Raw genomic sequence first — 1047555 nt, forward strand, 5'->3', positions numbered from 1 at the left:
GATCCTTGACCTGTCAAAATGAGAAAAACCCCATAAAAATCGTCCAATTTTCGAACGACCATAATTCTTATAATAGTGAATATATTTGAATGAAACTTTTCTCTGAAGTAGAGCCCATGGGTACCTACAAAAAAGTATTAGACAACTTTTCTGTAGGGCGTCAAACAAAAATACTAAAAATGAAAAAGGAATTTTTAAGAAAAATCCACAGGGGTGCCTAAATTTTTTGGTGAAAAAAAAATTTCAAATCGTTCTGGAAAAATTATTTTCGGTTGCGGGGGTCAATTACAATCATTTTTGGTCATTAGACATACCCTCGAAATTCTAACCACTTTCGAGAAAAAAAATTCAGTACAGTCGGAACTTTAAACATTAATAACTGTTTAACGAAGCCTTCATCAACAAATTTGTATTCTTGATTTTCGCCTTATTTTGGCCTCTAGAATCCCCCATTAAAATTTTTCCCAGGGGTGGCCGGACACCCTGTATACCACCATAGTTATTTTAAATCCCTCCCTTATACACAAACTGGAGAATACTAAATAATAATTAATAAAACAATATTAATTTTAATGTAAAAATTATTCAACAAAGAATTAAAGTTGAATATTTTTTTGATTTTATAACATAAAAGTCAATACATTTACTTTTATTTCAAGGGAAATTTAAAGTCCAATCATAGTCATCAAAAACATATTATTTCTTAAATAATGTTAATTATGCTAATTGTGATAATAAATTTGACACTCTTAGAAACCCGAAAACATTATTCTACTATGACATTTGTTACCCATATTTTTAAATTTAATCCAACGGAAACCCTTCAATATCTCGATTCGAACATAAATGGACTTACGCCACTTTCAAAATAAACGGCTCATATACTTAACCACGGTGGACGATTTTCATTGTAAGCCACTGTACGTTCCTCTGCGAATTTAATTCCCGGGTAATTTCGAACAAGTCTTCTATAAATTACCATTTTTTTTAGAATAATAGATAACGAGTAAGACCAACGTATGTATAACAATTCCTAGCGTTGGAAAGTGCAATCGGATACTTCGATCGACTTCTCACCACAAAAGTTTAGTCGAGTTCAATAACTGCACTGACCATATCATATTCTTCAGGTCCCTCTTTGTTTCCTTTTGCAATAGAACTCTTTACGCGCATTGAGACCAGCGCTTAGGGTCGTTATATTACGGAATAATGCAATTTCTGCTTATTGACCTGCGGTTCGACGTAATGGCACGTTGCTCGTGTACCTGTTTACGGTCTTTCTTTTTCGTTTTATATTCTATTTTTATCGACTCTTCTGTTTCGACTGATGGGAAACATCCACGCGCCGTAACCGAGAGCCGCTATCATACTTCACAGCGGGCACAATACTCACCGACAACATTTTTTCTTCCACAGATCGGCGGAAGATGTTCTCCGATGCGACCCAAATACTTGGAACTCTGAGTCATCGATTTAAAGGACTCTGCTCCAGTCCGCAAGTGTCCAATTTATGTGACTTTTTGCTCGTTCTAACAGCATTTTATGATTTTTTTGACGAAATCAATGGTTTCTCGACAGCTATACCAGCGGTTCTTAGTCGCCATTTCGCCGTGATCCGAGACGGTATCGTAACGAGGCAAGGACAAAAGGAACACGTGCCTTGGACGTCATATTGAGGATGCCGACTGGACCCTTAGAACAAAAAAAAAGAAAATATTTCGACACTTCACCATATACACAATTCCCAAAGGTAGTCCCAATGTCTTGAAAGTATTGGCAATTTTTGTCACGCTCGTATGTCGTGAAAGTATTGAAAGTTCTTGGCACTTTTGTCCGCCGTGAAAGTCTTAAATCTCTTAAAAGTCTCTCGAGTGCCTTAAAAGTTTAAAAAAAATGTAGACTCTGTCGATCACCTTTGAAGTCCGGGTAATTTTAAACGTCTTAACAATTTTTGACACGCTCGAATCTCTTTAAAATGTTGCAAGTATTGAAAGTTCTCAACGCCTGCGACTGTCGTGAAAGTCTCAAATGTCTCAAAAGCATTGAAAATCGCACGAGTCGGGAATATCGACTGCCGATTGCCGATGATCACGAACCATTGTCACGCATATTAGACAATATACGCTGGATGGAAAAAAAAGCGTCATGCATCTTACCGTGCGATGCGCTTGCTGCGCAATGGAGACTGACTCATCCGCGCGTTTCATGGCGAACTATGCGCGTGTACAGCGTACGCTGTACGCACCGTCGAACAAAGGGTGCACGTGAACCCTTCGACGTGGAAGACACTTTCAGTGGCGATTGAAATGCTATCGAAGTCACCTTTCGATAATTGTGAAAAGGCACAATGGACTCTGTAACGGATTCTTCCTGCTGCTTCATTGCATTCAAAATTATTGTATTTTTGGTTTATTATAAAGGGCCCATAACCTGTTGTAATTTTTGGTTTATGTATACCTCCAGGTTCATTTTTCAAGAAGGTAATGTCTCGCGTATTCCATAGTTTATTTGGATCATATGGATCAACCACTCCGTAAGCTTTTGAATTTGTATAGTCTGGGCCAAAATATAGTGAGGTCGTAAACTAAACTCTTGAGGGTTGGGACCGACTCCTGCTGTGGCATTTAGGGCCGTACATGACATATTGTTTGAGGGTGCCTTTCTGAATGTTTTTCTGTGTCTATAACTGCACTACCTTTTTTCATTTTCTAGATGCATATATTATAAGCAGGTAAATTAAGATATTAAAGACTTGAGTAAGACCTTTACCTGTTACGATACCTCTAAAAATGGCTTTTTAAAAATAGCGACACTAGATAAAATATTTCTTCGTACGGCCCTGACTATGGTCTAAGGCCCTTAGCTACTTGTATTTCTGTCAATTCACTTGTTTCGGGAGCTGAAACGTGTAAACTTTGACACCCACTCGAGTTTACGACCTCGCTATATTGTGGACCGGATATACAATATCCAACAAATATTCCTTCTTTTGATTTGGAATCAAACTTGGTATACAGGGTGGGGCAGTAACTATTAGCACCTCAGATATCTTGGAAACTATAAGTTTCACAGAAATGTTTGCTAAAGTAAATTGCACAGTACGAAGGGCGCTATTGGGTGGCGATAATAGTTTTTTTGCAGGTGGAGGTACTTCGGACATTTGAAGGTCACATCCATTTTTTTAAATGGATCGGTATGTTTTTGCTTCCGTATCACGATAGAGGATCTTAAAACGAGTTCAACGACCTATTACACAAGGTCATTGAAGGTCATAGAAAGTAGAGAAAGGCGATAATAGTTACGGTTTTGGTAGTAAATGAAACATACATATTGTCAACAGTAGAGGAATGCGTAATGCTTACCGTTTACTTCACTGAGAATAAACACTGCTTGAAAGACACTTTAATAGTTTGCAGAGTAAGATAAACATCATAAGATTAGTATCGATAAATCGGTCAATCCGGCACGATGTATCCGTTTGAAGAGCAGGTTGCTATGCTTCTTATTTATGGCGAATGCCAACAAAATTCTGTAAGGGCGAAAAACTTGTATGCTGAACGATATCCACATCGGTCTCAGCCTTCGCGTAAAACATTTAAAAATGTGTATGATAAACTTAGGCAAACCGGTAGTTTAAGTGTTCGTAAAAGTGAACGCCAGAAACGAGTAATTAACGAAGAAATGGAAATCGGTGTGCTCGCTAGTGTGTCTAGAAATTCTCATATTAGTTCGCGACAAATTGAACGCGAATCTGGCATTAGTAGGAGGAGCGTACTTCGCAGTTTGCACCGTCACAAATTTCATCCGTATCACGTTAGTCTTCACCAAGAATTGCATGGGAACGACCTCATGAATCGCGTTGAGTTTTGTCGATGGGCTATACGTCAGATTCAAAACAATGAGCTTTTTTTTAATACCGTCTTACTTACTGATGAAGCAACATTCACAAATCACGGGAATGTTAATTTGCATAACATGCATTTATGGGCAGCGGAAAATCCACATTGGCTGCGACAGGTTGAACATCAAAAACAATGGTCTGTGAATGTATGGTGCGGTATCATAGGTGATCAAATTATTGGACCTTATTTTATCAATGGAAATTTGAATGGCAACGTCTATGCTAATTTTATTAAGGATACATTGGGTCTTTTGCTAGAAGAGTTACCTTTATTTACACGATAAACCATGTGGTATCAACATGATGGATGCCCAGCACATTATTCATCGATTGCGCAAAGGGAACTCGATGAAAAATTTCGAAATCGTTGGATTGGACGCGGCGGTCCAATATCGTGGCCAGCTCGTTCATCAGACATAACACCTTTAGATTTCTTTCTGTGGGGAACACTGAAAGAGAAAGTGTACAAAGAAGTACCAACTACGTCTCACGATATGCAACAGCGAATTATTGCAGCCTGTGCATCAATAAGTTCTGACGCTGTAAGACTTGCAAGTCAATCAATCGTAAAAAGAATCCAACGGTGCATTGACAGTGATGGTCATCATTTCGAACACCTACTATAAACATGTTTCATTTACTACCAAAACCGTAAGTATTATCGCCTTTCTCTACTTTCTATGACCTTCAATGACCTTGTGTAATAGGTCGTTGAACTCGTTTTAAGATCCTCTATCGTGATACGGAAGCAAAAACATACCGATCCATTTAAAAAAATGGATGTGACCTTCAAATGTCCGAAGTACCTCCACCTGCAAAAAAACTATTATCGCCACCCAATAGCGCCCTTCGTACTGTGCAATTTACTTTAGCAAACATTTCTGTGAAACTTATAGTTTCCAAGATATCTGAGGCGCTAATAGTTACTGCCCCACCATGTATACGACTCTGTTTGGGTATGTGCGTGAATACTCTACACTCAAATTGTTATAGGACTAACCCAGGATAAGCAGCAGGCCAACAAAAGTCAATAGGATGAATAACAAAAATTTATTGTCGTCTGACTCGATTGAACAAATTATAGTTTTAAGCGAAGCACGATAGGAGAGCCAGAGGATCGTCTTGTCGATACGACATCTCAGACCAGAATGAATCCCGGACGCGTACTGCCGCGGAACCGTCTTAATCCTCCCTACCTCAATGTTGTAGGGCTCGTCTCGCGGCTTCGCTCAGCCTAACGGCCTCGGCTCGACCTGATCGGTCTACCGTGTTCGTGGACCTTGATTTTGGGAAGACGCTCACGTTTTCCCCCTTTGGTCTACCGGGCCTAGAATGCCGCTTACGACAACCTTACCCGTGGGCTTGGGAAAGAATCCCGACGATGCGGGGTTTCTATCCAATTCGCGAATCCGCGAGACGCCTCCAATCTCGTTTCTGACGGACAAATTAACCCCAAAGGCCTCTCGCTCTTCTCTCGCGCTTCCTTGTACATTCTTCTTTACTTTATTTGTCATCACATTACACACCAGCGTTTACAACCTAATACATTTACCATATTATATATTAGAGAGGCTTTTAAATAGCTGTAGGAACTGAACGATAAACGATTGAAGAAACTGAAACGGAGAAACTTATTTAAATAATATAATAATATAATAACTGATATAAATTGATACAAAAACGAAAAAACATTTCTAACTCTTTCCTCATTAATATAAATAACACGCCACTATTAGCCGCCATACATTATATATTATTGGGTTCTTAACACAAATACTGTTAAATGGGACAAATCTACCTTTTTTTGTGCCCAAACCTCAAATAGTGTTTTTCCTCTCGCAGCCCTTCAAAGCGATCGGTTTTTCAAATACACGGCTGCCCTGATGGCTTCTTCCCAAACACGTTGCTCCAATTTTGCATCTTCCAGCATACAACGTGCTTTTTCAACCAACGCACAGTGGTCCCAAATCTCGAAAAGTTGGCCAAAATATGAAGGAGTTCTTCAATTTAGCTAAAAATATGTAGGTAGGGGGTTTCGAGGTCGCTGATTATAAATCAAAAGTCATAATTAGAAAAAACAAAATGGTGACTCCAATATAGCTCACATATATGCGAAAGAAATTTAGGAATCACCTGAAATTTGATACATAGTGGTTTCTGAGATTGCTGATTACGAATTAAAAGTCATAATTAGAAAAAAACAAAATGGTGACTCCAATATAGCTCACATACAGGGTGTTCGGCCACCTCTGGGAAAAATTTTAATGGGAGATTCTAGAGGCCAAAATAAGACGAAAATCAAGAATACCAATTTGTTGATGGAGGCTTCGTTAAAAAGTTATTAACAATTAAATTCCAAAATTTCAAATCGTTCTGGAAAAATTATTTTCGGTTGCAGGGGTCAATTACAATCATTTTTGGTGAATAGACATACCCCCGAAATCTTGCACATTTTCGAGAAAAAATTTCAATACGGACGGAACTTTAAACGTTAATAACTTTTTAACAAAGCCTCCATCAACAAATTGGTATTCTTGATTTTCGTCTTATTTTTGCCTCTAAAATTCCGTATTAAAATTTTTCCCAGGGGTGGCCGAACACCCTGTATATGCGAAAGAAAAAATTTAATGGGAGATTCCAGAGGCCAAAATAAAACGAAAATGAAGAATACTAATTTGTTTATGGAGGCTTCGTTGAAAAGTTATTAACGTTTAAAGTACCGTCTGTACTGAATTTTTTTCTAGAAAGTGGGTAGGATTTCAAAGATATATGTATTCAACAAAAATGATGGTAATTGAGCCCCGCAACCAAAAATAATTTTTTCAGAATGATTTGAAATTTTTTAATTTAATTTTTTAATAACTTTTTAATTAAGCCTCAGTCAAGAAATTGATACGCTTGATTTTTGTCTTATTTTGGCCTCTCAAATCTCCCATTAAAATGTTTCTTAGGGGTGGCCGAACACCCTGTATACGTAAAAAATCAAAATAAAAACGAAAGTTAATACCGCACAGATGTTTCACGTCTGTCATAAAGTAAGGCAGGTATAAGGCATAATTTAAAACTTGCAGCAGAGCCTTCGTATTTTTTGATTCTTAGTGCTTTTACACGACAAATGCAAAAAAATGTTTTAGTTAGGAATTCTCAAATTTTATTAATTGTTTTCGAAATAAATAATGGTTCATCTAATTAGTTTAATGCAGATTTATAGTCAATAATGAACTGGATCAACTGGTTCATTTAAAAATATACAATTTTTAATAATAAAAAATTATTTATGCATTAGTTTCAAGAAGATTTATTAAATCTAATAATAAGTCCACTTAAAATTATACATTATTTATTTTAAAAAATTTGTTGTATCTGCCACAGTTTCCAAGAAAAACCGCGTGATTTAGTAACGCGGCCACTCTGCATTATAAAATAGGGTTGTACGATCAGTCGAGCAAAAACGGGCAGCTAATTTTTGCAAATTCTATAAGATCAAAGTATCAATTACAAGCCTGAAGAGGAATTGTCCGTGATATTGTGAAATATGCAAATTTTTGCTTACTTGTTTGTGATGTATGCATGAAATTTTATATTCTATTTTCAGTAATAAATGTACCGGTTTACGAACTTACTGGATAACAACTTTTATTATGTTAGTACTCAGAAATGTTCTACTTACTTCCAGGAACAGCATCCATTTTGCAGAATTGAAATTGAAGCCTTCTAAAAAAACTTGTGCACTTTTCACTTTACGGTATGTACTGACGGTTACGTTCCCGACAAACGACTGACTAACGAAACCAAAGTTTGGATCGCAATTGTCATCCAGGTATAAAAATATGACTCATTTCATTTTCACTACCCTAAGGAGACATCATTAAACTGACGATTCCAAGAGGTCAAACCTCCATAGTGAAAAATTATTTTTTGGGGTTTTGACCACGATTTTGCGCTTTGGGACCACTTTGTGCAACGTTCAGTTTGTTCTTTCACCTACCCCATTTTGTTCGAGTCAATATGGGATCGTTGTTTGATGACGGATCCCTTGGTTACTAAAAAATGAATGTAATTTGACATTAACGAATTCTCTCGCATTATCGCTCCTCACGATTTTTATTTTCGTTCCTTTTCCATTTTCAATCCATGCTTTGAAGATTTTAAATGCGGCCGTTACCTCATTTTTAGTTTTTAAAAAATACACGAAGGTCATACTGGAAAAATCATCTACGAGTACAAAGAAATATTTCGCTCCTGACTAGCTTGCGTGTTTCATGGGTCCGCACACGTCAGCGTGAAGACGTTCGAGCATTGTAGTTGCTCTTTCTCGCTCTGTGTGTTTAAAAGGGGTTCGCGTCTGTTTTCCTTTCAAATAGGTGGTACATGAAACTCGATCAAAATGATTAAAATTAACTCCCGAGGATAAGCCCTTTCGTGAAGCTGCGTCTCCACTGACAAGGAAGGTTTTTCAGGTGTCCGCCTCCAATTGCTTTGAATTTTGGATATGTTTTAAAGGACCGAAAAATAAGATATACGTATTTTTTTATATCGTCCCGTTTTCATATTTAGGGGGTGAAACGACCCCCTAAAGTTTCAGCTACAATAGGCTATCTCAAGAACTATCATAGATAGAAGAAAACTTCTTAAGGAAAAGTTTCATGATTTTTTATGCACATATAAATTCTGGTCATCAATTTTGTAAAAAATAATTTATTTATAACAAAAAATTTGTTTATAACATTATTTTAAAAGATATCACAATTTACATAATAACAAAAAAGAACACAATTTCTTTTCTGAATCCATTGATATATCACATAGTATGTTTGCCTCTTACAATTTTGCGTATTTCAATATTTTATGTGTACATACCAAATATGACGTACGGTCGATGTCTTTCTTGGGACGATATTTTTTTGCAAACAACATATATGATCAACTACACGTTATTTCTTTCTTTCTCACACTACAATCTATACATATGTATATCATATGACCAGGGAAGTTCTGTCGGCCAAGCATGAGATATATCATTTTACTCTAAATGGGTATTAACGCTATAAAATAGTATCAGTGAATGCATAAAGAAGTGGTTCTTTTTCGCACTAAACAAGCAGTAAACAATTAATCATATATGTATATATAATTCTTTAAACTATCATTCATGCACTCTGCACTTTTTTATCGTCATTACATCGTGTGGAACGTCATTTTATATTTTTGTACGCTGAACAATAGCAGTGTATCAAATTATGAGTTATTTTCTGCGAAGCTCTGCTCTATACAGGGTGTTCGGCCACTCCTGGGAAAAATTTTAATGGGAGATTCTAGAGGTCAAAATAAGACGAAAATCAAGAATACTAATTTGTTGATGGAGGCTTCATTAAATAGTTATTAACGTTTAACCTTCTCGAATTTTTTTCTCGAAAGTAGGTAGGATTTCGACAGTATGTCTAATGACCAAAAATGATTCTAATTGACCCCTGCAACCGAAAATAATTTTTCCAGAACGATTTGAAATTTTTTTTTTCGCCGAAAAATTTAGGCACCTGTCGATTTTTCTTAAAAATTAGTTTTTCATTTTTGATAATTTTATTCGACGCCCTACAAAAAAGTTGTGTAATACTTTTTTGTAGGTACCCATGAGCTCTACTTCAGAAAAAAGTTTCATTGAAATATATTTACTATTATAGGAGTTATGGTTGTTTGAAAATTGGACCATTTTTATGGGGTTTTTCTCATTTTGGGGGGTCAAGGAACAACTTTTCGAATATTTTTAGAATTTTTACATATTGTACACTAAAATACGCGTCGTTTGCTTTTTTAAACATTAAAATTGCCCAATCCGTTCAAAAGTTATGACGTTTTAAAGATTCGTATGAAAATTCAGGCAGACATTTCTGGCCAAAAATTATATTTTTGGTAAATAATTTTGTTCTCGAAAATGCGTAGGATTTCGGGGGTATGTATAATGACCAAAAATGATTGTAATTGCCCACTGTAACTAAATATAATTTTTTAAGTATGATTTGAAATTTTTTAATTTCGTCTAAAAATTTCAGTACCTACTCGAATTTTTTTCTCGAAAGTGGGTAGAATTTCAGGGGTATGTCTATCGACCAAAAATGATTGTAATTCAGCCCTGCAACCGAGAATAATTTTTCCAGAACGATTTGAAATTTTTGAATTTAATTGTTAATAACTTTTTAACGAAGCCTCCATCAACAAATTGGTATTCTTGATTTTCGCCTTATTTTGGCCTCTAGAACCCCCCGTTAAAATTTTTCCCAGGGGTGGCCGAACACCCTGTATACCTCGACGATTGGTTAGTTGTAAAGTCAAATACGAGCGTTCAACGTGATCACAGCATTCATTTTGTAATACAGTGATTAACAATGATTATCAATTCGATGAATGTGATTGATTTGCTATTAGCAACATTTCAAACAATGTATTTAATGGATACTCCTGTAACAAGAGAGGAAGTACAACTCAAGGAAACCATTCAAAAAATGTTGCTCGATAGCATGTTTGAATTTAATGAAATTGAAGTTTCTGAAGAATGGTCATTGGACTTTTTGGATCAATTTAAAGAATGTGAGGTTAAGGCTGTTGACGAAGATGATGCAGACGAAAATTGGTCTGAGGCGACATATACTGGAGTTTGTGCACAAATGAAATATGCACTCTGTGATGAAACACCGATAGTTAGATGTTCTTGGTGTAAAAAAGCATTTTGTTTAAAACATTTTTTTCATGAATATCACTTCTGCGACAAATTTGAATATTAAGTGAATCATTTTATAAACTTCATACATTATGTAAAAAATTCAGGTGATAAATTTATACTATGTATACATACATTTGAAATATAATTGCACCAATGATGTTAGTAGTACCGGAAATTAATTTATATTAATTATATTCCTTACCATATGTATGTATCGCATATTAATATGTAAATACTAAAGTAATTTTTTTTAATATTGTAAGTCATAAATAACTTTACTAGTGCCTAGTATACATAGTAAACACCAGATATTATAATGAACATTAACCATACATTATATCTGGTATGACCGCCACCCGATTTGTGTGCGCAACACATATACAGGGTGTTCGGCCACCCCTGCGAAAAATTTTAATGGGAGATTCTAGAGGTCAAAATAGGACAAAAATAAAAAATACTAATTTGTTGATGGAGGCTTCGTTAAAAAGTTATTAACATTTAAAGTTTCGCCAGTACTGAATTTTTTTCTCGAAAATGCGCAAGATTTCGGGGGTATGTCTATTCACCAAAAATTATTGTAATTGACCCCCACAACCGAACATAATTTTTCCAGAACTATTTGAAATTTTCCTTTTTCGTCGAAAAATTTAGGCACATTCTCGAATTTTTTTCTTGAAAATGCGTAGGAATTTGGGGATATGTGTATTCAGCAAAAATGATTGTAATTGCCCCCTGTAACCAAAAATAATTTTTTCAAAATGATTTGAAATTTTTTAATTTCATCGAAAAATTTCAGCACATATTCGAATTTTTTTCTCGAAAGTAGGTAGGATTTCGGAGGTATGTGAATTCACCAAAAATGATTGTAATTGGTACCCGCAACCGAAAATAATTTTTTCAGAATGATTTAAAATTTTTTAATTTAATTTTTTAATAACTTACTAACTTACTAACGAAGCCTCAGTCAAGAAATTGATATTCTTGATTTTCGTCTTTTTTGGTCTCTAGAATCCCCCATTAAAATTTTTCCCAGAGGTGGCCGAACATCCTGTATAATATTGAAATACCTAAAATTGTAAGAGGCAAACATACTATGTGATACATCAATGGATTCAGAAAAAAAATTGTGTTCTTTTTTGTTATTATATAAATTGTGATATCTTTTAAAATAATGTTATAAACAAATTTTTTGTTATAAATAAATTATTCTTTACAAAAGTGATGACCAGAATTTACATGTGCATAAAAAACCATGAAACTTTTCCTTAAGAAGTTTTCTTCTATCTATGATAGTTTTTGAGATAGCCTATTGTAACTGAAACTTTAGGGGGTCGTTTCACCCCCTAAATATGAAAACGGGCCGATATAAAAAAATACGTATATCTTATTTTTCGGCCCTTTAAAACATATACAAAATTCAAAACAATCGGAGGCGGACACTTGAAAAACCTTCCTTGTGAGTCTTTTGCCGTTCGGCACGGCCGATCGGCATTGCCGAAAATTGCGTCTCCACTGCGTCGGCATTTGTCATCTAGCCAGGCCGCTCGGCACCCTAAGTACTTCTCGGCAAAGCCAAACACTCTAAAGACCTGCATCGTCTCGGATAGCATGGTTTGAAAAGCCGAACGGCATGCCGACGAGTCGATCGGCACGATGTCGGTAACCATCAAAAAAGATCGTGCCAAGACCGGCAATTAACTTTTGTTGCTTCTGTATTCCCAAAAACCAAACAAAAAAAATGCAGAGTGCATCAGTCAAGTAGTCTGTTGAGTCCTCAACGTACAGAGATTCATGTCAATTTCGTTCCAAAACCATCATCGAGATACAAAGATACAATTTTATTACAAAAATTATGGTGATCTTAATTCTTTATTGAATGAAAAGATTTTTCCCAATTTTTTCGTTTACCATTTGTTGTCACATAATTACCGAGTAACTTTTATTGGAAAATTTCTTGTCAGTTTATCGAGAATGCTTGAAAAAATCGAATTAATCACTGGAGTACATAGAATATAGGGTTAAAGAATAAGAAATTAACGCTTATTTGAATTTTTTCATTAAATATATTTTTTAAATCAATTATATATTATATTATGCCTACATCTGAATCAGAGTCAGTATTCGTATCTAATTGAAGACGCGATTCATCTATTATTATACAGGGTGAGACATATGAACTAGTCCCCATGATTTTCAGTATGAACCCATGAAGTTAATCAGTATCTAACTGACAAGAAATTGCAGTTGCTTAAATTCAAAAACAAATTAATTTCTGACCTGACCAAATTAAGCCCTGATCATAGTCTAAGGACCTTAGCTACTCGTATTACTGTCAATTCCTTGTTTCGGAAGCTGAAACATATAAACATTGACACCTATTCGAGTTTTTAACCTCGCTATATCGTAGCACGGACTATATGTACAGGGTGTTCGGCTAACCTTGGGAAAAATTTTAACGGGAGATTCTAGAGGCCAAAATAAGACGAAAATCAAGAATATCAATTTCTTGACTGAAGCTTCGTTAAAAAGTTATTAAAAAATTAAATTAAAACATTTCAAATCGTTCTAAGAAAATTATTTTCGGTTGCAGGAGTCGATTACAATCATTTTTGGTCATTACACATACCCTCGAAATCCTACGCATATTCAAGAAAAAAAATTCCTTACCGAAAATCTAATGTGAAGCCAGAAATGCTTCCCTGTAATTTCATGCGTATCTTTAAAACGTCATAACTCCTGAACGGATTGGACGATTTTAATTTTTCAAAATGCAAACTATGCGTATTTTAATGAAGAATGTGTGAAAATTCCAAAAATATTCGAAAAGTTATTCCTTAATTCCGCAAAATGAGAAAAACCCCGTAAAAATGGTCCAGTTTTCAAATGTTCATAACTCCTACAATAGTGAATATATTTCATTGAAATTTTTTTCTGAAGTAGAGCCCATGGATATCTACAAAAAAAAGTATTAGACAACTTTTCTGTAGGGAGTCAAACAAAATTATTAAAAATCAGAACGAATTTTTAAGAAAAATCAACAAGGATAGGTGCCTAAACTTTTCGGCGAAATTGAAAAGTTTCAAATTGTTCTGAAAAAATTATTTTCGGTTGCAGGGGATAATTACAATCATTTTTGGTGAATAGACATACCCTCGAAATCTTGCGCATTTTCGAGAAAAAAATTCAGTACGGGCGAAACTTGAAATGTTAATAACTTTTTAACAAAACCTCCATCAACAAATTGGTATTCTTGATTTTCGTCTCATTTTTACCTCTAGAATCTCCCATTAAAATTTCATTCAGAGGTGGCCGAACATCCTGTATATGGGAGTTCGGGACTAAACTAATAACTCTTAAACTGTTCAATTTTCGACCTAAAACCTCTAATACTTTTTTTAAAAGGATACAAAGATGCATCGGTTTATGGAAAAAAACAAACAATTCAATTTTACTAAAAAAATCAAGGTGATTTTAATTTTTTATTGAATAAAAATATTGTTATAATGAGAAAAATCAACATCGTTTACGAAAGAGATTTTGCGTTTCACTATTAATCGAATGAAAAAGAAATAGTTTTATCACGTAGCCGTGCATAGCAGTGGAGACGCAGCTTAAGAGATCCATCGACCTATCATTGAGGTGACCTAATCTTCTATGCCAGAGTTGATGGCTTTGCATGTTTCCCTTAGTAACTAAGGCAGTTTCCGATTTTTCATCTAATTTGTATAAACCATTTATATTCGAACCAGAAACTATTGGCTGGCCCGAAATTTTGCAATTACTTTTGTGATAAAGTCTACATTTCACATCATCGAACGTAGTTATGAATCCTTTTTTTGCAAGTGTGCTTGCAGACAATAGGTTCATATTTAAATTCGGCACATAAAGTACGTTGGAAATAGTCTTAGGTGCGCACTCATCTTTAACGTTGATGTTTACATAACCGACTTCAATGGCTGCCAACTTTGTGTTGTCGGCGATCGTAATAAAGTTTTTATCGCAATCCTTAAATCCTTTAATCAGTTCTTTATTCTATGTCATATGCTTAGTGGCTCCTGAATCTATAAGCCAATCTTTGCTGTCCATTTTAGGTGAAATTAGACTCGATTCATTGGATTTTGAATGTTTAGAAAATTTTAGATTATGCACTTTAGTTTCTGGTTTAATCGTTCTGCACTGGGTAATAACATGACCGATTTTATTACAACCGAAATAGCGAACTTGTCTTTCTTGAAATTTAGTACTTACAAGGGGAGGTCATGACCTGTTAACCTGGGATTTGAACGAAATTTGGCCAAGTTGTAGGGGCTGGTGTCCAAACGCAATCTGTAAAATACTAGACGTTTATGGCCAGCCATTTGTTTAAAAAATGGCTTTAAAGTGTAAAATTTCGGAGTCGTCGGATCGACGTTTTTTTTTTTTTAAGTTGTAGGTTTCGACGAGGGGAACACAAAAATCCAATACATTTTTGCCGTACCATCAATAGTTTAAATAAAAATTTGAATTTTGTACTGTGTAGTTTGAACGTGCTTTCAACAGTCATAACAGCCGTAGAGTTATCGTCGAGGAATTCGACCCATAAAACTGGGGTTCAGTCCTCGGAATTTAGAGCATTTCGTTTTTTTCTTTTTTTTGCTTATTCTTGAATTGTTATTTATTTTTAATTTTAATTTTTAATATTATGAAAAAAGTTGGCTGTTACAAATAAATAAAATACTGTTATGGTTATAAATGTTTATTTTCACACATATTTACAGACATATTCTCACACATATTTACATCTCACGTAAAAATAAATACAAAAATTAGATAATTATTTCATACGAGTTTCACAACGCATTGTATGATTTTTATCGTAAAAACAAGAAAAACAAAATGGTTTCATACACCAAGCGCATGTTATAAATGCTTGTTCTGTACAGCATTTTTTATTTTTTAGGTCTTAACCCAGACCTAAAAAATACCCCTACAACTCGGCCAAATTTCGTTCAAATCCCAGGTTGACAGGTCATGACCTCCTCTTGTTAGTGATCTTTGATTTGTCCTTGAAGCGAACGCCACCTCATTTAAATTATCATGAACATGTCCTTTTATTTCTTCTTGTAGAAGTTTGTTTTTTATGAGGTCACTAGTAATCTTTACCCCTGAGCTGTCTAGGGCCATGACCATAGGTTTACATTCAGGCGGAAGACCAGCTAGTATAATGACCGCTAAAAGCTTATCATCTTTTGGACTCCCTATATCAGAAAGTTTTTGAGAGAGAGACAATGCTTCGGACACATGTGCGTTCATACTTTTAAATTCAGTAAAGTCGATTTTTAGCAACGATTCCATTCAATTTAAAATTCTTGGTAATCCTTTATCTTAATATACTGAACATAATTTTAGTCAAGCATCACGAGCAGTAAGACAATCTTTAAGGTGCACGTGGCAATGTGATTTTACATTCAGGCATAAACATACTAATGCTCTTTAATTTTTCTTTTGATCGAGTGTATTAGTCTCCATACTATTCACGCAGTCCCATAAATCTAATCCCATAAGGATCATTTGCATGATAAATTTCCACGAACTAAAGTTGGAAGAACCGTCTAATTTTGGCTCGATGTTAGGAATGTTTCCAAATATTAAGGTAGATTCTTGCGAAGAAGCTGTATTTCCTTGTCCCGTCGCCATGTTTGAATGTCACAGCAATGAAATAAAATTCGAAATAACCGTTTGAGTAGTACGGAAAATTTTTTTTTTAAGTCGACCAAAGATTAAAATAATTGGGTTAATGACGGAATTAAATGCCAGATGTTTGTGAGTGGAATTTTTATGGAAATGTTGCGAACTTACAGAATGTGTTGCAGCACGAGATCGCCTGCCGGGGTTCTCGTTTAATAGAGAGAGAACCACTTTCACTATTCCTTTTATTAAAAAAGGATATATACTTTATTAATTTACTTCAGTTTGAGCTTCTGGGCCCATAACCTGTTGTATTTTTGGTTTATTATAAAGGAATTTATTTAACACAGTTTAGACTATACACAAAGAGTCGCTGTTGTGTTTACAACTCGGCTGACGAGACGAAAGTAAAGTGAAAAACAGTACAGAGTCGGAAATCGGAATCTTGGAAATAATTCAGAGGTCACGTGACACATTACATAGAGTTTACATTCATTACTAAGAGATGTCACGATTAGTGTGATTTACAACAAAAATTAAATATTTCTTTTAAAGAGCAATACCTTCGAGTCGTACGGATAATAGCTTGCAACGTTTAAACTGGAATGGTTTCCGCTCCATGAGAATGTCGTAGAAATTGTAACTCATCTCTTTCGTGAATAGATTTCCCACGGAAATAACGTAGTTATCCCTTTCAACTGTAATGACTAATGGAAAGTATTTCACTGAAATATATTACTCGGTTATCAAGGACAATCGCGCGGTTTGTGGTTTTATCAAGTTCTTTCGAGAACCGCAGTTTCTCGTGACCGTATTCCTCAGGAAGTGGCATAGACTCCCTTGCAACCACCCGTAATCTTCTAAAGCAGAGAGTGAAAAAGTCTGACTATGTTTCAAATCATGGGCTTATTTTAATTATGGCGTCATCCTTGTAAAAAGATAATCCAACAAACTTCTAGGAAATTGTTAATACAAAATAAGTTTGCATTTATATGGTATAGTTTCTAACGATCTGCAGCAGTGACTCTTAACCTTGGGTCCCATAGATTTGTTGTTACAAGAAATAACTGCTATGTTGGATTCCAGCAGAATTGACAACACTTTATTTTTTTAAGAAACTCGTACAACTTGTATTAGGTCGACTAAGTACTAGACTCTTTCAGACGATTCTTCAATATGGCAAGCTTTTATATACTATTGTTGTAGATAGGTAGAGGTAGGGACGATGGTCAAGAGGCAGTGTGACTCAGGAAGGGTGCGAGGTTCAGGATAAGTAAGGATTAGAAATCGTGATTAGGATGTTTGGATGAGTAATGTTTGTGATATGACTGAGTGGTGTTTGTATGATCGTGTTGGTCATCCAATAGCTAGTACTAACAAGGAACCTTCGCGAACGGTCCAGCTTCGATTTTGATGAAACTTCGTACACTTATAAAGCAGCCAAAAATAATCGACACGTGTTTTTTTTAGCTGCGGTAACTCGAGTTTAAGGGGTGAAACCACCCCTTGAAGTTTTAGTTCGAAATGGCTATCTCGAAAACGGAAAGACATACGAAAAAATTGTTAATGGGCGACGTTAATGGTTTCTTATGTATGATAACATGGTGTTAAAAAATTTAACAAAATACAATTTGTTTATAACAAAAAAAAATTTATTATCTTAATTTTTCATTTTATTGAAATTTTCATAATGACAAAAAATGACGAGCATTTTATTTCAAATCCCTTGGTATGTAATATTTTAAAATTGCCTCGTACAGTTTTACAGATTTTGATGATTTATATCTTGCGCGCGCATCCACTATGATAGCAGCCATTCTAACTTTGATTTTAATGAAGCATTGTAGGCTTGCACTAAATTAAACAGTAACAAGTAACAAGTAACAATAACAGTAACAAGTTTCTTAGCAACAATGAAAAGATTAATTGTATTTATTGCCCACCTATGACATCGTGGCAAAGTATAAATACATACAGTTTATATAGCAATTATTCTATGTAGTTCCGACAATAGTGGTACTCGTCGAAAAAATATTTGAAACATAAAGATTAAATATGGCCTCTTGGTTCATTTTCAACAGAATAGCAGTACTCAACAGGATTCTGGAATGCATTTGGTTTTTCATCTATACAGGGTGTTTAGCCACACATTCTCGAATTTTTTTCTCGAAAGTGGGTAGGATTTCAAGGGCATGTCTAATGACCAAAAATGATTGTAATTGAGCCCCGCAATCAAAAATAATATTTTCAGAACGATTTGAAATTTTTTTTTCGCCGAAAAATTTCAACAGCTATCGATTTTTCTTAAAAATTCTTTTTTCATTTTTAATAATTTTGTTTGAGACCTTACAGAAAAGTTGTCTAATACCTTTTTCTAGATGACCATGGGCACTGTTTCAGAAAAAAATTTCAATGAGATGCCTTTACTATTGTAAAAGTTATGGCCATTTGAAGTTTGGACCAGTTTTAGGGGGTTTTTCTCACTTTATGGTGTCAAGGAATAACTTTTTCAATATTGTTACAATTTCTATATATTCTCAACTAAAATACGCATTGTTTGCACTTTGAAGAATTAAAATCCTCCAATCCGTTCAGGAGTTATGACATTTTAAAATTCGCATGAAATTTCAGGCAAGCATTTATGGCCTTACATTAGATTTTCAGTAAAGAATTTTTTTCTCGAAAGTGGGTAGGATTTCAGGGGTATGTGTACCCACCAAAAATGATTGTAATTGAGCCCCGTAACCAAAAATAATTTTTTCAGAATGATTTGAAATTTTTTAATTTAATTTTATTAACTTTTTAACGAAGCCTCCATCAACAAATTAGTATTCTTGATGTCCGTCTTATTTTGGCCTCTAAAATCTCCCATTAAAATTTTTCCCAAGGGTGGCTGAATACCCTATATAGATGAAAAACCAAATGCATTCCAGAATCCTGTTGAGTACTACTATTTTGTTAAAAATGGACCAAGATGCCATATTTGTGATGACGTGGCAATAATTAAATGCGCATGGTGTAAGAAATCTTTATGTTTCAAACGTTTTTTCGACGAGTACCACTATTATCGAAACTACATAGAGTAATTGCTATACACACTGTATGTATTTATAATTTGTCATAGGTGGGTAATAAAAACAATTAATCTTTTCATTGCTGTTAAGGAACGTGTTACTGTAATTGTTACTTGTTATTTTTTACTGTATAATTTAGCGCAAGCCTACAATGCTTCATTAAAATCAAAGTTAGAACGGCTGCTACCATAGTGGATGTGCGCGCAAGATGTAAATCATCAAAATCTGCAAAACTGTAGGAGGCAATTTTAAAATATTACATACCAATGGATTTGGAATAAAATGCTCGTCATTTTTTGTCATTATGAAAATTTCAATAGAATGACAAATTAAGTTAATAAATTTTTTTTTATTATAAACAAATTGTATTTTGTTAAATTTTTTAACACCATGTTATCATACATAAGAAACCATTAACCTCACCCATTAATAATTTTTTCGTATGTCTCTCCGTTTTCGAGATAGCCGTTTCGAGCCAAAACTTCAAGGGGTGGTTTCACCCCTTAAACTCGAGTTACCGCAGCTAAAAAAAAACACGTGTCGATTATTTTTGGCTGCTTTATAAGTGTACGAAGTTTCATCAAAATCGAAGCCAGACCGTTCGCGAAGGTTTCAAGTCAAATACGACCTATCTTTCATACTACTATCCTAGCATACGAAACTATTGTCTCTCTTAAAAAACTTATAAGGTTGTTTTCTAAGCAAAAGTATAGAAGTCGTGGGTGAGCTCGTCCAGTCCCCTTCTTCTACCATTCTTAATCTTTCATACTACAAGGTATATCTCGGTCTTTCTAGAATTAAAAGACGCGTTATAGGAACGTCAAAATGACACTATGCATGCACGAAGAATTCCGCTTCGTCGCTGCAAATAATAAGAGTCGACGTCTCGCCAATTCCTTATTTCACCGTGCTACGTCTGGAATCTGAAAGCGCGAGTCGTTATTATTCAAGCAGCATTTATATTTATGTCCAATAAAGTAGCAAGCAAAGAAACAGTTTGAGTCCACCAACTTAATACGGTCGGTTGATTTATTCTATCCTGGTGGCGATCTTCCATAAAGCTCCCGGAGACGCAGGGCTACTGGGTCAGGAAGTCATACTACATCATGTTGTACCAGGCCATATAAGCGGCTGCGTCTCAGAGACCCAGAACGTTGGTTCACGATGTGCTCTCGTGTCCCGGCGATTCAGCAGGAAAGGTACACGTTAAAGCTGAGACTGTGATTTACAGCGGCACGTCGTACATTCCTGCGCAAAATTTTCATTCTTTTTCTTTCCTCGACGTTGCTGGCGTAGAACCAACAATAGTAATACGAGTCAACAAGTAGAATAGGTATTTATGCAGACTGTTTGCGTGGTAGTGTTGACCGTTTCTCCAAGCGATTTCCTTCATCTTTGAACACGTTAACGTTCACGTCCGTTTTCTGTAACCCTTCCTATGGAAATAAATAAAGCTAGGATCGATAGAAAAAAAAAATTTTTTTATTGATTTACAATGGTTCTTGGAACAAAATACAGTACCAAAAATAAGATGATTTTTATGAAAAGAACTTTTTAAATAATCTCCCAAAACAGGATCAACGCTTTTAACATTTAAAGTGTATCGATGAAATATTTATATGGTATCTTTTAGACGAGACACCTTGTGTTTGCTTGTAGGACGGTCTCAGCGATCAACTAATTAAATTAAAGTAAAGTATGTGCATGAACGCTGCATATTGGCGCAACGGAAACGATGTAAATGCATTCTGATAGGCGGAGACACAGATTCTTCCTGGAATGCGGTCAGGTTAGAACCGAATGTGGGAGAGTCGTGCCACAGAAAAAGATGGCACGAGCGAGACAGAGATCGTAATGGGAATGTCGACATTTGCAACTGAGATATCGTCTCACTGCGACCGAATTAGGCTGTTTCAGCTACTGAGAAATCGATGCGAAAAATATGCTTGTTATTGGAACCTTTTAAAATTAAAATTAAAATTACGGTAGTGCGTGTAGATATTCTGATTGTGTAAACAAACATAATCGTGTTTTCGCATCGAGCGTTATTATGTTTCACGCTTGGGTAAAATAACAAGTTAAAATCACGAACAATGTGGAAAGATTCCAGAACCCGTATAGGAATTTTTCTTTGGTGGCGCGATGGGAAACAGGTGCACGCGTCAGGTATATTTTTTACATTATCGTTAGGTATAGACAGGTTTCCGCGCGATTACCTACCAAAGGGTGCAATCATCCGTTGGTCGATGCAAAAGAAGTCGCTTGACCGTCTGGAAAATACGTGATTACGTAATGGTTACCAAGTTGTCCGCATACGTTCCGAAGGCGCTTCTGGTGTTTCGTACGACGAAATAAATAAAACGTGGAAGTTCCCGTGCGTGGACCTTAACGGCATAAATAGTACTTTTCCTGGCTCGCGGGTACGACGTGCAACATTCTACAGGTTATAACAAATGAGCAATATTAACATTTATATTGTGCGCCAGGGGCTTACTTCTACACTGTAAGCGTGACTCACAAGTGCCTATCGCGAAGGTTTTATAGTCGTGGCCGTACCATAATCTGTACACCCCCCTCGGGAACAGTGTGCACGATACTGTGTGTCGAAGTATATCATTAAAGTGCAAAATCACAGACACCGCGAAAAGTAGTTCGCGCCTTCCTCGCTGGGAAATGTGCTGCGAATCGGTAAATACCCGGAAAGTGTCTTTGCGTGTTTCACAACGAAATCCTGTAGTTTACACGTTAAACAAACTTAATAGACGGTAAATCAGACGTTGATATTCATTGCCGCGTATACAGGGTGTTCGGCCACCCCTGGGAAAAATTTTAATAGAAGTTTCTAGAGGCCAAAACAAGACGAAAATCAAGAATATCAATTTCTTGACTGAGGCTTCATTAAAAAGTTATTAAAAAATTTCAAATCATTCTGAAAAAAATTATTTTTCGTTGCGGGGCTCAATTACAATCATTTTTGGTGAATACACATACCCTTGAAATCCTACGTACTTTTGAGAAAAAAATTCAAGTAGGTGCTGGAACTTTTCGGTGAAATTAAAATACTTCAAATCGTTCTGGAAAAAATATTTTTGGTTGCGGGGCTCAATTACAATCATTTTTGGTGAATACACATACCCCTGAAATCCTACGCACTTTTGAGAAAAAAATTCGAGTAGGTGCTAGGATTTTTCGGTGAAATTAAAATACTTCAAATCGTTCTGGAAAAAATATTTTCAGTTTCAAGGGTTAATTACAATCATTTTTGGTCATTACACATACACTCGAAATCCTACCCACTTTCGAGAAAAAAATTTAAAAAGATATGAAATTTTTCGACAAAATTAAAAAATTTCAAATCGTTTTGGAAAAATTATTTTCGGTTGCCGGTGTCAATTACAATAATTTTTTTATGAATACACATACCTCGAAATCCTACGCACTTTCGAGAAAAAAAAAATCTAATGCAAGGCCAGAAATGCTTCCCTAAAAATTCATGCAAATTTAAAAATATCATAACTCCTGAATGGATAGAAGGATTTTAATGTTTCAAACGGCAAATAACGTGTATTTTAGTAAAGAATATGTAGAAATTCTAACAATATTGAAAAAGTTGTTCCTTGACAACGTAAAATGAGAAAAACGTAAAATTGGCTCTTTCAAATGGCCATAACTCCTAGAATAATAAAGGTATATCATTGAAATTTTTTTCTAAAGCAGAACCCATGGGTATCTACAAAAAAGTATTAGACAACTTTTCTGTAGAACGTCAAGCAAATTTATTAAAAATGAAAATCAAATTTGTAAGAAAAATTGACAAGGTGCCTAAATAAAAAAAAAAAATTCAAATCGTTCTAGAAAAATTATTTTCGATTGTACCGGCCAATTACAATCATTTTTGGTCATTAGACATACCCTCGAAATCCTACCCACTTTCGAGAAAAAAATTCGAGTAGGTGGACAAATTTCTCGACAAAATTAAAATATTTCAAATCGTTCTGGAAAAATTATTTTACGGTTGCGGGGGTCAATTATAATAATTTTTGGTGAATAGACCTACCTCTGAAATCCTACTTACTTTGGAGAAAAAAATTCAGTACGGGTGAAACTTTAATCATTAAAAACTTTTTAACGATACCTCCCATCAACAAATTAGTATTCTTGATTTTCGTCTTATTTTGGCCTTTAGAATCTCCCATTAAAATGTTTCCCATTGGTGGCCGAACACCCTGTATACTTCGTTATTTCGTGTTTCAACGTTTTTAACACGCGTTAATCTTTTCACAGTTTAACCGTTTACGATAACTCGTGCCAAAAATCATCTATACTTTCTAATTTCGTTTGTAAAGTGTAATGGATAGATGTGATTGAATTCATAAGAACGAGGTTAGTTGCTTTCTTTCAGAAGAAAATATCTGCTGCAGTTATTTGGCCATAGAGAACAAAGCTGTTGAGTGATAGTGATCTCTGTTTACTAGCCTCGACCTTTCGGTCGCTGTTCTCGGTCCTCGGGAGAAAACGTCTTAAGCCACAAACGTAAACATAGAATCATTTTACGTGCAGGTTATATTCTGAAATTATTACGTGTTACAACGGAAGAAGGGAATGGAAACAACAAGAACAATTGTTACGATCTTTTAAGTTTTTAAATCGTTTATTCATTTTTCGTCTTTTTCTTCGTTGTATTATGTACAAATTTCAGTATGTATCGTAGTTTTTGGTATTTTTCTATCAATTCTTAAACTTAGGGAACGTTCCTAGTAAACGGACCATTCACCGATCGGGTTAAGTTATACGTCATTCGATACGTCTAATTCAGTACATTATTAATATGCATTTCATTACTTGCGGAAATTCGTTATTTTTGTTTAAACTTGCCGGAAAGTTGCAGTAAAAACGTAAGATTAAGTATATTTTGACAGGTTCACAGATAGAAACAAATGACTGTCGATATTGCGTTTATGGTGTAAATTATAAATGCCAAATAGTCAAATGCTAATTTGTTAAACATGTATGCATAAAAGTCATTTTTGTATGCACATATTATGCAGGAGTAGGTCAAGTAGACAGTATGTGCAGCAAGAGTACAAAATATTGCCCCCCCCCCCCCCGGTTCTTAACCTAACCCAGACCTAACTTAGCTACGTATGTCTTAAAATTATTTGAAACTTGTTGATATTACATTGATAAAAGTAATATTATCAAATGTTTAATAATAAAAATGTTCAATCTTCTATAATGATACATGCATACAATATATTTTATTAAAGATTATATTCCGTATATTAAAACGTTCTATACAAATATTTATGTATATAGGGTATTCGGCCACCCCTGGAAAAAATTTTAAAGGGAAAAAATTTTAAAGGGAGATTATAGAAGCCAAGATAAAACGAAAATCAAGAATATCAATTTGTTGATGGATGCTTCGTTAAAAAGTTATTAACGTTCAAAGTTCTGCCCGTTCTGAATTTTTTCCTCGAAAACGCACAGGATTTCGGGGGTATGTCTATTCACCAAAAATTATTATAATTGATCCCTATAACCGAAAATAATTTTTCCAAAACGATTTGAAATTTTTTTTTCAACGAAGACACCTACCCTTGTCGATTTTTCTTGAAAATTACTTTTTCATTTTTAGTATTTTTGTTTGACGCCCTACAGAAAAGTTGTCTAATACTTTTTTGTAGGTATCCATGGGCTCTATTTCAGAGAAAAGTTTCATTCAAATATATTCACTATTATAAGAATTATGGTCGTTCGAAAATTGGACGATTTTTATGGGGTTTTTCTCATTTTGACAGGTCAAGGATCAACTTTTCGAATATTTTTGCGATTTGTACATATTCTCCATCAAAGTACGCGTAGTTTGCTTTTTTAAACATTAAAGTCATCCAATCCGTTCAGAAGTTATGACGTTTTAAAGATTCGCATGAAAATTCGGGCAGACATTTCTGGCCAGAAATTGTATTTTCGGTAAGGAATTTTTTTCTCGAAAGTGAGTAGGATTTCGAGGGTATGTCTAATGACCAAGAATGATTGTAATTCACTCCCGCAATCAAAAATAATTTTTCCAGAACGATTTGAAATTTTTTTTTGTCAGTCACCTAATTAGATTTTCGATAAGGAATTTTTTTCTTGAAAGTGCGTAGAATTTCGAGGGTATGTGTAATGACCAAAAATTATTGTACTTGACCTCCGCAACCGAAAATAATTTTTTTAGAACGATTTGGAAAATTTTTGTTTCGTCGAAAAATTTCAGCACCTACTCGATTTTTTTTTTCGAAAGTGGGTAGGATTTCGGGGGTATGTGTATTCACCAAAAATGATTCTAATTGACCCTCGCAACCGGAAATAATTTTTTTAGAACGATTTGAAAAATTTTTTTTTCGCCGAAATATTTCAGCGCCTATTCAATTTTTTTTCTCGAAAGTGGATAGGATTTCGGAGATATGAGTATTCACCAAAAATGATTGCAATTGACTCCCGCAATTGAAAATAAGTTTTCCAGAAGGATTTGAAATTTTTTAATTTAATTGTTAATAATTTTTTAACAAAGCCTCAGTCAAGAAATTGATATTCTTGATTTTCGTCTTATTTTGGCCTCTAGAATCCTTCATTAAAATTTTTCCCACGGGTGGCCGAACACCCTCTATATGTTAACATACAATTATGAGCAATGTCATATTATTATATAACTAAAATTAAATAAAAATACTGTTTCGCAATGGTCTTATTTTATAGGACAAATAATGGTCAATTGGCTGTATGAAGCTATCAAAATATACTTAACCTTACTTTTTTGTTGCAACTTTCCGACAAGTTTAAACAAAAATAACGAATTTCCGCAAATAATGAAATGCATATTAATAATGTACTGAATTAGACGAATCGAATGACATATAACTCACCCCGATCGGTGAACGGTCCGTTTGCTAGGAATATATCAAATTTAGCGAATAAAGATTAATCTAATTCGACTAGTTTGTTCTCCATGATTAAGTAATTATGAGCTTGCAAAAAAGACCAGTTCGAGTTTGTTGCAAATAGGTTAAAAATGCCTGGTTTTCATAGGAGATCGCGAAGGGTTGCTCGTTCAACGATGTTCAAAGAGAAGGGGAGAGGGAAGGGGAAGCCTAGTGGGAGATTCGCGAGTGCCACCGGCTCAGTATCGTTCGACCAGTGGTCAAGTGTGTTTCGCTGATCGTAGAGTCGAATGTGCGTTCAGTCACCGATTACTCAAACATCAAAACATCGTGCGAACTATATTAACACGTGTAACGAGCGAACATCGCTCAAGGACAAAGTGTAAAAACGTAAACGCGATAACTCTGCAACGACCGTTTCGTCGATCATCCTTTTTCCACGGTTCTTACGCGATGTGCGTGGTTTCTCGGCGTTCCGATATTCGATGCAAACGTGAACAGTGAAACATCGTGCCCGCATGATCGTGTCAACCATACTTTCGAGCGTGACGGGTTTCCATCGGCGATACTCCAATGACGCCGGGCGGAGTGCCGAGCTTACGGTGAGTAGACGCGGTTTTTTTTAAATTCCTCGCATCGACGTTCGTCGCCTGGCACAGCAAATCGCGCGGCCAACTTCACGACGCAGCGTGTTGACAGGTGGTTCGTCTCGAACGCTACGCTCCGTGAATTTTCATTCTCGCGTATTTCCATAAGCTTGGGAATCGTATCGAGGATGATGCACACGCTACGCATCGATACGAAGCTCTAAGCACGATACGATCGTTCGATCGCTCGACGAAAACGTTTTATCCGTCGATTATATATTTGTGCGGTTTACGAAATTTTACAAAAACGACGCGAGCGTTGAGCAGAGGTCACGCTACACGTGGCGCGGGAGGGAGCCAGATCATCGTGTTAGCCTTTTATTAACACGTTTACTGCACTGGCATTTTTTGTGGACTCTGATGTTTGACGACACGAGTCGGTTGCACTGTCTGCACCGAACTTTCGTATTTAATGGTACGAGGCAAATGGAAACGTTGACTTTTCGGTTACACTCCGGTAAAGTTCGGTGAAAATAAAAGAAAAATTACCAGGGTATCTTAGCATGTAACGAAGTTTAATGAAGTGTGACGCGCACGGAACGAAATACGATGCGAAGCATATATTGCAGTGAACGTGTTAAAAGAGAAACAGATTCGAAATATATGTGGTACAGATCTAATCCGGTCTGAACTCGAATCACGTAGAATTTTTAAAGTTGAATATCGTTAATTTTATAAACCCGCTTGGTACAAGTGACATTAGGAAAATAACAGGTATTTGAATTATCGAGAACGGCATTGAATTATCGAATACTTCTGTTTGCCATGTTATAATTTAAACCTGGACAAGGGAAATTTTATAACTGTACAGACTTCGTTCTCAGACGTTGTGAGATAACATTAAAAAAAAAAATCAAAACCACCGTAATAATTGGTCGTGAGATTAGAAATTTTAGTCGAAATTAGATGGAACTGTTCGGTACGCGAGTTTCGCACGTCAATGATATATATTTCGAGCGTGGACGGTCCATTGTCGTCGACAGTGACAATAGGGAACAAAGTAAACGGACTCGTTCACCGGGACCGTTATTCATTGTTATGCGCCGTGACGTGGACCACGGGTGTGTTTAGCCTCGTTAAGAACAATTAAAAGTAACCAACGGACCGAGTATTGCTTAATTGCCGCCCGCGAACATTCTCTTTAAGAATAGCAAGACTTCCATTTACGAGAATCAAAAGTTCACATGCAGATGAGTGTCCAATAAAAAAAAAGATACGTATAATTACACTCTGGCATAAAACATTACAAATTCAGCTTTTTGTATGCATATACAGGGTGGTCGGCCAACTTTGGGAAAAATTTTAGTGGGAGATTCTAGAGGCCAACATAAGACAAAAATCAAGAATATTAATTTGTTGATGGAGGCTTCGTTAAAAAGTTATCAACAATTAAATTCAAAAATTTCAAATCGTTCTGGAAAAATTTGTTTCGGCTGCAAGGGTTAATTACAATCATTTTTGGTGAATACATATACCCCCGAAATCCTACCCACTTTCGAAAAAAAAATCGAGTAGGTGCTGAAATTTATCGACGAAACAAAAATTTTCCAAATCGTTCTAAAAAAATAATTTCGGTTGCGGAGGTCAAGTACAATAATTTTTGGTCATTACACATACCCTCGAAATTCTACGCACTTTCAAGAAAAAAATTCCTTACCGAAAATCTAATTAGGTGACTGACAAAAAAAAATTTCAAATCGTTCTGGAAAAATTATTTCCGATTGTGGGAGTGAATTACAATAATTCTTGGTCATTAGACATACCCTCGAAATCCTACTCACTTTCGAGAAAAAAATTCCTTATCGAAAATCTAATTAGGTGACTGACAAAAAAAAATTTCAAATCGTTCTGGAAACATTATTTTTGATTGCGGGAGTGAATTACAATCATTCTTGGTCATTAGACATACCCTCGAAATCCTACCCACTTTCGAGAAAAAAATTCGAGGTGTGAAATTTTTCGGCGAAAAAAAAGACTTTCGAATCGTCTTGGAAAAATTATTTTTAGTTGCACGGGTCAATAGCAAGAATTTTTGGGCAACAGACATACCCCCGAAATCCTATTCAGTTTCGAGAAAAAAATTCTTTACCGAAAATACAATTTCTGGCCAGAAATGTCTGCCCGAATTTTCATGCGAATCTTTAAAACGTCATAACTTCTGAACGGATTGGACGATTTTAATGTTTAAAAAAGTAAACTACGCGTACTTTGATGGAGAATATGTAAAAATCACAAAAATATTCGAAAAGTTGGTCCTTGACCCCGCAAAATGAGAAAAACCCCATAAAAATGGTCCAATTTTCAAACAGCCATAACTTCTACAATTGTGAATATATTTCAATGAAACTTTTTTCTGCAGTAGAGCTCATGGGTACCTACAAAAAAGTATTAGACAACTTTTCTGTAGGGCATCAAATAAAAATACTAAAAATGAAAAAGGAATTTTCAAGAAAAATCGACAAGGGTAGGTGCCTAAATTTTTCGTTGAAAAAAAAAATTTTTATTTAATTCTGAAAAAATTATTTTCGGTTACTAGGGTCAATTACAATCATTTTTCGTGAATAGACATACCCCTGAAATCTTGCGCATTTTTGAGAAAAAAATTCAGTACGGGTGGAACTTTAAAGTTAATAACTTTTTAACGAAGCCTCCATCAACAAATTGCAATTCTTGATTTTCGTCTTATTTTGGCCTCTAGAATCCCCCATTAAAATTTTTCCCATGGGTCTCTGAACACTCTGTATTTTCAGTAATGATTTTCTTTTTTCGAAAATGGTTAGGATTTCAGGGGTATGTCTATTGACCAAAAGTGATTGTAAATTGAAATTGTAATTGAATTTTAGAAACGTGACCGGTGAATCGCCGTCATCATCAATTCTACACCCGGTTATTAACCGGCTATGGGATCGGTTAGGATCATCGTACACGCCGCATCGATTGGGCCGATTAAACGCGTTCGTTCGTATTAGGTGATAGATCTCGATACTGTTTGCGAGTCCCGAGACTGCTTTTACAGTCACTTACGTTGAAAATCGTACATGTTGTATCATAAGAAGTACTGACTCGGTATAGTTATGAGATAAGGAATTTGGTCGAGAATGAATTCGTAATCTATAGCTTAATGCTTGGTCATTTCTCATACGAAGAATAAAGAATTACATATTATTCTTTATTGATGAAAAAAAACAATAACAACATTATGCGTCAAATCATTGTCACATTTAAAATCGAATATAAATATACATATACAGCATACTTACCGGATGTTCGGTCACCTCTGGGAAATATTTTAACTGAAGATTCTAGAAGCCAAAATAAGACAAAAATCAAGAATACCAATTTGTTGACGGAGGCTTTGTTAAAAAATTAGTAACGTTTAAAGTTTCGCTCGTACTGAATTTTTTTCTAGAAAGTGGATAGGATTTCGGGGGAGGTCTATTGACCAAAAATGATTGTAATTGACCCGTGCAATCGTAAATAATTTTTTTAGAACGATTTGAAATTTCTTTTTTTCGACGAAAAATTTCAATATCCCCCTGTCGATTTTACTTAATAATTTGTTTTTCATTTCTAATAAATTTGGTTGACGCTGTAGGAAAATGTTGTCTAATACTTTTTTGTAGGTACTCATAGACTCCGCTTCACAAAAAAATTTCAATGAGATACCTTTACTCTGGTAGGTGTTATGGCCGTTTAAAAATTTGACCAATTTTGGGGGGTTTTTCTCATTTTACGATGTCAAAGAACAACTTTTTCAATATTGTTAGAATTTCTACATATTCTCCACTAAAATACGCGTTGTTTGCATTTTGAAAAATTAAAATCCTGCAATCCGTTCCGGAGTTATGACATTTTAAAGATTCACATGAAATTTCGGAGAAGCATATCTGGCCAGGAATTATATTTTCGGTAAAGAATTTTTTTCCCGAAAATGCGTAGGATTTCGAGGCATGTGTGATAACCAAAAATGATTGTAATTGATCCTTGCAACCGAAAAGAATTTTTTCAGAATGATTTGAAATGTTTTAATTTAATTTTGCAATAACTTTTTAACGAAACCTCAGTCAAGAAATTGACATTCTTGTTTTTCGTCTTATTTTGGCCTCTAGAGTCTGCCATTAAAATTTTTCCCAGGAGTGGCGAAACACCCTGTATGTATTTTCAAACTGCCCTTGTTGATATACAGGGGGTTCGGTCACCCTTGGGAAAAATTTTAGTGGGAGATTCTAGAGGCCAATATAAGACGAAAATCAAGAATATCAATTTGTTGATTGAGGCTCCGCTAAAAAGTTATTAATATAAATTAAAAAATTTTAAATTGTTTTAAACAGATTGTTTTCGATTGCAGGGGTCAATTACAATAATTTTTGGTGAATAAACATATCCTCGAAATCCTAACCATTTTCGAAAAAAAAAATCATTACTGAAAATATATTGTTTGACCATAACTGTCTGTTACCCTGAAAACTAAAAAGTTTCAGATCATTCTGAAAAAATTATTTTCGGTTGTGGGAGTCAATTTCAATCATTTTTGATGACTACGCATACTCCCAAAATCCTTCGTACTTTCAAGAAAAAAATTCTTTACCGAAAATATACTGTGTGGAAATGTTTTTATAATTTTTTAACGAAGTCTCAATCAACAAATTAGTATCCTTGATTTTCGTCTTATTTTGGCCTCTAGAATCTCCTATTAAAATGTTTCCCAGGGGATGACTGAACACTCTGTATATGAATGAAATGAAATGAACCCTCCCTAATCTATCTATTTTTATTTAAAGAAATACAATTATTGACAAGATATAGAGGGGAAAAATGATAGCACACTTAACGAAAAATTTTAAGGGGTAAGACCACTGTAAAAACCTGAAATAAAGTGTTTTCTTGCAATTTTTTGTTTTGGATGGATGGAAAAGTAAGTGTTAGAAAAGAAAAATATTTATTCAAAAATAGTGTAAATTGACGACGCTGGAGCCATCCTCGCGAAGCGTGTTTTGAATTTAAGGCGCTCCGCGGCACGCAGTGTAACTGTCTGTGTATCTGGAAAAAACAAAAAATTTTCTCAATCTACATGAATATAGCTACAGAAATACGTAGGGGATTTTTGAAACATTAATTTTTGTGTGATTGGCGAACATTTGAAGTAGAAAGTTCAATTTTGTACAAAAAATGGGGCAATCATTTGTCAATAATGTTAAAATTAACTTATCGAAGATCCCCTACGTATTTCTCTATACTCATGTAAATTAAGAGAAAATTTTTGGTTTTTTATCCTTCCACACTCTTGGGAGGACTTCTGTTGAATTCGATGGGTCTTCAGTGACCCAGAACAATTTTGATACGAAAATTGTCCGAAGCAATATTTTACGACTGTGGACTAATGCTTCAATTGAGCCCATTTTCCACGCATCAAATACATTACGAATTGATTGCGACAATTAACAGTCTCGTTAGGGTCTCTGCAGTTTCCTTTGTCGGACGCCATTTTGCGAGTAAATACTCCGCCCTTCGGTTCAGTTTTGCTATTCTGTGTAAGCAACGGGTTCGCCTAATGACGCGCGAACTGGATTTTAGCCGGATTTTCGAAAAATTTGTAACTTTCCCACGGAACTGGCAGAAATTCTTCTTTTATTCTTCTTTTATTCTCGCCGCGGTACTTCTTTACCGTTTCTCTCCCGCGAGGATTCAGACGATTCTGTAACGAGGACGTGTTATGCAAATTCGCGGATATTGTAGCCGCCACCACAGAATGCAACAATTCGAAACTTCTATCGACAAAAGAAAAGAAAGACAACCAGTCTTGTCGTTTTACTACAAAAATTGCGTTTGCTGGCAATGTTTCTTTTTAAAGAATAACCAACGGCTTTGTGTGAACAGATACAGTCACTCACATTGAAAATCGTACAGGTTGTATCGTAAGAAGTACTGACTCGGTATAATTATGGGATAAGGATCTTGATCGAGAATAAATTAGTAATCTATAGCTTAATGCTTGGTCATTTCTTATACGAAGAGTAAAGAATTAAATATTATTCTTTATTGATGAAAAGAAACAATAATAACATTATACGTTAAATCATCGTCACATTCAAAATCGTACTCCGTAATAATTTCGCGTTTGTGTGAACCAATGCCACACAATGTTCTGCACTTCATTTGTTTCTCTATTCATTGGCTTCAGTCGAATATTATTCTATGTATAAGTTCAAGACGGTTCTTCGACTAACAAGGAACCTTCGCGAACGGTCCAGCTTCGATTTTGATGAAACTTCGTACACTTATAAAGCAGCCAAAAATAATCGACACGTGTTTTTTTTAGCTGCGGTAACTCGAGTTTAAGGGGTGAAACCACCCCTTGAAGTTTTGGCTTGAGACGGCTATCTCGAAAACGAAAAAACATACGAAAAAATTGTTAATGGGCGAGGTTAGTGGTTTCTTATGTACAATAACAAGGTGTTCAAAAATTTAACAAAATACAATTTGTTTATAACAAAAAAAAATTTATTAACATAATTTTTCATTCTATTGAAATTTTCATAATGACAAAAAATGACGAGCATTTTATTCCAAATCCATTGGTATGTAATATTTTAAAATTGCCTCCTACAGTTTTGCTGATTTTGATGATTTACATCTTGCGCGCACGTTCACTATGGTAGCAGCCGTTCTAACTTTGATTTTAATGAAGCATTGTAGGCTTGCACTAAATTATACAGTAACAAGTAACAAGTAACAATAACAGTAACAAGTTTCTTAACAGCAATGAAAAGATTAATTGTATTTATTGCCCACCTATGACATCGTGGCAAAGGTGGAGCGATTTATAAATTATAAATACATACAGTGTGTGTAGCAATTACTCTATGTAGTTTCGATAAAAGTGGTACTCGTCGAAAAAATGTTTGAAACATAAAGATTTCTTACACCATGCGCATTTAATTATTGCACGTCACTACAAATATGGCATCTTGGTTCATTTTTAACAAAATAGCAGTACTCAACAGGATTCTGGAATGCATTTAGTTTTTCATCTATACAGGGTATTCGGTCACCCCTGGGAAAAATTTTAATGGGTGATTCTGGAAGCCAAAATAATAAGGACATCAAGAATACTAATTTGTTGATGGAGGCTTTGTTAAAAAGTTAACAAAATTAAATTAAAAAATTTCAAATCATTCTGAAAAAATTATTTTTCTGTTGCGGGGCTCAATTACAATCATTTTTGGTGGATACACATACCCCTGAAATCCTACCCACTTTCGAGAAAAAAATTCGAGTAGGTACTGAAATTTTTAGATGAAATTAAAAAATTTCAAATCATACTAAAAAAATTATATGTAGTTACAGGGGTCAATTACAAGCATTTTTGGTGAATAGACATACCCCGAAATCCTACGCACTTTCAAGAAAAAAATTAAGATATTGCTAAAATGTTAAATAAAAGTGCTTGTACTATACAATATACAGAGTGTTCGACCACCCCTGGGAAAAATTTTAATGGGAGATTCTAGAAGCCAAAATAACACGAAAATCAAGAATATCAATTTCTTGACTGAAACTTCGTTAAAAAGTTATTAACAAAATTAAATTAAAAAATTTCTAATCATTCTGAAAAAATTATTTTTGGTTGCGGAGATCAATTACAATCATTCTTGGTGAATATACATAACCCCAAAATCCTACTCACTTTCGAGAAAAAAATTCAGGTAGGTGCTTTTTTTTCGGCGGAATTACAAAATTTCAGATCGTTTTGAAAAAATTATTCTTGGCTGCATGGGTCAATTACAATTACTTTAGGTGAATATATATACCCCTGAAATCCTACCCACTTTCGAGAAAAAAATTCAAGTGCAGTTACCAAAAAGAGTATCCATACACCGCAATACATTCAGTTTAAACAATAATAACTCTGATTATAGAAGGCTACTTAGCTATGAAAGGCACATATGCAGTTGGGAAATTAATTCAGCTTTCAGATAGTATGAATTTGATTATGATTTAAATAAAAATACAACAGACAAATCTCAAATACCGAATGAAGTAAGAAAATCAGCGAGAAAAAAGTATTCATACGTGATATCTATTGGCGAAATATACCAATAAAACTCAAAATGTTGGGAGAATCTCGTCTTTCTTATATTTCTGTTTCTTTTGTTTCATAGCATTTCGTCAATTGTTAGCGTGGTTTGTTAAAGAATCATAGTTTGTATCATAATGAGTGCTAAAAATAAGGAAACTACAATAGAGGAAATAAAAATTGTAATTGAATTATGGAAAAGTGGGAAATCACTTCACGAGATTGGTGAAATGGTAAAAAGAAGTTACGCTAATGTACAATATAAATAAGTACAAAAGTACAGGATTAATTGAAAATATGCGTCGTTCCAGGAGACCGAATGAGTTAACTGAAAGGGATGAAAGATTTATTACAAAGAAAATAAAAGAAAATCCATTTTAAAGTGCACCTAAAATCGCATTAGAATTAGAAGCAAGAACTGGTAACAAGTACAAAAACGATATCAAACAAACTTAAAGAATCAGGGTATTTCGCACGAGTAGCGATGGAAAAACCTTACGTCAATAAGGTGAATAGAGAAAAAAGACTTAATTTCGCAAAAATTTACATAAATAAATCGTTAGATTTTTGGAAGCAAGTTATTTTCTCAGAAGAGAGCAAGTTTAATACTTGGGGTTCAGATGGACGAAAATTAGTGTACAGAAAAAAGGGAGAATCTTTAAGGCCCAAAAATATTAGACCTACAGTCAAACATAGTGGAAGTAGCCTTATGGTATGAGGCTGTATGGCCGCAAATGGCCTGGGAAACTGCATCTCATTGATGGAATAGTAGATCAATATAAATATTTAGATATTTTAAAATCAAATTCGAAAGACAGCGCACGGAAATTAGGTCTTTCTGATCATTATTATTTTCAGCAAGATAACGCTCCTATCCACAAGACTCATTTAATTAGAGAATGGCTTTTATACAATACGCCTCACGTTCTGGAAACTCCTCCGCAATCACCGGATATAAATCCAATTGAGCATATATGGTAAGAATTGAAACATCCTTTGCAAAAATATAAAATTACAAATAAAAATGATTTAAAAAATGCTTTGCAAGAGGAATGGCAAAAAATGGAGGGAAATGTAACAAGTAATTTAATTTAATCTATGCCCAGACGATTACAAGCGATTATTGATAATAATGGATATCCTACAAAATATTAATTACTATAAATATGACTGATTTACAAACAAACAACATTCTGTATGAATACTTTTTTCTCGCTAATTTTCTTACTTTATTCGGCGTTTGAGATTTGTCTGTTGTATTTTAATTAAGTTACAATAAAATTCATACTATCTGAAAGCTGAGTTAATTCCCTAACTGTATATGTGCCTTTCATAGTTAATTAGCCTTCTATAATCAAAGTTTTTATTGTTTAAACTGAACGTGTTGCGGTGTATGGACACTTTCTTCGGTAACTGTAGGCGCCTAAATTTTTTAACGAAAAAAAAATTTTTCAAATTGTCAGATTGCTCTTAGATTGGGATATGAATACATGATACTACCACTAACACATGCACAGAATAATAATAGTTATATTTGTCGGAGAAACAGATTCATTGGCCATTTCTCTAGGGCGACTTGTACATATTAGATCCTCTCGGGCGACCAAGCCTCTGTCTCGTCACTCTATGCATTTCTTGTTTTTCTTAACTCTTTTAACTAAATAAACTAATAACTGTTAACTATAACACAAACACTTTAACAACACGAAAGAATGTACAACGACAACCGATGAGTCCTTTGCAGGGATTCTTTTTCTAATTTTTCCCGCACGTCCTTTCAGTCTGGAAACCCTTTTAATTCTGTTCGTTTCTTTTTCGAATTCTTTTTTCAAAAGTTCCGGTAACCAGACAACCAATTCGACTACCTTCAAAGGCCACATCCAAACGTCAACGCCAACCAGACGCACGTTTGCGTTTCCGGTGACATTCTTTGCATCGATTACATTTAAATATCGATTAGAGCCAACATAACTTTATTTACACAACGTGAAATAACATTCAATTTGAGAACAAAAACTTTCTAATGGATTCCGACATATTTACAGGTATAATCGTATAATAACACAAGAACATAAGACCCCGCGTGAACGCGATTTCGCATGGACGCGACTCTACTCGCACATCGGACACGATGCAAGACAAACGACAATCGACACGCTGCGTTATGTCGTTGTCTTAACTATGCCGTCATCGATATGTACCTATTCACTGCCACAAATCATTCTAAAAAAATTATTTTTGTTTACGAGACTCAATTACAATCATTTTTTATGAATAGACACACTCTTGAAATCTTACGCATTTTGGAGAAAAAAATTCGAGAAGGTGCCTAAATTTTTCGGCGAAAAAAAATTTTTTCAAATCGTTCTGGAAAAATTATTGGTAATTATTGAGATTAGGTTCCTCCTCACCGATTTTGATGAAATTTAAATATGTTGTAGAACTCAGCATTTTGAACAACTTTTTCCTATACATATAATTGCCGCTCGGCCTTAGTTTTCGAGATATTTTTGAAAAAATGTCGGAACTAATTGTTGGAGGACAACGAATCTAAATGAATGAATGTTTTGTGTGTGTGTGATGAAGGAACGCGGAGTGACGTCAAAATTTATCGATCTGTGATATTGCGTTTTTGTTTTCTCATTTCCAGTTCGTTTCATTTGTACCATACACAAATTACGTGTTTATTAAACTTTATATATTACTGCTTATGTTATAATCCACTGTTGTTATATTATTAGTAAATAAAGTTCAATACTAATACATTAAATTCTGTCTGTTCGTGTCCATCCGTGTTACCTCTTACGTATTGGTATGCGATCGCCGTTTTTCTACTGTTTTGCAGGCAGCAGCACATCGACGGACACCGATACATATACACATACAGGGTGTTCGGCCACCCCTGGGAAAAATTTTAATGGGGGATTGTAGAGGCCAAAATAAGACGAAAATCAAGAATAGCAATTTGTTGATGGAGGCTTCGTTAAAAAGTTATTAACTTTAAAGTTCCACCCGTACTGAATTTTTTTCTCAAAAATGCGCAAGATTACGGGGGTATGTCTATTCACAAAAAATGATTGTAATTGACCCTAGTAACCGAAAATAATTTTTTCAGAATTAAATAAAAATTTTTTTTTTCAACGAAAAATTTAGGCACCTACCCTTGTCGATTTTTCTTGAAAATTCCTTTTTCATTTTTAGTATTTTTATTTGACGCCCTACAGAAAAGTTGTCTAATACTTTTTTGTAGGTACCCATGAGCTCTACTTCAGAAAAAAGTTTCATTGAAATATATTTACAATTGTGGGAGTTATGGCTGTTTGAAAATTGGACCATTTTTATGGGGTTTTTCTCATTTTTCGAGGTCAAGGATCAACTTTCAGAATATTTTTGCGATTTGTACATATTCTCCATCAAAATACGCGTAGTTTGCTTTTTTAAACATTAAAATCGTCCAATCCGTTCAGAAGTTATGACGTTTTAAAGATTCGCATGAAAATTCGGGCAGACATTTCTGGCCAGAAATTGTATTTTCGGTAAAGAATTTTTTTCTCGAAACTGAATAGGATTTCGGGGGTATGTCTGTTGCCCAAAAATTCTTGCTATTGACCCCTGCAACTAAAAATAATTTTTCCAAAACGATTCGAAAGTCTTTTTTTTCGCCGAGAAATTTCAGCACCTATCCGATTTTTTTTCTCGAAAGTGGATAGGATATCGAAGACATGTGTATTCACCAAAAATGATTGTAATTGACCCTCGCAACCGAAAATAATTTTTCCAGAACGATTTGAAATTTTTTAATTTAATTATTAATAACTTTTTAACGAAGCCTCCATGAACAAATTGGTATTCTTGATTTTCGTCTTATTTTGGCCTCTAGAATTCTCTATTAAAATTTTTCCCAGGGGTGGCCAAACACCCTGTATATAACCGGTGGGCTTAAAAATAAAATTTAACTAATTTTAGTGATTTTAAATCTAAGTTTATGTCTGATCGCCTAACAGCGACCAGAATATTATCTTAGACTCTAATTTAACCTAATTCATTGATTATGAATATTATATTAGATTAGGTTAGGTTAGACTATATTTCATTTCCGGCTGCCGTGAGGCAGCCGGCACACGCGTGTCAAAATAAAAAATCGTAAAATTAAAATTGTAGTAGTAGCAGCAGTTTTTCGAAAATATCTCGAAAACTAAGGCCGAGCGGCGGTTATACATATGTATAGGAGAATGATGTTCAAAATGTTGAGTTCTACAACATATCTAAATTTCATCAAATTTAGTTACAGGGGTATTATTTAGTTACAGGGGTAAATTACAAGTATTTTTGGTCATTACACATACCCCTGAAATCTTGCACATTTTCGAGAAAAAAATCCGAGAATGTGTGAAATTTTTCGACGGAGAAAAAAAATTCCAAATTGTTTTTGGAAAAATTATTTGTGGTTGCGGGGGTCAATTACAATCATTTTTGGTGAATAGACATACCTCTGAAATCTTGTGCATTTTTGAGAAAAAAATTCAGTACGGGCGAAACTTTAAACGTTACTAATTTTTTAACAAAGCCTCCGTCAACAAATTGGTATTCTTGATTTTTGTCTTATTTTGGCTTCTAGAATCCTGAATTAAAATTTTTCCCAGAGGTGACCGAACACCCTGTAAATATGCTGTATATGTATGTATATTTATATACGATTTTGAATATGACTATTGGATATAGGTGGTGGAATAAAAAAAAACAATTATAGAAGGAATAACTTTTAACTTAGCTTTTATTTGAAACACTAGGAAGGCACGTCTTAACGCTTTGAAAGGAACATACAGAATGAATAGGTCAGTGACAAAAAATTCGTCCCGTACCCTGAGACCCAATAGGTCCTATACTTTGTCTAAACAAGCTAAGCTAGGGACACAGTTGCACCCTCTTGACTTGTATTTCGAGATGCTAAACGCAACATGCGCGTCAATGGTTTTTGTCTCATAAAGAAAACTTTCTCTTTTAGAAGAGGAAAACCAACAGTGACGATGATTTGACGCATAATGTTGTTATTGTTTTTTTTCATCAATAAAGAATAATGTGTAATTCTTTATTCTTCGTATGAGAAATGACCAAGCATTAAGCTATAGATTACTAATTTATTCTCGACCAAATTCTTTATCCCATAACTATACCGAGTCAGTACTTCTTACGATACAACGTGTACGATTTTCAATGTAAGTGACTGTAAAGGCAGCCTCGGGACTCACAAACAGTATCGAGATCTATCACCTAATACGAACGAACGCGTTTAATCGGGCCCAATCGATGCGGCGTGTACGATGATCCTAACCGATCCCATAGCCGGTTAATAACCGGGTGTAGAATTGGCGATGACGGCGATTAACCGGTCACGTTTCTAAAAAAAAGTAAACTTCTCATCTCTAAATGGTATTTCCTGATAAATCGGCACTGCAGACTCGCTCCAAGGGCGGGGGAGGGCATGGGTTATCTCGTTCACAATATGATGTTCGCGAAATACTTGGATGTATACATATATTCACAGCACTCTAGTTGAACCGGAAAAACTGCTGCTCGAATTATGGTTACACGGCCGAACAAGTCACGTTTTTCAAGCAAAATACATCCATCGTATTACGATATTATCGTGGACTCATTTAGACTTTGGTATAAGCTTTCCTGAGATCATCAAAAATTGATGGAAAAAAAATGATATTTATCATGGTCGTTTAAAAAATCGTATTTCACTCCTATGGTATGCAAGGTATTTCCATTTTCCTGCATTAAAAATTTTTCAAATCGTCCAATCGAGAAGTTAATCATCATAATTTCCTTTGCCTGGGTGGAAGGCTATTTTATCGTTTCGTAAATAATTTTCTTTGTTCTGTTTGTTCCCAGGCGCCTTACCAGTGTCTGGTAAATATATCATAACCCGGATACCTAGTATCGAAAATTCTTGAGAATCGTGGCGCACGATGGTTTGTATTAACCGGTCACGATTCTTAATCTTACCTTAGCCTCTTTAGCAGGAAAGTAAGCTGCTCTTGGGGCACACATTCGTGAGCAAAACGCGACTATTGCAACCGTTAAACACTCGAAGAGCAACTTTGTAGTCGGAGGAAGCAATGGAATCGCGAACGTATCTTCCAGATTTGATCTTGCCCAACGTTGTAATAAAGTAAGCTTACTTTTTCGAAGCTTTGATAGCAATTTGCTGAAGATAATTATGCAAATCACCATGTAAAACGTATATTTATGTATAGAGTACTGCTTGCAAGTGTATAATGAGTGCCAAGTTTCATACACGTTAGTCTTTAACGAAATTTTATTCCAAGAGCTAATGCAGAAGTAGATAGAGGTGGACTGAATTTCATTAGAGGAACAGGAACTGTCTCATAAGACCTGGAGATGATGCAAAAGTTGGTAGGATTTATCTAAATTTAATTTGGAGAACAGAAGTTGATAGAAGCTGATAGAAGATGGTAGAGTTTGGTTCAAGGAACAAGGACTGACTTAGATGTTGATAGATGTTATTTGAATTTCATAGAATATCATGTATGTCGTTTTAGAAGTTGATAGAAGTCTGAATTTGACTCAAGGAACAGCAATTGATTTTCAAGTTATTTTTTGCCATAAAGTAAAGATTACCTTGTTACATTTCATACAATTAATACCACCGACCAGAAAAGATGTTGAGGAATTCGTATCCAGGAGTACAAATGCGCATAGCATAGCGAAGTTGCGCTTCTCTCCTGTTCCCTGAATTTGCACCGTAAACCAGGTGCATATCAGTCATTTCAGTCCACGTGTAACGATGCATTGTGAAAATTCTTGTTCAAATACTGCGGTGCGCCGAACCATACCTAACAACGCCTAACAAGTAATGGGTGAAGTTTTGTCCACCGTGCTCAGTGAACATTAGTAATTCAATAGAAAATTTTTATCGTTTTCCTCAGTAACGCTACAGCGTGCTTTCTGCCAGTTTACATAACCATGCGCTGTGAAATATAAATATTGGAAGCAATCAGGAAGGAACATAAATAGGAATCTTTGTAAAATAATATATTATTGTATATTACAGTCCAAGGATTTAAAAATTATTATAATTTTTTATGAGCTTGTATGTTAAGAATAACTGAAATCGATAAGGTACACTCCGGGACAAAAAGATAGCATACCTTACATTTTCCCATATTTTGTGTTAAAAACTGATTAAGATAGATATTTTCTTTTACTGATAACTCAGAGCATGTCTGTGTATACAATTTACGAAATATCGTCCACAACATACACTTCGATAGGATTCTAACACAACAAATGTAAATATTACTGTTCGCAAGCGGGATAAAATGATAGCACATGTAGTAAATCTACGCTTTTCAGTTACACTGAAGCTCGCGAATTGCGAACATCAACCTCGGAACATAGTTAATAAAGTGATATTATTTCGTGTTGTATATTTGTTCAAAAGAGGCGAAATATTATCAAAAATGGGTCGTGGAAAGAGATTGAACGCGTGTAAAATGGACACTATAATAAAATTGAAAGAAGAACAATAGTCAGTGACAAAAATAGCAAAAATTATGAATAGAAGTCGAAAAGTAATAATGAATATCTTGAAAAATCCGGAAAACTATGGTAAAAAGAAGAGTTCTGGACTTCCGCAAAGTCTAAATGCCCGGGAACGACGTGCAATACTAAGAGCAGCATCAAATTCTAAGATGACTGCAAGACAAATTGCTCAAAGTGTTGGTGTAGACACTAATATAAAGCATGTGAGACGTGTTTTACAAAAATGCAAATACATAACACGAAGAAAATTGAAGAAAAAGTCTTGATTAACTGTGCAACATAAGATGAATCGATTACACTTAGCGGAAAAGAATATTCGTATGCGAAAGAAATGGCGAAGAATAATATTTACAGATGAAAAGAGGTTCAACTTAGATGGACCTGATGGTCTGGGTTACTATTTTCATGATATGCAAAAAGAGGAATAGTTTTTGAGTCGTCGGCAAATGGGAGGTGGTGATGTGATTATTTGGTGCGGTATCGGGTACTATGGTAAAATGGAAATCATAATAAGAAAAATGAATAGCAAAATGTATTGGGAAATGATTAAGGAACAAATAAACACGTACACCACCAGAAGTGCTGGAGAGAAGATTATTTTTTAACAGGATAATATCGCAGTACACCACTGCAAAAGTAGTAAAAGAGTACTTTCCTCGAGAAAAAATTCACGTTTTGGATTGGCTAGCAAGGTCACCCGACCTTAACATTATTGAAAATTGTTGGGGAAATCTTGCCCGAGCTGTATATGAAAATGACAGACAATTTGGAAATATTACCGAATTACAAAAACGTATTCAAGATGAGTGGAAGCAATTAAAGCAAAAAACTATTAAAAAACTCTATAAATCTTTGTCAAAGAGAATGATGGCTATTATTAAATGTAAAGGAGAAGCCACAAGATATTAAGCAATACATATCATTCGTTGATTTATTGTTACACATAATTTTAAGTTAAATGTGCTATCATTTTGTCCCACTATATTTCCTTAAAAGTTCTTTTTTTTTAAATAAAATTATATAGACTGGTGAAATTCAATTCAATTTCATTTGTGTATGTTTATAGAGGTATTTTGCAAGAATGTATAAAAACAAAACCTTGGTTGTAATGTTAAATAAATAAAAATTACGTTAATTTTAAAGTGTGCTATCTTTTTGTCCCGGAGTGTAGTACGCGATCTACGTACGAAATAAACAGACGCGTGACATCTATTGTCCAAATATATTTACCATGTAAGTTTGTATGTGTGTATATAAATATGTATCGCGTCGTGAGGAATTCTCTCGAAGTAAAGCGTGAGCCGTTGTAACAGTAACAAAGTAATTTGCTTGTCGTCTAAAATAATAAAAACTAAATATAAACTTAACATTGTAAAATGAACGGCATTAATAACTTCTACAAATACGATAACCCAAAAATAACATCGGAAACCTTGTACCAAAATAATAAAATTCAGGTTCGGGTCAAAATGGACCCAAAATGACCGGGTAGTTGATTCACAACTTCCGGCTTAAATATACGCAAATTAATGGTGTATATACGGGTAAAAGCACGGACTTAAATACCGAGCCGAAAGCACGCTCTGAGTGGCCACTCGACGGTGCTTTTTTTCTTTACCCCCTAGGCTTAGCTACGTGCTCTTTTACCCTCATTGTGTAGACAAGAAGTCGAGGGCACGTCGTGCTCGCGAACGCACACGAGCAGAGCCAACTCCGCTCGCCTACGCTGGCGTTCACGGTTATGCTTTATTTATGAGCGCAACCGATGCCCGTGCTCGCTTCCGAGTGCGGACAAAAGGTAAGAAATATGCCCCACGTGGAAAGTGGAATTCCGATCGCCATCCGTGGCGGGCACGCGTCGCGTTAAAGGGGACTCAAATCGGCCAGCGGCTAACAGTGCAGCTGTGCACGTTTCCCTCCCATTCACTTAGCGCTAGAGATGTTTCCCAACTCGAAACCTTTTCCATCTTTAACCCTTTCGCTTCGAAGAACGCACAGTGACGGGCATTTACTTACAAACGTACGAATAATTACATTCTCATTGTCTCTGTTACCTCCAGTATCGCTGTTGGAAATTCCAACATTTTATTAGCGGACACATCATTTAGTTTAATATTAGTTTAAATTACTTGATTGGCAAGTACCTTATGGTACAAAGCGAATTGACGTACTATTAAGCCGTTAAGCACGCCGTACTTTGGGACCACGGACACCCACCCCTGTACCACCCTCAGTGGATGGGATTTCGAATGTCTGAGGACTGGCCCACGAGGGATGGGCAGGGATTTGATTGGCTAAACAGAATCTCCACTTATTTTGAAATAGGTATATAATCGCGGGACATAACATTGACCAGGTTAGAACCGGACTCAAAATAGCACCAAGTTACGGCTAGATTACGCATAGTCGCAAGAACATTGAAACGTTAACTGTTAACACACATGTATATATTTGTAAATAAATTCAGAGTATTGGTAATTAGATATTAGACTTATCTCTTACAAAACTTACTAATCCACGAATCATGTGGGAGCCTACAATCGCTTATACAACTTTGTTGTTTCAGGTAGTGGATAACGTTTCACTTAAACCCAAGACGTTATTGCGATCACGTAGGAACACTGTTAAAGTTCACGTTTAAATTTTTTAGTCACCCGTCATACGCTCGATACAGATAAACGAAAAAAAATGGATAACCCCTGTAACACCAACGACGCAAATGGATTAAAACAGAGCAATTTGATCTTGTCATGAGAGATTGTTTACGTTTTTAACGTGTTACATGTAATACAATATACAACGTTACAAGACCGGAGATCAAGAAAACATAAAATTGAAGGGTGCGTACTTTGGTCGTTTGAAAATAAGAGAGGAAAAAATATGTTGCCGTAGATGGGAGGGAAATAGTTTACAGTTGCCAGGCGGAATCGCTTCGTTCGAATATTTGTTTTCCCTCGCGTATAGCCAAATTGACGGGCAAGCGTTGTACACGGACGAGTCGCGATACAATTAATATTTGTAACGGGGCACGTACACGCGCGTAACGTGCATTGCAAAACGGTTGTTAAATTGCACGGTAGATTGTTGAAACATTATTACATACTTAACAGGGTAGCATGTTAACAATAGGTTTTTTGCAAAAGTGCAGGCGGTGGCGTTCCTTGTTTCCTGCTCGCCTGGTGGCATTAATTTATTGGCTCGTTTTAAAGCATAGCGCCGCGCTTACAGCAACGATCCGCAAAAATCCTTTTTGCAATGAGCACACAATGGCGGCGAAAGTATCGAGTTCAGGGACACGCGCCCGCCGGTGCACCGTTTCTCTCCCTCTTTTTCTTTTCCATGGGGTACGAAGATGGTCGTCTCTGCTCGAGCGTCGAGCATACCGGGCCGCGAATTAAGTAACAAAAGCGCAAACAAATGATTATAAATTGTATCGCGACCCCGTTCGTCTCGTTCGAGGAACTGTTATTGTTACTCTTGCTTCTATTGCAAGAGAGAGAGGACGGATTGCTTAACACACCGGCGGTGAATCACGTCTGGCGATTATGATACTTCAATTCGTAATTGGTAATCGAGTCGGTGGATATAATAAATTAACGGACACGCCACTTCGATAGTGTTTTAATCGAAGCTGATAGTTAACAAACCAAAATAATATTTGTATAAATGTATTAGTTATTATAGAAACGTAGGTTATTAATGTGGTTTAAGTATCCGATCAATGGGATTTTGTATAAGTTTAACTTCTTTTTAGGATAGATAGAGAAAATGTTTATTTAATTTTTCTTATGTGAAATTGAGGTCTTTGTAAAATATGTACGATTTTATTATCCGAACAATTATGTTTCATTCTGTCGAATGTACAATTCTATCTTTTAAATTGTTGCTTTCTATCGCGTTCTGCTGTCTTAGTTTACCAAACGTTAAACTAATTATTTCTTTTAATTGCTTGTCGTTTATAATCCCCTCGGAATACACGCTTCATTTATTGTGGTTCCATAAAGAAAAGTCGAGCGGAGTTAGGCCAGGTAAGCCTGGCGGTTAAGCTACTATTCTACCGCGACCAATCGAACCTGATAGGCTCTGACTATTCCTAACGAGAAAATTAAGATAGTAGAACTGATACAAGTTAGGGTAGTTGAACTATTAGACCATCCCATTAGATCCATGCCATTCTCAGACTGACGAGTTACGATACGTCAGTTAATAGGAGAAAAATTGATCTGTTCAAAGAATGTCTGATACTTAAAAAATTCCAACGTTAACAATTATACAGGGTGTCCCGTAACTGGTGGTACAAGCAAATAAGGGTGGTGATTCTATGTGAAAAATTGAATCGAAAATGTAGAATAAAATTTTTTCATGTGACTATTTTCGAAAAAAATAAGTTTGAAAATTTGTCGAGTACGCGTGCACTTGGACCAGCTTCATCTCGACGGATTTCATTGTAGATTACCTCCATTCCTCTTCGTAAACGTTGTCGTAAACAGAATTCGTCTGATTTATAAACTGTTGGAAGTGATGTCCACGTTGTTGCAAACATAACTGTGCTCTCCTTATTAAATTGCATCGTACGTTTTCTGTGTTGTTGTGCAATTTTAATTTTTCAAACGCTATAATAATTTTTTGTTTTAATTGTTCAACACTCGTCATGTCATCACTGTACATAATCGACTTAACATGACCTCACAAATAAAAATTTAAAGGTAATAGGTCCAGAGATCCTGGCGGCCACGACTTTTCAAACTTATTTTTTTCGAAAATAAAGAATCATGTGAAAAAGTTTTATTCTATATTTTCGATTCAATTGTTCACGTAGAATCATACCCTACTCGCTTGTACCACCAGTTATGGAACACCCTATATAATATATGTATATTTGGGACAGAAATTTTTTAAAGCTATCAGAATTAGTACTTGTGAAACTTTAAAGATTATTGATTAGAAACAGAGTGATATTTCATCAGAAAGATGATAGATATAGGCCGAGAAATAATAATTAAGTCACATATTTAAAGTCGTTTTTCTCGAAATCAAGTCCCGGTCAGAAAAAATGTTGTTCTACATTTTCGATGCGTATTTCCATGCAGAATCGTTGTTGGCTACCACTAGTTTCGTGAAACCAAGTTATGTAGTAAATAGATAAGTAGAATAACTATTTACAAACACCTTAAATTTATTAACAAAAAATATACATATACATAGATAACAATGGTTCGTAAAGTTCATGAAGTCTACTCTGTTTAAACTTGCATTCTCTTGTATACTCTGGTAATTCTTCGCTTATAACTGATGTAACTTATAACTTGTAGCTGACAAGTTCTATTCTATTGTAATTAACTGTTCTCTGCTCTATTGTAACTTTAACTTGTAACTTGTAACTTTGTGATCTATGTATCTGTAAGTGTTCTGACTGTAACAGAGTTCGTCCGGTTCAGTGGTGACTATACAGGGTGTTCAGCCACCCCAGGAAAAAATTTTAATGGGAAATTCTAGAGGCCAAAATAAAACAGAAATCAAAAATATCAATTGTTGATTGAGGCTTCGTTAAAAAGTTATTAACGTTTTTAACATTTAAAACATCATAACTCCTGAACGAATTGGACGATTTTAATGTTTCAAAATACAATCGACGCGTATTTTGGCGAAGAATATGTAGAAATATCAAAATATTCTTTACCGAAAATCTAATCTGAGGCCAGAAATGCTTCCCTGGAAACTTTAAAATGTCAAAACTCCTGAACGGATTGAACGATTTTAATGTTTAAAAGGGCAAACAACGCGTATTTTAGCGGAGAATATGTAGAAATACCAAAACTATTCGAAAAGTTGATCCTTGACCCCGCAAAATGAGAAAAACCCCATGAAAATTGTCCAATTTTCAAACAGCCATAGCTCTTCCAATAGTGAATACATTTTAATGAAACTTTTTTCTGAAGTAGAGCTCATGAGTACCTACAAAAAAGTATTAGACAACTTTTCTGTAGGGCGTCAAACAAAATTACTAAAAATGAAAAAGGAATTTTTAAGAAAAATCGACAGGGGGTAGGTGCCTAAATTTTTCGACGAAAAAAAAAAATTTCAAATCGTTCTAAAAAAATTATTTTTAGTTGCGGGGATCAATTACAATCATTTTTGGTGAATAGACATACCTCCAAAATCCTAAGCATTTTCGAAAAAAAAATTCAGGAATGTGGAGAAATTTTTTGACGAAAAAAAGAATTTTATATCGTTCTAAAAAAATTATTTTTAGTTGTGGGGATCAATTACAATAATTTTTGGTGAATAGACATACCTCCAAACTCCTAAGCATTTTCGAAAAAAAAATCAGGAATAAGGACAAATTTTTCGACGAAAAAAAAAATTTCATATCGTTCTAAAAAAATTATTTTTAGTTGCGGGGATTAATTACAATCATTTTTGGTGAATACACATACCCCCGAAATCCTTCATACTTTCGAGAAAAAAATTCTTTACCGAAAATATACTCTGTGGCCGGAAATGTTTCTATAAATTTTGAACGAAGCCTGAATTAACAAATTAGTATCCTTGATTTTCGTCTTATTTTGGCTTCTAGAATCTCCCATTAAAATTTTTCCCAGGGGTGGCCGAACACCCTGTATACGGAGTTAAAAAATCAGAGAAGATTCTATTAACAACTCCGAAGTTTGCCCATCCCTCGTGGGCCAGTCCTCCCGAGACTCCAAATCCCACCCACTGAGGATTGTATGGGCGTAAATGGGCCCAAATTACGGTGAAACTAATTAAGTATGCTGAATTGCTTTAGGGTACAGAAATTCCTGTTATCAAAGAAGGTACATTTGCCAGATGACCAAATTAAATAATTTAGGTGATATTGAAAATAAATAACGCGTCCTATAATATAAAATGTTTGGAATTCCAAACAATCGTTCCATCGAATCGCTCTGCGTACAAACATTCTAAACAGCGAAGACGCAATGTCCCGTGACCGTGTGTCGCGTTTTGTTTATCAATTCAGGCATCAGGAGCGTTTGTCAATGAATTCTGTTCCCCGAATCGTTGATAAGCTCCTCGCTCCAATACGTGGGTGGCCGCACACGTGGTGGTGGCACGTGGTGTGGAACGGCGCGTAACTTTTAACCGGGCGAACGGTGCGCCGTGACGAGCTCAACCCTCACGTGTCTCGTCACGCACGCGTGTCTCGCGACGCAGTCACGTGGTGTTAGCCGCGGCTGACACACGCTGCGTACCTATATGCACGCCTTTGTGTCTCTTATGCTCGCCTGGTAGACGAGCGATCAAGACGTTTGCGCAAATCGCGAGCCGCGACCACGACCACGCGCTTATTCTTACGTACGCGGAGGACCGTTCGCGTTCCATTCGCGCGCCTGTCTTCTTCATCAGCCCGCCAATAACGACTTCTGCGCGTAATGCAATGCAAGGATACAGTCCGTCGCAAAAAGATGTACAACCTTCGTTACAGTCACTCACATTGAAAATCGTACAGGTTGTATCGTAAGAAGTACTGACTCGGTATAATTATGCGATAAGGAATTTGGTCGAGAATAAATTAGTAGTCTATAGCTTAATGCTTGGTCATTTCTTATACGAAGAATAAGGAATTAAACATTATTCTTTATTGATGAAAAAAGCCATAACAACATTATGCGTCAAATCATCGTCACATTCAAAATCGTACATAAAAATATACAGCATATTTATACAGTAAACTACACGTCAAATATGAAAAATTAGTTGGTTACTTAGTAGGATAACCATTATCATCTTATAACTGCCTGCAATCGTTGTGGCATAGATCGAACTAACTTTTCTAGAAAACTTGATTCAATATTTTCCCACGCTGCTCGTATTGCTGCTTTTAACCCATTTGCATCATAATGAAATATGAGAAAATGGCCTTTATCACCAATTTTTTTTTTTATTATATTTAAGTACAAACATGACTACAAGTAAAAAAAAATTCATATTTCACTACAAATAAATTACAAATACGGGCTTTACGTCCATATACATGTATATTACTGATAATGGCGGAAATGTTGATTAGTTATTTTGGGCAGTATGATAGTATTTGAAATATTGAATGCATAAAGCCACTTCACAATTTTCACACTGATAAATTGTTTCTCTTCTTTTCTTTTGAGCTAAACAAACGACGCAACGTTTTTGAGCTTTTCTTGACGATGTTGATGGTATCACCGTGGGAAAATGGTTGGAAAATGAATATAGTTATCTATATTTTCTAATCTAACGTAAACATTCGGTTCGGCCACTGATCATCGCGGCACCTTGATCCTTTCATACCAGTGGTACGGTTTAATTATTTTATTGTTCAATCGCACTTAGCTGGTAAGATCTCAAAGGTGCCTGATATTTTAGCCTCCGGTTTATGACAGGCTGAACCAAACTATTTCTTATAATTTTAAATACATGGACCTGTAAGACGAATAATAATTACCAACAAAATTGAGCGTATGCATATGGCTCCGGTGATAGTGACCAAGAAAGTTGAGCGTATACAGGGTGTTCGGCCACCCCTGGGAAAAATTTTAATGGGCGATTCTAGAGGCCAAAATAAGATGAAAATCAAGAATACCAATTTGTTGATGAAGGCTTCGTTAAAAAGTTATTAACGTTTAAAGTTCCGACCGTACGGAATTTTTTTCTCGAAAATGCGCAAGATTTTGGGGGTATGTCTCTTCACCAAAAATGATTGTAATTGACCCCCGCAACCGTAAATAATGTTTTTAGAATTAATTAAAAATTTTTTTTTTTCGTCAAAAAATTTAAGCACCTGGTTGATTTTTCTTAAAAATTACTTTTTCATTTTTAGTAATTTTGTTTGACGCCCCACAAAAAAGTTGACTAATACTTTTCTGTAGGTACCTATGAGCTCTACTTCAGAAAAAAGTTTCATTAAAATATATTTACAATTGTAGGAGTTATGGCTGTTTGAAAATTGGACCATTTTTATGGGGTTTTTCTCATTTTGCGGGGTCGAGGACCAACTTTTCGAGTATTTTTGCGATTTGTACATATTTTTTACCAAAATACGCGTTGTTTGCTTTTTTAAACATTAAAATCGTCCAATCCGTTCAGAAGTTATGACGTTTTAAAGATTCGCATAAAAATTCAGGCAGACATTTCTGGCCAGAAATGATATTTTCGGTAAGGAATTTTTTTCTCGAAACTGAGTAGGATTTCGGGGGTATGTCTGTTGATCAAAAATGCTTGCAATTGACCCCTGCAACTAAAAGTAATTTTTCCAAGACGATTCGAAAGTCTTTTTTTTTACCCAAAACTTTCAGCACTTACTCGAATTTTTTTCTCGAAAGTGGATAGGATTTCGGGGGTACGTGTAATAACCAAATATGATTGTAATTAACCCCTGCAACCGAAAATAATTTTTCCAAAACGATTTGAATTTTTTTAATTTAATTGTTAATAACTTTTTAACGAAGCCTCAGTCAAGAAATTGATATTCTTGATTTTCGTCTTATTTTAGCCTCTAGATGCAAATGGGTTAACCAGTTAGCTGTGATTGACGAGTATACTCGTCATGGAGAAGTGGCAGGATTTTGTGTCATGACGAGTATACTCGTCATGCGTAAAAAATAGTGACCATTGGCTATTTAAATTGTAATTTTTGTGAAAAATAAAACTTATTTTCCAATTTCAAGATGTTTAGAATATTTTGTGGCCAGGCCGGAATAAAACAAATAAATAAAAAATATGAATAATTTGAGATGAACTCATGCGTCTCCGTATGCACCGGCTGAAGCAGTTTATCAGTTCGCATAACGAATTTATTTATGTGTGATGATAGCGTTTTTTAGATGTTGGTGTAAAAGCGGCAAAAGCAAAAGTCGGAAAACTGATTTATGATAGGGTTCCTTCAGGGATGGTCCGCCACGGGACAAATGCGTGACGCTGACTAGGCGCTGAGCCCATTGATGGCCGATTAATTTTTCTTGCGTTTTTTGTTTAATATGTATGTAATATATGTTTATGTTAACGAAATAAGTAAATATTAGTAATAAAATTGACAATTTTATAAAATAAACCCATCTTTTTGATCCAATATTTTAAGAGCGACAGTTACTCTGTGATTGACGAGTATACTCGTCATTGCTCGATTTTCGCGACACATATAGGTGCGCGCTCTCAAAAGGGGGCGCCACAGCTAACTGGTTAATTGATTTTTACTTGATTTTTCACGCTTACTCACTTGCAATTTTAATTCACGCCAAACATGCTCAAAGATATTTAAATCAGGTAATTGAGTCGGTGTGTGAATAACTTTAGGGCAGTTGTACAACAGCCATTCTTGAGCGATCCTTGATGCATGTTTCGGGTCATTATCGTCGTAAAACATGAATAAGTCTGACAATCCTAATTTATGTGCACTATCTTTCAAATGAGTTTTCAAAATATTTAAATAACACCACTTATCCATATTTCCGTCAATGAATTCCAAATTCCCAACTCCTACGTTATAACGATGCCCTTTCCGTGTTTAACAATTCTACTTTTGATTCGGTTTCCGCCAAATTTTTATTTTACCATCATTTTCAAAAGTGTTAATTTTTTTTCATCCGTAAAGATGACGTTTTTCAAAAAACTATAGTCTTTATTTATATAACGTTTAGCGAACACTAATCTTTGTCTTCTACTCTTGGCAGTTACAAACAGCTTTGATTGGGCTATACGACCATTGTACATATTGATTTCTTCTTAAAATTCGTTTAACATTTTCTACACTCACGGATTTTCCTAGATATTGTTTAATGCCAATCGCAATAACCGGAGCACTTAATTTGGGATGCTTTTTTACCTTTCTAAGTACCCAAAGTTCATCAGCCTTGGTTTTTTTTTCATCGGATTAATTTTTATTCTATTTCTGAAACGATTTTCTTCTTTATAGCGTTTTATTATACAGAGTGTTCGGCCACCCCTGGGAAAAATTTTAATGGGAGATTCTGGAGGCCAAATTAGACAAAAATCAAGGATACTAATTTGTTGATGAAGGCTTCGTTAAAAAGTTATTAATGTTTAAAGTTTCGCTTGTACTGAATTTTTTTTCTCGAAAGTGCATAGGATTTCTGGGGTAGGTCTATTCACCAAAAATTATTGTAATTGACACCGGCAACCGAAAATAATTTTTCCAGAACGATTTGAAACTTTTTAATTTTGTCGAACACACCTCGAATTTTTTTCTTGAAAGTGGGTAGGATTTCGAGGGTATGTCTAATGATCAAAAATGATTGTAACTGACCCCCGCGACAGAAAATAATTTTTCCTAAACGATTTGAAATTTTTTTTTTCGTCGAATTTAGGCACCTATGTACCTCTTATCGATTTTTCTTAAAAATTTGTTTTTCATTTTTAAAAATTTTGTTTGTAGCCCTACAGAAAAGTTGTCTAATACTCTTTTGTAGGTACCCATGGGCTCCGTTTCAAAAAAAAATTTCAATGAGATACCTTCACTATTGTAGGAGTTATGGCCGTTTCGAAGTTTGACCAATTTTAAGGGTTTTTCTCACTTTACGGTGTCAAGGTACAATTTTTCGAATAGGTTTGGTATTTCTACATATTCTTCGCCAAATTACGCGTCGATTGCAGTTTCAAACATTAAAATCCTTCAATCTGTTCAAGAGTTATGGTGTTTTAAAGATGCGCATGAAATTTCGGGTAAACATTTCTGGCCACATATTATATTTTCGATAAAGAATTATTTTCTCGAAAGTACGTAGGATTTCAGGATATGTCTAGTCACCAAAAATGCTTGTAATTGACCCATGCAGCCAAAAATAATTTTTTTGGTATGATTTGAAATTTTTTAGTTCCGTCCAAAAATATCAGTACCTACTCGAATTTTTTTCTTGAAAGTGGTTAGGATTTCAGGGGTATGTATAATGATCAAAAATAATTGTAATTGAGCCCCGCAAACAAAAATAATTTTTTCAAAATGATTTGAAATTTTTAATTTAATTTTGTTAATAACTTTTTAATGAAGACTCTGTCAAGAAATTGATATTCTTGATTTTCGTCTCATTTTGGCCTCTAGAATCTCCCATTAAAATTTTTCCCTGGGATGGTCGAATACCCTGTATATTGTATAGTAGAAGCACTTCTATTTAACATTTTAGCAATGTCTCTATATGATTTATTATTTTTAAAATGATAAATCTCAAGTTCATGTTCTGCCACCATCGTTTGCCTCATATTTCATATTATTATTTAGTCGAAAAACCGTCTTGAACTTGTACAATGACATTCGACTGCAGCCAATGAATAGAGAAACAAATGAAAAGCAAAACATTGTGTGGCATTTGTTCGAACAAACGCAAAATTATTACGCAGTAGGATTTTGAATGTGACGATGATTTGACGCATAATGTTGTTATTGCTTTTTTCATCAATAAAGAATAATGTTTAATTTTTTATTCTTCGTATGAGAAATAACCAAACATTAAGCTGTAGATTACGAATTTATTCTCGACCAAATTTCTTATCCCATAATTATACCGAGTCAGTATTTCTTACGATACAACCTGTACGATTTTCAATGCGAGTTACTGTAATCCCATAAGTATTCGTATATTTTCATTGCTTATGGAAGAAAGTTAAAATCAAACGATGTATATAAGATTTTGCAATAAACTTTTTACTATAAATGAATACATGTATAAAGGTTATTTATACCAAATTATAACAAAATTGATTAACTAATAACAAAAATATATTGATTTTACTCTACATAGTACGTAATAACAGTCCACAAAAGTATTCGTACCATTCTTAGCAAAGTCCATTTTCTTTTGTTTCGAATATCATTATACATCGAAAATAATTTCCACAGTTCACAGTTAGTTTAGTGAGTGCCAACAAATTAATCTAGTTCGATATTGTGTCAAAATAACATCAGTAATAAGAAATGAGTCGAAAATAGTCCGGGGCTACTATAGAAGAGCGTAAAATAATTTTTAAATTACATTAAGAGGGCACAAATTATGTTGTGATAGCATAAACAATGGGCAGAAGTAACTCGACTATCCAATTCATCATTAAACGGATACAATCAAGTGATAGTTTGTTAAATAACGAACGTACTGAAAGACCAAAGATTTTAACAGTTTGAGAAAGAAAAACTATAATTCGTGAAGTGCAACGAAATCCTCAACTTAGCCTAAGTTAGCTACAATGTGTAACGACATGTTCAATCAGAAAGTTTCTGTTGAAACTTGTCGAACACCGAGAAAGAGAAGCCCTTCATTAGTAAAATTAACAGAAGTTAGAGATTAACATTTGCGAAGGCGTACAGAAGTCAAAGTAATACCTTTTAGAAAAAAGTTATTTTCTCAGATGAGTCGAAATTTAATATTGTTGTATGTGACGAAAGGGGAAAAGTTTAGAAAAAGCTTAATAAAGAACTAGAATTAAAAAATCTACAGCCAACTGTAAAGCACGGCGGAAGCTCCATGATGGTTTGAGGCTGCATGCCAGCATCCGGAGTGAGAAATCTTGTCTTTATCGATAGAATTATGGATAAAATAAATTATAAAAATATACTCAAAAAAGCAAGACTACTATTTGCAACATGACAACGACCCGAAGCATACTGCTCAGATTGTTCGTGAATGGATACTTTACCACGACCCTCATTTTGTACGTACATCTCCTCAGAATCCAGATACAAATCCTATAGAAAATTCATGGGCGGAAGTAGATAAAAAACTACGCAAGCATGAAATTTCCAATAAACAAATGCTAAAAGAAAAAATTGTGGAAGTTTGGAATAGTATTGAAACAAATATCACTTTAAAGCTGGTAGAAAGTATGTCAAATCGATTAAACGATGTAATAAGGCACAAAGGTGGACCCACGAAATACTTGAAAATTAATCAAAAGTAAAAAAGTTACCATAATATGCGATTTTTTGACAAAATCTACATTGGGACGAATACTTTGTGGACTGTTATTATGTACTACGCAGAGTAAAACCAATATATTTTTGTTATTAGTTAATCAGTTTTATTATAATTTGGTATAGATAAACTTTATACATGTGTTCATTTATAATAAAAAATTTATTGCAAAACTTTAAATGCATCTTTTGATTTCAACAAATTTCTCTTACAAGTAACGGGGGTACGAATACTTACGAGACTGACTGTAGATTTCACTTTCAGGAGTTAAATTTTCATCTTCGTGTGTGTTTACTAAAGGAATATTTTATAGTTAGAGAGATAGCGGTATTATGAGAATTATGAATGAATATATTATAATTGGAAAGGACCAGTAATTGTATTATGCATTTAATTGCAGAATTTCTGTAAACAGTGACAATATCTCTGTCCGGTTTAATATCATAAGTTTAAAAATCGTGTGTGCATACACTTGTTTGTCATCGATGAAAAATTGAACGTCATTAGCTCAGCCAATGTTCGCGCAAGATCATGGTATATTTTATGTTCATCGAGCTATAAAGTTTATGGATGACTGATAATTTCGATGCTTCAGTAACTGCGCTTTAAATTTCCCATAAACCAGAGAAATCTTCCGTGATTCTACGGTCGAACGAACCGCATATTAAAAATGAAAGTACGAGCTCTAAATTTTCCACGCTTGTACACGTGTCTTGTTTCGTAATTAAAACCCCAATCTTCGATTGGAGTTTTCACGGAAACAATTCGAACCGATATTTCCGTAATTCGAGAAAGCTGCAATCGAAGATGCGATGGTGGATCTATTAGAAGTTGATTTATTAAATAAAATACTCAGATTCAGCTTTCCAATAATCGTTATACTTTATTTTCTACGCTTGGAAAGAGACACCCTTTACATTATGACTTTTCCAAGAGAACTGAACTGCAATCGAACAGAACAACTGAAAGCTAACAAACTGTGGTGTTGGAGACTAATACTTCCTTGTATTTATGCGAGGTCTTATTGCATCTTTATACAGCGTGTTCGGCTACCCCTGGGAAAAATTTTAATGGGAGATTATGGAGGCCAAAATAACACGAAAATTAAGAATATTAATTTCTTGACTGAGACTTCGTTAAAAAGTTATTACCAATAAAATTCAAAAATTTCAAATCGTTCTGGAAAAATTATATTTAGTTACAGGGGCAAATTACAAGTATTTTTGGTCATTACACATACCCCTGAAATCTTGCCCATTTCCGAGAAAAGAATTCGAGAAGGTGTGAAATTTTTCGACGGAAAAAAAAATTTCAAATCGTTTTGAAAAAATTATTTTCGTTTGCGGGGGTCAATTACAATCATTTTTGGTGAATGGACATACCCCGAAATCCTACGCACTTTCGAGAAAAAAATTCTTTACCGAAAATATAATTCCTGGCCAGAAATGCATCCCTGAAAATGTGAATCTTTAAAATGTCATAACACCTGAACGGATTGGAGGATTTTAATTTTTAGAAATGCAAACAACGCGTATTTTAATGGAGAATATTTAGAAATTCTAACAATATTGAAAAAGTTGTTCCTTCACACCGTAAAGTGAGAAAAACCCCCTAAAATTGGTCAAATTTTTAAACGGCCATAACACCTACAAGAGTAAAGGTATCTCATTGAAATTTTTTTCTGAAGCGAAGCCCAAGGGTACCTACAAAAAAGTATTAAACAACATTTCCCTACAACGTCAACTAAATTTATTAGAAATGAAAATCAAATTTTTAAGAAAAATCAACAAGGGGATATTAAAATTTTTCGTCGGAAAAAAGAAATTTCACATCGTTCTAAAAAAATTATTTTCGGTTTCGGGGGTCAAGTACAATAATTTTTGGTCATTACACATACCCCCGAAATTCTACGCACTTTCGAGAAAAAAATTCCTTACCGAAAATATAATTAGGTAACTAACAAAAAAAAATTTCAAATTGTTCTGGAAAATTTATTTTCGGTTACGAGGGTGAATTACAATCATTCTTGGTCATTACAGATACCCTCGAAATCCTACCCACTTTCGAGAAAAAAAATCGAGAATGTGTGAAATTTTTCGACGGAACAAAGAAATTTCAAATTATTTTGGAAAAATTATTTTCGGTTGCAGGAGTCAATTACAATCATTTTTGGTGAATAGACATACACCCGAAATCCTACTTACTTTCGAGAAAAAAATTCAGTACGGGCGGAACTTTAAACGTTAATAACTTTTTAACGAAGCCTCCATCAACAAATTGGTATTCTTGATTTTCGTCTTATTTTGGCCTTTAGAATCCCTTATTAAAATTTTTCCCAGGGATGGCCGAACACCCTGTATAAACAGGAAACCGAATCTTACGAGGGAATATACACAGCAAGATATAGCATCTCTCTTCATCAGAATAAGAGATCAGTAAATGAGATTAATTTTTGTGCTTGGTTTTTAGTTGAAAACCTAACAGGATCAACAGAAAGATATTTTTTATTAATTTTCTAACGATAAAATATTGGTTGATTTTTTAAATGTTAAATATTTGTAATTTTTAGCTGTCGCCGAATGGACAAATTGTATCTGTTCGAATCCTGCTGTGACCCACTGCGTATGAAATTGCGAACGGTTCGAGATTTATGGTTCTGTTCCCAGTCTTAAGCATTCAGGGCAAGTCGTACGAATTCAATGGCTCGTGCAGTCCGTTAACTCGAGATTCTTACATATTTGAATGGTATCGCGGAGCGTGCGAACGAAAAACGATGGCCAATAAGGCAGTACCAAAATGGAGGCTCGTGGTCTGGTGGTTTATTGTTACATTTATTGAAATTCTAATTCTGCCGGGAAAGCAAAGAGCTCTAGCGTAACAGTTTACGATGAAAGCAATGACTGAAACGTATGTATTACATTTTAAAAGATTTACGTAAGAAAACGTACCGTGAAATATATTCTGTCTGGGTTCGTTCGTTTATCGCCTGATCAAAGTTCGCCTTGTCGAAGTCGGTCAGAATATTAAATGAAATTCAAGCTTAAGAAAGTACGAACAATCGAACAACGACAAACATCCCAGATACTCGATCAGTGTGTAAAATATTCTAATAGTGTTTGAATGCAAAAAAAGATATAGTTCCAAACCTAATCGAGCGTTGGCACGAACGTAGTCGCTGTTGAAGGTCGTAACTATTTCATCGAATTGCAGAGGCGTCATAATGTTCGTTTGTGAGGCAAGAACGTTGCCCTTGAACTAGATACGTATTTCAATATGTTAGTGAATCATCGATCGTAAACGTACTGTAGTATTTAGGTGCTCGTGTTACCCAACGTCGCAATTTTAGTGAAAAAAAAACAAACACTCATAATTTACACATAGTTCATAAAAGAAACTTAGTCACTTATATAGAACACAGGTGTCAAAATATCTTACCAAATTAATTATTTTGTATTAGAATCGTAATTTAAAAATCCACGTACAGTACAATAAAGAAGTTGGTGCGAAAAGGTTAACTAGAGAAATATAGCAATTTCATGCATTCCATATGATTAATACTTCGAACGTTTATTGCCAGCATCGACGCGCAGCTTTCGTCACACATTTTTCTTCGGAGTCATCAACGTTATCGTCCTCCCATACGTTACATTACTCTCTCCTAGAATTGCATTAAGTTATGCGGTGAGCAATTCGAATAATTTTTCAGCGCACGTAATATCTCTTAATCGGTTCTTTTAAAGGAAACCTGTACGCTTATTATTACCAACGTTCTTGACATAATTGCACCGTCAGCAGAATGTAGCTATATGAGAGAACTAATTGCCCTCGCTTTCTAACACGAATACGTTTTACTTTTCTTTTCCTCAGGCACGTGAACGCGTTCGCTAGGTTCTACTAATTCTTATCCGTAATTAACATTTAAACAGCGAGCGTGCACGCATCCTTCTGTCCTGAAACATTAATGAGCTCAGAGGGTATGAAAATAATCGTTCTTCTGACTTGTCCTGAAACGTAAAACTGGCGTTGTTACACGCTCAAATATTTTACTTAACGAGAAACGTGTCGGAATCGTTCTACATATATATGAATGAAATTGCAATTGCGGGGAAGAATGATTTGCAGTATTTGCACGGTGGAATATTCATAATCATTCTGAGCTATGGAAACTTAATTGTAACGCTTCTGATCCGTAATTTTAATATGACTTTATTGTATAAATAATAGAGTATTATATTAACACTAGATTTATTAGTGTTGATTATATGTATACCTATTTTTCTGGAACTGAGCCAATTTGACTCATACAACAAAATTGAAGTTTTTTGTAAAAAAGAAACAGTTTTAAATCAATTTAAATGAATTCATTATTAAAAATTTCATTGAAAAAAATTTTTTACATACAGGGTATTCGGCCACCTCTGGGAAAAATTTTAATAGAGGATTCTAGAGGCCAAAATAAGACGAAAATCAAAAATACCAATTTGTTGATGGAGGCTTCGTTAAAAAGTTATTAACAATTAAATTCAAAAATTTCAAATCGTTCTGGAAAAATTATTTTCGGTTGTGGGGGTCAATTACAATCATTTTTGATGAATACACATACTTCCGAAATCCTACCCACTTTCGAGAAAAAAATTCGAGTAAGTGCTGAAAGTTTAGGGTGAAAAAAAGGACTTTCAAATCGTCTTGGAAAAATTATTTTTAGTTGCAAGGGTCAATTGCAAGCATTTTTGGTCAACAGATATACCCCCGAAATCCTTCTCAGTTTCGAGAAAAAAATTCCTTACCGAAAATGTAATTTCTGGCCAGAAATGTCTGCTCGAATTTTCATACGAATCTTTAAAACGTCATAACTTCTGAACGAATTGGACGATTTTAATGTTCAAAAAAGTAAACTACGCGTATTTTGGTGGAGAACATGTACAAATCGCAAAAATATTCGAAAAGTTGGTCCTTGACACCGTAAAATGAGAAAAACCCAATAAAAATGGTCCAATTTTCAAACAGCCATAACTCCTACAATAGTGAATATATTTCACTGAAACTTTTTTCTGAAGTAGAGCTCATGGATACCTACAAAAAAGTATTAGACAACTTTTCTGTACAGCGTCAAACAAAATTATTAAAAATAAAAAACGAATTTTTAAGGAAAATCGACAGGGGGGTGCCTAAATTTTTCGACGAAAAAAAAAATTTTTAATTAATTCTAAAAAAATTATTTTCGATTACGGGGGTCAATTACAAGCATTTTTGGTGAATAGACATATCCCCGAAATCCAACCCACTTTCTAAAAAAAAATTCGAGAATGTGTGAAATTTTTCGACGGAAAAAAAAAATTTCAAATCGTTTTGGAAAAATTATTTTCGGTTGCAGGGGTCAATTACAATCATTTTCGGTGAATAGACGTACCCCCAAAATCCTGCGCATTTTCGAGAAAAAAAATTCAGTACGGTCGGAATTTTAAACGTTAATAACTGTTTAACGAAGCCTTCATCAACAAATTGGTATTCTTTATTTTCGTCTTATTTTGGTCTCCAGAATCTCCCATTAAAATTTTTCCCAGGGGTGGCCGAACACCCTGTATAAACTCCGTTTTTGAAATACTTTTTCCCCAAACATTTTTATTACATTTAGCACAAAGACTTTTACATTTATTTCTCTTGCATGATGCTTGAACTTGATAATTCTTCCGTGCGTAATTTGAAATACCTTTTACAAATAAATATCGAAATTACCTTGGTGGACAAAATTTTTGTAGCAAAAAGTTGATTTTATGAAATTATATTATTTCGCTAAAAATGCTCTGTTCACACGCGATGTATAAAACGGAATAATGAAAAAGGTGGGTAAATAAGACACTTTTTGACCCCAGCTAACTAATAAATTGACAAGATTGAACACGAATGTTTACGCGTAATTGGTGTTAAAATTCTGATTCTTTATGTAGGCCAGAAACTTCATTTGCAAAGCAATTAACTGTTAAATCATTTTATGAGTCAAATTGGCTCACAACCGTAAAAATAGATATACCACATTCGACAATACGAAATTAGGGGATAAGTCGAGGAAAGGAATTCATATTTATGTATAATTCATTACGGAATTAAAAACCAACATATATTCTTAAAAAATAATATTCAAGTTTTTTACATATATAGCAACAAAATTCGAAATTAGTCAAATTGGCTCAGTCCGTAAATCTAGTGTTAATTATAAATACGATTATAACAATTTCAAAGTATAAACTAGTTTTTCCACGCTCAGATAGTTTTAAAGAAAACTGATATTATACGGTTCATAACATAATTAATACTCTATAATTTTATGCAATCAAGTGTATAAAATAATTATACAAGAAAGTCGCTGCTTTTTATTCTTCAGCAATATATTGCGAGGACGTTGATAACAGTTGCCTTTAAATAATACCAGTTGAAGGTTGTACGTGTAATTGTTATTATTGTAGCGCGAATAATTGTATTTAACTTGCAACAGAAACGTGTATGGAGTAGGCTTTTCGCGGTCAGGTTGTTGTTTTGAAACACGTTGCGCCGCCTCCATCGCTGGCCGCGGCGCATCGTGCTCGTCCAAGCGACGCGTGCGGAACGACTTGAAGAGATCAGGAAGGGTGCATCCAAAGGACGTCAAGCTGCACGTCGATGTCTGGCGCAGACGTAATGCTACGCGTGTATCCGGAGAACAGAATGCACGTGGCACGTGCGCTAAGTATCGCGACTTTCGCGGCATGCGCCGCGGACCGTGGTCCGAAGCGGAAGAAACAACACGTGCCTTATATGGCCACTTCGCGTGAAAACATACTTCGGTCTAACGTTTCGAATTTTTATCAATTTTCAACACCCAGTCACGTAGACATAGCTAGCTCGAACTAATATACCGATATTTTGAAAGATACAGAAATACACTCCCGTCCATAAGTCACCGGACACTTACTCGTTTTCAGCAAAAAAATGATTAAAACACAGATACAACTCTCTAGCTTGATTTTATTGTTAATCTTGTAATATTTAGGTATTTTACGATAATTTCGGTACGTAAAAATAGAAATAAATATTAGTTATTTAAATAAACGTTTAAAAAAGGAACTGCATACGTAAACACTTATTTCGTTAGGTTTCCATGTTGAGATATATTGTTCGCTTTGGACATTCAAACCATCAGAGGACTATGTATATTTAGAACATTATAAAGGGTTTATAAACACTGTAAGAGGAGTTCTAGACTAAACAGAGATAAGCATGGAGCTGCGAAGGCGAAATCGCTGTTTCTTCTTCATTTCAAGTTTGACAGTGCAAGTGATCAGTATGAGCAGTTTTAGAAAAGAATTATCCGTTCAAAAGCGTTCGAGTATTATTACTTTTGCTAAAGAAGGCTATTCTGTGCGGGAAATTGCGATAAAAACTAAAATTCCGAAATCAACAGTGCATGATACAGTGAAAAAGTTAATAGATACTAATACTATTGAATATAAAAAACGAACTGGACAGCCCAGAAAATCAACAGAAAATGAAGACCGCTACATATAAACGTTAAGTAAACGAAACAGGAGGATGAAATTATTGAGGATCTATCGTTGTGACAGATTTATCTCAATCGCTTACATGCAGAAAGAAAAAAATAATTTGTTGAAAACGGTATGAGAAGGTATAAGACATGGAGGCGACAAAATACTTGGAAAACTTTCTTCGAGGTCAGGGTTGTCGCACTACTAACTACAAACGGAGAAAAAACCTGGCTATACAGGGTGTTCGGCCACCCCTGGGAAAAATCAAGAATATCAATTTTTTGATGGATGCTTCGTTAAAAAGTTATTAACAATTAAATTCAAAATTTCAAATCGTTCTGGAAAAAGTATTTTCGGGTGTGGGGGTTAATTACAAACATTTTTGGTGAATAGACGTATCCCAAAATCCTACGCACTTTCGAGAAAAAAATTCCTTACCGAAAATCTAATTAGGTGCCTGAATTTTTCAACAAGAAAAAAAAATTTCAAATCATACTAAAAAAATTATATTTAGTTACAGGGGCAAATTACAAGTATTTTTGGTCATTACTCATACCCCTGAAATCTTGCCCATTTTCGAGAAAAAAATTCGAGAAGGTGTGAAATTTTTCAACGGAGAAAAAAAATTCCAAATCGTTTTGGAAAAATTATTTTTGGTTGCGTGGGTTAATTACAAACATTTTTGGTGAATAGACGTATCCCAAAATCCTACGCACTTTCGAGAAAAAAATTCCTTACCGAAAATCTAATTAGATGCCTGAATTTTTCAACAAGAAAAAAAAATTTCAAATCATACTAAAAAAATTATATTTAGTTACAGGGGCAAATTACAAGTATTTTTGGTCATTACTCATACCCCTGAAATCTTGCCCATTTTCGAGAAAAAAATTCGAGAAGGTGTGAAATTTTTCGACGGAGAAAAAAAATTCCAAATCGTTTTGGAAAAATTATTTTTGGTTGCGTGGGTCAATTACAATCATTTTTGGTCATTATACATACCCTCAAAATTCCACGTACTTTCGAGAAAAAAATTCCTTACCGAAAATCTAATTAGATGCCTGAATTTTTCAACAAGAAAAAAAAATTTCAAATCATACTAAAAAAATTATATTTAGTTACAGGGGCAAATTACAAGTATTTTTGGTCATTACTCATACCCCTGAAATCTTGCCCATTTTCGAGAAAAAAATTCGAGAAGGTGTGAAATTTTTCGACGGAGAAAAAAAATTCCAAATCGTTTTGGAAAAATTATTTTTGGTTGCGTGGGTCAATTACAATCATTTTTGGTCATTATACATACCCTCAAAATTCCACGTACTTTCGAGAAAAAAATTCCTTACCGAAAATCTAATTAGATGCCTGAATTTTTCAACAAGAAAAAAAAATTTCAAATCATACTAAAAAAATTATATTTAGTTACAGGGGCAAATTACAAGTATTTTTGGTCATTACTCATACCCCTGAAATCTTGCCCATTTTTGAGAAAAAAATTCGAGAAGGTGTGAAATTTTTCGACGGAGAAAAAAAATTCCAAATCGTTTTGGAAAAATTATTTTTGGTTGCGTGGGTCAATTACAATCATTTTTGGTCATTATACATACCCTCAAAATTCCACGTACTTTCGAGAAAAAAATTCCTTACTGAAAATCTAATTAAATGCCTGAATTTTTCGACAAGAAAAAAAAATTTCAAATCGTTCTGGAAAAATTATTTTCGGTTGCAGGAGTCAATTACTATCATTTTTTGTGAATAGACATACCCCCAAAATCCTACCCACTTTCTAAAAAAAAATTCGAGAATGTGTGAAATTTTTCGACGGAGAAAGAAAATTCCAAATCGTTTTGGAAAAATTATTTTTGGTTGCGTGGGTCAATTACAATCATTTTTGGTGAATAGACATACCCCTGAAATCTTGCGCATTTTCGAGAAAAAAATTCAATACGGCAAAACTTTAAATGTTAATAACTTTTTAACGAAGTCTCCATCAAGAAATTGGTTTTCTTGATTTTCGTCTTATTTTGGCCTCTAGAATCCCCCATTAAAATTTTTCCCAGGGGTAGCCGAACACCCTGTATAAGCGTCGCCAAATGGTCGGCAAACCTATGGGTTTTAGGACCTGACCTGGACCGACGTCGAGCAGAGAAAAATCGCGATTTGGAGATACAAAATATATTTATTCTCAACAGAAATCAACAAAAATTGCGGCAGAAGTTAACAAAGATCGAGAGGATCCAATTGGTACAACAGTTAAGCGACGACTTCTGCAAGCAGGGCTTCGCGGATGTGTTGCAGTTAAAAAACCGTTATTAAATACTCAAAATAAGAAAAAAAAACTGCAGTGGGTAAAATTATATAAAGATTACACTGCTGAAGATTGGGAAAAGGTGTTGTGGACCGATGAGTCGAAATTTGAGGTTTTGGTACAAAACGACGAATCCATGTGCGTAAGAAACAAACTGAAAAATTAATTCCCGATTGTATTGTATCAACCGTTAAGCATGGGGGTCAGTCTGTGATGGTATGGGATTGTTTTGGGACAAATCAAACTGGTGATTTAGTGCAAATCGAGGGAATTTTAAAGAAAGAACAGAATTTGCAAATTTTACATGACCATGCAGTGCCGTCTGGTAAACGCTTAATAGGACGAAACTTTATATTTATGCAGGACAATGATCCCAAACACACCGCAAAAATTTGTACAAATTATTTAAAAGACCTAGAAAATAATTATGAATTGAAAATTATGGTATGGCTTCCGCAATCACCCGATCTTAATTCAATAAAGAAATTATGGGAAGAAATAGACAGAAACGTACGCAAAGTGTGTCCAAAATCAAAAAAGCATTTATGGGAACTATTACAAAAAAGTTGGGCAATAATAAATTCAGAAAAATTAAAAAAGTTACTCGACAGGATGCCGTGACTAGTCCAAGCAGTGATAGTCGTACGCGGCGGATATATTGACGAAAAGAAAATATAAGATATTTAACATTTCTCCACTACTTCTTTATCGTAAAATAACTTAACATTACAAAATCAACAATAAAATCAAGCCAGAGAATTGTATCCATGTGTTATTAATTATTTTGCTGAAAACGAGTAAGTGTCCGGTGACTTATGGACGGGAGTGTATGTAAAAACATATAGGCTAACTGAATATAAATGTACAATACAATTGTGTAGTAACTAGAAATAATCACTGTTGGTAGTCAACTATATCTATGGCTGTGTTACGCGATGGAAATGTGCCATTTGGAAATTATACGAACTCGAGTGACAACAGCTCTGAACAAAGGTGCCAATATTTCCGATAGATTTCAATTTATTAACGAACGATTGGATAACAGAATCCGACGTATCGTTTGCAACGATTGAATTTAGAGACACAAAGGCCCGAAGGTCTGCTTTTTATAGTACTGAAAGGTCTTCTATTTTTATAGTTTTAGAAGCATTATCCGAATGTCCACGATCTCCTTGAACTTAACCCTCAATTAATATGGCGAGATATTTTGACATACCAATGTATTTATTTTATTTATAATTACTCTCTATTATTTTGTGCAATCAGGCACATAAAATAGAACCAGTTAGCTGCTTTTTATTTTTCATTAGTATCATACAACTATCAGATAAACCGAAAAAGAGTCAAACGTTAAAATTGTTCGACGAGAGTTGTTTTAAAAAAGTACATAAATATCGTTTGTGATCTTGAAATAAGTCTCGATCAGTCGTCGGAATATCCACCGTTGGGTATAATTGCCGGCTCGAAATTCAAGATAAGTACAATTCAATCCGTTGACGATGGAAATATTGCATCCGATTAAGATAGCACGGGATTAAAGTTAAAGTTGCGTCGGAATTAAAATTAAACGACCTATTACGCGGATAACGCGATATTAACTAAATCTCCTATTGCGTTCGGAGTAATGAAGAAAACGGGCGCGTGATTGTAAAATGCATTAAATTTATGATACTTTCGGTAAAAGTTGCCGAGGTAACGAGCGTTTCTGGTGCGGTTTCTTTTGTACGTAGTTCGTAACGCCATCGTTTCTTTGGTAATTGCTTTCCTGGTAAAAAAAAAAAATTTCTATGTATCCCCCGGTCGAGAAGTAAATGTAATGGAACGATTCCATCGGGCTAATTATATCTAAAAGTCGACGGGCAGAGTGAAGTAATTTTACATTCTTTGTGAAAGCGAGTCACCGCGTAGTCGGCGATAATGTTGTTTTGTCTTTGTCTACCTGTCCCCTTGCGAACCGGGCAATTATTAATAATTACGGCTATAATATAATTTCTTCGCTGTGACGTTTCACGGTATTACGGATCGATGATCCCGAACGATCGAAACTTGCGTTACTTCTAACGATCGACGATACTTGTAAGTGTCGTTCTTGAACGCTAAACAAGGGTGCCCCAATGTTTGCATAGCCTTTTCTCTTACGCTATTCAAAATGGTTTTAAAACACATTTTACATAAACGAGACAATATATATTAGAACTGTAGGGTTATGGGTTGTATAATTAAAATACTTCAATATTTAATCGTATGAATATATTATTATAAGCTTGAAGATCCGATTTGTAAACTGTACGATTCACCCGTTGAAGGAAGGCGAGTGTGAAAAGCAGTTCGCCTTGGCAATGAACTGTTATCCTTGTATAATAGACACCATGAGTTCGTTGAACCCATGGTCAAATAAATGAAAATATATACAAAGAACAGTTCTTTCAGCAGGTATATTTATGTACGAAATTGCGTACAGTGCCAATATTTGGGACGACTGCATAATGTACGCAAAGCATGTGGGAGAAATTGCTTAATTAATATCCTGGTCGCAGCTCGAAGGAAAGATGATACGCACGGACTGTCCCTAACAGAGCATTACCGCGGTATGCACATTCCATTATGCACTTTTTCACGCTCGTATACGCGGTCTTTGTATCACTTTGTTGCAGCGTAATAAATTCCGCGCGGCGATGGCGCCGCCTTTCAAACGAGACGCCTCGCGATAATGAGCCTTAATAGAATTTAAACGTACGGGGCGAATCGTTTCGTGTCGCGCTAGGACGAAATTCCAACCGGTGAAGGAATTGATAGCGGTGTCGTGAAAAGTATAGTCGATACGTAAACCTAGATGCACAGTGGAAGCCTTCATTAACCGAACTAATATGTGCCGATAAGGCAGTTTCCGGATAATGGAAACGTTCGATCTTCCGACGTTGATCGTTAATGCGGCTCGGATGAAGCAACGAGTACGTCGATTTCGGACTGTAATACACTCCGGGACAAAGAGATAGCACACTATAAAATTAATGTAATTTTTATTTATTTAACATTACAACCAAGGTTTTGTTTTTATACATTCTTGCAAAATACCTCTATAAACATACACAAATTAAATTGAATTGAATTTTACCAGTCTATATAATTTTATTTAAAAAAAAAGAACTTTTAAGGAAATATAGTGGGACAAAATGATAGCACATTTAACTTAAAATTATGTGTAACAATAAATCAACGAATGATATTTAATGCTTAATATCTTGTGGCTCCTCCTTTACATTTAATAACAGCCATCATTCTCTTTGACAAAGATTTATAGAGTTTTTTAATAGTTTTTTGCTTTATTTGCTCCCACTCATCTTGAATACGTTTCTGTAATTCGGTAATATTTCCAAATTGTCTGTCATTTTCATATACAGCTCGGGCAAGATTTCCCCAACAATTTTCAATAATGTTAAGGTCGGGTGACCTTGCTAGCCAATCCAAAACGTGAATTTTTTCTCGAGGAAAGTACTCTTTTACTACTTTTGCAGTGTGTACTGCGATATTATCCTGTTAAAAAATAATCTTCTCTCCAGCACTTCTGGTGGTGTACGTGTTTATTTGTTCCTTAATCATTTCCCAATACACTTTGCTATTCATTTTTCTTGTTATGATTTCCATTTTACCATAGTACCCGATACCGCACCAAATAATCACATCACCACCTCCCATTTGCCGACGACTCAAAAACTGTTCCTCTTTTTGCATATCATGAAAATAGTAACCCAGACCATCAGGTCCATCTAAGTTGAACCTCTTTTCATCTGTAAATATTATTCTTCGCCATTTCTTTCGCATACGAATATTCTTTTCCGCAAAGTGTAATCGATTCATCTTATGTTGCACAGTTAATCAAGACTTTTTCTTCAATTTTCTTCGTGTTATGTATTTGCATTTTTGTAAAACACGTCTCACATTCTTTATATTAGTGTCTACGCCAACACTTTAAGCAATTTGCCTTGCAGTCATCTTAGAATTTGATGCTGCTTTTAGTATTGCACGTCGTTCCCGGGCATTTAGACTTTGCGGAAGTCCAGAACTCTTCTTTTTACCATAGTTTTCCGGATTTTTCAAGAAATTCATTATTACTTTTCGACTTCTATTCATAATTTTTGCTATTTTTGTCACTGACTATTGTTCTTCTTTCAATTTTATTATAGTGTCCATTTCACACGCGTTCGATCTCTTTCCACGACCCATTTTTGATAATATTTCGCCTCTTTTGAACAAATATACAACACGAAATAATATCACGGACTTTATTAACTATGTTCCGAGGTTGATGTTCGCAATTTGCGAGCTTCAGTGTAACTGGAAAGCGTAGATTTACTACATGTGCTATCATTTTGTCCCGCTTGCGAACAGTAATATTTACATTTGTTGTGTTAGAATCCTATCGAAGTATATGTTGTGGACGATATTTCGTAAATTGTATACACAGACATGCTCTGAATTATCAGTAAAAGAAAATATCTATTTTAATCAGTTTTTAACACAAAATATGGGAAAATGTAAGGTATGCTATCTTTTTGTCCCAGAGTATATGATATTGTGGTGGAACGAGTTTCTTGAAAATGCTGGCGTATATGGTACGTGTGTTGAACGATTTCAAAAATAAGACCCTTTTGTTAACAACTTTGTGATAAACAACGAGCAATGGCTAACATATTTTGAAAGTTAATTAGGAAAGTGTCCTCCGCAACGTACGTCAAGGTCACGGTAATTGGAGTTTCCTTTATACGGTATAATTACCAAAACTTTGTTGTCAATAACATTGTAACAAACAACGAGTGACGTCCAAAACCTTTTGAAGGTTAATTAGGAAAATGTCCTCTATAATATGAAGGTCACAATCATTGGAGCTACTTCCCCTATACTGCATGACTACCCAATGGTTTTATAATTTATAAATATCCTAAGATTTTGAACTCGATGGTAAAATCATTCTTAAATTAGAATCCATCAATTTTTAGATCCAAATCTTTAAAAATATTTCTATAATGATCTAAGGATACTTTAATCTTTTGAGAGACAGTGTATCTATAGTACTGTTTGCACTTAATAATAATAATATATATGTATACACGTCGCTCACAGACATCCAGGGCCGTTCCTGACGGGGGTGCAAAAATGTTGAATATTTTCAGAATATCGAATACTGCATATCAAATTCTTACCTTCGTAATATTATATTAACAAGGGCGATGTTATTTTTGCACCTGGGCGACCAATAACGCAGGAACGTCCCTGGTGACATCATAATTACCAAGTGGGCGGACGACGTCCACGTAAAGATACAGTACGACCGTGCTCGGTTCTAGTCCAAATAGGCGGTCATTTTCCTTTGTTTGCGTCGCGATTCTATCTGTTTGAGGCTCGAATTAAGGAGCCCCGACGCAAAGTTACGTTTCGCGGGAATCGGCGAGACTCTAAACCGTCGCTGTACGGTTCGTTATTAGTCCACGCTCGTGGTGTTCGCGTCCACGTCTATTTGACTCGGCGCATCGCAGCCCCGGGTAATTTTTACGCGATGTTAACGCAACAATTGTAGCCGAGCCTATCGTGCACGTTCGATCTAATGGACAGCCGCAGGGGCCATCCACGGAGACGGTCCGTAGAACTCGAGTTCTCCTCTCGTTCCGTCAGTTCTGTTCCTTCCCTTCCACGGCGTGATGTTTGTCCATTGTCTTGCTCGTTCGCAACAATGGCGATACGTTGCAGTACGCGGGCGATGAAAAAGGCCCTACCTGTTATCGTAACTCTTGAATTTAATGGCCGCTACTTTGATTCGTAACCGGCGACAACATTTGCGTCCTTCGAGCGATACCTCGTTTCCGTTATCTTTGCTTTATGTTCGCGATGGCCTTTTGCGCCGCTACCGTTTCGATTTTTTATTTCGTCGTTGATGTTATTTTTGTACGGTCTTCGAATAGATAATTTGGTCCAACAAGAGAAGGTCACGAACTGTACGCTTTCGATTTTAATGTCCTTTTGCAGAACGATAGTAGAGAGGTCCCTGTTGGTATATATAAAATATTAAATGTAGATATTCGATACTTTTTAAGATATAGATAATTAAAATGGAACAATTATAAGTTTGCTTTATAGAGGCCCATCGACTATTCATAGGATGATTGTATAAGTTAATATTATTAATTCAGATCATGAGTTTTTGTGTATATTATGAAATAGTTTTCGAATCGATAATTTGGTCCAACAAGAGGTCACGAACTGTACGACTTCGATTTTAATGTCCTTTTGCAGAACGATAGTAGAGAGGTCCCTGTTGGTATATATAAAATATTAAATGTAGATATTCGATACTTTTTAAGATATAGATAATTAAAATGGAACAATTATAAGTTTGCTTTGTAGAGACCCATCGACTATACGCAGGATGTCTCGTATAATTTAATATTATTAATTCAGATCATGAGTTTTTGTGTATACTATGCGATAGTTTTCGAATCGATAATTTGGTTCAACAGGAAAAAGTCACGAACTGTACACCTTTGATTTCAATGTCCTTTTGTAGAACGATAGTAGAGAGGTCCCTGTTGGTGTATATAAAATATTAAGTGTAGATACTCGATACATTTTAAGATATAAATAATTAAAATGGAACAATTTAGCTGTGTAGAATCCCATCGACTATACGCAGGATGTCTCGTATAATTTAATATTAATTAAGTTTATGAGTTTTTGTATATATTATGTGATAGATTTATTTGCAATCTACATTTATTTTAAAAAATTTTTGTCGTGTTATATAAGGGGCAAATAAGAAAGGTGGTCCAAAGGCTTCAAGTACTAGTCCTCTTTATTATACTCTGAGAGCAAACAAGTAGGGTCTGGAGATTGATTGCCAGCCTAGCGACTTATCGTGGACTAACAGTACCTCCGATATAATCTCGATTCGAACGATCTGTCGATTAAAAAGCGCGGACAAACTGTTAAAGGATTCTTCGAAGGACGCGCGATAGCATCGATAAGAAGAGGGAATGGAATGTTTCGCTTATACCGAGACTAGACGTGTGAGCATACGTGTCGAATCTATAATAGACTCGAGCGATGTGGCTCGAGGGCTACCCTGCGCCCTTTTTACTCGTTCGTCGTCCCTTGCGATCCGCGGTTTCGCGCTTCTTGCGTCCCACGATCCAGTGCTATATCGAGTTTTCATCTCCCCGAGCATTATTGAAATTCTATTACCATGCGTGCTTCCTGTTTTCTTGCACGATCAATTATTCCCTGCTTGCGTAACTCAACGAAAACTGCAACGATCTACGAGCATCGCATTTTTCCGTTACCGGCCTTTGATCTTCGAAACGAATTTCTGTACGTAGCCAACCGATAGTAGCGCACGGTTAATAGGTTCATTACGTGGTTAAAATTGTGAGGTCGGCCATGTTGTTCGGGAAAACATGGATACACGCTCTCCGGTCGTAAGTTACGACCATGCATGCTATGAAAATGAAGCAATTCGGCGGCAAAATGTGTAGGGTAACTGTAATCGATCGGGGGATAATAAAACATCCCCATAGAAATTGATCGAAACGATTACCGGTTGATCTTTTCACAATTTCATTCCCACGTTCGGTTGAAATAAATAGAAGCAATTCTATTTAGAAAGATATTCTAACTAGGGGACCTTACAGTCGTGAACACTGCTTTTGAAAGGATAGCAGATGCAAGCCATAATATATGCCTAGTATCAAAAAACCCTAATAAGGTTCTTTAAAATGGGTCTTCGTTTTCGAAAATTTCAAATCGTCCTGGAAAAATTATTTTTAGCTAAGGGGATCAATTACAATCATTTTTGGTGAATAGACATACCTACAAAATCCTACGCATTTTCGAGAAAAAAATTCGAATGGGTGCTAGAATTTTTCGGTGAAATTAAAATATTTCAAATTGTTCTGGAAAAAATATTTTCAGTTGCAAGGGTCAATTACAAACATTTTTGGTCATCAGACATACCCTCGAATTCCAACGCATTTTCGAGAAAAAAATTCGAGTATGAACGGAAATTTTTGGGCGAAAAAAAGAAATTTCAAATAGTTCTGGAAAAATTAGTTTTGGTTGCGGAGGTCAATTATAATAATTTTTGGTCAATAGACATACCCTCGAAACCCTACACACTTTCAAGAAAAAAATTTTTGACTGAAAATATAATACAGGGTGTTCAGCCAACCCTGGGAAAAATTTTAATGGGGGATTCTAGAGGCCAAAATAAGATGAAAATCAAGAATACCAATTTGTCGATGGAGGCTTCGTTAAAAAGTTATTAACGTTTAAAGTTCCGCCCGTACTGAATTTTTTTCTTGAAAATGCGCAAGATTTTGGAGATATGTCTATTTACGAAAACTGATTGTAATTGACCTCCGCAACCGAAAATAATTTTTTTAGAACGATTTGAAATTGTTTTTTTCCTTCGAAAAATGTAACACCTTGTCGAATTTTTTTCTAAAAAGTGGGTAGGATTTCGGGGGTATGTCTCTTCATCAAAAACGATTGCAATTGACCCCCGCAACCGAAAATAATGTTTTTAGAATGATTTGAAATTTTTTTTTTTTCGTCGAAAAATTTAGGCACCTAATTAGATTTTCGGTAAGGAATTTTTTTCTCGAAATTGGGTAGGATTTCGGAAGTATGTGTAATGACAAAAAATGATTGCAATTGGCCCCCGCAATCGAAAATAATTTTTCTGGAACGATTTGTAAAATTCTTTTTTTGCCGAAAAATTGCAGCACCTACGCGATTTTTTTTTTTGAAAGTGGATAGGATTTCGAGGGTATGTGTATTCACCAAAAATGATTATAATTGACCCCCGTAACTGAAAATAATTTTTCCAGAACGATTTGAAATTTTTGAATTTAATTGTTAATAACTTTTTAACGAAACCTCCATCAACAAATTGGTATTCTTGATTTTCGTCTTATTTTAGCCTCTAGAATCCCCCATTAAAATTTTTCCCAGGGGTGGTCGAACACCCTGTATATGGTCACAAAAATTACCCTGAAATTTCATGCGAATATTTAAAACGTCATAACTTCTGAACGGATTGATGGATTTTAATGTTTCAAAATGCAAACGACGCGTACTTTAGTGGAGAATATGTAGAAATTCAAAAAATATTCGAAAAGTTGTTCCTTGACTGCGTAAAGTGAGAAAAACCACGTAAAAATGGTCCAATTTTCAAACCGTCATCACTCCTGTAATAGTGAATATATTTCAATGAAACCTTTTTCTGAAGTACGGCTCATGGGTACCTACGAAAAAGTATTAAACAACTTTTTTGTAGAGCGTCAAACAAATTTATTAGAAATAAAAACTAAATTTTTAAGAAAAATCGACAGGGGATAGGCGGCTGAAATTTTTCAGCGAAAAAAACAATTTCAAATCGTTCTAAAAAAATTATTTTCGGTTGCGGAGGTCAATTACAATCAGTTTTCGTAAATAGACATATCTCCAAAATCTTGCGCATTTTCAAGAAAAAAATTCAGTACGGGCGGAACTTTAAACGTTAATAACTTTTTAACGAAACCTCCATCAACAAATTGGTATTCTTGATTTTCGTCTTATTTTAGCCTCTAGAATCCCCCATTAAAATTTTTCCCAGGGGTGGTCGAACACCCTGTATATGGTCACAAAAATTACCCTGAAATTTCATGCGAATATTTAAAACGTCATAACTTCTGAACGGATTGATGGATTTTAATGTTTCAAAATGCAAACGACGCGTACTTTAGTGGAGAATATGTAGAAATTCAAAAAATATTCGAAAAGTTGTTCCTTGACTGCGTAAAGTGAGAAAAACCACGTAAAAATGGTCCAATTTTCAAACCGTCATCACTCCTGTAATAGTGAATATATTTCAATGAAACCTTTTTCTGAAGTACGGCTCATGGGTACCTACGAAAAAGTATTAAACAACTTTTTTGTAGAGCGTCAAACAAATTTATTAGAAATAAAAACTAAATTTTTAAGAAAAATCGACAGGGGATAGGCGGCTGAAATTTTTCAGCGAAAAAAACAATTTCAAATCGTTCTAAAAAAATTATTTTCGGTTGCGGAGGTCAATTACAATCAGTTTTCGTAAATAGACATATCTCCAAAATCTTGCGCATTTTCAAGAAAAAAATTCAGTACGGGCGGAACTTTAAACGTTAATAACTTTTTAACGAAACCTCCATCAACAAATTGGTATTCTTGATTTTCGTCTTATTTTAGCCTCTAGAATCCCCCATTAAAATTTTTCCCAGGGGTGGTCGAACACCCTGTATATGGTCACAAAAATTACCCTGAAATTTCATGCGAATATTTAAAACGTCATAACTTCTGAACGGATTGATGGATTTTAATGTTTCAAAATGCAAACGACGCGTACTTTAGTGGAGAATATGTAGAAATTCAAAAAATATTCGAAAAGTTGTTCCTTGACTGCGTAAAGTGAGAAAAACCACGTAAAAATGGTCCAATTTTCAAACCGTCATCACTCCTGTAATAGTGAATATATTTCAATGAAACCTTTTTCTGAAGTACGGCTCATGGGTACCTACGAAAAAGTATTAAACAACTTTTTTGTAGAGCGTCAAACAAATTTATTAGAAATAAAAACTAAATTTTTAAGAAAAATCGACAGGGGATAGGCGGCTGAAATTTTTCAGCGAAAAAAACAATTTCAAATCGTTCTAAAAAAATTATTTTTAGCTGAGGGGATCAATTACAATCATTTTTGGTGAATAGACATACCTAAAAAATCCTACGCATTTTCGAGAAAAAAATTCGAATGGGTGCTAGAATTTTTCGGTGAAATTAAAATATTTCAAATTGTTCTGGAAAAAATATTTTCAGTTGCAAGGGTCAATTAAAAACATTTTTGGTCAACAGACATACCCTCGAATTCCTACGCATTTTCGAGAAAAAAATTCGAGTATGAACTGAAATGTTTTGGCGAAAGAAAGAAATTTCAAATAGTTCTGGAAAAATTATTTTTGGTTGCGGAGGTCAATTTTAATCATTTTTGGTCAATAGACATACCCTCGAAACCCTACACACTTTTGAGAAAAAAATTTTTGATTGAAAATATAATATATGGTCACAAAAATTACCCTGAAATTTCATGCGAATATTTAAAACGTCATAACTTCTCAACGGATTGAAGGATTTTAATGTTTCAAAATGCAAACGACGCGTACTTTAGTGGAGAATATGTAGAAATTCCAAAAATATTCGAAAAGTTGTTCCTTGACTCCGTAAAGTGAGAAAAACCACGTAAAAATGGTCCAATTTTCAAACCGTCATCACTCCTGTAATAGTGAATATATTTCAATGAAACCTTTTTCTGAAGTACGGCTCATGGGTACCTACGAAAAAGTATTAAACAACTTTTTTGTAGAGCGTCAAACAAATTTATTAGAAATAAAAACTAAATTTTTAAGAAAAATCGACAGGGGATAGGCGGCTGAAATTTTTCAGCGAAAAAAACAATTTCAAATCGTTCTAAAAAAATTATTTTTAGCTGAGGGGATCAATTACAATCATTTTTGGTGAATAGACATACCTAAAAAATCCTACGCATTTTCCAGAAAAAAATTCAAATAGGTGGACAAATTTTTCGACAAAATTAAAAAATTTTAAATGGTTCTGGAAAAATTATTTTCGGTTGCAGGGGTCAATTACAAATTTTTTTCGGTAACTAGATAAACCTCCGAAATCCTACGTAGTTTCGTGAAAAAAATTCGAGTAGGCTTCGGACTTAATCAAATCTCGTTCTGAAAAATAAAAGTAATTCTTTTATGTCGTGCATACCAAACTTCAAATCAAAATATCTCGGAAATGAGGGCCCATTTTTAAGAACCCTATTAGAATTTTTTGATACTAGGTAAATACTAAAACTTGCACCTGTTATCTTTTTAAAAGCAATTTCCACGACTGCAAGGTCCACTTTTGAGTAGTTCTGCTGGCAGCACTTAAGGTTTTCTTTAAGCAAGAGCCAAGCGTTAATTCCGCGGTGCCAGGGATCTCGTCTTCCCGTCTTCTCGCGTATTCGTTCCGCGGATCCGACGTGAAACAGCTTTCCACCAACGTGTACGTGTTATTACGATTACATTACCGCCGGCCACGACACGCTTCCTGGTTCCTTCTGACATAAAGGTAAAGCTTACGTAAGCGCGCCGGTTATGCCTATCTTAAATTCCTAGGTCGTTGTTGGCGCTGTACGTGTTCCAGTCGTTGATGTCGAGCCATCGGGGCCAGCTCTCGCGACCCAAAGCAGTCTCGCGAACGGATTTCGGGTTGCTCGAGAAATCTCCATTCGATCGGGTAAGATTTCCAACGAGATCGCCTCCATGATTTCTAATTCGATCCTTTCTATGCCGGGGAAATCCGACCGGTAAAAAATCCCATCCATATTTCTCTTTTCTTACGTCTCCATCGGATCGTTTCGCGAGTGTTTTTCTTTCCGTAAATTGTTTTCGAGGAAAGTATGCACGGGGAATATTAATCATCCCGAGTTGCTTCTTGCGTGACTTCTTCTTACCCGTTGAATTAATACGTTCACCGTGGTGGCTTCTTTTCGTGGAGTCTCATAGTTAATGGCACCGTGATTACTCCCGGTATTTAACTGTCCTATCTGGTGATACGGAAACAATAAGAGCAAGAATGTTCAGTCTATAAACTGGAGTAGAACTTCCAGTGTACAGGGTGATCCACGTAACTGAATCGACTTAATTTTTTCTGGTACCAATGGTCCATTAAAAATGCGTTTTGTTTAGTGCGATATGATTTGGGGAGTAGACTATATTTTTATTTCAACGCGGTTTTCGTTTAAATAGGAAAAAATACAAATAGTAAATATTCTAATTTAGTGTACTCCCCCTAAACCATGTTATATTAGACAAGAAACATTTTAAATAGCCTATTAGTAACAGAATAAATTAATCTGATCAAGTTACATGGTTCACCCTTATTCTTTTCAACATTCAAACATTATTTCTTAATAGTAAAATTTAGTAGGAATAATAATGATATCGTAATGAAGGTGTTTAATATCTTCCTAAAAGAAAATCAATTGTTATTATATTGTAATTATAATAATTACGAAAGTCAAGGGATTTTTTCACTTTTGTTTGTGACTTTATAATAAATATTTCTATAAAACTTCCCATCAGTTGATTTTCAGTATGCAAAAAGGGGTTTGTTTCCCCCATTTTTCAGTGTTAGAATATTATTTATTCCAGCTTCGATATTCGTCCCATCCGTTCGAGCTTCGAATGAGAAGGTAATCGCACGAGTATTAAAGCCTGATTTGCATTAAAGGTATTTTAAGTGGATCGTACCGACACGGAATTGATCTATTTGATAGCGAATACGTGACTGTATGAACTCCTCGCATCGAACAGCAATAATACCAACGTGATCTTAAAGCGAGAGGGCTGCTCTTCGTGATCGAGATAAATCGTTGATACGCCATGATGAAAGTGCGTTCTTAAAAATCGCGGTTATCTCTAGATTAGCGATAGTGGGAGATGGGAAAAACTTTGTTCGAACAATAGACAACCAAAACGAATAAATAATAATATTGTCAGTGAGTAGACGTTTTAGTTTTATCCGAACGAGTCTGCGACTCATTGTGAAACTTTGCAGACAATGAAACATTTCTTCTTCGATCGGCACTTTCGCTCGATAATGAAACAATAATAAAACTAAGATTTGCATTTCTTATCTCGAGCAAGAAAATTGTATATTCTGGAGTGGTCAAGAAATTCAGTTTTATTTGCGACTCATCGTGAAACTTTACGTAGAATAAAACGTTTCCTCTTCGATTCGCTGCTTTCACGCATTAGTGGTAAGCAAAAATTTACGTTGATTTGCAAAAAAGTTCACGTCTCGCGCGAGCATTAACTCAATTCTAGAGCAGAAGCCGAAACTAACTGTCGCTCCATATTCGTTCGTTGCGAAAACTGGGGCCCCACCTATATTTTTATGCCCGATCGTATGCTTCATTACTCGCATTCCGCTCTGATTCTTCCTCATTATCATATTGTCGCAATTCCATCAGCCATCCGTGATGATTTAACTTCAAATCATCGACGAATCGCGTCTTAGAACATATTTGATAAATGCACGAAGCAATTTTCAGTGTCGCGCGTTTCACATAATATTTGGGTCGATGGTAAATTAATAGTCGTTGCACGAGGCAAATTATCTTCAATTTTCATTACTTTCCCTAGCAATGGTGCCGTCGTGGTATCGTTATATTATTATCTTTTGAAAATTAGGTCAATATCATCAAGAATCAATTATTAAGAATAATGGACGAATTTTTAAAATACAGGGTATTCGGCCACTCCTGTGAAAAATTTTAATAGGAGATTCTAGAGGCCAAAATAAGACGAAAATCAAGAATACCAATTTGTTGATGGAGGCTTCGTTAAAAAGTTATTAACAAAATTAAATTAAAAAATTTCAAATCATTCTGAAAAAATTATTTTTGGTTGCGGGGTTCAATTACAATCATTTTTTATCATTACACATACCTCTGAAATCCTAACCACTTTCAAGAAAAAAATTCGTGTAGGTATTGACATTTTTAGACGGAATTAAAAAATTTCAAATCATACCAAAAAAATTATTCTTGGCTGCATGAGTCAATTACAAGCATTTTTGGTGATTAGACATATCCTGAAATCCTACGTACTTTCGAGAAAATAATTCTTTATCGAAAATATAACTTCCGCCCGTACTGAATTTTTTTTTCGAAAATTGCGCAAGATTTCAGGGGTATATCTATTCACCAAAAATGCTTATAATTGACCCCTGTAACTACATACCATTTTTTTAGTATGATTTGAAATTTTTTAATTTCATCTAAAAATTTCAGTACCTACTCGAATTTTTTTCTCGAAAGTGGGTAGGATTTCAGGGATATGTGTACACACCAAAAATGATTGAAATTGACCCCCACAACCGAAAATAATTTTTCCAAAACTATTTGAAATTTTTTTTTTCCGTCGAAAAATTTCCCCCCTCAAATTTTTTTCTAGAAAGTGGGTAGGATTTCGGGGGTATGTCTATTCACCAAAAATGATTCTAATTGACCCCCACAACCGATAATAATTTTTCCAAAACGATTTGAAATTTTCTTTTTTCGTCGAAAAATTCAGGCACCTAATTAGATTTTCGGTAAGGAATTTTTTTCTCGAAAATGCGTAGGATTTCGAGGATATGTGTAATGACCAAAAACGATTGTAATTAGACCCCGCAACCGAAAATAATTTTTTTAGAACGATTTGAAAAATTTTTTGTTGTCGAAAAATTTCAACACCTACCCGATTTTTTTTCTCGAAAGTGGATAGGATTCGGTGGTATGTGTATTCACCAAAAATGGTTGTAATTGACCCCTACAACCAAAAATAATTTTTCTAGTACGATTTGAAATTTTTGAATTTAATTGTTAATAACTTTTTAACGATGCCTCCATCAACAAATTGGTATTCTTGATTTTCGTCTTATTGTAGCCTTTAGAATCCCTCATTAAAATTTTTCCCAGGGATGACTGAACACCCTGTATAAAAAGTACATTAGAAATAAGTTTTCAATATTTTTCTGCTTATTTATTTATGTGAATTAACACTTATCTTTACTGCTGATATCATATCGGATGGTCTTATGAATAAAAGAAAATAAGATAATATGTTACTCAAAGATTGAAGTATTATGCTTGGAACTCCAAACAATGAAACTTTCTTCTCTTGTTATCTTGATTGTCACATTATTGACTTTTTAATGAATAATATTGTTGGGGCACGACGAATGTCTTAGCAGAAACAGCGCTATTTCCTTACAAGGAAAGTCTGCGTGTCTCGTCGTTCCAATTAGCACGAAGTAGGTGATTTTTAATGAACAAGTTCACGGCTTGAAATTCTTTGAGTAAAACTGTTTTAGTTTCACTTTTTTTTCCACTTATTCAAGGATTGCGTTAGGTAAGGGATTGAGCAACTGGAAATTATTTGCTGGATTGTTTCTGATCACAAATCAGTAATAATTGACAGATTTTGAAACAACGTACTCGGTAATGCATGTTTTAGATGTATTCAATTAAAATATTGCACGTTTTAATTTCTTTTCTCTTTGTTACAAAATATCCACTAATATATTCCTAAAACTCAATTACGAAATAATGAATTTGTTTGTTAAATGCTTATTTACATACTTCAACGTTCTCGACTAATTAGATTACGTTTGCAAATTATTTGCAAATAATATGCTTCAAATTAGTATATCGAGTAAGTTGTGTTAGAGATTTAATCTGTTATGAAATTAAACGAACGAAAATGGTCGATTATACGGGTATTAAATTCTTTGGATTTTTCAGTTTATTCAAATTGTATTCCATAAATTATATTTCGTACAAACATGTGGGGGTTTTCAAACGAGCTATACTCATGTTAAATATGCCTTTTCTTAAATTCCACTTTTTCTAACATATATTTACTTCCAAATTATAGACAGGAGGTTACATAAATACTGGATAGAAAGGCAAATAGAATTTATAGTAGGCAGTTTTTAATAGATAGTTACAAACTGTGTAACCGTTTTCATGCGTACAATTATATTCTATTGAGCAATTCGTATTTATAAGCATCGACTTTTCACGTTCCCTTATATGCATACACGTTCTTTTACGAAATAAAAAAAATAATGGATAATTTTGATTTATCAGTTATTCACAGATTACATTATCTAAATAACATTCGCCCAATGCAGATTTCAATTAGTCCAGAGCAAGAACTTTCGCTTTGTTTGTCATTTATTTCCTGCCTATAAATATAAATATGCGTATCGACTATAAAATTGTCTGGTCGAAGCTGGATAAAAACGAAAGAGGATTATGAAATACTTCAGCAATTTCGCGTATCAGTGTCGCGCGGAATGGTATTCCACGTTAGAAACGCTATCGCGGATATTTGTTAACTTGTTACCAGGAAATTTCACAGTTAATCCCCTTATTTCTCGATCAAACGACAGTGTCAAGTAGCGGTACACACGGCATTGGGAATGTATGTTTAACCCAGATCGTTCTCCAGCACGACATTGTGTTAGGCGTTCTCGATAAGATCGCTCTCGGTAATGATGGATGTTGCTCGGCCGATCCCGGCGCCTTTTAAAATAAGGAGGAGCAATCGGTACAAGGATGTGAAACTTAAACGTTCCGGTTCGTACCTTTTTTCTCGTCCAGAAACGGAATTCTTTACTCGCGACTCCACCGAATTAACTAAAGCGAAGAAAGCGTAACAAACGCGGATAATTATTAATCGCACCGGGAAAAGTTGACGGCTTAACGGCGTTGCAAAACTGATCGAAAAGAAATAAATAAAAGAACCGACAAACTCGTAGGATAATAAATTGCAACCGTATCGCTTATTTTTTGCACGCGTTTATAGGTTACATTCCTCTTTAAGAGGCAGGTTGCTAATTTCAGACCACAAAATCGATATTCCGTCTTTGCAACACGTTATTTCTGTATTTGATTAAAAATTTCATGAAATTAATATACAGTTACACCTACTCGTATTCGTATACTATAATTTAGATAAAGATTTAAATTAGAAGTAATACTTGTCAGTAGTCGCAGTGCATTTGAAAGCGTTGGTTCTCGTACGATCACCGAAGTACAGCTGCATTGGGCGCGGTCAACTTTGGGATGGGTGACCGCTTGGAAGAAAAAAAACACATGTTATTGATATTGTATAATGTTTATACATCATTACACCTATTTATGAATCCTGTAAGTGGGAATTACTTGTGAATTAATATTAAAGGAAACTCTATTTTAAATAGAAATAACACATTGTTAATAAAAAAAAAGTTTCCTCCCATTTATAAGTGAATCATCATATAGTAGTGTACGAATAGAAGTTAAGTAGTAACCTTTGAAACAACTGGATTAATTCTCAAGAATTATTAACACATTCCGTGCCAGGACCAATTTTCGTTGTCGAGTGCAACACAGTGGTGTTTCACTTATGATATTTATAGGACCGTAATTAAGTTAGGGTAGCAATTTTCCGCGTTAAATCTATGACGATTTTCTCATCAATTACCGTCATGAATTTTTCACTTAGTTGCTATTTCCATGGTTCAATGGGTATAGAACTAGTTTTTCGAAATATGAGGGATCGTAAAAGAGGTTTCTCGCGATAACGAGAAAGTGCGGCGTTATTTTCTGCGTAGTTAAATTACTTTCTACATTCCAGCTATCAATGTTTAATTGCTTCTTTCTGTTCGGCAATTTTCGCGATTACACGTTACTACTTGTTAAAAATCTATTAAATGGTTAATTGAAACCAGGAACTTTATCGAAAAGCAAAGTGTCTCGATATTTGTCGCGTGAAAAACTCTATTAAATGGTTAATTGAAACTGGGAGCTTTATCGATAATCAAAGTGTTTCGATCGACAGTATCGTCCCGATAGACCTCAATCGTTTAACAGATAATAGTAATGTGTAGAGCTATGCGATCGAGCAAAAATAACGTAAAATTCTTTGTTGTGATAAATGTATTCCGAGAACCAAGTCGATTCTAGATTCTTGGGTAATTATCGTCGATATGGTAAGAATTGTGTATGGTCGATTTACTTGAATGGGAAAGATACCTTTCATTGGTCTTATCAGAATTCGAAATCGATGAGCTTAACGTGGATAATTTGGTAGGAACGAAACAAAATGTAATTCCACCGGACAAGATAAATGTGTATCGTTTCCAACTAAAGCAATCGGCGGGAAACCAGCGAGAAAAAGGAAGATAAGATAGCTGGTAGCCACTACTATTGAGATTACAACATTGTCGACATTTCTGAAATCGTGTTTCGTTCGAACGTACACATATCAACGAAAAATTTTATCGAAAGATACGATTAGAGCGATGCAAATAAAAACATTATAACAATTTTAACAAGGCAGAGGCAATTAAAGTCCTCGCTGTTCCTTTTAACAGGCAAACCAATCCCTAATCTTCTGTATCTTACACGGTGTCCCTTTTCAATCTCTTGATACTTATTATTAATTATTGAAACAATCATTTTGAGTCCTCAGAGCAATTACAATTATTTATTTCATTTTATCTTTTCAACGTTAGAAGTAAAATTGGGGCATACGATTTCTGATGCCGTTCTGAAACAAAACAAATCTGACGAAGTAGGAATCGATAAATACTACGAGCGAATCAACACGTCCGAATTGGACTCATTTTTGTCACGTCGTAAAAAAAAATCGTGCTGTCTGCTGACACAGTGAAAGGCGATTTCTATCTGCGTCACGGTAATGATGGACGTGTTTCTTCTATCGCCATTTGTGACTGATTTAATTTTGAACGGTATTGTTCTGCATCAAATTAACTAATCAATTAAAAATCAACGTTACGTCCGGTGCAACATTATTTTTGTTTGCAGTTTTCAAAAATTTTCAAATGATGCTGTATATCGTGTACATCAAAATGACACAATATCAGGTTGTCTTTCGTAGTTATCGTTTCGTTTCACTTCAAAGTTCTATCACTCTCGGAAAGGCCTGTACAATCGTTGATGGCCTTGCATTTGACTTTAAACACTATTAACACTAGATTGCCTAAGGAAGTAATTTTGACTGCTTTTCAATTTCAATTAGAAAAATAATTATGTATATAATGATACAGTTTCTTAGAATTTTGTGACTTTTTATACAACATATAAATGCGTTTATTAATAATTGTAGTTGCCTCCCCCCTCCTTCATTTCCGATATATATATGTGTCGGAATCCATTAAAAAGTTTTTGTTTTGTTGTTCTCAAATTGAATATTACTTCACGTTGTGCAAATAAAGTTATATTGGCTCTAATCGATATTTAAATGTAATCGATGCAAAAAATGTCACCGGAAACGCAAACGTGCGTCTGGTTGGCGTTGACGTTTGGATGTGGCCTTTGAAGGTAGTCGAGTTGGTTGTCTGGTTACCAGAACGTTTGAAAAAAGAAGGATTCGAAAAAGAAACGAGCAGATTTAAAAAGGTTTCCAGACTGTAAAGACGTGCGGGAAAATTTAGATAAAGAATCCCTGCAAAGGACTCATCAGTTATCGTTGCACATTCTTTCGTGTTGTTTAAGTGTTTGTGTTTGTGTTATAGTTATCAATTATAAGTTTATTTAGTTAAAAGAGTTAAAAAAATAAGATATGCATAGAGCGACGAGACAAAGGCTTGGTCGCCCGAGAGGCCTAATGCAAGTCGCCCTAGAGAGATGGTCAACGATAATGTTTCTCCGACATATGTATATATGTGTTATACCTATATTGCCCAAAAGCAGTCATTTTGACTACTTGGGAAATTTTAAATAATCAAATGACTTTTATTATTGAATTGAGTAAATTTCTTATATGACCAGATCGGCTCTGGATTGGAATAACAGTTTATATTTTTTTTTGATTACCGTCACATGATAACATACAAGTTCATGATAAATTGTCGTTCACTGAAGGATCATTGGAGGATCAAGGAAGATCACTGACTGCTTGATGCCACAGCCCAGCATACTGTAACTATTATATATATATATATCAATTATGAAAATTGATAAAAGTAATAAAAAAATGTTACCGGACTCTATTCAATTTTATAACAAAACAAAATTTGGAGTTGATATGGCGGATCAAATGGCCAGAAAATATACAGTAAAATCTAGTTCTCGTAGATGGTCCCCCCCCCCCCCCAAACATTTTTCAATATTTTAGATTTGGCTGCTATAAATGCTTGGATCCTTTACAAAGAAACGACAGGAATACAAATACAACGAAAACAGTTCTTGTTTCAATTAGCAGAACAGCTTTCCACCGATTACAGAGTTGTAAGACAGAAAAATTCTTCAGAACATGAAGACCCACAAAGATCAACTGCAACATCATCAAATACAGCATATTCTAACAAACGAAAAATTTGTCAAGTATGACTTTGCCACAATAACAAAGCAAATAATATATGTGAAAAATGTCAAAAGTATGTTTGCGGAAGATGTACACATAAAAGATTTCCACTTTCATTTGCTTAAAATGTACAAACAATAATGCATAAATTATTTTTTTTTTCCAAATGAAGTAAATTTTTTTTATTTTTAATACTTACTAATAACTTGTTGTATGACTGTAAATAATATAAAAAATATTAAAAATTAATTTTAAATTAATTTCTTTACAATGCAGTCGTTTTGACTGCTTTTGGGCAATATAGGTATACAGGATGTTCGGCCACCCCTGAGAAAAATTTTAATGGGAGATTCTAGAGGCCAAAATAATACGAAAATCAAGAATACCAATTTGTTGATGGAGGCTTCGTTAAAAAGTTATTAACAATTAAATTCAAAAATTTCAAATCGTTTTGGAAAAATTATTTTCGGTTGCGGGGACCAATTACAATCATTTTTGATGAATACACATATCCCCGAAATCCTACCCTCCTTCGAGAAAAAAATTCGGGTAGGTGATGCTTGGCAAAAAAAAAATTTTTCAAATCGTTCGAAAAAAATTATTTCCGATTGCAAGGGCCGATTACAATAATTTTTTATGAATAGATATACCCCGGAAATCCTACCCAGTTTGGAGAAAAAAATTCGAGAAGGTGTGAAATATTTCAACAAAATTAAAAAATTTTAAATCGTTCTAAAAAAATTATTTTTGATTGCAGGGACCAATTATAATAATTTTTGGTCAATAGACATACCCTCGAAATCGTAACCATTTTCGAGAAAAAAATTCCTCACCGAAAATATAATTTCAGGCCAAAAATGCTTCCCGTAAATTTCATGCGAATCTTTAAAACACCATAACTTCTGAACGGATTGGACGATTTTAATGTTCAAAAAGCCAAACGTCGCGTATTTTAGTGAAGAATATATAATAATTATAAAAATATTGGAAAGGTTGTTCCTTGGCCTCGTTATGTTAGAAAAACCCCATAAAAATGGTCCAATTTTCAAACAGCCATAACTCCTACAATAGTGAATATATTTCAATGAAACTTTTTTCTGAAGTAGAGCTCATGGGTACCTACAAAAAAGTATTAAACAACTTTTCTGTAGGACGTCAAGCGAAATTATTAAAAATCAAACACGAATGTTTAAGGAAAATCGACAGGGGGTAGGTGCCTAAATTTTTCGGCGAAATTGAAAAGTTTCAAATCGTTCTGGAAAAATTATTTTCGGTTGCGGGGGTCAATTACAATACTTTTTGGTCAATAGACATACTCTCGAAATCCTACTCACTTTCGAGAAAAAAATTCGAATAGGTAGTGATATTTTCAGATGAAATTAAGAAATTCCAAATCATACTAAAAAAATTATATTCAATTACAGGGGTCAATTGCAAGCATTTTTGGTCAACAGACATAACCCCGATATCCTACTCAGTTTCGAGAAAAAAAATTCGAGAAGGTGTGAAATTTTTCGACGGAAAAAAAAAATTTCAAATCGTTTTGGAAAAATTATTTTCAGTTGTCAATTACAATCATTTTTGGTCAACAGACATACTCCTGAAATCTTACCCACTTTCGAGAAAAAAATTCAGTATTGGCGGAACTTTAAACGTTAATAACTTCTTAACGAAGCCTCAATCAACATATTGGTATTCTTGACTTTCGTCTTATTTTGGCCTCTAGAATCTCCCATTAAAATTTTTCCCGGGGGTGGCCGAACACCCTGTATACTAAGTTTCAGTCTTTCTAGTGTTAAAAAAGAAAATCGATATTCGTCGATGTTGCATTTTTCTGGGTCACATGATACAAACGATTTCCGTTTCGCGTGTGCATGCACAATCAGTCGCTGGACTCGAGTTCCCGTAAAGTACATCGATTGAAATAAGAAGTAATATTTATTCTATTGTAGTCTGTGCTCGATAAGAGCGCGTTGCCAGCTCCATTATAAGGCAGAAGTTAGCGTCCGTAAATTTCGAATATCGTGTAAACCGATCGAACAATGCCACGTACTGTATGACGCAAATTGTTATCTCGCCACTATATCGATTCTCTATTTTATTCCATTCCTGTCGTTAGCCATATGTCGCCCGCCGTGTCGCGCGGCATTGTCTCAAGAAGCGACCAAGGGTTTACAGTTTAACCAATTGGAAAACAATAATGATACAGTGGATAATAAAATTATTGTCTAGGTTCCAAAATTGCTTGACAGAATACAAATAAATTTTTCAGACAATAATTTCTTGCAAATTATTATTTTAATAGAATTGAAATGTGGAGAAATACTTTTTGAACAAAATTCCCAATGAATAAGATCGTAGTTACGTGGAACTATTTCTGACAAAAGTAAAATATATTTTCCAGCATTCGTCGTATAAGAGAAAAAAGAAGAAACCGGATACCAAACGCTCGCTGATGTCACGAACTGCTTTATTGTGTCCGATTGCGAAAAGTTGACGCACTCTGCTTGTCAAGGCGTATCTCTTAAAAGGTCGTGGAGTACGTAAAGACCCGCACAGAAGGTATCCTTTTGTCGTACACCTGCTTTTGTTTCCCGTGTGTGCGTGTGCAGACGCGAAACGACCGTACGTACCCGCATCGAGCGACTCCACCTACTTTTAAGTATTTGTACAGGGTGTTCAACCATGGACGGGCAAAATATATGCTTGCAAAGGAAACGTTAGCATTTAAATCGCATAAAAACTATAATGATATTTTGAATAACAGCCAAGGTAGATTACCTTACAAGCAACATCTCAAATCTACACCGATTTTAAAATTTTTTATTTTATTTTGCTGACGTGTAAATCGACATTCTGATCGTTAGACGAGAGTTAGGAAAATTTTAATATTGTATATGTTTACGAATGGAAAAACCAGACAGAATAATAAATGTATTAGCTCTTTATACCTGGTAGGCATATACAAATGGTTTCAGCGTTGTACACGTTCGTCGTTATCATTTCTTTTTTACTAGCAGTCGTGTAAGATTTCGGGGAAGCACCGACATACATATATCATCGCGATAATAATGTTGACACGACGAAGAACAGGCCAGTCTGCGCGACACCATGATTCGACACATAATGACGTAACGTGTAACGAAATAGTCGATTTCACCTAAAACCGGAAACATCGCGATTAACTGGTTCGCCCGGATTATTAACACCAAACGGTATTGCTCTCAAACGACGGCTAAAAATTGCTATGCTTAATTCATAATGCTTACATAATTTTCTGCGATATCGTGTCACTGACAGGCACAACGAAACTGATAATGCCTTTATCTTTTAATCGTAATTTTTGTAGTAATATGAGGCAATCGTCTAGGTAGGTCCATAAATTCATGAGCATTTTTCCAAGTATAATGAACAAAGTAAAACGACTGTTATTGTCTTCAAATGTCTTTTGTCGTTTTAAGTGAAATTTTTTAAATTTCATAGTTGTGCAAAGTTGTACTGATTTTGATGGAAAATATTATGAAATTCTTTGTCTTTTATGAATCATGATAGAATCATGAAATTGTTGTTTCAATATCCGTAGAGTATCGATGTGTCGCAAGCACTCCTCTACTCGTTTGTACACTGTTGTGGATGCATTAATGTGGATTAATTTCAATATTGGACACTAGCCATCTGTCGAAGTCATTGTCAATGATAAAATATACGCGAAATTGCGTTACAAATCAGCCTTGTCCCACAATCGTTTACAGTCGACTACAATCTTGCAATACTAAACATGAAAATAAATAACAGAGTTTAAGGGGTTAATAAGAATCCTTTTGTCAGCGTGGAATAATTATATTTAATAGTTTACCTCCTATCTTCTATTTATATTTACAATTTTAAGTTTAAACTGCCGGTCACCGGTGACCACCATGACATTCAACGCGTTAATCATATACAGGGTGTTTGGCCAAACCTGGGAAAAATTTTAATGAAGGATTCTAGAGGCCAAAATGAGTCGAAAATCAAGAATACCAATTTGTTGATGGAGGCTTCGTTAAAAAGTTAACAATTAAATTCAAAAGTTTCAAATCATTGTGAAAAAATTATTTTCAGTTGCGGGGGTCAATTACAATCATTTTTGATGGTTACACATACCTCCGAAATCCCATCCACTTTCGAGAAAAAAATTCGAGAATGTGAGAAATTTTTCGGCCAAAAAAAAATTTTTCAAATCGTTCTAAAAAAATTATTTTCAGTTGCGGGGGTCAATTACAATCATTTTTAGTGAACAGGCATACCCCCGAAATCCTACCCACTTCCGAGAAAAAAATTCGAGAAAGTGTGAAATTTTTCGACGGAAAAAAAAAATTTGAAATCGTTTTAAAAAAATTATTTTCAGTTGCGGGGGTCAATTACAATCATTTTTAGTGAATAGACATACCCCCGAAATCTTGCGCATTTTCGAGAAAAAAATTCAGTACGAGCGGAATTTTAAACGTTAACAACTTTTTGACGAAGCCTCGATCAACAAATTGGTATTCTTGATTTTCGTCTTATTTTGGCTTCTAGAATCCTCCATTAAAATTTTTCCCAGGTGTGACCGAACACCCTGTATAATAAATTACAAAAATACATACAAAATTTAACGTTGACCGTCCACAAAGAGATATATCAGACCCCATAAAATTGTATCTCGATCAGATAACATAAGAACCTGCTCCAAAGTCCTCAAAGTTTCACACATTATCCGATAATTCTTATTATCCGATAGAGCTGATACAGAAATTATCTTTTTACGCATTCGAACCATTCTAGGGGCTGGGGTTGAAACATTCTGAAACAAAAAAATAACTCATGCACACGTACACACGTTGCAACGTCAGACACATTCTTTAAAATGCAATAATACTGTTTCAAATAAGATCAAACGTTGCAGGAATATTTTTCTTTTAAATTAAATGGTTCGCGATGGGAGGCAAAATATTGTTTGAGACCATATTTCGAAACGTTATCTCGTCTCTTAATTTATCGTTTCGTTGCCTTGAATCTTGCCGAAATTCCTCGCTGGTGTTTGCTTCCGTTTACGAAGATTCAACCGCGATCGGCGCGTACCGTCGCGACGACTGGCGTCATAATTGTCGTCGCTGTTATCAATTGTCCTGCAGGTGACAGATAACGTGCAAGTTTCCCGACGCCGGTTAGTTCAGCGTTTCTTGCCGCGGCGCGAAGAACTTCTTTCCGCGATGGTGCGCCACGAACGATCAACAATAATATCGTCGATGTCGGTGGATCAATGAAACGTTGGAACAGTTTAATCCAGTTGCAGGTCTTATCGACGATCATGGATCGTTCAATTTCACGAAAAAACGAACTTCGAGGCGAACGGAAATCCGTGTTGCAATGCGTTCAAAGAGCCCAGAGATTTACATAACTCAGCCATGGAAAACCTTCCTTCGAGCCAATTAATTCCGTCCAATTAACACCGTGCAGCATCGATTATGGATTCGTCCCTCCTCTCGTATTCTTCCCACGAGTATCGTAAATATTTCTACAATATTAAATCTTACGAACCTTCTGGTGTTAAAAATTCCATTTCGAGAACAATTAACAGTTGTCAGAGGGTTGGTTCTCGGAATGTTGCTGAGAGCAATTATCGGATGCAGGAGTGACAGGCGCGTATGCAGGCTGATAACGTAATCGTCTGTGTGCGAGTACTCACGTTGGACGGGAAGCTACATTTGCAGCCATGAATCTGCGCTCACGTGTCGAAGTGGGATTATCTGCTAAGTCGTTGCTCGACACGACGAGATAGCGAGAGAAAAGTATCGAAAATTATCACACTGTGAGAAGAGATGCTCTATTGTGCTTTACATCATCGATGAGAATCGTAAATCCGCGAATCACGTTGCTCCGTCGAAGAAGAAAGCTGAGGAAACTCTGACGGCGTCTGTGTAGCCACTGAGAAAGTCATCGAGATTTCAGTAGAAAATAGTAGATCGAAGTGGATGGGGAATGAAAAGTCTCGCGGTACAGTGTTCTCGTATCGACGCGTTAAATGTGCATTTCAACCAGTTTATAAAGTTAAAAAGTGAGAAATAAAAATAAATAACTCTAAGAGGATTTATAGAATCGTCAGCCTTATCATTTATTGCAACAGTTTATTTCGACGGACACTTAATCCAGTGGAAACAATAACTACCAACTCAAGAATAACCTCATCTTCGAACACGTATCTATTTAATCTGTTCACTGTCGAACATTTCATTATAATAAATACCCAAGTGGCGAATAACGAGATAATCTTGAAAGCCCAAAGTATTCTCATAACGAAATATACAAATTTAGACCAGTGGAGCCGAAAGAATTCGTCAGCTCGTCGATGGAACGTTATTTTTGTTCGATCAGACGTCTCATTCAACGCAAACAATACCTAAGCGACCGCGATAGTACAAAAATTGCATCAACCACGAGGAATGCAAATCGTCGAGGATGAATCAACAAACAGGTATCTCACCGTCGACGAAATTTTTCAGCTCGTGGGTAGAAACGGAAAGACTCTCGCGAAAAGACTATCCGCGTGAGATAAAACTCGAGTGAATGTAAGTCGAGGTCTCCGCTGACGATCTTGGCTGGAACAAAAACAGAGAAAAAAGAATCGAGCGGTCTTCGCCGATAATCATTGGGAACAATGTCGTGCAGGAAGAAGATAGACTCGAAACTCTGGCTGGGCTACACCCAAGCGGTAAGAATCGATTGTATTCGTGCATCGTGATAACGGTTATCCCCCAGACTAACCGAGGGCCAGCGAACCGGGTTTCTAAGGTAACCGAGTTAATAAATCGATGAAACGTTATCGTGCAGGATTGAATTCAGTCCCGAGCCAGGGATATTCCCGTTGTGGGCTTTTTTACGCCCCGCGCGATGGAGTCACGATCAAGGACGAAGCAGTCTGATGCTTTATGCTCCTCGGTGACTTTGTTCGAAATGGAGTTGTCTGCAATGCGGATGAACCCTTCGAGACACGCTGGGGTCTTCCAATGGTGCGTTTGGACCAAATGTTCGTTTTGACCCACCCTCCCCTCCAGCTCCAGTAAAATTTTGCTAATTTAGAGAGCATTCGTTCGTGTTCGATTAGTGTAAACTGTCATGGCGGATGCCAGGGAATGCTCGAGGATTTGTATTTTTATTTAGATAAAAAGCTTTACTCTGAAATGAAATAAGTTGAATGTTTCAAAGAGTAAAACCATGAATTTTGTAATAATAGAAAAGTTAGTTCTGTGGAAAGTTTAAATTAGTTACAGAAAATATCCTTTCATACTTGCTGGCCTTTATCTTCCCCATACATGATCTTGTAAAATAACAAAAAATTTATTACTGACTCGGTAGTTGACCTATATATAGTTAGGTGATTCCCTACAGAATTTAAGGTGAAAGGTCAAAAGTTGGAATTTTGTAATCGAGATTCTTGCACAATGCGCTCTGGTAAAACATTTAATCGATCGATGCCCAACGAAGCGAACAATATTTTTTTATTTTCCAGAAAATGGAGCACTCTTATTGCGCTGGGTAAATAATGACCTGCGTTTTTTTGGCACGGAACACACGCGAAAACGGGGTTAAGTTTTTACTGGGTCTAGGTTGAAACAGTTTCCGTTCGACGATAAGGGAGACATGACATTCTTTAGTTTCTGCGGAGGAAACAATTTATAAAACATAACATTACTTTGCAAAACGAATTAAGTAGAAAGTCCAAGGATTATTTATGTTACTCCGTCCACAAAATATTCCATTTATACAGGGTGTTCGGCCACTCCTGGGAAAAATTTTAATGGGAGATTCTAGAGGCCAAAATAAGTCGAAAATCAAGAATACCAATTTGTTGATGGAGGTTTCGTTAAAAAGTTAACAATTAAATTCCAAAATTTTAAATCGTTCTGGAAAAATTATTTTTGGTTGCAGGGGTCGATTACAATCATTTTTGGTCAATAGACATACCTTCGAAATCCTATCCACTTTCGAGAAAAAAAATCGGGTAGGTGTTGAAATTTTTCAACAAAATTAAAAAATTTCAAATTGTTCTGGAAAAATTATTTTCGGTTGCAGGGGTCGATTACTATCATTTTTGGTCAATAGACATACCCTCGAAATCCTAACCATTTTCGAGAAAAAAATTCCTTACCAAAAATATAATTTCAGACCAGAAATATTACATCAAAATTTCATGCGTATCTTTAAAACGTCATAACTTTTCAACGGATTGAAGGATTTTAATGTTTCATAAGGCAAATAACACGTATTTTAGTGAAGACTATGTAGAAATTCTAACAATATTGAAAAAGTTATTCCTTGACACCGTAAAGAAACAAAAACTCCCTAAAAGTGGTCTAATTTTCAAACGGCCATAACTCATACAATAGTAAAGGTATCTCATTTAAATTTTTTCCTGAAGCAGAGGTCATGGGTATCTACAAAAAAGTATTAAACCACTTTTCTGTAGAATGTCAACCAAATTTATTAAAAATGAAAAACAAATTTTTAAGAAAAATCGCCGGTGCCTAAATCGGCGAAAAAAAAAATTTCAATTGGTTCTAGAAAAATTATTTTCGGTTGCGGGCGTCAATTACAATAATTTTTGGTGAATACTCATACCTCCGGAATCCTACCCACTTTCGAGAAAAAAAGTTGGGGACGGTGTGAAATTTTTCGACAAAATTAAAAAATTTCAAATCATTTTGGAAAAATTATTTTCGGTTGCGGGGATCAATTACAATCATTTTTGGTGAATAGGCATACCCCCGAAATTTTGCGCAATTTTTGAGAAAAAAATTCAATACGGGCGGAACTTTAAACGTTAATAACTTTTTAACGCAGCCTCCTTTAACAAATTGGTATTCTTGATTTTCATCTTATTTTGGCCTCTAGAATCCCCTATTAAAATTTTTCCCAAGGTTGGCCGAACACCCTGTATATTAACTACGTTTTATTACTTATTACATTGCATAAAAGAAATATATTAATTATAGATAGATTGTTTTTATAAAGATGTATAATACTTTCTGAGGTGTTAGAATATCTGAAGATTCCATTTAAGCGTTAAAATTTACCGATACCGTGTTGTAATAACGTTAGAAGATAAAACTTCCCGGAACGTACATATCTTACAAATACAAATGAACTAATTGTTCGATATTATATTTTCATCGCAGTTGTGAACGTCGTTTCCTCGGAGCAGAAGATTATTAAGGCACACAGTACGCGTTAACATTGCACGCTCTGATTACCGAATAACGTACTATTACCTATTAAATATGGAACGTCGTTGAATAGAAACGCTATATTTTATTGTAAAGAAAAAGTTAATAATACCCTGACTATATTTTATTATGAAATAAGTTAATAATAGATCCATTGAAGCTTCCTGCATATGTACATAAGTTCTCGAATCAGTGACCGTTAATCACAGGTGTGCAAAGTCCACGCACCAATTGATCCTTTTCATTAAATTTGTTTATTATAAAATATAGATATAAATGGGTTACAAAATTAAAAATTAAAGATATATTTATTAATAAAATATAGAAGCTTGCGGTACTGTTACTTGTATTACGTGATACGCGAGTGTCTCGATATTATCAAATACTTGTAGGTGCCAATGTCCACTTTATAGGACACGTGATAACTTAACAAATACAAAACGTATACTAGAACAGTGTTTACCAACTTCCTTTATGATTTTTTTATTACATCAGTGGCGAAGATTACGAATAGAGCAAGCTATCTATATCAAGATCGGTGTTATCAGTAGTTTCTAGTAATTATGGCGCGGTGTATTGCAGTACGAGGAAACGTAGAAAATGTAAAAAGTATTCGTCGTCCCGTATCGCTGGTTTCCGATTGACAATTAAGGCATGCGCGAATTAAAGGTGTATCTCGATGGTGGCTTCCGCAAAAACCGGGTACGCGTGTGTAAGAAGGTCTCGACGAAGTCGTTACGAAGCAATTGCACAACTACCGCGAACCAGGCGCCGACCGGTAGAATCTCGTTTTCTAGGACAATCGCCGTTCTCGCATAGCTGAGAACGATCTCGTTGAGACAAGATCAAGAACGACTGTCCGTGTCGATAACATTCCAACGATGCTGATATCTAGTGTCGTTGTGGAAACGGAGAACCATTGGCAGAAACGGTACCGTCTGTACACGCGATGTCTGATCGCAATCTCGTCGAACAGTACGATTCTTTTCACAACGTTAGCATCTAAAAATAAACAAAATAACAGATAACTGATAACATCCATGTATTCATATAAATTTTTATCTTTTCGTTGTGAAATATTTTATAAAAATCTTCTCGCTATTTTAGTATCGTTAAAATAGATTATTTCATTTTAACTACCTTCTCTGTTCTTCCAACTATAATAACGCTAACTATTTTCGAAAGTGGTTTCTTTAATTTATAACCCTATTGCAAAATCAGCCGTAGTAGTCGAAGAATTTTAAGCACGCTCGATCATTCAATCCTGGCACGCCGTGATACGGAAGACTGCACGTGTCAGCTGTTCGCCACTTTGACTCGTAAAGACGTGGGTGGAGACACGCGCAGGTTAGTTTCACGGTTTACCTGAAAAAGGACATGTTTTGTCCGCGTTTACATTACGTACGGTCTATCGGTGGCCCTACCTGGTCGCGAATAAGTCGCACACAGAAGAAGAGCACGCAACATTCGTGCACGTGTGCACGCGGAACAGGACTCTTTCTCTCTCTACCTGCTTTTCTTACTTTCTTCCTTCCCCCCCCCCCTCTCTCTGACTCCGTGATTCAGGGCTGCATTTAGAAATCGCGGCGCTCCGGGCTCCTCGTCAATTATTCACTAGATAAAAGTGAAACGAATTATTTGCAATTCGTCGCAATAATATCCATGATGTATGTATGTACATTTATTCCAAACCACTAAGTAATTTCCATTATTATTATTATTATTTTCTGTTACAATTTTTACCTACCTTTTATATAATTCTCGCTATATTTTTCAAAATATTAACTGTATACTCGTCGTAACGTTGTTGCAGATTGTACTTCGCGCGACTCATCTTGAAAATTTTTAATTCTTCGAGTGTGCTCTGATGGAAGATATTAATATACACTGCCAAGTCAATATTTGAACATCTTCGATAGCTGATAAAATGAGAAAATAACGTTGTTAATATTACTACCATTATTGCTTATTAATTTTATTTACACCGTGGGCAAATTGTTTTCCAAATCCGAGTCTGCTACAACCCTCTCCCTACCATTCTTTACTCCCTCTTGGGCCTAACTGTCCACTCGCTGACTGACCAGTTCGTAACCAAAGTTCGTCTCGCCTACGTTCGACTTCCGTTACGCGCTCCGTAGTTCTCCTTGCGCAACAATAACGAACGCACGTCGCGGTCGAAAGTTAATTGTAGCGTGAAAATGAATCAGAAGTGTTCACGCGGCTCGGAAAAATAATCGAAGTTGTTTTGGAAATTCGAAGTGCAATATGTCAGGTACGCGAAAACGTTCGGTCATTCGCGCTGGTCTTCGGAAAGCTTCGGTGACCTTCGGCAGGTCTCGGTTATTCTCGACGACGCTCGTAACCGGCATCCTCGAGGAGGCGACGCACGACAGATGCCTCGAGGACCAGTGACAGAATGTTACGTCGAAATCAGATAAAATTCAGTTGACTCGTGTGTGATTGTGCGGTGAAATTCGAAGATATATCATGCCGGTCACGCGTTTGGATTTTCTGGAGTGGATCGGATAAGTGTACTCCGCTCGGAGAACGAAAATTAAGGTAACGATACGAAATAATATAATAAGAACACGTAATTAATTTTTTAATGCTAGAGCTACCGTAGACAGTAGAAGTTTCTTTGGGTGATGTGTGACTTCTCCTTGGCTTTTACATCCTGAGCGCTTTAGTTTGGTAGAAAATGCGATCGAAAAGATAATATAAGATAAAGTTGCGCTAAAGGCATGCATAAAAAAAGAAAATTGAATTACGCGCTCTTGCAAACGATGATGTGCGAATGTATTTAATTGATATACTAATCGAGAGGTTACCGTACTGTATACTATTCTAATAAATATATAATAAGCTTTTTAATAAATATACGTATGAAAAAAATGTATATGTAACACGTGGCGTGGGTGCTGTACAAATTTTAACACGATCTGTTACGGTCGTTCGAAATGTTTTCACCGAAGTTCTGATTACAACCATTGTAAGATCGCCCATTGTTTATTTCAAACAGTAGCACACTAAATGGAGCAACGATTAATAGTTTCTAATTACACGATATCAATTTTGCGGCTGTGCCACGATTAACTTGAACTTCAAATTACCGTTACGTATGCGTATAAGTAATAAAGTTTATTAACACGAGCTATTTCTTATCGGTAAACAGAACAAGACGTAGCACAGTAATTATTACATCGTTTGTAATAAGGTAACCTGACGCAATCGATGAAGACTGTACGACAATGACACAATTCTACACTCGCGATCGCAAGAAATACGTGTACGAACTTGGAAATTTGACGATGCTCAATTTTTTCCATTCCCATAGAAAAATATATATCGCTTTAATAACCATTCCAATGTTTCTCAGATCTCATGTTCTCGCAGCCTCCTTGCATAAAGGAAAACTTTCGGTGAACCACCAAGAGCAAAATCAAATTAAAATAATGTATTTTAAGAATTTTTATTTGTTTCACACGTTTAATTTCTTCCTGTATTTAAGCTCAGTAAAGTTAACTAAAAAGTTACTTGTTGTAGGAGTGTTAAAAATTATGCCGTATTTCTTTGTTTCTTGGACCCCCAAGGGTCCACAGGCCACAGTTTGAGAATCACTGAGCCGTTCAATGCCTTTGGACTAATTTAACGTTTATATCACAGGACTTTAAAGAAACCGTCTCGTTCTACTTGCCGATTTCGATACGCGTACGTAAGGGGTCAGGAGAAATGTGGTTACGTACAGTTATTGCGCGTTTCATGCGATAATTATGGACCTCTATTTGCCATAATGACGGAGAAAGTGTGTTTCTGAGTTATATTGGCGAAGAGAATGCGACGTTGACGTCACTTGCGAACAAGCTTGCGCGATTTTACGCGGATGTTGAAAATCCGTCGCTCGAATCGGACGAGAGAAAAAATAACCGTTGGTAGGGGGAGGGCCAGACAGGGGCGAGTCTATCATAAAATTAATGAAGCTTCAGCTACGGGTCCCCACGCAGAAAGGATCCCCGATATCTCAGTCATTGATTTTTTAATTTAACTATTATTCAGAAGCATAGAAACGTGGTTCGTATAAATAATTTCCTAATTTTATTTAAAAGCTTAATATTAATCTTTCATAAAATATTTCTAGATCTAGATCCGCCACTGCAACCAAAGATGAACAAAATGTTAATGAAATATTAAGTAACCAATGGAACCAATGTGTAGCAATTTATGTGTGACATTTAATCGATGGGACAGTTAAATATTTATCTGTTCGTTGTGAAGTATTTCATTCTATAATTCAAATTCTAATTTTTATTTAATCAGTAATGTATAGGCAGTTGTTTATATTTTATTCGACATTCTTGTCTAGATAAGAATTTTGTTCGTTTCAGGGGAAACGAAGTGGTGTTAATGTTGATTCTCTTAACCTCTGCATCGGCTTTCGTAAAGAATTTGACGAACGCATGAAAACGTGAAGCGGGTAAATAACTGTACCGACGCGAGGTGTCTCGCTGCGCGCGGTGACGAGTCGATTCGTTTGACCTCCAATCGTGCACCTCGATGGACCAAAAAACCGTCGGTCAACAACGGAGAAAGTCGCAGCACACTTTTTCGTCACCTCCGTGAGCCACTTTATAACCTGAACTCGGTACGGATGTGGGTGTCGGATCCTCGAATACATACGCACGACTTTTCAAACCTTTGACATCGTAGAACGATCGTGTAGAAAAACAAAATAAAACTAATAAATCTTGCAAAAATCAATTTGAAGAGTACTCAAGTGGAATGAAAGTGTGGAAATAATTCATCGTGTTATTAATTATGTCCTCGTTTAATTTATCGTAGAACATCTTTAAAAACAATTAGTTACATTCTCATAAAACGATTTGTTTCTGCTTCTTCCAGAGGCGTGTAATTTGTCTGCGCTGACAGCTTGAGAAACTTTTGTTCTAATAACTTGGTAACCTTGTAATCGACTCTATGTGGGAGCTCCTTAAGAGTTACCTCTAGAATTCCATTATTAATGATCATGTTGGCAGGCTTTTTTCTGATACGTCCTTTTTTTCTGTGCATGAACCAACTCGTTTTTTCTTTATGGTATTTATAAATATTGTTATTTAACAAAATGTTTACAATATCAGAATTACGTTAGAATTTATAAATTTTAGCATATTTTATTAAATTGATTGGTCTAGAATACCATTATTAATGATCATGTTGGCAGGCTTTTTTTTGACACGTTTCTTTTTCTGTGCATGAACATTTTTTCTTTATAATATTTATAAATATTGTTATTTAACAAAATGTTTACAATATCAGAATTACGTTAGAATTTATAAATTTTAGCATATTTTATTAAATTGATTGGTCTAGAATACCATTATTAATGATCATGTTGGCAGACTTTTTTCTGATACGTTTTTTTTTTGTGCATGAACATTTTTTCTTTATGATATTTATAAATATTGTTATTTAACAAAATGTTTACAATATCAGAATTACGTTAGAATTTATAAATTTTAGCATATTTTATTAAATTGATTGGTCTAGAATACCATTATTAATGATCATGTTGGCAGACTTTTTTCTGATGCGTCCTTTTTTCCTGTACATGAACATTTTTTCTTTATGGTATTTATAAATATTGTTATTTAACAAAATGTTTACAATATCAGAATTACGTTAGAATTTATAAATTGTAGCATATTTTATTAAATTGATTGGTATAAACAATCATATATTCTTAATAATCAAGTATTATCATTCGTTGTTATTTCGTGTTAACCAAAGGCACATTTAATATAATTTAAATAACGTAATTATGTAATTAAATTGAAGTTGAATGTCATTTACCTAGATTTCTAATTAATTCTAAATAGCATGCTATGATTGATTGCGCGAAGCTCTAATGCTTGCTCATTTACAACCTCTGGCATTCAGGGCACGGACACGAGTCATCTGCACTTTCTAGACATTACACAAATACAATATTCCCGCGATCTTGGGGGATTCCTCGTGACGTCATGCAATATGAATTCGTCGAGTTCGGAAAAGTTCAGGTTTAAAGTAGCCACGAGACGGTTCGTGTCACGAGTACCGGAACCGGAAACGCGATCTTGAATCGTTAAGCCGTAATTGGATGCAATATTACGACTCTAAAGTTGCAGAACGATACGAATAAAATAAAACATAAACTTTCCAGTCTTTGTTACGAGCTTTAAAAACAAACGTGAAAGGGGGATCAAATGGCATAAATCCACATATAAATCTGCTTTAAACGAACAAGGAACGTGGAGAATCGACAACTGGAAAAATGTTGGCGACGTCCGTTCTGCGCCCGGAGCTCGAAAACATGGAATCAGTCTTGCGTAAGAAAAAAAAAAGAAAAAACGCAAACAACACGTGATACGTCTGTTGAAAATTACAGCGTGTTAGGAGGATTCAAGAAAAACGAACTATCATTAGAGGGAGGTTTGATTTATCGTGGCGCATCCGATAGATTAAAGGGTATATTAATTGCGGCAGAAGTTTGCGTAGACACTGTTCAGAGAAATATTGCTGCGGCAGAAGAGATACAGTGAGCGTCAATATAAAGCTAAAACTTGAAATTTTCAACTTTTCTTTGAAATAATTTAAAAGGCATAAAAGAAAACAAGAAAAAGCTGTATGATACTGAAAGCTTAATTTGTCTTCTATAAAAAACATACAGGGTGTTCGGCCAACCCTGGGAAAAACTTTAATGGCAGGTTCTAGAGGCCAAAATAATACGAAAATCAAGAATACTAATTTGTTAATGGAGGCTTCGTTAAAAAGTTATTAACGTCTAAAGTGCCACCCGTACTGAATTTTTTTCTCGAAAGTAAGTAGGATTTCGGGGGTATGTCTGTTCACCAAAAATGATTGTAACTGACCCCCGCAACGGAAAATAATTTTTCCAGAACGAATTGAAATTTTTTAATTTTGTCGAAAAATTTCACACCGTCTCCAACTTTTTTTCTAGAAAGTGGGTAGGATTTCGACGTTAGGTCTATTCACCAAAAATTATTGTAATTGACCCCCGCAACCGAAAATAATTTTTCTAGAACGATTTGAAATTTTTTTTTCGCCGAAAAATTTAGGCACCGGCGATTTTTCTTAAAAATTTGTTTTTCATTTTTAATAAATTTGGTTGACGCTCTACAGAAAAGTGGCCTAATACTTTTTTGTAGATACCCATGACCTCTGCTTCAGGAAAAAATTTTAATGAGATACCTTTACTATTATATGAGTTATGGCTGTTTGAAAATTAGACCGCTTTTAGGGAGTTTTTGTCTCTTTACGGTGTCAAGGAACATCTTCTTCAATATTGTTACAATTTCTACATATTCTTCACTAAAATACACGTTATTTGCCTTGTGAAACATTAAAATCCTTCAATCCGTTGAAAAGTCATGACGTTTTAAAGATACGCACGAAATTTTGGAGTAATATTTCTGGCCTGAAATTATATTTTTGGTAAGGAATTTTTTTTCTCGAAAATGGTTAGAATTTTGAGGGTATGTCTATTGACCAAAAATGATTGTAATCGACCCCTGCAGCCGAAAATAATTTTTCCAGAACAATTAGAAATTTTTTAATTTTGTCGAAAAATTTCACACATTCTTGAATTTTTTTTCTCGAAAGTAGATAGGATTTCGAGGGTATATCTAATAAACAAAAATGACTGTAATTAACACCCGCAACCGAAAATAATTTTTCCAGAACGAAATAAAATATTTTTTTATTCGCCGAAAAAAGGCACCTCCTTATACATAGATTTTTTTTTAAAATTCGTTTTTGATTTTTAGTAATTTTGTTTGACGCACTACAGAAAAGTTGTCTAATACTTTTTTGTAAGTACCTATGGGCTCTACTTTAAAAAAATGTTTCATTTAAATATATTCACTATTGCTATAATATTGGAGTTATGGCTATTTGAAAATTGGACCATTTTTATGTGGTTTTTCTCATTTTACGTTGTGACGGAACAACTTTTTCTATATTGTTAAAATTTCTACATATTCTCCACTAAAATACGCGTTGTTTGCATTTTGAAAAATTAAAATCCTACAATCCGTTCAAGAGTTATGACATTTTAAAGATTTACACGAAATTTTAGGGAAGCATTTTTGGCCTCACATTAGATTTTCAGTAAAAATTTTTTTTCTCAAAAGTGCGTAGGACATCGAGATATGTTTATTCACAAAAAATGCTTGTACTTGACTCCTGTAACTAAATATAATTTTTTTGGTATGATTTGAAATTTTTTAATTTCGTCTAAAAATTTCAGTACTTACTCGAATTTTTTCTCGAAAGTGGGTAGGATTTCAGGGGTATGTGTATTCACCAGAAATGATTGTAATCGACTCCTTCAACTAAAAATAATATTTCCAGGCCAATTTGAAATGTTTTAATTTAATTTTTTAATAACTTTGTAACGAAGCCTCAGTGAAGAAATTGATATTCTTGATTTTCGTCTTATTTTGGCCTCTAGAATCTCCCATTAAAAATTTTCCTAAAGGTGGCCGAACACCTTGTATACGAGGGTCGTTCAAGAGTTTTTCTTATTTTTCAGGGTCAAGAATCAACTTTTCCAATATTTTTGCGATTTCTACATATTCTCCGCCAAAATACGCGTTGTTTGTCCTTTTAAACATTGAAATCGTCCAATCTGTTCAGGAGTTTTGACATTTTAGTGATTCCGGGGAAGCATTTCTGGCCTCACATTAGATTTTCGGTAAAGAATATTTTTTCTCGATTGTGCGTAGGATTTCGGGATATGCCTATTTACCAAAAATGCTTGTAATTGACCCTTGTAACTAAATATAATTTTTTTAGTATGATGTGAAATTTTTTTAATTTCGTCTAAAAATTTCAGTATCTACTTGAATTTTTTTCTCGAAAGTGAGTAAGTTTTCAGGGATATGTGTATTCATCAAAAATGATTCTAATTAAGCACCACAACCAAAAATTATTTTTTCAGAACAATTTGAAATTTTTTAATTTAATTTTTTAATAACTTTTTAATGAAGCCTCAGTCAAGAAATTGATATTCTTGATTTTTGTCTTATTTTGGCCTCTCGAATCTCTCATTAAAATTTTTCCCAGGGGTGTCCGAACACACTGTATATTTTTTTTAGTAATAATTTAACAATAAGCAAACATATAATGCAAAGAACAAAAAAAGTCCCTTTTCCTTGAGTCAGTATAAAGTTAACACCCCTGCTTTTATGTACATAGTTATAACTATTGCAACAATTTCTGGTTATGTTGGCATCACTGTTCAGTAATATGATCTTGGGAAATCTCCGTGTTTTGTTTCCATGGCAAAACAACAGGAGATACTATTTGTGTAATCTCGACATTGGTAAACAAACAACTGTTGAAGATCGTCAAATAATAATCGAAATGCATATAAGTAGACAGTCCTTAACCCCTTAACGTTCATGTTCATAACGAGTCTGACTGCTTTGAAAAATGATATTTATTTAATCCAACGGTTTAAGGGATGATTATATTTGTTTTCCTTCAAATTATACGTTAGATACAACATTATAATTAACAAAAATTGCATTTTTAGAAACAAAGAAAGAAAACTGATCATTGTTGGTTAACCCGAAAAATATGAGCGTTAAGGGGTTAAGAGAAATTGCTAAAGTTGTGCAAAGAAGCCATGTGGCTGTGAAAAATGTCATTGACAAATATAATAATCGCAGATTATTAAGTAATATTGATCATAAACGGCGATCAAGAAAACTCAATGAGAGTGATATGAGGCAAATTTGCAGAAAAGTAAAAGAAAATCCTTTTTCGGGTGCTGTCAAAATAGCGGAAGAATTGAGTAATCTAAAGAAAGAAACGGTTAGTGCAAGTACAATCCATAGAACACTGAATACAGCAGGGTTATGTGGAAGAGTTCCGAGGAAGAAGTCAATGATTTCTGAGGTGAATCGAAAGAAACGGTTACAGTATGCTAAAGACCACCTCAAATATCATGAATCTTTCTGAAATGATGTTCTCTTCGCCGATGAGAGCAAATTCGAAATCTATCAAGACAGAAAACCGCCAAAATATATGGAGAAATAAAAATACTGCTTTGAAGGAACAGAACTTGGTCCATACAGTCAAGCATGGAGGGGGATCTGTGATACTCTGGGTGTATGCCTGCTTCCAGGGTTGGAAATCTCGTATTCATTGAAGAGACAATGAAAACGGAGGATTATGTTGAAATATTGCGGAGAAATTTGGAGCCTTCCGTTACGAAATTGAATTTATCAAGAACATGGACATTTCGAAGTGACAACGATCCGAAGCATACATCACGCATGGCAAAGGAGTGGCTCCTTTACAGAACACCAAAACAATTAAAACATACTTTGCAATTCCCAGACCTTAATCCTATAGATTTTCTATGGGATTATCTGGATCGAAAAATACGAAAAAGAAAGATAACGTCGAAAGAAACTCTCAAGAAAGTCATTTTAGAAGAATGAAATCAAATTCCAGCAAATTATACATCTTCGTTGGCCAAATCTATGAGAAATAGATTGACCGAAGTTGTAAAAAATAACGGATGTTTAACAAAATATTAATTTCACAAAAAAAAGGAAAAATTGTTATTGATACCTATAGATGTTAACTTTATATTGACTCAAGAAAAAGGGACTTTTTTTGTTCTTTGCATTATATGTTTGCTTATTGTTAAATTATTACTAAATAAATATGTTTTTTATTGAAGACAAATTGAGCTTTCAATATCATACACTTTTTTCCTGTTTTCTTTTATACCTTTTAAATTATCTCAAAGAGAAGTTGAAAATTTCAAGCGTTAACTTTATATTGACGCTCACTGTACGTAGCGACGCGATGTCGATGTCGAAAATCGAAGGATTTTAAGTTGTGGGTTTACTTTCCCTGGCGGCGAGGAATACACACCCGAGGAAACGTCTGGACTTTAGAGGAAGATCCGTTCATCGCAGCAGCCGTTGCCGTGTAATTAACAACGCTTATACAGCAGCGAAAATTTGCGACTTCCTGCGATCTGCCACTTCCATAAATTTACTGGAACCCCGCCTTATCGCGCTACTGGCAACGATGTTCTTGCAACGACTGTTCTATTCGAACGAAAACGACATCGCCTCGCCATTCTGTTATTACGTTCGACTTGCCTCTCTTATCTTCGAGTGCTACTTTTAAATTGAACAGGCAATTACTTTCGAATAAACGCTCCCCTTTATCAGCAGAGCATCGAAATCTTTACGCCGGGATACGTCCTACAAACTCTGCAACGATATACGGCACTGGTTCTCTTCTTACGATTACAAAAGACTGAGTTCTCGGAACAGACGTAACTCGATCGGGGACGTTGGAAGAGGATACGGAACGAATCGGCCCACAACTTTGTTTTTATATACCGAACCGACTTTAAAAATATTTGGTGTCGAGAGGAATCGTCTTTTGAAACGTTACGATTTCATTTGCACGCGTAAACTTTAATTTCTTGATCTTAATCGACTGTTATAAAATAAATAAAATAGCGACAGAATGCACGAGAGCGTTAACACAATGTTCGTAAAACGTCAGGAAGTGGGCTCGAATCCTCGTCGTAAATATACCCGGCACAGTTCCGTTACCTCGAAGTGTTTCCTTAATTGAAAAGACGCGTTTCTCCTTCTCGACGCGATCAGCATCTTGCGATTTAATTGCACGGCCCAGACTCGTCGATACGATTCCACCGCGAGAAACGTGGACAAATTATTTTCACCGTCGCCGGAAATGCCCGTTACGTTTCATCGACGGATCGGTTTTCCTCGACAAACTACGAGCAAAGTAATCACCACGAAACGATTACGCATAAATTGCTCTTTGGTTACGCGTCGTTTCTTCGTAGATATGGCTAAGTACCACTATGTACGCACGGTGTTCCTGAAATCACCGTTGCAAAATTTACCGGCGTATTCTGCACCAAAATGATGTATTCGCAAGTTTAGTATAGTATTTATTCAAATTTTGCGATCAATCAACGAGGGAGTACTACAAAGGTCGTTCAATAAGTCCATAGAAAAAGATAGAAAAACAAATTATTTTACATAGATTTTCTTTTATTTTTCAACATAATTTCCTTTTAGCTCTATGCACTTTTCCAAGCGTTTCTCCAACTATTTTAAGTCATCTAAAAAGTAAGATTTCGGAAGGTCCTCAAAATAAGCATCTGTTTGGGCGGTGACCTCCTCGTCGACGTGCACCGTTGTCCACCGAACCATTTTTTTAAGTTTGGAAATAAAAAAAAGTCACTGGCAGCCAAATCCGGTGAATACGATGGATGTTGTAATAATTCGAACTTTAATTCCATGATTTTGGCCATCGAAACTGTACAGGTGTGCATCCGTGCATTGTCTTTATGCAAGAGGAAGTTCCTTGCTTCAATCGACAATAAAAATGAAACTATGCGGTAGATATAAGTGAAACTTTGAGAGTTGTCTAGTGAGTCATGATGCCTACTAAAAACAAACCATTTTCGATGCTACGAGCGACAGGTCTTGGATTTTCTAAGGACTTATTGAACACGACCCTTGTATACAAGGTGTTCGGTCACCCCTGGGAACAATTTTAATGGGTGATTCTAGAGGCCAAAATAAGACGAAAATCAAAGTATCAATTTCTTGACTGAGGCTTCGTTAAAAAGTTATTAAAAAATTAAAAAAAAAAAATTTCAAATCGTTCTGAAAAAATAATTTTTGATTGCGGTGCTTAATTAGAATCATTTTTGGTGAATACATATACCCCTGAAATCTTACTCACTTTCGAGAAAATAATTCAAGTAGATACTGAAATTTTTAGACGAAATTAAAAAAATTTCAAATTATACTAAAAAAATTATATTTAGTTTCAGGGGTCAATTACAAGCATTTTTGGTGAATAGACATATCCCGAAATCCTACGCATAATCGAGAAAAAATATTCTTTACCGTAAATCTAATGTGAGGCCAGAAATGCTTCCCTGGAATCTTTAAAATGTTAAAACTCCTGAACGGATTGGACGATTTTAATGTTTAAAAGGGCAAACAACGCGTATTTTGGCAGAGAATATGTAGAAATCGCAAAAATATTGGAAAAGTTGATTCTTGACCCTGCAAAATGAGAAAAACTCTTGAATGACCCTCGTATACAAGATGTTCGGCCACCCTTAGGAAAATTTCTAATAGGAGATTCTAGAGGCCAAAATAAGACGAAAATCAAGAATATCAATTTCTTCACTGAGGCTTCGTTACAAAGTTATTAAAAAATTAAATTAAAACATTTCAAATTGTCCTGGAAATATTATTTTTAGTTGCAGGAGTCGATTACAATCATTTCTGGTGAATACACATACCCCAGAAATCCTACCCACTTTCGAGAAAAAATTCGAGCAAGTACTGAAATTTTTAGACAAAATTAAACAGTTTCAAATCATACTAAAAAAATTATATTTAGTTACAGGGGCCAAGTACAAGCATTTTTTGTGAATAAACATATCCCGATGTCCTACGCACTTTTGGGAAAAAAAAATTTTTACCGAAAATCTAATGTGAGGCCAGAAATGCTTCCCTAAAATTTCGTGTAAACCTTTAAAATGTCATAACTCTTGAACGGATTGTAGGATTTTAATTTTTCAAAATGAAAACAACGCGTATTTTAGTGGAGAATATGTAGAAATTCTAACAATATTGAAAAAGTTGTTCCTTCACACAGTAAAGTGAGAAAAACCACGTAAAAATGTTCCAATTTTCAAACGAACATAACTCTTACAATAGTAAAGATATCTCATTGAAATTATTTCCTGAAGCAAAGCCCATGGATACCTACAAAAAAGTATTAGACAACTTTTTTGTAAAGCATCAAACAAATTTATTAAAAATTAAAAATGAATTTTTAAGAAAAATCAACAAGTGTGTGCTTAAATTTTTCGACCAAATTAAAAAATTTCAAATCGTCCTGGAAAAAAAAAGATTTTCAGTTGCAAGGGTCAATTACAAGCACTTTTGGTCATTAGACATTGACTCGAAATTCTACCCACTTTTGAGAAAAAAAATTCTAGAAAGTGTGACATTTTTCGACAAAATTAAAAAATTTCAAATCGTTCTGGAAAAATTATTTTCAGTTGCGGGGGTCAATTACAATCATTTTTGGTCATTACACATACCCCCGAATTCCTACGCACTTTCAAGAAAAAAATTCTTTACCGAAAATATAATTCCTGGCCAGAAATGCTTCCCTGAAAATGTGAATCTTTAAAATGTCATAACACCTGAACGGATTGGAGGATTTTAATTTTTAGAAATGCAAACAACGCGTATTTTAGTGGAGAATATTTAGAAATTCTAACAATATTGAAAAAGTTGTTCCTTCACACCGTAAAGTGAGAAAAACCCTCTAAAATTGGTCAAATTTTTAAACGGCCATAACACCTACAAGAGTAAAGGTATCTCATTGAAATTTTTTTCTGAGGCGGAGCCCATGGGTACCTACAAAAAAGTATTAGATAACATTTCCCTATAGCGTCAACTAAATTTATTAGAAATGAAAATCAAATTTTTAAGAAAAATCGACAAGGGGATATTGAAATTTTTCGTCGGAAAAAAGAAATTTCACATCGTTCTAAAAAAATTATTTTCGGTTTCGGGGGTCAAGTACAATAATTTTTGGTCATTACACATACCCCCGAAATTCTACGCACTTTCGAGAAAAAAATTCCTTACCGAAAATATAATTAGGTGACTAACAAAAAAAAAATTTCAAATTGTTCTGGAAAAATTATTTTCGGTTACGGGGGTGAATTACAATGATTCTTGGTCATTGCAGATACCCTCGAAATCCTACCCACTTTTGAGAAAAAAAATTCTAGAAAGTGTGACATTTTTCAACAAAATTAAAAAATTTCAAATCGTTCTGGAAAAATTATTTTCAGTTGTAGGGGTCAATTACAATCATTTTTGGTCATTACACATACCCTCGAAATGCCACGCACTTTCAAGAAAAAAATTCCTTACCAAAAATCTAATTAGGTACCTTTTCGATGAAAAAGAAAAATTTCAAATCGTTCTGCAAAAATTATTTTCAGTTGCGAGGGTCAGTCACAATAATTTTTGGTGAATAGACATATCTCCGAAATCCTACCCACTTTCTAGAAAAAAATTCGAGGTGTGAAATTTTTCGACGGAAAAAAAAAATTTCAAATCGTTTTGGAAAAATTATTTTCTGTTGCGAGGGTCAATTACAATAATGTTTGGTGAATAGACTTAACGTCGAAATCCTACCCATTTTCGAGAAAAAAAGTTGGAGACGGTGTGAAATTTTTCGACAAAATTAAAAAATTTCAAATCATTCTGGGAAAATTATTTTCGGTTGCGGGAGTCAGTTACAATCATTTTTGGTGAACAGACATACCCCCGAAATCCTACTTACTTTCGAGAAAAAAATTCAGTACGGGTGGAACTTTAAACGTTAATAACTTTTTAACGAAGCCTCCATCAACAAATTGGTCATCTTGATTTTCGTCTTATTTTGGCCTGTAGAATCCTCCATTAAAATTTTTCCCAGGGGTGACCGAACACCCTGTATATACCAAAAACGAAAACTGTATAGAATTATACAATATAACAGATTCAAATTCGAGGCCGTGACATGGACTTTAAATATTATATTTGAAACACCGAGTATACCGACAACGATGCTGCTGTAATTTTTAATGGGTGTTACGAAGGGAAAGCGAACTGTTGGTGCGCAAATTAAGCTTGCGAGGGTCACGAAGACCCTTGCGCATCAGACGCCACTTTATTACCTGCAGAACATCATAAACTGGGATTCTTGGACAGCACGAACACCGTGTGTGCCCAGGCCTGACCAAGGGTCAGTTTTAACCATTAGTCGTCGCTGGTTGGTTTCCAAGAAACCCGGGATAATATTTGTAAGGCGTGCCTGTGATCGGACAAGAATCTCGTGAATGAGATTTTATTCAATTAAAAGTAGAATTATTCAGAGCTATAGAAAAATTCACGAGCCGAAACCAATAAACATACAAAACCGAGAACGTTGTAAAGAAACGAGAAATATCACTGTAAATTTTCAATACGAGAATATTATTCTATTTTACATGAAACACGAATATAGTAAAATTATTTAATAAGTCCTGTGTCGTTAATTTAAGTTGGTTTTAAATCGTATTTTACGAAGCAAAGGATTCGTAATAAGATTTCAGATGTTTTGTTTCGAACCCGAGATTGTATAATTATCGTTCGTTCGACGAGATCGTTTCGAAAGGATTAATTCGTAATAATAAATCCGACGGATTTGCACGAGTGACATTGATCCAGTTTGGCAGATTGATCGTGCACTGTCATCCATTGACGAAAAACACGTAACACAGAATGGACTTTAAGCTGAGAGTCGAATAATAAATGCCCTTCCTATTTCGACATACCCTCTCCTTTATTTTTTGTTGGCTGCACGGCTTCTGCTGCAGGTCAGGTCCTTCCGGTCTTCGTTCAGTCTACACCTGGACGAATTCCAGGGTTCCTCCGAAGTCAACCTTCAAGACTGAGCTTCCCGCGGAACAAAGCGAAGGTCTTCGCCTCTCGGCGCTCGCATTGTTCCTCCTTAGGTCGTACTATACTTACTGCGCCTGGGTGTTTGATTTTGGAAACTCTGGACCAGTGTTTCTCAAACTGTGGACCCCCGACGATCCACATTAAAATGTGAAACAAATAAAGCGTAGCAATATTTGATAATTCAATGATGTACTTGTTATTTTACAGCGTTTTTAATTGAACTAGAGTTACGTACAATTTTACAAGTATTAGAGCTCTTCCATTATAAACAATATTAAAACACATTTTATTATTCTTTCTCTCTCTCTCTCTGTAGTATGTCAATTTTTAGTATTCAAATCAGTACTTAGATTCATTTCGTCATGATAACACTTGCTAGAATAAAAATTCATTGCGATACGCTCGATCCCATCGCTACATTCATTGAATAACGTTGAACCGAGCATCCATACCACTAGCAGATGTAGTAAAAGATGGAAGATTTCCCAAGTCAATTTATTTACCCGTATAAATTAAATGCTTAAGGGGTTAGGTAACTCTAGCAGTATGGAAAACAAAGCAATTTTTTAAGCTACAATGTAGAAAAAGTAAGCAGTCAATTATCCTGAGACTTTGCACTGTATTTAGGTATAACAAATATTGAAAAAAACCCCTTGGCAATGTTTAAAAAATATTTATAATTAAGCCTACACAGCGCCATGTTCCCGAGCCACTTCATTTTTTGATGCCTAACAGGTGTGCAGGATTATGGTAAAATGATTGTTGTCTACAACAAAAACAGAAATATTCCATTAACTATGATAAAAGTCCTTAGCATTGACGATGAGACATTTCAATTTGTATAAAAATTAACAATATGGCAGATATTTGAAACCTAAAATCGAATTTTATCAAAAACCGAGTTTTTATTACTAATATTTTGCAGAATTATTAGACAATTTTTAAAAAAACGGATCGTCAATGCTTAATAAATATAATAGTAAAGATAACTGTAAATTTTCAAAGCAATTGATTAATTAGAACTGGAGTAATTCTGCACACCGTTTTGTAGAACATAGTTCCAAGGAAAATGCATTTAAAGTTTGATATACGCAGATACAGGGTGTTCGACCACCCCTGGGAAAAATTTTAATAGGGGATTCTAGAGGCTAAAATAAGACGAAAATCAAGAATACTAATTTGTTGATGGAGGCTTCGTTAAAAAGTTATTAACAATTAAATTCAAAAATTTCAAATCATTCTGGAAAAATTATTTTCAGTTACGGGGGTCAATTATAATCATTTTTGGTGAATACACATACCCTCGAAATCCTATCCACTTTCGAAAAAAAATCGCGTAGGTGCTGCAATTTTTCGGCAAAAAAAGAATTTTACAAATCGTTCTAGAAAAATTATTTTCGATTGCGGGGGCCAATTGCAATCATTTTTTGTCATTACACATACTCCCGAAATCCTACGCACTTTCGAGAAAAAAATTCCTTACCTAAAATCTAATTAGGTGCCTAAATTCGACAAAAAAAAAAATTTCAAATCATTCTGAAAAAATTATTTTTGGTTGCGGGGGTCAATTACAATCATTCTTGGCAAATAGACATACCCACAAAATCCTACCCACTTTCTAGAAAAAAATTCGAGAAAGTCTGAAATTTTTTGACGGAAAAAAAAAATTTCAAATCGTTCTAAAAAAATTATTTTCGGTTGCGGGGGTCAATTACACTAATTTTTGGTGAATAGACATACCTCCAAAATCTTGCGCATTTTCGAGAAAAAAATTCAGTACGGGCGGAACTTTAAACGTTAATAACTTTTTAACGAAGCCTCCATCGACAAATTGGTATTCTTGATTTTCGTCTTATTTTGGCCTCTAGAATCCCCCATTAAAATTTTTTCCAGGGTTGGCCGAACACCCTGTATAAGCAGATATACGTCATTGTTTGAGGCTCTAAATTTTCAGCAAAAACATTGTTCCGACACTGGCACCTTTCGCATAATGATTTCAAGGCTTCAAACTATTATTTAAGCCAAAAAACAAAATATCGAATTTTTCAAAATTTTGGAGTTACCTAACCCCTTAAGTATTCGAATATTCGTATGTTTCAGAAAAAAATTCTTTTTTCGAATCATTGCTAGTCGGTAAATTATCCACGCCATGCGCTGTCGGTAAACATACACTTGAGATCGATCGATCTATTTTCTTTATTTTCTTTTTTTAAGTATTTTGCAACATGCATTATCCAAACACAACAAATACAGTTTATTCAAGAGTGCTTTTGTAAACGCTATTAAAAAGTAGCGTTATCATCGTATCGAAAATCGTCGATCAAACTCAACGCTAGATTAGATTGCCTTGATCGCCTAACGCAGATGATAAATCTATTTTACCAAAGTCACCTGGTTTCTTCGATCACTCTTTCTATCAATGTTCTCTACGCAACATGTACAGTTAATTACGAATTAATCCCCGGTTATATGAAGTAATTTTCCACGATTAAATATTATTATTTTTCGAGCAAACGCTTAAGAATTAATTTCGATGGCTAGAAAAACAACTATTTTAACAACCAAGTTCCGTAGAAGTGTATTCGGAATATTCCATAACCGGTAAATTATTCTTCAGATGGAAACCGAGGTGCGGACACTCAAGCAAGAGCTGGTTCGCACCCAGGATGCCTTGAAGGCGGCCACGAAGAGATGCCGCGACCTGGTGAAGGAGCTGGACAATCGCACCACGGGTCACGAGTCCGAGAGGACGCTTCGGGATCAACAACTATCGCGGATCCTCCGCGCTCTGCTCGTCCTCGAAGCGCGGCTCAAGCAGGAGCAGAAATCGATCAGACAGCTGCTCTGCGAGAAGGACAACGTGATCAGGAACCAACAGCTGGAAATTGCAAGGCTCAGGCGTTACACGAAGAACTACATCAAATGCAAACGCGAGCAGACGCTTGGCAAGGCCTCGATGCACATCGAGACGGCGAACAACATCGAGGATTGCGATCTGCAAACGTCCAGCGTCGAAGTAAATAAATAAAATACCACCAGGAATTTTTATTAAATAATTTGTTTTCCTACTGACGCGTATTTTGTGATTTCAGTTGGCATCCAGGCAAGACAGCAGCATCAGCAAGGACATTCAGAATCTGAAGTGCGAGATAATTACGAAGCTGAGCCCGTCGGTAGTGTCCGTCGCGCTCGACGACCTGGACAGAGGCGTTAAAAAGACTCACAGCTTCGCTGGTAGCGATATCTCGAAAACGAGTTTAACGAGTAGCGAGAACACGGACGTGTCTATTATCACGACCACCACGGAGGGCAGTCCTTCGTTGCTCAGTACGGAGGGTTTCTGCGAAGGCGAGAGCACGGACGTGTCGCCCGGCTCGACGCTGAACAAATCCAGCAGATACACGCCGACGATGGTCACCGACAGCGAGAACGAGACGACGATGATCTACGACGACAACGACGACGAGGAGATCACGATCGTGGAGAACGGTTCCAAGCTGGCGAAAAAGAGGACGGGAATCGGTAGGTCGAAGACGCAAAAGGCTGGCAAAAACACGGAGGCGATCGAAGCGACGAACATCACGAGGACGGAGAGCAAGGACGACGGGATGGACTGTAATTTCGCCTCGGAGGACGAGGAGAAGGAGCAAGAACCTATTTACGTTAACGCTTGCAACGAGACGAATTCTAGGAACTTGGAGCATACGGAGAACGCGATCACCGAAGCGCCGAAAACTAACGAAGATTATGGTAACCATAACAACAGCAACGATGGCTGCGGTAACAGCAACGATAGCAGTGTGTAAGTATTGTTTTTATGCGTGACAAAAATTGAATTGCCGCGTAATAGTGCTTTATAATCAAAAAGAATTATTATTTCTTACATCGAGGACATTAAAGAGTGGTCAGAATTATCCTACCTCACTCAGATTGATGAAGAAATTTTTTTTATAACGTAATGCTATTTGTAAGATAAGTTAGTAGCGATGATTTCGATGTTTCGACAGTATTGCTTTGTCACGAGTTTAATAGACGCGATGACACTGAAATGCATTTCTCGGTTGTCGCACGTTCCATTTGTGCATACACGTTCACGTTATGGATCATTAACCACTGTCTACAGTTTTTAGACTCGGACAAGTGGTCGTTAAGTGTCTCTTTTGATGTTATTTGGATTATTTCAACCACTACCGTACGATAAACATGAATAAAACAGGTCGTTTAAACGCAGAACTGGACCACAGTAGGAAACTTTGGAAAGTAGTAATAAAAGAGAGAGAAAATTGGAGACCTAGAAAAACCAAGTAAAACGTTAATCTTTACATATGTAGAGAACACATAAGATACTAGACAAACAAAAAATATGAAAATCGTCTCCACGGTGCAAATAAAAATTAAACAAATACTGGTCTCTGCTAAAAATTCAAGCTTGCATTTATACAGTATGTGTAAAAAGATTACAGTTTAGAGAATAGTCTAGCAACAGATAATCTTTAAGAATAAAACGTTAAATTGAATTTAAGCAATTATATGCTCTTTCACAGGCCCCCAAAAATGGAAATGGAGGAACAAAACGTGGAAGAGACCAGCGGGAACTGGTACAGCGATCCGGACGAGGACAGAATCAACGACGATGTTTTCAGGCACAGCACCTATCGACCAAACAGCAATCACAACTCCGTTCTGGAATGCGTAAACCAGATCCTTCTGAGAGATATGGAGGAAGAGGAGAACATTCTATCCGTGTCTAGGAGGTTTAAACATAGAGGGAGAATCGTTCGCTTTCAATCGGCAAGGCTGTCCGACATCGAGTCGGTGGGCTCTGAAATGGAAAGAAAGAATTCCGAAGAAACTATCACGGAAAAGGAGGTATCTATCAACGAATTCAACGATGCCCCTGTCAGCAACTTCGAGCCCACTGCCACGGAGGACGAGTTTGGAATGAGTCTCGCTCAGTCTGTTCCCTCCAGCGTTGCAGCCAATATCACCAGTCACGAGTCGAGCCTCGAGGAGTCAGAGGAATCGAAAGCCATTCCGATAGTAATTATAGAGCCAAAGGTCGAAGCGAAGGAAACGAGGCACGCGACGTTCCCCTCGTCGCAGACAGCTCAAAAGTCGAATCCACCTCTGAAGATGGAAAGGATCGAGGAGAAGACCTGTTTACAAATGTCTGGGAAGGGATTGACCATAGCGAAGAACCTCGACTACGAGGACATAGAGTCGCTTCCCGAGATAATATCACCTCCACCGAAAACGCCCCCAGCGTTACCGCCTAAGCCACAATTCAAAAACAACACGTTGATCCTGAAAAAGATTCCTAGTCCTTCGTTCCTGATCGACGAGACGCGCAAGAAGCAGCCGTTGCTCGAGTCGAGTTCCACCGAGCACAGCAAGAAGATTTTCGGTTTCATATCCTCGCCGTTAAAGTCGGCTGGCATCAACGTGACATCAGCCAGAAGCTTGAACTTTGAAGAAACCATCAACAAAGTCACGGGAACGAACGAGGAGGGAAACTTTTGGAAGAACAGGTTCAACAATGTTCGTTCTTCGTTCCAAACGCGACAGAATCACGAATCCGGCGGCGAACAAGCGCGGAAGATGCCCAGGGTCACGAACATCGTTCGTCATTTCGAAGAGTTCAAGATCGGCGGTGAATCCGAGGAGCAGACGAAAGAAAGGAGCAAAACCAAGGAGAAGCATGTCCATCCGGAGTTCGATCAGGAGTTCGACATTAGACAGAACTTCGAGGAATTTAATCTGGACGAATGCAACCTGTCCGACGATCCTGACAGGCCCGAAGGCGACGGTTCGGAGAGACTTGGTAACCTCGGGGCCACGGTTAGCCAGAACGAGAAAACTGCCGCAACCAAAGACAATAATAATGTTCCTCTCGCTGCGACCAATTCGAGTAGTGGTTACGATCACTTCCTGGAAGCAACGGGTCTTAGCAATAAATCTATTCTAACGCCATCGAGGTTGCTGAGTAACCACAAGAGTATGCTGAAACCGAAGGACGTGAAGTATAAGAATAAAATTAAGGCGACCGCGGTATTGGAGAAGCATGGTGTCTCCGCGACCAACAACACCACTCATGTCAGACATTGGACTGGGCCGTTCGTCTGACGACTGGCCCAAGTTTTTCCAAGTAACCTGTTTCGACAAGAACCTGACGAGGGCGAGTGATAATTTTCGAGTACTATACGCGCGTCGAGAGTATGCACCTGGCAACGCTCGTGGGTTGCGTCACAGCAGGGATTTTAACCCTAACCCGGTTTGGTTCTGTTTTGTAGAGTAACCCATGGGCTAACCATGCCTCCATGCATTGGATCTTACTGCAGGTTATACTACTACAGTTAACTTGCTTTCACAGCGGGTTATAATACTATGGTCAATCTTCTAAAAAGTAGGTGTACTATTTAATTCTCATTGGTTATCCCCAGTAATTTATGACACTAATCAAATATTGCAACTACGCCACAGCAATCATATTGAAAACAGTCGAGCATCGATGGCCCAACTTCTAAGAGCGTCTGTACACTCTTAACTTGTTAGTAATTGTTAATTAGAAGTAAGCAAGAAAGTTCTCAAGTTTTTCCCACAAATTTCAAACAAAATGATGCAGCCATTAATAGGTGGTTAGAGTTTTCGATAAATACAGTTGGTTAACAGACAAACGCATTCTCTCGACACGCAAGGAGTAGCTGTTCTCGTGTACTTTTAAAGATCAGTGAAAAGAAAAACAAATAAGAATTAGTGACTGTGAATATTCAGACTGTGCTTCCAACACAGTTCATCGTTAAACACGTTTCAAGTGTAAAATATAATGGTGTAAATTATTATTAATAATCCTTTTTTAACGCAAGGCTTTTTCATTTTTTTGTTGTGCGAAAAAATGGAAAACCATAGGAATTAATTTATTTATAACAGCTTTTCAACGTAAAAAGTATTTCAATGTGTTGTATATATTTTAATAAAATATTTCATACATATTTATAGCGTGACTAATGAAAACAATAAATTAAATAATTTCGTAGCAACGTATGTTAAGCTTGGCTTATTCTGCTGAGATCGCGAGTACAGTTTGTTTACCGCGAAAATTTATACCTTTATCGTGGGAACATTTTTTTTCTGTTGTTTTCTATTATAGAAGACATTAAAATGACAAGTTACTAAAACTTATTTCATTATTAAAAATATGCGACAAATAGACAAATCTGAAAAAATACAAAATATGACGTTTCGTTTGCACATAATTTATCTGTAGTTTTATATTAACCCATAATTACATTCTTGTTATATAAATGTTTTCGTACCTTGTCACAGATATCTTGAAATTTGATAATAGAAATGTATATAAATTTTTACTTAATTTTATTTCATCTCAATGACGTCTGAAAAGCTCTATAGATGTAATTACGGGTTATAAAAATAGCAAAAGTTTCTGTAAGCTATCGAATACAGAATGAGGAATCGATAGACGAAAATTTCAGGATGAAAATGTGAATGTGGTTGTTTCCTTGTTGCAAATAAAATTATAGATGACTTTATTAAAAGAATCTTAAATCTGATTTAAGAAATAGGAGTACATCAGTACAATATTAAATATTCTGTAATGCTTTATAAACAACTAGAACATATGGTACAATTATATATAACTTCTACTACCTATAAAAATACAACGCAACTCTATAAAAATACAATGCTAATTGTCACTCGTATCAAAATCTAAATAGGACATGGGAGAAAGAAAAGTATATCGGAAAATGGACATTATGACACTCGAACATCTCATCGGTAAATGTTAAAAAGATTCCATTTTCGCGGGTTAGTAATCACTCGTTCAGGCACTCTATTACACTTGGCTAGTATTTTCGCTATATTATCAATACAATTGTATAGATATAGCTGTAGAATTGCATGAAGAATCACACAATTGGTTTGGCACAGTGGTTTCTCTTCACGTTTCTCTTTCCGCGCGGAAATCATAACAAAACTGAAAAGAAAAATATCATCATATTGATATGCTATGAACATTTAATTCCGAAATGTTAAAGAGCTTAAGCAAGTAAACAAGCAATATTTTGAATTAGAGTGTGGCACAGTTCAAACAGTTAATCAATGGGCGATCAACAAACCCCCCCTCTCCATAGATTTGTTTTCAATTGTGCATGGTCATATATTTCATTCAGTGACAAAAAAACTGTAAACAAAACCATGTGACTATGTGTGACAGAACCAAAACAACAAGGTATTATACTCCAAATAGATACAGACGCAACTGAATTTATACAAAGTTACTATTTATACATAATAATTACAGCTCTGCAGTGAAAAAGTCGATAAGAGAAAATATATGAAGTTATCAAACAAAGTAATACAAAGAACAGTATATTTATTGACCCATTTACGTCTGATCTAAGATACGGCGGAGCAACGAGCTTTTGTCGCAAATCACTTGGGTTTGTTTGCAAACGATATTGTTGTGTGCAACCTTATGTGGTCGTCATTAATTTCCACTGTCAATTTTACCGTAAATTTATATGCAGCAAGTCGGGGTAAACAACAATAAACTGAATTTGATCAGAGTTGAACAAAATACAAATTTGATTACATTTTCCACGATACGATGGCATATAATCGCACTTCAATTGCACTGTAATCATACGATACTACTTACCGTCTAATTGCGGTGTAATTATAATCGTAAATCTTCATAACGTGTAATGACTATCTAATTATCGTGTGATTACCGCGCGACTAGAATGCAATTAAAATCTAATTACATGCAATCATATCATAGGAAATTTAACCAGATTACATTTTCCCTAATTTTGTTTGAAAGCAGTCACTTTTCGTTATTTTTGATAGAAGTCTCAGTAAAACATTTTCAAGGGTTCGAAAGTTATTGATATATTTCGACTATCGCCAATAAGCACGTTCATTCCCCTTCCCTTGTCCTATCGCCTATAATTTCAGAGAATTGACAATGGGAATGAATAACACAAATGCTATAAATATGCCAAATTTAAAATAAATTGAGAAGAAGGAGAGGGGGTGATCGACATTGACTAAGATCTTTTTTTATCTTACCTCCTTATCCAGATCTTTCTGAGTCCAGACTTTCATCACAGGAAGTTTACTCTGAAAACAATGTTACCGTTAAAAATGAATAGAAACCAATATACAACGTTATTATTAAAATCGCTTACACTAGAGGAATCCGAGTGAACACTAAGACGCGGATGAAGGACGAATGGGACTCCATCCAAATCGGATGAACCTGGTAGTGTACCATAAATTGATGTGGATCCAACCGACGACGAAGGTGGTTGCGGGGCAGGTCTCGTGGGCCTGATTCTCGCACTGGGACTTAATATTTCGTAATCTCTGTCACTGGATTCGTCCAGTTCCTTTCCCGCATTTCCTCCAATTTGCGGATAAATTCCATTCGTTGGTTTTGGTGAAAACTTTGGTTTCGGTGGCCTTTCAGGAGGTATTTTGTGAGGTGTTCCATTCGATGGATTTGGAGATGCATTTTGAAATAAACTGCAAACCGAAATGTTCGATTTATTGGTTGGTAAATACGAATACGAATACATCTTTAATTACGTTCTAAGTAAAGTTAATACTTACTCTATATTAACATACGATTGCGAACTAGAATTCCCATTTGCAATATCCACAGTTTTGTAGCAAACGCAAACTCCGTTTATAACACTGAAAAATCCAAACTTTAAATATAAACGACAAATAAGTTTATACGATATTTTTACGTAAATTCATAAATCGTTACACATACCCGGCTGCGACAAAACCGTTTGGAGCCATTTTAGATGTATATACTTTGCGCAAAATTCCACTACATATAATAATATCCGTAACTGCTTTCAAGCATAATTCCTTATTTCTAATTTTATAGCACAATTGTTTCTTTCTCCATGCCTTCTGCACTAAAATTCATTATCGCAATGTACTAAACGAAAATGATTATCTAACAAACAGTATAGCGATCAGTCTTACGTATGCTCACTTGAATCTACAGTATAAGAAATCATGCTGTATCCTTCTGGAGGAGAATCTCGTTCGTTAATGACAGCCAGATCTTCGATCACGCAATGAGGTAACCCTTCAGTCTTTGAGAAACATATGTATCTGGCTTTTCTTTTAATAAATAGTCCAGTTTCTCTTCCTAAATCAGCATCCGTGTCTTGATCGTATGTTCTAGAGATCTACACAAATTATGAAGAATAATAAAAATAATTGCATAAAAAAACACCATAAATGCATATAATTTGTAATCATCTTACTCACCACTGTGAAATTTGGTGGACATTTATCTATGTCTTCAACAACACTTATGGCTGTGATTGGCCTATCATTAGGCAGCACAGATGATAATTGATGTACCAACATTTTATTGCAATTGGTCTTTTTAGACATTACTGCAATCCTATTACAAAAGTAGATTCATGCAATTAATAAATATATTTAACTAACATTTAACGATAGACAACTTAAAGTAGTAAGCTATATTTTTATCATTTTACAGATAAGATATTTGTCACCCAAGTAATTGTTACAGTAGATAAATCTCTTAACTGGAATTTCAAAACATGTTTTTGAGTCATACAAATTCATTTAACGAACAGAATTTAAAATCTAGGAAGAACTTCGCCGTCACCGAACGCGTGTTTTTAACAATATTCATCGCGCATTGAATCATCGAATCTGATTCAAGAAACGTGAATACTCGTTTCTCTGGTCTTCCCCTACTTAATCTCGATGACCCAATTTTCGATCGATACGAAAATTGATGATACACTGAAAATTAATCCTACTAATCGTCTTCAAAATATGACAAGAATAACTCAAACGAAATATATTGTTTAACCATACAGAAAAGTCTCGAACACGGTTAACGTTCGAAATGTTCGCGGTAAAGAAATATCGAATTGAACATTTTTTTTAACGAGCCGTAAACCCGCGTATACGTTAAATTTTGCTTACCTTTGTAAATATTACACGATACAAATCTATAAGTACTGCATATTTGCGTCTGTGTTTACCGTTACACTTCTAATTAGCAGTCAAACAATCCCGACAGAATAATACGTCGATTTTCAATCGAGTCGCGATCGACTCGTAATTTTTTCGCCATGCAATCCTATTCTTTCGAAGACTCATTAGAGTGAAGGTACTTTAATGCTTCTGAATAAACAGAGGGAAAGAGAAGAACTGACGAACGAAAAGAGAAAGGAGACAGAGGGACTAGAAGACAGAGAAAAGTAATATACAGAGGAAGAAGAAAATATGTACAAGGTGTCTCGCGTACAATGCAGTTACAAGCTGTTTATTAAACGTCGAGTAAAATGATTGGTAAATCACAATGTATTAAACTTACGTATCCCGTCGCGCTTAAAATGAGTTCTGTAACTTCAAATATGGAATCAAACCCAACAAATTGACGGATTCCATAAATGTAGCCTTTAAACGCGTAAAATAAATGAAGCATAATACTTTTCAATTGTTTAATAACGTTATTGACATTAGGAACACCACAAAATAATATGTATGTCATTGAACTACAGAACGAACTATGTAGGCATTCACCGCACACAGCAATAAATCGACTGAACGCCTATAGACGTTGATATCAATCGAACTGTTAATATTATACTTTTAATATATCTGTGAGTAAATCTTCCATGCATCAATACTGTAGTAACACTTATTTCATGTGTCCAATCTATTGATATAACAGTTTCAGATAAATAGTACTTGCTTTGGAAAGAGCTATTCTCAAATTTTTAAGTTCATGACATTCTTTTTGAAAGAAGAACAGAAATGCTATAATTATCCGCAAAGGTGAACCGAAACCAAGTATATTACATAACTGATTTCGGCAAGCTACAGTATATAGGAAAGTAATTTTATCACTACCTTTGATAGTTTCGAAGAAAACCGCTTGTAACACTTTTTATGCAAGACACCCTGTATATACGGATTATCAATTGATCACTACTATAAACACTTTAGTATTCACGTATTCCTAAACGATATTAGACACGAAACTAAAATAAGATGAGTATTTTTTCTTATAAACACTGCTATTCATGGAAATCGGGTTTCTTCTCTTGCTTCTTCGTTAAACGTTTAACTAAATTGATATCAATGACGTCACTTGTGTACATATACACACCACTACCCACAACCACAATGACTACCATCTTAACTGACTAGGGTAGTGTGTTCAATACACTAACCTCTGTATCCGTTCCTTTCACGCCGTAAAACCTTACGGCGCTTTTCTTAGTCGTTTCTATACGATTCACTTCTGCTGTTCGTTTGCTTGATTATACGCGTCCCGGTTATATTTATACCAAGTTAATCTGACGTTTTCCAGGCGATAAGAATGTGAACGAGAATCGTGCGCCACCCCTTCATCAGCATTCTTATTGCAAAGCGTGTTTATAAAAAATTTTTAACACAATTTGAACCTACAACGCCGTAACACTTTCCACAGCCGTGGCCATGACACTCGAGTTTGATCCTGAAACTATAAAAACAGCATGGCGTCTTATTTATTTTTCCACTATTTTTGTATGGAATCGATTTTAATTCACGTCATCTTTCAACTGTTACAAACATTTCTACGATTGAACAATCTTTATACACATGAAGTTGATACAGATAGGTATATTACGTTTCTTACTTTTCATTGTTAGAAAAAAGAAAATTGTAGATGGCACTGCGGTGTTTCAAACGCCTGGTGCGATGAGTATTGAGTACCTACTTGTTACGTGATCAATTGAATCTCGGCATCGAATGGCGACGGTTGATGGCGTGGGTTTGGTATAAAGACTTTTCTGTGAAGTAAGAATACATATTTTATACATTCGTCATTGCAGATCACAACAACGCTTTCACAGGTAACATACTAAACACCTTTTATAGATTACTATTAAGAAAAATCATTATCTTGGTTGATATACTGTTTGAATTTCAGTAATATTACGAATTTTATAACGACACGTGTTCTTAGTGTTTTTGCAGTTCAAAATTATAAAACCTTTTATAGTGTGAACTAAAGTTTCATTGCGTAAAAATTGAATTTGTATTATGTAATACAAATTTAGAATAATGTTATAAGTTCGTCATTCTTGTTGGTAAGAGACAAATTTGTTTGACTTGAAGCTAAAAATATTATGATTCATATTTTTTTCTTTTAAGGTTATATTTTCCTTAGATTCGAAGGTCGTAGCTATTTTTATTTCAACAAATAAAAATGGGTACATTTCGCTAAGTATGGCAAATTAAATATGGATAAGGTGCAATATATTATAATTCACAATAATTTTCAATATATTTTAAAGAAATGATACTATAATGTATAATTTCTTTGTTAAATATGGATATATTTTTAAGTATTGCAAAACGAAATATGGATATTTTTCTTATTAAATATGGATATGTTCCAGAGTATTGCAAACTTACATATAAGAGTATGAAATAAAGTATTGTAATTTTAAATATATGCAAATTACTAGGTATTGCAAAACCAAATATGGATATGTTAATGAGTATTTTAATGTAAAATTTATGTATGATTGATGATTTATATAAATCACTAGGTATTATAAGACGAAATATGGATATGTTAATCCCTTAACGCTTATGCCCGAGTTTGACTGCTTTGAAAAACGATATTTGTGTTTAATTTAACGGTTTAAGAGATAACAATACTTGTTTTCCATCAAATTATACATTAGATACAACATTGTAATTAACAAAAACCACATTTTAATATAGCTTAGAAACAAGTCCAATACAGAAAACTGATCATTCTTGGAAAAATATGATCGTTAAGGTGTTAACAAGTATTACAATTCAAAATTTATGTACATCACGAGGTATTGCAAGACGAAATATGGATATGTTAATGAATATTGTAATGTAAAATATATATAAATCACTAGGTATTGCAAAATGAAATATGGATATGACACAAATGTAATATACTTAAAACATTTAATACACTGCTTAATTCAATATGGATATATTCTTAAGTATTGCAAATATTTATGTATATGAATATTGGACAGAGTATTGCAATTTAAAATTTATCTAAATCACTAGGTATTGCAAAACGAAATATGGATATGTTAACGAGTATTGCAATTCAAAATTTATGTAAATCACGAGATATTGCAAAACGAAATATGGATATGACACAATGTAATATACTTGAAACATTTAGTAAACTACTTAATCGAATATGGATATGTTCCTGAGTATTGCAAATATTTATATATGGATATCAGACTGAGTATTGCAATTTAAAATTTATGTAAATCACTAGGTGTTGTAAACAAATATGGATATGTTAACAAGTATTGCTAGACGAAATATAGATATGACACAATGTAATATACTTGAAACATTTGGTAGACTACTTAATCGAATATGGATATGTTCCTGAGTATTGCAAATATTTATATATGGATATCAGACTGAGTATTGTAATTTAAAATTTATGTAAATCACTAGGTATTGCAAAACTAAATATGGATATAACATAATGTAATATACTTGGAACATTTGGTAGACTACTTAATCTAATATGGATATGTTCCTGAGTATTGCAAATATTTATATATGGATATCAGACTGAGTATTGCAATTTAAAATTTATGTAAATCACTAGGTGTTGTAGACAAATATGGATATGTTAACAAGTATTGCTAGACGAAATATAGATATGACACAATGTAATATACTTGAAACATTTGGTAGACTACTTAATCGAATATGGATATGTTCCTGAGTATTGCAAATATTTATATATGGATATCGGACTGAGTATTGCAACTTAAAAGTTATGTAAATCACTAGGTATTGCAAAACTAAATATGGATATAACATAATGTAATATACTTGGAACATTTGGTAGACTACTTAATCTAATATGGATATGTTCCTGAGTATTGCAAATATTTATATATGGATATCAGACTGAGTATTGTAATTTAAAATTTATGTAAATCACTAGGTGTTGTAAACAAATATGGATATGTTAACAAGTATTGCAAGACGAAATATGGATATGACACAATGTAATATACTTGAAACATTTGGTAGACTACTTAATCGAATATGGATATGTTCCTGAGTATTGCAAATATTTATATATGGATATCGGACTGAGTATTGCAACTTAAAAGTTATGTAAATCACTAGGTATTGCAAAACTAAATATGGATTTGTTCCTGAGTATTGCAAATATTTATATATGGATATCAGACTGAGTATTCAATTTAAAATTTATGTAAATCACTAGGTATTGTAAACAAATATGGATATGTTAACAAGTATTGCAAGACGAAATATGGATATGACACAATGTAATATACTTGAAACATTTGGTAGACTACTTAATTCAATATGGATATGTTCCTGACTATTGCAAATATTTATGTATATGAATATTGGACAGTGTATTGCAATTTAAAATTTATCTAAATCACTAGGTATTGCAAAACGAAGTATAAATATCTTAATAAGTATTTTAATATAAAATTTATATAAATCACTAGGTATTGTAAAACGAAATATGGATATGTTAACGAGTATTGCAATTTAAAATTTTTATAAATCACTAGGTGTTGCAAAAAAATATGGATATATTCTTCAGTATTATAAATATTTATATATCAATATGTTACTGAGTATTGCAATTTATAATGTAGGTAATTCACTAGGTATTGCAAAACGAAATATGAGTTTGGTACAAATTTAATACAGTTTAAACAATTGGTACGTGGTTTAATGTATTGTGGATATCTCTTTTATAAAGTATGGATATTTCCAATACAGTTTTTGGATGATTTTATAGGTTGCATACTGCGATGATTTTTTTCTTATTCCAGATAAAAGCTCTAAAAACATTCGGAGGTTATCCGTTCATTTTTTAAACTGAACGTTATTTTTTTTTATTTACCTCAGATTGAAAGGTTTAATTTTAGTATTCGAAATGATAACCTTGAACGGCGATATATTCGTTTTATAGCGGTTTGATATCGATTTTCAGATACTCAGATGATCGAAAGTAATTCTCTGTATCTGTAGACTTGTTGAATATTCGAAACTCGTAAAAACAAACAATATTTTCATTCATCTTCCCCAGATTTCCTAACGACGTTACGCATTTGTCAGTAATGTTACGCTGTAGCAGAATCCACGTTTATTTACTATCAAACAATGTAATGAAATAGAAGAAACCTTAACACTGATGACTTTCAGCCACACTACTTCAGTCCGAACGTAATTGCAATTAGGATAATCTATTTCTTAATACAATTACAGAGAATTATCAGAAACAACCTCAATTTCGTTTTTCTTTCAGGATCACATCAAGCATGGCAGTTTCCAGAGTTTGATATTTATTCTAGCATTTGCTTCTAAAGAGATTGAAAATTATTATGGAAGAAAGAAGTAGCAAAAAATCAATAAGGTGGAAGGAAGACCAATGGTGAAATTTCTCAAAGACGGAAGAAAGGAAATAGAAAGTTGAAGAGAGAAGGTATAAGGTATGGAACAGAGGAAGTAAGGAAATTGATGGCAGAAATGAATTCACAAATATATACTTTTGAATATTAATTTTTACTATAATTTTAATTATAAGTATAATTTATAACAATTACGTAACATTGTGTATGTATTATGTCTATATAAATAAAATAGTTTTTATGCATTACTAAGAACATAGAGTTACAAAAGAAATAAAGTAAATTGTTACCCCTATAAATTTAAACCTGTTTAACTCTAAGTGTGTAAATCAGAGTCATTTGTGTCCTGTACATGTTTTAGTAGGTAATAGTTTTGAAAAAAACTTGACGTTATTAAATGTTGATATTTCGGTTGGCTATAATTGCTAAATGCATCGCTTCTTAGACGGAAAGATTGTTCTAAAACCATTGATATTTTACGAGATTAGTATATTAATTCATGTATTACGAAATTCCATTAACACTAGATTTACGGGCATTGATCATACGTATATTTATTGATAACTTTCATACTGACGATTACCTTACAATACGATTTTTCTTTTAATTAAAATATGTGTTCATGCCATTACATCAACTAAATTCAACATAAGTTGTTGAAAAATAATATTTACACGTTCTGTAATTTTAAATATGAAATCTGACGTCCGTCAAACTGACGGCTTCCGGAAATCTAGTGTTAAACGATAAGTCTATTCCGTACTTTATGTATTGTATAATAGGTATACATGCGTAGTCGAGACTCAAAATCGTATGGTGGTTGATATACAAGGTGTTCGGTCACCGCTGGGAAAAATTTGAATGGGAGATTCTGGAGGTCAAAATAAGATGAAAATCAAGAATGCTAATTTGTTAATTGAGACTTTGTTAAAAAGTTATTAACGTTTAAAGTTCCACCTGTAGAACGGCAATTGCGAACGCTGCGTTCACGCGATAGTGGTTCTCACGCAGAAAACTGTAAGGCTGTCGATGAGTCAATAAGTAGTTTCTCATGCTAAGTGAGAACCACTATCGCATGCACGCAGCTGCACGGAACTTTAAACGTTAATAACTTTTTAACGAAGCCTCAATCAACAAATTGATATTTTTCATTAAAAGTTTTCCTAGGGGTGGCCGAACACCCTGTATACAAGTTGTATTTCAGCTGTAGGAAACCTGAAAAGTGAGATGGAAAGATTCGAATTTCCGAAGTTGTCTGAAGCGCAGAGGAGGTAGTGAAGGTTGAGCACTACTGGTTTACGCTGGTATACTCATACCTGGCTACTCCATAAAAATACCGTATCGTAGATTTGAGAAGTGGTCGGGTCGGGTTCGCTTCTATCGATGCATAATTCGGGTAGCGTCTAGTTTGTTGCTATGCACGTGTTTATTTATTTGTGATGTATTTCTACTAGCCATAGAGATTTTTATAGTTTTATTTCATGTGTATTTTAATCTTTGTTCAACGTAATTTTTCGTCGTAAAACCAAGGCAATTTTCTTTATATCAATTTAATAAGAAGTGTAAACGTATTCAAATTTTATATGTTTCTAACCTTCAAACCTTTCCTACGTATGTATATGTATAATTGAACCCTGCTGTATATCGTAGAAATGAAACGGAATACGTCGCGGCATTCACATTCTGATGAAAAATCGTCGTCATCGTGTAAAGAAGATTACAATGAGACTCCTCGCTCAAGAACCGAAGAAGAAAAATTACAACGTAGACGTGAATGGATGATTCAACAAGAACGACAACGAGAACACGATAGATTGAAAGAAAAAATGATTTTAGAGTATGAAATACGACGCGCCCGTAAAAAAGGTTTACCGCTGCCTAAACAAGGATTTTCATGTAATAGTCATAGGAAAAGTAGAAGCAAAACACCACCCAGTCTACATGGAAGAAGTTCTACATCTAGCACACCTAAAACTACTATACTTTCGGAAAAGTAAGTACATAGCATACATAAAAGCTTTGATTACTAACATTTAAATTAAATAGTCTAACTACACTCTGTATGAATAGTGTCTCTAAAAATTATAATTATGAGAATTGTACGATTGATCTGTTTACACTTTAGATTAGAATCATCAGATGGAACAACATCCTTATTTAAGGGACCCGAAGGCACGAAAATTAGTATAACAGAGCTACGCAAAATTAAAGTAGATATTCATAGAAACATTCCTGGAACATCATCGCCCAATGAACTTCAGCGGGACATAATCAATCCTGAAGATGTGGTGCTCAAAAGAAGAGCGGGTAATGTGTTGCTTTTTACTATAATCTTCTAACAGGTTTTAGTTATTCAGTACACAAGTACCATAGAAGGAAATAAACTCAACGTGGAAGATGATTGTTTCTGGGTTTGTCTACGAATCATGGTCAACACATTCAATGTTTGGAACATTGTTTTCTAATGTAAATATGATAAATTTGGCATTGTATGCATCACTTTCTCAAATTCGTTTAGTTTCCTTTTAATACTTACTTGAAATTTAGACAAAGAATATTCAATTTACACTTTGTCAAATGCAACACTTGAAGAATGGCAACTATGTTTATCAACTTCTACGGCCATGAAGATTATGGACTTCGACGTGATATTCTATTCTATATATGATAGTCGAGAATTCACTCGACTATGCACTTAATTTCTGAAGTTAATATTTGTTTTTGATTCATCCAGGATATAGAGTATTTGGAATACAACGTTGGATCGCTGTATCGATCGCATAATGTGCAATATGTAAGCACAACATTTTTTACTTTGAGTGTTTTAAAATTGCTAATGCTTAGTGTAATTTTTTGCTTGTTGCTTTAAGAGCTTTTTTTTTTAACGAGTGTGCACAAAGAATTATCTTTCTGCTACATTAATGAAGCAGATATAATATTTTTTAGTAAAAATGAATTCCTGGCAAAAAAATATATGTACTGTATGGTGGCTGGTCGGCCAACGGCTTACAGTACTTCTAAATTTTTATGTGGTCACATTTTGTGCATTCTCTTTACATCCTGGTGTGGGAATGCGTGCATGTTTAAATATGCTGATTCTTTTAAAGCTTTATTTATGAAAACAGGATCAACTAGAAGGTTGATTCAATCAAATATTCATGTGAAGATGTTTTAAACCTTAAGATTCTACACTGGAAGAGGCACAGTTCTACATTGTTTTGCAACTACATAGTAAAAGTACAAAATTAAATATTAAATCCTGAAATTCTCTAATGGAAGATTGCAGAAGTAAAACCAAGTTGTTATATTCCTTAAATTTATATGATAGATTTCATTTTATTACATTCAAATTTCATATAAATAAGTAGAGCTGAAAAAACTAGTGTTCTCTAAATGTTCAAATATAAATATTCGTATACTTGACGTAATTGGTTGACATGGTGTTTAAAAACTATATAGTACAGAAAAATTAAAAAAGGCTTATGGAATTTTGAATTAACAACTGGAAGATTTTCTTAAACATCTTGGAAGATACAAAGCACCTCTGAAGATTTCAGTATGGGATTATGAATCTACGAAAATAAATTAATTTAATTTAATTAAATTTTACTAAAGAACTTAGTTATTTTTTATTTAATTCACTTTATATACAGGGTGTTCAACCACCCCTAGGAAAAATTTTGAAGGGGGATTCTAGAGGCCAAAATAAGACGAAAATCAAGAATATTAATTTCTTGATTGAGGCTTCGTTAAAAAGGTATTAAAAAATTAAATCAAAAAATTTCAAATTATTCTGAAAAAATTGTATTCGGTCGCGGGGGTCAATTTTAATCATTTTTGGTGAATATACATACCTCCGAAATCCTACGCACTTTCGAGAAAAAAATTCGGATACGTGCTACAATTCTTAGACGAAATTAAAAAATTTCAAATCGTTCTAAAAAAATTATTTTTAGTTGCAGGGGTCAATTAATTTTACAATCATTTTTGGTGAATACACGTACCCCCTAAATCCTACGTACTTTCGAGAAAATAATTCGTGTAGGTGAACAAATTTTATTAATAATTTTTAATAATAATTTTGTTAATAACTTTTTAACGAAGTATCAATCAACAAATTGGTATTCTTGATTTTCGACTTATTTTGGTCTCCAGAATCTACCATTAAAATTTTTCCCAGGGGTGGCCGAACACCCTGTATAGCGTCGTTGACGATTATATTATTCAATATCTTTTTTGAATATGTTTAGTATGAAATATTTACGATTTTTAAGAAGAAATATATAAAGTATATGTTTTTCTTAGTTTAAAAAAGTAATTCTTATGGTTTGTATGAATTTCAATTTAAAAATGAATTATTATTTTACGAAGAATATTAAAAATGGAATGATCCTTATTTAAATAATTTCATCAAATGAAAAATAAGAAGTCTTGTATTTTAAAAATTTCATTTTCATCATAATATTTTATAGGTTATTTTTAATTATGGATATTATGAGAATTATGATAAACTAATATTGCATAAATGTTTTTAAAAAATTAATATTTCTCATAAGTCACTTGTAAAAATTGACAATGTAAAATAATGTTAATAGAAAAAAAATATGTCGTTTTACTTCTGTAACTGTTGTTAAAAGTCGATTTAGTCAGTAAATTCGTAATAAAATTATCTGGCTTAAAATTGTTCAAAATGAGCCAGTTAGCAACCTTAACATCTTCAAGGTCTGTCATATCTGCTAATATTGCTTAAATGCTTAATTCATGTACGTTCTACACATTGTCACCATGAATACATTTGCTTAACTATAGGAGAAGGATCCAAACCGATATTTGAAAGGGAAGAAATAAAAGGGACCACACTAGAAACAGAGGAAGTTGAGGAACACCGTACAGTTGTAACTGTAAACACTGAAACTTCGGGTATGTTCGTTATTTTCGTTACTTTTATTATGTATATACATCATTCTTATATTACTTTGCAAAAAATACTCTTTGTAGCACTACTAGTTTTAAGTCTTATTTATACAAGAAAATAATTTCAATTTTGCTATGATACAATTTTTTATTTTCAGAAAACAAGTCGAAAACATTCAACAGGCGTTCAGCGTCTTTAAGTCTTGAAAGAACCCGAAGTCATAGTCCTCGACGCACATCGTCTCGTCATTTCAGGTTTGTGCCTATATTGGCAGTTGTACTTTGCAAGAAAGCAAAATTCTTGCGATTAGTGATAAGTAACTGTTATTTAAACTTTTATTTATTTGTATACTAAAATTTTACAATTATAATATGGATATGATTATTAATATGTACAGTTGCTCACTAATTCGTCCAAATACTTTCGAACAAAGCGTTTAGTGGTTGTAAAAATGAAGTTACATTAAGATTAACAAAATATTTTTATTACAATAACATAATGGCTTTAGGATTATAGGTGTCCATTTGAAAAATTTTCATCAATCTATTAACAATATTTTTCGAACATTTTTCAAACATAATATATTTGATCCTAATATTAATATGTTACTACCGTTATAAAAGTATTTTAGAAAACATAATACAACTTCATTGTTTTAAACATTAAACGATTTGTTTGAAATCGTTTGAATATTTTAGTGAGTCGCTGCAGCTAATTTATGAACGAATAGCAAAAGTATCAATGGCAAAAAATGTTCATTATTCTGAAAAGAGCATATTGGTTCGTAAATTAGACTCTGTTTATCAAAAGTATGCTGAGTATTGCAATTGTGTTTATATGAAGAGTATGCATATTTGATCATTCTTAATTGATACGATCAAAGTTTATTGAAAAATGATATGTGGTAACACATTTTATTGTGATATCGTTAAATATAATTCGTAAGTATGTATGTTAATATATAAATGATGAAAAAAAAACACGGAAAGTGTTAAAATATGCGATTAGTATATAATGGATGCGCTTTGATATTGTATATGTTGAATGTTTTATAAATTCACAATATCTAATTTTTTAAATGGTATAAATACTTGTATGTAATTGTGCTTCCAGATAGTTGTTTTAGGCATGTTTTGTTTTATGTTATTACAGTTTGTTTTGTTCTAGCTTTACTAATGTTTCACAAGGATGTGGAGAAAAGCCAAACAGATGGGACACGGACACAATTTACAATGTACCCGATTGTGTGCACATGCTTGCTTATGCTAAACCAATGCTTCTGCTTTATCCTTTAGTATATCAATTTTTTTTCAAGGACAATGCAGAGATATACATATTTTTTCATACGTTAATTTGATTGGATTAATACAAAATTAATATTTTACAAATAATATGAATAGCTTTTGCTAATAATATTTGTTGCATTTGAAGTGTTAGAACTGAAAGATCATATGAGTGAATTTATTGCTATCACTTCAATAGTTTATAGTAAAAGCAAAAAAGAATTGCTGTAATATAAATATTTAAATTATTCCATTGATCAAATATTTCATTGGTATTTCGAGTTTTATTTTCGAGTCTATTACATTGCACTGGTAATATATCGTTAAGACAATGATTACTAACGATAATTAAAGGTAAGTAACTTCAACTATTCAAAATTAAATTAAACGAGAGTATCATGGTAACAAGAATAATATTTACTGTATTGCTAACTGATCAACATATTTGTTAATTCTTTGCATAATCCTTGTTAATTTTATCGAATTGCAAAAGTTGAACTGCTTTCTAATAAGTTTATAGCTCCTTTTTGCAATATGCACTGTTTTGGGAATCAGTCCATCTCCTTTTTCCTTGTTTCTAAATTTTCTTTAATTATAAATTTATAGTACATAATCTTTAATGTGTTGTTGATTGTGAATTTTATTAATGTTTAAATAAAACTATATATATTCAGTAAGAGAATATAAATATTTTTTCGATTGAATAATTAATGTAGTAATAGAAAGAGATATGTAAGTTTTCCTTATTTTTCCACATTAAAAATTTTCTTTCGAAACTCCTTTCGAATGTGGGACGCTTCTCAAGAGGTTGCGCTTATGATTTTAGGAAATGCCAGTACAGAAAATCATATTTTTGATCATAAATTTGTTTACATATCGAAACGATACAACAAAGAGGATAAAGAAATTTTACAATTATGTAATATGAACAATAAACGATTTCTTATATACATACAATATGGAAGAACGTAATTAAACAATTGTCATAAACTCCTTAACACTTTGCAGAAAATATGTATTGAAATTTAATCTACAATGACAATTAATTCTTGTCTTTTATATATCCTTTATTATAATTAATATGATTTTTATGAGTTACATAAAATCTGGATAAAATTTCATCCGAGATATCAATAAATAAATTGTCATGACATATGACTAAGAAAATGACATAACTTAATAAAGTTAATATGGATATTGACAAAAATTATTAATTTCACACGGAGTATTGCACTATATTTAAGTATAGGTTAAGCATAAACATAATAAATCGATTTTCTATATTTCAGTTGTTAATATGTACTCTAAAAAGTGCTTAGAGAATTTAATTCGTTGTTAATTTATTACTATCTTTTAGGCATGGAAACACGAAGCATGATGATAGAGGAAGTTATAGAAGCGATAGGTAAAAATCACTTGTGGTTTCTTATATTTATGTACTCTACATACTATTTCAATTTTATTATATCAAATAATTACATTATTGATTTAGGGAAAGGGATCATAGTAGGGATAAGAGTAGAGAGTATAAAGAAAAATATAGACAACGCTCTCAGTCGCATAACGTAGAAGAAGGTCGTTCACGAGAAAGAAGTCATCATCGTCGTGATCATTCGCGTTCGAGGGATAAAGATTTTCATCATAGGTATATTATGCATGTTCCAAATATCATCATTCGCAAAGTAAGGTTTGAAAATATATTGGAATAATGCATTATTTAGAGACGATCGATCTTATCGAGAATATCGAGATAGGTCTAGAGAACGATCTCGAGAAAGAAGAGACAGAGATAGGGATAGTGGTAGATCTGGCGAACGAAGGGTTCCTCCACCACACTATATCGAACAAATTCCTGTTCCTATTTATTATGGAGTAGGTATTTTATTTATTTACAAAATTTAATTATCCAGGGCATATAAAACTCATTTATTGTTCGTTCAGAATTTTGCTCCAAGACCTATAATGGTCGGTCCCTTGGTTCCAATTCGTGGGCAGGGCCCTCTTGGAGGTAACAGACATCCTTCTATGATGGGCCCTTTACGACCATTTGGACCACGATTTATTCCTGCAGATATGTATAGATTACGTCCACCCCCAAATCCTAGTAAGTATACATACATAAATTTGCAATGACATCGTGTTAATTGTCTATATTTTATACAGGATTTGGACCAATGTTTTAATCAACGTGTGATAAATATTAAATTAAAGATTAGTGATGATACTTTATTATAAGGTACATGGTCACACAGTACTTGGTATGCCAAATTCTAATCTATTCTAATTAATTTAATCTATGTACAGTGAGGTAAAAAATTTTATTGCGTATTGCGGTATTACGTATCGCACTCAATTTCGAATACATTTTATTAATGTATGAGACGTTTGACTGTTGTGTAATTTGTAATTGTACAACTGCCTTGTTAAATTATAAGAACCCCTTGTATAAACTGTATACATATATATCTAATTTTAAACATAAAATTGTAAGACAATGCGAGTCGATTCCCGTCGATATTATTTTTGCAAATTTTAATTACTATTTAATTCTATACATTTGTGCTGAGATATTAGTCTAATTAGGAAGGACTTGTGTTAAATTTGTTCATATATTTTAAAAGCATGACGATAATTATTGTATAATTTTAATTCATTTGTAACTTGTAGATCATTAAATACAAAAATATTTTTTAAAAATATCGCATATTTATTCGGTGTATTTACAACATTTATATTTAGAATTTGATACTTAATGAATCTGATTTAAATTTGACAATTGTTAATTTTATTCAATCGTTGTTCTAAAATTATAAACTTTTAAACCAACCAAATCAATCTAAACAAAAGTTTGTGTTCTGCCACTTGAAGATGCCGGAACAGGCTCATCACCCTATTAGTACGAATAATGACGGTTTATTTTCATTCTTCGCCGGTGTACCGTAAATTCTAAGAAATTCGAGGTACGTGAAAATCATAAATTCAGATCAGTTGAGTGGGAACCGTGGTAGCGAGAGGTCGGAAGCGTACCCGAGTCCGTGAATTATTATTTCAGTCTCGGTAATTTCATTTTCCATTCTTTCGTAACTTCTGATAAGAACGCGTACCTCGATAAATTAAAGGTACTTAACAGTCGTATTCATTAGCGCGGTAACAGTCGGTAAAATGTTGATGTTCCTCATTGCAAATAGTTTCACGAATGTCTGTGACAAATTTCCCACGTGATAGCGCGGTAAGTGTCAGTCGACCATCGGCCACCGGTACGTGCGTGTCGAAACGGTACGCGTCCTATTGCGAAAACGTTTGAAAATCGAGTGTCAACGAATCGTGAATTTTCAACCTAACAATAAGGACTACGAAACAGGTATGAATTTGTACTATTTATAGTAGCAATTACATTAGTCACATTTCGTAACAACGATCAGCTATCAGTGTTCTTTACAAATAGTTTGAAGTACATTTTATCGAACTTAATATATAATATAAAAATTGCATTAACACACTTATCGTTTCAATAAATTCTTGTATTATTTCTTTATAAAGCAAGCATGGAAATGTAATACTGATTGCATGAATTCGCTTTGTGTTAGGTACGGAATATAAATATATTATATCATGTGATCTTGTACTATGTTTCACGGGATTTCGTTAATAAATGCTTTAAAAATAATTTCTATGTATGTATGTGTATTTAAGTACTCGATGTAATATCAAATCAATATCTTAAAATTTATTTTACGATAATCGCGTACGATAAATTGTTTTAAATTCAACGGTTAGTTTCTCAATGGAAAAACGTCAAGTGATTCGTAAACATTTGTTCCTTTTTCAAATTTAGCCATTTTAACAATTGATAATCAATCATCGTTTAATGAAACAATCTTTTGTGTTCTTGTTGCAACGATTATCGCAAGTATCGTCTGCGATGCGTAATATCTATCAGTACCTGCATGTATCGGTGATCAGCGTAGATAATTGAAAGTGATAGTGTTTATTGGATTTTATTATTTAATCGATGCATTTATTCATTATTTGGGAATGTATCTTGTTTTAAAATACTTACGTCCTTTCTATTTCATTATCTATTGTATAAGGAGAAATTGGTTACAAGAATATTATAAGAAAAATCCTCATATTTTTTGTGTATTTTTGCTTTATCAAGCGTACTCAAAAGAAATAAGGTTAATACGAAAATGTCCATAATCAGACAATGGTTATTTTAAAGAAAAGTTGAGATTTAGTTCGAAAGATCAGACGTAAAATCTTCGTAACGTGTGCGCACAACAATTTCAAATTAACTAAATTCACGTTGTAAACTATTTCCATTATTAGTACATTATAAAATTAGAATATGATCGAATATAATAAAGTTCATCGACAAAGTCATGATGCACATCAAGTTATATGCATAGTTACGAAACAGATTGATGTAACTTTTGATTGATACTTTTGTTCTGCTTTATTCATGAGGCCATCGGTGGCATTGGTCACCTTAAAAAGAAAACAATTCTTTGCGTGCATGAAAGAACCTCGAGACTCGTGTTTGTAAACATGCGACGCAAATTCGCTGCCGCCTTCTGTTACTCTCTTCCTCTTGCTCCATCTTTATGCTCGTCCGTGCCTTGTTCTCGGTTCCACGAAATTCTGAAAAAAATCGTCGTGAATAGATTACAGAGAAGTCTGAAGTAGGGCTGTTCGTATTTATCCGCGTTGAAATATTTGGCGAATTTAATTCCAATATCACTCGTAATATGCGAATAGTGTAATGCAAACTATAATTCAAGTTCTTTTTACATTTATCGTTAATTTTTTAAACATTATTCTTATAAAAAAAAAATTACACAATATTTTAGTAAAGAAAAACCAATGTATCCACATTTTTCGATTGTAAGTAGTTTTAAATAATCACACGTAATTTTACTATGCAGTGTTTCTCAAACTTGATCTTTCTGCGTACCCTATAAAAAGTTTGGGTTAGTGGTTCTTGCATTTTTAGAAATTTGATATATTTCTTTTCGTTCCTAGCATTACGCCTAAAAATATTAACGATTTCGACTCAGTGCCCCGAAGTCATCTGGCGAACAATAATGTTCAAATATTTTAAATTTATTCGTAATACGTATAAAATTGAACCCCAATTCTAATCTGAAGCTGTCGCGAGGGAAATTGGCAATGGTTAGTGCGGTTATTAGATACATGTGCACTGTTTTAATGTCTTTATTGTAGCAGTAGCTGTGTTTTAACTTGTTCTATCGTAAATAGTCGACAGGGTGCAGTTTGTTCCGTTTCATGGACATCTTGTATTCGTTACACCATCGAAACGATTTACGTAACAACAAACTCGACCATGAAATTTCGAGATAATTTTGCATAATTTGTTACTTCTGCATTGTTGGCGAAAAATGCAAGTTCCGTTTTCACGAATAGGAACGGATTCTTTGTGTTCCGCAACTCCGTCGGAACGACGCCATTTTACTCGTTTCGTTCAATTGTCCGTCGCAAAATCCGTTGTATTTTAATTGTCGTATTATGTTTTTCCGCTAAAGAATTTATTAGCAGTCTGTATTAAGTTAAATTTATATTAGATTAAGAGGCCATCTATGGTAATATTGTATTCAAACGTATCGATACTGTAACGATATTGTTTAATTTAACAAAAAATATTAGAACATTTAACCCTCCATCGGCATAACCTATTTTCACTAACGCGGACAACGTAACCTTTTAAATCCAGGCCCGGTTTTTTATTGTTTTAGGCATTACAAAAATCTGCAAAAATTGCAAGACACTTATTGGAGTTTCTATTTTGATGCACAGGTTATACTTAATTTTCGCTTGGACTTAAACGACCGATTATGCCAACGGAGGGTTAATAATGCAAGCTTTCTATTTGTTCTCTGAAATGACCTCGTTTGATTATTCATAATGTACGTACATATATAAGAATATACAATACCACAATAAAGCATTCCCTTAAATATTTATGGACAGTGCTGTGTCATACACGTGATAGTTTATACAGTCTATCAGGTATAATGTTAAAAAATTTAACATGTTACTTTTTCGACTTATTAAATTATGAAATTTGTGACTATTGATACAGACAGATTTGGTACAAAAATTTAACGTTGGGGGGGGGGGGGGGGGTGTTTCACGGTTAAGTGAAATTTGAAGAACCCTGGTTTAAAAAATGTTTCTTTATTGTGGAACGGTAACAAACATTAGCACTTTTTTTTTTTAGGTGGTGAAAAAATTCGGTGCTGGAAATCGACTCGCCACACATTTTCGATACCATGGAGAGCTCTATGACGGAATTCGAGGAAAACGTATCGTTCGATATCGACGACCCGGATTTTGCCCCTTCAAATTCCCGCGCCATTGCTCACAATGTCCTTCGCAACGTACAATTTTCCGACATCGCGTTCAGCGTCAACAAACGTAAGTACATTCACTTTTGATTATGGTTCGCCGCGAGCAGCATCACGGCGACGAGGAGACAGACCACGGATAAAAAAGGAAGTCCCTTGTATTGCGAATTATGGGACCGTTAACGTCACATTTTTTTTTTTTTTTTTTGCATACCTTGGCGAGTATGGCAATTTATTGTAATGGATGGGAAATGTAGCCTGGCCCAGTTACTAGAATCATTTTATACAGGGTGTTGGGCCACCCCTGGGAAAATATTTAATGGGAGATTCTAGAGGCCAAAATAAAACGGAAATCAAGAATATCAATTTGTTGATTAAGGCTTCGTTGAAAAGTTATTTAAAAATTAAATTAAAAAATTTCAAATCATTCTGAAAAAATTAAAATTTTAATTTCAAATACTAGTATACTATTTTGGTTCGAATCCCAATTCTATGCATACTGAGTCTTATACATATAGCGTGAGAATTTTGAACCTTTTACTGGAATTGATTATTCGTGCAAATATAAATAAAAAAAATTGCAATTATTAATTTTAAATGCTAGTATACTATTTTGGTTCAAATCCCACAGTTTTATGCATACTGAGTCTTATATCGAGTGAGAATTTCGAATTTTATATTGGAATTTATTCTTTGTGCAAATATAAATAGAAAATATTGCAATTATTAATTTTAATTTTAAATATTAGTATACTGTTTCAATTCGAATCCTACAGGTCCATGAATACTGAATCTTATATCGAGTCACAATTTTGAACTTTATACTGAATTACAGGGTGTTCGGCCACTTTTGGGAAAAATTTTAATGGGAGATTCTAGAGTTTAGTATGCGAGTGTATACAGGGTGTTCAGCCACCCCTGGGAAAAATTTTAATGGGAGAATCTAGAGGCCAAAATAAGACGAAAATCAAGAATATCAAATTTTTGATTGAGGCTTCGTTAAAAAGTTATTAACAATTAAATTCAAAAATTGCAAATCGTTCTGGAAAAATTATTTTCGGGTGTGGGGGTTAATTACAATCATTTTTGGTGAACAGACGTACTCCCAAAATTCTACGCACTTTCAAGAAAAAAATTCGAATAGCTGCTGAAATTTTTGGTGAAAAAAAAAATTTCAAATAATTTAAAAAAAATTATTTTCGGTTGCGTGAGTCAATTACAATTATTTTTGGTAAATAGACATACCCTTGAAATCCTACGCATTTTCGAGAAAAAAATTCCTTACCGAAAATCTAATTAGGTGCCTAAATTTTTCGACGAAAAAAAAAAAATACAAATCGTTCTGGAAAAATTATTTTTGGTTGCGGGGGTCAATTACAATCATTTTTAGTAAATACACATACCCCTGAAATCCTACGCACTTTCGAGAAAGAAATTCTTTACTGAAAGAATAATTTCTTGCTAGAAATGGTTCCCCGCATGCGTATCTTTAAAACATCGTAATTCCTGAACGGATTGGACGATTTTAATGTTTAAAAAGGCAAACAACGCGTATTTTGGTGGAAAATATGTAGAAATCGCAAAAATATTGGAAAAGTTGATCCTTGACCCTGCAAAATGAGAAAAACCTAAAAAAAATGGTCCAACTTTCAAACGAACATAACTCCTACAATAGTGAATATATTTAAATGAAACTTTTTTCTGAAACAGAGCTCATGGGTACTTACAAAAAAGTATTAAACAACTTTTCTGTAGGGCGTCCAACAAAAGTACTAAAAATCAAAATCGAATTTCTAAGAAAAATCAACAGGGGGTAGGTGCCTTTTGGCGAAATTGAAAAATTTTAAATCATTCTGGAAAAATTATTTTCGATTACAAGGGGCAATTACAATCATTTTTTGTCAATAGACATATCCTCGAAATCCTAACCATTTTCGAGAAAAAAATTCGAGAAGGTGCCTAGTCGACGAAAAAGAAAAATTTCAAATCGTTCTGGAAAAATTATGTTCGGCTGCGGGGGTCAGTTACAATAATTTTTGGTGAATAGACCTACCCCCGAAATCCTACCCACTTTTTAGGAAAAAATTTAGAAAAAGAGACGAAAATCAAGAATACTAATTTGTTGATGGAGGCTTCGTTAAAAAGTTATTAACGTTTAAAGTTCCGCCCGCACAGAATTTTTTTCTCGAAAATGCGCAGGATTTCGGGAATATGTCTATTCACCAAAAATAATTATAATTGACCCCCGAAATCGAAAGTAATTGTTCCAGAACGATTTGAAATTTTTTAATTTTGTCGAAAAATTTCATACTTTCTAGAATTTTTTTTCTAGAAAGTGGGTAAGATTTCGAGAGTATGTCTATTAACCAAAAATAATTGTAATTGACCCCCAAAATCGAAAATAATTTTTCCAGAACGATTTGAAATTTTTTAATTTAATTGTTAATAACTTTTCAACGAAGCCTCCATCAACAAATTGGTATTCTTCATTTTCGTCTTATTTTGGCCTCTAGATTCTCGCATTAAAATTTTTTCCCAGGGGTGGCTGAACACCCTGTATACACTCGCATACTAAACTGCTATTTATGCGAGGGATCACGTGTCGAATGTTGGACGTCATTGTTACCATTTGTTAACATGTGTAGTTGTATTCCTACTCGCGCGAAGGTTTCCACAGAAATTTAATGCATTCGATGGTTCATTGGCATCATCGAATAACAAACATAAAGCGATTGAAGGGTCGTGACGCATTTACATCGCATTTCCGTTACGTTCTTTACTAAAATTGAGCATCTATGCATAATTCACAAGCTGCTGTATAAAGTTAATATCTCGTATCCGAACGAAATGCAAATGTTTACAGAAACCATCATTATTTTTGATCCAAGTCTTATTGCATAATAGAGATAAAAAAAATATTTTTCTTATAACAAGTATGCAAAATAAAAATGAATTAATACTAATAATAATGTAATATTACGATAACGAAATAAATAAAAGACGTCCAATTTGCTCTTAGTAGCGGAAGAAATAAAAAAAATCATCGAATTTCCCAGTTATTTACTACGGATCGTTACACACGCTAATTTTACAGCTGTTTTGGATATTCGTAATTCCAGACTATTACGCAACGTTACAACGAGACACAAAATCCATATCTAGATAAAAATTTCGGAACTGTGGTAAAGTTAATTTTGTGCATCGCCCGCCATTTATTAAATTTCCGAATGTGATCGTTATTGTACGTAGACTTTATTTTCGAGATTAAATATATCGACATCTGCGATTGGAATCGACACAGCTGTACTTTGGACGAGTAAAACGAGAATTGACTATGAATAATAAATGGAGGAAATATTGTGTTCATTAAGTTGTCAATGATGAACTTGTGTCACAGCTTTTCGTTTGTATGTTGAATATACACCGTTAAAATATGGAAAAATCACAAATGTGTGTACGCCGGGTCGGACAATTTCTTGAACTATACATACGGATATTCTATATCCCGAAAGCTTATCGTATCGTTAACTGCCAGCTGACATTTTATCACATACGAAACGATCGTGTTACGTTCCACAACTAAACATCTCTTTGGTGGCATTAACGTCACAGAATATCTTTTTGATCGATCTGTTGTTTTTTAGTTATTTTCTTTTGACACGACATCCTAAAAAGGTAAAGTAAATGTCAGCTAAGTAGATTTTGCAATTAAAATCTTCTTTATGTAAAATTGTTATATGGAGTGGTAAGGGGGCGGTTCAGTTAACGATTTAACAATTAAATATATCAAATGCGCCGTCCATTTATTTGAAGTACGTAATACAGCAGTGTCCTTCGAATTATTGCGCTGTTATTTTCATAATTTCTTGAAGAAGCTAGATAAAAATTTGTATATTAATGTATAAAAAGGAAAGTATGAAAAGGTTAATTTTTGTTAGTGCTTTTATCGAGGTAAAAATCCGAACTTCGAACGTGGAGTTCCTGTACTTGGAATGGAACCACCTGCAGGTACATAACGATGTTCGATTCTCGGAACACCTAACTTATCCATTGAAATTGTGACTTGATGCAAAGAAAACAAAGAAAAAAATTAATTATAACATCGTATAACATAATGTCCATTCATATTAACGCAATCGTTAATTCTATTTGCTGCCGACTGAACCATAACCTTGCATTAGGTGTTCAAATAAAAAAATGTATTGTAATTGTAATTTAGTGCCATATCGTGCTATCATTGTTACGTTCGTGGATACTTAAATACAGTTCGCTTAATGAATTCTTAAAAATGTAGTTTAGGCGAATAATTAACGTTTCGATAACCTTTGCATCATTTAAATTAATAAATTGAAATTTCCAAGATAGATTTTTGTACATTTTGTTGCACGAATGCTAAAAATTCGTGGATATATAAAACGATCGTTTCTATTGGATCTTTTTTCTACATTTTCCTCGTGACGAGTTGAGTTAGGTTAGGTCTTCTTAAAAATGTAATTTAGACGAATAATTAACGTTTCGATAAGCTTTGCGTCGTTTAAATTAATAAATTGAAATTTCAAAGGCAGATTTTTGTACATTTTGTTGCACGAATGCTAAAAATTCATAGATACATAAAACGATTGTTTCTATATTGGATCTTTTTTTTACATTTTCTTCGTGATGAGTTGAGTTAGGTTAGATCAGCCTTATTCGCTGAACTTTGTCCTTTCATCCTACTCGAGATAACTCTTTTATGTATAGTTTGCCTTTATCCGGTCAATAAAATTGTTAATTAAAAAGAATTAAAAAGAAAACAAATTGGATCAGTAAATTTGTTCGATCGATGATTTTATTTTAAGGGTTATTCTTCGTATAGCTACTCCAATTAAAATCCTTTGTCTACTAAAATCATTACTTTTTATTTACGAATAAATTTCGAGATTTATTTATTGTTTCTTTATTGGGAATAAAATTTGCCCAATTCTGTGCACGGTGCACGGTCGGTTATGCAGTGTACACGTAGAGCGCGTGCGTGCAACGCATCGTGTTGCTTGGCTTGACCTGTGTGGTTCTATTATTATACATTAGGACAACGTGCACAGTCCACGAGGCAGGAACTCGATCTACGGACAAAATTGGATCCACGTGGATATCAGCTTTCTTCCTGAGAAATCGGCCTCGAGTCGGTGTTCCGTTCTGCATAGTCGATCGCAAACGGTATTCTGCGTCTGGCGCGTGCGCTAATCGCTTAGATAATGGTTCTCCTTTGTTCAGCTGCGAATGTATCTTGTTGCATCGTGTGTCCAGTGACAGTGACCTGTTGCACGCCGATGCGACATTAATTTTTTTTCTACACTTACAGTCGTTCCTTTCTATGGTATCATGGCCGCGCTTTAAGGTCAATTCACACCAGAGACGTGCAAAATTCTTACATATAATTCATCCAACTAAAAGATGGACTCTAGCAATACGATCGTGAATTAATAACAAAATTTTTTAATAGAAACTGTCGTCGAGCTTTTGAGTTTGATGAATCTTCATGTTTCGATCTACGGTAAATTCCTGGACGTATGTAGCTGACCAATGAGATTCTTTCGCAAACCACGTTGTAGGGTTACTAGAGTTCATATTCTCGTTAGGTGGACAATAGATACAAATTTTAGGTAGTGAATAAAACATAAATAGATTTCAATGTGTCATTTGTTCGATAAAAATTATAGTCTGAATTATGAAATGAAATTACATGTCACATTGAAAGAAAACAAGCTTATTTAACTAAATGTTGTTATCGAAGAAGTGTTTGTACCTAAGTATTTAAAAATATTGCTGGTTTCCTTATAATTTATTTGTATTGATTCTTTCGTGGAGTTTAAGGGGGAACATAACCTTACAAAATTCGCGGTGAAGTCTTGCAACAGCGTTCTTCGTTACCTGTAGTCTTGTTCCCGCGTTTTCCGTTAGATGGGAGTAAAAGACGATTTATAAATGCCTCTCCAGTGTCATCATAAAACTCCACGGATATTCGTCTTATCGCAAATGGGAATAAACGGCGAAGAAAATTCTCAATTTGTACGTTTATCGTTATAATAATGTTTCTACGATTACTAATAATTTATAAATACACGTTCACTTACATACATGTATTTGCGAGTTTGCCTAACTAAAGACTAAATTATTTTGAAAATGCAGTACGATGCATTCTAACCTAAACGTTAGTACGAACAAAATAACAATTATTTAAAAATTTCTGTTCGGTTTGCCATTGCCACACGACGATTTAAACTCATTTCGGTTACTCTTTTATCTCGTGCTCCGTTAATGAGTAAATTGCCTAACGATCCAAAGCCCAAACGTTCATACCACGATACGATTCTTCGCGATTCGTATTTGTGTACGGATTAGCTTCACAGTAGACGGCAATAATTATGTTTTGATTAAGAACGTCGCGTCTTACAGCCTGGCGAACTTTAAACGGCTGGTTACGTTTGCACAATTCTTTTCACGACTTCAATGACTGACGAGATACGGAGAATTTTGTAAGAGTTTCAGTTATTATTGCCATTCTTTATCTGGCAGCGTGGTAGTCACGCGACGATTTATTTCGTTTACAACACACTCGCGCTTTCATTCTTACGATCGAGAAAACGTGGTGTGTATTTTCGATAACACTCTCTCGAACGCTATAATCGCAACGAAGATGGAATAAAGTAGCGTGGTTCGGTAGATTTCCGTATAATATAGAAAGACTGCGATAATCCTCGTATAACACGACGCGTTGCTCTTGCATTATACGGTGAATTGGCCTCGCATAACGTGGTCAATTATTTTCACATAACACGATAAACTGTCATTACACGATACAGAGAGATTGTTATCGTATAATACTGTGAACTGCCCTCGTATAACACAGTTCTAAAAAGGATTGGTCGAATTGTTCTTTTTATATAAAACGTTTCGTGTATCGTATTAACTTTGCTCGTTGCTAAGCGACCATCCCTTCCATTCGTCAAAAGAGTGCACTTAACGAGGTCTCCGGCAGTCATAAAAGTTGCATATATCGAGGTGCTAGTGTTCTTTCTCTTCTACTTGCTTTACATTTTATTATAGTTTCATTTCGTCGTTTTTCATGCTTTAACGTGTGGTTTTTTGTCAAACTCAGGTTAAATTTTTATAAATAAATACTAAAATACACGGCAGTTTCAGAACATTAAATTTTATGTTGCTCTTCGCTCGTTGCTAAGCGACCATCCCTTCCATTCGTCAAAAGAGTGCACTTAACGAGGTCTCCGGCAGTCATAGAAGTTGCATATATCGAGGTGCTAGTGTTCTTTCTCTTCTACATGCTTTAAATGTTATTGTATTTTCATTTCGTCGTTTTTCATGTTATTATCGTGTGGTTTTTTTCAAACTTAGGTTAAATTTTTATAAATAAATACTAAAATACACGGCAGTTTCCGAGTATTAAATTTTATGTTGTTCTTCGCTCGTTGCTAAGCGACCATCCCCTCCACTCGTCAACAGAGTGCACTTAACGAGGTCTCCGGCGGTCATAGAAGTTGCATATATCGAGGTGCTAGTGTTCTTTCTCTTCTACATGCTTTAAATTTTATTGTATTTTCATTTCGTCGTTTTTCATGTTATTATCGTGTGGTTTTTTTCAAACTTAGGTTAAATTTTTATAAATAAATACTAAAATACACGGCAGTTTCCGAGTATTAAATTTTATGTTGTTCTTCGCTCGTTGCTAAGCGACCATCCCTTCCACTCGTCAACAGAGTGCACTTAACGAGGTCTCCGGCGGTCATGGAAATTGCATACATCGAGGTGCTAGTGTTCTTTCTCTTCTACTTGCTTTACATTTTATTGTAGTTTCATTTCGTCGTTTTTCATGTTATTATCGTGTGATTTTTTTGCAAACTCAGGTTAAATTTTTATAAATAAATACTAGAATACACGGCAGTTTCAGAACGTTAAATTTTATATTACTTCGATTATTATGAACTTTTTTTTTTCGTACATTTAATGGATGAAATGCAATTAAACGTTGTGCTCTTTTCCAAGCAAGGTTTCTAAATTCGTCGATACGCTTTTACTTCTTGCACTATTAAATTTCGATCGTTTACCACTTACTTACACTTTTGACTTTCTTCTTCGGCACTCGATACGGACGTATGACGTCAATTAACATTAAAAATCTCAAGACTGTTAGTCACGTTATATCTACAATTCCTATTTCTTCTTGACGATGTTTATCTTGTTTTATTCATGAATGGTTGTGACGCAAAATATTGTTATTCGTAATTAATACAGCATCTATTCTTTGTAGTATTATGCGTTAACATACATAATAATGTGCCGATCAATAGAATTAGCTGTCTCCACGAACAAAGTGTTTATTGTTTATCATACGTTGCACGTGGCTTTTATAATTTCATACGTAACTCAATTTTTACCGTTGTTTTTTGTTGTTTTATATTAATATTTACTTTATAGTATATTTACAATATGAAGTTTACATGGAATAATATTTTGATCAAACATACACAGCGATAAGGACAAGATTTCCTCCCAAGTAATTCTTTACAATATTTCAAGATCATTCCTTTATCAATTTTTTTCTTTTGTTCATCCTCTACGTTCGATTACAGTAGAACCTCGATTACTGCAGGAAATCAGGGCTGAAAATTCCTGCATTAATCGAGGTAACTAATCCAACCTATTCCCTCTACTACCTTCAACATTACTTGATGCTCAACGACCATTCCATCCACTTGTCAACACCATACAATGAACGAGGCTCTCATAGAATGATCAAGGTTGCAATAATCGAGGTTCTACTCTACGAGATAAATGATACACCATCGTTCGTAAATCTCTGACCTCGTTCATCGTATTATATTTGCGTAAATTATCAAGCGACTGACTCATTGTTGAATCGTAGATACGGGTATACAAAATTTTTTTACTGATTTTTATCAACAACAATATCACTAACGATTTCAGTCAATATTTATTAACACAGAAATAAAAACATTGTAATTTCGAAAGCACGAATCAAACATACAGGGTGTTCGGCCACTCCGGGGAAAAATTTTAATGGAGGATTCTATAGGCCAAAATAAGACGAAAATCAAGAATACCAATTTGTTGATGGAGGCTTTGTTAAAAAGTTAACGTTTAAAGTTCCGACCGTACTAAATTTTTTTCTCGAAAATGCGCAGGATTTCGGGGATATGTCTATTCACCAAAAATAATTGTAATTGACCCCCACAACCGAAAATAATTTTTCCAAAACAATTTGGAGTTTTTTTTTCGTCGAAAAATTTAAGCACCTAATTAGATTTTCGGTAAGGAATTTTTTTCTCGAAAGGGCGTAGGATTTTGTGGGTATGTGTAATGACCAAAAATAATTGTAATTGACCCCTGCAACCGAAAATAGTTTTTCCAAAACGATTTGAAATTTTTTTTTTGTCGAGAAATTTAGGCACCTAATTAGATTTTCGGTAAGGAATTTTTTTCTCGAAAGTGCGTAGGATTTTGGGGGTATGTCTATTCACCAAAAATGATTATAATTGACCCCCGCAACCGACAATAATTTTTCCAGAACGATTTGGAGTTTTTTTTTCGTCGAAAAATTTAAGCACCTAATTAGATTTTCGGCAAGGAATTTTTGTCTCGAAAGTGCGTAGGAATTCGGGGGTATGTGTAATGACCAAAAATGATTATAATTGACCCCCGCAACCGAAAATAATTTTTCCAAAACGATTTGAAATTTTTTTTTCGTCGAAAAATTTAAACACCTAATTAGATTTTCGGCAAGGAATTTTTGTCTCGAAAGTGCGTAGGAATTCGGGGGTATGTGTAATGACCAAAAATGATTATAATTGACCCCCGCAACCGAAAATAATTTTTCCAAAACGATTTGAAATTTTTTTTTTGTCGAGAAATTTAGGCACCTAATTAGATTTTCGGTAAGGAATTTTTTTCTCGAAAGTGGATAGGATTTCGGAGGTATGTGTATTCATAAAAAATAATTGTAATTGACCCCCAAAACGGAAAATAATTTTTCTAAAACGATTTGAAATTTTTTTTTTTCGTCGAAAAATTTGGGCACCTAATTAGATTTTCGGTAAGGAATTTTTTTCTCGAAAGTGTATAGGAATTCGGGGGTATGTGTAATGACCAAAAATGATTGTAATTGACCCCCGAAACCGAAAATAATTTTTCTAAAACGATTTGAAATTTTTTTTTTCGTTGAAAAATTTAAGCACCTAATTGGATTTTCGGTAAGGAATTTTTTTCTCGAAAGTGCGTAGGATTTCGGGGGTATGTGTGATCACCAAAAATAATTGTTATTGACCCCCACAACCAAAAATAATTTTTCTAAAACGATTTGAAATTTTTTTTTTCGCCGAAAAATTTCACCACATACCTGATTTTTTTTTTTGAAAGTGGATAGGATTTCGGACGTATGTATATTCACCAAAAATGGTTGTAATTGACCCCCGCAACCGAAAATAATTTTTTCAGAACGTTTTGAAATTTTTTAATTTTGTCGAAAAATCTGTCCACCTTCCTGAATTTTTTTCTCGGAAGTGCGTAGGATTTCCTGGTTACATCTATTCACAAAAAATGCTTGAAATTGACCACCGCAATCGATTTCGTCTTATTTTGGCCTCTAGAATCGTCCATTAAAATTTTTCCCAGAGGTGGTCGAACACCCTGTATATTTTTAAAGTATCTTACGTTCCATTTGAACACTTTTTTCATATTTTTCTTTTCACTGTTTGCCATTTTGTTGTATCTTCTCACTCTTATCGAATCCACGAACGTTACAAGTGCCTTGGGGATCAATTTTCCAATTTTGTTATCAAATTTACGAGCCTCGCAGATAACTTGATACACTTTGCTTGATTTTTTAAGCGTAAATTCTTATGAAGCTAAAAAAAAAATTGCTACAAGAATATACTGCCTTGAACGTTATAAAAAAGTAGACGGTAAAATTTTCTTTGAATCAGTAACAATATACATTCTAATGTACATTTGAATCAGTTGAAATTTAATTTTCGTTCGAAATTTAAATATTGAGAACAATAGGAATTAAATTCGTAACGAAATTTTAAAATTCGATAGTAAACGAACGCGACGCGTTTCGTGCGAAAATTGTATGGTCTTTTCTCACAATAATTCAAGTTGATTTCATTGTGGTGACGCGTGAATATCTATGTAGTATTTACATATACGGTTTCTCATCAAATTTAGAGGACACATCTAGCATTCAATTTCGTCAATCCATTCTAGTTGTGGAACCCTCTCGATTAAATTGAAATTAGCACGCACACGTACGTGAGAATGGGTTATTTCCTTAAACGAAGGAAGTGAACAAGTACCTAACCTTCCCTCCATCAAGGGTCACAACCTGAATGGTGCTCCGCGTACGTAAAACGTATTCACGTGATCGACGCGTGCTACTTCTTGTGTGAACCGATTTAAGTGGATCTAGCCACTAGGATAGATCAGTAGGATCACTAGGATAGATCAGTGCGCGAACTTGAGACGCGTCATGACTTTTTTTTCCGAATCGAAAATGAAAAATTGCAATTTTTCTTTGTTTAGTCAATTAATATTCGATGAACGTTTCAGCTAATATGGAAGGTCGTCTTTAGTATACAGGGTATTGGGCCACACCTGGGAAAAATTTTAATGGGAGATTCTAGAGGTCAAAATAAGACGAAAATCAAGAATATCAATTTCTTGACTGAGGCTTCATTAAAAAGTTATTAAGAAATTAAATTAAAAAATTTCAAACCATTCTGAAAAAATTAAAATTTTAATTTGATATACTAGTATACTATTTTGGTTCGAATCCCAATTCTATGCATACTAAGTCTTATATCGAGTGCGAAATTTGAACCTTTTACTGGAATTGATTCTTCGTGTAAATATAAATAGAAAATATTGCAACTATTAATTTTAATTTTAAATATTAGTATATTGTTTCAATCCAAATCGTACGGTTCCATGCATACTGAATCTTATATCGAGTGAGAAATTTGAACCTTTTACTGGAATTGATTCTTCGTGTAAATATGAATAGAAAATATTGCAATCATTAATTTTAATTTTAAATATTAGTATATTGTTTCAATCCGAATCCTACAGTACCATGCATACTGAATTTTATATCGAGTCACAATTTTGAACCTTATACTAAATATTAATTTTTTAAAAACATGCAATATTAAATATTAAAAAACCGTATAAATTTCTTTCTTTTTTCTAAATACGAATAGTTTATCATAATTCTTATAATATCCATAATTAAAAATAACCTATAAAATATTATGATGAAAATTAAATTTTGAAAATACAAGACTTCTTACTTTCCATTTGATGAAATTATTTAAATAAGGATCATTCCATTTTTAATATTCTTCGTGAAATAATAATTCACTTTTGAATTGAAATTCATACAAACCATAAGAATTACTTTCTTAAATTAAGAAAAACATATACTTTATATATTTCTTCTTAAGAATCGTTAATATTTTATACTAAACATATTCAAAAAAAATATTGAATAATATAATCAATGACGCTATACAGGGTGTTCGGTCATCCCTAGGAAAAATTTTAATGGGGGATTCTAGAGGCCAAAATAAGACGAAAATCAAGAATAGCAATTTCTTGACTGAGGCCTCATTGAAAAGTTATTAAAAAATTAAATTAAAAAATTTCAAATCATTCTGAAAAAATTGTATTCGGTTGCGGGGGTTAATTTTAATCATTTTTGGTGAATACACATACTTCCGAAATCCTACGCACTTTCGAGAAAAAAATTCGAGTAGGTACTGAAATTTTCAGACGATATTAAAAAATTTCAAATCATACTAAAAAAATTATATTTCGTTACAGGGGTCAATTACAAGCATTTTTGGTGAATTGACATACCCAAAAAGCCTACATACTTTCGAGAAAAAAATTCTTTTCGGGAAAACTAATGCGAGATCAGAAATGCTTCCCTGTAATTTCATGCAAATCTTCAAAATGGCATAATTCCTGAACGGATTGGAGGATTTTAATTTTTCAAAATGTAGACAACGTGTATGTTAGTGGAGGATATGTAGAAATTCTAACAATATTGAAAAGATTGTTCCTTGACACCATAAAGTGAGAAAATCCCCATAAAAATGGTTCAATTTTCAAACGTCCATAACTCCTACAATAGTGAATATATTTAAATGAAACATTTTCTGAAGTAGAGCCCATGGATACCTACAAAAAAGTATCAGACAACTTTTCTGTAGAGCGTCAAACAAATTTATTAAAAATGAAAAACAAATTTTTAAGAGAAATCGCCATGGAGTAATTGCCTAAATTTTTCGGCGAAAAAAAAAATTTCAAATCGTTCTAAAAAAATTATTTTTAGTTGCAGGGATCGATTACAATCATTTTTGGTCAATAGACATACCCTCGAAATCCTAACCATTTTCGAGAAAAAAAATTCCTTACCAAAAATATAATTTCAGGCCAGAAATGTTACTCCAAAATTTCGTGCGTATCTTTAAAACGTTATAACTTTTCAATGGATTGAAGGATTTTAATGTTTCACAAGGCAAATAACGCGTATTTTAGTGGAGAATATGTAGAAATTCTAACAATATTGAAAAAGTTGTTCCTTGATACCGTAAAAAGGCATACACTCCGTAAAACTGGTTCAATTTTCAAACAGCCATAACTCCTGCAATAATAAAGGTATCTCATAAAAATTTTTTCCTGAAGCAGTGCCCATGGGTACCTACAAAAAAGTATTAGACAACTCTTCTGTAAAGCGTCAACCAAATTTATTAAAAATGAAAAACAAATTTTTAAGAAAAATCGACATGGAGTAGTTGCCTAAATTTTTCGGCGAAAAAAAAATTTCAAATCGTTCTAAAAAAATTATTTCTAGCTGAGGGGGTCAATTACAGTAATTTTTGGTGAATAGACCTACCCCCGAAATCCTACCCACTTTCTAGAAAAAAGTTCAGTACGGGCGGAACTTTAAACGTTAATAACTTCTTAACGAAGCCTCCATCAACAAATTAGTATTCTAGATTTTCGTCTTATTTTGGCCTCTGGAATCTCCCATTAAAATTTTTCCCAGGAGTGGCTGATCACCCTATGTTTTGTCTAAAATTGTATAAAAAACATACACGTTTAGTATATAAAAAACATTTGTATAATAAGATTTTTTCGTATTATAACAATGCAATTATTGCAATTTTTCTGTGTTTGGTCAATTAATATTCGATGAACGTTTCAGTTAACGTGGAAGGTCGTCTTTAGTATATAAAAGACATACACGTGTAGTAAATAAAAAACATTCGTATACTGAGAATGTTTCGTATTATACGATGGAAAAATAAACGTATGCGAAACGATTTATACGTAGCAGGGAATTAAGGAAGAACCTTCATTTTTATCTTTTGTACGCGAGCGTTTAAAATGGAACTCCGGTATACTTCTATGTACAGGGTTTAATAACACGCTAATAAATTACACATATATTTAGCCTCTAAGCGGCAGACGCTGTTATAAATAGACACGAGCCTCGGCTTAGTTACAGTTTGCCAAACTAATTATGTCTTACGATGGGCCCCTCTTCGCAAGTTCGTGAACTGTTTCTCGAAAGAACGCGTTTGCAATTTTCATTCCGTTGGCTGTTGTTACTATTTGTTACGACGTACTGTCCAAAAATTGACCGTAGTCATCTTTGTTTTCTTCTCTGTTTTAAGAGATTACACGACGGGCCCAAAACGAGCGGTGTATTTACGAATTTTTTTACAGGAAATTTGTTCGTTCGATCGAAATAACCTGTTTACCGCGCGTAAAGTATCTCTCGAACTTTTGAAAACAATTTTTTTTAAACGTCTATATCTATTTATAATGGAGAAAATGGCGTTATCCCGAAACCATGCTCGTTGCGTTGGTGTACGCGATAAATCAAAAACTGTTGAAACGCATTTAATAAAATTTGATATACATATTTTCAAAAACACTCTCTATCGGTTGATGTACGATTTTTATTTTTTAAGTTTATGAAATGCCGATAAAAAAATACTTATGGAAGATTTATTTTTTTTAAAAAAACCATAATTTCTACAATTTTTTGAAATTCAAAAAAATTCCTACAAACAGAGAATATTATTGAGAACATATATGCCAAGTTTCATTAAATTCGGTTCAATGGTTCTCAAGTTATCGCATACAAAAGTGTACTAGTACATGGTTTAGGATAACGCCATTTTCTTCGTTATAAATAAACGTAGACATTAAAAAAAATTGTTTTCAAACGTTTAAAAAGTGCTTCACGCATGGTAAATAGGTCACTCCGATCGAACTCACAGATTTTCGGTAAAAAATTCGTAAAAATATTCCTCGTTCTGGGCCCGTCAAGGTAACCCCTTAATGACGCAACCCAGTCAACTGGCCCTGTTTCTCTGCGTGAGAAATCGCCGACAAACTATTAGGAACGTCGACCATGACCCAGGTCGGGAACCATAAAAATATAATAGGAAGCTCGCGAAGGACAATCGATATTTACTGTCTATGTAAAAACATCTGTTTTCTGGCCAATCATCGCTACGCCATTATCGTTTAAATTCAGAGCCAAACAACCGTTGTCCGCGAACTTTGGTCGGCTACAAGGAAATTGGCGATGCGACACTAAATAGTTTCACAAGGCTGGAAAAAACGTAATGCGTTTGTTGGTCGACGCGTCGTTCCTGGCAAGTTTTCGTTTAGTAAAAAAAAAAAAAGAACGATCCAAGTACAAGGTGACATTTTTTATTGCTTCGTCGAAGACGAACTCACGTAGTTTCGCAGCGTATAAAGCATGGCGCGTGTAGCGTCGCGAACCAGGACAGCTCGTCGTCGTTCGTTCCTGCACGAACAAAAAATGATAAGCTAATCATTAATCTACTGTAAGAGGGAACACTATAGGCAAATAGAATCATCGTCCATACACGTGAAGATTGCTATCTGCACCAAAGTCTAACTTAAACAGTACTTAACATTGCATGTGTTGAAAGAGACGATCATGCTGACTAAGTTTAAACGAAACGACATCTCATTCCGTAATAAAAAAAAATATCACACACTATTCTTTGAATCGTTCTCGAAAGCAGGGGTTCCCAAACATTTAGTTTTTAATTTCTGCTAAAATAAAAAGCACAAGAAATTAATAACATTGGATAAAATAATTTTAAAAGTATTTCTCGCGGTCGTGTATTTAACACAGATTAAATCTTTTGGTTTGCTACGAAGAACAGTGAAGTTAACAGTGTTATTTAAGTACAGGAAACGAAGTAAATATTTTCTATTAGCGTACAAGCCTGAAGGAAGTTGATCTAATTTCTCTCAGCCAGTTGAAGATCGAAGTGAAAGGGTCCATTGAATTTAAATGTAAAGGATTCGAAAGCTGTGTGATTAAATCAGATCCGGAACAATGCATCGAAAATTTCACTTGGAAACAATTTATATTTCATTTTTCCATATTTTAATTAATTTTGTATAAATACGCCAATTGAAAGTATTTCTTTTTTTTTATTAAAAATCTTTTTTCTTTGTACTTATTGTCAGCCATTCATGGAATCGCTGTAGTTAAGAAAAGATATTTTTATTTTTTGAATTTATTCCTGGCCCTGAAAGAACATTTTTACGAGTCTCCTACGGACGGGTTCCCTCATTTTCATCAAAAGGAGAAACGTATCAATTGAACGTTCTCGCAAGTATGGATTAGCATCGTATACAATTGTTGACGTCAGAGATTGTTGCTGTTCGTAGTTCACTGAACTGGATTTCAGTGAACAGAATCGTCGATTTTATTAAGTCGCTGTTATCTGGTTGCTGTCGTCAGATAACGAAAATCAGAGTATAATTTTTGGATGTTCTCTATTCGAGCGTTCTCATTTTTTCGATTTTCGTGCACTCGTATTATTATTGTGATTTTCAAAGTTACGGGGACCCATTGGATTTCCAATTGGACGCGTTGTGCGATACACGGTTAATCTGTGGTATACGCAATGACTCTGCATAATTTCTCAAGGTAAAAGAGAAAGAAAAAACGACTCGAATTCCTGAAAAAATAGTGTGGCCTCGAAGGACACTGTCCCCGAGTGTCGTTCAACCTCGGAGGCGCTTTAACTCGCGTTTAGAATTCGATAACCCGGATATGACGTCAATGGTCCCGAGAAACGTGTGCTCAGCTACGCTATAGTAAGATTTTTTTGCGACGAGTCTGTTTTTTCTCACTTCCCAGAACTCAAATAAACGTTCTGAAAAATCTAGTAAATTTTCGATCGTCTTAACTTCTTATAAATATTATTATTTATTAACAGGAAAAACCTTTTGGTACAGAAGGAAGTAATACACAAGGAACAACAAAATAATAATTATGCAGAGAAAATATTATCGATTATAAAATTGCATAAAATAATGCACAATATGATAGTTTAAAATAACAAAACACAATCAACTTTAGTGGAGAAATTCATTCCTATAATTTATTTTTTAGTGATTAAAGAAACGGGATCCCACGAATTTAGACTAGTTACCTCGATAAAATGAATCTTCTTATCGAGGTATCTAGTCTAAATTCGTGGGATCCCGTTTCTTTAACCACTAAAAAATAAATTATAGAAATGAATTTCTCCGCGAAAGTTGATTATATTTTTTTATTTTACCTCGATAAAACGAATCTTCTTATCGAGGTTAAGACCGAGAGTGTCTGCAATTCCTATCTATAGTATTATTTTCACAAAAAAATGAATGACCACTGTTAAGTAATCAACACGAGAAAATAAATTGTTAATAATATGCTTAATTTATCGCAGAACGTGAACAACGATCGAAAACAAACAAGACATCTACATAGCCAGGCCAACATGTAGGTTAAATAAAAGCGTCTAGATAAATTATACAATTAATATATTACAGCAAATGATAATAGCGACGAGGTGTATACACCGTAAAATAAAATAAACAAAAAAAACATGTACACTGTCGGCTTAATAAAATATTAGTTCTGTCCAGACGTAAAGATTATTCCACAGAAGAAGCAACTTATTCTCGAATAAGTTATAGATTACTGGTTACGTCAGTCATGCTTTGCTACGCCTTTCTTATATTCCGACGTCGGATCTTCGGTTACAAAGGAGACGCAAGGTGCCACAAAAATACGTTTCGCCTTGAAGCCTAATTCTTTGCGTCGCGCAGTTCTGTAATTCTTTAATGTCCACGCTGATGGTGTATATACTGTTTGTGCACGACTTTATTCCCATCGTAAATTTTACCAGACTCTTCCTAACAAGCCTTTGTTTTCATTACGTAAGATAAACAGTAGATCGGTGTTTGTTTAAAATGCTTATTTCAGCTGTTGATTTTGCTCTTTGAGCCAGGAACCATAGTTCGGACGAAAGACGAATCGTTTCGGTGCCAAAATCTTTTGTCCACCAAAATTTATTTTAGCTTTTGTCCTCCTCGACTGAGGAAATCAACATAATATTTCTATGATTTCCTTTTTTTTGTACGCGGTAAAATTACGAAATAACGAGTCGTTTAGTTCGGGTAATTGACATTTATCGTTCGTTAATTCCAGTTGTGCAAAATTATTTCTTAATTGCAAAGTAATAAATTCAGAATGTGTCAGTGTAGCATTTTTATGATAAGTCGCGTATTATAAATGGATTCGCTTGAGCCGTTTCATTATAGCTTTTAATAGTGTCAACAAGAGTAGTTGTTAATCGACAACTGATCCGGTGGGGTATGCAAATAGTTACATTGAAATGTTTGTCAAATGGAATTCGCGGAGTTAGTTGCATCATTTAAAGAACCACTGTAACAATGCTCGAAACTGCGTAGCTTTATCCTGTATCATCGAGAGGAGTTTTAATTCGTTGATAATAAATCCGTCACGGACAATACACTACATTACTCTTTTCCGTAATGTGAGTTGATAAGATACAAGGAATTAAAGGGAAGCGTAGCGAAATAAAAAGAAACAAAAATAAATACTGAAAATAATCACGGGTTTCGCGAGAATAAAGTAAACCTCTTATTTTTTATGTTTCTTAATTTGTATTAACTTTGTATTAGCTTTTACGGCACTATATCATGATTAAACGCTCGAGTAAAAATATTACACTCATTAAGAATCGAACGATTACGTTCATAAAACTAATAATAATCGCGATCGTTAATTAATTTTTCAATTATCAATAAAATTAAACATTCTAATGGGACGGTAAAAAGATAATAGATTTATGAACCAATTTTAAACGTTCGTTTACTACCGGATCGTTCTACCTTTTCCGTTTTCCGTGAAACATACGTGCATCGTGTTACCGCGTATTTCTCTATTGTCATCAGTCCATCTTAAATTATTTTTTTCTTTTTTCCATCGAACACTTTTTTGCGTTAATTAACGTAATTACGGTTACGAGTGGTGAACCGGTTCGATGCAGTTTCGCGCTGATAGCGTTAGAAGAAATATTCCAACGGATTTCTCGAGCGGAGAATGATAAAATATGACATCACATGACTCCGCGTTGTTCGAATCGCGCTGCGCTTTTTGCAACACTTCGCGGCACGCTGTAACATAATTGTTGCAAACTAATGCTAGTATGTGCATACATACGAGTTCGAAATATTTCTGAGACACGACGATCGGCGTTCGACAACGTGGCGATACTTCGATCTAATTGGCCGCGAGTCGGACCAATTTTAATTAGAAATCGTGTAACTTTCGAGGGGAATCGTGAAAGGAGGACGAAACACGGCTCTTCCAACCGAATCGTGGAAACTCGTCGACGATGTCGCGAATCTTTCGCTCTGAGACGCGGCCGCGTGATCGCGACATGTTTGTAAAATAATCGGTCGGTTTGTCGCGTGATTTTTAAACGATCTTCTTTTTGCGCAGATTAGCCAACGCTATCCAAAGTTCTCGTTCATTAGAGAAGATAGAGGAAAACTTTATTTTAACCTTTCGATGGAAAATTTAATTGTTTTCAAGGTCTGTCTCGAAAATCAAAAACTTTAATATTCGTTCTGATTCGATCGCTGCTCGACTAACCGAAGTTCGCTGCTATTATATCACACTTTTATTAAATTAAGTCTGCCCCCCACTTTCGACACAATCTTCTCTTATTACGTAGCAGCTCCTTCCGAACTGTTCGTTGTATCGTTTAAGAGATCGTTAGATGTTTGTTTGGTTTATGTACTTTCGACTCGAACCAAATTGTTTAAAAAATATTTATATCGAAAGTTCGCGGTGAAATCTTTACCCCATAATTTATGGTAAGACCATAATTGACTGTAACTTAGCCGTCTCGTTGTAAGAGCCGGATGGATCGAACGATGTGACCACGGGGGCTATTGGAAGCAATTTATTTCAGTATACATATACGGCAACATTTAGCGTCAGATGGAGAAAGCCAATTCGCGTTTCCAACGCGTTTTCACGATCAAATGACGTCGAGAGTGCACTAGATGTCTTGATGTATTCGAATCGAACGCGGTGACCTGTTTTCACATCGCGTCGATACTTGTCTAATTATTGGAAACCGTTCGAATCCCGCGAAGATCAATCGTCTCGTACGAATAAACGAGCTCTTTTGTTGCGCTCGTTTGTGCGCCTGTTCCGTCGAGATCCTTGGAATATTTTTTAGGGTTCCTCGACTCTCGACTTCCATTTGACCCTATATGTTGCTAAGTATTTTTTATTCGCCCGTTAAATAGCACAAGACGTGCAAAATTTTTAGCTAAATACCAATTTTTAATCTCTTATCTAAATAAAATTCTATGTCTATATACAAATGTATATAGACAGCTTTTGCTGTCGAAGGAAGTATAAGCGAGATATACATTTTATAGTTGGCGTTTCCGATAACCTCCCTCCTCTTCGTTCCCTCGAAGCAAGAATTCTAATTTCATCTGAATCGATGCAAATTTTCATGCCAAATAAAAAAATAGGATTAAATTCGGTTTAAATAATTTATAAATTATTATTTAAATAATTTATTATTATTAAATAAATAAATTATTATTTAAATAATTTATAAATTAGTCCGGGCCACAATATAGCGAGGTCGTAAATTCGAGTAGGTGGCAAAATTTACACGTTTCAGCTCCTGAAACAAGTGACTTGACAAAAATACGAGTAGCTAAGGGCCTTAGACCATAGTCAGGGCCGTAAGAAGAAATGTTTTATCTAGTGTCGTCATTTTTAGAAAGCCATTTTTAGAGGTATCGTAACAGCTAAAAGTCTTACTCAAATCTTTAATATTTTAATTTATCTGCTTACAATATATGGATGTAGAAAATGAAAAAAGTAGTGCAGTTACGGACACAGAAAAACATTCAGAAAGGCACTCTCAAGCAAGATGTGTACGGCCCTAAGTTTCGCAGCAGTAGTCGGTCCCAACCCTCAAGAGTTTAATTTACGACCTCGGTATATTGTGGCCCGGACTAATTTATAAATTATTTAAATAATAATAATTTATAAATTATTTAAACCGAATTTAATCCTATTGTTTTATTTGGCATGAAAATTTGCATCGATTCAGATGAAATTAGATTTCTTACTTCTAGGGGCGTTACCGGAAATGCCAACTATAAAATGTATATCCCGCTTATATTTGCTTCGACAGCAATAGCAGTCATGATATAATTTGTTTGAAATTAAATTTAGAAACTTTTTTTGTTCTAAACATATTAATAAAAAAAAAAATTGTCGACAGAAACAACTTCAACGTTTATCCGTTGCTCGTTAACCCGTTGCTGTCGTCGATGCGAAAATGCAACATTAATTTTAGATTTTTTTTACAGTAGTTTGAACAATATTTTCTGCGGAACCAATCAAAGGTATACAGGGTGTTCGACCAACCTTGGGAAAAATTTTAATGGGCGATTCTAGAGGCAAAAATAAGACGAAAGTCAAGAATACCAATTTGTTGATCGAGACTTCGTTAAAAAGTTATTAACGTTTAAAGTTCCGTCTGTAGGACAGCTGTGTTCGCGCGATAGTGGTTCTCATTCATAAAACTGTAAAACTACCGATACATCAGTAAGTAGGGTTTCGACAAAATTAACAAATTTTAAATCGTTCTGAAAAAATTATTTTTGGTTGCGGAGATCAATTGCAATCATTTTTGGTGAATAGACAAACCCCCGAAATTCTACGCCCTTTCGAGAAAAAAATTCGAGTAGGTACTGAAATTTTTCGTCGAAATCAAACAATTTCAAATCGTATTAAAAAAATTATTTTCGGTTGCGGGGGTCAATTACAAGCATTTTTGGTAAATGGATGTAACCTCGAAATTTTATACACTTCTGAGAAAAAAATTCAAGAAGGTGGACAGATTTTTCGACAAAATTAAAAAATTTCATATCGTTCTGGAAAAATTATTACGATTGCAGGGGTTAATTTCAAGCATTTTTGGTAAATAGATGTAACCTCGAAATCCTACGCACTTCCGAGAAAAAAATTCAGGAAGGTGGACAGATTTTTCGACAAAATTAAAAAATTTCAAATTGTTTTGGAAAAATTATTTTCGGTTGCGGAAGTCAGTTACAATCATTTTTGGTGAATAGACACACCCCCGAAATCCTACGCACTTTCGAGAAAAAAATTCTTTTCCGAAAGTATAATGTGAGGTTAGAAATGTTGCCCTGAAATTTCAGGCGTATGTTTAAAACATCATAATTTCTGAACGGTCTGGAGGATTTTAAAGTTTCAAAATGCAAACAATGCGTATTAATGGGGGCTCTAGAGCCCCAGGAAAAAGTATTTCTCGTCTGTAGTTCTCACTCAGAAAACTGTAAGATTGTCGATACGTTGATGAGTAGAGTTTCTCATGCTGAGTGAGAACCACTGTCGCGCGAAAAATTCGCCTTGAAAATTCGAACGAGTCTATTATTTAACCGAACTATTCCCTTTAAAAATATTTCTAAGTTACGTAATCGTATACTATTTCTATGAAACCGCGACTAAGAGATTCTAAAATATTACTTTTCCTCGCTCCACGCTCGCAGTCGAATAAATTTTCTTCGATCCCATTCAAGCGTCGCAAAAAATAGAGAGAAGCTGTAACGTTTGAAAGCGCGTTATACTTTGCGGTGCGCCGCGCCAACAGAAGTTTATGCTCCCAATGCGAGAAGAGTAGTATTTTTTCTTTTCGAATAACACGCTTTCCTCGGTGAAGAAAACGTTCCAGACCGGCTCTGAGTAGAATCGCGGTCTTAATGCGTTCTGTCGCGCGCGATGAACTTATCTTTCGACTTGTCATTGATTCTGCGTCGCGTTGCATTCCATTTTTCCGAATTCTACGAGTTATCGACGATAAGAAAGGAATGTTTATCCGCTCGACAACATTCATAGAAAACGTGAATAGACGAATCATTTCTCTCTATATTATTTTATCTAATATTATATAAAAAATTCTCCGGCGAAAAGAAGTTATAACAAAGTTTGTTAAAGTTATGCGCACGACAAACTATTAATAATATTAATCACGCGATCGGTTATCGTGAAATATATATTATTTACATACGGCATTCGTACGATACATATTATATTGCGTGGTAATGTTCCGTACTCTGTGCCCGTGCATTTTTACAACGAAGCAGCCGAGAGGAAATTGCGACACAGTGAACAGTCATTTAATAAATCAAAGCGACGAGGGCAGTTTATATTGTCTGAAAGGTTCTCCAGGCTTCCATTTCATCGTAACAAATGGCACTTTAATATTAATTCAACTCTTATAAAAATTAATTTAACACTTTGGCTGCCACGTCACTCATGTATGGGTGACAAGAAATGTTAAATAAATTTGAATAGGACGAAGTTTAGCGAGGTTACGAAAATACGTACCGAAGGCAAATTTTAAATTATGCAGTTTACAATTAACTAAAATCGAAGTTTTAGTCTCGTAAAAAATTGCACAGTTTTGGTGTGACAGTTAACGTGTTAAAGAAACCAAAAGAAATTCGTTTCACTGGTTTGACAAATTTTCAGAAATTGTACATATAGATATTTAATAATTCGAGAAATATGTATGAGAACTACAGTGAGCGTCAATATAAAGTTAACACTTGAAATTTTCAACTTCTCGTTGAAATAATTTAAAAGGTATGAAAGAAAATAGGAAAAAGGTGTATGGTATTGAAAGCTTAATTTGTCTTCTATAGAAAATATATAGTTTCTTTAGTAATAATTTAATAATAAGCAAACATATAATGCAAAGAACAAAAAAAGTCCCTTTTCCTTGAGTCAGTATAAAGTTAACATCCCTGCTTTTATGTACATAGTTATAACTATTGCAACAATTTCTGGTTATGTTGGCATCACTGTTCAGTAATATGATCTTGGGAAATCTCCGTGTTTTGTTTCCATGGCAAAACAACAGAAGATACTATTTGTGTAATCTCGACATGGGTAAGCAAACAACTGTTGAAGAGCGACAAATAATAATCGAAATGCATATAAATAGACAGTCCTTAACCCCTTAACGTTCATGCCCGAGTCTGACTGCTTTGAAAAACGATATTTGTTTAATCCAACGGTTTAAGGGATGATAATATTTGTTTTCCTTCAAATTATACGTTAGATACAACATTGTAATTAACAAAAATTGCATTTTTAGAAACAAAGAAAGAAAACTGATTATTCTTGGTTAACCCGAAAAATATGAGCGTTAAGGGGTTAAGAGAAATTGCTAAAGTTGTGCAAAGAAGCCATGTGGCTGTGAAAAATATCATTGACAAATATAATAATCGCGGATTATTAAGTAATATTGATCATAAACGGCGATCAAGAAAACTCAATGAGAGTGATGTGAGGCTTTGCAGAAAAGTAAAAGAAAATCCTTTTTCGGGTGCTGTCAAAATAGCGGAAGAACTGAGTAATCTAAAGAAAGAAACGGTTAGTGCAAGTACAACCCATAGAACACTGAATAGAGCAGGGGTTATGTGGAAGAGTTCCGAGGAAGAAGTCAATGATTTCTGAGGTGAATCGAAAGAAACGGTTACAGTATGCTAAAGACCACCTCAAATATCATGAATCTTTCTGGAATGATGTTCTCTTCACCGATGAGAGCAAATTCGAAATTTATCAAGACAGAAAACCGCCGAAAGTATGGAGAAGTAAAAATAGTGCTTTGAGGGAGCAGAATTTAGTTCATACAGTTAAACATGAAGGGGGATCTGTGATGGTCTAGGGTGTATGACTGCTTTCAGGGTTGGAAATTTCGTGTTCATTGAAGATACAATGAAAAAGGAGGATTACGTTGAAATATTGCGGAGAAACTTGGAGCCTTCCGTTACGAAATTGAATTTATCAAGAACATGGACATTTCGAAGTGACAACGATCCGAAGTATATATCACGCATGGCAAAGAAATGGCTCCTTTACAGAACACCAAAACAATTAAAACATACTCTGCAATTCCCAGACCTTAATCCTATAGATTTTCTATGGGATTATCTGGATCGAAAAACACGAAAAAGAGAGGTAACGTCGAAAGAAACTCTCAAGGAAGTCATTTTACAAGAATGAAATCAAATTCTAGCTAATTATATATCTGTTGAGCCGTTGATAATCTCGCGGCAATAAGTACGCGGCCAAATGGCGACATCTATAATCAGTTGAAGATCGCGCGGGGATTCCCGTGGCTCTTGTTCGAATCGAGTCGAGTCGTTTGTTCGAGCCTCATGATCGGCATCGCAATTACTGTAATTTATTTATAATAAACTATGTACTACCTAAAGAATAATTAAAGTGGTTGGGCTTAACATTTAAATATTGTCTATATATATAGGGCGTTCGGCCACCCCTGGGAAAAATTTTAATGGGAGATTCTAGAAGCTAAAATAAAACGAAAATCAAGAATATTAATTTCTTGACTGAGGTTTCGTTAAAAAGTTATTAAAAAATTAAATTAAAAAATTTCAAATTATTCTGGAAAAATTATTTTCAGTTGCGGGGGTCAATTACAATCATTTTTGGTGAATACGTATACCCCTAAAATCCTACCCATTTTCGAGAAAAAAATTCGAGTAGGTATTGAAATTTTTAGACAAAATTAAAAAATTTCAAATCGTTCTGGAAAAATTATATTTAGCTACAGGGGTCAATTACAAGCATTTTTGATGAATAAACATACCCTAAAATCCTACTCACTTTCGAGAAAAAAATTCTTTACCGAAAATCTAATGTGAGATCAGAAATGCTTCCCTTTTCATGTGAATCTTTGAAACATCATAACTCCTGAACGCATTGGACGCTTTTAATGTTTCAAAATGCAGATAACGCGTATCTTGATGCAGAATATGTAAAAATTCCAAAAATATCCGAGACGTTGTTCCTTAACCCCGTAAAGTGAGAAAAACTCCATAAAAATGGTCCAATTTTCAAACGACCATAACTCCTACAGTAGTAGGTGTATCTCATTGAAATTTAGTCTGGAAATCGAGCTCATGGGTAGCTACAAAAGAGTATTAGACAAATTTTCTGTAGAACGCCAAACAAAATTACTAAAAATCAAAAACGAATTTTTAAGAAAAATCGACAAGAAAATAGGTGCCTATATTTTTCGATGAAAAAAGAAAATTTCAAATCGTTCTAGAAAAATTATTTCCAGTTGCAGGGGTCAATTATAATAATTTTTTATGAATAGACATACCCCCGAAATCCTGCACATTTTCAAGAAAAAAATTCAGTATGGGCGGAAGTTTAAACGTTAATAACTTTTTAACGAAGTCTCCATCAACAAATTAGTATTCTTGAATTTCGTCTTATTTTGGCTTTTAGAATCTCCCATTAAAATTTTCCCCATGTATGGCCGAACACTCTATATATTTATTCAATCAGTTCCTGTGCAAAAGGACCTGATATTTTTCAACATCTTCATTAGTCAAATCTATGAGAAATAAAATGACCGAAGTTATAAAAAATACCGGACGTTCAACAAAATATTAATTTCACAAAAAAAAAGGAAAAATTGTTATTTGATACCTATAGATGTGAACTTTATATTGTCTCAAGGAAAAGGGACCTTTTTTGTTCTTTGCATTATATGTTTGCTTATTGTTAAATTATTACTAAAAAAAATATATGTTTTTTATAGAAGAGAAATTGAACTTTCAATATCATACATCTTTTTCCTGTTTTCTTTCATACCTTTTAAATTATTTCAAAGAGAAGTTGTAAATTTCAAGTGTTAACTTTATATTGACGCTCACTGTAGATATCTAATAATTCGAGAAACATATATAAGAACTATGTAGACTTTGAAGCAAATAAGCGAGTAATGAAAAATCAAACTGCGGAATACTACGCTTGGTAATATTTAAATTTAACTAATCGACATTTTTTCGGAGCATGTCGCGGATACATTTTACGCAGATAAGGAACGTCCGAGGCATGATGAAATTTCACGGAGACTCCGAACCGCTTCATGTGCCACGATAGGGGGATATTTCAATGAAGATAGGTCAAACGACGGCGGCAGTCGAATGTGGAAACTTCCATCTGTCGGGGGAATCGATCATGCGGAGGGCTTAGACCTCCTAACCTTCTGGTATGCCTGACCTCACCATAAGGCGATTTTAGTCACGAGCGTGCTTCTGGGGCTTCCGACCCGTGTATCTAATTCCACTGTTTACTTCCGTTTTGCTTGTTGACATTGTGCCAGACGTTTGGTCTTTTTACGACTGCTCGTTCACCTCGAGAAAAAATCCAGATATATCCTTCGTATACTTCGCACGGTTTCCGCGCATGCGGATCTAACGTGTCGCGGAGATGAGAAAATTTAATTTGTAAACTTGTACGATTCAAGTTTGACGCTACAATGACTCGTTCTTAGAGTAGATAGTTTTACAATTTATCTTTAATTTCTCAATCGTTAAGTTCTGCGTTGCCATCTTTCTTAAATAGGTTATGTAACGACGATTCGAATGTAAGTTTTAAAATAAAAGTTCTCGCATAAGATTCTATGAGAATGGATAAATAGAAGTTCTTGAAAGTAAAGATTTTAGTTTAGATGATATTTATAAGAAATAAAAATAAATATTTTTGGTGTTTGAGCGACACCTGACGGTTCAGATTTCGGCCATAAGCGGTCGAATGAAGCATTCGAATTCTGTAGTCAGTCACAGATTAGTCGTCGATCGGCACGCATTATTATAAACCATATTATTCTTTGTTAAATGTACATATTCCAAGTCTTTAGAAAACTACAACACTGTTCTCGTATACTTTCTTATCTCTGAGGTTAATACCTCGCAGTTAGTCGACGCCATTGTACCGTCGCGCTGTTTTAGGTTATGGGCCACTTACGACGATCAATCATCTGGCAAATGAAAATAAAATCCATTTGTAAAGGAAACTAATTATTATCGTATCGAGTGGAATATATATTTGTGTGTTGGAAATATTTCGTAGAACAACGTGATTAAAAACAGTTAAAAAGTGCATCAAAGATATCGTAAATATTTTTGGTGAAATCGTTCGAACCTAATTTTTTCTAATTCGTAGAAAAGAATATTACGATATGATTATTTGAAGTGTTGTAATTTTAATAGCCAAAATTGCTAAATAAAAGTTTTAAGGCCATGCAGTCTGTGGCATAACGATTCTGCGCACTTACATTGCGTTTCTGTCGAAGGAGAAGGGGTACTAGCGTGAACTTCGCCATTTATTCCTCAGTTGATTTATAAGTAGGTTTGACGCACGTAGTATTTCGAGCACTGGTAAATTTACTTTAAAGTACAAAGGCTTGTGGTCGAATAACAAAAATTCAAGAATTTCCAGCCTTGCACAAGCAGAATTATGTATATTGTACATATGTTTCGGCTCAACGTTGGGAAGTTTCTTCAGTACTATGAAAGAAACTATTTGTAAGAAAAATTTTACAAACAAAATTACAAATTGCCAATATACAGAATACTTGTAAAGAAATTAACAATACAGACATTACATGTGATTAATAGAAGTTAATTAGAACAACTACATTTATGAAAAAAATTTATTATACAATATACGTCGATCTGAAAGATGCTTTGTCATATAATTTATGTATATTTATTACACGATGACAAGCAAATGATTAAGAAAGTAAAGATTATCACCGGTCAAAGTATGAATTTATCGTTCGATTAAATGCAGATAATTTGGTAGATAAAAATTATCGCTAATTCAAGTTGTTCATTACACAAAGTACGATTTTATTTGGTCGTTAAGCGCGATACGTATTTTAGTTTATCGTACTGTCAAGATGTAATGCGGTTAGATAAAAGAACGACATAATAAGGTATTGCAACGTGCCTGTAGTTATGTCATAGGACGCAAATCGAATTCCCGTACACGCGAGGTCGCAGGGAAATTCATTGGATTAAAAACTCAAGGTTAAATCGACATTCCTTGGTCGCATCATCGGGGAAGGTATGCCACGCATTTACTCGTGAATTCTGGAATGTTCTTTAACTTGATGAAAATAAGGTAATTCTATTTCAGCTCTTTTTTAGGGGCATTAAAATATCAAGAAGTAGCTTGCAAGACGATTAAAATTTAAACATAATGACATTGGAGATCGTAGATAAAATATATTAGGTCCAAATATTTGAAATTTAAAATAAAAATGTTAGGTCACCTTAAGGAGATATTGCTGTCTAGACTGTCAATTTCACGGCCCTTTTTGTGATTTTTTTTTTAATGATAGATAGGCTATTTTGTACTGAGACTTTGCAGATATATTTATTCATCTTATAAGCATGTACAATATTTTTTTCATGGAAAAATATTAAAAATCGTGGGAATTATAACTTCTTATTTAATGGCTCTTTTGGAAAAGGTGCTCCAATGGCTTTCAGGATTCCAGATAATTTGAAACAGAGCGAGTTCAAGTATCTTCATAAGGAAGGTTGTAGTTATAGCAGGAGCTAGGGAGAAGTCAAATTCCTGATAAATAAAGAAATGGCAACGCTTCAAGTTTCAAATTTCTATTTGTTAATTGTTCTTTTGTCGTTAGCGTATCAAGAAAAATAGTATAACTCAATATTTTTTCAAATCTCTAGTTCTAGCTATAGAAGGCGTGTCTGTTGAATATTTTCTTCAAATTTGAAGTCAATCGGTTTGCTAGATCTTGAAATATCATGTAAGCTAGTTTAAATGCGTTTTTTTAAACAAGAAGCTATAACTCTCGCAATTTTTAATATTTTTTGATGAAAAAAATACTATACATACCTGTAAGATAAATAAATATATCTGCAAAATATCATTGCAAAACAACCTAACTGTCGTTAAAAAAAAAATCACAAAAAAAGGCCGAAGAAATGACAGCCTAGACAGCAATACTCCCTTAACTCTTTGGGACACGCTGGAATTAAAAGTGTCCCACATGTAGGACATTTTTAGTCCCATCTCGAAATATTGCAATATCTACATGCGCATAGGTTTATATTTCGTCTTATTTACGTAAAGCAGTTGGTAATATCTTCAACAAATGTTACAAATGTATTCACTTGTGTTGGCAATATTTTAGATTTAGAATTTTAGAAGAAGGTTTATTGCGACAACTATTATTATCGTTTTTTTTATGTTCTTACATTATGTGATACCTTTATTAATAAAAATATGCCAATTTTGTTTAATTTAAAACGTAATACAATTTCTACGCAGCATGGGTCTATGTTATTATCTGAAATCCTGTGACGCAAAGAGTTAACTAACAAACGAAAGATTAAAATGCCAATTTTGAACTTCGTTTTTATTCCGATCGACTGGATCGATTTAAAGAAAAAATTAATTTGAAACTTTTCTGGTTTTAGAATATAAAAATGTCTATAAAAGTATAGAGAAAACGAACAACCAACTGACATTCAGGCATAGTGATTGTTTTCTCTTGACCTTTCTATTTTTATGTTCCGAGATCCAAAGAGGATCAAAAAATTATTGATCGAAATGTCGTTTTAGCGTATTAACAAATTATTCGGATTGGAAACTATCAATTTACATTTTTATTTAAATATTGAGTATTCTAAATTTGGACTCAACACAGTTTGCATCCGACGTAGAGGAATATAAGGTGTTCAGCAACCCCTGGGAAAAATTTTAATGGCAGATACTAATGGTTAAAATAAGACGAAAATCAAGAATACTAATTTGTTGATAGAGGCTTCGTTAAAAAGTTATTAACGTTTAAAGTCCCACGCATACTGAATTTTTTTCTAGAAAGTGGGTAGGATTTCCAGGGTAACTCTATTCACCAAAAATTATTGTAATTGATCCCCACAACCGAAAACAATTTTTGTAGAACGATTTGAAATTTTTTAATTTTGTCGAAAAATTTCACACCTTCTCGAATTTTTTTCTCGAAAGTGGGTAGAATTTCGAGTATATGTCTAATGACCAAAAATTATTGTAATTGACCCACGTAACAGAAAATAATTTTTCTAGAACGATTTGAAATTTTTTAATTTCGCCGAAAAATTTAGGCATCTACCCCTTTGTCGATTTTTCTTAAAAATTTGTTTCTCGTTCTACAGAAAAGTGGTCTAATACATTCTTTGTAGGTACCCATGGGCTCTACTTCAGAAAAAAATTTCAATGAAAAACCTTTACTATTGTAGGAGTTATGGCCGTTTGAAAATTGGACCAGTTTTAGTGGGTTTTTCTCACTTTACAGTCTCAAGGCACAACTATTTCAATATTGTTGGAATTTCTACATATTCTCCACTAAAATACGCGTTGTTTGCATTTTGAAACATTAAAAGCGTTCAATGCGTTCAGGAGTTATGATGTTTCAAAGATTCACATGATAAGGGAAGCATTTCTGACCTGATATTAGACTCTCGGTAAAGAATATTTTATCTCGAAAGTGCGTAGGATTTTAGGGTATGTCTATTCACCAAACATGCTTGTAATTAACCCCTGTAACTAAATATAATTTTTTTAGTATGACTTGAAATTTTTTAATTTTGTCTAAAAATTTCAATACTTATTCGAATTTTTTTCTTGAAAGTGGGTAGAATTTCGAGTGTATGTCTAATGATCAAAAATTATTGTAATTGACCTCCGCAACCGAAAGTAATTTTTCTAGAACGATTTGAAATTTTTTTTTTGCCGAAAAATTTAGGCACTACGCCCTTTGACCTCACATTAGATTTTCGGTAAAGAATTTTTTTCTCAAAAGTGTGTAGGATTTTAGGGTATGTCTATTCATCAAAAATGCTTGTAATTAACCCCTGTAACTAAATATAATTTTTTTAGTATGACTTAAAATTTTTTAATTTCGTCTAAAAATTTCAGTACCTATTCGAATTTTTTTCTCGAAAATGGGTAGGGTTTCAGGGATATGCGTATTCACTAAAAATGATTGTAATTGTGCCCCGCAACCAATAATAATTTTTTGAGAATAATTTGAAACTTTTTAATTTAATTGTTAATAACTTTTTAACGAAGCTTCAGTGAAGAATTTGATATTCTTGATTTTCGTCTTATTTTGGCCTCTAGAATCTCTCACTAAAATTTTCCCCAGGGGTGGCCGAACACCCTGTATATCTTTAATATTCTCCATTTGTTGACAAAGTTAATGCACGAACAGAGAAATAAACAATTTTACGATGAAATTAATTATTCTGTCGCAGCAAGACTTTAATTTTGCTGTCGCATGCATCGACGTATTTTTTAAAACGATAATGTCCTTGATCACGATCCTGATCTACGCGCGTGTCGTATCACATTCGAGCGACCAAGAAAGAACTTTGCTCGGCGTCTGCCGCGGGTCGTCCTCCTTTCGTAAACAAACGTAAAAAGTACATCGACATCGCGCGTCGCGCTTCTGCGACGTCTTCGTACTTATCATTGTCGCTTGTTAATTCAATAACCTTTAATCGAGTTAACCGAGTTCTGGCTGAACAGGAAAATCGTTTCAAGGTTCTGACTTATTGGCTCCATAGACAGACGGACTCGCGTAGCACCGGTGCACAGAAAATACGATAAACACGATGCAAATGCATCGATACCTTTTTTTTTTCACCATTTATACGGCCACTGTCTACGTCTCGCGCGTCACAAGCTTTAATTGCCACGCGCTCGAAAAAGGTAAAAGAATTCCACGATTTGTATGCATTTTGTTACGATTACGCAGCACTTTTATTTCATCTTCGTTTGCTTCTATTTTAACGTTGTCAAACGTTAATGATCCGAAGAAAATTTATTCAAGGCTTCCGGTACATGAATTACCAATCGTTTTAATTTGTGAAATGTTACGAAATAAATGCTTACATACGTTCTTTGATCGATCGACACGCAACGGAATTTGTCACCAAAAATAATTGAAACCGAGAAATTTCGAAATGTGGTAATGGAAACGCGAAAGATGAGTGGTGAAATTTTTACGTATGCTCGAATATAAATATTATGAGAAACAAATGTGCGTTTGGCAAGGTTGAAGAAAGGAAGTACAGTTACACAATATTATGCAATATCTCCTTTTTACACAATTTATACGACCGTATCACGCAGGTCTAGCGCTATAAATTCTTTCCTTTAACGGTTCTCAACTACGCTTTTTCTCCCGTCCTTTTCATTTAGACATAAACAAGTTACTGTAAAAACTAAACAGATATCGACTGAGACTGCACTTGGGCTCGAGGGAACTTCAGATTATATTTTCATAGGACGACGTTTGGAAAAAACAGTTTAGAGCAATGGTTCTTAAACTTTTTCCTACGAACCCTTTCTCAAAATGACGTTTTAAAATATTAAGTAAATCAATGTTTTTAAAATCAGTGCACCACTAAATAGAAATTTTTATTAGACAGAAAAGGATCGAGGTGTTTTGTGGCATCTTGTCTACACTTAGCAGCACTTTCTGTCAAGATCTTTGAAAGAAAATGAAAAAGGAAATTAATTTCTTGCAAATGCTAAACTAAAATACACGCTTAACGATTATTCGACGCTAGTTGGTCTAATAATGATACGTGTAGTTCCCTGAACTGCATCTGATGACATTCTGGCAACATCGTCAATCAATGCAACGACTTCTATTGTCCGCTGTAAAATATTCCATTACCTTTTTTCTGCGTCTGTTCGCGTCCGTGGATCGATCATATGATATTACATGTAACACACCTGTTCGATGAGAAATTACGCGTCACGAAACACGACGACGTAGAAGAGCTCCATGGTTGGCGGATGAAAGGTTGCACGGATGGAGTTTCTAGAAATTCGTTTCGACTTTTTTTTCCACGAACGACGTGTTTCGCCTCTGCCCGTCGGATCGAGTGTGGTTATTTAGTCTGCCGCTGTCAGATCTCTGTTCCGTTACCGTGCATTTTATAAACGATTCCTTTTCTTTTTATTATCGTTTCTCGAAGATATTAACGCCCGTCGCTGGACGAAACCGCTACTATAAAGTCTCGATCGTGTTTGTTTGGTTTGTCACGAAAATTAGATAAGTGTATCCTGTTTGTCGCGGTTTATTTTTGAACCTGCGTAACGAGACTCGCGTTACAAGTTCTCTTTCTCGATGCACAGGGTGGCTCGGTAACGCTCACCCCTGTGCTTGCAAACTGAAGCATCGTTGAAGAAATGTAAATTTTTAGTAGACAAAATTTTCTTATTAATCTTAATGATCATGGATATATATGATATTGGTAATTATTTACTTTTTCCTTTATGCATGTTACCGCCGCTCGCCCTTCGTTTTCGAGATATTCGCAAAAAATAGTTTTATGTCTGAATTAGTCTCGGGTTGAGTTGGAGATATAATATTAAACTTTATTCTTAATTGTTAGAAAATCGAAGTAAGCGAGTAGCTAAGACGGGCCACATGTTTTTTGTTAACGCACGACCCCTCTCAAGGAAAAGTTCCTTGAGAGCAGGGGTGTCATAAAGAAACAAACGGTCACCCTGGCGAAGGCATTCGCCTCAGGCTAGGAAGAAGACATTCTTGTAGCGACCATCGCGCAGTGGGCCGGATCAAAAATTTTAGTAACATTTTAGTATAACTTTTGAACCATTAAAGATATCAAAGTATGGCTTCCACAGAAAAATATTACAAAATTCTCCTATTTTAATAATGTACAGAATATTTTGTAATTACTTCTACTATGTCTAATTAATTTTATATTTATGTTTATTTAATTGGTCTCTACAATGTTTTAAATGTAATTGTTTCCAACAAATGTAGCGAAATGAACCAGAAGTGTATTCCTTATTTTATATATATTATTTTCTTAGACAATTTGTATTGAAAAATAAGAAGTGTATTCCTTATTTTAGATATATTATTTCCTTTGACAATTTATATTGAAAAACATTTAGTTTTTGGATTATATAGAAATATATAATTCAATATTATTCCAGATAATATTATTAAACACTGTAACAAAATGTTACAGTAAATAAATAGTTATACAGGGTGTTCCGCCACCCCTGAGAAAAATTTTAATCGGGGATTCTAGAGGCCAAAATAAGACGAAAATCATGAATACCAATTTATTGATGGAGGCTTCGTTAAAAAGTTATTAACAATTAAATTCAAAAATTTCAAATCGTTTTGGAAAAATTATTTTCGGTTGCGAGGGTCAATTACAATCATTTTTTATGAATACACATATCCCGGAAATCCTATCCTTCTTCGAGAAAAAAATTCGGGTAAGTGGTGAAATTTCTCGGCGAAAAAAAAATTTTTCAAATCGTTCTAAAAAAATTATTTCCGATTGCAAGGATCGATTATAATCATTTTTTATGAATAGATATACCCCGTAAATCCTACCCAGTTTGGAGAACAAAATTCGAGAAGGTGTGAAATTTTTCAACAAAATTAAAAAATTTTAAATCGTTCTAAAAAAATTATTTTTAATTGCAGGGACCAATTATAATAATTTTTGGTCAATAGACATACCCTCGAAATCCTAACCATTTTCGAGAAAAAAATTCCTTACCGAAAATATAATTTCAGGCCAAAAATGCTTCCCGTAAATTTCATGCGAATCTTTAAAACACCATAACTTCTGAACGGATTGGACGATTTTAATGTTCAAAAAGCCAAACGTCGCGTATTTTAGTGTAGAATATGTAGCAAGTATAAAAATATTCGAAAAGTTATTCCTTGACCCCGCAAAATGAGAAAAACCCCATAAAAATGGTCCAATCTTCAAACAGCCATAACTCCTATAATAGTGAATATATTTCAATGAAACTTTTTTCTGAAGTAGAGCCCATAGGTACCTACAAAAAAGTATTAGGCAACTTTTTTGTAAGGCGTCAAACAAAATTACTGAAAATGAAAAAGTAATTTTTAAGGAAAGTCGACAGGGGTTAGGTGCCCAAATTTTTTGACGAAAAAAAAAATTTCAAATCGTTTTGGAAAAATTATTTTCGGTTGCGGGGGTCAATTACAATTATTTTTGATGAATAGACATACCCCCGAAATCTTGCGCATTTTCGAGAAAACAATTTAGTACGAGCGGAACTTTAAATGATAATAACTTTTTAACGAAGGCTCCATCAACAGATTGGTATTCTTGATTTTCGTCTTATTTTGCCCTCTAGAATCCCCCATTAAAGTTTTTTCCAGGGGTGACCGAACACCGTGTATAGTAGAGGCTTATACTATCATTTTCATAAATGTACCATTTCCATACATATTTTTATAAATGCATAATTTTTTAAATTAACCCTACTTTAATACTTAACTTGAACTATTCCTATACATGTTTCTATAATCTGAACAGTTCTTTTGAAAAATTTATCATTATTCCGTAGAGTACCGATGATGAATACCGAACGCGCGTAAAATTACATGACACCAACAACTTTGAACATTAATAATTCAGAGAGATGGATGAAGGTGGTTACGATTTTTATACATTATCTAAAAGAAAGTATCCTGAAAACATTGAGATATGTTCGAATGTGGGACAATTTGGGACTCAAAAGATATTCCTTGCCAATTGTAAAAATATTGACACTTTTCTGTAGTACATTCAACGTTACATTCCTAGTACAATAAATAAAATAACTTAAGTCGTAATTAATATTTTTTAATAGACAATAATGCTGTTTATTGTAGAAAAGAAACGAAGAAAAAACATTAAATGAGATCGTCAAAATACCGTGAAAAAGAAAGTACATTTTTCGAGCGTCAAACGTACATTTGAAAACGTTAAACTTTAACAGTTCGATACAGCTGTAGTTTATAGTTAATTTCACCAATTCTTTAATTTTTAAGGTCAGTAGATATTTGAAAGGTAATACCAATTGATTAAAAATCGATATGTGAAAGTTCATTTTTTGGTAAAACGTCACTAAAATCTTCGATCCAGCCCACTGTGCATCGCCTTGAACGGACCAAATAGAGGAACGAGTTTTTATTTTGAAAACGCCCACATTATTTTCCTGACTCTTACATAATAATTATTATTATTATTGTAGGAGTGAAGGATATAGTAAATGATGATCAGTTCAGTTCAGTTTGAATCGCGTGTGAGAGTGGGGGGGGGGGGGGGGGGTTATGAGCGAGGTATGAGTTGCGTGGTTTTAAAACGAAGAAGTGATTACAGTTTTGTTATTACTAATGTTTGCGACGTGATAGCGAGCGATGTGTTTAATATATTTCTTCATTTTCCTCCAATCCATTACAAAAATCTTACATTATTATCGTTATTATTAACAGAAATTGGAGAAAAGTCTACCATTTGTAAGAAAAGAATGTTATTCCGGGCAGGAAAGCGGTCGGGCGTTTTAATAAAATCAAAACGAGGTGGATTTTTTAAAACTGTATTCTGCTTGCGACAAGAGCCAAATACAATTCTGTACCCTGACAGAGAACCAGGGTCGTGAGGACACCCTTGACAGTACGGCCCTCCTTTTTCCAAGTGTCCTGGCCGATCCTCCTTTAAGAGGGGGAGACGCGCCAAGGAGAAACACATAGCCCGCTCCGGGTATTTATTTATTTCTGCGTTTCTAACACATTATATCAAAAACTGCAAGTATTCTTGTATTAAAATTATGACGACCAACGACAAATAATATACAGGGTGTTCGGCCACCCCTGGGAAAAATTTTAGTGGGGGATTTTAGAGGCCAAAATAAGACGAAAATCAAGAATAGCAAATTGTTGATGGAGGCTCCGTTAAAAAGTTATTAACGTTTAAAGTTCCGCACGTACTGAATTTTTTTCTAGAAAATGCGGAGGATTTCGGGGGTATGTGTAATGACCAAAAATGATTGTAATTGACCTCCGGTAAGGTAAGACCTGGTAAGGTCTGCTAGATCTTGAAATATCATGTAAGCCAGTTTAAATGCGTTTTTTTAAATCAAAAAGCTATAACTCTCGCAATTTTTAATATTTTTGCATGAAAAAAATACTGTACATACCTATAAGACGAATAAATATATCTGCAAAATGTCACTACAAAACAACCTACCACTCGTTAAAAAAAAAATCACAAAAAAAAGGCCGAAGAAATGACAGCCTAGACAGCAATATTCCCTTAAATCAAGTTTTTAAACACGCGTGTTCGGCTACGTGTTCGGCCACCCCTGGGAAAAATTTTAATGGGGGATTCTAGAGGCCAAAATAAGACGGAAATCAAGAATATCAATTTTTTGATTGAGGCTTCGTTAAAAAGTTATTAACAATTAAATTCAAAAATTTCAAATCGTTCTGGAAAAATTATTTTGGGTTGCGGGAGTTAATTACAATCATTTTTGGTCATTACACATACCTTCGAAATCCTACCCATTTTCGAGAAAAAAAATCGAGAAAGTACTGAAATTTTTAGACGAAATTAAAAAGTTTCAAATCATACTAAAAAAATTATTTTCGGTTGAGGGGGTCAATTACAATTATTTTTGGTCATTACACATATCCCCGAAATCCTACGCACTTTCGAGAAAAAAATTCCTTACCGAAAATTTAATTCGGTGACTAAATTTTTCGACGAAAAAAAAAAATTTGAAATCGTTCTGGAAAAATTATTTTCGGTTGCGGGGGTCAATTACAATCATTTTTGGTGAATAGGCATACCCTCGAAATCTTGCGCATTTTCGAGAAAAAAATTCTATACGGGCAGAACTTTAAACGTTAATAACTTTTTAACGAAGCCTCCATCAACAAATTGGTATTCTTGATTTTCGTCTTATTTTGGCCTCTAGAATCCCCCATTAAAATTTTCCTCAGGGTTGGCCGAACACCCTGTATGTATAGAGAAAAAAATCTTCGTAATAGTGACCTTGAGAACATACTTCAAGGTCATCGAAATTAGTGAGGAATCACTAAAGTAAATAATTACCATGATATTTTATCAGGGATGTTAATAAATTAAATTTCGCGGATAGATTAAAAATTTTCCGTCATTAAATTCCATGCGTTGCAAGTAACAGTCACGAGTTCATACTTCCGAGTTTAATATATCTATTAACACAGATTACGTGTACGAGATTGTTGACACCCTAATCATTGTCGTTGCTCATCATGACAATTTCTTATCATAACATACATTTACCTATCGCGAGTTAAAATTCTCTCGGGCACATTAATTTCCATTTTTTATTTTCAGGTGCCTGCATAACATTGCCAAACCACGTTTCATTATATTATACGGGGTGTTCGGTCACAACTGGGAAACATTTTAATGGGAGATTCTAGAGGCCAAAATAGGACGAAAATCAAGAATATCAATTTCTTGAATGAGGCTTCGTTAAAAAATTATTAAAAAATTAAATTTAAAAATTTCAAATCATTCCAAAAAAATTATTTTTGATTGCAAGGGTCGATCACAATCATTTTTGGTCATTACAAATAACCCCGACATCTTACGCATTTTCGAGAAAAAAATTTCTTAGCGAAAATCTAATGTGAGGCCAGAAATGTTTCTGCGAATCTTTAAAATATCATAACTCCCGAACGGATTGGACGATTTTAATGTTTAAAAAGGCAAACAACGCGTACTTTAGTGGAAAATAAGTAGAAATTGCAAAAATATTGGAAAAGTTGATCCTTGACCCTGCAAAATGAGAAAAACCCCATAAAAATGGTCCAATTTTCAAATGACCATAACTCCTACAATAGTGAATATATTTAAATGAAACTTTTTTCTGAAACAGAGCTTATAGGTACCTATAAAAAAGTATTAAACAACTTTTCTGTAGGGCGTCCAACAAAAGTACTAAAAATCAAAATCGAATTTCTAAGAAAAATCGACAGGGGGTAGGTGCCTTTCGGCGAAATTGAAAAGTTTCAAATCATTCTGGAAAAATTATTTTTGGTTTGCGGGGGTCAATTACAATCATTTTTGTTGAATACATATACCTCCGAAATCTTACGCACTTTCGAGAAAAAAATTGAGAAAGGTGGACAAATTTTTCGACGGAAGTAAAAAATTTCAAATCATTCTGGAAAAATTATTTTTAGTTGCATGGGTAAAATATAATCATTTTTGGTCAGTAGACATATCCGCGAATTCCTAACCATTTTCGAGAAAAAAATTCTTTTCCGAGAATATATTGTGTGGCCAGAAATGTTGCCCTGAAATTTTATGCGTATGTTTAAAACATCATAACTTCTGAACGGAGTGGACGGTTTTAATGTTTCAAACGGCAAACTACGCGTATTTTGGTCAAGAATATGTAGGAATTCTAACAATATTGAAGAAGTTTTTCCTTGACCCCGGAAAGTTAGTAAAACCCTATAAAAATGGTCCAATTTTCAAACAGTCATAATTCCTGCAAAAGTGAATATATTTAAATGAAACTTTTTTCTGAAGTAGAGCTCATTGATACCTACAAAAAGGTATTGGAAAACATTTCTGTAGAGCGTCAACTCAATTTATTAAAAATGAGAAACTTATTTTTAAGAAACATCGACAGGGGGGGGGGGGGAGCTGTTGAAATTTTTCGACAAAATAAAAAAAATTTCAAACTGATGTGAAAAAATTATTTTCGGTTGCAGGGGCCAAGTCCAATAATTTTTGGTGAATAGACATACCCTCAAAATCCTACGCACTTTTGAGAAAAAAATTCAGTACGGGCGGGACTCTAAACGTTAATAATTTCTTAACGAAGCCTCAATTAACAAATTGGTATTCTTGAGTTTTGTCTTATTTTTGTCTCTAGAATCGCTCATGTAAATTTTTCCCAGGGGTGGCCAAATACCTTGTATACTAGAGTATTACATACAGTGTGTCACGAAAGTATTCGAACGTTCCGAAATAAAAAATTTGGAGCTTAAAAAATACGAATCATATTATGAATTACGAAATACTTTTATTTCTATAATAACATATAAGAATCACGATTACATATATTCAAGTGTCTTTGATAATATCAACACGACTAAATTCAAAATAGAGATTTTAAATAAATGTAGTGTTTTAATATTTTGTCAGAGCACCATGAGTACTTATCACAGCTTGTAAACGCCGTTGCACGTCATTCGAAAATCAGTAGATTTACTTTTTCCTAACAATAGTGCTATTTCGCAATAGCTCTTGCCTTCATTATGCCACTTAATTATCAGTTTGCTGTCAGTGATGCTTGTTTCGGATTCTTTTGGGCATATTATTACTAAAACATCTGCAATCTTATTAATACTTACAGTACTGAACACGGGAAGTGTGGAATACTAACTGGAGTCGTCAGTGTTTAGATTGTGTCATATTTAAAGTTTCTTTTGTTTTGCAAGATTCGTCGTTCGAATACTCTTGTGACGTTCATTTAGTCGATGTTACCAAGAAATATTTCATAACTACTGTTGATATTATTATCAAAGACACTTGAAATTTAATATACAGGGTGTTCGGCCACTCCTGGAAAAAATTTAGAAGGGAGATTCTAGAGGCCAAAGTAAGACGAAAATCAAGAATATCAATTTTTTGATTGAGGCTTCGTTAAAAAGTTATTAACAATTAAATTCAAAAATTTCAAATCGTTCTGGAAAAATTATTTTGGGTTGCGGGAGTTAATTACAATCATTTTTGGTCATTACACATACCTTCGAAATCCTACCCATTTTCGAGAAAAAAAATCGAGAAAGTACTGAAATTTTTAGACGAAATTAAAAAGTTTCAAATCATACTAAAAAAATTATTTTCGGTTGAGGGGGTCAATTACAATTATTTTTGGTCATTACACATACCCCCGAAATCTTACGCACTTTCGAGAAAAAAATTCCTTACCGAAAATCTAATTAGGTGACTAAATTTTTCGACGAAAAAAAAAAATTTCAAATCATTCTGGAAAAATTATTTTCGTTTGCGGGAGTCAATTACAATCGTTTTTGGTGAATAGACATACTCCCGAAATCTTGCACATTTTCGAGAAAAAAATTCAGTACTGGCGGAACTTTAAACGTTAATAACTTTTTAACGAAGCCTCCATCAACAAATTGGTATTCTTGATTTTCGTCTTATTTTGGCCTCTAGAATCCCTCATTAAAATTTTTCCCAAGGGTAGCCGTACACCCTGTATGTAATCATGATTCTTATGTTATTGTAGAAATAAAAGTATTACGTAATTCATAATATGACTCGTATTTTTTAAGCTTCAAACTTTTCAGTTCAGAGCGTTCGAATACTTTCGTGACTCACTAACTATTTTTTGTGCTTCCGTCTCTAACGAGATTTTTAAAGGAATATTCCGGTCGTTTCAAAATTCTGTCGGTCTTTCGTATTTTGTTTTCGTTTTATCTCTTTTAATGAATCTCCGCCTTCAGGTTCTCGGTTTGATGTGCTTCAACTCGCGATACTCCGCCGCAAAGTGCACCGCGTGCAAGTGCACTCGACCGGTGGAACATCGCGGAAAGCCTTCGCGAGATTTCAATGATTCTCGACGGTGAAATGCGTCTCACGTGTTTGTTACAAAATTAATGGCCGTGCCCTTGAGTCTGGATCCCCTTCTTTGTCGCTCCCTCCGGAAGGAGCCTCCGCAAAGGGAGTACTTGGAACATGGTGAACGGCCTTTGAGGCCCAGGGACACTTGCCACGAAGTAGAAACTAGTTTGCTGCTTCTCTACAAGTTGTTTCCTTATAGAAAAGTCCTCGTTGTTTTCGTCCAATTTCTGGCTCTTCGAGTCGGTACAACAATCTCTCCCACCATTCTATTTAGAACAAAGCGTTATTCGATTAATCGCGCAGACTGCAATAGATATCTATCGATTTTTGTTTCAATTAATTTAACGGTGAAACTTACACGAACTGGATGATTCATGGTCTTATCTACGATATTATAGTTTTGTCTTTAGTAATGACACAAAGGCGCCAAAACTTTGATTTATTCGCTATCGTTCTAAAAATACACGAACCAGACAATGAAAATGCAAATAAATGCGATACATTATCGTAATCGACGCAGAAAGTGCTTCAATAATGTATTAATACGTGTACTTCGATTCGATAGACGGTTTAAAAATAACCTCGGAACAAAATGACTAAAATTGCGTAATATATCTGGAACACGTTAACATTGGGTGGCACTCGTAAACTTTTCGATCTTTCGGTTTTCTTCTCGAGTCTTTATTTTAAACATTGTCGAGTTTATTGGTAGAAAAAGTAAATTTGTCAAAAAGTGAAGGTTTTGGACAGGGAGGGGAGATCCACTGAAAATATATTAGCTTAACGCCCACAGCTAAGTCGATGCTATAAAAAAAATATACACACGTATGTATACTTTCTTCGATAGTTTTCTGAGATCGAATCGATCGGTCGCCAACCTTTTTCGACCCTAGGTCAGATTTGATAAACAATCTCTTTGTTTTTTTTTTTTTGTAAAGTTCGCGGGTCAGTGATATTTTTTAACACGTTTGCAAAGTTAAAAATATTTGTACGAGCATGCACGTTGATGCAACAATTTAACGCAGTGTATATCAATTTTTCCTTTGTTTTGTTCAGATCATATAGGTATTATTGCAAATTTTTTACGAAATATTTCTTCGATACAAGATACAGAGATCTTGTATCAAATGTTTCTTTAATATACGAAATATAGATTTCCCGTGGGTTATCGCTTTCGTTCCTTTGATATTTGCCACTATGGTCTGTTGTCAAAGGAAAATACCGGTAAACAGTTCATGGGTCAGTTATTAGAGCATCACGGATCACTGCTCGATCCTCAGGTCATAGGTTGTCCACTACTGTTCTAAGGTCAGTTTTCTATGTTATCTGGTTGATTGATATAACAACCAAATTTGTCAAAAATTGGTCGAGATAAACAAACTGATTCTATTTAGAATTATTATAAAATTAGTGTTAAAGCAAACAACGTGATAAAATATCTTTTTAACGTTAATTTTAATTATATTCTACGCTGAATCCGATTCTCGGATAATCGTTTGATCCAAGCATAATGCAGAGTATCCCACTCGAACAAAGTACACTTTTTACAGCTTAGTTTCGTCAGCAATAAATTTTTCGCTCGAGCAGCTACAATTTAAATAAAACCGCGAATTAAGATACTACGAAATTTTCATGGAAACATCAATTATCCGGTTTCCGCGGAAACATAAAATGCACGCAGCAGTATCTTTCGTTGTGTTTACTGGTATCAACTCTGAGAAACGTATTTCAGCTCAGCCTTCAACAAACGAATCATCGAAAGATGTGTGAACTCTCTTTGTGTAATTTTTCGAAAGAATTAACAAAGAGAAGAGGATTGCTTAGAGGCAACAAAGCACATTCCAATTCTAATTATATATTAGAAAAAGAGAAATGTTAGTTAAAAATATCCCCTAGCGAGTTGTCCCGTCTGGTTCACTCATTTATTGCAAGCTTTTTGCACGGCAATAACGTTGACCGTGATCGCGAAAATATTCTTGATAATGTGCAGTTCGTGTACAGAGTGCATATAAATTTCATGGAACACGTAGTCACATGTTCATTCGATTTCCATTGCATTCGTTTCCCGCGAGCAAGAACAGGTTCTAATCTTTGGACCCTTTCCAAGAACCTCCTTCTTCCGTGTTCGTTTTCTTCTTTTCCTTTCGTCTCCTCTACTTTCGCAGACCGGGGTTATACCTAGCCTCTTTGTTCGTGCCACGGACGTACCCCTATTTATTTATTTACTTCTTGTTTCCTTCGTCGGGATGCTTCTGCTGTACACCGGGGCACTTCTAGTCCTTCCTCTTTCGATCGAGATCTCGCCGTGTCGGCCACGAATCGTCCATCCTGCGAGTACCTGTTTTCCCTTTCTTTTTCCCCATTTCCCCCCCCCCCCCCCCCTCCCAAGACGTATTTAGACTCGGTCGCGGATATATTTAGACGCATTTTTCAATTTAATAGTAACATTAAAGCGCGCGAACCAGTTTCTACCTCGTAATAGGCTCGGGCACGGTTTATTTAAAATTAAATAATAAATAACAATTTTCTTCGGTCGTTGATACGAACGCATTTTAATAAGCAATGGCTTAAGAAAAACTAATATTTTATTTTTTTATTTCGCCTAATTTACTAGTGAAATAGTTATTGAAGTCCAAGAATAAAATAATATAATCACGATACTGTATATTGGCGTTAAATTTTATCTGATATTAAATGTACTCTCAAAATTGAAAGAAATTTTCAAACTAAAGACAGAGGTTCGAATACAAACTAATTCTATTAAAAAAGAATGATAATATGTTATAGAAACAAGGAAACTTATCGTTAAGTTAAGAGGAAAGTATGTATTAAGGTCCAAGTCGATAACTAAATAGAATCGTATCAAACGTATGCATTCTTATCGCCACGTGGTTTGAATACAGTCTTGTCTTTTCCTTTTATTACAAACGGAAATAATACGTGTGACCTTTACACTCAATAAAAAATGGTCTTTGTTCTTACGACCACATTTATCACAATTTTACCAATTATAACTATCAAAAACAAGAATAAAAAATAACATTTACGATTCATACTATTTAACACGGATGACCCTTAAACGGATAAAAATTTATTCGATAGTCGGAGTTTCCAAGAAAATAATAATGACATTACGAAAGCGTAAGTCAATTTTATGGACGAAATCAGGAAGAAAAAATAAACCAAATTATCCGTTTTCCAAAGTCTCTACAATATTCATTGAAAATTTTCATAGCAACCCTTATACAGGGTGTTCGGCCACCCCTGGGAAAAATTTTAATGGGTGATTCTAGAGGCCAAAATAAGACAAAAATCAAGAATACCAATTTGTTGATGGAGACTTCGTTAAAAAGTTATTAACATTTAAAGTTCCGTCAGTACTGAATTTTTTTCTCGAAAATGCGCAGGATTTCGGGGGTATGTCTATTCACCAAAAATGATTGTAATTGACCCCCACAACCGAACATAATTTTTCCAGAACGATTTGAAATTTTTCTTTTTCGTCGAAAAATTTAGGCACATTTTCAAATTTTTTTCTTGAAAATGCGTAGGAATTTGGGGGTATGTGTATTCAACAAAAATGATTGTAATTGCCCCCTGCAACCAAAAATAATTTTTTCAAAATGATTTGAAATTTTTTAATTTCGTCGAAAAATTTCACCACCTATTCGAATTTTTTTCTCGAAAGTGGGTAGGATTTCGGGGGTATGTGAATTCACCAAAAATGATTGTAATTGGTACCCGCAACCGAAAATAATTTTTTCAGAATTATTTGAAATTTTTTAAATTAATTGTTTAATAACTTACTAACGAAGCCTCAGTCAAGAAATTGATATTCTTGATTTTCGTCTTATTTTGGTCTCTAGAATCCCCCATTAAAATTTGTCCCAGAGGTGGCCGAACACCCTGTATATTGTGCAAAAAATTGTACTCCTTTCTTTACATTTTTTAATATTGCATCTGAAAATAGTAAGCTTAAAGACATATTTCCTATAATTTAATTTGTTTTGGGAACAAGTTCCGTCGGTTCTGGTGTTCAGTTTTCCTCGTGTCATCGTTATTGAGAGAAGAACCAGAAGGTTAGCGATAACAAAGTTGTTGTGTTTGCGCGCTAACACGCTCGTCATTTTGCGTCATTCGCGTCGAGCATAGTGCTTTCGTCGGGACAGCTTTTCCTCTGTATCCGAAAATTTCACGAGCGCGGCGTACGAAGGATAAACACCGAATACTGACGGAAAGACGAAAAAGCACGTTCGCGCCTATAAATCTCATCTTTGTTTTCGGCCCCTCGTCTCGGTCCCGTCTTGCTTTTTTCTGTCTTCCATCGTTCTCCCGTGCAAATGTACTTCTGAGGTTGTTGGCTGCACCATGGAATGCAGACGGGGAGACTCACGAAACCACTATCCTCTTATATCCCGTCCTTCCTTTCTTCCCCCCTTCTCGGGATTTCCTTTTAGACCTTTTGCTCGTATATAACTCTCGTACCTTGCTCTATGACCATTTACGCGTGTATTCGTGCCCAGTTTTTGGCGATTCTCGAACGTCACAATAGGAAAATCCTTTTATCAGGTAAAAGATAAACTTTTTATTTGATACTCTTGAAATAAACATCAACATTTCACAATGTTCAGAACAAAATAAACGTTTTACTCAAACAACATGGAATTGTCTCGTTTCTAGATAGAGAAAGGTTTCTCCGGAATGAAAAATCTTCTTTTCCCCGGATAACTAAAATTCAGAGGGCGCTATTTCGGTTCACTTATCCGGAAACGATCGTATTTCTTGTACAATGTTAATCTCAATTCTAACAACGCGACTTCAGGTCTAGCACCAAGTTTATAAATAAATAAATGTATATAATATTAACATTAAACTTGGTATGTGACACAAAATTGCCATGATCAAACTGTATACATACTCTATCAACACTAAACGCGGTTTTTGGCGATTCTTGAAAGTCATAATAGTAACGCTCACGTAAAATCCTTTTATCGAGTAAAAGATAAACTTTTTATTTGATACTCTTGAAATAATCATCAACATCTCACAATGTTCAGAATAAAATAAACGTTTTACTCAAACAACATGGAATTGTCTCGTTTCTAGATAAAGAAAGGTTTCTCCGGAACGAAAAAGCTTCTTTCCCCGGATAACTGAAATTCTGAGGACGCTAATTCGGTTCACTTATCCGGAAACGATCGTATTTCTTGTACAATGTTAATCTCAATTCTAACAACGCGACTTCAAGTCTGGCACGGAGTTTATAAATAAATAAATGTATATAATATTAACATTAAACTTGATATGTGACACAAAATTGCCATAATCAAACTGTATACATACTCTATCAACACTAAACGCGGTTTTTGGCGATTCTTGAAAGTCATAATAGGAACGCTCACGGAAAATCCTTTTATCAAATAAAAGATAAACTTTTTATTTGATACTCTTGAAATAAACATCAACATTTCACAATGTTCAGAACAAAATAAACGTTTAACTCAAACAACATGGAATTGTCTCGTTTCTAGATAGAGAAAGGTTTCTCCGGAATGAAAAATCTTCTTTTCCCCGGATAACTAAAATTCAGAGGGCGCTATTTCGGTTCACTTATCCGGAAACGATCGTATTTCTTGTACAATGTTAATCTCAATTCTAACAACGCGACTTCAGGTCTGGCACCGAGTTTATAAATAAATAAATGTATATAATATTAACATTAAACTTGGTATGTGACACAAAATTGCCATGATCAAACTGTATACATACTCTATAAACACTAAACGCGGTTTTTGGCGATTCTTGAACGTCATAATAGTAACGCTCACGTAAAATCCTTTTATCGAGTAAAAGATAAACTTTTTATTTGATACTCTTGAAAGAAATATCAACATTTCACAATGTTCAGAACAAAATAAACGTTTAACTCAAACAACATGGAATTGTCTCGTTTCTAGATAGAGAAAGGTTTCTCCGGAATGAAAAATCTTCTTTTCCCCGGATAACTAAAATTCAGAGGGCGCTATTTCGGTTCACTTATCCGGAAACGATCGTATTTCTTGTACAATGTTAATCTCAATTCTAACAACGCGACTTCAGGTCTAGCACCAAGTTTATAAATAAATAAATGTATATAATATTAACATTAAACTTGGTATGTGACACAAAATTGCCGTGATCAAACTGTATACATACTCTATAAACACTAAACGCGGTTTTTGGCGATTCTTGAACGTCATAATAGGAACGCTCACGGAGAATCCTTTTATCAAATAAAAGATAAACTTTTTATTTGATACTCTTGAAATAAACATCAACATTTCACAATATTCAGAATAAAATAAACATTTAACTCAAACAACATGGAATTGTCTCGTTTCTAGATAAAGAAAGGTTTCTCCGGACCGAAAAAGTTTCTTCCCCGGATAACTGAAATTCTGAGAACGCTAATTCGGTTCACTTATCCGGAAACGATCGTATTTATTGTACAATGTTAATCCCAATTCTAGGAGCATGATTTCAGGTCTGGCACCGAGTTTATAAATAAATAAATGTATATAATATTAACATTAAACTTGGTATGTGACACAAAATTGCCATAATCAAACTGTATACATACTCTATAAACACTAAACGAACAAACGTTCGAAATTTTGAACAGGATAAAAACTTTAACAGCGTTCACGATTTTTCACCGCGACGTATTTCGCGTTTTCGAATATTTTTGAAAAAAGAGCGAAGAATTGGAATGTAGAACAGAATCGGAAACAATAGGGGAATTTTGCGTTCATCTGATGGCTGATAAGGGATTGATAGTGTTTCGCGTTGGTATCGTCTAAATCCCTTTCTTTTCGATATAATTTATTGATCCATTCCTCTGATAAGAGCTTTTTATCGATCTCGATCCGACTGTGGGCGGTATCGAGATACCGGTGACGCGTTGCAACGATAACGAGAGTGGAAATTTTTCGGTCGAATGGACGTTCCCGTTTCTTGCTAACGAAAATCTGTACTCTCTTTATCGTCGAAGTCGTGCGATCGTGCATCCGTCGACGACGTTTTGGATACGTCACAGAGAACCGTCGAGATCGTCAGCCTGTTTACGTATGCGAGAATCTTTATCGAACGAACGTCGGCTGCTTGTTCACAAGGCAAAGAACGGCTGCGTCGTAAAAGCCGACGTGCGTGTAAAAATTTATTTTTAGAAATAAAAGCACACCTTCGAATCACTAATATAACAAATGCATATTTCCTTATTCGTTTCGAGGCGTATGATATCGTTAAACAAAAATTCCTAAAAATACTCGTGTTTTGTCGCCATCGACATCACAGAATCTCTTAGTGGACTAACAGGCAAAATTCTAATTTCTAAAATTTAAATAAAAAGCTTAATAGTTTGTACAAATCGATTTTGAGTTATTTTGAATATACTTTACAATCTAATTTGTTTTAATAGATTCCTGAGAGAACGTATTATCGTGTCAGAAAAAGAATTTTGTATACATAGATCTTCTGTCTATGAAAAATAATTTGCTTGTACAGCCTAGATTGCTAAGTTTTTTATTCATCCATTATTGATATTTATGAAGTGTTTATTTTGATGTCCAGAAACAGTAAAAGTAGTCGCAAAAATCGAGTCGCGAGTACAACAGATATCATTTTTATCGCATAATTAAATATAATAAGAAGCGTTTCATAAAATTTTAATATCGTTTTACAGATGAATTTAGCACGCAAACATGATAAAAAAAAAACATTTGTAATTATTTGTCTGTTTCATAAAAATTACTGTAAATATTACAGTGAACTGAACTACTAAATAATGATAGAAAATTATTCCATATTTTCTTCGAGATATATCGTTACTACGAAAAGTGGAAGTTTTCACATTCATGGTTCTGGCATAAGGGGAACGATACGAAGTAATTTATTTCCCTTAATGCGTAGATTTGTTTTTATTTTTTTTTTTATTATTTCGATCAGTCGTTTTAACAATGACTTCTGCGAGTCATAACATTTATCGTTCACCATTAGTCATAACATAGGTATTTTACAACCAATTATTCGATTCGTTTTAAAATTGTTCTTTATTTGCATACATTGATCTTCGAAGATCCATCCAACAATTTTCTACTATTTTTAGATCCTGGGTATGCTATAGGTCACGACCGTAGAACTTTTTGTCACAGGTTTTTACTACTTTCATAGAATGAACATCTGCGTTATCTCGCCGGAGAATGAATTTCATCCGGACAATGCGTTCCGCATTCTCATTAATTTCTTCTGCCATTAAATCGCACGTGTGCTATCTTTTCGTCTGTGAATGTACACTATAGCGTGTACAGTTCCTTAAGTGTCGACGCGATTAAAACGTCAAAGGCACGTGCATAATCTCTAACCGTCAATTCATCACATTCTCGCGTTTCACGTTCGTCTGGCCACACACGTGCGTTGCGTTGCTTTGTGGCAAGGTGGGTGATCGCCACCCGGGACCTCCAATCGCGAATCACAACCACCTTGAGTTCTAAATATCTTTTTTCTTTCGACAAAAAACATACTTTTCGTCTACCTCGAGTTATTTAATGTTTAATAAATGTTAATACAAATTTGAATGTATACAAGGTGTTCGACCACCCCTGGGAAAAATTTTAATGGGAGATTCTAGAGGCCAAAATAAGACGAAAATCAAGAATACCAATTTGTTAATAGAGCCTTCGTTAAAAAGTTATTAAAAAAATAAATTAAAAAATTTCAAACCATTCTGAAAAAATTAAAATTTTAATTTGAAATATTAGTATATTATTTTGGTTCGAATCCCAATTCTATGCATACTGAGTCTTATACAGGGTGTTCGGCCACCACTGGGAAAAATTTTAATGGGGGATTCTAGAGGCCAAAATAAGACGAAAATCAAGAATACCAATTTGTTAATAGAGCCTTCGTTAAAAAGTTATTAAAAAAATAAATTAAAAAATTTCAATCCATTCTGAAAAAATTAAAATTTTAATTTGAAATACTAGTATATTACTTTGGTTCAAATCCCAATTCTATACATACTGAGTCTTATACAGGGTGTTTGGCCAGCCCTGGGAAAAATTTTAATGGGAGATTCTAGAGACCAAAATAAGACGAAAATCAAGAATACCAATTTGTTGATAGAGGCTTCGTTAAAAAGTTATTAAAAAATTAAATTAAAAAATTTCAAACCATTCTGAAAAAATTATAATTTTAATTTGAAATACTAGTATATTATTTTGGTTCGAATCCCAATTCTATGCATACTGAGTCTTATACAGGGTGTTCGACCACCCCTGGGAAAAATATTAATGGGAGATTCTAGAGGCGAAAATAAGACGAAAATCAAGAATACCAATTTGTTGATAGAGGCTTCGTTAAAAAGTTATTAACAATTAAATTCAAAACTTTCAAATCGTTCTGGAAAAATTATTTTCAGTTGCGAAGGTCAATTACAATCATTTTTGGTGAATAGACATACCCCCAAAATCCTACCCAGTTTCTAGAAAAAAAATCGAGAAGGAGTGAAATTTTTCAACGGAAAAAAAAAATTTGAAATCGTTTTGGAAAAATTATTTTCGGTTACGGGGGTCACTTACAATCATTTTTGGTGAATAGACATACCTCCGAAATCTTGCGCATTTTCGAGAAAAAAATTCAGTACGGACGGAACTTTAAACGTTAATAACTTTTTAACGAAGCCTTCATCAACAAATTGGTATTCTTGATTTTCGTCTTATTTTGACCTCTAGAATCTCCCATTAAAATTTTTCCCAGGGGTGGCCGAACACCCTGTATAGCGTGAGAATTTTGAACTTTTTACTGGAATTGATTCTTCGTGCAAATATAAATAAAAAATACTGCAATTATTAATTTTAATTTTAAATATTAGTATATTGTTTCAATCCGAATCCTACAGTTCCATGCATACTGAATCTTATATCGAGTGAGAAATTTGAACCTTTTACTGGAATTGATTCTTCGTGTAAATATGAATAGAAAATACTGCAATTATTAATTTTAGTTTTAAATATTAGTATATTGTTTCAATCCGAATCCTACAGTTCCATGCATACTGAATCTTATAGCGAGTCACAATTTTGAACCTCATACTAAATATTAATTTTTTAAAATCATTTCTGCAATATTAGATACTAAAGAACCGTATAAATTTCGTTCTTTTTTCTAAATACGAATAATTTATCATAATTCTTATAATATCCATAATTAAAAATAACCTTTAAAATATTATGATGAAAATTAAGTTTTGAAAATACAAGACTTCTTACTTTCCATTTGATGAAATTATTTAAATAAGGATCATTCCATTTTTAATATTCTTCGTGAAATAATAATTCACTTTTTAAATTGAAATTCATACAAACCATAAAAATTACTTTCTTAAATTAAGAAAAACATATACTTTATATATTTCTTCTTAAGAATCGTTAATATTTCATACTAAACATATTCAAAAAAAATATTGAATAATATAGTCAACGACGCTATTCAGGGTGTTCGGTCATCCCTGGGGAAAATTTTAATGGGAGATTCTAGAGACCAAAATAAGACGAAAATCAAGAATATCAATTTCTTGACTGAGGCCTCATTACAAAGTTATTAAAAAATTAAATTAAAAAATTTCAAATCATTCTGAAAAAATTAGTTTAGATTGCAGGGTTCAATTACAATCATTTTTTGTGAATACCCTATAATCCTACCCATTTTCGAGAAAAAAATTCGAGTACGTACTGAAATTTTTAAACGATATTAAAAAATTTCGAATTATACTAAAAAAATTATATATAGTTACAGGGGTCAATTACGAGCATTTTTGGTGAATTGATATACCCCAAAAGTCTACATACTTTCGAGAAAAAAATTCTTCACCGAAAATCTAATGTGAGATCAGAAATGCTTCCCTGAAATTTCATGCGAATCTTCAAAATGGCATAACTTCTGAACGGATTGGAGGATTTTAATGTTTCAAAATGTAGACGTGTATTTTAGTGGAGGATATGTAGAAATTCTAACAATATTGAAAAGATTGTTCCTTGACACCGTAAAATGAGAAATCCCCATAAAAATGGTACAGTTTTTAAACGACTATAACTCCTACAATAGTGAATATATTTAAATGAAACATTTTCTGAAGTAGGGCCCATGGGTACCTACAGAAAAGTATTAGACGACTTTTCTGTAAAGCGTCAACCAAATTTATTAAAAATGAAAAACAAATTTTTAAGAAAAGTCGACAAAGGTAGGTGCCTAAATTTTCCGGCAAAAAAAAAAATTTCAAATCGTTCTAAAAAAATTATTTTTAGCTGAGGGGGTCAATTACAATAATTTTTGGTGAACAGACGTACCCCCGAAATCCTATGCAGTTTCGAGAAAAAAATTAATTGCTGAAAATATAATGTCTGACCATAAGTGTCCGTTACCCTGGAAATTGAAAAATTTCAAATCGTTCTAGAAAAATTATTTTCGGTTGCGGGTGTCAATTACAATCATTTTTTATCATTACACATACCTCTGAAATCCTACCAATTTCCGACAAGGTGTGAAATTTTTCAGCGAAAAAAAAAATTTCAAATTGTTCTGGAAAAATTATTTTCAATTGCATATTTTCAATTACAATTTTTTTCTCGAAAATCCGCAGGATCATAATTGACCCCCGCAACCGAAAATAATTTTTACAAAACCATTTGAAATTTTTTTTTCGTCGAAAAATTTGTCCACATTCCTGAATTTTTTTCTCGAAAGTGCGTAGGATTTCGAGGGTATGTCTCTTCGCCAAAAATGATTGAAATTGACCCCTGCAACTGAAAATAATTTTTTTAGAACGATTTGAAATTTCTTTTTTTCGACGAAAAATTTCAGCAGCCCCCTTTGTTGATTTTTCTTAAAAATTCGGTTTTCATTTGTGATAAATTCGTTAGACGCTATACGGAAAAGTTGTCTAATACTTTTTTGCAGGTATCCATGAGCTCTACTTCAGAAAAAAATTTCATTGAAATATATTCACTATTCTAAGAGTTATGGTCATTTGAAAATTGGACCATTTTTATGGGGTTTTTCCCATTTTGCAGGGTCAAGGATCAATTTTTCGAATATTTTTGCGATTTCTACATATTCTCCGCCTAAAAACGTGTTGTTTGTCTTTCGAAACATTAAAATCCTCTAATCCGTTCAGAAGTTATGATATTTGAAACATTTGCCTGAAATTTCGAGGAAGTACTATATTTCTGTCCAGAAATTATATTCTCGGCAAGGAATTTTTTTCTCGAAAATGCGTAAGATTTCGAGGATATGTGTAATAACCAAAAATGATTGTAATCGACCCTTGCAACTGAAAATAATTTTTTTAGATCGATTTGAAATTTTTTAATTTAATTTTTTAATAACTTTTTTACGAAGCCTCAGTCAAGAAATTGATATTCTTGATTTTCGTTTTATTTTGGCCTCTAGAATCTCCCATTACAATTTTTCCCAGGGGTGGTCGAACACCCTGCATAATGTCAAATATGTGTAATTATTTTGAGTGTGTAAGAAAATCTTCCTTCTCAATTCCTTAAAATATTGAACTAAATAATAAAATTATTCTGGGTAAATATAATCGTTCGAGAAATTTTGAAGAACCTTTTTATTTACAATTATCTCGCAGTACAAAATCATTGTTCTGCAGGAAAATTATATATTTAATGGCATATAATTAATAATAAAAAATGGTTTTACAACTTAAACGAAGAGAGTAAAAGAGGCATTAACATTTGATTGCTAGCGTGTCTAATAGGCCTAGGCAGTAAGGAGAGGCTAGAATATGTTAATTGTCTGCTTATGGGATCAGCTGGTCACAACCAATTGAAAATGCTTTCCAAAGAAATGACTTAACTGCACGCGTAGGCAAGGCGACGCCAATAATTCTGACCAATGGGACTCGCATACTTTTCAGGCCTCGTCTTCCCATCCGTAATTTTGACGCTTGGAAAAATACAGTCACAAAATATCACCCTGTCCAGTCAAGCCCTCGACAATCGACGTGGTCGGGTCTAGAAGTGGGCCATTTTAATTAACGAAAACGTTTGAAATGTCTTGTAGTTAACGGTACTGTTGATCATTCTCTTTCAAAAATTTTAAAGGGGCAATAAAAGAAGTGTGAAATAATTTTTTAAGGAAATTCTATTAACCTTCGAATGGACGCAGTAGATTTACAATACAGTAAAAGTTTCTTTATACGAACCACCATTAATAAAAACTCGAATGCTCCGCCATTGAGACTATCATTAAGACTCCTCGTTAACATAATTGCAATATCGTAAATCAAGGAAATGGACTTTCCACAAACGTCCTTTACGAATTGGGAATTATGCGAACTTTATTTCTTGCCGTGGTAATTTGTAGGTAGGCAATTTTATAAACTATTTTGTTATTATTGTAATAAATTGCACGCATCGTGCAGGACGGTTTGCTATTTTCAATTATCTGGTTTGATAAATCTCTTTTGAGCGCAAACAGCTTAAGCATGGCCTCGGTTTCAAGTATGTCACCTTCAACGATGCAAAATTAGCCCTACTATGTACAGTAGCACAATTTTCGTTTAAATTTGTCACAATATTTAACGTACACTTGTTATTGTCGTGTTGGATCTATTTTTGTAAGCTGAAATTCATTCAGTATTATTATAAAGTATAATCTCGAATAGAAAATTATTTAAAAATTTACTACGAGATACAAAATTAAAGTTGTGGTTATAAGAGTGTTATTTGTCAATTTCCGATAGATTCTTCGCGTTATTCCGTTTGAGTTCCGCGACATGTATTTTGAAATTATAACACATTTAGAAATTCTATTATTATAACGTTAAGTTATTTCAAGCATTAATAGTATTACTATTTTGGTTCCCTTTGCAAATAATATAGGCAATCCATACAAGCAAAATAAAATAGAATATACAGGGTGTTCGACCACCCCTGGAAAAAATTTTAATGGGAGATTCTAGAGGCCAAAATAAGATGAAAATCGAGAATATCAATTTGTTGATTGAGACTTCGTTAAAAAGTTATTAAAAAATTTCAAATCATTCATGGAAAAATTATTTTCGGTTGCGGGGGTCAATTATAATCATTTTTTGTCAATACACATACCCTCGAAATCCTATGCACTTTTGAGAAAAAAATTCTTTACCGAGAATATAATTTCTGGACAGAAATGCTTCCTCTTTCAGGCAAATGTTTCAAATATCATAACTTCTGAACGGTTTGAAGGATTTTAATGTTTCAAAATGCAAACGACACGTATTTTGGTGAAGAATATGTAGAAATTCCAAAAATGTTCGAAAAGTTGTTCCTTGACACTGTAAAGTGAGAAAAACTCCCTAAAATTCGTCAAACTTTCAAACGGACATAACTTCTACAATAGTGAAAGTATCTCAATGAAATTTAGTATGGAAGTAGAGCTCATGGATACCTACAAAAAAGTACTAATCAAAATTTCCATAGGACGTCGAACAAATTTATGAAAAATGAGAAACGAATTTTTAAGAAAAATCAACAAGTGTACCTTTTTTCGGCGAAATTGAAAAGTTTCAAATCATTTTGGAAAAACTATTTTCGATTGTAGGGATCATTTATAATAATTTTTGGTTAATAGACATACCCTCGAAATCCTAATCATTTTCAAGAAAAAAATTCCTTACCGAAAATATAATTTCAGGCCAGAAATGTCACTCCCAAATTTCACGCGTATCTTTAAAACGTCATAACTTTTCAACGGATTGAAGGATTTTAATGTTTCAAAAAGCAAACAACGCGTATTTAGGTGAAGAATATGTAGAAATTGCAAAAATATTGAAAAAGTTGATCCTTGACCCAGCAAAATGAGAAAAACCCCATAAAAATCGTCCAATTTCCGAACGACCATAATTCTTATAATAGTGAATATATTTGAATGAAACTTTTTTCTGAAGTAGAGCTCATGGGCACCTATAAAGAAGTATTAGACAACTTTTCTGTAGGGCGTCAAATAAAATTACTAAAAATGAAAAACAAATTTTTAAGAAAAATCGACAGGTGGTAAGCTGTTGAAATTTTACGGCGAAAAAAAAAATTTCAAATCGTACTGGAAAAATTTTTTTCGGTTGCGGAGGTCAATTACAATAATTTTTGGTCATTAGACATACACTCGAAATTCTACCCACTTTCGAAAAAAAGATTCGAGTAGGTACTGAAATTTTTAGACGAAATTAAAAAAATTTCAAGTCATACTAAAAAAATTATATTTAGTTACAGGGGTTAATTACAAGCATTTTTGGTGAATAGACATACCCTAAAATCCTACGCACTTTCGAGAAAAATATTCTTTACCGAAAGTCTAATATCAGGTCAGAAATGCTTCCCTTATCATGTGAATCTTTGAAACATCATAACTCCTGAACGCATTGAACGCTTTTAATGTTTCAAAATGCAAACAACGCGTATTTTAATGGAGAATATGTAGAAATTCTAACAATATTGAAATAGTTGTTCCTTGAGACTGTAAAGTGAGAAAAACCCCTTAAAACTGGTCTAATTTTCAAACGGCCATAACTCCTACAATAGTAAAGGTTACTCATTGAAATTTTTTTCTGAAGTAGAGCCTATGGGTACCTATAAAGAAAGTATTAGACAACTTTTCTGTAGAACGTGAAACAAATTTATTAAAAATGCGAAACAAATTTTTAAGAAAAATCGACAAAGGGTAGGTGCCTAAATTTTTCGGCGAAAAAAAAAATTTCAAATCGTTCTGGAAAAATTATTTTCGATTGCGGAGGTCAATTACAATAATTTTTGGTGAATACACGTACCTCCAAAATCCTTTGCTCTTTCGAGAAAAAATTCAGGAAGGCGAACAAATTTTTCGACAAAATTAAAAAATTTCGAATCGTTCTAAAAAAATTATTTTCGGTTGCAGGGGTCAATTACAATCATTTTTGGTGACATACCCCCGTATTCCTCCCTACTTTCGAAAAAAAAATTCGAGAAGGTGTGAAATCTTTTAACAAAAAAAAAACTTTCAAATCATTCTGGAAAAATTATTTTAAGTTCCACGGGTAAAATATAATCATTTTTGGTCAACAAACATACCCCCGAAATCCTACGCACTTTCGAGAAAAAAATTCTTTACCGAAAATATACTGTGTGGCCGGAAATGTTTCTATAACTTTTTAACGAAACCTCAATCAACAAATTAATATCCTTGATTTTCGTCTTATTTTGGCCACTAGGATCTCCCATTAAAATTTTTCCCATGGGTGGCCGAACACCCTGTATAACACTGAAATTAAAAAATTGATCATGATCAAGAAAATTAAATTTGTATTTTTATATGATTAATGATATTTAATATGATAGGAATACAGTAAATGATGTTATGTAACGTCGATACAGAAAATTAATCTAAAATGAACACTGTTATGTATTATAAACGTAATTAAAAAATTGGCCATGGTCGATAGAATAAAATCTGGTAAAATTGTCGATTGTAAAATCTGGAATGCTCGTTGCAGAGTCGACGAACTCGCGGTCGAAAGTTCTTCCAATCGATTCCAGGCCCGTTTCGCGCATTAACCTCTAATAAACGATCGTTAGCCTTGCTCGTACGGCCGAGTACGAACATTCAGGGACGAATCCTTCACCTCCTGGGACCTTGATGAATCATAATCGGCGCACGAAGCCACCTGCGAAACGCCGCTTGAAAATAGAATTGCGTAAAACTGCTAATATTTTCAGAGATATCGCGTTTCGTATCAGGGACCAGCTGACTGTTGCGCGTTTTACGAGCTCTGTCGTCTGTTTGCCATGCTTTCGAAGGACACCGGCCTCCTTTAATTGCAATTGCTGGAAGACGATTTTTATCGCATTGTCAGCGAGGCGAACTAAAAAGGACGATTTAGATATCGTTGTGTACAAATGAAGACTGTTCGTTTCGCGTAAATGCAGTAATAATTCTTAAAATGAACCCCAGACACGATTCTGTCCTTCTCGGCCGGGGGGATCCCCCTTGGAGCCAGCGAAGCGTGAAAGACGATGTTCAAAAAACGATACGAGCTTGGGTTGCCTGTGACGATTTGTATAAAGAACAATGCTATCTTTTTTCATTCTCGCTAGTGTTCTTTTCCTCGGTTGTCGACTACGACCGTCTGCAAAAGATAAAGTCGTCTCGGAGACTCGACGATTTCGCTGTCTATAAATATCTGCTGGTGTCGAATTTCACCTCGGAATAATTCTATCCGATCCCCTTTTTAAACTGAGCATCGTCACTTGGGAAGATCGATATCGCGATGGAACTTATCATTAGCTCGTAAGCGCAGTATACCGCAAAATCGACGTCACACGATCGACGCACGATCGATTTTTGAATTTCATGGTGTGCCAGGCAAGGAGAGTAGGCGAACATTCACGAGGATGTCCGCCTCGCTTCCGTCATTAATGTCCCTTGCGTTACGGTACATCAACCGCCCCTGTCATTAACGTTGAGAAACGCGCGGTTTACGGTTGAACTTTTCTCGCCCCGAGTATCCTTCCTTCGTCGAGGTCGGCATCGCTTTATTTTCTTCTTCATTCACGAGCCGTACGCTTAATGAAATTTTATTTTTATGAAAGACACGCGCGCGGATCGAGCGAGAATAACGTGTATTTCATTTATAAAGTTTGACGTCGGTGTCCAGCGAAGCCAAGGAATCAGGAAGTGGCATTTTTGATAGCTGACCTGTCTGTTAGGAAAATAAATTTCATTGTTACAACGAGAAGAAGAAAATTATTCAACACCCGTGCGAAAAGTTGCTTCTTCGACTTTATATTGAGGAATGCAGTGTCGTCACCTATGAGACCTATCCAAATGGGACTTCCACGCGCGACGACTAGAACGTTCGCTGTACTCGATGATGTTACATGCTTCTTTCATTTTCTAAAAGTTACACTATAAGCATTAAAGTATTATTAAAGTAATAATAAGTCTATGAATACATTCGTGTTAACACGTTCACTGGCAGATCAAAACCGTATAATATTCTGCACAAGTAAAATTTTGATTTTAGACCATTGTAAGCTACATAACCTAAAATTTGTTTCAGTACTTATTTTCGTAACCTTATTAAAATTCACAAATTCTATTCAAATTCATTTCCCTCAACATCTTAATTAGAGAATTAATTTTTCTAGTATCATAATGGTAAACCTTGTCACCCATATATGGGTGACGTGGCAGTCAAACCATAACACTTTATTTGTTGTATCTTCAAATCTGGGCCTTGATACAGTTGTTCCACCTGTATCGTTGAACAAGCCGTCCGTGACTCGAGTATATTCAGGATACGGTTTATTAGGCGGAATAAATTAACGTTTACATGCTCTTTGATATAATCTTCGCGGTATTCCAAAGGAAGATTCCATTATGCGGTAATTCTGGGAAACGTTAATAAACGCGACGAATTAATATACCATCAAGATGCTGGAATTACGTTCTCATTTTTCATCGACTAGATATTCTAACGCCAAGAATTCCTTGCGACTGTTCTACAGCTATTTTCAGGCTCGAATTAAGGTTTCTGTAGCTCGGGGCTGAGGAACGATTAGAGGCACATTTGATAAGGAAATAGACATTATTAAGTAACATCAATTATATTTTCCGGGAACTTGTTGAATATTTTAGTTTCATTAAGAAAAATACTTGTTCTTTAACGACTTTTTTAAATGCAAGGTTCTAAATTATCGCTCAAGCATTTCTCCATTATTCTCGTTCCTAATCAGCTCCACGGGATTGGTAACAACATTAATGCAACACGAAAGCGTCGCCTTTGTTTCGATTGTAAATTAAGAAATCGCAAAAGTGGGTCAACATATATACGCCGTGTAAAGCCAATCAACCGAGATCAGAGCGTGGTAAAATTTTATTCGAATAACGAACGATCAGCTAATAAAAACGACGCAAATAATGATTCATTCATTTTTTTTTTATAAATTTTCAACGAATAAAAATATTTCTATCTGGATATGAATATTTCCCATGTCTCTCGATCGAGGTTACCGCGTTTGCATGCTGGAAGAAATTGACTGGAAACCTTCGCGAATTGCAATATCTCGCGAGCAAAACGACTTCCTCGTTGGTGGGATTAACCATCATCGCGGATCCTTTGACGTGACCGAGAGATTTCGTCGCGGCCACGGCGTTATTCTTCCGTCCTCAGGAAGTTCCACTCGTTAATATTCAACGCCCGATTTACGCGAATATCTTCCACCGGGTCTCGTTCCGTCTTTTTTTCTTTTGTTTCCAATCCACGCCATCGCATAAAAGCCCCCGTGTACGGCGTATACGCAGTAGAAATGTCGATCCGTCGCCATATTGTTTTTCTTGATAGAATCTAATATACATACGTATGTATGTTAAATGTGTTTTCCATATCACACTGTAAGTCAGGAATTCCCAATTTTTTTTTTTTTATTTGCGAACTTTAAAATTATCAAACGAAGGTCGAAGTTTATTACGTTCTCAATGTTACATGGTAATGTTGGTCGCTAAAATATACGGAAAAAATAGCCTCGTTAATCTTGAAACAGTACGCGAACTGTCATTTTTATTTTTATTTTTATTTTAAGCACAGTTCCGTGATCGTCGATCTCCTTTACAAATCATTATAATTTTAAAACGCGACAAAACATGATAAACACGAAACCTTGAATTTATCGGCATCATCCCTTGAAATTAACGATTAACAATCGCACGGCAAGGCATTCCGCCGCATTTTAATCGTTATCCTTGGCGCTCGATACGAATAAATCGATCTCGCGTCGTTCTTCGTTGTTTCCGTCGTGAGAGCGGAAGTGGGGGACGATTTAAAATTCCCAGTCCGGTTACCTCGAACGATTTTTGCGCGTTATCGTTCAAATTAATTCTAAATCAATGACGAGTGAAAGCTAACTCGAATCAGATTAACTTTTATCCGAAGCATATTCTGGTATCGTCAACAATATCAAAGACACTCGAGTGGACGTAATCTTGCTGGTATTATTTTAAAGGCTGAACCATGCACTTTCGCGTTCCCAAGTCGATTGAATAATACTTGGATAATTATTAAATAATTTCTACGGTTCGAAGAGGAAATTTGGCCGGTCCAGTTACGTTTTTAATCGATCGCTGGGAAACCTGTGCTCGATCGATTAACGTCACCGCGTCGGACGATTCGACTTCTTACGACTGGCTCGAACTGGTTTTAGTTAAGGACCGTACGGACGGGTCGGTTCGGTGTGTAATTCGGTCTCGCGAAGACACGTACGGCGTACGCGGTCGACAATTGTTTGTAATACTGTTTAGCGAAGCAACGATCGACGATATAGTACCTTTTACGGGTTCAGACCGCGAGCATGCTCTTGGCCGAAGATCGGATCGGATCGTAACTGCTCTGCGTATTTACGGGCACGATCGAACGATACCGCCGTGTTTCGTTCGTGATCAGAGTCTGAGCAGATAACCAGTCTACTGTGTGATTCGCGGCAAACAATGTTGGATCTCGATCCGCGGTGGCCCTTGGCCATCGAATTACGAACACGTGTGAGAAGTTCACTTCTCGCGACTGTGTCACGAAATACAGGGTGTTCGGCCACCCCTGGGAAAAATTTTAATGGGAGATTCTAGAGGCCAAAATAAGACGAAAATCAAGAATATTAATTTCTTGATTGAGACTTCATTACAAAGTTAAAAAAAATTAAATTAAAAAGTTTCAAATCAATTTGAAAAAATTATTTTTAGTTGCGGGGGTCAATTGCAATCATTTTTTATAAATACACATACCCCCGAAATCCTACCTACTTTTGAGAAAAAAATTCGGGCAGGGGCTGAAATTTTTCGGCAAAAAAAAAAAATTTTAAATTGTTTTGAAAAAATTATTTTTGGTTGCGGGGGTCATTTGCAATCATTTTTTATGAATACACATACCCTTGAAACCCTATTCACTTTCGAGAGAAAAATTCAAGTAGGTACTGAAATTTTTAGACGAAATTAAAAAATTTCAAATAATACTGAAACAATTATATTTAGTTACAGGGATCAAGTATAAGCAATTTTGGTAAACAAACATACCCCGAAATCCTACGCACTTTTAAGAAATAAAATTCTTTACCGAAAATCTAACGTGAGGCCAGAAATTTTCGTGCGAATCTTTAAAATGTCATAACTTTTGAACAGATTGGACGATTTTAATGTTTAAAAAGGCAAACAACGCATATTTTGGTAGAGAATGTGTAGAAATCGCAAAAATATTCGAAAAGTTGTTCCTTGACTCTGAAAAATGAAAAAAAACCACATAAAAATGGTCCAATTTTCAAACGACTATAACTCCTACAATAGTGAATATATTTCAGTGAAATTTTTTGCTGAAGGAGAGCTCATGGGTACCTACAAAAAAGTATTAAACAACTTTTCTGTAGGGCGTCCAACAAAAATACTAAAAATGAAGAACGAATTTAAAAAAAAAATCGACTGAGGGTAGGTGGCTAAATTTTTTGGCAAAAAAAAAAATTTCAAATCGTTCTGAAAAAATTATTCTCGGTTGCGGGGGTCAATTACAATCATTTTTGGTGAATAGGCTTACCCCCGAAATCCTATCCACTTTCGAGAGAAAAATTCAGAAAGGTGGGAAAATTATTCAACGAAATTAAAAACTTTCAAATTCTTTTGGGAAAATTATTTTTAGTTGCAGGGGTCAATTACAATCATTTTTGGTGAATAGACATACCTCCGAAATCCTACGCAATTGCGAGAAAAAAATTCAGGAAGGTGGACAAATTTTTCGACGAAATTAAAAAATTTCAAATCATTCTAGAAAAATTATTTTTAGTTACAGGGGTCAATTACAAGCTATTTTTGTGAACAAACATATCCCGAAATTGTACCCACTTTCGAGAAATAAAATTCTTTACCGAAAATCTAATGCGAGGCCAGAAATGCTTCCCTCAAATTTCATGCGAATCTTTAAAATGTCAAAAAGACAATCAACGCATATTTTGGTAGAGAATGTGTAGAAATCGCAAAAATATTGGAAAAGTTGTTCCTTGACCCTGAAAAATGAAAAAAAATTCCATAAAAATGGTCCAATTTTCAAACGACCATAACTCCTATAATAGTGAATATATTTCAATGAAACTTTTTTCTGAAGTAGAGTTAATGGATACCTACAAAAAAGTATTAATCATCTTTTCTGTACAGCGCCAACCAAATTTATTAAAAATCGAAAACGAATGTTTAAGAAAAATCAAAGCTCGGCGAATTAAAAAAATTTTGAATCGCTCTAAAAAAATTATTTCTAGATTCTGGGGTCAAATACAACCATTTTTGGTGAATACACATACCTCCGAAATCCTACGCATTTTCGAGAAGAAATTCAGTACGGGCGGAACTTTAAACGTTAATAACTTTTTAACGAAGCATTCATCAACAAATTGGTATTCTTGATTATCGTCCTATTTTGGCCTCTAGAATCTCTCATTACAATTTTTTTCCAGGGGCTGCCAAACATCCTGTATACGCTGGCCAACGAAAACATTCGAACTTTAAAATTTTATTCGCATAGTTTTCAACATCCCTAAACACCAGAAACGGTGATACAGCAATTTTATCAACGATCTTATTGCACAGGAATATCGCAATTGTAGCTCATTAAATAAATATTTGATAAACTACTGACGTAGCAAGAGAATTTTGATAAGAAAAGTTATAGTAACAATTTGGTGGGATTATACACTATTGTTATCTTAAACCTGGTCAAACGATAAACGTGGAAAGGTATAATAAAAAAAATGTACGAAAGACATGGTTTAAAGTGGTAAACTCGGACTTACTTCCACTGATAAATTAACGAACCTTGCACGAAAACGTAAATGATGCGTAATCGTCGCGTCAGAAGTCACGAGACTATCGCCATCCACGTGATGTTATCGTATGCTAATAGCAATTGTGAATAATTACATCACGTTATCTCACTATCACGAGTACGAAATTTATTTGCTCCTCATTGTGTGAATAGCGAGCACGTGATGACTGCGTAGGAGGGGCACCTACATAATTATGCGATCTGCTACGTTGCTTGTCCCCAAGTATTCCAACAAGTATTTGAATATCTATAAAATATAAATAAATCAAATTTTTATGCATTTGAAAATACTACAGATAATAAATATTCATAAAAAATAATTCGAATCTTTTAATATTCGATTGCAGACAGTCCAAGTATTTCAAACATTCAAATATTATATTAAAGCGTTTCGTAGAAGCGTTACCGCTGACGTCGACTATGAATTAAAACTCTTTAAGGCTATTATTTATTCTCTTCATTTTCATTCCAGATTTGATACTTTTCATAACCTCGTACAATGTTGTCATTTAACACTACATTGCCTAAGGAAGTCATTTTGACTGCTTTTCAATTTCAATTAGAAAAACAATTATGTATATAATGACACAGTTTCTTAGAATTTTGTGACTTTTTATACAACATATAAATGCGTTTATTAATAATTGTAGTTGCCTCCCCTCTCCTTTATTTCCGATATATATATGTGTCGGAATCCATTAAAAAGTTTTTGTTTTGTTGTTCTCAAATTGAATATTACTTCACGTTGTGTAAATAATATTGGCTCTAATCGATATTTAAATGTAATCGATACAAAAAATGTCACCGGAAACGCAAACGTGCGTCTGGTTGGCGTTGACGTTTGGATATGGCCTTTGAAGGTAGTCGAGTTGGTTGTCTGGTTACCAGAACGTTTGAAAAAAGGATTCGAAAAAGAAACGAGCAGATTTAAAAAGGTTTCCAGACTGTAAAGACGTGCGGGAAAATTTAGATAAAGAATCCCTGCAAAGGACTCATCAGTTATCGTTGCACATTCTTTCGTGTTGTTTAAGTGTTTGTGTTTGTGTTATAGTTATCAATTATAAGTTTATTTAGTTAAAAGAGTTAAAAAAATAAGATATGCATAGAGCGACGAGACAAAGGCTTGGTCGCCCGAGAGGCCTAATGCAAGTCGCCCTAGAGAGATGGTCAACGATAATGTTTCTCCGACATATGTATATATGTGTTATACCTATATTGCCCAAAAGCAGTCATTTTGACTACTTGGGAAATTTTAAATAATCAAATAACTTTTATTATTGAATTGAATAAATTTCTTATATGACCAGATCGGCTCTGGATTGGAATAACAGTTTATATTTTTTTTGATCACCGTCACATGATACATACAAGTTCATGATAAATTGTCGTTCACTGAAGGATCATTGGAGGATCAAGGAGGATCACTGACTGCTTGATGCCACAGCCCAGCATACTGTAACTATTATATATATATCAATTGTGAAAATTGATAAAAGTAATAAAAAAATGTTACCGGACTCCATTCAATTTTATAACAAAACAAAATTTGGAGTTGATATGGCGGATCAAATGGCCAGAAAATGTACAGTAAAATCTAGTTCTCGTAGATGACCCTCCAAATATTTTTCAATATTTTAGATTTGGCTGCTATAAATGCTTGGATCCTTTACAAAGAAACGACAGGAATACAAATACAACGAAAACAGTTCTTGTTTCAACTAGCAGAACAGCTTTCCACCGATTACAGAGTTGTAAGACAGAAAAATTCATCAGAACATGAAGACCCACAAAGATCAACTGCAACATCATCAAATACAGCATATTCTAACAAACGAAAAATTTGTCAAGTACGACTTTGCCACAATAACAAAACAAATAATATATGTGAAAAATGTCAAAAGTATGTTTGCGGAAGATGTACACATAAAAAGATTTCCACTTTCATTTGCTTAAAATGTACAAACAATAATGCATAAATTATTTTTTTTCCAAATGAAGTAAATTTTTTTTATTTTTAATACTTACTAATAACTTGTAGTATGACTGTAAATAATATAAAAAATATTAAAAATTAATTTTAAACAAATTTCTTCATACATTAGTTATTCTTTCACAATGCAGTCATTTTGACTGCTTTTGGCCAATATAGGTATATACTAAGTTTCAGTCTTCCTAGTGTTAAACAGAAAAACTAATGTGTTGACATTTTTTGATGCATTACGAACAGTTTCTTTTCGCATCGATTATGTCCCCGGCTCGAAGAAAAACTCTTTTATGGAGATTGACGTAATCGGAATACTTACAAATGCACTTATCCCGGCGTCCGTACGTCAGGAAACTGATTTTCATTTCATCTCCACCGTTGTAGGAGTTCATAGTTCTCGCTCAATTGTTCGTTCGAACAGTTATTCAATTCTCGGTGAATTATTATCCTTGACTGTTTTTAAAACCCTGAAACGATAGCAAATTACTTCCAAGTTTCCGACGCTTCCGCGTTCTAGCGATAATACGCGAATGGATTTGTAACGTTTGAAGTTTTGGCTATAAAAAAAGTCGTTTCGACAAATTCGATGTTCGAGTGCTTGTAAAATACGCGTCGAGAGCAATGGAAAATCAATTTTCTCGTATCGACGATCGGTCGTCCGTGATCGCTGTTCGGTGAACCGGAGCATCTCGATTCAAGTTATTATTAATTTGTTATAAAGATAGCGTCGCAGTTATGTCATCGTGACACGCTAATGTCGAACGAACCGCCTATAACTTCGACATCGGTTAACGCGATACGCTCGATAATACAATATTGTTCATAGAAAAAAAACTCGCGAAATAATCGCCGGTTTTCTCGTTACGCCAATCTAATATTGCACGCGATCCAGTTATATTTAGATCGCACTCGTTTTGATTCTGTAATGGAGGGACACTCATCTCGTCTATTCGTGAACTGTACTATTCGGGGAATGGTCGAAGTCTGAGTCAAACGACCCTAAATGCGAAACAGATTTATTTCTGCAAATGCACAGAATTTCGATTATTCTTGGTCTTTTAATAGATTATTCTGTGGCGCCTATTTGTGGCTACCGTCGACCCTTTTCGTCTATGTGGTCTTATTTACATTCGTCGCATTATCTAAGAACAAATAAAGTCCCCTTAAACGTCTCGCAAAATATACAGGGTGTTCGGCCAACCCTGGGAAAAATTTTAATGGGGAATTCTAGAGGCCAAAATAAGACGAAAATCAAGAATACCAATTTGTTCATTCAGGCTTCGTTAAAAAGTTATTAACGTTTAAAATTTCACCAGTACAGAATTTTTTTCTCAAAAATGCGCAGGATTTCGGGGGTATGTCTATTCACCAAAAATGATTGCAATTGGTCCCCGTAACCAAAAATAATTTCTCCAGAACGATTTGAAATTTTTTGTTTTCGTCGAAAAATTTAGGCGCCTAATTAGATATTCGGTAAGGAATTTTTTTCTCGAAAGTGCGTAGGATTTCAGGGGTATGTGTAATGACCAAAAATGATTGTAATTGACCCCCGCAACCGAAAATAATTTTTTCAGTACGATTTGAAATTTTTGAATTTAATTGTTAATAACTTTTTAACGAAGCCCCCATCTACAAATTTGTATTCTTGATTTTCGTCTTATTTTGGCCTCTAGAATCCCCCATGAAAATTTTTCCCAGGGGTGGCCGAACACCCTGTATTCTTCCTTCCATCCGTTGCTTGATATAAATTAAAATTTGAATTTTAGAATAATAAATCTGTTAAGCAATATTTATTTACAAATTAAGTAAAATTGAAATAAATGTTTGTTTTTTCTAATAAAAGAGACGGAGCACTTTTTTTGACTTTATTCGAACACTCAACTCTGAATTCTCGCGAGATAAGTTTAATAAAGAGTAGCAATAAAACAGGTGCTTCCCAATTAAATCGTTTCCCGAGGATATCTTTCAAGGAACGATTTATCAATATTTACGTAATTCTTGATTCTGTTGTTACACAGAGGATTATCAGTAGCTAGATAAATTGTATCGTGTACGGGAACTATAACGCACACGTTTTTGTTTTGCACGATACAATGACGCGTGTAATTCGCAACAAACGAGTCGAATGATTGAAAATAATACACGGCTGACGTCAATGGCGCGAACAGATTAAAAATCTCAAGTTTCGACGATCCCCCGTTTCGGTGAACGAACGTTATTGTTTAAACAATTCCCCCATTTCCAGAGATAACGAAAATGACGACAACGCGGCTAATCAACGGCAAATAAACTGTCCTTCCTCTTAAGATAACAAGGAAACGTGCTGTTCACGTTCGAAAATTACATTACACTTGAGGTAGCGATCGATAACGTTAAATTTTATTCGTAGTTTCGATCAAATATGAAAATACCAACGTTCGAGATTCAAGAATAATAATTTTACAATGACATTGTAATCTTATAATCTAACTGGCTTCCATGGTGGTCACTGGTGACCGACACTTTAAACCTACAACGCATTACAATATTATTTGTAATGGAAGATACTTGTAAAATTGTTAATAATCAGGAATGCTGTAAAATAGCAGACTTCTATGTTTTACGTTATATTTTTAACAAATGTTCAGTATATTGTACGAGTAATGAGAGTCGAGTTGAAAATAAAGTTATTTGATTAATTCGTTCGGGTAATGCATCTATTTTAAATCCTAACGATGGAATTATTCATGAATAAATGACGAATCAGTCGAACGACGAATAAAATGGAATGATTATCCGATCATCGACTTTGATAAACAAACCACGTGAAATATTGAAAGTAAAAACTGATACTACCGAAATTCAAATCTTACATGATTATCTTCTAACAATTATGTGCTGTTTACGATTATTTCATTATTATTTTACATTTTACGAACTTTTACTACAAAGAAATTTTTTGAAATATAAGTTGCATAACCTCTGTGGTAGCCATCTTCATTAAAATTTATATTCGATAATTTATTTATCGCACAGTTTTTTGTTCAATCCGATAAGTTATTTACCTTGGAAGAAAATCGACGTCAAAGTTGCCAGCAACCGAGACAAAATGGCCGACCATGACGTAAAGAAGTGGGGGAACGATTGCACACGTGACTCCGTGACGTAATTACTGTGTCAAATGACTTGACATACATATTTGTATGCCACTTATTTTAATACAGATATTTGAATAAATTTTATTACAAACAATTTAAACATTATTCAAATATTAATTCCAAGATATCTGATGGAGTTAATTGCTATTCAATGGTAACTAATCAAATATTATCGAATATTATCTTTTGTCTGCCCCATTAAAATTATTTTCATAGATAAGATGAAAACTAGAAGCAATATTATACAGAGATCAAGGTAATTCATAACAAACATTTTAAAGAAGATAAACAAATCAATATTCAACAGAATTTACAAGTAAATGTACCGATTTACAAGTGCTACATAAATCGATGGTAAATGTTTCCTAAGAAACTCTGTAAATATTCAATATTTAAGCATTCAAATAATATTCGAATACCTAATTATCCGGATTAATATTCGAATTTTATTCAACAAATATTTGAACCGTATTCTTACAAGAAATCCCAGCTTCGCTCGCGACGAGATAACGTTTGACCAGTGACCAGAGTAATTATGTCAATAATTATGTCATAGAGGCATAATTAATCGATGGAATGCGAGGGCGTAATTGTCGATGCGATCGTCGTTAACAGTTTCTCGGAAAGTTCGCTTTAGAACGCGTCACGTGCAAAAATTATTTTACCCGCAGAAATTCTGATCATCGATGCGAGTCAGCCTTTGAGCATAATTGCATCAACTTCTTTGTAAACAAGCTTCGATATCTGCCGTTAAGTCTAGTTGTACTTTACTCGTGTTTGGATAATGTTTATGTTATTCTTGGGATTTGCATATGCCAGTAACCTTAGCTATAGTGTGACGTAAGTATTTCTAGAACAATCATCTGTAATTGCGTTTTGAACAGTTTTTTCCTCATTGTCGAGACGACAAACAAGAAACAAACGTTGCGTCAAGCGATCAACGTTACGGTAACGTGGATAATCCTTTCTCTGCAAAGATACCTAACAAATGTACATAATAATTTTTATAATAATTTTGGCACGATTACGATTTCCGTGGCCCCTACTTTGATGGTTAAATTTGTGTTCTTGGGATTATTTTAAGAAAAAAATTGTATATGTTATAGGTACCAAATCGGCCTGGTTTAGCCGGTAAATTGGTTTTTTTGTTTTTTATAAATCTGCAAATATCTCGGTATCTATGCGAAATATGACAAAATATCAGGAGACCTATTTTGTAGGAAATAGAATTTCTTATAAAATACATTAAAATGATGTTTTGTGAAATAATAACAAATTATTTAAACAACATTATTATTTCACGAAAGCATTATAATATACTAACACAGATCTAACCCAATACCTCAATAATATTCATTACTAATTGAGTTTTAATACAGAGACATTTCTTGAGTCTCGTATAAGCAGTTGTGAACGGAGCCTCTACGTTCCCTCGACCATCATTTCGGGGAGGGGAAATAATAAATAAATGTACTCGGAAACTGCGCAGTTAATAAAAAAATGTCACACAACATAAATTGTTAGAAATTTTATATTCTACAAAAAAGGTCTCGTGATATTTTGCCATATTTCACATAGTTACCGAGATATTTGCAGATTTATAAAAAACAAAAAAATACTTTTCCGGCTAAACCACGCCCATTCGACACCTGTAACACAAGTAGACTTGGACACATTTTATTCGAAATAATGAATTATCAATTATTTTATTATTATGTACAAAATTATGGGGAGATTACGATTTCCGTGGCCCCAACTTTGGAGGTTATATTTGTGTTCTTGGGGTCATTCTAAGAAAAAAATATACAGGGTGTTCGGCCAACTCCGGGAAAAATTTTAATGGGAAATTCTACAGGCCAAAATAAGACAAAAATCAAGAATACCAATTTGTTGATGGAGGCTTCGTTAAAAAGTTATAGAAACATTTCCGGCCAGACAGTATATTTTTGGTAAAGAATTTTTTTCTCGAAAGTGCGTAGAATTTCAGGGATATGTTTATTCATCAAAAATGATTCCAATTAACCACTTCAACCGAAAATAATTTTTCCAGAACGATTGGAAATTTTTTGTTTTCGTCGATTTTACTAATTAGATTTTCGGTAAGGAATTCTTTTCTCGAAAGTACGTAGGATTTCGGGGGGATGTGTAATGACCAAAAATGATTGTAATTGACCCCCACAATCGAAAATAATTTTTTTAGAATGATTTGAAAAATTTTTTTTTCGCCGAAAAATTTCAGCACCTATCCGATTTTTTTTCTCGAAAGTGGATAGGATTTCGGAGGTATGTGTATTCACCAAAAATAATTGTAATTGACCCCCGCAACCGAAAATAATTTTTCCAGAACGATTTGAAATTTTTAAATTTAATTGTTAATAACTTTTTAACGAAGCCTCCATCAATAAATTGGTATTCTTGATTTTCGTCTTATTTTGGCCTCTAGAATCCCCCATTAAAATTTTTCCCAGGGTTGGCCAAACACCCTGTATATGTCGGAATCCATTAAAAAATTTTTGTTCTCAAATTGAATGTTACTTCACGTTGTGTAAATAAAGTTATGTTGGTTTAATCGATATTTAAATGTAATCGATGCAAAGAATGTCATCGGAAACGCAAACGTGCGTCTGGCGTTGACGTTTGGATGTAGCCTTTGAAGATAGTCGAGTTGGTTGTCTGGTTACCGGAACATTTGAAAAAAGAAATATTCGAAAGAGGAAAGAACAGAATTAAAAGGGTTTCCAGACTGAAAGGACGTGCGGGAAAAATTAGAAAAAGAATCCCTGCAGAGGACTCATCGGTTGACGTTGTACATTCTTTCGTGTTGTTAAAGTGTTTGTGTTATAGTTAACAGTTATTAGTTTATTTAGTTAAAAGAGTTAAGAAAAACAAGAAATGCATAGAGTGGCGAGACAGAGACTTGGTCGTCCGAGAGGACCTAATACAAGTCGTCCTAGAGAAATGGCTAATGAAATGGTTTCTCCGACATACACTCATACACGAAAGTATTCGAACGCTTACAATTCTAATATTCAACTAATGAAATATGTATGTTAAATTGAAGCATTTGATGTAATATGACACATATAGCAAGATTAGACAATAATTCAACGATTTGTACCGTGTTTACACTACATTTATTGTAAACACGTACCAGAAGCGGCTCACAAAAGTATTCGAACGGAACATTTAATAATTATTTAAATTGAATAATTGAAAGTTTTAATAGGAAGTTGGCCCACCTTTGGCTTTTATAACGGCCCTAAGTCGGTTTTCCATTGAGTGGACTAACTTAGAAGTAACATTTGAATCAATTGATTACCATATTTCAGTAATATTTCGTTTTAACGCTTCTTTCGAAGTAATAACTGTATTTCTCAATCTTCTTTCTACTTCATACCATAAATGCTCAATGGGGTTTAAATCTGGACTTTGCGGTGGATGTGGTAAAACGTGTGGAACGTTATACAATATCCATTCTTTAACTATTTTGGTGGTGTGCTTCGGATCATTGTCCGATTGAAACCAGTAATTACATGGTAAATTTAATTTTGATGCACTATCTTTTAAATTTTCCTGCAAAATTTTTAAGTACTTCGTTTTGTCCATTATTCCATCGATAAACACAAGATTTCCCACTCCACTGCGTGCCATGCAGCCCCAAACTAATACAGATCCACCGTTATGTTTAATAGTCGGCCGTAGATTTCGTGGTTCTAATTCTGTATTCTGTTTTCTCCAGACATTTTTACGTCCATCACTACCAAAAACGTTAAATTTACTCTCATCAGAGAATAACACAGTGTCCCAGAACGAATTATTTTTATAAATAAATTTTTCGGCGAATTGTAAACGTATAACTTTATTTTTCTTGCTAATAAATGGTTGTCTCCTTGGAACTCGTGCATGTAAACCGTTATTTCTTAATAATCGGCGACACAATTCTGGATGCACTTCTTTCTGAAACTGCGTAGCCACCACTGATGCCAATTGTGATCCAGAAGTGAAAGGATCTTGTTTGATTTTTCGAATAATTGTCCTTTCTTCTTTTTCAGTTAACTTTTTCGGACGCCCACAACGGGGCTTATTAGCAATGTTACCTTGCGTATTAAATTTCTTCACAATATAATGAATTGTAGATTTGCTTCTGTTCACAAGTTGTGCAATGTCACCATATGATTTGCCTTCCTTATGCCAATTTACTATTAATTCTCTGACAGACTTGCTTGTTTCCGATTTCTTGCGATTCATTTTGTTATATTATTAGTAATGAAGACTGTGGCAAAAATTTTGAATACTGTTTCGCTGGGACCCTCTGCTAGTGAACTGAGAAATATTTGTTTACATTCTATTATCGTTGGAAATGCTTAGTTGTTCAAAGTTCGAATACTTTTGTGAGCCGCTTCTGGTACGTGTTTACAATAAATGTAGTGTAAACACGGTACAAATCGTTGAATTATTGTCTAATCTTGCTATATGTGTCATATTACATCAAATGCTTCAATTTAACATACATATTTCATTAGTTGAATATTAGAATTGTAAGCGTTCGAATACTTTCGTGTATGAGTGTATATTTTTTTTCCAAGAATACAAATATAACCTTCAAAGTTGAAGCAACGAAAATCATAATCTCCCCATAATTTGGTACATAATAATAAAATAATTGATAATTCATTATTTCGAATAAAATGTGTCCAAGTCTACTTGTAGCTTTTTAAGGTTCTAATAGTAATGGTTTTTTTCGCTAGAGGGAGAATTCAACGTCTCTGTACACTGCCCTCCTTTGTGTATGCGCCATTAGTATTAACGTAGATGCAGTCGAGGAACTTCTGTGTGTTCCTGCTCGCTCAGCCGATCTCCAGTCGCGTCGGTTTACACGCGTAAAAGCGACACGTGTCGAAGTTGTAATACAAAATTGTTCGATTCCACGTGCTCACGATTTTCCCTTCGACCTTCCAGTGATTTAACCACCGAAATGCTCGTTGCAAATTGCTTCTACACGTGCGCCTGTTTCTTCAATCTAACCACCCACGTGCGACTGATTCATAACTGTGATCGTGTCTGCCTCTCTCTCTCTCTTTCTCTGCATACACTCACGGTGGAGAATCGAGGAAGCTGGCGAACTATGCGCAAGTAAATGTCATTGGGACCCCTGGGAGAGGTTCCTACACAATCGTCATCACACGTGGGCTTTTAATGCCCGTTACACGTCTTTGTATTCGTACACTCGCGTGATTGAAACGTTCCAAGAATATTATTTGAATATTTCCGTCTGATCCAAATAAAGCAACCGCGAACAATTTTCTCGGAAACCGACCGGAGAGACGTCGATTTCGTTCCATTTTTAAATCGTAATGATCCGAGGGATCTAATCTTTTCGTTTGATGGTGTTTAGAATAAAATTTAACGAATTACAATCGATTCTATTCCATATTGTTTTCTTTTTTAATCGCTGTCGTTTAAAAAAATTTAATTTCTACCCTGCTGCTGTTGGAAGTAATCATAATAATTTCCAAAAGATAAATACAATATTTATATTAATACTGGTTCTTTGGATATCGCTAATAATATGTTGAGTATTTATTGTATCATACAGAGCAGCTTAATAAGCTTAATAATAAGCTGTTCTGTGTAATTCAAACAATATATTCTGGTCTAATTATAGTAATATGAGACGGCTGATCTTACACACTCAGAATTAAACGTTAATAATCTATAATAAATATCATACTACTATAACTAGGGTCTATAAAAGACGTCGATGAGGTATTTTAGCTTCCACGATAAGATGACTAATATTTTGCATGCGTGTGCGTCCATATTTTTTTACGAAGATAATTCATTTAAACAAAATTACGAGGAACCTTCCGAAATGATCCGATGCATGCAGATTATCGATCATCTTCAAAGAATCATCGAGTTGAAACGATTAATCTGTTTATGTGACCCCGATGATCGTCTGATCGCTAGATGGAATGTTCAAATCCATCGCGCGTATCAGTATTAAACAAATGGTAAAAATAGATGATAGTATTTCTTCGACTCGCGTCGACTATTCTAGAACCAATTGGTACATAAATTGACTGTACTCGATAATAATGATATTCGAAGTTTACTCGTGGTATTCAAGCGATCATAAAGTATGTTAGGAAACGAATTTATAATCCGTGCCGCGTAATTGTATCGAGAGAAGTAATTTCATTAGTAACCAAAATGTTTTCTTGTCTATCGTAACGACGATAAGTGATTGTCTGTTATTATTGATTCTTCCTAGTTGACACGATTTGTATTACATGGAATTTGTATTAATATATACAGGGTGTTCGGCCACCCCTGGGAAAAATTTTAATGGGGGATTCTAGAGGCCAAAATAAGACGAAAATCAAGAATACCAATTTGTTGATGGAGGCATCGTTAAAAAATTATTAACCTTTAAAGTACCGCTCGTACTGAATTTTTTTCTCGAAAATGCGCAAGATTTCGGAAGTATGTCTATTCACCAAAAATGATTGTAATTGACCCCCGTAACCGAAAATAATTTTTCCAAAATGATTTGAAATTTTTTAATTTTGTTGAAATATTTCACACCGTCTCCAACTTTTTTTCTAGAAAGTGGGTAGGATTTCGAGGGTAGGTCTATTCACCAAAAATTATTGTAATTGACGCCTGCAACTGAAAATAATTTTTCTAGAACGATTTGAAATTTTCTTTTTTGCCCAAAAATTTAGACACCTACCTTTAGGCGATTTTTCATAAAAATTTGTTTTTCATTTTTAATAAATTTGGTTGACGCTCTACAGAAAAGTGGTCTAATACTTTTTTGTAGATACCCATGACCTCTGCTTCAGGAAAAAATTTAAATGAGATAGCTTTACTATTGTATGAGTTATGGCTGTTTGAAAATTAGACCACTTTTAGGGAATTTTTGTTTCTTTACGGTGTCAAGGAACAACTTTTTCAATATTGTTAGAATTTCTACATAGTCTTCACTAAAATACGCGTTATTTGCCTTGTGAAACATTAAAATCCTTCAATCCGTTGAAAAGTTATGACGTTTTAAAGATACGCATGAAATTTTGGAGTAATATTTCTGGTCTGAAATTATATTTTCGGTAAGGAATTTTTTTTCTCGAAAATGGTTACGATTTCGAGGGTATGTCTATTGACCAAAAATGATTGTAATTGGCCCCCGCAACCGAAAATAATGTTTCCAGAACGATTTGAAATTTCAGAATTTCGCCGAAAAATTTCAGCACCTACTCGAACTTTTTTCTCAAAAGTGGGTAGGATTTCGATGATATGACTCATGACCAAAAATGTTTGTAATTGACCCCGCAACCGAAAATAATTTTTCCAAAACGATTTGAAATTTTTTAATTTAATTGTTAATAACTTTTTAACGAAGGCTCAGTTAAGAAATTGATATTCTTGATTTTCGTCTTATTTTGGCCTCTATAATCTCCCATTAAAATTTTTTCCAGGAGTGGCCGAACACCCTGTATATTAAATTTCAAGTGTCTTTGATAATAATATCAACAGCAGTTATGAAATATTTCTTGGTAACATCGACTAAATGAACGTCACAAGAGTATTCGAACGACGAATCTTGCAAAACAAAAGAAACTTTAAATATGACACAATGTAAACACTGACGACTCCAGTTAGTATTCCACACTTCCCGTGTTCAGTACTGTAAGTATTAATAAGATTGCAGATGTTTTAGTAATAATATGCCTAAAAGAAGCCGAAACAAGCATCACTGACAGCAAACTGATAATTAAGTGGCATAATGAAGGCAAGAGCTATTGCGAAATAGCACTATTGTTAGGAAAAAGTTAATCTACTGATTTTCGAATGACGTGCAACGGCGTTTACAAGCTGTGATAAGTACTCATGGTGCTCTGACAAAATATTAAAACACAACATTTATTTAAAATCTCTATTTTGAATTTAGTCGTGTTGATATTATCAAAGACACTAGAATATATGTAATCGTGATTCTTATATGTTATTATAGAAATACAAGTATTTCGTAATTCATAATATGATTCGTATTTTTTAAGCTCCAAATTTTTTATTTCGGAACGTTCGAATACTTTCGTGACACACTGTATGTAACACTCTAGTATACAAGGTATTTGGCCACCCCTGGGAAAAATTTACATGAGCGATTCTAGAGACAAAAATAAGACAAAACTCAAGAATACCAATTTGTTGATTGAGGCTTCGTTAAGAAATTATTAACGTTTAGAGTCCCGCCCGTACTGAATTTTTTTCTCGAAAGTGCGTAGGATTTTGAGGGTATGTCTATTCACCAAAAATTATTGGACTAATTAGATTTTCGGTAAAGAATTTTTTTCTCGAAAGTGCGTTGGATTTTGGGGGTATGTGTAATGACCAAAAATTATTGTAATCGACCCTCGCAACCGAAAACAATTTTTTTAGAACGATTTGAAAAATTTCTTTTTTGCCGAAAAATTTCAACACCTACCCGATTTTTTTTCTCGTAAATGGATAGGATTTCGAAGGTATGTGTATTCACAAAAAATGATTGTAATTGATCCCCGCAACCGAAAATAATTTTTCCAGAACGATTTGAAATTTTTGAATTTAATTGTTAATAACTTTTTAACGAAGCCTCCATCGACAAATTGGTATTCTTGATTTTTGTCTTATTTTGACCTTTAGAATCTCCCATTAAAGTTTTTCCCAGGGGTGGCCGAACACCCTGTATTATCGCTTTAACTCTAAAAAAGTATTCGAACGGTCCCTATTTCGGACGACGCGAAATCGTCCAAGTGATATGACACCGGGCTCACACTGAGTACTCACGACGTCGGAACGAACTTTTAACCTTTTCTACCGTTGATCAGCATCCGCCGTCTCGACGCGTGGAATCTGTGTCGCCTGCGACTGACGTAGATGAAGACGAATCAAGAATTCTGAAAACATCAATGGAACATACCTCGTTCATCTTCAATCTGTTTCTAGATTTGCTTCACTGATCGGGAAAATGTATTTTGTACGAACAGAAACGGGGTCATAACTAAATTGAACCGAGTTTATACGAGAAGTCACAATTCTGTTTGAACAAACATCAAAATGACAAATATTCTGACCGCCTTGATTATACAGGGTGTTTGGCCACCCCTGGGAAAAATTTTAATAGGAGATTCTAGAGACCAAAATAAAACGAAAATCAAGAATATCAATTTATTGACTGAGGCTTCGTTAAAAAGTTATTAAACAATTAATTTAAAAAATTTCAAATCGTTTGAAAAAATTATTTTTGATTGCGGGGCTCAATTACAATCATTTTGTGTGAATACACACACACTTGAAACACTGTTCACTTTCGAGAGAAAAATTCAAGTAGGTACTGAAATTTTTAGACGAAATTAAAAAATTTCAAATCATACTTAAAAAATTATATTTTGTTACAGGGGTCAATTACAAGCAATTTTGGTGAACAAACATACCCCGAAATCCTGCGCACTTTCGAGAAATAAAATTCTTTACCGAAAATCTAACGTGAGGCCAGAAATGCTTCCCTGAAACATGCGAATCTTTAAAATGTCATAACTTTTGAACGGATTGGACGATTTTAATGTTTAAAAAGACAAACAACGCGTATTTTGGTAGAGAATATGTAGAAATCGCAAAAATATTAGAAAAGTTGATCCTTGACTCTGAAAAATGAGAAAACCCTCATAAAAATAGTCTAATTTTTAAACGACCATAACTCCTACAATAGTGAATATATTTAAATGTAACTTTTTGCTGAAGGAGAGCTCATGGGTACCTAGAAAAAAGTATTAAACAACTTTTCTGTAGGGTGCCCAACAAAAGTACTAAAAATGAAGAACGAATTTAAAAAAAAAAAATCGACTAGGGGTAAGTGTCTAAAAAAAAAAAATTTCGAATCGTTCTGAAAAAATTATTTTAGGTTGCGGGGGTCAATTACAATCATTTTTGGTGAATAGATTTACCCCCGAAATCCTATCCATTTTCGAGAGAAAAATTCAGAAAGGTGGAAAAATTATTCAACGAAATTAAAAACTTTCAAATTCTTTTGGGAAAATTATTTTTAGTTGCAGGGGTCAATTACAATCATTTTTGGTGAATAGACATACCTTCGAAATCCTACGCAGTTGCGATAAAAAAATTTAGGAAGGGGGACAAATTTTTCGACGAAATTAAAAAATTTCAAATCATTCTAGAAAAATTAGTTTTAGTTGCACGGGTAAAATATAATCATTTTTGGTCAATAGACATACCCTCGATATCCTAATCATTTTCGAGAAAAAAATTCTTTTCCGAAAATATAATGTGTGGCCAGAAATGTTGCCCTGAAATTTCATGTGTATGTTTAAGACGCCATAACTTCTGAACGGATTGGACGATTTTAATGTTTCAAACGGCAAACTACACGTATTTTGATCGAGAATATGTAGGAATTCTAATAATATTGAAGAAGTTGTTCCTTGACCCCGGAAAATTAAAAAAACTCTATAAAAATGGTCCAGGTTTCAAACAGCCATAACTCCTGCAAAAGTGAATATATTTAAATGAAACTTTTTTCTAAAGTAGAGCTCATAAATGCCTATAAAAAGATATTAGACAACTTTTCTGTAGAGCGTCAAACAAATTCATTAAAAATGAAAAACAAATTTTTAAGAAAAATCGACAAGAAGGTACTTAGGTGACTTTCGGCGAAATAAAAAAATTTCGAATCGTTCTAAAAAAGTTATTTCTTGGTTCTGAGGTCAAATACAACCATTTTTGGTGAATACACATACCCCCGAAATCCTACACATTTTCGAGAAAAAATTTCAGTAAGGACGGAACTTTAAACGTTAATAACTTTTTAACGAAGTGTCCATCAACAAATTGGTATTCTTGATTTTCGTCTTATTTTAGCCCCTAGAATCCTGTATAAAATACGATTCAAACAAGCGTACTATACTCTGTAACAAAATCAGTTTAACTAATTTAATTCGTGCACTTTAATTGGGTCAAGTAATAATATATCTATACAAAAAGAAAAATTCAAATAAAATATGGAAAATCATCAGTGAAAACCGTAAGTGAAGAATATTTAAAACTGCACGAATTTTTAGGATATCGCGAAAGAAAATCTCGTTCGTCTGTTTTGTGTTTAGAATTGTCATGAAGCTAGGAAAAATATGTTTTATATGAATGGAAACAAGGTCAACTAGCTGTAAATTGGATTTTAAACTTGGACGTGAATCTATAAAATGAAGCATATGAATACTGAATTGTGTTTCGGTGTAGTATTTCAGGAATAGTGAAGGAAAAAGCAAGTTTCCTTGTTTAATTTTGCATCGACAAAAATGGATCACGAACGTGTGGAAATTCATCAACATTCGAAACAATTCAGTTCGGTATTCATAGATTTAAATCTGTGAATTTGCTGTAACCATTTTGAAAAGAATATTTTTTTCTTGTAATTGTTTATAATCAAATACATAGAAAAATTTATAGTGTAAATAACACATTTGCATCTTTCCATCATAGTAGCTTTAATGTGATTAACACTTTGATGGCTGCATATTTTATGCAAACCATTCGCCTATGTCGATGATATAATTTTCACAAATATATGTAACTATACGAAGAGCAGAAATAATTTATTATTACTATGTTTGTCGGTTTAATTTAGCACACATTTCCCTGGTGGGTCATTTCACGTCTATTAATAATTTTTCTTACAGTATTGCGTGTATAATGTCAACCAAAATTAAAAGTTGACAAATTAGTCCATTGGAACAAAATATTTGTCTTCCATTGTCTTTTAATGACCTTAAACTATACGCTATTTGTGTTACAAACATTCATTAGAAAGATAAATTGTTCCATTTAGACAAAATTAATGGCCTGCGCGTGTCCTTGGTGCTTTCACCTGGAAAAAATTAGTAAGCAAGCGTGGACACGGTAGACATATTTTTATTGCCCTCCGCTCATTAAAATCGCCGCTGATTGAGAACACTTACCGACTCCATTGGGATTGTTCGCTGTTTGGTTCAATGCCTATCACGGATATGTCATCGATTGCGAATCAAGCCGAAGCAATTGACGTTTGTTATGCCTGCACACTTCCCGACTTCTGCATTTTTATATCTGTAGTTCGTAAACGTGCGAGGCACCACCATTATATCCGATCGCTTCGAGGTAACGCGTCATTCTGCGAAGGATGCGCGAACTATTCATAACCGGTTGGTCTGTTTAGGAAGCATATAAATAAATCGAACGGTTATTTTTAGAGATTTCATTTTCGCGACTCCGTACCACAATGTGCACACCGGTGTCACTAAACTCGAATTAAAATTAGCCCTTAACCTTTCGTCGATCCGTATCACTTTTTATATTTCGTTCCAGCAGGTTCACGAACTATCGAGTCATCTCCGTTCGATGGTGTATTCTACCGTGAAACGTGTATTTTTAGATTTTTTTTCGTATTTTTGATAAAAGCAGGAACATTCTCGATGCTCAACATTAAAGTAAACATCCTATGTAATACGTAAATTTGCTTAACAATGCTCGGTAACAAAAAAAAAAATAACTCCGTATCACGTGCGTAATAAATACTTCCGTTCTCCGAATCTTAAAACAGTATTATAAATTGAATGATTTATCAACAGGACAATGTTTGAGCATACTGTAGTATACCGAAACAGACTTACGAGGAAAGAAAATGTTTTGGTCGAAAAGTATTTTACATAAAAAAGTAGAGTAAAAAAAATTTCTCATACGTATTATTCAGATTCCTTTCGTTCTTAGAAATACACCGTGAATATTGTACCTGATATATTTCTGGAAATATTGTTTCTCGTCGGTTTGCGGAAATGCAGTTAAACGACGGAAAATCAATAGATAAACGTTATTACATCTGAGCTGAGAATCTCTGTCCACTCTAATCTGCAAAGGTGACTTGACGTATGTCCGCTTATGAATGTAACACGGAGGACGGTGACATTTCAGCGTTAAAGATAAGTCCACGCTTTTCTTTCTCTCCGCATAATTCGGTGGGGTGTGTGTATACGTGACAGTCGCCTTTCATTTCCTGGGGTTTTTACATCCCGTTGCGTGGGAGATGCTTCGGTATTCAGTTGCATGTCGCGTTCTACATTCATGGTGCCCAGCACAAAATGGAATTTGTGGGGCCCCATCCAAAGAAAATACGAATAATGAATATTTTTAAACTCAGTCTCGTTTAAAAAGCTTCAACTGACTTTTACGCGAACCTTCAACCGTACCCGAAAAATTATAAAATAGTTTAATACCACAATCGTTACATATTGATAACAGGATTAAATCAGACTTAAAAAATATAGATAATTGATATATGACTTCAATATGTATCTGAATCGATAACAAATAAAAGATAAATAACTATATTTCATACCGATTATATAAAAACTAGTATTTGATTTATAGAATGATAATACTTATATCTCATATCGAAGGAACAAAAACTTAGTCTGTCGCTGTACGTTTGTATTTATCCATTATGTCAATCAAAGTCACGCAGAGTTACGGAGAATCGATAAAAAGAACGGATTACAGTTTGCCATAGAGTCTATTTCTAACAATAAGTTTACAGAATTTTATGAAAATAAACGTTGCTCCCTTGGAGGGAAAGATAAGAATGATCAAATTTCATCCACCTCCTTGCGCCATAAACTCTCGGTCAGATGGGCGCATTTCTTAGCTCTGAGAATGTTTTTTTAAGGATGAAAGACGACCGTGTGCGAGGCAACACTTCAAATTCGACAGATTCCTTACTTCGATGAACGAGTCACGACGACCATAAATTTAAGGGCCTCCGTGGGACCGCCCTGAAGCCTTTGCCTGTTTTCTTTCAGATATACTTTCCTTGACCTGCCTTACACGCAGTCACACATTTTTCACAATCCCTTCCTACAGCTACGAATGACCAATCCCTCGCTAACCACACCCCAATTCTTCCTTTGCGACTTCAGTTTTACCACCCATTAAATCGTTAATTTTAAAAATTAGAAACGACCGTAAGATATTCACACATAACCGTTTGTTTTGTTTCAAATTACTTTAATATCGTTTCCCCTGTCATAACCATTCTCTTTGCCAAGCAACGTTCGGATTCGGTTCTAAATCTTCTGAAAATTAATCAAATATTTCTGTACCGTGCATTTCTACGTATTTGCATTAGGCGTTTCCTCTGAAGCACTTGAAAGTATCATACTGCAAAAAGTATAGAATTATTAGAATTATTATTAAATCGTTAATTTTTAGAATTAGAAACGACCGTGAGATACTCACACATAACCGTTTGTTTTGTTTCAAATTACTTTAATGTCGTTTCCCCTGTCATAACCATTCTCTTTGCCAAGCAACGTTCGGATTCGGTTCTAAATCTTCTGAAAATTAATCAAATATTTCTGTACCGTTCATTTCTACGTATTTACAGTAGGCGTTTTCTCTGAAGCACTTAAAAGCATCATACTGCAAGAAGTATAGAATTATTAGAATTATTATTAAATCGTTAATTTTTAGAATTAGAAACGACCGTGAGATATTCACACATGATCGTTTGTTTTGTTTCAAATTACTTTAATGTCGTTTCCCCTGTCATAACCATTCTCTTTGCCAAGCAACGTTCGGATTCGGTTCTAAATCTTCTGAAAATTAATCAAATATTTCTATACCGTTCATTTCTACGTATTTGCATTAAGCGTTTTCTCTGAAGCACTTGAAAGTATCATACTGCAAGAAGTATAAAATTATTAGAATTATTATTAAATCGTTAATTTTTAGAATTAGTAACGACCGTGAGATATTCACACATAACCGTTTGTTTTGTTTCAAATTACTTTAATGTCGTTTCCCCTGTCATAACCATTCTCTTTGCCAAGCAACGTTCGGATTCGGTTCTAAATCTTCTGAAAATTAATCAAATATTTCTGTACCGTTCATTTCTACGTATTTGCATTAGGCATTTTCTCTGAAGCACTTAAAAGCATCATACTGCAAAAAGTATAGAATTATTAGAATTATTATTAAATCGTTAATTTTTAGAATTAGAAACGACCGTAAGATATTCACACATAACCGTTTGTTTTGTTTCAAATTATTTTAATGTCGTTTCTCCTGTCATAGCCATTCTCTTTGAAAGTTAATCGTGCATTATTGTACCGATTCCTGTCCAAGGGACGCGGCCCGAATCCGAGTTTACGATGCCCGGGAGCGCGATTACCTTTTGTTTACTGGGGCGTTGCAGCTCGTTTCGGAGAAATGCAAAAATGAGTAAAATTTCGTGCGCCGTGGATGGATATTGGGAGTCTGGAATTTATCCGTGATAAGGACCGTTATCGCTCCAGCCACGCGTTATTTATTTATCAACATGTGCCTGTAACATGCGGCGCCACGCGCGGAGAATCCCTGCCCCTGTGTTCCTCGTACACGCACACAGAGATGCGCGATATACGCTCACGCACACGATTCCAGTCGGTTGCGCAGATGGGGTTTTCTGCCTCGACTTTCCTCTTCCCCCCACCCGTCCGCCCCCTCGCCCAGCGACCACTACCACGCTGCCCAACCCACACCGCGGTTATAAAAGGCCGGAGCGCTGCCGCGGTAAGCTTCAGTCAGACTCGAGACGTTGGTGGTGGTTTGTTCGACGTTTTCTCATTCGTATCGAAGATTCGAGCCAAAACTCCGTTATACTCTTGTCCGAGATTCGACGTCTTCGTACTTCCCGACGACTAAATCGAAGTTCGAAAACCAGTGAAAGACAGTGCGACTCTGTTGTGCTCCTACTGCCGTCCAGTTTTCGAGGATTACTGCGAAACGTAAGTTGCAAATATAACTTATAACCGTGCGCGCGTTGCAAGCATCGCTCCTCGACGCATTGTGTTCACGAAAAGTGTGCACGAATTCGTCGGATACGAACGATCAAAGGTAGCGAAAATAAAAGTGTTTCTCGATGCGATGCCTGCAACGAAGCCAGTGGATCCCTTGACGTTCTTCTTCGAACTCTGCATTGGAACGTCGCTTACCCATGCTTTCACCATGCCTTCCACTACGAGAAAGCATGGTTAGCTCGGGAGGGTTTTCTTTCGCATCGAACGCCGTTGGTAATGTTTCTTCGAATCGAGAGCTGGAAAGTCTGGATCTTGGGAACGTAGCAGGGTAGTTTTTACGTTTCGTAAAAGAACCTGTAATAGCAACGCATGCATAGAGAGCGAAGAAGCAAACGGAGCGTGGGAATCAATACTCTCGACCGTCGAGTCGCGTGACTAACTTCAGGTTGGTAACTTCGTACTGACGCCCAACGGTCGGGAGCCATCGACCGAGGTTTTGACCGTTTGCGTCGACGATCAAGAACCTTGTCGCCGTTGGAAGTGTTCTAGACGCGACGGTGTAGCAATAACGTTTATCGATAACGTTTCCCCGCTTTGGTTAGATATCCAATTAATGGGAAAAACTTTGACGCAGCTCTCGCGTTGTAAATTTTAGTAGCTGTCAGAAACGGGCAAGTTTTATCGGTCGTTGGTACGATTTGAGAGTTTGAAATAACCGTGGTATACGCTTCGATTTACAAACGGGCACACGGTGAGTGGTTTAAATTTACGAAGACGTCGATGCTCAACAAACGAGGTCATACCTCGACGATAATTACAACGTTTGTTTGTGTAAGGACTCGAAAACCCGTTACGCTAGTTGTACAACGTCGAATTCCAGAGACGGAATTTTAATTTCTCAATCTTATTAACGCTTCGCTGCATTCTTGGCCGTTTCGCTCATGCATGTCGGTTGCAAACATTTTCGTGTTGGTCGCATTAAACGCAACAACACACCAGGTGGATTGACCTCGCGTGTAGCGGTATTTTGTTTTAAGTGCTTCGTAAATATTTTACGATGGTAAATTCACGGCAATGCGACACTGCGGGCAACAGTTTTAAATTACGAGCTTTGCGCATGGTTGATATTTATTTTGATTGAACGCGGTCTTCATTCAAAATGTAAGAATAATAGGATTTAAACTTACAAATGCAGTAGGTTTATTAATATTTCAATTTCAAAGAAGAGTTTATCGATAGAAATTCAAAAATTGGTATTCACTTGTTGCTAATTTCTTACGAAGGTAGCAATTATAGCGCCAAACGTTTTTACGTGAAAGTTTCGATTCCTTTCGGAGTTGCAGCTTTAATGCTGTTGCCGTATTTAGTGTTACTTAAAAAGGAAACTGCTTTGCTGTCATACTCCGCGTTGCTTGGATATTATGCAATCGAAGGTCCTTGCAATGTCGTTGCTTCACGACGAATCAAACATTTCAATTACATAAGGTCACTCGACATACCGTACATTTTCCCATCACGTGAGGATCGTCAAAGTTTAACGCCGATGCCTGTAATGGTTGTTTTACTTGATCGTTGGTTCTCCATGTTAAATATTAAAATACTTGTGGCCGCTTTAAACTATTTTCTACGTTATTTTTATTCGCGGTATTTTAAGAAATATAATTTAGTAATCGCGACATTTTGAATATATTATGATAGAGTTATTAAAATTTGTACTATCGATACACAGAATCGAATACAGAGCATTGCGTAACCTTAAAAAAGCAAGAATGCACGATATCGAAGCAAGAATAGCAAGATTGCATTTGCAGCGTGTTTCGAAATATGGCGCAACCAGAATTAACCGCGAAAATAGAGGACACGCGTGTGCATCTTTGCGCGAATAGGAAAACGCACAACTCCCATCAAGGCGAAATAGGATTTTCCGTATTTCCGTCCACGTCCTGCAGTTGAGGCGACCTGATTCCGCTTTGGTTGTAGCCACGCATCCGCGTGGGAGTTTGTCAGAGTAGTTGGCGAGGTCGATCGATATCTCGAATTCACCCCCGCATCTCCAGAGAGACTGTCACGACCTCGAGGGTTGTTGGCCTCGTTTCAAGCCCCACGGGGAATCGGTAAAATATACGCTGCTGCTACCAGACGACGAGGGTGAAGAGTTCCTCGCGGGTCACGCATTTAGGTTAGCCCTGTACGCACTCGAGACGAGTGGAAAGTAGCGTCGCCACTATCCATCCATAAAATACACACCCGCTTCCAGTCTGTCGCGTACGAAATTTCTTCGGAAAAAATATTTCGATCGAAATATCAATCGTAGGATTATTAAAAAATTTGTATAAGCCAGTGCATCTCAAAAATGAAGAATCGTAAAAGAAAATTGTATTTTACGTATAGATTCATTTTTTTATTTCAATATATTTTTTTGATAGTGTACTTTCAAATATTTTACCTTTCTTTTTTCACTGAAAGAACATTTCCAGTTGTAATTCAGAGCTTTCACGTTATTGCACTCGAGCCTGGTAAAAGCTTTGAATAAAATCCATTAAAACGAGTGCACTCCATCGAATGTTGGAGTAGTTTTTTTTTTGTGAGCGAGATTTGTTTGGCTCGCGATCGCAAGAATTATCCTGTTCCCGATCGGATCGCAATTTTTACCGACAGTTACCACGAGTTACGATTCTTGTTTTATAATCCACTGCGGAACGTAATTTACGCGATTTAATACCGTTTTCATGGTTTTAAATATCTCGAGTTTAGTCATTTGTACCGTGACCCCAGATTATTTGCTTCGTGCTCACGTTCCACTTTCGAGCGCATGCACGCATCGCGTGGACTTAAAATACATTGGAATTGGAGATGGATACGAATTCAGATCGCTTAATATACGTACTCGTAGTCTTGTGCATAAAGGTTACGCATAAATACCGACTGTCTCAGCACATCGATATGAATTTTATTACAATGTATCTGAAATACATTATGGATTATTCGAATATTCTTTAAACATATCCACGTTCGAATGTTAAAAGACGTATCGTTATTATAATTGAATTAAAATATAAACGAACAAGGAATCACTTGCTTGGGGAGGGGGTGCTAAGAGTGCCCCGGAAGGCCTTTGTTAGCTTCATGGGTAGATTCGTCCCTGGTTAATTTTCTTTGTTTCGGGGTTCGGGGTCCAATGATCCTAGGACTCTCAGGCTCGACGAGATACAACCTCCCAGGGTTAAAGATGAAAAATATCGATTATTCACGGACGTAGGGGGCAGAGGGTCAAACGTACCAGACCGGATACGTCGGTATTAAAGGTTAAATAGAATCACCATATAGTTTCGCACTTGAGGAGGACGCGCCATGGCCCGAACATAGACTCTCCGACCTCAGACTACTTTGGTCCATACGCGCATACTATTCGCCACTGGCATACCCCTTTCTTAACGCTCTTCTATTCTCGTGCTGCGACAGAATAAAAATACGGGATCACGTGGACTCGCCTAACCGTCTCGGGATTCTTGCCAACGGTTTGCGAACCCGTTTTCCTTGTAAACTGACAGAACCGAAAGAGGCGAACGCATCTCGAAAGCTAATCTTGGTAGCTCGTCGCGCGACGGAAGCAAAAGGTGCAAAAGTCGTCGGATGCTCGCTCGTCAGTTCAACCCTTTCGCGCTGTAAGCAGACCATACTTTGCTAGTCGACCCCTACATATTGTTTTCTTAGATTCGAGACCTAACTCAGGCCATGAAAAATATTGACAATTTGTTAAATTACACGACTTTCATTCAAACTTGAAATTTTTATTAATACAATTTACTGGACAGGTAAAATATTAGCTACGTTTTATTAAAATCAAAGATCACTTAAGGTTTCTTTTAAAAATTTAAAATGAAATTCTCTGTCAGATCCCAAGAGCGTTATCAAAGGTATTCAAATTAAAAATTTTTATTAATACAATTTAATGGATGTGTGAAATATTAGCTATGTTTTATTAAAATCAAAGATCGCTTAATGTTTCTTTTAAAAATTTTAAATGAAATTCTTTGTCAGATCCTAAGAGCGGCATCAAAGTTATTCAAACTTTAAATTTTTATTAATACAATTTAATGCACGGGTAAAATATTAGCTGCGTTTGAATAAAATAAAAAATCGCTAAATTCAGTAATGTTTTGTCTAAGAATTTAGAATGAAATTTTCTGTCTGATCCCAAAGGTATTGAAACTTTAAATTTTTACTAATACAATTTAATGAATGTGTAAAATATTAGCTATGTTTTATTAAAATCAAAGATCGCTTAATGTTTCTTTTAAAAATTTAAAATGAAATTTTATGTCATATCCCAAGAGCGTCATCACAGATATTCAAACATTAAATTTTTATTAATATAATTTAATGGACGGGTAAAATATTAGCTGTGTTTTATCAAAATAAAAGATCGTTAAATTAAGTAATGTTCCCTTTAATAATTTAAAATGACATTTTCTGTCTGATCCCAAAGGTATTGAAACTTTAAATTTTTATTAATACAATTTAATGGACGGGTACAATATTAGCTATGTTTTATTAAAATCAAAGATCGCTTAAGGTTTCTTTTAAATATTTAAAATGAAGTTGTCAGATCCCAAGAGCGTCATCAATTTAATGAACGGGTATAATATTAGCTGTGTTTTATCAAAATAAAAGATCGTTAAATTAAGTAATGTTCCTTTTAATAATTTAAAATGAAATTTTCTGTCTAATCCCAAGAGCGTCATCAAAGGTATTCAAACTTTAAATTTTTATTAATACAGTTTAATGGACGTGTAAAATATTAGCTATGTTTGATTAAAATCAAAGATCGCTTAATGTTTCTTTTAAAAATTTAAAATGAAATTCTCTGTCAAATCCCAATAGCGTTATCAAAGTTATTCAAGCTCTAAATTTTTATTAATACAATTTAATGGAAGAGTATAATGTATTTTATCAAAATAAAAGATCCCTAAATTAAGTAATATTCCTTTTAATAATTTAAAATGAAATTTTCTATCTAATCCCAAGAGCGTCATCAAAGTTATTCAAACTCTAAATTTTTATTAATACAATTTAATGGACGTGTAAAATATTAGTTATATTTTATTAAAATCAAAGATCGCTTAAGGTTTCTTTTAAAAATTTAAAATGAAGTTGTCAGATCCCAAGAGCGTCATCAATTTAATGGACGGGTATAATATTAGCTGTGTTTTATTAAAATAAAAGATCGCTAAATTCAGTAATGTTTCTTTTAAGAGTTTAAAATGAAATTTTCTATCAGATCCCAAGAGCGTCATCAAAGTTATAGGTAATCTATCAACTACGTCATCGTCTTGTTTGACGTCATATTTATTTAGATCGCGTCATAATAAGGCTTCATTGAAAATTTCACCCACGATTGAGCTTTTTGCATGGAAATGCTTTGAACGAGGCGCACCAGGTATTGAAAATCCATTGACTGGCCGAGCCGAAGTAAATTTGATAAGATCGATACAATTTTCCGTTTTGTAGTTGAATTCAAGGTCGCGTCTCAGCGACCGAGACGAATTCTATTGGAAAAGCAGAGGTTTAATGATTATATTTTGTGGTTGTAACCGTTAAGGACAATGGTCTATAAAAAGCCTTCGGTTTAATCGATTCAGATACGTCTGTACATGAAAACTTAACGAACGTGGACTATAGAACAATATTCGTTTTATGCGCGGCGTTAAAAATAATCCGTGTATCTTTAGAATAGTCTATTTTTACGATTGTATTACTAATGCATGCTTTCAGAAGCAATGCAGAGACACGTGAGAAAATATATCCCTTATTCGTGTCCTCCTTGTTGGCGCTTCGTCGACTCTTGGTTATCCTCCCGCTCTAATTTCATCCAGAATCAACGACCACGTGGACACTGTTGTCGAAAAACATCGTCGAACGAAAGTAGCTAATTTTCCCTCCAATATTTCTAATTTGTTTGTACAACTGTCACGTGGATTACTGTCCGTGCTAAAATTACTTTATCGATTTTCCCGTGAATAATACAGTCATTTTCACGTGTATAATATTTATCCCGCGTTTCCCTGAAGCACTTAAAAGTATCATATTGGAGAAAAACACTTTTCGGTATTTTAAAAATTACCAAAAAAAAAATCAAATATTTCTGTACTGTCCATTTCTACGTATTTGTATTAGAACGAAAAATAGAAAATATCAGTGTGTTCGTAACCAATGTCATTACCAATGATCGTAATACTCGTAAATGGCGATGTTAGGTAATAATTCTGAGGTTCATCGTTCGACGAGCAAACGCACAGAAACGGTACCAGAGGAAATTAGGTCGTCGACGGCTAATGGGAATTGCATTTATTTTCGAGCCCGTGTGGTTGCGCTCGATTGCATTTAGTTGTGCAAATTGAGGCTGCACCTAATTTTTTCTTTTACCAATGAAATTGCAGCCCGTTACGTAAACGTTTCATCCTGCCTTTAGAATTACGTTTCATGGTGTTGCGCCGCTGACGAGATAATCTGGCGAATAAATATCCCGCTTTGTTCTCCGTTCGCTTTCTTTCTATTAGTGGGATCGAAACGAATAATAGCTCTTCATGAATAAAAATTCCAGAAATTATACTTTAAAATTGGAACCGTATATTTATTGTCGAACAAAAGATATTTTATTCTTCGTTCTGTGAAACGTGTATTATACAAGGTGTTCGGCCACCCCTGAGAAAAATTTTAATAGGGGATTTTAGAGGCCAAAATAAGATGAAAATCAAGAATATCAATTTGCTTATTCAGGCTTCGTTAAAAAGTTATTAACGTTTAAAGTTTCGCCAGTACTGAATTTTTTTCTCGAAAATGCGCAAGATTTCGGGGGTACGTCTATTCACCAAAAATGATTGCAATTGACCCCCGTAACCAAAAATAATTTTTCCAGAACGATTTGAAATTTTTTTTTTCATCATAAAATTTCACACATTTTCGAATTTTTTTCTAGAAAGTGGCTAGGAATTCGGGGGTATGTCTATTCACCAAAAATGATTGTAATTGACCCCCGAAATCAAAAATAATTTTTCCAGAACGATTTGAAATTTTTTTTTTCATCGTAAAATTTCACACATTTTCGAATTTTTTTCTAGAAAATGGCTAGGAATTCGGGGGTATGTCTATTCACCAAAAATAATTGTAATTGACCCCCGAAACCGAAAATAATTTTTCCAGAACAATTTGAAATTTTTTGTTTTCGTCGAAAAATTTAGGCGCCTAATTAGATTTTCGGTAAGGAATTTTTTTCTCGAAAGTGCGTAGGATTTCGGGGATATGTGTAATGACCAAAAATGATTGTAATTGACCCCCGTAACCAAAAATAATTTTTCCAGAACGATTTAATATTTTTGGTTTTCGTCGAATTTAGGCGCCTAATTAGATTTTCGGTAAGGAATTTTTTTCTCGAAAATGCCTAAGATTTCGAGGATATGTGTAATAACCAAAAATGATTGTAATTGGCTCTTGCAACTGAAAATAATTTTTTTAGATCGATTTGAAATTTTTTAATTTAATTGTTAATAACTTTTTAACGAGGGCTCAGTCAAGAAATTGATATTCTTGATTTTCGTCTTATTTTGGCCTCTAGAATCTGCCATTAAAATTTTTTCCAGGGGTGACCGAACACCCTGTATTTAAAAAGAATTCTTTATTTATATGTACGATCTATGGTGGCCTCTGTGCAAATTGAAAATCTCAAATCATAGTTATTCGTATTAGTAAATCGTTCGAATATTAAATTAATTTTAACACGTATTTTGTGTTTGTGAATGTGAATTATAACGGTAATTATAAAACATTCTATCGATTCAAGGTCGTGAGAGGATATCAAGGATTTTATCATTGACACATTGGCAATTTGTAACGGGGTTTCATTATCACGAAGTCACGCGAAAGCCTTGATGGTATTCTTAGAAAAGAAAAGCAAGGTGGGAAACTAGTACACGATATCAAGCACTGCCTTTGACAAAGAAATATAAAGAATACGAGAAATCTGAAGTTGCCTTATCTTATATTAATTACAGAAATGATTCACGCATTTGAACATGAAATATTAATCAGTCGCGGTTACGTATTTACAAAGAAGTTACATGCCAGGACGATGAACTAATAGTTTTTTCTTGGGTTTAAAAATAAACATTTTTGTAACTATATGATAACAAACAGCAATTTATGAAATGTTTAAATAATTCTATAATAGTGTCCACATATAAAAATTTAGTACAGTATTTAAACGGTTGGTTGTAACTTTTTCCCCCTAAAAAGTGGTCGTAAAAATAGCCCTGCAATTCCCTAGAAATGCTCGAGCGTGTAACTGTATCTCGTTCTTTCTCGCTTGCGCTCACCGTTCCTTACACTCGGTCCCGATATCTGCAAAGGCGAGCAAGCATGAGAGATAACAGAGATCAAATTTCACCTACATATCTCGACTGACAAGGAACATCACCCAATTCACAATCTCCGATTTTTATGAAATTTGATGCACAGATAAAGCATGGAAAAATATTAAACGCCGAGTTTTTTCCACCAGCTGATATTAATATTCGTGAGATGAGAACCAGCTAATCAAAAATTATTTCTCATGGTTTTACAATTTCCATAGATATCTAATTTCGTTTTTTGTTTAGCTTAAACTAATCCCAAAGTTTATATTTTAACTTTCAATCTTAAAGACGGTATTCGCCTCTTGTGCATGAATATCATTCGATAAAAAGAAACTATTAATCTCGTTTCGATGCGAATCTACATATTTCCCGTACCATTAACCATTCGCATTCGTGCTTATTTTTTGCTTTAAATCGACCTTCGTCTCGATGCAAACGATCTCCATCTTAATACATATAATTGCTATATCTTTTTGCTTTTAATGGAATTGCTTCTTGTATTTTTTGCTCCACTTCTTACCCTATCTTGTCACAAATGGAAAACGAACTATGTACGTTTCTATGTCATAAATTTTATCAAACTTGAAGATTGTCAATTGTACGATATTCCTTGTCGGTTCTTCGAGCCTTATACGTCACTTTCCCTCCAGTATCTATGATTATCTCATATTAAAGGTTACATTTACTTGTTTAAAAAAAAAAATCGTACAAAATCTTCCAATGATTCGTATTTACAAATACAAACTATAAGAACCACGATAGTTTGGTACTCGATCAATGAAGAAGCCTCTTCTCAGTGTCCTATCGGGATTACACAATCTGTTACGTTGAAGTGACTTCGATTCGTCAAAATAACAGATTCAGAGCGTGTCCTGCAATCGTGGCGCGGCTTTCTTTCGCGGAGAAAGTAACAGTGCTCGTTTCGTGCCAAGGTGAGATGCACGGTGAAACTTATTACGCGGATGTCCTTCGTAGTTCGCGCCATCGTGTGCCATATACATACTACGCGTGTCCATCGACTATGAGATATATCTCGTCGTCGGGGGGATTCCCAGCTCGGATCTTGTTTACCTGAAACTCTTTCTGGGATTCCTCGATTCCAATAATTGATTTTTCTCCTCTTTCTGTTTCAGTTGTAACTCACCAAAACAACATGTCCGTTACCACATCCGTGCAACCTGCCACCGAGAGCCTTTCTCGCCATGGGTAAGTCCTTCCTTCCTTGTTTACGAAATTTTAGTAAAAGAAATCAAAATAAAGCAACATCTACTGAAACTGATTAATATTAATATCACGATATTTAGTTTCATTTTTAGAATTTGCACACTATCGTTTTACGTATTGTTAAATCATATACAAGTAGCCCTCCTACAACACGGTTTCGCTATAACACTATAAGAAAATTGCGAAAACCTTTGTACAACATTGTACTTCTACAGCACTGGATAACATGAGATTTAAGATAATTTAGAAACTAAGAAACTAAATTATCTTAAAATAATGACGCGAAGAAATAATGAACTAGTGGCTTTACATGAAAAAATATAAACAAATTATAATTTATTAAATTAAGGTTGCGTTAAATTAAAATAATATTTTTTTGTTTTGTGTTATACATATATTTATATTTTTCATAAAAATTAAGTTGCTTATGTAGAATTAAAAAAAAATACATTTTAAAAAAATTTTCGAAACGTAACTCCCTTTTGTACTGGCTCTGGGCCTCATATAATACGGTTTCACACAGCACGGCATTTTTTAGGAACCTGTCTACCATGTTATAGGAGGGTTACCTGTTCTATTTTCACCTAAAAAGTATTTAAAACAAGAATTTAATCATACTATGTTCGACGAAGAAAATAATAAATACCACGCAAAGTTTATAGGACGCTGTTTCGTGTTTCATCACTTGGCACGAAATAAGAGAACCCGAAGTAATGAAACGTGCCATGTGGTAGTCCATCAAAATAGTTTGTTGCTCGTGAAAAGATTAGCCCCCGCCAGATCGTTTAATCTGATGAGAAACGAAGTCGATATCTTCATTGGTTTCTGAGAAAACAGCTCGCAATACTTTATTTGGACCGCATGATACATGAAACGCATAGCTACTATTTCGTTTTATCGATCTACTTCCGTCGTAGCCAATTTACTTGCGAGAACCATGAAAACGCCTGATGGCGATTCTCCCTCGCCAAAGAATCTATATAACGTTTGGAACAGTATATAGTTGAAGGTCTGTTCGAAGAATTATTCTTAGTACAGTATTATTCGTAGTAGTCGCGTCGCTTTTGCATAATGCCCGGGCACGTGGCGTGTGGCGCCTTTGCTCGTTACGCCACTGCGCCTGAGAAACCACGAAGGACGTCTTTAAAAGCGGAAGCAAGGATATCTCGTAACAGACGTCCGATTTAAACCAGCTATTGTTTTGCGTCTCATTTATAACTGCTTATAAAATCTCGCGTAGTAGAATTCGACTCGTCTCGTGTAACATATAAATAACAAAAAAAAAATATATTTTTGATAGATATTAAGGTCAAGTCGATTTGAAGAACAGATTTATTAATACTTGGGAGCGAACGGTATGTCTGTTTATGATGGCCGCTCTGAAAGTGTCGCCGCAAAGTCTAAACTTATTTAGAGATCGCGTTTCATCTGAAAATGATAGCATCGATTAAATGCGACATGGGTGGCGCGTGACCTTACGTCGCATTGCATGAACCTTGAGACGAGGGTGTGTTAAGGTCAAAGGGTAGGAGGGTTGCCTTTTTATCGAGAATATAAAATAGTTCATAAAGTTTAGTAAATTAATACGATTGTAATGTTATTAAAATAAGAATGTAAAAAGACTTCTTTCAACAAAATGTTCTCTTTACTTTTGAAAGTTGTGTGTTGACATCCACGCAATATGGCGCCCAGAGTCACGTGACCTTTGTCTCGTAATAGTCCTGCGCACACGTACCTGCGCATATAACTCTTCAGTACTTCAGAGCCCATCTTATAAATACGATATTCTAATTGTTTCGAACGGTACACGCGCTGACCTCGTTTATCGGTTCCATTTCTATTTTTCAAACGTCAGATATTTGTAAGAAGCATGTAACTGGTTTCGAAGGAAAGTTGTTCGTCATTGAGAGCGTGCGAAAGAATTCAAATATCTTTTCTCCTCACTTTTCCTATTTCGCGCAAGCCCGTACGGTCAGTCGATGATGATATTTTAAACTTGGCTGCTGGATTCTTCGAATCTGATTTAATCTCGACTTTCTAGTCCGCGATGGGCCTTTCCCTTCATTTGAGGTTATATTCGCTTTCCTTGAACCTTCTAAATCAATGCTGATACTTTCTCCATGACACGTTTCTATAATTTCATTTATTACCTACATCGTTTACAGTAATTCAATTGCTCAAATTTATCTGAATAACTATTTAATTACATAAGCAGAGAGCTTTATTCGTTATTTATTATTCTACTAAAATTCGATCCATCTTGGTTTTCACACGCGACGTCAACGAGTTTCACGTCGCTATCGCGTCGTTAACTTCGTCGCGGTTAATTAATAGTTAACGTAGACCGGAAATTCTCGAAATTACTGAGCGAGCTCTGGCGGGGAGCAGAGAAAGACAAAATGGTTTTATCCTTTAGCGTCCGTAGTCGCGTTATTTTCCATTTAATGATGCACGTGCTGCGTAAGTTAATTTCACGCTCAATACGGTACAAAGGGCACACGAACGTGCTTGCGTAACCCTAACTTCCTGGGGCACGAAAATTTCGAAAAGAAACGGAAGGAATGTGTTCCTCCAAAATGTATTTAAATTAACTTTTCAGTGTGTACATATGTATTACGATAATGCAGATTCAAACAATTCGTTTTGACTTTTGCTGTCAATATTTCTTATTTTTTTTTTTTTAAATGTAAATAATTTTCCTTTGTCAACTTTAAATGGACAGCAAAAAAGCTGTCGCGAGGTCACGTTGGACTTATGGCGCCACCAGACGTTCGATTGGTAAAGTGAAACGACGCGATATTCTACCAATTGGAAATCACCCTATGTCATTCCACCAATCGAAAGACTTCAACGCTCTATACAATCCTTTTCCTGTCTATTGTATCGATATCCAAGAAAATGTGATCATAACCTACATAAATCTATTCGTAGAGTTTGTGTAAAGGAATTCTGTGTTACTATCTGTTTATGGACAACATCTACACGTACACATTTAAATTTTACCCTCGACAGATATTTTTTATAGGATTAATTAAATGTATTCAGAAAAAATGAAATTAAGAATTATTCTTTATCCATTTCTTGAACCTGGAAATTAGGTTGAAACATTAAAATAACGTTTCCTAACCCCTAACCTAGACACAAATTGATCTTTGAAGTTCTCCGACAATTTCTTACCCAAGTGACATTTACATGTTTGAAAATCTGGGTTGTCTTTAAAATTCAAACTATTTTGTATATGTCAAAAAAGGGAAAAAGTTTAGTCGAATATTAACAAATAAAATTTATACCAACGTTCACTCGATTAAACGATTAAATTTATATTTACATCCAAGTATAATGCAGTGATATACACCGATTTTGTTAAAAGTTTCGTAGCTAAATCGAGAATCATGTTTCACGCGTCATCGCGGATAGTACGTACGAGATGACACGAAACTAACCTCAAAACTTCGTAATTATGCGATCTACGTTTCCATTGTATCGAAGTCTTTCATTTCTTCCCTTATATTGTATTTAAAACACAAATGGCAAAAATTTTTCTTTACGATCCTAATTATATTTTTCGATGACACTGCGTAATATTAAATTGCTTTCGAGGCTTTAAAGAAAAGAAAACAAACAGTGTCAAGATGCTTGATAAAATCTTTACTCTCGACGAAATTTCGTAATATTATCTAACATAATCTCGAATCTCATAAATCCATTATATTGGCATAATTACGCAACATTATGTAACATAACCTCAAATATAAAGCGACCAATTTCTGGCATAAGTTGGATAATCATGTATGTGCCAAACAAAGTTAAAAAATATTCTTCGTAAAAGGGTACTAATAATAGTGTACGTTTATGAGTGGCGCATACGTTCTTAATAGTGTAAAAAATATTGCAAAGATACACTGTGTCGCTAAAACGTATGGATTCACTACAATCTTACCGGTGTTTTTTAAATCAATCAAGTAGAGAAATTAATTGAGCGAAGAATATATTTAAAACGTTACATAAAAAATATAATCCTACATTTGTTAATCTCCGAAGACTCCTATCTCGCTTCCTCCAGAGTTAACACCCCGCTTGAGTTCAATGTTCAATATTTTGGACAAATTTTCCCCCATTCAATGAAAAAACCTTGAAAGCTACCGACGCGTTAAATATTCAAATCGTATACTTTTGAATTCGCAATCTGTAATTCCAAAGGTGAAAAAGGAATTGATGACGCGGTGAAAAATACATTACGATTAGAATCTTCGTTGACATTGTCTCGCCATTATCGTAAAACATCTGTAGAACAAATATCTTACAAATATCGTACAAAAAAAAAAAAAAAAAAAAAAAAAAAAAAACTTGCAAAAAGATTTTATTTATTTCTGTCATTATTAGAGAAAACTTTTGTATAAAACAATTTTTTTAATTTTGCGAACAAAAAAAACCACGAACGCGATTTCGTTGTTTTCAATTTTTATCTCATTTTGGGCTATAGAATCGCATCTTTAAATAACGATTAACGGCAAGACACCCTGTGCGAGAGAAAAAATTATTTCGTTTAAATTGATCCGAGATCTCTTAGGCGCCACTCGTTATTTTTTTTTTTCGTCGATGCCGTCAGCCTTTCCTAGATTTCTCGAATGTTTGCAGAGTATTAAAAAAGAGATACACTGCACATAAAAAAAAAGACACAGTTTAGCCTGGTTTGCGCTCACCGATTCCAAGATTTACGCGTCATCCTGACACATAAGCGCGAAACTTGTACGAGCAGCTTATTACGTGGTTGTTCACGTCGCAGTCACGTGAAAGGAACGTTTTTCTTCCTGATTTCCATATCTGCATATTTAACGCGCCTGCCACGTTAGTATCGCGTTCGTACTTCGTAGATCATCCTGCATTCTGTCCTCTCTGGTTCTCTATTCCGAAGAACAATCACGTGAAAATTGATGCCAGATCATGTCGTACGTACTCGACCAGCAATCGAAACACGATAAGACAGTGGAAGAATTCAGTTCGACTGATATCCTTGCTAGATTCCTATCAGTTGATACGTTAATGACCTCGTTTATCTGCTGGTTTTTCCTTTTTTTTATGGCAATCAGGTCGTTTATTGATAAACGCGAAATTTCACGCGTTGAGCCGCAAAAGAGATAAGTACAGCGATGAAAATAATTTAAACGAGGTAATTAAAATTCTAAAATCTTGCACCAGCGAATTTATACGAATTTTTACCCTTGTATAATAAAGACATTAAGTAAAAATGTCTAAAATGGTCTCTTTGTTTTCTTTTATCTGTACTAGATACATAAGCAAATGTAATGGTAAAACTTTTATGCCCCCCACTGTGATTTGTGTAAATATACACGATTATGTACTGGTGGAGCGGAATTTTTCCAAACATTCTAACGGTCGATGTAAAAACGCAAAAAACAATCTTACGCCGAATTCTTCCGGGTTTAACGGTCGAATGTAGCCAAGGTTGTTCCTCTCGATCAGATTCGACCTTCTAGAGAGTCTCGAATCAGCAGAAAATTTATCGTCGATATATTTGTAGTTATTCGATGAGTATTAGAAGGTTTTTGATAAGATTTTCTTTATAACTGATTATGGAGTATCTTCGCTGTTATCCTCTGGAATATTACCGAGACGATATCTTCTACTGTTGCTTATTTTTTAATTAAAAAAAAAAATATTCGTAATATGTGTTCCGCCACCCCTGGGAAAAATTTTAATGGCAGATTCTAGAGGCCAAAATAAGACGAAAATCAAGAATACCAATTTGTTGATGGAGGCTTCGTTAAAAAGTTATTAACATTTAAAGTTCCGCATGTACTGAATTTTTTTTCAAAAATGCGCAGGATTTCAAGGGTTTGTTTATTCACCAAAAACAATTGTAATTGACCCCGTAACCGATAATAATTTTTTTAAAACGATTTAAAATATTTTAATTTCGTCGAAAAATTTAGGCACCTACCCTGTCAATTTTTCTTAAAAATTCGTTTTTCATTTTTAATAAATTTGGTTGGCGCTGTACGGAGAAGTTGTTTAATACATTTTTGTAGGTATTCATGAACTCTACTTCCCCCCAAAATTTCAATGAAATATATTCACTCATATTCATAATTTTCGTTTCATTTCGTAATATTCATAATTTTTAGTACTTTTGTTGGACGCCCTACAAAAAAGTTGTTTAATACTTTTTTGTAGGTACCCATGAGCTCTATTTCAGAAAAAAGTTTCATTTAAATATATTCACTATTGTAGGAGTTATGATCGTTTGAAAATTGGTCCATTTTTATTGGGTTTTTCTCATTTTGCGGGATCAAGGAATAACTTTTCGAATATTTTTGGAATTTCCACATATTCTTCGTCAAAATACGCGTCGTTTCCATTTTGAAACATTAAAATCGTTCAATCCGTGCAGGAGTTACAATGTTTCAAAGATTCGCATGAAATTTTGGGGAACCATTTCAGGTCTCAGATTATATTTTCGGTAAGGAATTTATTTCTCGAATGTGGGTAGGATTTCGGGGGTATGTGTATTCACCAAAAATAATTGTAATTGACCCCCGCAACTAAAAATAATTTTTTCAGAATGATTTGAAATTTTTTAATTTAATTTTTTAATTACTTTTTAACGAAGGTACAGTCAAGAAATTGATATTCTTGATTTTCGTCTTATTTTGGCCTCTAGAATCTTCCATTCAAATTTTTCCCAGAAGTGACCGAACACCCTGTGTAAATTATTAGACACAATTTTCAGCGATTAAACGTTAAAGAAAAAAAGAATTCCAAAGCAAACGTTGATTCTTTATTACTTCTGTTCTATATCGTTGCTTTTAATTTTCCTCTTTTAATATGTAAACTCACCGATAATATTCGCCGACGTTCATTCTAATTCCTACTTGCCCAGACGCTACTTAACATATTTGCAGTTTAAAATAATTTTGCGATAGAAAATAGTATTATCCAAAACGTGCAGACATTGAGAATTTTCGTTCTAGGATTCTCGTTATTAGACTAATAAATTAATAAATATACCGTAAAATTTAATTTAAAGTTATGAAATTCTGTTTAACCTGTACAGGGTGTTCAGCCACCCCTGGGAAAAATTCTAATGGAGGATTTTAGAGGTCAAAATAAGACGAAAATCAAGAATACCAATTTGTTGATCGAGGCTTCGTTAAAAAGTTATTAACAATTAAATTCAGAGATTTAATTTAAAAAAAACATTCAGTACGGGCGGAACTTTAAACGTTAATAACTTTTTAACAGAGCCTCCATCAACAAATTGGTATTCTTGATTTTCGTCTTATTTTGGCCTCTAGAATCCCCTATTAAAATCTACATATTCTCCACTAAAATACGCATTGTTTGCATTTTGAAAAATTAAAATCCTACAATCCGTTCAAGAGTTATGACATTTTAAAGATTTGCACGAAATTTTAGAGAAGCATTTCTGGCCTCACATTAGATTTTCGGTAAAAATTTTTTTTTCTCAAAAGTGCGTAGGATTTCGAGATATGTTTATTCATCAAAAATGCTTGTAATTGACCCCTGTAACTAATATAATTTTTTTAGTATGATTTGAAACTTTTTAATTTTGTCTACAAATTTTAGTACCTACTCGAATTTTTTCAACGAAAGTGAGTAGGATTTCAGGGGTATGTGTATTCATCAAAAATTATTCTAATTAAGCACCGCAACCAAAAATTATTTTTTCAAAACGATTTGAAATTTTTTAATTTAATTTTTTAATAACTTTTTAACGAAGCTTCCATCAACAAATTGGTATTCTTGATTTTCATCTTATTTTGGCCTCTAGAATCCCTCACCATAATTTTTCCCAGGGATGGCCAAACACCCTGTATGTACAGAGAGTTATTGAAATTTGTTATAGTTTTATTATCTAAACGGAATTAATGAAGATTATAACATGAAATAGACCAAATTACTATTTTTGTTTTAAAATTTCTTGCGACAATGAATAAAGATACCTGATAAAATTAAAAGACATTTAATTAATGTTGAATTTTTTTGTTCGATTGCAGGAGCAACATCTCTCTGTCCTGTCATAGTTTGTGCGGAAGTGTCGACGATGGCCTCCAAGGATCCCATCCACAATACCAGGACACGATCCTTACAATCGAGGAACTTCGTGCTCAACTGAACTCTTGCTTCACGTGAGTGTCGCAATGTTCACGATTCCTTTCTCCTCCGTCTCTATCTCGCCAAGCCGCTGTTTCAGTCGAACTATAGTTGAGATGGTTAAAAAGGTTCGAGAAACTTCTACCGCGGAATTGAACCTAAATTCAGTGAAACGAGAGAAAGAAACACGCAAAAGTCCGAGAATTCTAAGCAGTTTGGCCGCATTTTATACAATCAAAAATTCCGTGAATATCACACGTTCACGTAAAAACTAGCAAACATATAATTTACAAAATTCAAATTCAAAAAATGATTTTCTGTGCTTTAAATTCGACTTCGTTTTTGACTGCTCGCATCTGAATCCCGCTATCAGTTAGGACAATTAAATTTAAATGATATTTAAAGTATAGAAAATGAATTCACTTGTTCTAACTGATAATCACAAAATAGTATTTAGATAGATCGTATTTAGACTAAGAAGAACCAGCAAGGTCGCAGAAAGGTCGCAGTAGATTTCGTGAATGGAGGGCGCGTAAATGATGTGTTTGGCCACCCTTGGGAAAAATTTTAATAAGGGATTCTAGCGGCCAAAATAGGACGAAAATCAAGAATACCAATTTGTTGATCGAGGTTTTGTTAAACAGTTATTAACGTTTAAAGTTCCGCCCGTATTGAATTTTTTTCTCGAAAATGCGCAGGATTTCGGGGGTACATCTATTCACCAAAAGTGATTACAATTGACACCTTCAACTAAAAATAATTTTTTTAGAACGATTTGAAACTTTTCAATTTTGTTGAAAAATTTGTCTACCTACTCGAATTTTTTTCTCGAAAGTGCGTAGGATTTCGGGGGTATGTCTGTTCACCAAAAATGATTGTAATTGAGCCTCGTAACCGAAAATAATTTTTCCAGGAAGATTTGAAATTATTTTTTTTCGTCGAAAAATTCAGTCACCTAATTAGATTTTCGATAAGGAATTTTTTCTCGAAAATGCGTAGGATTTCTGGGGTATGTGTAATGACCAAACATGATTGTAATTGATCCCCGCATCCAAATATAATTTTTCCAGAACGATTTGAAATTTTTTAATTTTATCGAAAAATTTGTCTACCTACTCGAATTTTTTTCTCGAAAGTGCGTAGGATTTCGGGGGTATGTCTGTTCACCAAAAATGACTGTAATTGAGCCTCGTAACCGAAAATAATTTTTCCAGGAAGATTTGAAATTATTTTTTTTCGTCGAAAAATTCAGTCACCTAATTAGATTTTCGATGAGGAATTTTTTCTCGAAAATGCGTAGGATTTCTGGGGTATGTGTAATGACCAAACATGATTGTAATTGATCCCCGCATCCAAATATAATTTTTCCAGAACGATTTGAAATTTTTTAATTTTATCGAAAAATTTGTCCACCTACTCGAATTTTTTTCTCGAAAGTGCGTAGGATTTCGGGGGTATGTCTGTTCACCAAAAATGACTGTAATTGAGCCTCGTAACCGAAAATAATTTTTCCAGGAAGATTTGAAATTATTTTTTTTCGTCGAAAAATTCAGTCACCTAATTAGATTTTCGATAAGGAATTTTTTCTCGAAAATGCGTAGGATTTCTGGGGTATGTGTAATGACCAAACATGATTGTAATTGATCCCCGCATCCAAATATAATTTTTCCAGAACGATTTGAAATTTTTTAATTTTATCGAAAAATTTGTCCATCTACACGAATTTTTTTCTCGAAAGTGCGTAGGATTTCGGGGGTATATGTAATGACCAAAAATGATTGTAATTGACCCCTCCAACTAAAAATAATTTTTTCAGAACGATTTGAAATTTTTGAATTTAATTATTAATAACTTTTTAACGAAGGTTCAGTCAAGAAATTTATATTCTTGATTTTCTTCTTATTTTGGCCTCTACAATCCCCCATTAAAATTTTCCCCAAGGGTGGTCGAACACCCTGTATTTGAACTTTATTACATTATGTATCGTGCAAAGCACATGGCCTCATGGTGTCAACGACAACAATGAAGCAAGATGACAAAAATCACCGCCTGGGGCTCTAGCATCGCGTAACACATTCTTGCATACAAGAAACGCGTAGCCCAATATCGATCTCACCGATCCAACAACATTGAACAAAATATCTTCGTCTTTTTTCAAAAAGAATTCTAAGTAGTATTGCAAAATATAAGACACCAATGTAATTTAACTAATCCTTAAATCATTACTAAAAATATACATAATATTTTCAACAAAACGAAGACTTTTGTATCATTTGGTATGCTATGGTTTTCAAATTGCACAAGTTCCTATGACAATTGGAATATGGACACATTTTTCTGGGGGGTTTTGAATGCCAAAGGAAACGAGAATACCTTTCGTCCAGCTTAATAAATTCGAAATGAAACTATGAAAATATTAAAAGACGATGTAGTTTCAGCACGTTGCTTATCTGTTACGTCAAGAACACACTCGTTAGCGTATTTTATAAAAGCTCGATAAAAGTAACAACTGATCCAACATATGCTATCAGAAACGATTAACCCGGCTGGCTCCCCCTTACATAATTTTTATAGGCCAATAATTATAGTCTCTGCTCTTAGGCTTCTAATCGTACAATCTTGTATAATTTCTATCGTCCCGTTCGACTAGCAACGTATATTTGTTTCGTATACAGAATGCGTCACGCGATCGAAACGAATTGGTTTTAACGTCTCGTCGAAGACAAAAAAAAAAGGTTATAAATAAGTAGAATAGTATAACAAGGTCTGTCGTCTTATTATCTCGCTTGTTTCATAAATATAATGACGCACTTGCAAAGTACAATTGCACTTGTCTTTTAAATGAAATCATTTATTCCTCGTCGAATGGATCGATTTTCCTTGACGATACTGCGTGTTCAAGTATAGGGACCAACACCTTTTAGTAATAGTTTATTAACGCGGAAAGACTAGAAGAATCGATTTATTTAAAGTAAAATATATGGTACTGTTAAAAAGAAAAATGCAGTTGTACTTTGGAGGTGCATCGTTGTTAACGAAAAAAAAATGAGGTCACCGAAAGATAAGTTTCGATATACAATTTTGATCTCCGCCATTATTTTTTATCTGCAACGAGACGAGAGATCCATCTAGCGGTGGGTTCAAGACCGGATAGAGTTGCTTCGAACCTGTGACGTCAGTTTCGAATCGTTTCGAACGTTAGTCGAATATAGACGGTCTTGATGTCTTGATTGGCCTTAACGATCTCGGACGATCTTGAATTCTTTATAGCTTTTCAAACTTTTAATAAGTCCCGAACGTTTTACTACGGTAAACTTTTAATTTGGCAGTATACAATTATTTAAAAAGAAACTATCGATCTCGTAATTTTTCGAATGACAAGTGCGTGACGCAGCCTGTACAATATTACTGATAATAACGATCCTGAGAACGATCTCGCGTGTTACACTGGGTTGAACTCGGCCCCGCAATTTGTCGAGTCAACAATAGAATCCGATATGATCCAGAACCGTGATGATTAAATTCGTTTTAGACGTCGACTACACATTAAGCGGAGAAATCCGGTTTAAACTCCGTTATTCCCAGAGTTCATTGTTTCAATAGAAACTAATTCTGCGTCATTCACGCGAGAAGATAGTTTGGAATCGTAACGTTTCTACGGCCAAGCGAAATCCGTGCTGTTCAGAGCAATTAGAGGGAATCGTTCGTTCGAAAGTGATCGTGAAATATTATTGTTTTGAGGTTATAATTGTCGACCACGAATATTTATTAATAGAGGAGTTATTTTCTGTGTGCTTTCTACAGCGCAACGGGAACAAAAAGAAAGAAATTGAATTATAAACGTTCTTGGCACACGTGTTCATACAACTGTAAATACACGGGGACACAACACGACGCGACTTAGCCGCTTCACTGCGCAATGTTTTCTGCGCACATGCACCACCACAATGGCCGATTACCAACTTCCTTTAGGTTATTGCAAACTGTACAATAAAAAATACTAAATCGTAACAGTTATGAAAATTCATAATTTAGTAGATTTAACAACGAAAGAAAAATTATTTTAGTTTTGTTCGTAAGTTGAACTCTATAATTCGAATAAAAAATACAAATTTAAATATTTAACAACAATAGTAGTTTATTTATTTAAATGGTAGAATATACATTATTATAGTTATATATTGAATTGCAATTTAAAAACTTTATTTTTAAATAATTTATATTTTCGTTCGACTATTGTGCACATCGAAGATGTTATTTTGTTCACATAGTGAAATAGAAACTTCATGGTATGATTATCGCGAGTTGTAAAATTGTCGTAATAGGAATCTAGCAATTGTTAATGAACTACACTTTCAATGTGTCTTTAAGAGAATGTATGGTGTTCACAAACTCGAATGAAGCAGCGGTGGTTGTAGTTGAACTTAAGACATTTCCGTAACCTATCGGCTTTATAATTACTTCCACATTCTGGCTTTATAATTATAGGAATAAGGGTATTCGAAGGCTATAGCTAACATGTAAAATGATATAAACAGTATATTAAATGCGATAAATGAATATTTTACTAATAAATATTTCAAATAGATACAAACTGCTCGTCGTAAATTACAGGATAAAGGGGCTCTTGTAAGATACAGTCCTAGTGCTAGAAGACCCAAACTTCCCGCGTTATTTGTAACCGTTAGAAAGAGAAGGGTATCGAGTTTTCTAACCAAAAACTTTTTTATATTTACAGATGTGGGGTTTCATGGAGCGAAGAACACGTATCTCTCGACTGCAGTGAATGTGGTGGTTATTCCCTTCAACGACCGTGCCCACTTTGTGACGGACGTTGCCACACCGCATGGAAACGTGACCTTACCATGGTAAATATCTATTTTTTGCGTTTCGATCGATCCGACGCTTTCCAAGTAGTGTTATCTCCGAGTACATGCATGGAAAAAACGAGCCAAACCGAGTCCTCGAATGTTTTAAATGGATCGAATAATGGACGCGTTCCTTTCTCGATTCTATAAGCTTTCGTTCGAATTTTGGATCTCTTACAGCTTTACTTCAAGCACAAAGAATTAGTTTTTTGGTGATATTATTTCTATAGAAATATAAACCTGAACGAACATTTAACGTATTTATTCGAAAAGCAAAAATCAGTTACAATTTTAAACCATGATATTCGACGTTACGTCGAAGAAGGCCAATAGTTTGCGCTTATCGATTTTACGAATGACATTTACAATATCCTCATATTACCGCGAAGGTCATCTTACTAACTGCCTTGTTCGTGATAAGGTCAAATGAAGTCGGTCGGGCGAAATAGTCGATAACGACTGAACTTAATGTCAGCTTGCAATAATAGAATTTTTATAATATCTGGTTAATCAATACACAGAGATAAGTACAATAAATAATCCTTTTACGAAAGTATAAAGAAGCGAATAAATAGAAAGTATCGAACCACAACCTATTTTTATAATTGTCTTTATTTTATGCGGTATATAAAATAAGTAGGCCATAATATTAATTAAAAATAAAATGTAGTTGCCGAGGTGTTAAAATACATTACCCTGTCAGTTAAGGGTTAATGCTCTAAAGTGGTACAAATATGGTCCAATTATCGATATAATGGATCGGGTTAGGTATATCTATTGATATGGCGGCCACCAAATTGAATACTGGCCATTTATCAAATAAATTAGACATATATTTATTATTTAAATCCATATTACTTGTTAAGTGCATCGATTAAGCTTTGCATTAAATCTACATATAGAGGGTGTTCGGCCACTCCTGGGAAAAATTTTGGTGAGGGATTCTAGAGGCCAAAATAAGACGAAAATCAAGAATATCAATTTCTTGACTGAGTCCTCGTTAAAAAGTTATTAACAATTAAATTAAAAAATTTCAAATCGTTCTGGAAAAATTATTTTCGGTTACGGGGGTCAATTACAATCATTTTTGGTCGTTACACATACCCCTGAAATCCTACCCACTTTCGAGAAAAAAATCGAGAAAATACCGAAATTTTTAGACAAAATTAAAAAATTTAAAATCATACTAAAAAAATTATTTTCGGTTGCGGGGGTTAATTACAATCATTTTTGGTGAATAGACATACCCCCGAAATCCTAGTCACTTTCTAGAAATAAATTTGAGAATGTGTGAAATTTTACGATGAAAAAAAAAATTTCAAATAGTTTTGGAAAAATTATTTTTGGTTACGGGGGTCAATTGCAATCATTTTTGGTGAATAGGCATACCCCAGAAATCCTGCGCATTTTCAAGAAAAAAATTCAGTACTGGTGAAACATTAAACGTTAATAACTTTTTAATGAAGCCTCCATCAACAAATTGGTATTCTTTATTTTCGTCTTATTTTGACCTCTAGAACCCCCCATTAAAATTTTTCCCAGGGGTGGCCGAACACCCTGTACATATTATTCTTGCGGCAGAACCGTCGCCGTTTCTGGGCCCCCTAAAATGAGGTTAATTCTAAAACAAATTTTAGGTTACGTTGTTTCAAAATTTCACAGGTTCGGTCTAGCAGCGAATTTGTTAACTCGAATAGTCTCTTTTGTCGTACTCTTGAATAAGTATATCTTGTGCGTGTAAATTAAAAGATTTTTTCGTTTTTTTGTTGCAGTCTCACGCCAGTGGTAAAGCAAGATGGATCGGCGAATGCGGGCTCAGTTGCGGTCCTTCCCTCGAGGAGTCGCTGGTGCCAGCGTTGGAAAAATTACGAGCCACCTCGTGAACGGTGCTCGACGGACAAATGCATAGAGAGACGTCGAGTACCGTCACTCAGCACAAGACTTAATCCATCACCATCCATATAGTGTCACCCCACCACCATCGTGCGAGTCGGAAACGTGTGAATGTGGATTCTGATTGCATAGCTGATACAACATTATGTTCCTGAGGAGGAGAGAAATGGATATGGACGAAAACCAACCCGCAATGAATTCGTTCTTCTACCGTGGCTCCCTCTTTCGACGATGCACCGCCGCGAACGCTCGATTGGTAGAATCTTTTTCAAGAGGCTGAGACGACCACCGCCGTGTTTTCATCGCGAACGCTGCTCTCCTTGGTTAGAGCATATCTTAGCCTACCGCGTGAATTACAATGGGTGTTGGCGATTGCTTCTTGGTATTCGTGGAACGTCGATACCGACGCGTTACAGTGTTCCCGCGCGTTGTAAATCTCGAGTTATATTTCGTTCGGAGCGTACAAATCTCTGGCAGAGCACATTTTACTCACGCGATCTGATTTCTATGTAGCGATTCTCGGAGAAAAGTATTCGGTACAATTGGCAAAAAAAAACTGATTTTGCATTTAAAATGTCCTGGTGTGGATAAATTTTTTTAGAACTGCATGCAGTTTTGGGAAAAAGAAAATTTTGTTGTAGTCACGTTTTTGTTGACGCTAGTTTAATGGTTATCCAGATAAAATCGTCTGAAACTTTCCTTCTTACAATCTTTTAATCCGAACGGTCTGGGTTACATTACAGGTGGCGCTGTAGCTTTTGTCGCCACGAATCGCTATGAAATTTTGACAAAAGTAACTGAGAAATACTTGCACGAAATGGTTGAGATGCAGAGCGTGAAAAGTAATATAGCTTCAGAAATATATGTCGTCGAGTTTTGTGGATCCGTGACACGGATCTCTTTCATGTTTAGCTTGTAATGAGAAATTACATTTTAGACCTTTTTTAGTTATATAAATTCGGTCTCGAGGAAGTGTAAAGTTTAACGTTCGAGTTTTAAGTAATATTTTACGCGATTAAAAAGAAAAGAAACGAGTCTGTTTCGTTAGGTAAATTTGATGCAAAATTGAAATTCGAAACAACTGTTCTCCCACTTGTACGAACATGGATTTCAAAAACAAGAATTCAAAATGGCGTATATAATTGTTGATACAATGTACATAACAATTGAATCAAAATTAGGAGCTAAATTTTTACTTTAAAATCCGAGAGAAATGTATCTTTCGAGAATATGTATCCAATGCAATCGAGTATTAGACTGATAATAGGTGAAATTTGTAAAAAAAAAAGAAAGAAAAAATGTTTTTCGTAGAGAAACAAGACGTACCGAGATTACGATGAAAAAGAAAACCATTTACCTAAAATATTCAAATTCAGTTGCAAATAAGAAACTTTGTACAAATGTATAAATCAAAATATACAAACGATGTGAAACATTCGTGAAAATTATTCGACAAGGTGCGTCTTTGTCTACGATTGCATTTCAAAAAGTTGGTGCTAAGTGCCAAGAGACACGAAATTAGCCTAAGAAGCAGAACTGGGGAATAATATCAATTAAAGTAGAAGCTAGTGAATGTAAAATTAAACTTCTTTTTACGAGTTATTAATAATACAATTGCGATAAAAAAAAAATTACGGTTTTTAATCGATCGTGTCGATTTTACTAATGTAAACACGATTTTAAATTCATCCTTAGAAATGAACTGAAGTGCACATGAAATCGCCGTGTACCGTCTTTTCCCGTCTAATGCGTTTCTGCTCAGTTCTAGCCAAAATCATTATTTACGGTAGCTTCCCGCGCAAGGAAAATTATTTTAAAAGCAAGCATTTATGTTGGTGCCAATAATTTCTCGAATTTGTACTACTTCCTTCTTAACGCGAGAATCAGACGTGTGCGCATTAATTTTCATAAACAATTGTACATTCGAGCACGATTCATTTGAACATATCTGTATTCTTTGGTCGTATAATGTTTCGTATGCAAGGACATGTTCATCAAATTCATGCTCATGTAAATTAAACTGTAACTTGTAACATTTTCTGAAGTATTAGCTCAGGCGACGAGCTTTAATTTAATGCTTTAGAAAATATCTTTGGTAGCAATTTTTATTTAATCCGTAAAATTCTTATTTATGACCAGAACATAAAAATTATGGGTTTAATAAATGATATTCGCCAGAAATTTAACGTGTTGTTTATAATAAAAATATTAATGAAATAATATATGCGTATATACAATTAACATACCCCCCTGTGTACACCATAGAAAGATTTTTACGCGCCTCGAAATATTTTGCAAAAAAAAATAATTTTCGTGAATAAAAGGTTATACGAATGTTCTTTTTATTGACAATCTTATGTACATTTTTATCATGCTGTTCCAGCATGTCCATTCGGTTTTAAATTGTTCCAAAGTACACGATTCCGTGCGTGTACTTCCGCTCTCAAGACTATTCACTTGCACATATTAGGCAATACATGGTAAATTATTCGTACACAATTTTAACAGGCAACGTAGAAACAGGTTTATTACCAGCGAAAGTACAAAAAGACGACACTGAATCCTGAAATAAGTACTGAAACTTCGAACTAGCGCAAACAGCTCTTATTCCATAATAATACAAAAGAAAAAAAAAACAGAAAGATAAATTTTATCGACACATTTAAATACTGAAAAGCTTTCAATACAAAATATTCAGTCTGGTTATTGCTTTTAAGGCTGTTTCCATATTGGCCTGTTAACGTTAAGTATTAAGCCGCAATGAAAGTGGCATACTCTTGCTGCACAACCTTTTAGGGAGTACTAGCTCGAAATTGATCGTACAAAACGCTTCTTCCGTTAAATAATTCTTAGTGGTTGCGCGTATTGATTTATAACGCTACTATATACGAAACAAATTACTCGACTGGAGAATCTAGAACAGAAATATTGAGTATAGAGGTAGAGAGAACGTTCCTCCTTAAAAGATCTGTGCGTGAAATGATTTGCTGCCTGAATCACGCTAGTATTTTACTATTAGTTTACATAAAGGTAGCATTGGTTCGCTAAGCAATCGAACAAACTCTTCGTTGAAGTAATGAAGATAATCTCAGCACCATTATCCTACAAGGACAACTAATCTTGCTCGCGATGCGTGCAAGTATTGACAAGAATTAAACTTTGGTGCACGACGTGATTCACGTGCGTAATAAATAAGTTGTTGGCGTCGTAGTGATAGATCGGTAACTTTTCCTCGTCGGTTATTCTTTTCTGTGCACAAAAGAAATAAAAAGTCGCACGAGTCGGCCAATTTTAATAAAACGTCGGATGAGCAAAGATTTTAACGGATGGCTAGTAAAAGCTAAAGTATACATATTTACTTCGAAAAAATCTAATAGGAACGAATCGCTGGTGGTACCGTCGCACACTCTGTTTTGTCTAGCGTATTATCTATCACTGGTCTGAAATCAATCTTTACCTGGAAAGTAATTTCAATTCGTCAAATCGCATCGAAATCGTAGAACTAGCATTATCACGTACAGTAGTTGCCTCACTTGAAGTCCGGCGGAAGAAATGCGGGAGAAGTAGAAGGGATACAGGTATTCCCACATGCAGGGTGTTCGGCCAACCCTGGGAAAAATTTTAATGGGGGATTCTAGAGGCCAAAATAAGACGAAAATCAAGAATACCAATTTGTTGATGGAGGCTTCGTTAAAAAGTTATTAAGAATTAAATTAAAAAATTTCAAATCGTTCTGGAAAAATTATTTTTGGTTGCAGGGGTCAATTATAAGCATTTTTGATGAATAGACATATTCCTGAAATCCTACTCACTTTCGAGAAAAAAAATCGGATAGGAGTTGAAATTTTTTGGCAGAAAAAAAAATTTTTCAAATCGTTCTAAAAAAATTATTTTCAGTTACAGAGGTTAATTACAAACATTTTCGGCCAATAGACATACCCCCGAAATCCTACGCACTTTCGAGAAAAAAATTCCTTACCGAAAATATAATTTCTGACCAGAAATGTCAGCCCAAAATTTCATGCGAATCTTTAAAACGTCGTAACTCCTGAACGGATTGGACGATTTTAATGTTTAAAAAAGCAAACAACGCGTATTTTAATGGAGAATATGTAGAAATTACAAAAATATTCGAAACGTTGCTCCTAAACCCCGTCAAGTGAGAAAAACTTCATAAAAATTGTCTAATTTTCAAACAGCCATAACTCCTACAATAGTAAATATATTTGAATGAAACTATTTTCTGAAATAGAGCCCATGGGTACCTACAAAAAAGTACTAGACAACTTTTCCATACGGTGTCAAACAAAATTATTAAAAATCGAAAACGAATATTTAAGAAAAGTCGACAGGGGGTAGTGCCTAAATTTTTCGGCGAAAAAAAAAAATTTTAAATTGTTCTAAAAAAATTAGTTTTAGCTAAGAGGGTCAATTACAATCATTTTTTATGAATAGACATACCCTCGAATTCCTAACCAGTTTCGAGAAAAAAATTGGAGTAAGTTGACAAATTTGTCGACAAAATTAAAAAATTTCAAATTGTTCTAGAAAAATTATTTTCCAAAATTCAGTACGGGCGGAACTTTAAACATTAATAACTTTGTAACGAAATTTCCATTAACAAATTAGTATTCTTGATTTTCGTCTTATTTTGGCCTCTAGAATCTCTCATTAATATTTTTCCCAGAGGTGGCCGAACACCCTGTATACATTGACCTCTCGCTCGCTATTCGTCGCGGCAGTTACACACACATGTGGACTGATTGAGAGCAAGGAAGCGAGATAGATAAATGGGCGGTCCAACTCCCTTTGCCCCTTGGCCGTCCCGCGAGACTTTAAGTCAGAGGACCACTGTACTATACAGAGATGACTTGTTGGCTAGGCACGCCGATTGGCGGTAGCGTAATAACGACGCCTGCTCTGACACGTATTGTCATTATTGGCTGAATCGCTCACAACCACAATTTCATCGCATGACAAAGAATGCGAACGAAACGTATAGGGACAGAGTAGGATAGGACAGGACTGAGAGGCATTGACGTAACCGTACGCTCAAAATACTAGCCACGAATAAAACAAAAATGTGTCTCTCGTAGTTATGGAGAGCCTACTACTATGCAGCGTGATGTCATATCGGGCCTCTCTAGTGGGATTAAGGCGGCACGAAGACCTTCTCTCCTTACCCTTGCCCCGTTTAGTTTGTAGGTGCCTAGTCAACAAGTCATCTCTGGATAGTAGTATGAATGGTATTACTTACGTCTCCTGTTCTGAGGTCAATCGTTGTCAGTGTGTGTTTTCGCCAGTGTTGGTCCATTGGCTTTGGTTGTTGGTTTTCTAAAGGTTTACTATAATCATACTCGTCGAGTCTATCTTTGAAATCTTCGCGTGCATGAGCCCCGCGACTTTCCTTCCTATTTGTAGCAGCAGTTATCGTTTGCATCGCGTTGATCATTAAATTTTGTAATTCGAGGGTTTCTATGAGGTCGGAGTTCCATATCAAAGACTTATCCGACACTTTAAGATCGTTCAATTTCTTGTAAAGGGCAGACATCTTTTTACATCCTAACAAAATTTTTAAACACTTTAGTGTAATGAAAATTTCCTCAAAATTTGCTTTCAAAGTTTTCTGATCAAAGTTTTACCATCTTCTAATGTTTCAGCCATTCTAAACACAGCCGCATGCGTTTGCATTGTTTTCTGCATGCTTAATCTCAAATCCGCGGTAGCGATACTACCGTTTGCATTTCTGACCCAATCCAAATTCGCCACACTTTCTTCCCCTGCATTCTGAGACATTAAGATGACACATTATGTTTGTAGTAATCTTATTCAATATAGTGCATACTTTCAAATTATGTAAAAATATACTTGTACCATTCTTCCACGAGAAGAAGGCACAGCGTGTTTTCATCCCCACTCCTGTTGCAGTCCGCTGACTCACAGGTATTGGTCGAAAACGGTGACGAAGATCGGTGACAGCCAATCAGCGGACTGCAGCAAGAGTGGGGATGTAAACACGCTGTACCTTCTTCTCGTGGAAGGACGATAGTTGAACCAACAAACATTTTATATAGTCTCATTAAAGTTAACAGGAATTATCGAACAATTAATAATACTTATAAGCTGTATACTTACAGGTCTAAGAGATCCAATATTTTCCCCAGGCTTATTTTCTGCTGCGATTGTCTTGGCACACGCACGCCCGAACACGACTAAATCTAACAATGAATTCGCACCAAGACGATTAGCACCGTGGACGGATGCACAGGCTGATTCTCCGCAAGCGTACAGTCCTGGCACAACTTTGTCCTTGTTGTTCTTTCTTGTTAGAACTTGTCCCTTGAAATTTGTCGGTATCCCCCCTACGCGTTTCAATTATGAGTAGCAGTGAATAGTTCGTTCGGTTATTTTCTTCGTACGAAGGTACTTTAATATTTAACGGTTAATTTTGTTTCCTTTCTCGTAATTTCAAAAGAAACGTACCCATGTTATAATGTACCGTAGGTATAACAGGTATCGGTTCCCTTGTCACGTCGACTCCAGCGAATATCATTGCAGTTTCTGAGATTCCAGGCAATCTTGTTGCCAATTGTTCGGGCGGTAAATGATGAAGTTGCAAATAAATATGATCCTTTTCAGGTCCAACACCTCTGAAGAAGAAAATAATTTGAAACCTCCGTCACTTTGCAATCGTTTGAAATAAAATTTCATAAAATGTCAGTTTTTGTTACAATGCAAATAAATTTTCCTTTTATCTAACTGATTATGTAAACAGACACTCTGGTAATATATTAACGACCTGTAACGTGCACGCGAGATTATACAAGGTGAGTTATCTAGCATTTGCACCTCGAATATCTTCGTTGTTTTTAAAGATACGTCAAATGGGGCTCACACGATGCCAAAAATATTTTTGTTTCTATGTCATTTTTTTTTTTTTTTAAAGAAATCAAGGTCACCTTCATTTTTTTTTAAATAGAATCACCCTTTTTGAAACACCTACAATGATAGTCCCTTTCATTAGGAATCAGTGACTATAATTATTCAAGGTCGCGGTCGGAGAAACTGATATAAATTTAAAATATGAAAGCAGAATACGTTTATCGCAAGTGAGACTTGTAGTAAACATACTAAGATCCTTCAATGTTACTGGATGTTTTCAAATGTCGTCTAGTCGATTACACTGCGATTGATTTACTATCAGTGTGTTTCCAAACGCGATTTCGCTATGTCTTATTCAATGATAGAAAGGTGCGATATGTTAACAGTTTACTGTGAATGTGCACAAAATGCAGTGCAGACCCGATTGCTTTATGAAGAAAGGTACCCTGAGCGAAGCTTCCTTCTAGACAGACTTTTATTAATATCTACAAGTTGTTTAGAAGTATCTTTAAAAACAACAAAGATATTTAAAGTGCAAATGTTAGATGACTCACCCTATATATGGTATCGACTCTGCCCCGTGTCTACAAAAAATTCCCACGAGCGATAAACCGGTGACTCGTCGATAATTTATTCAATTTATTCAGTCGATGACATCAAGAAGCAATGTCAAAAAACTTTACCCATGTATGGGCGACTGATGCTTAAAGAGCATGTTCAGACCACGAAATTTCTAGTGTTTATTCCACAGTTAACGATTCTAGTGCTTGCATCTCGAAAAACGAAGCCTCAGACGTTCAAGGCTTACCTGCCTTCCCGGATTTCAATGGTCATAGACCTAGATACTACATCCCTAGAGGCTAGATCCTTCGCGACCGGTGCATAACGTTCCATAAACCTTTCACCTTCGCTGTTCACGAGGTAGCCTCCTTCACCGCGGCTACCTTCGGTGATGAGACAACCAGCACCGTATATTCCTAAAATGATAAATATTGTAAATATGTAAATACGTACACCATGGTAACCAACGCGTTATGAAAAATATGTTTTCGTACCAGTCGGATGGAACTGTACAAATTCCAAGTCCTGATTATGTAAATTAGCTCTCGACACCATTGCTGTACCATCGCCGGTACACGTATGAGCGGATGTGCAGGAGAAATAGGCACGTCCATACCCTCCTGTTGCTAACACTGTATTTTTAGCATGAAAACGATGAAGCGTGCCGTCTTCTAGACAGAGAGCGATCACACCTCGACACTCTCCATCTTCCATGAGCAAATCCATAGCAAAGTATTCTACGAAATAATTACAGTCGTAGCTCAATGATTGACCATACAACGTGTGAAGCAGAGAATGACCCGTTCTGTCGGCTACACAGCAACATCTATGAGCTTGTCCACCTTTTCCAAACTTTAGCGATTGCCCACCGAAAGCACGTTGGTAAATTTTACCTGCAATAAAAAGAATAAATTGCTCTAGCGAAAGAATTAATTTTCGATGATTCTTATAATTATACAAGGTGTTCGACCACCCCTGGGAGAAATTTTAATGGGAGATTCTAGGAGCAAAATAAGACGAAAATCAAGAATACCAATTTGTTGATCGAGGCATCGTTAAAAAGTTATTAACGTTTAAAGTTCCGTCTGTAGAACAGCTGTGTTCGCGCGATAGTGGTTCTCATTCACAAAATTGTAAAACTGTCGATACGTCAGTAAGTAGAGTTTCTCATGTTGAATGAGAACCACTATCACGCGCACGCAGCTGTTCGCAGATTTCCGTTCTACAGGTGGAACTTTAAACGTTAATAACTTTTTAACAAAGCCTCAATCAACAAATTAGTATTCTTGATTTTAGTCTTATTTTGGCCTCTGGAATCTCCTATTAAAATTTTTTCCAGAAGTGGCCGAACACTCTGTATAAATATTGCTGTGAAAAAAGATTTGCAATCGTGTGAGCAACATTCACACTATTAGTAAATATACAACAATGTATAAGGTGCATGGCAACTGTAAGATACGATTTGTTATTTTCAAATATCAGTTTAAAACTTACAATAACTTATGTTTTTGATACTGCGGTAAATTTTTGCAGTAGCAATGTATAAAATGCCAGTATAGATATATTAAACGGTAAAAAGTGTGAATTTTAACTATGGATGATAATACATCGCAAGAGAAAAATTATGAGCAATCGAAATTTGTAAAAAATAAAGATCAGTCCAGGGAGAGGTAAAGGAGAAATATTAATTATCATTTTTACGAAATAAAATAAAACTAAATCAATTTATAAGCTCTTAAGTACATTTACACCGAAATTATTAATCTAGTAATAATAAGTAATGATAAACCATTACATTCACGTTTCTAGAAGTAACTCAAAATCACGTTCATCGTCGCAGCAAAATCGAAAGGCACATTCCCATTCCCGTTCTCGATCGCCAACCAGTACTAAAAGTTCTAAGAAATGGATAAATTCCAATGCTTTTATAAATTTCATTCAGGATTTCAGACAGGTTCGCGCACAAATGAAATACTCGTACGTTCCGCTATCAGCAAAAAAAAATCTAATGTTTACAGGATTTCACCAATATGAAAACTTCAAGAATATTTAAATTAGCTGGTGAAAGATGGAGACAAATGTCTCCTGAAGAAAAACAGCCATACATAAACGCAGCTAAGAGTGTTAGGAGCCAAAAACAAGACCAACAAAAGAATGATGACGTAAATAAATCTAACACAAGAACAGAACATAAAAAGAACGAAAACATAGACAATAAAAAAAATAAAAACACAGGGAAGCAGGCCAAAATTAGCAAAAAACCAAAGAAAAGTAGCAAGGTTAATTTTTCATTTATTCAAAACAATGATAACTTTGTACAATAAAAACTTTGTATCGATAAGCTATGTACAATGAGCATATCTTTAATACAGGAACAAAAACGAAATAACAAGAAGAAATACGCTACTGATTCAGACAGTGATACAGCTACTTCGGTTACTTCAGGTACAATAACAAGCGATAATATGTCAGACACAAGTTAATAAAGAAACAATTTGTTACATAAATGTATTAGGCCTTGTAATCAATTCATACTCTAAGTATTTTTTTATTTACGTAATTCTTCGTAAAAATCGCATTTCATTAGATGTTATAAAAATATAGTTCGATTCAAGACTGTTTGTAAAGAGAAAACAAAGTGGGCAGAAACATGCAATATTTTCTAGTACATCTTAAAAATTTTAATTCATAACAATATTACCATCTGTGGTACGACTGAAAGGCATGCCACAATTTTCCAATTCAATGACTGCCTTTGGGGCTTCACGAGTCATATAATGAATGGCATCTTGATCACCGAGCCAATCAGATCCCTTAACAGTGTCGTACATGTGCCATTGCCAGTTATCATCTTCCATATTACCCAATGCAGCATTAATTCCTCCTTGTGCAGCAACAGTATGGGATCTTGTTGGAAATAATTTAGTAATGACAGCAGTTTTGAATCCTTCCGCGACCAAGCCATAGGCTGCACGCAATCCTGCTCCCCCAGCCCCAACCACAACCGCATCATAAGTGTGATCTATCACTGGATATTGTTTAGAAACAGCATCAGAAACTTTTGCTGCCTTGCCATCTGGTGTATAATGTAGTTTTCGATTTGTCATAACCGGTGGTCCCAAGTTATTCTGAAATAACACGAAGAGATATTAAAAAAATTGTTAAGTTCTTGCTTATGCTTTGACAGGAATAAACATTAGGAAATAAAATGCTCAGTAAGTAGAAATAATTCGTGTTGAGTAGCTCTGAACATTTATTATTTTTCCACTTCAACAATGGCCTTCTTCAGAAATAATTTTAGAATTTCAACTTAAAATAATTCATGGACCTAACGGTAGAAACAATAATTACGTAATAATCAAAGATTACGAAATTAAACTTACAATTGTTTGAAACATATAGTAATTCCAGACAACAATACTTGTAATGATTGAATAACATACTTTGTAGGAAAATGAAATTAATCACTTGAAGTGATGTGTTGTAATTTAAAATCTATCCTTATATTAATAAAAACAATTTACGTAATATCGGGATTAACATAATACATATATATTGGTTGCTCTTACCTAAAAGGAAAAAAAAATTAATAAAGAAAATACGATTATCGTATCTGTGTGATTTTTTCATACAAATTGATCGAGTAGAAACTAATAAAATTATTAATGACCTTTCCAATTTAAATTTATCGGGGTGCTAAAGACTCTAGGGCCGAACCTGTATGCATGCTGTGCATGTATGATACACATATAACATTGTTAATACATTGCATTAATCATCTATTTATAAAACACAAAATAGGTTTAGAAACAAACTTGATATATGTAAGGCTAGTAGTCTTGTGCCATTATGAAACGCAATCGATTTAATGTATAATTCGTCCGACTACTAGATCTCAACATTCCGAAATTGTTCAATTCGAAAAATTGTCATTTTCGAAAGACACGCAACTTTTAACAAATATTTGTTTTCAAATATTTTTCGCGATAAAATCGTTAAAATAGTATTTCAATCAAACTTTAAACATTCGTAGAAATTATACGTAATTTTTTGCAATATTTTTCGATAACATCGATAATTAGCATATAATAACGATTCATGTAATTACAATAAAAATAATTAAAATTTAATAATATGCAAAATAATCCAATTAGTTGATCAAAATAAATTTCAGTAGAAAGAACAAGGTTAATTAAGTTTTGTATGGGGTTACTGAATAACAATAACAAGTACAAGCTAGCATTAATTAATTATTATTTACTAAACTTATTATTCATACATATGAAAGCTTCATTACACAGGAATAAGTAATTACGCGTACCACGAGGAAAATAAAGATTTCACGATAAAAGTATCATCTAACACAGCGTTTCTCAAACATGAACGTGTTTGGAGGATCGGAAACTCGCAAAAAAAAAGTATATTATTTATTTATGCATAATATTTTATTGATATTAAAGGAGTATTTTTATCTAGAGCACAAAATTAATCTTTACTTATAAATCTTTTGTGTACTTATTTTGTGTAAATTTATGTAAATTTGTGTACTTATTATACACAATATACATATATACACTTAAAAATCACAGATTTTATATAAATATAAATTTAACCATGAAATATGTTGAGTAAAAGACTTTGGTGAAATGAAACATGCGTTTCTAGCATCCTTGATGTATCTAGTTCTGTTGTGAAGGAAAAAAACTGACATAGTTTCATATTTAGTATGAGAAAAGCTATGACCAGGACTTTAGAAAAAGAAATTTAAAGCATTTATTTTACATGCGTGCTTAAATTTATGATACTTGATTCATTGATATTAAAAATTTTAAGAATATCAGCTTGAAAAAGATAGTTTCTATTAAAAGCTAAATATATCATAGAAACAATTATATAAACAAATTGATTTATGATCAGTTATTCAAAATGGAATCAATGATTTCCAATTCTGATTAACTTTCTTCAGCAGTTAAATGGATTCTCTGTCGAAAAAGATATATTATGGTGGAACATTTTTAGGAATTAGAAATTCAATTTGTGGAGTATTTTCTTGTTCAAAGAAAAACAATAACTGGAGAACATTTTCATTTAATTCAGAAACCTCTGATGCTGTAATGTTATCCTTCAATCAACAAGAGATAGCCTTGTTAAGTTATCTTGTGACACCACAGTGATACTGAAACTCAACGAGAATTTCTTCTGGCCAAATTTTGGTAAATGACAAGATCTGACAATCCAGAAATGATCAGTGAGGTCGTAGTAAAATTTGATGTTGTTTTGAACTACATACTTGTGTGTACAAATCATTTTCTTCGTTAGTTTTATTAATTAAATATAGAAATAAACTTACCATGGAACTAAACTTGTGACTACCAACTTCCAATATTACACTTAACATTCTGCATTTACTTTATGAGAAGCAGTCTTCCATTTTATTAATACTATTTCATAATAGACAAATTTATTACTATACAGTTGTAAATAAATTCCAAGAAGACTTATAAGAATTCGTTATTTTGATTTCATTAGATTTCTTATTTATTAAACAACATATACAACATTTTATACATATAATATTTATTAAATAACATATATAAAAAAAAAACAGTTTTGTGTTATATTTAAGAAGTAATAATTTATTTCTACTTTAGAGAGTCCGCCAAAAATTTTCGTTTACTAGAGGGAGAGGGGCGTGGGAAGGTGAAGTTTGAGAAACACTGACCTACTTCGCCATATGGAGACTAAACGAAACGATACATGGTCGATAGAATACTTTATGTTTCATATTTTCAGCAGTAATTTATCATTTTCTGTCATTCTGTTAGAAAAAGGAAAAAGTTTTCGCAACATAGATTAAGACATTTGATACATTGCGTGTATCGTAAGATACAGTTAGATGTTGAAAATACATTAACGGGAACGCGATTCAGAAATTATTTAATAAAATAATTCTATCGTGTATTCGCGTACTAATAGAGCAGGATTTAAACAAAATTGTTAAAACTGAACGTAGTGTGGTGAATAAATGCATAACAAACGAAAACGTAATTTCAAGAGTGTAATTTCCCGCTAATGCTAAGCTTCCCGTGTCGGCGGCCCATCCGCAATTATAATTAACCTCTTCGGCTTGCTATATATTGCAATGTACGTGGACTTTAAGATTATTTGTAAATATACAATAATAAATGTCACACGCAATTGATTTCTGTTTAAGCGTTTTCCATGATACTTATTGACATCCGTCAAGAAACATGAATAGTTTGGCACTATTGCAACGGGTTATGAGAGAGACGTTGCAGCTTCGAGCGTTTAAAATAATATCTTTATTGCAACACATGTTACGTTTTGTATAACAAAATTATACTTATTCGTTAGATAAGACTTTCACTTATAATCTGAAATACATTAACCTGTATTTAGATGAACAGTCAAACACTATTATGTATTGTAATTTTTACAAGTCATATATTTATTTTGTAGTTTTAATTGACTAGTATTTTTAGCATAATACATGTTTTAACTACATTTAGATTATGGACAATAGGAAATTTCCTCGTCCTGTAACATGATTCACCATTTATTTTATCGTACGCGATTAAATTTAAGATACATATTGGTTCGAGATATATGGACGTAATATTGCAATCGATTCAATCTTTAATATTTTTCTGAAAAGAACCCAGAAAAAAGAGATCAAAACTTTGAGGATAAAGCAAAATAATGGCAATTTCCAATGGAGTTTCCAATAAATTTTGTATATTCTTAACAAGTACCAAGGATACTCAGCAGAGCAACAAAATCATTTGCAGACCTATATTCAAATTTTCTAATATTTTAGTTGAATTATATTTATCGAACCACGTATAACGCGAGGCACGCGACAAATATTTTTCTTTTTATCTAAAGACTAGATTCAGAGCCGAAAAAGTTAAACTTCCAAAGTGTAATATGGTAATAGGTGTATCTATCGTGTTTTAATTCAATCATCTAGACTGTGATAAAACAAAACGTTTGTTTGCTCGGCGACGATAACGGAAATCACCGTTATTATTTTACAACGGAAAAGTGTGACTGTGTGTAAGCCGGCTACCGTACGGGGTGGCGCGTATGAAATGAGGGAAGTACGGTAAAAAAAGACACTCGACGTCAGAATCGTCTGCTAAACGTTCTTCCTTTGAACGCATCTAAGTTATCGTAGGTCCTCGTACACTATATTTTCGATACTGTTTCGTTTCTGTTTTCGTCAGTAGATCGTGATAGACGGCAGAATGCTCAGACACGAGGAAAATTTTCCGGGCGAATTCGATGCAGAGATTCCTCGGGAGTGTGTTTAGTAAACTTACGTAATTGATCGACGCCGAGTATTGCACGGCAAAGGTGCATCATTGTCGGAATAAAAATTATGTAACTTAATGAAAAACGGCTTACCAACGTTGTTGTACGGGTATTTCTCGCCAGTAAAGACGACAGCTTCAATAGACCGCTCATCTTGGCACAGTGTCACGGTCTCGAATCAAAATTTTTGTTTTTAACGGTGATTCGCGCACCTCTTTGTCGAATGCGCGATTCGGCTACACCGTTCAACTAACCCCAGTTTTTGTTAACTTCACTCCCGCACTTCTTGCACGGCGACGTGAAGTGTTCAAGTCGGTTGAGTACCGACTACTGGCGGAAGCTCTCAGATGAATACCAGTGCTGCCAATCGTATCGTCACGAGTTAACCTCACCTACGAGGTGCTCGTTGATTTTTCGTTTCGATCTTAACGACGATTTTTCCGTACTTTTCGGTTGTTTTGAGCCCGTGCAACACATTTTTGGGTCGACAGTAGTCACCCAGCGTTCGAAAATTCGATGTTAACGCGTTGAAAAATATATAACCGTAGGCGGGAAAATTGAACGATACCGCGAAAGAAGTAAATCCGAAAGCGGTTCTCATTTCACATTACGTGTTAATGGGGTGCTAACGGTATTTCGAATTTTGTGGTTGTTCTATTGCGCGATTTCCCAAGGGAAAGTATTCGCTACAGCTCGTATAATATGCTGCATACTATTCTCTGTATTTTAAGTGATGAATATTAGACTAGGAACTAGAGGTGGGACCGATTCAATGTCATTTTCATTAATATCGATACCTGCTTGGTGACTTTCCAAACATCGCGTTGAGGTAGCAAATAGATATTGAAATAAGTAGTCGTTGACATTGGTAAAATGTACTTGTTGATATTCCTTGTGTTATTGATATAATTCGTACACCAAGTACATTGAGATCACAACACGCAACGATGTGGCTGATGAAATATTACAATTAAACGTTATTAGAATAATCTCCAATTAATGTTTATGTAGATAATTAATATTCGTTATTCGTTGTGTTCGTGTGTATCAAAGAAAATTTTATTCGAACAATTAAATTAAAATTTTTTAATATAATTACTGCGTGTTTATTTGATACGAGTCATAAAAAACGACATTGTATATGGAAAGTATGTAAACGATACGATTTCCTGGTAGAATGCAGGAGTGGGAGAAAACGTGAGGGCAACCGCCTAAATAATAATGAGACAGCTACGAAGCGACAAGTAGAAATTTTTGTTATCGGTCAGTTGCCATTGGCCGCAACACCGTCGCTTGTTTTATTACCGATGAGAATTATAAACAGGTATTAAACTTGACGTAATTGATACTCATCGATACCAGTCACATGTCTCGTTCAGTCTTGAACCGTTTGTAAACACTCCTTCCATTGATACAAGAAAATCAATTTCTGACGTCAATGTGTCGATAGTATCTAAGTACGACTCGGTCCCATCGCTACTGGAAGCCCTCTAAATCTAACAATAAGTGATAAATCTGTACACGCTAATTGATATGTAAATACAACGAAAATGTAAATACATATTCGAACGGCGTTTCTAAATGTATTCGATATTTTTAGAAAGTCTATTTTGAAATTCGAATTCTATCGTTTATTATTAGATAAGACATCGGTTTTGCTTGCGTCGAGTTTCAAACGTCTGGATTACAACGCTTCGGGACACGAACCTCGGATTATACGACTGATTGTTTGCGTTTTATATTGCTCAACCTTCGGTGATGCAAAAAATTTTCTGTTTCACGAGGTTGTTAGTACAGATACGTAACGGTGTTAATTTTTCGTAGCCACGATGACTAGGGAAAAAAAAGAAACGATCAGATTCATCGTGCTTGTGGGGTTGACGGCACGTCGCGTATCTCATTTCCCTATTGGTCGATTCGCTGTAGGCTCGTCTCCTTTACATATATAGGTAATCCTTGTACCATATGGTGGGGCATTTTATATGCACACGCTGCTCGGCCAGATGCTACTAACACAATAGTAATTCAAGTATTGGTAGGCGTAGGAGTACTCTGCGAAACAGGTTTGCTCGTATCTACAGGGTGTCCTGTAATGTATCGTATCACAGGGAGAACGAATTATACAGGGTCAAACATTTTTGGTCAACCCTTATGAGATTTCAAAGCCAAGCGTGCGCATAGACCGCGCAGTTTCAGCATCGATTTTCTCAAAAACATTCTTTCCTACATTTTCAATGTATTTTTGCACATATTATCGCTTCGTTCTTGGTTGATCCTGCTCATCCTGTGTACAGGTTAATGATGTTTATAGCGTTTATAAAGTTCATCTCTAATCTTTGAGGTTATAAATATTCAGTTTAAAAATGAACATCATACATTGTACAAACATACAAATTATTGTTTAGGTGGTTGTTGATCCTGTTTATCCTGTGTACAGGTTTATCAAGTTTATAATGTTTATAAAGTTTATCCCTAATGTTTGAGGTTATAAATATTCAGTTTAAAAATGATCATCATACATCGTACAAACATACAAATTATTGTTTAGATGGTTGTTGATCCTGTTCATCCAGGTTTATGAAGTTTATAACGTTTATAAAGTTTATAAAGTTCATCCCTAATGTTTGAGGTTATAAATATTCAGTTTAAAAATGAACATCATACATCGTACAAACATACAAATTATCGTTTAGATGGTAGTGTTATGGAGATTTCAAGGTTAATGTTTTTTTTTTGTCATTGAGACATCTGTTTAGAATTTTGTTTATTTTGCAAATATACGTTTAGGACACCCTGTAGATGCGCACAGGTGGGAACCGGTGATTCGCACATCTATATAAATTACAATTATTACGTGCATTATAAACACATACTTTTTTAACTTCAAAAAAATGCAGTGCAAAGTGTCCAGCAAATCACAACGTCGTTTTTTTAAATCTGTTTATATTTCCTTTCGTACATTTCAACTGTTGATAACTCAATTTCACCATAAATCTGGTACTGATGCCTTTGTGGTCGCACGCCATCGCTGAAAATTTGTGCCAGTTTTTATGATATTAATTTCAGAACCGTCCATCGGGCACGTTAAAAAAATATACACCAAAATTTACTGAAAATAGATTTGCTGAATGCTTGGAACATTGTAAAAATAAAAAAAAAAAAAAAAGATAAATTGTATAGAATTCATTCACACCGATAAATGATATTCGGTGAGCAATAAAAAGAAAATACAAATAAATTGTTAGACATGGAAGAATATAATTCTACATATTAAGTATGGCATTTCGTCGTTCGAATATGCAAATAAGATAGCATGTGGGTCTGCGCCTCCGGTTGGAATTAATTAGTTGTATAATATGTCGCGTTAAAGGCGGCAAACGGAATGTATAGGGGACACGCGCGTCGTATGACAAAGTCTGGCCGCTTTTACAATTTCACGATAACGTGGCCTTCCACTGGTTTTAATTACGTTGGCGAATGCGTAACGTTGACTGCGTTTCGAAGCAAAAATTATACACCACGAATTCTATCTTGTCAATACATTCGAACCGTTGGCGGAACATGCTGAGCCTCAGCCTCGTCCAATGTAGAATCGATGACTGGTCGGTATGATATACTGATCTGCAAAACCATGAATTTCAGATGTTTTATGACGGTAGAAAAAACGTCGTAATTACGTAACATGCTCATAGAAGCATACACGGTAGAATGGAAGGAAAAAAAACGTTAGAAAATGGGTCACGCAACACTGACATTGCAATTTTCGCGTACAATTTGAAATAATGAGACGTTTAGTGTCTTTCATTGAAGGTCAAATTAAAGTGATGTCCAATCTTAATAGTAATAATTTTCCGCTTTGGATAACTTACTAATCCATCCTCTCGAGCCCATGTAAGCGTATGTTTGCGCCAGTGCTCGCTATATGGTCGTTTTGTTTGACCTTCGACCGGTTGGGCATAATTGTATTCGTCGCATCTTTCCTGTAAGTACGATTTCCTTGCAAATTGTCATTCCGCGTTCGAACGATCCCGAAACGCGATCATTATGCAAATATGTACCTTGTAGTCGTCACGAGCATGCGATCCACGGGATTCTTTTCTATTTTCCGCCGCGTAAACAATGTGCATACTAACCAGCATCATGTTCTGTAATTCTATGGCTTCCACGAGTTCTGTGTTCCAAATTAAGGACTGGTCTTGAACCTGTTTTACGAACATATTCCAGGTTCCATCATGCGGTACAAAATGGAAATAAAAACTTCATAGCGGGCATCGATCAAAACAATTAACGTATATTCAAATTGGGGAGATTGGAAGAGTAATAATGGGAAATTTCGATCAATTCACCTACACATATATCCGGTAAATCGCAGGTGTATAGCCGCGTCATCTCGCGGCATCCTCGTTGCAATATGTGACAGGTTCTGAACACCGAGCAATATCGGTGCATCGTTTGTTGCATCTCCTCCCGTAGCTCGGCGACGGGAACGCAGCCTTTCGCGTAACGCGTCGCATCGAAACGACAAATAGATTGATCGCTAAGAGCCTGTTTGTAAATACGTCGTGAAATAAAATAGACGCTCTCGAAGTGAAACGATCGAAAGTATTTCTGCTCTGAGTGAACTTCGAGGCGACTATGAAAAAATGTAAACAAAGCGTGTTTAGAGGTTAGCAGAAATGCCACCGATGCTTGGAAACCAGTTGCTCTCACGCGTTAAAAGGTACTATCCGTAGCATGAATATTTTGCGTCGTCGTCGTGGAATTAAACGTGATTTTATTTCATCGATACTTCGTTTCGTTCGAGTTTCAATTTTAACCTCGATATAGCAGCAATAAATCACAGAAAACACACGCGAAGGCTGTTTTTACTTTCACTGCTGAAAACGTATCGGCTACTCGAAGTTACGTGCGGTTTTATAGAGATATTAGCGTCTCTCTCTCGGAATTAAAACTACACAGAAAAACTTGAGTAAATATTTGAGAAACGTGCGAGAAGTTGACCAATGGTATGTATTCAGACATAAGCTTTCGATCAATTGGGCATGATTTATGGAAGGGAAAGGATTCGTGTGTTAATCCTGTGAAATCTGTTTCGTCTTACTCGATCATAAATTTTTTCATACATACTGCCTACAAAACTTATAGTTCGTAAAATGTTGACATTTGTCTCGCGTACGAATTTTTAGGCAGATACTATAGTTTATGTATTCTAACAGTAGTTATTCTTATCGCGTACTTGTCATAAAACTAATATATTTGTGTAAAAACCGTGTTTTCCGCTTGTACCATTGATAATAAGCTCCCTATGACATCGCGTAAATAAGTTAAAATATCATGAAAATTTTCAATTTCAATAACAGATAAGAAATAAAACCTTGCATAGCAGTCTATTCGTGACGTTATTCGACTGTATAATTAAGCTGTTATTTGATAATTGTGAAATATTTAATTATTTTGTCCATCTCTGTCTCGACGAATACGAGGTGACAGTCAATGCGTCAACGGGTCTCTTAGTGGGTAATCATGGGCAATTAAGACGACATTAGAGCATATCCTTACGGTTGATACATCCTCGTGACGCTCACCAGGTCTGGTCATGCAATCGATTTGATCGGCGATAGCTTTACCGAAGACGATCAGTTCCAGCAGACTGTTGGCGCCCAGTCGATTGGCGCCATGGACGGATGCGCACGCAGTTTCACCCGCCGCCCATAGTCCTTCGATCACATGGTCCTCCTCGTTCTCTCGTGTTATAACCTTGTCGAGAGAATTAGCGATCGGTGATTCACTCGTTGCACGTTATTACATACTTCAAGTAACATGTTCTCTCGTTATTTTTCTAAGGTTACAGGCCCACTTGTGTAACGCGCGACACGAAACGCAATTGACGCAACACGGTCCACCGATGCCACTGGGGCGTCATCTCTGAATCAAGCGTTAAGTATCGTTTACGCCCCCGGTGGCGGCATCTTTAAATCGGGAGTTAGAAGTTCATTCACACCCACGTGGGCGTTACAACTGACCGTTCCGAGTTGTTGATTACACACGTTATCGTACGATGAAGTACATCCTTTCTCTATTAAGATTCCAACGTTAGTAAAGAAAGTTTTATCTTGGTTATCTTGCTTCTATAGATACAGTAACACCCGCTTAACTGGTGTAGTTATCCTACCCAGTCGGAGGGTGGATTTTGAAGCCTCGTTTGGGGAAGGGGAAATATGAATATATTTTTTAAAAATATAACTTTTAGGGGAGATTCCTTCTCCGGATTCGCCCCTGCTAATGCTAGGACATTCGATCGACAATCCAATATGTGGAGCTGGTTTTACACAAGTGGGACTGCGGCCTTACAATTCACCTGTGCGCGCCAATTTGTAGTTATACCACCCATATTGTAGTGCACCGTTGGAATAACAGGAATCGGTTCTTTTTCCACGTCCACGCCAGCAAACACCCAAGCCAAATGCGAAATCCCAGGTAATTTTGTTCGTATTACCTCCTTTGGCAAATGATCCAGTTGCAAATACACGTGATCTTTCTTAGCACCGACGCCTCTAAAGCATTACGAACGAATGTTTTAATTAATTATCTTTTCGAAAGACAAAGTGAAACTGAAATTAAGTTCTCGGTACAATGTACGGTTTGTCGTCGTACGGATCCAGTATTAGAAAGAGCAGTAATTTACGCGTTTATGTCGTTTAACCTGTACAGTGATAACCGAAAGTTAGATTAACAAACGTAAGCCTGTTTTACGGGACATTCTGGGTATGTATGAGGCATAACTTTGTTAGAGTTTCTATCTCGTAGTTGTGTTTAGGTCATTTATTAATTTTCCATGGATATAGCATCACCTTCCCTCGAATATTTCCATGGTTATCGCTCTTGATACTATATCGCGAGACGCGAGGTCTTTCGCGTTGGGCGCGTATCGTTCCATAAAGAATTCCCCTTCAGAATTCATCAGTTTTCCACCTTCCCCTCGACTGCCTTCCGTTATCAGAATGCCGCTGCCGTATATTCCTAACGGAAAAGTCGGGACGTTAAACGCGGAAAGCATTTTCTACGCTAAACGTTGTTCTCTTTGCCGTGGAATACCGGTTGGATGAAACTGGACGAACTCCATATCTTGAAGTGGTAATCCTGCTCTAGATGCTATCGCCAAACCGTCGCCTGTGCATGCGTGCGCAGCCGTGCAGGACAAGTAACATCTTCCTGCTCCACCTGTTGCCAACATCTAGGAAAAACAGCGACTATGTAATATCACGCATTAAACGCCAGAAAATAACTGAATTAAAACAATTTATGAGACTGACAAATGCCATAGCTGTTTTATAGATACAGGGTGTTCGGCCACCCCTGGGAAAAATTTTAATGGGAGATTCTAGAGGCCAAAATAAGACGAAAATCAAAAATACCAATTTGTTGATAGACGTTTCGTTAAAAAGTTATTAATGTTTAAAGTTCCACCCGTAAAAAATTTTTTTTTCGAAAATGCGTAGGATTTCGGAGGTATGTGTATTCACCAAAATTTACTGTAATTGACCCCTGCAACTAAAAATAATTTTTTCAGAACGATACGAAATTTTTTTTCTTGTCGAAAAATTTAAGCATCTACCCACAGTCGATTTTTTTTTTAAATTCGTTCTTTATTTTTAGTACTTTTGTTGGACACCCTACAGAAAAGTTGTTTAATACTTTTTTGTAGGTACCCATGAGCTCTGCTTCAGGAAAAAGTTTCATTTAAATATATTCACTATTGTAGAAGTTATGGTCGTTTGAAAATTGGGCCATTTTTATGGGATTTTTCTCATTTTGCGGGGTCAAGGATCAACGTTTCGAATATTTTCGCGATTTATACATATTCTTCACTTAAATACGCGTTGTTTGCCTTTTGAAATATTAAAATCGCTTAAAATCAATCCGTTCAGAAGTTATGACGTTTTAAAGATACGCGTGACATTTTGGAGTGACATTTCTGGCCTGAAATTATATTTTCGGTAAAGAATTTTTTTCTCGAAAATGATTAAGATTTCGAGGGTATGTCTATTGACCAAAAATGTTTGTAATTAACCTCTGTAACTGAAAATAATTTTTTTAGAACGATTAGAAATTTTTTTTTCGCCAAAAATTTAGGCACCTACTCGAAACGCTGGACTTAACTCCGAAATGGTAAAAAGTTTCAAGAGTATTGAATCTTTTATATAAAAAATGAATGTTATTGATCCCTGCAACTAAAAATAATTTTTTTAGAACAATTTGAAATGTTTTAATTTCGCCGAAAAATTTCAGTAACCTATCCGAATTTTTTTCTCGAAAGTGCGTAGGATTTTGGGGTATGTTTGTTCACAAAAATTGCTTGTAATTGACTCCTGTAACTAAATATAATTTTTTTAGTATGATTTGAAATTTTTTAATTTCGTCTAAAAATTTCAGTATCTACTCGAATTTTTTTCTCGAAAGTGGGTAGGTTTTTAGGGGTATGTGTATTCACCAAAAATGATCGTAATTGGGGCCCACAATTAAAAATAATTTTTTCTGAATGATTTGAAATTTTTTAATTTAATTTTTTAATAACTTTTTAATGAAGCCGCATTCAAGAAATTGATATTCTTGATTTTCGTCTTACTTTGGCCTCTAGAATCTTGGATTAAAATTTTTCCCAAGGGTGGCCGAACACCCTGTATGTCGATTCTAGTAAATTTTTTAATTTACACGATTGCTTCGCCATATCGTTCGTGTAAATTTAAAAAAATTTTGTTACCGTGTGATGGGCTCTAAAGCGATGCAACAGCCCAGTTTCTAGTTCCCATGCTAAAACGCCCTTGCAGCACCGACCGTGCATAAGAAGATCAAGAGCAAAGTACTCGACGTAATAATGCACTTCGTAACGCAGGCTTTGTCCATATAAAGTGTGCAACATTGCGTGACCGGTTCTATCCGCGACGGCACAAGTTCTGTGAGCTTGACCGCCTTTTCCAAACTTCAGAGACTGACCACCGAACGCTCGCTGATAGATCTTTCCGTCGTCCGTGCGACTGAAGGGGCAACCTGAAAATTCGACGATCGCTCGTAAATTTTGTCGAATTTCTACGAAAATATAATTTTGCATTCGCGGATACTAGAAGATATTCGATACAAAAATAAAAATAATACCCGTAAGAATAACGAAAGTAGCCATTTTGTTTAGAGTGTATCTCTTATGTAGTACAAGACTTCTAAATATTTTTACAATATGTTGCGCATCGTAGGCCATAAAAGGATTTAGGGAAAGCATGGAAGCAAAATTATTATTTTAAATCCATTGAACAACCGCGAATATTTTATTTTATATTATATTTAAAGGTTTTACCATAATTTTCCAGCTCGTAGACTGCCTGCGGTGCCTCCCTCGTCATAAAGTGTATGGCGTCTTGGTCCCCTAGCCAGTCAGACCCTTTCACAGTATCGTACATGTGGTAGAGCCAGCTGTCCTCCTTTTCGATATCGATGGCGGCATTTATTCCACCTTGAGCGGCCACCGTGTGAGATCTTGTCGGAAATAATTTCGTGACTACTGCCACCCGGAATCCCTTACTTCCTATTTAATAATAGGAGAGTAGATTTAAGGGTAAAGACTATTTTAAATTGCAGATGATCGAATAAATTAATACATTAGGTAGCTATTAAATTTTTAACGACTGGAAATAATGAATTGGAGTTACCCAAACCGAACGCTGCTCTTAATCCCGCACCACCAGCGCCCACGATCACGACATCATAACAGTGATCTATCATGGGATAGTTCTGCAAGAAACAATTCCAGATTTTGATAATAGCTTTAGATTTGGCAATAGCAAGGGTGCTGAGAATTTATCGAAAATTGTTTACATTGTCACCGTTCTCGTTGCCACATTTCGCTTTTTCGCCTGGACTGACGTTTACGTGAATACCCCGCGAACCTTTTCTGCCCGAGCGTTGAGGTTGTGAGAGAAATAATTGCGACAGCGAGGCATTCAAATCCCTGCCCAGCGTGGGCAGACTTTGGTAATCGTTGTTCCTTGCGAGAATTCGTGGCAGCCGACTTAAAGTTCGTAACATTTCAAACTGTTTCTGAGAATTGTGTCCACCTCGGCAGCCATTACACACCAGAAACCTTGATTTATCATTCGTTCGTCGTTTGTTAAAAGAAGCTAGAAGCAAACACGCTATTTTCAAGGTGTAAAAACCTCGGACATTTTTTACAAGCATAAACATACTGGTATCCACTCGTAATTTATCCTCGATAACGGGTTTCGACGATCAGTAACAAATTGTATCAGCACATTTCCAATAAATATAATTATTTCGTTTATGCAAAGATTAGAATAAACGCAAAACGTGTTTGCTCGCCTAACCTGTAGATGGTTTCGTGTCGGGATGAAACTAAATCGACACAGGTACTTCGAATACATTTATTTCCTTGTTCATTTTTTAACACTTTATATATATCGATAACGCTTCGATTTCGAAGTAAAGTAAATACTCGTTAAATCGTTTCTAAAATGTACAATTTTATTCGAACAATAAAGTCATTGTTAAAATAAATAATGGTAACGCGCGTTGGACTTTGGATTAAAACTAAATTAACGCGATCAAAGAAACACTATATTTTATTGAGTAATGTTATCGAGTGTTAGTTTTTGCGAGTAATTTTTATTATATTACTAAATGTCATTCGAATTATGTCGTGTTTCGTTTTCATTTTAATCAGGAAAACGTAAGGACTATGTTAAAAAAAGAAATAAAAAAAGTTTTGTCAGTGCTTTAGTAATGTGGTTTATCCCATTTCCCAAACATTCAATTGTGAGGATATTCCCCTATACATATAGTACTTTACTGTAATCTGTTTCTTCTGTGTTCCCCTTGTGCTCACTTGTATAAAAAGCTTATATAAAATGGTTACACTAGGAGTTTCGTAAAAAAGAAGACAGACGTCTATATATTAAATTATTCGTTCACGGTAATAAATACAAAATTGAACAAAAGAATGTCGAACACCGCTGTATTGTTTGGAGACGAAGAGAAATAAATCTAAATTCCATTTCGGTTCCTTATTTCCAGCTTCAATTATTATTTTCTTCGGCTCCTAACACATCGAGCATAAAAAATGCAAACGTGATGTTCTGTAATGGTAACTATGCTTATTGTAAATTAAATGGAATTTATTTGGTATATATATCCGTCCATTATTTTCAGGTCAACGTCTACAGTATACAGGGTATTAAAAAGGGGTTTTACGATTTTAAGAGTATACGGTAGCCTTTAAAACGAACAAATGAACACATTACAACTCGTATTTTAAAATAGAACAAGTTTTACAGAATCAAACCAAAACCAACGCCGCAGGATCGGATTCTAATCTAATTAAATTTTCGAAATCCTTGCGCTGATACAGTGTAACGTAAATCCTACAAATCGACATTATCTCACAGAATAAATATAATCACACGGCTACAGATTATTTTCTTGACACTATCTTCTACAATTGACGTTCGTCCCATCTGTATGATCCCCTAATACTGAGAATTTTAATTCATCCGCTGTCGTTAGAACTCTCAATGACCGGAACAAGTGACTAGAGTAGTGGTATTAACTTTAGCTGCCCTAATAATCGTTTACGGATATTGAAAATAATTTTTCATTCAATTCCTTCGTGCTGACACCTCTCTATTCGTACTCTGAAGGACCTATATGTATTATGATTACTCGGATCGCATTCAACTTGCTTCGAATCGAACATTTTCAACGCTATTTCGCGCAAGACACTTTTTGGTCGAAACAAGTTAATATTATTTAGCGTATATATTAAGTGTAACTTCTCAACCGTGACCTAACAAAGTGTGTCATGGAATATTGCGTTTCAAAGTCGTCTACTTGAGTCACGAGAAGTTGTTCTTCAGAGGACGAGTCTTCTGATGCCGCACTCGCAACAGAATTTCGCCGTTTCCGGGAACTTGGAACCGCACTCGTGGCAAAACTTGGACATTTTGCATTTGGTGGTTGCCGTGACGCCGTCGTCGTGGCGTCGGTGGTGCCTCGACGAGTCTTCCTCAAGGCGTCCCGCCACGTCGTTAGTGCTGCGTCCGTGGTGCGAATATTTGCGATTTAAACTAGGAGAAACACATCGAACGGGATTTTAGGCATGCAGGGGGTTGCAGGGTGTTGGGGGAATATTATGGCGTAAGCGTGATTCACACGTCACACGGCTAGAATTTGACATAGGATAACTACGAGAATGTCGAAACTCGTCGAAGCAACAATTAGACTTGTCACGAGGAACAGGGTAAAGGTCCTGTGGCGTTCTCTGCTAGGTGTAGGAAGGGAGAAAGATCATAGGAAAGTGAGGGATATTGAGTAGTCGGTCGAGGAATATACATATGTATACAGGGTGATCCACGCAATTGTTTCAAGTCATAACTTCGTTATTATTGCATTTACGGGAGAAAGATAAATGGTTCGAAGAGCACTACATCTGTAGGCCTTTAAATTTTTTTTAGATGCGGCAGTGCATGTGCAATTAACAATTGCATCATTTCTTTAAATAGAAATGCATATTTTTTTTTACACAGATCGATTCTTCTGTTCATTCTACGTAAAAAATGATTAGGCTACCATGGCAAAAAAATTATTAGATCTCGAGATATTTTCAAAAAATGTCTTTATCGAAGAAGATGCTCAAATGCTTCTCCATTACATTCTAAACATTTATGATAACGTTTTTTTATTGTTTGTATAACTGCGTTTAAATTATCTGCAGTTATTGCTGCACATTCCAGTATGGTTCTTTCTTTCAGATTCTCTACAGAATCTATGGGATTTGAATAAATTCTATCTTTCAAATAACCCCACAGAAAAAAGTCAAGGGGACTTAAATTAGGTGAACGGGCTGGCCAACGTATTGATGTATTTGTTGCGATAACGTTATTGCAAAACTTATTTTTTAGAAACCGCATGGCCACTTGTGAGTTGTGTGCCGGTGCTCCATCTTGTTGAAAGTATTTACAATTTAGCCTGTCTCGGAGAGGAATGTCGTCGAGAAGAGATGACAATTAAAATTCCAAAAAGTGCCAATATTTTTCTCCGTTTAGGGCACCATCGATCAAGTATGGACCAATAATATTGGTATTTAAAATCCCACACCATACATTAATAGTGTACCTTATTTGGTGATGTATGTTCCTCCTAAGGAATGGATTTCTTCTTACCCATGTATGTTCATTATGACAATTAAAAATACCATTGTTGGTGAACGTACATTCATCCGTCCAGAAAATTTGCCGCGGGAAATCTTCGTTGATCTGAATTTGGTTTAAAACAAATTGACAAAATTGCATACGTCTTATTGAATCTCCAGCATGTAAGGCATGTCCAACACTAAATCGATACGGATGAAGCTTCTCTGATTTTAAAATTCGTTTCACACTACCGAGGCTTACATTGCATTCTCTCGATATTTCTCGTGTAGATGCTTGTGGTTTCCACTGTAAATAAGCGAGTATGTTCACTTTGTTGTTTTCATTTTCTACTACTGGTTTTTGAACTTCTCTTTTGGGTTTGGTAAATGCACCATAGCGTTGCAAATTGTTATTCAGTTTGAAAAACAATTGTCGCGATGGTTGTCGACGGTTTGGATATTTTTCCTGGTACAGTCTTGCGGCGGCATTCGTATTTTTGTCACACAACGCAAAAGTGTCGTACATATCTTGTTTCTCACTGTTAATAAAATAGATTTTCTTGTATTTAGTGAAATACAGTTACACTTTTCAAATTCTTAGTTTTCGTACTCGAGTTACGATACGTGAATTGCTCCTGAATGATGAAATGCTTACTCGTACAAATCAGTTTCTGTTATGATAACAATGTCGAAAGGTTGTTTACCTTTACAATATAGTCATGAAGTGTTTGAGTATCTTCTTCAATAAAGACATTTTTTGAAAATATCTCGAGATCTAATAATTTTTTTGCCATGATACCCTAATCATTTTTTACATAGAATGAACAGAAGAATCGATCTGTGTAAAAAAAAATATGCATTTCTATTTAAAGAAATGATGCAATTGTTAATTGCACATGCACTGCTGCATCTAAAAAAAATTTAAAGGCCTACAGATGTAGTGCTTTTCGAACTATTTATCTTTCTCTTTGGCATTTTTTCATAAATGCAATAATAACGTAGTTATGACTTGAAACAATTGCGTGGACCTGTATACATAGAAACGGAGGAGTCGGTCGAGCACTTGCGAGAGCGCGACCCCTCTGGTAGCGAGTACGGGCGGTGACGCCACAGTCCCAACGCTAGTTACAGTGCTGTGAATAATTACAAACTCGAACACTTTTTCTGCTCTTTTCTCTCCAATAATTCCAAGAAACATATGTTTATACTTGAATAATATAAGAAATACGTAAGTAGCTTTTTGTTTTCATTTGTATCTATATTACCTGCTCAATGTTATATAAACAAGATTTGTGAAATAGTGTAATCGAGTAGTATAACAGAAACACTGAAGTATTCTTGCAAGGGAAGTTTGTGACGAGGAGAAACTAACGGTTGACAATATCGTTAAACTTAAAGAATCATGTCAACCTCAAGAGTACATTCTTTTTACGATTGCGTAAGTACATGTTTGAAAAAGAATTACGGTGAGCAAGGTACGTATAAACAACGGTGCAAAGTGTAGAACCCAACGTCTCAAGTAGTTTCTCTTTGATAAAATTCCAAAACTGTCCTCGTCTCTCCATGTTTAGACTAAAAATCGTAATACGTGTGCATATTAACCTGCTGTACGCCGAGTCTCCACTGAGCTTGCTATGGTCCTGCCTCTTGTAGCTCTCCGGGGATGAGAGATCCTCGTCGCTGGCCTGATCGCCTCGTTGTCTGCCTCGTGCGGGACTAGTCACGGACAAGGAATCGTTCTTTAGGAGGGATTTCAAGGACGGAAAGGAACCATCGTTCTCGTCTTCGAACGAGGTCATCAACTCGTCGAAAACAGAGTTCGATCGTTTGATGTCCACGTCGGAGGACACTATAGAGCTGAGGCTGAGGTTGCTGCTCGAAAGGTTAACGTAATTATTATTTCTACTGTTTAAGATGGCGTTCGAGGACCTCTGACCGTCGTTGCATTTATGAGATTCCTTGGAATCCTGAGAACCGTTCGAGGTTTTCCTGTCGGTGGCCGCCATTTTAGGAGCGGAGGCAGCTCGAACGGAAAACGAACGATTTACCGTTGGTCGTATAACTTTAGGCGAGACTTTGTCGAGGATTTTGCGAGCTTTGTCCGTTCTGCTACCGCGACTAGCGTCCTCGACATCTCCGCCTAAAGCTTTTGATCTGTCGATGATCACTCGTCTACCCAGCTCCCTGACCGGTGATCTCTTTTCTACGTCCGATTTGGAGACGGATTCCTTGAAATCTTTGCTATCCTTCAGGAAAACCTCGCGAGACAGCGAATTGGTCTCGGTCGAGTCGCTGGAGAAATCGGTAGCGAGGTCATCGAATTCCGTGGGTGGTGCTATCAGGGACGATCGCTTCTCTGGTCGAGAAGGAGACGGTTGATAGGGATACTTCACGAAAGCGGAGGAGTGAGAGAGTGGAAACGAAGTTTTGCGGTTTTGCTCAATCGGCGGACTATCCGTCATGGATTGTTCGCTAGCGTCCGAGAGCAGGTCGTTCATCTGCTGCTCTGCCAGCAAGAAGGGATCGTAATCCTTACCGCTGAAAGCACGAAGAAGCTTTTAGTGTGACGACCCTGCGGAAGACGTTTCCTTTTGGAATAGTTTAACGCAAAGCTGGTGACAATTTAACCTAAATCCGTTAAAATCGATTTTATTAACTCTAGAAGGATTTCCAGGTCTTCGATCAACCACTTTTAAAAAACTACTAAAAAACACTTTTTAGATTATTTTACTATTTTTAATTACATATAATTTTCAATTATGACTATCTCATCAATGTGCAAATTATTACGTGGAGTTCGAAGATGGAAAAACACGGAATAAACAATATGTTACTGTGGCGCTGCTTCGCTGGTGGAGGAAGTGAGAAGGATATTGGGTAGTCAGTCGAGGAGTGGTCAGTCAAACGCTTGCGAGAGAGACAAGAGCGTAGCCCTCTGGCGGCGAGTACGGGAGATCGCGCCACATTAGTAACGAATTAGAATTTGCAGTTCTCAACCCACTGATGGAAAAAATTGTAAAAAGAAACGTCTTCGAAGTAATTGGTGCGATGTGTGGCCTACAATTTCATTTCATCTTGAGAATGTTGCTGATTAAATAGTTTTCGTAAAAGCTAATTGAAGAAGTGCTATGAATCGACGCTTTACTATCGCATTATGAATGATAGCGTGTATACATCAGGACTGTTCAATTCAAATTTAAGAAACATTTAATTTAAACGATAATTCGACTAGAACGATCGATTTAAATTAAATAATCGACCACTTGGTTCATTCAAACAATCAAACGCACGTGTATATTACGTTCAATCATGATTAAAAATGAGCGTTCGTCACGTTGGTCGTGAGCAAAGATGAACTACGACCGAAAACGTTTATGCAATGATCATCAGAGTTTTTATTTACTGGAACAAAATTCATCTCCAGTCACGAGCAACGAAACACGATGAGAAAGCCGATAAAACTTATGCCAACAGCGCCTTATGCCTTCAGCGTGACCTAACCTAACCGCAATTGTGTTCAGAATGTTCTCCAGGCTTCCATGCAAATTTAAAATAATCTTCACTTCCGAATCGTCTTTCTTCGTTAGTTTAATAATTTTTATAATTCGTTAAGTTGTTCGCAATCGGCTAATTCGAACCGTCAGCCATGTTTGGAACTAGGTGATGGTCAGAGTGTTTAAACGTGCTGTGACAAACGGAACGAGGCTGGTGAAAGAAAATTTGCCAGACAACTTTGTTCTTTCTTCATGCGTGGACGAGTTCGATCCGTCGGACGAAACTGTTTTCGCTACTCTAAAGTACGATCGATGAACTGCAACGATAAACTGGTGACGAGATAATGATGTGTACTCGCTAAATCGGATAAGCCTTTCAGCCTCAGGACAAACACTCAAAGCATGTTCTTCGACCAGTTTCCAAAGCAAACCTTTGTACGGAGTGACGGGTAAATTCGCGTGGGCGATACGCATGCGATGCAGAATACACCGACGAACGTGCCAAGATTAAATTTGCGGTTCGAGATGGCCTCTGTGGCCGTTTTCGACGTGGTTTCAAGAACAAACGATTCGTGTGAACAATTTTTGCGAAAAGGAAACCAGAAATCTGACTTGGCAATTCGTTCGACCGCCTAAAACTTACGTTCTACCGCTAAGTACAAGATTAAAATCCGGTCTTCTGCGCACGTAATTGCTCCATACGGGACGTAATGGCAGTGTCAAATTCCTACAATATCGTACGCGTGTTAGGAACTCTAACATGGAAGATCCGTGATGTTCTTCCCCTTCCCTGATTTTTATGAAATTTTTCAGAGGTCTCGGTAAAGTTTCATTAAAACAGGGGTACGGGAGTCGCTATACAGATGTTCCTTATATGTACAGTGCAGTCGATATCTTCAATGTGCAATTAATTAGACAAGATTGAATCCTGTTTGCTCCATTTTATAATTTACAAGCCTTTAATACCAACTCTACTTTCACTAAAATAAACATTGACGAGGAGACCCTACAGTCGTGATTATTTTTTAAACGATAGCTATTTTATTACTATACTTACTATTGCTTTTTGTATAAAAAATTGAAGGATTCTTCGTTTTAATATTTATGTCATATATGCATAATAAGTAAAATATATTTTTGCATTTCAAAATAATGAAAGAAAAAAAATAACTTGGCGGGGATTCGAACCCACAACCAAAAACGTCGTGGTTAAACGCTCTACCGACTTAACCATATCCTGCTCTTTAAAATAAATTTAAATAATTCTTTTTCTTTGTACGTACCAAACTTTAAATAGAAATACCTTGAAAACGAAAGTCCATTGTGAAGGGTGTTCGACCACTCCTGGGAAAAATTTTAACAGAGGATTCTAGAGGCCAAAATAAGACGAAACTCAAGAATACCAATTTCTTGACCGAGGTTTCATTAAAAAGTTATTAACGTTTAAAGTTCCGCCCGTACGGAATTTTTTTCTAGAAAATGGATAGTATTTCGGGGGTATGTCTATTCACCAAAAATGATTACAATTGACCCCCGCAAACAAAAATAATTTTTCCAGAACGATTTGAAATATTTTAATTTCGACGAAAAATTTGTCTACTTACCCGATTTTTTTTTTCAAAAGTGGATAGGATTTCGGAGGTATGTGTATTCACCAAAAATGATTGTTATTGACCCCCGCAACCGGAAATATTTTTTCCAGAACGATTTGAAATTTTTGAATTTAATTGTTAATAACTTTTTAACGAAGCCTCCATCATCAAATTGGTAATCTTGATTTTCGTCTTATTCTAGCCTCTAGAATTCCCCATTAAAATTCTGTATACTATAACTTACACTTGCTATCGTTTCAAAAGCAATGCCCACGACTGTATGGTCTCTATGTGAGCATGGTGTTTCTGAATTAAGTTTAAAAAAAAATTTTTAGGAATATTTTCTACTCCTAGTAAACATAAAATCATACGAATATGAAATACTTCCTTCCCAAATGTAATACATTTAAAATCTTTTCTCTACCTGCACTTTATCAAGGATGAGGCGCTAGGAACAGGAGGAAGGATACGAACTTTAGGATTTCTTTTAAGAAACCTGCTCGCCCCCTGATACGGTGGATCGAGATTAATCAATCGATTCTTCGAAGCTTTGGACGCCTTCTCCCAATACGTTTGAGTGTTAATTGTCTCCGCGTCTCCGTAATTTTTCTTCACCTCCACCGTGGTCCCTTTGATTTCAGGCAATAGTTTGAATCTGATGCTTCTGTTCCTCGTACCGAACTCCTCGATAGTCTCCACCTCAACAGATTCGACTTGTCGAATATCGGTCACTTCTACCGCGTCTATGGTGGAAAAACTATCGCTGCTATTCCTACTTTCGAGGATTCTACCTTCCATCTCCAACTCTTTCGATCGACGCGACTTTAGAGTCGATCGACTCGTGGACGAAGTCTTCAGCTTGACTCGAGACTCCGATAAAACTATCGATCGTAAATTTCGTACGTCGATCTTATCGTTCTCTTCTGCTGTTTTTAAGGCATTTGCCGCGTCTGTATTATCGCTGTCGTAGTCAAAATTATTGGACCTGTAATTCTTGTAAATCTCTTGCACTTCTTCTGTTTCGACAATTGATCTGGCATCTCGATCTCTGTCATTTTTTGTATCTAGCTTGCAATCCTTATCAGTTTCGTCCAAATGTTCTTTCTGTGACTCTTCGGAGTCAATTTTTCTCGAGGCAACTTGCATCTCTGAAGATTTTTCCATAATAGTCTGACACAATCTTGCATTTCTTTCCTCTACAAAATTATTACAAAGTTGATCTACTTGGATGCTTTCATCAGTATTCTGTTCACGCTTGAAATTTTTAAAAGAACATTTACATATATTCGTTTGACTGCCAATATCTTTTCTAAGCTGTTCTTGAACTCCACCTTGTTCCTCATTGTGCACTTCTGGAGACACGGTACTAGAGACATTATTATCTTGCTTGGGATACTTGCTCGGACATTTTGACGTGGCTTCCCCTTCGAAATTAGTCTTCTCTAATTCCTGAACCTCGTCGTGAATCTTAGAAGGATCTAAATCCTCGGATTCGACGCGGTACAACAATTCTGTCCCCCTTTCTACATCTACGTCCAATTTCCACTCGTCCACAGGACACGATTCTTCTTCGAAGTTTTCGTACCCTTTGGAATTACATTCTGCATCCGTTCTGCAACAGTTCTCCATATCATCGAACGGAGTACTGGATCTGTTTGGACGTAACACGTCTTTCATGAGCAACGGTTCAGCTTCCATCTCGATTAAATTTAACTCGATGTTACAGAACAGTGCAAGATCGTCGTTGTACTCTGGTTCCATAGTAGAACATCCAAGTTCATATTTGAAAGGCTCAGCCACGCTTTTCACCACATCAAGCTCCATCTCTTCCTTCAAGTTTTCAATATCTGTAGCTTCGATGACGTACGACGTCGATCGATCTACTTCTCGTTCAACTATTGCATCGTTTTTCTCGACTACCAAATCCTGGAATTCGTCAGGATATAGATCCGGTTCTTTTCCTTCACATAACGCAATACTTTCTTCCTTTGCATCGCCACTTTTGCTAGCTAGATCCCCCGAGAACTCAAGATCCTCACAGCGCAATACGCTTTCATCTCTCCTCTCAGACAGGCCATTCAGCTCGTTCGACACAGTTTCACTTTCTCCCAAAAGATCCATTCGAGAATTAACAGTTTCAAAATCTTTCAAAGCATAAGCTGGCGACCTCAATCGTTTCTTCTCCAGAATTTTGCTCCTGGTCGTCTTAAATCGTTCAGACTCCAGACACTCGTTTTTGATCTCAGAATATTCTGATTCCTCCTCGACCTCCTTCTTCAAGCTCCTACGAGCATTTCTGGAGTCCTCATTCTCCTCGAATTCCCTGGAACAAGCAGCGATGGAAGAATGCAACCGACTGACTCTTTCCAGGTCCCCCAAACAAAACTCCACTCGAGGACTGTGCCTTACCGGTGGCCATCTTCTGTGGCTCTCCAAGTGCATCTCTTCAGAACTGTCATACTTCTTGAACGAGTAGGTTCGATTCAATCTCGGAGTAACCAGTGGCCAGTTCATGGGACTTACATTCCTCGAGGTTTCACTCGTATCCTTGGGTACATCATCGGACACCAGATCCACAGCAACGTTCTCCAATTGCTCTTCGTTCACAGAATGCTTTTTCTGATTGTTCAGTCTGGAAAGTCGAGCTTTTGTTTTGTTGGAGGTTTGATCCTTCTCCTGACTGATCTTCTTCCAGGTGGTGAGCTCGTGACCCCTGTGTATGCTGCAGGGTTTCACTGTCACAGCCATGACATCCACATTAATAGAAACGTCGTTCAGCTTAGGTTTACCCTGGCTCCTGGCGGAGACGATGTTGGATTTCTGAGATCTGGCGGAGTGTTGATGCCTCGTTTCCTGCTTGGATCTACAGTTAAGAGTTTCGTGCTTCATCCGTGGTTGTATTTTGAGTTTCTGCGACTGGGAGTCGTCAAATTCTTCGAGAGTTTTATGCTTTAAAGGCGGAACAGGAAGGTGGGAGATTCTTTTAACAGGGGGCGCAGGTCGAAAGGCTAGCGGTCCGGACTCGTCTTCAGGTAGCCTGAGGATAAGGAAACAGGATCAAGGATGTACGTCTGACATCGGGAGAAGGTATTTACGTTTACATATCTATGGAGCATGGTACCCATACGAGCATTTTGTTTTTTGAGTATTTAGTAATTTGGAAACAACCTTGTCCCTTTTCGTTCTCCTCATGCACACTACTGACGTGTATTTAAACTACGTTCTACGTATTTTCCTAAAAGAATTACGCATCGGTCACGCCAACGTGTAATCAAAGAGGCGAACGAAGCTTACCTGTTCGTACGATCGATCGCTCGCGACTTCATCGGACCGATTGGGCTGGAGGCCTCTTTCGTTTGCCCGGATCGTCTGCTGCAATGAACATAAATTTTCAGTGAGTTTCAGAAACCATTGTCACGTCAACACATAATTACGAGTCCTTGAGTTGTTTTAAACTATATGAATTTTTTACTTCTTAGAGAATTATTGATCCTAGACGCTTGACCTATGAGAATTGTTCAGTTGCGTGCAGAATAAATTCTATTCTGCAATGTTGACATTTTAATATTTAAAGCCAAAGTGAAACAATGCTTTTTCATATGAAGAAGTCTATTGCTACATGCGTTGGTGTTTGTATTTGATGGTTGTATGCGATGGTATGGTACTATCTATACTCCAACTGATTAGAATCAATTGAAACTGATAACATTATACCGCCGTCACTGTTTAGAAACACCCAACCCAAGTAGAATTAATCAGTACTGGACAGACACGCTAATCGAACACCATCGCGTGCGTTAGACAATCACTGAGCAGTAATAAATCATCATCAAGACATTATAAATCGTTAGTGATAGGACCAATTTAGTGCCATACTGACTAACATCAATAAGTATCAATTCTAGAGTCGCTATTAAAATGATATTAATACTATTCTTTGCGTTTGGATGCAAATAACTGTTAATGAGAATTATGTTATTTGTAATATCATATTACCGAAGAAAGATGATCGAACTTGGAAAATAATTTTAAATAAAAATTTTAAAAGACACGTATTCCAATACGGAATTACAGTTAACTGACAAAATGTTGTTCCACCCGACAGGAAGACTCGGAAGGGAATTAAATTCTGGCACGAAGCCAGGAGACACGCGGCGCTATTCGACATAAGGAAGCAATCGTTCCACAATTATTGCTCTAAATTTAAGCGGCTTCTTCCCGCGATATTATTCACCGTCTATCGTGTATTTCGATATCCCGGTAGCCGAGGTTACAGCGTCGACTAAACGTATTAAATTACTGTCTCTCGGGTTGTCACGAGCTTGGTACCGAGCCTTTTGTCAAATAAGGTCGCAAACATCTTACAGAACTCTCTGTCAGGTTGTCACTAATATTGGAACTAACTCAGAATCTTCCTAATTCCCTGAAATACTTTCCAAAAATCTTCGTTCTCCAGTATTATGTAATTTTATTACTGCAATTACGGTAATCTCTGGACTCATTTTCGATGTCAGTTCTTATCATGTTTTCGTAGTCTTACGTGTTTCGAATAATATCAGATAACGTTAATGACAATTTCTTAATAATTTGTTTGCTTTGGTACAAGATAATGTGAACTGGAGCGATGTCAAACTTTTTTAGAAAATAAAGAGCTACGTTCGATACGACTCTTCTACTAACAAGGAACTTTCGCGAACGGTCCGGTTTCGATTTTTATGCAACTTCGTACACTTATAAAGCAGCCAAAAATAATCGACATATTTTTTTTTTAGCTGCAGTAACTCGAGCTTAAGGGGTGAAACCACCCCTTGAAGTTTTGGCTCGAAACGGCTATCTCGAAAACGGAAAAACATATGAAAAAATTATTAATGGGCAAGGTTAATGGTTTCTTATGTACGATAACATGGTGTTAAAAAATTTCACAAAATACAATTTGTTTATAACAAAAAAAAATTGATTAACTTAACACTTTAACGACGGGGCATTTTTATTAAAACTTTACTATAGGATGATTTTAATAACATAGAATTCCTTCAACATGTGTATACTAAAAATGTGATAAGTGTTTTTGTAATTAATATGGTTTATTAAAATTTTCAGAAGTTATACGCGGATAATAGAATTTTTTTCTTGTATTGTCGAAGGAGTTACTAGAAAAACACACATTTGTCGAAAAACGAGAATACTTATTTCCCGTCAGTAATGTGTTAATTTTTCATTTTATTGAAATTTTTATAATGACAAAAACTGACGAGCATTTTATTCCAAATCCATTGGTATGTAATATTTTAAAATTGCCTCTTATAGTTTTGCAAATTTGACGATTTACATCTTGCGCGCACATCCACTATGGTAGCAGCCATTCTAACTTTGATTTTAATGAAGCATTGTAGGCTTGCACTAAATTACACAGTAACAAGTAACAAGTAACAATAACAGTAACAAGTTTCTTAACAACAATGAAAAAATAAATTGTGTTTATTGCCCACCTATGACATCGTGGCAAAAGTGGAGCGATTTATAAATTATAAATACATACAGTGTGTATACCAGGAGATAAAGATACACTTATTATTCTCATGACGTACTTGCTTTAAAATACAAATTGAATAAATAAATATTGTAATTTCTACGGCTCGCCTATCATGAAGTTTGTGCACATTATCTAAATCTCCACTGTTGTGAAAGCATTCTGTGTAATTTGTATAATAAAAATACTTGTCAAATGAGATTAATATGTACATCTGTATCTGTGTTGTTATTAACATTCTTTAAAATCGAGATGGTTTTTGTAATGAACATGATAAAACGGGTATATTGAAATGGAGTTTGTACTTTTTGATAATGTGACATATCGTAAAGTTAATTAAATTGATTGCCCTTGTCGTGTGAAAATAATATTTGTTGGTAGATAAGTGAGAAAACTTGGATATATATATATATATATATATATATATATATATATATTGCAATTAGCTCTTTATAAGCGTGTAGAACATTGTTGGTCATCCATACAGCCGAGGTTCGATTATGGGCATTTAAACGTTGCACTTATCCAGCCAATCTTTTGTTGCACATATCCAGCTTTTACTCTATTCGGAAAGATGGTAAATATTAATAACTTTACTGTCTGCTGAGTTTGTTGAGTGGAACCAGGGACCCACACCAATTAATAGCGCAGAAGAAAATTTAAGGGATGTATTATTCGATTTAATTGTAAGAAGTGTCGAAGACACGGCATTCCTGGTTGAACATGAAACGTGTGTTGAAATGGACGGGACGCCTGTCGAACAAGGAATTCAGGATGCTGATTTGAACTGGTTGTGGGTAGATGAAGTGGAGGAAAATAGGACACTGAGTATTTCAAACATATACGAAGAAGATGTTGTATGTCATTCGAATAAGGAATACATCCCATTCGAATATAAAAGGAAAGCCGTGACGTACTGGAACAGCGGTAAGACGAAGCGATTAAAATCAGACACCGTACGTTCCAAATTCCGTCATGTAAAATCCGAAAGAATGCTTCGTAAATGGGCTTTACAAGATGAACAGGGTGGCACAAAAAAGGAAAAGATAAAACGTATTGCAGAGTATACATTTAATAAATTTATGGAAGCTCATCAGTTAAGAGTAATTGTCCATGAAGTAGATCTACGGCGATGGGCTTTACAGGCGAGAGATATAGAAAATTTACAAACATTTAAAGCCGGATATACTTGGCTACATACTTTTAAATAGACGTTTAGATTAGTGTCCAGAAAAATTACCAGATTTGTAACCACAAATATGGTAAATCGAGAAGACGATATTCATTTGCAATGCAGCGCATTCGTGAATGAAGTAAAATCATATATAGCCCGAAATGAACCATACAATGTTTACAATTTCGATCAAAGTGGTTTTAATTTAGAATTACATTCAGGACGCACTTTGGCTGAAGAAGGTATAAAAATCGTAGAAGGAGGTGTTCAATCAGCGTCATCCACCACTCATAATTACACTATCCAGCCAACAATTTCAGCTGATGGACAATTACTGTCACCATTATTTATTGTACTGAAAAAGAGTACAGGACATTTCGGACCGATTGTGGAACAACATTTATTTCGCTCTGACAATGTATATCTTGCAGCTTCAAAGTCAGGAAAATTAACTACGGATCATTTCAAGACCTGGTTAAGAGAGATTTACTTCGCAAATACTGGGTCCGCAACAGTTCTAATTCTTGATTCCTGGAGTGGTCACTGTAAGAAGACGGTGAACGAAGTTACTCCTGAGGGTAAAAATATAAAATTTTTTATAATACCAAAAGGTGGAACAAAGTATGTTCAACCACTGGATGTTTACGGTTTCCGCACTTGGAAAAATTTCGCCCGCCGATTTTTCGATATAGTTCTCGTTTTAAATCACGACATTAATCTCCACGCTAGGAATAATATAATTAAACATCAATCTCTGGTCCACAATTTTCATAGCCAAGGCTCCAAAATTTTATTAAATACTCCTGGGAAAAATTTTAATGGGGGATTCTAGAGGCTAAAATAAGACAAAAATAAAAAATACCAATTTGTTGATGGAGGCTTCGTTAAAAAGTTATTAACAATTGAAGTTCCGTCCGTACTGAATTTTTTTCTCGAAAATGCGCAAGATTTCGAGGGTATGTCTATTTACCAAAAGTGATTGTACTTGAACCCCGCAACCGAAAATAATTTTTCCAGAACGTTTTAAAATTTTTTTTTTCGTCGAAAAATTTAGGCACCTGATTAGATTTTCGGTAAAGAATTTTTTTTTTCGTCAGTTTTTGTTATTATACGAATTTCAATAAAATGGAAAATTAACACATTACTGACGGGAAACGAGTATTCTCGTTTTTCGACAAATGTGTGTTTTTCTAGTAACTCCTTCGACAATACAAGAAAAAAATTCTATTATCCGCGTATAACTTCTGAAAATTTTAATAAACCATATTAATTACAAAAACACTTATCACATTTTTAGTATACACATGTTGAAGGAATTCTATGTTATTAAAATCATCCTATAGTAAAGTTTTAATAAAAATGCCCCGTCGTTAAAGTGTTAAGTTAATCAATCTTTTTTTGTTATAAACAAATTGTATTTTGTGAAATTTTTTAACACCATGTTATCGTACATAAGAAACCATTAACCTCGCCCATTAATAATTTTTTCGTATGTCTTTCCGTTTTTGAGTTAGCCGTCTCGAGCTAAAACTTCAAGGGGTGGTTTCACCCCTTAAACTCGAGTTACTGCAGCTAAAAAAAAAATATGTCGATTATTTTTGGCTGCTTTATAAGTGTACGAAGTTTCATCAAAATCGAAGCCGGACCGTTCGCGAAGGTTCCTTGTAAGTTTAGGTGGCTATCTGCGAAATAAAACTGAAATAGTCAGTAAATATTGACACTCGTTGGCCAAACTATACATATAGGCGACAGTGCAATCACTTGACCTCATCCCTGCCACTCATGCTCTAGACATAACCTCAATCCTAATTGCTTATTATTTAATATTAAATCCTACACGAAACATTTATATAAAAAATATTTGACATTAATGACGATATCCATGATATAACGAGCAGTGATGGGATCTGAAGCTCTTCGAATCGGTTTGAATAAAAATATAACTCTTAACACTCCCAATTCTATCAAAATCTTCAAGGCTCAAGATATTCTAAGTATTCGAGACTTTTAAAACTCAAGATGTCCAAGAGTTATCAGTTAAAAACTTCGAACCGTTTCACAGCTGAGATTCCAACAGCCCCATCGCAAATGTCATGGCGGTCAACGCGTTAAACTCGTCGAGGCGTAAGTAACTCACACGACTGGCTTCTGTTTGTTCGGACTGTCGTTGCCTTTGACGCAGTTAGGGGCTGACACGGTCTCCTTGGCCTTGGCCAGGGTCGGTGACACCTTGTTGCCAGAATTGAGAGTGACCACCGATCCAGGTGAATATTTCTCGCGATTGGTCTGTCGACGGTTTTTCAAAGATGGCGCCCGATACCTCATCCGTGCTTCGAGACGTTCCTTGGCGATGTTCGTTGCAGGACTGAGCGTCACCCTCGTGACTCGTTCCTTGCACCAGGCCACATGTCTGTCGTAAGCTTTTATGCCGAAATGTCGGTTGCAGGTGGGACACACACCCTGTTCGTTCGCGCGCGTCGGCGCGCTCGATGGAGCATTCGGGCTGCTCTGCTTCTGCATCGTGGTATCCTCCTAAAAATGTATCGCAACGTTTATAATCGTTAATCGATACATCGACCTTTTAACCGAGCAAATGACAACAAAAAATTACACTTTCATTAAGTGTAAGTTTTAATGTTAAAATCATGGTACTCAAAAAGCATCAGTCATTATATTTGCTTTACAATTTGCTCGTCAGTGTTCCGACATTTTATTTAAGATGGTTCCGATACAATACGGATCGAATTAACCGTGTTATAGGAGGATCGACTCATGGACTCATCCTGTACAATAATATGGAAATTTTTAATGTCTGACTCTCAACATCAAGTCCAGTTGCGTGGGAGGTCTCGTTTATGAATTCTATATTTTAAGATGACTTAACAAGGACCAGGAGAAATAAATTCCGTGATATATGATCGTTGCAAAAAGTGAGATTGTAAATAAATTAATATCGTGATTTAAGATTTACGTTAATTACAGTAAATATATAAAGTGTTTAATCGCATCGATTATTTTAGTATATTAGAAGCTTAGCAATTTGGCAGAATTCGTTTCTCCAAAAATTAACACGAATCTGGCAGCAAATACAACCGAGATAAATAAAATAATACTGCGTGTCGCAAAGAAAATTCTTCTCACGCACGATTGCACTTGCATCATTCGCGATGCATCTGGGTTAATCTATGTCCCACCTGGAATTCTCACCTCGCGTCTGTTTATTTTCTTCTGCGCTCGGATTCTGTAAGCTTATATTTTCCAATTACCTAAATTACATGTTGTTTCATTATCTGACAAAATAATTATAGCTCTCATTAATCGGATTGCCAATCGAAAGTCAATTAGTTAATAATTATTCCCCCTGTCATTTGGTCCAGGAAATACTTTTAATCGAAACTATCAAATTAAGTCTAACACGATAAAGACTATTTCATGGGACGAAGTGATGGATTAGAAAAGTTCAAAATTGTGCGAACGAAACACATACAGACCAAGACGTAGTAAATTAACAATTATTTTTATTACACGCTGAAGAAGAAACTATGTATACAATGTTTCAAAAATATACAAGGTGTTCGGTCATCTCTGGGAAAAATTTTAATCGGAGATTCTAGAGACCAAAATAAGACGAAAATGAAGAATACCAATTTGTCGATTGAGGCTTCGTTAGAAAGTTGTTAACGTTTAAAGTTCCGCCTGTAGAACAGCAATTTACGAACAGCTGCGTGCGCGCAATAGGTTGAGGCTAGTGGTTCCCACTCATAGAGCTGTAAAGTTGTCGATACGAGTACATAGAGTTTCTCATGTTGAGTGAGAACCACTATCGCATGCACGGAGCTGTTCGCAGGTTGCCGTTCTACAGGCCGAATTTTAAACGTTAATTCTCGTCCTATTTTGGCCTCTAGAATCTCCCATTAAAATTTTTGCCAGCTGGCTAGCCAAACACCCTGTATAGTTCATATTACCTATAAAAAAAATGCTAAAACGTATACAGAGTGTTCGGCCACCCCTGGGAAAAATTTTAATGAGGGATTCTAGAGGCCAAAATAAGACAAAAATCAAGAATACCAATTTGTTGATAGAGGCTTCGTTAAAAAGTTATTAACAATTGAAGTTCCGTCCATACTGAATTTTTTTCTAGAAAGTGGGTATGATTTCGGGGATATGTCTATTCACTAAAGATGATTGTAATTGACCCCCGCAACCGAAAATAATTTTTCCAGAACGATTTGAAATTTTTCAATTTAATTGTTAATAACTTTTTAACGAAGCTTCCATCAACAAATTGGTATTTGTGGCGCTGCTTCGCTGCGACGGGGGGGCTGCTCGAGTGAATTCTGTAGGAGGACGGAAAAGGAAAGGAGGGGGCGCGTTTCGTCCGGGCCTGCTAGTGGACTCATCAGTAAGGCTTTCTAGCAGGCCCTGCCTCAGACGACGGGATATTGGGAAGTCGTTCGAGGAGTGTATATAGGAACTGAGGGGTCGGTCGAGCGCTTGCGAGAGCGCGACCCCTCTGGTGGCGAGCATGGGAGGTGACGCCACATATTCTTAATTTTCGTCTTATTTTGACCTCGAGAATCCCTCATTAAAATTTTTCCCAAGGGTGGCCGAACACCGTGTATAGATAGCGTCTTCCTCCGTATTTTTTAAGTAGAGCAATTCATTATTAAACTGTGGCGCAGAAAGTATTGGAACAGTATAAATACAAGAAACAAAATCTGTACGAGCGGCCTCAGGAATCCAATAAAAAATGTTTCGATCCAAATATTGTTACAGTCAATCTAACTACAGCATCTTCATCTCTAAACATCATTCTCATACACGAATGCTCAAGAACTTACGAGTTTGAAGCGTGCGGCGCGGATGGCACGCAGAAACTCATCGTGGGTCTGCTTCCACGACCTGGACCTGCACGATTTGTCGTCCTGTCGCCTCTTCTCCTGCCTTGGCAGAAACTCGGCCAACTCTGTGCCCTGGATCCTCTGTTTGGACGAGTCGAACGGCTTCCTCTTCCTACCAGTGGACCTTTCGCATATCCTGGTGTGCTTCTCCAGCGACTCCGGCTTAAATGTCCGCGCGCAGATCGCGCACGGCTGAAGAATCGGCGCCTTATCTGCGTCCATTTACCGAGAATTAATTCTGCTGTCGAGGTTGCGTCCTCCTAGCGCGGCAGGCGCGCAAGATGGCGTCCCGTCTGTCGTGCAGAGTGGAGTCAAAACGATTTCCGTGAACGTTTAAACACGGACGCATCGGTGAACCGATATCAACGCGTCTCGGAGAGAGATGAACTCCCTGATCCTGTTTTCTGAAGTCTAATCGGGGTATCCATGACTCTCTGTACGAGGGACACAAATAACAGTGAGCGTTTTGGTCAGACCCTGGCTGGGTCCGCGTCGAGAGATCTGCTTCGCGAAGATATAATCGTTCTGTGCTACCCCAGTAGGTAACTTTGCGATCAAAGAGTGCTAGTACCACTTTAGACCAAAGGTGGAGCGAGTTCAGAAATGCTGAGATGATAGGATCATAGTGGTAAAGATAGCTAGTAGCTTCAGACTAAGATTGATCAAATTCGGACTCCTTTTTGAGGTCATCGAGTACCACAATGTGGACAACAGAACAGAGTCATCGTAAGAATCTCAAAATCAAGGTTCACAGAAGCAAGTAACGAGGGTATCATCATGGTAGCAACATGAATCACAACACTAGTAACTTATTAATAAGCGTCCACCTTGATACCAATAAAACCAGTGGCACTATAAATTCCGAAGGTTAATCAAACTACGATTATCAGACTTGGTGAGATCATCGAGTACCACAGAGACGACAAACAGTCCCAAGGTTGAGAGCCACAGAGACAAACAACGGAATCACATCGAGATTTCTCGAGACGAGTACAGTATTCTACGAGATCGCGTTGATTGATCCAGAGGATCGTTCGTTCCGCGGGCGCGAATCACGGACACCTGCGTGTTTCTCTTATTAAACGACGAGGAGGATTAAGACGAGGTGTCGCCCCCGCGAGAGTGGCTCGCCTACAGAGGAGCAAGCTTCCTTTTTAGGAGTTTACGAGCTACCGAGTATTGTATCTGTTGCGCGCGTAGAAGAGATACCGCCATGCTTGCCCCAGTGTCGACGATTCCTTCCGTCCTCGGTTTTCCGTCGATGGCGCGACCATCATATAGTACAACGCCTTTTTCAATCGTCACCTTCGTACGTGGATTCGTAATTGCTATTTATTATTTGTCGACGAGTTTTTTTAACCCTGTTCCATATTAGATACGACTTTGGGTCCCACGTCTAGTTTGAATAACTAGGATGTCAAGTATATTTATACAGTAACGCTATTTTGTGTCTATATAGTCCTCTTAATGTTTGGACCTCGGAAAATTCAATGCAATAAAGTCTGTTTATACACAGAACGTTTGAAGTAAAAAGAGTATTAGCAATTGGACAGTCAGGGATAGGTCTCAGGGGATTCTAATTTGCTGTTTTATGGATCAGTAGATATTATGGTTGTTTAGAAAGTATACAGCGATATTACATCGAAAGCAATCGAGGAAAAAGAGAAGAATGAACTCGACCCACTTTTAGGTTAGGATTCGATGAATTGTTAGTAGAAAGAGATGGTTAGAGCACGGGTGGAAGATTCGAAGAAGATTCAAGTCACAATCTCACCTGATTCGGAATATCGCTCGACTTCGACTACTTTCTCCGATTCGACGAGTTGCACTTTCGGCGGACACCGATCGTAAAGGGATATCAAATCCGTCTCAGCGACGGTTCTCCTCGAGACGCAACACAACATCGAACGAACGGCATGGAGGCACACCGACTGAGCCGTGCCATAACCACGAAGCTGTTCTTGTACGCAACGTCCACGCTGTCTCTTTCTCCTCTTACAAAAGCGACTTATTTTAGGTGTCACCGCGAGAGCATCAGGAGACGCGGCTCCGTCCTTCGAGTAGCGATGGGATCGAGTTCGAGAATGCTTCTAGCGACTCGAGAACTTTCGAGCAACCCTCGACGACAGGCAACAAGTGGATACGATATTGGCACACTTCGTTAACGTTCTTAACACCAATTTATCTAATTATAAATTTCGTGGATATCTATCAGCTTGGATGGCTGCGTTTCCAATAGGTTTTTAGGTTATGCGAGCTACAGGCAATTTATTATCGCATTACTGTAGTCATTCGAACGGTACAAATACAGGGTGTTCGGCCACCCCTGGGAAAAATTTTAATGGAAGATTCTAGAGGCCAAAATAAGAGGAAAATCAAGAATACCAATTTGTTGATGGAGGCTTCGTTAAAAAGTTATTAACGTTTAAAGTTCCGCCCGTACTGAATTTTTTTCTCGAAAATGCGCAAGATTTCGGGGGTATATCTATTCACCAAAAATGATTGTTATTGACCCCTGCAACCGAAAACAATTTTTCCAAAACGATTTGAAACTTTTTTTTTCCGTCGAAAAATTTTACACCCTCTCGAATTTTTTTCTAGAAAGTGGGTAGGATTTCGGGGTTATGTCTGTTCACCAAAAATGATTGTAATTAACCCTCGCAACCGAAAATAATTTTTCCAGAACGTTTTGAAATTTTTTTTTTCGTCGAAAAAATTTAGGCACCTAATTAGATTTTCGGTGAGGAATTTTTTTCTTGAAAGTGCGTAGGATTTCGAGGTTATGTGTAATGACCAAAAATTATTGTAATCGACTCCTGCAAACGAAAATAATTTTTTTAGAACGATTGAACAAATTTTTTTTCACGTCGAAAAATTTTACACCCTCTCAATTTTTTTCTAGAAAGTGGGTAGGATTTCGGGGTTATGTCTGTTCACCAAAAATGATTGTAATTAACCCTCGCAACCGAAAATAATTTTTCTAGAATGTTTTGAAATTTTTTTTTTCGTCAAAAAAATTTAGGCACTTGATTAGATTTTCGGTAAGGAATTTTTTTCTTGAAAGTGCGTAGGATTTCGAGGTTATGTGTAATGACCAAAAATTATTGTAATCGACTCCTGCAACCGAAAATAATTTTTCCAAAACGATTTGAAACTTTTTTTTCACGTCGAAAAATTTTACACCCTCTCAATTTTTTTCTAGAAAGTGAGTAGGATTTCGGTGTTATGTCTGTTCACCAAAAATGATTATAACTGACCCCCGCAACCGAAAATAATTTTTCCAGAACGATTTTAAATTTTTGAATTTAATTGTTAATAACTTTTTAACGAAGCCTCCATCAACAAATTGGTATTCTTGATTTTCGACTTATTTTGGCCTGTAGAATCTCCCATTAAAATTTTTCCCCGGGGTGGCCGAACACCCTGTATATGAAATAATGTTCGAAGTTCATTCGTATTCGAGTACTAATTAAGTACAAATTAGAAGAAATGAACCACGATTGAAATTTTTAATGACTAATAATGGACATAAAAATCCACGATGATAAGAACGAACACACAAAATGATTTATTCGTTAGAGACTGAATCAATTCTACTTTATATTTTCGCAAAACGAAGAACTGTGCAACGTATCGATTGTAGCCAAGCTCACGTCCTTATTCCGTGAAATGAGTTCCGCTTCCGGCAGTGGTCACCGGTGGCCCACGCAACAGGGATCACGATTAAATTTAATGATTTAATAGCCTAGTATGCTTTATACTTAGTGAATTCGGTCGATACTTCGAAAATCACGCTAGACACTGTAAGTTTGATCAGATATGCATTCACACATTCAATTCTATGCAACTAATCGTAGATTTGAACCAAACAAATAAAAAATACGTCAGTGACAAAATTTTGTTTACGCACAGTGTATCGCGTTGACACTATGACACATTACGAAGTGGTAAAATTAATTTTCACGTCAGAAACTGATAGAATTACGAGTCTCTAAAAATATTTCAAATAAAATAAGGATTATCGAAACGTTAATTGTATTCAATTAATGCGTTTTTATTCTGCCACGTACATTAGCATCGACCAATCACATGTTCACTGTCACAAACACCATGGAGATATGCGATTGTTTTTCGTGGTACCGTGCCCATACATTACGTTCGATACTTGCGGGGAAAGTTCGCGTCGATAATCGATTCACCGATTAACGGTTCGATTTTATGCACGATAGAATGTATAACCTTACCTCGTATCAACTTTTTGGTATTTCTGACAAGAAACACTGATCAACGCGACGGAATATCGGTTATATTAGCTCGGACCCGTCACTAGTTCCTCTCTTTTCCACTTAAGCGTCCGAATACATTCGTACCCGCGTGGTTCTCGTACATATTATTAGAAGACAGTCCCAACCGCGAAACTGGAACCGGACGGAAGTACAACGCGAGAAAAACTTCAGGCGACGATCGCTAGGATCTCTCGACGCGTTATTTATGGCAGACAAGCTACCGGGATTTCGTAAATACTAGCAGAAGCAGTTTTCCATATGCAAACTTACCCTCAACCTGCGCCATGTCAGTTGTTAGGGGAAACAATGACTGTCATGGCAACCGGTGACAGGTTCCCCAACTGTTAGAATTCAGAAGTTCGATCAAAACCCACAGGAAATATCATTCTCGAGGAGATCGAAGGAACTGTTATTCCTCCTATTTCTACAGTTTAGTAATCTCAAGTGTAAAAATGATACTCGTTAAAGGAGAAATGAATGAAACTTGAATACAATTAAAAAATTTCAAATCGTTCTGAAAAAATTATTTTCGGTTGCGGGGATCAATTGCAATCATTTTTGGTGAATAGACATGCCCCCGAATTCCTACGCACTTTTGAGGAAAAAATTCAAGTAGATCCTGAAATTTCACGACGAAATTAAAATTTTTCAAATCGTTGTAAAAAAATTATTTTTGGTTACAGGGGTCAATTAAAATCATTTTTGTTGAATAGACATACCCCCGAAATCCTACGCACTTTAGAGAAAAATTGTTTACCGAAAATATGTGGCCAGTTTGTAGAAAAATAGTTCGTTACTTTTGATAATAGATGGCACATCTAGCTTGTGCGATCAAAATATTTTTGAATTGTTATTATTTTATCAAGACTGGTTGGGGGCGAAGCTTTCATAAATAACTTAAATTAATGAGTAATATATTTTTATATTATTTCGATCGCACATACTTCGAGGTGTCATTTAACCTCGAAAATAATGAACTATTTCTCGAGAAACTTAAACCACAGACGAGGGGTTTGGCATGTTAGAAGAATTGGAGTTAACGTTTTGTTTATTGCTAGGATACGTTTAACGGAAATTGTTTAAACATCGAATCAGAAAAATAAAAGCTTCTCGAGATACAAGTTGAGTCCTCCCGTATTTTTTAAGATTCGCTCGTATGAGGGAGCATAACGGCTAAAAAGTAGAAAAATGGCTGCCATCTAGCGTCGAAGACAGCAAACTATTTTACGACAAACTTGGACGTTTTCCCACCAGGTTTTTTACATTGTATTTTCGGGAAAAGAATTTTTTTCTCGAAAATGCGTAGGATTTCGAGGGTATGTGTATTCACCGAAAATGATTGTAATCGACCCCCGAAACTGAAAATAATTTTTTCAGAATGATTTGAAATTTTTTAATTTCGTCGGTAAAGTCCATCTACTCGAACTTTTTTTCTCGAAAGTTTGGTTGCCAGGCGGCAGAGGAGGTGAACCCCTACGTGGCGCTTTCCCAGGTGGTGGATAAGGGCAGCCGTTGGGATAGGATGTCGGGATAGGGTCATCAACCTGAGTAGGCTGGTGGCCACATCCTCACATAGCATCTCGGAAGTCGGAGGAAAAGCTGGTTTTGACCGGTTTAAATCCTTTATTTTTATATTTTTTTTTGTACGTTGGGAAATCGTCATCGTCGGGTAGTGTCCGACTCTTACCGGCTAAAACCCCACGGTGACCATCCTCAGACGTCTGGAGGGGGACCGGAAACTCTAGTGAGCCAACACAGAGTCCCCCGCCGCGCCGTTACCAGGCTCTCCTCCCACCGCATTTCCACTCAACCGCAGACGCCTGGTCACCAGAGAAGCCAGATTGAGCACCGGGTGCACTACTCGACTATGCCAGATCGCGCGTACATGTGCTCGTAGAGTTTCGGAAAGTCGACAAAAGCAAACTGATACATGCCCTCTTTCTCGATTCTCCGAAACTACCCGAAGTAATTTCGGACCGCCTCGTGGGAGTCGAGAGAGAAAGGCTCACATTTGCTTTCCCGCTCTTAAACAACTGAAATCCGACCTCCCGTCAACGGCATACGATTTAGAATCTCGAGTCGAAATTCTCGACTGCCAAGCATTTTTACTTTCCAACCTATGTATGTAGACGCAAATAAGCAAAGTACCCATAATGGACAAAAATTTTGTGAAATTTCTTTTACGGAAATACACTGTATGTATGAGCGTACATATGTATATTATTTCAGATATAACTACTGATATATCTGGCAACGTATAACCATTACTACTGGCTACTGTCAGCCTTTCCAAGCCCCTCCCAGCCTTTGCTGGCTTCTGCTAGCTTCTGCTGGCCTCTGCTGGCCTCTGCTAACCTCTGCCAGCATGTGCGGGTCTGTGCTACCTCTGCCAGCATGTGCGGGTCACTGCCTACCTCTGGCTGCCTCCGCTGGCCTCTATTGACCGCTGATACCACTCCTGATACTTCTGACAACGTATAACGATTACAACTGGCTACTGCCAGCCTCTCCCAGCCTCTGCTGGCCTCTGATGACCACTGCTTATATTTCTGACAACGTGTAACGATTACTACTGACTTTTGCCAGCCTCCGCTAGCTATTGCTGACCGCTGCTGACCACTCCTGATACTTCGCGCAACATATAACGATTACGACTGGCTACTGCTTGCCTCTACTGGTCTCTGCTTGCCACTGCTTGCTACTGCTGGGCTCCACTAGACTTTGCTGACCTCTGCTAACCACTGCTGGCCACTGCTGGCCACTGCTGACTACCCCTGATGCTTCCGACAATGTATAACGATTACTACTTGTTACTGCTTGTCCCTGCTGGTCTCTGCTTACCTCTGCATGCCTTTGCATGCCTCTGCTGGTCTCTGCTGGCCCCTGCTGACCACTGCTGACCTTTGCTGACAACTTCTGACATGATATATATGTATTAAAGCTTGTATAATTTAAATCTATGGTAATAAATGATATAATTTCAAAGAATTCTATGTGTTCTCATCATTTTTTACCTTTCTTTTCCTCTCCAAATCATTCCCTTAGTTATAAGATACGTGCCACCTCTTCGCAAGGCCGCCAACATTTTGGAAAAATTCCGGACATTTTGGAAATTCGGATTTGGTCTCGACCCACTTTTGAAGTAGGTCAAGGTCAAGGTCAAGGACATCTGAATTTTAGAAAAATTCCGGACGGTTTGGAAATCCAGATGTCCTTAACCCAATTTCGAAAGTGGGTCAAGGTCACCGGCATTTCAGAAAACGTTCTGGGCACTTTGAGAATTCCGATGTGGCCTTGATCCAGTTTCAAAAGTGAGTTAAGGTCACCAGCATTTTGGAAATGTTCTGGGCACTTTGGGATTGCAGTTTTAACTAGAAAAACGGTTTCTTATGTAGGGTGTGAACGATTGGTGGTGCGTATGGTCGGTGTCACCCCGCGACGGGATGGCACCAGTATGTTTGTGGATTCGAGTGTTAGAAACTTTCGTGAGGTATGAATGGATCATTGTTGCGCGCGTGCGGTCGGTGTCGTCTTGCGTCTGGACGGCGCCGGGATGTTTGGGAAATAGGGTGACTATGTTTGGAAAATGTCGAGTGGCTGAAAGAATGCGAGGAAGAGTGTTTAGAACTGAGCGACTGGACCGTGAGAATGGAACGATTAGTAAGGCGTGTACGTGACTGCGTGAATCTGGACTATGGATGCGAGGATTTTGGGTGTGAGTGAAAAGGGATGATTGCGTGAGGAAGATAGAGCGACTGAGGGTGAATCTTTATAAGTGCGTGAATGTTCGGCGGCGCGGCAGTTGATAGGCGACAGTGACTAGTCGAAAGTCACAGGCGAAATTACAGCGAATTAGCGACTTGTGTCTTTGTTATCAATTGTGTTGTTATTATTGTTATCTTTTGTTGGAAAATTCCGACACCCCCTTTCCTGCTCTGAATACGGCCCAGCAGCCGAGCCCCGAAGGGCTGTTTGGCGACGACAGGCCCTGGCCTACACGGCGCCAGACCCATCGTAAATTACGGGCGGACACTTGAGGACCTTTTCGCCAGCGTAGACGAGCATTTTCCCAGGCCAGGGAAATGCCTTCACTTCTTGCTGAACGTCTAACTGCGTTACATCGTGCGGAGCTCAGCGATAGCATAAGAAATATCTTTGTACTTTCTAAGCTTTTCTTACACTTTCCTATTATTTTTGTTAATAAACTGTTATTGTTCGTTAATCGAGTCCTCGTCTCATTTTTATTGTGAACGATCTCTCCCAGCCCACACACTCAATTCCTACACTTATAACTAAAGGAATGATTTAGAGAGGAAAAGAAAGGTAAAAATGATGAGGACACATAGAATTCTTTGAAATTATATCATTTATTGCCATAGATTTACGTTATACAAAGCTTTAATACATATACATCACGTCAGAAGTTGTCAACAAAGGTCAACAGTGGTCAGCAGGGGCCAGCAGAGACCAGCAGAGGCAAACAGAGACCAGCAGAGGCAAGCAGTAACAAGTAGTAATCGTTATACGTTGTCGGAAGCATCAGGGGTAGTCAGCAGTGGTCAGCAGTAGTTAACAGAGGCCAGCAAATCCAGTGGAGGCCAGCAGTGGCAAGCAGTGGCAAGCAGAGACCAGCAGAGGCAAGCAGTAACCAGTCGTAATCGTTATACATTGCACGAAGTATCAGGATTGCACGTTGTCACAAATATAAGCGGTGGGTAGTGGAGGCCAGCAGAGGCTGGGAGAGGCTAGCAGTAGCCAGTAGTAATCGTTATACCTTGTCAGAAGTATCAGGAGTGGTCATCATCAATGGTCAGCAGAGGCCTGTAGAAAAATTCAAAAGTACATGTTACTTTATGGTGGACTATACCGCTATCGACGACCAGAATGCCCAAACTTGTCGAGAAGTAGTTCGTTCCGTACAGCGGTAGATAACGTGCCAAATATAATAGATCGAATAATTGTTAGTTTCATTTAACTTTTTCATATGGTTGCTATGTACGTTATGAGAAGGAAAATGTGGACGAGGGCATGTGTCAGTTTGTCTTTGTCGATTCTTCGAAACTCTACGAGTTCACATACGCGTGATAATCTCTGGTTCCTGGAACCCACGATGCGCGGTGTGATAACACTGATTTCGAGTCGCAAATACATTTTTGCCGAGTTATTTTATAAATAAAGGATGTATTACAATTTAAAATAAAAAATAGAGGATTTCCGTTGTACGTATCAATGAGATACATTCTTAAGTATTTTAATAATCTTGAAATCTTTAAATAATTTTAATCAATTGATTACTCCAATGACATTAATCGATTGATGTCCAATGATGGACTGTACAGCTTTTATTCCATTAAAAAATAATAAAATTTCTGTAATTTCATTTTCTGTCTCACTTCCTCTTGTGTTCATTTTTAAATCTGTAATGGGATTCTAGAGCCCCAGAAAAATGGGCCGATAAAATACATTGGGTGAAAGGTCTACTCGTATACCTCGTCTGTGCTTAAACTATCTGCTCTAGATTACAGTGTAATCTTTGGTACAGCAGTGCACTCCTTTTTATTATAAAAATAAACATTAGACTAATTATAAGCTTATTAAATAGACCGATGTTTATAATCTCAGCTTAATATAATATTACACAAGAATGCACAAAAAAAAAGTAGAAATTACGAATATATGTTACTGTGTTTGACAAACTTGAGAATACTTGCAAAATACAAATAGCCAGAAATCGAACAAATTATCTCATTGTAAACATTCATTCTCAATGTTACATCTCTCTTAACTCATTATAAGTCAGTGTTCTATTTATAAGACACTGAGTATTTTATTTTTTTTCAACCCTTAAAATTGATTTAAATTAAATGAAAAATTTACCACATATATTTTAGGGTGTATTAAACTAAATTATAATTATTGTTGTATTATATTGCCAATATTTTTTTAATACAAAAATTATAAACATTGCATAAATTTTCTTACTTTGTCTCGAATAATATACTCAATCATAAAACTCCATATCGTCACTTTTTTATCTTCTAATATGTTATTCCTATTGAGGAATGATTATACAAAATTGTTATAAACTTTGTTTATGTATTTTTAGCAAAAACTCGTATTGGTTACAAGTTTTATGTAGCTGTCCTATAAATAGGACATTGGTACTTAGCGTTATCAAAATGTATGTACTACGTGTTGGAGGACAACGAATCTGAATAAATGAATGTTTGTGTGTGTGTAATGAAGGAATGCAGAGTAACGTCGAAATTATCGATCTGCGATATTGCGCTTTTGTTTCTCATTAACTATTTTGTTCATTCATTTCCAGTTCGTACCGTTTGTACCATAAAGAAATTTCGTGGCAATTAAAGTTTATATATTACTGCTTACGTTAAAATCCACTGTTATTATATTGTTAATAAATAAAGTTCAATACTATGTATGAAGGGAGATTAGGTTTCGATCAGTGGACGCATCGGTCGAATGATCCATGGTTCGACATTTTTCGAGCGGCTTCGCGAGGTGTCGTACAGTAAAAACAATCCCACTTTTACATTTTCTGTTGATCACTTCAAAACATTTGTTGGTATTCTTTTATTCTTTGAGATCTTGGTATAGATATTATAAAAAAATGTATGCCCAGAAATCAGTATTTGAAATTTAAAAAATTTATACATTTTACTGATAATGCATGTGTAAATAAAAATGACAGAGGATTTAAAGTAAGACCTCTTCTCAATATGATAAATAGTGAATTCAAAAAATATGGAATTTTCGAAAAAGAATTGTCAATTGATGAAATGATCGTGAGATATTTTGGACACAACTCATTGAAACAATTTATACGTGGAAAGCCTATTCGATTTGGCTACAAATTTTGGGCTCTTTGCGGAAGCAGCAGACACTGTTATAATTTTGACTTATATACTGGCAAAACAATCGCTAAAAATGAGCGTGAAGATTTGGACCTTAGGATCAAGAGTAGTATTTGATATGTTAAATTGTATTTCTGACCCTGCAAGGCATTGGATATTCTTTGATAATTTATTTATTAATAGAGATTTATTGATACACTTACAGAAATGTGGATATCGAGCAATGGGAACATTGAGAGAAAATAGATTATCAAAGTGTCTTATAAAAGATACAAAATCTCTTGGTAAAGAAGCTCGAGAATCATACAATTTTCGATTTGATATAAATGGGGAAATACTATTTATGAAATGGAATGACAATAAATGTGTAACTATTGCATCTAATTTTGATAATGTAGAACCTCTCACACAAGTCAGTAGATGGGATCGCAAGATAAAAGGAAAACGTTTAATTTCTCAACCACAAATGTTGAAAAATTATAATACTTATACTAATACTTATATGGGCCAATTTTCACAAGAATAATTGATATGGCAATAGTAAATTCATGGCTTCTTTACAATCGAGTCAATAAATCAAATATCAATTTATTAGAATTTTGTTGATCTGTAGCAGTTTCCTATCTAAAATTAACTTTAAATACAAGAACTACAGTAGGACATGTACATCAGCTTCTAAAGTATTCACGGACGTAAGATTTGACGGAAAAGGACATTTCATGGAAAAATGTAAAAAACAGAGGCGATGTCAAGGAGAGGATTGCAAAGCTAAACCACTAACATATTGTGGAAAGTGTACAGTAACATTATGTAAAAATTGTTTTATAGATTATCATAAGAAATAAATGTATTTTTATTAGTTTTAAATAAATATATCAGTTTATAATTGTTTTCAATACTTTCATATACATATACTATACACTTGCAATTCTAATAGCACTAAGTCCCAGCGTCCTATTCACAGGACAGGCCAAACTTCAAAAATGTGAGGATGGAAAAAATTTTTGAAAATATTTTCTTATTCAGGGAAGGTTACTAATACATCTGAATAAGTGAAATTTTGAAATTTGAAAAAAAAAATAATTTGGGCGGTAATGGGTTAAGGAACATAAAAAGTACCAAAATAAACTGAACATGAAACTAACATCCACATTAATGCAATGAAATAAAAACTAAATAAATAAATTGTCGAATACAGAAAGAGAAATCACGGTAGAACTCCATATATATTTTTGCATTAACAAATGCACCTCAAAGCATTAAAAGATGCAAAAAACGCGGGAAAGAGACAAATTTTGGTCGACAATAATAATATTTAAATATCGATCCCCCCAAACGTAGATCCATACAAAATGTTGTATTGAATGTGCGATATGTTATATATACCCCGCCTGTAATATTGTTTTACATAATGTTATCGCAAATCTCCATTTCCAATGATCAGTATATATGACAGTCATTCTGAGAATGCTTGAAAGTAATGCAATTTATTTATTAATCATTACAATTTAAAAAACAAACAATAGTACGAATAAAATACCATGGCAATGTTGACGAAGCAAAATATCTTTGCTTACTTTCAGGTATTGTATTTTCAAATTAATTACGTAAATATGTATATTTTATGTATAGTGAGAGGGTTAGATTATATAACCTATAACTATCTTAAACATATTGTATTTGCACAGAATGTAACTAATATACTTTATCTCTTTTGCACATGCATCAATATAATAGAATTAAAGATGCAATCCAATTAGATGTAGGTGTTAATATCTGTAAGGATTTATGAAGTTTAAAATTAGAATTTATTGAGAATCGCGGGACATTTTAAACCGTGTACCTTGTCCTTTGCATATAAATGTTGCAGGTGGGACGATATATTACAAGGACATTTTCTACTAATAGGATATTATCCGCGGAAACGAAATATGTAGACATTGAGGAACATAATGGGGTAAAAAATATATTAAACCTACAGTTATAAGCAATAAACTTTGTATTATATAAATTAAAGGAATATATGTATACCATGCATAAGTATACATAGTACATATATTCTTATTAATTTGTGTGTATACTTGCAATCAGGTAAGAACAATAATATTAAATGAACCTTCATCACGTAACTCTTTATCGCTGGCTATGCTGAAATCCATTATAACAAATATCAAGAAGGATGAAAATAATAAAGATCTGAGGTCCATTGTTCTCAGATCTGCTCCAGGAAATGTATTTTCAGCTGGACATAACTTAAAAGAATTGGTTTGTTTGTAGACTATTAAATAAAGTTTATTAAAACAGTGGTGGTCTGTTTAATATAAACAGGATTTAACATTCGTCTTAGAAGAATGATTGGCTTGCATCATTTAGACTGCTAACAATGGGAAGCTACACAAGGAAATCTTTGAAACATGCTCTGAGATGATGCAATTGATTAGTCAGAGTCCTGTTCCCGTGATTGCTGCTGTGGATGGTGTAGCTGCTGCAGCTGGTTGCCAGCTGGTTGCTGCCTGTGATATTGTTATTTGTACAGAAAGAAGTTCGTTTAGTACACCAGGGTAAATATTCTTTTAGAAAACATTATTTTATCAAATGTTTTGTTATCAAAAGATGCATATGTAGGTACTTTATTAATGCCATATTTCTTAGTATTCTTTAGATAATGATTATGTACAATTATTTTTTAGTGCCAATCATGGAATATTTTGTTCTACACCAGGTATTCCTTTGATTCGAAATGTACCTAGAAAAACAGCAATGTATATGCTCTTCACAGGTTTCAGTATTAGTGGAAAAGAAGCATATGAAGCGGGTCTTGTGAGTAAAGTAGTGCCAAATGATAAACTTGGTAAGTTATTGATAGACTTCCTTGCTGAATTATTATGTTCATAAATAAATTATTACTTTATACTGGATTTCACATTTAGAAGAAGAAATTAATAATGTCACAGCAGCCATAAATTCGAAAAGTCGGTCAGTTGTGCATATCGGAAAAACATTTTTATACGAACAAATGGATCTTGATATTTCAACTGCATATTTCTTGGGAACCGAAAAAATGGTTAACAATTTAAAAATGAAAGATGCTCAGGAGGGAATTAAAAGTTTTATCGAGAAACGGAAACCTGTTTGGCAGCATGACTATGCAAAAGATTGATGTCTATAATTTGTATACAAGTTGTCAAAATACAATTTTTATTCTATTTTTGTATTAAACAAATGAATCACTATTTTAAACAATGTTATTCATCATTATCGTTTATTTATTACCCATTATCTGTATACGAGAGCTTTAAATAATAAGAAATGTCGAGATTTATACGTAACGAAGTAGGCCTGAATTTGAGAGATCACATATTTCAGATAGAATGAAATTTTCGGCAGCAGATCTACTCATACCTTATCGTAGGAGAGTGAAATGTTCGTATTCATTAGCCTCTTATCGCGTGGCGAAGTTTAGTATATTGAAAACATGGTAAAATGCACGTACGCAATTATATTTTTTTTTTTTTTTTTTTTTATTAATACAATTATATTTTGCTCGTAAGTTTTTAAAAGGTTTGCAACCACGCGTATCAAAATCATCCATGTTCGATGAGAATGCAAAGAAGTCACATTATTTTACAATATCCCTTCTTTAAATAAAATTCAATACCCCTATTGCAAGAAGCCAACAGCCACTGAATTTGCGTTTGCCATCGAATGCGTAATTTGCTTGAATTTTGAATAACCTCTACATTTGAAAGTTTCGAACGTTAGACCATAATGCATAAAATGAAATTTGCATTCCATGACGGATCTGCTCCAGTTATACATATATACACATCATATCTAACAGCAAAGGAAACATGTGGAGCGTTGTTTTAAAAATGGGAGGCCCGACGAGATAAGAAAGTCGTGGTGGTCGACAGCGTCATCGATCTTGAAGGACGTTCGTATCTAGTGCTCATTATACAAAGATGATTTTTTTTCTTGCATTGCCTCCCATCGAATCTATCCCCCCACTTGTTCACCAGACAAGTTTATAAATTGAATCCAACATTACTACGTGATATTAGTACAACGTTACAACGTAACCTACAACGTTCATTTAGAGCACAAATCTTCTTGTAATATACAACGCTGCTAAAGATACAAAGTCTGTACTTTTTCAAATACTGTTGATGCCCGTTTTGAAGTACTTTCGTCGTGGCTGCATGAGGTTTGGTACAATCAAGCACCGAAATCGAAAACTGCGGAAGCTCGTGAGAAATCAGTTTCCTGGAACTAAAATAATCGGCGAAGGCAGATCGCAAAAGATAATCACCAAAAAGGAAATCGTCGAGCTGCTTTTCGAAATTTGTACTGGTCAGTTTTGTTTTGTTTTGTCTTTTTTCAAGTACGCGTTTCAATTACTATTTCTTCGAATATTGGTTCTAACGTACAGTATTAAGTATAGCGAACGATTTACATTTAATTCTTTTCTCCATTATAGACTGCAAAAGGATGGCAGCTATTCCGCAGAGTGCATTTGCAGCGTGTAAAGTTCACCGCAATCTTGAACGCAATTCTCTGATAACACGAATGGAGGAAAGAGAAAAACCTGGCAAAGAAACTATGTTCAACATGAGGCCCCCCCTGGAAGGTGTTTATCGTAATTACATCTAATGCGTTCTGTGTTCTAAGTACTACGTTTCTTTTCGATAGATGTCTCGGTTATCGATTCAATATAGGGCAAAGAATATGGCTTACGGATCAGCAGTGGTTCAAAGCTCATTAAACGAAAACAAAAATATTTAACGACTGTCTGATAAATGATATTAACACTTTTGTGACTGTACAGGGCGTTTTATGATACAAATAAAGTAGGAAGGAATGCAGTCACTAATAAGTAGAAAATATGGAATACGATTTTATTATACAAGCTTTTGTTCTCTAGAATCTGGTTCAATAGATTTCAGATTATCATATTATCGTGTTTGATCACGAACGCAATAAAAACAATCTCTGTAAAGTTTATCAACGTATAGTCGTAGCTTTAATAGTGATTGCTACTAACCTTAAATTTTGTGGTTGTACCATAGAACGCATCGAGTCAAAATTGATAAGTTTACGCATGTATTTTCGAACACGATTATTTTAATAACAATTATTTCAGACATGCATTAAATATTTCGTCAGAAAGTTATTAAGTTGATTTGAAAATTATGTTCTTAGGTTGGGAGCTTACACCGTTGAAGTACAACAGCAAATTGATGAATAGTATCTGGGGACTTTATAATCGTTATTCCGTGCACAATTTCAAGAAAAACACCGATGGCGACGAAGGGGTGTTTGGGACGTTCGTGGCGGTTTGGGGGGCCGTTTTTAACAGCCACGCCCACGCCGCGAACACGGTGACTGCAGCTGCAGTCGCCGAGAACAATTCATTCAACGCGATAAAAAATACAAATGGCATCTGATGGATTATTTTTTCTTTTCACTTAATAATATTTGCATACTTTCAGTTGACCAATGTCAATTGAAATTAATCAAGTAGAATATATATTTAATAATTAGAAGCTAGTTGGGGATTAAAACATTTGACGAAATGTATGAGAAACTATGCAACAGTTTGAAACTGTAAACAATTTTCCAATTGTATAGCACATTCGGTGCAAGACTTCTTTTAATTGTACTTGGATGCATTTAAACAATTTTCCTAGAAGTTTCCTAGAACCATCAGTCGCGTTGATTTGATACAATAACAATGAGAATGAAGGAAACCACGTGTGATCTACCGTAACTTAAAAAGACTGTCACAATATTCTTAACCAAACAGACTGTTAAAAATATCAAAGAAATATATATAAAAACTTTGTAAACTATTAATTATACATTTTGTTATTTTATGTTATTAAACAAGTTGCAACGTTACATTAAATTATACTCGTGTTGCAACTAAATAAACGTTGTTAAAAAATTATATATAGTTACGTTCGTTTCGTTTTTTATTCGTAAATTATTAATCAAATTGCAAATTTTATAATACGTTGATCCACTTCGTACTTTAGTTCCGAAAACTCTGCGAGGAAAGAGTCAAATCAGAAGTATCTCCTACGTAAAGTATGCTTTCGAACCGATCGAACCAGTTGTTAGTGTCACTCTGGATCGTTTTCTTTATTGTATAAGTTCTTGGTTTTCTACGGGGATGAAATTCTTCGATTTCGTTCGAACTATTAGAAACATTCATTTCCAAATCCACAGACACTGGCATGGAAGAAGATGACTCTAGTTCTTCTTCGGAAGTGAAATGCTCGTTCATATTGTCATCGCTTATAGACGACAGATTAGTACATTTTTGTATAGAAAATTCTTTTTCAAACGTCTCGCGATCAACTGTTTCAACAGCGTTCTTCATTTTCTTTGTCTTGCACGAGCATTCATAAAATTTTTTCTTCACGTACGGATAGTCTTCCACGTGACTGACTTTTCCACATACCGTGAACTCTCTGTCGCTCGGGTTCCTTATTATCTTCTTCGTAATCACGGCATTCTTTATCTTAGAGAAATAAAGATTTGAATGGTTCGGACGAAAATTGAAATTTCTACGTTTCCGTTTCAATTTCGACGAACCGGTTTGCGTGGACGTGTTCGTGAACTGTTTGTTTTCGTTCAGTAAACACACTTCTCTCGTTTGCGGGATACTTTTGAGGTTAGACTTTGGCGGAAGCGTGTACATGTTCGGGAATGCGGGAGCTTCCACGTAGGAATCTAATTCGCAACTTAACTCGGACCATCGTGGAATATTTTCCATATTTTCCAAGTATTTTGAAGCGATTGGACTTCGATCCTTAGACAGTCTTACAAATGGCTGACGAAATTTTTCGTTCGTCTGGTTGCACTCATCTTTCAAACACGTTATTTCGGCAGGAATGGGTAGCACGTCGTCCTTTTTGCCAATGCGAAAATTATACTTCAAGGATGACAGCAATGATGGATCTAGAATCTTACGTGGATAGCAAACCTAATAACAAAAAATCGTAATCAGTATTAATCGATAATACGTAGGGTGTTCTATATTTTAATTAGATTGAAAATTACTTACCTCGTGACTCTTTGTGGAACTTTGCCTGCCTTTCTGCAAATCTGCGCTTCTTATCTTTCTCATATACTTCTTCAATTTGTACAAAATGCTTGTTTTGCCATTTCCACTGCGTTCGCGTCGATCGTCGAACGAGAGATTTAGGTCATTAGCAAGATAATTATTTTTCAGAGCGCTGATCTCTGCTCGTAAATAATCCAAATTGATGGCAAGCTCTCTAATCTGATCGATTACTTGCTTCATTTTGCGTTGATCGCGACCACATGGTTGCATCGACATACTTAACCATAATTGAGATTATCGATGGTCCAAAAAACGAAATGCAATTTTTAACGAATATTCAATGACAGCATTTATATAACGCGTGATAATAAAATAAAAATAATTATTACTCCATGGTCGAGAGTTGGAAAGATATATTGAATTTCATACTGGAATGGACAGAGTCGACGACACAAATATTACCGTATAACCAAAGGCAGACTGAATTTTACGTATTACATATTGGACAGGATAAAAGAACAATTTACAATCGGAATTCAAATGTTTTGGAAGGCGATCGGAAATCATTTGTGCTCGTATTAAATATTATTTATTTGATTCGTCGTATGTCCTAGGTACATTAGTCGTCAGTCGGTGTCGCGTATCATAGCAGATTGGCTATCAACGTGTGAAGTTTGGTAATACAAAAGATTCATCCTTCCTAGCATGTACATCGACACGTAATACTATACTCGTATTTCATTTTTTATTTACAAATCATAACAGTGGCTTTTATTAAATTAATTATCATTTCTCGAGGGATATTGGCTCTCACCGTATCGGGCCCCTGCAAAAAGCTTCGTACTATCACAACGGCTAAACAATTAAGATGCAAAAATAACCGTAAAAATAGATAAAAATGAACAACATCGCGCGTATATCAATCGGGAATTGTTTTTCTTTTTTTTTTCTTCTTAATTCGTATATGGGTGTCGGAGAGAATTTTCGTTCCGTAAGTTCGTTGTTCTGATTGTAAATCGTGTTATATAAACTCGAGCTGTAAAATGGCATCGTTAATCGTACTTGAATAAATTACTCGTACAAAAAGGATTTGTTACGTTTGGGCACGATCGTCGCAACGAATCGTGGGACGTTCCTTTTTGAGTTTTACACAGGCATTTAACTGGAATGCTGTTGTCGATCGCATATCGTATCGTGTACTTCATCCCTAGCTAAATCGTAGACCGAACCGCGTACTTTTTGCTCTAGTAAGTTCACCTAGAATCGAGGTAATCGGGTTGCACATTACACATCGTCCGCGATGTCTCGTTTGAACGCGATACCTTCGAGCACGAGTCTTCGGACAAGAAGTCAGAGTCAGCGTCTGTCGTGGCCATTTTGACATTTACAAGGCCAGCTTTAGAACTGTCCCGCTCAAATTTCAATGACAATATTATGGAATGAACAGTTTATATTTATGGGAAACCTTGTGTACAATATTAATTGCAGGCGGCCACTAATTTAAAAAAGAAAAAAGAAAAATAGAAATTAATCTTCTCTTAAAAAAAAAAATATAATATTAATAATGAATATAAAAATATATGTTTCGTCACGTTACAAACAATGGTCGAAACAGTTAACTTCTTCTAAAAGTTCTAATTTGAATAAAATTTATAAGAAATAAAAATGTCAAAGACAGTTTAAAAGACAGTTCTTCCATAAGAGTATCACAGGAACAGATATTTTCTTGAAGAAAAAATATATTGATCATCTTATTAAGAAAAAGTAATTTTCAGAAGCGTTAACTATTAGTTTGTATTAAATATTGCAATATTTATTTTCAAAAGTGGGATATGAATTATTATCATAGATATTTCTTATCTTACAATTAATTTCCATTACATAATACATAACTTAAAATATAAATTCGGTTTATAATACTCACTATATTACTACAAATTTGTCGTTCGATAATTTATGACATATCAAGTCGAATTTCCCAGATATTGATTTCAATCTTTTAAATAATTAGTGGTCATTTACACGTAATATCATACACATGATTTCAGTAGATATAGAATTTCATAATGTTATCATTAAAATTAAAATTTGTGAAAGGGGAAAGTCCTGATTCCCTTGCTAGTCTCTTCTAAAATTTAAGGCAATACCGTCATCAAGGGTCACTCTGTGTAACTAAAAGTCAGATTGTAACAAATTGTGGTTTTCAATGTACTATTTCTATTAGATATACATAGGTTGTTCTAGTATTGACTGAATCAGTATTTGTGCTGCATCCTAGTGAATATTTTGTACAAGTTATTATATAGTAGTATTGCACATTTTAAGGACAGCTTTTGTCTAAAACAAGTAAATCTTCTAATTTAATAAAAAAATCAAAAATACTTTTGATTCGTGATACGATTGTAAAAGATTAATTGGAAAATTTATTGGTATAAACTAGTTCCGACCGATGGGGACAGATTGCGCCAAGAATTTCTTACGCTTATGCCTTACCGACTACGATAACAAAATTTTTTAATATAACAACAGTCAAAGATCTTGCTACGACTACAGGTTCGCAAGAAAAGAAATTAGGATTCGTTGTGAAATACATATATAGAAAAGTGGCATAATTCCACCCCAGATGACGGTATAAGAATTCACAACGCTATACCTCTCGAAAAGATAACAATCGATACACGTGTCCACGTTAACGTTCAACCGACAGCGATCCAACTGAACCTGGAGCGATTCCGTGACTGAAAAAAAACATCGTTGACTCTTCATTCTTACCTATAATACTGATAGCTCCGAACGAAAGCGAAAATTCTGAGTACGAATCGATAAAACCCCGCCGCTTCTTGTCGGAAAACCCTTTGTCGCCACCGCGTTACGAGCTAAACGAATCGTTCCATCGGAGGTTCGTCGCGCGCATCGACCAGCGCGCCATCTTTAATACTTAGCAACTACACGTAACCTAACTCGTCTAACGGTATAAATAAAACATAGAAGACGAAAAAATCTCAGAGAAAGAAGAAGTAAGAAGTATGTGACTGGATTGAATCTCTGGCTGCCGACTATCGAGCAACAGACTAGACGAACCGTTAAATCCCTTAGCGCTGGCCTATTCGTCTTGTTCGTTTCTCTTGGTCCCTCTTTCTCTTTCGTTATTTTTATTCTTTTTTTTTTCTGGCACAGCCTTGTTCCTCCTGCTCCGTGGGATCGTGCTGTCCCTCCTTTGGGGATCTTCCCTCGTCGCACGGACGAATGCAATTATCTCGTGGCTGTCGAGATTAAAAGGAGGGCGCAGACCCAAACGACGCGTCCAGGGTCACCCCGGATTCTCGACGTCACTCGTTTTACGTCGAGTGACGTCTCCCAGCTTTGTCCTGAGCTTGTTCCCGTGTCCCGGTCATCTGCTCGTTTCAGAACGACATTCCTCGAATACTCTCGGGCGTGGATGCGCACAGGTGTAGTGTGCTCTCCATGGACTAGCTCAGTTTAATCGGCCGTAGTACGGTCTGTCGGGGATTCGGGGAGGAATATTGGGTACGGGACGCCTATAACACAGACAGTGATTAAATACTCGGTGACGTCGATTGGGCGTCAAGGACGCGGCGATCTAGCGTATCGAACGAAATAAAGTAGCGATGAAACTCGTGAAACCCGCGATCGTTTCGCCCTTCGAATACGAATGTTTCTTTAACACGTTCGCTACCATATGACAAGTATTGTACAGAGATCGTAAATTACCAACGAATCTGATCAGCTGTACCATCTACAGTCATGGTTAATCGAATTGTCATTACTGGCTAAAAATAAGTCTATCACATCTACGAGTACATAGAATCGAAACATTTGGATACAGTTATGGGTATTCGACAACTTACGCTCTTTGCACAATACGTGGGATGAAATGATTATTACGAGAGACCATCACAAGGGGAACCTACAATACCTACGGAGATTTTCATATTTGTGAGGATGAATCTAGAGAATATTTTAATTATTACTATTTCCATTTATACGTTAAAAAACGGCGACAGTTATTTTTAAGAGAAATAGATACAAAAGTAGTCCCTAAAACATTATGTTGAATTCTTTGAAAAATCATAAGAGGTTTAGTTTGGTTATACAGGCTGTTCGACCACCCCTGGGAAAAATTTTAATGGGAGATTCTAGAGGCCAAAATAAGACGAAAATTAAGAATACTAATTTGTTGATGGAGGCTTCGTTAAAAAGTTATTAACGTTTAAAGTTCTGCCCGTACTGAATTTTTTTCTAGAAAATGGGTAGGATTTCCAGGGTAGGTCTATTCATCAAAAATTATTTTAATTGACCTCCGCAATTGAAAATAATTTTTTCAGAATGATTTGAAATTTTTTAATTTAATTTTTTAATAAATTTTTAATGAAGCCTCAGTCAAGAATTATTATTATTTAATTATTTAATTTTCCTCTAGAATATCCCATTAAACTTTTTACCAGGGGTGGCCGAACACCTTGTATACACTAATTTTCTTTCGTAAACACCTGTGATTTTTATTATTAAAACTACTTAGTCGAAATAAGGTCGTGTTTAGCCCAACTTTTATCAAAAACATCAGACCAGTCCAGTGATAATATTCTAAGTCGACTGAGCGAAGGTCGTTCGCGTTAAGTAAACATAAACAGTGGTGATTACGATTACGTCACTAGAATTCGTGGTAAAACTTTTTCTTGAAAGCAGGAATTACTGTGTGAACTACAGAGATCAGTGTCGCGTACATATAACGCACCTTTTAGAATGTTCAGAAACCCTAATTGAAATACAATTCAATTTGTTTATAGTCGAAAGCATGCACTACATTAAATAACAGTTCTGCTAATGTAGCGCGATCTGCAGCGGATGGTTTTCAATTCATTGGTGGTAGCGAACGTATTAAATAAAACTGCAATTAAAAACTTCATCTAATATGTAAATATACTAATATGTATATCATCCAATGTATGCATAAGAATGTAACTTAGGGCGCAACAGCGTATCTAAAGAATTGACCTTCGCCGATGTAAGGTCACTGAAGTTTAATTACGAAAAAAAATACGTACATATTATTAATTGAAATGTTGAGTCTGATGATATTTTATATTTTCGCGTCGAACGTATTCGGTGTATCTACTATCGTTTTAACTCATCGTTTTCAACACATGCGTCGGGTACCGTTCATGCAAATTAGCAAATTATCAAATGTTTGTGAAATTAAATGATTTTACGTCGCGATTTACCCCGTGTGACCTTGAACTTACGGGTCATCGACTCTTCATAAAAGCCACTATTAAAAGATAAGCAAGAAAATATGTCATTTTGTATGAAAACAAGTTGGTGACCCTGAAACTTTCACTCAGAGATAGAAATATATTTTTTTATCTCCGAAGATAAACTAATTAATTAGGTGACCTGAATAATGTCAGAAAAAGAAGGCTGCCCGACCATAATTGTCGCATTTCGTATTCGAAGGGCTAAATAAAAAAATGATTGTCAGACATCCAGTTAAATTTTTCCTCGATATTTAAAACAATTATGAGAATTCTATTTATTATAACTTGCACGAAGTGATTGATAAAAAGTAAACGAATTTAACCGGACGCCAGATATACTATTTACTATACTAGGTCATGGTGCGCTAATGAATTTGTATAAAATGGAATATCTTTCCGTTGCTGTAAAACTGATAATGAAAACATAGTAACATTGTCAAGTACGCGTTAGAACGTGAAGTACGAGCAAATTATCGTCTACAGCGCGAGACACAAATAATAATAGAAATGTTGCATGATAAATGTGTGATGTGAAGTACATAAATAGATATATTTATATAAACTTATATAAACAAATAAACAATACAATTAAAGCAACACGGATGGGATGATGATCTGCCAAGGAAAATCAACAGATTTGCACAACATGCTCAAGCAGTAGCGAAAACGCATGCAAAAATGATTGTACATATAAAAAAAAAAGACGCTCGAACTTCGCTTGTTAACCTTTTTATTCGCTGTTGAATTAATTTCTCTATTTATTTTGTAATCATTATTCTCGCGAATGCACGGAAAAATTGAATAAAAGTAAAAAAATCTTACCGAATTATCGTTAAAGACTGAAATTGTTTATACTCTAAATGTTTTCTTTAACACGAGCAGATAAAAGGTTAAACTCCCAAGCGAATCTGGCTTGAATTCCGCGAATCTCGAACGTTTTTTTTCAATGCACATAAATATAATGAGTTTTATTAGTATTACTTCACAAGTAAAATCCTGGATGCGTTAGGAGGAAATATTAAACGCCAGCAGTGAGGGGAGGGGTCAATCAAAGAAAAATCAAGAACGCGAATACGCATTTCAGCGTTCGGGGAAATCTTGATTTCCCGCGTTCTCGACGAGCGATAACAACCATTATCACACGCAAAACTTTTACAAAAATTAAGACGAATGGAATATATAAAAAAATAACGTGTTAATAATTAACGAGTAAATATATAATATCGACAATATACAAAAATGTTTCTCCAAATTGTATTTATTTATATAATATTATATTTTGACCTTAATTTTAGGTGTTTGTTTGGAACTTGACAAATTTAATAACTTGAGAATTATTTACACGTATATTGTAATGGTCACGGATAAATACATTTTGGAGAAACAATTGTCGATTGGCATCTAACAGAGCAAAAACTATTCCCTAACTTTCTGAAACAAAAGAAGAAAAAGAAGAAGAGAAAGAAGATGAAACAAAAGTATTTAGAGACAACGTATATAGATAAACAGAACCTATCCCACTAGTTTCAACGAACTCCCCAGCGGAAATGCGTTTCCGGTCATCCGGATATCTACAGACTTTCTCTCGATTTCTCATTCTTTTATATATAGATATATATATATATAGAAGTATATATATATATTTATAATCTATAACATGTTATTCCCTATATACACATTTATATTGCAGGAAAACAGTGTATGTATATCGCGCGCTGGTAACCGCGCGATTTACAACTTGTGTGAGTTCGCGTGAAGTGCACAATCCGAAAGAAATTCGCTAAGTAACCCCTTCAATGCGCCCCTTGCTCCGATACGGGCAATTTTTGTACAACAATACACGGTGGATGAATTAACCATTCGATCGGCGAAGAATTCAACGAACGCCTCCTCCGTTCTTCGTCGGACGTAGAAAAAAATTTCTATAAAAATCAGTGATAACGGGTATAAAAATTATCACGAAGACGCTACGCGCTATTAAAAACTATCCAGGAAGCTGCGTAATCTCGCGAGACTGTGGATTTTTCGTCGATGTTATTATATCCGTGTCCGTTTATCCAAGGGTTCTCCATTGATGTCGCATCGGGTTACTTAGTTCGCCCGCGACTGGCCACCGTCGTCGTTCCAACAACTCGCGAAAATAATCGTGGCGCTAGTCGCGGTTTCCGTCGAAAATCGACTTATTACATACTCGTCCCGTTTTCGTTCGCCTATTCGTCCCGCCGTCAAATCCTTTTTTGTCGACAATACGTGCATCGTTTCGTGTACATGAAGATCACGCTTATGCTTCGTGCTACACGGTGTGTGTAAAGCTTTGTTAACTAGAACTTCGCTATAGTTAAGGCTCTTAGATGGAAGCATGTATAATAATCCGTGGCGCGAAAGGATGCGTCACGGGTCACGTGGTTTCCCTTCGTCGGTCACGGTTTCGCGCTATTTTCTTTTCTCTTCCTCTCTTTATTGCGCAAACAAAGATCCGAAACGGAATCGATTACGAGAACGATCATTGAATGTATCGAGAGAAATGAAAAATTCGAATGTAATAAACGAGCAAACGATTCGCGTTTAAACGTATCCGGGGGGTTTCTTAGGAAAGTAAAGATTACACGCTAGGTTACAATTATCGAGTACTTAACCTCTTCGAGGATACTGGCACATATGTGTACGCTTCGTTTTCTAATTACTTTAAATACTGCAACATGGAAGTAACCACTAAAATTAGGAATTAATATTTTCGTACTTAACTAAACGTTACAGCATTGCTTGATTTTAAAACAAGTAAATGTTCATCGTAAATCTTAACAAGCAATGTATTATTGTAATTTTTAAATAGGAAAACAGAACTTCACTAACTGTAAAATAGTATCTAAACAACTTCCACAAAATTATACGTAAAATATGAATAAATGTTTCCCTAAACGATACTCTTGGGTACAGATTAAAATAGAGTTTTAGTACTTTTTGACACCGTTGGAGAATTAATAAGGTCACTATTGTTTTTCCCCCACGATAAATCACTAGGTACTAGATCACTAAGAAACACGAAATTTATAATCTATAAGTAATACTGTTGAATATACATGAAATTGTCCTTAACTAATTTATTTAAAAAAAAAACAACTATATTAATTATGAAGATGGCCGAAATTTTATAAAAAATTATTCAATAATAAAATGCTTGGTAGGACTAACGACGAATGCTCGTTCGCAATTAAATTGTCCAACAATATAACGCGGCAAGATTGGCAGATGTTATGGATAAATATCAGTTCGAATTTTCGCTAATTCTAAATAAAAAATAACACGTCCCTAAAGAGGTTAAGACGTTCAAATAAATCAGTCTGTCACAAACGCGCGCACATTCGCTTCTCTGTTCCACGGTTAAATGCTAGGTACGATAACAATATTATTCTAGTGTTCACACGGGGATTAATTACTATTTCCTTTGCATCCATCTGTTAGTAATTTCTAGTACTGTTAACGACGACATCGCTAAACATCGCCAACGCTAGTTTCATCGGATTAGTCCCGAAAGTCGAGAATTTATCCTCGAAGACCCTTTATTTTAGGCTCGATACACGCGAGGAGTATCGTTACAGATCGCACAATACACGAAGTACAAATAAACAATTATACGAAGGCTTTTTTCGAACGAAAGATCGGTTAATTGACGGTGCGAGCGTGAAGAAGCATCAACCGGAAATCGCGAAGGCTGTCGAAAGCATCGCGATTCGCCGCATCGTAGTTTCTTCACTTATCGTCTTTCGTTGTAACGTTTGTAACAAAGATTCCACCCAGCCAGTATCGTTTATGATAAAAATTTACGTTGATAAAATAATTTGTCTCTTGAAACAAACTAGAATGTTTAGTGCAAATCAGCCCTTGGTAAAGTATTGCCTGAGAAGTTGTCGCGAAGTTATCCCCACCACATATTAACGTCATCGAACGTTGATAACTGAATTAACGAGTCACTAAAGCAATGGCGCACAAATTTTAACAACACGATACGATAACATCCTTTAAAAATACGATTCTTATTCGAATATTTTGAATAATGTACTTTTTTCAATAAGTGTATCCGGCAGCATTTACATTTGTTAACGAGAATGGATCGGAAACAATAAAAATATAAATACTATCGTGCAATTAGTATGTTGCAACTTCATAGAGGCCAAATATTAAGCAGCTTATATCTAGGAAACAACGTCAGCCTCAAGAAGTCAATAGAAGATAACGAATCTTAATAAACGTTTCGCTATAAGTAAATTATATAAATTCAGGTGTATTATTTTAATTAGCCTGCAAAAATATTATTTTATTTGGTCCAGCAAGTTGTGCACCGCTGCACTAAAGTAAGAAAAATACCATTTTTATAATCTTTACTTTGTCACTATAAAACTGCTTCAATTTGATAGATAAAATTCATGCAATAAAAACGATCATATTTTAATTATTCAGACTTAGACTAATATTTAACAACCGAATATGAAATATATCTGACGAGACTAATTTCACAATGCCTGAGAAGTTGTCACAGCTCGGTCCCAAACCTACCACAACCTCTCGGACAATACTATATTTTTCTAAATGAAGACTTGCACAATTGCGGGAGGGTGGAACCCTCAGTATATCGGCGACGAACATCAAAGTATTTGGATACTCTAAATGATCATTTTCTGCGAACGTATCTACTTGATATGCCCAATTGTTGAAACGTTATATAGCTATCATATTTCTATCGTCTCGTTCGACGATCAACAAGAACGACGGTGTTTCAAAGAAACGATACTAAGAGTGTAACTCGAAAATAAAATGTCTCATAATCTACCGAACATGGATCGCGTTACACGCTACTGAAACGGGTAACGTTACCTTTTAATCCTATACAGTATATAATATAATAATGTCGTTAATTATAATAATCATATCGTAATCCTAATGTATCTCTGTAATTCCAACGTACGATCTACTTAATTCTGCCATTAAAGTGCACAAAATGATTAGTACGTGTGTATCTATACGTATTTGTATATCTATATACGCAGATATAGATAGTTCTGTACAGTAACATTACAATAATACCACTTGTGGCTCTGCTCGTGAGTCTTCCTTTAATATCTCTAACCTTCGTTTTGGTGTTTTCATCAAATGCAACACATACGCGATACATATCGTACAGAACAATTAGTACGTATCGATTCAACTGTTATCCAGCGAGTAATCTAAGTCACGAGCTGTGGGGGTGATCGATCAAGCGAGTTATATCGGAAAGGTACGTTCCTCGACCGGCATCGTGCAACAAACTATCAAACAACAAGCGAACATCGTACGGCCCTTGAAGTCCATGTATCTTACGTAAATTTATCATAAACAAATTCATGTTAAATCGAATAACACTATTGAGTCTCGTTAGGCCCTTTAAAATATCGAAGAGAATCATCTTAATTTCGAGAATCGCACGATCGCCTTCAAATGGAACAAAGGCAGTCTTTCGTGGTCCTTCCTATTCTTTACAATTTTTTCTCTCTCGTACGATCGATAAAACCGAACACGAAGGGCGCAGTGACACGAGAAAAGCGAGCCTGTCGTCGTCGATGCTCTCGTAAAAATCGTTATCTACCCAGGTAGACCTTCGACGTTCTGCTGTAACGAAAAATAATATTTTCTTTTCTGTAATTGCACTTCGATCACTACTCTCGATATTCCGCGCGTCACTGTGTAGAGCCATTCGAAGAATCGAACTCGCCACTAGACGTGGTATCGGTCAAACGACGATAAATACTCGTTTTCAAGCTCTCGATTGCCGACTATCAAACCGCGGAGACCATTCCACGGAAATATATTCATCCGCGAATGCACGGACATTTTCTCTAGGGAAACTTGCACGAGTGAAACGGAGCAACGTCAAATCACATAAACACGAACCCGTCTGTGGAATCTGTGGATATAACCACTTTAAGCATACGCGAATCAAATTGAAGAAAATAATGAAAAAATGAAACATATACTATTAAATATATTACATATTTTTTGGGTTTGAATATTCAGAAATATAATTATCTTTTATAGTTTTCGTAATAACATTTCATAATTTCATTATTTCTGTTTTACAGGAACCACGGGCAATATACGCCGTTCTTTGTGATTTTCGCGACGAAAGCTGGCGCGTTCTTTCGTTTATACGATTACTTTATTTGTACTTTTAAGTAGCACATATATAGAACAATATTCTTTCTAATTGCATTAAACTATTATATTATAAGCTTGACTTGTTTCAGTATGTTACACAATATTTCTAGCCATAATCCATATGGCAGTTTCGCCCGTAATATGAAAATAAGGTTATTTGAAACACTATCTCAAATAACGTATTACTTCATTTCGTGATTGTTTCGTTTCTGGAATACAATTACGTTATTCCATTTCGCAAAACAATTTTGATAGTTAATATTTGTGTTCAAGATAATGGAACAAGTAAACATCGATAGTTCGTACATAAATATTTAAACTGTACGTGTATATTCTTCTGAGATTATAATTCAGTGTAGAGAAATGTTCAGAATTAACTCTCACGTAGCTAAACGACAATTGTAACTTAATTTATTAAATTTAACGAATTTACGAATTTATTATCAGTACGAATTTTTTTTTTATAATTATAAATGCAACAGTTTCGCAATTTGACAACTAATATTATTTTTTCGAATAAATATCTGTAATTTTAATTTAATGTAGAATCGTTAAATTTATGCTTGAAATGACTCAAATTCCGCAGAAGGATTAACTGTATTATACAGGGTGTTCAGCCACTCCTGGGAAAAATTTTAATGGAAAATTCTAGAGGCCAAAATAAGACGAAAATCAAGAACACCAATTTGTTGATGGAGGCTTCGTTAAAAAGTTATTAACGCTTAAAGTTCCGCCCGTAATGAATTTTTTTCTAAAAAATGAGTAGGATTTCCAGGGTAGGTCTATTCACCAAAAATTATTTTAATTGACCTCCGCAATTGAAAATAATTTTTTCAGAACAATTTGAAATTTTTTTTTTCGCCGAAAAATTTCACATCTCGAAAGTGGGTAGGATTTCAGAAGTATGTGCAATGACCAAAAATGATTGTAATTGATACCCGCAACCGAAAATAATTTTTCCAGAACGATTTGAAATTTTTCAATTTTCAGGGTAACAGACAGTTATGGTCAGATATATTTTCAGCAATGAATTTTTTTCTCGAAACTGCATAGGATTTCGGGGGTACGTCTATTCACCAAAAATGATTGCAATTGGCCCCTGTAATTGAAAATAATTTTTCCAGAATGATTAGAAATTTTCTTTTTTTGGCGAAAAATTTCACACTTGAATTTTTTTCTCGAAAGTGGGTAGGAATTCGGGGATATATCTATTCATAAAAAATGCTTATAATTGAGCTCCGCAATTGAAAATAATTTTTTCAGAATGATTTGAAATTTTTTAATTGAATTTTTTAATAACTTTTTAACGAAGCCTCAGTCAAGAAATGGATATTCTTGATTTTCGTCTTATTTTGGCCTTTAGAATCTCCCATTAAAATTTTTCCCCGGGGTGACCGAACACCCTGTATAGGATATATTTACGCGTTGAGATTTATAAGAATTAATTACCGCAAAACCTTTTTGATTACGAGATATGTGTACTTTTGGGATTTTCTAACTTTTATACATCGATAACCACATAAAGACAAAAAAAAAAAAAAAAAAAAAAACAGTAACAAATTTAGTCTTTGCAAAAGATTTTATAGAATTTTAGTTTGTGTTTTCGAAAAATGGAAAGAATGTACAATAATTTTAGTTAATCCCACAGGCAGTTGTTAGAACAAATATCAAGTACTCCGTCCCCCTCAAAGTTCCCTTACAATAATATTATCCAAAATTATATCTATGTACATTTATATTTATATATCCATATATAAATATATATGTAAATTATATATAATTCAAAATATTCAGAATATTATACATTTATATATAATTATAAATTATATATAAATATTACGACATTATCGTACAGTCGAAGCGTTTCTGATCATCGAAGTACTACGCAAAATTCGAAGCACGTTGCTTCGCGAGACGTGTACGCGTCTAATTACAAGAACGTGGTACACATCGTTATATTTCTCCTTATATACACGTACAATGTAACTAAATTGCCAAGCACGGTCGAGGAGCCTAGGAAACAACAAGTTTCTCAGTAATACAATAAAAAGCTCTTGAACGCCCGACGCGTGATATACATCCATTATACATTGTTAACGATATACGATTACTGTTATATTAATTATTCTGATCCGGTATCAGTTAGTGTCAGTTTAGACCTATTCAGAGACAGAGTAGAGTAGAAGTAGAGAGAGTAGAGAGAGAGAGAGAAGAGAGTGTATGGATTCGCGACTCAGGATTTTCATGCAAAATCCTTGAAGCATTCTACGCTATATCACATCCTATGTCTGAGCACGTTGTTTTTCTTTTAGTAATTAATATTTCATAGGGATTAGCTATGTATGTATATATATGTATATCTTCGTACGGTATTTAATATTAACGGCTAAGATGGAACTAAATACGGTGAACATCTTAAGAGGTAGAGAAACAGTGACTGTATTTTACGATACTTAAAATTATTCGGTATTAACACAGTTTGTCGCCGATTCGAAGATCAATCAATACACGACGAAACGAACGTTCGACAATCTTTTCGACTTTTTCCCAACAGCATGACATTTTTTTTTTGTTTTTTATTTTTAATATTTTTAGTGTTTTTTTGTTTGTTTGTTTGTTTGCTTCTCCCTGCTCGTCGCGAGCGAGACAAAAAACAGAATTTGGAAACGAATCTTTACGCAATCGATGAATTCACCGTGACTAATTATAATACAAAAACGTTTCACATTCGCAACGGAATTCCGTCTAATCGAAACTACCTTTGATCACATTATAGGGTTCTGGTAGACTTTCCAGGATAGATTCACTGGATACAATTATATTGAAGATATATAACTCTGTCTTTACACATCTACGAGCTCTAACGCCCTCTGCTTTTCAGCATCGAGAGCGAAACAGAGTTAAAATTTATATATACTTTTCCTTTATACATTAGATTCGGAAATTTCTTGTACCCCTCTGTATTTCATTGTATAATTACACAATGCACGCCCGTTAACTCTGCTGTTCGTAAAAGTATATTTATTTCTTTTATTTTTTTTATTTTTTCTTTTAAATAGTTAATCTTTTCACGGAGGGGGGTTAGAATAATATACAAGGAATACCACGAAGCAAATTACACGTGTTACAAATATACAGAGATATTCCTTTAATCGTATTTTCTACATAGCATTATGCAACAATGCAACACACACGGTTCGCGTGCTCTTATTTCTGTATATATGTTATGTGCACGTTAATATTCGTAATGATATACACTCTTTGAAGGCATCAACGCTGTTAATTCAATTTCTCGGACCATGCAAGAGAGAGAGAGGGAGAGAGTGTGATAAAGAGAGCAAAGAAGAGAGAAACATAGCGGTTACGCGGAAAAAATTTGTTATTCAAAACTCTATCGAAAAAAAAAAAAAACAGTAAGGACATCGAATTAGTGTTCATTCTCAACCCTGAACAGTCTACCAATCTACTTGCGCAACTTAAATAAGAGTACCCATCGTAATGGTGGTTAAGGGTAAAAGACTCCGTTATAGAAAATTATGGACAGGAAGTCTATTTACTTGATCTTGAATGCATCCATCAGCTCGTTCACAGCGGCGTTAGCAGCGGCTTCCGTCGCGGCTTGCGTCATCCTCTGCTGTAGACCACCCCCACGACTAAACATACACCACGCACACTCGGATTTTACCATAAATCACACTTTTTTTTTTTTTGCAATGCCTTAATAGTATATTATACAATAATCCCCGCTTGTACGTCATAAAAATCCGCTAGTTTGCATACATTGAGGTTGTGTACCGCTATTCTTCACATACATCGACCTATTTTTTATTTTGAACCGAGGTTAAGACTCACATTTCAAGTTCGGCGTACGAGGAGTCTCGTATTACATCGACGATCGAAACTTTAAAGCGATATCACATAGCGTGTCGATGAGTCAACCGCTAATGGAAAATATTAACATTTATATTCTTTATTATATTTTCACGAGAATATTACCAACTGTTTGACGAGATTCTTCCGATAAAAACGACTCCAAACATAACCTTGTTTCGATTGTTTTTAATTATATGTAATCATCATTAATCATGTAATTAAAAATGAACCAAACGGGATTCATGTTTGAATTCACTTTCATCCGGGAAAGCCAGTCAATCTACTATTTTTATGAAAATATAGTGAGAAATGTACAAATCTGTATTTTAACGGTAATAATGGCGGGGCTGTAATTGTTGCTTTTAAGCGAGTGACATACAAACAGGGTTTACTGTACACCTCGATTGATATAAATTCGACCTATATTGTAATGTACAGTATGTCCAGTTCCAATATGCACACGCAACTGTTTCCCAAATGTTCGAAGTTTAAAAAAGGTTGATTCTGGAGAAGCGACGGAGATCATTAATTGCAAAGACTTCAATGTCGCCTGTACTTTTGCCTGTGATCAAATGAATGTCAGTAAAACGATCACACTAATAAATAAATTGTATTTACCACACAGTGTATACCACAAAATATTTGTATAATTTTAAACTAAAATTTAAGAATGAGGGCATTTATCAAACGAGATAAGTACTGTAAATAACCTCTTTCAGGATACTGGCGCATACGTGTACATTTAGAGTTCAACTTATTTTAAAGTACTGTAACATAAGAAGAATCCCTACAATTGTGAATAAATATACACAATTGAATTTTCAATGATACGACGCAATAACAGCGTCGTAAGATTGATATATAAATAAATATTAATTAGAATTTTAGTTTACTTTATAAAAAACAAATTACTGCTGATTACTGCTCACAATTAATAAATTCTGATGACCAATGTATTAATACGAATAGTTGCACAATTAGTTGTTTCTGCAATATAAAATTTTCTTTTCAATTGTAAACCCTCACCCATATTAAAACAGAAAACAACACATACTAATTGTTCGACTAAAAATTAACCATACAGAATTTGAACACCACAATCTTTTAATACAAAATAAACCACTACACGTTGAAGACTGTAACATTAATTAATATTAAACACATTCTTGACTATTTTCAATTTTCGACCGTCTGTCACAATTACCAGTTAGGCACAACTTAACAAAATTTGAATAACGTTGAGAAAATTTTTAACATTTCGAACTTTTCTAAATGAAATCAATTTATTTTTCAAGTGTATCATGTCGTGAAAATACCATGGTTCCATATAGAAAAATTGAAAGTGATATTGAAATCTCCACAAGTAATAATCTTGCAGAAAATTCAAGTTCAGTATTATATATTCCTATTTAAATCAAACAACTTATTTTGCACTTTCAATTATTTGAGAAATAATTGCGTGTGTATATTTAAACCGGACATACTCTACACTATAGACTGAACATCCTAAGTATGTATCGTCCTTGAACACGTGGATCGAAAAAACGGTAAACACGTACAACGCGGAATTGTCATGTTACGATTGAATGTTGTGAACTTCCTTTAAGAGAAAAAAAATGTTTAAATACAGGCACCGACATATCTGTCCCTAGTTAATGATTGACAAAAAGTTTCAAATTGATGTCAATACAGTTTAACGAATTAATAGTAGGAATAAAGCAACGGTATTAGAAGGTTTAAAAGCTTTCAGACGTAACATGTATTGCAAGACCATCGTGTATCGTATATTACATTCTCATACAATTCTTATGTTAAATATGCCTCATAAACACTTGTGATTGTATCTCATGAGCGGCTGTTTATAATTAAAATGTCATACTGTTAGTAAGCGAATGAATACGTCTATTCACTTGCAATAAGAACCCAAGACCATCTATTTTACAACGTTTTTAGTTGTATATACAGGCTTCATGTACAATTCCGTCGAACTAATTTACATTGAAAGAAATATATCACTCTACCTAGTTTAATTTGTTACGAATGAGCGCAATTTATATCTAGTGATTTTTCCACTAGTGCCGATTAATCATTATCATAGACAATTAGGATTTTAATTAGAGGTGTGCAAACGTTTATGTACGAAATCGTGTACGCTCCGTTAAGATGACTCTGAAAATGAGCATAAAAGTTTCGGAATCTTGTTAAAGGACAAAACACGATCGAAATTATGAGAAATGATTTCTTGGTCATTCTTACGAAATAATTGGACCTCTCGAAAATAAATGTAGGTCATTGGTACGGATCAGATGCGTAACAGATGAAGATATAACTTGCTCGTCAAAATCATTCAGAGCATATGTCGGTCACTAATTAATGTAAACGCTATACATTACACACCCCTAATTAACAGCGATCTCATAATCTGTAATATATGCAGACAGAACATGTAGCATTAGGAAATTGTATTTCGTGTAAAATGTACACTGACTAGATGCAATCGATATATGTATATATATATGTATTGATTAGTAGCGAATAGGCGAGTTAGTGCGAAGACTTATTGTCGGCGCCTGCAATAGAAAGTGAAGTTAGCACCAAAGCCCCAATCACACAAAGCTATATGGAGAAGCAACTGCAAATTTCCATTTGAATACTTTTAGCGAAGATTAAATCAAAAGGACCTTCACCTCGTTACAAAGACACAGGACTATCTTGACACAAACTGGCAGAACGTTGTTGTGCAAAAATTTCTTACGTGTAAAACTTGACAATTGAAAAATACTTGACGGTACAGAGTGCTTCGAACTTATGCATCTCTTTTAATGTTTTCTGTACTGAACTTCACAAGGTATATTTTTGTTAAATTATACGTGAGTGTGTTTTTGTTGTACTTACGATGGTATTAGAGGAGGAGGTAGGCCAGGCGTAGCACGCGACGGTGGTGGTCCACCGGGTCCAGGTCGGTTAGGAATGGCCGGTGCTGGCCGGGCACCTGTTGGAACCGGCGGTGGTGCTCGAGAACTAGAAAGAGGTGGTGGCTGTGTCACTCCACGTCTTGGCCCACCAGGTGATGGTGGTGATAACCTGTAACAAATTCGTTACAACATAAATAATAGCAACAGAGTTCACGTAATATATTAAAACACCAGACTTAAGACTGTAATAGGTTTTAAACTCATATAATATTGTTTTGAAATCATAATTGATGTACACTGATAATGAGAAGAAATGTTTTATTAAATAATATTGTAGTTTATACTTTTTGTAGTATACATATAACATTATTGCAAATAATATGTGGATACGTAATTCAAATATTTCTTTTGTTTCTTGATTACATTTTTTTAAATAAAGTTTTTGAGAATTGATGAAGGAAAAAGAGGCGGACTCAACTTACCGCTAATACAGTAAATAATGATTATAAGAAAGAAATTTGATTGATCCCTAAGTGCTCCTTATAACCAAGTTCAACTGTATTTTAATCGTGAATACTTTGTATTATATTCTAATAAATAAGTAAATAGACACGTACACGTAAGCATAAAGTAAATTTGCTAACGGAAAATTGCAGGAGGCTCATTTTAAAATAAAAATACAAAGCATACGACGTGTATATGCAGGTTTCAAAAAAAAAAAAAAAAAATTAAATTCTTCTTTCAATTGAGATAAGAAAAAAAAGAAAAAAAAAGGAAATAGGTAATTAGTAGAAACATAGTAGCTCTTACCCAAGACTGTTTCAACGGTGTTCAAGTGTATGTGGCAAAAGCAGGCAGTACAAGATTGAAAGATACCGAATTAGTTAAATGCATAAGCGACAATGAAAATAATAACATAATTGTTACCTTGGATTTTCGCCAGATGCCAACCAATCATTTTTCACCGGCGGCGGTACAGGAGTGGAAACTGTTGCCATCGAAACATCTCCAATAATACGAAGTGCCTCCTTGCATGCATGATACATACGCAACATCTCTTCTCGTTTTTGTGCTTCTTCGGGCGATTCCTCCATCATTGAAGCCTGTAACATACATCAAATAATTTATTTTTAAATTAAATAACACATGAATTCAAAGCTTATTTTAAATTTATATAAATTGTTACCTGATCACTGCTTGCATAGAGATGTGCTAACAACTCTCCGTTGATGAAGTCCTTTGCATTATTAATGATCAAATGCATAATTGACTTTGGAACCAGATCGCGAGTAGTTTTTGTAACAATCTTCATGTATGAATCTACTAAATTCCTAATGGTTTCCACTTGACGCTCCAATTGAGGATCCATTGATGACTGAGCCTCTGATCCACCCTATAAATGATTCACAAGTTTTACATATTAATGGTTACAACAATAAAAATTAAAATTGTATATTTACAGTTTGTTGTGATTCGTAAAAAATATTAAAAAAAAATACACTTGCAATAATTTAAGTGTTATTGATATTACGTTCAAGTAGAAATGCTGTGAGGAAAAAGAAAATATTTTTATAAACAGCACATTCGTATTTTAGTGGCATATTGTACTCGTAATTAAAAAGCAGAGTCGGGTGGAGGTGTCCTATATTTGTGTGAGTGTTGAGTATTTTGTATGTCTACAAGATCCTACAATCGTACAAACCTCGTATCCTTCCTTTAGTTGATTAGAGGCAAGAAGCATTCATTGCAATGCAAAAATTTAATTAATTCTTTACGAAATCAATAAATAGACACAAATTGTGCAATTCATATTTGTGTTACAATATGATACTATTAAAATAAATGAGAGTGACTTTGCAATACACACGAGTTGCTTCGTATTTTGTAATTTTTTATAACAGTTATTGTGCTTAGTAGAAAGCAAAAAAATTTGTTATATACTTTAGAATTAGCTTTTTTTTTATTATAAAGGGCCTAATCATGGAAATAAATTTAAAATATTACACAAAAATGTTTTCAACTATGATATTCTGTAAAAATATCACACCACCACACATTTAAAATCATACAAGCAAAAAATTTTGATTACATTTCTCGTTTTAACTCACCCGCTCCTTATCCTACAATAAATAAAAATAATCTTTTCTAATAAACATAATAAAAGGTATTACAATTTATAATAATCATTTCGAGCTTCTACGGATATAAATAAGTAAATAACTTATTCTTGAACGAAAAAGACGCAATACGTTTGTACATTTTAATTGAGTTCATTTGATCATTAAATATCCTTCAATGTTTACTGAAATACAATAGCTATTTGAATATACAGAGTGCGTCACGTAATGGGGACAATTGTGCCTTCTGTCTCATTAACACATAAATATTTTATTTAATATTATATACAAAAGTATACAGTACTGTGAACATACAAAAGAATGGAAGTTAACGCGTATTAGAAAAATGAATTAAAAAACATTTGTATCTAACAGCACTGAGTCATCATCACATCTCAGTCGTATGATGCATTCTGTATATGTCATACATTTATTTTTGTAATAATATTGAGGAATCTTACCTCTCCTTCTCCATTTGTTTGCTCCATTGATTTTTCAGGATATACACCAGCTCTGAGGAAAGAGGCCTTCCAGGAATCAACATCATCCTGTGTTTCACAACTCAATTCGAGTTGTTTGTAATCCTTATAAACATTTCTGCCCTCTGGATTAAACAAAGCGAACAAATGTCGCCGAGACATGAAGCCTTGTTCCAAATCGCGCAATTTCAATCCATCTAAAGGTAGCATGTACTTCTTTTCGCGTTCCTGAAGAAAAGAATAATAAATTGCGATTAGTATCGATATATTACTAGTCATAATAATAATATAATTTCATGTTTGCTAATTAAAAAAAATTTAATGTGTTTATTAGTTAAACAATCTAATTAACATTTTCGATCCTCAGGTTTTGGTTTTTTTTTTCAAATTTTATGGATGGTATATAGAATAATATCCAATATTACAGTAGAGTACCATAATTTAATTCAAAGGAAATCAAGAACTGTATTTTTTTAAATATTGTAGACGCGTTAATTTGATTGCTCGTGAAGACTAATAAACAAACTAAATATTAGTATTTACGTTATAATTAAAATTTTATAATTATAATTACTTCTTCGTCTTTGAACCATGAAATACTCTCTGATGTTAAGACAAACCAATAATCTCTGGAACCACCTTTCATTATACCAAGATTATGAATGCACATGTACCCTTTACGAATTACTTGATTGCCTAATGTGTGGCGCCCGGATTTAACAGCATTTTCTGAAGATTGTTGTGCACTGTAACACAAGGAATAATGTATAATGAAATGTCAAATAGAAGAAAATATTTTAATACCCATATACAAAAATTCATTATAACAACTTGCCACAAAAACTTGTTAGTTTATTGTATAAAAAGATCTAGCAGGGTAAAAACCTAGCAACTGTTCATTAACTTACACAAACGTTCACACAATTTCAAATTTAATTTGTCGCTAAATAAATTGTGAATTATATTAAATAATTAAAATTTTCAAAACATGTGCACTTACAATATAAAAATCATTAAAAATGAAACATGACAAAAGAATAACAATGTATACAGGATAATCACATGGGCAATATATATTTTTTTATTTATAATTGATCATAATAAAACTGACAGAATTTAAAAAAATGTAATTTTACCTTTTAAATTGTTTTAATTTATATATATGAAAACTATGACATACAGCCACACCAATTCCATGCATATACTCTTTCATACAGCATTAAATGTCACATTTGTATATTTCTGGATGTGCACATCATTTATAACATGAAAATACACACAATATCATTACTACTTAATCAACACTGCGGTAATTTAGGAAATCATAATGCATAAAAAACTGCATAAGCGCATGTTACATTCATTATGGAAGAAAGTCAGAAATGGTGAAAAATTTGATAGTGCTGTATGAAATATACAATTTGGAGCATTTACGAATGATTTAAGCAATGAATGGTTCATTTGGTAGTATATTTGTTTTGTGCAAATATATACAAAAAAATTAAAATAATTAAATTTTTCATAAATTATGACCATGTTCTACGCTATGTAAAATAAATATAAAAAATGTAGCCAAAGAAAAGTGAATGTCAATTTATACGTAATAGTGTGTAATGTTTGACAAGATTTCTGTTCATTTTCATTAATTATATTTCCATTTTTTTCGATATACGTTAATTATAATTGACAGTGTTTATAAAATTATTAATTGCTGATATACACACGTATAAACACAATTTTCACAATTGCACTATGTGAAAGGACTATCATTAATAAAACGTTAAACAATGAAGAATAGATTTTGATTTATTTTTTAAGGAAATCAAAATTTACTAAAACAATACCGTCTTATATTTTTTTGCTGTATGGAATATAAAAATGAATTGGAAATCACTATGTTATGGATTATATTTTTCGGTATAAAAAAAAGAAGAAAAAAAAAGGATAAAAACCGAATGCTAGGGAAAGTAAAAATAAAAAGTAAGCATTAAAAAAAAAAAAATGAAGAGCGTGAAAATGGAAAAGGAAGAAAAATGTAGTGTAAATCTTTGTTCCAATGTACTTTATAATTCTTACCTTGCATTATGGCTACTGGCTGCCGCGCTGCCGATATAATTAAATTATTTCTTTAATTGTGAAGTATTAAGAATTAATGAATGGAAACAAATGTCAGGAGATGTGTATATGCTATGTTATTGAAGGAAAGACATACATATGTTAAATTTCTATAACATATAATTTTAATGAGGGCAGTATTAATAACGTACATACATCCCAAGAGTTAATCATATTCAAGACTAATTAGCCGACAATTAGGGATACCTATTAATATTAAGTATGTCTTGCCTTTAATGATATAAAAGGTTGTGTTACAGCAGAAGTTATAATACTATGATATTTTGATTCAATTATTCTTAATTGTACAATAACATAAGACATAATATACAAATGTTTTCTTAGGATTCGCGCGATATGTTTCAAGAAATGAAAAGTCAAGGTAATATATATTACTATAGAGATGAAATGAAAATTAAATTAAACCTACAAAAAATGTTCACAATATCTCATTTCCATATTACTTTTTGCATTTCATTTAATAATTTAAATTTTGAAAATAAATCATGTTTTAAATACGTAAAATAGAAAAATGAACAAAAATTATGTTCGTTATATAGAAATAAAGAATTAAGATATAGAAGTATACTTATTGCAAAGAGGAAACATGTGAGATACAATTTAATATGACTATGTATATATATATACATACATATATATATATAGATAGACAGATATGACACAAAGTGTCATACAAATATACACGAAGTAGATAGAACAGCAGTAAATTCTACTATTGATTAATGATACAAAAAACGTGTACCTTAGCCTTGTAGGACAAAATGGACTAACAATATTTGCTAGTTTTAAAGCTTGCTATGTGAACTGACTTTAGCAAAGCATGCACATTTGAAATACACCGTATGAACCCGAATACTAGCATCATATCAACACAATTAAGCGTGTAGTATTACAAGTGATTTGAATTATAATGATTTTTTTCTCATAATTACGTTTATCATTGTTTGATTCAGGAAAATACGGTATAATCACATATTATATATGGATATATATTTATTATAAACTCAAATATATATCAACGTATATAATACAATTTGCATTAAAAAAAAGAAAAAAATTTAGCAAGCAGACTAATGTTACTAACTGTATATGTAATGTAATCTGTGATTTTTTTTTTAAGTATTATTTTCTTTTTGATTTTAGGAAATCTAAAGTAAGATTTCTCAACAGAAACCATGTTTTAAATAAATATTGTGTTTATATTAGTAAAGCATATTATCATCATGTGAGCTATACTATGTGTTGAATTTACATTTGTCATGCAATATATAATTCATTGCTGCAAGTCAGAGAATTTCTTTCAGAGATTTTAACATCTTATAGAGTAATCGACCAGAAGTAGAACACCAAATTATCTCAAATGTTGTTAAAGACACAAAACAATATTGGAAAAAAGTTACATGGCTTTTTAAACAAAAGTCACTTTTACTCAGATTCATCGAAATCATCAATATTTTCTCAAATGGAAAATTAAATCGGATAGAATTGAAAGAACGTTTTCCTTTCCAATCTTCAAGAACGAAAAGTATTTTAATTAGGCCTGGAACACCAAACTCTGAAGTTCAGTAGTCCCCAGTCTATTTTCTCATATTCACATCTTTCATACAGAGTAACATTTGAGTTCCTACATCTACTAGGAAAAAATGTTCATTGTACCAACATTTGGGATGATACTATACAAAAATCAAGAATACCAATTTGTTGATGGAGGCTTCGTTAAAAAGTTATTAACGTTTAAAGTTCCGCTTGTATTGAATTTTTTTCTCGAAAATGCGCAAGATTTCGGGGATATGTCTATTCACCAAAAATGATTGTAATTTCCCCTGCAACCGAAAATAATTTTTCCAAAACGATTCGAAATTTTTTTTTTCCGTCGAAAAAATTCGTACCTTCTCGATTTTTTTTCTCGAAAGTGGATAGGATTTCGGAGGAATGTGTATTCACCAAAAATGATTGTAATTGACCCCCGCAGCCGAAAATAATTTTTCCAGAACGATTTGAAATTTTTGAATTTAATTGTTAATAACTTTTTAACGAAGCCTCCATCAACAAATTGGTATTCTTGATTTTCGTCTTATTTTGGCCTCTAGAATCCCCTATTAAAATTTTTCCCAGGGATGGCCGAACACCCTGTATATTACGAAAAATTTTTGGTTCGAATTTGGCGATTTCTTTACAATTAACTCAGAAACGAAGAGATTATAATTTTTTAAATTTTATAAAGCGTTTAATATTTATAAAAATGTTTGATTGTTAAAATAAAGTGATGTTCGATAAGTATTATGACGCATTTGTCCCGGTGAATTTAATCTACGATTATATACTCGAATTGATATTAACGACCGTCTGTTTGAATATTTATTGTAATTAATTAATTATATACTTTCTATGTGTACGCGTTCATTAAGCATTAATCGAGCTAAAGAATTAATAGTGAAGTGTAGCTATATGTACGTTCTGTTTCTGGTGGACTCCCTTGCATAATCATACAATTTTGTATTACTTTTGTCTCACATTAAAAAGATCCGTATAAACGTAACTAGCGATCAATACTCATAAGAAATTTTATTGTTAGATATCATAAAAAAATAGTACCATTACTTTGAATACTTTAAAGATCAAAGACACATTTTTCAAACAAGGTTCCCAACATTGGTGGATACGAATACATTAAAAACTATAGCTGCAGTCATGAATGTAAAAGAACAACATATAGCGCTAAATGTGCGATCTTTAAAAATAAAATTTGTCTATCATATTGTTTACTCTCTTGATTTTGCTGAGTAACTACAAAAACATATAATTTAACATATAAATAACTTACTTGGCGAAACCAATGAAATCTTCGTGATTTGTATTCATATAAGCCAGTTCACAATCGACCAAAAGTACCAACTGTTCCTTGCACATCTGTTCTCGTTGCCTAATGTGAGTGGTTATGATACGTTCCGTTTCTTCTCTCAATCTAGGATAACGCGACATCTGCGACAGAAAATGGACAACTCTATTAAATATACACATCGTTTAAAATTTCACGGATAAGAAATAAATTTACTTACCCTGTCCGTACAAATGCGTACAACGTTACTGAGTTCCTGCACAACTAAGTCTACACATTTTAGACTAGGTTCTTTGAGTCTATTGATTTGTTTCTTGACTATTGCCTCAAAGGCCATGTCGGGAGTAAACAGACCAACCCTGATACCTATGACATTACATAGATGTTAATAATATTTTTAAACTAAAACGGGTATCGATGTATTTTTATATACGCGTACGTAAACAAGTTTTGTTTATTAAATTTTCCGATCAATGATCTGGGTCAACTTCAGTATGATATTGTAAAATATACTAATACTTTATTTTAGTATAATAAAAGTGTAAAAATAGTAGCAGTAATTTACCATGAATATTCCTAATGGCGAAAGCAATTTCTCTTCTCAATTCTTTTTCATCAAATTCCATTTTAACTATTTCAAATGGGAAACGTTCGTGGAATAATCTGTTTATTTTAGCGCCTCCGCTGAGTTCATTTGTATTGATTTGCGCAGATCCAGAACCTTCTATAGTCCTTTCAAAATCTGACTGGAGCTGCTGTATCATCCTTAAAAATAGTTTTCTTTCAATCAATGTGTAGACAAGCATTCAATAATAATATTAATTATATGGGCAGAGAGTCACAACATTTAACATTATGGAATTATAAATTCAATTATAATTCACTCGTATGTTAGAACTCCCTTCGTTAGTGAAAACAATTGTTAATTTCCACTCTTTAGTAGATTAAATAAAAATATACAGTGCATTAAAAATGTCATGCAAATGATACACACATTGTTAAAAAACAATGAGAAAAATATAATACCTACATATACATTTGAATTGATCTGAAAAATAAGAAAATTCTCTAAAATGTCAAGACCCTCCACCCATAATGTGCTTTAAAAGAAAACTATAAAAGGTAAGTTTAGTTGGTAAAAATTATATTTATAAATACATTACAAAATGCGAGACATAAAATTTGTTATATGTATATGCATTCGCTATTTGTAATTTTTTCCGTCTATAAGTGTAAAGTTTTATTAAAATTATATTAAATTAAACAATCAAAATATTAAAGAAATATTAAAAAAATTATAATTATAATAAAATTCATCACATGTAATAAATTACATTCATAGAAATACTTACTGTAACATAGCTTTTGTTTTTATGGCGGGATCATCGGGTCTAAAATGTTTGTATTGGTCTACATCCTTTTCCAATGTAAGCAACTGTTTTTGTAATCTGTCTCTTAATGCTGGTAAAGTATCCCTAATATGATTCGTCAATTGTTGGTTCAAAACTCTTTGTAAATACGGCGTTCCTAATCTGTCAGCTAGGTGCCGATAAGATGGATGGCTAATTGCATAAAACAATGTCATATATATTTTGTTAAATCATTCAAAAGGAATCATTGAGACTTGACCCCTTCAGAATTGAAAGACGAAATCAAAGTCCGTTTTTTATGCCGGGTTCACATTGGAGAGAACAGTTCGTGAACAGTTCACGAACAGTTATAATCCATACACACTTCAAGCTCGCGAATAATCCCTTTGAGATCTATCTGAAGGGAGGTAGGGATAGTAACCGGTAAATTGTCTTGCACACAAAACTGGAGAGTAACATTGCTGAAACACCTTCGTCCAAAAATATATCTGCACGCTAAGTTTTACGCAATTTTGAGGGGGCAAGCCTCGACATTCCCTTGCAAGTTAACAATTCTTCATTAATGATTTATACCTTAGGAAGAATTTTCTTTCGGCGGCTAAAGCATTTTTTATATCTTTTCGACCTTCTATATCTTTCTGACTTCTGTTGACGACACCGATATAACCTCGCCTCAGAGGTAGCAATTTATTTTCCAAAATATCTCTTGCATCGGTACCATCATCCATAAGATCCAATTTTGTAATAACGCCAATAGTACGCACACCTTAAACAGTTTATAATGTAAAAATATCTGTATGTTGTTGTCTCTCGAGAATCCCGAAAATTTCGAGAACCCGACACGTCCCGACCATCGAGTTCACGCGCGCTTCTAGTTATGTTAAATTTTAAATACGATTAATGATATACCTTCAGGATCAACTTCTTTAGCAAGTTTGAGAGCATCGCTATTTGCTAAATCAGTGTTTGCTGGAGTTACTGCCAATATAAGACAATTTTCTCTTTTGATGAATTGGAAAATCATGGCTTTGATTTGAGCTTCTATATCAGCTGGTTGATCTCCAATTGGTACTTTTGTGAGACCAGGCAAGTCAATCAATGTTAAATTCAGAACTGCCAATAAAAAACATCAATTAAGTATTTATTTATTATATATATTTATACAAAGTACAGTAATAAATATATTTACCATTAGGTGAATATACTCTCAAATTGATGGGTATGTTGGAAATACCCTTATTACTGCCTGTTACCCTGTCTGTTTCTGCTTCAATTTCCTTCCTTACTTCATCAAAATCCATAAACTTTTTACCTTTACAGTGTAAAAACTCAGCAGTTTCTATAATCAAGAAATAAAACATAAAATAATTTGTGAAATTCTTTTTCAAAATGCATTTTCAAATAATATAACGCTGACTAAATATTTTTAATAGTTTACATTATACAATGAAACTAGCAACGGGTTCAATTTCCTACTTATCAGAAGTTCATTGTCGCAGGAAGCATGATAATTTGGTAGATAATGCTTAAGAAGGCTTTATCAACATTATACGATAAACATTGCTTTCACAAAACATACAAAATCAAGAAAGTTTTGTATCGGATTAATACTTTTTAAAATAAAATATCACATATTCATGTTAAAATATATAAAAAGGATTTTATATAGTTTGACCTAGTTACAAACCTAGTTACAATGAAAAGTTTTATTTCCAATAAAATAGATCATTGGAAGCAATTCTAACTCTGATTTACTTCATACTCATACTTCAAATTTTATTTATCTGTTTATCTGTGATGACTCACCAGTTGTACTATTAATCAATTGTAAGATAAGTGGTCTTCTGGTTACAATGCCTGATCCTCTAGGTAAGAAATCCCTGAAAAAAAAATTATCATTGTTTTCATAATTATTATAATTTGAAAATATTAAGAGGATTGTTTTGTAGAATATGTTTCATGAATATAACAATATTTACAAAATATAAATTTAAAAATCATAATTGTTATCATAAAATAGTGCATTACTTTTATTTTAGTTACGAGTTTAATAACTATTTTTCACGTTCGTCTCAATTACAGAAATTAATTTATTAACATCGCCACTAACGTAGAGTAAGTTCGGAAAGGCCATGTTAATAGAAACCAACACTGTGCCGCCTACACCGAGAACAATTAAACCAATAATCGTTGGAAAAGTACACTTCGGACAATTCTGCGAAAAGTTATCGCAGTAACGAGAAAGAATAACCGTTTGACAGGTCGCAGTGTAGGCGGCCTCGCATCATAAATATATAGTTGATTTTTATGTCACGATCGATAGGGATTAAAATAGTTAACCTAAAGGGGCATAGAAAAGGGGGATAGTAAAAATTAAAATAGCCAATGACGGATATTAAAACTATAACGTGGCGTAGTTCGCCACGCCTTTGGTGAAACGTCTGAGTAATTCTCCTAGCGATCGCGAATAATTCTGGGAACGTGTTAGAAGATGGGGAAAAAAGACATCGAATTAATAGGAGATGGGATACTTACTTCCCAACAAAGTTCTCGAGAACAGAACTTTTTCCTGCGCTCTGACCACCTACCACGGCGATTTGTGGCAGATCAAGTTGCATGTGCACCCCAAGTTGTGTGAATGCATCTTGCAGCTTGTTCACGATCGGGATTAACTGTTCCATACCCACGTTTCCTGCCATTTTGTTCGAGGCTGTTTGCTCACTAACCCAAGAACACGATCGTTTTCGGTTTCACGGCTGTGTCCTGTGGGCGACACCGAGCTGCCACCACTTCCACGCACAACCGTTGAGGGTAGCTGCCAGAAGCGATCCTATCCGTTTTCGTGAAACACGCACTACCAAAATGGCCGATTTCGCGAAGGCACACGTCGGTCTACATCGAATTTCACCGCATTTTTCCAAAAACCGCGACGGCGGATCACAAATGGAAGATGTCAGCCGCTGGCCTACTGCGAGAAAGTCACACCATAAACCTCCGCGACCACTGCGTTCACATAAATGAGATCCAGCGTACGGACCAAGGCACGTAACGTTTCAATCGATAATCGAAGCGTGCGCATAGGTGCCTTCATTGTGACCCACTTTTCGTCGCGAGATAAAATCCATATCGTCCTCCTGCTGCTGACCTTTTTCCACTTCCCACTGTAATTTGCTATCAAAGGAAGCTGGAACTGTACCTTTTGTCGTTTCTCGATCCTGTCTCGATTAACTTCTTCTTGAGTGTTCTCATTGATTTTGAACATTACGCGGCAAATATTTTTACTGGCGCGGAACATTTGTAATCATTATGAAAGTAGGCGGTGACCAATGAGAATACTACTTTCTGGTTATTACATTTGTAAAAACGATTGCCCCATTGGTTCATACTCGATCGTACACGTTTATCAGAAGGAACGAACTTTTATAACATACCTAATTAGTATACGATTTTCTATTTCGTTATGTATTACCTATCTTATCGTAGTAATCTATCGAAGTAGGTAATACCAGTTAACGTAATTGGTCTTAGCTATGATGTATTCTTATTTCATAAGTAGGTGAAATACAAACATAAACTGCGTATACGTTGTCGAAAACATGAAATTATTTTTGTGAATGTATATTTGTCTGAACTATATATTTCATAAGAAACTATCCCACATTTGCTAATCAATACGACAAATGTGTAATATATACTTCTAGAATATTTAATTGGAATGCTAGCAATTTTAAACGCAACTGAGTGTGCGTAGTGTAACCGTCAAATATCTGTTTATACAAACTTTTTTTTTAAGTGCATACATAAAGATAAAATAAAAATTACTAGGATTCGGACAGTATTATTGGTCAATGTGTTTTGAACGCGTAAAAGTAATATTTTGCTTTCAAGTAGAAAAATGGCAATTGTAATGCATCTGTTTGTAAAAATATGGTGAAAAATTCTCCAAATTCCTTTATTATAAAATTTTCATTTATGTTATCACCGTATAGAATAAAAGCTGGGAGCCAATAAGATGAAAGGGTTATAGAGAATCGAAGTTGGTCGTTTATATTCTACTCTATAGTGGGTTGTGTTTGCGCCTTACATGATGAGAAAGATAATTCGTGCATCTCCGTTAAGTAATATGTTTTAAATCTTGTGCCTAAGATGAATAAAAATCGTAAGATCGATTTAAACTGATTCGACAGAATAATTGTTAAAAATATAAATCAACTATAAATTCAGTACACATATATGTAGTGATTGAGGGCGCGATCAGTATTTTCTTGCAATACGAGTCCAAAATGTCAGACATCGATAAATGGATAGAGATTGCAAAAGAGTGCAAGTACCTTCCTGAAAATGATCTTAAGGTAAATAATGTATATGCGATACATTATATGTTATCGTATCAATTATAATATATTCGATTGACACGTGTGATAAGATGTTAAACGTACATTTGTAGGTTACTTATACTCCTGTATTTCTTTTAATAATTAAGTTAATTTTGTTTAGAAACTTTGTGACATAGTATGTGACTTATTACTAGAAGAATCAAATATTCAACCAGTGTCCACTCCAGTAACCGTATGCGGAGATATTCACGGCCAGGTAAACTTCATATTTCTGTCCTAACCTCAACGTCGTATCGATATCTCTAACAGATAACGATATCTATTTCGATAGTATGAAACATTTTTATATAAATCGATTAATGCTTAATGTCATTCACTATGTTTCAGTTTTATGATCTAGAAGAATTATTTCGTAATGGAGGCAATGTGCCTGATACAAATTATATATTCATGGGTGATTTTGTAGATAGAGGGTATTACAGTTTAGAAACATTTACCCGCCTACTTACACTTAAAGCTAAATGGTCTGATAGAATAACATTGCTTCGAGGAAACCACGAATCCAGACAAATTACTCATGTTTATGGTTTTTATGGTTGGTATATTATATTTTTCTTACGGTTAATAAGTTAACGTATCTTAACGAACATTTCATATTTATTATTTTTGCATGCATAATAATTGTTTGTTATTTTTTCCCATGCAGATGAATGTCAAAACAAATATGGCAATGCTAATGCATGGAAGTACTGCTGTAGGGTATTTGACTTGCTCACAGTTGCTGCCGTTAGTATTCATAAATAATAAATGAATTTGACATATACATATATGCATGTATGTATTGTATAAATATAATTTTTTTTTTTAGTTAATCGATGAACAAGTACTTTGTGTACATGGTGGACTATCTCCACTTATTAGAACACTAGATCAAATTAGAACGATTGAAAGAAATCAAGAAATCCCACATAAAGGTACTATGATTGTTATTATCATAGATTGTTACACATGTTATGGTTTACCTATACCGGTGTATTTTATTTTTCATTTCACTTTCAGGTGCTTTTTGTGATTTGGTCTGGTCAGATCCAGAAGACGTCGAAACATGGACTGTTAGTCCGCGCGGGGCTGGTTGGTTATTCGGAAGTAACGTAACATGTACATTCATGGAAGTCAACGACCTTAAACTTATTTGTAGAGCTCATCAATTGGTTCACGAAGGTATATACCCTTTGTACATTATTTAGAAATTATTTGAATAATGTCTAACTTTACGGAAGAATAGATAAATAATTCTCATTTCCGTTTTATTTACAGGTTATAGATACATGTTTGATGATAAACTTGTAACAGTGTGGTCGGCTCCGAATTATTGTTATCGTTGCGGTAACGTAGCTAGTATTTTACAGTTCACAACTGTTGATCAAAGAAGCCCAGTGCTATTCCAAGCAGTGCCTGATTCTGAAAGAGTAATTCCACCTTTAACCACCACACCATATTTTTTGTGATCTAACTTAGTGGTCTATTTGTTTGGATGCAGAAAGGTGGTATCTGCGTTTAAGCTTTACGGAATTACATGACTGTTTCTTCATGTTAATGGACACAGGCTGGTACTATGACGGAGCATAAAATTTACAGAAGTATATCAGAGGATGATTAATTATCCGGAATTTTAGTTGAAAAAAATTTTTTTATGTTTTTATGAAAAAATGTATCACTTAGAAATCAGAATTATCGTGTGATTATCTGTTCAGGGAAAATGTTCTTACACATTTTTTAGGAAATATACCCATTTTTGTATGTTGGAGAATTAACTTTTATACATAGTGCGCCTGCCATTGCATCAGCCTGATTTCTCTAGTTTGAAAACTGTTTTACATTGAGACAAATGTAAACACTCTGTGGTCTAGACGCTTTTGCTGTCTATCGTGTACATTCTGCAGAGCATTCGTATCTCAGAGCAGTATTGTGAATGTATTGTTCTAAAGGCCGAAAGCTTTTAAGCAAGTTACGGAACGTAAACAACAAGTGCGGTTCATTAGTGTACGAATGAATATAAATGAAAACCATTTAAACATTTTGGCAAGTGCGAGTCTCTGAGCACAGTGAATGCTTAATTGATATTACGATCGTTGCGCGTAGAATTCAGGTTTATTAAAGCGTAAGCATATACAGAATGCGCCCGAATAACATGTATAAGTGAACGGGAAGTGATTCCTTATGAAAAAATAAGAAAAAATATAAATAACAATATTTTTTCGTTTTCGTCTTAATTTACGAAATTATAAATACACACTTACGGCTAAGATACGACTCACCTAGCGATGCATAATGTCTACCATATTTGTAAATAATGTTTACACGATATTTACAAGTTACTCCATTCCAGAAAGAAGAAAGAAAAATACATTTTATTAACTATTTCGTTTGTTATTAATTACAAAATTGTTAAAACTGATTGCCTTGCTCCCTTATGATTAATAATTTTTCTTCGATTTGACTCCACAAATAAAAATCAAGAATTGTAAGGTTCGACGATCTTAATCCAACATTGATCACTTTCATTCAACAAATTTTTTACACCTCGGTCGAAGTATGGCAGAGCGTGATCATGTTTGAAAATTATTCGTCGTCGAATATTATACGACTCGTCATCTAATAACGTTGACAATTCTTCGCGTAAATAATGTAAATAAGGGTTCTCCTGTTGAAGTATTCTAGTCAAGATATTAACGCTGAATCTTGAAAATGTATTTCGTGCGTTGCATGTGGATTTCTACTTGTCCATAAGTGCGTATTATGAATATTAAAATCACCATCTCTAATGAATTGTGCTTTGTCCGTCCACAAAATGTACGGCATAATTTCTGGGTTACTATCGTGTTGAATCATCAAATGAGAAAAAGCCACTTGTGGTATGACTTGGTCGTAAGCGTGTACAAACGGAGTAAATTAAATTTGTTTACCTGGAAAACTATGCCGGAAACAAAAAGTATTTTATATTTTATCATCTTTATTTTCATAAGGGATCACCCCCCGTCCGCTTGTGCATGTTATTCGAACGAACTCTGTATATTACTGTTAAGGTCTTCCTGAGTACGTAATTAATCTGTTTCTGGTTTAGATACTGTGTGTGCTGCGTGCAATTCTTTTTATACTAGATGTGCAATCAGTGTTCTTAGCAGCATAAATTCGGCCATTTTGCCGAGGTACAAATAGTATGTAGCAGTAGCCAAAGTTTTCCTGCCTAGGTAAGAGAATTCAGTAGAACAATTGTATTATATAATAGAATTTTTTTGTTATTATTTTACGCGCATGACAATTGTATATTTGATTCCCGTCTTCGTTCTTATCATAAGCATAATATCGTCGCTTAACAAAACGTTTTAAAACTATTCAAATTTCTTTCAGAGTAATCGGCCTTTTTCAGCCACGTTTCGCATTTGCGTGTACAGAGCAATAGGTTGAATATTATTATATATTCTGGGAAACTATGTACGGTTTCCGCATTATATGCCAAATTGCTGTTGTACTGAATAATTGTAATAACTAGATTGTCATAAGTTCATTAATGTAGGGAGCAATTTTTAAGAACCGAGACCTTTAGCAACGTGCCTCTAAATTAATAAGCGTTTGTGTAATATAATGATACGATATTGATACATAATTAATGGGAACGCATTGGCCATTGCGTATCGTAAGCCTGAATTCTGACCATCGATTTGTTAGCTCATGATATTCCTAACCGATCACAGACCCGACAAACATGGCATTCGCATTGGCATTGGCATTGGCACTGGCACTGGCTGTCAAGTTGAAACTACTCTATTTTGAATTTTGTGATATAGTTCAAGCGAGGCATGTGAAAATTGCGTCGACGTTTGTAACGATTTTCCATGTCGAGATCGTTTTAAAGATGTTTTGAAGACTTGTTATTTCAAGAAGTATAGCCAACTTTTGAACAGTGCCTTCAGAACTATAACACGACGGTCTATTAGAAGTAAATACTTTCTACTGACGGATAATCATAGACGAACTAGGACGGAAACATATAAATAACAGAGAGCTTAAACAAGGGGGCGTGTATAAGGAATTTTCTTCACTTTTTTATATTCCAGGAAATATCACTAATCAATCCCTTTTATCAGGTCTCGATATTATTATCGCGTAAGATATTTCGGCATCCAATTCGATTGCTTTACATGAATCCTTTTTACATTTTACAATATTATCGATACAAAAGAAGAAAAAAAATGACAAAAAAAAAAGATACGATTTATATATATACACATATAATATCCAGATTGTTACGATATGCAATTACACAATTTGACATTAATCACTGCTTTTATATTTACTTTATCAATATTGTATTAGATAGATCATTACACGATGCAAGACACGGAGTTTACGTTACAAACTCGACTTGTTGGTTTTGCAGCCTCTATACCGCAAAATGAAAGGCGATGCGTGAGAATGCCTGCGTAGTACAGACATCCTAGAAATCGTAAAAAAAGTATTAGCTTCTGTGTCTACTTAGGTATTCGCAGGAATCACCTTTTTAAATGCCTCTGTCTGTGATCGCTTTAATCTTATCGAAGTGTCCAAGCGCTTGCAAACGATTTAGATTGCGGTGTAAGCTCGTGGAAAATAAAGACAAATGACGTTAAACGATGAGACTAGTTTAGCTTAATCTACTGTGCAGGAGCTTGAACACTGCGCATAATTCTTAAAGATCTCACAGGTAGACAAACACTTTAACGAACATGTACCTTGAAAGTATAGACTTTGTTATGTTAATGTAGTGAAACGTCTGTAATAAAAATACGCAAAAATTGCAACTGTCATTATCAATAATATAATCCCGGCGTTATTATTGTGATAAATAAAGTACAATATACGTATACGTATATGAAGCGGTATTAATGGAAACAAGAAACACGTTTATGTAGGTATGGGTGTGGAATAATAAAGATTTCATAAAATCTGCTCATCTTTAATTAGTTTATTTACTTGTAATAATATTATTTTCATCGTATATATAATAATTCTATTTACTCCTTACTATTTATATATAATAATATAGTGTATTTATGTTCACTATGTATAATATATTATCTACATTTATAATCCCTATGAAAGGCATCTCCAAACAGACTTCAGATTTACTTTTTTTTTTTTAAAATATTTTATTTATTCATAAAAATACAGGGGGTTTACGCGCCACCTGTGAAATCTAGCCTGTTTTGCCCGGAACCGATAGCCTCCGATTAATGGTCGGATGAATAACATTATATACCTTACGATTCTTAATTCTTGCAACAACAACGAATTTATTGTTCCTCAACATTGTCTATGTACACGTCTTCATGCAAGCTAATCTGAAGATTTTACGTTCAGCTAAAGGTCTGTAGCGCGCCCGTTGTTCCGTTTCTCGTTGTATCGCATTTAATGCGTAATTATATTACTAACATCGTTCTCGCCACTGGGTAAAACGATTTAAGATAAAAAAAAAAAAAAAAAAAAACCAAACAAAATCAAACGATTTCGAGAGCTTCGATACAAAGAATGAAATGCAGCGAAAATGCAACGGATAAGCTCGATGAACGTCTACGAAATCGTTTTAGTAACGACGAGAAATAAATTAAAACTAGAACATAAATTTTTACAATAAACATATATATTCTCTTCTCCGCCGACTAGAGTATTTGGTTCAAGACACGTATCGATAAAGTAAAGGAAAAAAAATATATACGCAGCTTTCCCAGTCTGTATACTGCTCTTTCTTTCAATGATTCGATCAATGTCATTTAAATAAAAACGCTACATTAAAATAATTATATAAAATCATTGCTTCCTCGTTTCTGCTGAAAGTAAAAATTGCGATAAAATTGCATAATTTGCACGTATGTAAAACTTCGTAGTAAAAGTATCTAAGTACAACCTCGTTAAATGATTCTTCAGGGCAGAAAAAAAAACAAAGAAACAAAATTATAGAAAGAAAGAAAAAAATGTTATAAAACGTATAAAATATTACGAAATGCGCGAATCGAGTTCGAACGATTCCCAGTGGAATAATAATGACTCTACGCAAACGCTTCCTTGCTATGTGTTCGAAATCGCGGAAAATCTCAATGAATATCGAGCGCAGAAATTGTATAGATCGCTCGGTGAAGCTCAAATTTCGCGCGCGATCGTGACCGCCAACGAGAAATCGTATTTCGCGCGTAAAACTTCGATTAAAAAACTGTCGATGAATGCAGCATCCGGTTCCCGGCAGAGCGGCGATTCACACGGCGCCCAAATCTCAGTTATAAAAGGAATAGTCGAAGGTAAACGAGACGATAAAAATGTACTTCCTAAACGTAGGTAGAAATTGGTAACTTTGACTCACTCATTGAAAAAGTATTTTTTTTTTCTTGCCAATCCGGCATTCGTGCTTCCTTTTCAGCCCGTCGTTTTTGGGTTAACGTTTGCATCTCGCGCATCTTTCGCTATACCGTGACAAGCAACGCACTTCAGTGTTCACCGACTATTGGCTGGGACTACTTGAATCGTTTCATATTCGAATACGTTAGTGGCATCTGAACGCTACGAATTAATTTCGAGCAAGTAAGTATTCAAACATCATTATTCGAATATCACCATTTAAATATTACTTATCGAATCTCATTATTCAAACGCTACTTTTCGAATGCCATTGTTCAAACGAGTTCATATATTTTCGTTATTTATGCATGATGTATTTAAATATAACATCTTGTTATCAGATAATTCGAATCACGCAGACGGACGAGACGTTGCGGTGAGTGAAATCAATGATTCTTAAAAAGTAATCGATATATAAATACAGTGGTATATGTATAAAAGTATACAAATACACAATGTCGAGTATGATTGTTCGAAACTGTTTAGAGCCAATATAATTCGAATAATTAGTTTTCTTTATCAAAATACAAGTGTCGAATAATAACTTAACCCTCTATAAACCGAATCATTTTGATTTCTGGAAAAAATGATATAAGATGATATTGATAAACATCGATAATAAGATATAAATTCAGTTAAGAATTTTAATAAAAGTAACCTTTAAACTGTATCCACCCTAGCGTGAGAAATTGTAACTAATGTGTACTACTCATGGGGTTATAGAGAGTTAAACGAGAATCAAAGTTAAATATTAAAATGAAAAATATTCAAACAGTTAATCATTCAACCGACATTTAAATACTTAAGTGTTCGAATTATATTCGTCGAATATTTGAATCACCGAAGTGTTCAAACATTCGAATACAGTAAAATTCGACAAGAAGTCCCAGCTGTTAGATGGCGATTGCACGAAATCTCGGGAGGAGATTTCGTCGTTTTGACAAGAAATAAAACCATCGTACAAAAGGGAAATATAATTAAACGTCCCATTAACGCTTAACGGTTTCGATACCCTGATTCACCGTTCCAATATTCGCAAACAAAATTCTATCGAATGGTTCGTCCATTGCCTCGTATAAATCTTTTTGTATCGTCTGACGCTTTCTAATAATCGAAATCGAAAAACGATCGAGTGAAACAATACATATCCCTGTCATCCCTTTGCAAAAGCTCGAGTAATGCGTTTATGTATAAAATTTCGCTCGCTCCCGATCGTTCTCTTTGCGCGCCGCTAGCGACACTGCGGCGCCGCTTGACACTATATAAGAGCAGGTATAACACGGAATTATACAAAGAGACAGGACTAGTACTTTCAACATAGTTATTATTAAACCTTTCGTACAATATGTACAAAGTTAAACCCACAAACGAGAGGCATGTGTTTATTTTTTTAAATTTCTTATTTTTTTTTTTTCTTTATTTACTTTTGCTCAATAGACTCTCACTCGCACTTAAATATTAAAGGTTGGGCATGATATACTCGCGGTAGTATAATGCCCTAAGTCTTGCTGATCCAACGCGTAGCTCTCCCGTAAGCAGCTGCTGTACTCCCAGACATCGATGCACATTTCATTTTATACAATATACATATTTATATTTATATTTATATATACTTATATATATAATGTAATATAAAGACAGTCCAACTCGGTGCTTGTTTTTATTTCGTATTTTTTCTGTTTACTCCTTCAACGCGGTGTTCTTTGTTTCCTTCGTTCTTTCGCGACCGACGACACTGCCACTCGTATGTACAACACTAACAATAAATAGGACGCGACGAGAAAAAAGTTCTTCGCGGGAAGTACATAATGTTTACGAGCTAACGAGAATAAAAAGAAAGAGGGGAGAGAGGGCGGTGGGGGGGTCAAATTAATCGTGGATGCTGGGTCGTGGCGAGGTTTCGGAGATTAGTGGCGAGAGGAGGGAGGGGGCAATAGAATATTTACGAAGATAGAGGACAGAAGGAAGAGAGCAAAAAGGAACGAACGTATCGCCAACCAATATCATACGTTGCTTTCCCCTCTGTATTGCACTTACACGAACGGTAACTTCGAAAAGTAAATTTCTTTTTTTCGCGAATCACGAGAAATCATGACGGTAACGCAAAAAGGAAGAAGTGTTTTACGTTCAGGGAAACGCGTTGGCCAATGGTCACGGATCTCTTTAACTAATTCAGCGAGGTTTTCCTTTATCGTTTTCGCACGGCGTGGGAGTGGGTTTGGGGTAGGAGGGGAAACGCGACCTCATCGACCGTCACAATTGAACACAGAGACAAGTGTACGATGATGTCCGGAGAATACAGGAACCGTTACACCCAGTTCCTTAACCTCAAATAATATACATGTTTACCGTATGAAGTATCCCATCGTCAGTTAAGTCTTATAGTATGGACAAGTATCCCTAGGCTAGTAGGCCCAAGGTCTGTGAATAGTTCGTGTTGATTCTTCGTACGTGCCAGCGTCACCACGAGCCACGGCGAAAAATGCACAGTCGCGCGTCTCGATGAGAAAAGGCAACGGTTGCGTCAAGCGTGAGACGAGTCCCCCGCGGAGAATCGTTCCGGCGGGACGGTTTGAGCAGAAATTCGGTTGGTGACTGTCGCGCGGGGCCCTGAATCGTGAACGGGCCCGCGTACGACGCTCGAAATAGAAGTAAATAAATGCAAAACGACCGAAGACGCCCGGGGATGAATGCTTATCGTACGGAGAAACAAAGATCAGATCCAGAACGAACTAACCTCTCTTTCTGCCTACACGATCGCACGGAGAAAGAAAGATTAGACCTGGCGGGAAACACGAGTCGCGCAGGGCCAGACGTTTCAGTCGGTAAAGTCCAAATCCTACTTACTCCACCAAACAACCCTTGACCCGAACCTGATTTTTGTTTCTTCTTACCTCGTGGTAAAAAGGGATTGTTTTTTTCGCCGTGCTCGTGATCGCGCGCGCACAGGTGATTTAGCGCGTATTTACGATAACTTCTATGGAGGCAAGATGAAACAATCACGTTGCGATAGAACGTGCGCCGATTAATTATTACATGCGTATACAAGGAGCATTGCTTTCCAAGGACACGAACGACGTTTCGACTGGCGTCAGCCACTGGTTTTGCTTCCTTTCCTTCTCTAGCTTTTCACCCCATTTTGTAATTCGCGTATTCTTAAATAATTGAGCCAATCCGAAGAGCCTGGGTATTTCTGGGCCCCGAGGAAACCGAATATCACACGTGTCGATGACACACAGCACATATACGCGTACACAGGCTCGCGAAAGTATATGAATCCAACGTTCAATAATTCGAACAACCAAGTTTCATTGTGATTTTTTAAACATTTTTATCGCAGTAAGCGTTATGTTTTAACAATGTTCACGATACGTTTCTTGGAAATGTAGAATTGTAAAAAAATTGCGGCCAAAGATAATGGAAACATATACGGGATAATGAAAGTAGATCATATAGTGAGATGTGAAAACAGTAATAATTATTGGCTTAATAAAAATATTTTGAAAATCACAAGGCATCTTGGTCCTTTCAAGATTGAATCGTCAGGTTCACGCGTCCTCGTGTGTACGCGTACCTACATTAGCTACAGTGGGAAAAGTCTTGCACGTCTAAGAGAAAAATTCGTCGAATGTACGCTCCCCCGCGAAATAGAAATACCGAGCCTCTCGTTGTCCGTGCTTTCCGTTCGTTATACACGTTTTTCCATTCATCATTCTTTTTTTCCGTTCTAATACTATGAAAATTATCGCAGTCGTTTCAGCGAGGAATCATAAAAGAAAAACAGAACAGAATTTTTTAGTTTCCGTCTAACGATATTTCGAACCGATCCGATCCACGTATCGGCGTCGACGGAGCCGCCGAATTTATTAGAACCATTTGTAAAAGTACTCTGCGATTGAAAAATGCGTCGAGCGTCGAAAAATCATCGTTTAAAAATCCATTAAAAAATTTTTGTCGCAAAACATTCGCACAGTCGCCAAGTAAACGTTATCAAAAAGTCACCGAACGTCCACGAAAGCATTCCCTCGCAAGAAACATTCGAAGCAGTGTCCCGAGAGTCCGCGCGATCGTGTATAGACGGGAGCATGATCTATCCTGGTTCAGTGACGAAAGAAATTTATCATTACTGTCTCGCTGTTCGCGTTCCTTTTGCTCGAATACTTAAAAAAGCTAACCCGAATTCGACGAAATCTCACCCAAGCCCATCCGCGAGAAATCCAACGATCCCCGATTCGTTCGCGCGAAGCGAGACAGTCCAATGACGTCGCGAAGATGGAGCGCTCCAGCCAATAGGGCCCCGCGGTAAAGGTCCTGCCCACTCGAACCGATCTCCCGCGCTCCCGTCTCTACATACGCGCGTATCTCTGCTCTCGTAAGCTCTAGAAACGAGTCACGCGAACCGAGACGTGGATCTGACCGCTCGAAGGACAATAAAAGAGCAGCCGCGAACGAGGGCATCTTCGATCGGTGAATGAATCACGCGTAAAATGTAAATTAACGAAACGATGAATGTATATATTATACACGTAATATATGTATATATATATATGTATATATATCGTATAGTCTTCTGTGTTGCGCGCTTGGACCATGATTCGGAGCGTTGAATAACGACAAGGACGACGATAACAACGAGTACGATAACGAATCCGAGGTTCTTGATGATCGGTGTGTGTGCCTCTGTGTGTGTGTGTGTGTGTGTGTGTTTGCGTGTGCTGAATCCTGAACATTCCATACGAACGGTGAGCTTCATTTTCTTTTCGTACGAGGGTGGATACCGTTAACGCGTAACGTTGGTCCTTGCGTTTCTTTTCCGTTTCTGTTTTCGGCGTGTCGCGCGAACGTCATTGTTTCCCTCTTCCAAAAAAAAAAACAGAAAAAAAAGAAAAAAAAAGAAGAAGGTTTCTGTCAGAGTCCCCGTAACGACGTTTCCAATTGATATTCGAGCGGGTAGACGGCCAGTGGTTCTCCGTGTCTTCTCTTACTTAGAATGGTAACTGAAATATATCACACTTACGCTTCCAGTGCGTGATAACGACGATCGTTAGTCAGGGTTGGAATCACGTGGATACATCGACGAGAGAGGGGGGTCAAGTATGCAGGCATTTGGAGAATTATATTAGTCGAGGTGGTTTGTGTGTATGCGTTGCCCAGTTGTCCTCTGGACAGAGTTACGTTCAATGCGATTATTAAAGGTTTTCGTATGTATATACTCGATGCGTAGAGATACGCAGAGGCGCCTGCAGGGGTGGCGGTCGATGTTCACCGATCGATCGTTTTACGTTTTGTGCCATTGCTCGTGACCCGTCGTCGATCATCATTATCATCATCATCATCATTATCATCGTTATGATCACCATTATCGTATCAACATCGGTCGACTGATCTTTCGGTCGTTTTGGTAGTCTGCTATTTAGTTGATAGTGGTGGAGAATAGTGGTAATAGTAGCAGTAGTAGTAGTAGTAGTAGCAGCAGAAGTAGTAGTAGTAGTAATAGTAGTAGTAGTAGTAGTAGTAGGTGGTAGTAGATGGCCTACAGTGAGCGTACGTAACGAGAGTCTTATTATCGATCGGATTATGCAACGTGAACACACAATGACGTAGTTGCGCGGTACTGCGTACAGAAATATATTATTATAGTCTTTTAGTTTCGATAAAAAAGTTCAGTTCCCTCCTCGATTGATTTTCTCATTTCGAGGTGGCGCGCTTTCTCTCTATATTATTTCTCGCTCTCCCTCTCTTTCGCTCTCGCTCTCTCGAACTTTTATATTTTTTCATTAATTTTTTCTTCTTTTTATTATTTAAAGCATTCTCTCCACGTTCGTTTTCTCTCTTTCTCTCTCTCCCTCTCTTTCTCTCCCTTTCTTTCTTTCCCCTTTCTCTATATTTTCTCTTTTTCTCTATCACTATATCCGGTAGTTGCTCCTGTTCTCTTAGCATCTTTCGTTTCGTTCTCGTCTGTTTTCTTTTTTCTCGTTTTTTGTTTTCTCTATCACGCTTCTCAACGGTTCTCCGTTCCCTTCTCTACCCCTCTTCGTTTGTACAACGCAACGAACACACAGATTTATATTATTTATATGTGTATATATATATATATAAATACATATATACTTTGATATAATTATCATACATACGCAAACAAAGCCTTTCCCCATTTTTATTTTCGGAGCATCGGACTTACCCATCTCGTTTGCATTCGTTCGTTTATTCGGTTCTATTATTTCCGTTGTTGTATGTATATTTATGTATATATATATAAATATATATATATGTATATATTTATATATTTATATGTATAGTATGTATATAGGTATTCAGCTTCGTTTATCGTCAGTTGGTTTTTTTTATTTACTATCTTTGAATTGCTGAGTTCAATAGGAAAGGAACGTAGAACATTTTACTCTCGAGTAGAAGAGCTGCCGCTGATTGTACCTGGAATTCAGGAAGAAAACAGGATCGACTTAGGTCGTACGTTTCTCTGGTTCTGATTCGGTGTTTTATTTTTTTTTTTTTTTTTGGTTCGCGAAAAGTGTCTTTCTTTGTATTCTTACGCACGGTTATCGCGAGATTTTACTGCTCGAACCATCTTTTATTTTCTTTTATTCCCGATAAAAAAAATTTATAATTAATTACGCGTTCGATCGTTCTCGGGGAATTGTTTTTTTTTTGTATTCTCGAACTTACTTCCGGCAACCTGACGAGCAGATCGTGAAACCGACTCGGCTGTTGAGGCGCGCTGTGCTCGACGAAACTTCGCAGACAGCTCATGTACCGTTCTTGTATTTGTTCTAATTCCATTGTACCTCCACGTGCTAAGAGAAGACAGACGCAAGAGAAACAACTGTAAATAAAATTACGATAGTGCCCCTTATGAATCTTTTCGCTATTCTCGTTTCACAAGGGGTCGAATTTTTGGAGCTTCAAAGAATAGTTTATGAAATGAAAACACATAGTTGTTATTGCAATAACGATATATAAACTACTGAAACCAGGAAAGAAAGGGCTATCAATTTTAATAAACATAATCTGAACAAGTATAGTTTAAATACTATACTATATTAAATAAACTGTATTTGTTCAGATCATATTTATTATAATATTCACTTTATACATGACACTGACGATTATTCGAACAACAGTCGTGCAATTGTTTTTTCATTCTAGAAATGGTCGTTCGAGTAGTTAGAAACATTATAGTACGAATCTTTGTATACGTTCAGATCGAAACTTACATTTTGCATCTCCAATTGCAGCATTATCAAAAACAAAACGGTATACATTCCCTTATATTTTTAGTTTCTCGATAAAATACACGATGTATTATGGTTAGAAGTTTGTTCTTTTTTTAGAGCACGTTAAATAAAAATACTTACCTTGTGAGAGCATGGTGATTACTTTCAGACAGACATATTCTTCCATCCGTAGCCTCACCTTCCTGAACATTAGTGTGACGTACGTGATTTTTTCCACCATGAGCCCCACGTCCTGCCGCAATTGGTCCATGGTTATCGGCCGGCCCATCATGCTGGTTAGGCACGTTTGCAACGTATACATGTTGTTCGAAACCTGTCCACGAATGTATTTATTAAATACAGCCCTCAGAACGACTATCTAATCCTGAGAACGCATTACAAAATGTTTTGTTCAATCCTCCAACTCAGAATTACTAAATACTTATGGTTAGTGTGTCTTTGACAGTACAGTAATGATTCATAAAATGATCCCCACACACGTGATCCGTAAATTGAACATTTCAATTCCTCCCAATTGGAAGTTAGCGTTCCTCAATCTTTTTCGACACCTCAAAGTAGTGATTCGTAAAATGAACATCAGCTGTGATTCGTAAATTGAACATTTCTATCTCTCTTAATTGGAAGTTAGCGTTCCCCAATCTTTTTCGACACCTCAAGGTAGTGATTCTTAAAATGAACATCAGCTGTGATTCGTAAATTGAGCATTTCTATTCCTCCCAATTGGAAGTTAGCGTTCCCTAATCTTTTTCGACACCTCAAGGTAGTGATTCTTAAAATGAACATCAGCTGTGATTCGTAAATTGAGCATTTCTATTCCTCCCAATTGGAAGTTAGCGTTCCCCAATCTTTCTCGATACCTCAAGGTAGTGATTCTTAAAATGAACATCAGCTGTGATTCGTAAATTGAGCATTTCTATTCCTCCCAATTGGAAGTTAGCGTTCCCCAATCTTTTTCGACACCTCAAGGTAGTGATTCTTAAAATGAATATCAGCTGTGATTTGTAAATTGAACATATCTCCTTGAAGCCAAATCCTATTCTTATATCTATTTCTATATTTATCTATACTAAATTAAAAGCTGTTATTTTAGACAATCTTTGTGAAATTTGAAGAAGGCCCTTATGGGTCTTTGCTTATTAAACTAACGAACATATAATGTTCTACCGTATGTAAGATCCCCTCAATTGTAGAGGGTCGATGGTAACGAAATAACGAACTACTTCATGAAGACAATGTAATTACTTCTTGCATAAAATCCGCTCCCGTTCCGTCGGTACCGACATTGGTGAATTTGTGCTGACCATGCATCGCTTGATAGGCGGACGTGGTCAGCACCAGGAGTTCGTGCCACTTGTGGGTGAGCAACCTCGTGTGAACTTCGACCGGTAACTCAAGGTAAAACGGTAACCTTTTGGTCCACTGCACCAACTTGTACACTATGCTGTCTCCTATCTGACACAGCTTCTCACTTAAGTCTGATTTATGGTCCAGCAGCTCGTCCAAGTTCTGCAATGCGGACGAAATACATTCGTGAGTAAATCGATCGTGGTTATGCGACGATTAGAGCGATCGACGATCGTTTAATGGACGAGAAAGCGGTCTGTGAACGCTATGATCGTGAACCCACCCTCAACGTGGCGATATCTTGGAACTCGTCGCAGTCTATAAGGGTTTGGATCATGGCGAGGGTAGCGTCCAAAGGGAATGCCCGATCCCTCGAACTGCTCACTGCGTTGTCTAGCCTCTGCCTTAAGTGTACCACCTTGAACAGAAGAGAATTTCAAAATTAGTTTTAAAAATTAGTGTGGAAATGGATGGTATAGAATAGAGGTTGACAAACTTTTGGAGCAAAAAGAGCCAATGTTCTACGTTTGACTATTTATTATTCGTTTCTTTACATTAGTAGTTTGTGAATATCCTATTTTTTAGCTAACTAAAAGCTGGAACTAATTGAAATAGATTGTTTCTTACTATTGTTATTAGTGATTAGAAACATCGATACAAGTAGAAATAGAGAGTAATGGACAGACACAGTTAGCCATGTTCTCAATTGCTGGATGAATTTTCAAAATTGAGAAATTCTTTTTTGGTGCTCGATATTTCCTTTGATTTCTTGTTTACGAACAACTTGTTTACGAACAACTTGTTCCCTCAGATATGTTTAGAAAGTAATCAGTATATTAAATTATCTGTTCCATGAGTAGATTAAGTAGATGAGTAGAGATTGCGAGAACTTTTTATATAACACAATTGGTGTTTACAAAATTTTTTAATTTAACAGACGAAATAACGAAATAATAGGAAAAATGAAATAGCTTTTGTATTATATCGATTTGGATAAAACCTGTTAAAAGTTGAGGATATTATTTACTTATATAAAAGCGAATACAATTTCCTCCGTTTCCTCGTTTTCGAATGTTTAGAAAGTAACCTGTTATTATCGTATTAAATTATCTTTCCCACGAGTACGTATGAAAAGAATTTTTCATGCAACAGTATTGGGAGTTAAAATTGAAAGCTAAATTAAGTACAGTAGAGTTTCAATTATTCGCCATTCCAATATTAGTAATTGTATTAATACATTACCCATGGCTGTGTTTGTTCTCTTAAAAATGAAAAACGAATTTTTAAGAAAAATCGGCAGGGGTATGTGCCTAAATTTTTCAGCGAAAAACAAAATTTCGAATCGTTTTGAAAAAATTATTTTCAGTTGTGGGGGTTAATTGTAATCATTTTTGGTGAATACACATATCACCAAAATCCTACGTACTTTCGAGAAAAACATTCTTTACCGAAAATATAATTTCTGGTTAGAAATGTTTCCCCGAAATTTGATGCGTATCTTTAAAACATCATAACTCCTGAACGGATTGGACGATCTTAAGGTTTCAAAAGGCAAACTACACATATTTTGCTCAAGAATATGTAGAAATTCCAAAAATATTCAAAAAGTTGTTCCTTAACCCCGTAAAGTGATAAAAACCCCATAAAAATAGTCAAATTTTCAAACGACCATAACTCCTGCAATAGTGATATATTTTAATGAAACTTTTTTCTGAAGTAGAGCTGATGGATTCTCACAAAAAAGTATTAGATAACTTTTCTGTAGAATATCAAACAAAATTACTAAAAATGAAAAACGAATTTTTAAGAAAAATCGACAGGAGTATGTGCCTAAATTTTTTGGCGAAAAATAAAAATTTCAAATCGTCCTAAAAAAATTATTTTCAGATGCGGGGGTCAATTACAATCATTTTAGGTGAATAGACATATCCCCGAATTCCTACCCACTTTCGAGAAAAAAATTCGAGGAGTGAAATTTTTCGCCAAAAAAAAAAAAATTTTAATCATTCTAGAAAAATTATTTTTAATTGTGGGGATCAATTACAATCATTTTTGGTCAATACACATATCCCCGAAATTCTATTCACTTTCTAAAAAAAAATTCGAGAAGTTGTGAAATTTTTCGACGGAAAAAAAATTTTCAATTCGTTTTGGAAAAATTATTTTCGGTTGCGGGGGTCAATTACAATCATTTTTGGTGAATAGACATATCCCCGAAATCCTACGCAGTTTCGAGAAAAAAATTAATTACTGAAAATATAATGTCTGACCATAACTGTCTGTTAGCCTAAAAATTGAAAAGTTTCAAATCACTCTGAAAAAATTATTTTCGGTTGCGGGAGTCAATTCCAATCATTTTTGGTGAATAGGCATATCTCCGAAATCGTACTCACTTTCAAGAAAAAAATTTTTTACCGAAATTATAATGTGTATGCCGGATAATCGAAATTTTACTGTATTATACTTTTCATAATTGAACTGGAAACAAACAAGCCTAAAGACGATCTTCCACTGCCTACATTCAGTTAAACGCAATCGAAAATTGTCCATATTTATAAACATATAATTAAAAATAATTAGAATGAGCTCATGGTTGGTGTTATTTTCGTCGAAAAAAACCTCGCAAATCCACTGTAACTACGATATCTTTGGTTGTATAAACTTTAATCTATGCGAGTTCTTCTTTCGACGAGTAAAATTTGTTCACTAACTAAAAGGGAATTTTGTTTATCCATAGCCTATAAAAAATGGCGTATTGTAATGCGCTCCACTTCTATTAATTTTTAACCTCTATCGAAAGTATCACTTACGAGAAAAACGTTGCGATTTTAAAGCGCGTTCACCCCGTGCCTGTAATCTATTTTATAATTCACAATGCGTAACACGTCGTAATCGTAATCGCCAATTACGAACAACGAAAAAGCTTCCAATCGCGGAGGGTTAGAATCCTCGGCGTACGGTTCCGAGCACGTGCTTGTATCGCTCATTGGTCAATCCGTGTATACGATTTCACCTATCGCGTCTCTCTTCCGCGCGAAATTCGAAACAAAGGTGCTCAACCTTTCGAAACTTCCACTCGGCGATTTCGACTGGTCGACTCGAAGAAGAATCGACTGTGGTACCGCTTGCTTCCTACGTAAATCCGATCCGGCCTTTCACTGACCTTTCAGACCTCGATGTACTTCCTCGAGGTCGGTATTTGTAGACTACGCGAGAGGGAGAGCGGCCTCGACTGGCGATACCTTCGGCGAAAGCTGCGATCCTCGCCTCCGACGGATATACCCTTAAGTTTCGCGCACACCGGCGCAGATCTTACACCGTGGGACACGTTCCGTGGCTGAAGGCGATCGCGTCCGCGAAGGTGGAGAGAGACCGAAGGTGTCGGGAGGAGGAAGAGAAGGAGGCAGGGTGAGGTCACTGTCCCTTGTGCAGACTTTCACGAGTTACGAAACCGCCGGAGAACTGCTCGTCCTTGGCACCGGCTGTCGCTGATTTTCTATTGTCCCTACCCCTCTCCGAGCGTCGTCGTTCGTCGTCATCGTCGTCGCGTTTCGCTCGGACGCTTTGATGCGACGTCGATAACGACCGACGCCTTCGACGCAGTGACGATTCTTATCGGGGGGACCCTGGATTCTGGTCTCCGACTATCTCTTTATCGAGTTCTCTCGTTACTGGCCAACTCTAATTCGCTACGAGCGCCGTCTTTCGTTGCTTGTTTATTTTTTTCTTTCGCTCTGTGTGCGTGAGGCAACTATCGTCGGTTATTCTATTGAAATTAATATTTATCACACGGGTAAAAACCCATTAGTGCAAGGAGGAAAATATAATATTTTCACACATGAGGTGCTTATAGATGAATAATATACAGGGTGTTCGGCCGCCCTTGGGAAAAATTTTAATAAGGGATTCTAGAGGCTAAAATAAGACGAAAATCAAGAATACCAATTTGTCGATGGAGGCTTCGTTAAAAACTTATTAACAATTAAATTCAAAAATTTCAAATCGTTCTGGAAAAATTATTTTCGGTTACGGGGGTTAATTACAATCATTTTTAGTCAATACACATACCTCCGAAATTCTATTCACTTTCTAGAAAAAAATTGGAGAAGTTGTGAAATTTTTCGACGGAAAAAAATTTTCAATTCGTTTTGGAAAAATTATTTTCGGTTGCGGGGGTCAATTACAATCATTTTTGGTGAATAGACATATCCTCGAAATCTTGCGCATTTTCGAGAAAAAAATTCAATACTGGTGAAACTTTAAACGTTAATAACTTTTTAACGAAATCTCAATCAATAAATTGGTATTCTTGATTTTCGTCTTATTTTAGCTTTTAGAATCTCCCATTAAAATTTTTCCCAGATAGAGTCGAACACCCTGTATAGTATATAATGTAGAAACACACATATAGCAAAATTCATATTGTTCTTGATGTATGAGGATGCAACTATTCTCAGTTATTCTGATGAAATTAATATTTATTATATGGGTAAAAACCAGGACTGTGTAAAAATTGTAAATAGAATGTAAATATTTTTATTTTAATAGTATTACGAAATAAGTATTTCATTAAAATATAGAAAAATAATATTTCGCAGAACAGTGTTTAGAATAATGGTGATTGCAAATAAGAGGTTTTTGTTCCTTAATTTTTTAGAATACCATGTACTTTTATCGGTGGAAGTAAGACGTTCATTTTCTGTGTAAATAACTGGAAATGTTAAAATTTGTATGTCTTATTTTCTGTATTTGAATCCGAGTGTAAGTAGTAAATAATATTTTTTCATGATTTAAACAGTTAATGCAATAGTATTTACTTATGCAAATATTTCAACGTTTACTATTTTCTATCAACTATTTCAAAGGTTCCCAGTCCAGGAAAAAGACCCATTAGTGTACAAGAGAAAATATAATATTTTTACAGTTGAGGCGCTTGTAGATAAACAATGCACATAGAGCAAAATTGATATTGGGACTCGTAGTTTGATCATAAATTGTAAATTTTTGAACGAAGGAATTTTAATGGCAGAAAATTTAAGCCTTGTTGTATATTTATTAGCGTGCAAATCCTGTTAATATCGAAGATGAACGGCAATAGATATCGTTTGCGTGTCGTAACGATTGCTTGTCTAGAAGAATCAACATTACTGTAAAAAATACTGTGAAAAATGCATAGTTTGTGTTTGGTAAGTCCACTGTGACGCATCCAACCTGAGAAAGGTGATTTTCTAAATTCAAATATATTGGTTTTGATCTGGAAGACAAGCTCTGTTCTTCATCGTTAATAATTGTGAACAATTTAATGAAGGAAAATCCGCGAATTTCTAATGTTAATTAAATATTATTGAGTGTACTTTGCCTTGGACCATCTAGACTCTTGGCCTACAACTCTGTAGATCACAAATATCATTTACAACCCCCTAGCTCTACCACTATCAGAGGGTTTTTGGAAGAGGAACTCTCCTATAGTTGCAACACTCAGTATCATTGTACTTTGAGTGTAGTTTCGAAGCATTCGGCCTTTGACCTCCTAATCCTTAAATCACCAACATTATTTCTACCCCCTGGCAACACTATCAGGATTGTTGGACTTGAAATAACTAGTCCACTCCTCGTTATCCCAGTTATGAGAGGACCAGGTACTTAAAAGACTTGTCCAATCCAAGTATAACACTTCTAGAATATTTTCTCTTGGGTCTTCTCTTCTGACACAGTCTTTTTATCGAACAACCACCCCTGGGAACCCTTGAACGTTCTTCTACATTGTGCCCTGTAATCTTCAAATCCAAAGATCTGAAATATTTTATTTTCCCTTGCATATTACTTCTTTTTGTACTAAATGGTTCTTCCCTTGAATAAATAATAATAATATTTGCTTCCGTATTGCATTTTTTAAAAAATTGAACGAGCTCCTCGAGGATGTAAATAAAGTGCAAAGGAAATAAATTTGCGAGACCATGGGTCACGATCGACCCGGAACTTTCACGAATCTTTGTCCCAGGGGGAGGGGGGAGTGATTTTCGAAATTCACGATCATCTTTCAGCGCTGAACGAGCAATGATTCGCTCGGAGATGGAAAGTGACCTCCTTAATGGAGCCTCCGTCGACAATATTTATTCGGCGTGTTCGAGTCATCGATTTCACTTTTGGCAATGGCCTCTACCGAATGTTCCCGGTAATTCTTGTCATTGTTTGCATACCTCCTGCGTTCGTGTCGTTCGAATATTCTCGACGGCCATCATCGTCGTACTTACAATCCCCTCGAAACAGATTATGAGCATGTTTATTTAAATCAAAACGAATAAAACAACTTTCGATATGTTCAAAAAGGAATTTATAATAATATCGATTCAAAAACAATTTTTCTCAAATTTCACTACCGAAGAATCGAGCGTCTAAAAATTTTTAAAATACAGTTGCTTTGGTTCGAAGGGGGTATTTTTACGTGTTATTTCATTTTTCAAGTTTCTGATGACCGATTTCGTAGTCTACAATCGCAATTGCATCGTGGAGAATAATAGATTCGATTATCGTTCGATCGTGGACGAAGCTTATTCGCGCTAAGACGAGTTACCGTACGGAGGATTAATTTCCAGCGTCGAACGACTTATCGAGCCTCGCGTTACCGTTGTTTCGCCACCTAATAGGAAACACTTTCACGATGGAACAGATAATACTGTGTTTAGACGAGTACGAAAAGGCATGCGAGACGACGAACGACGACCGGCTCTCGAGAGCTCGTTGTATCTATCGGCTTTCGTAATGTGGGAAACCTTGAGGCTTGCGCAAGCAGGCTCGTAAGAAAGTGAAATTGCAACGGAGAGTTCATTCATTTCAGGATCGCTCGAAGACCGATCGAAGTCCGTCTAAATTGCCACGTTCCTTCGAATCACACAACTCTGTTTTCCAATTATTTTTCCATGTTCCTGGATCGTTGCATTGTTATCGAAAGGAAAAGTACTTTTCATTGAAAAGGAAAGTACTAGAAAAAACCTCTTATTTAACGTGAAATATAATTTAAAAAACGAATTGTACCAACTAAAATTTTTAGAATTTTCTTTAAGGAAGAGATTCTATTCTTGTCTTCAATCATTCATTAACAAAATTTTATTTTGATATGGAATATGTTCATTTCATTGATCAGTTACTAGAAAAAGCTTCTCATTTAACGTGAAATATAATTTAAAAAACGAATTGCACCAACTAAAATTTTCAAAATTTTCTTCAAGGAAGAAATTCTTTTTTTCAAACGTCTATTATTTATTATCTGACATCCAATACTAGATTTTCATACTCGTCACAGAGTAAACTTGGGTACTTTTGTGTTTTTTTCACGCAAGAATACGATTTTCGTTTTTGACAGCTAACGATCGACGCGAGATTGTTCGACGCGCTCTGTAACGGGGTCTTCGCGATCGCGGATCCAAACACGTCGATGATGTAACGCTGACTAACGCGATTCGATTTACGTATTTTACGAGTCAACGTACGAACGAAAGGTTACCGATGAAAATTTCACCTGACAGTTCCGACCACGCGGTTCGTGTGAAAAATCGAGCTGAACGATCCGATTGCTCCGCGTTGAATCCATCAATTTTTGTCCTGGATCATCAGGAATCTCAGCGAAATTTAAACGGCATATAGTTCGTGCAAAACTAGGCAGGGTTTAAGTCATTACTTTGCTAGTATCGAATTTGTTTAAAAAATACAGAGAATCGTCATTGCAACGAATATTTCAATAAGAATTTATTCGAATAAAATTTCAAAGAATCTTTGTCGAAATGTTTCAATAAAAATTTATTGTAATAAAACCCAATTCTGTTTATTCTCTGCCTTGGAAAAAATCGTTCCAATTTTCTTTTCTTTATCACGCGTTTCAGTACATACTTCGGAACAATTGTTGTCCTCGATCATCAGATGTTTCATTGAAATTTAAACAGAATATAGTTCGTGCAAAACTAGGCAGGGTTTAAGTCATCGTTTTGCTGGTGTCGAGTTTGTTTAAAAAATACAGAGAATCTTCATTGCAGCGAATATTTCAATAAGAATTTAATCGAATAATATTCCAAAATAAAATTTACTCGAAAAATAGCCAATTCTGTTTATTCTCTGCCTTGGAAAAATTCGTTCCAATTTTCTGTTCTTTTTCACGAGTTTCAGTACATATTTCGGAACGATTGTTGTCATCGATCATTAGATATTTCATTGAAATTTAAACAGAATATAGTTTATGCAAAACTAGGCAGAGTTTAAGTCATCGTTTTGCTAATATCGAATTTGTTTAAAAAATACAGAGAATCGTCATTGCAACGAATATTTTAATAAGAATTTATTCGAATAAAATTCCAAAGAATCTTTATCGAAATGTTTCAATAAAAATTTACTGTAATAATACCCAATTCTGTTTATTCTCTGCCTTGGAAGAATTCGTTCCAATTTTCTCTTCTTTTTCACGAGTTTCAGTACATATTTCGGAACGATTGTTGTCCTCGGTCATCAGATATTTCATTGTTAAACAGAATATAGTTCGTGCAAACCTAGGCAGGGTTTAAGTCATCACTTTGCTAGTATCGAATTTGTTTAAAAAATACAAAGAATTTTCATTGTTGAATCGTTTAATCCTTCATCTTGAAAAATGTATTCGAATAAAATTGAATTCCAAAGAATCTTCATTGAAAATTAAAAATTTACTCGATTCACGCCAAATTCTCTTTATTATTTGCTTTAGAAAAATTCGTTCTAATTTCCTTTTCTTTTTTGAGAGTTTCAGTAAATCTTTCAGAATAATTGTTGTCCTTGATTATCAGTGATTCCATTGAAATTTAAACAGAATATAGTTCGTGCAAAACTAGGCAGGGTTTAAGTCATCACTTTGCTAGTATCGAATTTGTTTAAAAAATACAGAGAATCTTCATTGCAGCGAATATTTCAATAAGAATTTAATCGAATAATATTCCAAAATAAAATTTACTCGAAAAATAGCCAATTCTGTTTATTCTCTGCCTTGGAAAAATTCGTTCCAATTTTCTGTTCTTTTTCACGAGTTTCAGTACATATTTCGGAACGATTGTTTTAAGAATTTATCGTAACGATTATTCGAATGAGAATTCGTTGGAATGACGCCCAACTCTGTGGCAACATAATCGTGTGTCAGCGATTTCACGGTTCGCGCATAACGCTTTATCGCCGCCGACTAATCGCGGCTGCAACGGGATAAAAGAAACCGAGAGCAGGAAAGATTTCACGCGAGCATGTGATCCGATCGCGTGCAGCTGCCTCGAAAGTGAAAGTGAAGATGCCTTCGGGACGTTCTCATCAAGCGCGGTGGATCCTCTCGTCGGGGGATCAACTTTTGTCGACCTGCATTCGATTTCTAACGAGCCGCGTTAAATAAATCACCGCGAGTCACTTGTACGCCGCGGACGTTGATCTATATGAGCTACCGAGATCGTCTCAACAAAAGGCTAATTAATGTTTCGCGCGTAGAATCAGCTGGTTAGATAATCGCCCGAACGGAGCTGATAGAGAAATCACGTGGAATCTCTTACAACGCGTCTCTATGAATTATCGCGCGGAAACATCGCGTGAAATCGAACAAGCGTTGCGTCATGGCACCGTGGAATACGAAAGAAATAGAAAAACGAAAATTACGATAATTGTTCGGTGTTTCGATCCTCCAGGAACACCAGCTTTAAAACATTCGCATGATTTTTTACCGAGGAATTAAACAAAATTAATTTGGATAGGATGCTTGAATTTTAATGCGAATACAAGTTCTGTAACAGAGTTTCGTTCTCGTGGATTTTTGAGAGATGTTATTTTTCTGCACTTCTTCTGTTCATGTTTGCATGCAGAGAAATAATAAACAAAATTATCGTTGTAGTATATATTATTGGGATGTCAAAGATAGTACTTGAATTTTTTCAGAATATTTAAAACACTTTAATAGGTTGGGAATCTTAATTGAAAATTCTTAAATATCAGTACTCAAAATATAAATCAAATGCAATGGGTTGTAGTCGATTAAAAAAATTTTATATTAAATTCTCTGCCACTATCGATTTTTCATTACTTTTTATTCTTATCTTTTTTAATAATTTACCGATCCTAAGGGATGAAATTAATCTTGTCATCTTTATAATAACTGTGTAAAATTTTCTTGACATTTTTAATTTGGTATGAAAGAAAACTTGTACTTTGAGTTGAGTCAGGTAGAAAATATACTAATTATGTCTTTTTTAGTAAAACTTCTAAAAAATTAGTTTAAACAAAGTGCCATTGAATAATCACGCATAAAGTAAGTATTGCTTTCGAAACAAAATTGAATACTGTGAATATTTATGAAAACTCTGCATTTAAAAATGTTGGTTCGAGAAACAGTTTGGAGGCTTCAGTTACGCTGAAACTCTTGCGAAAGTAGCCGGCGGCAGGCAGCAGTCTCTGCGTGAAACCTGCAGCCGTCAAAGTGTTAAGTGGTGTATTCTTTACTTAGCGATCCGTTTTATTATTCCATTTAGTCTTGTTTCGTATCAACCGAGTCTCGCTAACTTTCGTCTTTCAATATTCCTACACAATTCAGTAAACGCACCGAAGATTGCAAATTTCCAGAATATTTGTCCTATGGTATAGAAATGCAAAATTACTATTAACTCGTTTTATATGTACAATTTTTTCCCTCAAATAAATTCGACGAACTTTTGAATTCAAGGATGAACCTCGAGTTAACGACGAAACTGCATCGTGACGGTAGAGTTACGAGTCGAATTTACGTTTATAGTTCGGTGTCATGGAGGCGACTAATTAGACAGCAATTTTCTAACTTTATCTGCATGTTTATCAGATCCATAACCTTTACGAGTTTACAACTTCCACGACCACCTGTTGGAGGCGAGTATGTTTTATGCTTAACCAATTCGCGTTTCCAGCATTAATATTTTAAAATCTGTAATTTTATTTTTGGCTAGTTGCAATTTTATTATAGTATCGATTATTTTGTGTAACGTTACTCTTAATACGTTGACTGCCATGGTGGTCACTGGTGATCACGCGATCCATAATTGTTTACGATAAAACAACCCGAATTTTTGTAAAATTATATGATTGAATATTTCTATTCTTCACAGTTGAATTTGAAAATATATAGACATCTCTAAATACGGAAACCTGTCATGGCGACCAGCGTGTTAATCGATCAAGTCGTATTATACAAATCGAACAAACCTAAAATTCCGGGGTACACAGTTTGTATCCCAAATTAAAAATGATTTTCAAAACACCGTTTTCTTAAATTCTTACTTAAGTAGAAGTTTCAAACACAAAATAAATTTTATAATTTGTTGAATCTATTGATAGTGTTTCATGAGTTCAAAACTAAAATTCTGAGGTACACAGTTTGTGTGACAAATTAAAATTGATTTTCAAAATATTATTTTCTTAAATTGTTGTTTCAGTAGAAGTTCCAGATTTAGAGTGAATTTTGTAATTTATTACAATCACTGTTAGTGTTCCATGAGTTTAAAACTAAACTTCTAAGTTTGTGCCACAATTTAAAAATGATTTTCGAAACACTGTTTTCTTAAATTGCTGTTCCAGTAGAAGTTCCAGATTTAGAGTGAATTTTGTAATTTATTAGAATTACTGTTAGTGTTCTATGAGTTTAAAACTAAACTTCTGAGGTATACAGTTTGTGCTACAAATTAAAAATGATTTTCGAAACACCGTTTTCTTAAATTGCTACGTCAGTAGAAGCTCCAAACTCAGAATAAATTTCATAATTTGTTTGATCTATTGATAGTGTTCTAAAATTAAAATTCTGATGTATACAGTTGCATCACAACTTAAAAATGAATTCTGCTTCGAAAGAAGTAAACTCAGAATTTCCTAATCTATTGAAGCTACTATAGTTGTTTGAAGAGTTTAAAACTAAAATTCTGTGATATACAGTCGCGTGACAAATTGAAAACGATTTTCAAGATATCTTTTTCAGTTAAATTAAGAAGAATGGAATGTTGAGACTTACTTCGGAGGGGTTGGTGAGCGCCGTCTTCAGGATCGTCCCATTAACGAGGTGACCCGAATGCGCGGGGTGACTCGGATGACTGGGGGTAGGTTGTGAGTTGAGCGGGTCGCCCGACGAAATTTTGTGATGATGAAGGAAACCACCAGCCAGCTGAGCGTGTTGCTGTTGGCTGTGGTGCGCTGCCGCAGCCGCGGCCATGTGCTTGTCCAGCATCGTCGAGCCCATGGTGCCTTTACTTCCACCCAGGGATCCCGACCCGTTCACACCGCCAACGTTACCGCCGCCACCCATGCCACCCATATTCCCACTCACTCCGCTGGTTTTGTTACTCTTCTTGTGCTTTTTGTATTTTACCTGCAAAAAGAAATCATCGTCCATTAACCAAGGACTAAGAATTAAAATTCTTCTTTGGCTACCAATCGATGATAGTCGAAATCAATATTCTCAACCTGGACTCCATAGACCTCAAACTTCATCTTTTACAATACTTCGTCATTACGAAACCTTTTTATTCAACATTCTGAATTAAATGCAATAAAATGAAATATTTATACTCACCTTGTAAAGGTTATACACAGCACCAGAATTTCTCCCACCAGGCATTCGATCTTCTCGAACCGCCTGAAGGACCATACCCTGTTCAATGCACTTTTTGAAGCGACAGTACTGACACCTGTTCCTCTGGGCTTTCGTGATTTCGCAGCCGCCTTCCGCCACGCACGAGTACACCCGCCTGTTTTGTACAGTTCTCTTGAAGAACCCTTTACACCTGTGCACAAAACAATTCACTCTGTCACAAGCTCTCAAAACACACCAAATCCCACATCAAAATTTTATACAGAAATAAAACACTTCACTACTCTTGGAAATATCAATACAATATCGAACGATTCTTAAATATCAATCAAAGGTTTGAAAAGTTTAAAGTTGAATTAAAAATATTTTTGTGTGCCTCCAAAAAACATTCCAATGACCTTTTATTAATACTCGAGAGTCCCTCGATGTTTTCAAAGTTATAAAATTGGAATTATCTTTGGCTGCAGTTGACCTTTTTGCAAACTTTTCGCGACTCGCGTGGATCTATTCGCGAACCCGTGGCTTTTCAATCGGGACAGGAAGAAATTACGTCGTGTTCAGTTGTTACGTGCTTTTTTGTTCGAATCAACTTTCGAAGTTCCCTGTTCCTCGGGGGAATGCCCTGATACTTTAACCTAGAAACGGATTAAAGATTCATACGCGGCGAATTACGGTTATACCGAGGATGCATAGGGGAGCTCGTGGACTTTTCCAAAGTAATTTGCCGGCTTCGTCCGACGCGACAATAGACAGAGTAAACGAGCGAAAAGAAACCGAGTAACGATACCCTGTAGTAACTTTAGAGGCTAATCAACCGCCTTGCAGAATGTATTAGAATGGGAAGCACCTTGAATATGGCCTTCCCTTTATTTCGATTTTGATTCAAAACTGAAGCAACACTTGTCTAACACAAAAATTAAAGAAAGCAAATTTTCTATTCGACTTCAAATTATAAGTTTGATTGATAGCAAGTATATTAGCAGAAGAAGCTTCCTCGAGATAGACGATTATGATTATCAAAGCTAATCTAAGAAGTAAATAAGAAAACTCGTCACGAAATGGCAAAGGAAAAACTAGATAGAATATTATTTCTATAAGAGGAAACACTCGCCTTCGACTGGTCGTAAGTTTCACAGAAATAAGGAGACCAAAACTCGAAGGATTAAAATATTATTATCGTAGAAAGATATTTAAAATATTCATCGAGGGAAAGGTGCATAAACTTCGAAGCTTCGATTCCAGATTTCTATTCCTACCGAAGAAACCAAGTTTCGCAGGGTCGATGATTACGATCGTGAGCGTCTCATGGAATACACAAGCACAAGGAAATAAGAAAACGGGGAATCGTGTCACGAAAAGGCAATGGATGAAGAACTCGATGGGCGCAGACCATTGTTTACTACTACGGGAGACCGTCTATGTATATTCATAATTCAACAGTGACAAGGTATTGCCGAGGAAACACGAAACCCATTGCCAGTGTACTGCGTTCGATGCAGAGACGCACGTGCAAGCTGGGAACAGCCAAAGGTCAGAGTTCGCCTCGAGGCACCCTTAAGGTCGTGACTAGTGTAACCCTAAGTTTCCCTCCGTGGTTCCGTCTAATTATCTTTAATTAAATGGTTTGCTCCAATCTCCAGCGTTCGCGATTGCGTCGAAAACAAACGAGACGTTTGATGATGTGCTGGTTTGGTATTATATTTATGAATATCTGACTCGATTATTTGGCGTTTCTAGAAACTTAGGTTCGTGGAGATATACTTTCATATATATTGCAACGATATGGTCTCATTGGGACCACCCAAATAGTTTTATTAGTTTCAATACACTGGGAGGAAGACTACCTTAATCATCTAGTCAACTTACAGGTTTATCAGTTTTGGCGTTCGGTGATACGTTTGGTACCATTTTTACGAACATTTAATTTCATATCTGTCGTAACGTTGTGGTCTCACTAGGATCACCTAAATATTTTTACTAGTTTGAATACACTGGGAAGAAGACTGTCTTAGTCACCTAGTCAACTTACAGGTCTATCAGTTTCGAGATCTTCAATTTTGTTAATGAATACGACACAATAATCTCTTCATTCATCTACTAAATGCGTTAATTCGATAACTTACCCTTCGCACGTGATGATACCGTAGTGCAAACCGGTGGCCTTGTCCTCGCAAATCATACAAATCATGGGCGTCTCGTCCTCCTCGTGCTCCTGAGGCGGCATAGGTGGCGCTGGTGGCGCGACCGACATCGACTGCGACGTCGACTCCGATTTGACCCCCCCGTTCCTCACCCACGTTTGGCTGGAACCGGAAGCCGTCAGGTTGAGCGCCTGCATCTGCTGCGCGGCCGGCAGTTGCGTCAGGTCGCCGGCCCACAGCTTCTCCATGTTCAGTGGTGGGCCGGACAGGTAGGAAACCGACGACGGTTTGCCTCTGGACTCCTGTCCGAGGTTCAGGAGCAGCTGGGCAGCCGACTCTTCCGACGAGGAACAGGACGCTGCCGCAGCGGTGGTCGTCCATGACGCCGCCGGCGGTGGCACGGGATCCAAAGGCGGCGCGGACCATATCATCGTCCTCACGCCGCCGATTTCGCCCATGATCACCGTGGGTGGTGGTCTTGGGGGTGCTGGTGCCGGCCTCTGTGCCGGGGGTTTCATCGTTTCGTCTGGAAACAAATATTCCATCTGTTAGAATAGGTTCAGTCCTTGCAATTAAGTTGTAGTTAAGTATTTTCACGAGGAAACATGTTCACGATATTCTTGGCCTTTCTTTAATCTCCTATTTGTCGGAGATTGTGAGAAGAATCTCTTGGATATTGGTACCTTTGGGGAACTACTTGGACCAAAACGCTGGTTCGACACCTAGAATGCTTAGTATTGGGGGACAAAATGATGATGCAAACTAAACGGCACAAGTGGCAGAACCCTCAACTTAACCCACTCCACTAACCCAGACCTAACCCTCCATTTTTTAGGTTCTTGGTTATTATTGGGTAAGTTACCGACAGACCAAGTTCTTAAAGAAGCCAAGAACCAAGAACCTCAACAGTGGAGAGAATTAGGTGTCTTTTTGCCTCGTTTGTTTGTGTTAACATCTCCCAATAGCAGATGTCCTGTTAAGTGATGCTCGACGAGGACCAATAGTAGCTCTACAAACTAAACGACCCAAAGAGCAAAATCCTTCGCTTCTTGGATTCTTGGTCATCACATACCAAGTGCCTAAACAAGCCAGGAACCAAGAGAACCTCAACACTGAAGAGGATTTTAGGTGTCTTTCTGCCTCTTGCGACGTTTACCTTGTACCAACATCTCCCAGATGTTCAGTGAACTCATGTTCGACGCGGAAGAATACCAATATAACTCTACAGTTCACTTACACGATGACGCCGTCGTAGTGGCCCCGCTGCTCGCGGAGGTGGCCCCGTTACCGCCACTGCCAGGACTGCTGCTGAGGCTCGTGCTGCTGCTGGTGGACACGACAGAGACGTTCTGCCCGTAGTTCACGGCGCTGCTGATGACCCCGTTGATCAGCTTCTGGGTGGCGAAGCCTTGGACGCCGGCGTTCTGCGACCAAAACTGATGATGGGCGAGAAGGTGAGGGGGCACCGACGGCGCCCTGGGCCTGGGTGGCGTAGGCGGTGTCTGCGGCTGTTGTTGGACGCTGTGCGTGGTGCTCCCGCTGGGACTCATATTCTGGTTGGAATTGTATTGAGATGACGGGCTGCTCCGGTGACTGGGTTGACTGGAGGTCTCGGAACGTCCGCCACCGCCGCTGCTGCCGCCGCCTCCGCCGTCAAAAACCGAGTTGTCGGACTCCTCCTTGGTCTGGGCGGAGGACAGGTCGCCCTTGTCGGGGCTGTCGCTCCTGGAGGTCGCTTCCTGGGGCATTGGAGTCGTGGAGACCGCCTGGAGCGGCGAATAAGGCGACGATCTGGTTGGTGCCGGTGTACCGGAACGTTGCTGCTGATGCTGTTGATGCTGTTGTTGTTGTTGCTGCTGCTGCTGGTGGTGCTGCTGTTGCTGCTGCTGTTGGTGCTGCTGTTGTTGTTGCTGCTGCTGCTGCTGCTGTTGGTGATGCTGTTGCTGCTGCTCTTCGACGACTCTGAAGCCCACCATCGAAGTGGCGTCCGAGAAGACCGAATCGGGCGACGCACGGTCCGAGCAACCTGTGTCCCGTGCCTCCAAGCCACTCGCCGCGCCACTTCCTCGCAGAGGGTCTCTCCCTGGGCTCGGGATGCCTAGCAGATACTCGCTTTTGACTTTGACCACGGGGCAGCCCGGCGAGCCCGGCATGGTAGCCTCCGGCGACAGGGTCGAGGTGTCGGCCATGCTCTCCCCTGGAGCAGGAAAGTTTATGGGTGAAGGAGCGTCCGCCGGCTGGATCCCGAGCGGCGAGCCTGCTGATCCGAGGGATACCGGGGAGTCTGAGAAATAAGGCGTTGATCGTACGTTTATACTCGATGGAACATTCGGTTATGCGCTTAGCTTGACGCCACGATCGAGGATGAGCCACGATTTGTCCTGACGGGTGTTGTGTGAACATGATTTTGACTGCTGTCTGTTTGATGATAATGGCGATGGTGGACGATTTGCGAAACGATTTATAGCTTTTACGATTCCTAGGCGTACAGTGGAACGCTAGAGACGATCCTTGTCAGCGAGAGAAAGCTTAGACTCTTTCCCCGTGTTGTCCCCTTCCTTCGAGTACGAATTTTGCTGCTTCACAGAGCAGTCATAACTAAGCGACACGTATTCTTTTAGTTCCCAACTCTTAACCTGTGGAGTACTTATTTTTTAATAATATTATGGCGTCGATTTGCTGGTATAGGAATCATCAGGACTCGTAGTCGGTTGATTGCTTGCGAGAGAGTCAAGAGCGTAGCCCTCTGACGGCGATTGCGGGAGTATAGAAATGCCCCACGATACTACTCATCGATAAGGCGGTGTTTTCCAAGATTGGAGGCACATACCCTCGAAGGAATATTGTACTACAATTGTGGTAGCTTCCGAGGGGGTAGTAAAAGATTTTCTGAATCGATTTGACGACAGAAACGTCCGCCATTGCAAACACAATCTACAGGAACCGTTTCAGCGTCGAACTCACGAAGCATATAAATTATTGAACGGAAGATGCGCGCCTGTAAATAATTCCCAGCGATCTGAGGATGTTCTAATGGAGATGAACACGTTATTTACATTCCGTTTTGACACTCCGCGGCACAATACGTGGCGCATTGTTCGTTACCGTTCGCGGCCGGTTGGGCAACTCGTGTTTCATCGGGCATTAATAACAATTGTTGCGATTCGTGCACGATTACGTAAGTTACGTGGGACGAAATTCTTTTAAACTATATATTCGGTTCAACGATCGCGTAACCGTCTTGAACTCCGATGTTTCGCGTTAATGGGCTTGGTCCTCGGGGGTTTCAGGCGTTATGAAAATGTTATTAATCATTCGCCGGCACGCCGGTGGTCTATCACGATGATTAATAGTATTTATCGCGCCGCGCTGCCAATCCGCTGTTTTATAACGTTGACAGGCGAATTTCGAAATTCTTCCTATCCGTTCGAGGATCGAATCGCAGGCATAGTGCATCGATAAACCTTTATCTTTGCGCATTGTCTCTTTCGCCGGGCCTGTTATTACCGCCGTAACGTTTCAGGAACTGACTGATGGCGTACACGATGATTATAGTATCTGGGCCACGCTATAATTCCGAACGGAAATTGTTCTTTTCGTTATTCGCGTTATTATTGATTTTCTAAAAAACTAAAACCCAAGCTTGTTTCGGTAGATTAAATCCAAATCTAATAAAACGTGTCAAAACTGATTTATACGCTACAAATAAATTCAAGCAACTCTGAATGTAAAACGCAGATTTTCACGATAATCAGATTACTCCAATGGTCTACAAAATGGCGTTCAGTTCTAGATTGCGACAAGAGTCGTATTGTAAACTGATCCTCACCGTTTGCTTGTGTAGAGATTGGATGAAACTAAGCGGACCCAACGCGATGCAAAAATTAATCCCGGATGCTTCTCGACGAGTTTAAGTTTCCCAGCAGTTTTACCTGCGAAGGATGAAAGAGGGCTGCGACCACGTAACGCGCGTAGCGTTGCTTTAAGATCGTTCAGACACGGATTCCCTCCCGTTTCCACCATTTTATCGCGGCCCCGAGGGTGCTGGAAGCGTCTGAGATCGCACGTGTGCGGTGGATATTTTCGCAGCGAGCGCGAGAGCAATTTACGCGACCGACACGAAAGTGTAATACTCGCTCGGAGTGGCTGGGATCGTGGAAAGGATGTGGGACTATGACTGTTCGTGTAGGTCAAGGAAGGAATGCAGTTGACAAGGCCGAGTTGTGATTGTAGGTACCTAGGTTCCAGTTTCCAAGCTATTAATAGCACCGATCGCCGTGAATATCGGTTCCCGCGGATTATTTATCGCGTTTTGCACGATCGGCGGTCAAAATTTTGCGGGATGAAGGGAAATGGGGATTCACAATAATTATTCTCCCCTTTCAATAGATTCTATCTTGACTTATCAGGCCTCTGAATTAATTTATTTATCCCACTGAAAGACAGTTTCTCTTCTTCGTCTTTGAGGAGTCGAACTTCAAGATACTCTTCATCAAAGAAACTTCTAAAAGTGTTTACAAGGTTGAAACGTTAACTATTTCGTATCAAATATATCCAAAATTTGCTCCAATGGCCAATTTCTATATTTATTTAATGATTTCTGTGGTATACGTTGAGCAAAAAAGGATAGAATCGTTTTCTATTAACCCTTTGCACTCCAAGAGTCTTCATTAATATGAACAACTAGCAATATCAATTACAATTTCGTAATGTGACACAAAAATGTATAAATACCTATAATTTTAATTTTATTGTGTTTTCATAAATGAAATTAAACTATGATACGTATTATGTTTGTCGCCATAGCGATGCCTGTGGGGTGCAAAGTATTAAAATAAGACGAGGATATCATAACCAGTCACAGAATAGAACTACTAATACTCTCTCTTCTATTTCCTCCATTCTGCATCCTGGTATATTGTGTTTTTTTTGTCGGTCATTTGATTCCATGTTTCGATTTTCCGATCGCGTATAGAGTCGATTAATCGACAACGTCAGCGCCGAATGACGAATCACGATGCGCGATTAACGAGACGATCGCAACGACGATTAATAGGCCGATCAGGAAGATGATCGGTCGCGTCGAAGCGACGACTCACGGTCATGGATCTTCTGTGTTCCCAGCGTGTGGTAGCGAGTAATTACTACCGGTAAAACGAGGCGACATTGTCTTTTATCCTCAACAGGAAGTACCTCTTCAGTTTCTCTCGCGAATTTTCGAGTCATTCGTTTTAATTGTGTGGGGTCTTTCGAGTTCGATAAAATGGAGATGCAAGCATGAGATAAATAGAGAACAAGGTGGACGATGTCGTCTGTAAATAATAATTATCAGTCACTGTAACGATTCACGAAATAAATATTAAATTCGTTTATCTCGAAATTTGTTCAATGAAGACTATTTTGATGAATTTTGTACTAAGTCTATTCTTATTTATAATGTGCAAAATTTTTGTTGGGCGATTGTTTACCGAATAGCGAGGAGCGACAGTCCTTCGAATCGTAGCAGCAGTATCGCCGTTGGAATGTTACGCACGGACATACTGTCAGCTGCGAGCAAACGTAACGATGGAAGTCGAAATAGTTCTGATAAGACGGCATCGAGTAACAGTTATAGTGACACAGACACGGATAAGGCTGGAGGCTATTCAGTGGCACCCTTAAGTCCATATTCAACGAGCTCCAATTCTCCATCCAACGCAGGTTGCCCGAACACGCGACGAACATGCTGTTTTTCAAGTGAAAATTCATTCTTCCCTTGGATTGGAAATCATTGTCTTCCTGATCGATGAAAATATTCGTTTAACTCTAACAGGCACTTCTTCAGAAATCGTTGCACACGTTTATCTCTCAGTTTCTCGTTTTGATTTTTAAAAAAGCACTTAGAATTAGCGTTGTTAACGAGATTTGCAAAAATTTATCCGTTCGTAATTAAATCGAGCTCGAGAGTTCGTAAACGTTTCGATGATAGTAAGAATCGCGAAAATATTATTAAATTAAATGCATGTTTTATTTGTTTATTTGCGTAGCTTTTGTTGCAAATATTTTTATCGCCTATACGTTCTCTCGATGATGAGTCTTGATTTCTGATTTTTCTGAAAGTCTATTAAAAGTTTTTTCAGGCATTTATCACACGAGAGTTACAGTTAAGTAGTATGGCACATCACTGGTCAGACGTAGCATTTCGTTTCGTTATTTACGTTAGCACTCGATCGAAATTTGAAGAGCTTATTATCGAAGTTTGCCTATAATTTTGTCAAGTGAGATTTTAGACGCAATTGGAGGAAGTTTATATTGAAACAAGAACCATCGACAGAAAATAAATGAAATTTTCTTCGTATTTCTTTTTAAGAAAAATGATTCTATTTCATATATGAAGTGCTTGGCTCTGATTCAAGAACTGAATTATCGAACGGTCTATTCCGATCCAACGAGACGTAAATGTAAATGTAAACAAACGTGTGTACAATAAACGATATAAACCAACACATGAACGAAATATGTAATATAACCGATATATTTGTAATCGATAAATAGATGTTCAGAAACCAATATAACGTCTCTTATTTCACTTTAAATAAATACTCGAAATTTCTATAAATACATTGGATATTTCTGATCCAAAAAGAAGTATTTGCATTTGCAGCATTATGTACTATACGAATTTAAAAAAGTAATATATGGTGAACACATTTTAAATTTGATTTAAAATACGATTCTGATACGATTTTGATCTTTCCAAGCTTATACTAATAAAACATGAGTATAAATCTAGAACTAAATCCATTGTGTTTATAAAAAATAAACAGTTGTTCAAAATGGCGTCCTTAACAACACGTTTCAATTTTACGAAGATCGATGAGGGTGTCTAAACTTCGAGTTCCTTCGATCTGGACTGTTCGAAACCGTGGAAACTTTCAGGATGTTCTAATAATAGTATTTTCACCCCCATAATGGGGATCGAAGCATTGTAACACGTTAATTGGCAGACCAAACCCCTTCAATTGTCAACGAAAACCAAACTTTATCTTGAAACAATTGGCAACTAGCAAACCCACAATTTATCATAAAACTTATTTTTAATGTAAAATTCAAGACTTCTATTTAGATTTATTTTCCATCCATTCGATCATTCCATATTGTTTCGTTCGCCAGTGTCGCGCAGTGTTGAAAAACGGCAATTTAGACGCGAGAAAGTATATTTCACCTTAAAAGTGTATAAATACTTAAAACCAAGTTTATGAACGATTATTAACACTGTTAACATTAATTTTGCTTAATAATTTTTATGATATTTACTGTTAATTGAAAATTAAATTATTTAATTAAAGAAACAAATAAAATGTATTTATTATGAAAGTTTTATTGTTGCATAACATTTCGAATTATATAATGTATATAAATAATGAAGAAAATAATAAAAAATAGGAATAATAAGAATAAGATGCGCTAACTTTAAAGTTATATTATTAAAAAAGTAGCAAAAAGGAGCAGCTGATTTTCAGAGAAACCAAAGAAATGAACATAAACTATAAGCTTGTGTTGGAATTTTGACCAATACGTTCCAATTTGATAATTTTTATTCCAATTACCTGTATTTAAAATTATAATAAATTTTGATCAATTGTTTTTATTTCAAAATAAAGTGTGTACCTTCCTGTGCAAGATTCATACAGTACAAAATGAAATCATGGTAATATAATTATTTCTTAGAAGGAAAAATATGAACTCCAAAAACAGATTTCCAAGAAGAATAGAAATGTCGAGTTTATGAGTAAAATGTTTCAAATGAAGATCCTCAAGAATTTACAAACTTAACGAGACTTAAAGTAAAATGATCGAAGATGGTAAAAAATTGGACTTTTTCGCGTCTGAATCACCGTTTTTGAACACAGTGCGTCGCTCTGTTCCGTTCGACGCTGTCGTCACCGTGCAATTGCGTCGCAGCACGCTGCTTCGATGCATGACGTTGGCCGCGCGTGGCCTCGGAAAGAAAGATCAATGATTCTCGGGGGCAGCCGGCGAGCCTCGATCCCGGAACGCGTGTCCCTCGAAAAAAAAAACTCATTCATGCCCGCGTTGGTTCCGCGTGCGTCGCGCCGCGACGAGAAACTCCATCGATGACGCGACGCCGACGGAAATTGCGCTCGTCAGCGTCCCCGTGGGTCCTGTGTTGGCGTATCATCCGACAAAACAACGGTCCAGGTTCACCGTCGCCACCATCGATTCGGCTTCCCGCCAACGGCAGTCTCTGACCTTTGATCGCCAGTAGGTCGAGGGTCATTGGTATCGCTCGTGTTCGTAACCTCTGACCAAAAAATCGATGCAGCCATCGAGCACCCGATGGCTCGAAACCTTTGGCGATCCGTCGCAGCGATTCTCAAACACTCGACACGATGCACCACTGGATCTCGCGAACCACAGGTGGTCCAAAGTTTCTCTATTTGCTCGCTACGGTGCTACTTGGAGGAACTATCCTTAAGTCAAAATGGCTACTACAGTGGTTGTATACCCTTTAAGAATCTCTGCCATGTTGGACCGGTGGATCGATCGTTCGGGGGTGAGGGAAATTTCGTTGTTTCTGGTCTTTGCAAAACACCCGCGCACTCCCGGCGGTGATGCGAAGAAGAGAAGGGTTCAGAGATGTTTGCACGTTGTACGATCTCGCGCGAAAAGTATCGTGCTTAATGGGACACGTCTCGCCATGCTTGCACGAGTTCAGGCGAAGCCGAACTAAGCACGACGGGTGCACGTCCGGGAAACCGCGTGGGTTGGATACTCTACCCTGCACCGCTGCCAGCGACCGCCACCCCCTCTTCCAGGATCCGTTGCGTCCCCCCCTCGTCCTACGACGACGTCTGAACCACCCCCGCGGTAACCAATCCTACTTAAACGGTGACACGAAACCGAGCCCAAGACACCACGGGGGAGGAACGCATTAGGGTAGAATCGACAGACCTGTAGCACGTGGGACGATTTGCTATTTTGGATGAAAATTTTACTTTCAAAATTTGTCAAAATAAGTTACAATGAACACGATATTATTTATATAAAATTTAAATTCTGTGTGTTTGTGATTTATCTCCGACAAAAATCTTGTATCAAATTTTTTTATTTATACTACTATTACGGCGAGCGTACCTAATATGGTCTAGCTGTCGATTGAAATATAATTCAATTAGTGGTTATTTTTATTCTCATAGTGTAAGGTGTTTATATCCTCATGAGAAACGTTTAAAACGCGTTTCTTTCTAATTATAAGATTGTTGAGTTTGTTTTTATACTCTCAAAGTTATCACGTATAGAATTGTCAAATACGAGGGAGGTATCTAATAAGAGAATCATTTTGACTCTCACTATAAATAAAGCGTAGGAATTTTATATATTTTATTTGTTATTAATAAATTGTATTACTACATTATCCATGGTTGTGTTTGTTAAAAATCAAAAACGAATTTTTAAGAAAAATCGACAGTACGTGCAAAAATTTTTCGATGAAATTAAAAAGTTTCAAATCCTTTTGAAAAAATTATTTTTAGTTGGAGGGATCAATTACAATCGTTTTTGTTGAATAGACATATCCTCGAAATCCTACGCAATTTCAAGAAAAAAATTCATTACCGAAAATATAATGTCTGACCATGACTGAATGATTCCCCTGAAATTTCATGCGTTTGTTTAAAACATCGTAACTTCTGAACCAATTGGAGGATTTTAATGTTTCAAAATGCAAACAACAGGTATTTTAGTGTAGAATATGTAGAAATTCTAAGAATATTCGAAAAGTTGTTTCTTGGCCCCGTAAACTGAGAAAAATCCCATACAACTGGTCCAATTTTTAAATAGCCAGCACTCCTACAATAGCAAATATATTTCAATAAAACTTTTTTCTGAAGTAGAGCTCACAGGTACCTACAAAAAAGTATTAGGCAACTTTTCTGTAGGGCGTCAAACAAAATTATTAAAAATCAAAAACAAATTTTTAAGGAAAATCGAAGTTTCAAATCGTTCTGAAAAAATTATTTTCGGTTGCGGGGGTCAATTACAATTACTTTTGGCGAATAAACATACCTCCGAATTCCTACGCAGTTTCGAGAAAAAAAATTCGTTACTGAAAATATAATGTCTGACCATAACTGTTTGTTATCCTGAAAACTGAAAAGTTTCAAATTGTTCTGAAAAAATTATTTTCAGTTGCGGGGGTCAATTACAATTACTTTTGGGGAATAGATATACCCCCGAATTCCTACGCGGTTTCGAGAAAAAAATTCGTTACTGAAAATATAATGTCTGACCATAACTGTTTGTTATCCTGAAAACTGAAAAGTTTCAAATTGTTCTGAAAAAATTATTTTCAGTTGCGGGGGTCAATTACAATTACTTTTGGGGAATAGATATACCCCCGAATTCCTACGCGGTTTCGAGAAAAAAATTCGTTACTGAAAATATAATGTCTGACCATAACTGTTTGTTATCCTGAAAATTGAAAAGTTTCAAATTGTTCTGAAAAAATTATTTTCGGTTGCGGGGTCAAGTACAATCATTTTTGGCGAATACACATATCCCCGAATTTTTGCGCATTTTTGAGAAAAAAATTCTTTACTGAATATATAATGTGTCGCCAAAAATGTTTCCTCGATATTTTATGATTATTGGCCTATCATTGGCCAATAGGAAACTTAGTGGACAGGTACTAGAGTTGGGATGTCAGCACAGTCTAGCCTTCTTCCCACGTAAGCACAATACAATTGTACTTACAATCAAAGTGATTATTGGATACCGCCCTCATATGTGACTATTTTATACTGAAACATAAGAGGTCCCAATTGAATATTAATTTTATCTATTTCATAGACAATATTATCAATGAATTAGACACTACGTTCAAATTGTTTACTTTCAATAAATATCAGGAAAAAGAAATACCTTTGTGGCGAGGTTGTACGTTACACGCAGAAGAATAGATACGAGTTTATCGTAACCATTATGTAAATAAACCGTGATCTATTTTATTGCAAAAGACGTAGAACTAGATATAATTGGAGTAGATTCAAGAATTTTACTTGCGTAGATGCGCAGCGGTTAGACATAATAAATTCGCACGCGAGCATTCGGTTCTAAAAGCTGTGCTTGTATAATGACACGCTCTCGAGCGTTTATGGTTTTCAAAGCGGAACAGATGAAGTATGATTGATGTTATAAACGCGCCACGTATACGATGTACAGCGTAATATACGCAGGTTATGAAAATCGGGGCAATAAGGGTATCAAATATGGCATTATGGGCGGCAACTAATCATTATAGTTGCGCTGACCACTTTCATGACTCGTTCTGGGTATTCTGAATAAGAAAAGATTGCCCATATGCTGTGCGCTCCCGGCCAGACAATGATATACGATCCTTCTCAAAGACATGATTACGCCTGGGCTGTTGAAACCTCGATACGCATTGTTTCGCTTGTTTCAGAATTAATGATTCTTTTACATGAGGCTGGGCAATTAAAGATTTACGACCGTTCCGATTTTACGAACACCGTGATTCTCGATTTTTTCACCGGGAAAACATCGGTTTCACAGTATTACGGAAGTAAATATCTGTTAACAATATCGAATCGATAATTTCAAGGAAAATTTTAAACAGAATCCATTATAATCAACGTTGCTGCCCTTTCTATAAATTCATTCGATTCCTTTTTTTATTTTTACAGTGCACATCGATCGTAACGAATGCTGCGCACAATTTTAAATTAATATACAAGTAATCCTTCCGTAACACGGTTAATTGGTTTTGATTAAAATTGCATTGAAGGTTGTCCATTTAAATCCAATGTTTCATTTCGAAAAGCAAAACCAGGTAAAACGTACGATTAAAAAATTTTTTAATTTCTCAACATTTTTAATTTTTATATAACAACGAGGGAACAATGTTACATATTTATTAAATAACGTTAAAAAGAGCCGCGTTATGGGAGAATTACCTGTTACCTAAACACGATAATAACGTTTTCAAGCACGAATGTGGAGTTTGATATCAGAGGTTCGTTATATAAATTCGTATAAAGCTCAACAAAAATTTATCGAATAATGAGTAATGGCAGATGTGTACATCGAGGCAATGTTTGCAACGCGTTAACGGGGGGAACCGAATTTTGGTTAATAAAAGAGCAACAAAATGGAGCCTTACCGTCACTACTACATCGGGAGTCGACCTTTCTCCTTTTCAACTTGAGGTCTTGAAACAAGCTCATGTTGTCTAGCTCACACGGGCTGCTCGTAAGGGTCATAATTCCTGGAAAAAACAAAATGTTACGCAACGATTAGTTTCGTTCGACAGATCGTGATCGAAACGCGTTATTTCGCGACTTTCGCACCGGGGAACAAGAAAAACGAGTATTTGCTAATAAATAATTGAACATATTCCACGACATTCGCGAGATCCTGCGAATCAAACTCGCGATTGGTACGTCTCGTCGGCGTCTGCCACGAAAAGCATCTTCATTAATCACGGAACGTCCAGTCACGTTTCTCTTGCACTATAGTGCATCCGACGTACACACGAACGGTCGAGGGGAATTAAATTTTCAAACCTGGAATTCGCGAATAAAACAGAATCGATACAGGATTCATTCACACAGAGTTAATTTTTGTTTTATATTTTGCTTTATCAACGATCACGTTTCTACTAAAGCTGTGTATCTTTTACAGTTATCAAAATTGCAGGGTCTTTTTATAGTTCGTTTTTTATTTACGAGGATTCGGACGGAAGAAATCTCACAGAAGCAACGACTGAGACTTGGCGTCGCGACGAAGAATTGAAAACTAACGTTAAAAAATGTATTCAGAGCATGCCAAGAAAGATACGAGCCGCCATTCACGCCAATAGAGGTACTTGTAAATAGCGATAGTCCCAAAGTACTTGATCTCTGTTCTTTTCTGGTATACAACCAATACATCAAGTTTGTATCCAAATAATTTGTGACAAACTATTTATCTCTATATATATATATATATATATATATATATATATATAAATCTCTCTCTCTCTCTATATATGTATATATGTATATATATAATATAATATATAATAATATATATATATAATAATTGTAATTGACCACCTCAAGGATCGCAGACTATTTATTATTTATTTTAAAATTATCAAATCTTATTCAGATAACAATTTTAAAATAAATAATAAATAGTCTGTGATCCTTGAGTTGGTCAATTACAATTTCATGATAGAAATGAACGAAGAGTTATTTAAATAGCCGTTAAATGAAGTGTTTTTGTACGAATAAAAATTTGTAAGTCACTGGCGTAACCGGTAGATCTTTTTCGACGGAGGAGGTATTAGGATCTTAGGTTTGCAAGACGTTTCACGGATAGTGTTCTAAGTCATCATGCTCGGGCCGAGGATATCGGCTATCGCAAAGAGAACGGACTGAATGTGAAAGTACGTGTGTCGGACGCACGCGTTCGCGATTACGGCGAACGCATAGTTCACCATTAACCCCTCTTTAGCCAATAGCATACAATTGGATCGTTGCATGGCAGTATCTTTCAGCGGTGCAACGAATAGAACCATGCGATTCGATGCACATCACCGTGTCACGATCATGTGCAAGAGCTTCACGGAATCTTCCTGTTCCTCAGCCAATACTCCGCGATACAATCCAGTGAAACAATATTTCCCAAAATGGCTGGGCATGGTCCCCCAAAAAGGGGATAGGTTTGTGATCCAAACAAAAAAAGGTGTTTTGAAAATACGATTTATAAACTTAGTTTGAATCGTTCGAATCACGCATTTGGATGTTTAGGTGAAGTTGATTATTATTATTTAATTATAATATTGCGCTTCAACACTTTGACATCCATATATGGGGGACCTTTCACTTTGGGAACTAAAATAATTAATTCTCAAGCTAAAACTTTAAAGGAAATTTTGAATCGAATGAATTTTACGAAAACAAATACTAAGAAAACTTTTAATCAATATAGTTTACGATTGTTAAAAATCAAAGTGTTGGTCTACCAATCGACGTATTAACGATAAACTTTGCTCAAGAATAAAGCTTGCATCGAGTCTCGTGATAAGTTCTGAAATCACAATTAGTTCCCAATAGCCAGGGAAGAATGTTTCGATAAAACTAGGAATACAAGGACACGCTACGTTCGAATAACAGAAAGTGCTCGTACAAAGAAAGTTGTACCGTCGTAAAGAAGCGTCGTCCACAAGCTATTCTCATCCTTCGAATTTTACGAGTCGACGTTAGACGAGAGACAGAGAGTCGGGTCTGCGACGTTTGTTGCACCAGGTCAGTTTAATAATACTTGAGTCCACTCATCTGGGTGTTCTGATAATGATAAATCGCGTCTTATCGCGCGCTGGCGGCCTCGCCGTAATTAATAGCAAAGTAAGATAGAAGACAGGAACGGTTTAACGATCGTCGCGAGAGAAACGGTCTATGACACACCATGGGTCGTTTTAATAAACGCGATGTCGCGGATAATACGGGCCAATCGTCCGCGATCTCTCGAATGCAACTATATTTGCATGCTGCGGCAAGTTTGATTCTGCACTTGCTCGAAACACTGTTGCACAGGCTACTGGACGCATGATCGATGTACTTAATTCACCGAGTTGCATTTCGCTGGGTCGGCTAACGGTGTCAGGAAAAATGTCAGGAAAGTTTAGAAATGTTAAACTGCCCGGACCTTCTGCGTCCTCTTCGAGTTTGGTGGTAAATTTTTCCCAGGGCGACATTTTTTCGTCACCGGTTCGAGGTCAGAAAGTATAAAATCTGATAGATAATTAAAAACAACGATAAATTAAGTCACTTTATTTGCATTTTAATGACACAAAATATTCGAATACACGCCTAGTTCTATCTTGTTGCGTGTCAATTTGCTCAATGTAAAAAATTTCTTTGCAAACGTTAAAAGGTAAATATTTAATGTATCGTTTGCCTTAGTACAGTTATTTAAAACGAGTTTTAAAAGTTCGAGCACGATGTTAGCCTTCGGATCACCCTAGACGCGATTCGTTCTCAACTTTGCAAAATTCCAAATTTAAGGACTAGCATCTGCCACTAATCGATCGTGGACATTGGCTTGCGACCAAACCGAGTCTTTCTGCGCTCAAGTTTAAGTAAATATTTGCAAATCGTAAAATCGTGACGGAACTTTCTCTTCATCCACGGCTACCGATATTAAGTAATCTCTCTTCTGTTCCTGTTTCATCATGCCTCGCGTCGAATACTTATCACAGAGCTTAATAGTTTTCTTGCTAGATCGTATCTTATAGTTTCGTTTTAAAAATTCACAATTTTAAAACCATTTCTTTGCATACGAAGCCTCGATTTCTGTATAGAAATATTTCATATTTTATTTTATATATAAAGTTTCAATTTCCCTTTCAAAAAATTGCACACTTCATACAGAAAGTTTCTGTTTTAAAACTATTTCGAAATTATTTATTTTATAAAACAAGATCTTCTTTCTGCAAGCATTCCATATTTTATTATTTCGTTTTAACCAGAATTTCTATTTCTTTTTGCAGATACGGTTTGTAATTTTGCTTTATGCATAAAGTTTCTATTTCTCCAAGCAAATTTCGTATTTTGTTATTTTCTTCCGCGTACTAAGTATGATACTCGAGAAAGCACACAAATAAATGAGTCACGAGCAAACTGCCTGGATCAGACGCGAAGGTGCACCTAATCGCGTTCTGACTAGATAACGCTGTTGCTCGAGGGTGCAGCAACTTTGTGCGAGAAAAAATCAGGCCCACAGTTGGCTTTGCAAATCAAACACAAGTGTTGGATGAATTGCAGTCACAGTTTACATTCTTACCGTGAAAATATTTACGTAAACTATCCATCTCGTACACGGTTATTATTGGGGTTAGGACCATGCAACGAATGCTTCCGTAGTTGAGCGCGAATATTGAAATGTGGGGTCTATTGCTTCTTGTACTCGCTGCCAGAGGGACCGTTCCTCTCGCAAGCACTCGACCGACCTTTCGTTTGCATATATACGATCCTCGATCAACTCCCAATATCCTAGCGTCTAAGGCAGGGTCTGCTAGGATGCTATCTTTTCTTTTCCATCTAATTCGCAAGACCCCAAAAGAAACATTCAAATAAGTTTTGAGTGCACTATTGAACGCTGTTTCGACTACTAATTATTGATATATAATACATGATATTCGACTATTAATTGATTCGCGTTGTGAATGGCGCCTAAGCCGGCAACGGAGCCACGTGGGCGAGCGTGTGCGTCGGTAATCGCGCGCGACGCCAGATGGCGGTATATGTGCACCGTCACACGAACGGTGCGCATCCACGGCACACGGTTGCGCGCGCATACGCACACCCGTGCTCGCGAGGCGGCACTGACGCGAGTGTACGTGGTGCAGCGGGGTCCTTGCTCCCTGGCGTATGTGGGTCAGCAGTCTCACACACACCACCGTTCTTGCGTAACCAATGCATGCACACGACCGGGAGAGCTGCCGGCGTGCACATGCACACACCGAGACGGAAAGTGCAGCCAATGCACTAACCTACGGTCTCTTCTTGAGAGGCCGACTGCTCGGCGATCTCGTTGTGTGTACACGCGCGCGTGCTTGCGTGTCCACACGGCTCTGGTGCCGGGGCTCAAAGCCGCGCGCAAGCCCTGGCTATCTCGGCCAAGCTTTTTCGAGGTTCACCCCTCCGATACCCGGTTGGTATTTGCTTCATTAAACGCGACGCTGTTGCAAGGAGGAAGAGGAATCGCGGTGCTTCTAAATCCCTCCTTTTTCGACGGCGTTTCGTTCCTGTCTCCCCCTCCCCTTTTCCATGCTCGACCTACCCATCCCCACCCTTTGTTCCTCGCGTGGCTCCGTGTTTCTAATTGAACGTCGGACGTCGCTCGATAATTGTCAGGTTGTGTAACGCGTTATTACCACGTTTTAGGTGCGTTACGCGGCCAACGCCGTCTCTACGAGCGCGAGATTAACCGATGAATTTGTACAGCTGTCTAGCACCCGAGGAATTGATGTACAACTATTTGTACGCGGAACGAAACAGTTTCGGGATGCTGCGCGGTTTCGATGCGCGATGGACTACATTTACTTTCGTTCACGTTAAATTAATATCGCGACTCGTTCGGCGCCCATAGATGAATTATGAAAAAAAAATTAATTTAAGGGACGTACTGTTTTTATTATGGTACTGGTAGAGATCGAAGCGGAATCGATGGAACGAAATAAACGCGACGTATCGGATACACTTACATAACAAAATGAAAGGTTAGAGACTTTGTTTTATATAACAGGAAAGCAAAATGATCGTCGATCGGTATTGCTTTCGGCAGGTTACATCATTTTCGCATAAATATTTTCCCTTTCGTCGTACAAACAATGCAATTATTTTCGCCAGTCTATTTCCGTGCAGTATGATAATCATCGAATCAGGAAGCGCATTTGCGTAATTCGAGTCGCGAGCGAAATGCATTAATAACCGATTAATTATGTACAAATTCTAGGTATCTGAATTTTAGCCACGAATCGAAATTATTCGAAACGAGGAACACTTTTTAATCGCGAGTAGTCGTATTCGAATTTTAATTGAGAAGAAAGTATGCGTTATTAAAAAACTTGAATTACTTAGTTATTCGAAATTCTAGGTGTTTCTAATGATCAAAGTAGTTAATTATTGTTTGTTTCAAACACAGATGGAAGGATAGTCGAGATAGTTCCTTTTAATGCTTTCACGTTATCTTGCAGGGGAATCGTATTTAAAATTCTTATTCGATTAACATACGCGGTCAGATAAATATTTATTCGTTATGTAAACGACGAACCTATCCTGTTTACGTACACGTATATGCACGTAAAGTACATACTAATTGTAGATTTTCAAAATTAATTCTTCGGCCAATACAATGAATTAATTTTTAAGAATTATTTATTTCTTATTTGCTTCTGTAAGTATCAAGATATTTATCGATTTATTTTACACAGAAATGTAAAAGAAATAAAAATGCAAACAGGTAGAATTAAAATTCTGTAATAGAACTCCAACTTACATATTTCGATGGCTAGTTTAAAATCGCTTGGCAACGAGCTATTTGTTGAAGAGAAGTTGTATTTGGAAAGTGAAGTAACGGTGAAAGAAAACGTGTTACACGAGACATTATTCGCAGCAGCGTCGAATAGAAAACCTCGTAACGCCTGCGTGACATATTTCCGTCAAGTTGGTACCATCATCGCGAGTACCATTGAAACGGAACGCGTAATTTTATGTACCACGTAGATTTTACCGCTATAGGGGCCGACGATGGTGAAAGTGACTCTCCCACGCCATGACATCCTAGATCTACCGTTCCCCCACCGTAGTGTCTGGCTTCGATTCTCTGTTTCTTCTAGTCCTAGGGTGGTGGTGGGGGGTGATGCCCTCTTCCTTTTTCTATCCTCGAACAACCCTGCCACGCGATTGGATCTCGCGGCAAAGGAGGAAACGGATTCTTGACAATGGTAATGAGCAGCGGATAAAATAATGCCTCCGCGCAGCAACCAGGAAACTTCTGGGCGTAATTTAAAGCCGCAAGATCGAGGACTACGTGTGAAAAGACGGTTGCCAGCGTCAAAATTACGCGCCAAGGGGAAAGCGAATTAACGGAGATTAATCTGCGACGAGGTTTCGAATCGAAATCAACGCGGTCGAATCGTCCTCGCCATTATAGTCTGACTTTTTCGGCCTCTGCCGGAAGTCTCGAAAGAAAGTACCGTAGAAGCTTTACTCTTGATTCACACGGCGGTTCGGGCCTCTTGTAAATGTGGACCAGAGACTTCTGGATGTACAAACAATCGTAAAATCTTGCTTGTCATTTCGTAATTAAATTCTTGCGATGTTTTAAGAAATATTAAAATCAAGTCAGCAACGAGAATGGAAGAAGTTTTTTTTAGCGATAGCGGAAATAAGCAGACACGAGTGTGATGAATAGGTGAATTGAGTTAAACGAGATTCCTTCTGGTTCTGTGCAAGAACGAGATGTAAGCGGAAGAAAGTAGTAGGATTATATGTGTCAAGTTGATCTTTCTGAGAAGCGTAGGAAGGCGCGAAAGTGTTGTTGTAATTTAGTTAGCGAAGAAATAATCTTGGTTGATAACTGGTCTATGTTTCTATTCGTAAAAAGTCGAACAAGAAATATGTTTAGAACGTCGATATTTAATATGGTGTATTTATTTGTACCAAAGAAATTGAAACGATAGGTATTTGAAGAAATGTATTATGCAATGGAAATAAATGTTTATTCATTCTCATATAGAAAATTACGGCAAATTTTTAAAAATCTAGTCGAACATTAATTTTACAATATTTATTTTCACCACTTTGGTAGGTCTAGTGTTAAGTTTCTTTTGGTACAATTTTATTTTTAAAACACAGATGGATGCAAAGAACTGTGAATTGTTAGATAGTTTAATTCTTCGAGTATAATATAAATCGGCTTATATTTTGAGGTTTCTGAGCGATAAATCGAGCGTTAGATACGCCCGTATCGGACGCGCGAAACGTCGGGTAAGCTTCGCACGCTTTATCTCGGTTGGTACCGTTATTTGAAAAAGCGACTTATCGCTTATCTGAACGAGTCTTCGCGGATGTGTGACGGTCCCGTTTCTCGCGTCTCCACCTTCGAATCGACTTATCAACGGAAGCGACGAATTACTTGCTCCGCGACTGAATACTAATTTAAGGGCAAATTGCTCGTCAACGACCGACGCGTCCACGCGAGCCGGAGTTCGACAAAATGGAAGCCAATTAACGATTAACAATTACATAAAACGCAACAGTGAATCGTAGGTTAAATGTATTTGCAAGGGACGTTTGAAAAAGTAAAAATTATTAAAATAAATTCCATTTTCGTTTTACAATAATTTAATAACGCTCAAAAACTGATTTCTCTCGTACACGAATTTTTTTATTACAATTTTTCTATTTTAGTTTCATATTATTTTTAATTTTAAGGGACTAAAATTAAACCATGTTTGTTTAGCTACAATTCATTGGATTTTTTAATGTCTCTGCGTGACCTGGTTACGTTCGACTTGTATATTTCGCGGTTTGCATGGCAAACAGCCGCGGAACGGCGGTATTCAGTTTGCTCTTGCACTTTGTGTTACATCTTATCGAAGATGTTAATACATCCGAACTTGTAAATAGTTTATGTAATACGTCGTGATTTGTAGCCGGCCTCGAGCACTTCCTCGCGATCTGCAGCTTGAATTTCTCAATGTCTTTGTCTCTGGATTTTGCAATTTCCTCCGTTAACAATTATAATTATGCAAAAACCATAACAGATACGAATTATATGCATAGAAGGTGGCAAAAAGATGTTTTGTCAATTATAATCAATATTCGAAGTTCTTCCTCTAATAAACTGTCTATGTTCGACCGTCCAGGTGACGAAGAGATCTTTAATAAGGCAAATTTGTGATTTGCCAGGTGACGAATGCCTTTGATACGGCCCTGGGGGTCCCCTGTCGTCGTCAGAATTTCTCGCGACGACTCGAGTTCGCGTTCCTTCCTACGGTCGCAAAAACGAGGATTCTTAATCGCTGCGTTCACCGAACTTTCTTTTTCCGGGAGGGCGGGAGGGGAGGGGGCACGGAGAAAGACCGTAGCAGAGGAACATGAGAAACCTTCGCTTCCTCGAGTCGTATCGCGTTATCTCCACCAGCCTCGATCGTTGTACCGACAACACGGGGACATTATCTGGCCAGGAAAGTTCTCTCCGCGAGCAGCACTTATGGTTGACAATAGGTCGGCTGAAGACACCGACGAAATTTCGGTAATTATTCAGGAAAGGGAAAGTCTCGTCCATTTCGATGACTTCCGCCTTCGACGGTCAAAAAACTACGTAACTTTTTGAGGTTATGAAGGTCATTCGACTATTAGTAGGTCGATTTTCAGGTTAAAGCCCTCAAATTGTCTACTAAAATAGTCAAATTTGTTTTGGAACCTAGCACACCGACAATTTGTCATTGAACTTATTATTAAAATTTCGTTAAAATTCAAGAGTTCACATTCAAAAGTGAGCATTTTTTTGATAAAATCAGGACCAGGAACAGTAATTTCACTCAACCTGTCCATTTATTACGGAATTTGTATGAAACTTACACCAAAATATGCAGATTTCTTTGTTAGACATATTACACGTCCAAATTCCAAGATGGCGTCGCGTCCCTCTTATTGTAACCCTTTCGATTCTGATCCAACAAATATACTTGTAAAGAAGTCTACTAATCCTTCAAAACTACCAGTTCAAAAATCAAAAAATCATCCAAAAGTCCTTTGCAATAATCATTTATTACCAGATTTGCACCAAAAGATGCAGGTTTCCCTGTTACACATATTACACGTCTCAATTCCAAGATGGCATCGTTCCCTTTTGCTCTAACCTTTTCGATTCTGTCCAAACAAACGTACTTGCAAAGAAGTCTACTAATCCTCCTAAACTATCAGTTCAAACATCAAAAAATCATGCAAAAGTCCTTTGCAATAATCATTTATTACCAGATTTGCATGAAATTTGCACCAAACGATACAAATTTTCTTTTCACATTCCAAATACAAGATAGCGTAGCGTTCCTAGTGCTGTAACGTCTTCAATTTTTATCAATCGACGTATTTGCAAGTTATTTGTCGTACCGTGAACGTGTATACGAAGAAGTTGTTAGTGGCGTGAAATTAGCGATCGAGATAGAAATTTTGCTCCACCGGTGAACGATAACGCGCGCCATTAGCGTCGGTTACGAGGACGGAAGGAGCTGGTTTCCAGAGGGGTTGTCTTGCCCGGCGCTAGGGATCCGAGAAATTTCTCCAGCATTCAAGCACGACAATGGGGCAACCGTTATAAATATTCCCGGTTAATTCGTCTTACGTGTCGGCACGCGTCGACGGGAAGGAGGAAGAGAGAAGCGTCGCGGAGACAGGAATCGTGTCTTTCGGATGCTCGGGTAGTCGGGCAAACCAGTGAGAACGGCCAGTGAGAGTCGTTTGTAGCCTGGGTACGTTGAACCTCCGCAGTGAAAGTTTCTATTATACCACTGGCCTTACCTTACTTTTCCTACGGCAAGCTCTGCCATGTTGTGTCATAAGCCACGACGAGCTGGCGTGGAAACATCGAAATCCGTCCCGTCGACGCGTCGCATTTATTTACTGTTATTTACTGCATCCAGCCTAGGATTCATTTTTCGTCCCTGGGTTCGTTCTTCTTTTTTCGACGACTTTCACGCGTACGAACGTGTTTTGGAAACCCAGGAACTCGAAATGGTGGAAGGTTTACGGAATAATAATTATTGTTTGGTTTTAAATATTTTTTTAATACGATCGCTTACGATTTTAATTGAATGTTATTGGGGGAATAATGACACGTAAACCATGACTATTGGAGCTGCAGAATGAGAGTTTTGTAGAAAGCGTAGAGAAAAAAAAAGGTTACGATTTGGGAGGATACAGGAAGTAGTCCATGACCAATAGACTATTTACGAATCCTTGAAAGATTCGATTTCTAATTTTACAGAGCACGAATAAAAATGAAACCGAAAAAGTTACGAAAAATTCCCAGCGTTCCTCCTAACCTTAACTCTTTGCATTCCAAGCATGAGCAATACTAATTACAGAAATAAAAAAATAAATATATTTCCTAAATTCAATTTGTGTTAAATGAAGCTAGAGCTATGGTGCGTATTATATTTGTCGCTATAGTGGCGCTAAGTGGAGTGCAAAGGGTCAACCTTAACCCCGTCAAATTTCATTTTATTTACTTTCTTATATCCAAGCAACACTGTTCAAAAAAACGTTTTTTGCCAAGCAAATAAAACCACGGATACCTAAGATTTATTTACAGTGTCACGGTAAAAAATTTCTCATAAAAAGAAACATGAATTTTAATAAAATTGTGACTCATCGAGCTAATTCGTCCGCCATTTTTGGCGTTTAGTCCGAGTGCCGATTTCGTTGGATCAGCACATAGCTGCTTCCCCGATCGTTGCGACACGTTCGTTAAACGCGTGACGAAATCGCTGGTAACCCGTGGAAAACTCCTCGTTCGCGTTTTACGAAAAATTCCCGCGACTCGGATCGAGAAGTCGAAGTTCGTTGCGATACGCCGCGCGTCGAAGTTACCGATCGAGGCTCGAACTGTTGCAATCTGGAGCAAAAGTCCACGTTGTTGCGAAGCAACGAAGAACCCCGCGGTTTCCAGGTTTCTATCGTTTACGCAATCGATCGTGCGCGGATTTTCACGATCGCTTATAAGCTGGCGAGAAGTATCGTTTACCTTGTCGAATGCAGTTAACGATCCTCGAATCGTGGCAAACACGGTCTCACGCGAAACGATCGAATTTAACGGAGAATCGCGTTTGCTTATAGCTCTTTCATCGTCGCGTCATCGTGGGAGACGATATAAAATAAATATTTTTTCTTGGGTATCATTTTATTTGTCCTTTCTTCCTCGTCCTTTATTACAGTTTGGACTCTTCTTTATCTTCGAAATTTGTATTCGTACGAAAACACTCGAAACGAGTTATATCGACTTTGTATAAAATTGACATAAGTAATTTTCCGATATTTAGATATTCTAATATGTTATAATTACTTTTACAATAATGGAATTTTTTAAATTTTCATTATTTAGGGAATAGAAATTTTGCCCGAATTTATGAATTAATTGAAAATTGTATGGGCAGAAAATTAAAAAATATATACATGCAAAGTCAACGAATTGAAATAGAATTTTAATAGTATAGAACGAGTATTTCTATATCGACTTTGTATAATATTGACATAAGTAATTTTCTAATATTTAGACGTTCTAATATATTACAATTATTTATACAATAATTATGAAAACTTTTATAATTTAAGGAATAGAAATTTTGCCCGATTTTATGAATTAATTGAAAATTGTATGGGCACAAAAATGTTAAAAGATATATACATGCAAAGTCAACGAATTGAAATAGAATTTTAATAGTATAGAACGAGTATTTCTATATCGACTTTGTATAATATTGACATAAGTAATTTTCTAATATTTAGACGTTCTAATATATTACAATTATTTATACAATAATTATGAAAACTTTTATAATTTAAGGAATAGAAATTTTGCCCGATTTTATGAATTAATTGAAAATTGTATGGGCACAAAAATGTTAAAAGATATATACGTGCCAAGCCAACGAATTAAAATAGAATTTTAATAGTATAGAACGAGTATTTTTTTATCGACTTTGCGTAAAATTAACATAAGTAATTTTCTAATATTTAGATATTCTAATATGTTATAATTACTTTTACAATAATGGAATTTTTAAAATTTTTATTATTTAGGGAATAGAAGTTTTACTTGAATTTATGGATTCATTGAAAATTGTATTTGCACAAAATTAAAAAATATAAACGTGCTAACCCAACGAATTAAAATAGAATTTTAATATAATAGAACGAGTATTTCTATATCGACTTTGTGTAAAATTGACATAAGTAATTTTCTAATATTTAAATATTCTAATATGTTATAATTACTTTTACAATAATGAAATTTTTAAATTTTTATAATTTAAGGAATAGAAGTTTTGCCCGATTTTATGAATCAATTGAAAATTGTATGGGCACAAAAATGTTAAAAGATATATACGTGCTAAGCCAACGAATTGAAATAGAATTTTAATAGAATCGAACGAGTATTTTTATATTTGTGTAATATTGACATAAGTAATTTTTTAATATTTAGACATTTTAATATATTACAATTACTTAGGCAACAATTTTGAAAACTTTTATAATTTAAGAAATAGAAGTTTTGCTCGAATTTATGGATTCATTGAAAATTGTATGGGCACAAAAGTGTTAAAAAAATATATACCTAACGAATAAAAATAGAATTTCATATTTTTCGGAAGCATTTCGTGTGCAATTATTATTTATTATTTTTGTTCATTTTCCGTTTTCCGGGGAACGGCGTCGCTTTGGTGGTTCTTGTGCCATTCGAAAAGGAAGAAAAGAACGACTCTAGGAATATTTCGCGTCATCGTCGCACGCGGTCGCTTTGCCGAGCGGCAATTGTGATTTGCAATTAGCGAAGCGTGCAATTGTGAAATCGCGTCGCGGTGTTATTGACCCGGGAGGACGCTGACAAACTGACACCTCGTTGCACCTCGGAAATTCCAATTTCGCGAACTTCTCCCGAGACCCAGCAGTATCAGACGCGAGATTTCTGCTTAAACGGATCGCGAGAAAAAAGAAAGAAACACTTGGGGAAACTTCGCCGAGCAATAATTTAATCGTTGCGAATTTCTTTCGTCGATCGAGGGGGAAAAACGAGATAAAATATCGTAATGGCGAATCTGTGAGAATCACATTCTTGATTACATTATACAAATTTTCTTTTCTATTTCGTTTTATAAGTTTGTAAAAAGGATAGATCTTTAAGAAAAATGTTTGATGAATTGGCTATGAAATGTGCTTAATGTGGGGAAAGTTCTCGATTATTGAAATAAAAAATAATTGTTGTTTAAGTGTTTAAGAATTAAAATTGTTTAAGAATTAAATAATAAGTGTTTAAGAATTACTTTTAAAAATTTTTGTATTTCCCAGCGTTTAACCAGCTAATTGTTCCATTAAAGTAACTCAGGTTATTATAAATGTTCTCTGTACTATAATCTATCTTTTCGGTTTCGCCACGTTCCTCGAATGTTTCAAGTATTCCATAATTTCGCATCTATCATTCTGAACCACTTCATTATTCTATCGTAATTACCTCCTTCTAAAATTTTCTCTACACCACAATCTATCTTTCTTGTTTCGTCATATTCTGAATGTTTCCAGTGTTCCACAATTTCTTCAATACCTATGTTTTCCATATTTCAACATCTCTGTCTGTTCTACAATCTTTGTTAGAAAAGGACAGCACGTCCCAGTGCACATGTATTAATTTTAGCCCCTTAGCTACGAAATAAATTTCACATTAGTTCGCATTAATCTTCAGTCGTCCTCCCTATAATTCGCGTCCCACAGCCCTCGTTAGATTTTAAATAATCGCGCTATAAATTTTCCTTTTGTTTTGCTCTTTTTTTCCTTGCCTGTCACTCTTACTTAGTCGATTCCATCGCAATTACATATTTTAAAAATTTTCTCCGCACTTTCTGGTTCACGACATTCCTCAGTCGAATGATTCAGTGTTCCATAATTTCCCTTTATTATCCTCATCAATACCTACAATTTTCATCCATGTTCCTATACTTAGTATATACTATCCTCCATCTACTATCCTTTCACTGTTAGGAAAGAGTATATGTTTATTAATTTTAGTCAAGAAATGGATTTCACGTTAAAGTTTCCACTCTTCAAATCCACCCTTTTTCCCTCTTAAAAACATCAATGAAATCCACCTAAGATTACACAACTAAACCATTATAAACATGTACACTCTCCAATTACTTTTAGTCAATTGTTTACTCGATCCATCCTTTCTCTATTAAATATTTCAACGTTTCTAAAATTCCCTAGCATCGACTCTATCCTCATCAACAACTATCTCTCCACTATTGTAACTCCCCAAAGTTCACACTTCGTTGGTCCAGAACGTCTCGCGTCTCGCGTCTCACGTTTATCACGTTGGTATCGATCACTTAGTATGCTCGTTAGAAAATCTCCTACCTATGTGACGACCTTGCAGGACGCTCATCTTCGCGCACATGGTATCTGTCACTGGTCCAGAACGAAACCTCCGTAATATCCAAAATCCTACACGTGCACTGATCTAGAGGACGGATCCACGAATAGATCACCCATGGTCTACGATTGAACGCACGTCACTCGCGACGATGCCCGAAGGATCATCGTTTCGACGACCTGGACCCACGTGGGGGAACGCAAAATCACTAGGAATCAGGCCCAAAAGGTCGTCGCTAACGTCACTGAACGATCCATCGCTTAACGATTCACACTTCCGCGATCCACGGAACAGTTGTCGCGTCCAAAGCTTCTGGAAAGCTCCGGAAGAAGTCGAGGAACACACGCTCCGCGCGGAGGAGTCGAAGTGAACGCCACGCACAGCCCAAAGTTTTTGGGGCAGCCGTGCGGGCCACGCGATCCACCGAAGTCCGTGGATCCACGGGCGTCGCGTGGTGGTGGTGGCACCAGTGACCTCGATACCAACCGAGGCCCTCCAATCCCAACGCCCAATGCCAAAAACTCCGGCACGCGTGTACGCGGGAACTTTCACTCTCTCGTTGGCACTATGCGACAGCCTGAGGACCGGGGGAATCACGAGACACACGGGGATATTCCTTCGAATGCACCCGAACCGGGGGGATCCACTCGATCGAACGTGTCTCTTTCGGCGGCGACCCGTTCTCCAGAGTATGAAAAATTGCCTCTCGCTGGGAACTTTCACTCGAACTTCTCTCGAATCCCGACGATTAACGAGTTTTTGTTGGGGAGATTTCGACTACCACCTGGCTCAATGTTGCCTGCAGCATGCCGAGATCTTTGTTTTCCGTATTTACTCTGAAAAGGCCCAGGGTGAAGATCGTCGAATCTAGCCATGTTTTTTTATATTTTTTATTGGAATATTATCTTTTATGAAGGATGTAACAAACTAGTGTAGAATCAGTAAAAATGACTGATTATTTTCTTAAATATTTAAATGGTTTAATTTAATTGGCTTAATTTTGGTAGAACCTACATTTTCTATATTAAGTCTAGGAAGATCTAACTACCAGGTTCAAAACTGCTTGTCCAATCTACTCGTGTATTCTACTTTTCTTTTTAAAACAATCTTCAATATTAGATCTATCAAACTAGATTAGAATCAGTCAAAGTGATTTTGATTACTTTTTAAAATTTTTAAATGTTGGCTTAATTTTGGTAGAACCTCTATTTTCTATAAAGTCTAGGAAGATCTAGCTACCAGGTTCAAGACTGCTTGTCCAATCTAGTCGTGTATTCTACTTTTCTTTTTAAAATAATCTTCAATATTAGATCTATCAAACTAGACTAGAATCAGTCAAAGTGATTTTGATTACTTTTTAAAATTTTTAAATGTTGGCTTAATTTTGATAGAACCTCTATTTTCTATAAAGTCTAGGAAGATCTAGCTACCAGGTTCAAGACTGCTTGTCCAATCTAGTCGTGTATTCTACTTTTCTTTTTAAAACAATCTTCAATATTAGATCTATCAAACTAGATTAGAATCAGTCAAAGTGATTTTGATTACTTTTTAAAATTTTTAAATGTTGGCTTAATTTTGATAGAACCACCATTTTCTATATTAAGTCTAGGAAGATCTAGCTACCAGGTTCAAGACTGCTTGTCCAATCTAGTCGTGTATTCTACTTTTCTTTTTAAAACAATCTTCAATATTAGATCTATCAAACTAGATTAGAATCAGTCAAAGTGATTTTGATTACTTTTTAAAATTTTTAAATGTTGGCTTAATTTTGATAGAACCACCATTTTCTATATTAAGTCTAGGAAGATCTAGCTACCAGGTTCAAGACTGCTTGTCCAATCTAGTCGTGTATTCTACTTTTCTTTTTAAAACAATCTTCAATATTAGATCTATCAAACTAGATTAGAATCAGTCAAAGTGATTTTGATTACTTTTTAAAATTTTTAAATGTTGGCTTAATTTTGGTAGAACCTTCATTTTCTATATTAACTGTAAGAAGATCCAGTTACTAGGTTGACGACAGCTTGTTGAACTTATTCACATTTTCTATATTTTTTATTGCAAAACAATCTTTAATACTAGATCTATCAAACTAAACTAGAATCAAAGTGATTTTGATTACTTTTTAAAATGTTTAAATGTTGGCTTAATTTTGTTAGAACCTCCATTTTCTATATTAAGTCTAGAAAGATCCGACTAACAGATTTAAGACAGCTTGTTAAACCTACTCACGTTTTTTATATTTTTTTTTTTGGAAAACAATTGTCAATATTACATCTACCAAACTGGTCTAAAATAAGTAAACTTATAATCCTGTATTTTGTCCAATTTTTGGCGATATTCAATAGAATATATATGAATAGTTACATTTATAACTTTATACAATCAATCTTTCAAAATCTCTACAACATAACGAATTATTAATCTTTGTAAATCAGTAGATTCTTTCACCCATAAATAAATCAATAAAAATACGAACTATCATTAATATTGGAACTACTAACAGTTATGGCGTATTTATTTGTATCAAAGAAATTGAAACGATAGATACTTGAAGAAATCTATGATACAATTGAAATCAGTGTTTATTTATTCTCTCATAGAAAACTACGGTAAATTTTCAAAAATCCAGTCGAATAAATCTTTTACAATTTTTATTAGAAATTACGATCATTTTGACCACTTCTGTAGTTCAAGTGTTAAAAATGGTTGTTTTGTTCTTTCGTATGTATTCTATCTAGTACCGTTTTGAAGATCAACGAATATCGAATTTATACGAGCCAACCGACAAAATAACGAGTTCTCAAATTATTTATCCGCGTCTGCCGGCGCACGCTTTCACGATGTATCGTTTCCTTTTCTGTCAAAATGAACCGTGTCCCGTTTTTGGAAATGTTTTATGTTACTTTCGATTTCTCATGGAGCTCGTCCCACGCAGCGATCGGAACCCCGAAACAGCTCGTGTTCGGTCAAAACTTCTCTATCCATTAATACCCCCCTCTTGTTGTTCAAAAAATCTGTATTTCTTCCAGGTTGTACTTTCTCTGTTCCCGTCTCGATCCAGTCTCACGTGCAACGTATTCAGAATTCTCGTCCTCGCCTTTCTTTCTCCACCCTGGTTCTCAATGAATCTTCCACCTCTCTGTTTACCGTACAAAGTTCTATAGAGTCTTCACTGTGTCGAACGAAACATTTTGACGCGAAGGAAAATTGTTTCTCGATAATACTTTTCCTCCTCACGAGTGGAAAAATGAAAACGAATCGAGGGGTTCAATTTTGGGGGTTTATTTTATTATTAATCATTTCGATCGAGGGGAAAATTCCGTCAATATCATTTTTAGCGAATCTGAATTTTCAGGGATCACAATGATTGTGAAATGTACGGTCGATACCGACGCGGAAGAGGTTGTATAAATCGTCGATTAACCCCGGCCGCGTTGCATAAGCGCGTGCATGTTCGTATGCATAAAATGATGAAAAAAATCCGATGCCAAATAAGGAACGGGAGAAGGCGACGCGTCACCTTTCTTTCTCGTCGCGATTTCACTTTCGACGGTCGAATTATGCGCGATTTCCACCAGAGCTACAACAACACTCGCGGCAAATTCAAAGTGCAACCAAACTGACGATCGCATCTAAAACTCGGCCATTTTCCTCCAACGTAAAAGAATTTGACATCGTTTCATGGAATTGTCGATTTCACGAATTTTTTCTTTACGAGGAAGAACTAAAATATCTATTATTTTTATTTGGAGTCTCTCCGAAAAAGAAATAAAAAGCATCACTTTTTTCCCAAGTTTCACCCCAGAAAAAATATTCAACTCTTGACAACAAGAGATTTTCCCTACCAAGAAGTATACAGGGTACAAAAACAGTTAGAAAATGATAGATACGAACCTAATGGGCTTCTCATGTACGAAAAATATCTGAGACGAGATACAGCACGTCCACGAGAAGTTGATTAGTGAAAGGAATGTGGGTATGATTGGTTCCTCTCTCTAGTCTATAGAGTTCTATTGGTCGAAACCACGAGAGTGGGGATGGACGGAGCAAGCGAGACACTCCCCCCAGCCAACTTCTCGCGTACACACAGTAGTCAAACGCGTCTAGACTTGTGTTTAGACGCAACTAGATCATTTTGGGTACCTTTAAGCTTCGAATCCACCACGATGATGCCCAATTCTCGAACTGGAGTGAAAGAGCTCGGTGGCTTGGGTCGACGAGTCTCGCTCGAATCCGATAAGAGAGCGAGGAAAGTCGTTGGATGAAAGTTTCGTTTCGGCGATGGTCACTCGCGAGCATATATGCTGCAACCGGTCGATTTCGATCGAGGGGGGGAGGGGGGGCTTCTTCTTTACGCGCCTATTTATTTAACGAAAGTAAAAGTACCCAAAGAGGACCTTGCACGACGTCGAATCCTCCTTTTGCGTCTTCTTCTTTATCCCCCTCCGTCACAGCAGGTTTCGCTTCTCCGTCGCGCGAGGATACCGGTTTTTGGAACGAAACGATACCATCTTTACAGGAAGATCGAACCTGGTGAAAACCGCGTCCTTCGTGGAACAGGGTTAAGTTACGTCACGCGTGTCACGATATCGCCGATCCAGCAGAGCTGACATTTTGGCCCCCGGGGCGACTCTCGCTTTCAACTGACTATTTTTCTACCCGGATTCGTGCACAAGCCTCAACTTATCCGAGCGGTCTAGTCTCCCGATCGGTTCCGATTAGAGCTCGCCAGATTTCAACTTGCATTTAACGCGTTCACTGTCAGATCAACAACCGTGTAATATTCTGCAAGACTAAAATTTTGATTTTAGATACAGCGAACCTAAAATTTATTTCAGTACTTATTTTTGTAACTTTGCTAAAATTCACAAATCCTATTCTTTATTTCTCTCGATAACTCAACTTGAGAATTTTTAACTCGCTAGATTTCAACTTGCTTTTAACGCGTTCACTGTCAGATCAACAACCGTGTAATATTCTGCAAGACTAAAATTTTGATTTTAGATACTGCGAACCTAAAATTTATTTCAGTACTTATTTTTGTAACCTTGCTAAAATTCATAAATCCTATTCAAATTTATTTCTCTCGATAACTCAACTTGAGAATTTTTCTAATTCCACAGTGACAAATCCTGTTAGCCATTTTAGATTTTAAGGAGCTAAAAAAATATAATTCTCAAGATTAGATGTTAACAAAACTCAAAATAGGACTCTTGCATTTTAACGGAGCGTGTAAAAATAAATTCAATTTAATAGTTTTTCTAGTTCTACAGTGATAAATCCTGTTAGACATTTTAGATTTTAAGGAGCTAAAAAAATATAATTCTCAAGATTAGATGTTAACAAAACTCAAAATAGGACTCTTGCATTTTAACGGAGCGTGTAAAAATAAATTCAATTTGATAGTTTTTCTAGTTCTACAGTGATAAATCCTGTTAGACATTTTAGATTTTGAGGAGCTAAAAAAATATAATTCTCAAGATTAGATGTTAACAAAAATCAAAATAGGACTTTTGCATTTTAACGGAGCGTGTAAAAATAAATTCAACTTGAGAGTTTTTCTAGTTCCACAGTGATAAATCCTGTTAGCCATTTTAAATTTTGAGTAGCTAAAAAGACATAATTCTGAAGACTAAACATTAACAAAAATCTAGATAAGGCTCTTGAATTTTAAGAAACACGTAAAAATAAATTTTATGACAAATTGTGGCTAGTTTTCAATTATCTAAAAACAAAGTTGCAGTTTCGTGGTCAATTTGAGACGTTTGGTATCACAATTAACTACGAGACAGCTTTGTTTCACTTTCAAATATAACCATGTTTGAATAAGAATGCAATTGCAATTGATTACCATAGATAAAAAATCGACTATTAATAATATTTGCAGAAAAATATATCCAAGAATATAAAAACTTTTGTATTAATAGTGACACATCGATGCACGGTTATTGAGCTCATGTAATGCGAGACTCGTGCGTAGTTGACTCTCAGTTCGAGATAAAAATCGCTATCTGGCTCGTTTCGAAGCGAACTAGTTGTCTCAATTTTTTTCACTCGACGGAAAACAATTATTGTAACAAAAACGTCAATCGATCGCAACAATCTACTCTCAAAATCTCGATTTAGAACTTGGATGAAAAGAGAGCTCGAACGGCGTGAAAAATATTATTCGATCGGGTGTAAAGTGCAAGTGCAACTGGTTTTTTCGACTCGTATAATGCGACTGGCTCTATTAAACGTAACATTGTAGACATTGACCAATTTAATAGTAGGTACGTAACTAATCGATCCGAAAGTAGCGTTACTACTGGTTCTAAAATATGTGAAAAATGGGCGGACTGTTGGCACGGAACATACAAATTGGTTAATTAGAAAACGTTTTCACGCGGCGTTGCCTGTAACAGGTGGTCTTGTAAGTTGTAAACTCGCGAAACGCATATAATAGGTTCTATTAACGGGCGTATAAAGTTAGAAAATTGCTGTCTAATTGGATGCTTCCAATCACATTGGGCCATAAACGTAAATTTGAAGTCTCGTAAAACTACTGTTAGGGTACTACAGTTTCGTCGTTAATTCGAAACTTGTTCTGTCGCCTTAATCTTGGAACACGACGAATCCACGATGAAGTTCGATTTTGCGAATAGAATTCCAAATTATTTATTCAAATTCACAAAGTTAGTATAATAGAAAATTGCTCTGCTCTTCGGAATAATTTATTAAAAGACTATTTCCTGGATACGAGACTTTCCGTGAGTCAGAGATAGTCGACATTTTATTCGAATAATAGATAAACAAGAATAGTAATATATTTCTGATATTCCTCGGTTAAATTTCTATTCGTTCATGTGTGGAGAGAAAATAAAACAATTGGAAACATAACCGGTATATTTCGATTCTTTCGTTTTAACTAAGCAGAACAGTCGCTTTGAAGTGACTCATCCGGAACAACGTCATACATATCATCATAAAACTCCTACAGTTTTTATTATTTTCTATCAACAAAATTTGTGTGTATCCTCAACAGATGAATAAAACAACTAGTCAAACTCTTGTATCGAAAAGTCTCGTAGTTTTCTCGTAAAAGATTCACAAAGAGTGTCTATTTTTCCGTCTACTTCAGTAGGAGAAGTGACCACCCGGAACAGCGTCGTACATATCATCATCAAACTCCTACAATTTTTACTATTTTCTATCAAAAAAATTTGAGTGCGTTCTCAAAAGACGAACAAAAAAGTGAGAAAAATTCTCGTATCGAAAAGTCTCGTGGTTTTTTCGTAAAAAATTCACAAGAATGCCTATTTTTCCGTCTACTTTAGTAGAAGACCTTTTTAATGAGTAAACGAGTGGATGTTCGAAATTTGGATCTAGATGAGAATGTTGGTCCGGACGATTGGTTTGGGGTACGAAGTTTTCGGATGCAAATCGAGAGGCTCGCGAGGAAAAATCGCGACGATCGTTGGACGGACGGAAACGCGTTGGCAGCAGGATTTTCTCAGCTGCTTTTTCTAGGCAGCCTAGACGGCGTTCTTACGGCCGCGGCCGATGTGTTCGTACGCGATAGTGTGGGCAGTGCTGCAGTCGTTCGTACCAGCACGTTGTGAGCGGTCGGCCATGGCATACTTACTGATGTCAATCACACCGGCAGGCATGCACCGTACGTCTGTGTGTGTGCACACGTACGCCCCGACTGCGAACGTGCCACGGCACACACAGACGTCGAAGACGCATCGCTCGCCATCGAATCTCGCGTAGCCTTTTGCCCTTTAACCCGCGCAATTTCCTCGACCATTGATATCGGGTCACAGCTGCGCCGATGTAGATCCGAACTCGATGATCCTCGCGAGCTGGCCTGGGAATGCTGCCACTTCTTCTCCAATTTTTCTCCGCTCGAACTATTCCAATACCCCGTAAACAGTAGTCAATTTATATTCGTGGAATGTTTGAATAACCTAGGAAAGTGTTATGGAGTTCGTTTTCTGGTCGAATAATTCGATGGTACTCGAATGGTATTCGAATTATATTTATGGAGTATTTATTTCGTTCAAATACTCCGTAAACAGTAGTCGATTTATATTCATGGAATGGAAAAGTATTGTAGAATTCTTTTTCTGGTCGAATAATTCGATGGTACTCGAATGGTATTCGAATTATATTTGTGGAGTATTTATTTCGTTCAAATATTCCGTAAACAATAGTCGATTTGTATTCAAGAAATGAGAAAGTATTGTAGAATTCTTTTTCTGGTCGAATAATTGGATGGTATTCGAACGATATTCGAATTATATTCGTGGAGTATTTATTTCGTTCGAATACTCCGTACACAGTAGTCGATTTATATTCGCGGAATGTTTGAATAACCTAGGAAAGTGTTATAGAGTTCGTTTTCTGATCGAATAATCCGATGGTACTCGAATGGTATTCGAATTATATTTGTGGAGTATTTATTTCGTTCGAATACTCCGTACACAGTAGTCGATTTATATTCGTGAAATGCTCAGAACATTTGGAAAAGTATTGTAGAATTCTTTTTCTGATCGAATAATTCGGTGGTACTCGAATGATATTTAAATTATATTTATGGAAATGCTGTGACTTCTTATTGAATTGTTTTCTATTCGAATTATTCGAGTACTTTGGTGCTTTAAATATCCTTCGTTATATAATTTGAATACTACTTGGATATTCGAGTATTTGAATAATATTTAAATACTCAAGTATTCGAATAGCATTCAAATTAAATTTATTTGAATTATTCGAACACATTGTCGATTCAAATATTCTGCCAATGTTATTCAAATGCTACTTAAACAGTCAAGTATTTGAATAATACTTGAATACTCATGTGTTTGAATACTATTCAAATTAAATTCACGGAATATTAGACAGGTTTGGAAGTGATACAACTTCTAGTCGAATTTATAGTTATTCGAATTATTCGAGGACTTTGAGGATTGAAATATTCTGTGCCATGCAATTTGAATACTACTTGAACACACGAGTATTTAAATAATATATGAATACTCGAGTGTTCAAATAGTATCCAAATTATATTAGACTTCGCTAAAATAATTCGAATGCTATTCGAATATCATGGGAGTACTCAATTCGAATAATTCGTATGCCATTTTGACACTCAATTCGAATAGTTGGAATAATTTTCGGGTTATATTTGTGAAATATTCGAATGACCAAGGACGTTAGACCGTTCCAGTGCAGAAAAATTGGTAAAACGGCTCCACAGCCCTAGTTTCGCGTCCCGCGGTGCAAAAAAATCACGAAGCGCGGAGGCTTTAAGTGTCACGATCGATCGATACGGCATCGTCGCGGGTGTTGCTGGCATCAATCGGCGCTTTTTTCTTATCTGGCAGACTGAAAAGTGCAACCGCTGCCTGATACGATATCGTGGCGCATCCGTTCGTAACGTATTTGTCTAGCTCGTATTGTTTATAATTGAACGCGCTGCTCGTATCAGTTTTCTGATCTACTGATACGACCTAGCAGATGGTGTCGACGACGAGCTGCCAATCAGCAAATTTCTAATTTCTAAACGCCAGTTTGTAAACTTTTCTCAGATCGAACCATTTTGGGGAATTTTATTATATTTTGCAAATAGTATTTTAGAGTGCGTTTCTCGATGGCTTTGTTTTCAGCTTGAATATTCGCCGTTCAATCATGTTTTCTGACACTTATTGTTGACGCTATGATCGCCGCTGGTTGGTAGACCTATATATAAATAAGGCGGTGGATTTTGGTAAATAATTATTGGTAGTGCGTGATATTTTCACTATTAGATTTCTCAGACGAAGGCTGTGCCAAATAAAGTTTGCCACGTTGCGTCCATTAGCGTGGCGGATGAATTATTTCGCGCCAACTTTAGATCGAACTTGCAACAGTTTCGCGCCATCATTCAAAAACTATGAAGTCTTATTATGTTTTCCTAGTGATCGACAAATAAAATTCATTTTACATTCAACAATAAATAATTTTTTAACGATCTCATTCACGATAACAAAAATTATATAAAAAATACAGCAATTGTAACCAAAAAAATTGAAATGTTTTTTATAGTATTACCAATACTAATTGAGCTATTATAATGACTAGTTTACACGATCCTATATATATATTTTTAACATTTTTAGCATATTTAGAGCAACAGTTGGACCAAGATTATTTCAACAGAAAAATTTCTACCGAAATAAGCAACAACTCGCGTCGCACTTTCGCACATAAATTTCCATGTCAGTTTAGATTACCGCTATCGACGAAGTTGCATTCGTTTGCTTGGCAAAAATTCGTTATCTATCGAAGAATAATATTTCTTCGTGGATCGGTTGCGTCGGGTTCACAGAAATCTCACTCGACGCTGCTTTATCCGGCCACTCTCGTCGTTCTCATTCAGAAGCATCAAACAAGCCTCATTAAAGTCTCTCGTTAATCGTCGATCCGGAGTCCGTGATCTTGATGGAACTCTCTTTGATCGAAGACGATCCGTCCCTCTCGATCCGTGGCCTGTATCACGAGATGTTGGAACGACCGCTCCTAGCGAGCTATAACAAGTTTGAAGCTATAAGGCCAGCCAACGTCCATGAGAGTCGACCTCAGAGTAGTCGCGTATCATCGCGATCGTTCTGCGTACACTATTTCTGACGCTCGATTCAGCTACCAGCGAACCTCCATGTTTCTTTAATCGATCCGCAAAACCAAAATTTCCACCCGTTAAATTCTATCTCAGTTTAGTTTTTATTTATCGGTTCTATTCGCGGTGTCAGGAAACGAAAAAATATAATACGAGTAGAAGAAACGTTTTATGGAAGATGAAAGGGTCAAGCAGGGTCAAATAATATTCTACGACCCCATCTATAAGTATAGAATGAATTTGTGTATAAGAAGAATACGAGTTTTTCTTATTTTTCATTAAATCTTTAAGAATGTGTACTATGTTCGCTTACAAGCAATTTGTGATCTTGTGGTCGCTATATTTGTCATTTCAACAAATGTTTTATGTGATTTTAGACGAATTTCAAGTAGCAAAAAATGTACCAAACACTGATCTGGGAAGTTGGGAACTTTAAGAACGTATACCATGTTCGCTTACAAGCAACTTGTAACCTTGTAGTCACTATATTCGCTATTTCATTAAATTTCTCATGTGATTATAGACGACTTTCAAGTAGCAAAAGATGTACCAAACACTCATCTGAGAATTTGTAAATTAAAACATTCAAAACTTTCCATTAAGTCAGTCTTCAAGAACGTATACCATGTTCGGTTACAAGCAACTTGTGATCTCGTGGTCGCTATATTTGCTATTTCAACAAATGTCTTATGTGATTTTAGACGAATTTCAAGTTGCAAAAGATACACTAAACACTGATCTGGGAAGTTGGGAACTTTAAGAACGTATACCATGTTCGCTTACAAGCAACTTGTAACCTTATAGTCACTATATTCGCTATTTCAGTAAATTTTTCATGTGATTATAGACCAATTTCAAGTAGCAGAAGATATACCAAACCCTGATTCGAAAAGTTGGTGACCCAAATACTCAAAAGACTGTGTATAGACGTTATATTTACATTCGATAACCAATGCTTCGAGATCAAGAATATCAAACGCACAGTTGTATTTCAGAGACGCGATTAAATCGTTTTAGAGTTTCCAAGGACGAAGGTAGGAAATTCTGTGGAATCGTTTGTGGATGAGCTGGTTGGTTTAAAGAGATTTTGCGGTTGCGGCGACGTCTTCCTCTCGACGTTACCAGAAGCACGATTGACGGGATGAATTACGACGACACAAACATCGCCCCACCGTCGCGAATATCCTTGCGTCGGAATGATGTCATTTGACCCTGACACGTGCAGTCAGCGAGTACCGGTATTCGAATGCGAATACTCCATTCGTCGACGAGAGAAACGCTCTCGAAAGGTGTATGACACTGCTCTATCGCAACTAGCCGCGGTTCAATCGAAAAGACCTCGAACGAAACGCGCGAACGCCAACGGGAAACGAAGATAGCATACTTATTCCGTTTGCTCTTAAGTTTCATCGATATTTTTCAACCTTTTTTGGACATCAACGCCTCAAAAACTTCCAAGATAAACTATAATATAAATAAATAGAAAAAAGGACCCCTGTAACTTTTTTAATATTAACATTGAAATTAATTTTTCAACGCCAAAGTATTCCGTTGTGCCTCGAATTCGTATAAAAAAATTGTAGAATTTTTTAATTTACTAGGAAGAAAATATATTGGAAAAAGTGCTTCAAATTTGTATAATTTTTATAGTATTACTATTGGAAGAAAAGAAAATTTTGAGAACATGTAAGGTGAAAGTTTTGTAACCTGATCCCAAGTTAGTATCAAGGATTAAATGGGAACGGAAGGGTTTGTAAAAATAACGTTGCAAGCGAACGAAGTAGAGGCTTTAACGACAGATTTTAATGGTTCTCGAGATTTTTTCAAACGACTGGAACACCGCGATGTGAGTGTGTACATCGTTTGACGCAAATTAAGTCAATGACGACTTATTATCAGTTCATTAGCATCTTTTTAATACCCGTTTAACTAGAATTGCCAGCAAGTAGTTCATTACCATATAAATACACCGTGCCTTTCTCTTCAAATAAACGAAACACAATTACTTTAGAAATATGTTTAAAAAAAATTAGCTATAATAACCCTACTCAGTTTGGTAATATAAATTTCAGCTGATAAACGCACAACAAATAATTTAAAAATAAATTCGGCTCAACGTTCCCGCTTATCTATTAATTTTAAACTTCAAAAGTGGTTACTATCACTACTTATCTTTGACAAATATAATACAAAATAAAATTTGGCATGCAATTACTCTAATATTTATAATTTTGTATTTATCATTTTTTACTTTCAACCTTCCCCTTTTTTCTCTCATCTACATATGTACATAATGCTTACAAATTTGTTATCGAATGAATTTTGAGTTTAAAAAAAAAATTCTATTATCGAAACTCCCGAAGCGGACAGCTTCGAATCAATTTGTTTCGTATTCCGTAAACATTTCAGCCTCGATTTTTCTTGCGAAAGATGTTTCGATCGGATCCGTCTCCGACCTATGGTTTCGTTCCACCGACGGATTATATTATGAAGTCTTTTGCTTCTAATCCGTCGCAACTGTAACACAGCAAAGCTTGCACTCCTGTTGCATTCGTTAATGAGTCACAATAAGGTCGACCACTCGTTCAGTAATTTTTCTTCGACGCGCCAAAGCGACGTTACCCCGCTGGCAGCGTAGTACAAATACATTATTCACATTACGTTCTTTCATGGTTTATCAATTACGAGCGCCTGTCGTCTGTCGTAAAATTTATTTTACAGAAACACGAGCCGCGAAAGTCGCGATAAAGCCACTCATCGTCCAGGCATTGTTTCTTTCGAGCGAATCGCGCGAATGACGAAACTCGTTTTTCACGTCGTTCGAGATACCATAAATTTTCCAAAGTTATCAGTAATTTTAAAAAAAAGTGGGTGCAAACGTCACCATTCAGAATAGAAATTTTTCTACGAACGTCGATCGGTCATAACAGGACGATTCTTCTATTATAATTCAGAGGGTGATCGTAAACACGGTGAAAATAAATTATTAGGTGAAAGGTTCTTTGTGGGTGAGGTTAGGCTTGAAAGTAGCCTTCGACTCTGTTTACTTCGACCTTACGCAATAGGACAATCACTCTGGGCATGATATACAGGTTCATTATAGTTATAAGTGGTAGCAAGATTATAAAAAATAATTATCGAGTACATTCAACAAAAACAATTCATCAACGATTCTAAGATCTTGGATCTTCCTTTTTGCTTCGTTCTCGACGAAGGTCTACTTCGTCAATTTGTTTTTCAGCGAAGTAAATTTATTAAAAACGTTCACTCACTATCGACTTCCGGGTGATATATAGGTTTATTATAGTTACAAGTGGTAGCAAGACTATAAAATATAATTATCGAGCAAAGGGTACTTTCATCGAAAACAATTCACCAACGATTCTATGATCTTGGATCTTCCTTTTTGCTTCGTTCTCGTCAAAGGTCTACATCGTCAATTTTTTATTCAGCGAAATAAATTTATTAAAAACGTCCACTCACTATCGACTTCCGGGTGATATATAGGTTTATTATAGTTACAAGTGGTAGCAAGACTATAAAATATAATTATCGAGCAAAGGGTAGTTTCATCGAAAACAATTCACCAACGATTCTAAGATCTTGGATCTTCCTTTTTGCTTCGTTCTCGTCGAAGGTCTACATCGTCAATTTTTTATTCAGCGAAATAAATTTATTAAAGACGTCCACTCACTATCGACTTCCGGGTGCGATCGTTTCGCACGAGCTTTTTCCCCCAGTAGTGAAAACGTTACTAATACGTGGATGATATATTCTGTCTGCCATTCTGCTCGAACGTTATTCGCGCGACTGTCCAACGACGTTGAATCGCGTCAGATCGCGTTGTGAACATCATCGTAGATACGAGAGGCATGGCCAGAGCTCGTGGACGCAATGCCGCGATTACTGGCGGGTATATTTAGTTTGAGATTGGCATAGGTCGCGAGGAGTCTGCTAGCTGTTATCTGTTTTCTACTTGCGTGGCCTCCATAGGCCGAAGATCTAGTCTGTTATAACGACACACGACGCACGAGCACCTTGGATGACGTTTTCGGGATAAAGTTTCTCTCTCGCCCACCCTGAGACCACGGTCTTCGAGATCGGGCAAGGTCGACTCGCGATAGGGCTGCCAACCATACTCTTTCAAGGGGGAAATTTCGTCTAGAACAACGTTTCACAACGTGGGAGCAATATTTAATATTCTGGGAACTTATAGTCTCCTAGTAAAATTAAATACTACGATTTGGACAATTACAGTCACCCTGTCTTCTCATCGAAATCTTCGATTAAGATGCACGATACATTTTTGAGACGTGAATTTATTTAAATTATTAAGTCACCTTGCTCATCGATATAAAAAAATTATCTTTTATCCTAACAGACGTCTTTTCATCAAAATCTTTGATCAAGGTGCACGATAAATTTTTGAGATGTGAATTTATTTAAATTATTAAGTCACCTTGATCATCGATATAAAAAAATTATTTTTTATCCTAACAGACGTCTTTTCATCAAAATCTTTGATGGTCGTGAAGGTGCACGATAAATTTTTGAGACGTGAATTTATTTGAATTATTAATATTGGATTATATTGTCATTTTTTATAGGCGTGAAATCGTGGAACGATTTGAGTACGCGGAACGCTCGACTCGCGTGTAAAGCATGGTTCAGACACGTGCAATAAGCCAGTGCGACATGCTCGAAGCTTTTATGTAAAATATATTGCTTTTTATGAGACGACGAGCATCGAGAAGGCTGACGAACCGTCGAGCCGCGCACGTGAATGCTCGCACGCAAAGTTGAAACCATCGCAGTGTTTGTTATCACATGTGTCAAGCACAGTAACGTATCCGTGCTACGAACACATCGAAACGTGTATCTATGTCAGTCGAGTACATTTTCAAATCTCTCGAGTCTGCTTCGCGTTTAAACAAACTATTCGCTTTGTATTAAAAAATTCTTCGAAAACCCATCGTTTAAATTTATAAAAATTAATTTACTTTACTCGTATACAACGATTCATCGAACTAGAATAAAATTTGTATAAAGAAAGTTTTAGATTCACCGTTAGTTTTTCCCTGAGACACCAACTTGATCAAAAAGGCTCCTAAAGAATTAATTATTGAGGTTATTTTTTATTTTATACACAATAGTGTCAAGGGAATGAAATCACGAGATTAGAAATGGAGCTAAAAAAATTTCAGAATGAATAATAGCGTCGAAGAAATGTCTAAGATTAGCGTAAAAAATGCGCGCCGCCCATGTCTGACCATACTCGGGCTAATCTCCTTGGTCCTGAATTTCTCTCTACCGGAGAAAGAATATATTCACCACGCGTTCAGAAGTTATTCAGAGTTTAATAAATGTAATTTTAATAATCTCAATGTACCCGTACTTATTTATTTCTTATTAGTTTTTATTTAATTTGTCTTTGTTTATTTTTTATTAACGACGACACTGCATCATGGTGGTTTACGTTTCTTTTAAGTAGAATCTGTTTCTATACCTGGGATTATATCCATATTTTCTTCTCAACATTTCTGGCTTTTATCAACAATACATTTATTGATATTTAGCGTAGAAAGTTTATGTAAATATATATTGACACATATATACATGAATGAGCTTTTTCTGTAAAGAATAAATAGAATCTTTTATATAAATTCAGACACGTTTCATTAAGAAAGTATTAAACAATTTTTATTGGCTATTCAATTTACTAACAATTCTTGAATTATTAATCCAAACGAACTCACGCAACAAATTTCAACGTGCACCAATGAAAATTCGAGAAGTAAACGCATGTGATAACAGTAAATTTTCTTACGAAATACAATAACGTATAAATAATCTATAAATAATCAGAAATTGTAAAATATAAATCGAGGTAACAGTAAAAATTAGGTCCAATTTGGTCCCTGTAAAGTGTTTTTCTTAATTGTCTCTTATTTTTATATTTTATATTTATATTATGGCGATTCACTTGTCCACTGCGCATGCAGTTCGCGCATCTCGGAAAGGGCCTCGAACTCGAACTCTGACCCCAATATACAGGGTGTTGGGCCACTTCTGGGAAAAATTTCAATGCAAGATTCTAGAGGCCAAAATAAGACGAAAATCAAGAATACCAATTTGTTCATTCAGGCTTCGTTAAGAAGTTATTGACGTTTAAAGTTTCGCCCGTATTGAATTTTTTTCTCGAAAATGCGCAGGATTTCGGGGGTGTGTCTATTCACTAAAAATGATTGTAATTGACTCCCGAACCCGAAAATAAATTTTCCAAAACGATTTGAAAACATTTTTTTTACCGAATAATTTAGATACTTTTACAACTCTGTCGATTTTTCTTAAAAATTCGTTTTTCATTTTTAATAAATTTGTTTGGCGCTGTACAGAAATTTTGTCTAATACTTTTGTCTAGGTATCCATGAGATCTACTTCAGAAAAAAATTTCATTGAAATATATTCAGTATTGTAGGAGTTATGGCCCTTTGAAAATTGGACCATTTTTATGGGGGTTTTCACAATTTACGAGGTCAAGAAACAACTTTTTCATTATTGTTAGAATTTCTACATATTCTTCACTAAAATACGCGTAGTTTGCCGTTTGAAACATTACAATCCTTCAATCCGTTCAAAAGTTATGACGTTTTAAAGATACGCACGAAATTTTGAAGTGACATTTCTGATCCTCACATTAGATTTTCGGTAAGGAATTGTTTTCTCGAAAATGCGTAGGATTTCAGGAGTATGTGTAATGACCACAAATGATTGTAATCAACCCTTGCAATCGAAAATAATTTTTTTAGAACGATTTAAAAAGTTTTTTTCGCCGTAACGGCAACCTACCCGAATTTTATTCTCGAAAGTGGGTAGGATTTCGGGGGGTATGTGTATTCACCAAAAACGATTGTAATTGATCTCCGCATCCAAAAATAATTTTTTCAGAATGATTTGACTTTTTTTAATTTAATTTCTTAATAACTTTTTAACGAAGCCTCAGTCAAAAAATTGATATTCTTGATTTTCGTCTTATTTTGGCCTCTAGAATCTCCAATTGAAAATTTCTCCTAGGGGTGGCCGGACACCATGTATTGCATTTGTGCAAACATTTCGAATAATTTTCCTATAAATAGGAAAATCGTTACTTTATAGAAAATTATTCGTTTCATCGATTGTGTATACAGGGTGTTCGGCCACGCCTGGGAAAAATTTTAATAGAGGATTCTAGAGGCCAAAATAAGACGAAAATCAAGAATACCAATTTGTTGATGGAGGCTTCGTTAAAAAGTTATTAAAAAATTAAATTTAAAAATTTCAAATCGTTCTGGAAAAATTATTTTCGGTTGCGGGGGTCCATTACAATCATTTTTAGTGAATGCACATACCCCTGAAATCCTACCCACTTTCGAGAAAAAAATTCGTTTAAGTGCTGAAAGTTTTGGGTGAAAAAAAGACTTTCGAATCGTCTTGGAAAAATTATTTTTAGTTGCAGGGGTCAATTGCAAGCATTTTTGGTCAATAGACATACCCCCGAAATCCTACTCAATTTCGAGAAAAAAATTCCTTACCGAAAATATAATTTCTGGTCAGAAATGTCCGTCCGAATTTTCATGCGAATCTTTAAAACGTCATAACTTCTGAACGGATTGGACGATTTTAACGTTTAAAAAAGCAAACTACGCGTATTTTGATAGAGAATATGTACAAATCGCAAAAATATTCGAAAAGTTGATTTTTGACCCCGCAAAATGAGAAAACCCCCAAAAAAAAGGTCCAATTTTCAAACAGCCATAACTCCTACAATTGTGAATATATTTCAATGAAACTTTTCCCCGAAGTAGAGCTCATTGGTACCTAGAAAAAAGTATTAGACAACTTTTCTGTAGGACGTCAAACAAAATTACTAAAAATGAAAAAGGAATTTTTAAGAGAAATCGACAAGGGGTAGCTGCTGAAATTTTTCGGCGAAAAAAAAATTTCAAATCGTCCTGGAAAAATTATTTTTAGTTGTAGGGATCGATTACAATAATTTTTGGTGAATAGACATACACCCGAAATTCTACTCAATTTCAAGAAAAAAATTCCTTACCGAAAATATAATTTCTGGTCAGAAATGTCTGCCCGAATTTTCATGCGAATCTTTAAACCGTCATAACTTCTGAACGGATTGGACGATTTTAATGTTTAAAAAGCCAAACTATGCGTATTTTGGTGGAGAATATGTACAAATCGCAAAAATATTCGAAATGTTGGTTCTTGACCCCGCAAAATGAGAAAACCTCCATAAAAATGGTCCAATTTTGAAACAGCCATAACTCCTACAATTGTGAATATATTTCAATGAAACTTTTTTCTGAAGTAGAGCTCATGGGTACCTACAGAAAAGCATTATTATAAGACAACTTTTCTGTAGGACGTCAAACAAAATTACTAAAAATGAAAAACGAATTTTTAAGAAAAATCGAAAGGGGGTAGGGTGCCTAAATTTTTCGACGAAAAAAAAATGTTTAATTAATTCTAAAAAAATTATTTTCGGTTGCGAGGGTCAATTACAATCATTTTTGGTCAATTGACATACCCCCGAAATCTTGCGCATTTTCGAGAAAAAAATTCAGTACGAGCGGAACTTTAAACGTTAATAACTGTTTAACGAAGCCTTCATCAACAAATTAGTATTCTTGATTTTCGTCTTATTTTGGCCCCTAGAATCCATCATTTAAATTTTTCCCAGGGTTGGCCGAACACCCTGTATATTAAGAAGACACTTTCGCACGAATGCGATGCGGTACTTTCGAGTTCGTGGCCCTTTTCGAGTTGCGCTAGCTGCATGCGCGACGGACGAATTCTCGTTCCGCGCGCGCGTTCGTCGCGAACGGTTGCACACGTCTGGACATAGCCTAACGTGCATTCGTACGTTCGTTTGTGCCCGACCTATCTCAAGCTCCGTCATCGGGAGAGGGCGCGCGTCGAGTATCGAGGTTAGGCTAGGTTAGGGACGTCACCGACTACTGCGCTCATCCGCCAGAATAACTTTAAGCGGGGTTGCACAACTCTAGTTCCCGCGATGTGGCGCGTGCTCCTTACTTAGCGTGCCTTTAACGTGGCTAACGACGCTTTGCATAAATACACCGGCTCAGGAAAGTATTCCGACGCCACCGAAAACTGTGAACAATTAAAATATGCTCGTTACGCTACACTTTCGAAAATAATAACTATCGCAAAATATCCAGAAATATGTTCGACCAAAATTACACCTTTTCTCGTGTAATTTTCTTGGCAAAAAGACGAAGATAAATTTTTTAATTCGAACAAAGGCATTTGAATGACTTTAATAGACAATTTTCAATTCCATGATTTTTCCAGGCTCGATAGAGCTTTGAAAGTTTTTCTAATTTGTTGGAGAACATTCGTTTTCTCGGAATGTTGCTTTGATCGTAATTTATTATCCGGATTGCATAGTACTTTGCAGGGACGCGCGATACGTGGAAGTTCGTTTAATATTGGCATCAAAGGCGACATTTACGTAAACGAAGAGTCTGGCGTTACCAGTGGCGAGCGTCGTCATCGAGCAAAGCTAATCCAAGATGGAAACGTCATCAGCCGCTGTCTTCATCCGACAGGCCGACTTCTGATGCGTTTAAACGCAGCCAGGCTTTGTTAACTTCGGTACGCTATCGCGCAGATTATCAAGACAACCGAGCTCGGAAGTGGGGCAATTGGATTTCACGCAAACTGCTGAAGACACGAATGTCGATGTAGTTTCATTCTCAAGAACCGCGTGCGAGTAAATACTTGCGATACGGACGAATAAAATACTTGAACGTTTCAACTCTGGTCTTCAATCCCTTATTAACGCGTGGCCATTAGAAACAGAAATTCTTCCACTATTTAAAATGGAACTCATTCTTAAAGGGACATTTAGAAACGAGCAAAACTTTTTTTTAAATATACCACTTATGCAATTTCAATTTTATATTTAAAAGAATTGTTTTTCTTCTTATTTCTAAAATGGTTGTTCCTTAAATTTCCTAATAAATATACGTATGCATATTATTGGCTGTATCGAGTATATTGCTAACTCCGTTATCAGTTTTGTTTTCACGCGAGAGGTTCTTTCATATCGGCCACTCGATATTCTAGAAACAATTTCTACGCTCCCGATGGGCGCACAGAGAGCACAAAACGCGTAACGCCCGTAATTCCAACGCCAGCGTCATAAACGCTCTTGTTTACGCAACGCCGTCGCAGTCGGTCTTTGAAAAGTAATTTATCGAAGGGCATAGCGTTTCGCACTTGTATCCGTGACGCAATTCGCGCCGTTGGATCCTTACGTAATTATAGGAAAAGGTCTGAATTCGATTTTTCACGATCGTCTTAAAGAGGTCTTTCTCATTATTATATCAATTACTATTATACTGCATTTGTTCTAACATTCACTCTATTAAATGCATAATAAAAGAGTCTTTCCAAACTTTCCTTCGCTTTATACATTAAACAATTTTTTCAATCTGAAGAGGATTAAAATACTACTTTAACATTTGTTCAAAATTGTGTCGATCCACTATTTTGAATAACAATTAAAAATATGATATTCAACAAGTAAGGTTTTTATTCTAAAGAGACATAGTTTACCTCAAAGATAGAAATGTATAAAAATAATAAATATACAGGGTGTTCGGCCATACTTGGGAAAAATTGTAATGGGAGATTCTAGAGGCCAAAATAGGACGAAAATCAAGAATACTAATTTGTTGTTTGAGGCTTCGTTAAAAAATTATTCACAAAATTATTATTATAAATTACTAATAAAATTTGTCCACCTTTTCAAATATTTTTCTTGAAAATGCGCAAGATTTCGGGGATATGTCTATCCACTAAAAATGATTGTAATTAACCCCCGCAACCGAAAATAATTTTTCCAGAACGATTTGAAATTTTTTTTTTTGCCAAAACATTTAGGCACCTACCCCCTGTCGACTTTCCTTAAAAATTCGTTTTTGATTTTTAATAATTTTATTTGACGGCCTACAGAAAAGTTGTTTAATACTTTTTTGTAGATACCTATGAGCTCTACTTCAGATAAAAGTTTCAGTGAAATATATTTGCTATTGTAGGAATTATGGCTGTTTGAAAATTGGGCCATTTTTATGGGTTTTTCCTCATTTTGCGCAGTCAAGAAATAACTTTTCGAATATTTTTGGAATTGCCACATATTGTTCACCAAAATATGCGTTGTTTCCCTTTTCAAACGTTAAAATCGTCCAATCCGTTCAGGAGTTATGATGTTTTAAAGATTCACATGAAATCTCGGGGAACCATTTCAGGCTTCAGATTATATTTTCGGTAAGGAATTTTTTTTTCGAAAGTGAATAAGATTTCGGGGGTATGTCTGTAGACCAAAAATGATTCTAATTGACCCCTGCAACCAAAAATAATTTTTTTAGAATGATTTGATATTTTTCAATTTTGTCGAAAAATTTCACACCTTTTTGAATTTTTTTCTACAAAGTGGGTAGGATTTTGGTGGTTTGTTCATAGACCAAAAATGATTGTAATTGACCCCTGCAACCGAAAATAATTTTTCCAGGAAGATTTGAAATTTTTTAATTTAATTTTTTAATAACTTTTTAACGAAGCCTCAGTCAAGAAATTGATATTTATTTATTTTGGCCTGTAGTACCTCGCATTAAAATTTTTCCCAGGGGTGGTATTGGAAGTAATATATCAAATAGTCAGACTTGCCTAAAATTTTGATCTATATTTTAGAAAAAATACACCGTCCAGATATTTAAAAATAAAGCTATTCAAAAGCTTCGAAAACATGTATTTTAAATGTCTCTACATTAAAAGTGCACTTTGTTAACTCTAAATTGCTTTAAACAGCAATGGAAAATATAATATTATTATGCTCCCCCCACACAGCCTGATATTGGCCTTCGAACAAAAGTATGACATATTCAGAGTATCGGATAAAATCGATCGTTTCAATTTCGTCTACGTCTAGGGGAATCTTTCCCCCAGCATCCGTACTAAACGTTTAACTATTTCACCAACGCCTAACTATCGCACAAGACGACGTATCGCCTCGTCTCGCGTATTTATAGATTGCAGAGAAACCGTTCCGGCCCTATCGCGAACGAGCGATCGTGCAAATTGATCTATGATGATCCTGAGAATAGATAGCGGCCGATTAAACAGAAACAATAGTCTCACGGAACGTAAATGCTGACGCTGGCGAATTAAGAAAGTTGGACGGAACGGATTCGATTCTCTTTTAATTACGTATGCGATCGTCGAATGTTTGCCACTTTTGTCCGCCCCTCGATGCAAGACTCTCTTCTTTCTGTTATTTTTAAATTTTCAGAGCAATCGATTCTATATATTATCTCAGAATAAACAAATAAATTCTAGAATCTCCTTATTAAAATTTTTTTTCGATTACATATGTCGAAACAGTCAAGCCCAAATAGCATACTCATTCGTAACGTTTCAGATCTATAAACCCTCCTCAGAATATATAAAAAAATACTAAGCGACAAAATGGAGAAAATTATTCTATGAGTGTCTATATAATATATTTTTATACCCATTCCACAGCAGGAAATTTTAAAAAATGTTTTACGAAATTCTCTCTTGTCTCGTTCATTCTACCTATATTTACAATAATTGTGTTTTTTTTTTGAGATCCAAATCGTTGAAAATAAATATGTCACTCGAGATTAGCAACTATTTTTTAATACCCGATCGGATTATCGAACGAATCGTTTGTCGACGTAATTCAGTCGCAGATGTAATCGCCGACGCGGAGGAACGCTAATGGCTTTTCGATTACAAGATACGCGTGGATCTTCGTTAACGTTTCGGCCTTCGCCTCGAATTAATTAATTCATGTAAATAAACCCGTGATTCAGCGAGACGCGCACGAAAACATTCCGCCAAGCATTATTTTGCAACGCGTCGACGATCGTTATAAATTTTTATTTTCAACGAGGACGGTGGAATTATTTGAAAAATTATTTTCGTATCTTTCGCGCTTGCATCAGCGTTCGCTGCTCCGCGGATACCTGCCTTACGAGGTGCCACTTCCTGATCCATTAAGAATCGTCGGGAAGGGGGTTGTCCTTCACCGAGGTTTGTACAACAAATTCTCACAAAATTTCGACGAGGCGGAAGACAGGTATCTGTTGCCCGTCGAACGGCCTAGACCTTTCGACTTATTCGAAAACGTGTACGACAGATTTGCATCCATCGTCGATTATCGTCCCTTTCTTTCCGGTTTTTTTTTCGTTCACTTTGCGACTTTCGAGATGGACGAGCAAACGTGTTAGGTTTGGGCGTTATTGAAATAAAGAATTTAAAAAATTATCGTTAAAATATTATTTCATTTGGCTCGAGGTTGTTCGGAAATAATTAAAATTTCATTCTTTATTTTTATTCAAATCATCCAGAAGCTTTGCAAGCTCCAAGTTTATTTATCGTAGTCAAAATGATGGTTTGTTTAGTTATTATATCTGAACGAGTTACTCCGAATAAAAAATTATTTAAAAATGGGAGTCCCAATTTTTTCACTCTCTTAATTCTAATATAAATGGTAGCCATGTTTATACAATTAACAGCAGCCATCCATCTTTTTTTTGGAGGCTACTGCTTGACATCCTCTATAGTATTATGTTTATTTCATTTTAATTATACATGTTTACAGTTTAGACATTAATAAATCATGATGTCAAATTTGAATTTTGAAACACGTGTTCCTGAAAGTGATTCATTTTATTGTTCAACGAATCAGAACTCTGTCTCGGAAAGATTATCTAGGTTCCCAACTATAAGTTCGAAAAATAGAAATTTATGGAATATTCATTTACGAAATATTTTAGAAACTGTATTCATGTAAACTCACAATTTTCAATTAAAAATTTTAGTGATAGTGTTTTAGAGTATATAATAGTTTTAATAATACAATTCTATGGAAGATTCAATAAAATTTGTCGAACGCGTTAAATAAACAATAGCTCGACACGACCGCTACCAAAATTCCAAACGAATTATCATAATTAAATTTCCCAGCGATACAACCCGGAAACATCGCCGCGAGATCGACGAATGTCACGGGTCAATATCATTTTGAATTCTTTTTTTGTTCAGAACAAAATAACTCGTCCCTGACGTAGCTGATAAGTGGGAAGTATTGCAAGGATAGAGGTTCACGAGTAAAAGTCACGAAAAAAAGTTTCTACAATTATACTGCGCCACGCGCTCGGTTCTCTTTTTGCACAGTTTCGATTTAACAGGATTCAGAAATAGATCATCGGTTCTATTCTTTGAACTGATTTTTTGCTTCGATACACTTTTATTAATCGATTGTTTCGAAAGCATCTGTTACATGTCCATATTAAATATTTTTTATATAAGGAATCTTTTCAAAAATTCTTAGCATTTGGTCTATCTATACAGGGTGTTCGGCCACTCCTGGGAAAAATTTTAGTAGAGGATTCTAGAGGCTAAAATAAGACGAAAATCAAGAATACCAATTTCTTGATGGAGGTTTCGTTAAAAAGTTATTAAAAATTAAATTCAAAAATTTCAAATCGTTCTGGAAAAATTATTTTCGGTTGCGGGGGTCAATTACAATCATTTTTGGTGAAGACACATACTTCCGAAATCCTACCCACTTTCAAGAAAAAAATTCGTGTAAGTGCTGAAAGTTTTGGGTGAAAAAAAGACTTTCGAATCGCCTTGGAAAAATTATTTTTAGTTGCAGGGGTCAATTGCAAGCATTTTTGGTCAACAGACATACCCCCGAAATCTTACTCAGTTTCGAGAAAAAAATTCCTTACCGAAAATATAATTTCTGGCCAGAAATGTCTGCCCGAATTTTCATGCGAATATTTAAAACGTCATAACTTCTGAACGGATTGGACGATTTTAATGTTTAAAAAAGCAAACTATGCGTATTTTGATAGAGAATATGTACAAATCGCAAAAATATTCGAAAAGTTGGTTCTTGACCCCGCAAAATGAGAAAACCCCCATAAAAATGGTCCAATTTTGAAACAGCCATAACTCCTACAATTGTGAATATATTTCAATGAAACTTTTTTCTGAAGTAGAGCTCATGGGTACCTACAAAAAAGTATTAGACAACTTTTCTGTAGGGCGTCAAACAAAATTACTAAAAATGAAAAAGGAATTTTTAAGAAAAATCGACAAAGGGGGTAGGTGCCTAAATTTTTCGGCGAAAAAAAAAATTTTTAAATCATTCTGAAAAAATTATTTTCGGTTGCGGGAGTCAATTACAATCATTTTTGGTGAATAGACATACCTCCGAAATCCTATCCACTTTCTAGAAAAAAATTCGAGAAGGTGTGAAATTTTTCGACGGAAAAAAAAAATTTCAAATCGTTTTGGAAAAATTATTTTCGGTTGCGGGGGTCAATTACAATCATTTTTGGTGAATAGTCATACCCCCGAAATCTTGCGCATTTTCGAGAAAAAAATTCAGTACGAGCGGAACTTTAAACGTTAATAACTGTTTAACGAAGCCTTCATCAACAAATTGGTATTCTTGATTTTCGTCTTATTTTGGCCCCTAGAATCCATCATTTAAATTTTTCCCAGGGTTGGCCGAACATCCTGTATATGTATACATGCTAAACAATTTATGTTTGGCTTTTTATAAACATTCTTCTGCACGATTTAGTGGAGTCTTTATTATTAGAATTATTTTGTTTTTTTTAGAAATTTTGCAATGTTTTGAAATACTTATACAATTTCTAGATGCATTTCTATCGTTCAAATAGATTTGTTAAACTATTAAAAACCTATTTTTACACATATATATTGTACATAACCCATTTAGTTCATACTAAATTATCGAAAAGCATAAATAGTAAATGGCAACAAAACTAGTGATCATATTAAAGTACCGATATGCAAAGAGTAATTAATAAATAAAGAAAAGGGAAAGTTAGAATCTTTGTAATGAGATACAGTTTTCGAACAAATATTTAATACATTTTTCCATTGATCGACATCCACCTTGAAAGGGTGAAAATAGCCTCCAAAAATGGAGGATGCTGAAAACATATATTCTGTTTACAGAAATCAATTTTAAAAAATCTCACATGATCGAATTCTGTACTCAAAACACACATAATTAAAAAAAAAAATTCTTTCTATGCCATCTAGTCCCTGAGACACTACAAAACATATGTTTTCAGCTCCCATTGTTTTCTTTTCAAAGTAGATATCAATCGACAAATACATCAAATACAAATAAATTTATCAAAACCAATCTCTCCCATAAAAATTCCCTTGTCGGAGTCTGCAAAATATTTACAGACGAAAAATGATCACCCGAGAAGGGGTCAAAGTATTCTGAAACGCGTGGTCAATGTACGATAAATTTCATTGAAATTAGTAAAATCGATTCGGTAAATTAATTAAAATAAAATAAGATTCGCGTTTCAGAGGTACACAAAAATTCCCCGAACGCAGGATTTTCTTTTCGTTGCTCCGTGACCCCTTAACCGAGAAGGAAATTCAGGCTGTTCGTGACTTACATCTTTTTCCGCTTAAGACATCCAAAATACGAAAATCGGTTGCAGCTGCTAGGTCCTGCCGAAAATTCCGGCCGAATAAGTGGTCCGGACGGTATTAACAAGGTCACCGACGTGCCGACGATGTAGATTGTCGATCAGGTGTCAAGGGGAGGTTCGTCGTATTACGTCAGCGTTTATACACTGGCTCCGCGCGCGCGCGCACCTACACCCACATCTATCTATTTCTATAAATATATATATATATATACTCTCTGTATTATATATATACACACGTATACACGGGCACAGAGACACACAGATCACCGAACGTCACTCCTTAGCTAGCCCTAATCGAAAACTGTTGGTGCTCTCGGTGAACGCCGTGTCTCCGACGCCTCGTCCGTTTTCTCAAGCACTTGCACGTGCACTTGTTCCTCATTTGTTCGACCCTCTCCACAGTATTCGGGCCCCCGGTTACACTAGCAACGATAGAGATCGACGGATCCGTCGCGTAAGCCTATTCGAATTCGGATTCGCGTTCGTGTTCGTTACTTGGAGCATTCGCCGAGCAAGTATTGGTCTAGACGCGCGTACATCGATCTGGTTTTAAGTATCAAAACGAGCACGCTGCCCCGAACGACCACAGCCCCGAGACGTACGATCCGCGTGCAAGTGGTTTATCCTTTGTCCCAACAGAAAACAGTCTGCTCGTCCTCGTCTTTCCGGTTCCTCTTCGAGCGAGTAACGGTTACCCTCACCCATTTGTCTCCTCCTTGCCACCGGGGTAGTCCTTTTGTCCTAGCTCCTTCGCTATCTGGCGACTTCCCTCCGGGGTTACGATCTCCTCGCGACGCTTAAACGAAATTTTCGATCGCCTCCCTCCAGAAATTTCGTGCAAAATCTTTTCTCGATCCCGAGAAAAGTGTGTCCGTTACGCCATACGTGTATCGTGGTCGCCTATTCTTCGAAAATAGACCCGCGGTTTCCGGGGGGAGGGGGGTGGAGGAGGGGACCACACGAAAATTCCCCGGAGTTCGAAGTTCGTTGCACCTTCGCGCCCGTTGCTGCGTGTATTTACGACTTCGCCGCTGTTTCGTCCGACCGTGGAATACGAGAGCTGTGTGCGTCGTCGTCCGTGCTATCACCTCTTATCGCTGGACGCCGCGCTACCATTCATGCGTCGCTTCTCATGGGACGCCTGGCGACGCGCGTGTGCGTGCACCAAAATGGCAGCCGCACGCACCCGGCTTACGTAACTGCGCTTTTTCCGACCCAATCCCTTCCAATCCCTCCACGATCCCTGTATCACTATTCACAGTCAGGGTAACTTTCTTCAAAATTTATCATCGAAGGATAAACGTCCTCTTCAGCAGCCAGCCAGTCGCCAGATTTCACTGTGTTTCACTTCCTACTAGCGCGTTCACTGTCTTTGAGCTCCTTGCAGGATCTGTGAAGGATTTCAGACCCCACAGTGTTTCTCTTCGGCTGAAACTTAGCAGTCACTATATTTCACTGGGGGGGCTTCCAAAATTTGGCGAAGTACTCCGTTTATTTAAAATATTTTGGGGGATCGTTTCGATCGGGTGGCAGTCACTATATTTCACTGGTGGAGTTTTCAAAATTTCTGAACAATGATCCTATATTTATAATTCGGTGAAGTATTCTATTTATTTGATTCCAATTTTGCTTGCGATTTAAAATATTTCGAGAGATCGTTTCGATCGGGTGGCAGTCACTATATCACTATATTTCACTGTAGTGCTTTAAAAATTTCTGAACAATGATTCCAACGCACTTTTTGATAGATTTATAATAGGTTTTCTGAAGCGTTCAGTCTATTTCACTTTCAATTCTGCGTTCTAAAATATCTTGTATCGTTTCGATCGAGTCACTATATTTCAAACAATGATTCCAACGCATTTTTTAAAAGATCCCATGCTCGTTTGGCGAAGTCCGTTTATTTCACTTTCAATTTTGGGGTTTAAAATAATATCTTGGATCGTTTCGATCGTGTGGCAGTGTGGACGGTTTCCCGCGTGGAGCGGTTGACGTCGATCGGGGGCAGTCGCGATTCCAGATCGCCGGAATAATGCATGAAGAGCGGGCGGGTTGCACCAATTTTGGCTGACCCCTAGGCAGTGCGATTCCCCCGCCGGAACGGGTTATCGTAAAGGTCTCGCTGGGCGAGTGTTGGCAGTGTTCGTAGTGAAAACGAAGTCGATCGATCGCGGTCACGCCGGATCCTTTTTTCCGAGTCTTCAACGGTCGCGCCTTTCGGGCCTCGTCGATGGACGCATGCTCCGAAACGGGATGCACACCGGAGAGACTTCGGAATCGAGCAAACGAAAACAAAGGGGAGCAAAAATCAGTCGATGTGGCAGTGACGACGTTTCGCTAGAGAAGAATCCCGTTGATTGCACCGCGTCCCCAGACGGTTTGTAGCGTTTTCTACGGAGACGCCATAGAGACTAGCGGAATAGGAAGCGATCATCGGTGCGGAGCGTTTCGCGCGGAGACACGGGCGTGCGTGGAATCGAATAGAGAGAGAAAGGGACAGGACACGATGATGCTGAATATTCTCGATGGCACTTCCGGTTCGAGAGGCTATGCACTTTCTCCCGAACGGCGCGAATAACGATTTCCTACGCGAACACCGCGTCGATTTCTCGAGGCCTCGACTTCTCGATCGATCTTCTACCGAAATCGCCCGGTCGATTTACGATCGTGACGCGCGCGTGTCGTGTTGCGGTAGGTCGCGTCTCCGGTGTTTCTTTGGTTCGTGGGTTCCGGTCGCGGCACGTGGTACCACCGTCCACGCACGGAGGGTCGCGTTTTCGCGCGGTACACTTCCGGTTTGCGGCGTTACGAGGTCCGTAGCCGTCACCATCGCACGGTGGGCCGGCCACCGTCGGTACGTTCGCACACCCGTGGTTCCTTGTTCGCGCGTTCCACGTACGGGTTAGACGCGGCCGACACACGTACGCGTTCCTCGCGCGTGCACGTGTACACGACGACAAGTTGACGGACAGGAGGGCGCGCGCGCGCGCACACACGGTTCGACAACGATGCGTGGTTTCTCTCTCGTCGTACCGAGGTGTAAACCGAGTGTCGAGCTGAGTTTGCTTCGACAAAGTAGGGCGACGACTGGGACAGCGGCCACGGGCACCAGCGCTCACCGACGAGGAACCCGTGCGCCGTGCGGTGGAGGAACTGTGGAAGTGGAAGAGAGAACCCTCCTCGTAAAACGGCAGCGTTGGCTGTACTACGTTCTCCAGTAGGGGAACCTCTAACACCGCCTGCAACAAGCCTAGTCGATTGCTCGACGTTACGCACGCCGACTCGCGGACAACACACTGTGAACGTGTGCGCTTGGTCCCGGGACCCGGACGGCCCCAAAAACGCGCAGAGTGTTTGGGAAAAGGAAATACGCGGACGAAATGCGGCTGAAGGCAGTTCCTTTCGGGGAGGCGACTGAGTCGTTTGTATGGGGCAGCGATTTTATTAGGTTACGTCGCTGGGCGATGGATTGTTTGGAAGCGTTTGTTGTGTAATGGAATGGGGAATAAAAATTGGGTTGAGTAGGATTGACTAGAGTAAGTTGAAATGAGGCACTATTTTTCCAATGTTTAGGAGAAAAAACTATTTAGGCAAAATGACTAGGCGACAGATTCGAAACTGTTTGTATTCGTTTGGGTGTACTGAAATGGGAAATAAAAATTAGTTGCATCTGGTTTGAGAAATATAGGCCTTATTTAGTTCGAGTACGATAGACTAGGGTATGTTGAAATGAGACATTTTGTTTGTAAGCGTTTGTTGTGTAATGGAATGGGGAATAAAAATTGGGTTGAGTAGGATAGACTAGAGTAGGTTGAAATGAGGCACTATTTTTCCAATGTTTAGGAGAAAAAACTATTTAGGCAAAATGACTAGGCGACAGATTCGAAACTGTTTGTATTCGTTTGGGTGTACTGAAATGGGAAATAAAAATTAGTTGCATCTGGTTTGAGAAATATAGGGCTTATTTAGTTCGAGTACGATAGACTAGGGTATGTTGAAATGAGACATTTTGTTTGTAAGCGTTTGTTGTGTAATAGAATGGGGGAATAAAAATTGGGTTGAGTAGGATAGACTAGAGTAAGTTGAAATGAGGCACTATTTTTCCAATGTTTAGGAGAAAAAACTATTTGGGCAAAATGACTAGGCGACAGATTCGAAACTGTTTGTATTCGTTTGGGTGTACTGAAATGGGAAATAAAAATTAGTTGCATCTGGTTTGAGAAATATGGGGGTTATTTAGTTCGAGTACGATGGACCAAGGTATGTTGAAATTGAGACATTTTATTTGTATGCAATGTCCAAAAGAAAAAGATATGGGGACAAAATGTCTGGTCTACAAATTGGAAGCCGTTTGTATTCGTTTGTATGTTCTAAAACAGGGAATGAAAATTATTTGATCCTGGTTAGACAAATATAGGGCTTCTTTAATTCGAGTATAGCATAAAATGGCTGGTCGACAAATTGGAAACCATTTGTATTCGTTTGTGTGTTTACTAAACTAGGAAATGAAAGTTATTTGGTTTTGGTTTGAGAAGTATAGAACTTATTTACTTCGAATACGATAAGGTATGCTGAAATGAGATACTCTTTTTCACGCAATATCTAAAAGAAAAAAAACACAGACAAAATGACTGGTCTACAAATTAGAATCTGTTTGTATTCGTTTGCGTGTTCTAAAACAGGAAATGAAAATTATTTGATCCGGGTTAGACAAATATAGGGCTTCGAGTACAGCATAAAATGACTGCACGACAGATTTGAAAACGTTTGTATTCGTTTGGGTGTAATGAAATGGGAAATGAAAATTATTTGGCTGTGGTTTGAGAACTACAGGGCTTATTCTGTTTGAATACGGTGGACTAAACTAGGTTGAAACGAGACATTTTCTACTGCACTGTCCAAAAAAAAAAGAAACGTGGACAAAATGGTCTACAAATTGGAAACCGTTTGTATTCGTTTGTTTGTGTGTTCTAAAATAGGAAATAAAAGTTATTTGGCTCTGATTTGAAAAATATAGGATTCGTTTAATTCGAATACAATAGACTAAAATATGATAATATGAGACAATTTTGTTTGCAATATCTAAAAACGAACTCGGATAAAATGGCTGCTTTACAAATTGGAAACCGTTTGTATTCGTTTGTTTGTGTGCTCGAATATGAGAAATGAAAATTATTTGGCTCTAGTTTGAAAAATACAGGGCTCATTTACTTCGAGTATAGCATAAAATGGCTGGTCAACAGATTGGAAACCGTTTGTATTGGTTTGTTTGTGTGTTCTAAAATAGGAACCAAAAGTTATTTGGCTCAGATTTGAAAAATATAGGACTCGTTTAATTCGAATACAATAGACTAAAATATGTTAATATGAGACAATTTTGTTTGCAATATCTAAAAACAAACTCGGATAAAATGGCTGCTTTACAAATTGGAAACCGTTTGTATTCGTTTGTTTGTGTGCTCTAAAATGAGAAATGAAAATTATTTGGCTCTAGTTTGAAAAATACAGGGCTCATTTACTTCGAGTATAGTATAAAATGGCTGGTCAACAGATTGAAAGCCGTTTGTATCCGTTTGTGTGTATTAAAATAGAAAATAAAAATGATTTGACTCTGGTTTGGCAAATATGGGGCTTAATTCGAGTATGGTAGACTAAAGTATAAAATGCAGCTAAACAGAATTCTTTCGACGTAACTGAATTGATTGTACAAGTTGCAATTGTATTAAATAACGCTGGCCGACATATTGGACCGTTTGTAGTCGTTTGTGTGTATCGAAATAGAAAATAAAAATTATTTGACTCCGGGTTGAAAATATAAAGTTTCGAGTATAGTAAATTAAAGTATGTTAAAATGAGACACTCCTTTTTTTAAATTTGTTACGTGGAATTTTCATAATATTAAGACAAATGAAATTGTATGGATTCTATTATAAAATAAAAAATTTATCAAAATAATGTAGCTGAAAATACTATACATATGTGGATAAGTTTGAGTCTGCTTATTTAATCTGTATTTAGATTCCATAGTCTGCTAAAATTGTAGATCACATGAAAGACTGTCAGGTATAAAAAGTAAAAGATAAAAATCTCCCTATTTTAATATAGTAATTTTTATACAAATTAACGACGCTTTCGCGTTTTGTCCGTTTTTTTACACGCTCTGCGCCGATTTTTCGCGCTTCCAGTCTTTATGAATCGGTTTTCCAACTGATCTCGGTTACGGGGAGGATCCATGAGCAGAGCTTTTGCACTAGCTTAGGATCGACAAGAAATTTCTCGTCGACTTGCACTTTCTTTCGGTCGATTTCTATTCTGGACGTGAGTCGAATCCGATTGTTATCGATGTTAGTCGCTGATACGTGGATACTGGTGTCATAGGAGCAGTGGAAATTAATATCGCGGAACATAGAGGATGTTTAATCACAGTTGAACAATTTTTTAAGAGTTGATTGTATGTGCAAAACTAAAACGGAAATTAAAAATGACCGATTTGAATCTTTACGTCACAGTTATTAATTGAACAAATCGATAGGGGCGGAAGAAATTAAAATTCTTAATTTTATTTTTGTTAAAGGACAGAGGAAAGTAGTTTAATTTTGTTTAAAATGTATTCTAAGTATTTTTTTAAATGTTTACAAATAACGAATATATGTTTGAAAAACAAAAGACTATTATTATCCAAGAAATATAAAAAATCGATTATACTATATCTGTCCTACTGAAATGGTAAAACCTGTACCTACGATCCATTTATGTTTCATCGCTGTGATAAAAATTAAAAATGAAAAAAAAGAAAAAAAAAAGAAAAAAAGGAATATTTTGCAGACAGTTCATACGCAGAAATGTAAATTCCAGTCGTTTTCTTGACTTTAACGGTAGTAGCACCTGACTTGTTACGAAATTATTGGCTAGTACGGTGTTCGCGTTATGGAAATTAGTGGCTAAACTACTTTACTTATTTATTAATGTTAGGCACTGACAGTCGACGACGAAACCAACCGACGTTGGAATTTAACCCATTGGGTAACAAATTATTGTTTTTTCCTTTCGAAATTCGTATTTACTCTCTATACATCTATGCTCAGAGATACTTTATTGAGCGTGGGAGATAATTATTTCACGAAATGGTCGTAAAAATTGCAGTGCGCTTCGTTTGAGTCTGAATTTTGTATTTTAAATGAAATGATATTCAAAGAAATTTTTTATCTCTGTAAAAATGTTCTTTGCAGATGTTCTATAAATGGGGCACTCGCACTATACAGGGTGTTCGGCCACCCCTGGGAAAAATTTTAATGGGGGATTCTAGAGGCCAAAATGAGACGAAAATCAAGAATAATTTCAAATCGTTCTAAAAAAAATATTTTTGGTTGCGGGGGTCAATTACAATCATTTTTGGTGAATAGATATACTCCTGAAATCCTATCCACTTTTGAGAAAAAAAATCGGATCGGTGCTGAAATTTTTTAACGAAAAGAAAATTTTTCAAATCGTCCTAAAAAAAATATTTTCGGTTGTGGGGGTCAATTACAATCATTTTTGGTCATTACACATACCCACGAAATTCCACACACTTTCGAGAAAAAAATTCCTTACCGAAAATTAATTAGGCGCATAAATTTTTCAACGAAAAAAAAATTTCAAATCGTTCTGGAAAAATTATTTTCTGTTGCAGTGCTCAATTACAATCATTTTTGGTGAATAGACATACGTCGAAATCCTACCCACTTTTTAGAAAAAAATTCGAGAAGGTGTGAAATTTTTTGACAGAAAAAAAAAATTTCAAATCGTTTTGGAAAAATTATGTTCGGTTGCAGGGGTCAATTACAATCATTATTGGTGAATAGACATATCCCCGAAATCTTGCGCATTTTTGAGAAAAAAATTCAGTACTGGCGAAACTTTAAACATTAATAACTTTTTAACAAAGCCTCCATCAACAAAGTGGTACTCTTGATTTTCGTCTTATTTTGGCCTCTGAAACCCCCTATTAAAATTTTTCCCAGGAGTGGCCGAACTCCCTGTATATGTATATTTCTTTTAATAGTTAAAATATAATTTATTAATTGATTTACAACTTTTATCAGTTTTTAAATATTATTACAATTTTGTCAATGATTCTACCAACGTTGATATTGTGAATAATTTTTGTTTCGACCAAATATCCCTGTTACGTAAAAGCCATAATCGAAAAATGAACGATAAAATATTTACAAAGTTGAAAAGACAGCGATCAAGTAATCATAATTAATTACTAGTATACGGTCACACTTGTTTAAATGGATACGTACATTGTTCAGTCACACTCATAATTAATTACAATTACCTCATTTTCTTTTTACTTTGTAAATATATTTATACGATATTCCCATAGATATTATTGCTTCTTTATAAACAATAAATATAATTTCAATTTTTTTTTACGATAATTATTACCTGTAGATTTATTTTCAAATTGAAGAATACTAACATTTCCATTACTTTCCACTTTCCTTCTTCCCTTTCAGATTTATTTTCTTTTTTTATTGTTTCAAACGCAATATAATTGATCAAAAGAATCCCAACATTATCCGAGCTATGGACGGTTAAATGCTCGTTTCTAATTAATTTCTTCCCATTACGAAAATATTCCCAAAGAAAATAAAATATTTCATTTAAAATCTACTTCGTAACGTTTCTTTTACATCGACAATTCATCCACGGCTATTCGAAGGAAAAAAACATTATTAAGGAAATTTGCATCTAAATTAAGTCCGAAAGAATGAAGAAACGAAATACAGAATGGCTTGACGCATGGGATAGACTCGCAATTAAACGATGCACCGTGCTGCTCGCAAATGAGACCGTTGTTATGTAACGGAGTCACATTGTTGACAGTAAAGCATTTTATTGCAGCGACACGGAACACAGAAACGCGTGCAGGTTTCGATCCGCTCGCGAAATCCGCCACAATATAACGCCTGGCGTCGCTACGCGGGTGCATTTCGATCGAAACACGAATTTCGAGCATCGAAACCAACCCCAAACGACCCCACCATTGCAAAATAATCCCAACATTACACGTATCTCCTCAAATAGCACGATGGAACGTGTCGAAGACATTTAAATTTTCTCCAGAAATTCCGCGACGATATTATTAGCAAAATTAAACGTTACACGTTCCTATGATAGTCTAGACGGCATTAAAGACTCACGTATTTTAGTCTGTGGTTGCAACAGATACTTATTTTTAGAAACAAGATCGATCGATCGATCTTACTCAGGCGTGGTCGAATGTTAATAAAAAAACAGTCGATTATACGTCGCTGAAAACCTTTGAATTTAATTTATTTTGTCCACGGTGGAAAACGAAACGAGAAAAAGTCGTGATTTTACGCAAATAAATCCCTAAGGGTGGGTGTTTTCATAATTCTACGTTTCCTTCGAATTTTCGATATTTTTTGGCTTTAGGCGAGAATGCAAGGCCAACGGATCGTATTTTTAGAATCTTTGTTTACACGTTTGAAAAATTAGCATATTTGTGTATAGGGTGAATAACTGGGTCAGGCTGTAGCTCTAAGTAGAGATAGAAAACAATCATGGAGAACAATTTTCTATGGTTTAATGACCCCTATTATCCAATGGTACTCCTTTCCCAAGTGCATCGGTCCACTCGCCAAGTGCAATTGCACTTTTCTTTTAAATGGAACTGATTCCCCTTACGTAAGCCAGTGCAGGTACAAAAGGTATAGTTTCAAAAGTTTGTCAGGCTTCAAAATTTCCTTTCAGAACACCAGAATCTAAAAATTAAAAGAATTTTTCGAATCTCAATATTTTTTATTCCTCGATCGTTATTTAAAATCGATCAAAATTATTTTACATGCAATGAGTGGAAAAATAAAGCACTACAAAATTTTTTCCCAATACAAAATAATACAATCTACTTATTTACATAAATTAAATTATAATTTAGTACCTATAACTTAATTATGTAAATAAATATATTTGACTGTAATGAATATGTGCAAAAGAACTGGAAATAATATGAACCTTGTGTAGAGTATTTATAATATTTTGTCTCGAGTTGGCTATTCATTTGAGGGGGTAATTTTTCGCAATGTTTTCTTAGGGACATAAGTGGCGGACTGTCCAGAAAATCGAGGCGAAGTCGAACCAGGAAAACGCCTCTGGGGGAAGTGTATTTAGATTCAAAAGAGAAAGCAGCGAGGCATAAACAGCCTACGAGAAAGACTCGGGCTGTGTACGTGTTCTTGTTATTCTTTTACGGTCTAGGCCACGATGTTCGATAACCGAAAAACTTTCACCTTCCGAACCACGTTACACACTCGCGAGTCCATGACCAACGGTCGTGTGTTTTACCACAGCTGCGAGCAAGCTCGACCGACGATGGCTACGGGCTCTCTTGATCTTGATCTTTCAATCAGGACGTTACATAAAGACACGTCCGAAATATCTCGAACAAGAGGATCACGGTGCCTGAGATTTCGCGCCATTTTTCGGCCAACGGAATTCCCTCTTAAAAATACACTATTAAAAACTTAAAACTTCTTTGTACACAGTCGACTTTATTTCGTACCAATTATAACATGCAAAATAATCTCAATATTAAAATGAAATAAAAAATAGAATTAAAATAAATTTACTTGGGGGTCGAGTTTAAATAGATATTTATTTAAAGACTATAGGAGACATTTTAGTGAACGATTTAAACAGTTTGCATTAATTATTAGTTTTATATTTAAGTATCTTAATGCAACAGTCGTCATTGCGGGAAACGATAGGACGTCGAAGGAAATTCTTTTCCCGAGGATACCAATGGAACAGTATCGCGCCAGGAAGAATAGTCCTGCAAAAAAAAGGATCGCGAATGGGAGACCGTTCAGGTCGAAGGCCAACTAGAGTGCTCCTTGGAGCACCGTACGTCACAAGGATCCTCCGCGTCGTTGCCCTGACCTCAAAACTAGCTGACTCTCGCTATCGTCGCTACAATTACGATCTCGCTGTACTCCACTAGATAAACCTTTAGACAACACCCAGAGCAACCATACTCGACAATTTCCTCCGAAGATTCCAAAGAATTTACACTTTCGTAGTCATAACTGTCCAGGGACGTTTCTTAACTTTTAATAATTTAGTCATTTTTCCGGGTAAAAGATCAAAAATTTCTGTTTCTATTTTTCAAAAGTATATAATTTTATTAAAAAGGTTACCTTTTTGCCTGAAATCAGAATTAATTTAATAATATTCATACGACGGGAAATTGAATATTTTATTTTAGATAACAGTCGATCGTACAATTTTCATTATTTTTTTTCCCCCCAGTCTAGTTCTAGTTAGAATTTACTCTGGATAAGAATCTGTCCGAGCTCTAATTTCGTTTAAAGAGTCAGTGGATTTTAAAATATTAGTGGGTGAAATTTTAAACTTTTTCCTTCCGTTTTGTTCGTCGAGAATTGCCGCCAAAGTGGAAACCCACCCCTGTGCTAACAAATCTTCGCGCCTAGGGTTCATGAAACCCCGCAGTATTTTGTTTCGCGATACAGCACGCGTGTAACACGATCGTTAGTGATGGGATCGAGTTCAATATGTAGGGTAGACCGACGAAAGTAACACTATGACTTCGGAATACGATTTTGTAAGAACCATGTCACAGTCACGTAAAAGTTACTTGCGAAGCTAGCGTATCTTACGTTACAAAAATTAGGATATTACTTTATTTATTTATCGATGGTCACGTTTCTGAATCATCTTATTCTCACTCAGTGATAATCACATCGGATACGAACGATTCGTCGGCGATGTCTGATCGTGAATCGCCGTTGTCTCGAGGTCTCTCATTAACCATCGTGTAAACCCAGATGCGTGGATCGACGCGACGCTTCCTGTTCCGAACAATATCCCTGTCGATCGTCCCAGCGGTAAATGATTCACGTAAGCGATACGTCGCTACGACCCATTAACACTTTACCCACCGACAGCCTGTTCGTAGACTTTTTAACGCGTTCACTGGGGTGGATTTTCACGCGTACTTCAACCCTGCGATACCACACCTATGTATAATCTCGGTTAAAACTATAGTGTTTAAGTAAAAGCAGAGTTTTAACAGTTGAAAATTTTCTGAAACAAATTATACTCCTTATTAGTGTCTCAGTTCCACTGAAACACTGTTCTAGAACACTTTTTTGGCGAAGGAAAATGAGCCAGTACGTTTTATCGAGGCACAAACCCGACGTTATAACGAGGTACTACTGTAAAATATAGAAAGTCCTCTTTCTAAATACAAGTTTCTAGTGTATTTGCTATATAAGGTCACTAGTGAGATAGGGATGATTCAGAACGTTTTACCGAGGCACAAACTCGACGTTATAACAAGGTACTATTATATAAATACAGAAAGTCCTCTTTCTACAGACATATATTTATTTTATTTGTTATATATTAGATCACTATAGAGGTGAAGATGATTCCATATGTTTTATCGAGGGACAAATGCAACGTTAAAACGAGGTACTACCTGTATCAGTATAAAAACTCTTTCTAAAGGCAAATATCTATCTTATTTGCTATATATTAGATCACTATAAAGGTGGAGATGATTCCATATGTTTTATCGAGGGACAAATGCAACGTTATAACGAGGTACTACCTGTATCACTATAAAAACTCTTTCTAAAGGCAAATATGTATCTTACTTGCTATGTATTAGATCAGTATAGTGGTGGAGATGATTATATATACTATACCATACGTTTTATCGAGGGAGAAACGCGACGTTATAACGAGGAACAACTGTATTGATGTAGAAAAGACCTTCTTTTGAGTTCGAATTCGAACGTAACAATAATTAGGTCGCTAATGGATGCGTCAAGACCGCGTTATCATTGGCGTGACAGTGATTTCTGGTCGGAATATTTATGGGACAGGCGGTGGAACGGTTTCTGCTCGTAATCAGGCGCGGTTAATGACCTTTCCAGCGCGCAATTGTTCGTAACGAGCGGCTTTCGTCTCATCAGGGTCGGGGGACTTGTTCGTCATTTCAGCCTCGCATATTCGGGTCAACTATTGTTTGTCGCGGTATTAAGCGGCCGCTTACACCCGACGAACAATCTATTTCCGGTGACAGATAGTTTCGTTCGCCAGCAGTGTTCCATCGCGGTTCTTCTAGGAAGCACGAACGATGTCGTATCCTCGACCACTTCGTTTCGGGGAAGTGTGTCACTGGTCGTTCCACTATTGCCCCGTGCCGTTTCTGATGGTGGTGAAAGCAAAAAAATTACACGCTCCCCGGACCGTCTAACGAATTCTTTTTCACCGTCACGAGACCTTGGTTCCGCAGTTTACTCGACCATTCGATAGTTTTCACAACAAAAGACAAGAAACACGATCTGAAATTTTGTTATTTTAAAATAAATTGAAATCACTTTTACTTTTAAATAAATGAATTCTATTTGATTATTATTAAATGAATTATAGACACAAACATTCTCTTGTTAATAGACCCACCCAATTCCTATCGATTTGCGAGATAATCCGGAAATTGAAAATCGTTCGTTTACGGTCCTTTTTTACGATTTAACGATACGTACCTCCAGATAATGGATAAATATTTGATAAAATTACTCGTTCCCTCTTCAAACAAAATTTCCGAATGCTCTCGAAAGTGTACTTATGTGAGTCACTATAATTTCCTGTCCTTGGGTTTGTTAGAACAGCGATGCAAAAAGTTTTCGGTTTGCTCGAGCGAATTTTAAACGCCCTTCCACCGATTTGCTCTTCTTGTACGCCATCGCAAACACGCATCGAGTTTCGGTAAGAATTTGTTTCGCTTGAAGTTCAACCGTAGACTCCAAAGTTTCGCGGAAGATTTTCGATAAAACGATTCGCGACAGCCCAAGCATTTATTGAGCTTGTTTATCGTGTTTACTAGTTAGGAAGCATTTTCCAACAATTTTCCCTTAATTAACACACGTTCCTAAAATTGCGATACAGTAGTCCCTCGTTAAATGCTCATAAACTTCCTCGAAAATATCAAAAATGAAGTTCAAAAACCAGCAAGCAAAAATACACAAGAATATTGAACTCGTTTGGCCAATCGTTGGCGAATCTTCACTATTTTAAATTTAAAATAGTAAAACTACATGAGCCGTTTATTTTGAAAGTGGCGTAAGTCCATTTATGTTCGAATCGAGGTATTGAAGGGTTTGCGTTGGATTAAATTTAAAAATATGGGTAACAGACGACATAGTAGAATAATATGTTTGGGTTTCTAGGGGTGTTAAATTTATCATCTCAATTAGCATAATTAACATTATTTAAGAAGTAATATGTTTTTGATGGCTATGATTGGACTTACGCCACTTTCAAATCAATGAAATGACGTTTTCAATTCTTAAAAAGCACAAGTCCATGGGAAAAGTAAATTTCTCTTGAAATAAAAACAAATATATACACTTTTATGTTATAAAATTTAAAAAATATTTAATTTTTATTCTTTGTAAAATATCCTACTATTCTTTTTAATTTTTACATTAAAAGTAATATTGTTTTGTTAATTATTATTCAGCCTTCTCCAATTTGTGTATAAGGGAGGGATGTAAAATAAGTATGGTGTGCAGGTGGTATACAGGGTGTTCAGCCACCCCTGGGAAAAATTTTAATGGGAGATTCTAGAGGCCAAAATAAGACGAAAATCAAGGATACCAATTTGTTGATGGAGGCTTCGTTAAATAGTTATTAACGTTTAAAGTTCTGCTCGTACTGAATTTTTTTCTCGAAAATGCCCAAGATTTCGGAGGTATGTCTATTCGCCAAAAATGATTGTAATTGACCTCCGCAACCGAAAATAATTTTTCCAAAGCGATTTGAAATTTTTTTTTTCCGTCGAAAAATTTCACACCTTCCCGAATTTTTTTCTAGAAAGTGGATAGGATTTCGGGGGTATGTCTATTCACCAAAAATGATTGTAATTAACCTCCGCAACTGAAAATAATTTTTCCAAAACGATTTGAAATTTCTTTTTTTCGTCGAATAATTTAATTAGATCTTCGGTAAGGAATTTTTTTCTCGAAAGTGCGTAGGATTTCGAGGGTATGTGTAATGATCAAAAATGATTGTAATTAACCCCTGCAACCGAAAATAAGTTTTTTAGAACGATTTGAAATTTTTGAATTTAATTGTTAATAACTTTTTAACGAAGCCTCAACAAATTGGTATTCTTGAGTTTCGTCTTATTTTGGTCTCTAGAATCCCTCATTAAAATTTTTCCCAGGGGTGGCCGAACACCTTGTATAATGTAATAAATTCTTTAAGTCCTTGTTTTTTTGTATAGTGGTGCCAACTTGATATTATTAGTTTTTCGGTCTTCCTCGTTGCGGTAGTAAATCCAATGTTTTGAATGGTGCATCCTCATTTGTTATCATTTTGTAGAATAACTTATATGGATCGCTTCTCAAAAATCTCATCCAACATATTTTAAACCAATTTACTCTCTCACTAACAGTATTTTTAAGACTTTTAAAAGTCGTGTTTTCTAGAGGCTTAGTTGAAATGAACTCCTCACGTTTCATTGCGCATTGATAATACAACAGCTACTTTAATAACACTATGCAACAAAATAAAAGAGCTGGGATCTCATAAAATTTTATTGCATAATATTTTCCATATCCATTTGGAACAAGTTGTTTCAGAATGAATAGATCATGTAAAAATGTAACTATTAAGGTAGCTAACTCGATTTGTTTGGAAAATGGACTTACGCCACTTTCAAAATAAACGGCTCACATGTTTACTTTAATTTCTGAACGATTTTAGAGTCTACAGAGTAAACAAATATCGAACATTTCTCTCTAATTCGCTTACTCTCATAATTTCTCATTTTTTCCCACAATGTGATCAATTCAGTAGTACCTCCCTCGATGACGTTCGCATAGTGGGCCCTTAACGAGGGATCACCGTATTCCGGCTACTTTAGCCACGCTAAAATTACGTCTCGTTTATGCAATAATAAATAATAGATCGGAGGTTCTGCTTGCGAAAAGGCGTGCTCGATTTCGATTTATTTGTGAATGCACGCGGATCCCAGTCAGCTGACGCTGCGCGAAGGAGTACGACGCGGTACGGAGCCATGAAGTACCCGAGGCTCGAAAATCGTAAGGCATTGAAGAAGCTTGAATAAAGTTCCCCGGCGAAGGCGAACGCTTCCAAAAGGATAAACGGTGCAGCTCATCTGGATTACCGTTTCCCGTCCTGAGGCTCGAGGCTGCTTAACCGTTGAACGTCGCGAGGTACCGCAAGCCCCACTGACTCACAGAACTACTTTCCCTTCTTTCTCGACGCGGTATATACCTACACTGCCTCCGCCGTGAACAGAGAGCCCCGTTATCCCAGCCAGCTCGTCGAGAGTGAAACGTTTGTATACCGAACTACGGTGCCTTCCCACGGAACAACGCCACTGTTCAAACCACGTTAAAAAAAATACCTCTTCGCGTATAACCTTTCCCGTTTCATCCCCTTTGTCACTATTCTCGATTTCGACCAAACTGTTTTCAGGGGAAAGGATTCTTTCCCCGTTTGGACCGACTTTCTTCAAAGTTTCTTGAATGTATGTTTGACTGTTCATTCTCTCTACAGGGTGTTCGGCCATCCTTGGGAAAAATTTTAATGGGAAATTCTACAGGTCAAAATAAGACGAAAATCAAGAATATCAATTTGTTGTTTGATGCTTCGTTAAAAAGTTATTCACAAAATTATTGGTAAAAATTATTAATAAAATTTGTCTATATTCTCGAATTTTTTTCTCGAAAGTGGGTAGGATTTCTGAGATATGTCTATTCACTAAAAATTATTGTAATTGATCCCGGGACTGAAAATAATTTTTTTGGAATGATTTGAAATTTTTTTTTTCGTCGAAAAATTTAAGCACCAAGATTTTTCCTAAAAATTCGTTTTTCATGTGTGACTAATTTGGTTGACGCTGTATGGAAAAGTTGTCTAATACTTTTTTATAGGTATCCATGAGCTCTACTTTCATGCTAAATTTCAATAAGATACGTTCACTATTTCAGGAGTTATGGCAGATTGAAAATTGGACCAGTTTTATGGGGCTTTTCTCAGTTTACTGTAGTTTTCTCAGTTATTTTTTTACTTGTAGAATATAAATTTAAACCTACTTAAATTCAAAGATTGAAAATTATTAATGGTATTTATTATCTGTATTTTTCTGTTTAAAAATCAAATCCCACCCTTGGGAAAAATTGTAATGAGAGATTCTAAAGACCAAAATAAGACGAAAATCAAGAATATCAATTTGTTGATTGAGGCTTCGTTAAAAAGTTATTAACGTGTAAAGTTCCACCCGTACTGAATTTTTTTCTTAAAAATGCGCAGGATTTCGTGGGTATGGCTATTCACCAAAAATGATTGTAATTGACCCCCGCAACCGAAAATAATTTTTCCAAAACGATTTGAAATTTTTTTTTCGACGAAAAATTTAAGCACCTACCTCCTGTCGATTTTTCCTAAAAATTCGTTTTTCATGTGTAACTAATTTGGTTGACGCTGTACGGAAAAGTTGTTTAATACTTTTTCGTAGGTATCCATGAGCTCTACTTTCATGTTAAATTTCAATAAGATACGTTAACCATTGTAGGAGTTATGGCAGTTTGAAAATTGGACCAGTTTTATGGGAGGTTTCTCTGTTTATGGGGTCAAAGAACAACTTCTTTAATATCGTTAGAATTCCTACATATTCTTCACCAAAATACGCGTTGTTTGCCGTTCGAAACATTAAAAGCCTCAAATCCGTTCAGAAATTATGATGTTTTTAAGATTCGCATAAAATTTTCGGGGTACATTTTTGGCCATACATTATATTTTCGTTTAGGAATTTTTTTTTCGAAACTGCGTAGGATTTCAAGGGTATGTCTATTCACCAAAAATGATTGTAATTGGCCCCTGCAACCAAAAATAATTTTTTCAGAACGCTTTGAAACAAATGAAATTTCAGGGGAATCATTCATTCATGATCAGACATTATATTTTCGGTAACGAATTTTTTTCTCGAAACTGGATAGGATTACGGGGGTATATGTATTCACCAAAAATGATTGGAATTGACCCCCACAATCAAAAATAATTTTTTCAGAATGATTTGAAATTTTTTAATTTAATGTTGTTAATAATTTTGTAACGAAGTCTCAATCAAGAAATGTATATTCTTGATTTTCGTCTTATTTTGGCCTCTAGAATCTCCCATTAAAATTTTTCCCAGGGTTGGCCGAACACCCTGTATATGGAATACATATTTAATTATTAAAAGCTCATGTTGAAGCTGTTGTATTTTGTTCAACAATTGGTATATTAATAATACAGTTACGACAGTAGTAAACAAGTTGACAGAGTAGAGGTACAAAAAATAATTTTTGAAGTTAAACATCTACTTATATTGATATATGGACCATCAAAGTTTAGGTGAAGCATGAATTTTATTATTTTTTTTTAAATATAATAATTTTAATTGAAATAGAATTGTTCGAGTCGTGTGCATTTTTAAATTTTTCCACAACGGGCACGAAACTCTACATTATTCGGGGCATGAAACCAGAGTCTCTCTACTGTGAATTTTGTAGCGCAGTAAATAGAGCGTCAACATTTGTTGCACTGCCAATAAGCTAGCAAAGGACTCCCCGTAAAAAGGCCCAGCCATTTGTTCTTCAGCAGCTGCATTGCTTACTATGTCAAGGATAAATTGCTGCTTAAACAATGCACTATTATTGAAACTCTGGCCCTATTGTTTTTCCTGCAAGGTGTCCAGCGATGTAAAGCACCAGCAGGACATTCCACGCATAAAATTATGTTTAATATCGAATCTGTTTTATAAATTTGATCGGTATCTCTGCAATAATTTCTCGATTTTAAAAACGTCTTAAAAATGTCTATGTTCCGCAGAACTTAAAATAGTAAACCTCAAAGAAAGGGGAAATTTTATCTGTACCTTAATTTACGCATAAAATAAATAAACAAAAATTAATGAAACAGTAAAGATTGATGTGCTTTCTAAGATTTGGAATCGAGTTGTCCTCGGGGATCGGTCAACGGACACGAGTGGTTTTTCGTTCCTTATATAACGCGTGCACTCGTGAAACAGTTACGCAATGTCGGACGTGCAAAAGGATCATTATAACCCCGGCTATATGGCAGGAAAATGAAACTGTCGTGCGCGGCGAGGAGAAACTTGCAACCGATCGCTACCTGTACGCCGGCGTTACACGTTCTCGTAATCTTTCCTTCCTGTCTCCAAACTTAACTCTAGCGTAGACGTTTCGCAATGGCTATTTAAAGACCGCCGTAACAATGTGGCACCGCGAGTTTTCGAACCGATAGAATTCGCGGGCTATCGGAACTCGGTCGTCGCGCTTAAATTCGTTCGACGTGTGTCACGGTGCTTCTGCCATGTACAGGCTGAATAAAAAAAGAACGAACCGGTTTGCAATCCAAATATATCAAGTCCACCCGTATTTAATGAGAATTGAATTTATTTTTCGACTTCTGATGGAGTAAAAGTTCCTTCATTTTGATATGCAAATTTCATTGTATACTGGAGTTTTGGCACTGTGATATTTTCAGTATTGTTGTTCAGAAGAAGGTATATAAAATAATAAAAGGGGGGCTCCAGATGTCTAACCTCGAAATTAAATAACTAAATTTATGCGCCCTTTTGGTTTTTGTTTTTTTTTTTATATCTAGAGATTATTTTATTAGAAAATCATGAATTTGGAAAGGTGGCTTCTATATATTTGGAGTATCGACTTCTGTAAAATAAAAAGAAATAGTAGGCATAAGTTATTAACCAAGATTAAGTCAAATGTTTTAAATTTATATTCGTATAAGTCAAGAAATCCTTTAGAAAAAAAATAACTACAGCCATATACAAAGTGTTCGGCCACCCCTGGGAAAAATTTTAATGGGAGATTCTAGAAGCCAAAATAAGACGAAAATCAAGAATATAAATTTCTTGACTAAGGCTCCGTTAAAAAGTTATTAAAAAATTAAATTAAAAAATTTCAAATCATTATGAAAAAATTATTTTTGGTTGCGGGGGTCAATTGCAATCATTTTTGGTGAATACACATACCCCCGTAATCCTATCCAGTTTCGAGAAAAAAATTCGTCACCGAAAATATAATGTCTGATCATGAATGAATGATTCCCCTGAAATTTCATGTGTTTCAAATCGTTCTGAAAAAATTATTTTTGATTGCAGGGGCCAATTACAATCATTTTTGGTGAATAGACATACCTTTGAAATCCTACGCAGTTTCGAAAAAAAAATTCCTAAACGAAAATATAATGTATGGCCAGAAATGTACCCCCGAAATTGTATGCGAATCTTTAAAACATCATAATTTCTGAACGGATTTGAGGCTTTTAATGTTTCGAACGGCAAACAACACGTATTTTGGCGAAGAATATGTAGAAATTGTAAAAATATTGAAAAAGTTGTTCCTTGACCTCGTAAACTGAGAAAACCCCCATAAAACTGGTCCAATTTTCAAACTACCATAACTCTTAAAATAGTGAACGTATCTCATTGAAATTTAGCATGAAAGTAGAGCTCATGGATACCTACGAAAAAGTATTAAACAACTTTTCCGTACAGCGTCAACCAAATTAGTCACACATGAAAAACGAATTTTTAGGAAAAATCTTGGTGCTTAAATTTTTCGTCGAAAAAAAAATTTTAAATCATTCTAAAAAAATTATTTTTGGTTGCAGGGGTCAATTATAATCATTTTTGGTCAATAGACATACTCTCGAAATCCTATCCATATTCGAGAAAAAAATTCAGTACGGTTGGAACTTTAAACGTTAATAACTTTTTAACAAAGCCTCCATCAACAAATTGGTATTCTTGATTTTTGTCTTATTTTGGTCTCTAGAATCTCTCATTATAATTTTTCCCAGGGGTGAGATTCGATTTTTAAACAGAAAAATACAGATAATAAATACCATTAATAATTTTCAATCTTTGAATTTAAGTAGGTTTAAATTTATATTCTACAAGTAAAAAAATGTATAAAATAAAAATGAGTGCATATAAATACATGTATAACTACATCTGGGTAGGTCAAATTTTGGAGCGTCGATGCCATTCAATTTTTACACGGAAAAATACAAAAATAAGTACCATCAATAATTTTCAATCTTTGAATTTAAGTAGTTTTAAATTTATATTCTTACAAGTAAAAAAATACATCAAATAAAAGTGACTCTGTCTACATATACATATAACTACACCTGGGTAGGTGAAATTTTAGAGCATCGATGCTATCAAATTTTTAAACAAAAATCATCGCCAAGAAAATACATAATATGAACCAAACAGTGATTCTCAATCTTTGAATTTAAATAGTTTTAAAATTTATATTCCCATACAGAAACTACATAAAATACAAATGACTACACATTTGCACATGCAGGGGATAAATAAAATTTTCCTAAATATTTCTCTCCCGTAAAAAATAGAAAATATATTTTTCCAATGCACCGCAAAGAGAATGTAGATTCAGGAAGAAACATAAACATCGTGCAGTATTTTCCAGGCAACGTTAACAATTAGAACCGAGAAACAACGAATTCGGTTGACACGACTGTTCGTAATTTACAATGATCCGTGAACAAAAACGTGGGAAAGCTCTTATATAACGCGCCTTAATGAAACTAGAAACCGAGTTGGCTAGTCGCGAAATGACTCGTCGGCAACGCGCGCGAATAAAATCGGCTCCTCGCGAAAATGCTCGCGGCTTAATGCGCAATCGACGATTTACGCTACGACGTATCGTGCCGCGGAATAAACAATTGCGTTTGGGCCGGCCTATGGCGAGTCTGCATCCACCAAGATTCATCGACCGAGATTGCAGAAATCGATCCTATCTTTTGTTACGCTGGCATTGTTTTTCCGATTCGTAGGATCTGATACTCTTTTCGATGCGAATTGAACGAGTACACGCAAGACCTTTAAAATGTAGAACGTTATTTTTTACGCAACACCACTGTCTAAGAACATCGACGAACCACGACTTCCGTCTCGATCGCAACGATAAATACAAATGGCGTCGAACTTGTTTCGAATTTCGTATAATACGATCTGTGTACTTATGTTTTGATAATAGCTACGATGTTACTTTTAGAAGGTAAATTTAATATGCATATTTTGGGTGTTTAAAGTTTTAATAACGAGCGTTGAACATGTTTGAATAGGATTGAGTAGGTTCATCTTGACCGCTGCTTTTTATTTGAATAAGATTGAAGCAACAGCGTTTCAAATTTCGTATATACGATCTCTATACTTGAGTTTTAATAATAGTCATGATATTACTTTTAGAAGATACATTTAATATGCATATTTTGAGTGTTTAAAGTTTTAATAACGAGCGTTTGAACACGTTTGAATAGATTTGAGTATGTTGATCTGGATCGTCTTCTGTTGTTTGAATAAGATTGAAGCAACAGCGTTTCAAATTTGGAATACACGATTTCTATACTTGTGTCTTGATAATAGTCTCGATATTACTTTTAGAAGGTACATTTAATACGCATATTTTGAGTATTTAAAGTTTTAATAACGAGCGTTTGAAGACGTTTGAATAGCATTGAGTAGGTTCATCTTTACCGTTGCTTTTTATTTGAACAAGATTGAACAACAGCGTTTCAAATTTCGTATATACCATTTCTATACTTGAGTTTTGATAATAGTTATGATATTACTTTTTGAAGGTAAATTTAATATGCATATTTTGTGTGTTTAAAGTTTTAATAACGAGCGTTTGAAGACGTTTGAATAGATTTGAGTAGGTTTATCTGGATCGTCTTTTGTTGTTTGAATAAGATTGAAGCAACAGCGTTTCAAATTTCGTATATATGATCTCTATACTTGTGTCTTGATAATAGTCATGATATTATTTTTAGAAGTTAAATTTAATATACATATTTTGAGTATGTAAAATTTTAATAACGAGCGTTGAACACGTTTGAATAGGTTTAAGTATGTTGATCTGGATCGTCTTTTGTTGTTTGAATAAGATTGAAGCAACAGCATTTCAAATTTGGTATACACGATTTCTATACTTGTGTCTTGATAATAGTCTCGATATTACTTTTAGAAGGTACATTTAATACGCATATTTTGAGTATTTAAAGTTTTAATAACGAGCGTTTGAAGACGTTTGAATAGCATTGAGTAGGTTCATCTTGACCGTTGTTTTTTATTTGAATAAGATTGAACAACAGCGTTTCAAATTTCGTATATACCATCTCTATACTTGAGTTTTGATAATAGTTATGATATTACTTTTTGAAGGTAAATTTAATATGCGTATTTTGAGTGTTTAAAGTTTTAATAACAAGTGTTTGAACACGTTTGAGTAGGTTTGAGTAAGTTGGTTTTGATCGTCTTCAGTTATTCGAATTAGATCGGAGCAAGTGGAATGCAACTCCATTTTGATCAACTCTGAATAGTTCCAAAAAACTGTTTATAAAAATGACAGTTTTGTCAAACATCAACAAACATGACACTGACCGAAAAGTACACATTCCCACATAATACTGATTATTGGACCCATAAATTATTATTTTTGTTTTCGACGAATCTTTTCGCTGTTTTTTTCTATAAACTATGCACAACAAACATCACATAAATTACGACTTTCAATCAAACATAGACAAAATATAAATTTAAGGCATCAAAAAGCTCGTCATTACCAATAACTTGTAATCAAAGTTTGCAATAACTCGCGTAATTATTACCGAATTTGCACGAGACTAGAAACAAACGATGTAAATTTATTTTTTACATGCATTAAACATTATAATTACAAAACGGAGTGGCATTCCTCTCCGCTGGAAGGTCTTCCGGTGCAACCGCCAGCGTTGTCCTTGCTCTCCTTCGGAGGTTCAAAGACCCCGAACCCCCGGCGAGGAAAAATCGCTTTTAATTAAGACAATTATTCGTCTCGTTGTACACGATGGTCGAGCATCGGGATTCATCGTTTCGTCCCGTTTCCTGGTCGCTGGTTCCCGGTACACGTAGCCCATTACTCCTCGCGGCCGTGACTCGTTGCCAATCGTCGATACCGAATCAATTCGACTCACGGTGTGCACGACCCGCTCTCGCTCGTTTGTCCGTACACGTGTAAATCGTTAAGCCCCCGGTAATGGATCATCGCGGATCACGTAGATCCTTGTCGCGACTCGCCGTGGGAAACTGAGCATCGTCGATCGGAGAAACGCGAGATAAGCCCGATACTGGGCTGCGCCGTTGAGCCTCCTTAGATATCGAATCGCGGATGTCGTCGACTCTGCAAATCGAGGATAACCGTTCGCCGCGGCTGTTCCTATACATATTTGTGAAATAAATAGACGAGACCAACGTATGGGTCAGGGAATTGCCTCCCAGGTGGGAGGGAAACGTCCATGGTACTCTACGACACGAAGATTGGGTCGTAATAGCGACGTGGAAAATGGGGAACCTGTTTTTCTGTTCTGTGTTGACATTTTGCTAATTATTTATTTAATTTCATTCAAATTCTTCAAATGAATATTACGAGTCTCCATTTCACTGTGGATGAAAATGGAGAAGTAAACATTTTTAGAGTATTAAATTCGATGTTGTCTAGATTTATTTCCCTTAATATTTAATCTTGACTATTTTCTTAGCTCCTCAGAGAGATTGTCAAAGTGTCAACTCGTTAAATGTGATAAAATATGAACCAGATATAAAATATTCAGCAATTACAACAAAAATTCCACTAATAAATAATCATACTGCAAAGCTTGATTTTTGCAAACGTAAAAAGGTATCCAATTCGCCATATAATTGTTTTTTTTTATAGTCAATTTAAAATAAATATTGTCTAAATTTATTTTTTACATCTAATCTGGAGAATTAATTTTCCTAGCTCTTCAGTGAAAAGTGAATGTGATAGCTCGTTAAATATGACAAAACAGGAAGCATTCAGCATTCAACGTACAGACAAAATTCCATTAATAAATAAAGCTTGATTTTTGCAAACATAAAAAGGTTCCCAATTTGCCATAGAATATTTTTTCACAATCTCGTTAAAATTCTTTATTATCTAAATTTATTTCCTTCAACATCTAATCTAGAGAATTATTTTTCCTAGCTCCTCAGTGAAAAGTGAATGTGATAGCGTGTTAAATATGACAAAACAGGAACCAGATATAAAGTATTCAGTATCCAACATACAGACCAAATTTCATTAATAAATAAAGCTTGATTTTTGCAAACGTAAAAAGGTATCCAATTTGCCATAGAATTTTTTTTTTTACAGCCAATTTAAAATAAATATTGCCTAAATTTATTTTTTACAACTAATCTGGAGAATTAATTTTCCTAGCTCTTCAATGAAAAGTGAATGTGATAGCTCGTTAAATATGACAAAACAAGGAAGCATTCAGTATCCAACATACAGACAAAATTTCATTAATAAATAAAGCTTGATTTTTGCAAACATAAAAAGGTTTTTAATTTGCCATAGAATATTTTTTCACAATCTCGTTAAAATTCGATATTATCTAGATTTATTTTCTTCGACATCCAATCTAGAGAACTATGTAATTTTCTTAGCTCTTCAATGAAAAGTGAATATGATAACTTGTTAAATGTGAATCAGATGTAAAATATTCAGCAATTACAACGAAAATTCCACTAATAAATAATCATACTGCAAAGCTTGATTTTTGCAAACGTAAAAAGGTATCCAATTTGCCATAGAATTGTCTTTTTTTATAGTCAATTTAAAATAAATATTGTCTAAATTTATTTTTTGAAACATCTAATCTGGAGAAATATTTTTCCTAGCTCTTCAGTGAAAAGTGAATGTGATAGCTCGTTAAATATGACAAAACAGGAAGCATTCAGCATTCAACGTACAGACAAAATTCCATTAATAAATAAAGCTTGATTTTTGCAAACATAAAAAGGTTTTTAATTTGCCATAGAATATTTTTTCACAATCTCGTTAAAATTCGGTATTATCTAGATTTATTTTCTTCGACATCCAATCTAGAGAACTATGTAATTTTCTTAGCTCTTCAATGAAAAGTGAATATGATAACTTGTTAAATGTGAATCAGATGTAAAATATTCAGCAATTACAACGAAAATTCCACTAATAAATAATCATACTGCAAAGCTTGATTTTTGCAAACGTAAAAAGGTATCCAATTTGCCATAGAATTGTCTTTTTTTATAGTCAATTTAAAATAAATATTGTCTAAATTTATTTTTTGAAACATGTAATCTGGAGAAATATTTTTCCTAGCTCTTCAGTGAAAAGTGAATGTGATAGCTCGTTAAATATGACAAAACAGGAAGCATTCAGCATCCAACGTACAGACAAAATTTCATTAATAAATAAAGCTTGATTTTTGCAAACATAAAAAGGTTCTTAATTTACCATAGAATATTTTTTCACAATCTCGTTAAAATTCGTTATTATCTAGATTTATTTCCTTCAACATCTAATCTAGAGAATTATTTTTCCTAGCTCTTCAGTGAAAAGTGAATGTGATAGCTCGTTAAATATGACAAAACAGGAAGCATTCAGCATTCAACGTACAGACAAAATTCCATTAATAAATAAAGCTTGATTTTTGCAAACATAAAAAGGTTTTTAATTTGCCATAGAATATTTTTTCACAATCTCGTTAAAATTCGTTATTATCTAGATTTATTTCCTTCAACATCTAATCTAGAGAATTATTTTTCCTAGCTCCTCAGTGAAAAGTGAATGTGATAGCTCGTTAAATATGACAAAACAGGAAGCATTCAGCATCCAACGTACAGACAAAATTCCATTAATAAATAAAGCTTGATTTTTGCAAACATAAAAAGGTTCTCCATTTGCCATAGAATATTTTTTCACAATCTTGTTAAAATTCGATATTATCTAGATATATTGTCTTCGACATCCAATCTAGAGAATCATGTAATTTTCTTAGCTCCTCAATGAAAAGTGAATGTGACAAAAATTTCATTAACAAATAATCGTGCAGTGAGACTGGATTTTCGCAGACGTAAAAAGGTTCGCGTCAACAGTGAGGCAGTCGAGTGATCGTTAGGCGAATAAGCGTATGCGGGTATACGAAGGTGCACCGAGCAGTTTCACTGCCAGCCAGCAATAGCGTGGGTCGAACGTCGTTGCCATTGTACGTTGCGCAGAGAAACGGCCTGCTCGGGTTAGCCTAGACGCGTTTAGACCTAGCCTAGGAGAGTACGTGGACCGTATCGGAGCAAGAGAGATCGCGTTCCTCCGATACGGCTGCCAGTGGAGACCGACGCGTCCCAGTTACCAGCTTTCGAGGAAGCCCGCGCACGAACTTGCTCACTTAAAGGGGTATTCTCGTACGGGCAATCATTTTCCAGACGATCTTCGACAATTATCACGCTCGATGCAAGTCTAAAGAAAACACTACCTTCCTTAAAGTGTAAACAATCAGAAATTTAGTTTTCATCCTGCTTTGTCTCGCGCAATTCTCCATCGGACTAACACTGTTCCTCACTGTGTAAACAAACGATTGTTATTGATGGAGAAATTTATTTATTTTAAAAAATTAGGACACGGATTAATATCATTGCGCTGATAGAATTCAATATTAAATGCTGACAAATAATATTTACGAGTTTAAAATTGGCATCAACATGGCGAACTGAAACGTAAGACTACATATGTCTCAAAAATCCACAAAACTGATAGTAATAGAAGAGACCTCATATCGATTAAATTGTTGTTTACATCGAGAAAAAGACAGTAAATTTGAATTTCGTACGTTTTATATATCCGATAAAATTTACCATTAATTGCTAACAAATACTATTTACGAGTTCTCAAAATATGTCTCATATATCTCAGAAATCCACAAAACTAATAACAGAATTTCATCGTTCATTTTCATCGAGGAAAAGGAAACCTAACCCAGACCAACGCAGTAAATTTGAATTTCGCGCGTTTCACATTTCCGATAAAATTCACCATAAGTTGCTAACAAATAACATTTACGAGTTCTCAAAGTATGTCTCAAAAATCCACAAAACTAATAATAATAGAAGAGACCTTAAATCGATTAAATTGTTGTTTACATCGAGAAAAAGACAGTAAATTTGAATTTCGTGCGTTTTATATATCCGATAAAATTTACCATAAATTGCTAACAAATACTATTTACGAGTTCTCAAAGTATGTCTCATATATCTCAGAAATCCACAAAACTAATAACAGAATTTCATCGTTCATTTTCATCGAGGAAAAGGAAACCTAACCCAGACCAACACAGTAAATTTGAATTTCGCGAGTTTCACATTTCCGATAAAATTCACCATAAGTTGCTAACAAATAACGTTTATGAGTTCTCAAAGTATGTCTCATATACCTCAGAAATCCATAAAACTAATAATAACAAAAGAGACCTCAAATCTATTAATTGTTCGTTCCCATCAAGAAAAAGAAAACCGCCTAACACGGTGAATTTGAATTTCGCTTGTTTTATATTTCCCATAGAATTCAACATTCAAGAATAATCCACGAAACTAACCTTTCAACAAAAGGAATCTCGAATCGATGAAATTTTCGTCCCCGTCTAGAAAAAAGCCCTGACCAGCACCGTGAATTTGAATTTCGCTTGTTTTATATTTCCCATAAAATTCAATATTCAACAATAATTCACGAAACTAACCTAAAAACAGAAAGGACCCCGAATCGATGAAATTTTCATCCCCATCTAGAAAAAGAGCCCCGTGAATTTGAATTTCGCGCGTTTTACATTTCCGATAAAATTTACCATAAATTGCTAACAAGTAACGTTTACGAGTTCTCAAAGTATGTCTCATATACTTCAGAAATCCATAAAACTACTAATAACAAAAAAGACCTCAAATCTACTAATTGTTCGTTCCCATCAAGAAAAAGAAAACCGCCCAACACGGTGAATTTGAATTTCGCTTGTTTTATATTTCCCATAAAATTCAACATTCAACAATAATCCACGAAACTAACCTAACAACAAAAGGGACCTCGAATCGATGAAATTTTCGTCCTCGTCTACAAAAAATGCCCCGTGAATTTGAATTTCGCGCGTTTGGACACGCTTTCCTCGGACGCAAGAAGCGCGAATCGAAAGATGGCGTCGTTCGGGGCACCGCGCAGGCTGCACCGAACCCCGTCACGTTCCATTTAGGCGTGCTGCAGAAGCGGCCGGGCTCTCGAGAACCGTAGAAAGTGTTCCTTTGCTTATTATCGCGATAGCCTAGCCACTTCCTCGTCGGCCTGACCTTTCCCTCCGCTTCTCCCGTTCCCGAGACGCGAAAGGGAAGCCCGCCAGGCGCGATTGCATCTGCGATCGTTAAGCCCCGGCTCCTTAGCCTGGCACAATTCTCCGTTCCCTATCGCCCGGTGCACTCGGAATCGATGCACCGCTGGTCGTCGACGCGGCGCTCCAGACTCCGGGGCACCGACGATTCGAGAAAGTTGGGTCAATCTGTGTGCAAGGATCGTCCTTCAGCTTTGTTTGTCCGCGGGCGAACGTGTGTTGCGAAACACGGATGCGGGTTAACGGTACGGCTTCGTGCTTTTTCCTATCCGTGCTCGACCGTAACACGGTTAAGGGTACAATATTGCGAACAGCAATTAAACTTCCTACTCCGTCGCGTTGCAAAGTCGATATCGTTGTTACCGGTCCCGCTGGCAAGAGGTTTTTGATCGGTCACGATAACTGCGAACCTAACTCGATGCAATTATACGTGTTGCATTCAGAGAAACAGACTTTAACGATCCTCTACAGGGGATGGTGGAACACTATACATGCAGAAACGAAAGGAAATATACACGTAAACAAATTTAAATACAAAAATATATTTTGCTGTTTAACAAAACGAAACGTCCAATTGATCACTTAACTATTGAAATCCGGTTAAATATCGAGTTTCCTTCGAATTATCCGATATAAAAAAATACAGATGCCGGGTCAGAACTGACCCACGCCGTGGTTAGCTAACGGAAACTTTTATAGAATAATAAAATTTACCTCCGTTTTATATTACTTCTGAATAGAATATACTCGACTCTGTCCCCCAAGAAAACGATTTGGCAAATTTTAATAAAATTTTCCACTTGTTATTCGCGAATAAAATGGAGAGATGCGCGGCGGGAACGAGTTGGGATTCAAACGACGCGAAACGACGAGGTTGAACGACCTCTTTAAAACGGTGGTTCGGAGCGGTTGAACGACCTCGGGACGGCCGCGGCTTTATTTTTTAAACAATGGGGAAAGTCTTGCGAAAGCAACGGCGCCGGCTGTGACGCCTTGGCTCACGTGCGAACGCCGGGAGTCAAAGGGGGCAGAGAGTCCGACGGGCCCCGTTCGTCGCGGAGGGAATCCTTTCGTTTTCGCTTAGACGGGTCGCTTTCAAGTTACGTCCCCCCACCCCCCTTCTTCGCCAGTTACACCGAATATTTAAGCCTTTCACCGCGGTCACCGCGAAACTTAGCCTTAATGGCCGCCACACGGTCGCCTCGTTACGAAACGAGTCCTCGAACGTTTCGTACGGTGGAATTTGGCCGAGGGAAGGTCAAGGGCCAGGCGAGCCGTCAGCTTTCACCAGAAAACTCGATCGAGCAGATTCTGCGGACCAGGTCACACGAACAAATTTCTAATTAAACCGACGAAACTTCTTTTTGGACGTTTTCACAATTAACTAGGCAATTCTACAATTATTTCTGTCCCCAATGTCTATGGAAGAGATTTATTATACTATTAGGTTCGAGGTTTAATATACACCTATACAGTTTATTCAGAAAATTAATTTTTACTTACGTAACAACTATTATATATACTGTTATATAATCAATAGAGGGAGTCCGTTTTTAGACTAGAGTAGACCTAGGTTCATTCAGAAAATTCATTTTTACCTACGTAATAACTATTATTATATATACTATTATATAATATAATTGACAGAGGGAATTTGTTTTTAGAATAGAATGGATCTAGGAGATTTATCGATACTACTATGATCGAGATTTAAACTTTTTACCATGAATGTACACTTACACAACTTATACAGATAAATCAATTTTTACCTACATAATTATTATACAGTTTACTACTATATAATTGGTAGAGGGAATTTTTTTTAGAATAGAATGGATCTAGGAGATTTATCGATACTATTATGCTCGAGATTTAAACTTTTTACCATGAATGTACACTTACACAATTTATACAGATAATCAATTTTTACCTACATAATTATTATATAGTTTACTACTATACAATCGATAGAGGGAATTTGTTTTTAGAATAAAATGCATCTAAGAGATTTGTCGATTTTACTAGATTCGAGATTTAAACTGTTAATTAAATTTATTCAGAAAATTAAATTTTACATACATAATTATTATACAGGGTGTTCGGCCACTCCTGGGAAAAATTTTAATGGGGATTCTAGAAGTCAAAATAAGACGAAAATCAAGAATATCAATTTGTTGATGGAGGCCTTGTTCAAAAATTATTAACAATTAAATTCAACAATTTCAAATCGTTCTGGAAAAATTATTTTCGGTTGCGGGGGTCAATTACAATCATTTTTGGTCATTACACATACCCTCGAAATCTTATCCACTTTCAAGAAAAAAAATCGGGTAGGTGCCTAAATTTTTTCGACGAAAAAAAAAACTTTCAAATCGTTTTGGAAAAATTATTTTCGGTTGCGGGGGTCAATTACAATCATTTTTAGTGAATACATATTCCTTCGAATTCTTCACACTTTCGAGAAAAAAATTCAGGAAGGTGGACAAATTTTTCGATAAAATTAAAAAATTTCAAATCGTTCTGGAAAAATTATTTTCGGTTGCAGGGATCAATTACAATCATTTTTGGTGAATAGACATACTCCCGAAATCTTGCACATTTTCGAGAAAAAAATTCAGAACTGGCGGAACTTTAAATGTTAATAACTTTTTAACAAGGCCTCCATCAACAAATTGATATTCTTGATTTTCGTCTTATTTTGGCTTCTAGAATCCCCCATTAAAATTTTTCCCAGGGGTGGCCGAACACCCTGTATATACTATTATACAATCGGTAGAGGGAATTTTTTTTCAGACTAAATTGAGTCGACGATTCTATTCCAGCTTGAAATTTCATTCAAGGAACACTGTTTAATAAGAATAAATAAAAAAAATCGAAAACTACACCACAAGAGTGTAAAATAATTTTTAAATCGCAGGAAGGAAGGAAAAGTTTGATAATCTGTCGGTTTCGATAAAAATAAATCAAATAAGTAAAATGTCCAGAGATAAAAATCTCTGGATCGACGTTGCATCAAAATCTTAAAATTCATAGTGCAGAAAACATTTACGTAACGCCGAGGATTATGTGTTTTTCGATCATGCCACGTTGAGCAACTTTTACTTCGCATAAAAGATAGGGTTACGTGAACGAAGAAATTCTTCGATGTTGGCGATGTTTGTTTGAGCTTCTGCCTCTATTTTCACACTTTAAGAACTTTCTATTTGGCTGAATTTTTATAATTGTAATTCTGACATCCACGTAAAATGTTGATTTACAATCGACGAAGAATTTATATTGCTATTTGTAATTAGACTCTACGAAAATATCATCAGGATAGCTAAATTCTCTGCCTCTATCTTTTTCTTTTTATTCGATAATTTATTTCTATTTTCTACACAGTGCTATATTATTATTCTAGAGTCCTTTCCATACCTACTTCCTGGGTGACCAGCAGAGACAAAAACAGTCGTAATCGTTTTCTAAACACACTGCTTATTCGCTCGACGAACGCCCAAACATCACGCACGCCCAACTACGTGAGAAAGCGCATAGAACGTTTATCTGACATAAGTACATACTAGGTTCTGGTTATCGCTTTCAAAGTGAAAATACGCATTCTTGCGACTTTAGGCCATACACTAAGTTTGATCAATCGTAACCATGAATCTAGAACCTTCAAAAAGAAGAGATGGGGGCTAATAAAAATTGGGAAATTCCAGTCCTAGAAAATAGAAATATGGATATTAAATTTATCATAATGTCGCTTCCTCGAAATCTTTTAATTTAAGATCGAAGGACATTGCATCAACACGATTAACCCTTCGAGTTGGAAAATCACATCTCTCGGATGTACTTTGCATGAGTCAAAGATGTTAGGCACGTCTACAGCACGTGGGCAGTCTGTTACAATTAGGTTGCACGATTAATCGATACGCGTGCATTGTCAATTACAGATCTTGTTTGATCCAGTGAACTCCCACTCGAGTAAACTACATGTACACTGCTGCTTTGTGCTGTTTAGATTGCAAGGATTAGGAAACAATTGTCTTAAAAGGAAAGTAGAATTTAAAACGTGGTATTCGAATACTCAATCATGTGAGTAGCGTCTCAAATAATTCCCTGATTCATAATGTACTATACAAAGGTTACAAAAACCATTAAACTCCGTTTTATATCTCAACTTTCTACCTTGAATATTACATGATAATAATAGAAATTTAAATACCCTAAAAAGAAGTTCTTTTCAACATCTACATATATTATTTCTTAGGGGTTGAAAAGAAGTAAGAAGTAAGAAGTAAGTTATTAAATAAATTGAATATATTATAAACAGGTTAAAAGAAAATACAGTACTCATTCAGGTACCAAACTATACCTGATAAATACAACAAAAATTAATTTAATCTTTTCTAACGTCCTCGTGTATCGATATTTAGGGGTTGAATATAACTAAGAAGTAAGCTAATAAATAAATTCATTACATCATAAAGAGATGTCAGAAAAAAATACAGTGCACTCATATAGGTACCAATTGTGTTCCTGAAGAATCAAATGATAATTAATGTAATTTTATACCCGGTGAAAAAATGTCATCGCGAATGTTCTTAAAGTAGCACGCTGGTAGTTCAATGGATTAAAAAGAAGGTATTGGATCAATCTAAATGGAACACGGAGGAATTCCGTGGGAATTTTTACTCTCGATATACAATTCCAATTCGATTTTGCATTTTAATAAGGTCATGTCCTGTCTTAGTCAGGCTAACCGCCCCCTTCATTCACACTTATTGTCTCCGGGTCTCTGAATGAGAGTGGGCTGCACCGTGAATCCATGAGAAACGATTATTTCCACATTCGTGTTCGCACGATATCGCGACGGTTATACGTGTGCGAGCGGACCGGAGACGCGTGTACGTACAACCGCGAGCGCGTCGATTCCTACGTGCGAACTACGTTCGAGGGATCGATTGCGTAAATGTAGGAAGCGCCGATGCATTCACCTTTTGCGCGTGCAGCCTTGCTCGAACAGCGGTTCTCACTGTTTTCGAACGGTATTCCGCGGAAAAACTCGCGCTGCAACCGAAACTGGGTCTATTCTAACATTTTACAGCCCTTCAAACGCTACTAACGATCTGTAACCATTCGAGTATTCGAATATTTTGTAGGTACTCGAGCGGTACCAGTGGACTTTTAATATTTGAGTTATGTGTATAGCGGTATTTGAATATTACTGCTTAAATAATTCAGTATTTAGATACCACTGCTTGAATATTAAAGAACCTGAATATCACTATTTGAGTACTTGAGTATTCAACCATTGTTATTCGAATAAATCGGTATTTGAATACTATTACTCGAATAATACTACTTAAATAATTCAGGATTCAGATACCACTGTTTGAATATTGGAGAACCTGAATATCATGGTTCGAGTACTTGAGTATTCGACCATCATTATTCGAATACCACTACCTATTATTACTTAAATAATTCAGTATTTAGATACCACTGCCTGAATATTAGAGAACCCGAATATCACTATTTGAGTACTTGAGTATTCGACCATCGTTATTCGAATACCACTACATATTATTACTTAAATAATTCAGTATTTAGATATCATTGCTTGAATATTAGAGAACCCGAATATCACTATTCGTGTACTTGAGTATTCGACCATCGTTATTCGAATACCACTGCATATTACTACTTAAATAATTCAGTGTTTAGATACCACTGCTTGAATATTAGAGAACTTGAATATCACTATTCGAGTACTCGAGTATTCAAGCATTGTTATTCGAATAAATCGGTATTCAAGTACAACTGCATATTACAGCTTAAATAATTCAGTATCACTACTTGAAAATTGCAGTACTTTGGTATTTCTACTTAAATAATGTAGTATTCAAATATCGCTGCATGGATATTTCAGTACTCGATTGTTACTGCTTGAATATTTGAGTGTTCGAATACCGTCAATTGGAAATTTGAGTACTCTGATATCGCCACTTGAATAATTTAGTATTCAACTATCATTACTTGAATATTTATGTACCCAATTTTTACTGCTAGAATATTTATGTATTCGAATACCATTACTCGAATAGTCCGGTCTTTAAAAGTCGTCATTTGAATATTTGAGTATTCCAATACCATTACATGAGTGCTTGAGAATTCGATCATCACTGCTCCAATATTTTTCAGTATTTAATATCACTAAATTGAATACAAAAGTGTAAACAATCACAAGCCTGATACATGGTACAAGCATGAATGACATTTTCAACGGTATATAATTGCTGCAGAAATCAATACATCTCCACAAAATCGGTTTCGAAATTTTTTTAACGGTTTCGCGGCTTCCTCAAATGTTACCATACTGAAACACTGATACACGGGACCGGATCGCCCCGACTGGTTTCGCGAAGAAACTCGAAACGACGAAATGTTAGAACACGATACGACGCGGAAACGATCGAAATCGATTTTCGTAATCGCGACGCGATATCGTATGGTATTAATTCGTGAACCTGTTGGAGTAATCGCGGTCTCGATCGGCCGCGTTTTGACTTCAAAACGGATGGATAGAATTACCCGTCGACCGGTGTCCCTTTCGATGGAACACTATACAAAACGCGAGCGTGATCTCTAAACGAAAGAATAAAATAACCTTTTTAGGAAGAAATTCAATTAAATTTAATTAACGTTAAACTCTGCTCTGGGATCGCTAACTTTCTCCTCGCTTCGTTGTCGACGATCTATCGCTGCGAAGATAATAGTCGCCCACTATTTATGAGTCAACGTCGATGCTCCGGAGCTACGTCATCGCTGATTAAACAGAGAAACGTTCATGTTCGAGCGAAAGTAATCGTACAAACACTTTTCTACCGATCCGGGTCCATTTTGACTCGTGCAAACTGTTATTTCAGGGTCGTATTTCGATAAAAAAAGATAATAATAATACCTAGTGAGCTTATAGAGTGAATTAAAAATTCAGTCAAAATAAAAAAATTCGATTGGAAAAACAATGCAACTTTCTAGGGTTAAATAATAAAATTTGGACTGTGAGATTTCAAGTAATTGATTTAAATAAAAATTATTCGTGAAGAAGAGTGAAATTTTTAACCGCAGACAGTGGGGGAAGAATTTCGTTGCTTGAAAGCGGGGTAAAAATTGTAGCAAGTAATGGGGTATTATTGTACATCGATTATTAACGATTGGTAAATTAAAGAGCTTATGTAAATTTGTCAGACGACTAAATTTCTAGTCAGCTAACCTTTCTCCAAGCGTAACACCCTGTTACATCATCGGTTTCTAACGTTTTCTGGCTATTTTTTCGTTTCCGAACGACGCGTGGGCGTAGATTGGCATAAGAGGTTGATCGCGAGTGAAACTGATAAGACGTCACCGACTGGAAAGCTGCGCAGAGGAGAAAGGTGGCGAATGTTATGGACTTTGCTATTAGCATAATCGAATGATAATGAGGGTAAAATTTGATACACCTCGAACACGAACACGAACACGTTACTTCCGTCAGTTTATCGCGAAAGGTGAAACAGGTGGCGCGAGGATTTGTCGGTCAGGAAATCGAAAGTCGGAGTGCAAGGATTGCATTTTTTTAAGAAACGATCTACACCAGTGAAATTCATCGGGTATTTAAGTCCTTTCACGACTCGATCGCGGCGAGTTATTATTCCAACGGGTATTTAGAAAATTGGTTTCTGGAAACGCTTCGACAATTACGACAGAAAGGAACACGCGATTTTGTACGAATAAATAGCAAACAAAAACACCGTGCAACGATCTGTTCCGGACGATCGATCAACGGAACGATTTTTACTCGTTCGACTTGAAATTAAATATTTCTGAAGGACTATTTTAATATTTCAGCTATTAATTAATCGTTATAATTCGGAACGAAGAACACTAGATTACGATTTTTTAATTTATATGAAATTGCAATATTCAAACACTCGGAGATATTATTTTAATTTTCTGTTCATTCTGGTCGAAGACAGAAATTGGGAATGAAAAGATATCCAAAATTGCAAATAATTCTACTTAATAGACCAGTACACCTGTGATTTAATTACAATATTCTAAATTACCAAACGAATATAGACAGTTCTTAAAAAGTGCATTCTAAATAATAAATGTTAAAAATATATATTTTTCAAATCAGTATATCATCGAAATTCGAATGTTTCGAGTTTTATACGTTTCAGCCATTGATCCATCGTTATAATTCAGAAGGAGGAACACTTGATTACGATTTTTTAAATTATATAAAATCACAATATTCAAACACTCGGAGATATTAATCTAATTTTCTGTTTATTCTGGTCGAAGACAGAAACTAGAAAAGAAAAGATATCCAAAAATGCAAATAATTCTAGTTAACAGACCAGTACACCTGTGATTTAATTATAATATTCTAAATTACCAAACGAATATAGACAGTTCTAAAAAAATGCATTCTAAATAGTAAATATTAAAAATAAATATTTCTCAAATCAGTATATCATCGAAATTCGAGTGTTTCGAGTTTTATACGTTTCAGCCATTGATTAATCGTTATAATTTAGAAGGAGGAACACTAGATTACGATTTTTAAAATTATATAAAATCACAATATTCAAACACTCAGAGATATTATTCTAATTTTCTGTTCATTCTGGTCGAAGATAGAAATTGGGAAAGTAAAGATATCCAAAATTGCAAATAATACTAGTTAACAGATCAGTACACCTGTGATTTAATTACAATATTCTAAATTATCAAATCAACATACACAATTCTAAAAAAAGACTCTAAGTCGTAAACATCAAAAGTATACATTCCTCAAATCAGTATATTATCGAAACTCGAAATACATACAGTTCTTTTACAATTTTAAATGAATATCCACAGAGGATAAAAACTCACACAGATCTAAAACGTGACAAAAATCGATTCAATCGTTCCAAAATCAAAGTCTGCCTATATTTCACGGAGAGAGTTGAAACTCGAACTAATAACGCATTCAGGGTAACAATAATATTATTCCTCACCTCGATGCAAAAAGGTGAATCTTAAAATTCCGCGTGCCCCTTTCGTTCTACGCCACTGTCGATGTCCCCTCCCCCTTTGCAACCGTCTTCCTCCCACCACTCGGGACGTTCTCGGTATATCACAGAGGCAGGGTTTCGCTCGGTGAGGGGTACTTCAGTGACGTCACCGAGCTGACAGGGGTGGAAGTGGAACCGGCGAAGAGGGGGGAGGGGGAGCGACAGTTGTGTGTGAAGGGTGGTGGAGGATCGCTGGGAGGTCGGTAGGGGTTGTCGGGTAATGTTGGCGGATGGTGACGGGGTGAATGACCGACCTAGACTCGAAGTCAGGGGTGTGCAATGTATGAAACCATCCGTAATAGCAACCCTCCTTCAAAGCAATCTACAAGGGTAGGCTTTACACCCTCTTTATTCGTGTTTGTGTTCTTCTCGCTGCCTGTGCCTGTGTTCGTTATACGAGAAATGCTGGCGCATAACTCGCGAGGGTTGGAGTGCCTTAATGAACAGAAGAGTGTGCTAAAAACACATTTCTTCTTCCGTTATTTTTTTTTTCTTTTTTGGTTTTTAAACATATACGAGATGCATCATAGTTAAAATCTAAGATTTCAGTTTCTAGGGTCCGTTTGTGAATTTTATTCGCGAAACTTCGTGGGGAAGGTTTTAATATCAAACCCTCGAAGACGAGCTCTATTTTGATTTTCCATTTTTTTTTTTTTTTGGTTTTTAAATATATATATGGAGTGCATTATAGTTGAAATGTAAGATTTCAGTTTCTAGGGTACTTTCGTGAATTTTATTCGCGAAGCTTCGTGGGGAAGGGTTTTAATATCAACCCTTCGAAGACAAAGCTCTAGTTATGGGTTTTTAAAAATTTGATGCTTTATCGAGTTCCTTTGCGAAGTATTATTTACGTAATAATAATTATAATACGATTTTATTTTCTGTTTTCTCCAATAAAAGGGGTGAGATTGAACACAATTTTTCCAGTTTCAAAAATTTGACGTTCCAATCTAATATAATTCGGGTTACAGTGGATCTCGAGTCGATCCACATTCGTTCGAAAGGATTCCAGAGTGGTCGAAGAGTTACAATCGAGATGTTATCGTCCACCGGGCAATCTATCATTTTATTTGTTGTTGTCGTTTCAGATGTTATCGTTCCCTCGTATATTCGTCGATATCGACTCGTTTCTTCCGCGATTCGACGATAGTCCCATTACCAGACGCCTCTCGCGCCATTGTATCTGGATTTTCGGACTCGTCGATCGACCCGGTATTCCCTAAACATTCGCGAATCACGAATAATGAATTATTTGGTTCTCCATTCGAATTCGAGCGGATCGGTGGATCTCGAAATTCAACGAACCCCGTCGCGACTACGGTGCTCCGAGGTCAGAAGATCATCGATGCAGATCAGCCTCTGTGCACCGATGACTTCATGTCCCAGAAAGATAAAGGCCGTTCCTGGTCGGTAAACTAACGCGGGCGTCGAGTCCCGGGGTGAATCGAGTGCACGAATAGGGTAACGCGATCGATAGCTGACCAAAAATAGGATCTGCTAGCGGACTCGTGAAAGCTTTATTAGAAAACACTTTCTCGAAATCGCGTTTTCTCAGATACGACCAACGCGTTTGCTCGATGGACGGACTATACTCCGTATATTCCGTCGCGAATAATTAAAACCGAGTCGAGCAAATAGATCTGAAAGTTGCTTTCGAGTCGCCCCACGATCTGAATTAAAAATAATCCAACCCTTTCTGCATGGTCGTCTATTTCGAAGTAGGATCGTCAAACGTTTTCGATTATCGATGGTTTCCTTGTGCACAGCGGAGTTTCGATCGTTGTACGAAAAATAATTTTGTGGATGGGAAAGTGGGATCGAAAGATTTAAATATGAATTTTGTTTAATTTGGTCGAGTGTTTTCTTGCCGTTTAAAATTGTTGGGGGTGTAGATCGTGATGGAGGGTCAAACTTGAGCGTCGAAAGTCACTGATTGGTGGCCTACCCTAATTTCGTGGGGCTCGACACCTCACGCAATTTCTTTTATACAAATATATAGGTTAAAAAATAAAAAATTTTTAACAGGGAAAATTCTAGTGAGGGGATTCTTAAATAATATCTTCGACAATGTTATATTTATTTTGTTTTGAAGTAAATTACTCAAAAATGTTCAGTTTTCAATCGACAAAAGAAATTATCTCATACATTTATATACTTTTTTTTATTTTAGAAACAAGTAGATTGAAAAGTAACAAATTTTTAGCGAAGGGGGTTCAAAACATTCAACCAACGACGAAATTAAATTATTCTTGCGACGTTAACATTTATTTATTTGTTAGAAGACTTCAATATTGATTTCCAAGGGGTGCAGGAAAAGTCGAAAAGTAGTTTCAGAGAAAATGTCGTCCCCCCCGTCGCGGTAACGAATTCAATGTTTCCCCGTTTAGGGTTTAGATTGTTACATGCACGAGGGGTAGTTTTTCTCTAGGGTTAGGCGTTCTTTTCGGTAAAAAAATCGAACGTTCTCTATAAATCGATAGTTTGAAGTCTACAAGGATATAGGGACACAGTTCCCCCGTTTGACTTTTAACGAATTTGAAAAATTGTGAGAGTTACGAAGATTGCAGGAATAAAATAATAAAATTTACATTCGTGGTTAGTTATTTATCAGAAGCTTTCAAGGGTTGAAAAGATCGACTCCCAAGTGGTTCCAGCGATAATGTCACCCTCCATGGCAACCATGTAATGTTTTCTTAACCCTTAAGTGGACTCACAATTTCAACTGAATTATTTTACTTAATGTTGATTCTTATCAAATTGGTAAATAGGAATCAACTTCCCTTTAAAACATTTAAACAACATTGACCTAATGGAGGATTACATAAATTTTCAATTACGTTGATATATATCAAAAAATTAATAAATAATACACTTAGAGGTTAAACTATCAAAACTAGTAGCAAGTCACAACCAATCCTTATATACATTTTCATAGTACAAACATGCAAGATACAAACTAAAAATTTTTACTGTTGGCGAATCTATCTAATAATTGAATCGTCAAACCAATGATCTAGAGTTTGTGCTTACAATGCTATTAATTACTAATCAGAAGATTACAGAGAGGATGAAAACACCAACCCTCGAGAGATCCACGAAGAATCGAAAAATGGTTCCGAATAAAAATGTTTCCAAACGAAACCAACCTCTCTTGGGTATTAAATCGAGAGTCTCATTGAACAAACAATCTCCTGTACTAATTTTTTAACATATAGAAACAAATCAGATCAACAAAAGGAATATTTTCTTATTCGTGAAAACCAATTCTTATACACATTTTTGTTATACAAACCAACAATATTTACTGTTAAAAATTAATCAAATTGCAAGAGATCCACGAAGAATCAAAAAATGATTGCAATGAAAATATCCCCAAACGAAACTACTCCTTAGGTATCAAATCGAAAGTCTCATTGAAACAATCATCCCCTGTACTAATTTTTCAATCCAAAAATATAGAAACCAACGCAATCAGACCAACAAAAGAAATATTTTCTTACTTCTCAGAAGATTTCAACGACTGAAATGACCAACAGAGTCAAGGAAAAGTCAAAAAGTAGTGCCATCGAAAATGTCACCGCCCCCTCCCCCTGCGGTGACGAATTCACCGTTTCCTCGTTTCAGGTTCAGGTTGTTGCGTGCACGAGGGTTAGGCTCGTCGTTTTCTGTGGCGTTACTGCTACACCACGTGGTTCGTATTGATCCTGTTCGGTGGGCACGATGACGGAGAGAACCAGAGAGGGATGTTGAGGAAGGGTGGGGTATGGGGGCTGAGATGGAGGTCGACCAATGTGTTCCCTCTATCGAAGCTTCCCTTGCTCGGTCTCTCTTTTCTACCCTTCTCTCTCCCACATTCAACGCATGTCTCTCTCGTCGCAGAGGGTAGCAGCCTAGTGCCCCTGCCTCTCGGTCGTTCACCCTTCGTACACACTCGATTCCGATTCTCTATTCTCCTCTCGTTCGCGTCCCCTGTTCCCCGACCCCTTTCCCGCCACCGATACGACCAATCTGAGAACTTGTCCAGGACTGTACTTGACCCCGCGGGTACGCGTCGGGAATTAAGAAACAGGTAGAGCCAGGAAGAAGGTCCGAATCGGGAATCGCTGCATCATCCACGAATGGGGGAGAGGGTGCAACGTTTCTGAACGAACCTTCGCGCTGAAACACCTTAATTTCGATGAAATTTTGCTAGAGTCTGGGCATTATATTTTGTTGAAGATGTTTTTCACGTTTAGGGATGAAACCACACTTTTGTCTATTTTCTATTTACATGTGTATATAGTGATATCAGCACAGTTTTCTATTCTAAAATTCGATTTTGTTGTTTGGGAGTGTAAAAAATTTTTAAAATTCGATATTGTGATTATATTTACTTGACTTTTAGATAATTGTATTTTTGTATACATTGAGGCAAATGTTAATCAAAATTCGCTGATTTAATTTGGGAACTGTGTAGTACTTTGTTGAAGCTGTTTTCTATGTCCAAATGTAAAACCACCCCTTTATCTATTTTCTATTTATATAGGTACATATTTATACGAGCGCATTTTTCTATTCTAAAATTTAATTTTTTTTTTGGGAGTGTGAAACATTTTTAAAATTTGATATTGTGATTATATTTACTTAATTTTTAGATAATTTTGTTGAAGATGTTTTTCACGTTTAGGGATGAAATCACACCTTTGTCTATTTTCTATTTACATGTGTATATATTGATATCAGCACAGTTTTCTATTCTAAAATTTAATTTTGTTTTTGAGAGTGTGAAACATTTTTAAAATTTGATATTGTGATTATATTTACTTAATTTTTAGATAATTATATTTTTGTGTACATGGAGGCAAATGTTAATAAAAATTCGTTGGTCCAATTTTGGAACTATATAGTAGTTTGTTGAGGCTGTTTTCTATGTCTTTCATTTATTTTCTATTTATATATGTGCATATTTATACGAGCACATTTTTCCATTCTAAAATTCAATTTCGTTTTTGGGAAACGTTTTTAAAATTCAATGTTATAACCATATTTATTTTTTCTATTCTATTTTTAACAATGACTTATATATGATTGTATTTTTATTAAATTGTTATCTTTTTCATTTTGAAGACGATTCAAATTATGGAGATAGAAGGCTAATAAAAATCTGTTTGCGAGTAAGGTTTCCTCTTTGACTAAAAATTCAAATTTTTCTTCTCCCTTTCAAAAATTGCATGGCACCAATAACCGATACATACAAGCTAGCATACAGAGTTTCATGATTTTTTGATAAATCCTTCTTGAAATATAAAACAAAACAGAGACCAATATACCTATGTATAATTCATACACACATAAATCCATACATACAGAATGTTGTAACTGCTTCATGGAACCAAACTTTTAACGATATCAATGCACTATATACATATGCAGAATTTTTCATCCATTACTGGAGGATACTTCAGAAACCACAGTGTCAAATTTTTACCCCTAGCAATACTCCTCCATTAATTTCAACCCAAAAAATCAAATTAATTGCAATATATAAAAATAGTCATATCGAAAAATATTTCCTCCACCACTCTATTCCTTCCCAATCCTCCAACAAATTCCCAAACCACTGTGATAAAAACTATCATAATTTAATTACAACCCTTAAGTATTGTACATACTTTTACACCCAACAAAAAATCGTTTCCTCCTGGATTTTAACGATCATAGAAAATAATAAAAATACGATCGAAGCTGGTTGGTTCTACTTACAAAAATTTTGTCAATTGTGTCAAATTTCTACCCCTAACAATACTCCTCCATTAATTTTAACCCAAAAAATCAAATTAATTGCAATATATAAAAATAGTCATATCGAAAAATATTTCCATCGCCACTCTATTCCTTTTCAATCCTTCAAAAAGTTCCCAAACCACTGTGATAAAAACTATTATAATTTAATTACAACCCTTAAGTATTGTACATACTTTTACTCCCAACAAAAAATCATTTCCTCCTGGATTTTTACGCTCATAGAAAACAATAAAAATACGATCGAAGCTGGTTGGTTCTACTTACAAAAATTTCGACGATTTAACCGTAAGGTCATAGAAACGAGATCGCTCCGTAGTCGAAAGTATGATGTTGTAGCTTACCTGTAACAGAAAAAGAGAAATATCGTGAATCTTTCGGCTGACCTCGTTCCCGCGAAATAAAAAGCCGGCATCTCTCGTTTTGTTCCCGTTTCCATTACGACCTCGCCCTCCGAAAAAGGTTAAGGTCGTTAAAGAACCGTCAAGATGTTGCGACAGGTATACGCACGCGCGCGTGTCCTCGCTAAGTGCGTGCGTGCCGTAAAATAACATCGCTCAGGAAGCGGTTTTCTTCGACCTTGTTTTCTCGAGTTCGCGAGAGTATTGCGACGCGTAATGTGGCAACGTTTGTTATGGATGGCCCCACTGTCAATTTTGAGGGTGGGGGACGAAATATTTCACCATAAAACACTTGTCCTCAGGCCCCCTTCAATAATTTTCTTTGACAAAAACTGCACAATTTCTCACACTTAACTATTGATGTTTATACAAATATTTATAAAATCGTAGGCAGCTTTTATTAGTGTAAATTTTTATGCTCCTTTAAAATCCTTAAGATTTGCATTTTTATTTTCTTAATTCAGACATTATCGTTCATATTAACACTAATGATAATAAAGGGGAGCAGATATTTTACCATAAAACACTTGTTTTAAGGCCTCTTTCAATAATTTTCTTTGACAAAAACTGCACAATTTCTCACACTTAACTATTGACGTTTATACAAATATTTATAAAATCGTAGGCAGCTTTTATTAGTGTGAATTTTTGTGCTTCTTTAAAATCCTTAAGATTTGCATTTTTATTTTCTTAATTCAGACATTATCATTCATATTAACACTAATGATAATAAAGGGGAGCAGATATTTCATCATAAAACACTTGTTTTAAGGCCCCCTTCAATAATTTTCTTTGACAAAAACTGCACAATTTCTCATACTTAACTATTGACGTTTATAAAAATATTTATAAAATCGTAGGCAGCTTTCATTCAGTGTAAATTTTTGTGCTTCTTTAAAATCCTAAAGATTTGCACTTTTATTTTTTTAATTCAGACATTATCGTTCATATTAACACTATTGCTAATAAAGGGGAGCAGATATTTCACCATAAAACACTTGTTTTAAGGCCTCCTTCAATAATTTTCTTTGACAAAAAACCGCACAATTTCTCATACTTAACACTTTGACGGCCGCTGTCACGTATACGTGACTTGGCTAGCTAGCAGACGTTGGCCACTGCCACGTGTGCCTGATCTACTGTATCAGTCACCATTTCATCATACATTAAACTTATTACGTTTATTGAGGTTACATTTATAATTCCTTATAGTAATATTCCTAGCATCTCCGTGTATCTCACTTTGGTCTACAATATCAGTGGTAACGGACAACGGTCTTCGCGTGACATTTGCGGCCATTAAAGTGTTAACTATTGACGTTTATAGAAATATTTATTAAATCGAAGGCAGCTTTCATTCAGTGTAAATTTTTATGCTCTTTTAAAATCCTAAAGATTTGCACTTTTATTTTCTTAATTCAGACATTATCGTTCATATTAACACTATTGCTAATAAAGTATTATTTGTTGACTTTTCAAATTGTCTTTTGAGAAATTTCGAGCTCAGATAAACATTTGTGTTTGACTCGCGGTGAACTAATAATTTTTAGTAGATAAATAAATATGTATGATTTGATTTGGTAACGAGCGACTGACTTTCTCGTGTCCATCCGAGGAATTACGACGGAATAAAAAGCTAAGCCGTACCGTGCTACTTTTTGGCTTTCAAAGGTGTCGTAGCATTCAGTCACTCGTGGTATTTGCCCTATTTGGCTCCCCTCGACTATTTGTTACTTCCTAGATTGCAAGAAAAGCAGTTCGACTGCGATATCGGGGCATTCAAAAGGCTTCGACCGCTTCTTTTTACGCCATCTCGAAGGAGGTGTGCAAGAGATACTTCAAGAGCTTCCACGGACATAGTAAAACGTGTGTTCCTTCGCGACGGATGTCTTTTCGATCGCTGATAATAGAACTTCGACGTTCGTAAAGAAATATTTGTCAAGATCGATAGGATAATTCTCGATATGGAAGCACGTTTCGACTAAAAAAAAAATATTTCATAAGATACAAGGAGACACTGTGATTGAATAATAAAACAATCGATTCAATTTTTATTTCGAAAGAAAATTACGAGTCAAGTTTCTTCTTCGAATTTCTACTTCAATCTTATTGCCAAACTCGCAAATATTTTTTAAACATTGACTCTATATCTATACATATATAATATGCATATAGTTAATGATTAATATACTGTAAGAAACTGCCTTAAAAATAAATAAAAGTAGAGTTTAAATTAAAAAAATAATTAAATTCTTCGCAGTTTCTCTTCGACTAAAATTACTAACGAATATTGTAGTTCATTATCGTACTCGAATGCACTTGTTTGGTGCCTGATCAGTTGCAACGGTGCAAAATTAAAATTAAATCTAAGGGTCTAACAAGAAAGAAACTTATTTCCTTCCACGGTGCAATTACGGAGTATCTGCAGCTGATTATTTCCGTCGTGCTTCGTAGGTGTAAATGGTACCATCAGCCCCCTCCCTCCCCCGCCGCCTACTGCAACGAACTCGATAATTCCTCGTATCGATTAATCGGACGAAGCTGCTACCGAAACCAGATGTCAGTGAACCGACCCCAAAGTGCATCCTGATTCATAGCTTACGAAGGTGGAGGGCTTTGACCCCAGCGAGAGAACCGATCAAGGTCATTGACCTTCGAAGGGGATAACTTTTCGCTGCCTCTAAATCGACGGGACTGGCACAGATTGACCGTGGACTAGTTCGATTCACAGAAATCCTTACTATTTACAAAAACGCTAAATAAAATCTGAATGTATAGCATGAATCACGAAAGATAAGCCCTGGTCAGTTCAAACTTTTATTTTACGTATTTTAGTAGGGTAAAACCGACTCCACAGCGTTTATATGGTAGTTTCACACATGGTACTATATTCCTTTTAACCTGGACTGTTCTTTCTTTCAGAATTTTTAATTTATGAAGAGCTTCTGAGGAATTATTATAATATCTTCAACCCTGGTAAGTCTTAAAGTACTGTAACACCAAGAGGGATGATTAAACTTTAGTCTCACTCAAGTTTAGGCTTAATGGGTGAGTCTTATTATAATATTGAAGATCAGAAAGTTTGTTTTTGATAACCATAAAGTTGCAAGGATTCGAAATTATTTGAAATTCGTCGCAAGATAAAAATTTGAAATCGATGTAGATGCAAGTAGGAAAATTATCTATCGTCAAAATTAAATATCGTGCGAGTAATTAGAATACCTGGATGTCAAATTGCACTGTCTCGAATGTTCAAAGTTCTAACGAACGTAAGTGGTTTGGATTTGCTCTTGCAAAATGGCTCCTTCGCTCGTCACGATCGTGGATCAACTGTGCTCGCTCGAAGACGTTTCCAATTCTACCGCGGGCTCGGTGATGATTATTTGGGGGGTAAGTCGTACGTGATTGGCATTTCGATTTCCTGAAGGAAGAAGACCCACGTTTCTTCTAGGAAAACCCGTATTTCGAATGCCTCGGCTAATTATTACAACAGGGATGATCCCCGAAACCGACTGCCTTTATTGTCGATGCTTAACCTCTACGATCGTGTTTATCTAGGTGTCAACATCAACGTCGAAAATACCGTGCAAACCTAAATTGTTCCAGAGTTGGACAAATTATTATTCGAATTGCTAAATAGTAATTATTTTATTTCAGATCATTGAAAACATTTGTGTACATACTATAAAATATTTTATTTAATGCTTTACGTTGTTAAAAGAGTTGGGCAAAGTACTATTCTAATCAGTAAACAGTAATTATTTTATTTTAGATTACTGAAAACATTCGTGTCATAAAATAAAATATTTGTTTTCATTCTTTATGTTGTCAAAAGAATTGAAGAAAATTCTATTCCAATCAGAAAATAGTAATTATTTTATTTTAATTCACTGAAAATATTTGTGTCCTAGTATAAAATATTTTATTTATTTTTAAATTAATAACTCTTTTGAAAACATATTTATAAAATAAAGGGTACTTAATTTAATGCAATCGAAATTGTACTATGGAACCAAAAATTAAAATATTTTCCAGAAATTTTGCTACCCCTTTGAAATGTTATTTTATTTCAGTTGCAGAGAATTTATATATATATAATAAATATTTCTTATGTTTCTAACCCAGCACCAAATGGCGATGGTCATTTATTTATTCCAGCTCTAATAACCTGCACCAACTAGTCCACCCCTTTTTGTTCATTACTCCGATTGGGGCGGAAGAAGTCCACCGAAATGTGGACACCAATTTACTTTAGCGACTTTTTTCAGTCGACGTTCCAATTCCAACACTAAATTACTCTGTACTCTCTTCTTGCAACCAAATCCAAAGTCGCCAGAGATTTGAGCAACTTTTTATTCTAAATCGAACTCCAACTGTTCGAAAGGCGTACATATATAACAAATAAATTTTTCGTCAAAATGATATGGAATTAGGGGTTGTTCGCAGCAATCTCTCCATCGATCGTTAACGATCCACAGGTTACGAGATGTTCGTTAGTCGAAGTCGCATTTTCCCGCTGAAAAAAATTATTTTAATGATTCGATGAAGCGTCGTAGGTGCGCAATTAGGCCACGCCTAGCCTACTTTGCTCGAGTGCGTTCACATTTCCGGGGAGGGGGATGTTCTCGCCCCCCACGGTGACTGGTGGTACGCGCAGGCGCGACACGATGTGGCGATCCACGTGGCCGCCACGTGGTCGTCGAAGAAAAGCACCCTGCGTCGGAGGAGGGTGGCATTTGCTCCCGGAAAAAAGCTGGCTTCGAGGGGATGAGTATCGACCAAGGGCAAGGGCGAGGGCATGCGTATACCCCACGCACTGCCTTCCCAAAAGACCCCCCGAATATTTAAACCTACCCTTTACGAGTGGAATTTTAGGGATGGACACCACACATCGTAATACAGAGCTTCCCAAACTTTTTCTAAAACGACTTTTCTAACTCATATTTTAAAACGAAAGTAGAAAGAATCAATCTTAACACTAAAACTAAGAGATTCAAAATGATTTCTAATTTCTAACAAAAATTGTACAAAAATTTACTCGACTCGATTTTTGAAAATTTGCCATTGTCATTCTATAAGAGAATGAATAAACATTTATTTGCATTATAAATTTACTATACCCCACGCACTACCTTCTCAAAAGGCTTCCCGAATATTTAAACCTACCCTTTACGAGTGGAATTTTAGGGATGGACACCACACATCCTAACACAGAGCAAACTTTTTCCAAAACGACTTTTCTAACTCATATTTTAAAACGAAAGTAGAAAGAATCAATCTTAACACTAGAACTAAGAGATTCAAAATGATTTCTAATTTTTAACAAAAATTGTACAAAAATTTACTCGACTCGATTTCTGAAAATTTGCCATTGTCATTCTATAAGAGAATGAATAAACATTTATTTCCAGTACCATTGGTACAAATAAATTCACCATAATTTTCAGTTAATATTTAACTCAACCAAGAACCACCCTAATAAAATCAACATCTTAAGGATCTATAGTAGAATGAATCATTAAAATACAATTTTCCCCCCAACTTTGCATCGATTATCATCGACTATCATTGCGATACGATTGATAAGCAAGGGTTAAAAAAGTTACGCGATTCTTTACGAATCGAAAGTGCTTTGGAGGGGGGGGGGGGATGATCGACGACGATGAATTTTTCTTCAACACGTAAAAATGTCACGCGATCGTAGGAAACGGTAATCGCGGATGGCAGAGAAACCGGAAATTGCTGTCCTCTTTCCAACCTCATTTTCTGGGAGGGGTGGGGGGATGTTATTCGTGCGCGAGGCTTATGCGCACGTTAAATTGCCACGGCACGGTTTTGGACAGCCCTGACTATTCGTATCGAGCGGCAATGCCAAGGGCAAGGGCGCCCTTTCCCCCCTCCTTTCCAAGGCCCTCCACACCCCCGTTGCTCTTCCTCTTCCGTCGAACACACGCACGAGGGACACACGCACTCCCCGGACGCGTCGGACTTGTTTTTCTTTTTTTCACGTCGCGCGACCGACCGTGGAAATTCTCGATCGCCGATAGGGACGAAAAGAAGATTCACGATGGCGGATGGAAGAGCAGGTAATACGATTAACGACACCGAAACCCACGAATTTCGTCCTCGACCTTGAATTAATCGGTGCATAAACCGCGAGTTGAATTATTCACAACGATAATTTTGTTCTTAAATTTTATTCGTAAACAATGGGGGGAAATTTAATATTGCAAAGTTTTATAATATGTTCCATGAAATTTAAAGAGTTTGTATATTCGGTGTTTTTTTTTTAATTTGGACACTTAAAATAATATTTCTGTATACGTGGGAGGGATGGAAAAATGACTCATGTTTGTTAATTTTTTGTGAAGAACTGCGGGATGTTATTTATTTAACTCCTTTTTCGTCTATTATTGCTTATGTTGGAGTGTGAAAATAATTTTTATATCAATTTGTATCGATTCTCTATTTTTTAAGCATATCTATAGTGTATGCAGATGGTTAAAACTTATCTTTTTAAATTTTTTGTTTCATCCCCTTAAGTGAAAATCTCACCTTCAATTATGAGTCACAAATTATTGTCTGTGGAAATTCAAATTTGACGGACAATAAGCCCCGAAATATTTTAGGTATTTAAATACCGTATTTGAAAGTTGAGAAATTTATTTAAAGCTAATATTGTGTATATAATATAAGTAAAATAATTGTGTAACGTTGGAAGGGAAACGAGTGGTGTACAAAAAATTTTGTCCCTAGTCTTGGGAATGTAGTTTCGATATAAAGGTGTTTTATGTTTTCATCAGGGTTCGTATAGCGTTCACAAAGTTAATCTTACAAAGTGCCATCGATGGTAGGCCCATATAGTAACCCTCCCATAGTCAGTGTTCATTTGTCTAACAATAAATCTTTACCGCACGTAATAGCTCTTCCACACACGCTCGAACACACTGAGGCTAGTTTAAAATAATTCGATGTATCCTTTCTGGTTACTTTGCTTAAACTCTGGACAACTTTTAGACATTTTCCAACTCCTTAAGGGTGGTATTCTCATTTAAAATGTAATTTTTCTGATTTTTAGACATTTAGGATTCAATACAAGGAAAGGTGAAAACAGGGTATTTTTATTTAGTTGATAATATATATTCGATCTCACCCCCTGTGTCGCTATAAGAGCTTCTATGCTCGTCAATTTTTAGATATTGTCTAACTCCTTAAGGGTGGTATTCTCATTTAAAATGTAATTTTTCAGATTTTTAGACAGTTAGGATTCAATACAAGGAAAGGTGAAAACAGGGTATTTTTATTTAGTTGATAATATACAGGGTGTTCGGCTACCCCTGGGAAAAATTTTAATGGGAGATTCTAGAAGCCAAAATATGACGAAAATCAAGAATACCAATTTGTTGATGGAGGCTTCGTTAAAAAGTTATTAACGTTTAAAGTTTCGCCCGTACTTAATTTTTTTCTCGAAAATGCGCAAGATTACAGGGGTATGTCTATTCACCAAAAATGATTGTAATTGACCCCCGCAACCGAAAATAATTTTTCCAAAACGATTCGAAATTTTTTTTCTCCGTCGAAAAATTTCATACCTTCTCGAATTTTTTTCTAGAAAGTGCGTAGGATTTCGGGAGTATGTGTAATGACCAAAAATGATCGTAATTGACCCACGCAACCGAAAATAATTTTTTTAGAATTATTTGAAATTTTTTTTATCGCCTAAAAATTTCAGCAGTTGCTCGAATTTTTTTCTCGAAAGTGCGTAGGATTTTGGGGGTACGTCTCTTCACCAAAAACGTTTGCAATTAACCCTCACACCCGAAAATAATTTTTCCAGAACGATTTGAAATTTTTGAATTTAATTGTTAATAACTTTTTAACGAAGCCTCAATCAAGAAATTGATATTATTGATTTTCGTCTTATTTTGGTCTCTAGTATATCCCATTAAAATTTTTCCCAGGAGTGGCCGAACACCCTGTATGTTCGATCTCACCCCCTGTGTCGCCATAAGAGCTTCTATCCTCGTCAATTTTTAGACATTGTCTAACCCCTTAAGGGTGGTATTTTCATTTAAAATGTCATTTTTCAGATTTTTAGACATTTAGAATTCAATACAAGGAAAGGTGAAAATAGGGTACTTTTATTTAGTTGATAATATATATTTGATCTCCCCCCCGCCCCTGTATCGCCACAAGAGCTTCTATCCTACCGATAGGAAATTACAATTTCCACTGGAAAATTATGTACTCCAGGCAATCTATAAATCCCCGTGCGGGTCAACTATTCTACATTCGATGCAACGTTCCCCGCCATAAATTCCGCCGAGTCACATCCGCGTACGCAGAGTCATCCCTTCTGATCGAGTCCGACTGGAGAGTTTCCGGCCCAAGAAATCGAACTTCCCAGCAAAACGGACAAATAAAAACAACAAATAAGAAGTAGTTTCCCTGCTCTAAAATAATTAATGAATATCATTCTTCGTCGTCTAAGTAGAATCTTACAAAAATAATCGAAATTCTATTAGATTTTTAGCCAGACACGAGGCTCGTCTTCCCACGTCTGATACTCGTGCTCCAAAATGTCCGCCAGTAAAGGGTTAACCAACGGCGTAGCTGAAGTCACTCTTGGTGCTCGCAGATGACGATAGATACGGAGAAAAAATAACATCGTAAACTATGAACAAGAGGGTGGCGGAGAATCACGACCGTGGGGGGTGGCTGCGAGGCACGAGGGATGGAGGGAAGGTGAATTTAATCGAGTACTCGGCATAGAAAGAAGGAGGAAAGGGGGAAAGTGTTGGACTAGGTAGGGGGGCAGAAGGAGGGGAGGGAGACTCGCCAGCGGAGAAAGCCGTGCTCGGCTTCACGGGGTTAACGCACTCGACGTTATACTGTCTTGCGACTAACGATGATGTTTCTACCATTACGTAAACCCAGCAGCGGCAGTGGCGGCTCCGTACACACGATCCAACGCTGGAAAAGCTGTTCCTAGCACCGTGGAGAGAGCTGGATCTTCCTGAAAATCGCTACCACCCTCGCTTATTGCTCGTTCGGATACAAGGCACCCCGAAAAGCGCCATTGATAGCTTTCGAGCAGTGAAGTTTAGTTTGTGTCAAATTTGTACCAAAAAAACGTTACTTTTTGTTTTAATTTGAACCACAATAGTACTTTTGTGTTTTACTTTAGTTTATGTTTGTGTATAGGTAAATTTAAAAATGGAAGTCAATGTATATTACTACTACCACCATTTTGTTTGTGAATGAGTATTATAAAAATACTTGGTCCTTAATTTTTGTTTTAATTTGAACCATAATAGTACTTTTGTGTTTTACTTTAGTTTATGTTTGTGTATAGGTAAATTTAAAAATGGAAATCAATGTATATTATTACTACCACCATTTTGTTTGTGAATGAGTATTATAAAAATACTTGGTCCTTAATTTTTGTTTTAATTTGAACCATAATAGTACTTTTGTGTTTTACTTTGGCTTATGTTTGTGTATAGGTGGGTAAATTTAAAAATAGAAGTCAATGTATATTACTACTACCACCATTTTGTTTGTGAATGAGTATTATAAAATTACGAAAACATGGAACGTTTTGTTGTTCCTTGTAACCAACAGAACTAGAAAAATAATTTTGTTATATGGAGTACTATGATTTTCAAGATCATACAATCAAGATTGGGACTAAAAGTAATACTTCAAATATTTCTTACGTATTCTATCACTAACCCTAATAAATATTCCTGATCTTGTGCAATCTTAAAGGTCACAGTGCATCACCTAATTAAATTTGCCTCTCCAACGGTCATATTATACAAAACAAAAAAATATTCGACATACAATTTAAATAATTCAAACTTATCCTCCTCTCTCAAAAATGATTGCAAAACACTATTCTGTTCGATTACCAAAACCAACGAAACTAAAAAATTTGTATTCGAATAAGGTGCCTATATTTGGTGTTATGATTTACGATGATCCAGAGGCTCGTTGCGCGCGCGTGCACGCGGACGTATGGTTGGCAAAAGCAGGAAGTATAATTGAGAACCGCTGGGCAAAGAGAAAGTTGCGACCGACATATTTTGCGTTCGCGCAACCGTGCGATGTGCGCGGTTAGGCTAGGGCCCCGTTACCCGCGGAGGATGGATCGAGACGATCCAGCGGAAAAAGGATCGAGCAACCGTAAATAGCTTTATTTGCCATCGTGGAAAGCAGCCCTGGGGTCGATTAAGGTGTTTCAAACGAGAAACAAAGTCTATTCAGACTTTCCCGTCGGGAAATCTGAACGATACTTTCTGGACACCGTGTAGATAACAGTTCTTTTATCACGGAATCTCTTCCTCTTTTTTTTTTTAATTTTATAGTATCTCTATATCCAAAGAACTGATTACAGTATACCCCGGTTTCAAGAGCCAATTTTTGCCCCGGTTTCAAGCAATCAAATTTTATTCTATAATAAAAATAAATATTTTTGAATTTGTTGATTTTCACGAACTAGGCGAGATTCTGCGTTGAGATTTATTGGAAATGAATGCTAACAATAGTTTGAATTATGTTATTATTCAGATTGAATTTTTATTTTTCTCCGACAGGACGAAATTTCTGTCGAATTCAGCCGTTGCAGGAATTTCACCGGCGGTTTCCATCAATCATCGTATGTCAACTGAAAAACATATCTTGCGCAATGTTTTATCGGCGTATTGCGACCAGAACTGACTCACGTTTTGCTCGCGTCGATTATATTCTTCTCGGTGAACGACATCAAAGAATTCCACCGCCTCTTAACGCTCGTTTTCAGCGTCATTCCTGTTTCCATAGGTGAGCCTATTGCAGCGAAGTTAATGAACACGTTGTAAAAGATTTAGAAAAAAAACCGTTCGATACGCTCTTTTAATTGAACGCTCCAAGAATACAACCGGCTAAAAAATAATAAAAAAAACTTACGTTTACAAAAAATTTACATACCTTGTAAATTGCAATTTCACTTCTGTTTTAATTTCAATTTCATACTCACGAGTTTTACGAAGAGCATTGTAATTAATATAAAATTGAGAATATTTGGTCCATCCAAGCAAAAATTGTTTTAGAATTTTAATAATTTACATACCTTGTAAATTGTAATTTCACTTCCTTTTTAATTTCAGTTTCATACTCACGAGTTTTACGAAGAACGTTGTAACTAATATAAAATAGAGAAAATTTGTTTTGCTCGGGCAAAAATTATTTCAGAAATTTAACGATCGAAATTCGAGTTTATGGACAGAATTTTCGACGCCTATGCTCGATCTTCATCGATGGCAGTTTACATTTCGCGGGCTTTCTAATCGAATGGCGGAAGTAATTTCGCGCGGCGGTAAATATGTATGTTGGGGAAGGCTGCATAGCCAACGGTGGAATTCCATTCATTCGAGGATCGGTTCACAGAAGTGTCTGAAAGAGTCGTCCAAGGTTCGTATGCATACTTGTTCAATTTACAAACGGTTTGCGCGCAGGAAGAGGAAACCTGCAATGCAAGTTTCCAGCCGGTCGAGCAAAGCGATGCGCCATGACGCATGGCTATGCTCGAAGTCACTTTCGCTTTGACCGACATCCTCATTTGACAAGTACGAGCATCTCGTTAATCACGACAGCCTACTGGACATAATACGTATAAGATGGAAGCAGTCCAAGGAATTACATTCCTTTACATTCGTTTCCTTACAATAACGTTCGATAAAAATCGTAATCCTCGTTAAATCATCGAGCATCATTCCTCGAAACTCTTCCATACGTCGTATCCAAACTTATCTTCCAGAAACTACACTCAGTGATTTAATTCATTGAACAGGAAAAATTATTTCTTCTTAAAAATTACATTTTTATATTTGAAATAATAATAATATCTAAAATAATTTATTTATAGTACTATTGTTTTTTTTGTGGCAATTTATAACAATATAAAAAGTATTCCAGACTGGATGCGGTGAATTCATTCTGAATATATTTTTTTACTCACTGTATACTATACAGAAGGTTAAAAAAAACATTACAGTGCATTTTATTCGAGTTTCAGTTTTATGCTCTGAAAATTGTATGATATTTAAATAAATTTTAATATTGATAAAAAATGTTTTTTCTGAACGTCCTTTCACATTTCGAGATTATGAAATTTTTATATTTTCCGAACGTGTATTGTACAAAGAAAATTATCTATTTATGTAGTTTGGTGTATTCTTGGTTATTTTTTTGCTGGTAATGGTACGCGCCAAGAGCGAAAAAGTTGAAATTTATTTATACTCTCGATGATCGACTACTGTTTCGTGCACTTTTGTTGAACGATGTTGTTATTCGACTTTCAGCATCATTTTTACTATGTAAATGCGGTGCGTTTCACGTACGTTCATATGAATTATAATTCAGTATATGCATGGGGCGATATATTGTAAGGGAGAGATAGTTCAGCATTATAAATTAGAAAAGTTGGAGAAACGTATGTAAAACACTGCATGGAGCACAATGGAACGTTACATCGGTACCGGAAGTAGGAAAACTGATAGAATATAGTTCTACAGATAACGATAGCAAGTACGTGATTTTAATTTAGGTGTTTGAGAAAAACGAAAATCTTTTAATTCTCATGTATATTAAAATTGAGAATATTCTGAATTTAATTCTAATTTTAAGATAAGAAACGAATGAACTTCAACCTGGAAATTATTTAACTCCAAAGATAAATTTAACCAATACTGTTGAAAAATGTAGAATTTGCAAGTACCGCATACATTACGATAAGAAGTAATTTCGATAATTATACGAATTAAAAATGCATTTGTTAAAATGTATCTTTCGTGTCTCGTTATTGGTGTTTACCAATGGTCGTATTATACAATTTATGCGAGGTGCCAAACATAATTTCAGTCGCAGAAGGTTTGTTTGAAATTTCGAGTCGCACGGTTTGTTTACATCTGTCAGAATTCGAGCTGAGTCCTCCCCTTGTAAGTCGGCCCTCACTTTCGCCGCGCTTCAACCCGCCATTCTCGACCACGCGTACCAACATGCTGAAGCGCGTGACGCGCATACGGGGTCGTCATTAAGCCTTCCGTAGAAGTAATTCGTCTAGCATATATGGAGCACACGCGATCCACGTTTTTCCACGTGGTAAGGGACCGTAAAATTGCCGCTAAAAATTAAAAATCAAACTACAAAAATTAAAAAAGAAACTCCAGCCTTGCCATCACCTCAAACACCATAAACGATGCACGAAACAATATCACAATTTATAATAACACAGAGAAATACGTCTCGATTAAAACTAAATTAATTTAAAATCGGAAATAAACTGATTTTTTTCCAGAAAGGGAATGCAGAGGAAAAAATTTTTTCTCACATGGAACATGGAAAAATAGGTATAGATGAAATTGTCAACGCTAAAAAATCAAATTATTATAGGTAATATAATTAAAAGGGAAATGTTCTCTAGAATTCTTCGTTTGACTAGTGTATTTCGACAAAATGCTAGGTGTAATTAAGTCACGGCGGGCAACGAGCCAAGTAGCACACTTTATTTATCAGAAAACGACTATATTACAACTAATATTTTCCAGGTAACAACCTGTAATCTACCATCCTGCAAAGGCAGATTAAGATCGAAGGGGGTCAAGTTGAGTGCTTCTCTTGTCAGGTGGCAATCTTTATAGCTCCTTGAACCACTATCGCGATTAAGCTATGAGTGATTCAATGTCGACAAATAAATTTACGAGCGATTGTTTCCACGTATCCGAAACCTCAAAATCATCCAGAAGACCACTCGAATTAAACTACCTACGAATAATTGTCATTTTTATAATATTTGGTCCATCAAAGTTGGAACAAAATTAACTACCCCCTTTCTTTCCAACTATAAATTTGTAATCATAATAAACCTCGATGATTTTTTGGAAAGTAGAATTTTCATTTATCTAATCTTTTATTTGACGTTCCAAATTGGGGAATTAATTATTACAAGCACGATTGTCCAGAATTTTGAATTCAAATTGTAAATATACCCGTTTCGGTGACTTGAAAAGTAGAATTTTTATTTTTCCATTCATTTATTTGACTGGGGAACTAATTATTACAAACATGATCGTCTAGAATTTTGGATTAAAATTTTAAATATACCAGTTTCTATCAATTGTTATTAATATTATTTGGTCCATCAAAGTTGGAACAAAATTAACTACCCCCTTTCTTTCCAACTATAAATTTGTAATCATAATAAACCTCGATGAGTTTTTGGAAAGTAGAATTTTCAGTTTTCCAATCTTTTATTTAACGTTCCAAACTGGGGAACTAATTATTACAAACACGATTGTCCAGAATTTTGAATTCAAATTGTAAATATATCCGTTTCGATGACTTGAAAAGTAGAATTTTTATTTTTCCAATCATTTATTTGACTGGGGAACTAATCATTACAAACACGATTGTCCAGAATTTTGGATTTAAATTTTACATATACCAGTTTCTATTAATTATTACATATAAATAATGAACGATTCGTTAAGCAACGAGCTACCAACAATTTACATATTTCTAATTAGCCCGGAAGATTTCCACCGAATATAGAAACCGTTTCATATTTAACAGAGCCAGCTCGAAACACAATTGTCTTCCAACGATCGATTCGAATTATTCCAGGGGATATTTATACAGCTTGCGTTTCCTAAGACGATCCCACACTGGAAGGTACATTACCTTGATTGCTCGTATCTCCAAAACTATCATAATACCGTTACATTCGAATTAATTAAAAATTTCAAGTCTCGTTCCACCCTCTAAAGCCTCTCGTATCTCTGAAACCTCTCGATTAATTTTGGGCGTGCTCGGGCGGCTGGATATCGTCGAATAAGTTTCCGTAGGTGTCGTTCCCACGTTTCTTCGACGCGGGACACGAAAACTGCCCCGAAGACGACTCGATGTCATTATCAATCAACGCAGTTAACAACTGCCGACTGGCCCTGACTTGTCCGCGCGAATTACCGAGTCATGGACTCGGTGGCGCGGCGCATATCTCGGCGTGCACTCTTCTTATTCGCCCGTTGCATAGCCGCGAATGCAAGTGCAAGGTAGTGCAGCGGCTGGTAACCGGTAGAGGTGAGCGAAAGTTTCTTACGTCAGCCCATACACAAGCGCGACGAGTCGCTGGCCAAGCTTTGGCTTCCAGTGACGCGTGTCCGCGCGATACGGTAGCCATTTTTGTTCCCAGTTAGAAATTATTTCTGTTAAAACCTATCCAATTTGCTAGGATTACGTCTTCTTCCATGTAACATTTTTTAACTGTAGATACAAAACGATTCTTATTGTTACTTATAAAGAATTTTTTAAAATATATTTATTCAAAAATATTTTCGAAGGGGTTGAAATCTGTACGGGTTTAATTCAGTAACTATTTTTATTTCTAATTGGAAATTATTTCTATTAAAATTTACCCAATTCGCTAGGGCAATTCATTACTTCTTTTTCCATAGAATATTTGTATTGATTAAATCATAGATAAAGAACTATTATAGAAGTCATTTATAAAGAATATCGCTAACAAAGAATTTTCTCAAATGTATTTATTCGAAGATATTTTGGAAGGGGTTGAAATCTGTACGGGTTTAATTCAGTAACTATTTTTATTTCTAATTGGAAATTATTTCTATTAAAATTTATCCAATTCGCTAGGACAATTAATTACTTCTTCCATAGAATATTTGTATTGATTCAATCATAGATAAAGAACTATTATAGAAGTCATTTATAAAGAATATCGCTAACAAAGAATTTTCTCAAATGTATTTATTCGAAGATATTTTGGAAGGGGTTGAAATTTGTACAGGTTTAATTCAGTAACTATTTCTAATTAGAAATTATTTCTATTAAAATTTATTTAACTTGCTAGGACAATTCATTACTTCTTCTTCCAAAACAAAAGGTGTCGATTTAATCATTACAGAACTATTAAAAAATTCATTTATAAAGAATTTTCTCAAAAATATTCAAAATTTTGGAACCTTCAAATCTGAGGCAATCACAACAAAAGGGTGCAGTACATTTCCCTTAAATTATAAATACAGGGTGCTTAGCTACCCTTGGGACAAATTTTAATGAGAGATTGTAGAGGCCAAAATAAGACGAGAATCAAGAATATTAATTTCTTGACTAAGGCTTCGTTGAAAAGTTATTAAAAAATTAAATTAAAAAATTTCAAATCATTCTGAAAAAATTATTTTTGGTTGCGGGGGTCAATTACAATCATTTATGGTGAACGGACATACCCTTGAAATCCTACGCACTTTCAAGAAAAAAATTCGTTACCGAAAATATAATGTCTGATCATGAATGAATGATTTCCCCGAAATTTCACGTGTTTCTAATCGGTCTAAAAAAATTATTTTTAGTTGCAGGGGTCGATTATAATCATTTTTGGTGAATAGACATACCCTCGAAAACCTGCGCACTTTCGAGAAAAAAATTCCTAAACGAAAATGTAACGTATGTCCAGAAATATACCCTGAATGTTTCTTGCAAATCTTTAAAACATCATAACTCCTGAACGGATTGGACGATTTTAATGTTTCTAAATGCAAACGACGCGTATTTTAGCGAAGATTATGTAAAAAATCCAAAAATAATCGAAAAGTTGATTCTTGTCTCGCAAAATGAGGAAAACCCTATAAAAATGGTCCAATTTTCAAACAGCCATAACTCCTACAATAATGAACATATTCCAATGAAACTTTTTTCTGGGGTAGAGCTCATAGGTACCTACAAAAAAGTATTAGATAACTTTTCTACAGGATGTCAAAAAAAATTACTAAAAATCGAAAACGAATTTTTAAGAAAAATTGACAAGGGTAGGTAGGTGCCTAAATTCTTTGGCGAAAAAAAAATTTCAAATCATTTTGAAAAAATTATTTTCAGTTGCAGGGGTCAATTACAATTATTTTTGGTGAATAGACGTACCCCCGAAATTCTACCCATTTTCTAGAAAAAAATTCGAGAAAGTGTGAAATTTTTCGACAAAGTGAACAAATTTCAAATCGTTCTAAAAAAATTATTTTTGGTTGTAGGGGTCAACTATAATCATTTTTGGTCAATAGTCATACTCTCGAAATCCTACCCACTTTCGAGAAAAAAATTCAGTACGGGCGGAACTTTAAACGTTAATAACTTTTTAACGAAGCTTTCATCAACAAATTAGTATTTTTGATTTTCGTCTTATTTTGGCCTGTAGAGATTCTAACTCATAAATAAATAAATAAATATCTATATATTTATATACAAGGGGATTCTGACTCACAAATAAATAAATAGTAAATAAACTATTAAATCATCTATTATTTAAATTTGCACACTTTTGGTATTGTTCTGTGCTTTCCAAAGTTTTTATTAGAGTCGACGGGTAGCAACTTTTGTTAGGTTTTCGTTTGCATAGAAATTCTGTTGTTCGAATGGCAGTTATGTCGAGGACGGATTCGCGAGACAATTCGCGAGAATCGCGGCGGAAGCATTGTGAATCGCGCTTAAAATGACCCGTCATGAAGCAACGACCCGGAAGCGATAACCGCGCGCGAGGTCGAAACCACGGTCGTTAAGGAGGTCGGTCGCACACCAACGCGTCGCTTTTGCAGGGTGGGTCCCTGTCCGTGTGGACACGGCTAATCGAAAGCAATCCGTGACAACACACCGATGCGTTCCTGACATATTGCGATCCCGCCGATACACGCCACGTGACTTGATGCATTATTATTTTTCACGCGATCGCACGGAAACTCTCTGTAATCCGATTCAATGAAACATTCATCCTCGATGCATATTCGATTATCTCCCATATAATGGGTAGCCAAATTGTTAGTCGTACGCTGGAATTATGTTCCCGTCAATTGAAATTTTTCACGTCGAAATAGTCGTAGGTAATAGTCCCAGAAGCTTGAAATTTATCTAAAAGAACGAATAAATACTGTTTTTTAATTTTTAAGATTGATATGTCTTACATGGTTTCACGAATTTTCCTGTGTGAAATTATTTTATTATACTGTGAGACTAGTAGTAATTTATTGTTTCATTGTATGGCTACTATGTAGAGTAAGGTTTTTGAAAGAAAAGCCTTGGAAGGAATGCGACACGAAATACTAGCGCCACCTTCTTGTGAAACCTGTGGCTGAACAGGGACTATTCAAGCCTTTATTTATCCTGAATACACGACTATAAAATCGTATTATATAATAATATGTAGTGTATGATTCTTGAAAGAAAAGCCCTGGGAATACTAGCGTCTTCCTATAAAATCTATAGCTAAGCAAGGACTATTCAAACCTTTATTTACTCTTAATATGCAAAAATATCCAAAATCGATGTACGCAGACTCCAATATAGATCGAACTATAATATAAAACATAATATTTAGCATTAATTACTTAAAAGTCTAAAATCAAGAAGTTATTACATCTAATAGAATTCTAACCTACAATCCCCCAAGGGAATAAATTTCTTCGTTTTCTCCTCGATAGATTTTGTCTATTTTTTTTAGATATATTCTTTTGCTATACTAATTTAAAAAAAAATATAATTAATATAGAAGCTCCTCCACCTTCGAACGGAAGGCAGCTCAAGTCAGAATGGTCTTCGAAGGACCTAGTGGATCCGTTCGAGTGGATGTTTATCCCCGGTTTGGGTTTCCCCGAGACAATCGTAAACGGCAGAAAATTCGCGTGTGATGCGGACTGAGAACGTTGCGACATAGGTATGTCACAGCGTTGAATATCACTTAACAGGTACCCGCGATATGTTGCAATGGCCTAGAAGCAGCAACTAGACGGAGGGTGAGAAACATCGAACAATGTAATGTATACGACCCTACATCCTTGAAAATTGCTCAATGCGCCCATTAAAACGAGCGAAGGCGACGAAGGAATTCGCTTCGGTTGGATTCAACGCTCGACCCGGGTGTCGTTTCTTCTGTCCGTTTTTAACGTCGGGCTACGTGGTTTTTTTTTTAACGTTAACGAACATTTCAGAAGGAACGCGAACAGCTCCGTCTTTCGTAATTTACCGTCCGCCCGTAAATATAAATTCCCTGCAACGAGCTGGACGAAACAAGAAAGCAGTGGAATGCATCTTGCGAGAGGAACAAAGAACTTGTTGCCATTGTGCTGGAACGAAATTTATGTATCTGGTCACGGGACTGACACACCTGCTACTTACAGTATCTAATATCGTACCATATACATTGAAAACAGTGTTTAACCTTCCACAATCTAAATCGTATTTCAATTCTGGAGTTTATTCGAAAGGTGGTGCAAGAAAGTCCTTTTTGAAAGTCTTTCTTCTACATACGATGTTCATGACAATTTTTGCCTTATCCAAAATGTTCGTAGAAAATAGGTTAGTTTTACCTGGAAGAGGTTATCTTCCCTAGAATGAAGTTGGAAACCCTATTCTCCTCAAGAGATTACTCATCTTCTCACCTTCCTCGGAATGAAGATGGAGCTAAAAGCAGATTTGGCACGGAACACGTTACAACAATGGCGGCCTCTGCGGAAGAATGTTACGCTTCGAAGATTGACATTGTAATTACACAGCCATCGGATAATAATTATCGCTATAATTATTAATGTAACTACATCCCGAGTGAACTATTCTGGGGGCCATGCTGGAACTCCAAAAATGTCAACCACGTTTCGATCAAGAGCGATTTTGCGCGTCATCCATAGCGATTCCGCGTGTCTGTTTGCAACAGAAATTGAACCCGTCGAATGAAAAGAAGACGACAATCAAGGCTCGGCGAGGATTACAAAAATCCATGCCAATTCGCTTTCAATTTCGCTCCCGGGTGTCGTTCATCAGCGACAATCTCGCAAACGAACCGTCCCCCTCCTCCCCGTCCCCCCTTGCAGGCGTTCCGCGCGAGTTCCGAATATCCGTGTCTCGCGCAGCAGCGCTTGTTGTGGACGCGGCTTAACGAGCATGAGTGCCGTGTTGCAATGGCCCAGAAGCAGTAGCTAGGCGAAGGGTCAAAAACACCGAGCGGCACGGTTTCTAGGCCATGCGCTGCTATCTATAAACCCCTGCGAGCTTCTCCTGCCTCTCCCCTCTCGCCCCCTCCCTCTCCTCGCCCCTTCCTACTCCCCTAGATCGCTCGATCCTCTATCGTACACCACCTACGGAGCTGCACCTACACTTCCATACATCGGGCCACCTTCTCCCGCAGTTTCTCTTTCTATCTTTTTCACTCTCTCTCTCTTCCTTTCTCTCTCTTTTGTGTTGTTACATATCTATTTTTAAAATTTGTTATAGTTATTCACAGGTCACGATCTTCGTTTCGAACCATTTTAGCGGAACGTTCTTTTATCATAAGATACGAATTTGGTACATTTGTTTTTATATATTTTTTAAACTTTTTATTTATTTATATCGAGTGCAGGTCACGATCTTCGTTTAATTTCAATCGATCGATGCATCGTTGTTGAGCGATTGAATGGACCCGGTAGATCCAAAATGGCGGCCAAATGGCCCGCGAATCCCGTGTCAACGCGTGCCTCTTAACCGTCCCGGGTGAAAGTAATGCGGTTAATTCTAATTTTAGTGTCGACGCCGTGAAACACGAACGATCGAACGATTTCCTTTCTAACTGCGATCGAGCGCGATCCAGAAGCCCGCTCGACGATTCGTGACAGCGAACTATCCGCGGAACTCTTCGTTTCTCGGAGCTCATCCCGCGCGGCCAGCTGGAAGACTCACAATTATCGTCTCCTCATCGTCGATCGAATCGTTCCCTCGAACGGCTCCTGCATAATTAAGGATGGAAACGATGTCGATTCAATGCTATCGATACTGGCTCATAAATCGTGGCGATGGGAATGGTAACGAATCGATACTATCGATGGCGAGCTATAGATTATAACCTGACATCGAAAGGAATCGATATTTCTTCGATGCTACGCGAATATGGCGATTCGAAAGTTCCGTAACATTAATGCGTTAAAAACGTGAGATCTTTTTCTTGTTTAACACGGTGGTCACCGGTGACCGACGCTTCGAACCTAAAAGTACATTGATACTTGTAAATTTTTTAATAATGAAAATTTATATTAAAAATAGTACAAGATAATACTCCATCGAACTATTGAATAATTTCAAGGATATATAACTAAGGCTCCGTTAAAAAGTTATTAAAAAATTAAATTAAAAAATTTCAAATCGTTCTGGAAAAATTATTTTTGATTGTGTGGGTCAATTGCAATCATTTTTGGTGAATATACATACCTCCGAAATCCTACCCAGTTTCGAGAAAAAAATTCGTTACCGAAAATATAATGTCTGATCATGAATGAATGATTCCCCTGAAATTTCATGTGTTTCAAATCGTTTTGAAAAAATTATTTTTGGTTGCAGGGGTCAATTACAATCATTTTTTATGAATAGAGATACCCTTGAAATTCTACGCATTTACGAGAAAAAAATTCCTAAACGAAAATATAATGTATGACCAAAAATGTACCTCCGAAATTTCATGTGAATCTTTAAAACGTCGTAACTTCTGAACGGATTGTAGGATTTTAATGTTTCGAACGGCAAACAACGCGTATTTTGGTGAAGAATATGCAGGAATTCTAACGATATTAAAGAAGTTGTTCTTTGACCCCATAAACAGAGAAACCTCCCATAAAACTGGTCCAATTTTCAAACTGCCATAACTCCTACAATAGTGAACGTATCTTATTGAAATTTAGCATGAAAGTAGAGCTCATGGATACCTATGAAAAAGTATTAAACAACTTTTCCGTACAGCATCAACCAAATTAGTTACGTATAATAAACGAATTTTTAGGAAAAATCGACAGGAGGTAGGTGCTTAAATTTTTCGTCGAAAAAAAAATTTCAAATCGTTCTGGAAAAATTATTTTCTGTTGCGGGGGGCAATTACGATCATTTTTAGTGAATAGCCATACCCACGAAATCCTGCGCATTTTCGAGAAAAAAATTCAGTACGGGTGGAACTTCACACGTTAATAACTTTTTAACGAAGCCTCAATCAACAAATTGATATTCTTGATTTTCGTCTTATTTTGGCCTCTAGAATCCTCCATTAAAATTTTTCCCAGGGGTGGCCGAACATCCTGTATTTAAGCTCGATAAAAAAGCTCGAGTTATTAGTGTTCGTCGAACGAATATACGTCGAAATAGAAACTTTTATTAAAGATTCTAGCCATCTGAGACTGTCGAACGGTGAGCCAGTCGGTGTTTCGAGGAACCGGAAATTTCGTAGCTCCTTCTATTTCGAGTTGTCTCGTGGTGACGCTCACAGAGTCTCCGAACTTCGAGACGTATCATCTCGGATAACTTGGTCTACGGAGATGAAGGTAAAGTCTGCTTGGCAGAGTTACATTAAATGTAACGAAGTTTTAGTATGGTTACGTGCAATAATCGTGGAAACACGACGGTGGAAGGCGAGAAAATCGAACCCCGAGCCTCGACGTGGCTTCGATATCGAACTGGCGATCGGCCTCGGTTAATTTGGCGCTTAAACTTGACAATGGGCCCTCGAATGGCTGGACACGAACGGGGGAAATAATGCGATACGCGTGCACGCACCATTATCCACGCTTCTTATGCGGTTATACAACCGATCACGCATATCTGCGTGTGCAGGTCGCACGAAAGTTTCGCGCGGACCGTCGACCGATCGCTCTCTCTTCCGCAGTGGTTCTCATCGCTCCTACGAATTCACTGTCTACTACCTTGGCGGAAACTACGAACATTATTACAGTCATATCTTGAATTTACGTACTGTAAAGATGTCGAAAAAGGACATAACATAGTTGGTATATTTATAATTGCAAAATATATAAAATGGAGCGAGTGAATGCAAATGGTAAAATTACAATTTTGTTTGAACTAACTTCTATCGACGGGTTTCAGATTCCGTAGTTAAAGTTGCAGAACTCATAAATGTTATTTGTTGAATTAATATAATAATATAAATAGTGTCAATAAAATTATGTTCAATTAATGTTCGCAGATCTAGTGTTAAGGAAGAGTCTCAAACTCAATTTCTTCATCCTTGGCCTACCTCTTATATTGATATTTTCAAATCATTCCATATAAGATCGTACCATATATCCCATATAAGGTCACATCTAGCTTAAAACCCTTCTGTACACAAGAACTTACTAAATAACGTAGAAAGAATATTTACTACCCATAGTATTAAATTAAACGTAACACGTATTAAATATAACAATATAAATAGTGTAAACGAAAATATGTTCAATTAATGTCCGTAGATCTAGTGTTAAGCAAGAGTCTCGAACTCAATTTCTTCATTCTAGATCTTTCTCTTACATTGACATTTTCAAATCATCCCATATAAGATCGTGCCACATATTCCATATAAGGTACCTCTAGCTTAAATCTCCTCTGTACACAAGAAGAATAACTTGCTAAACAAATAACCATACACATCGAAAGAATATTTACTATCCATAGTATGAAATTTAAAAATCTTTATCTGCTTAATTTTCCTCGTATAAGATCATCCACCCCTAGTTTAAAACCTTCGTACAAAACCAGAGTAATTTCCTAAATAAATGAACATTGCGATGCATGTAGAAAGAGTACTTAATATCCCAGATTAAATCTACGAATCCGAGCGACGATGTCTGATTAATAATCGATCTCAAACGGACGCAAACATCTCGCGACGACGCCAAACGGAATACTGTCGTCGTCCCACGTCCCGGGTATCGATTTCCGGCGTCGCGCGACTCGTTAACCGATTAACAACCAGTATTATAATTCATACGTTCCCCGAGATGGATGATGCAACGATTACGAAACGACCAGGACTTTCTTGCGCCGTGTTTCCAAGTCCCGGTGGAAAAATTCGCATAATCGAAAGTCACCGATGTGCAGGGGTCTCAAGAAATCGACGCGAACCCCGGGGGACTGGTCGGGGAGAAATTCGACGATATTTTTCCACCCGTTACTTTTATCCTCTCCTTTCGATTTTTCCTTTCGTTTCGCGCCCAGAACCGGACGCGTAACGCGGACTTCGCGCGGTTTGATCGCGCATGAGTCTGTCCTCGTTCGTCTCACGCGGTCTTTTACACGGTTACTTTAACACCGCGAGCTAACGACTTTCACTTAAGCGGCAGACTTTACTTCCTGAACATGCAGACCAGTACGTTATTCCACGATCGAACTAGGAAAAGGCGAGACGCTCGTTACATAAAAATTCGCCCGACAGTTCGTTGGTGTTGTGCTGTTTCTAATCGAGATTCTCAACGGTAATCGTTTCTCAAGGACGGGGGTGGTACTTTGGTAACATTAATTCGATTCAGAGTCACCTCAAATCGTAATTTTTCTGGTGTTCTTTATTGTAGTCCAAGTTATTTCGAATAGAATGTAAAGGTTCATATAGTGAGATTGCACAGAGAGTCTTATATGGGGTAGAATTTATTTTGCTTAATTTTTTGAAATCTGTTCGTGTAAAATTAATATAATTTATAATAATTATCGAGGTTATAATGTATATCAACTCTGAATGATTGAGATTTCGAATAGAATGGAAAGGTTCATATAGTGAGATTGCACAGAGAGTCTTATATGGGGTAGAATTTATTTTGCTTAATTTTTTTAAATCTCTTCGTATAAAATTAATATAATTTATGATAATTATTGAGGTTATAATGTGTACTAACTGTAAATGTTGGAGATTTCGAATAAAATGGAAAGGTTCATATACTGAGATTGCACAGAGAGTCTTATATGAGGTAAAATTTATTTTGCTTCATTTTTTAAAATCACTTCGTGTAAAATTAATATAATTTAAAATAATTATCGAGGTTATAATGTATATCAACTCTGAATGATTGAGATTTCGAATAGAATGGAAAGGTTCATATACTGAAATTGCATAGAGAGTCTTATATGAAGTAGAATTTATTTTGCTTCATTTTTTAAAATCACTTCGTGTAAAATTAATATAATTTAAAATAATTATCGAGGTTATAATGTATATCAACTCTGAATGATTGAGATTTCGAATAGAATGGAAAGGTTCATATACTGAAATTGCACAGAGAGTCTTATATGAAGTAGAATTTATTTTGCTTCATTTTTTGAAATCTCTTCGTACAAAATTAATACGTAATATAATTGGTGATAATCATTAAGTTATTTCGAATAGCATGGAAAGATTCATATAATGAGATTGCACAGAAAGACTTATATGGGGTAGAATTTGTTTTTGCTTGATTTTTTGAAATCTGTTCGTGCAAAATTAATATAATTTTTAATAATTATCGAGGTCATAATGTATATCAACTCTGAATGATTGAGATTTCGAATAAAATAGAAAGGTTGAGATTGCATTGAGTGATTTATATGGAGTAGAATTTGTATTTGCTCGATTTTTTAAAATTATTACGTGTAAAATTAATATAATGTATGATAATTATTGATATTATAATGTATATCAACTCTAAATGTTTGAGACTTTAAAATAATTTTTATAATCCACCTGTACGGTATTTCGACAAATAACATGTGGTCTGGTGCTTCGTAATAAATTCTGAAGAAAGGGCTCGGTTTGGGAGGTTTATCGTCAAAAATTGACACGTACCGAGGGCGTGATCATCAACAAAAGGTGATGCACCGGCGCAGACCTATTTTGGTAGTGTGGCTCGATCCTTTGTGTAATATTTCATACGCGCCCGATGATTCAAACGGAATAGAGTAGGCGTAGGCTGTAGGAGTGGAAGCGAGAGCGTATTGTCTATCCGCTCGGAAGCGAACGAAATCGAGGGTGAAAACGTATCGGAAATTATGCGGTCCCCTCCGGTATCGGCTCGCTTCCTTCGCTTTCCCTAATTTCGCGATTCAGAACGGGTCACGGGGAAAAGGATATCGCCGTCGGCGACGCCTACATTTTCGCTGAAATGATCGTGTCATTTCACTTCCTGTTGCATAACCCAATTAACTGCTTATTTAATACCGTCCCGTCGACCGCGAACCCATGGTAATAGACACGCGCCGCGGAAGAATCGGACGAGGGTGGGGGAGAAAAAAAAAATGGCGAAAGTCAACGGTCCGCGATACCGGGAAAGCTCATTATCTGCACGAAACCATCGCATCGATGGGAAAAAATTAGCTCCTATCGATGATTTTCCACGTTTCGTTGCGTTTGGAACTTAAAAAAATAAGATTCCAATTTGTATATTGGAATGATTCGTAAAATGAACCGTTGCTCTGGGGTTGGCGAGGTCACCTTTGTGAAATTCGAAAGCAACAGATATTTATACTTTCCTTAGTTGAGAGGAATGGAAACGTTTAATTTACGAATTACGTCTGTTCAATTTACGAATCACCACTGTATATTATAAATTTTTTCAACTTGAAGGGTCGACAAACGCTGATCCTCAGTTGGGAGAGATAGAAATGTTCAATTTACGAATGATTACCGAATATTACAAATTCTTCAAACTTGGCACGTCGAAAGAGATGAGGAGACGCTGATCCCCAGTTGGAGGGAGATAGAAATGTTCAATTTACAAATCATCACTGTATATTACAAACTTTTCAAACTTGATACATCGAAAAAGATTGGGGAAACACTGACCCCCAATTATGAGAGATAGAAATGTTCAACTTACGAATCACGTCTGTTCATTTTACGAATCACCACTGCATATTACAAATTCTTCAAACTTGACACGTCGAAAGAGATGGAAAACCACTAATCCCCCCATTGAGAGAGTTAGAAACGATCAACTTACGAATCCCGTCTGTTCATTTTACGAATCACCACTGCATATTACAAATTCTTCAAACTTGACACGTCGAAAGAGATGGAGAACCACTAATCCCCCCATTGAGAGAGTTAGAAATGATCAACTTACGAATCACGTCTGTTCATTTTACGAATCATCACTGTAAAAATGTTTCCATCACGATTATCATACAGTAGAGGGTGTGAGAATGTTCGCGGCGTCGTAAAGGATTGGGAAACACTGACCTAGACACGTAAAATTATCCACCGGTGGCGTCAGACGCGTACGAGCCGAATTCCTCCGGTTACGAGCGATCCGACAAAAACGATTGGGAGCCTCTGGCCGGGATAAATAAATTCCCGTCTACGTCATTAGGGTAGATCGAACGATCGAAGTTGTGGGCGGGGGGGGGGGGGTCAGCAGGGGAGAGGGGTGTTATTCAGCAGCCAGAAAACCGATGGTTGGCAGTCGATAAGAGTGGCTGCCTCGCGATGCCCGGCGGACGGAGGCAGGCAAGGCAGAAGGTCTCGCAGCCGCGAGGTTGAGCCTCTCTCGCATAGGTCATTTCCTCGTGCATAACCCAATTAAACCGATTATTTAACGCTCTCTGGCCGCGCGTTCTTCCTCCCGTGTCTTCGTACCTCGTACCTCACCCCTCGCCGCGGATCACCTTCTCACCTACTTTCCCACCTACTTTCGGCGGTGCCAGCTTCGAAGGTGGTGATTCGACGTTGCACGATGGAGGGGGGTGAAAAGGCCAGGGTGGACGGGACAGAGCGAAACAGATTCGAGCAGATCTAGATGAACCGATGGGATGCTCGAATCTGGATAATGGCTCCGCGCGTGCCAGTAACGAATGATCGCCATTTTACGCCACGGAGGAAGAATTAAGGGTACTTTAACCCCGAGGTCCTCGATTTTAGGCGATTCTCAAAACGTGGAATCGTCGTTTAGGGTCGTTCGAAGAGTTCGCAGCGAAATTTTTGAGTGGAGTTTTTGAAATAATAAAAGTAAACAATTTTTGTGTGTTCGTTTGATCGTGTAGTTAGTTTTAGTTTGTAATATTTTCTTCCTCTCTCGCCTGTTTCTAATTTCGCCTGGAACAGAGTTACGATCCGCCCCAGTTGCTAGATACACCCTGTATAAGAACACGCGATTCCTTTGTTTATTCAATAAGAGTCGAGTGGTACAATATTAGATACCCATCGACTGAGGTAATACATGAAACGGACATTTGTCATGCACTATTGCCATTATCGCGTACGAAGCCACTGAAATGGGATCACCAGTTGAAAAACACAACTTCAGTATTTTAAAATTATGAAAGAAATAGCTAAAAATTAACATCGAATCTAGAAATCGTCAAATTTGGAAATGTAATTTATTTTTTGGAATATTTTCATTTATTTTACTATTAAACATACCCAGCTTTACTAATAAGTCGTTGGGAGTGGTCCTATCATTAACTCAGTTACATCAGTAATTCTCGTGCTGCAAGACGTTCGGAATGACGGTGGAGTTTGTATCCTATTAGAGTTACTATTAGACAGTCCAACCTATGAGAATTACTATTAGATACATAGCTATGCCCGTATAGCTCCCTGTTCCCTTACTAATGAATCTGTCATTAGATCAGTCCTATTGCTAGCTTGATCCCATCAATAGTCCCAGCGCTGCAAGTCGGTCGTGACTACAACGATGTCGGCCAGTAACGTATTAGAATTACTACTAAACATCTGAACCGGCTAGAATTACTATTACTGATAGTGCAGTCTATTAGAACTGTCATTCAATGTATGACAAAGAATTAAAATAAAAGTTTATTTCAGTCAACATGTTCGAATTATTATTAATATACCTACCAGAATTGCTAGATAGATATATTATAATATATTAATAAAAATAGAAATTTATTACTAGCAGTTCCTTTACTAACGAATCTGTCACTGGATCGATCCTATCATTAGCTTTGCCCCGTCAGTAATCCTCGCGCTGCAAAACGATTGTGACACTGGGGGGAGGATTAGAAGCTTATTAGAGTTACTACTAATCAGTGCAACCTATCAGAATTAAGACAAAATACAAGCCATTAAAATTATTACTGAAATTATCAAACAGTGGAGTCCATTTGTACAACTGGATACGATCGAAGGGGTGATACTAAAAAAAATCAAAAGTATAGAATAAAGTTTGTTCACACGATAGATATTTCGATTTCAAGATAATTGGATTTAAAAAGTAATGGAACACTTGATCGAATACGATTTGCTTACCGTGTCTGTCTATCGCTCGCCGTTTCCACTCGCGTCCCCCAAACTCTACGCCACTGCACGAGCGCCCCATAAATATTCAAACTCGATTTCCTCGAAAACAAAGCCCCCTACTAGAAAATTTTACTTCCCACTTTCGACTCAGTTTTTCGTTCCCTTTCGAATCCTATCACGATTTATAAAATTATATAAAAAGGTAGTTGCTTATAGAAATGCATAGCGTTTAAATTAATTTTTTTAGCTCCTCAGTGAAAAACAGTGTTAAAAAGATATACAAGGCATGGTGCAATTTTATTATCCACGACCCAATAGTCCCCTATACACAGAAAATTATTTCGAAACATAAATCGTACGTGCTTGCTTACACGCAAATCGATACCAATTCCTTCCATTCTGTTTTCATTTCGTTAAAGTTAAATCTAGAGTGGGTTACTTTGATAATGGGTCCTACGGTCGGTCCCATCGATAGTCCCAGGCTCGAGAGTCGATCGTAGCGACAGTGGTCGCGGGGCAGCAGCGTGCAGCCTATTAGAATTACGCAACCGGTGAAACTATCCCGGCAGCAGGCTGCCACTGTCGGCCGTCGTTCGTTCCTGTCGTCCTATCGTTCCATCGCGTTCCGTCGATGGGCTGCGCGCGCTTTCGTGGCCAGAGCGGCTCGAAACCCCCCGCGGCTCTAGAGCCGTAAGTTTATTGCCAAAGTTTTTGGACACAACGACCGCGGGTAACCCTGGACACGGGGAATAGGCCATTGCGCACTCGCGCTGCGAACCTTTCGACGTGCATGCACGAAACGACGTAATCTCGCCAGAGGTTACCCCTCCTCCCCCTCCTTTCCGTCTCTTACGTGTCCTTCCCCCACCCCACCCTCGACCGACACCTCGACTTTTCTCTGTCGTTCTCCCGCTCTCGAGAGTGCTTGATTTATTGCCCGACCCGTACTCCTATGAACCACGGATGCCAACGATACAACCAATCGATACCGTCGATATCAACCCCCTTCGATTATCGTAATCTCGATTTTCGATAGAGCACGCTTCCCCAAAAAATTTACCATCATTTTGAAAGTTTGGAAAATACCGATTCGCGCGACATACGTATTGCATATTTCTGATTGCAATGTTTATTTTATTATATACGATATCTAAAAATTTCCAGAGTATTGTTAAATGAATAAAAATAGAGTGACTGAAATAATTTATGAAATTTAATGAATTTGACACCTCTATTTTGTATTATCTATTGTCACATTTAAGCTTCACAAATAATTAGTACAGTAATATTAAATGAATAAAAATAAAGTGACTGAAATAATTTATGAAATTTAATGAATTTGACACCTCTATTTTGTAGTATCTATTGTCACATTTAAGCTTCACAAATAATTAGTACAGTAATATTAACTGAATAAAAATAGAGAGACTGAAATAATCTATGAAATTTAATGAATTTGACACCTCTATTTTGTAGTATCTATTGTCACATTTAAGCTTCACAAATAATGAGTACAGTAATGTTAAATGAATAAAAATAGAGTGACTGAAATAATTTATGAAATTTAATGAATTTGACACCTCTATTTTGTATTATCTATTGTCACATTTAAGCTTCACAAATAATTAGTACAGTAATGTTAAATGAATAAAAATAGAGAGACTGAAATAATCTATAAAATTCAATGAATTTGACACCTCTATTTTGTATTATCTATTGTCACATTTAAGCTTCACAAATAATTAGTACAGTAATATTAAATGAATAAAAATAGAAAGACTAAAATAATCTATGATATTTAATGAATTTTACATCTCCATCTTGTATTATCTATTGTTACATTTGAATCTGCTGGAATTATTAGTCATGAAGTTGTAGAAATATTATTTTATTCGATAAATACTGAAAGAGTAAACATGAAATATAATAACAATAACAGAAATATAACGTTAAACTCTAATCTAAAAAATGTTCTAATTATAATCGACGTTCAAACTGACCGCCGACTCTTCGATTTCTGATGAGCTGCGAGTGTAATGGAATAGCTATCGAGCTCGATGTAATCGATAGGTATCGATACGATAATTGCATGACTTCATTCATCTCAAATCGTCACGAGACATTCCTCGGAATAAATCTAATACATCGCCACCGTAACGATCGTTGGAATTAAATAAATAATCTTTTTTAAATACCAACATGGCCGCCATTTTTTCTAACCTCTTCTATTCCACGCCTCAAGAAAACCCCAAAAGTGAAACGAAAAGGCTGTCTAATATTGAAAGAGACAGTATTTGCGTAGTATTTGGCAGTATTTCGTTTGGAAAAGGCAAATCGGTCCCGAGAAGATTTATTTTTCGTGAACGTTCGCTGCCGGTTAGTTTCACTAGTTGCGTAACCGCGATAGGCTGTCTACTAACTACTACTTCTACTGTCGCTGCGACCGACTTGCAATCGAGACAGCCGAGATCGCTGGAAGTTAATTCGAGAAAGTTGCAACCGGCCGTAAATCCTGAGTCGAAAAGAAAAGTAAACTCGTTGTACGGTGCTTTTCTTTATGTAACTAGTTACCGGTTATCGGCGATGCTGCCTCGTACACGCGTTGCATTTTTATAACGAACCTTTCGGTTCACGATCGACCAAGTTTATATCCGATAACGCGTTTTACGGAACTATTTCACCGCCTCGCGACTGGAATATATTTTTCTCGAATCTGGTCGGCTACTTTCGAATCGGTAACAACGATATATTTCGAAAGATTTTAAAATGATCCACACGAATCAATACATTTTAATTCAATTAAATTATCATTTAATGCGATAGCATTAAATTTTGACCAATTGCGATTTTATTTATTTGCTTATTCATTTTTATATAATGTTATTTCGAAACGTTTTACGTTCGAAGAATCTATACATCAGGTTTTACGATGTGTTTAGAGTTATCGTTAGTGCGTGCGCGTCGTTGAACGAGCATCGTTTGAAGTAGAATTATGGTTGTGTGCATCGGTGGAAGCAGCTTCGAGAAATATTGCCAAGTCTTATTAGAATACTCGTTTCGTCACCAATTTATCTATTGGCATGTTTGTAGAGAACGATTAACAAAGAATAATATTTTTACTATTTATTTAACACTCAATAAACGAGTTCGTACGAAGTAAATATACAAGGTGTTCAGCCACCCCTGCGAAAAATTTTAATGGGGAGATCTAGAGGCCAAAATAAGACGAAAATCAAGGATAGCAATTTGTTGATGGAGGCTTCGTTAAAAAGTTATTAACGTCTAAAGTGCCACCCGTACTGAATTTTTTTCTAAAAAGTGAGTAGGATTTCGAGGGTATGTCTATTCACCAAAAATAATTGTAATTGACCCCCGCAACCGAAAATAATTTTTTCAGAACGATTTGAAAAATTTTTTTTTCATCGAAAAATTTCAGCATCTACTCGATTTTTTCAAATTATTCTGGAAAAATTATTTTCGGCTGCGGGGGTCAATTACAATCATTTTTAGTGAATATACATACTTCCAAAATTCAACCCAGTTTCAAGAAAAAAATTCGAGTAAGTGCTGAAAGTTTTGGGTGAAAAAAAAGACTTTCGAATCGTCTTGGAAAAATTATTTTTAGTTGCAGGGGTCAATTGCAAGCATTTTTGGTCAACAGACATACCCCCGAAATCCTACTCAGTTTCCAGAAAAAAATTCCTTACCGAAAATATAATATCTGGCCAGAAATGTCTGCCCAAATTTTCATGCGAATGTTTAAAACGTCATAACATCTGAACGGATTGGATGATTTTAATGTTTAAAAAAGCAAACCACGCGTATTTTGGTGGAGAATATGTACAAATCACAAAAATATTCGAAAAGTTGGTCTTTGACCCCGCCAAATCAAAAAAATCCTATAAAAATGGTCCAATTTTCAAACAGCCATAACTCCTACAATTGTGAATATATTTCAATGAAACTTTTTTCTGAAGTGGAGTTCATGGGCACCTACATAAAAGTATTAGTCAACTTTTCTGTAGGGCGTCAAACAAAATTACTAAAAATGAAAAAGGAATTTTTAAGAAAAATCGACCAGGGGTAGGTGTCTAAAGTTTTCGATGAAAAAAAAAATTTCAATTCGTTCTGGAAAAATTATTTTCGGTTGCGGGGGCCAATTACAATCATTTTTGGTGAATACACATACCCCCGAAATCCTACCCACTTTCGAGAAAAAAATTCGAGAAGGTGTGAATTTTTTCGACGGAAAAAAAAAATTTTAAGTCGTTTTGGAAAAATTATTTTCGGTTGCGGGAGGCAATTACAATAATTTTTGGTGAATAGACATACCCCCGAAATCTTGCGCATTTTCGAGAAAAAAATTCAGTACGGTCGAAACTTTAAACATTAATAACTGTTTAACAAAGCCTTCATCAACAAAATGGTATTCTTGATTTTCGTCTTATTTTGGCCTCTAGAATCTCCTATTAAAATTTTTCTCAGGGGTGGCCGAACACCTTGTATATACAATTTTCGAGAATCAAATTCTGGGAAGAAAATGCTATATTTAATTTTTAAAAGAAATTAGAGAAATATAGATAGATTATTAAGACCTTTGCGTTTTTAGAAACGTTTTTTTCTTCGAAAAAAACTCATATTTCTTCGAAATGAACATTCAATATTTCAATATTATTTTATAGAAGACAGTTATTGTAATTTAATTTTAGATGAAAGAAATGAACGTATTCGATAATACTTCGCGACGAAACTCGTACAAACGGCGAACACGTTTTTCAAATCTTGTAAAACGACGCGGGGAGAAGGAAACTGGTGCGAGGATACGTGCAGGGATCGATCGATTTTCTCGACCGTTCTTCGTGCATCCACGATCGACAGGTAACCGATAGTTTCACTAGTTGCATAACGAACAGCCGCGCTACACGTTGTCAAACGGATGGAGCGTGTTGCAACGCAACAAGAACTTCCCATACCATCGTGCGGCTTGAGCCTCTAAACGAGGCGAAACGTTTGATTTCTCCATGAATCTAGACGTATCTGCTGCGTAAACCAATAATCACCTTAACGTTTATCGACAACTTCCGATGTGCACCGACGAGGGGAGGACCCCGACCGAACCACTTCGATTTTAACGATCTTTCGCTCAACGACGTCACACGTACATCCAACGACGTCAAATGTTAACCGTGGATGGGTATATTACATATTATATTATGAATACTGACTAAATAATTATAGAATGTTTGCTTCAGAGTGATAGAAGAAGTTGTTTCAGGTTTGATCGTGTTTGGCTGTCGAATCTTTTCTCTGTTTTTGATATTTGTCGGTGGTCTGTGTCTCTAGATAGGGGGAAATCAATCAACAAAATATCTAGACTGGAGTATGTTTCAATACCTTTCTAGCCCATTTCTTGGTCTCTTCAATACAAATTTGTCTCTCCCCTTCGGTGTTTTGTATCATTTGATATTTTTAGATACCCCGCGTCCAAAGATACGAAACGTATGAATGTTGACCTCTGTGTATCGCTTTGTATCCCAGGAATAGTTTCTCGGGAAGTCAAGAAAACTGGTATAGTAGTGTTCGGATTATCCGACACCCGGTTATCCGAATAACTATAATAGAAGGTGGACATATTTTTCGGCGAAATTAAAAAACTTCAAATCATTCTGGAAAAATTATTTTTAGTTGCATGGGTCAATTACAATCATTTTTGGTGAATAGACATACCCCCGAAATCCTACGTACTTTCGAGAAAAAAATTCATTACCGAAAATACAATGTCTGACCAGACGCGTGAATGATTCCACTGAAATTTTAAGCGTATGTTTAAAACGTCTTAACTCCTGAACGGATTGGAGGATTTTAATGTTTCAAAATGCAAACAACGCGTAATTTGGTGAAAAATATGTAGGGATTGTAAAAGTATTCGAAAAGTTGTTCCTTAACCCCGTAAAGTGAGGAAACCCCAATAAAAATGGTCCAATTTCCAAACAGCCATAACTCCTACAATAGTGAACATATTTCAATAAAACTTTTTTCTGAAATAGAGCTCATGGGTACCTACAAAAAAGTATTAGGCAACTTTCCTTTAAGGTGTCAAACAAAATTACTAAAAATCAAAAACGAATTTTTAAGCAAAATCGACAGGGAGTAGCTGCTAAAATTTTTCAGCGAAAAAAAAAAATTTCAAATCGTTTTGAAAAAATTATTTTAGTTGCATGGGTCAATTACAATCATTTTTGGTGAATAGACATACCCCAGAAATCCTACATACTTTCGAGAAAAAAATTCATTACCGAAAATACAATGTCTGACCAGAGACGTGAATGATTCCACTGAAATTTCAAGCGTATGTTTAAAACGTCTTAACTCCTGAACGGATTGGAGGATTTTAATGTTTCAAAATGCAAATAACGCGTATTTGGGTGAAGAATACGTAGAGATTCTAAAAATATACGAAAAATTGTTCCTTAACACCGTGAAGAGACAAAAACCCCATAACCTAACTCCAGGGGTAACCGAACACCCTGTATAGCAACATCGAACGACAGTACGAAACTCTAACAAATGGAGAATGAAACAGATATTTAAACAACCCTCAAATTAACAGAGTTATGGTGTGATAGTATTGCAATTTAGTTTGCAAGCTAATACATGACAAAATGTCGTCAGGTTTTCTTTGATTTGATGGAGTGTATCCTTTAGCCATCCCTCGATATTTGAGAAACAAATTTTAAATAACTCTTAAATTAACAAAGCTATGATAGTGCTCAAATTGAATTTGTAACCTAATAAATGGCAAGATGTCAACAGGTTTCCTTTGATTTGATAGAGCGATTCCTTGATAGCTGGCAACCTCTATTAGAGTTAACGAACCAAGCTAAGTTTTAAATAACCCTCAGACTAACAAAGCTACAATGTGATAGTGCTAAAAGTTTGCAAGTCTATACATAACAAAATGTCGACTGGTTTTCTTTAGTTTGATAGCGCAATTCCTTGATAGCTGACGACCTCCATTAGAGTTAACGAACCAAGCTAAGTTTTAAGTAACCCTCAAACTAACAAAGCTACAATGTTATAGTGCTAAAAGTTTGCAAGTCAATACATAACAAAATGTCGACAGGTTTTCTTTGATTTGATAGCGCAATTCCTTGATAGCTGGCAACCTCCATTAGAGTTAACGAACCAAGCTAAGTTTTAAATAATCCTCAGACTAACAAAGCTACAATGTGATAGTGCTAAAAGTTTGCAAGTCAATACATAACAAAATGTCGACAGGTTTTCTTTGATTTGATAGCGCAATTCCTTGATAGTTGACAACCTTCATTAGAGTTAACGAACCAAGCTAAGTTTTAAGTAACCCTCAAACTAACAAAGCTACAATGTGATAGTGCTAAAAGTTTGCAAGTCAATACATAACAAAATGTCGACAGGTTTTCTTTGATTTGATAGCGCAATTCCTTGATAGCTGACGACCTCCATTAGAGTTAACGAACCAAGCTAAGTTTTAAGTAACCCTCAAACTAACAAAGCTACAATGAGATAGTGCTAAAAGTTTGCACGTCAATACATAACAAAATGTCGACAGGTTTTCTTTGATTTGATAGCGCAATTCCTTGATAGCTGACAACCTCCATTAGAGTTAACGAACCAAGCTAAGTTTTAAATAACCCTCAGACTAACAAAGCTACAATGTGATAGTGCTAAAAGTTTGCAAGTCTATACATAACAAAATGTCGACTGGTTTTCTTTAGTTTGATAGCGCAATTCCTTGATAGCTGACGACCTCCATTAGAGTTAACGAACCAAGCTAAGTTTTAAGTAACCCTCAAACTAACAAAGCTACAATGTGATAGTGCTAAAAGTTTGCAAGTCAATACATAACAAAATGTCGACAGGTTTTCTTTGATTTGATAGCGCAATTCCTTGATAGCTGGCAACCTCCATTAGAGTTAACGAACCAAGCTAAGTTTTAAATAATCCTCAGACTAACAAAGCTACAATGTGATAGTGCTAAAAGTTTGCAAGTCAATACATAACAAAATGTCGACAGGTTTTCTTTGATTTGATAGCGCAATTCCTTGATAGCTGACAACCTCCATTAGAGTTAACGAACTAAGCTAAGTTTTAAATAACCCTCAGACTAACAAAGCTACAATGTGATAGTGCTAAAAGTTTGCAAGTCTATACATAACAAAATGTCGACAGGTTTTCTTTGATTTGATAGCGCAATTCCTTGATAGCTGGCAACCTCCATTAGAGTTAACGAACCAAGCTAAGTTTTAAGTAACCCTCAAACTAACAAAGCTACAATGTGATAGTGCTAAAAGTTTGCAAGTCAATACATAACAAAATGTCGACAGGTTTTCTTTGATTTGATAGCGCAATTCCTTGATAGTTGACAACCTTCATTAGAGTTAACGAACCAAGCTAAGTTTTAAGTAACCCTCAAACTAACAAAGCTACAATGTGATAGTGCTAAAAGTTTGCGAGTCAATACATAACAAAATGTCGACAGGTTTTCTTTGATTTGATAGCGCAATTCCTTGATAGCTGGCAACCTCCATTAGAGTTAACGAACCAAGCTAAGTTTTAAATAATCCTCAGACTAACAAAGCTACAATGTGATAGTGCTAAAAGTTTGCAAGTCAATACATAACAAAATGTCGACAGGTTTTCTTTGATTTGATAGCGCAATTCCTTGATAGCTGACAACCTTCATTAGAGTTAACGAACCAAGCTAAGTTTTAAGTAACCCTCAAACTAACAAAGCTACAATGTGATAGTGCTAAAAGTTTGCAAGTCAATACATAACAAAATGTCGACAGGTTTTCTTTGATTTGATAGCGCAATTCCTTGATAGTTGACAACCTTCATTAGAGTTAACGAACCAAGCTAAGTTTTAAATAACCCTCAGACTAACAAAGCTACAATGTGATAGTGCTAAAAGTTTGCAAGTCTATACATAACAAAATGTCGACTGGTTTTCTTTAGTTTGATAGCGCAATTCCTTGATAGCTGGCAACCTCCATTAGAGTTAACGAACCAAGCTAAGTTTTAAGTAACCCTCAAACTAACAAAGCTACAATGTGATAGTGCTAAAAGTTTGCGAGTCAATACATAACAAAATGTCGACAGGTTTTCTTTGATTTGATAGCGCAATTCCTTGATAGCTGGCAACCTCCATTAGAGTTAACGAACCAAGCTAAGTTTTAAATAATCCTCAGACTAACAAAGCTACAATGTGATAGTGCTAAAAGTTTGCAAGTCTATACATAACAAAATGTCGACTGGTTTTCTTTAGTTTGATAGCGCAATTCCTTGATAGCTGACGACCTCCATTAGAGTTAACGAACCAAGCTAAGTTTTAAGTAACCCTCAAACTAACAAAGCTACAATGTGATAGTGCTAAAAGTTTGCAAGTCAATACATAACAAAATGTCGACAGGTTTTCTTTGATTTGATAGCGCAATTCCTTGATAGCTGGCAACCTCCATTAGAGTTAACGAACCAAGCTAAGTTTTAAATAATCCTCAGACTAACAAAGCTACAATGTGATAGTGCTAAAAGTTTGCAAGTCAATACATAACAAAATGTCGACAGGTTTTCTTTGATTTGATAGCGCAATTCCTTGATAGCTGACAACCTCCATTAGAGTTAACGAACTAAGCTAAGTTTTAAATAACCCTCAGACTAACAAAGCTACAATGTGATAGTGCTAAAAGTTTGCAAGTCTATACATAACAAAATGTCGACAGGTTTTCTTTGATTTGATAGCGCAATTCCTTGATAGCTGGCAACCTCCATTAGAGTTAACGAACCAAGCTAAGTTTTAAGTAACCCTCAAACTAACAAAGCTACAATGTGATAGTGCTAAAAGTTTGCAAGTCAATACATAACAAAATGTCGACAGGTTTTCTTTGATTTGATAGCGCAATTCCTTGATAGTTGACAACCTTCATTAGAGTTAACGAACCAAGCTAAGTTTTAAGTAACCCTCAAACTAACAAAGCTACAATGTGATAGTGCTAAAAGTTTGCGAGTCAATACATAACAAAATGTCGACAGGTTTTCTTTGATTTGATAGCGCAATTCCTTGATAGCTGGCAACCTCCATTAGAGTTAACGAACCAAGCTAAGTTTTAAATAATCCTCAGACTAACAAAGCTACAATGTGATAGTGCTAAAAGTTTGCAAGTCAATACATAACAAAATGTCGACAGGTTTTCTTTGATTTGATAGCGCAATTCCTTGATAGCTGACAACCTTCATTAGAGTTAACGAACCAAGCTAAGTTTTAAGTAACCCTCAAACTAACAAAGCTACAATGTGATAGTGCTAAAAGTTTGCAAGTCAATACATAACAAAATGTCGACAGGTTTTCTTTGATTTGATAGCGCAATTCCTTGATAGTTGACAACCTTCATTAGAGTTAACGAACCAAGCTAAGTTTTAAATAACCCTCAGACTAACAAAGCTACAATGTGATAGTGCTAAAAGTTTGCAAGTCTATACATAACAAAATGTCGACTGGTTTTCTTTAGTTTGATAGCGCAATTCCTTGATAGCTGGCAACCTCCATTAGAGTTAACGAACCAAGCTAAGTTTTAAGTAACCCTCAAACTAACAAAGCTACAATGTGATAGTGCTAAAAGTTTGCGAGTCAATACATAACAAAATGTCGACAGGTTTTCTTTGATTTGATAGCGCAATTCCTTGATAGTTGACAACCTTCATTAGAGGTAACGAACCAAGCTAAGTTTTAAGTAACCCTCAAACTAACAAAGCTACAATGTGATAGTGCTAAAAGTTTGCGAGTCAATACATAACAAAATGTCGACAGGTTTTCTTTGATTTGATAGCGCAATTCCTTGATAGCTGGCAACCTCCATTAGAGTTAACGAACCAAGCTAAGTTTTAAATAATCCTCAGACTAACAAAGCTACAATGTGATAGTGCTAAAAGTTTGCAAGTCAATACATAACAAAATATCGACAGGTTTTCTTTGATTTGATAGCGCAATTCCTTGATAGCTGACAACCTCCATTAGAGTTAACGAACCAAGCTAAGTTTTAAATAACCCTCAGACTAACAAAGCTACAATGTGATAGTGCTAAAAGTTTGCAAGTCTATACATAACAAAATGTCGACTGGTTTTCTTTAGTTTGATAGCGCAATTCCTTGATAGCTGGCAACCTCCATTAGAGTTAACGAACCAAGCTAAGTTTTAAATAATCCTCAGACTAACAAAGCTACAATGTGATAGTGCTAAAAGTTTGCAAGTCAATACATAACAAAATGTCGACAGGTTTTCTTTGATTTGATAGCGCAATTCCTTGATAGTTGACAACCTTCATTAGAGTTAACGAACCAAGCTAAGTTTTAAGTAACCCTCAAACTAACAAAGCTACAATGTGATAGTGCTAAAAGTTTGCGAGTCAATACATAACAAAATGTCGACAGGTTTTCTTTGATTTGATAGCGCAATTCCTTGATAGCTGGCAACCTCCATTAGAGTTAACGAACCAAGCTAAGTTTTAAATAATCCTCAGACTAACAAAGCTACAATGAGATAGTGCTAAAAGTTTGCACGTCAATACATAACAAAATGTCGACAGGTTTTCTTTGGTTTGACAAGGGTCAGGCTTGGACCATCCTTGGATGGTTGAGAACCGTTGTTAGGGAGACGGCAACGAACGTTATCTCGCTTACGAAGACGCGTGTACGCGGTTAACGAATGCAGAAGTGCATTGCAAGCCGGCTGCAGGCTTAGCTCGTACAGGCCGGCTGATAGGGTTGCGCAAACGTCATCGAAAAGTTCATGATACAAAGTCACGTTACGAAAACGGCGAATGACGCGAGCGCCTCGTTATACACATCGACAGCGCGAGCGAGAGGACCGACGGGGGAGTGCATCGGTGAATGTTAATGCCAATTCGAACACGGCTGTAATAATAATACCGGCGCCATGGTGCTCGCGTGCACGCATTCAATTCTCTCCTTTCAGTCCTATCGACGGTTTTTCTCGTTCCGAAGGCGATAGATCACGCTTCATTTGGACTGTGAAATTTTATTTTCAATCAGAAACTTTCTTCGTGCGCCGACTACCACAGTTATAACAAGTTCTCAATTGAAAACGTTCACTGCTTCAAGCCGTGCAATATTATGGAAAATTAAAATTTTGATTTTAGACAATCGTAAACTATCATTTATTCCCGCCAAAGTCTCAACTTGAGAATTAAATTTCGTAAAGATCGATGAAGATTCATCGACAGGTTCACCAAATTTGTCTCTCGTATTGTGCTCGTTAACGTCGTTTAAAATTCCATCTTGCTTGTTATATGAATTTTATTTGTTTTTTAAAAATTATGTTAGTCTCACTGTTTCGATCATTCGCGAGTACTTATTATTACAGTTTCGTCCAATCGGCGATAATCGTGCATTCTCTTGCGAAACATCCTTCGCGAAATTTATTTGAATACGTGGTTTAAGGGAATTAGAACACCGCATTCTTGACCGAGTAAAAAAATCTTCAAGGATCCTCTTTTGCACGCAGAGGATGCCCCTGCGTCACAAAGGAACACTTTTTCATGCCGCACTGTGCACAAAGAAACATGCAAACGATGAAAATATTAGGAAAATTAAATCGAATCGTGCACTTTTCTGTGAAAAAATTATTCGTCAGCCCCGTATTGTCACTCGTTTAAATAAAATATCATAATTGATCCTCCAAGTATTAGAATATATTTCAATTCAAACAACTGACGACTGGGTCAAACAAACCACTACAAAATTGCTTCAAACACCATCAAATAAGACAATTTAGCGCTTCGTATTGTCGTTCATATCATAATTGATCCTCCAAGTAATGGAATATATTTCAAATTAAACAACTGAGGACTGGATCAAACAAACCACTACAAAATTGCCTCAAACAACATCAAATAAGACAGTTTAGCGCTTCGTATTGTCGTCCATATCATAATTGATCCTCCAAGTATTAGAATATATATCAATTAAAACAACTAGTAACTGGATCAAACAAATCAACACGAGATTGCTTCAAACAACATCAAATAAGACAATTTAACGTTTCGTATTGTCGTCCATATCATAATTGATCCTCCAAGTATTAGAATAAATTCAATTCAAACAACTAAGGACTTTGTCAAACAAATCAACACAATATTGCTTCAAACAACATCAAATAAGATACTTTATTACAAGTATTAGAATATATTTCAAGTCAAACAACTGTGGACTGGGTCAAACAAACCAACGCAAAACTGTTTCAAACGCCATCAAAGATAATTTATCGTTTCGTACTGTCGTCTACGTTGGAGTATTACTGTTTTTATGGTGTTCTGTGAGATAAAAAAGCTGGAGTTGAAAACAGGAAGTAAAGGAAACGATTCGAAGGATCTGTTTGAGGGATCGTAATTTATGATTTCTTTGCCATATTGTCCGTTTGATAGCGTATCATCCGACTGGAACATGTTTTGGCGCCGACCCAGTGTCCTAGAACGGGCTAGAATTTGTCAATGGCCTTTTCGTGAATTTTTTCGTCGCATGCGCAGAAAACTTTCTCGATCCTTCGTCCCGGCGAACTTCTTTCCCGAACTAGACCGTTCGTTCCTCGTTCTGAAGCCCCCTTTCGCAAGAAAAATTTTGCAAGATCGTCCGAAGACAGTTTACTTTTACTTACTTATTCAAACGGGACAACCGTGCCTTCGAATGAATTATTAACCACTCGAATCGCTTAGAATATGAACGTCCATTTCGCCGCATTCACTTTTATACGCGTTTCATAAAATTAGGGCGACCCTAAAATCTTCTAAAAATTAAAAAAAAAAAATTATTCAATTTTTTCAACGCTCCTTATTTTGTATGCATTCAAACCACGACCAAAAAGTATCGATTTTTAAACTCTTCCATTACACAAACATGTTTTATAATTACCAGTAATACAACTGTTAAATTTTATATTTATCTAAGACAGATAGAAATTCGAAAGATTTATTTTAATTGAGAAAATAATTGTTATGCTTTAACTTTTTTTTTACGTTGGTTATAATTACCAATAATACAACTGTTAAATTTCCCTCGTCGATAATATTTGTCTAAGACAGATAGAAATTCGAAAGATTTATTTTAGTCGAGAAAATAATTGTTATGCTTTAACTTTTTTTTTACGATGGTTATAATTACCAATAATACAACTGTTAAATTTCCCTCGTCGATAATATTTGTCTAAGACAGATAGAAATTCGAAAGATTTATTTTAGTCGAGAAAATAATTGTTATGCTTTAACTTTTTTTTTACGTTGGTTATAATTACCAATAATACAACTGTTAAATTTCCCTCGTCGATAATATTTGTCTAAGACAGATAGAAATTCGAAAGATTTATTTTAGTCGAGAAAATAATTGTTATGCTTTAACTTTTTTTTTACGTTGGTTATAATTACCAATAATACAACTGTTAAATTTCCCTCGTCGATAATATTTATCTAAGACAGATAGAAATATGAAAGATTTATTTTAATCAAGAAAATAATTGTTATGCTTTAACTTTTTTTTTACGTTGGTTATAATTACCAATAATACAACTGTTAAATTTCCCTCGTCGATAATATTTGTCTAAGACAGATAGAAATTCGAAAGATTTATTTTAGTCGAGAAAATAATTGTTATGCTTTAACTTTTTTTTTACGTTGGTTATAATTACCAATAATACAACTGTTAAATTTCCCTCGTCGATAATATTTGTCTAAGACAGATAGAAATTCGAAAGATTTATTTTAGTCGAGAAAATAATTGTTATGCTTTAACTTTTTTTTTACGTTGGTTATAATTACCAATAATACAACTGTTAAATTTCCCTCGTCGATAATATTTGTCTAAGACAGATAGAAATTCGAAAGATTTATTTTAGTCGAGAAAATAATTGTTATGCTTTAACTTTTTTTTAGGTTGGTTGTAATTACCAATAATACAACTGTAAAATTTCCCTCGTCGATAATATTTATCTAAGACAGATAGAAATATGAAAGATTTATTTTAATCAAGAAAATAATTGTTATGCTTTAACTTTTTTTTAGGTTGGTTGTAATTACCAATAATACAACTGTAAAATTTCCCTCGTCGATAATATTTATCTAAGACAGATAGAAATATGAAAGATTTATTTTAATCAAGAAAATAATTGTTATGCTTTAACTTTTTTTTAGGTTGGTTGTAATTACCAATAATACAACTGTTAAATTTCCCTCGTCGATAATATTTGTCTAAGACAGATAGAAATTCGAAAGATTTATTTTAGTCGAGAAAATAATTGTTATGCTTTAACTTTTTTTTAGGTTGGTTGTAATTACCAATAATACAACTGTTAAATTTCCCTCGTCGATAATATTTGTCTAAGACAGATAGAAATTCGAAAGATTTATTTTAATCAAGAAAATAATTGTTATGCTTTAACTTTTTTTTACGTTGGTTATAATTACCAATAATACAACTGTTAAATTTCCCTCGTCGATAATATTTATCTAAGACAGATAGAAATTCGAAAGATTTATTTTAGTCGAGAAAATAATTGTTATGCTTTAACTTTTTTTTTACGTTGGTAGTAATAGACGGAGGACATCGTTTACAATTTTTCGACCGTTTTCACGGAAGACACGACACCTGAACGACCGTTTCCCGTTTACTGCACGCGTTTGAAATTTCTCGAAATTCCAAGGGGAGGCAAACTTTTCGCGCGCAACCTCTAACCTACATTTTCTCGTTTTATCTCTTGCATTTCGCGAGAGTGGCGTGCTCGAAAAATATCCACGCGGCGATAAGAAATCCGTCCGCCATTAGTTGTTAACTAAAATTTCGACCAAAGTTCCGCGATTACCGAAACGCAACGTGTCGAGAATGTTGCCGCATTATCAGGGAAAACGTTTGTTCTCGCCGTTATCTCGCGCGACCGTATTTAACATGCAAAGTACGAATAACGACGATAATAAGATAATGATGCCAAAAATGGGACAGAAGTAATATTCCTTGTTCGACACACTTCTTTTGTCGCTGTCCCGTCGATTGGGCTTTATCTTCGGTGTAATTGTTCGTCCAGTCGCGCGGTGGAAAAAAGAAAAAAACAATGTAAACATTCGCTAGAGAGATCTCAATAAATTCTTTAGTCGTTTACTCGAATTTAAAAAAAATAACAAGCTTACGTGGATTTTATTTTATTTTTTAATTTATATATTTTAAGTATTCAGTATTTTATTTTAAACAAAAGCACGGTGCTTTTATTATCGAGTTATTCTTTCTTTATGGAAAGGATTAAATCTGTTTTTAAAAATGTTTTATCATTTTTCAATCAACGCCAACAACAGAGACAGGGACCAGAAAATGCAATTTCGTTTCCAACGCAAGTATTTTTTAAGGATTATATTGAAAAACCGCAGCTCTGACAGACACGAATCAACTAAATTCCTAACGACGAGCCATCCTCTGAATTTAATAAAGCGGAGTCAGAAAAGCCCCTGAACGATTTGACTCCAGTAATTTAATATCCCGTCCGTTTTGCTTCCGGCAAAATGGTAATATTCAAAATACGGGGGAAAATCGTCTTCGAATAGACGTTGATAATAGAAATTGCAAAAAAATCGCTAAAATATTTTCCGTGGGAGATAAAGGGGGCTTGAAACTTCTATTATTAGAAGTAATTAGATTCTTCGTCGTCTTTATCTTCGCGAGAGGAATTTTCACAGAAAGTGATGTTAATTCACTAATAACATCTGAAGAATATTTGTCGCCCATTTGAATAGCGCGCGTGAGCGACCGAAGCGACATAAGATTATCATCACATTTCTTTTTGTTCTGTTCGATATTTCTTTGTAGTACATTTTTGTTCGATCTCTATAGTATAAAGATTTTGTAACATGTCGTTGTAATAAATATAATTAGTTTATAACCCAACAACATCTAAACGACTCTTCGATGGCAAAATTTATTATTTGGAAAATGGTTCGAGACCTGGCGTCTCGATGATCGATAACGATAATTTTGAAAGACAAATTATTCTAAGAGAACATTCGCATAAACGTTATACTTAGGTAAATTTTATGATTCATTTTTATTACTCGAATGAATAAGTATTGTTAATAGATTGGAGAGGTTCACTTTTCCCGATTAAAACAAGTCCAAACACGGCCACATTTGGGCCATTTGTAATTACATAAAATTTGAGAATCGCAAAAAATGGTTTCAAAAATTTAAATCGCTTTGATTGAAAATAGTCCGAGGATGGTCGTGTTTGGACTCGTTTTAATCGATAGAATCTCACCAATGCATTACTAATACAATCATCAGGGTGCAGTAAAAAATATAAACATTCAAATTATTATTAACCAGGGTTGGAAATTATCAAAAGTTGATGGAATGATATTATTCCAAATCCCATTTCCAAAGTAGTCGAATTAGAACAGTAATTTGATTAAAAATTTTAATTCCTCGAAGGTAGGTATATTATTTAAAATCTGGCCTAGTGTCTCGACGATCGATAATAATAATTTTGAAAGACGACTAAAGACTAGAAATTTGCGACGATCGATCGACTAGTTAGCCTAATGCAGTACTTCGTAAGGGTGCTCCCGTAATAACCGAGCGATAAAACTGCAGTGCTCGTTAATAAACAAACCCACGAAACGCGAGACTCAAAGACGTGAAACCAAAAAATAGAGAACACTTTAGCGAGAGAGAGAGGAGGAGGAAGAGGCGGCGCTGAGCACGGAAGTTTCTCGTTTTTCCACGATGGACGGAAAGAAAAACCGCCCGGGTCCCTTTGATCTTCGCGCTGCCTAAATGACGATAATGGAACCGGCCCCGAGAATCCATTATCGTTTCCGCGGGGGCTGCGTTTTTCGCGGCTCGCGTCGAACGCGGCGCGTACGTTTCAGCCAGGCATCGTCTAGCTCGCCGTTTCTAAGCGGCAGCCGAGCAATTCACCTCGCGTGGCCTAAATAAACAACCGAGAATACATCGACCCACGAGCTAGCCGAGCACTCTCGGAACTCGACGCCGACTTTGCACTGTTTATACGACACGGCTAGATTCGATGGCGCTGGATCGGTCGCCGTGACCGGAAGCGACGATGCCGACCCGCTGGGAACCGATTATGCCTTCCTGCGACGCTCTACGAAATCACCAGACACCCCAAAAACGGTCGAATCGGTCACAATGCCTACTCACTTCCTCAGATTTTATGGGAAATGTATGAAGAAGCTATTTAAAAAAACAGAATTTTTTTTTAAATAGCTCCACTTATATTAATTTATTTTTATTTATATTTAGCATTCTTATGAAAGAAAAAACAATTACACTGCTAGGTTTCATCTAACGACTCACAGAAATATATTTATGGCCCATGCATGAAGAAGCTATTATGCATAAAATAGAAGATACACTTGCTTTCTTTGTGAAAGAAAAAATCAGTACCCTCACTAGACTTGATCTAATACTAGAGATAAATTTATAGTAAATGTATAAAGAAGTTATTTAAAAAAAAAAGTATACATCTATATTTTCTTTATGAAAAGAAAAAACAATTCCATCACTAGACTTCATCTAACGACTCACAGAAATATATTTATGGCCCATGCATGAAGAAGCTATTATGCATAAAATAGAAGATACACTTGCTTTCTTTGTGAAAGAAAAAATCAGTACCCTCACTAGACTTGATCTAATACTAGAGATAAATTTATAGTAAATGTATAAAGAAGTTATTTAAAAAAAAAAGTATACATTTATATTTTCCTTATGAAAAGAAAAAACAATTCCACCACTAGTCTTCATCTAACGACTCACAGAAATATATTTATGGCCCATGAAGAAGCTATTATGCATAAAATAGAAGATACACTTGCTTTCTTTGTGAAAGAAAAAATCAGTTCCATCACTAGATTTGATCTAATACTAGAGATAAATTTATAGTACATGTATGAAGCTATTTAAAAAAAAAGAAAGGGTTATATTTATTTTCGTTATGAAAGTGAAAACAATTCCACTGCTGGACTTGATCTAATAGCAAAGATAAATTTATAGTAAATGTATAAAGAAGTTATTTAAAAAAAAAGGTATACATCTATATTTTCCTTATGAAAAGAAAAAACAATTCCATCACTAGACTTCATCTAACGACTCACAGAAATATATTTATGGCCCATGAAGAAGCTATTATGCATAAAATAGAAGATACACTTGCTTTCTTTGTGAAAGAAAAAATCAGTTCCATCACTAGACTTGATCTAATACTAGAGATAAATTTATAGAATATGTATGAAGCTATTTAAAAAAAAAGAAAGGGTTATATTTATTTTCCTTATGAAAGTGAAAACAATTCCACTGCTGGGCTTGATCTAATAGCAAAGATAAATTTATAGTAAATGTATAAAGAAGTTATTTAAAAAAAAAGGTATACATCTATATTTTCCTTATGAAAAGAAAAAACAATTCCATCACTAGACTTCATCTAACGACTCACAGAAATATATTTATGGCCCATGAAGAAGCTATTATGCATAAAATAGAAGATACACTTGCTTTCTTTGTGAAAGAAAAAATCAGTTCCATCACTAGACTTGATCTAATACTAGAGATAAATTTATAGAACATGTATGAAGCTATTTAAAAAAAAAGAAAGGGTTATATTTATTTTCCTTATGAAAGTGAAAACAATTCCACTGCTGGACTTGATCTAATAGCAAAGATAAATTTATAGTAAATGTATAAAGAAGTTATTTAAAAAAAAAAGTATGCATCTATATTTTCCTTATGAAAAGAAAAAACAATTCCATCACTAGACTTCATCTAACAACTCACAGAAATATATTTATGACGAATGCATGAAGAAACTACTTTGCATAAAATAGAAGATACACTTGCTTTCTTTGTGAAAGAAAAAATCAGTTCCATCACTAGACTTGATCTAATAGTAGAGATAAATTTATAGTAAATGTATGAATCTATTTAAAAAAAAAGGGGGGGAATATTTATTTTCCTTATGAAAGTGAAAACAATTCCACTGCTGGACTTGATCTAATAACAAAGATAAGTTTATGGTAAATGTATAAAAAAGTATACGTTTAAATTTTCCTTGTGAAAGTAAAAATAATTCCACTGCTATTTGATCTAATGGCAAAAATAAATTTATAGCAAATGTATAAAGAAGTTATTTAAAGAGAGGCATGCATCTATATTTTTCTCATGAAAGTAAAAACAATTTCACCGCTAGATTTGATCTATTGCAAAAATAAATTTATAGTAAAAGTATAAAGGAGCTATTTACAAAAAAACAATTCCATCGTTGGAGTTGAAAGGAAATTCTCTTAGCGCCTCAGAATCTGTGGGAAGGATATTGAAATCGCCAAGAATTTCGACTTGGAATGCAACGGAGCCCGGGACAGGAAGAAATGCGATCTACACGGATTTATCCCGATATTGTGCAGCGAAATCTCTACCCCTCTCGTACTACATCGATCTTCGATTCCAAAATCGCGAATCGTACGGGGCGATTTACGAGAATATTACTATCTCACAGCGGAAGCAATAATAACATGCAGAAACGAAGCCAGAAATTTACCTTCTGGCAACTGACTGCATTCTATTTCCCTCTTACTGGGTACTTCTTTGCATCCTCAACGAAAAGTAGGACTTTATATAGGTCCTGCGGAGTCACTTAACTCTTCAATTCCCATTGCTCAAACTGTGAATAAGTTTGATCTAGCTCCATCCAGAAACAAATAAGTCTAGGATTTTATTTGTAAAGAAAGTTTAGTTGTTTTAGAAATAAATGGGTGGTACCAATCACTGTACTATCCATGAAATTAAAATATACATAATAAATTAATATAAAATAGACCTCTATTTTAAGATATACCCACTTAAGGTCACCATTAGTGGTACTGAAATAGATAAGGGTTGAAATCTTAGGAGATGGTGCACTATACAGGATGTTCGGCCGCCCCTGAGAAAAATTTTAATAAAGGATTCTAGAGGCCAAAATAAGACGAAAATCAAGAATACCAATTTGTTGATGGAAGCTTCGTTAAAAAGTTATTAACAATTAAATTCAAAAATTTCAAATCGTTCTGGAAAAATTATTTTCGGTTACGGGGGTCAATTACAATCATTTTTGGTGAATACACATACCTCCGAAATCCTATCTACTTTCGAGAAAAAAAATCAGGTTAGTGCTGAAATTTTCCGGCGAAAAAACACTTTTTCAAATCGTTCTAAAAAAATTATTTTCGGTTACAGAGGTCAATTGCAATCATTTTTTATCATTACATATACCCACGAAATCTTACACACTTTCGAGAAAAAAAATTCCTTACCGAAAATCTAATCTGAGGCCCTGATTATGGTTCCCCGAAATTTGATGCGTATCTTTGCAATATCATAACTCCTGAACGGATTGGACGATTTTAACGTTTCAAAAAGCAAACTACGCGTATTTTGGTGCAGAATATGTACAACTCGCAAAAATATTCGAAAAGTTGGTCCTTGACCCTGCAAAATGAGAAAAACCCCATAAAAATGGTCCAATTTTCAAACAGCCATAACTCCTACAATTGTAAATATATTTCGATGAAACTTTTTTCTGAACTAGAGCTCATGGGTACCTACAAAAAAGTATTAGACAACTTTTCTGTAAGGCGTCAAACAAAATTACTAAAAATGAAAAAGGAATTTTTAAGAAAAATCGACAGGGGGTCATGCTTAAATTTTTCGGCGAAATTGAAAAATTTCAAATCGTTCTAAAAAAATTATTTTCGGTTGCGGTGGTCAATTATAATCATTTTCGGTGAATAGACATACCCCCGAAATCCTACCCAGTTTCGAGAAAAAAATTCCTTACCGAAAAAATAATTTCTGGTCAGAAATGTCTGCCCGAATTTTCATGCGAATCTTTAAAACGTCATAACTTCCGAACGGATTGGACGATTTTAATGTTTAAAAAAGCAAACTATGCGTATTTTGGTGAAAAATATGTACAAATCGCAAAAATACTCGAAAAGTTGGTCCTTGACCCCGCAAAATGAGAAAAACCCCATAAAATTGGTCCAATTTTCAAACAGCCATAACTCCTATAATAGTGAATATATTTCAATGAAACTTTTTTCTGAAGTAGAGCTCATGGGTACTTACAAAAAAGTATTAGGCAACTTTTCTTTAGGGTGTCAAACAAAATTACTAAAAAGCAAAAACGAATTTTTAAGAAAAATCGACGGGGGGTAGGTGCCTAAATTTTTCAACGAAAAAAAAAAGATTTCAAATCGTTCTGGAAAAATTATTTTCGATTGCAGGGGTCAATTACAATCATTTTTGGTGAATAGACATACCCCCAAAAATCCACTTTCTAGAAAAAAATTCGAGAAAGTGAAATTTTTCGACGGAAAAAAAATTCAAATCGTTTTGAAAAAATTATTTTCGGTTGCAGGGATCAATTACAATCATTTTTGGTGAATAGACATACCCCCAAAATCTTACGCATTTTCGAGAAAAAAATTCAGTACGCTCGGAACTTTAAACGTTAATAACTTTTTAACGAAGCCTTCATCAACAAATTGGTATTCTTGATTTTCGTCTTATTTTAGCCTCTAGAATCCCCCATTAAAATTTTTCCCAGGGGTGGCCGAACACCCTGTACATAATGAAGCAATTATTATTCAATATTAACTAATTTTGGTAACTAAAAATCGTACTTATAAACTTAGTCAGGTTATTACCTCAAATATTCCTGTTGTAATTAGTCAAATTAGAGTCCTGAGTAGTTTTGAGAACCCCGGAACCAAACTTCTTGAGGAACCACCTGTTTCTTTCAAATAACATCTAAATCTTCATAAAAGATAGTAGTATTAACCTTGAAGTGGATTAACCCTTAAGTAGTTTAAACTTATAATTGTATAATATATGTAAGTGTAATTATTTGAAAATTTATATAATCCTCCATTAGTTCATTATTTTTTAAATGCTTTAAAGGAAAGTCAATTTCCATTTACCAGTTTGGTAAAAATCAACATTAAGTAAAATAATTCACTTGGGATTCGGAGTCTACTTAAGGGTTGTTAATGACCCTAAGAACCCCTGTAGAACCCTGACCATCCTCGCCATTAGTCCGAGAAACCATTGAAAGCTGAAATTTTTAAGAGGTCCTGATAAATAAATACTAGCATCGAAGCCAAATTCTTGCGAGCAGCCAGTTGGCTTCTGAAAGGAGGAATGGTCTCTAGCTGGATGCAGTGTTGTACGATAACGTTCTGCACTAGATCTTGAACACTTTCAATGACAAGGCGCGAAGATGCGTATACGCGCGGGGGGTGTACGATTCACGGGACGCCAAGTTGTCGGACGGTCGTCTGCGTAGTCTGTTAAGACTTTAAGGCGATAACGAGAAGTAGGTCGGTTAAAAATTCGCCGATACTCCGCGAACTAGGTGGAAAAATGGCTACGCGATAGCGAGCGCTTCGGGGCAAAACGGCTGGTGGCTCGGAACGCGTAGGGCCACCTTACGTAACCTCGATTACGCGTATTTGTCGGTACAATTTCGCGGAACGTGTCCTTCCAGGGCGACGCAACGAGAAAACGTAGGTCTTCGATGTCGTTGCTGCGACCGGGAATCGCGAGAGGCGACGCGCTCTATTTTCGGATTATCGTGGCTAGACTGGTCAGCTAACAAGAGTAGGTGGGATAAATTAAATGGCAAAAGCTTGCAATGACGGCCCACAAGCTAGATTGTGTCAGGGTTTCTCAAATTGTAACGTAGAGTCTGTTAAAATGATCCTAATGAACGTTATACTTAGGTCAATTTTATGGTTAATTTTCATCTTTCAAATGAATAAATATTGTTAATGGATTGGCCAGGTTCTTCCGGTTAAAATGAGTCCAAACACGACCACATTCGGAACACTTGTTGTTATACAAAATTTGAGAATCATTCGAAATGGTTTCAAAAATTTAAATGACTTTGATTGAATTAGTTCAAATATGGTCGTGTTTGGACTCGTTTTAATCGGGAGAATCTCACCAATGCATTACTAATACAATCATAAGAATACACTGAAAAATATAAACATTCAAATTATTATTAACCAGAGTTGGAAATTATCAAAAGTTGATGGAGTAATATTATTCCAAATCCTATTTCCAAAGTAGTTGAATTAGAACAGTAATTTGATTAAAAATTTTAATTTTCCAAAAGTAGAAATGTTATTTAAAATCTGGCCACCGAAGTCGTAGCCAGAATTTTTATTCGAAACCATTCATGATACAATCCACTGTTGTCGGCACGGTATGAAACCTCTTTTTTAATCGTTCCTTCGAAATCACAGGTGAATATTTCATTTAAAACTTCGCTTTTGTAGCTACAGTTAAAATTTTCCTTCGGTACTCCGCGTTTTAAAATGCGGTTTATTCCGGCGAGATTAATAATACTCGGAAAAGAGACGTTTCTCCATGAATTTTTTCTCATTGTTGACATTTGCCGCGATTCGCACGTTTATTTGTGCATATTTTGTGAGAAACTATGCTTCTCTTTACGTAAAAAGCACACTCTTTGTTGTGAAATACTATATCCAAGATATTCTATTAACCTATCAACTTTCAGTATTATTTAATTTGTAGATAATTATTATAGCAGACTATAATTTTAAGTTAATTATATAAGTTCGTTTTTTAGTTAGCAAAATTATTTTTATAATGGAAGCATATGGTGGGCGATTTTGAATTCAAAATATTCTGTTAACCTATTAAATTTCACTATTATTAATTTGTAGATAATTATTATGGCAGACCGTAATTTTAACCTAATTTTACAAGTTCGTTTTTTAGTTAGCAAAATTATTTTTATAATGGAAGCATACGGTGGGCGATTTTGAATTCAAAATATTTTATTAACCTATTAAATTTTACTATTATTAATTTGTAGATAATTATTATAGCAGACCGTAATTTTAACCTAATTTTACAAGTTCGTTTTTTAGTTAGCAAAATTATTTTTATAATGGAAGCATACGGTGGACGATTCTGAAACCGAGGGTAGCTAACGTATTAATATAAATATTAGATTTTTGTGACAGTGATTTTTAGGGTGTCTCATAGTTTTGTTAATCATCGTACGAGCGTTTTGGTATCGCGAGCGTTCGATACGCGGATTCCTTTTTCCCCCAGGCTCCCGGAGGCCGACGATAGACCAGAGTAAAGTGCAACTTGACTCTGACCTACAGTCAACAAGTAGCAACTACGCGAGGAATTCTTATTCTCTGCGTTCCTTAACGAAATCACGGAGAGACGGACATGTGTGTACGCGACAGAAAGAGAGGCAGAGAGTGTCAGATACGCGTCCGTTACCGACCTCGGTCAACGCGTGTGTACGTCGAGGCCATCGCGAGTCCGCTTCTAGAAACCGGGACTCCTATTTGCTAGGTGAACGTTTTTTCCCTCTCGTTTCTCGAGATTCAAGGATTCCAAACACCACTTGACCCAGATCTTCGTTAAACTTCGACCGCGCGCGGCGACGTAAACAGACCGGTAGCTCCGGAGTCTCGTTCCTCCGCGTCAAATATGGAGAATGTCATAAGTTTTGGCTGGACAGTGCTTGCAATCCAAACTGGGGTCTGAAACAACCGGGGTTCGAACCATCGATACGCAAAATACACACTCAGGGCCATTTTCCAGCCTAGTCTGGTGGATTTTGAAAAATTTTGAAGCAATTAAGAACCAACAAATTCTACCAGATGTTAAAAATAACTTTGTCTCCAGAGAATGTTCATTTGTTCGATCGAGGATGATTTTTTAAAATTGCTTACATAGTGAGAACTCATTTTTAAAACATAACGAATATTCAGGGTGTTCGGCCACTCCTGGGAAAAATTTTAATGGAGAATTCTAGAGACCGAAATAAGACGAAAATCAAAAATACCAATTTGTTGATGGAGGCTTCGTTAAAAAGTTATTAATATATAAATTCAAAAATTCCAAATCGTTCTGGAAAAATTATTTTTGGTTGTGGGGGTCAATTGCAATCATTTTTGGTGAATACACATACCCCCGAAATCCTACCCAGTTTCGAGAAAAAATTCAAGTAGGCACTGAAATTTTTAGACGAAATTGAAAAATTTCAAATCATACTAAAAAAATTATATTTAGTTACAGTGGGCAATTACAATCATTTTTGGTCATTATACATATCCCGAAATCCTACTCACTTTCGAGAAAAAAATTCGAGTAGGTACTGAAATTTTTAGACGAAATTGACAAATTTCAAATCATACTAAAAAAATTATATTTAGTTACAGTGGGCAATTACAATCATTTTTGGTCATTATACATACTTCCGAAATCCTACGCATTTTCGATAAAAGAATTCCTTACCGAAAATATAATTTCTGGCCAGAAATATTTCTCCGAATTTTCATGCGAATCTTTAAAACGTCATAACTTCTGAACGGATTGGATGATTTTAATGTTTAAAAAAGCAAATGACGCGTATTTTAGTGTAGAATATGTAGAAATTCTAAAAATATTCGAAACGCTGTTCTTTGACCGCCTAAAATGAGAAAAACCCCATAAAAATGGTCAAATTTTCAAGCAGCCATAACTCCTATGATAGTGAATATATTTCAATGAAACTTTTTTCTGTAGTAGAGCTCATGGGTATCTATAAAAAAGTATTAGACAACTTTTCTGTAGGGCATCAAAATAAAATTATCAAAAATGAAAAACTAATTTTTAAGAAAAATCGACAGGGAGATGTGCCTAAATTTTTCGGCGAAAAACAAAATTTTTAATTAATTCTGAAAAAATTATTTTCGGTTGCGGGGCTCAATTACAATCATTTTTGGTCATTATACATACCCCCAAAATCCTACCCACTTTCGAGAAAAAAATTCGAGAGCGTGTGACATTTTTCGACGGAAAAAAAAATTTCAAATTATTCTGAAAAAATTATTTTCGGTTGGGGGGGTCAATTACAATAATTTTTGGTGAATACACCTACCCCCGAAATCCTACTCACTTTCTAGAAAAAAATTCAGAACGGGCGGAACTTTAAACGTTAACAACTTTTTGACGAAGCCTCCATCAACAAATTAGTATTCTTGATTTTCATCTTATTTTGACCTCTAGAATCTCCCATTAAAATTTTTTAATGGGAGATTCTAATGGGTGGCCGAGCACCCTGTATTTACATTTTACTGAGAAAAGAAAATCATTACTATATATGTTATGATATTCGAAATATATTGGATATAGTTGGAATTGAGGCAAATGTGATAAAAATAAATTTTTAAGGTCATATGCCATATTTATTTTTCTTTTTCTTTGTTTCTAAACAATTTAAAAATTGCCTACTATTCTCGTCATAATAAATACGTAATCGTCTAATAGATTTCCCTTCTGTAATGATTGTGTTCGTAATTATGTGAGTGAATTGATTTTTCTACTGGTTCGATGCCAGAAAGAAATATTCGACTTTTATTTATTGTAATTCTATGTTTATTTGTTTCGTCATTGTCTACAAAATTGTATCTTGATTTTTTGAATCGTTCAACGTGTGGAAATGTTAGGATATATTATAAATGAGGTTCACAGATGCAGCAGAAATATTATAGCGCACTTAGCGGCGAGTCGAATACGATCAGTAGATTAAGTCCCAAGAAACCGTACTGCGTCAGACATATTCCGTTTGAGGCACCGCTCGCGCGCGCGTTTCGAACTAAATAATAAATTAACGAGTCCCTCGAGCTATCGTTCACCGTCGCGAAACATTCTCAAACGAATTGTTAAACTTACCTATTGCAAACGACCGAATTAACATGCAACAGTTTTTGCATAAACATTATCCAGCTACCAAAGGAAACCGATTAAGACTTACGAATCGAGAAATTATTAACAGAACTGGAATTCAATTTTAGAGTCAAGCAACACTAAACTATAATAAAAGAAAAATAAACTAGACAAATGTTATAAATATTAAACCAAAGTATTTGTTTATATTCTTATCTTGATAACGGTGGGAGATGTCGAAAAAAAGTTTCAGCAAAGATGGCATGTTTCTTTTATGTCTATTTCGAAAAAATTTGTCTTTGGAAAATCGATTTATTATGCAAAAATAATTTTCAATGTCCTCTATCCATCTATCTAAATATTTTACACATTTTTTTATATACAAATAATTTATCTATTATGATTCTAATAAAAACTGCTAGATTCCCAAATTCGATAATAGATTTTTGAATTTCTCAATTCGGAAACTATGTATAGTAAAAAATTCAAGTAAATGCAATCTGGTACGAGCTACCCGACTAACAAAAGAATAATACCAGCTTTCATTTTTCTTTAAATATAGGAAACGACAGGAATACCCGATGTTCGTTTGTTTACGAAAATAAAAAAAAAGTCGCCGTTGCTTTCAAGTTCACATCCCGCGGCGATCACGATGAAAAAATAAAGAAAAATGATTGTACACGAATTCCATTGTTCGCCGAAGTTTTCGCATTATTCTCTGGTCAAGGCTGGTCTTTTTTCACGCATGAACGAACCGCGCGTCGAAGTCGGCACTCTACCTTGCACGAGCAATGACTTTTTTCCTTGCATGCGATTATGATTCACTGCATAATATCCTCTCGACGGCCTTAACCGGCAGAAGGAAAACGAAAGGCCGCGAGCACATCGAGTTTACTTATTTTTAACTATTTATTATTTTATCTCCTAGCTGTTTATCGTTTAACAACTTCTGTCGCAACGAACGGAATTATTCTAATTTACACGAACCGTGGATCGAGCATGATTTCTTCGAACGCGCCTCGAGTTTATTTATTATTTTATCTATTAACAAAATATGATTTATTCGACAATTTTACAAAGGAAAGAATTTTTTAAATTAAAAACTATGAATTGTCTGAATGTGATTCATCTGGAATTTTATACGTTCTATTAATTATATTCATTTATTATTTCATCCCTTAGCTACATATAAATTTGTCTATATTTTGATTTTCTTTATTTTTACCTGAAATTTATTTCTCTACATTTAACTATTTTTACCTGAAATCTCCAATAGACAAATTGCATTACCAGATTCGGATTCAAGACAATCTACATATAAAGTGCATCTAGTATCTTCAGAGGGTCTCTTTTGAAGTTATGATGCATGATAGTACTGGTCTAAAATTTTTCTTAAATTCGCCTTGCTTCTCAGAGATCAGACTCTATGAAAAAATTTAATTTGCCAAAAATTTGAAGTTAGAGCTCCAAAAGCAGTGCACCCTGTTTCGTCAGAGGGATGATTTAGCTCGTCGAGGTGTTTCTAAAATTGAATTGTGAGTCTAGTTGTCTCGCGATGATAGTCAGAGACCAGTTTCAGCGAAAAGGGAAACTGATCTTCGCGCGGAAAAACTGTCGCGCGACGGAGAGAGTGAGATGCCCCGTACGGTTGCCCGTCATCCGCGTCATCGCGTTTCTCCATCGGGCCACGAAGAGGAGGAGAGCCCTCCGTCAATCGGATCGCAAGTAGAGCGTGCACATCGTGTGTACGAGACCCTTTTTGCAACGAACTCGTGTTCGAGGAGCGAGAGAGGGTTCGATGGCGTGAACTCTACACACTGGAGACCCGAGTTCTGCGCCGGTTACGCTCGCGGAAAAGGAAAACGCTCGCCTCGTAACCGAGAGTTCCGACCTTTCTTCCCGCCGTTTTCACTCGTTTTCTTCTCATTTTACTTTCACGATTGTTCCTTCGAAAACCTACGACAAACGCAGCCAAGAAACGTTCAAGTGATGACGCTTCTGCACTAAATAGATTTTTCTCTTTCATTTGGAAACATTAGAAGGGGTGCTCCAAACCCTATTTTAGAAACTAATTCGAAACAAATGAAGCTAATTGAATTTTAGAAAATAATATTTATTATTCTTCTTATCTTTCTTCTAGTGCTTCAACCCCTATTGTAAAAAAAACACTAATTTGAAACAAATAATGGATTGGTGAGATTCTCCTGGTTAAAATGAGTCCAAACACGGCCACATTCGGACCACTTGTAATTATACAAAATTTGAAAATCGTTCAAAATGGTTTCCAAAATGTAAATGGCTTTGGTTAAAAATGGTCCGAAGACGGTCGTATTTGGACTCGTTTTAATCGAGAGAATCTCACCAATACGTTACACATACGCCCATGAAGATGTATTAAAAAGTAATCCAATTTATGATAACTGCCCCCTCATTTTGGAAAAAATTGATCCAAAACAAATAAGGCTAATCCGATTCAAGAAAATAAAAATAACTACCTGACGTTTAAAAATAATTAATTTTAGAGCGAATAAAATAATTTTAACCGAGAGAAAAATAAATAGAATGGTTGATGCTTAGGAGGAACGGGATTGTCCACGCATCGAGTCTCGTTATCGCGAACTTCTAATGCAACCGACGTGTTTACAAGCATCAAACGAACGAGCCGTGTCAACGAGATAATGCACGCTCTTCCCTTCCCACGTCTGACATGTTAAATTAATACGTCTCGCCGATCGAGACGCGGATAGAAAAAGACGAGCGCCGCCGTTGCTGAAAAATGGATACCGGTATGAATCGAGAATGAACGCCTCGCGTACGCGCGAGCACACCTGAAGGCGAAGGAAAGTGCATTGCATAAGATAATAAAAACTTCAATAACTTCGTCCTATATTCCGAAGTAATTGGCCTTCCTCTAATATGCAAGACACCTTCTTGCCGTCATAGTAATTCATGCCATGCGCTGTTACATATTCTGAAAAATCGCGCTCTCCTCGCCACGGAGCGCCTTGTTGTGCAAAATACGCCGCATTCCATGGTTTTTTCGACGCGTTGCGCGCAATAACACTTCTTCTCTTTGACTCTTCCTTTTTTTAACCACACAACACGATCCGTTTTGCAAACATTTATCTTCAACTTACATAAAAAAATCTTTCTATATTAACAGGTACAGTAATATTTTCTTCTATTTTTTTTTTTAACAACGATAGACATTTTCAATGAGAATGATGAATTTTAGATTTATTACATATTATTTCAACGCCTGCAAACGATATTATATTCTTTAATAATATAAGTGACGATGTCACAGTATTCCCTCGTTTAATGACGAAAAATCAGGCTCGCCAGATGCTAATTAGAAAGCAATTCTACTTCTCGTGGAAACATGGCCTTTCGAAATGTTTTAACACGAGTGGAGAAAATATTCTTTTCGAAACTGTTACGTTATATCTAACCGATCGGCTCGTCGTGTGCGTTCGATGCCCATCGGCGTTCAGTGTACATATTCGTCGAATGCGACGATAAAAATTCCGCACAGAGTACTCGCCCAGAACTTGAATCTTAACGAGATATTTTTCAATCGATGCTGATGGAATCGAACTATCCAAAGAATGTATTTTTAAAGTTCAGTTCAAGTTCAAACCTTCCAGTTCGCGACACTGTAACCGGGCGACCTAATTCGAAAATCTCATCAATCTCTCGGAAACTATCTATCGCACGGTGAACGAATTTTGGTGTCGAAGCAGATTCACAGGAACGGTTTCCTGCAACACGGAATTTCTGAAATATTTCATTCCCTTTCCTCGAAAATCCGGGAATTATCCACGCGTGTCGTTCGAACACGCACACGCGTCGATGGTCTTTAATCCTACGCGAACCAGAAACGAACGAATTCTGCGTCACGATACGAATTCCGAATAGCGAATAAACAATTTTTCATCTGTTTCTCGCCGAACAAATACGAGAATTTTAATTAGAGAATCTAATATTTCAAAATGAACGAACGAAAGTTTGATTGATCGAGTGCATTCCGGTTATCCTGGGTCGTGGACAGGACCGTGACTAGACAGGGTGCCCGGGGCGCCATTTTACAAAAATGGTATCGAATATATTAACATTTTTTTTTAAATGATTACAAACTATCTTTTGCTAAGGGTTTATTTTAATAGTGAATATTAAAAAATTTGAAAACGTAAATTTCTTAAATCTTTAAGTTATCTATATTCAAAAAAATTCAGTCATCTACAATAAAACAAATTTATGTAGCCAAATAAAAATTTTGCATTCGTCTTAATACTAATTTTAGTGACTTTGCTCGCCTCGATGGCAGTTGAAAACGTTCATAGATTTTAATTTACGGATGAAAACGTAAATTGAAGTTCACGAATGAATTTGAAATTTGTATCGGTCGCGATTAAAATATGCCTGTGCTCTGTACGTTCCAAGTTTCGTCGCGTATCCGTAAACTGTCCGAGCGATCCCTGGGCCTGGCCGGTAGTGGAAAAATCAGGGCGCCGAGGCGCGCGTGTCCATCCCTGTTTCTATCGTTTCGCTGTCCCGTAGAGTGTGTGTTGCACGCGGCAGGCTCGATGCACCGAGAGAGCGAGAGCCAGAGCCCGAGCAACGTGCCCGCGCATGTGTGCGTGTAGTTGAACGATGAGAGAGGAGGGGTTGGAGCGCGGCAGGGAGAAAGGGAGGAGGGTTAGGTGTAGTATCGGTCATTACCTCCGCCGAGTAACTGGGTCAGTCGTCACAGCACCTCGGTTCGCTCACCGGCTGCCCGTTTTGCAGCGTTCTCCCACCCTCTCCCTCTCTCACGCTTCGCTATCCCACCCCCCACCAACGACGACTCTCTTTCTGTTTCTCCGTTTCTCTAGTTCCTTCCCTTTCGCGTTCTCTCGCTCTCCTTTTCACCGCTCTCGCTCCCTCTCCCTTCCACCCATCGACTGGTATATCTCCACCTCCCCCCTCCCCCCGTCAGCGAAACCTTCCACACGATTCTCGAAGCGGCCACGGGAGGTTAGACCTTGGATTCAAGCCGCGGCTGTGCGGAAAACATCCGCCTTTTTCCCCTGTTTCGCTGCGGGTCGCTTTTCGAGGAACAATGGGGCCCACTGTGCCCCAACCGGCTAGGGCCCGTTGGGTCTTCTTCTCACGAAACAAAAGTGGAGGTTGTGCGTTACTCGAACAAATTCGGGGCTGGGTTTCAACCTTTCACCAGTTTTTTATTTTTCAACGAAAATGTAATCGAGTCTTTTTAATAGTATAATTAAATTGCATCGAATTTGCAATGTCTTTTTGTAAGTTTTCAAATTGTTCATTTACCCCTTATCTCCGTGAAATTTTGTCACCCCTGCCGATCGGAAGCAACGAATGCTACCTGTTGAGGGCGAGAGGGTACCAACCACGTGAAACCAGGAGTACCACGTGACGCGGTTCGAAGCGTCCGTGCAGCAAAAGAAAGAAACGCTCGATACATGTCGTTACGTAACACAGCCGGCGAAGGACAGGCCCGGGTACACAGTACGCGATAGCAATTACGCGTCACAAGCGGAAGAACGGGGCGTCGAAGGGAGGGGGGAGGAGAAGGACGGCGTTGGACGCTGCGGCGGCGGGAGGAGGGGGGCTGGAGCGGAACGAGGAGGGGCGGTGCGGACTAATTCGACCCGACATTAGCATTTCGCCCTTGCGAATAACGATAACTAAGCGTAATAATTGCAGCAATAACCCACCCCTTCCCGCGCCAATCTTGTCGACAATTAACTTCGACGCTTTCGGCTGGAAACGGCGGGCTCGAGGGTCGGAAAGTGTCTGGCAATTATCGACACCAGCGCGAATCTCGTTGTAAGTTTCGTTCGAGCTTCCGTTTTCCGAGCCCTCGTCGTCGATTCGTCGGAAATCGCGATGTCGAGGCATCCTTTCCCCCTCGTCTAGGGATTCGGAAACCTCGTCTCACGATGGAAACTATGAAATTTGGCGCGATGCCAGATCGACTGTCCCTAGATCAGCGAACGGAATTTAGTACTTTTTGTTTAAATAATTATTTTCCGCGGGAAATTATTCGATATTAAATAAATTTTTTATATTGTTTGAAATTACAGTTGAGTTCCGATTATCCGGCACCCGGTTATTCGGACATTCAGGATATTCCGCATATTTATCCAGACGATTCTACGGTAATGTTATGGATTATATTTCATACAAACAAAGAAGTCGTTTCTAAAAAGTTAATGAATGAAACGTAGGAATGTTATATATTTTATTTTTTATTAATCAATTGTTCTACTACATTACCCATAGTAGTGTTTATTAAAAATCAAAAACAATATTTTGTAGAAAAATCGATAGGGGTAGGTACTGAAATTTTTTGGCAAAAAAAATTTCAAATCGGTCTGAAAAAATTATTTTTAGTTGCAGGAGTCAATTATAAGTATTTTTGGTCAATAGACATACCCTCGAAATCCTAACCACTTTCGAGAAAAAAATTCCTTACCAGAAATATAATTTCAAGCCAGAAATGTCATTCGAAAATTTCTTGCGTATCTTTAAAACGTCATAACTTCTGAACGGATTGTATTTTAGTGAAAAATATATAGAAATTCTAACAATATTGAAAAAATTGCTCCTTGACCCCGTGAAGTGAGGAAACCCACATAAAACTGGTCCAATTTTCAAACAGCCATAACTCCTACAATAGTGAATATATTTCAATGAATCTTTTTTCTGAAGTAGAGCTTATGGGTACCTACAAAAAAGTATTAGACATCTTTTTTATAGGGAGTTAAACAAAATTACTAAAACTGAAAAACGAATTTTTAAGAAAAATCGACAAGGGGGTGGGTAGCTGCAAACATTTTTCGGCGAAATTGAAAAGTTTCAAATCACTTTGGAAAAATTATTTTCAGTTCCGGGGGACAATTATAATCATTTTTGGTGAATAGATATACCTCCGAAATCCTACTCATTTTTGAGAAAAAAATCGGAATAGATGTTTTTCAACAAAATTAAACAATTTTAAATCATTCTAAAAAAATTATTTTCGGTTGAAGGAGTTAATTGCATTAATTTTTGGTGAATAGACATACCTCCAAAATCCTATGCACTTTCGAGAAAAAAATTCTTTACCGAAAATGCATTATCTGACCAGAGACGAGAATGATTCCCCTGAAATTTCTTGCGTAATTTAAAACGTCATAATTCATGAACGGATCGAAATATTTTAATGTTTCAAAGTGCAAACAACATGTATTTTAGTATGGAATATGTAGAAATTCTAAGAATATTCGAAAAATTGTTCCTTCACCCTGTAAAATAAGGAAACCCCCATAAAAATGATCCAATTTTCAATCAGAGATAACTCCTGCAATAGTGAATATATTTCATTGAAATTTTTGGAGGAAATAGAGTTCATGGATACCTACAAAAAAGTATTAGATAACATGTTCGTATAACGTCAAACAAATTTATTAAAAATCGAAAACTAATTTTTAAGAAAAATTGATAGGAGGCAGGTGCCTACATTTTTCGACGAAAAATAAAATTTCGAATCGTTCTGAAAAAATTATTCTCCGTTGCATGGGTCAATTGCAATCATTTTTGGGGAATACACGTACCCCGGAAATTCTGCGCACTTTCGAGAAAACAATTCTTTACCGAAAACATACGTATAATCAATTCGTGATATAAATAAATAGACAAGTGTATATGTAAGATGTCATAATTTTGACTACTATTATTATACATTTATTTAATAATTTATTTAAAGCGATCCAACTGACCTGTAATTACCCAATCTTCGTAGGAGTGGTGGAAGCAATTTGGTCGTTCGAAAGAGTTAACAGATGCTCGGAAAACATTTCAGGGAGCATATCGCGTATGAAAGTCGATCGAAGCCGTTTCAACGGAAGCTTGAACGACCGCCAGCCTCGTCCATATATTCGAGGGGAAATTTCAGCGGTTCCGCGCGTGCCAAATAAGCCCATGGAACAGGATAAAACATAACGCGTTCTCGTCGGGACGGTAATCTTCGATCGGGCGTGACCCAAAAACCCGACCGTGGAATAGGTTACTGGAGCCGAAAATTACCGTGGAACCGTCAACACCCACCAGCTGAGAACTTCGTCTTTGTTCCGCGGGAAACGTTTATCAAACGGTTAGGGAAAATCGCTTTCCCCACCCCCGAACGTTTACTCAAACGTCTGCCCGGAATACCGCTGCCATAAATCCTTGAAAGACGCGTAATTGCTGCCCCAGAGTGGCAAAAAGAATGAGCGAATCCCAGCTGTCGATCATTCGCTCCCAGCCCCGGGAAAATGAACGTTCTCGGAACGACCCGGATCAACGATTATAATAAAAAAATTGGATGCTTGATTGCTAGGGAAAGGAAAACAGCGTAATTAGAAAACGTCAAACTTGGAGGAATTCATTAAAATAACACAAAAAAATAAAAACTGTTCGATCCACTTGATGCCCCCACTTTCCATTCCAAACCCAAAATCGATAAATCACCAAATACGAATTACAAAAATCTCGTTCCTTGCTACGAGCCGCAAAAATTCTGTGCAGCGTAGTTACGGGGTTAATAGCCTCCCAATTCGCTCGGACGTTAAACATCCTATGAATAGACTCGCAACGAGTAAATCGTTAATAAAGTTTAACGTTCTCCAGGTGCCCTGGCGCCTAGCGGAGCGTCGGGGGCCAGCAATTTCGGAACCGTAGGGCGTCCCAGGGCTCGCTTCCGGCTTCCCCAGGCGACCCAGCGTCCGTAGAATTTTCGAACTTGTTCTTCGAGAGGCACGGAGAGGGTGGGATGGCGTGGCATAAATATTCGCGGAACGAGGTAAATTGCAGGTGGCGGGTCCGGTCGGTCGAAGCGACGCACGGTCGCGTCAAAATTGCGAACGGTGCGCGATTAACGGGGTTCGAAGCGTTGCATATCAGTATTATGAGGGGCATTCTGGGACAAAGGTTGAGGAACGCTCTCCGCGAGCTCCAACCCTCCGCCGAGGTGCCCCCTGGCCGACTCTACGACGCCGTCCTGCTTCATCCACCGTACTCTCCCTCTTCCCCTTTTGCACCGTCTCCGTCGTGTTCCACCTCGATGCTCCGTCTCCGTCGCGTTCCACCACCTCGTTCGACGCCAACCTCCTCCCCCGCCGCCTCGTCCTCCCCACCCACGGCGTCCGTCAGGCAATGCTCTCTTCGTGCTTTCGTCCGACCTACCCCAATATCCCTCCCCCACCCTCTTTGGCTTGTCTCCACCATTTCACTCTTCCTCCTCGCTCCCCTCTTCCTCCGTCTCTCTCTACGCTTCTCCCTGTCTCCTCCACGCACCCCCCCTCCGAGTCAACCCCGGCACTCTTCCCGTCGATTCGTACTCCCACCCCCTCCTTTTTCTCCGACCACGGATGTATCCGATGAGTCTCTCCTTCCGCTTCGATTTCTTTCTCCTTCGATGACGCTCCTCCACGCTGCTCGAGCTACGTACGATAACTGTTCCGGGGTACTTTGTCGTCGAATCGGGGGCTGGGAAACCCTTAAGCAATTTTTTGGACTTTGGGTATTTGAGTGTTGGGCGTAAAAATATTCGAATGTCGTTTGAATGATGGTTTGTTAAAATGCAAAGTCAGTATTTGGATATTTGAATGCTACTGGAACGTTCTAAAAAATTGCTTAAGGGTTAATGTAACTTTCTATAGACCATTATAGTCGCTTTGAAGTTACATTAACCCTTAAGCAATGTTTTGGACTTTGGACATTTGAATGTTGGGCGTAAAAATATTCGAACGTTATTTGAATGATGGTTTGGAAAATACAAAGACAGTATTTGGATATTTGAATGCAACTGGAACGTTCTAGCATTATAGTCGCTTTGAAGTTACATTGCATTTAATGTGAACTGAATAAATATTGCGAACTAAAAATTGACTACTATTTCACGTTTTGGTTTGTTTCCTTGTAAATGTGATGCTTTCTGATGACCATTTTTATGGAATTTATCATTTAGGATAGTACAGCCAAGGATACTCAAATGGGATTCGTAAGCAATTGCACACTACAGTAAGACAGGATATTTTAATTTTTTGAACTTTGAATATTTGAGTGTTAGACGTTCTAATATTTTCTGGATATTATTTAAACATTGTTTAAATGTTGGTTTATTCGAATACGAAGTATGTATTTGATTATTTGAATGCTACTAAAATGTGTTCGACCATACTAGTCGCTTTGAAGTTACCACTTCATTTAATAAGAACTTTATAAATATTGGGAACTAAAAACTGACTATTATTTCAATTTTTGGATTGTTTCCTTGAAAATGTGATGTTTACTAATGACCATTTTTATGGAATTTATCATTTAGGAAGATAGAATCTAGGATACTCTAATGAAATATGAAATTGCACTGTACAATACAATAGGGTATTTTAATTTTTTGAACTTTGAACATTTGAATGTTAGACGTCCTTTTTTTTGCTGGATATTATTTAAACATTGTTTAAATGTTGGTTTATTCGAATACGAAGTATGTATTTGATTATTTGAATGCTACTAAAATGTGTTCGACCATACTAGTCGCTTTGAAGTTACCACTTCATTTAATAAGAACTTTATAAATATTGGGAACTAAAAACTGACTATTATTTCAATTTTTGGATTGTTTCCTTGAAAATGTGATTTTTTCTGATGCCCATCTTCATGAAATTCATCATTTAGTAAAGTAGAGTCTAGGATGCTAGAACGAGATTCATGTGTAATTGCACAGTACAGTAAGATAGATTTGAAGGAAAATTAAAGACAGTATTTTTGTCGAGGAATATCTTGATACCGGGATAATTAAACTTCTGCGGGCAACGCGAATGAATAGCAATTAATTTTACGACTTAGGCACAGGAAGTGTGAAATAACACGGTGCAGCACGCCGTAAGAGGTAATTTCACTTTTACACTATACGCCTTGCAAATTAGTATCCACTAACAAGGAACACCTGTGAAGTGTCTGACGTCGATCTCGTTGAAACTTTGCAGGTTTGTAGGGCAGCCAAAAATAAGAGATACGTGCTCGAACTCGGCTGCAAAAACTGAAGTTCAAGGAACGACACTACTTCCCAAATGTTCGCTTTTTAGCGAAAATACAAGGCGGTCTTTTGAAATAAATTTTTCTGTACTTTTTGAAGTAATACAAACAATTATAAAAAGTAATATGTGCAGATATTGTGTAAGAATTATTAGGAATGTTATTTTTACTGGAAGTACCTTTGTGAAAACGAAAAGGTTGCATAATCGGGGGTATAATCCTATAGTTAGAAGTTTTCTCGATATATACGAACAGTGACGAGCGACAGGCAGGTACAATTGCATTTCATAATTGTCTGGATACTTTATGTGGAACGTGAACTAATTTTCGAACAATGGGAGAAAAAATACAAAAAATTCCCATTATTATTTTTCACGTTCGTTTTAGTCAGGTCGATGGTTAAAAATAGTTAAAAGTTATTTGTTTACTTGTGGTGGTCTCTATCTCCTATCGTCAACCTTACAAATCAGTTTCTCGTCCAATAAAAAAAAATCAAAAATATCGACCAAAAGGGGAACAAAAAAATTGTTAAAATCATTCAATAACCTGTCAGTTAAAACTAAATTTCCTCATACTCTACCGAAAATGATGATTTTTATAAAAAAATAAAAAAGTGAATCAAGAATTGATAAGTGCAAAAAATAAAAGAATGAAAAAATATCGACACAGCGTGCCAGAAATATCTATACGACGAAGTTTCTAGCCTCCATTCAACAATTTCTATCGGGACAAGGGCAGAATCGAATTTTAATTATCCAACGGCAATTTGTCACCGACGGATTAGCCGATTGGCAAAGTTTAATCTTCGCGTCGATAATGATCTATTTATCAAGCAGACCGGTCGTCGGTATTTCGAAACGCTAAAACCCGGGAGTACAGTGAACGCACGTAAAAATAGACGGCGACCTACCCCAACCGGCTCTAGACGCTCCACCCCCGATCTTTTATCGAACATCTCGCGAAGCTTTTTCTTTTGCGTCTCCAGCATCCCCTTCTGCCAGCATTCGGTACGCGGACTCCTTCTCGAATACTTTATGCCCCCATGTTTCCCTCTGTCTCCTCTCGAATACCAAGACTCAACTTCTTCCGTCGAAGGAGACGGGGGAATTTTCGCGACACGGAAAAGTGGGTCGTGGGTCCGTATCGCGAGGAATCAAGCGGAATAAAAGGTTATCCCTTTGAGAGCGCCGCGATGGGGATGGGAAAAAAAAACGTTAATAATTTATGAGCGTCGCGTTCGTGGCCCGCACAAGGCCGCGCCAATTATGGGAGTGTTCGTGTAATTAATATTTGAAGAAGATTATGCTATGTTTTGTGCGATTGCACGATTCTGTATGCAATTTTCGGGAGAAAATGTGGAGTAGAAGTTTTTCATAAGGAGCTTCGTTTTTGAGGAAATTGGTCTTAAAAATGTTTGGCGCGCGTGTAATCGGTGTTTGTGGTGTCTTTTGGATTCATTGTTATGGTGAAAATTGAGTAGTTTGTTTTGCAGTAAAATGTAAAACTTTGCGTTGGATGTATTGGAGAGTATTATCGTATTTACTTACTCGTACGACGAATCTTATGTTTTTGCAGTTTTCTTCCTCAAATATTTTCCAAGGAGCAAGGTAAAACGTTAATTATACGAGTTTCTTACCTGCAACAGACAGAGAATACAACAAATTAAATATTTTAAGTAATATGTATATAAAATTGTCGAATTAGGAAAGTTATTTATACATATATTCCAAATTTAAAATTAAGTAAAAAAATATATTATTAAATTCCTTATAATTCTACTATGAAATATATAAGTGCATCAATATTTTTTAAAGTATGCAAAGTTCGATGCAAATATTTTAGTGTCTGCATAGAAGCGAATTAAATATTAAAAATTACTTAAAATAGACGAAGAATCAATAACTTCAACTTCGCCGGGACTGCATATTGAAAATGTCTGCGATTTCGACTTGATTAATTATTTTGAATCAATGTATCCAAACGAAGAATAAAACTCTAAAATTAAAATTTTTCTATTTCTAACCCGATCGGAGGGATAGAGTAAATACAGTTACGAAACAGCTTCTCAATAAGATTACCAATTTTTGAATAATATCAAGCCACCATTGTAGGACGTAATCGGAGCTTCGATCGAGATCGAATAAATCTACCATGAAATAGAATATTTCGCCACCCCCGCCACGGTCGAAGTGTATTCTGGGAAGACATTTTTCCGTTTACTTTGGCGCAACTCGTCTTTTCATTTCTTTGCCATGCAGAATCCTTATTCACTCTGCTTCTTCCTCGGTGCACCACGGCATGTGACTGCTTTTAAAGAGTCTTTAATACGTGCAAATGCATGCAATTTGCTATATGAGGAGAACTCGAGATCAAAGGTCGGCGATGATAAAAGGAATATCCATAAAACTACCTGTCGTACTCGAAAAACCCTTCGTTTTCACCTTGTTTAATTAATACATAATATAATAAAAGTTTAAGAAAAAAAACGGAAAAATTAAACCATACTCAAGTTCGTGTATTTTCTTATATATTAAGATAAATTATTATAGACGTGAGAAGCTTCGTATTCGAGGAAATCGATTTTGAAAATGTTTGGAGCATGCGCACGATTTTGTTGGGGCACGTTTCTATCATATTTAAACGCTAAGAATAGACAATTAACGAGTCAATACTTTCAATATATCGTGTTTAAAAATGACAGATATGTATAAGAAGATCCATTAAACCGAATTCAAGATGGACACGAACGTGCCCCAAATAAACTTAAAGTTAATTTTCTCGATAACGAAGCCTCCTACAAAATAATTGTACAAGACATTTTCGATTTATTTTTACACGAGGAATTTATTTATCCAAGTTTGAACAATCATTATGCAATAACTTTTGTTACATAAATAGAAACTTTGATACTTATGGGTTGCTAAAGGGATTTTAAAATTCTTGAGAAGCTATTTTTTAGCATTTAATTTCAGAGTACGAATAATTCGAATCAAAATGATGGTTTTGGGAGTGTTCGTTTGTTTTTGAGCGGTCCTGTAGATCCATCGATCGGTTCGTGGTGGCGCGTCGTTCAAGTTCGAAAGAAAAGCCAAGCAGCATCGCGTTGGAAAACGAGAAAGGTCGTTTCGTTGACGAGGAACGCGCGATTTGAGACGATCGCCGCGACGTGCCTCGACGCCTAGAGCCAGTCTGATAAAGCGTCTATTTTTGCGAGCGTGCAAGCCGCCTCTGCGCGCTGCAGCGGCGCTCCGCGTGAAGAGGGTCGTGCCACAATGCATGCTGACCCATATTCGGGTCGTTGCTATTTCAGATCCATCCTTTCCATAGAGGAAGGTCGTCGGACTACGTGGCGAGCGCGGTTATGTAACGCCAGCTTGTTTTTAACGCCCGCTTCGAAAACATGCGATCCTCTCGCTGTGGAATTTCAAAAATAAATCGCGAAAACGCGCTCGTCGATCGATCGACGAATTAGAAGGGAACGCGATACGAGAGACTGTATTTTTTTTATTCATTTTCAGAGAATAAAATACGCGTACCCGGTTCCCCCGATACTTACGCGATAATATATTTGTGTTGTATATTTTTCTGCTCGAATTTGAGTGAATAATTATATTTGTTATATTTGTCGATCGATCGACGAATTAGAAGGGAACGCGATACGAGAGATTGTATTTTTTTTATTCATTTTCAGAGAATAAAATACGCGTACCCGGTTCCCCCGATACTTACGCGATAATATATTTGTGTTGTATATTTTTCTGCTCGAATTTGAGTGGATAATTATATTTGTTATATTTGTCGATCGATCGACGAATTAGAAGGGAACGCGATACGAGAGATTGTATTTTTTTTATTCATTTTCAGAGAATAAAATACGCATACCCGGTTCCCCCGATACTTACGCGATAATATATTTGTGTTGTATATTTTTCTGCTCGAATTTGAGTGGATAATTATATTTGTTATATTTGTCCATCGATTCACGGATGGGGAGAAACACACTTTCTATTTTTACTTTTGTTTAGAAAAGAATGTACGCATTCTGAAATTATTTATAACGGTTTGCTCGTATTTAAGTGGACGATGGTGTTTATTATTCTGTGGCTATATTTGTTCCTCATTATATTCGTCTATCGGTTTTCAAGTCAGGGGAAATATACAAACTGTCCAACGTCTGATAATATTTTATGGACAATAGACTCACTTCTGTTTTTGTATGGTTTTCTACTCGAAAGAAAGTAAGTAATTGTATCATGTTTGTAATGATGAAAAATTGCACTTTAGGTAATGGTAACGTAGAATAAATAACAAACATTATATTTAGAATAGGAATTTTCGCTAACTAAAATAAAATTGCTTCTACGATCAACAAAATGAACAAGAGTAAAAAATATATTATAATAAAACTCCTTTACAAAAAAAAAACTTCAATATGATAATAAGAAACCATAGTATAATAAAATTAAAAACGAAGCACTCTGTAAAATTGCAGTATACTATATTAAAATAATTCTTATTCCTGCCTATTATAAAATATCTCAAAGTGCTCTAAGAAAAGTTTTTTAACCCCCTTTCACAAAATTATTCTTATTATTATTTATTTATTCGCAGGCCCAAGCCCGTTATAAAGGGTTCGGCCACCCCTGAGAAAAATTTTAATGGGAGATTTTAGAGGCCAAAATAAGACGAAAATCAAGAATACCAATTTGTTGATGGAAGCTTCGTTAAAAAGTTATTAACAATTAAATTCAAAAATTTCAAATCGTTCTGGAAAAATTATTTTCGGTTGCGAAGCTCAATTACAATCATTTTTGGTCATTACACATACCTTCGAAATCCTATCCATTTTCGAGAAAAAAAATCGGATAGGTGCTGAAATTTTTCGGCGAAAAAAAAATTTTTCAAATTATTCTAAATAAATTATTTTCGGTTGCGAGGCTCAATTACAATCATTTTTGGTTATTACACATATCTCAGAAATCCTACGCACTTTCGAGAAAAAAAATTCCTTACCGAAAATCTAATTAGGTGCCTAAATTTTTCGACGATAAAAAAAAATTTCAAATCGTTTTGGAAAAATTATTTTCGGTTGCGGGGATCAATTATAATCATTTCTAGTGAATAGACATACCCCCAAAATCTTGCGCATTTTCGAGAAAAAAATTTAGTAAGGGCGGAACTTTAAACGTTAATAATTTTTTAACGAAGCCTCCATTAACAAATTGGTATTCTTGATTTTCGTCTTATTTTGGCCTCTAGAATCCCCCATTAAAATTTTTCCCAGGGGTGGCCGAACACCTTGTATACAACGAACATATAAAAAGGAAGAAAAGTAAAAAGTAAAATTAAAATAGTATAATTTACTAAACATTTAATATTATTCCACATTTATCGTTACAGGATACATCGTCCCTTCCTCACCGAGTAAAAGCACTGAAACGTTTGCAGTTTGTGTTGTTCCGCCCCGGATAATGAAAAACACGTTCTCGCAGAAGCGTCGTAAAATTGATACGATGAGTAACTGTCCCGTAGACGCGATCGAGCCGATTTATTCCCTCGGTTTATTGTCGTAGACGTATCGATTACGCAACGCGTAGATCGAAAACCGTCGTTTTTATCAAACCGCAACTCCGCTATCTGGAACACTGTTGGCGTCGTTACGCGAAACTAGTTTCGCTAACCGAACGAAACGACGCTTTGGATCCCATTCTCCAAAGCGAGCAACGTTCGACGAACAGAGCGCGATAATTTCCGTGAATTATCGCGCGAACGGCCGTGACTCGCGCTCGAACCGTCCAAGACTGCGTCTGACCAGCGACGACTTATACTACTGGCGAAATTTTTCGTCGCCAAATCGCTCGGCCCAGACTCGTCCAAAGTCCGTAAACAATATTCGTTGCTGTTCTTGACATAAATAATATTTTTTTTCAACACTACGAATATATTTTTTTTGTAAAAGTAACGGAAAAAAAAATTGTATTCATGCTTTAATCCTCGGATGTGTTACAATTTTAAGTAATCTGCAACAATAGTATGTAGGAAGTTAATATTGTATAATAATACAATATTAAAAAATTGTGTAATAGTAAAATAAAGATTGAGTTCTTAAATTTATTTTGCCTCTTGGAAAAAAGAATAATTGAAATTAATGTACTTCTATTTTAAATGTCAATGAGTGACAAAATAATATTTTTTTTTTAATTATCAACTTTGTTACGCTATCACTGATTTAGTAAGAATAGGTATATGTTAAACATTGGTGATTCTAGTAGAAATGAAAATATTAGCTTTTTTCTTTCTGTTAGATTAATATTATATTTTCTTTTTCAGAGATTGAAATATTGTGAATAATCGTTTTAGTCGAATTGAAATTGCTAACTCGAAGTCGTAGAATCGATTGAGAGCCTTTCCGATTCGATATTCGATAACACTAGGAAAATCATTCTTAAGTTACTTTCATCGATTTTGTCCGGGCTTATTGGAATAATATCAGATATCCAGATACTTCTACAATTGGAAGATCACAGATTGCATTACGCCCCAGATGAGGTCGATGGAAAAACGACAAGGTACTAACTATAGAAAACCCTTTTAAAATTCATTGTATCTGGGTCATCAAAAGTCCATGGAACCAGAATACAAAGCCTAGTACCTTCTTGATAAAACTGTATATACATTTACATGTAAACAGTAAATCAAATTTTTATCAATAATTTGTCTACCAGGAAGGGACCATTCAAAAATTCCAAATTTTATAAAACTTTGAAAACCTAATTATAATTCTCTCTATTTTGAAATTGAAGAAAATAATAAAGACAGTAAATTAAAATTGCTTATTTTATGTTAAAAGTTAGTAATTATTTGAAATCTCTAGTTAATTCAAGCACTTTATTATACAATATTCCTGACTCAATTATTCAACATACTAATGCTTTTTATAAATATTATACAAGGTGTTCGGCCATCCCTGGGAAAAATTTTAATGGGGGATTTTAGAGACCAAAATAAGACGAAAATCAAGAACATCAATTTCTTGACTGAGGCTTCTTTAAAAAGTTATTAACAATTAAATTCAAAAATTTCAAATCGTTCTGGAAAAATTATTTTCGGTTGCGGAGGTCAATTACAATGATTTTTGGTGAATACACATAACTTCGAAATCTTATCCACTTTCTAGAAAAAAAATAGGGTAGGTGCTGAAATTTTTCGGCGAAAAAAAAAAAATTTCAAATTGTTCTGGAAAAATTATTTTCGGTTGTGGGGATCAATTACAATCATTTTTGGTCATTACGCATACCCCCGAAATCCGACGCATTTTTGAGAAAAAAAATTCCTCATCGAAAATCTAATTCGGTGCCTAAATTCGACGAAAAAAGAAAATTTCAAATCATACTAGAAAAATTATATTTAGTTACAGGGGTAAATTAGTATTTTTGGTCATTACACATACCCCTGAAATCTTGCCCATTTTCGAGAAAAAAATTCAGGACGGGCGTAACTTTAAACGTTAATAACTTTTTCACGAAGTCAACAAATTGGTATTCTTGATTTTCGTCTTATTTTGGCGTCTAGAATCTACTATTGCAATTTTTCCCAAGGGTGACCGAACACCCTGTATTTGAGAATTAACTTAATGCAAGAAAACTAGTCAAATACAGACAGACGTTGGAGAATTACAAAAATACACTAAATTGTTTTTGTCAATATTAAATCCCACCTTACAAGTAGTGATTGCTTTGAAAAATTTACTATAACATGTTTCACGAGTATTTTCATCGTCAGTTATTTCCCGGTTCAATAAATAGTTGCTCGTTCTAATCCACAGATTGAAAGTGCAGACTCGTATAGTCGTGAACGTCTTCCAGACGCATTAAATTGTTTAAGATGTTAAAACTCACGGCCTGTACTCAGACGTATTTTACTCCGTATCCGTAGCGCATAGTATATTTTCCTATGCAACACTTTATTACGCGGAACTTTCACTTCACCGTGCGATAAAGTCACCCGAATAACAGATCGCCTGATCGCCTTGAACGGTGCACCTAATGGACAAGAAACAATTACTCCCAAGATAATCTGACAAATAATTATAGAACAGAGTTGCGCGTTCGCCGTGATTTATTCTCATTTTCCTTCGATTTTCTTACGAAGAAAATTCTGCAGCATGCATATAGATCGCAATCTGCAACGATAAATAAAAAATGTAGAATACCTTTGCTCTTTAGATAATGGGAATTCGAAAATCTGTCATACTCAAATTCCAAATTAATAATTTTAATAGAGTGATATTGTTATTTGAAAATACATATAGAGATTTTGGGAATAATAAATGCCTTTGCTCTGGAGATAATGGATTTTAAAAATTTTTAGAGTTGTATTTAAATTTTAAATAATTTATTTAGAATTTATTTTTGTTATTTGGAAATATCTATAGAGATTTTATGCATAATATAACAACAGAGACCTGGTATTTACTATCCTGGAAATGTAGGGTAAAACGGAGGGGACGGATTGAGGCTTCCCTTGCGACTATCCACGAACGCACGTGTCTTCGTCAATTTCCCTTTTCCCTGGAAATTCGCTCTTTTCCTTTGAATTATGCCTCCCCTCTGTTTACTTTCACTATCGTTCCATGCTCGAGATCCCTTAATTCAGACCCGTGACGTCGGTTTAAATACAACTACACCGTAAACGTTTCGACTCCATATTAATATTGAAAAACAAACTTACATCGAAACCAAAAAATATTAATTTGTTTTAAATCTAGTAAATAGATAATTTGTAGATAAATTTTACGGGTCAAATTCGACCCATTAATGGCCAAGCAACGACCAAATATCGATGTCGAACTTTTCGTTCGTTACTTTCGCTGTCGTTCCCAACCAGCGATCCCTTTATTCCTCGCAAAGCAGATCTGGATCGCCGCGGACATCGATCCAACATCCGATACGGTGCGCTTTCGTCAACAATTTCACGCTTCGTCGGACAAGCGAGCCGCGCGCGCCCATTATGCCGATGCACGTCTAAGACAAGATACGCCCAGGCTTTGATCTCACCTTGAACGCAGAACCTTAAAGACTATAATCGAGGAAAACTCGTTTCCCGACGTGTCGGCGACGCTTGTTCGATTCACTCGCGATCGCGACACCCGGAGATGCATTTAACACTTTCAGCGCGAAATACATTAATTAACCGATGGCCGTTGTCACGATTTTACTGTTTACTGACCGAATAAAATTTCGTTCCCGAACTGAATCGTAAAATCAACAATTTGACAGACGTATATTTAATTAATTAACAATTTTGATTTGGAACGCTGTCATATAACCTTTTCGTTCACTTATGGCTCAGGAAATTTCGAGAAATTAAATCTGCTTATAAAATATTAAAATTGTGTTTTAACGTGAGAATAAAATGATAATTTTGCGTTTCGAGTATCGACGGCGTCCGCCATGTTGCTCCTCGGCAAATGTCATGCCAGAAAACTATTGGTTTATCAACCGTGTGTCGTCATCGCGTAATCGTGATTCGGCATCACGGAGTTGGGAGTCGTGACTTCTCGTCGACGTGAAAACGGACCTTTAGCGCGGCAAATCCCTGCCACGTTGGCGCTGTGCGCGCGCGAGCAAGCCTCGACAACGGTTCTCGAGACTTTTAACCCGGCGTATGAAACGCTGTTTGCTTTTTGCTCGGCTGACGTAACCGTGGGGAACTGGAGCAAAAAGCGAATTGTGTTTTAATTGTGCAATTAGCATGCTCCTCCCGCCGGCGGGCAGGAATTTCGTCCTATTGGCTCCAACGCTCGTTTTCGCAACAAGACGAATGTTTTTTTACCAATGGACACTGTTATTTACGATTTTCTATCTATTCGCGTTAAAATAATATAATCTCATATCATAAACTACGGTAATATCTTTGGAAAGTTGAGAAAGGTCGACAAACTCTCAAGTGACACTCTAAGGTGTACTTATTATCATCTAATTCTGAAACAACCTCGTGGGGGTCCATTTACTAAGCCCGTTTTCGTAACGAAACGAATGTTTCTTTAGCAATGAACACTACTATTTATGATTTTCTACTTATTCGCGTTAAAATAATATAATACCATACCATAAACTACGGTAATGTCTTTGGAAAGTTGAGAAAGGTCGACAAACTCTCAAGTGATACTCTAAGGTGTACTCGCTAGCTTCGCAAAGAATCCAATCTAATTCTCAAACCACCTCGTAGAGGTCCATTTACCAAGAAACTAATCTCAGAGAATCCCAAGGAAACCCAAAAATCAGACTCTCGAACCCCGGTTTCCCCAAGACACCGATTCTAAAACTGCATCGTCGGAAAAGAGACGGAAACGTCGAGAAGAAGGGGGGTCCAGGCGATCATTACTCGTTCGACCCTCGCGGGGGTCCAGTGTCGTCGCATCCGCTGCACTTTCTCTCGCAGCGGTGCACTAGCGACGTGTCGTGAAACGTCGCCGGAGAATTCCCCACCTGGAATGCACCTCTCGTCGAACGCGCACCGCCGCGTGGCCAGTCACTCCAGCCCTCCCCCCCTCCAGGCCCCCCACCCGCGTGCCCGACGGTTGCACCTATCCCCCACCGTGGCGCGATTCCCCGTTTCCCTCGTTACCTTCCGTCCCCCTCTACCGAGCCGGGATCCCTGCCACCGAGCATCCACCATCTCCATTCGACCTCTGTGGCCCCCCTCCCACGAGCGCGACGGTTGCTCGCATGAATCAGGGGGTGGCCAAGCGCGGCGAGCGTCCGCACGCATGCGCTAAAATAGTAAACACTCCCTGGGCTGCGCACTGCGACTCTCGTTGAGGCAGGTCCGAGCCGCGGACAGCATCAGCACAGGCGCCTGCTGCTGGCAGCAACAGCGGCGCTCACCGACCGACTGCCGGCTGGTTGGCTGTGTGGGTGGGGGACGAGTAGGAAGAGGGACATACGCACACAGGGAAGAAAGGGGTGGCTGGGTGGGCAGCTCGATACCGGTCTGGGTTCAATGCACACTCGCCCACCCCGTGTTTGCCACTCTCCCCCCGCTATCCGCTTCGTCTACCTGATTCTCCCTTTCCCATCCGCTCTTTCAACCCCTTCGACCATCCCGCGTCGTCGAGTCTCGCCCCTCCCGTTCCTCCCCCCACCGACGCAGCGCCCGATCCGCGAGAGGGTGGGAGCAGGGTGGAGGGGCTTTCTCTTTTTACTCGATCTGTCCTTGCCTGCCCGTCCCCCCTCGACTCCTTCCGTCTCGTTTCTTCGGCCTCGTACGACGACGAAGTTCGCGAGCCCGACGAGAGAAGGAACGGAGAGAGAAGGGCCGATCGTCGGAGTGGGACGATGTTTTCTATCCGGAGAGAAAAGAGGACAGGTTGAGGATGGTCAGGGCACGAGATAGCCCCGACTCGCCAGGAGAAAGGGCGACACGGTTTCGTGCTTTTTGCGCGCCGCGAGTCGCGGGGTATGGCGCACCCGACGCCGAGTGCAGATGGTGGCCGCGCGTTTTCTGGCTTCTTGGGCATTTTCACGGCGAGATCGTATCGGCCATAGTCGCTTTCAACTATTTTGGCAGCCGGGGGGCTGTTAAAGCCTCGCTGTACAGCGTTGCACGTCCGTTGCACTCTGCTGCGAGACACCATTCCTTACTTATACTGCTGTTTTACGCAAAACATAACGACGAGTACATAAATAATAAATACAAGTGGGGGTATTATGTCAAAGTACGGTATTTGTTATGTTCGTATTATAGATATTGCACATTGTCCTTGTATTTTTTAAGAGGGAAAAATTATATATCTTTTTAATCTATGAGACTTATTCGTCGAAACAGTCTTTGTTGCAACAATTACTTTTCAATACCGTTTCTGTCTGAAATCTATCTGTTTTAACCCTCGAAGGCACCGTGTTGCCTTCTGGCAACATTCCAATGTTTCCTAATGTAGCAAAACGTAACACTTTGAGGAACCATAGCATATTTGGAACACCAGTATGTTTTTCGTTGGAGGATAAGAAGAAATAAAATGTACAATAAACGAGCAATTTTCATCAACACCATATAATATGCAAGTATATTATAATCAACTATCGTTACAATACTCAACAACAGCCATCAACCTCTACTGAATATTTCATACCAGTGTACAGGCTTATGTATCATCGTAAACGAACAATTTTCATCAAAATTATGTACTATACAAGCATTTTATAATCAAGTATCGTTAATACTCAACCACAACTATCAACTCTTATTGAATATTTCATATCAATGACCTGACTTATAATCATAAACGAACAATTTCTATCAAAACTATATGATATACAAGGATATTATCATCAACTATCATTATAATACTCAATCACAACCATCAACCCTTACTGAATATTTCATATTAGTGAACTGCCTCATGTATAATCATAAACGAACAATTTCTATCAAAACTATATAATATACAAGTATATTATAATCAACTATCGTTATAATACTCAATCACAGCCATCAACCTCTACTGAATATTTCACATCAGTGTACAGGCTTATGCATCATTATAAATATTTGAAACACCAGTTTGTTTTACGTTGGAGAATAAGAACAAATAAAATAGTACGTCACAGTAATAATAATCAGAAGCAAATTTTATTTTAATGGAATAAACCTGTGACTGAATTTCTCGATATCATTAAGGACGAAGGATACTCTCGAGCGATCGTGCAATCAATTTGTATGATTCTATAGATACCTAAAGTGACTCCATTTGCCTAAACTACTGTGTACATTATAATACAGGTTACTCAAACGTACTGGCTGCGTCCATTACTCAAATGTGTTAACTACATCGATTACTCAAATATGTTAGCTGCATCCGTTACCGAGCAACAAAATTATGCAGTCGTATACTAATGGTTCATTTCGGATAAACATTTCTATTTTTCTTCGATTAAACGCGATTCAACGTTCAAAATAAATAGCGTTTCGTGTAATGCGGTGTAAGAAATACAGTTCTAAGAGCATTTATCCTGTTAGACCTTGTTTCAAATTGTTTAGCCATTTTTAGTATTTGAATAATTCAAAAAGAGCTAACGCGATTCGCTCGACCCAGATATTTCCGCGTGATCTTGCTGGCTTCACTCAGAGTACCTTCGAGGGAAGAGCATAATCATTTATAACGAATAATCGTTTGATTATACACTGCATGCGACGAACGAAAGGAAGTACTTGCCCTACAAAACTCAAACATCACATTCTCACAATTACTACGACATCAGAAAACGAAGTCACCAGTCTTCGAAGCTATTCTTTCGTGCCTCTAGCTATACAATTTCAGTCCACCTACCCAGAGTGTTAAATAATATCATAACTTATCATCCAATGAACTGAAAACACATTATAGAATTTTGACCTTTCCCAAACAAACAATTACTACTATCAGGAAACTAAGTCACCAGTCTTCGAAGCTATTCTTTCGTGCCTCTAGCTATACAATTTCAGTCCACCTACCCAGAGCGTTAAGTAATATCATAACTTATCTTCCAATGAGCTGAAAACATATAGAATTTTGACCTTTCTCAAACAAACAATTACTACTATCAGGAAACTAAGACACCAGTCTTCGAAGCTATTCTTTCGTGCCTCTAGCTATACAATTTCAGTCCACCTACCCAGAGCGTTAAATAATATCATAACTTATCATCCAATGAGCTGAAACCACATTATAGAACTTTGATCTTTCTCAAACAAACAATTACTACTATCAGGAAACTAAGTCACCAGTCTTCGAAGCTATTCTTTCGTGCCTCTAGCTATACAATTTCAGTCCACCTACCCAGAGCGTTAAATAATATCATAACTTATCATCCAATGAGCTGAAACCACATTATAGAACTTTGATCTTTCTCAAACAAACAATTACTACTATTAGGAAACTAAGTCACCAGCCCTCGGGTCTATTCTTCTTCGAGTCTAACTATACAACATAAACTTTAGTAGCTAGATCGTTACGTAACTTCAAAAACTACATTCCAACGAGACGGAAACGTGGTATCGCGATTCCGTAATCGAAGACAAACTTCACGTGTGCAATCGCGGTATCGAGTGCGCGTAAAAACAATAGATCTCAGGTGGTAAGAAGCCCGCCGCGATGGAAACGGGACGGTCAGTCGAGTTAACAAGAGGAACGACATAGCTGTAAAAGGCATTGCATCGAAGTTTGCTCGAGCGCGGTGCGTTTCGCGTAGCCGCGTTTTCCGCCGTTTCGCCTTCAAAGTCTTCCCTTCGTGCCCCGCGATCGTTGCAGAAACCCGACGACGTTGCATTTCTCCTCGTCACGAGGAACACGACCATCTATCGGCTCCTGACTCCGTGAAATCTTGTTTCACGGTAGATCACGTAATAACGCTTTATGGAAAACGAGCCGCGCGGGGACAAGTGTGTTTTACGCTGACGCCGTGAACAGGTGAGTCGGAAGCAAATAAGGACGACGAGAGTACGTTGGTACGAGTGGGGTTGGACAGTGTTTCGAGTTAAGGGGGTATTCCAGTACCGGAACTTGGTTGACATCGATTTATCGACTTTATGTTTGCGCTTCCTCATAGTCTGGAGCCACAAAAATTTTATTAACATTCGTAAACGCGGCTATAATGCACGCTATAACCGATGACTAGACTTGGGAAAACATGAAAATCAAATTTTATCAAGAAAACGAAGGCTTGTTTCCGGTAACAAATTAATTTAAAATTGTTATTGTTTTAAAAATATTTTTTGTATCTTACCGAAAGTATTACCAATCGATAGGCGATGATTCCCCGATGAAAATGAGTACAAACACGACCTAGTTCGGAGAACTTTTAATTTTACGCTAACCTAATTATTTTTAAAAAAACACTAAATTATTTATAATCAAAAGTACTCCGAAGTAGGTCGTGTTTGTACTCATTTTCATCGGGAAATCATCGCCTATCCATTGGTAATACTTTCGGTAAGATACAAAAAATATTAATATCGGTCGTCGGAATTAAGTACTCGGTCCATGGAATTGTTCTACTTTCTCAAATAATTTGACGTTTTCTCCACTGATAACACTCCTCGAAATACGATTTTTCTAATTAGCTCGACAACTACGTGATTAATCGGGGAAATTTCGCTGGATGCTGAAATAACGACGTTACATAACAGAACTGTGAGTGCATTCCCAGTGATGCGAACATTCCTGATTGTTGACAGATTGAAGAACTTTATAAATGGTGAATTACTTCATAAGAGTTGCTCATGTGACGACAGTATTTCTGCACGATTTAAGTACTGTACGCTGCTTATATACCTTCGTCTCAAAAATATATATACACGTATACCCTACTCAAATTATTTTTAAAAAACACTTATACAATATTTTTCGTATCTCGATGGAGGTATCACGAATCGATTGGCGACGACTTCCCGGTGAAAATGAGTCCAAACACGACCTACTTAGGAGTACTTTTAATTATAAGCAATTCAGTGTGATTTAAAAATAATTTGATTATGGCAAAATTAAAAGTGCTCCGAACTAGGTCGTGTTTGGACTCATTTCAATTGGGAAGACATTGCCAATCGATCCATAACATTTTCATCGAGATACAAAAAATATTTTTAATAAATAACAATTTTAATCCTAACGCTCTCTTTTCAAACTATCGTTTGTACGAATCGACCAATCCAGCACTAAATAAACACAAACAACTGAGTCGTGTCATAGAACCGGGGAGGAATTATTTCACACATCCAGTGACTATTGCGTCCCTCGAACAAAATTCCCCTTCAACGTGTCTCGAGGGTTCCCAACTTCGAACGGCGAAAACAAAGCGGACATCTTGCGTGTGTTCAGCAAAGCCAGTCGTGTATTTTCATTCCTTCCCGTGGCAGGTCCTCGTTCATCCCCCTTCAGAGACCACCCTTGAATTTTAATTATTTCCCCCATTTTATTTCGGACGGCGTCCGGACTAATCCTCCTTCTCCGGTGGCACGTGGCCCGCGGCGTGGCCCCGGACGAGGAAATAATTTATTTGGGAAGGTAAAAAGTCTGTGGGCCAGTGTGTGCGTTCACCGTGGCGCGGAAACAAGAGACGGAAGCGAAGGGACGAAGCCAAAGGCGGCCAATGGTAAGGGAGAAGCGCGAGGCGGGGGTGTTGATGGTGGACGGAGGAAAGACATCGAAATTGACATGCCCTCCGAGGATACTTCCGCTTGCATCAATCGTGCTACACCCCGACGTAGTCGATGCCCTCAGCTACTATTTCGATCTCGAGGAAGAAGCGAAAGGAGACACAAAGACGCGGCTACGCGAACGAGAATAGTCCGTCACCGTGGTCTGTTTTGACGAGCGGCGTATTTACGATACACTACTTCGCGGCGCCTCGAGAACTCGGATGCAAACGCCTTTCCTCCGTTTTATCGCCGCGCCTCTGTGCACTCCTCCGCGCCGGGGAAACGAATGAACACTTTTAAGAAATTGACGGGGCGCGCCAGAGCCTCGAATCTTTAGCTCCGAGACCCGTAAAACCCGCGGACGTTTTATATTTATCCATCGCCGACCGTTTTAATTCGCGCGGTTTTCTTTGTTCTCGACGTTGAAACGCTCGAAAATATAAATATTATCAATGGATTACACAGGCTGTGCCTAAAACTAAGCTAATCGACATCGTCAGGCTGTCGTACGAGAGAAAATTTAAAAAAAAGTATTATAACAGTGAACTTCGAAATAGAAAACATTCGAATTTTAATCAAATTTTTAATTATTAGAGAAAGAGTAAAATTTCTAAACTGTCACGTTCGATTCTTGAAATAGAATATATTCTTTCCGTAATTTAGCGACCTAAAATTAACGCAAATTTCAAGAGAAAAAAGTATACAGGGTGTTCAGCCACCCCTGGGAAAAATTTTAATGGGAGATTCTAGAGGCCAAAATAAGACGAAAATCAAGAATACCAATTTCTTAATGGAGGCTTCGTTAAACAGTTATTAACGTTTAAAGTTTCGCCCCTACTGAATTTTTTTCTTGAAAATGCGCAAGATTTCGGGGTTATGTCTATTCACCAAAAATGATTGTAATTGACCCCCACAACCGAAAATAATTTTTTCAAAACGATTCGAAATTTTTTTTTCCGTCGAAAAATTTCACACTTTCTCGAATTTTTTTATAGAAAGTGGGTAAGATTTTGGGGGTATGTCTATTCACCAAAAATGATTGTAATTGACCCCCACAACCGAAAATAATTTTTCCAGAACGATTTGAAATTTTTCTTTTTCGTCGAAAAATTTAGACACCTAATTAGATTTTCAGTAATGAATTTTTTTCTCGAAAATGCGTAGGATTTCGGGGGTATGTCTATTCACAAAAAATGATTGTAATTAATTCCTTCAAACGTAAATAATTTTTTTAGAACGATTCGAAAAATTTTTTTTTCACCGAAAAATTTCAGCACCTACCAGATTTTTTTACTCGAAAGTGGGTAGGATTTCAGAGATATATCTATTCACCAAAAATGCTTATAATTGACCCCCGCAACCGAAAATAATTTTTCCAGAACGATTCGAAATTTTTGAATTTAATTGTTAATAACTTTTTAACGTAGTCTCCATCAACAAATTGGTATTCTTGATTTTCGTCTTATTTTGGCCTCTAGAATCCTCCATTAAAATTTTTCCCAGGTGTGGCCGAACACCCTGTATATTCTATTTTTTAGAACAAAAAATACACCACCACAGAACTTTCTGTTTTATGTTCTTCTTTAAAGCAGAAGATGCAAAACGTAATAATTCTTGCCGAGTGTCCAGCGCGTCTACTCGGTAATTAAAATTTAACAAACAGATAAAACGCTCGGTATTATTCGAAATGTCACGCGAAACTGGGACGAGCTGCACCACCCGGAGAGGTTTGAAACGTAAAAAGAAGATACAAGGGAAAATTGAATTGTTTTCGGTGATCTAGATTCCTACGCTGGTGGTATTCATTCAGGTGCATACACGCAGCTGCAGAGTGCAATTTGCACCTCTCAATAAAATGCTGTCTCATATTTTTTTAATGCACCATAATGGTGGACGGTTCGAATATGATTCAGCATGTAGAAGCGTATAATTAAATAAAAGTTTCATTCGCTGCAAGATAGCCTAGATTTATTGATATCATAAACTGACACTGATTTGTGAGTCGTATTTACACTACTCGATAAAGGTAGAACGCGCGTACAAGTTACGTGTGTCGAAAGATACGGAGATCAACAAAATTAATTTTAATATTGTGTTTATTGTGAAACGTAGAAAATATCTCGGAGTACTGAATTAAAAATAATTGTACTTTGCATTTTCTTCCTGGAGGAAGTTACCTAATGAATGCTATAATTCTAGTCTACTGAAATATAAAATAGCAACAAAAATGAGATTTAATATTTCATGCTAGTCTTCTCGATAAAGCTGTCAGATACCTGCGCTACTTTATAACTACTAACCATCTTATAATTTAGGAGCCGCGTTCCTTTACCCCATTATTTAAAAATATGATCACCTTTGATGAAGTACGCCTTGGAATTTCGATTCGAATTCTTTTAAAAATTCCTCGCTGGAATGTAACTTTAACAGGGATATTACAAATTTGTGTTTATGCACTAGTAATTGTTTCTCGTTGAAAATCAGAATTACATTAAAACTTATATAATATATTACGAGGTCTTTATATATTTTTTATAATTATTCTAATTTTGTACAACCGGAATGAGGGTAATCCTACGACAAAAGGTAAGTTGCAAATGTTGAATAAAAGTTTGTGATATAATACTTGAATTTCCATAGAATTGAATTCGAAAATTTGTCGGATAGGACTGTAAGTACGATTTGTCTGACGCGTCCGTCCATTACTCACTGTTTCTACTTGAGTCGTACACCGCTCCACGCGTACTGGACGAATTTTCAAAGTCGACTATTTCGAAAACAAAGCCTTTTACGAAAGAAATTTATTGTAGATTTTCGATTCATGTTTTCATGTAGAATCACACTCATCATAATTTATTTTGAAACAGTGTATTATCACTTTCACCAGTTATTACAAAAATAAATTGAGAAACACTGTTCTAGTCCACTGTTGAGGAGCAACGTTTCGATTGGAGCAAAGTGTATCAATAACCTGGACACTTATTCTGCTTCAAAGAATTATAATCAGTTTATAAAGAGTTATAATAGTCAACTACAACTATCAACCCCTACTGAATATTAATCTACTGGGTTATGGGTAATTATAAACGAGCAATTTTCATCAACACTATATAATATACAAGTATATTATAATCAACTATCGTTATAATACTCAACCACAGCCATCAACCACCACTGAATATTTCACATCAGTGAACAGGCTTATGTATCATCAAAAACGAACAATTTTTATCAAAATTATGTACTATACAAGCATATTATATCATGTATAGTTAGTACTCAACTACAACTATAAATTCTTATTGAATATTTCATATCAGTGTCCTGACTTATAATCATAAACGAACAATTTCTATCAGAACAATATAATATACAAGGATATTTTCATCAACTATCATTATAATACTCAATCACAACCATCAACTCTTACTGAATATTTCATATTAGTAAACTGCCTCATGTATAATCATAAACGAACAATTTCTATCAAAACTATATAATATACAAGTATATTATAATCGACTATCGTTATAATAATCAACCAAAACTACCAGTCCTTATAGAAAATATTTCATATCAGTGTATTGACTTATGTATAATCATGAATGAACAGTTCTCATCACAACAATACAATATACAAGTAGATTATAATCAACTATCGTTATAATAGTCAATACAAACTACCAAACCTTACTGAATATTAGTGTACTGACTTATGTACCATTATAAACGACCAATTTTCATCACAACAATACAATATACAAGTATATTATAATCAACTATCGTTATAATACTCAACCACAACTATCAACTCTAACTGAATATCAGTGTACTGACTTATGAATAATCATAAACGACCAGTTTCCATCAAAACAATATAACGTACAAGTATATTATAATCAACTATCGTTATAATACTCAACCACAATTATCAACCGCTATTGAATATTTCATATTAGTGTACCAATAGATGTACCATCATAAATGACAAATTTCCATCAAAACAATATAATATACAAGTATATTATAATCAACTATCGTTATAATACTCAACCACAGCTATCAAACCCTACTGAATATTTCATACGAGTATACTGCATCACTTATAATCATAAACTAAATAATAATTCGTATCAGAGACCATCAACCGTGACTCGGAGCAACATGAAGCCGAGAAACGGTGGCAAAAACCAGTTGAGGAACACTGGACCCGTGTTGTAAAGCGTATCGATGATCCCAGGACACGCACCCATCTCGAAAAATATTACGATCGACTTTCGTTACGATACTCAACGCCGGTCGAACGCAAACAATCCATCAAGAAGGACACCTCTCTCTGACGAAACCTGGCGTTCGCCCACCGCGAGGATCGGGCGGGAAAGCAATCAATCGGTTAAATCGCAATAACTTCAGCATACCTCTGGTACCGGGGACCATCCGAGCGCGACGATGCAGCCGCCGCGCCAGCAGCTCTCCGGTTAAGGTAGCCTGGGATCGCGAACTAGAACTTCGAGGCGGAACGCATTGACCCTGGCGTCGTCGGGAAGATCCGGGCGCCGTCGTCGCGTCCGCGTTTGATAATCCTCTCCGGTCCACGAGGGGGGCCGGAAGCCGGAAACCGGAAATCGGGATCGGTAATTAGCCGATGGGGTCCCCGGACGCCGCGGCGGGTCGGTCGCGGGTACACGCGGGCCACCGGTGACGGGGCGCGCGCGAATCGATCGCCGATTAAAAGTCCTGCACCGATGTAAACAAACTGCAGAGCCGCGAGAGAGAAACGGGCCGCGAACGGAGGGCGTCCCCCAGCCGTTCAGAGGGAGAGAGAGGGCGATAGAAAGAGGGTAGGAGAGAATGGGAGTCGTTGGTGCGTTAGCTCGCGGAGGTCATTGACCGAGGGTTGGCGTAGAGAACGGAGGGGCAAGTAGGGGCGCGGATACACGTCGTTTGGAAGGAGTTGAAAGTCGAAGGAAGAGAGACGACCGTAGGAGCAAGAGGGACGACGAACGAAGAACCGTGGATTGGAGGGGGGCGCGTGCAGTTGCATCGACCGACGGCTCAGCTGTGCGTCTCTCCCCAACCCCTTCGCCCGCGTCCCTCCCTTGCCAAACCCTTGCTTTTGCAGTTCGTTCTCCTCTGGCCTCCTCCCCTCTCGTCTCGTGCCCCTCTCCCACACTCTCGAAAACCACCCCCGTCCCCCTTCTCTGGCAACCTCCCTCCCCCACAGTCTCGCCAAGCCTGGCAGCGCCACAACCCGTGCCCTACCCTTGCGCCAGCAAGTTCGCCAAACGGCTCTCCCTCACACCCCGTTCGTGGCCCGGACCTCGCGCAACCACCGAATCGACCACCCCGTCACAGGGGATGCTGCGCTGTGAACGTGACCCTCAAAACGCCACGGCGTGTACACACCCCGCCCCACGGATACGCCACCGACGCCCGGAGACCACGTATGAACGCGGTCGACGCTAATGAATCGGGACTACGCTCTCAAGGAGTCTTCGTTGAACTTCGGCCTTCCCTCAAGACCCACCGGAGTTCGTTGAACCCCTGCTCCGGGGGAGCCGCCGAACCGTCGAACGCGGCTTTCGATCCTGACGGTGCAACCCATCGGCGCCAAGTATCGACGGAGTTCAACGAAGGACGCGACTGTTCTCCTCCGCGATCGTGCCCCCGAAAGATCCTTCCTAGTTTTTTTAAAGCTCGTTTCTCGACAAATTTTTTTAGGGGTGCGGGGGATTGAATTCTATTGGGAGGGATCGTTTTTAGTAATCTCTAGAATTTTGGAGGACGTAATTTTGTAATCGAAATAATGTACTTGGAATGTTGAAATTAAATAATTTTGGAGAGCTAAATATCGGTTGAAACATCCTACATGGTGCTTTTAGAGAACGTTGTAATTTTGCAATCAATTGAAATATAAATAATTGGAATGTTGAAATTAAATAATTTCGGATACCCAGATATCGATTGACAAGTCCCATGTGGAGCTTTTGAGAGCAAAATTATGAATTACAGTTTTAAAGAATAGATTGCATAGTAATTTTATAATCAAGTGAAACATAAGTATTTCAAATATTGAAATTAAATAATTTAGGTTATCACTTTGACTGCCACATCACCTATATGTATATGAGTGCCAGGACTTCTCACTGTGGAAAACAATTAATTCTCAAGTAGAAATGTTAAAGAAAATAAATTTCAATAGGATTCGTGAATTTCAGCAAGCTTTGAAAAATAAGTACTAAGGTAAACTTTAAATTACATAATTCACAATTGTTAAAACTCAGGTTTGGCCCAGTCCAAAATATCAGTTTTGATTTGTCAACGTGTTAGAAGATCCCCTTTATAGAGCATTTAAAAAAAGCTCTAATTTCATATTTCACTTATAAAAAATAAATTAGATACATATATACTTTTGATTTGTTATTTTTGTTTGATATTGTAAATATGTTTATCCCAGCTTGATATATGGATTCTTTTCGGTATGGGTGTTTCATAAATGTTGAATTGACACTTTTACACAAAAATCGCGTGATCTGAAGATTGAGAATATCTTTCTTTTCTTTCGTCCAAGTGACGGATCGTATTAAACGTGAATGAATTAAATTTTCGAACCGAACGAACGGTCTGCTAAAAGGAACGGGGTAAATCAGCGTCTGTAATCAAAGTCTGTCCCTCGATGGTTGGAAACGTTGCTTCGCCATAGATAGAAATCAGCATGTGGGGTACGCAACAAGTCGGTACATCGTGAAACCATGGGACGATGTTATTGTTCCGTTCAATTGCTTCATCGTCCTGCCGTATTACGAGCAAGAACAGATGAGATTGCCCGCAACGATTATCGGGAGTGCACAATCGTCAACAAATTTGTGGAGTACCCTAAAACCTCCGCTATACGAACCTTCGTTATCCAAATATTTAACCATTCAAACGTATCATAATATTATTCGATTATTACAAAACAACGAGACAACATACTTTTCAACTATTTCATTTCCAAAATGCAATTAAATTAAATCCATAAGAAGACTGAAACTAGTTCAATCATCTTCATCTTTCGAAAAAATTATTAAATATGATACGCGTTTATGCAAACTTTTGTTATTATTTCCTGTGTAGAAAGCTACGTGACACCCTGCATAATAAAACTATAATTCTTCTCCAGAGTATCTGCAAGTTACGAAACACGCGTTGCAATGGGGAAAGATCGATCCCAAAGATGGCCTCCCTCAAGGTCAATCCCAGCACCCTCTACACGAAAAAACCTTTCCCAACCCAGAAATTGAATTTTTCTCGTAGTACCATCGATCCCCTTTGAAGCAACCTACAATTTATTCACGTAGAGACCCGCTTTATTTACCTGCACAGACCGACGGAAACGTAGACCACGGAGGTCCAGCGACCCCGAGACGACCCGTGCACCCCCGTTGTCGTTACCGCCCCCGTCTCCTAGAAGCAGCGGCATAACCAGCAGCACTTCGAGTGCCGTTGCACTCGTTTTACGACCGTAGGACCGGTAGTCTGCCGCGTTATACGATATACGAGCGAAGCTATATCCACGTGTCTGGCTCGCCAGGGATGCTCCGTCGGCGAGGGGGGGTGGTTTCAGGTGGGGACGCGAAAAGACTACGAAAACTCTGGGGCCGCGAACGACTTCCAGGCGAGGGGATTGGCCTCCTGGTGGTTAGCGTTCCCCACTACAACCATCGGATGTCACTGCACCCCTGCGCGTAATTGCATCGGCTGCACCGAATCCCGCGACTGGATCCCCGCGGATGTTAATGGCCCTGGGATCGATCCGTGGCTTAGACGAGACGATATCGGTGACTCCTGGTGTCGATAACGATTCTTGAGCACCCGCGGATGCTCGTTTCGTTCGGGGTCGCGAAAGGGCAATTTACGGCGTATCCTCGAGCTCGGATGTCTCGGACCCTCGCCCACGATCTCTGTCCAAGACGATAAAAAAGTTAATTGTGTTGGGAACCCTTATCACTGGAGACGGAAATAAAAGATTACTTCGAGCATCAATGTTTAAAGAAATGTATAAAACATTAAACCTACCCGGTCAAATGACCGTTTTTAAAAGTTTCGTTTTGAATTTCTAACACAATATTATTTTGGCGCCACTCAACTTCTGGACTTTTCTTATAGTATACAGGGTGTTCGGCCACCCCTGGGATAAATTTTAATGGGGGATTCTAGAGGCCAAAATAAGACGAAAATCAAGAATACCAATTTGTTGATGGAGGCTTCGTTACAAAGTTATTAACAATTAAATTCAAAAATTTCAAATCCTTCTGGAAAAATTATTTTCGATTGCAGGGGTCAATTACAAGCATTTTTAGTGAATAGACATATATTCGAAATCCTACTCAGGTACGAGAAAAAAAATTTGAGTAAGTGATGAAATTTTTCGGTGAAATTAAAAAATTTTAAATCGTTTTGGAAAAAATATTTTCAGTTGCGGGGGTCAATTACAAGCATTTTTAGTGAATGGATCTACCTTCGAATTCCTACGCACTTTCGAGAAAAAAATTGCTTACCGAAAATCTAATTAGGTGCCTTTTCGACGGAAAAAAAAAATTTCAAATCGTTTTGGAAAAATTATTTTCAGTTGCGAGGGCCAGTTACAATCATTTTTTATGAATAGACATACCTCCGAAATCTTGTGTATTTTCGAGAAAAAAATTCAGTACGAGCGGAACTTTAAACGTTAATAACTTTTTAACAAAGCCTTCATCAACAAATTGGTATTCTTGATTTTCGTCTTATTTTGGCTTCTAGAATCCCCCATTAAAATTTTTCCCAGGGGTGGCCGAACACCCTGTATGTACAATGAATTTTGCAATATTCACTTCTATTCTTAATGTTTGTTTTCTGAGAAAAATATATAGTCTGTCTTGCCTACCACGATCGATCATCTGACCGCTTTTAAAAATTTTGTTTAGAATTCCTAAAGACAATATTACTTTAGCGCTACTTAACTTCAGGCCTTTTCTTATAATATACGTACAATGAATTTTGCAATATTCACTTCTATTCTTATTTTCTGAGAAAAATATGTAGTCTGTCTTGCCTACCATAACTGGTCATCTGACCGGTTGAATTATATTTTTTTGTGGAAAAACTGGACAACATTTGGCATCAAATTCTGGTTAACTTCCGATGTAAGTGGGAAATATATGTATAGCACAGATGAAAAGAGAGAATCTTCAGTTTCGACTACCTTAGAACAGTCTAACAACGCGTATTAAAAATACTAAAACTTTAGATGCGTGCAGTTCCGAAACTACTGGTGTTTTATGCATAATTGAGCCACTGTTAGAAGCGGACAAAGCTTCGATCTTAAAATGATTTTTGGTTTTTGTCGATCCGACTTCCCGTTTTCAAGATATCGTAATTTATGTAAAAGGTAATTTTTTTAATTCGACTGTCTCTGTCTTCGTCGAACGCGTCGGACCTCTCTCTCTCTCGCACGTGCGTCGTGCTGACCAACCCGAAGATCGTGACTGAGTGTCGTAGTATTTCCAAGAATTTACTACGCACTGTTTACTATCTACGCACGCGCGGTCAATGACCTCGCGCGGGCACGCAACAAAAATGTAAACAAACTTCGAGCCCCTATATCTCCGGAACTAGCCATCGCATCGACTTAAAACTGAGATCGCCATATCTCCGGAACTAATTACGCTATCGACTTAAATGAACAATCATTTTAAAGAGCATTTCATCCTCTACCCGATGACTATAACAACTATTATTATTGATGCTATCTTCTAAAGAAGTTCTAAAGAAGTTTCAGCAATTTCTATTTGCGTAATTACTAGCCACCTAATCATACATGAAGTGCCCGTAGGTTCAGTGTTAATCAGCTATTATTTTCGAGATAATTTTTCTACAGATAAATTTATAACAAATACAATAAATATCCACATTTTGTGCACGATTGGTCGATCAACACGTTCACTGTCCGGTCTCTCAGCAGCGTATTCAATAACATGGCGGTATGACCCATATACGGGTCATAGACGGTGAACGTGTTAAACATAAAAAGCGTTTTTATTTCCCTATTATATTATGTTACATTATATATTGCAAATTGTTTATTTAATTAAAAATGAATTTAAATTTGTATATAGGATATTTCCGTAATTAACATGCCATTTTTTCGTAAACGATTGTTCTCTCCTGAATTAACTACAATATCGACTTGAAACAAAATTCATTTTCGATCTCCAAATTCGAAACGTTCCTCCCTCGTACGCAAATCAACTACCTTACGATTCCTGTACGTTCACAGTATCATTTATCGAATCGCCAAACTCCATTTACCGAACAAAGTTCTGGCCAGACGTTTCAAGACGAATGTCCCGACACTCGACGCGGGTCCTCGAGTGTACGCCTGTTCCATGGAAAAACTCTCGCCGTTCGACAAAAGCGACGATCTACTCGATAGCATTGAAAAGCGTACGGGGCTCCATATCGAAGATGATTTCCAGTTATGGGGATACGCAGTATCCATGACAACGTGTGCCACGGTGATGTACACGTTGCACGCTCCGGCCGAACGATGGGGTAGGTCAACGTACGGTTTGTCGCTTGGCAACCTAACAACCTACCCCGCGACCAACTGCATCCAAGGACTAAACCCTCCTTTTTTTTTTTCTTTTTTTAATCAGTGCCTTTGTTCCGCGGTTCGATTGTCTCTGCGTTCGAAGAGCTCGAGAACGCGACGGAGAAAAGGGTGGGGCGGCGGGCCTGGCAAGTTTGATCGACGCCGAGGGTAGAACGCCTTTGGCCTCGCCAAAGCGACGCGATTCAATGGCCCCCGCGTGAGCTTATTTCAAAGTCCACCCGTCGTGAGCGTAACCTACATTCGGCCCCGGCTAACTGGTTCCTCCGAACCACCACGAGAATTGATCAAACTGATTATTAGAGACCGTGGGTTACGCCAGCGATTCTTAACCCTTTGCAGGACCGGTGTCTATAGTTATGAGTATAGTTTTAGTGCTTTCGTACAATATTTCTGCAATTCGACGTGAAATATTTCTTTAGTTTTTTTGTTTTAGTAATGAAAAATTTAATATTCTGTTGATACATAATTAAAAATAATTCATTGGTAAAATCCACGTTAAAGTGGGTATTTAATAAGAATCACTGTTAATATTACTGAATGATGTTAATTTATCAGAAATCATTTTCCACGTCTCGAATAACCGTGACGTCAACTTCCCAATATGGGGTGGTTGGAGTGGAGTGGAAAAAGATCGAAAAGATTAGTGATCGTAATGATTTGAGTGACTCGAGAGGCGCGAGGAATACTTTCTTTTGCTCAGGAAAAAATTTTAGGCGGTTGATATTGTACCGAGAAAGTGGATATTTGGGGTTACGAAGGGGTTTGAATTTCGTTGAGAAATCGGCCGCTCGGTAGGTGGTCGCGTAGGTCGTCCAACAGGAATTAGGTTAAACTACGAGCAATTATGACAGGATATGATTTAGCCTGGCTTTCTTAACCGTCAATTTCTGCGCTGTGCACGCCAACGGTTGTCCGCACGCCATCGTGCTGCCGGTCAGGGACGGCCTTTGACACGTATTCTTCGATAGTTCGTACTATCGCGTTCAACAACCGCAGCACGATTAGAAAGAGAAGTAATAATTCGACGGTTATGCCAATTATCGCGATACCCATTACGAATCACGCCTGAATCATTTGAAAATTATTCTTGTAAACAGAATTTTAATAGTTGAAGAAGCATAAGATTGGAAAATTTGAAATGCAATCGAAAAATTATGAAAAATACATCAGAAAAAATTATTATATTAGAAGATAAATTATAATAAAATAAATACAATCTGAGGTTTCGCTATTCAGAAGAAATTTTAGAGATCGTTGCTCATGAAGAGAATAAAGATTTAAGAAAAATTTTACTTTGGAATTTTTAATATTTATATTAGATCATATTATTATCTACGATATATCTTCAAAGATATAATGTACATTTTATAGTAATAATTGAAATAATTAGAAATATTATTCGATCATGAACATTATCTATATAATCGATAAAAAAAATTATTAAATAATAAAAAAATCAGATACAAAATATTTATAATGGTAAATGCCTGTTAATGTAAATTCTTGTTGATATTTATATTTCTACTATACAGGTTGTTCCAACATGCTAAAATAAGTCAAAAATATGAAATAAAATTTGTTTCCATACTGCTTTGTTTCCAAGATAATTGAATTTGAAGATTCGTGAGGTAATCGAACGATTGAATGGGATTTGACTGTCGCGTCCGTCCATTACTGGCTGTTTCTACTTACACTGACGCCCACGTGTTCAGAATCGATTCTCTCGAAAACGATGCACTATACAAACAAACTTCATTCCACACTTTCAACCCATCTTTGCATGTAGAATCACCTCGATGTCCTAAAACGCTATGCCAATCTTAAATCTAATCTATTCTATACGAAATATAAGGTCAAGTCTTTCTGCCCCTTGAAGTCTCGATCTACAAATATTACTTAGCCACTGTAGCTGTTACACAAACCATTATTTATCTACCGAACGCATAAAGAAAAAATAGTGTACGATTTTTTTAGTAATTTTGATCAGTATTAGCCAGGATTATATTAAATATATTAAACAAGAAAATATATACAGGCTGTTCGGCCACCTCTGGGAAACATTTTAATAGGAGATTCTAGAAGCCAAAATAAGACGAAAATCAAGAATACTAATTTGTTGATTGAGGCTTCGTTAAAAAGTTATTAACGTTTAAAGTTCCGCCAGTACTGAATTTTTTTTTAGAAAGTGGGTAAGATTTCGAAAGTATGTCTATTCACCAAAAATGATTATAATCGACCACTGCAACTAAAAATAATTTTTTCAGAACGATTTGAAACACATGAAATTTCAGGGGAATCATTCATTCATGATCAGACATTATATCTTCGGCCAGGAATTTTTTTCTCGAAAGTGCGTAGGATTTCGGGCGTATGTGTATTCATCAAAAATTATTGTAATTGACCCCTGCAACCAAGTATAATTTTTTTTGAACGATTTGAAATTTTTTAATTTTGTCCAAAAATTTAGGCACCTTCCCTATGTCGATTTTTCTTAAAAAGTCGTTTTTGATTTTTAGTAATTTCGTTTGACGTCCTACAGAAAAGTTGTCTAATACTTATTTGTAGGTACCCATGAGCTCTGCTTCAGAAAAAAGTTTCAATAAAATACACTCGCCATTATAGGAGTTATGGTCTTTTGAATATTGGACCATTTTTATGGGGTTTTTCTAACATTACGGGGTCAAGGAACAACTTTTCGAATATTTTTAGAATTTCTACATATTGTACACTAAAATATGCGTCGTTTGCCTTTTTAAACACTAAAATCGTCCAATCCGTTCAGAAGTTATGACGTTTTAAAGATATGTATGAAATTTCAGGGAAGCATTTCTGGCCTCACATTAGATTTTCGGTAAAGAATTTTTTTCTCGAAAATGCATAGGATTTCGAGGGTATGTATAATGACCAAAAATGATTGTAATTGCCCACTGTAACTAAAAATAATTTTTTTTAGTATGATTTGAAATTTTGTAATTTCGTCTAAAAATTCCATACCTTCTCGAATTTTTTTCTCGAAAGTGGGTAGGATTTCAGGGGTATGTATATTCACCAGAAATGATTGTAATTCAGTCCCGTAACCGAAAATAATTTTTCCAGAACGATTTAAAATTTTTGAATTTAATTGTTAATAACTTTTTAACGAAGCCTCGATCAACAAATTGGCATTCTTGATTTTCGTCTTATTTTGCCCTTTAGAATCCCCCATTAAAATTTTTCCCAGGGGTGGCCGAACACCCTGTATACGGTAGAAGCAATGAATCTGTCAAACCTAAATATAAAAAATTAATCATCAATCAGTACGATTATATTATTTTCCAATTCTGACACTCTTAACAACTTTCCACCAGCGTCCAGTGTGAATAAAAAAATGGAGGAAATGAGTGCTTCGACCGATAAACCCGAAGATTATGATTCTGCATCTGTTTCCACGTTCGTTTGCTCGCTGTCCACGGCTCGTTATCGACGCACCGGTGCTACGGTGGAATCGAAAAGCAGCTGTTTTCGTGCCGGGAGAACTTATCTCCATTTACAGCGCGGCTGACGGGCCGCCCCGAAGCCGACGAGATCTATTATTAACGGTATAGCGAGAGATCGACGGCGCTGGAGTCTTCGGGAAACCATGGTTCCGCGATCGCAACAAATTTCTTTCTTTTTTTCACGCTTCCCGGCATCGTGACCCCGGCACTGATGACCTCCGACTCCGTACAGAATTAGAAATCTATTTCGGCGCTGGTAATATGCCGCTCGAAATAATTAAAGTATCACGTGCTCGAGTTATGCAACCGATATCCATTATGAGCGAAAATACACGCGAAATTTTTATTTCGAAACATCTCTAATTCAACGCAATAAAGATAGAGAGCAAATAAAAGTGTCGACAAAACAAAAATGAAAACGAAATTGAAAATTCGATTGATTTATTTTGGAGCCAACAAAATCTCAATTATGTTGCGATGGAAAAATGTAAGAGATTGCCCCGTTAAGGTTCGAAGGGTTGAATTGAAATTTTTAGTGTGGCTATTGTTTGTGGTTGCTGTTCGAATATCGGTCAAATCGAGGATGTTGAGAAGAATTCCGTGTACCTCGATGGGGTTTCACGGAACGTGACGTCTTCGCCGTTTAATCAAACGCAAGATTAGAAACTGCCCGTTTTGGCTGACGCGGGCACTCGTTGCTTCGACGGTTTTAGGATTAATTATAGAAAGCGAGCGTCAGTGGCCTCCGTCGCATGAAACTGTCGTGCGCGAAGAGGAGAAAGTCACGTGCGGCCGATTAGTATTTAAACGGTCTCGTTTCCGCATGCGTATACAGGCTCGGGGCACTCGAAATTGCTGTCTAGATTCGCGTCGTTATCGTTATCTCGCCGGAAAGAATACTTTACACGAAGGTTTAATGGTTCTTTTTCAAGAGGACACGCGCGAAAGGTAATTCTTTTTATCTAGGAATGGTCTTCGGTAATTGCCACGATACAACGACAATTATTTCTCTGAATTTAAGCGACGAAACGACGTTGTTTATGCTTAAACAACAGTGGGAAAAACATACAGATTTTTTGCTGCAATAAAATTATTGGCTAAATAATATTTTTTATATTCTACATATTTCTTTTTTTAATTCTTGTTTACCAGAGCATTAGATAGTGAGAGAGTTATGGTAATTTAGGACAGAACTTCTATGTTCATGGTAACATTAACAGTGTTTATCGAATTCATAAATCCCAGGCTACAGCACCCGGCAACGACACGTATAATGTTAAATTATGATAGTGATTCGCAGTAATCTATAATACCAGCAATTAAGCAGCTATTTGAGCTTTTGCCAAAAGCGTCCATATTGATTCTGGGTCTTGATTTCACTGAGAATTTAACTGATAAATAACTAAAGTTTTATCGAGTAAAAAGGGACGACGGATCTATGGCCTGATTAAATATTACAATCATTATTATCAGCAGCAACGGGGCGCTTTCTTCCGAGATAATGGAATTTATTTCTTCTTCTTCAAACTGATTAAAGGATACCGTAGGATCTTGAAGAAGCAACGCGATCTCCGAGGAAAAACTTCCTTCTTTATCCGCCGCGGGAGGAGACGTAAACTATAATACTTATAATAGAGTCGGACAAAACAAGGAGCACGCGTTACAGATTCTCGTTTCTATCTGCTTTCAGAAGTTTACCGAGTGAAATTTCAACGAAAACTGATGACGCCTTTGTTTCTGAATTCCTAAACTTTCTCGGATAATTCATCAACAGGTAAGAGAGCTTACTAACGGCTAACATTTGTAACTCCTCATTGGAAAATTCGGCCACCCCTCGAATTATATTGAAATCAAATAAAATTAATGGTCGAAACATTTCGAATAAAACAGTATCGGACCAATGCTTGGAGGGCCACTGAATACTAACTTTAATTTAAATATTATTGCAATGGAAATCTGAACTACTTATTATTGGGTCAAAACTTTCTACAGTATCTCTGTTGGGATTGCTGTGGAATCTCCTTGTCAGGCTAAAGTAGACATCAAACGAGCCGAAATATAATCAACCATAAACAATATCCATCATCGTCACAGAATACTGCTTCTATTCTACACTGCATAAAAAAAGAATTACTTTAGAAGTAGATTTTTAGATACCTCGAAACAAACAAACGCAAACGAGTTCTGTTGGAACACCCTATTTCGACACTAAACCGTCTAAAACTCGTACGAGCACAGACAAAATTACAATGTCGTTCAGATGGACGTTTCGTAGCCACACATTTCGGGGATTCATTCCCATTGTGTTCCCGAGATACACCCACGGACCATTCCGTACCTCAACAGCCAATCCCGCTATCTTACGGTCGCTTTGTAACCGATCGATCGTCTCTCTCTCGCCCCGTCGCGTCTTAAATCCTTTTTTTTCCTTTCTTTCTCTCTCTCTCTCTCTCTCTCCTCTCTCCCCTTAGGCACCGCTGGATATACACCGTGTTTCTACGCGGTGGGCCGCCCGATTGCGCACGCAGGCACGCACGCACGCACGCACGCAGCGCTAGTGTCAGATTAAATTCGAAACGGCCCCGTAAAGCGTTACCGAGACGCGTTGTGTTTTGTGTAGTTTGGAATACGTGTAGCGCAGAGTGCGCCGCGAGGTCAACGATCCGTCTACGCTGTGGAACACACGCACGCACCTACACCACGAGGCGTACGTACGCGACACACAAATACACGCGCACACCAGCGCGTCGAGAACCATACTCACCTACACGGAGAGCCAATATCGTCATGCACCTCCACCAGATGGAGCTGAATCTCTTCTCGAAACACCCCTCCCCCCTCACCCTCCACCCTCCTCCCTCTCCGGCGCTTCTCCGCGTTTCGCTCTATGCCTCTCTTGCCTTTGCTCTACGGTAGAGAATCTAGCCTAGACCATATATACATAGAACGACGCATAGAAGAGCAGACAGGTAAGTAATATTCGTAACGAATTCCGTGGCAGACGCGACGACAGGACAAACAGAACATGCACCACGACTATGATCGCGCCACGGCGCGGGTGTCCTTCCGGAGGGGGGAGTGTTTTTATTGTAATTCGAGCCTCTGCCATTGGACGTGGCCCGTTCTCTCGTCGGTACGACTTTAGCCACGACGGGTTTCAAGGGTGAAATTATTTTTAGGGGAAAGGTATATCGGGCACGTGTCTCCGTTCGGGAAGATACCAGACTTCTTGGTCGCTGGAGACTATTCTGAATGGAGTCGTCCAAGATTGTAGACCGTTAACGAGATTTAGGTTAGGTTACAAAACTCTCGTCAAACATTTTCTATAAAATTAATATAGCGAGTAAGAATTCCTTAACATTCTCTCACACTGACCGTACGATAATAATATTTCTCCAATATCAACTTTTAACGAACTCTATATCGATAAGATCTATTTCGGTCACCAGTGATCGACGAGGCTCTCAACAAACAAACCGTACTATTTAAAATCGAATATTTTTCCCAATGACATTAACTCTAGAAATTAACGTTCCGCCGGAGGGAATAAAGAAAAAATGCTAAACGACTATTGGTTCGTATCGCGGACATGGACGACGAAATGTCACACGCCCCCGCGTGGCGTCGCGCGATAAACTAATTCGCTATTCAATAGCGCGTGACGCATGTACATACAAAATACGCGGAAGCGTGTGCAGAGTCGCAGGATCGCTAGGTGTCGAGGCGCATCGGTTTGCATCCGCGCGGATGCACGCGGGACAGTAATTATTCCTGGCTGCGTATGAACACTTCTGGGGACCGTGGCGGGACGACAGAAAGTTACAAGCGCGCCGCCCTCCCTCGAGCAAACCCCTCTTTTCGTCCGCGGGTTGGAATTATCGGGGTCGAATGCCTGCACAATCGAGCAATTATAAACATTATTCGTATTGTGCCGCGCTGACCAATCGCGGAAGCTCAGGAAAGCGGAGAGGAAGCAGCGTGTTTGCGTTGGCATCGTTACCCCGAAGCGGAATGCGAAGCGATAGTTACGACCCACGTTCCATGGTCGCGAATTTCTCAAACGCATAGACACACACACACACACACAGATTCGTTTGTTTTCGTTTCGAAAGAAAGCTTACCAAATAGTCACGACGAGTCGATAAACAACAGAGCGAAAGGGAATCGTGCGATGTCCTCTTTATTGGTATCTAGATCGAAACGTAACTACGCTGTACAATCTTACATATTACGAGCTACAAACGTAACCGTTACAATATTCCGCGTGTTAAGGGGTCGCGTGACGACCACGCCGCGTCTCGACGTTACTGTCGCGATGTGTAGGAAAAAAACCAACCTTTTCGAGCGAACGTCAACGGCACAACGAAAACCCGTTCTCGTATAGAATTCATTAGAGCGCAAGATTTGCTCTCGTATCGTTAAAGTCTAGGTCCTTGACCTGTCCCAGTCCACCCTGTTCCCGGCGTCCGTCAACACACACTCGCCGGCAGTCGCGGAGCTGTCTCTTCCGCGTGCTCCTTTTTCATCTCGATCGACGTCTGATCGATCGACTTGGTCCGGGATGCGCCCACTTTGGTCGATGGACGACGACGATCCTCGATAAAACGCCTATTTCGGTAGAAAATTTCGATTGACACTCGCGGAGCCCACGCTGCTACGTTACTACATTTGTCTGTAAGACCGAAAAAGGACGAGGAACGTCGAAGATGCCCGAACGGTCGTCAGTTGTCGTCGAGAGCCGCTGCGTGGCGCACGTGCGAGCGAGAGGGAGAGCGACGAGCGCGGCACGAGGGGTGCAGAGAAAGAGGGAACAAGGAGGATCGTGTTGCGGTGCGAGAGGCAACGAGGAAGGGCGGTTCAGGGAGCAAAAGGGTAGAGAGGGGGTCTGAAAATCGACTGGACGTCGTCGTGCACATTCGTCGCGTTTTCACGGTCAGGCTTTATCGATCGTAGAAGGAGGGCGAAGGAGCGGAAGGAAAGGAGTTACCGAGTGCATCGAAAGGGCGTTGAACCCGGCCTTTCGGCAGTCGCGGCGCCCGTAATGTAACGATTGTCGTGCCCACCCGCCCAGCTGCCGATCTTGTAACGCTGTTTTAACGAGCTCCCACCGACCCGAGTCAAATTTTTATTCCTCCGAGTTAATGAGTCTGTCCACGTGCTCGTTTGCTCGTCTCGCGGACGTGTCTCGTTGGCGTAGGTCCGAAATGTCGCGTTTCGTGCCCGTCCCCGTGCATGTCGCCACGTGTTTCATAATTGTTGCAGTCGTTTTCACGCGACCGGCGTGAAACTCGAGTCGACCTGATCGTTATCGAGGAGAAACCTTTCGCTGACCAGACGGGGAACTACCGTCTTATATCTACGGGGGATGGACAATATTTTATTCGAACAACAGATAACCACTGAAATAGTATCATATTTTTCTTGTCATTGCGTTGATTATCTTGAACTTCGTGCGTCCAAAGATCGAATGCAATGAATTACTTGTCGCGACTACGCGCGTTAGCGAGTTCTTTACGGCCAATAATTTCGATGAGCCGCGAAGAGCGATATAATTATCGATGAAAAGCGTCGAAACGCGAGCGGACTAATTCACTATTATTATTAGGAGTCCCTTTTCGGCGCGTTCACGTCCTTCGTGGTTTTTCCGTGCATCCCTGGGGAGCGTATCGGGGGGCGAGAACACGGGGTGGTCGAGAGAACGAACGATAAGTGGAAGAGAGACGAACAGATGGCGCGCTGTGTGTACAGGAGCAAGAGAGAGAGGGATGCAGAGAGGGGAGACGCATGTGCGAGCAACAACGATGTATTTCGGTGCAGCGCTCCATACACCGCGTGGAGGTCAATGCCCGTCCTTACTCCGACCCAAGGAAGGAGCGGGAGGGCACGGAGGGAGGAAAAGAGGGGCGTGGAGGTCGGGGTAGGGAGACAGAGGGCAAGCACTGAGCGGAAAAAATGAACAAACATTCAGAAAGACTTGGAAACTTAACGTTAAAGGGACGCGGTGTGTGCCCGTGCCACCTTCATTTTTTCTCTCAGATTCACGTCGATGATCTAAGATTAATCGTTGATCGTATCTATGAGTTTTAAGCAGGGGCAAAATTTTATTCGTAAAACGTCGTTTTTATTTGTTCAACGTCAATTATAATTCATATTCGAAGTTTTATTTAACGACTACGAGGTTTCTCATCTTTCATTTTGTTTCGTTTTTTTCAACTATACTACTTTTCTGCTTCTAAATCGGACATTTTAGTTCCTATGGAATTTACTGACTCGATGACTGAGTTCATAACTTTCTTTCTACAAATTCTATCAAGCAAATGAGGAATACAGAAAAGCAAAGGCTTATTGAAAAATTATTACTTCGATTAAAATTAAATTTGTTCCATTTAACGATCGAGCTCGTGTGCAGGCGATTTGCTCGTACCTTTCGCTGCGAAGGAGATAATTAGCTGTCCTAACCTCTTATCGTACAACGACGAGTTCGACTTGTAATAATTTCTTTGCGTCAAACTGCACAACGGCTATACTAGTCTTTTTAAATACCTTCGCTCGTGTACTATACAGGGTGTTCGGCCACCCCTGGGAAAAATTTTAATGGGAGATTCTAGAGGTCAAAATAAGACGAAAATCAAGAATACTAATTTCATGATGGAGGCTTCGTTAAAAAGTTATTAACGTTTAAAGTTCCGCTCGTACTGAATTTTTTTATAGAAAGTGAGCAGGATTTCGGGGGTAGGTCTATTCACCAAAAATTATTGTATTTGACCCGCGCAGCCGAAAATAATTTTTCCAGAATGATTTGAAATTATTTAATTTTCTCGAAAAATTTTACACGTTCTCAAATTTTTTTCTCGAAAGTAGGTAAGATTTCGAAGGTATGTCTAATGACCAAAAATGATTGTAATTGACCCCCGCAACCGAAAATAATTTTTTTAGAATTAATTAAAAATTTTTTTTTTCGTCGAAAAATTTAAGCCATCCCCTTGTCGATTTTTCTTAAAAATTCGTTTTTTATTTTTAATAATTTTGTTTAACGCTCTACAGAAAAGTCGCCTAATACTTTTTTCTAGGTACCAATGAGCTCTACTTCGGAGAAAAGTTTCATTGAAATATATTCACTATTGTAGGAGTTATGGCTGTTTGAATATTGGACCATTTTTATGGGGTTTCTCTCATTTTGCGGGGTCAAGGACCAGCTTTTCGAATATTTTTACGATTTGTACATATTCTACAATAAAATGCGCATAGTTTGCTTTTTTAAACATTAAAATCGTCCCATCCGTTCAGAAGTTATGACTTTTTAAAGATTCGCACGAAATTTCGGGATAACATTTCTGGCCAGAAATGATATTTTTGGTAAGGAATTTTTTTCTCGAAAGTGGTTAGGATTTCGGGGGTATATATAATGACCAAAAATGATTGTAATTCCCCCTTGTAACTAAATATAATTTTTTTAGTATGATTTGAAATTTTTTAATTTAAGTCTAAAAATTTCAGTACCTACTCGAATTATTATAATTGGTCCCTGCAATCAAAAATAATTTTTATAAAACGATTTGAAATTATTCTTCCTCGCCGAAAAATTTCAGCAGCTACTCCCTGTCGATTTTACTTAAAAATTCGTTTTTGATTTTTAGTCATTTTGTTTGACGCCCTAAAGGAAAGTTGCTTAATACTTTTTTGTAGGTACCCATGCGCTCTATTTTAGAAAAAAGTTTCATTGAAATATATTCACTATTGTAGGAGTTATGGCTGTTTGAATATTGGACCATTTTTATGGGGTTTTTCTCATTTTGCGGGGTCAAGGACCCACTTTTCGAATATTTTTACGATTTGTACATATTCTACACTAAAATTCGCATAGTTTGTTTTTTTAAACATTAAAATCGTCCCATCCGTTCAGAAGTTATGACGTTTTAAAGATTCGCACGAAATTTCGGGATAACATTTCTGGCCAGTAATGATATTTATGGTAAGGAATTTTTTTCTCGAAAGTGGTTAGGATTTCGAGGGTATGTCTATTGACCAAAAACGATTGTAATTGCCCCCTGTAACTAAATATAATTTTTTTAGTAAGATGTGAAATTTTTTAATTTCGTCTAAAAATTTTAGTACCTACTCGAATTTTTTTCTCGAAAGTGGTTAGGATTTCAGAGGTATGTCTGTTGACCAAAAACGATTATAATTGCCCCCTGTAACGAAATATAATTTTTTTAGTATGATTTGAAATTTTTTAATTTTGTCTAAAAATTTTAGTACCTACTCGAATTTTTTTCTCGAAAGTGAGTAGGATTTCACCAAAAATGATTGGAATTCAGCCCCGCAACCAAGAGTAATTTTTTCAGAATGATTTGAAATTCTCGAATTTAATTATTAATAACTTTTTAACGAAGCCTCTATCAACAAATACACTTGATTTTCGTCTTATTTTGGCCTCTAGAATCTCCTATTAAAATTTTTCCCAGGGGTGGCCGAACACCCTGTATATCATTTTGTTTTTAAATAGCGTCTATAGGAAAAATTTCACTGCTCGTTTCGCTCGAGGGCGTAAGAATGATCGTGATTCACCGCGGGTCCGCTCCGATAACAATAATATTTATTTAAAGCGTACGCTGGTGCGTCTAGCGGCGCGATACTAATTTTGTACAAACGCGTTTCCACGTCCCCGTGAATGTCTACCAGCTTTTGTCACTCGTTTATTTTCGGCGCTGATTATGCAAACTTTTGACACATTGCCAATCGGCCGCGATGATTCACGGGGCCCGCAGAAATTATTCTCCGAAGCCGGAAATCTGCTCGATACACGTGCTGCGATCCGACTTACGAGGATTGTTCCAAGTTTTGCTCATTTCCGCCACGCGAATACGTGGCCGTTGAACCTGGCCTAATAACCACACCAACCTTGCTACCGTCTGATTAATGCCCACCCTGTCCATAAATTTTTCTTTCTTTCCAATCCACCGCAATAATTATTTCATACTTCGAGCTTCTACCACTACAGCGAGGCACAGTTTCTATATTTATAATTGACCCCTCCTTTTTAAATAACTTCAACCTGTATTCTAGCAGGAGTTCAATTGTGTAATAACAAGTATTTAAATTACCGGATTTCGATTTACATTATTTTTAGATCGTCTATGATCCAATTTTACATTTACAGATTATTAAGATACACGGTTACTGTAAATTGAACTTTATATCAAGAACTGTGTTGTAGTACTGGACTCGTAGGATTAATTGGGGCAAAATTGATATCCAGGCACAGTGGACTCCATAAAACGAATACAGTTATAAAAACAGTTGCAGATATTTATTTTATTTTATTTGAATTGACCTCTTTAAGAATTTCAAATGGAGTAGACTTTAGTTCTAATTTCATTGCACAAACATCGACCAAAGTAGAATCTATAGTTTGAAGATAAAAAATTCCTTAATCCCTGCGTAGACTGGTTCGTAAATCAGGAATTGAAATCCTTCTTTCTTTGAGCAACGACTGACTACTTAGTTATCGTAAGCGATAAGTATCTATCACCGACAAGACTACACGTGTCCCTGTATTTACAAAACGAGAGACCACACCGTATAAGTACGACGTGTGCACGATTACACTCGACGTAGGAGTAGGTACATTCGGTACATCTGTAATCGTATATCCTGGGGCTCAACGACGTCGCTCGTAATGTCTGATCAATGTTGCACGAGCAACCGGTCTGGTACGTGTTCCTCGGTCCTTTCAGGGCACCGATGTCCCCGTGTGCGGTGCCGAAAAAAAGCGATTTTTAACGCGACCAATACCGGATTTTGACTAGCAAAGCTAGTAGAAGGAGAAAGAATTACAGATACAAATACTGAAAAATATTAACGACGAGTAATCGTGATAAATACCTGTGATGAGATATTTCTTTGGAAACTAGCTGTGGTTTCGTCTGTGTTAAGCTTTCGTGACTTACCTGGAAACAAAAGGAAAAATCACGATTAATTTCTCCAAGATTATAAACAGGTGTCAAATTTTTATTTTCTTTCAAAAATTAATAAGAATCGTTAAATAAATTTATATAATTTTAACGCCAACTTTTGCACCCTATTGGAAATAGGTGGTGAAATAAAAAAACAATTTGAACGAAATAACTTTTATATACAGGGTGTTCGGCCACCCCAGGGAAAAATTTTAATGGGGGGTTTTCTAGAGGCCAAAATAAGACGAAAATCAAGAATACCAATTTGTTGATGAAGGCTTCGTTAAAAAGTTATTAACGTTTGAAGTTCCGCCCGTACTGAATTTTTTTCTCGAAAGTGAGTAGGATTTTGGGGGTATGTGTATTCACCAAAATTGATTGAAATTGAACCCCGCAGCAGAAAATAATTTTTTCAGAACGATTTGAAATTTTTTTTTTCGCCGAAAAATTTCAGCAGCTACTCCCTGTCGATTTTACTTAAAAATTTGTTTTTGATTTTTAGTAATTTTGTTTGATGCCCTACAGGAAAGTTGCCTAATACTTTTTTGTAGGTACCCATGAGCTCTATTTCAGAAAAAAGTTTTATTGAAATATGTTCACTATTGTAGGAGTTATAGCTGTTTGAAAATTGGACCACTTTTATGGTGTTTTTCTCACTTTACGGGATTAAGGAAAAATTTTTCGAATATTTTTGGAATTTCTACATATTCTTCACCAAAATACGCGTCGTTTGCGTTTTGAAACATTAAAATCCTCCAATCCGTTCAGGAGTTAAGACGTTTTAAACATACGCTTGAAATTTCAGTGGAATCATTCACGTCTCTGGTCAGACATTGTATTTTCGGTAATGAATTTTTTTCTCGAAAGTACGTAGGATTTCGGGGGTATGTCTATTCACCAAAAATGATTGTAATTGACCCATGCAACTAAAAATAATTTTTCCAGAATGATTTGAAATTTTTTAATTTCGTCGAAAAAGGCACCTAATTAGATTTTCGGTACGGAATTTTTTTCTCAAAAGTGCGTAGGATTTCGGAGGTATGTCTATTCACCAAAAATGATTGTAATCGACCCCCGCAACCGAAAATAATTTTTCCAAAACGTTTTGAAATATTTTTTTTTCGTCAAAACATTTCACACACCTTCTCGAATTTTTTTCTAAAAAGTGAGTAGGATTTCGGGGGTGAGTATATTCACGAAAAATGATTATAATTGATCCCCACAACCGAAAATAATTTTTCCAGAACGATTTGAGATTTTTTAATTTAATTGTTAATAACTTTTTAACGAAGTCTCCCTCAACAAATTGCTATTCTTGATGTTCGTCTTATTTTGGCCTCTAGAATCGCCCATTAAAATATTTCCTGTGGGTGGCCGAACACCCTGTATAACTAAGCTTTATCAGAAACACTTGGAAGGCACGTCTGCACGGTTTGAAAGAAACATACAGAATGAAAAGGTTAATGACGAAAAATTCGTCTCATACCCTCAGACCCAGTCGGTCCTATACTTTGTCTAAACAAGCCAAGGAAGGGGCACAGCTGCACACTCTTGACTTGTATATATCTCGAAACGCGAAACGCAACACACGCGTCGATGGTTTTTGTCACGGAAAGAAGACTTTCTCTTTTAGAAGAGAAAAACCAACACACTCTCTGATTAAGATCGAAGAAAAATAGAGGATCTTTTCAGTAGGAATTGATAAAAGGGAAACAGTGAAACGGTGGATTAAGAAAGGAAAAAATGAAAACAACGACGCCGGAGTATCCGATGTCTGCGTCGCGGTGCACGAATGGAAATAGAAACGGGCATATTTAAGCGGTTACACCGGTGACATCGCTCGCGCAGACCTATCGGCCGCGCTCTCATTTATCGCCGCCATTAACCCAGTGACACGGTGAACCGTGGTAACCTTTCTTCCGTTTTTTTCTCTGCCACCCTTCCGTGTTTTCCTGTCCGCCTCGCCCATTCTCTGTATCGTTTGTCGCGATCTTTTACAAATTGCGAAATTTCCTCGCTTCCACCGTCCCTAGGGTCAATCAGAGCTAATTTGGGGGACGTGGAAACGTTTTCGTACAAATTACGTCAAAAATATTGCACTCATAATACGTCACCACTGTGACTAATAAAATTAAAAAAAACTGATGAATGATGATGAATGGTTATCGATAAAAAATAAACTTTTCATAGAATAAACCTATGACTGCAAAAATGGTATTGCGTTATGAACTGCTTCGCGCAATGTTTGTAAATTTTTGGGCTCGCGAACGCTCGATGCCCGACTTCCGTGTCGTCGATGGCGCGCTGGAAATTACAACTTCCGGTACTAGCGTGCACGCGGAGACGCGGACGACCGGGGCACAATAATTTACTTGGATCGAGAGGAGAATTTCGAAGTTCCTCGCAGCCGGGTTTGCCCGGCAAAGCAAACAGAAAATCCATACGATTACACGCAAATGTTTGAGGATTCGGTATCGAGCAACGGTCATAGCTGACGTACGATAAGCTACTAAATAATCTCGCTCGTCGTTGTGTATTTACGAAGAAATCGCCCTGTCAACCGGGCTCCTGTGTAAATCGAATTTACCGACGACATATTTTATCTCAAACACGTATGCTCGAGGTCCTTTCGTTCAACACAGCAATTACACTTAGAAAATTAAGACCACCTCGTATACAATAAAATACATACAGGGTCTTCGACCACTCCTGGAAAAAATTTTAATGGGAGATTCTAGAAGCCAAATTAAGACGAAAATCAAGAATATCAATTTCTTAACTGAAGCTTCATAAAAAAGTTATTAAGAAATTAAATTAAAAAATTTCAAATCATTCTGAAAAAAATATTTTTGGTTACGGGGCTGAATTACAATCATTTCTGGTGAATACACATACCCCTGAAATTCTACACATTTTCGAGAAAAAAATTCGAGTAGGTACTGAAATTTTTAGACGAAATTAAAAAATTTCAAATCATACTAAAAAAATTATATTTAGTTACAGGGGGCAATTACAATCATTTTTGGTCATTATACATACTCCGAAATCCTATGCATTTTCGATAAAAAAATTATTTACCGAAAATCTAATGTGAGGCCAGAAATGCTTCCCTGAAATTTCATGCATATCTTTAAAACGTCATAACTTCTGAACGGATTGGATGATTTTAGTGTTTAAAAAGGCAAACGGCGCGTATTTTAGTGTAGAATATGTAGAAATTCTAAAAATATTCGAAAAGTTGTTCCTTGACCCCGTAAAGTTAGAAAAACCCTATAAAAATGGTTCAATTTTCAAACAGCCATAACTCCTACGATAGCGAATATATTTCAATGAAACTTTTTTCTGAAGTAGAGCTCATGGGTACCTACAAAAAAGTATTAGACAACTTTTCTGTAGGACGTCAAACGAAATTACTGAAAATCAAAAACGAATTTTTAACAAAATCGACAGAGGGTAGGTGCCTATGGCGAAATTGAAAAGTTTCAAATCGTTCTGGACAAATTATTTTCGGTTGCGGGGATCAATTACAATCATTTTTGTTTATTACACATACCTCCGAAATCCTACCCAATTTCGAGAAAAAAATTCGTTACCGAAAATATAATGTCTGATCATGAATGAATGATTCCCCTAAAATTTCATGTGTTTCAAATCGTTCTGAAAAAATTATTTTTAGTTGCAGGGGTCGATTATAATCATTTTTGGTGAATAGACATACTCTCGAAATCTTACCCACTTTCTAGAAAAAAATTCAGTACTGACGGTACTTTAAACGTTAATAACTTTCTAACGAAGCCTCCATCAACAAATTAGTATTCTTGATTTTCGTCTTATTTTGGGCTCTAGAATCTCCTATTAAAATTTTTCCCAGGTGTGTCGGAACACCCTGTATATTTTCCTCGATCTGGAATTCTTATTACAAAATTTATTTACGGCGTCTACGATTTTCCTATTATCCTATTGAAGTATACGACATTTTGTCGTAAAACGGTCGCTCCACGGAAGAGAATGGCGACGAGTTCACCTGGCCACGCAACCGGAAGCGACGAGTCAACCGACGACGGACGGTTTCGACTTCCAAATCTGTCCGCGCGCGATCGTCGACTCATGAAAGATTTAACGAGGTCCCGTGTCAAAGGTGGCGCGTCCACAAATTCGAAAGGGAAAGACCCCGGCCGCGAGAAAAAAGAAAATACGCCTCCCACGGAAGAGCTTCCCCTGCTTTGTCCTCCTCGGAGTCACTCTAGCTCCGTGAGACTATTTTCGAACTAGTTCCTCGCGGAACCGAGGCTTAGGAAGCCTTAGGCGAGAATGAATTATGAAGCCGCGCGTCCGGAACGAGGAAACGTTCGTCCGCGGTATCTCGAATCGCTTCGGTTGTGTATGGCACAGTACTTCCCGCTTTCCAGCGAGAATTTTTACACCGTATTCGAGTTACGAACCAATCTCCGTGGCTGTTTACTTTTAGTCCAGGAGAAACGTTCAGCGACCATGAAACGATCTTTATCGCCCGTAAAATTGAATTTTCTGTGTTAAAAGAAATTTTATATTTTACGTTTTCAATGTTAGAAATGGATTCCTGAGCTCTTTCTGGAAAAAATGAATACGAACACGGCACCATTCGAAGCACAATTTTTACTTACACCGTCGTTGGCGGTTTTTCAAAAATGACCCAACATTTTGTAAAGTTCTAGTTATGAACTAATCTTTATAGCTGTTTACTTCAGCGACCGTGAAACGATCTTTATCCCGTGGAAAATTGAATTTTCTGTGTTGAAAGAAATTTTATATTTTACGTTGTCAATGTTAGAAATGGATTCCTGAGCTCTTTCTGGAAAAAATGAGTACGAACACGCCACCCTTCGAAGCACAATTTTTACTTACACCGTCGTTGGCGGTTTTTCAAAAATAACCCAACATTTTGTAAAGTTCAAGTTATGAACTAATCTTTATAGCTGTTTACTTCAGCGACCGTGAAACGATCTTTATTGCGTGGAAAATTGAATTTTCTGTATTGAAAAAAGTTTTATATTTTATGTTATCAATGTTAGAAATGGATCCCTGAGCTCTTTCTGGAAAAAATGAGTACGAACACGCCACCATTCGAAGCACAATTTTTACTTACACCGTCGTTGGCGGTTTTTCAAAAATAATCCAACATTTTGTAAAGTTTAAGTTATGAACTAATCTTTACAGCTGTTTACTTCAGCGACCGTGAAACGATCTTTATCGCGTGGAAAATTGAATTTTCTATACGAAAAAAAAATGTTATATTTTCAATGTTAGAAATGGATTGCTGAGCTCTTTTTGGGGAAAATGAGTACGAACACGCCACCATTCGAAGCACAATTTTTACTGACAGCGTCATTGGCGGTTTTTCAAAAACGATTTGAACAACATTTTGTATGGTTAAATGTGGTCGTGTTGGTACTCATTTTCCTCGTGAGAACTTCGCCAATTCGTTGGTAATGCAGAAATCTTTTAAATGAAAAGTACAGTTTTTATAAATTTCATAACTCGTTTCGTTTCTTCGTGTCCGCGAACGCTCCTTTATTGGATTCGCGCGCCCCCGCGAGCTTCTAGAATTGGGTGCGGCGCGATTAACGACGAGGGAATTGCATTTGAATTTCCTTCTTTCTGCGCGAGCGCGCCATGAATGAAATATTCAGATTTATGATTAATAGGGCAGTGCGTTCTACTTTATCGCAGGACTTGTTTTCATTGATAATGATTAATGACCCGATGTCGAACAAGTATTTAGAATGCTACTTTGTCACACGGTTGCTTGGTTTATAAGCGTAATTAATTTGACGTATGGAATACATTGAGCGTGCTGATAACGAAACGACAGAAAAGAACAGTTTCTTAACTATACCTTAAACTGAGTTTCCACGAACTGTTCACACGTCGCAACACTGATGTAGATAAACAATTCAAAATATCGAAAACTTTGTGCCACGAATGAATCGATGGAAAGGCGGGTAGAAAATGGATCGAACGCCTCCATCGACAGTCACATAACTTACCAAATGAGCCAGAAACGGTCGACCGGCCGTAAAGCGTTCGGTAACCCTGGACGTCGGAAGGAGCGTTTAGAAACCAATTTCCCGGACAAAGAAACGGTGATTATTCGAGAGGAATCATGCGGCATGCCGGTAGCAGGTCTCCACCAGGAAGCGAGCCGCTAAACTCCCCCGGTTGCGGTGCAATTGCAATCATCCCGCTGCCTAGCCACTTTCACTAGTGACCTACTGTTACGACAACCTGGCTCGTCGGTGACGCGGCACCTTCCTCGTCGGCTGGCCGTGTGTGCGACACGTTTGACCCTACGCGTGTGAGAGTGCATGCAATTGCACGCCGGGGCCTATTCACGATTCGTCAGCACGCACGCAGAACCGTTGGGCGAGACGAAGGAGGAGCATCCAAGCAAAGAAGAGACAAGATGAGAGCGCTGCGCTCGGACTTGTCGCACATTATCCCCTTAATCCCATGGAGAATGTAATGGGAGCCCCTGGACAGCTTCAGGGAAGTTCAAACTCTTGGAAAAATTGTTAGAATGCTTTGGGGGCAATGATGATTTGCAATAGAAGAATGAGGATGAGGAGTACCTAGATGTAAACGAGGATGAGTCTAGAAGAAGGAGGACACTAGAAGATGGCTAGGACTGGGCTTGCCACGCTCAATTAGTATTCTGGTATCTTGGAGAGACCAATGGGAATAGTCTCTAGCTAGCTTCAGGGAAGTCCTAACTCTGACAAAAATTGTTAGGATGCTTTAAAGCAATGGTGACTTGTATTACACAGTCAATTTGTTCAGGTTGCAATAGAAGAATCAGGATCAGGAGATCCTGAATGTCCCAAACGAGGACGTAAAATGATCAAACATTGTGATATCAAACAGACTATCTAGTCTAAGAGGTATGTGTGCATCTTCTCAGAATGTTGTGGCCCTCGAAAGTGTTAAGTGGCTACGCCATGTATACTTGACAACTGATTCCCAGCATCGGTATATCGTGGAATAAGTAAGACGCTTACCCGCTAATCCTCAGCGTCTATATATGTATTTAGGAAACTTCTATACGCCATCATCTCCTACTAATAATATTATCGCTGTATCCTGAGACTGACATAACTAGCTTCGAGGCGGGTTTTGAACATTATCTGAATAACAACCGACTCTGAGTAGAACTAGAACGATATAATAATCCTGTGCATCTACTTAGTATTAATTCTGCAACAATGTTGCGTGATCCCTTTTACGTAGAACTCGATAATCGCCGGGTTTATCAAAATTTCACGATTAATTCACTTTACTATAATGCAATCGTACATAGAAACGGCTTCAATCTACCTGGATTAATTTAATCTTCCTTTGAGCATCATGATATTACTTTTATTGATAATACCGAGCATAACTTTGGTTTCTGACTTTTTATTTCAGCATTTTGAATTTATTTTAGTGGTTAGAAAAATTCCATGCTCTATCTGGGACTTGGAAACCTTGAAATTTATTTATCTTAACATTTTATGGATCCTTTGAGCCAAAGTTCCAAATTGATCAATTAAAACTCTCTTAAAGTTAAAAGTTACTAGATAAATTTTTAAATCTCGTAAATCTTTGTTACAATTTTTAAGACGATACCGTTCGCATATTCAGACTATATCGTTCGTGACATTGTTATTTATCGCCACTACCGTTGCAGCGTGTTACGAAATTTGAGCTATGGCTCCGCGTCTGCGGTACGTTCAGAACTCGAAGCTGAAACAACCCAGCGTAAGTGGCGAACGGAAGAAGACGAAGAGATCATCTACCTAGAAACATCCACCCGTCTTCCCCTCTTCCCCCACGATTCAACTTCCGCGTCACGAGTGTCATGATCCTCGTCGTGGCTGCCGGATCACGAAACATTCCGTCGAGGAAGATCGATCCTCCGCGCGACGAAAATAGACAAAGTACGAAAAAGTTCGAGAGGAACCAAGTTGGTCGAATCGAGGGTCCTAGGAATCGAAGAAACAAAGATTGGGCTAGATCATGTCCTGAAAGTCCTACTCAAGGATCTACGTTGTTAAAAATAATTACTCGAACACAGGTGAAATTTCCAGACGTTCGCTTGGAAATTTTTAAATATAATTAAAGGTGAATTACTCCCGAATGGAGTTAGTAATTATGATTATTCTAAAAGATAAAATAAACTAGGCATATTGTAGATTACAACCAATGCACAACTTTCGAGGTTTGTGCCACAAAAAGGAAGCATTTGTAAATGAATATTTACTTGATATTATAATAAATAGAATTTTTGAAGCTTGGCTATTTATATGGCGCTCTGCGGATAAAAATTTGTATAAATATTGAACGTCGGTCGCTCCGGGAATAACGAGCGGAATTATTTTCGCGTGGGGCGTTCGCTAAAAATGCCAGTCGATCGCGTGTCGCGTCCAATGCCCGCATTTCGCGTCGCAAAAGAGGTAAACGAGAGATTCTACGTCGGTCTCAGCAATCTTATTCTACCCCCACTTCGAATCTCGAGGAGATTCCACTAATTCCTCGGGGCGTTTAGATCGTCTCGGATGCGCTCACTCGAGACCGGACCACCAACGTTCAAGATACATCATCGAGTAGTTTGCATCAACGTATACACCGTTCACGAATAGATCTCTCCGCGAGAGCACGTTCATCCTATTCATCCTCCTTCGCTCCTCCTTTTGTTTCTCTCGAGAGAAAACACCATCTCACAGATTTAAAACAATCTCTAAAAATTATTTCAACTTCCAGGTTCACACTCGAATTAGAATTTAACACTCTTGGTGTTTGGGATTAAGATTAAATATTGGGGGAATGTAACTATACAGGGTGTTCGGCTACCCTTGAGAAAAATTTTAATGGGGGATTCTAGGGCCAAAGTAAGACGAAAATCAAGAATAAACATTTGTTGATGGAGGCTTCGTTAAAAAGTTATTAACAATTAAATTCAAAAATTTCAAATCGTTCTAGAAAAATTATTTTCAATTGCGGGGGTCAATTACAACCATTTTTGGTCATTACATATACCTCCGAAATCCTATCCACTTTCGAGAAAAAAAATCAGGCAGGTGCTGAAATTTTTCGGCGAAAAAAAAAAAATTTTTAATCGTTCTGAAAAAAATATTGTTAGCTGTAGGGGTCAATTACAATCATTTTTGGTGAATAGACATATCCTCTAAATCTTGCGCATTTTCGAGAAAAAAATTCAGTACGAGCGGAATTTAAACGTTAATAACTTTTTAACGAAACCTCCAGCAACAAATTGGTATTCTTGATTTTCGTCTGATTTTGGGCTCTAGAATCCCCTATTAAAATTTTTCCCAGGGATGGCCGAACACTCTGTATTGTACATTCAGAGAAAGTATTAGACAATAGTTACGTATGGTAGTATAATGTCAGTTGCAAATATCATTTTGCCTGAAACACTCATCAGTGGAAGGCTGTCCGTATTTTCATTTCTATTTTATTTGACAATTTATAATTTATGTGAGACAATCGTTATAATAGCGCATGGTCAAGGACACAGAAAGCAGTCCTCACGATCAAAGTTATATGCTACAATTCAACACCTATTCTATCTCGTCTCCGACAGACACTTCCCAATTATCCTGCGGGGTTCGGGACTTGGTCAAAGTGCAAACTGTCGGATGAGAAGAACCCACGTAGACTAAACGCTCGAATCGAGAGATTAAGATCAAGCTTCTGATATAAATAATCGTTATAACCCTGCTTCCCCATCTTATCAGCGTTAAATAACCAAATCTTCGATACACTATATTATTCCATGCAAGATACTGTGACAAACACTCTAGGTTACAGTAAAAATATCTTCTAACTATATTTTAAATCCAGCTAGATATCCTTCATAATAAAAATATATGTGTGTTCCTGTTTATAAAATCCCCACAGACGTCTATTATACACCTTTAATTTTTCTTTAAAAAAAAATATCTCTTCCAATTTATCAAATCTACTAAATGGTCTGATCAATTTTGATTCCGAGCATTTTTCTGTCAGACAACCGTAAAGGGGCGAAAACTCGGTGCGTAGCGTTGGAGGAATCAAGATGGCGTTCGTTCGGTTTGAGGACACGTGCGTTTCACGGGCGTGGCAGCCTAATAATTTCGTTTGTGCGGCGTATTTGTAACGTGAGCCCCTTGATTACGTCACGGACTATAGTGTTCTCGGCTCGAATAGTCTCACAGTCTCGCAATAATCGGAGATTTTGCAGCGTCAGCGCGTCAAACGCTCAAAGAATCACCGCCTGTGAGTTGACCTCGGGCAACTTTCACCGCCGCGGGGCCGCAGCGTTGCCCCCATATGCGCGCGCTCCTTCCACGCGTAATTTATGCATGTTGTGTGCGATCATGGTCTCACCAGAGCCCGAGACCCGCCTGCATGGTCAGGTACACGAGGAGGAGGTTGCGGGTTGCGCAACCACCCACGGTTCATGCACCTTGCCCTCCCGTGCCAACGGCCCCTGACGCGTTTTCTCTTCCGCGTTTTACTACCCCCCTACACACGAATTTCGTCCTTGGTCAACGAAAAACAGACTCAGAAAATGTCCCCACGATCAAACATATCAAGGTTCTCCAATATGGAGGGCGATGGAACTATCAGTCGAAATACAATAGAAACTAGGAAAGACAATCTGGTGCTCATTTTATTTCCATGCCCATTCGACGACATTATATGAGAAATATATCATTTAAATGACCACGATTGCGTTTGATGACTCTGGCACCATAAATCAGACTGTATCTCACCAATAACGCGAGCGATGTTTGCTTTGGGAACGTCAATAGTTTGTTGAAACAAACAAGAGACTCGTGATTCCAACGAGAAAAGATCTAATGGCGTCAAGGAATTTTATTGTGGATTTTAGTTACTTCCATGATGATGGGAAAAACAAAAGCTATCGAATCATGAATTTTTACAAAAAAAATCTTATTGAACCACCTAATATTATTATAGATCTATCAACGAGAAAAATCCTTTAGAACAAAGAGAAGTAATATGCAAGGAGAAACAAAGTAAAAATTGTATAACGAAAATATTATCGCTTATAAAATATTCTAAAATAATTACTGTACAATACGCTGCAAGGGTAGTTTTAGACTTCTCGAGGATTGTTCAGTTACATCTGTTTTTGTGTATACGAAGATATATTGTAAACGAAAATCAATGAAGAATAAAATGACTTATTGAAAAATTAAAATTCGATTGAAAATTCATCGAAATATGGAGGATCTCGAATAATTCAAATGCAAACGGACTCGTGGACTAGTCTATTTCATAGTATAATAGGACCTCTGTTATTCGAACACCATTTAACGTCCATGCATAGTTTCTAATATAGCGAGCGTTTTTTATTCAACATTTTATGTATACGTAAATTTATCCGCTTCCCGTTGAACTTTGGACTTTGTAACGTGGATCCGTTTGCTGTGCTATTTACTTGTCAATCTAAACGCGCAATTCTACTTCCGTCTAAGCACGCTTTCACTTATTCATATTTATACCTGATATATCATTATCATATTTATGCACGGTAATACTTATAATTTATATCAGTGGTTCAAATATTACGTTTACGTCGAAGCAATTTGGTACAGATTTTTCAGAAACTGTAATATTTGACCAGAGAATAAATATACTTCTATTGTCATATCTTTTTCCTATATTTATATTTTCTTTTTCTTAAATCTGACTTAATTTCTTGTATTTCTGAACGAAAACTCAAAGCGAAACTTGAAATTTTTTACTGGAATACTAATTGGAATTTTAGATTCTTAGCACGAGTGAATCATGCATTCAGATTAGGATGACACTCATACGATGCTTCGCATTAGCTAGTACAATTATAGTACTTTCTATTAAAATTACAACTTGTAAACACAACTTCAATTATTTCTTCTTTATAATTGGGCAATTACATCAATGATTTAACAAATTCTTATGTAATAACACAGTTTCGTCATTTCGATGTAGTTTTGTACATGCGTAAGAAGCTTCCTAACTTTTAAAATAGGTTATTTAATATCGAGTATTGCTCAAGATAGAATATTAAAATATAAATAAAATTTGAAGGATTTCTTTGAACGAACAACCAAGCATGCAAAACCGTGGAATAAAGTTGTTTACAAAAATTTTATACAAGGTGTTCGGTTTAAGGGTTTAAATCAGTAACTATTTTTATTTCTAATTAGAAATTATTTCTATTAAAATTTATTTAACTTGCTAGGACAATTTTGAATATACACTGGTTTATTTATAATAAATATGGCACAGAACGAAAAAGATGCAACTACAACGTTATCGATTACATAACCAAAAACAATATACAAGCGCACAAACGATAAACATCTCGAGCGGTGACTTCGAATATCTTAACAGACAATTTATTAGTTCTTCTTCCATATAACAAAAGGTGTCGATTTAATCATCACAGAACTATTAAAAAATTCATTTATAAAGACTTTTCTCAAAAATATTCAAAATATTGGAACTTTCAAATCTGAGGCAATCACAAAAAAGGGTGCAGTACATTTCCCTTAAATTATAAATACAGGGTGTTTAGCCACCCCTGGGAAAAATTTTAATGGGAGATTCTAGAATCCAAAATAAGACGAAAATCAAGAATACCAATTTGTTGATGTTTCGTTAAAAAGTTATTAACAATTAAATTCAACAATTTTAAATCGTTGTGAAAAAATTATTCTCTGTTGCGGGGGTCAATTACAATCATATTTGGTCATTACACTTACCCCCAAAATCCTACGCACTTTCGAGAAAAAAATTCCTTACCGAAAATCTAATTAGGTGTCTAAATTTTTCGACGAAAAAAAAAATTTCAAATCGTTCTGGAAAAATTATTTTCAGTTGCGAGGGTCAATTACAATCATTTTTGGTGAATAGACATATCCCCGAAATCTTGCGCATTTTCGAGAAAAAAATTCCTACCCAAAAATATAATTTCTGGAAAGGAATGTCTGTGCGAATTTTCATGGAATTTTTAAAACGTTATAACTTTTGAACGGATTGGACGATTGTAATGTGTACAAAGTGAACTACGCGTATTTTGGTGGAGAATATGTAGAAATTCTAAAAATATTCAAAAAGTTGATCCTTGACCCCCTAAAATTAGAAAAACCCCGTAAAAATGGGCCAATTTTCAAACGTCCGTAACTCCTACAATAGTGAATATATTTTGATGAAACTTTTTTCTGAAGTAGAACTCATGGGTACCTATAAAAAAGTATTAGACAACTTTTCTGTAGAGGGTCAAATAAAATTATCAAAAATGAAAAAGGAATTTTTAAGAAAAATTGATGGGGGTAGGTGCTTAAATTTTTCGAACGAAAAAAGAAGTTTTTAATTAATTCTAAAAAAATTATTTTCGGTTGCGGGGGTCAATTACAATCATTTTTGGTGAATAGACATACCCCCGAAATCCTACCCACTTTCTAGAAAAAAATTCGAGAAGGTGTGAAATTTTTCGACGGAAAAAAAAAATTTCAAATCGTTTTGGAAAAATTATTTTCGGTTGCGGGAGTCAATTACAATCATTTTTGGTGAATAGACATAACCCCGAAATCTTGCGCATTTTCGAGAAAAAAATTCAGTATTGGCGAAACTTTAAACGTTAATAACTTTTTAACGAAACCTCCATCAACAAATTGGTATTCTTGATTTTCGTCTTATTTTGGCCACTAGAATCCCCCATTAAAATTATTCCCAGGGGTTGCCAAACACTCTGTATACAAATCACAATGATGTTACGGTTCTATAATTCGATTAAAAAGTGAACTTTGAAACCCCCAATACTATAGTTAAAACGCAGACAGCACGTTCGAAAAAGTTTGGCGTGGTATAAAAGTGAGAAAGAGGTCGCGGAGGTTGCAACCGAAGTGTCATTGCACTTCGGGAAGCCCTGCAGAGCTTTCAAGCTCGTAAAGCTGCGATGGATGAGTGCAGTCTCTTTCGATGTTTTGGAATTTTTAGGACGCGGACTTCTCTAATCCGTCGAGCGAGAAATATCTTGCGTAAGAAATTAATCCTTCGGCTTTCCGAGCGAAGAAGAAATTAAACGGACAAGAAACGAGATGATAAATTCTTAAAAAATTACTTCTTATCCGTAAAAATTATCGTTTGCAATATACAAGCGGAAAAATACGAGGTTAAATCAGGAATTTATAGAAGAAATGCAATGAATGATAATTTACATTTGTATCTATGTTAAAAGTCAAGCTTATTGAAGTCACGAAACAAAAAGTACAGAAAATTTATGTTGAATATCTTTTTTAAAAGGTAAATTTATGGACTGTGAAGAAATAGGAATTCATCAGGTTGGATTCTATCAGATTCTTTTCTATACACAACTGATTACATTAAATATTATTATATCATAATATAAAAGAAAAATTGAGTCGTGAATATTGAAAATTACAACAAATTCTCAAACTTATTAATTTCGAGAAGTAAAAAGCGTAGAAAATTCACGTTGAATATTTTTTTAAAAGCTAAAATTAGGAGGTGTAAAGAAATTAAAGGTGTAAAGAATTATTATATCATAATATAAAAGAAAAATTGGCTCGTGACTATTGAAAATTACAACAAATTCTCAAACTTATTAATTTCGAGAAGTAAAAAGCGTAGAAAATTCACGTTGAATATTTTTTTAAAAGCTAAAATTAGGAGGTGTAAAGAAATAGGAGTCAGTTTGAATTCTGTCAGATTCTTTCCTATAAATGACAGATTATAGATTAAATATGATTTCCATGAACTCTAATAAAAATTTGCAAAACAGAGAAGCCATCGTATAAAAGAAAAATTGGATTGACTCTAGAAAATTTCAAAAAATGTCGATCGAGACCGCGTGAATTACCGTCGAATGGTCTGGAAACGGACGAGCAAGCGTCCGTTATCGTCGCCGCGGCAGGATTATCTTATTTCATTTCTTATCAACGAGTCAGCTGACCGCAACAGCGAGGCCTATTGTCAAGTTTCGTATTTGTTATCCGACAGGAAGGAAAGCGTGGTCGAGATTAAATTCCCTCCGTTGGCAAGGTTTAGGTTGTTGCGCCACATTCCAATCGTTCTTCCGCCCCGTTCGAAGGTTAAGGCTCGTCTAATTTCACGATCAAAACTGTCCTACGGACCGTCGTACGACGCGACAAACTATAATTAAATTTTCGTACGTACATATTTTTCGACGATAATCGATAGTACGCCGATGATTGACAGCAACGAGGACAAACTCATGCAAACGCTTGTCCACTGCTCGTCAGCGATAAGCTTCTTATCTGGATGACAATTTTCAAGTTACAAATAAAAGATTTTCATTCGCTATTCGTTGAATTAAAATTTGAATTTTTATCTTTAAAATGCATTCATCCAAACTACAATTCAATTTAATAAATTATTGTTCGTTGTTTCTATTCGTTCCCTGTTATTTAAATACAATTTTTAACTATTTCAATATGTTGTAGATATACAGGATGTTCGGCCACCCCTGGGAAAAATTTTAATGGTGGATTCTAGAGGTCAAAATAAGACGAAAATCAAGAATACCAATTTATTGATGGAGGCTTCGTTAAAAAGTTATTAACAATTAAATTCAAAAATTTCAAATCGTTCTGGAAAAATTATTTTCGGTTGCGCGGGTCAATTACAATCATTTTTGGTCATTACACATACCACCGAAATCCCACGCACTTTCGAGAAAAAAATTCCTTACCGAAAATCTAATTAGATGCCTAAATTTTTCGACGAAAAAAGAAAATTTCAAATCGTTTTGGAAAAATTATTTTCGGTAGCGAGGGGCAATTACAATCATTTTTGGTGAATAGACATACCCCCGGAATCTTGCGCATTTTCGAGAAAAAAATTCCGTTCGGGTAGAACTTTAAACGTTAATAACTTTTCAACGAAGCCTCCATCAACAAATTGGTATTCTTGATTTTCGTCTTATTTTGGCCTCTAGAATCCCCCATTAAAATTTTTCCCAGAGGTTCCCTGTATTTTCACAGAATGAATAAATTTCAAATATTTTAATTCGAATGGTTCAATAAATTTTACAAGTCCCCTGACTTATTTTGTAGTGCAAAGTCTGTATACAGCCGCGAGAGGTTTAAGAATGTGTTTGGTAGTGGTGTGCGCCTTACGATTGTCATCTATTTAAGGGTATCCGTGCTCGTGTCACGGATCACTGACCGCCAAGCACAGTTTTTAATTGGTCAGCTGACCAATTACACCCGGAAGCCTCGGGCGGTATTAACTGCAAGAACCCGAGCCATAAAAGGCTTATTCATACTCCTAACGCTCACATGGCACGGCTTGAAAATCGCGAGCGAGCCACAGTTTTTCTAAAACGTTTCAATTATGATACGATACTGTTACTGCCTGGGAAAAATTGATACGAAACTTGTTCTTTAGTGTTTCTTAAATATTATTACATCCCGTTCCTACATAGAATTCTGTTCTTCAAGGTTAGGTTAATTATAAAATAGTTGTAGTATACATTCGTTTTCAATTTTTCTCATTCTGAATGTTTTCTGACCCACATTATTATGAATACATATCGTTATACAGTGTGTTCGGCAACTCCTGGGAAAAAATTCAATGGGAGATTTTAGAGACCAAAATAAGACGAAAATCAAGAATATGAATTTCTTGACTGAGGCTTCGTTAAAAAGTTATTAAAAAATTACAAATTATTCTGAAAAAATTATTTTCGGTTGCGGAGGTCAATTACAATCATTTTTGGTGAATACACATACCCCCGAAATCGTACGCATTTTCGAGAAAAAAATTCATTACCAAAAATATAACTTCAGGCCAGAAATGTCACTTCAAAATTTCGTGCATATTTTTAAAACGTCCTAACTCCTGAACGAATTGAAGGATTTTAATGTTTCAAAATGCAAATAACGCGTATTTTAGCGAAGAATATGTAAAAATTCTAACAATATTGGAAAAGTTGTTCCTTAACCTCTTAAAGTGAGAAAAACCCCATAAAAATGGTCCAATTTTCAAACAGTCATAACTCCTACAATAGTAAATATATTTCAATGAAACTTTTTTTTGAAGTAGAACTCATAGGTACCTACAAAAAAGTATTAGACAACATTTTTATAGAGTGTCAAACAAAATTACTAAAAATCGAAAACGACTTTTTAAAAAAAATCGACAGGGGACACTTTTGAACGGATTGGAGGATTTTAATGTTTCAAACGGCAAGCAGCGCATATCTTGGTCAAGAATATGTAGAAATTCTAACAATATTGAAAAAGTTGTTTCTTGATCCCGTAAAGTGAGAAAAACACCATAAAAATGGTCCAATTTTCCAACAGCCATAACTTCTAGAATAGTGAACATATTTCAATGAAACTTTTTTCTAAAATAGAGCTCATGGGTACCTACAAAAAAGTATTAAGCAACTTTTCTGTACAGCGTCAAACAAATTTATTAAAAATGAAAAACAAATTTAAAAAAAAAATCGACAAGGAAGTATGTGCGCAAATTTTTCGGCGAAACAAAAAGATTCTAAATCGTTCTGGAAAAATTATTTTCAGTTGCGGGGTTCAAGAAAAAAATTCATTACGAGCGGAACTCTAAACGTTAATAATTATTTAACGAAGCCTCCATCAACAAATTGGTATTCTTGATTTTCGTCCTATTTTGGCCTCTAGAATCTCCCATTACAATTTTTCCCAGGGATGGTCGAACACTCTGTATAAAGCAAAACTGGGCAAAACTTTAATCGAATAATATATAAATAATAAACACACGGGAACTATTTCATTACATCGAGTTAAAATTTTATTTATTCTCTGTGAAAAATTTCAACGAATCCCAAATCCTACACGTTGGCAAAAACTCATTTAAAATTTATTTTTACTAAAAAATCGATACAAAATTAAATATTTTCAACCGCAATATTTAATGAGAATTAAAAAGTCCAAGAAAAACTATTGTATTTTCATTTCGAAGAATAATATGGAAGCAGATCTAATTCCCAATGGGGGACGTCCTTACATCGCGGGTACCTTGTTAGACAGCTGCAACGAAAGTGAATTGGCCGAGGTAGCCGACGTTCCGTATGAATTTTTTAAGTCCCAATTTCTTCTTCCACGATTGCTGGAGGAGCAACCAGTGTATAACGGGGTAACGAGTTTTCCCAAGCGCGTTTGACAGGTCGTGTCGAATCGAAAAAAAGGCTGTGCACACCACGAGCGTGTATCCCATTCATCGTCGAGATAATGGCTGTTTAGTCTTTGTGTCAAGTGTGACTTGTCGGTTATCGATGAAGATACAGTCTACACGGACGATCCATGGACAACGATGATGGACACGACAGGGTTCGCATTGTCGGCCCACTCTCGCGTCTCGACTATTCTACATCTATTGACCCGTTGTGATTCTTTTCACGGACCACAGGAAGTCAAAGATTTACAACAATGGTACGGACAGAAACCAGAGAGAGAGAGTAGTTGATGGTGGCGATATTCGAGACGAACGGTAACGTCATAAATCACACCGTCATAAATGCGACTGTGACGTTCATTGCAGCAGCGAATTGGATTATGCTTGCCCCGCGAAAGATCGCCGATACGAACGATATCCGCATATTTTCCGTGAAAGCAAAACGATGCAATTAGAAGCAGACGTAAAATAGAAAGACCGCCGTTTCATTGTGGCTATATATAACGCGCTGAGAATCGTAGGTTCTGTGTTACGCCCCATAAAACCGCGTTTACAGTTACAAAAGACTATGTCTATTTCCACGTCGCTAGAATGAACTCACGAGCTCAGAAAAAAAACTATTAAATCGTCTGCGTTGTAAAACTTGTATGAAAGGAAAACGCGATCGATCTGATAGGCTCGAAAAGTGAGGATTTTTCAAAATATTGGGAATATAATATTAACCCCTCGATGCTTTGTTGTTTTTATTGTATTCGTTTCTAGGCTACAATGTGATGTTTAACGTGAAATTTTGAGGGAATAATTTTCATCCCTTAACGGTTCAACTGCTACGTGAGTCATATATGAGTCACTGGATAGTCCAATATAGAACTGGAAAAATGAATTCTCAAGTCGAGACATTGAAAGAAATTTTGGACAAGATTTATGAATTTCATTTAAAAATAAGTGCTAAAATAAATTTTAGATTATGTAGTTTACAATGGTCTGTCAAAATTTTTAAACAGTCAGATCAACCAAATATTTTGCATACTCCCAACATGCATTACTATGAATTTTTTTAAAATAAGAAAAAGCACGCGAGTCCCTAAGTCTGAATAGCTGACTTCCGGTTGGAACGGTGATATGAAAAATGTTTCGGGCAGCGAACGGTTAATCGAACGGCGATTCGAGCTTAATTCAATCACGCGGAACAAATTGAACACGTCGCAGCGAGACCCGGGTTCCCCGAAACAGCGTTCCAATTATTCCCCTGGCGTTCAGGGAAGGAATCACCCCGACGGTTTCGTCGTAGCGCGAGAATACGTTCCTTTCATCCGGGGGGAACGGCGAGGCTGGCCGTCTTTAGAAGCGTTCGACCAAACCCCCGTGACACCCGCCAGAAAGATGGCAACGTTCGGCTCCTTTTTTAAGCCCGGCGCTTTTTTCCCCGTTCGTTCGGCTTTTAATAACTCCCACGCGTAAAAGCGCGCCCTCCGCGGACGCTGTATAACCACCGCCACCAGTCAATGACCCGGGCTTTAATGCCGAACGCCCATTTGCTCTTTGCATCAGCGACGAAACTCGGCTTGTTGCGGCCCGACACTCGCGACTCGTCGCTCCGGCATTCTTTCCCGCGAATTTTCGTAAGCGAACGCCGCGCATTGTGAGCGGCCAGACGTTTCCTGGATCCCCACAAACCAGTTCCTCAAACGCCATTTCCTTCTTTCACGCGTTACAAGGATCCACCCACGCGTAACATTCTTCCAATAACGACGGTCAATTTCAACCCCTTGCGGTGTAAAAGATTTTTTATATTTCGGTTTTATGGTTTCGTGCCCGACTCGTTTGCAGTTAAGAGCCAAACTGTTGTAGCAGTAGAAATACGATTATCCGGAATGCCCGAATACTTATCCTGACTATTCTTCGGTAAATGTTACGGATTATATTTCACACAAACAAAGAAGTCACGCATGTATCCAGCAGTGGCGTCGATACTAAACAGTTGACGAATAAAGCGAAGGAATTTTATATATTTTATTCTTTATCAATAAATTGGATCATTATATACCCATGGCTGTGTTTATTAAAAATCAAAAACAAATTTTTAAGAAAAATCGACAATAGTAAGGGTAGAAATTTTTTCAACGAATTTGAAAAATTTGGAATCGTTCTGAAAAAATTATTTTCGATTGCGGGGGTCAATCACAATCATTTTTGGTGAATAGACCCACCGCCGAAATCCTACGCATTTTCGAGACAAAAATTCAGGAAGGTGGACAAATTTTTCGACGAAATTAAAAAATTTGAAATCGTTGTAAAAAAATTGTTTTTGATTACAGGGGTGAATTACAATCATTTTTGGTGAATAAACATACCCCCAAATTTCTATGCATTTTCGAGAAAAAAATTCTTTACCAAAAATATAATGTGTGGCCAGAAATGTGTTGTCCATGCGTATGTTTAAAGTATCATAACTTCTAAACGGATTGGACGATTTTAATGTTTCAAAATGCAAATAACGCGTATTTTGACGAAGAATATGTACAAACTCTAAAAATTTATGAAAAGTTGATCCTTAACCCCGTAAAGTGAGGAAAACCCCATAAAAATGATCCAATTTTCAAACCTCCATAACTCTTACAATAGTGAAGGGATCTCATTAAAATTTAGTATGGAAATAGACCTCATGGATACATACAAAAAAGTATTAAACAACATTTCCGTACAGCGTCAAACAAATGTATTAAAAATGAGAAACAAATTTAAAAAAAAAATCGACAGTGAGTAGGTACCTAAATTTTACGGCGAAAACAAAATATTTCGGATCGTTCTGAAAAAATTATTTTCAGTTACGGAGATTAATTACAATCATTTTTAGTGAATAGACCCACCGCCGAATTCCTAGGCACTTTCGAGAAAAAAATTTAGGAAGGTGGACAAATTTTTCAACGAAATTGAAAAATTTCAAATTGTTCTAAAAAAATTATTTTTGGATGCAGGGGTCAATTTCAATCATTTTTGGTGAATAGGTATACCCCAGAAATGCTGCGCACTTTCAAGAAAAAAATTCTTTACTGAAAATATAATGTATGTCCAGAAATGTTTCTGTAATTTCATTTTCTATCTCACTTCCTTTGTGTTGCGTGTATATTTTTCTACATATATTATGCTTTAATAAATGTGCAATAGTTTATTTTATGCACATTAATTTCACGATCATTACGACACCATTAATGATTTATAGCAATTTCGCATGAATTTAATATTTTGTCCATAAGCCATTATCTACTAGTATAATTGAATAATAGTATTATTTTAGAAAATGTTATTTTAGAAATGTCCAGTTCTGGTAATATTATTGAAACACAATTTTGTTTCATAATTATTAGAAATAATGTTGTTAAGTTCAAAATTTCAGCACCTCTGAACATAAACTTCCATTTCATTCAACCGGGGAAGTATCCATGTCATATAACCGGAGACTACAGCTCGGACTACTACATTATTTTCTAGAAGCGAACGTTGGATCGGGGAAAAAGAACACCGTTTAGCTAATTAAATTGTCGCACGTGTAAGCTACGGTTTCGATTGCTTTCGTCGAAGTTCGCTTTTGGCTACTCACGAGATGCTCGTAACTTTCTTTCCTGTCCTTCTTTTGTTCCGGGGCGGATTATTGGCTCGCGGATAAAAGTCTCCTGTAATTAGTGGTATTGTGGCTCGTAAAAATGCGCGTGTAATTAAGAAAATGCGTCGAATGCTTTCTTTCAATTCTTTCGTTTTGGGAGGAGTCTGGGAGAAGTTTGCACGCGTATTGGAAGTTCGAGGGCGCATTGTCTGGTACAGGTGGGACAATGGATTTTACAATTGTTTTAATAACAGAGCATGGAGCCTAGGCAAAGAAAAGGTTTCAGACTTGACGATTCAATTGTGTACCAGGATTTTTTGACTCTGTAAACAAAAATAAATTAAGGATTTTTGCTAATCTGCTGAGTAAATATAGGGTGTTTCATTTTGATCGATTCGTAAAATGATTTCTGAAACCAGTGGCATTTCAAACTAACATTTTCAGAAAGTTATTTTGTCATTTTCTATTTCTTTTAATATAACCATCTACCAAATGCAAAGTCAAGTTTCAACAAACGTCGAATGCAAAAATAAAGTCGACGGTCACTTCTAATTAAAAATTTAATTCGGTACTAAGATATTCAGAGTAATTTAGTCAGCGATTGCTACAGAATAGAACGTCCGGAATTCGTGTTATTATTGTTCGAGGTCTTCCGAGGTAACGCAATGAGGAAACGAGTATCCAGTAGAAAGTTTCAGACTTTCAGTCCTGGAAAATGTCCTAAGTGAAAGGTGGGCTAGGACTATTGAAAATCCTAGCTAAATTATAGGACGACTGGTCCAAAGAATGCGAGCTCCTCGCTACCGAAAAATTCGCTCGCCCTAAAATAGATTTGCCTCCCTATTAATATCGAATAATGGAGGAACTATGGCGCTCGATTCCCTACGCTACGGCTAGAAAGTGCACATTTTTCTCGATCGATCTCGATGCATCCAGCCTTTCCCTACAGTCTGTCTCCCGGTCGTAAATTCTGGCGCGTCCCATTCAGACGGGGCGCGCGTTCCCCGCTTTCTCGCGTGTCGAGGCCCCGTCCCGAGATACGTGCGAATGTACGCGGCCCGCGGTTGCATTTCGATGTATTTTTATGCCCGAGTCATCGCTCCCACGGTGTATTTTTATCCGACGCGAGTGATATGTAACGTTCCGCGGCGATCGCGATCACATCGGGACACCCCGACGAGGAAGGAAGAAAAGATTATTCGTCTCGCCACATCGACTTGCCCGCCACTCTTCCTTCCACGCCCAAGATCCCAAAAAAATGCCCCTGAATCGAACACGGGCCCGATATTTCACGCTTTTAACCAGTCAAATCTGTCGTCGGATCGCAAAACCACATTAATTTATCTGGTATTTTCTTAAAAACTACGATTTCTTTTACCATCTGCGGTAAAAAGTATTTCTCGCGTGTAGTTCGATCGATATGTACGGCTTTTTATCTAATTTTCGAAATATATCGATATTTTCGATAATGTTCGATATGGATCGAACTTCGATTGTCGAGATATATCGAACTTTGATTTTTTCCCCTGGGAAAAATTTTAATGGGAGATTCTAGAGGCCAAAATAAGATGAAAATCAAGAATACTAATTTGTTGATGGAGATCTCGTTAAAAAGTTATTAACGTTTAAAGTTTCGCCGGTAATGAATTTTTTTCTCAAAAGTGCGTAGGATTTCGAGGGTATGTATATTCACCAAAAATGATTGTAATTGACCCCTGCATTCAAAAATAATTTTTTTAGAATGATCTGAAATTTTTCAATTTCGTCGAAAAATTTGTACACATTCCTGAATTTTTTTTTCGAAAATGCATAGGATTTCGGGGGTAGAACTATTAATCAAAAATGATTGTAATTGACCCCCGCAACCGAAAATAATTTTTTCAGAACGATTTCAAATTTTTTTTCGCCGAAAAATTTAGGCACCTACCCCCTGTCGATTTTTCTTAAAAATTCGTTTTTGAATTTTAGTAATTTTATTTGACACCCTACAGAAGAGTTGCGTAATACTTTTTTGTAGGTACTCACGAACTCTACTTCAGAGAAATGTTTCATTGAAATATATTCATTATTGTAGGAGTTATGGCTGTTTAAAAATTGGATCATTTTTATTGGGTTTTTCTCAGTTTACGGGGTTAAGGATTAACTTTTTGAATATTTTTGCAATTTCTACATATTCTTCATCTAAATACGCGTCGTTTGCGTTTTTGAAAATTAAAATCGTCCAATCCGTTCAGAAGTTATGACGTTTTAAAGATTCGTATGAAAATTCGGGCAGACATTTCTGGCCTGAAATTAGATTTTAGGTAAAATTTTTTTCTCGAAAATGCGTAGGAATTCGAGAGTATGTGTAATGACCAAGAATAATTGCAATCGACTCCAGCAACCGAAAATAATTTTTTTAAAACGATTTGAAAAATTTTTTTTTCGCCAAAAAATTTCAGCACCTACCACATTTTTTTTCTCGAAAGTGGGTAGGATTTCGGGGATATATCTATTCGCCAAAAATGGTTATAATTGACCCCTGTAACCGAAAATAATTATTCCAGAACGATTTGAAATTTTTTAATTTTGTCGAAAAATTTCACACCTTCTCGAATTTTTTTCTAGGAAATGAGTAGAATTTCGGCGATATGACTTTTCACCAAAAATGATTGGAATTGACACCCACAGCCAAAAATATTTTTTTTAGAACGATTTGAAATTTTTTTTCCCGTCGAAAAATTTAGGCACCTACCCCCTTGTCGATTTTTCTTAAAAATTCGTTTTTCAATTTTAGTAATTTTATTTGACACCCTACAGAAGAGTTGTGTGATACTTTTTTGTAGGCACTCATGATCTCTTCTTCAGAAAAAAGTTTCATTGAAATATATTCACTATTGTAGGAGTTATGGCTGTTTAAAAATTGGACCATTTTTTTGGGGTTTTTCTCAGTTTACGGGGTCAAGGATCAACTTTTCGAATATTTTTACAATTTGTACATATTCTACACAAAAATCCGCATAGTTTGCTTTTGTAAACATTAAAATTGTCCCATCCGTTCAGAAGTTATGACGTTTTAAAGATTCGCACGAAATTTCGGAGAACGATTTCTGGTCTGAAATTAGATTTTAGGTAAGGAATTTTTTTCTCGAAAATGCGTAGGAATTCGAGGGTATGTGTAATGACCAAGAATAATTACAATCGACTCTAACAACCGAAAATAATTTTTTTAAAATGATTTGAAAAATTTTTTTTTCGCCGAAAAATTTCAGCACCTATCACATTTTTTTTCTCGATAGTGGGTAGGATTTCGGGGATATATCTATTCACCAAAAATGCTTATAATTGACTCCTGCAACCAAAAATAATTTTTCCAGAACGATTTGAAATTTTTGAATTTAATTGTTAATAACTTTTTAACGAAGCCTCCATCAACAAATTGGTATTCTTGATTTTCGTCTTAATTTGGCCTCTAGAATCTCCCATTAAAATTTTTCCCAGGGGTGGCCGAACATCCTGTATACTCGAAACGTAGAACGACTAGAATTAGCGTTACCTCACTGTGGAATGCTTTAGCGAAATAAATGTACCGCACACGCTATCGAACGATATTTAACGTTTAATGAGTATAATTCCGTCGAGGAAAAAATAACGGCTCGTCTAGCTGCTTGTCTTTCGTTTGTCAAACGATACGGACGTTTATCCGTATCTACGAGAGATGACTCGACGCTGGAGAAAGTGTATCGGTGTCAGTGACCCCGCTGTTACATAAGATCCTCGAGTTACTCTCTCATTCATCGTATCTTTATTATTAATGAAATGCAAATTAGTGCACCTATGTATGGGGTATAAATAGGTGCCTCGAGTGGCGTGGTCTTAGCTTCGAGAAAAACTTGATACCATTCAATCGCGAATGCGAGGATTTATTTTGGAAACGCGTGGGAAATGTTATGTTCAAAGAACATTATATTTTCTATTCGCAAACAACAAAGGTTCGAATAACCATGATGCTTGAAAATCATGTGTATTTTATAAGACTGTGAAATAATAAAGTTTCGTGTAAATAACTTTCTCGATAAATAGAATGAAATACGAGGTAGATTAATGTTACAATATCATCGATTTAACAACACATTTTTTCAAAAACTTTTTAAAAATATTATTCAACGTACTATTTCGTCTTGCTCGACGACCCTCGTTCGTTTTTCACCGACAACAATTATGTTCTTTATTTCGCTGTAAAGTATTCCTTCGGAATTTCCGAGGAAAATAAATTACTGTCAATAATTTTCGAGGCCCGCTAACGTTACTACCGCCGCTTACAGTTATTCTTCCCGGAAAATTGACGAGTTTATTAATAACAGAAAAAAGCATAGTCGTGTCGGGCAAAGTGGATGTATTTATAAAACGTTTTCGGTGATCCGATCTGTCACCATCTTCTTCTTATAACCGTGGATACTAAAGATGGTGACAAGTCAGATCACCGAGAACGTTTATAAATATATCTAATTTGCTCGACAAGACCGCTATTTTTCCGGTTATTATGAAGGCTCTAAATTCCACAAGAGTAATTGTAATTGATGTTACCAACTGTTAGCGTGTTTCACGAATTATCGACGGTAATTTACTTCGCGGGGAATTTCGAAAAAATACTTCAGAGTGGAAGCAATACGTTCTTGCTTGGGGATTGAATTTAATTTACTTATGATAAACTAAAGACAATTTTCAACGATAACTTATTCGAAATGAATCAGGAGAGAAAGATTAGTCAGAATTCGAAAGAAATGGACGAGGAAAGTGGTCCCAATCGGCTCGAGGGGGCCATCAGCGTATCTCAGAGTGCATTTCGAAGAAACGAATCGCAGGTGGCAGACTTCCCGAGCCAACAACCGCGCTTTCGGATGGTTGCGCGTTTTTATCCTCCATCTCGCGCGGATCCACCTTATTTTTTTTCTCCTACGCCCCCGCAAAACTAATTTAGCCGCCCGAGACGATGACTGCGAAGAGAAAAAGAACTCCCTCAATCAGTTCCCCTCGGGACGAAATCGCACGGCAAACGCGTAAACCTCGAGTTTTAATGCGACCGAGACGCGTCCAATTTTTCAGCGTCCGCATAGGTGATTCGCGCCTACGCCATTGGCTATACAGGGTGTTCGGCCAACCCTGGGAAAAATTTTAATAGAGGATTCTAGAGGCCAAAATAAGACGAAAATCAAGAATACCAATTTGTTGATGGAGGCTTCGTTAAAAAGTTATTAACAATTAAATTCAAAAATTTCAAATCGTTCTGGAAAAATTATATTCGGTTGCGGGGGTCAATTACAATCATTTTTGGTCAACAGAGATACCCCCGAAATCCTACTCAGTTTCGAGAAAAAAATTCCTACCCGAAAATATAATTTCTGGAAATATGTTTGCGCGAATTTTCATGCGAATTTTTAAAACGTCATAACTTTTGAGCGGATTGGACGATTTTAATGTTTAAAAAAGCAAATTACGCGTATTTTGGTGGAGAATATGTAGAAATTCTAAAAATATTCAAAAAGTTGTTCCTTGACCCCCTAAAATTAGAAAAACCCCGTAAAAATGGGCCAATTTTCAAACGTCCGTAACTCCTACAATAGTGAATATATTTCGATGAAACTTTTTTCTGGAGTGGAACTCATGGGTACCTATAAAAAAGTATTAGACAACTTTTCTGTAGAGCGTCAAATAAAATTATCAAAAATGAAAAAGGAATTTTTAAGAACAATTGAAGGAGGTAGGTGCTTAAATTTTTCGAACCAAAAAAAAAGTTTTTAATTAATTCTAAAAAAATTATTTTCGGTTGCGGGGGTCAATTACAATCATTTTTGGTCAACAGAGATACCCCCGAAATCCTACTCAGTTTCGAGAAAAAAATTCCTTACCGAAAATATAATTTCTGGAAATATGTTTGCGCGAATTTTCATGCGAATTTTTAAAACGTTATAACTTTTGAACGGATTGGACGATTTTAATGTGTACAAAGTGAATTACGCGTATTTTGGTAGAGAATATGTAGAAATTCTAAAAATATTCAAAAAGTTGTTCCTTGACCCCCTAAAATTAGAAAAACCCCGTAAAAATGGGCCAATTTTCAAACGTCCGTAACTCCTACAATAGTGAATATATTTCGATGAAACTTTTTTTTGAAGTAGAACTCATGGGTACCTATAAAAAAGTATTAGACAACTTTTCTGTAGAGCGTCAAATAAAATTATCAAAAATGAAAAAGGAATTTTTAAGAAAAATTGATGGGTGTAGGTGCTTAAATTTTTCGAACGAAAAAGAAAGTTTTTAATTAATTCTAAAAAAATTATTTTCGGTTGCGGGGGTCAATTACAATCATTTTTGATGAATAGACATATCCCCGAAATCTTGCGCATTTTCGAGAAAAAAATTCCTTACCGAAAATATAATTTCTGGAAAGGAATGTCTGCGTGAATTTTTAAAACGCCATAACTTCTGAATGGATTAGACGATTTTAATGTTTAAAAAAGCAAACTACGCGTATTTTGATGGAGAATATGTAGAAATACTAAAAATATTCAAAAAGTTGTTCCTTGACCCCCTAAAATTACGAAAACCCCATAAAAATGGGCCAATTTTCAAACGTCCGTAACTCCTACAATAGTGAATATATTTCAATGAAACTTTTTTCTGAAATAGAGCTCATGGGTACCTACAAAAAAGTATTAGACAACTTTTCTGTAGGGCGTCAAATAAAATTATCAAAAATGAAAAAGGAATTTTTAAAAAAAATCGACAGGGGGTAGGTGCCTAAATTTTTCGACGAAAAAAAAAATTTTTAATTAATTCTAAAAAAATTATTTTCGGTTGCAGGGGTCAATTACAATCATTTTTGATGAATAGACATATCCCCGAATTCCTACCCACTTTCTAGAAAAAAATTCGAGAAGGTGGGAAATTTTTCGACGGAAGAAAAAAAATTTCAAATCGTTTTGGAAAAATTATTTTCGGTTGCGGGAGTCAATTACAATCATTTTTGGTAAATAGACATATTCCCGAAATCTTGCGCATTTTCGAGAAAAAAATTCAGTACGGTCGGAACTTTAAACGTTAATAACAGTTTAACAAAGCCTTCATCAATAAATTGGTATTCTTGATTTTCGTCTTATTTTGGCCTCTAGAATCCCCCATTAAAATTTTTCCCAGAAGTGGCTGAACACCCTGTATACAGGGTGCACCTCGCAACAAACCCCCTAATCAAATTAATATAATAAATCGATCGACAAATAATCAAAATATAAATTTATTTGGTGAGTGGAATTATCTAGTTTTAATTTTGAAATCAAAATACCCTTTGAAATTTATTTTTATTTCTAAATTTAGTTTTTGTCCCTCGTGCACGAATTAATGAATTGAAAAAATGCTTGTTTAATGTCCCATCCGAGTGTGACTTTTCGCGAAAAGATCGTGGATGGGGCGCCCCTTGTAGGAGGAGCAATTGTTTTCGCTGGAACCTTCAAGCTTCAAAAGACGAACTTCGCGGTCCTTGGAATTACAAGTTTCCCAGTCTCTGAGCGATCCTTTGTACCTCGTTAAACTTTGCGTCTCCACCTCACGGATAGACTTCGCGCTCAACTCGTTCGTTCGAGCTTCGCAGCTTCTATTTTGGACGTTGTAATAGAACCATTCGGTGCCGTCGACTTTATTAACCGACGCATGAAAGCGACCGACGAAAATAAAAGCCATGCTTTCCCTTCGACGATCCGAGACTATCGCGTACCATCGACTTTCGGTCGTCAATCTAATTCACGTGGTAGAAAACATAACCCCAACGCGCTGTCTGCCATTATCCAATAGTTTCGTTGAAATTACAATGTAGAAAATAAAAATATTCCGTGGTTTAATATGGGGACTACAAATAAAAAGCCAAATTCTATGTCACCTTTTGGCTTAGAAAGGTGTTGCATGTCTCTCAGAATTGTCATTTCAAAAAATTGCAAGAACAGTTTGCTTCGATGGAAACGTATTGCTAAGATTTCGACACGTTTTGCCGCCTCAAGGCGACGCAATTATGCCCATTTCTGGTAATGGACCACGGATTGGGAACCCCTGGCCTAGCTTGATTCTTCGTTGCACCGTGGATGCAGGACTCCGGGCTGGTGGGGCTGGGTGCATCGTCCTCGGGGAGAAAGTTTGTTGCAACGGCGTAATACGTGATCTAGCCCAACCTAGCCGGCCAGACGGACGATCGTGCCAGCTAGGCCTAGGATAAGATTGGCCAGGATTGGATCTCGCTCGAAGCTACGGTCGACCGACTATGAGGAACGGTTGTGCAACTCGGTTGCAACCGCGTCGAGCGCGGCTCTTCCGAGACACGAAAAGCGAAATGAGATCCATCGAGTCAGCGTTCCTTCGGACGGTCCACGATTTTTATTCATCAAATGTATTCCACGAGTCTCTGACTCGAAACAACGAACAACGAGGAGTATTCTATACCGAATCAATCAGTTTCGTGCTTGGTGTAATTTGGGATAATCCACTGTATCTTTTATTCTATTTTAAACCCTTGAAAACATCGATGTTTATTACACTTTTTTGGAAAATATAATTTGAAAAATATATCGTTTCTTTTATATTTTTTTAATGTATTAAAAAGAATGATGAATTTTAAATGCGTCTACTCTGAAGAAATTTTTACGTATTTCGTAAATGTCAATTGATATGTGTCCGATATTTACTCTCTAATGCTTTTCTTATATTATATATATTTTTTAATCACAGAAATTACTTTAAAAGTAGAACGAAAGACGAGTCCGTAGGTATTAGATAGTTTGAAACTCGCAGTCTTGGCGCCATATTCCTATTGGTCACGCGCGAACCAATCACACGTTTCTTTCCGCGTTAACCGTCCGCGTTCCTTCGTTAACGCGTCTCGAAAACCACGTGCAACGTCATACGCGTTGCGTCATAGTATAATTACAAATTACTAATTACCATGCTCTTAAATGTTCGCGAAACTGTAGAAAGTGTTTATTTCAAATCGATCCATCGCCCTAACACAAGAAATAGTTTGTTTTTGAGAAAGTTTTTCTGTCTAACAGAGCGGAAATAAATGTTGTCTCGCGTGAACGCAGTTTTCATAGAAATGGAGGAAAATTTCCAACTTTCAGTGTCTCTGTCTTCTTAAACGATTTCGAAAACAGGAATATAGTGACCTAACCTACGTGAAGTGCCAACCTTCAGTGTCTGTGTCTTAAACAATTTCAAAAACGGGAATATAATGACCTAACCGTGTTCTATTTATACGTGAAGTGCAATACATTTCAATATGGATAAAACTCTTCGACATCGAGCATAGAAGTGATGGATTTGCCGCGGAACGACTGCGAGAGGAAAACTGGAGAAGCGAAACGTGACTGATTCCTGAGGCAGATGAAGGTAATAATTGAACAAAAATATTTGAAAATGAATAATTATACTCTACCATAACCATGTGAACCATTTAATATCTTCTGTTTGCCTTATTGCATATAAACTGTATAATTGTTGGTATAACTGACAGAGAAACACCATCTTTTCTGTTAATTGTTTCCTCGTACCATAATACAACTTTCACTCGAAGAAGGCTTAATACAGAAAATCGAAACATCATTTAATATAAAATCGTTCAAAGCTATGGATATGAAACGAAACGTTCCCTGTATGTTTATATTTTCGTAATTTACAAGGAACCTTCGCGAACGGTCCGGCTTCGATTTTGATGAAACTTCGTACACTTATAAAGTAGCCAGAAATAATCGACTCGTATTTTTTTTAGCTGCGGTAACTCGAGTTTAAGGGGTGAAACCACCCCTTGAAGTTTTGGCTCGAAACGGCTATCTCGAAAACGGAAAGACATACGAAAAAATTGTTAATGGGTGAAGTTAATGGTTTCTTATGTACAATAACATAGTGTTAACAAATTTAACAAAATACAATTTGTTTATAACAAAAAAAAATTTATTAACTTAATTTTTTATTATATTGAAATTTCCATAATGACAAAAAATGACGAGCATTTTATTCCAAATCGATTGGTATGTAATATTTTAAAATTGCCTTCTACAGATTTGCAGATTTTGATGATTTACATCTTGCGCGCGCATTCACTATGGTAGTAGCCGTTCTAACTTTGATTTTAATGAAGCATTGTAGGCTTGCACTAAATTATACAATAACAAATAACAAATAATAATAACAGTGACAAGTTTCTTAACAGCAATGAAAAGATTAATTGTTTTATTACCCACCTATGACATCATAGCAAAGGTGGAGCGATTTATAAATTATAAATACATACAATGTGTATAGCAATTACTCTATGTAGTTTCGATAATAGTGGTACTCGTCGAAAAATTTTTGAAACATAAAGATTTCTTACACCATGCGCATTTAATTATTGCCACGTCACCACAAACATGGCATCTTGGTTCATTTTTAACAAAATAGCAGTGCTCAACAGGATTCTGGAATGCATTTGGTTTTTCATCTGTACAGGGTATTCAGCCACCCCTGGGAAAAATTTTAATGGGAGATTCTAGAGGCCAAATAAGACGGAAATCAAGAATACTAATTTGTTGATGGAGGCTTTGTTAAAAAGTTAACAAAATTAAATTAAAAAATGTTAAATCATTCTGAAAAAATTATTTTTGGTTGCGGGCCTCAATTACAATAATTTTTGGTGAATACACATATCCCTGAAATCCTACCCACTTTCGAGAAAAAAATTCGAGTAGGTACTGAAATTTTAGATGAAATTAAAAAATTTAAAATTATACTAAAAAAATTATATGTAGTTACAGAAGTCAATTACAAGCATTTTTGGTGAACAGACATACCCCGAAATCCTACGCACTTTCGAGAAAAAAATTCGAGAAGGTATGGAATTTTTAGACGAAATTAAAAAATTTCAAATCATACTAAAAAAAATTATATTTAGTTACAGTGGGCAATTACAATCATTTTTGGTCATTATACATAACCCCGAAATCCTACCCACTTTCGAGAAAAAAATTCGAGTAGGTACTGAAATTTTAGATGAAATTAAAAAATTTAAAATCATGCTAAAAAAATTATATGTAGTTACAGAAGTCAATTACAAGCATTTTTGTTGAACAGACATACCCCGAAATCCTACGCACTTTCAAGAAAAAAATTCTTTACCGAAAATCTAATATGAGGCCAGAAATGCTTCCCGTAAATTTCATGCGAATCTTTAAAACACCATAACTCCTGAACGGATTGGACGATTTTAATTTTCAAAAACACAAACGACGCGTATTTTAGTAGAGAATATGTAGAAATTGCAAAAATATTCGAAAAGTTGATTCTTGGCCGCGTAAACTGAGAAAAACCCAATAAAAATGATCCTATTTTCAAACAATCATAACTCCTACAATAGTGAATATATTTCACTGAAACTTTTTTCTGCAGTAGAGCCCATGAGTACCTACAAAAAAGTATTAAACAACTTTTCTGTACAATGTCAAACAAAATTATTAAAAATTAAAAACGAATTTTTAAGAAAAATTGAGGAGGGGTAGGTACCTAAATTTTTCAGCGAAAAAAAAATATTTCAAAACGTTCTGGGAAAATTACTTTCGGTCGCGGGGCTCAATTACAATCATTTTTGGTGAATAGACATACCCTCAAATTGCTACCTACTTTGGAGAAAAAAATTCGAGAAAGTGTGAAATTTTTCGACAAAATTAAAAAATTTCAAATCGTTCTGGAAAAATTATTTTTGCTTGCCGGGGTCAATTATGATAATTTTTGGTGAATAGACCTACTCGCGAAATCCTACCCACTTTCTAAAAAAAAATTCTGTACGGGCGAAGCTTTAAACATTAATAACTTTTTAACGAAGCCTCCATCAAGAAATTAGTATTCTTGATTTCCGTTTTATTTTGGCCTCTAAAATCTCCCATTAAAATTTTTTCCAGGGGTGGTCGAATACCCTGTACAGATGAAAAACCAAATGCATTCCAGAATTCTGTTGAGTACTGCTATTCTGTTGAAAATGAACCAAGATGCCATATTTGTGGTGACGTAGCAATAATAAAATGCGCATGGTGTAAGAAATCTTTATGTTTCAAACATTTTTTCGACGAGTACCACTATTGTCGGAACTACATAGAATAATTGCTATACAAACTGTATGTATTTATACTTTGCCACGATGTCATAGGTGGGCAATAAAAACAATTAATCTTTTCATTGCTGTTAAGAAACTTGTTACTGTTATTGTTACTTGTTACTTGTTACTATATAATTTAGTGCAAGCCTACAGTGCTTCATTAAAATCAAAGTTAGAACGGCTACTACCATAGTGGATGTACGCGCAAGATGTAAATCACCAAAATCTGCAAAACTGTAGGAGGCAATTTTAAAATGTTACATACCAATGGATTTGGAACAAAATGCTCGTCATTTTTTGTCATGAAAATTTCAATAAAAAGAAAAATTAAGTTAATGAATTTTTTTTTGTTATAAACAAATTGTATTTTGTTAAATTTGTTAACACCATGTTATTGCACATAAGAAACCATTAACCTCACCCATTAACAATTTTTTCGTATGTCTTTCCGTTTTCGAGATAGCCGTTTCGATCCAAAACTTCAAGGGGTGGTTTCACCCCTCAAACTCGAGTTACCGCAGCTAAAAAAAATACGTGTCGATTATTTTTGGCTGCTTTATAAGTGTACGAAGTTTCATCAAAATCGAAGCCGGACCATTCGCGAAGGTTCCTTGTTAGACCAAAGGTATTCGGAATTAAATAAACTTTGGAATTGACGAGACGCGGGGGTGTTTCAATTCGTATGAAATTTCAAGTGTTTGCGTACGTCCATCAATTTACGATAATTATCGTTCAGACACGGATTCCAAGTGCTTGTTCCGGACTCGTTGAGCCGGCAGCATCGAAAACAGCGATCTCGTGAAAAACCCGTGGGGCATTTCTCGGAAATGTAGAAAAATATTTGTCGATGTTTATTCGATGTAAGCATAACAAAAACATTTAACGCGAAATATCCGTGATCGCGTTTCCTCCGTTCGTGGTCAACAAATCCTGTCGAGTCGCGCGCTAATCGTTGTCAATAATAAATTAAAAAACCGGCAGACACGACGCTCGGCGCAATTTCGTTAATTAACGATGGAAATGATGACCTCCCAAATGTAGAGTAGTTTTTATTTAACGGGTATTTATACACGCGAAAATTTACACAAAGTTTTGCAATTAATATTTTTCGAACGAAGGGCGTATTCTGTTATTATTTTTTGGACTGGAATATTTAACTTCCATTAACGATCGTTCTATGGGCCAACGAGTACCAAATTTTTAATACGAGTCTGAAGATCCGTTTCGGATCACGCTCGTCACGATTCCCCGAGAAAAGAAGGAAGTCGTGCTGGAACGAAACTCGAAGGCAAGAAAAGTCACTCGGCTATCGCACCTGTAACCCAGTTAATTGTTATGGCTCGCGAAGCTTACACAACCATTGTTTCGTCGAGATTCGACGGGGCGATAGCGCGATTTTCATAGCGCGTAAACGCCGCAGATCACGGATCTACCGAGTGGCGCCGATTACGCGAGAATATTCTTAGACGCGGTCGATAACAATCGAGAACGTTTTCAAGTAATGTCATGGCCGATAAGGCCACACCCTTTACGATTGTTTAAAGATCGTTGCATGATTCGGGGAAATCATGATTTATGGATCGACACTACATGCATCGACGACTGTTCACTACGTTCTGGTCAATACAATGTATGTATGTATACAGAGTGTTCGGACATCCATGGGAAAAATTTTAATAGCCGATTCTAGAGGCCAAAATAACACGAAAATTAAGAATACCAATTTGTTGATGGGGGCTTCGTTAAGAACTTATTAACGTTTGAAGTTCCGCCTGTACTGAATTTTTTTTCTAGAAAGCGCGTAGGAATTAGGGAGTACGTAACATATATTCACTATAAATGATTGTAACTAACCCCCTTGTAATCAAAAATAATTTTTTCACAGCGATTTGAAAAATTTTAATTTTGATGAAAAATTTCAGCATTTTCTCGAATTTTTTTCTCGAAACTGCGTAGGATTTCGAGGGTATGTATATTCACCAAAAATGATTGTAATTGACCCATGAATTCAAAAATAATTTTTTTAGAATGATTTGAAATTTTTCAATTTTGTCGAAAAATTTGTACACATTCCTCAATTTTCTTTTCGAAAATGCGTAGGATTTCGGGGGTATGTATATTCACCAAAAATGATTGTAATTGACCCCTGCATTCAAAAATAATTTTTTTAGAATGATTTGAAATTTTTCAATTTCGTCGAAAAATTTGTACACATTCCTCAATTTTTTTTTCGAAAATGCGTAGGATTTCGGGTGTAGAACTATTCATCAAAAATAATTGTAATTGACCCCCACAAAAGATAATAATTTTTTCAGAACGATTCGAAATTTTTTGTTTTTGCCGAAAAATTTAGGCACCTTTTTCTTAAAAAGTCGTTTTTTATTTTTAATAAATTTGTTTGACACTGTACGGGAATGTTGTTTAATACTTTTTTGTAGGTACCTATGAACTCTATTTCAGAAAAAAAGTTTCATTGAAATATGTTCACTATTGTAGGAGTTATGACAGTTTGAAAATTGGACCACTTTTATGGTTTTTTTTCAGTTTTCGTGGTCAAGGAATAACTTTTCGAATATTCCTGGAATGTGTACATATTCTACATCAAAATACGCGTTGTTCGCCTTTTAAAACATTAAAATCACCCAATCCGTTCGGAAGTTATGACATTTTGAAGATTCGCATGAATTCGGGAGTATATAAATTCACTAAAAATGATTGTAATTGACCCCTGTAACCGATAATAATTTTTTTACAGTGATGTGAAAAATTTTAATTTTGTCGAAAATTTCAGCACATACTCGAATTTTTTTTGTGAAAATGCGTAAAATTTCGGGAGTATGTGAAATGACTAAAAATCATTGTAATCGACTCTTGCAAACGGAAATAATTTTTTTAGAACGATTTGAAAAATTTTTTTTCGCCGAAGAATTTCTGCACATACCCGAATTTTCTTCTCGAAAGTGAGTAGGAATTCAGAGGTATGTGTATTCATCAAAAATGATTGTAATTGACCTCCATAACTGAAAATAATGTTTTCAGAATGATTTAAATTTTTTTAATTTAATTTTTTAATAACTTTTTACGAAGCTTCAGTCAAGAAATTGATATTCTTGATTTTCGACTTATTTTGGCCTCTACAATTTCCCATTAAAATTTTTCCTAGGGGTGGCCGAACACCCTGTATAAATATGGAAGGATACGAACTGTTCGACTTGTATTTTAATTTGCTTTTGCAGAACGATAGTAGAGCGATCCCTTTTGGTGCATGTAATACATTACGTGTAGATATTTAATGGTTTTTGTTCTTCAAATATAGATTTGAATATTTACATACAAACTTAAAACAAAAATATTTCACCGTTTCAAAAAATTTCAAAGAACCACTAAAAATTGCATTCTGGACTAGATCACCCCCTTTATTCAATTATATTTATTAGATCTCCAGTCACAAGAAATATATTTGCTTTTAGAGAATAAAATTTAATGCGAAGGATTTTAATTTGCTTTTGCAGAATGATAATAAAGCTATCCCTTTTGGTGCATGTAATATATTAGGTTTAGATATTTAACCCCTTACCGTACAATGACGAGTCTGACTCGTGACAAGTTCTTGATGTCAAATTTTACAATCATGGGGCCACTCACTCGATATTAAATTTTATATATTAAAATCAATACATTTTAACATTCACGAGATATTCATTAAACAAATCTATTCTTTTTCGTAGCCATTCCTTGTATGAACAAATTTAAACAAAATTAAATAGTATACGTTTGAAAAATTATTTGGAATTAAGTCGTACGTTAAGGGGTTAATGGTTTTTGTTCTTCAAATATAGATCTGAATATTTACGTACTAACTAAAAACAAAAATATTTCACCGTTTCCGAAATTCCAAAGAACCACTAAAAATTGCGTTCTGGACTAGATCATCCCCTATATTCAATTATACTTTTTACATCTCCAGTCACAAGAAATATATTTGCTTTTAGAGAATAAAATTTAGAGTGAAGGATTTTAATTTGCTTTTACAGAATGATAATAAAGCTATCCCTTTTGGTGCATGTAATATATTAGGTTTAGATATTTAACCCCTTACCGTACAATGACGAGTCTGACTCGTGACAAGTTCTTGATGTCAAATTTTACAATCATGGGGCCACTCACTCGATATTAAATTTTATATATTAAAATCAATACATTTTAACATTCACGAGATATTCGTTAAACAAATCTATTCTTTTTCGTGGCCATTCCTTGTACGAACAAATTTAAACAAAATTAAATAGTATACGTTTGAAAAATTATTTGGAATTAAATCGTACGTTAAGGGGTTAATGGTTTTTGTTCTTGAAATATAGATCTGAATATTTGCGTACAAACTTAAAACAAAAATATTTCACCGTTTCAAAAAATTGCAAAGAACCACTAAAAATTGCGTTCTGGACTAGATCACCCCCTATATTCAATTATATTTACTAGATCTCCAGTCACAAGAAATATATTTGCTTTTAGAGAATAAAATTTAGTAGGAAGGATTTTAATTTGCTTTTGCAGAACGATAGTAGAACGATCCCTTTTGATGCATGTAATATATTAGATGTAGATATTTAATAGTTTTTGTTCTTCAAATATAGATCTGAATATTTACATACTAACTAAAAACAAAAATATTTCACCGTTTCAAAAAATTTCAAAGAACCACTAAATATTGCATTCTGGACTAGATCACCCCCTTTATTCAATTATATTTATTAAATCTCCAGTCACAAGAAATATATTTGCTTTCAAAGAATAAAATTTAATACGAAGGATTTTAATTTGCTTTTGCAGAATGATAGTAGAGCGATCCCTTTTGGTGCATGTAATACATTACGTGTAGATATTTAATGGTTTTTGAAATATGAATAATTAAAAGCAGTTATAAGTTTGAAAATACCACGTAGGTACTTTTTAGTATTTTCTTTATAAAACGACAGCCACGTAACGTATAAATAGGTGAGATTCCATAGTAGAAAACACGGGACTAAATCAGTGAAATGCTTCCGAAGGTGAACTGCGCTCGAGCGGCGTACCGTGGATGGAACGCGGCTAATGAACGTCTTCGAGGCCGGGAAAAATCCCCGTCGTCAGGACGAATATCCGCTGACAGCTGCAAGACGAGTCAGTGATTTATGGCTCGCTTTTAGATCGCGAGGATCTCCCTCGAGAGACATCCGAATCGAGGTTTAGAAAGCAAGACTGGCACGAGCTGGCCGATTTTTACCGACTTCGTACATTATAATCGCGACCGTTGTATATATCCGTTGGATACTGGATCACGTTTGGGAAATCGTGCACGATAAATTGAAAGACGTAGAATGAAATAGAATCCTGTCGATATTTATATAGTGTCGAACTACATAAAGATAACAAATATATTAATACGAGATTTGATAACCTTTCGCTTTTATAATTTTCAATAAATTATTAGACACCCTACTAGGCATTAGATATGCAATTTAATTCTTGTTCTTTTATTTCTTTATATTCATTTCTTCGGAATTTTTCCATTCTATGAGATTTAAATGTGGGTTTTAAGATGGCCAAAAGAGCACTGACGATAATATATTATAATATTAATAATAATAAATCCTATTAAATAACTGCCTGAAACTATAATTCAAACTTCCCCAGAACGAAGTAATTTCATGCGGTGTTTTCACCCGGGGGACCAAGAACGAGCATTTACCAATTTCGATACATGTTTCGTGGATACAGCAGAAGTTCTTAACATCAGAACCACCGAATTGGTGAAAATATAAACTCTAAATAAATATATAAAAAATTTACTCGACTGGATCTTTGCAAACGTTGGTTTTCTATAAAGGGAACGAATAAACATTTATAAATAATAATTGTCGGTAGTTCTAGTGTTAAAAAAAAAGTAAGAAAAGAGTCGAGTCAAAAACCGACTCGAGTGCCATTTTAGTTCTCCGTTCCTCGACATGTTAATATTTGATCGTTCGCGTTTGTTTGCCGTCTCGTCTCGTTTGACGAAGTATGAACCACTCGTGTCGACGGATGCTAGCGAAATGGAAGCGAGAGTCGCGGCGACGAGTTGCTCGAAAGAGGTGAAAGTCCATAGCCACACCATAACCGATGTTGCCGCCATTCAGCCCCGTTGGTCACGTCGTTCACTGGACTCGCTCCACCGGCTCTCGAAGCAGCGTAGATGAGGATTCCGCTAACTTACTCATGGTACCGCTAGTCCACGGTTATTCCCAGTCTGTGCACGGAACGTCTGCGCCGCCAGATCGCCATGCTGCGTGGCTTCCGGGGTTTCCCTTTCTGGCTCGTGACTCACGCGTGAGCTACCGATGGGACCCGATACTATCGATCATACACGCGCGATTAGATTCAATCTTCCGTTTAAATTATCGTCACCGAAAGGTCTAACGTAAACGGAAATCCATTTAATCTTGCCATAATTATTTTGTCACAAACGTCGAAGGGAACGGTTATCGGATGCTCGTCTCGAGTCGCGATATTACGAGATGATTAATGTGGCGTTAGACTAAATATGGGACAGCAAACGGTTAGATTTTTGATAAAGCATTTCTCAAACTATGCAGGGACAAAAGAATCACAGAAAATGGATTCTTTGAATTTATTTGAAGCGTTGGTACTAGTTTTTAATATTTATTATTCTAATTTCGAGTATAACCACGTCCATACTGAAGAACACACTCTATTGGTTTTTTTTGAAGGATCTTTACTCAGGTTAACTTCTATAATATTGAGTATATTTGTATGGAAAAACTAGTGGATATTCTTCAAATATAGATTTAAATATTTGTCTAGAAACTTAGTACAAAAATATTTCACTGTTTGTTCAGGGCTAAATCACTCCCTTAATTCAATTATATTTATTAGATCTCTATACACGAGAAATACAGGGTGTTCGGCCACCCTTGGGAACAATTTTAATGGGAGATTCTAGTGGCCAAAATAAGACGAACATCAAGGGTACTAATTTGTTGATTGAGGCTTCGTTAAAAAGTTATAGAAACATTTCCGGCCACACAAGTATATTTTCGGTAAAGAATTTTTTTCTCGAAAGTACGTAGGATTTCGGGGATATGTCTATTCACCAAAAATGATTGTAATTGATCTCTGTATCTAAAAATAATTTTTTTAGAACGATTTGAAATTTTTCAATTTCGTCGAAAAAGTCCACATTCCTGAATTTTTTTCTCGAAAATGTGCAGGAATTCGGGGTAGGTTTATTCACCAAAAATGATTGTAATTGACCCCCACAACCGAAAATAATTTCTTTAGAATAATATGAAATTTTTTACGCGGAGAAATTTCCCTTGTCGATTTTTCTTAAAAAGTCGGTTTCCATTTTTAGTAATTTTGTTTGACGCTCTACAGAAAAGTTGTGTAATACTTTTTTGTATGTATACATAAGCTCTACTTCGCAACTAAATTTCAATGAAATACGTTCACTATTGTAGGAGTTATGGCCGTTTGAAAATTTGACCATTTTTATGGGGGTTTTCTCACTTTACGGGATTAAGGAAGAACTTTTCGAACATTCTTGAAATTTCTATATATTCTTCATTAAAATACGCACGTTTGCATTTTGAAACATTAAAATCATCCAATTCTTTCTGGAGTCATGACATTTTAAAAATTCGCATGAGATTTCGAGGAAGTATATCTGGCCAAAAATTATATTTTCGGTAAAGAATTTTTTTCTCGAAAGTACGTAGGATTTCGGGGATATGTCTATTTACCAAAAATGATTGCAATTGGCCTCTGCAAACGAAAATAATTTTTTCAGAATGATTTGAAATTTTTTAATTCAATTTTGTAGTAACTTTTTAACGAAGCCTCAATCGACAAATTGATATTCTTGATTTTCGTCTTATTTTGCCCTCTAGAATCTCGCATTAAAATTTTTCCCAGAGGTATATCTATTCAAAATTTTTCACCCTGTATATTTGTTTTTAGAGAATAAAATTTAGTGCGAAGGAGATGCTGTTTTTGAAGAATCTTTGTTAAGGTTAACTTCTATAATATTAAGTACATTTGTATGAAAAAAATTGTGGATATTCTTCAAATATAGATCTGAATATTTGTCTAGAAACTTAGTACAAAAATATTTCACCGTTTGTTCTGTGCTATATCAGTCCCTTAATTCAATTATATTTATTAGATCTCTAGACACTAGAAATATATTTGTTTTCAGAGAATAAAATTTAGTATGAAGAAGGTGGAGGAACTGGAGGATCGTTCGAACGTATCGCGAGATAATCTAACCGCAAATCCCGCTATAGGTACTCACGGTACCGCTAGTCCAAGGTTATTCGTATCCCGCATGACGCATGCCGTGTATCATGATGGTGCCCCATGGTTCACCGGGGCGCCCCCATTTTCCCTTTTACCGTTCCCTCCGTGGGATCCCACGAGGGTGAAAGTGCGATCGACGCGTTATTGAAACCCGGGAAAGTGACACGCTGTTTTCTTCTCCTCTTCTGGCTCTCCGCCTCTTTTTTTTTTTTTTTAACCAACTTACTTGTACCGCGTTTAATGGGGCTCGTGGGGCGAAAGGGTGGCTCTCTGCTCGATCAACGAAGGGATGAAACTGATACGCACGGAGAGTCCAGGGGGAGAATGTTACTGACGAGTCATCTAATATTAATACCTTTTGTTAAAAGTTAATGGCCATTTTTGGTGGAACCAATCGAACTTTCAATGGGTCAACTACTGTTGAAATTTAAAGAAATTTTGACGCTAGTTGTAATATTCAAAGTTTCACAAACCCGATAGTGAAACTTTAAAAAAAAATGGAATATTCGATAGTCAATCGAGCACTTGTGAGAGAGGAAGGTTGAGCGTAGCCCTCTGGTGGCGAGCACCGGAGGCACGCCACGCTTCGAACTTGGAACCAAAATAAAAATTGTCGCATTACAGTGGATACTTATTCGATTCTTGTCTACCTAAATTTTAACACTGTGCGACATAACTCGAACGTCTTGTTGAAGTTCGTAGTTACGATAGGGGCTCGTCGATAGGCCAAATAAGAAAAATAAGAGTGAGAGAGAGATAGGATAAGGGATGCAGAGCGTATAAATTGTCTGTACGCTCACGGACTTGTAGAGGAAGACAAAGGGGGCGCCCGATGACGTCGCGTAATCAAAAGTCACGAATTAACCAACATGCATAATGTACGATCGCGTCTGCTGCAACATTCATGCGAGGCTGGGCGAAGCCTCTCCGCGAACGGCTGAATTTTCGCGATTCTGAATTTCAATGGGACCCTAACAATACTCCGATTCGGTCGCGATGATCGGGAGGCGTCCGCATATGGTGCCCTCCGCGAAATTCACCAACGGGATTAAGAGTGTTGCAAGCATCGTCGAAATCTAGCGGATCGTTGTCGATTATTATTCCGATCAACGAGGAAATGACATCACTCGCGAACATTATCGAGACTCGACGAAAATAAGTAGACTGATACGATAAAATTTAGAAATTTTAACACTAGATTTACGGATGTTGATTATATACCTATTTTTACTGAAGTGAGCCAATTTGACTCATACAACAAAATTCAAGTTGCTTACAAAAAAAATAGCTCCAAATCAATTTAAATGAAAGATTTATTATTAAACATTTCATTGAAAACATTTTTCACGTATACACACTATTTTTAAAATACAGTTAGCAAAATAAATTTTTTCTGATTTTTTCCAACGATGGCAACCCCACGTAATTAGATGTAAAATAAATATCAATTGAAATACCTTTTACAAATACATATCGAAATTACCTTGGTGGACCAAATTATTTGACAAAAAATTGATTTTATAAAATTATATTATTTCACTAAAAATGCTTTGTTTGCGCGCGATGTATAAATCGGAATTATGAAAGAGCTTTTTTTGGCCTTAGCAAACTAATAAATTGACAAGATTGAATATGAATGTTTACGCGTAATTGGTGTTAGAATTCTGATTCTTTATGTAAGCCAGAAATTTCATTTGCAAAGCAATTATATGAGTCAAATTGGCTCACAACCGTAAAAATAGGTATACCACATTCGACAATACAAAATGAGGAGGTAAATCGAGAGGAGGAATTCATATTTATGTATAATTCATTGCGGAATTAAAAACCAACATATGTTATTAAAAAATAATATTCCAGTTTTTTATATATGTATATAGCAACAAAATTCTAAATGAGTGAAATTGGCTCAGTCCGTAAATCTAGTGTTAATCGATATTACGAATTCTTTTTTGAGTCCTGATTTTCCAATAATATTGAAATTAAAATATCTCCTATAAATTAATACTTTTTTTTAACCCTTTATGCTCCTATGTCGAGTATGACTCGACATCAGTTATTATCTCAGGAGCTCCTTTTTCAAGTCCAAACCAAAGAGATATGGTACACTTAAAAATTACAAAAAATTATAATAGTGTAAATAAAACAGATATTTAATTGAATTTGTTTGTTCTTCTACCTGTTTAAATTGCTTTATTTTATGTTGGGAGCTGCTGGTAACAAAATTGAAATATAATTCGGAGTGCAAAGGGTTAAAGAATATCAAGGTACGTCGACTGATGCAATAAAAAATATTCCATTTAAAAGAAAACATGACCACCTATGAGAAAACCAGTATCGTCAAAATCTGCCTCTCTCGAACCCATTAAATTTCTAATAATAATATCGTAAATCGAATGTGATCCATCCTGTACGAAAATATTTATCGAGAAACGAATTAAAAACAGATTTTCACCGTGTAAAGATGAGCGTAACTGGGAGATACCGAAAAGAGAATTTAGTCAGAAAGGAGTTCGGATACGGGCGAAGTCGCGAGTAACAACTGGTAGGAGCATAAAGGAAACGAGCGTAGAGTTTTCCACGCGTGGATTAGGAACGAAGTTCGGTCAGAAGGGTTCGTTACACGGCCATTGATCGTCAAATGAACTCGCGCGGGTCATCAATCTTCCCGTGATTCGAAAACTGACCGCCTGAAATCTCGTTCGACTCGCCCCTAACCCCCCCCCCCCCCTAGGTTCTCGATTATTCGGAGTGTACGTTTCCATCGGCGAAAATCGCGTGTCGGGCTGGTCGCATGCATTCCGTACGCGCCGAAAAGCCTTAAGTGCGGCATATCGACGCCCTGTTAGGAGGGTGAAGTTCCTGAAGGGTTCTCGAAGACGAATAGGGACGACGGTTTCGTGCATTCCTGCCCGCCAGTCCCGTCGACGACGGGCCAGGGACGTCGAGGGGCGAAGGGTGCACGAAACACCATGGGGTAGAAAGCTGGACGAAAGTGTTTTTACGCGCGGGAGGTCCTGAAAGCTTAAAAAAGAGCAGGGAACGCGAGACGCGTATCACGAATTTTCGTACGACCCCGAGGACTCGTAATTATTCACGAGTGAATCGATCCTGTCTGTTATTTAATATTCTTTTAACGAATATGAAACGATTAAACGATAATTCGTGAGTACATGAACCCAAATCTGATCAATAAAATCAGTTAAGACGAACGATTTGGGATGTTATTAATCTTGCGTTTCTATCGACTGTAAAATTGTTTTGAATAGTGCACAACTGCTACACACTTGTTCTCATTATCTTGGTGCTTGTTAAATATAATAATTGTGTTTCAAAACCAGCCAGATATAGCGATAGTTAAATGTAATTTGGTTGCGTAATTAACATGCGATACGTAAGCTCCACTGACGGTAATTAGTAATTAGTCAATATATCTAAATGTAGAAATTCCACAGGATTCATTGGATGCGTCTTTCCTTCCGCCAGAAAATCCCAGGATGAAATGCAAATTTTTGTAAATATGCGGCTCGTTAACGAAATGAAACCTTCCAAGTTCAATTAAGGTAACTTTCAACCTTCCATTGCACGAGATGCTCGATAAGAAATAAAGAAAATCTCGGTAATAAATCCTGAGGAAATTTTACTAATCGTGAAATTTCATATGTATTATTTCACTAATTAGTAAATGTATGTTTCGAGCAAATATTTCGATGAAAGCAAAGTTCTTTCAGAAGAGATCGAAACAACGTGCAACAATAACGTCATTAATCAGCGAAATGCGCGTCAATTCGTATTGACGGAAAGCACTTTCTCACGATTAGCAGCCATCGATAACGAACATTGTAAATCGCCTATTATGTATTGCCTCGATGTGTTCCGATCGCGATAACAGCCAACAATACGACCACCATCGTGTGCTTCTCGTATCTTTGGGGCAGGATCGACTCGATAATACGATCGTTATGAAATTAAAAGTGTAATTCGAGACTCACACAACAATCGTTCAACCCCTAACGTTAATTACAATTAATTTACTCCTACGAGAGATTGCCTAAAATTTAACGACCTTTTCTAATAGAAATTTCACGATCCATTATGAAATATCGAAGAAGTTCTACCGAGAGAGGAAGACGATCGTCTTCAATACGTTATTCGATACGTTCGTTTTGAAATTAAAAGTGTAATTGGAGACTCACGAAGACACACAACAATCGTTCAACCTCTAACGTTAATTACAATTAATTTACTCCCACGAGAGATTGCCTAAAATTTAACGACCTTTTCTAATAGAAATTTCACGATCCATTATGAAAGATCGAAGAAGTTCTACCGAGAGAAGAAGACGATCGTCTTCGATACGTTATTCGATACGTTCGTTTTGAAATTAAAAGTGTAATTGGAGACTCACGAAGACACACAACAATCGTTCAACCTCTAACGTTAATTACAATTAATTTACTCCCACGAGAGATTGCCTAAAATTTAACGACCTTTTCTAATAGAAATTTCACGATCCATTATGAAAGATCGAAGAAGTTCTACCGAGAGAAGAAGACGATCGTCTTCGATACGTTATTCGATACGTTCGTTTTGAAATTAAAAGTGTAATTGGAGACTCACGAAGACACACAACAATCGTTCAACCTCTAACGTTAATTACAATTAATTTACTCCCACGAGAGATTGCCTAAAATTTAACGACCTTTTCTAATAGAAAATTCACGATCCATTATGAAAGATCGAAGAAGTTCTACTGAGAGAAGAAGACGATCGTCTTCAAACTGTTTCGTTCTTTCTGTAGAGTGGATGTAGAACAGATGTATCGTGAGATATTCAACTTAGCAATAATTCTCTTCATCAATGTTTCAAACTCTTCCCGGTGTCGCAAGCTTCATCTACATTTCATCTTACACGACCTATTGGCCAACCGCTCGATGCTCGAACGGGACTTCTGATATTTAGTCTGCACGAGTTTCGCAACGCTTTTGCGAAGTATCGCAGTGGAGTTACGACGCACGAAGTTGAATTAATTGCGGGTAGAACGATTCTTTTTCGGACACTGCGATCCATCGTTTAACTAGGGGAATTTAAACGCATTTCACCACCAACTTCCTCCCAATGGATTACGTTTTGTCTGAAGAAAACTAACGCTTTTGAAGGTCCACCAGTTTTCAGATTCTTTCTGCGTCGCAAAACTGCGATGATAAATCGAATCGTAGGATGGAACGACTCGGAAAGCGTAGCATTAAAACATTCCCGTTAGAACGTTTTATCTGGCGACAGTGATTCGTTCACCCGAAACGGCAATTAAAATTAATTGTAGCAATAATGGTGACCTTGCACGCGACAAATCTGCATACCGTTCGAAGCGCACGGTGCTGGATAGTACCGAAGTAAAGAAAAATCAATCCTTCTATACGACGGGAGAAAATTGTTTGTGACACCAAAAATGGAAAAATTAGAAAAATGGCAAAAATGGTAAAGTTCGGTAAATTGCTTGCTTGGTAGATAAAAAAAAACAAACAACAAGCTACTGGCTCGTGTTAATGAATTACAATAAAAAATATGGGTCTTATAACATTCGATTCTGTAATTCTTGTTTACATTCTAAATATTCCTTTTTTCCTTCGAAGGTTTCTTATACGATCGAGTTTGTTCGCGATCAGGTTTGGCATCGGAAACGATACTTTCGCTCCGAAGATTTGTACATGAACGTTTCTTATTGTCCGATGATCTCACATGTGTGATATAACACGTGTTTAAAACACGTAGCAAGCAAGTCTAAGGGGACCAATTCTGAATACGAGGTCGACAACCGCGATGCTTCGTTGAACGTCTAACCGTACCCACTCGCTGATCCTAAGTCAACGAAAGCATTATCATAACACGAAATAAAATAAAATAACATATTACTGGCCCAGTTGTTAATTACGAGCAACGTTCTATGCTCGGAAATAAATGAAATTTTGGAAGGAAACGAAGAATTTCTCTACATTAAGAATGACGAAGGAACGTGAACGATAAGAAATTCATTCTAATTATAAAAATAGAATCATCCTATTCTCTGCAGTAAATAATAATCTATGTATATTAATTAATATACTCGACAGTTAGAAATGAGACGAAAATATCAAAAAGTAGACTATATACATTTTTGATATATCAATATTTATACTAATTACGATCGATTTATTATTGCCAGATGAAATACTCGAGAACCGTACCGAAAGCAAATTATGCCTCTGCCGTCCGTTTAATAATTCATTAGTATTCATTTTAAATTTATACATTCGCTCGATCACTTAATAAACATACATTTCCTTAAAAAAAGGAAGAATACCATTATCAAAGTCCGCGTATTAACCCATTAAACCCGTTCATAAAAGTGTAATCATTTCCTGGTTAATAATTAACCAGCTAATCCGATGATCGCATTCGACTTCGATTACTCGTATTATTCATTAGTCACGATCGTTACTCGGTAATATCTATCATCGATCGGTATTTCGATTGCCGGGTAATCGTAAAATCATTAATCAGATCGCATTTCGTCCGGAGCGCATTCCCCTCTCCGTTGATCCACGGTACCAACGCCAGAAGGCTCGTGATTTCCTTTCGATCTCGAAGAGGACGCGACGCGACCGGTTTGTTTTCGCTGGCTGGCGCGAGGCACCAAGGCAATGGCGTGGCCGTGCAAGTAAGCCGATTACATATGCGCTCTCGATCGGAGGACGAGAGCGGGTCGCGGACGCTGCCAGTGCGGGGGCGCTGCTCGCGACGGTTGGCGTTGGCCTGGTGGCGCGGGGCGCGGTGCGTTTCACGAAGGGGGAAAGGGGTAGGGGATCCTCGACCGGGTGGGGGATCCTATAGTACCGTGCGAGTGGTGGGGAGCGTTCGGTGGCAGCAACGGCGTGCTCGGTGTCATTGCCTCGACGCTCGGGGCGGCCAGTGACTCCATCACTGACCTAGTGCCGAGCGCGCACGAGCCCCGACGGAAATCCCCGAGCGTCAGGCCGTCGACCTCAGCCGGCCTCCAGCGCGACACACACCGATACTACGAGTAGCGCCCCGCTACCGTACAGATCCGCGCCTCGTCCTTCTCTCTCTCCGTATCCCTCCTCTCTCCCATCGCGTATCTCGCTCTCTCCTCGTCGAACGAGAGTCCTTCTCGCGCGATCTGTTTCGATCTCCGTCCCGCCCAGCGCCGTCTCCGTCCCTCTCGCTTGCCTTTCGATCTCTCGCGCGAGTCGCCCGTTACACCGGCCGCTACCCGAAAACCGCGGAAACGCGCCGTGTCACGGATTACGCGTGAGTTTTGTAACTGCACGAGGAAGTAAAGTCGCAGCACGGGTCGCGTAGCGTTCAAGTGCGCGCCGCGGCCGGAGCCAGACCGACGAAACGATCGCGCTCATGCGGGCCCTCGCGATCTCATGTCGACGCGAAAACGGTGTCGAATCGCGTCCATTCCCGACCCGTACGCCTCGCGTCGACGAGCAGACGTATCGGTTTTACGACGGATGTCTGGCGGCAGCCTCGCGAGCGATCGTTTCCCTGACTTTTATGAAACTTTGCAGATTTGTGGAGCGGATCGTATAAATTAAATGCGAATCAAGTTTAACCCTTAAGGGACGATGAACAGTTATGTTAACAAAAATATATTCCAGATAAAACTCAGCATATTTAGAGCATATTTTGCGCCACGTGGAGTTTTTCCAAGATTCGAAGGCGACCTTCGTTTGTTTCTAATGACATCAGTGAAATGTTAACCGACACGTTTATATTATTTTATATACGTAATCTATTTTCTTTTCCGAGTACCTAATCGCGTTCGTGCTCACATTTCGAACACTTTTTTATTCCATACTAGTATTCGAGCCTGTATTACCAGACATTTCGCAAACTATATTTATCTAGAGCTATTCCTAACTTTCAGGTGCCTACCGTGTATCTTTTTTTAATCTCAGTAATGACTGAGTAAACACAAACTCGTAAGATAAATGGCATACCTTCGTTCCAGTATCAAAAACATCCAGAGGTATGGAGTCTCGATGCAGTCGAAAGGACCACGTATTAATTACTGCCCCGATGTGATTGTTCGTAGTTTAACCATGTTTCGCGACATCTGCCCGACCGTGCGCTGGTTTCGAGGGTTCATTGTTCCCGCGGAAGAAATTTTAGACGCGATCTGACCGTAGGGAAATCGTTAAACGGGACCGTCTGTACGACAGAGTCGGATCGTAACTAATTAGCTATGGCAAGAATCGTCATTACTTATTTCGACGAACGTTGCAAATGTCGCGGCTATGAATGTTCTATTCTCGACAGTCATCCGTCTGCACGGTCGTTTCATCGATCGTTCGGCTTCAACGCCTTTCGTTTCAGTTTCCAGTTAAGCCGCGGCTGCGAGCCACGTTCGATAGTTAAAGAACATTATATTAATTAACGGTGCGTTACCTACGCGCTGCCACGACTGGATTTGTTGGCGTATTTTCGCGAGACAATCGTAGTAGTTTCACCCAAGAAACTTGTATTGATTTTACTGCACGAGAGCACGTCGAGCATCGGCGTCCATTTTTATACACAGACACCGTTAAATAATTAACAGGTGTTTAATGAGAAAGACGAAATCAGTCTGTACTGTTTCCGAACGTCGATTCAAATATATTCAAAATATGTAAATAATTCGTTCGGGGGTGGGAGTGTTATTTAAACGCGAATAACAAATAATTTTATTAACAGTTTTATTACCTCTCGCGATGATCTCTGTATTATTTACGTCGAACTCCCATTATAATTTTTCAATAATTACAATTTAACATTTAATTGTATAATTATTACTTAGAAATATTAGTAAGAACTTCCTTTAGAAGTATAATTTTTACTTTCGAAAAGTGATCACAAATATTATTTTTAAATTTTTATTCTGTTGAATAGAACATATGTAAATGTGTTAAATGTTTTATATTTAATGTACAAAACCACACGAACACTTTTGGTTACCTAATGCGATTCGTAAATCGAGTCTTTAGAAAGTACTATTGACGTACGCATGAATAATTAGGAAAGCGGATGTGCATTGTTTGCCTGTTCAAAAAAGGATGAAAAGACTGAAAAATGTCATAGGTTCCTCGTGACGAATCCGGAAAGAATTGATTTCATTCGTCGACGAACGAACGCCTAATTACGACAATGCTGCGCGAGGAAGTTACGAGATGTAGCTTGTGCGTGAAGCAGACACGCCCAGGAACTTAACAATTTCCATCGATATACCAATGAATCGTGTCTCACGGAGTATTACACGAAAATGTCGTTTCCGGGTTAAGCATTGTAACGCCAAAAGAATCGAAAAAGGCATCGCGAAGAGAAAACTTTACCCGGAGTCTTTGGCAAAGAGCAACGTCCCAGATAAAAATGTTAATTCAGAATGGGAAACGTTTCGTAATCAAAATTTTTGCAGTTGGGATAAAGAAATTAATTTGTAGAAAAAAGAAAAGAAGGAACCAAAGTGGACGTGCGTTAAAAAAAAGTCACTCGTCGAATAGGTTTCACAGAGCTTCGAGAAACATTTGCTCCAGGGCTCCAAAGCTCGCAAAGAAGGTATTTCGTGGGTACTGTGATTTAAAGGGACTGTTTCCCAGACTCCTTTGGCGCGAACTATGCAGTAAAAAGTCTGACCAATGGTCGGACCATTCTTCCCAGGTCCATTCCCTCGAGCCCTAAACCGTAACTAGCCACTTGTTTCCGGCGATGGTGTCGAGAGTCAAACTTTTCAAATCCTCGTGTCGTCGAAACTTGATACGAACATACAGATATCTTTTTAAGAGCGAAAAGAAAGTCTCGTGGCATTCTCTTCTAAAATATATACTTACGAAAGATGCGTGCCCGCCATTGCTTTCTAGTAGGAGTTTTATGAAAGTTTGTACAATGGCTCGCCCACGCGTAACAACCCTGATCGACAACACGTCTAATTTAATCGATTCCGTTCTCTTAACTTTCTTTTCCACGCTTTAATTTATCATTCGATTGACGTCCGGGTTCACGAGTTGCCTCGAGGCAAATACTGCCGAGAAAACGAGCACCAAAACTGAAACTCATTAATTTTATAATTAAAGATTATTCGAGTGATAAAATACTAATTTTTAAGCAGTTATTAATCCCGAAGAACGTTTTTCTCTATTTTCAAAATTATCGAAAACAAAGCAGACATGATTCTCAAAGGCCTTTAATGTTCTCCAAGATGGCGGTGGCCGTTCGAACAGATATGTTTGCCTTTTCTTTCCGTCGCGAGCGTTCCCCTGTTTCGCGTTATTGTCGTTAGAGTTATTGTACGCGAAAGTAACGGGAGTCGATCGTGTGGTCGGACGGAAAATTATGGTAAGATATACGGGATGCGTCTGCGAGCGTGTTTTGTGTACTTGGGTACGCGGTGAGGCCGGAAGCGAGATAAATGGGCCTTGCTGTACATTCGCAAACGAACCGTTCAGCGGCGAAACACTTTCCAACGTTAACCGATAGCGAGGAATGTTCGGTCGAATCGAGACCGTTGTAAAGTGTATCGTTTCGCCGTTGCACTAGGATATTAATGGCCTGTAAACATTACAGCACACGATAGCGGTAATAAGCATTTTCGTGTTGCGTGACGTAACTCTACTTGTTCTTGCGATTACAGGCTCGGTCGAGGACGCAAATTAAATGGGAGAAACTCGTGAGAGAGCGAATTAAATGTACATTGGTTTTTCAGGTTACACTATGATCGTTATTTGATTATAGTTTTGCTACTGGTGAAAATATTTATCCAAGGACTCTGAGAGTTCACCCCTTTTACAAGACGATAAAATGGTAGTGGCGCTCTTCTATCATAGTGATTTTTGCCATATTTAGATCGTTATTTTCACTAAGCACACGAACAATTGCCATAGAAAATACAGAGGTTCGCACCTGGTTGCTTAGGAAGCGTTTGAACAAGTTTGAAACTTGAATATGTAAGTTTCATTTTGTAAATGAAAATTCTACAATTATCCAAAGAATAAGAACCAGGAACAGTTTTGCAATTTCACTGAGAACATGAACAATTGCCGAAGAAAATGTGGAACTAGGCACTTAATTATTCAATATGCGTTTGAACAAGTTTCAAGGTTCAACATTAAAGTTTTATTTTGAAAATGAAAATTGTAAAAGTATCTAAAGACTAAGGACCAAGGGCAGATCTGCAATTTCACTAGAAAGAATTGTCAAAGATAGTATAGAACTAGACACCTGATTATTCAATAAGCATTTGAACAAGTTTGAAGCTCCAATATCTAAGTTTTATTTAGAAAACAAAAATCCTACAAGTGTACAAAGAATAAAGACCAGGGGCAGACCTACAATTTCAATAAGAACATGAACAATTGTTAAAGAAAATATAAAACTAAGCACTTGGTTATTCAACAAGCGTTTGACCAAGTTTGAAGCCCCAATATTAAACTTATATTTTGAAAATGAAAATTGTATCTAAAGAATAAGGACCATCAACGGTTCTACGATATGTTTACTAAGAACAATTGCAAAATAAAAATATAAAACAGGACATAAAGTTTTTGAATAAGCATTTGAACAAGTTTGAAGCACCAGAAGTAGGCACTTGATTATTCAATATGTGTTTGAACAAGTTTGAAGGTTCAATATTAAAGTTTTATTTTGAAAATGAAAATTTTAAAAGTATCTAAAGACCAAGGACCGAGGGCAGATCTGCAATTTCACTAGAAAGAATTGTCAAAGATAGTATAGAACTAGACACCTGATTATTCAATAAGCATTTGAACAAGTTTGAAGCTCCAATATCTAAGTTTTATTTAGAAAACAAAAATCCTACAAGTATACAAAGAATAAAGACCAGGGGCAGACCTACAATTTCAATAAGAACATGAATACTTGTTAAAGAAAATATAAAACTAAGCACTTGGTTATTCGACAAGCGTTTCACCAAGTTTGAAGCCCCAATATTAAACTTATATTTTGAAAATGAAAATTCTATCTAAAGAATAAGAACCATCAACGGTTCTACGATATGTTTACTAAGAATAATTGTAAAATAAAAATATAAAACTGGACGTAAAGTTATTGAATAAGCGTTTGAACAAGTTTGAAGCACTAGAATCTAAGTTTTATTTAGAAAACAAAAATCCTGCAAGTATCTAAAGAATAAAGACAAGGGGCAGACTACAATTTCATTACAAACATGAACAAACATTAAAGAAAATATAAAACTAAGCACCTGGTTATTCAATAAGCGTTTGAACAAGTTTGAAGCACCAGAATCTAAGTTTTATTTAGAAAACAAGAATCCTACAAGTATCTAAAGAATAAAGACCAGAGGCAGACTACAATTTCATTATGCACATGAACAATTGTTAAAGAAAATATAGAATTAAACACCTAGTTATTCAACAAGCGTTTGAACAAGTTTGTAGGTTCAATATTAAAGTTTTATTTTGAAAATGAAAATCGTATCCAAAGAATAAGGGCCATGAACAGTTTCGTGATATTTTCAGTAAGAACAATTGTAAAAAAATATAAAACTGAACATAAAGTTATTCAATAAGCGTTTGAACAAGTTTGATGCACCGGTATCTAAGTTTTATTTAGAAAACAAAAATCCTACAAGTATCTAAAGAGTAAAGACCCAGGGCAGACTACAATTTCATTACGAACATGAACAATTGTTAAAAAAAATATAAAACTAAACACGTGGTTATTCAACAAGCGTTTGCCCAAGTTTGAAGCTCCAATATTAAACTTATATTTTGAAAATGAAAATCGTATCCTAAGAATAAGGGTCATGAACAGTTTCGTGATATTTTCAGTAAGAACAATTGTAAAAAAAATATAAAAGTGGACATAAAGTTATTGAATAAGCGTTTGAACAAGTTTGAAGCTCCAATATTAAACTTATATTTTGAAAATGAAAATCGTATCCAAATAATTAGGGGTCATGAACAGTTTCGCGATATTTTCACTAAGAATAATTATCAAAGAAAATATAAAACTGGACATAAATTTATTCACTAAGCGTTTGACCATTTTTGAAGCCCCCAATACTAAACTTATATCTTGAAAACGAGTATCGTATCTCAAGTATGAGTACTAGGAACAGTTTCGCGACATTTCCTTGAAAACATAAACAATCGTAGAAGGAAATACAAGAAGTGGGTAGTTTGAAGACAATTTGCTTTGCACGAGATGACGGTGACAATGGCTCGTGTTCGTTGTGTTTGTTTATCGTCGCGTAGAGTTTCCGTTGTACGTGAAAGGGTTGAAAGGAGTCGCGTCGTCGCGTAGGAAAAGAAAGAGAGAAATGGCGGCAGGTACGGCGCCGCCACGTGCGCCGAGATTGGCACGTTCCTAACCTACCCCATTCGTTAACCTGACCCGTGTCGCGATTCCTCCGCAGGTCGATTCCCATCGAGCGCGGATTAACCTACATACGCGCGGGGCATTTCTGCGGGGTCGCCGGCACACGACGCGTAGGTGCTCGTCGATACAAAATTAACCAGCCCTCACCCTACGGCCGCGGCGAACGTTCCAGTCGATACGCAACCCTCCCCGTGGAATCTGCACGACCTTTTTCCACCCTCGCCCTCGCGACACCCTCTCCCTGCGCGCGAATGAATAATAGAACCGCATTATGAACATATATTCGCTCGCGCGAACTTTCGACCGCCGTTGATCGCGCCACCGCTTCTTCGTAATTGGAATCGGTGATGAAATTGCAAGTTTTTTTTTCGTCACATTCTGGTAATGGTAAGGGTAATCGTCGAAACCAACGCCATTTTAACGATCATATTACACGGTGGTGAACGGGACAGAAACAGTAGCTTCCGGTTTACAAGAATAAATCAATTTTTGAACATCCCCCAACCGTGACACTGATTTTTGTAAAATTTTCCACGCAAACCGGTGCTTTGCTATACCTTGTACGCGCGTATTTCGAAACGAACACGATTTAACCGATCATATTACACAATGGTGAACTGGAGGGGAACAGTAGCTTCCGGTTTGCAAAAGTAAATCAATTTTTGAACATCCCCCAACCATGATACTGATTTTTGTAAAATTTTGCACGCAAACCGGAGCTTTGCTATATTTTGTACGCGCGCATTTCGAAACGAACACGATTTGAGCGATCATATTACACAATGATGAACGGGAGGGGAACAGTAGCTTCCGGTTTGCAAAAGTAAATCAATTTTTGAACATCCCCCAACCATGATACTGATTTTTGTAAAATTTTGCATGCAAACCGGTGCTTTGCTATACTTTATACGCGCGTATTTCGAAACGAACACGATTTTGGTGATCATATTACACAATGGTGAACGGGAGGGAAACAGTAGCTTCCGGTTTCCAAAAATAAATCAATTTTTGAACATCCCCCAACCGTGACACTGATTTTTGTAAAATTTTGCACGCAAACCGAAGCTTTGCTATACTTTATATGCGCGTATTTCGAAACGAACACGATTTTGGCGATCATATTACACAATGATGAACGGGAGGGGAACGGTAGCTTCCGGTTTGCAAGAATAAATCAATTTTTGAACATCCCCCAACCATGATACTGATTTTTGTAAAATTTTGCACGTAAACCGGAGCTTTGCTATACTTTATACGCGCGTATTTCGAAACGAACACGATTTTGGCGATCATATTACACAATGGTGAACGGGAGGGGAACAGTAGCTTCCGGTTTCCAAAAGTAAATCAATTTTTGAACATCCCCCAACCATGACATTGATTTTTGTAAAATTTTGCACGTAAACCGAAGCTTTACTATACTTTGTACGCGCGTATTTCGAAACGAACACGATTTTGGCGATCATATTACACAATGGTGAACGGGAGGGGAACAGTAGCTTCCGGTTTGCAAAAGTAAATCAATTTTTGAACATCCCCCAACCGTGATACTGATTTCTGTAAAATTTTGCACGTAAACCGGAGCTTTACTATACTTTGTACGCGCGTATTTCGAAACGAACACGATTTTGGCGATCATATTACACAATGGTGAACTGGAGGGGAACAGTAGCTTCCGGTTTCCAAAAGTAAATCAATTTTTGAACATCCCCCAACCGTGACACTGATTTCTGTAAAATTTTGCATGCAAACCGGAACTTTGCTATACTTTGTACGCGCGCATTTATTTCTATTGGTCGATAGTCGTGTTCGGGGGGTGGTTTCCGCCCCTCTACGTTGCGGATAAATATTTAGTTAAATTCTTTAAAAACTGACGGAGTTTAATTGGTCGATATAATAGTGGCGAAAGTTCGTAACTATTCATATTTAAATTTTTATAAACCGATAAGAATATACGGGTTCGAATTGTGGAGATTTCACCCTAATCGATTTTTAATATGCGCTCGCGTTAGGTTTGTTTGCTTCGACTTAACGTTTCTATCGTGTTTGCACGCAAAGCGTACGTATTGTGTACAAACACGATAGACACGTAAAACCACATCCATTAGACCGAGTTTTAGTAAAACGGGCGCGTAACTCAAATCCGATTTTCTCGAAAACAATACCATGTACAGCAATCTTATTATCGAAATTAAATTAAAATCGACTAGGTGCAAACGTTCTGCTCTATGAATATAAGAATCGTAAAAATTGAAGCTCTATTTAAAAAATGATAAATCCAAAAGGAAAAGTAAAAGAGCAGTTTATTGCTGTTATTTTTTGTTATTGGTATACAATAACTCTATGAATGGTTTGTTTAATGTAATGAAGACTCATAGAGATAATGTAAAAGCAGTGGTTATTACTACCTTCATTTATTAACTATAAATGGATGTAGCCCGACATCCACTTACTGACAGGGGTCACTGGCCCCTGCCCGGAAGAAGATGACCGACTCCAACCTTTAGAACTTAAATTCCTAGTCATGTTTAAAAATTTAGTTAAAATTTCTATAACTACTAGGTAATATCCCCAGAAACTCTATAATAAGTTTTAAACAAATACATATGAGGAGTACTTACAAATTTGTCTATTCAATCTAGAACAAAACATTCATTCGTGAATTATAAAATTTTAATTATAAAATACTAAACCGCCGCGTGGAAAGTGGACGTACAGAAATAGCATGGAATTTTAACATTTCGGAAGGTGTAATAACAGAATTCGCATCTTTAATATGTGTTAGTAACGTGGGAAACGTTGCATGAAAATTATATTAAACAGGCGGTTGAAACGTTTAAATAAAATTGTTTGACTTGGAGGAATGCACTTCCTTTATTTTCATTTCTGGGGTGGTCAGTGAACCCTATCATAACCCTTACTCTGTACTTTTCTATGGCAAAGGAAATCACCCTATTGACTGGCCGTTATTTTCATAAAAAGACTACAACTATGCAACTTTATGTAAACAGTTTAAAAAAATGTCCCAATTCTGTTAATTATTTTTCTACAAAAATAAAAATTCATAATAGAAAAAGAATGAGCTATGGTTCTGAAATAAATCTAGCGACTAATTTGCTATTTTTCAACAAATGCTAATAACTATATTTATGGAATTCAAATTTATCGAGTTAATTTGCTTTAATAAAAACAAAGTAAGAATAATCGAAGCGAATTTTCCACTGTTAAGTTTAAAACAGAAGCGAATTCTACACGTTTAAAAGCGAACTTAATTTTCATCGCAAATGGAGTTCACTGGAAATAGTATAAAATATAAAATTCAATCCTCTTGCAAATACGTTATCAAATAAATTATTAAAAAATTCTGACTCTCGATCGAAAGTAGGTTCAACAAGTTTTAACTTGCTAACGTTTCAAATATATCCTCGTTGTTGTTAGCTCTGAATTATTGATCCGCGTCAATTATGAATTTACTATTTAAAGAAGGGGAATAATTTTTATATGATTGTGGATACTAGAAATGTCGAAAACGAATAGAGGCGTGAAGACGTACCGAGTAGAAACCAACTCTCAATGATTATTAACGAAGCGTTTATACCGGAAGTGTGATTCCATTTCTGCATCTACCGTATTTTATCGATTCGACGTATCCCCGACTTTCTTCCTCTTTATAACTAATTAAGGACACTCGAGCGCTTCGCAGCTTGGAAGATAATAGGAATTCAACGTAAACGAGTAATACCGTTCGTTATAATAGAATGGTCAGTAAATCGTATTAATTGTGATTCGCAGATTACAATTCACTGGGCTGTATTACATCTTTCAAACGTCTGAAGACATTTAAAAAAAAGGTAATTTTAATATTCCTAATTCTGTACCATACTGGGAAAAATTTTAATGAGGGATTCTAAATGCTAAAATAAGACGAAAATGAAGAATACCAATTTGTTGATGGAGGCTTCGTTAAAAAGTTATTAAATTAAGCAATTTAATAATTTTAAATTGACAATTAAATTCAAAAATTTCAAATCGTTTTGGAAAAATTATTTTCGGTTGCGGGGGTCAATTACAACCATTTTTGGTGAATACACATACCTCCGAAATCCTATCCACTTTCGAGAAAAAAAATCAGGTAGATGCAGAAATTTTTCGACGAAAAAAAAAATTTTTCAAATCGTTCTAAAAAAAATTATATTCGGTTGCGGGGGTCAATTACAATCATTTTTAGTGAATAGGCATACCCCCGAAATCCTACCCACTTTCTAGAAAAAAATTCAAGAATGTATGAAATTTTTCGACGGGGAAAAAAAATTTCAAATCATTTTGAAAAAATTATTTTCGGTTGCAGGGGTCAATTACAATCATTTATGGTGAATAGACATACTCCCGAAATCTTGCGCATTTTCAAGAAAAAAATTTAGTAAGGGCGGAACTTTAAACGTTAATAATTTTTTAACGAAGCCTCTGTCAACAAATTGGTATTCTTAATTTTCGTCTTATTTTGGCTTCTAGAATCTCCCATTAAAATTTTTCCCAGAGGTGGCCGAACACTCTGTACAATTTACTCGCAGTACCTTTCTCAGTTTGATTGTAAAATTTTTTATTCGTTCGTTGCGAAATATTTCATTCTATGATTAAAATTTTTATCTGGACAAAAAATTTAATTAGAAAATAATCGACAGAACCTGTGACTTTTTTTTAAAGCTTTCGAAATTACTGTTCACGGGGATACCGTTGAAAATTTTCACAGAAAAATGTGACTACCCTCGCCTACCTATCGAGAAGTTCCACTCTGTAATGAATAACGCTGATGAACGTTCCAATTCTTTCGTTCCGCGCGGTCCCATTTTGCGCCACGCGTATTCGAGACGAAACGAGTCGCATTGAACTGTAACCAGACGAACGTCGAGTGCGTCTGCGACGTTTTATTCAAGAATCTCGGCCAAGCATATATTCCACCCTCCAATCCGGTCAAGTCCACTCGCTTTTCTACCCAGCATCGGATTTCGAGGAAATCGGTCGACTTCATCCGGAATTACGTTTCCTCTCAGTGGCCCCCCCTGTTCGCCCTACATTTCCAAATTCCACTGTGCGCCTCTGTTCGACTCGCCACCCCCCTCTGAACCGCAGAACGTTGCTTTTATCGTCTTTTCAAATTTAATCGCGACCGTTCTCGATTTAAAACTGAGAGACATTAATTTTAATACAGCAACTTCTCTTTTCGGATGACAATTTTTACCCTGAATTCGAGAACGGAATCACCTAGTCCCACTGTTTATATTTGTATGATACGTGAATTCAAAATTTTTAATATTTTTCATTGTATTTTCATGGGAGTGTTATCAATCAATTGGCGAGGTTTTCCCGATAAGAATGAGTCCAAACACGACCATATTTCGAAGATTTTTAATTACGCGTGAAACTCGTCGCTTTTAAGTTACGCAGATATGTGTGTCTCCGAATGAGGTCGTGTTTGGACTCATTTTCATCGGGGGAACCTCGCTAATATATTGATAATACTTTCACAAAGAAATAATAGAAATTTATAAAATTTTTACGTATCCAATTTCTCACCCTCGTTACATGCACCTCCAGTTTAAAAATAGCTACTTCTGCTTTCGAGCAGTCCGCCTGGCCCCGATTTTCCTAACCCAAACTTCGCCAATATATTGATAATACTTTCACAGAGAAATAACAGAAATTTACAAAATTTTTACGCATCCAATTTCTCACCCTCGTTACATGCACCTCCAGTTTAAAAATAGTTACTTCTATTTTCCAGCAGTCCGCCTGGCCCCGATTTTCCCACTCGATAACGAAAATTATAGCAATTACGAATTTATCAATTAGAAAATGGACGACAGAAGTCGAAGAACGAGCATCTCGGGTTTACCCGCGAGCCGACAATCGTCCCGCGGTGGAAGAGGCCACGAATTCTCTTTTCAAGGGAAGAGAAACGCTTCCTTCTCAAGCAGGCGAAAACGAGTCGTGGAAAGAGACAGTGAAGAAGTGAAACTCGATCCAGCGGTACGAGCCGCTGCCTAGAGCCCGTTTCTATCCGCTTCCTTTCCTTTCTACCGCGAGAGTAAAGTTCCTTTCTGCACTTTTCTGCGACTCGCAACGGTACATTAGAATCGCGAGCGCTCTCCACCTTTTTCTCGTCGCTCTTAGGTAACGATGTCGTTACGTGACCGTACTGAACTCATGGATCATCAACCCCTTGTGCTCCGAGCACCGGCGGATCAAAATTATTGCACCGCGCTCGCAATTTTCGCAAAACTACGTATGCACTGCTCCCAAGCAGTTGGCCAACCCGTATTAATTAATTTCAAGAACGCAAGCGAGCAAATATTCAAGACAAGACGTTATAAATACCGAAGGAGGTTTAAAATAATAACGCGCTTATTTTGATAATACTTGATAATACTAATATTCAGTGATACGAAATTGCAAAACTGTATTTACGTAATTATCTTGACCAAAAATTTTGGAATAGTGAATAGTAATATTTGAAACGATACGAATTTTTGATGACCCAACCTGTATTAATTAATTTCAAGAACGCAAGCAAGCAAATATTCAAGACAAAACGTTATAAATACCGAAGGAGGTTTAAAATAATAACGCGCTTATTTTGGTGGATATTCAGTGATACGAAATTGCAAAATTGTATTTACAAAATTATCTTGTATAAAAATTTTGGAATAGTGAATGGTAATATTTGAAACGATACAAATTTTTGATGACCCAACCTGTATTAATTAATTTCAAGAACGCAAGCAAGCAAATATTCAAAACAAAACGTTATAAATATCGAAGAAGGTTTAAAATAATGGAGTGCTTATTTTGTTCGATATCGAGCGATAAAAAATTGCAAAAATGTATTTACGTAATTATCTTGATCAAAAATTTTGGAATAGTGATTGGTAATATTTGAAACGATACGAATTTTTGATGACCCAACCTGTATTAATTAATTTCAAGAACGCAAGCAAGCAAATATTCAAAACAAAACGTTATAAATATCGAAGAAGGTTTAAAATAATGAGGTGCTTATTTTATTCGATATTTAGTGATAGAAAATTGCAAATCTGTATTTACAAAATTATCTCGAATAAAAATTTTGGAATAATGGTAATATTTGAAACGATACAAATTTCTGATGATACGTGTATTTTCTTTCGCACCATCTTGGATTGCAATGGAATCCTCAGAGGGTGCAAGAAAAACGCTGATTTAAATAATGCTCTAACGAGAAATGATTGATCATATATGTCGCGTCCAAATGGTCGTGACAGATTAAAAATAATAAGAAAACGTTACGATGCTACTCATAAACAAATTTAACAAAGAATATTAGGACAAATGAATTATATTCCAGCAAAGAAATGCATATAATAAAATTTTGACTAACGAAGTTAAATAATAGTTTTTTTATGTTCTCTGTGGTATTTTTGTTATAAAGAAACTACAAGTTTTTGCATTGGCGTTTTGCATATACAGGGTGTTCGGCAATTCTTGGGGAAAATTTTAATGAGAGATTCTAGAGACGAAAATAAGACGAAAATCAAGAATATCAATTCCTTGATGGAAGCTTCACTAAAAAGTTATTAACGTTTAAAGTTCCACCCGTAGAACGACAATTTGCGAATAACTGCGTGCAAGCGATAGTAGTTCTCACCACAAGCGAGGTATAAATTTTGGGTAAACATTTCTGACCACACAGTATATTTTCGGTAAGGAATTTTTTTCTCGAAAGTGCGTAGGATTTCGGGTGTATGCCTATTCACTAAAAATGTTTGTAATTGTTCCCCGCAACTAAAAATAATTTTTTCAGAACGATTCGAAATTTTTGTTTTTCGCTGAAAAATTTAGGCACCTACCTACCTGCCGATTTTTCTTAAAAAGTCGTTTTTGATTTTTAATAATTTCGTTTGACGCTCTACAGAAAAGTTGTCTAATTCTTTTTTGTAGATATTTATGAACTCTACTTCAGAAAAATGTTTCATTGAAATATATTCACTATTGTAGGAGTTATGGCTGTTTGAAAATTGGACCATTTTTATGGGGTTTTTCTAACGTTACGTGGTCAAGGAACAACTTTTCGGATATTTTTATAATTGCTACATATTCTACACTAAAATACGCGGCGTTTGGCTTTTTGAACATTAAAATCGTCCAATCCGTTTAAAAATTATGATGTTTTAAACATACGCATGAAATTTCGGGGCAACATTTCTGGCCACACATTACATCGGTAATGAATTTTTTTCTTGAAAGTACGTAGGATTTCGAGGGTGTGTGTAATGACCAAAAATCATTGTAATTGACTCTTGCAAACGGAAATAATTTTTTTAGAACGATTTGAAAAATTTGTTTTCCGCCGATAAATTTCAGCACCTACCCGAATTTTTTTCTCGAAAGTGGGTAGGAATTCGGAGGTATGTGTATTCACCAAACATGATTGTAATTGACCCCCGCAAACGAAAATAATTTTTTAAGAATGATTTGAAATTTTTTAATTTAATTTTGTAGTAACTTTTTAACGAAGCCTCAATCAAGAAATTCATATTCTTGATTTTCATCTTATTTTGGCCTCTTGAATCTCCCATTAATATTTTTCCCATGGGTTTTTTGCAACGAGAAATAGTCAAAATTAATGGCAGTACAGAACCTCGTACGTAATCGCGTACCGAAAAAGTGTTCTAATCGCTTCCAAATTAGGAAAATTGAACCATCTTTATTAAGTTTTTTTAACTAAGTGTTACATCTAACGCTATAATTTATTTTTGCAATTTACTTAACTATTTATTTTACACGTTGTTTCACGTTGTTTCACAATAGCTCTCGCCTGTATCAAAATTATATTTTTATGAGTATATCATATACTTTGATTAAAAAGTTGGCGTAAAAAAAGACAAAATTTTGAAATTTTTAATTTAAGCTTTCGCCATTTTGTCAATTTGCAACATAAATTAATTATATTGGTACGGGCGTTAACTGTAAACCTACCGAATAAAAATCTTTGATTTTTTTTATTTGACAACACGTGATAACAACATTAAAAGTTAATAAAAATTAATAAAAAAATTATTTTGTATTCCCGAGGGATAGCTAAGTAAACTGCGAAAATGAATCATAAAGTCGGATGTAACGTTTCCTTAAAAAAAAATTAAGAATAATGGTTCAATTTTCTATCATTCACATGAGACTGCCCCCTTAACTCTTTGGGGCACGCTGGGATTAAAAGTGTCCCACTTTTTTAATGCACCGTAATACATAATGGGACATTTTTAGTCCCACCTCGAAATATTGCAATATCTACATGCGCATAGGTTTATATTTCGTCTTATTCAGATAAAGCAGTTGGTAATATCTTCAACAAATGTTACAAATGTATTCACTTGTGTTGGCAACATTCAACATGCCAATACAGGTTCATCAATTGTAACAAGCGGAAGGTTTATTGCGACAATCTTTTTTTATGTTTTTTATGTTTTTACATTATGTGATACCTTTATTAATAAAAATATACCAATTTTGTTTAATTTAAAACGCAATAAAATTTCTATGCAACCTGGGTCTATTTTATTATCTGAAATCCTGTGCCTCAAAGAGTTAACCTACGAAAGTGTCGAATGGTTAGAGAAAAGTTTGACGGTTCCTCGCCTCCGGGGGCAATATGGCGTACGCGCGTATATCATGAAACTTACATTTTTGGTTCGTCGATGATCGGCCATCAACGTGAGCGCCAGCTGTTAGCGTAGCCTCTCTGTTCCCCACCGCCTGTTCCGGAAGTGCCTGGACGACACCGGGCTGGGCTGATTGCGGTCGCTTTCAGCTGCTCCCCGCCACGCACCTGCGTGTCATTCTCGCGGACGATCCGCCGTCGGACCTGTCGTCGTCGATCGAGCCCGCGAGGATCCTTCGGGGGCACCAGGAAATCGGTAACGTCGATCACTTTCACTGCGCGGCGCGCGTTCGTTTCCTTGTCACGATCACGGCGACAACGACCGAGACGCGAGGGGTGCGGGGCACGAGAATAGGAAAAGGGACGAAGAAGCGAAACGAGGGGCACGGGTACGATGGTGTGTGTGCGTTCTGTGTGTGTACGTGTGTGTGAGTGTGTGTGTGTGTGAGGGGGGAAAGGGGGGAAAGCGAAACGAGGAAAGAAAAGAGAGAACGCAAAAGGGGAGAGTGGGTGCGCGGGGAAAGAAGCGAGAAGCGAGAGAAGACGATGACGTCGTGGCAGTAGGAACGGTAGCAAATAGGAGAAGGGGGAAACGCGTGGAGTGCCGGTGGATCGTCACAGTTTCACTTTTAAATTCCTCGAGGCGCTCTGCTCGCTAGCCGCTCTCCACTTGCTCCGCTCCGCACCGCTGCGCCGACTAGGTCGCGTGCGTGTTGTGTACGGGGGTTACCGTTACCGTTAACGTGACGTAGCACGGCCCACGGCAACGTCATAGACCGCTCCTCGGCCGATGTTCTTCCTGCCTTGTCCGCTGGCTGCCTCGCGGCTCGACGAACTTCGGGATCACACGGATGCCTCGAAACGAGACCCGCAGCTGCGTCGTTCCGCTCGCGAGACGTCGACCCTCTCCTATCTCTTATCGAGTCGAGTTACCGCGACCCAACGGTCCGACACGCGCAATCTTTTTTTTTTTTTATTATTATTATTCCCGTTACTCTCTGCCCTGTTCTCGCTCCGCGGTCTTCGAAGGTCGAACGTGCACTAGACTCTTCTTCCTCGATCTCTTTTTCACGACGAAACCGTATCCCGGAACGCACACTGTTTTTTTCGTTCGTTTTACTCCTCTCTTCGCGAAGGTCGAAGTTGTTTTGTCCTCTCGCGGAGAGAAACAGATCCAGCGCCGCGAATCGACGCTAGACGTCGCCCCGCGCGCACCGACTGCCTCCCGGCTCGTGCTTCATGGTTCTCTGGGTTAATGGTTCGGCCTGCGTTGCGCCAAGACAATGGATACGATACCGGGGGCGGTTTTTCTTTCCCTTCTCTCTCAGTCGCTCGTCAGTCCGGTCCGTTCACTGCGCGAACACTCGGTTCCCTGGCGATTTCCAGCACTTTTCGCCGATGGCGCGAGCTCGTCACAGTTCAACATCGGGCGCAGAGCTTTATCTTCGGGGGTCGCGAGGCTCTCGGGGGGCTCCTGGAAATCCTGGAATCGCGGCGCGCGGAGATTCTTCCTTGTTACGTTCGCTGCACGGAAAGCGAAAGAGGTTCGTGTCACGGATCCCCTCACTAGTGGGCGCAAGCGACGCGAGCACGATCCATCGAAACCCCCTATTCGTTACTTGGACCAATTTTCCAACCCCCGGATGGATTTTATTTTTGCCTCGCGTTCTTCTTACACGACGAATAAATGAAAGAAAATTGCATATCGAATACGCGGGAATATTTTTATCGTAGATCAGATATATCTGCTCTCGAGTTTTCTTTCTTTCGAAGACGAGATTGATAAAAATGAAAGACAAACGAATAATTGAATTAACTTTAAATTAAATTTCACCAGAGTTATCGAAATGGATAAAACTTGTGTGATTAAAGTTTTTAAACGTTCCTCATATATAAGTATATCGAACCACTAATGTTTGTGTGGTCAACTTAAGCTAAGCGAATTTAGAAGGAACTGCGTGTAAATTGTACTACCTTAATCCGAATTCCCATTCGATTTGCAACAGTTCTTTATTTATTTCTACGATTTTCCACGTTCTTTCTTCAATTTTGTCGATCGTGCGCGCGTACTTTGCCCAGAGGCCCGTTTTAAGCAGACGAAGCAAGATCAGCCCTTTCTGTCGAAGATCGGTCGCGATGATCGTTCCGAAGCCAATTAGTTAACTCGTCGAGAACGGAATTCGAATATTCGCGGATCGTCGTTGCTTTATTAGCAGTGGAGGACAAAATTATAGATAACGAGTAACTGTACAAACTATGACTTAAAATCTTTGCTGTTTTAATAAATAGATAACCATAAAATATAATTTAATTTCGTAACTGAAATTGTAACTTTAAAAATTCGTCTATATATTTTGTCCACCTTCGTCTATCGGACCGTTTCGAAAGAGATTTTCATTTCGATTTCCTGAGCATCCTGGTCGCTGAAAATTCCACGAATTATCGATTCTATTTTCTTCTGCGGGGCTTCGTCGAGCGTCAGGGGGCGTTAGTACGATAAGGTTCAATCGATAATTGACTCGTTATCGATTACAATCCGTGTTCGGCCGGACAGGACCGCCAACTATATGCGACAGCTTCGAATTATTGTTGGATGACGAGATCAATTCGTTTAATCGCCGTTAGGTGAGCTAGTTTAGATCGGATTTCAAAGGTCGATTCGTTCGACGCATTCGCAGGAAATCCCTGTATCTATGATTGATAGCGACGATGAATCGGCTTGTCGAATTAGGCCGTCGTTTTCGAACTACTAGAAGTTGAAACGAGTACGCATTGGCCAAGAGAACAATTCGAACGGAGAAGGTTCGTTAATTAATTTTGAAATTCACTTTGAAATTGCTTCCAAGATATATAAACAAATACCAAAACCTTTTTAAAGATCTCCAAATAGAAGAAATTTACTGTATCATATGATAATAATAGTTATAATATCTACAGGATAGGTCGAAATGTTTGTTGTATTGAATTTTTGATGAATTATTCGCTTCGAATAACGAGGAATCGAACTAATTTGCAGCGTATTGTCAAAATCTACGGCGAATTCTATTAAACCGTTTATGATATTAACGTCCGTAATTACCATTACGAATTATTAATCTAATTAGTGTAATCACGAACTCGTTAGGAGGTACAGAGTTCGATCTTTGGTGAACATTCAACATATCAATTATATCGAATGTAATATCAAATTTCGAGGGAACTGGTCACGAAAAATCGATGAAAAATATCTAACACGTTTCACGGATACAATGGAGTACAATGCAGTGGAATTGATAGTAAACACGAGTTTTTAATAAATTTTAATTATAATAAAGTAAAAGTTTCGTAGACGAGGTCTATCGTAAAAGATTGTTTCTCCAGCGAACCACGATGCCTTCTTTTGTTTCTAAAAGAGAAATCTCCGAGTATTTAGTCACCGTTGAAACGACAAATGTTTGATTTCTGTTCTATAAGTCGCCAAGGATAATGAACCCTCCAAGCTATTGGAAATCAATGGAGATAATCGTGAAACCGAAGTGCAGTAAAAGTGTCCACAATAGGCTATGAAAATTACAACGAAAAGTTTCTTCAACGACCACACGGTGCTCTCTAATTTACTCCACAGAGGTTCCACGAAATAATTGCATTACAAGTTGATGAAAAATGCACAAAAAACTAACTGTAAATAATTGCACGAAATTCCTTCGACGATAGACAATGATTTCCTTTTCCTTCTAAAAGAGAAACCTCTGAACGTCTACCGAACGTTCAAACAGGAAATTGTCCATTCCCTGTTCTCTAGGTCACCAAGAGTAATCAACTCCGGAAGCTATCAGAAATCAATGGGGGACTATCGTTAGACTGGAGTACAGTAAAAATTTCCAAAACGGGATACGGTAATTACAAGGAAGTATTTCTTCAACGAAATACTCTTTAATTTACACTATATAAATTGTTCCTAGTAAAAGGAGAATTAAATGGCAAAAATGTACAACGATAAATAAGTGTCAGAAATTCCTGGAGCGGCTGCTTTCTAATCTTTTTACTGGAATTCCTCGAAATAGCTGCCCAACGAATTTACAAAAACGAAAGTGGCAAGAGATCAATCAAGAAACTTCTATCCAGTTTTCCAGGGACAATTCTTTCAGCATACTATAACTTCCATTGTAGAAATACCACAAAACAGTAGTGTTCGATTAAAAATTTACACGGAACTATAAAATTTAAATTTCCTTCCAGAAAGAATCTTTGTACTCCCGTTCTGTAGGACACAAAGAAATAATCAACCCTCGTCAGGCTATGGGAATCACAAAGGAAGGTTCAATCACCACACAATGGTCTACAAATTCCACCGTAGAAATTATAAAATATAATCACGTCACAAGTAGGCAAAAAACGAAGGAAATGTAACAGCAAAAATTTACAACTTTTCACTCTGATTCTCGAGGTACACAAAGGAGAGTTACTTCGTCCACAATGGCTTCCAAACTCCACTATAGAAATTATACAATATAATCACGTCACGAGAAACTAAGAAAATCTAACTGTAAAAATTCCAATGATTTGAATTTCTAAAAAAAAAAACCTCTGCCCAACATCGACACAATTTTTCACTCCGGGATCCTCGAGATCGCAAAGAATAATCAACCCTCGTCAAGGAAAATCACAATGGAGAGTTTCTTGGTCCCTCGTACAATGGCCTCTAAATTCCAGTATAGAAATTCTACGATATAGCTGTTTTACGAGCCGACGAAAAGTATCCGAAAGGCGAGCGTAAAAGACGGTTTCCTAGCCCCTCCTCGACGAGCAACGTCTAAAACTGTGGCCAACGCTCGACAAATTGTTGGCTCTCTGGGTCACGGAGAATAACGAACCCTGGTCGAGGGAATCTGCAATCAATGGGGAGACCGAACACGTAAGACTGTCGTGCGATCGTAAGTCGAGGATCGTGCATCGAATTCAGTTACCACCGGGGGTAGACAGGCTGTCTCTATTTTCATTGACACGTTGTTACACCGGCACGAAGGAGGCTCGAACGTAATGCGGTGCCGCGGCCACGACGCGCGTTTTATTTATAACCTGCGTCGGTCAGAAACGGCCTCCGCCGTGACGCGCGTGTCGAATATTACGCACGCGTGCTGCGTCCTATCCGCGTGCACACACGCGGCCCCAGCACCGACTCGAAAAAGGTGTTACGAGATGGAAAAAGATCTCGAGGAAGCCCGCCTTCGAAACGGGGAAACAGAATTTGCTCGACGTTCCTCGAAACAACGAAACGCGGAAATCTATATTCGAGAACGTCCGGAATGGTCAAGAAATCTGTGATTCTTATTTTCGAGGGAGTCGAGGGAATTTATGAATTCGCGAGAGACGGAAAATAGGACAACGGCGACACGGTCGTGTTTCGTGTTCCTCGAGTCCCCAGCCTTCTAATCTATTCGTTCGCGCGTCACGCGATAAGAATCGTCTCGTATCAGCCACGGTCCGATAGATCGACACGAGCGCGTAGACGATCCTCGATCGTTTCAGGGTTCGACCGGCCGGTGAATCGGAAAGGAACACTTTATTTCCCCGTGGCCTATCAATTTCCAGCGTTTCGTTCCGTCGCGACAGATCCTCTTCGCGATACGATTATCCCGAACACGGGACAGACAGTACGGTTCCGTTCCCTCTCTCTGCCTCTCTTTGTCTCTCTCTCTCTAGGGGAAAGAGGAAACGGCGACCGTGTGGAATTCGAAACGTGCGCGCGAACTGGACACGAGAAACACGCGTCGACACGGCGGCGGCGGCGTGTTTGTTATGTTTTTTTTTTTTCTTCTTTTGATACTTAAATTTCGTAGATCCGATCGTCCCGCGACGTCGAGGAGGTTCCCAAACGATCGACGACCTCGGGACGGACGCGACTGGATCGTGAACGCACCGCGAGATAGAGGGGTCGTGGGGGGGGGGGCGGTGTGGGGTTGGTGAGGGGGTAGGGAGAGGAGAAAAATTGAAAGAGACACGCGCGAACGGAAACGCGCCGAGGGACACGGAGAGAGAAAGAATATGGCGATACAACGCGGATAATGTACACAATTATGCGCGTGTACGGGACACGTGCACACCGACGAACAGCGAAAGATCGCGACGGAGACGATGGGAATAAGCGTGGTGTGTGCGTCGCTGCCCCGACGAGAGCGAGTGACGCGTGGAACGCGAACGAAAGAGAGAGTGACCGAAGGGTGGCCCGCGACAAAGAAGCGCGAAAATCGCGAGACGTACGAGCGCGTTCGATCGAGACTCGCACGATGGACACGGAAGCCGAACGGGGTACGAGCCACGCAAAGATTTCGGAAGCGAAAACGTGTTAAAAAGAAAAACAAATGAAATAGAAAGGTGAAGATCGGAACTGGAGTAACGTCGACGTGCTCGATATATATCGCGACGAACGTGTTATGGCATCTATTTATATTGCGATATATATGCGTGCGCGCGTGTGCATGCACGATGAAAATCCGGGAGTCTCTCTCGCTCTCCGGGCTGATCACGGACGTGACAGATATCTCTTCCTGTTCCTCTTTATCTTTCCTTTCGTTTAAATTTTCTTTATTTTTTTTTTTTATTATTCGATCATCTCGCTATTCTCTCTACGTCGTTTCATCCGCCTGTTTTCCCCCTTTGCCCGTTTATACCGCACACCACCACAGGTGATTTCACTGATTCCTCCACTGATATTTTATTCGCCTCGGTCCGGGGGCCCTCCACCCGCGATATCGCGCGACGACGTACGGTAGAAGACTACGTAAGATTACGTTGCATGTATATATTACATCGAGCCTACGAATACATATGTAGCAGAAACAGGCACACACACACGGGGTACGGCACCACTCGCGTAACTCTACTTATTGCGTGTACATATATATTCCTCGTATTTTACTCCCTCTTGCGCCTCTCTCTCTCCGCTCGATCCTTTCCTTCCTTTTGATTCTTTTTTTTTTCTCGCTCGGACGACGGACGTACGAAAAACCTGGCCAACGAAACACAACAAACGCCGTTCACTATTGTGGCCCGGTCGTCGCACTCGCGGCTCTCTTCTTCCACCTCCGCCTCCTACTCCTGTTCCTTTCCGTGCTTCTTCCTTCTCCTTCTCCTTCGAGTCCTCCTCCTCCTCCTGTTCCTCTTCCTCGACTGCTTCAGTATCGAGTAATCCTTGCCGGCTGTCACTACGAAAACGTCACGAGGCGCGAACCACAGTCATCGGCGGTGCTCCTCGCGTGCGCGTAGGATCGCGCGCGATCGCGATCACTTGCGAAATAAACAAAAACCGTACTCGAAATCCAAACGCGGCACCGACACCGTCTCGTCGACCGTGCGCCGCGGGTCAACCACGGCCAGGAATCGACGCAGAAGGACGCAGAGAAACACACTCCGTGGTAAAACCGTTCAGGCACGCTCGTCCGCGATAAGCCGACTCTCCGCGCGTGCACGCGTGGAGCCTCGAAGCGCGACAGACGTCTCTCCTCCCTCGTGGAGAAGGGAACGGACGCGCGCGGTCAGAAAAGCCGGGGAAAAAGACACGCGGAGCGAGAGAGACGGAGAGCACCGGGGGACGGAGAAGCTGAGTGACGAAGACGGAGCCAGGGACTGTGAGAGCGAGACGGGAAAGACGCTAGCGGAGAGACAGAAAAAGAGAAAGAGAGAGAGAGAGAGAGAGATCGTCGCGGCGACGGGGACGGACGACGCGGCACTAACGAGGGAGAGAATTCTTCTCGCGATAAACGAGGGACGAAAAACGCGCGCCCGTTGACGGCGAGTCTTCTCGCGAGTGAAGGCTCCTCCGGGAGCCGTAGCCGGCCCGCGTGTTCGCCCGCGCGCGCGTACGGACAGGGGGAAAAAAAGGAAAACAGAGAGAACGGCCGCGGCCCGTAAACGCGGAACACGCGCCTCACCGCGGTCGGCGCGATCTCGACGTTGTAACGCAACCGTCGTAGGGAAACACGCACTCTCTGTCTCTCTCTCTGTTTCTCGCGTTGCGCCCTGCCCGGAATCGCGGCGACGAACAGAGGCGAGAGAAGGTGGCGTAGGGACACGGTACGGAGAGGCAGCGTGAGAGGGACCGAACACACCGAGGGTTCGAGACGGAGAGGGACGGAGCGTGAGAGAGGAGATAGCGTGCGGGTTTTCTCTCTCTGTCTCGCGCGCGCACAGCACACACGAGGTTACGGACAAACGCGGAACAGACGAGGAGAGGCCAGGGTAGCGCGCGAGCGACGTAGCTCTCTAGCAGCCGGCAGCCTGCCGCTCGGGTCAATGACCTCTCCTTGCCCGTCGTCGAGCTCTCCTCCGCTTGCGTTCTGCGCCCCCACTACGCCGCTCTGCTCCCCACCGCTCGGTCCCCACCACTCCGACGATCTCCCCACCCGCGTACGATCTCCCACTCCGCGGCCGTTCGGCCCCCACCGTCGTTTCCCGTGTGCACTTCGAGCCAGCACGTCGACGTAGAGAAGCGACGCGACCGTCAGTCCGGAGGCGCAACGACGTTTCGCCCGACGCGTTTTTACGCCGCTGAGGGGTGACTTTCGAAAGGGTTAGAGGGGTGGTCGCGCGAGAGGAAGGGCTGGCACCGGCAGTGGGGGAGAGCATCGTCGCTCCTCTCGAGAGAAAGGGTCCAATGGTGGGGAGAGGGGTGGAAACCTTTGCTACTAGCGTTGTTTTCTTTCTCCCGTCGCGACCGTCTCTTTCTCACTGTCGTTGCACCCCTTCTGTCGTTTTCTCTCCCTCTCTGGCTTTCTGTCTCTCTCGCTCCCCCTGTCGATCCGATCGAGGTTGGGGACGCTCACCTCCGCTCGTCGACTACCGTACACCGGGTTCACTGGTACAGTGTACCCTCTCGAACGGTGCAACGCTCTCTCTTCCTGATTCCGCTTCTAATCCGTACTCCCCCCCCACGGACCGCATTGAGGAGATCGACGCGTATTGCGGCCGAGCGCACCCGAAGAAGGAGGAGGGTCAGTGATAACCGATTCCGGCGGTAATGGGATACGATCCAGGGTCAGATTCGGTGTGCGTGGAAACGAGGGGGTGGGCTCTCGCGCTTGTCTTCGAACCGTTCCCCGAATGGGTGTCACGCTCGTCGATGCAACGGGTGTTTGACTACGTAATACACCGCGGTACACATATTCGCACCCCCAATTTTGCAACCTTAGAACGAGATTCGTGCATCACGAATTCGAAAATCACAAAGATGAGAAGAAAAACTTACAAAACTATCGAATGTTATGAAATAAAATTACTCGTTCTTCCATTTGCCTTAGTACTTATTTCTGAAACTCTTAACACCTTTGTTACTTCCTTAACACCTTGACTGCCACGTCGACCCGTATATGGGCGACAGGATTTACCACTATGATACTACAAAAATTAATTCTCAAGTTAAGACGTCGAGGGAAATAAATTTGGATAGAATTTGTGAATTTTAACAAGGTTACAAAAATAAGTAGCGAAACAAATTTTAAGTTATGTAGCTTACAGAATGATCTAAAATCAAAATTTTACTTTTGCAGAATATTATACGGTTTTGATCTGGCAGTGAACCTGTTATTGGAATGTCTCGTCACACAGATATGGCTGCCAACGTCTCAAAACTGCCACCCTCGAAAATTTCTACAATTTCAAACGTCGTTCCAGCTTCTTGTTTCAAGGTCAAATTTTCACTGTCGAGCGTCCTTGATAGATTAACTCTCGTTAGTTCCCCGTTATCGGCAACCAACTCCTCCGATAGACCTTTGCTCGCGACACAGCTAGCTCGTAAGTTTCCTAAGCGTTCGATATCGCGTCGTTTCGATCGCAGATCGTCGATTAGATCGACGAAATATGGCCGTCGAAAAGTCAACGGCGGCCCCTCTATTCATTCGATCGGACCGTGTGTCGCCTTGTTCGAGCCACATGTACGTCGGGGTTCGAGAAATTGCGAGCGGCAATTAATCATCGAACGATCTCTCGATCTTGTCGTCCAGTTTTCGATCGTTCAAGGTCACGAGGGACCCACGCAGGAAGTCCTCTTATCGATCGTTCGCGTATTATGCGATGGGCGTAACGACTTCACGCGCCTTTCACGTTCTAACGTGACATGCAAATAGAAACGTTCGAGTATTTGGTGATTAACCCCCTTCCGTTCTGTTCGTCGATTTTAACGAATTTCTTGTCGTTAAGTACCGGTTTTTTTTTATCTCCTCGGAACACCTAGTCAACGAAGAATGGAAAGAAAACAGTATACAAATTTGGAAATATACGAATATACGAAATTCGTTTAACTTAAAGAATATCGAGCATTGTAAAAATAAATGTTCAACTGCGCTTTATCTAGCTAGTCAACAACTTGGTTTACTATAATTAGTATAGTTGTCCAAAGAACTCGTCAAGTAAATCGTTATCACGGATAGTATTTTGCTTATTCGAACTCGAAAAACTCGCGTCACGTAATCTGAGTTAAGACGTATTTTTAGGTCAAAGTGGTATTATCTATGTAGTCGTACTCTTGATATTTCGCGACTGCGTCTGTTCTAAAGCGTTGCAAATTCCCGAGACCGGTCACTGTATAATTCAGAGTCAAAGATGAGCGAAATTCTCATCTAGATGCAAATTTCAAATATCGAATGAAAGATTTGTTCGTTGCTCGTTGACTGAAAATAACGATCTTAGTTATAGAATTAAACATTACATATCAATTTAACTGTTCTAAGATTGTAGTAGGTTTATTTGCGCGTCGAGTGCCTAAGAAGTAGAATCTTAAGTAGAACCAAACGAAATATCGGAGACTCGATTAGGTGTCGGAGAAGATATTCGATATTCGGCGATTATAATCTCGAGTATGTTCATTTATCTGGCCATCTAAATACAGGAATTAATGCACGAATCGAAAATAATATCGCTGTTCTCTTCTGTAAACATTTAATATTGTATAGTTATCTTTTTCTATATACAACGGTGTGAAATTTAATCGTATTTTTCGAAGAACTCGATAGGCGTTTATTCTAAATATTTTATCCAAGTAGATTTTGTAATTCCACAAGTATCATAAGAATTCTTTTCGACACATTGCAATTGCTTAAATTGCTTTGGAAACAAATGTGGCGCCTGTAGCGTTTCGACGCTTGGTTGAAAATTAACAAGATGGTGGCACCTTCGAGCTAAAACTTTCTTCCTTACAAGGAAATAGTCTTTATTTACGCGTATGTTTGATAAAAATTAAACTATTAATCAAATTCAAAGTTAGATTTATGGAATATTCCGTTGTTTTAATTATATTTGAGGATTTTGATCATTAGAAATCACGTAGAGATGAGAAGTAGAATGGTCTGATTGGTTATGGTACAATCTACTTATGGATTGGGGAAGGTGGGACTATCGAAAGGAGATTATACTTGAAATAATCATGCTCACTATTATACTTTTTATCTTTGGGCAGTGTAAGGCTCAGCCATTGCCATTGTCATTGTCATTGAAATTGATTTTACCATTGACATTACTATTGACATTGGAATTATCATTGCCATTACCACTGTTATTATTATTTCCATTACTACTAAAATCAGTAGTTATTGGCAGTACAATTATTATTAATATTATAATCGACTCCCACAATTAACCTAGTAAATTATAAATTTTCATTACGACCAAATGCAAGTTTCTCAACGTGTCACTTTGGCAAAAAAAAAATATAAAGCAGGAGAAATGTTAATAATATAAATATTTGTCGGTTAATAGTTCTTGGACAAGCGAAGAGAGAAAAACGCGACGAACAACGCTTTCCTCAAGAGCCATGCGTCGCCTGAAGTTTAAGGTCAGAGTCAGATTTCGATGTTCTTATCGTGTCTCTAGATAATCGTGTTTTATCGTGGCCGAGTTTCGTGTTAATGTAAGCACGGCCCCGAAGCCTACCGAAAACTTATGTGTTTGCGCAATGAAAATATTCTACGACCGTCTGTGGCTACGAATCGAAAACTACAGGCGAATTTACTTTCAGATTCGAATGGGCTGCATCTCGAATGATATTTGCAATTTATTAATCCCCGTTTCTCACTCGGCTGGAGCTCAAAAATTGCAATCATTGAAATCGTAAATATTATTTTTCGAATTTAAAACAAAAATAATTATACAAATCTAGCATTCAATGGATGATGAGAAGAGGAATGTTTCTGATCGCCACTAATATTAATAAAAAAAATCAGAAAAGGGGAGTTTCATTGTTGAGATTGAAAGAAAAGGAAAATTGAATGGTATTCAAAAAAAATAAAACTACTAAATGGCAAGGATAGATTCTCAGATATTTTTCGACGAATTGCAAATTTCGTACCAGTTACAAAAATTGTAAATATTATTTTGCAACAAATTATATATTCGAATTTTAAAAATAAATCTAGCATACGATGAATGGTGAGAAAAGGAACATTACTGATCACCAACTAATATTAATAAAAAAAATCAGAAATGGGGAGTTTCAATGTTGGGATTGAAAGAAAAGGGAAATTGAATGGTATTCAGAAAAAATAAAACTACTAAATGGCAAGGATAGATTCTCAGATATTTTTCGACGAATTGCAAATTTCGTACCAGTTACAAAAATTGTAAATATTATTTTTCAACGATTTATATATTCGAATTTAAAAAATAAATCTAGCATTCGATGAGTGGTGAGGAACATTACCGATCACCTTTTAATATTAATAAAAAAAATCAGAAATGGGGAGTTTCATTGTTGGGATTGAAAGGAAAAGGGAAGTTAAATAGGAATCTAGAAAAATGGAGATGGTAAATGGCAACTATATTCGAATTTAAAAAATAAATCTAGCATTCGATGAATGGTGAGGAATATTACCGATCGCTAATATTAATAAAAAAAATCAAAAATGGGGAGTTTCATTGTTGGGATTGAAAGAAAAAGGGAAATTAAATAGGAATTTAGAAAAATGGAGATGGTAAATGGCAAGGGTAGATTCTCAGATATTTTTTCAACGAATTGCAAATTTCGTACCAGTTACAAAAATTGTAAACATTATTTTTCAACGATTTATATATTCGAATTTTAAAAATAAATCTAGCATTCGATGAATGGTGAGGAACATTACCGATCGCCTCTAATATTAATAAAAAAAATCAGGAAAGGGGAGTTTTATTGTTGGGATTAACTGAAAAGAGAAATTAAATAGGAATCTAGAAAAATGGAGAAGGTAAATGGCAAGGATAGATTCTCAGGTACTTTTTTGACGAATTGCAAATTTCGTACCAGTTACAAAAATTGTAAATATTATTTTTCAACAAATTCTATATTCGAATTTAAAAAATAAATCTAGCATTCGATGAATGGTGAGGAACATTACCGATCGCCTCTAATATTAATAAAAAAAATCAGAAAAGGAGAGTTTCATTGTTGAGATTGAAAGAAAAAGGGAAATTAAATAGGAGTCTAGAAAAATGGAGATGGTAAATGGCAAGGGCAGGTTCTCAAATATTTTTTCAACGAATTGCAAATTTCGTACCAGTTACAAAAATTGTAAATATTATTTTTTAACAAATTATATATTCGAATTTAAAAAATAAATCTAGCATTCGATGAATGGTGAGGAACATTACCGATCGCCTCTAATATTAATAAAAAAAATCAGGAAAGGGGAGTTTTATTGTTGGGATTAACTGAAAAGAGAAATTAAATAGGAATCTAGAAAAATGGAGATGGTAAATGGCAAGGATAGATTCTCAGATATTTTTTCAACGAATTGCAAATTTCGTACCAGTTACAAAAATTTCAAATATTATTTTTCAACGATTTATGTATTCGAATTTTAAAAATAAATCTAGCATTCGATGAATGGTGAGGAACATTACCGATCGCCTCTAATATCAATAAAAAAAATCAGGAAATAGAGAGTTTCATTTTTGGGATTAACTGAAAAGAGAAATTAAATAGGAATCTAGAAAAATGGAGATGGTAAATGGCAAGGGCAGGTTCTTTAGGCATCGATGTCCCCGCGAAGATGGAGGCACGTGCAGCGAAGCAAGAGCAACGAGAAAGCAGTTTCTCCGTCCGCGATGTGGCCGTAATCAGAAAACCGTACGTACGGTGGTTCGAGTGTTAGCCAGCAGTCCTTCATAGGACATTGACTTTGAGATATCGTCGGCTGGCTGCGACGACGCTATCTCATTTCGGTTTATCGCACTTGTTTCGCTGTACCTTATCTCTCTGCCGCCTCCTTAAGTCACTTTCTCGTGAAATCGTCATTGCACGTAGACGAGACCCGAGCGAACCGCTGCAAAAATTGTGTAACGAGTTTAATAATAGAGAAGGTATTAACTTTTTATTCCACCCTGGCAACAAGAAGCACGTGCACGATATTTATAGAGCATGTCAATTATAGTGAAAATAAGTCCGGGAGTTTCGTGCAGAAACAAATCGAGGATAAGGAATAAAATTTTTCTGTTTGGTCTCCGGGTATAAAATAACTTTTTTAACGATACGTCACACTGTATATCATGTCTTTGTATATACAAAAACTAAAGAGAAGCGCGAAATGAAATAAAAGAAAAAATACAAAGAAACAAGGTGCAGCTAGAACGTCGTTATTAAGCTAAATAAAGAATAAAGAAATTCTGAACACGTATGTATATCAATTGTTCGGACACTTGGGAATTATTGAAATTCCATGTTGCTGGAATTCAACCGAATGGAATGTGAAATTATGTCTTGACAATGCGCGTAGTATATTTCGGTATCGGTTCTTGATATAGCACGGGATTACAGCACGGTTTAAAGTAATTGATACTAAATGCTGAGTATCGGGTAACTGGATGCTGACTTCTGCAAACTCGATAGTAAATGTGATTAGGTGTATGAATATAACTGGAAGCTACAGATTTAGTTATGAATGAGTTATGTACTAACTGATAGTTCCGTTATTAAAATTTAACTAGGGTCGAACAATATTTAAAAAGTGACGAGTTTTGCCTGTTGTCAGGGTCACGTTATTTAGGTGAAATTACGACTTAAGAGTTAAATTTACGGGTGACTGTTAAATTATTACCAGAAAAATAACCGAAAGGACGTGATAAATTTTTGATATTATTATTTAAGCGAGAAAGTGGCTTAAGTGTTTGAAAAAGCGATTTTCAAGTGGAAGAACGGCTTAACGCTTTGACTGTGGCGCACTCTGATCTCATCATCATTTTATATGCTTGAGAATGTTTGATACCATCCAGTTGGTAGAAAAACACGAAACAGATTATTTAAGTGGAAGAGGGGCTTAAAGGTTCAATGTACTGTTTATAATCGAGAAATAATATTTTGATTAGAATCATTAGATGAACAGCTTATATATTTGAGACCATCCAGTTGATAGAAAAACAGGAAACATATTATTTAAGTGGAAGAAGGGTTTAAAGGTTCAATGTACTGTTTATAATCGGGGGATAATATTTTGATTAGTATCGTTAGATGAAGAAACAGCTTATATATTTGAGAATGTTTGATACCATCCAGTTGGTAGAAAAACACGAAACAGATTATTTAAGTGGAAGGGCTTAAAGGTTCAATGTACTGTTTATAATCGAGGGATAATATTTTGATTAGTATCGTTAGATGAAGGAACAGCTTATATATTTGAGAATGTTTGATACCATCCAGTTCATAGAAAACTGAGAAAATAAATTAGGTGGAAGAAGGGCTTAAACTTTAGTTCGCTGTACTATTCATACTTACAATTAGACGATAACATTTTTATAGCGTTATTAAATGGAAGAATGGCCTTGTACGTTTGATAATATTTTATACCATCCAGTAGGTGGAAAAACGGCTTTAATACTTGGATAGGCTATTATCCAAGTGATATTTTCTACCATCCCTGTGGAAGAACAGCTTTAGAGTGCAACGAACGATTTTCAGTGTAATTGACCTCATAACGGAACGAGGCAAGAATGTTGTTCCTTTATGTACCAGCGCTAAATATTCGCAACAATTCGAACGATATCAACGTGACATAATGCCCGAGAGCGTTTCGCAACCAACCGCCCGTTGCTATCTGAGTGAATTATTCCACCAACGTCGACCGTTTCATAATTTTTTTTATCTATGAGCATCGGTAATTACCGTCGATCGTATCAACGGTTCAACTATTACCGCCAAGGCAACATTGTTGTTTGCACAAACGCGGCGCTTTTATATCTGGCGCGGCCGCCTTCTGTCGCAGGCCGATGTCTATCGAGGCAAAAGTTAATTTAATTGATTACGGTGCCGGTTTCGCGCGAAACAGGCGTAAAATTATCACGTAATCTGCGAGCCTTGTCGAACCGACCGTCGAGTGCTAAACGCCGCAGTAACAACGCTTCTAATTATAAATCGAACTTCAATAGGCTTATCATAGCGAGGCAGGTGGCCCTTGCGGACTGTTATTAATAAACATGCACGAACGCTCGTTCGATCGGTGAACCGCGAAGCTGTTCGCTGCAACGCGAAAGATCGGTTAATAAACCTTGACACCGATCGACGGGCAGCTTCTGCGATCCCTGGGATCCCCTACACTCGAAACAGGGGGCCAATCGCGTTAACGGAGTCGAAATAAATCATGTCTAGGGTTCGTGGTCTTCCAAGACCCGAAATATTTAATAGAGAAGAAGAGAGGGAAACTCTGGTTCTCTTCATTCTTACGATTGCTCCACTACAACTAAAAATTTTAGGTATTTTGTAAAACATTTCAATTTTGTAGTAAAACGTACCAGCAACAAGTAGAATCGATTATAGAATGTGTAATTTCAAAGTCGTTAAATAAATTAAAAATAAAATAGTTTTGAACCCTTGTCAGAGTTTCTATCGTAATGCGATACATAGTTTTGACGGAAGGATTATTCCACAAACTCTTAGTGTGTTCAGATAATGGAGAATCATCGGTATAACGGAGGTACTGCTGTATTTGATAACGTCGCGAGTAGACAGACGAAGATAAACGTAGGATTCGTTGCCCTCACCTCGACACTGTCCTCAGCGTCTCCTCATAATCTCTTCCTTCTCTGCTTACATCTTCACGGAAGAAACGGATCCGATGGAGATGCTCCGCTATCGGGGCCAGGATGTCATTATCGCGCCACGCCGCCATCGCGAATGATTAATTACGATGCAAGGTCGCGAAAGCCAGTCAACTCTCGGTTTCGCGATCGTTCGGTAATTTTTGCAACAGGTACCAGGGGAGAACAGCAACGAACGCAGTCCTTTCTATCATTTTCCCGCCATTTTAACGAGTTTCAGATTCCATAACCTAAATGCACCAACTGACCGGAACAAACAATCTCTCGATGTCTAAAAATTGATGCAAATATTAATTAAGCACGTGTGCAAAGTAGGAACAATATTCTGACTAATTTATATTATTTAAATATGGAGCCTCGTGCATTAAAAATTTTAAAAATGTTTAAAAAAATTGATCCCACTATCACAATTATACAGGGTGTTCGGCCATCCCTGGGAAAAATTTTAATGGGAGATTCTAGAGGCCAAAATAAGACGAAAATCAAGAATATCAATTTCTTCACTAAGGCTTTGTTAAAAAGTTAATAAAAATTTAATTAAAAAATTTCAAATCATTCTGAAAAAATTGTTTTCGGTTGAGGGGGTCAATTACAATCATTTTTGGTGAATACACATACCCCCGAAATCCTACCCACTTTCGAGAAAACAATTCGTTACTGAAAATATAATGTCTGATCATGAATGAATGATTCTCCTGAAATTTCACGTGTTTCAAATCGTTTCAAAAAAATTATTTTTAGTTGCAGGGATCGATTACAATCATTTTTGCTCAATAGACACACCTCCAAAATCCTGCACACTTTCGAGAAAAAAATTCCTAAACGATAATATAATTTCAGGCCAGAAATGTCATTTCAAAATTTCGTTCGTATCTTTGAAACGCTATAACTTTCAAACGGATTCAAGGATTTCAATGTTTCAAAATGCAAAGGACGTGTATTTTAGTGGGGAATATGTAGAAAATCCAGATATAATTGAAAAGTTGATCCTTGACCTCGCAAAATGAGAAAAACCCCATAAAAATGGTCGAATTTTCAAACAGCCATAATTCCTACAATAGTGAATATATTTCAATGAAACTTTTTTCTGTAGTAGAGCTAATGGATACCTACAAAAAAGTATTAGACAACTTTCCTGTAGAGCGTCAAACAAATTTATTAAAAATCAAAAACGAATTTTTAAGAAAAATCGACAGGGGGTAGGTGCTTAAATTTTTCGACAAAATTAAAAAATTTCAAATCGTTCTAAATCAATTATTTTTGGTTGCAGGAGTCAATTGTAATCATTTTTGGTCAATAGACATACTTCTGTAATCCTACCCATTTTTGAGAAAAAAATTCAGTACGGGCGGAACTTTAAACGTTAATAACTTTTTAACGAAGTCAACAAATTGGTATTCTTGATTTTCGTCTTATTTTGGCATCTAGAATCTACCATTACCATTTCCCCCAGGGGTGGCCGAACACCCTGTATACACATAGCTTTCATTGATTCATTCTATCATATAATAAACATAAATGTCTCTATTAATTATTGTCAAGTATTAATTAAGCACGTGTACAAGGTAGGAACATTATTCTGATTAATTTATATTATTTAAATATGGGGCATCGTGCATTAAAAATGGTAAAAAAGTTTAAAAAATTGATCCCACTATCACAATTATATATGTATATGTATAGCTTTCATTGATTCATTCTATCATAGAATAAACATAAATGTCTCTATTAATTAAGCACATGTACAAGGTAGGAACAATATTCTGTCTAATTTATATTATTTAAATATAAAGCTTCGTGCATTAAAAATTTTAAAAATGTTTCAAAAATTGATCGTATCACAATTATATATATATAGCTTTCATTGATTCCTTCTGTTGGGTTTTGTAATAAGCTGACACATTCGATATAAATGTATATTTAGAAGAAAATTAAAGAAATACGTGTACATACAGAGGCGATGCGTACACACCAGGAGACATATTCGGACTGAACAAAAGAAGAACAAAACAATAAAAGCTGCATCGAGACGCCTCTCAATATTGATCGCTGTCGGATCGCTAACGGCCATCATCTATTCTCTAACATCTTCTATCATAGAATAAACACATATGTCTCTGAATTTTATATTGCAAGTTAGGTTTCCCTGGTCCATTTAAGGTCGCCATTTTACCGTACCAGTGGCTATTCTAAAAGCCTATGTATACGAGTAATAACCTCGGTTTGCAAGCAACAGAAAATATTAGGACCTCGCTGATCGCTTCACGAGTCTCCTGTACCCCGATTCCTGCACGTAGCTTCGATTTGGAGCACCCGGATCGATCGTCCGTTCGGATTCGTGAGAACTAGCTTGGTCTCCCGTCGTCGGGGTCGTCGGGCGTGCCGAATGTAAACAGAAGTGAACTTGGCAGTGTCGATAATATTCCCGAGCGAGGGTCGTCGAGGTTCAAACGGCGGAGAAAGTAAGCACAATCGCGGCCGTGAAGAAAAAAAGAGAGCACGACCGTCAAGCGTGGCCGACCACAGGGGGGAGGGAAATAGAAAGAGAGTAATAAAAACGGCAAGAGAAAGAGTATCCAGGCGTTCTAAACGAAAGGGTAACACCGGAGAAGCCCGGGAGTCAAAGAGACGGAGGAAACGTAAGAAAGAACCATCGGGAGCCAGTTATCGTAAACGCTTAAAGACTTCTGACAGATTTACGACCACGTGACTGCCGCCATCGTTCCCCGTACGCGTTGAATTAATCCTGTCGATCACTCATTCCTCTCTTTATCCCCTTTCTCATTTTTCTCTAGGCGAACCCTGGGCGAAATGTGTCCTCAGAAAGTATTCTACGACGATACTATACTGTCATACCTGGGAATTTATGTTTTAATTGGTACTGGGGGGATCAGGGACTTTTCTTGTTTGAGAACATTCTAAAGAATGTTTCAAACGAGTCCTAGAGAATTTTCCCTGGATACAGAAAAGATTCAATAACTCAACACCCTAAGTAATTAATATATTTAACGTAAATATTTCTTTGAAAGAAAAGGAGAGGGGTCCATTTCGTCCTGGGTCTGCTCAGACCCCCAGGCATTTAATAATCGATTTAGAAACGTATACAGGGTGTTCGGCCACCCTTGGGAAAAATTTTAATCGGGAATTCTAGAGGCCAAAACAAGACGAAAATCAGGAATACCAATTTGTTGATGGAGGCTTCGTTAAAAAGTTATTAACAATTAAATTCAAAAATTTCAAATCATTCTGAAAAAATTATTTTCGGTTTCGGGGGTTAATTACAATCATTTTTGGTGAATACACATACTTCCGAAATCCTACGCACTTTCGAGAAAAAAATTTGAGTAAGTGCTGAAAGTTTTGGGTGAAAAAAAAGACTTTCGAATCGTCTTGGAAAAATTATTTTTAGTTGCAGGGGTCAATTGCAAGCATTTTTGGTCAATAGACATACCCCCGAAATCCTACTCAGTTTCGAGAAAAAGATTCCTTATCGAAAAGATAATTTCTGGCCAGAAATGTCTGCTCGAATTTTCATGCGAATCTTTAAAACGTCATAACTTCTGAACGGATTGGACGATTTTAACGTTTAAAAAAGCAAACTACACGTAATTTGATGGAGAATATGTACAAATCGCAAGAATATTCGAAAAATTGGTCCTTGAGCCCGCAAAATGAGAAAACCCCCATAAAAATGGTCCAATTTTCAAACAGACATAACTCCTACAATTGTGAATATATTTCAATGAAACTTTTTTCTGAAGTAGAGCTCATGAGCACCTACAAAAAAGTATTACACAACTTTTCTGTAGGACGTCAAATGAAATTGCTAAAGATCAAAAACGAATTTTTAAGAAAAATCGACAGGGGGTAGGTGTATAAATTTTTCGACGAAAAAAAAATTTTTCAAATCGTTCTAAAAAAATTATTTTCGGTTGCGGGGATCAATTACAATTATTTTTGGTCAACAGACATAGCCCCGAAATCCTACTCAGTTTCGAGAAAAAAATTCAGTACGGTCGGAACTTTAAACGTTAATAACTTTTTAACGAAGTCAACAAATTGGTATTCTTGATTTTCGTCTTATTTTGGCCTCTAGAATCCCCCATTAAAATTTTTCCCAGTGGTAGCCGAATAGAACACCGTGTATAGAAATAGGAGAGTCGGTCGACCGCTTGTGAGAGAGCGTAGCCCTCTGCTGGCGAGCGCAGGAGGTGTCGCCACTTCAGAAGGTATTGCCAATTATTTGCAAAGGGTTGAGATATATCCATCGACGACAGTAATTCAACCGAATACAAATTCCTACTCTCCCTAAACTCGTAATAAATAACTTTTTATCGAACAACCGATTCGTGGAAATCGTATTTCAAACATTTTTTGCTGGGACGTTATTAGATAGTTGACCTGAATCACAAATCGCCGGTATATCTTTTTACGTATATTAAATGGTTGCATTTTTCACACTTCATAAACTACAAATTGATATTCCCCCGGTATCGTGGAACGATAAGTTTATGCGTCCTGCCCGATCATTAATATGCAGCGTCGCCTTGAAACAAATCTTCGATAAATATTGACGGCTACTGATCGTATCTCCTTGTTAACCGTCGTGTAATACCGCGCATGCATGAATCGATGAAATGCGTTACGATTTACGCGTTCTTTACTGCGAATTTATGCGTCCGTAGCGAGAAGACGATGACGTCGAGAGATACACGTTATCTGATTCATCCATTCATTGCAACAGTGAATTGAAAATTACCATTTTTTTCAATCCCATATATTGCTGCAACAACGCCGCTTTCATTAATTGCCGTTCTAGCGTGAATAGAGCACCATCGATAAAATACTCGAGAAATAGAAAATACTTACCGCATTGATCATTATACCCCCCCTCAGAATGTCGCAACGTATCATACTATCAAATTCTTCGAACTACTTCATTCGACACTCGTGTTTACGCATCAATCTTGGTATCAATTCAAACGATTAAAGAAAATATTTTTACAAAAATTACTTCGATTTACTTTGTTATACAGGGTATTCGGCCAACCCTGGGAAAAATTTTAACGGGAGATTCTAGAGCCTAAAATAAGACGAAAATCAAGGATACTAATTTGTTGATTGAGGCTTCGTTAAAAAGTTATTAAAAAATTAAATTAAATAATTTTGAATCATCCTGAAAAAATTATTTTTGGTTATGGAGTTCAATTACAATCATTTTTTATGAATACACATACCCCCGAAATCCTATGCATTTTCGAAAAAAAAATTCGATACCGAAAATATAATGTCTGATCATCAATGAACGATTCCCCTGAAATTTCACGTGTTCCAAATCATTCTAAAAAAATTATTTTTAGTTGCAGGAATCGATTACAATAATTTTTGGTGGATAGACATACTACCGAATTCTTGCGCACTTTCAAGAAAAAAATTATTTACTGAAAATATGATGTGAGGCCAGAAATACATCCCTGAAATTTCATGCTAATCTTTAAAATGTCATAACTCCTGAACGGATCGGGCGATTTTAATGTTTCAAAATGCAAACAACGCGTATTTTGGTGAAGAATATGTGAAAATTATAAAACTGTTCGAAAAGTTAATCTTTGACCCTGCAAAATGTGAAAAACCCTATAAAAATAGTTCAATTTTCAATCGACCATAACTCCTATAATAGTGAAAATATTTAAATGAAACTTTTTTCTGAAATTGAGCTCATGAATACCTATAGAAAAGTATTAGACAAATTTCCTATAAAGCGTCAAACAAATTTATTAAAAATTAAAAACGAGTTTTTAAGAGAAATCGTCAGGGGGTAGCTTCTGAAATTTTTCAGTGAAAAAACAAATTTCAAATCGTGCTGGAAAAATTATTTTTGGTTGCGGGGGTCAATTATAATCATTTTTGGCCATAGACAAACCCCTGAAATCCTACCTATTTTCTAGAAAAAAATTCGAGAAAGTGTGAAATTTTATGATAAAATTAAAAAATTTCAAATCAACTCAAAAAAATTATTTTTGGTTGCAGGGGTCAATCACAATCATTTTTGATGAAGACACATATCCCCGAAAGCCTACACACTTTCGAGAAAAAAATTCATTACCGAAAATATAATGTCTGATCATGAATGAATGATTCCCCTGAAATTTCACGTATTCCAAATCGTTCTAAAAAAATTATTTTTGGTTACAGGGGTCAATCACAATCATTTTTGATGGAGAAACATAACCTCGAAATCCTGCGCACTTTCGAGAAAAAAATTCCTAAACGAAAATATAATTTCAGGCCAGAAATGTCACTCCAAAATTTCGTTCGTATCTTTGAAACGTCATAACTTTCGAACGGATTGAAGGATTTCAATGTTTCAAAATGCAAAGGACGCGTATTTTAGTGGGGAATATGTAGAAAATCCAAAAATAATTGAAAAATTAATCTTTGACCCTGCAAAATGAGAAAAACCCTATAAAAATGGTTCAATTTTCAAACGACCACAACTCCTACAATAGTGAATATATTTAAATGAAACTTTTTTCTAAAGTAGAGCTCATAGATACCTATAAAAAGTATTAGACAACTTTTCTGTAGAGCGTCAAACAAATGTATTAAAAATCAAAAACGAATTTCTAAGAAAAGTCGACAGGTTGTAGCTGCTGAAATTTTTCGGCGAAAAAAAAAATTTCAAATCATTCTGGAAAAATTATTTTTATTTAGAGGGGTCTATTACAATCATTTTTGGTGGATAGACATACCCCCGAAATCCTACGCAGTTTCGACACAAAAATTCAGTATGAACAGAACTTTAAACGTTAATAACTTCTTAACGATGCCTCCATCAACAAACTGGTATTCTTGATTTTCCTCTTATTTTGGCTTCTAGAATCTCCTATTAAAATTTTTCGCAGTCGTAACCGAACACCCCATATATTTAAAAATGAAATTAGCATTAAAATCAATAGACATTTTTAATTTGAAAGAAAATAGAAGGCGAACGGGCGTAAAAGACTTCAAACTTTCCAAAGTTTCGCAACATAGTCGCATCAGCTTCGAATTTAAATTTCTCGACCTTCGAAATGTTTTTCACGACTATTTTGCTCTTATCTACCGATTAGCCAATTAATAGTCTCCCGTTATCAGATTGCAATCGATAGTCGTATCGGGCGGTCGCGCGACGTTCGATTGGTCGAAAGTTTTTCGAATTTACGCGCGATCATCCCCCCGATATATCGATATTAATCGAAACAAATCCCCGCACGTACAGTCACGGCACTTGTGCTGCTTCGTGCGTGTTGCGTCGCGTGTTATTGATTTTCCGATGAGCTTCGTCATCGTGGCGCGTCTCGATTAGATTGATTACCCCGACGATGATCGCACTTAAACTCGTGTTTACACGGCAATATTCAACCACCGACGATAAGCGTTCGTAAATTATGGCTAACGTGATTACCCTGTTCGCGATACGCGCAATTTTTTCTGTCCCTAGGTGGATCATGCATCCCGTGAGAAACCATCCTTTCCAACGTTCAGCCACGAACATTCGATATTTCGTCTGTTGGTGAGTTCATTTCAATCGCGAGTGTACGAATTCGATTCGAATATTTCGGACTATTTTATTACGATCGTTACGCGATATCGAATAATTCGTGTAAACAAAGTTGGGTACGACCACGGTACCGTTCGTAGGTAGCTCGCAACTTGTATGCACAGAGGGTAATTTGTCTTTTAGAATGAAATATATTCAAACATCGAGAAAAATTGATAGAGTGTAAAATGTGTTGTTAAACCGTGTCAGGAGAATTAATTAAATTAAAAACATGGTATTCGAGTAGACCTTACACCGTAGACGAGATATTTTTGAGGTTATCCATAGCTCCGTGGCGACATCTATCGAACTTACCTGGAAGCAGCTCCAATCGTGCTGCATATTATAATTTACGTATTTATTTAACGTCTCGTAGCCTGAAATTTGATCAAATTTCGGTCTGTAAATAAGGGGAATATTTAGGATGACACGCAGTTTCTTAACGCTCGACGTAATATGTCTAATCATATTTATTTGTTCATGTACTGTTACTAATAGATGCTATACGCTTAAATACAGATGATGTATTGCAGAAACGAATATACCAAAAAACTTAGCAATGTACACGCTATCCAAGTCATTTTAAATAGATTACTTTATCGTTTATCGATTACATCGTCCAACAAGAGGGGAAAGGGAGGAAGGGGAATACCGTTAAATATATTAATTTCATAGTGTCAACACACGACGATTGAAAACAGCTTCAGCTCGCGTCAAAGAAAGTACAAAAGGTGTGAGGGGATCGAGTGCGGGGAAAGGTGGATCGGGAACAGAGTGAAAGAAACAGGGAAGATAGATATCTCTATACAAAAATAATCGGCGAAAGGCGAGAAAATAAAACGCTCTCACAAAACGCCCGACAATAAGCTATGGTACAAGTCGACGAGATAATACTTATTTTTTTTTTTTTAAATGATATTAGACTGAATCGCAATCTTCTTTCACTTCGCTTCGCACGCGTTTTCTTCCCATTCGTACATGCATTCACCACACACGCTCGAACACATTCGCTTTTATTTTCTCTCGACACGTTCGTCCGCGCATTCACTCTCGCTCTCGTTTCTCCATTCTCTCCAGTCTTTCGATCTCGCACGCGTGCATCTCGCTCTACAAACGGCTACAATAAGAATTTGTTGTTTGTGATGTAAAAACATTAACTCGCGCTAACGCTTGCGAACAAACGAGACCGTCAAGCGTCTAATTGTCATGCATGAACGCATCAATTGTGCAAAACTAATTAAAAAAAAAAAAAAAAATAGAAAAAAAAATCGATTCTCAATTCGGAGAAATTCGAATTCGAATTTTCGCGCCGCGCACCGGTACCTCGGTCGCGGTACACAACGAAATATCTTACATAAATCCGCTCTCCCTTCGTTTTTCCATTTTTTTTTGTTTTTTTTTTCTTTACAACGAAAACACTCATCTTTGGTAGAAACTACTAAATAAATATCGTCGCTTAAAGTAAGAATCGGTGTTTTGGATCGAACGCACGCTCGAAGATTGGGGTTCTCGCGCCAAATTTCGATCGTTTCGTTTCGCGCGCGACAGGCGGCGCTGAGCGTCCCGTGAAAATGACCGCCGCGCTCAAACGGATGGTCCTCGGTTCGCGGTGACCGGGCGGCGCTCGAAACGGAAACTAGAAAAAAATGTACACGCATATACAGGGTGTCCCCGAAGTACGACTCGGTGCTCAAGGGCGCGGTTTGCACGTCGGTGCAATATACACGTTACAATCTTCGTACGTCATGCTAGGCGGTTACGGTGCATGCGGCTGTGCGTCAAGGTACATACGATGCTAAATAAAAATGAGAAAAAATAAAAAAAAGAAACGGATGTGACAGAACGGAATTGAGAGACTCGTCTCTGCGTCGGTGCTTCGACCACCGGCCAGATGAATCGATCGACCTCGCTGATAAATATATTTCGAACGCTCCTAACCTTTTCGGTGCTTGGGGGACGCTTACGAACCAATTCAGCCCGTGCGTCGAACGCCCATAGGCGTCGAACCACCGTGCTTAACAAATACAACCGCTACGATTCCGCACGCGACGCGGCGCCCAGTTTTCGAATTTCAGCACCGAAAGGGCTAAGCCTTTAATATCGAACGAAACCGTGTCCCTTCGATGCTTCGACTTTCAGGCTCGTTCACGTCGAACGGTGGAAAGCCGCCGGGAGACGAATTCGCAAAAAAAAAAAACAAGAAATCAGCGACCGGGCGTCGATCAAACGGCTCTCTCATCACTGTTCTCGATTGCAAACGACACGAGGCTAGCGGATTACCCGGTTCTAATTAATTCTAACGCTATGTCACATGAAATTCGACGTAAATTATCTATTTAAACCGTTTGCCTATTCACTAGGTAGCCTCTATTTTCGCACACGCCTCTCGCTCTCCCCCCTTCTTTTCTCTATAAATCTCGAACGAGTTTCTCGTTACCTAGGTTCGTCAAACCTAACGTACTCGCGAGTTTACGGGCTTTCAATGTCTCTGCACACGACGATCGGAAGGTATAGCTCGACAAGTTAAATAAAATCCTTGTCAGACTCTTATTTTCAACGGTATCGGACGATACTAATTAGTTAGGCTATGCTACCGTCCTAAACCAAAAAGGCATTTCACTTTTGCGTACCCCCCAGGACAACTGGAACTATACTTTACATACTTCCATAACGAAATAAACTTATCTTAAACACAAAGAACGTTAAAGTGTTAATGAAGTTAGACGTATATAAAAAAAATTAAAGGAAAATTACGACGATCAGCACGGATCTAAAAAAACAAAAAACAAGTACTCGAGATACGCCTTTTTTACTTAGGAGGTATAGGCCTAGATCAGGTTTTGTTGAGCCTGTACCTGCAAGGGTAAAGTTTGACTTGAGCATTTGATGTCGCAATAGGAAACTATGGATGAGGATTAACTGCAGTAGTAGGCACGTGACATCGTAGACTTAATACTTTTACTACTGCAGCATGTGTGTATGTGTGTGTGCGTGATCCACACCAGTCATTTCTTGCTAAAAAGCCAAATGCTCACTGGCAGTCCAGTTGTCCATGTCTAGATGATAGACCAAGGACCTGGTCTCGTCTCTACCACTCTATGCTGAGGCTACTACATAGAACAAACTTTGGTAAACAGAGGTTTCCATTATATTCGGTATTTAGAAGTGCCAATTTAACCTTTGACATCGTTTGGCGCTTCAATATTTCACATAAGGTACTGCGTAAGTTCAAAAAACGTTGAAATCAGAAGATCCCTCCCCCCACAAAAAAAAACAAATTTAATTATCACCAATCTAGTCGTTTCATTCTAAAGCATTATAAATTGGATGTATAATCTAGGTACCCCAACAAACCTTATGTTGAAAATACTTCCACGTCCGAACATTATTCGAAATACTCCGTTTTTTCTTTTTCTAGTATCGAAATTCAAAACGTTTATCCTCCGTTCCCAAAACTTTGGTCCATGCAGGGATTTTGTCGAGTCTGTCGAGCCAGTACTGTCCAATCGTGACGCGCGATTCGAACGAGGGAGGACCCAGAGTTGCGCGCGCATCCTCCTCAAGCAACCGAGCTAGACTCCGCGTTAACCTCGCGCTGGGGGATTCCCAATAAACTGATATCGCGACGAATCGATCGTCATCGAGACGAAGATCGTTTCATTTAGTACGAGGTACGAATCTAACGACCGTAACCCGTTCTTCGTTAGTCCCTTCCATGTCCGTTGGTTCACCGGTGCGTGGTCTGGACTGGTCCTCAACAGGACGAGCTCTTCAGTTCACCGATGTCTGCGATGTTCTGCAGCAACGCGGCTGCCTCGTTGCTCGACTGGGTCTTCGCGTTGTAGCGTTGCTTCAGTGTGCTCAATGCGGACAACAGTCTTGTGTTTGACGTCATCAGACGCGAATTCGCGGCGTCCAGGGCGGCTATTTGCTGCTCCTGCGCGTCGATCACGCGCTGCTTGTACGACAACGCGGCCGACATCTTCTGCTGTTCGCGCCGCAGCTCCTCCTCCACAGAGATTAACCTACAATTAGCAAAACGAACGTACGGTTTAGAGGGTCCTGGACGAGCCTAGTCGTTGGAGACTTTGCTCTTGTCACCCGGAGATCCAGGTCACGAGTTCGCCGACCGAGTAATCTCTGCTTCTCCGTTCGCGGGATCCTCGGGACCTAGGATCATTAATCGAACAGATTCTTTGGAGAAACGGAGACTACTCGAACGGTTCTCGATACACATGGTACTGAGCGTCGCCTGTTAAGTCTCTCTAAAGTCACGACGATCTTTTAGTCTTTCATTTTGCAGCTGAGAATTATTTAAACCGTGATCGATGGACTCTGAGGAGAAACACTTTTCAAATATTCGGTATTGAGAAAATTCTTTTTGAATTGTTTTAATATGAGCTATTATTTTAGTTACTAGTGAACGGATAAAACCTTTTTTTATCGTGAAGAATATGATTACAATCATTCTTTATAAGTCTTCTATCTTTAATTTTGTACATACACCGTTGTGTTCTTTTTAATATAGTATTCAGGAAGCGTATAGACGAAATTAACGATCTCGAATGTGTACCAGTAACTCGGGAGATACCACGACTACAGCTCCATCTGACGGGTCAGTTAGGAGACTCAAAGTCTCTCAATATGGTTGCTGACAACCACATGTAAGTTGCAAATCAAAAGAGAAATTATAACGCGATTAATACCCGCATAAGTGTATGATTTTATAATGTCGAAAGAAGATAGTTCAAATCTCCAAATAATCTGCTTTCAAGACTGAAAGAATACTACAAAATTCACAAATGTATTTCAAAGGGCACGAGACCGATGTTTCTCGCCAGAGTCGGCCATTTCCCGATTTCAGAGAGATTTCACAGGGAAGCTGGAGAGGATCCAAGCGCACCACGATGCATATATTTAAGAAAAGAACACCAATGTACTCGGAAATAAAATTCAAAGGAAGCAGCAGTGTCTGGTGCAAAATATCATACGCTCGGACAACCAAAAAGAACGTTCAAGAGTAGTGCATGGGTACGAAGGGGAGGGGGGGCGGCGGTTCTTCGATCACAGAAGCGTGGCCTCTGCGATTCGTCGCAGTGAAAATTTGTGACGCAGTGTGTGAGTGAATGGGCACAGAAGAAACGTTCAGGATTATACACTCGACAGAGCAGCGTTGAAAATAAATGGAAAATTAGTTCGTGCAAAAAGTAAGTTTGTTGCAGTCAGTGCGTTGCTATTTTCTTCTTGTCGCAAATAACGATTTTTTTTTGTTCCTGCTAGTGTCGTAACTAAAAAACATCACATTCATGCACATTTAATACCTGGAAATATTTTTGTGATTGCCCTTTTTTTTTCTTTTACAGTCATTTTAATGTTATATCATTTTTTTAAGCCGACCGCCAATTGCTAAAAGGACAAAAATTGGTGGACAGAGCAGGTGTTAGGGAAGTTGTTAGAATTGATTAAAATTGTTGGAATTAGTGGACTAACTATACTGTAGTATAATAGTCTTTTAGCCAAGTTTCTCGAACGCACATTTCGTCTATCGTATCATGCGGACGAAATTAATTTGACGAAGATATTTAATAATTTGTATACAGGGTGTTCGGCCACCCCTGGGAAAAATTTTAATGAGGGATTCTAAAGGCCAAAATAAGACGAAAATTAAGAATACCAATTTGTTGATGGAAGCTTCGTTAACAAGTTATTAACAATTAAATTCAAAAATTTCAAATCGTTCTAGAAAAATTATTTTCGGCTGCGGGGGTCAATTACAATCATTTTTGGCCATTACACATACCCCCGAAATCCTACGCACTTTCGAGAAAAAAATTTTTTACTGGAAATTTAATTACGTGCCTAAATTTTTCAACGAAAAAAAAAAATTTTAAATCGTTCTGGAAAAATTATTTTCGGTTTCGGGGGACAATTACAATCATTTTTGGTCAATAGACACACCCTCGAAATCCTGCGCACTTTCGAGAAAAGAATTGCTAAACGAAAATATAATTTCAGGCCAGAAATGTCACTCCAAAATTTCGTTCGTATCTTTGAAACGTCATAACTTTCGAACGGATTGAAAGATTTCAATGTTTCAAAATGCAAAGGATGCGTATTTTAGTAGGGAATATGTAGAAAACCCAAAAATAATTGAAAAATTAATCTTTGACCCTGCAAAATGAGAAAAACCCCATAAAAATGGTTCAATTTTCAAACGACTACAACTCCTACAGTAGTGAATATATTTCAATGAAACTTTTTTCTGAAGTAGAGCTCGAGGATACCTATAAAAAAGTATTGGACAACTTTTCTGTAGAGCGGCAAACAAATGTATTAAAAATCAGAAACTAATTTCTAAGAAAAATCGACAGGGAGTAGCTGCTGAAATTTTTCGACGGAAAAAAAAAATTTCAAATCTTTTTGGAAAAATTATTTTTAGTTGCAGGAGTCAATTACAATCATTTTTGGTGAATAGACATACCTTTGAAATCTTGCGCATTTTCGAGAAAAAAATTCAAAATGGGCGGAACTTTAAACGCTAATATCTTTTCAACGAAGCCTCCATCAACGAATTGATATTCTTGATTTTCGTCTTATTTTGGCCTCTAGAATCCCCTATTAAAATTTTTCCCAGGGGTGGCCGAACACCCTGTATATCCAACATTGATCATCGTTCGAGTTTTATTTCAAGGAAAAATTTATTTCAACGAATCAAATTCGACGTGTGGAAATTGTTATTTTTGTATCGTTTATAAGTTACTAAGCGGAAGTATAAATAAACCATTTCAGGATGCCAACTACGATATTTTTAGCAGCATATTTTTATCAGCGATAATTTAATATGAGAGACGATTAAAAAATCAAAAATTTATTCAAACGAAGAGATCGAACTAATTGCAGGGCGATTCAAGTATTTCCGACGTTGTTGGGAGGTTGTAAGTTTTTATTGAGAAGCTTTAATTAGAAGCAAAGTACGAGGAGGAAAATAATAGGTAATAATAATTTATTTTGAACTTAGATTCTTAAATACCTTTTTCAATATGTATGAGAATTAAAGAAATACTAGGTTTGCAACTGTCCATATGTTTATTGACATCAAGTTATATTTTGTGCAAAAATGAAAATATTTATACTTGTATAAGTACAAAAATATTCGTAAAAAAATATGTACTGTAATGGAATAAAGTAAACTATATGTGAAAATATATGATATATCAAAACTATTAAAATTATGTCGAATAAAATTACATTTTATAAAACCGTTGCACTAAAAAATAAAATTATAAATTTTCAACATCGTCAGAAATACTTGAATCACAGTGTATTAACAGTAAAATGACTATCGAATACATCGTGCGCTGTATCCTGAACATTTCCGGCGCTGCGACCCGCTGCACAGACCTGACGCGCTAAAATCTGTGGAGTTGCATAGTGATTCGTGCCCGGAGTCGAAGAAACTTTATTCGCGAATAACGAATAAAAATTTTAGATTCATTCGTAAATCAACTTCTACCTAAAATTCTGTTCGTCTAGATTCCGGTTTAAAAACTCCGTTAGTGGATTCTGATTTACGAATAAACTTAGCATTTTTATTCGTTATTCGCGAATAAAGTTTGGCCAACTCTGATCCGTGCACGCGTGTGACGAGGTTGTCGGTGAGCAAAACTCGAGTGAAGTAACAGTGATATATGTGAGCACGATCGACAGAATGTTATTGGACGGTGATGTAAGTATGCACGTAGGGTGAGAATGCTTTCGTCGGTGGTTCAGAGTATAGTTGGGTGAGCTGAATAATATATATAATAATTCTAAACTCGCATCGGACGGCGACGTATCGCGCGGACAAATGTTCGCGCGTGTTCGTCGTTTAACGAAAACAAGAGAGAACGTATGGAGAACATTATACGCTAAACAATGTGACGTAAAAACGTAAGAAGCTTAGAAATATAATTGACTCTTACACCAAGGTCCAGATCAAGCCAGAGTATACCAAATGCAGCGGATAGAATGCACAGGAACACACAATCAATTAAACATACATATTATTTCGAGAACAGTAACCGTTTTTTTTTGCGAGATTACGGGTGGACGTTCTTTCTAATCCGTTTAACTATATATTTTTTTTTCTCTTTTATACAAAAGGCGTCTCGTTCCCAGATTGCTAACTATATTTACACCTTATCTCTTAACGATTAGTCCCGAGCAGACAGAGCCGAATACGGTACAATCCTCGCTATTGAAAACAGTATATTATCGTTACTGTCTTTCGATCAATTTCATTATTTTCGTGGTCTAACAAGAGGAGCAAACGATTCGGACGAGTATAGGTTTACTGGACAGGGCCAAGCTTGAACTGTAGAGACTGTAGAACAGCAGCCACTATTTTTATAAAGAATTGCATCAAGAGTCACTGAATTTCTTGACAATATTTATTAATCAAATAGAAGCATTCCTTTTTGATCTTTCGATATTTAACCCCCGTATATTTGACCAAAAATGGCTGACGTTCTACAGTTTCTTCAGACCCGTTTGGTCCCCGTTCAAGATTCCCAAGTCCAGATCGTGGTCTCCTCTTGCAAGCGTCATGGTAGCCAGCTCTGTCCTCCGCGAATCGCGTCGATGTCTGACGCTTTTTTTTCTCGTTTATCGCGTCGAATGACTGGCGGCGAATTGGCGAGGAGAGGATGGAAATCTGAAGTGACTGAGTATGACGGAAGGCCTCGAAAGTGAAACGCGGATAAAAGTGGTTATCATCTGGGGCTGGTGGCGGGGGGAATGGGTCACACTCAGGCAGAGAATCAGTTTTCGAGTGGGTTAGCTGGCGCGTTAATGAGGATTAAGTACCTGGAGATGATGCTCTTCATCTTGGTATCCGGTGCAATCCCGTCAATATCGGTATCCTCGGTTGCGTCTAACCGTGCCCTCAGTCGATCTACGCTACTCTGCAGCCTCTCGATTTCCACTTCGTACTGGAAACGAAGAGACGTGGCGATGTTAGTTACAAGACAGATACGACAGAATAGGCCGCGAACAGATCTCCGCTGGCGGACGTTCCGTTAGACGATAGATCGGAAGAGACATAGAAAGAGGAACTTGTTATTCACAACGATCACGTTACGGGCGTAGTATTATATGTACAGACAGAGTTAAGATGCGAGAATTAGAAGTTCCTCTTTGGTTTTTGCGGCTTCCATCGGCGTCTCGCTTTTACTGCGGCTAGAATTTGGCTGCGGAGGAATTTTTGGGCGACTTGGTCTCCGGGATGACGAATAAAGATCATCATTTGATGTTTTGTTGATCCATGTGGAACATAAGAACTTGGACAACATGGTAAACTCGGTGGAAATATACAGGGTGTTCGACCACCCTTGGGAAAAATTTCTGAGGCCAAAATAAGACGAAAATCAAGAATACTAATTTATTGATTGAAGCTTCATTAAAAAGTTATTATACGTGTAGACCTTACATTCAGTGTACCTTTTTGACCCCCTCTTCTGGGGCTCTAGAGCTCCATTAATACACACTGTTTGAATTTTGAATCATTAAAATCCTTAAATCCTGTCAGAAGTTATGATGTTTTAAACATACGTATGAAATTTCAGGGAAAAATGTCATATATGGTCAGACATCAGATTTTTGGTGAGGAATTTTTGTCTCGAAAGTGCGTAGGATTTTGGAGATATGTCTATTGACCAAAAATGATTGTAATTGACTCTTGCAATAGAAAATAATTTTTCCAGAATGGCTTGAAATTTTTTAATATCTTTTTAACGAAGCTTCAATCAACAAATTGATATTCATGATTTTCGTCTTATTTTGGCCTCCGAAATCTTCCATTTAAATTTTTTACAAGGGTGGTCGAACACCCTGCATATTAATATTTGAATTGTTGCGACAAGGCCCTACTTCAATATTTTCAATGTTTTACTTCGTAAAATAGTCGTAAAATAGTCAATTAATTTTTTACTCTTTTTATATATTAATATTTGGATTGTTACAACAAAGCTCTAGTTGTATTCTCCAAATACATCAAAATATATTTTTTCTTTCAATATGTGTCGATTATAGTATACTTTCGACACAAGTGCACAAGGAGAGGTTATTCTCAGGTTATTGTTCAGATATTAGGAGGTTGATACTTGTTTGTCAAGTCAAATCAAATAATTCTTGTTGGAGATATCTATTAAATATCAAGATTTGTCAACCTTCTCAAAAACTCAAAACAACCTTGACTAATTAATACAAGAAAACAAACGTTTCAAGCAGCTTTCATTACTGCAATCTATCCCCAATTCAATCATCTAGAAAATCTTAACCTTCTTAAGATTATTCTCCAGGTCAAGAACCCAGACAAAGTTATCCATATTCGTCATCGAGGAAACCGAGTATCCATGAAAACAACCATGTACATATATGACTACCTGATCGATGCTACGGTGACTGCGTGACTTGCTCCTCCTGGTCGTGCAGCTTTCTTCTTCGCTGGTGTCGGACAGATCCCGCGTGGAGTCCAGCGAGAGCCTCCTCCTGAGTTTGGTGCAGCAGCCGCTTTGGTTCTGTTCGGAGTTGTTCCTGTGCGCCTGGTTGGTTTGTCTCCACTGGTTCTGGGTGTTCCTCTGCAGGTTCCTGACGTTGTTCTGCGGCGGCGGGGACGGGCTCAGATCGACGCCTCTGACGCCCTCGACGCCTCCACCGCTTCCTTCTCTCTCCTCGGAGCTGGTGCTACCCCTCCTACCGTTCCTCCCGTGATTTGGCTCCATGTGGTAGACGGGGTTCGCGAACGCGAGCGGCGCGGCGCTGAGTATGTGAGCGTTCGCGTTGTTGCTACTCAGATCAACGGGGCTGGAGCTCTGACTGTAAGCAGCGAAACTTTGGTAGCCGGACGAGGCGACGTTGCTCAATTGGGAGATCGAGATCTGCGATCCCTTCTGCGACTTGGACTCCGAGACCTCGTCGTCGGCGTACCTGAGCAGGTCGGACAGCTCGTCCAGATTACCATTGGCAGTATTGCTAGTTTTGCTATTGTTGTAATTGTTGTTCGGTTGATGATTGATAGAGAGCGTGAGATTCGAGGACGGGTTCACCACGACGTTCGCGTTCACGGTAGTCTTCGAGACGTTGTTGTAGTTCTGGTGCTGCGTCTGGTTCGCGTTCTCCTCCTTGTTACAGTGATTTCTGCTGGTCGATCTCGAGACGTTGTAGTTGTTGTGGTTGTAGTTGTCCTCCCTGTCGTGGATGTCCATGTTCTGGAGCCGCGCGATGTTGTGTCGGTGGTTCTGTTGCTGTTGCTGCTGCTGGGCGACGATCGTGCAGATGTTCGACTGATTGTTCTGCGGCGTTGTGATGTTGTAGTTGGAATCCTTCAGATTGCTGTGACTTTCCGACCTTGTGGGGCTGGTGGGATGCGTTTGACAGTGATTCACGTTCGCTAAACTAGCGCTAGCTGTTAGTCTGTACCCAGCGCCGGTTCTGTTCGTCCCTATCGCCCTGTGCTGTCTCACGATAGGCGTTGGCGAACGCGACACGAAGGCTGGTGGCTCCAGAGGGTAGTCGTCCGTAGTGATCTGCAGCTGAAGCTTTCCGTTGTTGGGCATGTAAGCGTTCCTGGGAAGAGTGGCGGCCCTGGCGACGTTTGGACTGCGGGAACTGTTGTGGCCAAGAGTGTTCGACTGCAACACCTCGTTGCTGTCTCTGATTGTACCGTTCAGCGTGCTGTGGTTGCTCAGCGTCGACGTCGCCGACACAGAGAGATTCGTGTTGCTGTTGGCGATCGTGGGATCGTTGTAACGGAAGATGTTGTTCTGCAAATTCGGGTAGCGGTGGGACGCTGGCACTGGACTGGGGCCCGGCTGATCCAGGGCCAGTGAGATCCTTTCCAAGATCTCTGGCAGCCTAGGCGGTGGCAGTGGCGACGACGACGAAGTTATCGTGACTAAACTTTCACGCAATAACGCGTGCAACAGAGACAACTGCTTTCCCAGGTCTATGTAGCCGTCGAATTCTAGGGAATTGTTGGCCGGAGCGTCCTTTGGTAGTGGGCTCTGTGGAAGACATTTTTTTTAATAACTAATTTTTAATTTGGTCGAGACTTAGTAAGGAAGATGACATTGTTCATTTTCTATCTATTGCAGTTGGTCATCTTTTTTTAAATAGAAAGATTATACGAGTAGTGGTTGCACAGTAGAACCTCGATTATTGCATCAAAGACTAGTTTACTGGATGACATTACGTTGACAAGTGGAGGGGATGATTGCTAAGAAACAAGTATGGTTGAAGACACTACTGAAGAGGTATAGTCAGATATGCTGTGTGAAGCTATATCTTACTGGTCAACTATTGCAGAAGCTTTTAGCCTAGATATTCCGCAATAATCGAGGTTCTACTATATCAAGAATACTTTGTCTATCTTCTGGAACTCGACTGCATTTAGGATGATAAAAGAGTAATCACACGTACGCTGATAAGTTGAAGAAAGTTTTTCATGGACGGAGCTTCTCGCTCCAAGAGGTCGTTCATGAATTCCATAAAGTTCTCTTTTCCTTGGAATCTCGTGAAGTTCGCGAGCGTTTGGAGAGTTTTGGCCACGAGGGTGAGGTTTCTCGCTGCCTTTTCGTTCGGGTATTCTGGAAAGAAACGGAACTCTCCATATTTCCATGCTTTTCAATTTTAACTTCGAATCTTTTTCTTCTTTCCCCTTTCATCGTTAATCTTTTCATTTACATTCTTCCACTTACTGTAAACCAACTATAATTTGTTGTCAACGTAGCTGCATCATTCTATCGATAATAGGGGAAAAATAAAATACCAGAAACGATAAATTCTATTTCTGGCCTGATGCAAATTGCATAAGACACCACTGTTTATCTTATCTTTCAAAACTCATATTGTATAACAATGCACAGCTCGTTTATCAATTCTCGTAATTGCGTACAACTAGAAATTAGTTATCTAGAAATTATATAACTCAGAAATGTAAATGCAAGAGTACAAATTTATCACCTTTCGAATAAGGAAGAATTTCTTCTGATTAACATACACATATCCATACAGCTCTTCTTGCATTAATAATTTTTATACAGTTGTTAGTTCTTTAAAATTTACTTTTGCTGTTAACCTTGTATACTAAAGAAGGCCATGAACCAACGTTTATATTCTTTTTACTTTCTCCAAGATCAATACTTACTATATAATTTTTACAATGAATTATTCCTATTTAAGAGATCTCTAACATATTATAATCAATACAAATTCGCGAGGTACTCGTTAAACAAATCTTTTTCTGTGGCCATTGCATTCAAATTTGAACAAAATTAACTACACCTTTGAACAATTATTACAGTGTGTTAGGAAATGATAGGTTCAGTCATACTTATGATAATAATTTAGAAAGAAGTGCATGAATCAGTTTCAAATTTTCAGAATTTTTAGCTTTTATATTAACAAACTGTTCTGCTAAACATTATATGGAAATAACGGTTCAAAAAGAAACTAGAAATCTTTTACTGAATGTAACCAGCTTTTAACCGTTAATAAATGATAGGTTCACTTGCTAAAAGGACGATTAAACGATTTGTTAATGTACCAAAATTTAATACATTGCAATATTCTTTCGTTATAATGCATTCATTGTGAATTTGGCTGCTTAACACCATCATTTTGTTTGCGTGTCGTTTGTTACGTATCCTGGTTACAAAGGAAACAAACAGTAAACAATTTCTCATGAATCTTCCCATGCATTTACAGTGTAAAAGATATGTATTAAAGTATCGAAGTATCGAGTTATTAAGGTGTTAAAGCATTTTTTTAAAAATGAGCAGGGGTAAAGTTTTGAATGAAAAAGAGAAAGGACAGATATTGGCGTATAAAGACTCTGGAACGTCTCATCGAGAAATTGGTCGTCGCATAGGTGAAACAGTTTATAAAAAATGGGGATGAATATGGTGTGAAAAAATCACCTGGAAGACCAGCAAAATTAACACCACGCAATAAAAGAGCAATTATCGCGAGTGCATCAAATTCAACAATAGAAAGTCAACGATTACGCAACGAATTCGCGCCAAATGTTTCACATGTGGCAGTATGGAATGTTTTAAAAGAATCTTCTAATCTTGTACACAAGAAAATGAAATCTGCCCCAACGCTTAAAAAGGAGCATTGCAAAACACGTGTAACATTTGCAGATTTGCATCAAACGTGGACCCATCAGTGGCATTCGGTATGTGCACATTTTTTAGCGAGGACGTTGCAATTTACATATTTTTAAATTTTTAGATTATTTGGTCTGATGAAAAGAAATTCAACTTAGATGGACCAGATGGGTTGGCGACCTATTGGCACAATCTATGTACAGAACCGCGTTACTTTTCAAAACGTAACTTTGGTGGAGGTTCTGTGATGATTTGGGCGGCGTTCTCTGGATTTGGCAAGACGACATTAGCCTTCCTTGATACACGACTCGATTCAAAAAAATATCAAGCTGTTTTAGAAGAACACCTTTTGCCCTATATTCGCCGTTTTTCGTCTGCAAAATTAACATTCATGCATGATAACGCAACAGTGCACGCTTCATCAAGCACTAAACAATGGTTAAAAACTAAAAATATAGACACATTAATATGGCCATCAAGGTCTCCTGATCTTAACCCGATTGAGAATTTATGAGGACAACTAGTACGCGATGTTTACGATGATTATCGCCAATTCAATAGTGTAAAAGAGCTCAAAACGGCAATTACGAACGCTTAGGATTGCATTACTACTCGGCAACTTACAAATCTTGTCGAATCTATGCCGAAGCGAATCAATTTATTAATTAAAAACGGTGGAAAACCTATTAAATATTAATTTTAATTTTTACTTTGTTAAGAATTATTTAATGACTATGTATAAATATGTTTTTTAAAGTGAACCTATCATTTATTAACGGTTGAAATATATTAAAATTATGATATTCTTATGTTACATCATTTTGAAATATTACTCCAAAACGAAATTTAGCAATCAGATTTGTTAATACAAGGTCATTATATCTTGAAAGTTTGAGAGCAATTGATACATTTCTCTATAAGTTACGATAATAAATGTGAGTGAACCTATCATTTCCTAACACATTGTAGTAAACTAAACTTATTAATCCTGAGATTTCGACTCACCGTGAGTAATGTTGAACAGAGACGGGCTGAGTATGGCGGGGCAGAGGAATCTGAGGAATATGGACGCGGAGATCAGATTGTCAGCAATGTCCTCCCTGCCCATGTCTGCCAACCGTTCGCGGAATATACGGAAGCATTCGCGTAACTCGAGAGGAAAGTGAGCGTGGCTGGCCAGTATCCTGCTCCAGGCGAGCTCCACCGCGTTCCTTAGATTCTGTTGTTGTTTGTGAAGGGCTGCCACCGAGGCTACCTTCAACGGGTCCACTTCGCAGTCGCCACCCTCCACCGCGCCCCTCACCACCGCCCCCAAGGTCTCCTGCAGGTACCTATCGCCCGTCAACTTCAGGTAGGCCTCCATCGCCTTCGTGGCTAAGGAATTTCCTCGAAAGGTGAGCCTCTCGTCGTCTGAAATTCAATATTTGCCATCGATGAGTGGAGGAGAACGACTCTCCACGAACAGAAAAAAAAAATTCTGAGTAAACGTATTTGCTCAACATCAAAGCCAACTTCGAACTTTCTCGGGTGAACCTGTTTCGTCGATGCTTGATATTTACAGAGATGTTCGACGGTGAAAATTTGATACGAAGAAGCACTTGGTCCTAGAAAATCTTGCAGATATCTAGTATTATTATTTACTAGATGAATTTTATATTAGAGCGAGTATAGTGTATTTCTAAGTGGATTGAATCTTATATACAAGGTCTGTGTCCTTAAAACTAGCATCGACTAGGGTCACATTTAATATCAAAACTAAAGAACTAAGCTATAAAAATTTCATGAGCTACTTTTAAACGTAATCTAGAGATCTTCTGACCAGTCACTGAGTGACACAAAGAAGACTTTAATTACTATCTTAATTTGAGAGCTGTTGCACGACATACTCTTCTTTTCTAAGTAAGTATCGTGTGAAGCTGAAACCTAGGAACACATTAGTCAATTAATATTTATCTCAACGACCGATGGAAATAGACCCACAGTGTATTATACATTTTTGGTCCAGAATCACCTGCTGCATAGACTAAAATCTTTTGGAGACCCGTAACTATGACAAGAGTCAGAATCGATTAGACAAAGTGGTCTTCCAGGATTGGAAGCTGGTTTCGTCGAACACCTCTGGTAAACGAGCTATCTAAAAACTTTTTCTCTGAATCTTCGAACGCTGGAAATTACCTATTCTGTGTATGTCCATCATGACCAAGTCAGCAAGAAACTGAGGCGCTTTCTTTTCCCGTTGCATGACTGCTACCAAAGCAGTGGCGATGTCCTCTTTCGCTTTCACGCCGATCGCGGGCTCCAATTTCTCGCACAGAGGCTTGTAGTCGGTCTTCAGGTATTCCAGGAACTCCTGGTACACCTGAACTGGTAGTATGTCCACGGACTGGAAGCGGCATTTCACCCTCAACGCTGGGGGCTCCTTCAAAGGACCTTTGTCTCCCACCACGGGGTACCACTTCTCCGTCAGGTATCGCGACGTCACGATGTGCACGGGTATGCTGACGGAACCTGCATACAATTTAGGGCACGTCGTTAAATTATAGATGAATTTGTTAAGGTGCATTCTGGAACAAATGCTAGCACAAATGTTCCTGGCATTCACAAGTTGGTCGTGACACGTGTTCCCTCTCAATAAATACAAATACTTTAGCCCAGAAATTATTCAGCATATCTTTCTTTTCGTAGTAACCACTGATCAGAATATTTACATTATACTATATTACTATTATAATTACATTATATACTACTACAAATATTCTTCATATTCGCAAATAGTTCAAGATATATGTTTCCTCTCAATATATACAATATTTAATTTTTTCCTTGAAAATATATAGGATTTCGGGGGTATGTGTATTCACCAAAAATGATTGTAATTGACCCCCGTAACAGAAAATAATTTTTTTAGAACGATTTGTAATTTTTTTTTTTCAGGGTAACCAGACAGTTATGATCAGACATTATACGCTCAGTAATGAATTTTTTTCTCGAAAGTGGATAGGATTTCGGGGGTATGTCTATTCATCAAAAATATTTGTAACTGAACCCAGCAACTAAAAATAATTTTTCCAAAACAATTTGAAATTTTTTTTTCCCTTCGAAAAATTTCACACCTTCTCGAATTTTTTTCTCGAAAGTGCGTAGAATTTCGGGGATATATCTATTTACCAAAAATGATTGTAATTGACCCCTGCGCCTAAAAATAATTTTTCCGGAATGGAAAAAACTTTCCCTTAAAACTTTTTCCAGTGGTGGCTGAACATCCTGTATATTACCATAAATATTCCTGATATTCACAAGTAGTTCATGACACATGTTCCCTCTTAATAAACACAAATACTTTAGCTCAGAAATTATTCAGCATATTTTTCTTTTCATAGCAACCACTGATTTTTACATTACATTTCTAAGTAATGAAGATAATAGTGTACATGTAGGTTTTTCCTTGAGTTTCAAAGTGGAAATTACTTACTAGATGCTCTAGCTTTCTTCCATCTTATTTTATTAGAATACTGATCGTGTGAGATTTGTTACTGTCAAAGGAAGGCTTTTCTAAGCCACAGTAATTCGTTGAAAAGTTGCACAAAATTGCTAGAAAATCATCTAATGAACACACAACATACGGTGTGGGTAATTCTCAACAACTTCGTTCTACTTTTCCGAGGTCTAACAGCTTCCATTTTCTCTTCTCGTCAAAACTGTATTTAAGGGGCACGTGCAACTAAATGCAAGTAACTGATGGACATTCACGAAGACATGTGTACGTTTCTACGCGTCTTACCGATTAAAACATTCTTGTCTCTCTTCTTTTTGCGGTCCGCCTCCCTGTACAGATTGACTTGGATGGTGTTGACGGAGGGCAGATGGTGGAAGTCGAAGTGCTCGCCCCAGAAGCACAGATCCGCCTTCAATTTCGCGGTGGTTCTCGCGTACAGGGTGCTGTCTAGACAAACCTCGCAAAAATATCTCTTCTTCGCTGGCACGCCCTTCGCCTCCAACAACCAAATCTGCAGGGAGTTGTCCGTTCGTCGCGTCTGCTCTGCGTCGGGTTGAACCGATTTCCTTAAACTGGGTTCAACAACGTGCAACGTAATTAAAATCCCTGCTCCTTCGAACGACAAACCACAGTTAAAAGAAAAAATTCATCGTGTCGCGTTAACGAGGAGCAAATATAAAAAGAGAGAGGGAGGTCGTTGGAATACAATAGAAACTCACGAAAATTCTTTTATTTTGCGCGTGAGAGACACTGGGGAGTTAACAGAATTAATCTGAGAAGGATTTACAAATTAAAGATGGCGGATGCCAAAGAAAAGATTTAATAAACTGGTTTGCCATACCAAACCCCTCTAATTGTCCACGAAAACGAAACTTTATTTTTTTAGATATTTAATTTCTGCGTCGAAGAGCATTTAGGTGAACGTTCCCCGTATAGTTATAGAAAATGGCGGCATTTATAGGAGGAATGGTACTAAAATAGAGGTCTGTTGGCTTATCGAACGACCCTGCGCGTCCCCCCTGTCGCGTAAAGTTAAAATAACCGTGGATGTAGGTCAAAAAGGCTATTCTCTGGAACACAATACCGGGATGACTTGGCACTCGGCGTCTCGTGGAGATTCGTCGAGCACTCGACCCCCTCGCGGACGATTCGTTCGAGGAAGAAAAAGAAGATGGAACGGTACCAACCTGTGTAACCACTGGTCCCGTTCGTGAGCGGTCCTGCAACTGAAATACTTGGGCCCACCGGTGCTGGGCGTGACCTGAAAGCAGTGAGGTCTGCCAAGCAGGCTCGGATGCAGCGGTGTCACGGCCGCGAGGTCCATCGAGGTCACCGCCTGTCCGCAGAGGAGGGACTCGTGTGAACGACAACCCCGAAGACCGGCGCCGCGTTGCTTCTGTCGCTCGAGCTTCGTCACGCTTTTCGTCCTCTTCAGCGGGTTCGAGCGGAACGACCTCTTCGAGAAGAAATTCTGCCCAACGAAAATGACCTCGGTCAGTGACTCGACGGGTTTTTTGCCATTAACGGGTCGCAAATAATAGTGAAAACGATGCACCAGACTGCGCTTTATCCTTGCTTTCATCCCTTCTTTGTACAATTATAATTCTTTACACAAGAGTCTATTATTTTATTTTTTATAAATATATATATGGTACTTGTCAACAAATTGTTTTGATTTGGCCATGTATTTGGTGTATGTTCGTTTTTAATCTTCTGTATAACTATGCAGAATGTTTCGACGAAGGGGGTGATTCCAGATGAAAAATTAAATCGAATATGAAGAATAGACTATTTTCAATCAAAGCTTCATTATTTAAATAATTGAATTTTTTAAATTGTCACTCGTGTATTCTTCTTTAAGACGATATTGACTGTATTTTATTCTTGTTTCCATCCCTACTTCGTACAATTAATAATTCATTACACAAGAGTCTATTATTTTATTTTTTATAAATATATATATGGTACTCATCAACAACTTTTTTTGATTTGGCATGTATTTGATATATGTTCGTTTTTAATCTTCCATATAACTATACAGGATGTATCGATGAAGGAGGTGATTTCAGATGAGAAAACAAATCGAAAATGAAAAATAGACTATTTCCAATCAAAGCTTCATTATTTAAATAATTGAATTTTTTAAATTGTCACTCGTGTATTTTTCTTTAAGACGATATTGACTGTATTTTATTCTTGCTTTTATCCCTTCTTCGTGTAATTATAATTCATTACAAAAGAGTCTGTTATTTTATTTTTTATAAATATACAGGCTGTTCGGCCAATCCTGGGAAAAATTTTAATGGGAGATTCTAGAGGCCAAAATAAGACGAAAATCAAAGATACTAATTTGTTGATTGAGGCTTCGTTAAAATGTTATAGAAACATTTCCGGCCACACAGTATATTTTCGGTAATGGATTTTTTTCTCGAAAGTATGTAGGATTTCGAGGGTATGTGTATTTACCAAAAATGATTGTAATTAACTCCCGCAACCAAAAATAATTTTTCCAGAACGATTTGATATTTTTTATTTTTGTCGAAAAATTTGTTCACCTTCCTGAATTTTTTTTTCGATAGTGCGTTGGATTTCGGGGATATGTCTATTCACTAAAAATTATTGTAATTGACCCCTGCAATCAAAAATAATTTTTCCAAAATGATTTAAAATTTCTTTTTTCGCCGAAAAATTTCAGCAGCTACCCTCTTGTCGATTTTTATTAAAAATTCGTTTTTCATTTTTAATAAATTTGTTTGACGTCCTACGGAAATTTTGTTTTGTATTTTTTTGTAGGTATTCATGAGCTCTACTTCCATACTAAATTTCATTGAGATACGTTCACTGTTGTAGAAGTTATGGACGTTTGAAAGGTTGAAAGTTAGATAAACCCCATAAAAATGGTCCAATACTCAAAGAGCCATAACTCCTGCAATAGTGAATATATTTCAGTGAAACTTTTTTCTGTCGTAGAGCTCATGAATATCTACAAAAAAGTATTAGACAATTTTTCTGTAGGGCGTCAAACGAATTTTTAAGAAAAATCGACAGGTGGGTGCCTAAATTTTTCGACGAAAAAAAAAAATTTCAAATCGTCTTGAAAAAATTATTTTCAGTTACAGGGATCAATTTCATTCATTTGTGGTGAATAGACATATCCCCAGAATCCTATGCATTTTCGAGAAAAAAATTCTAGTGGGTGCCTAAATTTTTCGGCAAAAAAAAAAAGATTTCAAATCGTTCTGGAAAAATTATTTTCGATTGCAGGGATCAAGTACAATCATTTTTGGTGAATAGACTTACCCCCAAATTCCTGCACATTTTCGAAAAGAAAATTCAGTATGGACGAAACTTTAAACGTTAATAACTTTTGAACGAAGCCTCCATCAACTAATTGGTATTCTTGATTTTCGTCTTATTTTGGCCTCTAGAATCCCCCATTACTTTTTTTGGTTTAGCACGTATTTGGTATATCGAATTTTCGTTTTTAATCGTTAATATAATTATATAGGATATATCGATGAGGGGGGTGATTCCAGATGAAAACCCCAATCGAAAATGGAGGATAGAATTTCCCCATTCGAGGCTCAATTTTTTAAATAATTGAAATTGAAAATTTGTCACTTATTGTATTTTTTTTTTTGGGACGTTATTGACTGTATTTTATCCTTGTCTTCATCTCTTCTCGTACGTACAATTGCAGTCTATTATTTTATTCTTTATAAGCATATCAACAAATTTTGTTTTCTTCCTTTGGCAGATATTTGCTATATTATATGTTTCTTGTTTTTAATCGTTAATATAATTATATAGGATGCATCAATAAAGGGGATGATTCCAGATCAGAAAATGAATCGAAAATTAAGGGCAAAATTTCTCCAATAATTCATTGGAGATCCTAGCTTCATTTCTCAAATAATTTGAACATTTATTACTGCTTGTATTTTTCTTTGAGACAGTACTGACCTCGACTATTTTATCCGTTGCACAAACTTCAAATAAGTTAATTTTATTCACGGGGGAGGAGGGGATTTGTTAAACATAACGTTGCAGCATGGTTCGAAAAAAAGTTTAGATTAATGCACGTTGAATGTTGAGCGATTAATTATGTCCACTGCACCTGCGCGAAATGATCCGAATATAGGATTAACGAAATATCGCTGGACATGTAGAAAATTATGCAAATTAATTTAAATGGAGCAACGATAAATTGTACGCGCGATAGTTTTCGCAATGGCGCAGGTGTACAGCAGTCGTGACAGATTCTCGAACAGCTGAGCGCAGGAGAAATCAAGGCGCGGCGGCTTCAATGTAATGAACCGGCCTATCCGCTAACAAAAGTGATTAAAACGTTAAATATTGTATGGCTCGAGTGGTCGTTCGAGCGGATCAATCGACTGGCCAAGCAGAACGCAGTGAAATTTTAGTGAAAACGCATTCTTCTACGTTGAGCAAAATCTTCCTGAAAGAAAACTTCATCTCCAGTAACTATATAAACTATAAAAATAATTTTTTATTCCTTTGAACGAGACTTACAAATTTTACAGAATTATCAGACTTTCAAATTTCTAAATGAAAATGAAAGAAAAACTAATTCAAATTCTAAACAAACTTTTACACTTTCATGCATCCATTTAATTATAAAAAATGTTGTTTTTTTATATTTGAATATGCTTATTTTATTCGTCATATCTATTGTGCGAATAAATAAAATCATTCAAAAATATTCTGTAATTAATTATTCATCGAAGAATAATGTTAAACTAAAGAAACTAATTTTGAAGTATCGAAGTTTATATTTCGAAAGAGTTTATATTTTATTTCGAGTCCAGTACTTTTGTTAAATAAATATTGTTTCGAACTTTTGAAAGAGTTTATATTTTATTTCGAGTGCAGTACTTTTGTTAAATATTGTTTCGAACTTTTGCTAAGTCTACAAATCATAGAAGAATAACATTAAACTAAAGAAACTAATTTCGAAGTTTCAAAAGAGTTTATATTTTATTTCGAGTGCAGTACTTTTGTTAAATAATTATTGTTTCGAATTTCTGCTAAGTCTACGAATCATCGAAGAACAATATTAAACTAAGGAAACTAATTTTAAAATTTCGAAAGAGTCTTTATATTTTATTTCGATTGCAGTACTTTTGTTAATAAATATTGTTTCGAACTTTTGCTAAGTCTACGAATCATCGAAGAATAATATTAAACTAAAGAAACTAATTTTGAAGTTTCGAAGGAGTCTTTATATTTTATTTCGAGTGCAGTAGTTTTATTAAATAAATATTGTTTCGAACTTTTGCTAAGTCTACAAATCATCGAAGAATAATATTAAACTAAAGAAACTAATTTCAAAGTTTCGAAAGAATTTATATTTTATTTCGAGTGCAGTACTTTTGTTAAATAAATATTGTTTCGAACTTTTGCTAAGTCTACGAATCATCGAAGAATAATATTAAACTAAAGAAACTAATTTTGAAATTACGGAGGAGTTTACATTTTAATTCGAGTGCAATACTTTTGTTAAATAAGTATTGTTTCGAAGTTTTGAAAGAGTTTATATTTTATTTTGAGTGCAGTACTTTTGTTAAATAAGTATTGTTTCGAAGTTTTGAAAGAGTTTATATTTTATTTCGAGTGCAGTACTTTTGTTAAATATTGTTTCGAACTTTTGCTAAGTCTACAAATCATAGAAGAATAACATTAAACTAAAGAAACTAATTTCGAAGTTTCAAAAGAGTTTATATTTTATTTCGAGTGCAGTACTTTTGTTAAATAATTATTGTTTCGAATTTCTGCTAAGTCTACGAATCATCGAAGAACAATATTAAACTAAGGAAACTAATTTTAAAATTTCGAAAGAGTCTTTATATTTTATTTCGATTGCAGTACTTTTGTTAATAAATATTGTTTCGAACTTTTGCTAAGTCTACGAATCATCGAAGAATAATATTAAACTAAAGAAACTAATTTTGAAGTTTCGAAGGAGTCTTTATATTTTATTTCGAGTGCAGTAGTTTTATTAAATAAATATTGTTTCGAACTTTTGCTAAGTCTACAAATCATCGAAGAATAATATTAAACTAAAGAAACTAATTTCAAAGTTTCGAAAGAATTTATATTTTATTTCGAGTGCAGTACTTTTGTTAAATAAATATTGTTTCGAACTTTTGCTAAGTCTACGAATCATCGAAGAATAATATTAAACTAAAGAAACTAATTTTGAAATTACGGAGGAGTTTACATTTTAATTCGAGTGCAATACTTTTGTTAAATAAGTATTGTTTCGAAGTTTTGAAAGAGTTTATATTTTATTTTGAGTGCAGTACTTTTGTTAAATAAGTATTGTTTCGAAGTTTTGAAAGAGTTTATATTTTATTTCGAGTGCAGTACTTTTGTTAAATATCGTTTCGAACTTTTGCTAAGTCTACAAATCATCGAAGAACAATATTAAACTAAAGAAACCAATTTTGAAGTTTCGAAGGAGTCTTTATATTTTATTTCGAGTGCAGTATTTTTATTAAATAAATATTGTTTCGAACTTTTGCTAAGTCTACGAATCATCGAAGAATAATATTAAACTAAAGAAACTAATTTCGAAGTTTCAAAAGAGTTTATATTTTATTTCGAGTGCAGTACTTTTGTTAAATAAGTATTGTTTCGAAGTTTTGAAAGAGTTTATATTTTATTTTGAGTGCAGTACTTTTGTTAATAAATATTGTTTCGAACTTTTGCTAAGTCTACAAATCATCGAAGAACAATATTAAACTAAACAAACTAATTTCAAAGTTTCGAAAGAGTTTATATTTTATTTCGAGTCCAATACTTTTGTTAAATATTGTTTCGAACTTTTGCCAAGTCTACGAATCATCGAAGAGCAATATTAAACTAAAGAAACTAATTTCAAAGTTTCAAAAGAGTTTACATTTTATTTCGAGTCCAATACTTTTGTTAAATATTGTTTCGAACTTTTGCTAAGTCTACGAATCATCGAAGAACAATATTAAACTAAAGAAACCAATTTCGAAGTTTCGAAAGAGTTTATATTTTATTTCGATTGCAGTACTTTTGTTAAATAAATATTGTTTCGAACTTTTGCTAACTCTACGAGTCTCGTTTGCTATTGATCGCGGGGAAACAGTTCCGGAAGCGTTTGTAGAAATATAAATTGTAAGAGCTATTCAATTTCCGGGTACGTCTGAAGCCTCGGTTTCCTCCGGAATGGAGTTTTTCGAGTCGCGTAGTCGTGGAAATCGATTTCGAAGTTTCCTCTCGCAAGAAAGTAAAGAAAACTGCACGGCGTAAGAAAATTGCGGCTCGAAAGAAAAACAGGAAACGGTTGAAGCTACGTGAATGTTTTTCGAGAGCTCCCTGGCGAAAACTTTAAATTCACATTTCCGAACACAGTTACGAAGTAAGGATCTTTGTACAATTACCTATAAATTGAGAACATTCTAAACCACGGAATTTGATGCTGATTAAAACACCAACGTGACCGAAAACAATTTTCTAAAACTTCTTTAAAGAGTTTTAAAAATTGTTCCACGAGATCGTCGCTATATTCACCCACGCATCTCACACGAGAAATACACAATTTGTAAATAAAATACACAAACAGTACAATATATAGAAATTGATTTTCTTCGATGTAAAACCAACACTGTTATTCACTGGTATGAAATGTATTTCACTGTGTTCGTACGTATGAGAGTTCAGATTCTTTCGTTCGACATTGGGAACGAGGCGGGCATAAATTATTGTACGGAACGAGGCAACGAAGAAACCGTTTCGATGGCAAAAGTCGCCCGCGAGTGAAAATCATCGACTGACTCCAGAAGCGACAACGAGAATCTCTCGTGACATTGCTCAGGTGAAAGGTATTTGGCTGTGTTTGATACTGGGAAGGCTTCACCACGTGTATCCGGATCAACGTTGTATCTAGTAAACGCGAGACCCAACCGCCATTTACAAATTAAATTACACGTAAGAATTTCTATCGACCTCAGCATTTAATATTAACCCTTTTAGTGCCATACACGTACAAATATGCTGACGAATATGAGAGCTTTTAGTAATTTTAGCATCAAAAGGGTCGAGGAATATCAAATTGTTCAAATTAATAATATTTCGAATTACTTGGTGGACAATTCGTAGTCACAAGTACCCATCAAAACATTGCTTTGATTCTATTTATTTCACAGTTTATTTAAATTGGGATTCTTATTCAATTCTTTTTTTTTCGGGATTTACGTCGCGTCGACCTACGGTTTAACCCCTTAAGGAGGTATTGCTGTCTAGACTGTCAATTTCACGGCCCTTTTTGTGATTTTTTTTTTAACGATAGATAGGCTGTTTTGTACTGAGACTTTGTAAACATATTTATTCATCTTATAAGCATGCACAATATTTTTTTCATGGAAAAATATTAAAAATCGTGGGAATTATAACATCTTATTTAATGGCTCTTTTGGAAAAGGTGCTCCAATGGCTTCCAGGATTCCAGATAATTTGAAACAGAGGGGGTTAAAGTATCTTCATAAAGAAGGTTGTAGTTACAGCAGGAACTAGGGAGAAGTCAAAATCCTGATAAATAAAGAAATGGCGACGCTTCAAGTTTCGAATTTCTATTTGTTAATCGTTCTTTTGTCTTTAGCGTGTCAAAAAAAATAGTAAAACTCAATATTGTTTTAAATCTCTAGTTCCAGCTATAAAGGCGCGTCTGCTGAATATTCTCTCCAAATTTGAAGTCAATCGGTTTGCTAGATCTTGAAATATCATGTAAGTCAGTTTAAATGCGTTTTTTTTAACAAGAAGCTATAACTCCCGCAATGTTTAATATTTTTTGATGAAAAAAATACTGTACATACCTATAAGACGAATAAATATATCTGCAAAATGTCACTACAAAACAACTTACCTGTCGTTAAAAGAAAAATTACAAAAAAAGGCCGAAGAAATGACAGCCTAGACAGCAATACTCCCTTAACGTTCATGCCCGAGTCTAACTGCTTTGAAAAACGATATTTGTTTAATCTAATGGTTTAAGGGATGATAATATTTGTTTTCTTTCAAATTATACGTTGGATACAACATTGTAAGTAACAAAAACCGCATTCTTAAAAACAAATCCAATAAAGAAAACTGATCATTCTTGGATAACCCGAAAAATATGAGCGTTAAGGGGTTAATAGCAACGATTTGGACCTGTTTTCTTCCTTTCTGTCCGGTCATATGCAGTGGTAAATGTCGATGTCCTTTAGGTAGTTTAGGGTATTTTCTGCGTGTGTCTTTGTCGTCAGAACTCCTGTCGATGTTATTTTATATTTCTGTCTTTGAACGTTGCATTTTCTGCATTCGAAAAGTAGGTGATTGGTTGTAATGATTTTCATGCAGACAGTGCACATTGGTAGGTCTGTTTTCTTAATTAGGTATTCATGCGTGAGTTTGCAGTAACCAGTTCTAAGCCTGGCCATGATTATCCTGTCTTTCCTTATATTGTTGCTAGGCATTATTTGAAAGAAGTCTTGGGTAACGTCGTGTGTTTTTATTTTCTTAGATGTGGTCCATATTTTATTCCATGTTTGTTGTTCGATATGGCGTAATGCAACGATGATGTCTTGGTGTGGGACTTGTCTGTCGATGTTATCCGAAGTGCTGTTGCTTCTTTAGCGACTGTGTTAGGGTTATTTATTTGCCGTTATTGATGAGGTCCGTATACAGTCGCCGCGGAATGTATGTTGACACATCTCAAAAGTGCATATTTTCTATTTCAAATCAATAATTTAAGAATTAATCGAAAATATATATTAAGTATGTTATTTAATATAATACAAACTAGTATGTGTAGCACCAAAGAGGACATAAAGTTTATAATAATGACAGAAAAAATTAAATAACTTTTTTATCGATTGCGGAAAGTATGTTGACAGCATTGAAAGTTCGTAATTGAGTGTATACTTAACAATAAAACAACATAATTAATATGAAGTTTGATACCCTTTGTTTCTTATGACCTCTTCAAGTCTTCTAGGCATACTTTCAAACAATTTATTTATAACATTTTCATCAATACTATTTCAAGCACTCAGTAGTGCTTGTTTAAAAACTGATTTATTATTCCGAAATTTCTCACTTACATTTCGATCTAAGCGATCCCACAGATGTTCAATTAAATTCAAATCGGGACTTTGAGCAGGCCATGGTAACAATTGAATATCATTTTCATTGAAATATCTCCTCGCTAGTTTACATTTGTATTTAGGATCGTTATCTTGTAAATTCTGTTGCAAAATATTTACATATCCTGCTCCTGTTAATATCCCGTCTATAAAGTGTAAATTGCCAACACCATTTGCAGAAAAACAACCCCAAATGCATACTGATCCCCCACCGTGTTTACTGTAGGCGTTATCACTGTTGATTTAAAGCATTCACCTTGCTTTCTCCACACATATTTCCTTCTACTACAACATCGAAGTTCAAATTTTGATTCGTCACTGAATATAACCTTCTTCCAGAAATCGGATGATTTATTTTTAAACTGTTTCGCGAACGCTAAACGTTTCTTAGCATTAATTTTAGATATGAATGGTCGTTTCTTGATATTCGTCCTGCGAATCCTGTTTCTTTTATGCGTGCACGAATTTGTGTTTCTTGAATCGGTAGATTTAAATCAAGTTTCAACTGTTTGGCCGAAACAATCACCCGATTCTGTTTACGAGTTGTCTTCCGAGGACGTCCAGATTTTGTTTGATTTTCTGTAGTTCCATTCTGTTGTAATCTATGTACTATTTTCCTTACACCTTCCGCAGAAATGTTGAAATCAACAGCAATTTTTCTTAAAGAATCTCCTCTTATTCTTCTGCTAAATATTTGTGATCTTTCTGCAGGTGTGAGTTCTCTAGTTTTCGGCACTATAAAGCAATGTTTATAATTTAAAGTGGTATTATATGTAGGATATTGTTCAACATTGAGAAAACAACAAATGAATTATTAATTAACACTTATTGTACAAATATATTATAACAAAATAAGCTCAAAATTGCGTGTCAACTTACTTTCCGCGTGAGCCTTTTATGCAAACTTAAAACTATACGTCTGTTATTTACAGTTTCCTCAACTAAACTGAACAGTAAGCTAGTAGAAGTAAACAATAAGTGATACATAAGTTCAGAGCCTGGAAAAAAATGTAAACACTTGGCCTTTCATCAGAAATACATACTTCCGAAACATGTCAACATACATTCCGCGGCGACTGTAGATATTCATATTGTTATCCAATTTTTATTGGAACCTTGAATCGTCTAATTTGGGTCATTTTTGGAATTATAGAGAATTCTAAAAATATAAATAGAGGTTTTTATAGTAAATAGAGATTCTTAAATCTAAAAATATAAATAGATTTTTTCATTTCTTCGTCTCTGCGTTGATCCCAACGATTCTTACGCTCCTGATGGGGCAGAGCCCGTTTCTCCTTTTGTTTACCACAGATTTTTCAACAAGATTGCTGAAGTGGTTCTCGAACGTTAAGTCGTTCGTTCTACTTTCCTCAGCTTTTGAACGCGTTTCATGATTCTGTCGGGTCATCGGATAACAACTTGGCCAAATGCCAGCAAAACTCGGAAAGAATTCAAGTGTTTTGCATATCTTCGGAAACGTGTTCGCCAATGCAACGGATCGCGAAACTTTCTGCGATGCAACCAACATTTTCCACCTCCAAGACTTGGATCCTCTTCGAATGCCCACAAAGATATTATCAATTCTTTTGACAAAATAAAAGTTAATAAAACTAATTCTTCAAGTAGCAAGCAATTTCTTCTAATTGTTAGTACATCAATTTTCAAATAATTATCGAGCCCCATTTGTGCACTCAAATGCCCACAAAGATTATTTAAAATAACTATCAATTTTCCTTGAGAAAATAAAAATTAATAAAATTCCTCAAGTAGCAAGCCATTTCTTCAAATTTTTAATACATCAATTTTCAAATAATTGTTGAGCCCCATTTGTGCACTCAAATGCCCACAAAGTATATTTAAAATAACTATCAATTTTCTTGACAAAATAAAAATTAATAAAATTCTGCAAGTAGCAAGCCATTTCTTCTAATTTTTAGTACATCAATTTTCAAATAATTATTGAGCCCCATTTGTGCACTCAAATGCCCACAAAGATTATTTAAAATAACTATCAATTTTCTTGAGAAAATACAAATTAATAAAATTCTTCAAGTAGCAAGCAATTTCTTCTAATTGTTAGTACATCAATTTTCAAATAATTATTGAGCCCCATTTGTGCACTCAAATGCCCACAAAGATTATTTAAAATAACTATCAATTTTCTTGAGAAAATAAAAATTAATAAAATTCTTCAAGTAGCAAGCAATTTCTTCTAATTGTTAGTACATCAATTTTCAAATAATTATTGAGCCCCATTTGTGCACTCAAATGCCTACAAAGATTATTTAAAATAACTATCAATTTTCTTGGCAAAATAAAAATTAATAAAAGTCTTCAAGTAGCAAGCAATTTCTTCTAATTTTTAATACATCAATTTTCAAATAATTATTAAGCCCCATTTGTGCACTCAAATGCCCACAAAGTATATTTAAAATAATTATCAATTTTCTTGAGAAAATAAAAATTAATAAAATTCTTCAAGTAGTAAGCCATTTCTTCAAATTTTTAGTACATCAATTTTCAAATAATTATTGAGCCCCATTTTTGCACTGAAATGCCCACAAAGATTATGTAAAATAACTATCAATTCTTTTGACAAAATAAAAGTTAATAAAAGCAATTCTTCAAGTAGAAAGCAATTTCTTCAAACTTCTAATACATCAATTTTCCAATAATTATCGACCCTCATTTGTGCACTCAAATGCCCACAAAGATTATTTAAAATAACTATCAATTCTTTTGACAAAATGAAAATTAATAAAATTTTTCAAGTAGCAAGCAATTTCTTCAAATTTTTAGTACATCAGTTTTCAAATAATTATCGAGCCTCATGTGTGCGCCCAAATGCCCACAAAGATTATTTAAAATAACTATCAATTTTCTTGAGAAAATAAAAAATTAATAAAATTCTTCAAGTAGCAAGCAATTTCTTCTAATTGTTAGTACATCAATTTTCAAATAATTATCGAGCCCCATTTGTGCACTCAAATGCCCACAAAGATTGATTAAAATTACTATCAATTTTCTTGAGAAAATAAAAAATTAATAAAATTCTTCAAGTAGCAAGCAATTTCTTCTAATTGTTAGTACATCAATTTTCAAATAATTATCGAGCCCCATTTGTGCACTCAAATGCCCACAAAGGTTATTTAAAATAACTATCAATTTTCTTGACAAAATAAAAATTAATAAAAATCTTCAAGTAGCAAGCAATTTCTTCAAATTTTTAATACATCAATTTTCAAATAATTATCGAGCCTCATTTGTGCGGCCAAATGCCCACCAATATTATTTAAAATAACTAACAATTTTCTTGACAAAATAAAAATGTATGAAATAATTCTTCGAGTATCTAAAGCGACAAGCAATTTTATCGACCAGATAAAAATAAAATAAGAATAGATGAAACCGTTTCTTTCCAACTCAAAGAATGCTGAAAGCTGGTAACTGTAACTTCAAAGCGATCAGTCGCGAGCAAACAAATATGTTTTCAAGCCTCCTTTCGTTTCCTCGTATTCGCGCAAAGTGCCTTTGTCCTTTCTCTCGTAGGCCATTTCAATTTCACCTCCAGACGACAGTGGTGCAATCGTGCCTTTTAATAAGAAGTTATAATTTATGGAAATTACAAGGTAGTAGCGAAACAACAGACACGTGCAACGATCGTTCGTTTCGCAGCGTTTCTTGTTTTGAAAGATAAGTGGAGGCACCAATAAGTGGTGAGAATATAAACAGTAGTATGTATAGCATATTTCCTCCTTGCGACTGCACCAACCATAAGATAAGTCGTAACTACAAGTTGCAACTGCTTTGTGGAACGTTTCATAGTTGCAGCAGTTTCTTTACGAGTGACTAGATTCCGTTCGCTCTTCGGCGAACGATCCGCAGTTACGGCTAATTTTTTACCCGAGTAACCTACAAGTATACTCTTTCGATCGATAATCGTTTTTTAATATACAGGGTGGCACGACCAATTTCATAATATTTACCTCCAAACAAGTAATGATTCTTTTTGAAATCTTCTTCTATTATACAGTTATTTTTCCAGAGTTAAATAAAAATTGTAGCAGCTCGTGCTAATAATTGTTGCACGTGCAAAGTATAATTCTACGTGAACAAATTTATTAAATCTATTCGACGATATAAAATATCTCTTCCGCTTCTTAAATGAATATTCTGTGTTTGGTGATCTTTTTTGGAAATCAGGAATATCGAAAATTATGTATGGAGGTTTATTTATTTTAATTGATATCATTTAAATATTTTCTGAAATATTATATCTGACAAAGTGCAGAATATAGCAATGTAATTGGAACTACAATTTGGAGAAATATTTAAAATTCTGTTAGTAATGAGAATTTTCATTCCAATTTTTAATTAATTAGTAGAATAACGTCGTCGATCGTTAGACGAAATTAACATTATCGAAAAATGTAGGTAGAGAAAGTTTGCTAAAGTTGAAAGCAAAAAAGTGTTATATAAAATGGTCTTACATAGTTCCCACTGACGAAGTGGAGTTTTTCAAACAATGCACAGAGTATGTATACAGGGTGCTCAGCCACCCCAGGGAAAAATTTTAATGGGAGATTCTAGAAATCAAAATAAGACAAAAATAAAGAATATCAATTTCTTGCTTGAGGCTTCATTAAAAAGTTATTAAAAAATTAAATTAAAAAATTTCAAATCATTTTGAAAAAATTACTACTGGTTGTGGGGGTCAAATACAAGCATTTTTAATCATTAGACATATCCCCGAAATCCTACTCAGTTTCGAGAAAAAAATTCGAGTACGTGTTGAAATTTTTCGGTGAAATTCAAAAATTTCGAATCGTCTTGGAAAAATTATTGTCGATTGCAGGGGTCAATTACAAGCATTTTTGATCATTAGACATACCCACGAAATCTTACGCAGTTTCGAGAAAAAAATTCCTTATCGAAAATATAATTTCTGGCCAGAAATGTCTGCCTGAATTTTCATGCAAATCTTTAGAACATCATAACTTTTGAACGGATTGGACGATTTTAATGTTTAAAAAAGCAAACTACGCGTATTTTGGCGGAGAATACGTAGAAATTCTAAAAATATTCGAAAAGTTGTTCCTTGACCCCCTAAAATTAGAAAAACCCCATAAAAATGGGCCAATTTTCAAACGTTCGTAACTCCTACAATAGTGAATATATTTCAATGAAACTTTTTTCTGAAGTAGAACTCATGGGTACCTATAAAAAAGTATTAGACAACTTTTCTGTAGAGCGTCAAATAAAATTATCAAAAATGAAAAATGAAATTTTAAGAAAAATCGACAGGTGCCTAAATTTTTCGGCGAAAAAAAAAATTTTCAAATCGTTCTGGAAAAATTATTGTCGGTTACGGGGGTCAAATATAATCATTTTTGGTCAATACGCATTCCCCGAAATCCTACTCACTGTCCAGATAAAAATTCAGGAAGGTGGACAAATTTTTCGATAGAATTAAAAATTTCAAATCGTTTTGGAAAAATTATTTTCGGTTGCGGAGGTCAATTACAATCATTTTTGATCAATAAGCATACCCCCGAAATCCTGCGCATTTTCGAGAAAAAAATTCAGTACAGGCGGAACTTTGAACGTTAGTAACTTTTTAACGAGGCCTCTATCAACAAATTGATATTTTTGATTTTCGTCTTATTTTGGCCTCTAGAATCTACCATTAAAATTTGTCCCAGGAGTGGCCGAACACCCTGTATATCCCTCGCGTATATCACTTTCTATTATAAATCGTGAAACTCGTTTTTAAATATAAAATCCAGTCTAAAATATAGCATCGATTCCGACTTCTCGTGCTGCATATTAATAATTTTATATTCAGTCAACTGCTCGGTACTGCTTGCGCCAAACCGCATGATCGCGCACGTTATATCAATTACTCCACGTGCAACTATCAAGTTACATCAACAGCTTCTACCACGTAGCACACCTACAGCTGTATTAATTTATCTGCAAACGACCTACAGCTGCGTTAATTTATCTGCAAATGGCTTACGGCTGCATTTATTTCTCTGCGAACGACTCGTGTACCTACAGAGCGTATTTGTAAACATTCGAAGAAGATTGGACTTTGTAACGAACGCATGAATAAGTATATAAATTCAAGTAACCGCTATAAATGTTCCTTTTAACGCGTTTATTGTACGATATATCAGCGACGATAGGATCTGGAAACTCGAGTGGATTCGAATGCAGAATTGGCGGGAAAACTTCCCGCCAAATAATAAAAAGAGAAAAACAATTGTTCTTGGGGATAAAATTTACAAATAATACGATCTTAAATACGAATTATATCCACCAATACTATTTTTTTCTATCGTGAATTATTTCGTACTAAATTTCCCCACCAATTCTAGATTCAATCTGTATAAAGTTACTAAGTCTTACAGTTCCTTTTATAGACAATATCTGAACACAAAATGCGAGTGTATTTTTATACAGAGTATCCCGGTAATAACAAATAGTTAAATTTAAGTAAAGAAAAATAAATAAAATTGAAAACAACCCTTGCTATGAAAAAATTGTATTACACACTTTAAATTTATCTTTTATCATTTCTTTCACGTGGAATCATCCTGAAAAATTGTAACCACAGCTTGTGTGGAATATCCTGTATTTTCTGAGTCATTTAAAATAATTAAATTTGAAAGCAACCCCTCCTATGGAAAAATTTTATTACACACTTTAAATTTATCTTTTATCATTTCTGTCACGTGGAATCATCCTGAAAAATTGTAACCACAGTTTGTGTGGGACACTCTGTATTTTCTCATTCATTCAAAATAACTGAATTTGAAAACAATCCCTCCTATGGAAAAATTTCATTACACACTTTAAATTTATCTGTTATTATTTCTTTTACATGGAATCATCCTGAAAAATTGTAACCACAGCTTGTGTGGGATACCCTGTATTTTCTGAGTCATTTAAAATAATTAAATTTAAAACCAACCCCTCCTATGAAAAAATTGTATTACACACTTTAAATTTATCTTTTATCATTTCTTTCACGTGGAATCATCCTGAAAAATTGTAACCACAGCTTGTGTGGAATATCCTGTATTTTCTGAGTCATTTAAAATAATTAAATTTAAAACCAACCCCTCCTATGAAAAAATTGTATTACACATTTTAAATTTATCTTTTATTATTTCTTTTACGTGGAATCATCCTGAAAAATTGTAACCACAGTTGTGTGGGACACCCTGTATTTTCTGAGTCATTTAAAATAATTAAATTTGGAAACAACCTCTCCTATGGAAAAATTTCATTACACACTTTAAATTTATCTGTTATTATTTCTTTTACATGGAATCATCCTGAAAAATTGTAACTACAGCTTGTGTGGAACACCCTGTATTTTCTCAGTCATTCAAAATATGTATTAAAAATAAGAACGTCCGCCATTCCCCTCGTTGTTTATTCGCGAAGCCCCCCAACTTCGTCTCCCTACTTATATTTACCCTGGCGGTGAAGTAGTTGATGATCATGCTGACAACCTTGTCCTCCTCGTTCTCCTCCATCGGTTTCACGCACATTTTTCTTCTGGTCATGCGAACCGTGACGCGTGAGAAAGCACAACAGATGTTCTCGGTTCGCGAATTCCGCGACGGAAAAAGATCAACCGTCACTTAACAATCTCTAATGTCCTCGTGGTGGATGCAAACTCGTAACACATTCCTCGACGATTCATTATTCTTTCTGTTCTTCCTCCTTTGACACGCGTCAAACCTCACGCAACGACGCGGCGTTGTAACGATATCACCTTCGACGACGCCACGATTTCTACGAACGAGACATTGGCGCGTATAAACAACGACTTTATCGCGTTCGAGTCATCGATACACCGCCGGTTTACAATGTTCCGCGTGACGTAAAAGTTTCGATGCAGATTGCTGGCGATCGTAATTCACACCAACCCGGGGATTCGACGATTTCTCTTGCAAAAGGACCCGGTCGCGAACGACGATATTAATCAGTTTTCACCGTTTAACAGTTCAACGGTTTCACCAGACACTAGTTTCACTGTTGCGTTAGTCGGATTTCTTATCTAGATAACAATTTCTGATTAGTTTGTTCAACAATCATAGAATCGAATTAGTTTTTACTTGTCTAATGATAGATTTGATTTTAGTTTTTCCCACCCAGCATTGATCTTTCTCGAGTAATCTAATTTGTTATGTTTTTCCAAGATTCTTGAGAATTTACAATTAATACTATTCCACTTTCTTCTCTAGCAGAAGGTTAGTCGATATCGTTTTATATTTACACCCGATATTTATATTAATTTCTCCTTCTAAATTTTATGATTTCATCACTTTCTGTTGTCACAATTTCGATCACCAGATGACTAACGAACTAGTTTATTGGGAATAGATTACTTCTAGATTCTTAGAAATAGCTGACTGTACTTCACTCGGTATTTATATTCGTTTTATTTTCACTTATAATTTTCTCGTTCCCCTTCATTAAGATTTCGTTCAATTGAATTATCGAGTGATTGATTGCACCTCGATACTGACAAGTTTAGGTACTTTTAGTTGGCACTGTCGGCGTTAAAAATTGTTACTCGCTACTAAACGCGACACAGACGTTATCGTGCATGTGAAAGGAAGATAAGCTTCCCCAATGTCAGGATGCAGCGTAATCGACAGCAAAGCATACTTCGATAGAGTAGGTGAGGATTCCCAGCTGGTGGGGATCTGTTTCCACAATTGTTGACTGTACGATTACACTCGATATTTTCGATCGAAATATACAGGGTGTTCGGCTACCTCTGGGAAAAATTTTAATGGGAGATTCTAGAGGCCAAAATAAGATGAAAATCAAGAATGCTAATTTGTTGATGAAGATTTTGTTAAAAAGTTATTAACGTTTAAAGTTCCGCCCGTACTGAATTTTTTTCTCGAAAGTGGGTAGGATTTCGGGGGAAATTGAACCATTTTTGGGGGTTTTTCTCATTTTGTGGAGTCAAGGAATAACTTTTCGAATATTTTTGGAATTTTCACATTCCCTTCACTAAAATACGCGTTATTTGCTTTTTGAAAAATTAAAATCCTTCAATCCGTTCAGGAGTTATGAAATTTTAAAGATTCGTATGAAATTTCGAGGAAGCATTTTTGGCCATACATAATATTTTCGTTTAGGAATTTTTTTCTCGAAACTGATCATGATTTCAAGGGTATGTGTATTGATCAAAAATGCTTGTAATTGATCCTAGCAACTAACTACAATTTTTTTAGTATGATTTCAAATTTTTTAATTTTGTCGAAATATTTCACACCTTCTCGAATTTTTTTCTAGGAAATGAGTAGGATTTCGGCGATATGACTCTTCACCAAAAATGATTGTAATTGACCCCTACAGCCAAAAATATTTTTTTTAGAAAGATTTGAAATTCTTTTTTCGTCGAAAAATTTAGACATCTATCCCCCGTCAATTTTTCTTAAAAATTCGTTTTTAATTTTTAGTAATTTTATTTGACGCCCTACAGAAAAGTTGTGTAATACTTTTTTGTAGGTACTCATGAGCTCTACTTCAGAAAAAAGTTTCATTGAAATATATTCACTATTGTAGGAGTTATGGCTGTTTGAAAATTGGACCATTTTTATTGGGTTTTTCTCAGTTTACGGGGTCAAGGATCAACTTTTCGAATATTTTTAGAATTTCTACGTATTCTCCGCCAAAATACGCGTCGTTTGCGTTTTTGAAAATTAAAATCGTCCAATCCGTTCAGGAGTTATGATGTCTTAAAGATTCGCTAGAAATTGCGGGGAACGATTTCAGGCCTGAAATTAGATTTTCGATAAGGAATTTTTTTCTCGAAAATGCGTAGGATTTCGGGGGTATATGTAATGACCAAAAATGATTTCGATCGACTTTTGTAAACGAAAAAAATTTTTTTAAAACGATTTGAAAAATTTTTTTTTCTGCCAAAAAATTTCAACACCTACCCAATTTTTTTTCTCGAAAGTGGGTAGGATTTCAGGGATATATCTATTCACCAAAAATGCTTATAATTAACCCCTGCAACCAAAAATAATTTTTCCAGAACGATTTGAAATTTTTGGATTTAATTATTAATAACTTTTTAACGGAGCCTCCATGAACAAATTGGTATTCTTGATTTTTGTCTTATTTTGGCCTCTAGAATCCCCCATTAAAATTTTTCCCAAGGTTTGCCGAACACCCTGTATATCTTCGTTTCAATGACACACCTGTTCACAAATTGAAATAAACTTTTTCAAACTTCGATTTTGCTCGAGCAAGCAACCACAGAATTTATTATTAAAATTCTATCACGTGTAAAAAGTTAAGAAATTTAGTACGTAAATATTTTTCGACCAAATTACAACCCTGTAGAAATTCGTAGAATCTTTCGTAGGAACAAAATGGTGAATATAACAGACACCTAGAAAATCTGGTCTATGAAACTTCTTCAAACTTCTATTTTACTCGAGCAATCAACCACAGTATTTATTATTAAAATTCTATCACGTGTAAAAAGTTAAGAAATTTAGTACGTAAATATTTTTCGACCAAATTACAACCCTGTAGAAATTCGTAGAATCTTTCGTAGGAACAAAATGGTGAATATAACAGAACGCCTAGAAAGTCTGGTCTTTGAAATTTCTTCAAACTTGTAATTTGCTCGAGTAAGCAACCACAGAATTTATTATTAAAATTCTATCACCTGTAGAAATTTAAGAAATTTAGTACGTAAATATTTTTCGACCAAATTACAACCCTGTAGAAATTCGTAGAATCTTTCGTAGGAACAAAATGGTGAATATTACAGACACCTAGAAAGTCTGTTCTATGAAACTTCTTCAAACTTTTAATTTGCTCGAACAATCAACCACAGAATTTATTATTAAAATTCTATCACGTGTAAAAATTTATGAAATTTAGTACGTAAATATTTTTCAACCAAATAATAACCCTGTAGAAATTCGTAGAATCTTTTGTAGGAACAAAATGGTGAATATAACAGACACCTAGAAAGTCTGGTTCTTGAAACTTCTTCAAACTTCTATTTTGCTCGAGCAAGCAACCACAGAATTTATTATTAAAATTCCATCACGTGTACAAATTTATGAAATTTAATACATAAATATTTTTCGACCAAATAACAACCCTGTGGAAATTCGTAGAATCTTTCGTAGGAACAAAATGGTGAATATAACAGAACGCCTAGAAAGTCTGGTCTTTGAAACTTCTTCAAACTTCCATTTTGCTCGAGCAAGCAACCACAGAATTTATTATTAAAATTCCATCACGTGTAAAAATTTATGCAATTTAATACGTAAATATTTTTCGACCAAATAACAACCCTGTGGAAATTCGTAAAGACGTATAGTCCAGGCCACGATATAGCGAGATCGTAAATTAAACTCTTGAGGGGTGGGACCGACTACTGCTGCGACACTTAGGGCCGTACATGACATCTTGCTCGAGGGTGCCTTTCTGAATGTTTTTCTGTATCCGTAACTGCACAACCTTTTTTCCATTTTCTAGATGCATATATTATAAGCAGGTAAATTAAGATATTAAAGACTCGAGTAAGACCTTTAGCTGTTACGATACCTCTAAAAATGGCGTTAGAATCAGTGGTTCAGGATATTCAGCCAGAATCAGAAACAGTCTTATTAAAGCTAACACAGACTTGTAGTTAAATATTGCACTCTTTATTAATAAAGACGCACGTGTCGAGATTTGATACAGAGAAGAAAAAAAAATGATAGATGGTACAAAAGAATAGAATAGAAAGAGGTCGCGCAGACTGTTGAGTGTACGCGGTGAATTTAAAATATAGAATTTATTTCTAATAAATGGCTTTCTAAAAATGACGACACTAGATAAAACATTTCTTCTTACGGCCCTGACTATGGTCTAAGGCCCTCAGCTACTCGTATTTCTGTCAATTCACTTGTTTTGAGAGCTGAAACGTGTAAATTTTGCCACCTACTCGAGTTTACGACCTCGCTATATCGTGGCCCGGACTATACATCTAAATTTAACGAAAGTTGATTCGAAATAATTTGTAAAATCTTTCGTAGGGACAAAATGGTGAATATAATGGAACGGCTAGAAAATCTGGTCGTTCCTCGTTCTCGAATCGTTTCGAGTTTTGTGCCCCCAGACAATGGCCTTCGAGGGATTTCTATTCACACGCGGAAGCACGAGCCAGGAATTCCAGCAGGCCCTGGGCTCAGGTATCGTTTCAAGGCCCCCCGAAAACGGGATCCGCTCTTCCAGGCATGGCCAGGTAGTTCTTCCAGGCTTCTGCTCGCTTCAGGCTCCGCTGAGCCGGGGGATTTAAATCGACAAGCTCTTTAAACGGTCTCCCGCCAATTTTGCGTCGTTGCGAGATTTACGCTTCTCCGATTCCAGGCAGTTGGTGGTCCTTTTACGATCCGCGTTTCGTGAATATTCGTTATTTTTTTACTTTAAGTCTCGCTTCTGCGACCACAATTATATATTCCCAAATATATCCACCTTATTACGCTTCTCGGCTTTTAAGAGCTCCCGAGGGCGAGAAATATACAGGGTGTTCGGCCACCCCTGGGAAAAATTTTAATGGGAGATTCTAAGAGGCCAAAAAAGACGAAAATCAAGAATATCTATTTCTTGATTGAGGCTTCGTTAAAAAGTTATTAACAAAATTAAATTACAAAATTTCAAATCATTTTGGAAAAATTATTTTTTATTGCAAGGGTCAATTACAATCATTTTTGGTCATTAGACATACCCTCGAAATCCTACACACTTTCGAGATAAAAATTCGAGTAGGTGCTTAATTTTTTCGGCGAAATTAAAAAATTTTAGATCGTTCTAAAAAAATTATTTTTGGTTGCAGGGGTCTATCGCAATCATTTTTGGTCAATACACATATCCTCGAAATCATACACACTTTCGAGAAAAAAATTCTTTACTGCAAATATAATTTCTGGCCAGAAAGGCATCCTTGAAATTTCATGCAAATGTTTAAAATAACGTAACTTTCGAACGGATTGGAGGATTTTAATGTTTCAAAAGGCAAACAACGAGTATTTTAGTGAAGAATAGACAGAAATTCCAGAATATTCGAAAAGTTGTTCGTTAATTCCGTGAAGTGAGAAAAATCCCATAAAAAATGGTCAAATTTTCAAACGTCCGTAACTTCTATAATAGTGATCGTATCTCAATGAAATTTAGTATGGAAGTAGAGCTCATGAATACCTACAAAAAAATACTAAACAAAATTTCCGTACAACGTCAAATAAATTTATTAAAAATAAATAACGAATTTTTAAGAAAAATCGACAAGGGGGTAGCTGGCTGAAATTTATCGGTGAAAAAAAAATTTCAAATCGTTCTAGAAAAATTATTTTTAGTTGCAGGTGTCAGTTACAATTATTTTTGGTGAATAGACATACCCCCGAAATCCTACGCATTATCGAGAAAAAAATTCAGGAAGGTGAACAAATTTTTCGATAGAATTAAAAAATCTCAAATCGTTCTGGAAAAATTATTTTTGGTTGCAGGGGTCAATTACAATTATTTTTGGTGAATAGACATACCCTCGAATTCCTACGCACTTTCGAGAAAAAAATCCTTTACCGGAAATATACTTTGTGGCGGGAAATATTTCTATAACATTTTAACGAAGCCTCAATCAACAAATTAGTATCTTTGATTTTCGTCTTATTTTGGCCTCTAGAATCTCCCATTAAAATTTTTCCCCGGGATGGCCGAACACCCTGTATATCTTCCCATTTAAAAGAACTTCTTTAAAATTTCTCGAATAAAGAAACATAGCATCTGGTTGCTATGAAGATATATTTATTTTGTAAATAGTGCCACCATCATTAAAATCGACCAAAAAGAATTAAATTATATTTTTCATTCCTTTTGTATTTACTTCTGATATTTAAGATTCTTAGAGAACATTAGAACATTATTTATTTTGTAAATAGTAGTTTGACCATTAAAATCGACCCAAAAGAATTAAATTACATTATTCGATCCTGTTTTATTTACTTCTGATTTTTAAGATTCTTGACGTTAGAAGCTTCATTTTTTAAATATAGACTAAATTTTAGTTTCTTTCGTCGCGCGCAGGCAAAGATACTTCTTCGATTCACCGACGTGCAAACAATCTTTTTACGATTTTATTTTCCGCGAATTCAAATTTTATGAAGAAATATCAGATTCTCCGACGAATATCGCGAATATCTTCGTCGTGTTTCGCCGTTTATCGGTCGTTTCCCGTTCTAAATTCGCGGCTCGCAGGACGACGGGAAACCGACAGTTCGTTCCGCTTCGACGGACGTTCCGCGTTTCGCGGCGAAAACGCGGCGCGGTATTTTCAGCGACGGTTGCTGGTCGCTTTTCGTTGATCGCGGAGGCCGTCGACCCTCGAGTCAGTCTGAACTTCGCCTTTGATGTTCCTTTATTTGGCCACGAGTCTCTTATTTACACGCCGATGAATTATTGCTCGGCCGTCACTCGCGTAGACCGAATTCATGTTCGACATTCTCCGATCTTCGCGTTCGAGAATCGAGGGGAGTACACAGGGTGATCCTACACACTGAAACTAACCTTTGGAATCTCCTACATTGGGGCAATTCCTTCCTGACATTTGCACTTGTCTTTTTTAATTCGATCCTTACTCGGAATCCACGACTGAAAATGCAATTCTCTGTAAGGGTTGCACGACAAAATGGCGCCAATATTGCAATGAGAAATATTTTTAAAAATATCACCGAGTGTTTTGATATAAATTCTTGTCACAAATTTTTATTCAAAAATGTTACCTTTCAATTTCAATTTTTAGAAATTAAACAGAATTCGAAGAACTCACTCTTGTCAATCCGAAATCTGTCTTCAAACACATCGACTGTCATGTCACCCACTTTTGACAAAACGAACAATTTAAAAAAATTAAATAAATCCCCAGTGGAATTCGTAACGAACACTACGACGAATTCTAGCTCACGTAGAATTGCCCGATTGTTTGAAAACAAGATTCCAGGCTTCTTAGAAATTTTCTGGAACCCGATGCGTCGCGATAAATTGTCAGAAACCTGAATAATCCGCTGTCAAACGATCGCTAACGCTCGTATTGCGGTTCGAATGTACCGCCCAAGCAGCTGTAAACCAGTTTCGCGAAAATATTAATATTCATTAAGGTGTTCGCGTGTTACGATTGTTCGGCGGTATTTTAAAGCACGCTCGTACGAGAATTCGCGGGAAGCAGATGATTTCGCGGCAAAATCTCGTCGTCGACTGGCGCAGATGTTGCTCATCCGCGTAGCCGAAGTCAAGGGATCCTTGGGGCGCACCTTTGTGCAGCGACCAAAAACCCTGCCCCTGCATTCAGGTGAGGCGAAACGGGTCACCCCTTGGCCGCTCAGCCCCTCGTCTGCCGTTGCACCGGTAAGAAGGACAAAAACGTCTTCGAGGGGTTCTCAAACCGCGTCGTGGAAACTTCTGGCAGCTGCGAGGAGACGCCACGCGAGGAATGGACGCCCGCGGATGCGGAAATCGCGAACGAGACCCGCTGTTACGCGAGCTCGTTAGCTCTCGTTACGACTGTTTCGCGGAGACTTCAGGAAACCCGACATCTTTTCGCAAGAAACGCTCGTTGTTTTTCGGGGAACAAGAATCCCAAGATTTTGGGTCAGTCGACGGGGATTCGCGACGTTGTCACTGCTGATTTATAGGAAATGTAGAGGGAATTGTAGGGTTCAAGTTTACATTTTTTTAATTACAAATAAAGTATTAAATTAATCGTTATTTCAATGAAAGTTCATTGTTATATTCTTTAATGGTATAATGTGGTCACAAGATTCGTCAATTTGAATTTTTATTTATGTAGAAGATGACAATCCACCCCTGGAGAGGTTAAGGGTAGAATTTTTGTTTTGGATTAGTAAGGTAAAAGACACTTGCTAATAAAGATTCATAGTTATATTTTTGAATAGTATAACATGGGCACAATTTTTGTCAATTAAAATTTATATTTATCTCGAATAAGACAGTTCAACCCTGAAGAGGTTAAGGGTAGAATTTTTGTTTTGGGTTAATAGGATAAAAGACACTTCTTAATAAAGATTTATAATTATATTTTTGAATACTATAACATGGTCATAAGATTCATCAATTAAAATTTATATTTATCTTGAATGAAACAGTTCACCCCTGAAGAGATTAAGGGAAGAATTTTTATTTTGGACTAATAGAGTAAAAGACACTTCTTAATAAATATTCATAATTATATTTTACAATAGTATAACATATTCACAATTTTTATCAATTAGAATTTATATTTATCTCTAATAAGACAGTTCACCCCTGAAGAGGTTAACGGTAGAATTTTTGTTTTGGGTTAATAAGATAAAAGACACTTCTTAATAAAGATTCGTAATTATATTTTTAAATAGTATAACATGGGCACAAGTTTCGTCAATTAGAATTTATATTTATCTCGAATAAGACAATCCACCCCTGAAAATATTAAGGGTAGAATTTTTATTTTGGACTAATAGAGTAAAAGACACTTCTTAATAAATATTCATAATTATATTTTATAATAGTATAACATATTCACAAGATTCATCAATTAAAATTTATATTTATCTTGAATGAAACAGTTCACCCCTGAAGAGATTAAGGGAAGAATTTTTATTTTGGACTAATAGAGTAAAAGATACTTCTTAATAAAGATTCATATTTATATTTTTAAATAGTATAACATATACACAAGATTCGTCAATTAAAATTTATATTTATCTCGAATAAAGCAATCCACCCCTGAAAATATTAAGGGTAGAATTTTTATTTTGGACTAATAGAGTAAAAGACACTTCTTAATAAATATTCATAATTATATTTTATAATAGTATAACATATTCACAAGATTCATCAATTAAAATTTATATTTATCTTGAATGAAACAGTTCACCCCTGAAGAGATTAAGGGAAGAATTTTTATTTTGGACTAATAGAGTAAAAGATACTTCTTAATAAAGATTCATATTTATATTTTACAATAGTATAACATATTCACAAGATTCGTCAATTAAAATTTATATTTATCTCGAATAAAGCAATCCACCCCTGAAAATATTAAGGGTAGAATTTTTATTTTGGACTAATAGAGTAAAAGACACTTCTTAATAAATATTCATAATTATATTTTACAATAGTATAACATATTCACAATTTTTATCAATTAAAATTTATATTTATCTCGAATAAGAAAGTCCACCTCTGAAGAGGTTAGGGGTAGAATTTTTGTTTTGGGTTAGTAAGGTAAAAGACACTTCTTAATAAAGATTTATAATTATATTTTTAAATAGTATAATATGGGCACGATTTTCGTCAATTAGAATTTATATTTATCTCGAATAAGACAGTTCAACCCTGAAGAGGTTAAGGGTAGAATTTTTATTTTGGACTGAGTAAAAGACACTTCTTAATAAAGATTCATAATTATATTTTTAAATAGTATATCATGGGCACAATTTTTGTCAATTAAAATTTATATTTATCTCGAATAAGACAATCCACCCCTGAAAATATTAAGGGTAGAATTTTTATTTTGGACTAATAGAGTAAAAGACACTTCTTAATAAATATTCATAATTATATTTTATAATAGTATAACATATTCACAAGATTCATCAATTAAAATTTATATTTATCTTGAATGAAACAGTTCACCCCTGAAGAGATTAAGGGAAGAATTTTTATTTTGGACTAATAGAGTAAAAGATACTTCTTAATAAAGATTCATATTTATATTTTACAATAGTATAACATATTCACAAGATTCGTCAATTAAAATTTATATTTATCTCGAATAAGACAGTCCACCCCTGAAGAGGTTAAGGGTAGAATTTTTGTGTCAAGTTAATAGGGTAAAAAATACTTAAAAACCTTTAGAAATTCTTTTAGAACAGAGATACATACACGAATGTTTAGTTTGTAAAATATCCTAATCTCAATCTGAAAAAATGTCTAAATAATAGAAAAATTTATTTTTAATTAAATACTACTAATATTCCAATATTTCCACAAGATCGAAAGACGTTCAGTATGAATTTTTATTAATTCTGAACGAAGACTGAATTCTCCCACCCTCGTAAGCATTCGAAATAAATTAAGAATTTTGAATGAAAATTGAATAAATTCTAAAAGTCTACGAGTATTCTAAGTATCGCAGAACAACTAAATTAGTAAGAAAATGAAAAGTAAAGGGAGAAATGATCAAAAACACGGTTACCAAAAGTTCCAAAAATTATGGAGGTGCCAGTTTGGTGCGTTTTTGGTTCTCCAGCGGGTCCCAGGGTTTCGTAAACAATTCGTGATAGCGCGACGCACTTTAACCGGATCGATCCGTGAAGTCGTCGGTGTACCGCTCGAAAACCAGTTCGTTCTTTCCTTTGTTCCCTACAAGGGGTCGGCTAACTCTTCGCCGATAGAGAGTAAAAGTACCGTCTATTCAGGTACCCTGTCGTCAGCAACTATTCACACAAAGTGGGATCACCAAATTTTACATATTCTTTCGGAACGTTGAGGGTGTTTCTGAAGAACTCCTTCCAACGTTTCCACGAAAAAAGATCCACGTTCTCTTCAATTTCGTAAAACCCTCAAACCTCCAAACCGTTTTACAAACGCCCAATCATGCTTAGACACAACATCACCAGCTAATACTTTTTTTAAACTTTCAGATTATATTTAAAAATTTTTTTTTTATTTGGATGCATGTCTGACAGGATTCATAATTTTTGAAAGCAAACAACAATAGGACCACACGTTTTGTTAGTCTTGAAAATCAATTTAAATAACAGTAATATAAAAGCTACAACTTGTAAAAGATTGAATCGAGATTTGCTTCGATCTTTTTTTTTTCGAGTTTTGCCAATCAGAATTTTTTCAGAAAAATTGTATCGTTCGGCTATCTGTGCCACGGCCAGAGTTTCTCGACCCGTTCGATGGCCGACATTAAATCTTTGATACATTATTCGCCGAGGCGCTACCGCGTCGTAAAACGTCCGCGAAAATATCTCCCTTTTCCTCGTTTATTATCGTACCCGGTAACCAGTCGTAATTAAGAACTTTTTAATTGCCCGGCGCGTTAATAACTTACGGAGACGAGGCAATTCTATCGAAAATGTATTACTGAAACCGAGTGTATCTCCGGGATACGAAGTGCTATTATTTTTCTAGCGTTTCGAGATCGCGATTATTCTCTTTTGTCAACAATAAACAATGCGAATTTTTCTTTTTTCGCTACTTATACATATAGTTACGATCGACTAATTCGATAATTCGACATTCTTATAGAGTCCAATAAATTTCTGATCGTTTTTCGAATGCGTCTAATTGAATTTCAAATTTTATATTCAATAAATATTTTCTGCATTTTATTTATACACTTCAAATAAGTTTTATGTTCTCGTTTCAACTTACTATTTAAACTTCTTTGGTTTTTCGTTATTTCTACAAATTCTGAACATTGTTTTAAATAATGATAAACGCAATAATTGCATATTTGCAATTAAGCTTTCGTTTAATTTCGTTTAAATAATTATTTTCATCGAGTGTTGGAAAGCAACCTCACAGAGGGAATAATGTGAAACGAAAAGACGGTCGTTTCGTTGCAATTCCTTAAATCCAATTGGCATTCTTCGATCGAGAGAATATTCGATAGAATTTTTCCGTTTATTCGATCGTTTAGGAGAATTTGTGCACTTCGCGGATTAACGTACGACACGTTCAGTGCGATTTAACGTACACCGCGTTTTGCATTAAGTATCGTGTAACGAGCTTACCGGAATTTCGCGTTTAATCGAATTTTATGGAGTACCAATTAAGAATAAAAAAAACGTCGAAACCCATTAAATATTCCGCGGAGTAATCGAACAGCGAGGAACAAATTTAAATTCACCTTTTAATTGTTGCAATTTGTGCACGGAGACGATTCTAAAATTTTCACGATTATAAAAGAAGAACGTTATAAAGAAAATTTTAATGGATTCGATGAATATTATAAAGAATTTAATTGTATTATTAGACAGAATTTCACCTACGCTTATTTCAGACTTCCTACCTCCTGTCGATTTCATAATAATCGAACACGCCTGATAAACATTATCGTTTTCGCATGCAGGAAAACGAGACGCTATGAAATAAATAATATAGAATGTTGTAATAGAGAGATAGCGGTGAATTGCGTCACGAGGAGGCATTTACGATTCACAACGGTACTAGGGGAACTGTTGAAGAAACTTGTAGTTTCACTGGGTTGCTTTTATCGATCAACGTGATACGCCAGCGAAATCGAAACATACAGGGTGAACCGCTGGAAACGATTTCTCGGTTTTTAAACTCAACATCGAGCTAAATAAACTTGGACAATTTCAAGTGGAACATTCTCTGTTTCTATACGAAATTCTTCGACGCTCTAGTAAATTAAATAATTTGATTCTATGCTTCAATATTATGAAGATAAATAATTTGAATTTTCGTGATTGAATTTGAATTTTCATGAGTGATATTACAGTATTTAAAAACTACATATTTACCGTGGAACTATAAATATGTAACATTTTGATCATGTTTAAGATTGTTGTGGAATAATAAGTAATATCACGTGCTCGTGACAGCGGCCGACAACGGTTGGCGTAGTGAAGTCACGTATACGTGACATCGGCCGCCAAAGTGTTGACGATGATTTTGAAATACGACATTATCCACTATCGGCCGTCAAAGTGTTGACGATGATTTCTAAATACGATATTATCCACTCGTCAAATAACACTGAGAAATGATTTTTCGGTTTTTTAACTCAACGTCAAGTTAAAAAAATTTGGACGATTTCAAATGGAACATTCTCCGTCTCTATACGAAATTCTTCGACGCTCTAGTAAATTAAATAATTTGATTCTATGCTTCAATATTATGAAGATAAATAATTTGAATTTTCATGATTGAATTTGAATTTTCATGAGTGATATTACAGTATTTAAAAACTACATATTTACCGTGGAACTATAAATATGTAACGTTCTGATCATGGTTAAGATCGTCGTGGAATAACTAAAATCACGTGCTCGTGACAGTGGCCGACAACGGTTGGCGAGTGAAGTCACGTATACGTGACATCGGCCGTCAAAGTGTTGACGATGATTTTGAAATACGATTTCGTCCACTAGTCAAATAACATTGAAAAACGATTTCTCGGTTTTTTAATTCAACGTCGAGTTAAAAAAATTTGGACAATTTCAAGTGGAACATTCTCTGTTTCTATACGAAATTCTTCGACGCTCTAGTAAATTAAATAATTTGATTCTACGCTTCAATATTATGAAGATAAATAATTTGAATTTTCATGATTGAATTTGAATTTTCATGAGTGATATTACAGTATTTACAAACTATATATTTACCGTGGAACTATAAATATGTAACGTTCTGATCATGTTTAAGATCGTCGTGGAATAACTAAAATCACGTGCTCGTGACAGCGGCCGACAATGGTTGGCGTAGTGAAGTCACGTATACGTGACATCAGCCGCCAAAATGTTGACGATGATTTTCAAATACGATTTCGTCCACTATCGGCTGTCAAAGTGTTGACGATGATTTCTAAATACAATAATGTCCACTCGTCAAATAACATTGAGAAATGATTTCTCGGTTTTTTAATTCAACGTGGAGTTAAAAAAATTTGGACAATTTCAAGTGGAACATTCTCTGTTTCTACACGAAATTCTTCGGCGCTCTAGTAAATTAAATAATTTGATTCTACGCTTCAATATTATGAAGATAAATAATTTGAATTTTCATGATTGAATTTGAATTTTCGTAAGTGTTATTACAGTATTTAAAAACTATATATTTACCATGGAACTATAAATATGTAACGTTCTAATCATGTTTAAGATTGTCGTGGAATAATAACTAAAATCACGTGCTCGTGACAGCGGCCGACAACGGTTGGCGTAGTGAAGTCACGTATACGTGACATCGGCCGTCAAAGTGTTGACGATGATTTTGAAATACGATTTCGTCCACTCGTCAAATAACATTGAGAAACGACGTCGAATGCCAAGTAAATAATACAAAATGGTGAGAAATACGTATCGACGAGAAAAATTGAAAAGCAAAGCGTATTTTTGCGGCCTGAAAATCACACACGTGAGATTTGAGAACACCTGCAACGGAGGGAAAAGACACCGGGTCGATATTTTCCACACTGCGTCGTTCATCCGTTCTTGCATGTAGCAGGAGGGGAGGGAAAAGGTGTCGCGTTTACGCAACGAAATTGAAACGAAGGGCAAAGGTGAGGCTCCGTAAGAAGAGTCGCCTATGAAACGAGGGAAGAAATTGCGGCGAGGAGTGGTCGCGCAAATGTTACAGCATCCATGGAGCTATAATTCGACCCATCGATCCACCGAATTCGATGACGCGATCGACCTCCTTGCATCGATTGGATTTGCTAGCCCGATGCAACAGTTGCCCTTTTACGAAATCCCCTACGGGGCCTTGACCTTTTTCGAAATTTAAATTCGTGCTCGTCGACCCTTGTATCGGGGATTATTTTAACACCAGGTTTACTGAAATGTAAATTTAAAAAAAAAAAACTTAAGAATACGGAATAATATTAAAAATTGTGCTCCAAAGTTCTAGACGAAAAGCAATTATTTAAAATTTGAAATAGAGTCGTATATGAAATTAAATAGATTCATGCTAGTCGATCTTTTAACGCCAGATTTATTAAAAAGTCAATTTTTTTAAAAAACAGAATACAGAATAATTCTAAAAATTGAGCTTCAAAAATTCGAGACGGTTATTTGAGATTTGAAATATAGTCAAATATGAAAATTAAATAGATTTAATGAACCCTGATATCCTACACTGTTTTAACACTAAATTTACTGATCAGTAAATTTTTTTTAAAAAGCATAGAATACAGAATAATTCTAAAAATTGAGCTTCAAAAATTCCAAACGATTATTTGAGATTTGAAACATAGTTACATATGAAAATTAAATAGATTCAATCAACCCTGATATCCTGGACTCTTTTTACACCAAAACTGACCAGTAAATTTTTTCAAAAAACATAGAATACAGAATAATTCTAAAAATTGAGCTTCAAAAATTCCAGACGATTATTTGAGATTTGAAATATAGTCACATATGAAAATGAAATAGATTTAATCGACCCTGATATCCTGGACTCTTTTTACACCAAATTTACTGACCAGTAAATTTTTTTAAAAAACATAGAATACAGAATAATTCTAAAAATTGAGTTCCAAGGATTGGAGACGAAAAGTAAGGATCGTTTAAGACAGAGCGGTGCACGAAATGGTCGAGATGAAACCGAGCGTGAAAAATTTCGAGGCGTTCGAATTCGTCGAAGGAAGGAGAAGCACAATGGACGTGACGTGTAAAGTACTCGTTGTTTGTCTGAATAAAAGGAGAGGCGCACCGTACATCGGCGACGACTCGATACAACGAAAGGCTCGAGAGATCGAAGTTACGTGATCGGAAAACCGGAGGTCTCGTTTTTCGTGCCTCGAAAGCGAAATGCTCCCTCCGAAGGGAAGCACGCGATAGGAGTTACCGGGAGCCCGGGATTTCAACCGGAAGCAGTGGATGTAAGCTGCTACAAAAGAATCGTCTACGACGATTTATCTTTCGACGTTCTAGAGATCTCCGGGCATACGTGAGGCGGGTGCAGATCGTGAAAATTAAAAGAGAAAAGAAAATTGTTAACTCCATATTTTAAGCATTCGACAACCCTTAACATATTTACTACCAGATCGAAACCGTACCTGGCAAGAACTTTAATTTTAGATCATTGTAAGCTACATAATATTAAATTTATTTTAGTATTTATTATTGTAATCTTGCTAAAATTTAGAAATTTTATCCAAGTTTATTTCTCTTAACGCATTGACTTGAGAATTAATTTTTCTAGTTCTATAATGGAACATTCAGAGACCCATATATGGCTCACGTGGCAGTCAAACTATTGAGAAATGAAAATAATTGTTACTTACTTTTGTAACTTTTCTAAAATTCATAAATCTTATCCAAATTTATTTCCCTCAGTATTTCGACTTGAGAATTAATTTTTCTAGTTCCATAATGGAAAATCCGGTTACTCTAATATGGCTGACACGGCAATCAAAGTGTTAAGGGATGAAAATAATTGTTACTTTTGTAACTTTTCTAAAATTCATAAATCTTATCCAAACTTATTTCTCTCAGCATTTCGACTTGGGAATTCATTTTTCCAGTTCCATAATAGAAAACCCGGTCACTCCAATATGGCTGACACGTCAATCAGTGTTAAGGGATGAAAATAATTGTTAAATACTTTTGTAACTTTTCTAAAATTCATAAATCTTATCCAAATTTATTTCCCTCAGTACTTCGACTTGAGAATTAATTTTTCTAGTTCCATAATGAAAAATCCGGTCATTTCAATATGGCTGACATGGCAATCAAAGTGTTAAGGGATGAAAATAATTGTTACTTACTTTTGTAACTTTGCTAAAATTCATAAATCTTATCCAAATTTATTTCCCTCAGCATTTCGACTTGAGAACTAATTTTTCTAGTTCCATAATGAAAAATCCGGTCATTTCAATATGGCTGACATGGCAATCAAATTATTGAGGGATGAAAATAATTGTTACTTACTTTTGTAACTTTGCTAAAATTCATAAATCTTATCTAAATTTATTTCCCTCAATGTCTCGACTTGAGAATTAATTTTTCTAGTCCTATAATGGACAATCCAGAGACCCATATATGACTCACGTGGCAGTCAAACTATGGAAGGATGAAAATAATTGTTACTTACTTTTGTAACTTTGCTAAAATTCATAAATCTTATCCTTTATTTCCCTCAGCATTTCAACCTGAGAATTAATTTTTCTAGTTCCATAATGAAAAATCCGGTCATTTCAATATGGCTGACATGGCAATCAAAGTGTTAAGGGATGAAAATAATTGTTCCTTACTTTTGTAACTTTGCTAAAATTCATAAATCTTATCCAAATTTATTTCCCTCAGTATTTCGACTTGAGAATTAATTTTTCTAGTTCCATAATGAAAAATCCGGTCATTTCAATATGGCTGTCATGGCAATCAAAGTGTTGAGGGCTGAAAATAATTGTTACTTACTTTTGTAACTTTGCTAAAATTCATAAATCTTATCCAAATTTATTTTTCTCAACGTCTCGACTTGAGAATTAATTTTTCTAGTCCTATAATGGACAATCCAGAGACCCATATATGGTTCACATGGCAGTCAAATTATTGAGGGATGAAAATAATTGTTACTTACTTTTGTAACTTTGTTAAAATTCATAAATCTTATCCAAATTTATTTTTCTCAACGTCTCGACTTGAGAATTAATTTTTCTAGTCCTATAATGGACAATCCAGAGACCCATATATGGTTCACATGGCAGTCAAATTATTGAGGGATGAAAATAATTGTTACTTACTTTTGTAACTTTGTTAAAATTCATAAATCTTATCCAAATTTATTTTTCTCAACGTCTCGACTTGAGAATTAATTTTTCTAGTCCTATAATGGACAATCCAGAGACCCATATATGGTTCACATGGCAGTCAAACTATGGAAGGATGAAAATAATTGTTACTTACTTTTGTAACTTTGCTAAAATTCATAAATCTTATACAAATTTATTTCCCTCAGCATTTCGACTTGAGAACTAATTTTTCTAATTCCATAATGAAAAATCCGGTCATTTCAATATGGCTGACATGGCAATCAAAGTGTTAAGGGATGAAAATAATTGTTACTTACTTTTGTAACTTTTCTAAAATTCATAAATCTTATCCAAATTTATTTTTCTCAACGTCTCGATTTGAGAATTAATTTTTCTAGTCCTATAATGGACAATCTAGAGACCCATATATGGCTCGTGTGGCAGTCAAACTATTGAGGAATGAAAATAATTGTTATTTACTTTTGTAACTTTGCTAAAATTCATAAATCTTATCCTTTATTTCCCTCAGCATTTCAACCTGAGAATTAATTTTTCTAGTTCCATAATGAAAAATCCGGTCATTTCAATATGGCTGACATGGCAATCAAAGTGTTAAGGGATGAAAATAATTGTTCCTTACTTTTGTAACTTTGCTAAAATTCATAAATCTTATCCAAATTTATTTCCCTCAGTATTTCGACTTGAGAATTAATTTTTCTAGTTCCATAATGAAAAATCCGGTCATTTCAATATGGCTGTCATGGCAATCAAAGTGTTGAGGGCTGAAAATAATTGTTACTTACTTTTGTAACTTTGCTAAAATTCATAAATCTTATCCAAATTTATTTTTCTCAACGTCTCGACTTGAGAATTAATTTTTCTAGTCCTATAATGGACAATCCAGAGACCCATATATGGTTTACATGGCAGTCAAATTATTGAGGGATGAAAATAATTGTTACTTACTTTTGTAACTTTGCTAAAATTCATAAATCTTATCCAAATTTATTTCCCTCAGTATTTCGACTTGAGTATTAATTTTTCTAGTTCCATAATGGCCCATAACATTAATAAACCATTAATATTAATAAACCTTTTTCTATTTCGATTAATACACATATCATAAATAAAACTAACATCGTAGAATGTATATTAAATTTCCCAATCTATTCCCAAATGTGTCACCTAAACATTGCAAATATTTTTAAACACGATTACCACTGTACAAAATAACCACGAAATGTCCTCGATACTTCCACTTTCTCTCGTCCACGAAATTCTAACCGAAAACCCTCGTTCGATCCTCGCGCGTTTGCAAGATGAGACGAGTCAACCCGTACACACACCGAACGATTACAAATTCAGAAAACGGAAGTCGGTTCGTGCCATCGAAGGAACGATAAATTCCATTGAGGGGACTCCTTTATCGTCGGCTCGACTCCCGGAGTCAGATCTAATCTGCAAGTCTAATGCACTTTGGCGCAGCGCTGACAGATTCGCCCAAAGTATTTCTCGCGATAAGGATCTACGACGGGACAGCATACCGGGAGATCTTCTTCAACGCCCAAACGGGAGACGCCTAACGTTAATTGCGAGCTCGGGCCGCCGCGATAAAATAATTACTCCGAGATATTTCGCCAATTAACGCTTTTTACGCCTACCCCTGGACATTCCTCAGCGATTCGCGCCGCGTGCGAATGAAGACGTCAACGAAGAATAATAATCGTCGCCTGTTACGTAAAATCACAGCACAAACCGATCGTCTACTCTCGCAATCTAAGCGCGACGAAGGCCAAAAACAATCCGTTATTAAAGTTCGTAATTTTAATCGAGACGCTATTTCTATATCATTATTAATTCACTAAAGCTTAATCTTTAGATATTTGTAATTTTTATTTTAATAATTACTAATCGATAGAATATTTTTATGGTATACAGGGCTGTCCTAGATTTCATTCATTTTTTTCAATAAATAGTGATCGATAGAATTTTTTTATGGTACACAGGGCTGTCCTAAATTTCATTTATTTATTTGTTATTTTTATTTCAATAATTCCTAATCGATAGAATTTTTTTTATAGTATATAGGGCTGTCCTAGATTTTTTTGTTTGCAATTTTTATTTCAATAATTCCTGATCGATAGAATTTTTTTTATAGTATATAGAGCTGTCCTAGATTTCTTTTTTTTGCAATTTTTATTTCAATAATTCCTGATCGATACAATTTTTTTATGATATACAGGGCTGTCCTAGATTTCGCTTGTTTATTTGCAGTTTTTATTTAAATAATTCCTGATCGATACAATTTTTTTATAGTATACAGGGCTGTCCTAGATTTCATTTGTTTATTTGCAATTTTTATTTCAATAATTCCTGATCGATAGAATTTTTTTATTATACAGGGTGTTCGGCCACCCCTGGGAAAAATTTTAATAGAGGATTCTAGAGGCCAAAATAAGACGAAAATCAAGAATACCAATTTGTTGATGGAGGCTTCGTTAAAAAGTTATTAACAATTAAATTAAAAAATTTCAAATCGTTCTGGAAAAATTATTTTCGGCAGCGGGGGTCAATTATAATCATTTTTGGTGAATACACATACTTCCGAAATCCTATCCACTTTCGAGAAAGAAATTCGTGTAAGTGCTGAAAGTTTTGGGTGAAAAAAAAGACTTTCGAATCGTCTTGGAAAAATTATTTTTAGTTGCAGGGGTCAATTGCAAGCATTTTTGGTCAACAGACACACCCCCGAAATCCTACTCAGTTTCGAGAAAAAGTTCCTTACCGAAAATATCATTTCTGGCCAGAAATGTCTGCCCGAATTTTCATGCGAATCTTCAAAACGTCATAACTTCTAAACGGATTGGACGATTTTAATGTTTAAAAAAGCAAACTACGCGTATTTTGATGGAGAATATGTATAAATCGCAAAAATATTCGAAAAGTTGGTCCTTGATCCTGCAAAATGAGAAAAACCCCATAAAAATGATCCAATTTTCAAACGGCCATAACTCTTACAATAGTGAACGTATCTCATTGAAACTTTTTTCTAAAATAGAGCTTATGGCTATCTACAAAAGAGTACTAGGGAACTTTTCTGTAGGGTGTCAAACAAAATTACTAAAAATGAAAAAGTAATTTTTAAGAAAAATCGACAGGGGGTAGGTGCCTAAAATTTTCGACGAAAAAAAAAAATTTTAAATCGTTCTGGAAAAATTATTTTCGGTTGCGGGGGTCAATTACAATAATTTTTGGTGAATAGACATACCCCCGAAATCCTGCGCATTTTCGAGAAAAAAATTCAGTACAGGCGGAACTTTAAACGTTAATAACTTTTTAACGAAGCCTCCATCAACAAATTGGTATTCTTGATTTTCATTTTATTTTGGCCTCTAGAATCCCCTATTAAAATTTTTCCCAAGGGTGGCCGAACACCCTGTATACAGGGCTGTCTCAGACTTCAGCTTAATTTTCTTAACGTATTTAAAAAAAAAAATTGTCTACTATATCCTATCTTTTTTATTGTTACAATTAAAAAATCAAATTTGTATAATTGTGTCACTTATATAGTCCGTGTACAACGTGTGTATTTTTTAAGCTAAGTTTATGAGTACTTATTTATATTTACTTATTTGGAATTTTCACTTTGATAATTCCAAATCGAAATATTTTTATAATATACAGGACTGTCTCAGATTTGCACTTAATTTTCTTAGCGTATTTAAAAAATTAAATTTGTGTAGTTGTCTCACTTTTGTGGCCCGCGTACGAGTGTATGTTTTAAACTAAGTTTATGTGTACTCATATATATTTACTTATTTGCAATTTTTACTTTGATAATTTCAAATTGAAATTTTGTTATAATATACAGGACTGTCTCAGATGTCAACTTAATTTTCTTAGAGTATTTAAAAAAAAAATTGTCTACTATATCCTATTTTTTTTTTTTTTTTTTTTGCTATAACTAAAAAATCAAATTTGTATAATTGTGTCACTTTTACAGCCCACGTACAACGTTTGTATATTCTAAGTTGAGTTTATGTGTACAGAGCCCAGCATGGGTTCGTTCGAACAACGATAGAAGGGTTAAGCGACGCCAGTTAAAACTGTGTCTGAAAAAAGGAACCCACCGCCGCCTTCCGATCGAAATCAACGACCTCGTTCCGCGAGACGAATTCGCTCGGACAAAACGCAGTCGTGCACGGGGTTATCAAACGGTCGAAAATTACAGTGAATGAAAATTACAGGGCCTCGATCGGAACAAAACGAAATCTACTTACGACGATTCTGTTGGGGGTGACGTCCAAGGGTCGTGCTCCGAGGACAGGGGTGGCCGGTGCGCTACCCCTCCGACAGGCCTTCTCGTAGGACGTATCTGAAACATATAAAAACGTTTGCAATTTAGCGCCGAGTAATTCGACGAGTGGGCGTTTCCGCCCCTGAAGAGAGGGGGGAGCAAAGGGTAACGCTAATTATTGTATTCCGTTTCGAGCACGACTGGGTAATTCCGTTCCGCTGAACAGGTAAACCGACACTCTCATTAGATATCATTTTTTATTTTTCAGCCCCCTTCCCCTCAAAATAATAGTTATCGTATGTCGGGGAAAATTAATATTTTTATACGAATATTTTCATCGTCTTTTTTTGAAGTGGGAATGAAAGATTTACTTTGGATTATTTTGTCTCTTTTTCTTAACTGTACATTTGTTATTATAGCTCTTACATCTATATTCTAAGTTTCATTTTTTTTCTTGGCTTTCCATTTCATCGGAGAATTTTAAGGATCATATCAATAATGTAACTAAACCTCTGACTCATCTCTGTTTTTATGATTGATAAAAATAATTAACGATACACATCTCAGCTGTTTAAGATAATTCCCAATATTTTGCATCAATTTCAAGTTTCCAAAATTCTTTTATTTTTGGCTTTTCATTTCATCACAGAATATTAAGAATCATATCTATAATGTAACTAAGCCTTTGACTAAACTCTGACTGTTTTTATAATTAATAAAAATAATTAATGATACACATGTCAGCTATTTAAAATAATTCCCAATATTTTGCATCAATTTTAAGTTTCTAAGTTTCTTTTATTTTTGGTTTCCATTTCATCACAGAACCTTTGATAATCATATCAATAATGTAACTAAACCTCTGACTCAACTCTGTTTTTATGATTGATAAAAATAATTAACGATACACATCTCAGCTGTTTAAGATAATTCCCAATATTTTGCATCAATTTCAAGTTTCCAAAATTCTTTTATTTTTGGCTTTCCATTACATCACAGAATATTAAGAATCATATCTATAATGTAACTAAGCCTTTGACTAAACTCTGACTGTTTTTATAATTAATAAAAATAATTAATGATACACATGTCAGCTATTTAAAATAATTCCCAATATTTTGCATCAATTTCAAGTTTCCAAAATTCTTTTATTTTTGGTTTCCATTTCATCACAGAACCTTTGATAATCATATCAATAATGTAACTAAACCTCTGACTCATCTCTGTTTTTATGATTGATAAAAATAATTAACGATACACATCTCAGCTGTTTAAGATAATTCCCAATATTTTGCATCAATTTCAAGTTTCCAAAATTCTTTTATTTTTGGCTTTCCATTACATCACAGAATATTAAGAATCATATCAATAATGTAACTAAACCTCTGACTAAACACTGAATGTTTTTATAATCGATAGAAATAATTAAAGATACACATGTCAGCTGTTTAAGATAATTCCCAATATTTTGCATCAATTTCAAGTTTCCAAAATTCTTTTATTTTTGGCTTTCCATTACATCAAAGAATATTAAGAATCATATCAATAATGTAACTAAACCTCTGACTCAACTCTGTTTTTATAATTGATAAAAATAATTAACGATACACATTTCAGTAGTTTAAAATAGTTCCCAATATTTTGCATCAATTTCAAGTTTCCAAAATTCTTTTATTTTTGGCTTTTCATTTCATCACAGAATATTAAGAATCATATCAATAATGTAACTAAGCCTTTGACTAAACTCTGACTGTTTGTATAATTAATAAAAATAATTAATGATACACATGTCAGCTGTTTAAAATAATTCCCAATATTTTGCATCAATTTTAAGTTTCTAAGTTTCTTTTATTTTTGGTTTCCATTTCATCACAGAACCTTTAATAATCATATCAATACTGTAACTAAACCTCTGACCCAACTCTGATTCTATAATTGGTAAAAACAACTAACGATACACATTTCAGCTGTTTAAAATAGTTCCCAATACTTTGCATCAATTTTCGTATTAAATGCAACCTGTAAAATATTATTAAATAGCACAAGTATCGCACATCTGCTATTTACGTACGAAAAATAAATTAGCAAAGTAGGTGGACGTTTCTCTAGCGTTCTCTTTCTTCGATTTCGACCTGCTGCTTTTTAATCACAAATCATTGTTAAGCACCAGGAACGCGTAACAGCGGGTATCGGGTTACGAGCACTCGTCGTAACAATTGCTTCCTCTGTTCACGGATAAACCGAGGTAAAATGAAACTGACCGTCGCGCTACCTGCACAGCGCACTCTCCCCGCTTTATTGTGAACGTTTCCATCCCATTTTCGCTGGAACGCATTATGGGGGGGCCTGAATGGGCCTCCGTCGTCGCACAATGGCGCTTCGTCGTCGTTATTGAAATCAGAAGGTTCCAGCGTTGCTCGAGCTACGCTGTGACCGAGTTCGAACCACGCGAAAACGGAAGTCCTTTTTAATCGCAGGTACAAATCTGACCGTTCGCTTTCCTCTTCCCGGAATAATGGCGGCCGAGATCCTGTCGAGCAACTTCCTCGTCGACTAGATAGTTCGCAGGTGTGTGTCGATCGATAACCATCTTGTTTACAGAGATTCGTACTCGTGAAAAATAATAAATTAATTTGTGCTTACATTTTGCAAGTCGAAATTTTAGTTTAACATTTTCCTTTTTTTACAGAAAGAACCCCTCAAATTGTATACGAAAACCAATCTTTGTTTTTAGAGAATTGGGAAACTAGGAATACCAACGATTTATCTGGGACTTATTTTTACATTAAAATTCAAAAGTGTAGATTTATTTTCTTTTTTAACACGTTAAAACGTAACCCAGATCAAACCCCTCAATTGTCCATGAAAACAACACTTTGTTTTTAGACAATTGGGAGACTAGGAATACCAACGATTTATCTGGGACTTATTTTTATATTAAAATTCGAGAATATAGATTAATTTTCTCTTTTAACACGTTGACTCTCCTACAGACCAAACCCCTCAATTGTCCACGAAAACAACACTTTGTTTTTAGACAATTGGGAAACTAGCAATATCCACAATTTATCTGGGACTTATTTTTACATTAAAATTCGAGAGTATAGATTAATTTTCTTTTTTAATACGTTAAAACTTAACCCAGACCAAACCCCTGAATTGTCCATGAAAACGACACTTTGTTTTTAGAGTATTGGAAAACTAGAAATACCAACAATTTATCTGGGACTTATTTGTATATTAAAATTCGAGAATATAGATTAATTTTCTTTTTTAACACGTTAAAACGTAACCCAGATCAAACCCCTTAACTTAACCACGAAAACGAAACTTTGTTTTTAGACAATTGGGAAACTAGCAATATCTACAATTTATCTAGGACTTATTTTTATATTAAAATTCGAGTATAGATTAATTTTCTATTTTATCACGTTGACTCTGCCACAGAGCAAACCTCTCAAATTGTCTACGAAAACGACACTTTGTTTTTAGACAATTGGGAGACTAAGAATACCAACAATTTACCATGGGACTTATTTTTACATTAAAATTCGAGAATCTACATTTATTTCTTTTAACATCTAATCTTGAGTACTGAATTTTCTAGGACCACAGAAAGCAAGCAATATTACACATTTTGATTTTCGAAAATATTTATCCAAGATTGCAGAAAAAAGTCTTAACTGAACTTTAACATAGTAATACTATATTTTTCATTTTTGGTGGTTTATCCCAATCACTCTAAGATCTTTATTTAACAAGTATTCTTTCAAATCAATATGAAATGGTATATTTTTAAGAATTTTGCTCGATGATTTTTCATCAGAAGGATTTCTTTCTCATTTTCTCTTTCTATTTCAGATTTTGTCTAAACCGTATAAAATTGAAATTAAAATATAATTATCACAGAATATACACTCCGCGACAAAATTGTAATACACACCTTGATTTTTTCAATTTCTCAAAATCAATGATGTATTCAAATACTTTTACAAACCAAAGATACGTGGGCCTTGTCAAAATTTATCTAACTTCAACAAAATATCTCCCAAGTACAATAGAAAACTTTTAAACACTGGCAATTCGTGATTCGAAGGGGTGAAACGCGTCGAAAAGGAGCTTTAATTTCTAAATGGACGTTGAAACAATAAGTGTCAAGTTCTGAGTGTTCCAAAGCGAGCTCTGATCAATTTAAAAGCCATTCTCGAGACGTATGTACCTTGGGCGCGATTCTTTCCATTTAATCCGAACCAACTACTCGACACGAGCGACTTCGAACGAGTGCCACTGCTCGAAACCTCCACTCCTCTCTCTCTTTCTCTCTCCCACCAGTCGCGTTTCCGGAAACGGAAATCGACCGAGAAGAAGGAGGAGGAAGAACGAAAGCAGCCCTGTAATTAACGCCCTTGCGAGGGTCCCAACGGGGCCCGGACCTTTCTCTCGGGGGCCTCTCTGTTTACGGTCAGCGGTTTAAACACTTCACCACGCACAAGAGTCTCGAGTTACTTGGGCCTTTCTTCTCCCCCCCTCCTCCTAGAACTTTTGACCCGGCCCGGGACAATGAGATTTCGTGCGTTTCGTACCGCTAACGATCCGCTCGTTGGGGTTTCCCCGGCGGTTTAATTTTATTTGCGTTTATAGATTTCGACGTGGGTCCCGTGATTAGTTAAATCAGGGATTCCCAATTCGGGGGCCCTAGATTCCCCCCTATTGCATTTCTTGGGGGGGACAGAAACGAGAACGGTAAGAAATGAGGTATACAGGGTGTTCGGCCAACCCTGGGAAAAATTTTAATGGGCGATTCTAGAAGCCAAAATAAAACGAAAATCAAGAATACCAATTTGTTGATGGAGGCTTCGTTAAAAAGTTATTAACGTTTAAATTTCCGCCTGTACTGAATTTTTTTCTCGAAAATGCGCAGGATTTCGGGGGTATGTCCATTCACCAAAAATGATTGTAATTGACCACTTCAACCGAAAATAATTTTTCCAGAAAGATTTGAAATTTTTTTTTTCGTCGAAACATTTAGGCACCTACCCCCTGACGATTTTTCTTAAAAACTCGTTTTTCATTTTTAATAAATTTGTTTAACGCTGTACAGAAAAGTTGTTTAATACTTTTTTGTAGGTACCCATGGGCTCTGCCTCAGAAAAAAATTTCAATGAGATACCTTTACTATTGTAGGTATTATGGCCGTTTGAAAATTGAACCATTTTTATGGGGTTTTTCTCATTTTGCGGGATCAAGGACTAACTTTTCAAATATTTTTGCGATTTGTACATATTCTTGATCAAAATATGCGCTGTTTGCCGTTTGAAACATTAAAATCCTCCAATCCGTTCAGAAGTTATGATGTTCTAAATATTCGCATGAAAATTCGGGCAGACATTTCTGGCCAGAAATTATATTTTCGGTAAGGAATTTTTTTCTCGAAACTACGTAGGATTTCGGGGGTATATCTAATGATCAAAAATGCTTGTAATTGACCCCTACAACAAAAAATAATTTTTCCAAGACGATTCGAAATTTTTTAATTTCATCGAAAAATTTCAACGCGTACTCGAATTTTTTTCTCGAAACTGAGTAGGATTTCGGGAATATGTTTAATGATCAAAAATGCTTGTATTTGACCCCCACAACCAGAATAATTTTTTCAAAATGATTAGATTTTCGGTAAGGAATTTTTTTCTCGACAGTGCATAGGATTTCGGTGGTATGTGTATTCACCAAAAGTAATTGTAATTGACTCTCGCAACCGAAAATAATTTTTCCAGAACGATTTGAAGTTTGTGAATTTAATTGTTAATAACTTTTTAACGAAGCCTCCATCAACAAATTGTTATTCTTGATTTTTGTCGTGTTTTGGCCTCTAGAATCTCCTATTAAAATTTTTCCCAGGTGCGGCCAAACACCCTGTATACCAAAAATATTATAATTATATTACAGTGATGAATAACAGTGTGAGTTCACAATTTATCAATTAAATAGAATCGAAGCTTGCATACTGTTAAATAAAAATTTCCATGAAAATACCACATTTCACTGTCCACTAAAATATTTTTCAACTCCAAATAAATACCAATTTTGAAAAGTAAACAATGTGGATAACTGATATCTAGATAACAATATTATAAGATACCAAAGATATTATAATTATATTACAGTGATGAATAACAGTATGAGTTCACGATTTATCATTTAAATAGAATCGAAGCTTACATACTGTTAAATAAAAATTGCCATGAAAATACCACATTTCACTGTCCACTAAAATATTTTTTAACTCGAAATAAATACCAATTTTGAAAAGTAAACAATGATAATAACTGTTATCTAGATAAAAATATTATAAGGTACCAAAAATATTATAATTATATTACAGTGATGGATAACAGTGTGAGTTCATAATTTATCAATTAAATAGAATCGAAGCTTGCATACTGTTAAATAAAAATTGTTTGTCATGAAAATACCAAATTTTACTGTCCACTAAAATATTCTTCAACTCGAAATAAATACCAATTTTTAAAAGTAAACAACCAGGATAACTGTTATCTAGATAACAATATTATAAGATACCAAAGATATTATAATTATATTACAGTGATGGATAACAGTATGAGTTCACAATTTATCAATCAAATAGAATCAAAGCCTGCATACTGTTAAATAACAATTATTTATCATGAAAATACCACATTTCACTGTCCACTAAAATATTTTTCAACTCGAAATAAATACCAATTTTGAAAAGTAAACAACCAGGATAACTGTTATCTAGATAACAATATTATAAGATACCAAAAATATTATAATCATATTTCAGTGATGAATAACAGAATAAGTTCACAATTTATCAATTAAATAAAATCGAAGCTTGCATACTGTTAAATAAAAATTGCCTTGAAAATACCACATTTCACTGTCCACTAAAATATTTTTTAACTCCAAATAAATACCAATTTTGAAAAGTAAACAACCAGAATAACTGTTATCTAGATAAAAATTTCTACTAAAGAATAGAAGAGTTTAAATAAGTTGTTATAAGTTAACTTTCTCGATATTAATTACTCAAATAAAATTTTAGAAAAAATTCTAGAAAGAATTTCCATTTCACAAAGTATACTAGTTCAACTAAACAAGGAAAAAGCCATCCCAGAATGGGACATAATAACAGGACGATACTGGATCCCAAAAGGTCATCGATAGGAGGAAATCCGACCCAGTCCCCGCTGTCAAAATATGTAATATAATATTGACAGACCGTGGCAGAGTCAAAATACGTAACAGGTGTCCGTGTACACTGGGTGGTCATAATATATCAATGTCATCCGACGCTCGTCGGATTGCAACCTGAAACAAAGTCGACTAATGGCCGAAGCGATCGATCACGTGGATGATACCCGACATTAATTACAGAATTTTTCTAAATCTGAGAGGTTCGGGTTTAATTTAATAATAAAGCTTTTCGGCGTTGCACGAGAATCTTTGCTTTTATTGGAATCGTAATTGAACTGACCTGACGATGGCAATTAATACGCGCCAATAACAAATTAAATTAGCAATCGCTGGATCGATATATTACGATTGTAATACCTTCGGTTTAATTATATCGCGTTGATAAAATATTCCAGTCTGATATAATTTTTGTAGATACGAGATTTAACGCCACTATCAAAGGATATTTAATTTCAACTTAAAAATGTAAAATGAGACGTATCACTCTCTATATGGAATCAACGAGGACCACGACGCGTTTTACGATCAACTAAATCTCTTTTCTTCGACTTTTATTACGTGCTCCCGTAAGTGATAGTTTGTTGATAACGTTCGAAGTTAATTTATGACCGAAGCCCCATTTTTTTAAAGAAAATCTGTAAAATGTACAAAGTCGAACCTTTACACAGTTTATTTATCCTTTCACTAGACGAATTAACTTTCTAACAAATATCAATCTGAAAAAAAACACATCGAAAGTTTATTATGTTAACTTACTGTACTTCCGAACGTATAAACTTTAAGTAAAAGAGGAATTTATGATTTTCATCCGAGACACGAGGAATCCCTTAATGATCTTCTTTTTGCAGTTTCTTCGATCCTGATTACTCCATCGTCGCGATCGTAAAGTTTCACTGCTCGCATGCGAATCTTGAATTTTTACGGCGTTGTAAAGTTGCGACATCGTAAAACAACCTTTGGAAACGAGTCGTCAGAATGTTCTCGAAATATGAGACGCTAAAAATGGCGGAGAAGATCGCCATAAACCCGCGAGCCAGTAATTTACTTTAATTTATCGCGTTCGATGATGATTCAATTGAACTATTTCGTACAACTGCAAAATTAATTTCCATCGCCCTCGTTTTTGCAAACATTATATTTGAAAATTGTTCACGGGGGAAAATTTCTTGAAAAACAACAAAAAAAACAAATGTCTATTTCGTTGTAAGAGAACCACTGGCTTCGCGACTTAATCGAAAGCACACGCCAATTTAAAGTGCAATAATCTGTTTATCTCGCTCGATATCGCGCGATTTAACCGGCTGGATCGCCACCTGGGAAGCTTTTGTAAAATCACGTAACACTTCCGAGGCAAAAAAACAGAAGAAAAAAGCCCTCGGTTGCATCTCGAAAGTCCAGTCGTCAACGGGACGGAAAAACTGGTCCCAGAACTGGTCGCGTCTACCACAAAACACGAATGGCGAAAGGACGACGCACGTGTCGCGACTGAATGGCCGCTTTCTTTGCCTGGCCGACCTGTGACACGAATTCAATGGAGTTCGACAAAGGAACAGTGTACAAAAGAGACGCGGGCGACTTCACGAAACTGCCAGCAAGGAGCCAGGGAGCACCAAAGATGACGTTTCTTGGTAAATCCGCGGTCAAAGATTGGACAATTTCAGCTTGCACGCTTTTAGCACGCTTTAAATCCGAGGACCCAATTTGCAGGGAGTTTACACAACAGTGGCTTCAAATTTTAAGCCGTGATTTACATCAGGATTTTAGGAAAGTAGTTCTGAATGTGGTTGGAAGTGTTTAGAATAATTTAATGGTCGAGTATTTTGAATAAACTTTAAATTTTATTTTCTGAATTTTGAAAATTTAAATATCGTTGGAATATCAGGAATTAATATCCAGTATTATTATTGAAATAAAAAGTTTGGAACAGATACAATAAATTAAAAGAATAATCATAGTTTTATTGCATTTTTAAAATAATTTTGCAAGGAGCCCTGGATGTGGTTGGAAGTGTATAAAATAATATAATAGTCGAGTATTTTGAATAAACTTTCAATTTTATTTTCGAGAATGTTGAAAATTTAAATATCGTTGCAATATCAGAAATTAATTTCCAGTATTATTATCTAAATAAAAAGTTTGGAACAGAAAAATAAATTAAAAAAATAATCATAGTTTTATTGCATATTTAAAACAATTTTGCAAGGCGCCCTCGATGTGATTGGAAGTGTTTAGAATAATTTAATAGTCGAGTATTTTGAGTAAACTTTAAATTTTATTTTCTGAATTTTGAAAATTTAAATATCGTTGAAATATCAGGAATTAATTTCCAATATTATTATTCAAATAAAAAGTCTATAACAGATAAAACAAATTTAAGAAATAATCGCATTTTTATTGCATGGCTTTTAAAATAATTTTGCAAGGAGCCCTGGATGTGGTTGGAAGCGATTAGAATAATTTAATAATTGAGTATTTTTAATAAACTTTATTTTCAGAATGTTGAGAATAACGTATAAATATTGTTGGAATATCAGAAACTAATTTCCAATATTATTATTCAAATAAAAAGTCTAGAACAGATAAAATAAATTAAAAAAATAATTATAGTTTTATTGCATTTTTAAAACAATTTTGCAAGGACGAAGCTGTGGTTGGAAGTGTTTAGAATAATTTAATGGTCGAGTATTTTGAATAAACTTTAAATTTTACTTTCTGAATGTGGAAAATTACGTTTAAATATCGTTGCAATATCAGAAATTAATTTCCAGTATTATTATCTAAATAAAAAGTTTGGAACAGAAAAATAAATTAAAAAAATAATCATAGTTTTATTGCATATTTAAAACAATTTTGCAAGGCGCCCTCGATGTGATTGGAAGTGTTTAGAATAATTTAATAGTCGAGTATTTTGAGTAAACTTTAAATTTTATTTTCTGAATTTTGAAAATTTAAATATCGTTGCAATATCAGAAATTAATTTCCAGTATTATTATTCAAATAAAAAGTCTATAACAGATAAAACAAATTTAAGAAATAATCGCATTTTTATTGCATGGCTTTTAAAATAATTTTGCAAGGAGCCCTGGATGTGGTTGGAAGCGATTAGAATAATTTAATAATTGAGTATTTTTAATAAACTTTATTTTCAGAATGTTGAGAATAACGTATAAATATTGTTGGAATATCAGAAACTAATTTCCAATATTATTATTCAAATAAAAAGTCTAGAACAGATAAAATAAATTAAAAAAATAATTATAGTTTTATTGCATTTTTAAAACAATTTTGCAAGGACGAAGCTGTGGTTGGAAGTGTTTAGAATAATTTAATGGTCGAGTATTTTGAATAAACTTTAAATTTTACTTTCTGAATGTGGAAAATTACGTTTAAATATTGTTGGAATATCAGGAATTAATATCCAGTACTATTATTCAAATAAAAAGTTTGGGACAGAAAAATTAATTAAAAACATAATCATAGTTTTATTGCATTTTTAAAACAATTTTGCAAGGACGAAGGTGTGGTTGGAAGTGTTTAGAATAATTTAATGGTTAAATATTTTGAATAAACTTTAAATTTTATTTTCTGAATGTTGAAAATTTAAATATCGTTGGAATATCAGGAATTAATTTCCAATATTATTATTCAAATAAAAAGTTTGGAACAGATACAATAAATTAAAAGAATAATCATAGTTTTATTGCATTTTTAAAACAATTTTGCAAGGAGCCAAGGATGTGGCTGGAAGTGTAGAATAATTTAATAATCGAGTATTTTGAATAAATTTTATTTTCTGAATGTTGAAAATAACGTTTAAATATTGTTGTAATATCAGAAACTAAATTCCAATATTACTATTCAAATAAAAAGTTTGGAACAGATAAAATAAATTAAAAAAATAATCACAGTCTTATTGCATTTTTAAAATACTTTTGCAAGGAACCCTAGATGTGGTTGGAAGTGTTTGGAATAATTTAATATTTTTTGTCTATAGAAATGATCAAATTTTCCAATTAATTGTTCAAAATAATTTTAAAATAATTCTCCAAGGCCCCACAGAAAATTTCACTGATGCAACGTATTAGAAACCATTTCCCCCTCCAACGTAAAAAGACGTATATTTTGAAATTAATGCTTCAGATCTTCTCAACTATCTCCCTGATACTATCTACAAATAATAAAGACTCTACAGTAACGATTTTAAAAACAAAAATAGTTCAAAGGGCGAGGGGGCAAATTCGCGCTATTTCAACGACCAAGGAATTTTTTTAAACGAAACGCGGAAGAGGGAAGCTCGAGTACCCGGTTATTGACACAAGGGTTGATGAAAAAGAAGACGAAAAGACGCACGCGGATACTCGTCCAGCGACAGACACGCGCTTACACACACACGGCCACGCCCTCGCGAAGCTAGGAAACACATCGTCGTCGTTGCGAATCGGCCATGAATAGCTAATTGGCCCTGTAGAAAGGGCACCTTTTCCCTCGCTATGGATGCACGGGATCTGCAGCTGCAGACACGGGCCCCGTGCAGCGAGAAAACGCATCTTTTGTACGTGGCTCGAGTGCACGGAGGCCGGTGCACAATGAGACCTCTCGCTCGGACCGCTGGCCGTCGAAATGAATTGAAATTGAAACGAAATGAAACGAAACGCAGCACCCCCTACACGTTCAACCCCTTTTTTTAGCCGTTTAGTTTAACGACGCGACCACGTGACGCGAGAGAGTCACGAGTTATTAACGATCCTCGATCGTCGTCGATCGCGACAGCGAGTTCGAGTCAACTCCCACCCTCCCCCCCCGGAAATCGATCCGCGTCAGCGTTACGTTTCCGTTTCAGGCACAATGGACCAGCAAAGGGTGCGATTGTTGGCATTCCTCGGCGGGCCATTAACGGGGCGTGCACCAGCCTCGAACAATCGACGATATTTTTAACGAAATCGAAACGGCTGGTGGTCGCCGATTGATACGTCTTGGTCGACGATAGTTCTGTCGCGGGGGTTGTCGAGGGTCAGGGGATCAATTTGCGACCGTTACTAAGACCCAGCTGCTTATTTTTATTAATATACGTACGGGTACTTCCGTAATTTTAGGTTTGGTTTATTAAAGTCTCTGTTCGGGTACAAGCAAATTGACGAAATTAAATTCAATGCTCACGTTTTAGGGCCTAATCGAATAAGAAGATACAGCAAATGTTGGAAATGCAAGGCCAGTATTAATTTTCAATTCCCCAAAAAGACTAGCCGAGCTGGGGCTTTGTATCACAATGTTAAACTTATTTATTTTTCGTTAATGGAACCGTCACTAATATGTTTATAAGGTTTATCTGATCGAAACGAGACCAAACACGATTATAACTTGCATCACATTTGCGTATTTTATCGTATTTAACACGATTTTGTACTCTATTAGAAGTAGGTTAAAGATTAAGTATATCGTGTTTGGTCTCATTTTAACCGGAAAACTCTCACGAATGCATTGCTGAAAGTTTCGTTTAAGAAAACACAAAAATAAAAAAGTTTCATTTTTTCACTATGTATGCATTGTCTCGCCGGTATTCGAGCCCCGATCAGGTTACGCTACTCGACGTTGAGCTTCGAATAAGTCAGAGGGAGCCCCCTCTCAATAGTAAGGATGGCTACCGTTTACCTATCCAATCGAGAATGACTCGCAGTTATCCAAGAATTGCTGCATGTGGAATACTACACTGTCTACTCTTGGAACATAGAAAAATGATAGTGTAAATAATGATGCAAGGAAAAAGAAAAAGGGGAGGCTTATCGAAGATTGGATGGATGGATTAGCTGATGGTGTCTGCATATACTAGACAACATAATTTTACCGTTTCGTGCATCAGGAAATTCCTCGGAAACCCGACGCCATAAATCAAGAAAAACTGGTTTCCCTAATATGTATGTAACAATTCATCGAATGAAAAATCATACATAATTTTTGAATCCTGTTGGAGGCTTTGATTACCAAGATTAATTTCTTTTTATTCTTGACAATATACATAGACCCTAATTGATCACTGTCGATACCAAGGGACGTCGCGGTTATTACACTTTCCAACACATCCACGTTAGCCTTCGGTTCTCTAAACTCAACGAATATTAAATATTTCAAAATCATCACTAACTTTTATTCTGCCCCCATTAATTGAACACAGAGAAACTTGATTATAAAAATCGATGCAATAATTTGCTACAATTTAACCAAAACAGTCCCCCATTTTGGTGCACGCAAAGGAAGACTAATAGAAGAATATAAATTTCGTTAAAAATCCCCTGGTGTCAGGATCAACGTTAGGACGTTTTATGATAGTCTCCATTTTCTGCGAGAATTTGGTACACAAATGGAGCACTGAAAAATATTTCTATTTTTCTTTTTTTATCGACTGATATCCGTGTTGAAGGGGTGAAAACTGTCCTCAAAATATATGTTAAATTAAAAAACTAAGATAGAAAAAGGAAAATTAGATACACTATACCCGATTAGATCATAATTGAATATTTATAAAGAAATACAAAATGTAACATAAAACACCTACAAAATAAATTTACATTTTAGAGATATAATTCTAAAAAAAAGTACGCATATTTCTGATGCATTATTTACAACATATGTAAAAAAATTAACAGAATTAGAATTCTAATATATTACCATGTTCACTGGACTGCCCAATAAGATAAAAAAAACAAACAAAAATGGCGTCCATCAATATTTTCTTGTCCCTTTAAAGAATTTAACGCTAAAGTTTTATTCTACCCCCATTAATTGAGCATAGAGAAATTTGATTATAAAAATCGATGCAATAATTTGCTACAATTTAACCAAAACAGTCCCCCTTTTTGGTGCACGTAAAGGAAGACCAATCGAAGAATATAAATTTCGTTAAAAATCCTCTGGTGTCAGGATCAACGTTAGGACGTTTTATGATAGTCTCCATTTTCTGCGAGAATTTGGTAAACAAATGGAGCACTGAAAAATATTTCTATTTTTCTTTTTTTATCGACTGATATCCGCGTTGAAGGGGTGAAAACTATCCTCAAAATATGTGTTAAATTAAAAAACTAAGATAGAAAATGGAAAATTAGACACACTATACTCAATTAGATCATAATTGAATATTTATAAAGAAATACAAAATAAATTTACATTTTGTTAGAGATATAATTCTAAAAAGAAGTACCCAATTTCTGATACATTATTTACAACATATGTAAAAAAATTAACAAAATTAGAATTCTAATATATTACCATGTTCACTGGACTGCCCAATAAGATAAAAAAAACAAACAAAAATGGCGTCTATCAATATTTTCTTGTCCCTTTAAAGAATTTAACGCTAAAGTTTTATTCTACCCCCATTAATTGAGTATAGAGAAATTTGATTATAAAAATCGATGCAATAATTTGCTACAATTTAACCAAAACAGTCCCCCTTTTTGGTGCACGTAAAGGAAGACCAATCGAAGAATATAAATTTCGTTAAAAATCCTCTGGTGTCAGGATCAACGTTAGGACGTTTTATGATAGTCTCCATTTTCTGCGAGAATTTGGTACACAAATGGAGCACTGAAAAATATTTCTATTTTTCTTTTTCTATCGACTGATATCCGTGTTGAAGGGGTGAAAACTATCCTCAAAATATGTGTTAAATTAAAAAACTAAGATAGAAAATGGAAAATTAGACACACTATACTCAATTAGATCATAATTGAATACTTATAAAGAAATACCAAATGTAACATAAAACACCTACAAAATAAATTTACATTTTAGAGATATAATTCTAAAAAAAAGTACGCATATTTCTGATACATTATTTACAACATATGTAAAAAAATTAACAAAATTAGAATTCTGATATATTACCATGTTCACTGGACTGCCCAATAAGATAAAAAAAACAAACAAAAATGGCGTCTATCAATATTTTCTTGTCCCTTTAAAGAATTTAACGCTAAAGTTTTATTCTACCCCCATTAATTGAGTATAGAGAAATTTGATTATAAAAATCGATGCAATAATTTGCTACAATTTAACCAAAACAGTCCCCCTTTTTGGTGCACGTAAAGGAAGACCAATCGAAGAATATAAATTTCGTTAAAAATCCTCTGGTGTCAGGATCAACGTTAGGACGTTTTATGATAGTCTCCATTTTCTGCGAGAATTTGGTAAACAAATGGAGCACTGAAAAATATTTCTATTTTTCTTTTTTTATCGACTGATATCCGTGTTGAAGGGGTGAAAACTATCCTCAAAATATGTGTTAAATTAAAAAACTAAGATAGAAAATGGAAAATTAGACACACTATACTCAATTAGATCATAATTGAATATTTATAAAGAAATACAAAATAAATTTACATTTTGTTAGAGATATAATTCTAAAAAGAAGTACCCAATTTCTGATACATTATTTACAACATATGTAAAAAAATTAACAAAATTAGAATTCTAATATATTACCATGTTCACTGGACTGCCCAATAAGATAAAAAAAACAAACAAAAATGGCGTCTATCAATATTTTCTTGTCCCTTTAAAGAATTTAACGCTAAAGTTTTATTCTACCCCCATTAATTGAGTATAGAGAAATTTGATTATAAAAATCGATGCAATAATTTGCTACAATTTAACCAAAACAGTCCCCCTTTTTGGTGCACGTAAAGGAAGACCAATCGAAGAATATAAATTTCGTTAAAAATCCTCTGGTGTCAGGATCAACGTTAGGACGTTTTATGATAGTCTCCATTTTCTGCGAGAATTTGGTACACAAATGGAGCACTGAAAAATATTTCTATTTTTCTTTTTCTATCGACTGATATCCGTGTTGAAGGGGTGAAAACTATCCTCAAAATATGTGTTAAATTAAAAAACTAAGATAGAAAATGGAAAATTAGACACACTATACTCAATTAGATCATAATTGAATACTTATAAAGAAATACCAAATGTAACATAAAACACCTACAAAATAAATTTACATTTTAGAGATATAATTCTAAAAAAAAGTACGCATATTTCTGATACATTATTTACAACATATGTAAAAAAATTAACAAAATTAGAATTCTGATATATTACCATGTTCACTGGACTGCCCAATAAGATAAAAAAAACAAACAAAAATGGCGTCTATCAATATTTTCTTGTCCCTTTAAAGAATTTAACGCTAAAGTTTTATTCTACCCCCATTAATTGAGTATAGAGAAATTTGATTATAAAAATCGATGCAATAATTTGCTACAATTTAACCAAAACAGTCCCCCTTTTTGGTGCACGTAAAGGAAGACCAATCGAAGAATATAAATTTCGTTAAAAATCCTCTGGTGTCAGGATCAACGTTAGGACGTTTTATGATAGTCTCCATTTTCTGCGAGAATTTGGTACACAAATGGAGCACTGAAAAATACTTCTATTTTTCTTTTTTTACTGATATCCGTGTTGGAGGGGTGAAAACTGTCCTCAAAATATGTGTTAAATTAAAAAACTAAGATAGAAAATGGAAAATTAGACACACTATACTCAATTAGATCATAATTGAATATTTATAAAGAAATACAAAATAAATTTACATTTTGTTAGAGATATAATTCTAAAAAGAAGTACCCAATTTCTGATACATTATTTACAACATATGTAAAAAAATTAACAAAATTAGAATTCTAATATATTACCATGTTCACTGGACTGCCCAATAAGATAAAAAAAACAAACAAAAATGGCGTCTATCAATATTTTCTTGTCCCTTTAAAGAATTTAACGCTAAAGTTTTATTCTACCCCCATTAATTGAGTATAGAGAAATTTGATTATAAAAATCGATGCAATAATTTGCTACAATTTAACCAAAACAGTCCCCCTTTTTGGTGCACGTAAAGGAAGACCAATCGAAGAATATAAATTTCGTTAAAAATCCTCTGGTGTCAGGATCAACGTTAGGACGTTTTATGATAGTCTCCATTTTCTGCGAGAATTTGGTACACAAATGGAGCACTGAAAAATATTTCTATTTTTCTTTTTCTATCGACTGATATCCGTGTTGAAGGGGTGAAAACTATCCTCAAAATATGTGTTAAATTAAAAAACTAAGATAGAAAATGGAAAATTAGACACACTATACTCAATTAGATCATAATTGAATACTTATAAAGAAATACCAAATGTAACATAAAACACCTACAAAATAAATTTACATTTTAGAGATATAATTCTAAAAAAAAGTACGCATATTTCTGATACATTATTTACAACATATGTAAAAAAATTAACAAAATTAGAATTCTGATATATTACCATGTTCACTGGACTGCCCAATAAGATAAAAAAAACAAACAAAAATGGCGTCTATCAATATTTTCTTGTCCCTTTAAAGAATTTAACGCTAAAGTTTTATTCTACCCCCATTAATTGAGTATAGAGAAATTTGATTATAAAAATCGATGCAATAATTTGCTACAATTTAACCAAAACAGTCCCCCTTTTTGGTGCACGTAAAGGAAGACCAATCGAAGAATATAAATTTCGTTAAAAATCCTCTGGTGTCAGGATCAACGTTAGGACGTTTTATGATAGTCTCCATTTTCTGCGAGAATTTGGTACACAAATGGAGCACTGAAAAATACTTCTATTTTTCTTTTTTTACTGATATCCGTGTTGGAGGGGTGAAAACTGTCCTCAAAATATGTGTTAAATTAAAAAACTAAGATAGAAAATGGAAAATTAGACACACTATACTCAATTAGATCATAATTGAATATTTATAAAGAAATACAAAATAAATTTACATTTTGTTAGAGATATAATTCTAAAAAGAAGTACCCAATTTCTGATACATTATTTACAACATATGTAAAAAAATTAACAAAATTAGAATTCTAATATACTACTATGTTCACTGGACTGCCCAATAAGATAAAAAAAATGGTTATAAATTAAATTTAAAACAAACAAAAATAGCGTCTATTAATATTTTCCTGTCCCTTTAAAAAAACTTAACGCTAAAGTTTTATTCTACCCCCCTTAATCGATGCAATAATTTGCTACAATTTAACCAAAACAGCCCCCCATTTTGGTGCACGCAAAGGAAGACTAATCGAAGAATATAAATTTCGTTAAAAAACCCGCGGTGTCAGGAACAACGTTAGGGTGATTTTGCATGATCCCAGCCATTACAGTGATCAGTTTAATTCTCTATGGCGGCCGTGGAACGAAGCAGAGGCCGGATTGGAATCGCGGGGACCATTCAACGGTCAACAATGCGCGATTGTGCCGGTCGCAAGGTCGACCTCTTGCATTCCGTTGCATGACGTAATGGCCGCCGCTAGACGCTACCGATGTCCATTGGGATTTTCGGTTTCGAGAATCGGAGCACTCGTTCAAACGTTTATAGACCACCCAACGGGAGATTCGTTTTTGACAAATTGGCTACCGCGACTCGGGCTGTTCGAGCACCGAGAGCGTTCGTCACGCAACAGCGACCGCTTTACCGTTAATTTACGCTTGAAAATTTTCTATTAACGAAGCCCAAGTGTACTACTCCGCGATATCCGGTGTCCTTTCGCGGCCTGGATCAATATTGGTACGTGGTAAATTCTTTTTTGTGACCTCCTTCGGTCATCAAACGTTCTCCAACTACGGACCTCCATTTTGGTGAACACTTTATCGCAAGAATTTTAGGTATTTATAGATTGGGAATTTATAGACAGACGAATTAATTAATACTGCAACTAAAGAATATAAGAAAGAAATTTTTGTAATAAAAATTCAGAAATTTAGTCGAATCAAGGAATTCTTTTTCGTGGGTCATCAAACGTTCTCCAACTCCGGACCTCCATTTTGGTGAACACTTTATCTCAAGAATTTTAGCTATTTATAGATTGGGAATTTATAGACAGACGAATTAATTAGTACTGTAACTAAAGAATATAAGAAAGATTAAAATTAAATAAGAAAGATATGTTTGTAATACAAATTCAAAAATGTGGTCCAATGACAGAATTCATTTTTGTGGGTCATCAAACGTTCTCCAACTCCGGACCTCCATTTTGGTAAACATTTTATCTCAAGAATTTTAGCTACTTATAGTTTGGGAATTTATAGACAGACGAATTAATTAATATTTTAACTAAAGAATATAAGAAAGAATAAAATTAAATAAGAAAGATATTTTTGTAATTAAAATTTAAAAATGTAGTTGAATAGAGGAATTCTTTTTTTTGGGCCCCAAAACGTTCTTCAACTCCGGACCTCCATTTTGGTGAACACTTATAATTATAATTATTTCATTTACATTATTAATTATATTAGATATTATAATTAATACTTTTATAAATCGATATTTATTAAAACATCATACAATTGAAATTGTATGAACAATTTTACCTATAATAATTTTAATAATTATTGCATTTCCATCTTTAAAAACATTATACTTTATTGATGAAATATGAAATCCTATTTTTTTTACAATTAAATCTATTGGTCATCAATGATAATGAAGATATGAATGTACTGAATAAACAATTTTAATTTTGATTCTTATATAATTAAAGATTATGATAAATTAAATTTATCATAATTATCTCAAGATTTTAGGTATTTATAGATTGAGAACTTATAGACAAACGAATTAATTAATACTGTAACTAAAGAATACAAAATCTACAGAGTATCGAGCTCAAATTTTGCAAAATTTTTTTATAGCTAATTTTGAATTGTTTTCGTTAAACTCTCTACGAGATATATTATGTAACATAGAATTATGTAAGAGAGATAAACTCATGTTCGTATTTCAGAAACCTAGGGACCTCGTCTAAAACAATTTTTAACACTAGGTTTACGGACACTTGTTGCGTATATTTTTATTATAATTCGCTACGTTGACAGTTGCATTAAAATGCAGTTTTTCTTTTAATTAGAAGATACATCCATATCATTACATCAATTCAATTCAACATAAATTGCTAACAAATAATATTTATGAGTCCTATAACGTTAAGTTTAGAATCTGAATGTGTTAAATTAACGCGTACCGTAAACCTAGTGTTACGAACCAAGAAAATTGCAAACAACATGTACGAAAGAAAATTTTAATAACTATAAACCAACATCATCTTGATCTAAATTTCAGATCTTGGAATGTAGTCGAAGGATTATCATTTTTTATTTGTTTACAACTATTGCAGAAGCTATTTTGTGGCGCACGATGCTGTCGTATGATTTGTGGTTCATAAATACAGGGTGTTCGGCCACCTTTGGGAAAAATTTTAATAGAGGATTCTAGAGGCCAAAATAAGACGAAAATCAAGAATACCAATTTGTTGATGGAGGTTTCGTTAAAAAGTTATTAACAATTACATTCAAAAATTTCAAATCGTTCTGGAAAAATTATTTTCAGTTGCGGAGGTCAATTACAATCATTTTTGGTGAATACACATACTTTCGAAATCCTACCCACTTTCGAGAAAAAAATTCGAGTAAGTGCTGAAAGTTTTCGATGAAAAAAAAGACTTTCGAATCGTCTTGGAAAAATTATTTTTAGTTGCAGGGGTCAATTGCAAGCATTTTTGGTCAACAGACATACCCCCGAAATCCTACTCAGTTTCGAGAAAAAAATTCCTTACCGAAAATATAGTTTCTGGCCAGAAATGTTTGCCCGAATTTTCATGCGAATCTTTAAAACGTCATAACTTCTGAACGGATTGGACGATTTTAATGTTTAAAAAAGCAAACTACGCGTATTTTGGTGGAGAATATGTACAAATTGCAAAAATATTTGAAAAGTTAGTCCTTGATCCCGCAAAATGAGAAAAACCCCATAAAAATGGTCCAATTTTCAAACAGCCATAACTCCTACAATTGTGAATATATTTCAATGAAACTTTTTTCTGAAGTAGAGCTCATGGGTACTCACAAAAAAGTATTAGACTACTTTTCTGTAGGGCGTCAAACAAAATTACTAAAAATGAAAAAAGAATTTTTAAGAAAAATCGACAGAGGGTAGGTGCCTAAATTTTTCGGGCAAAAAAAAAAATTTCAAATCGTTCTAAAAAAATTATTTTCGGTTGCGGGGGTCAACTACAATAATTTTTGGTCATTATATATACCCCCGAAATCCTACTCAATTTCGAGAAAAAAATTCCTTACCAAAAATACAATTTCTGGACAGAAATGTCTGCCAGAATTTTCATGCGAATCTTTAAAACGTCATAACTTCTGAACGGATTGGACGATTTTAATGTTTAAAAAAGCAAACTACGCGCATTTTGGTGGAGAATATGTACAAATCGCAAAAATATTTGAAAAGTTAGTCCTTGATCCCGCAAAATGAGAAAAACCCCATAAAAATGGTCCAATTTTCAAACAGCCATAACTCCTACAATTGTGAATATATTTCAATGAAACTTTTTTCTGAAGTAGAGCTCATGGGTACCCACAAAAAAGTATTAGACAACTTTTCTGTAAGGCGTCAAACAAAATTGCTAAAAATGAAAAAGGAATTTTTAAGAAAAATCGACAGGGGGTAGGTGCCTAAATTTTTCGACGAAAAAAAAAATTTCTAATTAATTCTGAAAAAATTATTTTCGGTTGCGGGGGTCAATTACAATCATTTTTGGTGAATACACATACCCCCGAAATCCCACCCACTTTCTAGAAAAAAATTCGAAGTGTGAAATTTTTCGACGGAAAAAAAAATTTCAAATCGTCTTGGAAAAATTATTTTTGGTCAATAGACATATCCCCAAAATCTTGCGCATTTTCGAGAAAAAAATTCAGTACGGGTGAAACTTTAAACGTTAATAACTGTTTAACGAAGCCTTCATCAACAAATTGGTATTCTTGATTTTCATCTTATTTTGGCCTCTAGAATTCCCCATTAAAATTTTTCCCAGGGGTGGCCGAACACCCTGTATAGCACAAAGTGTTTCGTGGCACATTTTTACGTCGGCTTTCGCGATTCTACGCAGGTGCAAGGAAGAATGCACCGTTTACAGCAACATTGTTCGGTCCCAGCCGACAAAGCTGACCCTTAAACGCAACCATACTCGCGCACCGACGGTCCTACAATTGCGTGTACTCTGACAGATAAGATCACGATGCAAAGCTGGTTGGCCGGCCGTGACAAGCAGCGGTCGCGAATTTACGAGCCCGACTTGTTGTTCCCCGCCACTGTCTTTAAGCTCGACGCACAACGGAAGCGAACGTAGAGAGCATCCCGATCCTTTCGTACGCAAATAACAGCGAAAGTGGATCTCTCAAACTTGTTCCCGAGTATTTTTCACGCGTCGACTATCGCGGAACTGGTCGAATAATCGTGGAGTAACATTGGAAGATAAAATCAGTCGAATTAGTATCTCTTACGAGGCATACACCGATTTCTAAAACGATTCGTTTTAATGAGAATTGATGAAATAAATTAATATCGTGAAACATTAATGTACTGAAAGTCCAGGAGTCGTTCAGATAAATCGGTTTCTTATGTAAAATGTAAATATTGTGAGATATAAACAGAAGAAGACTTGAGAAACTGATGTATTAACAGCTTTATTCAGATTTTTAGTTTCCAATTCCTTGTACGACTACGCGTAATGTGCTATGATATCTCGAAAATTTAATGTGTCAACTAATGGGCGATCTCGGGATAGATACGTCCTTGTGTGGATCATTTCAGTCGTCGTAAACGAACCAGTCATTAACTCGACGAACATTTCCTACGGAAAGTGTTGTATGCGATCTAAGACGCGTACGAAGCTCGATAGTCTCCATTTTCTGTCAGAATTTGGTACACAAATGGAGCACTGGAAAATATTTCTGTTTTTCTTTTTTTATCGACTGATATTCGTATTGGAGGGGTGAAAACTACCATCGCAGACGAAGTATACGAGTAGAAAACAAAAATTTTTAAATCGTTCTAAAAAAATTAGGTTTAGTTGCAAGAGTCAATTACAATTATTTTTGGTCATTAGACATACCCCTTGAAATCCGACCCACTTTCGAGAAAAAAATTCGAGAAGGTGTGAAATTTTTTGATAAAATTAAAAAATTTCAAATGGTTTTAGAAAAATTATTTTTAGTTGTAAGGGTCAATTATAATCATTTTTGGTGAATAGACATACCACCAAAATCCTAAGCAGTTTCGAGAAAAAAATTCTTTACTGAAAATGTAATGTGTGACCAGAAATGGGTCTCCAAAATTTCATGCGTATGTTTAAAATACCATAACTTCTGAACGGATTGAAGGATTTTAATGTTTCAAAATGCAAACGACGTATATTTTGGCGAAGAATATGTAGAAATTTTTAAAATATTCGAAAAGTTGTTCCTTAACACCGTGGAGTGAGAAAAATCCCATAAAAATAGCCCAATCTTCAAACGTCCATAATTTCTGCAATAGTAAACATATCCCAATGAAATTTAATATGGAAATAGAGCTCATGGATACCTATGAAAAAGTATCAGACCACATTTCCGTACAGCGCCAATCAAATTTATTAAAAATGAAAAACGAATTTTTAAGAAAAATCGACAGGGGGTAGCTGCAGAAATTTTTCAGTGAAACAAAAAATTCCAAATGGTTCGGGAAAAATTATTTTTGATTGCAGGGGTCAAGTACAATCATTTTTGGTCATTATACATAACCTTGAAATCCTACCCACTTTCGAGAAAAAAATTCCTTTTCGAAAATATTTCTTCTGGGCAGAAATGTTACCCCGAAATTTCATGTATATTTTTAAAACGTCATAACTTCTGAACAGATTGGAGGATTTTAATGTTTCAACGGCAAACGACGTGTATTTTGGTGTAGAATATGTAGGAATTTTTAAAATATTCGAAAAGTTGTTCCTTGACCCCGTAAACTGAGAAAACCCCCATTAAAATGGTCCAATTTTCAAACGGCCATAACTTCTACAATAGTCGATGAATTTCAATGAAACTTTTTTCTGAAGAAGAGCTCATAAATACCTACTAAAAAGTATTAAACAACTTCTCCGTAAAGCGGCAACCGAATTTATTAAAAATCAAAAACGAGTTTTTAAGAAAAATCTACATGGGGTACCTAAAGTTGACGAAAACAAAAAATTTCAAATCGATCTGGAAAAATTATTTTCGGTTGCAGGGGTCATTTATAATCATTTTTGGTGAATACACATATCTCCAAAATCCTACGTGCTTTCAAGAAAAAAAATTCAGGAAGGTGGACAAATTTTTCGCCAAAATTAAGAAATTTCAAATCTATCTGGAAAAATTATTTTCGGTTGCAGAGGTCACTTAGAATCATTTTTGGTCAATAGACATGCCCCCGAAATCCTACGCATTTTCGAGAAAAAAAATCCTTTACTGAAAATTTCATGCGTATATGTACAGAATCACAACTCCTGAACGGATTGGAGGATTTTAATGTTTCAAAATGGAAACAACGCGTATATACAGCTTTCATTCTGTTGAAAAAACAATAAAATTTGTGTAATTTCATTTTCTGTCTTACTTTCACTATACCCAATCAGATTATAATTGAATTCTGATAAAGAAATATAAAATATAACATAAATTGCTGACTCTAATTTTATATGTAATAAAATACGAACAAAAAACTTAATTTCGTTAGAGATATAATCCCCCAAAAAAGAATAAAATACACATGCTTCTCATATATTATTTACAACATATACAAAAAAAATTTGTTAAATTAAAGAAACCATATTAAAATTGAAATATATCAATACAATAAAATAATAAAAAAAAAAAAGAAATAATAGATTTTGAATAATTTTGCCTCTGACAATCACTTATATCACTGACAAAATTTAAGACAAACGAAAATGATGCCTACTAATATTTTCTTGTACCTTTGAAGGAATCTCACGCTAAAGTTTGTAACTATAATTTAGTTACACATTCTAGATCCTTGCCTAGGTAGATTCTAAGCGGATACGCAACGGTGGAAACCCTTTTTACTTATCCCGTGTCTGAATACGACTATCATTATCATACGCCTACCGATTCGATGCGTTTAGACGCGAGCAACGATACTACATATGTTGCAAAGTAACAAGCGGCCGCAGCATCGGTGCTTTATCATCATCTTCGCGTAGCCGACATTATTATAAAGTCAACTACGGTCGAGATAAGCGTTTCCTGGGTGCTAGAAGCACGATTGGCCGTGTTGATAACGACGCACCTTTAAAAGTACGCTATTGAATCTACACTCTGGCCCTCAAAGACGCGTTTCGTTGATCGAGGACCTGGTAAACATCGAATCTTTCTACGATTCTTTCTTTTCCAAAAACCATCACCGTAATTCCAATACTAGCAATTTGACGTCATCGTACGCATTTTCAATTTCGTCTAATTTCAGAGAGTTACTTTTCTGTAAATTATTAAACGAATAAAAAATAGAAATTATATCATGAGGAAGTGAAGAAGAAATCGTTGAGAAGATTTAATCATGCGTGAGGGGTGTTTATATGCATAAATTATTGAATCTATAGAAATTCGTATGATAACTAATTAGAACAGAGTTTATTTTTATTAGAATAAACGAGAATGAAATTCTGCGATACGAAAGACGCGGAACGCTGGAAATTTCTCCAACCCCTCTACTCTACGAGAGTTTGCTGTTTTTTTCTCCTTTTTATTCGCGAAGACTGCCAGCAGCGGCGGGAAATTATTCCGAACAAGCGAAATTTAATTCGCGGAATCTGAAAATCCTGCAGGAAGATTTTCCTTCCCACATTCCACGGGGCGTTTGGCGAACGTCCAAGAATTTCTCTCCGCTAGATGAGGGAGTTCTTCAGGGGACAATGCACCACCAGAGGAACGCTCCAGTCTCTCGCGCAATTTCTTTTAATAGATCATTCAAAGGCTGCGTCCACCGAAATTAAAGAAAATTCTGACATTTCGCGACGAGCCACACGGGGGAAAAATTATCGAATTTGGTTAGTTTTGTTAAATAACATTCGAGGTATTATTATATTTTGTTGTCATTTCAAAATTATTTCCCTCGGAATTTAAAAAATTATTGTATGGATTAAGCAATGGAGAAATTATTTAACTTGTAAATAAAAAAATTCTAATAACCCTATAATTATTATTTTACTTATTCGAATAATGATTAAATTAGGAATCAATGATCTGATATAATTTTTCGCGACGAGCCACTCGAGGGCAAAAATCATTGAATTTGATTAGTTTTGTTAAATAATATTCCAAGTATTATTTCGTGTTCATTGCAAAATTATTTCCCTCGTAATTTAAAAAATTACTGTATGCCTTAAGCAATGGAGAAATTATTCACCTTTTAATAAAAATAAAAGAATTCTAATACCACAATAAATATTATTTTACTTATTCGAATAATGATTAAATTAGAAATTAATGACCTGATATAATTTTTCGCGACGAGCCACTCGAGGGCAAAAATCATTGAATTTGATTAGTTTTGTTAAATAATATTCCAAGTATTATTTCGTGTTCATTGCAAAATTATTTACCTCGTAATTTAAAAAATTACTGTATTCATTAAGCAATGGAGAAATTATTTAACTTTTAATCAAAGTAAAAGAATTCTAATCCTCCTATAAATATGACGTATTTGACTTACTCGAATAACGATTAAATTAGGAATTAATAGCGTGATATAATTTTTAACGTACAACTTTAAAAATTTAATTCATTGTATATAATTAAAATTCACTAAATTATACTGAAAAGGATTTCGACAAATTAAAATATTTATCGAATTATTACGATGCAATGGTAGCCAAGAATAAAATAATCTAATTCTATGTTTATTTATTTTTAGCTTAACTGTTCCGGGGTAACGGTCACCACGAAAGCTTCCGTCGTGGGACGTGGAAGATGAAGTTGCCAAGAAATTTCTGTGAGAACATAGAGTATAACAAGATGAGTACTTCTCAAATCGCTTCGTGCCGTAAGACAACCCTTCCACCCTTTCTCGTGACTGGTTCCCACAGTAGAAAAAACAACGAGTTATGCAACGAACGGAAATACTTGGGTCTGAACCGAAGCGAAGTCATTCCAGGCCAGTGTTAGGTTACTGCCCTGTAAATTGATCGACGCGTAAGGGTATAACAGGGGTAAGATATAGTTTTACATGGAAAAGATTCTGTATCAAAATAATGAAAAAAAAGGGCGCTTCGAGCGAACGAAAATATCGAATACAGCCCATCGAGAAAAGTTTCTTCCTGCAATACTTCGTGAAAAGAATTTTTCCAATATTTTTAACCATTCTCTTTGCAATAAATGCAAATTTAAATTCGTGTTATACCATCGGAAAATTAATGAATATTCATTCACAATTTGAGCAAATATAATTGCATAAAAGGAAGACTAAAAATAAAAGTTTTTTCGTACAATATTTCATGAAAAGAATTTTTCCAATATTTCTATTTTTCTTGCAATAAATAAAAATTTAAATTCGTGTTATACCATCGGAAAATTAATGAATATTCATTTACAATTTGAGCAAATATAATTGCATAAAAGGAAGACGAAAAATAAAAGTTTCTTCGTACAATATTTCGTGAAAAGAATTTTTCCAATATTTTTAACCATTCTCTTTGCAATAAATGCAAATTTAAATTCGTGTTATACCATCGGAAAATTAATGAATATTCATTTACAATTTGAGCAAATATAATTGCATAAAGGGAAGACGAAAACTAAAAGTTTCTTCGTACAATATTTCGTGAAAAGAATTTTTCCAATATTTTTAACCATTCTCTTTGCAATAAATGCAAATTTAAATTCGTGTTATACCATCGGAAAATTAATGAATATTCATTTACAATTTGAGCAAATATAATTGCATAAAAGGAAGACTAAAAATAAAAATAAAATTCTGCATTATGAAATATTCAAAAATGTAAATTTTCAGTTATCTATAGAACCACTACAGGCTTCCTTTTCAAAAATATTATTCTTCTCTAGTAAAAGAAACAGTAATTTTTCATCACTGGTAAGCAAGTACCTTTGCAGACTCATTGTCAGAAATTTATTCGAATAGATTATACCAGACAAGCATCTACTCGTAAAGTATGATGCAATTTTTATCGAACAAACGACACGCACAAATTTAATTATCCTTCACATTTCGTTCCACGCTCGGGAAAATAACGAGAGTGGACACAAAGCAATTAAGTATGGAATGAAACTAGAAACGAGTGTGTCAGTTATTTCGTTTCCAAAGTGCGTCCTTGAATCGTGAAAGACAATGCGGCGCATTTTCAAACGTCGCGGCAAATCTGAAAGGCTCAGAAATCCCCGTAATTAGAGCCTCCGCGGCACAGATCACAGATTTCGTTATTCGTGGACTTTTTTTTACGCGACTAGATCATCTGGATCAAAGTCGTCCGATGACTGCTTGTAAACCACGACTTTTTTATGGCGTGCCTTTCACACGATATTACGTGGCTATTTCTAACAGAAGCCTGGAACAGTGCGTTGAAAACGAAAGAGGCACGATACGTGGGGAACGATATCGAGCTATGGTGATAAAAACACCACATGATGATGAAAAACGAAACTTTATTTTTAGACAATTGGAAGCCCGTTAAAATTCGAGAATCTAGACTTTTATAATATATTTAAATTAAAAAATGCATTACAGTTTATTATAACAATATTTTTCTTTACATTTATATTTAAATATGGGTATAAAAATTTATTTAATATAATTTATGAATATGAAATTTTAATAGAAAAAGGATGATTTGAAACATTAATTGGTACATATATTTTAAAATTAATATATTTATTTTTTAAATTTAATAAAAATTATTGTATATTAAAATAGAAATTGTTGTTGTTTTAAAATTTTATGTTATAATAATATTATTCTTTTTGTGAATTCTATAAATTCAAATTTATATATTAAATATTATATACAATAATTAAATAATATAATAGCTTACATAAAAAGCATAATATTGAAAATATTAAGATAAATAAATTGTTTAAATAAAGAAATATTAACGATAGGATCATTAAATTTTAGTTTAGAAGCTTAAATTATATTTTCAAAATTTTCCTTAACATATAATATTGATAATTAATTTTTTTGGATTCTCAGTAAAAATATAAGTATAGTTTTGGGAAAAAATCTCAAGAAATTCTAGAGCGAGTCGACGAAACCGACAAATGTATTTGGCAAGATGGCGTATGATGATGAAAAACAAAACTCTATTTTTAGACAATTGGAAACTCGTTAAAATTCGAGAATCTAGACTTTTATAATATATTTAAATTAAAAAATGCATTAAATTTTATTATAACAGTATTTTTTTCTACATTTATATTTAAATATAGATATAAGAATTTATTTAATATAATTTATAAATATGAAATTTTAATAGAAAAAGGATGATTTAAAACATTAATTGGTATATATTTTAAAATTAATATATTTATTTTTTACATTTAATAAAAATTATTGCATAGAAGCTTAAATTATGATATTTTCAAAATTTTCATTAACATACAATATTAAGAAATAATTTTTTTGGCTTCTCAGTGAAAAAATAAAGAGAATAGTTTTGGAAAAAATTCGCAAGAAAATCTAGACAAGTGTATTTGGCAAGATGGCGTATGATGATGAAAAACGAAACTCTATTTTTCGACAATTGGAAATTCGTTAAAATACGAGTGTCTAGATTCATTTTTCTTAACATATAATATTAATAATTAATTTTGTTAGCTTCACAGTGAAAAAATAAAGAGAATAGTTTTGGAAAACATTCGTAAGAAAGTCTGGACCGAGTCGACGAAAAACGACAAGTGTATTTGATAAAATGGCGTATGATGATGAAACACAAAACTCTATTTTTAGACAATTGGAAATTCGTTAAAATACGAGTGGCTAGATTTATTTTTCTTAACATATAATATTAAGAATTAATTTTGTTAGCTTCATAGTGAAAAAATAAAGAGAACAGTTTTGGAAAAAATTCGTAAGAAATTCTAGAGCGAGTCGACGAAAAACGACAAGTGTATTTAGCAAGATGAAAAAAAAACGCGAACCACTGACGACCGACTTGACTGGTTTTCATTGAAGTCGACCGCTAACCGGTACGATTTATGGGGATTCACACGCCATTAACCCCCGGATGACTGTTAACGCGTTCAAAAAGGACGCACGGGGTGGGTTCATTTTATTTATCGCTTTATTATATACTGGACCGGGCGTTCACAATGCGTTGGATCATTAGCAACGACGAGAATAAAACGCGGACTCAATCCTTTTTTTTCCCCTCCCTCTTTCATTTTCTGCGAAGCTGCATCCACCGTGAAACATTGTTAAATTCGTCCTGTCCGCAACACTGTTCCAAAAGGCGTCGTACAAAATGTACGCCGGCCGAGTCGCACCAGCGATTTTATATCTCGTGGCGAATCGGTACGAGGGTAGTTTTATGCGAAACGCCGGGGAATTTAATGGCGTCGATAGAACGCGAATCGAAACTTGTTAGAACTGCGAATGTTTACACTGCGGAAATTAATGTCGAGCTCGATTCGTTCGATGTTTGGATCGATCGTTAATTACGTTGGTATTTAAATGGCCGTTTAATTAGATGCGTATAACAGTTCGAGAACATTAACTGCGCGGGATAAACGTTTCCATTCGCGAGATCAGATGCAAGTTGAACATAATATAATAGGGGAGTAAAAACATATTTTATGTTCTATGTTTAACATGTTCACTGTCTGTGGCCCGTATATGGGTCACATCGCCATGCTATTGGATACGCCACTGAGAGACCGGACAGTGAACGCGTTAATCACTGTTAGCCACGATCAACCAATCATGCATAAGATGTGGATATTTATTGTATTTGTTATATTTATCTATATAACAATTATTTTGAAAATAATAGTTAATTAAAACTGAACCTACTTGTAGAAATTACCAATCCCCTTCTGCTTTTAATTTCCTCGTGCCGCGGCGCATTGTTGATCCGGGAAAGCTTCAGTGTCATAATGATATCGTTTATAGGGAGTGATTCATTTTTGGAATGCACTGTGCCAAGTAACTCGAGGTTTTCAAACCAGCGATTTTAAATTTAATATTCAAAGAAAGAAATTTAATATTATTGCTTGCAACTTTTTTTTAATCGTTTGAATAATGCATACATTTTTACAAATTTAAATTCATCTTCAATTAAATGAATAATTTATAGTCTAAGTTCTATCACGCACCAGTCGTATAATCGACAAAGCGTCAAAAATATAGCGTCAAAGTAAATGTAAAAATAAACATAGAGGACAGCATAAAATATAGTAATTGTTATAGTCATCGGATAGAGGATGAAATGCCCTTTAAAACGAGCGTTCGAACAAGTCGATAGCGTAATTAATTCCGGAGATATGAGGATTTTTGTTTCAAGTCGATTGCGTCAAAGTAAATATCAAAATAAACATAGAAGACAAAATAAACTGTTAAAGTAGTTACGTTTATTGGATAAAGGATGAAATGCCCTTTAAAACGAGCGTTCAAACGAGTCGATAGCTCTATTAGTTCTGAAGATATGAGGATTTTAGTTTCAAGTCGATTGCGTCAAAGTAAATATCAAAATAAACATAGAAGACAAAATAAACTATTAAAGTAATTACGTTCATTGGATAGAGGATGAAATGCCCTTTAAAATGAGCGTTTGTACGAGTCGATAGCTTTATTAGTTCCAGAGATATAGCGATTTTAGTTTCAAGTCGATGCGGTGGCTAGTTACGGAGATATAAGGCTCCGAAGCGTTTGTTTACGTTTCATTGAGATCAATGAACTCGCGCGCGCGAGAATAGTAAACAGTGCGTAGTAAATTCTTGGAAATACTACACCCGAAACTAGGTCACTCGGTCACGACTCACGTGCGACAAAGAGGTACGGAAGCGACGCGCCAGACGAAGACAGAGATAGTCAAATTTAAGAAAAATAGCCTTCTACATAAATTACGATATCTCGAAAACGGAAAGTCCGATCGACAAAAACCAAAAACCATTTAAAAGAGGAAGCTTTGCCGCCGCTAACAATGTCGCAATAATGAAGAAAATACTAATAATTTCGAAACTGCAAGTAATTAAAGTTTTAGTAATTTCAATGCGCGTTGGTAGTCCGTTTTAACACGGGAAGCGCCATAAGAGAATTTCTTTTTAAATTACCTATTTACATAAATTACGATATCTCGAAAACGGGAAGTCGGAACGACAAAAACAAAAAGCCGTTTTAAAGGGGAGGCCTTGCCGCCGCTAACAGTGCCTCAATTATTAATAAAACACTAGTAGTTTTGAAACTGCACGCGTCTAAAGTTTTAGTATTTTTAATGCGCGTTGATCGACTTTTCTAAGGCGGAGAGCGGAATTTTTAAAATTGCCTTTTATATAAATTACAATATCTCGAAAACGGAAAATCGAAACGACAAAAACCAAAAGCCATTTTAAAGGGGAAGCCTTGCCGCTTCTAACAATGGCTCAATAATTAATAAAACACTACTAGTTTCGGAACTACACGAGTCTAAAGTTTTATTATTTTTAACACTACATTAGAACATTTTTTCTGTACGCGATCGCGTACGAAGGTTTGTACCGCCACTAATTTTGACTATTTCTCGTTCTAAAAATTTGTGAATATCATTGAAAGAGTAATAAATATACATGCGAAATGTCGATGCAAGAATTTGCATAGTTTCGTTATAAAAAATATACCAAAGAAAACATAAAAAAAACGCGTTTTACAGTAGAAGACCCTCTTAATTGGCACTAAAATAACATTGTACATCAGAAATTTTGAACGAAATTTAAAAAACGATCATTTGACCGATCGTGGTAGGCTTTAGTACCAAATATATAATTTTCTTTTTATAATACAGACTTTATCAGAAACATTACTATAAAAAATTATAAATATTCAACACCACAATGATCGTACAAAATAAAATTTGAACCCCCTCCCCCAGCGAACGTAATACGATGGCATTCAGTGAATTCACGTATACGTGACAGCGGCCGTCAACGCGTCTAAACAATTCGAAGCCGACGAAAAGCGAGCAAATAGCATCCCGTGACCGAGTATCGAGTCCTTTCATCCCCTTCTGTCCCGTCACTCCCCCAACCCCGTCGTTGGATTCGACTTCTCGACGTTTCATCGGTCGTTGCACCGGTTATTTTCGCAAAGCGACGCCACCCTCCCTCCCTCTCCACCTCCTGTCGCGCGCGTCGATTTTTCTGCACGCGTCAACGGAGTCCATCGAAAAGCTATCGCGTCACGGGCAGCTCGTGCGAGCCGGTCGGGGTTGGTTTTTAAGGGCGTTTCCAGCTGTCCGTCCCATTGTCCGCGCGCGGAATTATTTATAGGCGAAGGATGACCAAACAGAATTTATGCCGGCGAAACACGTACAAGCCTGTACAGGCGACGCCTGCATTGTGCGGGACGACGTAAACGTCCGTCGTCGCCGTCGCGCGTGCTTCCTTCGCCGGGCAACTCTCGCCTGCAATCGGACGAGAGTTGTTCGCGGGGATGAAAAGCGTGAATTCCGGGACCGAACCGGGCGAACGAACCCTGTTGGATCCCACAATGTTCGTGGAACCGATTTATGTAGCAAATAGATATTATAATAACTATTTACAAACACGTTTATTTAATAACGAATATACAGGGTGTTTGGCCACCTCGGGGAAAAATTTTAATGGGGGATTCTAGAAGCCAAAATAAGACGAAAATCAAGAATACCAATTTGTTGATGGAAGCTTTGTTAAAAAGTTATTAACGTTTGAAATTCCACCTATAATGAATTTTTCTCTCGAAAATACGCAAGATTTCAGGGGTATGTCTATTCACCAAAAATGATTATAATTGACCCCTTCAACTAAAAATAATTTTTTTAGGACGATTTGAAACTTTTAAATTTTGTTGGCAAATTTGTCTACCTACTCGAATTTTTTTCTCGAAAATGCGTAGGATTTCGGGGGTATGTCTATTCACCAAAAATGATCGTAATTGAGCCTCGCAACCGAAAATAATTTTTCCAGAAAGATTTGAAATTATTTTTTTCGTTGAAAAATTTAGGCACCTAATTAAATTTTCGATAAGGAATTTTTTTCTCGAAAATGCGTAGGATTTCTGGGGTATGTGTAATGACCGAACATGTTTGTAATTGACCCCCGCATCCAAATATAATTTTTCCAGAATGATTTGAATTTTTTTAATTTTGTCGAAAAATTTGCCCACCTACCTGAATTTTTTTTTCGAAAGTGGATAGGATTTCGAGGGTATGTCGAATGACCAAAAATTATTGTAATTGACCCCTCTAGCTAAAAATAATTTTTTCAAAACGATTTGTAATTTTTTTTTTCACCGAAAAATTTAGGTCTGGGTTAGGTCTGGGATTTTTCTTAAAAATTCGTTTATGATTTTTAATAAATTTGGTTCGCGTTGTATTGAAAAGTTGTCAAATACTTTTTTATAGGTACCCATGAGCTCTACTTCAGAAAAAAGTTTCATTGAAATATATTCACAATTGTAGGAGTTATGACTGTTTGAAAATTGGACCATTTTTATAGGGTTTTTCTAACTTTACGGGGTCAAGGAACAACTTTTCGAATATTTTTAGAATTTCCACATATTCTACACTAAAATACGCGCCGTTTGCCTTTTTAAACACTAAAATCGTCCAATCCGTTCAGAAGTTATGACGTTTTAAAGATGTGCATGAAACTTCAGGGACGCATTTCTGGCCTCACATTAGATTTTCGGTAAGGAATTTTTTTCTCGGAAGTGTGTAGGATTTCTGGGGTATGTGTAATAACCAAACATGTTTGTAATTGACCCCCGCATCCAAATATAATTTTTCTAGAATGATTTGAATTTTTTTAATTTTGTCGAAAAATTTGCCCGCCTACCTGAATTTTTTTTTCGAAAGTGGATAGGATTTCGAGGGTGTGTCGAATGACCAAAAATTATTGTAATTGACCCCTCTAGCTAAAAATAATTTTTTCAAAACGATTTGTAATTTTTTTTTTCACCGAAAAATTTAGGTCTGGGTTAGGTCTGGGATTTTTCTTAAAAATTCGTTTATGATTTTTAATAAATTTGGTTCGCGTTGTATTGAAAAGTTGTCTAATACTTTTTTATAGGTACCCATGAGCTCTACTTCAGAAAAACGTTTCATTGAAATATATTCACAATTGTAGGAGTTATGACTGTTTGAAAATTGGACCATTTTTATGTGGTTTTTCTCATTTTGCGCGGTCAAAGAACAACTTTTCGAATATTTTTATAATTGCTACATATTCCACACTAAATTACGCGGCGTTTGGCTTTTTGAACATTAAAATCGTCCAATCCGTTCAGAAGTTATGACGTTTTAAAGATATGCATGAAACTTCAGGGGAGCATTTCTGGCCTCACATTAGATTTTCGGTAAGGAATTTTTTTCTCGGAAGTGTGTAGGATTTCTGGTGTATCTGTAATTACCAAAAATGATTGTAATTGACCTCTGTAACTAAATATAATTTTTTTTAGTATGGTTTGAAATTTTTTAACGTCATCTAAAAATTTCAGTACCTACTCGAATTTTTTTCTCGAAAGTGGATAGGATTTCGGGGGTATATCTATTCACCAAAAATGATTGTAATTGACCCCTACAACTAAAAATAATTTTTTCAGAACGATTTTAAATTTTTGAATTTTTTCGAAAAAATGTCACACCATCTCGAATTTTTTTTCTTGAAAGCACGTAAAATTTTGGGGATATGTGTATTCACCAAAAATGATTATAAATGACCCCTGCAACCGAAAATAATTTTTCCAGATCGATTTGTTGATAACTTTTTAACAAAGCCTCAGTCAAGAAATTTATATTCTTGATTTTCGTCTTATTTTGGCCCCTAGAATCTCTCATTAAAATTTTTCCCAGGGATGGCCGAACACTCTGTATACTAAATTCAAAAATAGATGGTGATTCTATTTGCAAAGCAGAAGTTTGCTCATCCTTCGTGGGCCAGTCCTCCTGAGACTCCAAATCCTACCCACTGACGAGGGTGGGCGTCCGCGATCCCCAGGAGCAGGTACATGAGCCCAAATGACCCCTTGAAACTAATTAAGTATGCTGAATGGCTTAATGGCTTTAGGGTACGGCAGTTCCTATTGTCAAAAAAGGTACATTTGCCAGATGATCAAATCAAGTAATTTAAGTAATATTGAAAATACATGACGCATCCTATTGCTTATTAAACGCAATTAAGGGAATATTAATTAAATGCCCGATATAATAAACGCCATAAAAATAGAACAGTTCGTCAGAGACACGATATGTAACACATACGGTTGGATAAACGGTTGTTAGAAAACAATAACAAGAACAGATGAGGCTAATTTCTCACACATCCTATAATATAAAATGTTTGGAATTCCAAACAAACCCGTTTCAACCCAAGAATCAACGATCGATAGTCCGATGTTTGTTAAAGAATTTCAGTAAAAAATAAATAGAATCGTACGGTACGTTATAATTTGGTTAACAAACAATTTGGTTTGTTAATCTTTGTCAGTGAGTGTAATCGTGGGGAATTACAGTACGAGGATCGTCTGCAATCTTGCGTAATTTTCTCTGATGCGAATAAAGCAGGCTGGTAGGCCAGGACCACGTAGACGGAAGTGACATAAACTGACCGGAAAAAATACGATAGTGCGTAACCGCCTCTCTGGGTATGATTAATGTTTGATTAATATTGTACTTAAATGGAAACGTTCAGAAACATAACACGTCTAACAACAATGATAGGCTTCTCATAACTATGTAAAATTTTCTGAGTTCTAATATTACAATTTTATTTTAATTATGGATAAGTTTCTAATCTGTACAATTTTTACACTCATGAAGAATTTTTTATGGTACCTGACAAAAAATAAAGGGTACACATATTTTTTTTTTATTTTAAGAGATAATTTAACCCTTAAGTGGATTACTGGAGCCGCTAGTTTAAACTAATAATTGTTTAATATGTGGCAATGTAGTTATTTGAAAATTTATGTGATCCTTAATATTGTTCAGAAACATAACATGTCTAACAACAATGATAGGCCTCTCAAAACTATATAAAATTTTCTGAGTTCTAATATTACAATTTTATTTTAGTTGTGGGCAAGTTTCTAATCTGTACAATTTTGACACTCATGAAGAATTTTTTATGGTACCTGACAAAAAATAAAGGGTGCATATATTTCTTTTTTATTTTAAGAGATAATTTAACCCCTAAATGGATTATTGGAATTGGATTAATGGAAATTAATCATTTAATATCTGACAGTGTAGTTATTTGAAAATTTATGTAATCCTCCATTAGTTCATTATTTTTTAAATGTTTTAAAGGAAAGTTGATTTCCATTTACTAATTTTCTAAAAATCAACATTAAGTAAAATAATTCAATTGAGATTGAGAGTCCACTAAAGGGTGAAGGGATGAAACTAAGAGTTTAATAAATAGTACACTGTCTTATTTTCCATCAAACACTAAACAGAATTTATTTAAAAGAAGCCTACTCATATCCATTAGTTTCAAAAATGACAACAGAAAATTTATTTATTTATTTATTATTTTTTAAACGCTTTAAAGGAAGGCTAATTTCTATTTACCAATTTGCTGAAAATCAACATTAAGTAAAATAATTCAATTGAGATTGAGAGTCCACTAAAGGGTGAAGGGATGAAACTAAGAGTTTAATAAATAGTACACTGTCTTATTTTCCATCAAACATTAAACAGAATTTTTTAAAAGAAGCCTACTCATATCCATTAGTTTCAAAAATGACAACAGAAAATTTATTTATTTATTATTTTTTAAACGCTTTAAAGAAAGGTTGATTTACATTTACCAATTTGCTGAAAATCAACATTAAATAAAATAATTCAATTGAGATTGAGAGTCCACTAAAGGGTGAAGGAATGAAACTAAGAGTTTAATAAATAGTACACTGTCTTATTTTCCATCAAACATTAAACAGAATTTTTTAAAAGAAGCCTACACATATCCATTAGTTTCAAAAATGACAACAGAAAATTTATTTATTTATTTATTATTTTTTAAACGCTTTAAAGGAAGGCTGATTTCCATTTATTAATTTGCTAAAAATCAACATTAAGTAAAATAATTCAATTGAGATTGAGAGTCCACTAAAGGGTGAAGGGATGAAACTAAGAGTTTAATAAATAGTACACTGTCTTATTTTCCATCAAATACTAAACAGAATTTATTTAAAAGAAGCCTACTCATATCTATTAGTTTCAAAAATTACAACAGAAAATTTATTTATTTATTTATTATTTTTTAAACGCTTTAAAGGAAGGCTGATTTCCATTTATTAATTTGCTAAAAATCAACATTAAGTAAAATAATTTAATTGAGATTGAGAGTCCACTAAAGGGTGAAGGGATGAAACTAAGAGTTTAATAAATAGTACACTGTCTTATTTTCCATCAAACATTAAACATAATTTTTTTAAAAGAAGCCTACTCATATCCATTATTTTCAAAAATGACAACAGATAATTAACTAGGTGGGTAGTTTCATCCCTTAAACTTGGATTATCGCCCACAATATTTTCCACAAATTTAATACTAGTGTAACTATTCTCGGTACAAAACAGAAATGTACCGTATAGAAATATCGTTTCATTTTGTACCCTAATAAAATAACAATCGTCTAGAAAAAACTGTGTTGTGTACACTCTGATCGAAACGAATTTTCCACCACAATGGTTCCGCTATTTTCCCCAACAAAATATGCCACTATTTATTGCGCTGATCGCAAACGATTGGTTTCGGGGCAGTTTTTCCGCATTTTCTCGAATTCAACCAACTGGACGTTGCTCTCGAACAAACGTATGTATATTTGCGTCGTCTTTGGGCGAGGCGTGAACCAGGTCACGCGGATCTGACCATTGTGAGGCAGAACCATAAATTCACGACCGTTCTTTCCGACAAATCCGTTTAAGCCATTAGAAATCGCTCCTCCAGATATATCGATGCATACGCGATTGTGTGCGGAACGAAGGGACGCGTAACGCAAAAGTCATTTATCAAGCGTACGTCAAACAAAATTACGCGATAACTTTCCCGAAATCGAAATCCGAGCGCCTTTTGCGAAATGATCGACCCAATAAATGACGCGGCGTGAAATCAACGACGCCATTATGCAATTCGAAATGTGTTTGGTTACCGCAATAATATCGAACGAATGATATTAAATACTAAATACACTTTTATTGTTCTCTGTCAACAGTAGAAAATTAATTCATTTAATCTAAACAATTTTTTTTATTCTTTGAAAATTGATACTATAATTGGACGAATTATAAGTGCAATATAAAATATATTCATTGATAAATGAATTAAAGTTTTATCTGGGTTCCGCGACAAATTACTCGTCTCGTTATTAACATCAATTTTAAGTTAGTTGAATAATTTTTGAATTTATATTATTTAATACTAAATACTAAATACTTATTAAATACTAAATATATGTATAAGTTTCTAGTTCTCTGACAACAGTAGAAAATTAATTTATTTAATCTAAACGAAAATACAATTTTTTTTATTCTTTGGAAATTGATACTATAAATGGACGAATTATATAGTGCAATATAAAATATATTCATTGATAAATAAATTAAAGTTTTATCTGGTTCTCGCGACAAATTACTCGTCTCGTTATTGACATCAATTTCAAGTTGAATAATTCTTGAATTTATACTCTTTAATACTAAATGCTAAATATATTTTTCTAGTTCTTTGACAACAGTAGACAATTAATTTATTTAATCTAAATGAAAATACAATTTTTTTTATTCTCTGGAAATTCATACCATAATTGGACGAATTATAAGTGCAATATAAAATATATTTATCGATAAATAAATTAAAGCTTCATCTGATTTTTACAACAAGTTACTCGTCTCATTACTGACATCAATGTTAAGTAAGTTGACTAATTTTTGAATTTATTACACTATTTAATTTGTTTTAAATTATTTGCTGATGCTTCCAGAAGCTAAGAAAAATTACATTTTATTTAAACATAAAAAATATGAGCCACTTCAAATATATGAACTTAACTTAAATCCTGAAAATTAAGAATTTGATTATGATTGAAAAATGTCGAGAAGATATGGATTACTTACGATGTATTTCGCACGCATACGATTGTTTTCTTAACGACATGGACGAAATAAGCACATTCCGCGGCAATCGTCGGCTACATACGTCGCGTATCGCGATTCTGGATCACGGGCGTTCGTTGCATACGTATGCATATTAACCCGACGCATTAGCACGTTATGCACTTTCGAATTCTAATCGAGGAAACGGGAAAAACTCGTTCGCAGAAACGCGAACGTGTTCCCGGAACTTTCTTCGACCGAACCAACTCGAAACATAAATAACACCCTCGTGATTTATGGTTGTAGGTGCAGTTGCAATTTCCATTTTTCAACGGTACAATTGCGAGTATTTATCGATGATTATAATATACTTCACCATAAAAATCCATACAGAACGCGTGAATCACGGGACTCACCTGAAACAGAAAAATAAAGAAAATATTTAGTTACAAATTTTATGCTATTGTCACATGATTTTATCTTGCAATTTATTAAAAAATAAAGGAAATATTTAGTAACAAATTTCATATTACTGTTAGACGACTTTATCTTGCAGTTTATTACAAAATAAAGGAAATATTTTGGTAACAAATTTCATATTACTGTTAGACGATTTTATCTTGCAATATATTAAAAAGTAAAGGAAATATTTTGGTAACAAATATCATATTATTATTACATGATTTTATCTTGCAATTTATTAAAAAATAAAGTAAATATTTAGTAACAAATTTCATATTACTGTTACATGATTTTATCTTGCAATTTATTAAAAAATAAAGAAAATATTTTGGTAATAAATTTTATATTAGTGTTACATGATTTTATCTTGCAATTTATTAAAGAATAAAGAAAATATTTAATAACAAATTTCATATTACTGTTAGACGATTTTATCTTGCAGTTTATTAAAAAAAAAAGGAAATATTTTGGTAACAAATATCATATTATTATTACATGATTTTATCTTGCAATTTATTAAAAAATAAAGAAAATATTTAGTAACAAATTTCATATTACTGTTACATGATTTTATCTTGCAATTTATTAAAAAATAAAGAAAATATTTTGGTAATAAATTTTATATTAGTGTTACATGATTTTATCTTGCAATTTATTAAAGAATAAAGAAAATATTTAGTAACAAATTTCATATTACTGTTAGACGATTTTATCTTGCAGTTTATTAAAAAAAAAAGGAAATATTTTGGTAACAAATATCATATTATTATTACATGATTTTATCTTGCAATTTATTAAAGAATCAAGAAAATATTTAGTAAACAATTTTATATTACTGTTAGACGATTTTATCTTGCAATTTATTAAAGAATCAAGAAAATATTTAGTAAACAATTTTATATTACTGTTAGACGATTTTATCTTGCAATTTATTAAAAAATAAAGAAAATATTTACTAAAAAATTTCATATTAGTGTTACATGATTTTATTTTGCAATTTATTAAAAAATAAAGAAAATATTTAGTATCAAATTTCATATTACTGTTACATGATTTTATCTTGCAATTTATTAAAAAATAAAGAAAATATTTTGGTAATAAATTTTATATTAGTGTTACATGATTTTATCTTGCAACTTTTAGTTTATACTTTTTATACTTATTTACTTATATCTTGCAACTTTTATTTTATACTTTTTATACTTATTTACTTATATCTTGCAACTTTTATTTTATACTTTTTATACTTATTTTATACTTATTTTATACTATTTAATTTTATCTTGTTTACTGGGAAGAACAGTCGAATCCGGTTCGAGTTTCTTTATTTTTCGGGGAATTCGTATGATGCACCGTGACTCGAACGACGCGTTATGCGAACGTATGCGTTGCAAATACGAGGGCCGTGAACGATATACAAATGAGCAAAGGCGGGTCTTCAAAGTGACAACACAGAGGCGGGATCGTTCCAGAGCAGATGTTCCTTCGTTTCTCGGCGAATCTCTTCCGCGTCGAAAGCCGCGTTTGTCTCACAGCGCCAAGAATCTCCCCCTTCGAGCCGTTTCTATTTTAATAAAACCATCCTTTTTACGACACGCCAGTCACTGGTTTCCGTTCCGATGACAGAAAGAAAGGGCGAAAAGAAACCTACGAACCCACGAAAATTCGGTGGAAAGAAATAGAGATGGGGACCAACAGAAAACTCAAAATTTCAAGAATCTCTACTCTAGAAATTATAATATCCAGTTTAACATTTTTTTATTTGTACAGTTACCTAAAATCAAAACGAAGATAATGAGAATAAAGGTAGTACAGTGTATTTTATATTAATTAAAATTATGAAGTTGAAAATATCGTAGTGACGTTATATAAAATATTGTAACGTTGAAAAATAAATTTCGAATAATTTAAACAAAAATAGAGATTGTAGAAGCCAGAACAATTTTACTTTACTGCCGAAAAATAAATTACGAAGAATTTAAAAAAAGAATGGAGATTGTATAAGGAAGAAAAGAAACTTTATTTTACTGCTTGAGCAGTTAACAAGTTGGTTTTCGATTTTGTATTGGCTCAAATTTGATGGGGTGTGCATAGTGGAATTAATCCTCTCGCCCCCTTTCTCTTCGTTACTTTTTCACGAGTCGTTTTGACAGTCTGTCGCGGATAAATTATTATCGTCGATTAATGGCCGCGTCAAATTGGCCGGATCCGATTTCGCACGGTGTGCTTTACGCAGATGATACATCATCAGGATGATCCATCCGACGAAAAACACGGCACCCTTTAGAACCAAACGCGTCAACCTCCAACAACTAAATTCCCAGGCTCGTTAAATTCTCGCCGGACAATTCATGAATTCCAAGCGTTCAAATTAATTCGAATTTATTGCGGACTTTGCACGTGCTAATTTCGCGATCTCGCGTTCCTTTTTCCGCGAATACTCAACTAGGGAAACGTTGAGCAATTTCTACGAGCTGTTGTTTCATTTCGGATACTAAAATTATATTGAAAACCTTTTAAATAACTATTTAAAATTGAACGTACAATGACCCCGTAATTAAGAGACTCCATTTTAAAAATCAGATGTTATGTTTCATTTATAATTTCTTTAAAACGAATAGTAAACAAACTCGTAGCTATTTTAAAATTCTTTTTCGAGATAATTATTTATTTTAAGGAATCATTTCTGCTACATTTAGATATAAAATGAAGTACATGTACAATTAGATATTTATATATGTAGTTTTTAAATTCGTAGCTATTTTAAAATTCTTTTGTGACACGATTATATATTTTGGGAAACCATTTCTTCTATATTTAGATATAAAATATATTGCTTATAGAATTGTATGTATAAAATTGTTCAACTTGTAGCTGTTATTATTTATTAGCTATTATTTAATTCATTGAATAATAATACTGCTGCCTTTTGTATTTACATATCTGCAAGCTAATTTTAATTTTGTATAAATAGTAGTAGCAATCAGTAATAATTTATTTAATTCTTTCATTTTCAATAGAGTTACATGGATATACAGGGTGTTCCGCCACCCCTGGGAAATATTTTAATGGGAGATTTTAGAGGCCAAAATAAGACGAAAATGAAGAATACCAATTTGTTGATGGAGGCTTTGTTAAAAAGCTATTAATGTTTAAAGTTCCGTCTGTAGAACAGCAATCTGCGAACACAAGCGAATTTTTTTCTCGAAAGTGGGTAGGATTTCGAGAGTATGTCTATTGACCAAAAATGATTGTAATTGACTCCCGTAACCGAAAATAATTTTTCTAGAACGATTTGAAAGTTTTTAATTTTCTTGAAAAATTTGTTCACCTACTCGAATTTTTTTCTCGAAAGTGCGTAGGATTTTGGGGATGTGTTTCTTCACCAAAAGTGATTAAAATTGACCTCCGCAATCGGAAGTAATTTTTTCAGAACGATTTGGAATTTTTTTTCTCACTGAAAAATTTCTGCACCTACCCCCTGTCGATTTTTCTTAAAAATTCGTTTTTCATTTTTAATAAATATGGTTGGCACTGTACAAAAAAGTTGTTTAATACTTTTTTGTAGGTATCCACGAGCTCTAGTTCCATATTAAATTTCATTGAGATACGTTCACTATTGTAGAAGTTATGGCCGTTTGAAAATTGGACCATTTTTATGGGGCTTTCCTCACTTTATGGGTTTAAGGAACAATTGTTCGAACATTCTCAGAATTTCTACATATTCTTGACTAAAATACGCGTTGATTGACGCTTGAAACATTAAAATCCTTCAATCCGTTCAGAAGTTATGATATTTTAAAGATACGTATGAAATTTTGGGGAACCATTTCTGGCCTCACATTAAATTTTCGGTAAGGAATTTTTTCTGGAAAGTGGGTAGAATTTCGGGGGCATGTGTATTGACCAAAAATGACTGTAATTGACCCCTGCAACCGAAAATAATTTTTCTCGAACGATTTAGAATTTTTTTTTTCACTGAAAAATTTCTGCACCTACCCCTTGTCGATTTTTCTTAAAAATTCGTTTTTCATTTTTAATGAATTTGGTTGCCGCTTTACGGAGAAGTTGTTTAATACTTTTTCGTAGGTATCCATGAGCTCTACTTCCATATTAAATTTCATTGAGATACGTTCACTATTGTAGAAGCTATGGCCGTTTGAAAATTGGACCATTTTTATGGGGCTTTCCTCACATTATGGGTTTAAGGAACAATTGTTCGAACATTCTCAGAATTTCTACATATTCTTCACTAAAATACGCGTTGATTGATGCTTGAAACATTAAAATCCTTCAATCCGTTCAGAAGTTATGACATTTTAATGATACGTATGAAATTTTGGGGAACCATTTCTGGCCTCACATTATATTTTCGGTAAGGAATTTTTTTCTGGAAAGTGGGTAGAATTTCGGGGGCATGTGTATTGACCAAAAATGACTGTAATTGACCCCTGCAACCGGAAATAATTTTTTCTCGAACGATTTAGAATTTTTTTTTTCACTAAAAAATTTCTGCACCTACCCCCTGTCGATTTTTCTTAAAAATTCGTTTTTCATTTTTAATAAATATGGTTGGCACTGTACAAAAAAGTTGTTTAGTACTTTTTTGTAAGTATCCACGAGCTCTAGTTCCATATTAAATTTCATTGAGATACGTTCACTATTGTGGAAGTTATGGTCGTTTGAAAATTGAACCATTTTTATGAGGTTTTTATAACTTTACGGGGTCAAGGAACAACTTTTTCAGTATTGTTAGAATTTCTACATATTCTTCACTAAAATACGCGTTGATTGCTTTTTGAAACATTAAAATCCTCCAATCCGATCAGAAGTTATGACGTTTTAAAGATTCGCATGAAATTTCAGGGTAGCATTTCTGGCCTCACATTAGATTTTCGGTAAGGAATTTTTTTCTGGAAAGTGGGTAGATTTTCGAGGGTATGTGTATTGACCAAAAATGACTGTAATTGACCCCTGCAACCGAAAATAATTTTTACCGAACGATTTGGAACTTTTTTTTTCACTGAAAAATTTTTGCAGCTACTTCCTGTAGATTTTTCTTAAAAATTCGCTCTCCAGTTTTAATAAATTTGGTTGCTGTTTTATGGAGAAGTTGTTTAATACTTTTTCGTAGGTATCCATGAGCTCTACTTCCATGTTAAATTTCATTGAGATACGTTCTCTATTGTAGAAGTTATGGCCGTTTGAAAATTGGACCATTTTTATGGGGTTTTTCTCATTTCACGGAGAGAAGGAGCAACTTTTCCAATATTTTTAGAATTTCTACATATTCTTCACTAAAATTCGCGTTGATTGCCGCTTGAAACATTAAAATCCTTCAATCCCTTCAGAAGTTATGACATTTTAAAGATACGTATGAAATTTTGGGGAACCATTTCTGGCCTCACATTATATTTTCGGTAAGGAATTTTTTTCTGGAAAGTGGGTAAATTTTCGAGGGTATGTGTATTGACCAAAAATGACTGTAATTGATCCCTGCAACCGAAAATAATGTTTCTTGAACGATTTAGAATTTTTTTTTTCACTGAAAAATTTCTGCAGCTACCCCCTGTCGATTTTTCTTAAAAATTCGTTTTTCATTTTTAATGAATTTGGTTGCCGCTTTACGGAGAAGTTGTTTAATACTTTTTCGTAGGTATCCATGAGCTCTACTTCCATATTAAATTTCATTGAGATACGTTCACTATTGTAGAAGTTATGGCCGTTTGAAAATTGGACCATTTTTATGGGGTTTTTCTCATTTCACGGGGAGAAGGAGCAACTTTTCCAATATTTTTAGAATTTCTACATATTCTTCACTAAAATTCGCGTTGATTGCCGCTTGAAACATTAAAATCCTTCAATCCCTTCAGAAGTGATGACATTTTAAAGATACGTATGAAATTTTGGGGAACCATTTCTGGCCTCACATTAGATTTTCGCTAAGGAATTTTTTTCTCGAAAGTGCGTAGGATTTTGAAGGTAAGTCTATTCACCAAAACTGATTGTAATTAACCCCCACAACCAAAAATAATTTTTCTAGAACGATATGAAATGTTAGAATTTAACTGTTAATAACTTTTTAACGAAGCCTCAATCAACAAATTATTTTTATTAAATCAACAAGGTATTTTTGATTTTCGTCTTATATTGGCCTCTAGAATCCCCCATTAAAATTTTTCCCAGGGGTGGCCGAACACCCTGTATGCATAAAATTTTTTTCAAATAAAAAAAATGAAATTGTCGAGACGTTATAGGGAACAACGAAATCGACGCAAAAAATGGGAGCACGTTGGAACATTTTCTCCAAGATTCGCCCCGTAAGAAACACCTGCGCAGATGAGTATTTTTTGTCGTAGTCGATCCTCATAAATAATCGTTGGCTCGCAGGAATCACGGTCCAATTTCAAATGGGATATTTATCCCTCAGCCCGACCGTGAAATACTAATGACATTAATGACGGTCGATCGACCATCTCCCCTATAGGGGAAATATGGATTATAACAAATACCCGTGAAATACCTATACCGGTTGCTCGTCCGGAAATCCTTTCCGTTCTTTTCGAAATATAAAAATGGCACTCGTTAATGGCTGGCAGCTTGCACGCCTCGACTGCTTACGAATTCTATTGTTTCATCGGGCCCTCGGACTAGGCGAAAGTTTCCCATTTGCATGTTAAATTCCCCCGAGCTTTTAATTGGCGACAGATGTTTCCCTTATCTTCTTTATCGTTTGGTCGGCGACTCGTTTATTGCGCGGCACTTGATCCAATTTACTAAGTTCTTGCACCTTTTTAATGCCACGGGGCCGAAAACGGTTAGGCAAGTTTCGTCGTTAAACTGGATTTCGATCGAGACAGTTTTGCGCAATTTTAACGAGCTATTTCACAGGATACGGATAATTTTATTCGGATAAAAATGACAAACTCGTTAAATTATCACTTCTATTTCAAAACATGTCGATCGAATGAACGTCACGCATTTCTTCACGTTTTATTAATTTTGGTGCAACAAAAAACAATTCTCTTTTTCATTTCCAAAAAATCTACTGTACACATTTCAAAAATTACTCGTGGAAACACGTGTTGAAAATAAAACTCGAAAATTATAATTGTAATTTTAAAATATCGAAAAAAAAATTTTATAAGTCAACCACAGACAAGATCTGCAATTTTATATCAATTCAAACACTTTTTTCATAACTTATACACGTGTTACACGAGCTTGAATTTTATTTTTCATTATTTATGGATACTAGACAAATATATTACTGATGTTACAATCATTATTTATTTTTTAATCACTATTAAATTATTATTTCTATTTCAAAACATATCGATCGAAGAAACGTCATTCATACATTCCTTTTCATTTTATTAATTTTTCCATTTTTTATAGAGTAATCCTGGTGCAACAAAAAACAATTTTCATTTTCATCTCTGAAAAATCTACTCTACACATTTCAAAAATCACTCGTGGAAACACGTGTTGCAAAATGAAACTCGAAAATTTTAATTACGATTTTAAAATGTCGAGAAAAAATTTTATATTTTAACCACAGACAAGATCTGCAATTTTATATCAATTCAAACACTTTTTTCATAATTTATACACGAGTTACGTATGCTTGAATTTTATTTTTCATTATTTATGGATACTAGACAAGTATATTACTGATGTTACAATCCTTATTTATTTTTTAATCAGTATTAAATTATTATTTCTATTTAAAAACATATCGATCGAATAAACGTCATTCATACATTCCTTTTCGATTTATTAATTTTTCCATTTTTTCTATTACATTTTTAAAAAATCTACAATTGAAACATTCCGGAATCGCTCGTGGAACCACGTGTTGCAAAATGAAATTCGAAAATTTTAATTACGATTTTAAAATGTCGAGAAAAAATTTTATAATTTAACCACAGACAAGATCTGCAATTTTATATCAATTCAAACACTTTTTTCATAATTTATACACGAGTTACGTATGCTTGAATTTTATTTCTCATTATTTATGGATACTAGAAAAATGCTGGTCGATGAATAATGATTACCGTTACGTGCCAGGTTCCCGATCCAACGATTAATGGACCTCCTCGCTATCAGTGTCAAGGGATTCCATTGGGTGTCAATGGGTCAACCCGTATGAGCCTTTGAAATCGATGGATAGTGCAATAGTTATCGCCTCTGCATCGAAAGGTCAGCGAGTGCGTAGTGTCGTGGTCTTTTTTCGCGGAATGGATGCCAATTTCCTTAAGCCCAGTTCACGTGCAACAGCACGCTGTATCGTACACTTGGGTAGTATTGACGATACGGTAGGTCAGTCACGTTATGCAAAGAGCGTGGGATCGACACTAAGCGCCGCGTTAGAGCACGTTTACACTGCCAAGGCATTCTGTTGCTGTACATGTTAGTAACAGTTTTATTCTGATACCGGATAATCGACAAGACCAACGTCCATTCGTTCGAGATATTCGATCAGAATTTTCATTTATTCACAGTGAAATATTTCGTTCTAGACATTTGAACGATACATTGAGAGAAATAAATACTGAAACAGCTTTCCGTCATAGTTAATGATACATTTACCTACAGTAATTGATACAAAATTTTTCTGTTTTGGGAGGAATAGACACGTTCAATTTAAGAATCATGTATGAGGTTCATTATAAAAATCATCACTGCTTATTGAAAATTTCTCCAACTTGACTATTATATGTCAAAATTCTCGAGGTTTCGAATAAGATTGGAAAACACTGATTTCCAACAATTTTGAAAGATAGAATATTCAATTTACGAATCACGTCTGGAGTTCATAATAAAAATCATTATACTACAAATTTTCACACATTTACAATTATATTTGTTATAGGGTGTAAAAATCTTTGGAAAGAATATAAATAATCAATATACAAATCACGTCTGAGGTTCATTTTACGAATCATAACTGTATAAATTTCCCCAACTTAACTATTATATGTTAACATCCTCGAGGCTTCGAACAAGATTGGACAACACTGACTTCCAACAATTTGGAGAGATAGAGTATTCAATTTACGAATCACATTTGAAGTTCATTCTAAGAATCATTGTGTACGTTACAAATTGTCATTAACCGTATGTTACAAATTTTCACAACTTTACTATTATATTTGTCAGAGGGTGTAAAAATCTTTGGAAAGAATATAAATATTCAATATACAAATCACGTCTGAGGTTCATTTTACGAATCATAACTGTATAAATTTCCCCAACTTAACTATTATATGTTAACATCCTCGAGGCTTCGAACAAGATTGGAAAACACTGACTTCCAACAATTTGGAGAGATAGAGTATTCAATTTACGAATCACATTTGAAGTTCATTCTAAGAATCATTGTGTACGTTACAAATTGTCATTAACCGTATGTTACAAATTTTCACAACTTTACAATTATATTTGTTATAGGGTGTAAAAATCTTTGGAAAGAATATAAATAATCAATATACAAATCACGTCTGAGGTTCATTTTACGAATCATAACTGTATAAATTTCCCCAACTTAACTATTATATGTTAACATCCTCAAGGCTTCGAACAAGATTGGACAACACTGACTTCCAACAATTTGAAGAGATAGAGTATTCAATTTACGAATCACGTCTGAAGTTAATTTTAAGAATCATTGTGTATGTTACAAATTGTCATGAATTGTATGTTACAAATTTTCACAACTTGACTATTATATTTGTTAGAGGGTGTAAAAATCTTTGGAAGGGACAAAAATGTTCAATTTAAAAATCATGTGTGAGGTTCATTTTAAGAATCATTGTATATTACACATTTCTTCAACTTGACTATTATATATCAAAATCCTCGAGGTTTCGAACAAGATTGGAAAACACTGACTTCCAACACTTTTCAGAGATAGAATATTCAATTTACGAATCACGTCTGAAATTCATAATAAGGATTATTATACTACAAATTTTCTCAACTTAACTATTACATGTCAGGGGGTATCAAAATGTTTGAGAGGAATAGAAATGTTCAACATACAAATCATGTATGAGGTTCATTTTAAGAATCATCACTGTATATTACAAATTTTCACAACTTGACTATTATATTTGTTAGAGGGTGTAAAAATCTTTGGAAGGGACAAAAATGTTCAATTTAAAAATCATGTATGAGGTTCATTTTAAGAATCATTGTATATTACAAATTCTTTCAACTTGACTATTATATATCAAAATCCTCGAGGTTTCGAACAAGATTGGAAAACACTGACTTCCAACACTTTTGAGAGATAGAATATTCAATTTACGAATCACGTCTGAAATTCATAATAAGGATTATTATACTACAAATTTTCTCAACTTAACTATTACATGTCAGGGGGTATCAAAATGTTTGAGAGGAATAGAAATGTTCAACATACAAATCATGTATAAAGTTGATTTTACGAATCATCACTGTATATTACAAATTTCCCCAACTCGACTATTATACATCAAAATCCTCGAAGTTTCGAACCAGATTGGAAAACACTGACTTCCAACACTTTTCAGAGATAGAATATTCAATTTACGAATCACGTCTGAAATTCATAATAAGGATTATTATACTACAAATTTTCTCAACTTAACTATTACATGTCAGGGGGTATCAAAATGTTTGAGAGGAATAGAAATGTTCAACATACAAATCTTGTAGGAGGTTCATTTTAAGAATCATCACTGTATATTACAAATTTTCACAACTCGACTATTATTTACCTACAGTAATTGATACAAAATTTCTCTGTTTTATCAATATTGTATGTTATGTTTGATTTTAAGAGTTAACAATTTTTTTAAATACACAAAATATCCTATTTTTGGAGAAAGAATATTGATTTGATTTTTTATAAGAAATGAAGGAAAATTGCATATACACTAATTGGTACATTTACCCTATAGACAATACTATAATAATTTATTTTATTTTTATTTTGAAACTTGCTTGTATTTTATTGATATTCAAAGATATACAATTTTTTTCATACAGTCTGTTTCATAGATAAAACAATAAAAAATGTCTATAGAACTCTGTTTTCAAGTTACAGCAAACTTCTCTTTTAACACACTGTATTTAATCACTTTCATAATAAATATTCAAAATTGCGCTAGTTGTTCCAATATATTGTTCATGCATGGCATGTTCACACATTAGGTTCATGTTTGCCATTTTGCGAATAAGGAAAAGCAGTGGTTATTGGACTATTAATATATTAATTAAGTAAATTCATGACACACATGTTTCTTAGATAATTGAGTCGCAGAAGGTGATTAATAAAAAAAGGTTACGTCGGGCCTCCTCCTTTCCGGACCACTAATGAATATTAATTACTCGATTAAAATTCAAATCCGCAACATCGATGGCGTACTCGTTGTTTTGCTTAATTGCAATTATCATTGACGTTCCGTAATTGCTTCCTATGCAGAAATTGTCTTCCCCAATGAAAAATTGATCAAAAAGTTAATTCGTTCGATATTTCTACATTTTTTTAATTTTAAATATTCCCGATACTTGTTAAATTATTTTTTCAAAATAGTTTCGTTCGTTTAAAAAATCCAAACAATGGCTACTGAAAGATGGTACATCTGAAAAAATGCCTCCCAAAATATCGACTGTATCCTTCACGATTTTCGTTATTTATAAACAAAAAAATTACTGAAATTTCTTCGAAGTATGCCTGTTGCAATGGAAACTCCGTTTCCAGGGAAAAGTTGAAACGTTTCCATGACAAAAAATTCCAAGAAATCTGTATTTACCTTACTGAGTACATTTTGCAGCTTATTAATATCAGCAAATATTTAGGAAGAAAGGTCCTTCCGTTGATCCTGAGTCACTGTTAGTCATTTCACTTTCATTTTATCCCGTGCAAAGTCCAGTAAAATCTAGATACCTTAGTCATTCCGTAACTAACAAGAGAAGGACACGTATACTGCAGTGAATTGGTGTCGCAGTCTGTAGACTGCACGACACTTTCAATTCAATTTCTCTAGTAAAAGTACTTGATACACATTTTCTTCCAATACAAAAATACAACAAATCTTATGAACCGAATTAACATTAAATTTAAGGAGACAGTCTGTGAATGATGGAATGAACTTATAATTATTTCACTTTAATTATTTATATTAATATTTTGTATACGTCAAAAGGGACCATTCTACTATCATTCTACAAAAGCACATTAGAATCGAAGTTATACACAGTGAACTAATAATTATCTCATTTTAATTATTTGTATCTTAAAAACTGTTGAATATTTACATCTAATATTTCGTATACACCAAAAGGGACTACTCGATCATCATTCTGCAAAAGCACATTAGAATCGAAGTTATACACAAACTAATTATCCCACTTTAATTATTTATATCTTAAAAACTATTGAATATCTGCACCTAATATTTTGTATACGTCAAAAGGGATCATCATTCTACACAAGCACATTAAAACGGACCCTGACCATTCCTCGTAAGGGCTGTGGTTATATTCGAACCACAGAAAACACCTCAGAACGATGCTTGAGATTACAGTTTGTTGGAATAAACGAGAGACCGAAGATGGTGTTATTAGACAAGCCTCGAAGTAATTCACAGTACAAAGGAGAATAATGCTTCTTGCGATATTTCCTATCGCTGGATGGAGGAAATTCGAGGACGAGGACGAAGCGTGGCGATAGAAAGGAGGATCTCGAACGCGCTGACACGTTCGGAGCCCGTAGCCGCTCGCGGGACCTACATCGTGAGATAAAGCCTGTTTACCTGGAAGGGAATAATTATTCGTGGGGAACCAGTTCCGCGAGCACGGCTGCGCGTGCATCGTCTGTCGAGAAGTCGCCGTAAAATATCGCCAGATCGTGTTCCCCGGGGACGAAGACCACGGCTCGATTCTGGCTACAAGGCCAGCTTTCGATTCAATTAGACGAGCTCGAATACATTCGGAACGCTTCCTTGTTCGGCCATTGTTCCTTTTCCTCACCAAAAAGTGGGTCTGAATCCGGAAATTTGCTTCCTCTCGCAGGAGAACTAACGCTGAAATTCCCCGGAATTTCTTGTAACAGTAATGATTCTTAAAATGAACCTCTGGTTTCATTTGTAAATTGATTTTTACATACTCTAACATATTACAGTCAAGTTGGAAAAATTTGTAGCGATAGGCGTGATTCGTAAATTGAATATTTCTATTCCCTCCAACGATTTCGAAACCCTCTAATATATGTATGATAGCCAAGTTGGAAAAATTTATAATATTCAGTAATGATTCTTAAAATGAACCTTGTACAAGATTTGTGTGTTGAACATTTCTATTCCTCTCAAACATTTTGATACCATCTCACATAATAGTTAAGTTGGGAAAATTTGTAGTATAATGATCCTTATTATGAACTTCAGACGTGATTCGTAAATTGGACATTTCTATTCCACCCAACGATTTTGACACCCTCTAGTATATATATGATAACCAAGTTGGAAAAATTTATAATATTCAGTAATGATTCTTAAAATGAACCTTGTACAAGATTTGTGTGTTGAACATTTCTATTCCTCTCAAATATTTTGATACCATCTCACATAATAGTTAAGTTGGGAAAATTTGTAGTATAATGATCCTTATTATGAACTTCAGACGTGATTCGTAAATTGAACATTTCTATTCCACCCAACGATTTTGACATCCTCTAGTATATATATGATAGTCAAGTTGGGAAAATTTATAATATTCAGTAATGATTCTTAAAATGAATCTTGTACAAGATTTTTATGTTGAACATTTCTATTTCTCTCAAACATTTTGATACCATCTCACATAATAGTTAAGTTGGGAAAATTTGTAGTATAATGATCCTTATTATGAACTTCAGACGTGATTCGTAAATTGAACATTTCTATTCCCCCCAACGATTTCGAAACCCTCTAGTATATGTATGATAGTCAAGTTGGGAAAATTTATAATATTCAGTAATAATTCTTAAAATGAACCTCTGGCATCATTCGTAAATTGAACATTCCTATTCCTATTAGCAACTTTTATACCTTCCAACATACAACAGTCAAGTTGGAAAAATTTGCAGCGATGATTCTTAAAATGAACACCAGGCATGATTCGTAAATTGAACATTTCTATTCCCCCCAACGATTTTGATACCCTCTAATATATGTACGAGAGTCAAGTTGGGAAAATTTATAATATTCAGTAATGATTCTTGAAATGAACCTCATACATGATTTTTAAATTGAACGTTTCTGTCCCTTCCAAAGATTTTGACACCCTCTATCGTGTGATAGGCAAGTTGATAAAATTTGTAGTATAATGATTTTTATTATGAGCTCCAGTCGTGATTCGTAAATTGAATACTCTACCTCCCCAAATTGTTGGAAGTCAGTGTTTTCCAAGCTTGTTCGAAGTCTCGAGGATTTTGACATATAATAGTCAAGTTGGAGAAATTTGAAATATACAGTGATGATTCGTAAAATAAACTTCAGATGTGATTCGCATATTGAATATTTATATTTTTCCCAAAGATTTTTACACCCTTTAACATGTAATAGTAAAGTTGTGAAAATTTGTAACATACACAATGATTCTTAAAATGAACTTCAAATGTGATTTGTAAATTGAATATTCTATCTCTCAAAAGTGTTGGAAGTCAGTGTTTACCACTCTTGTTCGAAGACTCGAAGATTTTGATATATAATAGTCAATTTGGGGAAATTTGTAATATACAGAGATGATTCGTAGAATGAACCTGAGACGTGATTTTTAAATTGAATATTTATATTCTTCCCAAAGATTTTTATACCCTCTAACAAATATAATAGTAAAGTTGTGAAAATTTGTAACATACAATTAATGACAATTTGTAACATACACAATGATTCTTAAAATGAACTTCAAATGTGATTCGTAAATTGAATATTCTATCTCTCAAAAGTGTTGGAAGTCAGTGTTTACCACTCTTGTTCGAAGACTCGAAGATTTTGATATATAATAGTCAATTTGGGGAAATTTGTAATATACAGAGATGATTCGTAGAATGAACCTGAGACGTGATTTTTAAATTGAATATTTATATTCTTCCCAAAGATTTTTATACCCTCTAACAAATATAATAGTAAAGTTGTGAAAATTTGTAACATACAATTAATGACAATTTGTAACATACACAATGATTCTTAAAATGAACTTCAAATGTGATTCGTAAATTGAATATTCTATCTCTCAAAAGTGTTGGAAGTCAGTGTTTTCCACTCTTGTTCGAAGCCTCGAGGATTTTGATATATAATAGTCAAGTTGGGGAAATTTGTAATATACAGTGATGATTCTTAAAATGGACCTCATACATGATTTTTTAATTAAACGTTTCTGTCCCTTACAAAGATTCTGACACCCTGTAACATATAACAGTTAAGTTGGAAAAATTTGTAGCGATGATTCTTAAAATGAACACCAGGCATGATTCGTAAATTGAACATTTCTATTCTCCCCAACAATTTTGACACCCTCTAATATATGTATGATAGTCGAGTTGGGAAAATTTATAATATTCAGTAATGATTCTTAAAATGAACCTCTGGCATCATTCGTAAATTGAACATTTCTTTTCCACCCAGGTATTTTAACACCCTTTAATATATGTATAATAATGAAGTTGGAAAGATTTGTAATGTACAGTAATGATTCCCAAAATGAACAAGTGTTTCGTAAGTTGAACATTTCTATCCGATGTTCAACGATATATCGCTACGTATGAACATACGCTAAGAAATTCGTCTCCACTGTGCGAAAAGTGAACCAATTCTGAAACAACGTTTATTTTACGAATCATTACTGTACTCCCCAGTTTCATAAAAGATCGTAGCTTCGAATAAATCTTTTCTGTCCCAAAAGTACACGTCTCCGTGAAATTTTAACGATTACCAGGTTTCAGAACTTCGAAAAGCCATTTAATTTTCATAATAATTTCATAGAATTTCCCTCCATACATATTCATTACATTGTCTCGCTGGGCGTATTATCTTTTTAAAAGACTTTCGAACACAGTCCGTCGTGTCTTTCATTAAACGACCGCCATTAGCGATAACGACCATCCACGCGAGTTTTCCATCCTTTGCTTTTATTGCGTATTCAAATTATCAACGCGTATATTTTCATATCGCATTGTCGAAACGTTTACGAAGAATCGTAGTCCAAGTCTGCTTGACAAGTCGAACAGGCAAATTCATTTCCGGAGCGGATCAGTTTATCAATTCTTTTTTATTTCTTTATGTTTTTCAAAAACTATGAACCTAAATGGTGTAATTTGAAATAACCCGAGCCTGAATTCAACTCGTTTATTAAATTTACAATGTCAGTTACATACTCGCTTTCTTCGGTAACTATTAACGCATCGAAAAAGGAACAAAATCGATTTCTCGTTTCTCTTTAAACGTGTCAGCTGGTCAGCCTTGAGAAAACGAGATTCTCGTTCCCCGTCTCGTTTCGATCTAGTTCTTGTTCCGAGCAGAGGGAAAAATTTCATTTCTACGACGCGATTACCCGGTAATATGGGTAATAAAGTCGATAATAATTCAATGAACGACGGATCTACCTTCGAGCAACGTGTTCGACGGTAATTACGACCGATTACGAACCGATTCTCGTTAATTGTTGCCGGGCGGGAACGTCGAATCTTCATATTTTCGTTAATTGAATCAATAATGCCTTTGAGAAAATGAGAAATAAATGCACGAAATAAAATTCTTAAATCACTCGTTCCTGAGACAACGTGATATTTTTTCGAAACTCTGCAAGGTCGAAGAATAATTACTTGACAATGTTAACTTGGATCCTTCCATTTTATTATTTTCGATTATAATGTACAGGGTGTTCTGCCACCCCTGGGAAAAATTTTAACGGGAGATTCTAGAGGCCAAAATAAGACGAAAATCAAGAATACCAATTTGTTGATGGCTTCGTTAAGAAGTTATTAACGTTTAAAGTTCCGCCGATAATGAATTTTTTTCTCGAAAGTGGATAAGATTTCGGGAGTATGTCTATTCACCGAAAATGATTATAATTAACCCCCGCAACCAAACATAATTTTTCCAGAACGATATGAAATTTTTTTCCCCCGTCGAAAAATACATAGGCATCTTCTTGTCGATTTTTCTTAAAATTTCGTTTCTGATTTTTAATAATTTCGTTTGACGTCCTACAGAAAAGTTGTCTAATACTTTTTTGTAGGTAACTATAAGCTCTCTTTCAGAAAAAAGTTTTATTGAAATATGTTGACTATTGGAGGAGTTATGGCTGTTTGAAAATTGAACCATTTTTAGGGGGTTTTTCTCATTTTGCGGAGTCAAGGAATAACTTTTCGAATATTTTTGGAATTTCCACATTCTCTTCACAAAAATACGCGTTATTTGCTTTTTGAAAAATTAAAATCCTTCAATCCGTTCAGGAGTTATGAAATTTTAAAGATTCGTATGAAATTTCGAGGAAGCATTTTTGGCCATACATAATATTTTCGTTTAGGAATTTTTTTCTCGAAACTGATCATGATTTCGAGGGTATGTGTATTGATCAAAAATGCTTGTAATTGATCCTAGCAACTAACTACAATTTTTTTAGTATGATTTGAAATTTTTTAATTTCAACTAAAAATTTCAGTACCTACTCGAATTTTTTTCTCGAAAGTGCGTAGAATTTCGGGGGTGTGTCTATTCACTAAAATTGATTATAATTAACCCCCGCAAACGAAAATAATTTTTCCAGAACGATTTGAAACTTTTCAATTTCGCCGAAAAATTTAGGCACCTACCCCCCGTCGATTTTTCTTAAAAATTCGTTTTTGGTTTTTAATAATTTCGTTTGACTTCCTACAGGAAAGTTGTTTAATACTTTTTTGTAGGTACCCATGAGCTCTAGTTCAAAAAAAAGTTCCATTGAAATATATTCACAATTATAGGAGTTATGGCTGTTTGAAAATTGGACCATTTTTATAGGGTTTTTCTAACATTACGGGTTCAAGGAACAACCTTTCGAATATTTTTATAATAGCTACATATTGTACACTAAAATACGCGGCGTTTGGCTTTTTGAACATTAAAATCGTCCAATCCGTTCAGAAGTTATGGTGTTTTAAAGATTCGTATGAAATTTACGGGAAGCATTTCTGGCCTGAAATTATATTTTCAGTAAGGAATTTTTTTCTCGCAACTGAGTAGGATTTCGGGGTTATGTCCGTTGATCAAAAATGATTGTAATTGACCCCCGCAACCGAAAATAATTTTTTCAGAATTAATTAAAAATTTTTCTTTTGGTCGAAAAATTTAGGCACCTACCCCCCGTCGATTTTTCTTAAAAATTCGTTTTTGATTTTTAATAATTTTGTTTGACTTCCTACAGAAAAGTTGTTTAATACTTTTTTGTAGGTACCTATGGGCTCTACTTCAGAAAAAAGTTCCATTGAAATATATTCACAATTATAGGAGTTATGGCTGTTTGAAAACTGGACCATTTTTATAGGGTTTTTCTAACATTGCGGGTTCAAGGAACAACCTTTCGAATATTTTTATAATAGCTACATATTGTACACTAAAATACGCGGCGTTTGGCTTTTTGAACATTAAAATCGTCCAATCCGTTCAGAAGTTATGGTGTTTTAAAGATTCGCATGAAATTTACGGGAAGCATTTCTGGCCTGAAATTATATTTTCAGTAAGGAATTTTTTTCTCGTAACTGAGTAGGATTTCGGGGTTATGTCCGTTGATCAAAAATGATTGTAATTGACCCCCGTAACCGAAAATAATTTTTTCAGAATTAATTAAAAATTTTTCTTTTGGTCGAAAAATTTAGGCACCTACCCCCCGTCGATTTTTCTTAAAAATTCGTTTTTGGTTTTTAATAATTTCGTTTGACTTCCTACAGGAAAGTTGTTTAATACTTTTTTGTAGGTACCTATGGGCTCTACTTCAGAAAAAAGTTCCATTGAAATATATTCACAATTATAGGAGTTATGGCTGTTTGAAAACTGGACCATTTTTATAGGGTTTTTCTAACATTGCGGGTTCAAGGAACAACCTTTCGAATATTTTTATAATAGCTACATATTGTACACTAAAATACGCGGCGTTTGGCTTTTTGAACATTAAAATCGTCCAATCCGTTCAGAAGTTATGGTGTTTTAAAGATTCGCATGAAATTTACGGGAAACATTTCTGGCCAGAAATTATATTTTCGGTAAGGAATTTTTTTCTCGAATATGGTTAGGATTTCGAGGATATATTTATTGATCAAAAATGATTATAATCGACCCTTGCAATCGGAAATATTTTTTTTAGAACGATTTGAAAAATTTTTTTTTTGCCGAGAAATTTCACCACCTACCCGAATTTTTTTCTCGAAAGAGGGTAGGATTTTGCAGATATGTGTATTCACCAAAAATGCTTGTAATTGACCCCTGTAACTACATATAATTTTTTTAGTATGATTTGAAATTTTTTAATTTCATCTAAAAATTTCAGTACCTACTCGAATTTTTTTCTCGAAAGTGGGTAGGATTTCAGGGGTATGTGTAATGACCAAAAATGATTGTAATTGATACACGTAACCAAAAATAATTTTTTCAGAATGATTTAACATTTTTTAATTTAATTTTGTTAACTTTTTAACGAAGCCTCCATCAACAAATTGGTATTCTTGATTGTCGTCTTCTTTTGGCCTCTAGAATCCCCCATTAAAATTTTTCAGGGGTGGCCGAACACCCTGTATACAATTTTATTCTTCGTCACTGTGCTTCTCCGAACTAAAAACAGGAGAACGATATTACAGCCATTTACGAGACGATTTCATTAACTTTACTCGCTGTTAAAAAAAGTCTATCCTGTTAAGTAAAATGGAGGACGCGTTAAATATAATGGAAACGATCCTGTTGGCTGCTAATAAAACGCAAGAAATACATTTTAGCGACTTTTAAGGACCGTCGTTCATACTTTACGTACCTAACCGTCTATTTAACAATCTTCTATGCGTTTGATGAACATTTCCAACGCATCCGGGGAAACTTTTCCATTCCGTAGGCGATTCCAGCGGTTTTCAACGACCGGTCAGAGGATATTAAAACCATCGACGATCCATCGATGCTCTTTAATAATTACTTGCGGGGCAAAAGAATAATTACGATCGATTTACCGGTATTACAAATAACTTCCTGCCATTACGTTAACGCACGTAGATTCTGCAACGGGCCCTCGATGCAGATGTCATTTACGTGATATATGGTCCCCTCTGCGATCGCATCTTCGGGTCTTACGCGCGTTTGCATAAGCGAATGTCTCCCAACGGTGCGCCCCTTAAATCGAAGAATAATCGAATTACGAAATTACTATGACAGCGTTGCGTAATGCGACAGTTTTATGACCCAAACTGAACGAGCACGGTTCCTTGACGTGTTAAAATAAATTGAAATTGAGTCGAAAATGACGGATGTCTTTGAATTAGATAATATTATGAAAGGAAATTCCTTTTATATTATTTAAATATTCTATAATTTCTGTGAAGTCTCTCATCTGTAACATAGGCTTTAAATGCTATTTAAATGATATGTTAAATTAGTCTGGTAGCAGATGATTTCAGAAAATTTAATGAAGATTTATTCTTGTTATTTCTACTGTGTATAAATAAAAGTTCGTTTAAATGAAAATAAAAATTGTAATCTTGGAATGAAATATTTCACAAGCAATGAGAATTTAAGGTGAAATTGTGCCATCAAAATAAACGCTGAATATACAGGGTGTTCGACCAGCTCTGGAAAAAATTTTAATGGGAGATTCTAGAGGTCAAAATAGGACGAAAATTAAGAATACCAATTTGTTGATGGAGGCTTTGTTAAAAAGTTATAGAAACATTTCCGAGCACACAGCATATTTTCGGTAAAGAATTTTTTTCTCGAAAGTGCGTAAGATTGCGGGGTTATATGTATTCACCAAAAATTATTGTAATTGACCCCCGCGATGCAAAATAATTTTTCCTGAACGATTTGAAATTTTTTTTTTCGCCGAAAAATTTCAGCAGCTACCCCTTGTCGATTTTTCTTAAAAATTTGTTTTTGATTTTTAATAATTTCGTTTGACGTCCTACAGAAAAGTTGTTTAATACTTTTTTGTAGGTACCTATGGACTCTACTTCAGAAAAAAGATTCATTGAAATATGTTGACTATTGGAGGAGTTGTGGCTGTTTGAAAATTTAACCATTTTTGGGGGTTTTTCTCATTTTGCGGAGTCAAGGAATAACTTTTCGAATATTTTTGGAATTTTTACATTCTTTTCACTAAAATACGCGTTATTTGCTTTTTGAAAAATTAAAATCCTTCAATCCGTTCAGGAGTTATGACATTTTAAGGATTCGTATGAAATTTCAAGGAAGCATTTCTGGCCATACATTATATTTTCGTTTAGAAATTTTTTTCTCGAAACTGATCATGATTTCGGGGGTATGTGTATTGATAAAAAATACTTGTAATTGACCCTTGTAACTAAATACAATTTTTTTAGTATGATTTGAAATTTTTTTATTTCGTCTAAAAATTTCAGTACCTACTCGAATTTTTTTCTCGAAAGTGTGTAGAATTTCGGGGGTGTGTATATTCACCAAAAATGATTGTAATCGACCCCCGCGACCAAAAATAATTTTTCTAGAACGATTTGAAACTTTTTTTTTCGCCGAAAAATTTGGGCAACTACCCCCTGTTGATTTTTCTTAAAAATTCGTTTTTGATTTTTAGTAATTTTGTTTCATGCCCTAAAGAAAAGTTGTCTAATACTATTTTTTAGGTATCCATGAGACCTACTTTAGAAAAAAGTTGCATTGAAATATATTCACTATTGCAGGAGTTATGGCTCTTTAAAAATTGGACCATATTTATTGGGGTTTTCTCATTTTACAGGATCAAGGAACAACTTTTTCAATATTGTTAGAATTTCTACATATTCTTCACCTAAATACGTGTCGTTTGCGTTGTTGAAAATTAGAATCGTCCTATCCGTTCAGGAGTTATGATGTTTCAAAGATTCACATGAAATTTCGAGGAACCATTTCAGGCCTCAGATTATATTTTCGGTAATGAATTTTTTTCTCGAAATTGCGTAGGATTTCGAGATTATGTCTATTCACCAAAAATAATTGTAATTGACCCCTGCAACCAAAAATAATTTTTTCAGAATGATTTGAAATTTTTTAATATAATTTTTTAATAACTTTTTAACGAAGACTCAGTCAAGAAATTGATATTCTTGATTTTCGTTTTATTTTGGCCTATAGAATTTCTCATTAAATTTTTTCCCAGGGGTGGCCAAACACCCTATAGATTAAATAAATGTATTAAATCTCTGGTTAATATGTTTGTATTATTACAATTAATTCAACATAGATAATCTAGGTTATCATAGGTAACATCTCATCTGTAACATAGGCTTTAACTGTCATTTAAATGGTATTGTTAAATTAGTCTGGTAGCAGAAGATTTCTAAAGATTCAATAAAAATTTATTTTTGCTATTTCTACTGTGTATAAACAAACGTTCGTTAAAATGAAAATAAAAATTGTAATCTTGGAATTAAATATTTCACATGCAATGAGAATTTAAGTTGAGGGTCATCGAAATAAACGATGAATATATAGAATAAATAAGTGTACTAAATCTGTGGTCCAAGTATTTGTATTATTACAATTAATTCAACTTTAAATACAATTTAGAAGCCACTACACTTTATATTAATATAATTTTATTTTCCTGGTGGAAATACTGTTGAGCCGTTTAAAATCTCGCGGCAATAAGCACGCGGCCAAAGTGGCGACACCTATAATAAGGTTGAAGATCGTGCGGGGATTCCCGTGGCTTTTGTTCGAGCCGTATAGTCGGCATTATTGTAATTTATTTATAATAAACTATTGTAGCAGAGGTTATACAAGAATTAGACAACAAACGACACATATATTTTGAGGTTATGTCTAATAAATACGTCACGAATCGTTGCATACATGATACTGCTGGTATTCAACTGCTATACTAAAACAAAAGACAGCGCGCACGCCTGCCAACGAGGGAAAAAGAAATACCTCCAACACGTGCATGTTTGCCAACATTAGAATGAGAAACATTTCCAACAACTATGCACTACCTAAAGAATAATCGAAGTGGATGTGTTTTTATATTTATTTAATTAGTTCCTATGAGAAGGGACCTGATATTTTTCAAGAAATACTACTCGAAAGAAAACTTATATTACATCTTCAGAAATGTTTCAACTATCAATGGTAGAAAATGGTCGACGATAGAATTAAATTTCAAGTATTTAATTTTTGCGTGAAAAGAACAATTGACCAATTCGAGGCGATGACAAAACGTTTTCGAAACGTGATAATCTGTCGCGTAATCGACTTCTTTCGTTCGCGTTCCTCGTTAACTCGATTCGCGTTCCATCGCCGACCACTTTGGTCGCCGTTTTGCCCCGACGCACAGGCTGAATGCGTCCAAGATCGCGTCGATTAAAGGCAGTTTTCATCGTTCGGTGGCACAAAGAGCAGTTCGAGTGCGACGTTAAGGCTGGCCAATCGCCACTCCAGGAGCTACGTGTCCATGAAACCCCATAGAATTTCCGATTGCCAGGCTCGATTCGAGGACTCTCGGGTTCCCTTCGCCCTTTCGCGCGAGGCCCTTTCGCGAGGGCCCTTATCTTCAGGCCGGTATCCCTGAACGAGGTAAAAGAAACGAGAGCCCTCGAGGAATGCGATTGCACATTTTGAGGCTCGCGGGCCATTAAGCTCGAATCGAACAACGGGAATAAATTGTTTTTCGCGCGAGCATAATACCCCCTCACCCTTATTCGTTTACTATAATGCTGCAGAAAATTCATTGTGGGCAGAAAAAATTTGAATTCTAAGTTTTATATTTCTTCTTAGTATTTGTTCCTCCTTTGATTATTTGTGAAAAGTCACTGAGGCCCCAAATGGATATTAGCGACTTATATTTATTTTCAGTACAATTTTCTCTTTATTTATACAATTTACTATAGACAAAAAGGTCAGAATTCTAATTTTTATATTTCTTTTCGGTACAATCTTCTCCTTAGATATATTTGATTATTTTTAAAAAGTCACTAAGTCCTCAAATGGATATATATTTAGTAATTTATATTTCTTTTCAGTATGATTTTCTCTTTATTTATAAAATTTATCGTAGGCAAAAAAATAAGAATTCTAATTTTTATATTTTTTTTTTAGTACAATTTCTTCTTTTGATTATTTATGAAAAGTCATTGAGAACTAGAATAATATTGGTGACTTATATTTCTTTTCAGTCCAATTTTCTTTTTATTTATACAATTTATTGTAGGCAAAAAAAATAAAAATTCTAATTTTTATATCTCTTTTCGGTACAATCTTCTCCTTAGATATATTTGATTATTTTTAAAAAGTCACTAAGTCCTCAAATGGATATATATTTAGTAATTTATATTTCTTTTCAGTATGATTTTCTCTTTATTTATAAAATTTATCGTAGGCAAAAAAATAAGAATTCTAATTTTTATATTTTTTTTTTAGTACGATTTCTTCTTTTGATTATTTATGAGAAGTCATTGAGAACTCCAATAATATTGGTGATTTATATTTCTTTTCAGTCCAATTTTCTCTTTATTTATACAATTTATTGTAGGCAAAAAAAATAAAAATTCTAATTTTTATATCTCTTTTCGGTACAATCTTCTCCTTAGATATATTTGATTATTTTTAAAAAGTCACTAAGTCCTCAAATGGATATATATTTAGTAATTTATATTTCTTTTCAGTATGATTTTCTCTTTATTTATAAAATTTATCGTAGACAAAAAAATAAGAATTCTAATTTTTATATTTTTTTTTTAGTACAATTTCTTCTTTTGATTATTTATGAAAAGTCATTGAGAACTCGAATAATATTGGTGACTGATATTTCTTTTTAGTACAATTTTCTCCTTATTTATACAATTTACTATAGACAAAAAGGTCAGAATTCTAATTTTTATATTTCTTTTCGGTACAATCTTCTCCTTAGATATATTTGATTATTTTTAAAAAGTCACTAAGTCCTCAAATGGATATATATTTAGTAATTTATATTTCTTTTCAGTATGATTTTCTCTTTATTTATAAAATTTATCGTAGGCAAAAAAATAAGAATTCTAATTTTTATATTTTTTTTTTAGTACAATTTCTTCTTTTGATTATTTATGAAAAGTCATTGAGAACTAGAATAATATTGGTGACTTATATTTCTTTTCAGTCCAATTTTCTCTTTATTTATACAATTTATTGTAGGCAAAAAAAATAAAAATTCTAATTTTTATATCTCTTTTCGGTACAATCTTCTCCTTAGATATATTTGATTATTTTTAAAAAGTCACTAAGTCCTCAAATGGATATATATTTAGTAATTTATATTTCTTTTCAGTATGATTTTCTCTTTATTTATAAAATTTATCGTAGGCAAAAAAATAAGAATTCTAATTTTTATATTTTTTTTTTAGTACGATTTCTTCTTTTGATTATTTATGAGAAGTCATTGAGAACTCCAATAATATTGGTGATTTATATTTCTTTTCAGTCCAATTTTCTCTTTATTTATACAATTTATTGTAGGCAAAAAAAATAAAAATTCTAATTTTTATATCTCTTTTCGGTACAATCTTCTCCTTAGATATATTTGATTATTTTTAAAAAGTCACTAAGTCCTCAAATGGATATATATTTAGTAATTTATATTTCTTTTCAGTATGATTTTCTCTTTATTTATAAAATTTATCGTAGACAAAAAAATAAGAATTCTAATTTTTATATTTTTTTTTTAGTACAATTTCTTCTTTTGATTATTTATGAAAAGTCATTGAGAACTCGAATAATATTGGTGACTGATATTTCTTTTTAGTACAATTTTCTCCTTATTTATACAATTTACTATAGACAAAAAGGTCAGAATTCTAATTTTTATATTTCTTTTCGGTACAATCTTCTCCTTAGATATATTTGATTATTTTTAAAAAGTCACTAAGTCCTCAAATGGATATATATTTAGTAATTTATATTTCTTTTCAGTATGATTTTCTCTTTATTTATAAAATTTATCGTAGGCAAAAAAATAAGAATTCTAATTTATATATTTTTTTTTTAGTACAATTTCTTCTTTTGATTATTTATGAAAAGTCATTGAGAACTAGAATAATATTGGTGACTTATATTTCTCTTCAGTACAATTTTCTCCTTATTTATAATATTTATTGTACGCAAAGAGGTCAGAATTCTAATTTTTATATTTCTTTTTAGTACGATCTTCTCGTTACACACATTTGATTATTTGTAAGAAGTCTACTGAGGCCTCAAATGGATATTGGTAACTTATTAGTAATTTATATTTCTTTTTAGTACTATTTCTTCCTTATTTATACAATTTACTACAGACAAAAAGGTCAGAGTTCTAATTTTTATATTTCTTTTTAGTACAATGTTCTCCTTACATACTATATTTAATTATTTTTAAAAAATCACTGAAACTGGATATTGGTAACTTATTAGTAATTTATATTTCTCTTTAGTACTATTTCTTCCTTATTTATAAAATTTACTATAGACAAAAAGGTCAGAATTCTAATTTTTATATTTCTTTTTAGTACGATCTTCTCGTTACACACATTTAATCATTTGTAAGAAGTCCACTGAGGCCTCAAATGAATATCGTTAATTTATTTTGTGACTTATATTTCATTTCAGTACAATTTCCACCTCACTTTGACTATCTGCAAGTCCCTGAGAACTCAAATGAACTAATTCCTCAAGAATTTGAATACAATCTAAATACAAAATCGATTCATAGAAATATGTGTCGACAACTTGCGACTCGAAACGTTCCTCCAGTCCTCTAACTTCGATCAAACTAATCGTCCCAATTGCTCGTAACATTGCTCAGCGCCTCGATCATCGCCACCAATGGTATCTCCGCTAAAAAAAAAACAATAACAAGCAAGGCAAACAGCGTCGTATTGGTTATTGATCAATTGGCAATTCTCAGCCACTCCTTTGTCAAACGAATTAATAACGGCGAGAAACGATTGCCTTCGTCCCGAGACGTGCCTTCTAAGCGTTAATAAATAACGATTAATTATGGCTGCGAGCACGAACGATTTGGCTCGTTCGCGATACAAATCTCCTTCGAAATTGGGTCACTGCGAGCGGTCACGGTTAATTTATATTGTCGGAAGAGCTCGCGAACCTGGCGCGACGATGTGGGGTCACCCTTAATCGCGAACAACCGGCTCGTACAAGCGTGTTCGTTGTTCCATCGCCTCGCGTTGGAGGAGTTTAACGATCGTTCAGAGTTCGCGATAAATCGTCGTCGTCGGGGCTGGACGAGGGTTCTCAACCGGACGATCCACATTAGCTGTCTTCAAAGATTTTAGTTAAATGATCGTCGTCTTGGCGCGAAGTACGGTGATGATTCTTAAAATGAACATCACCCTGAGATTGGTACGTTCATCTTTCGTACAGTGGAAATTTGATATCTGCAGAGATTTATAATCCCGGTTGAGAGGGGTAGACACGATCAATTTACGAATCATGTTTGAAGTTCATTTTAAGAATCATTGTGTACGTTGCAAATTGTCATCAACTGTATGTTACAAATTTTCACAACTTTACTATTATATTTGTTAGAGGGTGTACAAATCTTTGGAAGGGACAGAAACGTTCAATTTGAAAATCATGTATGAGGTTCATTTTAGGAATCATCACTGTATATTACAAATTTCCCCAACTTGCCTGTAATATGACAACATCCTCGAGGCTTCGAACAAGATTGGAAAACATTGACTTCCAACAATTTGGAGAGTTAGAATGTTCAATTTACGAATCACGTATGGGGTTCGTAATAAGGATCATTATACTACAAATTTTCTCAACTTAACTATTTTCAGAGGGTATCAAAATGTTTGAGAAGAATAGAAATGTTCAACATACAAATCATGTATGAAGTTCATTTTACGAATCATCACTGTATATTACAAATTCCCCCAACTTGACTATTATATGTAAAAATCTTCAAGGCTTCGAATAAGATAGGAAATCACTGATTTCCAACAATTTGAAGAGATAGACTATTCAATTTACGAATCACATTTGAAGTTCATTTTAAGAATCATTCTGTTACAAATTGTCATCAACTGTATGTTACAAATTTTCACAACTTTACTATTACATGTTAAAGGGCGTAAAAATCTTTGGGAAGAATAGAAATATTCAATATACAAATCATGTCTGAGGTTCATTTTAAGAATCATCATTGTATATTACAAATTTTCTCAACATCACTATTATATACGTTAGAGGTTGTCGAAATTCTTGAAGTTTAGGAAAAGATAGGAAAACACTGAGCCCCAATTAGGAGAAATAGAAAAATATTCAATTTACGAATCACGTCTGGAGTTCACAATAAAAATCATTATACTATAAATTTTATCAACTTGCCTATTACACGTTAGAGGGTGTCAAAATCTTTGGAAGGGACAGAAACGTTCAATTTAAAAATCATGTATTAGGTTCATTTTACGAATCATAACTGTATAAATTTCCCCAACTTGACTATTATATATCAAAATCCTCGAGGCTTCGAATAAGATTGGAAAACACAGACTTCCAATAATTTTGAGAGATAGAATATTCAATTTATGAATCGCATTTGAAGTTCACTTTAAGAATCATTGTGAACGTTACAAATTGTCATCAATTATATATTACAAATTTTCACAACTTGACTATTATATTTGTTAGGGGTTGTAAAAATCTTTGGAAAGAATATAAATATTCAATTTACAAAATCACGTCTGAGACTCATTCTACGAATCATCTCTGTATATTACAAATTTCCCCAACTTGACTATTATGTATCAAAATCCTCGAGGCTTCGAACAAGAGTGGAAAACACTGACTTCCAACAATTTGGAGAGATAGAGTATTCAATTTACGAATCACGTCTGAAGTTCATAATAAGGATCATTATACTACAAATTTTCCCAACTTAACTATTATGTTAGAGGGTGTCAAAGTGTTTTGAGGGAACAGAAACGTTCAATTTAAAAATCATGTATGAGGTTCATTTTAAGAATTATCACTGTATATTACAAATTCCCCCAACTTGACTATTATATGTCAAAATCCAGAAGGCTTCGAATAAGATTGGAAAACACTGACTTTCAACAATTTGGGAGATAGAAGATTCAATTTACGAATCACATTTGAAGTTCATTTTAAGAATCATTGTGTACGTTACAAATTGTCATTAACCGTATGTTACAAATTTTCACAACTTTACTATTATATTTGTCAGAGGGTGTCAAAATCTTTGGAAAGAATATAAATATTCAATAAACAAATCACGTCTGAGGTTCATTTTACGAATTATAACTGTATAAATTTCCCCAACTTGATTATTATATATCAAAATCCTCGAGGCTTCGAACAAGAGTGGAAAACACTGACTTCCAACAATTTGGAGAGTTAGAATGTTCAATTAACGAATCACGTCTGAAGTTCATAATAAGGATCATTATACTACAAATTTTTCCAACTTAACTATTATGTTAGAGGGTGTCAAAACGTTTGGAAGGGACAGAAACGTTCAATTTAAAAATCATGTATGAGGTTCATTTTAAGAATTATCACTGTATATTACAAATTCCCCCAACTTGACTATTATATGTCAAAATCCAGAAGGCTTCGAATAAGATTGGAAAACACTGACTTTCAACAGTTTGGGAGATAGAATATTCAATTTACGAATCACGTGTGGTGTTCATTTTAAGAATCATCACTATATTTCCGTTTCGACCGGTCTCCAGGCACAAAGGAAGTTTCCCTTAGGCTCGTTGGCGGCCGTTTTTCCGCTTCTGACTCCGCTTGCACGCGCGCGTTATCTCGCCAGGCTGATCTGCCACGGTTGCCAGTGAAAACCAGTGACAAGAGAGGGGGGAGGAGAGAAAAGAGAAGCGAAAATGTCCAGGGAGAGCGCGAGTCGTCGTCGAACTCGTCCTCCCGTGGCGCTATCGGGTTCCCCGATCGACATTCCGCCGCGGTAATAATGATTATCGCGATAATAATTAAGGGTAATTGGAGCGGAGCCGGGCACGCGACCCCATGACCAAGGCAGATGCGAGGCGAGTCTCTCTCGAAACGCGACCAAGGTGCAGCTGCACGTGCACATGCAGATGTACGCACTCGGGTAATGTTTGCAAAGTACCTTTTCTTTTAACGAGCACGATTCGTGTAATCGTCAAGGCAACGATTATGCGCGTTACCTTCTTGCGTTACGATGCAATTTTAAATTTGTTCCGCGCTTCCAAGCGAACCGAACTGCTCGGGATATAGCCACGGAGAAAATTACGATATCTATACCGACGACGTAAAACGATAATAAAGAATTCTCTGCTAAAACGATTTGATTTTAGTACTGTGCACCAAAACCATCGATAACAACGCGTGCAAATTTTACTGAGACTCGCGAGAATCTTTATTTCTAATTTTCTAACTGATTTTTTAATTTTTATTTCAATGAAAGTTATCGTGGACTCTCGAAGAAATCTCTGAGAAAATATTAATTCTGATAATCTGTGCAAATAAACGGAATTTTATTTTTGGTTATTTTGGATTTGAGTACTGTGCACCAAAACATCGATGACAACGCGTGCAAATTTTACTGAGACTCGCGAGAATATTTCGTGAAATATTTATTTCTAATTTTCTAACTGATTTTTTAATTTTTATTTCAATGAGAGTTATCGTGGACTCTCGAAGAAATCTCTGAGAAAATATTAATTCTGATAATCTGTGTAAATAAACGGAATTTTATTTTGTTTATTATATATTTGATTATCGATGGCAAAATTTTTTTTGATCACACTCGATCGTTTCTCGAATACCTATAAAATATTCAAATAATCCCATCTCTACTCGACATTGCGATAAAATAAAAAATAATACATTTGAAGTGACAACGTTTACCTAGTTTTAAGTTTGTTTCGTATGAATTCTACCCAATCTTAAAAATGACAATTCTCTAATTAATTTTCAAATTTATATTTAAATGAGGGTTACCGTGGAATCTTGAAGAAATCTCTCAGAAAATATTAATTCTAACAATCTATGTAGATAAACGGAATTTTATTTTGATTATTATATATTTGATTATCGATGGTAAAATTCTTTTTGATCACACTCGATCGTTCCTCGAATGCCTATAAAATATTCAAATAATCCCATCTCTACTCGACATTGCGATAAAATAAAAAATAATACATTTGAAGTAACAACGCTTACCTAGTTTTAAGTGTGTTTCGTATGAATTCTACTCCATCTTAAAAATGACAATTCTCCAATTAATTTTAAAATTTTTATTTAAATGGGTGTTATCGTGGACTCTCGAAGAAATCTCTGAGAAAATATTAATTCTAACAATCTATGTAGATAAACAAAATTTTATTTTGTTTATTTTATATTTGATTATCGATGGCAAAATTCTTTTTTGTCACACTCGATCGTCCCTCGAATGCCTATAAAATATTCAAATAATCCCAGCTTTACTCGACATTGCGATAAAATAAAAAATAATAAAGGTTAAGTGACAACGTTTACTTCCATTTTAAAAATGACAATTTTATAATTTCTGTCACAGAATGCATTCGATAGAGCGATCAATTATTCAACGAGAATATAGCAAAAATTCCTAGCGAACGGTGACGAAACATGCAACGATGACGCGTTATGAATAAATCATATTCCGTTAAATCTGGCGTTCGACAGAGATACATATACTCGGTAGGATAGTGGTAATACCGGTTTTAAATGATAATTCGCTTTACTCGCGCGATAAGCGCGCGAGGTCTTCGGAAGATCATTCTCGGTTGCTTGTTTTTTTCTTTCCCCCCGTTTCACGCGTTTTTCCCGTTTCTTTCGTCGCTGGTTCTCGCATGTTTAGGGTGAATGCTTCGTCGGTCGGACGACAAATCAGTTGCGTGTGCATCTGGTGCAGTCGAGCGCATCCTGTCGACACGTGTTTGTTCGCGTTTCAATCGACGAAATGAGTTTTCGCTCGACGCGACGCGTCGCGAAAATTGCCACCGATTTTTATTCAAATTTCATGCAAATCCGAGATTGACACTTTTCAAAAATAAGCTGCGACAAGGGATTAGCAAATTTTGTTCACGCAGAACCGACGGTCACAAATTTTGGACCTTCGAATATTTGTTTCAGGAAAAATACAAAGATTATAAGTAATTTTTATTTTCTGTTTATATTACGTTTACCATATGTTCAACAGTAAATATATATAGGGTGAACATCCTGGGGAAAAATTTTAATGGGAGATTCTAGATGACAAAATAAGACGAAAATCAAGAATACCAATTTGTTGATTGAGGCTTTGTTAAAAAGTTATTAACGTTCAAAGTTCCGCCTGTAGAACGGCAATTTGTCCATTTCTCGAATTTTTTCCTCGATAGTGGGTAGGATTTCGGGGGTATGTGTATTCACCAAAAATGTTTGTAATTAACTCCCGCAACCGAAAATAATTTTTCCAAAACGATTTGAAATTTGTTTTTTCCGTCGAAAAATTTCACACCTTTTCGAATTTTTTTCTAGAAAATGGATAGGATTTCTAAGGTATGTCTAATGATCAAAAATGATTGTAATTGACCTCTGCAGCTAAAAATAATTTTTCCAGAACGATTTGAAATTTTTTAATTTCGTCGAAAAATTTCAGCACCTACTCTCTGTCGATTTTTCTTAAAAATTCGTTTTTTATTTTTAGTAATTTTGTTTGGCGCTCTACAGAAAAGTTGTTTAATACTTTTTTGTAGGTAAGTATAAGCTCTATATCAGAAAATAGTTTTATTGAAATATATTCACTATTGTAAGAGTTATGGCTCTTTAAAAATTAGACCATTTTTATAATGTTTTTATCAGTTTTCGGGGTGAAGGTGCAATTTTTCGAATATTTTTAGAATTTCTACATATTCTTCACTAAAATACGCGTTGATTGCTTTTTGAAACATTAAAATCCTCCAATCCATTCAGGAGTTATGATGTTTTAAAGATACACATGAAATTTCGGGGAACCATTTCTGGCCAGAAATTAAATTTTTGGTAATGAATTTTTTTCTCGAAAGTGCGTATGATTTCGAGAGTGTGTCTATTCACAAAAAATGATTGTAATTGACCCCCGCAGCTAAAAATAATTTTTCCAGAACGATTTGAAATTTTTTTTTCGCCGAAAAATTTAAGCACCTACCCTCTGTCGATTTTTCTTAAAAATTGGTTTTTTATTTTTAGTAATTTTGTTTGGCGCTCTACAGAAAAGTTGTTTAATACTTTTTTGTGGGTAAGTATAAGCTCTATATCAGAAAATAGTTTTATTGAAATATATTCACTATTGTAAGAGTTATGGCTCTTTAAAAATTGGACCATTTTTATAAGGTTTTTATCAGTTTTCGGGGTGAAGGAGCAACTTTTCGAATATTTTTAGAATTTCTACATATTCTTCACTAAAATACGCGTTGATTGCTTTTTGAAACATTAAAATCCTCCAATCCATTCAGGAGTTATGATGTTTTAAAGATACACATGAAATTTCGGGGAACCATTTCTGACCAGAAATTAAATTTTTGGTAATGAATTTTTTTCTCGAAAGTGCGTAGGATTTTTGAGGTATGTCCATTCACCAAAAATGATTGTAATTGACCCCCACAGGTAAAAATTATTTTTTCAGAACCTTTTGAAATTTGAAATTTTTTTTTTTCGTCAAAAAATTTCTCCACCTACTTGAATGTTATTCTCGATAGTAGGGTAGGATTTCGGGGGTATGTGTATTTACCAAAAGTGATTGTAATTGACCCCCGCAGCTAAAAATGATTTTTTCAGAATGATTTGAAATTTTTTAATAACTTTTTAACGAAGCCTCATCAAGAAAATGATATTTTTAATTTTGGTCTTATTTTGGCCTCTAGAATCTCCCATTAAAATTTTTCCCAGGGATGATCGAACACCCTGTATAATGTTTTATGAAACATTTATTCGCTACTAACATTTTCACTGCTGAATTAATCGACAATTACACTACTATGCAAAAATGTTCATTTATGTATTTATTCGATCGATCGAACGATCCGAAAACATTACAAATCAAGAACAAAGTTAAACATTATTTATTTATCTTTGCTACACTCATATCTCTATAACGATGCAAAATAAAAAGAAACTATTTCAAGTAAACTTATTAAATTCCACTCGAAAAAGAAACGAAAAGAAAATCTTCCAGTAAAAAAACAATTTTCGTAACACTTTATTTCGTCTCACATTGAATCGACCATCATCAAAAGCGACCAAGTACGGTTACTAAAATGATTAAACGTTCTATACGCCGCTATCGAAGCTCCTTCGTTAACGATACCTCGGGGAATACTTAAATGCCAGACATTTTATCAAACTAATCGCTGGAATTAAAGCAAATCGCGCAACGAAGCGTCTGGAATCATTGGTAATGATCGTTCTAGAGCGTAACCAGCATGACGCTAATCGAGGGGGAAGAAAATAATAATAAAAAAAAACAAAAAATTTTGTTATCCATCAGTCGCACAGTGTCTCCAGCAATAGACAAAAGACAAAAAACTAAAGTCTACGTTTTATAAATTCTTGTATCCCAAAATGTTAATAAAGGAATGTAGATTTTAACACTGTCCATAATTTTTACTGAATTTACTAATTTGTTGTTGAAAATTATGCCAGAAATTTATTGCAATTTTCGGCGCATTTTCTTAAACATGTGCCACTTACCGAAAGTCTGTGTTTTTAATTTGATTTCTGCAAGTTAGATACAGTATTATAGCACCTCCCAAAAGGCTAAACAATATTTTTACAACATTAACAATTGGTCTCAATTTTTATGTTATATATTTATCAACTTTGAATCGAGTTTAAAAAAAAATACCAAAAAATACCTCCATGATTTTTTGTATATTAATTTAGGGCACATTAAAATCATTATTGCAAGTACTGACAACTGCACCGAATCAGAATCGGAATTAACCTAATAAAAAATGTTCTTTTATTTACTTACAAGATAAGAAATTGTTTCTGTATCAATTTTATATTTTAATTAAAAAAATATAAAGGAAAAACATTGTACAGATGCAAAGTTATGATTTTCTTCACGAACACCTATACATATACTCGAAATGATCGCTACGATATTTCAGGCACTTCCTCTGAACCAATCAAAAAACTTTTCGAACAAGAGTTACACAGCAATCACTTGATAAGCAATTGCAACAGTAGAAATTAGCAAAACAATCTTTATTCAACAAAAAATCAAGGTCTGTTCAATTTTTTTTAACAGAAATGTATAATTTTTGTACATCAAGCGTCATGCATCTTTCTATTCTCTTTAAAGAAATGTCAGAGATCTTAGGTCGAAAATTGTCTAGTTAGAAGCTATGATTTTTGTTCCGAATTCCCATTTACGCGACACACTGTGCGTCGCTATAAATGGACGACTCGTTGTCGCTTGATGGCCGCAACGACGCCATTAATTCGCAGGTGTTGCAGCTGCACGTGCAGCGGACGCGTGCGATGCACCGTCGCCGTGAATTCATTCAATTGCAACGTGGACGCGTGCACTGGGAAACGCATTGTCGAGCGTAAATGGACGAATATCTTATCTGGATCGAAATCTCGCGCAACGAATAAAAAATGAACGATCGTTCCACGTAAAACGAAAATAAAAATTTCCATCGCGCAACGGAGATATTACAAATTCATAACGAACAAAAAGTTGAACGAACGTGAAACATTTGTAAATAAATTGCTGTGTGTTGATCTCAGTTTTTGTTAATATCAGTATGCAGTGTATTCAGTGATATAATGATACGTGTAAAATGAAATGACTGTCACGTGCACTCTACGAGTCTTACTTTGAAACTGAAACGACAAAGGACCTTCGACCTCTCGATGTTCTTTATATTAAAACTAAATAAAACTCAAAGCTAACGCCAGCCATCGCGTAACGTATGCCTGACATCATCATTGCCCTTTCAAGCATTCGTTCCAACACACTATTAGATCCATCTAGGAACAGATAATATTAAATATAAACGAGAAACTGAAAATTTTTCTACGTATACAGGGTGGTTGGTTACCCCTGGTAAAAATTTTAATGGGGGTTTCTAGAGGCCAAAATAAGACGAAAATCAAGAATACTAATTTGTTGATGGAGGCTCCGTTAAAAAGTTATTAACAATTAAATTCAAAAATTTCAAATCGTTCTAGAAAAATTATTTTTGGTTGCAGGGGTCAATTATAAGCATTTTTGGTCAACAGACATACCCCCGAAATCCTATCCGGTTTCGAGAAAAAAATTCGTTACCGGAAATATAATGTCTGATCATGAATGAATGATTCCCCTGAAATTTCATGTGTTTCAAATCGTCCTGAAAAAATTATTTTTGGTTGCAGGGGTCAATTATAAGCGTTTTTGGTCAACAGACATACCCCCGAAATCCTATCCGATTTCGAGAAAAAAATTCGTTACCGGAAATATAATGTCTGATCATCAATGAATGATTCCCCTGAAATTTCATGTGTTTCAAATCGTTCTGAAAAAATTATTTTTGGTTGCAGGGGTCAATTATAAGCGTTTTTGGTCAACAGACATACCCCCGAAATCCTATCCGGTTTCGAGAAAAAAATTCGTTACCGGAAATATAATGTCTGATCATGAATGAATGATTCCCCTGAAATTTCATGTGTTTCAAATCGTTCTGAAAAAATTATTTTTGGTTGCAGGGGTCAATTACAATCATTTTTGGTGAATAGACATACCCTCGAAATCCTACGCATTTTCGAGAAAAAAATTCCTTACCGAAAATCTAATTTCAGGCCATCGTTCCCCGAATTTTCATGCGAATCTTTAAGATATAATTCCTGAACGGATTGGACGATTCTAACTTTCAAAAACGCAAATGACACGTATTTAGATGAAGAATATGTAGAAATTCTAACAATATTGAAAAAGTTGTTCCTTGATCCCGTAAACTGAGAAAAACCCAATAAAAATGGTCCAATTTTCTAACAGCCATAATTCCTACAATAGTGAATGTATTTCAATGAAACTTTTTTCTGAAATAGAGCTCATGAGTACCTACAAAAAAGTATTAAACAACTTTTCTGTACAGTGTCAAATAAAGTAATTAAAAATAAAAAACGAATTTTTAAGAAAAATCGACAGGGTGTAGTAGGTGCCTACATTTTTCGGCGAAAAAAAAATTTTCAAATCATTCTAGAAAAATTATTTTTGGTTGCAGGGGTCAATTATAAGCATTTTTGGTGAATAGACATATCCCTGAAATCCTACCCACTTTCGAGAAAAAAATTCATAACCAAAAATTTAATTTCTGGCCAGAAATGTTTCCCCGAAATTTCATGTGTATCTTTAAGACTTCATAACTTCTGAACGGATTGGACGATTCTAATTTTCAAAAACGCAAATGACACGTATTTAGATGAAGAATATGTAGAAATTCTAACAATATTGAAAAAGTTGTTCCTTGATCCCGTAAACTGAGAAAAACCCAATAAAAATGGTCCAATTTTCTAACAGCCATAATTCCTACAATAGTGAATGTATTTCAATGAAACCTTTTTCTGAAATAGAGCTCATGAGTACCTACAAAAAGGTATTACACAACTTTTCTGTAGGGCGTCAAATAAAATTACTAAAAATAAAAAACGAATTTTTAAGAAAAATTGACGGGGGGTGCTCTAAATTTTCGATGAAAAGAAAAATTTTAAATCGTTGTAAAAAAAATATTTTTGGCTGTAGGGCTCAATTACAATCATTTTTGGTGAAGAGTCATATCGCCGAAATCCTATTCATTTCCTAGAAAAAAATTCAAGAATGTGCTGAAATTTTTCGACGAAACTAAAAAATTTCAAATCGTTCGGGAAAAATTATTTTCGGTTGCAGGGGTCAATTACGATAATTTTTTATGAATATACCTACGCCCGAAATCCTATCCACTTTCTAGAAAAAAACTCAGTACGGACGGAATTTTAAACGTTAATAACTTTTTAACGAAAACTCCATCAACAAATTAGTATCCTTGATTTTCATCTTATTTTGGCCTGTAGAATCTCCCATTAAAATTTTTCACAGGAGTGGCCGAACACCCTGTATATTGATGGTTTTAAGCAGGAAGATAATCTCGAGGGCAACGTCGAAAATGAAGGATAGAATATTTACAAAGTAACGAAAGCAACGAGCAGATAATCATAATAAATTACAAGTGTACATATTCATTAGAGCTGACGGAGAACTAAGATTAATTTGCATTACATTACCGTCTGCTTTTTGTTGTTTCGCTGCTGGCAAAATCGAAAGAATAAGACGAGTAGGCTAATCGAGAAACATGAACGAACGAGTAAAAAGAAAATTAGAACAATCTATGTTGTAATGGACGGAGTTTAATCTAGTCTTATCAATGTATCTTTCGTTTGTTGACAATTACATAAAGGTTACTTTGTATAAAAAAATTTGTTTTCGTATCAACTACAAAAGAAAACAATTAATAATGTGCTAGAAAGACAATCGTTCAACGAATGGAAGCCAGTGTTCTTACGAAAGAAGAAACTCTCGATCATCTGCTGCAAATTATGCAATAACAACTGTAGTAAACCAATATTAAAACTGTACGGAGGTCGGATCGTGTAAATATTAAACGACAGTTTGTTTCTGAGTCAGCAACTCGTCCACGGAGTTATGAAACCGATAAGAACAGCTGTGCAATTGAATCGTTGATCTCTTCTAACTCTTTAGTGAAGCTAATTTGTACAGGGGTACAGTCGACGCAAGCATTTTTAATTCTACGTTTACGACAGACTGTTTTAATATACTATGAACTCGTAATAATTAATCTAAAGTCATAATTAAATGTATACCGGTTATAAGTAATACTAACAAGTGCTTGTAACGATAACATTATATAATTACAATATTTTCCAAACGTTACATGATGGGTTTCAAAAAACTGGATACACGTAATTACTATAATCATTATATTCTTAAGAATATTAAATAAAAAATAGATAATGAAATGTGGAATAACGAGTGTATATAACTTACAATTATTGTAATTATGAAACTGCTTATGCAGTCTTGGACAAAAATAGTCAAAGTGTTAAAAATATGAGATTTCACGAACAAAATTCTCAAATCGTACGTAGTCCTCGAGTAACAGAAGAACTATGTTCCCTTTCGCATTAGACGTTCATCATAGCGTAACAATAACACACCAATCTGTCAAGAGAGCGGCAGTCACGTTGATAGTAATTAATTCATGTCCGCGACACGAGCCCGTTCACCTTCGAGTCGCTGGTAATTAAGCAATGCCAACTGCAGTTTTCCCTTCTCTGTCCCCCCTCCTTCGGGCCCATTTTCCAACAAAGTAATTTCTTTTCTAAATGCCTGAGCAGTAAGTCATTGTGAAGTCACGGTGAACGTGAGAGGTTGAGATAATCGACAATGGAGGACACGATATTTTCTGTCAACGTTACTTTCGCCATTTTGTTCCCTCGCTATCATTTTTCGCGAAAAAGAGAGAATCTTCAATTACCATTGTCTTAGAATAGTCTAACAATGTGTATTAAAAATAGTTAAACTTTAGACGCGTGCAGCTTCGAAACTAATGGTGTTTTATTAATAATTGAGCCACTGTTGGCAGCGGTGAAGCTTCCCCTTTAAAGTGGCTTTTGGGTTTTGTCGATCGGACTTTTCGTTTTCGAGATATCGTAATTTATGTGAAGGGGTAATTTTTAAAATTCCGCGCTTCGCCTTAGAAAAGGCTATTAACGCGCATTAAAAATACCAAAACTTTGGACGCATGCAGTTCCGAAACTACTAGTGTTTTATCGAAAATTGAACCGCTGATGGCAGCGGTGAAGCTTCCCCTTTAAAGTGGCTTTTGGTTTTTGTCGATCGGACTTTTTGTTTTCGAGATATCGTAATTTATGTAAAAGGTAATTTTTTTAATTCGACTGTCTCACTGTCTGGCTCGCGTATAATGGCCTATTAACGCGTATTAAAAATACCAAAACTTTGGACGCGTGCAGTTCCGAAACTACTAGTGTTTTATCGAAAATTGAACCGCTGTTGGCAGCGGTGAAGCTTCCCCTTTAAAGTGGCTTTTGGTTTTTGTCGATCGGACTTTTTGTTTTCGAGATATCGTAATTTATGTAAAAGGTAATTTCTTTCTCTTTCTCTCTCTACGCACGTGAGTCGTGACCGAGTGACGTACTACGATCACGTGAGGTGAATGACCGAGTGACGTAAACACTGAAACGTAAACAAACTTCAAAGCCTTAAATCTCCGGAACTAGCTATCGTAACGACTTGAAACTAAAATCCTCATATCTTCGGAACTAATAAAGCTATCGACTCGTTTGAACGCTCATTTTAAAGGGCATTTCATCCTCTATCCAATGACTATAACAGCCACTATATTTTATGCTGTCTTCTATGTTTATTTTAACATTTACTTTGATGCTATATAGCCAAAGAAGTTTCAGCAATTCCTATTGATTGTACGACTGGTGCGTGATAAAACTTAGACTATAAATTATTTAATTTAAGATGAATTTAAATTTGTAAAAATGTATCCATTATTCAAACGATTAAAAAAATGATGCAAGCAATAATATTAAATTTCTTTCTTTGAATAGCTACTTGAGCTACTTGGTACAGTGGATTCCAAAAATGAATCGTCCCCTATAAACGATATCGTTATGACACTGAAGTTTTCCCGGATCAACAATGCGCCGCGGCACGAAGAAATTAAAAGCAAAAGGGGATTGGTAATTCCTACGAGTACCAAAAGATACCGCAATCAACGAGCTCATTACCGAGTAAATTACTGTAGCCATTTCTGCCCGTTTCGAGCAATCAAACCTATTTTCCGGACAACGGTTCTCGTCGGCGCATAGAATGCAAACAAAACGAATCGTTTTACTGCAATAATCAGTGACTCGCGTGATATCCTCGACTCTGTCGGTGCGGACATTTATTAGTTGTATCGTGTATCAACTATTTTCCGTGGACCGCGGTCGTTAAAATTTATTTGCGCCAGAATGCACTCTATCTCTAAACGAATTGCAAAACGAAAATATAGATAGAATATAAAAATTTATTCAAACCAGAATAAAGATTCGCACGATAACTTGAAAATTTTGATTACGTAAACACCACGCCGTAAGAACATAAAAATCGTTACGAATTTATTCTCGACTTTAGCATGTTATAAACAACAAGATCGAAGGGGAAGTTTCTTTCCTATCGGATTCTAAATAAAAAATGATCGAGGAAACGGTTGGTTAATGGTGGATATTAACTTGGAAACTTAACGTTCCTTCGTATCTTTTACCATTTAATAATTATATCATGGAATTTATCTTAGGATATCCCGTGTATAATTATGCAGATAATCTCGATATTACTTCTTGCCTCGCGATCTTAGAAGCATTGTTCCGCCTTTCGTGGAAAAAGTTTTTCGAGCATGATTCGTGCACGCAATATTCTCGCGAGCATCTCTCTCTCTGCAATAAAAATACTTTTACGCTTTCTACGTTCGAATCCACCCCCGATTCACGAAGTTTCATGCACGGTCAGCGAATAAATCGCAATATTATAGACAGTATCAGAATTTCTATAATTTTAGGTACTAAAATATTTTTTCATCAAATACCAAGTGTAACTGTATTATTATTATTATTAAATTATAAAATACACAAATTTCACTACTGTATAACTTTCAGGCCCGAAATAAAATAATTAATTATACAAAGGAAATAAAAATATTCATATAAAATTTTAGAAATACCCTGTACGATGTACTTGTATACATTTGCAACCACTGTGCTTGTTCCCCGTTTGTTTGCTCTATCAGATACACTATCGATGATAATAGAAGGCAATGAACGGTGCCGATGAAAACGTATCGATTAAAATTGCCGAAGATAAAATACGGTCGACGAAAAAATATTATACCGTTACTAATAATTATTTCAATATTTAATTTCCAACATTCTATTTCTATTTGGAAATGAGCATCGCGCTACGAGTACAAAAATATCGGTGGCACGATAAACCAACGACGAAACATATTTAGAGATCCGTTTCACCGAGAAACGACGATGGACCACTCGTGGAATGGGATCTTTGAACTCGTTCCGAGCAGAAAGAACGTTCCACGCACTGGCAACAGGATCGCATGATGCATCATAATGCCAAAGTCTAGGTGCGTGGAAGGACGCGAAATAAAAACGCTAGTTTGATAGTGAATGATAATATACAGCTTTTGGCGCAGCGAAGAGTGCTCCACATACGTTTTTGTTCCCCGTAACAATGGAACAATCGCACAAAGGGCGAACACTTGTTGGTCGCGAGAAAGAACTCGTAAAGGAAATAATATAAAACGCGAAGGAGTCCCTTTGAGCGAAAGTTTTAATGTCGGTTCAATTATTTACGACGGAGATTTTTTTTTTAACTGGTGCTTTCGACTCATTTTTTCGTCGACTTGATTTATTGCGTGCAACTGTGAAACGCACCTGCGTCGCTGCGCTCGAGAAATGAGCCGCGTCGTAGAAAACCACTTTACTGCTTTAGTTTTAGAAATTTACACATTATTCACTTTGTTATTTACGCCCAAAATGCAAATAAAAGTTTTTGTATCGTATCGAAATACTGTGCAATTGCAATAATAAAAAAAATTTGATTTTGTTGAGTAACATGTGAAACGAAATTCGAAATAAAAATTTGATCCAATTTTGAAAATATATGAACACAGAAATTTATATTCACTTTGTTATTTACGCCCAAAGTGCAAATAAACATTTTTGTATCGTATCGAAATACTGTGCAATTGCAATAATAAAAAAAATTTGATTTTGTTGAGTAACATGTGAAACGAAATTCGAAATAAAAATTTGATCCAATTTTGAAAATGTATGAACATAGAAATTTATATTCACTTTGTTATTTACGCCCAAAATGCAAATAAACATTTTTGTATCGTATCGAAATACTGTGCAATTGCAATAATAAAAAAAATTTGATTTTCTGGAGTAACATGTGAAACAAAATTCGAAATAAAAACTTGATTCAATTTTGAAACTATATGAACACAGAAATTTTTGTATCGTATCGAAATACTGTACGATTGCAATAATAAAAAAATTTGATTCTCTTCAGTAACGTATGAAACGAAATTCGAAATAAAAATTTGATCCGATTTAGAAAATATATGAGCATTGAAATTTATATATTATTTACTTTGTTATTTATGCCCAAAGTGCAAATAAAAATTTTTGTGTCGTATCGAAATACTGTGCGATTGCAATAATAAAAAAATTTGATTTTTTGAAGTTGCGTATGAAACGAAATTCGAAATAAAAATTTCAGCGATACGAATACTTGGACGTATAGCTCGCGTCTCGGAATTCCGTTCGTTTAACCGCTGATCCACTGACTTAATCCCGCGATGTTAATTACGCGCGAACGTTTTACGCTTAAAAAAGATTAAAAACTTTCTCGTTTCACCCGGCGCGTACGTTGCCTCAACGCTCCAGCGAAGCGTTCGCAATTAAATTCCCCGACCTGCTACCGAATCGTCCACGATTATAATCCCAACCTGTTATTTCTTAATTGTCAATTACGGGCATTATTAATGCCGCGATGTCGAAACGACAACAGAGAGGGGAGGAAAAAAAAACTGAATGGAAAGTGTACTTCACCGTTAAAACACGTGCGTCGTTCGCGAGGACAAAGAGATCGTGCTGCGTTTTTGCACTCACCTGAAACAGAAAAACGAAGGTAATGTTTAGCACGGGCTGTTGCAATGCTCGCGACACCGGAGAGGTTGTTGCTCCGGGAATAATAACCCGCCATAATGAACTAATTAAGGACGGAAAGAACAGGAAAGCATTGTACATGGAAAGAGCTACAGGCACGCGGGACTTTATTTCTATTTAAATATGTTTTTTTTCTTTAATTCTTTTCCAAGGAAAGTTTTTTGAAAAATATCTTTTGATCGTAGCTTTAGGAATACATAAATTATGCAGAGTACAAATATTATACTGTCTAATAAAATAATTATCAACAGAAGGAACTATTTATTTATTTGTATTGAAATGTATATTTTTTGTTTAAATTCTTTTCGAGGAAAATTTTGTTCAAAAATAATTTTAAATAGTAGCTTTAAGAATTATTCACAGTAAAAATATCATATTATCGAATAAAATAATTATGAACAGAAGGAACTCGAGTACTTGGTACTTCATTTCTATTTAAATATTTTTCGAAGAAAATTTGGTTGCAAAATATTTTTTAATCGTAGCTTTAAGAATACATAAATTATGCAGAGTAAAAATATTATACTATCTAATAAAATAATTATCAACAGAAGGAACTATTTATTTATTTGTATTGAAATGTATATTTTTTGTTTAAATTCTTCTCGAGGAAAATTTTGTTCAAAAATATTTTTAAATAGTAGCTTCAAGAATTATTCACAGTAAAAATATCATATTATCTAATAAAATAATTAAAAACAGAAGGAACTCGAGTACTTGGTACTTCATTTCTATTTAAATATTTTTCGAAGAAAATTTGGTTGCAAAATATTTTTTAATCGTAGCTTTAAGAATACATAAATTATGCAGAGTAAAAATATTATACTATCTAATAAAATAATTATCAACAGAAGGAACTATTTATTTATTTGTATTTAAATATATATTTTTTATTTAAATTCTTCTCGAGGAAAATTTTGTTCAAAAATAATTTTAAATAGTAGCTTTAAGAATTATTCACAGTAAAAATATCATATCTAATAAAATAATTATGAACAGAAGGAACTCGAGTACTTGGTACTTCATTTCTATTTAAATATTTTTCGAAGAAAATTTGGATGCAAAATATTTTTTAATCGTAGCTTTAAAAATACATAAATTATGCAGAGTAAAAATATTATACTATCTAATAAAATAATTAACAACAGAAGGAACTATTTATTTATTTGTATTGAAATGTATATTTTTTGTTTAAATTCTTCTCGAGGAAAATTTTGTTCAAAAATAATTTTAAATAGTAGCTTTAAGAATTATTCACAGTAAAAATATCATATCTAATAAAATAATTATGAACAGAAGGAACTCGTGTACTTAGGATATCATTTCTATTTAAATATGTTTTTTTTCTTTAATTCTTTTCCAAGGAAAGTTTTTTGAAAAATATTTTTTGATCGTAGCTTTAAGAATACGTAAATTATGCAGAGTAAAAATATTATACTATCTAATAAAATAATTAACAACAGAAGGAACTATTTATTTATTTGTATTGAAATGTATATTTTTTGTTTAAATTCTTCTCGAGTTAAATTTTGTTCAAAAATATTTTTAAATAGTAGCTTCAAGAATTATTCACAGTAAAAATATCATATCTAATAAAATAATTATGAACAGAAAGAACTCGAGTACTTAGGACTTCATTTCTATTTAAATACGTTTTTTTTCTTTAATTCTTTTCCAAGAAAATTGTTTTGAAAAATATCTTTTGATCGTAGCTTTAAGAATACGTAAATTATGCAGAGTAAAAATATTATACTATCTAATAAAATAATTAACAACAGAAGGAACTATTTATTTATTTGTATTGAAATGTATATTTTTTGTTTAAATTCTTCTCGAGGAAAATTTTGTTCAAAAATAATTTTAAATAGTAGCTTTAAGAATTATTCACAGTAAAAATATCATATCTAATAAAATAATTATGAACAGAAGGAACTCGTGTACTTAGGATATCATTTCTATTTAAATATGTTTTTTTTCTTTAATTCTTTTCCAAGGAAAGTTTTTTGAAAAATATTTTTTGATCGTAGCTTTAAGAATACGTAAATTATGCAGAGTAAAAATATTATACTATCTAATAAAATAATTAACAACAGAAGGAACTATTTATTTATTTGTATTGAAATGTATATTTTTTGTTTAAATTCTTCTCGAGTTAAATTTTGTTCAAAAATATTTTTAAATAGTAGCTTCAAGAATTATTCACAGTAAAAATATCATATCTAATAAAATAATTATGAACAGAAAGAACTCGAGTACTTAGGACTTCATTTCTATTTAAATACGTTTTTTTTCTTTAATTCTTTTCCAAGAAAATTGTTTTGAAAAATATCTTTTGATCGTAGCTTTAAGAATACGTAAATTATGCAGAGTAAAAATATTATACTATCTAATAAAATAATTAACAACAGAAGGAACTATTTATTTATTTGTATTGAAATGTATATTTTTTGTTTAAATTCTTCTCGAGGAAAATTTTGTTCAAAAATAATTTTAAATAGTAGCTTTAAGAATTATTCATAGTAAAAATATCATATCTAATAAAATAATTATGAACAGAAGGAACTCGAGTACTTAGGACTTCATTTCTATTTAAATATGTTTTTTTTCTTTAATTCTTTTCCAAGGAAAGTTTTTTGAAAAATATCTTTTGATCGTAGCTTTAGGAATACATAAATTATGCAGAGTAAAAATATTATACTATCTAATAAAATAATTAACAACAGAAGGAACTATTTATTTATTTGTATTGAAATGTATATTTTTTGTTTAAATTCTTCTCGAGGAAAATTTTGTTCAAAAATATTTTTAAATAGTAGCTTTAAGAATTATTCACAGTAAAAATATCATATCTAATAAAATAATTATGAACAGAAGGAACTCGAGTACTTGGTACTTCATTTCTATTTAAATATTTTTCGAAGAAAATTTTGTTGAAAAATATTTTTTAATCGTAGCTTTAGGAATACATAAATTATGCAGAGTAAAAATATTATATTATCAGTTATTAAATTGCAAAAATAAAAATAGGATTAAAAGGGTGAATAAATGATCGCAGAATAAACTAGAAAAGAAGCTATTCATACGCAATGGGGAAGAAGTAGAGTCAAGTGTTGAACCGAGACAGTGATTAATGCATAGCAGCTTCGAGAAATGCAGAAGAAATGGGAGGAGTTCACAGAAAAACTGAAAGCATGCCGAAAGAGTCGCGAGTGCTCGACGTGTTTAGTCTACCGATCTTCGGGAGCGATAAGAAGCTTCCCTCTCCCATTTTAAAACAGTCCAAGCTTTTCGAGACGCTTTTTTCGGAAGCACGATCGAACTAAAAAACAGTCTAGTCTTCCCTATTTTTAATTTCGTACCTTCGAACTAATTTTTAGAATTAAGAAATTCCTTTATCGCGTTTGCTTCGATCGGAACAATTAATTGTTCGCTTTTCTGAAGAGTTTGATTAACTGGTATTTCTTTTGTCCTTTTAAACACTGTTAATTCTATTAGACTGTGCATTACCACTTGCCCTCCATATTAACGACATCATCAATTAACTCGAAAGCACACAAACGGTCTGAGTAACTGGATCCGACCACAAAAGGGTCATTAAACAACGTGAGGGAAAAATATTATCTCAAGTGGTACAGAAAAAAAAATGCAACTATAGAGGGTTAATAATATCATTAAAAAAATACAATCAAAACGTAACGTGCAACGTAAGCTGGACTTTTATTGCGTACTTCGAGAAACGTTATCTAGGCCATCTATTATAAGTTCTGCAATATGAACAGTTGAACAAACATTTCAAGAAACACTGTTCTAGCTGTGGACATGTTTACAACTTCGTTACTATTTTTAAGTGCATCCAGTTTAAAAATAAAATCGTAACAGGGATACGTTTCAGTAGATAATTACTAAGATTTCAACTTGTTATTTTTTATTCTGATAAGTTGATTAACCAGATCGAGATTGGAGTCCGTAATAACTATGACTAACACACGAAGCTCACGAAAGTCCCTTATTCACCCAGCTGATTCAGAGGACAGCTCTTACTCTCTCCCTTTCAGATACTCAGCTTTAATTATGTATTTCGTGGAGAAGGGGACCTTAGCACTCATTTCACCGCGTATGACTCACGTTGGCCCGGCGTGAATGCATGTTCTATTTCTTATCTCCGTTCACCATTGCACGCGAAAGACCTTCCATCACGCTCGTCGAGGAAACTAGGCAACAGTTTTCTCCCTAGAAAAGCTAGAGTCTCTCAGAACTTCGTTCGAGCGACGAACAACAAATAGAAACTACGCAAATCAGCAATAATTATGCTTAATCGTACCAAAGGAAATTCTGTAAATAAAATTAACTTGTTTGGTCGTTTTAATACAGGGTGAAACAAAGTTTGACATTTGTTGAATATTATTATTTAAATTCGAAAGTTTATCGTACATTCGTGACTCGAAATTTTGTATCTGGACGAGTTTTGTCCGTCCTCTGGATCGAAAGGATTTATTGTTGGCGCTTTCGTTGTCGATAATGGATGGGGGACCGACAGTTTTCAGATAACTGTTCCCCGCAAGGTGTCCCGATAACGCGACGCCGCTCAATCGAGAGTGGCTGGAAACTGCTGGGAAACTTCCCACCCGGTAAGAATTCTTTTCCAACGACGGGAAGCTTGGAAACTGCAGCCGGGAAAGTCACACCTTTTATTCGTTCGAACGAGAATGGGGAAAATTTACTGTATTTATCGGATCTGAAATATCTCTTTGCTCGAGAGTTTATTAATAATATGAAACTTCGTATTAGGTCTTTAGTTATTTATTTGGAAGGTCTGTTTTTTTATTTAATATTAACGTGCATTTAATGCACAATTAATATAAACCGATAGAGAGATTGTAATAATGTAAATATTATAAAATCAATAATAGTTTTTTTTCTCCAAGCGGTCACCCATCCTAGTAGTGACCGCGCCCAATGCAGCTGCACCTCGATGATCACACGAGAACAAGTGTGTCCAACGAGGCACAATCATTGACAAATTTTATTTTTAATTTAAATCCTTAAATACGTCACTGTATGAGAAAATGACAAATCACAAGAAACAACTTTTTTTCGTTTATAGTGAATCACCATTATACTGTACAAATACGAATGGGAGTATATGTATAAGATGAAGCATTATACACCTTGAAATAAATTTACAGTTACGACGGAAAAATATATCTTAAGTTAAACAATTAGGTAACTTGTTATAATTAATGGAAAATCATAATTAAATGTATACCAGCTACACTTCCTCGGAGCGATAACATTATATATTTATAAATTTTTACAAACGTTGCATAATACTTTTCAAAACATTGAAGATACACATAATTATTATATTCTTAAGAATATTAAGTGAAAAATACATAATGAAATGTGGAATAACGAGTGGAATAAACAGTTGGGTACGTAAGTTCAATGCATATAATAAACTATAATCTAAAACTATCAATATGGCAAAAAAATAATTTAATTTCTGACAAAATACGATTCAGAAAAAAAAGAGAAAAGAGATAAGAATTCCCAATTTCGAATTTTAATTTCTCCAATCTAAAAAGTTTGAAGTCCATAATCTAAAACTATCAACATGGCAAAAAAATATTTTAATTTCTCCTACGTAGTTTCGAGAAAAAAATTCGGGAAAGTGGATAAATTTTTCAACAAAATTAAAAAATTTCAAATCGTTCTAGAAAAATTATTTTTGATTACGGGGGTCAATTACAATCATTTTTGGTGAATAGACATACCTCTGAATTCCTAACCATTCTCGAGCAAAAAATTCCTTTTCGAAAATATTACTTCTGGCCAGAAATGTTACCCCGAAATTTCATGTATATCTTTAAAAAATCATAACTTCTGACTGGATTGGACGATTCTAATGTTTCAAAATGCAAACAACGCGTATCTTGGTGAAGAATATGTAGAAATTCTAAGAATATTGGAAAAGTAGCACCCTAACACCGTAAAGTTAGAAAACCCCCATAAAATTGACCCAATTATCAAACGGCCAAAACTTCTATAATAATGAACGTATCTTAATGAAATTTAGTATGGAAATAGAGCTTATGGATACCTACAAAAAAGTACTAAACAACTTTTCTGTGGAGCGTCAAACAAAATTACTAAAAATCAAAAACGAATTTTTAAGAAAAATCGACAAGGGGTAGGTGCTGAAATTTTTCGGCGAAATTGAAAAGTTTCAAATCATTCTAGAAAAATTATTTTCGATTGCAGGGGTCAATTACAATCATTTTTGGTGGATACACATATCCTCGAAATCCAACGCACTTTAGAGAAAAAAATTCGAGAATGTCGAAAAATTTTTCGACAAAATTAAAAAATTACTAATCATTCTGAAAAAATTATTTTCGATTGCAGGGGTCAATTACAATCATTTTTGGTGAATAGGCATACCATCGAAATCCTACGCAGTTTCGAGAAAAAAAAGTCAGTACGAACAGAAATTTGAACGTTAATAACTTTTTAACGAAGCCTCCATCAACAAATTGGTATTCTTGATTTTCGTCCTATTTTGGCCTCCAGAATCTCCCATTACAATTTTCCCCAGGGGTGACCGAACACCCTGTATAATAAACAAAAAAAAAGTATAAAAAAATATTTTAATTTCTCGAACCTAAAAAGTTCGTATCCATTTAAAATAAATACCATAATAACGAAGAGCAAACGAATAAATTATACGACGTAAACGACCGTTTGTACCGGAGAAATACACGAACCCCCCAGGGTCGAAACGTTTATCAGAATTAACAAATACGCCCGGAGCGATTTGGTACTTGACGGCGTGCGTCCAGTTCCTTTTTATTATGCAATTGCTCGAACGAGAAACGTAGCGTCGGCGATCGCCTTGAAATAAATTCGTATCTCTGACCGAGAATCGCCGGGAATAATGCACCCCCTAAACGGTCCCGGGTTACTGCAACGAGCGTGCACCGGTTTCATTCGATGCACTTACGCTTGCAGCAGAACTGGGACATCCGGCCGGAGCGTGGTAAAAGCCACGCGTGGACGTTACGAGTACCAATGAATAATGCAAATATACGCGCCAGCTAGATAATCTTTTTCCCCCCTTCGCTCCTCCGGCAGAAACACTGAAAACCGACGCCCGGGAAAGTGGATCGACGCGTGGTGGCTGTGCCCCAGAAAATTATAATCGCTCCAGGACGTGTTCGGCCGTATCTATGCTAATCGACGCCGACAAATTAACGCGAACCGCGATTGAGTCGTTCCAGTGACGATAATTAAAGTAATCGAGACGAAAGGTGGCGGTTTCCAACGCCAGGAAAATTATTATAGAAAGCTGCTCTTGCAACACATTCTTATTCAGGTTTTTTTTTTTATTACAAATTTAGCGACAGGAATTTTTTTTTTAATCTTTATGTAAGGTAGGAATTCTCGTTACCATTTTGGTCGAGGCGCAGTGTAAACAAAACAGCGGTGAAAGAGCCTTTGGTGTGAACATGAGGGAGAAGAAATTCTAAGAAGTCGAACCTATACAGGATGTTCGGCCACCCATGGGAAAAATTTTAATGGAGGATTCTAGAGGCCAAAATAAGACGAAAATCAAGAATACCAATTTGTTAATTGAGGCTTCGTTAAAAAGTTATTAACGTTTAAAGTTTCACCAGTACTGAATTTTTTTCTCGAAAATGCGCAGGATTTCGGGGGTATGTCTATTCACCAAAAATTATTGTAATTGACCACCACAACCAAAAATAATTTTTCCAGAACGATTTGAAGTTTTTTAATTTTGTCGAAAAATCGGTCCACCTTCCTGAATTTTTTTCTCAAAACTGCGTAGAATTTCGAGGGTATGTCTATTCACCAAAAATAATTGTAATTGACCCCTGCAACTAAAAATAATTATTCTAGAACGATTTGAAATTTTTTAATTTTGTTGAAAAATTTGTCCACTTTCCTGAATTTTTTTCTCGAAAGTGCGTTGGATTTCAGGGGTATATGTAATAACCAAAAATGATTGTAATTGACCCCCGCAACCGAAAATAATTTTTCCAGAACGATTTGAAATTTTTTAATTTTGTCGAAAAATTTCAACAACTACCCTCTGTCGATTTTTCTTAAAAATTCGTTTTTGATTTTTTGTAATTTTGTTTGACGCTCTATAGGAAAGTTGTCTAATACTGTTTTTTAGGTACCCATGAGCCCTACTTCGGGAAAAAGTTTCATTGAAATATATTCAGTATTGTAGGAGTTATGGTCGTTTAAAAATTGGACCATATTTATGGGGTTTTTCTCACTTTACGAGATCAAGGAACAACCTTTTCAATATTGTTAAAATTTCTACATATTCTTCACTAAAATACGCGTTATTTGCCTTTTGAAACATTAAAATCTCCCAATCCGTTCAGAAGTTATGACGTTTTAAAGATACGCACGAAATTTTGGAGTGACATTTCTGGCCACACATTATATTTTCGATAAAGAATTCTTTTCTTGAAAATGGTTAGGATTTCGGGGGTATATCTATTGACTAAAAATAATTCTAATTGATCCCTGCAACTAAAAATAATTTTTTAAGAATGATTTGATACTTTTCAATTTTCAGGATAACAGACAGTTATGGTCGAATATTATATTTTTAGTAATGAATTTTTTTCTCGAAACTGCGTAGAATTTCTGGGGTGCGTCTATTCACCAAAAATGATTGTAATTGACCCCTGCAATCAAAAATAATTTTTTCAGAACGATTTGTAAGTTTTTAATTTAATTTTTTCATTACTTTTTAACGAAGCCTCAGTCAAAAAATTGATATTCTTGATTTTCGTCTTATTTTGGCCTCTAGAATCTCCCATTAAAATATTTCCCAGGCCGAACATCCTGTATAACGAATTTCCAGTGTATGAATTTATTTTAAATATATTTAATATCATTTTTAAAAGCTTAACAATTGGTCGAGTGTCTTCCCTTCAACACCTGATCCAGTAAACTACCAAAGCATGTTTAATAATTGGGGCATCTGGGTATCAAAACCACTTTTTTAGGAACAAAGAAGTGCATTCGAATCACAGAGAATTAATAATAATTTGTTCACGTAAAGATCGTTGAAGTTTGGGAATTTCCTTCGTAGATAATCGCTGATTGTTTGAATTTTTCCAGAGTACGTAAAAGTAACTTTCAACTCTGTTTTTCAGTCTTTAAAACGTGAAAATGTTTCCAAATGGTGGGACTATTCTTCTGTCTAAATGTGAACATTCTGCTTCAAATTGTTTGAAAAATTTGAATCAAGAGTAAAATCACTGGGAACGTTGATATTACAGTAGAATTTAATTGCAACGTAATGCGATTCTGTTGCAACAGAAGTATAAAATTTTCGTTGCATACATAAACGTGCGTTACACTTTCGAAAGACAGAGGGAAAGGAATTGCTTTCGTGCCGCGTTATACAACGAGTTAAAAAAAAAAACTCACCACGTTACGTTTATCTACCAGTGAGTCAACGATACTCGCACGAAATTATCCAGAGCATAGTTTTATTAGCTTCCAGACAGCGTGACACAGTCAATTACGTGTCATGATTTTCGAAATATGTCCGAGAGATAAATTGATAAGAACACGTTTAAAAGAGAAATATTACCTTTGTCCAACATTTCTAAAGGAATATTTTCCAGCCGATATTACGGATTTTCTTTCACAGATATTACACATCAAATTAAAGGAAGAATCGTGACGCAGGTGCCCCCTCGAATGCAGTTTATCGATAACCGATAAATTATTACAACGCGAAAATCCATCAGACGAAAATAAATCAACTATGAAACGTACTGAATAAAACATTCGTTGAATTCGTCTGGTTCGTACGACGGCATAGAAACGGTATTTTGTAAGCGTCCGTGAGAATGGAAAAAGTAAATATCATACTTAGACCGAAATGTCAAGTGTTAAGCAGCCAATATACTTGCAAATTGCATCGTAACAATAGCAAATACAAAAATAGTCACGGTTATGCGATAGGAAATTCTCGTCATATTAAAAGTCAAAATCGTTATGCAACTGTAGTTAAAAGAATCTTCGCGATAACAGGTAAGGAAAACAAATCGATAATTAATAATCGAACGACGAGGATGGACGAATCGTTTATCAAAATTCATCAACATTCGTAACACCGTAACTGGTTGCACGTGAAAACAGTTACGAAATGGTTTTTATCATTTTACGTGTTAACAAGGGAGGACAGGTATTCATGCTCCAAAGAAGGAAACAATCGTCGACATAATAAACAGTGCAAATATTTGTCGAAGAAACTGATAATGTGTCGAGATAATTAATCCATCAAACAACGTATTTAAACTCGTTGAACGACACTTGTATAAACGTACAAAGTTTAATCGCGAATTCAGGACCTCGAAGCAAGTTTGTAGTGGTATGTTTGCAAACAAGAATGAAAATGAAATTATTAAATATTCAATATGACGGAAGCCTGAAGGGAAGCATGGCACATATTAATCGAAGAACGAATGACATCGTGTGTTGGATTATAAATTCTCTGCACGCTTAACGATCCAAGGTCAACATCCATATAAACATATATCAGCATATTAGAATACGAACGAGGCACTATTATACAGGGTGTTCGGCCATCCTTGGGAAAAATTTTATTGGAAGATTCTAGAGGCCAAAATAAGACGAAAATCAAGAATATCAATTTCTTAACTGATGCTTCGTTAAAAAGTTATGAAAAAATTAAATTAAAAAATTTCAAATCATTCTGAAAAAATTATTTTTGATTGCAGGGGTCAATTACAATCATTTTTGGTGAATAGACGCACCCCAGAAATTCTACGCAGTTTCGAGAAAAAAATTCATTACTGAAAATATAATATCTGACCATAACTGTCTGTTATCCTGAAAATTGAAAAGTATCAAATCATTCTTAAAAAATTATTTTTAGTTGCAGGGATCAATTAGAATTATTTTTAGTCAATAGATATACGCCTGAAATCCTAACCATTTTCAAGAAAAGAATTCTTTATCGAAAATATAATGTGTGGCCAGAAATGTCACTCCAAAATTTCGTGCGTATCTTTAAAACGTCATAACTTCTGAACGGATTGGGAGATTTTAATGTTTCAAGAGGCAAATAACGCGTATTTTAGTGAAGAATATGTAGAAATTTTAACAATATTGAAAAGGTTGTTCCTTGATCTCGTAAAGTGAGAAAAACCGCATAAACATGGTCCAATTTTCAAACGACCATAACTCCTACAATACTGAATATATTTCAATGAAACTTATTCCCAAAGTAGGGCTCATGAGTACCTAAAAAAAAGTATTAGACAACTTTCCTGTAGAGCGTCAAACAAAATAACTAAAAATCAAAAACAAATTTTTAAGAAAAATCGCCAGAGGGTAGCTGCTGAAATTTTTCGACAAAATTAAAAAATTTCAAATCGTTTGAGAAAAATTATACTTGGTTGCGGGGGTCAATTACACTAATTTTTGGTGAATATACATACCCCCGAAATCCTACGCACTTTCGGGAAAAAATTCCTTACCGAAAATCTAATGTGAAGCCAGAAATGCACCCCAGAAATTTCATGCGAATCTTTAAAACATCATAACTTCTGAACGGATTGGGGGATTTTAATGTTTCAAAAGGCAAATAATGCGTAATTTATTGAAGAATATGTACAAATTCTAAAAATATTGGAAAAGTTCTTCCTTCATCCCGCAAAATGAAAAAACCCAATAAAAATGGTCCAATTTTCAAACGACCATAACTCCTACAATACTGAATATATTTCAATGAAACTTTTTCCCGAAGTAGGGCTCATGGGTACCTAAAAAAAAGTATTAGACAACTTTCCTGTAGAGCGTCAAACAAAATTACTAAAAATCAAAAACGATTTTTTAAGAAAAATCGACACAGGGTAGCTGCTGAAATTTTTCGACGAAATTAAAAAATTTCAAATCGTTTGAGAAAAATTATTCTTGGTTGCAGGGGCCCATTATAATCATTTGTGGTCAATAAACATAGCCCTGAAATCCTATCCACTTTCTAGAAAAAAATTCCTTACCGAAAATCTAATGTGAGGCCAGAAATGCACCCCAGAAATTTCATGCGAATCTTTAAAACATCATAACTTCTGAACGGATTGGAGGATTTTAAAGTTTCGAAATACAAATAACGCGTATTTTAGTGTAGAATATGTAGAAACTCTAAAAAATTCCGAAAAGCTGTTCCTTGACACCGTAAAGTGAGAAAAACTCCATAAACATGGTCCAATTTTCAAACAGCCATAACTCTTACAATAGTAAGTATATTTTATTGAAATTTTTTTCTGAAGTAGAACTCATAGATATCTACAAAAAAGTATTAAACGACTTTTCCGTACAGTGTCAACCAAAGTAATTAAAAATGAAAAACAAATTTTTAAGAAAAATCGACAAGGGGTAGCTGCTGAAATTTTTCGACGAAAAGAAAAATTTCAAATCGTTCTAAAAAAATTATTTTCGGTTGCGGGAGTCAATTGCAATCATTTTTGGTGAACAGACATACCCCCGAAATCCTGCCTATTTTCGAGAAAAAAATTCTGTACTGGCGGAACTTTAAACGTTAATAACTTCTTAACGAAGCCTCCATCAACAAATTAATATTCTTGATTTTCGTCTTACTTTGGCCTCTAGAATATCCCATTAAAATTTTTCCCAGGGGTGGCCGAACACCCTGTATAAGTCTATTCTACAAAAGTATTTGATAAACAATTATTTGACAAGAATGAAAGCGTTTGTGAGAGTATTCCCACAGAATGATGTTGTTTGGAGGTCCTAAATTCGAGAACAACCCTGTAAATTCAAGAATAAACGCGAGGCCAGCCCCAAACCACGGATCTAATTCTAACCTGCAGTGGAAGTAGCATCGCGATCACGGTCCAAGTGGCACAAACGTGCAGTCCTCGTCAAACCAGAGATCTGCGAATCCCGCGGATCGATCGAGCCCTCCACGACAATCTTCTTGGCAATCTGTATCACGGTTAACCCCGGACCGTGCTATTCCCGACCGTCTTTCCGACGACGGGACAACGGGAGATCGGTTTCCGGTTTGACCCAGGAGAAAAACGAACAGACAGGGTCGTTAATCCCCGGGAGGATGACGAGGCAGGAGTTCGCGAGACTCGTAGTAAACGTGACTCATCCTCGTTCGGAGAAGAAGACCGCAGGGACGACAACGGGAGGAGAAGGGAACGCGAACCGGGAAGAAACCGGGAAGAGGGAGAAAATGAATCGAACTCCACGATAACACGGAGTGGAATCGACCGTAGAGAAACCGTAAACTCGTTAAACGCGGCTCGATCCTTCCGCCTGTTGTCCACCGACACGAGATACCAACGGAACGTGACGATCGAAGAACTTAATCGATTCGATATCGATATCTCACGCCATACACTGACGCTCGAGATTCTTCCAACACCTGCTCCGTGGGGAAAAAAGGTCCAGTTCATCGAGCAGGTTACGAGTTTCGACGCGTCGATAGTGATTATTGTAATGGTAAAATACTGATAAATAGTTGTAAATTAATTAGGACGTTTATAGTCAAAGGATTTAACTATATTTACGATTTAATAACGCGTTCACTGTCCAGTTCTTCTGTGGGCTATCTAATAACGTGGCGTTGTGACCCACGTGAGAATCACGGACAGTGACTGCATCGTCTCCAGATATAATCAAGATTATATTTTTCCTTTGATTAAAAACTTAAATGATAGGGCCATTGGTGGTCACGGATGAACGTTGCTTCGAATATACGTGTTGCGATACTGTTCACAATGGAAAATATTCATAAATAGTTTTAAATTAATTAGAAATCTGGTAATTTCCAATGGACGTTCATAGTCAAAGGATTTAACTATTTTTACAATTTAATAACACGTTCACTGTCCAGTTCTTCTGTGGGCTATCTAATAACGTGGCGTTGTGATCCACATACGAGTCACGGACAGTGACTGTATCGTCGCCAGGCAAGACCAAAATTATATTTTTCTTTTAAACAAAAAATTAAATGGTTTGGCTATTGGTCAACTGCCAATGGTGGCCACTAGTGACCGACACATTGAACTTCCAATCTGTTGCGATACTGTTCACTATGGAAAAAATTCTGATAAATAGTTTTAAATAAATTAGAAGTCTGGAAATAACCAATGGTTCATAGTCAAAGGATTCAACTATTTTTACGATTTAATAACGCGTTCACTGTCCAATTTTTCTGTGGGTTATCTAATAACGTGGCGTTGTGATCCACATGCGAGTCACGGACAGTGACTGTATCGTCGCCAGGCAAGACCAAAATTATATTTTTCTTTTAAACAAAAAATTAAACATCCATCGATGAAATTGAACTATATAATTGTCATAAAAATATTTTTACCAAACTTTTAACAAACTCGTTACTGAAATAATTTGGAAGTATCGATCGTTTGAGAGTTTTGGGCGTAAGTATACGACAGGCTGCAGATCGCTGGGCAATGCGATTTATCCGAACGATGGCGTGATATTGGTCGTTAAATAAACGATGGTATTTTGCGATTTGATCGCGCGTTCGTTGCGCGTAGCTTCGATCTCGTAGCGCGATTTTGCATCCGCAGGATCGAGCACCGTCGATAATCTGAGTTTTGAGTTTCACCGACGGGACGGTGGAAATAAATTTCGAGTTATTGCCAGGCGTTTCTCGAAACATCTGTCAGCTGTCGCAACAGTTCGCCAGGCGTCTATTAAACGTCTAGCCACGGAGATCGCATAATGACTCTCGTCGCGACTTTACGAGAGGCGGTGGACTAAAAAAGTATTTCAGTTCGAACGGGCGACGCTTGCCAGAAGCTACATCGGAAATTTAAGCATCCAATAAAACTTTTCTGAAATCTGAATACATCGAAAATATTTAAGCCTCCTCTCACGGTAGAATAGACCACTAATTATTTCATTCGTGCAAGAACGATTCCAATCTAACTGTCGCAGGCTCGCGACAGTTAACGAGGAGGATCTCTGACACTGAATATATTAGGAAGTAGAAACAGTGACAGGGGAGTAAGTCGAACGTCACTTAAGGGATTCTCGATAGAGTGGTTTGTAGAATCCAATAACAATTAAGAGAATGATCGAATAAAATGGAATCTGTTGGGATTGTGTTTGGTTCACTCTAAACAATTCTAAACAACTCATTATTATTTCAACACATTTATGTCTATTTTAACAATGAACGTACATAGGTATGTCTACACGTGTTCACTCACAACGCTATTACACATTACAGAGCACTCTACCACGGAATTTCCCCTCATATTCCCTGTTTCAACGCTATCATTAGTAGCCTACCAACTACAACCAGTAAAAATAACTACACAGAATCCACGTAGAACGAAAAGTGTATGTTTTATTAAATATATTATCGATAGGTTGGAAGACGTCGACTCGAATAAAGTAAATATAACAATGAATACATTAGGAAATAGTTAGAAACAGTGACATGGGAGTAAGTCGAACGTCACTTAAGGGATCCTCGATGGAGTGGTTTGTAGAATCCAATAATAATTAAAAGAATGATCGAATAAAATGGAATCTATGTAGAACGAAAAGTACATGTTTCATTAAATATATTATCCATAGGTTGGAAGACGTCGACTCGAATAAAGTAAATATAACAATGAATACATTAAAAAATAGTTAGAAACAGTGACATGGGAGTAAGTCGAACGTGACTTAAGGGATCCTCGATAGAGTGGTTTGTAGAATCCAATAATAATTAAGAGAATGATCGAATAAAATGGAATCTACGTAGAACGAAAAGTACATGTTTCATTAAATATATTATCGATAGGTTGGAAGACGCCGACTCGAATAAAGTAAATATAACAATGAATACATTAGGAAATAGTTAGAAACAGTGACATGGGAGTAAGTCGAACGTGACTTAAGGGATCCTCGATAGAGTGCTTTGTAGAATCCAATTATAATTAAGAGAATGATCGAATAAAATGGAATCTACGTAGAACGAAAAGTACATGTTTCATTAAATATATTATCGATAGGTTGGAAGACGCCGACTCGAATAAAGTAAATATAACAATGAATACATTAGGAAATAGTTAGAAACAATGACATGGGAGTAAGTTAAACGACACTTAAGGGATCCTCGATAGAGTGGTTTGTAGAATCCAATAATAATTAAGAGAATGATCGAATAAAATGGAATCTACGTAGAACGAAAAGTACATGTTTCATTAAATATATTATCGATAGGTTGGAAGACGTCGACTCGAATAAAGTAAATATAACAATGAATACATTAAAAAATAGTTAGAAACAGTGACATAGGAGTAAGTCGAACGTCACTTAAGGGATCCTCGATAGAGTGGTTTGTAGAATCCAATAATAATTAAGAGAATGATCGAATAAAATGGAATCCACGTAGAACGAAAAGTACATGTTTCATTAAATATATTATCGATAGGTTGGAAGACGTCGACTCGAATAAAGTAAATATAACAATGAATACATTAAAAAATAGTTAGAAACAATGACATGGGAGTAAGTTAAACGTCACTTAAGGGATCTTCGATACAGTGGTTTGTAGAATCCAATAATAATTAAGAGAATGATCGAATAAAATGGAATCCACGTAGAACGAAAAGTACATGTTTTATTAAATATATTATCGATAGGTTGGAAGACGTCGACTTCAATAAAGTAAATATGACAATGAATACATTAGGAAATAGTTAGAAACAGTGACATGGGAGTAAGTAGAACGTCACTTAAGGGATCTTCGATAGAGTGGTTTGTAGAATCCAATAATAATTAAGAGAATGATCGAATAAAATGGAATCTACGTAGAACGAAAAGTACATGTTTCATTAAATATATTATCGTTAGGTTGGAAGACGTCGACTCGAATTAAGTAAATATCGTTGTAACTAGAATTTTCTGAACGCAACGGTGCAGCAGAAGGTTGCATCGTCGTCGGGATAAATTATGCGACCGGCAGCATGGAAAGGGAGCGGATAGGATGCAGCGTCGATAGCGCTCGCCGCGTAAGTAAACAAGAGGACAACAAAAGCAGGCAGGAAAAGGGCAACTTCAACGACGGCCGCAGGATCCTCTCGAGGGGCGTCAGGCTGGCCAACGCGCACCATAAACTAGCTTTTAAAGGGATCAGAGGGGAAGGGGTGGAACCCGTAGTCGGGTTACAAAGGGCACATTTTTGCGGATTAAGGGTACGCTTTGTGCGGGTCATTGTTACCAAAGCAGATTTAAATATCGCTGCTGGTACACACGGCCACAATGAAAGATCTCCGTTGGTGTGAACCGACGGAGGATCCTTCCAGCTACAATAAAGGACGATCCTTATCGGATGCTGTAATGAGGGAAAAAAGGGAAAAAGTTACGACCCTCGAACGATGCTTTCGGTGTTAAGCCCCCCTCGCGCCCCGATACCTCTAATTTATCGAATTTACATCTGATGACCATCTTTTCAAAACTGGTTCACGTGGTAACACCGAGTCACTGAAAGTTACATTTTTTTTACTACCCTTTTACAATTTATCCTTGCGTTGTTATTCGTTAAAAAAGGCTCAGAAGACTGTTTATCTTTCAACATAAAATTTTAAAGACTAAAGTAGCAATATTTTCTATCTGGAAAAATATACAAAATTTCTTTTGAAACACCAAGTCACTGAATCTTAAATTTTATTAAATGTTTCATTTATAAAATTTGAAAAATTGAAGTAGTAATATTTGCTACCTGAGAAAATATATAGTATTTGTTTTGAAACATCAAGCCACTGAATGATATATTTTTTACTATTCTGTTACAATTTATCTTTGCGTTGTTATTCGCTTAAAAAAGCCCACAAGACTGTTTATCTTTCATCATAAAATTTAAAAGACTATATTAGCAATATTTTCTATCTGAGAAAATATATAAAATTTGTTTTGAAACACCAAGTCACTGAATCTTAAATTTTATTAAATGTTTCATTTATAAAATTTGAAAAATTGAAGTAGTAATATTTGCTACCTGAGAAAATATATAAAATTTCTTTTGAAGCACCAAATCACTGAAACTCACATTTTATTTAGTGTCTGGTTTATAAAATTTGAAAAATTAAAGTAGTAATATTTGCTACCTGAGAAAATATATATTTCTTTTGAAATACCAAGTCGCTGAAACTCAAATTTTATTTATCATCCTGTCTATAAAATTAGAAAAATTAAATTACCAATATTTTGTATCCAAGAAAATTTGTTTCGCTGTGACATTTTTGTGCCCTTTGCAACATCAGTTTTTCTTAATTTTAAAAGATTAATCTTTGCTTTTGTGACTCGTGGAAGGTACCTAAGTTGCACGACGCTGCCAGGAGAAAACATCGACGCCTAATTAAGCAGAATCAATTAAACCTATCTCGTCGGGCAGTGAATAATAACGACGTGTTGCGATCGATCAAGGCGCACCGAAGAAGCAATTAACTGGCAAACGTAATCAACGGGCAAGGGCATTAACTTTCCAGCGTGAAACTGCCGTGTTCCGTTCATCGTTTCGCAGACGCGGAAACTAGCTTCTGCGGTTTCCAATTTGCCGAGGGAAAGCGCCATGTCGCGAAAACGTGGCTACCGAAATTAACGCCGAGCCTGATTGATCGTTAACGGGCAATGCCAGGGAAATTCAACGACTATAATTGGTCGTTTCCAGGATCGTGATCATACGCGATATTTATTTTGTTATATCACATGTTAAAAATGTGAGGAATTCCCATCTATAAATACGAATGTCAAGTAAAATAAAAATAAAAAGAATTATATTCTTAGTGAGACCTTATTTGATTTAAAAAAAAAATATAGTATTTTCAAAATAAACTTATGAAAGAAAATCACGGACTTCAACACAGTGTATTTCCTGAAAATTTTAATTAACTGGGACAAATATTTCTTTAGATATCGTGACCCACTTGGGAAAACATGGTTTTCAGGAAAACGCAATTACAGTTTCACCAATAGCCATCGAGCGCTCGAGAGTTGGTTCATTTAAAGTTTAATAACCTCATCTACTCCGCAGATTTCAACGTAATATTTTACAAACACGTTCTCGAGTAATCCACTAAGAGTAACAGATATGGTTAATTAAAGAAACAGATTATTTTATTTTATAGTTTTTTAGCTAGCTTCAATCTTAGACTTTTTTCATGCTTTAAGAAAATATAAAAATTCAAAAATCTTTGTTTTCAAAGTGTCCAGCTACCCTTTGAATGAGTGGGATTAAATGACTTCTTGATTTTAGAGTGTATATTTGTCTAAATTTTTGGATATTGGTTTAGAAACATTTGTTTGACCCATTTAGGTTGCCTTTCGGTGGTTCACGAACGGTATAACGCAGGAAAAGGGCAACGGGGTTGTAAAAGCATTAAACCTGCGCCTTTCCAGGATCCACCATTTCCATAAACCTTGGTAGCCATGAATTAAAACACTATTGTTCGCGAAGAGTGTCCGAAATCTGGTAAACAGATGTTCGAATACGTCGACGGATGTCTGAGAATTTTTTTTAAACCGGAAGTTGCATTTTCGTAGAAGCAAAGAATTCGCAGAAAGTAAGTATTCTTATACGGTATCCAAAAATAAATATTCATTAGTAATGTTAATGGAGAATAATTTAATAAATAATTCCACTTTCATAAATCATATTCAGCCATTTAATTTTAACCCCCAAACGACAAACATGATAATTTAATGGCAGAGTCTGGGTCCATTTTGACCCGAAACTGAAGTAAAAAATTCTGAATAAATAAATATTCATAACTAATGTTAGTGGAGAATAATTTAATAAATAATCCCACCTCCACAAACCATACTATGTTATTTAATTTTAAACACCAAACATGATGACTTGATGGCGGAGTCTGGGTTCATTTTGACCCGAAACTGAAGTAAAAAATTCTGAATAAATAAATATTCATAACTAATGTTAGTGGAGAATAATTTAATAAATAATCGAACCTCCACAAACCATATTTAGTCATTTAATTTAAAACCCCAAATATGGTGATTTAATGACAGAGTCTGGGTCCATTTTGACCCACAATTGAAGTAAAAATTTTTAAATAAATAAGTACCCAAAAACAAATATTCATTACTAATGTTAGTGGAGAATAATTTAATAAATAATTCCACCTTCACAAACCATACTTTGTCATTTAATTTTGAACACCAAACATGGTGATTTAATGACAGAGACTGGGTCCATTTTGACCCAAAACTGAAGTAAAAACTTCTGAATAAATGAGTACCCAAAAACAAAACTTCATTACTAATGTTAGTGGAGAATAATTTAAAAAATAATTCCACCTTCATAAACCATACTTTGTCATTTAATTTAAAACCCCAAACATGGTGACTTGATGGCAGAGTCTGGGTCCATTTTAACCCGAAACTGAAGTAAAAAATTCTGAATAAATAAGTACCCAAAAACAAATATTCATTACTAATGTTAGTGGAGAATAATTTAATAAATAATTCCACCTTCACAAACCATACTTTGTCATTTAATTTTGAACACCAAACATGGTGATTTAATGACAGAGTCTGGGTCCATTTTGACCCAAAACTGAAGTAAAAACTTCTGAATAAATGAGTACCCAAAAATAAATATTCATTACTAATGTTAGAGGAGAATAATTTAAAAAATAATTCCACCTTCACAAACCATATTTAGTCATTTAACTCAAAACCCCAAACATGATGATTTAATGACAGAGTCTGGGTCCATTTTGACCCAAAACTGAAGTAAAAACTTCTGAATAAATAAGTACCCAAAAATAAATATTCATTACTAATGTTAGAGGAGAATAATTTAAAAAATAATTCCACCTTCACAAACCATATTTAGTCATTTAACTCAAAACCCCAAACATGGTGACTTGATGGCAGAGTCTGGGTCCATTTTAACCCGAAACTGAAGTAAAAAATTCTGAATAAATAAGTACCCAAAAACAAATATTCATTACTAATGTTAGTGGAGAATAATTTAATAAATAATTCCACCTTCACAAACCATACTTTGTCATTTAATTTTGAACACCAAACATGGTGATTTAATGACAGAGTCTGGGTCCATTTTGACCCAAAACTGAAGTAAAAACTTCTGAATAAATGAGTACCCAAAAATAAATATTCATTACTAATGTTAGAGGAGAATAATTTAAAAAATAATTCCACCTTCACAAACCATATTTAGTCATTTAACTCAAAACCCCAAACATGATGATTTAATGACAGAGTCTGGGTCCATTTTGACCCAAAACTGAAGTAAAAACTTCTGAATAAATAAGTACCCAAAAATAAATATTCATTACTAATGTTAGAGGAGAATAATTTAAAAAATAATTCCACCTTCACAAACCATATTTAGTCATTTAACTCAAAACCCCAAACATGGTGACTTGATGGCAGAGTCTGGGTCCATTTTAACCCGAAACTGAAGTAAAAAATTCTGAATAAATAAGTACCCAAAAACAAATATTCATTACTAATGTTAGTGGAGAATAATTTAATAAATAATTCCACCTTCACAAACCATACTTTGTCATTTAATTTTGAACACCAAACATGGTGATTTAATGACAGAGTCTGGGTCCATTTTGACCCGAAACTGAAGTAAAAAATTCTGAATAAATGAGTACCCAAAAACAAAACTTCATTACTAATGTTAGTGGAGAATAATTTAAAAAATAATTCCACCTTCATAAACCATACTTTGTCATTTAATTTAAAACCCCAAACATGGTGACTTGATGGCAGAGTCTGGGTCCATTTTAACCCGAAACTGAAATAAAAACTTCAATAAATGAGTACCCAAAAACAAATATTCATTACTAATGTTAGTGGAGAATAATTTAAAAAATAATTCCACCTTCTTAAACCATATTTTATCATTTAATTTTAACCCCCAAACGACAAACATGATAATTTAATGGCAGAGCCTGGGTCCATTTTGACCCGAGATTAAATTTTATTATTTCGACTCCACGCCCAAGATTTTCGATCGAATTTTTTAATTGTCATATTTATTAACACTTCGTTCGGTATTATCGTAAATAAATCCCTCGAATTCGATACGAGTTAAGCGACGAACGGATTAAGTTGTAGCCGTGTCGGAACGCGTAGCCGGGGAATTCGAAGCGGCGGCGTATCAATCGTATTACGTCCGTAAAAAGAGAAACTTGTTTACTACGATAAAACGTAACCTTAGAGAAGGAAAGTGTCGTAAGTTACATTCAGTCGAAAGCGCGTTATACTGGCGGAGTGCAACGAACTCGCGATTAATTATTCACGACGATTACCGACGCTCGGTCTGCCGCGTAATGCGATAATGTAATAACGCAATTAATCTCGCGATTATGATTGATTGACACGTCATACTTTCTACTTGTACATACGTCCATTACGTACAGCGGGACACGGTCGCGCTTTTGTTCCCGATTAATTGATCCGGGGGACCAACGAAACGCGATCGGCGCTACTCGAAATAGAACCGACGCTTGCAAATTGTTTAGCCTCTGTGATCTTGTCCATTTCTATTTAAATTCATTCAATTTTAACGAATTTTTAGCCTTAATATTTTTCTGAAAACCTTCTTCAATATTTTACAATTGGAAGAAATGAAAGTGTACGAAGAGAATTTTGTTTAAATTATATGTATTTATATGATTTCATTGAAACACTATATTTTCAATGTCAAAATAATAATCTGTATTTATAAATTCAATCGGGAATATTTTCGATAATATTATTAAAGACAAATTTATAATCCTCTATTTTGATTGCAATTAATAAAATTTTATTCAGATATGAATTTTGAAATGCAATTTAAATGTTATTTTGCAACTAGTATCCGGTCATAAATGATTTTTAATATCATATAAAGTGAAATATACATTCAATTTCGAAATAAAAATTTGATTCGATTTAATAGAATCTCTAAGAAAATACAAAAAAGCTGATATTAACCAATATTTACTATACATTTATTGCGACTAAGTGCAAAATTCAACAGAAATTGCTAAGAAATACTATTTATGAATTCCGTGACTTCTAATTGCATAGTGTTAATTTTATATGAGAAAAAGAATGAAACATATTTCAAAGATTCATTCTATCGTTCCTTTGCTGCTCGAATAAAATAAATCTGAACCTTCGTAACATTGCAGGAATAAAATTCAACAGAAATTGCTAAGAAATACTATTTATGAATTCCGTGACTTCTAATTGCATAGTGTTAATTTTGTATGAGAAAAAGAATGAAACATATTTTAAAGATTCATTCTATCGTTCCTTTGCTGCTCGAATAAAATAAATCTGAACCTTCGTATCATTGCAGGAATAAAATTCAACAGAAATTGCTAAGAAATACTATTTATGAATTCCGTGACTTCTAATTGCATAGTGTTAATTTTGTATGAGAAAAAGAATGAAACATATTTTAAAGATTCATTCTATTGTTCCTTTGCTGCTCGAATAAGATAAATCTGAACCTTCGTATCATTGCAGGAATAAAATTCAACAGAAATTGCTAAGAAATACTATTTATGAATTCTGTGACTTCTAATTGCATAGTGTTAATTTTATATGAGAAAAAGAATGGAACATATTTTAAAGATTCGTTCTCTCGTTCTTTTACTGCTCGAATAAAATAAATCTGAACCTTCGTATCATTGCAGAAATAAAATTCAACAGAAATTGCTAAGAAATACTATTTATGAGTTCTGTGACTTCTAATTGCATAGTGTTAATTTTAAATGAGAAAAAGAATGAAACATATTTCAAAGATTCATTCTATCGTTCCTTTGCTGCTCGAATAAAATAAATCTGAACCTTCGTATCATTGCAGGAATAAAATTCAACAGAAATTGCTAAGAAATACTATTTATGAATTCCGTGACTTCTAATTGCATAGTGTTAATTTTATATGAGAAAAAGAATGAAACATATTTTAAAGATTCATTCTATCGTTCCTTTGCTGCTCGAATAAAATAAATCTGAACCTTCGTATCATTGCAGGAATAAAATTCAACAGAAATTGCTAAGAAATACTATTTATGAATTCCGTGACTTTTAATTGCATAGTGTTAATTTTATATGAGAAAAAGAATGAAACATATTTTAAAGATTCATTCTATCGTTCCTTTGCTGCTCGAGTAAAATAAATCTGAACCTTCGTATCATTGCAGGAATAAAATTCAACAGAAATTGCTAAGAAATACTATTTATGAATTCGGTGACTTCTAATTGCATAGTGTTAATTTTGTATGAGAAAAAGAATGAAACATATTTTAAAGATTCATTCTATCGTTCCTTTGCTGCTCGAATAAAATAAATCTGAACCTTCGTATCATTGCAGGAATAAAATTCAACAGAAATTGCTAAGAAATACTATTTATGAATTTTGTGACTTCTAATTGCATAGTGTTAATTTTATATGAGAAAAAGAATGAAACATATTTTAAAGATTCATTCTATCGTTTTTTTGCTGCTCGAATAAAATAAATCTGAACCTTCGTATCATTGCAGGAATAAAATTCAACAGAAATTGCTAAGAAATACTATTTATGAATTCTGTGACTTTTAATTGCATAGTGTTAATTTTATATGAGAAAAAGAATGAAACATATTTTTAAGATTCATTCTATCGTTCCTTTGCTGCTCGAATAAGATAAATCTGAACCTTCGTATCATTGCAGGAATAAAATTCAACAGAAATTGCTAAAAAATACTATTTATGAATTCCGTGACTTCTAATTGCATAGTGTTAATTTTGTATGAGAAAAAGAATGAAACATATTTTAAAGATTCATTCTATCGTTCCTTTGCTGCTCGAATAAAATAAATCTGAACCTTCGTATCATTGCGGGAATAAAATTCAACAGAAATTGCTAAAAAATACTATTTATGAATTCTGTGACTTCTAATTGCATAGTGTTAATTTTATATGAGAAAAAGAATGGAACATATTTTAAAGATTCGTTCTCTCGTTCTTTTACTGCTCGAATAAGATAAATCTGAACCTTCGTATCATTGCAGGAATAAAATTCAACAGAAATTGCTAAGAAATACTATTTATGAATTCTGTGACTTCTAATTGCATAGTGTTAATTTTATATGAGAAAAAGAATGAAACGTATTTTAAAGATTCATTCTATCGTTCCTTTGCTGCTCGAATAAGATAAATCTGAACCTTCGTATTATTGCAGAAATTGCTAAGAAATACTATTTATGAATTCTGTGACTTCTAATTGCATAGTGTTAATTTTATATGAGAAAAAGAATGAAACATTTTCCAAATTTTGAAGTAAACGTGGAATCGTCGAACAAGGCCAGGGAATGGTTTGAGATTCAGGTTGGATTTTATTTCACTTTCGTACAACGGGAAACAACATTGAACCGGTCTTTCGATTTCCACGAGCGATCGATCCGAAACCGCACGCGAGGTCAGTTTCGATTACGCCCACGCTCGAGCGTCGCGAAACTTCCTCGATTTTATCGAGTTCAATGGGGCTGCCGGAAGTGACATCAGGCGTCCAGCGACGGCCAGAGCGGGCCACGCGAGTCGGAAAAGTGGCGTTGCACGTGGCCTCCTGCAGTCAGAAATCGTTAAGCTACGACGACCAGCCGAGGACGGGATCAATTGAGACGGCAATTCGCCGCGAGGCTAGGAATTGAGCGTGTTAACTTGCGCCCGAGGTCTCCTACTCCCGGGGAAAATTCGCGTATTCGTTTAATTGCGACACCATTTTTATTCGCGAGGGAAAAAAGCTGAAAAGTTACGGGCACGTTCGAGATACCTGGGTACTTTTATTAGCTGAGTGCATATAAAATGGGTTCTGCGAAGAACATTTAAAATTATTCATTTATACAGATCAAAGTAATCTCCATTATAAATAACAATTTTGTCAAATTTCAATTTTTAACCCTTAGAGTACGGAGTGGGGGACTTCGGGTCCCCCAAGATTAGTTTTTCTTTAATAACTTCGTAAATAATTTCTTTGTCTCTTTTTCCCTTTAGGTAGTCGAGTTTTATTTTAAATCCTGTATAAAATACTTATTAGTGGCATTCTATTATTAATTTATTTATAATTATAAGGTGAGTTTTTCGTTTAGGGGACCCAAGTTAACCCACTTCGTATTTTACGTTACAGATTCCCCTGTTTTCATAATAAAGTTCATAACAAAGGATGGAATAAAACGTGGCCGTTGCTTTCTATGTCCTAGAAATAAAGATAAAAAGTCTAAATTGAAATGTGCCACATGCTCTAACTTTGCTTGTAATGAACATAGAACTGACGAAAAGAAAATGGTTTGTCTACAACATATTATGGATTCTAGTGACATTGAATAAAGAATTTAGTGATAACAATGGAGATGAAGCTGATGCAATGAATTATTACATTTATTTTTTTGTATTTTTTATTGTTGAAAGAAGTAAAATTGAATTCATCAGTTTGTGTTCCTTATTTTAATTATTAATTATAATAATAAGTTTATTTTATGTCAAAACATGAAATGTTTGAAATTGGATAGTATTTTATTTGTTTATTAAAAATAAATGCTGTAAATTTAATTAAATAATCGTTTTTTAATTTGCTAACAGTCTTTGTAATAATAATATGCCAACTTATAAACAAAACAAAGCAATTTCTGTCTGGGGGACTTTAGTGACCCCACTCCGTCCATTATGTTATAAAATAGACTCCATACTCTAAGGGTTTAAACTTGTTGGCTGAGACACAAATCTTTATGACAGCATTTAATCACAATTACATATTAGCTGAGTGTATACAGAATGTTAGACTCTGTAAAGAAAATTTTAAATGATTTATTTATATAGGTCAAAGTACTTTCCATTATAAATAGTATTTTTGTCAAATTTCAATATTTAAGCTTGTTGACTGAGATACAAATCTTTATGACAGCATTTAGTCACAATAACATATTAGATAAATGCATACATTTTGTATGCACTCATATATTCATTTATATAAGTCACAGTAACTTCCATTATAAATAGCATTTTTGTTAAATTTCAATTTTTAAACTTGTTGACTGAGACACAAATCTTTATGACAGTATTTAATCACAATAACATATTAGATAAATGCATACATTTTGTATGCACTCATATATTCATTTATACAGGGTGTTCGGCCATCCCTGGGAAAAAGAATAATAATTTGTTGAATTTCCTGAATTTTTTTCTCGTAATAGCATAGGATTTCGGAGGTATGTCTATTCACCAAAAATGATTGTAATTGACCCCCGCAACTGAAAATAATTTTTCCAGAACGATTTCAAATTTTTTAATTTTATCGAAAAATTTCATACCTTCCCGAATTTTTTTCTCGAAAGTGGATAGGATTTCGAGGGTATGTCTAATGATAAAAAATGATTATAATTGCCCCCAGCAACTGAAAATAATTTTTCCAGAACGTTTTGAAATATTTTTTATCGTTGAAAAATTTAGGCACCTACCCCCTGTCGATTTTTCTTAAAAATTCGGTTTTAATTTTTAATAATTTTGTTTGACGCTCTACAGAAAAGTTGCCTAATACTTTTTTGTAGGTACCCATGAGCTCTACTTCGGAAAAAAGTTTCATTGAAATATATTCACTATTGTAGGAGTTATGGCTGTTTCAAAATTGGACCATTTTTATGTGGTTTTTCTCATTTTGCGGGGTCAAGGACCAACTTTTCGAATATTTTTGCGATTTGTACATATTCTACACTAAAATGCGCGTAGTTTGTTTTTTTAAACATTAAAATCGTCCAATCCGTTCAGAAGTTATGACGTTTTAAACATTCGCACGAAATTTCGGGGTAACATTTCTGGCCAAAAATGATATTTTTAGTAAGGAATTTTTTTCTCGAAAGTGGTTAGGATTTCGAGGGTATGTCTATTGACCAAAAACGATTGTAATTGCCCCCTGTAACCAAATATAATTTTTTTAGAACGATTTGAAGAATTTTTTTTTCACTGAAAAATTTCTGCAGCTACCCCCTGTCGATTTTTCTTAAAAACTTGTTTTTTATTTTTAGTAATTTTGTTTGACGCCCCACAGAAAAGTTGTCTAATACTTTTCTGTAGGTGCCCATGAGCTCTACTTCAGAAAAAAGTTTCATTGAAATATATTCACAATTGTAGGAGTTAAGGCCGTTTGAAAATTTGACCATTTTTATAGGGGTTTTCTCTTTTTACGGGGTTAAGGATCAACTTTTCTAATATTTTTCGAATTTCTACATATTCTCCACCAAAATATGCGTAGTTTGCTTTTTTAAACATTAAAATCGTCCAATCCGTTCAGAAGTTATGACGTTTTAAAGATTCGCACGAAATTTCGGGGTAACATTTCTGGCCAAAAATGATATTTTTAGTAAGGAATTTTTTTCTCGAAAGTGGTTAGGATTTCGAGGGTATGTCTATTGACCAAAAACGATTGTAATTGCCCCCTGTAACTAAATATAATTTTTTTAGAACGATTTGAAGAATTTTTTTTTCGCCAAAAAAGTTTCAATACCTACTTGAATTTTTTTCTCGAAAGTGGGTAGGATTTCAGGGGTATGGGTATTCACCAAAAATGATTAGAATTCAACCCCGCAACCAAAAATAATTTTTTCAGAATGATTTGAAATTTTCGAATTTAATTGTTAATAACTTTTTAACGAAGCCTCCATCAACAAATTGATACACTTGATTTTCGTCCTATATTGACCTCTAGAATTTCCTATTAAAATTTTTCCCAGGCGTAGCCAAACACCCTGTATAGATCGCAGTAAATTCCATTATAAATAGCATTTTTGTTAAATTTCAATTTTTAAACTTACTTGACTGAGACACAAATCTTTATGACGTTCGTGCAACGATACCAAGGTTCAGATTTATTTTATTCGAGCAGCAAAGGAACGATAGAACGAATCTTGCGTCTCGACGAACACGAAAGAAAAATTCGTACTCGGTAGAACAGCACGGTTCTACGAAGTTAATGCACGACTGGTTTCACGACAATAACACGGAGGGACGCGTGAATTCGGGCTCGTTCGAAACTGTGTGTATTTAGGACTGGGTCTACCTACCAGCGGAAGACGATTCGTCTTCGAACGCGAAAAAAACACGACGACCCAGTTCAAACACGATGGGACCATATTTCTTGCTCCAGAGGGAACGCGACTGACGTGGCCACGCAAGGCACGTTTTGTTCTGGGAACGTTCGGTGCAACCGAGCATAATAATTGCGGGCGAATTTTGGGGAAACTGGTTTCGGACGAGTGTATCATCCATTGCATTATGAATTGATTTTTTTAAAGCTTCGGGATTCTGTTCGTTTTTACGCAGACCCAAATTAAATTGCAAACAGAAATTATATTTGGAATAATAAAACCAGCGTACAGCAATTTATTCGTGATATTTGCTCCACTGAAAAATTAAATATTTGGTTGTCCATTATGAAATATTCCACAATTTTAGTTGTTACTTTTATTTAATGTGCATTTGAAAATTTTTGTCTAAGAATTTTGACCACTGATATTATGAAACAATAGAAGATAAAAATTAATCTAACTGAAAGATTGAATTATGATTAAATAAAATTTTCAAAATTTTAAGAGAACCTGCTTTACATTTTCTTGTTTTATAATAATAAAATAATTCTGTATAGTGTGATAGTATTTTTATTTGTAATTTTAATATTTAATTTTAGTTTGTTTTTGATCGAATTATAAACGGGTCAAAAGGTTGACGAACTTCTACACTGTTTACGCAAACAAATGGTTCGCAATGAGAGACGAGAGTGGGCTGGACGATATTATTTATCGCGACACAGTTTTTCCGTCGCCCGGCGACCATGTTAACCTTTGGCGGTATAGTAGAGACTTTTTGACTCATTTTTGTTTTTCTAGCGATGAAACGAGGACCAACGATGAGGTGTTTAAAACTAAATTTTAAAATAATTTACTATTTCTCAAATAAAAAATACTCAGAAAAAATTATAAAAATAACACAAACGTCTTTTAGACTCTTGTGTATAATTTCATAGTACTATGACATTTTTCGAAGAATTCCTAAGAAATGAATTGAAACTGCATATTGTTTTAATTAGTTTTATAAAAAATTGTCTAGTCGACAACTGACCATTGAAACTGTAACTTTCAAATTTATTATTCAATAGTTATATATAGGATTTGATTTGTTTGAGGTTAACAATTACAAAACGGTAAACCGGAGTAAAAATTAAATGCATTGAATGGGTTAAAAAAATAACATAATTTTTTAAGTTATTTGTTATTTTATGAATTATTTTATGAATTATTTTATGAATTTATAGTAATTTTTTTATTATGTTTCTGAGCTGTGAATTATCATTATTCTTATATAATTTCTTATAATTATAAATTATTTATTATTGTATGAACTAAGAATGAAACATTATTGACACGGAAAAGGAAAAAATTTTTCATTATTGAAACAGAATTGAGGGAATAATAAACTATGAATTACAAAAATTTTAAATATTTAAAAATTGTTATCTCAACTGTTTTAGTACGATTGCAAATGATGAGTCTTTTTGACTCTTTTATATATTTGTGTAATAAAAGTATAATATCCCATTAAAGGTTGAATAACGTGTTTCGTATGAAAACGTTCTACCAAGTTCAATGCAAATTAACAGAAATGACGCAAGAATATCGATTAATCTTTTAACAATGTTGCAACTCTCATCAATACAATTACACAACAGAATAAAATTCTTAATCCAATATATATAACAACACTAAATAAATATTTCTAAACAACAGATTTAACAGTTATATTCAAGGAATATAATAGAAAATAATAAGTTTGTGTTATCAATGCTTTGGTAAGTGATCGTTATTTTCTTGTTTCCAAATTCAATGCAAATTAACAGAAATGACGCAAGAATTTCGATTAATTTTTTAACAATGTTGTAACTCAATTACACAACAGAATAAAATTCTTAATCCAATATATATAACAACACTAAATAAATATTTTTAAACAACAGATTTAACAGTTATATTCAAGGAATATAATAGAAAATAATAAGTCTGTGTTATTAATGCTTTTATAAGCGATCGTTACTCGTTACCAAATTCAATGCAAACTAACAGAAATGACGCAAGAATTTCGATTAATATTTTAACAATGTTGTAACTCAATTACACAATAGAATAAAATTCTTAATTCAATATACATAACAAGACTAAATAAATATTTCTAAACAACAGATTTAACAGTTATATCCATGGAATATAATAGAAAATAATAAGTCTGTGTTATTAATGCTTTTATAAGCGATCGTTACTCGTTACCAAATTCAATACAAATTAACAGAAATGACGCAAGAATTTCGATTAATTTTTTAACAGTGTTGTAACTCAATTACACAACAGAATAAAATTTTTAATTCAATATACATAACAAGACTAAATAACTATTCTTAAATAACAGATTTAACAGTTATATTCATGGAATATAATAGAAAATAATAAGTCTGTGTTATTAATGCTTTTATAAGCGATCGTTACTCGTTACCAAATTCAATACAAACTAACAGAAATGACGCAAGAATTTCGATTAATTTTTTAACAATGTTGTAACTCAATTACACGACAGAATAAAATTTTTAATTTAACATACATAACAAGACTAAATAAATATTTTTAAACAACAGATTTAACAGTTATATTCATGGAATATAATAGAAAATAATAAGTTTTGTGTTATGAATGCTTTTGTAAGCGATCGTTATTTTCTTGTTTAACCTACTGAGAATCACCACTCTCGTTTTTCTAACACGGAAAATGGGCAACGGGCAAAAGAAAAATGAAAACAACTTTCGCATCGACCCAGTAAAACTTTGTTTCTGCGAGACGGCGGCGTGCAACGCGATCGATAAGATCGACGGTAACGGTGAAACGCCGGTGAAAGCCGACGGAAAAAACGGTGAAAAATGGAAAATAGCAGACTCCAGTTGGCACTGTTTTAAATACGCCTTGTCTGCTAAATGTTATTACTGTTCGTTCTCACGCACAGCGCGCCGCGGGGCAAAAAGAAAGAAATCCGTTCACTTCATAATTGCCGCCTGTTGGAATGCCCTCGCATCGTTCCAGGAGAAACAATTTTGCCACGAGAAACCACGACGATTTCTCACAGGCATTTCCAGTAATTCGTATTCGCGTACAAATCGATCGAAAAGGAAAACATCGATTTTCAAATTAATAAGCAGTGTAAACGATGATCCTCTTACGTAGATATTAGAATAATTATAGTCGAGCGGAGCAACTTCAGCAACATAACAATTTTGTTCCTTTATACGAACCACGTATCGAGGAGTCGTTAATTATTTTTTTTGAAATTTTATTTTTCCTTCCCCTGAAACCACGATTATTCAATTACTGAAATATACATTTGAAAGTAGTTTTATCAATTTTTATAGATTCTTTTATACATTAAAAATCAGGTTAAATGTAAAATCTTAGAATTTATCGAATTTCATATTCATGGTCATAACATAAATTTAATTGAATGTAATTTGAATATATTTAAGAGAACGAAGTTTATTATTAAATCCATGGGACATCCGATGCCAGATATCATTTCCTGTTTATTTGTGAAACGGGCTGAGAGTTTCGTGAATAGTTTCAGGAGTTTGTGACATCGCCCAGCGTTGGTTCGATTGTTTTAATCGACGAAACTCTCGCTCGAAAACCGATCGTGAGAAAGCGAAGTCGCGCAGAATCGAAGCCCGCCATGAAACCCGCTGGGAATAAATTTCCGGCGTATTCTCACGTTCGACCATTCGCGGAAGGACGCGATTTCCTGCTCGTGGATTTGATTCATTCTATCCACAGGACCACGAGAAATCCTGCCGTAATGCGTGGCTCGATGCCACTCGCAGAATCCCGATGGAAATGATAAACAAATTCCATCAGAGGACTACCGTTAACTGGAAATCCTGGCTTTTTAGATCGGCTGCTTTCGACAAATCGCTTTCCTTGATCCTCCATTTTCTTATCGATGCCGAACAAAGTATCAGAAGAGAAGATCTCAGTCACAATTATTTTATAAGGAAATGAAACTGATTATATTTTTATTTGGAACAACACGTAACTGCGTTAATTTAAATTTTTGTCGAAGCTTTCAATTTTGTTTAGAGGTCTTTTCCTTAGAGAATTTTAGTCACTTATTATATTTTTGGACATTAATATACAGGATGTTTGGCCACCTCTGGGATAAATTTTAATGGGAGATTCTAGAGGCAAAAATAAGACGAAAATCAAGAATATCAATTTCATGATCTTCGTTAAAAAGTCATTAAAAAATTAAATTAAAAAATTTCAAATCGTTCTGAAAAAATTATTTCTGATTGCAGGGGTCAATTACAATTATTTTTGGTCAATAGACATACCTTCGAAATTCTACACAGTTTTGAGAAAAAAATTCAGGAAGGTGGACCGATTTTTAGACGAAATTAAAAAATTTCAAATCATATTAAAAAAATTATATTTAATTACAGTGGGCAATTACAATCATTTTGGATCATTATACATACCCCCGAAATCCTACGCATTTTCGAGAAAAAAATTCAAGAAGGTGAACCGATTTTTAGACGAAATTAAAAAATTTCAAATCATATTAAAAAAATTATATTTAATTACAGTGGGCAATTACAATCATTTTGGGTCATTATACATACCCCCGAAATCCTACGCATTTTCGAGAAAAAAATTCCTTACCGAAAATATAATCTCTGGCCAGAAATGTCTGCCCGAATTTTCATGGGAGTCTTTAAAACGTCATAACTTCTGAACGGATTGGACGATTTTAATGTTTAAAAAAGCAAACGACGCGTATTTTAATGTAGAATATGTAGAAATTCTAACAATAACGAAAAAGTTGTTCCATCACCCCGCAAAATGAAAAAAATCCAATAAAAATGGTCCAATTTTCAAACGGCCATAACTCCTACAATAATGAATGTATTTCAATGAATCTTTTTTCGGAAGTAGAGCTCATGGGTACCTACAAAAAAGTATTAGACAATTTTTCTGTAGGTCGTCAAACAAAATTATTAAAAATAAAAACAAGTTTTTAAGAAAAATCGACAAGAGGTAGCTGCAGAAATTTTTCAATGAAAAAATAATTCTTCATATCGTTCTAAAAAAATTATATTTAGTTACAGGGGGCAATTATAATCGTTTTTGGTCAATAGACATACCCTCGAAATCCTAACCACTTTCGAGAAAAAAATTCCTTACTAAAAATATCATTTTTGGCCAGAAATGTTACCCCGAAATTTCGTGCGAATCTTTAAAACGTCATAACTTCTGAACGGATTGGACGATTTTAATGTTTAAAAAAGCAAACTACGCGCATTTTAGTGTAGAATATGTACAAATCGTAAAAATATTCGAAAAGTTGGTCCTTGATTCCGCAAAATGAGAAAAACCACATAAAAATGGTCCAATTTTGAAACAGCCATAGCTCCTACAATAGTGAATATATTTCAATGAAACTTTTTTCTGCCGTAGAGCTCATGAGTACCTACAAAAAAGTATTAGACAACTTTTCTATAGGGCGTCAAACAAAATTACTAAAAATCAAAAACGAATTTTTAAGAAAAATCGACTGGGGGTAGGTGCCTAAATTTTTCGACGAAAAAAAAAATTTCAAATCGTTCTAAAAAAATTATTTTCAGTTGCAGGGGTCAATTACAATCATTTTTGGTGAATAGACATACCCCCGAAATCCTGCGCACTTTCGAGAAAAGAATTCGAGTAGGTGAACAATTTTTTCGACAAAATTAAAAAATTACAAATCATTCTAAAAAAATTATTTTTAGTTGCAGGGGTCAATTACAATTATTTTTGGTGAATATACATACCCCCGAAATCCTGCATATTTTCGAGAAAAAAATTCTTTACCGAAAATATAGTGTGTGGCCAGAAATATTTCCCCGAAATTTCATGTGTATATTTAAAAACTCATAACTTCTGGATGGATTGAAGGATTTTAATGATTCAAAATGCAAACAATGCGTATTAATGGAGCTCTAGAGCCCCAGAAAAAGGGGCTGAAAAAATACATTGTACTACTCGTATATATCTCATCTGCGTATACCTTAATCAACAAATTGATATTCTTAATTTTCGTCTTATTTTGGCCTCTAAAGTCTCCCATTAAAATTTTATCCCAAGGGTGGCCGGACATCCTGTATATTTAAATCGAAACTTTTTTGTCTGAATATAAATGAGAACTGATAATAGTCGAAAGTAAAAAAAATACCATTATAACAGCAAAATATCGTATTTTAAATTAACCACAAAATTGTTTATTTTATATTTCCTTCCATATTTAAATGTCGATATCAGAATAAATTAAATCAGGAATGCCTATGATTCTAAAAAAATTTCACGTGCGCCGAATGATAGGCACACGAAACTAATTTGCATATAGATTTAAACCGAACCCAATTTCCTTGAAATAATTTATATACATAAGAAAAATATTCAACAATTCCCTCCATAAATATATTCATAAGCAACAAGATTTCTACTTCATGCAGAGCACTGAATAACAAAGTAAAATGTAAATAGTTATAAAAGATTTAACGACTACGAATAATTTCGAGGTTCTCGGACAACAAAAATCGCACGAACGTGTTGCACTTAAAGATCACGCCGTAGCGTCGATCGTCGAGCACAATCGTTCACAATTAAGTAACGTCCACGGTCGTTTCGAAATCATTTCATAACGAGAGACCTACATTCGGTCGCTCGACGTGAAACTGTTTCATTCTCTTCTCGGTGTAACGTTTCATCCGCTTTGCGCCGAGTGTTCACAATTAGAGCACAATTACCGACAAAGAGAACAAGATCCTCGAGTTATTTCCCGTCGTTACCGCAAACAATTAATACAACGAGCGTTGGTTTATTATTCCGCGACCGACAATAGACGCTTTGTGGACTTTTCAAACTCCGTTTCGACAGAAATGTACACACGCCGCAATTGCTGTGCAAACACAAACGATAAATATATATTTAGGCACTCAGTTGTGACTATGTGGTAGCAAAACAAACTAAGAAAGGCTGAATCGTCGAAGGAAAACAATATTGTTCCAGAATAATGAGAAATTAAAACGGGTTCATTTTTTATAACGTGGAATACCTAAATAATTACTTCTTTTATTTAGAAAAATCGAAGTTGATTAGTTTGGTTGATAATTATAAATATCTAGTATAAAACGAACAAAGAAAGGCTGAATTGTTGAAGGAAAATAATATCGTTCCAGAAAAATAAGAAATTAAAGCAGGTTTATATTTTCTAACTGAAACACTTAAATAATTACATTTTTTATTTAGAAAAATCGAAGTTGATCAGTTTGATTGATAATTATAAATATCTAATCATAAAACGAACAAGGAAAGGCTGAATTGTCGAAGGAAAATAATATTGTTCCAGAAAAATAAGAAATTAAAGCAAGTTTATTTTTTCTAATGTGGAACACCTAAATAATTACTCTTTTTATTTATAAAAATCGAAGTTGATCAGTTTGATTGATAATTATAAATATCTAATCATAAAACGAATAAAGAAAGGCTGAATTGTTGAAGAAAAATAAGAAATTAAAACGTTGATAATTATATATATGTGGTCGTAAAACGAACAAAGAAATGCTGAATCGTTGAACGAAAATAAAATTGTTTCAGAATAATAAGAAATTAGAACGGGTTCATTTTTTATAACGTGGAATACCTAAATAATTACTTCTTTTATTTAGAAAAATCGAAGTTGATTAGTTTGGTTGATAATTATAAATATCTAGTATAAAACGAACAAAGAAAGGCTGAATTGTTGAAGGAAAATAATATTGTTCCAGAAAAATAAGAAATTAAAGCAAGTTTATTTTTTCTAATGTGGAACACCTAAATAAGTACTCTTTTTATTTATAAAAATCGAAGTTGATCAGTTTGATTGATAATTATAAATATCTAATCATAAAACGAATAAAGAAAGGCTGAATTGTTGAAGAAAAATAAGAAATTAAAACGTTGATAATTATATATATGTGGTCGTAAAACGAACAAAGAAATGCTGAATCGTTGAACGAAAATAAAATTGTTTCAGAAAAATAAGAAATTAAAACAGGTTCATGTTTTCTAATGTGAAACACCTAAATAATTACTTTTTTTATTTAGAAAACTCGAAGTTGATCAGTTTGATCGATAATTGTAAATATCTAGTCATAAAACGAACAAGGAAAGGCTGAATTGTCGAAGGAAAATAATATTGTTCCAGAAAAATAAGAAATTAAAGCAGGTTTATATTTTCTAACGTGAAACACCTAAATAATTACTTTTTTTATTTATAAAAATCGAAGTTGATCAGTTTGATTGATAATTATAAATATCTAATCATAAAATGAATAAAGAAAGGCTGAATTGTTGAAGAAAAATAAGAAATTAAAACGTTGATAATTATATATATGTGGTCGTAAAACGAACAAAGAAATGCTGAATCGTTGAACGAAAATAAAATTGTTTCAGAAAAATAAGAAATTAAAACAGATTCATGTTTTCTAATGTGAAACACCTAAATAATTACTTTTTTTATTTAGAAAAATCGAAGTTGATCAGTTTGATCGATAATTGTAAATATCTAGTCATAAAACGAACAAGGAAAGGCTGAATTGTCGAAGGAAAATAATATTGTTCCAGAAAAATAAGAAATTAAAGCAGGTTTATATTTTCTAACGTGAAACACCTAAATAATTACTTTTTTTATTTATAAAAATCGAAGTTGATCAGTTTGATTGATAATTATAAATATCTAATCATAAAATGAATAAAGAAAGGCTGAATTGTTGAAGAAAAATAAGAAATTAAAACGTTGATAATTATATATATGTGGTCGTAAAACGAACAAAGAAATGCTGAATCGTTGAACGAAAATAAAATTGTTTCAGAAAAATAAGAAATTAAAACAGATTCATGTTTTCTAATGTGAAACACCTAAATAATTACTTTTTTTATTTAGAAAAATCGAAGTTGATCAGTTTGATCGATAATTGTAAATATCTAGTCATAAAATGAATAAAGAAAGGCTGAATCGTCGAAGGAAAATAATATTGTTTCAGAGAAATAAGAAATTAAAACAGGTTTATTTTTTCTAACGTGGAACACCTAAATAATTACTTTTTTTATTTATTAAAATCGAAATTGATCAGTTTGATCGATAATTATAAATATCTAGTATAAAACGAACAAAGAAAGGCTGAATTGTTGAAGGAAAATAATATCGTTCCAGAAAAATAAGAAATTAAAGCAGGTTTATATTTTCTAACTGAAACACTTAAATAATTACATTTTTTATTTAGAAAAATCGAAGTTGATCAGTTTGATTGATAATTATAAATATCTAATCATAAAACGAACAAGGAAAGGCTGAATTGTCGAAGGAAAATAATATTGTTCCAGAAAAATAAGAAATTAAAGCAGGTTTATATTTTCTAACGTGAAACACCTAAATAATTACTTTTTTTATTTATAAAAATCGAAGTTGATCAGTTTGATTGATAATTATAAATATCTAATCATAAAATGAATAAAGAAAGGCTGAATTGTTGAAGAAAAATAAGAAATTAAAACGTTGATAATTATATATATGTGGTCGTAAAACGAACAAAGAAATGCTGAATCGTTGAACGAAAATAAAATTGTTTCAGAAAAATAAGAAATTAAAACAGATTCATGTTTTCTAATGTGAAACACCTAAATAATTACTTTTTTTATTTAGAAAAATCGAAGTTGATCAGTTTGATCGATAATTGTAAATATCTAGTCATAAAACGAACAAGGAAAGGCTGAATCGTCGAAGGAAAATAATATTGTTTCAGAGAAATAAGAAATTAAAACAGGTTTATTTTTTCTAACGTGGAACACCTAAATAATTACTTTCTTTATTTATTAAAATCGAAATTGATCAGTTTGATCGATAATTATAAATATCCAGTCATAAAATGAATAAAGAAAGGCTGGATTGTTGAAGAAAAATAAGAAATTAAAACGGGTCTATTTTCTATAACGAGGAATACTGAAATAATTATTTTTTTTATTTAGAAAAATCAAAGTCGATTAGTTTGGTTGATAATTATGAATATCTAGTCATAAAACGAATAAAGAAAGGCTGGATTGTTGAAGAAAAATAAGAAATTAAAACGAGTCTATTTTCTATACTGTGGAACACCTAAATAATTACTTTTTTTATTTGAAAAAATCAAAGTTGATCAGTTTGGTTGATAATTATATATATATGTAGTCGTAAAATGAACAAAGAAAAATTCTATCGTCGATAGAAAATAATATTGTTCTAGAAAAATAAGAAATTATACCGAGTCTATTTTTTTAACGTGGAACACCTAAATAATTACTTTTTTTATTTGGAAAAATCAAAGTTGATCAGTTTGGCTGATAATTATATTTATGTGGTCGCAAAACGAATGAAGAAAGGCTGAATTGTTGAAGAAAAATAAGAAATTAAAACGAGTCTATTTTCTATAACGAGGAACACTGAAATAATTTTTTTTTTTATTAAGAATAATCAAAGTTAATAACTTTGGTTGATAATTATAAATATCTAGTCATAAAACGAACAAAGAAAGGCTGAATTGTTGAAGGGAAATAATATTTTGTTCCAGAAAAATAAAAAATTAAAAGAGGTTTATTTTTTCCAATGAAAACATTTATCTAAACAATTTTTCCTTTATTTAGAAAAGTCATAGTAAATTAGTTTGGTTTCTAAAAGACTTTTGCTATTGGGAAATTTGATAATTATATAGAAGTATCATGTTATCAGTGAATTTCTAATTATTGGTGCAATTGTAATTTATATACATTCACGTTTATTTTGATGTGGCTAACTCGACTGAAAAATCATTGATTTAGACGAGTCTTCTGAGAAGATTAAGTACTTTTAAATTCACTGATAATATAATACCCTCATAATAATCAAATTCCCCGAATGGTTGGAGATTTTTCTAAATAAAAAAGTAAACCTTTCATAAATTCTTGACAATATAATTTTTCTCTCCCATACCTTTATTTAAATTTCATCTATCCCACATTCTATTCACTTTACAATTTAAGTAGATCATCCTGTTCAAATTATAAAGCAACATAAAATAAAAATTCTAAGTACAAATACCCAGAATGAAATTGTTCGACCATAAACGTACAATCCCCCGTTCCAAACACAAGTTTTACTAAAATTCAGCAGCCCACAAAATCAGAAAGGGGTGCATACAGCCCTCAGAGAAAGAATCCAATTTCCAAACACGAAAAAACGCATCCACGTTCGCGGGAGCGTAAACTCTGCCCGATTTTCCCTAAAAGCGACATAAGGTCACTCGATATCGTCCGATATTGTTTCCTCAGGGGGGGCCATATTGCGTTGGTATCGCAGATAAGTCACTCGATCCCGCAGACTGGTTTATCTGTCCTGATTTTTCAATCCCCCCTTCATAGGCGCGACGCGAATTCGATTTTTCACGGTTTCCTTTTCCCGTTTCCGTGAAAACGGAACCAGGAACTGGAGAATTCTCTCCGCAAACGAGGGCTTAATGGATCGACCTCGATGTCCCTGGTGCCCCTATTCCCCCCGTTTTGCCGTGAAAAATCGACGATGACATCACGGTTAGCAGCTTCATCGCGATCCCACGGAACACGAAAACTCGAAATCGTTGCTTTTTACCGCTCGAGTTTTTCTTTTTTTTTCTTTTCTCTCTGCCTCCAGTGTGCGGCGCGCGTGTTTTTTCTTCCCTTTACAAATCGTTCGTGGACAATGATCCCGGGGAGGGGGGTAGATTACGAGGAACGAGAACAGTTCCACGTCATTTCTGCTCGCTCTAATGATCCGGACGTACGCGCGCGCAACCGTTCAGCTCGAAAGTAGAGAGGACATAAGCACCGCTCGCATGAATATTTCAGAGACCAGCAGCGTGGTCTATGGCGCCTTTGTTCGATGGTTTTAATTCCTTTCTTCGCGGGAACGATCATCGGGACCACCGCGGAAAATTAAACGCGATCCACCGACGCACGGAATGTTACTTAAATGATATTAAAATTACAGAAATCGAGTACTCTAACTGTGCTCCGATTTTTACGGATGTCAGAGTAACGGAAATGTCCAGAGTGATTTTAGAAACTGGGACAAGCTATAGTTCTTTTCTAAATAAAGATAGAAAATATAGTGGATCTTTCTGGCGCTTCTTTGTAACAAATGCAATATGCTTTTTTTTTGTTTAAATTGAACCAACACTATTTTTACATACGTCAATTGTTTTTAGTAATATTTTAAGTGATACTTTAAAGAAACTTTAAGAAATATTTCATATTTTATGTTAGCTTATTAGCTGCTCTATCTTAGCAGATTTTATTAATATCTTTACTTTTTTATACCACTGATATACATACATATCAGAATAATTTATATAAAGAAATATTGTATTTACAGTATGTGCAAGTATGAAACTAAACTATTCTATTCTAGCAGATTTTATTAATATTCTTATTTTATCATATCATTAATATACATACATATCAGAATAATTTTATAAAGAAATATTGTATTTACAGTATGTGCAAGTATGAAACTAAACTACTCTATCTTAGCAGATTTAATTAATATTCTTATTTTTAATTATTTTAATTATTTTAATTATTTTACGTACCAAAATAATTTATACAAAAAAATATTAATAATGATCGTAATATAACATAAATAAATATAATAAGTATAAATATTGGATTTAAAATTGAAAAAAATTTGAAAATATTGTTAAATACAGTAATTTATTAAATTCTCCAGAACAATCATGAAACTATAATCCAACATAACTTTCAGATTAAATTATAATCTATTATAATGCTCTGGAGAGTCTAATCAATTACTATATTTAATTGTTCAAAATTATAACGACCCTTTATTCGTTTATTGAATAAAACCCTTTCCAGACATTACCATTAAATATAGCGACCACAAAATGTGGGAGATATAAAGTACAAAAACTGATTGAAAAAACGTATAAATTATACAGGGTGTTCGGCCACCCTTGGGAAAAATTTTAATGGGAGATTCTAGAGGTCAAAATAACACGAAAATTAAGAATACTGATTTGTTGGTCGGGGCTTCGTTAAAAAGTTATTACCAATTAAATTCAAAAATTTCAAATCGTTTTGGAAAAATTATTTTCGATTACGGGAGTCAATTACAATTATTTTTGGTGATTATACATACTTCCGAAATCCTATTCACTTTCGAGAAAAAAATTCAAGTAGGCATTGACATTTTTAGACGAAATTAAGAAATTTCAAATCATACTAAAAAAATTATATTTTCTTACAGGGATCAATTACAAGCATTTTTGGTGAATAGACATACCCTCGAAATCCTAACCACTTTCGAGAAAAAAATTTTGTACCAAAAATATCATTACTGGCCAGAAATGTTACCCCGAAATTTCGTGCGAATGTTTAAAACGTCATAACTTCTGAACGGATTGGACGATTTTAATGTTTAAAAAAGCAAACTACGCGCATTTTAGTGTAGAATATGTACAAATCGTAGAAATATTCGAAAAGTTGGTCCTTGACCCCGCAAAATGAGAAAAACCACATAAAAATGGTCCAATTTTGAAACAGCCATAACTACTACAATAGTGAATATATTTCAATGAAACTTTTTTCCGAAGTAGAGCTCGTGGGTACCTACAAAAAAGTATTAGACAACTTTTCTGTAGGTCGTCAAACAAAATTATTAAAAATGAAAAAAGGATTTTTAAGATAAATCGACAAGGGGGTAGGTGCCTTTTTTCGGCGACGTTTAAAAGTTTTAAAACGTTTTGGAAAAATTATTTTCGGTTGCGGGGGTCAATTACAATCATTTTTGGTCATTACACGTACCCCCGAAATCCTACGCACTTTCGAGAAAAAAAATTCCTTACCGAAAATCTAATTAGGTGCCAAAATTTTTCGAGGAAAAAAAAAATTTCAAATCATTCTGGAAAAATTATTTTTGGTTGCGGGGGTCAATTACAATTATTTTTGGTGAATAGACATACCCCCGAAATCCTACCTACTTTCTAGAAAAAAATTCGAGAAGGTGTGAAATTCTTCGACGAAAGAAAAAAAATTTCAAATCGTTTTGGAAAAATTATTTTTAGTTGCAGGGATCAATTGCAATTATGTTTGGCGAATAGACATATCCCCGAAATCCTGCGCATTTTCGAGAAAAAAATTCAGTACGGTTGGAACTTTAAATGTTAACAACTTTTTAACGAAGCCTCAATCTACAAATTGGTATTCTTGATTTTCCTCTTATTTTGGCCTCTAGAATCTCCCATTAAAATTTTTCCCAGGAGTGGTCGAACACCCTGTATAGAACTGCACACGAATAGAAATAACAAACAAGAAAAACACCGTACAGGATTAAGAGTAATATTAAACGTTAAAATAATTGAAACGAAACTGTGAAACGTTTCACGCTCGATAAATTTTAACCACGAAGGCTAATTGTTTTACTTATCCGAGAACAAATAAAATTTTGCTGTTTCGCCAAAATGGGCTTCCCCGCGATCGAATCGAATATCGAAATATACTCGAAACTTGCAAAGAATTTTGATACTCGTTTGAATGTTTGAATTGTAATTTCCGTAAGAACGCAAACGGTCGAAGGACCGTGCGTTTCCATCGTTCCACGCGTCGCGCTCGGAAAAGTTGCGAGAAGGGTTAAAGGGCTAAGTGAAATCGAACGCGTGATCGTTAAATGGTCTTTCGAGTACACCGCACGAGCGTGTAACGAACGTTAATTATTTGCTTCCGGACGTAAATGAGTTTCGAGGCATGTCGGTTCTCTCTTTCTTAGAATTTACCGTGCACCTTGCTAAAAGGTAAAAACAGCATTCGAGTCTAGACAAATTTGGGTACAAACTATACACCACGTGAACATTGTTGGTGTATCTGCAAATTAACCAAGCTCGTACATAGGCAGGGGCTCTCAAACATTTTAAATACACTATCTTATAATATACGAAACAATTTAAAAAAATTGTGGGCTTCCTTTTGGGATTAATTTTGTTATAGAAAAATTTCGATAGATTCTTTTTAAGAATTTTGTGTATTATAGTGGTGTTCCAAAGGTGTGAAAGAAAAAAGATAACATTTATACGGCGCCCTGTACGTGAAACTGGTTTCGCTCTGATAAACTTATGAATCACGCAATTGCCAAGAAACTTGAATATTTTTCAAATGCACGGCTAAATGAATTTCGAAAGCTGTGAAAATTGAATTATTAAATTTTTCCAACGTGGCGCGAACTTTCCAAGTCGATCGAGAGATCGCGAGTGTTAAGAATGCTTCTGCAGATTTTTATATTTCAACGAAATGAATATAAAAATAAACAGAAATATCTCCCCTATTTTCTGAAATTCTTGATTGATACGTAGAAAAAAAAAACCATAAACTTTGAAGAGATCAAAGTCAAGAAACTTGAATATTTGCAATATTTGAATATTTCCAAGTTGATCGAGAGATCGAGATTGTTAAGAATGGTTTTGCAGATTTTTAAATTTCAACGAAACGAATATAAAAATAAATAAAAATTTCTCCCTTATTTTCTGAGATTCTTGATTGATACGTAGAAAAAAAAAACCATAAACTTTGAAGAGATGAGAGCCAAGAAACTTGAATATTTGCAATATTTGAATATTCCTAAGTTGATCGGGAGATCGAGATTGTTAAGAATGCTTCTATAAATTTTTATATTTGAACGAAACGAACGTAAAAATAAAAGAAACAGTATTTCTCCCCTATTTTCTGAAATTCTTGACTGATACGTAAGGAAACAAACAATAAACTAGCTTTTAAAGAGATCGGAGTCATAAAACTTGGATATTTCCAAGCCGATCGAGAGATCGCGAGTGTGAAGAATGCTTCTGCAGATTTTTATATTTCAACGAAACGAATATAAAAATAAATAAAAATTTCTCCCTTATTTTCTGAGATTTTTGATTGATACGTAGAAAAAAAAACCATAAACTTTGAATATTCAAGAAACTTGAATATTTGCAAATTTGAATATTCCCAAGTTGATCGAGAGATCGCGAGTGTTAAGTATGCTTCTGCAGATTTTTATATTTCAACGAAACGAATATAAAAATAAACAAACAAAATTTCTCCTCCATTTCCTGAAATTCTTGACTGATACGTAGAAAAAAAAGCCATACACTTTGAATATTTAAGGAACTTGAATATTTGCAAATTTGAATATTCTCAAGTTAATTGAGACATCGAGATTGATAAGAATGCTTCTGCAGATTTTTATATTTCAACGAAATGAACATGAAAATAAAAAAACAGAATTTCTCCTCTATTTTCTGAAATTCTTGACTGATACGTAGAAAAAGAACCATAAACTTTAAAGAGTTCAGAGCCAAGAAACTTGAATATTGCAATATTTGAATATTCTCAAGTTGATCGAGAGATCGCGACTGTTAAGAATGCTTCTGCAGATTTTTATATTTCAACGAAACGAACGTAAAAATAAAAAAACAAAATTTCTCCCCTATTTTCCCATTTTTCTATTTTCTTCCCCTATTTTACAAAATTACAGCGCAAAATAGTCACCCTAGGGCGTCGAATGGAACGAATCGAAGGGCTGAAGGGAACAATGGGGTAGTCTCGTAAATTAAGTTCAGGAAGCGATCGAAATTCGCGATTCCTCCAACGAATTCAACGGTCCCGTTAGTTGGCCACGCGAGCTTTTTTATTTCTCATTCGATCGAGGGCCACCTTAATTAAGAACGGGCGATTACCTATCACCTGTTCGTTCAAAGAAAATCACGTTACTCTTGTCACATAATAGCAAGAACACTTCCCTTTTCTTCGTCAAACATGTTTTCGAATTATTCGAAAATAGCAATGCGTATGTTTACATTTAATTTGCAACTTAAAAGTAAAACATAAAAATTCAAAATTCAATTTTTTCTATATAAAACAGAAATTTAAAAATTGAGAGACCTAAAAAGAAACAACATATTTCAACCAAAGTAACGGATGAATATACAAAATTAAATTTTTTTTTTAAGATCGAAAGTTCCTTGAAATAAATTATTCCAATAAAACTGTGCCTATTTCTTCGCATGTTCATTTATCATCTTTTATTATTTTTTTATGCAGTATTATTTCATTGTGGCCGTCGCACAGCGTGTCCAACAATGAACAAAAGCCAAAAAACTAAAATCCATGTTTTATAAATCCTTATATCCCAAAATGTTAATAAAAAACACTATCCATAACTTTTACTGAATTTACCAATTTGTCGTTGAAAATTATGCCAGAAATTGCAATTTTCGGTGCATTTTGAAAGTTTGTGTTTTTAATTTGATTTTTGCAAGTTATGTACTTGCACTTGCACTTATGCACCTCCTCTGAACCAATCAGAAAACTTTTCCAACAAAAGTAACCCAGCAATCACTTGACAAGAAATTTCAATAGTAGAAATTAGCAAAAGAATTTTTATTCAACAAAAAATCAAGTTCGCTTCAATTTTCTTAACAAAAATGTACAATTTCTGTTCATCGATTGATGCATCTTTGTATTCTCTTTAAAAAAGTGTAAGAGGTCTTAGGTCGAAAATTGACTAGTTCAGAAGCTACGATTTTTGTTCCAAATTCCCATTTACGACACACTGTGCGCGAATGTAATTTACATATCCTGTTCGAATGGTTCTTCACGCGAACCGTTCAAAGATGCGTTTCAGTTACTCTTGGACGTTCGTCATTAGGTCCGCGTGTATTACGGAAAATGGCGATTCCCGCTCGAGTACCCTCGAACAAAGTAGAACTTATTTTCGCGCCCGTACAGAGAGAGACTTGCCAATCCACCGAGCCACGTAGCTAATTGAATTTCACGCAGGATTAAGTTTAATTGATCGCTACCGTCTATAATAATAACGCTCGCCTCTAGCAATGTTAAATATTTATAAACCGCTTGACGTAACGGGACAGAGGGGCGACAAGGTTAACGAAGGTCTTAGGAAAGCGTACCTTTAATTAGTGGGCATTTTGTTCCCCGTTGCAAACCGGGTTCGGACGCTTCACGGTGCTCGTGTTTATCGAGGACCCTGCGCCAAGAACACGGAGGACCTACTTATGCAGGCTGCTTCAACCACCTGCCTTTAGGGTCCCACGAAAGAAAAAAAGCTCGCCACGATATCCCGTGGTGTTCCCTCTGACGAACTTTCGCGCGACCCAGGGTCAACCCTTTGTGCTTTTTTCCTTCTCTTTCCTGCGAATATCGAACCCTGGAATAGCTAGCTCCGAGTCTGCCGTCATTTATCGAAACTATAGGGAATTCGAAAGCTTCTTGGAACTCTATGACGTAACATTTCGCGTTACGCGTGTCACGGTACTGTAAAGATCGATGAAATAATAAGAGACCAATGTGGAGTTGAATTTCATTGAGGAAGTCTATGATTTGTTACGGGAAGAATTTTATGAATGTGTCTGCGACGAACTTTGTCTATTAAAGTATCAAAATTGGTGGGAATATTGAAAAATGTGGATTAAGTAGCTTCGAATCGAAGATTTTTTTATCCACTGTTCACTGTACAGCTCGTCATTTCTTAGAGAAATGTATTTAATTAAGAGTGATGAAGAATTATTAGATTAAAAGGTATTTAAGAGTAAATATATTTGCTGTATCATTAAAATAGTGTTATTCTAAAATACTGTTCTTCGTATAATATTGAGTTCCTAACAAAGAAGTTCTGCATTATTTACTACAAAAAGCCAGTCTATGATTGTTACAAGAAGAATTTTATAAATGTTTGACTCACAAAAATGTAAAAATTGTTGAGGATATTGAAAAATGTAGATTAAACAACTCTGAGGGAAGAATAATTCGATGCAGTTTGTTTATAGATGGACGCGTAGAGAATCAGAGATTTTTTGATCCACTGTTCAATAGAGTTCGTCATTTCTTGTAGAAAAGTATTTACTCAGTTGCGACGAAAAATTATTAGTTTAAAAGATATTTAAGTGTAAATATATTTGCTATGTCATTAAAATATTATTATTTTAAAATACTGATTTCGTATAACATTCAGTATTTTTTAATATATTAATCGATGCAACTCCTCATTTTAAAAGCCACTAGTTTACAAAATATTTAATAATTTAGAAACTTCAATATTTACGTTGAAATATCTTCTAAATTATTTTTCACTAGTTACATCGAGTAATGTATTAAAAAATATATCGTTCCATTTAAGAAAAATTACAGAAGATAATGATAACAATTTAATTTTTTATTATCTTCCCCTATTTTAAAATACTGTCTTTTGCATGACATTCAGTAAGAAAGAAGTCTTGCCTTACTTACTACAAAAAGCCACTACATTGCAAAACATTTAATAATTTAGAGCCTTCCATATTTACGTTGAAGTATTTTCTAAATTATTTTTCGATAGTTATATCGAGTATTAAAAAATACAGGGTGTTCGACCACCCCTTGGAAAAATTATAATAGCAGATTCTAGAGCCCTAAATAAGACGAAAATCAAGGATACCAATTTGTTGATGGAGGCTTCGTTAAAAAGTTATTAACGTTTAAAGTTCCGCCCGTGCTGAATTTTTTTCTCGAAACTGCGTAGGATTTCGGGGGTATGTCTATTCACTAAAATTTATTGTAATTGATCCTCGAAACCGAAAATAATTTTTTTCAGAATGATTTGAATCTTTTCAATTTCGCCGAAAAATTTAGGCACCTACCCTTGTCGATTTTTCTTAAAAATTCGTTTTTGATTTTTAGTAATTTTGTTTAATACCCTATAGAAAAGTTGCCTAATACTTTTTTGTAGATACCCATGAACTCTACGTCAGAAAAAAATTTCATTGAAATATATTCATTATTGTAGGAGTTATGGCCATTTAAAAATTGGACCATTTTTATTGAGTTTTTTTCATTTTGCGGGGTGATGGAAGAACTTTTCCAATATTTTTAGAATTTGTACATATTCTTCATTAAATTACGCATTATTTGCCTTTTGAAACATTAAAATCCTTCAATCCGTTCAGAAGTTATCACACTTTAAAGATTCGCATGAAATTTCAGGGGTGCATTTCTGGTCAGAAATTATATTTTCGGTAAGGAATTTTTTTCTCACAGCTGAGTAGGATTTCGGGATTATTTCTGTTGACCAAAAATGCTTGTAATTGACCCCTGCAACTAAAAATAATTTTTCCAAGACGATTCGAAGTTCTTTTTTTTTCACACAAAATTTTCAGCACTTACTCGAATTTTTTTTTCGAAACTGCGTAGGAATTTGGGGATATGTCTATTCACTAAAATTTATTGTAATTGACACCCGTAACCAAAAATAATTTTTTTAGAATGATTTGAAACTTTTCAATTTTCAGGATAACAGACAGTTATGGTCAGATATTATATTTTCAGTAATGAATTTTTTTCTCGAAACTGCGTAGAATTTCTGGTATACGTCTATTCACCAAAAATAATTGTAATTGATATCCCCAACTAAAAATAATTTTTTCAGAACGATTTGAAACTTTGCAATTTTGTCGAAAAATTTCACACCTTCTCGAGTTTTTTTCTAGAAAGTGGGTAGAATTTCCAGGGTATGTATAATGATAAAAAATGATTGTAATTAACCCTCGCAACTGAAAATAATTCTTCCGTCAATTATTTGAAATATTTTAATTTAATTTTTTAATAACTTTTTAACGAAGCCTCAATCAACAAATTGATATTCTTGATTTTCGTCTTATTTTGGCCTCTAGAATATCCCATTAAAATTTTTCCCAGGGTTGGCCGAACACCCTGTATATGGTTACATTTAAGAAAAATTACAGCGGATAGTGCGTCCCCTCGAAACAATTTAATTTTCTATTTTTCTAAAGATTCTCTCGCATTTAATATATTCGTCTAACAAACAATAAAAATAGAAAGATTTAATTTTCTATCTTTTTAAAGACTCTCTGCCTTTTAATATCCTCGCCCAACGAAGAATAAAACAAGAAAGATTTAATTTTCCATTTCTCTAAAGATTCTCTCCCTCGTAATATCCTCGTCTAACAAACAATAAAAAAAGAAAGATGGCGTCCAGTCGTACCTGAATGTATCCCAGCGTCCGCGTCAGCGTCCTCGAAGACGGAGGACTCTGTACCCTCGTCGTTGTCCGCGACAGAATCGTCGGGAGTTTCGTCGTCTTTCGATTTCTCGCTACCAGAACGATGATTCTCGTTCCTGGAAGGCGTCGGTACGGCGCAGGGGCTGTCGACCGACGCGTGCCTGCCCGCCACCTTCGCCAGCGTGCTGGTGCTCCTGGCCAGCTTGGTGCTGTGGGTTCTGCGTATCAACAAGTTCGTGAACGTGGTGTTCCCGTTCTGTTTCACCCTGGTGTCCGCTGAACTGTTCCTGGCCGAACCGTTCGCCTTGGTCTCGACGATCTTCGCGGAAGAGGCACGCTGCTTCTCGGCCTCCTTCTTCTTCGAGTCCTCATCCTCGACTTCGAAGCACGCTATGGTGTTGTTCAGGCGGCTGTCCTTTCTACCGGCGTCCTTCCTGCCCGTGAACCGGCTCTGGAATCTCTCGATGGTCTTGAACGACCTGGTCCTCTCGACCTTCTTCCTCTGCTCGGGCCCGTTGCCGACCTGCTCGCTCTTGGGCGTCTCGAAGATCTTCGTCAGGGACTGCACCTTGCCCCTGGACTCCGGGAACGTGTCGTCCCGCGAACCCTTCGCGGATATCGACTCGTTGTTGCTCAACGTGCGCGTCAGAATCACGTTGGGCGTCGTCTTCGGGGTGCCGATGGGGAACGTATTGCTCACGAACTTGTCGGCCTCGGTGTTCACGGTTTTTGGTATCTTCGACGGCTGACGAGCCTCCCCGTCCAACGACACGTAGAACGTCGATCTCCGTTTAGGAGACTCCTCGATATTCTCTGTGTTCAACATGACTGTCTCCGGCAGTCGCTCACGTGGCACGATTCATCACTTTTACTGGGCTGGTACTCTCGTCGATCGACTCATCTCATAGAGAAACTCTATTCAAGATAGAGTTCAATAAACGAACTCGAAACTATTATTTTCAACCATCGAGAGATTTATTTTACTCTCCATAATATTTTAATCTATTTTTATACGAGGACCACTGCAATACTAGATAGAAACTCTGTTCTAATAACGGTGGTACTCAACGAAATAAATCATAGTTCAATAAACGAACTCGAAACTATTATTTTCAACCATCGGGAGATTTATTTTACTCTCCATAATATTTAAATCAATTTTCATACGACCGCTGCAATAACAAATCGGAGTTCAATAAACAAACTCGAAACTATTGTCATTCTCAACCATCGAGAGATTTATTTTACTCTTCATAATATCTAAATCAATTTTCATACGACCGCTGCAATAATAGACGAATAAAATATTCAACGTTCATCTAAATAAGAATTCTGACACCTCCCAGACGCATCGAAGTTATTTCGAACGCGGTATACGTGTCGTCCTGGTCCAGCGTAGAGTTTCCTCAAATTCACCTTACGATTCCGTCTCGAGCGTCCAAGAGCGAGAGAGAGGGCGCGCGCCAGTCATCGGAGCACCGAAATTTCTTGCTCGAGCGATTCCTTTAAATATAGACGTATCGCGGGTGCTCTGGCACGGAACACGTGTGTATCGACAAAAACAAATACACGGTTCTTCTTCCCCCCGGCGGCGGCTCGCTAACCGTGGTTTTCTTTTCCTCCCCCTCCTATCGTCTTCGATGTTTTCGTCCCGGCTATCGCGTTGACCTTTGTCGAACAATCGGGTACGCGGTCGATCGTTACACGCTTGATCCACAAATTCGAAGATTACAAGGCGTGTTACGGTTAACGGCGGGGCACCTGTTAATCACCAGGGTTCCCTCACACGCGTCCCCCTCGAACGGGGCCGCGAAACATTCCCGGAACCACCACAAAAGAGTTCACCAACGACGAGGAAAAAAGGTCCCCAGGAATGCACCGGAATACCATTAACCCACACAAACGTACGTAAACGCACTCGCGCGGCTCGACCGAGGAGATACGAGAGAGCACACGCGAACCCGTAGCCTTACGATCTCGAGACTTTCGTCGGTTTCACGGACACGTCGAATCACGATGTTCACGCTGGTGGAAAGGGACTGCGCGGAGTCGAGCACGAGGTACGAAGAAAAGTAAAAGGGTCTGAGTCACGGCGAGGGAATTACGGGCTGCCCCCGGTGGAACCGGGGAAATCGTCGTGGCTGTCGTGGAATGCGGTGGACAGGCCCGGGCGATCACGTGTTTCTTTTCACCAAGGACGAGAGAGCTCGTTTTTCGAGGAACACACGCGCGACCCGCGACGCGAAACGTGAAACGAGCAGCGACGCACGATCGTCCGCACGGCAGACGGGCTCACGACTATCTGCTCTCGTGCCTCTCTCGGACGTCTACTAGCAGCGCCCCTGGCGGACGTTTCACCAAACGATCGAGTCGCCGGAGGATCGAGCGTGTCGGACGTTCCGTAGCGTTGTTTGTTTCTTTTTCTTTTTCTTTTTTTTTTTTTCCTTTTGCAATATTGTAATACAGGCGGTGCCCGGCGTTTGCTTCGTTTACGCCCATGGGCAGAAAATATTATCGCGCCCCCGTCGCGGGAAAGAAAAGCCATTCGAGGCGGGGGGAAAAATTAGTCGAGGGAAATACGAGTAGGTGTGCTGTTACGAATTAGGGACGAATCTGGACGCAAGAACTTACCTGCAACGTCCGGTTCTAACGATATTCATTTATTTGTCACTTTTTTTCACCCTTTGCGTTCCGAATTATATAACATTTCAATTCTGTTGCCAGCAGCTCCCAACGCTTTTAAGTGTTTTATTTGAAATTTACGTTAACTAAAAAGTAGGGCAATTTAAACAAATTTAATTAAATATCTGTTTTATTTACACTATCGTTATATTTTGTAACTTTTAAGTGTATGGATATCTCTTTGGTTTGGACTTGAAGAAAACTTTGTTTCATTTAAACAAATACACTGTGACTTTCAGAGTCCCTGTTTTTATTTCTGTAGTCGAGAAGAATATTTTGGAGTCTATTGTTGCTGGTCCAAATATATGCTTCACCAATCACTATGTATCGTTTATAATATACACTCTCTGATATCTTTAATAATTTTCAAAACTGATAACAAGAAGTATATTGATAATGATAAAGAACGTTTGCTATTTATAGATCCATGGCATCAATAACGAAGATCGTGTATATACGTATCGTACCGAATGATATAATGAGTTTTATTTAAAGGTATTTAAATGTGCTGTTGTTTCAGCCTACGAGCAACTGACCCTGTGACCCATTAATCTAGATTATCTTTGAAAGTGAACTCTGTATATTCGAGAATGATAATCAGTTCTATATATGGAGCAAAGTATGCTGTATCATTATTTATATATATTACCACGAAAACAATAGCTGTATATGAATAGTCACTAATAATTATATTTAGAATATCATTGACAAACTAGATTGCCCAGTTGTCCAGGCACCAGATTTACGATATATAGAAAATATTGACCAACGATGTAGTATATCAAACTATTAATAAATATATTTCCTAACTTCGAACTTCATTTATTTAGATGTCGATCGTTCATTTGCAATTATAATTCCAGTGATATTTAGCTGTCTCGTTGATGAAATTTATTGAATTCGTTGAAACCATAGTTGAATATGAATATTCACTAATAATTATATTTAGAATAGTATTGACAAACTAGATTGCACAGTTATCGAGACACCAGTTTTACGATATACAGTTGTGTTCGACCAACCCTGGGAAAAATTTTAATGGGAGATTCTAGAAGCCAAAATAAAACGAAAATCAAGAATATCAATTTTTTGATTGAGGCTTTGTTAAAAAGTTATTAAAAAATTAAATTAAAAAATTTGAAATCATTCTGAAAAAATTATTTTTGGTTGCGGGGGTCAATTACAATCATTTTTCTTGAATAGACGCACACCCAAAATCCTATGCACTTTCGGGGAAAAAATTCCTGACCGAAAATCTAATGTGAAGCCAGAAATGCACCCCCGAAATTTCATGCAAATCATTAAAATATCGTAACTTCTGAACGGATTGAAGGATTTTAATGTTTCAAAACGCAAATACCGCATATTTTAGTGAAAAATATGTAGAAATTTTAACAATATTGAAAAAGTTGTTCTTTGACCCCGTAAAGTGAGAAAACCCCCATAAAAATGGAACAATTTTCAAACGACCATAACTCCTACAGTAGTGAATATATTTCAATGATACTTTTCCCTGAAGTAGAGCTCATGGGTATCTACAAAAAAGTATTAGACAAAATTTCCGTAACGTGTCAATCAAATTTATTAAAAATGAAAAACGAAGTTTTAAGAAAAATCGACAGAGGGTAGTTGCTGAAATTTTTCGGCGAGATTGAAAAATTTCAAATCGTTTGAGAAAAATTATTTTCGGTTGCGGGGGTCAATTACAATCATTTTTGGTGAATAGACATACCCCCGAAATCCTGCTCATTTTCGAGAAAAAAAATTCAGTATGGGCGTAACTTTAAACGTTAATAACTTTTTAACGATGCCTCCAACAACAAATTGTTATTCTTGACTTTCGTCCTATTTTAGCCTCTAGAATCTCCCATTAAAATTTTTCTCAGGGGTGGCTGAACACCCTGTACAGAAAATATTGACCAACGATGTAGTATATTAAACTATTAATAAATATATTTCCTAACTACGAATTTCATTAATTTAGATGTCGATCCTTCTTTTGCAATTATTATTCCAGTGGTATTTGGCTGGCCTGTTGATGAAATCTATCGAATTCGTTGAACTTGAGCTGATCCTTATTGGGGTCCATTACTTTCGAAGCTACTATTTAGGAGAGGTTACGTCGGTGCCTTTCTACGAGCCATAGCATAATACAACAATCAAATTCCGAATGCGATTTATGTGGATGAAAGTCACGGCACGTACAAGGTGCTCATACTGTATATCAATAGCTGTCCGGTAGTTGCGTTTGCCTTCGTTTAGAAGCTGTACTTTTCTCTTACACTGTTCCATCTACAGTTATCTTAAAGCTGTTTCAATAATAGGGTGAGAAATTACAGTTACAACATTTTTAAAACTATAAAACTACAAGAACAACTTTGAAATTCATAACGTTAACATTCTTTATTTTAAAAAATAATAAAATTATCTCGAGAGTAAAAAAATTAATATTTCACTTCATAATCGTTCCAGAGTTTCTTCCAATTATGATCACAATAGGCGATGCAAATTGTAACAATGGCAGATTCAGCCCTTAATGACAACGGTAATTAAGATTCAACGATAAACAGAGACACGATCAAAATCATGGCGCTTTTTGCGCAATAATGAGGTGCTAATTGCAAGAGCGTTGTATCGTCTCGAGACAAAGTTCATTCTGAAACATCCTGAGGACGTCGATGAATCTCACGATATTGTGCCCAATATCAAAGTTCGCCATTTTAACCAAACACTGAACTAAGAATTTAAAAATTATATTACGTAATATACAGAGTGTTCAGCCACTTCTGGAAAAAATTTTAATGGAGGATTCTAGAGGCCAAAGTAAGACGAAAATCAAGAGTAAAAATTTGTTGATGGAGGCTTCGTTAAAAAGTTATTAACAATTAAATTGAAAAATTTCAAATCGTTCTGGAAAAATTATGTTCAGTTGCGGGGGTCAATTACAATCATTTTTGGTCATTACACATACCTCCGAAATCCTACGCATTATCAAGAAAAAAATTCATTAACAAAAATGAAATGTGTAGCCACAAAATGATTCCCCGCATTCGTATCTTTAAAACGTCATAATTTCTGAACGGATTGAAGGATTTTAATATTTAAAAAAGCAATCAACGCGTATTTTAGTAAAGAATATGTAGAAATTCTAAAAATATTGGAAAAGTTGCTCCTTGATTCCGTAAAATGTGAAAAACCCCATAAAAGTGGTCCAATTTTTAAACGGCCATAACTCCAGCAATAGTAAAAGTATCTCATTGAAATTTAGTTTGGAAATAGAGCTCATGGATACCTACAAAAAAGTATTAGACAACTTTTCTGTAGAGCATCAAACAAATTTATTAAAACTGAAAAACAAATTTTTAAGAAAAATCGACAGAGGGTAGCTGCTGAAATTTTTCAGCGAAAAGAAAATTTCAAATCGTTATAAAAAAAATTATTTTCGGTTGTGGGGGTCAATTACAATCATTTTTGGTCATTACATATATGTCCGAAATCCTACGCATTATCAAGAAAAGAATTCATTATCAAAAATGGAATGTGTGGCCAGAAAATGGTTCCCCGCATTCATATCTTTAAAACGTCATAACTTCTGAACGGATTGAAGGATTTTAATGTTTAAAAAAGCAATCAACGCGTGTTTAAGTAGAGAATATGTAGAAATTCTAAAAATATTGGAAAAATTGCTCCTTGATCCCTTAAAATGTGAAAAACCCCATAAAAATAGCCCAATTTCCAAACAGCCATAACTCCTACAATAGTGAATATATTTCAATGAAACTTTTTTCTGAAGTAAAGCTCATGAGTACCTACAGAAAAGTATTAGACAACTTTTCTGTAGGGCGTTAAACAAAATTACTAAAAATGAAAAAGTAATTTTTAAGAAAAATCGATAGGGGGTAGGTGCCTGAATTTTTCAGCGAAAAAAAAGATCTCAAATCGTTCTGGAAAAATTATTTTCGGTTACGGGGGTCAATTACAATCATTCTTGGTGAATAGACATACCCTCAAATTCCTACCCATTTTGGAGAAAAAAATACGAGAAAGTGTGAAATTTGTCGACGAAAATAAAAGAATTTCAAATCGTTCTGGAAAAATTATTTTCGTTTGCAGGGATCAATTATAATCATTTTTGGTGAATAGACATACCCCCGAAATCCTGCGCATTTTCAAGAAAAAAAATCAGTACGGTCGGAACTATAAACGTTAATAACTTTTTAACGATGCCTCCATCAACAAATTGGTATTCTTGATTTTTGTCTTATTTTGACCCCTAGAATCCCCTATTAAAATTTTTCCTAGGGGTGGTCGAACATCCTGTAATTAGAGCAATATTTTAAATTTGATATTTTAAATAGCAACGAAATATTTAATATTAAAAATGAAAAAAGTTTAGATATGGTCTAGCAATTTAAAAAAAATGTACGTTTCAGCTCCAATTCGTAATTTAAAATTCCACGTTCGATTTCTTTTTACTTTAACTTGTCTTTGTCTGACCTTTAAACGGGTCGATGCCCAGGGAATTCGCATTAAAAACATTTCTATTATCTCTGACGTTCGATCGGCGCAATTTAAAAGAACGTCGTGAAAGTTTATAGACCGAGTGCTATAGTGACTCAGCCCGGACTTAGAATCGTGATCGATAATCGTTTCCTCGATTTCCTGTTGTACGGAAACGGTTTCGAAACTGGAGCAGATTCGTCACCTCGACTGACTATTTCCATTTCGCGTAGAGCGATTTGCTATTCAGTCTAGCAGCGAGCCGAGATCTAGGAACTATGTCGCTCTTACCGAATCGCGTATTCAACCAGGTTAATAATTTTCACGAGCCAATTCTTCCTCCAGCCATAGGATCCACAGGCGACTTTCTCCTGGGAAAGGATTTACTGTTCTCTCGAGAGATCCACGTTATTCTCACGCAGGATTCGAGTTTTTTCGGTCAATGGGTAGAGATATTGACTCGCGTATCTAATAATATAGACACTTAGTCTCGAGAACCGTGTCATGGTATCGAATAGATAAAGAAGTAAGCTATCGGTGGTTTTGTTTACATTTCTTGCAGCATCGAAGCAATGCAAAGAATAGATATCGTTGAACATTGAATGGAAGCTGAAGATGGTTTATGATTGATCTTTCAACTATTGGTAATATAGACTATAGTATGGACAAAATCAGTCACAGAAAAATCTCATTGGTTATGAATACTAATTTGAGTTGGTTTTCAAACGTTGAGAATGTAGTATCAAAATAAAAGTGTAATGTATGGATATAATTAAATTATAATGTAAAGTTCAACAAGATAACGATATAGCTTACTGTGAGAGTTGTGGAATATTTCAATAATTTCAGATAAATTTTTATGCGAATAATTGTTTGAGTATAGCAATGTTTGGATAACTGCAAATCAGTTTCGATTGGATAAGTGAACGGTAGTCGTACTCACTACTGATAGGGAACTTTCCTTGACACTTTACACAAAGCTCAATGTCAAATAGGTTAGAATATCGGTGAAACAGTATAGTGCAAAGATGAAACTTTTTTATTTTTGTTTCTATTTAAATGAAACTTTCACCAATGTATTTGTGAGAGTTATCAATGTGTTTTAAAATCACAAAAATTAATTCATTAGAATGTGTATGTAGCACGAATAATTAAAAAATAAAATAGTGAAACACGAAATAGTTTATTTTCGAAAGCTATTGTACTTGTTGACTATAAAATCATGGAAACAAATTTATTTCAAAGTGTACATAACACGAATAATTAAAAAATAAAATAATGAAACACGAAATAATTTACTTTCGAAAGCTAGTATAATTGTTGACTATAAAGTTACATAAATTAATTCATTACAATGTATATATAGCACGAATAATTAAAAAATAAAATAGTGAAACACGAAATAATTTATTTTCGAACACTAGTATAATTGTTGACTATGAAAATCATACAAATTCGTTCATTCCAATCTATAGGTAGCTCGAATAATTAAAAAATAAAATAGCGAGAAACGAGGTAATTTATTTTCAAACACTAGTAAATTGTTGCTTTTACATAGCTCGAGTAACTAAAAAATAAAATAGTGAAACACGAAATAGTTTATTTTCGAAAGCTAGTATAATTGTTGACCATAAAAATCACACAAATTAGTTCATTCCAATCTATAAATAGCTCCAATAATTAAAAAATAAAGTAGTGAAACATGAATAATTTAGAAATAAATAATAGCCAACCACGAAGTAATTTATTTTCGAACACTAGTATAATTATTGACTATAAAATCACTCAAATTAATTCATTACAATTTATACAAAGGTCGAATAATTAAAAAATAAAATAGTGAAACACGAAATAATTTATTTTCAAAAGCTAGTATAATTGTTGACTATAAAATCACATAAATTAATTAATTACAATCTCTACATAGCTCGAATAATTAAAAAATAATATAGTGAAACATGAATAATTAAAAAATAAAATAGCCAACCTCGAAGTAATTTATTTTCGAACACTAGCATAATTGTTGACTATAAAATCACTCAAATTAATTCATTACAGCCTACACAAAGGTCGAATAATTAAAAAATAAAATAGTGAAACCCAAAGTAATTTATTTACGTTGGTACAAAAGTATCGACGCCATCGAAACGAGTTCTCCGGTCCAACGACTGCAGAGGATTCGGGAACCTTTCAACTCCGAAAGGGTCCGGTATCCGCTGAAATCCTTGAAAGCGATTCCGAGTTACGTGTTTCCGGCGCGACGGTAGCCAAACGATCGAGAAAAAGGGTCTCGGGGAAAAATCGCTGTCGTGCCATTCGTCCGTGAGTCACCGGTAGCCGGGATCGTAAAACGGAATGGATTTTTATCGCGTTGCGAAAACGCCGTGGCTGCGTTCGCGGTAATCGTATCCGGCAAACGAGTGCCCAGATAACGCTCTGTTATTATGCAAGTGAAAACTGCGACAACCATAATTGCGCCGCGGTACGCTGGAATTTTAGGATCGTCGTGTGCAAACAGCGAACCTTGAAATATTATTCAAATTGCATCGCTGACCGGTGGGTGTTCGTTCCATTTGCGATTCCGCGAATTTAGATTTCAATTTAATTAGCAGATTTGAATTTCCGTCGTGCTCGACAGTCGCTGGGGCGTTTGAACGTCTCGTTCCCGTAACGAACGCGATTGGGAAACTCGATGCAACCGCGACTTTCGATCGAGGTAACGAATTTACATGGAACCTAGATTGGCTCACGCTGTGAACGATTACTCTATTCATAATTTTATGCTGCTTTAATTACAATTATGGAGGATGTATTAAATACCAAATTACAGAAATTAAACCGTGATCCAGCGTTATTTTCCGAACATGTGACGTTAACATTTCTTTCACAATTTTTCACTAATCTTCGAAACAGTACATTTCTAGAGGATCGATAAGATGACTAATCGATTATCAGTACGAACGATCCCGATTCTGAGGCACCAAAGTATCAAACGTTCCGTAAATAATAATCGTGTTTTGTGTATCGAATGAATCATACAATTTCACGCCTTCTTTTGATCATTTTTATTATTAGTGAACAGATCAAAAATCTTTTTATCGTGGATCCCGAAGGTCTACGAACGCTGTAATTAGACTACCGAAGATTTTTCATTCCGCAAGTATTCGAGATCGCCGTCAATATTTTTTTGCGTGCGATTTTATAGGTTCACTCGCCTGTAATTTAGCGAGCATCGAGACCAAATCAACAAGCTATAAAGCAACACAGTCGCGGACAAAAACATCGAAGGTGTTCTTGAAGACTTGAGTAGAAAAGAGACCTGCAAAAATACTAATGTTATCGCCTTGAAGGACTTTCTAAACCGTGTTGTCCGTGATAAATGACTTCCGATCGGTCTGCTAACGACAGGAATAACAGGGCTGCGCATGTTGTGTGATTAGCTTCTCATAGAAACTTTACGTGTTCAACAACAGTGTTGCTCGTTTCGTTTAAATCGAAAGTTCAATGGCTGACATTTTTTATTTGAGCAATCCTTAACACGTCATAGATTTATTGAGGTTTCTACAGGATAATTTCAAAATTGAAGACCATGCATGGATAAAATGAAATGTTACTCGTTTCGTTTAAATCGGAAGTTCAATGGCTGACATTTTCTATTTGAGCAATCCTTAACACGTCATAGATTTATTGAGGTTTCTACAGAATAATTTCAAAATAGAAGACCATGTATAGATAAAATTAAATGATACACGTTTCGTTTAAATCGGAAGTTCAATGGCTGACATTTTTTATTTAAGCAACCCTTAACCTGTCATAGATTTATTGGGGTTTCTACAGAATAATTTCAAAATTGAAGTGGATAAAATTAAATGTTGCACATTTTTTCTAACACTGAGTCCACTAAAAAATTAAGTTTGATTTAAAATACAGAATTGCTGATAATCCAGTACTGCCTTACGCAGATAAATAATTTAAAAAAACTTCAGAGTATGTTTTGGTTTCTTGGTTTCTGTAATTTTTGTACATAGTAGATTAAATTGTATTTTAATTGCTAACCCCTTGATGCACGATTTAATTTCAAATAATTTTTCAAATGTATAGTATTTAATTTTATTTAAATTTGTTCGTACAAGGAATGGTCACGGGAAAGAATAGATTTGTTTTACGAATATCTTGTGAATGTAAATGTGTGTTAATGTTAATATATAAAAGTTCATGAGTGTCAGTGAGTGGTCTAATGATTGTAAAACTTGACATGGCAAAGGGTTAATATACATATACAATTGCTGATGATTCAGTACTGCCTTATGCATAATAAATAAATAAAAAACAACTTCTTAGTATGTTTGTGTATTTGTTGAGTTCTATGTAAAATTATATAAATTAATTTATTAGAATGTGTATAGAACTCGAGCAATTACAAAATAAAAAAATAACTAACACATAAATAAGAGATTTGTGTATAGAGTTTTGAAGAAATTGGGGCAAATACTATTTTTAACACATTCCATAAATCCAGATAACCCTTTACAGATATAAGGTTTGTAAGAATAGATGATTTCAAAATTGAAGACTATGTGTGGATAAAATTAAATGTTACACATTTTTTCTAACACAGAATCAACTGAAAAATTATGTTTGATTTAAAATACTCAGTGTGTCTATTTAATGTGACAAATTACTGATAAACTTGGAATACTTAGGTACTGGTGTCTGGTATTGGCTATTCTTAAATTAAATTTAAATACACTATTTACATAACAAGAATATAAGACAAAAATGTAGCATTTATGTTTTAAATTTAAGCACATCTATTTAGGGGTTAAAACAGTAATTTTGTATGTCAAACGATGTCCTTGGAATTCATTTAAAATTACAGTATGGAAAAATTAAATCTGGCTATTCTTAAATGAAATATAAATAGAATATACATAACAAAAATAAAATAAAATTTCATACTATGTTTCAAATACAAGCACTCCTATTTTAGGGGTTAAAACTGTAATTTTGTGTATGTAATGATATTCTTAACATTCATTTAAAATTACAGTATGGAAAAATTAAATACGGCTATTCTTCAATTAAATATACATACAATATACATAACAAAAATAAAATAAAATTTCATACTATGTTTCAAATACAAGCACTCCTATTTTAGGGGTTAAAACTGTAATTTTGTGTATGTAATGATATTCTTAACATTCATTTAAAATTACAGTATGGAAAAATTAATTATGGCCATTCTTAAATTAAATATAAATATACCTAACAATAATAAAATAAAATTTCATAGTTACGTTTTAAATACGAGCACTGCTATTCAGAGATTAAAACGTTGATTTTGCATCACTAATGACGTCCTCGACATCCATTTAAAATTACAATAAGAAAAATAGAAACAGTCGACAATTACGTATTCGTTACTTTCTATCATTCTCGAGATATTTATAAATTCACAAGTGTCAGGGCCCACTAATCGCAAACATTGTATTATTAATGATAATCCAATGGAATCGTTCGGTTAGTGGGTGGTGTTCGATCATCAGACCTTGCAGTGGCCGTTTAAAATTTCATCGCGAACAGTAGGTGTCATTCGAGCCGCGTGTCTACGCGAAGACGCGCCATTTAAATTTCAATCTTCTCGGTAGGCGATGTTTAAACTTTCATCCAGCCCGGTGGGTGCCATTTAAATTTCAATTTCGTCGGTGGGTGGCCCGCTCCCGCCATCGTCGACGGGCGTCGTTCGTGCGTTAATTTTTCCAGCAGGCGACCGTACCGATTTTTCTCTTTTTCTCGCCGAGCATTCCATCGACGGATTCTGCGTTTCCCGACGAGAACAGTCGAGAATCGAAATTCCGCTCGATTCCATTCCGATCCCATCGCTGGGAGCGTCTGAACATCGCCCAATGGGTCAGAATTAATTCGCAGCCAAAAATAATTGACTACTTTCCATGATAATTCTATTCCCCGGGGGAAAATATTCGATAAACTTATACTGAGTCACTTCAGATTTATACACATATATTTTACATTTTGTACCCGGGAGTCAGTCCTTTTCAAAAATAAAAATAAACAGGAATTGTGTTCTTACAAAATCCCTACTATTTTTTAATATTATTACTGTTTATATATGTTGAGATTTGGTATAAGTGCAATATTCTAATTTTAATTTAAGCTTTATACATTATAAATCTCAGAGCGATAGGTATTAAAAATTGTAAACGTCTAAAAGTGACAGATAAAAAGACAATAATTCCGAGAATCTAATAATATCACTAATTAGACTATCAAAAGGTCTCTTCGTTTGTGAAACAAAGTTTATGCTAATATTTTCGTTCGTTATTATCCGACTATTTCAAGAATCCCTCCACGGGAACGAGAATGATTTACACGCCGCGAGGGAATAAAATTAAAACAAAGCGTGGAAAAGAACAGAAGTCGTAGGAAGGGTGAATGAAACGAGAGGCGCAAAATGAACGGAGATCGGGTGGAGCCGAAGAAGGCTTAAAAGGACGATCTAAAAGGCAAGCGTGGAAAGTGTGAAAGAGTCGAGACAGGGGCGCAGAGAGGGGAAGACGGAGAACGAGATGGTTCGAGGGACGGAAAAAGGAAGAGAGAGCGCAGGGGACGCGTGTCGAATGAAAAAGGTACTCGTGACGCACGTTTTCCTCACAAAGAAGCAGGATCCGTGCCAGACCAGCGTAATACGGTCGTGGCTTTTCTTGTTGCACGCACGATCCATCACTGGGGCCTTATATACGCGTCGTTTGCAACCGCCGTTCTTTACGGCGTCGTCGAGGGCGATGCTTATCCGTGATCTTCGTGGAATCGATCGCGATACGCTGCGGAGAACCCGACCGATCGATCGGATCGCAACAATCGTGAAAAAATTCGAAGGCCGATGGGCGAATTTGATGGATCGTACGGCGAACAAATTTGCTCAAAATATTATCCAAATTGCACCGTGTGAAGGGAGTTATAATTCCGGAGAAAACAATTATTTATGAAAAAATGCGTAGTAATTACGAAAACATTCTATATACAAATTTAAATTAATTTTTAGTCGTATACTCTATAGGAATTGCTAAAATTTCTTTAGGTATATAGTGTCAAAGTAGATAGAAAAATAAACATAGAAGACAGTATAAATTATAACAGTACTTACATTCATCGGATAGAGGATGAAAAGCCCTTTAAAATGAGCGTTCAAACGCGTCAATAGCGTAATTAGTTCCGGAGATATGAGGATTTTAGTTTCAAGTCGATCGCGTCGAAGTAAATTGCAAAATAAACATATAAGACAAAATAAATTATTAAAGTAGTTACGTTCATTGGATAGAGGATGAAATGCCCTTTAAAATGAGCATTCAAACGAGTCGATAGCGTAATTAGTTCCGGAGATATGAAGATTTTAGTTTCAAGTCGATGCGGTGGCTAGTTCCGCAGATATAAGGCTTCGAAGCATTTGTTTACGTTTCATTGTTTACGTCGCGAGGTCATTCACCTCACGTGATCGTAGTATGTCACTCGGTCACGACTAACGTGCGTAGAAAGAGAAGGAGAGCCCGACGCGTGAGACGGAGACAGAGATAGTCGAATTAAAAAAATTACCTTTTACATAAATTACGATATCTCGAAAACGGGAAGTCCGATCGACAAAAACCAAAAACCATTTTAAAGAGGAAGGTTTTCCGTCGCTAACAATGGCTTAATTATGGCAAAAACACTAGTAGTTTCGGAACTGCACGCGTCCAAAGTTTTGGTATTTTTAATACGCGTTAATAGGCCATTATACGCGAGCCAGACAATGAGATAGTCGAATTAAAAGAAATTACCTTTTAGATAAATTACAATATCTCGAAAACGGAAAGTCCGATCGACAAAAACCAAAAACCATTTTAAAGGGGAAGCCTTGCAGCTTCTAACGATGGCTCAAACATGGAGAAAATACTAGTAGTTTCGGAACTGCACGCGTCTAAAGTTTAACTATTTTTAATACACATTGTTAGACTATTCTAAGACAGTAGAAACTGAAGATTTCCTCTCTACAGTTAAATAGCACCAAAATAATAACTTTAATAACTTTCGATGGATGTTTTCCATTATAACAGTATGCATTTTTAATTGCTCAAACGTTACAATAATTGTTTGCCTTGATCGCCCAAATACAAACAATATTCCTTTACATTATTTTATTTATCACATTATTACAATGTATTAGTATTTTCAAAATTATTCTTTTTTAGAAACAAAGTTTCTATAACATCTCAAATAATTTTTAGTTTGCTTTTTGAATTCGATATTGTGGATAGAGTAATAGACTCCATTACACGATGATGTATGTTTGTTTCTGCCCGATTGACCGTGCTCTACGAAGATCCTATCGCAACGTGAGCGGCAACAATGAAAGTTAACAGCGTGTCGGGACCGTTCTGCAGCAAGGCCAACGCGATCTTGTGAGAAGAAAACTCAAAGAGCGTTCGTGTCCGAGAAAAATTCGTACGTGCACGACGTTACGCGAATAACGGTTAAAGCTCTTAGTCTGGTACGGAGCGGAGCAATTTCAGCGTCTGGGGATCAGCGAACTCTTTTCACGTCCCACGCGAAAGACCAGGGGAATCTGTATTGCGTCTACCGAGAACGAAAGCGTTCTCTGAGAAAACGATCTCTTTGCGGCGAAAATCGTCCACCGCTGGCGTTCAAAAATAATCTCTCTCGTCCCTAAATCATTAAACAGTCACAGAACAAAAACATTTGTAATAACGATTTTTAAACGATAATTTAAAGTAAAAAATGCAAGTGGAACTCTGAACATTTGAAGAATATTTAAAAAAAAAATTTATTCTCGCGTACCCAAACTGATATTAATAGTGGAATATTTTTTTAATTCTGGCGTTTAAAAATAATCTCTTTCATACCCAAATTATTAAACAGTCGGAAAACAAAAACATTTATAATAACGATTTTATAATTTAAAGTAAAAAATGCAAGTGTAACTCTGAAAAATATTTAAAAAAAAAAATTTGTTCTCGAGTACCCAAACTGATATTAATAATGGAATATTTTTTAAATTCTGGCGTTTAAAAATAATCTCTCTCGTCCCCAAATCATTAAACAAAAACATTTGTAATAACGATTTTATAATTTAAAGTAAAAAATGCATGTCTAATCCTGAAAATCTAAAGAATATTTAAAAATAAATTTGTTCTCGAGTACCTAAACTGGTATTAGTATTGGAATATTTTTTTAAATTCGTAGTTTCGTTTCGGTTGAGTTATTTTCCAACAATACGAAAGAGGAGTCCCGACACAATACGCTGAAAGGGCCTATTATCAACAGGAACTAAATAATTTGTTCTGTCAACATCCACAATGGTGACGAACGAGGTTTCGTTTCAAAATGCAAGCTCGCTTAATTGCATTGTGTATTCTCCGCCTCGGTATGATCTTACACGACGCCTACCATCCTAGACAGCGTTGGTAGGCTCCAATTGAAACTCCAGCGTGCACGAAGCTCGAGAAACTTTAATATACCCACGCTCTGAGAGTTTCGAATTCACCAAAAGTCATCCATATTTATTATTCATAAAACAGTTCCCAAACATTTCAAAATCTCTTTTCACAGATATAATTTGAAAGAAAAAATAAAACATTCCTTTTCGATCTATGATATATCACAAGTAAAAATTATTTTAATAAAAAAATATTAAGCACCGTTAAACGTAACGCAAATGAGCAAAGTCCAATAGAATTATTTCAATCTTTATTGATCTTCGAAATTTTATTATTGATATAAAATAAGTGTTTTAAAATATTTAAATATTAATACCACTCGCTGTACCAAATCCCAAACAGTTTCTAAGCCGACGAATTAGAATAACCGGAGCAAAGCACCGCTCCATTGGCGATAGATCCTCCTTTTCACGGCGATACCGGTCGGTCCGGCGAATTCGTGGCGTCGATCGCGCGGAAAAAAATCTAGGAGGGGGGTCCACAAAAGGCAGACAGAAAAGATGTCAAACGTTCGTCACGTTGCGACCATTCCTGTCGTGCACAATGACGGGCAAAAATCCAATTAGCATTTTACGAGCCAGTCGGACTGCTCTCCGCGCCGCTGCATGGAAATTGCGTTTGCACACGGATTCTCTCGTCGGCGTTGCTTTGTCTTTCGAAACCAGCGAAAGACCAGCTGTGTTGCACTGGCGTAACGAGCCTGGTCGGGCGGAATTTTTTCCCATTCGCACGGAGAACAGCGAACAGAACGTGCTGTCGGGAAATTGAACAAATTCTGAATTTACACTGCGAGTTTCCTGTGCAGCGACAACTTCTGCGGGGTATTTTTCCCCCTCTACACGATAAATGCATTTCCGTTTGGATCATTGATTATTTTTATTTTTAGGTTCCTTCAGAAACTTATATTTATAATTAATATTCTGCCATTTCTTGGTTTCTGTAATTTTTTTACATAGTAGATTACATTGTATTTTAACACTTTGACTGCCACGTCACCCATATATGTATAGGTGACAGGATTTATCACTATGATACTAGAAAAATTAATTTTCAAGTTAAGACGCCGAGGTAAATAAATTTGAATAGAATTTGTGAATTTTAACAAGGTTACGAAAATAAGTACCGAAACAAATTTTAGGTTACGTAGCTTACAATGGCGTAATATCAAAATTTTAATCTTGCAGAATATTATACAGTTTTCATTTGGCAGTGAACCTGTTAATTGCTAACCCCTTGATGCACGATTTAATTTCAAATAATTTTTCAAATGTATAGTATTTAATTTTGTTTAAATTTGTTCGTACAAGGAATGGTCACGGGAAAGAATAGATTTGTTTTACGAATATCTTGTGAATGTAAATGTGTGTTAATGTTAATATATAAAAGTTCATGAGTGTCAGTGAGTGGTCTAATGATTGTAAAACTTGACATGGCAAAGGGTTAATATACATATACAATTGCTGATGATTCAGTACTGCCTTATGCATAATAAATAAATAAAAAACAACTTCTTAGTATGTTTGTGTATTTGTTGTGTTCTATATAAAATTATATAAATTAATTTATTAGAATGTGTGTAGAACTCAAGTAATATCAAAATAGAAAAAATAATTTACATAGATTGATACGTAAATGAGAGGTTCGTGCATAGAATTTTGAAGAAATTGGGGCAAATACTATTTTTAACACATTAACCCCATAAGTCCAGAAATATAAGTCCAGCTGAAACCGCAACGATTACTTGTACGATAATCCTTAACATTTACAGATTTATTAGGGTTTGTAAGAATAGATAATTTCAAAATTGAAGACTATGTGTCGATAAAATTAAATATTATACATTTTTTCAACTGAAAAATTAAGTTTGATTTAAAATACCCAGTGTGTCTATTTAATGTGATAAATTACTGATAAACTTGGAATACTTAGATACTGGTGTCTGGTATTGGCTATTTTTAAAATAAATTTAAATACATTATTTACATAACAAAAATATAAGAAAAAAATGTGATATTTATGTTTTAAATATAAGCACACCTATTTAGGGGTTGGAACAGTAATTTTGTATGTCTAATGCTCTCCTCGACATTCATTTAAAATTACAGTATGAAACAATTAAACGTAAATACAATATACATAACGAAAATAAAACAAAATTTCGTATTTACGTTCAAAATACAAATGTTAATTTTGCATCATTAATGATTGTTCTCGACACATCCATTTAAAATTATTATTTTATATTTATTAGGGTTTGTAAGAATAGATAATTTCAAAATTGAAGACTATGTGTGCATAAAATTAAATATTATACATTTTTTTAACTGAAAAATTGAGCTTGATTTAAAATACCCTGTGTGTCTATTTAATGTGATAAATTACTAATAAACTTGGAATACTTAGGTCCTGATGTCTGGTGTAAATTGGCTACTCTTAATGTAAATTTAAATACATTATTTACATAACAAAAATATAAGAAAAAAATGTGATATTTATGTTTTAAATATGAACACACCTATTTAGGGGTTGGAACAGTAATTTTGTATGTCTAATGCTATCCTCGGCATTCATTTAAAATTACAGTATGAAACAATTAAACGTAAATACAATATACATAACGAAAATAAAACAAAATTTCGTATTTACGTTCAAAATACAAATGTTAATTTTGCATCATTAATGATTGTTCTCGACACATCCATTTAAAATTATTATTTTATATTTATTAGGGTTTGTAAGAATAGATAATTTCAAAATTGAAGACTATGTGGGCATAAAATTAAATATTATACATTTTTTTAACTGAAAAATTGAGCTTGATTTAAAATACCCTGTGTGTGTCTATTTAAGGGGATAAATTACTGATAAACTTGGAATACTTAGGCACTGATGTCTGGTGTAAATTGGCTACTCTTAATGTAAATTTAAATACATTATTTACATAACAAAAATATAAGAAAAAAAATGTGATATTTATGTTTTAAATATAAGCACACCTATTTAGGGGTTGGAACAGTAATTTTGTATGTCTAATGCTCTCCTCGACATTCATTTAAAATTACAGTATGAAACAATTAAACGTAAATACAATATACATAACGAAAATAAAACAAAATTTCGTATTTACGTTCAAAATACAAATGTTAATTTTGCATCATTAATGATTGTTCTCGACACATCCATTTAAAATTATTATTTTATATTTATTAGGATTTGTAAGAATAGGTAATTTCAAAATTGAAGACTATGTGTGGATAAAATTAAATATTACACATTTGTTCTAACACGGAGTCAACTAAAAAATTGAGGTTGATTTAAAATACCCAGGGTGTCTATTTAAAGTGACAAATTACTGATAAACTTGGAATACTTAGGTACTGGTGTCTGGTATTGGCTATTTTTAAAATAAATTTGAATCCATTATTTACATAACACAAATATAAGAAAAAAATGTGATATTTATGTTTTAAATATGAACACACCTATTTAGGGGTTGGAACAGTAATTTTGTATATCTAATGCTGTCCTTGGCATTCATTTAAAATTACAGTATGAAACAATTAAACAAAAATACAATATACATACCAAAAATAAAATAAAATTTCGCATTTACATTTCAAATACAAACGTTAATTTTGCATCATTAATGATTGTTCTCGACACATCCATTTAAAATTATTATTTTATATTTATTAGGGTTTGTAAGAATAGATAATTTCAAAATTGAAGACTATGTGTGGATAAAATTAAATATTACACATTTGTTCTAACACTGAGTCAACTAAAAAATTGAGGTTGATTTAAAATACCCAGGGTGTCTATTTAAAGTGACAAATTACTGATAAACTTGTAATACTTAGGTACTGATGTCTGGTGTAAATTGGCTATTCTTAATGTAAATTTAAATACATTATTTACATAACAAAAATATAAGAAAAAAATGTGATATTTATGTTTTAAATATGAGCACAACTTTTTAGGGGTTGGAACAGTAATTTTGTATGTCTAATGCTCTCCTCGGCATTCATTTAAAATTACAGTATGAAACAATTAAACATAAATACAATATACATAACAAAAATAAAACAAAATTTCGTATTTACGTTCAAAATACAAATGTTAATTTTGCATCATTAATGATTGTTCTCGACACATCCATTTAAAATTATTATTTTATATTTATTAGGGTTTGTAAGAATAGATAATTTAAAAAGTGAAGACTATGTGTGGATAAAATTAAATATTATACATTTTTTCAACTGAAAAATTAAGTTTGATTTAAAATACCCAGTGTGTCTATTTAATGTGATAAATTACTAATAAACCTGGAATACTTAGGTCCTGATGTCTGGTGTAAATTGGCTACTCTTAATGTAAATTTAAATACATTATTTACATAACAAAAATATAAGAAAAAAATGCGATATTTATGTTTTAAATATGAGCACACCTATTTAGGGGTTGGAACAGTAATTTTGTATGTCTAATGCTCTCCTCGACATTCATTTAAAATTACAGTATGAAACAATTAAACGTAAATACAATATACATAACAAAAATAAAATAAAATTTCGTACTATGTTTTAAATACTTTCGACACATCCATTTAAAATGATACGAAAAACAGAAACAGTCGATAATATTATTTTTAACACATTAACCCCACAAGTCCAGGAATACGAATCCAGGTCGAATCCCAACGACTCGAAACCCACACGCGATATTTACAACAACAATGGACAGAGGTGAGGAAAATCGTACGACGCGAAGAGATAAATATCTATAGAGCGTGGCGTACGGGATCTTAAACGCGAAGTTACAGCACAGAACGCATTAAGGCGTAATTATTTACCCTCATTAGCCCGCGTGGAAACGTACCTCGGGTGGCGGTGGAAAAAGAAAACTCTCAACCCTCCGCGTAACGAAATTTTACAAGCTATTAATTCGCGAAAGAGAAAAACGCCGTCGTAATTAACAATTCCCGGCCATCAATCCTCGACATTCAACGAGAGAAGAGGGGTCGTAGCGGGCGCAAATCGCGGAACATCGAGATACAATAAACCGTAATTAGTAGCGAGGCTAATGCAATCCGGGCGATCTCGAGAGGAGCGCAGACCGCGAATATGTCCGGGCGATATAAATCAAAACTTATTCCATGGACGCGGCCCCCGAGGGCCCCCTTATCGATCCGCGCGGGAGATAAATCGCGGGGCCAACGTCGGCGAGGGTAGTAATTAGTTTCTGCGACATTAGTCATTAGCGGGAACCGTTTCCTCGTGTCCTCTTTGTGGCGTCACCCAGCGCGCGCGTTTCGATTATTATGGCAGCCGTTAGGACGGGTAAATTGTTCAACGCGAACGATTTACAACGGTTTGTAATTTAATTAAAGACCCCGAGAGATCTCCTCTGCTTCGCGCGACCGCCCTTGGCGAAACGCGAGAGAACCACTGAGGAGAGAGAATCCTCTTCGATATTCTGTCGTGAAAAGAAAGGGGTAATGATAAATTACAAAGTAGAAATTATGAGTATACATGGGAGTTTTTTTTTTTTTTTTTTTCTAAGTGGTATGTACAGGGTGTTCGGCCACCCCTGGGAAAAATTTTAATGGAAGATTCTAGAGGTCAAAATGAGACGGAAATCAAGAATATCAATTTCTTGATTGAGGTTTCGTTAAAAAGTAGTTAATAACACAATTAAATTAAAAAATTTCAAATCTGACAAAATTATCACAGAGTATTTGTTTAAATAAGTAATATATTTAATGCAACAGGAAATGAATAAATCTGAACGTCGCGAGAACGCGTCTCCAAGACGAGAGAAACAAAACAGTCAACGATGTGAATGACACGCATCTCGGCGGCCTATTTAAATCAAACACATATAGATCGCTTTCTCACAAAATCATTCTGGAAAAATTATTTTTGGTTGCTGGGGTTAATTATGAGTATTTTTGGTGAACAGACATACCCCCGAAATCCTACGCAATTTTGAGAAAAAAATTCAGGAAGGTGGACAAATTTTTCGACAAAATTAACAAATTTCAAATCGTTTTAGAAAAATTATTTTTAGTTGCGTGGGTCAATTACAATCATTTTTGGTGAATAGACATACCCTCGAAATCCTACCCACTTTCGAGAAAAAAATTCATTACTGAAAAGTAATGGCGAGGCCAGAAATGGTTCACCGAAATTTCATGCGTATGTTTGAAACGTCATAACTTCTGAACGGATTGAAAGATTTTAATGTTTCAAAAGGCAAATAATGCGGATTTTAGTGAAGAATATGTAGAAATGTTAAAAATATTCGAAAAGTTGTTCCTTGACATCGTAAAGTGAGAAAAACCACATAAAAATGGTCCAATTTTCAAACGACCATAACTCCTACAATAGTGAATATATTTCAATGAAACTTTTTTCTGAAGTAGGGTTTACGGGTACCTACAAAAAAGTATTAGACAACTTTTCTATAGGGCATCAAACTAAATTCCAAAAAATCAAAACCGAATTTTTAAAAATAATCGACAGCTGCTTTTTTCGGTGAAATTGAAGAGTTTGAAATCGTTCTGGAAATATTATTTTCCGTTCCGTGGACCAATTACAATCATTTTTGGTCAATAGACATACCCACGAAATCCTACCCACTTTCGAGAAAAAAATTCCTTACCGAAAATATAATTTCCAGGCCATAAATGTCACTCCAGAATTTCGTGCGTATCATTAAAACGTCATAACTTCTGAACAGATCGAAGGATTTTAATGTTTCGAAAAGCAAATAACGCGGATTTTAGTGAAGAATATGTAGAAATTCTAAAAATATTCGAAAAGTTGTTCCTTGACATCGTGAAATGAGAAAAACCTCATAAAAATGGAACAATTTTCAAACGACCATAACTTTTACAATAGTGAGTACATTTCAATAAAACTTTTTTCTGAAGTAAAGCTCATAAATACTTACAAAAAAGTATTAAACAACTTTCCTGTAGGACGTCAAACGAAATTATTAAAAATCAAAAACGAATTCTTAAGAAAAATCGACTGGGGGTAGGTGCCTGAATTTTTCGACGAAAAAAAAAATTTCAAATCGTTCTAAAAAAATTATTTTCAGTTGCAGGGGTCAATTACAATCATTTTTGGTGAATAGACATACCCCCGAAATCCTGCGCATTTTCGAGAAAAAAATTCAGTACGGTTGTAACTTTAAACGTTAATAACTTCTTAACGAAGCCTCAATCAACAAATTGATATTCTTGATTTTCGTCTTATTTTGGCTTCTAGAATCTCTCATTACAATTTTTCCCAGTGGTGGTCGAACACCTTGTGTATATGAAGTCGTTTTAATTAATTAGATTCTGGTGATTGGGGACTTGCTGTAGTAAGGAGGAAACGAGATAGCAAGAGAAAAGGAGAGAGAAGCGTTTAACATGAATGACTGGGCGTGAAGTGTATATAACGAATTGCATAGCGATCGAGCACTTGTGAGAGAGGAAGGTTGAGCGTAACCCTCTGGTGACGAGTACGGGAAGCGTCACCAAAGTTCTTTTTTTATACTTATAATTACACATTCAATATCTTCATGAATTAATCAAAAGAAGTTTAATTGTCAAATTTTATCAGAAATGTTTTTTTCTTAAAGTGATTCAACCCCTTAAATATCCCAATGTATGAAAAATTGAATTCATATCATTTTCAAAAATAAGTCATATGAAATAAATTTTACAGTGTAAATAGAATACTAACTATAATCGTATAACAGTATTTTAAGATACAATATAATTTTATTTTTAAGTGTTTTGACGCACCAAAGTCTGCAATTTATTTTCTAAGCGTTTGTGAATCTCGATTTTGAAGGAACTGATAGGGAATTTGGAATCTAAAGTCTCTTTTGGCGAATGCTTCTGCTAGCATTTAAAAGCTTGCAGAGACCCTTCACCTTTCTTCGCCAGTTGCAATATAGTCGAGAAAGACATAACTGTGACTTCGGGATATTGAATCGGAAGATTTATTGTGGTCTAATAAGCATCGTCGTTTCGAAGGGGAAAATTGATATTTGTGTTGATATTGTGTATAATGCATCTAGCGAAAATAAATATTTGACAGTTTCCTATTCGAGTACAGGGACTAGAAATTTACAGAATAGAATTAAGACAATAATCTCACACAAGTGTTTTACTATTATTTATAATTCGAAATTAATCTTCGCATATTTTTATTTATACATAAAAGCATTAATTGAGATTTAAGAATACGAGAACATGTAGCTTACCAACTAACGAAATTTTGTCTGAAACAAATTTTTAATTGCACTACCAAAAACGCTTACAAAAAAATGTTTTATTTGTAAATGTGAAATAATTGTATTCAATCGTCTGATTCAGATTTTAATGTAAATATAAATCGATCGAACCTTGTCTAATTATATCACATTAGAAATACCGATGAAATAACACGTCGAGTTTAGATTGACGGTGGACCGTAAAGGGTTAAATGGTTTCAAGAGCACGCTTGCTTGAAAATAAATCGAGTGGCGAAGGGTTAATATACGTCCGACTGTAAAACTGCCAACTACGAGTGAACTCGTAAAATCCAACTTGTCCTTAGTGCGAATATATTCTTAATAAATAGACATGAATAATGGATAGTGGGCGTATGAAAGAAGAATAAAAATTGTTATGCGTTACAGAAATATACCTACGAGTAAGAAGTTAAAATTGTAAAAATTAACGTATTAAAAATAACTGCAATTAGCAGTGAGTAGGCGTTTATCGACAGAACCATGCTCTCATGGGGTAGATATTCGAGCACCCATGGGGTTTCTTCCCACGTACAATCGTATGGCTTTCTCCCCAAGATATCATCTGGCTCGTGTCCACATACGTTTTTTATTATCACTGAAACTATTCTACTATTTACATTCTCACTTCAAACACAATTATTTAGAAATACTGCAATAATCTCGAATAAAAAAAATTTTATACAAACACTATCCCTAAGTAGACCCATACAAGCAATAAAGCAAATAAAATTTAAATAATTCACACTGCAAAATAATACTGAAATGGGTAAGTGTCAGTGGGAGTATAAATCGTTAAATTATTAATATTCGGGCAACATCTACTATATGATCAAAATTTCTAACCCACAGTAAACGAATTATCACTAAAACTATTCTCACTTCAAACACAATTATTTAAAAATACTGCAATAATCTCGAATAAAAAAAATTTTATACAAACACTATCACTAAGTAGACCCATACAAGCAATAAAGCAAATAAAATTTAAATAATTCACACTGCAAAATAATACTGAAATGGGTAAGTGTCAGTGGGAGTATAAATCGTTAAATTATTAATATTTGGGCAACATCTACTATATGATTAAAATTTCTAACCCACAGTAAACGAATTATCACTAAAACTATTCTCACTTCAAACACAATTATTTAGAAATACTGCACTAATCTTGAATCGAAAAAATTTTATACAAACACTATCACTAAGTAAACCCATACAAGCAATAAAGCAAATAAAATTTAAATAATTCACACTGCAAAATAATACTGTAATGGATAAGTGTCAGTGGGAGTATAAATCGTTAAATTATTAATATTCGGGCAACATCTACTATATGATCAAAATTTCTAACCCACAGTAAACGAATTATCACTAAAACTATTCTCACTTCAAACACAATTATTTAGAAATACTGCAATAATCTTGAATCGAAAAAATTTTATACAAATGCTATCCCTAAATAAACCCATCCAAGCAATAAAGCAAATAAAATTTAAATAATTCACACTGCAAAATAATAGTGTAATAGATAAGTGTCAGTGGGAATATAAATCGTTAAATTATTAATATTTGGGCAACATCTACTATATGATTAAAATTTCTAACCCACAGTAAACGAATTATCACTAAAACTATTCTCACTTCGAACGCAATTATTTAGAAATACTGCAGTAATCTTGAATCGAAAAAATTTTATACAAATGCTATCCCTAAGTCGACTCATACAAGCAATAAAGCAAATAAAATTTAAATAATTCACACTGAAAAATAATACTGAAATGGGTAAGTGTCAGTGGGAGTATAAATCGTTAAATTATTAATATTTGGGCAACATCTACTATATGATTAAAATTTCTAACCCACAGTAAACGAATTATCACTAAAACTATTCTCACTTCAAACACAATTATTTAGAAATATTGCAATAATCTCGAATAGAAAAAATTTTATACAAACACTATCCCTAAGTAGACCCATACAAGCAATAAAGCAAATAAAATTTAAACAATTCACACTGCAAAATAATACTGAAATGGGTAAGTGTCAGTAGGAGTATAAATCGCTAAATTATTAATATTTGGGCAACATCTACTATATGATTAAAATTTCTAACCCACAGTAAACGAATTATCACTAAAACTATTCTCACTTCAAACACAATTATTTACAAATACTGCAATAATCTTGAATCGAAAAAATTTTATACAAACACTATCACTAAGTAGACCCATACAAGCAATAAAGCAAATAAAATTTAAATAATTCACACTGCAAAATAATACTGAAATGGGTAAGTGTCAGTGGGAGTATAAATCGTTAAATTATTAATATTTGGGCAACATCTACTATATGATTGAAATTTCTAACCCACAGTAAACGAATTATCACTAAAACTATTCTCACTTCAAACACAATTATTTAGAAATACTGCAATAATCTCGAATAGAAAAAATTTTATACAAACACTATCCCTAAGTAGACCCATACAAGCGATAAAGCAAATAAAATTTAAATAATTCACACTGCAAAATAATACTGAAATGGGTAAGTGTCAGTGGGAGTATAAATCGTTAAATTATTAATATTTAGGCAATATCTACTATATGATAAAAATTTCTAACCCACAGTAAACGAATTATCACTAAAACTATTCTCACTTCAAACACAATTATTTACAAATACTGCAATAATCTTGAATCGAAAAAATTTTATACAAATACTATCCCTAAGTAAACCCATACAAGCAATAAAGCAAATAAAATTTAAATAATTCACACTGCAAAATAATACTGAAATGGGTAAGTGTCAGTGGGAGTATAAATCGTTAAATCATTAATATTTGGGCAACATCTACTATATGATTAAAATTTCTAACCCACAGTAAACGAATTATCACTAAAACTATTCTCACTTCAAACACAATTATTTAGAAATACTGCAGTAATCTTGAATCGAACAAATTTTATACAAATGCTATCCCTAAATAAACCCATCCAAGCAATAGAGCAAATAAAATTTAAATACTAAAACTGAAATAATTCACACTACAAAATAATATCGTAATGGATAAGTGTCAGTTGAAGTATAAATCGTTAAATTATTAATATTTGAATTATCACTAAAACTATTCTATTTTTTAAATTCTGACTTCAAACACAATTATTTACAAATACTGCAGTAGTCTTGAATCGAAAAAATTGTATAAAAACACTATCCCTAAATGGACCCATACAAGCAATAGAGAAAATAAAAATTAAATACTAAAACTGAAATAATTCACACTGCAAAATAATACCGTAATGGATAAGTGTCAGTGGGAGTATAAATGGTTAAATTATTAATATTTAGACAGCATTTATTATAAGATAAAAATGTTCAGCCCACAGTAAACGAAGGAAAAATTCCCATCTAGATAAAAATAACCAATAAATGATAACTTGTATCTGCTAAGCAAAGATCGCAGTTTGAATCACAGAAATACTTTAACGGTATTGTGTGTGGATCGCAGAGTTTACTCGCGGCGATAAACAGTTAGGTCTACGGTTCCTATTACTCATAGAAGCCCCATCGCCAATCTTATCCGCGAAAAGTCGATCCACGACGTATAATACGATAATACGCAACGTAACGTCGAAAAAAGTTTGGTCGGACACAGGATCTCACGGCGTTAACGAGACACCGATAAATTAGTTCCATATCGTTCCCTGTCTTCAGTATCGCTTTACGTCTGCCTGGTCGGTGGGTATACGTCCCATCATCGACTACCGTTTCTCCCTAACAACGCGTCGATAACTGTAAAGGCAGTCTCGACGTGCACCGGGAGAGACAAGAAAAAAGGGAAAGAAAGGCTCGACGGCGACGAAAGAGGAGACACACGTCCCTCGAGTTCCAACGCGGACGCCGAGGCGACTCGGCGTCGTTTTTCTTCCCACGCGCGGAGCCATGGACCCCGTCTGCGTCCCTTGTCCCTTAATCTCTTTCCCCTGGCGTCGTTTAATCTTCCCATAAATCCGACACTTACTTTCCACGCGAGGAAAGAAAGGAATTAAGACAGCCCAGACGTTAATTGCCAACGTTAATAGCAACCTCGGTGCGTTTCGCCATTGTATGTTTTTGGAGAATCGGTGAAAAGCGTCGGAACGTTTCCCATTTTAGAAAATTAACAATTTATTTTTCAGTGTAATTTGTATTTTTTTAAAGGGTAACTACAAGTAATTACCGAACGGTTAATACTGGATTTACGGGATCCATCGATAGATCAATTTGAGAAGTTTTAGATTTTTTATTGTATTGTAAATTGGGTTTCCATTACAATTACGCTATTATAATTTAGAATGATACGTTTGTATCTGTTAGAAATAAAGCGCCATTTGCTTCTGCGCCACCTGGAGTTCTTCTGACTTACTACTTTTGTACCGTGTGTCTTTTGTCTGTAACGAAGCCTCGAGTTCATTAACACTAGATTTACGGAAGCCGTCAATTTGGCGGATGTCAGATTCCATATTTAAAATTGCAGAACGCGTAAATATTATTTTTTAACAACTTATGTTGAATTTGATTGATGCAATGGCATGAATACATATTCTAATTTTAAAAAAAAATCGTATTTTAAGGTAATCGTCAACACGAAAAGTAACAATAAATATATGTGCGATCAATGCCCGTAAATCTAGTGTTAAATATGTGTTACTGAGAGAAAGTCGAGTTTTGCTCGTTTGAATCCCCAAATTCCCACAATATCATTGTACGTAAAAATTTAGCAATAGATTACAAAAATATGTTTTTCAGTATTATTACTCCTTCCACCCAGGCCCCAGAATTGTACAATATTGTAATAAACTATTTCTTCTTTTACACTCTGAAATTTTGTTTGTATATCGAAAGCCCAAAGTAATGTAAGCACGATATTTTATTACTAATGCTTCAAAATTAATTTTGATAAATTGTTTGTTCCTTGCTCCGTAATTTTGCAAAGAGTAAATAATTTCCTGTATAAAATTCGTTTGTATTTCGAAAGTCCAAAGTTATGTAAACACAATATTTTATTACTAACGCTTCGAAATTAATTTTGACAAATTATCTTGTTGAGCCGATCATAATCTCGCGGCTAAAGTGGCGGCACCTATAATAAGGTTAAAGATCGTTCGAGGATTCCCGTGGCTTTTTGTTCGAGTCGAGTCGAGTCGTTTGTTCGAGCCGCATGGTCGGCATTACTGCAATTATTCATATTAAACTATGTATATCTAAAGAATAATTAAGGTGGTTGTGTTTAATATTTAAATATTGTTTATATACAGGGTGTTCGACCATCCCTGGGAAAAATTTTAATAGGGGATTCTAGAGGTCAAAATAAGTCGAAAATTAAGAATACCAATTTGTTGATGGAGGCTTCGTTAAAAAGTTATTAAAAAATTTCAAATCGTTCTAAAAAAATTGTTTTCTGTTGCGGGGGTCAATTGCAATCATTTTTGATAAATAGACATATCCCCGAAATCCTACCCACTTTCTAGAAAAAAATTCATTACCGAAAATATAATTTCAGGCCAGAAATATTGCCCTGAAATTTCATGCAAATCATTAAAATATCATAACTCCTGAACGGATTGGAGGATTTTTAAGTTTCAAAATGCAAATAACGCATATTTTAGTGTAGAATATGTAGAAACTCTAAAAAATTCCGAAAAGTTGGTCCTTGTCCCCGAAAAATGAGAAAAACCCCATAACAATGGTTCAATTTTCAAACAGCCATAACTCCTACAATTGTGAATATATTTCAATGAAATTTTTTTCTAAAATAGATCTCATATGTACCTACAAAAAAATATTAGACAACTTTTCTGTAGAGCATCAAACAAAATTACTAAAAATGAAAAAGGGATTTTTAAGAAAAATCGACAAGGGGGTAGGTGCCTAAATTTTTCGACGAAAAAAAAAAGTTTCAAATCGTTTTGGAAAAATTATTTTCGGTTACGGGGGTCAATTACAATCATTTTTGGTGAATAGATATACCCCCGAAATCCTACTCAGTTTCGAGAAAAAAATTCTTTACAGAAAATATAATTTCTCGCCAGAAATGTCTGCCCGAATTTTCATGCGAATCTTTAAAACGTCATAACTTCTGAACGGATTGGTCGATTTTAATGTTTAAAAAAGCAAACTACGCGTATTTTGATGGAGAATATGCACAAATCACAAAAATATTCGAAAAGTTGGTCCTTGTCCCCGAAAAATAAGAAAAACCCCATAAGAATGGTTCAATTTTCAAACAGCCATAACTCCTACAATTGTGAATATATTTCAATGAAACTTTTTTCTGAAGTAGAGCTCATGGGTACCTACAAAAAAGTATTAGACAAAATTTCCGTAACGTATCAAACAAATTTATTAAAAATGAAAAACGAATTTTTAAGAAAAATCGACAAGGGGGTAGGTGCCTAAATTTTTCGACGAAAAAAAAAGTTTCAAATCGTTTTGGAAAAATTATTTTCGGTTGCGGGGGTCAATTACAATCCTTTTTGGTCATTACACATATCCCCGAAACCCTAAGCACTTTCGAGAAAAAAATTCCTTACCGAAAATCTAATTTAGTGCCTAAATTTTTCGACGAAAAAAAAAAGTTTCAAATCGTTCTGAAAAAATTATTTTCGGTTGCGGGGGTCAATTACAATCCTTTTTGGTCATTACACATACCCCCGAAACCCTATGCACTTTCGAGAAAAAAATTCCTTACCGAAAATCTGATTTAGTGCCTAAATTTTTCGACGAAAAAAAAGTTTCAAATCGTTCTGAAAAAATTATTTTCGGTTGCGGGGGTCAATTACAATCATTTGTATGTAATTTGTATATTATCGCTTTAACTCTAAAAGTAATTTTGCAAGGAGTAAATAATTTTACGTGTAAAAATCGTTGTTTTGATATTTGGCCCTCAATAATTTAACAACCACACGATATTTTTGTGATATCTATCATTCACGTAGACTCGATAAATGTGAATCGATGAATGCATATTGTTTTTAAGATAATTTTCACCAGCTACGCAGTGTGAATCGCGTATTATGCCACTCAGTTCCTCTTATCGCGTGTGTAAACAGAACGAGTGCCAGGGCAAACGAACATAATCTGTCCTAGCTTGTCGAACGCCTCCCAAAAACTGTCCATAACGTACTCGCGAAAACCGAAATCAGCCCTATCTCGCGAATATCAAACTTCCGTGTTTTACAAAGTGTTTTTCTCGAATGTAAGATACGACATCCACAGGGTCCCGGACACCTTTCGCGATAGAATCGCTTTGCTTGAGAAAAGCAACCTTCTCCACGGTGCAGAGCAGCTGTCGATATTTGCCGAAATTAATTGCCCGGTTGCCACAACCTTTCCACGCCCCCTTTTCACAATCGCACAACTAGCGATGGATTCGATACGCGGAACAAGTTGGAGAAATTGTTCTCTGATTTTTACGATTCTTTGTGGAACCATAGAATATATATTTTTAATGATGTGTGTGAAAATAATATCTGAAATTTTCCTATTTTTCAAAATTAATGAGGTGTGTAGACCCTTATAAGATGATTTATACAATTTGCAAAAATTATAGGAACTATATATTTGTAAAAAGAGTCCTCATAAATTAAATGTAGTTATGCATTTGCTACTCATTTTTCTATTTACTGTCTTATTGGAAATTCATACTTTTATAGAAAGTAAATGATACAGGGTTTGTGAAAGTTTGTATAGGGGATTGTGTAAGTACTAATTTAATTTAATTTTAAATTTAATTCGATTACTATCTTTATATCTTTGTATACTAGAGTATTTCCTCGTCGATAAATAAATAAGTGCACTTTTTTGTAGAAACTTTCTGAAAGGGGGTTTACTCGTTCCACTGCAACGCCATCTTAGCCGCAAGCTTATTTGGGAGATTCTAGAGGCTAAAATAGGACAAAATCAAGAATAACAATTTGTTGTTGGAGGCATTGTTAAAAAGTTATTAACGTTTAAAGTTCCACCCATACTGAATTCTTTTTTTTTGAAAATGAGCAGGATTTCGGGGGTATGTCTATTCACCAAAAATGATTGTAATGAGCAGGATTTCGGGGGTATGTCTATTCACCAAAAATTATTGTAATTGACCCCCGCAACCGAAATTAATTTTTCCAGGAAGATTTGAAATTTTTTTTTTCACCAAAAAATTTCAGCAGCTACCCTCTGTCGATTTTTCTTAAAAATTCGTTTTTAATTTTTAATAAATTTGTTTGATACGTTACGGAAATTTTGTCTAATACTTTTTTGTAGATGCCCATGAGCTCTACTTCAGGAAAAAGTTTCATTGAAATATATTCACTACTGTAGGAGTTATGGTCGTTTGAAAATTGAACCATTTTTATGGGGGTTTTCTCACTTTACGGGGTCAAGGAACAACTTTTTCAATATTGTTAAAATTTCTACATATTCTTCACTAAAATACGCGTTATTTGCCTTTTGAAACATTAAAATCCTTCAATCCGTTCAGAAGTTGCGATATTTTAATGATTTGCATGAAATTTCGGGGGTGCATTTCTGGCTTCGCATTAAATTTTCAATCAGGAATTTTTTTCCCGAAAGTGCGTAGGTTTTCGGGTGTGAGTCTATTCACGAAAAATGATTGTAATTGTCCCCCGCAATCAAAAATAATTTTTTCTGAATGATTTGAAATTTTTTAATTTAATTTTTTAATAACTCTTAAACGAAGTGTCAGTCAAGAAATTGATATTCTTGATTTTCGTGTTATTTTGGCCTCTAGAATCTCCCATTTAAATTTTTCTCAGGGGTGGTCGAACACCCTGTATATATTATATGGTAACTAAATATACATATATCGAGTTATGTGTGCAAGTGGAATTATTTTCCACCCCAACACTTTCAAACGTCGAATTTATATTTATACATTTTATTCCCATTAAAATACTACTGAAAAAATCCACAAACTTTGTGTCATTAAATATTCTCGATTACATCTGTGTTACTAAATATTACTTTGTGCTACGATGGAAAATTTTTAAAATAAAAAGCTTCATCTTTTTTGCAACATTCGAAACTAAATTTCTGCAACTTTTAACAGGGCCTTAAAAAAATTGCAAAAACGATGGAATTTTTATAAATCAATCGATTTTTCTTCTGTAAATGAATAAAAAAAATATATGTAACGCGAATTTTTGGGGTGGTGTCGTTCCCATCGCTACCCAGAACGATCGATATTGATTTTCCAATTACGTTTGGCAGGCGATTAAGAACAGTCGTTCTCGATCGAAACGCAGATCGGTTGCGAAACCGCGATAAGTATTGCGAAAACGTCCGTTGAGTCAGGTTCACCGAGAACGCGAAACAACAGCCGTGCACGAGTGCCTGGAAGTGTTGTTGGCGTGTTTCCTACCCGTGGAGCGAAAGGTCCGTCGATTTTTACGACTCCAGAGCCCGAGACATACTCTCCCCTCAGAATTATGTTCGTTCTACCGTTCAACCGTAACGAAACCGCATAGGTAGTGCCTCTTGCACTGTTTGAACAGGTAAACGTCACCCGGCGTCCCGACGCGTCGACTCTTCGATGCTCCCCGTGACTATGTCCACAGAAATTATACTTTCGATCGATTAGACGCAAATTTTTTTCTTTTATTTTTATTTCTTTAACACTGGGTTTACGGTACGCGTCAATTTGATGCATTCAGATTCCAAACTTGACGTTATAGGACTCATAAATATTATTTGTTAGCAATTTATGTTGAATTGAATTGATGTAATGATATGGATGTATACTCTAATTAAAAGAAAAACTGCATTTTAATGCAACTGTCAACATAGCGAATTATAATAAAAATATGCGCAACGAGTGTCCGTAAACCTAGTGTTAAAATCCCCAAAATTACCAGTCCTTTAAATATTCATATTTTTGACCGTACTTTTCAGTCACCGTGTACGGGGGAAAATAGTGCAACAATTTATGGCTAATTTGCAATCTCGATTTAGCTTACGAGGGAAAGTTTAGGGCGTGGAAAACCGGCCTAATAAGAATAATTTTTCGCGCGTAAGATTATCCTTTCTCCTCGTTGCGGACTTACGGTTCGAATGGTTAATGATTTTTTTTTATTTAGAGGAATATTACTGCACGGTAGAAGTTATATAAAAATGAATAAATCCACCATGACTTGTTGATTTATATATCCTAGAAAGTAATTGGAGAACATTGTGTATTACGATTTAGAGAGAGAGCGTATTTTAAAAAATTCAGAGTTTCTATTTTCCACAGCGACTGATTCAAGTTAAATTGTTTATTTGAATAGTCACTCTCTATTATCAGTTTCTCGAATCGAAATATGCAAAATTCGTATATTATTTTTACCCTGCAACGAAGATGATAAATGTGTATAAATGAAATAGAAATATATGTATTTGCATCGATAACGAGTGGAATAATTTTCGTTTCGAAATGACGAGCCGATTACCATAACATTCCGATCATTTCCCAACGAATAATGCATCGAACTTCGCGGACAAATTTTTTTGTTCCAATTTCCACACCTCCCATCGCGATACGATCGGATTTTTCTGCACCGCACGGTGGAATTTATCATTGGACGATGTCCAAGATGTTACCACGCCCGCGACTGGCTCGATAAGGTGGTGCGTTTGATAAGGCAACATGTATTTTCAATTAGATTAACCTTCTAGCAGACGCGCGCGTAAGCGTAATACGCATGCATACATGTTGCAAACGCGTTTTACAGCTCCCATTTGCCTCAACTTGAAACCTAGCTACTGGCAGAATGCTCGATTACTTACACGGGGTGGGTCGAAAAATCTTCTACAACCAGCCAATGAATTTTAAATAAAAAAATCAGTCGAAAAATTCTGATCAATTTTGTTCCTAAGAAGCTTCATTTTATTTTATTTTTTAAAGTATTAAAAAAATGACAATGTCAAAATATATTTTGTTGAATTATAATAAATCGATTTACCTTATTATTGTATGGTCGAAGAATCTTCTACAACCAGCCAAGGAATTTTAAATAAAACAATAAGTCGAGAAATTCTGATAAATTTTGTTCCTAAGAAACTTCATTTTATTTTATTTTTTAAAGTAACAAGAAAATGATAAAATCGAAATATATTTTTTAAATTATAGTAAATCTATCTACCTTATAATTATAGAGTTGAAAAATTTTCTATAATCAGCCAAGAAATTTAAAATAAAAGAATAAGACGAAAAATTTTGATAAATTTTGTTCCTAAGAAGCTCCATTTTATTTTGTTTTTTAAAGTATCAAGAAAATGATAAAGTCGAAATATATTTTTTAATTTATAGTAAATCGATTTATCTCATTATTATAGGTTCGAAAAATTCTCTACAATCAGCCAAGAAATTTAAAATAAAAGAATAAGACGAAAAATTTTGATAAATTTTGTTCTTGAGAAGCTTCATTTTATTTTGTTTTTTAAAGTATTAAGAAAATGATAGTATCGAAATATATTTTTTAAATTATAGTAAATCTATTTACCTTATAATTATAGGGTCGAAAATCTTCTACAACCAGCCCATGAATTTTAAATAAAACAATAAGTCGAGAAATTCTGATAAATTTTATTCCTAAGAAGCTTTATTTTATTTTATTTTTCAAAGTATTAAGCACATGATAATATCGAAATATATTTTTTAAATTATAGTAAATCGATTTACCTTATTATTGTATGGTCGAAGAATCTTCTACAACCAGCCAAGGAATTTTAAATAAAACAATAAGTCGAGAAATTCTGATAAATTTTGTTCCTAAAAAGCTTCATTTTATTTTATTTTTTAAAGTAACAAGAAAATGATAAAATCGAAATATATTTTTTAAATTATAGTAAATCTATCTACCTTATAATTATAGAGTTGAAAAATTTTCTACAACCAGCCAAGAAATTTAAAATAAAAGAATAAGTTGAAAAATTTTGATAAATTTTGTTCTCGAGAAGCTCCATTTTATTTTATTTTTTAAATTATTACAGAAAATGATAAAGTCGAAATGTATTTTTTAAATTATAGTAAATCGATTTATTTTATTAGTATAGGGTCGAAAAATCTTCTACAATCAGCCAATGAATTTTAAATAAAAAAATAAGTCGAAAACTTGCGATGAATTTTGTTCTCAAGAAGCTGCTCTATTTTATTTTACTTATTAAAGTATTAAGAATATAATAAAATCAAAATATATTTTTTAAATTATATAGTGAATCAATTTGCCTTATAATTATGGAGTCGAAAAATTTTCTACAACCAGCTAATGAATTTTAAATAACAAAATAAGTCGAAAACTTGTGACAAATTTTCTTCCCAAGAAGCTGTTCTATTTTATCTTTTAAAATATTAAGAAAATTATATTTTTAATATATTAATAATTAAGAATGACTGCATATGACAGTAAAATTGAAACAGACGAAGGATGCATTCTTTCGTGCTCGACTTCAGGTCAACGAAAAATGTCGAACTTATAGAAATTCTCGAGGATACGGTTCGCGAAAATCTGTGAAATTATGAGTGAATAGGGGGTGGATTTAGGACCCACGAATTCTATAGAAAATTTGGAGCAGAAAGAATTTATATAATAAAAGCTCAAGAGACTCAACATGACTGAGGTTGTCGATAACATTCACTTGCCGACGAAGGTTAATATTTTCAAAGTGTAAGTTGCATTTCTCTAATTTGAAAATTTAATTTCTGATTGCATGGTAAAATAATTATTACAAAATACATACGATGTGACTATGACTCTATACTTGCACTGATTCTACTTAAAAATTTTGTCACCTACGACGAGTATGCAATATTAAAAATAATAGTAGAATTTCATTTTTAGAAATAATACATTTCTACAGATTATTGGAAAAATGCACAATATTTGCATCATCAAATTTTTCAGTTGCATCTGCGTTACTAAATTAAACATTTTTTGAGTAGTATTTAAATCAATGGGACAATTTGTATTCGACAATACAGAATTAACAAAATTCGACTCACCTCGACTTTTTCTAGAATCATATCGACTATTCTCAAGCAAGAATTTTTCTTTGGACTCACCTGAAAGCAAAGAAACCACCATGTTAAATAAGTCCCATATCAGAAAAAGGAAAAAGATTATTTTTAAATATCATCAATATACATGTCACATATATTCAGGATCATAAAAGTTCACAAATATTCGATGAAATTTTTCCCCACATCATTCCAGCGAATTTTCGATTAAATTTTATATCAGAAATTAATCTATTGCCATTTAATTAAAAATCAGTTTCTGTATTCTGTTGTATAGCTCTCAATCGTCACGCCGTTTATTAAAATTTAACTCAATTTCGTGAAAGACTTTAAAATCCAATCAATTCCACTAATTATTGCAGACAAAACGCGGAAACGGGTGACGTGGTGGGAGTCTGCACCGAAATTGAGAGAAAACCCAAGGCTGTCCCTGCCACGGTAAGCAATTTTATCGAATTAATATTTAATTACCACTGAATAATTTCTGCTCATTTTCTGCTGCTCTACATTGCTCAATTCTTTACGAAACATTTTAATATGGTAATAAACAACACTGTCTTCTTAAGATCACCCATACTATTTTAAATATCCAACAAAATTCTACACTAATTTAAATAAAAATCTAACCATTATTTCTGCTCATTTTCTGCTGCTCTCCATTGCTCAATTCTTTACGAAACATTTTAATATGATAATAAACAACACTGTCTTCTTAAGATCAATCATACAATTTTAAATATCCAACAAAATTCTACACTAATTTAAATAAAAATCTAACCATTATTTCTGCTCATTTTCTGCTGTTCTTCACTGCTCAATTCTTTACAAAATATTTTAATACGATAATAAACAACACTGTCTCCTTAAGATCAATCATATTATTTTAAATATCCAACAAAATTCTATACTAATTTAAATAAAAATCTAACCATTATTTCTGCTCATTTTCTGCTGCTCTCCATTGCTTAATTCTTTACAAAACATTTTAATATGATAATAAACAACACTGTCTCCTTAAGATCAATCATACGATTTTAAATATCCAACAAAATTCTACACTAATTTAAATAAAAATCTAACCATTATTTCTGCTCATTTTCTGCTGCTCTCCATTGCTCAATTCTTTACAAAACATTTTAATATGATAATAAACAACACTGTCTCCTTAAGATCAATCATATTATTTTAAATATCCAACAAAATTCTACACTAATTTAAATAAAAATCTAACCATTATTTCTGCTCATTTTCTACTGCTCTTCATTGCTCAATTCTTTACGAAACATTTTAATATGATAATAAACAACACTGTCTCTTTAAGATCAATCATATTATTTTAAATATCCAACAAAATTCTACACTAATTTAAATAAAAATCTAACCATTATTTCTGCTCATTTTCTGCTGCTCTCCATTGCTCAATTCTTTACGAAATATTTTAATATGATAATAAACAACACTGTCTTCTTAAAATCAATCATATTATTTTAAATATCCAATAAAATTCTACACTAATTTAAATAAAAATCTAACCATTATTTCTGTTCATTTTCTGCTGTTCTCCATTGCTCAATTCTTTACGAAATATTTTAATACGATAATAAACAACACTGTCTGTTTAAGATCAATCATACAATTTTAAATACCCAACAAAATTCTACACTAATTTAAATAAAAATTTAACCATTATTTCGAAACAAGGTACATCATTTTTAAAAAATAAATATACAAGTAAAGTTAATGGTAATATTAGTAAGACGCTTTTATTTGTTATTCCTGAAATAAATCGATCCATCGTCTCCCAAAATGGCGGTCGACATTATCCAATAAAATCCAGAAACTGCTCCTGACCGGAAGACTCACAAAACATAACCATTTTTTAAAATAACTATACGAGTAGAATTAACAGTAAGAATTAATTTATTAAATTTATTAACATTTATATTTCAATGATGACGAGATATCATTCGTGAAAGAACATATCAAGGATGTCATACATTAAAAGTATTAATGTATAATAAAATTTAGAATAATTTTATTTATTATTTCAGAATTATTTTTTTTATTTCTTTATTTTCATCTTATTTTCATAGATGTATTTCTCCTAATATTGAAATTGGTAATATATGACCTGCTAAAAATATTTTAATATTTAATCCTTATGATATTCCATTATTAAATTCAATTATCTTAGTTTCTTCGGGATTTGTTATTACATGAAGACACAATTTATTATTGAATATTATTAACCAGTTAACTGTGTCGCTCCGTGTTGAAAGTGCGAATTTTAGTGTATCACGAAAATCGATCGATGACGAGTATAGTCGTTAAGCACAGAGTAAGTGTCGCTGTTAAAATATTGCATCAAAAAGATAGGTTTATTTTATAAAACTCGTCGTGACAAAAAATCCTGGCACTTCTCCATGACGAATATACTCGTCAAACACAGTTAACTGGTTAATTGCTTCGTCCAAGTTTATTCTTCATTCGTGACTAAAATATCCCCCTGGACTCTCATTCCACGCTAATAAAATTGAATCCAACGACATCGAAAACCGTTTGGGGGGTACGAGAAGAGTCCACGAGTCGAAAAAAAAGGCTCGAGCTGTTTAGAAAGCGGTAACTCCGACGAGGTAGAAACGGGAAAAGGATACGTGGAGGCATTTCGCGAAAGACAGGGTCCCCCAGAGCCGCGGGGACAGCCCGAGAAAAGAAGCAACGAAAGACCGGGCGATACGAGCTGTATGTAATTCGATTCCAACAGCCCCGTGGCCTTGAACATTCAGCAACCACCTGCTGTCCGCGGTATCCACCGGGATCTACGGTCCTGGAGTGTCGTCTCGAAGGTGATCAACCTGTGGCACACGTTGTCCAGGTACCCGCGGATGGGAACGCAACCACCCAGGAGACATGCCTTCTCGTCGAGGCGATGCAGTCCCCGTCGGGCCCATTATCGAGGTAGGACACCGGAAATTCGAATCGAATAGCCGAGAAGCTGCGTTTCTTGTCGTGGATTAGGCTGAAGGAGACACCTGGTGCTCCAACAGTACCGAACAACGTAATTCCAAAGCAATTTGTTCACGCGTACCCCCATCTTATCGAGAAGGAAATTCTTTTTCCCCCCCACTCACCACTGAACAATGTATAGACGCTTTCGAATTTATTCTTTGCATCCTGAAATTATTCTTCTCTTCCCGATAGCTTTCTCGAGATATCAACGCCGCTGGCAGGTACAATTACGTTCGTTTCGCGTGAACGAATGGAGCATGAATTATAGCGCCACATTAAACGCAATATATATTCATAATATTCAGGTCATTTTTTCGACGGGCTATTAAATGCAAGGACTGCGTTAAATGATACAATTTTTGTAATATATATTTTCTTGATGCCTGGGTATTATTTAAAAACAATTGTTTTTTTTCTATATGAAGACTTGAATTTTTGTTCTAATGGGAGTCGTTATAAAATTATTATTTTTTATTTGTCACGTATGTATATTGAACCGAGTGAGGTTTGGAACAAGGACTACGTTAAATGATACAATTTTTGTAATATATATTTTCTTGATGCCTGGATATTATTCAAAAACAATTGTTTTTTTTTCTATATGAAGACTTGAATTTTTGTTCTAATGGGAGTCGTTATAAAATTATTATTTTTTATTTGTCACGTATGTATATTGAACCGAGTGAGGTTTGGAACAAGGACTACGTTAAATGATACAATTTTTGTAATATATATTTTCTTGATGCCTGGGTATTACTTAAAAACAATTGTTTTTTTTTCTATATGAAGACTTGAATTTTTGTTCTAATAGGAGTCGTTATAAAATTATTATTTTTCATTTGTCAAGTATGTATATTGAACCGATTGAAATTGGGAACAAGTATTACGTTAAATGATACAATTTTTGTAATATACAGGATGTTCCGCCACCCCTGGGAAAAATTTTAATGAGCGATTCTAGAGGCTAAAATAAGACGAAAATCAAGAATACCAATTTGTTTATTGAGGCTTCGTTAAAAAGTTATTAACGAAATTATTAATAAAATTTGTCCACCTACACGAATTTTTTTCTCACAAGTGCGTAGGATATTGGGGGTATATCTATTTACCAAAAATGTTTGTAACTGACCCCTGCAACTAAAAATAATTTTTGGAAGACGATTCGAAATTCTTTTTTTTCATCCAAAACTTTCAGCACTAACTCGAATTTTTTTCTCGAAAATGCGTACGATTTCGGGTATATGCCTTTTGACCAAAAATAATTGTATTTGACCCCTGCAATAAAAAATAATTTTTTTGAAACGATTTGAAATTTTTTTTTCGCCGAAAAATTTCAGCACTTATTCGAATTTTTTTCTCGAAAGTGCATAGGATTTCAGGGATACATATATTCATCAAAAATAATTGTAATTGACCCCCACGACCGAAAGTAATTTTTTTAGAACGATTCGAAATTTTTTTTTCGCCGAAAAATTTAGGCACCTACCCCCTTGTCGATTATTCTTAAAAATTCGTTTTTGATTTTTAGTAATTGTGTTTGACGTCCTATAGAAAAGTTAGCTAATACTTTTTTGTAGATATTTATGAACTCTATTTTCTCCCAAAATTTCAATGAAATATATTTACTATTGTAGGAGTTATGGCTGTTTGAAAAGTTGACCATTTTTATGGGGGTTTTCTCACTTTACGGGGTCAAGGAACAACTTCTTCAATATTGTTAGAATTTCTACATATTCTCCACTAAAATACACGTCGTTTGTCTTTTGAAATATTAAAATCCTTCAATTCATTCAGAAATTATGACGTTTTAAAGATTCTAAAAGTTCTTTTTTTTTCACCCAAAACTTTCAGCACATATTCGAATTTTTTTCTCGAAACTGCGTAGGATTTCGGGAGTATGTCTATTCACCAAAAATGATTGTAATCGACACACACAACTGAAAATAATTTTTTCAGAATGATTTGAAATTTTTTAATTTCGCCAAAAAAATTTCTGGTAGGTGTGAAACTTTAAACGTTAATAAGTTTTTAAGGAAGCCTCGATCAAAAAATTGATGTTTTTGATTTTCATCTTATTTTGGCCTCTAGAATCTCCCAATCAAATTTTTCCCAGGGTTGGCCGAACACTGTATATTTTCTTGTTGCCTTGGTATTATTTAAAAATAAATATTATTTTCTTTTTTTGTTACGAAGACTTGTATTCTTGTTCTAATGGGAGTCGTTATAAAATTATTACTTTTTATTTGTCATTTATGTATATTGAATTGAGTAAGGTTTGGAAAATCGTTTGTTGTGCGTGTATTTATTTATATTAGAACCTGTTTTGTCGATTACATTCTGAGTGAAAGTACAACTTATGACGATGTGAAGGAGTCGAGTGTGAATTATATCATCACACTAAGTGCAATATTCATAATATTCAATTTTCTTTTATGAGTAATTAAATGATACAATTTTTGTAATATATATTTTCTTGCTCTTTGGATATTTTTTAAAACCTATTATTTGTTATGGAAACTTGTTATAGGTGAAACACAGCGAATTCTGCCATCTTTGATTCACATGGGAGTCAGTACAAAATTACTATTTTTTATTTGGAAAAATATTTATTGTGTTTCTATCCATTTCCATTACAATCTATGCAGAAAAAAGTACAATTCATGTCGATGTGAAGGAGTCGAACTTGAATTATACCACCACATTAAGTTCAATATTCATAATATTCTATCTTTTTGACGAGTAATTACATGATACTGACTATTTCTTAAAGACTATTATTAGTTTTTTGTTATGAAAACTTGTTATAAATATATTCAGTAATGAAATATAGATTATTTGGCCATCTTTGATTCACATAATATTTTTGCTCAAATACAAGCCATTGTAAAATTATTATTTTTGATTTGGAAAACTATTTATTGTGCTTCTACGTGAAAGTACAACTCACAAAATAAGTAAAAATATCGAATAGAGATTTATTTAAAATCTATTTAACACAGCTTTATGCATTTCCTAAGCTTCCTCAGAGAGCAACTTAATTCCACCAAAGATAACTCCCAGCCAAGAATAACCCAAAAACCTCTTCCTAAAACAAACCTTCACCATCTACGTCATAATCAAGCGCAAACATCAAACTCCAACAGAAATAGAACAGATTCCACCATCACAGAAGCATCCTAATCAAAACAAATTTCTTCTTCAAAGATCTATCAGAGTCTTCCTCGAAAATCTCGTCGGGAGCCCACAGTATCAGATCCTTTCTCTTCTCCAGGGTGATATCTAGGCCCCAAAAGGGCCCAAATCGACTCGACGACCAGTTTGCAACCTGCCAAGGTCGAACAGCTCAAAAGCAACGATCTTCAACGACCTACTGCCTGGAATCGCTCCAGTGTCCCGAAGGACCAGTCGCAGTCGCCACTGAGGAGTCTACCGACCACGCTGACCTAATCACGACTCTCGAGACCACCAAAGGTGACTGCAACGGACCCACTTCGAGGATCGTGTACGGCCCAAGTGACGTGGAAACCGTTCAACCATCCCGCGACTCTCCAGTGACGTTCATCGATTGCACCGCGACTGCAAAGGACACGTCAGCGAGGATCGTTCGATGCAACAGTGGGAGTCCCGGCTCGAGAAGCTGCTTCGAGACCTCTGTGCCACGAGACAGCGGTTGCCCCACGGCCGTGGGTTTCCAATGTCGATCAGAAAACTCGAACCAGATCCAGCAGGACGTCCTTGAAACTCGAGTCGACGAGCGCGGGCCGAGAACTCACATGGTCAGCCATCCGCGGGATCGTAGAAAACGCTGTTGCGCGTCGAGATCGAGCCTGAATGGACCTGTCGCTAGAATAGACCAACAGCCTTGCAACGAGATCGTTGAGAAAGAGATTTCTCCGGGAACGATGAAGGCAAAAATGTGCAGAGACGATCGGAGAAAGCTTTTGGTCATTTGCAAAGACGCTGTTCCAGTTCGAAAAGTGGAGCGCAGGAACGGCCTGGATCCTTCGGATAATAATCGTCCTAGGAGATACGATTCGCCTAGATATCGTCCGCTGAGAGAGAAGCCTAAATCAAGGTCGAGGCTCGCGGATCGACCCGTTTGCAACGGAGACTGCAACGGAGCAGAACCGGAGAAATTGAACCGCGAAGAGCCACCAAGCGAAACTGGGGAGCTGTTGGCGGATCGCGGGAGAGTAGAAATTCGCGAAAGTGAAAGACCGTCGTGCGAGAAGATCCCAGAACGATTTAACGGTTACGCGCCCCGGGTTTCGTCCTGGGAGCTGCTCGCGCGGTACAGAGACTACGTGCCAGCGAGTCAGCTGGAACGATACGAGGCCTGCAGATCGAAGAGGAACGGGCTGCAGGACGAGTGCACGTTGCCTGTTCCGCGAACTGTGCTCGAGCTCAAGAGGAACGAATTGCTCCGTTCCGGCGGAGATCCGGATAGATCGGAAACGGACGTGGATCGCTCGAAGATCGCCGCGTGCGTGTGCGCGGACGCGTCGAGCAGCTCGGGAACGTCGGAGGAGGATCGCGCGAAAGAATTGCCTGAATCGATTTGCGTTTGATGAAAATGTTTGATACGCGTGTGTGAAATTGTTTGGGGAGGGAAATGAAATTCTAAACCGAGACGTGGTCGAGCGTTCGTGGATGGCTTATGTATTATAGTGATGATTCGTAAAATGAACCTCATACAGGGATTTGTATGTTGAATGTTTCTATTCTTTTCAAACATTTTGATGCTCTGTAATATGTAATAGGCATGTTGGGAAAATTTGTAATATAATGATTTTTATTATGAATTTCAGACGTGATTCGTAAATTGAATATTTTTCTATTCCTTCCAATTGAAGAGCAATGTTTTCCTATCTTTTTCGATACTTCAAGAATTTTGATACCGTTTAAAATATGTAATAGTCAAGTTGGGGAAATTTGTAATATACAGTGATGATTCTTAAAATGAACCTCATACAGGGATTTGTATGTTGAATATTTCTATTCTTTTCAAACATTTTGATGCTCTGTAACATGTAATAGGCAAGTTGGGAAAATTTGTAATATAATGATTATTATGAATTTCAGACTTGATTCGTAAATTGAATATTTCTATTCTTCCCACTTGGGGGTCAGTGTTTTCCAATCTGTTTCGACGCATCAAGAATTTTGACACCCTTTAACATATGTAATAGTGAAGTTGGGAAAATTTGTAATATACAATGATGATTCTTAAAATGAACTTCATACATGATTTGTATGTTGAACATTTCTATTTCTCTCAAACATTTTGATACCCTCTAACAAGTAATAGGCAAGTTGGGAAAATTTGTAACATACAGTTGATGATAATTTGTAACGTATGCAATGATTCTTAAAATGAACTTCAAATGTGATCCGTAAATTGAATATTCTATCTCTCCAAATTGTTGGAAGTCAGTGTTTTCCAATCTTATTCGAAATCTTGAGGATTTTGACATATAACAGTCAAGTTGGGGAAATTTGTAATATACAGTGATGATTCGTAAAATGAACCTCATACTGGGATTTGTATGTTGAATGTTTCTATTCTTTTCAAACATTTTGATGCTCTGTAATATGTAATAGGCAAGTTGGGAGAACTTGTAATATAATGATTTTTATTATGAATTTCAGACTTGATTCGTAAATTGAATATTTCTATTCTTCCCACTTGGGGGTCAGTGTTTTCCAATCTGTTTCGACGCATCAAGAATTTTGACACCCTTTAACATATGTAATAGTGAAGTTGGGAAAATTTGTAATATACAATGATGATTCTTAAAATGAACTTCATACATGATTTGTATGTTGAACATTTCTATTTCTCTCAAACATTTTGATACCCTCTAACAAGTAATAGGCAAGTTGGGAAAATTTGTAATATAATGATTTTTATTATGAATTTCAGACTTGACTCGTAAATTGAATATTTTTCTATTCCTCCCAATTGGAGTTCAATGTTTTCATATCTTTTTTGATACTTCAAAAGTTTTGGCACCCTTTAAAATATATAATAGTGAAGTTGGGAAAATTTGTAATATACAGTGATGATTCTTAAAATAAACATCAGACGTGATTTATATATTGAATATTTCTATTCGTTCCAAAGATTTTTACGCCCTCTAACATATAGTAGACAAGTTGTGAAAATTTGTATCATACAATTGATGACAATTTGTAACGTACACAACGATTCTTAAAATGAACTTCAAATGTGATCCGTAAATTGAATATTCTATCTCTCTAAATTATTCGAAGTTAGTGTTTTCCAATCTTATTCGAAGCCTTGAGGATTTTGACATATAATAGTCAAGTTGGGGAAATTTGTAATATATAGTGATGATTCATAAAATGAACTTCATACATGATTTGTATGTTGAACATTTCTATTCCTCTCAAACATTTTGATACCCTCTGACATGTTATAATAGGTAAGTTGGGAAAATTTGTAGTATAATAATCCTTATTATGAACCCCATACCTGATTCGTAAATTGAATATTCTAATTCTCCAAATTGTTAGAAGTCAGTGTTTTCCAGCCTTGTTCGAAGCCTCGAGGTTGTTGACATATAATAGTCAAGTTGGGGAAATTTGTACAATGATGATTCGTAAAATGAATTTCATACATGATTTGTATATTGAATATTTCTATTCCTTCCAAAGATTTTTACACCCTCTAACATATGGTAGACAAGTTGTGAAAATTTGTAATATACACTTGATGACAATTTGTAACGTACACAATGATTCTTAAAATGAACTTCAAATGTGATCCGTAAATTGAATATTCTATCTCTCTAAATTATTCGAAGTCAGTGTTTTCCAATCTTATTCGAAGCCTTGAGGATTTTGACATATAATAGTCAAGTTGGGGAAATTTGTAATATACAATGATGATTCTTAAAATGAACCTTAGATGTGATTCGTAGATTGAACGTTTCTATTCGAAACGAGGTAAATTGTGAATGGTTAATGTAGTTGAGATTGTGTATTAGAGTGATCATTATTAAAATGAACGTCAGACGTGATTCGTAAATTGAACGTTTCTATCCAAAACGTGATTAACCTTTAACGGTATAGTAGAGACTTTTTAACTCATTTAAAATTTATTTTTATGCTTTAAAATCTAAAATTGCGAACACATTTTAAAAACGAATAATTTCACCTGATTAATTTTTAGAATAGTTATCATCATACATATGTACCTAGAGCTTGTAGAATAAGATATCTTCTATTAGAATGTTATCATATTACATTGATATTAAAATAACCTTCATTGTAAGTTTACAAATTTCTAAAATTTATTTTTGTGCTCTAAAATCTAAAATTACGAACACATTGTAAGAACGAATAATTTCAATTAATCTATTATTATTCAGAATAGTTATCACCATACATACGTATCTAGAGCTTGTAGAATAAGGTATATTCTATTAGAATGTTATCGTATTACATAGATAATAAAATAACCTTCATTGTAAGTTTACAAATTTCTAAAATTTATTTTTGTGCTCTAAAATCTAAAATTACGAACACATTTTACGAACGAATAATTCAAATTGATCTATTATTATTCAGAATAGTTATCATCATACATACGTACGTAAGGCATCTTCTATTAGAATGTTATCGTATTACACTGATATTAAAATAACCTTCATTGTAAGTTTACAAATTTCTAAAATTTATTTTTGTGCTCTAAAATCTAAAATTACGAACACATTTTAAGAACGAATAATTTCACCTGATTAATATTTAGAATAGTTACTGTCAGTCCAGTATAAATGCAAGATAGACTAAAATCGAAGGATTCTTTCAGCCCAAACGCGCACCATCTGAAAAGCCTAGTAAAAAGCAAGCGGAGCTGAAGCCTGTGAGGCATGTTTCGAAGAGTCCGAAAACTGCACCCGCGCGCGCGAAAAGGGCTCGTCCAAGGAGAGTAAAATCGAGAGAACTGTATGCAGGAACAGTTTACATCGATTGTGATTGCTATCATCGAAACGGATTGCAACACGACTGCCCGCGTACCTCGTGCGGTGGTAGGTGATTTCTAAGAGATTAAATTAAACTTTCGTTCGCAGAGGACTTCCAATACCGCCAGGAATCTCTGCTCTTACCGTCAACTCGTAAACTATTCCCAAATTATCGAAAAGTCACAAACAATACACTTCCTAGCATTTTTCGTGCCCCCAAGAAACAATAATTATTAAAATTCATGGAAATGCTTTGATAAACACGTGTAATACGTTATATTTACCATGAATAAGTATTCAATTCACTAATGCGTTTCTACAGATTTTTATTTTTTAAAACGTTTGTTATTTATTTATAATTCGAAGAATAATATTATATTTAAAAATTTCTATCCTCTCGACTGAAAACGTTAATTCAGATAGAACTCAGTATAAACTAGAAAGAATTTCTCTTTTATTTGTGCAAGCTTTACATAATAGTATATTTGTCGTAACTAAATATTCTAATAATTTTTCTAATCGTTCGTTCACAGAGGACTTCCAATACCGCCAAGGATCTCTGCTTCTACCGTCAACTCGTAAACTATTCCCAAATTATCGAAAAGTCACAAACAATACACTTCCTAGCATTTTTCGTGCCCCCAAGAAACAATAATTATTAAAATTCATGGAAATGCTTTGATAAACACGTGTAATACGTTATTTTTACCATGAAAAAGTACTCAATTCTCTAATGCGTTTCTACAGATTTTTATTTTTTAAAACGTTCGTTATTTATTTATAATTCGAAGGATAATATTATATTTAAAAATTTCTATCCTCTCGTGTGAAAACGTTAATTCAGATAGAATGCAGTATAAACTAGAGAGAATATTTCTTTTATTTGTGCAAGCTTTACATAATAGTATATTTGTCGTAACTAAATATTCCAATAATTTTTCTAATCGTTCGTTCGCAGAGGACTTCCAATACCACCAGGAATCTCTGCTCTTACCGTCAACTCGTAAACTATTCCCAAATTATCGAAAAGTCACGAACAATACACTTCCTAGCATTTTTCGTGCCCCCAAGAAACAATAATTATTAAAATTCATGGAAATGCTTTGATAAACACGTGTAATACGTTATTTTTACCATAAAAAAGTACTCAATTCTCTAATGCGTTTCTACAGATTTTTATTTTTTAAAACGTTCGTTATTTATTTATAATTCGAAGGATAATATTATATTTAAAAATTTCTATAATCTCGAGTGAAAACGTCAATTCGGGGTATAAACTAGAGAGAATTTTTCTTTTATTTGTGAAAGCTTTTCATAATAGTATTTTATCGTAACTAAATATTCCAATAATTTTTCTAATCGTTCGTTCGCGGAAGGTCTACCGTGCAGAGTGGAGCCTTGGCCCGAATGCGACTTGGCAACCTATTTTATGGGCAAGTGGGAAAACTATTACGACCACCTAGATACAGTGCCGCCCACTTCGTTTTGTGGACCGAAGGAAGCGTGGTTGGCGTTTATCGAGCAACAAAAGAAGAAGACAATGGCGCAATGCCACGGAGAACAGATACCGAAAACTAAGGAAATCATCGAGCAGCCCAAAAACACCCAATCACAGTGTTCCGACAGGCCACATGGGCTCGCCAAAGAATACGTGATGATACCCATAAAACATTGCGAGGAAAAATAAAAATTTATCGAATATCCTATTATAAACTAATTCAGTATTAATAACGAAGATCGTTCCAGTGGCGGTTCCTAATGGAATTTAATGATTGATGATCGTCGTCTTTATTTTGTACTTGGCGAATATGCTGTATCATTTGTGTCGAATCATTGTCCTGAATTACGTGTGAAATACAGTATCTTGTGAAGTAAATATGATTTCGTTTCTTTATACAGGGTGTTCAGCCAATCTTGGAAAAAATTTTAATGGGAGGTTCTAGAGGCCAAAATAAGACGAAAATTAAGAATACTAATTTGTTGACAAAGGATTTATTAAAAAGTTATTAATGTTTAAAGTTCCACCTGTACTGAATTTTTTTCTAGAAAATGGGTAGGATTACGGGGGTAGGTCGATTCACTAAAAATTATTGTAATTGATCCCCTCAACCGAAAATAATTTTTTCAGAATGATTTGAAATTTTTTAATTTTGTCGAAAAATTTCACATCTTCTTGAATTTTTTTCTCGAAAGTGGGTAGGTTTTTGTGGGTATGTCTAATGACCAACAATGATTATAATTGACCCCTGTAACCAAAAATAATTTTTTCAGAACGATTCGAAATTTTTTTTTTGCCGAAAAATTTAGGCATCCTACCCCCTGACGATTTTTCTTAAAAATTGGTTTTTCGTTTTTAATAAATTTGTTTGACGTTCTACGGAAAAGTTGTCTAATACTTTTTTGTAGGTACCCATGTGCTCTGTGACAGAAAAAAATTTCAATGGGATACCTTTACTATTATAGGAGTTATGGCCGTTTGAAAATTGAACCAATTTTAGGGGTTTTTTCTCACTTTACGGTGTCAAGGAACAACTTTTCCAATATTGTTAAAATTTCTACATATTCTTCACTAAAATACGCGTTGATTGCTTTTTGAAACTTTAAAATCCGTCAATCCGTTCAAAAGTTATGACATTTTAAAGATTCGCATGAAATTTCAAGGAAGCATTTCTGGTCTCACATTATATTTTCGGTAAAGAATTTTTTTTCTCGGAACTGAGTAGGATTTCGGGGTTATTTCTGTTGATCAAAAATGCTTGTAATTAACTCCTGCAACTAAGAATAATTTTTCAAAGACGATTCGAAATTCTTTTTTTTCATCCAAAACTTTCAGCATTTACTCGAATTTTTTTTTCGAAACTGCGTAGGATTTCGGAAGTATGTCTATTCACCAAAAATGCTTGTAATTGACCCCTGTAACTAAATATAATTTTTTCAGAATGATTTGAAATTTTTTAATAACTTTTTAATGAAGCCTCAATGAAGAAATTGATATTCTTGATTTTCATCTTATTTTGGTCTCTAAAATCTTCCATTAAAATTAATCCCATGGGTGGCCGAACACTCTGTATACTAGTACATTGCCTCTGAATCCACACTGACCTATATACATTAATTAGGTACAAATTTAATATTAAAAATAGTTTTGATGGATCTTGGTCCTGCATCATTCATCTGGCCAAGTAGAAAGTAGACATGATTTATGACACAAAATGTTTTATAAATCGAGAAATTAGTAGAAAGTCGAATGAATCTGCTCAATTTGTAAATTTCTGCTATCGTGAATTTCAGAATAAATGCATATAGAATAAGATAGTAGATAAAATGAAATCAGTATTTATACGGTGTAATGAAAAGCGATACGACAATACTCGGTGCAAATAGAGAGTCACGAACGATTCTTAAACAAAGAAGAACGGAAGCTGAGATCGTCGAATACAAGAAAAGTATATTTTTGATTGAATAAACATTCACAATAGGACTTGGACCAATTTGTATGCTACGCACGGCGAATCATTTGTGGCTATTTACGTTTTGTGATTCTTTTCACGCTGGAAACGCGTTACTAAGAGAAACAAATGAAACGAAGGCTTGTACCGGAAGCCGTGATGCACAGCCTTTGCTAAGAATACAGCTTTATTTCCGGGCAATGGACAAAAAGAAAATCAAAATATCTTCTATTCAACTTGAAAGAAATAGAAATTAAATCGTGGACTGTTGAAGTTTTTTTTTTTTTATTGAAAGTTTATAATCTCATCAATTGCAAAGGTTATTAGCGACTGCACTATTACTCGCAACTCAATAAAAAAAATTTTATTTCCGTGCAATGGATGAAAAGAAAATGAATTTATCATCTATTGTGCTCGAAAGAAATGGAATTTAAATCGAGGATCGTTGTATTTTGTTGAATGCAATAAAAGATAATTACAAAAAAATCTCCACGTCAAAATAACTATTATTCACGATTCAATACAAAAATTTCATTTCAATGGACAAAAAGAAATTGAAAATATCTCCTATTCTGCTCGAAAGAAATGGAATTTAAATCGTGGATCGTTGTATTTTGTTAATTGCAAAAAAACTCCACGTCAAAATAAATATTATTCACGTCTCAATACAAAAATTTTATTTCCGAACACTGGACAAGAAGAAAATCAAAATATATAAATAATACCCCATGTAAAAATAACTATTGCTCACAAATCAATAAAAAAATTTGTGTTTGTGAAATATTGCATACCAATTTATTAAATGATAAAATTACATATCAAAATCAAATGTCACGTATGATAATAGATAATAAAGTGTACTATTTACAATGAAAAACTAGTGTGCTATTATTTTCACCACCAGAGAACGATGGCCTAGAGGCGTCGACGCGGAGATAAATAAAACTCGAAAGGGGACCGCGGGCCAAAAAAAGGTTGGGAAACTCTGAAATCCCTTTCAGACATCGGTAACGTGTTTCCACGACGCACAGTGTGTCGCGTAAATGGGAATTCGAAGCTTCTAAACTAGTCAATTTTCAACCTAAGACCACTTAAACTTTTCAAAAGAAAAATTGATGAACAAAAATTATACATTTTTGTTAAAAAAAGTTGAAGCGACCTTAACTACTAAAATTGAGGTATTCTTTTTTAAACTCAATTCAAAGTTGGTAAACATTTAACATACAAAATTGGGACCAATTGTTAATATTGTAAAAAGATTGTCTAGCAGTTTGGAAGGTACTATAGTACTGTACATAACTTGCAAAAATCAAATTAAAAACATAAATTTTTGATAAATGGCACATGTTTAAGAAAATCCACCGAAAATCGCAATGGCATCATTTTCTACAACAAATTGGTAAATTCAGTAAAAGTTATAGATAGTGTCAAAATCTACGTTCCTTTTTTAACATTTTGGGATATAAAAATTTATTACACAAGGACTTTAGTTTTCTGACTTTTGACCATTGTTGGATACATTATGCAACAGTTTAAAAACAGCTCGCGATGCGGAATTCGCAGAGTTCGTTTTCGTGGATCAAAAGGAGGCGCCGGAACGACTCGTGCCGCGCAGGAAATAACGGAGCGTGATCCGTGCTCGTGAGCGAACGACTTCCGGCCGCCCAGCATTTGCATCCAGCATTTGCATCGCGGCGACGGTATCTGAATAAAAACGGGAAGCACTTTGTTCCATCTAAAGCGATCCGGCATCTTCCGAACCGAGCTACTTCCTTCCAACTGCGAAAATCGATTACCGTTCGTCGTACTTGACCCTCCTATTGCACGGTATCTTAAGGGGGGAAACCACTGTGACGGTTGAAAATAAAGGCAATTTTCAAGAATTTCTTGGGTGTAACTATGAAAGATTTTCCAATAAATGTTTAATGTTTTTGAAAGTACATTTCTTGGACTACTTCTTTGGAAAATTTCGTATAAAAATATTAATTATTATAACCATAATAGGAAACAGAGTGAGAGGCCATATTAGGCCATCTGTAAACAAACTCCATTGAATTATTCTTCCCTCGAAGTTGTTTAATTTACATTTTTCAATACTCTTAACAGTTTTGACAACATTTTTGTGAATAGAGTTCATCAGACATTTATAAAATTCTGCTTGTAATAAATCAGATTTGTTTAAGGGGGTGAAATCACTGTGATGGTTGAAAATAAAGGCAATTTTCAAGAATTTCTTGGGTGTAACTATGAAACTTTTTCTGATAAATGTTTAATGTTTTCGGAAGTACATTTCTTGGACTATTTCTTTGGAAAATATCGTATAAAAATATTAATTATTATAGCCATGATAGGAAACAGAGTAAGACGCCATATTAGGCCATCTGTAAACAAACTGCATCGAATTATTCTTCTCTCGAAGTTATTTAATTTACATTTTTCAGTAGACTCAACAGTTTTGACAACATTTTTCTGAATAGAGTTCGCTAGACATTTATAAAATTCTCCTTGCAACAAATCATAGACTTGTTTAAGGGGGTGAAATTACTGTGACGGTTGAAAATAAACGCAATTTTCAAGAAGTTTTTGGGTGTAACTATGAAACATTTTCCAATAAATGTTTAATGTTTTTGAAAGTACATTTCATTGACTACTTCTTTGGAAAATATCGTATAAAAATATTAATTATTATAGCCATGATAGGAACCAGAGTGAGAGGCCATATTTGGCCATCTGTAAACAAACTCCATTGAATTATTCTTCCCTCGAAGTTGTTTAATTTACATTTTTCAATACTCTTAACAGTTTTGACAACATTTTTGTGAATAGAGTTCATCAGACATTTATAAAATTCTGCTTGTAATAAATCAGATTTGTTTAAGGGGGTGAAATCACTGTGATGGTTGAAAATGAAGGCAATATTCAAGAATTTTTTGGGTGTAACTATAAAACTTTTTCCAATAAATGTTTAATGTTTTTGAAAGTACATTTCATTGACTACTTCTTTGGAAAATATCGTATAAAAATATTAATTATTATAGCCATGATAGGAACCAGAGTGAGAGGCCATATTTGGCCATCTGTAAACAAACTCCATTGAATTATTCTTCCCTCGAAGTTGTTTAATTTACATTTTTCAATACTCTTAACAGTTTTGACAACATTTTTGTGAATAGAGTTCATCAGACATTTATAAAATTCTGCTTGTAATAAATCAGATTTGTTTAAGGGGGTGAAATTACTGTGACGGTTGAAAATAAACGCAATTTTCAAGAAGTTTTTGGGTGTAACTATGAAACATTTTCCAATAAATGATTACTGTTTTCGAAAGTACATTTCTTGGACCACTTCTTGTAAAAATTTTGTATACAAATATTAATTATTATAGCCATAATAGGAATCAGAGTGAGTGGCCTTCAACAATTTGTTAGAAACAGGCAGATATACAATTTTTCACTGCAAATCATAAAACAAGAAATCATACAATTTTTTTAAATTACACAACAGTAGCTTCAGTTGCACGTACGGATTTTTAAAAATAACTATTTATTATAAAATGCTGGTTTGAATGAAAAATCTCAAAAAACTGACAAAATCAATAATCCTTTGAACACCGCGTCGAAACTAATTATTCGATCGAAAATTCCGTAAATGCAACTAAAGAGAATAGTATTAGGAACCACCGTACAAAATTTTAAGTAAATCGGATGAAAATTGACCGAGTTATTGAGCCGTCCAGTTTGAAAAATGTGGTTTCGAGAAAAAAGCGTTTAAAGTTTTGCACCAAATTATCCATGAAATAACGTGGATATTTTTAAACTTTCTAAAAGGCATCCTCTTCAGGACCCTAAAACGTATCCTCTGTAAAAATCATCGTCATCTCCTTCATTTATATCTCCCGCTAATTAAATTGTTTCGAAGGGTACATTATCTACTATAATTTTTAAAATAATTTAGAAGATATTTCAACGTAAATATCGAAGCTTCTATAAATCATTGAATATTTCGTAAACTAGTAGTTTTACGTCGTAACTAATGCAGTACTTTTTTATTAAAAATCACAAGTGGCATCGATTGATATATTAAAAAATACCGAATATCATACGAAGGACAAAATTTTAGAATAATAAAGCGACTTCCAATCGCTTTTCGATATCCCAGTGTGGAAATATCCGTTGGTATCGAATTTCTCCGACTGTAAATCTCAAAAATCATTACACGAATTACGATATTTGACAAGGAAAAATAATAAAAACGAAAAGGAACGAAAGCTGGTTGACAATATCGAATTTCCCCAACGAAAAACCAGAGGTTTCCAAGTTGCTCTCCAACAGCGTGGGTGGAGTATCCAACAGTCTGGACCGTACCAAGGATTTTCCAGAGCCTTTTCCCATCCCCGGGAAAACAAGATCGTATCTGTGTCGGGGCTGCAGGAAACACAGGGACCCCGGGAACAAATTTTCAGGCGAGCAACTTTCTCGTCGTAGGAGCCCAAATAGAACGCGGACGCGGGGGACGGGGACGAAGGAATAACGAAATAAAGCAGAGGATGCGATAGAGAGAGACAGAGGGTCCAGGAAGAATTCGAGAGGAACGGAGACGGAAGAGTGGGCACATGCTAGAGGACAGGCCAGCTTAGGAACATTCCAAGTGATAGGGAATCTAGGAGGGACAAAGAGACCGCATGGGAACGTGACGTAGGAGTGACAGAGACGATAAATAGGAGGAAGAATGTTTGCCGTGGGATCGAAGAGGAGGATAAAGCGGATAGAAGGCGGAAGATCTAATTTTTGTATCGAACGAGACACGAGATATCGTAGGGTGGCTCGGCCGTAAGGAGACTCCAACGTTCGCGGGACACTATAATTTTGTGGAGTACACTTTGCAATGGCGCTGGTGTGTTTTCTGATGGCTCGAGGAATTCTATCGTAAATAACTCGTTCTTTTATACCCGCTGAATCGCGCCAAGACGAACCGTGGAAAATATTTTCTGAATGCAAAAAGTATTACAGCAACGATATACCATGAGGTTCGAACAAAATGTTTACACGCTGCTCGCTCTTCGAATCGAAGACGTATACTTATTTTTAACACGGTGGTCACCAGTGACCGGCACTTTGAACTACTTTAATTTGAAATATTGTTAAATAACGTATTGAATTAACCAGTTAACTGTTTCGACCTCTTTGGAAAATATGTATCTAAATTGCGTGGCATGAATTTAGCGATGACGAGTATACTCGTCAAACACAGGGTATGTGTAATATGAAATTAGGTTGTAATAAAATGATTTTGATTTTTTTGTTTCATTACCCCCTCTTTTTTATTTACTTAAATTAAATTAAAAGCATGAATCGAACTTTACAAGTTGAACACCAATATTGTGATTCTTTTTGAATATTATTTTCAAAATAATATGCACGCCTTCCTGTAGGATTAACTTTTGAAGTTGAGCGTACATAATCCAAGAAATGACTAATAAAAGACAACGATACATTTACGAAAAATAATTCATACTATTAGCGCTTCTTCTTATATTAATTATTTATAAACTTTTATTTGTTCCTATTATTTCAACGGGCCTCAAAATATGTCAAACATCATCAAGTTTATGAATATATTTTAGTTTTCACTAAAATTGCAATTTAAACTGCAAATTTTCACTACTTAGTACTCATGATAGAATATACTCGTCAAAATTTTACTTTTATACAAAGTATATTCGTCATGAAACAGTTGACTGGTTAAATGATCCTGTTGGAAGAAATTGCGTATCTAAATTGCATCGCACAAATTTAGTGATGACGAGTATACTCGTCAAACACAGATTATGTGTAATATGAAATTAGGTTGTAATAAAATGACTTTTATATTTCTATTTCATTATTCACATTTATTTATTTACCTAAATTAACATAAATATTTTGATATGAATGAAAAAAAACATGAAAAATCAATTTCTTACTTTAATTTGCTGTTAGAAAATGGTATTGAGCAAAGCATGGTACAATGCATAATGGAACTTCGCAAGTTGAGAACCAATATATGAATCCGTAATTGCTTCTGTAATGACCAATAAAAGACAACGATACGTTTACGAAAAATAATCCATGCAATTAGTGGTTCTTTTTATATTAATTATTTATAAACTTTTATTTGTTCCTTTTATTTGAACGGGCCTCAAAATATGTTAAACATCTTCAAGTTTACGAATATATTTTAGTTTTCACTAAAATTGCAATTTAAACTGCAAATTTTCACTGCTTATTACTCATGGCGAATATACTCGTCAACACAAAATTTTGCACTTTTTTCATGACGAGTATAAACAGTTAACTGGTTATAAATGATCCTGTTGGAAGAAATTCCGTATCTAAATTGTATTGCACAAATTTATCAATGACGAGTATACTCGTCAAACATAGATTATGTGTAACATGAAATTAGGTCGTAATAAAATAAATTTTGATTTTTTTATTTCATTACTCACATTTATTTATTTGCTTAAATTAAATTAAAAGCATGGTACAATGCATAATGGAATTTTACAAGTTGAACACCAATATTGCGATTCTTTTTGAATATTATTTTCAAAATAATATGCACGCCTTCCTGTAGGATTAGCTTTTGAAGTTGAGCGTACATAATCCGGGAAATGACTAATAAAAGACAACGATACATTTACGATAAATAATTCATACTATATGCGGTTTTTTTTATATTAATTATTTATAAACTTTTATTTGTTCCTTTTATTTGAACGGGCCTCAAAATATGTTAAACATCTTCAAGTTTACGAATATATTTTAGTTTTCACTAAAATTGCAATTTAAACTGCAAATTTTCACTGCTTATTACTCATGGCGAATATACTCGTCAACACAAAATTTTGCACTTTTTTCATGACGAGTATAAACAGTTAACTGGTTATAAATGATCCTGTTGGAAGAAATTCCGTATCTAAATTGTATTGCACAAATTTATCAATGACGAGTATACTCGTCAAACATAGATTATGTGTAACATGAAATTAGGTCGTAATAAAATAAATTTTGATTTTTTTATTTCATTACTCACATTTATTTATTTGCTTAAATTAAATTAAAAGCATGGTACAATGCATAATGGAATTTTACAAGTTGAACACCAATATTGCGATTCTTTTTGAATATTATTTTCAAAACAATGTGCACGCCTTCCTGTAGGATTAGCTTTTGAAGTTGAGCGTACATAATCCGGGAAATGACTAATAAAAGACAACGATACATTTACGATAAATAATTCATACTATATGCGGTTTTTTTTATATTAATTATTTATAAACTTTTATTTGTTCCTATTATTTCAACGGGCCTCAAAATATGTCAAACATCATCAAGTTTATGAATATATTTTAGTTTTCACTAAAATTGCAATTTAAACTGCAAATTTTCACTACTTAGTACTCATGATAGAATATACTCGTCAAAATTTTACTTTTATACAAAGTATATTCGTCATGAAACAGTTGACTGGTTAAATGATCCTGTTGGAAGAAATTGCGTATCTAAATTGCATCGCACAAATTTAGTGATGACGAGTATACTCGTCAAACACAGATTATGTGTAATATGAAATTAGGTTGTAATAAAATGACTTTTATATTTCTATTTCATTATTCACATTTATTTATTTACCTAAATTAACATAAATATTTTGATATGAATGAAAAAAAACATGAAAAATCAATTTCTTACTTTAATTTGCTGTTAGAAAATGGTATTGAGCAAAGCATGGTACAATGCATAATGGAACTTCGCAAGTTGAGAACCAATATATGAATCCGTAATTGCTTCTGTAATGACCAATAAAAGACAACGATACGTTTACGAAAAATAATCCATGCAATTAGTGGTTCTTTTTATATTAATTATTTATAAACTTTTATTTGTTCCTTTTATTTGAACGGGCCTCAAAATATGTTAAACATCTTCAAGTTTACGAATATATTTTAGTTTTCACTAAAATTGCAATTTAAACTGCAAATTTTCACTGCTTATTACTCACGACGAATATACTCGTCAGAAACAGTTAACTGGTTAAATGATCTTGTTGGAAGAAATAAGAGTGTCTTTTAGAATTTAAAAAATAGAAGGCATGGTTATTTAACCCCTGAACGCTCATGCTCGAGTCTGACTGCTTTGAAAAACGATATTTGTTTAATTTGACGATTTAAGGGATGACAATATTTGTTTTCCTTCCAGTTATACGTTATATACAACATTGTAATTATCAAAAATTGAATTTTTATGTAATTTAGAAACAAGTCCAATAAAGAAAACTGATCATTCTTGGTCAATCTAAAAAATATGAGCGTCAACGAATATACTCGTCATAACACCAAATTTTACACTTTTTTCATGACGAATATACTCGTCATAACACCAAATTTTACACTTTTTTCATGACGAATATACTCGTCGTAACATCAAATTTTACACTTTTTTCATGACGAATATACTCGTCAGAAACAGTTAACTGGTTAAATGATCTTGTTGGAAGAAATAAGAGTGTCTTTTAGAATTTAAAAAATAGAAGGCATGGTTATTTAACCCCTGAACGCTCATGCTCGAGTCTGACTGCTTTGAAAAACGATATTTGTTTAATTTGACGATTTAAGGGATGACAATATTTGTTTTCCTTCCAGTTATACGTTATATACAACATTGTAATTATCAAAAATTGAATTTTTATGTAATTTAGAAACAAGTCCAATAAAGAAAACTGATCATTCTTGGTCAATCTAAAAAATATGAGCGTCAACGAATATACTCGTCATAACACCAAATTTTACACTTTTTTCATGACGAATATACTCGTCATAACACCAAATTTTACACTTTTTTCATGACGAATATACTCGTCGTAACATCAAATTTTACACTTTTTTCATGACGAATATACTCGTCAGAAACAGTTAACTGGTTAAGGGATTAAACAGCTCTCCATCAAACCGAATAACATTTTTCCTTTTACCATGCATACGAAAGGTGCACGAAACAAGTATCGACACGATCTCTCGCTCAACGATCGAGAACGCTTCTTTTGCGTACGCAAAACAAATATTTTTCCACCGGTTGAGCGTACCGTGGCCATTCGTTTTTCTTTTCTTTGATCGCGTCGAATAAATACTACGGCGGTGCGTGCAATGATTTTACTAACGTAACTGTTTGTGTAATTTAAGCCACGTGCAACCGTTACCGATCAGTTTTTGCGGTCGAACGCGAGGCGGTACGAAATTTAACACTGCGTGCTTGGCGCGGGAGCGAACGAGACGCTATCGGAACGAAAAAGAAAGGGAACCCAGCACAAACGATGCAACAGGGAATATATACGTGACTGGCTGACCGCAGAGATGCACCACTCGCGGTGAATTGCGACGCAACCGAATGCAACTTCGCGAGGGTCGACGAAGGGGAACTCGAGGGAATTCAAATTATAATAAATCTACGCAATTCCTTCTTTTTTTTGAACGAAATTTCAACGTACAAACAACACAGTCGTTAACAGCCTTTATCAATTTAATATTATTCGACACAGTGACCGAGGATAACACTAAAACACGGTGACCGGCGCTTTAACGCGTTCACTGTCCGGTTTCTCAGCGGCGTATCTAATAGCACGGTGATATGACCCATATACGGGCCATGGACAGTGGACGCATATTTAACGCGTATATGCCAATTTTTTATATTTACGATGATTCACGGAAAACGTAGGTGAGTTTAAATTATTTAAATTTGGTGTTACTCTGTAATTAAGGTATCTTCGTATCCACTAAATAACTAAGCTATAAAATGCTCTGTTTTGTTTCTCACCGTGTAACGTACTTTGGTTTCCAAGAATATGGATATAGTTTTGTGCAACGAACGAGACTTCCATGATGTTTTTGTCGAACACTTTTTACGGTAATTTCCACGAAAATGGCGGTATAGTCGGCGGAGACGCGTTAGAAAGTATCATCGCGGAGGAAAGTGGGAGGAGGAACGTTTATGGGCACAACGGCGCGTAGCGTGAAAGAGCCTAAGTGGTCTTTAAGTGGAAATTGATTTGCTTGCGTAAGAAGAGAAGACCGAGGTGAAGAATACGGTATCACCTTGCACGGTCAACGATCCGACGAATGGAACGCCTTATACGATCGACCATGATCTTCTCCTCCACCTTGTAGGGGGTGTACCATTAATGGCCGTTCATACGCTCGCTCACGCACACATAGACGTAGCTGATCGGTAAAACTCGGAACACGTTTGCTTCGACCTTTAAATATTTACTCTTCCGTTGTAAACATTTTCAGAAATGTTTGCAGAGCATTTTTAAAATATTAAAATTTATTGCCTTGAAAAGGCGGGATATTCTTACGAATAAAACTGAAATCATCAATGACTGATGAAGAATTAAAATTAAACGAGCGTTATATTAATATATGTGATAAATAATTATCATTCTGGTTTTAAAGCTTTACGTAATTAAGAAAAATTTCAGGAACTCGGTAAAAAGCTTATTTATATGGGCTGTAATGCATATTCTGATAACAATATTTTAAAAATATATAAATATTAATTATCATCATGATTCAGTAACACGGAATCGAAATTATTTCTACACCACTGGGTGGACACGTAACACACAGCATGCGCTGGACGTTACTGATTGCTTTTTGTAACGGGTCGTACGTGCCTTGCGATGTAAACGATAAGCTCGAGATAAATACGTATTTGGAAACATTTATCTTTCGGTCGTATAGGAAAAAAAATTCGACCATATTGTTTTACACGCGCATGACGAAACATTAAAAAATGTTTTAACAGTTCGTAAGAATTGTATAGCCTTTTTTATATATCGTAAATTATTTTTTTATGGCCACTGATGTAAGAATAATTTATTTATAGCATATTTCAATTTCATACGCGATCGTGATAAAAATTTAAATAGTTTAAAAAATAGTGCAGTGTATGGTGTGCTCTGAGTTCTAAGCTCGCACCGTTAGAGGCGCCACGTGCAAGAAAACAAACTTCCTAACCTTGCGTCGATAAAAGAGGGAAAACGCACTTTTGTGTACCGACTGAAACCATAGCCATCGGTAAAGCCAATTCCTACACCATATATCTTATAGTTACCATTTAAGTTTTACCATTTAACGTTCAAAATATTTATATTAATCTAACAAAGCCAGTGAATTGCAAAACAAGGGTGCAGGAGTGCTATTTTTTGAGTGCATAATTATATAAAACTACAACACAATTATTATTTGAGAAATTGTTTTAGTAACTATATTATCATCTATATATTAATGTTATATATTAATGTTATATATTAATGTATAATTAATTGAACTTTTAATGGAAATTTCAACCGTATCAATATTTTTGTTAAGAAACGCAGAATTCTGTTGCGGCTCGATACAGTTGCACACCATTATTATTCATGCCATTCGACCGACGACAATCATTTTCCACGCTCGAAGGGTTAATATCTATTTAACGATTGTTTCGCAAATTCCCGTTTATCCATTTCCCCCTGCCTGTCGACATCGACAAAGGGCTTTCCACATCGATGACGATAACGCAACGGTGCCAGAAAAACATTCGTAATTCCATGAAAGCGAAAGCCTCAGGCGGCTTAAACAGAGACGAAAAAACACTTTACAGCTCGAGAGACGGACAACATTTTATTCGAATGACCAGCCGTTACCCGCGGCTTTGCCGTTATTGAATCGCTTTATACGCCAGCAAAATATGAAAATAAAACTTTGTTGCTGCGCGTCAAAAATATGAATAAAAGTTTTTCGAATTTTATTTCCAACGAAATACTTTTACGGTGAAAGCAATTTTATGCATTTCATAGTTGACGTCTTTGACATCCTCCATCCTTTTCATACGAATTTTTTGATGTTACAAAGGATGTCAAGGTTATTCCATTTAATAAATAATACTATACATTTTTTAAATTTTCAGAATTGTAGCTGACAGTTAAAAATGTTAAAAAATTTTACAATTTTTATTTCCAACGACATAAATATTTATACGATGAAAGCAATTTTGTAAATTTTTTAGTTGACGTCTTTGATATCATCCCACCCCTTCTCATACGAATCTTTTGATGTTATAAAGGGTGTCAAGGTTATTTCATTTAATAAATAGTTAAAAATGCTACAAAATTTTACAATTTTTATTTTCAACGACATAAATATTTATACGATGAAAGCAATTTTGCAAATTTTTTAGTTGCATTAAAGCAATTTTATGCATTTTATAATTGACATCTTTGATATCATTCCACCCCTATTGATACAAATTATTTGATGTTATACAGGGTGTCAAGATTATTTAATTTGATAAATAGTACTACACATTTTCTAAATTTACAAAGTTGTAGCTGAAAGTTAAAAATGCTAAAAAGTTTTACAATTTTTATTTCCAACGACATAAATACTTTTACGATGAAAGCAATTGTATGCATTTTATAGAGTTGACGTCTTTGATATCATCCCACACCTTTTCATACGAATCTTTTGATGTTATAAAGGGTGTCAAGGTTATTTCATTTAATAAATAGTTAAAAATGCTACAAAATTTTACAATTTTTATTTCCAACGACATAAATATTTATACGATGAAAGCAATTTTGTAAATTTTTTAGTTGCATTAAAGCAATTTTATGCATTTTATAGACATCTTTGATATCATCCCACCCCTTTTCATACGAATTTTTTGGTGTTATACAGGGTGTCAAGATCATTTAATTTGATAAATAAGTACTATAAATTTTTTAAATTTTCCAGCATTGTAACTGAAAGTTAAAAATGCTACAAAATTTTACAATTTTTATTTCCAACGACATAAATATTTTTACGATGAAAGCAATTTTATGCATTTGATAATTGACGTCTTTGATATCATCCCACCCCTTTTCATACGACTTTTTTGGTGTTATACAGGGTGTCAAGATCATTTCATTTGATAAATAAGTACTATAAATTTTTTAAATTTTCCAGCATTGTAACTGAAAGTTAAAAATGCTACAAAATTTTACAATTTTTATTTCCAACGACATAAATATTTATACGATGAAAGCAATTTTATGCATTTTATAGTTGACGTCTTTGATATCATCCCACCCCTTTTGATATGAATTTTTTGGTGTTATACAAGATCATTTAATTTGATAAATAGTACTATAAATTTTTTAAATTTTCCAGAACTGTAACTGAAAATTAAAAATGCTACAAAATTTTACAATTTTTATTTCCAACGACATAAATATTTATACGATGAAAGCAATTTTGTAAATTTTTTAGTTGACGTCACTGACATCCTCCCTTCCTTTTCATACGAATTTTTTGATGTTATACAGGTGTCAAGATCATTTAATTTGATAAATAGTACTATACATTCTTTAAATTTACAAAATTGTAGCTGATAGTTAAAAATGCTTAAAAATTTTAGAATTTTTATTTCCTACGACATAAATACTTTTACAATGAAAGCAATTTTATGCATTTTATAGTTGACGTCTTTGATATCATCCCACCCCTTTTCATACGAATTTCTTGATGTTATACAGGGCGTCAAGATCATTTAATTTAATAAATGGTACTATACATTTTCTAAATTTAAACAGTTGTAGTTGAATGTCGAAATTGCTAAAAAATTTTAGAATTTTTATTTCCAACGACACAAATACTTTCACGATGAAAACAATTTTAAATATTTTATACAATAGTTGACGTCTTTGATATCCTTCCACTCTTTTGATACGAATTTTTTGATGTTACACAGGGTGTGAAGGTCATTTAATTTAATAAATAGTACTATACATTCTCCAAATTTAAAGCATCGTAACTGAAAGTCGAAATTGCTAAAAAATTTTACAATTTTATGTCACAACGTTGTGTAATAAAACATCATCAACGTCGCTAAACTCCGTCCTGAAATTAAAAAGGTTACCCGGTGTACCAACCCTTCGCGAAATTCCAGGACGTCGTTCTGGAAGAATCTAATTTCGGTCCACGGTGAATAATTAAACTTTCGCAGCTCGTGGGAACGGGACAGGGTCGAAACGAAAAAACGTGTCGTCGCCCACGCTTTCGTAAATTCTGTTTTCGTGTCAGCGATTTCGTTACGCCTAGGTGAAACCGTGGAATACAGAGAAATGCGACCCGTAAAACCCGACAAATGAGCCTCGGGAACAATGAAATTTTCTCCCCCCCACCTTCGACGTGGAGCAATCGACGGACCGTCGAATTTCTCGAAAAAAAGAAAAAGTGAAAAGAATCGAAGGAAACGAGTGTGGTTTGGGAGGAGGCGTTTCTATGTCAGTCTCTCCTTAGGCAATTAGCTTAATTGTCCGAGTAATTAGACGATCCTGTTATTATCCTCACGCCTACAGCATTCCAGCCGTTGGTAACCTTGCGGTTAATTTCTTTCTGCCAATGCGACGCGCACGTAACAATGGCTATTAATAATGCGATGCACGGTTCGCGATCGTCGTACAGTAAATCAGGTTCTTGTTTCGCGATCATCGCTACTGTGCATGGCTATCTAATGTACACTCACGCTCGAAAGTATTAGGACTCAAGAGATTAGGGCATTTCGATGCAACGAATACCTGATAAAAATTGTAAGATCATGATTTAATAAAAATTTTGTACACTGGTGGATGTCGACATTTTCTTTAACATTCTAAAATCAAAGTTTAATATTTTGCAAATTATTTGCATTTGAAGCTTTTGGATATTCTTAAAAATTTTGTTGATTAAAGGAATTAATTATTAGGGGGGTTTATTAATGAATTTTACTAATAAGAGTAGTGCAAGACCTTCGAAACACCGAATTAACTGAAACTTTGCACTCTGGTGGGGATTTCGATATTTTTTTTATCATTATAAAATCACAAACTTAATGTTTTATTAATTATTTGTGTTTGAAGCTTCTGAATACTCTTAACATTTGTTTGGTACCTTAAAAAATTTTGTCGATTAAAGGAATCAGTTAATATTGGGGCCCATTAATGAATTTCACTAAAATTAACTGGAACTTTGTATTCTAGTGGATTTCGATATTTTTTTTGCCATTATAAAGTCACAAACTTAATGATTTAATAATTATTTGTATTTGAAGCTTTTGAATACTCTTAACATTTGTTTGGTACCTTTACAAATTTTGTTGCTTAAAGAAATTAATTATTATTGGGGTTTATTAATAAATTTCGCTAATAAGAGTACTGCAAGACCTTGGAATCGCCAAATTAACTGAAACTTTGTACTCTGGTGGGGATTTCAATGTTTTTTTTTGCCATTATAAAATCACAAATTTAATATTCTACAAATCATTTTCATTCGAAGCTTTTGAATACTCTTAAAAATTTTTTGATAAATGAAAACTGAAACTATTGTTTGAACAAATTATAAATAAATATAGTTTTTAGATTTGTATTACTCTTCACTGATTTAATTAGTTTCGTAACCGACTAATAGGAATAATAGCGAACAAACAGTAATTTCTTTCGAGCCAATTTGTATATTCCATTGTGCTCGTTGAATTAGCATCACATTGCTCAACAAGTTGCATTGTTCTTCGCTCGAATTTTCGTACCTACGTCGTCGCGTGGGTTTCCAGCGTTTAAGGACCATTATGTTGGAAACAACGACGAAATTTTGGGGAACAAATAGTGGTTGCAACCACGAGTCGATCTTACAGGTTGTGCAGAAATTTAGAAACTGCGAGGATTGGCGCACAACGTTGAAAGATCGATAATAATAGCTGCCGCCTGACAGTGTTAAAGGCACGCATGCAAACCACTGTTCCCGGTCAATGCACTTTTGAACTCTGTGTAGGTTTCCTGGTTCACTATTGTTTTGGAATTTGATGAAACTTGGGTCCGATTTATTACGATTTTTCGGGTGAGAATTATTGAAATTATTTCTGAGGCTTAATGAAGATTTCGATTTCTAAAATAAATGGAATAATATTTTTTTAACACAATTGGAGTAACATAGAATATTTAACATTAATTAATCATGTCAATAGAAATAGTGGAATATATAAAATTATTTCTTTAGAGACGAATTATTTTATTTTAAATAAAAATGAATTCGAACTCTTGATTTATGGAATTGAAAAATCTTGTGGCAATATTGCTGTATTACATTATTAATAGATTTCTATGTTACGATATTTAAGTTAATTTATAATTAAACGTAAACATGTCACTGTCCCAGAAAAAGGTAAATTCATAAAATTGTGAAATTTTCTTAATTTTGAATCACTTGAGATTTTAAATATTACTCGATTATCTAATACTACATTTTACTATTTGCAAAAACAAAAGTAATTCTTATGGAGAGATCCAACCAATTTTAATTATTCTAAAGAAGTATTAAAGTCTATAAATATTTTGAAAGAAATGGAATTATTCCAAATACTGTGACATCTAATAATTTTATCTGGGTCTCTAATAAACTTTGGAGAACAAGTCGACTCACCTCGGATCCTTCGAGAATCATATCGACTACCTTTAGGTACAGATTTTCCTTTCGACTCACCTGAAATAAAAGAAATACTCTGTTAAATGTATGCCCAACGAAAACATACCTATGATATTTAAATAAAAATTATTTAAGTAATTTCCCGTACTAAATATTAAATATTACAAAATTAAGAACAGCCATTGTCTTCAAATTAATCAACTCTTTAATACTCAGACATTTTTTCCAGAAGAAAATACCAATATTTGGAATTATAATTAAAACGAAGAAAAGAGATCTTGTCCACGTTAATGTATCTCTAACTAGAATATTTGTCTATTATAAAATTCTGTTTCAGTAATAAAATATTAATATTTAACGGAGTTGGTAAAATAATTAATAAATTATTGAAAATTTTAAGTAATGAATTAATTTTGAATAATTTAATAAATTTATTTTTCATTATCATTATATTTAATTAAAATGTAATTTAAAAATTAATTTTTAATTTTTCGTAATGATTTAAATTTAATTAATGATATTTTTATAATTAAATTTAAACAATAAATTAAAGAAGTAATTGATATAAAAACAAAAATACAATTTGGAAATTTATATATTAAATTAATTGAATATTTAGTTCCTTTGAATGCAATTTTATCTATAAATGAATGAATTTATGTAAAAATGAATTGAATAAGTATATGCAATTAAGCCTCCCTTGCTCCCTATATTACATTTGGTATACAATTTTCGTAACAAAAAGTGAATTACAGTGTAACAGATTCGGTCCCTCTTATAAAAAGAAAAATCCAAGGAGAGGGAACTTTGTTTCATATGTGAATACGTACACACAAATACGAAACATGTATATGGACATAAATGGGGGCACAAGCGTGGAACTGGAGACCTTGCAACTCGAGGACTCGCTGTATATTCGCTATGGTCACTGCCTATTATCTTCCACCTCTAACTTCACTCGTTACTAACAAGGAACATCCGAGAAGTAAGTCCTTTCTCCACCCACGATTTTCATGAAAACTTTACTGGTTCGCGAAGCAGTCGAGAATAAGGGCCACGTAGTTTTCCAACTGTAGCAGTTCGAGTCTCAATGTAGAGACTCGTTTCGAAATAAAAATCACTCTTGTTTTTATTATTTCTAGTTTTTAATATAAATACTATTTGACTTGGTGACACAATTTCTTATTTAACAGTTTTATTGTTAGTCATTCGAGCCTTTTTCCTTTTCAGGAAAATAGTAAAATCTTAATAAACGGTATAACAGGATTAAAAATATAACTAATGAAAATTAATTTCATTTCATATGCATTGCTTAATCCTTTTTTATTTGTAAATTGAATTACTGAAATTTTCTAATCATAGCTGTCCAAGTAAATTGGATACATTTTCCAACGTGTGGGAAATTCTATATTTAACAATGACGTAGACATTCAGAAACAAATTCCACAAAAATTAAATGATAAAATATTGGAGCAAAATTTTTCCTCTGCGACTTGCTAGTATGAAGACTGAAAAATATTTACTTCCAACGCGTAAAAAATTCAATATATAACAACGGTATAATCTTCCAAAACATAAATTCCACACAAATTAAATAAAAACAAATATTTTGGCGTAAAATTTTCCCCCTAAGTCTTGCTAGTATAAAAACTAGAAAAAGTTTTCTTCCAATGTGAAAAAATTCAATATCTAATAATGGTGTAGTCTTCCAAAAAACAAAGTTCACAAAAATTAAATAATAACAAATATTCTGGAGCAAAATTTTCCTACTAAGACTTGCTAATATAAAAACTGGAAAACATTTTCTACCAACGTGTAAAAAATTCAACATCTAACAATGATGTGAATTTCCAAATAATAAATTCCATACAAATTAAATAAAAACACATATTCTGGAGCAAAATTTTTCTCCAAAGACTTGCTATTATAAAAACTGGAAAAAAATTTTTCCCAATGTGAAAAAATTGAATATCTAATAATGGTGTAGTCTTCTAAACAACAAAGTTCACAAAAATTAAATAATAACAAATATATTGGAGCAAAATTTTTCCCCTAAGACTTTTGCTAGTATAAAAACTGGAAAACATTTTCTTCCAACATGTAAGAAATTCAGTATCTAACAATGATATGGACTTCCAAAAAATAAATACTACACAAATTAAATAAAAACAAATATTTTGGAGCAAAATGACTACTAAGACTTGCTATATGAAGGCTCGAAAACATTATCTTCCAACATGTGAGAAATTCAATATCTAACAATGATGTGAATTTACAAAAAATAAATTCCACACAATTTAAATAAAAACAAATATTCTGGGGCAAAATTTTCCTACTAAGACTTGCTAGTATAAAAACTGAAAAATATTTTCATCCAACATGTAAGAAATTGAGTATCTAACAATAGTGAAGTCTTCCAAAAAATAAATTCTACCCAAATTAAATGAAAACAAATATTCTGGAGAAAAATTTTCCTACTAAGACTTGCTAATATAAAGACTAGAATACATTTTCTTCCAATATGAAAAAATTCAATATCTTACAATGGTATAGTCTTCCAAAAAATAAATTCCACCCAAATTAAATGAAAACAAATATTCTGGAGCAAAATTTTCCTACTAAGACTTGCTAGTATAAAAACTGAAAAATATTTGCTTCCAATATGTAAGAAATTCAATATCTAACAATGATGTGAATTTCCAAATAATAAATTCCACCCAAATTAAATGAAAACAAATATTCTGGAGAAAAATTTTCCTACTAAGACTTGCTAATATAAAGACTGGAATACATTTTCTTCTAATATGAAAAAATTCAATATCTAACAATGGTATAGTCTTCCAAAAAACAAAGTTCACAAAAATTAAATAATAACAAATATTCTGGAGCAAAATTTTCTTACTAAGACTTGCTAGTATAAAAACTGGAAAATATTTTCATCCAACATGTAAAAAATTCAACATCTAACAATGATTTGAATTTCCAAATAATAAATTCCATACAAATTAAATAAAAACACATATTCTGGAGCAAAATTTTTCTCCAAAGACTTGCTATTATAAAAACTGGAAAACATTTTCTTCCAACATGAAAAAATTCAATATCTAACAATGGTATAGTCTTCCAAAAAATAAATTCCACACAAATTAAATGAAAACAAATATTCTGGAGAAAAATTTTCCTACTAAGACTTGCTAATATAAAAACTGGAAAACATTTTCATCCAACATGTAAGAAATTCAGTATCTAACAATGGTATAGTCTTCCAAAAAACAAAGTTCACAAAAATTAAATAATAACAAATATTCTGGAGCAAAATTTTCTTACTAAGACTTGCTAGTATAAAAACTGGAAAATATTTTCATCCAACATGTAAAAAATTCAACATCTAACAATGATGTGAATTTCCAAATAATAAATTCCATACAAATTAAATAAAAACACATATTCTGGAGCAAAATTTTTCTCCAAAGACTTGCTATTATAAAAACTGGAATACATTTTCTTCCAATATGAAAAAATTCAATATCTAACAATGGTATAGTCTTCCAAAAAATAAATTCTACCCAAATTAAATGAAAACAAATATATTAGAGCAAAATTTTTCCCCTAAAACTTGCTAATATAAAGACTGGAGTACATTTTCTTCCAACATGTAAAAAATTCAGTATCTAACAATGGTATAGTCTTTCAAAAAATAAATTCTACCCAAATTAAATGAAAACAAATATTCTGGAGAAAAATTTTCCTACTAAGACTTGCTAGTATAAAAACTGGAAAACTTTTTCTTCCAACGTGTAAAAAATTCAGTATCTAACAATGGTATAGTCTTTCAAAGAATAAATTCTACCCAAATTAAACAAAAACAAATATATTAGAGCAAAATGTTCCTACTATAAGTCTTGCTATGTGAAGACTGGAAACAATTTTCTCTTGAGTTGTGACGCATAAAAATGATTCTATCGTTTCTTTCCATGCTGAATTCTCCGTATATGTGATGTTAGAGTCCCGTAATCTATCTAGCCGGAAAAGTAAATTAAAATCGGAGTGGGAGTAGAGCGTTTCCCTCGTCGTAGTGACAAAAGCTCGCGGCGACGAGTCGAAAGACCGAGAGAGGACAGTTCGGTTACAGTGGCCCGTTTCGCCGCGCGGCTTTTTTCACAGCGACAGCTTTTTCACGGCGTGGCGCGCGGCATTAATGGACGTCCCGACCATATCCGAGATCCACGCTCCAATTCTTGCGACGTTTTGCGACTGCAGCGGCCACGGTTCCGCCTACGGCCATCGCGAGGACGCTCGACGTCGCGTCGACACTTTTGTCTAACTGTACTCGACTGGGAAGCACGTTAATTGTGCCCTGATTAACACTAGATTCACGGAACCCATCAATTTCGTTCCACGATTACAGCTACGCGACCCACAAATATTATCTCGAACCGATTTATCCGGAATTTTATTATCACGTTCGCTGCCATATCAAAACCATAGAAATAAACTCTACGAAATTAAAAATTTCATTTTAGATGATTTTTATTCAAACTAAAATGTTGATTTTGCAAACTGTATAACCTAAAATTTGTTATAGTAATTATTTTTGATATGTGACCTTGCTAAAATTCACGTATCCTATTCAAATTTATTTTCCTCGACTTGAGAATTAATTTTTCTAGCTCCATAGTAGTACTAGAATTATTCCAGAAATATTTTCGTAAAGGAGGAACTTTTTTATTTTTGATTTTGTAGCGTTGTATGCGATGAAAAGAACGAGTTTTTGATTGAAACTAAAATTTTGATTTTGCAAACCACGTAACCTAAAATTTGTTGTAATAATTATTTTTGATATGTGACCTTGCTAAAATTCACGTATCCTATCTAAATTTATTTCTCTCGACTTGAGAATTAATTTTTCTAGCTTCATAGTGGTACCAGAATTATTCCAGAAATATTTTCGTAAAAGAGGAACTTTTTTATTTTTGATTTTGTAGCGTTGTAGGCGATGAAAAAAACGAGTTTTTTATTGAAACTAAAATTTTGATTTTGCAAACTACATAACTTAAAATTTGTTTCAATAATTATTTTTGATAAGTAACCTTGCTAAAATTCACGTATCCTATCTAAATTTATTTCTCTCGACTTGAGAATTAATTTTTCTAGCTTCATAATAGTACCAGAATTATTCCAGAAATATTTTCGTAAAAGAGGAACTTTTTTATCTTTGATTTTGTAGCGTTGCAGGCAATGAAAAATCGAGTTCGATAATTTTTGAACGACGAATAAAATTTCATTCGTTATTTGAATTATACGTAACACTGGTATATAGTAATAAATTTAAAAATATTGTCGAACTTCGTTAATACACAAATTTTATTTTTGGTTGGGGGACAGTATTGGAGTCTTTAATCCTGATAGTAATCCTGAAACATTATTATTATATAGTAATACATATTAAAATATTGTCGAGCTTCATTCATACACAAATTTTATTTTTGGTCGAGGAATAGTATTTGGGTCCTTAATCCTGATAGTAATCCTGAAACATTATTATTATATAGTAATACATATTAAAATATTGTCGAGCTTCATTAATACACAAATTTTATTTTTGGTCGAAAGATAGTATTTGGGTCCTTAATCCTGATAGTAATCCTATAACATTATTATTATACAGGTTGTTCGACCACCCCTGAGAAAGATTTTAATGAGAGATTCTAGAGGCCAAAATAACACGAAATTCAAGAATATCAATTTGTTGACTGGGACTTCGTTTAAAAGTTATTAAAAAAATTAAATTAAAAAATTTCAAATCACTCACGGAAAAATTATTTTCGGTTGTGGGGGTTAATTACAATCATTTTTGGTTAATATATATACCCCCAAAATCCTAACCACTTTCGAGAAAAAAATTAGAGTGAGTGTGAAATTTTTCCGCAAAAAAAAAATTTCAAATCGTTCTAAAAAAATTATTTTCAGTTGCAGGGGTCAGTTACAATAATTTTTGGTCATTAGACATAACCTCGAATTCCTACGTACTTTCGCGAAAAAAATTCATCATCGAAAATATAATTTCTGACCAAAAAATGTTTACCCAAAACTTTAAAACATCATAATTCCTGAAAGGATTGAGCGATTTTAATGTTTAAAAAAGCAAACTACGTGTATTTTGATGGAGAATATGTAGAAATCGCAAAAATATTCGAAAAGTTGATCCTTGACCCCGCTAAATGAGAAAAACCCTATAAAAATGGTCCAATTTTCAAACGACCATAACTCCTACAATAGTGAATATATTTCAATGAAACTTTTTCCTGAAGTAGAACTCATGGATATCAACAAAAAAGTATTATACAATTTTTCTGTAGAGCGTCAAACAAAATTATTAAAAATCAAAAACTAATTTTTAAGAAAAATCGACAGGGGGTAGGTGCCTAAATTTTTCGACGAAAAAAAAAATTTCAAATCATTCTAAAAAAATTATTTTTGGTTGCGGGGGTCAATTACAATCATTTTTGGTGAATACATATATCTCCGAAATCCTTCGCAATTTCGAGAAAAAAATTCAGAAATGTGGACAAATTTTTTAACAAAAATGAAATATTTCAAATCATTATGGGAAAATTATTTTCGTTTGAGGGGGTCAATTACAATCATTTTTGGTGAATAGACATACCTCCGAAATCTTACGCAGTTGTGAGAAAAAAATTCATTACTGAAAATATAATGTCTGACCATAACTGTCTGTTATCCTGAACATTGAAAAGTTTTAAATCATTCTGGAAAAATTATTTTCAGTTGCGTGAGTCCAATACAATCATTTTTGGTGAATATACATATTTCCGAAATCCTACGTACTTTCGAGAAAAAAATTCTTTTCCGAAAATATACTGTGTATCTGGAAATGTTTCTATAACTTTTTAACGAAGACTCAACCAACAAATTAGTATTCTTGATTTTCGTCTCATTTAGGCTTCTAGAATCTCCCATTACAATTTTTCCCAGGGTGGCTGAACACCCTATATAATAACACATTTTTAAGTTTTGTCGAGCTTCGTTAATATACAAATTTTATTTTTGGTCGAAGAACAGTATTTATATCCTTAAACCTAATAGTAATCCTACAACATTATTATTGAATGTTTAATTATTACTACTGAATTATTAAATTTTTTAAACGAAAACAGAAATATTGGAAATCACAGTGTCTCTCCACCCGAATTAAAGATACAGCTTCTGATAAATAAATTTAAAAAATAACTAATCGAATATTTTCAGATTCGATTATTCCAAGTGACAGTAATTAAATCTCACGTTCGGTACAGAATTTCCACCGACGTTTCGTATTATTGTCTCGTCTCCCTAATTAGTCGTCTGATGGTATCACGTTCTCTGGTAGTATTTTCATATATCGTTGATTAGACTTACTCCCAAGATTGAATTACAGACGCTTTGAGAATCAGAGCCGGTAGAGGGCTTGCTCTAGCGCCGGAATTTAGAAATTAGTTTTCTGCTCTCGACAGAGACGCACAGGGCGTAAAGGTTTCGAGTTCTGGTAGTGCAATATTCGTGGTGCACGTGGTTATTAAAGGGGCGACAGAATTTCTAATGGAGTCACGAACACTCGATCGAATTACGGTCCCGGAAGGAATTTCCAGCTCTGGAGGAGACGTGCAATTTTACCCGCGAGTTGAACGCCTAGCGTTGTTTACCGAAACGCGAACGTACTTTCGAGACGAGCATTGATCGCAAATAATACGGAAATAACTTCACCGGCGTAATTCGTACGTACATTGCAAGCGAACACGATCCGAGAAAGTCTGAATTGCCAGCAACGTTCTCGTAAATGGCTCGAACAATTTAATATCGCTAATAGATATTTCCATATTTTGCTACACCACTCTGGATCCGCGATAAAAAATAAATCTAACAGATTTTTAGTAAAATTTAAACGCGTCGATCGGTCTGTTTTATCGAACTCGCGATTTTATAGAATTTTTAAAATTAATAGATTCTCGTGAATGGAATTTATATTTATTTTTCTCTTTTTTGGACCGTGAATATACAGGGTGTTCGGTCACCCCTGGGAAAAATTTTAATGGGGGATTCTAGAGGCCAAAATAAGATGAAAATCAAGAATATCAATTTGTTGATGGAGGCTTCGTTAAAAAGTTATTAATAATTACATTCAAAAATTTTCAAATCATTCTAAAAAAATTATTTTCGGTTGCAGAAGCCAATTACAATCATTTTTGGTCATTACACATACCCACGAAATCCTACGCACTTTCAAGAAAAAAATTCCTTACTGAAAATCTAATTGGGTGCGTAAATTTTTTGACGAAAAAAAAACAATTCCAAATCGTTCTGGAAAAATTATTTTCGGTCACAGGGCTGAATTGCAATCATTTTTGGTGAATACACATACCCCTGAAATCCTACCCAATTTCGAAAAAAAAATTCGAGTAGGTACTGAAATTTTTAGACGAAATTAAAAAATTTCGAATCATACTACAAAAATTATATGTAGTTACAGGGGGCAATTACAATCATTTTTGGTCATTATACATACCCCCGAAATCCTACCCATTTTCGAGAAAAAAATTGTTTACCGAAAATATAATTTCTGGCCAGAAATGTCTGCCCGCATTTTCATGCAAATCTTTCAAACGTCATAACTTCAGAACGGATTGGACGATTTTAATGTTTAAAAAAGCAAACGATGCGTATTTTAGTGTGGAATATGTAGAAATTTTAAAAATATTCGAAAACTTGTTCCTTGACCCCCTAAAATGAGAATAACCCCATAAAAGTGGTTCAATTTTCAAACGACCATAACTCCTACAATAGTGAATATATTTCAATGAAACTTTTTTCTGAAGTAGAGTTCATGGGTATCTTCAAAAAAGTATTAGACAAAATTTCCGTAACATGTCAATCAAATTTATTAAAAATGAAAAACGAATTTTTAAGAAAAATCAACAGAGGGTAGCTGTTGAAATTTTTCGACAAAATTAAAAAATTTCAAATCGTTTGAGAAAAATTATTCTTGGTTGCAGGGGTCCATCATAATCATTTTCGGTCAATAGACATACCCCCGAAATCCTATCCACTTTCTAGAAAAAATTCATTACCGAAAATATATGTGTGGCCAGAAATATTGCCCTGAAATTTCATGCGTATGTTTAAAATATCATAACTCCTGAACGGATTGGAGGATTTGTAAGTTTCGAAATGCAAATAACGCATATTTTAGTGTAGAATATGTAGAAATTTTAATAATATTGAAAAAGTTGGTCCTTGACCCCGTAATGTGAAAAAAAACCCATAAAAATGGTCCAATTTTTAAACAGCCATAACTTCTACAATAGTGAATATATTTCAATGAAATTTTGGGGGGAAGTAGAGCTCATGGGTACTTACAGAAAAGTATTAGACAACTTTTCTGTAGGGCGTCAAATAAAATTATCAAAAATGAAAAACGAATGTTTAAGAAAAATTGACAGGGGGCGAAAAAAAAATTTCAAATCATTTTGGAAAAATTATTTTCGGTTGCGGGAGTCAATTACAATCATTTTTGGTGAATAGACATACCCCCGAAATCTCACGCATTTTCGAGAAAAAAATTCAGAACGGGCGGAACTTTAAACGTTAATAACTTTTTAACGAAGCCTCAATCGACAAATTGGTATTCTTGATTTTCGTCTTATTTTGACCTCTAGAATCCCCCATTAAAATTTTTCCCAGGGGTGGCCGAACACCCTGTATATGCTCGAAATAGAAACGTGTCGCTTTATGGAATAATTGTCGAGTATCTCGTCGACAACTATTCATCAATTACCGTGTCTCACAGGCAAACAGCTTGCGTTAAAGTTTTTACAAATTCATTTGTCCTGTCAAAGCCTCCCGAGAGACGAATGATAACGAGCTCCATTATCTGCAACGTCGATTTTGACATGCTGTTAAGGTCATAATTCATCGGTTACTTTCAACCTTTAGAAACTGCCGGTTATTACTCATGATTGATTAGACGTCCAATCACTTCTTTTCTTACGCCGAAAGAAATTCTACGCGTGAAAGTCGCTTTCCCGAACCCTCGACATTTTGGTCCCGGGGTGACAATTTTCCTTTTTGCGATTTTTAATTGGAATCAAAATTAATGAAATTCTACTCGTCGTTTTTGGAGTAACACATTTTTTCTCAATTTTTACGTCTGTCAAAAATTTCAATCCAAGTTCCATACATACATGTTTGATAAATATTATTTATTTTATATAAATGACAAGGGTTATGTATTCATAAATATTATTTTAATACAAAGTTGAGAAAAATTCTTGTGTAGATAAATATTTCAGTTATAGAAATATTTCACAAAGAATAAAAATGTAACTGCTTCATTAAATTCTATTTTGGTGTCATTGATAATGCAATTAATATCACAGAAATAATTTTATAGTTCTTTTTGCCTATAGTTTTCTCTCAATTTTTATGTGCAACAAAAATCTAAATCTAGGTTTGAAATATATACTTATCAGTTTAATAAACTGAATTATATTTATCTTATGTATATGACAAGGGTTATGTATTCATAAATATTATTTTAATACAGAGTTGGGAAAAATTCTTGTCTAGATAAAAATTTCAGTTATAGAAATATTTCACAACGAATAAAAATTGCCACATTAAATTCTATTTTGATCTCATTAATAATGCAATTAATTTCATAGAAATAATTTTACACTTCCTTTTATTCATATTTTTCTTTCAATTTTTACGTATAACAAAAACCTAAATTTAATTTTGAAATATATACTTATCAATTTAGTAAACTGAATTTTATTTATTTCATATATATAATAAGGGTTATATATTAGTAAATAATATTTTTAAATTCTCAACTAGATGAATGTTTCACAATAAATATTTAACCGTTCAATACTTCCTTGGTTTAATTTATTACTCGGATGGAGGTTTGTTGTTGTTTAAAAAATAAATTTCGATCACTGTTCAGTATCCTCCTCCCGGATTCCAGTTTATTCGAGCAGAAATGAGCCAGAAGGTACAATTTGCGCAATCTTTGAAGGAATTTTGAGCAGCGAAGATTCCGTCGGACTTTTTGCTCCGGTTTTATCGGCGCAATCGTGTTATTATTGAACGATTGTACGGACGTGCTGTGCATGAACTATCTGGTACAACAGGAAGCGAAGCACGTGTTTCGAATTGCTCGTGAAAGCCTGAAATGTCAAGAAACCGAACTGACGCGTACGAGATAGATCCCAGTGAAAATTCGTAAATATTTCGTGTAACTTTTACTAACATTTACAAAAATCTTCCGTTACCATATGAACAACCTTTCCGTGGCCAACGAAATATAAACACAAACATAATACTCTTCTGTATATTTTCTGTAAATTTTTTAATCTATTTAATCGTTAGATTCCAAGTTTCGTTTTTTCTTTTTTTATTATTATTGGCTTGGAATGATTCCATTAAACGTGGAATTCGTAAACGATGGTAAATTGCAATTATACAGGGTGTTCGGCCACCCCTGGGAAAAATTTTAATGAGAGATTCTAGAGGCCAAAATAAGACGAAAATCAAGAATACCAATTTGTTGATCGAGGCTTCGTTAAAAAGTTATTAACGTTTAAAGTTCCGCCTGTAGAACAGCAATCTGCGAACAGCTGCGCACGCGTGATAGTGGTTCTACAGACGCAACTATAAACGTTAATAACTGTTTAACGAAACCTCGATCAACAAATTGGTATTCTTGATTTTCGTGTTATTTTGGCCTCTAGAATCTCCCATTAAAATTTTTCCCAGGTGTGGTCGAACACCCTGTATAGGATGTCCCAGATTTAAGGTGCAAAACTTTGTCAGTAGATTCTTAATAAGATAAAATTTTTATAAACACGTGTCATTTAAAATTTTATTCAAAAGTAATCATTATCAATATGAAGTCCAATATCTCTCAGACAGTGAAGCTCACATAAACATACTAATTTATAAATATTCCATTTGTATTTCCATATTTGTGTTACAACTTTTTAATAAAGCTTCGAATAACCTACTTTTACAAAAACATACTGATTTGTAAATATTACATTTGTATTTCCATATTTGTGTTACAACTTTTTAATAAAGCTTCGAATAATCTACTTTTATGGAAATTTTTTTCTTGTTGCACAGAATGTACCCGCCAAGGTTTGAATATTATAACGTGGACACCCTGTACGTTGTTGTGGAATGATAAAAAAAAATCAGTGAACTTCTGGAACGCGTTGCTCGCGGAAATTCCGCGCGAAAGCGGCGAGGATCGAACGTAACGGGCGAACGGGGGTGGAAGGAGGATCTGGGATCGATTCAATTAGCGTTATTACCGCGTAAAACAGAGGCGAGCCGATAAAAAGCGTCGAGAGGTAATTCGATGTCGACGTTTTGCCGTGCCTTAATTCCCCTCGAGAATGGAAATGAATTTCTACGACTGGCGAGAGTTTATCTCGCCGATAGTCCTTTTCCTGTTTCTTGTTGCTGGCGGGAAAACCGCGGACCACGTTTGAGAAACGAAGACGAGACGAGGGGAAAAGGAGACAGAAAAGAAAGGGACCAGAGAAGGGGAGAGAAAGAGAGAGAGAGAGTATCTCTGGATACAACTTAATTGCCAGTTGGCGGCTATTAAAACGACCGTATAATTAGGAGATAAAAAATATGCCTGAAAGGAGAGAACGAGAACTCGACAGGCGATGGATCAATAAAATTGGCCTGTACAGTGATCCTATTATTCGATGCCACAATGCCTCCGGTGGGTGCTTTGTGCCACGAGAACCTTTCCAGCTGCTTCAGACGTGCTTCAAATCTGGCATTCTTGTCGTTCTTTCTACGTTTCGTTTCGCGATTTCACGTAGAGGGAGATGCAACGGGATGGTGCAGTGTATAGGGCGATTTTGAGAAACTAAGACTCGGCTACAACTCTTTTTCAAAAGAGTATATATGAATTTTACATCAGGGGAAAAAGTTGGATCTCACATTAGCATACAAAAGTCAAGAAATGTTATATTTTTATATGCAACGGAGATGTATAGTGTATAGGGCGATTCTAGGGAACTGGGACTCGGTCATACCTCTTTTTCGAGAGAGAATATAACAATTTTATACCAGAGAAAAAATCTCGAATCTCTCATTAGCACACAAAAGTCAAGAAATGCTATATTTTCACATGCAACGGAGATGTATAGTGTATAGGGCGATTCTAGGGAACTGGGGCTCGGCTATAACTCTTTTTCGAAAGAGAATATATGAATTTACATCAGGGGAAAAAGTTGAATCTCCCATTAGCATACAAAGGTCAAGAAATGCTATATTTTCATATGCAACGGAGATGTATAGTGTATAGGGCGATTCTAGGGAACTGGGACTCGGTCATACCTCTTTTTCGAGAGAGAATATAACAATTTTATACCAGAGAAAAAATCTTGAATCTTCCATTAGCACAAACAAGTCAATGGAAGTCTATATTCATATATGCAATGGAAATTGCACAGTGTATAGGGTGATTCTAGGAAACTGAGACTCGGTTATAACTCTTTTTCGAAAGAGAATATATGAATTTTACACCGGGGGAAAAAGTTGAATCTCCCATTAGCATACAAAAGTCAAGAAATGCTATATTTTCATATGCAACGGAGATGTATAGTGTATAGGGCGATTCTGAGAAACTGAGACTCGCCTATAACTCTTTTTCGAAAGAGAATATATAAATTTTACACCGGAGGAAAAAGTTGAATCTCCCATTAGCATATAAAGGTCAAGAAATGATATATTTCTATATACAACGGAGATGTATAGTGTATAGGGCGATTCTAGGGAACTGGGACTCGGTCATACCTCTTTTTTGAGAGAGAATATAACAATTTTACACCAGAGAAAAAATCTCGAATCTCTCATTAGCACACAAAAGTTAAGAAATGCTATATTTTTATACGTAACGGAGATGTACAGTGTATAGGGAGATTCTAGAAATCTGGAACTCGACTGTAACTCTTCTTGCGAGAGAGAATATAACAATTTCATATCACAGAAAAAATCTTGAATCCCTCATTAGCACACAAAAGTCAAGAAATGCTATATTTTTATATGTAACGGAGATTGTACAATGTATAGGACGATTCTAGGAAACTGGAACTCGGCTATATTCTTTTTCGAGAGAGAATATAACAATTTCACATCACAGAAAAAATATTGAATCTTCCATTAGCACAAACAAATCAATAGAAGTCTATGTTTTTATAAATTGTTATATTTTGTATGCCCTAAATATGGAAATATTTCTTAAAATTTGACGACACCTTAAAAACGCATTATTTCACATTTTAAACACTACCGCGTGGCAATCGTGCGAAATGACAATTCATAATCTGTGGTTTTTATCAAATAACTGTACATCTACATATATAGAATCGACGATTTCCTGGTTTCTTACTGAACGTTGCAACCTAGACTGACTGAATTCGTCGTAATAATATATATTTATACAGTATAAAAGAAACGATTAGATTGTAGGCATGACGAATAAATGCAGAGTAAAAGATATCTGTGATTAGGATTTTATCTTCGTTGAATATACTAATAGAGCTGAAGTAAAAATAAACATGTATTGTCTGAAAATGCATGTTGCACGTGATAAGGTACGGAAACCAGTTACACTATTCTAAGATATAATAAAATTACGCAAAATTCAAATGGATACGGCGCTTAATTATTGTAAAGATACTGTTAACAACGATTGGAGAATATCTGCAAGTGCAATACTATATCACTATACTTCAACACACATGCATCACTATTATAGTCGTATCCATTATCCTGATAGGAAGATGCACCTAAGTTTTCAGGCTACTGAAACTCACAAATTTCTTTTTACTTTTTTCTAATTACTACAAAATTACTATAGACTATTTCCATCTTCTGTAAGGCTTGATCATACACAAGTATGCATAAAAATACAAGAATACGTCATACTTCTTCCAACAGAAATAATAAAATCTAAATTCAGAGTCTCCTTTAACGAGCTTAATGTCTTGAACTATTGGCGACGGAATATAATGATTAGACAAAGGAAAATCTTTTTTTTTCCAACTTCATAGAAAATAGCCTGTTCAATGAACTGTTAATAATTGCATCCACGGAATATTATATTTTTAACGCGAAAAAAATATGAAAAATTGTATCTATTATTAAATTACTATCCTCGTGTGAAATATATAAAAATAACACTTTGTTATTTAAATATAAAATTATTATTTGTAAATTTTAGTAATCACCGAACTCGTGTGTTTTCATTTCGAAGCGAACTGCACCGTGAAAGCAGAGAATTTTAAATCCTCGTTTTACGACTTTCCCATTAATTTACATAGGAACGTGAGATGAAATGTTCACGACTTGCGCCGGCATAAACAGTATTTTAGGAACGCTTATTGCAACATTTTCCAATAAAACCGTCCCCTCGAAATCTCTCAAAACAGTTACTTTAAAATTTATTGCAAGAATATTGTCGATATTACTTTAACACTGAAAATCTCAGTTTTAATTCTCCGTCTCGAGTGGAAATTTTCTATTTAAAATTAATTGAACTAGGGTAAAATAAAACTCGATAAAAACAATTTTTAAAAATCCTCAACGATAAATTTACGATCAGTATCACGCTACTTCGATATATTAAATAATAAATACACGAAAGCACTGATTACAAAAGTTACTGTATAATTTTTATTATTCCTTAAATATTATTTCCTTTTGCATTAAAGGATTTTTCCAATTAATAAACGAATGACCCATTTTTACTAAAGTAATAATTACTTTTTCGATAAAAGTCCGATAAAATAAAATAAATACACGAAAGCACTGATTACAAAATTTATTTTATAATTTTTGTTATTCTTTAAATATTATTTCCTTTTGCATCAAAGGATTTTTCCAATTAATAAACGAATGACCCATTTTTACTAAAGTAATAATTACTTTTTCGATAAAACTCCGATAAAATAAAATAATAAATACACGAAAGCACTGATTACAAAATTTATTTTATAATTTTTGTTATTCTTTAAATATTATTTCCTTTTGCATTAAAGGTATTTTCCAGTTAATAAACGAATGATACTAAAATAGACCCATTTTTAGTAAAGTAATAATTAATTTTTCGATCGTTGTCGAAACAAAAAGAATGCGAAACAAACGTGATAAAAAGAAGGGAACGTACGTACGCTTGTAACAATTTCCGATATCCTGCTGCACGTATCGGATTCTCATATTGCTGATGCACTCTAATTACTAACCAGCTCGTCCTTGAGCAATTATTAGATCATCCGCGAATAAATCTACCCGGATTGAAGAAGCCTCAAATCCGCTATTCCAGACGCCGGTGCATCGTTTCCTCGCCGCACGTCGCTCTTTATTATGTCTTGCTCGTTTAATCATGGAAACGATGAAGTCACTACCTGGCTATTGTCCTTCAAGCATCGCAGGATACGCGTCCATGTTTTATTAATACTCTTGAGCAATCATCGAGACGTTTCATCTCTTCCAGCGAAGCTCCGTTTCTCGTAAAGTAGCGACGCGAAACGCTAATCTCTGAATTACGGGCCAATGGAAAGTTTACAACAAACTATTTTACATAAATATTTCTGTTCGAACATTGTTCGTCGATCAGGAGAAATGCATAACATTCGTTAGATAACTTTTCATCCACTCACAAAGTTAATTCGCGTATCACTCGAAACAATTTTTCATTCGACAAAAACCACGTAAATTTGAAAGAAATGCTGACCTAAATCCCCAGTCGAGATTCACTGGAATTCACGTTAAAAGTCACTAAGATCGATGCACAAAAGCGTCAGCGCTGACCGAGGAACACGATGGCCACTTCGGAGCGACCAGTCGCGAGATTAACGCTCGGATTCGGATTCAAGGAGGTCGCTGGTGGCCCCGGTCGTCGCGATTCCGATCGGTTCGAAGTAAAGTGCGAGCACTGGGCGGGATCCAGGGTCGATCGAGTCGCTTCCAAGTGGCACAGATCCTCTCGAGCGAAAGAAGGGACCGGCGTATCTCCTCGATGGTAATTATCGTCGCCGCGAAAAAATAAATACCCCGTAGACGGGGACGACGGGATCGATTCGCGTGGAGTTTCTGCTCCCAGATAGACAGCGAACACGATACAGTCAGGAATGAACTGCCGCGAGCGGAGGCTGTGTATGAAAGTAAATATTAACGCGGCCTCCCTCGGTTACGTTTGCAGGCCGCGCGAGAGATCTTGTAAATACTACCTCACGTAGGTGCAGAAGCAAAACCGTGCAGGACGGAGCAGGAGGAATGGCTACAAGTAGCTCTTGTCAACTTTACTCACATTATTTGGAGAAGTCTATTCTTAATCCTGTTAGAAGTCTAACATGGTTACCAGACGTCCTCAACATCGCTCGTTTTATTTACTGGATTTCTATTCTTAATTCGGTTAGTTGACGTAAGCTGGTTAGAATCTCATCAACACGGGCTGGGATTACTTTACTGGGGTTGCATCTTCATCTGGAATCGACGACATCGGGTTCCAAAATAGCAGTCTAACTACCGTTTTGAGACAAATTATACTGTATGGATATTTTCGATTCTTCTGGAAATTTATTTGGAACATTCTTAATTAAGTTAAGCTGGTTAGAGTGGATTGGATTAGTCACAGAATGTTACATCTTCATCTGAAATCAGTTTTAAAAGAGAACGAGTCTACTAATCGTTATTTCGAGAAAAACACTTCTTTTCTGTATATCTTACTCGATTCTCTATGGATCTTTTCGATTCTTCTGGAAATTTAGAACATTCTATTCTAAATTGAGTTTGTTAAGTTAGAGTGGATCAACCACTGGATTGGATTACTCACAAAACGTTGCATCTTCAACTGAAGTCAGTTTTAAAAAAGAACGAGTCTACCAATCGTTATTTTCAGAAAAATATTTCTTTTTTCTATATCTTACTCAATTCTCTATGGATCTTTTCGATTCTTCTAGAAATTTATTTAAAACATTCTATTCTAAATTGAGTTTGTTAAGCTGGTTAGAGTGGATCAACCACTAGGTTGTGAGTAATCTAATTCAACTCAAGTCAGTTTTAAAAAAGAACGAGTCTACCAATCGTTATTTTCAGAAAAATACTTCTTTTTTCTATATCTTACTCAATTCTCTATGGATCTTTTCGATTCTTCTAGAAATTTATTTAAAACATTCTATTCTAAATTGAGTTTGTTAAGCTGGTTAGAGTGGATCAACCACTAGGTTGTGAGTAATCTAATTCAACTCAAGTCAGTTTTAAAAAAGAACAAGTCTATCAATCGTTATTTTGAGAAAAACACTTCTTTTTTATATCTCACTCGATTCTCCATGGATCTTTTCGATTCTTCTGGAAATGTATTTAGCACATTCTATTCTAAATTGAGTTTGTTATGCTGGTTAGAGTGGATCAACCACTAGGTTGTGAGTAATCTAATTCAACTCAAGTCAGTTTTAAAAAAGAACGAGTCTACCAATCGTTATTTTGAGAAAAACACTTCTTTTTTCTATATCTTACTCGATTCTCTATGGATCTTTTCGATTCTTCTGGAAATTTATTTAGAACATTCTATTCTTAATTCAGTTTGTTAAGCTGGTTAGAGTGGGTTGGATTACTCACAGAATGTTGCATCTTCATCTGAAGTCAGTTTTAAAAGAGAACGATTCTACCAATCGTTATTTTCAGAAAAACACTTCTTTTTCTATATCTTACTCGATTCTTCTGGAAATTTATTTAGAACATTCTATTCTAAATTGAGTTTGTTAAGCTGGTTACAGTGGACTACTCACAGAACGTTGCATCTTCAACTGAAGTCAGTTTTAAAAGAGAACGAGTCTACTAATCCTTATTTTGAGAAAAAAACTGCTTTTTGTGTATCTTGCTCGATTCTCTGTGGATCTTTTTTATTTTTCTTCTGAGAATTTTTTCTACATATACTTCTATCATTTTTATATTTGTATGGATGTTAGTTAACTAGTTTCTTTCGTACAAAGAATTGTGAAACATGGCTTTAATTTGTACGTTTTCCTCAATTCTCTATTCATCTTTTTGATTTTTCTTCTCAGAATATTTTGTACGTATACTTCCATCATTTTTATAATTTCTAACGTTGTTAGTCGACCAACTTTTTTCTACAAAGAGTTATAAACCATGGATTTCAATTGTTTCACTTCGAAATTCAACTTTTAAATAGGTCGATTTTCTGTTCGTTCGCCAATGAAAAATATCGACTGGCCACACACCTAATGCAAAATCCTCCTGAAAGGCGTACGCCACGAGTGGAATAGAAACTCAGTCAAGTGTTTGAATCATAAATTAGCGATGGGTGCAGCGTTATGAGATCTAAGCTCCTGCATTGGCATACCAGCTTTCACTCGTTCAAACATAAGTTTGAAGACGCAAAGATTCGAGCAGATTCCGAGTACCATGTTCGATCGAAAATGATTTGTCTTATTTGCAAAAATATTTCTTTTTTCTTTCAGTGCACACTGTTTCCAATAAACTTGTTTCGAGGGGATAAATCCTGATACGATCGTTTCGAGGAAGATATAATACTTACTATAGTATCTACTATATTTCCAATTAGAAAGTGTTTTAGAGTATTAATTTTCTTATCGAAGCGTGTCTCTATAACGGCAGACATGAATTTTGATGACAAAAATTTAAGACGAATGAGATCAAATGGCATAACGATAATTCATTAATCGCAAAATATAAAACGGTATGACAACAGGAAGGCTGCAATTATTGGCAATAAAATTATTTTCATTAAGAATCTTCCGAGCATTTATGGGATTAAAAAAAGAGCTTAGATAGTTTGAGCTATAAAAAGAATGCAATTTAATGGGGTTAAGTTCGTTAAAATAATTTATGGTATCTAGCAACGCAGGTACAGGATCCATAAACCTCTAAGGCTAACTTTCTTTTATGTTATTTTTGAAATATCAAACGATCAACGTGAAACAAGTGATCCAAAATCAAATGTTTATGAAAATTTGACGGATCAGCTATCACAGACAAAATCTGGATTTATTGAATATTCTGTTATTTCATGGTAATATATCAGAATTTCATATTCATTCATACATAATTTATAATATTTCGGGTGTCCTAAACACTATTTTATATTCGTCGAATTAACATTTGGCATTTTTCAAAGAATTTGCACATTTAACAATTTTTTAACAGTTTTCAAGTTTCATTATACTTGAAAAGGACTGCAAATCACTGTCAGAAACGTACACAAATGCTTGTAATTTTTGCAATTTTAAGAATTAGGATCAAAAAATAAATATTAATAACACAAACTAGAAAGAGCAAATGTTTATGTTGCGATTTGATTGATCTAGTGAGTTATGAGAGCAGTTTTTATTTAGAAAAAAATGTATTCTGCGTTCCCAAAGCTATTTTTATTCGAAGAACCGTCGCCCTTAGCGAGTCTATCACGAATGGTGGTTTCCTGTTCAATTTTTGAACGCCTTCGCGTGATTCGCGTGTCACCAGCGTCTGACGAAGTGGCAAACTGCTAGTATTTTTAGAAGTTTGTTTCGTTCGAGCCTTTGAGACGCGTCTCGAGTCGAAAATTTGTGGTTCGCAGACGTTCTTGGTTCAACGGTGCCGTACATTCACGTGAATTATCATTATTATTTCCTTCGAATGAGAATTCCGGCAAAATGTACTCTAAACAGCAAATTTGATGCACGATGCCTTTATTAGCAACTTCTATTTCGACCCTACATAACTAAAATTTATATTATTACATATTTTACAAAATATCTCTGGGAAAAATTTTAATGGGAGATTCTAGGGGCCAAAATAAGACGAAAATCAAGAATACCGTTTTGTTGATGGAGGCTTTGTTAAAAAGTTATTAACAATTAAATTCAAAAATTTCAAATCGTTCTAGAAAAATTATTTTTGGTCGCGGGAGTCGATTACAATCATTTTTGGTGAATAGACGCACCCCAGAAATTCTACGCAGTTTCGAGAAAAAAATTCATTACTGAAAATATAATATCTGACCATAACTGTCTGTTATCCTGAAAATTGAAAAGTTTCAAATCGTTCTGGAAAAATTATTTTCGGTTGCGGGGGTCAATTACAATCATTTTTGGTGAATAAACATACCCCCGAAATCTTGCACATTTTCGAGAAAAAAATTCTTACCGAAAATCTAATTTGAGGCCAGAATTGCTTCCCTGAAATTTCATGCATATCTTTAAAACGTCGTAACTTTTTAACGGATTGAAGGATTTTAATATTTAAAAAAACAATCAACGCGTATTTTAGTAAAGAATATGTAGAAATTCTAAAAATATTGGAAAAATTGCTCCTTGATCCCGTAAAATGTGAAAAACCCCACAAAAGTGGTCCAATTTTTAAACGACCATAACTCCTACAATAGTAAAGGTATCTCATTGAAATTTAGTTTGGAAATAGAGCTCATAGATACCTACAAAAAAGTATAAGACAACTTTTCTGTAGAGCATCAAACAAATTTATTAAAACTGAAAAACAAGTTTTTAAGAAAAATCGTCAGGGGGTAGCTGCTGAAATTTTTCAGTGAAAAAAAAATTTCAAATCGTTTTAAAAAAATTATTTTTGGTTGCGGGGGTCAATTACAATCATTTTTGGTCATTACACATACCTTCGAAATTCTACGCATTATCAAGAAAAAAATTCATTAACAAAAATGAAATGTGTAGCCAAAAAATGGTTCCCCGCATTCATATCTTTAAAACGTCATAATTTCTGAACGGATTGAAGGATTTTAATATTTAAAAAAGCAATCAACGCGTATTTTAGTAGAGAATATGTAGAAATTCTAAAAATATTGGAAAAATTGCTCCTTGATCCCGTAAAATGTGAAAAACCCCATAAAAATAGCCCAATTTCCAAACAGCCATAACTCCTACAATAGTGAATATATTTCAATGAAACTTTTTTCTGAAGTAGAGCTCATGAGTACCTACAGAAAAGTATTAGACAACTTTTCTGTAGGGCGTTAAACAAAATTACTAAAAATGAAAAAGTAATTTTTAAGAAAAATCGATAGGGGGTAGGTGCCTAAATTTTTCAGCGAAAAAAAAGATCTCAAATCGTTCTGAAAAAATTATTTTCAGTTGCGGGGGTCAATTACGATCATTCTTGGTGAATAGACATACCTTCAAATTCCTACCCATTTTGGAGAAAAAAATTCGAGAAAGTGTGAAATTTGTCGACGAAAATAAAAGAATTTCAAATCGTTCTGAAAAAATTATTTTCGGTTGCGGGGATCAATTATAATCATTTTTGGTGAATAGAAATCCTGCGCATTTTCAAGAAAAAAAATCAGTACGGTCGGAACTATAAACGTTAATAACTGTTTAACGAAGCCCCCATCAACAAATTGGTATTCTTGATTTTCGTCTTATTTTGGCCTCTAGAATCCCCCATTAAAATTTTTCCCAGTGGTGACCGAACACTCTGTATAGGTTTTCTATTTCTCACATTCTGTAAAAAATTTTACATCAAACTTCCAAGTTGTTTAACAGTTTATGTTTTCACTCGTTCGACTCGACAATTAATCTTTGATCACGTTTTCAGGATTTTCTTTCAACCTCGTTTAACGAAGGTGGCGCGGCGAATTATTTACTTTAATCGCGCACCATCCCCCCCCTTGATGGAGACAACGTCGCGAAAAAGTTGATTAAATAATTCATACCAAAACTATATATGGCTATTGCTCGTTATTTTCGAAGAATTTCACGTCGCGTTAATTATGCATGAGCGGCGCCTTAAACATTTAACGCTCTCAGAAAAATACGTTAATTATAGCATTCGCGAGCATAGTTTATCGCGAACGTTTCGATCGTTGATTTACGACAGTCTTTGGCAAAGAGGCTCAGTCAGCTGAAATAATTATTTTTCGTTGAATAAATTCAGTGAAATTTTTTGGAACGTACACCATCGAGGGAGAACAATTTCCCAGGACGAAATAACATTTTCTACGCCCCGGCGAGTCTAAATTCATTCGCCGTCGAAACACATTGTTCGACGCTCGAAACAGATTCCAGCAACGGAATTTCGATCAGCGTGAAAGCTTCGACGTTTGGAAAACTTTGCTTGGAAAACGCATCTGTGACGACCGTGCCAACTGCGACTCGTTCTCCTTTTTTCTCACGAGTGGTTTTCTTTTATGGGAAAGTAGAAGTGCAGTTTTAACGAGCGTAGGCCCCGTCACCTACGTTCCACGTAAATGTTGCGTGTCGTTATCCTACGCGGCGCGCTACGTATCGTCTAATCTCGTCGTGAAAACGACAACAACGAAACCAGGAATTCCACTTGCCCCGTAAATTGATCGCAATTAGACGAGGAACGTCAGAAAATTCTCATCCAACACTCGTCGATCTAAAATTGATTTTTAATTCGAATTATATGTTTGGAATTGATAGTATTTTTACTATTATTTAATTTTTGTTCAGTGGATTCAGGATGACCTCCAGTTTACATTTTCTAAAAATTAAAACCGGAGAAATAGTGAATGCCCATTTCATGTTTAATTTTGTTATGTTGCGCGAAATTGAAAAGTTTCAAATCGCTCTGGAAAAATTATTTTCAGCTGTGAGGGTCAATTACAATCATTTTTGGTGAATAGACATACCCCCGAAATCCTACGCATTTTCGAGAAAAAAAATCGGATAGATGCTGAAATTTTTCAAATCGTTCTGAAAAAATTATTTTTAATTGTAGGGGTCAATTACAATCAATTTTTGTGAATACACATACCTCCGAAATCCTACACGTTTTCAAGAAAAAAATTTCTGACTGAAAATCTAACGTGAGGTCAGAACTGGATCCCCGAAATCTAATGTGAATCTTTAAAATGTCATAACTCCTGAACGGATTGGACGATTTTAATGTTTAAAAAAGCAAACGACGCGTATTTTAGTGTAGAATATGTAGAAATTCTAAAAATATTCGAAAACTTGTTCCTTGACCCCCTAAAATGAGAAAAACCCCATAAAAATGGTCCAATTTTCAAACGACCATAACTCCTACAATAGTGAATATATTTCAATGAAACTTTTTCCTGAAGTAGAGTTCATAAATACCTACAAAAAAGTATTAGACAAAATTTCCGTAACGTGTCAATCAAATTTATTAAAAATGAAAAACCAAGTTTTAAGAAAAATCAACAGAGGGTAGCTGTTGAAATTTTTCGACAAAATTAAAAAATTTCAAATCGTTTGAGAAAAATTATTCTTGGTTGCAGGGGTCCATCATAATCATTTTCGGTCAATAGACATACTCCCGAAATCCTATCCACTTTCTAGAAAAAATTCATTATCGAAAATATAATGTGTGGCCAGAAATATTGCCCTGAAATTTCATGGGAATGTTTAAAATATCATAACTCCTGAACGGATTGGAGGATTTTTAAGTTTCGAAATGTAAATAACGCATATTTTAGTGTAGAATATGTAGAAATTTTAACAATATTGAAAAAGTTGTTCCTTGACCCCGTAAAGTGAGAAAAACCTCATAAAAATGGTCCAATTTTCAAACAGCCATACCTCCTACGATAGTGAATATATTTCAATGAAACTTTTTTCTAAAGTAGAGCTCATGGATACCTACAGAAAAGTATTAGACAACTTTCCTGTAGGGCGTCAAATAAAATTATCAAAAATGAAAAACGAATGTTTATGAAAAATCGACAGGGTGCGAAAAAAAAATTTCAAATCGTTCTGGAAAAATTATTTTCGGTTGCGGGGGTCAATTACAATAATTTTTGGTGAATAGACCTACCCCCGAAATCCAACTCCCTTTCTAGAAAAAAATTCAGTACTGGCGGAACTTTAAACGTTAATAACTTTTTAACGAAGCCTCCATCAACAAATTAGTATTCTTGATTTTCGTCTTATTTTAACCTCTAGAATCTCCCATTAAAATTTTTCTCTGGTGTGACCGAACACCCTGTATATGAGAAAATATATGACAGTGTATTAAGAAATAAATTTTCGTGTTTCAGAAAATACTAAAACTTGACATTACTCCATTTTTGTTTCGTTTATTAATGTTGTTTTATAAGTAAAGATTTATACAATTTTTAATTCTGAAGAAAATATATGACAATGTGTTGAAAAATAAATTTTCGTATTTCAGGGAACACTAAAACTTGACATTACACCATTTTTGTTTCATTTATTAATATTGTTTTGTAAGCAAAGATTTATACTATTGAATTTAGTACCAAAGATACAGAAATTATTAATACTTGTGTGAATATTGTAAAGCGAGAATGTTTCTCTCAAAAAGGAACTGCACACAAAAAAGAGTACAGTGGAAATCGTGTAATTTATATCGATAGATAAAGCGACACTCTCTCTTGCTATCTTTCCTGCTTCCTTCTTTTTGGTAATTAACGTTTACTTTCTATTCCCAGGGATGTCGTTGAAAATGTGGGACAACTACGATAAGAATGTAATGAGATACAATATTTTTATATTACTAATTTTCCACTCTTTTTTGCTTGAACTATTAACACATAAAACATGTAAAATATATTCACCTTAACCCGTACACTTTATATCTCATTTGATAAAATTACTTAAGAATTTTTATTAGTTTTAATATCGCATATTAAATAGTGGATAATTAAAGTTAAATGATCGAACAATAATAATATTTTTTTTCTTTGTTTATGGTTAAAAATTTCGATGTAAATATATCCTGGTACTCTGAACCATTTGCTTCAAAATATATTCATAATTAACATCTCAATGAGCCGTTAAAGGTCGCGAGGCGTCCCGTTTCGGGTAACTGACTCACCAGTTGGGTCGTTCGAGTCGAACGAGTTTGTGGCAGCCGAGTTTCTCGTCGTCGCATCAAACGCACCGCGCCGCGACCTTTAACAGCTCATTGAAATGTTAATTATAGAATTTCCACTTTAAAAAATCACACAGGAATTCGCAAATAGTCAAGACATATATTTTCTGAATTTTTAACCGGAGTCCATCGACCCGAATTTTTCAAAATAAAAATTTACATACAATTTTCAGTTTGTAAAAACCACTTTTTAGCTTGGGTGAAAATTTATTCTCACAGTACGATTCTTCCCGATGAAATCACCTTGTTTCAAAAATTATGATACGAGTGATAGTTTTGGAGATAAAAATTCTTTTTTGTAGTTCGATTTTTTACACTATTTGTGTCCTCTGTTTTAGAAACTATTTCGAATTAGAAAAATAATGACTCAAACTCCTGATTGTTGCTACAATAAATAATCAATTTTAGTTGTAACGTTTTTTATGTAAGTTACTTCCCTACGCAACTGATAATTAATATTGTCGTTCTATAAAGAATATTCAATTCTTAATACTCGTTAATATTTGCATCTTGGTTGACACTAATAGGTGTATCTTTTTGGATCCACATATCAGTCACTTTTAATTTTTTTAAATATTAAATACAAATTATAATTTATCTTATAAAAAGAAAAATATGTTTTAAATTTTCTCTCTCCTTCCCGCCATTTGGAATATTTAAAAAATAAATATTTTATTCTGCCTACTAATATAAGGTTCCCCTAAATTACTAATTAAAGAAAATCATCTAAGTAATACGCCATAACATCCAAGGATTTTTATTGTCATTTCAGAGACGACGTATTAGGTTCAATTTTTAATACCCGTTAATATTTGTATCTTGGTTGACATTAAAGTATTTTTTTGGATTCAGATATTAGTCACTTTTAAATTTTTTAAATATCAAATACAAATTATATTTCATCAGGTGAAAAGAAAAATACATTTTAAATTTTCTCTCTCTTTCCCGCCATTTGGAATATTTAAAGAATAAAAATTTTATTCTGCCTACTAATATAAGGTTCCCCTAAATTACTAATTAAAGAAAATCATCTAAGTAATACGCCATAACATCCAAGGATTTTTATTGTCATTTCAGAGACGACGTATTAGGTTCAATTTTTAATACCCGTTAATATTTGTATCTTGGTTGACATTAAAGTATTTTTTTGATCCAGATATTAGTCACTTTTAAATTTTTTAAATATTAAATACAAATTATATTTTATCTTATAAAATGAAAAATACATTTTAAATTTTCTTTCTACTTCCCGCCATTTGGAATATTTAAAGAATAAATATTTTATTCTGCCTACTAATATAAGGTTCCCCCAAATCGCTAATTAAAGAAAATCGACTAAGCAATACGCCGTAAGATCGAAGGATTTTTATCGTCGTTTCAGAGACGACGTACTAGGTTTTCAAAAAGTTTGATAGCCTTCAGGGGCGTATCGAGTTAAAAGCGATAATATTCGTCAATCGATCTACCTGATTCGAGATCGTCGTGATCGGATCCACGAAGGCAGGAGTGGAAACTGCGTGACAGTCGTCGACCGCCGGGCGACGCGCCCTCCGTCGAGACGTTGTGCATCTTCCAGGTCGATTCCTTTCGTTCGAACCGCCCCCGACGAGGCTCTTCACTTTCTCCCCGTCAAGTAGGACCGAGGTGGAGCGTGTACCGCGGCATTTTTTTCGCGACCTGGCGACGAGTACCGGGCTAATTAAGGATTAATTAACGGGTAACTACGCGCGATCGTTAGCCACAGGCGCGTGGGCGCAGCTTCTTTTTCGCTCTAGTTCACACCTGCAAAGAAAATCAAAGTCGTCGGGCTTGGTCCACGCGCGACGAACGTTCTCCAATTTCGCGACACGGCACTCCATTTTGCAGATCCACAGAGATTCTCTTAAGCTCCATACTAGTTTTATTAAACCCTACTATTTCTAATTTTTAGTGATTTATTTAAATTAAAATTGAAGAAAAATATCTCGCCACTCTGGGATGATTATGATTTGGTAAATAATGATTACAATAGTATTTTATTTGAAAGATATAAATATTGATAATATAAAATGTTGATAATATTTTTTATTTGAAGATGATTCACCGTATGGTTTTCTAGATATGATCGTTTAACCCTTAAATGGGGGATTATTTTGATCCATAATGTTTGCAATTTTTATGATTTATTTAAATTAAAATAAAGAAAAATATCTCGCCACTCTGGGATGATTATGATTTGGTAAATAATGATTACGATAGTTTTTTGTTTGAATAATTTAAATATTGATGAATATTTTTAATTTCAAGATGATTCACCGTATGGTTTTCTAGATATGATCGTCTAACCCTTAACTGGGGGATTATTTTGATCCATAATATTTGTAATTCTAAGCAACTTATTTAAATTAAAATTAAACAAAAATATCTCGCCACTTTGGGATGATTATGATTTGGTAAATAATGATTACGATAGTTTTTTGTTTGAATGATTTAAATATTGATGAATATTTTTAATTTCAAGATGATTCACCGTATGGTTTTCTAGATATCGTTAAACTCTTAAATAGGGGATTATTTTGACCCATAATATTTGTAATTCTTAACGATTTATTTAAATTAAAATTAAAGAAAAATATCTCGCCACTCTGGGATGATTATGATTTGGTAAATAATGATTGCGATAATATTTTGTTTGAATGATTTAAATATTGATGAATATTTTTAAATTGAAGATGATTCACCGTATGGTTTTCTAGATATCGTTAAACTCTTAAATAGGGGATTATTTTGACCCATAATATTTGTAATTCTTAGCGACTTATTTAAATTAAAATTAAACAAAAATATCTCGCCACTCTGGGATGATTATGATTTGGTAAATAATGATTGCGATAATATTTTGTTTGAATGATGTAAATATTGATGAATATTTTGTATTTGAAGATGATTCACCGTATGGTTTTCTAGATATCGTTTAACTCTTAAATAGGGGATCATTTTGATCCATAAGTAAAGTTTTGGTACTCTCATTGTGAAACAAGATGGTGAATTTCTAATAATTTAATAATAGTAAGATATTCAATTCTCTTAAAATTGTCGTTGGAGCCTATTATGTAAGACTTGAAACTTCGTTCAAATTTTTAAATACATTCTTCAAATGTGTGTCTAAACTTTATTTAATTAACTAGTCAATTTCAACCACTAACTGACATTTTTTTTTTCAGTTTTTGAACATATCACGAAAACGTTCCATACTATATTTGCTAGACTATGGTTTTTCAATTTGCGAGTCAATATGACAGGCAGACAACCCAATATTGTTGAAAGCCAGTTCTTTTCAATGTTCCCCTGTCAGGAAGTTGCAAATCATTCCCGTCTGAAAATCGAAATAAATTCCGGGGAATTCGCTAACTGGACGTCGGTCAAGGAAAACAAACACTGCGATAGATAATTACCAGTCACTCTCCCCACGTGTATTCGAACACTATAATGATGATTCACTCTATAAATGAAAGAAAACTTTGGGTGTTTCTTATGGAATTTTTCCCTCCATTAACTTTCACCAAACCTTGTGTTTTCATTATACTGTATTTTCTACTAACAAATTAATTTCTTTTATTTTTTTAAATTTAATATTAACGTGCATTTAATGTCCAATTATTACTAATAATAAACAGTGAACAAATTAATCAACAACACTCATATGTTTTTCCCCCAAGCGGTCACCCATCCTGTACTCGACCGCGCCCAATGCAGCTGCACTTCGCTAATCACAAGTGAATTGATGTTTCCAACACACCACGACCACTGACAGTTATACTTTTAATTTACACCCTTAAATATCTCACCATAAGAAAAAATGGACACACCAATTTTAAAAAACAAAAACCTTTTTTTTTCATTTATAATCGCCCATTATAGCGGTACGAATACGAGTGGGTGTATAATCACAGCGTTCGCCGGTCGTGTCAGATCGAATAATAAACTATTCATCGCACAGTGTTGAGCAATCCTTCCGTCTCCGATTATTTTCTATCTTTCGATTGTTTAATTCCACACGAGCTCTTCCCAGCGATTCTCTGGTATAACTCGGAGGCTTTTAATTTTTGTTTTTTTTTCTTTCATTTTTGTTTACTACCGCACCTGTGCACGGTTTACACGCGCACCGTGTACGGCGAATCGAAAGTGTAACCCTCGGATGAAAGTTTTCCTTTGTGGCCACGTATATGGGAATCCTGGACACTAGGAAAAGAGCTCGAGGAGCCCAGCGGCCTACGAGAAATAAATCACCGGAGGCTCGCGGCCCACAATTTGCGGGCCATCTGGCAGAAACCGCGTTGCACAATGAAGTGCGTCGAAAGAACGGTTTGGACGTTTATGGTGGCGCGCGCGGCAACACGGAATAGAGAAATGGCTTCGATAGCCATCCTAGAGACGCGAACGACAAGTGAAGAAACGTGCTTTCGAGATAACGAATTGCTACGCTGAAACCACCAATTATCTATTTAAATATCTTCTTTCGACCCTCGTGGATATTTCCTTTAAGGTTACTCTTTATTATTGCGCTGCGCAACCCCCCAAGGGATTATTGCCACCAGTTCACGTTTCCTTTAACATTGCAAACTGATAAATATTACTATTTATACAACTATTTTATTTATATTTCGTATTAGGAATTTATATTTACTAATCAGAGCTGTGATTTTATTTTTTCGTTTGTAAATTGAATTTTTTAAGTTATTTCAGAAAGGTTTGTGGGTTTTAAAATAAATACTTATACTTGTGAATCAGGGAATATTAAAAGGAATTCTTTACATTATTTACTTGAATATGTTGATAAGCAAAATTATCATTAAAGACGATCAGTGGCAATAAAATGTTCAAAACAAAAAATTTTATATTACTATTTGTAGAACTACTTTATTTATATTTTGTATTAGGGATTTATATTTACTAATCAGAGCTGTGATTATATTTTTTCGTTTCTAAATTGAAACCTAACTTAACTATATTTAAGTATACTTAATTTAAGTATACCTTTATCATTAAAATCGATCAGCAACAATAACATATCCAAAACAACAAATTTTATATTACTATTTGTACAACCATTTTATTTATATTTTGTATTGGGGATTTATATTTACTAATCAGAGCTGTGATTCTATTTTTTCGTTTGTAAATTGAATTTTTTAAGTTATTTCAGAAAGATTCGTGGTTATTAAAATAAATAAATTCTTTACATTATTTACTCGAATATTTTGATAAGTATAATTATCATTAGTGTCGTTCAACGACAATAAAATGTCAAAAATAAAAAATTTTATATTACTATTTGTACAACTATTTTATTTATATTTTGTATTGGGGATTTACATTTATTAATCAGAGCTGTGATTATATTTTTTCGTTTCTAAATTGAATTTTTTAAGTTATTTCAGAAAGATTCGTGGTTTTTAAAATAAATAAATTCTTTACATTATTTACTCGAATATTTTGATAAGTATAATTATCATTAGTGTCGTTCAATGACAATAAAATGTCAAAAATAAAAAATTTTATATTACTATTTGTACAACTATTTTATTTATATTTTGTATTAGGGATTTATATTTATTAATCAGAGCTGTGATTATATTTTTTCGTTTCTAAATTGAATTTTTTAAGTTATTTCAGAAAGGTTCGGGGGTTTTAAAATAAATATTTATTCTTGTGAATCAGGAAATATTAAAAGGAATTCTTTACATTATTTACTCGAATATTTTGATAAGCAAAATTATCATTAAAGACGATCAGTGGCAATAAAATGTTCAAAACAAAAAATTTTATATTACTATTTGTACAACTATTTTATTTATATTTTGTATTAGGGATTTATATTTACTAATTAGAGCTGTGATTATATTTTTTCGTTTGTAAATTGAATTTTTTAAATTATTTCAGAAAGATTCTGGATTTTAAAATAAATATTTATTCTTGTGAATCAGGGAATATTAAAAGGAATTCTTTACATTATTTACTCGAATATTTTGATAAGTATAATTATCATTAAAATCGATCAGTAACAATAAAATGTCCAAAACAAAAAATTTTATATTACTATTTGTACAACTATTTTATTTATACTTCATATTAGGGATTTATATTTACTAATCAGAGCTGTGATTATATTTTTTCGTTTGTAAATTGAATTTTTCAAATTATTTCAGAAAAGTTGCAAACGAAATTCTTTATATTATTTACTCGAATATTGTGATAAGTATAATTTTACCATTAAAATCGATCAGTGACAATAAAATACCTAAATTATAAATTTTAAATATCACGTGACACTACATTAACTAAATTATTGAGTTGCTTCGTTTACAATTTACTGTAAAACGTAATAAATTTTTGTTTAAAATAATTCCCAGCTCAGAGGCTTCGTATAGAATTGTATTCACGCCCTATAGTGTTCTCGCAATTATTTTGCACGTGTACACACGCGCACGCGCGACTGCTCACGATTGGTTAAACGTATAATTTATGCTCGCATTGCTAGCTATCGTGTAGGCTCGCTTATGCACGCATCGCGGCTCTCGTAGGTGTGCGTGGGCGCGGTGTACTTTTTAAATAGGCCGCCAGACTAGCTCGTAATTAAAGACCGAAAGGCAGAGAGATAAGTTTCGATTTCAGTACTCGAGGCATCGCGGTATCTTCGGTTGCCATTGGTCAGGCACGAGCAAAGTTTTATTCGGTTAGACCATAAACAATAGTAAAACGAACGCACGGTAATTTATTCGTGATATAAAATTGTTCGTTCTATTCGTTGTGGAATATTTTATAATTGAAATTTTTGATATGTTTACTTGCATAGATAGTTCTAATTATAATATGCACTATAAAATTAATTCTGTTATCTAGATAAAAATTTTGATACGATATTTTGATCTGCGTTTTTCAATTTTGTTTCTCTTTTGTTGAGTATGAGACAATTTTAATATTACAACGTATATTTATGAAATACATTCTTTCGTGATTATTCAATTTTGAAGATGAAGAAACTATAGAATGAATAATTAAATAAAATATAATAGCGAATTTAACGAGGAAGAATTGCATGAATACAAGAATTATAATGTAAGAATGTGTAAATATAAAACGGAAGAGATCAGAGATGCAATTACTAATATAGACATTAAATTAGACTCACATTATTGTTTCGAGGGTTAATTGCACTTGTATTTGAATTATTTATTAAGTAAACCTATTTGAAAACAAAGGACTCTGTTCTTCTTCCTTGAGAAAATAGCCACAATTAATATGGTTTACTATCAAACTGTTGTAAATTACAACTCTAATATCTAAAAGAATTTTTCTAAACAGGAGTTTACACGAATTACGATTAACTAATATGAAATCTTATTGAACAAATTTTGGAAAAAAGTTTGTGTATATTTTTTGTGCGATCTTGCATATAATTAAAAATTATTTTATTGTACCTCATCTTCCTAAAGCGCACATTTCATAACTTACATAATATTTCATAACAATATTCCAGTAATATTTATGAGACTTTCGGACCGTATAACCGCTCCTATCGGCCATTGCATTATTCAACAGACACGAATCGCATACGTATGAAATGGCAAAAAAAAAAAAAATAAATATAAATGTTTAGCATTGCAATTTAAAAGAAGGTGTAGCTACATATTACGTAATAAAGAAATATTCGCTGCTGGAGTTCGCTCCTAATTGGATAAAACGCATATCCTGAGGAACAATCAATCATAAATTTTCATAATTGTCGGATAACAGTCTTCGAGCATTGCGTGCCCATTACCATATCTAAAAGTGTATTTAAATTTGTTCTTTTAAAATAGCTCGCTCTCGATACATACGAAACAAAAAAAACTACATAATATTCTATGGAAAGCAGTACATTTTTCACCCGCGGTCACCGGTGACCGTCACTTCAAACTCAATCGTTTACGATGACCAAAAATCCAAATACTTGTCAAATTATAAACAACGCTGGGTACTAAAAATTCTATAAAATAGCAGGTGTGATAATTATCGTACGCCTCTATTTTTCACGCTACAATTTTGACAAATATCGAGAACGTCTCAACATAAAAAACAAAAAGAAATATACAGGGTGTTCAGCCAACACTGGGAAAAATGTTAATGGGAGATTCTAGAGGCCAAAATAAGACGAAAATAAAGAATACTAATTTGTTGATGGAGACTTTGTTAAAAAGTTATTAACGTTTAAAGTTCCGTCCGTACTCAATTTTTTTCTAGAAAGTGGGTAGGATTTTAGGGGTAGGTCTATACACCAAAAATTATTGTAATTGACTCCTGCGAACGAAAATAATTTTTCCAGAATGATTTGAAATTTTTTAATTTTGTTGAAAAATTTCAAAACTTCTCGAATTTTTTTCTTAAAAGTGGGTAGAATTTCGAGAGTACATCTAATGACCAAAAGTGCTTGTAATTGACCCTTGCAACTAAATATAATTTGTTTAGTATGATTTAAAACTTTTCAATTTAGCCGAAAAATTTAAGCACCTACCCCCTTTGTCCATTTTTCTTAAAAATTCGTTTTTGATTTTTAGTAATTTCATTCCACGTCCTACAGAAAAGTTGTCTAATACTTTTTTGTAGGTATCTATGAGTTCTACTTCAGAAAAAAGTTTCATTGAAATATATTCACTATTGTAGGAGTTACGGCTGTTTGGAATTGGGCTATTTTTATGGAGTTTTTCACATTTTACAGGATCAAGGAGCAATTTTTCCAATATTTTTAGAATTTCTACATATTCTCTACTTAAACACGCGTTGATTGCTTTTTTAAACATTAAAATCCTTCAATCCGTTCAGAAGTTATGACGTTTTAAAGATATGAATGCGGGGAACCATTTTCTGGCCACACATTCCATTTTTGATAATGAATTCTTTTCTTGATAATGCGTAGGATTTTGGACATATGTGTAATGACCAAAAATGATTGTAATTGACCCCCACAACCGAAAATAATTTCTTTTATAACGATTTGAAATTTTCTTTTCGCTGAAAAATTTCAGTAGCTACCCTCTGTCGATTTTTCTTAAAAACTTGTTTTTCAGTTTTAATAAATTTGTTTGATGCTCTACAGAAAAGTTGTCTGATACTCTTTTGTAGGTATCTATGAGCTCTATTTCCAAACTAAATTTCAATGAGATACCTTTACTATTGTAGGAGTTATGGCCGTTTAAAAATTAGACCACTTTTATGGGGTTTTTCACATTTCACGGAATCAAGGAGCAACTTTTCCAATATTTTTAGAATTTCTACATATTCTCCATCAAAATACGCGTTGTTTGGCTTTTTAAACATTAAAATCGTCCAATCTGTTCTAAAAACAGGATGTTTTAAAGATACGCATGACATTTTGGGGAACCATTTTTGGGCAGAGATTATATTTTCGGTAAAGAATTTTTTTCTCGAAAGTGGGTAGGATTTCAGGGATATGTCCATTCACCAGAAATGCTTGTAATTGATCCAAGTAACTAAATATAATTTTTTTAGTATGATTTTAAATTTTTTAATTTCGTCTAAAAGTGTCAATACCTACTCGAATTTTTTTCTCGAAAGTGGGTAGGAATTCAGAGGTATGTGTATTTACCAAAAATGATTGTAATTGAGTCCCGTAACCAAAAATAATTTTTCCAGAACGATTTGAAATATTTTAATTTAATTTTTTAATAACTTTTTAATGAAGCCTCAGTCAAGAATTTGCTATTCTTGATTTTCGTCTTATTGTAGCCTCTAGAATCTCCCATTAAAATTTTTCCTTGGGTTGGCCGTACACCCTGTATAATATTTTATGGAAAGCAGTACAATATTTTTTATCCGCGGTCACCGGTGACCGTCACTTCTAACTCAATCGTTTAAAATGAAAAAAAAAACCTAATACTTGTCAAATTATAAACAACGCTAGTTACTAAAAATCGTATAAAATAGCAGGTGTGACAATTATCAAACGCCTTTATTTTTCACGCTACAATTTTGATAAATATCGAGAACGTCTAAGGACACAAAAAAATGGCGTCAGCGTTATTGTAGTCTTCGTATAAGCTGCAATTACCAACGATATTTAGTCACGATAAGCTTGTAGGGTTTCATAAAATGCTCGAACGGGTCAATTGAAATTTGGCTTATCCGTGTTTATCGGGCAGGGTTGGTCGTTAACGGCGCTTTTGCTCTTCGCTTTATTAAATTCGGCCGTGAAACACGAAGGTTTCTGATACAACGCCGCGGAAATGATATTCGTCGGTGCCACCTGTTGCTCGTAAACTTCAGTTTCCATGAAGCGACCGCGGGGCGCAGCGGGAAGGCGCGAGAAACACGAATCCCGCTCGCGAGAATCGGCGCTCGTTAATTTCGCCGGGCTAATTAACGATCCGAATAAGTTACGGCGAATGAAATATTAATTAGGCCCGAGATCTCGACTGGTCCCCGAGTGTTTAGTAAAAAAGAACCGCTTTACTCGTGCGTACGTGGCAAAAATAATGTTCCTTCGAGCGCTCGTTTTGCTCCTCATATTTATCAATTTTTCATTTTAATAATATCAATTGAAAATTTACAGCTTCGCCTTTCACAGCTACCAACGTTCGTTCAGATTTATGCAATCTTTCAGTGTTTAAATTCTGCTCCAAAACAGTGATTATTAAAAATTATATACATCAAAGTACCTATATATTTTGGTGTACCCATTGAACGCCATTTCTGTTTCGTAAAGAAATTTGTATACAGGGTGTCTGGTAACCCTTGGAAAAAATTGTACTGGGAGATTCCAGAGGCCAAAATAGGTCGAAAATCAAGAATACCAATTTGTTTATTGAGGCTCCGTTAAAAAGTTATTAACAAAATTATTAATAAAATTTGTCCATCTACACGAATTTTTTTCTCGAAAGTGCGTAGGAATTCGTGGGTATGTGTAGTGGCCAAAAATGATTGCAATTGACCCCACAACTAAAAATAATTTTTTTGAAACGATTAGAAATTTTTGTTTTTGCCGAAAAATTTAAGCATCCACTATCGATTTTTCTTACATATTCGTTTTTGATTTTTAGTAATTTTGTTTGACGCCCTATAGAAAAGTTGTCTAATACTATTTTGTACATATCCATGAACTCTACTTCCCCCCAAAATTTCAATTAAATATATTCACTGTTGTAGGAGTTATGGCTATTTGGAAATTGGACCACTTTTATGGGGGTTTTCTCAGTTTACGGGTTCAAGGAATAACTTTTCGAATATTTTTGAAATTTTCACATATTCTTCATCAAAATACGCGTTGTTTGCATTTCGAAACATTAGAATCGTCCAATCCGTTCAAAAGTTATGACGTTTTAAAGATACGCACGAAATTTTAGAGTGACATTTCTGGCCTGAAATTATATTTTCAGTAAGGAATTTTTTTCTCGAAAATGGTTAGGATTTCGGGGGCATGTGTATTCACCAAAAATGACTGCAATTAGCCCCCCTCGCTAAAAATAATTTTTTTAGAATGATTTGAAATTTTTTAATTTCGTCAAAAAATTTCTGCACCTACCCGAATTTTTTTCTCGAGAATGGATAGGATTTCGGGGGTACATGTATTAACCAAAAATGATTGTAATTGACCCTCACAGCTGAAAATAATTTTTCCAGAGCGATTTGAAACTTTTCAATTTCGCTGAAAAATTTAGACAGCTAACCCCCTATCGATTTATCTTAAAAATTTATTTTTCATTTTTAATAAATTTGTTTGATGCTCTACAGAAAAGTTGTCTAATACTTTGCTATAGGTACCCATGGGCTCTGTTTTAGAAAAAAATTTCAATGAAATACCTTTTCTATTATAGGAGTTATGGCCGTTTGAAAACTGGACCAATTTTGGGGAGGTTTTCTCAGTTTATAGGGTTAAGGAGCAACTTTTCGGATATTTTTGAAATTTCTACATATTCTGCATCACAATACGCGTTGTTTGCCTTTTGAAACTTTAAAATCCTCCAATCCGTTCAGGAGTTATGACATTTTAAAGATTCGCATGAAATTTCAGGGAAGCATTTCTGGCCTCAAATCCGATTTTTGGTAAAGAATTTTTTTCGTGAAAGTACGTAGGATTTCGGAGGTATGTCTGTTGGCCAAAAATGATTATAATGGACCCCGCAATCAAGAATAATTTTACTCAAACAATTTGAAATTTTTTAATTTTGTCGAAAAATTTCAACAGCTACCCTCTGTTGATTTTTCTTAAAACTTCGTTTTTCATTTTTAATAAATTTGATTGACACGTTACGGAAATTTTGTCTAATACTTTTTTATAGATACCCATGAGCTCTACTTCAGGAAAAAGTTTCATTGAAATATATTCACTACTGTAGGAGTTATGGTCGTTTGAAAATTAGACCACTTTTATGGGGTTTTTCTCATTTTAGGGGGTCAAGGAACAAGTTTTCGAATATTTTTAGAATTCCTACATATTCTACACTAAAATACGCATCGTTTGCTTTTTTAAACATTAAAATCGTCCAATCCATTCAGAAGTTATGACGTTTTAAAGATTCGCATGAAAATTCGGGCAGACATTTCTGGCCAGAAATTATATTTTCGGTAAACAATTTTTTTCTCGAAAATGCATGGGATTTCGGGGGTATGTATAATGACCAAAAATAATTGTAATTGCCCCCTGTAACTACATATAATTTTTTAGTATGATTTGACATTTTTTAATTTCGTCTAAAAATGTCAATACCTACTCGAATTTTTTTTTCGAAAGTGGGTAGGATTTCGGGGGTATGTGTATTCACCAAAAATGATTGTAAATGACCCCCGCAACCAAAAATAATTTTTTCAGAATGGTGTGAAATTTTTTAATAACTTTTTAACGAAGCCTCAGTCAAGAAATTGATATTCTTGATTTTCGTCTTATTTTGGCCTCTAGAATCCCCCATTAAAATTTTTCCCAGGGGTGGCCGAACACCCTGTACAGTACATACATATCTCTGTTTCTATTGAACAACATTGACGAAAAAATGTGTCTCCTTCACTTAGAAATAAATAAGATAATTATAGTATTAGAAATTTTCAAAATTTTGAAGGCTCTTTAAACACGAAGATTTTTCGAATACTTGAGGCTGTGGAGTCCGTTTTAATCGCGAAGTAATTTCCACATTCTTGATTTACTAGGAATTTTACAACACTATTGAAGCTCCATGATTAATTGTCCACATCGTAATTGCACGCTGATAAATTTCCACTGCCAAGCACAGAATGCGACGTCTCGCGGGGAACACAGCAGAAGTTATCGATTTCTTTATAGAAATATCCCGTACGATCACGCGTCGTTAACCCACCGTAAATCTTATCGGATACAGGAACCGTTATTATATTTATCCGTCGAGTTTTCCGCCGTTTCCTCGATGATGGAAGGCTGGTTCGTTAATTATTTCGGTAGAAACAAGATCACGGATCGTTAAGGGTGCATATCGTAACAGAGCAATTACATCCAGTTCGAGCAATATTTACGATATCGAAACGATACGATGTTAACGACAAAGAGAAGATACGCAATGACTTTGGAATAGGCAAAAAATGGTGGAAAGCGTAAAATAGGTTTCTTTTATTACCGTGGAGTATCAAAGTGATTCGTACGCGTTTAAAAAGTATATTTACAACGCAGTAAATTACTATTATGAACTAGATCAAAATCTGAGAATTAATCGTGCTGTTAGCAGCTATTATTAGTTTATTACACAATTTTACTGTTAACTTTATTCAAATTAATTTTTTTTCGCTAATCGACCACAGTTTCACTATATGTGTTTTATAAAATAAGCTGGAATTGATTAGATTACCCGAACCTTGCGTCTTTTGCGTAATTAACAAATTATTTTACATATCTCGTATGTACAAGGATAATTCTGTAATTTAGCAACTTCTCTTAATTTTTACTATTTTAGTCCTATATAGTAAATTGTATTTTATTTCGAGACAACCAAATCTAGTATAATACTTTGTCAATCTCTGTTTATTTCTATAGTTCAATTAAATAAAATATTCACATAAAAAAATTACTAAATGATAGAAAAAATTTATTTCTGATTAAATATTGCGGTTGGGAAATATTTAATTTTGAATATAATTCTCTATTATAAATTAATTTTCGCTGAATTGAAATTTTGTTTTGAGACAATAAATTACAGAATTACACGCGTTAAAAAGATTAATAAAATAAAGAAGTCTATCCAGATCGTGTCTCAGTTTCGCGTCGATGAATCGGCGAAGAGAAAAGCCAGATAAATTTCGTGGAATTAATTAATGCGACGCGGCGAGTTCGTTAGTCGCGGCAATTCAGAGCGAATCGACACGTGAGCTAATTGCTGTAATCGCGACTGTTCGCTGTGTCCACGTGAAGTTACGATCGTGGCCATGTTGCTGCTCTAATCTTCGTTGCTTCTACGACAGTATCACAGAGAGAATCCTAGAAGAAACTATAGATCTACGATAAAAGCGTACGCCTTTGAAAGAAACAAAATTTTATTCCGTGAAAAAATATTCTATATAGAAAGATTTTATACGTAAATTTTATCTTCAGAATAATACACTGTTATACTATTATTAGTATTCTTTTATTCTATTTTGGCAATGTTATCTTGTAACGAAATTATAGTAAAATAGAAACTATTAAAATTAATTTTTATGACTTAAAACATCCCCCAAATCGAACGAACAGAACATCGATTATAGAAAATAATAATTTTCACTTAATCGAGCAACGGAGAAAAAGTGTAAAATATTTGAAGATTAAATACAATTTGTGTTAGAATTCTACTACAGAAGTAAATCAATTTTAATAATAAAGGTTTTAAAATTTGTCCAAAACGATTTACGATTTTACTGGAAATTTTGTCTTGAAACTAATACTGTGTTGTACTATTATTAGTATTCTATTATTTTATTTTGGCAATTTTACCTTGTAACAAAATTTTAGTAGAATAAAAACTATTAAAATTCATTTTTATGACTCTAAACACCTCCCAAATCGAACGAATAGAACATCGATTATAGAAAATAATAATTTTCATTTAATCGATAACGAAGAAAAAGTGTAAAACATTTGAAGATTAAATACAATTTGCGTTGCAATTCTACTAACATAAGTAGATCAATTTTAATAATAATGGTTTTAAAATTTGTTGTAAACGATTTACGATTTTACTGGAAATTTTATCTTCAGAATAATACTGAGTTATACTATTGTTAGTATTATATTATTCTATTTAAACAATTTTACCTCGTAACAAAATTTTAGTAAAATAAAAACTATTAAAATTAGTTTTTATGATTCAAAACATCCCCCAAATCGAACAAATAGAACATCGATTATAGAAAATAATAATTTTCACTTAATCGAGCAACGGTGAAAAAGTATAAAGCATTTGAAGATTAAATACAATTTGTGTTAGAATTCTACTACAGAAGTAAATCAATTTTAATAATAAAGGTTTTAAAAGTTGTTGTAAACGATTTACGATTTTACTATAAATTTTATCTTGAAAATAATACTATGTTATACTAGTATTAGTATTATATTATTCCATTTTGGCAAATTTTACCTTGTAATAAAATTCTAGTAAAATAAAAACTATTAAAAATAATTTTCATGACTCAAAACAACCCCCAAATCGAATAAAGAGAACATCGATTACAGAAAATAATAATTTTCACTTAATCGAGCAACGGAGAAAAAGTGTGAAATATTTGAAGATTAAATACAATTTGTGTCAGAATTCTACTACAGAAGTAAATCAATTTTAATAATAAAGGTTTTAAAAGTTGTCCAAAACGATTTACGATTCTATAGTATTTTACGATTGCAAACAAAATAAAAATTAATGAAATATCCGTGAAATTCTGTTTTTCTTAGGATGTTTTACGGGATTCGTCGATGTCCAACGGATGTGTTGGAAAAATACGAGCCTCGTGTGTTCCCTTCGACGTATAGCGAGATCATGATTTTACGATCGCCGAGAAGACCGGTGTTTCTCGTTGAACGACCGTGAATAATGTGCTCCTGATTTTATCCCTGCGTCGGTAATCCCCGATTTTATCGTACGCGAAAGTGCTTCTTACACCTTGCAATAAATTGTCGTAAATTTTCAGCAGCGTTGCGAACTGACGCTGACAGGAGGTGAATAATAATAAATATTAACGGGCGCCGTTTCCAGGAAATAACTGTCAATAACTGAGGCAATATCCTCGATTCGCGAGTTTTAAATGCTTTCATTTATTTTTCAATAATCTCGTAATAAGAATTTTAAAAGAAGACAAACTATGAAGAAGTCTGTAAATATATCCTGTCGTAAACGCTTAGATAATAACGTTTGTAGGCGAGGAAATCTAATAAAATTTCAGAATAAAGGAAAATATTATTGCATATTAATTTGTATATTTTATATAGTCAATAGAACTGAGCAAAATTGTAAACGATACAATTTCTATTAGTGAAATTAAATGTTACTCGATTCATGGAATTAAATTATCTATTATTCGAATAAAATTTTAGAAAATTTCTCTGTTGGTAGATTAGAAACTTTTTAAAAATGCTAGATATTCAATAAAAACGCTGTATAAAATGTATAAACAAATGCACTTTATGTATTCCACGATCGTCCAGAAATTTGATATTGTAAATATATTCTAATATTTTTACCGAATGTATAACTTGTAATATAAAATGTTGGTAGGCCTTTTGATATATTGTACGCCGTACTGTACGATAAAGTCGTTGAATAGATGGTTCTCCAATTACTTTGAGCAGCATAAATCTACAGAACAACTGCTCATTAGTTTGGTAATAATTAACTGTCATTACAGCAACCCCTTAATTTAACAAGACTTATTACAGTCATCAGTCCGTTACAAAGTATAAAGCAGAAATTATTATTGGTGATGAATGATTGTTGGCACTGGGAGCAGTAAAACTGGTTTCATACAAAGTTTTTCTCTATTATTAAATCTCGATATTTCAAGCCTAGTGTGTAGGCTCCCTTCGATTCTTATCGAAAGAAGGAATTGGAACATAAATCTCCAAAAAATTGCGTCCACTTAATCATAACGTGTCAAAATATTACACATTAAACGTCTGTACTTCTTCCACTTGAATTTCTGTAAATTAACATTTTTTAATTGTATTATTATATTACAAAGCTTTCCATAACGTTTTCAAACACGTTCACGTCGTTAATGGAAAAATGTGAATGTAGGTTAATATTAATTATTATCGAACTAACGAGCAATTGTTCAGCAGATTTAAGTTGCAAAAAAAAATAAATTGGAGAACCATCTACTTAATGGCTTTAACGTTCAGTATGATATCCAACATGTCGAAAGGTCTACCAATATGTTGTATAATTGATACATGGTTGATGGATGGGGAAATCTGTAAAGGTCTTGCAAAATGCATGCAGTCTGCTGCAAGGAGCTACGAAGAATGCTCTTGAATGATGTTCATGATGCGAGAGAAGATCCGTCTTTTCGCTCGTAATATGCGTTTTCATGACGGTGATGCTATTAATCATTTCTTTGCATGATATTACCTTTACCGTTACCCTTTTTTTAAACATTCTAATCGCTAAATTCGAATCCCATCCGCGAACATTATTTTTAGCTATTCGGTGGAAATAGAAGCTATTACTATTATTCGTTGTAGAATACCATTTACTAATTTGAAACAAACACGCTTCTGTTCAGTGAGCATTTATTCGATATTTTCGACGCCACTACGGACCCTCTTTAAATTTTATTAAATTGTACAATTTTTACTGAAGAGGACCTACAGTGATTGAAAAGGTTATAATTGATATCAAAGAAATACTGACTGGCTAGAAAGATGAGTCTTTTGGCTAAAAATTCTATAATTTTATATTATATTTTAGGTATGCAAAGTTAGTCAAGACAATTCTATGAACTACATTAATTATCGCGTGTTAAAACATTCTATTTTCTATTAAATTATATAACTCTTACATGTATGTAATATTATATAATTTTGTATCTGAACATTTAGTAATAAATCATACAAAAATACATTAACGAATCATAATAACGTGAATAAGGTCAAAACACACAAAACTGACTTGCTCATATTTCTTAAACAATCCGTACTGCTTCCTGCCTTATTGCACAGTCGTTAATAACTTTGCAGTTGATGCGATTTTAAATACTATACATTAAAGAGGAAAAAAAATAATACATTGATGTTCTATGAAACGCAATTATTTTAACTGCACTCTTCCATAATTCCACAGTTGAAAATCTGGAAATCGTGGCTAAAATCACGAAGACCATTTTATCGTACGATGCATTTACAAATACATTTAAAACATTCTAAGCATTTTCCAAAGAACATTCAAGGTTGCGGCAACACATACTAACGGGCACGCATAATTTTGCTTAAATAGTGCACCGTGCGAGCTCCGATCGTTTCCTTGAATTAATTACTCGCCCAGAATGCAAGAATCTTGTTTCCTTTATACCAATTGCGCATATTCTCCAGCTATTGCTACCTACGCGCACTTTGCGATCTTTCGAGAGGAGGAAAAAACGTAGTATAGTCAATAGGAATTGTTGAAACTTCCTTAAGTATATAGCGTCAAAGTAAAGGTCAAAATAAACATAGAATATAGCATAAAATATAGTAGTTTGTATAGTCATTGGATAGAGGATGAAATGCCCTTTAAAACGAGCGCTCGTACAAGTCGATAGCATAATTAGTTCCGGAGATATGAGGATTTTAGTTTCAAGTCGATTGCGTCAAAGTAAATATCAAAATAAACATAGAAGACAAAATAAACTATTAAAGTAGTTACGTTCATTGGATAGAGGATGAAATGCCCTTTAAAACGAGCGTTTGTACGAGTCGATAGCGTAATTAGTTCCGGAGATATAGCGATTTTAGTTTCAAGTCGATGCGGTGACTAGTTTCGGAGATACGAGGGTCCGAAGCGTTTGTTTACGTTTCATTGAGATCAATGAACTCGCGCGCGTGACAATAGTAAACAGTGCGTAGTAAATTCTTGGAAATACTACGCCCGAAACTAGGTCACTCGGTCTCGACTCACGTGCGACAAGGAGGTACGACGCGACGCGTCAGACGAAGACAGAGATAGTCAAATTAAGAAAAATTACCTATTACATAAATTACGATATCTCGAAAATGGAAAGTCCAATCGACAAAAACCAAAAGCCATTTTAAAGAGGAAGCTTTGCCGCCGCTAACAATGGCGCAATAATGGAGAAAATACTAATAATTTCGAAACTGCAAGTAATTAAAGTTTTAGTAATTTCAATGCGCGTTGGTAGTCCGTTTTAACACGGGAAGCGCCATAAGAGAATTTCTTTTTAAATTACCTATTTACATAAATTACGATATCTCGAAAACGGGAAGTCGGAACGACAAAAACAAAAAGCCGTTTTAAAGGGGAGGCCTTGCTGCCGCTAACAGTGCCTCAATTATTAATAAAACACTAGTAGTTTTGAAACTGCACGCGTCTAAAGTTTTAGTATTTTTAATGCGCGTTGATCGACTTTTCTAAGGCGGAGAGCGGAATTTTTAAAATTACCTTTTATATAAATTACAATATCTCGAAAACGGAAAGTCGAAACGACAAAAACCAAAAGCCATTTTAAAGGGGAAGCCTTGCCGCTTCCAATGATGGTCCAATAATGGATAAAACACTAGTAGTTTTGGAACTGCACGCGTCTAAAGTTTTAGTATTTTTAATGCGCGTTCTTAGACTGATTACGAAGACATTCCTCAACCGTATATTTAATTTTATTCAAATTTTTTCGTGGAATGTTCACAAAGAGGAATAATTTCTTTCACGAATACCTTGCAGACGTGTAAATTTTAATATACTGGACTTCTTGATGAGTCAGACTAGTCATTGTAGTGGCTAGGAGTTAATTAACATTGGAAGGTTAGAATTGCTTGAAGCTTTAAAAAGCCTTAATACGTTTAGCATTTGCTTCAAGGCAAAGAAGAAACACTGTCTCTAAGAAATCAAATATTAAGAATTATTTCTACAAGATTCTCAGTCTCACTTTTATTATTTGAATTAAATTTATGTATCGACAAATTTATATTATTATTGATCTTATATTTAGTATATATAAGTTTAAGTAAACTCTTAGAAAAGATCTTGAAGAGACTCTGTAATAAATATTTGAAGTTGACAATCTTCGCAAAGTGACAATATCTATTAAATAATATATTAACTAACAAAGAAATTCCTAAATATTAAGAATTATTTCCACAAGATTTTAAATTTCAATTTTATTATTTGGATTAAATTTATGTATCGACAAATTTTTATTATTATTGATCTTACATTTTAGTATATATAAGTTTAAGTAAACTCTTAGAAAAGATCTTGAAGAGACTCTGTAATAAATATCTGAAGTTGACAATCTTCACAAAATGACAATATCTATTAAATAATATATTAACTAACGAAGAAATTCTTAAATATTAAGAATTATTTCTACAAGATTTTCAGTTTCAATTTTATTATTTGAATTAAATTTATGTATCAACAAATTTTTATTATTATTGATCTTATATTTATATACAGGGTGTTCGGCCAACCCTGGGAAAAATTTTAATGGAGGATTCTACAAGCCAAAATAAGACGAAAATCAAGAATACCAATTTGTTGATGGAGGCTTCGTTAAAAAGTTATTAACGTTGAAAATTCCGACCGTACTGAATTTTTTTCTCGAAAATGCAAAATTTCGGGGGTATGTCTATTCACCAAAAATGATTGTAATTGACCTTCGCAATCGAAAATAATTTTTTCAGAACGATTTGAAATTTTTTTATTTCTGTCGAAAAATTTTACACTTTCTCGAATTTTTTTCTCCAAAATGGGTAGGAATTTGAGGGTATGTCTATTCACCAAGAATGATTGTAATTGACCCTCCAAACCGAAAATAATTTTTCCAGAACGATTTGAGATCTTTTTTTTTCGCTGAAAAATTTGGGCACCTACCCCTCGTCAATTTTTCTTAAATATTCGTTTTTAGTTTTTAATAATTTTGTTTGACACCCTACAGAAAAGTTGTCTAATACTTTTCTCTAGGTACTCATGGGCTCTACTTCAGAAAAAAGTTTCATTGAAATATATTCACTATTGTAGGAGTTACGGCTGTTTGGAAATTGGGCTATTTTTATGGGGTTTTTCACATTTTACGGGATCAAGGAGCAATTTTTCCAATATTTTTAGAATTTCTACATATTCTCTACTTAAACACGCGTTGATTGCTTTTTTAAACATTAAAATCCTTCAATCCGTTCAGAAGTTACGACGTTTTAAAGATACACATGAAATTTCAGGGAAGCATTTCTGGGACTCAAATTAGATTTTCGGTAAAGAATTTTTTTCTTGAAAGTGCGTAGGATTTCGGGGTATGTCTATTCGTCAAAAATGCTTGTAATTGACCCCTGTAACTACATATAATTTTTTTAGTATGATTTGATACTTTTTAATTTCATCTATAAATGTCAGTACCTACTCGAATTTTTTTCTCGAAAGTGGGTAGGATTTCAGGGGTATGTGTATCCACCAAAAATGATTGTAATTAAGCCCCACAACCAAAAATAATTTTTTCAGAATGATTTGAAATTTTTTAATAACTTTTTAACGAAGCCTCTGTCAAGAAATTGATATTCTTGATTTTCGTCTTATTTTGGCCTCTAGAATCCCCTATTAAAATTTTTCTCAGGGGTGGCCGAACACCCCGTATAAGTTTAAGTAAAATCTTAGAAAAGATCTTGAAGAGACCCTGTAATAAATATCTGAAGTTGACAATCTTCGCAATATGACAATATCTATTAAATAATATATTAACTAACGAAGAAAGTATTTACTAAAATAATGAGAATGAAACCTTCTTGTTCAACATTTTGATTACTGAAAAATTATCTAAATAATCGCTGTCTGAGGAATGGAAAGACACTCATAAATGGGATAGTTTAATTCCAGTTTAAATCTTCGCGGGGGGAAAGCGTGGTCCGGTGAATTTCGAGTTCAAAGGCCGGATTTGAGATTCTGACGAGGATTAAAGGTTGCCTCGCCACGGACTATTCGCGCCGACATTTCGTAAAAGATATAGCGATGCTTAAAATAGAGAAGATCCGAGACGCTGGCTCGAAGTAGCTTTTAACGATGAACCGAAGCTGAGAAATCGCCCAGAGACTGCGCCCATGATTAAAGGAGAAAACCGAGGCTTTTCGCGTTGCCTCGATGGTGAAAAATTATTACTTCCTATCCTTCTCGGTTCTCCATCTTCATTCCAAAGACCAAGATACATTAAAAACATAAATCCGTATCTCTTGAATCTTTTAACATATCTTCTGAAAAATTTCAAAGTAAAATCTTTTGTAATTTAAAATAATTTTTTTACATGAAAAATGAGTAAACAAATATTTTCTAAACACAGATAGTTCTGAAGCTTAATTTGTTGTTCGACGTATGGTTAGTCTTTTGCAAGAATATAAACAAAAATACGAGTTCGTGAACGAGTGTCGCAGGGTCCTGCATTATTTGAAATTTGTTTTTCCCCCAAACGGGGGAAGATTCCAGTCGCCAGAACCGTCTTACGCAACAACGGTCCGAGCGACACTTCCGGTGAAAACGCGCCCGTTCGCTCGTAAAGTTGATTTATCGAGGTCGACGCGAACTTATCGCGAAGGCAGAGCTTTACCGTAGGAATTACGATCCGCGATTTATGTCCTCCCGAAAACAGGGTCGAGTATGCGCCAAGGATTTACGGGTTTCGACCGAAAAACTCGAAAATACTCGCCTTCGAAGCGGAATCCACAAATCTTTGGAAGTGGCTGAACCCGTCGGAGACTAGCAGTTAATAATGACTATTGTTTGAACGCTGTATAATTCTAAAATTTCAAATTAGCAAATTAGTCAAATTAACACAAAACTAAACAATATTCCAGACACTTAACCAGTTAACTGTGGCGATCTCTTTGCAAAGCGCCCACCAGTGTGTGTCGCGATAATCAAGCGATGGCGGGTATAGTCGTCGAACACAGAGTAAGTGGCGCTGTTGAAATATGGGGTCAAAAAGACGACTTTATTATAGAAAATGAACAATTTTATTAGTAATATTTACACAGTCGCTCGACATGAACATATATTTATACATAATGTACGGAAAACTTAGAAAAAAAATTGACCCCCGCAACTGAAAATAATTTTTTCAAAACGATATGAAATTTTTTTTTTCCATTGAAAAATTTCAGATTTCCTCGAATTTTTTTTTAGAAAATGGGTAGGATTTCAGGGGTATGTCTATTCACACAAAATGATTGTAATTGTCTCCCGCAACTAAAAGTAATTTTTCCAGAACGATTTGAAATTTTTTTTTTTCGTCGAAAAATTTAGGCAATTAAATTTTCGGTAAGGAATTTTTTTCTCGAAAGTTCGTAGGATTTCGGATTATGTGTAATGACCAAAAATGATTGTAATTGACCCCCGCAAACGAAAATAATTTTTTCAGAATTAATTAAAAATTTTTTTTTTCGTCGAAAAATTTAGGCACTACCCCCTGTCGATTTTTCTAAAAAATTCCTTTTTCATTTTTAGTAATTTTGTTTGACGCCCTACAGAAATGTTGTCTAATACTTTTTTGTAGGTACCCATGAGCTCTACTTCAGAAAAAAGTTTCATTGAAATATATTCACAATTGTAGGAGTTATGGCTGTTTGAAAAGTGGACCATTTTTATGGGGTTTTTCTCACATTACGGGGTCAAGGACCAACTTTTCGAATATTTTTGCGATTTGTACATATTCTCCATCAAAATACGCGTAGTTTGCTTTTTTAAACATTAAAATCGTCCAATCCGTTCAGAAGTTATGACGTTTCAAAGATTCGTATGGAAATTCGGGGAAGCATTTCTTGGCCTCACATTAGATTTTCAGTAAAGAATTTTTTTCTCGAAAGTTTGTATAAATTCGGAGATATGTCTAATGACCAAAAATGATTGTAATTCACCCCTGCAACTGAAAATAATTTTTTTAGAACGATTTGAAATTTTTTTTTTAGCCAAAAAATTTGTCCACCTTCCTGAATTTTTTTCTCGAAAACACGTCGAATTTTGAAGGTATGTCTCTTAACCAAAAATGCTTATAATTGACCCCCGAAACCAAAAATAATTTTTCCAAAACGATTTGAAATTTTTTAATTTTGTCAAAAAATTTAGGCACCTACGTACTATCGATTTTTCTTAAAAATTCGTTTTTGATTTATAGTAATTTTGTTTGACGCCCTACAGAAAAGTTGTTTAATACTTTTTTGTAGGTGCCCATGAGATCTGCTTCAGAAAAAAGTTTCATTGAAATATATTCACAATTGTAGGAGTTATGGCTGTTTGAAAAGTGGACCATTTGTACGGGGTTTTTCTCATTTTGCGGGGTCAAGGACCAACTTTTCGAATATTTTTGCGATTTGTACATATTCTCCATCAAAATACGCGTAGTTTGCTTTTTTAAACATTAAAATCGTCCAATCCGTTCAGAAGTTATGACGTTTTAAAGATTCGCATGAAAATTCGAACAGACATTTCTGGCCAGAAATTATATTTTCGGTAAGGAATTTTTTTCTCGAAACTGAGTAGGATTTCGGGGGTATGTCTGTTTACCAAAAATGCTTGCAATTGACCCCTGCAACTAAAAATAATTTTTCCAAGACGATTCGAAAGTCTTTTTTTTTTACCCAAAACTTTCAGCACCTACTCGAATTTTTTTCTCGAAAGTGGGTAGGATTTCGATGGTATGACTCATGACCAAAAATGATTGTAATTGACCCTTGCAACCGAAAATAATTTTTCCAGAGCGATTTGAAATTTTTGAATTTAATTGTTAATAATTTTTTAACGAAGCCTCCACCAACAAATTGGTATTCTTGATTTTCGTCTTATTTTGGCCTCTAGAATCTCCCATTAAAATATTTCCCAGGGATGACTGAACACCCTGTAGAAGTTAAAAATCACCGCAGATGGAGAATCTAATATACTTTGTTTTATTTTTGGTTTTAATATATCAAGATAAAAATCAGGATATTTAAAGATCCAGTGTTACTGCTTGCGAGTTAGCTCTCAGAAAGTTATGAATCCAACTCGAATTATTTATAATTTTCATTTGTTTGTTTCATTTCGTCTTGACCTCTAAACGTTTTAAACACATTAAAATTTACGAATATAATTTAGTTTTCGCTAGAATTACAATTTAAATATCAAATTGTAAGAAAATCTTACGCATGACGGATATAATCGTCATGACACAAAATTCTGCCATATCTCTATGACGGATATAGTCGTCAAACACAGTTAACTGGTTAATAATGCAAACTTCGTTGTTATTGCACGGAGTATAAGACGAGTAAATCTTGGAGACGTTCCTCGTAGCGGATCGTTCGTCGCAATTACGACAAATCAAGTCTCAATTTCCGGCGAGTGTAACAAGCAGTCTCTTTAATCGCGAGTCTTCGGTCGCGCAGGTTTTGCCATGAACGAGTCAGTTGCATCTACATCTGTGAATTCCTTGTAAACACAACGACAGGAGACAACAGGAAGTCTCGTAATTTCATTTCCTGTCCAACCTAATATTCCTCGTCGCCATTAATTTGTCGATGGAGGCGTAGTAAAGTATGTACGAGCGTGTAAGCCACGCACGTGCGTTGGTGCAACAATTCTCAGCATCGTACACGCCCATACAAACTCCTATTAAGTACCTTATTACTGCCTATCGGCTCATAAATCACGTGGACGCGTTTAAAAACTGCTATTAAACCTTCATTGTATCCTCTAAATTATATTAAAATAAACAATAAAATTTCTATGATCATATTGTAATATATATTAAAATATTATTTAATTAAATATATTAATTTCAAAGTAACAAAACGAAATTTATTAATTTGTTATACAATTTCTATAATGATACTATAATATATCAAGATGTTATTTAATTAACCATATTAATTTGAAAGTAACAAAATGAAATTTATTAATTTATTATTATTTTCTATGATGATACTATAATATATTAAGATATTATTTACTTAAACATTATTAATTTGAAAGTAACAAAATGAAATTTAATAATTTATTATTATAAAATTTCTATGATGATGCTATAATATATTAAGATATTATTTAATGAACCATATTAATTTCCAAATAATAAAACGAAATTTATTAATTTGTGATCAAATTTCTATGATGATACTACAATATATTAAAATATTATTCAATTAACCATATTAATTTCCAAATAACAAAACGAAATTTATTAATTTGTGATAAAATTTCTATGATGATACTATAATATGTTAAAATAATATTTAATTAACCATATTAATTTGAAAGTAACAAAATGAAATTTATTAATTTATTATTATAAAATTTCTGTGTTAATACTATAATATATGAAGATATTATTTAATTAACCATATTAATTTCAAAATAAGAAAACGAAATTTATTAATTTATTATCATAAAATTTCTATGTTAATACTATAATATACTAAGATATTATGTAATTAACCATTTTAATTTGAAAGTAACAAAACGAAATTTATTAATTTATTATCATAAAATTTCTATGTTAATACTATAATATACTAAGATATTATGTAATTAACCATTTCAATTTAAAAGTAACAAAACGAAATTTACTAATTTATTATTATAAAATTTCTATGATAATACTATAATATATGAAGATATTATTTAATTAACCATATTAATTTCAAAATAAGAAAACGAAATTTATTAATTTATTATTATAAAATTTCTATGTTAATACTATAATATACTAAGATATTATGTAATTAACCATTTCAATTTAAAAGTAACAAAACGAAATTTACTAATTTGTTATTATAAAATTTCTATGATAATACTATAATATATGAAGATATTATTTAATTAACCATATTAATTTCAAAATAAGAAAACGAAATTTATTAATTTATTATTATAAAATTTCTATGATCATATTATAGTATATGAAGATATTATTTAATTCACCATATTAATTTGAAAGTAACAAAACGAAATTTATTAATTTATTATTATAAAATTTCTATGATGATACTATAATATATTAAGACATTATTTAATTAATCATTTTAATTTGAAAGTAACAAAACGAAATTTATTATCCAACCTGCTATCCAAATATCTATAATTTCTATGACCACAGACAAATATAAACATTATAATATAAACTAAAATATTATTTATTTAACCATATAAATTTGAATTATAAAGATCTGGAAAAATGATAGTTTTCGAAAGTATCAAAAATTTCGAAAATCGACGAAGACAAGTTTTCGGATCGAAAAATAATTAATTAAGGAATACTGCAACCACCCGGGAACAATAGGACGTCCGCTAATTGGGTTCCAATTGTTAACAATTTCACTCGATTACGCCCAACGCGGAAATAACGTTTCCTGTCAGGAATGGATTCGTCGCTGAACGCGCGAAAAATCGTTCCATCTTCGTCGTACGAGCGCAGGTGTTCGATTGCGTAACAATAATACGCGGATTATGCAACGCCAGACGCTGAAACAATCGGTGGAAAGTATCCCGGGCGCAACAAAGGGACGCGCGTTTCGTTTTACGATTAAGCGAATAACGCGGAATCGGTGTAATGAAATTAACACGGTCGAATAACATTTGCTCGGGACATTGAGTTCTCCGCTGGCTCGTACGTTTCGTAAACTGGCCATATAGAAACACCGGCGGAGAAAAAACTGGCAAAACGCCGGGAAGAATTTGCGCAAAAGTTTTCACCCGTGACTTTCTCCTTGGAAAATGTACGACGGAAAAGAAAAACATTTCGTTGTCTACAGAATTGATATTGATTTGTCATCGTTCAATCGTGGAAAACAAAAATGTTTCATAGGTAAACAAATTCGTATCAAATACCCTTGTAAGATAATATTTGGTAAAAAAATATTTCGTAGAGTTTGTTCTTTTTTCATATATAATAAAAATTTTTATTAAATACCTTTGTAAGATAATATTTGATAAAAAAATATTTCGTAGAGTTTGTTCTTTTTTCATATATAATAAAAATTTTTATTAAATACCTTTGTAAGATAATATTTGATAAAAAAATATTTCGTAGAGTTCGTTCTTTTTTCATGTAGAATAAAAATTTTTATAAATACCCTTGTAAGATAATATTTGATAAAAAAATATTTCGTAGAGTTTGTTCTTTTTTCATATACAATAAAAATTTTTATTAAATACCTTTGTAAGATAATATTTGATAAAATAATATTTTATAGAGTTCGTTCTTTTTTCATATACAATAAAAATTTGTAAAACATAGGTTGTTCAAAAAAAAAAAGAAGATTACTCTTAAAATAATCTTGAAAGCGTTCAAGAAATAAAAAATAAATAAAGTATCGTCGCAGAAATATTTCGTTTCATTGTTTGCTAATTTTTCTAAATTTAAGCTTGTAATATTTCACTTCCATTATTGAATGTATTCCATTATTGAATTAATTCCAGGACACCATTTAGACTCGACGAACGTTGTAACAGATAATATTGCACAATTTTTAAATTCCATCAGCCCCGAGAGCGACTATGAGCCACTGATTCGTACCAAGTCAAGCGTCCAGTTCCTTTCCAGGCAAATTTAATTACTCCGTAGCAACCGGTAATCCGTCCCCACTCCAGTCTCTGTATATAATTTATTCAATTTTGCCACTGGAATACCAAAATTCGACCGGAATCTCATTCCCAAGGATTTTCCACGTATTCATTACACCGGTCTAATTAGTAACTTAACGATCGTCGATTAACTCCGATTACCATTCCAGATGGTATCGTAAAGTATGCTTTCAGAGCACTTGTGATTTCGTCCTGTCTCATTTGCTCGCGTTAAACTCTCGAGATCACGGCGATTGTTTACGTACACCGTTTGCTGGTTACTTTCCGACATGAGCAAACTACTTCGAACGGCCGGTAGCAAATAATTCGAGGAGCTTTCGTTAATTTCATCGTGGTTGAGAACTTTATTTAATCGTGTTATTCAATTACCCGATACGGACCGAACGCAATCATTGTTGCCCAGACTTTATTGCTTAACCGCGATACGAGTAATTGGATAATTGTCGTCGATGCGTTTGCTGAACGTTAACAAGCGAAGATCGAGGAAACCCCACTTTAGAATTTTGTTTTTTACTATATTGACGTTTTCAGGGCACACTCGATTAATTGTTATTAATTTCAAGGCAGTTTTAAAGGGGGCATTTTAAAATGGATTAATAAAAGTACGATGCATGTTATTTTGATATTATTAAGAAAATAAATGCATACACATAACAGAGTTTTATTATTCATCTTATTTAATTATTCCCCATGTTTTGTTCCAGACTAAAGAAGTCAATAATAAATAAACTTGTCAAACATTACGAAGATTTATAAACACTTGAAACTAAAATTTCGAATATTAAAAAATTCGTGTATTTTCGATGGTAAATTTCATTTTAAAAATTTGACAGACATCAGAATTATGTTTTTTACTGTATTAAAATTTTTTAGGGCACAATCGATTAATTGTTATTAATTTCAAGGCAGTTTTAAAGGGGGCATTTTAAAATGGATTAATAAAAGCACAATGCATGTTATTTTGATATTATTAAGAAAATAAATGCATATACATAAGGGAGTTTTATTATTCATCTTATTTAATTATTCCAGATTTTTTGTTCCAGTTTAAAGAAGTCAATACTAAATAAACTTGTCAAACATTACGAAGTTTTACAAGCACTCCAAGCTAAAATTTCGAATATTAAAAAATTCGTGAATTAACATGGTAAATTTCATTTTAAAAATTCGACACACTTCAGAATTTTATTTTTTACTATATTGACGTTTATAATCTAGAAATAAAAACTATATTGACGTTTTTTTTCCAAACTAAAATTTCGAATATTAAAAAATTTGTGTATTTTCGATGGTAAATTTCATTTAAAAAATTTGACACACATCAGAATTTTATTTTTTACTATATTGAAATTTTTTAGGGCACAATCGATTAATTGTTATTAATTACACGGCAGTTTTAAAGGGGGCATTTTAAAATGGATTAATAAAAATACAATGCATGTTATTTTGATATTATTAAGAAAATAAATGCATACACATAACAGAGTTTTATTATTCATCTTATTTAATTATTCCCCATGTTTTGTTCCAGACTAAAGAAGTCAATAATAAATAAACTTGTCAAACATTACGAAGATTTATAAACACTTGAAACTAAAATTTCGAATATTAAAAAATTCGTGTATTTTCGATGGTAAATTTCATTTTAAAAATTTGACAGACATCAGAATTATGTTTTTTACTGTATTAAAATTTTTTAGGGCACAATCGATTAATTATCATTAATTTCAAGGCAGTTTTAAAGGGGGCATTTTAAAATGGATTAATAAAAGCACAATGCATGTTATTTTGATATTATTAAGAAAATAAATGCATATACATAAGGGAGTTTTATTATTCATCTTATTTAATTATTCCAGATTTTTTGTTCCAGTTTAAAGAAGTCAATAATAAATAAACTTGTCAAACATTACGAAGTTTTACAAGCACTCCAAGCTAAAATTTCGAATATTAAAAAATTCGTGAATTAACATGGTAAATTTCATTTTAAAAATTCGACACACTTCAGAATTTTATTTTTTACTATATTGACGTTTATAATCTAGAAATAAAAACTATATTGACGTTTTTTTTCCAAACTAAAATTTCGAATATTAAAAAATTTGTGTATTTTCGATGGTAAATTTCATTTAATAAATTTGACACACATCAGAATTTTATTTTTTACTATATTGAAATTTTTTAGGGCACAATCGATTAATTGTTATTAATTACACGGCAGTTTTAAAGGGGGCATTTTAAAATGGATTAATAAAAATACAATGCATGTTATTTTGATATTATTAAGAAAATAAATGCATATACATAAGGGAGTTTTACTATTTATCTTATTTAATTATCGCAGATTTCTTGTTCGTTCGTAAAGAAGTCAGTAAATAAATAAACTTGTCAAACATTACGAAGTTTTTATAAACATTCCAAGCAAAAATTTCGAATATTAAAAATTTGGCGTATTTTTGAAGGCAAATTTCATTTTAAAAATTCGACATACTTTGGAATTTTATTTTTTACTATATTGACGTTTATAATCTAGAAATAAAAACTATATTGGTGTCTTTTTTCCAAACTAAAATTTCGAATATTAATTCGTGTATTTTCGATGGTAAATTTTATTTAAAAAATTTGACATACATCAGAATTTTATTTTTTACTATATTGAAATTTTTTAGGGCACAATCGATTAATTGTTAATAACTGTAAGGCAGTTTTAAAGGGGGCATTTTACAATGGATTAATAAAAGTACATTGTATATAATTTTGATATTATTAAGAAAATAAATGCATATACATAAGAGAGTTTTATTATTCGTCTTATTTAATTATTCCAGATTCTTTGTTCCAGTTTAAAGAAGTCAATAATAAATAAACTTGTCAAATGTTACGAAGATTTATAAACACTCCAAGCTAAAATTTCGAATATTAAAAAATTCGTGTATTTTCGGTGGTAAATTTCATTTTAAAAATTCGACACACTTCAGAATTTTATATTTTACTATATTGAAATTTTTTAGGGCACAATCGATTAACTGTTATCAATTGTGAGGCAGTTTTAAAGGGGCCATCGAATTTCAAAATGGATTAATAAAAGTACATTGTATATTATTTTGATATCATTAAGAAAATAAATAGATACACATAAGGGAGTTTTATTATTCATCTTATTTAATTATTCCCGATTTTTTGTTCGACTCTAAAGAAGTCAATAATAAATAAACTTGTGAAATGAAAACGAAGTTTCGATGTTTTACAAACAATCGAAGCTAAATCGTGTATTTTCGATGTTAAATTTCGTTTAAAAAATCCGATGCAAAGAATCGAAAAAATTAAACACAGTTTTTGTAGTTATATTTGTCGTAATAAAACATGTCCGTTTGGTGTCATCGTGGCTCAACCCCTTAATCTTCGTCTCTTAGAATTAAACACGATTTGATTCTCCGCGGATCATAAGGGCCCTGAATCAAAGAGTCTCCCGGCTATGAAAAGTTCAACGACCCTGTCCCAGATATTGTCATAAAATCTCGCCGTTACACACTTGATCACGTAGCGCAGGGTGTGGGCGACCGATGAAAGAAAGATGCATAAAGAGCGCCGTCAGAACGTTTCGCGACTCTTTTTCCCCCTTTTTCGACCGAGCCCGTTCAAATTAAATTACATCGAATCCACGTGAATGCGACGAGAGTCGAAACGCCGCTAAAGAAATACGAACGGTGAAAAATATTTTACGCTTGAATGGAATCTGGAACGACGCCGCTAGAACGTACCTGGACGTTAAACTAAATTACCAACACCAACAAAAATATACTTTATTTCTATTTAATGCGACGTTATCTGACACGGAAAACGCGTACTACCCGGTTCTGTCGTCAGAAAGAAATTAAAATGAAATTACAAAACTTGGAAACTAATACTAGGAAGCTTATTAAAATTATTTCAAGTAATTTCTAGTTTGTGGTGTCTAATATTTGCTGGCAAGATTTTGTTAAGGAATTTTAGAGCTACGTTTTGCATTAAAAAGAAATTATTGTACGGTATATTTAGTAGATTTGAGATTGTTATTTTTTTATATTGTTTGAACTGGTTTCCTTTATAATTCAAAACGAATTACATTACCAACACCAACAAAAATATATTTTATTTCTATTTAATGCGACGTTGGAAAGTAATGCTAGGAAGCTTATTAAAATTATTATTTCAAGTAATTTCTAGTTTGTGATGTATAATATTTGCTGCCAAGTTTTGTTAAGGAATTTTAGAGCTACGCTTTGCATTAAAAAAAATTATTGTACGGTATATTTAGTAGATTTGAGATTGTTATTTTTTTTATATTGTTTTAACTGGTTTCCTTTATAATTCAAAACGAATTAAATTACCAACACCAATAAAAATATATTTTATTTTTATTCAATGCCACTTTGGAAAGTAATGCTAGGAAGCTTATTAAAATTATTATTTCAAGTAATTTCTAGTTTGTGGTGTATAATATTTGCTGCCAAGTTTTGTTAAGGAATTTTAGAGCTACGCTTTGCATTAAAAAAAAAACTATTTTACGGTATATTTAGTAGATTTGAGATTGTTATTTTTTTATATTGTTTGAACTGGTTTCCTTTATAATTCAAAACGAATTAAATTACCAACACCAACATAAAATATACTTTATTTCTATTTAATGTGACGTTGGAATGTAATGCTAGGAAACTTATTAAAATTATTATTTCAAGTAATTTCTAGTTTGTGGTGTATAATATTTGCTGGCAAGTTTTGTTAAGGAATTTTAGAGCTACGCTTTGCATTAAAAAAAAACTATTTTACGGTGTATTTAGTAGATTTGAGGTTGTTATTTTTTTATATTGTTTGAACTGGTTTCTTTTATAATTCAAAATGAATTAAATTACCAACACCAATAAAAATATATTTTATTTCTATTCAATGCCACTTTGGAAAGTAATGCTAGGAAGCTTATTAAAATTATTATTTCAAGTAATTTCTAGTTTGTGGTGTATAATATTTGCTGCCAAGTTTTGTTAAGGAATTTTAGAGCTACGCTTTGCATTAAAAAAAAATTATTTTACGGTATATTTAATAGATTTGAGATTGTTATTTTTTTTATATTGTTTGAACTGGTTTCCTTTATAATTCAAAATGAATTAAATTACCAACACCAACAAAAATATATTTTATTTCTATTTAATGCGACGTTGGAAAGTAATGCTAGGAAGCTTATTAAAATTATTATTTCAAGTAATTTCTAGTTTGTGGTGTATAATATTTGCAGGCAAGATTTTGTTAAGGAATTTTAGAGCTACGCTTTGCATTAAAAAAAAACTATTTTACGGTGTATTTAGTAGATTTGAGGTTGTTATTTTTTTATATTGTTTGAACTGGTTTCCTTTATAATTCAAAATGAATTAAATTACCAACACCAATAAAAATATATTTTATTTCTATTCAATGCCACTTTGGAAAGTAATGCTAGGAAGCTTATTAAAATTATTATTTCAAGTAATTTCTAGTTTGTGGTGTATAATATTTGCTGCCAAGTTTTGTTAAGGAATTTTAGAGCTACGCTTTGCATTAAAAAAAAATTATTTTACGGTGTATTTAGTAGATTTGAGGTTGTTATTTTTTTATATTGTTTGAACTGGTTTCTTTTATAATTCAAAATGAATTAAATTACCAACACCAACAAAAATATATTTTATTTCTATTTAATGCCACTTTGGAAAGTAATGCTAGGAAGCTTATTAAAATTATTATTTCAAGTAATTTCTAGTTTGTGGTGTATAATATTTGCTGCCAAGTTTTGTTAAGGAATTTTAGAGCTACGCTTTGCATTAAAAAAAATTATTGTACGGTATATTTAGTAGATTTGAGATTGTTATTTTTTTATATTGTTTGAACTGGTTTCCTTTATAATTCAAAATGAATTAAATTACCAACACCAACAAAAATATATTTTATTTCTATTTAATGCAACGTTGGAAACTAATGCTAGGAAACTTATTAAAATTATTATTTTAAGTAATTTCTAGTTTGTGGTGTATAATATTTGCAGGCAAGTTTTGTTAAGGAATTTTAGAGCTACGCTTTGCATTAAAAAAAATTATTGTACGGTGTATTTAGTAGATTTGAGATTGTTATTTTTTTTATATAATTTTTACTGTTGCATCAACCCATTAGGGTAATTAGCAACCACAATGCCTTACCATATTTAGATATAGAATTAGGTTAAATTAAATGACAAAATTTATACGCTTAACATAGAAATATAAGGTACGCTAAACACAGAGATTAAGTTAAATTGAATGAAATATGTTTATATGTTTAATAAATTTTTTATATTGTGTGGATTGGTTTCTTTTATAATTCCAAACAAATTTGGAAGCGTAAAAAACTTTCTATTGCTTCCACATCTAATATTCTGAGCGGAAGAGAGATTGTATGAAAATATGAGTATCGATGGAGGCAGAACGAATTTCGCGAGACGTACGAGAATGTAAACTTGGAAAGATTTATGCCAAACAGACATTTCAGAAATATCGAACGCTGCCAGACTTCGAAATATAGGTCAGATTAGTCACAACTTTCGAACGACGTTTACATTATGTTCAAGTACAACTGCAGAAAAACGAGTAAAAACCTGCTAATCTAATCGGCAAATTACTTCATCGCCTTGGAATAGTCGAAACGTCCAATGACGTCAAACTGGCGTAAATTACTAACAATATGACTCTTATAATAATTCAGTGATTCAGATTTAGAAAAATTCTTCGAAAGATCGGTAATTTAGAAAAACTTTTTGAATTAGAAATAAATTTATATCCCACTTAAATCATTAAGATATTTTTTTAAATGGAACTATCTATTTTATCGTCGTGATCTAAATGGAATCGAACAAGAGTCTATTTTTTGTGAATATTAAAAACATTAAAGGAACCACCAAGAAATCTGTAACGCGAAGATGCTTTTCTAGAGTTTGGGAAATCTATTATCGAAGTTCGATCCATCTTCGAGTTCAGCTTTAAAACGCGCTGGAAATCTTTTCCGCGTCTGCGAGTCTCGAAACGTTCCGCCATTTATTTCCATTTGTCTGGATCGGTTGGAACGACTTTTACGTAACGATCAGCGTGGCAAAACAAGCAAAAACCTTAATCCAAAAATTTCAACGAAAGACAAACTCTTTCTTAGTTGATCATCGAATAAAAATAACGAATTCAAATTTTTTTAGCATTTATTATAAAATAAAATATCGTGGGACAACGACAGAGATCATTTCGATGATATTCCGCTGGTCATTATGCACGGAAAATCCACTTTTGATTCGTACTTAATTAAGAATACAGATTTAATTTTAACATAACGTGAAACAAAATTTATCGAACCGTGTAATTAAAATTACACGTAACGGTTGGATTCAGTACTTTAATACAACCAAGCGCTTCATTATCAAACCGATATTGCTTTCAGATACATACATGAATATTAATTTAACCGGAATCTCGCTTTCGTTCGTGTCATTATATTTAATTTTCGTTACACGTTCCCTTTCGCACGGTAATTATCGCGAATAAAAAAATTGATTAAAAACACTTTCCCGTAATTCCTGTAAAACGAAACGCAAAAAATACACTTTCGAAGATAAATATAGAGCGTATTTCATGGGCGTTCGCCTTTCTCAAAGCGTTCCAAAAGGACTGTTTAATCGAATCCAACGCACTATTAAACCGAGATAACGAATTTTCGAAGCTCTCGACGCTTTTGTAACCGCTTTGTTCGACGTCCTCCGCCCCCGCGTCGCTTCTCGCTCGATTTGTCGACGTGGATTGTTGCACGACGGCCCCTAGGAAGCAAGGAACCGTTCTTTACACGAAAAATCTGCTTTCCACTGCGCGATGAAAGCCGGTATCTATTTCGTCGACGCGAACGGAAGGATACCCTTTTGTTAGGCGTTATCCACACCGGATGTTGCGTCGCTGCTACCTGCCTGAAAGCCGCTTCCTGTGTTGCTCGATACTATTCCCTCTTCCTCTACTTTCTTCCATCTTTGCCACGAAATATACGACCGCGGGAAAATATTTCACTTTAATTGGTTCAAAACATTCTACCTTCGATTTTTACTTCGATTTTCCAGCGATTCGAACATTTCCATTCGATCATTTTATTTGAGAAATTAAAGGATTAGGTAACTCTGAAATTTTGAAAAATTCGATATTTTGTTTTTTGGCTTAAATAATAGTTTGAAGCCTTAAAATCATTACGCGAAAGGTCCCAGTGTTGGAACAATGTTTTTGCTGAAAATTTAGAGCCTCAAACAATGACGTATATCTGCTTATATCAAACTTTAAATGCATTTTCCTCGGAACTATGTTCTACAAAACGGTGCGCAGAATTACTCCAGTTCTAATTAATCAATTGCTTTGAAAATTTACAGTTATCTTTATTATTATATTTATTAAGCATTGACGATCCGTTTTTTAAAAAATTGTCTAATAATTCTGCAAAATATTAGTAATAAAAATTCGATTTTAGGTTTCGAATATCTGCCATATTGTTCATTTTTATACAAATTGAAATGTCTCATCGTCAATGCTAAGGACTTTTATCATAGTTAATGGAATATTTCGACAACCATTTTACCATAATCCTGCACACCAGTTAGGCATCAAGAAATGAAGTGGCTCGGGAACATGGCGCTGTGTAGACTTAATTATAAATATTTTTTAAACATGGTCAAGGGTTTTTTTAATATTTGTTATACCTAAATACAGTGCAAAGTCTCTTAAAAAATTGCCTTGTTTTCCATACCGCTAGAGTTACCTAACCCCTTATGCATAGTAGAATACATTTACCAAATTGATAGATTTTGTAAATTTCTAGTCAAATTCCACGAGCATGTTCTGTACATCTGTATTTCCTAATAGTCCATCGATGAAAATTAATTCTCGAGACCAGAGAAACATTTATGATTATTTACTGTTCTCATGCTTCGTGCCCAAGCATACATTCTACATTGGCTAAATTTATTTTCAAATGTGCTTTCAAACAGACTAAAACGCTTGAATTAGTACACTCGAATCGTTCCTAAATCAAATTCCAAGACAGCGGATTGATCACGTCCATAAATTCCAGTAGTTTCACCCAATTATAGTAAAAATTAATTGTGTGCCTTCCTCCGTACTAATTACATTTATTTTCGAGGATACGATCAATTATAATAAAGCACTAAAATTTATATATTCCACATATTTCAAAAATGAATTCCACTAGAGATCGAATTTCACCTGATAGCAAACAAAAGCGTTCATCTTATTTTTCAATAATTTATTTAATCTCAGAAAAACATAGTTAAGCGACGAAAATTAATATTCAAAACGAGAAAGATGTTATTTTAACTAACCACTATAAAATAGAAAAGGGATCATTCATATTGATATAAAATTGAATTAGTTTTTAAAACTCTGCTCTCATTCGCTTCACCTTTTAGGCTGACGCGTTCGACAGATTCTTTTGTCGCTCGACATTCTTTCTTTCCTTTTCACACTTTCTTTGTTCACTCAATTTTCGAAAATCACTCCACATGTTTTCTTTGTTTCTGTTCGCGATTACATCAAAGATTTATACCGCCACTCTGGCCTTCAGTCTGTCGATTCACAACTCACACAATTCCTGTTTAAAATTTCTGTACTAACAAAATTTAATTTCGAAAATATAAATTTATTATATTAAAATGCTTAAATTCACGTAATGATAACGGAGCTTTTCTTCATAATTTTATTGTGAAATTTCGTGGCGTAACACTATATTAACCACATTTATTTTCTACCATATAGTCGATTAGAATAAAAATTTAAAATTGATTCCAGGTATTTTTAAAACGAAATCCATTAAGGGCTAATAATTTTTTATGTAGCATTTATAAATTTTCGTATTTGTTAATAGTAAAACAGAAACTTTCTTTATAATTTTATTGTAATATTTCATAATGTACCACTGTATTAACCATATTTATTTTCGAGCATATAGTCGATTAGAATACAAATTTAAAATTGATCCATTCCACCTATTTCTAAAACGAAATACATTAAAGGCTAATAATTTCTTACGAAGCATTTTAAAATTTTCCCATTTATTAATAGTAAAACAGAACCTTTCTTTAAAATTTTATTGTAAAATTTCATAATGTAACGCTATATTAACCATATTTATTTCCGAGCATATAGTCGATTAGAATGCAAATTTAAAATTGATCCATTCCACCTATTTCTAAAACGAAATACATTAAAGGGTAATAATTTGTTATGAAGCATTTTAAAAGTTTCCTATTTGTTAATAGTAAAACAGAAACTTTCTTTATAATTTTATTGTAAAATTTCATAATGTGACACTGTATTAACCACATTTATTTTCGAACAAACAATCGATTATAATTAAAATTTAAACTTGATCCATTCCACTTATTTCTAAATCGAAACCATTAAAGACTAATAATTTCTTACGAAGCATTTTAAAATTTTCCTATTTGTTAATAGTAATTAGAACCTTTCTTCATAATTTTATTGTAAAATTTCATAATGTACCACTGTATTAACCATATTTATTTTCGAGCATATAATCGATTAGAATACAAATTTAAAATTGATACACTTCATCCACTTCTAAAACGAAATCATCAAAGGCTAATAATTTTTAATGAAGCATTTTAAAATTTTTCTATTATTAATAGTAAATAGAACCTTTCTTCATAATTCTAGTATAAGATTTCATAATGTGACACTGTATTAACCACATTTATTTTCGAGCAAACAATCGATTAAAATAAAAATTTAAACTTGATCCATTCCACTTATTTCTAAAACGAAATCTATTAAAGGCTAATAATTTTTTATGAAGCAGTTTAAAGTTTTCCTATTTGTTAATAGTAAAACAGAACCTTTCTTTAGAATTTCATTGTAAAATTTCATAATGTAACCATAGTTATTTTCGAGCATATAATCGATTAGAATACAAATTTAAAATTGATCCATTCCACCTATTTCTAAAACGAAATCTATTAAAGGCTAATAAATTTTTATGAACCATTTTAAAATTTTCCTATCTGTTAATAGTAAAAAAGAACCTTTCTTCATAATTTCATTGTAAAATTTCATAATGTAACCACATTTATTTTTGAACTCATAATCCACATTTCTAACATGTAGAATCAACTTTAAATACTAAATCATTAAAGACTAATAAATTTTTACGAAGCATTTAAAAATTCTCCTACTTGTTAACAGTAAGAAGTACAAACTTTAAACGAGTATCATTACCAATCTTGAAACCAAACTATAAAATAAATGAAAAACAAGAGATCGCCAAAGCAATCACCCATCCCTCTTAATGTCAATAAAGGTTGAACGTGTCTTTTCTAACAAGTACGTTTATTTAATCGGTCGATAAGATAGCTCCGGCGACGAAAATTAATATTCGAGACGGGCGAAGTCGTTCGTTGCTCGCGCGGGATAAACTTCCAGAGAATACTCGGGGATCTTTCGACGATATTCAAGGTTTACCTTGTGGAAGCGTGCCGCGTCTTCGCCATAAAAGACGGACGGGGCACCGTGCCGATGGAGTTCCAGCAGTGTCGCGTCTGTCTTTCGCGGAGTTTCCAGCTAACAGAGTTTATAACTGTCTGGTTGTACGGTGAAACGCTTAAAGGGAAATATGGCACGACGGGAGAGAAGAAGAAGAACCGAAGCGACGGGAATACGACCGGACTTGGGCGTAATTCATGCTACAATTTACGCGCGACCGCGGTTTGAAAGAAAAACAAACATAAAAAAAACAAAAGTATCCCTTAATGCACGGTTTTGCAGTGTGGATACATTGAAGTCGAACCAGCTCAACCGTTTCAGGAATTTCGCTCTAGAACGCGGCCCTTTGCGAGGACGATTAAAAAGCCCGAGTATGCTCTAATTGAAAACTGGCGACGACACGATCCTTGTCCAACTATTTTTAATCGCGTTTGAATAATATACTGACCGCATTTTTAAAGCTCGTTCGACGGGAATCACTTTCAAAACGGTTGCTCCGAAGTGTTGGCGATTTATTAAAATTTTTGCCAATTGGTCAGCGTCGTTAAATATCAAATTTTGGTACAAGGTTATTTAAAATTGCTATATCTATACATGGTTTTGTTAATACTATTCAGCGATGATAAGCATGAAAATTGTCAAGGTTTAAATAAATGTACAAAACTCACTAAAATGGAATACAATTTTTATAGAGGGTGTTCGGCCACTCTTGGGAAAAATTTGGATGAGGGATTCTAGAGGCTAAAATAAGACGAAAATCAAGAATATCAATTTGTTGATGGAGGCTTCGTTAAAAAATTATTAACAATTAAATTCAAAATTTTCAAATCGTTCTGGAAAAATTATTTTCGGTTGCGGGGGTCAATTACAATCATTTTTGGTGAATACACATACTTCCGAAATCCTACCCACATTCGAGAAAAAAATTCGAGTAAGTGTTGAAAGTTTTGGGTGAAAAAGAAAATTTTCGAATCGTTTTGGAAAAATTATTTTTAGTTGCAGGGGTCCATTGCAAGCATTTTTGGTCAACAGACATACACCCGAAATTCTACTCAGTTTCGAGAAAAAAATTCCTTACCGAAAATATAATTTCTGGCCAGAAATGTCTGCCCGAATTTTCATGCGAATCTTTAAAACGTCATAACTTCTGAACGGATTGGACGATTTTAATGTTTAAAAAAGCAAATTACGCGTATTTTGGTGGAGAATATGTACAAATCGCAAAAATAGTCGAAAAGTTGGTCCTTGACCCCGCAAAATGAGAAAAACCCCATAAAAATGGTCCAATTTTCAAACAGCCATAACTCGTACAATTGTGAATATATTTCAGTGAAACTTTTTTCTCAAGTAGAGCTCATGGGTACCTACAGAAAAGTATTAGACAACTTTTCTGTAGAGCGTCAAACAAAATTACTAAAAATGAAAAACGAATTTTTAAGAAAAATCGATGGGGTGTAGGTGCCTAAATTTTTCGACGAAAAAAAAAATTTTTAATTAATTCTGAAAAAATTATTTTCGGTTGCGGGGGTCAATTACAATTATTTTTGGTCAATAGACATATCCCCGAAATCCTACCTACTTTCTAGAAAAAAATTCGAGAAAATGTGACATTTTTCGATGGAAAAAAAAATTTCAAATCGTTTTGGAAAAATTATTTTCGATTGCGGGTGTCAATTACAATTATTTTTGGTCAATAGACATACCCCCGAAATCCTGCGCATTTTCGGGAAAAAAATTCAGAACGGGTGGAACTTTAAACGTTAATAACTTTTTAACGAAGCCTCCATCAACAAATTGATATTCTTGATTTTCGTCTTATTTTAGCCTCTACAATCTCCTATAAAAATTTTCCCCAGAGGTGGTTGAAGACCCTGTATAATGAGTACAGTTTTTTAAAATTAATTTTTAAAAAATGTCATGGTTTAAATAAAAGTACAAAACTTACTAAAATGAAATACAATTTTTATATAATGAGTACAGTTTTTTAAAATTAATTTTTAAAAATGTCATGGTTTAAATAAAAGTACAAAAATCATTAAAATGAAATACAATTTTTATATAATGGGTACAGTTTTTTAAAATTAATTTTAAAAAAATGTCATGGTTTAAATAAAAGTACAAAACTCACTAAAATGAAACAATTTTTATATAATGAATAGTTTTTTAAAATTAATTTTTAAAAAATGTCATGGTTTAAATAAAAGTACAAAAATCATTAAAATGAAACAATTTTTATATAATGAGTACAGTTTTTTAAAATTAATTTTTAAATTGGTTAGCGTCATTAATATTTGCGATATAAAATTTTGAATATCTCTACACGATTCTGTTAATACTATATCACTATACCAAGTATGAAAATGATCAAAATTTAAATCAATTTTCATTCTTTAAATCAGTTCCAAAATACTGAAGAATAAAAGTAAAATTAAAAAATAAATAAATCACATACATCACAAAAATAATAATTCAATTCTGCTCTAGCGCGTCATCCAAAAAGTTGATCTAACAATTCCTCAGGAGGCACAACGTTTAAAAAATTTTGTCACTTATCGTTAACCTACTGCATATCCAAAATATCCATAAATCCATAAATTTTGTCCCAGTCGTAGGATAATTCCGACCCCAAACAGTTGACGTTTGTCTAACGTTTTAAATCTCAATTAACTCGCGACAGTTCGCGCTCGGGGGCGTAGCCCTCGAAACGAAGTAACGACTAAATAGAGAATTTATAGTCGCGGATACAGGCGCGACGGGGACAAAGTTTTCGGAGAAGTTTCCCGTGAATTACGCGCGGATTCGTAAAGCCAAATTTTCGACAACAATCCCGGAAGTTTAACCACGAGCCCGTGGGCTCAGCCAACGAGCAAATGGCAAGTTAGGGAACGTTGTATTATTCCCGTGAAAACACGTTATGTCAATGGAAATTTTAAATCCAACAACCCCCTCCCGGAGAACGCGGTAAGCAGCTTAAATCGAGAGCTTTGGCGAAACACGAGAGCTTTATACCCTTCCGGCCGTCTTTCGCTGCATTTTCGCACGTGGGAACAGCGACAAGTTTCGCGATGCAAATCCCCCCCCCCCCTCCTGCCCCCTAGTAAATGTATTCCGTGTATTTTAATATTCACGGGTACGATTTCGAATCATCGACGCTTTTAACACGTTGACCGCCACACCAAAATCGTACAATTTTTTACGAGACCAAAACTTCGATTTTAAACAATTGTAAAATTCGTCTTCGGTACTTATTATCGTAACCTCGTTAAATTTCGTCCTATTCAAATTTATTCAACATTTCAATTTCAATTTCAGAATGAATTGTTTTAGTTCCATAATGGGAAAGTCTTGTCACTCATGTACAGAGTGTTCATCCAGCTCGGGGGGAAATTTTAATAGTAGATTCTACAGACTAAAATAAGACGAAAATCAAGAATACCAATTTGTTGATTGAGGCTTCGTTGAAAAGTTATTAACGTTTAGAGTTACGCTTGTAGAACGGTAATCTTTGAACAGCTGCGTAGGACAATCTACGTTCTACAGGCGGAACTTCAAACGTTAATAACTTCTTGACGAAGTGTCAATCAACAAATTGGTATTCTTGATTTTCGTCTTATTTTGGCCCCTAGAATCTCCTATTAAAATTTTTGGACACATTTTATTATCGAACGAGAATTATTTTTCGATTCGTTCGTAAATTTATTTGTAAATCAGAATCCATTGTCAGATTTTTAAAATTAATGTTTAAAGATACTGGAACTCTTACGATGTCAATTTTCCAAAATGTGAAGGAAATATTATTTTCGAATCCGGGACGAATAAATTTAACATCAGTCGTATAATTCGATCCGCGTGTTTATTTATTCCGGCTAATTATTTTCATCGAGATTCCACGTACTTCGAACGCGTATCTTATTCCTCACGGTCGAAGATTATATTTCGTTCCCTCGATTTCATATTCCTCCCTGAGACTGCATGCATTTTGCAAGGCCTTGAATAACTCCGCGGAATCGCGCGGGAAAAGCCACCGGAGCGGAAACGACGCGAACGTAATAAAAAAAGACCTTGGGTTCTCGCCAGATGCGCTGAAGCAAATTTCTCAAATCGAACTCTTCGGAAAAATCATACAAAGTTTCTCCATTCCATACTCTTACATCGGAAGAGTTCAAAAGAGTGTCTAAAGAAAATATCTCACTATCGATCACGAGTCTGTATCGCGTAAACTAATGATTAATCGCTATTCGTAAGAACACAATTTACATACAAAAAGGCGTATCATCCATTTATTAACGAAAACCCTTTGGTATTGTCAGAATTTACGTTGAGACGAGACTAAATCGGTAGAAAAATCGTTTAACCAGTAACGATTAACGTGCAACGCGTGCAGCTATTGAACAAAGCAACGCAACACAACACGACGCTACGCGGCGCCACTGTAGTCCCCCCCACTCTCGCACTCACGCATGCGCAGTACAAACACTCAAAAAGAACTATTATCTAACCAAATATTATCGCTCGTATCATTCACAGCTTCCCAGTGCAGACTGTTCGAGGTTAGGATAACGCGTTCCGCGAAGAGAAACGCGGAAAATCGCGCGTTTGTTCACGGGGATTCGACATAAATTTCCGCGTAACGAGTTCGACGAGAATTCCATGGATCTTTCCGCGATGATAATCCCCGATACTCGACGATCCTACGATCATCGAGCCAACAATCGTGGTTCAATAACAGCTCGTGGCCGCGTTCCGCGGTGCAATTTTCAATAATTGCAAGCACGATTAATCGCAAGTCCAGCGGCGTACGCTTCGACTAGCTAAAGAAAACGGGATGATTGACGCGCTAATAACTCATACGTTCGTATAATTGTTGCACCGGGGCTTCCTTTCGAGCGTCGGTTCGGCTAGTCGGAGGAACGTAGCGGCGAGTTTCGAGGAGGAAAATACCTGGAGGGTGCAATTTCCGGAGCCGCGATCCCCCCCTTCCACGCGTTCGCCAGTCGTAACGTTGCGTCCAGACGACTAACGACTCGCGCGTAATTGGTTTGCCCGATGAAACCGACGACGATAATGCGAGAACAAGTTTAACGGGGTAAGTGGATCACAAGCCGCGGATAGAGCCATTAACAATTAACCGGGTAGACACGGTGTCATCGTACAACGACGTCGATGACGACCGACGTCCACGAGTTGAAATTTAAGTCAACCTTTTTTAAATATAATCAAACGAATAAATTTAAAATAATTTATAATTCATTGAAATTTTTTTCAATTTATAAAAAAATTGATCTATCGAATTTAAAAAAAAAAATGTATTTAACGAACGAGTTTAAAATAATAGGTACTCTATCGAATAATTAAAAAAATTAATCTATCGAATTTAAAAAAAAAAAAAATACATGCAACGAACAAGTTTAAAATAATAGGTACTCTATTGAATTTTTAAAAAAAGATGCATATAACGAACGAGTTTATAATAATAGGTGCTGTATTGAATTTTTACAAAAATGCGTCCAACGAACAAGTTTAAAATAATAGGTACTCTATTGAATTTTTAAAAAAATGCATCTAACGAATGAGTTTAAAATAATAGGTACTCTATCGAATAATTAAAAAAAATTTATCTATCGAATTTAAAAAAAAATACATCCAATGAACAAGTTTAAAATAATAGGTACTCTATTGAATTTAAAAAAAGATGCATCTAATGAACGAGTTTATAATAGTAGGTGCTCTATCGAATTTAAAAAAAAATACATCTAACGAACAAGTGTAAAATAATAGATACTCTATTGAATTTAAACAAAATGCATCTAACGAACAAGTGTAAAATAATAGATACTCTATTGAATTTAAACAAAATGCATCTAACGAATGAGTTTATAATAATAGGTACTCTATTGAGTTTAAAAAAAATTAATCAAACGCGCGAGTTTGAAATAAAAAATCTACTGAAATTCTCTGTGTGGAAAGCAACGAATTATCGATCGTTATTTATAATCAAAAGTGGCTGCTTTTTAGTGGTTTTTATAAAATGCTATAAAACTTCGCCACCGTAATTATTAAAATGGACCATTCGATCCAGAGTGACAATTAATATCCTGAGAAACTTTGAAAGTACAATGTTTGTTCCATTTAATCTGTATGCACGGACGCGCTCAGTACGAATAAGGGAAGAAAGTTGGACGATAACCAAGTTTTCCAAGCGGACTGCTCAAGAGGGATCCTTTTATAGAGAACATTTTTCACAGAATCGACGTTTCGGTGTATAGAATTTTATCCAGATTTGCGTTTCGACATGTAAATTTGTCTAGAAATTATTTTATCAAACTTTAAATATTCAAAACTTTGTAATGTATATGCATAATTCGACCAATAATCAATATTTAAGGAATCGTATAACCATCAGAGAATATTTTACACCAGAAGTAATATTGAACAAATTTAGAATTTGAGCGAGAAATAATTTAATGATGATATTGAAACTTTCTAAGAAATTTCTACCACCCAGTTGTACGCTGATGTTTGTTTAAAAACTGGCACAACTTCATATTCGAATGTACGAGAAGTTGAAATATAGTGAAAAGAAAATTTTCACACTAGTTACTAAGCTGCAATTATTTTGAGTGGTACATTGAAGTTTAAAAATTGAGAGAGCTGCTTGAAAACGACTGCAGAGTATTAAAACCCGGTAAATTAATGCGTAAAATGTTTGAAGACCGATAGAGTATTAAACAATAATAAGATGATCTATTTTATCGTTTATTTGGAGATAGAAATCTACCCTTACGAATTAAAATCACAGATTTGTTTCAATAATGCCGCCTAACCGTGCGAAATTTGACACGGAACACACCGTGAAACAGACTGATCAATTACCGGCTAAAAATAACAATCCAGCAGTTAGTCGTTAATTAGAATGAGATTAATCATCGTTGGAACGCAATTTATAAAATTAGCAACAAGAACGGGCTGCATCGAATCGGTTAATAAGCAGAAATTATTATTACAAAGTGTTCCCACTGAAAAGCATCAAATCGTGAGTGGTTGAATTAATGATAATCAAGCCTTCGATATAACTAATTTTAGAGTTAATTGAATCACACCTAGCTGTCCATTACAAACTGCATTGAAGTTAACGCGCGAAATATCGACCTGAACTAATGCTACCTCCGCTTTAATTACAATGCAAACGCACATCACGCTACAGGGTGTTTTGTTATTTTCGAAATAAAACGAAGGGAAACAGTTGTGCAAAAAAAAAGTACTCTTACCTTCTCCTCCAAAAAATAAAATTTAAGAATGCTTGAAAGTTAGGAATAATGCAGCTGGAGATAGACATTCGATCGATCAAATCTGGGCAGCTCTAAACATTATTTCAAATATGATATTTTATAATTATTTCTTTTGGCCAATTTGAAATGAAGAAATGACGAAATAATAAGATTGCTATTATTTTTATTCTCAGATAACGGTATTTAATAAATTATTTCAAATAAAATTTACCCAGATCCGCGATCGATATTATAATTGGAGGGACGAAAGAAAAATTATTTAAAAACAAAATCTCATGTTTAGAAGTAAATGAACGTTTCTGATAAATGATTTTCGGATCGTGCACCAGTTCCAGGATGAATAAGGGGTGGAACTCTCGAAACGTCCGCACGTACGGTCTCCGCGTTGAAGTTTCGCTGCGGGTAATCGGCGCGCCGTGTCGCTTGGAGAACGCTCGCAATTACAAAATGCAAAATTTACCTCGTCGGAGATGGCAGCCTTGCCCAGACCAGAGTTTCGGAGTCAAGGATCCTTCCCAGCGGCGTTTTACGTCACTGGACACTATTTTTCGCTTCCCCGTGGGCGCGCGCGGTCGCTCCGCGTACGCCTCAGACGCTCCTCGTCCGCACAAAGCCGTTTCGCCGCTGAATGGAACACTCTGCGAGGATTCGTGTGTACGCAGAGTTAATTTTAATGTGCATTACGTGCCGTTCGAAGGACGCACCTACGACCGGGCTCGGTGACAAAAGGGTTCATTTACGCTCCTCGTACCGAAACGCCTAAGTACCACGAGATACCAGCTCGCTGCGGATGAAAGAAGAGGTGTGCCAGCGAATATACTCGACGATGGGTGTAACTCGTCGCGTTGGAATCCGTACTCGATTGTCTCGAAGTTTATTCCGCCATTTCAATATTTTATTTCGTGAAATAGTCGATTGATTTTTTATTCCTTTTATATAGAGTGTTGAGACACCCCTGGGAAAAATTTTGAAGGGAGATTCTAGAGGCCAAAATAAGACGAAAATCAAGAATATCAATTTCTTGACTGAGGCTTCGTTAAAAAGTTATTAACAAAATTATTAATAAAATTTGTCCACCTACACGAATTTTTTTCTCGAAAGTGCGTAGGAATTCGTGGGTATGTGTATTGACCAAAAATGATTGTAATTGACCTCCGCAATCAAAAACAATTTTTTCAGAGTGATTTGAAACTTTTCAATTTTCAGGATAACGGACAGTTATGGTAAGACATTTTATTTTCTGTAATGAATTTTTTTCTCGAAACTCAGTAGGAATTCGGAGGTATGCCTATTCGCCAAAAGGAATTGTAATTAACCCCTGCAACCGAAAATAATTTTTCCAGAACGATTTGAAATTTTTTAATTTTGTCGAAAAATTTGTCCACCTTTCTGAATTTTCAAAAATTTCAAATCATTCTGAAAAAATTATTTTCGGTTGTGAGGGTCAATTATAATCATTTTTGGTGAAGAGACAAACCTTCGAAATCCTACGCACTTTCGAGAAAAAAATTCCTTACCCGAAAATGTAATCTGAGGTCTGAAATGGTTCCCCGAAATTTCATGCAAATCTTTAAAACATCATAACTCCTGAAAGGATTGGACGATTTTAATGTTTAAAAAGCCAAACAACGCGTATTTTGGCGGAGAATATGTAAAAATCGCAAAAATATTCGAAAAGTTGGTCCTCGACCCCGCAAAATGAGAAAACCCCCATAAAAATGGTCCAATTTTCAAACGACCATAACTCCTACAATAACAAATATATTTAAATGAAACTTTTTTCTGAAGAAGAGCTCATGGGTACCTACAAAAAAGTATTAGACAATTTTTTTGTAGGGCGTCAATCAAAATTAATAAAAATCAAAAACGAATTTTTAAGAAAAATCGACAAAGGGGGTAGGTGCTTCAATTTTTCGACAAAATTAAAACATTTCAAATCGTTCTGGAAAAATTATTTTCGGTTGTGGGGGTTAATTACAATCATTTTTGGTTAATAAACATACCCTTCAAATCATAATCGTCTTCGAGAAAAAAATTCAGTACGAGCGGAACTTTAAACGTTAATAACTTTTTAACGAAACCTCAATCAATAAATTCTCTGGATTCTCCCATTAAAATTTTTCCCATGAGTGGGCGAACACCCTGTATATTAATATTTGGATTGTTGCGACAAGGCTCTAGTTGTATACTTTAATATTTTCAATATTTTACTTTATAAAATAGTCGATTAATTTTTTACTCCTTTTGTATATTAATATTTGTATTGTTACAACGAGGCTCTATTTGTATACTCCGAATACATAAAAATGTATTTTTTCTTTCAATATGTGTCGATTATAATGGCACTGTTTGGTATAAATGTGAACTATTAATTATTGAGACAATATTTTTATATTTACTAGAAACTGTGCTAGAAAAATTATATCACAGTCCACATTATTTTTTAATTTTCCTGATCCATATAAATAAGAATAGTAATACTAATTTCTACTTGTGAAAACAAATCTGTGTCAAGTGCATTTTATCCAAGCAATTTCCTTTTTATTTCACTGTCCCGTGAACTGTTATTTACGCAATTTGTCGACTAGATGTTTCTTCTACAAATTACCGAAGCCCGGCAAGAAACAATTTACAGAATTCTTCGAATTCAACAAGCCATTTCACCTGAAAACAGTTCGTACAGTGAAACTGAACGAGTCCAATGCACGCCATTATATCAGACTTTCAAACAACGAAGTCGGTCTCGGACAATTAACAAGAGAAGTCATTAAGCCTGAAAACGAGTCTCATTCATGCAGAGTGAATTGGTATTAATTTTCATTCATCGCGAACAGTGGAGAGTCAATAAAGAAGCTGTTGAAAGTTGCTCGCGAATTAATACTAAAATACACAGTTATAATTCCATCCACACATTTTTGAGGAATGAATATCCTAATTTTTAAAAAATACGTTCTATCAAACTTTGCCTAACAATCGCTTAAAATAATTCAAGTTACAAAGATTCGAATCGAAACTATTTTACGAGATACAAGTGTTCAAATTCTCTTCTAATAATTACCTATGTAATACCCTTTAAAATCCCCATCGTGAGAGAGTAGTGTCAGAAGCTGTTGAAAATTGTTCGCGAATTAATACTAAAATACAGAGTTATAATTCCATCCACACATTTTTGAGGAATGAATATCGTAATTTTTAAAAAATACATTCCATCGAACTTTGCCTAACAATCGCTTAAAATAATTCAAGTTACAAAGATTCGAATCGAAACTATTTTACGAGATACAAGAAATTCTCTCCTAATAATTACCTATGTAATATCCTTTAAAATCCCCATCGTGAGAGAGTAGTGTCAGAAGCTGTTGAAAATTGCTCGCGAATTAATACTAAAATACAGAGTTATAATTCCATCCACACATTTTTGAGGAATGAATATCCTAATTTTTAAAAAATACATTCCATCGAACTTTGCCTAACAATCGCTTAAAATAATTCAAGTTACAAAGATTCGAATCGAAACTATTTTACGAGATACAAGTGTTCAAATTCTCTTCTAATAATTACCTATATAATATCCTTTAAAATCCCCATCGTGAGAGAGTAGTGTCAGAAGCTGTTGAAAATTGCTCGCGAATTAATACTAAAATACAGAGTTATAATTCCATCCACACATTTTTGAGGAATGAATATCCTAATTTTTAAAAAATACATTCCATCGAACTTTGCCTAACAATCGCTTAAAATAATTCAAGTTACAAAGATTCGAATCGAAACTATTTTACGAGATACAAGAAATTCTCTCCTAATAATTACCTATGTAATATCCTTTAAAATCCCCATCGTGAGAGAGTAGTGTCAGAAGCTGTTGAAAATTGCTCGCGAATTAATACTAAAATACAGAGTTATAATTCCATCCACACATTTTTGAGGAATGAATATCCTAATTTTTAAAAAATACATTCCATCGAACTTTGCCTAACAATCGCTTAAAATAATTCAAGTTACAAAGATTCGAATCGAAACTATTTTACGAGATACAAGTGTTCAAATTCTCTTCTAATAATTACCTATATAATATCCTTTAAAATCCCCATCGTGAGAGAGTAGTGTCAGAAGCTGTTGAAAATTGCTCGCGAATTAATACTAAAATACAGAGTTATAATTCCATCCACACATTTTTGAGGAATGAATATCCTAATTTTTAAAAAATACATTCCATCGAACTTTGCCTAACAATCGCTTAAAATAATTCAAGTTACAAAGATTCGAATCGAAACTATTTTACGAGATACAAGAAATTCTCTCCTAATAATTACCTATGTAATATCCTTTAAAATCCCCATCGTGAGAGAGTAGCGTCAGAAATTCCACGGTAATTGGCCCCCGGGAAAATCCATCTTACGTTTGAAAATTCACCGGGTTCGGGAGACAGAAATCGAGGACCAAAAAGTAGTTTTAACTTCATTCGTCTCTGTCCTGGTCTATCCCAGTCACGAAATAGCTTTCCCGGGAAAAACGAGTTCACAAATCCTGGCTTGGGAACTCGCGGGCGATCGATTTTCCACCTCTGCCTTTTCTCAATCTCCTCGAGGAAATTTCGGGTGAAAAGAACACGTCGAGGCAGACTTTCCACGGAGTCAACGTTATATTCAACCGAAACGAACAGTTTCTTCGAGAGGACAAGGATCCCGGGTTCCTCGTCTCGTTGCAACCGTTCGCGTCGCACCTGCTGACGCGTGACTCGAATTCCGTGAATCGAAAGATTCGCACCTGCTGTTACGGCTCGGTTGGAAAAGGTGTGGGCCAACGGAGTCGAACCAGGAAAGCGACAAAGGGGAAAAAGGGCGAAAAAACCAGGTGCAAACAGTCGACGCACGGCGACACTGAAACGTTTCAGCTTGTAAATTGTATACTGTACAAAATATTCTTGCGTAACGGTGATTTATGGGTCGTTTAAGTTTTTACCAAATATAGGCGATGTAATACAAATTTTGTAATAACCATAAAAATTTCAATATTAATATTTGAGTTGCCTTATATAATGAAATTTAATTTCATTCTTCTGTGTCTCTTTAATAGGTAAACTCATCTATTATTATTTTTATATTTGTATTTCATGTGTATCTTCTGTGATTTATAATGTTATTTCTATTTTAGAAATTGTTTGACTATGTATTACTTTTTAATACTCATATAAGCAAAGCAATATAAAAATTTGTAATGACCATAAATTTAATTTCAATATTAATATTTGAGTTACCTTATATAATGAAATTTAATTTAATTCTTCTGTGTCTCTTTAATATGTAAACCCATGTATTTGTATTTTTATATTTGCATTTTATGTGTATCCTTTGTGTTTTATAATGTTATTTATATTTAAGAAATTGTTTGACTGTATATTATTTTTTAATACTCATCCAGACAATGCAATCCAATTTTTGAAATAATCATAAATATAATTTAAGTCTTCTGTGCCTTTTTAATATGTAAACCTATCTACTTTTATTTTTATATTTATATTCAAGAAATTGTTTGGCCATGTATATATTATTTTTGAATGCACATATTTTATTTTCGTCCCTCGCAGAGAGTAAACACGGTTAAAATGTTTACAGAAATTTAATGAATGTAAATTTATGCTCCAAAAAACTAATGATATTCACATTTACAAAAAAACATGTTTCGATAATGGCATTCAACGGGGCCATTGTACACCATATGTACCTTTCTTTGCAGGTGGAAGAAACGTACGTTTCCGGTCGTAATTCCGAAATATATTAACCTCCATCAACCCTGAACTTAATAATTAACGAGATATTTACTTTCGTTTCTCGAATATATACATCGCGTGATATAAAACCATTATATAAAGATCAATATCATGGAAGATTTCGGTAAGACAGATATTTATGACACCGAAAGACATGAGGTGATAAACGATCGAACTAAGCTGATATTACATCTGTTGATAAACACTGGCAGATAATCGTCGCTAGCGAAAAACTTATCTTGAATCTCAGATTTAATTAAGTTTACGAAACCTGAGAAAAATACCTCGTTAAATATTAGGTTCAGAATCAGAAAGAGATAAATATATTAGGTAATCGTTATTTTAAACACGTCTATTTCTAGGTCTGAGAATAAATAATTCATAAATGATTTTCTATCGAATCTGCATTAGGCGAGATGGTAATTCTAACGAAGAAACTCAACGTTGCTGTTTCCACTCGCGGCGAACATGGCTTTGATGTGTTGGATCATCATCCTCTTGACGTATCCAATCTGTGCATTAACGGCCACTTTTCTATGGAGGGCAGCCTCTTTCGTACAATTTATTCCATCGTAATGCATTCAAAACGCCCCAGCAAACGCGCGCAAACAACCCCAAACACGAACGTTTATCGAGCGTCCAACGATTCGTTGGATCACAAAATTTTTACGAGCAGCTTACTATCCCTCTGTACGAAATAATATTGGAAAAGAAGATTAATTCGCGAAGATGGCATCGCTCCAAAGATGGCGAATATTAACCCGAATCTGTGTTCGCTTTTCCTCGTGCTTTTTGCCAACAGATTTAATGAAGCAAGCATGTACTTCGTCAGGAAATATTACTGCCTTTTTATGGTTGGAACAGTGGCATGGACATTCTTTTTCCGGAGAGCAAGACCTGTCCATTACGTAAACTTAATTCAGGTTTATGTCCAAACGTATTAACGATCGATAGAATTATTTTTGTGTCACTATAAGCAAGCTTCTTAACACGTTAACTGCCAAACTAAAACCGTAAAATTTTTCACGAAACCAAAACTTTGACTTTGTACAATTGTAAACTACATAGATTAAAATTTGTCTGAGCACTCATTTTCGTAACCTAGCTAAAATTCATGAATCCTATTCAAATTTATTCTTTTTAACATTTCAACCTGACAATTAATTGCTTTAGTTACATAGTTAAAAATCCTATCAACCATATGTGGACGATGTGGCAGTCAAAGTGTTAAGGGAGGATTTCTATTAGGAATATTAACCCTGTGTCCATTTTTAGCCACATTCTATTTTTTTAATAGATTACAATGATATTTATTATGAAACTTGTAAAACATAAACTGTAAAAACGAATGAAAAGTTTATAAGACCAATAACGTAAAGAGTTGAGACCTTATATTGAAATATGAAATAACGAAATTTAGATTGGGGTCAAAATGGACCCTCGTTTGAGAGTTGAAATAATCCATCTTTTTTAAATGAATGCAAGTACCATACAATTTGGATTTAACATATTAACTAAAAAGTTAAAAATTAATCCCCTAGATTAAACGTTAAAGAAAATAAATCTAGGCAATACCATTGAATTTTAACGAGTTTCAAACTGCCTAAAAACAAAGTTTCGTTTTCCTGGGCAATTTGAGAGGGGTTAGTGTGTGGTAGTGAACGTGTTAAGAGGGTCGAGAAGCGTTGCTCGGAGCGTCCAAGCTTTCCAAAGGCCATTATAGAGACTTTTAATTTTTAATTTGTTTCAAAGTCAAGAAAGTTTACTTATTAAACTTGTGTGAGATAGTCCACATGACTTGGTTGGTCGAACACTCGTGGGTTCCCGAGAATCCCTGGCAGAAGGGAGTCTATTTCGGTGCGCGACACGAGACAGACGAAAATGAAAGTCGATGGTGCGAGGGCGGCCACGGAGTCGATCGTGATTCATGGGGACCACGATACGCAACGAATCGATTGTGATTGCGTCGCCAATGGCCAAACTGACCTTTCATGTTGGAAGAATGACCCAAGTTTGTTGGCACGATTGATGTAGGTTACCCTCGTACAACACGGTCGACTCGTACCTTGTTACGTAGGAACCGACGCTGTACGATTATTAGTCGAACAAAATAATAATTTCATTACAATTATAACCAAACGATCCAACATTATATTTATGTTCCATCTTGGAAAATCAGAATTTTAATCACATTCTCGTCCGTGAACTCTTTGCGAGGAAACTTCCGAGATTAAGTAAACGTCAGCAGAATTAGTTTTCGAACTATCGTTAAGCGAGAGTAAAACTTTTAAATTTATCTCTTTAATAATAACTGCAGCTTTCTATTTTAGTAGCTGGATGGAAAAGAGAGAAAGCTTTTAATATGCATTCAGGGGGTGCAATACCCTGTTAATTCCAGTCAAACTACTGTGAAAAAGTGTTATGAAAAATCTGTTATACGAGGGATGCCCACGTTTATTAAGTCAAGTTTTAAAAGAATCTTTATATTCCAGTTTTTTGGACGCAATTATCAAGAAAATAAGTTTCTTAATTACTTTGAATATTCTATGAAGACACTCGTATGGGTCGAAAGATTTAAAATAACAAATTGATTAACTTTTGCATTATTTATTTAAATTCTCTTTCATTCATTTCTTATTTCAACACGTAACTTTTTTATAGAGTGAAAGTTAAATAGAAACTGATGCACCAAGACAAGATGCAAATTTCTGCATAGCATTGTTAAGCAATGAAAGTTAGAGGGCAATTCATGCAGAACCAGAAATTATAATCATCACTGTCTGAGATCTTGAATAAATCAAGAGGAAAACAGAAAATTCTATTCAAATTTCTAAAAACGAGAGAGTGATTCAAATTAGAATAACAAGTGCATTTTTTAAAATTCATTTGTGTCCATATTTTTGCATTTTTAATCCTACGTTCCTAGATTTATTGTCCATAGTTCGCGGTAGTCGATGAACAAACGAGGTTTGGCTCGTCGTACCAAGCATTTGATAACAAATAACTGCTACGTTCTGCGCTTCAGAAGTTTGTCAAACCTCTCTGGTTCGGCCGATCGCACGTGTACGAGTGGAATCAGCTGACACGTTTGTTCCCGTTGCACAAACAGAAAACAATTCTACGAACTTATCTCACCTAACGTACCTTGCAATCAGATTCTCCAGTGGATTAATCACGCATCGGCGGAACGACAGTAACGCGACTCTCGAAATGGAGCAACGACACTCCGCTATGCGAAACGAAACTGCCCCGGTCTATTTCCGACCTGGACGGCACAACGCGAAACAATTTCAATTAAAAGAAAAAGGGGGAGGAATTCAAATTAGAGCGGAGCGAAACCCAATTATACTAGGACAACGCTAAAAGGATTCTTAATTAAATCAAACATTAACGTTAACCCTTTGCAAGAGACTGACCAGATAACATACTTTTCCACTGATCGTTTCAAAATCCTATTTTAGGGGATTGATATTAAAAATTACAAATATACATTTCTACTTCCTAATAAAAATTGCATTATTTATTTTCCCTACAGTTATTTTAAGAAAAATAAGTAATATAAAATTATTTTCTTAATGACTTGTCGATCTGGAAATATTAGAAAGTCTAAAATTATCCTTGCAACATATTGTAAATTAATTTAATTTTGTTAAATTCACTAAACGATAATGTTTGAAACATATGTATAAGGATATTATTAAAAAATTATTTTGAATTTCGTCCTAAAGTAAAATTATTTTCTTAATCGCTTGTCGATCTGGGAATATTCCCCAAAATGATTTAAAAAAAAAATAAATAATACAATACTTTCAGATCGATAAACCATTAAGAAAATAATTGTATTTTATGTAGAAAGACATAAGGATGTTATTGAGAAATTATTTTGAATTTGGTCCTAAAATAAAATTATTTTCTTAATGACTTGTCGATCTGAAAATACTCCCAAAATGATTTCAAAAAGAGTAAATAATGCAATACTTTCAGATCGACAAACCATTAAGAAAATAATTTTATTTTATGTAAAAAGACATAAGGATGTTATTGATAAATTATTTTGAATATCGACCTAAAATAAAATTATTTTCTTAATGACTTGTCGATCTGAAAATACTCCCAAAATTATTTAAAAAAAAAACAAATAATATTTTCAGATCGACAAACCATTAAGAAAATAATTTTGTTTTACGTAGAAACACATAAGAATGTTATTGAGAAATTATTTTGAATTTAAACATGGAAGATTGAAGCCCGAGCGATGTTTTCTTAACAAAGGCGCCATTTTGCCCCCTTTACACAGAACTGGCCTATCTCTTTGCAGCGTGTGACGTAAAAAAAAATGTCGCGCCTTAAATAGCCGAGGCAGGAGAGGAGCATCGATATCCCCGGGCTATGATAGCTTCGACGAATGATAAATTGCTTGTCGGATATATGGAGCAAAGTAGGTCTCCTGGAGGAACAGCTCCGTGCACACGTGCAACAACAAAACCAACAGACTCGTCCAACGTCGAGAGCCCCGACTACAAAACGCTTTCTTTCGCCAAACCGCCTAATCGTGCACAGTGCAAACAGGTGCAAGGTTGCTCGAGAGCGATATCCTTTTATCTGCTAGACAGCGATAAGTCCCTCTTCCTGAACCAGTTAATTTGTTCGCGCCGGATGTACGTGGCGAGAGCTACGCGCCGGAATCGTGATTTTTAGAGCTACTCGATGTACCAACGAAAAATATTACAAACGGGAATCTTTATTCTGGAATCAAAAATATCAACCCCTTGCCGTACAATGACGAGTCTGACTCGTTGTAAGTTGTTGATGTCAAGTTTTACAATCATGAGGCTACTCACTTCTCGACATATTTGTAGATTTACGAAGTATTCATAAAACGAGTCTATTCTTTTTCGTGGTCATTCCTTGCACGAACAAATTTAAACAAAATTAAATAGCACAGGTTTGACAAATTATTTGAAATAAAATCGTACGTCAGGGGGTTAAAAACAATCGAATTTAATATCGAAATAAACCGTTCGAATCTCTATTTAAATTAAAGTACAAAAAAGTAACAAAAATAAATGGGGGTCAATTCGTAATAAACGAGTGAACGTAATTTAGTTCAATTCAGTTTTTTTAAATTCACTTTAGAGCTTGAGAAAGTTTCACAGCGGAAATCACGATTACTCCATTGTTCGAACATATTTATTTAAAAAACTCTTTCAAGAACTGATAGACATCGACAATATTTTCGACGGAAAACTAAATACGCGTAAAAGCGGCGAAACGCTTCTACCGTTCGTCGGTAAAAACCGCGTTCGATAGGATCGAGACGGATGCAGGCGCGCGATTCTCGCGACGAACGTCGTCGATAGGTCGAGAATTTAGCGGTCAGAGGATTGTACGGGAGTGCACGGAGTCACGTATACCGCAAAGAAACCTTGACTTTTTTGCCGGGCGATCTTTCAACCACCGGACTAGGGCGACCATATTTTCTGCCCGAGAGCGTTCGTCGTTCGGCGTATGAAAGTGAAAACCAGTTATACTCTATCGTTTCGTCCCCTTCCCGTATTTGGTCACCGAATGAGATCGTCTTGGCGCGCTTGTTTTAGGCGCTCGATCGATTTTTCGTACCAGCTGGCGATTTCTTGCCGAGGGGGACGCCACGCCGCGAACGATCGATCGATCGTTAACGGTTTTACTCGTCGGGCATATTGATTTTACCGACATCGATCGCCATACTTTGTTATTACAAGACAGCTGAAAAACAGTTACTTTTCCTTTATGGTTGTCCTTAACGGTTATGCGTGTCTTTTTATCGACGACGCTTATTTATTTAATTATTACCGGCTGCCTTTACTCTCCGATACCCGACCAGAATTAATACAAAAATATTAAGCCAGTTCACCGGGCGTTTAAGAGACCCTTCGTTTAAAAGTAGACTTTTGTTTTTCATCCCTAGATATTAATATTTCAATTTTGTATTCATCATTCTATAAACGTTCCTAATAACACGATAATTATTTTAAATTATTTTGTTTGAACCTTGCAAGCTTCAAGTGTCGGTCACCGGTGACTACCATGACACTTAACGCGTTACATTATATTCGATACTTCAATTTTGTATTCATCATTTTATAAACGTTCCGAATGACACGATAATTATTTTAAATTATTTTGTTTGAACCTTGCAAGCTTCAAGTGTCGGTCACCGGTGACCACCATGGCACTCAACGCGTTACCGGATAATAATTAATAAAAGGATTTCGTTCGATTATTTGTGAAATAATATTTATCAATTTTCAACGAAAATAACGAAACTCAGCGGAACCCTCTGCGATAAATGAAACTCGGAAATATAGAATTTCGAAGATCGATTAAAAAAAGGTAGAAAAATCGCAGGAAAACGCATTTTTATACGTTGCCTCATCAAACGTGGTTTTTTCACTTTTTACGCCAAACTCTGAAACGTTATACCTCCGGGCGTTATTTATCAGAGATAGTTTTGCATGATTTCATTTGTTCCGTTGAAAAGTAATAAAAAAATATTATTTCATGTTGCGAAACTGCATTGGTTTTTAGATCTATGTTCTCCATTGAATTCGTCTTTGTAAAATGAAACAGAATACAGAATGTTCGGCCAACCCTGGGAAAAATTTTAATGGATGATTCTAGAGGCCAAAATAAGACGAAAATCAAGAATATCTATTTCTTGACTGAGGCTTCATTAAAAAGTTATTAAAAAATTAAATTAAAAAATTTCAAATCAATTTGAAAAAATTACTTTCGGTTGTGGGGGTTAATTACAATAATTTTTGGTGAATAGATATACCCCCGAAATCTTACCCACTTCCGAGAAAAAAATTCGAGTAGGTACTGAAATTTTTAGACGAAATTAAAAAATTTCAAATCATACTAAAAAAATTATATTTAGTTAGAGGGGTGAATTACAATAATTTTTTGTGAACAGACATACCATCCTATCCACCTACGAGAAAAAAATTCTTTACTGAAAATCTAATGTGAGGCCAGAAATGGTTCCCCAAAATGGTATGCGTATCTTTAAAACATCATAACTTTTGAACAGATTGGACGATTTTAATGTTTAAAAAGCCAAACAACGCGTATTTTGATGGAAAATATGTAGAAATCGCAAAAATATTCGAAAAGTTGGTCCTTGACCCTGCAAAATGAGAGAAATCCCATAAAAATGGTCCAATTTTCAAACGACCATAACTCCTACAATAGTGAATATATTTAAATAAATCTTTTTTCTGAAGTAGAACTCATGGGTACCTACAAAAAAGTATTAGACAACTTTTCTGTAGGGCGACAAACAAATTTATTAGAAATCAAAAACGAATTTTTAAGAAAAATCGACGGGGGGTAGGTGCCTAAATTTTCGTCGAAGAAAAAAAATTGTTAATTAATTCTGAAAAAATTATTTTCGGTTGCGGGGGTTAATTACAAGCATTTTTGGTCAATAGACATACCCCCGAAATCCTACTCAGTTTCGAGAAAAAAATTCCTTACCGAAAATATAATTTCTGGCCAGAAATGTCTGCTCGAATTTTCATGCGAATCTTTAAAACGTCATAACTTCTGAACGGATTGGACGATTTTAATGTTTAAAAAAGCAAACTACGCGTATTTTGGTGGAGAATATGTACAAATCACAAAAATATTCGAAAAGTTGGTCCTTGACCACGCAAAATGAGAAAAACCCCATAAAAATGGTCCAATTTTCAAACAGCCATAACTCTTACAATTGTGAATATATTTCAATGAAACTTTTTTCTGAAGTAGAGCTCATGGATACCTACAAAAAAGTATTAGACAACTTTTCTGTAGGGCGTCAAATAAAATTACTAAAAATGAAATAGGAATTTTTAAGAAAAATCGACAGGGGGTAGGTGCCTAAATTTTTCGACGAAAAAAAAAATTGTTAATTAATTCTGAAAAAAGTATTTTCGGTTGCGGGGGTTAATTACAAGCATTTTTGGTCAACAGACATACCCCCGAAATCCTACTCAGTTTCGAGAAAAAAATTCCTTACCGAAAATATAATTTCTGGCAAGAAATGTCTGCCTGAATTTTCATGCGAATCTTTAAAACGTCATAACTTCTGAACGGATTGGACGATTTTAATGTTTAAAAAAGCAAACTACGCGTATTTTGGTGGAGAATATGTACAAATCACAAAAATATTCGAAAAGTTGGTCCTTGACCACGCAAAATGAGAAAAACCCCATAAAAATGGTTCAATTTTCAAACGACCATAACTCCTACATTAGCGAATATATTTACATGAAACTTTTTTCTGAAGTAGAGCTCATGGTTACCCACAAAAAAGTATTAGACAACTTTTTTGTAGGGCGACAAACAAATTTACTAGAAATCAAAAACGAATTTTTAAGAAAAATCGACGGGGGGTAGATGCCTAAATTTTTCGACGAAAATGAAAAGTATCAAATCACTCTGGAAAAATTATTTTTGGTTGCAGGGGTCAATTACAAGCATTTTTGGTCAACAGACATACCCCCGAAATCCTAGTCAGTTTCGAGAAAAAAATTCCTTACCGAAAATATAATTTCTGGCCAGAAATGTGTGCTCGAATTTTCATGCGAATCTTTAAAACGTCATAACTTCTGAACGGATTGGACGATTTTAATGTTTAAAAAAGCAAATTACGCGTATTTTAGTGGAGAATATGTACAAATCACAAAAATATTCGAAAAATTGGTCCTTGACCACGCAAAATGAGAAAAACCCCATAAAAATGGTCCAATTTTCAAACTGCCATAACTCCTGCAATTGTGAATATATTTCAATGAATCTTTTTTCTGAGGTAGACCTCATGGGTACCTACAAAAAAGTATTAGACAACTTTTCTGTAGAGTGTCAAACAAAATTACTAAAAATGAAAAAGGAATTTTTAAGAAAAATCGACGGGGGGTAGGTGCCTAAATTTTCGTCGAAGAAAAAAAATTTCAAATCTTTTTGGAAAAATTATTTTCAATTGCGAGGGTCAATCGCAATAATTTTTTGTCATTAGACATACCTTCGAAATCCTACCTACTTTGGTGAAAAAAATTCGAGACTGTGAAATTTTTCGACAAAATTAAAAAATTTCAAATCGCTCTGGAAAAATTATTTCCAGTTGTGGGGGTCAATTGCAGTAATTTTTGGTTAATAGACCTACCCCCGAAATCCTCCCCACTTTCTAGAAAAAAATTCAATATAGGCGAAACTTTAAACGTTGAAAACTTTTTAACGAAGTCTCCATCAACAAATTAGTATTCTTCATTTTCGTCTTATTTTCCCCTCTAGAATCTTCCATTAAAATTTTTCCCAGGGTTGGCCGAACTCCCAATATATCCATATCTAAATGTCTACTTTTAATTATCGAGGCGACTTTATGCCTCACAAAAGAGTAAAAATTCTTTTATACACTACAGTAATCCAAAGATGATTCATTCGATAAATATCTAATAATGAACGTATAGTCTAGAAAAACTCTATTAACCTATAGCCAAAACAGTGCCAATTTCACAATTCCAAACACAAACCACGTAAACATCGTACTCGCGTAATGTTATTGTACACCCAGAGCCTTGTCGTTTCGCGATTCAAACAGTATGAAAAACAATGTCACGTAACGCGTCACAACACGCGAACGTCCTCTACAGCTGCACGCGAAACAAAATACATACTTTGGAATAAATACGAGCCAACTTTTATTCCAATAATAAAAATACCTAATAATGCCAAAGTTTATAATCGAAGAGTTAAATTTTATTCCATATCGATGTTTTTATCCGGATGAGAGTTCTGCCCATAACAAGACCAAGTTTCATTCTATAATTAAAATTTGTTCTCTAACAAACTTATTTGCGTCTCAAGCATACAGCACCAAAGTTATTTATCCATTACTTTAGAAAGGAAGAAATTTATTACTTATTCGAAATAATAACCATAGTAAACATGTTTGGGTGGCTCGTTTTCTAAATAATAATTTAAGTCTTTAGCCAGATATAAATTTTGCCGGTTTCTAATGGTACGAAGAAACTTACTTTCGTTATCGAGCACGAAAATTCAGCCAAAAATTCAGTCGTGCACGAAGCGAATCGCAAGGCCATCGTCGAGCATCTTCGCGTCAAAACCAACGCACACACTCACAGGGACACACACCGTTCGAATCCCTTTTGTCCGTTTCCACCGCAGCGACTCTCTTGCACCTTCTCCCTTAGTCTCCCTTCCCCTCCCCCACTGGCGATCGGTCGCGTAAACAAGCCACCGTCGCAACACCGGGCACCCACGAAATCTAATCTGCCTAATCTACGCTTAGATACACCGGGGAACCGGGTGAGAATGCCCCTGGATATAATTCAGTCGCGACGATCAGAATGTTTGGAAATGGTTATTTCACCGTTGCTCGGAATACCGTACTACGTGCGCTGTTTACTCTCGTGGAAACGCGCTTTGTTGGTCGGAAAGATTATCTAGATAAAAACTACCAACGAAAGATAACCTGTTCTTTGAATCGAAATTCAACTGGGAAATGCACGACGAAACAAAAATTTCACACGCCACGTATAATCGAGTTTGTATCCTATGTATTGTTACTGTAGCGTATATTTAAACTCGCAAATAGTGTCGATAAATATTCGGGGGCATTCCTCGTGGTATCTGTTCGACTCTTTCGACGGATCGGAACCCGATTGTCACCGTTTCGATTTGAACCGAGTGGCGTAGTGTCGGGTTTTGCCACGCGTGGGATACCTTACCGGTTGTTTCTTTTATTCAGCGCGCGACAGCCGTCTGGCGTGGCCCGTTCGATGCACTTTTCCACTGATTTTCAACACGCGACACTGCTCGTTTCACGCGCGAGAAAGAAACGGTCCGCGCACGATAACCACGATCACGGTTCGCGCACGAAGTACCTCTCGATCGTTTCGTACCGTCGCGCAGGAACATCGGAACTGGACTGCACGAAGGAATCCCTGCGAACGTAGGAGGTGGGAAACTAGTTCGTATCGCCACCGCGACTGCGGCCGTGGCGCTTCCGTCGCGATGACGGTTATCGCGAATACAGATCAGCTGATTTCTGACGTATTTTCGGGGAACCGGAAAGGGTACCAAGCATCCAAATAATACATACGTTTCTACTTATCTTCGAGCGACGTTTCGAGTAGCTTTATCAAGCGCGTTTCGTTAATCGAATTACAGCTGCGTTCTCACGTAGATAAAAAATTGTGTATCGAGCGATGTTTTGAGTAACCAGTTACACTATTGCCGAGATAAATTTATCCTCTGCTACGGTGCTCATTTATCACACGATACCATCGGTAGCTTATTAATTCTGAATAAAATTCGACTTATAATTAATCTTGCTACGTGTCGAACCTGCTACGATCGTTTTACATTCCCCTCGATCATTATTGAGAAAATAAACTATATTCGCGTTCTTGGAACGAACATAAAAATTTACGTTACTCGGGAAATTCGGTGCTATCGTTCTGTTCTTTAAGGACGAACAAAGGTCGCGTAAATATAGGCACGGGAACCTTTCTGTTACGTGATGTAAACATGTTTTGTTTACATTGAAATTGATCGTTGGTAGTCGACATTTTTATTTCTTAGAAGTAAATAGCTCGATGCGAGTTCTTTGAATTTTCAGTAGTAATATATTAATAGAAAACTTGATAAAATTTTGCACCCTATTCTTGCAACACATATCGAGATGAAAGTCACACGATATTTAAATAAATATTTTACGATCCTTAATCTTTTGATCGTTGATAGTGGACATTTTTATTTATTACAAGTAACTAGCTCGATGCGAATCCTTTGAATTTTTAATAGTAATATATTAATTGAAAATTTGGTAAAATTTTGCAACACACCTCGAGATGAAAGTCGCACGATATTTAAATAAATATTTTACGATCGTAAATTTTTTGATCGTTGATAGTCGACATTTTTATTTATTACAAGTAACTAGCTCGATGCGAATCCTTTGAATTTTTAGAAGTAATATATTAATAGAAAATTTGGTAAAGTTTTACAACACACCTTAAGATGAAAGTCACACGATATTTAAATAAATATTTTACGATCGTAAATCTTTTGATCGTTGATAGTCGACATTTTTATTTGTTAAAAGTAAGTAGCTCGATGAGTCCTTTGGATTTGTAGTAATAATGTATTAAAAGAAGACTTGATAGAGTTTTACGCCCCATTTTTGCAACACATATCAAGATGAAAGTCACACGATATTTAAATAAATATTTTACGATCGTTAATCTTTTGATCATTGATAGTCGACATTTTTATTTGTTAAAAGTAAGTAGCTCGATGAGAGTCCTTTGAATTTGTAGTAGTAATATATTAATAGAAAATTTGGTAAATTTTTGCGACACACATCGAGATGAAAGTCACACGATATTTAAATAAATTTTTTACGATCGTTAATCTTTTGATCGTTGATAGTCGACATTTTTATTTATTACAAGTAACTAGCTCGATGCAATTCCTTTGAATTTTTAGTAGTAATATATTAATAGAAAATTTGGTAAATTTTTGCAAGACACATCGAGATGAAAGTCACACGATATTTAAATAAATATTCTACGATCGTAAATCTTTTGATCGTTGATAGTCGACATTTTTATTTGTTAAAAGTAAGTAGCTCGATGAGTCCTTTGGATTTGTAGTAATAATGTATTAAACGAAGACTTGATAGAGTTTTGCGCCCCATTTTTGCAACACATATCAAGATGAAAGTCACACGATATTTAATAAATATTCTACGATCGTAAATCTTTTGATCGCTGATAGTCGACATTTTTATTTGTTAAAAGTAAGTAGCTCGATGAGCCCTTTGGATTTGTAGTAATAATGTATTAAAAGAAGACTTGATAGAGTTTTGCGCCCCATTTTTGCAACACATATCAAGATGAAAGTCACACGATATTTAAATAAATATTCTACGATCGTAAATCTTTTGATCGTTGATAGTCGACATTTTTATTTGTTAAAAGTAAGTAGCTCGATGAGCCCTTTGGATTTGTAGTAATAATGTATTAAAAGAAGACTTGATAGAGTTTTGCGCCCCATTTTTGCAACACATATCAAGATGAAAGTCACACGATATTTAAATAAATATTCTACGATCGTAAATCTTTTGATCGTTGATAGTCGACATTTTTATTTGTTAAAAGTAAGTAGCTCGATGAGCCCTTTGGATTTGTAGTAATAATGTATTAAAAGAAGACTTGATAGAGTTTTGCGCCCCATTTTTGCAACACATATCAAGATGAAAGTCACACGATATTTAAATAAATATTTTACGATCGTAAATTTTTTGATCGTTGATAGTCGACATTTTTATTTATTAAAAGTAAGTAGCTCGATGAGAGTCCTTTGGATTTGTAATAGTAATATATTAATAGAAAATTTGATAGAGTTTTGCGCCCCATTTTTGTAACACATATCAAGATGAAAGTTACACGATATTTAAATAAATTTTTTACGATCGTAAGAAATTTACCTATCGCGAATAACTTTGCATAATCTCGCGATACGGTTGCGATCGATGATCGTCGAGGGAAAAAACGCTGTCACAGGGTAGTTAAAATCACTTTCCACCCAAACGGTGACAAAGTAGCGCATCAGATAAATTGCATCGAATAAAGTCTTGGCACGCGTCCGGCCTCCTTCGTATACAAAGCGCGGATTATCTGATCTTGACATCTCGGACGATAATGTGCAAAATAAAACGGTCGAAAAATTTACATCGGAGAGTTTCCACGGGCAGCTAGGGCCGTGTTGCACGGGGGTGCCGGAATTATAACTTTACGCCAAGGGAACGATGGCCTTTCGTTGCACGAGGGAAGTTCAGTCGACCGAATACTCTCCGGGGTTAGGGAAGCCCCCGTAACTCCTCGAGGACATAAAGCGGCGCGCGCCAAGTCGTCTGCTCTCGACGAGACGGCCACGAGGAGGATGGCCAAAAAACGAGGACAGCTGAATCGTCGGAAGAAAGACGCGACGATGGTAGAAGAAAAGGTACGGGGGAGGACAGCGGAAAGAAACGGCACGAGCGAGGTTGTTTCTCAGCTGGAGGTTCCCTGGGACCCCATAGGACGTCGGGGAAAGTATTAGCCGCCACGGAAATCCATCTAAACGGGACAATCCATGCTCCCAGCGAATCTCAGCTACGTCGACCTCTTTATATTCGAGCTTCGGGACAATTTCGGTGCACCGTGATCGGAGAAAATTTGCATTAAGGCGTGGGATGCTGCAACCCCCCAAGGAATGGCTTATTATTCAAATATAGATGAATATTTTATCGTATTAATATTTATAAAGAATAATGACCGATAAGTAAGACCTTTGAGAATCCTAACGAGCATCAAAGAGGGGTTTTAACGTACGTTTATAATTATTATTTTGTAATTTAATATTTTTGAAATTAGGAATTGTGCCGTAACTTCTGAAGACAAACTTTTATGGGAGTTTCAATTGCAATGGAAATAGACTCGTTATTCAAATATAGATGAATAATTTATCGTATTCATTTTTATAAAAAATAATTATCGATAAATAAGATATTTGAGAATCCTAACGGGCATCAAAGAGGGGTTTTAACGTATGTTTATAATTATTATTTTGTAATTTAATATTTTTGAAATCAGGAATTGTGCCATAACTTCCAAAGACAAATTTTTATGGGGGTTTCAATTGCAATGGAAATAGACTCGTTATTCAAATATAAATGAATATTTTATCGTATTAATATTTATAAAAAATAATTATCGATAAATGAGATATTTGAGAATCCTAACGAGCATCAAAGAGGGGTTTTAACGTATGTTTCTAATTATTATTTTATAGTTTAATATTTTTGAAATCAGGAATTGTGTTATAATTTCCGAAGACAAATTTTTATGGGGGTTTCAATTGCAATGGAAATAGACTCGTTATTCAAATATAAATGAATATTTTATCGTATTAATATTTATAAAAAATAATTATCGATAAATAAGATCTTTGAGAATCCTGACGAGCATCAAAGAGGGGTTTTAACGTATGTTTGTAATTATCGTTTTATAATTTAATATTGTTGAAATCAGGAATTGAGCCATAACTTCCTATGACAAATTTTTATGCGAGTTTAGCGACACGAATGGATCAATTGCAATGGAAATAGACTCGTTATTCAAATATAGATGAATATTTTATCGTATTAATATTTATAAAAAATAATTATCGATAAATGAGATATTTGAAGATCCTAACGAGCATCAAAGAGGGGTTTTAACGTATATTTATAATTATTATTTTGTAATTTAATATTGTTGAAATCAGGAATTGTGCCGTAACTTCGGAAGACAAATTTTTATGGGAATTTAGCCACACCAGTGGATCAATTGCAATGGAAGCAACCTCGTTATTCAAATATAGATGAATATTTTATCGTATTAATTTTTATAAAGAATAATGATCGATAAATAAGGTCTTTGAGAATCCTAACGAGCATCAAAGAGGGGTTTTAACGTATGTTTGTAATTATTATTTTATAGTTTAATATTTTTGAAATCAGGAATTGTGTTATAATTTCCAAAGACAAATTTTTATGGGGGTTTCAATTGCAATGGAAATAGACTCGTTATTCAAATATAAATGAATATTTTATCGTATTAATATTTATAAAAAATAATTATCGATAAATAAGATCTTTGAGAATCCTGACGAGCATCAAAGAGGGGTTTTAACGTATGTTTGTAATTATCGTTTTATAATTTAATATTGTTGAAATCAGGAATTGTGCCGTAACTTCGGAAGACAAATTTTTATGGGAATTTAGCCACACCAGTGGATCAATTGCAATGGAAGCAAACTCGTTATTCAAATATAAATGAATAATTTATCGTATCAATATTTATAAAGAATAATGATCGATAAATAAGATCTTTGAGAATCCTAACGAGCATCAAAGAGGGGTTTTAACGTATGTTTGTAATTATCATTTTGTAATTTAATATTGTTGAAATCAGGAATTGTGCCATAATTTCCGAAGACAAATTTTTATGTGAGTTTAGCGACACCAGTGGATCAATTGCAATGGAAGCAAACTCGTTATTCAAATATAAATGAATAATTTATCGTATCAATATTTATAAAGAATAATGATCGATAAATAAGATCTTTCAGAATCCTGACGAGCATCAAAGAGGGGTTTTAACGTATGTTTGTAATTATCATTTTATAATTTAATATTGTTGAAATCAGGAATTGAGCCATAACTTCCTATGACAAATTTTTATGCGAGTTTAGCGACACCAATGGATCAATTGCAATGGAAATAGACTCGTTATTCAAATATAGATGAATATTTTGTCGTATTAATATTTATAAAAAATAATTATCGATAAATAAGATCTTTCAGAATCCTGACGAGCATCAAAGAGGGGTTTTAACGTATGTTTGCAATTATTATTTTGTAATTTAATATTGTTGAAATCAGGAATTGTGCCATAACTTCCGATGACAAATTTTTATGGGAGTTTAGCCACACCAGTGGATCAATTGCAATGGAAGCAAACTCGTTATTCAAATATAAATGAATAATTTATCGTATCAATATTTATAAAGAATAATGATCGATAAATAAGATCTTTGAGAATCCTAACGAGCATCAAAGAGGGGTTTTAACGTATGTTCGTAATTATCATTTTGTAATTTAATATTGTTGAAATCAGGAATTGTGCCATAATTTCCGAAGACAAATTTTTATGTGAGTTTAGCGACACCAGTGGATCAATTGCAAACTCGTTATTCAAATATAGATGAATAATTTATCGTATCAATATTTATAAAAAATAATGATGTATAAATAAGATATTTGAGAATCCTAACGAGCATCAAAGAGGGGTTTTAACGTATGTTTGTAATTATCATTTTATAATTCAATATTGTTGAAATCAGGAATTGAGCCATAACTTCCTATGACAAATTTTTATGCGAGTTTAGCGACACCAATGGATCAATTGCAATGGAAATAGACTCGTTATTCAAATATAGATGAATATTTTGTCGTATTAATATTTATAAAAAATAATTATCGATAAATAAGATCTTTCAGAATCCTGACGAGCATCAAAGAGGGGTTTTAACGTATGTTTGCAATTATTATTTTGTAATTTAATATTGTTGAAATCAGGAATTGTGCCATAACTTCCGATGACAAATTTTTATGGGAGTTTAGCCACACCAGTGGATCAATTGCAATGGAAGCAAACTCGTTATTCAAATATAAATGAATAATTTATCGTATCAATATTTATAAAGAATAATGATCGATAAATAAGATCTTTGAGAATCCTAACGAGCATCAAAGAGGGGTTTTAACGTATGTTTGTAATTATCATTTTGTAATTTAATATTGTTGAAATCAGGAATTGTGCCATAATTTCCGAAGACAAATTTTTATGTGAGTTTAGCGACACCAGTGGATCAATTGCAATGGAAGCAAACTCGTTATTCAAATATAGATGAATAATTTATCGTATCAATATTTATAAAAAATAATGATGTATAAATAAGATATTTGAGAATCCTAACGAGCATCAAAGAGGGGTTTTAACGTATGTTTGTAATTATCATTTTATAATTCAATATTGTTGAAATCAGGAATTGAGCCATAACTTCCTATGACAAATTTTTATGCGAGTTTAGCGACACCAATGGATCAATTGCAATGGAAATAGACTCGTTATTCAAATATAGATGAATATTTTGTCGTATTAATATTTATAAAAAATAATTATCGATAAATAAGATCTTTCAGAATCCTGACGAGCATGAAAGAGGGGTTTTAACGTATGTTTGTAATTATTATTTTGTAATTTAATATTGTTGAAATCAGGAATTGTGCCATAACTTCCGATGACAAATTTTTATGGGAGTTTAGCCACACCAGTGGATCAATTGCAATGGAAGCAAACTCGTTATTCAAATATAGATGAATAATTTATCGTATCAATATTTATAAAAAATAATGATGTATAAATAAGATATTTGAGAATCCTAACGAGCATCAAAGAGGGGTTTTAACGTATGTTTGTAATTATCATTTTATAATTCAATATTGTTGAAATCAGGAATTGAGCCATAACTTCCTATGACAAATTTTTATGCGAGTTTAGCGACACCAATGGATCAATTGCAATGGAAATAGACTCGTTATTCAAATATAGATGAATATTTTATCGTATTAATATTTATAAAAAATAATTATCGATAAATAAGATCTTTCAGAATCCTGACGAGCATCAAAGGGGGGTTTTAACGTATGTTTGTAATTATCATTTTGTAATTTAATATTGTTGAAATCAAGAATTGTGCCATAATTTCCGAAGACAAATTTTTATGTGAGTTTAGCGACACCAGTGGATCAATTGCAATGGAAGCAAACGCGTTATTCAAATATAGATGAATAATTTATCGTATCAATATTTATAAAAAATAATGATGTATAAATAAGATATTTGAGAATCCTAACGAGCATCAAAGGGGGGTTTTTACGTATGTTTGTAATTATTATTTTATAGTTTAATATTTTCGAAATCAGGAATTGTGCCATAACTTCCGATGACAAATTTTTATGGGAGTTTAACGACACCAGTGGATCAATTGCAATGGAAGCAGACTCATGGTAGTTCGTTTAAGCTCGTTAAAAAGTGCCCTATTGTGACTTCGATGGTCACTTTTAAATGATCGCTATTAAGAGCTCTTCAATTATGGTCCATTCACTATCTTGTTACGTCGACTTTCTAATGTTATAGTAGAACTATTTATTACTGCTACGGAAACTTGCGTCGTTACCATTACAATAGTGTTGCTTCATTATCTCATTAAAGAGCCATAAACCGTAGATTATCCGATCGCTTTCTTATTGAAATTAATGCTACGCGATGTCAACATGTAATTAAACTCAATCTTTTACAAATATTCTGCTTTCTAAATATAAAATAAATAATTGGAAAAGTTTCTTCCCTATGCAACGGACTTTACCCCGTGCTTCGTGAAATATTATTTTTCAAAATTACTGCTCTCACGGATCCTCACGTAGCTACAATAAACCAGTTATTACCTCTTCAAACATCGCCCGTAATTTCTTATTCCGCAAACCCCGTCGAAGACGCACTGGAATAATCGTTCCCTCTCCGTGCATTAAAAATATACACACAACATTGTTCAATCGCGAAATCGTTGATCCGAAAGTCCCACGTAGATACAATAAACCAGTTATTACCTCTTCGGAACACCGCCTGCCGTAATTCCTCGTTTCGCGAGTACCCCTTCGAAAACGCGGTGAGATCGTTAAGTTTCCATACGTTGAAAGCATCGTTGCAACGTTGAAATTACGATAATTTCCCCCAATAACATTTGCAAGGAACACGCTGGTCGCGAGGCTCGCGACCGTCACGCAATGAGAGTCAATCGCGCGGGCGAAAAATCTGCAACTTCGCGGCGACAGTAATAAAATTTTATGGATTGTAAAAAGTTCACGATCGATTCCGCGGCGTGATAACGTGCTCGCCCACGGTGCAAAAATTGCTCTCCTATTAATTAGAGAAGTATAAATCGGCGACGTGCACCGAGTAGAGAGAAAAAAAAAAAGAAAATCAAACCCAACTAATAAGGCCGCGGAGAACTGGTCGACGCGAATCTCGAACCCGTTCAGGTATTCGCGACTTTTATCGGCGCAAAATCGGCCTCGGAGGCCCCGATGGTCGTCCATCGAACCGTCGAGGAAGATGTTAATCGCGGCAATTTCTTCTTTCGTGCCGCTCGCGGATAGCGTATTCGCAGCTGCGCGAATATTTACATTTGCGTTAATTCGGCCTTCCCCCACCCCTTTCTATTTTCCACCGTGGCCGAGCGAGCCTGACGATCTTAAACGAGCAGACACCATTTATCTTTTACCCGCGGTCTGCACTTTACCCACCGACCTCCTTCTTCTCCTACTCCTTTTGCTCGATTCCCACCCCTCTTCGCGAGAGCAAGGCGGACGCGCCACACGCGAGAGCGCCCGACGTTATGGTTATGGCGATTATTTTTAGCGGTGGGCGCAAGGCGGCTATCATAGTAGCCCGTTTCATTGGCAACGGGCATCAAAGGCCTGGGGAATGGTTCAATGTTTCCCATTCACGGTGGAAATCGACGCTGGACGCTAAACGACGATTCCACCGATAGTTAACGCGTCGACAAATGTTCAGGATGTATTTATAAACTCGATCTGGAAGCATACTTTGTATAGTAATGGCACGAAGTAATACTTATAAGAAAGATGTCTTAATTCTATTTAGCTTTCGTTGGCAGTATTAATTTTTTATCTATTTGATGAAGACGTTCATTGAAGATTATGAGCATTTTTCCACACCCTTGTTTATTATTTTTGAATCATACAAGATCGAGTTTCGAGTCGATTTCTTGATTCTAGTATGTTAGATTGTAAAGCCGTTTTACCTTGGATCTTCCTTTTTGAATGGAGTATATTATTTGCTAAACTTGTTCTCTTGAATGAAGTACTCAATGGTGGTTTGGGGAGCTAAGTGGACACATTTTTCGACGAAATTAAACAATTTCAAATCGTTTTAACAAAATTATTTTTAGTTGCAGGGGTGAATTACAATCATTTTTGGTGAATAGATATACTCCCGAAATCTTACGCAGTTTCGAGAAAAAAATTCAGGAAGGTGAACAAATTTTTAGGGAAAATTGAAAAATTTAAAATCGTTCTAAAAAAATTATTTTTGTTCGCAGGGGTCAATTACAATCATTTTTGATGAATAGACGTACCACCGAAATCCTACTCACTTTCTTGAAAAAAATTCAAGAAAGACTGACAAAATTAAAAAATTTCAAATTGTTCTAAAAATTGTTTTTAAAAATTATTTTTGGTTACAAGGGCTAATTATAAACATTTTTGGTCAATAGACATACCTCCGAAATTCTACGCATTTTCGAGAAAAAAATTCCTTACCGAAAATCTTCTAATCTGAGGTCAGAAATGGTTCCCCGAAATTTCATTCATATCTTCAAAACATCGTAATTTCTGAACGAATTGGATGATTTGAATATTTCAAAATGCAAATAACGCGTATTTTAGCGAAGAATGTGTAAAAATTCTAACAATATTGGAAAAGTGGTTCCTTAACCTCTTAAAATGAAAAAAACCCCATAAAAATGGTCCAATTTTCAAACTGTCATAACTCTTACAATAGTGAATAGATTGCATTAAAATTTAATACGGAAGAGGCGCTCATAGATACCTATAAAAAGTATTGAACAAGTTTTCCCGACAGCGACAACCAAATTAATTAAAAATGAAAAACAAATTTTTAAGAAAAGTCGACAAAGAGTAGGTGCCTAAATTTTTCGGCGAAAAAAAATTTTCTAATCGTTCTGAAAAAATTACTCTTAGTTACAGAGGTTAATTACAATCATTTTTGGTCAATAGACATACCTCCGAAATCCTATGCATTTATGAGAAAAAAAATTCCTTACCGAAAATCTAATCTGAGACCAGAAATTAAAGATACCCTGTATATTTAAAACGTCATAACTTCTGTACGGATTGGAGCATTTTAATGATTCAAACAGCAACTGACGCGTATTTTGGTGAAGAATATGTAGATATTCTAACAATATTGAAAGAATTATTCCATAATCCCGTAAACTAAGAAAACCCTATAAAAATGGTCCAAGTTTCAATCAACCATAACTCCTGCAATAGTGAATATATTTGAATGAAACTTTTTTTTGAAGTAGAGCTTATGGGTACCTACAAAAAAGTATTGGGCAACTTTTCTGTAGAGCGTCAAACAAATTTATTAAAAATGAAAAACAAATTTTTAAGAAAAATCGACAAGGGGCTAGGTGCCTAAATTTTTCGTCGAAAAAAAAATTGTCAAATCGTTCTAAAAAAATTACTTTTAGTTGTAGGAGTAAATTACAATCATTTTTAGTGAATACACATACCCCAGAAATCCTATGCGTTTTCGAGAAAAAAATTCGGAAAGATGGATAAATTTTTCAACAAAATTAAAAAATTTCAAATCACTCTGGAAAAATTATTTTTGGTTGCAGGGGTCAATTACAATCTTTTTTGGTCAATAGACATACTACTGAAATCTTATGCATTTTCGAGATAAAAATTCTTTACCAATAATCTAATGCAAGGCAAGAAATGTAGCTGTAATTTTATTTTCTGTCTCACTTCTGTGACTATATTCCTCGTTTTTATCACTTCATATATAGGTATAATCCAATTATCCGGCATATTTGATTTTTCAGCATTGTCCCAGTTCCGAGTATGCTGGATAATCGGAATTTTACTATATTATTTTGATGTGAATGTTAACAAAATTTTTTGTGTAGGCTATATGCGAATAGTATCACAAATAAACAACAAAAAATTAAACATAAATCCAATATGCAAGTGAATAGATTTGACATCCAGAAATATTCAACCCTTTTCTGAGCGTGGCTCGTTCAAAATTAGAACCTTTGTGTCAATAAAAGACAGCTATTAATAATCGACTCCAAAATTAGTATCCCATAGACTCTATTTTAGATTCTCTTGCTCGCATTCGTTGCTTTTCCATATTTCTCGATCGATAGAAAACAAAAAGAATCAACGACCATCGAAATACGTATCGAAACGCGCAAACCACGAAATAAAACGCAAGCTTTCACGACGGGGATAAAAACGGTTTCGAAATCATATTGGTCCGTAGTTGCTGCAAGAAACGCCGCAAAAACAAAACAGCGAGCCACGGGATCGATCGCCACCCGATAAGCCAAAACGAAACAGCGAAGTTTGGATCGCGTCGATGCGCTTGATAAATGGTGCCCGAGCGTGTAAAGAAGATTCTTCGTCCCCAAGTTGTTACAATTTTTTAACATTACTTCTACACCATCCTCTCTGACAGCTGACGCGAAAAATCGCAGCTTTAATCGACACGACGCTAAAATATATTTGTTTAAATTTCGATATTGCGAATCGGTTATAATTATCTACTTTAAATTCTTCACGTTTCATGTATTATATTCGATTTTACCTATGCCACAATTATTCAGGTCAACGTTACCAAAAGTTGAATTAAAAAGAAATTAAATTCCTTCGTTGAATTTGAGCCTTTGCAATAGTTATTAACCCTCGTAGAAACCTTCTGTACATCAAACTATGTTTCCTTTATATTTCCCTCGCTCCAAAACTTTCCAACAAAATTGTCTCTTTTTCCAAAAAGTTCGACTCTACATTTGTATCGAAATATAAAGCAAAAATCTGTTTTCCTCGACTACGACTTCCGTGTTTCGAGGAAAGTGTTTTTCGACACTCGTAATTTCGACACGAGACTCGCGGGGAGAGTTCGTGCTTTTATCGTCGACGAAACTTCGCGAACGCTTTCACGAACGCTTGTTCTCCGATGCTGTAACCGAATATTTCTACAGGAGGATGGGTTGGTTTACTCGAAACGGATCCACGGCCGCGAACGTAACCCGTACGAAGTTAATAAATATTCGTTTCTTCGTTTAAGCGTCGGAGTTATGACGAGAAGTTGCAAGTGTCGACGAAAACTTCTCTGCTCGATCATGCTCTGCGGCTTTAAACTTAATGCACGCGTAAATACCTTTTTTAATTACACGGGCCTGCGAGGTCTTAACGCTTTAGCCAAAGTAGGTTTCGCGTGAAAGCTTCTACCTCCACGCGAGCATGTTAACTTAATGAAATTTTCCTAACTATTCCGTCGGGCATTTTTAAATGCAACATTTTATGAGCACTATTCATTCTTGGCGTTAATAATTTATGACCATTAAGGTTGTTGCAAATGAATGGGTCTTTCTCAGAATTCAAATTTTACAGATAGTGTATAAATTCATTAAGATAGTAATTTATTCTTGATCTATCTCAATTTTTGTTCAATTCTTTTCCGTCTTTGTTTTCCTTGGAAATTTTCTAGCAGAATGTTTGAAAAATATTTGTTTGGATTTATGTGAATGGTATAGTAGCACTTTTGTGGATCAAAGTAGGGCGTAAGATAATGCTACGAACGTTGTTATAAGAAAATATAAGCATAGATAGCGTAATGGATATACGGTATAAGGTCGAAACCCAAGCTATTGTGAAATAAGTTGATTGGACCACGATGCAGCGATCGAAAGAGTAAAATCGACAGTGTAAAAATAGTTTAAGTTAATACGAGCCAATGACTTTTGTTCGGTGACGTGTGTAATTATATAAATATGTAAAGATATATGAGTGGCGTTAAGGAGATTTCAAGGTCAAGTTATTTTAATTCAATGTTATGTTTTATATTCTAAAGGTTGACAGACGCCTTTGAACCGAGACAAAATTTTTCAATAGAACGAATATATAATATCTTGATTTTAAAAATACACTTTAGACAGACGTAATTTTTACAAGAAATTTCTGTATAGAATTTTAAATGCAGCATTTGACAGACGCCATTGAACCGAGACAAAATTCTTCAATAGAACGAATATACAGGGTGTTCGGGCATACCTGGAAAAAATTTTAATGGGGGATTCTAGAGGCCAAAATAAGACGAAAATTAAGAATACCAATTTGTTGATGGAGGCTTCGTTAAAAAGTTATTAACAATTAAATTAAAAACTTTCAAATCGTTCTGAAAAAATTATTTTCGGTTGCGGTGGTCAACTACAATCATTTTTGGTTATTATACATTCCATCGAAATCCTACCCACTTTCGAGAAAAAAATTCGAGTAGGTACTGAAATTTTTAGATGAAATTAAAAATGTCAAATCATACAAAAAAAATTATATTTAGTTACAGAGATCAATTAGAAGCATTTTTGGTGAACAGATATACCCCCGAATTCCTACGCACTTTCGGGAAAAAAATTCTTTACCGAAAATGAAATTTCTGGCCAGAAATGGTTCCCCAAAATTTCATGCGTATCTTTAAAGCATCATAACTCATGAACAGATTCGACGATTTTAATGTTTAAAAAGCCTAACAACGCGTATTTTGGTGGAGAATATGTAGAAATCGCAAAAATATTGGAAAAGTTGATCCTTTAACCTGCAAAATGAGAAAAACCCCATAAAAATGGTACAATTTTCCATCAGCCATAACTCCTACAATAGTGAATATATTTCAATGAAACTTTTTTCTGAAGTAGAGCTCATGGATACCTACAAAAGAGTATTAGACAACTTTTCTGTAGAGCGACAAACAAATTTATTAAAAATGAGAGACAAATTTTTAAGAAAAATCGACAGAGGGTAGGTGCCTAAATTTTTCGGCGAAAAAGAAAATTTCAAATGGTTTTGGAAAAATTATTTTCGATTGTGGAGATCAATTACAATCATTTTTGGTGGACACATACCCCTGAAATCCTACCCACTTTCGAGATAAAAATTCGAGTAGGTACTGAAATTTTTAGACGAAAATAAAAAATTTCAAATCATACTAAAAAAATTATATTTAGTTACAGGGATCAATTAGAAGCATTTCTGGTGAACAGATATACCCCCGAATTCCTACGCATTTTCGAGAAAAAAATTCTTTACCGAAAATTAATTTCTGGCCAGAAATGGTTCCCCGAAATTTCATGCGTATCTTTAAAACACCCATAACTCTTGAACGGATTGGACGATTTTAATGTTTAAAAAGCTAAACAACGCGTATTTTGGTGGAGAATATGTAGAAATCGCAAAAATATTGGAAAAGTTGCTCCTTGATTCCGTAAAATGTGAAAAACCCCATAAAAGTGGTCCAATATTCCATCAGCCATAACTCCTACAATAGTGAATATATTTCAATGAAACTTTTTTCTGAAGTAGAGCTCATGGATACCTACAAAAGAGTATTAGACAACTTTTCTGTAGAGCGACAAACAAATTTATTAAAAATGAGAGACAAATTTTTAAGAAAAATCGACAGAGGGTAGGTGCCTAAATTTTTCGGCGAAAAAGAAAATTTCAAATGGTTTTGGAAAAATTATTTTCGATTGTGGAGATCAATTACAATCATTTTTGGTGGACACATACCCCTGAAATCCTACCCACTTTCGAGATAAAAATTCGAGTAGGTACTGAAATTTTTAGACGAAAATAAAAAATTTCAAATCATACTAAAAAAATTATATTTAGTTACAGGGATCAATTAGAAGCATTTCTGGTGAACAGATATACCCCCGAATTCCTACGCATTTTCGAGAAAAAAATTCTTTACCGAAAATTAATTTCTGGCCAGAAATGGTTCCCCGAAATTTCATGCGTATCTTTAAAACACCCATAACTCTTGAACGGATTGGACGATTTTAATGTTTAAAAAGCTAAACAACGCGTATTTTGGTGGAGAATATGTAGAAATCGCAAAAATATTGGAAAAGTTGCTCCTTGATTCCGTAAAATGTGAAAAACCCCATAAAAGTGGTCCAATATTCCATCAGCCATAACTCCTACAATAGTGAATATATTTCAATGAAACTTTTTTCTGAAGTAGAGCTCATGGATACCTACAAAAGAGTATTAGATAATTTTTCTGTAGGGTGTCAAACAAAATTATTAAAAAGTAAAAACGAATTTTCAAGAAAAATCGAAGGTAAATAAAAAGGTGAATAGGTGCCTAAATTTTTCAGCGAAAAAGAAAATTTGAAATCGTTCTGGAAAAATTATTTTCGGTTGCGGGGATCAATTACAATCATTTTTCGTCATTAGACATACCCTTGAAATCCTACCCACTTTCGAGAAAAAAATTTGAAAAGGTGTGAAATTTTTCAAAGGAAAAAAAAAAATTTCAAATCGTTCTGGAAAAATTATTTTCGGTTGCGGGGATCAATTACAATCATTTTTCGTCATTAGACATACCCTCGAAATCCTACCCACTTTCGAGAAAAAAATTGAGTACGGGCGGAATTTTAAACGTTAATAACTTTTTAACGAAGCTTCAGTCAACAAATTAGTATTCTTGATTTTCGTCTTATTTTGGTCTCTAGAATCTCCCATTAAAATTTTTCCCAAGGGTATAATAAGATCTTATATATCTGTATAATATCTTGATTTTAAAAATACGTATTAGACAGACGTAATTTTTCCAAGAAATTTCTATACAGAATTTTTTTACAGTCTTAATCTGTGCAAATCATTTTAATTACGCTGATCATCCTATCCGCAGAAATATATATTTGTACATGTACTTTGCATGTAAATTTTAATATCTCAAGGTGGAAAACTTAATGGAAGAGGAATGACCATACCCAACTAATACAGCCGACAAGTTAATTTTATTCAGCGTCGTAATTATATATATAAATTGCAATATTTTCTCCGGCGTTAAAATATCGGAGCATGATGCAAGCTGTTTATTCACAGATTCTGTAACGTATACCTTGAATATCGACTGGATCTAAAAAGAAGAACAAGTTTACTCAAGGACGCGAGTTTATATAAACCTTCTTCGTTACTTATAAATAAAACCGATCCAGAAACAACGCCCTTGATTTTTATTAACAATCCTTGCATATTTAAAACGATGCTGTTGTCCTTGTTTTTAAAACACGGGTTCGCTGTAATTATTATGGGCAAAATAACACGCAATTAACAAGAGTGCTCGCGAAAATTTTAGTCGAAGTCACCTGATACCTGTTCATGCATGTTTGTATAATTATTATTATTATTATATTCGCTGGAGAATCCTAACGAACGAGATACTCAAATAATGAAATGGATATTTTGATATTCTATAAAAAATATACAATTATTTTTCTCGGTTTATACATTATTAATGCGGGGAACAAAAAATTTTATTTTTTAGCCTACATAGCTTTTTGAAAAGACTCTTCGTGTACGTTTTATTTTGAGCCCTGTACGGCCTTCAACGTATCCTCTGCTTTCATTGAAAAGAACACGAGACCCGGATTAACTGGGCCTATTAATCGTTGAATAGGCCTAGTTGGTCCAATTAACGCGCCTCGCAATTACGAAACTAATAATATTTCGCGACGAAACTCGAGATTCGTAAAGGTAAACAGTAACGGCGACAATTAACCACGACTTCCTCCGCGATTAGACGCCATTTTCTGCAGTCTCAGGGTTCGTTGTTACTGTAACGAGGTTCCTTATTATTCCACCCTAAGTGCTCTCTTCCTGCTGGCCCGTCGTCGCTTCAGCACTTGACCCGTTGACACCTACGAAATTACCTTCGCGTTTGATGTCTCCATCGGTGCGATTCAGGAGCAAGCTGGAAACTCGATAGGGTAACGAAAGTTCGTCGCAAAGGACGCGACGAAGATAGATCAAAAGGAGACGTGGGAAGCAAAAAGATAACAGCGTGACATCGTGTACTTAACGATTCACAAATTTCGTTTGGTAACGTTCGACTGGGTCCTTTGAAGCGCCAAAGATCTTCACGAAAATGAGCGAAACGAAATTAAAAATCTCGAACTTGTCCCTCGAATGTAGAAATTTTTTTTCTTACAAGGAACCTTCGCGAACGGTCCGGCTTTGATTTTGATGAAACTTCGTACACTTATAAAGCAGCGAAAAATAATCGACACGTATTTTTTTAGCTGTGGTAACTCGAGTTTAAGGGGTGAAACCTTGAAGTTTTGGCTCGAAACGGCTATCTCGAAAACGGAAAGACATACGAAAAAATTGTTAATGGCCGAGGTTAATGGTTTCTTATGTACAATAACATGGTGTTAAAAAATTTGACAAAATACAATTTGTTTATAACAAAAAAAAATTTATTAACTTAATTTTTCATTTTATTGAAATTTTCATAATGACAAAAAATGACGAGCATTTTATTCCAAATCCATTGGTATGTAACATTTTAAAATTGCCTCTTACAGTTTTGCAGATTTTGATGATTTACATCTTGCGCGCACATCCACTATGGTAGTAGCCGTTCTAACTTTGATTTTAATGAAGCACTGTAGGCTTGCACTAAATTATACAATATAATTTTAAACTTAAATTTTAAATTTTAAACTGAAAATAATTTTTCCAGAATGATTTGAAATTTTTTCATTTTGTCGAAAAATTTCACACTTTCTCGAATTTTTTTCTTGAAAGTGGGTAGGATTTCGAGGGTATGTCTATTCACCAAGAATGATTGTAATTGACCCCCGCAACCGAAAATAATTTTCCCAGAACGATTTGAAATCTTTTTTTTACGTTGAAAAATTTAGGCACCTAGCCCTCGTCGATTTTTCTTAAATATTCGTTTTTAGTTTTTAATAATTTTGTTTGACACCCTACAGAAAAATTATCTAATACTTTTTTGTAGGTGCCCATAGGCTCTGCTACAGAAAGAAATTTCAATGAGATACCTTCACTATTGTAGGAGTTATGGCCGTTTAAAAATTGGACCACTTTTATGGAGTTTTTCACATTTTACGGGATCAAGGAGCAACTTTTCCAATATTTTTAGAATTTCTACATATTCTTTACTAAAATACGCGTTGATTGCTTTTTTAAACATTAAAATCCTTCAATCCGTTCAAAAGTTATGACGTTTTAAAGATATGCATGAAATTTCAAGAAAGCATTTCTAGCCTCACATTAGATTTTCGGTAAACAATTTTTTTCTCGTAAATGCGTAGGATTTCAGGGATATGTCTAATGACCAAAAATGATTATAATTGATCCCTATACCTAAATATAATTTTTTTAGTATGATTTGAAATTTTTTAATTTCGTCTAAAAATTTCAGTTCCTACTCGAATTTCTTTCTCGAAAGTGGGTAGGATTTCAGGGGTATATGTATCCACCAAAAATGATTGTGATTATCCTCCACAACCGAAAATAATTTTTCCAAAACGATTTGAAATTTTTTTTTTTGACGAAAAATTTAGGTACTCCCTTTCGATTTTTCTTAAAAATTTGTCTTTCATTTTTAATAAATTTGTTTGTCGCTCTACAGAAAAGATGTCTAATACTCTTTTGTAGGTATCCATGAGCTCTACTTCAGAAAAAAGTTTCATTGAAATATATTCACTATTGTAGGAGTTGTGGCTGATAGAAAATTGGACCATTTTTATTGGGTTTTTCTCATTTTGCAGGGTAAAGGATCAACTTTTCCAATATTTTTGAATTTTTTACTTATTCTCCACCAAAATACGCGTTGTTTGGCTTTTTAAACATTAAAATCGTCCAATCTGTTCAAGAGTTATAATGTTTTAAAGATACGCACGAAATTTTGGGGAACCATTTCTGGTCAGAAATTTCATTTTCGGTAAAGAATTTTTCTCTCGAAAGTGCGTAGGAATTCGGGGGTATATCTGTTTACCAAAAATGCTTCTAATTGATTCTTGTAACTAAATATAATTTTTGTAGTATGATTTGTCATTTTTTAATTTCATCTAAAAATTTCAGTACCTACTCGAATTTTTTTCTCGAAAGTGGGTAGGGTTTCGGGGGTATGTGTATTCACCAAAAATGATTGTAATTGAGCCCCGCAACAAAAAATAATTTTTTCAGAATGATCTGAAATTTTTTAATTTGATTTTGTTAACTTTTTAACAAAGCCTCCATCAATAAATTAGTGTTCTTGATTTCCGTCTTATTTTGGCCTCTAGAATCTCTCATTAAAATTTTTTCCCAGGGGTAGCCGAATACCCTGTATAGATGAAAAACCAAATGCATTCCAGAATCCTGTTGAGTACTGCTATTTTGTTAAAAATGAACCAAGATGCCACATTTGTGGTGACGTGGCAATAATTAAATTCGCATGGTGTAAGAAATCTTTATGTTTCAAACATTTTTTCGACGAGTACCACTATTATCGAAACTACATAGAGTAATTGCTATACACACTGTATGTAGTTATAATTTATAAATCACTCAACCTTGACACGATGTCATAGGTGGGCAATAAAAACAATTAATCTTTTCATTGCTGTTAAGAAACTTGTCACTGTTATTGTTACTTGTTACTTGTTACTGTATAATTTACTGCAAGCCTACAGTGCTTCATTAAAATCAAAGTTAGAACGGCTACTACCATAGTGGATGTACGCGCAAGATGTAAATCATCAAAATCTGCAAAACTGTAAGAGGCAATTTTAAAATGTTACATACCAATGGATTTGGAATAAAATGCTCGTCATTTTTTGTCATCATGAAAATTTCAATAAAACAAAAAATTAAGTTAATAAATTTTTGTTTGTTATAAACAAATTGTATTTTGTTAAATTTTTTAACACCATGTTATTGTACATAAGAAACCATTAACCTCGCCCGTTAACAATTTTTTCGTATGTCTTTCCGTTTTCGAGATAGCCGTTTCGAGCCAAAACTTCAAGGGGTGGTTTCACCCCTTAAACTCGAGTTACCGCAGCTAAAAAAAAATACGTGTCGATTATTTTTGGCTGCTTTATAAGCGTACGAAGTTTCATCAAAATCGAAGCCGGACCGTTCGCGAAGGTTCCTTGTTAAAAATATAGTTTGAAAATAGGTGACAGGATTTACCATAACGATACCAGAAAAATTAATTCTCAAGTTAAGACGTTGAGAATTTGTGAATTTTAACAAGGTTACAAGAATAAGTACTCAAACAAATTTTAGCTAGCTCACAACGATCTAAAATCAAAATTTTACTTTTGCAGAATATTACACGGTTTTGATCTGGCAGTGAACGCGTTGAAGAAGGTTAATTCAATATAAATTGCCACCAAAAAGTATTTACGAGTCCAGTAGCGTTAAATATAGGATATAAAACTCGTCGAATCGACAATTTC

At 35.0% G+C, this 1047555-nt stretch overlaps 14 protein-coding genes, 1 long non-coding RNA gene and 1 pseudogene across 41 annotated transcripts; 8 read left to right on the forward strand and 8 right to left on the reverse strand.

The window, feature by feature from the left end:
* The first annotated feature begins 26519 nt into the window (after positions 1–26519).
* LOC143344630 (uncharacterized) lies at positions 26520–120138 on the forward strand. Of its 5 annotated transcripts, none has more exons than XM_076770864.1 (4): positions 26520–26885; positions 115765–116163; positions 116240–116949; positions 117692–120138. In XM_076770864.1, exons 1-4 carry the CDS (start codon positions 26802–26804, stop codon positions 119268–119270), a joined length of 2772 nt encoding a protein of 923 aa, XP_076626979.1. In that variant the 5' UTR covers positions 26520–26801; the 3' UTR covers positions 119271–120138. The 5 variants fall into 5 exon arrangements, with proteins under 5 accessions (XP_076626979.1, XP_076626981.1, XP_076626984.1 ...); XM_076770866.1 differs by lacking the exon at positions 26520–26885 and adding an exon at positions 70896–70945; XM_076770869.1 differs by lacking the exon at positions 26520–26885 and adding an exon at positions 90274–90525.
* LOC143344659 (uncharacterized) lies at positions 96301–98572 on the reverse strand. The gene is made up of 4 exons (XR_013080120.1): positions 98300–98572; positions 97977–98166; positions 97693–97917; positions 96301–97554 (listed from the first exon to the last, which is right to left on the reverse strand). It is a non-coding gene; the product is annotated as an uncharacterized LOC143344659 (long non-coding RNA).
* Positions 120139–120255: 117 nt separating the features above from the next.
* On the reverse strand, positions 120256–125783 carry Mvb12 (multivesicular body subunit 12-like Mvb12). Of its 4 annotated transcripts, XM_076770910.1 has the most exons (9): positions 125088–125297; positions 124155–124355; positions 123459–123597; positions 123178–123376; positions 122947–123097; positions 122781–122864; positions 122357–122693; positions 122238–122288; positions 120256–121140 (listed from the first exon to the last, which is right to left on the reverse strand). In XM_076770910.1, the coding sequence occupies exons 3-9, from the start codon at positions 123585–123587 to the stop codon at positions 121105–121107; spliced, it is 987 nt and encodes a 328-aa protein (XP_076627025.1). In that variant the 5' UTR covers positions 123588–123597; positions 124155–124355; positions 125088–125297; the 3' UTR covers positions 120256–121104. The 4 variants fall into 4 exon arrangements, with proteins under 4 accessions (XP_076627025.1, XP_076627023.1, XP_076627026.1 ...); XM_076770908.1 differs by lacking the exons at positions 124155–124355; positions 125088–125297 and adding an exon at positions 125411–125783; XM_076770911.1 differs by lacking the exon at positions 124155–124355.
* A 4863-nt stretch (positions 125784–130646) lies between these two features.
* Positions 130647–138494, forward strand: LOC143344647 (uncharacterized). 2 transcript variants are annotated; one of them, XM_076770905.1, is made up of 10 exons: positions 130647–131048; positions 131303–131645; positions 131778–131959; positions 134462–134572; positions 134725–134821; positions 137208–137255; positions 137343–137495; positions 137572–137722; positions 137792–137954; positions 138014–138494. In XM_076770905.1, exons 1-10 carry the CDS (start codon positions 131036–131038, stop codon positions 138031–138033), a joined length of 1281 nt encoding a protein of 426 aa, XP_076627020.1. In that variant the 5' UTR covers positions 130647–131035; the 3' UTR covers positions 138034–138494. The 2 variants fall into 2 exon arrangements, with proteins under 2 accessions (XP_076627020.1, XP_076627021.1); XM_076770906.1 differs by having other exon boundaries at positions 130690–131182.
* Positions 138495–139093: 599 nt separating this feature from the next.
* Pino (protein pinocchio) lies at positions 139094–256053 on the forward strand. Of its 2 annotated transcripts, XM_076770919.1 has the most exons (6): positions 139094–139211; positions 142089–142285; positions 238517–238589; positions 246647–246778; positions 251482–251611; positions 253384–256053. In XM_076770919.1, exons 2-6 carry the CDS (start codon positions 142141–142143, stop codon positions 253492–253494), a joined length of 591 nt encoding a protein of 196 aa, XP_076627034.1. In that variant the 5' UTR covers positions 139094–139211; positions 142089–142140; the 3' UTR covers positions 253495–256053. The 2 variants fall into 2 exon arrangements, with proteins under 2 accessions (XP_076627034.1, XP_076627036.1); XM_076770921.1 differs by lacking the exons at positions 139094–139211; positions 142089–142285 and adding an exon at positions 228739–228960.
* Sdha (succinate dehydrogenase, subunit A (flavoprotein)) lies at positions 255823–268632 on the reverse strand. The gene is made up of 9 exons (XM_076770885.1): positions 268376–268632; positions 263649–264075; positions 261442–261840; positions 261195–261363; positions 259988–260154; positions 259640–259866; positions 259147–259291; positions 258762–259066; positions 255823–256961 (listed from the first exon to the last, which is right to left on the reverse strand). Exons 1-9 carry the CDS (start codon positions 268433–268435, stop codon positions 256875–256877), a joined length of 1986 nt encoding a protein of 661 aa, XP_076627000.1. The 5' UTR covers positions 268436–268632; the 3' UTR covers positions 255823–256874.
* Positions 262728–263430, forward strand: LOC143344493 (uncharacterized). The gene is made up of 3 exons (XM_076770606.1): positions 262728–262901; positions 262966–263226; positions 263320–263430. Exons 1-3 carry the CDS (start codon positions 262728–262730, stop codon positions 263428–263430), a joined length of 546 nt encoding a protein of 181 aa, XP_076626721.1.
* Positions 268633–271232: 2600 nt separating the features above from the next.
* Positions 271233–300299, reverse strand: LOC143344629 (succinate dehydrogenase [ubiquinone] flavoprotein subunit, mitochondrial-like). The gene is made up of 16 exons (XM_076770863.1): positions 299940–300299; positions 298106–298377; positions 295402–295796; positions 289855–289932; positions 283733–284012; positions 277984–278065; positions 277632–277859; positions 277044–277330; positions 275378–275516; positions 275134–275302; positions 274641–274836; positions 273842–274039; positions 272633–272827; positions 272341–272484; positions 272152–272262; positions 271233–271903 (listed from the first exon to the last, which is right to left on the reverse strand). The coding sequence occupies exons 1-16, from the start codon at positions 300067–300069 to the stop codon at positions 271817–271819; spliced, it is 2991 nt and encodes a 996-aa protein (XP_076626978.1). The 5' UTR covers positions 300070–300299; the 3' UTR covers positions 271233–271816.
* Positions 293053–294083, forward strand: LOC143344494 (uncharacterized; annotated as a pseudogene).
* Positions 300300–310758: 10459 nt separating the features above from the next.
* LOC143344653 (enoyl-CoA hydratase domain-containing protein 3, mitochondrial) lies at positions 310759–312580 on the forward strand. The gene is made up of 6 exons (XM_076770914.1): positions 310759–310909; positions 311197–311283; positions 311418–311591; positions 311700–311887; positions 312017–312177; positions 312257–312580. Exons 1-6 carry the CDS (start codon positions 310868–310870, stop codon positions 312484–312486), a joined length of 882 nt encoding a protein of 293 aa, XP_076627029.1. The 5' UTR covers positions 310759–310867; the 3' UTR covers positions 312487–312580.
* A 659-nt stretch (positions 312581–313239) lies between these two features.
* Positions 313240–315275, forward strand: LOC143344657 (uncharacterized). Its single transcript, XM_076770922.1, has 3 exons — positions 313240–313676; positions 313804–313953; positions 314526–315275. Exons 1-3 carry the CDS (start codon positions 313493–313495, stop codon positions 314768–314770), a joined length of 579 nt encoding a protein of 192 aa, XP_076627037.1. The 5' UTR covers positions 313240–313492; the 3' UTR covers positions 314771–315275.
* On the reverse strand, positions 315252–316812 carry LOC143344648 (uncharacterized). Its single transcript, XM_076770907.1, has 2 exons — positions 316396–316812; positions 315252–316314 (listed from the first exon to the last, which is right to left on the reverse strand). Exons 1-2 carry the CDS (start codon positions 316669–316671, stop codon positions 315358–315360), a joined length of 1233 nt encoding a protein of 410 aa, XP_076627022.1. The 5' UTR covers positions 316672–316812; the 3' UTR covers positions 315252–315357.
* Positions 316813–317325: 513 nt separating this feature from the next.
* Shi (dynamin-1 shibire) lies at positions 317326–346693 on the reverse strand. Of its 10 annotated transcripts, none has more exons than XM_076770875.1 (18): positions 346125–346693; positions 345396–345469; positions 344779–344928; positions 344499–344702; positions 344163–344355; positions 343572–343781; positions 342785–342984; positions 342440–342585; positions 342205–342362; positions 339321–339347; positions 337819–337990; positions 337227–337472; positions 336351–336362; positions 335835–336041; positions 335576–335751; positions 334629–334754; positions 331418–331513; positions 317326–319934 (listed from the first exon to the last, which is right to left on the reverse strand). In XM_076770875.1, the coding sequence occupies exons 1-18, from the start codon at positions 346286–346288 to the stop codon at positions 319871–319873; spliced, it is 2625 nt and encodes an 874-aa protein (XP_076626990.1). In that variant the 5' UTR covers positions 346289–346693; the 3' UTR covers positions 317326–319870. The 10 variants fall into 10 exon arrangements, 9 of the variants coding, with proteins under 9 accessions (XP_076626990.1, XP_076626986.1, XP_076626985.1 ...); XM_076770871.1 differs by lacking the exon at positions 336351–336362 and adding an exon at positions 336757–336768 and having other exon boundaries at positions 334629–334817; positions 346125–346691; XM_076770870.1 differs by having other exon boundaries at positions 334629–334817; positions 346125–346690.
* Positions 346694–347595: 902 nt separating this feature from the next.
* Positions 347596–351308, forward strand: Ppv (Protein phosphatase V). The gene is made up of 7 exons (XM_076770913.1): positions 347596–347941; positions 348087–348182; positions 348314–348521; positions 348633–348712; positions 348795–348900; positions 348986–349147; positions 349244–351308. Exons 1-7 carry the CDS (start codon positions 347873–347875, stop codon positions 349432–349434), a joined length of 912 nt encoding a protein of 303 aa, XP_076627028.1. The 5' UTR covers positions 347596–347872; the 3' UTR covers positions 349435–351308.
* A 1596-nt stretch (positions 351309–352904) lies between these two features.
* Hr4 (nuclear hormone receptor 4) lies at positions 352905–650053 on the reverse strand. 4 transcript variants are annotated; one of them, XM_076770861.1, is made up of 11 exons: positions 649926–650053; positions 389870–389974; positions 378926–379885; positions 377671–378214; positions 375530–375740; positions 374972–375325; positions 363236–363370; positions 362851–363114; positions 361729–361921; positions 361040–361167; positions 352905–360787 (listed from the first exon to the last, which is right to left on the reverse strand). In XM_076770861.1, exons 2-11 carry the CDS (start codon positions 389967–389969, stop codon positions 360707–360709), a joined length of 2970 nt encoding a protein of 989 aa, XP_076626976.1. In that variant the 5' UTR covers positions 389970–389974; positions 649926–650053; the 3' UTR covers positions 352905–360706. The 4 variants fall into 4 exon arrangements, with proteins under 4 accessions (XP_076626976.1, XP_076626974.1, XP_076626975.1 ...); XM_076770859.1 differs by having other exon boundaries at positions 378926–379972; XM_076770860.1 differs by lacking the exon at positions 352905–360787 and having other exon boundaries at positions 360886–361167.
* Positions 650054–674968: 24915 nt separating this feature from the next.
* Raskol (Ras GTPase-activating protein raskol) lies at positions 674969–1026722 on the reverse strand. Of its 6 annotated transcripts, none has more exons than XM_076770850.1 (12): positions 1026534–1026722; positions 1010452–1010629; positions 963839–964049; positions 732170–732264; positions 693347–693630; positions 692445–692731; positions 690839–691171; positions 689669–690073; positions 686973–687139; positions 684938–686557; positions 683361–683485; positions 674969–678541 (listed from the first exon to the last, which is right to left on the reverse strand). In XM_076770850.1, the coding sequence occupies exons 3-12, from the start codon at positions 963939–963941 to the stop codon at positions 678271–678273; spliced, it is 3690 nt and encodes a 1229-aa protein (XP_076626965.1). In that variant the 5' UTR covers positions 963942–964049; positions 1010452–1010629; positions 1026534–1026722; the 3' UTR covers positions 674969–678270. The 6 variants fall into 6 exon arrangements, with proteins under 6 accessions (XP_076626965.1, XP_076626964.1, XP_076626961.1 ...); XM_076770849.1 differs by having other exon boundaries at positions 963839–964154; XM_076770846.1 differs by lacking the exons at positions 963839–964049; positions 1010452–1010629; positions 1026534–1026722 and adding an exon at positions 867406–869910 and having other exon boundaries at positions 684938–685370; positions 685482–686557.
* Between the last annotated feature and the right edge of the window lie 20833 nt (positions 1026723–1047555).

This window comes from Colletes latitarsis, chromosome 8 (genome assembly GCF_051014445.1).
Source record: "Colletes latitarsis isolate SP2378_abdomen chromosome 8, iyColLati1, whole genome shotgun sequence".
Lineage (NCBI taxonomy): Eukaryota > Metazoa > Arthropoda > Insecta > Hymenoptera > Colletidae > Colletes > Colletes latitarsis.

Bases quoted from the DNA above. Each gene is read 5' to 3' on its own strand.
- Sdha (XM_076770885.1), bottom strand. From the start codon at position 268,435: ATGAGCGGTCTATTGAAGCTGTCGTCTTTACTGGCGAGAAATACCCGT. The intron at 259,867-259,987 runs GTACGTTTCTTT...TGAAACGCGTAG, and splicing joins TACGGTACATTATAACATGG to GGGGGATACCGACAAATTTC. The intron at 259,067-259,146 runs GTAAAACTTTGA...AAATTTTGTTAG, and splicing joins GGCTGAAACATTAGAAGATG to GATGTAAAAAGATGTCTGCC.
- Mvb12 (XM_076770908.1), bottom strand. From the start codon at position 123,587: ATGTCTAAAAAGACCAATTGCAATAAAATGTTGGTACATCAATTATCA. The intron at 123,377-123,458 runs GTGAGTAAGATG...TAATTTGTGTAG, and splicing joins GTCCACCAAATTTCACAGTG to ATCTCTAGAACATACGATCA. The intron at 123,098-123,177 runs GTGAGCATACGT...AATGAATTTTAG, and splicing joins TTCTTATACTGTAGATTCAA to TGCAGAAGGCATGGAGAAAG.
- LOC143344653 (XM_076770914.1), top strand. From the start codon at position 310,868: ATGGCAATGTTGACGAAGCAAAATATCTTTGCTTACTTTCAG. The intron at 311,592-311,699 runs GTTTGTTTGTAG...TGCATCATTTAG, and splicing joins GACATAACTTAAAAGAATTG to ACTGCTAACAATGGGAAGCT. The intron at 312,178-312,256 runs GTAAGTTATTGA...TTTCACATTTAG, and splicing joins AGTGCCAAATGATAAACTTG to AAGAAGAAATTAATAATGTC.
- Raskol (XM_076770845.1), bottom strand. From the start codon at position 868,249: ATGTTGAACACAGAGAATATCGAGGAGTCTCCTAAACGGAGATCGACG. The intron at 691,172-692,444 runs GTAAGACGCGTA...AATTGTATGCAG, and splicing joins AGACAAGAATGTTTTAATCG to GTTCCGTCAGCATACCCGTG. The intron at 678,542-683,360 runs GTACTTAATCCT...TGCTAATTGTAG, and splicing joins ATGAAGAGCATCATCTCCAG to GTTAATCTCTGTGGAGGAGG.
- LOC143344647 (XM_076770905.1), top strand. The intron at 134,822-137,207 runs GTTTGTGCCTAT...ACTATCTTTTAG, and splicing joins ACATCGTCTCGTCATTTCAG to GCATGGAAACACGAAGCATG. The intron at 137,955-138,013 runs GTAAGTATACAT...TATTTTATACAG, and splicing joins ACGTCCACCCCCAAATCCTA to GATTTGGACCAATGTTTTAA.
- Ppv (XM_076770913.1), top strand. From the start codon at position 347,873: ATGTCAGACATCGATAAATGGATAGAGATTGCAAAAGAGTGCAAGTAC. The intron at 348,522-348,632 runs GTTGGTATATTA...TTTCCCATGCAG, and splicing joins TCATGTTTATGGTTTTTATG to ATGAATGTCAAAACAAATAT. The intron at 349,148-349,243 runs GTATATACCCTT...TTTTATTTACAG, and splicing joins TCATCAATTGGTTCACGAAG to GTTATAGATACATGTTTGAT.
- Hr4 (XM_076770858.1), bottom strand. From the start codon at position 389,969: ATGACCCTTACGAGCAGCCCGTGTGAGCTAGACAACATGAGCTTGTTT. The intron at 363,115-363,235 runs GTGGGTTCACGA...TCCGCATTGCAG, and splicing joins AAGATATCGCCACGTTGAGG to AACTTGGACGAGCTGCTGGA. The intron at 361,168-361,728 runs GTAAGTATTTTT...GTCTTCTCTTAG, and splicing joins AATCACCATGCTCTCACAAG to CACGTGGAGGTACAATGGAA.
- Shi (XM_076770871.1), bottom strand. From the start codon at position 346,288: ATGGCAGGAAACGTGGGTATGGAACAGTTAATCCCGATCGTGAACAAG. The intron at 342,586-342,784 runs GTAAATTACTGC...GTAATGTCATAG, and splicing joins CGCCATTAGGAATATTCATG to GTATCAGGGTTGGTCTGTTT. The intron at 337,473-337,818 runs GTAATTATAATT...TCTTTTCTTCAG, and splicing joins CATGGTTCAAAGACGAAGAA to GAACGCGAAAAGAAGTACAT.
- LOC143344629 (XM_076770863.1), bottom strand. From the start codon at position 300,069: ATGTTGTGTTGCGTCTCGAGGAGAACCGTCGCTGAGACGGATTTGATA. The intron at 277,331-277,631 runs GTAAAACCTTTA...TCGAATTTTCAG, and splicing joins CTACGAGCTGGAAAATTATG to GTTGCCCCTTCAGTCGCACG. The intron at 272,263-272,340 runs GTACATATTTGC...TCGTACTTACAG, and splicing joins ATGCTCGTGACGACTACAAG to GAAAGATGCGACGAATACAA.
- LOC143344493 (XM_076770606.1), top strand. From the start codon at position 262,728: ATGATAAACCATTACATTCACGTTTCTAGAAGTAACTCAAAATCACGT. The intron at 262,902-262,965 runs GTTCGCGCACAA...TAATGTTTACAG, and splicing joins TCATTCAGGATTTCAGACAG to GATTTCACCAATATGAAAAC. The intron at 263,227-263,319 runs GTTAATTTTTCA...TCTTTAATACAG, and splicing joins AACCAAAGAAAAGTAGCAAG to GAACAAAAACGAAATAACAA.
- Pino (XM_076770919.1), top strand. From the start codon at position 142,141: ATGGAGAGCTCTATGACGGAATTCGAGGAAAACGTATCGTTCGATATC. The intron at 142,286-238,516 runs GTAAGTACATTC...TTTCTGTTTCAG, and splicing joins CGCGTTCAGCGTCAACAAAC to TTGTAACTCACCAAAACAAC. The intron at 238,590-246,646 runs GTAAGTCCTTCC...GTTCGATTGCAG, and splicing joins GAGAGCCTTTCTCGCCATGG to GAGCAACATCTCTCTGTCCT.
- LOC143344657 (XM_076770922.1), top strand. From the start codon at position 313,493: ATGCCCGTTTTGAAGTACTTTCGTCGTGGCTGCATGAGGTTTGGTACA. The intron at 313,677-313,803 runs GTCAGTTTTGTT...TCTCCATTATAG, and splicing joins GCTTTTCGAAATTTGTACTG to ACTGCAAAAGGATGGCAGCT. The intron at 313,954-314,525 runs GTGTTTATCGTA...TTATGTTCTTAG, and splicing joins CATGAGGCCCCCCCTGGAAG to GTTGGGAGCTTACACCGTTG.
- LOC143344648 (XM_076770907.1), bottom strand. From the start codon at position 316,671: ATGTCGATGCAACCATGTGGTCGCGATCAACGCAAAATGAAGCAAGTA. The intron at 316,315-316,395 runs GTAAGTAATTTT...TTTTGTTATTAG, and splicing joins GTTCCACAAAGAGTCACGAG to GTTTGCTATCCACGTAAGAT.
- LOC143344630 (XM_076770864.1), top strand. From the start codon at position 26,802: ATGATCGTGTCAACCATACTTTCGAGCGTGACGGGTTTCCATCGGCGA. The intron at 26,886-115,764 runs GTGAGTAGACGC...ATTATTCTTCAG, and splicing joins GGCGGAGTGCCGAGCTTACG to ATGGAAACCGAGGTGCGGAC. The intron at 116,164-116,239 runs GTAAATAAATAA...TTGTGATTTCAG, and splicing joins TGCAAACGTCCAGCGTCGAA to TTGGCATCCAGGCAAGACAG.